The sequence below is a fragment of the Alligator mississippiensis genome, chromosome 1 (genome assembly GCF_030867095.1).
Source record: "Alligator mississippiensis isolate rAllMis1 chromosome 1, rAllMis1, whole genome shotgun sequence".
NCBI lineage: Eukaryota > Metazoa > Chordata > Crocodylia > Alligatoridae > Alligator > Alligator mississippiensis.
The window spans coordinates 296991490-298144922 of NC_081824.1; the positions used below are offsets into that span (position 1 = coordinate 296991490).

General features: G+C 42.4%; 2 protein-coding genes across 2 annotated transcripts; one reads left to right on the forward strand and one right to left on the reverse strand.

Annotated features, from left to right (window-relative positions):
- The first annotated feature begins 750 nt into the window (after nucleotides 1-750).
- Nucleotides 751-87044, forward strand: PCP4 (Purkinje cell protein 4). Its single transcript, XM_006262503.4, has 3 exons — nucleotides 751-860; nucleotides 32237-32288; nucleotides 86687-87044. Exons 1-3 carry the CDS (start codon nucleotides 852-854, stop codon nucleotides 86812-86814), a joined length of 189 nt encoding a protein of 62 aa, XP_006262565.1. The 5' UTR covers nucleotides 751-851; the 3' UTR covers nucleotides 86815-87044.
- A 117578-nt stretch (nucleotides 87045-204622) lies between these two features.
- On the reverse strand, nucleotides 204623-921955 carry DSCAM (DS cell adhesion molecule). The gene is made up of 33 exons (XM_059720751.1): nucleotides 921433-921955; nucleotides 799585-799902; nucleotides 792612-792758; nucleotides 489149-489295; nucleotides 479807-480085; nucleotides 477933-478208; nucleotides 474688-474984; nucleotides 473620-473895; nucleotides 452996-453274; nucleotides 434845-434964; nucleotides 430297-430470; nucleotides 365430-365626; nucleotides 355567-355663; nucleotides 353963-354091; nucleotides 345031-345198; nucleotides 334366-334436; nucleotides 324129-324369; nucleotides 322368-322514; nucleotides 318954-319109; nucleotides 307969-308102; nucleotides 292778-292931; nucleotides 279544-279661; nucleotides 278519-278682; nucleotides 272939-273037; nucleotides 272207-272395; nucleotides 268197-268487; nucleotides 266468-266644; nucleotides 259261-259291; nucleotides 256811-256926; nucleotides 253204-253353; nucleotides 244530-244727; nucleotides 237691-237993; nucleotides 204623-205571 (listed from the first exon to the last, which is right to left on the reverse strand). Exons 1-33 carry the CDS (start codon nucleotides 921473-921475, stop codon nucleotides 205231-205233), a joined length of 6027 nt encoding a protein of 2008 aa, XP_059576734.1. The 5' UTR covers nucleotides 921476-921955; the 3' UTR covers nucleotides 204623-205230.
- Nucleotides 921956-1153433: the final 231478 nt, after the last annotated feature.

The window sequence follows — 1153433 nt, forward strand, 5'->3', positions numbered from 1 at the left end:
TGTCTGCCTTGTGGATTACCTGGGTTTACTCCCTGGATGCATGTGTAACTACTGCCATCAAGGTACTGGATGTCTGGACTCAGTCTGGCCTTTGGATTCTGTCTCAATGGTCTAAGGGGGGATGGAAGGTCTGGACAGGTTACACTCCTGCCTAGGTGCATGTGTCAAAGGTCTGGGTCATCTCTCACACATACATCATAGGTGCCTATGCACGTGCAGGGAGACTGCTTTGATGTGCTGTAATTACTTGATTAATCGAGTCTGCTAGAGTATGGTAATGACTGATCTACAGCAGACTCTAGCATCATATGTATCAGCATCCCTGCACACAAAAATGGCAGCGGGGGGTGCTTTAACTAAAGCTCGTTAGTGTGATGCTCTGGGTGTGTCCCTCCCCACTCCCAAACCATGTGTATAAACACCCCATGATCTAGAGGGATTGACATTTGCCTCCTACTGCTTATTTACTACTTGATGTAGTTATTTACACATGAAATGTCTGAACATTTTCATTTTTACTAATTAAGAAAAACACTTTAAAGTGATCACGCTGTAAATTCTCACTGCATATTGCTGTTCCCACTCTTATCCATGCCCTGGAATTTTGAATATGGTTTGCAGTAGGGAAAAAAGCAACCTGAATTTCATTTTCTACCACTAGGTGACGCTTTTTGTTCTTGGATACATGCTGTGGGGTTTGGCAGGTGAATGAATCTTATTGGTTTACTAGAGGCATGATGCCACCAGGCAACCCTTTTTAAGAGAAAAAGCTAGGAACTGTGGAAAGATCCCTATACTGCCTCCCTATTCTGAGGAAGTAGAAATCTGTGAACTGTCATTTCAAAACAAAAATGAGTGAGGTGAGTGGATAAACCTTTTATCTGGAAAGAGAGAGAGAGAGAGAGATGTAGATACCTGAAGGAGAAGTAACATCGGTGTAAGGAAAAAAATACAGCTTTAAAAAAAATTAGTTACAATGAACTATGAATTATTTACATTTTAGAAAAGCAGCCATTTATAACTGGCTATATTAATGGCTACAAATAGTCAACTAGATTAGCTGATGTTCTCCTTACCTATATAAAACATCCAGTGATAAATATTATATTTACTCTTATTAGTAAATATGCTTTGAAATGTCCATCTAGTTGTTAATTTGTAACTTAATTAAAAATCAGAATGAAATTACACTAACTTTTAGCAATTGGTACCTGCAGATTTCAGAAGCTCTGCAATCAGAAATGTATTTCTAATAGAGATTATCAATAATGGTTGTCTTTTACTTAATTAGTATAGCTTAGTACCTTAGAGATACAGACTGACATTTTAAAGTTTCTTTTTCTGTTTCCTTCTATGTGGTAGAAATGAGCTGACAAGTCAGTCACGTAAAAGTTAGACCAGTGAAGTATGGAACTCGCTTGAAAAAATGCCCTATTGTTTGTAGTTTGCCAGTGATATATACTGTGTAGCTATTGTTCTGGGAAAGATAATATCAATAATCCTTCATGTAACCAGTAAAGGAAAATGCAAATACTACCAAGCATGAAAGGATCTTTGTGTACTGACAAAAGTGAGCTGAACGTTAAATGACTACAATTGCTCTATATGTAGTGAGAAACTTTCAGTGACAAACCAATATTTCTGTTTTAAAAAGTGTAATTGCTCAAGCATCAGACAGCTTCAGTTAGGAGTTTCTCAGATTCTGCAGTTCATCAGCTTTTTTTCATCCCAAATCAATAGAGATAGGTGCAATAATGTCTTATCTGGTGTTTATTTGTGGAGGCTTTTTTCTGTTATAAAGAAGCTACTGCCGTTTTGACAGATGAACACTCCTGTAGTAGCAGTCATGGTAGAAATAATACACCCCTCCCCCCCCCCCCCCATATAAGTTTCTGCCTGTTTGGTACAAGGTACTTTACCATAATGTACATGAACAATTTGTGACAAACATGAGAAGGAGACATAAGGAGTGCTGTCATATATTGGTCTAAAAAGCAAGGGGCTATGCATTTCAGTTCATAGTGTGCAGTTTGTAATGGTCTAGCAAGCAGAGGGAATCCTCATCATGTCTCCTGCTGTGTGTGATGTGCATCAGAGGGCTGAGAGAAGGCATCTGTAACCACACAGTCTTCCCTCTGTTCACTAGATGTGTACATTTGTATAAACTTGGTCTATAATGTAGCTTTTACATAAGAAGTTTCCCCTCTGTCATGGGCCTTAGTTAAAATGCTTTGCCTGGTGTGGCATTTTTGTTCTTCTTTTTAAATATAATGTTTTTAAAGCATTCCTAATTTGAAATGGTGGCAGGTTAATTATTGTTGTGTATATCTGCCTCATGCCAATGTACTTTTGCATTGTATTCTCACGGCAGCAGTTCATACAGTGGTTGTTCACACTGAAATAGTTTACGTAAGTTCCCTTCTTTTCTCTAGCTAGTCAGCTAAAATGCCCCATGAATATCAAAGGTCAGGATGCCTTCGCAACAACTGGGATCCCCTATTATTATGAATAGACTTCCCTGTCCTATGCAAAACAGGATTTCTGGTAAATTCCTATCACAGATGATGCTGGATTTCCTCCCTGGTACAATTCTTAACTTCCTATCAAATGCCTACTTACCAATTCTTAACACTATCCTGAATGCTCCTAAGGACAGAGCTATTATCATTGTCATTTAGGAGATGATGACACTTGGAGAATTCACATCAACTGTAGTAGAAAGCAAAGCCTTTTAGCTGTTCCTTAGTTGATTATTTTTCCTTCAAGACACAGAAAAAAACAAATGCAATACTTCAAGTCCCCTCAGAAGGACTGGGTTAAAAGAATTGAAGAACAATTGGTAGAACGTAATCACTTTACTTGTCTGAACTCAAAGTGTTAAGATTAGGGTCTTGATGGATTTTGTCTGTAATGTAGTAACTGAAAACGTTTCAGATTCGTTTGTTTTTGTAATGGATCATTACTTATCAGGAAATCTGAGGGTAATACATCTGAAAGGCTCAAGTACTTCTATTGAAATATTATCCATAAATAGTTTGGTCTCTGAGTGGACAAGGAAGATAATCCCAAAGCTGTCATTTGTGTTTCAGGTTAATAATTGTAAGAGTCTGAGCAGAGCAGAGAATGCAGACATATAGATCTAAACAGAAATGAGTTCCTTCCAACTCCATTTGTTGCAACTTGTGTTGCTTTGTTTCCATTTTATTGCTTGGTGGAAATAATCAATTTGGTTTCCCCCTTATGGACACTCAGTTACCAATAAACGCCTGAAAAGAGCTGAACAGCATAGACATTCATCAGCTTGATTATGCCATTTTTTTTATTTCTCAACAGTTAACTCATTTATTTTTTGTGGACAGAGAAGTTTTAGAGGAGAAAAAGCCATCATACTTCATTGGGGAATGTTTCCATTTGATAATTTATCTATGTCTCTATGTGGCACAGGGAAAAATGACTCTACTGTTAGTCACACATCTATAGCGTATGACAGAGCAGTTCAGGTGTCTTGCTATGGCTCTAAGACATGCATCTGAGCCATATCCTAGGTATGTGTTGATATCTGCTCCCTGTTGACCTAGCTGTAATTTGGCATTTAGGCTTGGGATTCAAAAGCAGCCAGATGTGATATCAGCTATGTCATTCATTTGTGTGCTGGTGACTCTGCAAACTGGCAAGCCTAACTCATGCTAGCCCAATGAGCCATCTGGGCAGAACTTTGATTAGGATTACAAAGGGATTTAGGCATCTAAATATACAAATAGACACCTAGTGCAATTTCTTTTTTTTTTTAAGCATTCGAGAAGGGCAGTCCACTGATTTTAAATACACTTGAAAATTCCATTGGAAAACTATCTGCATCTTTAAGAATGTTTCCCTTGATAATCTAGCTCCAAAATTCTGTTTCATAAGGGATCAATAGGAGCTTTTTAAATACCTTCAGTGAGCCCTGGGTCAGTCAGTAAAGTTTCAGACTATGCCAATGAGCTCTGTTGATGTTTCCAGCTGTCTGCCATTAAAGAGAGTGGGTCAACGATGGAAAAAGAGCCCTTGTGAATAATTTATTTACAGAAAATAAAAAATACATCAAATAAATTATTGACAACAAAGAGTTCTACCATTGACCTGCCCGACTCAAATTTGACATCAATTTGACTTGCCTCAGGGGAATCGCATCACTTCATCGTAGACATTTAATTATATGATGCTTCATGGGCAATGTCTGGTCATGGAAACATTTTCTTGTGGCATTAGGGTTCATAAGAGACGTTGCATCACATATTTTACAACAGTCACAGATATATTTGTCTTGGGTAGTGTAAATGTGAGCCTGCCTGTCATTAGGAATCAGATCCAGACCGGGCACGTGCCAAAATCTTTTAAACAGTAGATGGAGGAGGGCTCAAGCAGTGCAGGAGTATGGTGGGTACAGGTGGGTGCAGGTGCACGGTACAGCAGGGTGGGTACCATGGGGAGGCATGGGGGTACAGTGCAGAAGGGAGGGGGCTGTCTGTGAAGCCATGTGGCCTGGGGATGCCTGTGACCCCGCAGCAGTGACCTGCTGGTGTACTGCCCCCACTGGGTATTTGGCCCCCTGCTGCTTAGTTCTGGATAGTTCTGACCTACAATGTAACCCTCTCCTTCAACACAGCCAATAGTTTATAGCCATAATCCAGAGAAAATAATTGTATGGGCAAACTGTAGTTATAAAATAGGGAGGGGGTAAAGGAAATTCTGCAGCTGGCATAAGAGGGGAGAGAGACAGGAGACACATAAAGATCTCTTTAATTTTAAGTAACACCCATTTATTAGTGGGGTGGCAAATTGCAGCTCAGAGAGGGAGGGGAAAGGGAGAACAGTATGTTTTAGACCTGTCACTTTGCCCACTCTCTCCTTCAGCTTGGTGACAGAGCAGGATCACCTTCCTCTTAAAGTATCACTTAATAGTTAGGGTGGAAATCAGGGTCTGCCTAAGTTTGTGAACCTGGTAAACATAGTTTTTTTGAAAAAGAAAATCAAATGGGTTTTCTTGCTGCTTATATAACTGCAGGAAATCCAAATGGATTTGTCATCATCACTAACTGTATTACAGTAACTAAATTGTTATTCTTGGGTCAAGCTTCCAATTTACCCATTTCCTTTTGAGAGAATAAATCATAAAGCAAACAGTGGTAGGACTCTGACAAAGAGGGTGAAAAAATATTCCTTCCAGTGAGCAAGTATGATGAGGGTGAGTTGAGGAGTGCAGTGGGAACATGGTCATGGTCACAAAGACCCTATTTCCCAGTCAGATTTCTTTACATTTCTAATACCATATCATGCTTACAGAGCGGGCTCTTTTTTCCTCCCAACAGTTTCCAATTTTTTTGACCAGTCCCTGCTAACACTGATTTTTATCGTAAGATTCTCAATGATTTCAATGAAGACAGGAGCCGACTTCTCTATAATGAGGAAAACTCATTTGCTTATTGATTTCAGTAAAATGTGTTTGGACTCTGTCACCATTTGCTATTTTCTTTCTTGCTTTGCTATTATGGAGATGGCAAGGAAAATGTTGGGTGGAGGGTCAACTTGATTTCTATAACTATACCCTAGGGGTGCCCAACCTCTGGCTTGCAGGCCAGATCTGGTCCATGAAGTTGTGTAATCCAGCCTGCAGGGCTCTCCAAGAGACCAGAAATTTGGCAGTTAATGTTGCCATTGCTTCTCCACTTCCAAATTTCCATGCCCTGTGGGCCAGATGGCATGGCTCTGCAAGCAGGAGTCTGCTTACATGCCTAGGGGTGGACAATGGCTAGGGTGGCAGGGCTGATCCTGTGCATGCAGCTGGGGGCAATGGCAGTGCCCAGTCTTGCATGTGCAGGGTGTTTTGGCCCAACCAAAGATGTGTGTGGGGCTGGAGCCCAGGTGATGGGGCCAACCCCTAGCATAAAGGTCTGGAGCCCAGGCAGTGAGGTCTGCTCCAGAGTGCACCGAGCTGGAGATAGGAAGCAGGGCTCAATCCTATGTGTGTGGCTGGGGATAGGTGACAGGGCTAGAATTTGCATACACTGAGCTGGGGGTGGGTGGTGGGGCCAATACTGCATGTCCAGGTTGGAGATGGGTGACAGGGCCTGATCCTGAGTGTGTGGGGACATGGCTGTGGTGGTGTGCCTAATTCCATGGGTGGCCTTGGCTGTGGCCACCATGTGTATGGAACTGTGGTCCAATTCAGCACATGCCAGACTGGGTCCCAGCCTTGTGTGTGGGATCAGGCCCAAGGAGTGGATATGGCCCATGAACCAATCCTGCACCAGTCATCTGGTCTATGGAGCAAAATGTTGTACACCAGTACTAGATACTATAAAACCCCCCCCCCTGTAATAGCATAATAATCACACTGGGTGCAACATGTAGAGAAAAGAACCAGGTCCACTGAAAGACAGGACCTGTTTGCTTTCCTTACTAAAGAGAACTGAAAGAAAAAAGCAGCCAGTTGCATGGGTGTGTATGTGAGAGAAACTCCATGTCTTTTTCTTTTTACTCTCTTATGGCAGAGCCTTAAAATCATTCTGAGGATTTTGATGCTGTTTCCTTTTGCTGAGTATAATGACCAAGATTTTGTAATAAAGATGCATAAACAACATCCCCTTCTCTCTGGACCAGTATTCTACTCATGCTTCTTCTTTGCTCATTCAGCCACATCAGTTCTCTACAGTTTTGTTTAAAAGAGATGTTGAAAATTACCTAAAATTGAGATTGAGCTTTACTCAATGCTTCCCTAAGCAACACATTTTTTTCTTTTCTTTTTTTTATATTCTCATTTCTCTTATTATTGTGGAATTGAAGAGATGGAAAAAGTCATATTACTTTGCTGAACTCATCTCCCTTACTTAGGTAGGAAAATAAATGGCAGCTTCCCTGGAACATGCTTAGAACTCAGCAGCTGTGGAACAGTTAAAACCTCAAAAGTTATTTTTAATGATAGAATCTTGGATTACGACTCTTCCCTCTGCAAACACAATATTTATAAAGGGTTATTATATCTCCTCATAGGCATGTTGGATCAGATCCCATTTACCCTTCATGTGCCTTAGTTATATTCATATTGCTATGTATCTTCAGCTTTTGGCATTTGTGTGAAGCTTGGGATACTATTTCCCCATAAGGCAATACAATCCCAGACTGTGAGTGGAGAAGAAGAGTTCTCCCCGCTTTCAGCCAAAGACCTTCGTGTTTAGGAACAATGTCTAGGGTCTGTGAGACCTTGGTTCTACTCATCCCTCACCCAGAGAGTATTGGAACCTGCATTTATTTCCCAGCAAAGCACTCTAACCACTGGACCATAGGCTGGATATTGCCTAGACCCCTCTCTAGCTTTCCTACTGAAGCAGCCAAAGGAAGGAGAAATATGAGGTCAAGAAGAATGGTACAAGGTGTAGAGTGTGTGGCTCTGTGAGATGGGTGCTACCCTCTGCATTCTAGCTTGGGCATCAGGTTCTTAGTGGGCCATATACTTTTCCCACGACTGCTTACCCAGTGACTATTAATTGCAAGGTACAGTGGGGAGCTTCATGAAGAGGGGAGCTTCTTTCTCTTGGGCAGTTGCCCAGGTGAAGTGCAGGCCTACTAAGCATACTCAATAGGCTAGCGAGGACAATGTTGAATCCTAAACTATTTGTAAATTCCAAAAACAGCAGTTATATGGCTACATACCCTCTACTTAGATACTTGAAGGGTAATTAGGATTTGGCCTCTTTGGGGAAAGCTATACATATGGACCAGGCCTTCAGAGGGTATGAACTTGCATAGACAGTTGACTCCAAGTAAGGAATCTGCATGCAGCTTGGAGGGAGGAGCACAGGTTGCAGGATCCAAGAGGCTGGCATTCCAGCTATATGTGGCCTGAACACTAGCCAAATTTTGTTTTCTAAGCAGTGCATCCTCTCTTGTTTTTACTTAGCACACAGTACATAAAATATAGTGGCAACCATTGGTCTAGTGAGACCTACAAGAACCAATAAGGAGATTAACAGTAAAACAAATCATCACCTAGAAGAGAAGCAAACCAGTTACAGGGAGGAATGCAAACCATTTGCAGTGCTGGATTTCTTGAGCAAAAGCTTGCATGAGTGTGAAGGAGGTGGAAGCAAGAATAGTGTTTATATAGAGAATAGACCGTGAAGGATAAATCTTTCCTTTTATTTTTACCTCTTTATTATTGTCTTGCTGGGGAAAGGAAGAAAAAAGCCAAGAAATGAGATACCCATGCCAGGAGTGCCCAAACTTTTGGCACAACTGATTAAAAGTGTTTAATGAGCATTGTGACCACAAACAGAATGAGAGTCTTGGGAGATACATTTTTTTTACCTGAAATGAAGAAGATAGAGAAGGAAAAGGTATTTAACGGCACCGAGAACTCTGGCACCAGATACGGGTTTGGAGACATTAAAGATTCCCTCATTAGATACAGAATTGTTTGTGGGATATTTGATTCCAGCTGACAGGACTAACTGTTGAGAGGAATAGATCTAACCCTTGAGAAATATGTCTAGATAGGTAGGTACCTCCACCGTGACTTAGCAGCTCCAGAGAATGTCAATGTACATGCCTTGCAGAAGAAGGCAGCCAGCCATTCTTCTGCCATATTTGTAACGAAACTTTTAGACTAAAAGTCTTGATTAAAAGAACTGACCAGTTCAGTTGCAACTGGATTGTTGAAGCCATCTGCAATATAATCTGTCTGAGACTGGAAAATAGCAATACTACATTGGAGAAATGTGATAAAGAGCTGTTGATGTACAATGCAATCATTTGGAAGCCTGCGCACAAATGCAGGTTGTTGATAAGAAACTCATTAAACAAGACATGCCATTTCTTGGAGTTTATAATAGTTGACACATGGAGTAACACCCACTGCTGGGCAGCTGGCTTGTATAACAGAGGAGACCAGCCTAGCTTCTGTGTGAGAAACAAGGCAGAGCAGCCACTGCTTGGGACAGAAATTACACATGAACTGGTATAAGTGATCAGAAACTGGTCTAAACCTGTAAAAGAACAGAAGCTCAGTGCATATAGATCTGTTTCAAAATGGTGGAATCCAGTTGAAGATAGTCCTGGATGGATGTAGTATCAGATTTAATCAGTTCAGGTTAGACCGGTCTATGAAACATATGTCCAAGATCCCATCCCAACTCATTAGGGGCAGTCCCCTGGCAACCCAGGATGCATTGCAACCCCCTGAAAACTGCACCATCACAGGGCAGCCCACTGGAACATGGCTCATGCTCTGCTGCTCAAGCCCAGTGCCTAGCTGGCCCTGCTCCCAGACTGTCACAGAGCCACCTGCATAGCTCCTCTGCTCAGCTATGACTCATGGCTCCAGGCAGCATGCAGCCCAGAGTAGATGCAGTGGAGCAGGTGGATCCAACATGGATGCTTCCCTCAGCATCTGCACAGCCCCAGCTTGGCCAGTACCCAGCCTGGAGCTGGTGGGGGAGCTGGGGGGAACCAACATGGATGCATCCCTCAGGGTTAAAAATAACTTGAGCTTAGCCAGCATGCAGCCTGGAGCTTGCAGGGCGTGGGGCATGGGGGGAGCCAGCATGGAGCCTTCCCTCAGGGTTGGTGGTCCAGGCCAGGATGCTTGGTAGCTGCAGGGTGCAGTAGATGGCTCCACATGGGACAGCCAGCTGCTGGATCAAGGGCATGAAGGCACGTGCCATGGTGACCTGCTGCTGCATCATATTGTGACCAGGTGCCAAGGCCCTGGGAGGTGTGCAGGGGACACAGAAACATCCATGTTGCCTCCTCCCTGCACCTCCACCCTGCCAGCTCTGGCTGCTGGCTGCTTGAGCTGGGGCTTTTTTTGACCATAAGGAAAGCATCCATGTTGGTTCCCCCTGCCCCCCTCTGCCTGCTCCAGCCAGGAGCCATGGTTGGGTCAAGGGGTTGTGGTCTGCCAGAGCTGAAGCCTCAGTACCCACCCCCCCAGCTTCCAGCTTCCCCTATGCTGCCGCTGACCAGGCTGCCAGGTGTGCCATGGCAATCCACTCTGGGTTTGGCATTAGAAGCGTCCACAGTGACAGCAGGTGATTGGGGGTATGTGCTTCACTGCCAATCAGGGTTGCCCCTGGCTTGGCTGGGTTTGGCCACCCTTGGCAGTGTCCAGCACATTGGGAGGCATGTGGGAACCCCCTCCCCCCACCTTCCTCTCCTCCACTGCCTTCTGGCCTTGGCCAGTGCAGGCTTCTGTTTCCCCCCAACACCAAACCTGTTGTAAATTGGATTGATTCCCCCTTGGGCTTTTTGACAGTCTACACATAGCCTGTGGGTCCTGCCTGCCATTCTATCAGGACATAAGGATGTATTTCAAGTAGAAAGACATCTAAAGGGGAAAATAAAATTAGAACTAGATCCCCATCTGCAACCTGTGAAAATACAGAAAGACAGAATTTCATTAGCCCTGGAGGAGCCACTAAAGAAGCAACTAGGAAGCCTACAAAAAGGCATCATTGCATGCATTGAAATTAGCAGAGTGGATCAGCAACCTAATGGTGGTGAGAAACCTTCAGGTAAGCTGAGGATCTCCACTGATCTAAAAACAATGCAAACGGCTTTGAAAATAAAATCATTACCCATTGACTGTGTTTAAGGGCATGGATCATAACTTATTCATGGTGAAAGCATTTGCTCTCTGTGATACCAGGAATGGGTTCTGGAATAATGAGAGGTAGAGTTAACCAGCCACATCTTCTGGCAAGCAGTGTCAGGCACAGATGTTTATGGGCATTACCCCAACTCCAGAGGTATGCTATTGTAAAACTGAAACAGGCACTAGAGTGACTTCTAGCATCAAGATGGTAGCTGATGACATTTTTATTGTAGGAGGAGCCGTAAATCAATCCAGGACCAAGCTGCAATAATCCCTAAACATGTCAGGAGTGGGTTGTTAGGGAAAATACAGAGAAGTTGAAACTGGGGGGAACCGAGGTCTCTTGCATAAGACATCTGTAGATCTGAGGGACTCCAGCTAAATCCTGAAAAATGTTAAGGAAACATTGAGAACAAAGGATGTGAAGGCAGTCCAGTGATTCATAAGGATGGAGATTGTCCAGATTGGGCTTGTGTCCATTTAGGCTTCAAAGCAGTGGAATTTCCCAAGCAAAAAAATCCTATTGTTTTTTTTTCTGGCAAGATTTCTGGCAAGATCAGACATCAACAGTATATAACATCTTTGCACTTTTGATACGAGGCTCCAGACTCTCCAGCAAAGGCTTGATTAGGAAGGATTGCTGCAGGGAGTAAAACAATTTCTACTTGTTGGCAGAAATGGTTGGCCGAAACTGCCATTATCACCAGCCAAGAGGTCAAATGCACTGCACGTGTCCAAGATATGATGTTGTTTAAAGGGGACCCAGAAGCTACTCCAACCTACTTAGAAGTGGACATCATGAAACAAGTATTACATCTTCCTCAAGTCTGGGCATAGATGCAAACTTGAGAGGAACCAGGGAGTTTATTACTAACCAAGCATGAGTACCCAGCTGGGAGTAGATATTGAAAAGAGCAAGACAGGCAAATAATATGAACATAAGATGTGCCATACTGGGTGATACTAATGGTATATATAGCCCAGTATCCTGTTCCTGACAGCAGCAGGAGTGGATGTTTTAGAGGGAAAGCAGTGTATAGGGTATATCTAGAGTGATCTATCCCTGATACCCACCATCATTGGTTTAGAGATGCCAGAGGATACATCTCTGTTTAATAGTTAGTAATAAATCTATCATCCATTAAGCTGCCTAATCCTTTTCAGAGCCTGGCTATACTATCTCCCTCCACAACGTCCTATAGCAATGAGTCCCACAAATTAGTTTTGTTCTATGTAAAAACAAAAGCACTTTCTCTCATTAGTTTTAAACCTGTCTCCTGTTAATTTCCCCTAGTTCTAGCATTCTGGGACTTGGTGAATAATAGTTCCCTATTCACTTTGTTCACACCCTTCATGATTTTATAGACCTGTATCACCTTTTTTTTATATACCCCTCTCACCTGCCTTCCTTCCAAACTGAAGAGTCCTACACTTTTTAGTTTCTCCTGGTATAGCATCTGCTGCATACCCCGATCTTTCTGCAGCTTCTCTACATCAGCTTGGGATATGGTGATGACTGACTACAGAAATATATTCCCTAGCTTCCTGAAATATTGACTGGCCCCCAGGAAAAGGTCAGAATAAACCTGTTCATTTTTAATAATAGGAATTCCATGGTCCCAGTAGTTTACTACTCCAAAACCTGGTATGTGGATTATCTTCAGGACACTTAGAAAAATGAAGTCTTTTGCCATTTATGATCTACTTGACATACTATGCTTAGACATAGCAGCAGAGTTCAACCAATGAGCTGGCAAATGGAAATCTGAGCATAAAGTGTCTTGCCCTGGGAATCTATGAAGAATGGGAGGTGAAGCCAACAAAGAAACTGATGGCAAAAGTCAAAACAGGCAGGAAGGCATCCCTGCCTAGTAGTGCTGCTCATCATAATACACTATCCAGTGCAAGGACTGGGGGCAGAGAATGAAGGAAGTCTCTTGCCCTTTGTTCATCTAAATGTCATCTTTCTAGTCTGAAAAATGACATTTTTGCCACTTACACAAAGTTTGCAATTCTACTTGCCTTATAGTGTGGATGTATAAGCATACACATGCAAACTAAGTATCCACAACTAGCTACTCAGTGGTCAGACCGCTATTATGGCTATGTATGCGTGTACCCATTCTGGACATTCCTGCGCCTATGCATCTTGGAAATATAAATGGCTAGAAACTGATGATCAGCTGGTGTTAGATTTCAGAGGAGGATAGCTCTCCTATGTTTTAACCCCAATAACTGAATGGCTAGGGAAGCTAGAAACATGGGCTCTAGGTACCCCCTTACCTGGAAAATCAGAGAGCTGCAGGTTCAAATTCAATCTGGACAGGGGCACTGACAGACTGAGGATCCTGCTACTTGGGTAAGTGCTCTAACCAAGTAATTATTAGGGCTAAGACTTGGGAAGGTTGTTAACCTCCTTTTCCCCACCTGTTGCAATTTTGAGGACTTGCCTTCAGTTATGGGCATGTGTACCTGCCAGTGTGTAGCCTATTGCATATGCTCAGTCTACACATTCATATTGATGCAGCCCAAGTGCAGGAGAAATAGAATCGCACGCTGTGTGTCAATGGCGAAAACACCACTTCTGCAACTAGAAGACTTCCACTTAGATGCACAAAGAGAAGCAGAAATCTGCCCCAAGACTCTGCTTCCCACAAGGGCCTGTTAACTGCATCTCAATGGTGGAATACTGGGCAGGACACAGAAGTAAAGAGGATGCCCAATTCAATAGGCAGTCCATTACTGGAGCCAGAGACCTGAAGCCACTGTGTGCTGGTGAGTAGTTCTGTGTCCAACCATCAAATAACCACACAAGCAATGGCAAAAGCCAATAGTTCAAGCAGAAATGGGACATTATATGGGGTAGTCACAGACCCAGGAGAATGAAATTAAAGGTGGAATGAAACTAAAGAGTACTGTAAAATAGTGGCAGATAGCTAGCTCAGCTCACCTCAACCAGTATGGCCATGGCTTGTACGAAGAGGACTAAGAAAGAGTCTGATTCATTTGCTCACCTGATACAGGAGAGTTGAAAGAAAAGGGATATATAAGGAACAAGAATCATAAATAGATTGCCAAGCAATAGAGTGAAGGCAGCAAAAGGGTGGCAGCCCCTTAAATAAGAAATGGGAGACTGGTTCAAAGACCAATGCAGTTAAATAACAGTGGGCACATCTACATGTGTGCTTTAATGCACAGTAGCTGGTTTTACTGCACAGTAAAGCATCATGTAAAAAAACCATGAGATTACACTAATGTGCAGTAAAATAGGTTACTGTGGATGAAGTGTCACTTAAAAACCATGCGCATTTATTACTGCACATTAAGGCAGCCTAATGTGCATTTGTTTAGTACCTTGCACTGGAGGTACTACATTTAATTCCTATTAGGCAAAGCACCTTAATACACATGTAGATGCACCCAGAAGTCTAATAGATTGCAATGGACTGGCAATTAAGTCCCTGTCTCTAGAATGGGTTGGGATCTTATAATTTCTGATACCTGCAAGTAAGCAGAGAGGTGCACAGAAGACACAATAGCAATTGTTAAAAGGAAAGATATAGGAACTTGGATGGATATGCACAGATCGCAAGAGGGAGGATGTTGAAGGAGGTGCCAGGGCATTGTTCTTTTTCTATATAGCTAGAATGTGAGCTGAAGTTGCAGCATCTCTGAAATTGTTCTCTTAATGAGCTAGTTTAATTAAAAAACAAAAATAAAAAAAGAGTCCTTTCAGGTTATACACAGCATGTGGTACATGAAGCAATTTAGTTCTTTTAATTTTTTCTCAGAAGTCGTTTCCACTAATCATAGCAATTAGAGGTAGGGAAAGATTAAATCGGTCATATAATCTACAGCCCTCCTGGTGCAGAATTGCTCTCAACAGTTTAGTTCTACAACATTGTCTGGTTCCATTTTAGATGCCCAGGATCTTGAGGCTAGTTAACATTCAAGGGCTGGAGATGTTTGGGTGTAAAATGACACCATTCTAATTTGATAGCATATGACCCCCACTTTGCATAGGATGCAAATGTTCAGGCAGAAGGAGAAGTAAGCTTCAATGCATAACAGAATGGATTACTGAATGTCTGCAATAAAGTTGATGGGAAATATAAGACAATTGTTTTTTTTCCAGAAAGTGCTGAGCCCCGGGTGTTTCATCTGAAAATCCAGTGCATAGATCCAAAGCAAGGTTTCAATGGAACCCTGTTTAGATTTGGGGAAGATCTGCCTCCAGGCCAGGGACACACGAAACTGCAGGGTATCTTGTGTCATGGCAGACGCAACTTAGTGGGTTTGTCCTAGGCCAGAAGACTCTGGAAGCTTCCTGCAGTAAGGCTGACTTTCTTTTCAGTTTCACTGCTAGTATTCACCATGAGATGGACTGGACCGTTCATTACATGGCAGGGCAGCTGCAGGGTTCAGGTGGCTTCTAGTTTATAAGAAAACCTGCTTTCTGGCCAGCAAGAGATCCAGATTAGGTTTGATTTGTCCTCATCATTGTGTCATGAGAAAGGGCCAGTTCAATGAAAATGCTTGTCATTACTTCCTTGCGGTCACAGTGGCTTAATACCCTATTTTTTTTCCCATTGCAATCAGGCCATTTCCAATATCTTGTCTTCAGTTTAGGCTCTACCGAGACAAGCCAGAAAACAGGGCGCTGTTCCAAATTGCAAGTAACTTCAGACACTCCAGTTCTCCCAAGTTTAACCAGGTTCATTTTAGCATATTTGAGCAATAGGGATCAGATCCTTTGCCTGGTTATGTCCAACTTGAAGCCAGTTTTTTAGCTAGTTGAGGTTTTCTGTTGCATGAATATGCCAGGGATAACAAATGAGTAGTAGGAGCTTTGTGCCATCACTCAATGTTGCCCCCAGTATAAAGAGCATTGCTACAGGGAAAAGAACCTGGCACTAGGGTGCTAACATTACAGCAAGTCCTACTGGCTAGAATAGCTCATGGAAATCACAACAGCTGGCCTACAGACTGTTCTGAGTTGTCACCAGAATGTCAGCTGGGATTAAAAGGGTTGCAGCAAGTTTGTACCTCCCCTATGGAGCTGCCTTCAATATTGCACGACTTGCGTTGTAAAAGCAGAAAGCTACGTTGTATGACAACCTGAACTCTTTTAAATTAGTATTTGTTAAAAATGTTCCTGGTCAGTTCTTAGTTGTTAATACAACACAGTAAAAACCACTGAGATGTGCAATAATGTCTTTCTTTGTTTCTGTCCCTCTTGAAATATGTAGGGAGTCCAAGCAAAAAGTGAAGACAAATTTGTTCAAGTCCTACAGCTGAAAAACATTTTCACTCTCCAGGCTTGGGAAGGAGATAAGTTTGTCTTAATAATGATTGGATCAATATGAGCAGATATGAAGCAATTTGTTGGTGCAAAGTTCTGCCATTAATAACTGTTCTTTCTCTTGAAGACAGACTTAAACTAAATTACAGCTGGCTTTATTTCCAAGAAAATTTAATTCTTCTGGATTGCGTGTGGGTTTGGCGAATGAAATATGAAGCAAATATTTGTTACAAAATTGCCATCAGCAATCAGTGGCATGATGAAAGAAAGAATGATGAAAAGCCTTATACTGGTATTTAGATTAGAATACTATTTGTATCTGGGGGTCCCAATGGTTGGGTCTTATCAGAACCCTGAACGCTACCTGAATCCAAATGCACATCTCTGTGTGTAATTCTTTAGTAACCACAGGGCTTTCATTCAGTCCCCATTGGACATTACAGTAAATACTGTTAAAATGCAAATATTAGTCACTCCAGCTACTTACAATAGCTCTTTTATCTACTTACTAGAACTGATTAAGAATTTTATATTTAAATGATTTTATGTGTGAAAATACAGTTTTTGAAAAATCAGTTTTCCATGGGATATATATATATATATATATATATTTTTTTTTTTTAATTTTTCTTAAAGAAGGTTGAGGTGGCTGGTTTGGTATGAATCAAAGATATTTCAGTTTGTTGGACTGACACATGGATGTTTTGTCAGGAGAAGCCTTATATTTAAGGCCAATGATACGTAAGAAATTGTAGAAAACGAAAAATACCATCTGGTTTAAGAGGCCTGGTCATTTTTTCATTTATGTCAAGAAACTTTAATCTGTTTCCTCACTGTTTAAATATTTCTCTAGGGTCACCTTGATGCTCCCTCTTTTCCAATTTTCAGATGAATTAAAATATAGGCTGTATCATTACTGTCCAAATGAGGATTGAGGTAATATTTTGGCAAGCGGGGTGAGAAGGGTTGTTCTTGGGTTAACTTTACCCTCTTTGTACTTTACTGAAAAAACCCTAAACTGCTTAAAGACATTTAATGTCAAGGGTATGAGGCTACAGTTTTTACTAGTGCAAATAATTCTTTGGTTTGCCTGAGTAAGAGCGACACCCATGGGTGTTTGTTTTCCCATGCTTCTGGACTTTGATGGTCTCCACATGGGGCTAGGAAGGAATTTTCCCCCTTCCTATTGCTATGGGTATCAGGGTTTTATTTCCATCTTTCCCAGAAGCATTGGATGTTGGTCCCTTCTGTTCCCATGGAGCTGGACATTTTGATTGGACTGTGTTGATGCTCCTGCTTGGACTTGAAAAACCCAGAAGCTCCTCCACTCAGGGTCAGACCAACTGCTGGATTTAAGATCCAAAAGGAATTTTACATCACAGTAAAGCTGTCACAGACTTGGAGGGGGGATTGCCTTTGAAGCAGGAGGTACTGTCCTTTTCTTGTGATCTCTTTGGTGTATTTTAACAAACTATTTCTGTCCTTGAAGTGGAAGGACATTGACAGTGGTGCCCTCATCCTCCTGCTTTACCTTTGGTAATATAGGGAGTTTTTTATATTTTGGGCATTGTTCTAGCTAGTTGCCTGACAGGTTTATTCACAAAAGTTTTTAAGAATAGGTTGGACAAACACTTGATTAGAACGGTTCAGACAGGGGCAGGGTTAGATCCAGTGTGGGTGTGTTGATGTGGTTATACCCTCTTGGGCTGAGCTCACCAGCCGGGCAGTGCAGGCTCTGGCCTGAGTTCAGAGGTGTAATGACCTGGGAGGCACTGAGGGCAGCTGCTACATGCACACTGGCAGTAGTGACTTCCAGTTGCTACTGCACTTCTGATGTGATCACATGGCTTTGCTGGCAGCCATTTTTGGTTTTTTTCTGTTCTTTCCCACTTTCAGCTGACCATGCATGCTTCCTTGGTCACCCATATGCCACTGCCCAAGCCCCTGCTTTCACACAGCTCTGGAGCCCAGTAGTGTGAATGCTGCTGCTACTGCTTGTGTGACCCCTTTTCTCCTGCTGCTGCATTCAGTGGGGATGGGGGTAGCGGGAGGGACAAACGGTGGTGGTGCTCACTCCCTATACTCCAGCCAGAGTCTGGGGTGATCAGCTGGTAAGCTAAGAGCTTGCAACACAGACCGAACTCCGCAGACAGGCTGGTGAGCTCACTGCACATATGCTGCTTAGCTGAAGAAGGTGTGACTGCATCCTCCTTGCCGCCATCCTAAATCCACCCATGGATAAAAATAATTCTGCCATGAGTAGGGGGTTGTACTAGATGACTCCACTGGGTCCCTTCCCAACTTTTCTATGATTCTAAATAAATCCTGCAGGAGCAAACTGAAGATTATTTTTTAAGGACTGCACAGTAATTAACTGGATTTAGAGAATACAGTATATTCTTGCAGCTGCTTTCAGAATAACTTCAAAGATTCCATTATCCCTCCTGCAGGAAAAAAATCTGTGATTATAATGTCTTTGGAGAAATATCTGCTTAATAATGTTTTAATTCAAAATATGCTAATAAAACAAATATTAAGGAGACTGCAGTTTGTGCTAATTATGTTGATTATGTTTGGTGTTGGTGTAAATATTCTCTTTTGACAACATTATAGTGAATTCGAATAGAAAATCAGTGGTTTCTCATTGTGCTGGTAAATAAATTCCAGAGTTCCAATGGTAAAAGTGGAAAATAATGGAAACTTTTTCTCTCACTGCAATTAGAAGACTTAAAAACCATGACTATTGTATTTCTTTTACCCTAACTAAGCCTGTTGTATACTTTAAATATTACCATTTGTGGAATTCTATTGCATATCCTTGTAAATGGAAACCATTCTTAACTGCAGTCTTTCCATCTGAGATCTCTATCACTGGCTATTACTTATTATTCCATTACAGAAATAGATTAAGAATGACATATTGTACTGGCTAATTATTTTAAAGCTATCTCTGAAAATTAATCAGAAAAAAGCTTTAAACAGGCTTTAATACAGATATCTGTGGGAGTTTTGTCTGCTTATGGGCTGAAGTATTCATCCCCTAGATATCTTCCCTCTGAGGCTTATTTGGGATGATTCTCTCCTAAGATGCACCTTGCATCTAGCTACATTATGAGGTGGGCACGCTGGAGGGGAGGGACAGAATCCAGCTAGATCTAGACAGGTTACAGAGGTGGGCGGATGAGAATAGGGTGGAATTCAACACAGACAAATGCAAGGTGCTGCATGTAGGGAGAAAGAACCAGCAACACACCTATAGGCTGGGGAACACCCTTCTTGTCAACACGGTGGCAGAAAGGGATCTTGGAGTCACTGTTGACTCCAGGATGAACATGAGCCACCAGTGTGAGGACGCAGTCAGTAAGACTAACTGCAGCTTGTTGTGCATCTACAGATGCATCACAAGCAGGTCCAAGGAGGTGATCCTCCCCCTCTATGCAGCACTGGTCAGGTCGCAGTTGGAGTACTGTGTCCAGTTCTGTGGCACCACACTTCAAGAGGGACGTGGCTAGCATTGAGAGGGCCCAGAAGAGGGCCACTTGCATGATCGGGGGGCAGCAGGGCAGGCCCTACGAAGAGAGGTCAAAGGGCCTGAAACTTTTCAGCCTCCACAAGAGAAGGCTGAGAGGGGATCTGGGGGCAATCTACAAACTGGCCAAGGGGGACCAGCTGGAGTTGGGGGAGGCTCTGTTCCCCCCGGAACCACCCGGGGTTACTAGGAATAACGGCCACAAATTGTTAGAGAGAAGATTCAGGCTGAACATGGGAGTAGTGGGAGGCAGTAGATTGAGAGTGAGGGGCACTGAGTCAGGACTGGCCACTGATGTTTACAAAAGGGTCCTGGTGCAAAAAAGGTTGAGAACCGCTGTTTCAGGGAATGTTTCTTTAAGTGGAGAATGTTGGCGCTTCCCTACTTACAGACACATGTCCCAGGGGTTCCTGGGGCTATGTCTGTATAAGCAGGGAAACCCCAACTTTCCCAGGTTACAGAGACATGCACTTATATTGCCCAGATGCACAGGACTGGGCCTCTGACCCCCTGTGCAGGGCAGCTACAGAGCATGGGTAGCTCCAGGTTGCCCTTAATCTCATGTCATAAAGCAAACAGACATCCATCACTATACCGTGGCAAAATTGATACCATCTTTGTCAAAGACACACATTTGGGGCATCTGTGGCAGGATTAGGGGCATGGATGTCTGTTTGCTTGGCCTTTTTGCTGCCATAAATATTTTTATGGCTGCACAATGACAACAAATGGCGACATTTCTTTCCACCCTAAGAGTGGCTCTGGGTATGTGCATGTGGACATTTGCACTATACCTCATTTTCAGGAGCTGGTGTGACATTTAAAATAAAGTTTGCCTCAGGTCAGTTCATCTCAGTCCCTCTACCATGTTTTTCTTTATAGAAAAAGCTATCGGAGGCTCTTAATCAACGTGACTAGCCTAACAAAAAAAAAATGATGAATAAGCATCGTATTACTTGCCCCATGTATATTATTACATTAACAGCCAGAATGCCCAAACAACTTTTAAAAAATTGATTCTGGTCCCAAGTCTGGCTACATTATACTGCTCTGATGGCAGTAGAGACTTTGGGCGCCTATACACGAGTGCCAAGGCTTCTCTGACACACTGGAATTCCAATGCGTCAGAGCAGACTCAATCAAGTCTGCTGGAGTGTGGCAATTGCCATGCTCCAGCATCCTCCTGTATCTCATGTATCAGCATCTCCACGCTTAAAAATGGTGCTCCACTGAAGCTCCACTTGAGCTTCAGTTCAAGTGTCCCTGCTGCCATTTTTAAGCATGGGGATGCTGATACCCGAGACATGGTGGCATTTTAATAAGAGCACCCTGGAACACATGTAAGAATTCCCTTAGAAAATTGGGTTCACTGGCTACCTGGAAAGGGAGGTGTCAAAAAGTCATCACAGAACTGACAGTAGATATCATGGCCAGTAAAAAAGGAAAACTTGGGGCTGTGAGCAGCCCAACATAAGTTGTCTTTGTGTTGCTCCTGGTGGGGGGGGGTGTGCAAATGCAGGCATTGGCCCCCAGGCACTGGAGACCCATGGTACGCCACTGCCAAATACCATTCAGACACAGTGCAGAGTCTCTGCAAACTCAGCTTATCTGCTTACTCAAGTGGGTTGCTTTGCAGTCAAGCTTTTATTGATAGTAGCTTTTAAGTACTGTGAAGTGCCGAAGTGCTATATCATAAGAAATTCGAAACAGGATAACTTGACTCACCTGTTATTCCCACCTAGTGTGGCTAGATGTTCTGAATCTAAAGCAGTCACTTCACAAGACTGCTCATGAATGACAATATTTGTTTCATTAATATTCTGCATGACTTCCCTAGCTTGGAAAAAAAAGCAAGAGAACATAGAAAGGAAGAAAGAATAAAGAAATGAGAAGAAAAGTTTTCTTGACTAGGTTAGAGATTCTCTAAAGTATCTCTCACCTCAAACTCATCACACACAGGGTCTACAGAAGTATTAATAAAGCCACATATACAGGCGAGTGTGTCTGGTGCTCAGAAATTTGATTTTGTTTTTGCCATCTGGATGTATTGCAGCCAGGTTTTGGGAGGAGGACACCTATAATTTTATAACAGCAGGTTCTAGGGAAGGAATGACAGATAGACATGTTTGTGTTGTCACTTACGAGTCAGTATTTTGTCTATCATTACTACCTCATTTTCTTTGCTTTATGGTCCAAAAGGCAGGTTCTTCTGGTTTCCTCCCTCCTTCACTTCTACTTTCTGTCTCCACTCCTGGGGGTAGGGCAGTGCAACAGAAGGGTGCTAGGGTGTCCAAGCTGTGCATACACCGGGGGGGGGGGGGGAGGGCGGGAAGATGGTGGGGGCATAGTGTCCGAGTTGTAAGAGGTATGAATGATTATGACATATGACAGGAGGTGGGTTGCCTGCACTGCAGGTGTGTGGCTGGGAAGGCAGGGGAAGGAAAGTGCTGTGTGTATGGCAGAGGGAGGCTGGTTTATCCACATGGCCAGTGTGTGGGTGGCATAGCTTGGAGCAGAGGGGGAAACTAGGCTGACTGTGCTGTATGCATGGTGGGGGATGCAGGGGGGGACATGGGCCCAATGTGTGGCGGGGGAGAGCTGGGCAGGGGGGAGCAGCCCACGCCTTGTGAGGTCCTGGGGACTGTGACTGGCACTGTGTGTGGTCTCTGGCTACATGGAAGTTGGACAGCCCTGTTCTACATTATTTATACTATGCACACAGCAGAAACAGTCATGACAAACTGCACTTTATCACGCACTTTTCAGTCTCCACAAATCTAATTCAGAACCTCTGAGTACCTTTAAAAAAGCCACCAATACTGACAACATTAGTTTGCAAGATAAATATTTCCTTGCTTATTCAAATACAAAAATCCCTTAAAAAAATTAACCTGGTCTGAGGTGAAAGATAGGAAATTTCAGGTTTGGGCTCTGATATTCCTGCTCATTCAGAATTAGAAATTGGAAATTTCATATTTCCCTTGATTGGAAGCTCTGGAAGGCCCCTAAATACTCATTATTAAACCTGTGTTTTGGGGTGCCGGGGGGGGACGGTTGTACATGAAAGTTCTTTTTATATGTTTTAAAAAAGTTATTAAAATACTCTAGTCTGATAGTTTCTTTCCCTCCAACATCTGTGTAACTGGATTAATGGTAACATAAGGCAACTGAGTTTATGGGCAGAGGGCTATGAAAAAATATATAAGACAAAAGGCATTTGTGGAATAGGATTTCTGAAAAATATATGGTGTAGTATGTTGATATTCATTCAGGATAGTCTGTATAACTCATGTCTTTGATGTCTATGGCCTCTGGCAGATGTACTAGTAAAGGTACACTGGGATCTGACAGAGGATCCCACAAGGGCACTTTCTGCCATGCCACGTGTGTTTGGCAGGACGCATGATTGTGGGTTTGTAAATCAAATCCCATCACGTGTTATTGTGGGATTCCCCAGCACTGGTAAGTAACAAGATCCTGTAACTAACCCAGCTTTAGAGGCACACCATGCGCTCCTCTGGCTGGGAGCTCCCAGCTGTTCTGTGCTCCTGGCTGTGGGGGGGTGCAATACATGCTCCTGGGGTTGGGAGCTCCATCAGCTGGTCTGGGCTTCCAGCAGCAGGAGCGCACCCCATAGCTGGGAGTCCAGTCTTGGCCACATGCTCAATTAATGGCATGATAGAAATCAGCCGGTTATTACAAATCTTTTGTGTAATCATTTTGTGGCTTATTCCTTGTTTTATCACACCATTAATTTAATTAACTTGTGGCTGGGTAAAAACTTAAGACATGATTAGCTGGTTGATCATGTCTTGGGTGTAACCTGTTCCAGTAGCCAATGAATAATGCCACTTCAAGCTTCTGAAACAAAAACTTTTACACATCACACCAGTATATAATCTCTGTACATGTTATATGTATGCTATGTATTTGCTGTTAGTGAAGCTTGTGATCAAGTAGTGAAATAGGGCCTATGCAAAACTTGTGCAGTGAACAAGCTTTGTGCTATCCTTGCGTAAGCGTGAATTCTACCCAAAACGCTTAGTCACTCTAGTAGCAGAGAACACTCTAGTAACATGCATTTCTTTGATGTGCCAATGAAAAAGAATATTTTTTGTTTAGCATGATGAAATAAACTTACTGAAAACAACTATTTTCATTCCCCCTACCCATCACTCTTCCATGTCCTAGTTGATGAAGGGCAGTTCTTTTAATGCAAATATGCAATTATTGAAATAGCGTTACATGCTGTGATAAACCTTGTCACTTCCGCACTTAAATTCATTGGCTGAGGGATGCTTCTATTATTCCAGGAATGCACTGATCTGAGAACTATCAGGCTGCTCTTCTCCATGATCATGGATGTTGATGTTACCAAGAATAGACTCACATATGGGATTTCTTTTCTCACCTCTCTCTTTCTGCAGCTACCTGTTCACGTCCTCTATGCAGCAAAAATGTTAGTAATGAGCTTTTCATTTTGCATAAACTCTTGCCATATCCCAGGCTACATGGTGGGAAACAACCCTGGCAAATAAAAGGAATCTATCTTGGACATAGATACAAAGCTGGTTGAAAATAATGAGAAAACTCATGTCCAATTACACTTCCTCATAATAACCTTTTAAAAAATGTTGCAAGGTTGACATCTGAATTCTTTCATTTTTACAAATGTTGACAAGCTCTATAGTTAGTAAAATATAAATTAAATCATACTTTTTGACATTTTCAGCAGTTTCATAAAAATACATTTTTAACAAAAATGACCAAAAATGCAACATTTTGATTTTTTTTACATGCTTGAACAATCAGTGGCTATAGTCATATACTGTAGTTACTATATCACACTGCTCTTTTACTGACCATTCCACGGTTAACCCAGTCTCTTAGCCTTTACTTTTGCATTTCTTTTGTTCCATCCTTTTCCTATTATCCGTGATTTCCTTCTTTCTTCTTTTCTGGATAGCTGAATCACCTGTTATTTGGAGAGACTGGATGTCTGCTTAGCATTTAAGAACTGAATAAAAAAAAAAGAAGCAAACCCCCAGAGAGACGCATAGAATCTACATTTCAAACCTGTTAGCAGCTCCACTTCTTTAGTTGAGCACTTAAATGCTCTAGGTCCAGTGTTTCATATTTAAACACAAACATGCTATTGCTGGAAGCCAGTTTTAAAAATGGGACCCTGTTTGTGATCAAATGTAAAATCTACTGTTCCTGTAGTTCTTGAGCTTTAGTAAATGCAGGCAGAATCTAGTATTAATATTTTACAAAATGCTAAAAAATGATTAAAAAAACTAAGATTGATTTTAAATTGAAACTTCCCCATCAGCCAGATTTGAGTGAAAGTGGCTTTGTATGGCTCATTAATAAGCCCTAGAAAAGAAAGCTTTTTAATTAATACCTGAACACAGTTGCTAACAATAGCAGTACTAATCTGCAGTATTTTAGGAAAGGTCATTTAAAAAAAGGTAGGAATAGAATTTAAGATTAGAGGCAAAATTTAAACCTTCAGGCTTCTAGGGATGAAGAATAAGTGGAAAGGTTAATGTAATACTTTGATATAATTTTTACAGTCTGAGGAAACCCTCCTGGCTGAAACTTAACCTATGCATTTTTAACCATAATTTTTACATCTCAGGGAATAAATTAGCATAGTTTTCAATGCTATTTAAAACTAGATATTATAAATTGCACTGAGAATTTAGGAAAAAAGTAAACCTGTTTCTTTCTTATTGTGTTTGTGGCATATGCGGTACCCCTTTTCCTTCCTCTCCAGATAAATTTTGAGTGACTGATTTTGGATATATTTTTTATGATATGCCTTTGGTGTTCTGCAGAGCCACTAAGTTAAAAATTAATATGGCTCCAAGCACTTATAAACTGTTTCTTCCTACACAACATAGCAACAAAACTGTTTATCCTGTTTCACTGTATAATCATTATGTTTTTGCACTTGTGTTCATTTCAGCTCTGATATTTCTTCTCTGATGCTTAGTGGAAAGCTTATTTTATGCTTCAATCTTCTGAAGATAATTGTGTTTGCCTGAGAAAATCCTGGGGAATTTCAGAATATACCAACCAGTAAAACTGGTTAAAACTTGCATGTCAAAGAAGCATTGGTTTTCTCTTGTCTTTTAAAAGTTGAGGGCTCGTCTAAATTTGAAAAAAAATATTTTCGGATTCTGTTATTCTGTTGATTTAATTGAGTCTGTTGGGGACACGGAGGATTTATGCTGCTGCTCTCCTAGTACTATATTGGATTAATTTTTGACAATGCCTGCAATTATTTCTTTCAGCTTTGTGGCTTTTCATTCTAAAAATGTCATTACATAGCTGTCCTTTGTGTTGGACATCATGGTGGCATCATTAAAGGACAAGTGTGAGAACACAACATCTCCAGAGATGATAATGCCAATGTGGTGCAAATGTTTTAAAAACTGTATCCAATGAGGGAATTAAGTTAAATGGGCGCGTCTACATGTGCCATTAACGTGCAGCAATAAACTGTTCTTATTGCTCTTCAGTTTATTGCTCCCGGCAAATACCAAGTGTGTGATTTACACGTGTGCCCAGACCTCAGCATATTGAGCTGGGTCACAGGAACCCCAGCTGGCAGGAGGCCTGGGGGCTCAGTCTGCCAGCCCAGCCCCTGATTGGTTTCAATGTGCTAAATAGAGGCTGGATGGGGCATGAGGGTGCTTCAGTGTGGGGTTAGCTGGCAGGCAGTCCCCGCACTGAAGCACTCATGTGCTCTAGCCATCCTGGTCAGCATCTACATGTGTGCTGCTGCACACGAAAAAATTCCACAGCAGGGTAGGACTTATATTTACATATATTACCCTGCTGCAGAATTTATTAGTTTCATGAGCCCTAATAGGGGTACATGTGTAGACACCAAGACATTTACTGTACAGTTAATTAGTCAAATGCACAGTAGGGGTATGTGATTTATTTCGGATTCAGATTCAGCCTGAATCAGGGACAGTGATTAGATTAGTTGATTCAGATCACTGTCCCTAATTCGATTTGGCTGAATCCGAATCTGAAGATTCGATGCTGATTCGGAGAATCAGCGATTTGGACGTAGACACAGCTTTAAAAGTTTTTCTACATACCTTGAGGTAGTAGGCATGGCTGGTGATTGCTGCAATGCTGGGGAGCATGGAGCATCCCACACGAGTGTGGGGGGGCCCTCCATGTGCTCAGCGGCAAACCAGGAAGTGGACCAAAAGTTCTTCTGGTATACTTCTGGGTCTGCAGGGAGCATGCTGGGGGCCTCCCAGACCCAGGGGGCACCACTCACTGAGCCAGGGGCAGGGGTGTGTGTGTGTGAGAGGTGGGGGGGGGGGGTCCTATGCACTCCCCGGCAGACCCAGAAGTGGAACAGAAGGGCTTCTGGTCCACTTATGGATATGCTGCCGAGCACACTGGGGAGCCCTCTGAACTTCTGTGGGACACTCCATGCACCCCAGCATCACAGCAGTCATGAGTCCCTGCTACCTAGAGGTATGTAGAGAAAACATATAAAGCTGTGTCTATGTCTGAATCTCTGAATGTTTCCGAATCTCTCCAAATCGATTTGGAGGGTTCCGATTCGATTCAGAGAGATTAAAGGGTCCTCTAATTCTATTCAGATTCAGAGATTTGGCCACTGAATCGGGCCAAACCTCTGGTGAATGAAATCAGGGACTGAAGCTTTGCACAGCCCAACTGTACAGCAAGCATCTCATATAGACATGCCCAGTGTTTTGCAGGAGGATCAATTGCACTGCATACTGATTTTTTTTTTTACCTCATATTTTCAATACTCATGTTATGGAGAGATTTCCCTCCCCCCCCCCCGCCCCTTTCCTGTTGAATCTACTACCATCACGTCAAAGACAATATACATTTTTTAGGACAAAATCAGGAATGGCAGTATAAGGTATAGACCCTCACATGGGTGGATCCTGAGGGGGTGCATGAGTGCACCTGTACCACACTTTGATTCCTGATCCACCCAAAGTTTCAAACCAACTGCATGGCAGTGGCAGAAGCATTTCTAGTCAGACAGTGCTGAGGAAGTCAGTTGACTTAATGGCTTGTTTTCATCTACCTGATGCCTTCTAAACTATACTATAGGTGTTAATGACCCTCTCTTCTTTTTAATGGCTATAATGGTCCACCAACCAAGCTATCCTTTGTTCTGCAGTTCTGCTGTCTGTTATCTGCTCCTGGTAACAAAGCTCCTATTTCACAGCCCCTCAGACTTTTTAATGTATCCAAAGAAGTTATATTTGTTTTTACTTTAATCTTAAATGGAATAATGCAGCTCTAGGTCCCTGGTATATTAGTAAAGCTTCTAGTTTATTTTTAACTGGAAAAAAAAATATCTTCTTAGTTTAATGACTTCTTAGTTTATATGTCATGATGCATCTTACCATCTGAACCCCCAATTTCAAAATTCTACATCTATCCATGTACCTTCAGGAAAAAAGGCAGAACAACCCCACCCCCCTGCCTTTTTTTTTTAAATAAAAGAAGCAATAGCTTTGCCATTTTTGATTGACAAGCAATTTTATGATTGTTCAAGAGATTCCAGTATGTTTCCACTGAACTGATCTAATTTCAAAAGAGTATTTAATTACAAATAATGCATTAACAGTAGCATTGTTGTCAAATATGCATTCTAGGAGACAGTAATAATCAATTGCATATTGCAGTATTACCTGAGATTGCTTGCAGGCTAAGTTAATATTGTAAGTTAATATTTTTGGCTAGGAAGTGGCTGCTGAATGGATTTCTGAATCTTAAGTGAATTTACACATTAAGAGAACTTCTTATCTCTAAGGATCCCCTCCTGCTTCAAAGTTATTGACCAATTCTTTTATCTTATGCCTGGGCACAGAGGTGCTAGTGAGAAAGAGAAAATATGGAGATGTTCAGTGGAGCTGTGTTCCTCAGGGGCTGTCCTTATTTTATTGAACAGAGTATTTTGAGACCCCTGAGGTTTGAGGCAGAGCCAACAAATCTGAGACTATGCATGCCCATCAGTGTTTTTCCTACCTGGAACTAGAGCCTAGGGACTTGCCAGAGCCAGAAGGCTGAAGTTACAGTTAAATAGGTAGAACCGGTTTCAAATTGGGAAGATTTTTCTCTCAAATCCTACAGTGAAAGTCATATTCTACATAATTAAGCTTTTCATTGAGGTCATAACTGTCCCTTTAAACACCCAGTAGAATCTAACTATGGGCTGGTATCCAGGCTAGGTAGAGACATTCAAGAAGCCCAAGGTGGAACTGATCTAAGGCGGTTTTCTGTAAGTGGTTTAGTTTATTTTGGTAGTGAACAGAACACACATTCATACTTTGATGGCGGGGGGGGTGGCAGAGAGGGGTGCAAATCTTAGACTGCATTACACCATTTTTAAACCAGTCTGTGTGCACTGAACCGTTCTTTTACAAGTATAGACCAGTTTTGTGTGCTGAACTTCTGTTCTGTTATGGGTATAGACCAGTTTCTGATCACTTATACTGGTAAAAGTGTAATGTCTGTATCTGGCCCCAGAACCTAAGGAGCAACCAGCACGGGGATGTGATTAAGAAACAGCAATTTTTAGGGGCTGGTTTTCAGCTGAAATTCAATTTGTCATCCTAGCTGGTCACAAACCAGTCATGCCACCAATTAGGTTTGCAGTGATTGTGGGAAAACAGAAATATTCTTAGTGAATATCAGTTTCATTCTTAGTGAAAGTCAGTGGCTTTACTGACTTTAAGACTATTGCTTAAATTGACTGGCTGAATGGAACCGAATTTGATACTTTATTTGTTTGTTTACTATGAATTTAGTCCTTGTGTTTTTTAGACAGCAGAATCTAGAGAGTGAATTATTTTTCATTCATAGTAATATGTGGTAAAAATAATAATAATGCATGCTGTGAAATTCACCATACTAGACACATCAACTTTTAATGGGCCAGAATGGAAATTCTGAAGACATGCCCACATTGCTAGAGAAAACCTCTGTGAAAGCACCCTAGGCCTAATTATTACTGAATTATGTGCAGAACATGCCTAGAAATGTCACCTAATCACCTCTAGAATCTCACTGAGCATGCTGTGGCTCTGTGCCAAAAAGCAATGACATGACATACTTTCAGTATGTGGTGTATATAGAGTGTGAATGAGTGAGGATAGTGGTCTTTCATGGTGGCTTTCCCTACCACAGACTGAGGAGATGGAGACATGTCCCAAGTTTCCATCCCTAGGCATGAGAGTGTATTTTAATTTTCATACTGGGTGCATCTACATGAGACACTTTACTGCGGAGACGACTAATTAGCTTTGTAGTAAAGCATTGCCATCTACACATGCTCTCCTACAAGGCCAGAGTAAACTAATTAACTCTGCCGTAAGCTAGTACAGCCTGACACAAGGACTATCCTACGGTGGAGTTATTTACTCCACCACAATGCACATACAGACAGTGATTGGGGCTGGCTGGGGCACAAGGGTGCTACAGTATTGGATTGCCTGACAGCTAGCTGCACAGTGTAGCACCCTTATGCCCTGGCCAGCCCCTCTGCAGTACGTTGAGCTGAGGTGGAGCAGCTCCAGGCTGGCAGGCTGACCCCCTGAACCCTCTGCTAGCTGGGGCTGTGCTGCTCTGGCTCAATGTGCTGCGTTACTAGGCGCACATGCAAATGCTGTTCCTAGGAGCAATATACTCCAGTATGAACTGCATTGAATTTTATTGCATCGTGCATTAATATCACATGTAAACGCATTCACTGATGTCCAATCTGCATTAAAAAACTCCAAAAAACCAACCCAAACCAAAATCCAGTAATATAATCACATTGATACAATTACACCTGGATGAATTTCTGTTATGAACCAGTCTTTGAGTCTGTCACCAAGTAAGCCAGCTAGTAGCAGTTGTAATATCAACCTCTAAATATGAACACAGGACATCTGGGAAATGGATTTAAAATAGTAACTGTTTTTACACAAAGTCACTGGATTACCATCTGATGCTAATGACTTCTTGTCACTGATTCTTTTGACTGAATTTAACCAAAGAACAGGTATAAAATGTGCCATTTCCATAGGTGCAGAGGTGGGAAGCCAGTTGAGTCTGAAGTCAGGAAGAAGGCAGGGTAGGGTAGCAGCTTAGGCACTGACTGGTTTGGAGAGGTATGAGGTTTCATAAGCAACAGTCTACTTCATCAGATGTAAGAATGGGCTGGCAGAAAGAAAAGATGTATATAGAAAGAAAAAGTATGAGGGAAGAGGAGACTTCTGAAAAGGGTGCTGGGGCATGGGGAGGGATTAATTAGATCAGTTAAGATGAACAGAGCAGTTGATGCCTAAAAGGATCCCAAAGTAAAGTAGGTAGTTGCCTAAGAAATCTCATGCCTCCCTGAACCAGTTAGTCTAAGATCCCTGCCTTATCTTCTGGTGCCATAGGTGGTAGTATCAGGAGGGTAAGGTGGGCCTTCCCTGACCATGGAATCAGAGCTCAAAGGTACCTTAAGGGCACATCTACATGTGATGCTACATTGCCTTAGCAACACACTATGGCAATGTAGCATCCACGGATGTCTACACGTGACCAGCAGCTACTTCACTGTAGTGGCATGCTCCCCCAATATAATGTGCCACTATGGCAAGTAGCTGCTAAAAATAACCATGTGCTGCATGTATGGTGCATTACAGGTGGTTACTGCATCGTGCTTTAGTACTGCCAAAAAGAAGTACTAAAGCACAGTGCAGTAACAACGTCAATGTAGGGTAATGTGTAGATGTGCCCTAAGAGTTCATCTTGTCTGAACTGAGGCAAGATCAAGTACACCTAGATCAACCCTGAGATATGTTTATCTTACCTGATTCTCCCCTGACTTGCACCTTGTTTGGTGACTTGTTGTTTTGTACAGATGCCCCTTAGGACTCCTGTTCTGAGTCAGGCCGGGGACCAAATACCTAAGCAGCAACTCTTCAGAAAAGGACCTGGGGGCTACCAGGGACAATAAGAAGAATTTGAGCCAACAGTGTGCCCTTGTTGCCAAGAAGGCTAAAGGCATACTGGGCTGCATTGGTAGGAGTGTTTCCAGCAGATCAAAGGAAGTGATTATTCCTCTCTATTCCACACTGGTGAGGCCAGAAATGGAGTACTGTGTTCAGTTTTGGGACCCGCACTACAGAAAGGATGTGGAGAAATTGGAGAGAGTCCAGAAGAGGGCAATGAAAATGATGAGGGGTGGGGCTGGGGCACATGACTCCTGAGGAGAGGCCAAGGGAACTGGGCTTATTTAGTTTAGAGAAGAGGAGACTGAGGGGGCTTTAATAGCAGCTTTCAACTACCTGAAGGGGGTTCCAAAGAGGACGGAGCTACCCGTTCCTAGTGGTGGCAGATGACAGAACAAGGGACAATGGTTTTAAGTTGCAACAAGGGAAGTTTAGGTTAGATATTAGAAAAAAATTCTCACTAGGAGGGTAGTAAAGCACTGGGACAGGTAACCCAGACAGGTGGTGGAAGCTCCATAGCTAGACAAAGCCTTGGCTGGAATGATGATCCTGCTTTGAGCAGGGGGTTGGACTAAATGAGTTCCTGAGGTCTCTTCCAGCCCTCATTTTTGATGATTCTATGATTTTTGAGTATGTCAACTCCACCTTGTGCTGGATGAACAGCTACATGAGGGAGGGGAGAGACTCAGGCTCTGGCAAATGGAGTTCCAGTGGGAGAATGCAAACCTTTAGAATTCACAGGACAATACCTTCTTCTTCCCTTCCAGAGGCAAGGTGCTGGAGCAACAAATGAAAAAGACAAGACATCTGGTGAGAATGGTAAGATTAGATTTTTATTTCATTTTGGAAAATAGCACACCAAGTTGTTTCCCTGTATCAAAATACTTTTACAGGTTTTTTTGTGCCACTTGTGTGTGAATGGACCTGGATGGAAATGGGATTTTTTTCCGACCAAGTTTTGCTTTTACATCAACTTTCCTTCTCCCTTCCACCTCTAGACTGAGTGTCTTAGGCAAAGATTTTTCAATTGTTAGACAAAGAGTTATCAATGAAGCAGCAACTTTTTCTGTGCAGAAAAAGAAAACATTTAAAAAAACTAAAAAACTGTTTAGTCACAATCCAATTATCCAGCAAAAAGTGGTTTCAATGGAACATTTTTTTACAAGACCTGGCTATAACAGAGCTGACAATTGAGGCCACTGCCAGCTTGCAGTTATTCATGAACAAGGAAAGGGCTAAATGCAGAGGAATAAATGGTCTGCTTCCAGTTGCTTGCCCATTTCTAATTGAAAGAGACTGTTCTGTATGGTCTTATTGAAAGCAGAAAGAATGAAAAAAAAAATCATGAGCAAGTCTGTTATAGGAGTTCAACCCAGTTATTTTCATAGTTGAGAGGTATGGAGAATTCATAAAAGGGTTGTCTATCGGTCTCAGATTTTGGGTATTATTTTGAACAAAATCTCTGCCCACGAGGTAAGATTCAACTATTTTTCTGTTTTATCTTCTAATTCAGGATAGGTGACTCTTCCCTCACTGCTGTTTTACTTAACGTTATAGTGAAATGAAATCAGTCCCTGCTATGTGCAATAGGCTAAAAAAACCCACAAATTAAGAAAGTAACCCATTACATTTTGCTAGTTTTAACATCTTGATTCATTAAGCATGGAATTGCACTGACAGCAAAGTCATTTATTTCCTCAAATTAAAGGAAGATAGAGAAAATATTTTGGTTATTGTTAGAGTGATTGGAAAAAGTTTTCTTTTGATTGTTTCACTGCACTCTGAGTTAATTTTCTTTGTGCTTCAGCTTGAAAAAAAATTCCTATTGTCAGAGTGAAGACAGACTCTTAGACCCAAATCCTGCATCCTTCTTGGTGCAAATTTCCCTCAGGTCACAAGGGCAATTTTATCTAAAAACTGAAGTTTATTCCAAAGAAAATAAGTTCTCTAGTCAAATGAGACATATGGTTTTATGTGTGATACTGCCAATACATTATGTACAATATAGGCAAATTGGATGTCGGTTTCATATTTTATTATAATATAACAGTGAAGAGAAGTGGCATATATCTAAAAGAAAATGCAAGAGCTTCAGGAGAGGTGAAAGGAAAATATCTATTGTGCCTTCCTGGACCGATATACCTGCAGTAAGGTCAGGCTCACTCCTATCCTCCATGTGGAATTCTGTTCTAAATAAAATGAGGCAGAGGAGATCTGTATATATGTGTGTGTGTATACATATACATATACATACACACACATTATATATATATATATATATATATATATATATATATATATATGTATACACCCACTAGCCAATTGCCCATCATGAATGACGGAGTGTTTCAGGGAGTGTTTCCATGCCCCTCCCCCCCCCCTTTCCTGCTTACCCTTCAGGGCTGGCCATGTAAACAGTCCTGCTGCTGCCACCGCCTCCTTCTCCAGCCTCTGGCACAGTGGCTTCAGCTGCTGCCTCCTGCTGCAGAGTAGCGGGGCTTCACTCTGCCTGAGGAGGTGGTGGCAGCTCCCTTCCTCCCCCCTGCTCACCTGCCTCCGCCTCCTCCCATGGAGCAGTGGGGCTTCCCTCCACCTGAAGTGGCACTGGTGGCTCCCTCCCCCCCGCCCACTCACCTGCCCGCCTGCCTCTGCCTCTTCCCACAGAGCAGCGGGGCTTCCCTTCACCTGAGATAGTAGCTATAGCTCCTTCCCTCCCCCCACCCTCCCTCCTCCACCTGTGCCTCCTCCCACAGAGCATCAGGGCTTCCCTCCACCCGAGGAGACAGTGGCTGCTCCCTCCCCCCTGCCTGCCCTCCCACCTCTGCCTCCGCCTTCTCCTGTGGAGCAACAGGGCTTCCCTCCACCTGAGGAGGTGGTGACTCCCTCCCTCCAGCCCCCCTCCTCTGCTTCCACCCATGGAGCAGTGGGGCTTCCACCTCCCTGCCTGAGGTGGCAGAGTCCCCTGCAGCCAATCACCGCCGGCCCTCTCACATGCACAGTTGCCCAAAAGCATTATGAACAGACAGACATGCAGACAGACACACAAACAGACATGGGTGACTGGTGCCTCCTGAGTCTGGAGGGGCACCAGATCGTTGATTGGGTGGGGGTCCCCCCAGTGGCAGATCACCGAGTATGAAACTGCTGGCGGTGAAACTGGAAGTGCACTTCTGCCGGCACTTCTGGTTTTGCGGTTGGCGCTTCCAGGGGGTGCATGACTAATCTCCGGGGGTGCATGTGCACCTGCATGCACCCCCTATGTGTTGCCAATGCAGACAGGTAGACTAAGCCCTTTATTTTATACACACACACACGCACATATAGGTATATATGCGTATATACACACACACACACACATTACAATATATATTAAGGAAATCAGGGCCCACGTGTCTATATTTTGCCTTCATAGTTGTACACTGTGATTACTTACACAAAATAAAATTATTCCTTTGGCTAATGTAAGTATTTCTATATACAGATGCTGTAAATTCTTCTTACCATGCCTTTGTCTGGAAGTCTGGAAAATGTCAGCATTTAAATATGTTTCTATAGCTGCTGCTCCCACCATCTATGTCTGTTGATGCTCTCTTCCCTGTCAAGATGACACTTTCCATTTTAAAAGAAGAAAACACTATCCTTTGGTGAAGACTGCCCAGCTGAGAGGCATCCTATGAAAAGAAATCATAGAGTAGCATTTAATAGCTTCATTGCCCTCCTTCCTCTGTTGGAGGAAACTAGAACTGAGTGAACAGGAGGTATAAATATATTCAAGGGTTTTCATCAGTAATAAATGGAACGTTAATTTGTTGCATTCCAATTTCTGCTCCTGGACATTGCTCTGAGTTAAGTTATGTCGAGGCCGTGCTTGTGGGAAATGTATTTGGATTCCACAGCTGGGATGACTCTGTGCTAAGGTACTGTAGGCATACAGAGGATGTTCCATTTACATCCTTTGTTTATTATCAGTTGCTTTGTAGCAAGCGCTTTGGCCGCTTACACAGATTTTAGACTCTTTTTCTCCCAGGAAGACATATAACTCTGAGCCTCATGCTGCATTAAACTGATACTGCTTTGTAGCAGTTATCTTATTTGTTGGCTCTTGCTGAAGAGCAGCAGTAAAGGTTTGGCTTCAGAAAAGCCACTAGGTCAGAAGTTGGCAATGTTTTCTGGTGGTGGGTTGGAACAACCAGCTTAGGTTGAAGACAAGTGGACGGTATGACCTGGTCACCACTGCCACTACTGCTTCTCCCTGTCACCACTTCTCTCTGCTCTTACACTGACCCTTACACTAAATCACCACTTAGCAGTCACCGTGGGTGTCAGCGTTCCAGGTTTGGCAAGGGGTGGTGTGGAGCAACGTTACCTGCCAAAGTTTTTCAGGAATTATTTTCCAGGGCAGAGCAAGAGTTGATCATGGCTGTGGTATACATGATGCATGTGAGCAAGGAGCCTGAGAATCCTTCCCTGTTGCTTCCCTATTGCTACCTGGGGCACTCTACATGCTTTCTGCAAGGCAATGTCCCTGTTGATCTCTTTGACATGACAGTTTGGCATATGATATACAGAACCTTTTCCTATGTTTTTATACAGCAACTACCACTGTGGGTTCCTGATCAAGACTCAATACTCTGTCCTACTAAAGAAAAAATACTGAATATTAATACAGCCCATCCAACTCTATCTCACTCTCTTTCAAAACAACAGAAACTCTCTTCAACCTGTGACAGCAGGATCAGGCCCTGAATGCCATTGATCACTTCTGGCATTGAAAATTAGCTGTGGTATGGCTCAGTGTTTCATACCGAGTTAAACCAATTATTTCTTAGGCTATTTCACTGTGACAGCAACATGGTGCCACAGTCTTCATTGGTGGCCTGTACTAAAGGCCACTGAAGTCAATTGAAGAACTTCCATTGACTTAGTGGGCTTCAGATAAGGTGCAGCAGCCTTCTTGGACAGTATGTAAAGTATTCCTGCTAAAAAAAACCCAGGGAACATCAATCACAGCAGAGAATAGGTTAGAATGAAATTATTAATAGTAAAATGTTACAATAAATTACTGCCCCTGGTAGGCAAAAAAAAGCCTAAAGACTTATAGAGAGGCACCACAAAAAATAATTTTTATTGGTATTTTATATTTACTAATAATTTTAATGTAGGTGCCTACAGTTATGCTCCTAAATCCATATGCAAGCCTCTAAGTAAATATGGCTTGGTTTATGTAAGTTCTGAGTAGCTGCAGCTCCCACAGACAGGGAGTTAAGAAGGCCAGCATCTCTAGAAAGTATGTCATAATTACCTAACTGCTTTCATGTGGTTTAAACTACTGTCAAGCTAGTACACACACATGTGGGAGACAACGGCTAAGAAAGAAGCATTTCCAGAGTTGGCAGGGGGAAACTACTGATTCTGATTCTTCAAAATCTGTTAGAGGAGCCCTAATGGCATCCTTACTGTAACCTAAAGCTGCTCCCACTAGCAGGAAGTCCAGAGGGAAGATAGAAGTGTTACTACTGTCTTGCTTCCAAGGCTAGGTACAGACATTCAGAAAGCCCAAGGTGAAACTGATTTTAGTTATGCAGTTTTAGGTAAGTGGTGTACTTTAGATCAGTAGCAAACAAAAGATACATTCACTCTTTGGTGGGGTAGAGGCAAATCTTAGATCAGGTTCTGCCATTTTTAAACCAGTCTATATTTGCTGAACTTCTCTTCTATTATGGGAACAGACTCATTTTCAATCATTTATATTGATAAAAGTGTAATGTCTGTACCTGGCTCAATAGTATGAATTCCACATGGGCCAAATACCAGTCAGATCAGGCAAGAAAGCATAATGCATACTCTGCTTTACCAGTTTTGAAACATCTAAGTTTCTGACTATCCTGAAGACATGTAGCAACAAAGAAATACTGCTTTTCTCTATCCCTTCTATGTGCATACTCCTCTTGTTCTCACAAATCCTGTGATGTCAGAAAGCATTTTCCATACTCAGTACTTGTCATTGCTCATTTCACTTCATATTGTCCTGAACTTTTCTTGTATAATTTAAAAGCTGTTATTATGTAGCTTTATAACTTGGCACATTCTGCAAGGGAATAATTGCATCACAACCAACGATTTCTGTCTTCAAATTTATAGACAACCTCCTGCTATTAAAAACATTTCCTCTTTTGAACAAAAAAGATACAATTACTATTTTATGTAGTTTTGAGCTACTTTCTCTATGTGCCAGATTTACCCTCAAAGATTTCATATCTCTACAATTACAAAATACATTTTCACATGATGATTGCTACAGCTTTCTGGGAGATGAATCAAAAGGAAAATAGATCTGTTGGCTCATTTGGCTTCGTAGAACACAATTCTCAGCTGATCAGTTAGGCGTCTCAAGAAGATGCTTTTCTTGTCTTCCACTTTCTACTTCCTTTTTAAGTACTCATTCATTCAGCCTCTGAGATCTGCTTCAGGGAATCCAAAGGCACGATGGAGAACTTTATTCTAGGTTCCCATACTCTCTAAGGGTCATAATACATCATGGTCACAAGCTGTGAGTTGTATAGGACCTTCTAGGATCATAGGAACATATGGCTGGAAGGGACCTCATGAAGTCATCTAGTCCAGCTCCCTGGTCAAGGCAGGACCATCTCTGACCAAACCATCCCTGCTAAGTGCCCATCTAACACGCTTTTGAAAATTTCCAGAGATGGAGATTGCTCAACCCCTCACAATAGCTGTCCAATGTTTGATTGTTGTCATAGTCAGAAAGTTCTTCATAATCTTCATAATTTATCAATTTCCTTTACTGCAGTGTGAGGCCATTGCATCTAGTTCTGTACCCTACAGCCAAAGAGAAGATACAAGAACTATCTACTTTATAATCTCCCTTCGGGCATTTGAAGACTGTCATCAAATCCTCCTCAGTCTTCTCTTCTCCAGATTAAAGCCTTCTACTGTATCTATTTTAGTCTTTGGCTATACTGTTTCCATAACTGTAATAAAGCAGTCTGACATCACTGAAATCTGGGTGTTTGTAATCTTTATAGAACCTGTAAAGAAGTCATCAAGTTTTATACCTGAACCAAACATGACTATTGATAAGACTAGAAATATCTATCACAATTCTACAGCTAGCTACCATAATGGATGGAGCACATGGCTAGGTGGACGCAGTCCATTTCATAAGAGCTTGAGCCACACAGAGCCTTAGGGAGACCTTGAGCAATGCAGCAGAGCTTGAGATACAGAGGGCCCCTATGGCACTGTTGTTACTGCACTGTCATTTAGTACTTCCTTTTGGAGGCGCTAAATGATGGCACAGTAGCAGCCCATATTGTGCCATGCTGGTGGCCCACAGTTACTTTTAGCTGCTACGTTGCTACGAAGATGTAGTGTCATGTGTAGACTACTCATAAAATATTTTGTGCTCAAATGGTCTAGCCTTTGCTTTCCTGCCCTTTTGTTACAAGGGTGGTTAAATATTGAGCTGAAACTTTGCAAGACTTTGTTTTTTTTAGTGCTTCCTTCAAATGCTGCTTATGTGGCAAAAGGTGCATGAGGTCTGACAAGCAGTTGCTGAATCACGGTAAAAATCCCTCCAGACTGTTTATCTCTCTGGTCTGTCACTCCATGACACCAATTATGAGTTCAGTAAGGTGACGCTGTATGGAACAAATTAATGCCATCTTTTCTGGGAATTAGGTAGAATGACAAAGGGAAGTGACTCTGTAGTTATGCTTTTCCTCTATGCCACATCTTCTCCATTGTATTTTGCCAGGGTTCTCTGATACAGATTTCTCAGAAGTGGTGCTTAATAGGATGTGATCTCCCAGTCCGCAATGTACACCTTTCTCCTTCTTTTTACTTCAAATTCACATGTCCTAAGGACCCAACTCTCAACCATCTTACACCCTTCACAACCTAACTGATTTCAGTTGGGATGCAAGAACCATAATTCAGCATAGAATTGGGCTCCATGTCCCAACTTCATTTTTTAAAAGTGTAAAAAATACACCAGTAAACAATGTCCTTAGGCTGGTCACTAAGTAAATACAACCCCATGACTAAATCAGTATGGAAAAGGTCTCTCAGTCTTTAGTACATTTATCTGTATGTAATGTTTGTCACTCTGAATGGTCATACACAAGAGGACTAGTGGGAAAAAAGGCCTAAAAGTCCAAGTGGATCCTGCACCATCTTTGACAGGTCAACATACATAGGGTATTTCAATTGTAAAATGAAAGTCCTATAGATATAATAGTTTTCAGTCTCTTCTTCCTTGGAGGTGTTGGCTACAAATGTCCAACTCGGGATCCTGGTTTATTAGGCGGATTGAAGCAGTGTAATTAAGTTAAATCATAAACCTTGGGGCTGGTCCGCACACATACACACACACACATGCACACACACACAGTAGCAAGCTACAAGAGTCAGGTATATACCTATCCCACAGGTGCTGGAGTCTGCCATCAAGGCTTCTTTCAGCATGGTGTTATCTTCCAGAAAGGGGTCGCTGGCTGGTCCTTCTGGCTGGACAGGTCAGGTGCTGGTCAAGTTGGAGATCAAGAGGGCGCCACTGAGGGTCACTTTTCATTGCTTTTTTATCTGTCCTTGGCAGACTTTGGTGACTCCCCAGTTTTCAGGTTTGCCCAATCCAGGGGTCGTTGACCCTCGTGGGACTTCCCCCCCTCAGTGGCTACTGGATGGTATCTGTCAGCCCCAGGGGTCGTCCGCATGTACGTGCAGGTTTGGGAGTCCATTGATGAAATTTGAATAGGGCTCTGGGAGCAGTTGATCTGGAGATATTCAGCCCAAAAGTTGGTCCCCAGTGTTGATGAACTCAGGCCAGGTCTTCTAGCCCTTGATCAGTGATGTTTAGAGATGTCCCAGTTGCTACATTGTCTCCTATTGATTTCTTCCATTGGTTGATCTGCGGTTTCCGTAGGTGTTAATGGCTGTCTGCTACTGTGTTACGCATTCAATCACTGATTCACTCGCTCTTTCAGGGGCCCGCCTGATACAGGGAAGCGGCAGTTTGACTCCTGCCCTTGTTAACATTGTCACTAAACACATTTATAGTTGAAAGATGAAAGGTGAGGAGTATAAAATATAAGCTACAAAAGTAATGCCATGGCACACAAATAGATAAAAATACCATAATACAAGGGGAGATATAACATGCACACATACAAATTTTAAAACACAATTCCTTATCTTAAAGTGAAAGAAAGAAGAAGGAAGAAAAGGTAGAAGAGGAAAAACATATCCAAGGAGGGGAGAGCTACTGCAGGCAAGAGGAAAAGGGGGCTTTCTGCTACAGAGGTGAAGTTATATATGAACTATATATCCCTTCCTAGGAGAGTTTCTACTTTCCAGGCACAGGGCTAACTACAGTTCTGGCTAGAGGACCACTGCAGGTTGGTCCAACAGTCAAGGATCTTCTATACAAATTTCAAGCCACATCTTGCTATATATGCATGAAAAACAATCCACACCTTTTGTACTAACATTACATACCCATGTATAAAGTGACCATCTGATTTTTCTGGAGATGAGAGATTCTAAAACTGCAAAATATACAATTAAAACATTTACAATCACATTAGGGAGAGAAGATGCTGTTCTTGTTTCTTTCTTCTCTTTCATGGCTAGCTTTACACTGCTTTTTATGTTACATTGCACCTGAATATTTCATCAAATAATAAAGGAACTTTCAATTCCAAATGTTTTCTTAACCAGCACCTTATTAAGAGTTGCATCAATTAGAACAATGCATCAGTGATGGTTTGGTCACTGTTTTCTCTGCATACCTTCAAAGAAGTTTTCAGTTCATATATCATTTATAATACACTGCTATGATTTCATCAGTTAACTACATTGTCTAGTACAAAGAATATAGGAGTATACATCAAGTGTGTGCGCATGTTGTTTTACCCAATGCGTCTTTTTATGATATATATATATATTTCCTGAGTCAGGTTAAAATAAAAAAAGTCCTGTCTTATCCGGTTCAACATTACCAGAAAAGGAATCTAAACTCAGAAATCCCTAAGGAAAAACAAAACAAAACAAAAACAATAACAACAACAACAACAGCAACGATAATAATAATGCATTTAAGAAAGCGTTTAAGAAGCTGAAATCAATCTTAAATGGTTTTAGAATATGAACCTAATTTAAACTATAAGTCTAGCATTCTTTCTTTAAAGCCCCCACAAGTATCCTGTGGATAAAGATAGCTAACTGAAATCTTTGAGGCAGAAGAAACCCTCATGCCAGACTCTTCTGCTTCATAGCTATCTGTCAAGGTACTTATATGGTCCTTACCACCCCCGTAACTGAGTGCCTTCCAAGTATTTAAAAGTAGAGATAACAATAACATTCTCTGTCTCTATCCATCTCTTTCTTTCCAGCTTGCAGCAGAAAAAAAAATTACTGCTTTATAGGATTTTTGTTTCTTTACTTCCTTATGCTTACATGTATGAACCATAATGCCTGCATACAACTGGATTTACATAAATGCATACCTGTATGTATATGAGAAATACCCTAAATGCTTAAGAACTTTAGAAGTGCTCTACTGGATGAAACCATAGCTCACACCACAGTCAAGTATCTTGTCTTCAACAGTGGTAAGCAGTATATGCTTTAGAGTAAGAATTGTAGAAGCCAGGTGAGTGTAGGGCAATGCATTTCCTGCCATACCTAGTCAGTCACTATGGAAAGGTGATGTCACTGACTGTTAAGCTCAGTAGCCCTTGATAGACCTACTCACCTTAACTTTGCCTAACCCCTGTTCGAACCCTGTTGTGCTTGGTATCCACAACATCCTGTGACAATGAGTTCCATGGGTTAATTACAGATCATTAAAAAAATATTTCCTTTTGCTTGCTTTAAACCTACTTCCTGATGATTTCATCAGATGTTCCCTAGTTCTTGTATTGTGAGACAGTGGGCATGTTTACATGAGACACTTTACTGTGCAGTAGCCTAATCTACTGCACAATAAAGTGTCACCATCTATACACGTGTGGCATTTATGGCACAGTAAATTAGTCTACTATGCAGTTAGCTAATACCTGTAAATACAGATTCTAGATTAACTGCACAGTAGTTATTGTGAAGCAATGCTTATGTAGATGCTGAATGGGAGCAAATTTGCTCCCAGTCAGCTGCACCAATAAAGGGCCACAGGGGATGGGGGAGTTCTCTGTCCCTGGTCCTGGCACTGATCAGCTCCTGGAGCTGGGAGTTGATCAGTGCTAGGACAGGGTCACTCTCTGCCCCGCCCCTCCCCCCTGCCCTGTCTCAGCGCTATGTGGCTTCTGGCTCCACAAAGGAGCCAGGAGCCAAGTAGCACTGGGATTGGGAAGATCTATGCTTCCCCACTCAGCCAGGGGCTATCCAGGAGCTGTCCCACTTCTGTGGCAGCTGCCAGCACCCTGGCTAGGTGGGGATTCCAGGAGTGGGACAGGTGCCAGCCAGACCCCCACTGGGTGGGGAATCCCCAAATAGCCAGGGGCTCACTGTTAGCTGCCCCAGAAGTGGGACAACTCCTGGCCAGCCCCCAGATGGGTGGGGAAGCCTTGCTGGGCATGGGGCTCCCTGGCAGCTGTGCATCCCATTTTGCACAGGACCAGGAGACCTCCCAATGTGCCTGGGGCCAAGAGACAGCTGCCACTGCAGCTGGCAAAGCTCTTCTGGCCCCAGACACATCATGATTGGCCCCTGTGGCCCCTGCCAGCCTCTGAGCTAGCACCTTGAGGGAGGCTGGAGATCCCCTCGCTACTGCAGGGGGGCAGTGCAAGGCAGGAGCAGCTGTATACTGGGTTGCTCCCACTAGGAGCAGATTTGCTCCCAGCAGGATGCACATGTAGATGCACTCCTGGGGAAGGCTTACTGCACAGTATTTTGCTGCACAGTCAGCCTATATTGCATTAATAGCACATGTAGATGCACCCAGTAAATTCCAGTTCTATATTCACTTTTTCCCTACCATTAATGATTATATAAATCTCCATCATAGTCCTGCTCAATTGGCTCTTTACCAGGCTAAAGAGCTCAGCCTATTTAATCCCTCCTCATATGGAAGATATCCCATACTTCTCATCTTCATTGTTTCCCCCTCTCTACTTTTCCTAGTTCTGTTGTATCCTTGTCAAGATGGGATAACCAGAACCCCAGTGTTCTGGGTGCACCATTAGTTTAGATAATGGCATAATTATGTTTTCTGTTTTGTTTTCAATTGCTTTCTTAAAATTTTCTAACATTTTATTTGCTTTCTTGACCACTGTTACACATTGAGCCAATGTTTTTAGAGAATTCTTCACAATGGCTCCAAGATCACTTCCCTGACAATTAATGGATAATTCAGAGACCATCATGGAATGTGTTTTATATGTGTACATGTGTAGAGTTATTTTTTCCATGTGCATTAGTTTACACTTATCAATGTTAAAATTTATTTGCTACTTTGTTAGCCACTTGGTTCTGTGTGATCTTTCTGTAATTTCACCAACTGCTTTCAAATTGACTATCCAGAATAATGGTTTTCCTTTGGTCCTCTGGCTGTGAGGCTGAGTTGAGTGATAGTTTGCATATTTTTTTCTGACAATTCTGCAAGTTTACATTTGAGTTTCTTCAGAACCTTTGTGTGAGTGATAGCTGCTCCTAGTGACTTTGTTTCAACTTACCAGTTTGGTCTAAATCCTTACATACTTTCACCTGAATTTGAGCTAATTCTTCATATTTACCCATCAAGATAAGTGCTTCCAAGCTGGCCATGTGCAAAAGTTTAGCTGCGTTCCTAAAAATGTTGGTTATAACAAGCTTATCTTGTGTGAAACACTGCTTGCTCTTTTGCATCGGACTTGCAGCACAGAAGTGGCAGGCAGTTATCAGAAAGAAGGTAGGAGATCTTTATTGCTTATTGTAATTTATGATTTCATTAAGGCTACTGTGCATAATGACAGAGACCAGGGCCCCTTGGAGATAGATGGTATATGCATCAGAGACATAAGAGCATGTCTGTACTGACATCATGGTACACCTGGGAGCACTGCCCTGAAGCAAGCCTCCCACTCACTCTTGTTTTATGTTTTCCACTTCTCCTAAATGAAGCAGTTAGCTGCCTTACAGCAGCCCTGAGTACATGCCCAGAGCATTCTTGAACTCCCTGTCTCAAAACTCCTTACTGGTATGGACTCAGGGCCTCTCTGCCACATTTCTAGGTTTTGACTCCTAAGCACATCATAGAGGCAGTGTCTTAGGGACCCTAAGAAAGCCCTTGCCCTGAAGCAGTAGCTTAACTAAGGGTGGGTAAGAGGGGCACCTGTGCCAAGAGCAGATTTACAGGGGGGCACCAGACAGGTCACTCCCCAAGGAGTCCAAACCATGGGGGTTGCTAAAACTGCTGTTTGAGGTGTCTGCACAGCAGCCCTGAGCCCTTGTTGATTTGGCTGCTGCAGCCACAATGCAGCAATCCTGTGCCAAACAGCAGCAACCCTGAGGGGTCTCCAGGTGAGGTAAAACTTGCTTGGATCTTCCCTTGGTTCCATATAACCTTTCCTCTTCCCTCTCCCCAACCCTTGCTGAAGGTGCTGAAACAGTTGGTTATCCCTCTGCCCTGGAGAATATACACTCTAAATGGAAAAAAAATATAAAACAGATGGAAATAGAAGCAGAGGCAGTGTCTTGACCAGCTTCTCATTGCAAGTTCCCAGAGCCAAACATAGAATGTGTGTCACTTGACTCCCAGGCCAGTGCTCTCTCACTCTTCCCTAGACCCAGAGGCATAGCCAGGCAACCCATACCCTGGTCAAACGTGTGATACTTGGGGCAGTGCCAGCTGCTGCAGTGTCAATTGCAGCATTGTGATCAGCTGCTGCTGTAGTCATAAGTATTTTTGTGTCCTCCCTCCCCCCCACCCTACAAAGGTGGTGTCTGGGTCTACTGCCTCAGTTGTCCCACCCCTTAGTTATGCTACTGCCTGGACCACACTAGTTTTAGGATTAGCTTCCTCATACACCCTTGTATTCTGGACGTTAGAGAACACAGTGCCTTTGATTACATCCTTCTGGGTTTGGACTGTACTTTTTGCCTCCTAATTTTTCCTTTTAGTTTATGGTCCCTGCTTTTTAATTCAGTGACAGTTTTCCTTAGTTTGGACTTTTTGACTATGTCAAAATCAATTTGAGCTCTCATTTGGAGAGGCACTTTGTATGTTAGTTATTAATAGAAATAAATTAATAAAGGCTTTCCACATGTCATCAGTTTTTGCCTCTTGCATTGCTCAGAAACATGTTTAAATTCCTGTCAAATGTTAACAAGTAAGGGTGGTACTAAGTTAAACCCTGGACAAGCACCATATGTTTTTTGGGGGGTTTTTTGCAATCAGCTTTTAATTATCAGTGTGCTGTTTCACTTCATACATCAGGAAAAACCTGAAACTGCTTCTTCCAATCCAAACATACTGGGTACATCTACATGTGTGCTTTACTGTGGAGTTGACTAATTAGCTGCACAATAAAGCATCACTGTCTAGGATGAAGTGGGAGCACTCTTTGCTCCTGTTAAAACAGTTCCACTTTGCAGAAAAAACAAAAAGATTCACTGAGGCAGCAAGACAAAAGGAAGCACAAACATTGATTGCAATGGCTAGAGAAATCCTGAAATATTCATTGGCTAAAATGCATAAACAGGCTTGGGAACAGGGACTGGAGGGTATGTCTCCTCTTCTTTGGGCAAATGCTTGAATTGAGTAGCTGTTGCCATGTTCTCTTTTGTTTTTCTTTCTGATCCAATGAATCTTGGTTTCTTTTATTCTAATTGAAACATCTTCCACTGGAGATGAGGTAAGTAGCCTTGCCCTCCTACACTCTCTTCCCTTCTCTTCTGAGAGGAAGGAGGGGTGGATTTGAATCCCTTCAGGCAGAGCAGGCAATTGAACTTGGGACTTCTACTTTGTTGATGAGTGCTTTAACCACAGACTATTGTATAACACAGTGATGTCAAACTGGCAGCCTGAAGGCTGCATCCAGCCCACAAGGTGCTAGCATACAGGCGTGGGGCTCCTACCCAACTGCTGCTGCCCTTATTGCTCCAGCTGCTGCAGAATTGGTGATGGCAGTGGCTGAGGCCTTGGTATAATAGCAAGGAAGGCTCCTTCTCCAGTAATCTTTTAAAAGAAAATATCAGTCACCACTCCATGTTGCATGACACCTGATCCTGAAGAGGTGTGTGCTGCATGTTGTTTGGAAATGCCTAATGAATCTAGGCCCTTGGCAGACTGAGGTGGGAAAGTGCAAAGTGTTGAGACCTGTTTGGGCTTAGGCATGTGGTCGCTGTTGAGCTTCTGAGCATTGCCAAGAGTGAGGCACTTCTGGACACAAGCAGGAATAGTGTGTTAGGTGCCTGAGGAACTTTGAAGTCCAAATGTATGGCACATACAGAGTTCAGGCATGTTCAGGAGTTGGGGGGCAGCTGAGCAGGGGTTTTCAGGCTCTCTGTTTTGGATTTTGGCATCTTAATCCTACCTATATCCCAAACTGGGTACTGGATTCCTTCTTTGGATCTGGCCTATTGTATCTTTCTACCCACCAGATATCAGGATCTATTTTAATTGCTTTTCCACTTAGCATGGGTGACTGGGGAGGCACAGTTTGTGGGCGGCAGCATCAGTGGTGGAGTGGCAAGCGGCGACAGCCAGTAGAAGCTGGCAGTGGTGTCAGCGGGGGGGGTGGCGAGCAACAAATTCCTGCAGAAGCCAGCGGCAGCCAATCTCGGGTGGGGGCATGTGCTCCCCTATGCCCCCTCCCCCCCATCATCACCTATGCCACTTAGTGAACATCTACTCACCTGCATCTTTTTCTTCTCTTTCTGTCTCTAATTCATCAAGTCAGCACCTGTAGTTCCAGATGTATCTCAGAATCCTTTCAAATGTTTCCATGTTACTTTAGCGTGGGCACTGACTTAATCAGCACAAAAGATACTACATACCATCTGAGTCCCAAAGCCAACAGCTGCCCTCAGCTAAGCTGGAAATGGCAGCTTTCCAGCTGTTGACACTAGACCAGATGGTGGCTTGGCTTGTATAGTTGCAGTCTTGTATCCTATCTCTTACTGCAGATAGCAGTGTGGGAAAGAGACAGCTTTGCCTAAGGCTTCTACATTTCTTGCCCCAGTGAAAGTAGATAATGCGTAAGGAGACATTGTATAAGGAGATAGCTTCCAAAAGTTGGCAGATGCACAGATTTAGGGCCTCATGCTATAAGCCAAACAAATGTTAATTGGCTTAGTGTTGTTCAACTTCATGGAACAATCGCACCTAAGGCTAAAAAATCTTCTCTGACTGTCCCTGACTTGTACAGCTGTGACCTGTTCCACCTTGGTGTCTCTGCTATGACTCAGGAGGGGCCACTGTATCTGGGAATGCTGGAAGACTTCAACTTGGGTGGAATAGCTGTGGGGAGTGTACACACCTTAATGGAACAGAAACAAAATTAAGTGGACTACAGATAATCCTACTTTGGAGTCACATAACATTAAGATGAATAATGAGTGCTTTAAGCTACCTAAAAAATATTAACTTGCAGCCAATCTAGGGGTAAATAGCTCCAGAAGACACCTAAAATTACTGTTTAACAAGGCCCCTGGGGTATATCTACAGATAACAATGCAATACAGTATAGACCTAGCCTTAGACATTCTTTGGAAATGTGGCCTGGGCAAGGTAAGCCCTATATATTTCTGTTGCTGAAGGAAAGTTATTAAGGGAAGGTAGCTGGAAGATGGCATTGTTGTGGCTGTCTCACTTGGATATTTTCCTTTCTTGCTGGAAATAATGTGTGTGTCATCTTACAAAACTGCCTACCCAAAATTCTGTCTCTGACAGAAGTACATGGATAAAGCTGTGTGTGGGGGAGAAGTATTCACAGTAGAAATTTGTTCCCATACAATTCTTACTCTGCCAATACTTTTTCTGCATTTTCATAAGCTGTAGTGCCTCTGAAGCTGTGAAACATAAGGGTAATAGATATCTTGTGGCACCCTTAGATGGTGCAGTGCCAGAAAGTTAAATGCCTTGGCCCTGGAAAGTGATCCAAATCAGCAAGGTTATCGAGAGTTAGGCAGATCCTAGGAGTGACCCAGAGCATTTGGTACTGAGTAGAAAGGCTTATAGAGCTAACTTATAGGAAAAACTAGGTACAGCACTATATCTGGATTTCTGGTCCTCCTTAGGTAACCTGCATCTGAATCAAGGATGACTCTGTCATCTTTGTATCCAAAGAACTGAGAAAGGAGGTGCCTACCTGACCTGAACACTAGGACAGTGTGAAGCTTTGGTCCCTGATTCAATTCGGTGGAGATTTGGCCTGATTTGGTGGCCAAATCTCCAAATCCAAATCAAATCAGAAGACCCTTTATTCTCTGCCAATTGAATTGGAACCCTCCAAATTGATTCAGAGAGATTTGGGAAGATTCAGACATAGACACAGCTTTAAATGTTTTTTTCTACAAACCCCTAGGTAGCAGGTAGCTCATGAATGCTGCAATGCTGGGGTGCATGGAGCATCCCAAAGGAGCATGGGGGGCTCCTCAACGTGCTCAGCAGCAGACCCGGAAGTGGACCAGAAGCACTTTCGGTCTACTTCTGGGTCCACCGGAGAGCATGCTGGGGGGCTCCCCTGCACCCCCCCTAGCTCAGCAACACCCTCCTGGGTGTGCGGGGGGGTGGGAGGCACCCTGGGTCCCCCTGTGGCTGATTGCTGAGCTGGGGAGGGTGCAGGGCCCCCCCCCCAGCATGCTCCCCAGTGGACCCAGAAGTGGACTGGAAATACTTCTAGTCTACTTCTGGGTTTGCTGCCAAGCACATGGAAGGGCCCCCTGCACTCCTGTGGGATGCTCCATCTGTCCCAGAATCACAGCATTCACGAGCTGCCTGGTACCTTAAGGTATGTAGAAAAAACCTTTAAAGCTGTGTCTATGTCCTAATCGCTGTTTGAATCTTCAGATTCGGATTTGGCTGAATTGAATGAGGGACAGCAATCTGAATCAACCAGTGGAATCACTGTCTCTGATTTGGGCCAAATCCAAATCCGAATCAAATAGACCCCACTTCGCACATCACTACTGGATACCTAACATGGTGACAGCAGTGAAGAATTCAATGCAAAGTGCAGCCTAGTGCTCCAGGGATGCTCTTGAACACTGTCCATGGTGCTGGCACCACTGACCTTTTGTACAATAGCCAAGGGTTAAAGCACTCATCAGCAAGTGAGAGATGTGACTTCTAGGTCCTGTACCACCTGAGTGAACTCACACTTATATTCCCCACTTCCTACAATTTTATTCTGGATTGCTTCTGTATACATGCACACAAGACTAAGTAAATATGCCTAAGCAATCTTGTGGCCAATGGAACATGGTTGACTTGGATCACCTTTTGTAAGCTGGGCACCTAACTTCTACCTAAGTTACATTTAGTCATCTAATCATGATATGATTATCAACCTTAACTATTCTCTGGGGCTATTATTGTTGTTTTTAAACAAAGGGATATACATGAGTTGACTATCTTTAACAGTCATCCGGCACATGCTTATGCTACATATGATGACTAGTTCTATTGTAAATAGTGAGACTATTCATATAGGAAAGGCTGAAGTGGCAGAACAAGTAACGTGTCTTACCACAGCTCCAGAGACATGAATTTGAATCTTGTTCTGGACTAATCTGCTCCCAGTCAAACCAGCTGAGAATGTTTCCCTGGTCATTTGGGGTGCAGAATGTAAGATGGTTGAATATGATGCTAGCCACATTGCCCCCTAGTATGCCATTGGCCATAGAAATTGACATGTCTGAACTATATTAGCCCAAAGGGAGCTCAATTTTTGGTGGACTTTGGACTCACGTGAAAAATAATTTATGGATGTAAATGTTTTCACATTTGAGTTTGTCCTGGTGATAAGATAAAGTTCTGAGATAGAGTTCTGAGGCTCTTTACTTTCATAAGGTGCTCACTATGAAAACTACAATTTTATTTTGTCTTCAAAATTTTTGTCTTATTAAATTAAATCTCTAAGAAATGGGGTGGGAGTAGGAAGGGCTGTGGAAAGTCCGACTTTTGAAGAAGAATTTTTCAAGGAAAAGAAATAAAGTTGGATACACATTGATTCCAGGAAGACGTTCCAGGGTGGTGAGAACACAAGAACTTATGCAAGGAAAAAGGCAGAGGGCGTTCCAAATTTGAGGAAAATTGTGTAAAGATATTAATTACTTAATACTCATAAATATTTTCTCTGTATCTGTACCCAGAATTCTATCAGCATTATATCCTTCATACTAATCTGGCCCCAGATATTGCCAGTTAACTCTGAATAGGGAAGGTATTAATTCTTGGCTTGTTATTATTGACTCCACTGGTAACTCAAAGGAGCCATTTTGGAAGGGCTTTATTAAAAGGACAGTAATTATGGGCCAAGACAAACAAGTAGCTATTACTGTGTTTCAAATAAATGGAAATGTTAGTTAGCATCCCCAAAACCCAGGTGCTTTTATATATGATTTTGGAATATGCTACATATCTATTCAAATCAGACTAAAAGTAAACATACAGGTTCAAGAATTTCTAATCTAAATTAAAACTCTCATATTAATATCTAATTACTGCTAGTGACTATAGATGGCACCTAATGTATTTGTATTCCAAATAATTTCAGCTTTCACATATGTCCACTTTTCCTTTGTTATTTTTTGAGAATTTATTGGAACAGTTACATCTCTGTCTCTCAGTCCTATTCACAAAATCTAGGTTACAGAGTCTTTCACCTGTACATCTTTACCTTCATTGTGCATTAATGGTGTCTTAACTTTCCAAGTATCATGCTCTTTGCCTTATGTAGTTTCAGGCTTAGGCCAACATTGCTTATTTATTTCAGTAGGTCTTGCCCTCAGTGAATGGTAATGTGTTGTACCATGAAGCTACAATTCACTGTCTCTATTTAAACTACATTAATTTATTATCATTTCATCTTGCTAGCCATCCAAACAAAATTCATTTTCATAATCGTTAGAGTACCTTGATATTTTGGTGTCAATTTGCTTTTCTTCATGCTGCACCACAGTTTAAGCATCTACATTTAGTTTAGTTATTCCAACCAGTTACATGCCATCTATCACCACAGAGTCTGGATGAACTGTGCATCGCTTTAGACTAGAACAAAAACAGTGAAGCTGGCACTCCTTCACCCAGCTCCATGACACAATTTCAGTCAGGAGATATAGTTGCTAGACCAAATGATAGGGGAAATGGAATCAATATTTATCAAAAATCCTTCCCAAAGAAATATGTCTTGTGATGCTTTGTGGCAGTCTATATTTCACTTGGCACAGCTGAAGACTAGGGGGGAAATGGAGGGACAGCTGTAGACATAAGACACCTTTCTATCTCCAGAAGATGGACTAATTTCCATTTATACTCCCAGTATAAATAAGATGAACAGAATGCTAACCTAACTTACCCCACCCGCTAATGGTCACAAGAGTCCTCTCCAGCAACTATGAACTGCTAGGTACAGACAGAGGCCCACACCAGTTGGAGGAGTGGTAACTTCTATATGGTAACTGCAATGCACATTAATTCCTTGGGGCAGGGCAAATTGCATGTGGATGGAGAAGAGAGATTTAGGGCTATCTCAGCTGGTATACAGTGTAAGATCAGGGCTTGTGCTTTCAGTTTTCTTCTACTTCATTCTCAGAACCATAAGCTGAAGCATTCCATATAGCTTAGCTTAAGCATTATCCAATATGTGAATACATAGATGTGTGTGACATGGGGAGATAGTCTCTGAAGTAACTGACTTCCAGGCCAGTTTGGGCTTTGAGGTAGTTAGCATCCTGTTTATCAGCCAGAAGACAAATCATTAACAGATACTGCAGGGCACAATGTTATATCCTGTCATCCAGCTCTTTGCTCACAAAGCAGACAGTTGTATTTTTCACTTGCCTGGAAATCCTGGGTGACCTTTGCAGTGAATCTATTAGTAGCAGCAGCATGAATGGCTCTAGCAAGGTCTGCCTTGAAGAGAAAAATTCAGTTTCCTGCCAAGCAGATGATAGAAAAAGGAGTTTCTGGCTTCAATTATTAGTAAATCTAGTGACACAAATTAATCAAACAAAAAGTTTGTTTTATAGACCATCTTAACAACAGCCAATGAATGTTGTCATCCAAAGAAACAGACCCGGGTTTTGCCAGTCTCTCCTGCAGCTTCATCCTGTTGATCAACACCACCTTCATCTTATCTTAGTTGATCTTTAACCCAGTGGCATTCATCCAGGTTCTTTTCACTGCCAAATACCGGAGAATGAAAAAGGTCTGTCAGAATCTGATGAAAAAAGAGATCCAGAGCTAGTGCCACTGACAATCAGTAATGACTTGTGTTCTCCCTGAGTGGTTCCACATATATACTGGGCACGAGAGATGACAAGACTGAGTCTGTGGGATCTTAGAGATCAGAATATTTATGGAAGCGCCACAACCATAAGCCTGTTTGGAGAGGTTTCCAAAGGTAAAGAGAATAATGGCTCTAAGGTTTATTCCTTCCATCCCTTGCATAGATCTATAGCACTTCATGGCACAGGGCACTGAATGCCATGTTCAGATGAAGCAGAATGACAATGGTCTTCTAACTATTCTCTATTGCTGTGAGAGGGTTATTGACTACCAGGATTAGTGCTGCTTTTGTACCATATACAAGACTTCAGTTGGAGTGGCTTATGCCTAGGGAGAATTGAAAGAGATCAGATGGAGATCACTGGAGTTAGATTAGTTTTCAGTTGCCCTGCCTGGCAATAGAGCATAGGTAATAATAATTGGTATGGTCAATCATGTCAAGAGATGACTCCTTCCACCATTAGCGTGAATTTCTACTCTTGTCCTCTTAGTTTCTGACTTTAATGAACCTAAAACAAAAATCAGTCAAAAACCACCACTGTTGTGCAAGCAAAACCCATACAAAATTGCTAAGATTTTCATGGTTTTATCAGCAAGCCATAGAGAGATCTGAATTGTCCAAAACTTGACCTGAAAACACTTTTAAACTATGAAAAACCTAGCTCAAGTTTCATATTTTAAATTGTTCTAGGAAGATTATTTTGAATACTTAAAAGAGGTGGAATTCCATATTCTTCTCCATGACTTTACACTTTGTAGTGAAGGCCAATGTAGTGTGCGGAGACTGAGATTTGGGGGCAGTTATGTTGGTGTGAATTGCAAAATTCAAGCCTGCATACTACAGCTCTTTCTATGCAGCTCTGTTTTAGAGATTTTTTGGCAGAGCAACACATAACTGAGAATACAGCCATGTGCTTCTGTTCTTTCATGTCATGTATTAATGTCTGAATATAATTGCTGAATAATTGCCTAGTACAGTGCAGCTGTTGCCAAATCCTTTCTTGGTGACAGGATTACCTGTAGTTGTTATAAGTGATGCTTCCTGGATATGATAAAATGATTTCTCAATTGATCAATTCTGCCAAAAACCAAACCAAACCAAAAAAACCCACGGATTTTAATTCAGTCATTCCAGGGGATTTTCTTTTAGGTGGCTTACCTTGGCACAAAGACCAATTTTTGTCCTGTAAGAAAATATAATTTCCCCCTTTTTTTTTCCAAGTCAAAAGACACCGTTCTTTTGTCTACATCTTATATAAGCAATAGGAAATGATAGGTTAACCCCCACAACTTGTAGAAATTGCTTAGGCTCTGCTAACTTCAGAAGCACCATGTGGTTTTACACTGGTGGAGGATCTGGCTGCTTTTAATGCTGGAGCCAGTTATTTGTTGTTGTTTTTTTTCTGTGTACAGAGAGAGTGTCTAGCCCCAAAGCCTAGCAGTAGACCCTGGGGGGTTGCACTGGTGTGGGTTTACCTTCTTTTGATTCCTGCTGCAGGAGCAGGGAGGAGAAACTGGCTTCTCAGGGAGTGGGAAATGGCATGGCTCCCCAGGCTCTCTCCAGCTCCGGCTAGGTCTGTTGCAGTATGGTGGCAGCAGCAGCGGAGGGTCAGGGCAGAGGCATAACCCACCTTGGGCAGAGTGGGGTGTTACCTGCTGCCCCTGCAGTGGTGCAGGTTCTGGCTGCTGGGGCTGGGGGACGGGCTTCCCCTGCAGTGGTTGTAGCAGCCCCTGGAGTGCAGGTTCCCAGGGGAGCTGCCAGTCTGGTGCCTGGGGCTCCTGCACCACTCATCCCCAACCCAGCTTCAGAAGCCAGAGCCAACGCCTGCACCAAAGCAGCAGGAGCTGGAGTGCAGGTAACCCAAGTTGTGGCAGGTAACTGAACTTGCAAAGTTCAGGAGCTCAGGGAAGCTAGAATTAGCCCATGTCCATAACCAACCTCATGTTTTCTGCAAGATGATTTTCCTGCTTTCCTAAACACCATTTTAAAAAGAATTAAAAGTCTGTTTCAATGTTTGTTTGTAATCATTTTACCTGCTGGGCTGAACAACATTGGAGCAATTTTCATGTAGATTCATGCAAAGTTGCTGTTCATGTGGGCTGAGATCCCCAATGGATCCTTTTGGAGTTAAATGCTTAATTGCTGTCTGTTTGAACAATCCTGAATCATCCTGCTATGCCTGAATGATAAAGCTATTTTTTGATTCAGAACCTGAATAACATTTTGCTAAGAATTGAAAAGTAATCTAAGAAAAAAATCCTTCCAAAGAAGGATTTCCAAAAAAAAACATTGCAACAGTGAGATCCTAGAACATAGGTACTGACATAAAGGACCAGAGCTGAGGTCTACCTCCTTCAATATTTTGTTTCTAATAGCAGCCACTGCCAGATGCTACAGAGGAAGCTGGAGGAGACCTGCAGTAGTAAGTTGTGAGCTAAACAGCCCTCCCTACAGGTCTCATCCTAATTCATTTAAACCTCAAAGCATGAGGTTTTAAGTCCTTTCCAAAATCTTTGTTTTCCCTAGTTATATATAATTGTGATATTCTTGACAGTGATAAATGCCCAGTCCTCTGAATCAGTAAATGTTTTGGCTTTGTGACATGTTGGGGCAATGATTTCTGGAATAGAATTAGACACTGTATGAAAAAGTATTTTGTATTTCCAGTTCAGAATTTACCCCTTTTTAATGTTACTGTAGGTATGTCTACTGCTTCAGGAAGGGAGGGTGGTCCCAGGCATATCCTAATCCTATGGCTGTACTGGTGACAAATAGTATAACAGCAGCTACAGGGGGTAGTAAGCAGAGGGTGCCTCTGGAGCAGTCCCACTGCCACATTTTTGGCTTCTGCACATGCGAGTGAGTAAACAGGATGGGCTCCAGAGTAAGAGCTCTCAGCAGCATGAGAGAGGCAATGTAGACGTTCCCTGAATGTTTTCTTGTCCTTATGTTAGGCAGAAGGCAGGGCATGGTAGAGACTAGCTGGTGCAGAGATGTATAAGCTTCTGTAGGCAACATCCAACTTCACCAGAAGCCATGAATGAATTGCGGAAAGCAGGGGTTCTACAATAGAAAGGACAAGGGAAGGGGGACAGGATATTGCTAAGAGAGGCCACATGGCTTGAATAAGTCAATAAAGATAAACAAAGCAATGGATGAATAGGGTTTTTAAAACCTTATCCAGGTAATGGGATAAAAATCCAGAGTCTCTATTGAGACCATGATTAACACAATCCACTCTGTGGATGACTTCTTATTATCATTTAAGTCAGTTTTTAAAGTGTCTTATTTATCCCTATTGACATATTCAATCCATCTTTGCCTCTCTTAGCAGTGCCCGCTCCCCATGGGCAGATCCAGGGTTGCAGTGCTGGGAGTGTGACACATGTGCAGTGAAAAGAGCTCATTGTGCATGTGTCACACTACTGAAGGTGGTGTGCCCACAGCCCCTCGTTGTGATTCTAAATGCCAGTGACCTCTGCGTGTTCACCAGCATGTCAACATAGCTCCTGCTAGGAGCTCTGCATGCGCTGTGATCTCTATGAGCTCACCTGCTGGGCAGTAGGAGGTCTGCCTGGACCTGCTGCTTTCAAGCATCTCTGGATCGAACAGGTTGAGTGCTGCTGTTTGCTCTTCCTCTCTGGCCTGTTCCCCACCTGTAAATTCAGCAGCAGGGGAGAGGAGAGACAAGCAGCAGCAGGTAGTGCATAGTCCCTAGGCTCTGGATCTGCATGGAAGAAGGGGTTGAACTTTGCTACCAGCTGCTCATCCCCTCTTTTTGCCCTGTTGGTGAATTCAGATTGGGGGACTAGGGGGATAAGGAGGGGAAGAGTGCACAGGAGCAGCAGCAGTATCTCCCTGGACTCCAGAGCTTGTGCAAGCAAGGGTTCTAGGTAGACTTTACATCAATCACCCAGTGTGTTTACAGCTTGTGACATATGTGGAGCTCCCAGCAAGTGGTCTGCTGAGATGCTGTTTTGCTCGGAAAGTTCACTGCATATGTGGCGCACAGGCAAAATTTGGGGGAGGGAAAGGGGAGCAGCTGTACTACTGCATCCCCTCTGGATCTGCCCCTAACCTTTGTATTTAAGTTTCCTTCTATTTAGAGCCCCTGCCTTCTGCAAATCCATTCATAGCATCTGATGGAGTAGATTGTCACCTAAAAGCTTATATCTCTTAAGTGGTTGGTCTCTAAGGTACTACCCTGCCTTCTGCCTGACTTCAAACTAACATGGCCTAACTACCTTTCTCTGTTCTTGTGTCATAAAGAGCACAAAAGCTCCTACTCTGCCTTCTGTATACAGTTCTTATTTTTATGCTCTTACCATGGCCCCTCAACTCCATGTCTTCTCCAGGGTAAAAAACCCAAGTCTTCTATCATTTATCATTTGAGAGGTTTTTTCCATGCTGTCACATAATTTTGCCACCCATCTTCAAGTCTGCAATATACTTTTTGAGATGAAGTGACCAGAACTACATGTTCTATTCCTAGGGAGGCCCCCTGATTGATTTATATAATAGCATTTGAATATGTCATTGTATTCATCACTTCATTCCTTATGCATCCCTACGACTTTGCTCTTTTATGTACTGCTGCTTTTATATGGAGCACAGGTTTTCACTGACATGTCTGTAATGAAGCCCAGGTCTCTTTTCTGAGTCCATAGAGTTAATTCAGATTTCTGAAACTAGTTGAAATATTTCCCCCTAATTAGACCAGTGTGAGTTTTGACTGAACAAAAGCTATGAGTTTTGGAGCCACCATTTTTAATACTATTTGGGGATCAGGTGGCTTTTCACAATATTCTTCTGTTCCTTTTTCTCAACTTGGCATGAAGGAACAAGGGAGGAAAGTTTGCATGCCTGAGAAAAGTAAAGAATACTGAGTTTGTTCAATCTATTTTCAGCTCTAAGACATGAGATTTACTAAAGTTCTTGGAATGAGATGGTCTTTAAATAGCACACCAGTAGCTTACACTGTGCTGTACTATGCTCTGTGTACCTGCTAGTCCTCCAAGGTGTCAGTCAGAGATTTCAATCCTAACTTAAATCCTTATTACACTAGCCCAGCTTGTGTTGTTCTTTGTGGAGGGGAGACATGAAGTTTCCAGTTCTTCATCTTCATGCTAGCCTTGTAAGCTCTTGAGCATTGTAATCCTTAGAAATAAGGAAGAAAAATGAGTCTGTAAGGATTAGAGAAGTAGGTACTGGAATAATGATGTGTGGTTTGCCAGCTGAGTGTGGTAACTAAGATACATAGCTGATCAGGATTTCTGACAATGTCTGTAAATTCAAGCAGAACTCAGAAAATGTCTGTCAAAGCTAAAACTCACACAGGGGACAATATTTTCAGAGACGTGTTAAATAAAGAGCAGTGTTAAGCAGTGGATGGGTTCTCCAAAAGACAATGCTTAGGAGAAATATTTGGTAATTTTCCATCTTTTATTTAAATGTCTTAAAACACACGTTGCTGCTGGCCTGAGCTGAAGTTAGAAGCTTCGAGAAAACATTGGTTACTGTTAGCCCCAAACCTAGAATGCTCACATTCTTTTTTTAACCCTCTTCAGAGATGGTTTTTATAGCTTTTATCTCTATTTCATTGGTTTTGAGCTCTCTCTTTCACTTTTTCTTAAGCAGTTAATTTCTTTTTTATTCCAGATCAGTGGTTCTAACCCTTTTTTTAGCCTTTGGGCACCTGTCCATAGTTTTCGGAATTTAGTATTATCTCTGGCTGAGAACCACTCAGCTAGAATCTAGCCTGGTGTCAGGCGAGGGCAGTAAGGGCAGGACCTCACTCCACTGTGCCTTTCTTCTTCCACATTATGCCCCCTCTCCACCATTGATCTGTACCTGAGGGGACACACCACTGTGGCTACTCTTCTGGTAACATGCACACACGTGCACCTGCCGCCCCTCCTGCCAGCCCCAGAAGCATGGAAGTAGCAAGGGAATGAGCTGGGCTGAAAACTGTGGTCCCATGGCCCCAAACTTACCTCCCCATGCGTGTGTGGCAGAGCACATTGGTGTGAGCATGGAGGCTGCTGGGGGTAGGGAAGAGCTGCAGGTGCTGCTTGTCTGTGACACATTGGGGTGCCCACCACCAGGCAGAATGAGGAATGATTACTTATGTCCTAGCACAGGTACCCAATACTGAGGCAACCTTGGAAAGATCCCTCAATCCCCCAGGGTGCCAGGACACCGCAGCTGAGAATTGCTGTTAGAGGTGATGCTGGCAGCACAGACCATGAAGCCTGCCTGACACTAACTAGGATGACATTTTAATTCTGCCCAACCTGAATCATCTGGGCTGAAATTCCAGTGGATTCCCTGTCTCAGGCTGGAATTTTCTGGGTGGTTTTAGCCAAAGTGGTCCAGCTATTTCTGAAACCAAAGAAATGTAGTAAAAATGTAGTGTTTAGCAATAGCAAAACAAATTCTCTTTGAACTACTCCTGTGCCCCTTTGCTTTGGAATGGAAACTTGAGAGTTGACAAATGGGATAAGGTCTTAGTGATTTTACACGTTAAAATGTTCCCCAAATTGACAACACTACAAGCCTTTGAACAATCTCAATTTGCATGTGCTCGGTAGAAATCTAGGTTGGAATTCTCTTTCACTGTGTGTCATCTATAGTAAGTCTTCCAACAGCATTTTACTTTGTTTTGTGTAATGGCCTGAATTGTGTTTATGTGTTGTAGCAGGGCCCCTTCAATCCCTATTACAGGGAAGAAGGGACAGGGCCTTTTAAGGAGAACCCAGACAGGCTGAAGGCCAGACCCCTGAGAGCAGTCAACTCTGTCAGCTGTCTGCTCCCGCTCTCCAGCTACCTGCACAGTGAGCAAAATCATTTTGTGGCAGGAAAGATAGGCAGGGACAACAGAGGAGAAAGGCTGGCTAAGACAGAGGGAACACAGGCAGCAGTGCACCTGCAACAAGGGGGAGGTATGAGCTGCTACATGTACCTAAATGAGCAGAGAGATGTAGTTAGCTGTGTTAGGCGAAAGTCAAATAGAAGGTAGGGTAGATTTGCACCTTACAGACCAACCAAAGTAGATACAAGCATATATCACAAACTTTTGTGGGCTGAAGCTAACTTCAGAAGCTGTGAAAGGACATGCACAAAGCAATGTATAAGAAGGAGAGAAAAAATTGAATACAAAAGGCAGAAAGGAGTGGGAAAAAGGGGAGGAAGGAGATGGCAGTGCTGAGAGCGGCAAAAAGCAAGCATTAAACTCACAGGAACAGAGAAGTCACAAAAGGTAATCCAGATAATAGTCAACTACTCTTTTGCCTGATGTGATGCTGTGACCCTAATGTGAGTTCTCAGAAATCATTCAGTACTGTCTCAAAAGTGTCTAAATCCATTTACATTTATTGTGAATCAGCTTTATCATGGACACTTAGAAATGTATCATATACCCCTGAAACTGTAGACAAACAAAACTCATAACTAGTGACTGACAATAAACTGAAACCAAAATTATCTTGGTTAACATTTGCCCGGAACCCTAGACAAAAGCCTAGAATAGGAAGGATCTGAGACCTAGGATGCAGGCCCACCTTCCCCAAGGTGGTTTTGAATTATCACATCCCATGACAGCATGCTAATGACACAGGCCAGGCAAGACTGAGAACATACTTTTGTTGAAACTAGGGGATCTCTGGGAAGGCATCAAGGGGCCAGAGAATAAGAAAGAAGGAGCCTTATTTTAGATAAAGAAGCTGGATACTATTCTGGTAGAACTGGGGAATGAGCCTCAAGTAAATGAGAGAAGTTCATAAACAGCATTGGGGGTCACTTCATGTGGTGCTCCACATCTTGAAACTACTTCCTCATGGGGCTGGAACAGCGGCCCACACTGTAGCATTGGAAAGCCTTCTATTGGCAGGCTTCGTTACTTCTTCATGAAGGGGAAAAAAAGCTTGGTGAATTGGTAGTAGCAAACTCAAAAGCATCTTACTTTTGTTTCAGAAAAAGAAAGCTCACATACAGTATCCTCCAGCCCTCTGTTGTTGGCTTATACCCTATTTTGTGGATGATCACTGAGATTATGCTTCTCCTGTGATACCTTCACTGTACATCCAGACCATGTGCAAGTGGGGGAGTAGGCATACTAAAGACTGATCAATTTTATTTTCAGATAAATCCTGTACAGGAGTAGCATCTAGATTCCCTCCCTAGCAGGAGATGACCTTCCTCCCTGGGCCACAGAGCTAGCCTCCCTCTTGGTTGCTTTCCTTTTGGCCTCATAACTCTTTTTCTCTTAATTGCCAAGTGGACCAGTTTCATGGGTAAGGTGGTAGAAAATGTGCATAGCCATATCTATCTGCCCCACAGCTTGTTAGGGCACTCTGATGGGGCATATGAAGTGTAGTGATAGAAGTTATAATATTAGAAATGTACCCTAGCAAGAGACTGAGGGAGCTGGGAATTGGGAGACAGTCCTTCAGTCATGGAGCAGTGAGTTAGTTAGAGAGAGACAAAGAGCCTGCAGTGGTTGCTTACTGCCCCACAATAAAATTCCTTGTTTAGTTTCTCTCATTTGCATATGCCTGTATTTATTGAATGCAATGATCATTACAGGAAGGATGAGATGAAAAACCTGAGGTGGGGGTGGGGAGGGAAACGAGGGAGAGGCAGGTCTCTAATCCTGATCTCCCCTGCACCATGAAAATGCTCTAACTACTAGATTATTTATAGAGGAGAAACAAGAGCAGCTTGCATCCATATAAATGTTTAGCTGTATGGAAAGCCAAGGGCAGAAACCCTGTTAAGATACATGTACCTTATGTGGTCAGGAGGAAGTAAAATTCCAAGCATCTGGAGACTTGTTAGCAAAGGTAAAATTCCTAATTTGAATGAATGGCAATCCATATACCTCCTGGGTAACAGGATCTCTCTCTAGAGGCCTGTAAATGCTGTTCACTGAAATGAGTGGGAAAGCTGTGTGGTTCTGCAAGGTGACATAATATTTCTGGATGTACATGCTATGCACTAGCTCCTAATTGAAAATATGAGAATCATTAAGCTATACAAGCAAGGTAGCATGCCTTCATGATCTCAGTCCTGAAAGCCAGGACTTTACCAGCGGCTGCACATAAGAAAGGGTAAGTGAAACAGAATTTAGCCCTTAGCTATTAGCAGCTAACAATGCTGAAGGCTCTGCATCACTGAGCAGAAACAAGCTTCTCACAATTGCTAGTGTTAAGCAGACTACACCAGCACCATCCCCACAGAGCTACTAAGCATGGTTCAGATGCTTGAAGTTGTAATTGCAGCTCCCAGCTGCTCTAGCCGGTTACTGAGCCAGAAGCTGACACTAGGAGCAGGGAGACTGTTTCTGCTATATTCTGATTGGGTCACCAGTTGGCACCCAGACACTGTGAAAGAGGTATGTATTATGTGTGAATCCTGAGTGAGACCAGGGGAAGGGAAAGGGATAGGCTGGGGCAAGGAGTTTGGTATGTCTGGGATTAAAAAGCATCTAGGAAGAGAGAAATTACTGTATTTACTTGAATGCAAGCTAATTTTTTTAATGTATTCAGCATGGGGAGAGGACACCATTCATCCTACATTTCCTTACAAGGAAATCTTGCTAAATGCATTCTAAATCCTGTCACAAGCAGCATGTTCTCAGTAATGGAAGCCAACTATAAAGTTGACTACATGCAGCCAACACTGTTCATGACTAAAACACATGGCCCATATTGGACACATACTGATGAGAACCTACCACAGCTATAGATTAGTGCAACCCATGGGACTAAGACATAGAATAGTGCCCATTGAGTGCAATTCCCTTCACTGCTGCCTCTTTTTCAAGTAATGGTGAGCCACTACACTGAATACATTTTTACTTCCTCTGCACTCCCACAGCTGAGCTGTACCTTCCTCTCCCATTGCCAATGATTCCTGTTTCATCACCAGCCTTAACTATCTGGCAAAACAGCAGCAAACAGAGCCCCAAACAGTTCACTCAGAATCCCTCTGTTGCCCCCTCCCTCAGCCTGTTACATACAATTAGTGTGGGTCCACCCTCCATGAAGGGAAGCAGGACCAGGTTGCCTTGCCCCTCATCTGCAGATAAATTTTTGGAGCATCCCAGGACTCATGACAAGAACACCCAGTTCTACTTGGATCCTTTTTGGGGGTATCTGGAATATACACACATACTGAATAGTGCTGAACAGTATGGTCACCAGGGCTTGAAATCCTGTTGACTTTGGTGGGGCCCAGCCCAATTACATATAAGGCAAATTATGAGTCTTTTGGTTTTGGATTTATATCATGCAGAGTTTGTACTATATATAAGTAGATGCCAAAATACTGCCTAAAAGCGTGTTTATAGAAAAACTTGCAGAAGTTTCAAAACAAGTAACACACATTAATCCTGGATGAACTAAATCTATGCAAATTATGCAAATTACTACAGCTTTGTTTAGTTTCAAGGTCAGCATTTTCAAATTTGCTCCTCACTTTCATGTGCTCAGGGAAATCAGGGTCTGATAGTAAAGGAAGTGGCAGAAGAGGCTGCAGGGGAAGAAGTTGGGGGAGGAAGAGACCAAGGGGGCTACCAGACCCTCCACATTTATTTTCCCTGCTGTAGCTGTGGGAGGGGGACAAATTCAAGGCAAACATCTGATAACTAGATTCTATACTTGCATAATTATAACAAATATATACATTGTCCATATATACAATCTAAATATCGGGGGAGGGTCATCTTATAATTGGGGTCATCTTCTAGTTGCATAAATACAGTATGACTGGCAGCTGTGAAAGGTTGGGGCTTGGACAGGAAAGTGTAGCAGGGTGGGGAGAGTCATACTTTTTGTGCAAAGAGATTCCAACTAGAAATACAGAATAGAAAACTGAACTGTAAGATGATGAGGAGAATGGGGGCCACTAGGAGTCCATTGTTGTGGCCCACCTGTGGAATGCTGTGATTGGATGAGCAGCTGGAGGAAGGGGGGGGGGGTGGGAAAGTAGATGAACTAAGGGACTGGAACCCAGCAGCGTGGTTGATAAAAGGAGGAGTGGAAACAAGGAATTCATAAGTTGAGGAAGAAAACACCAGTAGGACTAGCTTGGCAAAGAGACTTGGACAAAACGCCATAGAGGAGGTTGGATATAGGTCTTGGATGGGGATCTCCCAAGTGGGGGCTTGTTAAGGAGACAGAGAGGAGGAGACTTGGAGTCTGGGGTAGAGAAGACTGGGCTTTGGATATAGAGCTCACAGGGGGAGACTAGAAATAGGACAAGGAGGTGGAATTCAGAAGAAACAAAATGAGGATAGTGTCATTTTGTAAAAGATAGAGCAGAAGAGTTCAAATTTAAGGAGTACAAGTAGAAGGGTGTACACCTATGAGGACCCCTGTCTACCACAGCCTGGGATGGAACCCAGAATTCATGAATCTTACTATTCTTTTGCTCTCAGCAAGAATCAGTAAAGCCTACTGGCAAAGTGTGTGACTTCCTTCTCTTGTGCTGATCCAAACAGAGCATACCAAGGGGATACTACTATCCGTTTCTTTGTTAGCTCAAGTAGCAGAGGCCTGTTGTGTATCTAACGGTTTTAAACTGGTGGATGAATCATGTGATTGACAACACAATACTATGTGATAAAATTTCTATACTTTGCATTTGCTTTTTAAAAAAAAAAATATAAAAAAACCCTAGGAAATTACACACACTATGTTAAATGAAGATGGCAAAGTCAAGCAGATTAAAGTTGGGAATTATCAGTGTAACCTTTATTTAGTTGTCTTGTGCATTTGTATTATGAGACAGAATAATTTAACACTTCCTAACATTTGAGTGCTTGACTTTTCAACTTTTACATTCTTTTCATCTATTTTTGTGAAATAAACATATATATTAGCTGGGGGGAGGGGAACCTGTATTCCCTGGACTCCATTAGATGTTCATATCAATTAACTTGACTGACAGTGGGTTTAATAACTTCTAATTGCAAAAACAAGTATTTTGTTAAATCAATGTCAACACTTTCCTGATAAAACATTTTTAGTTGACAGTTTTAAGAGGAACCAAATTAAAACTCAGTAAAAAGAAAACTGGATAGACTCACAATCCTGCTTTTCTTCTCATTATCTTCATATTACAGTACTGAAGCCTCTTACATATTTTTCATTGCAAGCATAGTTTACCAGAAAAATAGACCAATTCCTTTCCTTTTGAAACATAGGGGGTGCATCTACACATGTGCTTTACTGTGGAGTTGGCTAATTAGCTCCACAGTAAAGTGTCACCATCTACATGTGTGCCCGTATTAAGGTGCAGTAAATTAATTAACTCTGATGTGGCGTTATACTGTTCAGGACAAGTACTATCCTATGCAAGAGTCATTTATTGTACAGAAATGCACAGAAACACGTGTGGATGGTGACCCGAACTGCAGCAGTTTGAGCGAGGGTGGAGCAGCCCCAGGCTGGCAGCAGGATCGGGGGGAGGAGAGGGTCAGCCACATAGCTCCACAGTTTCAGCACTCTCATAACCCTAGCCAGCCCCTCTGATGCCTGATGCTGTCACCTAGAGCCCGGCTGACCTCCTGAGCCTGCTGTGAGCCTGACGTTGCTCTGTGCCAGCTCACATTGCTGCGGTCACTGTGAAGATGCAGTGTCTGGGAGCAACTGACTCCAGCATGAACTGTGCCAGAGTTTACTGAGCCTCATTAACAGCTCATGTAGATGTACCCAGGAAAATTTTGTGAATGCACAAGAATGTAAAACAAAGAATAGATTTTTCTAAGAAACATTTTCTTAGTTGAATCTTGGTAAGCTTTACATTTGCTAACTCTTCACATCTCATAGTGTTCCTTTCCCCAAAGGTTGATTTTTAAAATTTTTTTTTTGAGTTCCAAGCTAAATTCCATTTTTGGGGATGGAATGAAAAACACACTTTTCTTTTGTACAAAAATAAAAGCTGTAACTTGTTGAACACCCACCACCAAGCATGCTCTGTAGGCATCTGCTAAGAAGTCAGCAGAACTGAATGGCATTGTTCTGCCAGTGTAACATCACTGCACATTCTTCTTGTTGGGTACTATACCAGGTAGAGGGGTTTGCAGGTGGGACAATACATGGACATGCTCCCTAAAGCAAATTAATCTTTTTCCATGTGACAAATGGTCATAATCAGAATCTTGATACTATTTATTTGCACATACATACTGCAAGGGTGAGCCAGTGTCTCAAAGGCAAATTCTGCATTGGGTCAGCATGATACCACCCTATTACATGAGGAGATCAGAAAATCATTTTACCTCTAAAATACTATCATCCTCTCAGTTATTATATCCTCATTGGTCATTATATGAACTGTGCAAAGGCAGACCAACTTTTCTCTTTACCACACACCTGAACCAATATAATTTTATGTACTTTAGCTAAGTACTTTTTAAGACATAAAAATTTATTCTGTTGAAAAAACTCTTACAATTAGCACTGAATTCCATAGAAGAAAATGCTGTTCTGTGCTTGGTTCTCAGAAAAGGTGGAATTCTGTTTTTCATTAGATGGAAAAGAGAAATGTTTGAAGTGTTGTCTGGTGCCTTTGGTGCCTGACCTTGCTCATTAATCTCTGCTACTTAGAAAAGGCTTGGAAAATTGTATTACCCTATACCATCAGCCCTCACTCAATAAATACAGAAACAAAAGGCAGGAAAGAGAAATCCCACAGAGCTCTGGTATTGACTTGTTAGAATTCCAGGCTTCTGCCCAACAATGTAGCAACTCTCTGTAAGTAATGAACCAGCAGCTGAGAAGGACACCTTGCCCTTTTTTTCCCCATGTCCTAATTTTTTTAGAGGCTCTATTAATTGTCGTTGTTTTTCCCTAGTGCTAAACAAGATATTTTCCTGTGTGCCAATAGGTGTTCTCAGCTACTTCAATGGGATGAAATTTACCTTTTGCCTTAATGTATTCTTTGTTGTATCCCACAACATGCTAGTTGAAAGAGAAATTGTGGCTCACAATGGAAAAAAAATATGTTTTCATCCTCTTCAGAACCCCCCCAACATATTTTGTGTGAAAGAATGACACTTTTCACATATTCTGTCTTATGTCCCCTAATAATATTTTTTCTTGACTTCAATTTTTAATGTAAAAAAGATTTGTGTGACATCTGTAAAAATTTACCAGTGATTAACAACAAATTGAAAAGTTTCTTACATTTTAAAGCTAATATTTCCATGGATTCATATGAAACCTGCAATTGTCATATAATGAACAGCTGCCAATAGTCACTGAAAAAATAATGGGCAGTCATGCACAGCACAGGAGAATCGATGACCTCCAGTAGGGAGATGGAAAGTATTCAGTACTTAGGCACTAATGCTGGGGATACTTGCTCAATATGGGGACTCAAGAAAAGACTATGGAGAATTTCCCAATGATTCTGTGTACATAGATTCAGGACCACGGTGAGAAGCACCATTTGCTGCACCTTTAAAAAGATACGTGTCAGTAGAGCTGTGTGAAGCTTCGGTCCCTGATTTGATTTGGTGGAGATTCGGTCTGATTCAGTGGCCAAATCTCTGAATCCAAATCGAATCAGAGGACCCCTTAATCTCTCCAAATCGAATTGGAACCATCCGAATTGATTTGGGAGATTCGGAAAGATTCAGCAATTCAGACATAGACACAACTTTAAAAGTTTTTTCTACATACCTCTAGGTAGCAGCCAGCTCATGAGTGCTGTGATGCTGGGGTGCATGGAGTGTCCCATGGAGGCGTGGTGGGGAGGGAGGGGTCCCCAGCGCGCTTGGCAGTAGACCTGGAAGTGGAGCAGAAGCACTTCTGGTCCTCTCCTGGGTCTGCCCAGGAGCACGCAGACCCCCCCCCCCCCGCATCCCCCCAGCTTGGCAGCTGGTGCTTCCTGGGTCTAAGGGGGCACCTGGGCTTCCCCCATGGCTGCTCTCTGAGCCGGGGGGGGGGGGGACATGGGGGTGGGGGCCCAGTGCACTCGCTGGCAGACCTGGAAGTGGACCAGAAGTACTTCCTGTCCACTTCTGGGTTCTCCACTGACCACATGGAAGCCCCCCCAGCACTCCTATGGGATCCTCCATACACCCCAGTATCATAGTGTTCACAACCCATGCTGGTACCTCGAGGTATGTAGAAAATACTTTTAAAGCTGTGTCTATGTCTGAATTACTGATTCTGTGAATCAGCATCAAATCTTCAGATTCGGATTCAGCTGAATTGAATCAGTGACAATGATCTGAATCAACGAATTGAATCACTGTCCCTGATTTGGGCTGAATCCAAATCAAATAGGACCCGCTTCGCACACCCATATTTGTTAGTGTTCCAGTATCCAGCACACCTACTTTGAGCTTGTGGAATGTGCTGTGGTTACATCAGAGAGATGAAGGTTTGTTTCCATGTTCTTATCATACCAAGAACAGCAGTCAAGTGATGGCTGCTTTCTCCATCCTTCAGCATATGAGAATGGGAGAAGTATGTTTATAGTAGCTATTACATTCAATTGTACCTCCTACAACAATGTTACTTTGTTACTTGTTCATAGTATTTCATATTACTCATTTTGGGGTTAACTTTAATTCTTTGCTGTAGAAATTTGAGAAATATTGCTGAGCTGTGCTAAGAAATTTGAAATGGATCTTTTTGCATCAATACTGAACCTGTGTCCTACACACACATGCACATGTGCATGCAAGTGCAGATACTAAATATTTATAGATAAATAGAAAAGAATTGCTCAGCTACAAAAAAAAATGCATTAGACCTATGCAACCAACCCCCAAGGGAATGGAAAATGGAACCTAAAAAAAGCCACCCACAGAATCGACACCATTATTGAAAACCTCTCTAGAGTTTCATCTTGACTCTCTATAGAAGCTGAGTTGTTCTTTCACACCTATAAATTGTTTTGAATAATTGCATTGATGGGTCAGTGTTCCTTTTTATATTCTTTTCTGGTACACATTGGGATGTTATGCTTTAATGTTGTTAGTATAACATAATATTTCATATTAATTTATATGAATAAGCATTTACTTTCATAATAATTAATTTATTTATTTAAATAAAAGGAATTTTAAATTCAATGGCACATATGATTGCCCACATGAATTTCCATAGCGTTATTCAGTGATCACTGAGAGCCACGAAGTAATTTGGATGGCTGCCTCATTCACTGTCTGACTTTAATTGATCAGCATTGGGCAGCATGAAGTTCTGTTTAACCACAACTGGTTCCAAATGGTTCTTGTGACAGCCTCTTAAAGGTAGAGTTTCCCACACCTGGAATGCACTCACAATACCCTCCAGCTGTCACTTCCATTTCCTCTTCTTCCAGTACTATGCTGGGACAGGACGTCTTTGCTCTACCTTCTTAATTTAGTGTCAATGCTATTATGTGTACTTCTCCTAAAATAGGTTATGTGCTCTTCAGTTAAAAACTAAGTAATAACATCCCTGTAGAAAAAGCAAAAATATGAGATGGTCTTGAAGTATTCAATGCATTTATAGTTATACTAAAACTGGGACAAGATATAAGGCATGATGAATCTGTTCAAATAATGAGTAAAACAAATAATGGGTAAGAAAATAATTATATAGGACTCTCTCAAGGCAGACAACAACTCTTTTGCTCTAGGTTAGGAGAATCTTTAGAATGACAGTTTTCAAAGGAGTTAAAGGAGCAAGCAGCCTGTATCCTAATGAAATAAATGCTATTCTTGGAGACATAAATAACCTTCTTGAAATGCTTCATTATAAAGAAGGATCCCTTCTTCACTCCAAAGTAGAAATAAATCAATTGATATGTAGCATTCTGGGACCTCTGCCAGATAGTGACTAAATCAATTTAGTGCTGATCCAGCACGATTTGTGCATAATGGAATTTGGGCTCCAATGACACTGATGTTTAGTAACAATTAGCATCACGTTGGTGGTAATGCAACAGAATACATATTCCAAGGGTTCTCTTGGTGGGATATGGTTGGCTTTTTTGCCAATTGATCTGTAGAAAACATCTCTGAACATTAGACCTCTAGGCAGGTGCGGTGCCATAATGATTATGACATCACCATCAGCTTTGCAGTGTCTGATCTTAAACTTGTAGAACCAGGGTTTTTTTTTAACTGTTAGGCATGTAAGTGGATTTATGCATTTAAATGCAATTCTATTCTACCCTACTCCCATGAAAAACTGCTACTATAATAAGTAGGTGGATCCATCTCCTCCTTACTGCTTTTTTGTGACTGTCTTAAGGGTCAGATGATGGTGTGGTTCAAAAGTAGATGCATTAATAGCTTTTCAGGGACTTGAACATTTAGGAATTTTAAGTCCACTTAGATGTCCAATATGTGGAATAGGATCTGGTGCACAGGCTAGGGACAGAAATTACATATAAACCAATATAAGTGATAGGGAACTGGTTTGAATCTATAACACAAAAGAAGTTCAGTGTACATAGACCACTTTCAAAATGGCCAAAACTGTTATAAAATAAACCTGGATGGATGTAGTATCAGACTTAACTGGTTTAGGGTAAATCAGTTTATTGAACTTCTGTCCCAGATCTCCTTTACATTCGAGTTAACTCACAGTCCCTCAGTATCTCAGGATACTTTGTACCTCTCCTGCAAAGCCCCTCTTGTATGGTGGGTGGGATAGCCTTGGCCCAAGCTGGTTGCTCCAGTTGAGCAGGGAGGTGTCTCTAGTGCCCCCCGGCTTCTGGCCTGGGTCACTGCTGCCATGTGGCTGCATTTCCATTCTGGAATCTGAAGTGAATATCTGTTCACTTGCTTATCAGTTCAATCTATGCAGTTTAGACTAACCTGCAAAGATTGAATTGATTTAGCCTGAGGTTTTTTGACTATCTGTACTTAGCCCCCAAATTTATATTTAGATCAGCAAAATCAAGCTGTGCTAATCTGAAAAGATTCAGATTAGTTTTCTTATGCTGTTATTATTATTTAAGCAAGTAAATAAATGGACTGTAAACTTATTTAGGGTCTGTTTCTTAATATCACACTGGATCATCATAGAAAATGTAGAAGTTCTGAAATAACTCCCTGCCACAGCTGCAAATGACATGGCACTGTCCATTGATGACCAGATGCTAATTATTTAATTGCATCAGAATCAACACATATTGATAGGTTTTACTAATAGGAAAAATATAATTTCACTGTGAGTGTTACTTGTGTTTGTGTCTGATAGTCATGTAGGTTATGTGGAAAAGTCAAATTAACTTTTCATTAGCTGTCAACAGAATGATTCTTATACACAATGATGCCCTGAAAGTTTCCTTGTTTTTAGTTTTAAAGATGGAATGGCATAGGATTCTGCTCTTGTGTGTGTACAGAACTACACTCTGACTTCATTTTTGAGCTTTTCTGACTGCCTCCCCTCATTTTTGTGGGTGAAAAGCTTTCTGCTTTAGTGTGTATCATCTTTATTGCATCTTATTTTTATGTTTTACATACATCCCCTTTTCTGCTGTTCCACTATGGTACCTCATGCTTTTCTCTGAAGATTAATTAAATACATTACCCTTCTGAATGCTGAAGCAAAAAAGTGGCATTCATGGAAAATGTGAGAGTTACGGAACACAAAGGAAGCTGTATCACACCTCCAAATGAGCACACTTCTTTAGATTTATTTATGCAAAAATGTTAAGTGCTATTGGTCATGTTATAATTTAAAATTTGTGGCAAGTCATTTTAATTAATGTATTAGTGCTTCACAATCTTCTGAAGAATACTATATTCTCATTTTGAGGAAGGGCTAAGGTTTTACTTTTAATCCTTGTTCTGAAGACACTTACTGTACTTTATTAAGACTGGGGGCATCTACATGTGCATTTCACAGTAGATTTGACTCATTACCTTTGCAGTAAAGCATCTACACATGCAGTGCTATTAGGCTGCAGTAAACTAATTAACTCCCCTGTAGGATAGTACTGTCCTGGAGACGTACTAACCTATGGCAAAATCATTTAGAGCACTGCAATGCATGTGTACATGGTGACAGGGGCTGGCTGGGGTACAAGGGTGCTACAGTGAGGGGCTGCCTGCTAGCTAGTGTGCTCCAGTAAAGCTCTCTATAGCCCCTCTATAGCCCCTAAACCCTCTATAGCCCCTCTACAGCACCTTCATGCCTCAGTCGGCCCCTTTGAGCTGGAGCGGAGCAGCTCCAGGCTGGCAGGCTGAACCCCCAGGCCTCCTGCCAGCCAGGGCTGTGCCATCCCAGGTCAATGTGTTGTGGTCCTGGGCACATGTATAAATGCTGTGCCCAGGAGTAATAAACTCTTGCATGTACAGGGCCAGAGTTTGTCACATTGCACTAACTGCATGTGTAGATGTACCCACTGTGAAATCTTCGGGGCAAATACTTGCTCTGTGCTTGCACAGCACCTAGCACACTGGGGCCTGGTCCATGACCAGAACTTCTAGGCACTAACTTAATAGAATGGATATTCAACATATTAATGGACCAGTTGACTAAGAATGAAAGACAAGGTCACTTCACACATTACTGAAATACTTGGACTTCTGAAGTAGTTGTGTAATGATGAATAACAACACTTGTACAGCAGTGAAGGAAGTAGCAAGAACTGAAGAAGTTTGAAACTGTAGAGGAAATTTAAGAAGGGTCCATAAAAATTCTTAGAACTTGATCAGGACTTTGAAATTTAAAGGCCACATTCCTGGTAAAAGTGTCATGGCACCTTGAATGAATTACATATGGTCAGAAAGACCATGTTATGGCTTATCCTGAGCAAGGCCCAGTACAGGGGTAGGCAAGGTTTTTCGGTCAGAGTGCCGAAAACCCACACAATGACTATCTTGGAAGGTGCCGGAGTGCTGGCATGCCAGAAAAACAAAATGAGGGCAGGGGGTACATGGCAGGATGCCCTGCATTTGCCCCTTGCCCCCCCATCCAAAGCTCCTGCCCCCAGCCCTGCTGCCCTGTGCCCCCCAGCTCGGGCTCTGTGGCTGGCAGCAGCTATCCAGAGCCGGGGCCGCCTGCAGCCAGGAGGCTGCAAACAGCTGCGCCGGGCTCCAGAGCCCCAAAATCAGCTCTGTACTGGTGCGTGCACCTGCACATTGGAGTGGGTGGTTGGGGAGAAGCCTGAGGCAGTGCAACCCCTGTCTCTCCCCCGCTCTCAGCACAGAGGTGAAGGCAGAGCTTGGTGCAGCTGTTTGTAGCCACCCTGGGCTCTGGGCAGCTGCAGCAAGCAGTGGGCAGGCTGCAAACAGCTGTGGTAGGCTCCACAGGTCCATGCTGGCAGCAGCTGCATGGGCACCTTGGGGTGGGCTGCACTGCCCTACTATCTGCCCTGAGGTGCATGCACAGTCTCCACCAGCATGGAGCTGATGCCAGAGCTGTGGAGCCCAGTGCAGCTGTTTGCAGCCTGCCTGCTGCTTGCTGCAGCTGCCCAGAGCCCAGGGTGGCTACAAACAGCTGTGCCAGGCTCCGGAGCTCTACCATCACCCCTGTGCTGGGACAGACCGGGGTTGTGCTGCCTCAGGCCCCTCCCCCACTGCCTGCTCTGAACTGTGGGTGCACATGTCAGTACAGAGCTGATGCCAGGGGTCCAGAGCCCGGCACAGCTGTTTGGGGCCTCCCAGCTGCAGCCAGCCCCAGCTCTGGGTAGCTGCTGCCAGCCACAGAGCCCAGGCTGCTCCCAGCAGGCAGCTGGGTCACTGCAAGCCCTGCTGGGACCAACCTGGGCTCCAGCAGCTACCCAGAGCCGGGGCTAGCGTGGTGTGCCGAGCAAAATGGCCTCATGTGCCATACTCGGCATGCGTGCTGGGGGTTGCTGACCTCTGGCCTAGTACCTGATGGGTGAGGAATTGGTAGGAAGAATGAGTTCTATTCAAGTACTGATGCGTTGTTAGCTAGTAAAATATGATAAGATTAAAAGTTTCAGTTGGCCATTAAGATGTATATGTTTTATGGTGTCATCGTATCATGAAGTCTAATCCCTATATATTTATTTATTTATTTATTTAATTTATTAAATATTGATTATCTATTTATTTGTAATCCCTATGTGTTTGAATTATGCATGTAACTTTACTCTGCCAATCCTTTGAAAATCCTATTAAAACAGTCATACATATACATTATGTATATGTATGGTGACCACCTGAAACCTGAGATCCTGCTCCTGCCTTTGTTTCAAGGTAATTTGCATCTACACAGATCCTCACAGGAGGTGAGAGGCTTCATACCAGCTATGAACTAACTGCTTACAGGAGTTTTCCATCTATTGACTCTGTGAAATCCTATGAAAGATGAACTTTCATTTCTACCCAGGAGAATTTTTACAATCTTTTCTCCAATGCCTGATGAAGGGTGTTTGTGCCTGAAAGCTTGCAATTAAAGAATTTTTTTTTTTTTTGCAAAAATCTTGTTGGTCAAATAAAGATATCATCTCTACTATGAGTCCTGATTGCCTTTTCCGCTACACCCTGGATACCTGATACATATACATTAAACTCACATTTTAAGCCATTTAAAAGTGTATAATTGTAGCAACATTTCTTAGGTTAAAAAAAAAATAACCAGCATTAACATTTAAAAACTCCAATATTTGTCCCTATATTATTGATGAAAATCAATATGTCTTTAGCTGGTTATGTATTAGTTTAAGATACAGTATTGTAAACTGAATTCTATGGCTGTTCTTTTCTGTCTCATTATGTTTTACCCTGGTATACATAATTTTCTACCACTTCATTTATCTTATGTCAGAAATAATATTGCTGCTCTTTCACAACATTACAACTGCAAAAAAGATTAATCAGACATTTTGAAAGCTTCAAGCTAAAATAACATTTTTAAACTCATAAAAGAACAACCATCTTTTTCTACATCAAAATTAATTTTTCACAGTAAGATAAGAACATCACCTTCCAAAAATAGAGGTCCAGCTGAGGGGCAAAAAAGAATCTGACCGACTAATGAAGTAATCTATTTTAAATCCAATAATAACTTACAGTTTAATAGAAAGATGCTGATTTTGTCCTTCTTGTTTCTAGTGATAGTGTGGGGTTGGTGGGTGCTGTTCAGATAAAAATAGTTGTACATTTAATCAGCTCACTAATCACAGTCTTTATTTTCCTGCACACTGAGAATTCGCAATTATATTAGAATTACAGGTTCTTGGATTTGATCTTCAAGTTTAGGACATGATTCTTTATATATCTTGCACCATGCAAGCATGTACTTCTTTTAGAGTTCATCAGAAGCACTACAAAAGGGAAAAAACGCAACCCTTTCACAAAACCCAGTCACAGATAGAACTGGTTTTCCTTGAAGTTTGAAAATCCCTAAACATATGAGGGGTGAGGATTTTTCTCAGTTGTATTGTTTCATTTGGCTAGCTGTGTAACTGAGAGGGACATAGACAAGCTTTGGGGTATCACTGTACCCTTCCCCAGAGCTCTGAGAACAAAGCAGACACAACAGAGGTAAATAGGGGCTAGAACAAAGGCTTGTCAAAACTCCATATGTAAATAAAAACAGGATGTAAGAGATGTTATCAGGTTGCTAGGAGAAACACTGTAACCTCAGGGTAATTTGATACAGGGAAGAGCAAGACCATTCAAGAGGGTAATTATCACCTGTGGAAAGAAGAGAGAGAGCAGGGATCAGGTAGGTTATAATGGGCCATGAATGGATCATGATTATAATGGGTCATTGTCTGGTTCTTTTTATCCAGTAAGTTAATTAATTTTTGTTCTCACGCCCATCTTCTGGAGGTGTTTTGTAAGTTTCTATTGAGCAGGACTGTGAGGTCAGAAAGGGAGTGGTTTTTTTTGTCTCTGCAAGGTATTCTTCTACCTGTGGGCTGGGGTGGAGTGGGTGCTAACCCACACACTTGACAGCTCAGAGGTTGAGAGTTTGAGGCCACAGCAGAAATGTTCATGGCACAGCCCTGTCAGGTTTCAGTTAATCTGTGAATTCTGCTAAATACCTTGTCCCTGGGACATGAAAAAAGGAAAGAATCCTTCTACCTGTGTTCTAGTATCTGCTCTCTACAACATCACCCCAATGTCTGTTCTTCACTACAACACTACCTAAATATTTAAGTTATTAATATTATAAGATGAGGAAACCAAAACCAATGTACTAATCTACACACAAAACTAATCACCTCAAGTTCAAGGGTTATAAAGGGTTACACCAATGTATACATTCCCCTCTCTCATTTTACATTTTTAGTAGATAGAAAACCTATGCCATAATTTTAGGTAGGAATTTCCTTCCTTTAAAATGATAATTAAGCTTTTAGTGTTGATGCATGGAATTTTAGAGTCTAATTGTGATATGCCATTAAAAACAGGTACATGTATGTGAGAAGTAAGCTATATTCATCTCTTACATAATCTGGATACTAATCTGTTAAAATTGCTCTCCCTGTGCTCAGGGGCCCTGAAATAAAATTGTTCCTTCATGTAAGATTGATGATGTTGTGGTACAAAGGTAATAATCCCACAAAAAAATTGTTCCTTGTCATCAGCCTGACAAGCAAGAGGTATTAACCACTAGCCAGTATCATAGAGGCCTTTCCTTTGACATGCTAAAGCTACTAAACTAGAGACCTCATAGCACTCTGGCCCTTGATGTAAATCTACCATAAAAAAGTATTGAACCAGGGACTGCACAAAAACTAATGCCTTGAAATGAGCCTTACAAGCTAAAAGTGCTCTGCTAGTGACCAGTCTTTGACATCCTGTCAGCAAGCTATTGAGTTTGTATGAACACAGAAGCCTATACTTTGATATCCATGAAGCTAAGAGATTATTCATTAACATTACAGAAAGCAGCAAGTGAATATTACTGAACTAGTGGACTCAGGCTTTGTTTTGGTATCTTCTTATCAGCAAATGATATATGCTGGCCAGGAGATAAACCAAAGGGCAAAATGTGGGAATGTACACCCACAATGTGGGAATGCTGCACACCTACATCCTCTGCTAAAGCTAAAAACAAAGGGCACCTGTACGCATTCTTGACTTTGTCTAGATAAATATATTGTTTGGGTTTTTTATCTCTTGCAATGTACCACGATACTTCCCGTTACTATTTTGCATGTTACGGGTTTAACACTCAAAATCCGTTAATTTGCTGTTACAAGTTAAAGATGTTAGAAGGAACCTCATAACAATTTTACCCTCCCAACCTTTTACTACTAAATTACAGCAGGGGGCAGTTTTGGAATGGAAACTGTCATGCTTGGTACCTTTAATTCATAACATAAATCAAGCGATAAACAGTAAACTTGGTGGGTGGCATGGGCCTGGCTTTGGTCAATCTGGGGGGCCAGGGGTGGGATGGTCAATTTGGGGGGCCAGGGATGGATGAGGTGTGACTGGTTTTGGTTTTGGTTGCTGCACAAAATATGCCCCCCTGCATATACACTCCCACATCCAGCCCTCAAGGTGAGGGGAGCTGGGACCCCATGCTACCTGTGACATGCTCCCAGTGTCCCAATTTTCTGCCGATCAGTGCTGCATTTTTGCATGCTCACCCCAAAAAATATACTGGCTTGATCAATTTGGGTCAGTTCTTCCCATTTCCTTTCCTAGACTTGAGAGAGCTCAACTTCCTCAGCTTCCCTCTTATTTTCCCATGGCTGATGATATAAAGATTTATCCGGTCAGAGATTCTGTGGTGAGAATGGCACAAAGATCTGGGTTAGCCTGGGAAGATTATATGACTTACCCTGCCAGAATTACCCTGCCAGTTCCCTCTGCCCTCCTATTTGTAGAGCCCTCCTATTTGTAGAAGGGCAGAGGGGGATGGAGGGAGGGGGACACTTGTTAGGAGTAGGACTTGATCCTTAGATATTTCCAGTGTCCACACACCTGCACACCCATGTATGTCAGTGTGGGGAGGGGGTGCTATGAAGTTTTCTCAGATAATATTATCTCCCATTACATCAGATGATAAAACATCAATGCATCATGTGGACATCAGCAACCATAACACCAGAAAAACATGAGCTCCCCACTTCTGTTTTTATCTGCTTTAGCTATGGGTTGTGCTGGCAGAGGGCACAGGTTGGCTTAATAGGTTGGGTCAGGGTGGCATAAGTCTGTTCTGTTTGCATAGTATTGTAAGCACTGGGGGACTTGGGAAAGTGTTAACCATACCTGAGGCAAAAGGCCCCTGTGAAATTCCTATGAGGTATAATGACTGCCCCCTGAGCGTCTTTTGGTTCATTTCCTAAGTGCTACAATTTGGTCCTTGAAAAGCAGTGTGCTCTGACCCAACCTATTAAGTTCCTTTAAAGATTGACAGTAGATGAAGGAAACAGACATTCTGCCTAAATATAGATAGCCAAAAAGCCCAAGGACGAATTGATTAAATTTTTGCAGGTTAATTTAAGCTGCATAGATTGAACAAATAAGCAAGTGAGCATACTATCACTTTTGATTCCAGAAATGCAGCTGCACTCTTGACTGGCTCAGGCCAGGAGCCAGGGGATGCTAGAGCATGCCTTCATAGATTTCATAAACATTAGGGCTGGAAGGGACCTCGGAAGATCATCGAGTCCAGCCCCCTGCCCAAAGGGCAGGAAGTCAGCTGGGGTCATAGGATCCCAGCAAGATAAGCATCCAGTTTCATCTTGAAGGTGTTCAATGAAGGCGCTTGAACCACCTCCAGTGGCAGGCTGTTCCAGACCTTGGGGGCTCGGACAGTAAAGAAATTCTTCCTTATGTCCAGCCTGAAACCATCTTGTAGTAGTTTGTGACCATTCGACCTCGTCATCCCTTGGGGCGCTCTGGAGAACAAATGTTCCTCCAGATACTGGTGGTCACCCCTGATAAACTTGTAGGTGGCCATCAGATCACCCCTGAGCCTGCGCTTTTCCAGGCTAAAGAGCCCCAGGGCTCTCAGCCTGTCATCGTAGGGTCTGCTTCCCTGACCTCTGATCATGCGCGTGGCTCTTCTCTGGACTCTCTCAAGCTTCTCCACATCCTTTTTGAATTGTGGAGCCCAAAACTGGATGCAGTACTCCAGCTGCGGCCTCACTAAGGCCGAGTACAAGGGGAGAATGACGTCCCGGGATTTGCTTGAGAAGCATCTCTGGATGCAAGCCAGCGTTTTGGTCGCTTTACTAGGTCGCTTCCTGCTCGGCTGGAGCAGACAGCTTGAGCCAAGGCTAGCCCACCCATCCTGCCAGTGGGGGTTGTGAGGGAGATGCAAAGCATCCTGGGATGCTGGGAAACTGTGAGTTAACTTGAATCTGAAGGGGATCTGGGACAGAAGTTCAGTAAACTGATTTAACTTAAATCAGTTAAGTCTGATATTGCTTCCATCTAGGTTTATCTTAAACTGGTTTCAGCCATTTTGAAAGTGGTTTATGTGAACTGAACTTCTGGGGTGCATCCAGACAAGTGCATGTGTGCTTCTTGTAGCATCTCAAACCAGTTGCCACAAGAGACACCCTGAAAATGAAAAAATGTTCCCCGTGCTGCATATTTGCAGTGCAGGATCAAAATTTGGTACATGGATGGTTGGGGGGAGTGGGTCTGCCTGTAGGGCCCACAGCCCCTCCCTGCAGGGTCCCAGCTCCACCTCCACAGGGTTGAAACTCACCCCTGCAGCAGTAGCAGCTGTGGGGCACTCAGGCCCTGCTGCTGTCAGCACCCCCGTGGTGCAGTACGGTGCAGCACTGATCTGCTCAGAGCCGGCGCCACTTGTGACGTTCCTAGTGGGACCAGCCCAGCTCGCTGTGGCGCCACATGGGGCCATGCCACTTCAGGGAGCACTGGGACTGATCACACTGTCACCCAGGGGCCAGTGCCACTCTCAGGAACCATGTGTCATGACAGGCCGGGTGTTGCCTCCATGGCTAGCTCCCCTGGCTGCAGATCCGGGAGGAGCTGGCCAGAGTTATTTTGCCCCAAGTGGCACAACTTGCCCCACACCAAAGTGCTTGTCTGGGCATGTGCGCTAAGGCAAAAATCCCCGACTCAAATTTGTGCCACTCCTCTTTGAGCTGCTGCAAGTGCATGTGCCTGTATGTGTGGATGCATCCCTGTTGTGTTACAGATTTGAACTGGTATCACTTATACTAGTTTATGTGTAAATTCTGTCCCTAGCCTCTGAGAATGAGTGATTTGGAACTGCAGTTTTATCCTGCCAAGATTATTCCTCCACTATTTACTCCACTGAGAAAACTTTCTGGAAAGACTATTTCCCATACCACCTTGCTCTAATGCCTCACAGGACTATTTTGCATTACTGGCTCCTGCAGAAAAGCTAATATTTTCATTTTGCAGTGCTGTCATAATTCATTTTACTTTGGACTTGAAAAGTAAATCAAGAAAATAGCTGAAGGCATGATTGTGAGTAATTACACTTGTACCACATTTCTGAGGAGTTTGCTGTGAGCTTTTGGCATATAAGATTTGATTGTTTGCCTTGTTACAGGAAGAGCTACACAAGGTTTCATTATCCACCTTGTTACAGGAAGAGCTTCACAAACTTCCATTATCCAGCTAGTATTTGGTATTGATTATGAAGCACAAGAGCAGATTATGAAGTTAACATTCTTAGGTTTCTTCTGCAAATGGAATAAATAGATCATTTATGACTCCAACTATGTGAATTGAGCTTTAGGGCTGTTATAATTGGGGAAACCACAGCTATTAATTATGTGAACATTTCACATCAGATGTCAGCTGTGATGTCTATGGAAACAGACTAAATAAAATACCTATTACACAATGTAGATTTTAAAAAATTCTCAGTCCTCCAAGGTTTCCTATGATGATAGACCTCTTTTACGAACAGTGTAGCCTGCATCTGGGCATAAAGCTGACCTTTGAGGTCCTTTCCAATTCTTTGGTTCTATGGCCAATGATGCTTCATGAAGCTGTTTTTCTTTCATGTAACTTTAAGCAGGAGCAAACTTCTCTATGTAAAGATATATTTGCAAGGTCAGAGCTCAGATTTTTCACTTCTGAGTTTATGTATGCCCAATAATCTGCAAACATAAACATGTATATTTTTACAAAACAAGTCAGGCAGTTAGACTTCTCTGCGCAACCAGACTCAAGATCTTAGGGAGAGCCAGGAAGATTATTCTTATATATTGTTCATGACCAGGTTGAGAGCTCCTCCACTAATCTTTTCTTCCTGTTATTGATCATTAGAATCCTGCAAGGGAACAGTGACTTCTTGTGGCAAGCATGACTTCTATTCTCTGTCCCTGGATATAAGGGAGCTGGGAGTGGCTATCAAGATAGAAGGAAGTAGGATCTGACAGAAAACAGTTTTTCAGGTATACCTCAGAAATAGATAGGAATAGGGAGACATTTTAGGCTTTTGTTCAGATACCAGTACATTGAAAGGAGAAACATGTAGACAGTAGAAGGAATGTACAGATCAGAAAATGCTGGGAAACCTTCCTGGATGCTTGTGGTACAAGAGGGGGATTTGTGGGTACTTTCCATAAAAGACAGGGCAGATGAAAGAAGTCCTAATATGAGTGATCAAGTGGCTGAATCAGGTTAAAAAATAGAATAAATGGGGCCAAAACTCCAGCTGGTGTAAATCAGGATAATGTCGCTGATTTTATAGAAATTGTGCTGAGTTATATAAGCTAAGCATTGTCTGGCTCAGAGAGCCTAGAGAAAGATGATCACAATCATGAGACATAATAATCCTATATATTCTTCACGAAAGAACTCAGAAGGATTTCTGCAAATTATTATAACACCAAGTCTTTGCCACAGTGGGGAAGGATTCATTTGTACTGAGATTTCATACAGTGTGAAAATTGCTGTCTATGTTCATCCTTCCCTGACAGTTTAACCTTTTCTATTAAAATTAATAGGAGAAAGGAATAAGTGGATGTCTTTTTCTTGGTGCAAAGCCTACATGCTTGAGCTACAGGTATTTGCTTATAATGTTAAGTCTGCAGATTGAGTACAGAGAGAAACCAAGCACTGGGCAAAAGCTTGGCATAGTGCAATAGCAGTGGAAAACATTCAATGGATTGCCAATAGGAGTCTAATCAGCTTCAGAGGAGATAAAAGGTTTTTGCTTAAAATTTCCAGTCTAAGCACCTAGATGAAATAAGCACATTCATTGCTACTCTATGCTCTTCTCACCAGAAGAATTTTGTTGTACCAGTGTCTGTTTATCACTGGAGAGTTTCCATGGTTGCTAATTCAGTAAAAGATTTTCTTTCCATAGTTTTTATTGGTATCCATAGACAAGCTACTAATAGTTGTCAGAATACTGAAATGTTTCTCTGGGGAAATCTCAAAAGAACAATCTTCTTTTAAAATTTTTGGTTAAAAATATTTTCACTTGACTGTGGGGTAGTTTCAGAAGAAAATGAAACAAAATTCCAGGCACACAATTTAGCACAAGGAAAGGCAGGGTGTAAACTAACCGTGTGTTGCCTACTCTGCAGTAACTGCCCATATGCATGTTATTAACCTGCGGTAAATGTGAGAAAGCTTGCCTTTCTTTCAGCAAGGGATGAATTCTCTCACACAAGTAGTTGCTACGGAGGAGTTGACTTGTTGTTATTTTAAATCCTAACTTACTTCAAAGTGGGAGCATCTACACATGCAAATGCTCTGGGGTGGGTTAACTAACTCTAGAGTAATAAACTCTAAAGTAAACCCACCCCAGGCAGGAGTTTACACCTGCAGGGAAGTGGCAGCAGATTTGCTACTCATGGCAGCGGTTTGCTCCTGCCCCCACCAGCCTTGCATTGGCCCCCTGCAGCAGCAGGGAGAGCTTTAGGCTCCCCCTGGGTGCTAGCCCAGGGGCTGGTGGGGAGCATGGGGCCAGGAGACAGCTATCTCTTGGTACAGGCTGGGGTATTGCTTCTTGATCCCAGGAGCTGCCTGCTGCCATGGTGGGCTCTGCCACCAGAACCTGGGTGAGGAAAATGTCCCCCTGCCCCAGCATCAGGGAGCTCCTAACTCATGCTAAGCAGTACCTTACTTGTTCCCTTGAGATCAATAATATTATTTCTGGATTTAGTGACAGAGGATGCTTAGAGACATTTGGAGAGGATAGGAGGAGGTTAGCTCATGTTAAAAATGGCCACCCGATCTAACTTAGTTCACCCAGGTGTAGACCTTAAATTTCATAGTTTCATAGTTGACAGGGTTGGAAGGGACCTGAGCAGATCATCAAGTCTGACCCTCTGCACGGGCAGAAAAGAGTACTGGGGTCAAATGACCCCGGCTAGGTGATTATTTAGCCTCCTTTTGAAGACCCCCAGGGTAAAAGCGAGCACCACTTCCCTTGGAAGTTGGTTCCAGCTCTTAGCCGCCCTGACTGTGAAGTAGTGCCTCCTGATGTCTATCCTGCATCTACTCTCTGTCAGCTTATGGCCATTATTCCTTGTTACTCCCAGTAGTGCTCGGGGGAATAGGGACTCCCCCAATGCCTGCTGGTCTTCCTTGGCCAGTTTATAGATGGCCACCAGATCCCCTCTCAGCCTTCTCTTGTGGAGGCTGAACAGGTTCAGGTCCCATAGCCTCTCCTCGTAGGGCCTGCCCTGCTGCCCCCTGATCATGCGAGTGGCCCTTCTCTGGACCCTCTCGATGTTGTCCACATCCCTCCTGAAGTGCGGTGCCCAGAACTGGATGCAGTACCCCAACTGGGGCCTGACCAATGTCATATAGAGGGGGAGGATCACCTCCTTGGACCTGCTCATGATGCATTTGTGGATGCATGACAAAGTGCGGTTAGCCTTCCTGACTGCATCCCCACACTGGTGGCCCATGTTCACCTTGGAGACTATAATGACTCCAAGATCCTTTTCTACCTCTGTCCTGATGAGAAGGGAGTTCCCCAGCCTGTAGATATGCTGCTGGTTCTATCTCCCTAGGTGAGGTACCCTGCACTTGTCAGTATTTATCCCTTGTTAAGTCCATCTAAGTGCAAACTGTACAGAAGTTACAGGAAGGTTATATCAGTCTGAAAATGGGTGACCTGATCTAACTTAACCCTACCTCCAAGGTAGTCTAACTTAGATCAGGTTGGCCATTTTTAGACTGATCTAACTTCTGTATGGTTCCCACACAGCCCCAGAACTGGGAAAACACAGATATTGGCCCCAGCCCCAGGGTTGTACTTTACCTACCTCCTCCCTGCCACCAAGCTATTTTAGTCTCTCGTTCACTCTTCATCCCTTGTCCCACCCGTGAGTGAACAACCCCCTTTCTGGACCAGCCAGCCTTCCCCCGCCCCCCTCAGCCCACCAACCCTCCCATCTTGCAAGCTGCTCCCAGTGCCAGTTTTATCAGCATTCACTGATGCTGGGATCTGAGGAAGTAAGTTTTGGTTTGGGGAGGGGTGGGAGAGATGGGGGTATAGTTTCACTGGGGGGTTGTTTGTAGGAGGGTGAGGAGGTCAGGGGGCTAAAAATAGCTCCTAGTCCTAGGGGGTGGAGGAGAGAGGTCTTCATCTCCTGAAGCCTCCTTGCAGACCCTAAAAGCCCCCCTGCTAAATGCTCCTGCATCCCACCAACACCTTTGTGGACCCCACGTGCACCCCCCAATTCCCAAACCACCTCCATGGACCCTGCCTACACCCCAACCCCCCCATGGATCCTGCTTGCCCCCCCAATCCCTCATGTGGACCCCATCTGTCCTTCCAGTCCCCCCACAGATCCCTGATCCCTCTGGAGTCTGCTTGGCCCCCATTCCCCCAACCCCAGTGTTAGCCCCACCATTCTGACTTACCTTAGATCAAGAGGCTATTTTTAACTTGATCTAACTTCCCCAAATGTCTGTACACAGCCTAATGAGTGCAGGGATGACTGAGCAGGGCTCCCAGAGTCTACACTAGGCTGGACATTTTAGTAAACAGTGGCACGTTTACATGAGATGCTTACTGCACAGTAGCCTAATAACACCGTGCAGTAGCATGCCAGTCAAAAACTGTGCTAATATGCTATTGTGCAGTGTTATTAGGCTACTGCACAGTAAACATCACAAAAAATGTGTACTGGAGCTACTGGACAGGAACTGTAGGTACTGTAAGTTTAGTTGGTATTTCTTTAAGCAAGTACTAAACTAAACGTGCAGTAACTACTGTGGATTTAATGAATGTGTAGATGCACTCAGTGGAGAAGAAATGCAGAATTGTCAATCCAAACCACTTAAAAATCTTGAATTAAGCTCCAAGAATCATTAAATTTTAAGCTTACATTTGGTGTTCTCTATATTTGGATTTTAACTTTTGTGCCTTTAGGGTTTGCATGTTCTAGATTGTGTGTGCAATTGTGAAGGCTAGAGACTCTCTTGTGTTTTTTAAATGAAAACTAGTATATTTCTGTGTCTCCAGGGCCTAGGGCTTAAAGCAAAGTTCATCAAATATTACAATACTCATAATAAAATCATGGGAGCTGGCAAAACTATAGGCAGTCCTTGTTCTGCTTTAGAAGGGAGAAAGGAGGTAAGGGCTGAGGGAGGGAGCATCAGGGGTAGTATAATGCAGGTTACAGTCTGAGATGAGGCAAGGCAAACTGTTCAGAATAAATGGAGTCCTGAACCTGGCTTCAGCCATGCTGCATGAATGCATAAGTGGTTTGCTTATACAGAGGCCACTGCAGGACCGGTCAGGCTGCTTATACACGTGCTCATTGGTGTTCTAATTAAATTAATCTATTAATCGAGTCTGTCCCATGTTCTAATTAGAACACTGCAGCATCACCACAGTATCATGTGTATTAAGTTCCCATGTATTTTAAAGTGGTCACAGGGTGCTTGAACTAAACCTTGTCGAATGAGGTTCAGATAAAACATCCCACAGCCATTTTTAAATGTGCAGGGGCTTAATACATGTGATGGTGAGGCATTTTAATTAAAGCGGCTGCCTGGGAACCACTAATTAACACCCCCCCCCCACACACACACACACCTCTGAGCATTTGTATAGGCAGTCTAAGTTTGGTCATAACAATATCAAGGATAACATTGTTTATTATAGGGGGGCTATGATTAAACTTGTGGGATTACTCACTTATCTGTTTTCACTTCATTGAGACAGAAACAGTCCAAAGAGCTGGGTTTTCAGTTTGCAGAAGAGTTTTTCCAGGACTGCAAGATGAATGTGGAAATGGATCATAGAATATTTGGGAAATATTTGAGGAGGTTGGAATCAATCAGAGTGAGGGCCAAGGTGGATTATTATTTCTGCCTGAATGGGGCACTCATGAGCAGGAGTGTAACCATAGTTGAGCGGGGAGGAAGTGACTGGAGCCCCAGTCCCAGGTGCCAGTTTAGGGAAGTGAAAAATAGCGGTTGCGGCTCCCCCAGTTGCCATGTTGGCAGCCCAGCTGTGGCTGCTCCCCATGTGCCACCATCTCTCACAGCACAGAACTGCCCAGTTAAGCCTCTAGCTCATGAACCACCTTCTGTCATTGATATTTCAGGCCTCTAGTTGGTGCTCTTTTGGGGTCTCCCAGTCCTTACAAAGGAGAAACCTGTCATCCAGCCATGATATCAGAGACCTGCTTTATATACAAAGCACAATACTGATCTCATTCTTCTTTGCTCAGTTGCTTTATATGGCAGGAGAGCTTGTCACTGATTTTGCCTTGGGAAGGATTTGGTCAGCCATGTGAGCTGAACTGGTGGCATTCAGGTTTTTGAATAACCTTTCATGAACTGAACTGGATATGTGAGAGACAGGGGAGAGAGATTTTTCATCTTATACTACAGCTGGTTATCATGTTCTCAAATTAATTTTTTTTTATTTTTTTGGACAGATGGACAGAAGAAAGTTCAAGAGGATTTTGACATAGACATGGATGCACCAGAGACAGAGAGAGCTGCAGTGGCAATACAGTCTCAGTTCAGAAAATTTCAGAAGAAAAAAGCTGGGTCCCAGTCCTAGTAGCTACCTCATAGTTTAAAGTAATAGTTCTGAAGTGATCTACCATGAAATTAAGAATTAAAATTAAGATGCATGTACAGGAATTCTAAATATTTAAAATCCCATTGGCAGGTATAAAAATAACCAGCTTGTGTGTGGCTTCATTCCTGTGCTTATCTCCCATTCCACTTCTTCTGTAACTCACCATTTTACTTGATGTTGTAATAAAAAGTTAGGATGAAGTAATTAAAGTGTCTGCCTTCATCTGTCTTTTTATATTAAACCAGCAAGCACAGCATTACAAGTGAATCCAGCCCAGATGCTTGTGTTCCTCTTCGCTTAAAGCCTGGAGACATCACAGCGCCTTATGTTAAAAGATTTTTGCGGAGGGATGAGAGAACAAGCCTCTGCCCTGCTTCCCTCATTTGGAGAATTCCAGCTGCCATCCAAATGTGACAACAAAATTATTTTCCTGTAATGAGCCGAGAGTGAAAAGTTGCAGGGAAAAGCAGGCATTGGAGAAAAGAAAGTTTATTTTTGTATCTCAATTAAGACAGTAATGTTGTTTAGGTAAGGACATTGTCAGGTGAGAGTGGGTCCCAGAGAGGAAAACACAGTCTCATATGGATAACAGGTCAGAGTTACACTGCTAGCACTAGAGGTCAACATTTTTAGAAATAGCACCCCCCTCCCCTCTAAAATGCCTCCTCCCAAATCCATCTAATTTCCTTACAAAGATTCATTTGTTAGAAGGAAATGCCCTTTCTCAACTTCTTTTTTTCTTTTCTGATTACAACTATTCAATATTGACCCAATACATTTCCCCTGGCTCTCTCCCCACCCCAACCTTTCAGGGGAGGGCCTTAACCACCACATTGGGTACAGCTATTTTGTAGAGGGGTTAAAGCCGTGCACTAAGAATTCAAGGTTTATTGATCGGAAAGAGTGTGCCAGCTGGTCTAGTAGTTAGGATACACAACTGACCAGGTGTGGGGAAGTACTAGTTTTTGGTCCCTGCCTCCAGGACCGTTTCTGTATTTTATCTAATACCCATTTAATATAATATGTGGCTGTAAGCAACGGTGTAAAATAGTGCCATTGTTGTCACCATCACCATGTTTTTTAAAGGAAAAAAATGGTCCTAGATGCATTTTGTACAGCCCCTAATCCTGGAGGTGATTATTAGGCATGTTCTGATCCTGCATACTAAATGAAAACCAATGGCGGGGGGAGAGCTGCCTCTCATAGCTGAGCAATAAAAACACTCACCCAGGAAGCTGAAGACCTGGGTTTTAATTCCCCTCCTTTGCCTGGAAACAGATCGAGCTTGCATTTCTCAGGCTTAGCTAGTACAGTACTCAAACCACTACACCATAGGTAAGGCATTATATAGACACTTCCTTTTAAAGGTGAGCTACTGACCAGTGCGTTTACTACCACATGAAGAAAGGAGATACAGGGCAGTGGGTTAGGTTCAAATAAACTCCAGGCTAGAACCCAAATCCTACTCTCATCCAGGGAAACAGCTGTTGCCATGAGTGTTGATCATATAAACCATGTCTTCTGTGGCTTCCTTTCTTCCTCTTGGTTCATATTTACTTCTCTTCAATGTTCATGAGGCCAATCTCCAAAAAAGCACTGAAAAGAGATCAGTATTATGCCTGACCTGTGGTGTGGCAGTTAGAACTATGTAAAGAAATCAGACAGATGCAGATTCATATCCTCTTTGGAGGGAACCTAAGCCCTGGGTTTCCTGGCCTTAAATGTTCAGCTATTTATGGGCTTTTGGCTTCCCATATATTTCATGTCTTAGATGCCGTTATATGGCTAGAATGAATACCTGGCTGTGCATAAATTCTGCCAGAGTGGAGCCTACTGCATGCTCAGTGGGTGCATCTGCACAAGACATTAATTGAGTAGCCAACTAATTAGCTCCACAGTAAACATCTTTGTGTCTACATGAGTGCCCCTATTAGGGTGCAGAAAACTAATAAATACTGTAGCAGGGTAATACTCATAAATATAAGTAATACCCTGCTGTGGAGTTTTTTCATGCTGGCTAGCCCCACACTGAAGCACCCTCATGTCCCCGGCACAGGCAGCCCCTCTGCAACACATTGAGCTCAAATTGGAGCAGCCCTAGGCTGGCAGGCTGATCCCCTGGGCCTCCTGCCAGCTTCGGCTGCTCCAACCCAGCTCAATGTGTTGTAGTCTAGGTGCATGTGTAAATGACACACCTGGGAGCAATAAACTGCATAACAATAAGGCCTGGTTATTGCTGTGCATTAATGGCACATGTAGGTGCACCCCACGTGTGCATACTTACATTCCCACATGCCTGGGGAATAGTTACCTGCAGGTAAGTGGCTTTTTGGGCACTTATATGGCTAAAAAGCTGTCATTTAGACCAGTGGTTCTCAACCTTTTTCGTACCATAACCCATTTGTAAACATCGAGGGCCAGTCCTGACCCAGTGCCCCTCATTCCTGATCCACTGCCCCGTGCCCCCAGCCCTCCAGTGTGTGGGGCAAGGGTTGTGTGTGTGTGTGTGTGTGTGTGTGTGTGGTGAGGAGGGTATAGGGGCCCCCAAGCAGCCCCTTGCAGGCTGGAACTCTGCCAGCCTGCAAGGGAAAAGCCAGTTTTCCACATTTTTCTCTTTTAAAGGAGAATCCATTTTTAGAGTTTGTTCACGACCCTTTCATATATTCTTGCAACCTGCTTTTGGGTTGTGACCCACAGGTAGAGAAATGCTGATTTAGGCTATGGACATATGTATATTTGGAACCATTTTGAAAAGGGCGAGATTCTTGCTCCAAACCACATAGCAGCTGCTACCTCTGAAGTTTTGTGTGGAGGAGTTGGGAATGATACAATGTAATAGAACCACTACAACTTTAAGGCTGTTTCATCCAAGGTTAAACTCCCAGCAGTTTTGCTACATTTGTTTTCTTCCAGGCTGGTCCATAAGTGGCAGCTACAACCTAGCAGCTGCATCTACTGCATGCTCCGAAGAACAGTTCCCCTTTTAAAATGTTGTCCTTCTGAAATGGCTCCAGATGAACTTGTGTCCATACATTCAGATATGCAAAAGAAAATAGAATTCCACCCAAGGTGGAGAATCTAGAGAGCACAGATACAGAAAGAGTACATCATCTAACAGCAGCATCAGAGTCATAATTCTAAAATCATAATTAGGGCTGTCAAACGATTAAAAAATTTGATCGTGATTAGTTGTGGAATTTAAAAAAATTGTCACAATTAATCACACTTTTAATCGCACAGCTAAAAATTCAAAATTATGCGCAGAAAAACTCAAAATTATGCAAAATTATGCAAGTATTTTGTATGGCTGGGAGGTGGGTGAAGGGGGAATTTGTGAAGGTGTGAGGGGCTGTGTGTGTGTGTGGGGGGTGTCCTCACATGCACTAGCAGGATGTGGGGTACTGTGAGTCAGAAGTGAGGGGAAGCAGCAGGGCTAGGGGGGCTGTGGCTTGGGAGTGAGGGGAAGACACACAGACACATAGACACAGACAGTGCCCAGCAGGTAAATCTGTGGAGGGAAAGGGATGCAGGGAGCAGATCGAGGACCCCATGGTGAGAGACAAAATGGGGCAAGGGTGGAGGCAGGGGCTGGGGTGAATGGGGCCCATCCCAGGTTATGGGATCGAGCTGTGGGCAAATTGTCCAGGGGCACGGGGGGCATAGCTCCCTGACACTATGTGCACCCTCCAGGGAGGCATGGGGGGCCGTATGCCCCTGAGATTTGTGTGCAGGGTAGAGGCAGGCTGCCTGCTGCACGTTGGGCCTCTACACCCTTCTGCCTTTGCCCTGGGAGCCATGCAATGCCATGTTGTGCTCCCTGACACCAGGCAGGCAGGGGACACACATCATGGCCAGTGTGCAACTCCTGGGGCAAAGGCAGAGCTCCAGCCCACAGCAAGCAGCCTGCCTCCACCCCATGCACGAATCTAGGGGGCACATGCATCCCATGGCTCCGTTGGGGGTGCACACAGTGGCATGGAGCCAACATCCCTGTGCCTCTGGATGAGCCACCAGTGGCTCCATCCCATGACTCACCTTGGCCTCAGGGTCCCATTCACCCAAGCCCTATGCCACCCTACTCCCTCCCACACTGTAGGGGCCTTGATCTGCCTCCCCTGCCCCTTCCCTTCCCCAGTTGCCTCCTGGGTGCTGTTCTACATGCCACCAGGCTGCATTCCTGGTCATGCAAATGCTGCAGCTGCTTGTTTGTGTCTGTGACTGTGTGCATGCCTCCCTCCCTCCCCCCCCCCCCCCGCCTTCCTGGTGCAGCAGCCTGGAGCCTGAGACCAGGCTGCCCTGCAGTCCTCTTCACTGCCACTGCTGCCCTGCTGAGCAGCCTGGAGGTTGCAGTAAAAAATTAATGCAAGAACCATCTAACATGTTAATTGCACACATAAGGGTGATTAATTGACAGCCCTAATCATAATGTGTTAAGATAATGCTGCTCCCTTTTTTTATTTAGGTGAGTGAGTTTACTTTGTTCACTGTCCTGTTATCAAACATAGCATAAACTTAATACAAGTTATTTAATTGAATAAAAGCTATGGGAAAGCAATAGCTTTATGCTTGATAAGAAATTTAACTTCTCAGAGTTAGATTTTCTTACACAGTAGAGGGTGTGCCTACATATGCTATTAATGTGCTCTAGGCTTACTGCACAGTATTTTACTCCTTCCTGGGAGCATGACTACACATGCACCCTGTTGGAAAGAACTCTGCTCCCAACAGGAGCTACCTGCTACAAGGGTGCTAGCCCTGGGGATGGCAGGGGGCACTGAGCCAATTCTGATATGCACAGGGCCAGGAAGGGGGTCCTGATGTGTGTGGGGCCAGGAGATAGCTGCCGCTGCAACTAGGAGAACTCTCCTGCCCTGTGCACAACCAGACACATTGCTACCAGTGAGCCCAGTGTCCAGGGGGCATTCCCCACCTAGCAGGGGGCTGACCAGGAGCTGTCCTACTTGTGAGACAGCTGCCAGTGAGATCCAGCTGGGCAGGGAATCTCAGCCCAGCTGGGGGCTCGCTGACAGCTGCCCCACTGGCAGGACAGCTCCGGGCCAGCCCCCAGCTGAGTGGGGAAACAGAGAGCTCCCCAGTCCTGGCACTGCTCAGCTTCTGGCCTCTGGGGGATCCAGGAGATGAGCAGTGCAAGGATCAGACCCCCTGCTGGTGTGACTGCCTGGGAGATAATTTGCTCCCAGTCAGCATCTACACTAGTGCAGTAACTTCTGCACAGTTAATCTAATTTAACCTATTTTACTATGCAGTAGCTGCTGTGCACTGTTACATGGTGATGTTTTACTATGCAGTAGATCAGCCTACTGTACAGTAAAGCATCTTGTGTAGATGTGCCCCATAATTATTGTACACAAGAAACACGTCTATTGGTAAATGAGCTACCGCCTTTTCAGAAGCAGGACTTTTCTTCATTTGGGAGTTCTGAGTGTATCCTATAAAAAAAATCTGCATATACTGGGGTGGGCAAAATACGGTCTGCAAGGCTGGATACAGCCTGCCAGGCCATTCTATCTGGCCTGCGGGGACCCTAAAAAATTTAGTAAATTAATATTTATTTTCTCCTAGCTGCCTGTCAAATATGACAGGAGCCAGGGGCAGTAGGACCCAGGGGGAGCTGGCAGCAGGAGGCAGAAGCCCAGCCCTGCCCACCTCCAGCCATTTCCATGCTTCCTGCCCCAGCCCTGCTCCAGCGCCACGTGGTTCCTGGCTGCATCACTGGAGTGGGAGCACAGGGCCATGCCAGTACATATGTGTGTGTGCACATGTGCGCACTTGTGTGTGTGTATGTGTGTGCAGGCAGAGGGAGAGCAAGAGAGAGAGTGTGCAGGAAGGAGCAGTGTATGTGTGTGTGTATGTGTGTGTGTGTGTGTGTGTGTGCAGGTGCGTGTGCAGGTGTGTGTATGTGTGTGCTCATTGGGTGAGTCCCACTTGCACACCCCAGCATACACATGCACCCACACCCCTGGTCTCACTGCCGTACACGCAAACCCCCACACTCACACCCCCTCACACACACCAACCACCCTCCCCCTACACACAGTCCCCCACAAATCCCATACCCACCCACACCCCACGTATCCCCACACACACCCACATGCTCCATCACCCCACATACCCACACACCCACAGCCCCCCACAAACTTATACCCACCCACTCACAATATACAGGAGTAAAACTTCATTTTAAGCTATTGTGCAATCACCTCTATGTGTACTGTGAAAACACATGTAAATCAGGACAAAAATATTTTTTGAAATCAAAGGAATGAATGTTGTAGGCATTCGCTTTTTAAGATATAATTTGGTATTTCTCTGGTTCTGAGGCGGCAAAACCCCTTGCTGAAAGGAGTACTTCTGGGGGCAAGTGGAGGGACTTTTGGTGGCACAGGTCAGGAGTTAGGGGGTGGGACTTCCAGTCACAAGATGACAACCAGGGGGCTGGGCACCTGTCAAGGGATGGAGCTACCCATGCAGCCCTCAACAGCTTGCCAAAACTTGGTAAGCAACCCTTTGCCTGAAATAATTGCCCACCCATGACATATACAGTGGAACATAATCTGGGAAAAATGAACAGGAAAATAATTTAGATTAAGTGCTGCTGCCTTTGCTACAAATATACTCTTCACAGTGGATTGCTTTTATACTACAGATTCACCACAGCAAAGCAGGCAACTTTTTTCACATATATTTTGTTTTTTATTGGTTCTTTGCTCATGTTCAAGGCAGTAGTTTTAAACAATTGTAGATAGGCTACTCTAAAGGCATGGTTAGTATTCACCCATTCTTGAAACTACAGTTACATGTTTCATGCATGTCTCATTCTAATTTCCAAATACTAAATTGGCTCCATAATTCATCTGATTTGGGAGTTTCCAGCTGGGAGTTTCCACTATGCTATTTATGTTTATATTGCTTCTCTTTAGGGTGCCAAAAGGAAATCCAAAAGGTTCCCCACAAGACATGATCTTGGAGGAGAGAAAGATATTAAGCTCCTAAACATACTACCTATTGAGCAAGCTAATCTCAGAATACCCTATTGGTTAGGATGGTTAGTGAAGTGGGAAACCTTGGTTCAGATCCTTGGCCTGAAATCACTAAGGGATAATATTAAAACTTGGATTACCTATCTGTCAGGTGAGTGTCTTACCCCGTCAGGAATTCTAAAGCTGGACTTCCCTAATTTGTATAGCTGAGACTTGTCCACTTTTCATTAAATACTCAGCTGGGCACTGACAGAGAGCAAGAAAATGATTCTCCATACTGATGGTTAGGACACTCATTTGGTAGGTGGAACACCTTGAGTTTCAGTTCTAGTTTAAGTGAATGTTTAATTAGTTATCTAAATGAACCATTATCAATAAGAGTTACGGAGAAACCTGCCCAGACTACCCTAGTACTCTCCCAGGAGATGGAAGATGTAGTCTCAAATTCCCTGAGGAGGTGGAATGGGTCTCTGAGAAACCCTGATGTTTTATTGCCCAAGTGCTCTAGCCACTGAACTGCTGGAAAAGAAAAGGACCTCCTTATCTAACAGTTTTATGAATCTTACTCATCATTTCCTTTGCTTTTTTTTTGCAAGGGCTCAAAAACAAAACATTTCCTTTCAGATCAAATGGAATGCAATTTCATTTCAACGAGAAAAACAGATAAAACAACAGAGTTTCAATCCAAAGCAGGTTTTATTTTCATTTTCAGTTTAGAAACCAACCAAAAACCCAATTATTCAAACAACCCTGCCTATGCACCATAAATCAATGAAAAATAACATTGATGGTTGTTCAAATGGGTATGGACCCCTGCTGTGTGTTGAGGTATAACCATCAATTTAATGGATAAAACCTCCAGCCAGTAAAGGAGCATAAAATGATTGAGATATTGATAACCTCAAAATATAGTTATAATATAATAACATTGTTTTTGCTGTTTCTTTGGAACAGGAGTGCAGAATAATCAGCAGTTCATTTCAAAGTTGCATATTCCTGGTAAGGATTTAGGCTTAGCCTAGAGTAATATAAGCATAAGTTACTTTTCTATAGACTATAGAGCCAGGGAGTTGTACAGCCTTTCAGGTCCAACTATCTCAATAAAGGATCCCTGTCCTTTTTACAATCCTGCTTTTTCTCTTATGGGAAAGATGTTGTAAATCCTCTAGATTTTCAAAGTATTCTTGGTTTTGTCTGCTCTGCAGACTGCAGTACAGGGTAGAGATACCCTTGGTAGCTTTAAATGAACTGTCTTGGGGGTACTCCAAGCTGTAGCAGGTTGGAGCTCAGCACAGACTAATGTACCATTTTTCTTTCTAGACCATACAGAGCTCTGTGCTGTCAGACCTAACTGGGTTAAAGTACCTGAGCTAGCTGTCTGCAATGCAGACCTACCCTCAGTGGTGTTACTTTACTTCCTAGATGGTTTGTTTTCTTGCAGTGCTCCAGCCAGAGGGACATTCTGTTTGATCCTGATAGGAAAGTCAAGCTATCCCTTTGAGAGGTTTTGCTTGTAAATGGCATCTTTATTCAGTTATCAAGCTATTATCCATTGAAGCAACCTGCAACCTGCATGTGCTGTGAACTTGCGAAATAGATCATTCAGACTCCAGTTAAACTATATCACTATGATATATGCAGTTGTCCTGTTGCTGCTGATTCCATTCCAGGATCTAGGGGCACACTAATGATTGTACAGTTGTGGATGCTGTCCTATGGAGAACATGGGGGATTTCTGTATTTTCTGAAAAGTATATACCACTTAGTTTACTACTCATTGTACTGTACTGGGACTGAAAGGGTTAATTTATTCTCTGGGATCCTGAAAAACGAGTTGAGTGTTTATCATATATGCAAGCTTGGGTTTTTATGGATGGAGTAGCAAGACCTTTGAACAGAGTTACCTTGGAGATACAAATGGAAAACAAATGACTTTAAATAACTAGCAGCCAAGGATGCATTATATTGTATTTTCTTGCATATGACATGCCCCCAAGTGAGACACGCACCTTGCTTTGGGAAGGCAGAATGAAGAAAAAAGATTTTTCCAGACTACATCCTGACCACAGGAGATTCTGACTACATGGCTGAATCCCGACCCTAACTGTTAGGCAAAGGCTACAGTTTTAATCCTCCCACAGTGGCTGCTAATTTGGCAATGAATATGAAAGGGCTCAAACTAACTGTGATGCTGCAGAGTATATTCCAACCTTCCTTTTCTGCAAGCAGAGCCTGGGCAACCATTATGCTTTTGTTCTGGTGCAGAAATTAACTTCCATGCATGCTTAAGACACACTCCAATTTTGGAATGCTGATTTTTAACAAATGGGTAGCTACAGAAAGAGAGACAATATGGTATATGAAAACAGGGAAGCTAGAGTTTGAAAGAAAAATCTAAGACGTTAGCACTTGGTGATAAGAAGTGGCTGCTTAGTAGAGTTAGGGAGAAGGAAACCTATCCTACCCTTGAGCAGAGGGGTAAATAATGTTGCCAGAGAGATGTGTAAGCTTTGCTTTTCATTTTAAACTAAGGGCTGTAAAATACTGCACTCCAGTTGACTAATAAATACTGGCTTGTTTTATTGCTGCAAATAAGCTGCTGACTGCATGGCTCCCCAGAGGAGAAGTTTCTAATAAGGTTCCAAGTTAATTTAGGCCTGCTGAAGAAGCCATGACCAGAAATAGAAGTGCTAAAGTCAAAGATCAAATCTCAGAGAGGTGGAGATCCAGGCTCCCTTTCCCTTGCAAAACAGATGGGGCTTAGGGCCTTGCAGTGAAGGAGTAGGCTCCCAGAGAGACTGTGCAAAGGTGTAACAAGGCAGCTGGGTGCCCAGGTCAGCAGGCCGCATGGGGGCAGTGGCAGCTTCCGGTTGCCATGTTGCAAATAGGGTTGCTCAACTGCAGGAGCAGCTGTTATTTTTTTCTGTCTTTCCCCTCCAACCCAGCACTCAGGACTGCTGCCCTCATTGCCCCGCCCTAATTATACTACTGAGACGTTGTAAAGGTCAGAGGTCTCTAGAAGGAAGGCAAGAAGTAAGAAATATGCCTTACTACATTTGCAGGTCTCAGGCAAAGAATGAAGATCACCATAAGTTTTGCTAGACTCTACAGATTGCACCGTAGGGATTGAAGAATCCCAGTCTGATAGTCACTTTGCTGGGGAAGATGTGACCCTTACTGCATCATTTGAGTTCAGAGTTGCTACGTTATGAGACTGAGTAATTGAAAAGATAGCTTCAAGTGAATATACAGAGTATATAGGTTGTAACAATTTCTCTGTTAGATTCTTTTCAGAACATCAGGTCTGTTTACTGAAATGTATGTCAGCCGCCACAATATAATCTACTACAGAGAGCAGTTCATCAATCTGCAGCCCGTCTGAAATTGATCCAAACTATATGAGCTGAATACATCAGTGCAAATATGTCAGTAACGAGATTTACAGGAGTTTGAAATAGGTAACGGGGGTGGAAAGAAATAATTTAGATAAAAGAAAAGATGAGGGTTTCAGAAACTAACAGCAAAATGGCTGCCCATATTGTATGTCTGTAACAAAGTGGGAAACTGCACAGCAACATTGATGATGGCATTGTTGAACACACCAATTGTTTATGAGTGTGCAGAGAAATGATGCAGAGTAAATGATTATTACAACACAACACAGTTTTGTTTCAAATTTGCCATTCATTCTTGAAACCCCCTCATAGATTTAGTCTGTGAGATGTGTGGGGAAAGAACCATTTGAATGGGAGTTCTAGTCTGTTAAAACCATTGTTCTCATTTTTTACTAGGTTTACAATTTTTCCTCCCTTAGCCTCCAAAAATAGCCAGCTACTACCCACCCTTGATCATGCCACTATGCTTAGGACTGATCAGGGGATTGGAAAAGGTGATTGAGATGATTCTTTGGGATGCACCCACACTAGTTGATTGGTTGGTACAAAAAGTCTGCGTGCTGTATTCATTAAGAGGAAATACTCAGATCTCCTCAGTCTTCAGTTCTTGAAGTTAGTTCCCATTGCCTGTGCTGGGATCTGTGCTTACAGTTATTGTTATTTAATAAAAGATTTTTATTTTAGGTCATAGTGGTCAAATGAGCAAGAGTTCAAGAGACTGTCACTGCAAGAGGGTTTTAACACATCCTGGGGAATTTTAACTCTTCATAAACATTAGGGGACTGATCCATATTATACAGGCATCTTTAGGAAGACACCTATTAACACCAATGGGCTTTGAGTCAGGCCCTAACTCATAACCAGCTTAACACTCTTGTAAGATATGTATTGAAGATAAGAACTTTCATTTCACATGTATAGATTGGTAAAATAAGACAGAAATGTTCAATGATGACAACCATGGTGGGAGTCATTGGTAGAGCTCATACCAAATGGTTCTCTCTACTGTTAGCAGCAGATTGCTATGAGGGAGTGCTTAGAGTTTAGTGAATCTGTTATTGCTAGCCTACTTGCTTCTGCTTATCACAACTATGATCTCACTTGGGTTCCCTCAACTTCTGAGAAATCTTTATTCACAGCTAGTACAGGATCCGCTGTTGATTCTTTGGCCACTATAGGCTCAACTATTAAATATTTGGGATTCTGTATTTGAAGTTTCACTCCTGTTTTAACCTACATTGACATGATTGCGAATCCATTGGAGATAGCAAGATGGAGAATTAATGTGTGTGTGTGGTTGTGTGTTTGGTGTACACTAGAACTCATACCTGTGTATGTATAAAAATTCAAATGTTGGCATACCCAGCTTAATATTTTAGCCATAGTGATTGTTTTTCTTGGCCTTATAGCTTCAAGACTACCTTTATAATGAAAAGGCCTAGAAACTCCCTTAAAAACAGAAAGTAGCATCTAACCATTGCACAAAGATCAGAGCTATGCGGGTTACTGAGTCCATCTCCTATCTTGGGACCAAACTGTTTCCATTAATTTCAAATTGGCCCTGACAGGATCCTAACTGACCTCTCAGTATCTTTAATGATCTCTGAAACCTTCTTTGGAAGCTTGTTCCATTGCTGAACTTCTAAAGCGCTAACTTATATTTGTATTTAACCAAAATCTTCCTGATGACATTTCTGCTCATTTGCTCTGGACCAAATATGCCCAGTTCCCTGAACTTCCCTCCTAGGTCTCATTTTCCAAAACTTGTAGCATTTTTTGTTGCTCTTTGCTGAACTCTGCCAGTTTGTCAATGAGCCTGAAATTAAATGCAGCCATCCAGCTGAAACATAGCCACTGCCAAAGACAGCAGAATAATTACCTTGGCTATTTTATATATGACAATTCCCTTGCTACAAATCTACATGGTTTCTGGCATGTTTTTGTGACAGCATCATTTTGTTGGCATATATTCATTGTATCATCTCCAGTAAGTCCTCAGTCCTTTCTGTGCTCCCTTGGTCTAGTCAATGTGTCCCTGTGTTTTATACCAGTCTGTTATTTTTTAAAAAAGAATGTGTTGCCTTTAAAGTGTCTCTCCTAACTTTGTAGCTCATCTATCTCTTTATAATGTTGTGACAGCTCAGAAACCCAGATATACATACTTACTGCAGCTCTTTGAAATTCTTTCTCCATTTGCAAGTCAATCAGAACAATTTTTGTGTTTCTCTTAGCACTCCATTATTTTACTCAGGTACAGAACCACCAAGGAACTTTCAATTAACTTTTCTGAAGCTCAGAAAAAATTAAATTGCTTTTTGTTTTATTCAAAAGAGGAGGTTTGTCTTTAACTGTAATGACTAATTATTTAATGGAAAAAGTCTGAATATCCATATCTAAAAATAGCCCTTAAAATAAGCCTGGGGACTGCTACTCTCTCTCTTCCGTGTAGTATGATTTAATGCTGTTTTACAAGGCCAGACTGATATCATTACTCACACCAAAGACTAGTTTGCACCATAAATAGTTTTACTGAAGTCAGTAGAACTAGTATGTGGCAGAAAGCAACATTCAGTATCAGTGAGGATATCCTAAGCTGGCCCCAGTAAAGTATGCCAAGTGGGTAAATTTACTTTATACAGGGCGAATCTACATGTGCATCGATGCACCTTAGATACTGTGCATTTAGTTTAGTACTTGCTTAATAAAGTACTAACTAAATGCACAGTACCTAGAGTTATTGCGCAGTAGTGTCAGCGTACTGTTATTTAGTGATGCTTACTGTGCATTAGTCTAATAACACTGTGCAGTAGGCTATCGCCATGGTTTTTGCCATGAGACGCTGCTGCAGTGTTATTAGGCTATTGCACAGTGTGTGTCTTGTGTAGATGTGCCCACATTTAGTTTCCAGTCTAACTTAGTTCTCTGTATTTGTCTTAATGTACTAAAGCATGTAATAATAATAGTATTGATATTAGTGAAAATTAAATAGAGAAATAATAACTTGACAACCAAGAACAAAAGAGATGACAATTTAGATTGTAGAAACAATTCTAGGAAGTAAGACAGAGGAATATAAAGTCTATATCCCAAAAGGGATGACTGCCATGACTCCCACCGTGGTCCTATCGCTTAACCTTTCTGTCTCATCTGTCCCCATCTGTAAATGTGAGATAAAAATTCTTAACTTTTATAAATATCTCACAAGAGTGCTAAACTGGTAATGAATTGGGACCCAGTGCAAAGCCCTTTGGAGTCAATACATATCTTTCCAAAGGCTTCTGTGTAATATGGACCTCCAATGTTTCTGAAGGGTTAGAATTCAACAGAATAAATTAAAACCCTCTTGAGAGTGAACTATGACATGCCCTGGTGATCAAAATCATAGGCTATGTCTACACAGCATACTTATCAGGCCTTTTCTCAAACAGGCTGCAGTTCTCTGGGGTAGGGAAGAAAGGGCCTTCGCCTAAACAGAAATCTGCATAGATATCTCTGTGTGGGTGTATGGGTGGGCTGATGAGCTTGGGTGGGCAAATTAGCCCAGTCACACAATAATTCTAATTAGCCCACCTGATGTATGTGCAGAGACGGCTGCATTGCTTCAGATTTAGGAAGCAGCCTGCCTAAAGCAGTGAAACATGTTTGAGGGTACTGGAGTCAAGCCCAATAAGTTTATTACATAGACATCTCCATGAGTCTGTTGAAATCAAGATTGTTTTCTTTCAGTGCAGTATATTTTTTTATCGGACAAGCAGTTGTAGTTTATCTTTATTTTCTCTGGGACACATTTTGGACCAGCCATACATAATTGTACAGGAGCATAAGGTGGAGCAGAATACACACATACCACTGTGTCCCTTGGTGCTGTCTTTCCCTTTCTGCTGCAGATGAGAGTAAGCAGGGTGTTAAGTTCCCAGCACTATCTTTCCTATTCAGGATGGCAAGGAGTGATCAAAGAGCAAAGCCAAGCAACACATCTGAGCTGATACAGATCACCAATTATTATTTCCACTTCTTCAGAACTAGGTGTGAGAAGGGAAGGAATCATGCTTTATAAGCTTATTAGAGAAACCTGAATTTAAATCCAAATCTGGATTTTTCCAAGTTTTGTACATACATTTGTATTTAGAGTCAGGATTTTAGGTTAGCCTGATGTAGTGATAGGAACCGTTGAGGTCCAGGTTCAACCTATTCTACAGTGTAGACAGTTTGTACTGGACATTAGGTTTATAGTAAGGTCAAATCCTCCTTCTCCATCTGCATGGTGAATTCTGTCATTAGTGTTTTGCTTTTCTTATATGTATTTGGAACTCCCACTGAAAGAGAGCAGAATATCAGAGTTCAAATCTTATTGGAAGAATTGGAAAGGAAAGAAATGTCTTGAGTATTTTAAATTCATATATGGTTCAGCTTTTGCTTTCAAATGGACAAGAGACCTATCCTAGATTTATGGTAAGGTCCTGGGTGATGTTGGCACCAGATGAAAATACCCCGATGAAATAACACAAATAATGGATTGAAGCCACCACTCCACCATAAAACTCAGTGCCCAAACAAAACCTTCTTTTCTCATAAGCTTAGTGAGTACAAAGCTCAAGGAAATGGGTAAGTCTTGAAGCATGACCTGTCAATCAATAACCTTAGGATTTTTGGGACTGAAGAGGAATAAGCAAGCTCTTGAGCTCTGTGATTCTGAGCCTTGTGTGTCAGCAGGAAGTTAATATACAAAAAATTAGAACTCTTGGTTCCAAAACGATACCTTTTATTAGACCAACTGGGAAATCACAAGAAAACTGTCCTTTTCTGTAGGCTTTTGGGATCAAAGTCCCTTTGTGAGGCTCTGGGAAAAGTATAAATGGTACAAGATGGTACAAGATCTGGAACATAGCAAGCAGAGCTTGTAAGTAATAAACCCATCTATAAATAAGTGAATAAATAAATAAATAATCCATCTGTACTTGTCCATTTTCATGGGCCAATTTGAACAAATAACCTAAGAGTGACAGTTTCCATATCGTACAACAACTTGCCTGAGCCAATTCAGTTTGCCACGGGCACCTGCCAGTGTAATGCACGTATGTTAAAATTAATGATGAGCAACTCTTTATCCCTGATACCCAATTCAGTTTTCTTTATTTTATCTTTGTGTGCTGGAGGCGTAGCTAATTCAAATGTCATTATTCCTGTCAGCCAGTCTGTGATTATGGAGCTGTCTCATCTTATATAACAAAATGGCATATTTAATATGAATAGCTTTTCTTTCCTATCTTTTGCAGTTTAATGACCTACTATAGATAATCTACAGCATTTTAAATTTGCTAGATAAGATGTACCCTGCTGATGTCTGTCATCTTGCTTCTGAAGGGCTCTTATCAATAAGAAGTCACTGACTTAGCCAGACTAGATTCATAGATTCATAGATGTTAGGGTCGGAAGGGACCTCAATAGAACATCGAGTCCGACCCCCTGCATAGGCAGGAAAGAGTGCTGGGTCTAGATGACCCCAGCTAGATACTCATCTAACCTCCTCTTGAAGACCCCCAGGGTAGGGGAGAGCACCACCTCCCTTGGGAGCCCGTTCCAGACCCTGGCCACTCGAACTGTGAAGAAGTTCTTCCTAATGTCCAATCTAAATCTGCTCTCTGCTAGCTTGTGGCCATTGTTTCTTGTAACCCCCGGGGGCGCCTTGGTGAATAAATACTCACCAATTCCCTTCTGTGCCCCCGTGATGAACTTATAGACAGCCACAAGGTCGCCTCTCAACCTTCTCTTGCAGAGGCTGAAAAGGTCCAGTTTCTCTAGTCTCTCCTCATAGGGCTTGGTCTGCAGGCCCTTGACCATACAAGTTGCCCTTCTCTGGACCCTCTCCAGGTTATCCGCATCCTTTTTGAAGTGTGGCGCCCAGAATTGCACGCTGTACTCCAACTGCGGTCTGACCAGCACCCTATAGAGGGGAAGTATCACCTCCTTGGACCTATTCGTCATGCATCTGCTGATGCACGATAAAGTGCCATTGGCTTTTCTGATGGCTTCGTCACACTGCCGACTCATGTTCATCTTGGAGTCCACTAGGACTCCAAGATCCCTTTCCACCTCTGTGCCACCCAGCAGGTCATTCCCTAGGCTGTAGGTGTGCTGGACATTTTTCCTCCCTAGGTGCAGCACTTTGCATTTCTCCTTGTTGAACTGCATCCTGTTGTTTTCTGTCCACTTGTGCAACCTATCCAGGTCTGCCTGCAGCTGTTCCCTGCCCTCTGGTGTGTCCACTTCTCCCCATAGCTTTGTGTCATCTGCAAACTTGGACAGAGTACATTTGACTCCCTCGTCCAAGTCGCTGATGAAGACATTAAAGAGTATCGGTCCAAGGACCGAGCCCTGCAGGACCCCACTGCCCACACCCTTCCAGGTTGAGACCGACCCATCCACCACAACTCTTTGGGTGCGACCCTCTAGCCAATTCGCCACCCACCGGACTGTGCAGTCATCCACGTCACAGCCTCTTAACTTGTTCACCAGTATGGGGTGGGATACCGTATCGAAGGCCTTCCTGAAGTCTAAGTATACGACATCCACCCCTCCTCCTGTGTCCAGGCGTTTCGTAACCTGGTCATAGAAAGAGACTAGGTTGGTCAGGCACGATCTGCCCGCCACAAACCCATGCTGGTTTCCCCTCAGCATAATTTGCCCTGCCGGGCTCTCACAAATGTGAGCCTTGATAATTTTTTCAAAGACTTTACCAAGGATGGAGGTGAGACTGACTGGCCTATAGTTGCCCGGGTCCTCCTTCCTCCCCTTTTTGAAAATGGGGACCACGTTAGCCCTTTTCCAGTCCTCTGGGACTTGGCCCTTGCGCCACGAGCGTTCAAATATTCCCGCCAGTGGCTCTGCAATGAAAATGATGTTGATGTTGATGTTGAATGATGGTGTTCAGAAATATCACTTTGGAGTCATGAAAAACCAGAACTCCTTCACTTCAACAGAACTACTACTATAGATGTACCAGTAGGACTTTGTTTTAATAATGAACATTAGCATATATAGGAGTAACTGCTATAAGTTATCATACTTCATTTTGGGCTACAGTGCAGACATAGTGGACTAGGTTTTCAGGTAGTAGAACAATCAATGTAGCTGACCTAAAACAATGGAGTTATGCTGAATTATATTAAGCAAAGATCTGGATCAATAGCTTGTCCACATTTGCCTGCTTCCCCATCCCATTTCTTTTCCTTTTCTGTCTTGGCATGCTAGAGCCACACAACTAAGACCACCCTTTACTTCTTTGACTCTTTTCCTAATGACTCAAGAACATAGGAAAGTGAGGCTGGAAGGGATTTCACAAGGTCATCTATTCCAGTCCCTTGCTCAAGGAAGGAACATCCCTGACAAATCATTACACCCATATGGCCATTCAACCTTCAGATGAAAATTTCCAGTGATGGAGATTCTACATCTCTTGGGCACCTGTTTCAATGCTTGACCACACTTGTAGTCAGCAAGTTCCGCCTAATCTCCAACCTAAAGTCCTTTACTGCAGCTTGAGTCATTGCTCCTAGTCCTAACCCCTATGGCCAAAGAGAAAAACTCATTTTCATTCTCTCTATAATCAACCTTCAGGTAATTAAGGACTGTTATCAAATTCCCCCCATAGTCTTCTCTGCTCCAGACTAAATTACCCTATTTTTTTTTTTTCAGTCTGTCCTCATAGGTCTTGCCTCCCAGGCCTCTAATAATTTTTGCTGATCTCTGCTAGACTCTTTCCAATATCCCTTCTGAAGTGTGGGACCCAAAACAGGACACACTACTCCGGGTGACTGGACACACCAAACTTGGTGTGTGAAACCCAGGCTCTTACAAATCAATTAACCCCTGCTGCCCATCTTGAACCCTTATAATGCATATATCCATACCTATAAGCCAATTTCCAAAAAACAGTCCTTTAAATACCATTTTCAAGCCAATACCTCCCAGCTAAATAGGGTTTGGAATGACATGGGTCACCCTTAAAGAAATATTGGTTTTCTCTTATATGATGTCACAGTACTTAGAGAGTTACTTATATATTGATTGCTTAGTTTTGTAAAATGAAACTACATAGCATTGTCTCCAGGGAGTACCTGGGCAACACAGCAAGTGCTAACATACTGTGCCATATTTAAGTTATGCAAAGCAATTGGTAGGTGTTTAAGGATCACAGCTGTATTATGTAAATTTCATATAAAATAGAATTAAAAAACTTCAATATTTGATCATTCATCTCCAAGGTTGGCCTACCCAACAAATGCTGGAGAAAGCTCTAACATCATTTGTACTAAGGTAAAAAAAATAATTTAGTTTTATCATATACAGGGAAATGAAAGTAATTACTTATATGGAAACAGAATTGTATTCTAGTCTAATTTTTCTCTCATCAATATTGCCTTAGTCACTGAAGCTCAATGTTTACGGTAAATAACTTAACACAGTCAATCACTTTACTTAGTAAATGAAAACAAACGGAGTAGCTACCAGATAAACAAGTAGTTATTTTCCGCTCAGCATTATCTCATGTCTGCATGAAGTTTAGAACTGATTTATTGAAAGAGCAGACTCTTGGGCAGAATTCTGTTTCACTTTACACATCCAAATGGCAGTTTTCCAGCTGTGTGACAATTTTGGGACTTATGCATAGTTTGTGTTTCTGCCACCTGTGCAGTGAGGATGTATAAGCATGCATGTGTATACTGAACATGCACAATAGACTACACACTGGTTGGGCAGGTACGTGACTACACGCACACATATACTGGGTATATAGAAATCATAAAATTTTACCTGGCAAAAGCCAGTGCTTAGAGGATGGGAGCAGGAGGAGGACCACCCTCCTAGGTTTTAGTCCTAAGAACTGAGCAGTTAGGGCACTTGGTGAAGAAGCAGGAAACCCCGATTCTAGATTCCCTTCAACCAGAGAGGTTTTGAACCTGCAAATTTCAGACTTCCCAGTACAGTGCTCTCTACCTGACAGACAGCAGGTTAGACATTATCTGGTGTTCTCTTTAGCAGTCTTTTTGGAGATGAGCCACTGCATTTTGCATTTCATGTTTATTGGATGAAATAAGGGAGCAATGGGGAAGTTTCTGCCCCATTGGGAGTGCAGGTCAAAAACTACAAAATCCACAGCCTGCTTCTTTACAGGGCAGCATTCATCTCTCTGAGCCACACACCTTCTAGGTCCCTTGCTTTTTCTTGACCTCTTGTACAAAGGATGACCTAAACTGTGTATTAGTGGTTAGAGCAGCATTTTGGAAAATCAATTTCAAATTTTGTCTGAACGAAGGGAACATAGAATAAGAGTCTCTAGCTTCTGGCCAAATGCCCCAACCACTCATCTATTGGGACTAAAGTGTGAGAAGGCCTTTTTCCTTTTCTGGAGTCTCACACCTAGTAGTCATAGGTTTTCATTGGGTGCATTTTTATGACATGCATGTAGCTGTGCACCTGCCTGGCTAGTGCATAGCCTACTGCTAGGTTGGCCACATGTCCTATTTACCCTGGGACCATCAAGTTTTTAAACACCAGGCACTTCATTGGTTAAATCAATGCTTTGTCCCATTTTCAGCAGGAAATACAGGATGTGTGTTTAAAATAGCACTGTTGTGGTGCTGTGCGTCCTCTGACATGCTCAGCTGAGACTGGAGCTTGGAGACAGCTGAGTATGCTGAACATCACAGGGGGATGGGGGAGCAGAGTGTCCTGTTTTGACACTCAACCCTGCTGCATATTTAGCAGCTATGTGGATGTTTATATGTCCTCATGGATAATAAGCATCACAAGCTATGAGTAAGTGCCAAAAATGCCAATTACACAGCCAGAAAAAGGCCATTTGGACGTGTAAAGTGAGACTCAATTCTGCTTATTGTCCAGGACAGTGGAACTGTAATAGAATAGAAAACTACTACTTAAGACCTTCATAGCATAGCAAAAGATTTATACTTAACCTATTCATCTTTACACATTTTCAGTATTGCTTGGCTGATGCGTATGAGGAAAAGGAATGCATTATACATTCAAGCTCTATAGATGCACATACAGAGGGGTAAATGGTCCTTTTATAGTCAAAGACAGATGTTTTTCCATTAACCTGCTTTTTTCTTTAGCATTAGAGGAAAGTATTGCTTAGTTATATATATGTAAGGAACCAGTACCTGTAATCTGAATTGAAATGTAATGCTATGGTATTTTGCTGTGCATTGTGATTACAGTTCTGCACACCCTTCCAAAAATACAATTAATTTATGAGTTATTGACAATAGCATCTATGGTTCTTGTTTGCCAAGGTTTCAGGGTTAGCAACAACAACACAGAATGATGGAAAAGTGAAATCTAAAAAATATCAAAAAACTGGGTAGAAGAAAAAATCACTTGGAGAGGTTTCCTTACCTGGAAGGCTGGGTTGAACTTTCCTTTGATAAACAAGCAATAGATGATACACATCACCATTTTTTTGTTGGCAATGTAGTTCTTCAGTTCCAATGTTCAGTCAGTGTTCAGTCCCTATTAGGGTGGCCATCATAGAGGATATTCCAGCTTTCTGCTACTCTGCCCTCTATTGATACAAAACCCAACACCTTTATGTCCTCTATTTTTCTTTTCAAGAGAAAAATAGAGGACATTAAGGCATCTGGTTTTGTATCAATAGAGGTCAGAGGACAACCAGACTGTCCTCTGTGATGGCCACCCTAGTCCCTATACATACAAACTAATGGCACTGCCAAGGGCACATATATACCCACCCCCAGTATTCCCACATATTTATGACAGACCTGGAAGTTCATTTCCTCTGTAGCTGCCCTCTCATCACCTAGGTATACATTGGGTACATTGATGACATCTTTGTAATTATGGACACATGGGAAGGAATCTCTAAAGAAACTTCAAAAAGGCTTTAACAATTTCCACTGTTCCATCAAACTAACTGAAATACTCCACACAGCAGATTAATTTCCTAGACACTGCTGTGAAGATTTTCAGTGGGCACATTGCCACTATGTTATATCAGAAACCTACTGACTGCCATAGCTACCTTCATACCGCCAACTTTCATTTTAAGTACACCACTAGATCCATCATCTACAGCCAAGCTCTACATTACAACTGGATCTGCTCTGACCTCTCTGACTGGGATGAACCCCTTAAAGACCTAGAGCAGGGATTTTTATAATTACAATACAATCCCAAAACTGTAGCTGCTCAGATCAACAAAGCCAGACTCAGACCTCTTTCTGACCTGCTACAATACCAACCCTGGGAGAAGGACAACACCATCCCCTCTGGTTGTTACCTATAGCCCCTGGCTTAAACACTTAAGACATGGTTAATGATCTGTAGCCTTTCCTGTCTCAACAAAGCCTTTGGGGACAAAAGTGTCCTGGCTTACAGATAACTCCCTCTCCCCCGCCGCCCCGCTCAAATGGTGTCTATTAAACAACAGACTAACACACTCCCATCCTCACCAAGGCACTAGGCCTTGCAGTGGACCCAAATACCTGCTGTCCTCACATCAATACAGAGCACACCAACACTGGACCTAATAACAAGAAATACAAACAAATTCACCTGCAAATCTAGTCATACACCATCACCTACTTACGTTGCCTTCTGCTGTCTAATTGGACAGGCAGAAGAATGAATAAATACTGATCTGACATCAGCTACATAAAGACACAAAAGCTTGTGGCAGAACACTTCAACCTACATGGACAAGCCATTGCTGACCTCAGGATTGTTGTTCTCAGTTAGAAAAATTTGAAAAACAGTTTAAACTAGAAACTATGGAGCAAAAAATCCTCCACCAACTGGACTATGTTAAGTATAGTTTAAACAGGTATTATGGATTCTTATCTCATTACTTGGTTTTCTGGCCTGCTTTGTTCCTGTGGGCTTACTGCTCAGTTTGTTTTTCTTTGCTTGCACTGCCTTCCTCTTCCCTCTCTCTCTCTCTCTCTCTCTTTCTCCGTCCCTCTCTTCTCTTTTGCATTCTGGCTCTGTGAATGCAGGGAAAGTAGTGAACATGATGATATTCCTTGACTTCAGTAAGGCTTTTAATTTGGTCTCCCACAACATTCCTGCAAGCAAGCTAAGGAAGCATGGGTAGGATGAATGGACTGTAAGGAGGGCAGAAAGCTGACTGGACTGTTGAACTAAATGGGTAGTGATCAATGGCTTGAGGTCTGGTTGGTAGCCTGTATCAAGTGGAGTGCCTCAGGGGTTGGTCCTGAGGCCAGTTTTGTTCAACATCTTGATTAATGATGTATAAGATGGGATGGAGTCCACCCTAAACAAGTTCGTGGATAACACCCAACTGGGGGGTGTAGTAGAGATGTGGAGGGCAGAGCTAGAATTCAGTGACCTAGACAAATTGGAGTATTGGGCCAAAAGAAATCTCATGAGGTTCAATAATGAGTGTAAAGTCTTGTAGTTAGCACAGAAGAATTCCATGCACTGCTTCAGACTTGGGAACCAACTGGCTAAGCAGCAGCTCTTCAGAAAAGGACCTGGGTGTTACAGTAGACAATGAGCTGGATGTCAGCAATGTTCTCTTGTTGCCAAGAAGGCTAACAGCGTACTGGGTTGCATTAGTAGAAGCACTGCCAGCAGATCAAGAGAAGTAATTACTCCCCTCTATTCTGCACTGGTGGGGCAACATCTGGAGTACTGTATCTAGTTTTGGACTCCCCACTGTAGAAAGGATGTGGACAAGTTTGAGAGTCTAGCAAATGGCAACAAAAATGGTTTTGGGGCTGGGGCACATGACTTACGAGGAAAGACTGAAGGAACTGATCTTATTTAGTCTGCAGAAGAGAAGATGGGGGGGGGGGGGGTGGAATTTCATAGTATCCTTCAACTACCTGAAGGGGATTCCAGAGGGGATGGAGCTAGACTGTTCTCAGTGGTGATAGATGACAGAACAAGGAGCAATAGTCTCAAGTTGCAGCAAGGTAGGTTTTAGGTTGGCTATTAGGAAAAACTTTATGACTAGGAGGGTGGTGAAATACTGCACAATACTGCACCTAGAAAGGCGGTGGAATTTCTTTCCTTGGAGTTTTTTAAGGCCTAGCTAGACAAAGCCCTGGCTAGAATGATCTAGTTGGGGATGGCCCTGCTTTGAGTAGGGGGTTGGACTAGATGATCTCCTGAGGCCCCTTCCAACTCCAATGTTCTATGATTCTGTGATTGTAATTTCTCCTTCCTTATACTCTGCTTTCTGCACATCCTTTAACAGCATCTGATGAAGTGAACTTGGGTTCCTGGGGCCAGACATTGGGAGGTAGGGGGCAGGGGGGCAGACATCCATAGTGGGAGGCAGCTGCCCTGGAGGTGGGACAGTTACCCCTGCCCCTGGAGCTCAGGTCTGACCCTTGTGCCCCCTGCCAGCCTGGGGCTAGCACCTGGGGGAGCCTAGAGATCCCTCTGGCTGCCATGTGGGAGCAGAGCAGGGCAGGAATAGCCCTGCTCTGCTCTCATCAGGAGCAAATTTGCTCCCAACAGGCACACATGTATGTGTATACTTAGGGAAAGCTTACTGCACAGTATTTTACTGTGCAGTAAGCTTTCTACACATTAATTGCACATGTAGATGCACCCAGTGTTCAGTCACAACACTGCTTCCAATGAACATGCTGCATGTGTGTTCCTTGTGTGAGGGAAAACAGAACATTAAAGAATAACATTGGGTGCAGGACAGTCATTTATCCATTTTGTATACCGATGGATATTATTTGCATTGAATGCTGTTTCACTATTTCACTCCACAAATAGTCCAACTGGATGGAATAAGAAGCATAATAATAATTGGGAACAAATGTAAGGGTATGGCAATTGCCCACGGATAAGCATAGCTCTCAGACCCTGGTTTCTAGTGCAAATAGTTGCACTTATAAATTCTAAACCCATTTTTCCTTGTAGCTCTTCCATTAATCTCATAATTTTGCTGTATGCATAAATGTTCTTGCCAGTAAATCTGGCTGGTAAGATACTCATAAAAATGCTCAGGTAGCTGGTGCACTGAGACCCAATGCTGTCAAATTTTGTTTCACTGGGTATGTCTTCACTGTCACTGTTCCTCTCTGAGAAGCACATGCCACAAAGTATACCTTAAGTGTCTCTCTCAGGCTGTCTGTCTCATGCATGCTTATTGGGGGGTGCTCAGGACCATGTAAGGCAGCTAAATTACCTCCTTTCTGGGAATTCATGCCTTTGAGTAGACTAAATGAGTAGCACAGTGGTACTCCCAAGCATAGCATGGGGTGGTTATAGAGAAGCCCACTTTTTTCCTGTGCTCCATGTCTGTTTGCATCCATTTATTGTCTTATACTTAGACTGTAAGCTCTCCACAGGCCAAGGTGCCCTTATGTTATGCCTTTGTACAACAGTGAGCACAGTGGGTCCTGTTCCCTGACTAGGGCTTTGTTGTTGCTGGCATAATACTAATACAACATGTGATTTGAGCCAACAAGGGGCTGAGAAATAGTGGGTTACAGGCCATCTAGGAATTCACTGTTTTATTCAAATAAATATTCATGTAAACTATTCCATGAAGAATTCACCCAACTGTCCTAAGACTGCATATCCCTGCAGATCAGTGGCACAATGGAGAATGCTGGCAAGTCATTTCAGCTGTCCTCATTTAAAAAAAAAAAAATTAAATCACATTATAGGCTCATGACCTGAAAAACTTAATGTGAACTTTTAAAGTTTCAGGAGTGCAAAAACACATAGCCAAGGAACACATTTTAATGGTGGAGTTAAAACCCTCATAATAATAAGTATCTCAGAGAGACCCTTATGATGGCACTAATGGGTACAACCAAGATCATTAGGAACTTCATTTTTTAAGTTCTCTCCCCTCCCTTTCTGTTCCCTGTCTCTCTCTTTTTGCTGTCACCTGCTGCTAGAACATTATCAGAGAAAAGGTTGTTTTATTGATTTGCTACTAATAAAGTTTGATTTAGAGTTTTTTATTGCTGGTGTAAACATTTTTATTTTTAGAGGGTAGGAGAACTCTATTGAATATGAGCTTTAAAGGTTTCTCTTGTTTGCATGCTTTATGCTACATTTTCCTCCATTAATCCATTATCATGTGCTGCTGTCAGTGGTGATATTCTTTAGATGAGATAAGAAGTCAAGGTTAGTTCCTCTTGCTTGCTACTTCTCTGACATGCTGACCTGATGATTTTCACCCAATAGCTGTTATCCACTGGCTTTAGGGATACTTTTGTGCTAACGACTCCACTGGTTTAAGCATTATTATACAGGTTACCATCCATATTCGTACTGAGCTTCTGCAAGAGTATTCATTGTTTATGGATTTGTTCTTCTTTACTGTGGAAGTCTAGTTAAAAAGAAGCCTAGTCATACTCTGGCAATGCTGGACAGCAACTAAATCAGTGTTTGTCATGACTTGAAATGTCACGGTTATAATTTACTTTGTTCATGGTGGACACAATTCTAAGGCCCTTAAGGGACTAGCCACAGAAGTTGTACTTAGCTTCATTTGAACTTATGTTCATAAATATTATGGACAATTTTTAAAAAATCCCTCCCAGGACAACTGTCCTTTCCCCCATTTCTTATTGCAACAATTTCAGAATGAATTATATTTCTGACAAATAGGACGATTCATCAGCAGCTTTCTTCAAATTTCAGCTGAGTATTATTAAGAATCTTTTATGTGTAACATGTCACATTACATGTATTTTACACCCGCTTCCACCAAGTTATGCTGTTGTAGTTTTAGTTATGTCACTGTTATCATCTCCCTCAAAACTAAACATCAACAATATTCTATCTCAGTTTTGGTCATCATTAGGTCATGTATCTTTACAATAGAGAAAAACCAGTTATCTAATAAAGGACATTCAGCAAGAAAATCACCTAGATTTGGTCTCCCTTTAGAAAGAGGCTCATCAAAATAAAGTTCTATCCATTCAGGGGTGGATTTGATTCATTCATAACTAGAGCAGTGACCAGCAGTGAGTTTTGGGAGGACCTGTTTTGGGAGCCGGTTGTCAGGCATCCTTATGACATGTCCTGTCCAATGGAGCTGGTGCCATAAAAACATGGTTTCAGTGGTGGTGTTCAGTGGTCTTTTCTCCATCAGTGACCATGCTGAATCTTTTACAGGAAAATGTGACCCATCAACACACATATTCAAACTAATCAAAATAATAGAAAAGTTGGGATGGAATGGACCTCCAGATGTCATTTAGTCCAACCTTCTTCTTGAGGCAGATTCACCCGTGTCCAAACTATTCCATATACATCCTTAGCTAATATATTCCTAAATATACACAATCAACCCTTTTGCACAGTTATAAGACATATTGCCCCCCAAAACACCAAAAGCACCCTAACCTGCCATGGATAAAGTAGGCGAACAACAGCTGTCATTTTCCTGCTACTGCAAGGGCTATTGAAATGCACTAAAGAGATCCAAAGAATAGGGTCATACCCCCTGCTACAGAAGAAGGCAAAAATCCCCACAGTCCATACTAGTATGACCATGGAGTAAAATTCCTTCCTTATCTCATATATTTGTTACTATAAAAGGTAATTCCTTTCTAAATACAGCCGAATGAACACAATATGCCCAGTAGCAAATGGGTCCATATTATTTTTCCCATCTTAAAGAGACATCAGAAGTTATTTCTTATTTAGGTAAAACTTCTGAAAGAATATTATTTACCTCAGTACCTTACTGCACCAAATTATAGCTGCTACTCAGTCTCTGCAGCAAAAAGTTACTATACTATTCAGGCTTTTAAAAATCTGTTTGTAGACCTCAGTAGAGATACTCTCTCTCCAGGAATAATATGCAATACACAGAGAAGACACTATTTTAAATTTTGTTGTCATATTGATGGATGATTGCCTTTGTGCTTCAATAATGGAACAAGTCAGCCAACTGGGATTTTTTCTGGGCACTGGGTTATAACCATGGAACCAGCACATTTCATGAAGTTAGAGTGAAGAGAAAACAAGTACTGTATTCTTAGCTATTTTGATCTATCTTTATTTCCTTCTGAAATATTCATTTGGACTCATAAACTAGGCACACAATTTGTGAATAGATCATTTTTCAGATCTGGTATTTGGCTAGACATACACTGTGAAGAGAAGTCAGATGTTCTACAATAAATTTCCAGTTAGTCTCCATCCAGTTGTCCTGCATACTGATATATACACACTCTCTGTGTGGGCATGAACAAATCTATGTATACTCCACAAATTCTCATCACTGTATACGAGGCAGTATTACAATTTAAAGTAAAAAAAAAAAGTCCCATTGTATTTCTCAGGTAAAACAATCTTAATACTTCCTGCTGGGCAGGTATTAAAGTATTTCAAGCATTCCCATGTAATCCAAGAAGGGATTCCCTTAAAGAACTCCCTAAGAAAATGAACTATTTAAACTTTACAAATGCATCCTAATTCAAGAGAGAAGAATGGGATATTTGTACAGGAAGCAGCCATTTTGTTTGACCTCCCAAGAGAGGATCAGGACACAGCAAAGGAAGATACATTTCACTTTCATTGGAAAGTGAAAAGGAAGAATCACTCCAACCTGCAGAGTTAACCTGCATCCAATGTCATACAAAAATGTTTGGTTGACTATATAGTGCTCAAGCTGGATTGTGTTTCTGACATGTAGGGCAATCCCATTCTATTCAGGTAAGTCTTTCCAATTACAAAACAGAATGTAAGTGTTACTGTTTATGTACACTATGCATGACTGTTGCACTGAAAAAACAACTCTGCATTGCTAACAATGTGCCTATTTCTTATTCAAGTAGATTAATGCATTTATGAGCCATAAAAAGGAAATGGAGAATACTTCCTTTCAACCTTGGAATTAGGGAAGGACACTACCCCGGGATAAGAGACAAGAAAGGTTACTTGCCTTTATATTGGTGTACATAAGTTTGCATATGAACATGCAGAGGTAATGGACTGAAGGTGAATCTCTTCCTTTCTTTCAAGCTTCAAGATACTTAAGGATAAGAAATAAGAAATTAAACAAACCCAGTTCAGTCACCTTGCTCAAGCCTGTGTAGCTGACTGATAATAAGACATTGGCTTCTGTGAACTCAGTGGCTCAAGCGTCTCTAGTTTGCTGGGCTAATTTAAAGTGTATAGATTTATGTTGGAACTGATATGGTCAGTTCCTCTCCTTATGCAACTGTCTCTGTTTTCAGTTCTCACTAGCAGGCAACAAGCAGCAAGGTCTCTTTATCCATTCCCAGAAGAAGCAGTCAGAGATGGAGGTCTTTGCCTTTTTTCTCTCTGTCTCCCTAGCTGAGGAGGAGAACTCAGGAGTTACATTTCTGTAAATTAAAGGCAGATTGAAGATGCCGCCTTGAACAATGGATTTTCTCCCCTCAATTGCTGCTGAAGACACTGGCAGGAAGGCTCCACAACCACACCCAGATAAAGCTCCCTCTTTGGGCTTCCTTGACAAATGAAAACTTATTTCACCCTTCAGTGAAAAGACATGAGAGGAAACCTAGCTCCTTCCCCACCTCCCACCCCAAACTAAGGAAAGCAAACTCTCCCTTGGGTTTCAGAAGGGGGGTAAGGAAGGTAAACTGACCCCATGCAGTTTACATTCCTAAATATTTATGAGACAGTCAGACATTATTCCTTTTTGGAGGGGAGGGGGGATAATTTCTTCCTTTGATAACACCATTTTTTCAATATATATAGACCGAATTAGCAAATTTTAAATTTGCTATAAAAATATATGTGTATTTATATATACACATACAATAATTATATATATGATGATGTATGATATCATATATAATAATCATACACACACACACACACACATATTAGGGTTGTGTGAAATTTCGACATTTGTTTCATTTCAACACTGTTTTGACTCATTTCAAGCTCGAAACAGTGAAATCAAAATGAAATGAAGGACTTTGAAACAGCCTCAAAACAAAACCAGGGCAGTTGAAACATTTTGAAAGTTTCAGAATGTTTCAAGTTTCAAAGCCGCCCAGCTGAGTTCCCCTCTCCAATGCTAGGATCAGGTTGGGGAAGGGAACTGAGCCCCATTGCTCAGTTCCCCTCCCCAGTGCAGCGATCCATCAGGCTGGGGAAGGCAACTCAGCCCAGATGAGCTGAGTTCTCCTCCTTGGTGCTAGGATTGGGCTGCGGAGGGCAACCGAGCCCAGCCCGATCAACCACAGTGCTGGGGAGGGGAACTGAGCGATCGGGCTGGTGAAAGGAACTGAGCCCGATTGCACAGCCCCTACAGCCCTCCCGGGATTGCAGCCCCATATCTACCTGACGGATGAGAGAAGCCAGGTGCTGCTGCCTGGGACTGGTGGCAGCACCCAGCTTCTCTGCCTCATCTGGCAGGCAGGCAGATCAGGGCCCACAACCCCGAGAGGACAGCACAGCCCCCACAGCTGTCCTGGAGTTGCAGGTCCCTGATCTGCCTGCTGAATAAGAGAGGCTGTTTTGAGCTTCCCCATTATAGCCTATGGGCGAAACTTGAAACAGCGGCAAAACAGCATCAATTAAATGAAACAGAACAGTGGTTTTGAATCAAAACGAAATTCGAAACAAAAAGGCTGTTCTGTCGAAACATCGAAAGGCAAGTCAAAATGGAATGGTGCCATTTTGTACAGCCCTAATATATATATATATTAATCATATATCTCATTTATATTTACCCAGGGGTCTTTCAGGTTTGCATTCACTTCAGAATTTAATTTCTATCTGTAGAAAGGTTAAAGGTAATTCCATACTGTTGCCACTGAATGTTGAAGATTTTCCTGAACAGACTTGCTTTCACTATGTAAGAGCATATTTTTTGGTATCATTTGGCATATACTTTGGCTGTTACTGCACCATCATTTAATATGTCCAAAAGCAAATGGTATATGATGGCACAGTAACAACTGTGCTGTAGGGTATATGTGTAGACGTGCCCAATAAGTATATATTGTCAGTTTAGTTCTGAGTTGCTTCATTGTTTCTTTCTCTTTTGCCTCTGGATAAGGTCGCAGCTGTACTCGCTAGGCAAAGTCATGGTTTTTGCTACGATGAGTCATTTCCAAAAGAATTATTTTCATGTAATGCTCAGTAATGTTCAGTAGGAGCTGCTCACCCTTTATGAAAAATCTGAGCACTTAGATATCTACATATGGCTTAAAAAAAATAAGTTTAGTCACCCTCTATTTTTTTTTAAATCTCAAGCATGCTTCACCTATGCATCTGGAGCTATTTAAAAGTGTTTATAAGGGAAAAGAGTTCTTTGCAAAGCAGCGATCACCATTAGTAGGAAAACTTCACCAGAAAATCTAAAAGAGATCTGATATTGTTTCACCTTGTGGGACGTAGGGGTGATACCCTACCTACAGGTAACTTTTCTAGTGTAAGATATTTTAATTTAATATATAGGGCTTGAAGACTTCTAAATTGATGGAGCTGCAGAGTGAACCCCCCACAGCCCCCCTCTCTCTCTCTAGATATATATATCTCTCTATATATAGATATATCCTTATATATATCTATATATATATATAGATATATATATATCGTGAGTGTGTGTGTGTGTGTGTGTGAACAGTTGAACACAGCTAGTTGGAGTTAAGTTCCATAGCCCCCAAAGATGAGGGTTTGTGAACCAGTCAGGGGTTATACCTGCAGCAACAACTGCAGCCCAGGCAGGGGTTACACCCACAACAATAACTGCATAGGCAGCTGGGTTTTAGTTGTTTGCTGCAGCTTTTATTTTCAAAGGCACCACTTCTCCTGTCAACCATACGGGACCTCTGGTGAACTTCAGCTGATTGAAGAATTGGCACACTTTCAAGTAAAGGCTGCAGCAAGCAGCTGAGTGGCTCTTCTTTTATTCAGCAGCTCTCTGCACATTAAACACTTGTGCATCACCCCAATAAGAACTGGTGGATGTATGTATTGAACCTGGGTATGACCGTAAACTGCATCTGACTGGAGGACCTGGTGGCAATGTAGTGGGGCTACTCATGGCAGGGTAGCTCCTATAAAGTACCACTATGTTGCAACTTCCAGAGTAAGGTGAGCAGAGGGCACCTCAAAACCCTAGCCTACCATTGCTTTGTGGGTACTCCTTGGTTGCAGAAAGGCTAAGGACATCACCTGGACAGAAACATGCCCTTGTTGAGGTGTTAGGCAGTCAGCAGAAGTTCTTATCGTTGCTCTCTGACAGAAGCTACAGACATTGAGGCACTGAATGTCTGGACTCTGTATCACCGTTGGATTCTATCTCAGTGGTCTGAAGTGGGGATGGTTGGTCTTGAGCAGCCGCCACTCCTCCATACTCTTGTCTAGACATATGCATTGGAGATCCTGGTGTGATGGCCATAGATCTCTTACGTGTACACCATGATCCAGAAGTTTGACAGTTGCCTACCTATATGTATGTATGTGTATACACACACACACACACACACACACACACACACACACACAGTTACAGCAGCATGGAAAGTAAAAATGGAAGTTTTTGTATAATGTCCAGCAGTGGACAAGTTTGAGGATATGCAATTCCACTGTAAGCTGTAGTGGTGACCCAATAGAACCATCTCTTTACTTATGCAAACTTTGGGCCCTTTTGTAGGTGAACCATGAAAGCTGTGGAACTGCCTTCCCCCCAGGACAGTGGCAGGTGAAGAAGAAGGGAGAAGAAGAGAAGCGGGGACATATCTCTGAACATGGAGGGGAAGAAAGGGAATTCTTACCTGCTTGGGGGTTTAAAAAATCCCCAACTGCTGCTCCCACACCCCCTTTTACAAAATCCTGAATCCACTTCTGTAGACACCTGTCCTCTAGGAACATAACTGAGAGATATTTTTTTCATATGAGCCAGAGAACTGCAGGCAGATGGAAACTTTTAGTGATTTTTCATGCAGTTTTGAACCAGATGGGCAAGATTCTACATCCTATCTACTTATCCTTTCTCTCCATCAAATTATTTTGAGGCATTGGTCAAGCCTCATACTTCAAATGCACTTCTTTGATTTATCTCTCAAGTTTAATCTCTCTTAGACAAGTTCCCTTTAACCAACAAGAATATTATTTCAGTTCATGCACCCAAGTAGCACTTAACCATTTGTGTAACTGCTGTTTTTGGCTCTTATATACCATTACAAGGAGCAATGGCCTCTAGTTGCAGCAAGGGAAGTGTTGGTTAGGTATAGGAAAATTTTTCTCACTTGGAGGGTAGTGAAGCACTAGAACAGCTTACCCATAGAGGCGGTGCAATCTCCATCCTTGGAAGTTTTTAAGATCCAGCTAGACAAAGCGTTGGCTGGGATTGGGGATGGTCCTGCTTCAAGCAGGGGGTTGCACTAGATGACCTCCTGAGGTCCCTTCCTACTCTAATGTTCTGTGATTCTATGATTAGCGATCCTATTTGGATGCACTAATTTCCACACAAGTATTGAACATGCATAATAGGCTGTGCCTGGGTCACACGTACCAAAACTGTAACTGGACAACAACCCATGACAGGAGAAAAATATGAGAGGCCCTTGCATGTTTTAACCCAGTAGTCAACTGGTTAGGGCACTCACTCAGGAAAGCCAAGAAAGGGATATATGTAGGGCCAGGAGACATGGAGCAAGTTAGACTATGAGATGGCTGCTACTCTTGAAAGAAGAGGCCCTGAGTTCTAGTCTGGAACCTTTTTCTTAACAGTGCAAAAACTCTATTGCTCTCTATCTATTTTATGTAGTGAATATTAAATGCAAAGTACAGTAGCTTAGCTTCAAGAGGAGAACTGGAGGGAGTAGTGAATAATATCTAACCTGTGGAATGTGGGTAGTTAGAGCACTGTGTTGGGAAATAGTAGACAAAAATTCACATTGCCTTGAGAGGAGTTGAAACCTCTGCACCTCACTTCTGGGGTGAGTGCCCTATTACACTAAAACATTGGTGGGCCCTTCTCTTTCAGTCTTTTGACGTTGCCTACCAACACTTTGGGGGTTTACACCTGCCCTCGTATACATGGGTAGAGTCATGTACCTGCCCAGGCAAAGTGCAGCCTACTGAGCATACTCAGGAGATGTACAGATGTCTACATTGCACATAGAATTACAAACTGTGCGTAAGTGCCAGTTATGTGGCTGGGCCACATTTGAGCCATTTGAGCACATAAAGTGAAGTTTGATTCTGTCTTTTGTGACCATGATTAAGATTTAGTATACTCCATCAGCTGAGAGCAAAAACTAGTTCTGATGCAAAAGGTCATGCTAGCCCTTGATGTTCTACCACCGTTTCAGCTGCACACACAGCAAACTTTTATCTGAATGAATCTGCAGAATTGAAATTTGTTTATTGCCAAAACTAGCTAAAGGCCATGAAATGCTAATGATAATGTTGGAAGCACATTATTGGCTCTTTAATTTATTTCAGCTAACTTCTGTTGATGGCATTTGGCTAAGCTAAACTGCTAGTTGAACTGAATTGGTTGTATGATTCCACATTAAAACAAAACATGTTGGAAATAGTTCTACATTCTGTGGTATCTAATTAGGAAAACATAATAATAGTCAATGCAAATGTCTCCCAAGGAGCTGCATCTGTGCACCATGCATCAATTGCATATTAGGATTGCAAAATCCATTTTCCAAGACATTAAAGCTATATAACAATAAAAAACGCAGTTAAAGCCTATGTGAAAGAGGAAGGCTTAATTTTTGCTCCTGAAGTCCTTTGTGTATTAATTATTTTCCTCAATCAAATGAAAAAGCAAAAATTACACACTGGTATGGCATGGAAATCTCTGCTCTAGTGTGAAAAAATGGATTGTTATTATCATTTATTTATTGATTTATTAATGTAACATCAAACATTTCTGATGAAATATCTTTCAAATTTAAGGGGAGATGCCACATTTAATGATAAAGTATAATAGGAACAATTGCTATTATTATAATTGAATTTCATAAGTGCTTAGAAGTCCCTATGAGGATTGGTCTCATTGGTTTATGCTCTCTCCAGACACAGGGTATTAAGACAGCCCCTGAGCAAAGGAGCACTTACAGTCCCCAGGCACAGGTCTGCAAGCTGCAACCTAAACCTGACCCATTTACCTATGTAAAACCCCACTCAAGTCCAAGGAGTTCTACAGGAGCACAGTCATCTGCCCTTGCAGAGCAGCTCATTGGATTAGGAGCCTGAAATTTAATGTCTGGAGAAGAAAATATTTTGTGAGCAAAGTTCTCTGTCAGATATACCAGTGCAATCCTGTTTTTTTCATAATGCTCCTCCTTGACTTCTATATATGTAGACAAGTGAGGACAGCATTTCTTTCATTGGATATGTTTTCACATGCAACAGGATTCTCCTTACCATATGACATTTTTTACCATAGAGATAGGTAGAGAGCACTGATGATAGTTTTGCTTCCTCACTGTCAAGGAAGAGGATCCTGTGTTTTATTAGAACAAGGGAAATTCTCTCCTCATTCTCTAAAAATTGTTCATTCTGTGCTTCTTTTGCTTTCACCACCTTTCTGCATTTTACTACCGATGACAATAACTTTTTTTTGAGAGACAAGGAGTTACTTTTCAAGGAGTCATTTTTTACACACAGGGCTACTGGGGACTTTACTAGAAATAAGAATGAACCATCATGGAAAAAGTCTATTAGAGTACCCAGAGGCCAGATCTATTTCACTTATTAGGCATCTAAGTGGACTTAAAGTGCCTAACCATGACTCTTCCACCCTCTTCAAGTCCTGAAAATCCATTAATGCACCTACTTTTGTAAAGGGTCATCATCTTACATTTAACCCTGAGTCACTGAAAAGCTGCAAGGTGTAGGAGGACCCACTCACTTTCTACATTAAGTTCTTTTCAGGGTCTCAATCAAGGTGGAACAGAATCACACTAAGGTACGTAAGTCCACTTACACACCCAGCAGTGGAAATGAATCTGACTCATGGTGTCTGCTATATTCTTAACTCTGTAGTTGCTGATCTGCAATGAGCTTTGTTGGCTCAATCATCTGACTTGCCTTCCACTATATTAGACTGCAGACCTTGTACAAATATTTGGATTAGATAGTAAGAAGATCTTGTGATTATTTTCACTAGAATAATAGGGTTAATGGCCTAGATCACCTTCTATCTCTAAGGAAGGTAAGACTCAGCTGAAGCTATTGCATCAAGGGTCAGAAAAGCAGGCTCATTCTGTCCAGGGAGGTGCATATTAACTCTCGTGTTCTCTCGTGGAAAACTCCTAGTGAATTCAGAGAGAGCACCCAAAGCACACAAGTCCTGAGTTGATACAAACAGCACAGTCTGGAGACAAAGGCATAATCTCTTTGAGAATGGTACAGTAACTGGAGACCTGCAGATAATAAGGGACAAAGAAAACCATGGTCTCTGTCACAAGAAGCAAGTCTAAGAACGTGAAGAAAGCACAGGGACATTTGATTGAGACACTGCAACGCAAGCAAGGACACGTAAGACTGCCCTACCCAACTTGGGAAGCACCCCAGTGCTGTCCACATGACATTTCTGCAGGCAAGGCCTCTGAGTGCCATGAGGCACTGGGCTATGGTTACTTAGCCCCAGAACACCATGGATAAGTAGTTGAAAGACCCACCTGGATTCTTATTCTTATCAGGATTTGTGAGGAGTCTGACAGCAGTGGATAGAGAAGAGCATCTCCAATGGGAGAAGGAGACATCTCTGTGATGAATGGAGAACTACAGCTCCACTTGCTGTAGACTAACATCATTCTTTTTCTCTGTTCACAAGTGCAGCGTTCAGAAGGATCCCAGCCAAGTGACATTTTCTCAGAGGTATCTCTCAATCATATCAGCCTCACATACAGCATCAAAGATGTCTGGTGGCTCATTGCTGACAGCCAACCATAGGTCTACATCGTAGAGCTGTTCAAGAGGCAACTGTTTCTCTGTCACCTTAGAGAATGGAAAATTAAGGCTTTTTTTCTGCAGGGGAAGAAGACAGACTGCCTTCCCACAGGAATAGTTGCAGTACTTGCAGGATTTTTGCTGGGGAAAAAGATGTCCTTTCAAAACATCATTGGAAGAGAGTGACAGCTACCGTCAAAAACATATCGGTACTGATATTTCCAAATATTCAATTGGTTTAATAAAATATATCACATCTACTCAAAGAACCTTGCCTGCCTATGTCCTTAGACCAACACAGCTACAGCCAAAAACCCAGCTATCTGTATTGAGGCACAGACTATTTCAGCCAGGCACAAAAGTCATGAGACCCAGGGCTTCTAAGTTGACCTTCCACTCTCTCCCTGCCTAATCCATCCCACATATCACCCTCCCTAGCTCTGCAGGAAAAGCTGTTGACACCCTCCTGGTTCCTCATGCCTTCTTCAACAAGCACAAAAACAGCCTGCCACAAAGATCCACTGTAGAAGCTAGCACTTGCAGAGCTGCACAGGGATACCATGAAACCCCTTGCTGTACACACGTTAGGTGTGTGGGTGAATGTATAGGGGGCAGCCTTTCTCCTTTGAAATGGCAAGGAATGGATATGCATGTTTAGAGCCATGTTTAACATTCCCACCCCTTTTTATAGACATGCTCAAGATGGGCAGTCTGAGGGGCTCACAAAAAGACACAGCAAGCATAATCTAATCAACAACCTAGCAGGAGTAGAGGCTACAGACTAATTCAGGCATCAGGCTACTACAGGTTGCTAGGCAACCTCTATCCACAGACAAGAGGTTTTGTCTTCCATGTCTTGATGTGTTAGATTCAAGAGGCAGCTATAGCACTCCTTTCCTCTAGGCAGATGCTGTTTTCCCCTGGCTGTGTCACTGCTAGACAGATAACTGAAATCCATATCAGACAGTACAACTGGGTGGGATCCAAAGCTACAGCCCTTTGGCCCAGTGAGGCCATGTCTATGAAGCTAATTCAGGAAATGCTTAAAAAAATGTCCGCTGCACTTTACCAACTGCTGACAATGCAAAAGCTTATATTAAGGTTTATTAAAACTGGTAAACAAACTGCTATGGCCTTTGTTTGAGCCTAATTTGTAAACTCGCAGAGCAGCCTCTTTACAAATGAACTTTCCTACCCAGGAGAACCTTACCAGCTTGTAGTTCTCCTGTGCAATATGAAGTTTTGTTTCTACCTGGGAGAAATTTTACAATCTTTGAATTCTCCTTTTCCTGACAAAGGGTGCTTGGGCTTGAAAGTTTGTAAATAACTTTTTTTTTAAACTATCTAGTTAGCCTAAGAAAAGAGATCACCTCTACCACGACTTTTGTCTGCCTAGTAAAAAATGGCAAAATCCAACCACTTGCATCTCTCTTATGCCTGACACTGAGGAAGGAACAGCCCACAATGGCAATGAGTTTTAGGCCCACAAAAAATACAAATCCCCAACCAATCTTTAAGAAATCATATGGAGGGCCTCTGGTACACCACAACAACAGATGTAATCGTCTGTACCTTTGAGACACACTTCTGGGGTGCTTTCACACGTCTAGGGGGCCCCTCCCCCCTTCCATAGAATAGGCTTACTCATATAGTCAAAGGGTGTCTACACAAGATGCTTAACAGTGAATTAGCATAGTTTATTATGAAGTAAGCACATGCATCTACACATGCACCTGCTTACTTCACACTAAATCTCCCTAATCCTGAGGAAGTTTGCTACCTGCAAATGCAAGTATCAGATTTACTTGGCATTAGTAACAGTGCAGTAGTGCTTGTGTAGATGCCTGACCATGAGCCAAATCTACTCCCTGTATCTGGGAGCTGGCTGCTGCTGGGGCGGGCTCCACCACAGTAGCCCAGGTGGGGACTATGTCTACCTGCCCAGCAGCAGGGATCTCCAAACCCCCTGATCCAAGATCGGGATTGGGGAGCATGGGTTGGGAGATCATTAACTCCCAGCCCCTGCTCTGCCATCATGATTGGGGAATGGATGGCTGGTAGACCCTTATCTCTGAACCTGAGCCTCATGACCACAGAAGTCAGGCTGGGAGATAAGCATCTCCCAGCAGCAGCCCTGCAGTTATGGAGCTCTCTGCTGGTGGGACTGGGGAGCTTGTTCCCCACCCAGCTCCGCGAGCATGGAGCTGGAGGGGGAACACCCACCCCAGCTCCATGCTCACACTGCTGGGTGGGGAACAAACTCCCCAGTCCTTGTGATCACACAATAAACTAGGTTAATCACGACTAAATGCAGGTAGTCAAAATGCAAATGCAGGTATCAAATTTAGTCACAATTAGTTACTGCACATTAACATATATGTAGACACAACCTGGCACTAAGTTTAGTGCTGGGTCTACCCTGCCATTAGGAAACTGGTCTGAGTCCAGCCCCAGGGCTCCTGACTGGGAGCTTCACCTGCCCTGGGGCTGGGCTGCTTCTTTGGCAGCCCCTAGCTTCAGGCTATAAAAAGCCAGGAGCCATTCTGTGCCCTGGGGCACACTTCAGAGACAGCCTGAGAAAGCCTGTTGTCTGACCAGGAACACTGCAGGCCCTGTGTGCCCCTTGGACAGTGGCAGCCGCTGCCAGTCCTGTCTCCTAGCCAGAGCTGCTGCTTGTCCACAGGTGAATGGACAGCCTGATGCACCCCCTGCCTGGCCCTCAGATCTCCCCAGGGCTGCTGTCTGGCTATCTCTGGCAGCAGGGCCAGCACCTGCTTCCTGCTGCTGCTCATCCCCAGAAATGTCTCCTGTGTTTGGAAGTGCTGTGGCACATTGCCTTTGCTGCATGGCTCCTGGTCCTTGGCCATGCCCTTGTCCTGAGTGCTGCTGGCCACTCTCCAGGGCCAGCTACACCGGGACAGCTGCACAGTGTTGACTTAGAGATGGTATTTAAAGGACTGTTTTTTGGGAATTGGTGTATAGGTATAGATATATTAATTATAAGGAGTCAAGATGGGTAGCAGGGGCTACACATGGATTTCTAAAGAGCTTGGGAGACACACACACAGCTTCTCACAGCCCTGGAATTAGGCAGGCTGTCTAGCACAACAAGGCCAATGGATAGACACAGCCTGAGAATGAGGCGGGGGGCATCCCATAATATGAGATCATAGCCTTCAAGGCAGACACTTTGTCTAACACAACAAGGACACACAGCCTGGGAACCAAAGAAGTATGTACCATACTGTCCCATAACACAAGATAAGTGACACCAGCAACAACACCTCAAAGAGCAGGGGCACCTAAATCCCGGTTTTGGGGGAACAGACCAAATTAGGACAAGGCCCAGAAGGCTACGTGGACATGTGATCACAGGGAGACAACCAACCAGAGATAGCTACGGATGAAGAGCAATCATGAGTCATGTAAGGGGGAAGGAGAATACAAAAGCAGAAACTTGAGATTAACAAAGGACCCTTTTGTCCCATCCCTCCCTTTGTCCCATCCCTCCCTGTCCCTCCCTGTTTTGCTCCCTGAGAGGGGTGCCCACCCCATCCCTATCCCTGTCACCCAGGAAGGGTCACTGAGGCCACCATGGACTGAGGGCATACCAGTGGCCTGTCTCATGCACCCCACTGGAAGGGGGCTGTGGGTCTCGGTATTCCACTTCCAGACTGCTAACACTCAAGAGCGAGAGCCTCAGAGTGGAGCCTGCATCCTGACCAGTTGTACTTTGACTCTGATGAGAGCCCTAGGATTGGTGGATATAGAATTGTTTGATTGTTTGTATTGTTGCTTTTTTGTTCTTACTCTGTATCAATAAATTCACCTGTTATCAACTGGCAGGTGTTGTGGTTGATCGGAGGGCTGTGCTTGTGCTTGCCCAGAACAAAGGTATAGGGGCTGGTTCCAAATCCAGTGTCAACACAGGGGCCCAGAAAGCTGGTGTGGGAAGCACCACCACCATGTCATTGTCATTCTCCCCATTTAGGCCTGGCCCCATCTGCGTGTGCATGCCCACTCCCAAATGAAGCCTGGAGGAGGTTAGCGATCTTGTGGTGCTCTGGGGTGATGCAGAGGTGGAGAGGCAGTTCATGCAGAGTGGGAGCTTGAACACCCATATTTATGAGGCCCTGTTGGGTGGCATTCAGGAGCAAGGGCACTCCTAGATGATGTGGCAGTGTTGCATAAATGTCAAGGTCTTCCAGGTGGCTGTGACCACATCCACAGTGGGTGGCTGTGACTGACCATAATCATTGGTCCAGATGTGCTCGCAAGACCATACCCTTCATGTGGGAGCTGACCAGGATTTTGGCGCCCCAGGAACCAGGCCATACTTGTGCAATGATCATCAGCAGGGGCATCCTGCACCAGCCCCTACTTCACTCCATCCTGACCTCAGCCCCCCGAAGGTCTCTCAGAGCATGTTCTCAAGGGAATACACCTCATGTCATATGTTAATTCTCAGTGATGACCTCTTCCAAGAGTGGATAGGTGAGGAACACTTAAATTAATCATTGTCCCACTAAAACAGTTTGGGCTATCAGATAAAGATATATCAAAATTACATTCATATCAAACACTGCAATGCATATACACACAAGAATGTACAGCTGAACACAGCTTAACACTACCTATGTTGTATCAGTAAAACAATGCAAGAAATTATGCAAGACACCCTATAAACCTCTCAGGTTTGTGACAAAGGCTCTCCAGAGAGAAGCTGTTAGAAATCATCATGACTGGTGGAGTTGAAATATGGCTAGTTCTACAGAGACATCAGAGACAGTAATGTGGGTAGTCTGGAAGTACTGCAAATATCAAACCTGGCATACCTACAGCATGCCTGGCACGCACTACACAGGGCCCCAGCTCCAAGAAATCTCAGCTCACAAACAGATTGGATTCTAGATACAGAGGAAGTTGTTTCTCCAATATATGCACAATTGCTCACAATCCCTGGCCTCGGGCCATTGCTACTCAGTCATGCAATGTGTATCACCCTGACCCTTCTTGCATTCAGATGCCTCCACCATTCTCCTACTCATGCTCATGGGAACAGATAGTCCCAATGTCCAAAGAGTGGTCCAAATCCAGAGGAGACGTCACCACAGGAATCTTGGTGTCATGGAACCACTCTGTCCCAGGCTTCAGCTTGTACCTTAGTACTCAACAGTGCAGTCCCAACCAACATCTTTGGTCAGAAGCAGCAAATCTCCATTCCTGAAGACAGGAAGAAAAGTGGGCATGTCTTTTGGAATCAGGAATGGCATCTCTGGCACTATCTGTGGGGAAGGTTGTTCCAGAAGATTCTCTCCTGGGGCCAACCAGAGAGTGATCCCTCAGTGCTGACCCTTTACTATAGAGGGACACAGATAGGGCCAAAGCAGAAGGCTCACCACATGGCTGTCAGAACCCTGCCTCAGTGCCAGCAAGCAGCTCTGTGCAGATGTGGAAGTTTACCCTCTTGGCCACAGGAGGGACCAGCTCATACACTTTACCAGCAGCCCCAACACTAGGCTTTCCTCCTGTGTGTGGGCAGGACTGTGGTGGTCACACACCTTCCTTGCATGGAAGGGCAATTGACAGCAGCCTGAATTCCAGATTGCCACATAAAAGACATCAACTGCTCAGTTGGGTGTTGCATGATCTATAGCCCCCTCCTGAACACATCAGCTTTCTGCTTGTGAAAAACTGAAGGAAACTGCTTCTATAATTGGATGCCTAAAACTTTTGGGGAAAGGGGACTTCCTGATACCCAAGGAAGACATAAAACCCTCTCTGGGGTAAAGGGGTTTCTTCATGATTACCGATCATTGGTTTCCTGTTTCTGTAACAGGGCACTAGCCACGGGCCCTGTTGCAGTCTGGAGAGTCCCACTGGACCTGGTGACATGGAAGAATTTACCAAGGGATGCAAGGCAGATAGAGTGCTGGAGAGCACCATGCTGATGGTGTCTGGGATGAACATGTTGGCCCATCCACCTGGTGCGGGGTGAAGCTGGAACATGGGACTCTGGAAATGTCTCCTATTGGCCAGAAGGAGTCTGGCTGGAAGTTAAAGCAGAGATGGCTGAAAATAGGATTCCCTGAAGAGGGGAAATACAAGAGGGATGCAACTTGTGTGAGCCATGCAGGGGCACAGAAATAACCGTAGGAACTGGACTGAAAGACCAGAGAGAACGTGAAGCAGAGCAGGGTGTTGAAGACCTGCAATCACCCACTATTGAGGAAGCTCTTAAAGCCACAGGGAAAGGAAAGGCCACCTGGATTGTTAAGGTGACAAATTAAAGGAGCTTATGCCCTGGGATAGGGGGACTTGAATGGTAGATATGGACTGGCAACTAATGGACTTTGGGTCCATTAAACTTAAATAAGAAACCAGCTCTCATGGAACATGATGACTTAATGAACTTAATTAAATGTGGCTGGTAAGTTGGTCTGCTGATCACATTGATAGGAAATTCATTAATGGGATTCCGACAGGCTTTTTAGCCAAGCATTTAGGAAGCAGTTGCAATACAAAATGGATTGATAGGATATAAAATGTGATACACAGAAAATTAATATAATTGGAGGATGGGGCATTCCTTAATTGATATAGCTTAGGTCAGAATTGATGGAGGGTGTCAAAAGGAAGTGCAAACTTCAATCAACTGAAGTAAGAATAAACTGGGTGATTATTAAGAAGATAACTGTTTGGGTACTAGACTTCAATCCTCTGTGCATGGGAGAACAAGACCTTGAGGAGGGTCACATGGCAATGCCTGCAGAGGTGTGGTAATGGCAGGGTGCAGTGGAGGTGGAGCCCTGTGAAGAAAATCACAAGCCAGCCTAGTCACAGAAGTAAGCAAACACCTTTCCTCTCCTTATTTCTCCTTCTTCCTTTAACATCAAGGCATGGCAGAACAGCATGTAAGGGAGGCACTTTAAAGTGAAGGAGAATGGCAGCTGATCAGGAACCTTCAGGCCTTCTCTTACAGTTTCCAAATTATATTTTTTACTCAATCTATGTGGTGGACACCTGTGCATCTCTTGAGCTTCATTTTTAGTGCCTCAGTTCTAAACAATCAGTGTGGCCCTTTCCTCATCTTCTAATCCTTCAGAAAAAAACAAAGAAAAGAATTCAACATTATATAATTATGTTGTGCAGGAAAGGCAGGAAAATCCTATTGACTTTTGTGAGATTGGATTTCAGTGTATTACCAGTTAGCAGGAGATATCACAACGCATTTTCAGAGTGCCTATAGCTCACTCCGTGATGGATCTGGTGAGTCTATGAGTGTTGTTGTGATGCTTTGCTACATTGTGGAACGGAGCAGCAGAAGTACCAGGACTGGAGAAGGTAGCCAGAGGTTCCTGGGAAAAAGGGGGAAAAAGGTACTGCTCCCCCTGCCCTCTTGCTCCTGTTGCAACAGCTGGAATCTTTGGGTTTTCACTCCCTTCTCCAACTTTGACTTCCTGCTGTGGTCCTGGGAATGGGGAGAGGGAGAAGGCTGGGAGACACAAGCTGCATACATAGAGGGGGCAGGATACCTAGGAAAGATGCAGGATGCAGGGGGCAGGATGCCTGTGTGTGTGGTGGGAGAGGGAGTTGGGCTGCTCATACTGTGTGTGAAAGGCGGGAGCCAGGCCTCTTGCCCTGCAGGTGAAAACATTGTTGGGAGGGGAAGGGGATGCTGTGCAAGTGGCTGGGGTGGGGGGAGGGAAGCTGGGCTGCCTGTGGTCCTGTGGTGCTAGTGGCACACCAGCTGCCTGCACAGCATGCACGACTAGGAGGGGAGGTGGGAGCCAGGATGCTTGCTCCCCTGCTTGCATGGCCAAAAAGAAAGTTCAGCTGCCTGCGCAGCATGCATGGTTGACAGGGCAGGGGAGGGGTGAGCTGTCATCATGGCATGGCTCACATGGCCAGGGAGGGCAGATCTGGCCTGCCTATGTGGCATACATGGCAGGAAGGCAGGGCATGCTAGGCTGCTCATGCTGCAGGGAAGAGCCTGGGGGATGGGCCCCTAGTCTGTAGCCTGCACTTTGTGTGGCCCCCAGGACTGGGACCCATATGATATGTGGCCCCCAGTTGTCCAGAGGCTGGGCAGCCCTGGGTTAACATTACAATTCTCACAGGGGCCTTATGGAATTACAGTTTATGGAATTAAAGCACTTTGAGATGATCAGATGTAAAGTGCCGTAGTTATGCTGGCAGTATTATTCCTAGTTCTTAAAAATTAATGCAGAAAATGGTTAAGGATACATGCAACTGCTTTTTAATAATAAAACTCAACTTGTTGCCAGTGACTAATGGCAGATAAAAAGAAAATGTTCCATTAAACTCAAGTAAACAAGCAATTCAGTTCAGGTTCATTTGTGGATTTTATTATACACTTGAAAAGTCTGGCAATTTTGAAAAATCAAAGTGTAGACAGAGCAAACAAGCCCTTTTGTTCAGAAGTCTTTCTTTTAGAAAATATATCCTTTTCTCAAAACTATATGTTATGCCAAAGTTCTGTGCTCGGAGATCCTTACAAAACTGTTTTTCAGGAAGACCAGGTTAAAAAAAACTACCCCTCTTCTATTTGGAGAAGAAATGGAGTTTAATAGCCTACAGTCTTATTTGAATATTCATGATAATGTGCATTTTTCCATTTAGAAAACAACTGTGTAGTAAGCAGGTGCATTGATTAACTCCAAATGCAGTTGTTATAGAAAACTAATTTACACTGATTCTTGACGACATAAAGGAAATTACCAAGTCCATTATGGAAATTAAAAGTCCACCATATGGTTTTCTCTACCTGCCTTAGACTTAAAACTAACCCAGTGTATTTTCTACAACCACAGTGCCATCCAAAGACATATCAAATATTAAAAGCTCCAATATAAGCTCATAATGATTTTGATATTCATAAAAACTAAAAATGTCACCCTAGAGCTGTATACCCAACCAAGTGTGATATAATGGAAGTGAGGAAGGAGGGTGAAGATGTGAAGAATTGAAGAAGGTATTGGATATCTCATAGCCAGGTACTAATCCTATTCCTAATCAGATGCAAACTCATAGTTCCACTGATGTAAAATGTTAGTGCTATCTGAGCATTTGAATGCTGGAATTACAGAGGTAAGTTAAACAGAGCTTCTCTTTGTAATACTCATCCAGAAACATTTTCAGAGCTACCCATGCAAAATATCTGAAAGCAGGTTAACTAAGTAGGGCCACAAAATGTTTAACATACATGTGGATGGAAGAAGAGTTTCGCCAGGGGTTCCACGATAACTTTGGCCAGCTCCTTCAGCACTCTTGGATGAAGTTCATCCGGTGCTGCTGGCTTATATACTGTATATCTATTATTTTTTAATTGATCACACACCAATTCTATGGCAATAGTAAGAAGACAGTCATTGTATAGTCCTCTTTGGGGTCTGCCGTGAGCTTCCATTGTTTATAGAAGCCTCTTTCTTCTTTCTTAAGAGGCCTGTGATTTCCCTGCTTAGCCAAGAGGGCTTCTCAGACCTTCTGTTTCCTTTTCTCCCCATGGGAATGGGCTTCCTTTGTGCTTCAAGGATCGTGTCCTTAAGGAACGACCACTATTCATGCACACCTTTTGCCTTTGGCTCCTTACTTCCCTTACTAGTGATCTGAGCTTATTGAAATTTGCATTTTTGAAGTCCAAGACTTTAACCCTGATATCAGATTTATCTGCCTTGTGACAGACAGTGAACATGATGGTTTCATGGTCGTTGTCGCCCAGACTGCTCTCTGTTTAAGTCGGTCAGGACCAAGTCTACTAGAGCGTTGCCTCTGGCTGGCCCATGCACCTCCTGAGTCAGGAAGAGTTCCTCAATGCAGGTTAGGAAGGAATGAGACCAATCCGACCTAGCTGAGTGTTCCTCCCAGGAGATGTCTGGGTAATTGAAGTCGCCCATGACGACCATATCTCATGCATGCATGGCCTCTGTCAGTTCTCAGGTGAACTCTAGATTGAGTTACTTCCCCTGGTTTGGTGTTCTGTAGTATACACCTACAGTTAAGTCTCTCTCACCATGTCCCTCTTGCAGCTTGACCCAGAGGGTTTCAAGCTGTTCTTCTTTGGAGCTGATGTTGGCCTGCTGTTTCACATAGAGAGCAACACCTCCACCTTTCTTCCCTACCCAGTCCCTGCTATGCAGGGTGTAGCCCTCTATGGCTATGTCCAATCATGTGAGGAGTCCCACCAGGTCTCCGTGATACCTCTGGAAAGTAGGAGGGCTAGCTCCTGCTGCTTGTTCCCCATGCTCCTGGCATTAGTGTACAGGCACCTGAGTCCTCCTACTGAGACCATTGGCTCCCTGTCATGCTGAAGGAGAACTGTTCCATCAGCTCCTGCAAGAGTGGTTCTCCTAGTGTCCCTGTATATGGAGCTTTCTTGTACATTGGTCTCCTATCTAGAAGACTGGCCATCCTGCCTGAGAACAGGAACTTACCTCTCCATGTGAGTTAGATGCCATCTCTCCTTGGGAGTCCTCTCTCCCTGAAATGCATGCTATGCTTGAGGAAACTGAAGCCCTCCCAGTGACATCACCATTGAAGTTGTCAGTTGACTTCCTTGACGAATCCTTCTTTCCTGGGACCATGGCCTGCAACTGAGAGCACAGAAGAAAAGACTACCTGAGCTCCCTATCCATAGATGCCAGCCCCTAGAGCATTGTAGTCACTCAAGACCCAGTCCAGATTACTCCTGGCTGTATCATTTGTTCCCACGTGGATGAGGAGCATGGGGTAGTAGTCAGTGGGCCAGATGAGCCCAGGGATCCTCTCCGAAAATCTTGGATGCAAGCCCCAGGGAGGCAGCAGACCTCTCAGGCTAGGGAGTCCAGATAGCAGGTGGGTTGCTCAGTGCCCTGCAGGAGGTAGTCCCCCACCACCACCACCTTGCACCTCCTCTTGGGGTGGGGGGGGAAGCTGTTCACTGCTTACCTTCCTCCTCCTCCAGTATCATCATTGGAGCCTCCTCATGCATGGGGAGGGGAGCATACCTATTGTGCAGTGCTAGGGGAGAGGCAGACTTGACCCTGCATTTCCTGGAGCGTTATGTGATTGTCATCCAGGTAGCTCCAGGTGGGTCTTTGCGGTTAGCCTTGTTGGTGGCCACCATCTCTGTGTCCTTCTCTTCTTCCTTCCTCTGGAGAAGGGCCTGGCAGTAGTTGTTGATGAAGTCTTTGTGGGCCCTGATGGTGCATAGCTGGCGTTCATCCTCCTCAAGTTCCTGCACCCAACCTTCCAGAGACTTCAGTAGGGAGCGCACCCCACAAGTGGGGGTGCCCCCATGCCCAGCTGCAAGCCATGCCAGGCAGTTCCCGCAGTCCCCACAGTCCAGGGCCAGGGGCTCTGTCTGGGTGGAGATTTCAGTGGTGCCGGGCAGTCTACAGGTATGGCGAGGCATCACCACAGCTGAGAGCGATTTCCCACCTCTGCTTGGTCCCAGCAGCTTCTCTTTGGGTTTCTGGCCATGGGGTCCTTGCTCAGACCAGCCCTCTGGGTGCCTTCTGCATGTCCCTCTGTGCAAACTCGTGTGCAAACTGCTGTGCTCAAGTACAGCCGCACCTGTTTGCATGCTCTGTTTGTGCAGCTCCGGTCATGGGGTTCCCTGGAGGCCTCAGCTAAGTAGAGACCCGGGTGAGGCGTTCCCCTCCCAGGCTCTACTGGGCCAGTACATCCCACCCGGTATGGCCCCATATGCTTACATGCATGCACACACTCGCTCTGTCACACAGCACCCTCCAAGCACCTCCTGCACTCACCCACCCTCTCCTGGCCCCAGTACACTTACCTCCTGGCTCTATGCTGCGGGGGTTAATGGGGGTCCAGTCTGGGTCTTTGGCTCCCAGGGGAACAGCAGGCATTAACCCATGCATCTCCTCTGGGAGCAGGCCCAAACTGAAAGTGACTTTCACTTGGGCCTAATTTAAAAAGTGCAGGGACTTCCTGTGGAGTCTTCTGGGATCCCACAAGAGCTCACAACACCGAGCAGGACACCTTGGGGACTACTGCCAGGCTCCTTCCTGTGGGCCTTAGCTAAGTAGGGACCCACGTGGGGGGCATTCCCCTCCTGGGCTCCACTCAGCTGGTGCATCCCGCCTGGCATGGCCCTACATGCTCACATGCATGTACACATGCTCACTCTCTCATACAGAATGATACTGAAGTCATGTGAATCTCTCTGTCTCAATGAATCCCAGTGAAGTCCAAAACAGGTAGATCAACTCAACTCATGGAGAGATGTGAACATCTAGGTTTAGGACAGTATTTCTATAAGAAGTTCTCTAGAACAAAACATAAACAAAATCCCATAGCTTCAAGAATTGGGCGTGAAAGAATTTAAAAATTGAATTTGCTTAGTTATAGTTATGCTTTTAGTTTACCTTTTCCATTTCTCCTTAAATAGCAACAACGAAATGGTTGGTTTGCCATTTTATGGCATCTTAAATTGGGAGCACATGAAGCATGGAAGTCAGAGAGTCTATAGATGGTAAAGGAGGCTTTTCCAGGATCCACATGTTCGATTGCAGGCACGTTGGATAGTTCCAGGAGGAAGGAATGGATCCTAGTCATGTTTGATCATGGCTCTTTCCTTTTTTCTCTCTCATCTATCTGCTTTCACAGTGAGGAAAGTTTGCTCAGAATGAGTGATGCCTTGTCATACAATGTGATGCCATTGGTTTTTCCAGGTACACTTTTATAGCTGGTTTGCCATTTTTGGTCCCTTAAATTAGGTGCACATGTAGCACCTTTTCCATTTGTTCCACAATTAATACATTCATCACAGCACAAAAGTATCAAGTAGGGGGGTCCCTATGTTTAAGTATCTGATGGAATAGGTATGGGCTTAAGCACATGGGGTGCCTGTACACAAGCATGGAGGCTGCTCCAATGCGCTGTAATTACAGTGCATCAGAGCAGACTCTCTTAATTGAGTCCGGTGGAGCATGGCAGTTACCAGGCTCCAGCAGCCTCCCACGTCTCATGTATCAGTGTCCCCATGCTTCAAAATGGTGGCAGGTGCTCTTAAACTGAAGCTTGTAGAATGAGCTTTAGCTCAAGTGTCCCCATTGCCATTTTGAATTGTGGGGATACTGCTACATGAGACATTGTGGCACTTTAATTTTAGTGGCTCCTGGAGCTGCTCTAATTAAGAAGCTGCTTCCCACCCCCTCCCCAGAACACGTGTAAAATGCCTATGCTTACTTGCTTTTTTAGATCTGGGACCTCTGCCCGCAATACAAAGACCCTCCACAGAAATGTAGCTGAAACATAAAGAGTGAAAGGAAATGGAATAATTTTTCCCTTTATTAGGTTGAGAGAGGAAGTGTTGAAAAAATAAGTGAATTTCGTGGGACAGAGCAACTAGTGTAACATTTATAATAATGGTATGAATATTTACTGTAAATTATAACATTTACTGCCTTTGCTCGGTAACATCCCATTAACATCCATCCTGTACATTTGACAACCTCACTTTATTCCCTAATGTAAGAAAATTACTTCTACTGTCAACAATTTCTTTCATCTCTAATAAAATAGTGACTAAAGCTATCAAAATACAACTGAATTAACAACAGTACTATTTGTGATGTATATATGATTCACTTTAAATACTTATTCATGATGTGTTGCCCAAATCCGAACCCACATACATCACAGAACATTTTCCTTTATGTGCATTAAATTGTTTAATATAATATTAAATGGCTTTCTTCTTGTTTTTTAATTTCTTTCAGGAACCTCACCTTATAATTTCCCTTTTTCAGGGATCATGTTGACTTTTGTTAAATTTCCTCCTGCATATATTTCTATTGCTAAACTCATATTTTTGCCCTCTAACTGGAACACCTAGAAAAATCAATAAGATTTGGGAAACCACTTTGAAACTTTTGTATTCAAGTCATCAGATCCCAGTGGTGTTAAATGAACTCCTTTCAATAATACATTGCTGGAGAAGCTGATTTACTTTTATCATGCTATTAAAAAAAAAAAAAATTAAACTCCTGGGCTTCATTTTGCAGAGCTGACTAACAGTTCCCCAGGCTGCTGGGCAGATGCTCTGCAGTATTAAGAAGAACCCCTTCCCTCTAAAACCAGTGGAGGTTCTTTCTCAGCAGTTAGGTACAGAAAAAGAGGCTGAAAAGAAAATTTAAAAATACCTGCCAGAAAAAAACGAGAATGGATTTTTAACTACTGCCCTGATTGTTAGGTTGAGAGACATCTTTCTCTATCTCCACAAGGAATAATAGATTGCAAGGCTTAGCCTTTTCACTAAATGCAGTAGATATATTGCACATTACAGTACCAGGAGATTAAATGGGAATATTACAAATAATTGTCTCATTAGGCACCCTATTGGAATTACGTTTAAGATTTCCTTACCTTGTCAAATGACACAGAGGGACCTAACCCAGATGAGTAAAATCAGGGGAAATTTTCCAGTGACATGCATGGATGCCAGATCAGGCCCATATAGAACAACAGATTGATATGCCATATCAATGCAAAATTTTAAGTTATAAGAATGTACACACTAGCGCTAGATGAAGCTTCAGGTGGTAATTCGATTCAGAGGAGATTCAGTCCAATTCAGTGGCCAAATCTCTGAATCTGAAATGAATCAGGGGACCAATCAAAAGGTCCAAATTGATACAAAGATCCCCAAATCTTTTCCAAAGATTTAGAGACCTTTCATGATTTGGGCAGTCCCTAGTGGCTGCAGCACGGAGCTGCAGCCAGACTCCAAACTGGTAAGTACTAGGGGTGGAGGAGGGGGGTTTGGGGGAGGGGACCATGGGGGGACACCTGCCAGTCCCCATCACCTGCCTGCTCCCTCAGCCCCTCCTGACCCCCACCCACTCCCCCAGCTCCCCCATGGCTGCCCCGCCTGCCCCAGCTCCTGGCCCTTTAAAGAAAAGCTCTGGAGCTCACAGAGTGCTGCTGGGTGGGGGGGGACGATCCCCACTGCTCTCCACTGCCCCATGCTGCATGGGGGCCTCTGGCATGAGCTCCTGTCCCCCCCCCCTCACTCCCCCAGCCCTCCCCATGGGTGCCCCACCTGGGTCAGCTCTGGCCCTTTAAGAAAAAAAACAACAGAGAAAAGCCCCAGGACTCACCACTCCTTCAGCAGCCTTGGGGCTTTGTGGGGCTTGTACAGAGCCCCCAACATGGTGGAGGGCAGTGGCGGGTAGTGGGGATGGCCCACCACCAGCAGGAAAAAAAGGTTTTGTCCATTTTTTTTTCTTAAAGCGCTGGAGCTGCAATGGGTGGGGCAGCCATGGGGGGGGTTGGGGAAGTGGGGGGGGGCCCAGAGCCCCCCCACATGTCATGGGGCAGTGGGGGGCAGTGGGGATCGCCACCTACCCAGCAGCACCCAGTGAATAGGGGCTTTTTTTTTTCCAAAAAGCCGGGAGCTGGGGCAGGTGGGACAGCCATTGCAGGGCTTGGGGGTATGGGCCTGGCTGATTCTGAGATTCTGAGATTTGGCAGCAGCTGAATCTCTGAATCAGATTCAGCTGAATTGATTTGGGGCACTGATTCAAATCACTGAATCAAATCACTGTCTCCTGAATCAGCCGAATCCAAATCTGAAGCAAATACTAGCCGCTTCGCACAGGCTTAGTACACACAGTCCATATACAGTAGTATATTACACATGCATGAGCCTGAATTGAAGGTACCTTGTTTATCCCACATATATTAAACACATAGGGCTAATTTTTAATTTATTTGGTATAAATCAGCATAGCGGCATTGATTTAAAAAGAACTGCTCGGGTTCATATTAGCTGAGGATCTTGCCCATACAAGTGTGTCTATCTAGGTTTTCATTAGGTTCCCCATCACCATGATATCGGAGCACCTGCCACGAGAAGTAAATACACAATTATCTCTCTCCAGAACTTCTGTCCAGTGAAAAGGCATTTTTATTGCTACCATCTGTGTCCTCCCTTCAAATCAGTTGTCAAATTATGGTTTTGAAAGGGGAAGAAAGAAAGAAAGCAAGAAAGAAAGTAACTGAAGTTTCATCTGACATGGAAATTAGAAGATTAATTAATAATTTTTCTCATGGGAGAGCAACGTGTGAAATTTTCAAACGCCATAAAAAACTTCCATGCATCACTTCCATTTTTATATTTATGCTGCTCTTCTATTTCTCAAGCAGGAGCCTATAAATGTATTTACCACTAGACAGATTCAGGGTAGGTTGATTGGGGTCAAATTCAGCTTTCAGCAGCATTTTTTGAGCAGTCCCATGAATCCTCCTGAGGTCTCAGTGGTACAGAAGAAGAGATAAAACAGGGGACTTCAGCGAACAGTTAATTGGATTACACTTTGGCTTCAATTTATAAGCTCCAACAGAAAATAGAGAAATGTAAATGCCATAGAAGTTTGTAACCTTTAAAATATAAGCATGCTGAAAAAGAAGAGTACCCATCCAACATCCCTCATCAGTTTGGTTATACTTCAGTGATTTCATTAAAAGGAAGTGTAGTCCTAAGGCTTCTTGACCTTGAGAGAGAGGTGAGAAAATTAAATGCTCTGTTTGAGCAGTGCTAGGAGCTAGATCCAAAAACTGACTTTAGCACTACAGGGCAGAGCAGTACCACCTGGAATTGAATGGAATACAGATCTCTGAATTGGGTGCCCTATCCAATCCATAGGGAGAGTTAGATGCTTTAGCATGGGATTTATAAAAGCCCATATGCTGAGCTGGAAGCTGCTTAAAGGTAGGATGTAGACCAGGAAGCTGCCTAGAATCATCTAGAGAAAACAATGCTGAGGATGTATACACTTTAAACTTTGTCCCTTTCTGGAACTTACTAAAGGGTGTTGAAAGTGAGAAGTGACTTTGTCCTGATAGGAGTAACAAGACCCGCACCCTCACCTGAAGGTGGGTACATATACCCTTTCTTTCAAAAATGTATCAGGGGTCACACTCTTCTTTCAAAATTTAAGGGAGAGAGGTCTTTTTTATATCATAACTCTGTGTTTAAAGCACTCACCCAGGATCAGGTTTAGTTCCCTTTCCCGTGGCCACGTCTACATGCAATGAATGCAACTGAATAAACTCTGGTGCATATCGTGCTGGAGTTTATTGCTCCCAGGTGCCATGTTTATACATGTGCCTGGGACCATACCACATTGAGCCAGGTTGGAGCAGCCCCAGCTGGCAAGGAGCCTTTGGCGGGGTGTGGGGGGCTCAGCCTGCCAGACTGAGATTGCTCTGACCCCACCACACATGCTGCAGAAGGGCTGGGTGGGGCAAGAGGGTGCTTCAGTGCAGGGGCTACCTGGTAGGCAGCCCCTGCACTGAAGCACCTTCGTACGCCAGCCAGCCCCAATTACCATCTACACATGCATTTCAGCGCGTGTAATTACTCTGCTGTAGGATAGTCCTTTTCCCAGACAATACTATCTTACAGCAGAATTAACTAATTTACTGCATCCTAATATGGGCACACGTGTAGATGCTGAGCTAAATAGGCATTTCCGTAGTACACATCTCAATGTACATGCACGTATTTTTGTTTGTGTATATTTATGTTTGAGCATATTTAAAACCACATCTTCCACTTCCATAGAGTGCTCTGCCCAACAGCCTGTAGACTATTCTAGGTAAGGTGACTCTCCACACTTCCTGTTCAAGATATTACACTATGTAGCAGTGTTCCAAGACTCATTGGAACAGAAAGAGACGGCCTCTTGATTATGTAGCTTACTCCTGAGGACACCCACTTGGGAGAGGGGAATCTGAGGTGACATTGGATACTTCGATAGCTGTTCATTTATTTATTTTCAATTATATGATCCTTGGATCAAGGTCAGAAGCCCATGACTTTTGTGCACAGTTGAATGCCCTAGCTAGTAGACTAGAGTCATCTTGACTTTCATACCTGTTGTTTCTGACCTAATGCCTCTTGAATTGTCTTTTGCACAGTAGAACAGCTTCAACAGTAGGAGTAGAATTTGCTACCTCCCCAAGCAGTGCTCTACTGGGAGGTCAGAGAAGTAGTTTTGAAATCCTATAGAAATAGGAAATTCATCTGTGTTGGAGTGAGTGTTCTACACTGAACTACTACATAAATAGACAACAGTACTGGCATCAGTACCAGCTCATTTTGAAAAGAAATAGCATTGAATTTTGTGTAGAGACTTGTCTGTGTATTCTGAGGAGACCTATAGAACCAAGCCCTTCAGGAGAGGTAGGTAGAGAAACGCCTGCATACAGATCCTGATTGAGCTTAGCTGTGAGATAGGAGCTAGGGCCCTGCTGAGCATTATGAAAATGGAGGGTTGTTTTAGGCCCAGGTAGAACTTTAGGCACCTGAGGAACTGCAGCATTGAAAACTGAATTGCCTACAGAGTTTAGTTTTACAATCATAGGTCTAATTCTGCCAAAATCCAACTTTAGATGCTTATATAATCTTCTGGATGTAGGCCTAAACCCAAAAGAAGTTGAACATCTCTCTTTGGACCCAAGTAATGGGTTCATTCTTGCATCCAGTTTTCATATGAGTATTTTTACTCCATTAAGTTGAATAGTTTTATAATATGATATCTCCTTCACAATCCCACATTGTGCTGAAGGTACACACAGGATGACAGTGATTAGTCTGGGTCAGCCAATCAGGGCTGCCTTGTGCACTGCTGCCATTCTACTTCAGGCAGAATGAGGGAGCATGCAGAGCATTCTCAGATGTGTCCACAGGAGGCCCCTGGCTGCACAATATCAGCACTGCAAGTTCTCTGTTCCTCAAGGGCTTAGCACTCTGATGTCTCTTTGCACATATCAGGGTAAACTTTTAGACCAGGAGAACAAACCTAGAAATATTCTCTCAGATCATTTGACCATGTGTATGTAGCCTAAAATTAATTTTGAAATCCCTAGAGATTTGTAGCCATTGTTTAGGCTTTGCAAAAATGATGTGGAGTTTTCTATGAGATTTGAAACCATGTTTTGAAAACAAGGAATATAAAACCATCTAAAAATGCATTCCAAATCACCCTTAAAAACACATGGCACATAACATATTCTAACATAAAATTCAAATTTGGTAGAAGGCATGACAATACTATGGTAGAAAATTGAAGCTCTACTTGGATAAATTGATGAAATATATGGAAGTCCTTCAATATTTTTATCAGTCAGTGAACTTTTCAAATTTCTCTCAATAGTAACATGACCTTTTTCAACAATAGTTTGGTTATCTTTGAGTTTTTATATAGTGATTCAGTAGGTACTGTTTAACACTCTAGGGCACTTTCTTATGTAATTCAAAACCTTTTTATAAACCCGTACTTAGTTTACTAAATACAATATTTTAAAATACTGACACTTCTTCAGGCAGAATATATTTCCACTTGGACCCAGGACTTTCCTGTTGGTTTAAAGTATCATCTATAAAACCTACTTAAAAGCCATTAAAAATCATTAATGCTGTTCTAAATACAAGCATTATATACTACCTATGCAGCATTTTTACACTCTGCATAATGTATTAAATCTACAAAGGTTGGTTGCAAGTCAAATACTTCTAAATCTAGGAAGTGCCAGTATTATGGGTACCCACACAACTTCAGTTCAACCTGTTTGTGTGTATGCATCATGACACAATTTTTATAACATGACCACACTCTATTTTTCCATAGAAACCCCGCAATATTCTGTGAACAGGAATTTACTAGATAGTTATTTTTATTGTCTTTCACTGAGTGACTCTATGCCTTATTTAACATCTGTTACTCAAACCTGCACTAAATATAACATTATTAAGTTCCTCCTGGGTGTTTTATGTTGATCTCATCATAGGATCCAAATTCTTCACAGACATTCATGAATTGAATTCATCACACTGGGTTTACTTAATCTTGGGAGATTAGGTGGCATTATTATTCTCAGATTACACCCAGAGAACTGAGGATCAGGAGAGTGCTTAAGGCCAAAACTGTTACTCATTTTGACTGCCTAGCTTCAAGCTTTGGGTGTTTCATTTTTCATTCTTCATGGAATGAATCAGGAATCACTTACTGTATCATAATGCATATACCCAAAGGGTCTGAATTAAGATCTCACAGATTAATTCTGAGATTTCCTAATATCTGAGTTCTTGACTCAAACCTATTAATTTTACAAACACCATTAAGTATCCTGGGGCAGTTGTTAAAAATGAAGTCAGAGCAAGTGTACCATTGGACTGCTTCAGGAACATGTACCAAGGTAGATCCAACAGATCCATGAGAACATTAGTTGAAGAGGAAAAACTTCTAGGATTTGTAGGAATGTAATTACAGTGTATCGGAGCTGACTTGATAAATTGAGTCTGCTGGATCATGCTAATTAGTGCTTTCCAGCAGCCTCCACATCTTGTGTATCAGTATCACTGGGGTTCAAAATGGTGGTGGGGACACTTTAATTAAAGCTTGTTTGATGAGCACAGGGGTGGGGGCACTGATACATGAGATGCTGTTGTGCTCTAATTAAAATGGCTCTCTGAGCCACTTTAGTTAAAGTGCCCTCCCTGCCACTGGAGCATGTGTGATAATGGTCATAATGATTGGCTTAGGATAGATAGACATAGCTGAGAATTTTTAGTACTCTAAGCAGCATTTGATAATCTGAGATGCATTCACCTAAAACTTGGACAAAATTGGGTGGCTTATCAGAAAGTTGGAAAAGACACATCCTTGACACTAGGGCAACTGTTTTACTCTGAAGTAGGGAGGCTCTTGAGATCCCTAATGACATGGAAGGAAGATTTTTTTTAACAAGACCAGAGATCAAGCAGGGGAAATTTACGCCTGAATGCTTAAATACTGATAAAGTTATAAGGAAATGAAAAAAATGGAAAGCGCAGGGGCAACCTTAGTTATAGGTGGTATCAACAGTCTCCCCCTATAATACATACATCTATCTGGACTATATACATACACACATGTGCATGCACACAAGCACAGGTGAAGATGACAAACTGAAAAGCAGAAGATAGAGCAAGGTGGCTTCTTAATGCCTAATTGGTTCAAAGGCACAACCTTTTGAAGGCAGCAACCTACTTCAACAAATACCATTTGAGTAGCAACCAATTGCAAAGCAGCGGGCTCATCTACACGTGAGGCAATGTAGCATCGGTGGGCAAAAACTATGATGCGGCACTTATATCACTGTGGCGACACGCTCCCTCAGTATAGTGCATCACTACGGCAATGTAGGTGCTAAAAATAACTGCGCCATGTGGACAGCGCAGTACAGGCTGTTACTGTGCTGCAGCAGCATGTGTAGATGTGCTCACTAAGATGCACTGACCATGTACTTTTGACTGCCTCCGCTGTTCTCTGATTAATGAGAAATATCTTATTCTAATGGATTTGTTACACCTTACACTTTGAGCAGCACAAATGTTGATCAGTGTTAGTGCTATCTCAAGTTTGGAAGAGTCACACTTCAGACCAGCAGGGGCCTGGAAGACTGAAATAAAAGAATCCCACTTCCCTCCCCCATTCTGGGCTTCCACTCTGCTACCAGGGTTCCCCCAGTTCGCCCCCCATCATTGGGGCTCCCCACCCCCATGTTCCTGGGGTTCCCCTTGCCTCCTGCCTCCCCTCTGTCCCCAGAGCATTACTTACTTGTGAGTGCCTGTACTTTTCCAAAGGAACAAGCAGGGAAAGATTAACTTGCCTATCTAGCTGCCACTGCTGCTGGGCTGCTGCTATTCTGGCCCAGAGAGCAGCAGTGGCGGCAGCGGTCAGGCAGGTGAATTAACCCTTGCTTGCCCACTTTCCTGGGACAGACAGCATGTGCCGCCACAAGTAAGAAGGGGAAAGGTACAGGGGGGCAGTGAATGGGGATAAGGGGTACTGGGGGGTAGTGGGTCTGATTTGGGCCAGCAGAGGATGGGGGAAGGTGGGGTCTTCACACTAAGGTGTAGCCTAGAGTGGCTTCACCTCAGCATAACATGAGCTGGGTGGCATGCATCAAAGATAATCCTGCCCTGGGGTTGCATAACTTTAAGCCACATAATGAGTGCTTAAAGCTATCTTCAGGTATTAATATGCAGGCAATCCAGGGATTAAGAGCTCCAGAAGTGGCCCAAATTTACCATGAAATAATAATACTCCAAGTTTCTGAGCAGTTTCCAGTAACTGTCATTCTTTTATAGTGGTTTGCCAGAATTTTTTTTTAAATACTTCTCTTTTAAATTTGGCCTTGTCCCCACAAAAAAAAATCACAGCTATTATTATTAGTCCACTGAAGTCTATTATGAATTTCCCATTGACTTCAATAGAGCAGGATCAAGCCCTGGATAAGAAAGCATGAGAACAGGAATGTATACCTAGTTTTGCCATAGAGTGAACTTTTTGACCTTGAGTAAGGCATTTAACCTCCCAGCCCCACCTACCAGGAGGCCAGATAAATCCATTATTGTTTGTGAGACATTCTGATAACTTGATGATATGTTTTCCATAACAGCCAATAACGAAATCAAAATGAAAAATTTCCTGCATGAGCTCTGCTGTCTTTTGGCCTTGCGGTGCTGGACATGTCAACTTTATCCCACTGGAAGGAGAGATATTGATATTCTCAGAGGGACAAAGCTCTTCCTTCTGGCCTTAGAAAACCCTGAGAATTAGTCTGCAAAAATTCTCTCTTCCTTTACAATAAGTGGTGGCATTATACACTGGGTACATCACAGAGCAAAATTAATGTTTGACAGTGCTGCTGTTAAACACTTAGTTTTAAATTTTGATTAAAGTTATAAAAGGAGCAATAAAAATTATACAGTTAAACATCAGCTTGATTCTGTGATAAAGACATCAACATGAATAACTAATTCTACATACATCATGGAGGGTTTAAAAAAGCAGCTAATTTCAGTACACTGTGGAATTTTATCTTTTGGGACTGTATCTTTTCTTAGCATTCTAGACACTGTACTTATCTGATATAATCTTGCCTTATTTTTCTCACCCCATCTACTGAAATCTTTGGGGTTCCAAAGATTAATTTACCCTCATTACAAGTGGGTTCATTTACGTTCATCACCAATTAATCCAATTGCAGGTGCTGGTTGTTTTAGTTTCCTCTTAATCAGCTCATTTGGATCGTGTTTTCATCCACATTTTTATCACTTTCATTGCTCAGGAAGGAGGCAGCTGAAATTCAGTGAAAGCTCAGTTTCACCAGCTAAATTCACTCAGAATTAAGTTGTCATCAAGATTAAGTTGCTGAAAACTGGGTGCTGGTTTTACTCCCTCATATTGACCTAAGCATTTGCACAGGTCATTAAGCTGACAGATTTTGAGTACCACTGGGAGCTTGTACACTTGATGCCATTCATATGTACATATAACAAAAATGCTACTTGGTATGGCTTAATGGCGTCACACTATACACGTTCAAGAGTTTGGGGGGTTTTAAATGACTTTGCAAAATTGCAAATGAAACTACATCTGGCTGTAGTTTAGTTTGCAACAATGTGTTGCAGCTGTCAGGTCTGAGGTGGGCAGGCTCCTCTGAAAAAAGGATCGGGCCCCTCACTGGTTCTGCCTTTAGCAGACGCCTGCTGGAAGTAGAAGCGGCGAGAGGCCCGATCCTTTTTTTTTTTTCAGTGGAGCCTGGCCACCTCTCCTGCAGCTGGTGGGAAAGCTGCTAGCAGGCTGAATGGCCCCTGAACTGCAGGGGGCCCAGGCCTTCTCTCCATAGCATTGGGGCCCACTGGGGCTGTCTGAATGGGCTGCTAGCAGGCTGGGTGCTGCCCCCGCTCAGAGGCAGTACCCAGCCTGATCCAACTCTTCTCCAACCCCAAGTTGGCTGAGGTAGCACCCAGCCCACTGGCAGCCCACCTGTGCAGCCCCAGAGGGCACCACTATTGTGAAGGGAAGGACTAGGGTCCCCTGCAGCTCAGGGACTACTCAGCCTGCTGACAGCTTGCCCCGCAACTGCGGGCAGGCTCCAAAAAAAGAAAAGAAAAATGGATCAGGCCCCTCATAGGTTCATAGATTCATAGATGTAGGGTTGGAAGGGACCTCAGCAGATCATCAAGTCTGACCCCCTACCCTAGGCAGGAATGAATACTGGGCTCATATGACCCCTGGTAAATTTAAGCTCATATGACCCCAGCTAGGTAATTATCAAGCCTCCTTTTAAAGACCCCTAAGGTAGGAGCCAGCACCACTTCCCTTGGAAGCTGGTTCCAGATCCTGGCCACCCTGACTGAAGTAGTGCCTCCTGATGTCTAGCCTGAGCCTACTCTCGATCAACTTGTGGCCATTATTCCTTGCTACTCCGGGAGTTGCTTGGGGGAACAGGGTCTCACCCATTCTCCTCTGGTCCCCCCTGGTAAGTTTAAAGATGGCCGCTAGATCCCCTCTCAGCCTTCTCTTGTGAAGGATGAACAGGTTCAGGTCCTGTAGTCTCTCCTCGTAGGGTCTGCTCTGCTGCCCCCTGATCATGTGAGTGGCCCTCCTCTGAACCCTCTCGATGCTGTCCACATCCCTCCTGAAGTGTGGCATCCAGAACTGGATGCAGTACTCCAACTGTAGCCTGACCAGTGTCGCATAGAGGGGGAGGATCACCTCCTTGGACCTGCTCATGATGCATCTGTGGATACATGACAAGGTGCAGTTAGCCTTCCTGACCGTGTCCTCGCCTTGGTGGCCCATGTTCAGTTTAGAATCAATAATGACTCCAAGATCTCTTTCTGCCACTGTACTTTCGAGAAGGGAGTTGCACAGCCTATAGGTATGCTGCTGGTTCTTTCTTCCTACGTGCAGTACCCTGCACTTGTCTGTATTGAATCCCATCCTATTCATATTTGTCCACCCCTGTAATCTGTCCAGGTCCAGTTGTATCCTGTCCCTCCCTTCTAGCGTGCCCACCTCGCCCCAGATCTTGGTGTCATCAGTGAATTTGAACAGGGTGCTTTTCATCCCCTCGTCCAAGTCACTAATAAAGAAATTGAACAGTATGGGCCCAAGGACTGAGCCATGGGGGACTCCACTGCTCACATCCCTCCAGGTCAAATATGACCCATTCACCACCACTCTCTGGGTGCAGCCCCCTAGCCAATTTGCGACCCATCTGACTGTGTAGGCATCAATGCCACAGTCACCTAGGTTTTTAATGAGAATTGGGTGGGAGACAGTGTCGAAGGCCTTCCTGAAGTCCAGAAAGACTACATCCACTGCGACACCTGTGTCTAATGATTTTGTGACCTGATTGTAGAAGGCAATCGGGTTGGTCTGACAGGACCTGCCCCTAATGAACCCATGCTGGTTGCCCTTGAGCAACATCCCCCCTGCTGGTCCCTCACAGATGTGCTCCTGGATAATTTTCTCAAAGAGCTTCCCCAGGACTGAAGTAAGACTAATGAGCCTATAGTTGCCTGGGTCCTCCTTCCTCCCTTTTTCTGAAATGGGGACCACAATGGCCTTCTTCCAGTCATCTGGCTTCTGGCCAGAGCACCACGAGTGCTTGTAAAGCCATGCCAGGTGCCCTGCGATGACCCCTGCCAATTCCCTCAGCACCCTGGGGTGGAAAGCATCTGGACCTGTTGATTTGAACACGTCCAGCCCCTCCAGATGTTCCCTAACTTGGTCCTCCCTGACCCTAGGCCGGGTGGAGTCTCTCCCAAGTCCATCCTGAATCTCAGTGGGGGAGATGTCCCGGTCCCTGATCAGATAAATGGAGGCAAAGAATTTGTTAAAAAGGTCTGCTTTTTCATCTGGTGCAACCACCAGCTTGCCAAGCATATCCTGCAGGGGCCCCATGTTGCCTGGTGCCTTCTTTTTATTCCCTATGTATTTAAAAAAGGACTCTTTGTTCCCCTTGATCCTTGTTGCTAGCTCTATTCTGTCTCCACCTTAGCCTTCCTACCAGCCTCCCTACAGACTCGAGCGATGGAGGTATAATCCCCTTTGGTGATAGCCTCTCCCTTCCACTGTATGTACACCTCCTTTTTAGCTTTCAGGAATTCCTGAATGCCTTTGGTGAGCCAAGGGGGCTTTTGAGCACTCTTGCTCCCTTTGACTCGTGTTGGGATTGTCACCCCTTGGGCTCGGAGGATCGTCTCCTTAAGGAACAGCCACTCGTCTTGGACACCTAGTTCCCCTACTCTCTGGGACCACAATGCCTCTCCTACCAATCTCCTCAACTCATTGAAGTCAGCCTTTTTGAAGTCAAGGGCTACTGCCTTGCTGCAGGCCCTTGATACCTTGTGCTGGATGGTAAATTCCAGTAGGCGATGATTGCTATCGCCCAGGTGGTCGAGAACCTGGAGTCCCCTCACCAGGTTGTCGCCTGTGGCCAGGACCAGGTTCAGCAGGGCATTCCCCCTAGTGGGACTATGCACCTCCTGGGTTAGGTGGAGGTCTCATATCTCAGCAAGGAACCTACTTGAGTGGTCAGACCTGGCTGACTGCTCCTCCCAGCAAATGTCCAGGTAGTTTAGATCACCCATGACAACCACATCCCTTGATTTAACTGCCTCCGCGAGCTAACCTGAGAATTCCCGGTCCAGCTCTTCCCCCTGTTTGGGTGGTCTGTAGTAGACCCCCACTGTTAAGTCCCTTTCCCCGCGACCCCCTTGTATGCTGACCAGGAGCACTTCAGTCTGCCCCTCCTCTGACCCCATCCTGTTAGTTGAGGATGTGTATTGCTCTTTGACGTAAAGCGCCACACCCCCACCTTTCCTCCCCGTTCTGTCCTGCCTGTACAGATTATAGCCCCTAATGTTTATCGCCCATTGTGGGTTGAATCCCACCAGGTTTCAGTGAGCCCTACTATGTCTGGGTTTGCGCTAGCTATCCAGAGGGTGAGTTCCTCCTGCTTATTTCCCATACTTTGAGCATTAGTGTAAAGGCATTTAAGACCTCCTATCAGTGCATGCACCCCCCTGCCCCCGATTCCTAGGACTATCCGGACCCTTGTCACTTACCTGGGTACTTCTTGTGCCCATCACCTGTCTTGGCTGGGAGGTGTCCTCATGTCCTCCTGTGGCCCCATCCCCTGGTGAAGCTAGTTTAAAGCACGCCATGTGAGATCAGCCAACCTGGAAGAAAATAAATGTTTGCCTTTAGGGGAGAGGTGAAGCCCATCCCACCCGAGCATGTCCCCTGCACAAAAATGCAGGTCATTGTCCAGGAACCCAAGGCCTGCCTGATAGCATCAACTCCGAAGCTGCTGGTTGACCTCACTGATGCAGGCCCCATGTCACCATCCACATCTACTTACTGGGAAAATAGAGGAGAATAGCACCTGTGCCATCGTGTCCTTGAGCTTGGCCCCCAAGGCCTTGTAGTCCTTCATGATGCAGTCTGGTTTGCTCCTGTCTGCGTCATTCATTCTCACGTGGATTAGAACCATGGGGTACTGGTCTGAGGGTCGAATGAAGGCCAGGATCCACTCTGTGACATCCTGAATCTGAGCCCCAGGCAGGTAACAGACCTCCTGTGGCATGGGGTCGGGTCAGCAGATGGAACCCTCCGTTCCCCTCAGGATGGAATCTCTGATGACAAGGACTCGGCATTTCTTCCTCCTGGTGCTGCCTCTCTGCGCAGTCTGTGTTGTACGTGGAGTGGCCCCATCCCCCCCAGAGACATCCTCTTCATCCTTCCCCTCCAAGGCTGCCAGAGCCTCGTATCTGTTCCCGAGTTGTACCTGGGGAGCCTCCACCACGTTAGTCTGAGCAGCCCTGGTTCTCGTTGGCACCTTCTCCCACTCCTCTGTTGTGTGTCTCTCCTGGGGTGTCTACTTAGGAAAAATGGCCCGGCAGTGAATGGAAATAGGTGTCAATCTCATCCTCTGCAGCCCTGATCCCCCATAGCCTGCTCACCTCAGCCTGGAGCTCCCCTACCTGCTCCTCCAGGGCCTGAAGGGAGCCTCCAGACCCCTCTCCCACCACTGGCCTCTGGGTCCCCACCAGGCCACCCTCACAGACAGGGGAGCAGGGGGCCGCCAACCCCACCATGAGCTCCATCTGGGTGGAGGCCTTAGAGGAGCCCAGCATAAGTGGTGCCACCAGGGCAGGACCCCTAGCAGCTCTGCTCCATGTCCTTACCATGTCCATGAAGTTGTGAGTCCTCCTCTCTCTCTCTCTCTCTCTTGCTGGAGGCTCCTTCCGGGTTACTGCTGCACACCCACCTTGTGCAAATGCCGGTGCACCCTTACAGAGCACACCTATTTGAACGCTCTGTTTGTGCACAGCTCAGGAGCATGGCTCCCTGCCAACTCAGTTAAGAGGGATCTGGAGGGCTCCCCCTCTGGAGCCTCTACAGCTGTGCCGGCTGTCCTGCCTCACTTACCTTTCAAGGATCCACTGCCACTGCCTCTGCCGCCACTGGTGAGTACAGGGGGCACATTTGTGCACACTCTGGACTTAAGCCCTCTGTAACGTGACAGAAAAATTGAAATGGTGAGTTTCAATTAAAAATCCACCATTTCAATTTAGATGGCATAGAATACAACCTTGGGGGTTAACCCCCCCATCATGAGTACAAGTGCCCATAGACCAGGATGAGTTGCTTGTTGTCTTGTCCCACATTTCTCTTCCTGACTTACCTGTATGGCTAGAAAAAAAAAAGAAACCCTCCTCCCCTGACAGTTTAATCACTGAGGGTTAATTTTCTGCCTCTACCTGTAGATTTGGATAGGCTAGATCTTGTGTGTTATTAAAGGATCCATTAAGTCATCTTGCATTTTTGGTAGAAATAGCAAAAGAAAGAAATGATTAGGCTAGGACTGTTTTTTCCTTCTGTATGCCTCAGGTTAACTTTAGGTTGCTGGTTTCCATAGTGAACCCATGGATCTGGGTTTTCTGTTCACCACAGAAAAATACTGATTTTTCTCCTTTAAAGGAGAAAAACACAGGAAACTGCAGGTCTCTCCTTGCAGGCTGGCAGACTTCCAGCCTGCAAGGGGATGTTTTGGGTTGGGGGGAGCGGGACACAGGTGGCAGCACGTGCATGTGTGTGCATGCACACGCAAATGTGGCCAGCAATACAGCCCTAGGCAGTGGTGGAGAGCAGCTTGCCCAGCTGCTTATTGGTAAGTCTAGGCAGGGGGAGCGGGTGCAGGGGGAGACTAGGGGGAAGTTTGAGGCCCCCCAGTGAGGGAAGAGGTGGGGCAGAGTTAGCGGCTGGTACTGGGGCTGGGATGGTGTGTGGGGCCCAGCGCCTTGGGCCAAGGTGGAAATGTGTGGCTGTAGGGCTCAACTGGAGAGTAGGAGGGAGCCATGGGGGCAGTGGGGCCTGGCTCTCTGCTGCTCCATGCATGCCTGGGGAGAGGAATATGGGGGGGCACATACCCCCCCCTAGATTTGTGTGCTGCTTGCTGCAGGGCTTAGGCCTTCCACCTTGCTGTCCTGTCTCTGGGGGTCTTTGCAGCCCAGCAGGTGGGACCTTGCACAGGAGGGTGTAGCAGGGTGGGGAAGTTTGGTGCCACCGTCATCGAGAACCCTATGCCAGCTGCACTGATATTATGAGGTGATCCCTGCCCACCTGGCAGCATGGGTGTGGGGGGGCACAACTCCATGCTGCCAGCCCCCCAGCAGCAGTGGCAGCAGCACTGAGTCTCTCCAACCTCCCATGTCAGGTCCCACCCATGGAGGCCCCCAGGAGGAGGGCAGCAGGGCAGGGAGCCTCAAGCCATAGTGGGCAGCCTGTATCCTCCCCTGCCCCTGTCCCCTGCTCCACTCTGGATGTGCCACCCATGGTTGGGGTAGGCTTTGTGCTCTGCTCAGTTGCAGCAAATTGGTGTTTGGGCACTGCTGGGCTGGGGGGGTCAGGGGGCTATGGGTCCTGACACTAGTCCCATAGCCCTGGCAGGGCAGGGGGGTGCAGGGTACTGTGGGTTGGGAGTGAGGGGCACTGGCAGTGCCAGGGGGGTATGGGTCAGGAGTGCGGAGTGCTGGCAGGGATGGGGGAGGCTTTGGCTTGGGAGTGAGGGGCACCGGTGTGGGCAAGGGCAGGACTCCAGCATATCAGGGCTGCTTAGCACTACAAAACAGCAGGGTGGGGACAGACAGTTGCACCTGGATCTGTGTCCTGGCAAGCAAAGGGGACAGAGGGAGCTTTGATTTTCTATGATAAGACAACCAAAATCCAATGTCAAAATATCTATATATTTAAATTTATTTTATTATAATGATTGAGGTACTCATAGTCTTTCAAACTGCTTGAAATTGTAAATGTATTAATAAAACATTGTGTTCAACTGATACCTATACATAAAGTGGGGTTTAATTTAAATCATGGAAAAACATGTATTTGGGGTTTTTTGATCAGAGAATTTGGGGTTTTTAAACAGAAAAAAACAGGATCCCTGGTGAGCACTAAACCTTGCCTACACCATACAGGAACCCTACTAGGAAATGCTGGTGTGAAGCACAACCTCCATCCCCCCTTGCTACCCCAAGAGGATGAAATGCAGCTGTCTTCCAAATGGCACGAGGTGCATACCAAATAAACTCCCCAAGAGACTGAGTTCACTGACATGCCCAGTGCTGCCCTTACAGGAGCCACATTACATCCCTTTGGCATGAGACCCTTTGATTGTGTAGACCTGCCCTGTGACTGCATCAAATCCTATGATCTGGAAAACAATGTACTGACATGCAAGGGCTACATCAACTATTTTTCAGGCAGAGTGGACTTTTTTTTAGTGTTGTCCCAGGGGTATGTGATGTGTTCCATGGACCCTAAGCTTTGTGACAGATTAAACTTGCTGATTGCTCCACTGGCTAAGCACTCCAGTTATCCATGCAAGCTGTGAATTCATGTAACAACATTTCAAGACATTTTCACATTGTTCTCAACTTGCAGCTGGATAAATGCTATTCAGAAACTCCAGTTGAGCTCTTCTCTTGTTGTCTTCGTATGAGTGGATACCAGATACTTTTTTATCAAGACTGTTTAGAAACAATTCTGGCCAGCAGTTTCATTTTAAAGCAGTCACCGAGAGGCAGATGGGTGTTAACATAGTGGGAATTAGCACTGGTCACAACTTGGCATTTCCATTCCAGAGGAACTATTAACACTTCAGGAAAAGTTTAATTTCTATTATGAGTGAAAATGAAAAATTGCAAAATTTCCCACAGAACAAAAAGAGCAAAATATTCATCTTGGAAAAATCAAAATGTTTCCATTTGACCTTTTCAAAATGAAAGGGGGAAGTGGTCTGCTCTTGGTCTGGGGTAGTCCCTGAGCCACTCCTACCATATTATGCGTAGCTGAAGAAATTCCTCAGAGCCAAGGGAGTCCTATAACATGGAAGGAGAAGACTGGGAAACTTGAGAGTGCTGATTTCAGCTTCAGATAGGGTTCCCAAACTCCTGACCTTGCAGTAGAGGGCACATCTACATGAGACGCGTTAATGCACATTAGCCTAGTTTACTGTGCATTATGTCTACACATGCATACCCTTACTACACAGCATTTGAAGGTATCAAATTTAGTCATGATTAGTTAATGCACAGTAATGCATATGTAGACATGACCCCACACTAACTTTAGTGCCAGGTCTGCCCAGACACTAGAAGGCCAGTGTAAGACCAACCCCAGGGCTCTTGCCTGGCTGCCTCTCCTGCTCCAAGGCTGGTCTGCTGTCTGGCAGCCCCTAGCTGCAAGGTATAAAAATCTACAACCACTTTGTGTGGTGGGTCATACATACCAGGGAGCCTGTTCTGTCTCCAGGAGCCCAGCAGGCCTCGTTTGCCCCCCTGGTCAGACCTCTGCTGGCCTGTTCCCTCTGCAGAGTTGCTGCTTGACCACAGGTGAGTGTTGCAAAGGGATGTGGCTTGCTGAACCCCTTGTCCAGTCCTGATAGCCCCCCAGGGCTGCTGCCTGGCTGTCTCTGGCAGCAGGGCCAGCAATTGCTCCCTGCTGCTGCTCACCCCCTAGTAGTGTCTCTTTGCAGGTGATATGGTGAAGTGCCTCTGCCAAACAGCTCCCAGTTCCTGGCCATGCACATCTGCTGAGCACTCCTGAGTGCTGTCCTGGGCTGGTCACACAGGAACAGCCACTCAGAGAGCTGGCATGGGATGCGAATGTCATCCTCCCCATTGACCCTCAGCCCCACCCATGTCTGCATACCCCTGACGACTGCTCAGACCCCCAACTGGACCTGGGAGGAGGTTGGCAAGCTTGTGGCATTCTGGGGCTGTGCTGACTTGCAGAGGCAGTTTGCCTGAAGTGGGTGTTCGCAAACCCACAGTTATGCGGCCCTGGTGGGCTGCATGTGCAAGTAAGGGCACTTCTGGTTGGCACAGCAACGCCACATTAAGGTCAAGGCCTTGTAGGCACAGTGGATGGCTGTGACCAACTACAATCATCGATCCAGTTGTGCCCATAAGACCATGGCCTTTATGAGGGAGTTGACCTGAATTTTGGTGCCACAGGACCCAGGCCACATTCCTGCAAGTGTCACCAGCAGGGGTGGCCTGGCTGAGTCCTCATCCTGCCCTAACTCCAGCGGTGACATGGCACCAGAGGGGGGCCCTCATGTCTTCACTGCCTCACTCTGCCCTCCTCCCCAGCTGCTGCATCCACTGGCAGCATGGGGAGCCCAGACCAGCAGCTGCCTTGCCCTTAGCTCAGCCCCAGAGCCCACCATGAGGAGCAGCTGGCCATGACACTGCCAGTCACCAGCAACACCAGCCCCTTCCCGGTGAGGGGGACCCTGGCGGGGGGTTGACCCACTGCACACTATGGGCTGAGTACACCAGTGCAGCTGGACACCCATCGCAGACAGGGAAGCCTGTGTTTAGCCACCAGCCTCACCACTCCCAGGTACATGGTAAGTCCCACACTGAAGAAGGAGACCTTCCCAGTCCCCGACCCTGCCTCTGTCCCTGGTCCCAGCCCCTGCCCCTGTCTCCAGCCCTGGCCCTGGCCCCAGCCCTAGCTCCTGCCTCTGCTCCCTGCCACTGGCTCACCACACTCCTCTGGCCCCAGGTTCCCCCCACTACAGCATGCAGGGAGGCAGAACACTGTTCAGAGCTTTATTCAGCAGCCCATGTCCCCGCAGCTGGGTGGGCACAGGCTTCTCACACCCTGACAAAGGCATTGATGCTGGCAGAGATGTTATCCTTGGCAGCGAGGGCCAGGGACATGTAGTGCTGCCACAGGTAGCCCTCCAGGTGGTAGTGGAGGTTGTGGGGCAGGCCCTGCTTGCCCCTTGCACTGTCGTAACTCAGGATCCCAAACCAGGAGTGCAGGTGTGCCCAGGGCACCAGGAGGATCATCATCAGCAGGGTGTAGTGGCTTGGGCACCCCTCAGCCTGCACAAACAACTCATCATGCACCACTCGGGGCACGTGCAGCAGGGACATACGCAGGATGCAGGGAGGGTGGGGGTGCAGCCAGCACCTTGCCCCAATTGCCCAGAAGCCCCGTGCTTCCCATTTATTTTGTAAGAAAATTTAATGTATCTAGTTCTAGGGCACTAACACACATGCAGGGAGCAGATTAATTAATCCAGTTTGCTGGAGCACATAAATTGATGCATTCTGGCAGCCTTGCATGTCATGTATATCAGTGGCGCAGTGCGCCTCTGTGCTGAGAAAATGGTGGTGGCACACTTTGAATTAAAACATGTTTGATGTGCTTTAATTCAGAGCACACTGCCACCATTTTCTCATTGTGGAGGTGCTCTGCCTCTACTGATCCATGCGCTCCCAATATGGTGTTGGGAGCTTTTAGTTAGCATGGCTTACTAATTAAACGTACATGACGCCACATCGGGAAAACATGTAAAAATGCTCCTAAAATGTAAATGCTGGCCATAAGTCTGCATATGCTTGTGGCCCCTTTGGGGGAAAGGAATATAATTCTGTGATATAAGGGGACATGATGTGCAAGAGGGGGATCAGTTGTTATACATTGAGACACTTTTAAAAAAGTTAGCTCCATGGGGACTAATTCATAAACTACAAGGTTTATGAAGCAGTAGAGAGATATTTCCCTCCCTCAAAACCCTTCACTATCTTCCTTGCTTGTATGCCTTGATCCATCTCCCAATAGTCAAAGGATTAGGAACTCAATTCAGTACTCATGGTGATCACAATGAGCAGGAGACATTGTCTACTGGAAAACAAAACATTTGATAAAGGAGTCAGCAGGATCATCTACATGAGATACTTACTGCACATTAACCTAGTAACACTGCACAGTAGCATGTCACAGCAAAAACCGTACAACTAGCCTACTGCACAGTGTTATTTGGCTAATGTGCAGTGTCACAAAATAACCGTGCACCTGTGTAACTACTCAGTAACTCTAGTTACTGAGCATTCAGTTAGTACTTCATTAAGGAATGCGCAGTGTGATGCTCCCAGTCTTAATTTATTAATATCTGCATATACATCTTCACGAGGATAAGCCAAACACTTCAAAAGGATGTGACTGGAATCAACAGCACTTCTTGACGACATAACAGCTTTCTATCTTCCATTCTATTAAATGACGTACAGTGATAGTGACAGATTTTATATTTATCTTGGAAGTTTTTGGTAGAGTTTTCAAAGAACACCCATCTGGTTGTTTTAACTGCAAATAAACAATTCATTCATCCAGTTGGTGATGACTCCATCTGCTATGTAAGATGGACCAGAGACTCCTTGAAATCCCACTGTGCTGATCAATAAATAGATGAATCAAAGTTCCAGCTACTCAGCTTGCTTGTTAAGAGTATGCCCTTCCTCCCAGTTATATTAGAGACCTTGTACTGCCAATAATCAAATTCAAAATGTGCCCTGTGTGTCTCATCCTGCATATGTAAGTAAATGTGCTACTCCAAGCATTAAATCTAATTGAGCTGGACTGATTATATTTCTGCATTCTAACCTGACACTCAAGCTACTTTGTGGACTAGACTTTTGGTGAGAGATACAAGGCCTTAAAAGCCAGCTTCACATTTAGCTGTCTAGAGTTAGGCTATGAACAAACATACCTTTTAAAGTAATTAAAAGGGGAAGGGAGCTGCTGATTGGAAGATGTATTGGCTAGTCCATTAATCTGTGTGATCCAGTTGTGATAAAGGTGCCATTTTTCAGCACAGAGGCACTGATTTACATGACGCTAGAGGTTGCTGTAGTGTGTTAGTTCTGCGCTCCAGCAGACTCAATTAATCAAGTCTGCTCCAACACACTGGATTTACAGCATATCCGAGAAGCCTTGGACAGTCCCATACACCAAGGGCTGTAGGAGCACTTGGTGTACGGGACATGTAGACTGACATTGATATATACTCTTCCCTTCCTCCTCCATAATATACAAAGAATAAACCCATTTTTAAATACCTACTATAACTATGCTTTTCTCTTCTCCAATTCAGGGCTCCAATGATGTTAACATGCATCCCCATTTAGCAAAAATAAAAATTTAAAAACAATTGCTGAGAGTATCTAAAAGATATAAAACTTGATCATGATTTCTTTGAAATCAATGGCACAACTTTTTTATTTCAACATTAGGGAATTAGGCTGGTGTTAAAAATTACTTTGGTAACTTTGGTAACTAAGACAGGAATCCTAGGCCCTTCCAACTCTAACCCAGGCTCAAAAATAATTCTAGGTTGGGGAGCCCTACCTCTGCTAAGTGCAAACAGACTAGAGAGCCCTGCCACCTGCAGCTTAATTCCTAGTCCTGGATGTCCTATCAGCTGCACCCCTAATTGTAGCTCTGTGACTCCTAATAACTGTAACCCTAAAATTAACCTTAACCATGTGAAGCCAGCAAGGAAAATCCTAAATTGAGACTGAGTTGACTTATCACCTCCACCTTTAAGTATATTTTTGGAACTCCTATAGTTGCAACCCTAATACTAAGGCAGGAACCCTCAAAATAATGCTAGCCAAGAGAGCTGTATCAGGCACAACCTTAACTACAGCTGGGGTAGCCTTATCTGCCCAACCCCTAACCTGAGTTTTGCAATTTTAAATAACAGTAATCCTAACCTTAACCCTAGTCCCATAAAACAATCAGCCACAATCCTAAATGTGGATTGAGTTGCCTTACCACATCCACCCCTAAGCCTTTCTGTTGGAGCCTGCAAATTTGTAACCCTAACCTTAAGGTGAGGCCCTCAGTCTTACCAGTCACAACCCTCACTACAGCCAAAGGGGCTCTATAACTCAAACCATAACCCAAACTCATTAAGTTCTAACAGTTGCAACCCTTGCCTAGCTTCTACTCTAATGCAAGCTAAGCAAGCAAGCGAGTCGTGCCAGCCAGAACCCTAACCCTACCCTGCAGCTATATACCAGTTCCATCCCTATATCTCACTCTGCAAGCTCTGGCACCTGCAATACTAAACCTAAGCACAAGCCTTAACAGCCCCAACTTCAAACATGGTATGGAGAGCCCTACCAAGAGCAACACAATTCTTAGCTCAGGGTGCTGTATCCACTTCACCCTTGACCCTAGATCTCTGGTTCCTAATAACTGTAATCCTAACCAAATCTGAACCTTAGCCTCATTAACCAGGTAGCTGCCTGGCACTCCAAATTGAGACTGGCTTACCTTAATATCTATCCCGCAACCCTATTTTTGGAGCCCTTGTTGTTAAACTCTAACATCATAGATTCATAGATGTTAGGGTCGGAAGGGACCTCAATAGATCATTGAGTCCGACCCCCTGCATAGGCAGGAAAGAGTGCTGGGTCTAGATGACCCCAGCTAGATGCATATCCAACCTCCTCTTGAAGACCCCCAGGGTAGGGGAGAGCACCACCTCCCTTGGGAGCCCATTCCAGACCCTGGCCACTCGAACTGTGAAGAAGTTCTTCCTAATGTCCAATCTAAATCTGCTCTCTGCTAGCTTGTGGCCATTATTTCTTGCAACCCCCGGGGGCGCCTTGGTGAATAAAACCTCACCAATTCCCTTCTGTGCCCCCGTGATGAACTTATAGGCAGCCACAAGGTCGCCTCTCAACCTTCTCTTGCGGAGGCTGAAAAGGTCCAGGTTCTCTAGACTCTCCTCGTAGGGCTTGGCCTGCAAGCCCTTAACCATACGAGTGGCCCTTCTCTGGACCCTCTCCAGGTTATCCACATCCCTCTTGAAGTGCGGTGCCCAGAATTGCACGCAGCGGTCTGACCAGCGCCTGATAGAGGGGAAGTATCACCTCTTTGGATCTATTCGTCATGCATCTGCTGATGCACGATAAAGTGCCATTAGCTTTTCTGATGGCTTTGTCACACTGCCGACTCATGTTCATCTTGGAGTCCACTAGAACTCCAAGATCCCTTTCCGCTTCTGTGCCACCCAGTAGGTTATTTCCTAGGCAGTAGGTATGCTGGACATTTTTCCTCCCTAGGTGCAGCACTTTGCATTTCTCCTTGTTGAATTGTATTCTGTTGTTTTCTGCCCATATGTCCAACCTACCCAGGTCTGCTTGCAGCTGTTCCCTGCCCTCCGGAGTGTCCACTTCTCCCCACAGTTTTGTGTCATCCGCAAACTTGGACAGAGTACACTTCACTCCCTCGTCCAAGTCGCTGATGAAGACATTGAAGAGTATCAGTCCAAGGACCAAGCCCTGCGGGACCCCACTGCCCACACCCTTCCAGATCGAAACCGACCCATCCACCATGACTCTCTGGGTGCGACCCTCTAGCCAATTCACCACCCACCGGACTGTATAGTCATCCAAGTCACAGCCTCTTAACTTGTTCACCAGTATGGGGTGGGATACCGTATCAAAGGCCTTCCTGAAGTCTAAGTATACAACATCCACCCCTACTCCTGTGTCCAGGCGTTTTGTAACCTGGTCATAAAAAGAGACTAGATTAGTCAGGCATGATCTACCTGCTACAAACCCATGCTGGTTTCCCCTCAGCACAATTTGTCCTGCTGGGCTCTCGCAAATGTGAGCCTTGATAATTTTTTCAAAGACTTTGCCAAGGATGGAGGTGAGACTGACTGGCCTATAGTTGCCTGGGTCCTCCTTCCTCCCCTTCTTGAAAATAGGGACCACATTGGCCCTTTTCCAGTCCTCCGGGACCTGGCCCATGCGCCATGAGCGTTCAAATATTCCCGCCAGTGGCTGTGCAATGACGTCGGCCGGTGCCTTCAGTACCCTCGGATGGAGCTCATCCAGGCCTGCCAACTTAAAGGCATCCAGTTCCTCCAAGTGACTCTGCACCATCTCAGGGTCTACGCATGGTAGTCTAGTGCCTTGCAAGGCAGACCTCAGGCATCCTCAGCAGCATAACCCCAGCTGGGAGAGCCTTACCAACCAAAACGCTAACTATCAGCAGGGGTGTTCTGTAGCCCACACCCAAACTCTGCAAGCCCTAGCAATGGCAACCTGATCCAAACTTATCCCAAGCCCAGAGAGTCCTGACAGGTATAACTAATCCTAACTTGTATTTCCCTACTAATTGTACCCCATTCTCTAATTCTCCAGGCTCTTGCAGCTACAATCCCTAGCCATAACTCTAACCCTAGGCTGGTAACACTAGCCCTACCAGCCCCATCTGCAAACATAGCAGGAAGAGGCACAGCTCAATTACAAGCTAATCAGTTCCATGTAGACAGGAGTCATGTTTAGTTCTTTCAAGCAGTGGGCAACCGTAGATCCTCTGGATCATGGTGTATGCATTAGGGCTGTACAAAACGGCACTGTTCCATTTCAACTTGTGTTTCGAGGTTTCACCAAAACAGTGTTTCACTTTGAATTTTGTTTTGATTTGAAACTGCTGTTCTGTTTTGTTTCATCAAAACAGTGATGCTGTTTCAACGTTGTTTCGACATAGGCTATAATGGGGAAGATTGAAACAGCCTCTCTCATCCAGCAGGTGGATGGGGGCCCACAAGCCTGGGAGGGCTGCAGGCATTGTGTCAGTCCTCCTGGGGTTGTGGGCCCCCGATCTGCCTGCCAGATGAGTGAGGGAAGCCGGATACTGCAGCCTGGGACTGGGGAGCTGGGGAAGGGACTGAGTCCAATTGCTTAGTTTCCCTCCCCAGCCCTATGATCAGGCTGGGGAAGGCAACTCAGCCTAGCTGAACTGAGTTCTCCTCCATAGTGCTACGATCTGGCTAGGGAAAGGAACTCAGCCCATCTGAGCTGAGTTCCTGTCCCCAGTGCTACAATCAAGTTGGGGAAAGGAATTATGTGATCCGTAGGGCTGGGGAGGGGAACTGAGTGATCTGGCTCAGTTCCCTTCCCCAGCCCAATCACAGCACTGGGGAAGGGAATTGAGCCTGATGAGAATGCAAGGAGTGAAGTTAAAATATATATATTATTTCACTTCACTTCCTGAATTCTCATTGCAGCTTTATTGTAAAGAATCTAGTTTGTCCTGGGTATGACTGTAAACTATATATATAGTGTGTGTGTGTATGTATATATTACACACACACACACACACACACACACACACACACACACACACACACACACACACTCTATACAAAACATTTCAATAAACTTTCTGTGACTTGCATATTACTGTAATTTTTTTTACAAAATGAGACTATTAGGCTGTCATCTTGTATGTACACTCCTATTTTGTAAAAGAACTTTAGTTTGAATAATACTGTATTATTTCTTTAGGAAAGCTTTAGAAAAGGTAGATGCCATGTTTTTTTCATTTTGTTGTTTTTTAATATTAGACACATCTACCATTTTAAGCTGTGCTTTACAAAGTTGCTTAGGACAAAGAGATAGTAATGAAAACACATTCTAAATACATTTTCCTTAGAAAAAATAGTTTGGAAAAAGAATTATTTACTTTTTAATAGGTTTGGCTTAATATTTAGCTCAAATTAATGATTTTATATAATTACTTAGTTCAACTATGTAGTTCCTTGATCTTCAGTTAAACTTTTAAGGTGTTTTCTGTCATGACCCAAAGGGTATGATTTTGTGTGTGCTTTGGCACTGTAGAATTATTTCCCGCCACATGGAGCTTTCTTTGCACGGTGCAATTCTCAGTTGCATAGAGAAAACCCCGGTGCAAAGGAGTTCCCACCACCCATATGTAGATGTGTTTCCCACTATTGGCTGTTTCTAAATTATACCCATGTGGCGGCTAGCGATTGGCTTGCTAGCCGTATAAGAAGCTTGAGCAGTTTCTGCCCAAGTTGGAGGACTTCACATCCATCTCGTGAAGAACTCCAAGCATGCTGTGGAGCCTAACAAACTCCGCGTGTGCCTTAGAGCAGGATACAGGGGCCTGATCAACCTGTAGCCTCTCCCTGTCACCGCATGATCCCTCGACGTACCCTACCCTGCGCGCTCGTGGAGAGTCACCTTTCGGACTCTCATTTTGGTCGTTCTACAGAGCCTAGCAAACTCCGTGAGTGGTATCCAGAGCTCTGTTCATGTTCGTTTAGCGGAGCCTAGCAAACTCCGCTCGTGTGTCTTCGGTGGAGCCTAGCAAACTCCGCTTGTGTTTGTCTGTAACTGCAACTCAAGAAAGTTTTTCCTGCCTGCACCGCGACCACCTACGGTGTAAGTAAAACAATCTTTAATCAACCTCTATGCTTCAGTGCCTAATTCTAGTTCGCCGTGCCAACCTTTTCCCCGGCCCACATGCCCAGGCTGCTGGCCACAGCCCCTCAGCCGCGACATTTTCAATTATTGTTTTTCTTTTGGCAAATTATAAAGATGTAAGTATTTTTTGGCTTTAAGAGCTAGCAGAATGACTGTCAAATTGAGTTCATGTGAAGATGTATTACTTATGGGCATATACAACAAGCCAGATTTGCCTTTATGGCTCTATTTTGAACAATGTGTATTCATTAACAATGCAGGGTTGGAAAAATTTCATTTAACATATTGTTCCATGCTGAGGAGAGACTAAACAAAACATATTCATATTATTCAAATAGCAGATGAGATAGGAAATGAGTCAGCTGAACATTATCAATGTTTCATTTATATTAAGTAGAGGCAAGTGAAGTTTCCTGTGACTGCATACGTGAACTGAAGTAGGTATGGTGTCCATGCTTATGTTTAGAATAGAATAGTCTGCTGAGTGGCAGGATTTTTTTTTTTTTTTTTTAAAGAAGTAGTAAACTCTCATGGAATTGATTCATGCTTTTTTTCTGCTCTTTCCTTCCCCGGCCCCACAAAGCAATCCCTAAGTAATAAGATTAAGTGCACCTATTGTACTTGAAGGTAATTTAAATGAAACATCATCTAGAGAAGCTGAGCTGATTAACATCTGATAATAAATTACCTCTGTTGGCATCTCTCAGAATACTGGGGAAAGACATTCAAGGACCAGGGCACCTTTGCATGTTAATTTGCTTTTTCTGTGAATAGCGTATTTCAAATCTTCACCATTTATTTTATAATGCTATTTGGTTACACATCGTTATTTTCTTACTTTTAAGTTCAATACAAAAAGTCAGTTTGTATTTAAAATATGTTAATTTATATTCAACAATACAATATCTGGGGGCTAATACAGAATAGCTTTTAATGCTCATGTCAGCTCAATGATGACAAAAGTGGACAAACTCATTCAATGGAATACATTCAGTCTTTTCTTTTTAGCCCTATAAAGAGTAAACCATGAATTGAGTATTTCAAAAGCAGAGATAGGTAATATAGTATGTGGAGTGCATTGTTATGTATAGTTATAGATAACACATATATTACTCTCAGTTATTTAGTGTTTAAGAGCTAATAATGTGCTTGACAATATTTCACTCCAAAACCACCTTGGGTGATTGGAATTTAAGAAACAAAGCTACTGAAAAAGCTCAATAATATTACTTTTACATAATATTTATGTATATGTTGGAACTTTTAATATTTTGTAGTAGTATTTGATATTATTGTTAAACAACACATTAGAAAAAAATTGCCTTGATGCACATGTAGACATGTCCTGTGAGAATTAACAGCATAGCTTTATAGTGGATGTTTTTACAGCTTTTAGACTAGTGAGATAACTTTTGAATCTATTGCATTGTTTTTCCTCACTAGTGTAACTAGATTAAGGCAGCTGAGGCAGCAGCCCGAGGTGCTCACTTGATGGGGAAGGGGCAAAAAAATATAAGCTGCTGTCACAGCTGCATGATCATGCCAATGGTATGGTGACAGCAGAAGTTTGCCATTGTCCCCATACACTTTACTGCCCCAGAGTCCATTTACTTAGTTACATTTGTTTTATTTCCTCATATGTTTTAAGAATCTTCCAGGTAGTTGTAGCAAACTGAAACAGAAATTTCCATCACAGAGAATTGTGTGAGATTTTACATTTTTAATTTCCCCATCGAGAATCTCTTTAAATATTTAAATATTACAGAATTCAGTAAATCTCTTCTAATCAAATTATCTTAATCATTTTGGGTTTTACCCAAATGTTGTAAAAATGAACCAAATTGAAATATTCCCCAGAATGATCTTGATTAACAATAGAATGAATATGTTACTATCTTTGAATTTAGCTTGCAGCATGGAGGGATAAAGGAAGTAAAGTTATAACAGGCAGAGGCATAGAAAGACAAGAGGGGTGGGCATAAAAATAAAAGAATCACAGAGAAGGGACCTCTCCTGCAGGTTTGGCTGCAGAACAGATATGGAGCCCTAGAAACAGAGAAGGAACACATTCTGATAGCAAATGAGGCTAGGCCAGGCCAGGCCTTCCCAAGGTTGGGAGGATCGAGATCACTGCTACCAAGAAGAAGCAACAGGTGGTGGTGGTGGTTAGCAACTCCCTTCTGTGGGGTGTAGAGGCATTCACCTGCTGGCCTGACCAGTTGTCTCTGAAGGTCTGCTGCTTGCCCAGAGCTAGGATCCAAGATGCCATGAATGGATTACTGAAACCCATCTGGCTATCTGACTACTACCCCATGCTGCTCATCCATGGGGGCACCATGAGCAGATCAAAAGTGACTAGGGTGAAGAGGACAGGGGCTCAGGTGGTGTTTTCCTCAATCCTTCTGGTCAAGGGGAAGGGCCCAGGCAGAAGCGAATGCATTCTGCAGATCAATGTATGGCTATGCAGATGGTGTCACCAGAAGGGCTTTGGCTTCTTCAGCCATGGGATGTAGTTCCAAGAAGGATTGCTAGGAAGAAACAGGATCCACCTGGTGAAGAGAGGGAGGAGCATCTTCGCAGACAGGCTTGCAAACTTAGTGAGGGGTGGATCCCATAGTGGGGCATCCTTAGTTTCTAAGGCTCCAAATGCTATTATACTACTTTCATATAACAGGAGAGAACACGTTTAGCAACTGCTTTGCTTAACAGCAGCGTGTTTTAACAGTCTATTGTCCCTCCATATTCTCTTTTTCACTCTTTCTGTTTATCAAATCACTCCCCAGGCCCCTCCAAAAAAGGACAAACAATCATGGAATTAACAGAACAGTTTAGATTATGATGTTGTCCATTCTGCTCACTTCTTATCCCTTGTTGGTTTTGTCTATTTAGACTGGGACAGGGATTGTCTATGATACTGGTTGTATCATGCCCAGCATTTTCAGTTAGCATGTCTACATGTGCACCCAACTATGCAGTTGTTACTGCGCCGTCATTTAGTACTTGCTTTAGCAAGTACTAAATGATGGCACAGTAACCACCATTACTGTACTGTCCCAGTGGTGCATGGGTCGTTTCCAACCCTACTGTATAGTAGCAATGAGCTACTGCAAAGTAACTCATTGCTACTGTACAGTAGTGTCATCATCATGGTTCATGCCTGCTGACACTATGGTGCCATAGTTCGTCACTACGGCGATGTAGCATGTGTAGATGCGCCCGGTAGTTACCAAGGCAATGATGTTATACGACTATCCATAATATTTCTAAATTCCTTGAAAGCTGTTTTGTAAAAAAGGGTCACTGACTAAAAAGCTACATCCAAGTCCTATGAAATCTTTGTTAGATTTTCATTGTTACAACCAGAAGCTGAACACTGAAAGTCAGAGATTCACCCTATTGAAGTCCTGTTTTATTAATATAAAGCTCATTCCAAAGTAGCACAGGTTCTTCCCAAGCCTAACAAGAAGGCTGGGTGTTCTTGAGATTCCTTTTCTCAAATTGTTTCTATACAACTCCAGCTCTTTCTCCCAAAGGAGCTACTTTCACATTTCATAGATTCAGGGTAAAGTTTTACAGCTTCATCTCCTTTAATGTGCCAACAGTAATTAACCTACAGTTTTGGCAGCATTCCAACCCTAACTCACAGGGTAGGACAATAGGAAAACCTTGTCATCACCTTTCAGAAATGTTCTAATTTTGTAACTATAAACAGGGACTTTAGGAAGTATATGAAGAATTAGGCTTTTTCTATGCATAGTATAATACTTTGAGAATTTAGAAGGAAGCTGGAAATATGTCATGTTAAAAAATACTGTTTGTCCTAGGTCTTACTTCAACATTTTCTAGCAGCCTATTTGGAGTTTGTAACTTTTAATACTTCCTGCCCTAGAACAATGGCCAGCTTTTTTATTTGAGCCACATGATTACCTGTGTAAAGTTACTTCAGAACACTGTCTATCCTGAAAATCCAATAAAAAGATAATGTGATCACTTTTTAAATTTTTTAATTCATTTTTTCTTTCTTTCTTCTTTTTCCGCAATAAAATAATAGGTTTCCAGAACATTATAAATGTGCTGATAGTATTTGTATCGAAAGCCAATTTAAAAGAATACCAAGCTATTAGCAAACGGGATCTGATTACTGGTATTTATGGCCCCTTGGATGTCATTTATTATAAAGACCAATCACAGATGAAAGATGGTGTCATACAAATTAATCTGCTATACTAGAACACTGCATATCCAGCCAAAAATGCAGTGATGTGCTACCAAAAGGCTAACTAGGGTTAGTCTGTTTCTGACTATCTGTCTGTGTCTGAAATAGTTTTTACCTCTGCCAATGTGTCATTCCCAGGTATTAGAATCCTTGGCTCATGCACAACCTATTTATTTCATATTCAAGCCTCAAATCTACCAGTTCCACAACTGCTGTCCTCCAATGGCTCACTCACTCACTCTCCTTACCTTCACTTGAAGTTAGTATAATGAGCCACACACCTTACTAGACTGCTGTAAAGGACTGAGAGTCCACTTGAAAAAGTTTAATAACATAGTTTTGTCAAAGACTGTGGATTTGTGGTATGAGATATGGCTGCTGCATTTCAATACTTTGTATGTACAGTTAAAGGCTGTATTTGGGGAAAGTGAAGCACATCCTTTTTACTAGCCAAGTACATTGCAACCTGTGACTTCCAACTGGGGTTAAAGAATGGGAAAGCAGATTAAGGGAGTTGCTTTGTGCTGGATTTAATTTGATAACCCAGTTTTGTCAGTTGGCTTATTTTTTTCCTCACTGACTTAAAAAATAATGCATAATCATCAGAGGATGAAATTCAAGCTCACTGAAGTCAGTGACTCCTACAAAGTCAAAATGTCTCCTTCTTAAATTTTGAAGATCATGGGAATATTTTAAAAACAAACATATTGCTGTCTTCTTTCCTTAGGCTATTTATTGTCATTATTGTAGTTGACTCTGAGTTTTTTCTAAATTGTAGAGAAATAAATGAATCTATTTATCTATATCTAACTTCAGAAACAGCCAGAAGCTCATGTATATAGGTCAAGATGAGCATTTTCAAAAATGGCACCTAAAAATCCAAACCCAAGTGTCTGTATTTAGAGGCCACAGTTCATGGTCTTATTTTTTTTTCAAACACTTACAGCTCCCAGTAAAATCAGTGGAAACTTCTTGTATTAAACCCAGGTAATTTATTTAGATCTAAATGGATTCAGGGAACTAAGTTTTATACAAATACTTGCTATTGCAAACCCAATTAATTAAAAAACAAACTATGGGTGCATCTACACGTTACGCTATGTCACCATAGCAACGCGCTACAGACACGTAGCATCTGCGGGCAAGAACCGTGATGCTACAGCTAAGTTGTTGTATTGACACACGACCTCATTATAGTGTGTTGCTACAGCGATGTAGTGCCTAAAAATAACTGTGTGCAGTGTGCATGGCACAGTATGGGCTGTTACTACACCACCTTTTAGTACTTCCAAAAGGAAGTACTAAATGATGGCACAGTAACAACAGCACCATAGCGACACGTGTAGACATGCCCTGTATTAATAATGAAGAAGTCTTTACATTTTTCCCACCTTCTTTTTCTTTTTTCTCTTGCCTTTAAGTTAATTAAATATGGGCATAAATAGTTTAATTTAAATTCTGTTTATGATTATTCATTTCTTGTCTTGGATAGGACCATATGTGCTATGTCTAAGCTGAGGAAAAAACACTTTCTTATTGCCAAATTCTATACTTTAAAGCACATTGTGACAGGAGTGAGACGCCAGGGTCACCGTGCTCTACCCTGCTGCCTCCTTTGCAGTGCCAAGTCTTCTTCTTGCACCCTCTTATTCTCGCCCGCTACGACTTTGATGATATCTGAATTTTTATAGGGAGGTTACCGTCAGTCCTCTTGGTCATGGCTCCTGTCTGTGGGTGTCCCAGGCACCCAAGACTTAAGGGCTACGCGTGGCTCCTACCACCCCAATACCACACCCCAAGCCTCACAGATGTAAAAAGGGACATTGTGCTGTCCCTCTCTTCTCTCTCTCTCTCTCTCTCTTGGACCTCCTCCGTACGCCGCCCCCTCACAGGGCCCTTCGCTGCAATGCTGCCCCCTCACAGGGCCCTTCGCTGCAATGCTGCCCCCTCACAGGGCTCTGCTCTGGAGCTGGGGTCTGTACACCCCAAACTCCATGCCCTTACTGGGGCTGGGGTCCTCACTGTACCGTGAGTTCCCTATGAGGCCTCCTCCATCCCCTTATAGCCTCACCCAAACCACCGGTGTAATCAATAGAAAATACAAACAACAACCTAAAGACAAGCCTCTTGTCTAGAACATAAACATAAGCTGCCTGGCTATAACAATGCTCAGGCCTACCAGGTTCTTTCTCCTACCGTGGTGACCAATGCTGCTCTGGCATTCAGGTTTTTCTTGCTTCTGGCAGGGAGCTCCTTCCTCCTTAGCTGCTGGTCAAGGAATCACCTCTGGACTCCTGCCTGTGCTTTATATAGGGGCCAGGCCCTGCCCCTTCCTTCAGCTGGCTAGGCAGGTGTAACCCATTAGCCCCCTTTGGTTGCCTTGGCAACTGGCACCTGACAAGTCTTCCTGGCTCTTGCAGTAGCAGGCACCTTAGTGTCCTGCTACACACATATTAAAATAGGAATAAAGTAAGCAAGAAATGCACATACAAATCCAGCAAGGTTTATGATGGAAACAAAATTATATTAACCCAACAGAAGCACTACCGTTACTGTCAGAATACATGCTCATTCAATAAGGTTGTCCTTTGCTTTTAGTTTTTTTTTTTCACTCCAGAGCACTGGTATAGTACAATCACCACAGAGTTTTCTAGTTACTTAATGGATAAGAAATTGTACAAATGAAATCTCTTCTAGATTGAACTACACCAGCTGCCACAAAAATTTACCACTTGTAATGTTCTTTTGAGCCATTGTCACAATAACCCAATAGATATTTATCCATCCAGGCAATTTTTCAATATTGCCATCCCCGAGGTGTGATGCCCAGAACCAAAGGGGTTAGTGAGCAACTTATAGCAAAAAAAGATCTGCTTCTTGAAAGTATCTGGTAAAGGCATATAGTTAATATTGGCTAGGGCAAAGCTTGCAAAATTGTTTCCCGCAGACATATCCTGTCTGTCAGAAGCATAACCATAATGTTAAAAGTAATGTTAAAATTAACTGTTTGTACCAATCATAAGACTAACATGGGCCCCAAGAAGCAGAACTAGAAAACAAAATGCAAACTTAGCTGATCTAATAATTTTTGCTTAAAGGTCAGTAAAATTGACAAACCTAACCACAAGGTATAATTAACACATTTCAAAAAATTCCAAGTGGGTTGAACTTAGGTGGGGAAAAATGCCTATCTCAGACCCCAAAGTGATGTGGTGTGATTTGCTTATTGAGTAAACCCAAGTTTAGGCAGTAACCTATTATAATAATTTCTAACACCTTTTAACCCCATAGGGTAACTGCTATAGGGTAAGATTGTGAGTGGTTCTAAAGCCAACAGATTGGTATAGGACATGATATAAAGGAACATGCATGTCAGGAGACCAGTAGGAAGGATGGAACAGAACGGTCATTGTTGTTCCAAGCCCAGACTCCAGACTCCCAGTGTGAGGAAGGACCAGATCCTGACTGAGGGATTTTCCCCGGTGCTCCCTCCAACAGCGTCGATCGGGGACGCCTGACTTTGCTGGATCAACTTGACATGTACCTGGCACTGAGGGACTATCGATAAGTTGCCAACCAAGTTGGAACTCTTTGTCAATTTGTCTGTCTGTTTTTATTATCACTGCCAATTTTTAACTTTTATTGTTATATTGTCTATTAGCTTAACCTTTTTATTAACTGTTATTCATGTAAACCATATTTTGCTACTTAAACATATTTTTGTTGCTATTTTGCTGCTATAAGTAAAATTTATCCTTACTGTTATAAGTGAAACTTGTCTTTGCTTCACTCCCAACTCTGCCTCCTTGATCCCGAACCAAACAGCCCAGTGGCTGATACAGTTGCAGCACCCAGTCAACCTGCAACTAAATTGATACACTCATAGTGCCCAGCTGGCCTTTGACACCGAGGTTCAACAATCATGAATTCATCTTAAAAATATTATGACTGACATTAAAATTATATGAGTTATATTTAGGGACCTACCAAATTCACACCGGAAGTAGAGTGCACAGTAGCTCCTTTAATCTTACATGTTCCCCTGCATGCATCTTGTCCCTTGCCACCGCCACCCCACTGCTGATTAACCCCTTGTTCCACCGCACATTCCTGATCAGCAGGGAAGCAGAAAATGCAGTTTGAAACCTGGTGCCATTTTTGTCTCCTTGCCAGTCATCAGCAAACATCCAGACAGTCCATGGTCCCTCAGCCAATCAGCGGTGGGAGGCAAAATCAGCACCATATTTAAAACTGCTGTTTTTACCTCCCTGCTAATCAGGAGTGAGCTGAAAGTGGAGCTGCTCCACCAATCAGCAGGAGGAGGAGGCATGGGGAAACCTGCAGGATTAAAGGAGCCACAGTACATCCCACTTCCGCCATGAATTCGGTAGGTCCTTAGTTATAATTTTAATACGTTGTTCTGTTGCCTTTCAATGTTTTAGGGAGAAGGTACACGCTTCCAATTTGTGCGTGATTGTCTTATGGTTAATTCAACCTAGTAAGAGGAGTTCACTTACTGTCTACTTCCCTTTTCCTTTCTTTTTTCTGCCTTGTCAGATTAAGACACTCCCTCAGTCCTCTGTCCTCATTTTTAATATCTACCTTCATCTACCATATTTCTCTGCCTCAGTGATTCACAGGGTAGGTAAAGACATTTAGAAATCCTGAAGTGGAATTGATCTAAGTTATGCAGTTTTCAGTAAGCAGCATAGTTTAGATCAGTAACAACTAGAACACACATGTGGGAGAAAGGGCAAATCTTAGACTAGGTTCTGCCATTTTTGAACCAGTTGATATGCGCCAAAGGTCTGTTATGGTTATAAATTTGTTTCCAATCACTTATACTGGGAAAAGTGTAATGTCTGTATCTAGTCCTCATGACTAAGTAATGTTACTGGTGAAAATGTAATGTCTGTAGCAGGCCACAGTGTGCAAAGCATCCTGTTCTCTTCTGCACTATAAGGTTCTCCTGTATCTTTTTGATTTTTTTCTGATCCTTGTGTTCCACTGAACAACATTTCATCTGCCAGTGGCTCCCATATTCCTTTATGCTATCTCAAGTTTCCACAGGTGTTTAATCTGTGTCCTCTGCCTCATTTTATTTCCATGAATCCTCATAGTCCCCTGCTCTGCAACACCATCTGCCTCCTTACTGCTTCAGGGGTATAGGTTGTAGCCGTGTTGGTCTAAGGACATAGGCAGACAAGGTTCTTTGGGTAAATCCAATAACTTTTATTAGACCAACTCAAATAGTTGGAAAAATTCTTGTTTGCAAGCTTTCAGGAACAAATACCCTTCATCAGGCTGAGGAAGTGTCTGCATCTGCTCTTCTTGGATGGAGTAGTAAAGCATCCAGAGGCCAGTACATATGCAAGAAAGTCAGTCAGTTAAAATGTAAATTGAGGTGGTCAGTGGGTGAGACAGGTGGTGGGGGGAAGGGGAAAGAATGTCACTGTAGTCACTGTATGAGGATAGGGAGGGAGGGGAAGAGAATGAGAATAGCTGGTAAACAGTGGAGGGGGTGGGAAACTGGGGCCAGGGGAGTGCAGGCAGGCCAGGCAGGGAGGGGGGACAGGGGCAGGAGCCAGGGCCTCCACCCAGTGCAGGGCTTACCATGTGTCCAGGGCTGGTGAGTCTGGTGGTCCTTCCCATCGGCAATAGTGTCCGGCTGCACCCAGTGTGTTTAGTCTATGGTGCTCAGCATGCAGGTGCCTGGTCAGGGCCTTTTCTCCCTCCAGGAGGAGATGGTGCTGCTGACGGCCAGCAGTGTCACGGCTAACCATTCCTTGTGGTGCTGTCTGGCACTATTCAGCTGTGGAGGCTGCCACTGGTGAGGGCTCCCTGTGCTGATAGTGGATTGAGCATTCAGGGAGCTAGTTGGGGCAGGATGCTGAATGCCCAAGGGTCCCTCCTCCAGTGACATGTCACCTCCTTCATTGACATCTCATCAGAGGGGGCAGGGCAGGGTCTCAGGCAGGCTGCCCCTGCTGGTGTAAACCTCATGGCTGTGGTCTGGATCCCAGGGCATCAAAATTTGATTCTTCTGCCTCATGAAGGGCATGGTCTTGTGGGCACAACTGGACCAACACTTATGGTCAGTCATGGCCACCCACTATGCCTGTGAAGCTATGACCTTGATGTGGAACTGCTGTGCTGAATGGGAGTGCCCACACAGGGCCTGCACTACCCTCAGGCTACATGTAGTGTGTGCCCCAGGGCACAAAATGGCTACAGGCTTTTATAGCCTGCATTTAGAGGCTGCTGTAGATGCAGCTCAGCCCTGGGCTAGGAAAGGATCCCAGCTAGAAGCCCTGGGGCTGGCCTCAGGCTGGGCCCCTAGTGGCAGGGCAGACCCAGCAGTAAATTTGCTGCCAAGTCATGTCTACATATGCGTTACTGCACAGTAACAAATTGGAATTAAACTTGCTACCTCATTTGCAGGTAGCAAATTTAATCATGATTAGCCATTTTTACTTGCAGCAAGGGCATGCACGTGTGAATGGTTCCCATACTGCACATTAAACTAGGCTAGTGCTAAATAATGCATCATGTATAGACACACCCATTATCTAGAAAATTTCAGGATGCCTGTCAAGCTAATGACTATGGTGTGTGTAGGTAGCCAAAAGAAGTTACAGAATATTAGTCATTGTTTCTTTGCCATAGTTTTGGAGTTTGGGATGGGAGTTAAAAAAGGGTGCAACTAAAAAAATGTCAAACAACACTGCTTTCAATTTTGGTATCTGCATTTTATTACAACATATAAATGTATTTGGCAAAATAAACATAAAATTTAAGGTACCTTTTTAAAGGGATTATAACAAATTCAGAATGTAACATTGGATTATGGTTTTAGGGTGCATTAATGAGCTGTCTTTATGGCACATTAAGTTTAGTACCTGTAATAAAAGGTACTAAGCTTAATGAGCTGTAATTGGTGTTACTGTGCAGTAGCACTGGTGCAGGTTTTAGGTGATGCTAATGTGAAGTAGACTAATTCTACTGCACATTAGCGCATTAATATGGCTTTGACCATGATGCACTAATGAACAGCAGAATTAGTTTACTGTGCTTTTAGCATCTCATGTAGACACACCCAGTATACATAAAATTAAGTCTTTATGGAATCAAGGACCAAGAAATCTATGTAATAATTTGAGGCAGTTTATAAATCTCAATGAACTATGAAATATGTCCATGGAAATTATTGCTAGCTTTGTTTTCTGTGGCAACAACATATTGTGTTTATCTGGATGATTGTAAAGAAACCTTTGGTTATGGATGGCCCGTAATAACCAGTTTGTCAGATTTTTATTTGGTGATAGCTATCATTAGACAGTGATTGTTAAAATGTAAACCTTAGAATATTCCCAGGACAATCTGGATCTGAACCATAATCCTGCCATTGTTTAGGGCAGGGGTGGGCAAAATACAGCCTGTGGGCTGTACCTGGCCTGCCAATTGATTTTATCTGGCCTGGATAGAATCAATTGGTGGGCCTGCCAATGGTGATTCTGCCCCCAGCCTTTGCTGGAACAGTGGGGGACGTTGGGCAGAAACAGCCCGTCCTGCTGGCCCACTTGGCACTGTGTGGCAGCCTGGGAGATGGATTCCAACTCTGTGGTGCTGGGTGGACAGGTCTGCTTCTGCCCATCATCCCCCACCATAGCAGCAGAGGCTGGAGCACCACCCACTCACCTGGCACTGCATAGTAGAAGGGAGGGCAAAGGGGGATATAATGAAAGGGGCCCAAGACACCCCACTGATACCCCCATGAACCCCACATGGGCCAAGCAAGAAGCTCATGACAAGCGGGGAAACTTACCTTCAGGCCTTGAAACAGCAGAGCTGCAGCAACACGTGGTTTACCAATGTGATTTAAAAGCTCTCTGGCAATGAAGCTAGGCAGGGCCAGGCTGATGACATCAGCCACCAGTGCCACTGCAGGGTATTTAAAAGGCACTCAGAGTGCCAGCAGATGGGGAGGAAGGACTGCCTCTGAGCTAGTAAGGTCCAGGGTGGATGTAGCCTTGGATTACCAAAGCAGCAAATTGCCAGAACCAGGAAGGCTCAACTATTCCATAGGGGAGCAGGCTCCATCAACAGGGCTGGTATGTTGAGCCCAGGCTTACTCCCTGAGCAGCACTCATAATGAGCTGGGAGAGACCTCAGAAGCCCAAGAGAAGTATCAGGTTCAGAGCAACAACTCCACCAGAGTGGGGGGGGGGGGTTGTTTATTTATTTTTGTGTTGTCCATTGTTGCCTCTTCATTGTCCGTACTGAAGATCATCTAGGGGTGCCAAGAGGACACAGGCTGATGTGGTCCTTTTCCCAAGCTTATGGGAAGGAGTATCCCCACATTCAGGGATCTAAGGATCTATGCTAAAAGGGCCAGATAGAATCTCTGGCAGAGTCAAAAGAACCAGAACCAGTTCTGGAACACTGTATCTGAACAAGACACCTCAACAACGATGTTTGGCGTGTGGCTGGGGTGTAGGGGATGTGAAGCCCCAAGGTCAACTGCTCTGGGAAACCATGAGTACCCTGAGTGGAACCTCTCTATTTTCATCACTGAACCCTCCTTTGAATTCTTTCCACCAAGTCATGGCAGGTGAATCAAGGGGAGTCCTACCATTCCAGATACCTACCAAACCTCTAGACCAACTAACTAGGAGTGTTACAGGGGAAATGAGCTTCCCACCCTGCCCCTCCCCACTCTGCACAGTGGGTGGGGAGGAGGCCAAAAGGTGGGCCATTCCTCCTCCCCCAAAGCCCAGCTCTGTGGAGCTACAAACACCATAAACCCTCCCTCAGCACAGTAGAGCTCTCAGCCCTGATCCTGCCTGTTGGTGTCAGCCAAGCTGGGCAATGCTAGGCAGACTGGGGAGGAGTGAAGATAAAATGCTACAGCCCTGAGCAGGGTCATGCTTCTGCTCCTGCTGCTGCTTTGGCACCATCCTTGGCCCGGCTGCCAGGGGCATGTGTGTGTGTGTGTGAGAGAGTGTTTGTGCATGAATTAGTGTTTGTGTGCACATGTGTGCAGCCCTCAACAGCCCACCAAAACTCATTAAGTTGTTCTCCAGCTCAAATAATTGCCCATCCTTGTTTTAGGGCAATGCATTATTGTTGAGTTTCCAACAGCTTAAAGAAACATACTGATCATTTTTCAGTTTCTCCAGTTGGGAAAAAAGATTCATGATATTGCATTGTTACAAAATATTTTAAAAAATATTCCTTTAAAAAAAAAAAAAGCAGAAGTAACAGTTAAAACCAAGAAAATAAAATGGGATATTCAGAGCCTTAATGAATCTTATTGGAAATGACTGCACCCATTGAATAAATATCCTGGTGAAGTAATGATGCTTTCATAAATTATCTTTTCAATCGTACTTAGAACATATTAAGACACTTATTTAAAATCTAAAGGTTCCATAATCCTAAATTAGATTCCCGCATGACTTCAACATTGTTTATAGAAAACCAGCACAAAACATTAACAAGCGTGAGCCCCAGAAGTAGTGCTTCATTTGTCAGCTCCTATACCAAATTAAAATACTTCAGTGAATCACAGTAGGACATTTTGAGCAGCAAAAATAGGCCTTTTAAACTCTTTGTATTAAAATGAATGCATGGCATTTGTGAATTAATGATAGCATTTACAAGAAATACATAGCTATAAAAGAAGTATGTTCATTTTAAAATGTCCAAGTTACTTGGAATAAAAATGGTTATGACTATCAAATGTTAACCAATACATTTTGCATTTAGTTCTTAGTCCTGAGTAGCTTTCAATTTCTTTCAGAGAATTTAGCTAACTGTGGTTGTTCAGCTGGTTGCTGCACAACTCATTAAAATTTTAAACAACATAACTAAGCAATTCAATGGTTTTACCAGCTGCTCATCACAAATGAGGACTAGGCTTCATAGACCTTTCTGTGGGGAAAGGGGGCACATATACATGTAGTGAGAGAGTACTAAATGGCACACACTAACTGTTACACAATTATTATAATACTGCTTTACTCCATAACATCTGATTTTTAAGTATCTTCCAGCCCTTTCTTAATACACATTTTGGAAGTGCAGTAATAATACCTCTGGTAAATTGGCTTTGTCCCATTCACTTGCTTTAGTTATCTATAAGGTTTAGTAAATTTTGAAAAAACATAAGCAAAACTATAATGAAATCAGAGTCTATAACACTTTTAATCTTGATATCCATTCAGTGGCCCGCTTGGTTATTTCATTACATCTTAATTTGCAACTGTTTATTACACATATTTGTATTGCTTGTGCATCCATTCAGAAAATGAGTCCTGGGAATGGCCTACTTAGGAAACAAGAGTTGGATTGTCTGCCTAACAAAGAGTATTTATTCATCTAGAGATTGAAAAAAAAATGTAACATATTAACTTCTAGCAGTAGATTGGGCAAGCAAAATATGGGAGTTACAAATAAAAGGTATAGAGGCAAAACTTGCATGAAAAGCCAAGTATTGTCATGATTTCAGAAATGATAAAAAAAAGAAGGATGTTATGGGTCTACCATGACTAAACTCTACCTGCTTTTATTTTTCAAATCAACATCTAGTCACATTATGTCTTAGAAATATGAAGCTTCTCTATCTAACTGCTGGAAGAATGAAGAGCTCTCACTTCTCTCCTTTCTTTTTCATCTTTTCTCCCCTCTCCTCCCCACACTTCTTTGCTTTCCCATTTTGGATCCTGTTTCCCTACAAGTAACTCTATTGCTTCTGCTTCTCTTATTTTTCTTAAGTACCTGACTCATTAGCAGTGTGGCATTGACATAATTCTTCACAGTTTCTGCTACCCACAAGATTCTCAAAAGAAATAGTGAAACTGAAATTACAGGAGTAGGGATGTCAAATATGTGGATATGGTACACAAGATTCATAGGTGAGCCAGGAATTCAGAAGCAGGCTGAGTGGAAGAAGGGCCTGCTGATGAAATCTGAGGAATGGACCCCAGTTGGGGCACATGTTAGTGTCAGTGGATGAGCAACAGCTGCATTAACCTCAGGGTCCTCTGCTGTCACATGCCCCACCTTTGTCACCACTTGTCCTGCTGCTACCGCCACATGTCCAGCCTGCGAGGAATCCTGTGGTCCAGATCTGGGCTACAAAGGGCCATGTGAGTTTGACAGGTAAGTTTAAGTTCTTGCCACCAAAGTTTGCAAAAATATGCTATGGAGATGTTAGTTTGCAAACCTGAAGAAGGTACTGCTTCCTTTGGTTAATGTCCTGGTCACATGTCAAAAGATTATGCTTAAAGCCAAAAAGTCTTAAAACCTATTTATTTTTAAAATGGAAGCTTGAATTATGCAGAAACTAATGTTTTATGCCCCGATCTTCAAACCCATGTGGTGTCTAAAGTGCAACTTAGGTGGAATTTATATCTCTAAGTCTGAGTGATCCACAAAAAACTTAATTAATTACTTAGGCATCTGTAAGTCCATAGGCGGTTATGTTTTCACCAGTAACATTACTCAGGCACCTAAAATTTTCCTACTGTGCATACCCAGAGGCACTTCCATCTTGGTTGAGCTGAGCATCTCAAACATATCTCATGCCTAAGTACATTTGGAATTCATAAACTAGGGTCCCTGACAGCTTGTCAGTTAAAGGTTTCATAGGATCTGATGCATGATCCCAATAATCTTGCTTCCTGCCTTGCTACACATACATGGCAGGAGGTGTGACTGTGGGACTTGGGGATCAGATCTCCATTTATCATACTGCTGGTGCAGGAGGACCCTGGGATCATGATCCTGGTCTCCCCCTGCACTGGCAACTAGGAAGCCATTCAGTTGATCCCCATTCCCAGCCTCAGCAGCATATGGGAGTCAAAGGCTCCAATGCGTCTCCGAGGCTGTGGGCACCAATCAGCTGACTGCTGTTCCCCACCTCAGTGGCGCACCAGAGATGTATCACCGAGGCTGGGAGCCCTAAGCCCAACTTATTTCACTCTGGAACATCCAAAGAGTCATGTACTCAAAGGGAGAAGATTTTAATTGCTTTAAAAGATTTCAAGAGAAAATGTTAATTTTAGTTAATGCTTGTAGGTTAAGTACTGTATTAGTTGATGTTACCCCTGATTCTGCAAAAGGAATATAAAATCTAAATAGCAGCATGTTCTGTGAAGGTAGAATCATCACAACCAAGATTTTTGAAAACCATGCTGCTCATGTGGGACAGCCAATGACTTGTCTTTTAATACCAGTTGTTCTAGAGAATCACTGGGGTTAGGTTACTTGGTAGGCTAGTTCTGCAAATTAAAACTTTTAGATTTTGATGTTTATTCCTCTCTTGCAGATTACTGCTCAGATTAGATTTATACAGCCTTTACAATTTTTCATCGGACAAACTGAAAAGCTTTTGCCCTTTGTGTTGACATTTTATGAAAAAATGATGAGTGTGTATGCACTTTCATTTATTTTTATGTATATTTTTCAATGTCCTAAAAATATGATGACAATGTAGCAGAGATGGGATGATGATGATGACTGTCAGTGTGTTGTGAGAACTATAGACTCTTTTAATAGAAACTTAACTTTTATATTTCCATTGTGATATCAGAGATGAGGTAGCACCCTGCCGTGTTGAGTGACTAAAATGCTGCATATCCCAGTGAAGTGCCACTATAACTGCTGGCCTCTGAAAATATGAAGTATTTTGAATGCAAAATTAGTGCAGAAAATTAGTCTGCAAAGATTATCCTGAAATTCTGGCCTCGCTGAAATCATGAACTTCTTTAGATTCAAGATCCCACTTATTTTCAAGCAAATTTCCATTTCTGTAATACTTCAACATTTCTTGAAATATTTATTTTTTGTTTGTCTGACTGTATACTTTAAAATTTGAATCTTTTATTTGCACCATTAAGATACGGAAATATAGAGATAGAAAACTGCTTCCCAAATATAGATGAATTTAACAAAAAATAGAATGATTCATTTCCCACCATCCAGAATAAAAATCTTCAAATTTCTGCACATAACATTTAAAAATATTTCCCACTCATATATTACTGCCTAATATATAAAATAATATTTTTGTGCATCTAGGGTATACCATATGAAATCCTCATGCATGAAGCTTCAAAGCTTCCAGTGAGTAATTTGCTTCATTTTGCTTCTATTTCCTAGTTCTTAGTAATAAAATCTTTTGCCTCCTTGAACATTTTTTTAAAAACCGACTTCTGTGTCCTCCTTACTAATAAAGAAAAAAAATGCTTTTCTAGAAAAATTTTAAAAGTGGCTTCATGAAGAAAAATGAGGTTGGATTAATTTGGATGTGCAAATATATATTTTTAAGGCTGTGGAAATAAGACAGCCTACAACTTTGTTTCATGATGCAGCTAATGCATAACTGAAGAAAAATGTGTGCTTGTTATAATATTTAAAGATAATAATAGGTGTTTACACAGGTATGTATTTTATGAAAGGATTAACGTTTTGTTTTGCAAATATCTTTGTTAACACAATGAGCATGCACTAGTCTGGCTAATGTCATTTAGTTCAGCAAATACCAGTAATTTTAAAGGAAGACAAAGGACTGCTTTATTTTGTGACATGAAATATCGCTTCAGGGAAATGATACTACTCACACCATACTTTCAAAGCAAAGTACAGGAAAACATTTCCATGCTAAAATATATGTATTTCTAGTTTACTTTGGCATCAACCAGTGAGTTTATCTTAAACATAACTTTGATTGCCTTGATATTAGCCGTTCTTTATTTCTTAAGTGTTTATTACCAGTAATTATTCATTATCAATTATATAGTATTGAATTTTAACAGTCATTTATTGATTGTTATTTTTAATGATTAAAACAGGGTCAATGACATGTGCAAGTGCTTGGGACACCTTTTCTAATTCAGGGTGTATCATGAGTAATTAAAGTAACATAATGCTTTTAAAAGTGTTGATCATTTTGTAATTTTTGTTGCAAAGGCATTTTGTCATTTCTCTGGCTGACGACATGGAATTTGTCAACTTTGAGTTATATATTATTACATATGTAGCTACTGAAGAAGAAGAAAACATGCTCTTTGAAAAAGTTCTTGGAATATAGCTTTTACTTCTAAAACTATAAGAACTGTGGCTGAATCATCATGTAAATGTAGTCATTCAGTTTCATGAACTTTTCTACCATGAATTTGACTAAAATAAAGAATTTGTTTTTCATGGTTTTTTTGGTCTTTCTAGAAACACTGCTATTGAACCTAAAAGAAAGGTTTCCCAACTCTTAATAAAGAAGGACAAACTTGACATTTATTTTCCTTTTATAAATTTGTGTGATACATTTCTTAATATCAGACAGCTTCTTCATTTGAACGAAGTTTTATTTAGGTAAGGAATTCACTAGCCTGATCATTTAGCTGAAAACAACTTATCAGGGACAGATTTTCTATATTGCTCAGCTTGTGCTTATGCTCTTAACTTTGAGTAACTAGCTTTTCTTAAGTGCTCAACAGCAGTCTTTGTTCTTAACTAGGAACAAAGCTTTTTTCTACATCTGCTTCCAAAGGTCTGAGTTTGAGTTTTAATTTTGGACCTTTGCTCCCCATTTGGCAAAGATGTTAAAATTCAGGATATGGGTCATTCCATCCAAGACCATACAAATCTCTTCATATTGGGTCAAGGCAGCTCAACTATTTCAGTAAACACTGACTCTAATTCTTCTGCTAATAGTTCACGTTAAATCCTGTTATAGTTTGAATTAAAAAAAATCTTAACTTAGCAACATTGTTGAAGTGATATATACAAGCAGGCAGACTTATTAATATATTTTCCAGAACAATGGACGGGTATGTCAAATCAACTGCATTCTTTATTGGGGGACATATGATACTGGAAACTATCAGCGACCTCAGAGTTGAAGCATAATTAAAAGATCTCAAAGGCAGCTTCTATTTTCTACTTATTGTTAATATTACTATTTTATTTTTAAAAATGTGCTGCATGGTGAATGGGTATGCTTGATGTGTTCTGTTCCACATCCTAGAAAAACTGTTTATACAATTGCAAGAAATGTTTTACAAACATATTTCATCTACTTGTGCTGCTTGTCCACTTTCATTTCTTTAATACAAAGATGAAAACTGTAAGCTAAATGTTTGGGAGACTGAAGTAAACAACCTCTGTTCCAGTAAACACTTACCCCCCCAAAAAGATGCGAAAAAAGAAACAGTTCTACTTCATACCACTGGCTATTTCAAGTTGAGGTACTAATTCAAATTTCAGTTTTCAGAGCCAAATATCTAGCACCTGATTAATTTCTTTTCTGGTATTTATTTAGGGACTGTTGTTATTAATGAATTTTTCATCCTGGGCTACCACATATTATCGCCTTGTCCATCTGTCTAGTAGATGTTGAGATCTGAGAAGGCCAGCTGTAGCAGCTGTATTTCCCCTTGAATTACAACATTAAAAACTTTAATCTCTGAACCTGTGTGGCCTTCTTGTATTTCAAATCAGTTTCAAAGCAATGCTATTAACCCTTTTTGAATGCATGTGGCAAACCACGGGAAGGTTTTTTTGTTTGGTTGGTTGGTTTTTAATATTGCCTACCCATTTTAAAAGAATGTGTTTGTTGGGTACTCTATGCACAATGTAGCAGCATTGGAAGTTGTTGTAAGAAATATGCAATAAGTGTAACAAGGCAGTTCTGTGCCCTGGGCAGAAGTAGTACCAGGAGCAGCAGCAGCAGCAGCTAGGTTACTGGTGGCAGTGGTGAGGAGCTGGCAGCTATGGTGTTTGCTATATTTACGTCTCCCTGCCAACTTGGCACCTGGGGCTGGTGTGCTGCTCACCACTTATAATTATGCTACTGGAAAGAAGCCATGGTTTCTTTGGTAATATTTTTATTAGGTCAACTGAAATTGTTTGTGCCTGAAAACTTGTTTAACATTTTGCCCAACTATTTAGTCAGTCTGTTGTTTCTGTGCAAAATGGCAGTTAATGAACAATGCATGGACCACATTTTTTTACTGAGAAATGTAATGATTCCTTCTCATCATATAAGGGTGTGGGTTTAACAGGCTTTTTTGAAACTCTTCAAATAGCTGCATAAGGGATGTGAGCTTCAAGTCAGTGTCACACATTAAATTGCCTTGCATACACTGAATATTTTTGGTGTACAATGTTTGTTATGGAGATGCTTAACAAGATAGAAAACTTCTGTATTGTAAAAATATATTTATAGAAAGAAGTGACTTGAGATTTTAAATCTTAAATGGACTGATTTCTCTAAAGATGTTATTTTTTAATTTAGTTAAGCACTAAATAATTATTTCTTATAGTTATTTTGTGCCTGTAAGAATGCTGGCCCTTTAATAGGCTTGGTCTAATGTAAAATTGCTGGGAGTGGTGGCTCAGAAGTGAGGGCTTCAAGCAGTAGTATGGTAGGGTGGTCTTCCAGTTATATCAGTCTCTGTATTAATAAAGTCTAACCTGCTCCTGAAAGCTGACTATGACTCTTCTGCTGAACTCATGAATAATATAGGGCATCAGAAGGGGTTTGAGAGAGTGCTTTGGTGTTCTGGAAAAGAACAGACTAAGAGTTTCAATGCAGGTGAACCTCTCCTGAAATGCAGAAGCAGACTGGATCCAGTGATTCAGGCAAGAATTTGAATTTTTCCTGAAAGCCAGTGGAGCTACAGGAAAAAAAGTGAGGAATAGAAGGTAACCATTTTTCTGAATATTGCAGGGACAGAATGAGTAGCTTTATTTATTAGTTTTGCACTGACTGCTAGACAGCAAGCCAGTTTTGAGACTAAGATACAATAACTACATCTCAAGAACATTGGATGCCTACAGCAGATGAGACTTATGAGATGCATCTGCTTGGTGTAGAAATGATAGGGAGGGAGAAACTTTTGATCCGTCTAAAAGATTTAATGATATCTAGTCAAATGTGCAGTTTTGGAGAACTCAGAGTGCTGCATCAGAGACGAGATAATATGGGGAATTGGAGACCAAAGAATTAGAAGAGGACTTCTCAAGGAACCAGACTTAAGTATGGCTAATGCAATTAGAATGGACCAGGCTGCTGCACAGAACACAAGTTTTGGAGGGGAATAAAGATCCACTTACTGTTGATCTGATTGCTAAGAGCAGAAATCAAGCATGTAGCTTTGGTCTACTCTAAGTCTCAACTCCATGCAAAGTGTACAAACAGTTTCTAGAGCATGAAGGACTGCAGATGCAGTGTAGGAAAGCAGATCCAGACTATGTTCTGCCTGTGGACAGAAATACCATGTATGCCTGAAACTGAATCACTTTGCTAGAATCTGCAAGCAAGGCCAGACTGTTCCTGTATAGAAATGAAGTATAGACATATTTCATATTGCAATGGGAACAGGAGTGCACAGGGGATGAAATAACAACACCATCTTCAGAGAAAAGGATTTCTTCAAAAGATTGTCAAGCCACAGCCTCAAACCTGAGGTGCGCTGCTCCTTAGGGTCCCAAAACATGATTGTTGATTTGACAAAGTACGGTAATATGCTTGTCTCAATAGTAGCAAAGTAGCTGGGGCTCTTGTCCATCAATATGTGTGGAGGCTGGGAGCAGTGGCAAAGCAGCCTGGTGCCAGCTAATCAGAAAGGCAAGGCAGTGGCCACCAACTATTAAAACTAATAGGACTTCAAAAAGATCAGCAGAAAGTCAATACAGGGAACATCAGATACAGATTTAGCACCAATGAAAGCATCACAGTGTTGATTCTCAGAAGCTTATATAACAAAATGTTTTATTTTGGGGATTTAATTTTTTTTAAATCTAATTGTTAGAGTTTGTAGTATTTTATCTTCAGACAAGAGGACGACTGTTCCGTATCTGTTTTCTAAGAAGATTAGTGTTTATGAGCTATCATTTTTCCCTTTAGACAAGTAGTGCATCTCTGACTCACAGAAGACAGTCAGCACTGTTGGTGCTTTACCAGAACATTTTCTTTTTTAAGCAAAAATTGCGGCCCAGCCCTCAGTTTTTCCTCTCATTTGTTCTGGCTCAAAACACATCAAAGGCTAAATGCCAAGATGCTCACTGAGATACTGACTCAAGAACTAGTAAATAGATATATGTGGGTTTGCAGTGTAAGGACCTTGAACAATTCCTTCCTAAGTGTCTAGTTAGCCTTTGGTACAGACTAGCAGTGTTCAACTTTTTAGCACCCTGGGCCAGATGAGGCATGGAGGGCCGGTGTGCAGGCTGGATAGGACTCTGCGTGCACCAGGGGTCCTGTGCCACCTCTGCTAGTAGGGATAGAGACCCCTGCATCTGCCTTCCGGGATTGGACCCCAGAGCTCTTTGCTGCCCCCACCCACTAGGATTGGTCCTGGGGGCCCCCACTGATTCCACCTAGACCCAGAGGCCCTTCATTGCCTCTGCCTGTCAGGTTGGGCACCATGTCATCTCTACCAGGTGCTGTGTACTGCGATGAGGCTCTGGGGCCCTGAGCCATCCCTCACCGCATTACTGCGATTGGGCCCGGTGCTGCCCTACATGTTTTACCCAGTGTGCAGGGCCATGTCCCATGGGGTTCCCCATGAATGAATGGGGAGCCCCGTGGGCCAGAAGACAAAATACCAGGGGCTAGATCTGGCTCACAGGCTGAGGCTTAAGCACTCCTGGTACAGTTAATTACTTTCCCTCTTGATATCGCAGATGTATCAGATTGCTCAGAAAGATATTTCTCTAAACAGATAGGTGACGTATACTTCAGTGGCAGGCTGTGGTCACTTAGCTTTACTTTCTGACTATAGACCCAATTAGTAATCTTCTGATTAATTTCAAATTTAGTGATGGAAATCAGTCTATTAGGCCAGCAGAGGCAGGCAAGATTCTCTTCATTTTTGTTGTCAAGGCATCTTTGAGGATTTAGCTACAATGATTTTTTTCCTGTTGTTATTGCAGGGATCCTGGTTTTCTCTGATAAAAAATCCCCAATTTTCTGGTTAAAAAAATAACCTAAAATCCACATTTTTGTGAGCAAAATGAAACACCACTATATATGTATCTATGTATTAGTGGTGTTTCATTTTAGTCAGAGAGAAATGTGGATTTTGGGTTACTTTTTTTAACCCCCAAATTGGGGATTTTTTATCAGAGAGAACCAGGGTCCCTAGCCATTAGTAACTGAATGATTTATTTATTATTCATCATTTCACCTTTCTGTTCAGAGAAACAAGTGTGAGCCAGGTATACCTTGGGGTTGGTAGCGGATAAGGGGTTTAAGCAGAATATTTAGTTATCAATTCCTGAGCCTATAAAGCAGGGTTTTCAAACTCCTCTAGCCCCATCAAGAAGAGTCTCCAACTGGGCCCCACCTCCAGCTGCCCCACACCTAAATTCCTGGGGTCTCCAGGAGCCCCACAACCCAGCTAAAATGGCTCTATGACCCAAATCTGGCTTACAGCCTGAATTTTTGACACCCCTGCTCTACAGGATTTGTTCTGTAAAACTTAAATATTATTTTGTAGACGGTAGCTTTCTACCATTTTTTCCTTCCACCCCACTTGCCCCCTCTCCCCCAGCCCATATTAAGCAAGAAGTGTTAGACAAGTTCTAATCTTTGTATTTCTCTATCCATTAGCTGCCCTCTTCATACTATGGAATATCTTCCATGGAAAGAATAGGCTGGACCACAAACTGAGGCCTAGTCAGTTTTCTTCCTATTTCAGTACAGATCCATTCTGCTGCAAGGATCACTCCAAAGCTTCATTTGCCATCTTTACTGCAGACCTGGACAGTGACAGTTGAAGAATATGTTTTCCTTATCCTAGGATGTTGACTCAATTAGTCAGCATTTATATTGAGTTGTAACATATGGCTGTACTATTGCTTATGTAAGTCAAATGTGCTGACTGACCATTTAATTGTACAGATGGCTTTCATTCTGGTGCGTTTTGTCTTTCTAAAAAGGTTTATAAAAATCTGTCCATGGACACTAGTCTGTATGAGTTGTGGTCATTAAAAAAGTCTAACAGTCTTATACAGTGAACACAGCAACTGCTGCTTCCGGCAGCCTAAGTTATAGTGCAATCAGGACATGTTTACATGTTGCCCTATGGCGACGTAGTGATGCGCTATAGTGACTTATGGCACATTACTGCAGCATAGCGATCACATGATTGGCAGCTACATTGCTGTAGCAGAGCACTCCCCCAGTATAGTTGGATGCTATGGTGATGTAGTGGCAAAATCTAACCATGCACTGCATGTGCGGTGCAGTAACCAGCAATACTACGCCATGCTTTAGCACTTCCAAAAGGAAGTACTAAAGCACGGTGCCATAGCTATGGTACCTTATGGCAACGTGTAGACACACCCTCAGTCTGCATATGTATGTATACACAAAACTATGTGTGTAACAGATTTGTGTCAATCCATTAATTCTGACTGTATTCTGGTAGTCCTTAGTTTTGGATCTAACTTTCTGTCTTGAGTGAAGAAGGAAGGGAGCAAGAGGGAATATGCCATAGCATAATATCATATCTAGGTAGGACTATACTATTGTATTTATTGTCAAGAGCCCTTATACAAAAGGGAAATTCCTATTTCTAAACATTTATAATTATAATTTAATAATATTAGCCTGGGCTGGCTAAAGTATTTATATTTATACCCATGTCAAAGTTAAATACGGAAGTGTGAATAGCTGTGAGAAAGAAAATTTGACAAAAAAGATTTTGATCAGACTGAAAAATTTGTATTGCTGCTACGTGATTTCCACCCTGCTCAAAAAACAAACAGTTGTAGTATTTTAAGCTTACCGTGAACCTAGTCCCTAGTTAGGATTCAATATTGGTTACTGGATTTGTCATCTCTACCCTATTAACTTCCCTGAAATTCCCCAAATGCAGCCCCTACGTTTTAGCATCCTTGTGCCCCAGCCAGCCACCGTCACCGGACACACATTTCAGCACAGTGATTTACTCCTCCATAACATAATACCATCCATGACAGTCCTATCTATGATGGAGTTAATTAATTTACTGTACCTAATACCAGCACATGTGTACATGGTGATTCTTTATTGCAGAGCTAATTAATCTACTCTGTAGTAAAGCGTACGTGTAGATTCACCATTCGATTTTAAATTTAGGTGAAATAAAGATTTGGTCTTGTTTTTTTCTGAGTTACCAGTTCTGAATGGCAGGTTTTTTTATGGATCACACAGAACTTTGGTATTTCTCAGCACCTGAACTGAATTTCCAGAAAATAGCCAGTATTCTGGTTTTTAAAAAACATGGAAGTGCTGTCACTAGGCTAATGTTCATTGCATAGCAGTGTAGAGATATACTCCTTATTGATTGGTGTAAGATGCAGACAATGTATATTGAAAGCTTGTACTTCATAGAGACTCTATAGAGGAAATCAATTTATATCCATATGATATAGCACCTGATATGCTTGTAGGGACATCTAGATGTATCAAAGAGTTTGTCAGTATCAACCCCGTTCTAAAGAGCTTTCCTTTTAAATGCTACAGTGTGGGAAGGCATTGACTTTTGGATCTTTTTTCTTAGACTACACCTGAAATTCTAATTTGAGTATTTGGTGCCTCTGTATCCCAGTGATGATGTACTAGAAACCTGTGGGTAGGCAAAAATTAATATCCCTTTTGCATTTTTGTTTATACAAAGACAATGCGATTTTTAGGACACCATAACAAGGCAATATACAGCTAATAGATATGAGAACACAGCAGATGGGCCTCATGATGCTGGAAAATAATTTGAGGATAAGTGATATCTACAACATTAATAGTGAAAAGAGTCACATCTGAGCTTCACAGATTTGGCCAGAGAAGCAGCAAAGACTCATATTCCAAACTCTCTCCAAACAAAAGTTACCCCAGGGAAAACAGATGCCAATGCAGAGGCAGAAGCTTTAATAATAGCAATAGATTTACCATCTGCCATTATATGGGACAAATAATCAAGGATTAAAGATTTAATACCAGAGATGAATTTTTTTCCTGTCCTGGATTTTGCTCATAAATCTCTCTAAACTCTTTCAGATTTGTTGTGGCAACACATTCCCACTGAGAAAACAGGAGATCAGCGATCTTATCCTGAAATCCAACCTTTTGCAGACAGTCTTTGGCAGTAGACGTGCAATGATCCAAAAATGCTTCATGGCAGGCTTGTTCATTTACATCCCTCTAATTTCCATAGGACTACAGGGACTAAGGGATTGAATGAAATTGTTATGTGGATTGCCGGTAGAAGTGCAATCAGAAAAGACCATTTAGAGAAACCTGTTAACTTTGACAACACCTGGAATGAAGTGAAAAAAAAAGTGTTTACCAAAAAAACCCCAATCTCAAAACCAGAACCCTCTCCCCCACTAAAAACCACAGGACCAGATATGTCTTTCTGCTCTTCAAAAGAAACCGGCTTGGAAAATCTTCAGAGATTTGTGGTTTGCTGGTTAGGAAGCCTACCTGTTGAGATAACCATAGGCAGTATATTTTGAAGACATTCTCCAGGCCTAGAAGAAAGTCTTTCCCCCAGTATCAGAATTCAGCTACCACAATTTCTGTTCCTGGAATTTTATTTTATTTTTTTCAACTTCCAAAAAAAGTGGATCCAGCACTTATCTGAATAGGCCAAATCTACACTGAATAGGTATAGATTTTAAACTACTATATCATACAAAATGCCCGTCTAATGTAATAGAAATTATTACTTAGAACTGTAGAAGAATGTCATATGATGCCCTTGTTCCACATCCCATTTCTTCTCCTACCTTGTTCAGCTGCAATTCTAGTAAGGCTTCCTGGGTGCCTATACACATGCTCTGATGCATTCTAATTACATGCATCGGGGCAGATTTGATTAATTGAGTCTTCTCCGTGTTCTAATTAGAGCACTCTAACATCACCTCAGCATCACATGTATAAGCTCCCCTTGGTTTAAAAATGGCTGCTAGGGTGCTGTAACTAAAGCTTGTTGAATGAAAGCATCCTGCAGGCATTTTAAAACATGCAAGTGCTTAATACATGTGATGCTGTGATGTTTTAATTAGAACTGTTCTCTGGGAACTGCTTTAATTAGCATCTCCCCTCTCCCAGCAGCCCCAAGCACCCCCTGTATAGGCACCCCCCTGTATAGGCACCCCCCTGTGACCAATGTATCTAGCTTATTGTGGCCCTTTGAAAGAATCAGGAAAATACTGTTAAACTCCATCCACACTTGAAGTGTTCAGTTTGTATTTTAACCTTAAAGAAGGTTGAGCTGAGGCCACTCATACTTGTTTACATGTTACTTGGGAAGAGGGAAAAAATAGAGACTAATGCAACCATTAAACAGACCAAAGAGAGTGGCAGCATCCACATGAGCATGGGCATTTAGTTCCCCGGGGACAACCAGGAGTGGGGCATCTTGTGCCACTGCTAGTTGTCCCCAGGGAACACTTGTGCCATGCACCCTCTGGTGTGCAGCACGTTATTCCAGGAAGGCTGGACCCAGCAGCCTTACCTGGAGTCCTGGGAGCCTCCTGGGGCTGCAGCAGTGGTGATCCTGCCACCCAAAGCCCGGCCAGCAGCCGGTGTGTAGCTCCAGCTGGCCAGGTTCCAGTTTTGAATGGCATGCATTGCCCCCACATGTACCACTCTGCTTGTTTTTCTGCAGGTTTTTTTACCCCTAGATATCCAGGGGTCAAAAAAACTCAACCCCTGGACTGGTCTCTTGCAGTGCGGAGAACAGCTGAATGTACAGTACATGGCACTTTGGAAACGTTCGCGGCGCCACATACTGCATAGCTGTGCTTGTCTTGACATGGCCAGTTTTATCATAAAAAACATGATTGAGCTTTCCCCTCACTTGTTTACACTGAAATAAATAAAAAATACCTCAGTTAACTTCAGTGTGAAATTGATACCAATAAGATCAGTCTGTATATATTTATTGTGTCTAACTATTGTGCCTCTATGGAAGAGATTCTTGAACTACATAGTAGTTTCGTAACTCCATCTAATAAAATGAATCTTGTTTAGTGTCACACTATTTGTTCTAAATAATATCATGAAACGAAATCTTGTTTTATGCAGAAAAGTTGTTCTATTACTTTATTATTTTTTTTCTTTTAAATCAATGAAAATTCTTTAAACCTTTTTTTTACATTACTTTGCAGTCAGAATAAATAATATATATTTTTTTAAAGTTAATTTTGGAGTGCGTGCTGAGGTGTATACACGTATGCACATTTTGGGTTTGTATTTCCCTATCATAGAAAAAAATAGTGGAATAAAGGAAATTTTATTTTGTGTAGTTTCTATGAAAAATATATTGTAATTGTGAATGAATTTGATATCTGTACCCCCCCATGTTGGCTAAATTTATCTGTGACTGCTGACTTTACAAATATAAAGTGTTTTGAGGTGTTTTTGCTCAACAGGGATTATTCAAATGCCAAATATGATTACTGTTTTTAAGTCTGAAGTGGAACTGATTTTGATATCCAATATGACTTAAGGCATAAAATGGAGTTACTGTGCAGTTGCACCGAGGAATGGCTTTTTCGTGATGCTGACTGCCCAGTAGCTCATGACTACTATGCAGTAGTGTCATGCCACACTTCCTGCCATGTGACCCTACGCAGTCAGCATCTCATGTAGACTTGGGCAGTGTCAGCGTATGCTGCAGTCTACTTTGATTAACTTATCCTTCAGCTCCTGACCTTGAGTTTTTAAGATAACTTGTTTGATAGGTAACAATGGTGCTTTGTGCCTTGCAATTCTAAAGATCTAATTGATTTAGGTTACTTTTTCATGTACATTTTGTCATGAAAGCATGTAATTCCTCTATATTAATGAAAGCCTAATTACAGAGAGGTGAAGAAATGGATGTATGCTGGAACGTTGCAGGTCCATAATGCTTTTCCTTTAGTAATTCAAGAACAAAAGTATCATTAATCTATGCTTTTGAAACAGCACTAGGTACATCAACCACAATTTCAGTGAACTTTCAGAATCCCATGTGTCTTGGTAACCTTATAAAAAGGCAATATTAAAACACAGACTATCAGTATATCTATGCAGAGTCACTGACAGGTTCCACAGAGCCTGACTTCCAAAGGGAATAGAAGACCATGAAGTGAAGTTGTTAGGAATAAAATTTCAGTTAGTCTCTTTGGCCCAATAGGATCATTATAACTGAAATGCCAAGGCCAATTGAACACATGCCATTTTTTTCTTTACAGTTGCCACATAATTATTTCAGTATGTAAAGGGAGGAGATAACTCTGCCTACAGAAAAATTATCTTTTCCAAATTATAAAGAGGACAAGATCAACATTTCCAGAATGGAGTGCCTAAAGAGGTGAAGGATAGTCTTGTAGTTGGGATCGTAGCTTAAATCTTGAGATACCTGGGTTTAATTCCTTACTTTTCCATGGACACCATGGCTAAGTACAGAAATTACATATAAACTAGTATAAATGATTGGAAACTGGTCTAAACCTGTAACAGAACAGAAGTTCAGAATACATAGACTGATTTAAAAATGGTGGAATCTGGTCTAAGATAGACCTGGATGGATATAATCAGTTTAGGTTAGACAAACCATTGAACTTCTGTCCTATATCCCCTCTTGGCTCAAGCTAGAGCACAGTACTCTGGCATCCCAGGAGCCTTTGTGGCTCCCCACTAACCCCCTCCTCACAGGGCAGGCAGGGTAGTCTCAGCTAGGGGACCGCCCATTCCTAATTGGATGGGACAGTCCCAGAATGTGTACATCAAGTCCTGGGCCCAGGCTGCATGTCTCCAGGACAGCATTTGTCCTGGATTCATAGTCTCCTGTAGGGATGATGAAACAGCAGGTTTCCCCTTGCAGGCTGGCAGTATTCCAATCTGTAAGGGCTGCTTGGGAGAGGGATGCAGGGAGTGCCATGTGTTTGTGTGCATCTGCACACAACTAGGAATACATCCAGGCAGCATGGAGAGCAGTTTCCTGCAGGTAAGACAATGTGGGGTACAGGGTGTGGGGGAGGGCAGATTGAGGCCCCCATGGTGAGAGAGTGGGGCAGTGGATGGAGCTGGGGGCGATGCCCAGCCAGGGCAGTACATGGGGCTGGGCCAGGGCAGGGAGCAGGATGGAGCCTTTGGTGACTCATCCAGAAGGCATGGTGGGGGAGGGGAGTTTTCTGCTGCTGGCATGTGCCCCCCATAGATTTGAGCACAGGGTGAAGGCAAGTATGGACTGCCTACTGCAGAGTCAGGGCTCCCCACCCTGCTGCCTTTCCCTTGGGAGCCCCATGCTGGCCACATATCCCCCCCCCCATTGTAGCAGCAGGGACAGTGGTGACAGCATAGAGTTGTACCCCCCACTGCTGCCAGGCAGGCAGGGGGTGCATGGCCACTACAGGGTTCTGGGGGGAAAGGCAGTAGGGTGGGGAGCTCCAAGCCCACAGCTGGGAGCTGGCAGCCTGCATCTACCCTCTGCTCCTCCCAGCTCTGCTCTGGCCATGCTGCCGGTGGGGGGGAGGGGGGGAGGAGGAAGGTGGGCATGTGTCCCATCTTTCCATTTTGAAAAGGTGGTCACCCTTGTCTTGGCCCATGATCATCTGGTTCAGTCAGGCACTGGACAGGCCCTGCCCCAGGGCTGTTACAGAGCTGACCAGCAAAGTGTCTGCTACTGAGCCCTGTACCTGTCATCCCAAGTGGGCAGTGGGGGAGGGGGTCAGTCTCAGCTGCATAGTTCCCCACTCCCTCGCTGTGCTGGCTTTGGTTTGAGGGACTGTCTGTGGGGCATGGGGGGCAGGGAAGCAGGACAGGGATGGGACAGGGACTACACCCAAGACACCAAGATACTAGTGACCAAGGACCACCCCCTCCTTCAGCCTGTCCTGACCTGGCAGGCAGATCTGCTGGATGCTGGTAAGGGCAGGGCATTGGGGGTGTTTGAGCCCAGTTGCAGCTACATGCATGCCCCTGAGACCTTCCAGGCAGGGTCTAACTCTGGGCAGGTCCTGGATCAGCAGATGCACTAGGACAGGGGCAGGCCTGGCTGGGAAGTGCAGTGCAGTGCAGCAGGCTGCAGCTGTGTGGGACCAGGGCTGTCACTAATGCACACCTCTGGAGGAGGGGGCAGGGGCAGGGTGGAGGCAAAACAGTGGAACCTAGTTGCAGACACCAAGCTGCTCCATGCAGACAGCGCTTTGCTGCTGTCCACCTTGCAGCACTGCCTGGAAAACTGACTGTGCCCTGCCTTGCCCTGCCCCACTACTTGCCCAGCCACCTCCAAGCTTGCCCACTCTGTGGGTTGCCAAAATGCAGCGTGGCAGCTTGTGGGCAGGCAAACCCCTTTTGGGAGCTGCTGCCTTGTGTGGTGCTGGCCCTGGCCCCAGCCTCTGCTCTATGCCCCTGCCCAGTGGGGCTGCCTTGCGCAGCAGGTGTGGAAGGTGTTGACTTGAGCCCCAGCCACAGTGGGTCCATGGGGAACAGTGCACTGAGCCCAAAGCTCCTGCCCCATTGGGACTGTCCCTGAAACTGCTGTGGGACACCTCACTGGGCAAGCAGCAGGGCAGGGTAGGGCAGGGCACAGGAACATGTGTCAATGTAAGCTGTGTAACAAAGAGATGCAAGGCCTGGTAGCTCAAATGAAGCAACATTATGAAAAATGCCTCTTAAGGCAACTAACTTGAAGATGGTGATGTGGACATGTGTGAGCCATCTGGATCAATTAGTTTTTATAGATTCCCTATAATTTACAATGCTAGTAAATGAGAAGTTTATGATAATAATGTTAGTTATTTTGGGTGGATTACCTATGCTTTTCAAAATGTTTGTGTTCATGTAGCTGGTTAGGGCAGGGGCAGATCCGAGTGGGAGGCTGGGAGGTAGGCAGGGGACTGTTTCCCAGCTTCTGCCGTGATCTGCCAATTGGGATGTGAGGCTGCAAGGTAGGTACCCAGGGGAAGGGACGGTTCTTTCACTCCCTGCTGCCTGGGCTGACTAGGAGAAATTTTCTCCCAGTCAGCTGTCTACAAGTACTACCGTGCAATAGCTACTGTGTGGTAAATTTACTACCTGTATCTACAGGTGCTATGCAGTAGACTAGTTTACTGTACAGTAAATGCTGTACATGTATAAACAGTGATGCTTTACTGCACAGTTAATTAGTCTACTGCACAGTAAAGTGTCTCATGTCTATGCACCCGTAGAGTGCCAGGGTAGATGCCTAACTGCGGAAGAGAAAAATGCTGCTATGACATGGATGTCTACTAATTACCCCTCAATTATGCCAACCATAATAAATTTCAGGGCTAAAGGTGGACCATTCAAGCACTACACATTTGCTGAGGCTGTTTTAAAGAAAGTCACACCACTCAACTGGTGGAAGTGACTAGCAAAGCATTTGGAACCAGAGTTTGTTGAAATGCTAAATTAGCTTTTACCAGCAGTAGCCTCGTTTGCAGGTGCACAAAGAATATTTTTTTTCATTTGGAATGGTTCAGTAAAAGCTGATAAATCAATTTTGAGTTGAAAAATCAGGAAAGCTTGTTTTTCTCTTCCAGTCTATGAATAAATGGGTGGAGGGAGGGAGGGAAGGGGAGGATGAGATTTATGAGTTCTAAAATCTTGAAAGAAAGGGGGCAAACATTTTCAAAACAGCCTATATAAAAAAACGACTGTCTCATTTTAAAGAGAATTAAGCACATAGGAACTAAAGCTCAAATGAGTTTCATCTAGAAACTTCTTAGAAAATTTTCTCCAGGTTGACCTGAAATAATTGGTTTAATTCACTAACCACAGTTCATACATCTAATACTATAACTGTTGATATTACCATTTAATACATTAATTAGTTATAAATGTGCTCCTTGTTTCGATAAAAAAGTTTCTGTGTCCAAAACATTAACTTTTTTGTTTAATAAATTTTGAAGTGTTTTTTTTTTGTTTAATTAAATTGAAGTTGCCATCTTAATGCATCTTGATACATATATAAGGAAAAATTTAATAATTTAGTAAATGCAAAATATTTATTGCACCATTTTATAGCATACTACAACATAGGATTTTTAACAATCCAAATATGTTAAGCTATATATTTTATAGCTTAACATATTTTATAGCTTAACTATATATATAGTGTACCTAGTATAGTTTATAGCTTAACTATATATGTATAGTGTACCTAGTATAGTTAGGTATAGTTAACTATATATATAATTATTGTTTTACTGAATATGTAAAATACAGTAAAACTAAAATTTTTACAGTAGATTTGGTACATTTGTTTTTACTGTGGCTATGGTAGAAATGTTTCCTGTTTCCTAGGTACACACACACACACACACACACACACACACACACACACACATACACACATGTATATGTACCTAGGAAACAGGAAACATTTGTACCATAGCCACAGTAAAAACAAATGTACCAAATCTACTGTAAAAACTGTAGTTTTACTGTATTTTACTGTAAAAACTGTAATCACTATGTTTTAATTGCTGTAACAACCAAAGAACATGCACCTTTCTTTAAAAAACAAAAAATATGTACATACAATGAAAAAGCTGATAAAAAAAATGCATTATTTAAATCAGGCTTTTGTCTCGCCTGATTTTAAATCAGCTACTTAAATTAGTTTGGTTTAAATCAATCCAACTTGATTTAAGGGCCTAACTATGCATCCAGATGCATACATTTGTGCTTTAATATATGTTTGTAGAATACAAACATTTTTTACTATAAGAGTTGAACAAAGAATAAATGGGTATTTTTACATGGGAAATGAAAGTTAGACTATATGATGTTTTTCTCCATCTTACTTGTTGTTTCAGAAAAAGTAGTATAGGAACTGTTATTTTTTTCCCCCTAGGCTGGTGGATCATGGGTAATTTTCCTTAACCAGTCAGAACAGGAGTGATTTAGGAGATTTTGGCAAAACTATTCTAAAAAATGTGAGTTAAAGTGAAAAATTTCACAAAATCAAATTATTTTCTCTGAAGTTTTTCCCTTAAATATTTAAAATGAGACAGTAAAAACAGATGATTTATTTACTTCCATTCAAAGCTGTTTTTTTATGTTCTCCTTTCATCTTCTGAGCTTTTCATTTTGCTTTGGTTTTCTCCATTGTTTGAAGTCTCCATTCAGTTTTTAGTTTTTTGTTTTGCAGCAAGTTTTACTATAGTCCATCACATTTTGCCTTACCCAGAGGCATTTAACTTCCCTCTTTAGTGTCATGAATAATGCACTAGAATGTGAATTAAACAAGGTTGTAACGTTTCATTTCAAATTTTCTAAACAAAACCTTGAAAATAACTGAATTTCTTTTCATGTTTTAAATAATCAAAAAAAATCTCATGTTGATGTGTTTTAACACCAAGCAAAAATTTTCCTGTCAGAATCTTCCAAATGGGGGGGGGGGGGGGGGGGGAGGGGGCAGAGAGGAAGAGCAGACAGGGGACTATTATTTTCCTGAGCTAAGTGAAAAAAGTCCACAATTATAAAATAGTTTACAAAAAAAAAAAAAATCTGTTTTTTTGAAAAGCAGGTGTGTTGTGAAAACAGGGAACACAGATGCCACAAGGAAGTTCTTTCTCTTCTTCAACTTAAACATTTTAAACTGATGGATTCAATTCTGGTAATATCCCAGAGGAAGGTAGTACATTTCAAGCTTTACATGTGTTCATTTAAAGGCCAATGCTAGCAGTAAGATAACACGCATGCTATAAGGAGCACATGGAGTTGCAACCACTTAACATCACAGGACTGAATCTGTCCTACTGTGTTCTCAGACATATCCCCAACAATTACGCTTCCACTTACCCATCTGTGTAGACTCAGGACTGCAAGACACTGAGCACATCCAATTCCCTCTGAATAAATAAATAGCAATTAGCAGCTTGCAGGTCTGAGGGTCCAAACAGACATCAACTTTGTACCACCATACAATTTATGCAAACAGATGTCTTAGACCATTGTTGTACTTCAAGGCCTCTTCTACATGTTACAGGTATCGCCCAATTAACTGGTTAATTGTGCAATTACTTTAAGACCAGCTACATGTGCAAAGCAGCCATCATGTGATAAAAAACTCTGACCATCTCTAAAGTTAGACCTTGCAAATGTGTATGAACTTTAGAGCTGGTTGCTACGGAGCTTTATTTTGCACGTGTAGCAAAGTCTCCCCAGTGGCTGGGAGCCCCATCAGCTGACAGCTGCAGGGGTGCACCATGCCAGGCACATGAAACCCCAGAGCCCTGGCAATGATGTCTACCATGATACCCAAGGTTTGGGGGGGGGGTGAAAGCCCCAACCCACATGGAGCTCTCAGTCGTGGCTTTACTGCTAGGACTGAGAGTTCCCACACTTGATGGGCTCTTGGTCCTGGCTGTACCTCTTGCCCAACTGAGACTGAGAGTCCCTGCATCTGAGGGATGGTGGTCCCAGCTGTTCCTCATGCACAGCTGGGATAGGGAGACCCCACAGCTGTTGTTGACAAACCTCACTGTCAGTTGTGGGACTCATTCTCAGCTGCTTGTGAGGTTCATCCAGGACCAGGAGACCTGCCAGTTGCAGGGTCTCTCTGTTCTAGCTGTGTGTGACCCCCAGAATCCCATCAGCAAAGGGAGCTTCCAGCTGTGGGAGCTTGCTTCTTGCTAATGCAGGGGGTATCAAGTATCAGGCTCCCTGTACATTGGCAATAAAGCATGATTGGATCTAATGCATGATCCCACAATTGTGCCTCCTGCCATGCACATGTGGCATAGCAGAAGGCGTGATTGGTTGGATCATGCATTAGATCCAATTGTGCTTTTACCTGCATGTGTAGAGGAGGCCCATGTGTCTAAAAACAGTTGCCTCAACCAAAGCTACTCAGTTTGCAATGCTTTAAATGGAAAGATGTCTGTTTATTTATTGTGCAAATATCAGGCTGTCACCCCTGACTCAGGACACATGTCTACAAGTGGAGGAACCCTGCTGTTGTCCCTCAGGATCAGGCCCCTGAAGTCCTGGGAGCAACAGAGGACAAGGATCCTGGCAAAGTCTGTAGACATCTATGAATGTCTGCATAAGCCACATCCCGGCATGGGTGATCCCATTCCAAAGATGACATCTGTTTATAGCCCGTGACACGAAAAATGCACTTGTGGCTAATCTAATGTTGCAGTCACAAGGCACAGTACTGAAAGCAGCAGTTCTAAAGACTCACTGGGAGTTTACAAGTGCTTGCAGAAGCCTGAGAATACTTGATGAGCCTCCCATAATAGCAATATAATTAAATCAAATGAAATCCACAGCAGAAGTGTAGTATTAAAGCAGGCAAGGATGGAACCTCTAAAACACATTTAGTCCTTTTAAATGTTCTGTATAAGAATGCTGATACAAAGAAATAAAAATAACATCAAATTAAGGAACATTATTTAGACAGCATCAAACCAAAGAAGATGTTGAATGTTTCATTGTGCTGTATCTTAATGTGTGCAGTGGGCCTCTGCATTGCCTACAGAGAGGACTATCTTTTTCGAGAAGCTCTAAGCTCCTACATGGGAAGCCCAGGCAAGAGCAGAGATGAAGAGTGTTTTCTTTTTCTTCTTGGAATTGTCAGTAGGGGTCGGCAGCAACAAGCCACTAAGCTATTGCTACAACCTATATTAACCTACTAATGATTTTAAAATGAATATGCTTTCAAAATTGTTCGTTTGATATTTTCTCTCTAAAAAAAGCAACTCACCTTCATTTCTCATCACAGATATCTTTGGAGGCAGCCACCAATAGAAAACCAAAACCAGAATAAAACATATACCCTCCCCAACTAAAACTTCATGTGACTATGGGCTAGATTTTCATAGGGTGTTAATTCTCATTTTTCTATTGACTTCAGTAGAGCTATTCTGATTTACATCTCACCTCAGCATCTGGCCCTCATATTATCTATTGGTGACTCTGAAGGAAGGTAGGAAGATGATTACAAACTTTAAGTCAATCAGTGTACAAAATACCAGATTATAGACTGAAAGAAGGGAGACATTGAGAAACCTGTTTTATCACTTGTTGCAGCAAGTCAGTAGATAGATTTGTAGCTCAGCCATGCTCAGATTTCTGATACATTAGATGAATCTGCAGGCTTCAGCATGTTCATACTTTGTCTCCTACGTGTGTTCTTTTTTCAAGTTTCCATTATTTTTTCAGCATATTAACCACTGGTTTTAATATATGTTCTCCTGCTTATTTCCACATAGGTCGATCTGCACAGAGCATGTCTTGAAGGTGGCTCGTACCTGCTCAAGTGGGTAAGGGGGAAAATCTGTATGCAGAGAGGGTCTTCTGGGCTCAGCTTCTGGATCACACCTTGTGCCACAATGGTGCATCTACACATGCAATTAATGCACTAGAATTTTCTGCACAATATCTGCTGAAAAATTAATGGAAACTTGAATCTGCACTAACTTCTACATAGAAGAAACTTCTTGTGGTACAACACCCTTCTCAAAGGACAAGAGAGATCTTAGGAACAGTTATAAAAGATAGATGCCCAAGCAATTTAGCATTACTGCAATTTAGAATTACTGGGAGCAGCTCATTTTCACCACTGACAGTGCACCCATCAGAAGCAAATTTCCTCCTGACAAGAGCAGCTCAGTCTAGGGCTGTTCCTGCCCTGCTCTAACTGCAGCAGCCAGTGGGAGCCAGGTGCCAGCCCCAGGCTGGCAGGAGGTGTGGGGGCTGGTCCCAGTCTCCAAAGGCAGGGGTAAGCTGTCCTGGCTGCTGGGAAGCTGCCTGTTAACCATGTGGAGATCAGGACCGTCCCAATCTCCAAGGGTCAGGGAGTGATGTCCTGACTGTCTGGTAGCTGGGACAGCTCTTCCTGCTCTTTGGACATCCGAATGGGTCTTGATCTCTGTTGGGCTAGCAGGCAGCATCTCATTTTGCTGGGATAGCTCTTCCCACCCACTGTGGCCCTCTGTTGCCTAGGCTGACAGTAAGTATCTACAGGTGCGCTTTGGTGTATTAGTTTAATGTGCTGATTTCTAGTACCAGTATCTACAGGTGCAAGAAAGTAGTTCATTAGGCTAATCTGCTGCACAGTAATTGTTGTGCATGTGTAGACAGTGATGTTTTACTGAACAGTGGATTAGTCTAATGTGTGGTAAAGCATCTTGTGTAGATGCACCCAGTGACTAGATTTGTGAAACAAGTGAGAACATTACATACCCTTTTTCAGATATTTTGTATTCTGTTTAACTGAGTTTTCTGGTCCTTTTCTATGTTGGGGATTGAAAAATGAATGCTGAAATGGGGTTGTAAAGCCCCTTTTGAACCCAGGGCAATGTAAATGCAACCACAGGTACTATCAACTATTCATAGGCATTGTGTTGACCATAAAGAAACATTTTCAAACAAGCATATCTTAGTCTTTTCCAGTCTGTTTAAACCAGTGTTCCCTTGTGTTGATTCTATGCTTTTAATGTAATTTGATTATTTTAATGAGTGTGCATGTTTCTCCCTCAGTAATAATAGTAAAGAAGTGTAAGGGTCACAATATGGCAAAGACTCAAGTCCACAAGGTGAACACTCTTGACTGATACAGAAAAACACTTGAAATATATGTTTGAAACATCCTGAATAGTTTTTTTTCTGAAGCCTATGGGACTCTTTAAATATATGAAGTTGGGTGTACATTGAAGAGCATTTTTGGATCAGGACAGTGGTCAGAAACCTGTATGCATATGCATAAGCTTCAGTTTGCTTAGCAAGGGCTTGAGTCTCCTCTGATCAATAGTAATCAATAGTTTTGCCATACATTTCTTTGGCTATGGAGAACTTAAAAGTTTGTTTACTGACTGGTGTGCTGAACACTACAAAATACATTATATACTAATGAGTAGGAAATACTGTTAACTCAAGAACAGTCAGCATTTTTCAAATTCCCACAGAAATGTAAACTTAAGAAGATACATGGTATATTTATAGTATCTGCAGTCACAGGGAGAATGAAAGCTTATATAGTTTTTCCCCTCATGTGTTTTCATGTTTCAATTAATATAAGGCATGTGGAGCAAAAGAGTCATTGTTTAAGTCAGGGATGCTACTGACCTTTTGAACACAAGCTCTCTTTCTATATCTGTATGAATAAACTATTCCTTTTTTTTAATGGGTTTTTTAAAAGCTGCAAATTCTACCAGAATACAAGAATGAAAAGTAATATTTTTTTTCTAGAAGACGTCTTTTCACAGTTTTCTGTGTCAGAAGGAAGCTGTATGAAAATGGACAGATAGCATCCTGACATGAAGTCTAGAATACTGACAAAAGAATTCAGTTCTAGTATGCAAATACAGTACTAATTTCCAATTATATTCTCACTGAAGTCAGTGGAAAGACTCTTGTGGAAATCAGCAAGAGGACATACACCTGATGAATAGAAAATAGAAATACAGAAACATTCTGCGCCCACACTTAGCATAGCATAGCTAGGTATTTTTTACAATAACATCACTACGGTCCTCTTGGTAGCAGTTAAGGCTGGCCAAGGGTTTTAACAGAAACATTTCTCCTTTTAAAAATGGTTTTCATTGAAAATAAATCAGAATAATTTCATTTTTAGCTTAATGTTTCAATATCCAGGAAACTTCAACAATTATTTCTGTGAAAAGATTTGTACTATAAATCTTATTTGATATTTTCTACTGGGGAGATGTTTTTAGGGGTTTTTTTGTTTTAATACTTGTCCTACTAGGTTTATCATGCTAATGACCTAAATGGGGAAATGGTCCAATATTTGATTCATATTTCCTTCTTTCTTTATTAGTCTGTAAATCCTACATTCTTCAGACTATCTGCAACTGTTCCAGGGAGAGTGTTAGGCCACAATATAACAAAGTATCTAAGTACAAGCTTAACCTTAATCGACTTAAACAGCAAATACTTATATACTTTGCTATTAATAGCAACAAAATAATATATATGCTGTAGGTTTCTCCATCTAAAGGAGATGTTGTCCATGACAGAAAAAAGACTAGAACACATAGACATAGAAATATCTAACACCAAAGTTATTGAAATATTGTTGTGTTAACCCCACTGAACATATGGATGTAATAATTTATAGTTTGTACAATATAAATAATATTGTTTTTTGTGTAATAAAAGGTTGCATTAATGTCTGCAAGCTAATTGTTAAACAGAAATGTTTTTATGTTCTAAAGAAAGGCACGTTAGTGGAAAGAACATTACTTCCAACTGCTGTGAAAGTAAGTGTAAGAGATTTTGCAAGCTAGAAAGATGAACTTTGTCTTGTTACAGGAAGAAGCTTGAGTTTTCAGTTTTATGCAAGCAATGTACACAGTGAAGCCATCAGGAGCATTGCCTTTTGAAGGGTTAACAGTATGTCCTTACAGAGTCAGTAAACTAAACCCAAAACATTTTCATGTTACATTTTTGAAAATGTTGGTAAAGGCCTGGATCCAAAGCCTAATGACATCAACAGAAAGACTCCCCTTGACTTCAAATGGCTTTTGACTGAGTGTAAAGTGTACCTATAGGTCCAATACTGGTTTTGTTTAGAACACATTGCTTTTTTGAAACATTATGGTTCTTTACCTTGCTGGCAAAGTTAGATCTAACTGGGTGAACATTAATCATTTTTAAAGGCATGACTGTGCCCTGCTCAGAAAGGTCAAACCGTCAGAGCAAGTGCTTAAAACACCTACTGTCCACAATGAAAAAGAAGCATAGTAGAAGGCGATGGAAGCAGACATCACAAATAAAGGCAGAAGACCCTTTTATTTCTCATAGACAAAATGCAAAGTGTCTCATTAAATTAATCTTAAAAAAAAGAAAAAACAAAAGCAAATTGATCCCCTCACTCCACTGACACCACTCATCCTAAATAACAACGAAAGAAAAAGATCACTCAAGGACCCATTTTCTAATTGAAAAAGAAAATATGTGCAAACATGACAAAAAAGTTTTGTTTTTCCAAATCAAAGTCCTTGTTAAATTCACAAATAGGGTGACTTTTTTGTGATTTTTTCCCCCCTTCTTTTTACTCTTATGTGATGGAACTTCCAGTTAAAATATTTTATTTAGTCCCCATGCACTTTGTAGAAAATCAGTAAAAACACAAATGCTTGTGAAGATCAGAAAACTGGACTCTTTTACCCAAAAATTCAGATGTCCAGTCAGATGAAGCTCACACTCAGACAGAAAAAAAGCAGGAGAGTCTTTGCACTGTCCGTAGTTTGTATTTTTTTTTCCAAATATTTTGGCAATCTTCTTTAATTATAAATATCGGAATTCAATAAAAAAAAGGTAGCTTTGATTGGATTTTTTTCATTGTAAATATTTACAGCCACTGTCCAGCCATGTTCTTTTTGTTATACCAGGGTGTAAGATTTTGCGTAGGGATTATTTCCTTTCAAGTGGCCCCGGGAGTCTAGCAGGGATTCTTGGGAGCTGCTCATTTTAGCTGCCTGTCCCAGCTCAGCCCCTTCTCGCTGAGGTAATGTTGCCACAGCACCTGGCTGCCACGACTGTACTTCTCTTGTAGAGGATGTCTCCATCGGTATGGGATCCAGAACTGTGGGACGCTTCAAGGTTCGGCTTTTCTGAGGTTCCAAGCAGGCTTGCCCCAAACTCAGGTCTCTGCTTGTGCCTGGAATGCCACGGTTTAACAAAAAGTCCATTCTAAGATACGGTGGCAAATGCATGAGATCACCTGCAAAGAAAGAAATGGAAATCCTTAGCTAACTTCCTGCATACCAGTAAGCAGGCTTACTGTCTAACAAAGCTTCAAGCTTCTGAGCACCAACCTTCCCCTGTTCATGATGGTAGATATTTAACACTATACATATTCATCATCCAGTGTACAAATTTTTAAAAGCAACTTGGGGATAAAAACTACAATATGTGAGAGATTTATATAATTCAGTTAATATTACTGTGAACATGCAATTTTTCATTTCCCAACTTCTAAGTGTTTCTGTCATAACCAAAAATGCCATACTGTTGGGGCAAGAGGATTTATCACTGTCCGGATCCTCCCTTCATTTTCCTAGAGAAAAGACTATGAATACAGCAATAGGGGAATAGGTTGTAGCTGCACTGGTCTAAGGACATAGGCAGACAAGGTTCTTTGGGTAAATCTGATATCTTTTATTAGACCAACTCAAATAGTTGGATAAAATCTTCTTTGCAAGCTTTCCAGTATAAATACCCTTTGTCACTGCAGATGCTTCTTCAGCCTAATGAAAGGTATCTACACCTGAAAGCTTGCAAAGAATTTTTCCAACTACTTAAGTTGGTCTAATAAAGATATTAGATTTACCCAAAGAACTTTGTCTGAATACAGCAATAGCACTCTTGTGTTGCCTACTATTGGGGTTGAAAAGCCTTTATTAAACTGGTCTATGTGCACAGCTCATTCATTGTGCACAACTGGGCTAGGTAAGGGTTTTATTGGTCCTTTGCTCCTTTTCATGTACCTGCCCATCTGTTTAGCTTTGCTACACAAATTGGTTGAACTTATTTAAAAGAGAGAGTGCTGTAACTACAGTATTACCAGACATGTTTTCACAAACTGGTCTGCAACTTCAAGGAGATCAATGGAGATAAAAGGCAAATATAAAGGATGCTTCCTTCTGAAAAGGTTTGATGTTTAGGTTAGATACGTGCAGATGGTGATAATGAGAAATACCTCCCTGATCTGGGTTTCTAGTACAGCAAGGTAATGATAACTGGTCTCTTTTGGGCCTCCTTTCCCAATTAGAGCCATGTTACTGAAGTTCCTTAGAAGGGCAAGGCAGCAGTTAGCAATTTAGAGTTTTCCACTGCTGAGTAACAGTACCCATTCACAGCTTTCCTTTCAAAAGATCAATGTTATAGGCAAATCAGAGGTATGTATTTTCACTTATTAAAAAAAACCCTGTAAACTATTTTGATGGTCTCTTACAGTTATATGAAAAGCCACAAATACATCTATAAAATGAATACATGCTGAAAATTTAAAGCAGAAGATTCTTTTATTACTACTAATGCATTCGTGCGAGCTATTTGAAGCAGCATATGTACAGGCTGATCTGTTTCTGACCAGAAACAGCAGAGCTCTGCTTGAGACCGTGTTGCACTAAATGCTTCATACAAAGATATTTTTCCCCTAACCAACTGGAAAAGTTTTCCTATAAAGCAGATCCCTTGCTTTGGCTTATAAATCAAGGGGGAGGCAAGGATTTCTTAGGGTGATTTCTTTTATTGGCCCAAGGCAATGTAATTGTTACCTAATAAAGTAACAACTTCTAATCTAGTCACGATTTAAAGTCACAGACAGAAAAATTGCTGAGAAGTTACACTTGGACAGCATCACTGTTTATTCCCGTGGATCTCCTGTAGGCACTGTCTGGCACCACATGTTTTCTTCTTGTTACATTTCCAACATAGATGTATGGTACACTATATTTAAACCCCGCACAGTAGGATGTGCCCATCTTAGGAATAGGCTGATATGCTGCTACAGTATTTATAAAAAAAAAAAAAATCAGGGGAAAAGAAGACCATATATGTCCATAATCATGCAGTTACCATTTGGAAGTTGAATTGCAAATAGGCAAGTCTCTAATAATTATTACCTTAGTCTTCTATGATAACTTTCATCCCAAAGCATTTTACATATCAAGAGGAATCACTTCAACTAGCTAAAATAAAAAATGCAACCACCCTGGGGATGAAGTGCGCCCACACACCAAAACATTCCTCAGCAGCTTAGAACAGAAGCAAATAACAGTATATGTAAGGGGTGCTCAAACCCTGGCCTATGGGCTAGATCCATCCCTCAGCACCATGTTATCTGGCTTACAGGGCTCCCTATGGGCCATAGTGGTGACCCAGTGTGCTAGTTTGGGTGCACAGGGTGGTACAAAGCCTGATCTGGGCACATGGGGGGTGGTACAGGGTCCCCAGTGCCTGATCTTCACACACAAGACTGTGCAGGGACAACACAGGACCCTGGAACCTCATCATAGTGTGTAGGACTGGGTGGAGGCAGCGCAGGGCTATGAGGCGAAATCGTGATGTGTGGAGTCCAAACTAGCCTGTGGACAAGCCTCAGGCCCTGTATCTGGCTCACAGGGCCAAGAGGTTGAGCATTACTGGTAAAGAACTGAAACACATTGTGGCAGTGTCTACTTACCCATACAGGTCATTAAGGTTAACACTGTTGCCTCTTGTCAGAGGAACCAAGGAACAGTTTGAGATTGTTAGATTCAGGAACTGAAGTTCAGACTGCAGTGTGCCGGTGGCATAATGATGCTGGACACCAGGCTGAAGCAATGAATCCATTTGATTCATAGGGCGAGGAACCACCAACTGCACTGAATCACCAACACCGTGGCCTCTAACAACTGTCTCCTTTACCAGAATAGTAATTATGAGCAGCTTAGCTCCTGCCACCCACAATACAAAAAGGTACAGTGGACATACAACTTCTTCCTGGTCATCTGTTACATATGCCATGCAAATTGGCCATGTTCCTTTTGCCCCATTACTGTTTACACTACTGTATTTACTCAAATGCAAGACAAGGTTTTTCCCCCCAATTAGAATGGGGCAAAAGAAATCTCACTTTAGATCTGAGTACCAGCCTGGAGTAGGTGGCGGCTCAGTTTTAGCTTTGGCCCCAGGCTCAAGACTGAAGCTGTAGATACACAACTGTCTGCCCTGGCCAGAGAGGCTCATTTGGTGGGAAAGGAAGCATGTGGCTGTGAGAGTGTAGGGAGACCATAGGGTGGTGGTATGGGAAACCTGCAACTTTCCCCACTACCCCTTGCCCCCCTGCCTGTGCCTGCTCCCCACCCTATGCTTCCCCATGCCCTGCTCCCATACCTCCAAACATGAGCGATTGGTGCCTCCTGATACTGGGGGGGCACCAGCATCTGATCACCAACTGGGGGAGGGGGGGGGAGAGTCCCCCAGTGGCCAATTGCCGCCACTGGCAGAAGTCCCAGCAGCAAAACCAGAAGTGCCAGCGGCACTTCTCTCAGCACCCCCACAATCTCAGGAAGAGCACTGGCTGTCAAACCCCACTCCCCAGCCAGCAAGGGCCAATCTCAGGGGGGCACATGCCCCCCCTGTGTCCACACTACGCATTGTCTATGCCTGCAGATGCCTTCTCCCCTCCTTACATTCTGCTCCACTCCAGTTCCTTCACCACTGGTCACTGCTCCCTAGCCAGGTTGGGTTGAAGCCAGACTGGGGCCCCAGTGTTGATGTCTGCCTCAGAGGAGTAGAGATGCAGCAAAAGGTAAGAGAGAGTTGGTTCAGGAGTAGGGGGTAGGGGCATAGGCATGGGGGTGCAAGGGCTGGGGGATAGGCAGGGGAGCAAGGGGTAGGGTTTTGGTCCCTCATATCTACCACTGCTTTCTCCATCACAGACACTGGCAGGGGGAAAGGGGAGATTTAAGAGGACCTTCCACTAATTAGATTAAAAATCATAACACTTTTATAATTTTCCATATTTCCAAATAAATACGATATATATTTCCACAATTCAGTCTACTCAACAGAAACCAGTTCTGACTGGACGCAAGACCTTGGATCAACTTTCATATGGTGTATGCACTTCAATCACTTAAAAGGGATTTACAATTTCTTGAGCTCAATGAATTAAATGTGGATTGTGAAAAAAGGAGTTCAACTTCATGGAGCTGAAATCTGAGTTGATAACTCAAGGGTCAGTCAGAAAGTAATACCTTCTATTTTTTTCTTAGTCAAATATAATAGAAAAAAATATTTAACTGGCACAGAAAATCCATACATCATCACTGAACACACAACTATTTTTCAAAAGAATTTCTTTCTTCATCAGTGGCCTTTTTCTACTTGGGAACAAGGGCAAGTATCCCGACATTATCTTTGTTGCCAAATCCCTGTCACACAACCTCCATCACTGCTGTCATCCCCAAAATATCACCCTCATAGTCTGTGCTTCATCCTCTATGTCAGTGGTTTTCAACCTTTTTTCATTTGTGGACCCCTAAAAACTTTGAATGGAGGTATGGACCCCTTTGGAAATTTTGAATGGAGGTGTGGACCTCTTTGAATTGTAAGGGTGGGTATTCACATATATTTGATCAATCATAGTCATCTTTTGTGGACCCTTTAGACATAGTGTGTGGACCCCCAGGGGTCTGTGGACCACAGTTGAAAACCACTGTTCTAAGCTATACAGAGGATGGGGAGGCACGCTCCGTACAAATTCTGAAATTACCTCTGTGATGTATAAGCTGATATGTGTGCAAGCACTGTCATGCAGAACAGAACATGCCTAGGTCATGACAGGCTCATTGCATGCAGTGTTTCAGTTTCATCTGGGTCTTGAAATAGACTTGTGAGTTTACTGTGCACTCCACCCCACCACCCTCCTTAGGCAAGAAGTCAACCAGAAGGACACCTCCATGTCCATGACTTGTGCTAAGGAAATAAAAATTAGGAGGCATTACTTTCTGACTGACCATCATAAAATGTCAGGGTACGTGCTCTTGTTCACTGGCAGAAAAAAGTATATTGTTGAAGAAGGAGACTATGTGCGTGTTCGGTGATTAAGTACACATTTTCATTGCAAGTTTAATATTTTTTCAATAATATTTAGCAGAAAAAAACAGGAAGCATTCCTTTCTGACTGACCTTGTGTATATACTGGAGAGTTTTCCAAACCCTGTGAAAGAGAAAGGGCTTCCCTGAATTGACATTAATAGTCTTTAATCTATACAAACAATATGCACCAAATTGTATAGCTCTCCAATCTGAGTGGGATGCACATTTTTAACAGGAATTTGTAAATACATGAGAAACTGAAAAGCGTAACTTGTTCTTCATAGTGAAATAATATAGAATGTCAGCTTTACCTTTGATTTACACTGAACTCTAATTACTTGAGGCACAGTATGCAATTTCATATTGTAAAAAGTGCTAAGTAATATTTTTAACTGAACGAAGCAGCTTTCTCTAGACTCTCTTGTAAACAAACAGGTGATTAGAATGGTTGAAAAAATAAAAATTTCAAAAATGTAACTTTTTCTCTTGTGCCAGGATGAGAGCTGTATCACAGGATGAAAAAAAGCTTTGATTCCTCAGAACTAATGTTTTTCTGACTGAAAAAAAAAATCTTTGAAATATCACCACAGGGGTCCAATTTGGCATTCCTATATCAAGGATGGGCATATTTTAAAGAAGATTAAAAAGGATGGGAGATCCATAGCTATGAAAGTTACATGGCAAGATACCAGTTCTCATCTTTCTGCCCACAATGGCATAAAAGTTTTTTTAGGTTATTACTATTCTGCCAAGAGATAACTCAGCCAAATAATACATTTTTCAGGCAGAGCATTATTAAGCTTTAGGATGGTTCACTGCCTTTGATGCTCTAATTACCTCTTTTCAATGGTATGTGTACCTTATTAGTAATGAAAGCAAACCTTTCAACTGTGTGAGCATGGCAAATGAGCATGTTTAATAATTCATGTGCTTAGGCTTAATTAGCACAGAGCCACTCAGCAACTAGAGTTTTCTGATACAATTTAAAAATGAGAGATTGACTGGATTGGGACAAACTGAGGCTGTAATATCAGCAACAATCATCCAGGCAAATGTGAAAACAGGAATTTGTAGGAACATTATATTTTCTTTTCAATGGCCAAATTACTATAGCTGAAATAGTTAACATAATACTTTTATCTCACACACATGCATTTATCTCATACAACATATTTTCCTCAGAGGGGAAAGGCTAAGTCTGCATTGCACAAAAGTATGCTTTTACACTTGGGCTATCTACATGCATTCAGTAAGCGGAGGTTAGACTGTGTTAAAAATGGCTACCTGATCTTAGTTCCCTCAGGCTACCTGATCTTAGTTCCCTCCCTTATATTTAGATTTACTCAATTAGGGATCTATGTTTGAACTGTACTGAAGCTCAGGAAGTTTCTATCGGTCTAAAAATGGCTGATCCAATCTAAGTTAAACCTACCACAGAGGTTGTCTAACTTAGATAGGGTCTGGTGAGACTGATCTACCTGAACTTCTATACAGTTCCCACCAGAGTCCTGGGGCTGGAAACGCAGCCAGTGGCCCTAGTTCCGGAGCTGTGCTTTTCCTACCTGCCCCCACAAATGAAGTAAGTTGGTGTGGTGAGAGGGGAATGCGGAATCAGGGGGTAGGTTTGCTAGAGTGGGGTGTTTATCTGGGAGTGGGGGGTGTTAGGAGACTAAAAACAGCCCTTGTCTGGGATGGAGAACTCCCCATCTCTTCCCCCAAGGCCCACCCCACCTGGACCTTGCTAGCTCACCTGATCCCACCAAATCCTCCCAGACCCCACCAGCCCCCCCATGGACTGTGCAAGCCCCACAATTCTTCTAAGCCTCCTGTGGATGCCACTTGGCCCCTGACCCCCCCGACAGACCCTCCTTGCCCTTCCAATCCCATTATCAGGCCCTGCCAGCTCCTCTAATAACCCTGCTGGCTCCACCTATCCTGCAATCCCCCCAACCCCCTATTAATCCCCACAATTTACCTCAGATTGCTTGGTCATTTTTAACTCAACCTAACCTCTCTCTAACCTCCCCAAATGTCTGTCTGTGCCTTAGAGTAAAAATATGCATGGCTTCTGCTGGGATTTTTTACACCAGAGATAGCTACTAGAATTCATCTCCAGGTTAAGATATAGGGCTTTTCCTCAAGCTCCTTTGAGGAAAAATCTGCTTGCATCTTGCCTCTGTTAGAATTTTACATCAAAATAGCTATCTTGATGTGGAACAAAACACAAACATTTTGGAGACAGGAAACAGGCTTAGTCTCTCTCAACCTCCATAAACTTCAAACTCCAAATACATCTTTTTTATCTGCTCCACACAAACCAAGGTTTTATGCTATAATCAATAGAGAATTGTTATGGACTGTAAAATCACTGAGAACTCCCACTTCAGAGTGCTACACATAAAAAAAATTGCTCTGATTTGAGTTGTGATTTATCAGATAATGTACAAAGATCCTGAATATCAAAGTGCCCAGGTGACAGTCCACCTGTAGTGGTGTGAATGATTTTATAGGATAGTAAGATTTTACAGGATGCTAAAGTACACACACACACACACACACAAACAAACAAACAAAAAACTACAAATCCCTTAGCCAGATCACAGAGCTAGGAAGCATTAGGTCAAAAGATGAGCACTTCAGAAAGTTACAAATAGCCCAAAATGGGATGTCAAGAACCAGGGCTGATGCTCTCAGTTTAGCTATATTTGTTACAATTGTTGCTCTTAGTGTTTGAAACCAGTTCTTATTCCCACACTATTCATCTTCTGACACTTAATCCTGCAGTGCATCCACATAGTTGTTAGCAGAGGCATAGCTTGGCAGATCCTCCCCGGGGACAGCTGTGCCATGCCCAAGGCATGGCTGGCTGCTGCAGTGGTGACTGCAGTGGCACGATCAGCCAACACTGCTGTTGCTGTTATATTTGTGCTGCCCTGGTCACTCCCTCCTCTCAGTTATGTTACTGGTTGTTAGTACTGCATTACAATCATTTCTATGGCAACCATCTATGGAGGCCTAAATGTAATATTTTGAATAGACTGAAGATCAAGTACAAGTGCCTGTATCAGAGAAAAAAAGACTCTCTTAAACACAAATCCCTTAGGGTTAGATTCTGTTCCTGTCTCATTCAGCTAAGCAAGTCTGTGCTTCCTGACTTGCCCCACACAAGTTCTCTGGTCTGGGTCTGGTGTGCAGCATATCCCATACACTTGGGATCCTACAAGGGAAGAAGACCTGGCTTTTCCCTTTCCTTGTCTGTCTTGCTTGTAAAGGTAGTTGACTAGCCATGAGGGAGAAGTAAGATGCACCATTTCAATGCTGCAGTTATTCTGTCTCATAAGGAAAGGAAGAAGAGTGAGGGGATAATATCCTCCTGGCAGGAAGCCATTAGATGACATCCCTGACTCTGTGCTGACTTTGAGGATCAATTCAGCCCCTAAAAAATATTTGTTTTTTTTCTTTAAAGCAAAGTATTAACCAAATAGATGCTCATTTTTTTCAAGAGTTCAGCAGTGTGAAATTCCCTCTCAGTGATTTATTTGCACTTGTTTAGAAATTAAATAGCAAAGAACAATATTCAAATAACAACCAGGACCTGACATGAATCAGCAGAGTGAAGGATTTCAGAATCAACAGTCTAACATGGAAAATGGAAAACACTTTGACACAGGCATCCACTGTCAGCATGCTGATCAGTAGTTGAAAGAGCGCTCGCATTTCCCCATGCAAATCAGTGACTGTTCAACAGAGTCCTTGGCACAGTCTCAGTCCAAAGGCACCCTTGGGTTGCAATAGGACACCTGATTGGAATTTTCATGGACAACAGAGTTGTTCCGGTCCCATCACCCACTAACAAACCATGCAGGGTGGCTGAATATTACACGGAACAGTCTTACAGTCTTAATAGACTGTCCAGACCATGTGCTCTGGACAGAATGATACTCAGGGATCATTCTGGTGGATGAATCCCTGAGTCAAGCCTAAAGAAAGACTGGTTTGAACCTGTTTATCCCTTGCCTTTTGCCATTTCTGTCAAACATAGATAAGGTCTCATGCACACATTAGCCTCCCTTTATAGCACTGTTTCCTTTGCCCAGATTGGTGAATGCTTTCTCAGAAGTGAGATGCTTTCTTATTGACCAGCTTGTCATACAACAGAAGAAAGAGGAAGCAGAAGTAGGGCGCCTTTTCTGATTAGCAGTGCATAAGAACGTAAGAAAGAACTGCCATTTACTGGGCCAGATCATAGGTCCATCTTGCCAATATCCTGTGTCACACAGTAACAGAGAGTGGATGATGAAAGGGAAAGTGAACAGGGTATGACCAGAGTGTTTTTCACTGTTTCTCTCTGGCTTGCAGCCTCCAGCATTTAAAGTATAGGAAGTCCTAACTCAACAGTCACTACTGATGCCCCTTTCCTCCACGAATCTGGCCAATCCTTTTTTGAATCTGGCTAAATTGTCAGCTTCCTCAACATCTGGTGGCAATGAATTCAACACTGTATTATGTGCTGTGTAAAAAAGAACTTTCTTTTGTTAATTCTAAACTTACTACTTGCTAGTCTTATAGTGTGATCCCTGGGTCTTGTATTGGGAGAGACAGTAAATAATAAATCCCAATCTACTTTCTCGTCACCATTTAGTATTTTGAAAACCCTTATCATACCCCCACTCAAGCACCTCTTTTCTCAAGTGAATAGGCCTAGCCTTTTTGGGTACCTGTTCTGATAAGCTGTAATTACAGAATGTTGGAGCAGGCTCAATTAATTGACTCTACCGGAGTGTGCTAACTAGCATGCTCCAGCAGCCTCAGCATCTTGTGTATTCAGAACCCCCATACTTCAAAATGATGGCAGGGATGTTTTAACTAAAGCTTGTTGAAAGAACTTTAGTTAAAGTGCCCCTGCCACTATTTTGAAGTGAGGGATGCTAAATACATGACAAGCTGCAGGCACTTTAATTAGAGTGGCTCCCAAGAGCCATACTAATTAAAGCACTCCCAGAGCACATGTAAAGATGCCCATTAGTGCCACCATTGTGAAAGTACTCACTAGTTTTGAGCATGCCTAGTACCTTCAACTGCTGCTTAACAGCTTTGGAATGACCTCAAAGCGCTCACCTTTTGGCACATTTAAATGAACCAAATGCTTAATTTTGAATGAAGTCAACTGGGGTATTGAACTTTTAATGTATTTTGTCATCTGGTAACTGTCAGCTAAATCACTATCGTCAGCTTTTCTCTTCCCTGGGGAACACCATGATAGCATTATAACCCATTCTGTTTCATACTTAGTGTGGCTCATGAAAATGAAGAAAAGGAGATGGATGTTTTAATATTTCAGGAATGAGACTTAACAAGAAAAAAACAAACAAACAAACAAAAAAACCCCCAGGATGAGAAATGGGGACTTATGCCACTCATACTCCCAGAAAAATCTGTAATATTTACTTTCTGGACCAAGAAGCTCCCCTTATGATTGTACTTCATAGGCAGATGAGAAATTGTTGTTTTTCTTTAATGAAATCTCTGCACAAGCTTGCATCATTAGTTATGTCTTAAAAGTACTCAAATGTGCAGACTCCCAAAGTATTTCTTTGAAATAATTTAGCAGTTTCACACAGACCAACAAAAGCACCATTCAGCTACCTGCTTAGTATTCTGTCATTGGTGACAGTCCCTTGGAGTTGAGGATGACGTCCTGTCAGGCTTGATGGGTCCTCACGTGACTGAGAAGCCCAATTCTGGATACACACATTCTTTAGCAATGGGGGCATGTTGTTGCATGGGGGAGTGGGATTCACAGCCCTGTGTTGGTCTCCTTTTCCTGCCTCCGCTAATGTCATTCCGCCTCAGTAACAAGTCGTTTGGCCTCAAAGTGGTGCATGCCTTGGTGAACCAGGTGGCGCCACACCGAACAGTCAGCAGCTTGCTCCTGCCAGCTGTTGGGGTCGATGCTTCCATGCTTGAGGGTGACCTTGAGTGTGTCTTTGTACCGTTTCCTTTGGTTGCCCTTTGAGCATTGGTCAAAAGAGAGCTGGGAAAAGAAAATATGGCAAGGGAGGGGGTTCTCGGACATCTGGATGCAGTGGCTATCCATTGGAGTTGATTTCTCAAAAGCAAGGCTTCAATGATGGTGGATGCAGCTTCATGGAGGACACTCACACTGGTCCAGTGGTCCTCCCATTTGATCCCCAGGATTCAGCACAAGCACTGCTGGTAAAAGCTCTTGAGGGTCTTAACGTGGCATTGGTAGGCGGTCCAGGTTTCATTACAGTAGAGGAGGGTGGTCAGCAAAATAGCTTTGTAAACCAGGACCTTCAACAACTTCCAAAGGCCTCTATTTTCAAAGACACATTGTCACGGCTTCAAGAAGGCGGCATTGGTGCAGTTTGGTGCTGGACTTCTTCATTTATAGTAGCCCATTGAGAGAGGTGGCTGCCAAGATACTCAGGCAACCCGGAAAGTGCTGCACGTACTCCAGAGCCTTCCTGTCTACATAGATAGCACAAGGGATATTCAGCTGGCCTAAGGAAGGTTGGTGGAGAACCTTCATCTTGGCAATGTTCAAGGACAGGTCAAATCTCTTATATGAAGCATTGAAGAGATCTAAGGTTGCTTGTACATCCTGTGCGGAGTGAACCATCATGCAGCAATCACCTGCAAACTGAAGGTTGTGGATGTCCTTGGTGGTGAGTTTCAGTTTTGCCCAGAAGCACCCAAGATTGAAAAGCTTTCCATCCAGTCGACACTGGATACTGACGCTGGACGGCAGATCATCTCAGATGAGGTGTATGATGATGGTCAGGTAGATGGTGAACAGGGTAGGGGCGATCACACAACATTGTTTGATCCCAGTCCAGATGCAGAAGGCATCAGTTTCAGATCTTCCACTCAGGACAGTGGTGGTCATATCATCATAGAGGAGCCTCAGCATGGTGACAAACTTCAGCAGGCAACCAAGGCATTGGGGGATGGTCCACAGAGCTTCACAATTTAAGGAATCGAATGCCTTGGTCAGGTCAATGAAGACGAGAAACAGTTCTTGATTTTCCTCCTGACATTTTTCTTGGATCCACCTGGCAATGAAAACCATATCCACAGTGCCTAGGGATGGTTGGAAATCACACTGGGTTTCTGAAAGTATCTCCTCGGTGATGGGATGAAGGCAGTTCAGGAGGATGTGGACTAGGATTTTACCAGCAATGGACAGGAGGGAAATCCCCCTGTAGTTCCCACAGACAAATTTGTCCCCCTTTTTGTAGATGGTCATGGTGGTTACATTCTTGAGATCCCCAGGGATGTCCTCTTGATCCCAAAAGCGGAGGATAAGCTGGTGGAGTTGTGATGTGAGCTGGAAGCCACCAGCATGCTAGACCTCTTCGGGTATACCATCTGGCCCACAGGCTTTGTTGGTTTTCATCTGCTGGATGGCCCGCATCAGCTCTCTGATGGTTGGTGGACCGCCAAGGGAATCCACCACAGGGTGTTGTGGGATGGCTTGGAGGCTCTCCTCTGATATGGTGGACTCCCGTTTAAGAAGGAGTTTGAAATGCTTCTTCCAATGCAGATGGATGATGTCACCATCCTTGAGGAGCTGGGAGCTGTCCTGTGGTCGGAGTGGGTTTTGTCCAATAGGGCAGGGTCCGTAGGTTGTCTTGGTAGCCTGGAAGAAGTTACTTATGTCATGCTGGTCGGCGTAGTCCTGGATCACATGCGCCTTCTCCATCCACCAGCTGTTCTTCATGTCACGGATGTGTCACCAGACCTCAGCTTCCAGCTGGTGGTACACTGCCATCTTTCACCGAGTTCATGGATGGCTTATTTACTTAGTTTTGCGTGAATGTTTACAGAAGCAATCCAGAACACATACTTCCTGGGAAGTGGGGGATAGAAGTGTAAGTTTACTCAGGTGGTACAGAACCTAGAAGTCACATCTCTCACTTGCTGACTGAGTGCTTTAACCTTTGGCTATTGTACAAAAGGTCAGTGGTGCCAGCATCATGGGCAGTGTTCAAGAGCATCCCTGGAGCACTAGGCTGCACTTTGCATTGAATTCTACACTGCTGTCTGCATGTTAGGTTTCCAGTAGGGGTGTGTGGAATCAGCCCTATTAAATTCAGATTTAGATTCGACCTGAAGCAGGGACAGTGATTTGATTCGTTGATTCGGATCACTGTCCCTGATTCAATTTGTCTGAATCCGAATCTGAAGATTCGATGCTGATTCAGAGAATCAGCAATTTAGACATAGACACAGCTTCAAAATTTTTTTCTACATACCTTGAGGTAGCAGGAGCAGCTCATGATTGCTGTGATGCTGGGCCACATGGAGCATCCCACAGGAGTGTGGGAGGGCCCTCCATGTGCTCAGCGGCAAACCTGTAAGGGTTCTGCCAGGGAGTGCACTGTAGGCCCCCCCTGCACCTCCCCCACTCCACGATCAGCCACGGGGGGACCCTGGGTGCCACCCACACCCCCAGACCCAGGAGGCACCAGTCACCAAGTCAGGGGGCAATGCGAGGGGGGGGGGGCCCAGTGTGCTCCCCGGTGGACCCAGAAGTGGACCGGAAGTGCTTCTGGTCCACTTCCGGGTCTGCTGCTGAGCATGCTGGGGAGCCCCCCACACTCCTGTGGGATGCTCCATATAACCCAGCATCACAGCGTTCATGAGCCACCTGCTATCTAGAGGTATGTAGAAAAAACATTTAAAGCTGTCTCTATGTCCGAATCTCTGAATCTTTCTGAATCTCTCCAAATTAATTCAGAGAGTTCCGAGTTGATTCGGACAGATTAAAGGGCCCTCTGAATTGATTTGGATTCAGAGATTTGGCCACCGAATTGGTCTGAATCTCTGCTGAACTGAATCAGGGACTGAAGCTGGCAGAAGACAGTGACATTCAGCCATCTCTGGGTGGCCTTCTGGGTTTTCCGGTGCCTTGGTGCCAGGTGGATGTTCATCACTGAGTGCACAAGTTGGTGGTCTGTTCAGCAGTCTTTAGATGCCTGCATGGCCCTTGTGACAAGTACATCCCTCAGGTTTCTACCTCAGACAATGAAGTAGTCCAAAAGGTGCCAGTGCTCTGACCTCAGATGTTTCCATGTGGTTTTGAGCTGATCCTTCTGGCAGAAAACAGTGTTTGTCATGATCAGGTTGTGTCGGGTGCATTTGGTCAGAAGCAGGATACTGTTGGTATTGGTCTTCCCCATGCCATTCTTGCTGATAGTTCCGCTCCAGGTTTCATGGTCATATCCAACCTGGGCATTGAAATCACCCAGGAGAATGACCTTGTATCCCTGGGGATGGAGGCAAGGGCATTGTCAAGATCGGAATAGAACCTTTCCTTGACTTCCTCATCAGAATCCAGAGTTGGAGTGTATGCGCTGATGACAGTGGTGCATTGGTTTTAACTGAGGTGCAGGCAAAGGGTCATCAGCCTTTCATTGACATCCAAAGGGAGTTCAGGGAGCATGTCAGTGATCTTGTTCCTGATGGCAAAACTGATTCCATGGATACAGGGGTTGCAGTCTGGTTTCCCTTTCCAGAAGAAGGTGTGCCTTCCACTGAACTCCCTCAGCTGTCCATCCCTGGCAAGCCGGGTTTCACTGAGAGGAGTGATGTCAATGTTGTGCCTCGCTAGCTCCTGAGCCATGATGGCAGTTCATCTTTCTGGGTGATTGCTCTTTGGGTTGTTGATGAGTGTTCCCACATTCCAGATTCCAAAGTTTAGCTTTTTCTTATTTCAACTGCAGGAATGGTGATCCCACTGGGTGCAGTTTCCCAGCCAGGAGAGATAGGACAGCTTATTTTTGGGGCAGCTTTTCTAGCCATCTCCCCACTGGGGTGAGCAGAGGGTATCCTATAAAGGACTTCTCAGTCATGGATGCAGCTGCTGAAGGACACCCCGTCCCGACACAGTTGCCTGATGACCATCACGCATCCACCACCTGTGTGCAGATTCTTGGCAGAGGGCCTCCAGGTATCACACCCCTGCCCCCATCACCCCTTCTCCATCACCACAGGGCTTTTGGACCTGACAGAAGCCTGTGCATGGCATGTTTAGTGTGGGGACTCTGGTGTGTGGTCAGGCCCACAGAGTCTTGGCGGTTGGTGGCCAGGTTTAGTGGCATGGCGAACCATGACAACTGGGGTCGCTTTTCTGATTCCACACACCCCTACTGGACACCGAACATGTGGACAGCAGTGTAGAATTCTGGCTTCTTCTGCCTTCACAGCTGTTGGGGTCACAGCCTTCCTCCACCTGCTCCGCTGTTGAGGACTTCTTGGATCATGCTTTGTCTGGAACCTCCCCCTCAGCCTTGCCGCCATGGGTGGTCCTATCAGGACGGTGAGCTCCAGATGGCATCACTCTCGGGGTCATTGGGACATGCAAGCCTCTCCACCATAGCAAGGTGACGATCCTTGGAAAGGACCTGCTTAGTATTACTGGACAGCTAAATCACTTGGGAGATAAGTAATGCAGGAGCTGGGGGAACAGCTCTTGTAGAGTTTTACTGATTTCAGGAAGAGCATAAATTGATTTGCACTGGTTTGAAAACTTATTGTGAGTGATCAAAAAAATGAAATTTAACATGGAACATTTTTAAAGACTGTGAGTTATGCTATTACTTAAGCCCTCCAATATCTAGAGCAGGTTATTAATCAGTGAGTGTCTTACAGCAAAAGCATTGCCACCATAATTTAACTGAGCCTGTGCATCTGTATTAAACCAATGAAACATCCTTAGAAAACAATGCAGCTACCTAACTGAATGTTAGAAGACAAAAATATTACACCCATCTAGTGCTGAAGCCTGTAATAAAACTGTAAATGTAGAAGTCTAATTTCCTTTTCTTACTATTATAAACAGAATGGTGGTATTAACATACAATGCCATTTTTAAAAAAATGTGCCAGCTGCCATAATACATTGCTGGCTCTTTGAAGGAAATTTTAATTTATCTCAGGCAAAATTGGCAGAGTTTAAGGGTTTCCACTGCAAGTTTGGTGTTGCAGCTATGGAAAAATGTATTAACTCTATTGTTCATAATGGATACATAGGAACATTTGGATCACAGAGAGATGGTGAAGGGGAGCCCAAGTACAAGAGTACCAGAAGTATACATTGGCTTTTTCTAGGTAGATGGTAATGGAAGAGTGAAGGGAGTGAAGCTGTAAAACCTGTAAAATGAGCCTCTGTGTAAATCAATACATTCAGCAAAACTTGGAAAAATGTGAATAAATAATGACAGGAGGATAGAAGAGCAGAGAGCAGGAGCTCTGTTCCCATCTTTGGCTCACTATGCAAGCTGCTTCATGTATTTTTAAGGGCACTTCAAGACAAGTGCTCTCCTACCCACTTGCTGAGAAAGAGAAAACACTGAAAAGTTATCATTCAGGTACCTATAGTTAGTAACATGGGTGTGTAAAATTAGTTTGCTATTACATGCATGAACTGAGTAGAAATTCAGTTATGCATTTCTGCAGAAAAGAACTGAAGCAGTTGACTTGGTACACCTTACAGTTTAAACTGGACATATCTTTGGAGAGAGGGTTCTGTGCAGTGGCAGTACTGAAGCCCACTGGAATCAATGAGAAACTTCTCATCGATTTCAGGAGATCAGGCCTGTGAGATCCAGGGCTAAAAGTGAATTAACAGTTCCTCTACAAGGTACTCAGAGTTATGCTCCAGTTTCATCTGCGTTAATGATTGTCTACCCAGCAAATACTCATAATCAAAACCAAATGTGGATGTGTAACTCCTAAAGTGATGCCCATGGCAGAGTTACTCTAACTGGGTCTTCTTATGTCCACCAGTAGAAATGATTTGAGTGCTTTTGACAAGATGCATTGTGTTACTGGTGTTAATTAGTCAGCTGGGGCCAGAAGTCCTGATTTTATTATTAAAATTAAGGCCATCTAGCTGCTGGCACCAAAGACTGAGCAACATTCAAAAATATATTTAAAGTCAGCATCTAAAAGAGCCTTCATATTGAGAGGGAAAAAAAAAAGAGAGAAAGAAAAAGCATGTGCAAAAACCCAGCAATTATGACAAACATATCATAAAATGCTTATGTGCTCATATAGTGATAACACTTGTAGCTTGTACACTATAACTAAAAGAAAGCATGGTCATATTCTTACAAGTAAGCATAAGTTTATACTTCCAGCTGTCAATGTTTCCTAGGCCTGTTGTAGTTCTAAGATTATAATAAGGTCCCATGACATAATGGAAACAAAGGGAGCCTATGGCCTGAGGCTATTTGTAGCAGTAACACTTGTAATTGACCACAGGACTGTACAATGTGGATAGATCAATTCCTGTTTGTATGGAAAGAGTTGTTTCTCATTATTCTGGCCAGACTTGAAATGGCATAAGAACATTACATACCATGTCAATACACTAACAAAATGAAAAGTTTTATCACCAAAAGCATTACAAGTATGCTTCTTAGGTCAACATCAGCCTAAAATTTTGATTTTGGAAAAGAAAGATTTAAAAAAAATACATAGATTTAATAGAACTGCTAAACAATCCCTATGATTTTGATTCAGAGAAGAAATAAATTTTCTTTTGATTTGAAGATGCTCTTACAGTGTTTGCAACCTAACCATGGGGACAACTGGCTAATGCATGAGAACATGAAAAAGGAAACTAATTTTCCACTTTCAATTTAAAATTCTGCCATAACTACAGAACTGCATCTACTGTCTCCACACTAAGAGAAACTGCATGGTCTATTTTTATTGACTTAACTGGGAGGATGTAGGACTATAGGAGAGCAGGGCTGGAAGGGACCTCACAAAATCAACTAGATCAGCCCCCTGCTCAGGGCAGGATCATTCCTGACTAAACCATCTCAACCACGTGTTTGAATAAACTGCTCTGGAAAACTTCCAAGGATAGAAAGTCCACAGTTTCTCTAGGGAGCCTGTTCCAATGCTTGGCCACCCTCAGAATCAGGAAGTTCCTCCTAATCTGCAACCTAAATTTCCCCTGCTACATCTTGAGGCTATTGCTCTTACTCCTGTCCCCAACAACTCACAGAGAAAAGTCCATCTCTATCCTCTGTCATCGCCCTTCAGGTATTTAAAAATGGTTATCAATCCCCACTCTGTCTTCTTTTCTTCAGACTAAACAATGCTAGCAGCCTTTCCTCATAAATCGTGCCTCCCAGGCTCCTAATCATTTTTATTGCTCTGCACTGGACTCTCCAATCTGTCCACATCCTTCTTGAAGTGTGGGGCCCAAAACTGACACAGTACTTCAGGTGAGGCCTCACCAGTGCTAAGTAGAGTGGAAGAATCACTTTGCTTGATTTGCAAGTGACACTCCTGTTAATACAACCCAGTATGCTGTTGGCTTTTTTTGCAGCAACAACACACTGTTCACTTACGTTCAGCTTATAGTTCACTTTAACCCACAGGCCCTTCTCTGCAGTTTTGCAGTCTAGGCACTCATTCGCCAGTAAGATGTAAGCAATTAAGTTGAATAATGAGAAGAAAATGAGATTTTAAACATTGTTTCCCATTTAACAAATAATAAGTTAAGGAAATGTGTGTGCTTGAACAGTTTGGGCGGGGGTTCATTAAAAAAAGAAACAAAAACACTGTAAACTAAAGCAGCCTGCAACACTTACTAGTAGCTTAATAATTAGGGGCGGGAAGTGGGCAGTAGCTTAAAGAAGCTGCCAGAATGAGAAACCCACCTCTTGGGGTTGCTGCAGCCAGGCTGTGGGAGGCTGTGGGGAGCTTGCCCTAAGCCTATGCTGGGTTGGCTGCTGCAGCCAAGGTATAGTAACCCTGCACCATAGCAGATGTAGCAAGTGTCTTGAAGGTAAGATTCACTGGTTATCCCTCCCTCAGATGAACACAACATCCTCCCTCCCCCCACTGCTTTGCCCAGGGTGCCAAAATAGCCAACTATGTCTCTGCTACTTTTGAAAAATACATTGTAAACTTTCAAATTACAATACAAATATGGCCTCATTTAAGAACAGGAGGAAAACAGTATATAATTATTCTGCTAAGAAACTCTTATTGTACTCTGCGGGGAACTGCTATCGTTCTGTTTTCTCCTAACAAAAGGATGAGTTAAAGCTGTCGTACACCACCTTTATTAAGTCATAAATAATAACTAGAAAACTAATCTCCATCCTTTTTATCCCTGCTGAATGGAGTCAGACTTGCAGACCTCTCACACTCTATAAAATGAAACACTCACATTAAAGCTGCCTAGGACACTTTGGATTGCATCAAAGCAGTTTCAGTGTTTAAGCCCTTAATCTACCCCGGCATTTTAATACAATACCAATTTAGCTACTGATCTGTTCCTTTTTGGTTCAATATTAATACAATAGCAGGTCATAAAACCTTGTAAAATAAGCTTCCCTCTGCAAATTAATTAGGGAAATAACACAAGCCAATAATTTTTTCCTATGTACTCATTCCTTATTAAATGCAGAATTAATGGCTTTCATGTTTGTAGAACCTCCAACTTGTCAAGGCTCATGAAGGAAAAGCCTTTAATATACCACAGAGAGGCAACCTAAAAGAGGATGTGGGACATTTGTTTTCAACACAGATGTGTTCCTCCTCCGACAAGAGGCAAATAACATAGTTTGAATCTTGCTAATGTGCTCCCAGTTTCCTAACAGCATAAAGCAAAATGAATAAATAGCTACCCCAAGCATGGGGGAAGCCATAGAAAATAAGACTGTAGATGTCATTTCTGCAACACTGAGCCAGTGGAATAACTTCAGAATCAGGAGGTGTGTGAGTACACAGAGTGCATGTTAAGAGACTTCCTGGTGAACATCAAACATACAGGCCGATGCACTGCCTTTTTATTTACAACCATTCTGCCTACACCAGTGTTTTCCCACCTGCCTGCTTTATTTGCCTGCTCACGCAGTTTTCTTAATACTGAGCCTACACTTGACTCCTTTGCCACTCAGTGCTGATTAATCAAAACAGTTTGGAAACACTAAAACTTTCAGCACCAAGCATTTGATAAGAAAGAAAGGAAGGAAGGCAGGGCGGGAGGAAGATAAAGAGGGAAAGGAAAGGAAAGGAAAGGAAAGGAAAGGAAAGGAAAGGAAAGGAAAGGAAAGAATTCTCTATTGTATTTTTAACTACATAATGCAAATATACAATGGAGGAAGGAGGTATCCTCCCCATTATCCATATCAGACTTTTCTGTTGGAATGTTTAGGTGGGTCTTGAATATCTTCTCAAAATACAATGGGAATGGGAAATAGGATGAGTACATCCAGACTGAGATCCAAAACAATATTAAACAAGTTTTTCAGAGAGCTGGGTAACCTTTCTCATTAGATATTTTGCCAGCTACTAAATGTTGAAAGTAACTGGAGAGGAAATCCGGACTCCTTCCCAAAATAAAAGGACTGGGCTGCTTCTCTAAAGCCTTATGAAGTAATTTGTGCCCATGCAATTTGGATGAAAAGGCCTGTTATTCTGGCAGCACTTGACTTGTCTCACATTTCATAAATAACCGCACAAGATATAAGGTAATTTTAATGACATCAGGAATGTTCATAAGAGCAAAAATGTTTCTTCTGGATTTCCCAAAGCAGATAGAACCTCAATGTGATTCCATCCATTTTCATGAAAACTGCATATCTATGGCAATGAAGGGTAACCGGTGAGAGAGATGGACCTAAACCACAATTCCAACTTTAATTGGTCCCTAGTCCCTGAGAAAGTGCAGTTCTGGATCTGGAGGCAGACTTTACAGCTTGGACTCAGCTCCATTTTCAGACAATGCAGAAATACATATGTACATACATACATACATAGTGAAGAGAGACAGAGGAGGAAAAGGAGCATTAAGCAGTAATTTTGTCAGGTTAGGGCTCAATTTATTCAGGGTTCAGTTACAACTGCAACTCCATGAAGCAGTGCCAGCAACTTTTTAGCAGAAATCAAGTCTCAAAATAGATTTTTCCTCCACTCTACACTCTGCTCTTCACTAGGTAAAAAGTGAAACCTCAGCTCCAACATTCTTTAACTCATTATATCTCAAATACCCTTTCTGAATTGCAGGGCTAATGTTTGGAAATAAATGCACCTCTCTGAACATATATATGTTCCCAGAGGAACTTATATTGGTTATTCTGCTGAGTAGCTTACTTTTATCCCTAATGTCTGAATATTGAAGAACAGGTTTTGTGACCCAACTGCCCTTTAATTTTCATCTTCTCCTTGGGTTTATAAAGCAGCACTTCACATGCAAAAGGTAATCTTCAGCATTGAGTTTGAAGGCTTTTGTGAGCAAAAATGATTGCCTCTGCATCTCTGGGCTTACCTACAATTACACTTTTTGCTGTTTTGCTCTACAGCAATAGCAAAATCATCAGTACACTCCTGCTGTAGATACAATTAAACTAGTGCAGCCTATTTGGGTTTGACATGTGGAAGGGTGTGTACAGTTGCTTTCCACATCCAATCTATGTTCACATGGCTTACTTTAAGCTGCATGAATGTAGACCTAGAGCAGCATGTGCAGTCATTTGCTACTCCTGGAGGCTGCATGGTGATCCCAGTCAAAATAATTTGGGGTGCAGGGATGGACAAGTGGGTCTGCAAGGGGGGAGGGGTCTTGTTGGCTCCATGGGGGTTGGTAGGGAACTAAAAATAGCACAGTCAGGGTCAGGGGAGTGGGAATAGTGCAGTCCCAGGGCTGGGGTCTGTGGCTGGGTTTTCCCAGGCCCAGGGCTGTGCTGTGAATGCATACAGGCATTTGTGAGATTGGATTAAATTTACTTAGATTGGGTTAACTGGACCTCAGTTTAAGTTAGTGCACCTACTCGGGTCAACTAACTTGGATCAAGCATGCCATTTGGGGGGTTATTTAAGGCCTTTGTGGTTAGAGACAGACATTCAAAAAGCCTGAGCCTGAATTGATTCAGTCTTTGCAGGTTAATCTAACCTGGCTAGACTGAACTGGTTTGAAACTGGACAGACATTCTCCGTGGAATGAGAAAATTCAGGCACATGCCTGCAGTGGTTCAGGCTAGAAGCCTGGGGGTGCTAGAGCAGCCCTCCCTTCCCTTCCACAGCATGGAGCTGAGGGAAGCATGGACTTTCTCATTAGGAAGGTCTGCCTGCACAGTCCCAAGCTCTTCCCTGCTGGCTGCTCAAGGGGAAGGAGTATTGCCAGTCCCCAGCCCCAGGCTAGCACTCTGAGGCAAGGGGGGGGGGTGTAGTGCATGCATCTGTTGATGATACAGAGCTTTTCAATCTCCTTCACTGCTTCATTATACTGTCTGCGGGAAACTGACAGGCAAGCAAGCCACCTGGGGACTGATAGTGATAACAGTCTTTATCACCCGATTAGCAAAACAATGATCTCTCTCCATTACTTCAAACTTCTTAAACAGCTTACTGAGTGACCTGTTGATTAGCTCCAAACAGCTTTAAGCAATTGCTGTCCTGTCTGCCTGTCCCAGTGAAATTGGAGAGAGACACACACAGACACCTCTCGGCATTAGCTAGCATACCACATGCCTAGGGTCTGTGGGCCTGGGGTCTGTGCTGTGGGAGATGGGAGGCAAGGATTTCCTGCTTCAGCAGCAAGGGCGAGGGGGCAGGGGTAGGGCAGTGGGAAGCCAGGCAGACCCTGCTGTGTCTTTAGTCTCTGCTGGAGCCTTACACAGCACTAGCTAGTATACCACATGCTGGCTATGGTCCGTTCTGTAGCAGAGAGGAGGAAAGGGTCCCTGCTTAAGCAGAAAATTGTAAGGGGGCAGGAGGAGGGGGGATACAGGGAAGCCAGAAAACCCTGCTGTGCCTGCAAGTCTCTACTGAAGCTCTGGCCAGGGAGCAGAGGGGAGGGTCCAGCCCTGCTGTGCAGCAGAGAACCCCCTGCCCCTCCCGACCCCCCCAGCCCAGAGAGTATGCTGGGATGCTGGGGGTTTCTGATTTAACTTAAACCAGCAAGGGGTCTGGGACAGACATTGCATATACCAGTTTGACCCAAATCAGTTAAGTCTGGTACTACATTCAACCAGGTTTATCTCAAACCAGCTTTAGCCATTTTCAAACTGGTTTATGTGCACTGACTATCTGTTCTGTTACAGGTTTAAACCAGTTTCTGATCACTTAAACTAGTTTATGTATAATGTCTGTCCCTAGTCTGCATGTCTGTGTGAGTCGGCAGATTGACTTAACCCTGTACATTATGTCCAGGGGTAGATCCAGAGGGGATTCAGTGGCACAGCTGCATCCTTCTTTTGGATTGGACATTGTTAAGGGAACTTCTGGGAATGGTTTTTAAAGTCTCCAAAGCAGGTAAGACCCCCCCTTCCCTTCTCCATTCTCCTACCTGTGGCTCCTACTTTTCCTGGGGTCCTGAGGGCAGGGGGAGCTGCAAAGCCATTCTTTCCTGCTCCATCTAGGCTGCACAGGGGCTGGGCTCAGCTGGGAGCAGCAACAGTGGGAGCAATGATGGGCAGGGAAGGGTGAGTTCCCATGCCTTGTACTTACCCCTAGGGAACTGGGAATTTGCCCTTCACCCATCACCACTTCTGCTGTGTCACTGAACCCAGACCCCACGAAGCCTGGCTGGAGTGGACAGGAGCAGCTTTGAAATTTTCCCTGCCCCCAGGACAGGAGAAAAAGCAGCAGCCACAGGCAGGAGATCAGGGGAAGGGGAGGGACCTGCCCTTGAGCACAGAGAGGAAATGGGGGATTCTTATCTGCTTTGGGGGCTTTAAAAAAAGTCCCTAGATGCTCTGACAGTGCACTGGTGGGTTGTGGGGAAGGAGGCTGGGAGAGGGGATGCAGCTCTATCAGCACCTCTGGCAGGCTATTTGTTCCTCAGCATTGATCAATTATTATGCTTCCCTCTATGTCCCACTAGTTAATGGGACATGTTCAAATGGATCTTGATCCAAGTAAATTTGTTTCCAATTTGAACAGGGAAGTAAGATACAAATTCCATTTTCGAATGTGTCCTCTCTGGATTTGGGTATTGGGTAAACAGTATCCAGTGCTAGAGTGGGAAGGGTGAGACAGTGCTATTTTCATATCATTAGACAGGCTTATATCATGCCAGTTAAATCCAGCGAGACCTTGCCATTAATGAAATGGAGGAGAAAGGTGTTATTACCATAGATTTTGTACTGCTTAGCATCAGGTGAGTGTCCCAGTTATTGCCTGTGCAAAAACCAGCTTCTTACTAGTTACATTAAACAGGATTTAGGTTTTTTGGTTATTCCTTGGTCACTCTTCTTTTTGTGACTTCTACTGATTAGGGACATAGGTGAGTGGAGAGCCTAACAACCCATCATGGCAACGCATATATTTCTACTGAAATATCACCAAACCTTTTCACTTTCCAGTCATTTAGGAAAAAGAGACGAAAAACTCAGTGTTTTAGCTCAGGCCATCAGCAAGATTTAAAATGACAATAATACAAATCTGTTTTTAATAAGCCATGCTAAGGGTATGCTTATTGTCATTAAGAATAATTATTGTGATAACTCAATTGTTTGTTTTTGGAAACAAGCAACATTATTAGAAAACACCATCAGCTTCTACAATTATCCATTTACTGTACATTTAAAAATCTTTGAAAGGGCAGCAGAAGGCAAGAAAGGGGGGCACTTTTTTTCTATTCCCAACTCCACACCTGGTTTTTAAATGAGGATTCTGAGGAACAGCCCTGGAGAATGACAGAATACTTAGGAAGTCTCCACTGCTTCTGCCCAACACGAATGTGCTAATGTGTCATGTTTGTCTCAAGTGCTGAAATTATGGTTCAGTTTCCAGGCCCATTCAATTCTTGACCTTGCTACTGAGATTGCCATTTAGTGGCAAAGTTGGTGATGGGGGCTGTCTTATAGACATCTATCCACTAAAACATAAACTAAGACCACTAGCTCGTTTCACACAGACAACAAAGGTGTCATTGAATGTTGTTTGATTTGGGCAGGTACCTGCCTAATCTTGTTTAAAATGGGTTTAGAAATTTCTATAATTTATTCCCAAAGTGCTTTCATCTGATATATTGAAAATCAAAGAATTATATGAACTAGCTGACTTACAGGAGCACTGAAGTCTGAAGAACAATATCCCGGCACCACTGTTTCTCAAACATTATAGTGCAGGGGTTTTCAACCTTTTTTAAGGGGTGTACCCTTTCTGGTGGGTACCCCTTTCCAGATGGGGGGTGTGTGCTGATGGCTGGCAGTGAATGGGGAAGTGGCAAGCAGCGATGGTGCGGAGTGGTGAACGGCGGGGGGTGAGGAAGCAGCGTGTAGTGGCAGCACAGTGGTGAATGGCGGGGGGCAGGGAGCTCGTGCTCAGTGGCCGCCACCGCCATTCACCACTCTGCACCACTTCCCCACGCTGTCGCGTGTACCCCCTGTGGCTGTCCTAAGTACCCACAGGGGTAAGCATACCCCCAGTTGACAATCCCTGTTATAGTGCATTAACACTACATTAGCAACAAGCACTGGGGTCCTCTCTTTATAAAGGTTGTTTCACATCTGATATTTAAAATGCAGTTGTGCTCTTTAACAGTCCTTTGTTTTTTTAACCTTCATTTTAGCACACAATGCCATCATAGCAGCATGCTGTGCAATCTGCCTATCATCAGTGCAAGATGACCTGAACTTGGGCACCCAGTGAGATTTTACTGCTGAATCAGTGAATGTCACAAAACCTATGTACTGTTCTTGTTTTGGACCTGCAGATGTGCAAGAAGTCAAGGTGTTCCAAGGCAATGATTAATGAGACACTTCTATTAACCCCAGCCTTGATCCTGTCCAGAAGGTGGACCAAAAGCCAGGCTCTTGCATTTTGGAACCTAGTGAAAAGCAGGCATAATTCACCTATTTTATTTTGATCAGTGATCTCCAATGTATAAGTGACATTATTAGAAAAATAAAGGGAAAAATACTGTGTTAAAGTTGATGTAGGTGCCCAAACTGCACATGATCTGAATTCTTCCCAAAGAGCCATATATAGATTTGTAAAGATTAGTTATTGGTGCTGTTTAAAATATGCCTTTGAAACATTAAATGTGAGAATTTAGAACCATGTTAATTCTCTGCTTTATTTCCAGCACCTGTGATTTTTCAATATTACTTAGAAAATGGAACTAATGGAATATTTATTAATGCAAACCTCTAAATATATTATGTTAGAAAATGTACTTATACCAGGGGAAACAGGATAAAAGGATCATAGGAAAGTAGGGCTGTAAGAGACCTCATGAGGTCATCCACTCCACTCCCCTACTAAAGGCAGGATCATCCTTGTTTAAACCCATTCCAGCCAAGTGTCTGTCTAACCTGTTCTTGAAATGATGCACTTTTTTGTGATCCTGTAGAGTAATGCATACTGTAGCTGAATAGGCTTGATCATCTGAGTTCTTTAAGAACTTGGCCTAATATTCAAGGGATCTTTCAGTAATGCTGCACATCTCTAATTTAGCAAATCAAAGTTAATTTTTGGCTAGGTACACAAATGGGTATAAGTGATCAGAAACTGGTCTATACCTGTAACAGAACAGAAGTTCAGTGCAAATCGACTCTTTTTAACCCAGTCTAAGATAGACCTGGATCAATGTGGCATCAGACTTAAGCTATTTTGGTTAGACAGGTCTATTGAACATCTGTGCCAGATCTCCCAACTCAAGTTAGGTCACTGTCTACCAGCATCCCAGGTTGCTTTGCGGATCCCTAGTAATGCCCCCTCACAGGGTGGCACACTGGAATTTAGCCTGCTTTGTGTCCAGCCCTGCCTCCTGCCTCCAGCCAGCTGTCAGCAGCAGCCAGGTGGGGGGCAGGGAGGGAGGGAGATGGCAATCCTGGCATCCATGTCCCTGCACAATAGAGCTGTGAGAGGAGGCAGGACTGCTTCCTCTGTGTCACATAGTCCCTCCTCCCTTCACTGCTTTGTGATGCAACGCCCCCAAGCTGCAGGTCTCAGCCTCAGCCAGTGAAGCCTGTGCATGCTTCCCACCCACCAAAGGGCTAACTTGTATTCTGCTCAGTCCTGAACTAACCTAGGTTGCTTAAAGTGCATAACTTGGATCACATCCACCTCAGGCTTTTTTAATTTCTGTACCTAGCCTTTGTTCCAATGTTATTAACTATTGTTTTATTAGGTATAATTTTTTTCCTTTTTAAATGACTGCCATCTCATTTATGACTGAATGCTATGTCATGACTTTGTACCCTCAATTGCACAGAGTGACTTCATGTAAATCACTCTTGTTCATGTAGACTAAACATCATGAATAAGGCAAAAGAAGAAATCCAAGGCAGAAACCAATTCTCAGTGCCACCTGAAACTAAGCATGGGAATAGGAAAACAAGACATCTGGAACACAGCTGACTGGGAGAGAAAAGAAGGTTGCCTCTCCCATTTCACTCCACAGGTTTATAAGGCTGACAAAGTAGACTGGAAAAAGTAGAGGGCTTCTATTACAAGCTATTAATTACACTGTTAGAGTTGTAGTTAATGTGTAGAGGTTTTGGAAAGGCAGCCCTAATTCACACCTAAAATTCTGTAAAATATCAGTTTTTAAGCCTGCATTGATATTTGATGAGTCATTCAAATTTAACTCAAAATGGGAATGTCAACATTAGATGGCTATTCTGAAGTTTAGCCTACAAAGGTGTAAATCTTATCCTGGCTTCTTTGCTGCAGTTGGCATGGATAAGAACAGGGGAATATCAAATCTGACCTATCCCTTCTTTCTCCCTCTTCCAAATAGGCCTAGGAGCTCCCCATTGCTTACCATTAAACACCTTCAGTGGGGAAGTCTACTGGTTTAAATGCTAGCATGTTTGCTGAGTCAAGTGCTGCAACTACTGGTTTTTGTCCTGAGATGTACTCAAACCTTTTAGAGGTTGAGCAAATTAATACACCTGAGTATAAGGAGCTCAGCACCTCACAGGCCACTCAGAAATTTGAAGGACTGTGTCCTAAAGTTCCAGAGTTCTCTTCATTGCATCAGGCATTGATGACAGCAACAGAATAAGGAATTGGTAGCCAAATATCTGAGTGACATGATTATTTGTCAAAAGTATTCCAAAATTTTTGACACAAATATCTCTTTCCAAATGTCCATATCCGATATTCATGAATATCAGCAAATTTTAGTGGGAAAGCTCTCATGTGGTTTAGCTTCAACATTTTCAGTTTTTCAAAATTTCCAGTAGGATATTCTGTAAATCCCCAAACTCTTTTGGGAAGTATTTTTTGAACAACAGCCATTACTTAGGCACATCCCTACAAGCACAATTCTTGGCAGCAGACAGTTTACAAGCAATTTGACTGAAAGGTAAGGTCAGAAATTAGGAAGGTTGCAACAGAGGTTATAGATGATGACTCTGCAAGAAGGACACAGAGATGGAAAATAAGAAAATAAAAACAACATGGAAACAAACAGGCCGAAGTGCTCTTTGACGTGAAAGAATGACCTTACATAAGAAAACCAGGCTCAGTGAGTATTACCAAGGTCTGGGTGCTCAGATGGTTTCATCTAGGATGCTTAAATTTCTAAAAAATGCTACCAAATGTAAAGCAGTGCCTTTTATGTATTGTAATGGTGTTATTAATAACATTCATGTGATTTCATCAATGTTTTGGTGAAATGAAGACAAGTTTTCCATAGGTTATTTGGATAGTGAGAATATTAAGCTATCTGCTAGTATTCAAGAATCTCCCCACTCAAAATTTTCTGTTTCATCTCAGATGATTAAATTGGAAAGTATCATTCATTTAAAGAATATGTTAAAGATGTATTTATTATCTACCAGCCACATTCACATTACTCCACTACCAGCGCTGTTCCAAGTTATCAGACAAAATTGCCAAGTCACAAGATAAACTGTCTCTCCTCATAGCAAAAGAAAGTTAATATTGAGCAAGAAAACTGACATGAATTCATGCAAGTTTACCTAATGGCCCAAGAGATTATTGCAAGTCTGCAATTCACTGGAGGGGCTGTGCTGTATTTTAAATCTTTGGAGCTTTTAGCTTACATGTGGGGACTGAATTGTAGTATATTTGATATCCTGAGGGAGTATCTACATTACTTAGAGCACATTACAACACTTACAAACATTAACAAAGCATAAATAATATATTTAGAAATATGAAAAGATTAGAGCAAACTATTTGTCTAAGGAAATTGTAGAACCTTTTTGTTCACTGACTGGTTAGGGCAGATTTTAATTTCTACATAGCTGTGGAATTAATTTCCCCTGAGCAAAGCAAGAAAATATTTCCCTATAATTCTTGTTTTCTGAATATGTATATAATCTCTCTACCTACCTACCGACATCTTCTCAGTTTGTATTTCCAGCATGTAGCTGAATCAGAATCTATCATTTATTTTACTGCAGAATTCCCCTATTCATCTGACAATAATCCTTTGGTATGTCATAGTAATTCCCTGGACAATCTATTACAATGTTCTTTTTTTTTTCTTTTCTTTTTTTTTCTTTCTTTTGCTGTTGTTGTTGCTTTTCTTGATTTCTTGCATGTTCATCTTGTATCCTTCTGTCACAAACCCCTTCTTGCTTTCTACAATGCCTGTTCCTAGTTCACAGTGCATATCTGAAGTACTATTTGTTATGTTTCCTTCCTCTCTTCCAGACCCTCCACCCTCTTTCTGTTCTATTAGCGTACTTATTAGTTATGTTACAATGGTTCCCACAAATGCTTTGTACATATATAATCTGCTCCAATACTGATCCACACAGAACTTACTAAACCTAACATTACAAATAATGCATTTGTAATGCATTTAAAACACAATGGATGTATTGGCCCTTGGTAGATGTACAAGTGAATGCATGAAGGGATCTGATGAGGGATCCCACAATTGCACTGCCTGCCATGCCACACTTGCATGGCAGGAGGCAATTGTGGGATCTTCATCAGATCCTATCATGCCTTATTTCCTGTGCAGGGGGAGTCTTGATCATGATCCCCCTTCACTGGCAAGTAGTATGCTCCCACAACTGGGAACCCCATCAGCTAGTGGGGATCCTAACTTCCAGGGCACACCATGTACACCTGTGGCTGAGTCCCATGAGCTGGCAGGATTTCCAGGTGCAGGGGCACACGGTGTGCTTCCACGGTTGGGAGCCTGTAACAGAGAACCAAGGGAGCCTATTACTTTGAGAGAGAGACTGCAGCAGAAAGGGCCCCAGACAGCTGAACAAGGGTTAGCTGTGGGAGGGAAGATGGCAAGGGAGTAACTACAGCCTGGGCTCAGTAAGCTGCCCATCAAGCTGGGAGGGCAAAGTGCCTGACCGGAAGAGGAGGAGCTCAGGGGATATAAGCCTGAGTTCCTGAGGCAGAGGGGCAGTGTAGTGGCCAATGAGTGGAGTAGAGGCTTCTGCAGCAGCATGGTGACCCAGGCAGAGCTTTGCATGCTTATGTAAAGCAGCTGGCTTTCAATATAAGTTTCAGTTTTACCAGAGGATGGAGCAGTGGCTGAATGGGAGGATAGAAGGCCACACAGGGGTGCCAGGAAGGCATCCTGGGGCTCTGAGCCCTATCTGGGCAGGCCAAAGCCAAAAGGGGCAGATCCTGTGCCATAAATGTGACATAGGGGTAGGTTCAAGCTGAGAGGGCCAAGGGTCGAACCTGAGAGAGGAGCCAAGGGCCAGATCCAAATGAGATAGGACAGGCCAAGGGCCAAGAGGATCAAGCACTGAACCCAAAAGATAGGTCAGTGGCCAAGGGGTGATCCTGAGCAAGACAAGCCAGGCACTGAGAGAGCCAAGGGCTAATCTCAGGTGAGACATGCCAAGGACTGAGAGGGCCAAGGGCTCACCCCGGGTGAGACAGGCCAAGAAGGCCCAGGGCCAAACCCAAGTGAGATGGGTCAAGGGCCAAACCTGGGTGACTTGGACCAAGGGCCAGACCAGGCTGAGGCTTGAAAGCTGGGTCAAAGGAAGTGGACATAGGCTGGCAGTCTACATCAAGAATAACCATCAGGCTAAAACCAAGAGGGCTGAGGTCCGTATGAGCTGGTTCATGGATCTAAGGTGACATCTGTGAGGCATTGATGTAGCTATGGGGGCCACAGGAGCCCACAATTAATACCCCTAAGTTGACTTAGTGTCTGAGAGCAAGACTAGTGCTAGCTGGGCTTGAGAAGTAGAGGGTGAGGTAAACTGAGGCTCACTTCAGGGCCCTGGGCAGCCTCCGGAAGAAATACAATATACATCAAGGCGTGCTAGATGAGTCAACCAAGGGAGGGTTTCCTAAGGAGCCGAGGTGAGGCTGGGGTAGCTTGTCCACCAAGGGGTATCATGACTACCCTCAGGGGCCAGGAGCTGCTACAGAGCCCCATCAGCTGATGGGGGTCCCAGCTAGGGGAGCTTGCTACTTGCTGGTACAGGAATAACCCTTGATTAGCTAGTTAATCACATCTTAAGTGTAATGTGCGCCAAAGGCCGTAATATTACAAATAAAATGCATTTAAAATGTAGTTAACACAATGGATATAATTAGGACACAAATATCTTAATGAGTTTTTACTGTGTAAATGCTTCTTAAACAACAACAGTTTTCCCTGTGCTGTGTCATGCATTGCCCAACCTAGACTATAAAATCTTCACAGAAGGTAGAATAGATTATGGCATACTAGGTTGCAGAGCATCATACATACCTATGACTCTAAACAGATAAGGGTGTCACTAAAATAGTGTGTTTTTTTTATTTCTATGAAGATGAACTGAGACTAATAGGCATCAACAGTTTCCACCAAGGGTTTCAGATACTAATAGTGTGAGATGCATTTAAGTTAGTAACCTAGGGGTATAAGGCTCCAGATCCTATTAGAACTACACAGTTCCCTTGATGTTTTTTTTTTTCCTGCTTTTGTTTTTCCCACTTTTCGACAGAATTTTTTACATATGCATGACCAGGAGAGAGTACAACAGATCAGTGACATCACTGAGCGGTATTGTATCTGTCTGCAACCAATTTTAATAAAGGTTTGGGGCAATCCTTTGAAATCAGTGAAAGACTACTATTTTACCTTTTTCCCACCAATATCAGCATACAGGAAAATTAAATTACACTGAACATAACATGAGTTATGATGAAAAAATGATGATTTATTCCATAAAAACTTACTGGAAATGCCACAAACCTCTTTTTCCTTCGTTACATTTTACCTCATTTTGTTAACTGCGCTATGCATTTGGTGAAATTCTCATCCTAAGAAACAAAATGTTAGCCGAGTGCCCTTACCTGGCCGATGTGCCTTTGGAACTGCCATGTTCATCACACGCCCTCCATCCTGAGGTTTAGGGGGTGATGCAGTAAACCTGCAAATCCCCGATTCTGATGGTGTGCTTGAGGTCAGACTGTCTGTGTACTCATTAGTCCCTGCCGTTAACTGTTCTGATGATGTGTCTGATATAAAGCATTCTGTGATGGTGAACTTGGCATGTCTCAGCTGCTCTTCCATCTTAGCATGCTCGTAGGCTCTTGCTAATTCTTCATATGTAGAGGAGGCACTTTCTGTAGAGACCATACTGCTTCTTGCTCTATCTAAACACCCAAAACAAAGAGATACAGAGCAGCACAGTCATTTCCAGAAGCTAAACTGAGGATGTTACAGTGTATTATTCAAGAAAATATTACAAAGATGATTTGCCTGAGTCTACTTCATTATAAATACCTGGTAGTTATTTAGTTTGGACAATGACATAATAATTATGGGTTATTCTAATTAATTTAGCAGCAGTTCTCATTAAGTAGCATCACATAAATCAGTACTGACTGAGTCAGTGATTCAAATACTTGGCTGGGGTGGCTTAGACACAAATGATCCTGTCTTAAGAAGGATGTTAAACTAAATGACTTTCTGAGGTCCCTCACAGCCCAATTTGTATTTGATTCTACAACTAACAGAAAATCTTTATTCCATGGGAAATACGACTACTTTTTCACATTTTAAAAATAAATTACTTTACTTTAAAAAAATGAAGTTAAAGCTTGCAGTGATAAAAATCCCCTGTTTATCCTCAAAACTTATCCAGTGTTGACAGACAGGGACCATTCAGACAGGACTTCAGACATGTTTCAGAAGGAGAGAAACAATAATTCATTTTCTGTAGTCATTCAGCCCTTGGCTTTTTGTTGAAAATATCAGCAAAGGACAAATATTACGGCAATGTTTTGGAGATGGGAATATTTATCAGGAATCAAACTAAGAGCATAAACTCCTTTTGCATAGAGCAAGCAGCTCCAAGAAGGTAATATATTTTGGTCATTACCAGTCTGATATTCTAGTGCATTTTACAGCACTGCTAAAATCAATTATTGCTTTGCCTTTAATTTTAATGGGCAAAGACTTAAAACATTTATATCCTAGAACTGTCTCTTTTCTGTCCTGGAGACATAACTTCCCTTTAAACAAGCACTATTATGCATGAAGTTTTAGTTAGACTTTGGTATATTGTAAAGCATGCCTCAAGTGCAATGCCAAGCACTGAAAAGTGAAGCAGAGAAGAGGTTTCTACTTAATAAAGTGGAAAAGTTTGTAGAATGTATTACATTTTCATTGCAGTATGTACGAACTTCAGAGAATTTTAGAAATTTAGCTTTCTCTGGGTTTTGTATAATTTTAAGATATTACTGATTCTTATTAAAAAGTAATAACCATAATTGCTAGTTCATGAACATGACACTACCATATTAGTTAGAGGCAACTTTGTGGTCACTGAGGCTAAGTACTGACAGTCAAAAAGCCCAAAGCTAAATTGATTGAATCTTTGCAGGTTAATATCTGCTGTGTAGACTGAACCAATAAGCAAGTAAACAGACATTCACTTTTGATTCCAGAAATGCAGACACATGCCTACAGTAGCTCAGGCCAGGAGCCAGGGGGCCCTAGAGCATGCTTCCCTGCTCTGCAGAAGCAGATAGCTTGGGTCCTGGCTAGTCCGCCTACCATACGAGGGGAGCATTTGCAGGAGAGATGCAAAGCATCCTGGGATGATGGAGGACTGTGAATTAACTTGAACATGGAGCGGATCTGGGACAGAAGTTCAATAAACGTATTTAACCTATATCAGTTAAATCTGATACTATGTCCATCCAGGTTTATCTTAAATTGGTTTAGGCTATTTTGAAAGTAGTGTATGCGAACTGAACTTCTGTTGTGTTACAGATTTTGAGCCAGTTTTTGGTCACTTATACCAGTCTGTGTGTAATTTCTGTCCCTAACTGCACAAGCCTTTAACTTTTTTTTATCATGTCCTTAAGAGCTTGGCTGCAATTTTCATTCCACACAATGAGAAACACACCTTCTACTTAAATATGATAGACAGATTTACTTAAATGATATACATATCATATAAATTTCATTTGGTTAGAAATAAAGCTAGTCAAAAAGCAAGATTTCTGGTTCACAGGAAATTTCAGCTTTTTTCTTTTCTTTTTTTTATTCGGTGGGACCAAAGCCAAAATGGTTAAAATTTTCTGGTAAAGTAGAAGATCCTGGGAACATGCAGCTTCTCAGTGAATAGACATTCTTGTCATTTCCATAGACAGTACCAATAGCCACAATGGATTGTCACATCTGTTCTACTTCAAGGATTTACAGTTTCCTGCACCCCAGGGACAGATCTGTCAGGAACCCAGGCAGTGTTTCTTTGGAATTTTGCTCAACATCTAGTGAACATTCATTCAGTAATAGGTGCTTAGAATGAAAAAACAATCAGGCCTGATGAATTGGCCTTTCTGGGTTAAACTTCTTTCATCAGAAATTTTCTGACTAGCTTTAATTAGGACCAGCTTAGATTAAACTTTTGTACAGCTGTGGGGACTTGTTTCACTAAGTTTAAAAACCTACTCTGGGACAATCATTGGAATGCTAAGTTCTGTGCCTCCATGACACAACCTGGCTTACTTTTGGATAGCTGAATCTAAACGTTGAAAGTAAATCAAAACCGGTAACACTTCATATATAATTGCATGTATTGATTCTGAAACATAGCTATGCTATGCTTGGTTACACAACTCAATACTCAACTGTTTAAACATTTAAATATTAGGTTTATCAACCTGTCTCCATGCCTTCCTTAGGAATCAAATAGCCTAGTATACATACTGTTTGGTTACCAAAACCCCTTCTAGAGTGTATCATTCTATGACAAAGCTTCCCATAATACTTTGATTTTAAAACAGATTGTAATTCTCACATAAAATCCAGCATAAAGAGTAGATATTAAGTTGTAAAGTATCTGTGAATGAAGCTTGTAAAATCATCCTTAGAATTTACTAACCAAAGTAGTGAATCTACTTCCCTACATTTTAGCATGATAAACACCCCCCCCCCCCCTTTAATGATGCTTTTTGTGTTCATTAAATAAAATTACTTGGGTGACTGGGATATGTGACAAAATTTTCACAAACTAGAATGCCCTTACCAAGATTTTCTAAGGGAATTCTAAAAGAATTTGCAGAGATGGCCGGATCCAAATGAGCATGGATGTGCAGTATGTGGCACTGCAGACCCATCTACAGTGCAGGCATTCCTACAGTGCAGGGCTTTTTTGACTCCGGGAGATCCCACGGTCAAAAAACCTGTGTCTTAATGAAGTGGGGTGGTGCACATGGCAGCTGTGTGCGCCACTCAAAACCGGTGCCTGACCTGCTGGAGCCATGCCCTGGCTGCCAGCCATGCTCCCTGCTGCAGGACTGCCATGGCTGCAGCTCCCTGAGGCCCCCAGGTAAGGGTGCTGGGGCCACCACAATTGTTGGCTCTAGCCTGCCCTACCCCACCTGGGGTGACCTGCCGCTCACCAGAGCACACGTGACATGGGCATTCCCTGGGGATCACTAGCAGCGGCACAAGATGTGCTGCTGTTAGTTCATAGATTTCATAGACATTAGGGCTGGAAGGGACCTCGGAAGATCATCGAGTCCAGCCCCCTGCCCCAGGGGCAGGAAGTCAGGTAGGGTCTAAGTTAATTGTTCCTGGGGAAACAAATGGCTACATTCGTTTGGATACAGCCAATGAGATCTACCCTTCTTGCTAAGGAACGAAAGCAAATATTACTGGAAATGAAGAGATCTGCTCCAGAAATAGAATGCGTCTTGAATTTGTAGTTGGCTAGCTTTTACAAACTCATTCATTGTTATCTATCTTATAAGTTTCATATATTTTTATTTTGCTGTTCTAATGCTGCATCTTATAATAACAAAAGCAATGTTGACCAGATAGCCCCACTATTAAATGCTAGACAGCATTTATGTGAAATAACAAAGGGTGTGAGTTTTTAAAAGATAAGAGCTCAAACTTGCAAACACTACTGGGCACAATGGGCAGGGGCTGGCAACATATGGCTTAGGGGGTCACATCTGGCCCATGGTGACCCTGGATCCAGCCTGCACAGCCACAGGGCTTTACCTGTGTCCATGCCTATGTTGGGTCTGAGTAGTAAGGAGCTACACAGAGGCCAAGAAGCTGAAAGCTGTGCCAGTGCTACTGCTGTTTCTCTCTGCACCCATTTCCTCCTTCACTTCCACAAGCAGCAGGAAAAGTGCAGCTTCCAGATGGAAGAAAGCTGTGCTGAGGCCAGGTTGGGTAGAGAGACTGGGAGGGAAGGGGGTGTGTGGGTGCAGCATGGCACCACAGCTGAGGAGCAGGGGGCTGGCAGAAGCTACAGCACTGCAGGTACAGCTGTCAGCTGTGTGGTTCCAGCAGGGGCACAGGTAAAGTTTCCCCTCACTGCTGATGCATTTCTGATGCCATCCAGCTCACATTATCATAGAAAATTATCCCTGAAAATGAGGGTAGAAGCAAGCTCAGGAAGTTATCTAGTCCAAACCCTACATTTGGCAGAAGCTGGCTTGTTTTGGCCAGTGGATTGAAAAAGGTTGCCAACCCCTGCGACTAGGCATATTGCTTAGTCTTCTGAGAAGGCCAGTGTAAGTTAACAGGATATACTTGGCATTCAACCACTTCTGAAAATGACACTATTTTCAAGCATGCCTAAATATGGATTTAGGGGGCACATCCCCATGACTGGGAATGTACGTTTCCCTGAGGACAAATAGCAGTGACACATTTGTGCCACAGCTAGTTGCTTCTGGGCACATCCCTACATGTGCACTCTGGTGCATGGCATATTGCCTCAGGTGTGGTAGGAGAGGCTAGGGCCAGCACCTGGGCTGACCCCAGCAGCCTTACCTGTGTGTCCTGGGGGCCTCCTGGGGCTTCAGTGGTGGTGGAGCCTGGCTGGTAGCCAGAGTGTGGCTCTGGCTGACCAGGCTCTGGTTTCAGGCAGCAAACACTGCAGCCATGTGCACCACCTTGCTTTTTTTCTGCTGCAGTTTTTTTAGATACCAGGATTTCCAGGTATCTAATTTTGTCACTGCACTGCAAATATGCAACATCACAAGCTCAGCGAACAGAATCACGAGCTCCATGTGCATTTCACAGTACCTCAACAGGCTTTGAGGCACCACAAACCACATGTTCCTGCTTGTGGGTATGTGGCCAGGGGATCAACTTCAACATTTTTTTCAAAAACCTCACTGCAGAATTTGTAGACTAAGACAAGCAAGCTGCCTGTTTTTTTTATTCAGAGAATAACTAAATTAAAAAAAACCCTCATATAATTTAAGGCAGTAAAATACTATTTGTACATATGGCTTTGGGTTTCTGTGTCTTCTGGAACCTGGCTTCTCTGGCTCCATCTGGATGAGCACAGACGTGCAGTATGTGGCACCACGGACACATCTATGGTGCCACACACTGCACATACAGGCATTCCCTATGCTGCTATCTTGCAACATGGGGGGTGGGGGCGGTTGACGGTGGGAGATCCCGGGGTCAAAACAACCCATACTGAAAAAAGCAGGGTGGTGCACGTGGCAGCAGCATGAGTCACCCAATACTGGAGGCTGGCTGGCTGGAGCCATGTTCTGGCTGCTGGTTAGGCTTTCTGCCATGGCTACAGCCCCAGGAGGTCCCTAGGACCACAGGTAAGGCTTCTGGGGCAAGCAGAGTTGCTGGCCCCAGCCTCTCCTACCTGATATGGGGTAACCTGCCACATACCAGAGAGCATGTGGGACAGACATTCCCCAGGGACAAGTAGCAGTGGCACACCTTGTCCCCAGGAAAACAAACATCCATGCCCACATGGAGGTACCCTCTGTGACTTTCCTTATATCTCCTATGTTATGCCTTGTTGAATTACAGGTAGTTCCTTTTTGGAAACCTGGAGTGAAACAAAGAATTTACCCTCTTGTCAGATACAAAGCAAAATATTTTTTCCCATTTGTAACCTAACTTTGGACCAGCTGCATGCCTTTTTCCTGGATAACTTGCCATAACTAACCTACTTATATATCTGTCACTATTTCAATACAGAGCAGAAGTACACAAAGCTTCTTTTTCTAGTCCCACAGCTTGCTTATTACTTGAGAAATTAACAAAGATAGTATTACGATTGAAGACACAATTTTATATTTACTTTCCCTCTTCTGATCATTTAGAGAGATGAACTTAAACAAATGGTTGTTTCCCACGAAAACAGGGTTTAGCTGATCATTTTCAGTGCTAGATTGCTACATTGAGCCCTTATTGAGGTTTTCTCCTTATCTTTTTCATCTTAGAATCAAATCCCTCTGGACAAATTACACCACCAAAAAATTAAAATTTTATCTCGATGTTGCTCAAAGCTGAAAACCCACTTTTGACTTGGCCATTTTCTTCATTACTAGTACTGCCACTTCTCAGCCAGTATCATTTTATGCAGCAAATTTTTATACATTTTCCTGAGAACTCAGGAAGTACACAGTTTTTGTGACCAGAAAAATGACCTACAGAAGAACCATCAAAAGCCTCTGGAGTCTCAGTTTGGTATGAACAGTTATGTGCAATATTTTTGTTACCACAATTGGCAGGTGCTTGCATACTCAGTAAACACTGCACTTAAACAGCACATTGAAGAAAAAAAACAACCCCTTATTTTAAAAGAAAAAAGTCTGCTAGTCAGAGCACCAAATATAGTAACTCATCTTGGCTATAACTGTCCCGTCTTTGCTTTAGAATGCTACAAAAATTATACCTGTATCCTGTGAGGGACTGACGCTGTAGCTGTCACTTTCTTTGTCCACTGATCCTGCAGCTCTGGGTGTTGGCAGCCTCCAGTCTGTGGTGAGGGTGTGGGCCGATATGGTGGGATGGGGTCTGTTGAGAGTCCATTGACTAGCATATCTGTTGCGAGCTGTGGGGCCAGTTTTTGCACTTCTTCTTGTGGTAGGATCTGTGATTGACAGAATAGAAAATCTTTGCCAATAGATTCTTAGTTGAAAAATCACTAGCTAGCAATATACCTAGCACTCTCCAAACCAGGACATTTTTAGCCCCACAAAAACTACATCTTTATAAGACCGCAAATGAAATAAATACTTAGGAATGACCAAGCAAGGGATTCAGCTAGTCTCCAACTGGTATATAATCCTCTTTCACTTGTTATCACTTCACCTGACTCAGAGAAATCCATCCTCCACCTTAACTTTGTTCCATTCCTCATGCAACATGTATAAGTATATCCAAAGGTTAAGGTGACAATTTGCCAGAAGATTATATAATCTCATTATCTGTTCCAGGGACCTAACATAATAGCAATACAGTATATACTACATGAAGAGTCACTACAAAAACTCCTATATATGTATTACTTCTGATTTGGACCAACATGCTTATTGATCATGAATGTTAAAGGTAAAGTTTATCTTAAAGTGCTCCAAGTTCCAGCACCAATTATGACAATAAAGTCTCTTATAGGGGTAAAAAAAAACTGAAATCACTCCAAATACTCCTTTAAAATAATAAACTCTCCATTACTTATTTAGGGACTACAATATACTGAGGCTTTTCTGCTCAGAGAAGACTCATCCAGCAAAAGGAATACATATTAATTAACCACTAAAACGATTTTAGGCTCTGTTGACAAAATTAATACAGTTGGTGCCAAAGAAGTATTGTATTCCATAATAAGCCATGAAGAAAGGAAAATCTTTATTTGGTAAATGGATAGTTACTAAGTCAGATGTGAAAAATTGTTTGTGAAGTTTCTAAGAAGACACTGTGAACTGTGGAGAGTATTAAAAAACAGAAATAGAAACTTATAAAAAATGGCAGTACTTTGACATTCAGATGGTAAAGCTGTTCTATATATTACATGAAGATAGGATATTTTTACAAGAACAGTTATAAGGATAACACTATACAAGAACAGATAATGGTTCAAAGTATTCTCCATGAATCAGCTTTCCCAGTACGAGATTTACATCCTGCTACGTCTCTCAGTGGTACATAGCTGTTAGGGGTGTGCAAAATGGGCCATATTTGATTTGGATTCAGATATGGCCTGACTCGGGGACAGCGATTCGATTAATTGATTCGGGTCACTGTCTCAGTTTGATTCAGCTGAATCCAAATCTGAAGATTCGAAGCCGATTTGGAGAATCAGCGATTCCGCCATAGACACAGCTTTAAATGTTTTTTCTACATACCTCGAGGTACCAGGCACAGCTCATGAATGCTGTGATGCTGGGGCAGATGGAGCGTCCCACAGGAGTGCAGAGGGTCCCCATGTGCTCAGTGGAGAACCCCAAAGGGGACCCTAAGTACTTCCAGTCCACTTCTGGGTCTGCTGCTGAGTGAGTGGGGGGGTCCCCCAGCACCCCTGCAGCTTGGCGATCAGCCATGGGGGGATCCCAGGTGTGCCCCCAGACCCAGGAGGCACCAGCTGTGGAGCTGGGGAAGGGCCCCCAGTGCGTTCTCTGGCGGACCCAAAAGTGGATCAGAACTGCTTCTGGTCCACTTCTGGGTTCACTGCCAAGCGCACTGGGGACCTTCCCACACTCCTGTGGGATGCTCCATCCACGTCACCATCTCAGCATTCCCAAGCCACCTGGTACCTTGAGGTATGTTGAAAAAATATTTAAAGCTGTGTCTATGCCCGAATCGTTGAATTTTTCCGAATCTCTCTGAATTGATTTGGAGGGTTCCAATCTGATTCGGAGAGATTAAAGGGTCTCCTGATTTGATTCAGATTCGGAGATTCAGCCACTGAATCAGGTTGAATCTCCACTGAATTGAATCAGTGACCGAAGCTTTCCACAGCCCGAATAGCTGTACCACCCCAAGGAGAGGAACCTGGGACACTGCTATACCATTAGTGGATGACTTTTACTTTGGTGACAGACAAAGTCTGCTGGATTGTGCATTGAGAGGTGGAACTTTGTCTCAAATCATTTCCCATTCCTCTGACCACAAGAGCTACTCTCCCTGCAACATGGTGAACTGTAATTTGATGTGGTGTGGATTGATGAATGAGACGGTAGTTGGTTTCTCCTTCTGTGAAGCATTGTAAGGAGGGTAAGCCATAATTCTCTCCTATGAGGTATGGGGTTTGAAGTTGCTGAGTTACACATTCTAATTGAGCAGCAATCCCACTGAAGCCAGTGGAGCTACACTGGTATGTAAATGGAGACTCGGGTCCTTTGTTTTTACCTAATCGATCAGTATACTTAGATAAATGGAATCTGATGGCTGTGTTGGACAGTGGTAATCAGTGAACCATCTTGAAACATCCAAATAGTAAATTGCTGAGTTAAATCTAATAAGTCATTGAGTTTAATCTAGTCAGAAGCAGTGGTACTCATCTTTGTAGCCTCAAGGCACCCTTCCATGATTTTTCTGAATTTGATAGCACCCCTGGTGAAAATCACTGAGCAACATCTAAATTCAGAAAAGATCTGGGTGGGAGCCTCAAGGCTTAAGAAGTTGAGAATCACTGATCCAGCTGGTGGTGGGAGCAGGACCTCACCCTGCTGTATCTTGTTCTTTCTACTGTCTGCCCCTCCCCACCCTTGGTCTGTACCTCAGGGGTGAAGGGCAGCCCCTGCTACTGAGGCTGCTTCATGTCTCACATGTAGGTGACCATTAACCCCCCAGCCCCTCACACTGGCCCTGGGAGCATGGAAGGAGTGGAGGGGACAATCTTGGCTGCAAAGCATGGCTCCATCTGTGAGTCTGCCTGCCTACCTGCTTGCGCTGCTGGGAGCATGGGGGCCAGGGTCAGCATAGGCACTGTCTGGGGGTGGGGAAGGGTGGAGGAAAGTAGCAACAGTGGTGGCAACCCTCAGAGAAGAGGATGCAGGCAGCTCTGTATAGCTGGTAAAGGTACAAGCAGGGTCCGAATTATAGGGGAGCTTGTGGTGGCTGAGCTCTGCCATAAGAGATGAGAGCCCCCCTTGTAAGATTTGAAAATCATAACCTGGGGGGTCACTTAGGTGGACTTGTTAATCAATGAATTGGTTTAACTTAGTGTTAACCCACCCTAAAACTTCTCCTAGAGTCAAAGTGTAATTTGAACCCTGGGTGCAAGGCAGTAAATGGGGGAGGAGAACATCTATCTTCTCACACAAGGACTGGTGATACAGCACCTCTAACAAGATCTCATGGCATCACAGGATGCCATGGGACCCCAGCCTAGAATCTCTAGAATCTTTACTGCCTTAAAGGATTGTAGCATATGCAGAAGTCAAAGTCTTGCCTCCTTTCACCCTGTGCCTAGGCCATCAACCTCGTGTGGAAAAGTCACTGGGGACTGCAATACTCACAACTACCCCCCCCCCCCCACCTTGCTGAGCTGCGGAAGGGCAATGAGCAGTGGGTTTGGCTCCCATAGGTTGGGGTTTGATGATGCAATTGAGGTCTGAATGACTACTGTTAGGGTGATTGAAATGTTTGCTGGCATTGACTTGATACCTGAGAGCTTTTCATTAAAACAGTAATGGATTCTTGAAGAAAACTGTCCATGCTATTGCATAAATTTGTTACACTCCTCAATATAGAAACTGTTTTTGCAAGTAATGCAAGCAGTAGCACCACCACATGGATATGGTTTACAGCAGTACTAACAACAACATAGACTTCCCCCACTTAGCGCCAATTCCCAACTGTGCCTGCTGTGAAGAGCTACCCCTAAGGCGCCCAGCTCAGGAAGTTTTGCTGAGGAAGGGGGATTCCCAAAGGTTATCCTGTTTATGGTGATCCTATGTAGCCTGTTAGAGACATCACTCCACACTGAATGACCCCTCTAGCATGGTCACAGAGCCATGAGTTCCTCTACAGCCTTGGCAGGCCCTTCAGGAACAGGTGAACTTTGGACCACTATACTTCTCTGTAAAGTGTTCAGCTCCTGCTTGCATGAACTTTGTATGGCAACAGTATTTGAATCCATATTTGCAGTGCTTTGTTATCTTTTGAGTCATTAGTCCAGTACAACTTAACATGTCTATCTATGGTCTTACTATCATCAGCCCCACATCTTTCTACCAGAGTCTTTTTTCTGTTTAGTAATGTTCCCAGATCTGGGAAACATTCCACGTTGCAGCTACCCAATTTAGAGAATATGCTCTCAGATAGCCCAAAAAAGAACTAATAAGTAAATAATATATATGACTTGGGTGCCTGTCCTCCTTAAAAGGGCTTAAAGTTTTTCATTGTTTATTGTGCAGTAACTATGTAGTACATTGCTGTAACACAACAGTGTCTAAGCCAGAGAATGCAGCTATCAATGAGCACTATGCAATGCCAGGCCATTTCTGCAAAATTCCACTCCTATCCCCATAATGTCCGAGTACCATCCTGAATATGTCTACAATGCAGAGAAGCAAGGTAAATCAGCCTGCACCAAGATCTATGCTGCCAGCACCTAGCCTGCTCTCAGTATCCAAGCTACTTTATGTAAAATTAGATAGCATAACTCTGCTTTGTAGTCTGCAATGTGGATGAACCTTCAGAGCAGGAGGTTACATGGTGGCAGAAGAGAGAAAACCTTCCCCCTTCTCTAAAGCAATGTAGGTGCCAAGCCAACTCTTAGATCTTATGCTACCCAGGTGCAAGGAATAGAAGAGTTTTGTTCTATACCAGACTCTTGCTCCTAGACAGGAAAGTATCAAACAGAAAATTCCTGCATAGGGGAAATAAAAAAGATTGTAGGTGGTACACTGGTCATTCCTTTGCTAGCTTCCCTTTCCCCTCCTCCAGTCCCCCACAAATAAAAAATTACATTTTGAACAACAACTTTGTGATAACTTAAAATGGCTATTTTGTGGCTTTTGTGGCAATCATGCACCAAAATTATATATGGCACAAGTAGGCAAAATATGGCCCATGGGATGGATCCAGCCTGCCACTTGATTTTATCTGGCTTTCCGGTGGGCAGCGCAGGCAGCAGCTCTGACTCTGGCTTCTGCGGATGCCATGGGGGCTGCTGGATGGAAGCAGCCCCACTCGCCCACCTTCCCCATATCATGCAACAGCCTGGGAGATGAAGGTCAGCCCATCCAAGGCTTGTGGGGCTGGACTCCATCTCCCAGGTGCTGCAGGGGATGATGAGCAGAAGCAGCCATACCTGCCTTCCTAACACCATGCAGTGCCAGCAGAGGCTGGAGCTGGAGCTGCTGTCCATCAGCAGAGGCGGGGGCCTGAGTGTGGCTCACCTAGGGCTTGCTGTGTGGTTCTGGGAAAGCGAGTGGGTGGGGCTGCTTCTGCCTTGTGTCCCCTGTGGCACCTAGAAGATGCAGTGCAGCCCCACAGGCCCTGGGTGAGCTGCACTTGACCTGAGGGGCCAGACTGCATCTCCCAGGCACTGTAGGGGACACTGGGTGGAAGCAGCCCCTCCTGCCTACCTGGCACCATGTGACAGGCCCTAGCAAGCTGTGTTCAGGCCCTGGAAGCTCCAGATGCCATGTGGTGCTGGGCAGGTGGGCAGGGCTGCTTCTGCCCAGCGGTTGTTGGGGCCCAAGTACAGCTCATCCAGCCTCTGCTTGCAGAGAATAAAGTCTGGCCATTGGCTTCTGAGCTGTCCCGTCCTGCCCCATCATCAGGGCTTCTGGGATCCACAGGGTTGGTGTGGGGAGGGTGTGCATGGCTGTGCACCAGGAGCCCAGATGGCAGAGTGGGACAGCTTGGAGGCCCACAACCAGGCTCTACCCCCCACCCCCCCAGTGCAGATGCCACTGCCAGGTGCTGGTTCTGGGCAGGGGGTGCATAGGCAGGCTAGGACTGGGGAGTGTGTGTGTGTGTGTGTGTATTCGTGCATGCATGTGTGCATGTGTGTGTGGCTGTGGCCCCCAACAGCTCACCAAAGCTCGTTAAGTGGCCTTCTAGCCCAAATAACTGCCCACCCCTGATACATGGGGATGCAGTGGCTATGTGATCTTCACAGAGTGTTCACAAAACCCTATGGAATGGGAGATTGGCAGACCCACAATCTCTTTCTGTGGGGAGAATGGTTATTCAAACAATTCTTTTGCAATGCTACTCTTCTTGAGGCCCAGCACAAGCATCTGGAGAGTATTTTTATTTCTTTTGCCATAGCAGAGAATCTGTGAAATTGTGGCCTGAAATTTCCATATCCCTGCCCCCCAAACTCATATAAATGTGTATTAAAAACACAAGACCCTATTCAAAGTCCAGAGACTGGTTTTATACATAGTGTTGAAATCAAATATTCACTGGATAATAAAGTAAACCATAAATCTATTGTAATAGGTTTCCTACCCCACAATCTGAGACATACAGGGGAAATGCCACTGGATTTGAACTAAGGGCAAATGAATTAGTCACATAGGAAGGGGAGAAGGAATAGAAATATAAGTATTCTGGAAGCCCTGGCTGTCTGTGGTCAGCAGGGAAGTAGAAAAGACAAAGATTTTTGGAATGTGGGCCCTTCAGCATATAGAATAGCTGGATTAAAGACAACATAGGGTTCTAGTTTTTCTTCAGATAACTGCTCTTTCAATACAAGAAATTACAGTTTTTGATCTTTACATGGTAGATTCACTACTGTGTGATAGATGGGGAGGGGAAGAAGGGTGCTGCAGTAAGACAGCTAATTTTATGTCTTTAGCTTTATTTCTAGAGACACCTAGAGTAGCCTCAAATATAACTTAAAATAGTTGAGAAATGAAATCCATTTGATTGTACTAATCTAGTCCTCAAAAAATAATCATAACTGAAAATCACTAGTCTGAAGTGCAGCAGTGCCAGTACTAGAACAGTAAGAAGTTTTAAGACTGAAGTGCAAATGAAGTTGGGGGGGGGGGGGGGGAGGGGAGGGAAGGGGGGAGTTTCCAGTTACATCTGCTTAGACTTAGCATGATGAGCTACAGAGCCAGAAGCATTAAATATTCACCAAGCTTCCTGACTTGACTTCTTCTGAAACCTGTAGTAAATCAAGGTGTTTCTATATACCCTGGAAGTTGCCAATATGCTTTTGTGTTGCCAAATTTATGCTATCATTTATGCCAACTAATGAATTTCATATTTCTAATACATTATACTTTAAAGTCAAGGAACCATTTCCATTAATATTGATATAGAACATATTTATAATACAGCAAAAGAACAATGTATTGTAATAATATATTAATTTATTTTACTATTTTAATCTATTAAGATTAATTCAGCATGGATATTTCTGGGAAAATTGATTTAACATAATAACTAAAGCTAGAAATGTAATATTTTCAGAATGCAATAATCAAAAAATTTGCCTCTCATTTCTTAGCATATTAGGACAACCACATTTAACTGTGAAATTCAATAAAGATTGATTACTGAGAAATAAATATATGTTAGTTATTAAAACCCATTAAACTAATTAGACTAATCTACTCAAGTAAAATCTAGTACAAGTTTTTTTTCAGGAATATTTAAGTCTGAATTACTTCATATTACAGATACACTTTACGATACATAGGAAAATTTTACCTATTGAATCATAATGGCCATGTCTACACGAGACGCTGACTGTGCAGTAGCCTGATACTACTGTGCAGCAGCACTGCATGGCAACAACTGTGATGTGACATTACTGCACTGTGGTATCAGATAAAAGACATTTGTCGGCACGACTGAGCAGTAACTTGGGTACTGCATAGTCATTTAAAACATGTATAAACAAGCTTGCCTATGTCCCTGTATAAACAAGTACCAAATTACTGTGCAGTAATGACTGCATAGTTAGCATCTTGTGCAGACATGGCCAATAGGTACTATTTTTACAGCAGATGCAATTGTAGAAGAGACTATATGTTTGCTCATTACTGTCCAAATAAAGGAAATACCATGTAATACAAATACTGCAGTGCAGAAGTTTGCTCATTACTGTCCAAATAAAGGAAATATCACATAATATAAATATTGCAGTGTAGTATTCATTTTCTTATAAGTGGGCATGTCTACATGAGGTTTACTGTGCAGTTCCCTAATTAGCTGTGTAGCAAATGTCTCAGCATCTACACATATGGCACTATCAGGACACACAAAACTAATAAACTCTGCAGCAGGATAGTACTTGTATTTAGTAGTACTTGGGTTTTTTTTTGTGTGCAGCAGTGCACATGTAGAGGCTGACTGGCTGGCTGGGGCATGAGGGTGCTTCAGTTCTGGAGCTACCTGTCAGCTAATCCAACTCTGAAGCACCTTTGTGCCCCAGCCATCCCCTCCACAACACACGGAGCTTAGTCAGAGCAGCTCCAGGCTGGCAGGGCCCAGCTCAATGTGCTGCAGTCCGGATGTATGTGCAGATATGTGCCCAGGAGGTTTGTGGGAGCAATAAACTGGAATAAGCTCAGCAGTTTATTCTTGCCCCTTAATGGCATATGTAGCCCACTGTCTTAATTATAGGTAATATATTCTCTTTTTATACTTACTTGTTCCTGGCCGGGCATCAGAAACATCCACTAAAGGTCCAGTAGCTTGCGAGACAGACTGGTAATGTACAGTATGAGTGACAGTCAATGACTTCTGCTTTGATGTTTCTCCAAAATCTGCATCAGTTAATAGGACTGTTGATCTGTCATCTATAAGCAACAGAAAGTGAACAAAAAGATAAGCAATCTCATTTTGTAGTGATTCTTTACAATTGTTTGTGTGCTAAATTTTATACAAAACTAAGGAAAGGAACATTTTGTAGCAATTCTTTACAATAGCTCATGTGCTAAAGTTTATACAAAACTTCTTTCATATGACATTTTAGGATTACAACCATCATAGATTAATATCTAAATTTGATAACTATTCGACTGCTTCAGTGGTAGCTGCAAGGACTGATTTTAGATCACCATTAAATGATCTAATTGGGCAATCATTCACAATGTGTTGCACCATCTGAAAAACCACACCACAATCACAACGCAGGCTCTCTTTGGTTCTGCATTTATGGAGTAGGTGTCCACATTTTCCATGAAGTATCTGGATGTGATTTAGGGAAGACCAAATCTTTCTTGGTAGGTCATATCTGTACAAAACCAAAGAAAGGAGTGCTGTTTGAGAGTTCTCACTTGTGATCTGACAGGGACATAGGCGAGCTTTTTTTCTTTTTCTTTTTTGCATTCTGTCTAATGTCTGGAACAACCTTTTTTTTTGCCTTAAGTTTATTATCAGCAAACACTATTCCTTCCAACCTCTCACTACACGCTGCATTTATTGAGGAGGTCAGAAAAATTGCAATTGAATGTTTACTTGTTTGGGGTTTTTTTTCTTTTTGCTGTTAGTATAACTTGTAATATCCTGTGATATCTTGTGATGTCACCAGCTTTTCAAGAATGGAGACTGCTAGGTAAGTGTGCTTCCTTTGTAGCTTAGACTTGTCTTTGCATAGCCAGAATAAAAACACTGCAGAATTATGGCCTTGATCTCATCATGCCCTTATGCACCTATTTAACTTCAAGTGGATAAGAACTCTTGCTGAAGGCAGCGACACTGTCCTTATCCTTGTGCTAACAGGTGAGCACATGCCTAAATACTTTCCTGCACTAGAGCCCCCTAAGGGCCAAATTTTACCACTTCAATTCAATTTGCAAAGGACCTTTCCAGCTGCAAAACCCACTGGCACAGGCTTATGTACAGCCTGACATGAGTGGTGAGGGCCCCTAAACAATGTGGCATTTTCAACCTTTTTTAATAAGCTCACCCCCAGTGGCCAGACACAGAGCAGGGAGGAGTGGGGGAGGAAGGGGCTGGCATGCGGCTGGATGCGGAGCAGCGGCAGCATAGGGTGAGCTTCCCCCTCCGTTGAAGTTCCTCCTCCCACCCCTGACGTCCAGCCGGCCAGGCGGTGCCTGTACGGCCCACAGAGGGGCACCATTGCCCTCACCACCCCTGCCTCAGCCCTGCTCCTGTGGGGTGGTGGGTGGTGGCACTCCATCCCCACCTGCCTGTGCATACCCCCTAGGGCCTTCCCAAGTACCCCCGGTTGACTACCCTGACTTAAAGGTATCTTTCCAGGATGGAAGATGTAAGTGGGAGGAAAGGCTAACGTATGAACCTACCACCCTCTAGATTCTGCTGCCCATTGCCTTCCCACAGACCAGGGTCTACTGAGGTGGATTCTACATAGAATTTAACTCCCAACCTATGTCAAGCCATCTGACATGGGGGCATTAGACACTGGCTGCATCTTAGGAGATTATCTTCTTCTTAATGGTGCTCAGAGTGCTGTGATGTCTTCAAAAAAAAATGCAGAATGTGGAATATATTACCCACCTGCTTATACAAGATTTAACTGAAGTCCCTTCCTGCTGCACTATAATCAATGATAAATATTCCACTGACTTTGTGTTTTCAAAACAACTATGTTTGTGTGCTTAGTGCAATCAGCCTTTAGTCTCCAGGCTTACTTTGACATTATTATACTCTTTTTCATCTATTCTTAATGGCAATAAAAAGCCATGGGAAATTCTTCCTATGATTTGCAGTATGGCATTTTGGGACTGCCAGCAATAGTGCTTCTGTGAGTTTACCAGTCAGTGGAAGCTGATCCACTGTTTCTAATTTTTTTTTTTTACTTGACAAGATACCATTACTATGAACAATCCTGCACAATAGCATAACTAGCATTTTTTTAGAAACGGCAACACGTAGAATGAACTTTATGATACCAAATTACTCTGTCCCTGACAAAAGAGGAACTCTGATTTTGGTTGGAAATAGAACCCCTTGACAGTGAACTACACAAAAGCCTGCCAAAGTGCCTGCTTATTCTTACTGCTTTGTGTAATGCAGGCTATTACTGTGACACCGATAACACTGCTGTAGTTAGGAATCTAATAGTATTTCCATTATAAACCCTGCATTACCCAGGAACAATAACTCAAGGGTAAAAATTCTCTCCAAGTTAAAGCCTGAAATAAAGAGTGCAGCTCAAAAACTAAATTTGGAAAAATAAAACAAGAAATAAAACATTTTCTCTCATTTCCATGAGATGGATGTGCTGAGTTTTCATCTTAAAACCAAACTTATAAGTGATGAACACAGAAAGGGTTGAATTTTTGGCCCTGCTATAACAAGCTAACCTAGTGCAGGGGAGGATGGGGAAAAGTCTTGTTTTTCCTTGATGTTGCAGTCAGCAAGGGGCTTCAGGGGTGCTCTGTTATGCCTGATGCAAGAAGTGGCCCTCCTCCAACCACATTCTTGATACCCCCAGTGGGTAGTAGGTGACTGGAGAATTCCTCTATCCAAAAGGAATCCTCTGTTGAATGTTTAGGCTGACTTTATGTTTGATTTGCATTGCTTTTGCTCCAGAAGAATGTGAAAAAGCTTTGGAAAGCTTAATTGTTTTTGTGAGACCCTGTATACAAAAATATTAAACTGTTTTTGTGATATTTCATCCATTTTCAGCTGAATTATTAACATATCTGATTTCATTTGCATCCCAGGCACAGAAGCCCATTGCCTTGACTTGAAACCAGAACTACAGGGATTCTCTGGAAGATTTCATGCCTAATGTCCTGAAATGTAAAGTGTTTCAGATTCGGGATTAGTCTCCAACTTCTACAGATTTTATTAGAACTAGTAAACTTCAGACTATCTTTTAATATCAGCAGGGAGATAGGTTATATAATTAGGGAATTTTAGCAGATAAGTACTTTCAATCTTTAAATACTATTGTTAAGTATCGTTTCTGAATTTCATTTTCCTTTGATGCTTTAAGTATTGCTAATGATCCAGTTGCCTAACTGAAGCCTATTAAACAAGAAGGAAATCAGAACGAAAAAACACTGAACTGCACACTTTCATTTAAATTTCCCACACAATGTTTTCTTTTCATTGACTTTTTACCTCCCTACACTACCTTAAATGTTGGTCTAAGATTTCTAAAAGTTCAAAACAATTCAGATGTAAAAAAAGGCTTCAATTCAATTTTCAGTCATGACAAATTATCTTACAATACAGCTCCCCAGCTCTTTTCTTGAAAAGGATGCAGTGCAACGCCCACCTGGCATACTTGTTATATAAAGCAAAGTAGTGCATTATTACCAATGGTCTCCATGGTGTCCCTCTCCTCAATCAGAAGCTGAGCCCTGGGAATGTCTATGTGCATCCTCAGTGTCTGTTGCTGCTTGTTAAGTGTATCTGATGTCCTGGTATTCTTACTAAGAGCAAAAGAGAAATAAACACATTAAGGGACACACCCCAGTGAAAAAAAATACTTAAATCCTTGTTTATTTTAAATCTCTTTAACTTCATCTAATAATAAAAACTCCACACTCAGCATTCTCATGAACGTTACATTCATTCTTGGTATTTTGAAGCAAATAAAAGTGGTATTAATTTAAATCGCCTGGTAAGGAGATCAGAAGAAGATGGAAGTGGTGGTGAGTGATCAAGTCTGCCATTATTCAGTTGATATCTGTCTAATGTACTTCTGATTTTTTTTTTTTTTCACACAGCTACTGCATTATAAAACTGATGAAAACAGGTTTTGTTTTGGGTTTTTTTTCATCTCTCACAGGCCTGACTAACAAAAGCTTCAGCTGATCAAGCAGGTCGCTGTGAAAATCCTGGAGCAATTTCTTTGATTTAAGTGCCAAACATCACAAAAATGGGTAAGTTAAGAAAAATGAGTTAATCATTAGAGATTAAATTAGTAATAATAGGCTACACAAGGAGAAGTGAAAGGTTTAACTCTATTGACATTGCAGCAGTAAGGAATTATAAACCTTTTTAGTATTCAAGAATTAACTCTGATCAATTGATATGGTACTTTGGAACAGAAATACAAAACAATTATTGTATCAGCCCACACACTATAACAATTTCATTTTAAAGATTGTGTACCAGAAAATTACTCTAGGAAATGAGCCAGTTACTAAAAGTAAATGAAAATGGATAGTAAAACTGAGCAGTGTAATCATTTGCAGTATAGAACTGGCCGTAAAAACTGCACTAAAATCTGAGACCCTGTTCCCCCTTTGACATGGGAATATCCATAGAAGGGGAGGAAATCTCTGTACAGGAATTTAAGGTACTTTAATTAAGGCACACCGATTTCACTCTTTCAGTTGATTTGCCTTCACTTTCCTGAGGGTTCCTGTGCAGACTACTTTAAAACAGTCCTATTGTGTAGTTTTTCCTCAATTCATTTTTCAGAAGAATTCCCCACTATACAGAATGGGCAGAAGGGCTGCCCCAAACCTAACCAAGCCAAAGAGATATGTAAGATGCCATAGCACATCAGCCAGATTCCATTTGCAGTCTCTTTTATATGGCCTTTATCATTTCAGTATCTCAGCACCTCACAATCTTTTATTCATTTATCCTCACAGCAGCCCAGTGAGGCACACCACTGCCATTATCCTGATTTTACAAATGGCAGCCTGAGCCACAGAGGGTATGTCTATACAATGTAAGAAAGTGGCATGCAGAGCGTACCAAGCCAGCTTTGCACACACTATCTCCATAACTGGAAGCAATATGGCCACATAAATGCAATGCTGGGCCTGGGCTAATTAATTAGCTTTTGTTCACAGGCAAGGCTTATTAGCTGAGCTCGCTGCACAATATTGCATTGGGCCATGTAGACATACCCAGAGAGACTAGAGGCCAGATTTTCCAATGACTTTAGGTTGCAGATAGATGCTCCATAGGATTTTCAAAATCCTCGAGCCAAACACATTGATTTTCATTTAGACTATTTAGGCTCTTTGGAAAATTCTACCAAGCATCCACCTCTATCCTCAGGTGCCTAAATACCTTGGAAAAATCTGACCTATCAGGGGGGAAACTGTGTCTCCTACACTCAAAATTAGAAATGTGAGACAGTTCTTTATGCTAATCAATGATGAATAGATATAAGGAAGTTGGCTGGAACCAAAAGAAAATTCAAAACATTTTGCTCGAATCATAGAAAAGATTGTATTTGCTCTCTTGAGATCAAGGATAAATTGTACAAATCCCACAAAAATATTAACTGCTGTGGCTTGCATAATTTCCCCAGGGACTTGACCTAAACTCCAACTCCAAAAGCACAGAAAGCAAAGATTAAAACTCCATTTCCCTCATAAGTCATATAAATAAAAATACAATATCTACAGATATTTACTTCCATGTATTTATTGTGTTTTATGAGGTGATTTCTGAAGACCAATTACTTTGATATGGATGATGAACATACTTGAGTGAACAGGAAAAATGTCCAAATAAATCTAATCATATCCTGGAATTTAATCTGCTAATACAGGGGTTTCATAATGAGGGTCACATATTAATAATACAGTCTCATGGCTCATCCTTTTGTTCCCATTTATAATTGCACTCATCGTATCTGCTGACCTAATTCCTAATAGACATTAAGAAACTGCAATTTTCACTTAGTTGTAAAACATATTGGGAATGGAACATTTCATTCTCAGGTTGTCCCCATTTCTAATATGAGCCCTTAGATCACAAACACTTTTAAATTTGAAAATGCTCAACATTATTCTTACCTCATAAGCATTTCAGCCAAACTTTTTGCATCTAGAAGAAAAGATGCCAAATGTTAGTATCTGACAATTGTTATGCCACAATAAAAAAAAATCTATTTGGTAGGTGGATTATTAAAGAGTAGATGAGTAAGACCAGTCATCTATTAATGATTATTTTCTTTCCTCAAATCAGCACCAAGGACAAAACAATCTCTAGAATGACTTACTTATTTGCTACAACTACATTTGAGTATCATATATCTCTCTGCCACAGACAGCTGTATAATTCTCCAGCAGGAGCAAAAATGCTGATACATATTAAAGACTTTATTGCAAACTTTTTTGGGGGGGGCTTTTAAAGAAAGGTTATATTTTATTCTAAATTTAGATTACTTGGAAAAAAACTCTAAAGAAAATAAGTGGAAGCAGAGAGCCAATAAAAATAAATAAATGAATAACAAAAAAAAAAAAGCCTAGAACACCCCTAATAAACATATTAGCTTTGTCCTTCTAACAATAGTGCTTTCATTTAAAAAAAAAAAAAAAAGAGTTTAAGTTATACGAAACATTCTGGGTACTTATGACCAGGAACAGATAGAGTTGAATGAGCCACTGCCAACCAAACCAAATGAATGAGCACCCCCAAACCAAATCTGATTGTCTGATCATTGGCAAAAGACATGTCCGCTTCTTTGGTCATGGTCAAGTACCAACATTATTATATTAGCTATAATGCTGAACTACTGCTTTCCCTTCAGAAGAATCTTTACACATAAATCAACGCATCATACCTACATGGGATAGTCCTGCAAAACACCTCTATAGGATAACCTCTGCTTTCTCATAGATGAGACTTTCCTTCTATTTCTCAGACAGCACTTCTACACATGCATTTACTCTAGCCTAGATTTATTGTGTAGTCAACTATGGCACAGTGGGTGCATCTACATGTGCCCCCCATGGTGCAGTTGTTACCGCACCATCGTTTAGTACTTGCTTAAGGAATAACTCAACAGTGGTGCCATAACAACACATTATAGTGAGGCAGCTTGTTGTTATGGTGACATAGCCCACCAATGCTACATTGCTGTAGCAACGAGCTACATCGCCATAGCACTTGTGGTGACATAGCATCACATGCAGACATGCCCAGTAAGAGTTTTGGGGAGGTGTCTATACATGCAGGGATTAGGGAACAGATTTTCTCCCAGTTCCCTGCAGCTCTGCAATGGGCCCCTGCCACTACCAGGAGGAGCTTCAGGCTCCCCCTGCGTGGGTGCCCAGGGACTGACAGGGAGCACCAGGAAACAAAATGTATCCTGGCCCAAGGGGGCTGCCTACTGCTGGGCCAGGGACAATACCCCCCTGCCCTGGCAGCAGGAAACTTCTAACCCTGGCTCCCTGATCAGAGGCACAAGGCTTGGAAAGATCTGCAGGGGAGGGGCAGGTTCCAGCCTACTGCCCCAATCTGCTGGTGGGCAGATGGCTCACTGCCAATAGCCCCACCAGTGGATCAGGAGTGGAGGGGCTTGGCATTCCTCATTGACAGGGCAGGGGGGCATAATCCCTTCTAGGGCTCCTGTGGCAGAGCCCACCCCAGCAGCAGGCAGCTTCTGGGGGCAGGGAGAAATCTCCTGCTCGCTGATAGATGGCTGACCAGGAGCAGATTTTTGCTGCTGGTTAGGCATCTACACAAATGCTACAGCACTGTTACTAGTGCTGAGTAAATTTGCTACTTGCATTTGCCAGTAGCAAATTTATTCTGTATTGGGGAGGTTTACGGTGAAGTAAGCATGTGCACAAGTAGATGCACATGCTTACTTTGCAGTAAACTATGCTAATGCAAAGTTAAGCATCTTGTGTAGACATGCCCAGACAGTAACAACCATTTTGCCTCCATCTCTTCCCCATCCTCTTGATCTTTTTGCTTATTTATTCATTCTCCAAGTATTGTCTAAATCTTAGATTGTAAATTCTCTAGGGCAAAGACTAATTTTAGGTTGGTTAGCTGAATGTACAATGCTTAGAATAATGAAGGTCTGATCCCTGCTTGGAGATCTTAATTGTTGTTCCCTTTTTGATATTAATAATTATGAACCACAGTAAACTGACACTGTTGAAGGTTGGTTGACCCACAGTGTTTTCAGTCAGTATAATTATTTTTGTATTTTGTTTTTTTTTAAACAAAACAAGGTTGCTGTATTATATCCTTTCCATCCCTGAAAAAATATTCATTCACAAAATGCTAAGAGTCCGGAGTTCACAAGCAGTCACATTACAACACAGCATTCTGTATGTGCACTGGAAAGAAACATATCTGATCAAACAAATTCCAAGTTTCAAGTCTTTAAGGAGCTGTCCTATCTCCAGTCTGTCACATGGCACCTTGCATTTCCTCCCTTATCTCCTTGTTTGCAAATCTATCAGCAACTTCAGGACACTGCAGAATTTGTCTTTATATTCTCCCTGCCTCTGCTGAAATCCCTTTCATTCCTTAATCTCCTTCTGGGTATACTGCACATATTACAATTTCCTTGTGCATGGTCCTATTAAATGTCTCTTTCCTATCTTCAGAGTTATGTGGGATACAATGGGCAAACTGTTCTCCTGTTTCAGGAATCAGAAAGAACTCACCACCTTAATGCTCCAGACTCAGTGGATTTGTATTAATTTTTAATGAGTATATGGGCACTCTTTACTTTTAAAAAAGTCAATGGACTTCCTATAGACTATTTCTCTGACATCAGCCATCTTCTCTGTCTATGTTGGGTTTTAGAACTCACTCATTACTTGTATTGAAATGCTTGCCCACTTTCACCTCCTCCTCCTGGCTGCTGAACCTATTCCTTTAAATTTAAAAATCTCTTTCCCTGTGCAATGCAAGAGCAGATTGGAAGGGAGGGAGAAAGGGTAACATTTTTTTTTTCAGTTGAGATGTTGGTTGAGTTTCAGATTGAATCACTGCTTCACTGAGTCACTGAATAACACACTCTTATTTTTGCTGTACTATATGCTTGACTTTTGCTGTGAACCATTATATGATGTTTCTATGTAATAACAGCAAGAAATATATATTAGTAATGATCAGACTAAAGGTGTGCACCTGTTCCCCAGTGAAATCAATGACAATTTTGCCATCAACACTCAAGGTCTTGATTGGGGCCTTACAACTTGCACAGAATACAAAGGAAATGAAATTATTAATTCAGTCTGGAAATCTTAATTGTATTTCTTGCTATTAACAATTTATAATGATATATGGGATGATGAAGAGAAAGATGTAAACATTCTCATTTTATATGCAACAATACTGTTATAATAAATAAAAACATTCTTACATCCTGCAAAAAGGGATTAGACCACAATGGATATTTTCTGAAGGGGAGACCACAGATGGCTGATGACATGAGTGAAACCCATGAATTGCTCCCCATCTCTTTTGCAATTTAGCTGTTCCTACCAACTCTAAGAGTTAAATACAGCATGAATCATCTATACCATAGACTTTGACATGCTTACTTGGGTATCCTCTCCCTATGGTTTCAAGAAAACATCTTCCACATATTCCCATATTCTGCATAGATGCATTGTGTACATTGATGAATATGAAAAGATTAAATGTTGGTGTAATCTTGCTCCTATAAATATGTGACTTAGTGCTCAAAAAACATTTACTTGTCTTAAAACAATAGATATAGCATATCCCCATGACTTCAGCCTCAACTATCAGTACAAAACATGCAGCACTGTGTATCAACTAATATCAGTTGACTAAAAACAGCACTAATATTCAGCAGAACGGTTCTGAAAGATGTTTTGTGTTGCACCTGCTTATTGCAGCAACATGATACATGGTGGTTTAGTGTGCCTAATTTGTTCTGTGTACATTTCATAGATACATGTTAATGAGTTAGTGAATGGCATCTAACATACAGAAAAGATGAGTAATGACGCATACTATCTTTACATGTGTCAAAGACAAAAGGAAAAATATCCTAGGCCAATTGAATAAGATAACAATATATTTAAAGCGTTTAGCTGAAGCAGGAAACTGAAGTCACTGGAATGTTAGTTTTATTAACTACTACTGATTCCTGCTTTTTATATAGTGCTTGGAACAGGGGTTGGACTAGATGACCTTCTGAGGTCTCTTCCGACCTTAATTTTCTATGATCAGTAGATCAGAAAGTGGTTTGCAAAGAAGGGCTATATCATTATCTCCATTTTACTGGAGAAACTGGAGCACAGAGATGTTAGAGTGACTTGTCTAAATATAGCAAGCCAGTGGCAGGACCAGGAAATAAACCCAGATCATCTGAGCCCTAGACCAGGGCCATTTTGTCATGCTGCTTCTTTGGAGAAATATCTGCTTCAAAACTGCATGCACATACGGAAAACTCTGATGCTACCATCACTTCCATTCACTGGGATCCTGAGATTCTTAATCCACATGATTTGACACTTGGAAAATCAGCAGCCATGGTACAACTTTCTGTAATAGCCCCTTCTATTTGGGTGAACGAAAACTGAATTTTAAAGCAAAGGAAGTTCTGTTTCAAATACAGTGGAAGCTCGGTTCATAGCTAAAAAGGTGGGCAAAGTGAGTAGGTTCCTTGTTGCTAATATATGCTGAGCTTCTGAATTGTTACATGACCTCACACTATTACTTGACCTCCCTTATGACTCAGGCAGTACAGCTGCTAAAGTAGGTAAAAACCAAGACTGTCTTTGAAAATTAAATTCTGCCCCTAAATGGACCGTTCTTTGATAAATAAGTTAAATTATATGGGAGGTGACATTGGAAGAGGACACTTTTTTAAAGTATCTACATTTTTCAATCAGTAAAATGGTTAAGACGGAAAAGTATGCTGTTTAAGTTGCTTAGTATACCTCGGCAGAAATGAGCTCATTGCTCCACTCTTTGAAGAAACAGATCACAAAGAGGATGTTCTCGTGTATCGAATATGAAGACATCATCCTTATTCCCCCTACTGCTTCAGATACCCAGAAACATATGGCTTATGAAGATATAAACACCATGAATTATGTTCATCAGCCCTATGGGGAAAATTTGAGAAACCCTTATGGGGTGAAAATTATTTCAGATTTAGACAGAATTAAAATAATATCACCAGAGAGCCTGAATCAGTGCTGGCTTTGCTATCAGAATGATTCAAGAAATATTTCTCTTCTGAAGTTGGAAACAAAGCCAGATGACATACTTCTGTTATATGGTGATAATAAGGAAATAGTTTCCATTCCAGCAATAGATCAGAAGGATGCTAAGCAGCAGCTACTCTAGTTAGAACATTTTAAATCTGGAACACTTGAACCCAAGCATTTTAAGAGAGCTGTCTGAGGCGCTCTCTGGAATCTTAATGTTGATTTTCAATGCAACTTGAATACAATGGAGGAGTTCCACAGAGCTGGAAAACTGCTAATGTAGTCCCAGTTAAATAATTTTGGCAATCACACACCTGTCAGACTGAGATTGGTGGTGGGAAAAATAATGAAATGTTTGATAAGGGACTTGATTAAAAAGAATTACTGGAGGAGAATATAATGAATGCCAATCAATATGGATTAAAATCAATCTCGGCCCTCATTTGAATCACCAAGATTTCATTTCGTTTGAAAGATCAGTGGCAATTTTTTTATGTAGTATTTGGAAACAGGCTAACTTGTTGTTGTAGATTATATTCTTATTGTTCAATAAATGCAGGGAATGGCTTTTGTCAAAATTATCGCAAGAAGTCCTGACATGGTATATGACAGGACTGTCCAACTGGCAGTCAGTGAAGGGTCAGCATGTGGCCTGAGGGCCCCTGCAGCTGCCTCTCCCGCTGCTGCACAGTGAGGAAGGGCCTGGGAGGGGGGCACACACTGCTAGAGCTGCCCATGTAATGGACGGGCCGCACACCCTGAGCAGCCTGTGTGGTGGTTAGGGTTAGCATATTTCCAGTTCCAAAAAAGAAGACTACAAGTTGCGCGTGGGGAATGGGGTTGGGGGGAGAGGGTATATGATTGTGAGGGGCAGTGATATGCTGATGCCCTGGTCCTGCCAATTCCATTGTTCCTCACTCCCAAGCCACAGCCCCCTCAGCCCTGCTGCTGCCCCTCACTCCTGACCCGGAGACCCCTGGCTCTGCCAGTGCCCCTCACTCTCAACCCACAGCCCACCCCCATCCCTGCTGGTGCCCCTTATTCCTGGCCCGCAGCCCTATGCCCCCACTCCTGACCCACAGTCCCCCGCCCCTACTGACCAAAATCCCAGGCATTTGATCATATTTTAAAAAAATGCCTGACGGAGATCAGAGGATTAAAAAAGAGCATACATCCAGGAAAACCCGGACATATGGCACTGGTGGTGGGCCTGTGTGATTTGCAGGCCAGGGGCCAAATGTGAATGCCACATGCAGTCCTCCACCACATTAAAATTAGACAGCCCAGATGTACTACTTTCTACTCTTCACAAGCAAACCCTGAGATGAAAAGGCAAGGTGCAACTATAATAAGCATTTGGGGAGGGGTGGGGAACTGATCAGGTCATGGCATTTATTGGATAAAAAACAAGATTGAAATAATTCATAGATATAAAACCTATGTATAGTGGGGGCACATGGGTTAGAAGAGAAAAATGTGCATCACCAACAGGATAAGCAAAACTAGACGAGTAGGGTTAACTAGACAGCTGAAAACCTTTTCCATCTGCAATGAACAATGAAATATATTGTTGTAACTACTCTGTCAAAATACAGCACATTAGGAAAGTAATGTCTATCCCAATAAGAATGTGGGATCAGAACTTTGGGAAAAGACATACGAACACATTAGTGTGTTGTTGTTGCTTGTTATCTCTGATAACTCGTGAGTGAAATGTTGGACTTGTGGTTTGTATTCACCTGAAAGGTGGAATTCCTCCCTTTCCTTAGTGCCCACTGTTCACAAGAACATCTGAGATGTTGTTCAAAGAATGATGATTGTAAATTTACTAAAACTGGTTTAAAAAAATCATGGGGATATATGATTTTTCTATACCTAATAATAGCTCATCTTATAAAGATGAGAAGCTAGTTCTTTTACAGATTTACTTCTTTACAATGTTCAAAAAGAGCTATTTGATAATCTACACAAACTTTCCTAAGTTTGTCTGTTCAGAGTCTCATTTATGTTTTCAAGTTGGGTGATAATGAGAATGAGGAATTAAATGCCTGGTATTCCTTCTTACCCCTGAGTCTTTTCAGTCTCTGTTCCCTCCTTCTCCTTCGTACAATCAGCAGGAGCACAAACAGCAGCAAGACCCCAACCAAGATGCAGGAAATGGTCACCAGCATCTTTAGCCCTTCATTGGTTGCCAGCCCTTCCTCACTTTGGACAACCGATTTAATGAGTGGAGGGATTGTACCTGGAAACAGTGCCATGATATTAGATGCCTATTAACGAAGACAAAAGGTTGAGTTTTCATGGAAAACAATGGCTAGAAACTGTATTCCATGTTTCAGTGCCATTCAAGACATGAAAAGGCATTGGTCATATTCAACATAGATATCTAATTTCACAAATATTTAATCATTACAAGGAAGTTACGGGTTTTATGACAACACATACTTATTTATTCTTTCTAGGATGGGCAATCAGTTTTTGTGTACCAGATTTATACTATTTATCAGGTATTTTTTTAAAATGAATATCATTTGACAATGTACATTTGCTCCTGCATAAAGCAAACAGGACTTTTAAATACAAAAAGTCCTGTATCAGTTGTCTACATGCAGAGAACTGTACTGATCTTGTATTCAAATAGCCAACCTGTTGCTAATTCTGTAAAGACAGCCTTTTTCCATGAAAAAGGACTATAAGAATACAGGGAAACAGGTTTTTAAGAGTGGAATTAGAGAAGTGGTTTTAAAAGTCTAGCCAAAGAAGGGAACCTCACTTTTTCATTTTGAGAAACATTTGCAGTTTGAGCACAGTTGGCTTCCTGATGATATGTAATACTTCAGCCTTTTTTGTTTCCTTTGAGATGTAAGTACTATGCAGCATTTTCAAAGGAAAGCTGTTTAGTCATGCAAGGCTTCTCACTCATTTCCTGATTACTATTAAACTGCTGCATACAACCAGAAATTGGGCTGTAAAATGTAGATTTGTTTGAAACATGAGTAGAAATAGGCAGGTATTGTGAACCATGATGACTGCAAATGTAAGCTATTTAATTTTAACCAGTCACTGAAGCATAAAACTGCCTACCAGCTTGCTAAATGGATAGAAGAGTGGGACTGAAAAAGAATGGTACACTCTTTTTCAAATTTTCCTTTCTATATTGTCTCATATAGATACATTCATCATACAGTATACAATATCAGACAAATATTCTAGAATAATGTAATGTCATATGAATGCCATAACCATAGATCAAAAGTAAAGATCTACACTATTTTTTCAGGACAACTAAATTTTTTTGCATATAATAGGTATAGTGTAGTTAAGGCAAACCCAGGAGTTGCTACTATCCAAGCTACCTTGGAAACCTCAGAACATTCATTTTTTTAGGGTAGCATTTCACAAGTTATTTTTCTCATTTTTCATTGCACATATACATGCACTAAGGCTTTCTCCCCTTTAATGAGTTCCAGGTTTCATATCATACCAGAAACCAGCAAGAATAAAGAATCAAAACCATGCTTTTAAGAGTAAAGCACTATACTGTATTTCTAAAGAACAAATGGAAATGGTTAGCTAAGGAAATGGCAAAGAAAATGATCAGATAAAGATATGGAAAGAACAGGAAACTGATGAAGAGCAAGCTGGGCAGGATGAAAAAAGATTCCAAAAATGTGACTTTTTTCACAGAACTGAAATTGTACAAAAAGTAATGGTAATACTTGGACAGAAAAGAAACAATAGGTATTATACAAAAAACGAAATGTGAACCACACAGATAAAATGGATGCACTTACTGCCGTCATAGTTGAGTGTTGCGAATTTGGCTTGTTTCTCTGCACAGCCAGCACTATTGCATACTCTCATTTGCAGCTCATACCAAGTTGCCTCCTGGAGGTCATACAATATGTAAGACTTGGAAAGCGATGTCCGCTGTGCAGTTGTCCATACTGTAGTTCCAAATGGCCTGTACTCCAGAGTAAAGGAGGTGATTGGACAACCACCATCATTCCAGCCAATAAGGTTCAATCGCACTCTAGTGGTGTTAATACTGGCAAAGAGTTCTTGTTCTTTGGAAAACTGGGGCTCTAAGAAAAAACATACACTTTAAGTGACACACTTAGAATGAATTAAAAACATATAAATTAATAACTTATAGGAGGGTCTTGCCTTTATCCTAAATCCACTGCCCACTAGTCAGCAAATTCTATTCCCTCAGTTTTAAAGTGGTATTTAACCCACATATTATTCTGGACCTATATATTCAGATTTTCAAACCCTCATATGTAAAAAAAACTGTGCATGTGCCGTGGTGTAGATATTGTGTGCTTCAGCAGGAATCAATTTGAAAATTTGGAACAATGTGTTTTGGAGTGGGAACAAGCACACGGGGGGTGGGCAGGGGAAAAAGGAGAAAGCTAAGTAAAATTGTCACCTAGAGACAGGTAAAGTTGAAATTAATATTTCTTCCCATTTGGGTTGTCTTCTCCCTTTCTAATACAATAGATCACAATTCTCCTACATGGAGAATTTGGTCAGCATAAAACTACATTTTTATTTGGTCAACATTTGGTCAGCATTTGGTCAACATTAAACTATTTGGGGGGAAAACGTCAATTTTGACATGATCTTCTGATTTAAGATGGCAGAATAAAAAAACAAACATTGAAAGCATGAAAAATGTATTTAAAAGTCATTTCTATGAAACACTTTGCTTTATTTGAAAATACTGATTTTTTTTGGCATTTTTTAATCAAGCTGTTTTGATCCAGAAGTTTTCTTGTTCCAATTTTTTGTAGATAGTTTGCCTTTTTTTCTCCCATTCAGGGATTAAACACAATGTCAGAATAGTGGTATGTCTCTTAATATAGAAATTCTATTTTCTGAAGAGCTGTTCTTTGAGGCATATGGGTAACTCCCATTCATGACAGTAAGAACAGATAGCACCTCTGTGTTGAAATAAGGACAGCTACAGAGTAAAACTCAAATCACTTTCAAATTTTATTTTACATTTTATCATATGGTGCACAAAGTATTATTCTGCTTTCTAATTGCTTCACAGAAATGGTATATTTTCCGTGGAAAGAGAAGTTCACTCCTTTCAGTCTAATAAAATCAATTTATTTCCATAAAAATATTTTCTTTACAGGGAATACAACTGTATCAGTGTAATAGACATAGTTGCAAAAGACCTTCTCAAATAAAGTGCTGTTTCATTTGGAGCTTTCCTCTGCTGTTTTTAATCCTGACTCTACATTAGATGACATGCTTACTCAATAGGATATACTAAAATGGGTGCTTAGTATACTATACAAATCTAAGCCAAACTCTGGGTTCCTGCTATTTATTGTGAACTATTTCAAGTGTCAGAGTTAATAGCTTTCAGTAGAAATCCTTTTGCAATTTTCCTATGGATAAGAATAATTTATACTTTTAATTGCAGTGTCTTGTTACTAACCTATTTCTTTATACCAGTATTTAAATATAGTTAAGGTCATTCATTTCCGGTGATCTACACCAAAAGTTAGGAGGTTTGCATTTGCTTTGAAATATTTGGGCAGTTATCAGAAACAGATGCACACTTTCTTCTCTAGCAGCACCCTTTGCACCTAAGCACATTTTCACCCTTTTTTTTTGTTGCCATCTCTGACATTCAGGAGGTTACTTCAATCAACTCAATTGTGAACTAAGGCTTCCTTATCTCGGAGAAGCTCAGATAACGTGTACCCCTATTATATAAAGCTTTGGAAGTCAGTACAGGTAAGGGATTAACTGGAGACTAGGAAAGAAGAGTGAGAATTTATCCAAGCCATCTAGCATTTTCATTGGCCATCAGCTCAGAATGCCCTCCTCACAGCTAATCTAAAATAGCTAATTTAAGGGCAGACTGCAATGTATTTCCCACTCTGTAGCTGAAACATGAGACCTCTACAAGTATCCAATAACCAGATTCTAATCAATTTTTAAGACACCTAAACAGGGCTTAGGCAGAATTTAGGCACCTCATTAAACATAAACAATTTGAAACAACCCTACTCAGGAGCCACAAAACCATTTAGATCCAATAGATAGCTCCATTTTAGCTTGAGAAGATCCCCAAGCATGTAGGCTTGGACTAACAAAAAAAAAGTTGTTTTGGACTAATGTGCAAGCTCTGCAGTCAACCAAACTGGTTATCTAAAGTTTGATGACACCACTTCCTGGCCATTCCCAGGGCCATTGCTCCTGAGCACATTCCACTCACCTACTCTCTCTGCATGTGCTAGATTTGGTAAGGAAGCAGTGAAAGTGCCATGAGTGAGGTCCATTGCCACTCTCAAGTGTGGCAGAGACAGAGATCTACAGAGTGGTGACAGGACATATCCTTAGGGTGACTTGCTGGTACATACAGGGCGTAATTACACATGCCCAAATGCAGTTGTTACTTTAGATTTAGCAAGTACTAAATGACTGTGCAGTAACCACCAGTACTACAGAGTCCCAGTGCTGCACAGGTCATTTCTGGTCCTATTGCATAGTAGCAACAAGCTACTGTACAGTAGCAACGAGCTACTGTGCAGTAATGGTGGTGTCACGGTTTGTGCCCGCCAATGCTACATTGCCACAATGGTATGGCAACATAGCTTGTGTAGATTGCTGCCAGCTGACCCACCAGTGGGGCAGCTCCTGCCTAGCCCCTGGCTGAGTGGGGAAGGAAGAACTCCCCAGTCCTGGCACTGCTCATTTTCCCTCTCCCATGGGGAGCCAGGGGCTCTGTAACACTGGGACAGGGTAGAAACACAAAGAGGGATTTGGTCCCCATGTTCGTTACTGCACAGTAGTTTATGCACACGGTTACATGGTAATGCTTTACTGAGCAGTAGATTAGTCTATTGAGCAGTAAAACGTCTCGTGTAGACACACCCTCAGCAGTATAACATGGTGTATGTGGAATGTGCTTGAGAGTGTTAGCTCCAGAAATCCTGAGGGTCTGCATAGACAAGCCCTGACACATTAATCCAATTCAAGCTCTGCTGTGATCCAAATAGACGGTGTGAAGTGCCTAAACCTTATATCAGCTCCCAATTCCTTAGGCAAGAACAGACCATGCTGAGCAACTGCTTGATGGTAAGAGCATGAACGCAGCTTAGTAAAAAATATCACAAATGGTGGTAGTGGTGGTAGTCAGCCTGTACTCTTGGCTTCATGGGAATAGCACTTGCCAAAGTGGTGGGGAACTTCCACTGAGCTGGGTGGGGGCACATGCCTCTCTTATTAAAGCTGGCCCACTATGGAATGAAAAGTACAAGAAATGTGACTTTAGGACCCAGCGAGGATGGCGTTAGTCAAGGTGGTGAAGTTTTTGAATTCTGGCCACAGCTGCCAGGTTTGTTTCTGTTTTTTAACCAATGTCTACCTAACAAAAAAATGCATAAGTAGTTCTGGTAGTAGGGACTAGATGCCAAGATTTCCCTCCCCACCCTGCAACTACATTTATGTGATTGCTTTCTCTCTTCTTCAGCCCACCAAAATGAAGATCTGATCTTTGGGAGCAGGTTAGGTAAATGGTTCATACTAATAACAGCAATGATTGTTAACACTTTCTATGGCAAAATATCTACCCTATTCTGAGAAGCCAGGAATTCAGAAGTAAAATTTGTCAAACTATTTTAGAACATTATAGTTGAAATTTTTTCCCAAAGTATATTAAAATATTCAGAGCAACAAAAATGATAAGCAACTGAGTTTCCCTCTCTAATTACAACTATCACAGGATGGGGAAGTTCACAATCATGACTTGGTTGGGTAAAGGCAGAGATCCACATACCTTTTCCAAGTGTTTTGGCTTCGATGATCTCACTGATGCGCCCTGGTCCCACTCCATTCTGAGCAGTTAGTGTGAATTTGTACCATGTGCCACATTTCAAAGTCTCTAAGCGGTAGGATCTCTCACTGGGGCTAATGGGAAAACTACCCCACTGCTCACTGTTATCCTCTGAGTACTGCAGTATATAGCCTGCCAGAAAAACAGAGGCAGCAATGATAAGCCAATTTAACATCAGAAGTTATGAATCATAATTTTTGCAGAACACGAGTATACGCTATGATGATTTTAATATCTGTAAAGCCTTGAATAGAGACAAATAAAGAATGCCTCTCTGATCAGGTTAGCTTTAATAGCTATTGATCAATACACTTGTGTAACTGTTCCTATAACAAATTCAAATGATACTGGCTCTACATTATAGCTTCAGAGCATAAAGAGGAGAGAGGTCTTTTAAAACATATTTCACCAATCATGATACAGCAAGTGTTGAAGCTAGACTCTCATGTGTATTGTCAGAGAGAGAGAGTTACTGGAGAAATAACAGAGGTCATGCTGGGACACAGTGGTTAAATGACTATGAAAAGAGATTGCATTGTATTGTACAGTGTTTTCACTATTAAGCTAAATCTTTGATATTTTGTTTTTCCTCATTGAAGCTGTTTATTAAATCAATTTTTTTTTTTAAATAAGAAAATTTAAGTAAGCAGTTGTAGTTAACCTGAATTCTTTTACCTCGGATAGAACTGCCACCATTGTCTCCAGGTATCCAGGAAAGAGTGATAGAGGAAGATGTGGTTTTGGACACAGTAAGTCTAGGCTGGTCTGGTGGAACTAGATGTGAAAAAGTTAAAAACAGAAATACATTCAAATGATTATGCATGACTTTAATACTTCTAACAGTCAAATAACTGTTTTGGGTTGCAAAAAATGCAAATGATTTCTGTCAAAGTGTCTGTTTAGTTGACATTCTCAGCTAAGATTGAGCAGACAAGTTCTCATTTTTTATATTTAAATTTCTATACAATTTTATCTTTTGCTTCTGAACCCCACTATTTCTCTGAACTTGTGAGTTTCTTAGCCCCTTCTACAGATGCAAGTAAAGGTGCCAGGGGATCTAATGTGTAATCCACACAATAGCATCTCCTATCAATGCACACATCCATGGCAAAAGGCACAATTGTAGGATCATGCATTAGATCCCATCGCATATTATCACCAGTGTGATCATGATCTCAGGCTCTCCCTGAGATGCCAACTACAGAGCTCGCAGTGGGGGACAGTGTCATTGGCTGTGAAGCTCACAGCGGGGGTAGGAAGGAGAATGTTGCCCCCACTGTGCACCTCCTGCCAGGAACACTGTCACCGCTGTGAGCCTTGTTGACTGCAGGGCTCGCAGCAGGGGCAGTCGGAAGAATGCTTAGTTGGTGGGGACCTCAGTTAATGGGGCTCCCAGCCATAGGGGAGCATTTGGCCACACATTCAATTAATGACGTAACTAAAACAAGCTACAAAGTTATTCCACATTTTTTGTGAAACAACTTTGTAGCATATTGCTTGTTTTATCACACCATTAATTGGTTGAATGTGTAGCTGGGTTAGAATTTAAAGTGTAAAGTTTAGAGGGGGCCTTATAACTGCAGTCAAGGTTCTTTGGGTGAATCTGATATCTTTTATTAGACTGTAGTGTAATTCTAAAAGATGAGGTCTTTTAGGATTTACTTTCTGGTTAATTTTTATGTGTGTTTTAAGAGTGAAGTCTGGCTTTCTTGAAGATAGAAACCAAGGCTGATTGCAAATAAAGGCAAAGGAATGCCTCAAATTATGGTAACTGCACATGCAAACATGGGTATATACTTCATGTGCAGTTTTGGGAAGCACCGTGTGCTTACTGTGTTAAATAGTATAGCTGTCTATGTTAAATAGTATAGGACAAATTTATGTGCAAAGAAGAAATCCAGCTTTTTATTGGTATAAACAGCTTTCACAAAGTCCCAGCTCCTGTATACTTTCCCCTTCTATTCACTAAGCCCATCCACATGAAGAAGATGCCAGGTCTACCGATGAGGGTGGAGAAACCTGGAAATTTTGACTTAATTTGTTCCCCACAAAGTCTAATAGACCCTGCAATTTGGACAGGTCTGTTGGTTGGATTCTCAGAGCACAATGTTAAAGGAGCTACTAGTGGGAAAGCAACTAACTTTCTTGTTACTATGACAAAATATCATGGTTCCATTATATAAAAGGTACCTGCTGAGCTGGTCTTGCTAGGTACTAGCTCAATTTGGCAGAACCTATATGTCTTTGATCTCTACCTTTACCCTTTATTGTGTTCTGCCATTTGAACAGGAAACCTGAACCCAAGGACAGAAAGTGCACTGTGTGTTGTGGACTCTTGGAAGATGCACTTTTTCAAAGATAATGCTGCTTGATGACAAACCAACAGGTCATAACAGCTGAGATTTTAGAAGGCTTTTTAGTTCAGATAATAGCTCCAAATATTTGAATATTTAATAAAATTGTATCTGTACCTTTTAAGTTTTACAAACTAAATCGAACATTTGAAGTTGGGTGAGGTTGTGAGGGGAGAGCTCTCCTGTGATTTCTGGAACTGCCTATTTATATTTAGGTCAGAAAAACAAGGAAGATCTTTGTGATATTTTATCACTTCACTTCCTTTTCTACTCTAGTATGAAACAGGAGAGTCAGAGGGTTCAAGAACAGTATAAATGCATATATTTTACAAAAATGCATTATTTACAAATTCACAACAAACCTTCAGTTCAAGCTGAGGTTCAGCTGAGGGTTTGGATCTGTGTTCTCTCTAGGCAGAAGATTGCCCTTTGTTAGCTTTAGGTCAAGCCGAACAGAAATTTTTTTCTGTTGTTTGCACTTATTTGAGGAAATTGCTGCTATCAACGAGTTTATGGAGGTTGATCTTACTGTACTCAAAGAGTTAAATTATTAAGAGTGATGGGGAAATGTAATAAAGAAAACAGACTCTGTACTCCAGGGGAAGATTAATTACCATATATGCATTGTACTACTGCTCTTTTATTCATATTTATTTGGTAAATACCATGGAATAACTCTGAACATACTAAACTATAAAAAGATTTATTGTAAAACTTTTCATCATAGTCTCACTTTCCCCACATAAGATGATGGTCCAACATATTAAATGCCAATCTTCCTCTATCCCACAGGGAAGCAATATTGATTTGCTTTTAGTTACTGTTGTTCAATACCTGCCAAAATATACAATTATGTGCTAGCATATACAAAAAGTTTTACACTTAATATTATTTTCTCATCCAGTTTCTTGTGGACATGTATCCAACATTACAACAAGAATGGCTATGCCCTCTCTTGGATTTTGGAAGAGTTAATACACTCAGGGTGTGTCTACATGTGCAATTAATGCCCAGAATGCTTACCGCAAAGTGAAATACTGTGCAGTAAGCTTTCTGTGAGAGCAAGTCTACATGTATACCCGTTGGGAGCAAATTTGTTCCCAATAGGAGCTGGTAGGAAATGCCTATCCTGCTGCCATATGGCAGCCAGGGGGAGGTCTAGGCTCCCCTGGAGGCCAGCCTCAGGCTGGCAGAGGATGCTGGGGTCAAGCCTGGGCTCTAGGGGATGAGGTGGGGACAGCTGTTTCCCAGTCTCAAGCCCCGATCAGCTGATCAGGGCAGGGAACTGGGAAAGTATATTCTCCCCCACAGCTCTTTCCCAGCTTCCTGCCCTAATCAACTGGGTGCTCACTGCCAGCTGTCCCACTGGCAGGACAGCTCCTGGCTACTCCTGGATGGGCAGGGGATCCCCACCCAGATGGGGACTTGCTGCTAGCTGCCCCACCAGTGGAACAGTTCTTGGCTGCCCCTTGTGAGTGACTGGTGCCTCTTGAATTTGGGGGGGCACCTGCAGAAGCTGCCAATAGTGACAGCCCTGCCAGGGGGGGCACCAGCCCTTTCGACAGCATGAGTGTCAGCCATTGGGGGAGCACTGGCCCTGTCGGGGGGGCATATGCACCGCCATGCACCCCCTATCAGTTGCCTATGCCACTCCTGGCTAAGTGGGGAACCCCACCCAACCAGGGGTTCATCGCTAGCTGCCCCACTGGCAGGACTGCTCCCGGGCACCCCTGGCTGAGCAAGCAATCCCTGCTCAGCTGAAAGCTTGCTGCCACTTGCCCCACCAGTGGGGAAGCTCCTGCCCAGCCCCTGGCTGAGTGGGGAAGGAAGAGCTCCCCAGTCCTGGCACAGCTCAGCTTCCCTCTCGCAGGAGAGCCAGGGGCCCTGCAGCACTGGGACAGGGTGGATATACAGAAAGGGACCTGGTCCCCATGTTCTTTACTGCACAGTAATTTATGAGCATGGTTACATGGTGATGCTTTACTGCACAGTAGATTAGTCTACTGAGCAGTAAAGAGTCTTGTGTGGACACACTGTCAGTGATGCTTTTTATAGTTTAATAGATAAGGACATATAGACATAACTATATTGCCATAGAGACTGGTTGTTTCTTTCTGTTCTAATTTGTGAATTGTTTCAACTGGCAATTTAAATTGTATATTTGGGGACTAGAGACACAGGGCATGTGTAGATGAAACAGGGTGGGGTTTTTTTTGAAGCCACCACTTCAATTTAGGTCCCTTTAAACCCCCATGTTGTGCACACACACTGCTGACTTACCTGCCTCTCTGCTGGCAGGGAAGGGAGGACAAGCTGCCAGAGGGCAGAGTGGTCCCTGGGCTGTGGGGTGGTGGGGACTGGTGCTTCCCTCCATAGCAGTGGTGGCCCCCCCTAGTGGCACCCACCTGCAGGCACCTATCTTGGGTGGTCCCAGGGGGGCATCGCAGCTGCAGAGGGAAGCACCAGGCCCCCGTGCAGCTCAGGCAGGCAGGCAGGCTCCAGGGTGGGGGAAGGGAAAGATTAGGCTCGCTGTTTTTCTTGGGGGGAGCCTGCCTTCCCAGGCTGCTGCCAGGCTACCTGCAAGGCTTCCTGCAGAGCCCCTGAGCTACACACAGCCCGGTGCTTCACTCTGCAGCTGTAGGGGCAGCAAACTAAAACTCCTTAGAGTTTTAGTTTGTTATACCCAAGTTATTTAAAGCTCATTAAGCCGCCGAATTTCCTACAGTGGCTGTAATTCATGTACAATACGTCACTGACATGAGAAAATAACGACACCATTAAAGTGGAGCAAAAGCATTTAGTCCTCTTTAAAGTATCGTGCACACATGCCCCTTGTGTCATCTACACACGGCCACAGTGTCCTTCAAAAAATGCTCTATGTTCTCAACTCAGTAATTTGCTTCCTTTTTTTGTCAGACAACTTCTTGACAATCAGAGCACATTTTGAAGTTTATCTATTTGCCCAAGACTTACAATGAGGTTCTTGAGGAGGGGAACCCTACAAGTTTGGAATGTGTTTGTGTGTGTGTATGCATGTGTATGTGTACGTACATGTTATATAAACATTACAGTCATATGTATTTTCACACTGTAACTGTTTGTGCACCTATTAGTTCCATGATGGGTGAGTTGTACATATATATATTAATAGAAGATGCATACTTGATTACTGCTACTTAGCATTATTGTATTGAGAGCTTGTTTTCAATGCCTACTATTTCCATCATAGGCTTTTATAAAATTCTCCTTTTGCACTGAAGATCTCTATGATAGATCTCAGTCCAGGGGTGAACTTTAGTTAGTCATTCTTTTGGAATCTTGAGACACCTTCCTTTTTCTTTAAGCCTTTTCTTTTTTTTTTTTACATGGGAAAAGCATGTAGTAGTTTCTTTGTATAGAACTCAGGGACAACTGCAAACAAACAGGCAGTTCCTGGTCTTCAAATTCTTCTGTATATACTTAATTTTAAGTACCTTTTATTTTTATTTTCTTTCATTTTGTATGGTTATATCTGTAAAAAAAGGTATTAGAAATATACCTGCACACAGGCACTACACACACACAATATGTGTATATATAGTTATACATGTATATATGTGTGTGTATATATGTATGTATACACACACATACATACATACATACATACATACATACATACATACACGCACATATAATTTAGGTATTTAATTTAGTATGCTTGCTGGTATATTTTTAATATTTTCACAAATTTAAGCATTCAAAAAATTCAAGAAAATAAAAATTAAAGGTCATACTAGTTATATATATGAGAGAGAGAGAGAGAGAGATCTATATATCTAAAACTATATATATATATCTCCACACACAGACCTAATACCCCCGACAGAACTGTAATCTCATTGATGAAATCCAATAGGCTTACCTTGCACCTGCAAATTCAAGATTATTTCATCAGATCCCCAGTTGTTAGTGGCCACACAGCTGTAATATCCAGAATCCTCTGCTTTCACAGTTCGGATGACAAAGCTGCCATTGCTAAAGATACTTCTTCGCCCATCAATCATCACTAGACTGGGTGTCCCGTTACTACCTCACAGGAAACAAAATGCATACATTAAAGAAGTTACAATCAAAATTAGTCAGGATTGGATTAAACCAAGAGAAAACAAAAGAAAAATCTTGTCCCTTTTTAGGAATAAGAACAGAATAGGAAATACTATTTTGTTGGAGAATGTCAGCAATCAGCATGAGGACAGAAGCTATCTGGTCTACAATCTGAATAACAAAAACTCCCTCTCTCCTTAGCAAAGTGCCACTTCACAAGGACACCCACTCAGGAAAAAATAAAATTCTGGGTTATAAAGTCTGTCTTTATAGAAGAAAAATTGCAATTATGGTGCATGGATTTTTCTCTCATAGTTTCAGTGTATCATTGTTGATTCAATGCTTGGCGTAATTTTTTGTCTGAACATAAGCAGGTCCTTCAACTGCAAGATTAATCAGTCTAGAAAGGCCTATTCAAAAACAATATGAACATGAACCACACTCATGAATGTTTTCATTTGGGAAAATTAGTAGTGCTAGCATCTAAATTATATTTTGCTACACGATGATGTCACAGTGATCACCAACAGTACAGTTAAACTGCCTGAGCCTGAAGTTAAATTAAAATCAGAAGTAGATTTATAGTTTTTAATATTTTCATATCCCTTTCTTTTTACCTTTCCCTCCTTTTCAGAACTTTTCGATGCTGCCTGCCAGCTAGTGTCAGCCACTGGGATATTCAGAACTGTTCTACTGCACTTGTGCCTGGTCTTTGCATAAGGGAGCAAGGATAGAATACTCCCTTTCTCTCTTGACACACTCGTGAAATATCAAGCACAATAATGCCCCACATTTTTAAGCTAAAGTGGCCTTATTCAAGCTGCACATTTAGTTGCTGGTTACCTATCCTTCATCCATTTGACTGTAGGTGATGGGTCCCCAACGGCCTTGCAAGGAAGGATGATATCCTTCATCCACGGGGTTGTTACTGTGCCACTGAATGTCAAGATTCTGGCTGGAGCTGAGCAAATAAAAGAAGAAAATTGAAATGGAGTCCCTTTTCATCTAGTCAATGGGGAAAGAACACAAACACCAAAAAATAAATCTTTAAACCAAGCGCCAACTTGTTCCAATCTGCATTCCTATTAAACAAATTATTTCCAACTCATATGACTGGGTATTTATTTGAACATAAGCAATACTTAATATTTGGAGGAAACGAAATCTGGGTACTATAGAATGGGAAGGGCATTGAAACAGGAAAGAATAAAACTGAGAAGCTGTTAATTACTGAGCCTATTACTTTCCTAGGTTAGGAAAAGTTAATCTTTTTGTGTATTAGTCAAACCTTATTCAAAAGGGATACCCTGGGGCAAATTGTCTCATTAAGTCATGCTTGCAGGCATAGTATCTACAACACGGAAGAATATTATAAAATCTTAGCTAATGAATTAGAGCATATCTGTCCTATGACATCCTTGTTAAATTTTAAGTACCAACAAACAAAACATCTTATGCACCTCACTGGGATAAAAGCTGAAATCAGTCTGAACTTATTGATAGCTTTGATAATCTTTTTATGAATAAAATGCTTTCAATGGTTCAGAAGCATTTCTCTAGGAATCCTTATAATTTTATTTCTTGCTTTTCCTACAAAAGGGGGCAATTACTCAAAAATTATTGCCTATATGAAGTTATGCCTCCTAACAATCCTAAAATCATAGATTTTCTTGACACCTGCTTTATGTTTGGGGGACTGGCTTGGGTAGCAAGTTTTTCTTTCACCATATACAGCAGGTCAGGAAATAGAAGTTATTCTGGCTATTACTGATATTTCCATTCAAAATCAACATTAATGATAAAAAAAGAACTATTACACTAGTTAAAATGTTGCAGTGTGGGCATCATTACAGTCCACAATCTGGCAAGAATTAGCAGTTTAAATTGGTATTGTAGATATTTATGGTACCAGCTACACAGGTAGAACTGCCAAGGGTCATAATCTGACACGTAATTTTTAGTGGCTACATCTACACAAGATGCTTACTGCACGGTAGCTGACTACTACTGCTCCATAGATTGTTACTACTGCGCAGTAGTGTCACTGGGCACAAACCGTGACGTGCCGCTACTGCGCAGTAGTAACAAGCTACTGCACATTAAGCATCACTATGCAACCACGCTGGAATGCTACTATGTAGTAATGCCAGTTACTTGGTTATGCAAGTATTAAATGACTGCACAATAACAACTGTACAGTGGGCAGCTTCTGTAGATGCACCCAATTAGGTCTATATTGGCTCAATGGGAAAATAAAAATCTTGGTTCTGATAATAATATCCACAATTGACAGACAGACAGACATTAACAGTAGAGTCAGTTTGGTTCATCTCATTTTGTGATATATGGACAGTAAATCAAAATTGTTGTAAGCTGGCTATCAAGAATTTACACCAGATATAATGTAGAATGGATATTGTCTAGTGAAAATGCAGAAATTAACTAGGATGCTATGTTAATGACATAGAGAAAAATCTTAAGCTCCTCCAGTCTAGTACCTAACTCATTTGGGGTAAAAAAAATGACTGAATGGTACCTTTGCAGTCCCTTAATACTGGGACCAGTCAGGGACAGTTCAGTCTGTGGTGAAACTTACGGTTTGGACATATGTAACATTTGGACTGGTGTAAATGCAGCTTAACCCTGAGGTGGACAGACATGCAATCTTATTGAACTGGTATAAACTGGTATAAACTGGAACAGTGCAAAAGTGTACCTGCAAAATCAAGCAACCTCTTGAACTGGTTCACTGTGAACTGGGTCATTGCTACATGTGGACACAAAACAATCCATGACTCAGGTTTGGCCAGCTCTGGCTATCCCATGCTGCATTGTTGCTCCTTCTTCCCTCCTCCTCCAGTGCTGCAATTAGTTGCTCTGGTACACAGCCAGAACTCTACGGCCCCCTTTTTTTCTCTTTTTTTGGCATTTTTTTTATCCATAAGCTCTCTTACACAGCTTAATCAATGAAAGCTATCTTTCTAACAACCAATTGTGTCCTCGCTTTCTACTTGACTGCAGCCTCTCAGCATGGCCCCCCTCTCTCCCACTCCCTGAAAAACCCTTCTCTCCACCCCAAGACAGTAAACCACACTGAGGATTTTGGTCAGGCACAGACTAGTGAATTTTCTTATACTTGTGCTTAGGAGAGAAGGGAAAGCAGAAAAGTAAAAATGGCCCTAGTCAGTTCACCCACATGCTATGGCCCTCAAAGTTGTAAGTGGAAGCAGTCCTCCCTCCCTCCCTTCTCCCTCTACCCTTTTCACCCACTGTGAGGCATACTGATCTTGGTGCTCACTCCCTCCCCTAGTGTTGGAGCCACAGCACTTCAATGCATAATAGATCAGTGGTTCTCAACCTTTTGCACCTTACATCCCAGCTACATATGGTCAAAAAATCCTGGTCCTACTGGTCAAGGAGCGGGGTTAGGGTAGGTCACCCCCGGAGGGCAGTTGAGGAGCAGGGAGGGGGTGTCCCCCAGCGGCTGATCAAAACGTGCAAAAGTGAAATGGGAAGTCACCACCATGGCCCGAGTACCACCTAGAGGACCCATGTCCCACTGGTTGAGAAACCCTATAAAAGATAAACTTTCTACCTGAAATGCTGGGGCACTGTACATGTGGACACTTTGGACCTGTGACAAGTGTGAAGACAAGTGTGAACCAATTTTCAATCAGTGACATTTTGGAACTGTTCAATGGTTATATGTATTCATGTCCTTAGAGCACTCCAATGACTATAAGTTGCTAATGGTATCCAAGGGGCCATTCCCACAAATGAATATTACAAGGACATTTTTTTTTAAAGCACTCTGCTCATAGAATAACTCATCTGGTCAAAGATATGGTGAACTTTGCAATTATCTCATCAGAAATTATTCATATGGGGTGCATCCACATGAGATACTTTACTATGCAATAGACTAAGCTAATGCTCAGTAAAATGTCCTTGTCTACACACGCTCAGCAATTACTGCACAGTAGGTTAGCCTAGTAGTATCTAGATTAGTTCAGCAGTATCTAGATTAGTTTAGATATTACTAGATATAGGTATTAGAAATCTGAATTAAACTAATGCACTTTTGACTCTGACCAGGAGCAAATTGCTCCCTCAGCCTAAGTAGCAGGGAGCCACAGAAGGTGGGAAGAACTGTCCTGGCTTCTTGGAAGCTGCCTCCTAGCCACGTGGAGATTGGCACAGTCCCGATGTCCACAATGTTTGGGAGGCAGCTGCCAGATAGCTGGGACAGCTCTCCCCCGCCCATCAGAGATCAGGACCAGCCCCCATGCCCTCTCTCAGCCCAGGGCAGGCACCTGGGGAGTCTGGAGCTACCCCTGGATGCTGCAAAGGGTAGAGCAGGGCAGGAGCAGCCCTAGACTGACTCTCTAAATCAGCCAGGCCCATTCCCTCCAGTCCGGCAATGGCTGCCCCACCCACCCCAGCTCCCAGCTCTTTGGGGAAAAAAAGCCCCACTCACTGGGTGCTGCTGGGCAGAGGGGGGCGAACCCTGCTGCCCCACACTGCCCCCTCAGAGGTGCCTCACCTGGGCCAGCTCTGGCCCTTTAAAAAAAAAAAGAGAAAAGTCCCACACTCACCATTCCTGCTGGCAGGGGGGTGATCCCTGCTGCCCCCCACTACCCCGTGCCATGTGGGAGGTTCTGCACAAGCCCCCAAAGCCCTGAGGCCACTGCAGGAGTGGTGAGTCCCAAGGCTTTTCTCATTTTTTTTTTTCTTAAAGGGCCAGAGCTGGCCCAGGTGGGGCAGCCCTGGGGGGGGGGGGGGCTGGAGGAGTGGGGGAGTTGGGGGTCTCATGGCAGAGCCCCCCATGCAATGTGGGAAGAACTGGGGCTTTTCTTTAAAAGAAAGTCGGGAGCTGGGGTGGGTGGGGCAGCCATGGGGGAGGCTGGGGGAGTGGGCAGGGCATGGGGCCTGGCAAGAGTACCCCCATGGTCCCCTCCCCCCTCCCCCACCCCTAGTACTTACCAGCTCAGAGTCCGGCTGCATCTCCCTGCTGCAGTCACCGGGGACCATCTGAATCATCGAAGCTCTCTGAATTTCTTCTGAAGATTCAGAGAGCTTTGAATTGATTTGGACCTTTAAATTGGTCCCCTGTTTTGATTCAGATTCAGAGATTTGGCCACCAAATTGGGCCGAATCTCCTCCAAATGGACTCACCGCCCAAAACATCACACAGCCCTAGTAATAAGGATATATTTTAAAAGTTGGCTCAGAGAAAAAAACCTCATGTCATTCTAAAGTTTTAGAATGCCTTGCATATGAGTTTTAAAGATAGTAAATTCATATTTAAGACTTTCAATGGAAGCCAACATTCTATTCTTTTCAGCATTTTATGAGGCAGCTCAGACTGTGGGGGAGAGGATTTTTTTCTGACTTAAATTAGAAAAGCTCAATTTGTTTTCTTGAGTTGCAGGAGAGAGATAAATAGATTCCCCAGTTTTAATGGATTCCTTTTGTGCTCCATACCTCTAAGTTGTTTTGTTTCTCAAGATTAAATTTTGTGACTTTAAGAGAGAGTCCCATTATGATAGCTAGGTAGTTAGGCAAATAAATCCTAATGTGCTGGGGTGACAATACAATACAAGGGGCCTATCTAGAGTCTTGAAAAGCTAATAAATTCAAAGTTAGGATGACAATTCTGTCTTTATTACCTCCAACTGAACTTAACATTGAAGCAAAACGTTACTGTAGTAGCTTTGGTCTATAATAGAGAGGGGCTGTATTTCAGTTTTAATATACTGATTTTCCCAAGGAAGTGTCTTAATTAAATTATGACCTTTTTTTGATCCTGAAAAAGATGTTAAAAAACAACATGCTGAATTTGGATACAACTGCACTGTGTATTGAAGTTTTAACCAGGATCTTCTTTAATCATGCATGTCAATCAGAATTTGCATTTAATAAACCATTTTGCACCAATTCAAAAAACATGAAAATGAGAGCCAGTATCAAATAGAACTGTGTTTTAGCCTCTAAAAACAATGTCTAATGTAAAATTATACATAAAATAACAGGCCTTGAAAAGAGAAGGGAAATTACTTCAGTGGGACTACTGGGATTCATAAAGCGAAAATGATTCCACATACTATATGATCAATTTGGACTGTGTTGTATGGATTATTTTGTAGTATTATGGAAGCCTCAACCTCTCAAGAAATTTACTCTGTTTAAAATTTTAATTAAAAACACAAAGGGCATGTCTACACGTGCATTTATGCCAGTTTAAATTTACTGCACAGTAAATTACTGCGCAGTGAATGGGAATATGACAGCCTCTACACTTGCAGGCATTAAAGGGCATTAACAATACGTGTGGACTGACTTGGGACTAAAGTTAGTCCCAAGTCAGTCCACATTCACAGTGTTACTGAGCAGTAAGGTGTTTATACATGCATTACTGTGCAGTAACTGATTGGGGGTAAATTTGTATCAAATTACTATATTTGATGAGCAGCCACCAGGGACTGTCCAAATTATCAAATGCTCTCTGAATCTTTTCCGGTGATTTGGAGAGCTTTTAATTGATTTGGACCTTTAAATTGGTCCCCTGATTCCCTTAGGATTTGGAGATTCAACCACCAAATCGGGCCAAATCTCCTCTGAATTGAATCACCACCCAAAGCTTCACACAGCCTTAATTAGCATGGTTTTTCCCACGACACATTAATGCACAGTAGAACCAATCTACTGTGCATTATCTCACGCAGATGCACCCAGTATGTTCTAACTTCATGACGTAATGTTCCACAGATTTAGGATGGTCTAAGTGTAACATGTAACTTCACCCACAGGCACCTAAATGTGCAGTACCTTGGTGAGAAGTGTTAATTAGGAACTGGAACTACCTTTTTATGGTAAATTTAATGTAAAAAGATAGGTTTTGCAACAGAGTGAAATTTTTAAATGTCTCACATGGCATAAATTCTAAAGTATCCATCTTAAAAATATTTCCATGGCTCCCCTAGCATCTGATGAAGTAAATTGATGCTTATGAAAGCTTATACCATGAATCTCTGATTTAGTTAGTTTACAAGGTGAAAATCTACCCTGCCTACTGCATGACTTCAGACTAACATGGGTAACTACCTCTCAGAAATTATAACAGGTATTTATGAGTTTAGTATGCTTTAATCCTCACAAATTAACTGAGAGAGCTATGCTTGTACTGTTTATTGTTCAGAGTAGTTTATCATTTTCAGAACATTCTACATGTGTACAAACACCCTACTATCTTTATATGAGAGCACATGATGTTATAAATTATCTCATTACTAGCTGGGATAAAACAGCTTTACAATATTCCTTTGTCACCTGCTTCTCTCTGTTCACTTGTTTGGGAAGTTTATGTAGTTTTATATTTAATTTTATTATTTTGAGTCTTATTATATAAGTTCACATCCTGAGACTAAGAGATGGAGAGTCAGAGTTTTAAATCAAAAGCCACAGTGTACTCAACCCCTTTCTCCAGAGGACACAATCAAATCTTAAGATGAAACTGTGCTGGACATTTCTGAATAAGAAGCTTATGGCACCTCACTGTATCTCAGCTTAATCAGAGAATGGCATGTACCAGAATAAAGCAGTAAAATGTACAGACAAGTCACAGAACCCCGTATTCATCGGGGCAGGAGTTTCCTTCATTTATTGCATGTTACAACAAAAATGTGCATTAAAGAAACAGAAATATGGTGTAAGGATGCTATTAAGTCACACACCTGCAACTGCATTTTTGAAGCAGAAATCTATCTATCTATCTATCTATCTATCTATCTATCTATCTATCTATCTATCTATCTATCTATCTATCTATCTATCTATCCCATTAATGTTAGTACAGAGACTAATCAAAACAAAAGAAATAGAACCTTCATATTAAGATACCCTTTCTGTTTGCAGTCACATGGGGTGCCTGTAGATGTAAGGGGGGGCTGCTCTGACATGCTGTAACTACAGCATGTTGGTTGGAGCAGACTCAATTAATCGTGTCTGCTGAAGCATGTTAATTAGCCCACTCCAACCAGCCTCCACGTCTCATGTATCAGTGGCCCTGCACTTCAAAATGGAGCATGTGTAAAAACACTTAGCTTTCCCTGTGGTCTCAGATTACTACGGGTCCAATTCTGTCATCCTTATTCACCTTAGAAATGCTTTTTATCCAGAAGTAGGACCAAGGAGATAAAAGTAATAAGGTCCTACTCCAGCTGGAATTGCTCTGAGAGGGTCATTCCGTCACTTTCAAATTACCAAACTGGAGCTTGCTCTAGCTCTTGTATTCCAGGAGTGGATGATGCAGAGTTAGCTATGTCAGCCTTATGCCACCAGAGAAATCCCTTACATTAGTGAGACAAAGAAAAAAAAGGGTAAGAAAAGCATAAATGTCAGCCCAAAAAGACGAAACAGTGGGAAAGTAACATTGGAAGAAAATAAACCATTTCTGCAATTCACAGGAGTTCTTTGAAATGAATAATGTTAAAGGCAGATTGCAGCATAAAATGCAGTTAATACAAGTTTTCTACAAGAGAGTTACTTTATTGTATATGTTTAAGAGCCAGTTCTACAGAAGAACAGCTGCCCACAGAAAGTTATTACAAATAAATAGTTTCTAGAGGGATGCTCAACCTCCAGCTCACAGGCCAAGTCTGGCCCTGACGTTATGTCATTCAGCCTGTGGGACTCCCCATGGGTCCAGAAATTTGGTGGTGGAAGTGCGGCAGTACTGATCTCTTGCTGCCAAATTTCTAGACCTGCAGGGAGCCCTGGGCCCTGTGTACCATATCAGGTGCCTGATCTTAAAATCATAGAAAATTAGGGTTGGAAAGGACCTCAGGAGGTCATCTAGTCCAACCCCCTGCTCAAAGCAGGACTGTCCCCAACTAGATCATCCCAGCCAAAGATGGAGATTCTACTACCTCTCTGGGTAACCTGTTCCAATGCTTTACTACTCTCCTAGTGAGAAAGTGTTTCCTAATATCTAACATAAACTTCCCTTGCTGCAACTTGAGATCATTACTCCTTGTCCTGTGATCTGTCACCACTGAGAACAGTCTAGCTCCATCTTCTTTCAAACCCCACTAGTTGAAGACTGCCATTTAATCCTCTCTCAGTCTTCTCTTCTGCAGACTAAATAAGCCCAGTTCCCTCAGCCTTTCCTCACAAGTCATGCGCCCCAGCCCCCTCACCATTTTGCTGCTCTCTCCTGGAATCTCTCCAATTTATCCACAACCTTTCTGTAGTTGGGGGGCCCTCATACACAGGGAGAGGGTGGCATAGGCCACCAGGGCCTGATCCTGGCATGCAGAGTTGGTGCCAGGCCCCAGTGCCCAATCCCACTACATGGGGGCACTGGGGCCTGGTAAGGGGCCCCAGTGCTCAATCTTGACATGCAGGGCCAGGTAAGGGGTTGTGGTAGGCCCTGTATGGCCTGCTCCTTGTGTGCAGAGGCCAGCTGAGTGTGGCCCGGTCCAGATGTGTGAGGCTCAGTCTGGCCTGAGGACCAGCCCTACACTACTCATCTGACCCACGGGGCCAAAAGCATGAGTACCACTACTCTAGAGCCTTACTGATATTCTACATTACCTTAATCTTAATGGATCTAGAGGGGAAAATCTAGGTCTGTGCAGGGAAGTGAAATAGACAAAACGACGTTCAGAGAAGGGTTTGGAAAGCCGAGGAATTCTTGGGGAGGGCTTCAAAGCACCCAGCCTCACGAGAATTAGGAGCAGGGCATCACAGAGCACACCCCCCCCCCACCTGCCTACTCCCCCCTGACCCAAATGAACCTGGGACCCCTAATGAGGGTCCCTAGCAGGGAGCTGAAACTGATACAAAGGCCTTCCCCTTTCCCATCCCTGCAGACTGTGGTTTCCTAGCTAAATTTCAGAGCAGCCCCTTACCCTGTATGTGTTAGGAGGGTGAGGAATGGTGCAGTTTGGGATGCCTGGAGGACTGACCAGACATTAGGCATGAAATGCTCTGTGTTCACACATAAAACTGAGCCAGATCACAAAGGACCAGCTCAAAATGGCACTTGATATTCTTGGTGTGCTTTTAAAATATTCCAGGAAGTTAGAACTGGATTTAAGTGTCTCACATACCCACAAGCTCCCAGTAAGACATGCATTGTTTCGAGAAGGCAGAATGAAGAAAATCAAGATTTTTTTTCCAGAGTCATGGCTGAATGCTGATCACATGGTACAAGATCAGAATCCACTTGCTAGTGTCACTTGCCCACCATTTGCTGCTCAGTCAAAAGTTAGACATTTGACCCTGTCACAATCAGTGCCAAACTGGCAGTAGCTTATGGATGAACAGCCAAAAGTTGCTGCCAATTCAGCAGCAGCCTTGGCAGGGTTATATTTCTAGCTTTCAGCTGAGCAGCAAAGGCAGGGCAAATTAACCCAGCAAATGGACTCTGCTCCTGTTCCAGGCAGCCAGAGGGGAGCACAGCTGCTACAAGTCATTCCAGCATCCCCATACCTCCATTCCAGCACAGAAATTAGATTTCCTCACTTAAGATTCATACCCTAATTTTGGAGAACTAAGTTTGGGGAAAAGGTGTATTTGTATGCGAGTAAATCTGGTAACTGATGTACAAGGTGGATGATCATTTTCACCAATGATTCTTTTTAAACAATCTCCAGCCTTGTTCTGTGAGCTATGACACTTGTGCTGTTGTCTAAGCCCACCAGCACAGAATTGCTGTGGGATTTGCTGTCTCAGGGAAGGAGGAAGTTTGTAGTTAGCTTCAGTAGTTCATCCACTTTATTCCCCAAGTCTTGAATGACATCCTCTTTAATAGGCTGCCTACTGGCTGCGAGGTGGTCTTTATCTCCCTGATTCTCTTCTATATGGCTCTGTAAGATAGTAAAGGAAGGCTGTAGGAATTCAGTTGATTCTCCCTTGTGGAAAAAGGCAGAGAACAAAGGGAAGCTGCAACAGGCCATATAAGGACATGGTGACTGAAAGTGGCATGCTCTTGGCTGCAACAGAAACTTGAATTTCAGCTGCAGAATCCTGGAGTTAACAGGGCCCTGGGTGGGATGAATGGGTGGGGCAGATACGCATCTAAACTTGTGGGCTTTAAAATGTATTTAGGACAGTCGTGGGCAAAGTCCAGCATATGGGCCAGATTTGGCCTGTGGCAGACTCCATTTTCCAGCAGCCCCTGCCTGTGTCACTGCAGCTGGTTTCCATGGAGACCCCAGGAAGGGTGGGACCGTGACAGTGCAGGGCTGGGCAGGGAGCTGCTCTGAGGCTGGGATTTTGTGGCGGTGATGGTGTGGTCCAGAGCCGGGGCAGAGCTGTGATCCACTGCTCGCACACTGCACCAGGGCAGAACCACAATTTGCTGCCTGCATGCCCTTGCCCAAGGCATGCAGGCAGCAGATCTCTGCCCTGGCTCCAGACCATGCTGCCACCACGACAAAATCCCAGCTGAACACTGGAGCAGTAACCTGTCCAGCTGTGTACCCTGCCAGTGCTGCTTGGGCTGGTCTCCATGGAAATCCTGGCCCCATGCTGTCATGGCTCCACCCTTCGAGGGTCTCCATTGATATTAGCCACAGTGATGCAGTCAGGGGCTGCTGGGAAATGGAGTCTGGCTGCTGGCCAGATCTACCATTTTGCCCACCCCTGATTTTGTATGTGTAAAGTGGGCACAGACAGAAGTGTAGCTCCTCACTGTAACTCATAGCACTTTGCAAGAAGTGTTCTGAGTTACAGTGATTCCCCAGATGAAACAGAAGTTCACTGTTGGGTCCAGGGAGGGAAGCGGGCATTGGGGAATCCATCTGCTGGCTGCAAGCCCGAAGCTGGTTTCCTTTAGCAATGAGCCCTCCTCCCTCCCAGCCCGCGTGCTGTTTTCAGAATGGGAGGGGGAAAGGGAGCAGAGGGAGATCATTTTAGGAGTTCCCCAGCCGGCTCTGGAGGGTGCAGTGGGTGGATTGGAGGCCTCCTCCTCTGCTAATAACTGCATAGATTTCTGCTGTTCTAGATAAATTCCCCCAAAGCATAACTTCTCAATTTCCTCTTCCTTCATTGGCCACATCGCTACCTTATGGACAGCCTTGTGAATCTGCAGTCAAATCCATCTGCCTGTGAATCACTTCATGTTGATGGGGGGGAAGTGGGTGTGCTCCAATCCATCTGGCCCTCCCTCCAGTGCTGGATGAGGATCCCCTAGAATCTAAAGGGGGGGGGTGCCTCCAATCCATGCACCCCACACTGAAGCATTGGCTGAAAATAACGCAGACCAAACTCTCTGCACTCTCTTTCCCCTTTCCCATTCTGAAAACAGCTCGGAGGATGGGAGACAGCACAGACACATGTTACTGAAGATGCTCTGTTTTGAAACTTCTTTATCTGAACCATTATGCAATTGTAAGATTTTCTTGTATTAATGCAATGAGAGTTCAGATTTTTGTGGAATCAGGCCCTTTTAAAGTATTTTGTAGCCACGGACTCCTGTTAGGTCATGGCTGTAAAGCACTTTCAGGGGCGAGATTGGGGAAAAATTGTCACTTCCGTCTGCACTTAGTCTTCCATCTGTCCACACCCTTCTTTAGTACCTACTCCTTTGTTTCTCCCACCAGCTCTGACTGTGGATCCCAGGGACCAGAGATCCTTCTTAAATCAGGGTGTTTTGTATTAGAATATAAGCATTTCAGAGAAAAAAATGGATCTTAGAATAATAAAATGTGTACACCTACCTTACTAGATATTTGTCCAGCTTTCACATGGAGACTGTGATTTGTATAAACTACCTTTAGACAATGTAAGCCCTGCGGGGGTGGGGGGGCTGTCTGACATAGTCAGCTCTCTTATTTCACAAATCATTTCACCATCTCATCTCTCTCAGTCTCATGGAGATTGTCACTACCATTAAATGTTACTTAGATTATTTGATCTCCAAATCCCCTGAGGCCAAATCATTTTTAACTATTTACAACCATATGAAATATTAATTCCCAGCCTTGCAGACAGAATACAATGTTCTTCAAGCTCACAACTTTGCCCATTGATTTTGTTACCCATTATGTCTGAGCAGCATTCTTATCTGGGGCCATCATCTTCTTCTTAGTTCTTCTTCCCACCTCCTATTAAACTAGATCAATGCATTCATACAAGAACATCTTATAATGCTACTTACAGTAATTTTCCCTCCAGGATCAGTTCATATAAAGTGTGCAGAAAGTTGCTATGTGTTAATAGTCTTATCTTATCACCAAGTAATTCTATCTCCATCAAAAGTATCTAGTAAAGTTTGTGGATTAGTCATTGCTTAATAAAGCTATATAAGTGTCCACAAAACAGGATTTTCTTGACCAGCCCCAGATCAAGACATCATTATTACCTCTGCTGATAACTGCATAGATTTCTACTGTTCTAGATAAATTCACCAAAAGCATAACTTCTCAATTTCCTCTTCCTTCATTGGCCACATCACTACCTTATGGACAGCCTTGTGAATCTGTAGAGTCAAATCCATCTGCCTGTGCATCACTTCATGTTGATTAATGAATGTCATGATTTTTGGTCTTAGCAGTGATTCTTCCAAGCTATTTGCTACCATTTTGAAAATGGCACTAGAAAAATAAATGTACAACAGCAGAGGAATCATGGGAGTTTTGAGGAGCCCCAATCCGAAAATTCCTGCAGTTTTCAGTAGATTTTTACAATGAAAAAGCCTACTTTGATTTTTACAAGAAAAATCATGGAACATAGAAATGAGTAGTTGAACACTTAAACATGGGCTATTGGCCCAGAATGCTGCACCACTCACTTGAACAAGCAGATGTGTGTGGCATCAATAATTAACTGGGAAAAGTTCTGCAACCTGGCAAGCTGAAGTGTATACACTTTAGCTGGATATAAGTTAAATCACTGCACACTCAGTGAACAAACTTGACCAATGTAATGTCCCATGTAGGCACAGGTTAAGGTAAACTTAGTGGTGCAACTTAAAACGAATGAACTATAACACCATCTACCATAGTAATTACTGTTCTGAAAAGACAGTGTGCACAGAATATTTTAAAATATGGAAGTACAGTCTCCATACCTTTAGCTAATGGTTCCACAGTGATAATTTCACTGCTGTTGCCTCTTCCAGCAGCAGTCACAGCCACCACCCAGACACTGTATTGTCGATTCCGACTCAGATTGGGAATTCTGTAGGAAAATGAGTCAGGAGAGGCTTCAAACTCGCTGATTACCTGTGATGGGAGAGACAAATGTTTCCAAACTAAAATAAATAATATCTAGAGAGAAGTTGTTGAGGTCTTTCACCTCTGGGCACCTCGAATGGGTGACAATCATTCCAAATAGACTGCAGATGTAGGGACTGGACAAGACAGAACTACCATATTTTATTAAATACAACACCCCCCCAAATAAAGCATTACCTTGTTTTTGGGAAGGCAGAATGTAAAAAAAAAAAAAAAAGGAGAGAGATTTTTCTAGAATTGTGGACAACTATAAAACATAGAGTAAGCCCTCCTGGAAACATAGGACATGTGGCATCAGAAACTTCCTGGTGTAGTAGACTGATCCCTGAGATGCCACACTTCTTGGACACTCTCTGTTCTCAGGACTTACTCTATGTCAAACAAGGTTAGGCACTAGATCTCTGCAAAGACAGCAGCAGGACTGTTACTACCAAAAGTCTCCCTGAGGATGAAGCTGCACACTTTCCCTGACCAAGGGGAAGGGAACATTTTAAAGACACACACTGAACATCATGGACTTCTGCAGCCCTTGCTCATAATCAAGATCCAGAAGTGAGTAGCTTACTAGAAACCTACCTAGGAATTTAGTTGACTGTAATCTAGCCGTGTGGCAAAAGGCGGACAAGCCATTCAGATTTACTCAAGTTGGATTTCTTTCTATATTGTGCTATTGGTATTCCTTTTATTTCCTATCCCTCTTTGATTAATAAATCTATCTATTTTAGCTCGCCTCGCTGTGTGGGCTTAAGAGGGAAGGGACCTGCTAAGGTGGGCTCGGCTATTTTACTCTCCTCCCACATGGGAGGCTGCTGGTGAATGCTTCATGCTAATAATATAAGTACCCCAAAATCCCAAGGTTTACAGGGCCTGTGTGTATCCCAGGGGGCACAGAGCCCAAGGAATAACCAGACCCTGGGTGGTGGCGGTGGTTACCCCAGTCTTGTGGGTGTGCTCCAGGAAGGGGGTCGCCCAGTCATAGGTGCCCCAGGGGAGATACTCAGAGCTTGGTGGTTGTTTGGGTGCAGTGAGGAGGGTGGCTCAATGCAGGAGTGCCCCCCCACTGGCCTGCCACACGTCAGTTCTTACACAAGTTCCACATTACAAGCCTCATCAAGATACTACCAAAAGGTCACTTGCTGTCTCAGGCACAAATTACATTGCTTAGCCAAAACTAACAGCTGTGAGAGGGTTAACACAAGACTCTGACTTGTCAGTTTTCTGAGCTGAGTCAAGTGGAAGCCATTTTGGCAGCTACATAGCATGAACAGTGTCTCCAGATTTCTTTTCCAGCAAAGAAAATATCTTCCCTACTTAAAACATGCACCCCAATTGGGGAAGAGGACTGATTTTGGGGGGAGAAAATGCTAACTATATGTGAGAAAATATAGTATTTGTTGCAAGCCACTAATATTAATTTAATTTAGCTATGTCTTCTTTTTTTTACAAATTGTCTGTATTTTGTGCTGTAGATTGCCATCAAACTATTCTGCAAAAGTATTCAGTTGTTTTCTGATCTAATATTTGGAACTGACTATTCAAGCTTCGTGACAGGTCACCTCAGATCTAGTCTGTACTACAAAGCTTGTGAGCAGAACTCCATTTCTATTGGCAAAATGTTGAGAACCTCCAAACTGCAGGAACTGCTGCAGCAATTGAACCCTTCTTTCTGCTGCCATAGTTGTAAGGCTTCTGCTATCAACTGGAAGCTGGCTGAACATATGTACAGACAGCCCCATATATTCAGTTGGCTGCTGTGACCCCTTCAGCAGCTGGTGACTTTCCAGAGTGCACAGCCCACTCTTGCTCCACAGCTGCTGAGGGGGTGCTATGTCAGGGGGAGTCCTTGTGCTCTGGCTGCTCTCTCTCTCAAAAATGCCTGGTGTCACAGCCAGGTAAGTACAGACAGAGCCTGAATCAGATGATATTGCACCTTAATGAGATGGGTTGACCTCTTTTTACCTTGCACGCAAGATCTAAAATTAAAAATCTACTAACACTTTCACCCAAAATATTTTTTTTTCAGTTACAAAATTAATTTTAGTTTTCTTCTGAATTTAAATTCTTCTCAGCTACGGACTAGCTCAACTACCTTGTTAGGTGAGTGCCAGAAGAGTCATATAAGTGCAAATAATGTCAGAATAGTATGTCCTACTGAGCCACACTATTGTGCTTCAGCAGTGTTCTGCAGGAATGGTAACAAGGTGCCAATTCATGGCACAAAATTTTAGACAATATTTATGATAACTATCTAATTAAAAAAGTATTGGGGTTTGAGTAGGGCCAGTGGCTTTGAAGTAAACATACGCTGTATAGAGGCTTTAATCTTTTAAAGATTTTTATTGTATGGGAGAGAAGTTTTTGTCTCAGACTTGAATGGTAAATACAACCAAAATAATACAGTAGAACGCTGGACAGGAGACACTGACTCTCTGACATCATTGTGGTTAAAGTCTTGCTTTTTCTGCTTACTTAAGTGGAAGGAAAACACAGTCAAGTATTGAAGTGCATAGTCAACAATTAACAATATTTAGACTACTCAGTTTATTTCTGGCACAGGTTCTGTGAACTTTTATGTAAAACAAACCAATCAAGCAATCAATCAACCAACCCAGGAAAACCAATTACTAAGATGAATAAATACAAAATGATTTTTATATGCAATATCAGGCTTGGGAATGATTATGTAATGCCAATCTATAAATAAAGCGGTTTGAATGCCACAGAAATCAACATTTTATGGCAAGTTTTTTCTGCAAATAAATATATTGATGTAATCCGAAGTTTATTAAAACAGAGAGAAGGCACGCATGAAAAGTCTTTCATATACAAATATCAGCAGGTGTAAAGACCAATCTCATTTAATTGACATTTCAAAGGAGACTTTGACATAGAAGTGTTCATGTAAACAGCCCTTCAGTAGAGAATACTAAATAAATAGGAGCTGTTTTTCAGGTGTCATGGCAACACCTCTGCAGTTTCAATTGATGAAGTGTCTCTGCTGGTGAGTAGGGCAATGCATAGCCCTTCACCCTTGAACTGGCATCTTTTATACTGGGAAAATACATCACATTGCTAAATTTATTAACTAATGTGTTAAACTCTATTTCCATTATTCAGGCAAGGACATTTAAAAATGTTATCTGGTGATGGTTAACCCCAGGATTCTCTGAAAGCCTGATTTTTTTTGACAGAATTATCCCCACCTACATTGATCCAAATTTTTTATATACTATCAGGGTGTTAAAATGTGTTCATTTACACAGTGTTAGGCTGATGTTGTAGCTGTGATGATCCAAGAATTATGCAAGAGGCAAGGATATTTTGGGTGATGTCTTTTATTGGACCAGCTGTATGGTTGGGATAAAGTTAGATGAGCTTTCAAATGCAGGTCTGAGGAGGAAAGCAAGCACAGCGATAGTTATAACAGTGGGTAGAGCTGTGAAACTGGAGTGGGGAGAAATTCCCTGGGGATAGCAGACAATTAGAAGAAAAGAAGAAAAGAAGCTTGATTACTTGATCAAGACCTATGAAAAGGAAGAAGACTCATTACAATCTGTAGATTTCAGCGGTTCCCAAATTCTGACAGATTGCGCACCACCAATTTAAAACCATATAACCTTAAGTACCACCAGCAAATTTTTCAGTTCAACCTTAGTACCACCAGCAAATTTTTGTCATGTAAAGTAACTATAATAAATTTGTTAACATGTACCACTGACAGGTTGTCTGTGTACCACTGGTGGTATGTGGTTGTCTGTGTACCACAGTGGTTATCCTGTTAAAAATGTGCTCCAACTGATGTATGTGTGTATCTGTCTGTTACATTTTTACATTTTTTTTCTGACAGATCATTCTGGTACATACTTTCTGTTTAGTTTCACCCACATAGTTACCATGAGGGCTTTTGGTCCATTGGATCATATATATCACATTTTGGGAAAGACGTGTAGGATCCATTGATTCTGATGGGTTCATTTTGGGGAGTGTTGATTGTACTAACAGTGAAGATGTGCTGACAGGTTAAGTATGTATGGTTAAGGTGAGGCTGTGTCCCATTTGATGTCTATTGAGCAGTGGGGAGTTTACTGATGATGAGTTGGACAAGGATTAGGGTTGCTTGAAAGATAGGAGTGGAGGGGATGGCAATATTTCTTTGTCTGCAGACAAAGATGAAGTTATAATCATCCTTTAGCCATCAAGATTACATCTCTGAGGCCAACATAGTCTTAATTTTCCAACATTTGACAGCTCATCTAACTTTACTGCAACTATGCAGTTGATCCAATACAAGATGTCACCCAAAAAATCCTTGCCTCTTTATTTACACATTATTTTAATTTTCCCAGATGGGAAAAGCAAGAATCAAAAAAGATTTTGTAAAGGAATCAAAATTTGACCTTTCACTCTGCTGTATGTTGTATGTATGGCTTCCTGTGATGAATAGCTTCCTAGCTCCCCTCAAACTATGCTATTCATCCCTGTTGCTCCTGCTGGAAGACTGGCCCACCTGCAAGACCATGGCTGGCCAACCTGCTGCATGCATGCCACAAGTAGTATGGGCAGCCTGTGTATGTGCCATGTGGCATATAAAACAGAGAACAGAAAACAGATCAACAGATTGGACAGGGGAAAGGATTGGAGTGGCACTTGCAAAGGGCACAGGGTGTAATTTCTGGTACAGTTCTCCAAAATGTTGGTCCCCACTGTGCTAGATTGTCTGACTCCAATTTATTCCTTCTATTGAGACCTGCATTTTATTAATGGTTTGTTCTCACTGTTTGCTTTCTAGATTTGAACAGTGCCAGTACAGATTCTAATTTGGACCCTAATTCAGATTTATTCTGACTCCTCATGTCATGATGCAAAGGCAGTTTGCTCTACTTAGCAAGCGTTTGACATGGTCTCAACTGCTGATATAGAGAGGTCAATTTTGCTAGACACTTCTGTTATTGGCTGAGACACTGCACAGGGCTTTGAAACTCATTTGTCTTGACATTTGCACAAGAATATTGGACAAAAGTCTGTAATTTGACAGACTGAAACCTATGTGAGGTCACATATAAAAATTAAGATATTGATTAATCGCACATCAGATTGACTATTATTATTCATGACCTAAAATTTTCTGGCATTTATTTAAAAGGGCAGTCAGAAGGGCTAGATGGTTTCTGGCACTTGAGCTCCTTTATTAATTTATCTATCTAATATATCCTATTTCTAAGGTGTTAACTAATATGGGATACATGCTGATGTATGTTGATGTTAGGCATACCAGGACGTTAAAGTTGCCATTATTTTGTTAAAATGGAATGTCAAAACAGCATTTTGAGGAAATGTTCTTATTTTCCATTATTCCAGCACTTCCTCATTTCATATAGGGATAAAGTAATTCCTTTCTGAAGACACCCCTACTACTGTAGGTCACCTTCATGGACACCTTAGATGACCAGCCCTGCAGTGGCAGTATTCAAAACTAACAAGACAAATTTGCCATATAGCTTTCAAGTCTATTGTTGGATAGAGACGGAAGGTGCTGTAAGGTAGTATGGGAGATAAGGTGAACATGTAGCCTACCACAGGAAGCAGGAAAAGAACATACTGGAAGCCACAGGTGTTGTGTTCTCTTGTCCTTTACAGTCAAAGTGAAAATATTTTTGTGGACACAAAGAGAGATAAGCAAGGCAGACCAGGTGAGTGAGGCAACCCCAGAGCAGAGGGTCTTCACCGCCACCAGGCCACCAGTGGTGGAAATCATAACTCTGGTGTCTCCAATTCTTTTTCAAGACTCCCCATATTTGGCTAGCCCCTTCCATATTGCTTTCCTATTGTTGGCTCTTTCCTTATTGGTATTGAAAATTAACATTTTTGGCAAGTGTGTAACTTCAATTAAGTATTCACTTACATGTCAAGTCAATCCATTAATTGGATCTGGTCTCATTAGCAAATATGCCTACATTCAATAAGTGGAATATGCTATAGCAAAATGTTTGGTTTCCAACTGGTTAACAAACTTCTTGCATTGCAGCATCTAACATTCATTTCCAAACACTTGGGAATGTTCCAGTGACAAAGAATTGATTTTACTTCTAACTTTCTCCTGTCATTTCAGTTAGACTAATATGCCAGAGATTTTCATTACATTGGGGGGTGGGGAGGGGAGGGAGGGAAGGGAGCTTTGTCAGCAAAAAGAAGACTAAATAACTAAAGAAAAGTTGAAATAAGAAACATAAAAGTTGAAATAAAAAAATATTTGAAAGGAATGTCACCTTGTCATGTACACCCTTTGCATATGCCAGTCTGAATAGTTGCTGATTTCCTATGCTGAAATGCCACACACCCTAAAGGGATGTTTTTAACTGACTGAGCTAGCCCTGTTGTTTCTACAGCCCACCTATGATAGATTTATTATCTCCTCCTTCAATTCATTGACTGTGAAATACAGAGAGCAGAATGCTTACAAAAATAAACTGCAGATGTGCACAGCAAAATAGAAGCAGTGGGGCACATTCTCCCTTCTGCTTATTATCCAGGTAGTTCATCTAGATCTCTGTAGCCATGTCTACATGAGATACTGACTGCACAGTAACCAGAGTTACTGGGCAGTAGCTTCATTGCATGGCTTTTTGTTGATGCTGAATGCATGGTAGCCCTTTACTACTGAGCAGTAGCATCATGTCATGCCTCATGGCACACAATGCTATTGTGCAGTAGTAATGAGTGACTGTGCAGTCAGCGTCTCATGTAGATGTGGCCTGTGACTCCACCAAAGGGTCTTCAAGGGGCAATTATCAGGGTGGTCTGAGCTAATTGCAGAAGTAGACCAGCCATCTTACTCAGCTGGAGGAAGCCTAGGGTAACTACAACTGAACAGTATCTCTACAAGCTGTTCAGACAACCATGGATAGGAAGCTTATGAGACAAAGTAAACCTCACCCCTTCCCCTGCCTGCATTACACATTTGCTAGTTCTGTGCTGACAATAGTTGCTGCACTAGAAATCTCTCTGTGGTTCTAATGTACCACATACTGTATTTTCTTGCATCCAAATGCACCTTAGAATGAGAGACATACCTTGTTTTTGAAGGACAGAAGGAAGAATAAAAAAACTTTCCTTTTAGTATGCAACTAAGTAGCAGCAGCAAGGGAGCAGAATTTGCTCACTGTTCTGTGCCCTGTGCATCACATGAAAACCTTACTTTTGCACCTTCTTGATAAGTGACAGAAACTGTTCTTACCATATTTTCTTGCATATGTGCACTCAAATTTCCAGTGCCTGTTTTTTTGGGAAAAAAATGTGCCTGGTATATGCAAAGAAATCCAATATATCACTCTCCTATACCTTTGTATGGGAATGATATGGACCCAGGTTAGCGCACACATGGATTAAGAAAGCTATATTAAGATTTACTGAGAGAAGAATGTAAAGCAACATTCATGTAGGGTTTGTGGCATGTGTCTTGTGCACAAATGGTGTATTCAGAGTTGTTATCTCACACATTGTCCCTCAGCCTGGACATACAAGTACCTATGTAGAGGAAATCACAGAAACGCTAGAAAGTTTGATTTTACTTTGAAGTCTAACTACATTTAAATGTCACTTTCTTAATTGAGAGACTTGCTTCCTGTGCTTATTGAGTCATGGTGACTCAAAATTAAGTTTTTATATCTGCTAGCAATGCAGAGTTAACTGGATCACAAAGCTCTTCGTACATCATCACAAACAGAATTATCTACCAAGTTCCAGAGTAGGATATTCTTTTCACTTGTATACATCTATAACTGTCCCTTACCCAAGGGATTAGCTAGTAATTATTTCCATAGAAGGAGAAATAGATTATGAGTCAGATATTTCTTTGGTGAATAAAGAAATATTTGGTTGCAATCAACCAACAATCTCTTGGATCTTGGATCCCCAGCTCCCCTCAGTTTCTGGATATAGCACACAGAGTGGGCATGCTGTGGTTCACCGCAGCACTTTCAGGAGCTCATCTAGTCCAAACCTCTGCTTGAAGTAGGTCCACCCCCAACTAGATCCTCCCAGTCAAAGTTTTGTCTAGCCAGGTTATGAAAACCTCCAAGGATGGAGCTTCCACCACCTCTCTAGGTAACCTGTTCCAGTGCTTCACTGTCCTCCTAATGAGAAAATTCTTCCTAATATCTAACCTAAATTTCCCTTGCTGCAACTTGAGACCATTGCTCCTTGTTCTGTCATCTGCCACCACTGAGAACAGTCTAACTCCATCCTCTTTTGAACCCCATTCAGGTAGTTGAAGGCTGCTATTAAATCCCCCTTCAGTCTTCCCTTCTCTAACCTAAATGAGTCCAGTTCCCTCAATCTTTCCCCGTAAGTCACCTCCCTCAGCTCCCCCATCATTTGTTACCCTCCTCTCAACTCTCTCCAATTTGTCCACATCCTTTCTGTAGTGGGGGACCTAAAACTGAATACAGGACTCCAGATGTGGCCTCACCAGTGCTGAATAGAGGAAAATAATCACTTCCTTTGACCTACTGGCAACACACCTATCAATGCAGCTCAGTATGCCATTAGCCTTCTTGACAACAAGGGCACACTGCTGGCTCAGATTCAGCTTATTGTCCACTGTAACCCCCAGGTCCTTTTCTGTAGAGCTGCTGCCCAGACAATGAGCCCTCAGCCTGTCCTGGTGCATGGGGTTGTTCCATCCTAAGTGTAGGACTTTGTACTTGTCCTTGTTGAACCTCATAAGATTCCTTTTGGCCTAATCCTCCAATTTGTCTAAGTCACTCTGAATCCTAACCCTACCCTCCAGCATATCTACTACTTCCCCCAGCTTGGTGTCATCTGAAAACTTGCTGAGGGTGCACTCTATGCCATCTTCCAGGTCATTGATTTAGATATCGAACAAAACTGCCCCCAGCACTGACCCATGGGGGACTCCATTTGATACTGGCTGCCAGCTAGACATTGAGCCATTGATTAGTACTCTCTGAGCCCGATACTCTAGCCCATTTTCTATCCACCTTGCAGTCCATTCATCCAGCCCATACTTCCTTAGCTTACCTACGAGAATGTTGTGGGAGACTGCATCAAAAGCCTTGCTAAAATCAAGGTACACCACATCTACTGGTCTCCTTACATCCAAAGAGCCAGTCACCTCATCATCAAAGGCAATCAGGTTGGTTAGGCATGATTTGCCCCTGGTGAATTTGTGCTGACTGTTCCTAATCAACTTCTTCTCCTCCTAGTGCTTAGAAATGGGTTCCTTGAGGATCTGCTTCATGATTTTTCCAGGGACTGAGGTGAGGCTGGTCTGTAGTTTCTGGATCCTCCTTCTTCCCTTTCTTAAATATGGGCACTATATTTACCCTTTTTCAATCATCTGGGACCTCTCCTGATTGCCATGAGTTTTCAAAGATGATGGTCATTGGCTCTGCAATCACATCAGCCAACTCCTTCAGCACTTTTGGGTGCATCTCATTTGGCCCCATGGACTTTTACACATCCAGCTTTTCTGAATAGTCCCTAACCTGTTCTTTCACCACTGAGGGCTACTCACCTTCCTCCCCAAACTGTGTTCCCTGGTGCAGTAGTCTGGGAGCTGACCCTGCCTGTGAAGACTGAGGCAAAGAAGCCATTGAGCACTTCAGCCTTTTCTGCATCCTCTGTCACAAGGCTTCCTCCCCACAGTTTTCCTGATACTCCTCTTGCTACCAAAATACTTGTAGAAAACCTTCTTGTTACCCTTCATGTCCTTTGCTAGCTGCAACTCCAATTGCACTTTGGCCTTCCTGACTTCATCCCTGCATGCCCGAACAATGCTCTTCTATTCATCCCTAGCTGTTTGTCCAAGTTTCCACTTCTTATAAGCTTCCTTTTTGTGATTTAGTTTACTGAAGAGTTCCCTGCTAAGCTAAGCTGGTCTTGTCTTCTGTCGTACTTGCTGGTCTTCCTATACACTGTGGTGGTTTGTTCCTGCACTCTCAGTAAGGCTTCTTTGAAGTACAGCCAGTTTTCCTGGACTCCTCTCCCCCTCAGTCTGGCTTCCCAGGGGATCCTGCCCATGAGTTCCTTAAGTGACTCAAAGTCTGCTTTTCTGAAGTCCAGGGTCCTTACTCTGCTGCTCTCCATCCTTTCTTTCCTCAGGATCCTGAACTCAATCATCTTGTGGTCATTGCTGCCCAACTTGCCACCCACTACTACATTCCCCACCAATTCTTCCCTGTTTGTGAGCAGCAGGTCAAGAAAATCCTGGCCCATAGTTGGCTGCTCCAGCACTTGCACCAGGACCACTCCTTAGCACAGTCTGAAGGTGGTGCAGACATGCCTCAAAAGTTCCACAGAAATAATTACTAGTCAACCTTGAACCTTGGTCAGTTCCTCAAATCAAATAATAACATTACATTAGTTTGTGTCCTTGGCCCCTCCTCCCCAGTGATGTCTTTGAACCTCTGTATCTCTCCCTACTGCTGATACATGCTCTTTTACAAACACATGTCAGTCTATACTGGGCTCTGTACTTCTACTTTGAATCTTTTTAACTCCTGAACTATGTTTACACTAACTCCCTGCTGAGTCTCAACCAGTGCTGAGAAACAAGCTCAAAGAAACTTGTGCCTTCTTCATAGTTGCCAGCCATGAAATAGAGAAAATAACTTAGAGCTCCTCTCACACTTTCTCCCTTATATGTGCACTTATGCCGTCTGTTTAATTGCTATGCTGGGCACATGCAGGCAGGACTTGTTTATTGGTGGTGGTTCTAGGCTTAACACAGGGTTGGCACAGACACAGCTTGAGACCTGGGGGCACAAATTCATAAATCACCTTTTTGATAAACCTGCAGTTTTCAAACAAGACAACAGTCAAAGTTTCTCAGTATAATTAGCAACCACTTCAGAATGCTGAAGGACATGAAGGCAAGGGAGTCTACATTTAAAGACTGCAATCCTTCCCTCATCTGCTGAACTCTTATGACTTGGTCTGATGTTACAAAAAAGTATATCAAATTGCACACTCTGGGAAACCTATAATAGCTGTGCACAGCACAGATCGCTTTTCAAATGGTAGTAGTGACAATGGGAGTTTACATAATCATACTTTTCTGTCTGAAACCTCCCTGATAGTGCATATTATACATACATACATGGATAGTTACACTTAAAAAAACCAACAAAACAAAACAAACAGAACAACACAAAACAAAATACACATTGAGTTGACAAGGACTTGAAAAGTAACTTGGGAGCCATTCAAGTCTATTGTTTAGATATCTACAAACTATAAAGGAAGTTTTAAAATCTGGAAATAGCAAAACCATTGTGATTAACTACATACACACTTTCCAGGTACAAAAGAGACATTTTATTTTCCCTCGCAAGTTGAATTATGTCCTACCCTATTATATCTTGACTACCCTAGGAATGTTTATGCATTATGTAAAGGGAGAAAAAACCCCAACAATATTTTTATTACTAAGATGCGACCTCCTTTAAAAGAAAAAATAAAAAAGAACATATAATGTAAACAAAAAACTTCCTTAATTAGAGGAAAAGGTACCATTAAAATCCTTCAGACATTTGAGGTCATCAGAATAGTTGCTCATCTTCCATTTCAATCTCCTTTCTGTAGTCAGCCAAACTAATTCTGCTTCTAGCTTTCACTTATCAGGGAATCAGTGTGTGGCTGTAAGGTCATCTTATTCTACAACTTAATATGAGTGGAACAAAGACAAGAACCAAGTGATAATGCTCTGGAAAGGACTGTGACTCAGAATGAGAGCAGTCTCCATTTATTAGCCTTTTATAGTGTTATTCTACTTACACTATTCCTCTCACCCACCTCCAGCCAGCAAATAGAGGGAACCAAAGATTTATTTACAATTAAATAACGTAATTCATGAAAGCAGCAAAAAAAACCCTCAAAAAACCAACTTAGTTTAACTATACTGTATATAAGTACACGATATTTCTGAGAGATGGACATACATTTCAGAACATATATTAGGTATCTATTTACATGAGTTCACAAATCTTCAGTCTCTCATTTTTCTTCTCCATTATCTCTGAAGTTTTGTTACTCTTCCCTTCTGTGTTATGAAACCTTGCTTCTCAACCTTCCCCCTTTCCATCCAGAGCACATCACCCAACCTGCTGTTTTCCAGGCTGCCCCTGCCTGCAGTTTTCTAGGTATTTCCTGCCTCTCTGTTCTTATTTAATTGACGTTTGTCTATTCATTTTATATATAAATGGAAATCTATTTCAGGTAGTGCTTGTGCTTACCAGGCAAGTTTTAATGTGTTTTAAGTTTAATCTTTATTTGCAGGAAAGCAAGAAAGCAAGCAAGAAAGTAATGGGGTTAGGTTTCAGCATTAAAAGATGTGGTGTATGGTCCTCTCCAGCCATCTTGGACAGAGGTTAGGAATTCAAATGAGAGTAGCCTTGCTTTTTTTCACTGGTGAACCAAAATCTTTTGTTTCACATGTTCTAGAGAGACAATGCTCCTTGGAGTCAAAGTGCAGAATCTAGTTATACATTTCAGGATCCTTCTTTCCAAGTATATCAGACCTTCTTACCCCTACAAAAGCAATCTGATTGTGTAAGACAGTTGCAGACCTGCATTTCAGAAAACCACAGAAGTCTGAAACTTTGGCACTTGGATACTTGCAATTTAGTAAGATTGGCCATCTCCGCCCAAGATAGAGTACTCAGGATTGAAAGAGAAGGTAGTTTTTGTGTGATTCAAATAAATCAGAACACTGTGGATAAGTTTTACAGAGAATGCTCTTATAATTTTTTTCTTTTAATGTAGGCAAATAGTGAAAAAAGAGTCCTCATTCATGCCTTCTAGATCAGGGCCCAGCAATCTATAGCCCAGAGGCTGGAGCTGGCCCTCAAAGCCTTCAGATCTGGCCCACAGAGCCATGGCTTCCAGAGCATTTGACAGCCAGGACTCTGCCCGTGCGGTGCCATGCTGCATTCGGGCAGTGTGGAGTTCAGTGGCAGGGAACACATTCTATGCTGTGCCACAGTTGGACTCCAGGGGCTTTGGCAGAGGGGGACCTCTGCCCATGCTGCACTGCATCTGCGTGGCAGGGAGAAGTGCCACAAGGGTCCTAGTGCTGGCCAATCTCAGACCAAAGCTAAGTCACTCCTGCCTAGCACTGGAAAATTTTGCCAACCCTGGACTAGGTACCTTAATGTCCCATCCACAGTTTATACTTTGAAACATAGCAACGCAGTATGATAGAGGCCAACACTAGTAAGTTAAGTTACTGCTTCTTACTATTTGACTCAAGCTGATGCTAGCAGTCCCTTATCTTGAGCAGCACTGAACTTAAGCCCCCCAAACAGTTTCAACAATACAAGCTATTAGAGAAGCAATTTGAGCTTTAATATTAGCTTCTATGAAGACATGCAGGATTCATGTGATTTGTAAGCCACAAAAAATAACTTTGCATGAGGAAGGGCACTGTAATCAATGAGAACCTTGAAAACAAAATCCAGTAACTGGATGCAATATATGGTGCTTCATTTCTCTCTGCCACTGGTTTTTGACCTTTTTTCATTTGCAGACCTCTGAAAATTTTTGAATGGAGGTGTGGACTCCCTTGGAAATACTGAATGGAGGTGCGGACCTCTTTGAATTGTGAGTGTGTTATTCACATACTTTAGATTAATCATAGTTATCTGTCATGGGCTCCTTAGACACAGACTGAAAACTACTGCTCTATGCTATGGATCCACATAGAAAAAATGTTTCCAGCAGAGACTCGAAGGAGAAAATATCTGAGCTGTATGCCAAGAGATATATAGAAAGTAGCAGCAGCACCATCTGGTGTTCATTTTAAACTAGGCACAGAAGCCTTTAGAGGTAGGTAGCCCTGTTTGTCATTAGTCAGTCAAAGGGCAGGGTGGCAAGTGGTGGCAGACTTCTGCCTTCTGACAAAAGTACTTAATAATTAATCTTTTCAAAGCATCACTAATTTAACCTAAAATAATGGCAAAATCAGGTGCTGCCAAACCCTTATAACCCACTAATAAATCTACTAGTAGTCAAAGCTGATAATCCAATAGCTAGGTCCTATTTGTAATGCTGCATCCAGGTATTTTGGTGCACAAGGCAGCAAGTATTAAATTTATGGAATTAAGGATAAAGTGTTCAAAAGAAGTATGAGCTAAGTGTCATTTTCAAGAATTACATAGGCACTTAGGGACAGATTTTCAAAGGTGTTTGGGTGCCTAAATACTATATTCCAAAGGGCCTATGCTTTCAATGGGAGTCTGTTTCCCATTGAAAGAATAGTTTATTTAACAAAAGTCAGATTCCTTCCTAGCTGAGGTTACAGAAAAAACACGTGTTTATCACAAATTACTGGGACAGGCAGGAGAAATCTCAGACACAATGCCCTGTTCCACAGGTGTTAGCAGCTAAAGCCAAAGGTGCATTGGCAGTGCAGATATGCTAATTAGCATGGCTAAGCTGCAGAGCCAATTAAGAAAAATGAAGTGTTTCATGAACATGGCTATACTGTTTCTGATTCAGGAGGCAGCATGCAAAACATGTTATGGCATGTTTACCTGAGCCACTGCCTGGCATGATAACTTTGCAGTGTGGACATGCCCAAAGATATAAGATGGGGAAATGCTTCTCACACAAGTATGCTTATTCACAAGTCATTATGCTACTTCCCACATGAATACTCAAGCCAAAAAGTAGGAACATAGATCAAGCTGCATGTCAGATATAGCAAATATGTTCACAAATGAAAGTTTCCATAATGTACCCAGATGCAATTGGGCTGTGTCCGTTGGCAGCCAGCTTTGTAAGAACCAACTTAAACAAACTTCAGACCCTGCTTCTTTAGAAATATTCAACCTGTGGAGTCTGTATGTTGAAGTAAATTGTAAGTGCTGTAAAAAAAAGAGATAAGTGAACAAAGGAAAAAAACAAACAAACAGAGCTACGTAGGAAGACCAGGCAAGAAAAGTGTGAAGCACTGAATATCTGCAAATGTTCTACTGTACCCTTGTATTTGTTTTGTTGAACTTACTGTGGGATACGGATGTGAGCAGAATACCGTGTACTTTCGGATGATGCCATTTAACTTAAGGGGAGGCAGCCAGGACACAAATACAGTGGAGGCTGAAGCTGCAGCTGCTTTAACTCCAGCAGGAGGACCTGGAACTGGAAGAGCAATGGCTATAGTTATTAAAGTGAACCAAAGCCATCCTAACACATCAACCTGTACAGTACAACACAGCTAAAAAGAGAACTACTCAAGAGAAGGAAAAGAAGAGGAGAGACCCTGCAAAGAATAACTATTATCAGTGAAAGTGTTTGTTATAACTAGCATTTCCTATGCCACTCCTGAAACACATTTTAATTATATTTTGAAGGCAACATATACACAGTATTCATATGGATATGCATATATTTAAAGACACAGTATATGAATATTTATTTGCAGTAATTCATTATATGTTCCATCAAAAATGTTATGGGGAAAAAAGCATTAAAGTTGTATTCCTAAAGAATGAAGTCAGGAAACGCTCACATTTCATTTCATACACAACCTTAATTCCCGTCTTTTGTGTATTTGCATGAGCCTATGGGCATATCATTTCTCAAACATTCATACTGTATACTTTTCTCCGTGACCGCAGATATATAGACATACCTTCTTTTCCTATTATGCACAAGCTGGGTATGTAAGGATATCATGTTTTTATGAAAAGTACATAAGAAGCTGTATTTAAGGTATCATGGGTTATTCTTCAAATAAGACTCGATCAATTAATTTTTGACAGAACAACCTTCTGTGGAAAAATGAACTTTTTTCTAAAAGGGAATTATTTTGTGGCCTGGTGTTGGTTTCAGTCACATCTTGAAGGAAACAAAAACAATGAAGACATTTTATTTTGATAATGCGTTGACTTACTTTAAAATTGTAACATATTTATATGTGCTACAGTTAATACTATACAAATGCACTGTATTTTAATATTATATTGATGTCAAATGTGCAACATTTTAATGCTACTAATACTAAACATTTTCATGGTCCCAGAGGGAAATATTTTAGTAGTGTTGTTTCATGGGAAATTCTAGTATTTCAGCTTTTTGCTTCAGGTTGAGACAATGACAATAAAAATCAAGATGTTCACACTTCACATGGAGTGGAAATTCCAGATCCTAGTCCACAGATCCTGTTTAGTACCACAGAAAACAGGGTTCATGTGCCAGCAAATACATGGCAGGTGAGGATCTTGTTTTGCAAGAAGATGAACTTTAACCCAGATCTAATGTTCCTTGAAATTAATGGGCACCAAGGTGGTGGGGTGGGAGTCTACTTGTAGAAGCTAGCAGGACTGCAGACTAAATCTGCAGCTAACTTAGCTTCATAGTTAAGTAGAAATATCTCCCCTTTTGAAATGCATATCAGGAAAACTTTAGTTTCCATTTCAATAAGCTGTGTTGTTTACTGCTGTTCCACTGCATCTAATGTTTCCCTTAAAATGTCAGAAGGCTGATGGATGAGTACTAAGTGCAAGTTTGTCTTAGATGCATCCTTTCAAAACACTGTGTATCACTCAGCATTTTCTATTTATAGAGTATTGAGAATGAAGATCCAAATGAGGATTTCATGGTTATGTTCCCAAACTCAACCCCTTGCTGTGGATGGACTAAATCATTTAGTGGGTTCCATCCAATCCAGAGTAAATAGTGATGCTTGACAGCATTCAGCTCATTATTAATATCTAGCTCATTAGAACTGCTATTTGTTACTGCTGCTGAAGAGTGAAACCTGGCTCTCCTGGGTAATTACTTAGCCCAATGGGAGATTCTTTTATGGCCAGTAACATTTCCTGGAAATCACTGCAACCAAATATAGGAGCTTAAAGTAATTTATTGGCAAATTATGATTTAATCCATGGGGAAAGGTTCTGATGGAGTGGCTTATGGTTGTCAAATGTTGAAGGATTAATTCAGAATTGATTAGAGTTCTTTAGCCAGCAGACACACATGAAAACCTTTCCTTTTCATTGGTCTGTTTTGTTTTCTTCTCTAACATGTAGATACTGAGTAACTCTAATTGCAAATAATTTTAATTGTATGTATTTACTCAGAAAACCATAGGAGGTCTTGGAGAGTCATGTAAAGAAAAGTTTGTTTTCACTAAGCGGTGGGATTCAATTAAAGAGAAAAAAAAAGCATATGGCTTTTTGCATTCAGAAAACCTTCATGAGGTGGTAAAAGTCTCCTGTGTTGGCATTCTATAATGGACCGTAGAGTGAAATTATACAATAATTAATTGGGAGGCTGATTATCAAATATTATTTAATATATTTTTAAATAGTACCCTGCTTGTGGGGGTGTCAAGTGCTGTTCACCTTATGTCTGAGAAACTTGTTCACAATCCTATAGTGTTAATGTATTACATGTATTCCTATTGCCATACATTATTATGAACCTAGTAGCATCTGGTTATTATAGAACACTAATTTCAAGAGGGCTGGACTGTGTTTTACCAAATTTCAAATTTATCTTTTTTTTTCCCTTTAGCATAGTTGTTATTGCCTGAGTTTTCTGTCATTCTTACCAGTTCTTTGAGTCCTATAATTTCTAATAAAGAAAAGTTAGATATGAAATACACTATGGACTAGTTTTATTGACTCTAGGGGGTGAGGCTAAAGAAGTTGGGAGAAAATGAAGACTGAACAAAAAAACACCAAACATCCTTTATAGCTGTCCCTGGAGTCTTATGGGAAATACTGGATTTTCAAAGACCAGGCCAAAAACGGACCCCAAGCTCATTCTCTGGTCAACAGGTGCTGACAAAGTGTGGAAACAGATGTCTCCTGATGTTTCATTAAGACAGCACAAACGCTGAGCAACAGACATCAATACTCTTTGCTGTACTACAGTGAAATGAAAACCAGTGGCTTAACAAAAAGTAGTAACAGACTTTGCCACTTGATTGTGGCAGACATCTAGTACCTCTGGGCACTCTCCTCACTCAGCCCCAAGTTTGACTGGGCAGGGGTACTTTTCTGCACCTGGCCAGACCCAGGGCATGGTCTGGCTGGGCAGGGAAGTCAGGAAGATCACATCGCCCCTTGTCCTGCACCAGCAAGGACAGGATAAGGGGCAACATGTGTTTCACCCAGTGCAGAGGATCAACTGTCCTGCAGTATAGCTGATCCCTTCATTAGGTGATGTCTATTTCTAGCCAAAAGAATATAATCCCTCCACCCACTTACGAAGTGTGTCCCTTTAAAATTTGAGGAGGCACTTTGTGTTACTGTTTATAAATTCCTGCAGCTAGGAAGAAAATGGGGATTGCTAAAAGGATGATTTTGTGGGAGAACAAGAACAGGGGACAACAGTTCATGGTAGTCAACAACGATTTTCTTAGAGGTTTCATGGACTTTCTCGCTTCATATAAGTGATGGATGAGTGTCTATTTCTCTTCACAGTACCAGGCACCAGAGAGGCAAAAAGCACTTGGCATGTTGCATTTGGAAACACTATCATCTCTGTCAGAGGGCAAGGCTGTGCTTTGTATCCAAGGCCCTAGCCCTGCACAGCACAGGGCTATCCCACTGACTATTACGGATATTGGGGAAAAAAGCACTTTTACTCATGCACATTTTCCTTCTACAATTCAGATCTACATTAGCTGTAATTAGCATCAAAATGGATACTTTTCACTTGAAATTCACAGTAAAATGGTGTTGCTGTTTTACCTTTTACAAATACATGTGTTTATATCTCATTCTGCATTGGATTCATACTGTGTATTGTTTGGATAGGAAGCAAAAGTACCTGAGAACTCTGACTACATTGAAGCATGGCACAGGCAAATTGTATCTTGAAAAGAGCTTGAAGAATGTCTCTTCAATACAGTGCAGAGGATCTGAGCCTAATTCTTGCCAGTGATAGCATGACCTCCATAGCTAGACCCACCAATTAACACAATCTGCTCCAAACAATCTACATTTAACATGACGTTCATTGGGATGATTTCTGAAGTTATTTTTCTTTAATATTTGCATTAGGGCAAACTCTAACTTGGGTGACATAGCTGTCTATTTACTCTTTTCAGATCAATTAGCATGATATTATATGACATCTAGCTTTGAAGGGAAATGCAATCATCATGCCTATATGAACAACAGGTTTTTAAAAAAGAGTGAAATAAAGAGAGAGACAGAGAGAGAAAGAAGAACTGAAAATGATAAGGGAAAGCACACCTCCTTCTAGGTTATGCAAGTCCCAAAAGCTCCCTGTACCAGCTATAGATTCAGATGGTGGTCAGGTATGAGAGGCGAAAGAAGATACATAAGGCCAGAATGGGCTTTATGTGCCTGCCTCTATACAGCAAGTATCCTATGTGAAAGGACTCCTGAGTAAGTTGGCTGGTGTGAATTGGTGTCATTCCATCAAACTGAATGGAGTTATGCATCCCCATCCCTTTCATCCACCCCAGATATGGATCTGGCAGAGCAACTCTGTCTAATAAGACACACAGATTAATTGTTTCAATTAAAATTTTATAATGTATCATTTCCAGAAAAGAAAAATTGAAGAAATAATTCAGCCCCCATGCTACTAGTAGATTGTGAAAATGTTTAAACCCACAGAGCGAGAGAATTAGAAAATCCATTTAAAGTTTTAATAATGAGTAAAATAAATCCTCAGGTGAAGAACAAATGTGGCTAATGAGTAAGCTCCATGTAAAGTAAAAAGTGTAGGGAAAAATACAATTAATTTTTAAATCAGGAAGTTTCTAATCCACTTTTCATTTTGCCAGAAGGATCTCTGATAGGAATACTTCACGTTTTTGAAGGCTCTCAGGGAGAAATTAGACAAAACCATAAACGGTGTCATCTTAAAAGAAAGGCTCACTTCATTTTATTAGTTGGAATCTCTTTCACTTTTAAGCTTAACAGCAGCTATGTCTGACCTCTGGTGTCTAAAAACCAAAATGACCATTACAAGATGCCTAAATATAAACTTATTTTGTCCAGGCCCTTCCTTTATCATTTGGCATTAATAATTTATTTTACTATTTGAGGTGAAAAGATTTTGTCAATTTTAGGTGGTGTAAAGACATTTGATAATCCTGGACATGTATCTTCAAGCTGCACCTTTGATATGTCAGTGACAAATGGCTATGATCTGCCTTTCACAGAAACAGGGGGGACACAATGTGTCATTGATTTTATAAGGAAGACTTCCTACTGAAGGAAAAGAAAAAAATAAAGGAGTGCAGTGAAACTGGCACAAGATATGAAACAGTGATATTATATAAGTAGATATCTCTGATGAGATGTTCTGATACTGAAATAAACAATAAAATCATTGAGCAGACTTTCACAATGCCCAGAAAGTTTGGGTTCACTACCTCAGGACCAGAGAGTGTTTGACTGTTGCATGGCTTCACAGAAAAGAGGGTTAGGGTTAAAAGAGCCCTCCATTTGCACCCCTGTATAGCAGTCAACCATCAAAGAGTCTGTGCTTTCCGAGTTCAGGAACAGGTTTCTTTGTGCACCTTAGGAGTTAGCAATGAGCTACTGAAAAAGTAGGATTGGAAACAGCCCGTGTGCCACAGAGTCTGCACAGTAACTATGTAGTAGATGCACCCACTATGTAGTAAATTAATCTGCCGAGCAGTAAAGCATCTTGTGTAGATGCATCCAGTATGGTTTATCCTCACCTCAAAAGAAATGGTGGTTCCTTTAAGTCATTTTACAGGAAGGGCAGGCAATTATTTCAGGCAGAGGGCTGCTCAGTGAGTTTTGTCAAGCCATAGAGGGCTGCATGGCAGGCAGTCAGGGGCAGATAAATATGAATTTTCTAAATTTTTCAGGGGCCTCACGGGCCAGATAGAATGGCCTGGTGGGATGCATTCAGCCCATAGGCTGCATTTTGCCCACCCCTGTTTTACAGGATGATTTGTTTGCACTGTCAGGATTTCAAATCAGAGATCGTGTGGCATTTCAAAATATTTTGAGCTTGGAATTTTATCGTCATATCTCTAGCTTAAAGAAAAGTTTAAAAAAATTAAAGAAGTAATATATAATAACATGGTCTCAAATGATATTTCATCTATGTAACTATTTGTAAATATTTCACTCTGGTGCTTCCACACTAAATTCAGTTGCCATGAGTCATACCTCTGCTCTTCTATTGTGAGACTGGCCAGCTAAGTTGAGCAGGGATGCATAAGGTAGTATGCCTCACTCTCCATGAAGTTGGGGTGCAGTCCATTTGTATTCAGGGGTGGTCTGAGAAGAATTTGAGCTCCCTGGGATGGAATCTTCCTTGAAGTATGATGGAATAATGTTGCCTACTCATGGCAACTGAACCCTCAGTGTGGAAGCACAAGTGTGAAATATTTACAAATACGGTTACATAGATGCAAAAATCATGTGAGAACATGTTACTGTACAATGTCTTCATTTTTTAGACTTTTCTTTAAGCTAGAGATATGATGATAAAATTCCAAGCTCAAAATATTTTGGAATATCACATGATCTCTGATTTTAAATCCTGACAGTGGAAACAAATTGTGCTGTGAAAGGACTTAAAGGGACCACCATTTCTTTTGAGGTGTGGATAAACCATACTGGATGCATCTACACAAGAAGCTTTACTGCTCAGTACACGAATCTACTACACAGTGCGTGCACCTACTACATAGTCACTGTACAGTCCCAGTGGTGCACAGGTTGTTTCTATCCCTACTGTGCAGTAGCAACAAGTTTGTTGTTTTTGTACCCACTGATGCTACATTGCCGCAGCGACAAGCTACATTGCCATAGCTCACTGCTAAGGTGACATAGCATCTCACGTAGACACACCCAGTAAAGTGTCACCATCTACATGTGCATGGCATTTACTATGCAGTGAAATAGTCTAATGTGCGGTTAGCTAGTACCTGCAAATACAGGTATTAGATTAACTGCACAAAAGTTACTGCACAGTAGCAATAGTGTAGACGCTGACCGGGAAGAAATTTGCTCCCAGTCAGCTATACTTGCAGTTGGCCACAGGGAATGGAGGAGTTCTCTGTCCCCAGTAATGGCACTGCTCCCAGAAGCCAGGAGCTGATCAGCGCCATGATGGGGTTACTTTCTGCCCCAACTTGTGCCAATGCTACATGGCTCCCAGCTCCCCACAAGACCTGGGAGCCATGCAGCACCAGGAATGGGGAAATCTCTGCTTCCCTGCTGAGCTGGTGGTTCACTAGCAGCTGTCCCGTGGACTGGCTGGGACCTGTCCTGCTCCTGTGGCAACTGCCAGTGGCAGGGACTCCCCAACTAGCAGGGGACTAGCTGGGACTTGTCCTGTGCCAGCATATCTCTAACTAAGTGGGGATTCCCTGGTCAGCAAGGGGCTTGCTGGGACCTGTCCCTCTCCTGTGGCAGCTGCCAATAAGCCTCCAGCTTGGCAGTGATTTCCCACCCAGCAGGAGGCTGGCCAGGACCCGTCCTGCTCCTGGGGCAGCTGGAGGCTCATTGACAGCTGCCCTGGGAGTGGGACAGCTTCCAGTAAGCCCCTGCCAGGCAGGGAAGCGCCACTGGGCATGGGGCTCACTGGCATCTGTGTCCCCCAATATGTAAAGGGCTGGGAGAGCTCTGCTGGGTGCAGCAGCAGTTGTCTCCCAGCCATCTGCACATCAGGACCCCTCCTGATGTGCATGGGGCCAGGAGACAGCTGCTGCTGCAGCCAGCAGAGCTCTCGTGGCCCCATGCACATCAGAACTGGTCCTTGTACTCATTGCCAGGTTAACATCCCTGGGGAGCCTGGAGCTGCCTCCCGGCTGTTGCAGGAAGGCAGAACAGGGCAGGAGCAGCCCTGTATTGGGCTTCTCCCATTGGGAACAGATTTGCTCCCAATAGGGTGCACATGTAGATGCACACCCAGGGAAGGTTTACTGTACAGTATTTTACCGTGCAGTAAGCCTATATCATATTAATAGTACATGTATACATGCCCACAGAGTAGGAAGCAGAATCCTGAAGCAGTTTTAGAGTGTAATTGCTGCTGACTGGATAAAGTTCACACACAGCTGCTTCTACTGAGTGCTGGAGGCAGAACTACATTTAGGAATTATGAGGAATCTGATTTTGCTGTTAACCTTTCTTTGTTCAAAGTAATAAAAGGAAATATGTAAATGGTGAAAATAAAAACAACCTAGGAATGAATAGCCTACCTAGGGTTCAGTGAATAATAACAAGAAATATTAATTAGGGGCTTTATTCTCCTAAACACCACTCCACCACTATAAAACATTCAAGTAGATGCAAGTTTAAGAACTATCTGAAAAAGTTCATTTGAAAACTTGCATTAAATTAATCTCGTACATTCATGCATTGATTTTCACTATGAGTTGGGATTTTAACTTCCCTAAAGCACTTTTGCAAGTCTCAATACAGACATTTTAAATCTTTTTCCCAAAACTGGGAAATTTATTTGAAAAAAAATACTGTAAATTCCCTGAAGACATTTTAAAAGAAATACTATTAGCCTGGTTTAGGCTGCATCTACACGCTCACTGGTGTGCATAGTTACTGTGCGTTAAGTTTAGTACTTGGATAACCAAGTACTAAATCAATGCACAGTAGCTTGTGCTATTGTGCAGTACTGCTGGCGCATGAGTTTTTTCAGATGCTAACTGCGCAACAGCCTAATACTACCGTGCAGTAGCATATTAGCATGGGTTTTGCCCAGCACGCTATTGCTCAGTGGTATTAGGATACTGAACAGTTAGTGTCTCATGTAGATACACCCTTATACTTGATTTTATGTCAAGTTATTGTAAAAATATTTTTGGGGTTAAATTTCCGAAGACATAGAAAGGTGCTTCATGAGATTTTCAAAAGCATGGGAACAGGTTTGTCTCCTAACTCTCGTTGGTTTTGGAGTTTAGAGACATAGTGTATTACAGCAGCCTAGAGTGATCTCTATAGTAAAAGAGTTTCTATATAACCTTTTCTCATATGCTTATTTATTTTCTTACATTATGTATTGGACATAAACGTATCCAAGTTTGCTTGTTTGCTTTCTTACCTGAGTTAAGAAAGGGGAGAACTCTTTTCTTTTTCTTTTCAGGTTTGTAATGTTCTTGTGTGTGACTGATTTTTTTTAGTTTGAGGAAAATCCCGCCGGCCACATAGTACATTATGAAAGTGTTAACAAAACATACTTTTCCCCATTTTAAACTTTTTAAAAAGAATTAGGAAAATGTCTGAAGAACAATTAACCCCCCCCCCCCCAAAAGTCAATCTGGCTAAACAGGTTTTTGTTACATTTGTGAAAAAAAATCACTCCTTACGTGCTTAAAGTTCACCACAGGCGTAAACAATTTCCTGCATTGCCATGTTAATTCTTAACTTGTCAACAAAGGAAAGAATACACAAAAAGGCCTAGTTTTTATGTTGCACTAAATGGATGCATCCAGACATGCAAGGGTATGTGCTTGCAATGGCAAACATTGCCATAGTGCAGGCCCCTGTACATGTGCTTTGTTGAGGGACAAATTGTCCTGCAATGGGAAAACTGTAGGGCTGTGCAAAGCTTCAGGTGCTGATTTGATTCAGAGGAGATTCGGCTGAATCTCCAAATCCAAACCAAATCAGGGGACCAATAAAAAGGTCCGAATTGATTCAGAAAAGATTCAGAGAGCTTTGATGATTTGGGCAGTCCCCATCCGCTGCAGCAGGGAGCTGGACCCAGACTCGGAGCTGGTAAGTAGGAGCAGGAGAGGGGAGGCAACCATGAGGGGGAACCCCACCAAGCCCCATCCTCTGCCTGCTCCCCTAGATCCCCTGAGTGCCCCTGACCCCCACGCGCTCTCCCAGACCCCACCATGGCTGCCCCGCCCAGCCTCAACTCCAGGTCCTTTAAAAAAAAGCCCCCACTCACTGGGTGCTGCTGGACAGGGGGGACAAGCCCTGCTGCCCCCCACTGGCCCATGCTGCATGGGGGGCTCTGCCACGAGCTCCCTGCCCTGCCCACTCCCTCAGCCCCACTCCCCATGGCTGCCCCGCCCACCCCAAGTCCAGCCCTTTAAGAAAAAAAAACCCCAAAATACCCCAGGGCTCACCGATTTGGGGGGCTCATGCAGAGCCCCCACATGGTGCAGGGCATTGGGAGGCAGTGGGGATCACCCCCACTGGGAAGGAAGCGGTCACCCTGGGGGGGATGGGGGCTTATTTTTTCTTAAACGGCCAGAGCTGGGGTGGGCGGGTCAGCCATGGGGGTGTGGGGCTGGGACAGTGGCGGGGAGGAGAGCTCGTGCAGAGCCCCGCATAAAGCATGGTGCAGTGGAGGGCAGCAGGGATCAACCCCCACCCAGCAGCACCCGGTGAGTCGAGGCTTTTTTTTTCGAAGTGCAGGAGCTGGGGTGGGCAGGGCAGCCATTGCTGGGGCTGGGAGAGTGAGCAGGGGATGGGCCTGGGTGATTTCAGTGATTCGAATCACTGATTCAAATCAAATCGCTGTCCCCCCAAATTGGCCAAACCCAAATCCGAAGCAAATACTAGCCACTTCACACAGGCCTAGAAAACTGCCCTTGCTCAGCTCCCCCTAACTCTTCACACAGGGAGAGCTGGAGCATGGGTTGGGCAGCATAGAGGCCTGGTCAGCAGCCAGAGTGTTGCTCTGGACAGCCCAGCCTCCATGTGTCCCACCACATGCTTATTGAGTATGCACTGTGCCATTTTTTGCTATTTTTTTGTGATCAGGAAATTGGTGGGGGGGGGAGGCTTTTTGTCCTCATGCTGCAAATTTGCAGTGTGGGGTACATTTTAATGTTTGCCATGTGCAGTTTGTGGTGCCTCAAAGAGGTCTGTGGCACGACAAACGGCAAGCCCTGGCAAGTCTAGACGCAGCCAATATGTGCAAATCCTAATCTGTGTACGCATGTTGGAGGTGGCAAACATACTGCTTTAAAAAACTAAGGACAAAGTACTACACAGTAATGCATAGTGTCAAGCTGGCTATAGAGAAGTGCTTAGCTCTTACCATCCTCCTTAGTGCGGGTGAAAATTTGCTCACTCCTGACTCCATCTCCAGCTCGTGTGAATGCCAGCACTTGAATGCTGTAGTTAGTATATTTTTCCAAGCCATCAAGCTCTAGCGAGGGCTGAGTAGTAGTGACATTCTTAATCTCTCCCAGCTCTAAGGAACAGAAAAAATGAACCATTGGATTATTGGTAATATCTTTCTTCTTTTCATCATTTATGTTTGTGGAATATGAGAATAGGAATTAGGTAACATGTCAGATACAGGAATAGGCAACCATAAAGAAAAAGAACTCTTCATGATTATTTAACAGACAATTTCAGTACTATAAAGTATCTGAAAAGTATCTGAAGACTAAAGGAAAAAAGTTTTCATTCCATATACTTCAAAAATAGACCTATTTTTCAGTTTTTTAAAAACACAATGTTAACAGAAAGGGTCTAAAATCTTTGTCAAAATGCTGATTGTAAGTATAATTTATTCAGAGCTAGCTTTTTGTTAAACAAAATATTTCTATAATAGTATTGCTGTCTTTTATTGAAAATGCAAGCGTTTCCTTGAAAAATAAACATTGGATAAAATCAAACATCTTCTCAATTCTTTTTTCATTTTTGAAGAATTACCATTTTTCATAAAGAAAAACAAACAACAATCTTTTGGTTTAAAAAATTATGGCCAACCCCACTCTGAAATATATTTTATTCATTAGCACTAATTACCAATAGATTTAGATGGGATAAAACCAAATTTGTTTTCAAAAACATACGATGTACATTATGATGTAAAGCATGTTGCAGAAAACTGGGGAAAAAAAATCACATGCAGAAATGGTAAAAGACCACATTTGGCTAAAAGAATCCGAAAATTAATAAAAAATACCCAAAACAGAACTAAATAAAATAAGGATATCCAAGCTTAAATATTATTTTCCAATAGCTGCATTTTGCAAGATACAGTAGAACGTACTGCAATGTAGACATCAGCAAGGCACTGAAAATGAATAAACATAGCTTGATCATTGAAGTCAATGCAATGATTTCCTTGATGAATCAAAACTACTATTTAGTATTTCACATTGCTTATTTTTAACACAGCACAATTTTTGACTGTGCTAATTTTGTTGACTTTATTTTTAATGTACAAAGGCATGAGCAATTTACCTTAAATTATTTCTGACACAGGTATTATCAGCAGTAATAAGGGATGTCATGGTTATGTTCTGACTTCAGTCACACCTGTGTAACCTCATAGCCGCACAAGTATGACTAATAGATGGCAGAATTTGTCAAGGCAATTTAAGCTAATAATTCACTATTTTTGATAGATAAAAAAACAAGAATAAAATCCAGCTCCTTCTCATAGCTTTTCCAGAGTAAAATGCATAAAGTAAATAATAGTCCAAACTTATTAAAAAAGGAACAAATATGAAGGTAAAATCAGGTGATACATTTCAGAACATAGTAAAGAACACTTCCTTAGTCTGTTGCCTAGCAATTCATTTATCTTGGGTTTCCTGCTAACTTTTCTAATCTCTTGAGTACTTCAAACCAATGCTTGAAAAAGCATTGCTCCAAGAATGTGTTCTCATCCCAAATATAGTAACAAAAGCATATTGTCAGCAAATAAACCACTCCCCCAAACAAACAAAAATGCCCAAAGGAACATATCTATGGACTGAAAGGATGCTATTCTTATAGTGTAACTATTCAGATGTTTAATGTGCAATTTATTACAGACCACATTGAGATGAAATTATATGGTTATTGAAATTATGAATTACTGCTGAATTGAATACAATTTATTTGCAAAAAGAAACCATATATATAAATATATATATAGTTACATTGTGCTAGCAGCCCCAGCCTCCAGCTCTCCCTGGCTGAAGAGTTGGGAGGAGCTGGGCAAGGGCAGTTTTCCTGTTGCTGGACAATATGTATATAGATATAGATAGATGTGTGTGTGTGTGTGTGTGTGTGTGCGCACGCGCGCACACGCATGTGCGCATGCGTCTTATGTAAAATATGTGCACACATACACACATATGTAATGGGCTTGTTTTTACAAATAAACACATTGCATCAAATATGGCAATTATGTATGTAATCTCAACGGGGTTTGTAATAAATTGCACATTAAAATATGTGATTAGTATGGCCGTGTGAAGCTTTGGTCCCTGATTCGATTCAGCAGAGATTCAGCCTGAATCTCTCTGAATTAAATCGGAACCCTCCAAATTGATTTGGAGAGATTCGGAAAGATTTGATGATTTGGACATAGACACAGCTTTAAATGTTTTTTCTACGTAGCTCAATATAGCAAGCAACTAGTGAATGCTGTGATGCTGGGGTGCAGGGAACATCCCACAGGAGCACTGGGGGCTTCCTAGCATGCTCAGCAGCAGACCTGGAAGTGGACCAGAGGTACTTCCGGTCCACTTCCGGGTCTGCTGGGGAGTGCGCACATCTGCTCCCCCCAGCTCGGTGACTGGTGCGTCCTGGGTCTGGGGGTGCACCCTGGGTCCTCCTGCAGCTAGCTGATTACTGAGCCGGGGGGGAGGAGGGGAGGAGCGGGTCCTGTGTGCTTCCCGGCAGACCTGGAAGTGGATCAGAAGTACTTCTGGTCCACTTCTGGGTTCCTCACTGAGCACACAGGGGGGCTCCCCATGCTCCTGTAAGGTGCTTCATCCACCCCACCATTGCAGCATTTACGAGCCATGCCTGGTACCTCGAGGTATGTAGAAAAAAACATTTAAATCTGTGTCTATGGCCAAATCGCTGATTCTCTGAATCAGAATCAAATCTTCAGATTTGAATTCAGCCGAATATAATGAGGGATGGTGATCTGAATCAATTAATTGAACTACTGTCCCTGATTCAGGCCGAATCTGAATCAAATACAGCTTGTTTTGCACACTCCTAGTGATTAGCATGAGTAGTTACACTGTAACATATACATATATATACATATATAATAAATTTAGAGGTAATTTTGCTGAACAGAAGAAAACGAAATGTCAGATAGGTTCTCTCTTATACCTCAATGCAGGGTTTAAAAAAACCCTCTGATATTTAAACATGGGCTGTGTTTAATTTGGTTTTTCTTGGATGTGTAAGCTGTTAACAGGTGTTTTGATATTTTTGTTCAGTATTGAAAACCAGCAAAATAAGCTATAAATGGAAGGTGGTAGCCTTATCTGTGAGCAGTAAGAATTAGACTCCAGTTGGAACAATCTCTTGAACATGTTCATAATTTGTTGTATAACAGCTGTATGATGCTCACTGTAAAATGATGATGAAAGTAAATGTAAAGTGTTGTTATACACTGTTCACACAAGAGAACTAAATTACCATGAACTGTATGTTATCCTGACAATGTTCTTAGTCCACATCTGATAGCTTGATTAATGCATCTTACCTCCATCCATGAGATTAGCCCAGTAGATAACCCTGAATCCCTGTAGAATCCCGTTCAGGGCTTCTTTGGCAAGTGTAGACCAGGAAATAGAGATGGTTTCTGGTGATGTAGCAGTGGCTTGGACATTCCCTGGAGGGCAACTGGGCACTGGAATTAGATATTCACCATTTTTAACTCTGGATTATTTCTAAGACCAAGTAAATCCATGCTCTACAGGCCAATGTAAAACTGAATGTTTAAAATGCATTTGTCCCCCCTATCTTGGTAGAGTCCCCTTCTGATATGCTTTCAGTTTTTATTACTAGATTCAAATCCTTTATTTGAACAATAGCTTATACTTCATTACAAACAGAGATGCTTTTTAAATTAATTAGAACTTGTTGCTTTTTGCAAGCATAATTGGCTTCCTGGAATATGACCTTTCATCCATGTCTTCCTTCCTACTAAGAGAAAAATAGCTACAGCTGATTGAAAGGTGCATGAAAATATTACAAAAACGTATACATTTTTTAGGTTTTTTTCCCACTAACATTTTCCAGTTTATTGAAATATTTCAATTTATCAGCTGGCTGAGGGGAAAAGCAAAGAAATCTCCTGAAATATATATTTTTAATGCTACCATAGAAATTTACAACATTTGAAAAATTTCAATCAAAACTAATACATTTTTAGTCAGCCATTTCAGCATGAAATAAAACATCTGTAAAATTACTCTCTCTTTTTGCCTGTATAATTATCTTATTATCAGTTCACTTAATTACCTAAAAACACCCAGATGTTAAAAAAAGGTTGCCAACAAAAGCTCCCAAACATACTGGGATCTGAAGAAATTAGTTAAATTTCATGTAATATTAACAAATATGCGTGCTTAGTGATAACCGGCAGGTCTCTGTCCAGTATTAACCATATTTTCACTAAATGAAAAACACTAATGTTCAATGAAGAATACTTCTCAAACACTCTAACAAACAAGAATTTAACAACTGTACTATTCTATTTAACATGCAGAGTTGTTCCCAAATGGTATTGATTTTAGTGTAGCTATGCCAATTTAGAGTAGCTAAAAACCTGGGTCATCCATGGTATTTTTCTTCCTTTGACATATTTTTATACTGTTTTGGCGTATCAATCCTGTCTATAGTATGTGGAATAATTCTCTTTTTTCACTAGAGGGCTCTCTATCATTGCCTGAGAATTGCTCTTTTGTGTGGTTTGGAAAATAGTTCTGAATTACCTCTCTGAGTAGGCAGCTTGAAATAGACAGTAAGCACCAACATTTTTTTTCTTATTAATTTGGACATGCTTGGAAAATCTAATGCCTCCTTTTCAGCTGGCAAGCTAAGATATTGTACACAAGAACAGATCTGGGTTTTCACATTTAGTTGTAACAAGTACTATGATATTGTAATGGGAGCACAAAGTCAACAAATGAGTCCATATCAAAGCAATGGACTTTCTAAGGAAAGTCTCAACCAAGCTCCTTGCAACAGAAGATTAGCATAGTTGTCTGCATTAAAGTGAACTAAATGCCCTAGGTGGCAATTTGAAATTTGTACAGTTCTACTTGCTGACTGCTTCTAACCTATCATCTCTGAGGCAGACATTCTATTATCCTCTTTTTGATGACCAGTAATCAGGTAGCAGATACAATTTGATAAATAAATCCATAACTGGTAAGAAAAGGCCTGATAAAGAAATAATAATAATGAAAAAAAAAAAGTATTCCACAGCATATGTGATAGTTGTCTGCCTAGAACCTACCATCCTCTAGGGTAGTGGTGATGATTTCCTGAGAAGAAGGTCCTATTCCAGCCCGGTTACAAGCCTGTACCACCATGCCATACTGGGTGAATTTTTTCAGGTTATTCAAGGTATAAACTTCACTGTCCCCAGTGGTATCAATACTGATGATGTTGAATTGGAAATTGCCCCCTGCACTGTATTCCCGGTAACCTATCTGGTATCCGCGAATAATCCCATTTTGCAAATGCTTCTTTGGAGCCTAAACAGGATATGAAAGATGACATGGTAAGTATACATGTGCAAACTCAAGCAGATTTCTCCCCTTAACTATTTTGAAATGCATAAAAAGCCAAAATGTTATTCAAATGAACAAAATCATACTTTTAGGTATTAAATTGAAGATAGTTCCTATATATAAAGTAACAATTCTTTACTATGCTAAACAAATTCCAGGTCAGGTTGTTTAATACCCAATGTAAGTATAATTACTGAGTTGAGGAAATGTTATTATATAATTATTAAAATATATATACAACAGTGAAATATTTTAGACATAATCTACATTTAATTTTTCTATTCCTCTATAAACTGGATGAATCAAGTAGAGGCAATCATCTGTTGGGGCAGTAAGGGTAGGTCTGCACAGCAGGTTTACCATGTATTACTATGTGTTCTTGCCTAAACACCCTACTATCCACATAAAATCCTCAGCCTTGAAGGCAAGATCACACGCTTGGCTTGGTAAATTGGGTAAATCACATACTGCTCTTTGAAATGTGCTCCTACCAGTCCACTTGGCACTGGAGAAACAGCACTTTGAAGGTAGAGTAAATCACAGTGTAGGGATTTATATGCTGAAAAGTTCCTGAAACAAGTGTACATTCAAAGATATGAACAGTAAAAGATTTCTGACCACTACTCTGCACTATAGTTCTCAGGCACTATACAAGATCCCCGTACTCTTATTGGCAGAGATCATTCCATTTCAGTAGTCTATAATATAAAATATAGTATAAAAATAAAATGAGCATTATTATTTGGTAAGACAAGCCATTATTGTCAACATACCTTTTTCTCTTAAAATACTTGCTGACAGAATTTTATTTTGTAAACATGTTCTCATCCACTGCTCTATGCACATGAATGATTGTTTTCAATGAATATAAATGCTACTGAGAATCCATGCACATGAACTAAATTAACTCTCTCAGATCTCATCAGACTCTTCAGTCAAACTTTTGTACCATACTCTCAATTATTCATCCATTTCATAGACCCATTGAAAAAATTGTAATGTAGACAGAAATTTGGGCCTTTTAAGCTGACAAAGAAAACAAGGTCTACCACCACCAACCACCTCATCTGATTTATTACAGGCACAACATAGCAAGACAGGATCTTCCAGGAAACTAGAGGATAGACCATTTAAGGTTTAAACCAATTTAAACCAGGTTTGAATCAATTCCTAAGATAGTGTTGGATACAAATGAGAAGCTGTTGATGTTAAGCATTAGCTTAATGTAGAGCACACTGAAGTAATTCAATCCTAAAGTGATAAGGGTATGGATCTCTCTGCCAATTTTCACATCTAAACATGGTGAAGGTTGCTACCTTTCTGATAAGAGTTAATGATAAAAAACATTAATGGCCACCACCACTGCCTGAATATTCAGAAATGTATAAGTGCCAACAGGAGAGGTTGTGAATTAGAGTGCCAAGACAAACAAACTTTCCCTTTCGGGCAAGCAAATCAGCATTAACAATTCTTCAGTTGCTTCATTTAACTAACCATAAGCTTCAGGTTTATGTGTCTTTCTCATCCAAGCAAGATAAAGGATAACGCTGATCAACCACAGCAGCTGGCTCTGATGAAATGGAGACACAAAGCCAGTTTTCCTATAGAGACACTACACTCTAAGCTGTCCATCTCTTCAAATAGTTTCATCAACATATAGACTAGAAAGCATGTTGGAGTAATTCCTTACAGCACCCCAAAACAGAGGTTCTCAGGAGAGATGACCAGTTATCCAACACTGCTCTGCTTGTGTCAAAGAACAAAAGAACAGATTGACTTCCTCCACAGAATTCAGCCACATCAGAAACAATTTGCCATAGATTACTTGCCAGCAAAACCAATGCAATCTTCATACCATACTTAAGCCTATAACTGGATCGATGTAAGTGGACGCACTTACATGAGATGCTGACTGCGCAGTAGCCTAATACTACCATGCCAGAGCATTGTGTAGCAAAAACCATGCCAAGACACTATTGCACAGTAGTATTAGGTTACTGCGCGGTAGCATCACTTAAAAGGCATACATTGGCGCTACTGAGCAATAAGTCCAGTTACTGAACATGTATTTAGTATTTGCTTATACAAGTACTAAATAAATACGCAGTAACCACTGTGCAATAGCTTCTTCTGTAGAAGCGCCCAAAGACAAGTTTCATTTTCAGATACTTTGTTTTTCTTGGCTCCCCTCACTCCAACTATTCTCCAAAAAAGGAGACAAAACTTCAGCAAGGACTTTTTTTCCACACCAATTTTATATTTTAGTTTCTTCAAAAACAACAGCTGTTATAAGAAAGTTGTGTCGTCCTCTTTCATTGGTTTAGTGTGGGCCTTCATAATTAGAACTAGTTATGGCAAGTATACCTTCCAAAATTGCTAGGCCTTCATAAACAAAATAGTATTGACTTCAGTGGAAGATAAACATGGAAAGGGACAGTATAATCAGGGCTGAAGTCCATGCAAGGTCCATGCAAAGTCCATGCAGGTAAAGCCAGAATAATATTTTTGGGCATTTTTTTTTCCTTCTTTGCTGAATAATGCTACAGTACAGTAATTGAGGACATTAAGAAAACTGTACTAGTTGATAGTGTGGCATCGTATTTTCTATTGATGAAACTAAAAGCATCTGGACTACTTAAATGGAATGAAAACATTTGTACCTTTGGAAAAGAAAATAACTCTGATAAATTTAAATAGCTAACAGTTTAATGGTACATTGGTTTCTTGGTTGAAATACTCTACTTTAAAAGATCTATGACCCTTTCAGGAAATAGGAAACCCTTCTGAATTATGGGTTTAGTAAACAACAAACAACCCCCCCCCCCCCAAAAAAAAAGCCCAACAACTTCATAGATTTCTTTCACTAAGATATTGTTTTCTTATAGTTGAGGATGATTGAAAATTTTCCATGGAAACATTTTTTTTTCAAAGCTCATTTGAATTTTCAGCTCAACAAACTCTTGGGTGAAAATAATTTGCTTTTCATTGATAACTTTGATTTTTCACTGAAAACAAAAAGGGGTTGGACCAAACCCACCTATTTCAATTTGATAGGCCATCATCATCCCTTAAAGAAGTAGTAGTTTAACTAACTAATGTCCCCATTTTCCTTTGGGGCTGGACCTATGGCAGTAGACTTCACCAGTAGCATAACTAGGAGCATAGGGCATCTGCCTTGTGTGCCGATTCACAAGGGGTGCCAAAATGGCAGGTCCCAGGGAGCCTTCTTCATGGCAGCAGCGGGTCTCAGGTTGGGTGCCTGTGCCACAGCAGCAGTAGCTGAGGTCTTTGATTCTAAGGGGTTAGATAAGACCCTGTGGTGCTCAGTACCCTGTGCTCCAACATCTCTGACTAGGGGGCAAAAATTGTTAGTTATATCTGTGGAATTAACCTCCCACAATGCCCCCTGGCAGTGAATCTCCCATGATGTATTTACTGCCTTTTTTCACCAAGCAGGGCAACGATGATGTAGGATAGGAGGCATAATTTAACCATGTATCCTGACCTACAGATGACAACAGGACAACAGAGCCCTCAAACTACCCCTCCCACATCACATGGAAACAGCCTTTATATAGTGTCTGCAGATGCTGTCATTAGAACAGTGCCCTTTACAATACAACTGCAAGTTACCTTTCCTTCTTAACTGAGAAAGCTAAGGTCACCAGTTTAGTTAAGATACTAATATCACCATTCTGTGTGCATCAGGTTATATGCCTGTTTAGCAAAGAAATCAAGATAAATTACCCATCTGGTTCAGTTGAAAATTTCTATAAGTACTGATTTTTTTTACTGATTTGCATGTATTTTTCTTATCTCTACAGACCAACTGGAAAATAGTGGACTGCTGAAAGACTCGAGCGTTAAGACATCTTCTAAATGAATTCTATTTTAGAGACCATTCTAAGAGGTTTTGATAGGGTCTCTGAACATAATTAATTGTCAAGAACATATGTCACGCACTGAAATCACAACTAATATGCATAAAAACACATACACTATATAAACAAGTTCATTTATTTTTTGTGAACTGTATACATTGCATACTGACACGTTAAAATACTGCATATACATAAACTATATGCTGTAAGGCATGCATTGAATGCTGAGAAAAATGCACATACACTTTGTATATATTATGTACAGTAACAGACTACATATACTGAAACATATATGTACATAATATTGTAAAACAGACAGAACAATAACACAATGTTAACACATAATATGCATCAAAACGAACACACTAAACACTGAAATACACATCACTGGTAGGGCAATGAAGGAGTCAGAATTTCAATTTCATGGGAAATTCAACCAGTTTAAAATTTGTTTTCATTCTGAACTAAAATAAAATATCAAATATTTTCCAAAGATTAACTGTTTTTTTTAAAGTTAGTTCCAGGATCAATTAAAATGTGTTGTTCTGGTAGCACTGAAACACTGATTTTTACAAAATGATGTATAAAGATATAACATGAAACACAATAATTTTAAAGTAATTTCAGAATGAAAAGTAATTTCAAAATGAAATGTTCTGTTCGAATTGCTGAAACATTCCTTGATTAATTACTTAAATGTTTTTGTTTGGTTTTGTTTTGTTTTCCTAAATAAGGTTTAACTGAAATAGTCAACTCTTGTGGATAGTTTCACTTTCAATGAAACAGATGTTTTTGATGGAAAAAGTCTCATTGGGAAAAACCCTGACCTGCTCTTATTAGAGTGCTATAAAGGCAAATTTTCCCGTCCAACATTTTAGCAGCCTAAATTAGCTATGTTCCTGCTTATTCAAATTCTGCATTCATAAGGAATGAACATGACTCATTTTTTGTAAACTGTGAAATTGGGAAAGTTAAAAAAATAGAATAATTTTTAAGACTAAATTTAATGTATTGATTGACATTGCAAAAAATTACCATGATCTTTTAAGAACACTGGGAGCATCTACATGAGATATTAACTGCTCAGTAACCTAATAATACTGCACAGTAATGTGTCACAGCACAAACAGTGCTAATACAGTACTGCACAGTTTTATTAGGCTACTGTGCAGTAATGTCACTAAAAAGGTGCATGCCAGCGCTACTGGTTACTGCATATTAATTTACTTAATTACACAAATACTAAACTTAATGCACAGTAACTATGATGCATTAAAGAACATGTAATGTGCCCACAGACTCCTATTTAACGCCTGCTTAATTTTCTCTGCATTCTTGTGGAATATTATCATGTACATTATTTTAATATTATTAAATATGTTAATATTCTATCCGATAACCAAAGTTCTATTCAGATGAAAAGAAACAGGATTAAACTGAACAAAAGTAACCTTTTCCAGAGTAAATTTTGCAGGAGTAACTTTACACCAAAGAATGGCCTTTCTTCTGCAGTTAATGGCACATGCCATGTGTCCATTCTAGTTTTTCTGTAGACAAAATTGAGAATATTCTAGGGTAAAGGTATCCTGTGTACATATCCTATGGTATTTGTTTATGGTATTTGTCCTGTGCTGTTGAAATTTATTATATTTTGTTATGTACAATTTTATCACTTGAAAAGTGTTGTGGTCCCACAGAACAGATAAAATTTGGCCATGATCTGAATGCTGAACACAAATAGGAGACCATGGCACCATAACTCTAGCTCCATTCATGTGAATGTTTTACTCACCTGACAGTACCCACAGATTAAGCAGGTAGGTGTCTAAATGGGTACAGGTGGAGGCACAGATAAACTGTGCTTGTTTAAAATTGAAAAATCCAACATTGACCTAGAACATTTGAGGTATTTCTTGAAAATGTTGGCAGGAAGCTTTCATTTAAGCTGCAAATATTTGAACATGCCTGAGGCCACATACTAAAATGGAAGATTTTTTTTAAAAGGCAAACGGCATTTAGATGCCTACATTTTACCAATAGCCAATGATGCCAACTTTAATTTTGATGTTTAAAAATCCTCACAAGTCAGCTTTAAGAAGAGGGAAAGACAATGGGACCTTTCACATCTGCCTAAGTGTCTCCAAAAAAATCCCTTCTCAAAAAATCCCTTCCATACATGTAGGACTGTGACAATTCCAGGTGGCAACATTGAAAGAGACATATAGTTCCTGGACACCATATTTTTAAAGTAATATCACATTAAGCATTTCTTTGCAGGGTCTCTAATCTAGAGTCAGTATATGGTACACATTATTTCAGTGGGTGATCCGCATGCCTAACAGAACTTCATGTACTCCATTTCGTTTGTTCAACGAGTATACTGTTAAGTTCATTTAGCCTGCTATGTGGTGCCATTCTTGTTAGACACGAACCTTTGTTGGTTGTAGAAACCACATCAAGAACAAGTGACATGGCTGTAACTATGAAATAAAGTTGATGCAAATGTTATCAGTGTGTGTCTGACTCCTAATGAAGAAATATTTAAAATGTGCTAGACTGGGTCATTTTGAGATATCAGTTGGACTAGATTTTTTTTTTTTTTTTTTACCTGTGGGGTCAAGGCAGGCACCACACACTTCCTTATAAAATGCAAGGATTGTATTTATGATGCATTAAATAGGATGCAGCTTGCTACATTGTATAATGTTATCGCTTCACAATCTGCTTTAAGATGTATATCTTTTGGATCTGTATAGTAAATGTGCTGCTTCACAGGTAAGGCTTCCACTGCGCAAGAATGGAGGGTAGACCAGCAGCCAAGTACATTCATCCCCAAAGACACTGACCACTAAGGGAATGATAGTGTGGTGCAAGAAACCACAATTACTTGTACTTTGTTTTAATGAGTCTCCACTGTATTTGCAGGATCGGGAAACGTTGATTTAGGGCTGATGAGAACAACCCTTTCTGTGGATGTACTTGTAGTGATAGAGATTTCAATATATCATTTTTAATACATGAATGAACTACTTTACAGTCCCTATCATTTGCGATCTGCCTGCATTAGTTGGCCATTTGAGTAGCCAAGGTCCATCATTAAGGAACGGACAGACTATTTAAATATAGGATAATCTTTTCTCATCATGGATTATCTGACGTGAGAATATGCTACCATGATAAACGGCCAGCATTCTACAATTATTTCATGGCTCTCCACGAGTTCTGACTTATGTGGCACAATATGTATCATGACTAAATGACATTAATGACATAGAAGTTAATAAGCGCTGACCTTATTTTAACACTTTATGCTACACACTTCAGAATCTAAAATACGAGATATTATGAACACAGCATATATAAATTATTGTTCTTCTGAAGACTAGGTTACAGATAAAATATCCTTACTCTGCCCACTGAGATATACAACTTATATAGAATACAAGCCTGTTTTAAAATTTGATTTAGAAATCTGCTGTGTGCATTTTTAACTACTGGATGTAAAATACTGCACAGTTATCAAGACACTGAATGAAAAGTAGACAAAACAGTTACAAACAATGGTCTATGGGGCTAGGGACAGAAATTACACATAAACTGGTTTAAGTGATCAGAAACAGGTTTAAACCTGTAACAGAACAGAAGTGCAGTGCACTTAAACTAGTTTCAAAATGTCTGAAACTAGTTTAAGATAAACCTGGATGGACGTAGCATCAGACTTATCTGATTTAGGTCAAACCAGGTTATGGAACTTCTGTCCCAGATCCCTTCCTGGTTAAAGTTTACTCACAGTCCCCCAGCATCCCAGGATGCTTTGCAGCCCTGGGCTGTGTTGTCTGCTCCAGCAGAGCAGGTTCTGTCCTGCCCCTCTGCTCCCTAGAAGAATTACTGTCACTCTCTGGCTAGCTGAGGAAGGGGTGAGGAGAAAAAACACACCCCTCTGGTCTGGCACTGGACCCCCAGCCGGGTGCAACTTGGTGTGGGGCAGTGGCTAGAAGGGGCTTGGCTCCACCCTTAGGAGCCAGGAGTGGGGCTGGAGTACCCTGCCCTTACCCCCTCCTCAGCCTCCAGGCTGGCAGGGGATGGGGATGGGGGAGTGAAGCCCTGGTGAAGCCCAGGTGGTCTGGAGGCTGAGGAAGGGTCGTGGCTGGTGAAATCACTCTGGGGTCCTGGCTTCCAGCTCCAGGCGTGGAGCCAAGCCTTGGTGTGGGCTACCCTCCCCCCCAGCAGGCCTAGAAGATAAGGAGGGGACATGGCTGGGGGACTCCAGCCCCGTTCCTGGCTTCAGGCAGGTGGAGTAAAGCCCCTGGTTTGGGCTTCCTCCCCACCCCTGCCCCCATGCCAGGCTCCTCCTGGCTTTGTTTCTAGTGCCAGGCCAGAGGGGTGCATTTTTTCCCCCACCCCTTCCTCAGCTGGCCCAGAGGCTAATGATGGGGGTGTGGCTAGGAGAATCGCCCAGCTCTGGGCTCTCTGCAGTGGCTGGCATGCTTTATTGCCCCTGGCTACTGGTATGGGCCAATGAAGGGGTCTGGCTGCCTTTCCTGCTTGAAAAGTGAACTTGAGTTCACTTGCTTATCTGTTCAATCTACACAGTTTAGAGACACCTGCAAAGATTGAATCAGTTCAGTCTCTGTCTGTACTTAGTCTGGAAGTTAAAATGGAGCTCTTTGGGGATTACAGGATGCCACTGGGGGCCAACTTTTTTTGAAAGGCATGGCATAAATTAGCCCCAGACTCTCCCCAAGTACACTCCATTCCCTTTCCTCTGCCCAATCTACTGGTCCTTCTGTTTTCTGTCTGGTGATCCCTGCTTGATCTGCTGCTCTGCTTTCTCCACTCTGCCCCATGTGTGCCTGTCTCCTCCGTGACTGGTCATGTGCCACACACAGAGGATACCTGTGCCACTTGTGGCATGCATACCTCAGATGGGCTGCCCCTGAAGGAGACCCAGAGCTGAATATGAGCCAACAGTATGCTCTTGTTATAAAAAAGGCCAACAGCATACTGGATTATATTAACAGGAGTGTCACTTGCAAATCAAAGGAAGTGATTATTCTTCTCTGTTTAATACTGGTGAGGCCTCACCTAGAGTACTGTGCCCAGTTTTGGGCCCTTCACTTCAAGAAGGATATGGACAGATTGGAAAGAGTCCAGGCCAGGGCAACAAAAATGATTAAAGGGCCTGGGAAGCAGGATTTATGAGGAAAAGCTGAAAGAACTAGGGTTATGTAGTCTGGAGAAAAAAAGACTGAGGGGGGATTTGAGAACAGTCTTCAAATACCTGAAGGGTAATTATAGACAGGATGGAGATGGGCTTTTCTCTGTGACCATAAGAGATAGGACTTGGAACAATGGCCATGAGATGCAGCAGAGGAAATTTAAATTGGAGATTAGGAAGAACTTTCTGACTGTTATAGTGGTCAACAATTGGAACAGGTTCCCTAGAGAAATTGTGGAATCTCTATTCAAAATCAGATTAGACAGACACTTGGCTGGAATGGTTTAGTCAGACATGATCATGCCATGAGCACTGGACTGACCTAGATGACCTTGTGAGGTCCCTTTGAGTCCCACTTTACTGTGAGCCTGTGATTTAGATTAAACTATGTTTGTCTGATTCATCCAGCCTCACAGACATATATCCCTCTACAACTAAACTAGCTGTCCAAGCCTCCATACTTCAGATATCCCCGCAGTAAGGGCTGATACCAACGTCCATTGCAGTGGAAAGACTCCAGTTGGTTTTAATTGTTTTTAGGGATCATGGCCTCTGCAATCGTAGCACACCCCTGTGAACACTAATTTTATCAGCAACAAGGCCTAGCCTCCAAATTCAGACACAAACAGAAAATGTTACTCTGATCAATGGAAGTACATTCCTATTACAAGATTTCCCAATGCAATGAAATAATACCATAACTTTTGGCAAGTATTTTAAGATCTATTGGCAAAACAATCTGTAAATTCTGTTTGAATTAAAATACTTTAGAGCCATAGTTATGAATATTCACCTCAATGACATCTCTCTGAACATACATAACTATTGTTAGAGTCTACATTCTCTGTTGTATTTATTTACCTTCCAGGTGACCCTAATGCTTTGTGAAGATATGGGCTCAAGCTGAACATCCTGCGGTGGGCCGTCAGGAGCTGATATGAGAGAGAAGGAAAGAGACATCAAAATGCAGATTCTCACAATGTAGCAGAAACCAACACAACATAAAGTACCTCACAATCGTACCACCCTGGCATATAGTAAGGGCTTGGGGCTGATAAGGAACCATTTAACTGCATGTAAAGTACTGAATCTACTAAACTGAAGCCTGAGACTGACTCTTCATTATCTATTCAGGTGACATTTCTCAATGACAATAAAAGATAACAAACATCATGATACTTAAGCCTACAAACAAGACACGAGTAAGCAACAAGTGCATTTTCTTGACTTGAGATGTTTTCCTTCTACTTGTGAGAACTCCGTCAATTTGTTATAGCTGCCTTAAGGATCTGTGTACTTAAAAGACAACAGAACTTATTCCAAATTGGGAAGCATAGTAGTTTTTCAATCACCATTTTATCATTTCAACATGCAGTTCCTATCTCTATCTCTTTTGCTAAATAAAGACTTGGCATGTTCAATGCAATATAATCATTTTACAAAGTAAAAGTCTGCACAGATAGGCTTCCCTATGTCTACATATATCAATCTGGAAACCATACAAAAAGTAACTGGCGGATGAAGTGAGCATTGTACAGCTCCTGCTAGAACACTTACAAGGAGTCTCTCTTAGTATTTACATATTGCCATAGATCTTCATGGTGCTTTAAAAGTAAGTGAAAGACAACTTTACATTCTCAAAGAACTTATGTCTCAGCTAAAAGATAATGAAATGCAACAATTACTGAGCTGAAGCAGTTGGTGCTGTAGCAGGGAGCTGCAAAAGAAAGCCAACCAAAATAGGTTTAGAAGAATTTGAAGGAAGAACTGAACATTTCTTTGAGCCCTAAAAGAGGGTTTCTCAGGTGTACCATATGGTGGGGCTATCCAGTTTCTCAGTGGCTGGGGACTGCAGGTCCTCTAGCCACATGCTGCATAAGCCACATGCCTCACCACATCCCCCCAGTTGTGGGTACCACCAATGTGCTGCACCATCACTTCTCTCCTATGCAAGGTCCCCCTGAATCTCTCAATCCTAGGTTTCCTCAGTGCTGTGGGCTGTGCTGCATTGCCCCACAGCTCTGCCCCATCCCTACATCCCTAGGGGCAGGGGTAGGCAGAAGAAGCTGAAGGAAGGGGAAACCCTAATGTAACAGCAAGAAAGCAATGGTTGAGCCACAGATCAACTGCTCAGGGGCCATATGCAACCCACAGACTGCCAGCTGAATAACCCTGGTGTGTGACGTGAATACAAGGAATCAAATCACCAATTTAACAGTGTGACAGAGGAAACAAAGAAGCAGAAGAGGTGAGATTAGGTTGAGAGGGGAAGAGCAGCAGGAAATGACAACTGCAATGAAAGGAGTCTGGAACTTTTGGCTTGCTTTGGGTGAAATTCACCCCTGCTCAGAGACCCAACATGAAGCCCATGCTTCTTGCAAGTCCCACAACTGTCCTATTTTGTCAGTTTTCAATAAATAGAGAATAATATTATTGTTGGCCCGCTGAACAGGGGTTATTTTCAGCACTGAAGAACTACTATTTATAGATCTTAGGGATCCTTAGCTCCAGTTTCCTCTGTAGTGACAAACAAGAATGCAAACAGGGTGAATCCAGGGACAAGAATGAGGGCCTCTGCTAGAGCATTAAGTCAGCCCTAGATGCTGATCAGCAGCTTACAAGCACTAATATTACTGCTTCAGAGATATCATTTTGTAGTAAATTTGTGCAAAACATTATCCCTTAAAATGAACTGATTAATTTTGGTTGCTTCATAAAAACAATTCTTTTAGAGTCACAGTTTACTTCTTCATGCCATATGCAGAAATGCATTCTCTCTCTGTCTCACTTGGAGGCAATTACTGTGGCATGTTTAGATGGGCTTAACCTTTCTTCTTCTCTCTGCAGAATTCACACTCACAACAGGAAGCTTGTTCAAGTAGACAGAAATTAGAAAGAAATTCTGTAAAACATTTCAGCAACATTAGGGTTTTTTTTGCCTTATTTTCCTTAGGACTCTGGGTGGCTTTGCTGTGCTTGAAAAAACACATTTTAAACTTGATTCTGAGTTCACACTGCTTGGGTGCTAATATATTTATTGAAAACCCTCCTGATTTGTATCCGCAAGGAAGAAGCGATGTGACCCTTTTCTAAGGGACTATGGAGTAGACATTTTCAGTTGAATGGGTGTGACAAAACGTGTGCTTATGTTGTGGGCCAGTAGAGATTTGGGGTCAGGCATTAGAGAATGTTGTTAGGGCTAGTTGAAAGAGGCTATGACACACAACAGACCATGGATTTGCAGCAGAAAATATTGTGGGTTTTGAGGGGGAAGGTAGCACAACAGTGACTGAGCAGTGGAAGCGTTGTGTTTGATTATGTTTGTAAAGAATGATGAAGCCATAAAACTGTGGTACAGGGGAATAACCTGTGACAGAGAGTACGGTAAGATGTGTGCGTTTGTGTTTGTATGTACATGCATGTGTGCATGTGCCTGTGTGTTTGTGTATGTAGGCAGTGGGTTTGGCTAGGACAGTGATTCTCAGCGAGGGTGCCAGGGCACCCTGAGGTACTGCAAAATCTTTTGAAGGGTGCCATGATGTGTGAGGTATAGGTGTAAGCAGGTGGAAGATAAGCAGATGTAAGGAGATAAGTGCTAGCTCATCTAGTGGTCTGTCCCTGCCAGACCACTGCCCCAGTACCTCCACTGCCCAGCCTCTCTGCAAAGAGGTAAACATTGTGATAAATAAATTAGTTTTTGAAATGGGTTGCTGCCCAGTTTACAGAAGTTGTAGAGAGATGCCTCAAGTCAAATGAGGGGTGTCTCAAGTATAAAAAAAGTTGTGAACCACTAGGCTAGGAGGATGGTGACAGTGGAGTTGGCAGGGAGAAAGAAAGAGTAAGAGTGTGTAGAAAGGACCTGGGGAATGCTGTAATAGAACATGGTAGAATGAAACTGTTGGTGCCATTTTCAAGAGTGTACATTCACCACAACTTACTTAATTATTAGGAATTGATGACCGTGTTATTCATGGATACCAGATTACAAATTCATACTGTTGTCTTCAGAGGTGCTAATTTGGGATCCACAGACAGTTTTGGCAAAATCACCATCCAAAAAATGCAATGCTATGCTAACCTCTTATGTGCAGACAATGCACCCTTAAGCTTTGGATAAATATTTAAATCATGGAGCTGACTGTCCTACAATTTATTTTTGCTGTAAGTAAAAATAATAAAACAAGTATCTTTAGGGCCTTCCATATTAGGATCCTAAGTGATTTACTGATATAAGTAATTTATGCATCATAATATTCTTGTGATCTCATTGTCAGGGATCCTGGTTTTCTCTGCTAAAAACCCCCCAAAATTCTCTGATTAAAAATTCCCCAAATCAATGTTTTTCCACAGTTAAAATGAAATATCACTATAGGTATCAGTTGAACAGAATATTTTATTGATGTATATACAATTTTAAAGCAATTTGGAAGCCTACCAGTGCCTCAATTGTTATAATAAAATTAATTCTAAATCCCTATATATTTTGGCATTTGATTTTGGTTTTTTAACATGGAAAATCAGAGCTCCCTCCTTTGACTCACCAGCATTTGAGTCCAACTGCGGCTGCCCCGCCCCTGCCCCTGCCCTCCCCGCTTTGTGGTACTCAGAAGTCCTGATATGCCAGAGCCCTGCCCCTGCCCATGCCATTGTCTGTCACTCCTAAGCCACAGCCCCCTCAGCCCTGCAGTTGCCCCAACCTGCAGCCCCTGCCTGCTCCCCATTCACAGCAGCAGCTCCCCCCCTGCACCAGGACACAGGTCCAGCTGCAGCTCTCCCCCCTGTTGCTTTGTGGCTTTGACCAGTGCCAGCCCCGGCTATTCTGCTCCCTGCACCTGTTGATAGCAATAAGGGGCATTTGCACATGCCATGAGATTTCCCATTTACGCCACTGCAACTGCTTTTTTGTTTCCACAAGTGAGATTTCCCACTGCTTTAGAAGTCTTTTCGGTTTGTTAAACTAAAGCTATTCACATGTTTTTTATTTAGCGCCACTGCTGCTTACTGTGCCCTATCTATGGATTTGTGGCATTCAAACAGTAAGCGACTCAAAGACTTGTAATTACTTTCTTTTGCCATCAGGTGGTGCTGTGCTATTTCTGTAGTTCAGGCCTTTGTCCAGTAGGTGCCGCTGTGATTTTATTTTATGGTTTGTTTTTTTTCTGCCCCTCCCTCCTTCCTTCCCTCCCTTTCTCCCCCTGCTCCGCAGATGACCACAGGCAGGCATCCAGGGCAGGCATGGCAGGAGGAACCCAGTACTCTGACTTGATATACTACCTCCTGGTAGTTTAGCCCCTACCTCCACCACCTGTAGTGTATGTGCTCCCCCGCACCATGTCTTTGTAACCCCGCTGCCCGTGTACTACCCCTCACCCATGATCCCCACCCACTGCGCCCACCATAGTGTTCATAATTGCCGAGCACAGTGGTGGCACCACCAGAATGGTAAGTTTGCAACTTTGTTTGGAGTGTGGTATCCCCAGACTTCAATATTTCAAACCTTCCTATTTCTTATAATTGACACTTGCATTCCAGAACCATGACAAATAGTCCGGGTGGATGCTGCCTGCCAGACCCACCCCCCAGGATATGCAGCATCCCTGGTGATATATAGGTAATATCAGAAGTGTCCCACTGACCTTGTGCAGGGGGGGGAGAAGTAGGGGGTTGGGTGGCAAGAGGGTGTTTTTTGGACTGTGGTTCAAAACCCCCTCCTCTTCTTCTCCACCCCCTCTACCGCAGGAAACTTTTGCAGTTGGAAATTGCAGAGGACCAATAAGGAAAATGCATGAATAAGGAAGAAGCAAGTTATTTAGTGTACTGTGTCATGTCCTATAGAAAATAGTGTATAGATTTATAGACAGTTGTGGTGGAGCACTTTTGGGGGTGCTCACCACTTGAAGGTTTTCACAGGCTCTGAGGGGAGCAGCAGGGGGAACCTCCCCCAGGAACTATTCTAAGGGGGGAAGGTGTGTGGCAGAGCACCTCTGGTGTCTGCCACTTTAAGAGCCTGAAGAGGCAACAAACAGGCGCAGCTCTGCTCTGATGAGCCATTTTAAGATTCAGGCCAGCAGAGCTGGAGGCATTACTTTGCTGCCTGGCACCGAGGAAGCAACATCTCCCAGTGGAGCTGCTGCTCCGGTAACACCAGGAGGTAAGGGCACGAGCTGAATGGGGATGGTTAGGAGGCTCTTGGTCTGGGCATGACCTAAAACTGCACCATGTCAGGGATGGATGGTCTGGAGGGGCTGTTCATGGCGGAACAGCACCCTCAGAAATGTCAGACCAGTTACCACTCTGGTGGAAGGTGAGTAGGGGCACCTAAACCCCAGCCCCCACCTTTGGGTGGGTCACTTAACATTGGGGCCAGGCACGGCTGTGGCCACCTGAGCCTGTGTGGGGTGCAAGACCCTGGAGAGTGGTGAGTGGGGCCAGGCACCATGTGGGTTGCAAGACCCCAAGGAGTGAGAGTGCTGGGCCAGAGTGGCACCTGAGCCTGAGGGGTGTGTGTTTGACCCTAGGCCCCAGTGTAGGGGTGTAGTATGTGCCTCAGTGGATGTGTAGAGCAGGGTACAATGGGGCACCTAACAGCCTGCACCAGAGCGGGAGTTGGGAGGCCTGGAAAGCCTAGGAAAGGGGATGGAGCCTAGTGAAGAGACAAGGTGCCCAGAGGCTAGGAGCCCCGACTGTGGGGGGAGGGGCAAGGAGCCCAGTGTGAGTGAGGGGCACAGAGCAAAATGAGAGAGGCCAGAGTTAGGGGCCAGGATATGGTTACAACATGTGAATGTCAAGAGGGGTGAATAGTGAAGCCCTGCGAACAGGGGGCCTGAGATGAGGCCCTGTGAGGAAAGGGCACAAAATGGGCCCTGGTGAGCAGGGGGCTTTGAGGGTAGGCCCTGCTAACATGGGTGCTGGGTTAGGTCCAGTTAAGCCTTCAGGCGCCTGAGGCCACAGGTATGCTGGAGACCAACTGGGTAGGGCAGCTGAGGAAGTGCTGCAAGTAAACAACAGGGCAAGTGAGGAGCCTATAATTCAGAGCAGCTGGGTGAGCGACCCAGTGAGGGACTACAGGCAGAGTCACTCCAGTGTTCTGGTAACTGCCCAGTGCTCGCTTGAATGAGGGTCACAGGAGAGGCCCAAGAGGCCGTGCACTTGCTGGCCGGGGAGTGCAGGGAAACAAGCCCCAGGACCCTCTGGGTGAGGGAAGAGTGAGTGTGGCCCCAGGAAAAGGAGGGGCGGTATGAGAATGGCCCCACAAAGGGGCAGTATGAGAGAGACTGTGTGAGAGGCAGTGGAGTGAGAGGCCTCAGTGAGAGGGAGGCGGTATGAATGTGGCCCATAATAGGGCGGAAAATGAAAGGCCTAACACTGGGATGAGTTGAGCCCAGCCTTAGGCCAGAGCAGAGCTCAGCTGTTAGGAACATCTGCAAGACTTAGGATGCAGTATAGGGGTGGTTGGAGCTGCATACATAGGCCCAGGAGAACAGTGCATACGAAGGGCAGCCTCCCACCTAATTAAGATCTTAATTTTTGAACAACAAGGTGTGGCAGGTGAGAAGGGCGGAAGGCATGCCCAGAGGCAGGTGGGAGACTAGCACCGTGGCTAGTCAGGGAGTGCCCACTTTGTCACAATAGTGTATAGTGGATAGATAAACAGATAGATATTGTATAGAATTATAGGAAATAGTGTATAGTTGGTGTATAAATAGTGTATAATAATATCATAATATAATAGTGTTTTAAACAATACTATATAGGTGCTACCAAGGAAAATCCTGACCTTCTTCCCTTTCTTCCCCCTCCAATTTTTCTATTTTCCTTTTTTTTTTTTTTTTTAATTTTTGGTTAAGTTTTAAGTTTAAGGTTTGTTTTTTTTAAGGTTTTTTTTTAAGTTTTGTTGAAAATCCCGGCTTTTTTTTCCCACTATTTTTCTGTTCTCCTTTTTTTAAAAGATTTTTTTTTAAGTTTTGTATTAAGTTTTGTTTGGTAGGTTCATGTTTTGGAGAGTACCAAATAAGTTTATCTTTGGCTAAACCGCACCCAGAAACCTGGGACAATTATATTAAACAGGGGTGTCCTGAATGAACTAACTTCTCCCTTGCAAGCAATGCCCCAGGCTCTTCAAATTAAGTCTGTCTCTACTGATCTGCCAGCTCAGGAGCCTTGAGTCAGATGATCAGGTCTCGGAGGGCTGCCACTACCACCATTTGTTTTGCCCCTAACTCACATAGCCCAAGCTGCCCACCCACACACCCCTGCCTGCCCCCTACCAGCCTTGCCAACTCTCCCCACAAGCCTGCACCCCAGTCCTGGCAGTGTCATCCACACTCCTATGCCCTGCCCCTGCCCACCCTGCTGGCTCCCCCCACATGTCCCCAAGTCAAAAAGAGGACCCACATACCCCAGACTCCCTAGAAGACTTTAAAAATAAATAGCAGCAACAACGCTTTTCCCTTCCAGACAAACACTGATGGAACTGAGCTCTTCTAGTCTAGTTTTCAAAGAAGGAGCCAGTAGCCCTAAAATCAGCTCCAGATTATTGAAAGCAGAAAGCACCTTGCTTGACTTTCCTTTTGCTTCAGCACCCATTTCGGTTTATTTCTAATAAATAATGCTGACAGCCTGGGGTCACATTGGTGCATGATATGTAATCTGCACCTTTGCCAATGGTGGAGTTTGGGTTTTTAAATTTTTAATGTTGTTTTTCTCAAGCCTTCATTTTTTCCCATTTCCTTAGGTTTCTCCCTCATATGAAGTATCCTGTGCTATTTTCACCATCCTGAAATAGAAGCAATGAACTAACTATGAACAATTACAAACAAATACACTTCCACATATTGTGTGACAGATCACACTAAAACCTGGTGACAAATATTGTATGCCTCACCTCGACCTGGCCTTCCCATCTTTGACTGTTCTCTGAATATATCAGTGACTTTTGACTGCACTTTCACATAACTGACCTTTCACTTTTACTGGACAGCTCTTTAATGGAAGTAATGAAAGGGCCAATTATCCTGAAATTAGGTCACAAACCACTGAATAAAACATGACTTCTAGGTTGCACCTTGCTAATGGGGAAGTTAGTTTCTAATATAAGGTCAGTCACTGATGCTATGCTAACATCTTCATTTTCAGGCAAAAGAAAGGCAAAAGTAAGAAACCCAAAAGATATGTGTGTATCTGTGCAGCCACAGAGAGGTGAGGGGAATTGTTTGTGTAAGACAGAAACCCATCCAGTTTTTTTTTTCTTTGAGGGGCTTTTATTTTAGAGGGGCTGGTGAAGTAAACTGGGGAGGGAAGATTCTGCAAGCTGTGGTGATGGATACCCATTTCTCTATATATTTCAAAGTTCATTTTACAAAGAGAAAAGAAATCTGTATTCAAAATCCATCTTAAAACTGAACAGACTATTCATCCTTTCCTGATCTGTAGCAAAGAAACTTGGCATCTACCCAAATAGTGAAGATTCATGTAATGCAGAGTTCTCTTAATTCTCTTTCTTCCTTTTACTGACAATGTTTGTGGGCAGATTATTTATGCTGAACAAAAGCATAGAGGGGGGCAAGAGTGGGAATGAATGCAGCTCATGTTGTCTCTGGTTTTCTGTGGTTTATGTTGCAAGTCCTTGTATTCTCATTCTTACTCTGAGGTCCTTCAGAATGGACGGCCTGATTTCACAGCAAGGGCTAAATTTTCACGGGAGTGATTTAGCCTGTTATTAAAATTAATAGGAATTACACAACTCTATGCCTGTGCACCGCGCTGAAAAATGTGCCACCAAGTGTTTAAGGTCCAAACCATCAAGGAACTTTAGAATGATGTGGGACCCTATTTATCATGCTCCAGCCCCCAATTATGTCCATTATGTTTTCTTCTCAAAATGCACATTGCCAAGCAAAAAAGAATTAACACAAGAACCTAGTTAATTTGTTAACCTGGGGAATTAACAGGTTAAAACTCCAATCATGCCAGCGTACTTTTCAGACCAGAACTGGCAGATCCATTCATGGCCAAGGCTTTTCAAGGGAACCCAAGAAATACAGATGACTGATCCCCACTGAATTTTAGTAGGAGAGGGAAGGGAGAGGTTGTGAAGTGTCCCTCCGCTCCTTTGAAAACTTGATTGTTATTTATTTAATAAATAGCTGTGATTGTTATTCATTTAGTTACCATATGTATCTTGGGGGAGGATTCTGTTGGCACTCAGCATTCTTAAACTAGTGAATTGCTGCCTTCAGTGCCACTAGCCTCGCTCTCCCCTGGGCCCTGCTTTTTGGAGGTGGTAGAGTACTGCCATGATGACAGGGATGGAGGGGTGGGGGGGGGCAAGGCCAGCAGTGCTGACCTCGTCCCCCCACTCCATCCCCTCTGTCCCCTCCATCCCCCCTGTTATTGCAGTGCTCCGCACTCTGATTGGTTGTTTCACTAACCAATCAGAGTGCTCCGAGATCATTACAAACAGAAACAGACGGACTAAGGTCTTTATTGTATAAGAATTCAGGAACAAAATGATACTGTGTTGACTTCATAAATGGAGAGCCACCAGACTAAAGGAAAATAATAACATTTTTTTCAGTTCATTTTAAGTTTAAGAAACCATTGCCAATGGTAACAAGAGGCTTCAAAAGGGTTATCCCAGGCATTAGGGGAAAGGGTTGGTAGTCTTCTTGCTGGCGCATTTGCTAGAAGTATGCTGATAAAAACTCGGCAATTAAGAGTTTCTTTTGACTACATAAATCCTGCAGTAGCTAATGATACTTGGAGTTGAAGATCACAGGAATATTAAATTTAAGGAAACAATCTATATAAAGATAGCAGACTAACTTTAATTGAAATTGAGACGTTACACAGAGGGAAGAAGAGCCAAACAAAGACATTATTCACATAGGTCAGCATTTTCAAAATTGGGCACTGTTATCTGTGTTTAGACATTTAAGTAAATTGTCCTGACATTCTGAAAAGCTGAGCCATCGTTACAAATGAGATATGTATTTGGATGATTAAAAACTGATTGAAATTCAGGGTTTTAGGTAGCCAAGGTTGAAAATTCAGGGCATAGCATCTTCTCTGCCATTGAACAGAGCTTTAATTTCAGCCCTGTAAGTAGAGTTTCAGAAGTCATGATTCTTCCCTGAAATACTTTAGCATCTCTTATGATGTGGTTTCAGTAATACATCAGGCAAAGGAATAAAGAACTTGAAGGTGTCTTCTGGGCCATTGAGTTCAGTCCCTTGCATTCTCAGGCAATCATTAACCCAAGAAGTCCCCCAATTATTACTTCAAAACCTCATCCACATAAGACACAGTATCCAAAATACCAAGAAGACCATATCAGATGCCATGGGTGAAAGCAGAGGAGATGAGGGTGCTGCTAACAACAGGGAAGTAGTTAGTTAATATATACTCAGAAGTTCCTCAGAAAAGGACAGTGCTGCACACTAGTGAGGCAGCTCAAACAAAGATTCAGAACAACAAAACAAACTTGAATTAGAATAAGATTTAGATAATAGGAAAACCAGAAAATACCTGCTTCATCTGTTGTGATAGTGAGCTCATTGCTGGCCTCACTCTTGCCAATGCGATTTTTGGCATACATGCGAATGTTGTAGGTGGAGGAAGGGTGGAGGTCAATGATAGTGGCTTGATTCAGCTGAGGAGAAACATCTTTGGTTCTCTGAACAGAATCCCAGGAGTCTAGTAACAGAGGAGGGAATAAACAAAAACAAATTCTCTTTCATTTTATCAATTCAAATCATTTACTAAGTTAATATTGTAAGTGAGGACATAATATTTTCAGCATCAACTTGGAGACAATATTGCTACAATTGGAAAAGTCATATTTCTTCATGAGATTTCTTCTGGCTGATCATAACGTGGCATCGATAACCTTTCAAAACATTTTTTCTCACCTTGAGAATTGTGAGCAGGTCCACAGGGATTGTCACTATCGTGTCTTTTCATAATTAAATGAGAGCTGAAGGGGACTGCAATTTGGGGTCATGTTTGGAAAAACATATGTGACTTTGTGGCCTAAAGAAATTCCTTTCAGTCTTCTTCTGAAAGAAGTTTGGTTATTGCAACAAAAAGCTTTGAAAGGAAGTTGATAAATATGGGTGGTTTTTATTATTTTTTTTAGAAATACAAAGATTAGCCAAAAGATGACAAATATTGTTAGATTTAAGATGGCTAATGGCTTGATTCTGCAAGTGAATGGGGTGAGGTCAATGGGGCTATGTTTAATAAAGCATGAGCTTAACTCTTTAGGTTAATTAAGATCGGCATGGACATCACTTTCCAGGACTTAGTGTCCATTGAGACATGTTTTTAGGTTACTGGTGAAGTCAAATTGAACACTGGGCAGCCGTAGATCATAAGTTTTGTGTATGCATTTGCCAGAGAAGGACAATATTTTGATCAAATCAATACCTAAAGAAATGAGGGGTTACTCATATTTGGCATAAATTAGTCAATACATTTCCTTGACATGCAGTATTAAAGCAGACAGAATTTGGCTATACATATTAACCACTGTTCTTCAGCATAACACCAAATCAGTTCAAATAAAATAATGGAATTGATCTGACTAAATCATCTTGACATCTCCTGCGTGTTGTCATCTGTCATTTCTCTCTTTCTGTATCCTATATTCATCCCTTAACCTCTGTAACACCCTCTAGGGATTTAGTCTGGGGGCTCTACAGTAGGGTTGTACAGTAAGGGTCACTGTAGACAGCATCATGAAAAAAATAATCAGAAAGAAAATAGTAAATTAAAAACAGGAAAGTATATTAAGAGTGAACACAATGCGTGGACACTGAGTCCCTTTATGTGGAGACTGTTAGACATGTACGCTGTTTTCATACAAAAAATTGATGTTTAGAACTTTTCTGGTGGATGAAAAATGTTATTATTTTGTCTATTTGCACTCAATATCCCCCCTTCAGACATTCAGGTGTCTGCCAATCCCTGACTGGATGCTAATGAACTGCACCTAAATTCAATGACCTTTTGTAAAGACATTTTCAACTGTTGCCTTGGCAGCAATCCCCCTAGAAGATCTTAGGGGTTTATTTGCACATTTGTGTAATAAAATTTGGGGGCTTTTAAAATTTTATTTTATGGAAATGTTTTAATGTGCCCTTGGTCATATACTGACAATATCCCTATATGTCTTAGCAGAAAGTTTACATCTGAATTAATGAACGCCGTCTTCATGCATGAAGTAGGGTTGGAGTATTGTTAGGGAACACTGTGCCCTAGAGCTCTTCTAACACCTCTTCCAACTATAGAATTGGATCAGTAAAAGATATTAGCAAAAACATGAAAAAACAGAACAGAACAAAACAAAACAAAAAAACTCCTTGCTTCTCACTCCCCAAACACACCTTGGGGATCACCATTAAAAAAAACAAGCCAATGACTTCTTTAGTCCAATAGCCTATGTCTGAAACTTGTCCATGTCAAATGCTTCACAGAAAAGAATGAAGACACAGGAATGTACCAAAATGGAAACAGCTCACCACTAGGCAAATATCAGAATGTTTAATTCAAAAAAGCATCCAGACTCCTTAGTAGGTACACAGCTAGGAGAGCTTACTACTCTGCCACCTTGCTGGCAAAGCCTGGCACTGGCAGCTGGGAGCAATTTTCAAGGTGAGAAGGAATCATCCACTAAACTATACGATGGTAAAGTTACACATTATGCTTAGACTATACTAAATTCATGGGTGACTGGTGCCGCCTTAGTCAGGGGGGGCACGTGCTCCCCCTGCAACCAGTCTCACTATTGGGGAGGGGGGGGGCCACAGCCGATCTCACTGCCCAGAGGGAGTTCCCCCACAGTCAATTGCTGTGGTCGGTCACTGCGTGCGCTTCCAGGAATGGCTGTAGCCACTTTTGGGAACAGCTACACCGATTGGCTGGCGCTTGCAGGGGGGGCACCTGTGCTCCCCCCTCCCCCCACTGCCCATTGCCTAAGCAGCGAGTGCAGCTGATCAGAGGGTGCACCAGTGCTCTCAGGGGGTGCATGCACCCCCTATGCATTGCCACTAACTAAATCTGTGTAATGTTCAGTGCTGTTAAAGTTAGAACATGTTGTGAGCAGCCGCATGTTAAGGGCCAATACTGTTTCTTGCCTGCACAGCTCTGACTTGCCACTAGATGGTTGGCCAGCAGGGGTGTGACTAGGAGCCAGAACACCTGGGCTCTATCCTTCCTCAGGGGAGGGGAAGGGAGGGGGGGAGTTGGAGAGATCAATCCTGGGATGCTGGAGAACTGCAAATTGTTTGTTTTATTTCCATGGAGCAGACTGAAGTTCCCCACACATGAGCTAGGTATCACAGCCCAGAGTTCACCCTTGCCTGATGTGGTATAACTTGGGGACTCTCGGGGCACTTAACCAAGTTAATGAGCTTTAATTCATGGATGCTCACCTTCTAAGTGCCCTGTGAATGGTCCAAGTATAACATGTAACCTCACCCTTAGTTTGTTTGAGCTTAGACAAAGGTTCAAGGAGCTGTAACTACAATATTTATTAGTTTTGGCGGGGGTGGTTTTCTGTGATAGTGCTTAGATGTCTGACTAAAACCCGTGTCCCAATGTTAAGCATTGCACATGCATACAATAAGATAGCCTCTGCTCCAGTGAATAAGGTCAACATTTCTGCAAGGAAAAGATGTAAGTTGGGCTGGTGAATGGCTTAAATTTTCTTGGAGAGGGATGATAGATTCATTTGGTTAAACATATTACATATATCACACATTGCTTAAGGTTTTTTGTTATTTTGGTTTGCTTTTTAAATATTTTCTTGACTTGTGGGGTTTCTATTTTGGTTGGTCAGCTCCTCAACTGAGAGAAAACAGTCTGAAAAATCCCTAGGGTTCTTAGAAGATTAAATTTACCATGGATAAGAAAAAGATGGGAAACCAGAATCTTTTAGACTTTTAAACAGATTCTTCCCAGATTGACAGAGTGTAGCTAAAGTGTAGTTAATTAAGTATAGTTATTTTTGGAGTATTTTTAATATATATTTCTGGAGATATAGAGAAGAGTGAAACTAAGCCACATATGAAGGAAAAATGTTCAGTCTCTCTCCATTGCTCTTGCTAGTTACAAAATAACAATTATTGATTTAAATTCTGCTGGCAAACTGTAAAAATAAAATGGTTGTTCCTTTGTAGGTGGTAAAGTAATCATCTGATAGGCTACTGAAGTTGGCTCAAAGATCTTTTGTTTTTCTGCTATCATCAAAAAGTGATTTAAAAAAAAGTCTGGTAGTTCTCAGTGAGCATGTCTACACGAGATTCTTTGAGCAGAGTAGACTATAATTCTACCATGCATTAGTGCGTCAGGAAAACCCATGTTAATGCACTAATGTACAACAGAATTAATTTGCTGTGCATTAGCAGCACCAAAAAAGCTTGTGCCATTGCTAATGCACAGCAGTGTTGACTATGACACATTAAGGTAGTACCTGTAAGAAAGGTATTAAACTTAATGTGCCATAATTACAGCACATTAATGAACATGTAGACATGCCCAGTGCTATATAAAATGTACATTAACCAAGTGTTTATGACTATCAAGTGACTACAAATACTGAATACATTTTGAATCGTATTTCATTCCTGGTTTGGGATAAAAGATTGAATAGTGCTTCTGGCTACTATATTGCAATCTCTACTTTTTGTGTGTGATGACATCTAGTGACACAATTTAAAACTGCGTCTAGTTGTGACAGACTGCTAAAGCCTGCACGGTCCCCTTGAAGTTGTTTTTTGTGTTGCTGGCAAAAGGCTTAACTCTGTAAATCCATATGCAGAGTAGTTGTGCTTAAGTGCAATTGTGAGCTGAGTAGGACGAAGGTTAAACATTAGGCATAGTCCTTACTGGGCATGTCTACACGCCATAAGTACAGTGCATTAAGTTTAGTACCTAAAATAACAGATACTAACTGAATGAGCAGTAACTGGCATTACTGCACAGTATCACTGGCATTACTGTGCAGTAGCATTGGCACATGCCTTTTTAGTAACTCTAATACACAGTAGACTAATTCTACTGCTTATTAGTGCAATAGCATGGCTTTTGCAGTGACACGTTAATGCTCAATAGAATTAATCTACTGCGCATTTAGCGCCTCATGTAGACATGCGCACAAAGTGGAAAAATGCTGTGCAACTTGCTCCCTTCCTTTGAAGAATTCAGCATCAAAATTGGTTGCATGTGGGAGAAAATGGTAACAGGTCTGGGATCAACCATGATGAGGTACCTACTTACATGTTCCACTCTTTGCTTTCTCTGCATAACTAACCTGGAGGAATTGGGTATCCACAGAGCAGTTATTTCAAGGCAGGGTCTGATTAAAGTTGATAGTAGAGAGAGACACTAGAACCCCAAGCCTGAAGCCCTAGCACCTGGTGCCATGTGATGTAATTAGAATCTCAAATTGCATTTAAAATAGTTTCCAGTCTTCTTAGATATGAAGTAAAGCCTAAAAATAAAACCAAGTATCACAAAAATATCTGCCTGAGTCTGCAGAGAGCCTGAAATAATAGCTGTGAGGAAGATTAACTACACCATTAATCTTGAATGGCTGTTAACTTTTAAAAAAGTCCTGTTCTGAAAGGCCCTGAAGACTCTGTGGGAGCCTATACACATGCAGACAGGCTGCTCTGACATGCTGTAACTACAGGCATTGGAGCAAACTCGATTAATTGAGCCTGCTGGAGCATGGTAATTACTATGCTCCAGTAGACTCCAGCTTCATATGTATCAGCATCCCCTTGCTGAAAATTGGTGGTGGGGGCTCTTTAACTACAGTTCAATGAGCTTTAGTTAAAATGCCCCTTCCACTATTTTTCAGGATGGGGATGCTGATACATGAGATGCTCCAGGTGCTGTAATTAGAGCAGTTTTCAGAGCTACTCTAATTAAAGTGCCCCCACTCCATCCTCAACACACATACTTCTGGAGCACATGTATAAATGCCCTGTGAATTGTAGAAGTGGCATTCTTTCAGTCCAGGCAGTAACATCCTGGGTGCTGAGATGAATACCCCGAGGTGCGCTACCACTCTTGGTAGAAGGAAGTGAACCCCATAATGCTCCTCCTGTCCCACTGACACTTTAATTGGAACTAAGGGCCACAGTACATCTCTCTGGTGCTATGATGAACTCCATGTCATGGTGTTCCTTGAGCTGTACATTGCTTTTAGCTGGCTGGCTCTGTATTGCTTTATGCTTCCCACTCTTGCTCCTCATGTTTTACCTTATATCACTTGGCACCTGCATGGTCCAGGATCCGAAAATTATGGTGTGAATAACAAGGGTTAAAAGCAGTACACTGAGCTATGATCAGGCAATGCTTTTTAAAAAGGATTACAGAACACTGCAGTGTTCTCTAGCTACAGAATGCTTCTTGACCACCCCTCAGTGTGACCCTCGTGCTCACCTTCTTTTGCTATCATTCATTTATAGGCCTTTGATGAGTTACGTTCTCAAGGAACTCGGAAAAACGTAATGTTCCTACTTTCTGTGACTTCCCATGTTTGGACAGGTATGCACAATTTTTTTAAACAGTGTGAAGTAGAAATGCTTCTTACTTGGATAATACATGGATATTTGCCTGGGAACAGTGGATTGGTTTGAGAATTGGGTGATGTGGTCAGGATATTTGTCAAAAGTTTGTATTTTTTTTATTTTTTTTTAACAGGAGGTATTTCTAGGCTGATGCACATTTTAAGGCTTGCAAACAAGACACTCAAGTAAAATAAAGTCCAAAAAATATATATATGTTCATACTAGGAGTAAACAGTATGGTTATAAACCATGGTTGTGAGAACGGAGTCCTAAGGAATTCAATTCCATTACACCTATTAGGCATGTAAGTAGACTCATGCAATTAAGTACAACCCTACTGCATCTTGTTCAAGTCCCAAAAAACATACCTAATACAAAAGGTTGATGGGTCCTTCTCAGTGCTTTTTTGGTGATTCAGTCTTTAGGTTTAAAATAATGGCATGTTAACAAAAGTAAATGCATTATTGAATTTTCAGGGATTTGAAGAGGGTAGAATACAATCGTATTTAGGCACCTAAGTCCACTTAGAAGCCCAAGAGCTGGAATAGTTTTGGGCCCAAGGATTTCCCATGCATTCTTCTTTGAGGCAAAAGTCCCAGAAAAAGAAAATCAATTACCTCTTAAATATTCTTGTCATCACCCTACCAACTAGATCGTACATCCAGCAGTAATCTGCAGTGTTATTTTTTAAGTATCTCATTTTCTTTGACCACCACCATACAGATTATTTTTTATTTTTGCACTTACTAGGGAATTTCAAAAGTTTGTGATCTGTTGTGTGAATGCTTCGTCTAAATGACCTTTTGATTTTTTGAACATATTAAAACTTAAATAATGACCGCTCTTCACTCCCATTTTCCATTCTAGCTCTCTCTAGCCATTTTGTATAAACTAACCTTATGAGCTCTTTAATATTTTTTCTGCTTTTCCATATTTTTTATGATAGTTTTGGTTCTGACCCAAAACTGGGCACAATAAATCAACAAAATTAACTTCAGATTGAGAACCACAGCTCTGGGGTTGATTCTGAAGACTAAATCACACATTGTGAAATGAAATTCTTCAGGTTTTTGCAGAATTGAGCTCAAATTGCTTACTTATATAGAGATCAAAAAAGTAGTAACATCTCATATACCAGCTTTACCATCCAGTGTTTTTCTTTCTTAACTCCAACTTTATCATTATAACATATCCTGATGGGTTTTTTTCAATTGGGGATGGTTCTTCTATGCTATCTTGCTAGTGGTTTATCATGGGATATTGTTGAAATCCAAATACACTATGTTGATCATTTCACTTTGCTTGCACTCTGTAATGTAATGTAAAAAGATTCTATCAGATTTACCAGAGAAATTCTAATTCCACCCCCTTTACATTGCTCCTTCAGTCTAACTGAAGAAAGCAGCTGGATCTCCCTAACCAGGGACGGTTACTAACTTTGTCAGCAAAATATTTGCAGTGACAACCATATATATATATATATTTTTTTTTTTTTCCCAAATAATATAAATGTTTGGATTGTGTCCCCAGATGCTCTTCAAGGAAACAGTGCCACAATCTGCAATACAAGGCCTAGCTTAAAATAAAGCAAAACAAAAAAAGATGCAACATTTTTCTTAATGTAATTCAAATCTAGCAATAAGGTAAATATGCCATATCTATAACATCCTCTCTAGTCTTTTCTTAGGCCATGAGCCAATGGAATATACATGCATGAGTGTGTTTCTGGACTCTTCTGAAATTTGAGCATGTTCTTAAAGATAAATTTGTATTTTGATACTTTTCTGAGTGTTTTTCTGAATTAGGAGTAATGTTTGCTTTCTTCTAGTTCACCAAGTCCTCACTGTTCTTCACTACCACTTAAAGGTTTGCTCCATAATCTTTTTTTTTCCCTAGCATTTTTGTTCCTATGTCTTTTATCTGAAAGCTGCTAATGTGTTTAACGTTATTAACAGCAAAATACACAGCAACAACACATCATGTGTAAGAAAGCATATATGAAATTGCCATTATAACCTTATTCATAGCTCTTTCTGCCAACTGTTCAAATACAGCTGAAACTCCAGCCAATATGCACATTTTATCCTAAAGAGCAAATGAATTTCAGCCCCACAGGCCACAGCTATGATATTTAAGTTTATACATTTAACAGTTTAAAATGTCACTGTAGTTCCCCTTAAGAACATGAATTAACATACCTGCAGTGATTGTGACAACTGGGTCAGCTCCGCTTATGAGCTGTATGGTGATAAGGCTGAATGCTAAACCTAGCAGAAATAGATCTGTTCACCAGGTACCAAAGATACCTGTTGCTAACCTGTTCCTTGCAACATTTCAAGTAGGGCATTGCAAACTCTTCATTGTGGCTCAGCAAGCTACTGCACAGTTTTCTTTATCTATCCTAGTATCTTCCCAAGACTGCAGTTTGGTTGCTAGGCCTATTGTCCAGGTGAAGCATCACACAATCACATGTACAATTGAAGAGAATTCCTAAAGTTCAGTACCCCAAATAAAAGGTCAGTTTTTAGAGTAACTGTCCCACAGGAACAATGGGGAAAAAAAAACTGGAGAAGGAAAAGGTAGTAATGACCTTATGCCAGTTACCTGTGGGCAGCTTAAAAAGAAAAGAAAAGAAAAGAAAAGAAAAGAAAAGAAAAGAAAAGAAAAGACAGTAATCCCAAAAGAAACAAAATGTCCCTAGAAAACAAAACCAACAAAATGACAGAAGAAGAACCACTGCAGAAGAAAAAGTAAACTTTGAAGAAAGCTTTTTCAGGCTCTTTTGGTTCGTGATTTAACATGTATGATACAAGCAAAAGGATGAAAGACTAAAAGAGTTAAGAAAAAACAGTCATTTGTAAATTAATTATATTTCTTACCAGACTTGTTCTTGCACTCAATATCATAGCCTGTGATTGGGCTGTTCCCATCAAATCCCATGGTCCATCTGAGGGCAATGCTGCGTGCTCTCACTTCTCGGATTTCTATTTCAGGAGGGTCTGGGGGCTCTGGGTGAACAGATGGAGTTGGCTTTAGTCCAAGGAAGGCCTGTACTGTGTATGAATCACAGTCACGAGTATGGTTCTAACATGGTTTGTCAGCAGCAAGGTCTCGTGCCATTTCTTTCACTCACACATTAATATTTAGACTCATTTACCCACCCCTTGATGAACATTCCATGGAGGAAGGAAAGGTCACTTTTCAGAAGTGACTGGATTTTTCTTGATTTACAAACTTATGTTAGACCCGCATAGATCAAACATGCTGCAATGCTGCTTACATAGCACTCCTCTTTAGAGTATTCATATTCATGCCAGGGGCGTTTTTTCCAAAGACTGTCACACTGTATTGGTACTTCTACATCTTGTCTCTATGTGATGGTATATACATAAAGACAGGAGTTTTAGAGCTATATGTGGGATGGGGGTAGGGCATAAAAGTCCAATCCTCTGCATATACATTTTTAAAAGGAAGGTTAAAAACCCAGAACCTGAGTATTATTTATACTGACTCCTTTACATAACCAAATGATTTAATACCAATAACTTAAATATTTGTAATGTACTATATGTAATATAATTTATGTTCACGTCAAAGTCCTTTTATGATGCCAGAACAAAATAAAGCAGCCATAGCATAAGAGAAACCAGCTCCTGATTGCACTTGGATTTTTTGACAGGACTGGTTCAGACATGCCATGAAACCTGTAGTTACATGAAACCACAGGTTGGGAGAGAGATTTTTTGCAAGTACTAGAAATTTGTTATGTGCCAGCTTCAAGGCATACAAGCAAATAAGAAAGTGTTGTTCGCAAAACAAGTAGTGGCCAGTGGCTGTATTTTGCCACTGCTCTGCAGCTGAAATACCATTACCACAGTCACTGTAGAACCTGCTGCTGTCTGCCTAACTGAACCCCTCCTCTGCCAGCCCATGGGAGGAGGGAACCCCAGCCCGAGGCAATAAAGACTACTAGAGTTTGGATTGCACAAATATATTACAATTTATTTTGACTGATTAAACCTGAAATATGTTGTTTTGAAATAGACAGTAGATTTTACATTTCTCCAGGAAAAAAAATCAAAGCAAATCATTTTTGTTGTATTTCACTCTTACTTCAAACCAATTTCTTTCTTTAAAGAAAAATAATAATAGAACACCCTCCTGGATATTGTCCCTACAGAACATGTACTGTATGGATTTTTAAATCTGATAATTAGATTGTCAGCTACTGCATATAAACACACTCCCCTTACTCAACAAAACATGTCTATAAAGACTCTAAAGCTTATGCTTCATTTTGATTTTCATCTCTGGTGTTGGAAAATATGAGATTAAGCTTCTTAGGCAGCTTCTAATTTCTCTGACAATTAGGGATATGCTTAATTAGGGACTAGAACTTCCCCCCAAACAGATTTCTGAGCATGGCATACACTTACTGTACTACAATAGCTGTGTTTTTTTCCTTATGTTGTCCTCTTCCTACCTTGCACAGTGAGCTGAATTATTCCACGGTCCTCTCCATAGGAATTGATAGCATGGCAGGAAAAGAAGCCAGAATCTTCACGCACAGTTGGTAAAATCTATAGTTGGTTGGAAAAGAAGCAATTGATTCAATATTATGCACAAAAAATAAACAAATGGAAGCTTGTTTCAGGTACAGCATGGGAAAATTACACCAAACATCTTTCTTTGCAGCAACAGATTTCCATACATGTAATGCACAAGCATTATACTGTATTCTGTGTAGCCATGTAATGCCATTAAATTCCAAATATTGGTACCTAGCAGAGGAGGAACAAGTAAGTGTTGTGCCCTGGGCTAGTGGTTCCCAAACCTCACAGGCACTTTTGCCCCTCACCGCCCCCACCCCCCGCAGCTGCCATCATTCCCACCGAGTGCCACCAACTGACATCACTGGTGGCAATGGACAAAGGGGAATTTGGAAATGAGAGAAGTAGTTGCAGTAAAAGAGTACAAGAGGGTCTCCACATCCCACTGCTGCTGCTGTCATCACAGTACAGACTCCAAAGGGGACCTCCACTTTGGTTGCCCCTCTAAGTCAGAGCCCGGGGGCTGGTGGTCCACTCAGCCTCCCCAGTTACACTACTGACCTCCACCATGACAAGAGCTGAATTCCAGTGAAAGATAGGAGTCACTTGTTGCTACTACTTGATTCTCCTTTTAGCTTGGTTCAGTTCTAAGTAGTTCTCTCTCTAATTTCTTACTCATCCAAGGCTTAATACTGATACTCCAACATCTGACAAAATCTTCCTTTAGAGAAATGAAAAAAACTTTTTCCTAGCATGTTGCTCCTAGCAAAAGAGGATGAGGTCAGGTTGTCTGCTCCTTACAATTTGGAGGTAATCCTAATGGAAACGAATTCATGAAGAGTTGGTAGGAGAGTGCTGACAGAGAACAGGTCTTTTTCAGCTTGAGAAACAGGCCAGCAACCCTACACAAATAGACAAGCCTGACAAAAGCACCTAGGATTTATGTTGCCTGACACTTCCCAGTGTAAGGTCCTGTTTTCAGTTACATATCACTTGAACAAACTTGAACTGTTACACTGAAATTTTCCATACAAGGGGTGTCTTGATTATTTTAGAAAATGTCAGCCTGAGTTGTTCAGGTGTTTTCAAGAACCTGTTATCCATGTTAAAAAAAATTGGGTGACCTCTTTTTCAAACAGCTTTTATCCCTTCCTGCTTTGGAAAAGGGACTAATTTGGCAGGGGATAGGATTTTTACACTCCTGTTTAAAATCCATCTACATTTAGCTAAGTTCTGAGCTTCTGAAAAATCAGTTTACATGCTCAATAGAACCTTCCCTGATTTCTGCTTTGAAAATCTCTGAAGGGTCCATCCTATATAAGCATAATCAAGCCTTTTACAGCTTCTAATGCTGACTGGGTTGCATCTCTTACATGTCTACATAAAAATTGAACATGTCCCTCCAACCAAAGTCTGTGGGGAAGAAACTGGACTCTTCCTGTAATGGCTGCTCCTAGGTGGTCTAAGTGGGGACATTCAGCATGGTTACTATATATGTCCTTTCCCTGTGTGCTCATGGAATAACGTGCTGACACCCAAGCAGGAAACGATTTCAGAGGGAAATCATGCCCCATAAACCTACTAGAGTTCTTTGAAGGTGTCAATGAGCAGGTGGACCAGGGTGACCCAGTTGACGTAGTATACTTGGACAAAGCCTTTGACATGGCCCCCCATCAAAGGCTCTTAACTAAATTATGTAGTCATGGGATTGATTACAAGGAATGTACACTTGTGGATTAGAAATGAAATTGGCTTAAAGATAGAAAGCAAGTAGTGAGAATAAATGGTAAGTTTTCAGAGTAGAAAGAAGTAAACAGTGGTGCCCCAGTGATCTATGCTGGGGCCAGTGTTATTTAACGTATTCATAAATGATCTGGAAAAGCGGGTGAGTAGCGAGGTGGCCAAATTTGTGACAACACAAAATCATTCAAATGGTAAAGACCAAGGCAGACTGTGATGAACTACAGATGGATCTGGCATGATTAAGCAAATGGGCAACTAAATGGCAGATGAAATTCAATGTAGATAAGTGTAAAGTGATGGACAAAAATTACCCAAATTATACCTACACTAGGATGGGCTCTATATCAGCTGTTACCAGGAAAGAGATGGGAGTCATTGTGGGCAGTTCACCGAAGCATCAATTAATTAAAGTGTGGAACTCCTTGCCACCAGATGTTGTGGAAGCTGACAGCTTAACCAGATTCAAAAATGGATTGGACCAATTCTTGGAGGAAAAGGGCATCACTACCTATTGAGCATGGCCTCTGATTCAGAACATCCTAGACCTTAAGTGCTGGAGGCAAGTGAGAGTGGAACAGTCAAAAAACAAAAACAAACAAACAAAAATCCCAAACCCTGGTCCTACCCAATACATTCTCTCTTTCAGCATTCCCTCTTAGCCACTGTGTAACACAGGATACTGAGCAAGATGGACCTATGGCCTGGCCCAGTAAATGGCAGTTCTTACGTTCTTATGTAATACCATACTGACACCCAAGCAGCATGAAGGAAAAATCTGTCTGATTCTAATTTAAATCAGGGGAAGGGAAAGCAACAGATGGGGACAAAAACCCTGGCAAGACTTGGAAAGGAAAGAGAGACTAGGGATTAGGGACAGGAGGCTAGAATTTGGACAGTGAATGTAAAGGGTTGATGTTGTGACTCTCTAAGCAAGGAGACTGGCATGGGAATTAGTAGCATGTGGAGTAGAGATTGGCGTTGGCTAAATGGCACTGGGAAAATGAGTCAGAGTTGAGAAGATTTAAGATCAGGAAGGACAGATCATGGTAGTAGGGATCCGTCTTGAGGAAATGGACAGAAGAGTCAGTGACCAGAAGAGTTCATTCCTCTGAAAAGCTCAAGTGGAACCCAAGATCCCCACGTCTCACCAGTCTTCTGTTATCTGCAAATCTCTATGAATCCAACTGACAAAAGTGTATACTTCAGCCACCTCTAGTGCTGGTCCACATAGATAACAACAGCCTGCTACTACTATCAGTAATCTCATTAACTCAAGTGATGGATGGCACAGTGGATATAAAAATTCTAGCCCTTATGATGAACCATGTACTTATCACTATGATGCCACATGAGGGAATTTCTGTTTCTTCTTTTTAAAACAATATAAATTATACATGCTGAGATAAAAGAATATTAAGAGTGCAAAGTCAAGAACTCCAAAATTAGGAAATGTTGTAATTAAGGTTGCCTGTAGCAGCTTAATTTGGCCCTTGTGCATATGCATTATGATACAGACTTTATTAACATAATCACATACCATTTTTCATAGGACCCCTGCCTCATACAGTGCACAACCTATCCAGGGCTTACTTAATGAGCAACTATACAATATTTTGTTTTCTCCACAGTGTTCAGTGCATGGCTCCATGCCTTAATTATACCACACTATTCAGACCTTGCTCTGAAGACAGAATTATTAATTTCCTCATGGGCTTTTTTGTTGTAATCATGACTGCATCATTTGAGCACTTCACAAACATTAGCAAAATTATTTCTATAACACTCATGGCAGATGAAATATTGTCTCCATTTTACAGATGGGGAACTAAAGCACAGAGAGGGCAACATTAAAAGCATCTAATAATTTTGAGTGCCCAATATGAAACTTTTTTTTTTTTTTTTTTTTGAGGACACTTGTTCAGGCACTTGAAAGTCTTCCAGAGCTCTGCAGGGAGTCAAGTCTGCAACTAAGGTGGAGAAAGAGAACCAGCTCAAAGAACAGTTCCACAGCCTCAAGAAGTCTGAGGAGAAAACAAACAGAGAGAGGCATTCAGAATAGTAAAGATGAGCATTGTACATGCCACACCATCAAGAGCAAGGATGGCTTGGTGCTCTCAGAAAAGAAGATCATTCTTTAGAAGTGGTTGTGTACTGGAAGGGCCTTTACCTGGATAACAGACAAGGAGGTGCTCAAACACCTTGAAAATATAGCCACATTTGAACAGGACTGTGACAATGATAACTTTTGTTAAGAACAGGTTGAAAGACTGGCCAAGAATTGGAAGGAAGACAAGAGGAGATGGCATTCCTGCAGAACAGGACAGAGCAGGACACAATGATCTGACCAGGACCTTGCATGTACTCTGCAATTACATCTGGAAAGAAGAATAGGTCCCCATAAAGTGTGAAAACTGGATTCTGATAATGACATGACACCCACGAAAGGTAACCCATAGAACTGCATGCGTTATCCAGGCAATCTTGTAGACCACCCAAAGAATGATCTGCAGCAGCAGGGTGACCTCACATCTTGCAGCAAGTTCATGAACTACCTTGAGAGATGGATGGAGTAATGATGGCCAAAGGCCTCAGGATAAAGCTGCATGGCAAGAAGTTCAATAACCTGAAGTCTTCTAGCAATGCCAACTACTGGACATGAAGAAAAAATGCTTGCAGAGCTAAGTCAATATTCTCCCCAGCTATGGATAATGTTGTATGCATCAGTATGAACAGTAGGGTCAGGGAGGATACAACTAATGCAAGAGGCTCTGGATGACCTGAATCCTTTATGGAGAGACAAGGAAACTTCTGTAGATACAAGAATCAGGCTGCTCAAGATGTGTGCACTCTCAATCTCAATCTTCCTATGTCAGTGTGGTAGAGAAATGGACCTTCAAGAAAATTGTCTCATAAAGGATCAGGCCTTTGAAATGAAATATTATAGACATTTGTTTGCAGTCAAGTAGCAAGGCTATACGAAAAAAAAAGAGATGATCCAAAAAAGATCAGAGTGAGAGAGATGGCCTTTGATAAAGCAATGAAGGAAGCTCCAGCTATTTGGACGCATGTGCTACATGAAGGATGACCACTTGCTGTAGACTAGAATTTGGCTGGTGGTGGGCAGCAGCCTAAGAGGCCAACTATACTGGAAGTGGCTGGCTTCATAGCAGAATGGTGTGGCAGGGATCTAAGAACACTGAATACCAAACCACAAGATGAAGCACAATGGAGAGTCATAGAACAATGTGTGACTGTCCCCTATTGATGATGGGAAAGAGAAATGAACTTGAGACTTCTAATGCTGTATTTTTCAGAGTACATAGCATTAGATAACTCTTCAAATGTTCAAAACACAGTTCTTATTGAACTAAAAGACGGCAGTGAATTCTCAGCCTTTCTGCAAATCATGTCCTAGGGGCTCAAGTTAAAATCCCAGGAAATGAAGAACACATAGTTAGTGACCACCTGAAATATGTTTAGTTTTAATAATTTGCCCAGCATCACAGAGGAAATTGTTGGAAATTTGTCAGGAACAGAATCCAGTTCTCCAGGGCAGCTTCAAGCACCTGAACCATGAATCTACCATTTTTCTTCCTGCACTTTAGCAACAAATGAGACAGGTTTCCTATGAACACTCTCTGTAATTACACAACTCTGATTCATCCCCAGAACAGTTTCCCCTGGTGCACTGAATGAAGCAGCATGCCTGTTGGAGGAAAAATCACATTAGCATATAATTAAAGTCAGGCCACCTGATGGTGTATATACACAAAGGGGCTGCATTAAAGTTGCACAGACCACACTAAAGTGGTATTTCCTAACTTTTGCCTGCTTGACGTTGCAATCTCAATAATGTATTTTGCCTGAGGAACATGCCACCTCCGCCTGACCCCCAGACACAGGTGGATACAGAATATAACTCCGTCTTTGATTAGTGAGCAAGTTGCGTTAACATTAGGGGTGTGCGAAACAGGCCATGTTCAATTCAGATTTGGATTCGGCCCAAATTGGGGATAGCGATTTAATTAGTTGATTTGGATCACTGTCCCTGATTCAATTTGGCCAAATCCAAATCTGAAGATTCGATGTTGATTCACAGAATCAGCAATTTGGCCATAGACACAGCTTTAAATGTTTTTTCTACCTACCTTGAGGTACCAGGCATGACTTGTGAATGCTGCAATGGTGGGGCAGATGGAGTATCCCACAAGAGTGGGGGGGGGGGTGAGGGGGTGGTCCCCTGGCGTGCCTGGCAACAAACCCAGAAGAGGCCTGGAAGGACTTCTGGTCCACTTCTAGGTCCACCAGGAAGCACACAGGGGCCCCCCCTCGCATTGCCCTGGCTTGGTAATCAGCCACAGGGGGACCCTGGGTGCCTCCCCAGACCCAGGAGGCACCAGTCACCGAGCTGGGGTGGCGCCGGGGGGGGGGGGGGGAAGGCACCCTGGCATGCTCTCCAGTGGACCCGGAAGTGGACCAGAAGTGCTTCTGGTCCACATCTGGGTCTGCTGCCAAGCACGCTGGGGAGCCCCCTGCTCTCCCGTGGGACGCTCCACCTGCCCCAGCATCGCAGCATTCATGAGCTGCGTAGTACCTTGAGGTACATAGAAAAAACATTTAAAGCTGTGTCTATGTCCAATTCACTGAATTTTTCCAAATCTCTCCAAATCGATTTGGAGGGTTCTGATTTGATTCAGCAAGATTAAAGGGTTTCCCGATTCAGTTTTGCAGATTCGGCCACTGAATCAGGCTGAATCTCTGCTGAATCAAATCAGGGACTGAAGCTTCGCACAGCCCTACTTAACATTTGTACCCAGATGGAATCTCATGAAAATCAATAATATGTCTGTTGTGGGTACAGGGAATCTCAATAAGTATTACTGATAACATTCATAGATGCATACATACTATGAACCTTATCCTCCACCAGTGTAGTCAGTGACAAAACTTATGTTGACTGCAGCAAGAAGAAAACTGTGAAGGAAGAACTGCATTTTACTACTTGAGTATCATTTGGCATCAGCAGAGAGCTAGAATGTTGTTTCTTTGGATTTGATATAAAATCTAGTTATGGTTATTTTTCATGGTTGAAATGCAGGAATTCAATATTTTAGTCTTTAATCCATGAGGTTTTTTAGTAACAGAGTTAGTAAAAGCACCAGTAAAAATAAGAGTGAGTGGGCCACCCACCTGTTTCTATCATGAGCTTCAGATATAACTAACAGTTTGACTCACCTAACTTGGTCTTTTTAAAAAATCCTTCCCTCCTACTATTTCAAATATTTTCTTTCTGGAAATTTCCTCTTTTCCTCCTCTTTCAAATGTTTTCATTTCCTTCACTTCTCATCCTTCTCATCCAGCTCCATAAAGCAACCCAACCATTCTCCATACAGGAGAACTGGAGAGAAGCAAAGTGCTGGTTAACTTTGATGTTCTGAAGAGGAGAGGAGAAAAAGGAAACTGCCTTGCTAGTCCTGTTGCTCTGTAGAAGCAAGTTCTGATGGGGAAAAAAACAAGGCTCCCTGAAAAACAGGAGCCCAGACAGACTCTCGGTGAGAAATCACACAGGAAATAATACTTCAAAGTAAGAGGATTCTAGCAAGATGATCCAGTTCCTATTTCATTCCTCACATCCATCTGAACCTTTAAATACACAGTATTTTGGCTTAAATGTGAAGCAGCCTCAAGTGTACCTTGTGCTTAGGGGTGGATCCAGAGGGGTTGCAGTAGCATAGATGCACCTCTCCTTCCAGTTGAGGCTGGGAACATTTTTTAAGTCCCAGGACAAAAGTAAGAATCGTTTCCTCCCTTCCCCTTTGTGCTCAGTGGCACATCCCTCCCCCTCCTCTTTCCTCCCTCCACTACCTTGCCCACTTCTGCCAGTGTCTATGGTTGTCTCAGAGTAGGGGTGAGAGGAGAGCTCTAGAGCTGCTCCTGCCCACCTGAGTTGGACTCTACACAGAGCCACTCAGCAGCAGGCAGGTCCCTGCTCTGTGCTCAGTCCCCCTGGCTATTCCCTGCCAATCCAGAAGCAAATATGGGGGAAGGGAACATGTCCACTGCTGCTGCTGTCTCTAGCAAAACCTGGTTCCACTTACAGCCCAGCTGGAGGAGGACAGAAGTGGCTCTGGAGCCTCCCCTTACCCCTGCCCATGCCCCTGGGTCAGCTGGGGATGACACCACTGGCAAGTGGGGGAAGGGGGCAAGAGAAGGGGAGGGGAGGGAACATGTTGCTGAGCAGAGTGGAAGGGAGGGAAAAGAGAAGACTTTTACTAGGTTGGGTGACTTAAATTCTGCAGTGCAGTCTGCCCATGCTGGTGTGTGTGGTAACGGAAGTGGGGTGTACAGTCACCTCTGAAGCACAGGTTGCTGCTCCTGTACCCCACCTTCATGAAGTCCTGGATCTGCCCATGCCTGTGCTGATGGCCTTCGAAGCAAATCAAAGTTTAAAAGCTAACAAGAAACACATTGCACAACCATTTGGACTTCGTGAAACAACTGAAAAGTGTTCTACCTAGAATGGTTTTATTACAGACTGCAGGCCAAATCTTGATCTGCAAAGTGCAAAAGGTATAAAAATCCCTTCCCTTGCTTAGAATATCTATGGTGAACATGGCATTTTTTGGGTTCAGGCCAAGAATTGGAAGAAGGAAGATTAGGAAGAGTAAAGGCTGGGGCATGTAGTCATCTAAGGGGTTGCTTCACTTGTGTTGCACAGGCTGTTTCACTGTCACTAATGGTCAGGCTGCATTTGCTTCACAGAATTGTAACACCACTTAGACCAGGGGTTGGCAACCTATGACCTGCAGAGCCTTTGGATCCAGCACTCACAAAGCACTGAATGCCATGGGTGCTTCTATGGCATTCAGCGACAAGGGCCTGTCCCTGCACTGCTGCCTGGGTCTTCGGTGGAGTGGAAGCTCTGCCCTTGTTGCACTGAATTCAGGTGGCACAAGGTCCAATGGAAGGGGGATTTCATTATGCCATACTGCAGCAGAGGGGCAGGGAAAAGTGGCAGCAGCAATTGGATCCTAATGACTACCTACCTATGACCCAAGCTGGGTCATTTTGGCCCCCTCTTCCCTCCCACCACTAGAAAATCCTGCCAGCCCCTGACTTAGATGGAACACAGCAGCACCCAGACCAGATCAGCCTCTTTAGGGTTATTTATGCCTGGCATAGAATCTGATAAGACAGAAAAATTAGTAGCTACACTATTATGAGAAAGCTGTATTTCATAAAAAGCCACAGCAAAGCTGTGAAATATTACTTGTTACCAGTTGGCTAGGCAATTTTTGTTACAGTATGTAGTAGCTGCTTAATATTAATGGGTGCTGTGCGAATCCCGTTTGCATACCTTAGCCATCTTTTCCATTTACTTCCCTTTGCTTATAATATTTTAATGAACACTTAATTTGATTATCATTCTGATTTTTAAAAATGACTCAGGAAACACGATGGGAGGAGCAGTGGGGGGTCAACCTTTTTGGCAGATGTGCCACAAATCAGCTCTGCACACTCCCCAAGTGCCACTCCAATCTCCTTCACCTGCTTGAGCTGCTGCTCTGCTTTCTGCCTCCTGCCCTGTTTCTTCACTGTGGTGCTTTTCCTCTACCTGTTCTGCCTCGAGCCACAAATAGAGGTTGCTCATGTCACTTGTGGCACCCATACCTCAAGTTGGCCACCCTGGAAGGATGGCGAAAAGACACAGGACATGCATATGGTTTAGTTCCTTCTTACACTGCTCTCGTATGTCAGAAATGGAGCAGAAATCTGCATCAGGCTATGGAAACTGCATTATCTTTATATATGTGGTATATATATCATATGTGAAATATATATGGTTAGCCTATACACACACACACACATATAACACCTATATAACTTAAGTAAAGTTACTCCTGACTCATGCTGGAGTGAGAGAAGCATCAGGCCTATAGTTAGTACTTATGGATAGGCAGGATTTGTGTGCAGATGTGAACATTGGTCTCAGCCACAGAAAACAAAACAAAACAAACAACACTCTAACATGCTGGTCAATTTGGTTGAGTACCTGCAGAGTAGAGATCACTTCATCGCCCACCTCCTTGGTAGAAACAAGATAGCGGGACATTTCAGGGTTAATAATTCGATCCTCTTTTTCCCAGCGGACTATGATGGGTTTCTCTCCATGTGCCGTGCAGCTCATCTCTTTTTTCTGACCCTGTGTTGCTAAGGTGGTGTTTGGATAGGAGGTTATCATTGCAGGAACTAAAAAGCAAAGACAACAAAGACACTTCATTAATGAGGCAGCTGCTCTGAGTGAGGTCTGGCCTTGAAGTCTTAAACCCACGCAAGACCTAAATAGTTCGACTAGCTAGCATAAACAGATGGGCATTGATTAATTTTTTTACATAATAGAAGAAACAATATTTCAATGCAAGATAGGCCCAAGTCAACATCCGCATGATTCCTCCCGCACACTTTGGTTATAGGAACCTGGACACTTAAATGCAGTTAAAACATTGATACACAGAGAGGTGCTAGAAGCCACAGGCAGTCAAAGAGATGTGACCTGAAAAGATACAGAAGATCATATAAGAAGTTATATTTTATTCCTCATTTACACATTAAAAGACAATGTCAAAAAGTCAGCAAAAATCTGCATCTGACTAATGGAAATTGCATTTACCTTTATATTAATTTGTAAATACATACTGTATAACTGCTAAGATTATAGGAGCCTCAGTGATGTCAGGCCCCATTAGGGTAAGGGTTGTACTAACACAAGAAACCAGACTCTGAATAGACAAGTTTACAATCTACAAATGAATAGAATATATCATTAGCATATGGACTGTACATCTATTATAATTAATACTGAAGCTTTGGACCTATTCTGATTCATTCCTAATACATTCCTTAGCTGTAAGTATTTTCACAAGAGTTTGAACATCATTTTCAGCCTACTGGTTAACTGCTTGCTATGTTGGCTCTATAGAGAGGACAAGAAGTTTAAAAATCTAGAAATCCTTACTTTTCTGGAGCTGCTGGGAAACTGGATTTCAGTTCTGCAAATATTTGTATATGTTCGGTTCTCTTTTTTATGCCAAATTGGGATGAAATGCCAACTATTCAAAAATGGATGCAGAAATGAAATGATTTCTCAGCATTTTCAGATCAGCTCTGAGCTATAAAGACCACTGAGCTATAAAGACAATATTTAAGTGTAAAGTTTCTTTTCAAAGCTTATGCTATACCACAGGTGTTATAATCTTCTGCGCTTATAAATCTTTAACTTATCTTCCCCTCACAGCTCAGGATTGTGAAATACAAAACCCAACTTCATCTCAAAGCAGCACTCAATAAAAAAGGATCTCTTGCCACACCCTGAAAATGCTAGTATCCCTCAAGATTGGAGGATGCCACAAAATTAATCACAACTGCAGGACCCACAAACACTGTACACTGGATTCATTTGTGATCTCAGCCCCACATAGATGCTAGACTCCATTAGTGCCATAGTATATTTCCATGATCAGGAAGGTATTTAGGATACAGTTTCACTGCAGAGCTAATAAAAGTCTAGACACCCAGGCAAGTCAACCACTTATTAGTTACCAAATTGGCACAGCTACACTGAGTCACACCTATGTAGCTACACCTGGGGCAAGATGCTACAGTTTCTGAAGGCACAAACCAGAGTTCTTAGCACTTTGTTAGCTGGATTGACCCTAGCAATAGATTCAAGGTGTATCATGAAAAAATGTCTCTCTCTTTCCTTAGCCCGTGCATGGAAATGTTGTTGCCAGCAATTCTCTGTTCTGGACGGAGGTGGAGGAGGCAGCATTCAAAGGACTTGAGAACCTTTTTGCTTCTCTGGTGCACATTTAGCCTGTGGTTGGATGGAAGAAGAGTAACGACGTGGATCTGCTCATGCAGAATTGTACTCTAGGAGCTCTTAACCAAGTCAACACATTCAGTTGTGGTGATTCCTGTTCTAGACACTTGTCAGTTCTGCCTTTTCCAGCTAGCACTAAGCCACAAGCTCAGCTCAAGTATATGAGACATTCCCAATTTTGGCTGCATCCTTATTGCAACAAGAGGCAAAAGACAGAGAATATGAGACACTGCAGAGGGCATTTCAGCAGTTGCTTGTAATATCTGAAGAGGCAGGTGTTGTAGAGATCATGAAGGCTGAATGCCAACATAGCAGAATGAAGACAGCTGATGCAGTACGCTGCAAATAATCTGGTTTTCCACCACTGTGTGTCCCTGCCCCCAGCAGACCCATGCTTGTAGTGTTGTAGAACAACTAACACAGAGATACCAACTCAGGAAAACCAGAGTTGCCTAGCACTGTCTTCAGATCTACATAATGAAGCCCATCTTTGTGGAACTGTATGAGGAGTTTGCCCAACTCTTTGGCACTAGAACATACATGCCAAAAAGCAGATTGTTCCTGCCCACTGGTAGTTGACTTCCCCAGACTGCTAAAGGTTGTTAGCTAACTGTTTGGTAGACATAATTAAAACACCCAAAATAATGGTGCTTTTAAGAGAACAGACTTTCCAAATTGAGTTTATCAATGGTACTAGTGCCTAGAATTTGCCTCCCACAAGGAACATGATGAACAACCTCAGAGGATACTGCTTGATCGTTATTAAGGCTTTAGCTGATCACAAAAACAGGTTCATGCATATCAATATGGGGTACCAGGCTGCTAAGGAAACACTGCTGTTTGGACAAGAAAGGGCCTTCTTATCTCCAAATAAAATGTTCATCAATGGGGTTTCTATCCCATTGTTATTGCCCAAGTTTGATGTTCTTTTTCAGTAATCAGTTCAAATATAACTTGGGGGAAATAACACTATTTTCATTTGTCTCTTACTTTAGATTCCATCACAAAATGGGAGTAGAACTATGGCCAGAGAAATGGCGTGGCTTCTGCCCTCTAAAACTAAAGCTACCCCATAGCACACAGCATCCTCCATAACCAAAACTTCACTGATTCTAACTAGAGCTGGGAACATTTTGTTTTGGCAACTAGTCTGCTCACCAAAAATCTGGTTCTAGTCATTCTGAAATGATTCACAAATTCAAGTTAAATTCACTGTATATTTTCAATTGAAAAACACTTTTTTTCCCCTTGGCTATACAGGAGTAGATAGAGATTGGGACATCTCCACTTTAGACCAATGGTGAGGGCACTCACCCCAGGTAGGGAGATTGTGATTCTTCTGCTACCCAAGAAAATGCCCAACCCATCAGGCTATAGTGCTCTCTGGGCTGATTTATTCTCAATCACTCTTGGTGATGGTATTTCACTTTGTATGAAATGAAAATAGTTCCTAAGCCTGGAGGTTCAAGCAAGCACCTGGGAAGTGAGAAACCTTGGTTCTAGTCTCTGCTGGAGTGAAGCTTTAATTTTTAAATGCAAAGTGGAGTAACATCAACAGAAAAGAATGCCCCTTCTTGCCCAGAATAATTGATAGCCTGGTTGTTAGGCCATGCTCAGAGAAATGGACTCTAAGGCAATGGAAGGAATTAAACTAATATCTTCCACATCCTGGCTGAATGCCCTCATGCCTTGCCTAGTAGATAAAGAGAAGGAGGAGGTGAATCCTCTTCTAGCATTTTTTTACAATCCCTTTAATTCCTTTTGCATGAAAAAAAGTTTAATTCCATGAATCTTCATAGAATGATTTTATTTTCTTTACTTCAGCAAGGAAAAAAAATACAAGAAAAGGAAATAATTTCAATTTGAACTAAACTACTAATCTGAGATTTTTTTCTATTTGGCAACTGAGCCTCGAGGTATTTTTTCCACCCCTTCCTAACTAAGGAACTTCCTACTTATGCTATATTTTCCCCAGCCATTTATCTGCTCTGTAATTGCATGGATGGCAGTGGTTATTTACCCAGTTCTGGCTTTGACTCCAATACCACCACTTCTTAAATCCATTCCTTAGGCCCACACCTAAATTGTTATTTGGCACATGGTCCCAAAGTCTCCACTAGCCCATCTGGCCTTTTTATTTCTTTGTCTGCTCCTGTTCTACAAAAGTCCATCATTTATGACAATGGGTTTTATACTTAATACATGGTGGAGCACCCAGTCAAAATCTTCATAAAAAGGAAGGTGGACTGAAAGTGGTACATGTCCTAAAAGTTTAAATTTCTCTCCTGACACTTAACAGGGCTTCACAAGTCACATTTCTTCCCATCTCTTAGAAATATCCTTGTGCACATGCTAATCTTGGATGTATCTCCTAAAATCATGTCGGTTTTTGCTGCATTCACGCCAGAACCCTGGCAGAATTCCTTGGCCAGCTGGCAATATGCTACTTTGAGGAACTCTCACATAGCCTCTTTTCAAGCTCCCTGGCTGAAAATGGAGCAGGCCATGTGAAATGGGGAGTGACCAAATATATAGGAAATAGGAGGTGACTTCCAGTCCTCACAAGGCAGGCAAGAAGTGAATAGGTAGATGAGCTTGATGATACATCCTCAAGGGATTGTAGGATGTTACTCAAGAACTATCAAAACCCAAATGCTGTTATCCAGGTTTCAAATTCACCTAAAGAGTTAGGTTACACCTTGCTTAACAGTGGCACCTCAAGCAATCTTGGGTTCAAAGCACATGCAATCAAAACTTATGCGTTTTATGTGTGCATAGCAGTGGAAAATAGACTAAAAACCAGGCAACAGTTTGAGTTACCTCTCCAATAAAAGCCTATTTTTGGGCACTGCAATTTAAGAAGGTTGTAGCAAAACTGGAGAGAGGTCAGAGGAATGGGGATAGATCCCAAGAACTGGGCTGAAGCTTCCTAAATTCAACCATACTTATTTTTGTCCAGACAGAACGAGGGAGGTAGGAGACTTTTACGTGCACTAGGTGCTGACAGAATTTACATTTGTCATGGGAACAGCCCCCTAAAAGTGCCCTACAGCCATGCCCTGACAGAAATGCATGGCTGCAGAGTGCTTTAAAAATGCCTGATTACTCAACAAATTAACCCTCATCTAATGAGGGATCAGATGAAGGCTCTCCAAAGTGAATCATCTTAGGGAACTTCTGTCAATCCCTCATGTGATTGGGGCTGGGCTCATGCAGTCCAGGCCTATCCCCAGTTCAGTCTGAAGGAAGGGAGGGGGAGGGAGCTACAGACTCAGACTTGCCCAGCTTGAGCTGAAAGAGGGGGCAGGTGGATTGGAGCCCCCTGCCTCACAGCTTCCCCACCCATTACCCTCCCCTTCCATCTCAGGCTGGGTAAACCCCAATGTGCAGTTCCTTCCCCTCCCTTCTCTGCCCTCCCTTCCTGCAGACAGCACCAGAGCTTGGTGGTGGGAGGAGGGCAGGGGCAGGCGAGGGGAGAGAGGCTGCAGGCAGGATCCTCAGCTGGATAGGCTTCAAAGTGGAACTCGATCCCCCTTCCTCCCCCCGACCCAACAGCAAATGTCTGTTGGGTTTGGGGAAGGGGGCTGCTCTAACTCATGGCACTTTCTGTGAAGCACCATGAGTTAGAGCAGGGACCTGCACATCTGTCAGTGCCCACTGTGTAGACAGAAGGTACAATCTTAAAGGTGTCTTCTCTGTCCAAATGTTTCCTGATTAGGCTAAATATGAAGTATGGAAAATGTTGCAACTGTGTTACTTGCCAGTATTTGGACTGACAAAGGATGAACAGATCTGAGCATCTGCAATTAAAGGAAGTGAAATATTAACTCTTTTGGAGTCCCTGGACTGAGACTAAAAATGTCACATCCTTATCCCACTCCACCTCTAGGCAGGAAATGAAAAAATGTAATTATATGGTGGAGTGAAGAGTAACATAGTCTATTACAGTAACAGCATGTTCATATGACGAATACAGAAAAAACTACGAGAAACAAAAATAACATCACAAAAAACTAATTTAGGTTTCCACTATCAACCACTTCAGACAATTAAATTCATATACTTTTTCTAAGGTACTTTTCCATACAGGTACTTGCTGAAAGGCTTGTGCGCAATCCCGAATGGGCAAGCCTGAATGGCTAACTGCAAGTCAGCCTGTCAGTTAAGACATGGTCCTTGTCCTGGAAAAGTTGAAAAGCCCTATATGCTGAAAAGAACTGTCAAACTCTGAATTGAGCCTAGCCATTTACTTCAGTGAGTACAGAGTAGGAGTAGGGGAAGAACTGTCATATTCTGGTGCTACCTTCCATGGTACCATTCTCCCCACTTCTTTGTGGGGTGGGCCTGACTTTTTCCTCTTCATTCCGTTCATATTTTTATGGGTCTCAATTTCAAAAAGCAGATAGTGTTGTCCAACCTGGTTTAGGATTTTTCCAACCCTTTCACATGGACATGTAACATCTGTTACTAGTGGACAGCAGAAGCAATTTTACTTAAATGAATTACTATAATGGCTGTTTTGAAATGCTAATATTTGGTGGCACAACCTTTTCTTATGTAAGAGCTACTGATGCTTAAATATGACAATATGTCAGGATGCAGCCCTTTTCGTTGGAAGGGTTTCTGAACCATAACAAATGGATTTGATAATTAATAGGGATGTGGAACCTTTGGTTAGAACTGGATCTAATTGCAGAAAGATCCTTAGAAAGGTTTTGATGTTTTTATGAAGCATTACAGTGCTTAATACCATGCCTTATAAAAAACTGTTGTTATATTGAATACTGATAAAGTTTTTCAAGTTCCAAGTTGAGAAGTATCCAAACCTGGGGTTCATTCTTTTCTGGTAGTGATGTTGTAGCCATGATGGTCCACAAATTGTGCAAGAGACAGGGAGTTTTGGGGGTGATATGTTTATTGCAACTTCTTTTTTTTAATTCTTAAAAGTGGCCATCAAACAGTTATTTGGTTGCTATTCGACCCCGCTTTCATGGTTAAAAAAAGCGAGTGAAAGCATGTAACATAAATTATTTAAACAAATGTCCTTGATAAGAATAGTAGTAAATTAATGTGAGAAGAAGACGTTTTACTCTTCATATGCAGCTTTATCTCTACTTGCTCTACTTTCCAAAGAGTCTTTGTTTGGCACTGGTTCACCTACTGCCAAAGCACCTTGGTCCTGGAGCTTTGGTTCATAGCACCTTTGGCTCATAGCTAATTATTTCCTTTCCTTCCAGAGCTTATTTTTTACTCTTTACAATCACTGCAGCCAAGAAGCTCTCCAGGACTAAAGCATTTCCAGTCAGCATCTTTCCATCAATGGAGTGGGAGTGGGTGCTACATATTTAATATTCCTAGGCAAAACAAAACTGCTGATAGGATGAAATCACTTGGATGTACTCTACACAAGGGTTGAACAAACCTTATTTGATCAATTTCAAACCTTCTTAAAACAATTTTGATCTGGGTCAACCCCTGGGACAATCAGGACCAAGTCAACCAAGATATCTGTTTACAGCCCCAGAGTGCCCACTTGCCAGAACCAAGAGACCAGATCTGTCATCTGTCTTATTCCTCTGTAACTTTCCATATTTTTAATGGAAGCAACAGACCAGAGTAGAGCCAAATGAATATAGAAAATATGGCCCACTGGTATTCTTTCAAATTTGAAAATGAATTCCATTGTGCTGCTTGCCAGACCCTTTCATGTGCACTTACTGTGAACACTTTGACACACCCTTCTAGCACAGGTACTTGTAGAAGGCAAATCTTAACTGTTTTAATATTTGTTGACTTAATTTCATTGTTTACATTTTATTGCAAATTTTGGATTTCACATGGAATTCATCATGTGACTAATCTAACTGATTAAAGAAACTATGTGAGTAGACTTATATAGATACTTAATGGGATATGAGTTTCAAAATTAAAATATTAAATGTTCTGTCATTAATTATCCCTGAGATACTAACAGAGGAGAAATAATTTCAAACAAATAAACTTAAAAAATTTAGGTAAAGATCAAGAAGTACAGTTTGATGAACTGTAGCAAAACCCCCAGTTTTTCATTTTTAAATTTATTTTAAAATGCATTTCCTCCCCTTCCCCAACCATTTCTGACTTTTTCTCTCCCTCTCTATTCCCTATAGATAAGTATTAGTAAGCTAAGATGTAGGATAAGCTTTAACATTTTATTTTAGGTAGTATATTTTATTTTTCTCTTCCCTCCTTGCAAATAAGTGCCCTACTATTTTGATATAGATACCCACTGTTTTATAAGTGATAATTATGTTTGTATTGATTTGTTTTTACTGCTTTTATATTGTGTGATTACTGTTTTAGGCCTATATATGTAAGTTAGCATAAGTCATGTCAAGTTTCCATCTTGTAATGTCAAGCCGCCATCTTATCCCCATGCCCTGCTGTGTAATCTAGGACTCACACCTACCCCTTCTACGTAACTTGGTTCCTGAATGAATGGGGATGAATGAGGGTGCTTGAGAGACAATGGCAGTAGGTCTAAAAATAGCTCCCTCTGAATGACCAAACCATCAACACCAATACCTGGGCCAATGACCCAGCCCTTGGAACGACCCTCAGCATTCAAGACACAAAAGCTGAGGCAACCCACCATTGTGCCAAGCTGTACATGCTCAGTAAGAACACCTGGAGCCCTCTGGAACAGGACTGACCTTGCCTGGACAAGCCCTCCCCATCAAAGGTAGTCTGCCCCATAAAAAGGGGTAGTGAAGACTGACTCATTGGGACACCCTCTCCACTTGGACCAGCACCATGCCACACCACCTATCCACCCAGAGGCTCTGCTGGCGCCCCCCCTCTCGACAGCACCTGCTGGACAAGGACACCTTTCCAGCTTGGATAGGTAGCTATCACCCCCCACTCACTCTTCAACCAAGGACTTGGACTCTGCTTCTCTTCCCTACCTGGACTCCAACCCTTCCATTGAGTCTGTTTCTCCTGCTGCCATTGTGTGTGTGTGTGTGTGTGTGTGTGAACCAATAACTTCATGGGGCTGTGTAGTGTGTTGTTTGTTTAATAAAACTGTTATTTGGACCCCTAAGTTGGGTTTTGCTTTACTGTGGTTTGGCCCTGCTCCAATCTCTGCTCCTCGCCCCTCTAACTTCTGTCTCATTTCTGCCTCTCCTTCTTCTGGCTCTCTGCCACCTCCAACACCTGTCCTGAGCTCCTCTCTGCCTCCAAACCCCTTGTTTCTTTGCCACTGTCTTATCCCCACTGCCTTTTCCCCTGAGCAACCAGGTTTCTGCCTCAGTTTCTTTCCTGGCTGTCTCCTCCTTGTCACCACTTATCTGCCTCCCCCCCCAATATTTCAGCTGTCTGCCTCAGTTTTCAGCCCCAAGCTCCCAGATTTCTGTCCCTCTCTCTTTCCTGGCCGTCTCCTCCTTGACACCAGGCTTTTTATTTTTTCCTTCCCTTGCACCAGTGACCTTGAGTAACCCTGGGGCCACTTGATCTTAAGTAAACCCAAGCCTCAGTTCCTCAGCCAGCTTCCCTCTAACACACCAGTTCTAATCCTGGTTCTGGCAACTTTTACTCCCTACACTTTAACTTTCTCTCTCTCACCTTAACCTTCCCCCAGGTACCCTAAGCACGCACACACACACTGTACCATCCAAGTTAGGAACATACCTGTGTGTATGTGTAGGTGGGTTGTATGTGTGTGAACTGGTGAGTGTGTGTGTGTATATATATATGTCATTGTGTGCATAATATATGAATTAGTGATTTGTGTATGTGTACTGAGTGTGTGAGTATGGACAATTGATTTTTGTCTAACTTTTGGGGTGTATAGTATATGTGCTTGAATTGGTAGTGTGTGTGCGTGTGTGTGTGTGTACACCTAATTGATTTGTATGTTTGTATATGTGCAATTGTGTCACATCCTCCTGTCTAACAGCGCAATATTGAGATCCTGAGAGTTGGCCTGACACCACAGGTCAACAGAACTAATGATTTAGTATGTATAATTCACCCAGAGCATGTCACCAAAAAGCAGGAGACTATACAATGTGTCTGAGATTAATTCAGAGTGAGTCTATACCTTCATTAATGTGCAGTAGTTACAGCACATTAGGTTTAGTACTTGCATAACCAAATACTAAGTCCATGCACAGTAACTAGTGCTACTGCACAGTAGCACTAGTGCATGGCATTTTACTGACGGTAACTGCGCAGTAGCTTAATACTACTGCACAGTAAAGTATTAGCATGGGTTTTGCCTGGCACACTACTGCGCAGTGTTATTAGGCTACTGCACGGTTAGCATCTCGTGTAGATGCACCCAGTGTGTATTTACCCGTCTTAGAATGAAAGATTCCTTAAGACAATCAGCTTTGTCTTTACACGCAGATTAATGGTTGTTACACTGACAGATTTCTTGTTACTAGTTTAAAACTGCAACAAGTTCTCTCTATTAGCTTGGCATTTGTCTAAACAAAACAGTGTTGGAAAACATTATCATATTGTAACACAAAGAATAGCAGGGACCTCACCTTCATGTTCTTGTTGCACAAATATTCCAAAAGTAGTATATAAATAATAAGCAATGACAGTAATCATAAATATGGCCCTTCTCGGTGTCCAAAACATGAAAAGCCACTTTGCGGGCTGCATGGCAAAACTCCTGGCCTATCCTAGATTTTATGATACATAATAAACTGTAGCATCAGGGGCATCCATACAGGATAACTTTAATCCTCATTAAAAATTACTTCTTTTCAGGCTGGAATTAGTAAACATTCAGCTCATTTTAAAATATCATCTCTGTTGGCCTATTACACTTATATAATGAAGTTACTTTGATTTTAAGTATTACTCAAACATATGTTTCTAAGCTAGAACAGGCCTTATTTTATGCTAAGTCTTAACAAGAATGACAATGTCTTGAGCACTTGGCGGCTTTGCCAGAGCCTTATGATGTGATTGAATGTGTCAGGGTAAAGGCTGTGAACATTTAGGGTTCATATCTTATTCACTCAGAAGCAGTTTCAGGTCACATTATAGGAAAAGGAGTTGATTTATTTTGCATGGCAACTATGAATTTTAACCAAAAGAGATATTAATAAAATAAAAAAAGGGTTTTGCTCCCTGAATTCACTAAGGCAAGTCTTTTCCATACCCTGGGGTTTTGATTGCACTTGTTTTATGTTTGTACAGTGCAAACTGCTGCCTTAGAATAATACATCAGAGACTAAAAACTGCATATATTTCTTATTCTCTCCCTTGTCTCTGACACAGTTTTGAAATGAATGACTTGATTCTGCATTGCCATATGTGTATAATTCCCATTTTGCCTAAGTGAACTTCCTAAGAACTAACAGAAAGAAAAATGAAAATGGTGAGTTGACAGTTCTGTTCTCTGCAGTGAGTTATAGTAAAAGCCTGTGGAAATGTTGTGAGAAATTGTGGTAGGCCACATGAGACATGGTGAGCTTATGTCATCAGAACTAGGCTAATAGTCAACAAGAAAAATGAGGAATTATTGATTATAAGTAGTTTATTTTTATATTAGCATGAATCATGAGGATTTGGACACAGGCTGACTTCTTTCATGGAAAATAGATGGGCATAATTATTATTACTACTCCAAGGGAGGGATATTAGCAATATTTACCCCACTAAGAGTAAATTTCATGGACACTTTTCTGCTTTAAATCAGTAAACATTTTTGAACAAGTAGTATGAAAACGTCAACTCCAAGACTGATCAGAATGTTTCGACAGTTAACAATAGCAGGTTATAATTTTTTAGATATTTTTCTCCTATGCTTTGGTAGTAAGTCAAAATCAGTGGAATCATTAAAACACCATCAGGTTTTAATATTAAATAAAAAATGTTGTTGTTATTTTAATTTTAAAAAAATTCTACTTTGCATTTATGTGACTTACACTCATACATTACAAATCAGTAAAAAATCATCAGAAGCTAACATTGGGAAGAGTCACAATTTATTCTTTTACAAATTATCCTACCTGCAATCTCCTATTTGTGTCCTTTGATAAAACCAAGAATGGTTTAAAATAAAACAAGGCAGGAGTAGAAAGTCTTTGCAAAATGAGGGCTTTAAGCAGGAGAGAATTTATGACCCTGTAGTTCTTATGGGTTTTTAGATTTTTGAGATTTGTGAAGTGACATGTGTAAATGTCTCTCCCAGGGGAAGAGAAGCAAGCACTAATTGAGGTATTGACGGGTTTAAATGAAGCAGAAACACACTAAGAATCTCCAGCTACAACAAAAATGAGTGCTCCTGAGCAATGCATGCTGGGACATTAATGGTTTTCATTCATTGCTCGTTCATGCAAGTAAGTATACTTTTAAGCACTGTGACATGGGTCTATAACAGCACAGTTCTGAGCTAAAAAGCCATGAAATACGATCTGCTGGATGTATTAAACATAGAGCCCTGGTAGAACTAGTCTTGTCTAACGTTTTGAGAATGAAATGTAGTTATATTGTGTAGACAGACATATAGAGACAGATGGCATTGGATCTGATGATAGGCATAGGATAAGAAATAGAATATATTAGAAGCCATAAGATAAATCTACCCATATAATTTGTGTGTGGGTTGTATGTGTGTTTATACACATGCATATACAATCATTACTAATGTCTTCTGTAGATAGCTACAAGAGTATGTCTGCCTATATTTACCTACCTACCTATCTACATATACATATATATACACATATGAAAAAGTATATGTGTAGGATATATATATAACATATATATATGTGTTTTATATATATATAAAAGTAGGTAAATATAGGCAGACATATTCTTGTAGCTATCTACAGAAGACATTAGTAATGTTTATATTGTAGCAAACCCCCGTTTCTTTTTTTTAATTTCGAAATGCATTCCCTCCCTTCCCCAACTATTTCTGACTTTTTCTCTCCCTCTCTATTCCTTATAGATAAGTATAAGTAAGTTAAGACATAGGATAAGCTTTACCATTTTTCTAGCAAGTTTTTTTTTCTCTCTCCTTCTTTGATCCACTCTTTTATATTGTATAATTATTATGTTTATACTGTTTTGCTGATTTTTACTGTTTTTTTCTATTGATACTATATGATTTAGGCCTACATGTCTAAGTTAGCATAAGTAATATCAAGTTATGTCAAGTTTCCATTTTGAATGTCAAGCCTCCATCTTGTGTCCTCTGCCTGGGTGTAACTTATGCCTCATGTCTAAGCAGTCTCATGTAAATTGGTTCCTGAATGAATGGGGATGAATGAGGGTGCTTGAGATACAATGGTAGCAGGCCTCTATTGAATAATCAACTCAACGACTTGATGATCAGTTCAACAACTGGACCCCTGCCTTCCACTGACTAACCCAGGAACCATGGACCCAACATTTGAAAGACCAAGACCCTACAGAAATCAGCCAACCCACTACTGCAACACAGACACCTGGAACTGCACGTCCTTCACCTGGAGTGCACATGCTCAGTACACCAGGGCTGACCCTGGCCTGGGCATGCCCCTGTCACTAGCATCATAGAAGGTCTGCCCCTATAAAAAGCAGTAGTGAAGCAGACACAGTGGGACTCCCTCTCCATCTGGACCAGCACTATGCCATGCCACCTATCCATCCAGAGACCCTGCCGGCGACCCCCTCTGGACAACACCTTGCTGGAGAAGACCCCGACTAGCCATCAAGGATCAACTCACAGCCCAGGATAGGTAGCTATCACTCACCTTCCTTCCCCAAGCAACGGATATGGACTCTGTCCCTACACACCTTGACTTCAATCCCTCCACCAAGCCTTTTTCTCTCCTGCTACCATTGTGTGGGTTTTTATGTGTGTGTGTGTGTGTGTGTGTGTGTGTGTGTGTGTGTGTGTGTGTGTGTAGGAACCAATAACTTTGTGAGGCTGTGTAGTGTGTTGTCTGTTTAATAAACCTGTTATTTTGAAACCCCGAGTTGGGTTTTTGTCTTATTGACCTCCTGACTCCCCTCCTTGATTTCCCAGCTATCTCCCAGCGTTTTGCCTCTCTGTTTCCTGGCTGTTTCCTCTTTGCCACCGGTCTTTTTCCCTGGCATCCACCCCGGCAGCAGGTGACCCCGAGTAACCCCAGGGCACATTAACCCAAAGTAACCCCAAGCCCCAGTGCCCACGAGTAACCTTGGGGCCACTTGGCCTTAAGTAACCCAAGCACCAAGTTACCTCAAATGCCCCCTAGGTTTAACACACAGCCATGAAAGTGCGTGTTTGTGTATGTATATTGGGTGTGTGGGTATTAACAACTGATTTTGTCTAATTTTTAGTGTGTATAGTGTGTATGTGCTTGAATTGGTGATAGGCGTGCATGTGCTTAGACTGGTAATCTCGGATGTGTATGTGCCCGAGTTGGCACTGTGTGTGTGTGTGTGTGTGTGTGTATGTGCCTAATGTGTGTATGCTTCTAATTGATGTGTGTGTCTGTGTGTGTGTGTGTGTGTGTGTGTGTACACAATTGTGTCACACCCTCCCATCTAACAGCACAATTTTGAGATCCTGAGAGTTGGCCTGGCCCCACAGGACAACAATATATATATATATATATTAATAAAAGTAGGTTATATATTAGAGCTTAATCTCTCTGAATCGAATCAGAACCCTCCAAATCAATTCAGAGAGATTTGGAAAGATTTGATGATTCGGACATAGACACAGCTTTAAATGTTTTCTCAAGGTACCAGGTGACTTGTGAATGCTGAGATGGGGTGGATGGAGTGTCTCAAAGGAGCAGAGGGGTGGGGGTGGTCTTCAGTGCACTTGGCAGCAGACCCAGAAGCACTCCTGGTCCACTTCCGGGTCCATCAGGGGGCATGCTGGGGGGCCTCCCATGCCCTCCCGGCTCGGCACCCGGTGTCTTCTGAGTCTGGGGTGGCACCCAGGGTCCTCTCACAGCCGATTGCCGAGCCTGCAGGTCTCGGGAAGGGGGTCTTGCGCGCTCAGTGGCGGACCCAGAAGTGGACTGGAAATACTTCTGGTCCACTTCTGAGTTTGCTACTGAGCATACAGGGTCAGGGCCCCTGCACTCCTGTGGATGCTCCATCCACCCCACCATTGCAGTGTTCATGAACTGTGCGTGGTACCTTGAGGTATGGAGAAAAAAATTTAAAGCTGTGTCTCTGGCTGAGTTGCTGATTTTGCAAATCAGCATCAAATCTTCAGATATGGATTTGGCTGAATCAAATTGGGGACAGTGATCCGAATCAACTAATTGAATCACTGTCCCCAATTTGGGCTGAATCCAAATTGAATACAGCCCGTTTCACACACGCCTAATATACATTAATATAAATAGTTGTACTGCACCTACATATAATAAACGATCCTAATTTATAAAGGTAAAATGAATGACAAAAACAAGGAGTTTCAGTATATAAATAAATCCAACTTTCTCAGGCGAGGGCAGGACAGCTGAATAACCCTAGAATTGAAGGCAAATCTAACAATAGTTTTGAAGACATTGCAAGCCAGACATTTTTGCACTCAGCATGAATTCAGCATGCATCTTAGTGCATGCTAACCCTGTTTTTCTAGTCAAAACTTTAACAAGGCTTTTAGTGCCAAAAGCCATCTGAGAAGTCAGGAATCCTCACCATATTTGAACCAACTCAGTAGCTGAGTGTTAGCTACTATACATTTTCCTGTCTCAGTTCCATATTCTTCTATGGCAGATTGCCATATCTTCAGTTCCTGCAGAAGAAACCAGACCTCTGATTTGCAATACAATACATGAAAGGAGAAAGTTCTTGAAGAACAGGAAACCATAGTTTCATAGTTTCTAGGGTTGGAAGGGACCTGAACAGATCATCAAGACTGACCCCTTGTCTGGGGCTGGAACGAGTGCTGGGATCATAATACCCCAGCCAGAAATCTATCCAACCTCCTCTTGAAGACGTCCAAGGTAGGGGAGAGCACTACCTTCATTGGGGGCCCATTCCAGAGCCTGGCAGCCTTAACTGTAAAGTAATGCCTCCTGCTATCAAACCTGAACCTGCTCGCAATCAATTTGTGGCCATTATTCTTTGTTATCCCAGGTGGTGTCCAGGGGAACAGAGCCTCACTTATTTTCTGCTGGTCTCCCCTGGTGAGTTTATAGATGGCCACCAGATCCTCTCTCAGTCTTCTCTTGTGGAGGCTGAGTAAATTCAGACTCTTTAGTCTATCTTCATAGAGCCTGGCCTGCTGCCCCCTGACCATGTGAGTGGCCCTCCTCTGGACCCTCTCAAGGTTAGCCACATCCCTCTTGAAGTGCGGCACCCAGAACTGGACACTGTATTCCAACTGCAGCCTGACCAGCGCCACATAGAGGGGAAGGATCACCTCCCTGGACCTGCTTGTGATGCATCTGTAGATGCACGACAAGGTGCGGTTAGCCTTACTGACCGCTTCCTTGCATTGGCGGCTCATGTCCATCCTGGAGTCAACAATGACTCCAAGACCCCTTTCAGTGCCACTGTGTTGTTGAGAGGGGTATTCCCCAGACTATAGGTGTGTTGCAGGTTCCTTCTCCCTAGACGCAGCACCTTGCACTTGTCTGCGTTGAATTCCATCCTATTGTCATCTGCCCACCTCTGTAACCTGTCTAGATCTAGTTGGATTCTGTCCCTCCCCACCAGGGTGCCCACGTCTCCCCACATCTTTGTGTCATCAGTGAATTTGGACAGCGTGCTTTCCACGCTCACCTCCAAGTTGCTGATAAAGACATTGAATAGCAGGGGCCTGAGGACCAAGCACTGGGGAACTCCATTGCCCACATCCCTCCAGGTCAAAAACAACCCATCCACCACCACTCTCTGGGTGTGACCATTGAGCCAATTTGCCACCCATCTGAGTGTGTTTGCATCAATGCTGCAGTCGCCTAGTTTTTTTTATGAGAATGGGGTGAGAAAGAGTGTCAAAGGCCTTCTTGAAGTTCAGGTAGATGATAAACCAGTTCATGAAGATAAAAAATAGGCTGTCTGCTGTCAAAGCAGGTTGGTAGCTAACTGTGGGACCGTCTACATGTGATGTTGCATCCCCATAGCAATGCGCTATGGCAGTGTAGCATATGTACGTGTCTACTTCGTCTTAGCAGCTACTTCATCATAGCAGTGCACTCCCCTTGTACAGCACACTGTTACAGCAAAGTAGCTTCTAAAAGTAACTGTGCACCACGTATACGGTGCAGTACAGGCAGTTACTCCACCATGCTTTAGTACTTCAAAAAGGTACTAAAGAACACGCAGTTACAACATTGCCATAGGGCAACATGTAGACATGCAGGAGAGTGTATTTACTGTGTACCCAATAGCATTTTGTGCAGAAAATCATATGGAAGATGAACATATATAGTTCTAAAAAGTGGGGGAAAGATTTACTAATTATTATGAAAAATCATTAAATTTAAATGATTGTTGTCTCTGAAATGAAGTGAAGTTAGTTAAAGATGATATTAAAAGTGCTGTCAATTGTAGCCTTTGGAAGATATATACATGATCCAGTAAGGGGGATGCAACAAAGTGGAAACTCACAAAAAATAGTGTCTTACTGATTTTGCTTAACTCTGAGGTGGGGACTGTAGGGGCTTACTTACCCCTTTATGAAAGAGCATAAGTTTTCTGATTTGAATTTTATTCTACCATGTCTGCATACACAATTGTTAGATTCAAGGTTTCATGCTGACTGGGTGCATCTACATGAACTGCTACTATGCAATGGTTACTGAACATGTATTTAGCACTTGTATAATCAAGTACTAAATATATGTGCAGTAACCGGAGTTACTGTGCAGTAGCGCTGGCAAATGTCTTTTAAGTAATGCTACTCAGCCATAGCCTAATAATATATTCATAGATTCATAGATGTTAGGGTCAGAAGGGACCTCAATAGATCATCGAGTCCGACCCCCTGCATAAGCAGGAAAGAGTGCTGGGTCTAGATGACCCCAGCTAGATACTCATCTAACCTCCTCTTGAAGACCCCCAGGGTAGGGGAGAGCACCGCCTCCCTTGGGAGCCCGTTCCAGACCTTGGCCACTCGAACTGTGAAGAAGTTCTTCCTAATGTCCAATCTAAATCTACTCTCTGCTAGCTTGTGGCCATTGTTTCTTGTAACCCCCGGGGGCGCCTTGGTGAATAAATACTCACCAATTCCCTTCTGTGCCCCCATGATGAACTTAAAGGCAGCCACAAGTTCGCCTCTCAACCTTCTCTTGCAGAGGCTGAAAAGGTCCAGTTTCTCTAGTCTCTCCTCATAGGGCTTGGTCTGCAGGCCCTTGACCATACGAGTTGCCCTTCTCTGGACCCTCTCCAGGTTATCCACATCCTTCTTGAAGTGTGGTGCCCAGAATTGCACGCAGTACTCCAACTGCGGTCTGACCAGCACCCTATAGAGGGGAAGTATCACCTCCTTGGACCTATTCGTCATGCATCTGCTGATGCACGATAAAGTGCCATTGGCTTTTCTGATGGCTTCGTCACACTGCCGGCTCATGTTCATCTTGGAGTCCACTAGGACTCTAAGATCCCTTTCCACCTCTGTGCCACCCAGCAGGTCATTCCCTAGGCTGTAGGTGTGCTGGACATTTTTCCTCCCTAGGTGCAGCACTTTGCATTTCTCCTTGTTGAACTGCATCCTGTTGTTTTCTGCCCACTTGTCCAACCTATCCAGGTCTGCCTGCAGCTGTTCCCTGCCCTCCGGCATGTCCACTTCTCCCCATAGCTTTGTGTCATCTGCAAACTTGGACAGAGTACATTTGACTCCCACGTCCAAGTCACTGATGAAGACATTAAAGAGTATCGGTCCAAGGACCGAGCTCTGCGGGACCCCACTGCCCACACCCTTCCAGGTCGAGACCGACCCATCCACCACGACTCTTTGGGTGCGACCCTCTAGCCAATTCGCCACCCACCGGACTGTGTAGTCATCCACGTCACAGCCTCTTAACTTGTTCACCAGTATGGGGTGGGATACCATATCAAAGGCCCTCCTGAAGTCTAAGTATACGACATCCACCCCTCCTCCTGTGTCCAGGCGTTTCGTAACCTGGTCATAGAAAGAGACTAGATTGGTCAGGCACAATCTGCCCGCCACAAACCCGTGCTGGTTTCCCCTCAGCATAATTTGCCCTGCCGGGCTCTCACAAATGTGAGCCTTGATAATTTTTTCAAAGACTTTACCAAGGATGGAGGTGAGACTGACTGGCCTATAGTTGCCCGGGTCCTCCTTCCTCCCCTTTTGTGTCACTGTCAATGCTGTGACACATTACTGCACAGTATTATTTGGCTATTGCTCAGTTAGCATCTCATGTAGATGCATCCACTGATTTCCATCTGAGTAGTAGTGTAACTAAGGATGAGTGGCTAGGCCCTGAGCCCCAAATGCTTAGTAAAGGTGGGTGGGTGCCACAATGGAACCAAGGGGGCTTGAGGCTCTAGCCATGCAAAGTGAGGGTAGGAGTCCCCTTGTCACTCCTTCCCCTTCCCCCTGGGAGATGCTGCTGTTATGAGGGAGATGGCATAGCCAGAAGCCAGGGGTTAACTCTCTCCCTTGGCCCTGCAGCCACCACTAAATTAAGTTTTAAATTGTTGCTTAGCATATAAATTAGCAGCAGCTGCAAGGTCAGGGCAGATGGTTAGCCCACTGGCTGCTGTTCCTGCCAACACTTCCCCTTGCTGCTGTTGCAACTATTCCCTGCTAGCCCAAGGGGCAAATGCTATCAGGTACACCTCTGGGTCTAGGATACCTAAAAGATAACTTACAGCTGAAGGAAGACTATAATGGCTGACAACTCTGATTCCCCAGCAATATATAACTGTCTACCTAAATAGCAGAGCTGCCCTGTATAGCTGAGACAGTGCTCTCAGAAACAGGTCTAAGCATGTGGAATTGTCTCCCACAGGATCTCAGATCTGCCTCAGACTTGGATACTTTTCATTCCACACTTTTAGGCCCTGCTTTTGTCAATATGAACTCACACCAGAGCATTTTTATTAAATAAAATGGATTTTAAAAGAGACAGAGAAAAGAAAAGACTTCTCACATAGTTTTCCCCCTTAGGAAAAGAAGGGGAAAGAATAACTACATAGGACACACATTAGTCCTGTCCCTTAATGCTTTTTCTAGAAGGTGTCAGGTGTAGTCATGGGCGTAGAATTAGAATTGGAACAGAGTAACAGCAGTGCAGCAAGAGGTCTTTGGATGCCACGGTGATGACTGCAGTATGAAAACATACTGCAGAAATGTAGCTGTTAGAAATACACATTTTGCTGTTAGCTATGCAGAGCTTGACATTACTATATTATATCATTGGTTGTAGCACAGACATTTTTTTGCCACAGTCACAGCCCAAAGCAGCTCTAAAGCCAGTGAAGTGGGAACTTCCAGTGACACCAAGCTAACACAATAGTTTCTATGCCATGTGCTTTCTCAGGGTATGAACAGTAGCATGGCACAGACTTGCCTCCAAAATATTGGTCCCTGGTAGTTGTCTCAGACCCTTGGGCTGCATCCATACAAGTGTGGACATTTGTTTCCACAGGGACAATTAGCAGTGGCACACCTTGTGCTCCTGCTACTTGCCCCAGGGAATGCCCATGCCATGCACGCTCTGGCACATGGCAGGTAATTCCGGGTGAGGTGTGGAGGCTGGAGCCAGCAACTGTTGGCCCCAGCAGCCTTATCTGGGGTCCTGGGGGCCTCCAGGATTTGCAACCACAGCACTCCTGCAGCAGGAACTGGCCTGCAGTTGGAGTGTGGCTTTGGCCATCCAGGCTTTGTTTTTGCTTGGCATGCACTGCTGACATATGCACAGCACCACTTTTTTTTTGGCATGCGTTTTTTGATCCCGGGATCTCCCAGGGTCAAGAAAGCCTCCCGTGTTGTGAAGTAGAAGCGCAGGGAACACCTGCATGTGCGGTGCATGGCACTGCACACAGGTCTGCAGTGCCACATACTGCACATCAACGCTGCTCTGGACACAGCCTTTGAGTTCAGTGGAACTGTGCAACTTTAGTAACTCTGGCTCACTGTGAAACTCTAACTTCTTCAGCCAGCTGAAGATCAAGGGATCACAAAAATGTCCCTTCCAGCCCCCAACAACTATGAAACTATGATTCGGAGCCAGCTTTGCACTGTTTTCTCCTTGGCTGAAGTGTGAAGTCAAAAGGATAATTTTTGTTGTTGAAAAACACATTATTTTTCATGGAATCAAAAAATGTGGATGTATGATTTCGAATGCCTTAAGAAAAAACACAGGGAACCCCCATCACCTCCTTCGCTTGACCTTCACTATGCTCTAAGGTGTTTTTGTTTTTAGTATGCACTAAAAGAAAAATGTTTCTGTTTCTCTAGAGATCACATTTATCCCTTGGCTAAGAAAAGGCATCACAAATATGAGTGCTTCAAGCTAGAGTAAATTATAGCCATCCATCTCATGAACAAAATGCATTGCACAGGGCTGCTAGCGCCATTTCATCAAAGGTAACTGGTACATTGCATAAAACCTATGAAGACTTTAATTTGTTCGAATCATTTTCCCCTTAAGACTGAACTTGAAAGAACAGATCTTCCTATTCCCCTCTCCCATACAAAATCAAGAACTAATGAGGGAATCATGCCAATAAACATGGTCTAATGCTGCTCTGAGAAACAGGCATTGAATATAGTAAATGGAGCCCCCCAATTATCAGATGAAGTTAAGTGAAGATTATTTATTAGTGTGATTTCTATCTACACTGTCAAAATTTGTTATCACAATCTTTGACAAAATGCATGCACAAAACCTACACTGGTCTAGTTACACCACAAAATGTATTTAATTAATTTTCTACAGAGTTTAATTTCTGAAGAGCAGGAAGTTTTCATGTGCAAGAGCCACCCCTCTCTTGTCATCTTCATATACCATTTTTTAGTACTGGAAGTCCATTTTATGCAATATGTGCAGTTATTTGCTATATAGTCCCTTTGCTTGTTATATCTGTATAAGAACAATATTATTCAATAATCCTATCTAAAAAATAATACATTATACACAGACCATAGTGTAATTTCTTTTAAATCTCCAATCTGCCCCTTAAACTACTCCACTAAGTGTTTACATGGTATTCTATAAATAACAATACATTGTTCCACAAAATTTAAATATTTTTAAAATGTGGAAGAAATGAAGAAAGGAATAAAACTATACAACATGACAACATGCTTGGGAAAGGTGTAATAAGAGATATTCCATGTCAATCAAAGCTCCTTAACATGCAATGAAAAATTGTTTACACTTAAGATTCTTTCATTCTTACCTACAGCTGGGTGGAACACCAAACAATGTGTTGAAAAATTGGTGAAAATTTGAATTTGTATGAGAAACACAACAATATTCTGATAAAAAAAATAAATTTAAATGGATATGGTTTCTGGATGTTCTAACGTGGGACAACGTAGTATATTCATTGTGCTTTCTTTTTATTTTATATGGGAATGAAAGAAGGAGTTAAAATAGTATTTTCCAAATAAAATTTAATAAGCAAACAGTTACAATGAATAAGTGACAAACCTCTCACTGTCTTCAGTAAGGGCAAGATTTAATCCATTTTTTAACTTCCATTTTCCCCTCTTCTGGTGGATTTATAGTGTAATGAATTGCCACAGAGAGAGATGCTTCTAGATTTCTCACTAGAAGCAGATAAATTGCCAAACAAGACCTGAAATTATATTTAAATGAAAATTTTCTCCCTTTCAATAGGCACTTGAAACAGCTTTTTCATTGGCTGTTTATTACTAAAGATACAGCATTCCATTAAAAAGATTTGGAGACCTGTTCTTAAGGAGATCTCACTTCCCCAATTTCTGCAACTTGACAGACATTGTAGCTGTCCTTTGAAATTCAGCAAGTAGAAAGCCTTGATACTTTTGGGGCCACAGAAGTGCTGTTTTTGTGCTACGAAATTCCATTAAGACTTAGCAGTTATAAATGGTAGAAAAATAAACTTTTCACATCTGTCGCTTATACAGTCAGTAAAAATATATATATATATATATTGGCATCAAGCCAATATAACAACTGCATATACATATTCTAGAAAGGTAAGCTTTCTAGAACTTTGTAGGGGGGCTGTTAGGAAGGGTAAGGCGAAGATAGAACTGGGACTAGCAACCCGGATCAAGGATGATAAGAAATCCTTTTTTAACTACATAGGGGGTAAAAAGAAGGTTCTGGGTAACGTGGGGGCCTCTGCAGGACACCCTAGGAAGTCTGGTGGTCGCACCAGATGTCAAAGCTAACTTATTTAACAACTTTTTGCCTCCATCTTTCTGAGCAGGGACCAGGTCATCCCCCCCATCATGATCCCTGATGGTCCCAGGGGAGGCACAGCCAGGCCCAGGGTCAGAGTGGACCTAGTCAGGGACCTCCTGGTGGGACTGGACGTGTCCAAATCAGCAGGTCCTGACGATCTCCACCCCAGAGTGCTGAGAGAATTAGCAGAGGTCATTGAGGGTTCCCTGGCACAGCTTTACGAGCACTCCTGGTGTTCTGGCAAGGTGCCAGAGGACTGGAAGAGGGCCAATGTGGTCCTTATTTTCAAAAAAGGGAGGACCCAGGAAACTACAGGTCTGTTAGTCTAATCTCAGTCTTGGGGAAACTTTTCAAGAAAATTATCCAGGAGCACATCTGTGAGGGACCAGCAGGGGAGTATATGCTTAGGGGCAACCAACATGGGTTCATCAGAGGTAGGTCCTGTCAGACCAACCTGGTGGCCTTCTATGATCAGATCACTAAATCCTTGGACGCACGTGTCATGGTGGACATAGTGTTTCTGGACTTTAGAAAAGCCTTCGACACTGTCTCTCAACCCATTCTCATTAAAAAATTGGGCGACTGTGGTGTCAATCCCTACACGGTCAGATGGGTCGCCAATTGGATGGAGGGCCATACCCAGAGAGTGGTTGGTGATGGACGAGTCTTTTTTGACCTGGAAGGATGTGGGCAGTGGGGTTCCACAGGGCTCGGTCCTCGGGCCTGCACTATTCAACATCTTCATCAGCGACTTGGATGAGGGGCTGAAAAGCACCTTGTTCAAATTCACAGACGACACTAAGATGTGGGGGGAGGTGGGCACACTAGAGGGGAGGGACAAGCTGCAATCAGATCTGGACAGGTTACAGAGGTGGGCAGATGAGAATAGGATGGGTTTCAACACTGACAAGTGCAAGGTGCTGCACCTGGGGAGGAAGAACCAGCAGCATACATACAGGCTGGGGAACTCCCCTCTCACCAGTACAGAGGCAGAAAAGGACCTTGGAGTCATTATTGACTCAAAGATGAACATGGGTCGCCAATGTGGGGACGCAGTCCACAGATGCATCACGAGCAGGTCCAGGGAGGTGATCTTCTCCCTCTATGCGACCCTGGTCAGGCCCCAGTTGGAGTAGTGCATCCAGTTCTGGGCATTGCACTTCAGGAGGGATGTGGACAACATCGAGAGGGTCCAGAGGAGGGCCACTCGCATGATCAGGGGGCAGCAGGGCAGGTCCTATGAGGATAGGCTACGGGATCTGAACCTGTTCAGCCTCCACAAGAGAAGGCTGAGAGGGGATCTGGTGGCCATCTATAAACTGGCCAAGGGAGACCAGCAGGCAATGGGAGAGACCCTGTTCCCCCGAACACTACCAGGAGTAACAAGGAACAATGGCCATAAGCTGACAGAGAGCAGATTCAGGCTGGATATCAGGAGGCACTACTTCACAGTCAGGACGGCTAGGACCTGGAACCAACTTCCAAGGGAAGTGGTCTTTGCTCCTACCCTGGGGGTCTTTAAAAGGAGGCTAGATAGACACCTTGCTGGAGTCGTCTGACCCCAGCATTCTTTCCTGCCTATGGCAGGGGGTCAGACTTGATGATCTGCTCAGGTCCTTTCCGACCCTACTAACTATGAAACTATGAAACCCCTGCTGCTGCCGCCATAGCAGCAACAACAGCAAGAGACCCTGTACTGGGATAGGAACATATAGTCTAGTAACAGCTGGACTAGCTGTTATGTGGGAAGGGAAAAGAAGGTCAGGCTGGACTCCACCAGGGAAACCAAATCATGAGCCAACAAACTGGCTAATCTCCATTGGCCAATCCCATCCTATGGGGACATTACGTGTGGAAAGAGTTTGTCTGAGGAAGGGGAGAAAGACCAAATCTTGGTTCTTCTTCAAAACCTACAAACTCAGAACTTAACCAGGATAGCACCTTTCTCCTGGTACCACTTCATTTAGTTCTTCCTTTTAATTTAAGTGGTATAAGCCTGTCCAAAAGGCTCAACTTTTTCAGCCTACTGATGGTGGGTGACAGAAGTGGAGGGAGAGGGAATTAAAGTATAGGTAAGACTAAGCTTTGTATTATTTTTTTTCCTCCTTTTTAAAAGTCTAGGAAATTACATACCAGGAACATTCATTAGAAGAAAAAATAATTGATAGTAAATTCAGGTTCTCAAAAGTCAAGATATGTCAGAATTACAAAGTCTAAAGCAATCTTAATTTTTACACACACAGGTATTTTCATGTATGTGCATTATGATACAGTCTTTAATTACATGATGATATGCCATTTCTAGCTCAAAGTCCTGCCTCATTCAGGGCATAGGGCTGACACTGCTCTGGGAATGCATAAAATAGAAAGAATGAGGAACTTTGTAGAGCTCCTATCTTATCTGTCTGACAGTCCTGTAGGTATACAGCAAATGAAACTGGGAAATGGAAGAAAGAGGAAGGTCTTGTTACTAAGGCAGGGGAATACTCAACAGGATAACTTAATTACATCCCATTGTCTGCTACACAATTCCTGTGTTATGGACCTGGATGCACACATGCATTTACACATTTAAATGTGTTGTTTACATTGGTTTTACATACTGATGTGAATTATGTCATGGTCCAGAGCAGAGAGATTACCAGCTATTTTACAGAAGCCATTTGCATTAGGCTGGGGTGGGGCCATGTAAAAGCTTGCCTATTTACTGCCTGATGCCAAGAGTGTAATACACAGCCTCAAACCTTCCCTTATACTATGTCCCATACCTCACACATGGCATCACTATATGACTCCTGCTCCACAATGGACCTCCTTCTATGCCTGCCTGGTGTTTGTACCCCAACTGGATCCCTCCTTTTCAGGCAGTCTACTCTACCCTCATTCTGGGCTGCCAAGCTCCCTAATCCCTTCTTGCTCTTGGCAGTGGCCCCCTCCAGGACCTTTGGCCACACAGGCCCTGGCCTCGTTTCTTGGGAACTTCAGGCCCCTTACTCTGGGTATCTCTCACAGTGGGCACTCTGGCCCTTTGACCATTCTGGTCCTGTCCCCAGCACTGAATGGTCAAGGGTTTCTCTGGTCATTTACTGAGCCACTCACCCACTCTCTCTCATATGGGTCCGCCTTCTCAGACCCCTCTGAACTCAGCTCACTCAATCTCTAAGGCCAGCATATATGCAGTCCTTCAGGCCCACCCATGAGAACCCTAATCTACACTGCCCATGTGTAGTCCTTCAGCCCTGCGTGTGTGGGCCGTACTCTACACAGCCTTCTCACTTGCCCTCATTGGGCCTACTACTCCACCCCTTCAGTGGGGCTCTCAGCCTTACACTCCTTGGGCGTAAGCCTGATAACAATGCCTGGACCCCTCACCTATCCCCTCTATGGGGTAATCCACTGGGTCATGGGGGCTAAGGCTATACAGCACCCCATGCTCACCTTTCACTAGGGAGGCACTAATGTGACATTTCTTGGGGACTGCCCTGCCACAGGCAGCCCCACCACATCATCTAGCCCTAGCAGAGTATAATTTTAGGTCACTCCTGAAGACCAGGAACCTCCTCCATCCCCATAGTTCCTACCCTTGGCATCCAGGTGTTCTGGAAGAAGCAGCAGCTCCAGCTGGGTGATGTTATCCCTCTGACTTCCTGCAGCAACTGCCAGCTCAGCTGTGAGGGCCTGGGTATATATTGAGGCTGCTCAGCCCCATCCTCCAATCCAGCAGCCTTCCCACAGTCAAGTGACTGCCTCATTAGGCCACATCACACCTGCCAGCTTCTCCACCGCCTGCTCAAACCTCTTAAAGTGGCAGGTACCATAGGTATCCTATCACAGATATTTTCACTGTAGATTTATTTTTTTCAGGTTTTTACCTCAGATTTAAGGCACTTACACTGATGTAGGTGTTTACTTCATCTTTTGACTCCTTGCTTACACCACTGTAAGGGCTGTTTCTACTGGTATAAACATGTTGTGTGTCCAAGCTCTATACTTGGTTGATTGGTTATTTAACCAGGGATGTTCAATCTCTGCCCCATGGGCAAATTCAGCCCACAGAACTATCATTCAGCCTACGTTGCTCCTCAAGAGACCAGAAATTTGGCAGTGGGGGAATGTTGGCAACATTAATTGCCACTCTCCTGTTGCCAAATTTCCAGATCTGTAGGGACCTCACAGGCTGATTAACATAGCCCCGAATGCAAGTGTGCAAATGCATGGTCAGATCTCATGGGTGGGAAGTGTGTGGCTGAATCAGGCACAAGGCTGTTTGGGGCAGCAGGTGGCATGTGGTTGGATCCAATAGGTGGGCATCATGTAGCCAAAATGGGGCAGCCCACAGCCAAATTGAGGCAGCACAGAGCCAGATTGGGTTGGTGGATGGTATAGGGCTGGATCAGGGCTGTGGGCAGCATGTGACTTGATCAGGGCAGTGAATGGCCATATCTGGGTTGTGTGGAATCCAGTCTGCATACTGACCCCATGCCACTCATCTGGCCTGCAAGATCCAAAGGTTGGATGCCCTGATTTAAACTAATATTTGTGACCAATAATCACCAGCTGTAGGTTAATCAATTTCTAGGTGTCTGACTTTATAGCGTGTCTGGCAGAAATGTTGAGCACCCACAATTGCAATTAAAAGTCATTAAAGTATACAGGCGACCCTCACCATTCACGGAGGATATGTTCTCGTATCCCCCGCGAATGGCGAAATCTGTGAATAAGGCACTGCATTCATGAACACCGTCTGTGTTCATGAATGCAGTGCCCCCAGCAGCTGGGGAGGGGGCATGGCTCTAGTGGCAGTGGTGACAGTGGAAGCACGGTGGCAGCAGTGGTGGTGGCGGGAGCATGGCTGTGGCAGGAGGGCAGCAGCAGTGGTGGAAGCCCAGTGGCAGTGGTGGGAGTGCAGCAGCAGCAAACACAGAGCTCCTGAGGAGCTCCTGTAAGTGCATAAAGTGTATTTAAAATGCGGGTTCGGCATTCACAGATATTTGAAACCGCAAATGCCGAATCCATGGATAGCAAGAGTTTCTTGTATTGAAATTCCTTGAACTGCAAAGAGTATTCACTGGACCAAAGCCAAGCTGCATGTGCTTGCTATTTCTTAGGAATAGTTCTGTAACTGGAAGAAATACAATTTATTCAACCTTATGTTTGTTCTTGAGGGTAGACTTGAAAACTTCCTGAAGTTGCTTAGGGACAGAAACGTACCAATATTTATACTGTATATTTGATTCCATTCATTTATATGAGAGTGACACCAGCCAAGAGACAGAGAGTCTCCAACTAGATCTGCAGTGAATAGCTCATTAGAAAGTTGAACTCTAGTGAACCATAAAAAAAATGTAGTCTCATCCACAGCAGGGAAGAAAGGAAAAGCCTGCTCAGTACTGTGTCAGTTAAATACATTTTTAATACTCCTTCTAACAAATAATAAGTCTTTGATTTGCTTTCCAAAAGCTAGCAAAGTTGCTGGCAGCTCAAGTAACTCATGCAGCTCCTGTTAGCTCTGCCAGCATCTTGGTTTCAGTTTCTCACAAATCTCATCTCTCTCACAAGTCTCGTAGCTCTCTACTCAGAGCTCATGATCCATGGCTTGGATTTTGCCAGTAGTAGGCAACCGTCGATCCTCTGGATCATGGTATACACATAACAGGTTTAGTCAGATGCCTAATGAATCTGTTTGTGGCTGACAAGCCCAATTCAAGAGTGACACAGCTTCTCACAAGTTTCACAGATCCATATGTTGTCTAAGCCAGAGTTAATATTTGCAGCTCACTGCTTTCTTCTTGCTCACTTTGCTTCCATCCTTTGGATCAAAGCTGCTTCTTGTTGAGCTGTACCCAGTGCCATATGTTTCCTCCAGAATGGATAGGATTCTGTTCACTCCTCTCAGCTTTCTATGTTGATACTGAATGACTTCATATCATTTTTTGAACACAGTGGTACCACCATATAGGGCAATCCTATTTTCTAGAGTTATCTTGAATCTCACTATTCAAAATATTCTTTGGGATATGATCTTTTCCCATTCTCTTCACACTGCTGATCCATCACAACCTTTTCTTCTTGACAGTGGTTTCTAAGTATGTCAGTCCTGTGTGCTCCACCTCTGTGTTTGGTATTCTGTCTTCCCACTTTACTTTTGGGATCTTATGCAAATGTTTTGTTTGCCAGAACGAAAGCCTATACTATCATACACAGTATTTTTCCAAGTCTTTCCTTCTGAATGAGCAGGTTCCCGTTGTGTTCTCTAATTAGATAGCAATAGCATCCTTTGCAGAGAATGGGACTTTGAGGTAAGGAGGTGAAAAAAGGGTCACTGGAAAGTCACTGAATGTATCAAGCAGGCCTAGCATGCTGTAAATCTGAATAATTAGTTCTGCAGAAAACATCAAAAGATTTGGTATTTCAACTCAGATAAAGCAACAAGAAATGTTAGTAGTTACCTCAAATTATCCAAATTTCTCAAAATTAGGCTGAAAGACGTATGAAAATAGGGAGCCAGTCAAGAATTTCAATATTTCCTACTTCTAGTATAGAGAGAAATCTTACAGGACCATTCCTTACAATTGTTTTGGACATTTGAGTCCACCTGTAATGAAGAAAAATATCTTAAATGTTATCTATTTTATTTTTAAACTCTGAAAGGGATCTGTTAGCCAAGTATCTACTTCAGTCGGACTTCTTTCCTCATACGTATTTGCCATATAAAATAGTATTAATTTTATGAAAATATTGAAATCTAATCTCAGCAACAGTAGATGGGAAGGAAGAAATCAAATGTTTTCTTCCATCTCCTTTATTATACTAGCATCTAGAAACTGAATAAAGTTACTAGAAGAGATGATGATGATGACGATAAAGATGATGAGTAGTTGTTGTAATAATAAAAACACTTAAAGAAACTGTTGTGTGGATAAAGTACATCTTTAGAAGATAGAATTAAATCTAAATCTTAGGTCACTGACATGTTTACTTTTGGGCATGATGGGATCTGATCTGTAATCCCACCAATCACATTTTCTGCCATTCTACATGTGCATGGCAGGATGCATGATTTTGGGATCAGGGATTAGATCCCAATTTCACCTTGCTTGTCAGTGCATGCGGAGTGTGAGATCAGGTGCCCACAATCAACTGGCATCTGGGACTGAACTGGTGTCTGGAAACAGCTCCAATCCAATCCCTGGCCCCAGTTGACAACCAGCTGATTGTCAAAAACCACATTTAAAAAATGTGGCATATGTGATTTTATACGTGCTAGATTGGAGGAAAGGTAGCAAAAGGGCACAGCAGCCCCCTTGGCTCTGCAGGGAATTTGTGGACCTCCTGTATCTAAAAAGAAAGACCTATAAAGGATGGAAGACTGGAACCCCCTCAAAGGAGGGGTATTCTGCACTGGTCTGGACCTGTAGGGAGCAAAACAAGAAAGCCAAGGCTGTGACTGAACTCTGACTGGCTACACATAACAAAGACAATAACAAGTCCTTTTTTACATATGTGGGGAGCCAAAGGAAAAGCAAAGGTAACACTGGAGCCCTGCTAAACCAAATGGGACAACTGACAACAGATGCCCAGGAAAAAGTCAGCCTGCTTATTGAGTATTTTGCATTGATTTTTCACCCTGCTCAATATGGTACGGGACAGCCAGGGTGAGGGAGAATTGTTACCATACATCAGTATTGTGGAAATAAGTTTAACCAGGTCTCTTACTTGACTAAGAGGAGAGACAAAGAGAAAGAAAGAGAAGAGAAAAAGATGCTGATGCTATGTGTTTTAAAATGTTCTAAGATAAGGAAAAATCTTCATGCCTTTTTTTTGTCTGTGTGTAGATGTTAACCTCTTCCTTTCCAGGAACCAAAAACTGATAGCTATTCCCAAAACACAATGTGTTTGCTGAAAAAGTAAACTGCTTACGTGTGACAAACAAACGATCAACTTCTTCCTGTTTCTTCAAGGTTGCTCTGTCTGAACCATGCATCTTTTCTTGCTGTCTAAAGTATAAATACGCTTGTAAACTTATAGAGTTCAGAGTTCCTTTGAGAACCCTCCTTGTGATCACTTGTATAGCTCTAAATAAACCAAGATGGCTCTGTCAATTCTGATACAACCACAATGCGAAGTTTGATTTATTCCACAATATAGACCATGCAAAGGAACACCCTGAGAGACTGGACACCTTCAAGTCAGCTGGCCCAGACAGTTTATGCCCCAGGGTACTGTAGCATGAGGCTACAGGCTGGCTAGACCAAATACCTGGCAGCAGTGGGGCTGGTGGTGGCGGCACAGAGCTGTGGCCCCATATTGTAAGCACTTATGCATCACCTATGCACAGGCCTACACGAGTGGAAATCACTCCATTTCAGCATATGGTTACTGCTCGAAAAGTCAAGAATAACTATACAGCAATATAAATTAACCAGTGAATAGGTGTTTGCAACTTTAGTTTATTTCATTGTAAAATGCAGTTTTTCTCACTGCAAACAGGTTACAACCCAAAGGCAAGGTACTGAAATATGATACCGTGTAGGGAGAACTGCCTGTCTGTTTGCTCTGGTGTAACTTACAGCCATGTAAAAATTAATGTAAGTTATGCTGATGTAACTCTCTCATGTTTTCACATACTAGGGGTTCTCTGTCTGCTACTATTACAAGTAGCCATTTGCTAAAAGCAAATAGGCTATTACCTGCTCCCATATCACTTACCAATAATAATCTATAATAGTGCCTTCTAGAATAGCTCTTTGGCTGCTCTGGATTCTAGAGTAATTTACATGAGAGCAATTTTTCATCTGTTTAGCTTTAGTTAAATGATAAGTTGTGAAGTTTAGTTCGCTAACATTTGGGAGGTCCTTGGATAAATTTGCAAAGCAGTTTATTACTCTCCAGAATCTGTTTTTTTATGTCCAGTGTTTTGGTTTGGGTTTGAGCTAAAAGTTAGCAGCATATTTTCGATTCCATTTCTGGACCCAAGCTTCTGTTAAATTCAAGTCTTTAGACCTATGTATTTCTCCTAGGGCCATTTCCAGTAGCAAAACAACTGGTATATAATATCAAGTGCCTATGATATTTGCCAAAATGTAGGGCTGGGATGGTGGGAAAGAGAGAGAGAAAGAGAGAGAAAGAGAGAGAGAGAGAGAGAGAAAGTATTGGCACAGGATAAAAAACCAAGCATTGTTTCTGTGAAATATAATATGTCCAGGTACTCTAAAAGTAAATTAAGGAGAACAAAACAAATAAATGAAATAAACCATAGACTTCCAGTTTAGAAAGAAAATTTTAAAGTCTGGTAAAAAATGACAAAACATTTAGGAAGCATTAAACTGTCTAGGCAATCTCAACAAGGTGGTCATACATTTTTTCAGTTGGCACAACTGAAGTGCAATCTGTCACATAGTTAGTAGCATATTTATGAAAGGCTGTCCCCTGGAACAATGCATACTGCATAGTTTTAAGAATAATTATTCTTCTTTAGTAAAATGATACTGGACTGTCATGCACAATTAACCCTTTCTTCCCTAGGGTGTTACTAAGACATAGTTTGTATTTCCAACTGTCAGACAGTGATATGGTCTCCTTAGTTTAATTTATTTTTGCACTCAGCCATTTCTTCCTAGGGAATGCTATACTTAACACTTTTATGGCCTTTATATTTTGTGTCCACTAAATAAAAGACCTTAGCAATTAATTATTATTATAATATATCCTTTACAAATAAACAAATGGTTCCAATGTGAGTTTTCCTGTATGTGAATGGCCAGCATTTATACTGGATAATCTGGCTTACTCATTCAGTCTTCATGTATGTACGCATTTAATTTTGATAACCCAGATCATTAGGGCCATGGTCCCACACATCATTTAAGCTTATGAGCTTACCCATGGGTTCAGAAGGAAACCCATCTCCCTTGCACACTCTTGAAAGCTTTCCCACCTCAGGGCCTAAAGATAAAATTCATTGCAGAAGACCTAGGTTGATTCTTTACACTGTCTACAACAGGGATAGCCAAGCTTTTGGAGTGGAAGTCTGAATGAAACTGGCTCAGTTCTGTGGAAGGCCAATGCTTGTGGTGCTGCCATCACTGCTTCTTCCCACTGCCCAGGTGCAGCAATGGGAAAGCTCTCCCAAGCTGGAGCAAAGCTATCCCTAGATGTGGTGCAGCATGACACAGGCAAAGTCCCCACTTTGGCTCTGCAGACCAGATTCTATGGTTCCATGGGCCAAATCCAACATGTGTGCCTGTGATGATTATGTGGTTTTATTGTTTGCTTGGAGGTTATATGTTGAAAGGGATTCTTTGGATGGGTTTTGTTTTGGCAGGGAAAGTATTAAAGGCTGGATTGCAGAGAGGTTGGGTGTGGCCTGGATAATTATACTCTACCCTCTGGATGGAGCTGGAAGGATCCCTTTCTGGCTCTTTCCAGAAGCTGGGGGTGAGGTGAGGGGAGAGGGATATGAGCCAGGGAGCTTGAGTATGCATATACTTATGTATGCCTGTGTGAGTGCCTACCAGTCTGCTTCCTGCTGGAGTCCATGGAAGCTGGCTCATATGAAGCTTCAGGACCTTGTTATACCTTACAGTGGGAGCTGTGTAAATGTTGATGGGTGTCAGTGATAGCTTGAGTTGGGAGCAGTCACATGCCCAGGCTGATGGCTACCAAATAGTATTTAGAGGTTTACTTTTGGAATTGGCTTGTAGGTAAAGTAGATATGTATTAAAACAATGGTCCAGGGCAACAACAAGGGTTAATTGATTTCTAAAAGCCTGTTTGTGACAGTTTCTTCAAGTCACAGGCAAGCAGCAAGCAGACACACAGGCTGGGAAATTGAAGACATGTCCCACACTGTTCCATGACATGAAATAAGGGGTTCTGCGGGATTGGTGCTGGGTCACAGTGCCCAGGTGCAGAGCCCTAGGGATTTCTGGTTTTGGTAAATGGACAGAACATGGATAGTATAACAACCACAGGGAGACCAATCAATGATGCCAAAGATGAAGAGTCATCGCAGAGGAAAAAGATACAGAAGCAGGGATTACAGAGCAGCAAAGAGTCCCTGAGTGGGGAACCTGAGGCTAACATGGACATACGGCATACCACCAGTCCATCTCACCCACCCCACTGGGGTAAGGACCGGCCTCAGCTTCCAACCTCCAGGCTGCTGACATCTAACTTTGAAGTGGGAACCTGAGCGTGAAGCTCACATACTGGCCAGATGTACCAGTGAGGTGCACATGTAGCTGTGCCCAGTGTAACATAAACTGAGCAACACAGATCAGAGATCATCCTGCCTTGGAGTGGCATAACTTTGAGACACATAATAAGTGCTTAAAACTGATTTCAGGTGTTAATGCGCAGACAATTCAGGTGTTAAGAGCTCCAGGAAGTACCCCAAATTACCATGTAACAAGACCCTCAGAGAGTGGAGATGGAGGGAGTCTGTCACATGGAGGCTGCAGCAGAGAAGCCTGGAGCAGTGGGGCAGAGGCAACCTGCTGAGGGCAACAGAGAAATCAAATCCTCCTGAGATAAAGAAGAGTTTACTTTAGAGACGGTAAAGATTTCTTCCTGCTACTGGAACCAGCTGTGAACTGTAGAGTAAGCCCTAGCAAAGAGTGAGAATAAAAGGTGCAAAGAGATAGTGGTTTCACACAGATATTACAGCTAGCAGTTTTGGGGGCAAGATTGGGTTAAAAATGGCCCCCAATCTAAGGTAAGTCAGGTAACGTGAGGCTTGGGAGGAATAGGGAGGCTAGTGAAGGGGATTGAGGGGATCAGGGGATTAGGGGGATAGCAGCTGTTTGAAAATAGGAAAATGCTTTTAATACACAGTGATAGCAGATAAGAGTAATGCAGGCAAAGCAAACAAAATACACCCCCCCATTCTACTTATCTACCAGTTCCTAAGGCTTCACAAGGAGAATGGTATACCTGGCCAGTACAGAAATGCTGCCCTGTGGTTCTTGCTTGAATGTCAGCAGTCCTGGAGGTCAAGGGCCAAGGCCCACACCTCCCCAGTAGGGTGGATGAGAGGGGCTGGTGTTGTGCCCTCTGTCCATGGTGGCATTGGGATCCTCCTTTTGTATTCTTTCTCCTCTGATGATTCTTCATTTCCAGGTACTGTTGATTGGTATCCCTGTGGTTGTCATACTGTCCACATTCTATTCTGTGAGCAAATCCTTTTGTTTCTCAAACTTATCACATGCATACATCATAATTTGGTCAATTACCAGTTTTAGTTTGGGCATGGCCAGCCTCTAATTTCGTCCATCCACCAAAACCAGAAATCTCAGGGGCTTTGCAGCTCATTGCTGTGACCCAATACCAATGCTTCAGAGTCCTTTATCTTCCTTATGGGCTTTCAGGGAACAGTGTGGTACATCTTGCAATTTACCCAGCCTGTTGGGTAATTTACCAATTTACCCAGCCAGTGCTGAGAATGTGAAACTTTGCCATAGACTTGTTAAAACCAGTTAACCCTGGTCATTCCCCTGGACCATTGTGTAATACATTATTTACTCTGCCTACAAGCAATTCCTAAAAGCAAATCTATAAATATCATTTTCTAGCCATCAGTGGGGTCCAGGAGGATTTGGTGGGATGGAAAGGGCTCTCCAATCCTGCCAAACTCCTCTGGATATTACACCTCCATGTCCTCTTCCCAGATGCTGCCACACTACTCCTGATCCCACAAACCACTCTCAGAGCTGATTTTACTGGCATTCACCAGTCCAGAGACCTTGAAGTAAGGCAGGGTAGGTAGAGAGGCAGGCAGACCAGGGCTGCCTCGTGGCTTCATGGTGGCAGGGGATTGATGTGATGGGGGGGAGGGGGGCTGGCAGCTATACACGGGGCATTGGCAGTATTGGGAGGGCCCTCTCTCCCCACACCTCATATGACCACCATTTTAGACTGTTAGGACTATTAAGGTTAAATTCTGCCTCCACAGAAGTCAGTAGGATATTTTCCTTTATGGGGCCTGGATTTCACCCTTAGCTTTTAATAGGATTATACTGGAAATGTTTTTATAAACTTACTGTAGCTGAGTATGGACAGACATAACAATTGCATTGATATCAGATTATACTGACTCCTATGCCTACATAATTCTGTGGCAATACAAGTGTAGCAAAACTTTGGCAACTTTAACCATATTTTTCATGCACTAGCAGAGTTACAGCAATTTTGCTACAGGAGCAGGTAGATATAACAGTTACATTATAACTGCTGATGCTTACTACTGAGCAACAATTCTCCCCATTTGAAGGGGCTTAAAGGTATATTTGTCCAAACTCTCAGGCATCAACTATGTGTTAAACCTGTATTAAAATATTATAATTTTTTTAACAATCCACTTCTGTACATATTTAATTTTGAAAGAAGTATCAAACACTATCTATCGCCATGCACATCCATGATCCATGGTTAATATATTGTGATTGGAAAAAAGTGTGTGTTTTAAAACCATTCTTTGATGCATGATTTTTTGCACTTAAAATGTTTAAGGTATCAGCCGTTTGCTCCCCTTAACATTAGGCACCCATTAAGATCACTAAAATTCAGTCATAATGGTATTGTTTCTATCTCACAGTAATTTCACAGTCATTTCAAGGCACATGTGGTTTCTTTTGACAGACTGTGCTATCATGTACCACTGTTTTCATGGGAAACAACTACAAAATGAGGTCTTTAGGACATACATTATCTTCTGATAAGGATGTCGTTAATGAGTGTATACTATTATTAAAGACTCCGTGAGTAATCCATTTTATCTAAAAAGGGCAGGGAAACCTATTATTTTTTTCTCATATCCTAAAAGCTACCCACTCACAAACTGTTATAGCTATAGTGGCTGATGTATTAATTGAGGGACATTAACCATGAAGCATTTATTCTCAATTATATTACAGATCTTGGATTAGGTACACTATACTAATGATTGTTCTCATAGGGACCAGCATGCTCAGCCCCGACTCTATGCACCCCATGCTGGCTCTGGGCTTGACCATCTGGTATGAGCAGAGGTGGTGGGGGAGAAACAGCTGCTCAGCACAGGGGGGAAAGCCCCTCCCTGCTCTGCTGTTGGTGCTTCCAGGTACAGCTGCCCAGAGCCAGCAATGGGCAGCTGCAGTAGACACTGGCAGTGAAAGAGGAGGGAGAGGCTGTTTTTGCCCACAAAGATCAACCATTTCTCCCCTGCCAAATGCTGCTAGGCCCGGATGGGTGAGCTTGCAGCCAGAGCGGGGCGCATAAGGCAAAAGCGGCCCTTTCCCTCCCACTGTCTGCATCTAGTACAGCTGCCCGGTACCGGATCTAGGCAGCTGCACCTGGAAGCACTGGCAATGGGGCAGGGAGTGGAGGCTGTTGTGCTGCTCCCTGGTCCAGCTGGGGCACTGGGAGTTGCTATAATGGAGCGACAGCTGTCAGGGGTGGCCCCAACCCCATGCCCCAGCTGGCCTCATTCATCCCTGGCTAGGGCAACTGCTTGGTGGGGCCGGGCCAGGCCACGCCAGGCTGCAGGGGCAGGGCCACCCTCAGCGGGTGCATCTCAGTGATGGGGAGGTGAGCTGATTCCCATGTCAGTAAACACAGCCCCACATGTGTGGCTGGTGGCTGGCTGGGCAGCGCTTATCCAGGCCCACTTGGAAGCACCACAGGGTATGAAGAGTGGAGGAAGAGTTCCCCTCTGGGGCCAGGCAGCCTTGCATAGAGCTCCCCCCTCCCAGCCCTGCAAAGGTGGAGGGGGCATGAGGAAGGAGTAGTCTCCTTCCAGCACTCCAGTCCCCCTTCCCTACCTTGGGGGGAGGGGGGGAAGGAGGAGGGGGAAGAGTCCTCCCCAACACAGAACAGAGCCCCCCTCCCTGCTCCTCAGGACAACCATCTCGACATGGTGCTGTTAAGGTCAAGGGGGCAAAGAGAAGGGTTAATTCTTCCCTCCATCCCTTTTGGGCCTTTCTGCCCTGCAGCTGGAGTCATGGGGGAAGAGAGGAAGGAGGGAAGAATAATCCCCTCCCTGTCCACTTTGCCTTGACAGGGCTATGCTGCCCATTGCCTGCCATGTTCCATCCCTGCTCTGGCTAGAGAGAAGAGGGGAGGGACCAGCCCACCTCTGGAGCAGAGCAGAGCTCCACCCAGAGAGCTGGGGGTGTTTGGTTTATCTTAAACAAGGAAAGGGTCTGGGACAGACATTGCATAAACTGGTTTGAGCCAAATCAGTTAAGTCTGATACCACATTCAACCAGGTTTATTTCAACTAGTTTCAGCCATTTCCAAACTGGTTTATGTGCACTGAATGTCTGTTCTGTTACAGGTTTAAACCAGGTTCTGATCATTTAAATCAGTTTATGTGTCATGTCTGTCCCTAGCCACACTGGTTTTGGCCATTTTGAAACTGGCTTATGTGCACTGATCTTATGTTTTGTTACAGGTTTAAATCAGTTTCTGATCACTTAAACCTGCTTATGTGTAACTTCTGTTCCTAGCCATAGAGATCAACAATAGAAGTACAAACCTAATAGTGTTACAAACCTTCTGTCACCTCCCTATACCAATAGTCACCAGAATGCAATTACATTTCATCAGCATATTTAACTAACCTAAGGAAGCTGAATCCATTTAGACAGCAAATGGTTATAGGTAGTACAATATTCTCTCCCTATAGAAGACATAAGACAGAAAAATACCCTTCACATACCCTTTCCTGTAACATACACACAAAGAAAAATCTCGTAATGACAGCTTTGGACAGATAAGCTTTGTATACCCCGTAACAATGTCTATCTATTACTCCCTAATAAGACATACATCTTTGATTATGAAATTATTTGATTTAAATGTTGTAGAAGAAAGATATCTGTCAACATATCTTGATCATACTTTTGCTAAATGTTTTGATATTCTGATCAAGACTCGTAGTAGAGATGATATCTTTTATTAGATCAAGAAGCTTTTTGCAAAAAAAAAAAAAAAAAATTCTTTAATTGCAAGCTTTCAGGCACAAACACCTTTAATCAAGGCATTGGAGAAAAGATTGTAGAAGTTCTCCTGGCTAGAAATGAAAGTTCATATTTCATAGGATTTCACAGAGGAGTCAATAGATAGAAAACTCCTGAGGGCAGTCAGTTCATACCTGGTATGAAGCTATGATACAGTAAAGATACAATCTCTAGTACGAGTCCTGATTATTTTGTCCTCTAGACCAATACAGCTACAACCTGGATACTTGATATTCTGATACCAGTTATACTACAAAATTATACAATTATACAACGCTATGGTATCATTTTCATTGCAAATTTCTATGTTGCAAAAAGATGTTTATATCTTTTTGAAAAAAATATCCTTGGAACGCCTTCATGTTTGTTTTCAGCACAAAGCCCACTATCCATTTTTCTCTCAGAAATTTTAGTGAAATCACATATCCTTTTCTGCGTTATTTGAATTTTTATAATGTTTTTGCTGAGCATTTTCATGTGGATATTTGCACTCTAATACAGCTACTCAAAAATAATTTGAAGTAAGTAAAAATTCAAACCTATCATGGATTTAGTTTTCAATCAAACCTGCCTATGATGTGTTTGAAGAGATTAGAATTACAGTAGTCCACATTAAAACATTTGAATTCAATCTACTACAAGGTATTTCATATAAACCACTACAGATTAGATCATGTCAAATCTGGCAAGCAGAAGAACATCTTTATCATCTATATATTGACATGGAGGCATAGAAAGAAGAGAGATGCTGGCTTCTTGTCACCTCACTCATCACTTCATTCTAGGATTCAATGGAAGCTTGCCCATTGGTATAGAGAGAGGTGGGCTATGAATTATACTGGCAGTGGAACTTGAGGAAGAACAGAAGGAAGCTGAAGACCAGCGAAAACTCCTAACAGTATAGTTCCTTGTTTACTCCATAGATTTTGAAGCAGAACTCTGATCTGGAGTGAATGCTGAATGAAGCATGATTTATTCCATCTAGGTCCTTCCACAGTAGAATGGAATCAGGACAAGCTTGGTTTTCATAAGACCTATGTGTGCTTTGAGGGCCTAATGCTTTCTTTTGGAATACCTGGAGTTCTAAGATAAATTCTTTAGTGCTTAATCCTTACTTAATCAGTGCCCACTGTAGCTCTCCAGTCTGAGAAGACAATTGCCTGGGTAATCTCATTATATTTTTATCCCCATAAAGAAGTAATTTCCTTATATTTCTGGTTCTTCGTCATATATATTTTTGTATGGGTAGGTAGTATATAATCTTCAAACTGTTAGCATTGCACCAAGAGACAGGATACCTGGTATGCATATAATAGTCCTACTCTCACTAGAGTTCTGAACATCAGAGGAAACATGATTCTGTTTATTTCAATTTTTGAACAATTTATTTACTTTGGTTTATGGTGCTATACCTTTTTAAACAAAATTAAATAACTAGGGGAGTAATAATAAATTCTGCTGATACAAAACTATAGGTGAATATTTACTAGTAAATCTAGTAAATCTAGTAAATTTACTAGTAAATTTACATTGGACATTAGGAAGAACTTCTTCACAGTTAGAGTGGCCAAGGTCTGGAACGGGCTCCCAAGGGAGGTGGTGCTCTCCCCTACCCTGGGGGTCTTCAAGAGGAGGTTAGATAAGCATCTAGCTGGGATCATCTAGACCCAGCACTCTTTCCTGCCTATGCAGGGGGTCGGATTCAATGATCTATTGAGGTCCCTTCCAACCCTAACATCTATGAATCTATGAATCTATGAAAATCCACGAAAATTAGAACACTGAAAATGGGGTTCCCAAACAATGATATATCTAACACCTTAAAGCAATATGAAAACTGTGTGAAAGGGGCCAAGTTATTGCTGCAATAATCATAAAGGGCATGTCTACATGAGATACTAACTGTGCAATAGCCAAATAACACTGCACAGTAGCATGTCAGGCAAAAATCATGCTAATATGCTACAGCGCAGTACGCATCACTAAAAACCCATGCGCTGGCACTATTGTGCAGTAGCGGGAGTTACTGCACATTGACTTAGTACTTGGTTATTCAAGTACTAAACTTAATGTGCAGTAACTACGGCGCATTAATGAACATGTAGACACGCCCTGTTTCCTAACTGTTGCACATTTATGTTTAACCACAATATTGCACTTCTTTTTTTCTTGCACTGTTTGCATCTAAAAAAAATTCTGATTGTGATAAAATTAAACAATGTATTATCCTTAGCACAAACTAAGGCTGATTCAGGGCAGCAGGTGTTAAACTTGAGTGTTTGCTTATCAATGATTGCTAACCTCAACCTGAATCAGGCCCCAAACATTCAAATGCCCAAAGCAAATTCATTTAACTTTTTCATTAAAAATATTTTAAGTGTTACCAATGCAACACCACTCAGACAGCTTCTCAAAAAGATAAACAAAATCTGAAAGTTCAAGGAAAAATGCTGCTGTATCAAAAATTATGAAACAACACTTTATTATAATCTGATACAAATGGTTTGTAAGTGGAGAAATCCTGTAAATACCGGAAAGACAAAAAAAAGTTGCAGAGTTATTGGAAATTCAAAATCCTCATCTGGCTGAACACTTTAAATATGGATGCTGATAAAATATTGTCCTCCAGATAAGAGGTACTATACCTTGCTATTTAATTGTGCACGAAGTTTAGCTGGAAAACATATTTCGTAGCAATTCCACAAAAAAGAATGTCATGTCACAAGACATTTTTAGATTGCTAGACTTCTACATTCACTGAATATGCATACATATATGTGTGTTTATAAATTCATACATGTCTATAGAAATATACCCACATGCACCTGCATAGATACAGGCACAGACAGAGAGAGAGAGAAAGAACAAGAGATTAAAAATTAAATATGCCCTGCCCCGGGTACTTTCAGTAACCATGGTATCCTCTTAGCTATAGTAAAATAGATGGTAGTATACTGAATTTTTAATGTAATTTTGCATGTTGATTTTTGTTTAATGCCTCCATGTGAGATTTTTTTTTAAGTATGTATTTTTAATTGTATTTTTTTAATATAACCTCTGATGTATGTGGTATTTCATAAGAATTCTATGAAATACCACATACATCAGATTTACAGTGAAATAGTCAATTTTTGCTAGGAAAATAGCCCACTGTACACATGAAGTGTGCCAAAATTAAATTCCACTAAAAACATTTCATGATTTGCGAGAGACCTCTGAAAACCCAACACTTATAACATTGCAGAAACACACAATGTGAAGCCTAAATTGATAGAAATGCAGTAACTTAACCATGTTGTAAATATTAGAATGACAGACACAGCTACTGACTAATTCTACTGTTTAGATATATTTAAAGGGTGCTCAGAGAAAACATGCAACTTCCATGGACATTCTAGAATGTAGATTTGGAATGAAGAGAAGTACAGGTTTCATGCGACTTGAACCAAACTTCACATGATTTAATATATTTAATAGAGCAGGTGTTGACAAACATAGGAGACAGGGTGTCATGTTCTGCTTGTAGTTACACTGGGGAAATTATTTGTCTGTAACTGTCTCATTGAAGATCCTACATTGCTTGGTTTTCCCCAGCCCCATACACATGCTCTCATGGTTTGGATGATACATTTTGGAGCAATTATTAATAGCTTATTTTTCACTTGTCCCCTCTGGCACATGTTCTTAAGCCTATCACCACGAACTTGCTGTTTCTGGGTGCTTGGCTACAAGGGCAAGAATGCTGATATAAGGTAGGGTTTGAATTTAAATGACCATAGTTTTACAGGTAGAACTGAGTGATCATATGGACACTTATATTCTGGTACCAGTTTAAGCCTATGTCACTTATGAAGTAATTCAAACTAAGATGACAAAAAGAACTCATTCTAAAATAAGTACCTGCATGAAGGAGTAACAGCAGTTTAGCTGTATTAGAACAGCTGTAAAACTGGGGGCAAGCATGGGGGCCTGGGAACCTAACCCACCCCCATCCCCATGCAATTGCTCTGTGCACAAAGCTGGGGGGAGGGAGGGGGGCAGAGGAGACAATCTCCTGGACCCTACCACCTCCTGACCCCAAACTGTAGAATCTAACCCCACAGGGACCTGATACTACCCTCAACTGCACATGGACATGGCTTGTGTTCAGTTAGGGGTAAGAGAGGGGGGGAACTGGATGTGGGGCCAGGAACACCTCAGAATTAAGGGAGAATTGGATGGAGGATGGGCCATGCCCATGCAGGATTGGGAAGACAGTTGGGGATTGACGGGGCTACAGCCAAGTCCAGGCAGGAGGGAGGGATCAGAGATGTCTGAGACAGCATGGGTGGATCTTATCTGCATTGGGACAGGGGACATGGGGGCTTGCGGATGGCAGGGACAGGGTCTGGGTTGTGGGAGCAGCAATTAAGGAAGCACTGGGACACCAGGGTTAGGGGCAGGCTGGGGTCTGGCTGGGGGGGGCAGGGGCTAAGGAGGCTCAGGAATGGCAGGTGTAGGTCAGGGTCTAGTACTGGTGGGTGGATTTCCTTTGCTGGTGCCCCTAGCCCCTGGAGAGAGTCTGGGCTTCCCACACCCTGAGCTGTCCAGGGAGGGATTGTCTGTCAAGTAGAGCACAGCCCAAGCCACAGACTGTCTTACTGGAGGGGAAGAGAAAGAAGCACAGCTTGCTAGGATGCTGGAGGGCATCCCCACATGCCCAGGTAACTAGGGTTGTTTGCATGTATTCGCTCATGTGCCTGCACCCCAACTGATTGGTGCAGCAACCTCATCTGATGCGATGAAGATTTCCACCATGTCGGCCATTTTTTAAAGTTGAAGTGCTGTCAACACTTGCATGCAAATCATTTCAACCAGTTTGTACACACTTTAAAAGAGCTAAGAGCAGAAAGCAAGAATCCAGTACATCTGGAACCTTTATAGTATGTGCAATCCTATTAGGAAATGCTTTTATCATATTAAATCATTTGTATGTGGAATTTATCAAATTGACAAACCGTAAACCTCTGATATCAAATCAGCGCATGGCTTAAGAGCCCCTAGAAGGGCAAAGCTATTACTGGTATTTTCTAGAAAAAATTTCCTTTGTGGGATTCATGTGTTTATAAAGACACACAACAATTACATTATTCTTTTTACTCTCTTCCCTAATGAATTATTCGGGCTGCATGGAAAATTGTCAGCCAAGAAGAAACATTTTGAAAAGAAAACAAAAATCCTCTGTAACTTTCCAAAGAGGGGTCTATAAGAACAGGGACACATACTGTTAGAGAGAGCAAAAGTCCTGATGACCAACTACATATGGCTTTGGTGGCATTCTTCAGCATTTAAATCATGCACATTTGAAATAAGAAATGAGAACTTTATTAAACAATTACTTAATTCTTAAAGATGGAAAACAGGTTTAAAAACAGTAGGCAGACTTTTAATGATAACATAAAGCATTTTATAAAAAATCTCCTCTTCCTTATATTTTCAAGGGAAGGTACTGTTTTCAAAACTGATAGTGCCATTTTTTCCCCAGCTAAAAATACTGGTGTATGTCTTTAAGTATTGGAAGTGAGCCAACCTTTATCATGGAGAGATGCCAAGATGTTATACTGCATTACAGCATGTAATAGTGTGGCATGCCTAATGACAGAAAGCCTTCTTTTCCTGAGCACTTGAAGTAATACATACTTATTTTAAAAGCCAGTTTCAAGAAATGAACAAATAGAAGTGAAATCATCAAACTGCTGCACTGTTGTGCATATGTGTGTGTGTGTAATTAGCAGAATCAATGATAAGCAGTAATTAAAAGACAGAGAAAAAAATATCCATCTGGCAGATTTTCTTTGTACAGTTGTAAAGCCATGTGACGAGTTTCATTATCACCTTGCTACTGTGAAAATGCTATCAGAAACTCCAAAGCTTTCTTTTCCATTATGTATTTAAAGACTGAGATCAGCTCACTTTCAGAGTGTTTCATTTATTTGAATTCCCTTTTTTTTTTAATATATTTTATTTTGTAGTCTCTTTGTTATGTAACTATACAGCAAGAGGCCCCCTTTAGTTTATACGTTAATTATCTGAAAAGAATGCTCTTTTTATTCCTGTTGACAATATGACTTATGTATGCAATTTACCTATGACAGACTTTCAGAATAGGAGAATGCAATTAAAAAGTATTGGCCAAATGCTGCTGCCATTCAAGGAGTTTTTCTATTCGTCTCAAGACAAGCAGTTAAACCAATGATAGGGGTTTTTTTTCTCTTTCTCAAAAAAATAGTTCATTTGCTGAACATCGTTTCAGGCATTATGGTGCTGAATATCCTTCTAGAATTGGTTATGCAGTCTATAGTATTATCATAATTAGGATTTATTGTATACCAATATTTTGTTAAAAGAAATTATGCCTAAAATATCCTGCTAAACATTCTTATCAGTCTCTCAAGTCAATGAGAATTGTTGGGTGTACTCAGCACTTCTGAAAATCAGGCCTCTTTATTTAAGCATAAAAATATAGTCTCCAGAACCTAAAAATAGGGTTCTGATTTTTTTTTAAGATTATGCCTTTGAAGATTAAAGGTAATACTCATATATCTGATATATATTTGATAGATATGAACCATGTATAGTAAAAGGCCAGCTTCCCAGTTATGCCTTAAAATCTTCTCATACAATCTCTGTTCTAAACCCTCTAGCTGTATAGGATTCCTAAGCAGATGTTGTCAAAATGTTTATAAAATTTGATTTGAGCGCTGTTTACATTCCTGTCTCTTCGTGCAGGGTAGAGAAAAATTTAGGTATTATTCAAACAGTCTCTAACAGTACATAGAAAAAGTATTATCTCATCACTCAGTCTTAACCAGGCTTCTGTTTATCTAAATAGTACAGGATATGGCTTTCATTTGCATCTTGAAGAATCATTTGTTCGTCTATGCAGAAATAGATGGGACTCTATCCTTGCATGGAAGTTAAAAATGACAGTATGGGAAGCAAAAGAGACTTCATAAAGTAGTCTGTACAGCTAGGACAACTCTCTTTTACAGGTTACACTAAAATAGTCAACAGATGAGGGAAAACATAAAGGAGATAGATGTCAGCATACATCAATTATTTTTTAGTCTGTTGGAGAAAAATAAAACTAATCTAGTGAATTCCATTTTCTTAAGCAATTAGGAAAACAGTGAGAGTTGATTCTTTCAATAGGTGAATATAATTCTTGGTATGATAGGCCTTTTTGATTCATTACTTGCCCTCTATTCATTTAACAAGATTTATTTGTAATTAAGATGCACATCTAAGTCATTCACGGTGGACTGACTGTGTACTATAAAGATATTCACATCAGAGTATTTACAGTCTTTACAATGGCTGTGTTTGTAAATGGGCACTGCCAAAGACTCTCCTTACTTGCAAATGAACAGTCTGTCTTACCTACGGGTATCACCTATTGAAAATATATATGAAGGAAGGGCAGTTGCTAATGGACATGCACACACTGATGCTGAAGTGGAATCTCTAAGTATACAATTTAGGCCAAAGAAAAAAAAGTTTCCAACAGAGAAAACCTGTCTAGGCTGCTGAAAACAACTGTACTAACCATTTTCAGGTCCTTCCTTGTGAATTACTGCATGTGATGAACACACAGCAAGAGGCAATCTGGGAAACAAAATACCTGAACTTTAATTGTCTAGGGATCTTTGACCTATTTGTACAGTTCTTCCTACTGCCCTGTTTTTTTTTCTCCTTATGTTAATACATTTCTAAACAGTGTACTTAACCTTTGCTTTTACTGTGACAATTATAGGAGACGTACATGGTATTTATATTGAGTGTCATCATAAGATTTTTCTTAGAGAGATAAGATCACATCTGCCACATAACTCTTAAAAACAGTTTGAAACTGAAAATAAAGGACTGCAAACATGAAGTTCTTTTTATATCTGGGGACAAAATTGCTTTCTCTAAAAAATGTTTAGAAGTAACAATGATGGGAGCAGTTGGATGAAAACCTCTTTGGATAACAATGATTTTTGATATGCTATTTAGAATGAAATATGCCCTTCAGATCTAAAGCATAAAACATTTGCATATAAACAACCCTTTTAACATTTTCTTTTGTTACATGAATTTTATGCAACAAAATGTATGCAATTGATGCTATGTATATATCATGCAGTACACAGGTCTGGTTTATAGCCTCTGCATAGGCTCTCAAGACTTTTTGTTGTTTCTGTTCAAATTCAGTCTCTCTCTTAATGACATTTTTCCAGTTAATAAAAAGCCTAGCAAATGGAAGAAAGACTTTCTAGTCAAGGTGCTAATTTCTAAAACACTACATTTTTCCTGGTACTTAATAGCTTTGGGTGGATGTGGAATACAATTTAAGCCTTTTTAATGACACAGGATGCAGGTTAATTTTTACAATTATTAGAGTAGGAATCCTGGTAGAGCCTATGGTAGGCAAAAAAGCAAATACATTTTTTAATGTAGTTTTATAAATGTCTTACATTTTGAACCATAAATCTTGCATTGAAAACATCAGTGTTTAGTTTCCCCAGGAGTATAAGACAACTGTAGGACTCAATAATCCTCCTGGATGCCAAGATTTAAAATTTTTGCTGAACACAACAAGACTGTGCTAAACAGAACATTTTGTCTGAGAAGAAAAGGGGAAGGCATTTCAAGAATAGAAAAATAGATTTATTAACCATCATCATGCAGAACATGCATGAGTGGAAAAGGTTACCTAGAAATAAGATTACAAAGGAGGAAGAGGAAGGATATCCAAGCCTGTAACTTGTATAATACCAGTAGATAGAAGCTGAAAGAAGGGAGAACTTCAAACCAGAATGGATTCTGACAGACTATATAGAGAAAGGAAAGTTTCATAGTTGTTAGGGCCGAAAGGGACCTCAATAGATCAGCGAATCCAACCGCCTGCCCTGGGCAGGAAAGAACGCTGGGGTCATATGACCCCAGCCAAGTGCTTGGCCAGCCTTCTGTTAAAGACCCTCAAGGCAGGGGAGAGCACCACCTCCCTTGGAAGCCCGGGCCAGATTCTACAAACCCTTACCATAAAGGAGTTTTTCCTGGTGTCCAACCTAAATCTGCTCTCTGTCAGTTTGTGGCTGTTGCTCCTGGTTATTCCAAGAGGTGCCCTGGTAAATAGGGAATCTCCTATTTCCTGCTGCCCCCATCTCCTCCCCCACTCCCCCAATGAATTTGTAGAGTGAATTAAGGAAAAATAGAATAAAAAACTGATGGCTTGCTGAGAAAAGGATGAAAGCAATATCAAAAGTTTCAGAAAGATCAGAGAAGATGAGATTGGATAAAAGACCCAATCCCTCAATTCACTGAGTATTGTTGGAACTCATAGGGACTCAGTAAAGTCAACACATTAGGACTGAGGCATGAGTTGGAAAGAGGTCACTTAGGCAATGGTAAGAATTCTTTCCATAAAATGTAGTTGGCAGAAGCCAGGTTGGTAGAATTTAAGCGTGAGAAAGAGGAAAGGATGTCAAAACATCTGTTGTTGATTGCCTAAGATTCAAGGAGCTTTAAGTAGCGTAGATGAGACCTAACCATATTATAATTGATACACCTGCATTTTCAACTTTGTTCACAATAAGAAAAATCTCAACTCCTACTTCTCAGTTGAGATTTGCAGAATAATGCAATAAACATATACTGAAGTTATTAAGATGGGGAGTGGCCTGTCTCATTGTGTCGAAGGATGTACATTGGTGGGCTATGAAGAGAAGGAGAAAGGGATGGTAGGACAGCAATGAAAAGAGACATGGGCAGCATCCACATTCTGATGTTCTTTGACCTCAGAATTCTTTTAAGCTAGCACAGTGTTATAACGTTATCAATAGGAAACACCCTAACTATAATAGTCAAGAAAATGAAATAAGCTAATAAGGAGGAATGTTCTGTTGATAAGACTAAGGAATGAACAATCCACATTTTAAAGTGGAACACAGTCACATGCACTGTATATGGCTGGTACACTGATTTGTGTCTCACTTTATTTTATGGTATCCTCTTTACAAAGTATAGCATTTAACACTGCTTTAAGTATATTTATGGTCTGTTAACAAATCTACCCAAAACTCTTGATGAAATGATTAATACAAAAAAATTGTGATTATGTATCATGCATTCATTTATTCTCATCAAACTTTATAATAGCTTGTGAGAAACATCACACACACACCCACATCACACATGCATATATGATCAATGTAAAAAATCTATTTGCAATTACATGTATATTTTTATATACTGTTAATGATATGGTTGATTTGGTAAAAGCATTCTAGAGAGTTGGCTATTACATAAAGTCAATATGCAGGAAAGTAGGGGTGTGTGAAGCAGGCAGTATTCGATTTGGCTTCAGTTTTGGCCCGATTCAGGGGACAGTGATTCAGTTTGGATCACTGTCCCGATTTGATGTGGCTGAATCTGAAGATTCGATTCTGATTAGGAAAATTAGCGATTTGGCCATAGACACAGCTTTATATGTTTTTTCTACATACCTCAAGGTACCAGGTGTGGCTCGTGAATGCTGAGATGGTGGGGCAGATGGAGCACCCCACAGGAGTGCAGGGAAGACCCAGAAGTGGACAGGAAGTACTTCCAGTTCACTTCCGGGTCCATCACCAAGCACATGGGAAACCCCCCGTGCTCCTGTGAGACTCTCCACCTGCCCTACCATCTCAGCATTCATGAACCACGCCTGGTACCTCGAGGTGCGTAGAAAAAACATATAAAGTGTCTATGGCCGAATCATGGAATCTCTCTGAATCTCTCTGAATCAATTTGGAAGATTCCAATTTGATTCAGAGAGATTAATTGGTCTCCTAATTTGATTCAGATTTGGAGATTCAGCTGACTGAAGCTTTGCACAGACCTACAGGAGAGAATGAAACTGTATATTTGTGTACACAAAAACTCCCAGACTGTATATATCCATACTGCCACCAAAAAGCAAGTCTCACCCACTTATTCCCACTCTGCATGCATCACATTATGCTTATTGTTAAAATAAGCATAATGTTAAATATTATATTATTTTAATGTTATATAAAATAAGCATAATGTTAAATATTATATTATTAAAATATGATGTAGTCACTGTTAGAACAGTGCCGGGTATGTGATACACTGCCATGCCTGCGACTGAAATTCTGGGAGCATTTCTGGGCATGCACCAAAAAGCAGCTACATAACATTTATGGCAAACAGAGCTGGAGTGACTGGGTGGGGACTGTTTCATGGTAGCACCTATGGCTGCGCAAATCTTTGGTAGCCGATTCAATTTGGAGCAGATTTGGCCCGATTCGGTGGCCGAATCTCCAAATCTGAATTGAATCAGGAGACCTATTAAAAGCTCTGAATCGAATTGGAAGCCTCCAAATTGATTTGTAGAGATTTGGTGCAGATTCAGAGATTTGGCCATAGACTAAACAGGCAGCAGTCCTCGAGTACGCTGGACACAGCTGTATCCAGTCTGTTGTGGTGGGTGGAGGGGGGAGGGGAGGGGAGGGGCATGAAGGGAGGCAGATTAATGCCCCCACAGTGAGGGAGGGATTGGGGCTGGGGCTGGGACAAGCTGCCCAGCCAGGGCGGGGGGACACAGAACTCAGGGAGGGGGGCTCCTGCCACTGTGTGCCACCATGCACCACCAGTGCGGGAGGGCATGGGAGCAGGCATGTGTCTCCAGATCTGCAGAGGGTGGGCTGGACTGGGTTGCACTCTGGAAGGCTAGCCCCAGCTGCCTGCCACCAGGCTGTACTCCATAGGGCAGGTGGAGCCAGGGCTGCACTCTGAGTGGCTAGCCCCAGTCACAGCCAAGAGCACAGCCCTGGCTCTGCCTGCCCTACAAAGTGCAATGGAGCGGGGGCTATCAGGGGCTGTAGCCACCCTAAAATTGCCCATAGCCCCTGCCACTGGCCCCTCCCTTATCTGGGTGCACACGCCCACTGCCATGCTCTGCCACTGCTCACCCAGCTGGGGTGTGGCAAGGCCTTGCCATGGCTTGTCCGAGAGGTGCGAGGAGGCTGGAGTGGCTTCCGTCGCTGTGCGCTGCTTGACTGAGGCATCACAGTGGCACTGTCCCATGCCTCCCCACCCCAGCTGGGCAAGTGGTGAGAAGGCATAGCCCCTGTCCCAGTGCCCTCCTTCCATAGCAACTCCATATTTAAGGGTGCACTAAGCTTTTGACTTTGAAAAGACTTTAAAACTTCGCTGTTGTTCCCATGTTTTGCTGTTTTCATGAAACAGAAGAAACCACTGAAAGTGCCTGAATGTTTGACTGTGTTCTCTGAAAAGAGTTTCTGGAATAAAATATAAATGCTTGAGTCACTTTTTAATGCATTTGTGCATATTATTTTCTATTTATCCCTTCCATTTGCCACAACAGGTTTCTTAAGTCAAAGTAGCCAACAGTGCTCCTAAGATCTATCTGTTATTCCATCATCTAATTTCTTTAAATTACTGTACAGATTCAACAGAGAACCATGGTGAATCAAAGAGGGAAAGCTGGAAAATGTTCTAAGCCTATCTACAATAAAGAGTGGAGCAGGCAACTGAGTGGGGATGCTAGGCTGGGGAAGCAGGAAGACACAGCAGATCATGGGGAAGGCTGTGTCTTCTTCCTTGGCCATGTGACAATACTCCTAAGAGATTCATAAAATGTCATTTCTCTCCAAAGTCCCAGTAGAGACTGACATCAAATCTCTAGAGTTAAGAGTCTGACAACATTGTCAATGTTCAAATTAGGGTTGTCAGTTAATTGGAGTTAACTTAGGTGATTAATGCAAAAACAAATTAATGTAGTAATATTTATAACCTGACCTGGACAGGTTGGACAAATAGACATGGACAGATTGGACAAACGGGCAGAAAACAATAGAATGTGATTTAACAAGGAGAAATGCAAGGTGCTTCACCTGGGGAGGAAAAATGTCCAGGACACGTACTGCTTAGGAAATTACCTGCTCAGCAGCACAGAAGCAGAAAGGGATCTCGGAGTTCTGGTGGATTCCAAGATGAACATGAGTCATCAGTGTGACGAAGTCATCAGCAAAGCTAATGGCATTTTATCATGCATCAGCAGCATGACAAACAGAACCAAGGAGGTGATAATTCCCCTCTATCGGGCGCTGGTTAGACCACAGTTGGAATACTGCATCCAGTTTTGGGTGCCACACTTCAAGAGGGATGTGGATAACCTGGAGAGGGTCCAGAGAAGGGCCACTTGTATGGTTAAGGGCTTGCAGGACAAGCCCTATGAGGAGAAACTAGGGCATGTGGACCTCTTCAGCCTCCACAAGAGAAGGTTGAGAAGCGACCTTGTGGCTGCCTATAAATTCATCATGGGGGCACAGAAGAGAATTGGTGAGGCTCTACTCACCAAGGCGTCCCTGGGGGTTACAAGAAATAATGACCACAAGCTAGCAGAGAGCAGACTTAGACTGGACATTAGGAAGAACTTCTTCACAGTTAGAGTGTCCAAGGTCTGGAACGGGCTCGCAAGGGAGGCGGTGCTCTCCCCTACTCTGGGGGTCTTCAAGAGGAGGTTAGATAGGCATCTGGCTGGGGTCACCTGAACTCAGCACACTTTCCTGCCTATGCAGGGGGTCGGACTCAATGATCTATTGAGGTCCCTTCTGACCCTAACATCTATGAATCTATGACTCTATTTTTAATCACAGTAATTGTGCACATTGGTTTGACCAGCAGAGTGGACCAGCTCCAGACCAGCCAGAACCCACACACACAGCCTGTACCCTGGCCCACCCTGCGCCTGCTCCAGACTTGACCTGCACCCACAGCTCTTCTTTGCTGCCATCACTGCCACCGCTGGTCTGCCCAAGAGGGCAGTGGTGGTAGGGAAGAGAAGCCGCAGGGCAGCCTGCATGCGAGCTCCAGGCAGCTGCAGAAGGGCCCAGCAGCAGTGAGTGGGAGGGGCCACTTTTCCTCCATGCTAAGCAGTACCTTCTGCCTGGCTTCTGCCACTGCTCAGTGTGGGCAAATAAGTCTGGAGCAGGTGTGGGGTGAGCTGGGGTCGGGGCTGGGGCTGTGCACTGTTGGTGGTAGTGGGCAGGAGCTGCAGGATGCACAGGCTCCAGGATGTTGGGTGGGGGATGCTGTCTATTATTTAACTGCACAATTAAAATTCCAACTAATTGCAGCAGTTTTTTAATCTCACAGTTAATTGTGATTACTTTTTTAATTGTTTGTTAGCCCTAGTTCAAATCATGAAGATATAGTAGCTGACTCCACTATTAAATCTTATTGTCCTTGCAAAACTACAAAGCTGATCTAAAGCCTAGCCCACTGGTTGTGGAAAGAGGGATTCATATACTCAGTTCTAGATCAGGATATGTTGGGGAAGAGTCCCACGTAGCCTTCATCATCCCACCAGCTACTGGTGCTATTGTCAATTCCACTCCTGTTGAAAGAGAGTACATGGTTTCCTCAGCTGACTCTGTCCTTGTACTTTTATTTTTTCCCCAAGCTCATATGATGGAGAATGAAATGAGCTAGAGGGGGAACCCCTGAATGAGGCTTCCTTAACAAGGGATACATTTTGCACAATACATCTGCACATTATTGAAGACATTTAGGCATAACTACCTGAACTTTGGTTGCAGCTTGGTACTTGGCTATTTGCTGATATGAAGCTACAGGTATTTACACTCTCTGTCTGCAAATTCAAAAATTAAGATGAGAGTGAGGTTGAACAGATGGAAAAAACACCGAGGGCCTAATTGTAGTCTTGGACAATTTTACAAATAGTAAAGCTGTTAAGTACATGGGTTTCCTTTCCTTTCCCCTTTCCTCTTTCCCCTCACCTTTCCTTCCCTTTTTAACATTTTAACATTATATTGATATAGGAAGTAAAAGTATGATCTAGGTCATTGAGGGGTCAAGGTATATGAAGTGTAGAGCACTCCTGATATTTATAATAGTGTCACAAAAATAAAACAAAAGAAAAAAAACAAATAATAGTAAAATTCTGTCAAACTAGCTAGTATATATTTTCCTGAAACTCACTGAGACTCACATTGGTCCCGAAATACAAATTCAGGCTTCACGTAAATCTGAATAATTTTGGTTTAAACTCTCTTTCAAGAAAACAACTCCCAAAAACTGTCAATGAGGACAATTTCCAATACACTTCTTCTAAAATGGAAGCCTTTCAAGATTAAAATACACCTCTTAACCAGCTTACTTTATATTCCATTATATTTGAGTGCCATAGATACTGCAGTGCTGTGACAGATGAATTAGACTTGAATATCCAGAGGAGAAAAGGGAAAAAGAAAGTAGAAAAAGAGAGAGACTGCTTTTCAACCAGCCACAGATAATACATATTGGATTAATTTCCTACCCTTTCCCCCCACACCCACCGCAGGAATTGAACTGATGTGACAATTGATCTGGGGTTGCGGTCCTTGAAGTAGCTCTATTGTACCTTCTTTGTTACATATTAATTTTTAATTACATTCCTATCATCACAAATAACTAAATTTTGTTCATGAAGGTAAAGATGAATTGGGACATTAATCTAGTACCCATCACCGTAGTACCACGATATCACTGGGAGGGGTGGGGGGTGACTGTTTTCTTTGGTAGCATCCATGATGTCTATACACGTAGGGGACACAAGGCCCAACCTGATGACCAGTGCCATAGTCTCTTCCCTTAAAGAGGGGTAAGAAGTCCATCATCAAGACACTTATAGTTCCTATTAACATGAACATATATTAAAGAAATCCACACTGGGAGGTGTCCTTTTAAAATGTATTTAACCTATAAAAAGTGTGTGTGTGTGTGTGTGTATATAGGTATATCAAAATGCAAATATATTGATTATATTTATAAATGATAGATTATATTTTTCTAATTTTATATACAATTATATTATTGTATACACACACACAGGAAAATTGCCCATTAAGAATGATGTGTGTGGGGTGGGGGGGAGGCAGCGACAGAGTGCCATCACCCACCACCCCATGCTGCTGTGACTTCCCAGGAGTGGGAGGTGGGAAAGCTTGCCCTGCTGTCCCCTCTGCCCCCCTCCACCAGCACCCCATGCCACCACCACCTCCAGTGCCGCTGGACTTGCTCCCACTTTCAACCCTACTCCTCGGAGGTGGTGGAGCACCGCCATGACAGTGGGGATGGAAGGGACAGAGTGGGGAGATGAGGCCAGCAATGCTGGCCTTGCCCCCTCTGCTCTGTCCCCATAGTCATGGTGGTGCTCTGCTGCCTCTGAAGAGCAGGGCCCTGCTCCCCCCACTCTATTCCCTCCATCCCTGCCATCATGGCAATGCTCCACACTCTGAATGGTTGTTTCAGTAACCAAACAGAGTGCTCCAGGAGCATTACGGACAGATAGACAGATGGACTAAGCTCTTTATTTTCTATCTATCTATCTATCTATCTATCTATCTATCTATCTATCTATCTATCTATCTATCTATCTATCTATCTATCTATCTATCTATCTATCTATCTATCTAAAGAGAAAGAAAGAGAGATTGTATAAGCCCTTTATTTTTTATACACACACACACGCCCACACACACAAAAAGAGAGAGAGAGTATTGGCTATGCTGTATATACAACCATTGACTCTTAGAAAATTAGGGCTTGAAGGGATCTCAGGAGGTCATCTAGTCCAACCCCCTGCTCAAAGCAGGACCATCCCCAAATATATCATCCCGGCCAAGGGTTTGTCTAGCCAGGTCTTAAAAACCTCTAAGGATGGAGAGTCCATAACCTTTCTGGGTAACCTAGTCCAGTGCTTTACTACCATCCTAGCAAAACATTTTTCCTAATATCCAACTTAAACTTCCCTTGCTGCAACATGAGACCAGTGCTCCTTGTTCTCTTGTCTGCCACCATTGAAAATAGTCTAGCTGCATCCTCTGTGGAACCACCCTTCAAGTAGTTTAAGGCTACTATTAATTAAATCCCCCCTCAGTCTTCTCTTCTCTAGACTAAAGCCCAGTTCCCTCAGCCTGTCCTCATAAGTCATGTCCCCAGCCCTCTAATCATTTTCATTGCTCTCTCCTGGACTCTCTTCAACTTGTCCACATCCTTTCTGTAGTGGGGTTCCCAAAACTGGACACACTACTCCAGACATGGCCTCACTAGTGCTGAATAGAGGGGAATAATCACTTTGTTTGATCTGCTGGCAACACTCCTACCAATGCAGCCCAGAATGCTATTAGCCTTCTTGGCAACAAGAGCACACTGCTGGCTCATATTCAGCTTATTGTCCCCTATAATCCCCAGGTCCCTTTCTGCAGAGCTGCTGCTTAGCCAGTCAGTATCCAGCCTGTATACCTCCCACTATTAACTAGCCAGTTTCTTACCAGCATGGGCGACTGGTGCCGCCTTAGTCAGGGGGGTCACGTCTACTGGGCGGGTCCCCCACAGCTGATCTCACTGCCCGGGAGTGGCTGCAGTGATTGGCCGGTGCTTGCAGGCAGGGGCACCAGCACTCCTGTCTGCCCCCCTGCCCATCACCGAAGTGGCAAGCATGGCCGGTCAGGAGTGCACTGATGCTCTCAGGTGGTGCACATGCACCCCTGTGCACCCCCTATGCATCACCACTGCTTACAGGCTTCCCTCGTATAAAAAAGTTGATGTAAAGGGATTTGAAGGAAAAGTAGCTTTTTCTATATTGATTAGTTCTGCAAGAAAGTGTTAATATTATCTGTCCCTTATGATACCTTTGACACCATACCACATCTGAAAATAGAACTGTATCCCAATGGACTGTTCCCCATGCGTGTGTGTACACACGTATATAAATATAAAACATATATTCACTTATATTTATATTTATGTGTGTGTGCGCACATCTGGTCTGAAGGAACAGTTCATTGGGGCTACAGTTCTATTTTTCAGATGTGGTCTGCTGTAATATAATCTACATGTTCTTCATGTTTAATTCTGTTATACACTCACCACAAGACTGAGACAGGTGGCCATGTACAGGAAAAGGTAGTAATGAGTATAAGGCCATTCATCCAGGTGAAATGGTATTATAGATCTATATGTATTTATCTATATATGAGTTTAGGTGAAAGATTTCATACTTCATTTTCCTGCTAGAGGCACAGCTGTGCAGCTGGTCTCTTGGGGAGGAGGGGGGGAAGGGAGCAGCTATATTTGATTTTTGAAGCACATACTTAGAACTGGGTTTCTTTCTTTTCTTTAAAAAAAGAGCAAAAATCCAATTTCTTCTTTCAAAAAAATCATGGTAATACAATGATTTACATACAAAAACACTTATCTATTTGTACTGTGGTGCAATTGGCAATTATCTTACAAGATATAGCATTCATTTCAGCCAATTGCCACAGGCTTGGCATTAGTGAGAAGAGTAAAAAGCATTTGAATCTACAAAAAAAAAAGTGTGTAGGGGGGAGGGGGGAGATGAGGGAGGGAAGTATTCGAGCTTTCTACCAGCTACCTTGAACATACTTCACATTTAATTTCACCCTCTTGCCACAGGCACTGTGTTGTTATGACGGCTGATCTGCCATTGAATAGCTGTAAAGGAAAATCAACAAAGGATCGCTTCAGCGACTTTCAGTGCAATTTACTGGAGCTTGTATCTCGCGGCTGCTGCCGCCTGTCGGGGTAATGACACATGATAGGTGATTAAAGTGCAAGTCCTTAAATCAAAGCTGTGCCGATGGTCTGAAGAGGCAGCAAACAGCACTTAGACCTTGTTCATTTCTCATAGTGGGAGGACCTCATTAGGACAAAAAGGGGCCTGTTACACTAACAAGAGCGAGTACTTGTGTCTAGGGAACCTTTTTATGTTTTCAAGATTTACCATAGCTTTTCTATAGCTTCTTTCAGACTGTGCGGGGGGGGGGGGGGGGAGGTGAGGAGAGTACAGCTAGTACTACAATGCATCACCACTTACTTGGTCATTAGAAATGAGGCTTACTGTAGATTGTTCACATCTCCGTATTTTCACAAACTGGCAAGGAGACATGTGCCAAAAGGCTGTAGAAAATGTTAGGACAGCTTATCAGCTCACAAGAAAGGGCATGTTCTGAAACATGCTACCTTCAGCTCACCAGTATTTTTTGTGCCTTAATTACTCCTTTGTTCTGATGAGATATTTAACTGATCAAATAACAGATTCTTACTCTCCCAACAGCTATAAACACAGTCTCTCTACCTCAGGTGGTTGCAATTGGTAAAAAAAAATGAAGCTTTTGTTCAAGATGCCAGGATGTAAGAGAAAATAATAAAAACAGAGTGCACAATCAGACTGTTATTTTGCCATGGAAAACACTATTTACAGACCATGGAACTGTGAAAAATGGAACAAGGCCAGATTAAGAAAGATCAGAATAACTGGGCTTTGGTGAATTTGACACAGTGTGATTGTTGTTCTTCCTACAATGTTTTTTTTTAATTTTTTTTTTAAGGTGCTACGGATGGTGATGTTTATCTTTCTTTACAACACAGCATGGGTAATCTGGTCCTGCAAGTGCAAACCAGACATACCACCCTTATCAGGACCTTGTAGAAGGTACAAATCTAGGAGGAGAAATTGGAAATTAAAGGCAAAGCTAATATCTGTGTGAATTATGTGATTTTTTTTTTCTGTGAATGGGGATGATCTGCAATTGACCCTAAGTCATATTTGTATTTCTAATGGGTGCTTATGCGGGCTGTGCAAAACTTCGGGTGCTGATTCAATTCAGAGGCTGATTTGGTTGCCTGAATCTCCATATCCAGATTGAATCAGAGGACCAATAAAAAGGTATGAATTGATTCAAAGATCTCCATATCAATTCAGAAAAGATTTAGAGAACTTCAATGATTCAGGCAGTCCCCACCTTCTGCATCAGGGAGCTGGAGCCAGACTTGGAGCTGGTAAGTAGGGGTCGGGGGAGGGGGGTCTGGAGGAGGTGGGAGGTGACCATGGGCAGGTACCGGTGAGTCTGGGGTTTTTGTTGATTTTTTTCCTTAAAGGGCCAGAGGCAGGGTGGGTGGGGCAGCCATGGAGGGTCTGGGGGAGTGGGGGGGTTGGTGGGCTCATGACAGAGCCCCCCATGCAGCATGGGGCTTCCTGTACATTTTCATAAAAAAATACTATAATTTCTTTCTAGGGTTATGGTGCTCTGGCCTTCCACAGTGGATATAACAGCTTCACGGAACTCAGAATTCCCTTTGCATGTCATTATTATCTCTGTTTTTTGTATTTCAGTGGAACTTAGTACAAGACTGGGACCTCATTGTGCCAGGAGCTGTACAAATATTTGGCAAAAGAAAGCTGCCTGTCTGAAGAAGTTTATAATCTAAATCAACAAGAGAGACAATGGGTGGCAGGTGGAAAAGAGGCACAGAGAAGTACGTTGATTTGCAAAAGGCCACAAATCTGGTCAGAAGCAGATAGGATTCCACCAGGCTTGTTGCCCACTGTCCCATTCATTGGGGCCTGGTCCCTTGAACACATGCTGCCTCTGTTCCTCTGCTTCAAACTCTTTTCACAGATATTTTTAATGTGGTTTGTCTAAAACTATTTAAGATGTGTAATTTAGTATTATAAGTATTAACTGTGATCAAAATGTTCCTACAGGAATCATGCGTGGGTCTGACTGAAGGGTATAGCTTTAAGTTTATACATTAATCATGTATAAGGCAAGCTGTTAAGAAGAGTATTTGAGAGGAAAGTGAATTAAGTGATTTCATTTTATTGGCAGACAGAATCTTTTGGAAGTTCTTTAGTGACCAGATTAAATTCCCTCTTTTCCATGAACTGACATAAATAAATGATGCATTTAGAAAGGAGAAAGCAAATATGACCGCATTTAATTAATGTTTTAAATACAAATATATCTCCCATTATTTCCTGTCTTTTATGCTGTTTTATCATGTGTCATACAGTCTCTAATTTGAAAATAAAAATGTGAAGTTTTCTGGAGGAGAGGCAGGCATTTAGTAAGTGACATATATTTTAAATAGACAACTTTTGTCTTATGATTCCTGGACAGCTTCTGTTCCCCAATATGAAAGGCATATTATCCTATGAAGAAGTTCTTTAGATTCTCTCTCATTCCTTTCACCACAAGAGATGGCCTTCCTAAAGAGACCAAGTAGCATGTTTAAAGGATTTTTCTTTCTAACCCTCATCACCCAGAAATAACTGCCTATGGCATATTTCATCATTTTCTGCCGTTGAGTAAAGGGGGGGCAGTTAGGTTGACCTTGTGGAGCTGAGTAAACACATTATGCAAGATCAATTAATGGCTAACATGGTGAATTTCACTAGGGAAGCTTGAGGCTTTCATCTAGTAGTAAGGATATCCCCGAGGACTAGAGCATAGAAACTAGCTTGTGAGGGAATGGGAAAGGGAACCAGTGCTGCATCTCTTTTGGAAAGACTGAAGGTTATTGCCTGCCAATCAAAATAATCTTACCTTAACTGGGGATCTGGCTATATCAGAGGCCTGCCACTGTATCATTCTGCTAATGTCACCCCAGAAACCAGATTGCCCTTAACATATGTTTGATTAAAGTTAAGGCTGAGCCTCCTTCAAGCACACACCCACACATTAACAGTGTTTGCACTAACTGCTTTACAAATCCCATGCTGGGAACAGTATGTGTGTGAGTGCATGTGTGAGACTGCACGCACATGCATATTTGCTATCTTGGAGCCAGAGGGGTTTTCATTAGATTCAAACAGTAACTGACTCTCCAGGGAGGCTCCTGCTCTTATTTGATAAGGGATGCTCTTTTATCACACATGAAACTGCATGCAGTGATCAGACAAGCACTATGCATAGCTGCCAAAAAGAGAGAGGCTGTTTTTTTTGTAGAGTATTACAGAAATGCACTGCTAATATAGTCAAAATCTGGTCCAGAAATGGTCAGTTGCAAAAGCCCAGGAAATTTATTCAATCTTAATTTTAGTAATTGTCAATGTATTTGTTTTGCAAATTTTGGATACCACATAGCTTCAGTCATCTCTGCAATGATGCCGTCCTCTTTTTTGCAAATACCAAGATCTTTCTTTGGCCAAAAGGGTAAACTAGACTATGGAAGACATTTGAGGAAGTAGTACATGCAGGTTTAATAAAGTTCATGTTAATCTTTTTAATCCAGTTATAATCAGCCGTCCCCAATATTCTAAACATTTTAGTTATTAGATCTGTATCATAGGATATGGAAGTGACCTGGATTTTCTCTTCCTTTTAGAGCAAAATAACCTTTTTATTTTCAAGGAAAACCTCTTGTGAAGACAACTGACATCCATAACCTCCAAAGCATTCAATCACTCTGTAGAATCCAACAAGCATGAAAGTGCATGTTCTTCTTGGTGACCTCCATCAGTGCAACTTTGGTAAGTCACCCAGGAAAGTTTGGAGGACACTGTGTTGTTGTGTCACTATTAGCTTTTCCTCTTTATGATAAAGGAATGTAATAATTTTGTCTGTTTTGGCAATATCTTATCATCTATATATTCTCATCTATGTTCTTATCAGTAACTTATTGAAGTACTTATTGAAGTAAGTACTTATTGAAGTAAGTTACTTCAATAACACATATGTAAAAAAGTGGGATAGCCTTTAGTCTTGGGCCTATAGCATAAAGAAAAGATATTGAAACACTGTATGTATCCCAGATGAGATAAGAAGTGTTTTGTAAAATTTCTGATGAAGTAGGAATAAAATAATTTACCAATGTAAATAAATATGATGACTGTAGTTTATAGTACATTGAGAACTGGTCTAGGAATTTTTCATCCTTGATCACTTCCAGTCCTCTCTGGTGCCTGTACACATATAGGATGCCTACTCTGACGCATCCCAATTCAAATGCATCACAGTAGACTCGATTAATCAAGTTCCTTAATTTCAAAATGGAGGTGGGGGCATTTTAACTACAACTCGTTAAATGAGCTTTAGTTAAAGCATCCCCACCACCATTTTGAAGCACGGGATACTGAATACATGAGATGCTGTTGTTGCGTCTCAGCTGTGTGTTCTTGGGAATCCTGGCACAGGATGCAGTCTGTCTGACTCACAAAGATTTCCACTCCCCCCTCCCCTCCTCTACATAAACGAAACTGATTAAGATGCAGTGAGAGATGCACCTAAAACTCTCCAGATAAGGGTGACAAGAGTGAAACAACTGCCCTAGGTCTCATTTGCATCTGAGATGGAACCAGATGACCATTCATTTACATGAGAGATGGAGAACAGAAAGCCTGCAGCCGAGACTGCAGTGAATTCTGGGACCAGAGAAGCACGGGAGCACTGCATGATGGGGAATCTGTGCTCCAAATGCTAATCAACCCATGTTCACACACACCCAGCTCAGCATTTATCAGACCAGTTCTAATCTGGATTTACAAAGGACTTTTCCCTCCCCAGACACGCACATACCTCTAAGTTTAATAGGCATCTCAGGCCGTACATTCCCTGGTCCCACTATGGCAGGCCTATTTAAACTTGATTGACTAAAACTCAGTTGCCAGGCTAGGGAATGCTGAGGCAAAGAGACAGAGTTAGAGGGGGTATGGGCAACATTTGAACAATGGTAAAGGGGTTCATCACAGCGTCCAGGCCGTTGGAGCCCTTACCACAGGTGTTGCCATACTTTTCCTGAGACGACTGGTGGAAGTCCTCTCCACAAATGGTTATGAGTACCTCAATAATTGTCTTAAGTCTGTTAAAAGACTATAGTAAGATCTGGAAAAGTCATGCTAAGCTGAGGCTTGTTGACAACAAATGAAAATCCAAAATCCTGATGCTACAAGCTATCTATTGTTTCTGAAGGAACCATGAGATATCCCATCAGTATATCTGCTATCCATAGGAATTTCAAGCTGGCTCCCAAGTGTCTGGGTACTCCCTAACCTTATGTGTTTCCTGATGATCAATCAATTTCTTGAGATGTTCCAAACCAGATAACCCTTTGTCAAGAGAAAAGACAATGATTTACACTATTGAGAATGCTTCAAAGCAGCTGAACTGAGGGTATAAAAATCTGTAAAAAAGCAGCAGTGTGTGCACTTCAAGAAGGAAAAAAACTTGTGTGCAGACACCATCCCCTGTTGTTCTTGGGACACTGGAAGAACAGATCGTCCCCCTTCAAGGATTGTGCTATGGCCTGTGCCTGTCAGCTTTGAGACTCGAGTACCTTGGACTGGTGAGATCCCAGCGCTCTCTCTCTCTTTTCACTCTAGGCATACATTTCTGAACCTGAACTGTCTTAGTTAAGCTTGAGCTAAGTTTCCCCAAATACTTAGTTAAACCAGGGTAGTGTTGTAATTGTTTGTGTTTGTTTTTTTTCTTTTGCATGTCTGTTACTACTAATACCATTATATATTTCATATGCTTAGCAATAAATAACTTTTATAGTCAAACTGGTAGTAACTGGGTATATTTTTTCTTCTCTGCTTCTCTTTCCTCCCGTGCTCTGCAGCAACACTTCTTTTACCTAAACTAAAAATCCCTGTGAAGCCCAAAAATACTGTGGGGTCTGCTCATCAAGAGGCCAAAGATTGGGACGTGCTGAGTTTGAAACACATAAGGGGATCAGCTTGTACAGGCTGATTGACCCATTTTGGCTCAGACGTGCCCTTATGAACTGAATGCTGGCCCATGAGGGTGTCAGCTGGACACCCAGCCAGATTCAGAGGGATTCTGTTTACCCGTGTGCTTGTGTCTGACTGCAGTTTTTGTTGCTCTGATGAACTGATTCTTGGCATATGAGGGTGTCAGCCTGTCCATGCTGATCAACCCAGCCGGTCAGGCGTGTCATGTTAATTTGTGTGTATGACTGATTTGGTGACTGGAGGAACCCAGCCCCATTGATACCGAGTCCTGCAAGATAGCTCCATTGGGGGTGAGGGCTTGCAGAAGGGAGATATACAGCTCCGTATAGAAACACAAGCAGCACAGTGACAGAATTACCAAGACCCTAGAAACGTATCCCTAATAAATGAGCACACCCCAAAGAAATGGGCAAATCTGGTAACACTGTGGGCATTTTAATTAGAGCAGTTCCTGAGAGCTGCTTTAATTAAAATGTCTCTGCCCCCCCTCTCCCCCACCCTGAAGCAAGTGTATAGACGCCCCTGTTTTTAGCAGACACTCTTGGTCTTTCCCTCTCATTACCCATTATCTTGCCTTTATCAAAGATTTTTTTCACCATACCTATTCTGTTAAACTGTATCACTGACTGTTTAAATAAATGTGTTTAGAGCAGTGTGAATTGAGTGGCACTCCATTTCAGAAACAAGTTTATTTAGTGCTTACCTGCTTGAAGAAGGGCAGAAAGAAGAAGCAGCAGCTGGCAGGAAGAAGCAGCAGTAGTTGGCAGTGCTTCAGTGAGTGGGGATGGGAGGATTTGGTGGAAGGAAAGAGCCCACACTTATCGTCTCACTGGAGCCTGAACTTATCTCCCTTATGGTCTCTCTTCTGGGAGCATGTTTCACAGCCTGCTGTAGCACCCTGGTCAAGAATCACTTATATCAAGTGCCATCTTTCTGTCTCTTCTTGTCTTTTTTCCTCTCCTAACTAAATTTTATCTAGTTATATTGATACTCCTGTTAATAGAATATGTGACTGTTTTTCAGTATGAAATAAATATTTTCATGAGGAATAAAGAGGCGATAGACAAGCCTTTAAAACTCAAAAGTAGTACTTGGATCACAAAAAGTGGTTTAGTTCTTACTTTTAACAGTGAGGTACATTGACTTGCTGACGTCTGCTCCCACATCATTGCTGACCTTACAGAGGTAGTATCCACTGTCTTCCTCCAGCACATGTTTAATCAACAAGGAGCCATTTGTGAGAAGCTGGATTCGCCCATTCAAGGCAATTGGCTGGAACTGGGGTACACCAGCACCTATAGCAGAACCCAACAGATTAGCCAGGAGGGAAGAAGTAGGAAAGAAGAATTTTTAACATAGCAGACATGATAGCTGCCAAACTGAATTTAATACAAATGAACAGCTGATTTCTGGCATCACAATCAACAGCAGAATACACTAAAAGCCCTTTGCCAAAAGGAAAGCTATTTAATGTAAAGAAAAGAATCACTGTCTTATAATAAACTGTAATATTAACTCACCACAACTTAAGAAATGGAGGCCGAATGACAAGAGCAGCCTGAGGTGGGGGTGGGAATGAAAGAACAAGAGAGATTTGCAGATAGCTCATGGGTAAAAGGCACATTTGTTGTATATTTAGTGGCTGATAAATTATTCAAAATTACATCTGAACAGCCACAGAAGTATGCATCCCTGATGCATATACCAGATGAATTCCTTATGATCATGAGGATGTCTATTGTAGTAAACGTGGAATGCTGGAGGGACCTTGTTCATTAAACTCAGGGTAGTATGTGGAAAAACACAAGAGTGAATGTTTACTTGCACAGCTAAAAGTCTGATCACACACCACCCCTGTGGTCAGCATCCAGATTGCTGCAAAAATCATGTCTAAGTATAGGCTCCAATTTTCCATAAAAATCTATAGTTGGTGCCCAGCTCACTCAGAACAGGTTCCAGCCCCTTTCCTTTCAACACTGAGAAGAAATGAGCCATGTGTCTCTGGTGTAACTGTACTGAAGTCTAAGAAGCATAACAAAGATGAATTTGGCCCATTGACTTCAGTTATCAGGGAATGCTGAAGTGGAATTGCTACTGATAAGTAGTCAACTAAAGAATACACTCACATCCCCATGATTAGATTTATAGTAATATACATGTGCATACCTAGAAAAATTAACCTGGAGACATACCTGGCTACTATGTGCAGACATACTATAATCTGTTTCCTGAAATTTTTCTTTTATACTACAGGTGATAACATGGGCGACTGGTGCCACCTTAGTCGGGGGGGGGGGGAGGACGGAGGGGGCATGTGCCTACGTATCACCACTGGGTGATATTGACACCCTTCTCTTCTGAAGTCTTGGTTTCCTATTATAACAAATTTATTTTCTTCTATTAATTGTCTTCTACCTCTAGGAATCTCTCTTTTCTCCAGTTCACAGCCCTACATACTGTTTTTAATAATCACTGTCCTTGCATTGTCAGACCTATTGAAGAATACCTTGCATTTGAAAACTTGTCTAACTTGTTTCTATCCATGCAATTGGTCCAAAAAAAGTTATCACCTACAAAAATCCTTGCCTCTCATTAAAATCATACATATTTATTATTTGCTAATGGGCATTCCTTTCAAACAGTACATATTTTCACAAGGCTAACAGGAAACCCATCAAAACTTATGTTCCTCAAACTCTATTTTGACTCCAATGCATGTGTCTACACAAAATGTTTATTGTGGAGCTGATTAATTAGCTCCATAGTAAATGTCTCAGCATCTATGTGTACATCCTTATTAGGTTGCAGGAAACTAAAACTCTGAAGCAGGGTAGGACTTGCCAATACAAATCCTACCCTGGTGCGGAGTTTTTTTGTGCTCAGCAGTTCACGTATAGATGCTGAACCTATGGCTGGTACACAAGTGTGCTTAGGTACAGGGGCTGCCTGCCAGCTAGCCCATGCCTGGGCCAGGGCTCATTGCTCACTCCAGCTCCACACAGGCGTGGAGCTGGAGCTGCCTGCAGCAGAGCCAGGACTGCGTGTTGGCCTTGCTAGCCCTGGACACTGGTAGCCAGAGGGGGGGCCAACCTTGTCAGGGGAGCACCCGCTGCCATCGCCTCTGGGCGAGCCCCCACCCACCACACTTGCTGTGGCTTGTGCACATACAGGAGAATGGTCAGATGCAGCCGCCTATCCCTGGGCTCTCTCAGGGAGAGGCAGCTGCATGCCAGTGGGCTGCCACTACAGGTGGAGCCAGAGCTGCTCCAGGAGGTCCAGGAATGTGGCCCAGGTCATGCAGAAGGCCTCCAGCCACTTATCATCCTAGGTGTGCTGGATGATGTGCTGCCACCAGTCCTGGATGGCTCATTGGGCCCAGAGGTGGTGAGGCTGGAGGCCCAGGAGGGTGACAGTAGCCCTGGCATTGGCATCCTGGAGCCCAGTTTTCAGCATCCCTGCCAGGGTCCAACCAGGCAGATGTTGTGGAGGCAAAAGGTGTTTGGTGGTGGCCCTGGGATGGTGCATGGCAGGTGGGCAGGTGGTCACTGTGCGTTGAGGAGCCAGGACAGCTCAGGGCCAATGTGGCACCAGCAGGAGTGTGGGGCCCTGGTCATCACTTAGGGGCATGGGATGGAGCAGCCAGGGGCAGGGGCTGGAGCAGCCATGGTTGGGGAGGCACAGGCAATGAGGAGAGGGCTGCTGCATGCTGAACCTACTCTTGGGGTACACTGCTCCTGGGCAGGGAAGTAGCTGACCAGAGAGCAGTGAGCAATGCTGGCTTTTGAAGAGGGCTGCTAGCTCCTGGCAGGTGCAGCTGGAGCACTCTCTAGTGGTGGCAGGGACCCACTGCAGGGCCCTAGAAAGTGGGAGCAGATTAGCAGCAAATCTGCTTCTGACTCCCTGCACATGTAGACACATGCCCAGCACCATTTACTTGCAAGTAATTTTCTCACAAGTAAACTCGTGCCACAACAAATGCATATGTAGATGTGCCAATGATTACTAATCATGCCTTATTGTGCACAATGTGCTCTGTGTTATAGCTAAATGTCCATTAGCAGCTATGATGATACCACCCTGCTATTACTTGGATTTACTTACTGATTTAGGTCATAAGTTCCCAAAGGTGACAAGACTGTGCATGACAGCCATTTTCCCTTTTACTTAATGAGTAATATTAAAAGTCCAATATCAATCAGGATGCTAACTGGCTTTAGGGATGGTAGATACCCTGTAAACTGAATGGGGCATTTACAAATGAGATATCACTTGTATGTTTTGTTCCTAGTCAACTCTGCCACTGGGCTTTTTTTGGATCTTGGTAAAATCCTAACTATGACAGGAAAATTACATATTGTAGCTTGTTAAAACAAGATAAATTATATAGCTTAAAGATCTGTGCTTTTTAATTAATATGCTGAATGAAATAACACTATTGAAATAACAAAATAAAGAGGCAGCAAAGAAATACTGTCCGTGTGATCTAGGCTGGAACAAAAAAACCCCTCCAAAATTGAGAAAGGAAATCACAAAAATTGTTAAAAATTCTGACATTTTGACCACCTCCAATATCAACTCTGACTTTGTTCAAACCAACAAATCCACTGTATCCAAGATTGAGGAAGAGCTGAAAATGGAGATTCTTGAATTAATTTCATGTAAATGTGAGAGAAGCTCCTTAAAATTAAACCTCTTTCTTTTCCATTTCTAATATGGACTACTTGACCTGGCCTGACTAAGCCTTCTCCATCATAACACAAAAAGAACATAAACAGCACTGTTTCTTTTTGTCCCTACAACATATAAAGTAGCAATGAAATTATTTCTTGAACTCTTTAGATTAATTCCACATTTTCCATCCTCTGTTGGTAAAACAAAACACATTACTAAACTATAAAAAAGACACGTAGTACCCCAAAAAGCACCAAATTTTATTTAGAATTCTATTATTTATTTGTTTGCTTGCATGAACTTGGTGCAATAATGTATTATTTTTTACAAATATGTAAAGGGTTAACTTAGATAGATAGTATGTAAGGTTTGAAAAGCTTGTTTCCTTGAATGTTGCCAGCTTCAACACAAGGTAAGCATGATAGATAATTGCCTAGAAGACACAATCTAGCAGGCAGCACATTTTAATTAAAAAGCTGTCAATTTCATGTGGTTACCTAGGGTCAAGTGGGGCCAGTTTTAATGTTCCGTTACATGAAAAGAAAATGTTAAAGCATTATGTAAAGTGCATACTGAATTACTGGTTATGCTAATGCTGCCTGATCTTTCTTCTTTGCTGAAAAGATATGATTGGCTATGCTATCATAGAGTTTAAAGAAAAAATCAACCAGGAGCAACCAATGAACATTGCCCTGAAGGTCACAGTAATCAAAGCAATATTTCTCTTTCCCCACCTAGAAATTTTATTTAGCATTACTATCAAGACCCTACAATTCATCTAGAGAGTCTTCCTGAAATACCAATGAAAAGGTATATGTACATAGAGAAAGATAAAACATACCAATTTATAATAATATCCTGTTCATCCATATATCGGGAGCTAGGCTGCGATACCTTGACTCAAGTTCAGCAGTACTTCGTAAATTGTCCTACTGAATTAAATGCAGTAAGGTACTAGCAATTAAAGGAAGGTTCAGAATCTGGGAGAGTTGTTATACCTTTTGAGTACTTCCAGACAATAGTAGGAACAGGATAACCTTCTGCAGAACAATTGAGGATTACAGCTTTTCCATAAATCCCGTCTTGGTCACTTGGTTGAACCACAAATCGAGGGGGAACTGCAGTGGGGAAAAAGAAAACGAATCACTGAGAAATTGTATAGTTGAACATTATTGGACAACTCTAGAACTCTTATTTGTAAGAAAAGTTAGAAATGGGCAAAAAAAACAACAACATAGAAAGCAAGAATAAACAGATTTCAAGTGAACTCCCATAGAGGTCTGTCCTGGGCCCAGTGGTGTTCAACATGTTTAATAATAATTTGGGTGGTGGCAAAGAAGCTTCTTGAGCAAATTTTCAGGTGACATAAAACTAGGAAGAACTGTGAAAACACTGGGGGATGAAAGCACAATTCAGAAGGATCTCAACAAATTGGAAAGTTGGGCTACAGCTAACAGGATGAAGTTCAATGTGGACAAATGCAAGGTGCTACACCTTAGGAGGAATAATCAAAAACACAAATAAAGAATGGGTGACACCTGGATGGCAGCACTATGGTAGTCTTTGGAATGTAGATCACAGACTCAGTGTGAATCTGCAGTGTGATTAAGACACACAAAAGGCAATGAGTTTTTGAGATACATCGATGGAAACATTAGGCGCAGGACAAGGGAGGTGATAGTGCCTCTCTATTTGGCACTGATTAGACCTCGTCTGGAGTAGTGTATGCAGTTTTGGCCTCCACATTTTAAAAAGGACATGAAGAAGTTAGAGAGGGTCCAGAGGCAGGCAACAAAGATGATAAAAACCTTGGAAAGCAAGTCATATGAGAAGAGGCTGAAGGAGTGAAGTTTGCAGAAAAGGCATGTAAGACGGAACATGATAGCAGTCTTCAAATACTTGAAGGGCTGACATAAAAAAGAGGGAAAGCACCTTTTCTCTCTTGCTGCAGAGAAGAGGATGCACACCAATGGCTTAAAGTTGCAGCAAAGTAAGTTTAGATTGGATATCTGGAAATATTTACTGTTAGAACAGTGAGGCAGTGAAACAAACTGCCTAAGGAAGTTGTGGACTCCCTATTGCTAGAGGTACTCAAGAAGAGGTTGGACACCCACTGGTTGGGGATGATCTACATGTAGTTATACCTATGTTCTACTATAGGTATTTCCCATGCTTCTGGGTTTTGTTGGTTGCCCTGCCCCATCTTTCTGCTACATGGATCAGGGTGTTCTAAGCTTTCCCAGTGGTATTCAGTGTTGGCTACAGCCCAGGCTGGGGTGTGCCAACGCTCATACTGGGAGCAAAGTTTTAGGACTTGTCCCTCTATTTACCATATTTGGTGGAAGGAATTTTACCCCATGGTCAGATTGGTATGGACTGTGGTGGTTTTTTGCCTTCCTCTGTAGACAGGGGAGGGGAGCATGGACATCTACCTGGGTTCTCTTGAGCATACATTGACAACATTTGATAGAAGGACATTGGCTGCCATGGTTCCCCTGCTTTACCTGTGGCAGGTTAGGGTGTTAAGGTCTGCATTGTGTCAGGGTTCATGGTAGTCTTATGTAGAGTGTAAATTATGGGTTATATAGGATGGTTTGGACAGGGATCCCGCTTCAGGCAGGGGTTTCAACTAGATGACCCATGGAGGTCCCTTCCAGCCCTACTTCTCTATGATTCTGTGATTCTAATGGTTTCTCATTATGTAATCAAATAAGCTTTTTCCACTCAATAGTTTTTCTTTGTTTGGCCCCCCATTAGCCTGATGCTCTTGAGTTTGGCCACCTCACTAACTAGGCTCCTAAATTTACTATTAAAGTTGGCCCTTCTGAAGTCTAATGGTTTGAATAAGATGGTTTTAAATGAAAGTAACATAATTAATGTATATTTGTTGTTGTTATTTCTTTTGTTTTTCTCATATTTTCCCTAAAATCTGCCAGCGTACACAATTATTTTAGGACAAAAATGCAAAAAATTTACTGGTTTTTAAATATCCATTCAAACTCTTTCTTCTACAGCAATTTGCCATTCTACATTTTTATGTAATCTGTCATAAAGCTGTATTCTAGATATGTTTTCATTCCAATCCAGCATAAATACTGGCCTGACACGGGAGGCCAGCTGACACAGCTGTTTGAGCTCTCATGGTGCTCTGGACAGGTACCTGAGGACTGGAAAAAGGCCAACGTGGTGCCCATTTTTAAGAAGGAGAGAAGGGAGGAGCTGGGTAACTTTAGGCCACTCTTCAGTCTTACCTCTATCCCTGGGAAAATACTAGAAAAAATCATCAAAGAGCATATTTGTGGAAGCCCAGCAGGGGAAACAATGCTGAAAGAAAACCAGCATGGGTTCGTCACAGGTAGATCCTGCCTGACAAACCTTATAGCCTTTTATGACCAGGTCACACACTGCCTTGACACAGGAACAGAGGCCGATGTCATCTACATGGATTTTAAGAAGGCCTTCAACACAATTTCGCATCCTATTATCATAACGAAGCTAAAGGGCTGTGGAGTGGACGCCTACACAGTCAGGTGGGTGGCTAACTGCCTTAGGGACCGCGCCCAGAGAGTGGTGGTTGACGGGTCATTCTCAGCCTGGAAAGAGGTGGGCAGTGGGGTCCTGTAGGGTTTGGTCCTTGGGCCGCTGTTATTTAATATCTTCATCAGAGATTTGGATGAGGGTGTGGTGAGCACCTTCTCCAAATTCGCAGATTATACCAAATTATGGAGCAAAGTGAATACACCAGTGGGCAGGGAGCAGTTACAGGCTGACCTGGACAGTTCAGATCAATGGGTGGAATGCAATATATGCAGTTCAACAAAGATAAACGTAAGGTGCTCCACCTGGGAAAGAGGAATCTCCAGCATACCTACAGGTTGGGTGACGTCCTCCTTAGCAGCTCAGGATGAGAGAGATCTTGGAGTCATAGTTGACTCCAAGATGAACATGAGCTGGCAGTGTAATGAGGTCATCAACAAAGCCAATTTCACCTTGTCGTGTATTAGCAGATGCACAACCAACAGATCGAGGGAGGCAATGCTCCCCCTCTATGCGGCATTGGTCAGGCTGCAGTTGGAGTATTGTGTCCAGTTTTGGGTGTCGCACTTCAAGAGGGACATGGTGGATCTAGAGAGGGTTCAGAGGAGGGCCACTCGCATGATTAGTGGCTTCCGTGAAAGTCCCTACAAAAAGAGGTTGAGAGATCTGGATCTCTTCAGCCTATCCAAAAGATCGCTGAGGGATGACCTTGTACCCACCTATAAATTTATAAGGGGAGGACACCAGGGAATTGGGGATGCGCTGTTTACCAGAGCACCCCAGGGAATAACTAGGAATAATGGGTGCAAACTAGTGGAGAGTAGATTTAGGTTAGACATTAGGAAGAATTATTTTACAATAAGGATGGCCAGAGTCTGGAATGGGCTTCCAAGAGAGGTGGTCCTATCACCTAACTTGGAGGTCTTCAAGAGGAAGCTTGACAATCACCTAGCTGGGGCCATCTGACCTTGGTCCTCTTTCGTGCCAGGGGCAGGGTGTTGGACACGATGATCCATTGGGTCCCTTCCAACTCTAGAATCTATGAATCTATCAATTATTTGTATGGTGCTTGTTGCTCAAATTTTGGAGTTTCTGGCTAATCAACTTTATGTTGGGATTTTATTAGATGCTTTGCAATATTTATCAGAGTGGTTGCTTTTTGAGAAAATGCCTAAAATGTATCAATAATCATGTATAATGGAGAACCCAAATATTTATAATGATAGTCAGAGCTGACCATTATGGGGACCACCATCAGATGGTAATGTAGGAATGTGAATTGACAACCAGGAATGGCTTTCAGAGCGTAAAATACAAAGTGAACCATAGGTTCTACACAAAGAGTGAGAAATTAAAGCATATACAGATTGATCTAAAAGTTCACTAAAAACAATGGGAGCTTTCCCAGTAACTTTAATGGGCTTTGGTCCAGGCCTGCAGTGACCAAAACCTGACAAAAAGGGAAGTTTATACATTATTAATGTAATACACACACACTTAGGGTTGTGTATGGTAAAGTGTGTTCTGGGTTTATGTTGCTGTATATCTTGTTTGTGCTGTATATTTTGCCTCCTCTAGGACAGAAAGAACCACCTACCACCCCCCTCATTGCATTCAAGCCATTGTCTTAAGATCCCCCCCCCAAGGGACCTGTGGAACCAGTTTAGTAACTCTGGCCACTTCACCAGCAGTGCTGACCACCTTTGAAATGATTGGTCTGCATTAGCAGTGTTCAAATAATGCCTACTTCTGGTTGGGACCAAGTGATGATATCAGAAAAGTTCTTTAAGGGTCAGGTCCCCTGGGCTGGGTCTCTTTTCTGCTCCTGGGGCTGCTGAAAGCTGAACTGTGAACCAGAAAGCCTGTTCCCCATGGGGGAGGACTTCCCCCACCTTCAGTGGAGAAGCAAACTAAAGCAATGACAAGGGTAAGCCTCAATTAATCCCTCAAAGCCACCACATGGAAGTGCAGTTCAGTGTTACTGCTTCGCAGTGAGCAAAAAGGGGCCCTTTGCAACACAGAAGGACCTCCTTTGAAGCTCCCTGTGGTGCAGTGGACACATGAAGAAGTTCATGGGACTCTCCAGTGTGGGCCCCCATCTCCATCCCATTGCTCAAGGGCAGGTATAGACGAACAGGCGCCCAGAACTATCCTTTGGGGAGTTCCAAGTCCCAAGTCCCAGACTGCCTGGGTAAAGTCTCCCCAAGAGGGTGCCACCTATAGACTCTGCTTTGCAGTTTATAGTGTTTTGAAATTATAGTTAGTGTTTACTTTTGTTTTTTCTTTATTTTTTGTAATAAATTTGGAATTTGTGTTTATACTGCTTTTGAGGGCAGGGTTGTTAGTTTTACTGGACACCCTAGTGATTCCTTTAGTGTTTCCCAGGTAGACTGGGTGGGGGCTTGAGCCAAGGTAAAATGTATTTAGTACCCCAAAATTGAACTCAGCCCTTGTTGTTACTGACAGGTGCTCAGCAGAAGAGTTACATTTTGGGGGCTCATCTGGGATCCATTCAATTTTTGCTTTTATGTCTGTAACTTTGGGGTGCTCCCCATACCAAAATTTTTGGGGGGTTGCCTGTTGTACCCCAAGATAGAGGATATGTTTTGTATTCCTCACAAGCAGCATATAGTGGTAGATAAGAATTGGTTTGAATTATGTAAATGATAAATGGTGTTGTTATTAATTTGCCCAGGTGTCAAATTCTGGGCTGGGGAGAGAATGTAACACACACACACTCAGGGTTGTGTGCAAAATATACAGAACAAACAAGATACACAGCAACATAAACCCAGAACACACTTTACCACACACAATCCCAAGTGTGTATGTGTTTACATTAGTTTCTTCAATCTTTAAAAATCTTCTAAATGGTGTCTGCTATACTGCCCCAGAGAAAATGATGTTAAATGACTGAGGCTGTGATAACTGTTTTTATTAACCTTTACTGAACAGCAGTATAAGGATGTGGCAGGGAAGCCAAGGTGGTTGCCACACACAGGGGAAGTGGCAATGGCAGCTTCTAGTTGCTGCTGCAACCACAATCAAGATTGCAATTGTATGGCTGTAGTAAAAATGTTTTTTTCCATTCCCCACCCCTGTCGTCCCTCCCTAATTGCACTACTGTGACTGAGATTATATACATCAGAAAAACACCACAATGGAAATGCAGTAGAAAAAGAAGAATCACTAATGTTCAACCAATAACCTAAGATGCTCTAGTTGCTCTTGCAGACTGATCAACTGCAAGATGAGTTAGCACTGGTAGGAGCAATCTTACAGACAGCAGGCAATTATTTTAATAATAACTTTCTGAACTGAAATCCCAAAGGTTAATCTGGCACACTGAACAAATTATAATATTGTGATACTGTTTATTAAGTGAATATGTACAAAGATAATGTTCAGATTTCAAGAAATGTCTGTAAGTTATAAACATGGCAACAAATAACTAAAGGCACTAACAACAACAATATCTGTCTTTCCACTGGAAGAGAACAGCTTCAGCTTTATTACTTCTGCAATGGAAAGGGTTACGATATTTATTGTTGATAATTATTCCAGCTTTCCAAAGGATTGCCAGGCTGCCAAACATAAATCAAGTGGCGTGTTAATTCACATGAAAGCTATTCACTAAAACTGCAGCCCCAGCAACACTCATCTTGGACATGGTTGCAGTCATTAATAGAAAACATTTACATCAGCATATGCATGTTATTTGTTATGAGTCCAAGCCCATTAGCTCACCAAACAGAGGCAGGGTTTCTAAGTAAAGATTTTCCAAACACTGCTAAATATATATAGAATTAGTAACAGAAACAAACTTGATTGCATATGGCACACAATGTAGTGAAATCAGTGTGTTTCACTTTGAAAACTGTTAAGGAAAGCAAATCATCTTAAAAAAATTAGTAAAAAGCTACTCACCAGTAAAGCTAGATAGAAAATAGATAGTATATAGTCTGACTGTTTTAGGAAACAATCCTGTAGTGTGCTCTGCTGAAAAGACCTACAGTTCTAAAGTTATAACTCAAAGCTCACTCATGGCCATGTTTATAACAGAGAAGAGGAGATGTCATTTTAACACTAATGATACACTTGAATTTAATCTGGAACTGAATGTAAATGTGTTCAATTTGACAAGCTTGATGGATGTGGGAACAGAGACAATAGAAAATGGGTTGATCCAAGAGTATAACTATTCAGAAATTATAGACCTAGTAGTGTTGGCAAAATGGTTGGCAACAAAGATGCTTCCCATATAGACACAGATTACTGTATCATCTAACTACAGTCAACATAAGACTAAATGAACACAATAGATGACTGACTAAAAGTGAGTCTAAGGTAAAATGTAACTAGATACCAGATTTTTTTTGTCCTTCAATATGTGGACGCAAGTGTGTTATACAATTTTACAAAGATCACTTGCAATAAAATAGTTCTCTAATTTCTCAGACTAGTTTCTGTTGGGTAAAATTTAGGATATATTATATATTATGCTCTGGCTGACAATGGGTATTTTGCATGAACTGATGATTCTCATGACACAGCATGCTGCCATGTTATCAATTGCTAAACAAGGGTATAAAAAGCTCTAGAAGAGTTAGAAAACATTCCCAATTACTTTAAAAGTTACTCAAAATATTACTATACTAGCCAGTTTTCATTTGTAAAACTCAAGAAAGTTTACAAAAATGGATTTCTATGCTTGTCACAATTTCACAGGAAGGAGTAAAGTCCAACATTCATCAGGCAACCACAATTCCCACTGAGTTCAACACACCTGAATATTAGGTCAGCTGTGAAAACTCAACACTGCTAACTCCAATTTGTGTGCCCTACCTAACACACCTGGCTGTCTTCTCTTTTCAGATGGGTCAGGTGGCTTAGTGCCATAAGAATAATATCTGAAACATCTAGATTCCTTGAAATCACCTGTTCTAGCACAGGGATTTTCCATCTTCCTAGAAAGAAATTCAATTTCTTGCATTGAATTCTTATGTACTAAAGATCCCATAGTATTTTTGGTACATGTAGAATTTGTGGCTTTTCTCAGGTATCCTTGGCCAAAACTTTCCCTTCCCTTCTGTAAACTGACTGACTCACTTTTGCCCACAACAGATGCAATGCAGGGGTGCTGCATATGCACATAATTTTCTATATCAGTTCATCAGTAAAAGTTCTATCAGTTCCTGTATCCTTCCCTAGAGGCTGGACATCCACAAGTCAGTATGCGGGCCCGGATGGAATGCACCCAAGAGTGCTAAAAGAGTTGACTGATATCATAGCATGGCCAATGGCAAGGATATTTAAGAACTTGTGACTCATGGGAGAGGTTCCTGAAAATTGGAAGAGGGCCAACATGCTGCCTATCTTCAAAAAGGGAATGAAGGAAGACCCAGGGAACTACAGGCCAATCAGTTTGACCTCAATCCCTGAAAAGATCTTGGAAAAAATTGTTAAAGAGTCCATCAACAACAGGCTAACAGAAGGCATTATTCTGAGAGATAGCCAACATGGCTTCATTACAGGTAGGTCATGCCTGACTAACCTCATTTCCTTCTATGACCAGGCTGGTGTCATTTACTTGGATATCAAAAAAGCCTTTGACTTGGTCTCCCATGATGTTCTTATGGTAAAATTGTGGAGCTGTGGCCTTGGCAACCTTACAGTGCCCAAAGAGTGATTGTCAATGGAATTGAGTCAACATGGTGCATGGTGACCAGTGGCATCCCCCAGGTTTCAGTTCTCGGACCAGTACTCTTTAATACATTCACATATTATCTGGATTTGGGTGTCAGAAGTGGGCTGGCTAAGTTTGCAGAAGACACCACATTATGAGGGAGTGTGGTCACTCTAGAGGATAGGCTGGGGATTCAGGCCAACCTGAACAGGCTTGCAAGGTGGGCACATCAAAACCTGATGACATACAACATAGAGAAATGCAAAGTGCTCCACCTTGGGAGAAAGAACCCACATCATACCTATAGGTTGGGCAGTGCTACACTCACTAGCACCATGACCGAAAGAGACTTGGTGGGGTCACGATTGACCACAAAGTGAATATAAGCCATGAATGCAATGCTGCAGCTGGCAAAGCAAATAAAATCCTGTTTTGCATCTACCAATGCATCTCAAGCAAGACCCAAGATGTTATCCTCCCACTTTACTCAGGCTTGGTGAGGCCACAGCTGGAGTACTGCATCCAATTTTGGGTTCCACACTTTAAAAAGGATGTGGAGAAGCTTGAGAGAGTCCAGAGGAGAGCCATGCACATGATCAGAGGTAAAGAGAGCAGGCTTTAGAAGGAGAGGCATAGGACTCTTCAGCCTGGAGAAGCGTAGGCTCAGGGGAGACTTGGTGGCAGCCTATAAATACATAAACAGTGTGCATAAGAATCTAGGAGAATATCTGTTCACCAGGGCACCCCAAGGGAAGGCAAGGTCAAAGGGTCACAAACTGCTGGAAGACTGTTTTAGACCGGACATGAGAAAAATCTTCTTTACCATCTGAGTCTCCAGAGTCTGGAATAGACTCCCCCCAGAAGTGGTGCAAGCACCTACGTTCAAGAAGTGTTTGGATGATTATCTTGCTGGGGTCATCTGACACCAGCTGACTTCCTGCCCTTTGGGCAGGGAGCTGGACCTGATGATCTCACGAGACCCCCTTCCAGCCCTAGTATCTATGAAATCTATGGGCATGATATTTAAAATGATGTTGAGGGGACAGGGGGAAGGGAGGGAAGAATAAACTGTATCTAATTAAGTGTGTATTCAATGTTGCATACAAGGTGAAAAAATTGGAACCCCGTCACAAGAGTCTCAAGGCATCATATGTGATTAATCACTGTCAGAAAAGGAACAGTAATTTTATAAAGTGGTTTTGGATTCTTCATCATCAACTATGCAGGTATAAGTCACTCTCATTTTCCATTTATTACTATTATTATAGAATTTAGAGCCAGGTGGAAAGCTGAGGATGCTGGATTCTACTGTTTAGCTATTGAACTATTACATTTTAAGCAGTGATATAAAAGCTTCCAGACACTATTTCACAAATACTGTAAGCTTTAATTCTTATCGGGCAGGACTGTGTCTACATAGGAAAATGGAAACTTCACTCTGTAAAAATTAACTGCATACAGTGCCAGTTGGTGACAGTTCTGCTGGTGGTTTTGAAGGTTTAGACTTCTGACTGGAGTTACTAAATTGCCACTGAAAATTCAAAATGATGCTACAGGTAAGACAAAATGACTCAGATGTTTACAGTTATTCAACAGATTTTTGTGTGTGATTTTTTTCTGTTCTTTTCTAGACAAGCCAGAAGACTCTTTTCCTCCTAGGTATGAAATGGGAAGTAATCAGCAGATAACTAGAGAGGAAATGCCTTTTCAACAACAATGGTTTATTTTGCAATTATATTTTCAAAGTAATGGTTTTTTCAACATTACTAACTTATTTCTGAAAGATTAAAACAATTTTAAAAACCCTATTCCTTTTTGATCCAGACTTCTGCATATAATTTCATACTGTAAAGTTGCTTCCATGTTCTATTTTCTTCAAGGCATACACTTGGACCTTGTTGAGAAGCTCTGGTTGGTAACTACACCAAGGTCAGTAGGCTGAGGGGCTAAAGTAGAGTCAAAGAAGCAATTTGCCTAGTGCTTTTCTCTGTAATGATGGGAATTCACCTCTTCAGCCCAACCATCACTTCACAAATGCATTAAAAAACAGAGGTGTAGGTTAAAAAACAGAATGAGACCAAGATGGAATGATTCCCTTCTGAATATTACCCCTGGACCAGAAACTCTGTATCATGAGTTTGTCAATGTGAACATTTTAAATTGCTTGATCAGTGAGTTCCTTTAAGGCTAGCTCATTTAATACAACCCATACATCTGTGATAAGGAATGAGTTGTTGAATTGTTTAGTTCAACAGCAGTAAGCTGACAGGCTCAAATTATTTAATGGTTGAATTCAGAAGAGCCTAAAAGGATATTTTCCTTCAATGTTATGACTGCCAGTTACAGGCTCTAAAAAAAGAGAAAACAAAAGATGATAGAAATCAAAACAGATAGGGAAAGATAAGCTATAGCGCTACAATGACATTTTAAGCCTGGCAAATGCCTTTATTTCCTCTGCTTGCTAGAAACAGTCCAGTAAATCAGAGATAGGTCAGGTAGTGGTCTAACACCACATTGTTCACTAATGTCATCTTTGCTGACAACAATTAACTTTATTCTCGAGGATTAAAAATAAATTTTTACATGCCATCATTTTTTTTAGAAGCCCAGGTATACCTTTTGACCAAACATACTCATCACATGCTTGGTAACATGTTGCAAATATGCAGGAGTTCAGACTAGATGCTCATGATAGTCCCTGGGCACTTCTAACCCAGGGATAATTCTCTTAAACTGTTTCTGACCCAACTATGGTTTAATAGACCCTTAACACAGAGAATGATTCTGAAGGCTCATAACATGAGCTTCTCTGCAAAGCCACTAGAATGAGTAAAAAAGAAAACCTAGGAGACTGTCCCAGAACCCAATTTTCATTTTTAGATGGAGCATTTGTACTTTACATTTAGGTCATACTGTCAAAATTATGGCAGAAATTTAATCAGCCAAAGCAACCATTGATGTTTTAATGAATGAGATCATTAAATGCTGTACTTTACCAGAGATGAACAGTTATTAAATTTGGTCATTGGACCTATGGGGTCAATTTAGCTGGTTTAGTGAAATCATTTGCTATGCAGTTGTAGAAAAGAGATGTGCTTCTGCAAAATAAGACAATGTATAGTGGTTCATGTTGATCAAGTCTAATGAGAGCATTAAATATGAAGTGAGATTTTCAAGAACTGCTTTCAAAGCTGGAGTATAAATACCAACAAGGAAAATAAATGATGTATGCAGCACTGGCAATGACCATTTGTCTTTTTTCCCCCTTATATTTCAATCACAGAGTGCATTTACTGCATATTTTTCCCCTCCAAAACATCAGGGAACAGACATGCATGCTCTTCCTTTATGGACTATTCAAGGCTCTGGACTCCTCATTGGGTGCCTAACTATCTGATAATCGAAGATATACTTGGCAAGCACAAAATGAAAACACACTTATGCTAAATGCATTAAGGGGGGGGGGGGGGTTATTAGGTATTTAAAGACCTTATCTTCATTGAAACTCATGACATGTTCACTCAAAGGAATTTTAAAATCATGATTTATGCATCCAAGACTTACTCTGAAACCTCTGTTCTAGTAATATTTGAGAACCTGAGAATTCATAATACATTTATGAACTTTTTGTCCACAAGTTAAAACACTTCTCAGTACTCTTTATTTCACAATTATTTTATTATGCGTTGTATAGGACTTCATCATGATAATCTTTATATGGATTTTTAAATAGCTTACAAAAGAGAGAAAATCCTTAATTCAATTCTATAGAAAGGATATAATCTATGGAAGAAGCTGCTGAAATAATTCAGACTGGCCTGGGGGTATGATTAGGTTGTGGCAGGCACCTTGGGGAAGTCCTTTAGGTTACAAGACTGACTGATGCCTGCACTGGCCAAGGCCAGAAGCCAGGAGGTGCTCCTGCACACCTCCCAGCATGCTGGGCATTGCTGAGGGTGGCCAAACCCACCTGAGCCCAGGCCATCCCTGAATGGTTGCAGACCATGTGCCCCCAACCCCGTAGTGTCATCAGCCACAGACCCTCCACACTGAGCCTTAGGCTTCCAGAGTTGGTCCTGGTATGCCTGGCAACTTTGCTGGTGACTGCATGGGAGAAGCTGCAGCTGCTGGAGGGGAGGGGAAAGGAGCTGTAGCTGCCAGGCCACATAGCCCTGGCTGGGCCAGCAGGCAGCCCAGAGATGGCAGAAGGGAGCTAAAAGAGTCCTCAAGGGAAGTGACTGTATTGGCTCCCCAGCCCCCCTTCCCCCGCTCTGGACTGCTGGGAGCTGAGGCTGGGCAGAGGAGCTATGTGGATGGCTCTGTGACAGCCCAGGACTGGGGCCAGCTAGACACTGGGCTGGAGCAGCAGAGTGTGAGCATTGTTCCAGTGAGCTGCCCTGCAGGGGGTGGGGGTTCATGTGGTGTTGGAGGGCTCAAAGCATTTTGGGATTCTGAGGAGCTGAGGTAACATGAGATGGGATGGGATCTGGGACACAAGTTCGATAGACCAATTTAACCTAAATCAGTTAAGGTTGATACACTGATGCTAGGGTTGCAGTTAAGACTATATCCATCCAGGTTTATCTTAAACTAGGTTTGGCCATTTTGAAAGTGGTATATGTGCACTGAACTTCTGTTGTGTTACAGGTTAGAACTGGTTTCTGATCACTTACACCAGTTTACGTGTAATGTCTGTCTTTCTTAGTGCCTATACTGGGGAAATCGTTCCCAGGCTGGAATGTTGTTTTCTTTTGTTTTGGTTTTGTTTTAAAGTCCTCTTTATGCCATTTTTGTTCTTTATTACAGCATTAAAGGGTTGCAACAATAGTGAACACCTTACCTAAGATACAGAAAAAATGAAGAGACGTACTTCTCTGCCCCATCATTTTCAAGGTTTGCAAAATGAAGGAGTCTAAAGATGACTTGCATAAAATACCCTGATAACTCGATACCCCGCAAAATTCAAATGCAAAAAAACTTCATGTTTAAACATTACAAATGATATAATCTGAAATAAAATTATGAGAATTATCTTCAATTGTAAACTGACAGATTTTTAGGGGATGGTGTAGCCCCTCCAAAAGTTCATACATGCACTAATGCCTAAATTTTAGCAGGCAATAAGCAGCTCCTAGTCTGCTTTCAGTCAGGACAGAAAAAAATAAAACTTCCTGACTGCTTACAAACATAGGGGAAAAAACCCAGTGCTTTACTTTAAACTCCCACTCCAAGCTCAACACATGCTCAGAAGAAGCAGTGTGCTAGCTGCACCCCAATTTCCCAACGTCTATATAGATTGGGTGCTTTAGTGGGTCTTTTTTGGCACTTTTATTTAATAGCTGATTGAATTAGCTATTAGATAAAAGTGTCAGAAAGTCCCACTGAAGCACTGGATCTATACAGATGCTGTGGAGGTGGATTGAAGTAATGCGCTGCTGCTTCCAGTAAAATGTGTTTGTTTTTTTTCCCACATCTGTCAGCAGCCCTTGAGATTAAGTATCGGCAGAAAACTCCTTTTCAATTTAACTTTAAAAAGTATTGCATTTAAAAGCTATTTGTAAATTTATCCATGTACTGTTAAATAGTAGAGACTCCCATATATTTTCAAAATAATATCTTTGCTATAAAAAAAAATAATTCATGGGTTAAAATGAACAATAAGTGTAAAAAGACTAGGGGAAAACATGTATAATAATAATAGGCTTCTTCTGTCTGTCTGCAGCACTCTGACTGGTTGTCTTGGTGGCCAAACACAATGCTTACTGACACAACCAATCAGGGTGCTCCGGACAGACAGATGCAGGCTCCACCAAAGGAACAAAAAAAGCAGTGAGGGGCCCGAGTGGGTCGGAGCTGCCAGCAGACCCTGAGCTGCAGGAGACCCCAGTGCTTCCCTTTGTGGTGGCAGTGCCCCCCAGGACCACTCAGGCAGGGTGGCAAAGGGTGGGTGCTACCTGGGGGGGTGCGGCCACCATGGAGGGAAGCACCGGGGTCCCCCAAACCTCAAGGTCCACTGGCAGCTTGCTCCCCAGCCATGGGAGACACAGGCAGGCTTTGGGGGGAAAAAAAAAAAGATCAGGCCCCTCGCTGCTTTTTTTTTTTCCCTCAGCGGAGCCTGCCCACGCAAGCTGCCACCAGGTTATGCAGCCTCTGAGCTGCGGGGGAGCCTGGTGCTTCCCTCTGTGGTAGCTGTGCCCCCCAGGGCTACCAGGCAGGGTGCTAGCTGTATGGTGCAACCCCAGCTCGCAGGCAGCACCCACCATGTCCAGTGGCGTATGGGGTGCTGGAACCCCAGGCGTGCTCGGGGAAGCTTGGCCTTGGTGGACTTCCAGCATGCTGTGCACTGTCCTTCCTGCCTTCCCACCACCTGGGACCACCTGGCAATTGGCTGGCTGCCCTGGGAAGGTAGCAGGAGGGCAGCCTGGATGGTACCTTTCAAGAGTGAGAAGTTTTGATTCTGTTACAGTATTTGGTCAAAGGATAACTAAAAACCTTGTATTTAAATAAATACTTTTGCAATAAAAATGTAATCACAAATGTTTTGTAGGTTTCAGCTAGTTTAATCCTAGTCCCCTTTGATTTCTGACAACAGCACACAACTGCTGTCCACTCTTGTATCCAGAATCATGCTCTTTGCATAAAAGAGATCTCTAAGAATCCATCTCCTGCCGTTTGGAACACATGGCTCAGAAGCTGTTGCATAATACAGATTAGAAAATAGAAGTATGAAAGTACCATTTGTTTCCCTTTATTTATAGGAAAACTGCATATCTTTTTCCTTTAAAAATATTTTCGTTACATGACACACACAAGATGAAGAATGAAATGACAAGGGACTGGGAGGCTCAGAGAACAGATTGTTGGAAATGTAGTCTTTTACTTCAGGGTGTTTAGGTCAAATTGAATCCAGAGTAGTAGTGAGCAGATGTAACCCTGTGATATCTGATTACCTGGCCTCATGTGAAATGAGGTAATAAAAGGATAGGGAGAGGGTCAGTCCAGCCCTTAGTAGAAAATTTAGTCTAATATTAAAAAAAAAAATCATCCTAACAATAAGATGTATTATCTTAGAGGTGGAGTAGGGACCCAAGGGGAACTTAAGTGATTTATCATTCAAACTGAGAGAGGCAGAATAGATTGAGTTGGCTGAAGTAACAGCAGGAACTAAAAGGAAATGAGCAAGTGAACCGAGTGCTATTCGCTTGTGCATGAATGGAAGCACAAGAGAAAAGGTGGTATCAGAAACAGAGGCAGAGGGGAGAGAACAGGCCTGCTGGGATTTTACTGGTCTGGATATGTTATAATGGAGCATGGCTGAGGGGACAGGGAGAAAAGACCAGCTTTCATAGGCCCAATAGATTAGATGCCACCAGAACTCACTGTGACTGACTGCAAGAAAGTCATGCCCATCAGAAGGTGCTGAAGGGATTGGGGAAGCTTGCAAAGAGGGACCATTCTTTGAAAAAGAAGAGGGCTGGGGAATCTGACGTTAGCAACTAAAACCATGATTTGGGGATGACGGGATTGGAAAACAACAAAGTAGAACAGGAAAGGGCTGTTAAATGTGCAAAGATGAATAAAACAGATAATTCAAGAATTATTGGATAACTTGGAGAAATGTAACATAAAACTATAAGGTTCGGAGAAGTAAAAAATGGAAAAAGGGAAGGCAAAGGCAAGTAAGAAAATGCTGTTTATTTTATACAGTAGACAATAAACCTCAAAGCCCACACCTATATATATTACAAACACAATGTAGTCTTTCCATTGCAAAATGGAAATAAGAAAGCTATATAGCCTGCTGTTACTCTAACCAGAGAGCATCCAGTTAGCACATGCTTGAATCCCAAATGAGTTACAGGTATGCTCTTTAAGGCTGAGTGCAAATATTTGGAGAGGTTAAGAGGACATTAGACCATGTTGAAAATGGCTACCTGATCTAAGGTAAGTCAAGATGGGGGGCGCTAGTGGGGAGGGGCTGAGAGGATTGTGGGGGCAAGCAGGCTCAGGGTAGATCAGGGGTTCATCAGGGGAACAGGGGACAAGTGGGATCTGTAGGGGGTTACTGGGGTCCAGGAGGGTCTGACAAGGATCAGGGGAACTCGTGGGATCTGCAGGGGCTATTCTTAGTCCCCTGACCCCACCCCCAGTGAATCTACATCCCTATCCCTCCCACCCTTCCCTCCACCAATACTTACTTCCTTGGCTCTAGCAGTGGCAAACATTAATAAATTTGCTGGTGCCAGGAGCAGCTTGCAAGATGGGGAATTGAGGAGGCTGACTGGTCTGTGGGGAGGGGGAAGAGGGGCAAGGGCCTAAAAAATAGATCAGTGCTAGGGGTCAGGTAGGGAAAGTGAATCTCCAGGGCTTGGGTGAGCAGCTGGGCTTTCCCAGCCTTGGTACGATGCAGGTAACTGTACAGAAGTTCCATGCACCAGCCTAACCTAGATTGAGTATGTCTGATATTATATTGATCCAGGTCTATCTTAGACTGAGTTCTGCCATTTTAGACCAGTCTGTATGTGTGGAACTTCTGTACGGTTATGGGTTTAGATTGATTCCCAATCACTGAAAATGGGGCAATAAGTTCACACCTGGGTGAACTAAATTAGATCAACTGGCCATTTTAACTTGATCTAACTTCCTTCTAAAATTCCTGAATGTCTTGCATATTTAATCCCTGTCCCTCTATTAACGTGATCATCTTCTTGAATAGTAAACTATTCAGGACAAACATATTGGAATTATATAGGACCAAAATTGTAACAATACTATAAACAGACAATGTCCCTGAGACTGTAGCATCAGGAACAATCCTACACAGACCCTTAGGTAATAGCCTGAATATGAATTAACAGGAGGAATTGCTCAAAATTCTTTAGTTACAATTTTTTTTTAAGAAAAGCCTTTTTGTCAAATAGAAATATTTTACAGGTTTTTCATTAAAAACCCCTCTAAAGCCTAAATAGTACAAACATGAAAAAAAATGTTCTTTCAAGCAAAATTTTTCAGTTAAACCAAACTTGTGAGTAGAGGAGTGCAAGATCCATTTGTGGACTTAAAATGGAGCTTGATTAATTTATGTACAGAATTACATGATAGGGTTGCCTTTAACAGAAGAAGCCTGAACTCAATTACCTGAATTTCCTTTCCTGTTTAATTTCCTTGATAAATTTTTTTAAAAAATGGCTTTTGAGAGCTGAAATAGGGGAGGAAGAATACCCATTAGTTGTTTTTTTTTTCCCTAAAGAAAGCGGAAAAATCTTTATAGAAAATATTTTAAAAAATGAAAGAGTTTGTTTTCATTACATTTTTCACAGGGAAAAAATGTTTTCCAGTGCATATCAACTGAAAGGTCTTTCTTCTCTCTCTTTTGTTTTTAAGAGTCTGTATTCTTAATCCATTTCAAGGCTTAAGTTATGAGTATGAGAGTTAAGTGTATATGAGAAGTCATAAGCCGTAATATCTGAATAAAACAAAAGTATTTAGAAAAACCAATGGAAAGAAGATTAAATCTCTCCCCTGCAAAAGACAGTAACAAGAAATCTTGATATACTCTTACTTATTGTCATATTTTGTTATGTAGAAGAGGGAGAATCAGACTAGATTAATCCAATATTGGTTCAAATGCTTTGATCCCAAAGGATGTGAGTCAGTGTTACAAAATATTTTCCACAAATTAAAACCAGTAGCTCCCATTTGTTCCCTAATGCATTCCTTGGATGTTGATTAGGTTCAAGGCTCACTACATTCAGAAAGAAAGAGTCATATTTGTTTCAGTGCCCTCTTGTTCTCTGTTTTCTTTGATGAGAAGAGGGATTACCATATTTTCCACTAGTTTATAGCTCCCATCAAACAGATGTCATTTGGAAATACTGATGAATTCTGTTTAATTGGTGCCTTCCAGACTAATTACATCTGCTTACCTCTCACAATTAATTGGCTTTGGTGCTCCACAGCTGCTGCGTCATTTCTTGCTATACAGGTGTAATTCCCATTATGCAGCAGTGAAAGATTAGAAATCCTTAAGGAGCTGGTGAAGTCAATGTTGTCAATGGTAACTCCAAGACTGTCTGGGATTGGCCTGCCATCCTTCTGCCAGGTTATTGTGATTGGCAAATCCCCTGAGACTACAACACATGGAATGAAGACTCGCTGCCCAATGGAGAATCTTGGAGACTCAAAAGGCTGGATGAAAGGTGGAACTGAAAAGAAAAAAGAAAAAGCATTATTGCAAATATACAGCAGAATTAGGGAAAACTATCATGAACCAGACCTTGGGTATATAATACGCTGTGTATGTAATAGAAGTTGTAGCTATCTAGGACCTTTCAGATAAAGATCTTTATATTCTTCACCGACATGAATTAAACTTCACAGCATTTTTCTGCAATAGGTCCTATTTTCTCTGGCTAACAGTTTAATAAACAGAAGCTACAATCTGTTTAAACATCTAAATTTTGAAGATGCTCAGCACCCACAGTCCCAGTGAAAATCAAAAGAAGCACCTCAAAAAAAATCAGATCCTACGTCCTCATTCGGCATGTTGTTACCTATAGAAATCTTCCTTGACAGTCTAGGAAGTGGTTATCACATTGAAGAAACAGGTTGTAGTGACTTGCTGAAGATCTCACAATAAAGTTGATATAAATCTAGTGTTCTGACCACTCTGACTGTCTTTGTGTTACACAGTTCAGCATAGTTTAATTCTTTATCATTATTATCAGGGTTTCTTTCTTGTGGTTCTTAGTCTTTCCTTAAAAAAATATGTTTGCTTGGGTGTTTTTAAATTATTAAGAAATCTATAATGCACAGGTTTCTTCTTGATATTTATATGTTAACACATGAAAACCTTTACAGGGATATTCTTGCAAAGGATTCTGAACATTTTTAGTTTCTTGTACACTAATTTTCAAATAGTTCTGCCAGGAATGCAACTAGCCCCACTATGTTCAATGGGTCTAATCCAAAGCATAAGGCCCTTAAATACATATTTGCAAAATCAGCACTTTGGGGTAAAAATGGACATCTATACGGAAGGCCAGCATCAATTTCAGCTCCCTGAAGGCCTGCGTAATATTTTTTTCATTTAAATGTCTGTGCAAAAACAAAAAACAAAACAAAACAAAAAGCCTTAAAAAAACCCATGATTGGAACAACCTTCCAGCCTCAAATTCATCCTTTCTTTGGTAAAAATAAAATTCCATTTAAAAGAAAGTTTTCATCAGGTACCTATATTAAAAAAATGGTTAGGTAAATAAAACCAAGGAAGCTGCTGTAACCTGCTTTTACCCAAGACTGCCTAGGAAACTCACACACAAGAATTGGGAGACTGAGATTCAAGTTCCTTCTTCCTCCTGAGGAAATTTGAATCAGCATCTCTCAGGAGAGGGCCCAGATTACTGAAGTATTTTCCGGAGTCAGTTGCTCTCAGTCTCTCCTGTTGATGCTGTTAACACTTTCATTAAAATATACATTCACAGAGCCGGAGAAAGAAAGACACTCAGGAACTGATATAGGTTGGGTTCTAGTTAATATTTAAGTATTTTAGGCAGAATGGAACAGCATCAAGACATATTGAGTGAGGCCCACTGGAAACTACCATACAGTTGTACATATATTTGATATGGGAGAGATGAGATACAGTAGACTTATTTAACATGTTTCTTTCCTCCTCCTTTCCACCAGAAATTTAGACATTTATGTGTTGGTAGGAATCAGAAACAGTCTTATGGATCATGAAGTCTTTAGAAGAGGCAAGAATGTGGCTTCACTGACATCCCCAGAAGCATTCATTATCCAATGTGCAGGAAGAATAGCAAATATGGTAGGTACTCAGCTTGGTTTAACAGAGGACTCTTCGGTGATCTTAAAAACAGGAAAGGTAGCTCACAAGAAGTGGAAGCTTGGACAGATGACTAGGGAAGAATATAATAGTATTGCTTGGGTATGCAGGATGAAATCAGAAAAGCCAAAGCACAATTCGTGGTGGATGGGTCGGTCTCGACCTGGAAGGGTGTGGGCAGTGGGGTCCCGCAGGGCTCGGTCCTTGGACCGATACTCTTTAATGTCTTCATCAGTGACTTGGACGAGGGAGTCAAATGTACTCTGTCCAAGTTTGCAGATGACACAAAGCTATGGGGAGAAGTGGACACGCCGGAGGGCAAGGAACAGCTGCAGGCAGACCTGGATAGGTTGGACAAGTGGGCAGAAAACAACAGGATGCAGTTCAACAAGGAGAAATGCAAAGTGCTGCACCTAGGGAGGAAAAATGTCCAGCACACCTACAGCCTAGGGAATGACCTGCTGGGTGGCACAGAGGTGGAAAGGGATCTTGGAGTCCTAGTAGACTCCAAGATGAACATGAGCTGGCAGTGTGACGAAGCCATCAGAAAAGCCAATGGCACTTTATCGTGCATCAGCAGATGCATGACGAATAGGTCCAAGGAGGTGATACTTCCCCTCTATAGGGCGCTGGTCAGACCGCAGTTGGAGTACTGCGTGCAATTCTGGGCGCCACACTTCAAGAAGGATGCGGATAACCTGGAGAGGGTCCAGAGAAGGGCAACTCGTATGGTCAAGGGCCTGCAGACCAAGCCCTACGAAGAGAGATTAGAGAAACTGGACATTTTCAGCCTCTGCAAGAGAAGGTTGAGAGGCAACCTTGTGGCTGCCTTTAAGTTCATCATGGGGGCACAGAAGGGAATTGGTGAGTATTTATTCACCAAGGCGCCCCCGGGGGTTACAAGAAACAATGGCCACAAGCTAGCAGAGAGCAGATTTAGATTGGACATTAGGAAGAACTTCTTCACAGTTCGAGTGGCCAAGTTCTGGAACGGGCTCCCAAGGGAGGTGGTGCTCTCCCCTACCCTGGGGGTCTTCAAGAGGAGGTTAGATGAGTATCTAGCTGGGGTCATCTAGACCCAGCACTCTTTCCTGCTTATGCAGGGGGTCGGACTCGATGATCTATTGAGGTCCCTTCCGACCCTAACATCTATGAATCTATGAATTGTAGTTGCAGCTAACAAGAGATGTGAAAGGTAACAAGAAGGGTTTCTAAAAGTTGTCTCTGCCGGGCTGAACCGACTCGAGGTGATTCAGAAATTACTCGTTCGTCAGGGCTGGCTGGTGAATAGAGAGGCTGACAAGGCTTAATGGTTGCAAAAAACTTTACTTACGTCGTGGGTGGCTGCGACGGAAACGGTTCGGTCGTCTGGACAACAATGTGAGTTGCTCCAGCTGGCGAGGCCAATGCCAGTAAACTCGTCCGTAATTCAAGCCGGCGGGAAAAGGGTATGTCTGGGACTGCGTTCGGCGATGGGAAGAAGGATCGATAGGTGATCAGTCTATCGATCAGCTAGCCGCAAGTTGGATCTCTAAGAGGCACTCTGCAGCGTGCTCAAAGCTCTTCGACTTGGGCGGAAGTTGCGCTAGTTTTTAAACGGCCAGCAAGCCAATTACCGGCCGCCACGTGTGAATAATTTAGCACTAGCCAATTGCGGGGCACGAATTTGCATCTGAATGGCAGGAACTCTTTGCACCGTGCATTTCTGTGCTGCAAAGAGAATGCATCCTGCAAAGACAGCTGCAAAGTGGCGGGAACTCTCTCCTGCACGCGGGTTCTTTATGCAGCAAAAACCCTCGCTGTGCAAGAGGCTCTCGTGTGTCAAGAAAATTCCATAGTGCCGAGGCACCAAACTCATTGGGTTATGACAAAAGTATGTTAGCAAAAAAAAAAGGAAGGTCAGGGAAACTGTGGGTCCCTTACTAAATGGGGGAGGCAATTTAGTGACAGATGACGACTAAAAGGCTGAAGTACTCAATATTTTTTTTTACCTTGGTCTTCACAGGCAAAGTCAGTTCCCAGACTACTGCACCAGTAACACAGTTTTTGGAGAAGGTGAGCAGCCCTCAGTAGTGTAAGAACAGGTTAGAAACTATATAGAAAAGATGGATGTGTGCAAGTCCATGGCGCCAGATGCAGTGCATTTGAGGGTGCTGAGGGAACTGGCTGATGTCAATGCAGAGCCACTGGTCATTATCTTTGAAAACTCATAGTGATTGAGGAAGTCCCAGACAATTGGAAAAGGGCAAATATAGTCCCCCTCTTTAAAAAAGGGAAGAAGGAGGATCCAGGGAACTACAGATGAGTCAGCCTCACCTCAATCCCCAGAAAAATCATGGAGCAGGTTCACAAGGAATCCTTTTCTAAGCACTTGGGGGAGACAAAAGTGATCAGGAACAGTCAACATGGATTCACCGAGGGCAAGTCATGTCTGACCAACCTGAATGCCTTCTCTGATAAGATGACTGGTTCTGTGGATATGGGGAAAGCAGTGGATGTGATATACCTTGACTTTAGCAAGGCTTTTCTTATGGTCTCCCACAGAATTCTGGCAAGCAAACTGAGGAATTATGGGTTGGATGAATGGAAGGTAGATAGAAAGCTGGTGGATCATCAGCCTCAATGGGTAGTGGGTAGTGATCAATGGTTTGAGGTCTAGTTAGCAGCTGGTATCAAGTGGAGTGCCCTGGGGGTCAGTCCTGGGGCCAGTTTTATTTAATATCTCCATTAAAAATCTGGAATATGGGATGGATTGCACCCTAAGACTGTTTACAGATGACACAAAACTACAGGGTGTAGTAGATACACTGGACAGATTCAGAGTGACCTAGATAAATTAAAGGATTGGGCCAAAAGAAATCTCATGAGACTTAACAAGGACAAATGCAAAGTCCTTCACATAGGATGGAAGAATCCCATGCACTGCTACAGGTTTGGGACCAACTAGCTGAGCACCAGGTCTTCAGAAAAGGACTTTGGGGTTACAGTGAACAATAAGCTGAATGGGAGTCAACAGTGTGCCCTTGTTGCCAAGAAGGCTAACTCCATCCTGGGTTACATTAGTAACAGCGTTGCCAGCAGATCACAGGAAGTAAGTATTCCCCTCTATTCAGCACTGGTGAGGCCACATCTGGAGTACTGTGTTCAGTTTTGCCCTCCCGCGAAAGGATGTGGACAAATTGGAGAGAGTCCAGCAGAGGGTAACAAAAATGGCTAGGGGACTGGGGCACATGACTTCTGAGAACAGGCTGAGGGAACTGGGTTTATTTAGTCTAGGGAAGAGAAAACTAAGAAGGGAGTCAATAGCTGCTTTCAACTACCTGAAGAGGAGTTCAGCTGGACTGTTCTCAGTAGTGACAGATGACAGAACAAGGAGCAATGGTTTCAAGTTGCAGCAAGGGAAGTTTATGTTGGATATTAGGAAAAAACTCACTAGAAGAGTGGCTACCTAGAGAGGTGGTGTAAGCTCCATCCTTGGACGTTTTTAAGGCCTGGCTCAACAAAACCCTGGCTGGGATGATCTAGTTGGGGATGGTCCTGCTTTGAGCTGGGGGGTTGGACTAGGTAACCTCCTGAGGTCCCTTCCAACCCTCATTTTCTATAACTCTGTGATTCTTGCTCCATTTCCTTTATGGATCCTAGGGACAGATATCTTGGAGGAGTAGGTAATGTGTGTTCCTTTGCTCTGTTCCTTCTTATTCGTATATGGCTTAGGTACTCCTGCTTCAACTGTAGTAAAAACCTGAATTCAAGGTAGTGATGTTAATCCCTTTAAAATGGCCAAGGCAGAGTTGGATGGCATGTATGTGTGTGTCTGAATATAAATATATGAGAAACAATTAAGATGTTAAAGAGCCAGATTCTCTCCTGGTGTTACTCCCCTGACCTCCAGGATCATTATAATGCTGTGTCACTCAATGGGGAGGAGTTGTGACAATGCACAGTTGTCATATATTGATGCAATATCAAGGCTCAAATATCTCAATGCAGGATGTCAGAATGTGATTCATTTGTGGCTCTCTGGGGCTTCTTTCAGAGTGAAGGGACTAATCCAGCTGCTAAAGCAGCAACTGTCATATTTTTCCTCACATTCTGTAAAGCATCTTCTCCTCTAGCACCACTCAACTTAATTGGACCTGTTTGGTTCAGTTTTGCAAATTGTGAATATCAGCCATACAGTAAAAACAGTGATTTGTGCATTTCTTTGAATTTATGGGATCTGAAATTAAATCTGGTTTTTCACTTCAGAGTGCAAAAGTCACAAAACAGGAAGGAGCATTCAGCCACTTGTAATGTCCTTAATGCAACTGAGACATTTGCAGGAGATATATTTTTAACTGCTTTTTTATGGCAACAGAACAAGGCTCTCACATTTATTAACATACAGTTTGCAACGTAAATGGGCATGAGACGTTTCTAGAATCAGACATTCAAAAAGTTTTGACATAACCTTTCTTCTAAATGAATGTAGATATCTGCTAAATAGGACATGGAGCCCACACACTTAATGTGTTGGCTAACACAATTCACTTCAAGCTTTTTTCCTAGTCTGAGGCAGCTTTACTGAAAAAAGTATGCCAAATTTCAGAGCAGGAAGGCCAATTGGTTCCGCTTTTTCTATTGGAAAGGCAAACAAGATTTAACCAAGGACTGACAGAGAATAAACACTACTTTAAATAAGGTGGCATACCATATTTTCTCATGCATAACTCCCTGGAATATAATACACACTTGTTTTTGAAAGGCAGAAGGAAGGGAAAGCAGTGGCAGGGAGTCAGGCCAGGGGGAAGGGCAGGCAGCATGGGAACTAAGTGGCTTGACCTCTTCACCTTGGCCCCTGTCCTTTGCCTCCTGCCTCTTCTCCCCCTCCTCCATGGTTCCTGTGCCCCCTTTCACCTTCACTCCCTACTTACTCCCCTTTTGCCTGTTCCCACTATGGTCCCTGCATCCTCCCTGCACTTTGCCTTACCTTGTGCTGACACCACTGGTGCCTGCCCCCTCTCCCCACACTGCCCCTTACCCTCAGCTCTGGCTCCAGTTCTGGTTCTGGCTCGGACTGCACAGTGGCCCAGGGCAGGGGGCTGGAGCCACCATGTGCTCCATGTGTTGGACCAGAGCTGTAATTTCAGGGGGATGGGGTGGAGAAAGAGGAAGGCAGTGCAGGACAGATACGATGCAGGGCAGAGGCAGTGGGGGCAGCAGCTATGGCTGCAGTTGCTGCTGCAGCTGCAGTTCCAGCTCTGACTGAATCTGAGCCTGGTTTGGCACCAGTGCTGGAGCAGCGACCTACCCTTTGCCTTGTACTCCATCTAAGATGAGGGGCTTTTTCAGATCTGGGACTTGAGTCCAGTTCATCATTCTTGTTACTTCCATTTTACACTTGTATGACTTTAGGTATACTGGTGTATAAATAAAGTAAAATAGTCCATAAATCACATAAACATTTACATAACTTCAGATTATGGTGTATACTTTTAAAATGTATTATTAAAATGTAAAGATATAGTGAAGAGTTCTCTGATAATAGCTTAGACTTGATCAAACAGGTCTTCAGATCCTGTAGATTTTTTTTTCTAATATGCTCAAAGCAGGCTCTTTCCCTTACCCTCAGTGGAGAATAAGAAAGCACCTACTAGGAAAAATAAAAGGGAAAATGAGGAAAAAGGAAAATTTAGCTCTGTACAAAATAGTATAATGTTTTGGGGGTGCTCCATCCAGAAATGCTTCTTGGCTTAAATGAGATGCAAGGGTTTTTTTGGTGATACTGCTAGACTATATATTACTGCACTCTCAGATGAAGAGGAAGATTATGTGCTAGCTTCATTAGTGCTAATACAGGAAGGTTTCATTAAGTCTTCTTGTCTTAACAAGACCTTAACAAGGTCTCCTCTGCCCCTGGCAGATTACAATAAGGCAAGGCTGAAAGGGCCTCCATTATTGCCTTTCATTAGAAGAGTGGCGTCTCTAGTTCTTGGTCAAAATTTCATTGAATGTGTTAGTAGTGACCACTGAGGAAACTGACTGTAAGAACACATTCTCCACCTAACCTATTTAGCAATCTTCTCTGTGAACACTGGTCTCTTTCTGGCCACATTTCCCCACATGGCATCCACAGTGAAGCTCAGACCATCCTTGTGTTGTGTGACTGTAAAGTGTTCCCTGGTGGACTTCTCTGAAGCTGAAACCCTGTGCCAAATATGGAAAATGCTTGCAGAGCTGCATGTAAACATGGTTTCTGACATCCTCTCTCTCTCAAGGTATAAAGGAAAGTGGTGAATTTCTCTCAGACCAGCCTAGATCCACTGACTGATGCAATCAACTTATTTGACCCCTTTAAGGTCCAAACGATCCCTGTCTAGACTAAGCTCACCTGGCTTTTATGCACCGAGCATGCAAGGACTGCAAATGTCCCTGGCTTTTGCCACAGCCTAGTCATTGTAAGTTCCCTTAGCCATGCATTGTTTCTTCTAGACGTGCAGTCCAACACGGCCCCTGGAGCACTGGCCTTTTATTTGTCTAATCCTTACTGCAATATACTCTTTGCAAGAAGGTTTCTCATTGATTAAAGTATTTATTCCAAATTGGAAACAAATAAGCATATTAGATATCTACTAACATTACATCATTTGATGACATGTGTTGCATATTGCATCAAAGTGTATTATTCAATTATTTGCCAAAATGAACCCTACATTACAAATGCTGCAAAGTCAAACAGTCAGAAGTTAAGAGATGCAAAAAGGCTCATCTAGACTCACACAGGCTACAGTATTTCACCCAGTAATTTAATCACTGAATTTATGCCCTTGTGTGGAAACAAAGCATGTATTTTTGTATTTGTATGCTTCCCTTTCCAACCAAGACTCAGTGTGGATTACAATACAAGAAGAGAATAATTTACAAAACAGGAAATGATAAGAGAACAAAACAATTTACACAGGAACTAGAATATTAGCATAAACAAGAGACCCCCTAAACAGTATCTCAGCCTAGCCTTTGTTTGTTAAAGGATTGCCCAAAAAGGGAGGTCTCTCAGTGCTTTTGGAACAGGTCCAGTCTTGAGCTCTGGTGGACCTCCAGAGGAAGTGAATTCCAGAGCTGAGGAGTGAGAACGATCTCCCATGTGTTTTCACCAACTGGACTCTGTAGAGGAATCATCAGGTGAAGGAAGTAAATTGTTCCACTGGGTAATTATCCTCACAGTTGCTTTAACTATAGCTTCCAACCTCAGTTGGTCTAACTATAGCTTCCAATCATTGTGTCTTATCATGCTTTGTACAGGAGTTGTAATTTTGTAAAGTTGTAAATTATTTGAATTTACCCCCCAAATTGCATCTTTCCACAGCTAAACTGGAAGATTTTCAGATTAACTAACATACTTGAGCTGAATCCCCAGATTTTAGTATGAGTTAGCTAGTGATAGGATAGCTTTAAAGAGGGACCACTGGCTCAATCCAAAAGGAGCATGGAGGGAAAGGCAAGAGTATGAGCCTTGCTTCAGAGTCATGATGAAGGATTTTTTCAGTTGATCCAGCTGTAAATACATATCTGGCCATTTGTGAGTCAAAGATGGCATGCCGTGATTCTAGCCACATCATTGGCTTGTGTGCCATCAGCTAGATAAATAGTAGGGGTGTGCAAAACGGGTTGTATTCAATCTGGATATGGCCCGAATAGGGGACAGTGATTCAATTTGCTGATTCAGATCACTGTCCTGATTCAATTCAACTGAATCTGAAGATTCGATGCTGATTCAGAGAATCAGCAATTCAGCCATAGACACAGCTTTAATTGTTTTTTCTACATACCTTGAGGTACCAGGAACAGCTTGTGAATGCTGCAATGGTGGGGTAGATGGAGCATCCCACAGGAGTGCAGGGGGGCCCCCACATGCTCGGCAGCAAACCTGGAAGTAGACTGGACATACTTCCGGTCCACTTCTGGGTCCACTGCTGAGTGTACGGGAGGCACTCATCTCAGCATTCATGAGCCACCTGGTACCTTGAGGTATGTAGCTCACCCCATGGTGGACTCAGAAGTGGACTGGAAGTGCTTCTGGGTCTGCTGCCAAGTGCACTGAGGAACATGCCCCTCCCCCCTCCCTCCCTACCTCCCTCCCCCCATGCTCCTGTGGGATGCTCTATCTGCCCCACCATCTCAGCGTTCACAAGCTACCTGGTACCTTGAGGCATGTAGAAAAAACATTTAAAGGTGTGTCTCTCCAAAATATCAAATCTTTCTGAATCTCTTGAATCAATTTGGAGGGTTCCAATTCGATTCAGAAAGATTAAAGGGTCTCCTGATTCAGTTAGGCGATTCAGCCCTCCAATTGGGCTGAACCTCCACCAAATCAAATCAGTGACTGAAGCTTTGCACAGCCTTAATAAAGAGATATGCTTTAATCACACTAGCCCAACAGGTCACTATGCTTGAGTGGACTGTTGACCTTTTCATTGGCTATAGAATTTACTTATCAGACTAGTTTGATGGTCAGAATGTCCTGTTACCATGGTTCTTGGACTATACACATGGAATTCATTTGCACTAGCTCTTCCATTATTATAAAGCTGGTTTTATATCACGTGTGTACGAGTGCATACATATGTAGACAATATGCATGCATTACTGACTTTAGTGGGATAACTTAAGCTAAAGTTTTATGTAATAAAATGCTTACAATGTTTAAAAATCATTTCCTCCATGATACAAAATATTTTAATAATTGCCTTCAAATAATAAAGAGGGGGAAAGGCCAAAGGAAATTCCAATACAAACCTCTGAAGTATCATGGAGTTAAGAGTGTTGGACTTCCATGATGAACACAAGCAATGTAAATATAGGAATTCCTAATATAAGATTCTTTTTTCAAATATTAAAAATAATTTCAAGTTGTGTATGTGTGTGTATGTGCATGTATACACACACACACACACACACATATGTGATGATCCCAGTACGAGGGTAAAGGGGGACAGGAGCCAAAAAGCGTCCTTGGCTAAACAAGGAAATCCAGGGGAGCCTAAAGGCAAGAAAGAAGGCATATAGGTGGTGAAGCAGGGGGAGGCTACCAAGGAGGAGTATACCTACTTGACCTGCACTTGCAGGGAGGCAGTTAGAAAGGCCAAACCAACTACAGAGCTGAGGCTGGCAACACAAATTAAAGACAACAAAAAGTATATTTTTAGGTATGCAGGGAGTAAAAGGAAGGCTCAGGGCAGCATAGGACCCCTACTGAACAAGAAGGAGCAATTAGTAACAGACGGGGGGGGGACAAGGCTGAGCTATTCAATTAGTTTTTTGCCTCAGTGTTCCTGAACAGGGCTCAAGATAAGTCTCCTAGGGGGTTTTTAGGTGGGCATCAAAGGGACACCAGCCTACCAACTGTCAAGACTGACTTGGTGCAGAGTCATTTGAATGGACTGGATGTGTTTAAGTCAGCAGGCCTGGATGAGCGTCATCCAAGAGTACTGAAGGAATCAGCTGGTGTCATGGCAGAACCGCTGGCATGGCTGTTTGAGCATTCATGGCACTTGGGTCAGGTCCTGGAGGACTGGAAAAGGGCTAATGTGGTCCCTATTTTCAAGAAGGGAAGGAAGGAGGATCCCAGTAATCATAGGCCAGTCAGTCTCACCTCCATCCTTGGAAAGGTCTTTGAAAAAATTATGAAGGATCATAAATGTGGGAGTCCAACGGGAAAAATTATGCAGCGGGGCAACCAGCATGGATTTGTAGCAGGTAGATCATGCCTGACCAATCTGGTTTCATTTTATGATAGGGTCACAAAATGCTTAGACACAGGAGTAGAGGTGGATGTCATTTTCTTGGATTTTAGCAACACCTTTGATACAGTATCTAATCAGACCGCAGTTGGAGTACTGCGTCCAGTTTTGGGTGCCATACTTCAAGAACATACTTCAAGTAGATAGACTCAAGAGGGTCCAGATGAGGGCCACTCATATGGTTAGGGGCTTACAGGACAAGCCCTATGAGGAGAGACTGAGGGACCTGGACCTCTTCAACCTCAAGAGAAGGCTGAGAGGTCATCTTGTGGCCACCTACAAGTTCATTAGGGGGACACAGCAAGGGATCGGAGATGCTCTGTTCATTAGGGTGCCCCTTGGGGTAACAAGGAACAATGGTCACAGACTGACAGAGCAGATTTAGGCTAGTTTCAGGAAAAACTTCTTCATGGTAAGGGTGCCCAAAATTTGAAATCGGCTTCCAAGGGAGGTGGCGCTCTCCCCTACCTTGGGGATCTTTTAGAGAAGGCTGGATAGGCATCTGGCTGGGGTCATCTGACCCCAGCACTCTTTCCTGCCTAGGCAGGGGTTCGGACTCAATGATCTGTTGAGGTCCCTTCCAACCCTAGCATCTATGAATCTATATATTTATATACATATATATATATACTAGCAAATTGCCTGTCAAGAATGATGGGGAGGTCAGGAGGGGCCAGAGCCCCACATCCAGCTCCATGCCCCACCTCTCGCTGCTCCAGGTCCGGCCCCACTCCACCCCCCTCCACCATTCTAGGTTTGGCCCCACTCCAACTCCATCCCCTACTACTCCAGGCCCAGCCCCACCCCACCCTCCTTCCCCACTGGTCTGGGTCCGCCTGGCTCACATCTGCCTCCCTCCCTGCCTGCCCACTCCCTCCTCTTCCCTGCTGCTGTTCTGGGGGGCGTCAGGGCCAGGTGGCAGGGGGGCACCACCACTGTGATCCCACCCTTCAGCCTCAGGCAGGGAGGCATGGGGAAGCTCTGCTGTTCCGGCAGCCGGGTCATGTTTGCAGCTGCCACAAACTTCCCCCGCATCGGCTCAAACTTGAGCCCATGCAGCCCAGGCTGCACAGCCAATCACCACCTGCCCTCTCAGCAGCACATACGTAGTTACCCAAAAGTGTTATAGGCAGGCAGACAAACAGACTAAGCCTTTTATTATATTAGATACATACACATACACATATCTGTGTGTGTGTGTTTGTGTGTGTATTTGTATAGCTAGATATCTAACATACACATACACAATTAAAAGATGCTGCCAAAAAGCTATTTCCTATAAACATAGTAGAAATAGACTAGAGGCAAGGTTGCCTGTTAATATAAAGATGATTAAAAAAAAAAATATATATATATGTATGTATAAACCCACATCAAAACAGTATTACAAATATTTGATTTGGACTTTTCATGAGCAATGGGCATGCCTCCAACAACTTCAGTCTAAGATCAACCAAAATTTATAAGCTAAGCTTGGGCTGTATCTGCTTCTTTCTAAGATGTAAGGAAGTGCATTGGGTACCTGAAAGCTTATCACTTCTCCCAGCTATAAAGTTGTCCCAATAAAAAAATATTACTGCACAAATTTTAAGACTTATTGCCTGGATCTGCATGAGATGTTAACTGCACAGTAGTTGATACTACTGCGTAGTAGCGTTGTGTGGCCAAAAGCATGATGCGATACTACTGAGCAGTAGTATTAGGCTACTGTGCAGCAGCATTACAAAAAAAAGACATTCATCGGCACTGCTGTGCAGTAACCTGGGTTACTATACAGTCATTTAGTACTTGTTTATGCAAGTACTAAATGACTGCACAGTAACAACTGCATAGTCAGCATCTCATGTAGATGCAGACAGTTTTAACCTGGGAAGACAGTCCAAAACAGAGAAGTTCCAAAGTAGAGAGGTATTTTATTTTATTTTATTTTTGTTTCTGGATTCTATATGATTACCTGAATTAAGTTTTATAAACCCTATGTCCCTTCATTTTTCTCTCTCCTACCCACCTTGTCTTTTAGCAGTGCTTCCTCTTTTTCCTCCCTTTTCCCTACCCTTTGCATTCTAATCACTGCGTCCTTTTTAGAAGCTCTGCTTCTTGAGGTCCCTTCATAGAATCTGATGAAGCAAGCCACTGCTTACAAAGGCTTATGCATCTCTGATTTAGTTAGTCTATAAGGTGAAAGTCTACCCTGCCTTCAACAAAATAAGTTAACAGCATAGAGCCATCCAATCAAATATTGTTAGACAGGCCTACAGGCATTATCTGTCATACATCAAGTTGCTGACATCTTAATACAAAGTTTTTTCCAGACTACAAAGTCAAAAGATCCTTTCACGCAAATATATATATATATAAGCTATTCAGGCCTCAATGCTTTTTCTTAACTCATTTACTCTAGAGTAGAATACAAAGTTATTTTTCCCTAAGCCTCAGCAACACCAGTCTCACTAGTGAAGTACAGAGCAAAGTCTTCCTTATGAACATGCATGAAACCAAACTCCCATTTACTGTAAACCATACTAATGATTGAACCAAGCATGAAAGAACTAGCAAATTGTTTGATGCCAGTGTGAAGAGAGTTCCACTGAACCCTTGAAAGATTCAAGTTTTTTCCTTTCATGCCTGTATAGTATTCAGTTTCCAAAGCAGCCTACCATACTCTGATCTGCAATGCAAATCAGTAGCAGACAGCCTGTTAGTTATTGAAGAAAATGAGACTCCTCCCAGGAAAGTCAAAGAAGAGTTATTCAGATAGCTAGAACAAAGTACCTAGGCAGTAGAGTGTTTAGCTTCAGAGAAGAAACATCTTGTTACAATTCTTTTATCAGGTTTACAGATGGTGAAGTTACGTAATTTCAGCATTAGGTAATGAGAAGTCCTCCTAATCAGAGAAATGAATTCCTTGTATAAAATCATGGATATTTCTTTTGAACTCTGGACATGTTTAATGATGCTGCATCCTCTGCTCTTGGAGTTTTGTCAGTAACAGAAATGCAAATATCAATCTTCTCTTTACCAGAGAAGTGTATTTTAGGAGACTGAAAAAAGAAATCACTAAGTACTGATGACTTTTACTATAGCTTTGAAAACTCTTATTATAAAGTTTGTTTTAAAAATGGGATAATGATATTGATCCAGTTCTTTTTATAAAGTGCTGCTAAATGTGTTGTATAAGATTGTTATTATTTTTTAAAATCTTATCATTTTAAGTAATAATACATTTTTCTAAACATTTTAAGGATTATTTGTCAACAATACGTAAGGAACTTATAGATGGGCTTGCTCATCACCACATTATGGATGACCGGTGCATTTCATTATAAGTTTCTGTTTTCATTTGCTTTTAATTTTACAAAACTAACCTGACTGAAAGTTTCTAGGCCAGGTGGAAAATTTTCGCCATAGCAGTTTAGCTATTCCTGACAATATATCTAAAGAAAGTAAGGTTTTCTTGTGTTCTGAAAGGAAAGATCATTATTAGTATTTGAGAAACTCCAGGACACATTTGGCAGGCAGTAGGGCCTTAGTATCAAGGATAATCCTTTTGTTGTCCCCTATCATCTTCTTCTTTCGTATGTCTGACTTGGAGCAACAATTATAAGTCCAGTTGAAAGTTATAACCAGTCTAATGCTCTTGAGGAGAGAAAATGCATCTCTGCAACATTGTTGTCAAATTTGGATGGAGGGCAGAGTGTTGTTATGAGGTCCATAGTTTGATCAGGGTTGCCACAGTGAAAAAATATCCCGGTAAAAAATCTGCTCAGACTACTCAAATTATTATTGTGCTCTGGAAGGAAAAAAATCCAAACAAAAAAAAACCCAACTCCCCCCAAAGACTCCATTCTGTATGGGCATGTCTTCCAAGACTACTTGCAGGAGGCTGAACAGGACTGTCCCTGCAACTGTGTATCTGGGCTACTGTAGTGAATTGTCAGGAAACTCACTGAAAGTGAGAGAAGGGACCTCGTCTCTCTACTGCAGAGATAGGAAACCTTTTCCAGATGCAGAATGGAATGACCCACCCCAAGTCAGAGGTAGGACCCAGCTGCTGCCACCACTTCTCCCCCAAGCAGCAACAGGGGGAGCACCCACAACCATCACTAGTCTCCATGGCAGCTTAGAGAAGGTACAGCTAAAGTCAGTTCCTGCCCGCCCCACTCCCCAAATGCTGCTAAAGCCCCTCATCTATCAGTCAGATCCAATGGTTCTGCAGGCTGGATCCAGCCCACAGGCTGTAGGTTTCCAACCCCTGCTCTGACTGTGATTAATGCTCCCTGAGTTGGATGCTCCCAGATTTTAATTTAGAGTGTACAAGAGCTGACCTTAGGAATGGGAGGCTATGTTGGGACAAGAAGGCATGCAGAAGGGGGGAGTTAGAAATTGAGCCTAGAAGCTGACTGAAGGAAAGAAATCAAGGAACAACACTGGGACCAGGAACCAGTTGGGAAGAGCAAAGAAAGTTGCAGGGGTTTGGACAGATCTGATGGGAAGGCAGAGTAAATGAAAACCGTAACTTTCTGGGCAGAGAGACTTGGAAGCCAATAGAGGGGCAGTGACTGGAGAAAAAACCTCAGGGAAGCTGACTGGTACTGGAAGCCAGTGCAGACAGATAACATGGAGAGGGACAAGGAGGAGTATAACTGAAGGTTGGGGGAAAGAAAATACTAGGATTGGCTGAGCTAGAAGACTGGGATTTGTGATGACAAACTTCAGAATTGGAAAATGGGGGTGGCTGAATGAGGGCATGGAGGCGACTGAGATGAGAAAACAGGGGTGAAAGAAGAGCCTGGACTGGATCAGAGACTAGTTAGAGAAGACAGACCAGAAGGGGTCAGTGTCCGACAGAATGAGTAGCAAAGCCCATGTCCATGACAGGGCACCCCCTCCAGAATATTCAGTGGAACCCAAGATAGTTAATGTTCATCATCAAATATTTATGAAGCCCTCTGTTAATGCATGTTGACTCATGCCCCTCTAAGACAGGGCCAAATACAGGATGACACCTACTATTGCTTTCCTATCTGTTTCTCTGTTATCTCAAGTGGCAGTGGTCTGTGTGAGAGACCTAATGGCTCCAACCCTACTAATCAAATGTGTGTGTGCCAAAGTAATGCTAGTTTTGGAGATGAACCAAGATTATGTATTGTACAACGCTGCTGTCTGCATGCATGCTTCATTTGTTATGGAACTTTCAAAGGGGCTGAGCATGTGGGAGAGGATTGCAGGAAAAGATAGGGTGGTTCCCTGATTAATGTAGTCTTATTCTGCCCCTGCCAGAACTGTATATAAGCCACTTAAACCAAACTTGTCACTGATGTCATTTACGGTGCTTCTAAGCTTCAGCCCCAGCATGCCTGGCTTGAAAATTCCTCCGTGGATGCCCCAGTCATCCAGTCCTGCAAAGTGTATCTCTAGTTTTGGAGTATGTGTGGGAGTGGGTAGACAGAGCATACTTGAGACATGCCACCACAGTGGTGTAGACATGGCTGTGTGTGTTCCTTTTTTCTGGGTACCTGACTGTAGATTCTAGGATTTGGCTTGCAGAAAAATTGAATAAACAACAAATGTGAAACCTGACAACACGTTCCATGGTTATTGAAACAACCTCTTAAGAAAACTATTACAATCCATGGCTGCTACTCAAAATCTATAACAAAATGTAACACCAAATGCTGTCATGAATAGCATGTGGGTACAACTAACAACTACTATACTCCAGAATGAACTCTTCCAGAAAAATGATAAAGGACAGAAAAATCCTCTCACCAGTGAGAGAACACTTAGGAGAACAAACAATCCATCTCTGAATCTCACCGTCCTCACTCTCAAGGAAAACCTGCACAATACCTTCAAAAGATGATCCTCGGAATAATAACATCACTTTATTGGACACTAAAAACCTTAGATTTAAAGGGAGACATGGCTTTATGACTCATCACTCTGACAACCTCTCTGTGCTTCAAAGCTAACAACTCCCTTCCATTCTGAATGCTCTTTTATGTAATTAGGTTTGTCTATTTTAATTGTTTTTACTTGGTGTGTAGCTATTTCTCATAACTTTGCTCCACAGTTCACTGCCCTCTTCCCATTTTAAGGAAGCATCTTTATTCATTTACAAAATTGGATTAAACAAAATTAAGTATTCTTCATGGTGTTTAGCTTAGACACTGTTGGTTTATTTTCCAGATTAGAGAAAGGGCATTTTGTAAATCAAAGTTTGAGTAATATCTCTCCCAAGCACACAGTTAGTCCAGTAAAAGAAAATAGTAAGCAAATCTTGCTTCAGGTGTACTCGCTGGACCATCACAGCTCTAATACCACTACAGTTCTACTACATAGGAAGCCCATGACGAAATTAACATTCTTTCTTCAGAGCAAGATATGAAATATGCAGTAAATAAGGCCTGAGGCCACATATTGAGCAATGACGATTAAACAAAATACTGAATAACCACTTATTTATTGAAGACCTTCCACTCTGAACCACACTGGAATGGCTGGCTACCAGGAACATGCAAAGTCAGTAGCAGAACAGAGAAAAGTACGTCATGCGATACTTTATCCTCTGCTTTAGTTTTAAAACTATCCTTCTTCTTTCCCGTGTAAATAAATAGGTACCAACTCAATGACTATGTGATTAACTGAACTGATAATAAGGGATCTATATTAGGCCTGTGTAAAGCGGCAAGTATTCGCTTTGGATTTGGATTCAGCCCATTTGGAGGGACAAAAATTCAATTTGGAGATTCGAATCACTGTCCTGATTCAATTTGACCAAATCGAATCCAAAGATTCAGCACTGCTTCAGAGATTTGGCCATAAACCAAGCAGCCAGCAGTCCTCACCATGCTGGACACAGCTGCCTCCAGCTGGTAAGTCTGTTGTGGTGGGTGGAAGAAAGAGGCATGGTGGCACAGGATGAGGGTGTAGCAGTGCTGGAAGCGGGGGCTATGCCCTGCTGCCACTTGCTCCCCTCTATCCAGAGCAAACTGTGCCTGCATTGCACCCCCTTCCTGCCCTGGCTAGGCAGCAGGGCATAGCCCACTGCTTGCCCAGCCAGGGCAATGGAGCATGGGATGCAGGCACTGCCTCTGCCTGCCCAGCCAGGGTGTGGGGTGTGGGATGCGGGCGCAGCAGCATTGGGAGCAGAGACTATGCCCTGCTGCTGATTACCCCCTCATGCCTAAAGTGAGCCGTGCCTGCCTGGTGGCCCCACCCCCCCGCTCTGGCTGGGCAAGTTGCAGCAGGGCATAGCTCCCGCTCCCAGCCCTGTTGCACCCGCATCCTGTGACCCCCTCATCCTGCTCCCTGTGTCCCGCACCCCCTTGCCCCAGCTGGGCAGCAGGTTGCAGCCCCAGCCCCAGTTCCTCCCTCGGTGTGGGAGCATTGATCAGCCCTCCAGCACACCCCTTCCCTCCCCACTCCGCCCACCGTAACAGACTTACCAGCTGGAGGCAGCTGTGTCCAGCGTGGCTAGGACTGCTGCCTGTTTAGTCTATGGCTGAATTTCTGAAGCTGCTCCAAATCTTTTCTGAATCAATTTGGAGACTTCTGATTCTATTTGGATTCTTAGATTTGGCCACTGAATTGGGCCGAATCTCCTCCAAATCGAACCAGCTACCGAGGCTTCGCACAGCCCTAATTTATACATTGATAAAAGATAACACCATTCTGTTATATTTTAGGATACCTGATCTCCTATATTCCATGTGGTCCACATTATGTATTTTCCAGTGTCAAATAAAGTATCTACCTAGTGGGCCTGTGGGTGGAGGGAGGGGGGGAGTAGCACTGGCAGGTCTGGGGTGGGGTTGCCAGGTTCATGGAATGAGGGCTGGCAGTGAAGGGGCTAAAAATATCCTAGTCATGGTTGGGGTGGGTGAGAATATCACAGCCCTGGGGCTGGGGTGAGAGCCTGGGCTTTTCCAGCATCAGAGCTGCGCTGTGAATACATGCAGCCATTCAGGAGGTTAGGATAAGCCTTCCCTAGATTGGGTTAACCCTTTCTCATAGCCTGAGGAGCAGTGGCTAAGTTGTCTTGCTATGTTTCTGTGAGAGGTGAGTTCAAGCCTTGTTCCAAAAGCTGCCCCTACTTGATGTAACTATATCTGAGCATCAGGTCATTCAGGCAGAGGAGTCAAAATTGATTTGACATGACGCAAGGCACATTACTTCCTTTCGTACAACTGGATAGCAAACCTGGCATACTTTAACCATGCTAGGCTCATGACAGACCTCTGTTCTTCTCCTATATCATTGTAGGGGAACATCTGTATGTATATTAATCATCCTTTTGGAAATTTGAAATCACATATCGTCTATCTGATGTTTGTTTTAATGTTATCTCCTTAAAAGCACCAACATCTCCCTGAAAAGACTAATTAAAAAAAAGTGTAGAGAGTTTAGCTCCTGTATCTATTTACTGTTTAATGAAGAATAGCAGAAAGAAAATAAAAGTCATATTTTTAAAAACTCATCGCATTTGCCTAAATATAGAAAGTAGCTTACTTGAAATCCTGGAAATTAAGTCAGGCTGAAGACGGACAATGACCAATCAATGTTAGGCAAACATACCCAACAGCCACTGAATCTCCTTAGCAAAAACAGAGGATGACATTTCCACGCACCTGAATCTTTACAAGCACCAAAAGCATCCTCCTATATAGCTTGTTCCTTCTGGGTTAACTCATGGTGAGCAAACATAACCTGTGGGAACTCCCAATGGAGTCAATGCAATCTCAAGAGAAAGCATGGTACAATATGCTATGCATATATGATAATTAGGCATGCAGTCATTAAAAAAGCATTTGTTTTAATTGTCCTATGATTCATTTTCTAATTGCTAGTGCAGATATGTGCATGCGGACTCATGTACTGATAAAAACCTACTAGTTTAGGATTTAATTCACACTATTCACATTACCTTTTACAGTCACATGTACACTCTGGCTGGTGGACAGCTGAGGTTGAACCAAAACATTGCATGTATATTCCCCTTCATCCACTTCCTTCTGCACATTGGATAGTTTCAGCGTTCCATTATTTTCAAATGCTACTTGACGGTGGTTAAAAGGAAGCAATTTAGAATTCTTGTACCATTTGATGGAGTAATATGGGTAGCCAATCACACGACAATGAATGTAGGTATCCCGTCCCGCTATTGCTGTGATGTTTTTCATTGGTCGAATGCTTGCTGGCCCTATAAAGGTACAAAGACACTCTTGAAAATAATTTAAGGGCACATTTGCTAGGGCAAATATTCATTTTTTCTGAATATACAAATGTTAACAACATTTACAGATGTAGCCTGTATAACATTTCTTCTTAACGCTTGATAGCTTTACTTTTAAGACCCAGTTAAGAAGGCTGCTTAGTCTTTACTACAGGAGTTTTTCTCACCTTACACCATACATGACTAGGACAGTGGTATGTTTGTAGTATTTAATAATTGTCTGATAAAATCTTTACTACATTACTAATTAAAGGCTGAGGAATGATTAAATAATTTCAAATACTAAAATTTATGCTAAACTGGAATCCTGTTACACATGAGAACACCAACAAAGTTAGCATTTCTTTTGACACAGATAAATTATAGTATCATGAGGATGGATACTATGCCATGTAGAATTACAAATGCAAGCTAAAGTACCATAAATATGAAATAATGATGATGAATGTTGGACAAGTAAATGAGCAGAGGAAGATGAGGAACACATGCATAGCAAAAACTAAAACAGGAAAACATATATCTAAATTGCTAAGTATAAGAAGATAGAGTGTACAGAAACAAGGCGAAAGAGAGCTTCCAACTTCTAACCATACCATAAAGTTTCTAGATGGGTTTGGGGTAGGGAGGAAGATGGAGAGAAAAAAGAAACCAGTAAGTAAGTTTTGGCATTCCAAGACTCAGCTCAATGCATGCAACAAACTTCTTCTCCACTACAATGAGTTATGTGTGTTTTTTTTGAGGAGCTGATTTGACAAGCACCTCTTACGTTTATTCGAGCCTGGTACAGGACGACTCCAGCAGAGTTGTTGGCAGTACAGCGATAAACTCCGCCATCTCGGACCTGAGTGTTAGAGATATTCAGGTAGCTGACCACATTTCCCTCAGAGGTGATAATCTGGCTGATACGATGACTGCCATCTTTGATTATGGGATCTTCGTCTAGAGTCCAGGTGATTGTAGGTAGAGGGGTCCCCTTCACATTGCACATAAGGGAGACAGGTTCTCCTGGGCTCACCACCTTCTCGCTGAAGGCAGAAATGATTTTAGGTGTTCCATCTGTAGAGGAAAAGGAAAGCAAGAGAATAATAGGCAGGCACAACAAAGCTTCTGTCTACCTTTGATGAGCACATAAAACAAGAGATTTGGAAGGAATAAAAATGCTCAGGCTTCAGGACATGAGACAAACTCTAATTAATGAGGATAAGGAAGAAACTTTCCTTGTGGACAGGTTCTCTCACAAATGCTTACTGCTGAGTTCATACTGTGCCTTCTGAATCATATGATAATGGTCTCTGCTGCAGAGGGGAAGGATGGACCACTGTCTTCTACAGTAGTAAGTCCTATGCCCCTGGGAAAAGGCAATCCAGCCATTTTCAACTGATAGCCAAGGGATGCGTCTACACGTGCCATTAAGTTGACACAATAGACTCTCATGCTGTTTGCACAAGAGTTTATTACAGCACCTTAATGGCATGTGTAGATGCTGCGGTCCAGGGTACACATGTGGACATTGTGTCCAGGGCTGCAGCATGTTGAGCTGAAATGAAGTAGCCCGGAGGGGGGGAAGGAAGAGGGGAGGGGACTGGACTCTGCAAGGCAGTGTCGGGTAGTTCAGGGGGTTATTTTAATCCCGTGGCTAAGTAGCAGGCAGGGGTCTGGCCCCCTGCTGCTTGGACAGATTGGGTGCAATGTATGCTTGGGTCAGCATTTCCATGTGTGTTTAGGTGTGGTTATTTTTGCTGCTGTAAGAAAACAGTATCCCTGTCAGTACTATCTTAAACCAGCAAAAATTAGTTTGCTGTGGTCTAATAGCGTTGCATGTGTAGACTGTGACGCTTTCCACCATGGCAAATTAGTCTACTGCACAGTTAAGTGCATGTGTAGATGCAACCAAGGAGGTATAGTCTAAGCCTAAACTTATTGGAGTTTTACTTCTTTTAGTGCACTTCAATTCCTTTGAAAGTTAGGGATGAATGAAGCTGGCAAGAGCTCGGCATAACACTCATATGCTAATTTCACACCATTCCGTTGATTCAGTTCAATTCTGACCTGCAATATCTCATTTATAACAGTATTAAAATCATCTTTCCCTGAATAAGGATTGCTAATAATACTAAAGATAACAATATTCATAGTAGCTTTCTGTTGCAGACAAATATGCACCCTGGCTTGTGGCACAGCACATACATTCTCCTGTGTTCTGTGTCACAATTTAACAAAGTCTCCAGCATACAAGTGAAAAAACAGATGGAAGGAGACACAGATTTTGAGATTTAAAGTATGGGGTAGAATTAAATTATTCCCTATCTAGACAGTAAAAAAGGGGTACAATTTTAAGAAAACTAGCACCCTATTATTATTTAGAAGCTTCCTTTACAGATCAGGCAATACAATGCACTCTCTGTTATTCCCTTCTTCAGTTATATTGTAAAAGCTGCATCTAGAATGGATTTGAATATAACTGGGAGCAAAAGTGCAAGACCTCTGTTTCAAGTTCAGCTCATAACACATAGGAAGCAGTCTAGGCAGAGGTTTGGTAAACATTGCACATGGCAATGTCTGGTTTTATAGCAAAACATGGCTCGCCAATTAACTTTAATATTAGGAAAATATTAGCATCAGCAAAGAATGTAAAGGGATGGTTTATCCTAAGACAGAGAACGGGCGATGCCACTAGAAAGCTCCTCTCTTCCCAACCTCTGGGAGGTACCCCGTGGTAATAATTAATTCCAATTCCAAACAAGATACAAGGTGGAAGTGGTGACAATCAATAACTCTCATGTTCTGAGACCACGCCCAGCACATCTCGTGGAGGTTTGGACCTCTACAATTCCACTGGAATAACATTCTGACGTTGCGATGTCAGTGTAAGACTGCACAGAAAACTGAATGAGGTCTCTTGTTGTGTGCTGTGCTTTAGTCTCTATCCCCACCACATGTGCTGAATCACAGCAGGAGAAAAAAAAGTGATAGGGTTCTCTTCTCCCCTGCACAGAGACCTAACAGCAGGAGTATTATCATTTCTGGAACACTGAAACACCTAAATATTTCAGCAGGGACATTAGGTTTGATTTCTTACATATTTTTTTCTCTCTCTGTTCCTGTCCTGCTGGATGTGTGACAGTGTATTTAATTTTTTTCTCCGATCCACAACTCTCTCTCCTCCTCTCCTTTTCTGTGCATTAGCACTGTCATCTCTCAGAAGACAAAAAAGTTATAGTCTTTTTATCCTGAATGGAAACTGACACACGACAAATAAATTAGCGAGTGTGCTCAGTATGCACCTCTGCCCTTTTTTTTTTTATTCAATTGACAGGCTTTTTTGGAGATGAAAGCAGACATTATTTTCCCAGAGAGACCTGAGTGTCTTTGAAATCCTTCCTGCTGTCGCTTTTTGATAACCTGCACTCTCTCAACATCATTATAGATTATCAATATGCTCTTTAGGCTTTCTTAGTCACAGGAGATGGTTGCCGAGGTAACTAGGTCCAGACAGGTAATCTCTTCTTTTTCTATAAAGACTAAAAATAGTGGTCATGGCATGACTGCACTACAGCCTTATTAGTGAACCAGTTCTGTACAAATTGATTACTTTCCTCACTTGATTATTATGTGGAACACTGTCAGTTACTTAGTATGATCTCCAGGCCTTCAACTGATTTCACATCCAACCTGAAAAATAATGCCTGGAAGGAAATGTTTGTAGCTGAATGGGGATCTCTCTTCTCTCTTGTCTTCTCTCTTTCCTTAGTTAATGTTGAATACCAGCAGAAAAATCATATCTGGTATGTGGAGCTGTAGAGGAGGGATATTTTTCAAATCAATTTTTTTGACATTTGGGTCTTCATTTCTCCTCATTTGTTGTTGTGCACCATGGAGAGGAACAAAGCCTATGGCTAGCCTCCCCTGCTCCCTCATGCATAGGGTCCTCTCTCACTCTTTATAACACACGTTGTAACATTTTGCAGTAACTGGTATTAAAACCGAAGCAGGTAGTGACTAACCTTCCAGCACAACCTGAACGTAGTCTTGAGCAGACATCTTGTCCTTCCGTACAAAGCACTGGTATGCTCCCCCATCACTTTTGGCCATGCCATCCATAATGAGGTTCTCTCGGTTGATACCAGTGATCCGCACGTTGTTTCCAGGGTTGATGATTTCACCATTCCGATACCAAGAGAGTTCTTGGTCTTCTGTCCCAGTTACACTGCAGGACAAGGACACTTGACTACCAACACTGCTTTTAACTTTCCGTGGGCTGATTGTGGCTTTTAGTGGTTCTGGAGATTTAAGTCAAAGGAAGGGGGGAAATATAAAACATTATTTTGCATTACAGGAAAAAAACAAAACAAAACAAAACACAACCACATCACTAACTGTTCATTGAGAAAAAAGCTAAATCCTAAATAAAGACCAAGCAAATAAGTGGCCATGATTATTTTAAGAGGAGTTCTCAAGATCCCATGCTGCTGCATTAGTTCTGCACAGACTCCTAAACATTAATAAAATCATGCTGATGTCAGTGGGGCTCTGCTTGGATGCTAGGGTTTCCTTGTGTGGGGCTCATCCCAGGTAAGTACACAAAGCTATAAAATAGCCTAAATTAGCTTTATTCTTAGAGTTATCATTACTAGGACTTATTTTAACTGAAGTTTTATATTTATTTAAAAGAAAAGTCATGGTATCAAAGAGATATAATAAAACTAGATGCAAAGAAACCATTATAATTACAGAATTTGGTTCTGCATCTCAATTTCTCTTCACTTTGGTTACGTCAAATATAAAGACAAGGGTCCACCATGAAGCCTACTTCCAGATGAGGTTTTGGACTTTTGTTCAATACCAGGCCTACTGACAAAAATTAAGGCAAAATATAACATATTCCTTTTTGGCATTTGTGCTCATGTGTATTGAAGTACGCATGCTGATATATGGTCCATTTATTTTGCTTTATGACCAGTACTGATATCATTTTCAATATTATATACAATGCACATATATATACACACATAAATAGGTAAGTAGGCAATTCCTTTGCTAACTGATCCATTCTACAGAATACTGCATAACATGATAAACAGAAACAACTCTTTAGCATTTCTTTGTTGCGTGTTATTGCATACTTCTAGCCTATTATGATTGCATATTATATAAAGTAGATCTGGTTCTTGCTTTGATTATGTTTAACAAGTGTAACCCTCTTTACATAGCTTTTGAATAACTGATTGATTTTTTTGATTTTCTTTTAATATATTTGTTTGTGATATTTGGCTGAATGAGATTTAGAGCATGGATTGTTTACTTATTTTTCCTTCTAAAAATTTGTTATTCGTGATTTCTCACCAAGTCGGGAGAAAAAAAATTAACAACAGGAGAAAAAGGATCTTTCAAATACTGCTTTTCTAATACAATCTGTGAAACACTGAGGAATCTCACAGATTTTCATGAATACTCAGTGATTATCTGAATGCTCAATATTATTGAATAGCATGAAATATGCTGACAATAACTTGGCATTTTTATCCATGAGAATATTTGCAATTTCTTCTAAGTACACAAGTCAAACACCCCCCATTCCAAATCAAAACACATGATAAATCACACAATCATGTACTGAATTGTATTTATTTTGCACTTCTGATCTTTCACTTGTACTCTGCCCAACAATCCATCTCCAGTGGGGCTACTTCTGACATGTTATAATTTTAAGCAGTCCAAAGGAGCAGCTCAAATGTTATTTTAGCATTAAAAAAAATTAAGTGACAGAAACAGAAGCTCATAAAAATGTTTTCTTCATATCTTTCCATATGCAAATCTATGCGCAATCAAAGATTTGAAATGACATGTTTGACATTCAGTGGCAATATTCTGGACTTACGTTTTACGTAGAGGCGCCCTATCATTTCAGCAGTACCATAATTGTTCCACACTTCACAAACATATTTGCCTGAATCTGAAGGACGTGTGTCTTCAATCACTAGTCCTGTGACTGTCTGCTGAAACCTGCTGTCTGGCTCCCAAGGAACATTGTCCTTCAGCCACCGATACTTTGGTGCTGGGTGCCCCGATGCTTTGCAAGGCAGCTCCACTCGCTGCCCTGCCATGGCTTTACGATGGTCAAACCCATCCAGAATAGATGGAGAGGAGTTTGCTGGGTCTGAAAAGCAAAGAGATGCTTTAAATATACTGAATTTAGGGGGGGGGGAGGGGTTGTTTTTTCAAGCAGTATGCCAATATTTATCTTTCTTCTCTTAGTTGCTGTCCCAGCAGTTTATGTACTGTACAAGTTGCAACTGTGTACCAGCCATCCAGACTGTGGTATCTCAGCAGTGATGGCTGAGATCCAGCAGCATGTCCTAACTAAACATTGCATAATTACTTGGAAGCCCTCCCACTGTATTTTTTCCAGGTGGCAACCGTTTCTCTGATCATTCTTCACGTTTCACATGTGACAAAAAAAAATAGCCAAGAACGTGTTACCTTAAAAATTATAACCACTATCCCTATACCACTCACCCAGAATTAAACCAACCTATTTCTCCTGCTTCTAAGTTGAAAGGTTTTGAAGTAGAAGAGTGAATTCTTCCTACGTCAAAATAAAATGGTCAAGGATACAAAATTCCATATTTATAGTTAAACTGACAGGGTGTGTCTACACATGCTATTAAAAGTTCATTGCTCCCAGGTGCAGTGTTTGCACATACATCCAGGATTTCACCATGTTGAGCCAGGGCAGAGCAGCCCCAGTTGGCAAGGGACCTGGGGGGTCAGCCTGCCAGCCTGAGGCTGCTCAGACCCAACTCAACTGGCTGGGGCACGAGGGTGGTACAGTGCAGGTCTAGTTGGCAGGCAGCCCCACACTGTAGCACCCTTGTGTCCCAGCCAGCCCCAGTCAGCATCTACATATGTGTTGTGGTGGAGTAAATAATTCTTCCTTGGGATAGTACTTGTGTTGGGGACTACTAGTCTACAGTGAAGTTAATTAGTTTATTCCAGCCTAATAGAAGTGCATGTATACACAGTGACTCTTAACTGAGGAACTAATTAATCATTGCAGTAAATGTGTCCACCGACAACTGTTTCCTACTCCTGTAGAGGAAGCGGAGATGGCAAATGCAATCTATAACATAATGCTCCAGCGAACTACTCCTTGTTGAATTTCTCAGGTAGCTTGTTTCCTGTGCAAATAAGCCTTGATTGTTATGCAAGTTGGGCTACCTCTATCCCAGCAAATTTTGGCAACTTCTCTTATTTGTGTTTGTTTCAATAGCTCAACAAACATCATAACTTGCCTGCTATATCTTGAATCTTGGATAGCAAACTTTTTTGGGAAGAGCCTATCATTATATTTATGCCCATACAGCACATAGCACAATGAAGCCCAACCTGGTTGAAGCCTCTTGTACTACTGAACACCCCCCCCCAAAACATTAAATATTAATTTTAAAAATACTTCAGTATTAATTTCAGTACAGCTATTGGTCTTATCCCATAACCTACTTTGCTAAAGCATCTTGATCATGGCAGCCTCCAAGTGTTACACTTCCCCCACTCTTGCATCTATTATGGAGATCTCTTTTCAGGGCATGTCCATACTATAATACAAAGTGCAACAACAGCTTGGGTAGACTTTTCTAAGCTAATTTTAAACTATCTAGCAGAGGTACTAATAACACAATATCTCTAGTAAGATGGGGCTCACCCTGAGCTGCAAAATCCACAAAAACACCAGGACAGTTACTTAGGTTATTAACTCACACTGAGCTCCACACTACTCGGGCTATACTGCTATCAATACCTAAGCTCCTCCCCTGCCATAGCCCGGGACACCCAACTGTGGCATGGAACAGGGGGAGTTCTGCTTCCTCTGAAACCCTGGGCACTGGACTGTGGCACAGTGCAGACAAAGTCCCTGCAGCTGAATGCTGCCAAAACCAAAGCTCTTTAGCCTAGATCCAAACACTCCACAGGCTAGATCCAGCCCACAGGCTGTAGGCTGACACCCCTAGGTTTAAACTAAAGCAAACCAGCTGCTCTCACTTTTGACTGATGAGCAGACTTTTTTGTAATGTATCTGCAGTGTCCTATATCAAAGTGTAATACCAGTTATAAAAGTAATAAAAAAACCAAAACAAAAAAACACACAATTAAATTGCAAACAAATGGTCCACAGAATTTCTCTACTGTCTAGATGCCAGCAGAAAGTTGAACCACTGAAGGCTGCAGTACAGTATGTTTTCCCAGAATGTAAGATCTTTCCCATTACAAAACATATAGACCAAAAAGCAAACCAAGCATAGAGAGAAACAACCAAACAACCAATGCATTAATAGCCACTGGCTCCTTACTTGGCAACAAAAGCAATAGCATTTGGTAGTAAGCTCTAATGTTTGCTTGTGGCTCTAAAAAATGACACTCTTGCCAGAAACATCTTGGATAAGCTAAAATCAACAAAGTGGTTAACCAGCTTCTCCCTCCTAGGTTTGGACTAAGAAAAGAGACTATAGCCAGAATGTGAAGACAATATATAGAGTTTTCTGTATATATGCAGCTTTATGCAGTTTGTCTTTAAATGAAGTAAATCATAAAAATGCAAATATGCAAAGGATGCTAGTAATGGTCCTTAAGCTCTGCAGGCACTTCAGCACACCTTAATCAGCATACTCACTGTTTAAAGATTTTCATGTGCACCATGGTCTTGTCTACAAGTGAATGAAATCACAATACTTTCTTCATTTCACAGGGCCGCAAACTAGACTCGCTACAGGAGCTGCACATGATGACACAGTATGTACCAGGCAGACTTAGGAGGACAGCAGGCTGTCCTATAATAGGAGGAATTTTATGGCCACTTGATCAAACCACTAAGCAGGTGAGCCGCAATATTGCTGCTGTCAGCTGGATTATATTGCTCATTGAAGATTTCCCTTCCTCCCCCCTGAGATCCATCAGAACAAGTAAGGTAGGTGATAAAGTGGTATTATAACTAGAATGCAACATGCACTGCATGCTACTGAATAAGTGAAAACTAGGAAAGTAGTATGAGAAGATTCTATTCATTCTATTCATATTAAGCTATTTTATTCAGTAAAAAGGGATTCAAATCAGTTTTACAAACTAGAATTGATGCTTAAAAATACATTCTGGCAGTGGTTTTCGAGGCTGTGTCTATCAAGCTTTACAGCAAAGTCTGGAACTAATGTTGTGACAATAAGCCCTGCCCACTCATGCATCCCAGACTAGCAATAAGGCTCTGGGTCTCATGGCACAAAAATCTCCTGGCACAGCTCCTGGCACAGCTCTGGGTATCCTGGCACAAAAATCTTCTAAGGTGATTCTGAGACAAGTGCCAAAGCAAGCCTCACCCACTTTGCACCTGCTGCATGCTGCACCCAGGACACTTCCAGGAGCAAATCCAAGACTTGGATCTTGAGAACATTCCTAGGCATGCATCAAAACTAATTCTGTGACATTTTTACTTAAACTGCAGTGTTAATGGGAGTGGCTGTTTCTTTCTAGTGTTCCTGGGATTACAGTGGAGATGATATATACTGGCACACATTTTGACAGTAGCAACAGGGCCTATGCTGAGACCATGTAAGCCATCTATACTGTCTAACTGACAGACTTGGAGTGCAAGAAAGTGGATAACACTTATTTCCTCAAAAGCAGTGTTTGGAGAAGGTACAGACATGGCCTGGGGGACACTAAACCTGATGTAGGTTGGAAGTCCAAATCTATTCAGTATATTTTTTTTTTAAGTTTTAAATCTCTCCCTACAGGCCAAGTTTAAAGTGGCAAAACAAGTCAAGTCAGTCCCAAAGCTGCTGCAACCATTGGGGTACATTCGATGGTGTACATCACTAGTGATTCTTTGGGCAAAGAAACCTGGTGGCGCCCATGTCCTCTCCAGATATGGATGGCCATTGGCTCACAGGAAGCTTATCTGCTCTTCGACAGGCCTTGTTTTTAGTCCTGCTGGGTGACTACACACCCTACTTACCCAGGCTAGCCCAGGTTGGGGTGCCAGTTTAGTCAATGACAATCCAACCACGGAACTGACTGTACTGGTGTACATAGTACCAGATAGCAGATCAAGAAAGGCCTGGCATGACAGGGGAAGTGGCAAAACATTTAATAGGCAATCCCACTGTTTCCTGATACTTTTGTGCAGTCATTTGAGAGCTATCAGGAGCTGAAGGTCTTGGAATATTTGTTTTTATTTTCAAAGGTTTTACTGGAACAATGAGATGCAGTTTGCACCCCCTTCACTCTACACCCATAACCTACCAGTTGGACTTTAAAACCAGATGAGGATTTCCTCTGGTACTAGATCATATCAGAGGGCATTAAGAAACAGTAAGGAAAGAAAAAGGTCATTAAATATCATAGTCCAACATCCTTATAGTTTGATTCACAGACCAAATATGCCTCATGGCATAGGATCTAGTTAAAAAAATTACATAATACTAGAGATCCCCTATACATGAAAGTGGCTCTTTTCTTGCAACCTGTTCTAATTTTTTATGTAGTACAAAGCACCACTTCAGGATGTTCATGGCACAGATTTCAGTATCAATTCCTACAGAGCTGTTAACTATATTTCAGTTAAAGAAAAGAAAGAGGAAAAGAAGCCATTGCATTCATTTGTAAACACCTGCAGTACAATAAACAGCAATGCATTAATTGCAATTCTGATATCTTAGAGGACCATTTGAAATAAACTCTAAAATACTGTGCTCAGGCAAGGCAAGGGTCTGTGAATAAGGACAATGAAGAAACAAGAAAAGATACTTTATTTGAAACTGTTCTGCTTTTTGTGGGGAATGGAGACAGAAATCTGTTATGATCTGAAGGCTACTTTTTAATACCATGTTAACTCAAAGATTTTGGGTTAAAGATACTGGAACATTAAATTCTGTACCTGAACTTGAAAAATATAATCCTGAAGAGTCCATCACCGCAGACTTTAGAAGAACATTCTATCAATTGTTCATGATTTTGGCTATGGTACTATTATGAAAGACCACTTGATGGCAAAGAGTAACTCTCACTGTGCATCAAATCTAGAATTGTGTTCATGTTACAGACATTTTCAGCTTTCAAACCTACCTAGGAGCAAATAAAGATTTTATCTATTGCAATGTGTCCAAGGATAAGTATTTTATGAAATACTATGGAAAAAAGTATAGTTGGTTTCCATCCCAAAACATTCCCCACAGAAAAAGAATACTTTTAGAAGACTAGCAAAAACACGTGTCTAGGATAAGAAGACCTTCCACATCTGCATTCACTGGCTTCCTGATCTTAGCTCTTAGAGTCCCCAACTTATTTGAGGAATAAGGGCCAAAAACTGCTGTTGGCTACACTTGCGCAATAAGAGTTATCTTGGCAACATTGCAGGACAATACACGAGGGAAGAATTCAGCTGAGAAACTGAAGTCACGCATTCAAAACCTGGACATGTTCAGGGTGTACTTCAGGACATATATACCTTCCCAGACTGACTAGGTCTGAGGAACTAAGGAGAAAAGACAATTCCACACGGGCATGAATTTTGGAAAAGGCAGAACGGCATTACCCATTGTTTCAGTAGGCAGATAGCTGGGTAGAAACCTTCCTATTAGGGCTGTGCAAAATGGCTATCTTTCCGTTCCATTTCAGATTTAGCTGTTTCAAAGGGACAGTGATTTGTTTTGGCATTTCAGATCATTGTTCCCCTTTGATTTGACTGAATCTGTTTCTGAGTTTCAACGTTGTTTTGGCACTGATTTGGATCGGCGGGGAGAGGCAGGTACAGCTGGGTGGCTACAGGTTCTCCCACAGCTCCTCTGGCTGTGCTTGCCTCTCCCCGGGTGGGGGGAGCTGTGGAAGAAGCCTCCATGGCTGCCCTGCCCAGCCCCAGCCCCAGCCCCAGCCCCAGCCCCAGTCTAGTCCTGGCACTTAAAAAAAAATAAAATAAAAAGAAGCCCTGCACTCACCAGCTGTAGCAGCAGCAAACAGGGCAGCCATCCTCCAATTTGTCTAAGTCACTCTGAACCCTAGCCCTACCCTCCAGCATATCTACTACTCCCCCAAGCTTGGTGTCATTTGAAAACTTGTTGAGGGTGTACTCTCTGCCATCTTCCAGGTCATTGATGAAGACATTGAACAAAACTGGCCTCAGGACCAACCTGGGGCACTCCACTTGATACCAGCTACCAACTAGACATCAAGCCATTGATTACTACTCTCTGAGCCCAATGTTCAAGCCAGTTTTCTATCTATCTTACAGTCCATTCATCCAGGCCATACTTCCTTAGATTGCCTGTGAGAACATTGTGGGAGACCGTGTCAAAAGCCTGGATTCTCCTTTTCCCTTTCTTAAATATGGGCACTGTTTGCCCTTTTCCAATCATCTGGGACCTCTCTTGATCACCTTGAGTTTTCAAAGATGATGGCCAGTGGCTCTTCAATCACATCAGCCAACTCCCTCAGCATCCTCAGGTGCATCCCATCCTGCCCCATGGACTTGTACACATCCAGCTTTTCTAAATAGTCCTTAACCTGTTCTTTCACCACTGAGGGCTGCTCACCTCTTCCCCAAACTGGGCTGCCCAGTGCAGTAGTCTGGGAGCTGACCTTGCCTGTGAAGACTGAGACAAAAAAGGCATGGAGCACTTCAATCTTTTCTGTATCCTCTGTCACACGGCTACCTTCCCCATTCAGCAAGGGACCCACACTTTCCCTGATACTCCTCTTGCTACCAAAATACTTGTAGAAACCCTTCTTGTTACCCTTCACATCTCCTGCTAGCTGCAACTCCAATTGGGCTTTGGCTTTCCTGACTTCATCCTTGTATGCCTGAACATTGTTCTTATATTCTTCCCTAGTTATTTGTCTAAGTTTCCATTTCTTATAAGCTTCTTTATTGTGATTTAGTTTACTGAAGAGTTCCCTGCTAAGCCAAGATGGTCTTCTGCCATACTTGCTAGTCTTCCTGCACATCAGGATGGTTTGTTTCTGCACTCTCCTTATGACTTCTTTGAAGTACAGCCAGCTTTACTGGACCCCTGTGCCCCTCAGTCTGGCTTCCCAGGGGATCCTGCCCATGAGTTCTATGGGAAAGTTGAAGTCTGCTTTTCTGAAGTCCAGGGTCCTTACTCTGCTGCTCTCCATCCTTCCTTTCCTCAGGATCTTGAACTCAATCATCTTGTGGTCACTGCAGCCCAAGTTGCCATCCACTACTACATTCCTCACCAATTCATCCCTGTTTTTGAGCAGCTGGTCAAAAAGAGCATGGCTCTAGTTGGCTGCTCCAGCACTTGCACCAAGATGTTGTCCACAACACTCTCCAAAAACTTCTTGTTTTGCCCTCCCAGCAGATGTCAGGGTGACTGAAGTCTCCCATGAGAACCAGGGCCTGTGATCAGGCAACTTCCACTACCTGTTTGAAAAAAGCCTCATCCATAGGGTTGCTAACCCTCCTGGATTGGCTGGGAGTCTAGCAAAATTGGCATTGATCTCCCACTGACTATTGAAAGCAACCTGGGAGACTGATATTGTCAATGGGTTGAACATTATGTCATGTTGGAAAAAAAATCTCCCGGAACACCTTCAGTCAGTTGGCAACACTACTCATCCATCACTTCCTCCTGGTGTGGTGGTCTACAGCAGACCCCTACCATGTTATAAGACAGAGCTGGAAGGGTAGCAATTTCCTGCTTCTTTTAAGACCAAACCTTGACCTCATTGGGCAGGATTTATATTTTCTTTTCTGCCTGGGAACACACTGGGTGTTTTAGATCATGGAACACCCACAATTTTATTAAGAGTGTAGGGGGTGGCCAGTCTTACTCTCTAGTATAACATCATAAAATCCCAGACTTAGGGTGCCTATGCATGTGACAACTTTTGCCATTTAAAGCACTCTAAAACTGTCACTTAATACATGTGGATGACTTTAGAATGCTTTAAAAATTACAGAGGTTGCCTTATTTAAACCTCATTTTATGTGTTTTAAATGTATGGCAAACTGTGGTAGTGCATCTCAGCCTACCTAGTTCAATTTTACTGCATATTTATTTAACTGGGGCTTTTCAAAGTGATAATTACTTATTGCTTCCACCAGGTGTAGCTAGCTCTGGAACCCAGTATCAGCCTCAGGCTGCGTTGTTCAGTGTCCAGTGCCCCCTGCCTCATACTCTATAGAACTACAGCAAGGCATGAAACTTGCAGCAAGCCATGGAATTTCTATTACGTTTTAAGGCACTGTCCCTTCAGCACTTTAAGTAAAGTCAAAAAGTTACAGCACCTTCAGAAATGCCTGTCCTGTATGTGTATAGGCACCCTTAGTTTCCAGCTCCCAGTCAGAGCACAGGTGGATAGAGTCTTATCTGACACATGTAGGCTCATGGCATTGTGGCAGTGGCAGTGGCTGCTGCTGCTGCTCTCAGTGGGCTCAGGCTGCTGTGGCTGTGAGACTGGCTCCCTGAATATGAGCTATAGCAGCACTTGTGGTATAGACACCTTGGAAGCCACCATTCTGGCAGTCCCTCTAACTTGACACCAGGGGCTGATGCCACCTCACCCACCCCTAGTTATGCTAGTGCTTCCAGGTCCCTTCACTATGAAGGGAGCAGACTGTCAACCTGAAGAGTTAAAATGTCATTAAACACACAGAACTCAGGATATTGGCTTAAAATGGTTGGGCTACAAATGAAAAATAAGAACATACTGTCTGGCCATCTGGCTTCTGATTTTGAAGCCTGTCAAGGGAGGTCCCTTGCTGTAGTCTGATTTTGACCATTGATCCATTCATTCTGAATATCCCTCCAACACTGTGAGTGACACTAACACCCTCCTTGGCTTTAGTCAAGATACTTGTGCTGTCCATCCTATTTTCACTATTCGCCTTTGTGAAAATGGAAATAGTATTGGACACTTAATGTTGGCGAGCACTAGGTATCTGCTGAATGAACCCTAAAGCCTAATCTCTTTCCAACAAAGCACATAAATGTAAAATGCATATCGAAGGGGGAAATAGAAAAAAACCCTTAAAATTATACCAAACTTTGCTGCTCAGCAGAAGTACTGTAAGTTCTTACCCACTGACATTTATATTTGGTTTGCAAGAGAAATGTCTATAAGTGCTGAGAGAGGCAAATTCCTACCTTGTCAGCTCAGCATGCTAGAGAGAAGAATATATAGGATTTATTATACTCAATATATAAGGGTGCACCTGATACAAAAAGTCTCGCGCTGTTGCTCTGTCGTGTTTCTCCAGTGTATCTGTGCCGTGTGATACATCGGTAATTATACAATCCATCTTCATTCTGTACATCTAAAATATACAAGGCTCCCGTGGATGTGATGCGAAATCTAGATCCTGAAAGACACAAGAATTTACAGTGCTTAAAATGACTGCAGGTGGTGGCATCATCATCATCACCCTTGTTGTTGTTGTTGTGGGTTTTTTTGTTGTTTTTTCCACTGAAGTGAAAACATAGAAACTTTCATACATTCCAGCTCCCAATGTTAGATTTTTCTGTATCTAATTTTACTATTTTGTGACTGCCTGTCTAATAATAATTCAGGTAGATACCCCATAAAGCTGTAAGGACCAAAACGAAAAGCAGGGCTTGTGAATATTGAAGGAAGATGAACATGAATTAATTATCATCTCTATTACTATTATTAATAACAAAGACATTTTTCAAATAAAATAGGTAAGGAAAAGGGCTATAATGGAAAGTGAACCAGTGATATTAAGGGTGCATCTACATGTTGCCTTATGGTAACATAGCGATGCATTACATTGCTGTATGGCATGTTATGGTGATGTAGCAATCACATATGCCTACACATGATTGGCAGCTACATTGCCATAGCAGCATGCTCTACCCAGGGAGCATGCCACTGTGGCAACACGTGGCAAAATCTACCCGTGCGCCACACACCTGGCACAGTAACCACCCATACTGTGCCATGCTTTAGTATTTTCAAAAGAAAGTACTAAAACACAGTGCCATAGCAACGTCAGCATGTGGTAACATGTAGATGCCCCCTAAGAGTATTATTTTGTGGGGAATTATGTACACTAAACATTTAACTTTTAAAGTCCTCCCTCAAGATATATAATTATGCCTAATAAAGTGACATTCATCGACCAGAAGCACTAGAAACAGAAAGTTCCAAATAAGATTGGTAAAAAAAGAAAGATGAAAGAAGAGCGGAAGTTGCAAAACCAGACAGTTTTACACTAAATCCTGAAAATGTGTAGAAAGGAAAGACATATTTGGCAATGAAATTCTAGACACGAGGGCCTACAATATACTTCTCCATGTCTAGAGCTTATCTGCATGTGACCTCTGGGAAGAAAACATAGATACCAGATCTAACCGCTGACTACTTAGAATGATGTAGAAGGTGGGAGACTCCTGAATGAGAGCCCTAGATTAAGGGCTCAGTAAAATAAGGCACATGTTCAAATTGAAGAAAACAACAGTTGATTTTATAAAACAGCAACCTTCTTAAAATTCTAGAAACATCAACATCTAATTTCAGGAAAAAAAACAAACCAAGAAAAGGGATTGCTCCTTTTAAAGTGATGAGTTTAAATGGTTGTAACACAACTTGGCTTCCACAACAACTTGAAATGATAAAAATGTGTTGGGGAGTATCTCATCCAGACAATTTGTACAATACTGTCATATGCACACAAGCTCAGGTTTATAATATGGTATATGTACACGTGTGCTTATCTTTCACATCTTTAATCCATTCTTCTTTCATTGTAAACATGAAAGGCCTTCCGTGTACTTAGCAATGAAATAAATGGTTTTTTATTATTATTTTATTTATTATTTGGCATTGTGCTGCCAGAACCAGACAGGCAGCTGGCCAAATGTTTGTAATTGATGAGTTCCGTCTTTAGCATTCCTGTTGCTATTACTGACATACTGATCATGTTGGTCTTTAAAAAAAACAAGCTGAAAGAGCACTGTTGATCAAAAATTGAGGAGGTTGGTCTTCAGGTTCAGATACTAGATAAGGATTCTGAAATCAGGGTTTAATTCCTAACCTTACCACAGCTGGCTGACCTTAGAAAAAACACTTGATTTGTGCCCCACTTTTCCAGTAATAATCCTCATTCTCGCCTACCTCTTCTGTGTCTTGACTATTTGGATTGTAAACTCTTTGGGACAGAAAAGACCTTTTATTTTAAATATGTACAGCAGCTAGTACATTGATCTCATAATCTCATTTGGAATACACATTTAAATAATTGTTACTTCATAGAAAATTGATTTTTCCCTCAAACTTTTTGAGTATTAGAATAAATTGATATCAATAGGCATGGGATTATACACACATACATGCATGCACACAAACTGTAACCTTTTCTAGCATTTGCTACCTCATATTGAAGTTAGAATACAGTACAAGATTTTGAACTCATAAGAGAACATATACACTTCCCTCAGCTCAAACTGCAGATCGTTCTCTACCTATATTTTTTGAAAACCATGACATTAAATAAAAATAAGGGGTAGTATGTTGTAACATTATATTGTTCTGCAGATACTTAATAACTCATACAATGCATATATTTTTAAATTTATTTTGAAAAGTATATCCTCTTCCTGAATTATGGAAGGAACTAAACAGGAATGACAGCAGGGGGTGGGGATTTCTAGGAACTCAGTTAAAATCACAGCAAGGAACTGATCTTAGGAGCAAAGCACAGTAAGTTAAAGCTCATTCAACCTCATTCAACCTCCCTCTTTCTTTCAATAGTTGTTAAATAATAAAATATCTCTCAACTATAATACCATCTAAGCCTGATCCATGTCCTTTGAAGTCAACACAGCATTTCCCAGCTATTTCAGTGGAAATGAAGATAGGCTACCAGTTCATAGTTACTATTTTCTTTCATATTTATAGAAGCGGGGGATTTTTTGTTTGTTTTTTAATGATAGCTTTTTTGTTGAGCACTATATAAATATAATACATGGGGTATTGGGCTCCTGATCCTTCTGTCAGAGGTTCCCAATTTTTTCTTGAGTTCCCCTTTCCAGATTTACCAGTGGCCCTTGTACCCCTACCAGCATACATTTGACATTTTAACCCCTTAAATGCCAATTATTATAATGAAAATTAAATCCACCATTACACAATTTCTCCTGCTTACTCCCACAGAAAGATCTTACATGTGGTATATGTACCACAGTTTGGGAACTCCTGCTGATCTCAAGGCCCATCATGGATAACTTTGCTGTAGATGGGACAGAGTGAAGCTGAATATAAACATTACACTTAGACTGGTGTAAATGATCAGAAATCCATCTAAACCTGTAACTGTACAGGAGTTCAATGTGCACAGACTGGTCTAAAAATGGTGCAAGCAGTCTAAGATAGCCTTAGTTCAAGATACACTCTGATCAGATCAATCTAGATTAGACTGGTGCATCTAACTTTTGTACCAATTCCCTATCAATTCAAATTAGATCACTGTCCTCCAGCATCTTAGCTTTCTTGGTGGCATCCACTACCCCTCCCTTGCAGGGAGGTGTGCTAGCACTTGGGCTGCTCCAGCCTTCTCCAGCTGAATGCATAGTGGGCCCCAACCCTGAGCTTTCCCAGAGCTGATCCAGAGGAGCCTCGGGCAGGAGATCCATTGCTCGGTGCCAGGCCTCAGGCACTAGAAGCCCTCTAGCCCTATTCATCTTGGGAAGGCTGCTGGCCCTCAAGGGTGAGGAAGTCATGGTCAACCTAGGTGTTGTGGTGGACGTAGTCTTTCTGGACTTTAAGAAGGCCTTCAACACTGTCTCTCATCCCATTCTCGTTAAAAAATTAGGAGATTGTGGTGTCGATGCCTACACAGTCAGATGGGTCGCCAATTGGCTGGAGGGCCACACAAAGACAGTGGTGGTCGATGGGTCATTTTCGACCTGGAGGGTAGTGAGCAGTGGGGTCCCCCAGGGCTCGGTCCTCAGGCCTGCACTGTTCAACATCTTCATCAGCGACTTAGACAAGGGGGTGAAAAGCACCTTGTTCAAATTCACAGACGACACTAAGATGTGGGGAGAAGTGGGCACGCTAGAAGGGAGGGACAGGCTGCAATTGGATCTAGACAGGTCACAGGGGTGGACGGATGAGAATAAGATGGGATTCAACACTGACAAGTGCAGGGTACTGCACCCAGGGAGGAAGAACCAGCAGCATACCTACAGGCTGGGGAACTCCCTTCTCATCAGCACAGAGGCAGAAAAGGATCTTGGAGTCATTATAGACTCCAAGATGAACATGGGCCGCCAACATGGGGATGCAGTCAGGAAGGCTAACCGCACCTTGTCATGCATCCACAGATGCATCACGAGCAGGTCCAAGGAGGTGATCCTCCCCCTCTATGTGACACTGGTCAGGCTGCAGTTGGAGTACTGCATCCAGTTCTGGGCATCGCACTTCAGGAGGGGTGTGGACAGCATCAAGAGGGTCCAGAGGAGGGCCACCTGCATGACCAGGGGGCAGCAGGGCAGGCCTGATGAGAAGAGGCTCCAAGACCTGAACCTGTTCAGCCTCCACAAGAAAAGACTGAGAGGGGATCTGGTGGCCATCTATAAACTGGCCAAGGGAGACCAGCAAGCAATGGGAGAGTCCCTGTTCCCCCAAACAGTATTGGGAGTAATAAGGAATAACAGCCATAAGTTGATGGAGAGTAGATTCAGGCTACATATCAGGAGGCACTACTTCACAGTCAGCGCAGCTAGGATCTGGAACCAACTTCCAAGGAAAGTGGTGCTCACTCCTACCCTAGGGGTCTTTAAAAGGAAGCTAGATAGACACCTAGCCAGGGTTGTTTGACCTCAGCATTCTTTCCTGCCCATGGCAGGGGATTGGACTTAATGATCTGCTCAGGTCCCTTCTCACCCTACCAACTACTATGAAACTATGAAGTAATCAGCCAGGGCTTTGCAGATCTGGACTGCCTGCCACTGTGCAGGGTCAGTACCCACAACATCAATGGGGGGCACTTCCTCTCCCCCATCCCTGTGTCGTGTATGCACAACCTGCCATGTCTTGTCCACTTGATGTGCCTCCTCTGCCCAGGATTCATGGAAGAACTCTCTCCTGGTCTCACAGATGTTGTGGAAGATACATGCAGCAATGATGAGCTGCAGCAGGTTCTCTCTGTCCACCTTGAGGCACATGTTGAAAGCCCACTAGCATGCCTTGAAGTGACCAAATGCACTCCACTATCATGCAGCACCTACTCAGGCAATAGTTGAAGTGGTCCTTCTGGTGGTCCAGCCGCTTAGTTTCAGGCTTCATGATCAAGGGCAGAAGGGGGTAAGCTGGGTCCCTAATCATGAAGGGAGGAATGAGTAAGGTGCTGATAAAATTGGGGATCCAAGGAGTGTACTGGCCATTCTCCATCATCTCAGGGAGTGGAGAGATGTGCAATATGTGGGCATTGTGGGTGCTGCCCACCAAGCTAGTAAAGATGTGGGTGGCTCTAGTGGTTGATGATTCCCTTTAGAACAATGGAGAAGTAGCCTTTGTGGTTGATGAATGTCTGGGCTACCTTGAGTGGGCAGAGGATGGGATGTGGGTGCTATCCACAGTCCTCATACAGTTGGGGAAGTCCATGAAGTGGAAGCCAGTGATCACCTCTTGCCACTTGACAAGGTGAATGAAGTGGTTGGCCAAGACATTCTGGATGACCAGGCACACCTCCCAGACAGCCTCTCCAGCCATGGAATTGCCCACACCAAACTGGCTGGTGACATAGCAGAGACTGCTAAGGTGGCCAGGTTCATCATGGTGATGGTCACTCACTTCTCCAGAGTTAAGGGTGGTTATATGCTGACATCCTGGCATGCGATGTAGGGGATTAGTGGGTGACAATGTCCATGAAGGTGCCCTGGAGCATAGGAAGGGTCTGGACCCGCTGTTCCTTGTCCCAGGCACCCAGGACAATTCACTTACACCAGTTGCTGCTTGTGGCATGGAACCAGAATCAGTGCTCAATTGTCAGAAGGTAGTGCCAGAGCACCTCAGCATCCATGACATCCTAAGTGGCCACATCCTCATCCACCACATGAAAGTCAGTAGCACAGTCCAGGATGCTTGGTGGGTGAAGGTTGTGGTAGGTGGTCCAGCACAGAATGTCTAGAACCTGGCTCAGGGGCATGAAGCCACATCCCATGGTGACCAGCTGTCCCATCATGCCCAGGTGGACGTGTGTGATGCTCTGCAGCCTGCAGTGAGAATTGTGCAGGGTGACAAGCAGGGCATCATGCAGCTCCAGGGTCTCTGTGCTTGGGTGCAGGTGGCAGGATGCTGTGGCAGAGTGTGAGAAGACTGGGACACGGAGGCATGTGCAATTCATGACGGAGGGCAATCTCTCTGGGGCTTTTCTGGAAGCCTTGGGTGGGGTGTGGGGGAAGGGTCTGAGGTGATGTGGCAGGGGTTGGGGGCATGCTTGCTCATGCTCAGCAGCCAATCAGAGGTGGCCCAGGTGCTTGCCTGAAGGGCACGCTGGGATGCATGCAGGAGTGCCCCCAGTTTGCAGGCCTTGGCCAGAGCTGGCAACGTGCATGGCTTGCCCCACGTGCCCCCCTGCAAAAGGACCAAGACGTATACGTACTACTGATCTAACCTAGATCACTTACAGAAAATTGTGTAAAACTTGGCTCTTTGAACACTTAGACGTGGCCAGAATGGAGGGTCAGAAAGAAGGAATGCTCTATGGTGTATCTGTGCTGACATTCTGGGAGTATCCTATAACTTGAACTATACCTTTCTTATCTTTCTATGCTATTTTACCTTAAACAAGGATGATATATCTATTTCATATTCCCTTGATGTTTTTAATTACTTGAATACGCAGGGTTTGCATTTCTACACACATTATTTTGAAACAAGCATGCTACTAAGCATAGCATCTCCTAACTCATGTACATTATTCCTATAACTAATGGAAACACACATACAATGCCTATTACTAAGGTAAGGGACATATGTGCATGACTCTCAGACATCATAATGCACTTTTACACTTCTACTTGCTATAGGTAAAGCCTCCTCTCCCCAGTTATAGTTAACAGATTTCATCAGATGCACCTACAGGCCCATACTAGCCAAATATGGCCTTATACTAAATTCAAAGTCTTCTAGAAAAATAGTGAAACATCAAAGAGACTTATACATTTATTATCCTGTTGTCTTTAGATACACAGCTAAATGCTGGAAAATGGTTATTTTTATTAATCTCTTAAAAGTAATTATTTCAGAATAAGGCATTATACATGTTTAAACAATACCCAATTGATTTTGATCATCTTGCTATAGCATTTTAGTAAAGGAGTTTATAAATAAAACCTTTACATACTAAATTATCCAGATATTTTGCCTAGCCCTCTTTAAAGACAACTGCAAATAAAGAGCTATTGCCACAAGTCAGATGTTATCACACAGTATACATTTCTCACCAAGAAGCCTTGCATATAATTGCAGGATTAAAGCATTTCTTTTCCTCTCCTTTTCTAAATATATTTTACTTACTTACATAATGGTTTAATAACCAAGTCCTCTTCCTCTATGAAAATGCTAAACATAAAAGATGACAAAAAATAAAAGGGAAATGTATGTAATTTCTGTCACCTCCTAAACGGAGAGCATTTTCATTAAAACCGACAGGCTGTCAACTGCGACAAAGCCTAATGCTGAGCATTCTGTGTACTGTACTTCAAAAAGTGTTTAGAAATGTACTGGGATGGGGAGCGACATGCATTTATTATCCCATTGATCTAAGGGAATGTTCTGTTCTCCAGGCACATTTAATTTAATCGCTCCTACTTTGCTGTAACAAAATCTAATTCTTTTCTGAATCACCTTCTTAATATGCTAAATAAGATTTTTATTTTATTTAAGATGCATTCTTTCAGAGAAGGTGAAGCTTTTTTGCTTGGCTATGAGCAGGTGTCAAGGGGAGAAATCACCTTCATATCAGTTAAGAGGAATGCTATCAAAATATGTTCTGTAATTTATAGTTATTAATATCTTTGCTATTGTTTATATTAATCTCTTGAAAATGTGATTGTAATTTTAGAGCTTGATTATCAGAAGTGATGAATCCTCACATCTACTATTCACTTTAGATGCACTCTTTGGTGAAAAAAAATCACACCTAGAATTTGCATATGATGCCTTTCATTCTAGGAATTCAAACACTGAGCACTTTACATAACACAGTAGTGAAGTTGGCAAGTATTATTAATATTATGCTATATTACAACTATTTTATAATTGAATTGAGACACTTTGATGAACCAGGAACTTACCAAATGTCAGAAAATAAGCCAGTAGAAAGATGATACTAGAACCCAAGATTGCTGATCTAAAAGCTGTCCACATTGCAGAACTTTGTCTCAATATGTAAATAAATAATTAACAGACTTCAGGACCAGAAAGAATCATTTATGATCACTTATTCTGACCTCCTGTGTTTCAGCTAGTACTTCCTGTGGCAAGCTTGTGTCTTAAGTTTGAGCTACACCAAAGAGTTTAAAAAACATTTATTTTGATTAAATTATTTAACTGACAGAGAAGCCACTAGACCCAGAAGTAAGATGTCCCAATGGTTAAATATTCTCACTGTTCAAAGTGTGTGCTTTATTTCTGGTCTGAATTAATTCTGCATCAGCTTCTAGCTGTTGGTCTTATTATGCCTTTCTTTGTTAGATTAAAGAGTTTCTTGGTTATCAGACACCTCCACATGTAGGTACTTACAGAATGAGAGGAAGTTGCCTCTTAACCTAATTTTCTCTTGATAAGTTAAATAGATTGACCATCTTAAGCCTTTTACTGAAAAGTGGATTTTTCATACCTTGAAATATACTTGTAATTCTCTCCTGAAATCTTTCTAAACTTATCAACATCCTTTTTAAGTTTCCATCCCAGAATGATCCATATTATTGCAACAATGCTTCATGCAGATATAGTATATCCTCCCCCATTCCTATTCAATATTCTCTTACTTATGAATCAGATACCAAAAGCTACTGACGATTCCATGGTGACAGTGAAATGGTTAATCGCAAGAGTCCTCTTAGTCACAGAAACTTTCCATTCATTATTAACCATAACCTCTACTGTCCTTTGCAGAGTTTAGACTTTTCAGAATATGTCCATCTCATCCTTTAAACATGGCCTACTGTATTTTCTCCCATACCACATGCCTCAGAATAAAACACACAAAATGAAGGGGAAAAAAAGAATTATTCCATAATCGTGACTGAATTCTGACTACAGGGGATCCTGACCACAGGGCTGAATCATGAACAGCATTGCTCAGGCAAAACTAAAGAGTTAACCTGCTCATAGGGCTAGCTGCTCAGCCAAAAGCTACAATCAATTCCATGGAGGCTGCTAAAGGGTTAATACTGTAACTCTGATCTTGAAGGGGGCAATTTCATTCCTTTCCCTCCCTAAGGGCATTTTCACATGTTCTAATTAAAAGCGCACACGTGTTGTGTATCAGCATTGCCTCGTGTCCCACGCTAAAAAAATGGTGGTGGGCCACTATGAGCTAAAGCTCATCAGATGTGTTTTATTTCAAAGCTCCCCACCGCCATTTTTTCAGCATGGAGATATGCGGCAATGTTGATATAAATGATGCAGGAGGCTTCTGGGGCACATCGATTTCCGTGCTCCAGCAGACTTGATTAATCAAGTTAATGTTGTACAGCATCTCCATGCTTTCATCCCTCCACTCCAGCGTAGAAAATCAGCTACTCCTCTTAAGACATGCACCTCAATTTTGGAGGACTGATTCTGGGTGGAAAGGACACATGTAGTATCTGAGTGAATATGGTATATTCATTGTACCTAAACACAAACTGGCTGGATTAAAAAACAGGGTCAAATAAAACCATCTTACCAGGCAATCTGGGTCACTCTGGATATGTCTATACATGCAATTAATGCTCCTGAATTTTCTGTGCATTAAACTGTGCCCCAACACACATCTGAATGTGTGCCCATTGGGAGCAAATTTGCTACTGATGGGAGCAGTTTAGTCCCGGGCTGCTCCTACCCTGTCCTGCCCCTCCCCCCCTGCAGTTGCCAGGGAGAGTTCCAGGCTCTCCCAGGTGCCAACCCTGGGCTGGCAGGGGGCATGGGGGCTGGTCCTGGTCTCGGGGCGGGGGGTGGGGGGTGGAGCTGTCCCAGCTCTCTAGACCTGTCTCTATCTCCATGGGGCAGGGAGGCAGCTGCCAGGCAGCTAAAACAGCTCTCCCTGCCCCATGGAGATAGGGATGGGTCCCAATTTCTACATGGCTGGGAGTCTGTGTCCCACTGAGCCCAGACAGCTCTCCCTACCCCCTGTGCTCCCCTGCTGCCTAGGCTGAATGGGATCACTTTGCTCAAAGCTGGCATCTACACATATGCTTCAGTGCATTAGTTTAATGCACTGATTTCTAGTGCCTGTATCTAGTTACTAGAAAATGGTACATTAGATTCATCTATTGCACAGTAATTGTTGCACACATGTAGATGGTGCTTTACTGTGCATTAGATTAGTCTAATGTGCAGTAAAAAGTATTGTGTAGATGCACTGTCTGTATAACTAATTGACCCTGATCATTATTTACCACTCAACCAGATTTTGTGAGATACGAAAACTTTATGAACAGCAGTCTTGATTACTAGGGCACTGTCTTGGGAAAGGGAAATATGATTTCCTGCTCCAAGGATGAATTCTTTTTTTTTGCTTTAGAAAGCCATAAAATCTCCTTCACTGGACTTCAGAAAGAGGCTGGATAAAGCATCCATTTACTTGGAATGTTTTAAGATTAGCAAATCCTGCATCTCTCTGTGAGAGGTTGGAATAGATGACTCTGGAAATCCATTTCAACCCCTATGTATCTAAGAAATTAATGTGCATCCATTATCTGTGATATTAAATTCATATAGAACACAGTACTGTAGCATTTCTTTTGTAAAAACATATAAAAAGTACTAAGACCTTGAAAAATAAATAGACATAAGGTAGTTAAAATCTGGGGTCAAGCAATCTTAAAATTGTATTGCTTTAAGCCTTTTGGATGGCATCTGGAAAGAACACCCTCCATTTTACTAACTGCTGACTACTGCCCTAAATAACCCAATGACTTCATTAAAGTTTAGCTGCATTGGCAAATCTTGTATTAATTTCTGTAAGTGAAGAGAGGTCACATTAACAATTATGAAATTGCTCTTATGTAAGGTTTTTAATGCCTTCCATTAGACTGTATAATATCAAAGATTAAAATAAAATTTTACAGGTCTTAGTAATAAAGTTAAAATAGCTCTGTTTAGGTTTCCTATATGAAATTGTTCTCATGTATAATTCATAAGAGGGTATCTAAATGCTTTCTTGTGGAATTAGTTTAAAATATTCTTATATGAAAATGAGCATGTTTTAAAACTGTATCATTAATTATTCTTTTATCCTGCTTTCAGGGGTTTTTTTCCTGGCAGCAAATCTGTTTAATTTGAAATAGAATTGATGTTATTCTCAAGCAGGTTTAAAAATCATGTTTGGTATTCACTTTGCAGGAAACATATCTCATGGTGTTATGTTAGGCTATTGCAGTCTAAATTGGGTTGATAGAAATTAAAAGAACAGATGGTTGTTGTAATCAGCTGCCAAATGGTAATATAGCACAACTACCCTTTTATCAGCTGTACCTGTCATCTCCCAATGTCAAAGCCGCTTTAGCTAGTAAGATCTAAAATGCTTTCCTGGACCTGTATACACAAAAAAAGAGGGAGTGCTTCCCTCTGAACCAAACCAGATACAACCTATAACTCAGTTTTATAGCTTGTCAAAGCAAAACAATCTGCTATTCCAGGCAGGGAAATGTGCTAGAAGAAGTCATGATTAAAACGGTGCTTCGAAGCCACAGTCCTGGAAACACCAGCGTATATGAAGCAGAGGTTAGATTGGAGGAAAACCATGGTAGTACTTTTTTGACCTCCTTTACAAAAGATGTGCCCTCCTTGAGAGTCAAAACAGGATGTTGCTCATAATATTTTTTACAGATGTTCAAAAGATGATCGTGCATATTTATGAGCAATACTAGGTGCCTTTCAGAGGGGCTGAGCAAATCCACTGGTCCTACTCAGTGCCTCAAGCATAGTTCCTTCTTGACTGGGAGGAATATCATATTGGCAAACAAACATGTTTCTAAAAGAGATAATATAAGGTTTGAACTTACATGTCTGCTACTTCGCAGTAACAACTTGTGTGCATGCTTTTACCCTATGTCAATGCAAGATAGCTTATCCCTTTATGAAAACTGGATAAGAAAGTACACATGGATATTTACTATACGTGTCCATACTTTTCCATTTTGGCTTACCTCGCAATAAGTTACTGATTCCCAAAGGGGTGTTGTCTTTCAACTGCTACTGCAATGAGTGGTCACTCAGTAAAGTCTACAGATCTGCCCTCCCTTCTGCTTCTGGCATAAGGAATGAAGCAAGTAAAGCTGACACTTAAATCATGAGTGATACGTGACTAAGTTAATGCCTCACCATGGCAGATAAGGCAGTTCAAACCTCTGATCCACTGGTCCAGGCTCTCTGATGACTCAACAGTGTGTCTGTTTATATCTGCTTTGGTCTATATATTTGAAGCTCTTTTTAGAACTGTAACAGCTAGAGTTACCTTTTCTTCCTTCCCCCTACCTTGTTTAGACCTTTCCCCCAACAGGAAAGATGAACCATTATAAAACAAAAGACTGGCTTTAGATAGGTACTCTTACAGCATAGAGATGCATTAACAGTTTTCAGTCCTGATACAAAATTTGGATGCTTAACTTTATGTACATAAGTAATCTCGTGGGCAAATGTTTGCAGATTTGTGGCCTAAGTTAGTTTCACCTGTAGCCTAGACAGACCTTAAATTCTTGTTTTCTTCACGAGTTGAGTAATTCAATTTACACTCAAAGACAGAAGTTTCTGGTCTTTTAATAATACCAGTTCCCACCCCACTCTTCCTTCACAAAGCAAAGCAAAGCAAAGCAAAGCAAAACATCTTACCAAAACTCTCTTTCAAGGAGCTGGTGGTTTGATGCATTGAATTTTGTAGCAGTTTATCCATAAAACACACTTAAGGGGTGCGTGTACACGAGACACTTAATGTGCAGCAGACTGATTGACTGTGCATTGCAACATCATGGCAAAAACCATGCTATTAGGCTAATGTGCAGTAGCATTAGTCTACTGCACATTAACCATCACAAAAAAGCATGCCATCATGATAGTGGGCAGCAGGGCAGAGTATGGCAAGACATGGCTCCAGAGCCCAGGTAGTGGGCACTGCTGCAGTTCACCCTTCCCCAACAACCAGCTTAATTCAGAAATAGAGGCAAAAATGGGACAAGTGGAAGTGGCACTCAACCTCTGGGCTCTACAGCTGTGTAAAAGCGGGTCTGAGCACTGCCACTGCTCATCCCTTCTTCATCCCCGCTGCTGAGTTTGGGGCAGGGGATGAGGAAGGATGCAGGAGGGAGAACGGTGGAACTCATCACCTGGACTCTGGAGCCTTGTCAAAGCAGGGGCTCTGGCCAGACCTTGTGACAACTAGCTGGTGAGCTCAGAGCTCACTGGCACTTAGGCTTGTGGCAAGGGGGAGGATGTGGCCACAAACCTGTTGGCAGTGTGGCTCATGTGCACTGAAGTCACTTCACTGTGCATGCACTACACTCCGTTTGCTGTGTTTTGGATCTGCCCACAGAAAGTTACATAATGGCACTTGTACTCTGGTGGTGAGCAATATCCCTAAGTGCAAGCATCACTACTGCTCTTCAAAAACATTGCAAAAGGATGAAGTAAAAGGCTACTGATATCCATAAGAGGGAGCCGTTGGTAGTGTGACAAGGCCTTTTTGGTGGAGAAGTTTAACATGTGACTATATGTTAGTACAACATTATTCTACTGACCTTTTTTTTTCCAACAGCAGCACACTGATGACTCACATTCAGTTTAGTGTTTATGGCATTTATCCACCCATTCTGACTAGCATGTGGTTAATTTATTTGCATTATGCGCAGCAGAGTGATCATTTTAGAAATATTAATTTTAATACTTACATTCTACAAAAATGGGCATTCAGAAAACTGAAAGTTAGACAGGGAATTAGATAGAAAATCTGATGGACACATCTTTATTTTGTTTTTCCTTCTTCCACTCATGTTTTAAATGTTGCATGTTAATGTCATCTGTCAGTCCTAACTTCATTATTATTGCACATATTATATTTCATGTGTTGAAAGGGAGGAATAAGTTTGTTTTTCTTAAACAGGTTGGTAATTCAAGAAAGAAGGAAAATGGTCAATATTGAATTGTAATTGTCCATGCTGTGTAAATTTACAGTTACTAAGATGCTATTTTTTTCTGATCAAACAGCACAGCAATAATACTACAAAATCTATAAATGAATGGTTAGCCTCAGTTCTCGAGGATTTATTTGAATGCATTTGGTTTGGATGGCTGGGATTCTCTAGTTTTTAGCTGTCATCCTCTGGCATATTAAGTGAAACTGTCATAATCTTAACAGTGCAGCTTTAGATGGTAGAAAACTTCAGAGACATTACTCTCTGAGCAGCTTTCCCTATTTCAACTACCAGAGCAGACAGTTTAAGTTTCAAATCACAAGCTAGTTTTAAAATCTGTGATTAAACAGGGTTTGACTTTGCCCATGATGTATGGAGCTGCCTTGAGGATTAAAATTGGTTCCCTCAAATTTTGCTGGTGAATCCTTAATAAATAGATGGCCTAAGGGTGATAAGTGACACTCTACAGATAAATTCTCCTTATGATATCAGGAAACTTAATTAATCTATTTTTCATTCAGCATGGAAATTAAAGCATAACTAAGATATCTGCCATTATACAAAGGGAGGGTTTGCATTTCTTCTGAACTCTAGAATAATTTGGCTTATGTGACCATCATGAAGTATCAGTTTTATAGCCCAATGGCTTCTAAGTAACTTTCTACGCAGAGATTTTTTCCCCCAGTATAAACAATATGATCAGAATAAATCATAGAACAGAATATATGGCATTACTAGTGCCACTAGCAGCAGCATTATTTTAACTAACTGCATGTGATCATTAGTATGCTACATAACTTAGAGCTGCTGCAGTTTAGCAACTTCATGCTTAAATACATTGACTTCTTATTGCATTAGATCACCTCACAGATAACTTTGAAGGTAATGAAGCATCTAAAATGGAATAAAGAGCCTGATTGGTGGGAGAGAGGGAGGAGGGGATTAAAAGAAAGAAAAAAAAACCCTACTGTATTTACTTGGATATAAGGCAACCCTGAATATAAGACAACCACCTAATAGTTTGATTCTATATATGGAAAATGTATGGATTAGTTATAATTTTCCAGGTACAGAATCTAATTATTGGAGGGTTGCCTTGAATTCCACCCCCTCCTGCCTGCATTGCTACAGCAGGGAAAGCATTGGTCCCCTTGCCCTCTTCCCTCCCACCTCCTCCTAGGGTGACCACCTTTTCAAAATGGAAAGATAGGACACCTGCCCGCTTCTCCTTCCTTCCCCCTGCTCCACCCTGCCTCCACCAGGGGCACGGTTAGAGTAGAGCTGAGCGGAGTGAGGCTGGATGCAGGCTATCTCCTGCAGGTTTGGGGTTCCCTGCCCTGCTGCCTTTCCCCAGGGAGCCCTGTGCCAGCCATGTGCCCCCACCCTACCTAGCAGCAGCAGGGGGCACAATTCTGTGCCAGTGGTGCCCCCATTGCTGCCAGGTGGGAAGGGGGCACCTTGCCATGGTGGCACAGGCAGCACAGGGCTCCAGGGGGCAGGACAGCAGGGCAGAGAGCCCTGAGACTTTACTGGGTAGCCCACATTTGCCCCCAATCTGCACACAAATCTGGGGGGTCACATGCCCCCAATGCCCCTCCAGGGGTGCACACAATGGTGGAAAGCTATACCCCCGACCCTGGTTCCCTACTTCAGGCCCCATGCACTGTCCTGGCTGGGCAGCACCCCCGGCCACAACCCCATCCCCTGCTCCATGCCCTCCCTCACCATGGGGGCTTTGATCTGCTCCCCATGCCCCCTCCCCCACATAAACTTACCTGTAGGTAGCTGCTCTCCATGCTTCCTGGCTGTACACATGTGCATGGCATCCCCTGCATCCTGCTCCTGGCAGTCCCAAGCAGGCTGTAAGCGGAAACCAGCCATTTCCCATGGTGAATAGAAAACCCTGATCCCTGCAGAACACCATGAATCTGGGACAAATGCTATCTCAGATTCATGCAGCTCAAGACCAGGACTTGATATTCCCATTCTGGGACTGTTTCACTCAGTCAAGGATGCATGGTCACCCTATCTCTTCTCCCTGCAGTCTTCCTGCTCTCCTGCAACCTGCACCTTCCACCCCCAGCTCCTCACTGCCTCTGCCCCTCCCTCCGCTCTCTCTAGTTTTTGCCTGTTTCCCGCTGCTCCCCTGAATCTCTGCCTCTTCCCCTTCTACTCCCCGCTTACTGTCAGACACCGCTTGGTCTGCTCCATCCTGGAACACGGCAGGAGTGTCTACATGAGATGCTACATCACTGAAGCAATGAGCTATGGCAATGTAGCTCATTGCTACAGCAACATAGTGTTGGCAGCCACAAACCCTGATACTGATGCTAGGTCACCACAGCAATGAGCTACATCACCGTAGTGTCTAAAAATAACCATGCACAGGCTTGACTGCACCATATTGATGGGTACTGCACAATCATTTAGTACTTGCTTTAGCAAGTCCTAAATGACTATGCGGTACCAAATGCACAGTCAAGGGCACGTGCAGACATGCCCAGCATGTAAAAGCTCAGTCCTTGCCTGCCTATGTAGCAGTATCAGTGCTGCTGATTGGTCAGGCAGAGGAAGGAGCTTCCACATGCTCCTTGCCTGGGAGAGAATCCATCCTGAACTGGAGCCAAGCTGTGTCTGACAGTAAGAGGGAGAGAGGGGATGGGTGAGGGAGGGACAGAAACATCAGAAGGGAAACAGAGGCAGGGGGGTAGTAGGCTGCTCTGAGTCTGACTCTGGCCCCTGGCCTCAGGGCCAGAGTCAGAGCCACAGCAGTCACCTGCTTCCCCTTTTACTTTGTTTGCAAATATCAGATGTCAGGCATTTCCCCCCATGCTGATGGGGGGTGGGGGGTGGAACTTGTCTTATAGTCGAGTAAATACAGTATTGATTCAGCATCCATTCCTCCTGGGCCCCATGAAAAATCTATTATAAGTTTAGCATGTTTGAATATTCTGTACACAATAATTGGCAGGCAAAGTATCATTTGTCACATTCTGGTTTAGTATTTTCAGCAAATGGTTGACCTTATGTTTGTGAAATCTGAGAATACCAAACAATTTGTTCTGCTTTTGGGGTAGTGACTTGAGAAGGGGCTATTTTCCTCCTTTCATCCATTTGGTAGGTAAACATAAGCTGTCCATTAGATAAACACTACCTCAACTATTCACTGTGCCAGGAAGCAGCTCAGCCAGAAAGAGACACATCATTAAGACCAAATTAAAGTAATGGTTTCTGGACACTGTGGCCAGATGCTGTGGTCCAGCTGTGCAGCGCGCTCAATGCCCTGCCCATGGAAAAGGGGAAAAGTAGCTATAAACCAGCTTTTAAGTTCCCTGAACAGAGAGACAATGTAAACTTGGTGAAGTTAAGGTTAGTCTGCACATCTACACATGCATTTACTCTAGCCCAAATTTAATTTGGTGTAAGATACCCTGGAGTAAGGGTTTTAGGGCAGGTGTCTACAAATGTGCCATTAGGGAGAAGATTTGGACCCAGTTCCCTTCAGCCCTGTAATGTGCCCCTGCTGCCACTGGAGGAAGCTCCAGGCTCCCTCTGGATGCTAGCCCAGAGCCTGGCAGGGAGCACAGGGCCAGGAAACAGCTGTATCCTGGCCCAGAGGGGCTGCCTGCTGCTGGGGTGGGGACAATGTCCTTTTGCCCCAGCAGCAAGGAGCTCCTGGCCCTGACTCCCTGATCAAGGGCACAGGACTTAGAAAGAGCTGCAGGGGAGAAGCAGATCCCAGCCCTTTGCCCCAATCTGCCAGTAAGGCAGCTATGAAAATGACTATCAAAGTCTAAAACATGGGCTTAGTAAATCAGGAGGTCCTTAAACATGGCCACCAACAAAATGGCACAGCAGTGGTGAAAAAAACCTTAAACAGTAAAAGGTGAAATATGTCCCTTTACTCCACGGGCATTCAGTGATTGTGTATATGAATGGCAGGAGAAAGAAGCTAGCTGCCCCACTGGCAGATTGGGACAGGGGGCTGGGACCTTCTCCACCTCTGCAGCTCTTTCCAAGCCCTGTGCCTCAATCACTCAAATCCTGCCTGGAACCTGCCTCTGACCAGGCCAGTTTCTGACTAGCCCCAAGCTGCATGTTCAGCCCAGAGGAAGTCTGCATGTTCAGCCCAGAGCTGACTGGAGGCTGCCCAGAACAGGACAATCACCAGCTACCTCCAGGATGCACGTGCTTCCCCATGCATCCTGGGACTAGCTGGGAACTGTCCTGGTCAGGGGCAGGTCCCAGCCAGCTCCAGGCTGGGCAAGCAACTGTCCCCATGCAGGGATCTCCCAGCCTATGAATGAGGTGTGCCCCTGGTGGCTGGGGGGGGTACAGTGGTGCTGGGAGCAGGGGGAGCGTGGTGGTGGTAAGAAGGGAGCTCCTGCAGATGCCGCCAGCACTGTCGGCAGCAGAGGTGTGGCGGGGGTGAGCGCTGACCAAAGGTCGGCGACCAACCACAGATGCCACCAGCAGCATTGACAATGGCCAGCGGTGATTGCTGACCCCCCCCAAAGATGCTGCTAGCGGTGTCAGCAACGAAGCAGGGGGTGGCAAGAGGCGGCTGCCTGCAGAGGCTGCCAACAATGTCAGCAGTTCCTTTTCATAAAGGGTGCATCGCCACTCTTAGGGGGTGCATGTGTACCTGCATGTACCCCTTACGTGTCACCAGTGTCCCAGCCCCTGCTCCTGAATTGCAATTGTGATCACAAAGTGTGGGGCTGTGGAGCTTGTTCCCAGCCCTCATTCTGTGATTGCAGAAGGAGGGCTGGGAACAAGCATCCATCCTGTTCTCAGCCCCAGCTCCAGGATTGCAGAGTGGGGGCTGGAAACAAGGTCCCAGTCCTCACTCTGTGATCACAATTGGGGAGTAGGGGCTGGAAGTTTCCTGCTGTCAGGGTATGAGGATATTGTCTCCATCCAGGCATGCAGGGCAGAAGCTGAGGAACTCGTTCCCTGCCCAGCTCCATGGGCACAGAGCTCGGGGGTGGGAACAGAGTGAGACACTTATTCCTCATCCAGCTCCATGAGTACAGAGCTAAGCAAGGAACAAGTTCCTCAGCCTGTTCCCCACCCCGGCTCCATGCTCATGGAGCTGGGTGGGGAACAGGCTTTCCTGCCTACACCAGCAGGCAGCTCCCAGCCCCAGCTCTGGGACTGTGGGACTGGCACTGGGAGATTCTTATCTCCCAGCCTGATCTCCATAATTGTGGGGCTCAGGCTGCGAGATAAGGGTCTCCCAGCCCACTGCTCCCCAGTTGCAATGGCAGAGTGAGGGCTGGGAGATAAGGAGCTACCAGCCTCCACTCCCCAATCAAAATCTCGGAGCAGGTGGCTTATAGCTCCCTGTTGCTAGGGCAGAGGGACATAGTCCCTACCCAGGCTCTTGTGGCAGAGCCTGCCCCAGCAGCAAGCAGCTCCCAGGGGTAGGGAGCAATCTCCCACCCCCTAGTGGACAGTTGACTGGAAGCAGATTTTTCTTTCAGTCATGTATGTACACAAATGCTATGGTGCCGTTAGTAATCTCATATGAATTTACTACTTGCATTTGCATGTAGCAAATTTACTCAGGATTAGGGAGATTTACTGTAAAGTAAGTATGTGCACATGTAGACACACATGCTTACTTTGCTGAAAACTATGCTAATGCGAAGTTAAGCATCCCATATAGATAAGCCCAGTGTGTTATAAAGTTTGGGTACTCCTCAAAATAGTATTTGATATGTTAATGACATGCTATCTTTTGTGTACAATCAGGCAGTTACATTTGTCAAGCTATATATGCCATTTTAGTGCAATAAAAAGCAACGGTCCACATATTCACACCATGCATCGCATGACAAAATTGGTGGATCCACTACAGCAATTATGAATCTGGAGCAAAAAAGTTGCAATTTCAAAAAGCAAATTTTTTTTTGCATAAAACTTTTCAACACCAAATTTAATGCATGTACAGGTGTTTTGAGGCTCCAGTACCCCACAGAGGTCTGATTTCCCTGACTCCTTCCAAGGGGCAAGGAGAGTGGGAGAGCAGTTGGTTCCCTGATAGCCCACACCGACTGTCAGGGAACCTTGCAGGAACTGTGCTACAGCCACCATGACTGGTAGAGCACTGGGTCTTGCCGGTGCTCTGGCAGCTATGGTGGTGCCATAAGGATTTCCATAACTGCTGCCAAAGCCCCAGTGGTGAGTCTGCACTGCCTGATTATTCATTACCACTGTCTGCTTGCCAGGTGGCAATAGGGGATGGTGCTGCAGCTAATGCCTCTGTGGGTGGTTTGAGGATAGTCCCATCAAGGGACATGGACAGCTAAGGAGCAGCCCCCTATCATACCTTGGCTGGAGAAAGCGCCTTTGATGCTTTCCAACCAACAGCCCACGGCACTCTATTTTGGAAAGCTACAAAGTGCTCAGGCACTTTGGAGCAGTACAGAAATGATGTCTGCCAGCAGCTTCAGTTGTATATATTCTCTCCCACCATTAACTAGACAAGAGAAATCGATCTCATGCACATTATCTCTGAATGCAGGCAAAATGTATTTGTCTTGCCATTCATATACACAATCACTGAATGTCTGTGGAGTAAAGGGACGTATTTCACACATTTTATTGTTTAAGGTTTTCTCACCACTGCTGTGCCATTGTGTTGGTGGCCATGTTTAAGGACTTCCTGATTTACTGAGCCCATCTTTTAGACTTTGATAGTAATTTTTCTTGGCTTTGAAAGATCTGCAATCCTCATCTGGTACCCACATTAATAAGTACATATTGGAACTAATATCAGCCAATGTGGTAGTGAAATGCCTGAAAATATTAGAGTTATAAAAGCTTTCACATGTTTAACTATGATTATGGGGGGGGGGGAGGGGGAGTGAACCTGACATTACAGCATATTAACTGAAAACTAAAATTTGTGTGCGTTTGTAAGGGAATTTAAGTGTTCATACACACACCTTTTGGAACATTTAGCTGGAAAACTTAAAAATTATTACACCATAGCTATGATCAACACTAAAATTACTAAATAGGAGTCATATTGGTACTTGGGTTTTTGTATAATTTTATCATTCTGTTTGCTTTTTTTCTTGTACTTTGTTAGGGTGGATTGCTGGTTTTTCAAGCTGATGTTTTAAACTCATGAAATATATCTTCTAATAATTGTTTTTAATGGTAATTAAAACATTCCCCAAATATTTCAAAGCAGATGAAATTTACCCCCAAGCTGGAAATCAAAGCAAGGGTCATGGGTCACTGAAATCCAATTTAAATTCCATATTACAGGCAGAAGATTTGAGTGCTGCCTTGTCCTGGCTCATTTCAGAAGTGTGAAAATCACCTAATAATATAACTTCCTTCTGGATTGGCACGATATGGAAAGAAAAGTGTTACTAGCAAAATCTTTTTAATAATGCAGTATTCATTTGGTAAAAATAAATTGGTAATAAATTTGTTTTAATTTATTTACATAGAGACACCACTTAAAAGCTCATCACTCAAGAACCATCTGCATGCCTCAGAAATACTTAAGAAGCATACCTTCAGACTCCTCTGAGAGACAGTATTATTCCCACTTTTATAAATTGGTGGAAAAACAAATTGTTTTTCCCAGTGTTATTCAGTAGTCTGTGGCAGAGTTGGTAACCTAAGCCAGATCTCCTCATTTCCAGTCCTATCCCTGAAGTGCAAGAGAATCTTCCTCACTTTCAGTATTCGTCAGCTGTACCTGTGGGCTTGCCAGTCTGTTTGCTCTTTTGTTTGGGTGAACAATAAGGCTGCTCTTTGAAAATGTAAAGCACTGCATAAGTGCTAAATATTATTACTATTTCAATTTCTGAGGCATATGTAAATACACTGCACTTCCATTTGGATGCAAAACTGCCCTATTTGCATGTTGAGCTGAAAACAAATTATTTAAAAAAATATATAATCCTTTGACAGGCTCCTTACTTCATTTCAGTCTTTTGTTGAACAGCCCTCCATTACACAGTTTTAGATACTTTTATAGTACTTGGAGGTACAAATTGAATTCATTTTACATCAGAAAAAACATTTCAACTTGTTTTACTTAGCTCTATATTTCTCTTTTATGGTTAGGTGTAGTCATTTTAAGAAGCACAAATGGTCCTAAAGCTATTACTTACGCGATTTTTAGTAGTATGAATCCTGGAAGAACCCAGTGGTATTTTTTGTCTTTAGCAAATTTCTGTATGTTGAACTCTCCAAGTTTGGATTTGGCTAACCAAATGTCACAAGCCCTTCCCCCTTTATTTAAATCTTGGAGAAACTCATACTTAAAAGGTAAAAAGTATCGAAGCAAAGAGAAGCCCATGTTGTTCAAACTATGAAGTTTCTTGGAGAAAAGGCATTCTCTTTTTCTTCAACTCCAAAGGCAGCCTTGCCTGGTGCCAGCCATATGTCTTCTGCTTTAGTCACCTAGAGACGTTTGGGAACTTGTTAATAGTTTTACTCAGTCTTTTCTGTAGGAAATAGCTATGCAGTGAGACAACACAGGTGACCTGAATACGGGGATACTCACTTCCTACTTCTGAAAGTTCCTTCTTTTGAGTTACTCCAAGTTTGGATGATCTGACTTATGCCTGTGCCATTGCTAGTGGTTTTGACAGTGGCGGTTTTCTTGTTTTTAAGCATTATTTGTGACAATATTTGCATGTGGATATATACAAGATGAATATTGCTTATATGCATGCTAGATATGAGACATGGCATGCTAATAGCATTATGGTTAGGATAGTAACAAATATGGATGAATTTCACCTTTGTGCAGAGGATCAATAAGATGTCTGTGTATGACTTACATCTCATTTAAGTCCTCAAAATAGAATGTACAAAGAACTGAGATGATGCGTTGCCCTTTTACTGGCCTTCTGTACAGTCATGACATTCACACTATAAGAACAATCACTTCCCTTTGGAGAGTACAAAAAAATATTAAACATATATGGACACACACGCTCTTTTAGGCAAACTTTTCAGACAAAGTGTATGTGGGGGAGCTAAAAAGCCAGTGAATTTGGGGAGAAAAAAAATCTAGGCTGCAATATTTAGGATTGGCATTTTATAACAAATTAAGAAACAGCACTTTCTCATAGATTATAAAGTAAAGCATGAATAGCCCTGTTTTTCTTAAATCAAGCTTTCAACTAAAACTGTTTTAGCCCCTTTTTCTTGTTATTAGGCTTTTATTTGCAAATTCTTTTGTACAAGCCAATAGCTTAGGTTGTGAACAGCCTTAAATGAATGCCATAAATGGAAAACGAATATAGTATAATCTGACAGCTGGCTGGCACTTAGTCTATGCAAATTCTGCAAAAGTTTAGTCTCTTGAACAACTGCCACAGTAGAATATATTTGGGTTATGATTATTCCTTTAATAGTTCACAGTGTCTTTACCTCCTAGAAAGGAGCTGCATTTTCAAGCTAAATTCTCTGCATCAATTCTATCATTGTACACCATATTTACATTCCACACCATATGCCTCTGTACATCATATCACCTCTAATTTATGCACAATTAATGTATAGATTTACATACAAAGATACATAACACCCTTGTTATTAGGCTTTCATTGACCTGTGTTCTTTCTGTAATGTAGGGAAATTACTGTACAAAATGAAGTACACTAAAAAGAGCAGAGAAAAGTAAAGTGAGAGAGAGAGAGAGAGAGAGAGAGAGGAAATTTGATTCAGAAGTCAATATATTGTACTCCATTTTTTTTTTCTTTCTGACAGGAGTAGTGGCCCCCAAGTCTACTAAGGAACAGTTCAATAATAACGATTTAAGGCCGCTCTTCAATAAAAACTCAGCAGCTGACAGTTTTTCAATTCAAACTGACAAGTGCACAAAGAAAGGTTTGAATAATTAATTGCAAGTGGTTGGATGGGATCTGATCGTGTGACCAACCTGTTACATGCGCTGCCTTTGACCTAATCTTTCAAACATGGATTTTAATAGGAAAAAAAAAAGTTGCAGCTTCTTTAACTAGCTATTTGTTAACATGTAGCACCATTTGCCTAGGTATACCCTTGAGGCAATTATGTCCAGAGGAAAGACTTTCTTTCAGTGGTGGAATGAGGACTTCAGGCAATGAAATGGAACTGCATTGGTTTTTGTAGACATTTTAAAAAAATCCATCCTGTTTGATTGTAGGCATGTAAAAATAGGACAAGAGCAAGAAGAGTCAATAATATTATGTAAGGCTACAGCCACTACTACTGCTAGTGTTACTACTTCAAAACCTGCTGACTAGAAAACTAACCTCATTTAATTCCTGAAGTATTTCTTGGTTAACCTCGAGACTTTTTTTTTAATGGAAGCAGTGGGTGCACAAAAACTACTGGCACAGTAACCAGAGGGTTCACCCATTCTAAATTTGGCCAAACAAATTCAAAGCTCCGTGAACTTAACTAGAATATATCACAGTTGTGAACTATTATACACCTGCCACATTCCACCCCTGAACTTGCTTCTTTTTCAGTGGCAGAGTTAAATAAATCTTTATTCTGGGGTCCTTGAGGGTTTTGCTTGAGTGAAGACTGAATATTTCAGGATTGGTTCAATAGTTTGTCCTTCTGGACTTCAGCAGCTGTTTAAGACGTTTGGAATGTGACTTAAGCCTAATAATAGCATTGAAAGAGTAATGTTCTCAAAAAGGAATTAGAATATAGCTGAAGTAAAATATGCATCAATCATGCTATTAAGAAGTCCTATTGCAAAATTTTAATTTGGTCTTTCCTAAACATAAAATGAAATGTTATGGAGAGGCATTCATCAATAATAAACTTCTGCTTTTATATGGTGCCTATACTAGGCTATTATACATATATACAACTACTTTCTGAAATAATTTGCAAAACTTATAAAAGCAAACTTTTCTTGAAGTGTAAACTACCTTAAATATTCATAAACTAATAAGATTATTTATGTAAGAAAGCATCCCATATATGCATGCCTGCACATAAATGTCTCCATGCATGTGATAAATAATATAAGGTCCCAGTTTGGGATAAATTATTTATGGCATGTATAATACATGAATTGAGAGTTAACTGCAGGCAAAATTATTCACACACAGAAAGCTGGAAGAGGGCGTTCAGCAGGGAAGGAGTCCAATATTGAAGAAAGGGGGCAAACAAATAAGCATCGACTCATTCATTCTGAAACAGTATCATCCAAATTAAGAATTCATAACTAACATCTGTCCATGCTTCATATCTGGGAAACACTAATATGAAATGAACTGTTAAAGATGAGGAAGACAAAAGGAAATCCCAAATTACAATATGAATGTTGAAAAATTGGGAAAGGTTCAGAAAAAAAATCTAATTCTGGAAGGCCTCCTTTTCACTGCAAGCCTTAAGAAGCATAGTCCAAGACAAGCTTAAGAATGTATTTGATCATGACTTATACGCACCCTTATGGGCAGATCTAGGATCATGGGCACAGCCTTATGGGCAGGATCACACCGTTATGGGCAGATCACACTCCAGCTGTGTGGCACATGAGTTATGACTTTTCTGAGCTCACTGGTATATCAGAGTAGCTTCTGCCAGCAGGTCCTATGAGCTCACTGATCTCACTAGCTGACCAGTGCTCAGGAAGTTCACTGCATATGGACCACATGGAAAGAAAGAGGTGTGACTGCACTGCTGAAAATATCTGCCCCTTCAAACCCCCATAAGGAGATGGTTGATGGTAGAGAGCTCTTTAGTCTTGCAAATAAAGGTATGACATGGTCCAAAGTCTAGAAAGTGAAATAAGTGAATTCAGAGTGGAAATAAACTATTAGTTTGGTGAATTATTGAATAAAATTGCAGGTCTTTGTTATGCAGGGAGTCAGATTGGCTATCATAAAAACTGTTTTGAAAAAACCCTTGACATCATCTTCTAAAAAAAAAAAAGGAATTCCTACCTATATCTGCTTCCAATGCCCTTTACTATACAAAGGTCAGCTATTCTTACTTGAATATGATGTCTTCAGTCCCGTCAGTACTGAACAATAATTTACAACAATGGAAAAAAGCCATAATGATTAAGTTAGACACCGGATGATAAAATGATGTTTGTTGCAGAAATTCATAGAAAATAGAATCTCTCTCGGAGGTTGTCCAATTTCACCAAACTTCCATTTGAGCCTTTCTTGGTTTCCAGTCCGCTTACCAGTCCAGATCTACAGCAGCAAGTTTGATGGACTGCTGGAGAGCCCAGACATCCTGGGTCCCTGGCTCTGGGATAGCCAGCTACACAGATTATGCCAGCGTCACATTCCCTTTTGCCAAGAATTTTTAACATTATGATTTATCTTCCTGATTGGAGTGAATCCAAATGTTAAAATATTGAAATCCTGTGCAAATCAAGTTCCTCTTCTTTGTACCTCCCTAAACACAATAGTCCCTCCTAGCTTAAAAATCTATGACCAAAGGCTTTCCAGAAAAATTGTGAAAACCATCATTTTATCAACAGATGTCTAATTAACCATTATGGTTTTTTTCATTATTATTCATTATTGTTCCATACTGACTAGGCTGAACACATCATATTGAAATAAGAATTTCTGGTCTATGTATAGTAAAGGAAATCTGAAGTGAATGTACACCTCGAAAGAAGCAAAATCCATCAAGGGGCCTTGAAGTTCAGAAATGAATGGCATAAAGCTTGAAAAGTTTGTAGTGACATTTTATTAACTACAATAGTAAAAAAAAAAAAAAGTTCAAACAAAATCAGATCTGACTTAAACATGTAGGGAAAATTTGAATCAAACTAAACCAAACCTTTCCTGAGATTTTTTTTTTTTTTTTTTTTTTGTGGTGGAAGGGAATGTATGCTAGTTACTGGAGTGTTTCTCTATTATAGGCTTTCTGCCATTTTTATATTCTGTGCAATGCTTGGTTTCACTCAGGATTAGATCTTGATTGATTCAGTGAAGTTTCCCACCAATACCTTTACTATTTCATAACAGATCTTATTTTGCTTCATCTGGAATTTCAGCAAAACAGCTCTCTTTGCATCAAATTACAAAAGCAAGGGTTTCCACCCTATTTTGAATGCATGGCTTATTTTTTAACAAAGACATTTCTTTTGTCAGAAATCAACCTGAGTGTCTTCAATGGCTGATCCATTTTCACCGAAATGTAGTTCTTAATTTATCTAAAAATGTGTACACAATAGTATAAAATAGGAGGAAAAGACCATGTGTTTAATTTCAGTTTTTTAAAAAAAAGAAAATCTCTGTATTTTGTTATAAGTGGGAAAGCACTTAAATACTGTAGTTTAGTTTTTCACTTCACATGCTGTTAGGACTGACTTTATTCTGGTTTTGCTGTTCTTATTAACAAATCTGAGGAGGAAGAACTAGAATTTTCAGAAAACAATATTTACAGTCCATTTTTCCCACCCCTCTGGAGTTTGGTAGAGGGTTGAAGGCAAAATCTGAACATTTGTGTTTACCTATACTGAAACTTTTCTACTCTGCTTATTAAGACTGTTAGCTCAGTAATACTTTTGCAACATGGTAATTAATCCACTGCCATTCTCTAATATTCATAATATGCAGTGGAACCTTCCCTTCTTATTAGGAAAGTTGCATGTAACACTAGATAAGCTCAGCTCACACTGGCAGACATTAGTTCAATAACAGTGATAGGATGGATGAAACTTTAGGAGAGGATAGGTTTGCCCTGCTGCCCTGTTCAAGGTATAAATCAAAGGCTATCATGATTATGTACTGCATTAACTGATCTGCCTACACCCTAAGTATACCTCCCTCCCTTTAATGCTGGGAATAACATTAGGCTGGCCCAGGGTCAGATCTAAGGCGGGAGGTGTGGGGAAGCACACTCGCTGATTCCTTTTCATCTTGAAGTTTCAAACCAACTTTGCACGCATTGCTGTGCTGCTGTCAGCATCAGGCATCTTGGCTGTCTGGAGACTCAGAGCAGCCCAGTCATAGGCTTGGCAAGGCGGAGTATAGCATGGTGGTTAGGAGAAGAATATGTGCTCTGTTCTACAGTTGGTCTGGCTGGTCTATCTTAGCAAAGCAGATGTTCTGGGCAAAAACCCCGCTGCTATGGATGAACTTCTGGCTTTGCAGATGGGGGTGAATATCAAGGTCAGTGTTTCCCGCCCCCTCAGGTCTACAGTTGGTCTGGCTGGTCTATCTTAGCAAAGCAGATGTTCTGGGCAAAAACCCCGCTGCTATGGATGAACTTCTGGCTTTGCAGATGGGGGTGAATATCAAGGTCAGTGTTTGAAATCTGTACTAAGAAATACATGTGCAAATTCTCCATTTGTTTTTTGAACCCCATGTTAAAAGCTTTACCTTTTCAATATGCAGTACTCTCTTTTTCTATGTATATTAGTAAATGCAAAGAATTATGTTAATTTAATAGTTGGCAATCAGTGAAGCACTCAGAAGTCAGAAAATTATAGTATATTTTATTTCTTCAGAAGTAGTATGTGATCACCATATAACTGAAAACTGTATTTTAAGGTGAATGCACAAGACGATGGAGAAGTAGATATGTTCATTATACTGCTCTCACACAATTTTCAGGTACTCATAACTTTGACAAATTGAAATAATTTTTCAAAGCAAACGGAAGCACCAGGGTTCACTGAGAGCCTCTATTTTCATACCAATTTACAACTCGCAGACCTTAGTGATTTTTGCTGTAGAGCTATTAAAAAAATAACCACTGGAGTATTTCAGTTGACAAAATTTCCTTTTCTCTACTCTATTCATGCAAAGCTATTTTTTCTCCAAATCTTTGAAAGCCTGGGGGGTTCAGTGAAATATTTTGCCATATAACTGTCACTTCATATTGCCAGAATCGGGGACTGACGGTAACAATATTCTTTTACAGATGCTGGACAACACAAGTAGCATTGTTCCAATACATACTTGCTGAGGATCTGGCCCTACAAGAGGGTCTCCACAACATGGAAAACAAGATTAATGCACAGAAATGATAGTATTTATACTCTATTGCCCATCCAGTTTGAAGAACAAGGAATTTAAGTAAAGCAGGGGTAAATGCAAATTACCTGTCAGTGGGTGAGTCACATGGAAGTCTTAGGAGGCATCTCACAAAAGAATATAATAGGAACAGACCGAAAAAAGGAAATTTCATGACCCTTATTACTCTAACAGCAAAGGGTCGGTGTTTTGTCTTGTAATATTTTGTCTTAAACTGGTATATTTTTATTATCAAAAAGTAATGAGTATTGTGATCCACTGACTATTATACATGAGTTTGAAAAACTGAATAATATTTTACACATACATTAATATAATATAAATGTATAGTATATAAACTATAAGTGTGCTCTCTCTACTCCCTCACTCTTATTAAAACAACACGTATCACACACACATATTATATAAATGTAGATTTTACATATATATGTAATATGTATAATACATGTGTAAAATATGGATATATCTATCTAAACCGTTTATACATAATACAGCTCTGTTTTGCAAAGTCATTGTGTGTGTGCATATTTGTGTGTGTTTATATATAAATATAACTATATATATATATAATCTGTACTTATGTGGTGGTACATGTTGTTTTATGAAGCATGAGGGAGTTCAGAGAGCACATATTATCTATTGTTGACTCTGTAGCTTAATAGGGAATGAAAACAATGGAGGGATAGTTGGTATTCATGTTGGAGTAGGGCAGCAAGAAGGTTCCCAAAGGCAGATTTTCAGCTGGTGTGAATGGTCAAAGTTCTATTGTCCTTGATGGAGCGATCACAATTTCAATTACTTGAAAATCTGTCTCAGAATAATGGGGAGTACTTTGGTGAGAACTTGGGCAAGACTGGTGAGAAGACACAAACTCTAAAGGCTTGTGCACCTTAACAAAAATTATAGTATTTTTGGTCTTTCTGGGAAAGTCACAGACTGAGTTTCCATCATACTTCCAGATACTCTAAAGCAGGGGTGGGCAAAATATTACCTACAGGCTGGATTAGGCCCACCAACTGATTGGATCTGGCCTACAGGTGGGCATCTTCCAATTCATTTTATCCAGCCTGCAGCTCCACAAGGAGCCCAACTCCACTCAAAAGTACCCTGGCCCCTGTCAGCATGCACAACTTCCCAGTGCAGCTGTAGCTGCTCAGGTACTACTTGGTTCCCCCTGCCTCCAGCAGCTCCTCCTCCACCTGCTGCTGCCTCTGCTTCGTGGCTCTGGGCAGCCTGTAATGCAGGGAAGCCATGGGGACACATGCTGGGCAGTAGATGCCCAGGCAGGTGGGGAGGAAGCTGCAACCAGGCAGTTCCTGTCTCAGTGCACGGGGCTCCAGCTCCCAGCTGTCTTCCATGCACTTAACTACCCATAGGTAGCTGCTCATTGTGTCAGGCAGGCACAGTGCGTGGAAGGTAGCTGGGAAATGGAAGTGGAGCCCTATGTGCTGAGACAGGAGCTGCCTCGATATAGCTTTCCCCCCCACCTGACAAGTTACCTGCTGCATGGCATGTCTCCCTATGGCTTCCCTGTGTTACCTGCTGCCTGGAACAGCATGGCAGGGGCAAGAGGAGGAGGAGCTGCTAAGGAGGAGGGGGAAGGGAGAGCAGAGCAGTGCTTGGACAGCTGTGGCAGCAGCCCTGCCAGAAATCTGTGTCCTGGCCAGGCCTCGGGCAGTGCTGTCTGGTAGGTGCAGGGCAGATGCAGGTGGGAGTGTGGCACAGGCTACCCTGGGTGGGAGTGGGCTGGGCTCAGCCCCCTGCAGAACACCATAGGGGCACAGGCCACACTTGCACTACACCACCCGGGAAAGTTCTGCTTCATGTGTCTTCTGCCTCTCCTACCCCTCCATCCTCGGTCAGCTCCCAGGACCTAGTGTGTAGGAATCCCCTCCCACACACACACACACACACATCAACCCCTCCCAGACACACCAACCCCCATTCCCGCACGTACCCACACAGCCATCTCCACACGCCTCCTGACCCCCACACACACCCTCCCCCATACAACAGAATCATAGAAAGTGGGGGTTGGAAGGGACCTCAGGAGGGCATCTAGCCCAACCCCCTGCTCAAAGCAAAACCAGCCCCAACTATATCATCCCAGCCAAGGCTTTGTTTAGCCGGGTCTTGAAAACCTCCAAAGATGGAGCTTCCACCACCTCTCTGGGTAACCTGTTCCAGTGTTTTGCTACCCTCCTAGTGAGAAACTGCTTCCTAATATATAACCTAAACTGCCTTTCCTGCAACTCGAGACCTGTAGGCTCCTTGTTCAGCCATCTGCCACCACTGAGAACAGTCTAGCTCCATCCTCTTTCGAACTCCCCTTCAGGTAGTTGAGTTCTGTTATCAAATCCCCCCTCAGTCTCCTCTTCTCTAGACTAAATAAGCCCAGTTCCCTCAGTCTTTCCTCAGGAGTCGTGTGCCCCAGCCCCCTCACCATTTTTTTTGCTTTCTGCTGGACTCTCTCCAATTTGTCCACATCCTTTCTGTCATGGGGAGCCCAAAACTGAACACAGTACTGCAGAAGTGGCCTCGTCATTGTTGAAGAGAGGAGAATAATCACTTCCTTTGACCTATTGGCAACACCTACCAGTGCAGCCCAGCATGCCATTTGCCTTCTTGGCAACAAGGGCATACTGCTGGCTTATATTCAGCTTATTGTCCACTGTAACCCCCACGTCCTTTTCTGCACAGCTACTGGTACATTGGAGTCTCCTGTCCTAAGTGCAGGACTTTGCACATGTCCTTGCTGAACCTCATGAGATTTCTTTTGGCCTGAGCCTGCAATTTGGCTAGGTCACTCTACATCCTAGCCCCACCCTCCAGCATATCTGCTACTCCCCTCAATTTGATGTCATCTGCAAACTTGCTAAGGGTGCACTCTTCCAGGTCATTGATGAAGACATTGAACAAAACTGGCCCCAGGACTGACCCTTGGGGCATTCCACTTGATGCTGGCTACCAAACAGACATTGAGCCATTGATCAGTACTCTCTGAGCCCGATGCTCCGGCCAGTTTTCTATCCATCTTACACTCCATTCATCCAGCCCATACTTCCTTAGATTTCCTGGGAGAATGTTGTGGGGAGGACCGTATCAAAAGCCTTGTTAAAACCAAGGTACACCACATCCACCAGTCTCCCTGCATCCACAGAGCCAGTTATCTCATCATAGAAGACAATCAGGTTGGTCAGGCAAGACTTTCCCCTAATGAATCCATGCCAACTGTTCCTAATCAGTCACCTTTTTCTTTTATATAAGAGTAAGACATTATTTTGAACTATTATGCACTTGCCTCTGTATGTACTACTAAAAAACCCTAAAAATCCCCCATAAATCAGGACAAAAATATTTTTCCAATAAAACTAAAATATATTACGGTAGATGTTTGATATTCAGTTTATGATTTTTTTAAATCTAATTTGTTAAAGTGATATTTTCTAAAAGATTTTATGTGTACAGCCCTTGCAAGCTCACCACAACTCATTAATAGGGCTGTGCAAAGCTTTGATCCCTGATTAGATTCAGCAGAGATTTGGCCCAATTTGGTGGCCAAATCTCTGAATCCAAATCGAATCAGGAGACCCTTTAATCTCTCCAAATCAAATCAGAACCCTAAACTTTAAATGTTTTTTTCTACATACTTCTAGGTACCAGGTGGCTTATGAATGCTGCGATACTGGGACACATGGAGCATCCCACAGGAGTGCAGGGGGCGCTCCAGCACACTCGGCAGCAGACCTGAAAGTGGACCAGAAGCACTTTCGGTCCTCTTCCAGGTCCACTGGGGAGCGTGCAGCGCTCCCCACCCCCCACACCCCTGGCTCAGCAATTGCTGCCTCCTGGGTCTAGAGGGGCACCCGGGGTCCCCCTGATGATCACCGAGCCAGAGGGGGGAGCCCTGGTGCGCTTGGCGGTGGGCCTGGAAGTGGACTGGAACTACTTCCGGGCCACTTCTAGGTTCGCCACCAAGCATATGGGGGGCCCCCTATGCTTTTGTGGGACACTTCATCTGCCCCACCATCACAGAGTTCACAAGCTACAGCTGGTACCTCAAGGTATGTAGAAAAATTTAAAGCTGTGCCTATGGCTGAATCACTGATTTTCCAAATCAGCATCGAATCTTCATTTTTGGATTTGGCTGAATTGAATCAGGGACAGTTATCCGAATCAGCTAATTGCATCACTATCCCCAACTTGGGCCAAATCTAAATCCGAATAGAATATGGCCCATTCTGCACACCCCTTTTCATTAAGTGCCCACCCCTGCTCTAAAGACATTTATTCACAAAATAATGTAAAATGTGGCTTTTTGAGACCTAGCAAAAATGGGAGGGGGCTGGAGTACACCTCCATCCTGAGCTCTCACTGTCATGCACTTGCTCTATGATGTCTAAGGTTAAAAAAAAAGAGAGAGAAGCATCATTCTACTCTATCGCTCTGTCCAGAAAAGGAAAAAGTATTGAAGAAGACCTGTTGTCCTCATCCCTGTGGGCTGCTGCTTCCTTGATATCTTCCTTAATGTTTGTGCATTGTTATTATTTGCTTTTCCATTTCTCTTAGGAAAGACACTCACGGACCATGACACTATGTTGGTAAGTGTGAGGGCTTTGCATGTTATAAAGGATACTAGAAACATAAATCCATAATGAGAGGCATGCAGCAGAAAGGATCATTAAGGGTTTGATTAGTCTATGTTGGATTTATTCCATAAACCTGACATTCTGTTACTCTGGAAATGGTGACTTCCTTAACTAAGTAGGCAGTCTTGTGCTTCCCTTTATTTTATTTTTTTTATATGCACTGGTGCCTCACTGAAAAAAAAAGAATATTGGCATCTACAAAGCGATTGACTGTGCACTCTGATCATTTGCCAAGCATTATTAAAAGCTCCCTGAAATCACTCCAGTGCATTGCCCTTTACAAGCCATCAGCCATCAATTCAGACCGTCAAACGTGATTACCAGCACTCTTTCTGAAGCCACTTCCAAGCCATTAGTCTGATCGAAAAGCTGTGTCTCTTTTCCCCAAGTGTATGTAAATCTACCAAACCACTACTTGCAAGTTTCCCAGAGACTCGTTAGACTCCAGAGTAGCATTTACAGTGTTAAATCTCTGAGACATTACACAAGATGTCTTGTTACAGGCATATTTGTCTGAGAGAATATTTTAAACTGAAACACACCTCTATCCCTTTCTCTCAAACAATAATATTTAAAATATATTCATATCAATATGATGTATAAAAATAATGTTAGTTTATAAAATTTTAATTGTTTAGGAACCAAACTGAGGAACCTAATACTCTTTCTCTCGTCTCTACCATATTATAAAGGATACACAAAATCAAGTAACTTCTTTAAAAACATCCAAAAAGGATTGTATGAAACACAGCTGTAAAACACGTTAAATTTATCACTCTGCCCATCCACTTAATTTCAGGAGAAATGACCTGGAGTTTTGAAATGACCTGGAGTTTTGAAATGACCTGTTCCTGGATTTTTCTTCAGAAGCTAGAAGTTGAAGGTGAAAATGTTGATTCCCCTATCCCACTCTGCCCCCACCATTGCCCACCTTCCTCTTCTGGATCCCACTGACAGTTTCCAGGTAAATTCCGAGCTGAGTTGGTTAGGGACAATCATGTGGTTTAAAGTTTCATGCACTAATTTCAGTTTTTAATGATCAGACTCTCTCCACATTCATAGGAATCTAATCAGGACCCTTTTTGACCTTTTGTCTCTTGAGTAACATAAGGCCTTCTCTTTGAGCTAGGCATTAATATACCACGTCTGTGCTCCTCAATTACCCCAGCATTTCCCAATGAAAGTGATGGTTACACTGCTCTGGAAATCCAAGAAGTACAAGATGATAGGAAAGATCATTGAGTGTGTCACTCTTCAAGGCTACCATTTTATTTAATCAACAAATCACCCATGTTTTAGGTGAAGAAGCATTGTATTTTTTCTTCTCTTCGTCACTCTGTTCTATTTCTTATTTGTTCATCCTATTATAGGCAGTGCGTTAAAAAGATTTATTCTGCTGTACTTGCTGTCCCAGGCTAAAATGTTTAAGATGGGGGTTCAAATGTTACACAACTCATGTCTAGTCATTATAACACCCTGCCCCATTTAGAGAAATCCATAATTAGCACTGAAGGCTCCAAGAAGCTTACAATAAAAAACAAAAAATATAGAAACACAAAAGTTGAAGAAGGTATAACAAACTAAACTCACCCCCAAAATCTCCCACATTCAAGAGCCTGCCTCAGTTCCTCCCACTCCTGTTCTCCTGCCAAAGAAAGCACTCCCCACCCCCACCCAATATAATCTTGTTGTCCAGCCCACAATCAATACTTTCATAAAATAAAACAACAAACTTCTGGACCTGCCATATTCTCTCTCATTCCTACCTACTCTGCATCATACCCTACTCCCTTGCATCACACCCAGGGGAATCCCCCAGATACTCCATGAGTCCCCCAAGCCTATAGCTTCCTCTCTCAAAGGTGGGATCATGGCTGTTGTAGCCCACTCACCCATTTCACACCCGAGGAAATGGCTCCCCTGAAACCCACCCTCCCACCCCCCAATGCTATCAGGGCTCATGGATTTAAGTGTCTATCTTCAGGTCTTCACATTCATAAATGTTGACTCTAGCATCTCCACTACAAGCTTATGACTCATTCACAAGTAAAAATAAAACACTAAGGCCACTGCCCTGGTTTATTCCCTGCTTGAGTATACATACACAAAACTGACTGGATTACAGAATATTTGATGGATCTTCTCCTACGAATTTAGTCCAAAATCCTATTATAATCTCCCTGTCATATAGCTGGTAAAGTGACCTATCTTTAATCTTTTTAGAATGACAACAAAGTCTTGTATTCAGTTAATAGTTTTATAAATGAAACAGAAATCCAGGGTCCAATGGGATTAAAAAAAAAAATCACATTTAATAAAGAAATTAGAATGAATCTGCACAAATTGGAGAAGACCTGTAGCAACAGCACCAGCATAAATTACAAATGCAAGAAAAAGAGACACACACATGCACACACACAAGTAACTAAAAGATGCAATATTTTGTGCAAATAATTCATAATTTATTTAACATTTTTCATTATTTTCCTTCTATTCAGAAAAGATTGTTCAAACATTTGAAATGATTTGAGCTATCTTTGAATTGATTTTTCACTGATATTATTCTTTAAAAAAAGATAAATATTTCTAAATTATTTTCCTAGATTTGGAATTCAAATGTAGAAATAAGTTCAAACTTGATGTCTTTCTCTAGATTTAGGGGATTTTCAAGGCTGGATTGGTATCATATAGTTAATATCTTCCATTACATATTTAATAACCCAGATATCTTAATAGCCAAAATATATAATGTTAGATACAGTTGTTAAACAAGAAAAACTTGTTTGTTGCTGCACTCTGTGTTTTCAGTTTAAGGCTCTTCTTTTATGTTTCCTTTGTATATTAAGTGAGGATTTGCCATATTGAATGTGATACAGCAAGCCCTTGTACCTATATGCTAAGGACTCACCCCAAGGGGAACAAATAACTCACCTCCTGCTTTCCCTTGCTGCAGTCTAGCGATCCTATAAGAGACAGTATAGTCTTCTCCTACCTTGATCCAAAGTGGAGTTAAAGAGCAGAGACTCCTGGCTAGTGCGTTACCACTGCCCTCCTTCAAAAGCAGTGCATAACAATTGCTGAATTAACAAAGAACAATCCAGTTTTTTGGCTGAAGTGAACTTGGCTTTAGGATCTGGCTTGACCAATATCCTCTTTCAATTATCTCTGTCTAGCTTTAATAAGAATGATGGCTCTATTTTATCCAATCAAACTCTTCCCTGCATACAGTGACACCACTGGCAAATACAACAGCTGAAGAGCACAGAGTAGTGCTGAACCTTGACCACACAGGCCATGTCTATATATGCACTTAACTGAGAAGTAGACTAATTAGCTGAGGAGTAAAACATCACCATCTACATATGAAATGCTATTAGGCTGCAGTCAGCTAATTAATGCTGTTGTAAAATAGTAAAGTCGGGGACAGCACTATCATATGGTGGGGTAATTAACCGTGATTAAATGCATGTGTAGACACCGACTGCAGGCATAAATTGCACCCTGTCAGCTCAGCCAGCAGGTGGCCAGACTCCTGCTTGCCACCTAGCTGCTCAGCTCCACACTTTCTGCATCCTCATGCCTCAGCTAGCCCTCTGCTACCCCATGTCACCACCTGGAACCCAGGACTGACCCCACCCTTGACCCTGGCCCTGTTAAACTGTTCCACCCCAGCTCAAATTGCTTCTGTTCCAGGAGCACATCTAGATGCTTCACCCAGAAGTAGTTTAAACTGCTCCAGTGTTTATTGCTTCAAATTAATTGCATGGGTAGATACACCCATAGAATAGTAAAAGGTTTTTAGCTGTGCTAGGAATATTAGAATCAGGGCTGAATGAAGATTAACCTGCACTGTTATTCTTACCAATGCCCTTTGGACATAATTCCTGGTTTCAAGGACTATGTGGAGCAAGCTATTCATGTTTCCATGACAATAAGGGATTCTGCTTACCAGCATCATTAAGATAGCTATAGAGCACCATTATGGGTGACTGAGGACTTTTACTAAAGGTTTAATAAATTATTTATGTGGTGACACCATTCTCAAAAGTAAAATGCCTTTCACTGTATTTCTAGGATAAAATAGCAAAAGTAGAAATTATGGGAGTGAGGGGGAGGGAAGAGGGGAAGTCTTGTTAAGTGAAGCACCAGCCCAGGGAGCCATTTTGCCCTTCTCAGCTTTTCTCCACCAGGAGCAGCAGTCACTAGTGCAAAGACACCTTGCTGCTGTTGCAGGAACAAGCAGGGCAAGGAGACCATGCTCTGACAGCAACAACCAGGAATGCTTTTGAGTCCCTGGAGCAGGGAGTCCCATGTGCACAGTGTGAGTCCCGTGTACATGGTGTAAAGGTAGACTGCACCGCTACATCACTGTTGCAGCATGCTATACTAGGGCAGCATGTCACTATCGTGATGTAGGTGGTATAGACTTGTGTGATTGCTAAATCGCCATAGTGCACCTTATATTACTGTGTCGTTACGTCATTGAAGGGCAATGTGTAGACGCACGCTTTCTTACGTAAACCTGCATTTTTGATCTGCATGGAGCATTTCTATTTTGAATAAATGAACTGGACTACAGATTTTGCAACAAATACATTTTCAATGATGCCTTTCTCTCAGGGATGATACTCATAAAAAAGAGCATCCAGCAAACACCTATTAAAATCTATGTGCTCTGGTAAAAGGAAGAGAAAGAGAAAAAAACCCACCACAAATTGATCTGGATGTTTCTGTTCCTTCATAATTTTGTTCACAACATAAAAAATGTGTTATAGACTTTATATCTGAGGCATTGTTACAATGGTTAGTATGCACAAAATTTACCTTTTCCATAATGAGTACCCAACTCCACATATTTCTGTGCCTTCCACAGATAATCAGGTAGGTACATGAATTCCAGATGATATCTTTTTAAAGCCTGACTTAGAGCAGTATAGTATGTCTCCAGATTCATGTCTATAACCTCAAAAATATTTCCACATAGTTCCAAACAGTGTGTTCACAGTCAGACTAAAACTTACTGATACAGTAAAACAATAATTTAAAAAAATGCTAGAAATTTACCATTACCTTGACATTTCAAGTTTTTACTACTCTACTTACTGAGATTTTCCCTGATCTAATCCCTGATCTAGATTTTCCCTGGTAATCTAAATCTTGCTGCACTTCAATTCAATTCAAATCTTAATTTCCTTTTTGCAAATTTTAATGTACCTAGTTCTCTCAACCATTCCTTCCACAGCTTGCTCCCAAATCCTTTATCATCTTTTTTTGCTTGCCTCTGGATCCTCTCCAGTTTCTCCACTTCCTTCTTAAAATGTCTGAACTGAGTGAACTGAGGCTTAATCAGTGCCAAGTAATGGTACAATCCCATCCCATGGTTTATATACAATAATCCTGTTAATATAATCTAAAATTGTATTTCTTTCTTTTTTGTTTTGTGATTGTATCAGACTGGTGATTTATGTTGAGTCTGTGATCTACCCTGAGTCCCAGATCCTTCTTGGTGGTACTGCTTCAAAGGCTCTCAATATTTTTAGATTTAAGGCACCCCTCAGAAAATACCAGCTGTTAGTTTTTGCTCATTTTTTGACTACAGAAAAATAATACAGAACTTTTACTATTTCAAGGAACTCAAAAAGACCACAACATAGCATAGTTTTGGGTTATTTAAAAAAATATGGATTCTTATTATAGATTTAATAGATTTAATAGATATTAGGGCTGGAAGGGACCTCGCAAGATCATTAGCTCCAGCCCAAAGGGCAGGAAGTCACCAGGGATCAGATGACCCCAGCAAAGTGAGCATCTAAAACATTTCTTGAATGTATCCAAAGTAGGTGCTTACACTACTTCTAGAGGGAGTCTATTCCAGACTCTGGAGACCCTGACAGTACAGAATTTTTTTCTTATGCCTAGTCTAAAAAGGTCTTCCAGCAGTTTGTGACCATTAGACCTTGCCTTCCCTTGGGGTGCCCTGGTGAACAGATGGTCTCTCAGGTCCTGATGCACACCCCTTATATATTTATAGGCTGCCACCGAGTACCCCCTGAGCCTTGTCTTCTTCAGGCTGAAGAGTCCCATGTCTCTCAGCCTTTCCTCATATGGCCTGCTCTCTTGACCTCTGATCATGCGTGTGGCTCTCCTCTGGACTCTATCAAGCTTCTCCATGTCCTTTCCAAAGTGTGGAGCCCATTATTGGATGCAGTACTAGTACTGCAGCTGCAGCCTCACCAAGGCCGAGTCAAGCGGGAGGATGACATCTTGGGTCTTGCTTCAGATGCATCGGTAGATGCAAGCCAGAGTTTTAATTGCCTTGCTGGCTGCAGCATTGCATTGGTGGCTCATGTTCATCTTGTGATCAATCATGACCCCCAAAGTCTCTTTCAGTCGTGGTGCTCATGAGTGTAGCACTGCCGAGCTGGTAAGTATGATGTGGGTTCTATCTCCCAAGGTGGAGCACCTTGCATTTCTCTGTTTTAAACATCAGGTTTTGATCCACCCACCTTGCGAACCTGTCCAGGTTGTCCTCAATTCCCAGCCTATCCTCTAGTATGACTGCAGCTCCCCATAATTTGGTGTCATCTGAGAACTTAGCCAGTCTGCTTCTGACATCTGAATCCAAATAATTTATGAATATATTAAAGAGTACTGGTCTGAGTACTGAACCCTGGGGGACGCCACTGGTCACCATGCACCATGTTGACTCAGTTCCACTGCCTATCACTCTCTGGGTCTGACCACGGAGTCACTTCTCCAGCCATCAGACCATAAGTTTGCTGAGGCCGCAGTTCCTCAATTTTATCATGAGGACATCATGGGAGACCAAGTCAAAACCTTTTTTGAAATCCAAGTAAATGACATCAACCTCTTTTCCCTTGTCCAGGTGATGTGTCACTTGGTCATAGAAGGAAATGATGTTGGTAAGGCAAGACCTACCCACAATGAAGCCATACTGGCTATTTCTCAGAATGTTGTCTTCCATTAGTCTATTGTTGATGGATTCCTTGTTATTTTTTTCCAAGATCATTCCAGGGATTGAGGTCAAACTGATTGGCCTGTAGTTCCCTGGATCTTCCTTCCTTCCTTTCTTGAAAATAGGCACCACATTGGCCCTCTTCCAATCTTCTGGAAGCTCTCTTGAGCATCACAAATTCTCAAGTATCCTCACAATTGGCTGTGCTATGATGTCAGCCAACTCTTTTAGCACTCCTGGGTGCATTGCAACGCAACACAATGTGATATGTAAAGAGCAATTATTGACTCTCCTGCCCAGAAAGGATGGTGCAACTCAAAACTACATCTCCCTGACGGAGCAGTATGAGAATTGGTTCCTGGGGCTCACAGGAGCAAGGAGGTAGTCTACACCCTAATACACTACTTACCAATGCACCTTCCTGCTGCACAGCTAGTCAACAGGCCTAGACCTTCCTTTCTCTTTTATGGGGTTCCTCTGTATAGTAAAGATGGAGCAACCCTCATTCTTCTTAGGGCAGAAACTGCAATTACTACCAGGATATAGAATGAGACAATAGCTCCTTGTGCCCTCTCCTTCACTGCACTTATTACACAATTTACTCTTTAACTGTGCAATGAACTGAGACCAGCTATATATGTGAAGTACTTATCATTACATAAAAAGTCCCAACCAGTTATAAAGTTAGACCTTGAAAATGTGTAATAACCTTAAAGCTAGTTGGTATTCAGCTTTAATATGCACGCATAGCAGGGTCTGCCCCTGTGGCTGGGAGCCCCATCATCTGACCAGACTCCCAGCAGCAGGAATGCACCAGACGCAGCCAGGGCTGGCAGTCCCACAGCTGAGGGGAGTCCTCAGCTGACGAGCACTGCTATGACCAGGGGTGCATGGGTCACCCCTCCCCTGTGGCTCAGAGACCACACCAGCTGTGATCTCCCAGCTGCAGGGGCACACCATGTACCCCCAGGATTGAGAGATCCTGGGGGTGCTGCTGCAATCTCCCTGGGGGATCTATATGTGGCATGGCAGGATTGTGTGGATCACAGATTAGATCCCATAGTATCTTTACCTGCATGTATAGGGGGGCCCTAAGTAACTCATCCAAAATCACAGGTGACAGGCAAGGGAACAGGCAAGGGAACAGCTCCTTTATTAAAAGCCACTGAGTTTATCTTGTGAATTCTATTTGCATGCCTTACAGTGATAACATTTTATGGCATCCCACAGCACCCCTGAAAGGAGCTTAAAGCTCCCCAGTGTACCATGGCACCCTGCTTGAGAATTACTACATGATTGCGTAATCATTATATACATAAGTACATTTTGGTTTTCTTACTTAGTTGTGGCATCTTACATTTGGTGAATATCACTGTGTCACATAGGCACTGAGTACTTGGGGACCTGAGGGCCCTGGCCCTCATCTGGAAAAGGGTAGGATGATGACCCATCCCTAATTGAGTGGGGCAGTCCCAAAATGGGAACATCAAGTCCTATTCCTAGGTTGCATGACTCCAGGACATCATTTGTCCTGGATTCCCAATTTCATGCAAGGAACCTGGTTTTCCATTCATTGTGGAAACATGTGGGAAATGACGGGTTTCCCTTCATAAGCTGGCAGAGTTCCAGCCTGTAAGAGGCTGAAGGGAGCAGGACACAAGGGGTGCCATGTGTATGTGTGCAGCTCCACCAGCTGCCTGCAGGTAAGTTTATGGTGGGGCATATTGAGACCTCCATGGTAAGGGAGGGAGTGGGGCAGGTGCTGGACCTGGGGGCACTGCCCAACCAGGCTGGAGCATGGGGCCTGGGGCTGCAGTGGGGAGTGGGACAGACACCGGAGGCTCATCCATGGGTGTGGGGGGGAGGCATTTCCCTGCTGCTGTGTGTGCTTCTGGGGTGGGGAGCATCGGGGGGGCACATGTCCCCCCCAATTTTTGCATGGGGTGGGGGCAAATGTGGGCTGCCTGCTGAAACCTCAAGGCTCCCCAGCTTGCTGCCCTTCCCCCAGGAGCCCCATGTCAGCTGCACCACCATGGTTAGGTGCCTCCTGCCCACCCAGCAGCAGCGGGGGGCACAATTTTCTGCCATTACCCCCACTGCTGCCATACAGTGTGGTCAATGTGGAGTTCCCAGGGGGAGGGCAGCAAGGTGGGGAGCCCTGAGCCCACAGAAAGCAGGTTGCATGTGCTCCTGCTCTCCCAAGGGCTCTGCTTGGCTTTGTTCTGGCCATGCCACCAGGGGGAGGGGAAGGAAGGCATGTGTTCCACCGTTCCATTTTGAAAGGTGAAACACATAGAAGACCTAGAAGAGGGCTGTCACATATCCATCATCTTAGCCTCCCCACACCCCCACCCCCCGGGAAAAATAAAAGTCGGTGGCTATGTTGTGTCATCTAGTGCCCAAGTCTCCAATTTATTAATATCCTTTTGAATTCTACTCATATTTTCCAAAGCATTTGCAATCCCCTGTCTCTTGTGTTTCATTTGCAGACTTGATCAGGAAACTCACTATTCCTGCATCCAAAGTTGTTAATAAACATGTTATACAACCCCAGACCCAGAACAGACACCTATGAACCTTACTTGGAATTTCCTGCCATTCTGACACTAGTCCATACCAATGGAAATAATAACTTAACAGTGCCACAGCCTTAATAAGAGATCACATGCAAGTAAAAAAATGCATCCTCGGTATTTATCAACTGTAATAAATTTCTCCTGGTTTTAAAACCAGATACTAGTGTTATTAACTTACAATACTTCTAACATTTAAGCTTTTTTTGACATTTTGTTATGTTTACAGATATTTGCTCCTACAAATGTAAAGGACTCAGAATGCTGCAAAATGCATCATTCACTTATATAGAAAGGTACTGTACAAAGCATCTTAGGGTTCTGTAAATGGGAGTGGGACGCAGTGGCATGAGCACAGCTGTGGGCAGTTAAAAGTGTTAAGCTCCCAGTTCAGGGGGGGCAGCAGAGACCAATGAGTCACTGACCCAGAGAAAGTTAAAAGATCCCAGGGAGTGGAACTAGGGAAGGACATGGCAATGCTAGCAGAGAGCACTGAGATGAGCTGCAGTGTTCTCTCTCTGGGTTCAAGGAAGGACCATGACTGTGAGTTAATCCTTTGTTGGGGGATATAATTTGAGTTAAGCATTTGTTTTATTACAGACTGTGATTTTCCTTATGGGGGCAAGTTTGCTCCATAAAAATAAAGTACTGAGAGATAATCACTACAGTGCTAACAAGCATTCAAACAACCCAATTCAGGTTAGGTGGTTTACTTTGAGTTGGGTTTTAGCATTTGCCCAGGCAGCTGAAGAAAGTCAGTTTGGGGGAGAAGAGGCTGGTGGGATCAGAAAGGATGGCGGGTCCATGGAGGGAAGTTTGCAGAAGGTTTGCAGCTCCACATGGGGGCTGGTGGGTCTGTGGCTATCTAAAGTTAGTTCATCTCTGAGGTATCTTAACTTTGGATTGGGTGCACTGCTTTGGATAACTTAAGCCCTATGAATGCTTGCATCCTGGGCCATTTTGTAGTGTTTCTGTGTGCATGTACAGCATGCTTTTTAGTACAATAAATACGTTTTTGAAACTGGGTGTCACTCTATTCACAGAAGTTATGGAGGGGTGCCTCAAGTCCAATGATGGTGCCTTGAGTTCAAAAAGGCTGCGAACCATTGGTACATGCACCCTATGGCTGCCCATATGTGTGCTCGGGGGTGAGGGGAGGGGCATTTTAATCAGAGTAGTTGCCAGAGAGCTGCTCTAATTAAAAAATCCTCACCGTCACATGTAGTAAGTTCCCACACTTTTAAAAATGGTTGTGGGATGCTTTATCTTAACCTCATTTGATAACCTCATTAGATAAAACACCCCCATGGCTATTTTTATATGTGCAGGGGCTTATACGGTGGTGAGGCCATGCTGGAGCATTCTAGTTAGAACGTGAACCAGCACGTGTATAGGCAGCAAATAGTTTTAGTTGGTTCTCATACAGACTTACTCTGTGACCAGGCTCTTTCCATGCATATTCTATCAAATATATTCAGGTAAATTTTTAAGTCCTTATTGCTCAGGCATAACTCCTATTTTTTTTTTCCCAAAGTGAGTTTTGCCTGAGTAAGGACTTCAGGATTCATACATTGATAATTAAGCTGCTCTCTCTCCCGTGGTTATCTCTCTCCTTTAGTATCCTAAAGGGGTTTCTTTAACAGGCTGTTTCAATATGTCAGGTTGTCTATCTTTCTTCCTAATCTAGGTCTATTTTTATATACGAGTGTTTTTAAAGGATACCAATCAGTAGAACAAGTAGTGTAAGGATATGCATTGCCTAATAGGTAGATATGTTCTTGCATGCAGTACTGAATGTTATGTTGTAATGTCATCCATAATTTCATCTGACATAACTAGTGTTCTTAGGTTGATATGTTTCTGATTAATGAGGCATTTGTTCTGTATCAGGTAGCAATTTCAGAATAGCCTATTTCCAATGAGTTATGAATATGACTTAATTATTACCATTTGACCTACTCGTGTGTTGAGATGATTTGTGGCTATATTTTTCCCAGAGGAATGACCAAACATCATTGCCTTGAAATGTCACTGTTAAGTCCCAGTAATTAAATGTGTGTGGGGGGGGGGAGTGCATGGTTGGCATGGCATGCACTATTCTAAGCTAACTGTGTGTATGCCAAAGTATAGCCTTAAAAATGCAAGTAAATCAGCTATTTCAAAATCTCACAAATTTTTATTCCAGTAAAGAATACAGATGCCTCTGTTCCCCGGACATTTGAGGTACCTGAAGTCTTTTTTTCCTCTCTCTCTCTCTCCATCTCTCTTCCCCACTCTTTTAAAAAAGTTGGGGCTAATTCAGGGTTTATTTTAGACAATGGGGCTGTGTCTAGATAAGCATGGCTGTGTGGTATGTGGTGCCACTGTTCTCTGTGCTGCAAGGGAGTAGCACAGGGAGTGGGGAGAGTTGACCCCTGGAAATCCAGGGGTCAGTAAAACCTGCATGAAAAAAAGCAAAGCAGTGCATGTGGGGACAGCATACACCACTCATAACCAGAGCGTGGCCAGTCAGACCCACAGTCCAGTTGCTGGCCAGGTTCCAAGCGGCAAGATCACCACTGCTGCAGCCCCAGGATGCCCCCAGTACTGCAGGTAGAGCTCCTGGGGCTAGCCCAGTGTTGTCACCAGGCTCCCCTACCCCACCTGGGGTTACTGCCGTGCACCAGAGGGCGCATGGTACAAGCATTCCCTGTGGACAACTAGTGGTGATACAAGGTGCATGGCTGCTACTTGTCCCCGGGGGACCAAATGTCCATGCTCATGTGGATGTGGTCTTTTCATTGGCTCCAATGGGCTATGGATATGGTCTTCAGTGAATCTGATGACATCCTATTCAAACTGCTCTGAAATAAAATAACCTAAAATAAAATCTAATTCCTACAGCATGCTAAGGATACACTGAACTACTTTTTTCTTAATAATAAAAAGATTAACAGCAACAAATTTAACTGAATAGTTTAAAAAGAAATGAGCACAAATGTCTCAGCATTGACAAAGCTCCAAACCAATACAGGACAAAAGAACTGACATCTGGAGAATAGATAAGCTGTTAGAGAAAATTAGTAGAATTCTAAGTCTACTGACCTTGAAAATAGCCTATTTTTAGTTAATCATTTATTGGCTATCACTGGAGAATTCAGCAAATCTTGCTTAGACATCCATACAGGACACTTAAGAGAACATAAAATATCCTATCAACCAAAAAACAAAGTTTAAAACACATGTGATTTATAGTAGAGGATATATAATTTTCCTAATATTAATTTGTAGGGCTCACTAGTTGAGAGGAGATGAAAAGGGATTGAAAATGGAAATCTGGATTAGTCTTCTGTTTCCATCTTTGTATGGAGAAGGAACTGCATATTGATCTGTACAGGGAACAAGAGCAGAGCTCAGAAAATAACATGCCAGCTGAATGTGTTTGCAGTTTTTTTTTTAAGTATATTTGGCATTCAAGAAGCTCAGTTACACTGACAGAGCTATTAATAGTTTGAAAAGCAACTGAAAAACTAAAAATATATTAAAAAAGACAGTCTGGTACTTAAACACAAAAGATGTTAGAATCTTTACAGTAAAATAGTACTCATTATGTTCTCCAGCATAAAATGTTTATAATTTTATAGTCAGCTATCAGTTTTAATACTGATACAGCATATTCAGGATCACAAATCTCAGTTCTGCCTAAATATATTGGATCAGGGAAGGGTATTTTGTATCTTTTTTCAAATGATTTGTCTCTCAATAAAGAAGCCAACATTTGACTGAAATCCAAATGCTCCTCATGCATGCCATATTACTGTGAGAGCAGTCAAAGAATAGAACTGGGTGAATCCAGTTGTTCAGGTTCTGAGAAACTCCAGTGCATCTTTTTTTCCATTTGTCTTGCATGGGAACCGCACCCTAAGTTTTCCTTTGTTTTTCTGAGAGACATTTCAGCTAAAACCTCTGAGTTTTGTGTGAATCCCAAAAAATAGCTTGGGAGACTAATTTGAATGTTCCTATAGCCCCTCTTAAACTAAAACACTTTAAATTACTGGGAGGGGAAAGGGGTTGACTTGCATCCCAAAATTTACCATACAGCAACTTTTAAGCCTTCTGATTATCATAAAGACATACATCCCATGCTAAGTCAGTATTTATAATATTATAAAATAGTATTTGTAATACAGATTTTCCAAAGTTTTTTACTTGGGAAGCCATTTTTTTTCAATCCTGGTTTGCATCTAACTGTTAATATGAATGCTTTCTGTTAAACTTTTAATTGTTTAAAATTTATATGTAAGGCATTCACAATAATTATTTGTTCTTGCTAATATTTCTTTGGAGTTAAAGGAGACTGGCAAAGCTGTTGGTAATCAACACCTTGGAAAAATCAAGCCAATAGTTGAAAAATCAAGCCAACCCTGAACATTGGCCCAATCCTATGCTCTGGATCTGGCTGCAGATTGAACCTGCACATGGGGTTACACTCCGGGAACAACTAATGCTGCCACTGCACTTCTATCACTAAATTTTCAACCCCCCATAGGCTCCTGCTGTATAGTCCTGGACTGCAGCACCCTCATAGCTTAGCCAGCCCCTCTACAGCATGCTGAGCTGCGGGGGAGCAGCCCCAGGCTGGCAGACTGATCCCCCCCCCCGTCCCTCTGCTCCAACCCCACTCAATGTGTTGTAGTCCCAAGTTCATGTGTAGATGTGGCATCTGGGCACAATAAACTCTGGAGCAATACACTCTGGAGTTTATTCCTTCACATTAATATATACATGTAGATGCACCCCGTGAGACCTACATGATACCTTCACAAAACAGTCCTAGGAACAAAAAAATCATAGCTTTCCTCAACACCAGAATCTATGGACTTAACATACACATTTGTTTTATGGCTCATTATAAGCTCTGCTAACATCATTTTGCTTCACAGGGGCTAGGGACAGACATTACACACCACCGTTTTAAATGATTAGAAACTGGTTTAAACTTGTAACAGAACAGATGTTCAGTGCACATAAAACAGTGTGAAAATGGCTGAACCCAGTTTGAGATAAACCTGGTTGAATGTAGTATCAGACTTAACTGATTTGGGTCAAACTGGTTTTTGCAATGTCTGTCCCAGACCCCTTGCTGGTTTAAGTTAAATCAGAGTCCCCCAGCATGCTTTCTGGTCTGGGTGGGGCTCTTTGTTCCACAGCAGAGCTGGCCCCTCCCCTCTGCTTCCTGGCTGCAATCTCCAGCAGAGATTGCAGGCTGCTTTCCCCTCCCCTCTGCCTTGCTGAGAGGTGTCTGTGTATTAGGTAGAAGACCACATGCTGGCTACAGTCTGTGCTGTGGCAGATGGGGATAAAAGCAGAATCAACAGGTAGCTGGTAATGTCCCTCTGTTTTTTTTTAATGGGGTGATAAACACTGTTATCTATTTCCCTACTGGCCTAATCGGAGCATCTTGCCAGGGCCTAGTCATGCCCCCTCTGAACTTAGCTCTGTGAAAGGGAAGGGATGGCTGCTCTAGCACCCTCCAGCTTCTAGCCTGAGCTACTGCAGGCATGCACCTGCATGTCTGGGATGTATTTACAGTATAAAATGACTTAGCCTAGCCAGGTTAGACTAACCTGCAAACATTAAATCAATTCAGGCTCAGGCTTTTTGAATTTCTGTCTCTAGCCAGGTTGTAATGGCCTTCTTCCCTTTTGAACTGTTTTATTCTTTTACATAATTCAATTTTCTATTTCAGCTGTTCTTTACTTGGTATGTTATTATTGAAATGTCTATTTGTTCCATAGGTTTGCTGCCTACTTCCCTTCCTAAGTGACCACTTCTCTTCCAACTGTAAAGTTGGTGCAATAAAAGATACTACAAAACATGTTAATCTGGCTTCTCTTTAAAAAACAGCAGCATGATTTGCTTGGTTCTACAACCCTTTATAAACAAATATATTTGTAAGAATCACTTGCTTATTTCCCAGTATTCATATTACACCTGTGTGCAATCAGGGCCTCTCCTAATTTCCATATACAGAGGCCATATCCTTTTCTACCTATTCAGTGCCTATGTGGTACTTAGACAGCTTTTAGGCATCAAAATCTAAAGGGCTGTGTCTACGCAAGTGGCATATTGCATAGTTGTTACTGCACAGTTATTTAGTACTTGCATAACCAGCATTACTGCACAGTACCATCACCACACTTTTTTTTTTTCTTCAGACACTACACTGGTTTGTTACTACTGCACATTAGCAGTGTGTCATAGTGCCCACCAACACTACTGTGCAGTAGCATCTTGTGTAGACGCGCCTAAGGTTACTCTATTCTACTTTTCTCAAATCCCTGAAAAATCTTTAACATGTCTGTTTAATTAATGCACCTCCATGTTGGACTTCAGCACCTGAGCTGCCAGGAGGAAGAGGACCCATGTATAAATTTTTCCCTTCAACTGGTCCATCCACCTTCAAAAAGAAAGTAAGAAGAATTTGTCCATCCTGTATAATTCATCCTGAGAAGCTGAAGATGTGGGTTCAAACTCCCTGAGGCAGAGTAGAAACTAAAACCTAGGTCTCACACTTCATAGGCAAATACCCTATATATTAGGCCAGGTCTAGTGTGTCCTGACTGAACAGGCTTCTTCCTTAAATGCTTTCATTTTGTGTGAAGTAGTTTTGAAACTGAATTATTTATGAAATGTATCAAGAGTAGTGTTTCCATTTGTGCTTGTTTAAAATACAGCAAGGTTTACATAATGTTACCATATTTTCCATGACTGTGTAGACTAAACCACTAGGATTTTTGTTTTGTTTTTTTTTCCTTTAAAGTGAGTGTGCACAAGTTTATATGCATTTGATAATTTACTGCACAAGCTACTGAGAATCAGAAGGTTGTATGTATGTACTGTAAAACCACCAGTGGGTTATCAGATACAAATAGTTTTAATAGCTTTCTGCACCACCCATGAATTAAGTAGAAAGTCACTGCTTTTGAATGGGGAGCCCACCCAGTAACAGAAAATACCCACCATCAAAAGTAGTAAAACTAGAAAAGTGATGAGCCTTAACATGAGATGAGGCTATGAGTAAGGAGTGCTGTCATCTAATAAGGTCTGTTCTCAGTAATTACAGCGACACAATTTGATCAGCAAGGACTAAGTATCTTCATCTGAAAGGGATCGGATGAAATTAGTGCTGATGTAATAAGTACCATTTGTCACTATTAGTGAGAGAGGTGTTGACAGGCCCCTGCTGTTGCCATGGTAACAGTACAGTTCTACTTCTCTTTGTGTGGGTTTAAACTATAACAAGTCATAAGTCTTGAAGGTACAGAAGATATTGCCAAGGTAACTCAATAATACTCTTTTCTAACTCTGGGTCATTTAGGGACATTTATACCATCAGAGCTACAATGAGGATCTCTGAAACGTGCCAACGTTTGTGGCTTTAAAGACCTGACAGTGATCTCTGCAGTAACTTTTGATTGAGACAATGTGGTGTCACTGCTTAAAAAGGGCAAATCTCCAAAGCAGCATGTTGCTCACACTTACATTCTGGAAACCTGTAAAGCAGAATGTGGTCTGACTATATGTGCACATTAGCCTCACCCACATTATTAGCATTATAATGTCCACAACAGGGAATCTTTAATATTTATGACATACCATAATTTTTAGCATTTATAAACCTGCATGGAAGGAGTTCCAAAAAGTACCAAAGGAGTCCAGCCCCCAACTTTCAATGGATGTTGAAGAGCTGAGCACTTAACTCCCTTTATGGGCTTTTGAAATCCCAGTCATAGACCTTACAAAACGAAGTCTTCATCCAATATACTTCAGTTAAGTAATCACTTAGACATGTGTTTCAGTCCCATACTGAGTTATATAAAGGACTCTGGCTATCTCTCCATCCATCTTGTTCTCATTACATAACCCACATAAAATCTTAGGGCATGTTTACAGACAATTATACCAGTGAAGTCAATATTGTACAACCCCACTAGTGTGGAGAGACAATACTAATATGTGTATCTATTCCCATACAAAAGAAAGACAAGCAGTTGTCTAGCATGATAGTTATGCCCCAACTCTAAGTTTTACTAGTATGAACAAAGCAGTTTAAAATATATATATCATACTTTTAAACACAATATTTAATTGGTACAAAAAGCCATATGTACACCAGAGCTTACTCCCTAAATTATAGTCCACTTGGGATTGGTACTAGTTACCCTTTCAAAAAGAGAAATTCACCTCTCCCATGAAAGTGTCATAAGTTATTGATAGAAATGAAATACTGGATGTTGGGAAGGTGAAAGCTTCCATCAAAACTGGGATGGTTACCTGCAGCTGCTACACAGACCCCTGCAAACTGCTTCTCCAGTTTGCAAATTAGGGTATGAACAGAGGTTGCATTCATCCTGGGAGAAAACCTTTTGTCTTGGGATAATACAGATGTATACATCCATTATCCCACTTCAGATTAATGTGGAGTACGCTGGATTTAACACACTGTTTTTTCCTGGGATATCCTGCTGTATGTCTGTACAATTATTGTGATTCATTCCAGGGACAGAGAATCTGCTCGATTCATTCCAGGGACAGAGCACTTGAAGGCACAGCGCATCTGCCTGGCTTCTCCCTGGTAAGCAGGGATTATTAACCCCTCCCCTCTGCCTTAAGCAGACACCTCAACATTAGCTAGCATACCACATGCTGGCTATGGTCCATACTGTGGGAGACAACAGGCAGACAAGCTTTTTGGAGCTAATCAACAGGTAGCTTAATGTCCTTCCTTGAAAGAGCTGCCTAAGAAGAGCTCCTTTAATTAATGGAGAGAGGCTTTGTTTTCTTAATGGGTTGAAAAACACTGAGTTATGGGTGGGTTATCCTGCCAGGGCATGGCCGTGACCTCTCCGCTCAGCCCTGTGGAAGTGAAGGGAAAGGGAGGGATGCTCTAGCACCCTCCCCTTCCTGGCTTCTAGCCTGAGCTACTGCAGGCAGGTGCCTGCATGTCTGGAATGTAAAGGGAATGTCTATCTACCTCCAAATAAGTTCAAGCTTTGTAGGTTAGACTAACCTGCAAAGATTGAATCAATTCATACTCAGGCTTTTTGAATGTCTGTCCCTAGCCCTGCTGACAAAGGAGAAGCAATACAACTCAGAAGGGTGCTGTGTGTAAATAAGGGTATTGTTACACATTACCTTTCCCACATGTTAAGAGCATAATTAAGACAGGAGTGTTTGCCGGAAAAAACAAGCTAAGTGCATTTGAGTATCTCAGAGAGAACCCTCTTTGGGTCAGAATTACTTGTAGCTCATATTATAGTAATGTTAAATTGTTCCATAGGGCCAATTCAGAATCCCAGGATGCACCACTCCCAATGTCCTATCCAACCTCTCTCCAGGTTGATGATCTATCTTCCAGAGCCATACTGCCTTGGAGTGACAGCCAGGGAGAGCTGGCAGCTAGGGAGGTCCAAAGAAAGTAAGTATTCTCCCCTTTCCCTCTGTACTCAGAGGCGCACACTCTCCTCTCCCTCTCCTCTCATTCTGAGCTCCCTACATCTCCCTACCAGGTCTCTTCTCTAGCTCCTGTCCTGCTTCAGGGAGTGCGTAGGGCCTGGCCTCAGCCCAGAATGTGGCAGTAGGGGCAGGTGAGAAGATTGTTCCTCCCTACCTGTTCCCAGGCTGGTGGGAAAGAGTTTGCAAGGTATAGAGGAGAAGATAGGGGATGAGAGGGAGGGAACAGCTAGAGAGCTGGCAAGCTTGGGGAGCTTAACAGATCCTGGCCTCACCTTTGCTTACCAGCCATCTATCAACAAGTATGAGCATTGCAGGTCAGAGAGGGGATTAACCCTGAACAGGTGCAACTGCTCAGACAATATTTTAAGTTTAAGGCAGGCTATCTTAAGCACATCCCAATCCTAACATGTAACAACAACCTGACTGTGATGCACATCTGATCTGAGCCAAATCCAGGGACAATCAATCCTGGGTCAAATGAGACATCCTTACAACCTTAGAGCACTGGTTAGAACCCAATTGTGCCACTCAGTTATATGTGAAGCAAATTCTGCAGAAATAAGGGTCTTGTTGACCTTTCTCTTTTCACCTGGCTGACTGACACAGACAGAACTCCTCCACCTTTGGGTTAGTCCAGAAGCAAGGCCATGCAATTGCTCTGTTGCCAGCTTCTGTCATATGCATAAAATGTAGGTGTATGGAGGGTTTTGCCTTGGCCTACATAATCTGGATTAGCACCTGTGCTTTTGAAGAGACCTGCTTCATTTCTTGACAATCAGAGAAGAAAAGTTTGTTTTAAAATGGAAGTATAGTTCTCATTAACTTTAAGTGTCCAATCACAGATGACTAGATCATTCTGGTTAGATTCCATGTTACTATACTATACACCAGTGACATCCCATGATGGATTTGTCCTTAGACTGTTCTTAGTTGGGCAAAACATTGTGTGAAATATCAAATCAAAATTTCTTCCCTTGATCCAGTACTCACTATCAATTTGCTTAGCCAAAGCAGGATCCAAATTATCATCAGTGGGTGGAAGCCTTTTAGAAGTTAAATTACCTGCGGCAGTTACAAACTACTGAGTAACCTGTTTACAGCTTCTTGAAATTATTATAATATAATTTGGCAATCTGCCACATTTTACTTCATTAAAAACTTAATGTACCATAATAAAACAGCAATAACAAAACTGTCAAGGGCTGCTCATTATTATTTACTTAGATCTTGTCTATTTATTAACACTAAAGAACAATAGCTAAACAGCAAGGCAACTTGGAGATAAGTAGAAAGCATATATATATAAAGCTCCTTCCCATCCACCACCACATCTCACATTGACAACCTGTTTGTAGTAGATACAGAAAATATGCATGGAAAATAGCAATGTAGACCCAATAACTGGCTATTGAGTGATTTAACTATTTGGTAGAACATAAGGTATTAAGATGGGGCAAACCATCTTGCTATAATTGAATAACAAAGATAATACCTTATATTTACATAGCACTGAATAACTCTAAGGAATTCCATTGTACTTTACAAACTGTGTAATGCCAAACAACTGTTTCATCTATCTGAACTATAGCCACATCTGAAATGAAACACTGCAGCAGACAGCACATGCAGAAACCTGGGAATTCAGGGATAAAGACTATTTACCAAAAAAAAGCCTTACCAGAATACTGATTAACATCTCCAGCTGGGGTCCCATTGATAGGAAGTACTCAAATCTCAGTTCTATATTATATCTGAATGTTGGTAGCTCTGAGAAAACAGTGTCATCTAAAAGGATGGTGGAGATCTGGTTTAGCTCTAAGGCTAAATACAGACAGTTAAGAAACCTGAGACTGAATCAATTCAATCATCGCAGGTTAGCAAGTGAACAGACATTCACTTTTGATTCTGGAAATGCAGCCACATGCCTACAGTGGCCCAGGCCAGAAGCCTAGGGGTATTAAAGCATGCCTGCCTGCTCTGCTGGAGCAGACAGCTTGGGTCAAGGCTAGCCCACTCTGCGGGGGGGGGGGGGGGGCAGGGGCAGCTTGTGTGGGAGGTAAGGGACTATGAGTTAACTTGAATGTGGAGGGAGTCCGGGACAGAAGTTCAATAAACTGGTTTAACCTAAATCATACAATGTCTGATCTATCCAGGTTTATTTTAAACCAGACTCAGCCATTTTGAAAGCAGTTCATGTGTACTGAACTTCTGGTGTGTTACAGATTGAACCAACTTCCTATCACTTATACCAGTTTATGTGTAATTTCTGTCCCTAGCCTAAGAGGTAAAAGTTTCATCTATAGAAAAAAAAAAATAGCACTTCCTACAACAGACTTATTTTCCCTCAAAGTTCTGGTACAGACAAGGAACAAGCCTACTCAGCTTGTAAATTTTGAAACAGAACCATGTAAAGTGGTGTAAATAAAGACCGCTTCCAATAGCAGTTTGATTTTGGCATAACAGTATCATGTGTTTTTGCCATACCAGTATCAACCTAAAGAACAGAGGTGGACAACTATGTGAATGAAGGCCCAGAACCATGTAAGAATCAGAGTTGTGCAGTGAACAACTAGTGGATGGAACACCCTAATTTTCCCTGCAGTGCTGATAATTGCACATTTAGTTTAGCCTGTTTATAAAGCCATTTTTCTTATTTGGTTTTGCTGAGTAGCTTATCAAGCTGGGTTTTTTATTTTTTCTATTGGAGGCCTCCATTTTACAATGCAATTTCTTTTTCTTTTTTGTACACCACTAAATTATTGAAACAACAGTGGCAGAGTGGTTTATTGGCAAAACATTCATTGACAACTTCACAAACAGGGCAAATAAAACAATGTGCAATGCATTAACTTTCTAAGTAGTGAAGGATAAATTAACACCATGCTCCACTGCTCCTAGGCTGCTAAAAGACAAGGTGCAGCTGATATTGTAAAGGTAATTCACAGTTTTAGTCTTAGAGCTTTCAAGTGGGAGAAGAACTGTGGAAAGGGTTCTATTTATATACAGTATCTTTCTGAGTTTAGATCGTTATGTCAAATAAGACAGCAATCCACATACACACATGCTGCTTGGACCACAGGTCAACAGCAGCAGAGTAATGCTGTCAGAAATGACACCTTCTTAATTTAAAAAGAAACCCTCCTATTGCAATTTTCTTCAGTGCTAGATTCAGAACTTATTTATTTTCTTTACTTGGCTTGGGGAGGGGACAGACACATTGGTAGAGGAGATAAAGCATCTTTCTATGGCTCAAAAGTAATGCATTTAAGCTCTGTTCTAGACATGCCCAAACCTGTCCCAAAATGATCTAGCTGTCAGTGGGAGCATCTACATGTGCATCCCACTGCTGTGCAGTTTGTACTGTGCAGTCATTTAGTACTTGCTAAAGTGCATGGGTCATTTCCAACCCTACTGTGCAGCAGCAATGAGCTACTGAACAGTAGCTTTGTAGCTCGTCACTATGGCAACGTAGATGTAGATGTAGTGGGAACCTAGTTATTTGGGTTGGTGAGTTAAAAGCAGCAAAAGCCACTCCCAGTTGCGACCAGTATAGGTGTGTTTAATCTCAGCTTCAAGTAGGATTTAACTGTCCTGGTATAAATGTATACCAGGCATATAGCTCACATTCACCAAAACAAATATTAATTTGATATCCCAAGTCAACTCCAAATTTATTTTCCAATACAAAATCTTTGCAACCATTGTTCAAGAGCCCTCATACTAACTTGAAAATATTTTCCCCTGATGGGTCAATAGCCAGGTCTGCATGTGCAGCCTTCAGATGTAGGGGACAGATTTTTACCACCTCACCTGAATGAGTACCTGGAAGCTTGAGATGGGAGGACTGGAGCTAAGAGGACAGGTTGCTATCCAATGTGAGATGCAGCCCAGACAGAATGATCGAACATATGCTATACCACTGAGTTATGCAACTGTCTGCAAATTATTAGTGAAATATTGGCTATTAGAAATCCAGCAGTTTTCCTCTGGTTTAGGGAGTAGTGTATTTTAATATTTAAATAAAATCAAAGCTAAATGGAATAAAACCTCTGCATGGGCTGAATTTAGGATCTCTAGATTTATGAGCTCAGGTCTTAACCATTTGAGCTATATAAAGAGAGAATAGCCTGAAGCAACAATAAACTCATTATCTGTTATATGGATGTAAAGGCCATAATTAAGAGTTAAGTTAGGAGTTAGGAGTTAATTTTATTCAATGGATCTTGGATCAGGTCTCACATGGTCTCAACACTAGTGAGAGACAAAGGTCACCGATTAGCATGGCCTAAACAAGCATGTGATTTGATTACTTCCATCTAAAAACCAGCATGACAGTCACTGAGACTTGGTCCTTATCAGGGACTATAATTTGATTTCCACATTGTTCTGTGCACCAGGGCTCCACATCATCCAGGCCCAGCCTCACACTGTAGGATGATGCCGTGTGCAGTCCTCCATGCCTGGTTTAGTGCACAGGGCAACATCCCACAGGGCTCCCCATGCACCTGTTAGGGAGCCCCACCTGACACAGTGCTGGGGGCCAGATCTGGCAAAGGAGCTTGGAGCTGAGCATCCTGGTATGAAGGAATATTGGTAAATGGAAGTAAAGCAAACTAATCAGGGTAGTGCTGTGCTACTGTATCCAAAACAGCCCTGGCATTTCTACTTTACACTGCATGGTGCCGTGTAGACATACCTTCAGTGTTGTGAAAAGGTTGGATTTGAAGAATAGAAGGGGTTGGATAGACTCTAGACTTGTAGTTCAGTGCACTTTCATTAGAGGTTATTCTGAGTCTGAACAACATTGTGCTGAGTGTGTGGGAATGCAGTACAGGCCTGCCAAATGCCCTGGTGCCAGGAGAGATGAATGATACTTGTCAGATCTACTTAATTTATATTCTTTTTATTTGTCACAGCAATAAAGCTGCAAACAGAATAACTCCATGTCTGATGGGTTGCTGATAACTGGGCTTTCAGTACATAGCTACAAAAAGTCATTTAAAAATTTGTTTCATTATTTTAAATTGGCTTTCTTTAGTAACTGATTTACAAGAGTTGTCTGTTATAAATGCACCCCTCTGAGGCAGTATAAGAGAGATTACACCAGTCCATCTTTCATGCTGACACAGCTAGGAGAGATGTGCTATCTTTACAGTCTGGAGTTTCTAAAAAGGATACAACTTTCTATAAACTAAATATTATGAAAATGCTTTAATAATATTTTTATCTTTTGCAAATAGACAGTTTTATCAGCAGCTAGTGCCTTAAAGTGAAAGACACACTATGGTAGCTGCTCACAGCAGAGCAGAGAGTATAAAAGCAAGTAGGAAGCCCATTTGGAAAAAGGGACTTGCACATATTATATACAGGCATTGTAAAATAGAATAGCTTGGAGTGTGTCCCCCTGAACAAATATGTTTTTTCACTGGAAAATGTCAAGTTGTTTAAATTATGTTTTTCATGAGAAAAGGTTGAGCTTGGTAATTTTGTCTTTCATAAATAATGTGGAGAAAATAGTTGGCAATCGTCATATAGTGTCCAGTCCCACGCTATCTTTGGATAACCATGCATATGATCCCTTTTTATAAACTGATGATGCCTCACTTTAAAGCTCATGAAGGATTTGTGCCCCCTAAGTTTCTTTTGAAGGGCTCATTCAGCAGATCACTCTTTTGATATTTAGAAACCCTTCAAATGCCAAGCCTTAAATGATGTATGGTCAATTTATGTCTGTTATTCTTGTGCCAACACTGTTCATTCATTAAATACCATAGTTACCTGAATACAAGATGACTTTGAATTTAAGATGACACCCCCTCCAAAATCAGATTCTACACATTACAAATTTATAAACTTGCAAAATAATTCCATAATTGTATTTTCACTTGCAACTCATTTCTAAACCATTTATGCTGGAAAAAAGGTTTAAATACATCTTGACCCTAAATTAAAGATATAATCATGGTTTAATTTTACTTGCCAGCTGCCTAATATCTCCCTGATTTGTAGTGGCACCTAGTGGCACAATTTTTATGTTTAACATTCTTGTTCCTTTAACAGCTGAGCAAAAAAAGGGAGATTCATCTAGGAATGGAATAAATTCTGGTGCTTCAAGGGTTAAGGGTTTGAAGTTAAGCCTGGGTTTAGAGGTCTAGCTGTGTCACTAGGCAACAAGTGAAGCAGCCAGCACTCTTCACTCTCCTTGCTTCTTAATGAAGTCTGGATCTTGATTGGCTTAGAAACAAAAACAAACAGGTAGGTGCAGCACTTGTGCAGGTGCATCAGGCAGAGAATCATTTAGGGTTTAAAAACAGAGAGCTTCTGTATTGCAGGGATCACTGCACATACACTAAACCTTCACTGAGATTCAGTAGCTACACACAGGGGAATGCAATATTGTAGGTGTAAGACAAAGAGCAGAAAAAAGTTTCCATGATTAAAGCAGAACTTGCTTATAAAACAAATTAATTGCATAACAACCTACCTTGGGCAATTAAGGAATGTTAATCACATTATAGAGATCTCTCAAAGTCTTATTAAAAATAATTTAAGTAAATCTTGTTTTACAAATATTTGTATTGGACAGATGAAGTCATGTGGTATAACTCTGTACCTCAACTAAATGGGAATAATGTTCAAAATCAAATCTATATACAGAGTTCAGATTTGATACAAATTTAAATGTAATAGTATTCCTTTCATTCTATCAGTTTATCCCCCTATAAGGAATCAGAACTCATGTTAGAGGTGATATCTTTTATTATGCCAACTAGATTGGGGGGAGGGGAGGGAAGTCTTTAATTGTGCCCAAAAGCTTGCAATTAAAGACTTTTTTTTTTGCAAAAATCTAGCTGGTCTAACAAAAGGTATCACCTCTGCCATGAGTTCTGATTCCTTTTGCCTTTAGACCAATATGGCTACAACTTGGATACCTGACACATGGAAGATATCAAATTTTAGCTGATTTTTTAAAATGAAATCTTCATAATTTTATAAGGGTTGACCACCTGAAACCTGAGACCCTGCTCCTGCCTTTGTTCAAGGTGATTTGCATCATCACAGAGCCTCATCAGTGATCACAGAGCTCAGAGACCCCCTCACCGCATGAGAAATGTCTGCCCAGAAAAGCATTCTATCTTTTTACTCTGTGAAATACGAAACATCATATCCAGAAGGAGATATGACTACATCCTCCTTACAACCAAACAAGTTCAAGGTAAACAGACTATTCCAACATTTCTCTGAGCTTAATCTGCACAAAATCAACTGTTTCAAACAGTAGATTTTACCACACCCTCACTCTCCTATGAAATATGAACTTTCATTTCTACCCAGGAGAACTTTTACAACCTTTTTTCTAATGCCTGAAGAAGGGTACTTGTGCACAAAAGCTTGCAATTAAAGATTTTTTTTTTTTTTGTAAAAATCAATTTGGTTTAATAAAAGATATCACCTCTACCACGAGTTCTGATTCCTTTTGTCTCTAGACCAAAATGGCTACAACCTGGATACCCATCACCCCATAATGCAGTTCTGGTTCTAGATACACTATTTACAATTACTATTAAAGATAAAGAAATATTAAAGAGTATATGGGGAGTTTAGTGGTGGGTGTCTAAGTTCTGCAGCATACTTTGTATTATATTTAAATCATAAAGGAACTTCCATCACATTTTGCTGACTTCTATAGGAATCTTGAAGAATCAGAAAGTATTGCAATGCTAATGACTGAAAAAAAGAAAATGAAACATTATCAGTGAGACGTGTTATTCTAGCACATTGCAAGATCTAATTTTGTTTCTTTTATCTTTACTTATATGGCGCACACAAGTTTATACTCTGCTCTAATTCTATATTGCAAATCTAAACTCTATTATTATAATAAAATTTAATAATTACAAGCCACACATAGAATTGCACAATTTTTTGCTAACCTTAAGATACCTGTTTTATCTGAGGACACAATAATTAGTTTTTGGATGTACAGCCTTAATGTCTCAGGAAGAACAGCAACATTGGCGTACTGCATTAAACGGCAACATCACATAATAGTGTAAAAGTACAGAAAAGCCCCTGTCCTCACTTCTTGGAAATTAATCATATCTTTCTTAGAAATACACATCCTTTTGAGTACACTGGAGCTAATTTGATGCTTTATATCAGTAACATTAAGCAAATCAGAGAGAACTAAGTTCACTGCCCTCTCCTGATATGAGATATATTACATGTCTCTGCTTATCTTGTGTTTGTCATATGGACAGTTAGTTGATAGGACCTCTCCTTTAACACAGAATATGAGTTATTTGCATTTAGGTACTGATCCTGCAAGGTGCTTTGTGAATCTTTTAGGGCTGAAGTAGCCTCAGCTCCATGTATCTTCAGTGGGAATAAAAGATGGACACTCTCGGCTGAGAAATGCCATCCCTTCCTAAGAAATTTCTCCACAGTCAGAAACAACTATTCAACAACAATATGCTCAGAATATCCGAGGATGTGGACTACACTACAGGATACTGAAAAAGGCAACCCTCCCCCACACAACCCCCCTCCTCACCCCAAACCACTAAACAGCCAACACAACCCCTCCCCACTCCCACCAGAAGCCAAATAATACATTTTCTGGAGAAGAAATTTAGTTATGGCTCCTACATGTGACTAGAAGCAGCTCCTGAAATACAAGATTACCAGACATCTCCCCCAAGCCATATATAAGCAAGTCACATAGGCTGCTTACAGACGTGAAAAAAACAGTGCTTTACTTTCAGTTTGGCATGCCCTTGCACCAAGCAAAGTGCATACTCAGAAGAAACGTGTTAGTTTGCCCTGTATAGATTGGGTGCTTCAGTGGGGTTTTGGGGGACTTTAATAGCTGATTCAATCAGCTATTAGATAAAAGCCCCCCCAAAGCCCTGCTGAAGCGCTGAATGTATGCAGATGCTACAGAGCTGGGTCAAACTCTTCTGGTAAAGGGCTGTTGGGTTTTTTTTCACATCTGTCAATGCCCATAGTGATTAGAACATGAACAATTAAATCCTAAATAAATTAGTCATTGCAAACTCTTCACAGCCTGAGTGGCCCTGGAGAAAAAGGTAAAAGGGATATGTCAGCTCACCAGGTCTCGAATTACTGAAACATTTAAAATAACAAATCTTCAGTAACATCTGGACAAAAGCAAAAATAAATGCTTCCATTTTGTGAGTGAGGTGCTATGTACTAATAGCAGACTATATCACTATTACGACACAGAAACAGAACACTATATATTTCATTCCTGTAGGAAGATTCTGGATGGGCTTATTCCTACTGATGGTATACTATAACATTCTAGCCTGGTGAAGATAAAGTTCCTGCATTACAGAGAATGATATTAACTTCCTGGAATATGCACTAGTATGGAAATGCACTAGTGCTATCAAGGAACCTAGGCATTTTACTAGCATCATCAGCAAGAGTTATAGCTTGTTTAAACACGGTTCACTTTCAATCAGGCACTGATCTCACATATACACTGAGTAACGAGACTAGAAGAATCCAAATAATTTATCTCTAAAGAATATAGAACCAACTATCACCACCATATAAATTAGACCATGGCCCAAACATCTCTCCATTTTCCTTACAGAGTTTAGTTATATACTGGGAGTGTCTACACAAGATGTTTACTTCAGAGTTGCCTAATTAGTTATTCAGTAAACATTCCAGTGTCTTCATATGCAGCCCTGCTAGGCCGCAGGAAACTACTAAACTCCACAGCATGTTAGTTCTTCTAATGCAAGTAATATCCTGCTGCAGAGTTTTTTTGTGCGCAGCAATGCATGTGTAGGTGCTGACCTGGCTGGCTAGGGCTTGTGGGTGCTTCAGTATGGGAGCTGCCTGCCAGCTAGCCCCAAAAGGGAGCATCCTCCTACTCATCAGCCCCTCCACAGCACGTTGAGCTGGGTCAGAGCAGTCCTGGACTGGCAGGCTGACCCCCCAGAGCCCCTGCCAGCTGGGCTGTTACAACCTATTTTTACAATTACAATAGCATTAGGGGCTATAGGCTCTACAGGCGGGATAGAGAAGGAAGGAAGGGAGGGGGTATGGCGCTCTATGTCAAAGAGCAATACACATCCTCTGCCAACAAAATGGGGTCAGAGGAGGGGCAAGCTGAAGTGCTCTGGGTCAAGATACAAGGGGGTCGTGGGGAGAGGGATTTAAAGGTGGGGGTCTACTACAGACCCCCCAACCAAGGGGAGGAGCTGGACCGGGAATTTTTGGACCAGCTTGCAAAGGCACTTAAGGCAAGGGATGTAGTTGTCATGGGTGATCTAAATTACCCAGACATCTGCTGGGAGGAGCAGTCAGCCAGGTTCGACCATTCCAGGAGGTTCTTGGCTGAGATACAGGACCTCCACTTAACCCAGGAGATGCACAGTCCCACCAGAGGAAATGCCCTGTTGGTCCTGGTCCTGGCCACAGGCGATGATCTGGTAAGGGGGCTCCAGGTCCTTGACCACCTGGGTGATAGCGATCATTGCTTGCTGGAATTCATCACCCAGCACAGGGTGACAAGGGCCTGCAGCAAGGCAGTAGCCCTAGACTTCAAGAGGGCCAACTTCAATGAGTTGAGATTAGTGGGAGAGGCGCTGGGGTTCTCAAGGGTAGGGGAACTCAGTGCCCAAGATGAGTGGTCGTTCCTTAAGGAGACAATACTCAGGGCCCAAGGGATGACGATCCCAACAAGAAGCAAGGGGGGCAAGAGTGCCCAAAAGCCCACCTGGCTCACCAAGGATGCCCGGGAATGCCTGGTTGCTAAAAAGGCGGCATACACCCGGTGGAAGGTGGGGGAGCTATCTCCAAAGAAGAGTATACCTCCACTGCTCGGGTCTGTAGGGGGGCTGTTAGGAAAGCTAAGGTGGACATAGAGCTAGGACTAGCATCCAAGATCAAAGATAATAAAAAGTCCTTTTTCAAATATATAGGGAGGATGAAGAAGGCACCAGGAAATGTGGGGCCCCTGCAAGATACGCTGGGCAATCTGGTGGTTGCGCCAGAGGAGAAAGCAGACCTCTTTAACAAATTATTCACCTCCATTTTCTTGTGCAGGGACCGGGACTCCCACACCGTCATTCAAAACGGACTTGAGGGAAACGTCTCCAGACCTAAGGTTGAAGAGGACTGGGTTAGAGTGCTTCTGGAGGGGCTGGACGTGTTCAAATCAGCAGGTCCAGATGCTCTCCACCTCAGGGTGTTGAGGGAGCTAGCAGAGGTTATTGCAGGGCCCTTGGCATGGCTTTACGAGCGCTCATGGTGCTCGGGCCAGGTGCCAGATGATTGGAAGATAGCCAATGTGGTCCCCATCTTTAAAAAAGGGAGGAGGGAGGACCCGGGCAACTATAGGCCCGTCAGTCTTACCTCAGTCCTGGGGAAACTCTTTGAGAAAATCATCAAGGAGCCCATCTGTGATGGGCCAGCATTGGGGATGATGCTCAAGGGCAACCAGCATGGTTTCATTAGGGGCAGGTCATGTCAGACCAACCTGATTGCCTTTTATGATCAGGTCACAAAAGCAGTGGATGCAGAGTCACTGTGGATATAGTCATTCTGGACTTCAGCAAGGCCTTTGACACTGTCTTCCACCCCATCCTCATTAAAAAACTAGGTGACTGTGGCATTGATGCCTACACGGTCAGATGGATTGCAAATTGGCTGAAGGGTCGTACTTAGAGGGTGGTGGTGGATGGGTCATATTCGACCTGGGGGGGATGTGGGTCGTGGAGTCCCCCAGGGCTCGGTCCTTGGGCCCGCACTGTTCAATTTATCAGTAATTTGGATGATGGGGTGAAAAGCAACCTGTTCAAATTTGCTGATGATACCAAAATTTGGGGTGAGGTGGACATGCTGGTAGGGAGGGAAAGGCTGCAGAAAGACCTGGATAGGTTGCAAGGGTGGGCTAACAAAAACAGGATGCATTTCAATACAGACAAGTGCAGGGTGCTGCACTTGGGTAGTAGTAACCAGCAGCACACTTATAAGATGGGAAACTCCCTTCTTGAGAGCACGGAGGCAGAAAGGGATCTTGGAGTCATCATTGACTCCAAGATGAACATGGGCCGACAATGCAAGGTCACGGTCGGCAGGACTAACTGGACCTTATCGTGCATCCACAGGTGCATCTCAAGTAGGGCCAAGGAGGTGATCCTCCCCCTCTATGCGACACTGGTCAGGCCACAGCTGGAGTACTGCGTCCAGTTCTCGGCACCCCACTTCAAGCGGGATGTGGACAACATGGAGAGGGTCCAGAGGAGGGCCACCCGCATGATCCGGGGACAGCAGGGCAGACCCTACAATGAGAGGCTGAGGGACCTGAATCTGTTCAGCCTTCACAAGAGAAGGCTGAGGGGGGACCTGGTGACTGTCTATAAACTCACTAGGGAGGACCAGATGGGTTTGGGGGAGACCTTGTTTCCCCTAGCACCCCCCGGGATAACAAGAAATAACGGCCACAAGTTGTTGGAGAGTAGGTTTAGATTAGACCTCCATAGGAACTACTTCACAGTCAGGGCGGCTAGGATCTGGAACCAACTTCCAAGGGAAGTGATGCTGGCTCCTACCCTGGGGGTCTTTAAGAAGAGGCTTGATGCCTACCTGGCTGGGGTCATTTGAGCCCAGTTTTCCTCCTGCCCAGGCAGGGGGTCGGACTTGAAGATCTACAAGGTCCCTTCCGACCCTACTTCTATGATTCTATGAACCTGGCTCAATGTGCTGTGGTCTTGGACGCACATGTAAACACAGCACTCACGAGCAACAAACTCTGGGACAATATGCACTGGAGTTTATTGCTGCACATTAATATGTACATGTAGATGCACCCACTGGGTAGAAGCAAAGGAGGAATAGGATGGTACCTGCTAGTATGTTTGCAGCATATATCAGATGAAAACAAAATTAAATTAGTCTTAGGAAAGACAGAAACAATAAAAAACAAAAACAAAAAAACTTTCTCAAACATTAGTGCCTACACAGCAGCTACTGTAAAGCATTGGGGACCTATGTTGTTTGGCAGGCATACCACAAATTAAGTCCCATGACTTTCTTGTGTGAATCCCCTTCCCCTGCCTAATCTGCTGTGCTGCTTTCTGCTTCCTGCGCTACCTGCTACTGTCTCCCACAATCTTCCCTATGCCACACACACAGGCCGCCGGCACTACTTGCAGCATGCATGCTACAGGTTGGCCACCCTTGCTGCAAAGGACAGTTTTAGCTGCATGATTCATAAACAACCCATGGGCACTCTTACCTGTAACAGCAGTGCTGACAATATAGCAGGTGCAGTACCATGCTTCCAGGTGAAACAGATATTGATCACAGAAAACATGCCAGAGGCCGTTCTGTCTTCCTCCCCAGCTCAATTAGGAAACAACTGGCTGTTCTTCTCAGTATGTTGCTTTTATGTTGCCTTCTCACAGTTGAGTGATTTCTTTCCCTCTTTCTCTTTCAAGCTCTAACTATGGTGTTGAATGCTAATGAGGTAATACTTAGTGTAACCCCAGGTAAGTGCGTATGTAATTACTATTGGTATTAAAAACACATAAAGCGCAACTTTGTCAGTCTGATTAGCTAACACAGCCATTGGAGTTTTGGTGGTACCTGGATCACCAAAAAAATACTCTCTAAAAATGACACAAAAGTAATGTAATCAGTGTGAAAAAGAAGAAAAAAAAAATTTTTCTAGTAGAACAAAGACTCAGCAAAGATTTTTCCTTCAAAATGCACTATTTTCCCATGCTTGCTTCCCAGAGGTCTACAGTAATTAAAGATAAATAGCAACTTTAAATGTATTTTGTTTTACATGCAACGTTGAAAGCATTAATTTTCTTTCATTGAGAGGGAACAATGTGTCTCTTTCCAGAGGGAAAAAAATTGTTCTATGATTATAATGACATCATGCTGCCTCTCATGGAATGTCACAAGTCTAAAAGCTTCAGAAAGAGGCAAGAATACACACAATGCAAACACAGCAGTTAAATCATTTAAGCAAAGTCTTCTGTATACGTTGTGCATACCCAGGACTGTGGCTTAAGTGAATATCTTTTTCTCATTCTCTGAACTTTAAACACTATTCCCTCCCTCCAAGATTCTTATAATTATTGCTGGTAGGAATGTTTGAAATTTCTAGTTTTATTTTAGGTGTCTCATTATGAAATGGGGCAGAACAAAAGCCCTGGGATTTAAACATCCATGGAAATTAAGGGAGATCAATATTATATCCACTATTTGCTGCACAGCCATATATCTATAACTGATGTAAAGATCTGAGTAAGGGAAGAGAAATGGGAGTATTTGGTTCTCTAGAGCAGAAGCGACATTTTATCCAATAAGAATAGGTTTCTTCCATGTCACCCATGAAATTTGACAATTAAGCCAACACTAGATGAATAGCATCCCAGTAAACTATAACTGGAATAATTGGGTGTGCCTACACATTGCTGTACAGTGATATTGCTACAGCGCCATGCTTTAGTATTTCCAGAAAGAAGTACTAAAGTACAGCACAGTATGGGCAGTTACTGCATCATGTGTGCAGCACACAGTTAGATTTCGCTGCTGGGGAGCACACCGTTACAGTGACGTAGCTGGCCATCACATGTAGACCTGCATGATTGATCACTATGTTGCCGTAGTGTTCCATAAGGCAACATAGCGATGTGCTACATTGCTGTAGGGCAACATGTAGACATGCCCATAGATGCTCTAGAATACTCTTCCCTGTAGAGATGTGAAATATAATAATGATTAATATTAAAAAGGTTACTTGGTCTGTAAGGTCTTTGGGACAAGGAATACCTTTTCTGGTAAGCATTTGTGCAGTACTTAGCATGATAAAACCTCTGTGGTTTGCAAGAAAAATAAACAATAGCAACCAGTAATATATGAAGGATATAACAGAGGAATAGTAATTTCCATTCAAAGGAAACACAATGTGGAAAAAAGGAAATCAAAGTACTCTAAAATGGTAGAAAGATAAAAGTAAAGGTATAAACCAAGAGGAAAAGGGCAGAATGTAAGGGGCAAAAGGGAATGAAAAAAAAAATCTAGAAACATTCTACTCAACCGCCTTCTCATACACTCCCAAAATAGTGTTTTGCCAAGTACATGAACTTCTAAAAGTCATTGCCAAGTATATAACATGCCACTTCACAAAGACTGAACTAGTTCTTCTCGTGTAGCCTTTTCTCATAAAGAAAATGTTGGATATCATTACTCAAGAGCACATTAGAGATGAAATAAGGATAATCTTGTAGTGGTGTAGTCCTACATAAATAAGCTGACACAGTGCTGGTGAGATTATATATAACAATTTTCTATGCTCTGTTGTATCAGGCAAACAACCATTTTCATACATCCTAAAAAGTATGTGGGGAAAAAAGCAAAAGGGTTAGAGGATAAAGATATGTGCCAAAGAATAATTGAGAAAATAGGATCAACATTTGTTACACAGAAGTCAGTGGTGAATTTTGGTCTTTTCACTTCTAACTCATCTTAAAAACAAGTAATGAAAAACTGGAGAAAGAAAAAAGCAAACCTAACACAAACTTTGAAAACAAAAACCTTAGATTTGGGAAAAAACTTCAATCTGGGTATGTCTACACAAGACATTTACTGTGCAGTTTACTAATTAACTGTGCAGTAAACTTGCACCTCTATTAGGCCAGGGTAGATTAATTACCTCTGCAGCAGGATAGTACTTGTAAATACATGTATATGCTATGCTGTGTACACGTATATGCTATGCTGGCTGGCCTGGGCACAAAGGTGCTTCAGTGTGGGGGGGCTGTCTGCTGGCTAGCCCTGTACTAAAGCACCCTCATGCCCCAGCCAGTTGAGCCAGGAGGAGCACCCTGGGCTGGCAGGCTGACCCTGGGTCTGTGCCCACCGGGGCTGCTCTCACCTGGTGCTATGTGCTGCATTCCCTTGCAGACACATGCCTGCAGCAATAAACTCTGGAGCCAATTATTAACCAACCATATCAGCCGATGACAAACTGATAACCAATACTTAGTAATAACACAAGGCATTTTAAACTACTGACATAAATAAACCTTTTGTTTGTTTGTTTTGCATTTATAACATGCACAGCCAGGGGTGCCTATACATAAGCAGCAAGGGTGCGCCGATGCACTGGAATTCTAGATTAATCAAGTCTGTTGCAGCATGGCATTTGCCATGCTCCAGCAGCCTCCTGCATCTAATGTATCAGAGTCCTCATGCTTAAAATTAGCAGTGGGGACAATAGAACTAAAGCTGCTTGAATGAGATTTAGTTCAAGCATCCCTGCCACCATTTTTAGACACCGTGGCACTTTAATTATAGCAGCTGTTGGAGCTGCTGTAATTAAAGCACCACCCCCCACCTCCGGAGCACATGTAAAAGTGGCCTCTGCCAGTTGCAGCAGGTGGGGCTGGCCTAGAAGTGCCTGTGACTGGCTTTGCAGAGCCCTTCAGCCCTTGCTCTTCTGTACAATGCCCTTGAATCCCAGCCTAAGGGCAGCTGCCTGAGCCTGCCCAGTAGGGTTGGAGGAAAGGTGTGAGCCTTCCTGGCTGCGCAGGGCTATGTGGTCTCTAGGCCAGGTTCCCCACTCTCCTCCCTCTCCCCAGGTCAGGGCCATGGGACCATTCCAGGCCTGGTGAAACTAGGCCATTCCTCCACCACAGTCAGGCCCCAGGTCTTGGGAGTTGGACTCCAAGGGGGGGAATGGCCTCTTCCCCTTCTGGTACTGCCACTGCCAGGGGCAAGGTAAGCCCCCATGCCCACTGAGGGAGGCTGAATGGACCTAGCCTCAGCCCCAGAAAGGGCAGGACCTGGCTGGACTAAGAGGCCAGGGGAGGACCCTGCTGCACACAGCAGGGGAGGAGGGGGGAGTGGCTGCCCTGGCCCCTGCCAGGCTCTGACCCCAGCCTCTGAAGCACAAATCTGTGGGCACTGCAGGTTGAGTCGTGCTAGGCTGGGCCAGGCTGGGCCAGTCCAGGCAGCTCTGTCCATCCCTCCCCACCCCAGTCACATCTCTGAGGCACTTGCTGCCTTTTACAGCACCCATCATGTGCACAGTCCATGCCACACCAGCATCTGGGACAGTGCTCCAGCTGCTCCACTCCACTCCAGCCTAACCTAGCCCAGCCCAGCCCAGCCTACCAGTAAGGGTATGGGGGTGGGGATGGAGAAAGGCTCAGGCCTCTGTATCTGGCTCAGGCCCTCTGCACTCAAGCTTACCCCAGCTCATAAGAGGGAACCCTGGCATCTGGGGGCAGCATCCCCATGGGTGACAGAGAACCCAGGTGCCTGGGGCCCCAGCCACGAGTCATAATTATCATTAAATGTTATTGATTACAGCAGCCAAAAAAAGCCGATAGCTGATAATGTCATTTCCCTTTATTGGTCCAGATCTGATACCCAACCAATATTTTGGTATACCTCTAATAAATATGTTAATGTATTGTGTCATATGCAACTCAGCAAATTTTTATCCTTTTGTTACTATGGCCACAGTCATATAGGGTGTGTACATTTATTTGCTGATCTAGGTTCATGTGGCTTACTTTAAGCCATGTAAATAAAGACCAGGAGTGGTGCATGCATCCATTCACTACTCCCAGGAGCTGTGTGGGGAAACTGGTGTAAATAACTCAGTGTTGGTGGAACTGGGCAAGGGGATAGCAGGTCTGCAGTGGGGAAGAGGGTGATGGCAGGATCAGGGAGGCTGCCAGGTTTGAGAGAGAAAGTTGTCTCAGTTAGGGTCAGGGGGTGGGAATAGTGCATTCCCAGGGCTGGCGTAAGTGGTTGGGCTTTCCCAGCCCCAGGGCTGTGCTGTGAACACATACAGGTGTTCATGAGATTAGGTTAACCCTTTCTTAGCTTGAATTAACCCAAACTTGATCTAAATGAGTACACTTCTTCAGGTGAAATAACTTAGTTTGGGCATCCCATTTTTGGGCTGATTTAAGCCCTCTGAATGCCTGCATAAGTGGGCATTTAGATCAAACTAACCTTGGTTAGGTTGGTCTACATGTAACACCTGTAGATACCCATAAATAATAGATGGCAAGGCAGAGTTGCACCTTATAGGGTCCTGCAGACATTACATTTATAGAACAATTAACATGTTACTTGCACAATAAACATACAACATAACACAGGTTAACCCAATTGATTCCACCATAAAATGGCAAACAAGCAACAAAAGTTTTCCATACAAAATTGTAATGTCTTTGTGACTGGTTTGTATGGCACCATAAATTGAACGTATAACATGTCCCAGTCCCAGGGCTGTTCCATCTGGATGCTGACAGTTACTTGAGTGTCAACATGGGCAATCTCTGGTCTGGAACCTAGTGTGGGGCTCTGTGGCTCTCTAACACCAAGCAGGCTTGTGGCTTTGCAACTGAAAGAATCCAGTGCCTTAGGAGTAGCAGAGGCTTTTTAAAGTATCAAGTCACAAGGGGCTCTGATGCAGGTAGGACAGAAAATTGTTACTTGCTTATGATTTATTATGTGCTCCCTGCAAGTCCTTTAATAGCACGTGATAGAGTAAGCTTATGAAAGCTAATGCATCTCAAAACTAGTTAGTTTATGGTTGCTGGCAGACATTAAGACAATCAAGCAACTGGGGGCAAGGAATTTTTGCTTATCCCCAAAATCACTGACCTGCCATACCATATGGGCAAGGCAAGTTGCGTGATTTTGGGGATTGGGCATAAAGTTCCACAATCCCAACTGCAAAACTGCCAGCTGCTATGGCTTCCCTGAGCTGATCCCATTGATCAGCTGAGCATTGGGATCAGACAGTGGGGAAAGCCCCAAGTCTGGAAGTCCACCCTGTGGTTGACAAATGAGATCAGGCAGGGGGCTGCCTTGGGTCTCAGTTTTTACATATTATGTTCTAATATGAAACTGGCACAGATGCAACGACCATATCTATACTGATACCAATATATATATATATATATATATATATCAATACAGATATGCTTGTTACATCTGTGCCAGTTGCATATTAGAATGTAATATATAAAAACTAAGACCCAGGGCATCCCCCTGCCTGATCTCATGGATATATATTATATATAGTGGAACAGACCTACATTAGTGGAGACGCTAGTCCTATATAACAATCACCATTAGAAAATGACCATTACTATTAGAATATTATATTTGAAATGGAAATATTTTTGTTGTTGTTGCCTTCTATTTTATGTGTGCACAAAGGTACATAATATGAAGAAATAAGTGCCTAAAATAAGTTTAGGAGGAAGGGAAAGTAGGATTGGTGTGTTTTTTCTCCTACTCCATTGCTTTAACTTTTGGTGCTTTTAGAAAATATGAGAAATAAAGGATTTTTCCCCATATTTTGTGATAAAAAGTTGGTTTGACTGTAGATTTTAGGTGAATGATAAAAAGTGGTGCTATTATCTGGAAAACCCTTGTCTCTCTGTGTACACATAACTACAGGGAGCATCTATACATGCAATTAGTGTGGCTGAATAAACTCCAGCTCAGTTCACATCAGAGTTTATTGTTCCTGGGTGCTGTGTTTACATATGCACCCAGGAGCACAGCACACTGAGGAGGGGGCAGAGCAGCTATGGGTGGCAGGGGACCCCAGAGGTCAACCTGCTAGCCCAGGGTTGCTCCTCCTCGGCCCAATGTGCTGCACAAGGGCTGGCAGGAGCACAAGGGTAGTTCAGTGCACAGCTAGGTGGCAGGCAGTCCCTGCATAGAAGTACCCCCATGCCCCAGCCAGCCCTGTCAGCATCTACATGTGTGTTGTAGTGAAGTAAATAACTCTGCAGTAGGATAGTACTTGCGTCTGGCAGTACTATCCTACAGTGGAGTTAATTCATTTACTCCATCCTAATAGCACCACACATGTATATGGTAATGTTTTACGGCAGAGCTAATTGGTCAACTCTGCAGTAAATGTCTCATGTAGATATGCCTGCAAACTGCTAACTGGAGTTGGAATTAGACATTTGCATTTAGTACTCATTTATTAAATGTAAGGAGATGACACTGCATAAAGAATTTGACTGACATTCTAAACTAGCCCTGACATTTCAAGTTTGTTCTTGTCGCCTAACATTAATGCATCATGACTGCTTCCGTGGTTTATTTGAATTTTATAGTGGGTTTCTTTAAAAAAAAAAGAGGCAAGTCTTGCAGTATGACCTTTCTGTTTTCAGAGTCCACTGAATCACCAAGGAATGAATATACCCTACCTTTCCTCTTTAGGATGCAAACACTTTTGAGAACGTGAAGAGGGAACATTAGAAAAGCACTACTCTGTCCTGTCATGTTGTCTTAGTGTGGCATGAAATTCTGTGACATGTGACATTAAAAAAAGGTCACACTGACAACCAGACTAGTGCACTGCCAGCATATTTTTCACTACCACTAGCAAATGAATGGTGAATTACTTCATGTCTGCAACATACAAGATCATGATAATTTCCTTTTTTTGAATACTAATCAGCTTTGCAACACGCTTTGCCATCCCCTTCTGTCATTTTCACCTCTTTTCCTCATATATTTTCCCATTATGATCTTTGCTTTGTTTTTCTTTTAATGTCTGAATGCTACCCTACATTATTTTCTACTATATAGTCAGAAAGGGCAGCAAATTAGCATCTTTAGCACAGTACTGAAAATAAAGGTTAAGGCAATGAGGAAGGAAGACTATGAAAGACATGTACTGTAACCCCAAGTCTTCCACTTACAGAGTTCTCTGCATTTTTGTAGATAAACTGGCACCCTCCAGCCTCACTTGGCTAAGAAAGCCTCTGGTGGCATACCAATCAACTACCCTCATAATGAAGTTTAAAAATTTAAAGGAATGCCATCCTTAAAAAGTGAAGGGACAGTTACCATGTTAGATTTCAGATTCCTAATCAGGAAGAGGGGTGGAAGGGAAGAGAAGAACTGCTGCAGCTTTGCTGGAGAACTAATGAAAAGAGACTTTATTTGGTCCTTTTATTTTTTTTAGTTGCTTAGTGATGTGACACTTGAAAAAAAAAATCTGGTTCATGTTTCTACTCTGATTGCCTTGTGCTTATTATCATGGCACCTGGCAGGGTCACTGTACTAAGTGGTCTGTCAGCTTTTTCGATGTAAACCATTGTTCTCATGGGCTTATTACTTGTCTGTTTTATTGTACTTCACATAATGGTTGTGGGTTGTTGGATTCTTTTCCCCTTTGAAATCTGTTTTCAATGTGCCAAGCTTATTTTAAAGAGAAAGGAACAAATTAGAGGGTTTTTTTCTTGTGTGTGTGTTTTTTCCCCCTCCTTTAGATAAAAAGGACAGCATTTTGAAAAATGAGATGTTACAGTCTCAATAACCTAAAATGTGGAGTGCGCTACACTAGTGTTCAATAAAAAGTGGAAAACTCACATTTTCCATCTCCTGTTTTCCTTTACTTTTCTATCCTCTTTCTTTCTTTTTCATATGTAAAGGATTATTCTGTTTGCATTGTGGTAGCAATGCAGTTATTGATATTATGGAGCCCCCACATGAACCAGGGCCTCATGTGCCGTAAAGCCATTTTATCATAGGCACTACATAAGCAGGACTCAAAAGAGAATACAAAGAGATTACAACCAATGAGAAAGATGACAGGGCTGGCAGTTGATGGTGGTGATTGTTCCTGCCACACCCATGCAAAGGCCAGGGATAGACTGCCCAAAACAAAAGAGTTCAGTCTACTGAAATGGTAGAATAGCTACATTTCTCTTGTGGAATGAGAGTTAGCAATGTAAGTGTTCAAAGTAAACAAGACTGTGCTCACATGGAGAATGTACAAGCATTCAAATCAACCAGTCGAATTTGAGAAGCATCATGCAACCAGTTGGCACATCATCCATTTGAAAGCCATACAAACATGCAGCATAAAAGGTGGAAGCAATGCAGACAGCCTGAGCTGGTGATGGCCTGTGACCAAGGGACCCCTCTGCACTCATCTCAGTCTACTTGGTGTGCTCCCCAGGCAGCTGGGTGCACAGGAAAGCCCTGACAGGCTGACCACCATATGGGCTGTGGCACCTGAAAAAGCCCCCCACACATTATACACTCCCTCTTGCCCTGCCCAGAGGGCAGGTGAGGGGGCTTGGGGTGAATCCCCTTCTTGGTGAACTGCAATTGCATCCATTTCTGCCCCTGCATCCCACCATAGTCTTGCACCCCTCTAGTAGAGGCTAAGGGACCCAGGGGGACAACACTGCTTCATCCTTAGCATCCTGATCTTGTACCTACAGAGGCTCAGAGACATTTTCCTACAGCTATTCCAGCCTCAGCTTCCCCAGCACAGGGGATCTTCACTGCCATTACTTAGGGTAAGATGGCTAAGGTAGGCAGGGAGCACCACCCATCTGAACACCAGCCCTGGGTGGGGGATGCACCCTGACATGGGGGAATACAGTGCAGGAAAGAAACATGCCTCAGTTTACCATTTTTAGGGTAGCAAAATAGAATTTTCTTTAATAAACCAGTTGAACATTATATTTTACATGGGATGTGCCTCCATTTCCCTTTTCCAGATAGCACAATAGACCTTCCCTTAATAAAACCAGTTGAGCATTACATCTTTACATGAGAGGTATCTCAGTTTGCCTTTTCCAGGGTATCAAACTAGAACTCCTATAGTAAAGCCTGTGGAACAGTGAACTTTTCATGTGCTTTAAGCGGCCCTGCAGCTGAAATAATTGCCCGCCCCTGTTTTATCCCCTGTGCACAGAGACTGAACCTGGCTGAGAGCAGCCTCTGCTGGGTGCCAACCAGGCTCTGCCTGCCCATGCTGTGTGGGCACAGAATGCCTCCCCACAGCCACCACCAGCTGCCTCGGGCCACCACACACAGCCCAGACCTCAGCAGCAGCCACAGTGCCAGGGCACGTGACTGTCAGCAATGGTGGGAAGGCACCATGTGGCCACACAGCATGGACTGGTAGAGCCTAGGGGGCACTGCACAAGGGCTGCTCCCAAACAGGTCCAGCCTCTCCACATGGGGGATGGAGCCCAACCATGGGCCTCCATGCTCTCCCACCTCACCCTGTTCCACCATCCCAGTTTAATCTGGGCTGATACCTGAGCCCTGGCCTGGCCCCCTCCCCCTGTCCACCCTGGCCAATCCCCACCACAGGCAGGAGGAGCCATGTGCAGCCCAGCCCACCCTCCACCTCCAGCCTGCTCAAGAGGAACAACCATAAAGCAAAGTTTCAATGTGAATTTTCTCCAAAACTACTATTATATATACAAAATGTATGTCAGGATAATGTGTCAGAAATAGGTTATTTTCTATAAAAACATATATGTATTTTATATATTTTATAAAATATATTTTATTGACATCTGGCTTTCAGTTCTTAGAGTTAATTTGTTCATATCCAATGATGGTTCTCTCCATCACCACAGCTATGGGTAATCTTCAGAGTTCTGAGGAAAAGAGACTGCGGATGTTTTAGAATGCTGCACAATGGCTTTAAAGGCATTTTAGCAATTTGGACAATTTGCAAATACACACAAAGTAAAGATCCAAAACCCACTGAAGTCAATAGACATCTTTACATTGGCTTTCATAGCCTTCAAATGAGGCCCTAGAAAAGGTAAAAAATATACCATTTTCTTACTAGAACAATGAAGTAAAAAAAAGGTTATTTTTTCAGATAACGGTGGCTTAAATGATTGTTCAACTGAACAAGTTAGTGAACAGTGGATTTTTTTAATGAATTTTAAAATGGTTTTCTTTTCACCAGAATACATAGTAACCATAAAAACCCAACATACTTTCAAACAACAAATACAAAAGCACAAATCAGGACTGGTTTGAAAGTGCCTTGAAGAACATTTGTTTTCTGTATTTAGATTTCAATGATAAAAATGTGTACTGTCTATCATAACTGAGAAAAGAACCACCCCACATGTTATCCAGTTCTGTTTTCACTTCATGAATATTACTTTCTACTAGTATATAAAAAAAAAAGAAAAAATCTTCTGCCCTAAAATAATGTTAAGAATATTCCAATATTCCTTAATCCAACAATCCAAAAACACAGCTACTCTTCTCTCTTATAGTTTTCCTGCCATGCCTACATATGGCAGACCTTCAAAAACTATGTATGATGTGGGCAACATTACCACAATATGTTAAGAGCTCTAAAGGTTATTGCATGCTGTACGCCCTCTCACTTGGCTAATTAGGTACTCTACTCCCATTGAAATTACTAGAAAGGTTCCCATTGATTTCAATGCTAGTTGAATTGGGACCAAGTGAGTCATGACTCCTACAAAAATAATAAGTGATAATAGGCAGTAGTAGGCCTGCGCTGCAGGGTGAAATAACAGGGCATGGCCCCTCACAGCACAATGTGGCACTGGATGCACCCTGACTCAGTGTCCCTGCTGGGTCTCCCAATAATTCTTTCTGAACCTTCGACTAGGGTCAGCTGCTACATAATGAATCTGTTTACTCTTGTAGCCTTGAGGTGCTCTGTTTTTCCTTCCCTGGGCCTCTCCCTATACTGCCTGCCCTCCTACTCAAGGAGACCCTCACCTCATGTTACTCGTGTCCCTGGAGTTCCTCTTTGCTCATTTTCTCCTACTTGTTTTTCCAGGTCTCTTTTTCTCCTTCAGTCTTTGCCTCTGTCTGGGCAAGGTACCAGTGGCTCCTTTCCAGGAATAACTGTCCTTGACAGTGTCTCTTGCCTATAGGATACACCCCATGCATGCCGCGGGCCCCTGGAGGCTGGGGGGCAGGGGCATAGCGAGCTTTTGCAGGCAGCAGCAACACTGTCAGCCCGGGGGGGGGGGGAGGGGGGCATGGCAACCACCGGCAGCTGTCGATGCTGCCAGTGGTGGCCTGCAGTAATCACGGACTGCCTGCAGACATTGCTGGCAGTGTCAGTGGTGGTTGGGGGTGGGGAGGGGAGGGGAGCAGCGATCACCTGCAGGCACTGCTAGCAGTACCTTTTCGCTGAGGGTGCACTGCCACTGGTACACCCTGTCCACTTCCATCTCAGAGTAGCTCTTCCACTCTTGTATTTTTCTGTCACCCAATGTTTTGTCATGTGGCTGTACTCCTTTCCATCATCCAAAGAAGTGGGAAGAACTTGTACACGTGCAGATGAGTCCCTCAGCCTTAAAAGATAAGCCCACCCTGTTACTGCCTTATTTTCAGTTATAACATGACCCTCTTGTAGTGACACAATGGTATAAAATTACCTTAATGGAAATAAGAAAAACATCCTATGTATTTAAAGCGTATATAACAACAGTAATGTTGCGGGGACAACCTTATCTTCGGACTTCCCCAACTTGAGAATGTAAAGCTGGTCAAAATTATTTTGAGAAAATGATTTTCTTCAGAAAGTGATGATTCATTGAAACATATTTTTCATGGAAATATATCAGTTTTGATAAACTGTTTGTCAGGAAGGTTTTGCAGGTTAAGGATGGAATGACTGGGCAAAAACAAAGAAAGATCCCATGAGAGCCAAAGCATGGCTCCTGGGAAAAGTAGAACAGTTCAAGCCTCTATTCTCCCTGTTTTAGTGCCCTAATAGCCTATAAAGTTTGTTTCTTTTCTCTGTTGTTTGAGATATTCAACTTTGTGAAAATATTTTAAATATGCATTGGGTCTGCTTTGTCTGACTTAGAGCAGACTTGAAACTTAGGCTCCCTACTCCCAAGTGAGTGCTTCTGCAACCAACCTATTTGGTATTCCTGGGTTTACAGGGATGAGGGTCCCTCTCTTTTTTATCTCTTCCCCATTCCTCTTCCCTCCCCCAATCAAAACCTTCAAAACAACTTGGTATCTTGGTTGGGTCCCGATGCAGAAGGAAAATGAATTTCAAAACCACACTATTTTTCATAAAAACCACTTGCAGAGCTGGCCAAGAAATAAATTCAGTTTGCTTTGTGTTTGTACAGCCATGATTTTCATTTGAATTGATGTGAATTTTGCAGGTTCTAATTGTAAAAAACAACATTATATAAACAGTTATGTTTTTATATTTTGTTTTCAGTATCAAGAAATTCTGTTATCCTTCCAAGATCCCTCATGCATAGTTATGATATTTATTTCATGTCTTAATGTCTACCTTACAGGTTCAGCTGAGTTGATCTGCACATCTGGTGATTCAAAAATGTGTTCAAAACTTTATATACAACTTTAGGATTCAACATAGCAACTTTTACACAAACACAAGACAGATTGCCTTTCCTGATGTACCATACCAATTTTTCCTGACTGGGTTTGTTCACTTAATTTATCAATTCATCATTCATAAATTTTCTTAATTTAATCCTGAGACCAGGGCTACTGAGACTCTTACATTGCAAACCCTGGATTGGTCTAAGGTGAGATGTTTTTCTTTTATGTTTACTCTTAACAACAACACTAATCTTTTATTCATTGACAATAGGATCAAAATCTTTTCGAATCACATGACAACCCAACTGGGTAAGACAGCTCTGTCTTCAGCATTATCTTTGCTTTTGTCTTTCCATCCTTCACTACACTGCCAATTCCTGGAGAAAGTCCAGAAGTCTTCTTATGCTAATAAAGCTATCTTTATTGGCAACTTTCATTTAGTAAAATAGTGGACTAGAAAATAAGTAATTTTAAGCTTCAGTACAATAAAGCATTCAAGTATGTCAATTGTTCCTGCTCCTATTCTTGAAATCTTGCCTTCTCCCAGCTTCCATGACTAGCCTCTTCTGCTTTTCTTCCTCTTTAGTATGTCCTTTGGAGGATCCTCTTTATCCCCATTTTTTTCAGGGCCCAGGCATGGCTGTCTCTTTGGTCTCTTTCTTTTCTCTTATCTGTACATAATCTCATCTACAAACAAAAATTGAAGTATCACTTCTATCTGAATGGCTCACTAGTCTACTTCTGTATGCCACACACTGTCCTCTTCTACCCAAACCATGATGTTGGCTGGTCTTCTCAACAGCTTTTTATGCACATCTACCCCTAATAAACCAAAACAAAGCTTTTAATCCCTACACACACACGGGGCAAGATGGGCCCTGAAGGCTGCCCTGATGCCCTTTGTGGGCCACCCTAACCTGCCCCCACTCCAAACCCCTTTTTCTGTCTCCCTTACCATGCCTCGATGGTCCTTTTACATTGATTGGGAGGCTGCGCTTGAGTCCTGGAGTGATTGCCTTGGTGCCTAGTGGACTCACTTAGTCTTTGACCTCTGGACCCCCCCTGTCTGCTAACAGAACTTTGCCTGTTTTCTCTGAGAAGCTTCCATGCCCAGCCAAAACTACCCTGGCCCTTAAGTCATGACTCAAACTTCGGCAGCCACAATTTGTAACCTTAGTGCAGGGCCAGGCAATTATTTGGGGCCTGCAGGCCACATAGGCAGTTCTAGGGAGCTGCCCCTGGGTGGTCAGCACCCTACCCCCAATAGCTTGGAGCCCATGCACCCTGCAGCTCCTTCCCACTGGAGGGGGAGGAGCTCTGCCAAGGTGAAGTCCACAGCAGGCATGGGGCAGGCCATGGTTGGGACTGTGCATGCAGGTTCTGGCTGGTCCAGAAATGATCCACTTCACTGGGCTGAGTCTAGAGTGGGCATGGGGTGGACCACGGGTGGGGCTGTGTGCATGGGTCCCCACCAGTACCATGGGGTTGGGACCAGTGGTGGTGGCAGCTGGAAGGAGCTGCCACCACCTGAGCTGCCTAGAAAGTCAGTCCAACTGCAGAACTGCCACACTGCACGCCCAGGGGGTGACAGGACGTGCCATGTACCACATGGCTCCTGGGCCTGGCAGGACTGAGGTACCTACCTCAGGCTGGACAAAGTCCCTCTGCAAGCCAGATTTGGCATGCGGGCCGTGTTTTTCCTACCTCTGCCTTAGCGGCTCTACCCAGTCCTTGAGGGCTCTAATTATGGCTTCAGTCCTCCTCTATAGCCATGCTCATATCTCACAGGTTTCATTAGGTTGTTCTTCACTCCCCTGTACAGACTTCAGCTCGCTTGGCCTTGATCTGCAGGTTACTCTGGCTGTAGGCCTCTTACTTGTAGGCCCACTTGCTCTGCCCAAGTTTCTTGGCCCCTACTACTTTCTTTCTCAGGGTTCAGATGCTAACTTCTCGGTTGCTCCTTGTCCCAGTCTCCTCCTTTTCCTCTCTCTCACTCTCTGTCTATAATGTCCTTCCCCTGGCAGGTCCAAACCTAAAGTGCCCCTGTGTGGTCTCCTAACCATCTCTATAGCCACAATCTGGTCCTCCTGTATTAACTATCTCTATCCCTGCAAAACAAAATATACTACCCATCTGGGCATTCACAAAACAAAAAATAAGCCAAACTCAGTCATCAGAATCCTGAGCAAACTTAAAACAAAAATGAGGCTTCTCTACCTGCATGCTATTGCTCCCCTTACCACCACTCCAGACTCCACAATGGTATGCTTGGGAGGTCTACATCCTTCCCCAGCCAGGGCTAGAATGACCATGCTGGTCTGGGGCCATGTCTTTTATACTGGTAAGTCCCTCCCCATTTGGCCAGTCTGGTCTATTATGCAGCATAAGCCCACTGTTCTTTCATTGGTTCATTCATCCCTGCTTGGCTTTGGGGCACCTTTTGCAGGGCTGTTGGAGACTGATGAAACCCTGGCTCCCCTTCCTGTATTGTTTTTGTGTGTGTTCTGGTCCCTTTGAGCCACAAAAAACTCTACTCTTCTTAAAGGGTCTCCACAGGTTTTGCTCATCCCCTAGCCTTCTCCAGGTGACAGGGTAAGGCACACATTTGTCTTTATGCTCTTTGATTGATTGCCATGGAAAACACCAGCATCCTGCCTGTCACTTAGGCCCATAACCTGTATGTTACCTTTGATTTGGACCCCTCTATAGGTGTTTACAATCAAACTTTTGGATTTTCTAGTATACAATATGTCTACAATAAAGCTTTTCCTATCTATCTAACATCTCTGATTCCACCATGTCTTGATTTCTGAAAGTTCCTTTTCTTTGGCTTTCACAAAGTCACCCTTACTTATATCCAATCAGAATTTTTCTGCAGAGATCACTTTTCTCACCAGCTGCTTTGACCATATTACCACTCCTTACATTCCTCTGCTTTCTTCATTTTCTCTATTACCTCAAACAAAAGATACTCGTTAACACTATCAAGGCCTTACATGGCTTATTTCCACCCTGCTTATCATACCTCATTCAGTACTAGAAGTTCAAATCTTTCTTCAAACTGCCCCTTGATGCCAACATCCAGGGCCAGTTTTTAAGATTTTCAGACAATTTCATGTTTTTCCCTATGCTTCTAGTCCCTCCTTAACATTCTATTTTCCTTTGATGCCTACTAAGGACCTGATAATATTTGGGCTGCTGATACACTGAGACCACTGACTACAAACCTGAATGATATTTACAAATTATTTCCTTGTATTCCCCTGTAGGTCTATCTAAATCTGCTGTCTCTCTCCTTTCTTAGATTGCAACCTTTTTGGGACATGAACTATATTTTTGTCTGTATTTACACAGTATTTGGTACACTGGATACTTGGTCCTTGACTAGGTTTCCTAGGCATTATGGTAGTGTAAATAAATAATAAAATAGTGCACAATTTTAAGTGAGTATTCCCATAAGTCAAAATTCTACAAAAAGTCAAAAAAGTCATCTGCACAGCTGCAGAAAATTATTAGACTTTCTTTGACCTAAACCAGGTCCTAAATGAGACAACATCTACTTAACTTCTCAATTTTTAAAGGGTTTATTTGATTTGATTTTTGAGATCTCAATACTCTAAGAATCACCTGTTACATTTATCTCAAAATAGAATTACCATTCTTGGATGGAAGTCTGGATGTTAGGCCAGAATGCCTAAAAGGTTTTAGCTCAAAAGTTTCTTTCATAGATTAGATCTTAATAAAATAGAATACAGTGCCTAACTGGTCAAGAATACAAGCCATTTATTTGCTAAATCAGAATGTTATTGGCAACTCAGCTACCTGAATCATAATCACCTCACTGCTATGGATACTAAGATTCTGTATAAGGAATAACAGTGAAATATGCATTTTAAATTCCCTTTGGAAATTATGGAGTTGTCAACAAGTATTTTTAATGATAAGAATTGATTTACTACAATATACTAAATGCTCTGTCTTGGGAGATTGGTGTGTTATCAAAGAGCTGATGAATAAAGGGGTTGAATAGTTCGAACAACATTAGTTGCAGTGAAATTTGATATTACAGCAGTGGTTTGTTACTTTCTCTCTGGGCATGAATTTAAATCTGTCATAATATGCGATATTTGAAAGGTTATTGAGCAAGCAAATGTGTGTGTGCAGGTGTATCTATACATATACACACATACGTACATACATACATACATATACATGTGTGTGTGTATATACATACTCACACACACACATATACATACACATACACATATATAATTATCATTATATATATATAATAAGAGGTATTATATATATTTAAAAGCACATGTTCTTCATTTCAGAATGACCTAATGGGACCTATCACAACTATGCTGACTTAATATATGCAAGATAATATGAGAAGTACATAAATTAGTACTTTAATTTGCATATACACATATATTTTTTTCATTACAAAAAAACTGTCATATGAATGCATTGTGTGCGGCACACAAGTAGAAAGATAATCCCCCTAGTGGATTTTTTCTAGAATAAGGTAAAACAGGGTTCCTAAATTTTCACCGGGTAAAACTGTTACCAACAATTAATCTAATAGTTTCTGAACTGATAATTTATTCCTCCCTTTCAAATAGGAAGCAACAATAAAATATTAGTATATTGTGTTAACTGATGTTTTATTTTCCCCATGAAGTTTAAGAGGAGGAATAAAGCACCAGTTATACCAGGTCAGATTAAATAATAACTCTGTCTGCTTTTCATTCTGCAATTTGAATCCACAAAGCCAAGCACACACTGCAAAATCAATATTTTGGGTGACAAGAAGGTTGCATAGCAATATTGAGATAGTGGCTTAGAGTGTTCTAAAAACATTTTCAATATTAAGTATCTGAATAATCATAATAATTTCTTCAAATGTGAAACTGAGCAAGAGAGAATATGTTTAGACTATCAATTGAGCTAACAAGTTTAATGATTTTGCTGCTCTTCTGGTGTTCAGGACGTAAGATCAAATGAGGAGTATTCATCAAAATACCTTAACAAATGGGTACATTTTGGAAAAAATTAGACTAAATGGCAATACAACTCCCCAAGGAAGAACCTTGCTGAATCCCCAGAATCTGTTACTCTTCATGATTATATTCAGTCCAATACACCTGTGTACTTTTTTTTCCATCCTGAGACTCTCACTAGCACAATTCATAATTGCTAACATCACTGCCTAAAGGCTTTTAGGTGTAAATCAGTGAGCAATGAAGTGAGGCGGAAAAGTAGCTTCCCTCTGACAGATGTGCGCTTTAAAATGAGGTGATAATAGGTAAAATGGTATTAAGGAGACTAATGACATACAATAACAAGACTGTCTAATTGTGAAGATTTAATTAAGGCACAGCTGATGTAATTATTAAAAATATATCTGGCTTTCTGAGTAAGATCAAGCTGTTGTTTCAATGAAATAACAGTAGGCATTTTTTTAGAAAGATCAGATTCTAGTAATTTATATAAATATTTTTATCTATTCAGTTACTGTAAATTGGGAATATTTCAATAGGATTGACAAAAACCAGCTATCTAGGTTCTTAGAATCATAGGACAGCAATGACTCATCATATATTGCAACACATTATTACAATGCATAGTATTTTAATAATATACCTTATGTTTCTTATACTATTCCTCTAAAGCAACCACTACTTGCCACTGTCAAAGACATGGTTGATGTGATGGAGCTTTCATCTAACCCATTATGGCAATTTTTCAAATACTATGAATCTCAAGGATGAGTATATGAATGAAAAGATTTTAGGAATAAAGTTTGATATCTTGTAAGCAATATAAACTTGTTCTCCTTCTGCTCCTTCCCACTAAGTTATGTTCTAGAAAGCCAAAAACAGTTTTTGGCAACATCCTATCTACATTTCTTCTAGACATACCAATTAGCTGAGTTGTACAGAAAAGTTCTCAGCAGGGCACACACTAAAAATATTGCATAAAAACATTTCCCTATGGTTTGAAACGAGTGTCAGATTTCAAAACAGGAAGTTGATGGCACATTTTCCAGGTATGGAAAAGCACAGAAAAATGTAATGGCTTAATAGCCAAACCGAAAGTCAGGTTACAAGCAAAGCCAAGGTTCTGAATTCAAAGATTTGGAGTCTAGGTAAGCCTCTTCCCAGTATACTTTCCATTTCTTCACTGCTCTGAAACTCCCCTCACAAAAGTGTTGAAGACATCTTCCTTTCAAGTCCATAAATTCTTACCTTGATTCCCATTTCCACTCTATTGGTGGATTTTTAACAACAAAAGGAGCCATTGCAATCACCTAGGTTAACCTCCTGCCTAACACCAACAAACAACTTCTCCTCAGGACTCAGACAAAATATTGGTATTACTGGTTTCTGTTTCCCACCCCAGCTCCTGAGGTTGTGGGATTGCATCAAAACCTCATTTTTCTTTAAAAAGAAAAGTGCCGTGACCTAACAATTGCAAAAAAAAAGCTTGAAACTTTATATGAAGCATGACCAATGCAGTAAAGTCTGAATGAGTCTGTAACGACCATGGAAAAATATGTCTGAGAGATGGTAACTACCTAATCAATCTCAGCGTGGAACTACCTACCACTCAAAAGGAGAGAAGTGCCAATATTATCCCAGGAAGATACTGGAGGTATGGCAAGAAGAGACTGGTCACTCCCTACTTCTGTGGTAACAGAGCTCATGTGTAGGGAGCCCGTGCCATGGTAGCAACAGCCCACATGAAGGAAGGCTACATAGTGGCAGTTGTAGCCAGGGACAGATAAGACTCTCCAGAGCTCAGCACTGCCCTCTACCATCCCTGTCCTCTTCCCACAAACACCCTGTGGTCAGCATGCAAAAATCATTTATTACACCCCTGGCTCTGAGGGTAAAGTTAAGTAATGATTGTGAAGCTGTGAGATAACTGTGGTAATGGGAAATAATATAGGGCACCTATACACATGCTGGACCTCTGCTCCGACATGTGCTAATTAGTAGGCTTGTGTGAAGCTTTGGTCCCTGATTCAGTTCAGTGGAGATTTGGCCAAATCTCTAAATCCGAATTGAATCAGAGGACCCTTTAATCTCTCCAAATTGAATCTGAACCTTCTGAATCGATTCAGAGAGATTTGGAAAGATTTGGCGATTCAGACATACACACAGCTTTTAAATGTTTTTTCTACATACCTCTAGGTAGCAGGCAGCTCGTGAGTGCTGTGACGCTGGGGTGAATGAAGTGTCCCACAGAAGCATGGAGGGCTCCCCAGCATGCTTCTGTTATACTTCCGGGTCTGCTGGGGAGCATGCTTGGGGCCCCCCCCATGTCCACCAGGCTTTGCAAGTGATGCCTCCTGGGTCGGGGGGGGGAGGGGCGGTCTGTCCTGGGGTCGGTCTGTGGCTCATCACTGAGCCGGTGAGGCACAGGGGGGTGGGGGGAAAGGATTCCAGCATGCTCCACGGTGGACCCGGAAGTGGACCAGAAGTACTTCCAGTCCAATTCCGTGTTCACTACCAAGCACATGGAGGGCCCCCCGACACTCCTGTGGGACACTCCATCCGCCCCAGCAGCGCAGCGTTCACAAGCCATGCTGGTACCTTGAGGTATGTAGAAAAAACTTTTAAAGCTGTGTCTATGCCTGAATCACTGATTCTCTGTATCAGCATCAAATCTTCAGATTTGGATTCAGTGAAATTGAATCAGGGACAGCGATCCAAAACAACAAATCGAATCACTGTCCCCGATTCATGCTGAATCCAAATCCGAATCAAATAGGACCCACTTTGCACACCCCTACTAATTAGCACACATTGAAACAAAGTCAATAAATCAAGTTTGTTCGACCATGCTAATTAGCACATTCCAGCAGCCTCCATGCCATGTGTATTCAGTGTCCCTATCCTTCAAAATGGTGGCTGGGGCACTAACTAAAACTTGTCAAACAAACATTATATCAGTAGAGTGGCTCTAAGAGTGGTTCTAATTAAAGAATTGCCTCCCCCCTCACCTCAGAGCACATGTAATGATGCTTATAGGTTTCTATAAGAGACCAGCTGAAATTATTGTAAATGCTACTACTTGTGGTGTAACATAGATTCTATATTGTTTTATAAGATTATAGTATAAAGATTAGAAGGAAAAACTTCTCCTCACTTCTCCTCTTGTCCTTGAACAGGGGCAAAACAATAATGAATAAGAGATAGTAGTAAGGAGTTAAATGTCTGTATGTCTACATGCTTATTCAAAGTTTATCTGAAATGTTTTGCATGAGATTTCCAAACTCCTCTCTTTCCAGTCACAGCTATAATTACTGGGAGAACAGCATCTCTCCTGTTATATCAGTACTTGCAATCCCAGCTGAAAAACAGAAATAAACAATATGTAACTGAAAATTTCTGGACATTAAAGGCAGCTTAGTTTAAGTTTGGTCCTGGGAATAGGATACATTTTTACCTGAACTGTAACTTGTGCCCAAGTTGAAACAGGACAACACTCATTCCACATACGGAATGAAACCAGCTTTAAATTATTTTTTTCTTAGTTTAGTATTCTGAAGATGAACCAGGGACCTCTAAAGGTTGAAGTCTCCATGGCTACAAACATTAAAAAAACTGTTTTCTATAAGCAGCATAGGTTAGATAAGTAGCGAACAGAACAGATATTCACCCTTTGATGGGTGAGTGGGGAGAGCATGCAGGTTGCCTCCAGTGGCCAAAGCCAGCAGGTTGGGGTTTTCCTGCACACCTTCCAGCATACCCTGCAGGCTCCTCAGGCTGCTGGAGGCTGCCGAGCACAGCCAAGCAGCTGGGCCAGCTCTGATTGGCTGCTGGGCATGGGTGATCATGTTGTCTGTCAGCCACAGTATCTGTCATCCACAGGCAGACAGTGGGAGTAGTGAAGGGAGGCATCTGTTTTCCCATGCATAAGCCCCAGTACCTGGGCACCCACATCCCTGAGCCATGCCCCTGTTCCCCATCACAAAGCACCTCACAATGTATACACAGACCTGACACAACCCAGCTGAACCCCTGTACTCAGACGCAGCCCCGTGAAGCCCTGGGGCTGCTGGGCATGGGCAAGCATGCCTCCTCCCACTGCCTGCCTGTGGCTGACAGAAGCCTGTGGCTGATAGATGACACTCAGCAGGAGGAGGTGTGCTTGCCCATGCCTGGCAACCTGGTAGGGCTCCATGGGACTGCAGCTGAGAATGCGGGTTCTCCTGGGCTCAGTGTCAGGCCTCTGTGTATATCATGGGGTGCTTCACGACAGGGTGGGGGGCATGGCTTGGGGACATGGGTGCTCAGGTGCCAGGGTTCATGCATGGGAAAACATGCCTTCTTTCCCTACTCCTGTGGCCTGCCTATGGCTGACTGCTGGCCAGATGCAGGAGGTAGGGCTGCAGAAAGGGCCTGTACTGGAAAGGGTCTGTGCTGGCTCAGTTCTGTGACAGGTTGGTGGTGGGGCCTGCAGGGTGCTCGACCAATGCAGCTGAGCACAGGGCAAATCCTAGCATGCCTCCCTGTAAAGAGAAGCTAGCAGGGGGGCACAAAGGCACCTGGGATGCCAGTGGACACTGACCTAACTTGAAACAATAGGGGATCTGGTACTGAAGTTCGATGCACCAGTCTAACCTAAATCAATTAAGTTTGAGTGCCCATTGATCCAAGTATATCACAGAACAGTTTCTGCTATTTTTAGACCAGTCTACATCTGCCAAACTTCTGTTATAGGTTTAGACAGGTTTCTAATCACTAAGACCAGTAGAAGTCTATACCTGGCCCATATCTTATAACTCCCAAATTAAGTAATCCAGTGATTCTACCCAAGCAAACTAACTGCCTATATCTTTTATTTCTTCTCACTTCTCTTTCAAATTTATTCTAGGACTGTATTATGTGAAGACATCTTGTTTTCTTCACTAGCATCATTAATGTTAGTTCCACGAACAGAATGATTTAGATGCCACTACTGAGCCTTAGGAGGAAAAATATTGCACAAAACAGTTTTTGTAGGTCTCAAAACAGCAGTAGAGTCCTTTATTTTATTATATATTTAATTGTTTATCAGCAGTTGAATAAGCAGCTTGACACATTGTAGGGAGGGGGGAATCCCCAAATGATTTTTCCTTTTCCACTGGATCAAACATTGTTTTGCACAAATACACATTCTGTCAAATAGAGCTCAGATTATATCCTCCTCACCCCCTTCATCCACTACAGTACCTGTAATTTCAAATTTATTCTAGCACTCTATTATGCTAAGACATCTTGGTTTCTCCACCAGCATCATTAATGATAGCTTCATGAATAGTATGATTTAAATCCTGCTATTGAGCCTGGGGAAAATAATATATTGCACAAAACAGGTTTTGTAGGTCTCAAAGCAGCAGTACAGTCCTTTATTTTATTACATATTCAATTGTTTTGTTTACCAGCAGTTGAATTACAGAAAGCAAAACTAGAAGTCTTTACATTTTTCAATTTTGGCAATGCTGGACATTTGCAATCCTCATTATATTTTACTTACTAAACAGAAGTATAATAAATTTTGTAACTGATGTTACCATAAGTCCTCCTTGTTCCTTCAAATCCCCACTCAAACTCATTCTTTCACCTGGCCTTCTACTGCTGACCTCCTTTCTTACCCAGCTATCCTTATTTCTAAAACAGGTTTTTACCACGTAACAATGTTTTAATCTTTATATGTCCCTCCTGTGATTTTTATATATACATTTCTTTCCTGGGATTATTTCTTTGTCTGTTAAATTCATGAAACACACTTATCAGGTGTAAACTGTAAAGTCTTAATGCCAGAAACATTTTTTTTTTAATTTCTGTAAAACTCTACACAAACTTCTGGCACTCTCTTCAGTACTAATACTGCTATTACAACTTCTAATAACAGGCAGGGTGGCACCTTATGGACTAACCTGTTCACTTAGTTTCTAAGGTGCTAACCTGCCTTCTTTCTGCCTAACCTGACACAGCTAACTACCTCTTTCAACTTCTAACAACATATAATTGGGTTCAGAATAAGTAAGCAGCTAGGTAGTACTGCCAATGACAAAGTTAAGAAAGGATTTAAAGTTGCTCCAGCAGCCTCCAGTGTCACGTGTATCAGAGTCCCCGTGCTGAAAAAGGGTGGCGGAGAGCTTTAAACTAAAGTGGGGATGCTGATACATGTGATGTTCCAGGCAGTTTTAATTAGCATGGCTCTCAGAGCTGCTCTAATTATAGTGTGTACTTCCCACCCCCGCATGCCTCCCACAGCATGTATATAAACACCCAAAGCCTTGAAGATCACAGAAGATCTACTGTGTTTTGGGGAGCAAAGTTCCTACTTTTTCTATAAGGCTTGGACAGGAGATAAGTAAATCATGTCATCTCTAAATAAAAAGGAAAAAGAAAAGTCTGCAAATGGAAACTTAGGAATTTCCATCTCAGGCAGAGTAATAACTTATGTAAGGGATAAGTCTCTCAGAATGTGTATACCCTTTCAGTACAAAATTACAACAAAATATGAAGTTTCCACAAAAAAAGAGTCAAGTCTTTCAGTTTCAAATCAGATTCTGTCACTTAATCTAACAGCATCAAATCTAGTCCAATTATTTTTTAAGGGAAAAAAGGAGTAATTTCAGCAGAAAATAACTAATTCCTGAAGCTATCAAAGAAAGGAGAGCTGATATGCAAAACAGGGGCATGATGGACCAGTTTGGTATGATTGATTCCAATTTACAATTGGGTAGCTTCTAAATGCAAACCTGCACCTTCCTGATAGATATGTTGTCCTTCAAAGCAAAGCCATCAAACAGAAAAAGGATGGGGGAAAAAGAAAGAAAATTGGTAATGGAAAAGAAAATGAAAGTGAAAGATGTAAAATAAATCAATGAGGAAACAGACAGCTCTGTAGTTTTCTTGTAACATGCCATCCATGAAGATAGTTGCTTTGTCTTCCCAAAAGACAATTTACACATAATATAACATATGTTGCTTGTTATCTGTAACACTGAATTTGATTAAAGAAATTTTCACTCCAGAGAACATGTGTACCAGAGCATATTCCTGCTGCCATTAGCTTCTGGACAGCAGGACTACACACCACCAGTCAAAACCTAGCCCCACCAAAGTCAGTGGCAAAACTCCAATTGACTTCATTCAAAGTCTCTAGTTAGAAATATTCAGCTATATTACCAGCAGGACCCAATGCTACAACTGGATACACAAAGAAGTAACTTTATTAATTTTGTAATAATCTTTAGATTGCAGCAAGAGGCAATCATGGAGGATCATGCACAGTGTCATGCAGTATATGCAAAAGCTAAAAAATTAATACATAGGAATTCTTTTTCTTGACCAAGTTGTTGTAGGTGGCAGACAGTACTGTAGCTGCAAGTCAACATACTCCTGTGTACCACATGCTTTGGAGTGAGAGCTCCACTGCATGATATATGACCTGAAAGAATCCTCCACTTCACTAGACATCCCCCACAGGGGCCTTGTGGAAATAACATGATTATTGTGTGCATAAAATGCAATGGAGGAGAGAAATTCTTGCATACACTCACAGCTCTCAATTACATCTTCAGGGCTCAGAGTCATTTGGGATCTTTGCCACGTAGCCAACCAATGGCAAAAAATTCAACCTTAATTTCCTGTGAAATTGATGGATTTCCCAAATCCTGGCAAAAGCTATATACTGCTTAATTGGACTGTGTTAGATTCAACTCATTAAACTGTCTACAGTGCTTTGGCCTTTTTTTTTCACACAGCACAAACAGTTTGGGGCTTTTTTCTTCCCCTCTATCCTTATAGTGCAACATCATGAATATTCATTAGTCATTACTAAATAAAAAAAGATATTCCTTCCCCAGTTTGTTAGCTGAAGAATTTCAGGTTAAGTTTAACCATGTGGGCACCTATGTTTACATTTGAGTATGTTTTCAGGTTATGTCTTTTAAAGGTCTGAAGTGGAGATGTCAAATACACGTATTCCTGGTATTTAATTACTCATCTTTTAAATGAGCTGCTTATGAAGGAAAATAGCTCATGCACCCACACACACTGTGTCTGCCTCTAACATATCATCATTTTTAAAAGATGCCTTGATTATCAAATTACATTTTACTATATAAATTCTGCTTAACAGTAAAAGAAGAGAAAGGGATTTATTTCTAAGAAAAAAAAAAGATCTTAGAAATCAAGTAGAACAATATCCAATTTAAAATGTCAAACACTGGAGCTGTTTCTTTAAAATGAAACACTGGAGCTGTTTTAGATGAAGAAAAGTCCTCGTCTAAAAGTGGACTCATAACAAGACTGCACCCTAGGTAATATTGGGTAATTTGTTCATTTATATAATACATTTTACTTACTACCATAGTCATGTAAAACAGAAGTGTGTATGGAAGCAGGTTATGGAGGTGGAGTAACTATATATCTACCCAACATCCCTAGTGTTCCTGGGTACTTTCTTCCCAACACACTCCTGCTTACACATGCCAAACCCTAAAATGAGACAGAGTAACCACTCTGAGGGCACTCCCTCCTCCTCCCCTCCACCACTTTCAGTAAGTGTGTTTGAGAGCAGTCTTCCCTGAGAAGGCCAGAGACACAAGATTATTTTGGTACAGCACGGCTCCCACTGAAATCAGTGAAAAGAAATTTCTCATACTGACTTCAACTGAAGTTCGATCAGGTCCATAATGTACAACCATAGAAGCTAATCCCCCATTCTCTCATTAATTATAACAGACCAACAGGAGAATGTTTAAGTCAGAAATAAGTAAAAAGCAACCAAAAAGCTTTTGGATTTAAGGATGGAACACTATGCAACATTATTATTACAGATCTTCAGTAGGCCTGTGAGAAGCGGCTAGTATTTGCTTTGGATTTGGCCGATTCGGAGGACAGTGATTTGATTCGGTGATTTGAAGCACTCTCCTGAATCAGTTCGGCTGAATCTAATTTGGAGATTTGGCCGCTGCCAAATTGGCCAAATCTCTGAATCAGATAGGCCCCATCCCCCGCCTGTTCTCCCAGCCTTGTCAATGGCTACCCTACCCAGCCCCAGCTCCTGGCTCTTTAAAAAAAAAAAAAAAAAATAGACCCCACTCCTGCCAAGCAGGGGGTGATCCCCGCTGCCCCCTACTCCCCTGCACTGCATGGGGGGCTCTGCTATAAGCCCCCAGAAACCCTGACAGTCACTGCATCAGCTGGTGGGTGTGAGGATTTTTTTAAACTTTTTTTTAAAGAACCAATGCTGGGGCCGGGTGGGGCAGCCATGGCAGGGCTGGGAGAGTAGGCAGAGGTTGGGGGGCTCGTGGCAGAGCTCCCCGCACAGTGTTGGGCAGTGGTGGGCAGCAGGAATCACCCCCCTTTGCCTGGCAGCAGCCGGTGATTCAGGGCATTTTTTTAAAGAGTCAGGAGCTGGGGCCAAGAGGGGCAGCCATGGTGGGAGGGCTGGGAGAGTGGGTGGGAGTTGGGGGGTGCTCATGGGGGCTGAGGGAACAGGCAGGGGATCGAGCCTGGTGGGGGTTCCCCCATGGTCCCCTCCACTCTCCTCCAGCCTCCCCGCCCCCATCTCCTACTTACCAGCATGGAGTCTGGGTCCAGTTCCCTGCGGCAGAGAGCAGGGACTGCTTGAATCTTTGAAGCTCTCTGAATCTTTTCTGAATTGTTTTGGACATCTTTAAATTGATTTAGACCTTTTTATTGGTCTCCTGATTCGATTCGGATTCAGAGATTTGGCCGCCGAATCAGGCCAAACTGAATCAGCACCTGAAGCTTTGCACAGACCTAATCTTCAGTAGCTGTGAATACTGTGAAGCACAACTGTCATTTTATTCTGTGCTTCTACTGGCACACTGGGTTCTGGTTCATTATTATAGCACCTAGGTGATATTAAAACAACAGGAGTATCAGCAGCATCAGGAGCATCAGCATTTCCTTAATCATTTCCCATAAAAATGCTTAAGGTAATAGTGGAAAGTTGGGAGCGTGTTAATTTCTGTATTTTTTTAATCTTCAGGTTAAATTGTTCGGGTGTATGCACACACATGCAGGCAGGCACAGAACGGAATGTATTTTATTTTAATAAAGCACTATTGAGTCTCAAACACTGAGATTCAAGGACTGTTCATTTTGTAAGCTGATTATTTACCTTTTGTATTAGCATTCCATTTAAGGTTTGCAGTTGTAAGACCGATACATAACTATTGTAATTTCTTACAAATGTAAACTGTTCTCTCCATGATATAAAAGAATCTTGGCTTCCAACAACCACTTGGAAGTAATTTTCACTCATAATTTGTCACTATTCGTCACCACTGATTCAAGCATTCACATACTGAGGCATAAACTGTGGACTTAATCTTTCAGAAATGCTGTCACTGACATTATAAGTGCAAGTTGGATAAGGGCTTTCACTAGTGAATGTAGCCATGTTTTAAACAGAAATTGACCCAGTCAAATCATAGAGAGTATGACCTGGTTAAATCATAGAAGGCAAAACTTTCCATTCTTATTTCTAAATCCTGCTAGAAGAAACAAAAGTGGCTGAGGATACAAAACAAGTTCAGAGAATACACGTTTCTTGAGTAATTTTATGCCCAATCTCCAGTGCTGAAGTGATAAGACATAAGACCCACAAGACAAGCCATCTCAAGCATATTTAAGCTTGTTTATACTTTTTGCTTTTTTAAAAAAAATAAAAAGATATAAAATATGGTTAGTGAGCACTTGCATTAACAAAAAGTAATTAAAGCCTGTAGGACATTTTTAATTGAGGTAATTGCTCTGTTTGACCTGCCGTGAACTGTGATTCTGTTCTTGTTTTGCTAATTTTTCTCTACCACATATTTCACTACATTTATGATCTGTTTGGTCCAGCCAACATGTCAAAACTCATGCAGTGGTATTTTATAAATATTGCAGCCTGCAGCTTTATTCAATTCATGTAATGTGTTTCTACACATGGACTTCTGGTAATTGTGCGTCAATCCTTGTCTCCTCATACACTTTCTGATGCTTTACCTATGGAGGTGCAATCAATTCTATTTTATGTAGGTTGGTGTATTCAGACCCATGATTCTCAACCTTTTTGGACTCAAGGCACCCCTCCACATTTTTCTGTGAATTGAGGAACAACCAATTAAAAAATGAATTTATATATCACTGTCTTACCTCCTTACATGGAGACTGGGCAGCAATGGTGGATAATCATCTAGGCAGAGACCAGCCTGAACCTATCTTACTTGCTTACTTCCCCAAACCTCACACCTGGGGGGTGCAAAAAATCATTCATGGGCAGGGTACAGGTTTAGGCAGCTTATTTTATGTCTCCTAAACCTAAACCAGGACTGGTGCATGCAGGCATACACCACTGTCAGGAGTGCTGTAGGCAGGCTGAAGCAAGTAACTTGGGATCAAGGGAGGGGCTAACAGGATCAAGGTTGGACTTGTGGGTCCAGGAGGAGGAGGGGGAGGAGGGGTTGCCTTGTCCGGGAGAGATATTCAAGGGGCTAAAAATAGCCTGATCAGGGTTGGGGGCAGAGAAGGAACAGCATGGACCTGGGGCTGGGGCAAGTGTCTGGGCTTTCCTAGCCCTGGGACTGCACTATGAATGCATACAGGCATTCACTAGACTGAGTTAACTCATTTTAGATAGGCTAACCCATGCTGATCTAAAGTTATTTCACCTCCAAACTTTAGATTGTGTGAACCATTTTTAGGGTGATTTAAACCTTGTGAATGCTTACATCCCTGGAGATTTAGATCAATCTACTTGGTTGGGTTGGTATAAAGGTAATGTTTGTACGTGCCCTAAGTGAGCACACTACAGTTGCTATTGCTTTCTACAATCATGCCAATATCTGGCAAATATCCTGCTGTGATTTTAGGCTGCTGCAATATCAAGTGCTTTCCTCCTGACCTTTTCAATTTAAAGTTTTACTTCTGAACACCACCTCTTAAGAGGTTTCTGTGTAACATATATGCTATTGATTAATTTTAGTACCACATCATGACAGTGTTCTCATGGCTGATAGGACCACAGAAACATAGGGCTAGAAAGGAACTTAGAAGTCATTTAATTTAACTGTCTGCTCAAGGCAGGATCACCCTTGTTTAAACCACCACAAAACAATTTTAATCTAACCTGCCCAATGTTAGAGGTTCCACAACTTCTTTAGGTTATCTTTTGTGGTGCTTAACTATCTCATAGTTAAAGTTCTTCATAATATTCAATCTAAATCCCACTCATTGTAATTTGAATGCATTACTTATTGTCCTGTCCCCTGAGATAGAGAATAATTGATCATCATCCTATTCAAAGCAACTCTTTTTATATGTAAAGACTGTTATCAAATACCCCCTCTCAGTTTTGTCTTTTCTAGAATAATTAATCCCTGTCCTCCCAACCTTTCCTCACATGATGTTTTCTACAGTCTCATTTTTGTTTCTCTCTTCTTAACTTTCTCTGAACTGTCTACATCTTTCTTAGAATTTGATGTAATAGGACTTTTTTTTGTTTAGAGTGGCTTAACTCCGGAATATCGTCTAAATCACTTTGCTCTTTTGGTATTTTTAAAGTGGTAAATGTTATGATATAAATAGGGGCTGGGATATTTAAATAAATAGAAGCTGGAGTATTTTGCCTGTTTCTTAAATGAAAGCAATGAGTTTATGGAAACATTTTTTTCTATGATAGAATTTTTCACGGAAAAACTGTTATTGAATGTTATCACAGAATTTTTTTTGTTGTCACTGACATCTTTACTTCTTAATGAAGGGTCAGTTCAGCTAGATGTTTCTCTTTTTACATTCTCCATCATGTAATGGGGGAAATGCCCCTCTTTCATGCTTTGTTTTTATCTTACTTTCCATTAGAATAAGTACAGAAAGTTATATGAAAGAAGAAAAAATTAAAATTCAAAATGAAAGTTCCATTTAATTTTTTTTCTACTAAAGCAAAAAGTAAAATTTAGAACACAGTGGACATGTCTATACATGCAAATACTCCAGGGTGGGTTTACTCACCCTGGGCAGGCATCTACACATGTGGGAAACCCAGAGCAATGTCCCCCTGCTCCTGCCCCAGCAGCAGAGAGCTGCCAGTCCCCGTTCCATGATCATGGAGCTGGGTCTGGAAACAATCATCTCCCAGCAATTGTGGAGCTGGGGCTGGGAGATAAGAATCTCCCAGGTTCTTGGGAGATGTGAAAATTTTTGGATAAGTCTTTTACATGTCTACACGAGATGCTGTACTTGAGATTAGAGCAAATTACTGAGCAGTAAGCATCACCATCTACACGTACAGAGACTGACTGCACAGTAATTTGCTCTAATCATGGGTAAATTCGCTATCTGTAAATACAAGTTGAAAATTTACTCCAGAGTAATTTGTGTGCAGTATGACATGTGTAGATGGCTGACCACAAGCAAATGTGTTCCCAGTCAGCTGGGCAGCAGGTGCTGAGAGGTTGCTAACAGTTCCTGGTTGGCCGTCTACACGTGCTGTGCTGCACAGTAATTACTCCTGAGTAAATTTTCTACTTGTATTTACACATAGAAAAGTTACTCATGATTAGAGCAAATTACTATGCAGGTGTAGAGTGTAGGCAGTGATGCTTACTGCACAATTATTTGATCTAATCTCAAGTAAAGTGTCTCATATAGATGAGCCCAGCAAACGATTTAACCAAAAATTTTCACATACTTCCCTTCCAAAACTAATTTTCCACCAGCTGTAAACTTAATATTATAGGGGACAATATCTCTCTATCCAAAGTCATTATAATTTGGAGTGTCCAAAGAGAAAAGATTAGATCTATTTTTTGCAATAATTATATGCATTTCTAAAATGGAGAATATTCTATGTATACTAAAAGGGTCCTCTTGAACCAGTGTATTAGTGGTCCCCAATCATCCCTCACACAAGTAACACTATAGAGCAAGGAACATCATGAAGGTAACATCATGCTTTTCTGTCTCTGTCAAGCAAAATGTCAACATAAGTTCTTACAGCTCCAAGCAAAATCAGATGATCTTACAGGCAACATATTGGTCATGTAGTAGGGTGGCAATGTGTTGTAGTCATGATGGTTCATGTATAAAATGTGTGAAAGTTAAGCATTTTTTTTTAATTGGATTGTTAGGAGAGAAGTTTGACACATGGGCACAAAGCAGCCATTTTCACATCTCTCCCAACTTATACAGTTGCCCCAGTAAGAGATATCACAAAAATATATCATCCTTCCCTCTCATATATTTGTAATATGTAGTATCTGAGGGACCAACTGAGAAGCAGGGTGTCATTTTAGTACACACTTTAGAAGCATATAGTATGAGACAGTAGTTTCACAAGGTGTTTACAATGTAAATAGATGAGACAAAGAGAAGATGAGGAAGGAAGCAAAGAACAGAATGGTGAAGTGACTTGCCAAAGTTACATGGTATGGTAGCTGGGCCTGTAAAAAAAACCCTTGTATCCTTACATCTCAGTCCAAAGCTCTATCCACTGTACAAGTGACTTAATTTTTGCATGTAGGAATAGACTGCAAGAGTTGTTTCAAAATTAACAGTTTCATTGCTGGCATTTTTGCACCTTAGTACAGCTGCTATTCATAGGGTACATGCAGTTGTTACATTTAGAATGACATAACTAGGGTTAGGCCAATCTAAGTGTTGATCTGTATGTATATTTGGGGAAGTTAGATTGGGCAAGAATGGCTGGCCCTATCTAATTTTGTTCACCTGAGGATGTGCACAAAGCGAGATTGGGCATGGGTTAGTCTGATTTACTGAACATCTGCACAGATTCGGAGCACAGCCTGGGGCTAGGAAAGCTCAGCCACTTCCCCAACCCCAAGACTTTTCCTATCTCCCAACCCTGACTGGGCTATTTTTAGCCCTCCGCCCCCCTCACTTCCAGGTGGACAACCATCCCCTCTCATGGACCCACCAACCCCACCATCCTGTGGATATGCTAGCCCCCTTGACCCTACAACACCCCCCAGGCCTGTCAAACCCCCCTGTGTACCCATTAGCCCTCTCCAATCATGCCTGCCCCTCCTCCCACCCCAACTTACTTAGATTGTTTCTGGCATGGGTCCTGGCACCAGTGAATATCTGCATAAGTGGGACCCAATCAATCTGTGATCACATGGCTTAAAGTAAGCTTTGTAATCAGAGATCAGGTCCTGGGGACATCTGCATGTACCCATTGCTACTGTGAAGAAAGGTGCAAACAAGTATAAAGGGAAAGAATAAAGGGGAAATAGTGAAAAGAATAGTGAAAAAAAAAAGTTAAAGCTGCAAAACATTTCAATATACTGCCACAGAGCTGACAGCACCTATAACTTTAAAGAGTCTATAATTATAAGCATATGTTATATGATTTATTGTTCTTTTGTTATAATCAAAGTAGAGATTCAGAGTTCTGAACAAACCAGTTTTAGATGGATTATTACTCCTGGCATAATACTAATGGAAAAACAGGTGTAAATAACTGTGTTAATACATTACAGTATAACACTGAGACAGATCACAGAGGAAAGGAAAAACCATGTTTTCCTAAAGTGATGAAAAAATGACTGAAAATACTGCCTTTGACTTATTCCACTGTTTAACTAATGAAGAGGACTGCTCCTGACAAATCTATGGAAATACTGTCAATTTTACTAGTTTTACATCTTACCATAGTATGAAAAGCATGTTAAGTATTAGTAGATTAGGCAGAGTGAAATTTAAACTGATACCTAAACAAATATGGTAAACATAAAATTTCAACCAGAAAATAACTATTATGTGAACAGCTTGAAACTGCAATGCAGGTCAAAAAGGCATGGGGTGGAAGAGACAGCATTTTACTCAGGGAATCAGAACATAAAGCTGACTCAAGCCTGCCAATTTAAGGAAAAGAATTCAACCTCCTAATGGAGAGATTGGCCAATGAATGCAGTTCAGTTCTAATAAGTGATGTACAAGGCATGGGATACCAAAATCAATAGTAGCTTGGCTAATTTTCTAGAAAAGCTTAGATGGACACAGGAGCTCATTTGAGTTCTAATCTTCAAAGTTTCTTTTCTGAGTTCTATGCCATGAAATACAACCCTATTTAAAATACTGGGGTACAGTAAACACATTGGAGATGGGGCTTATGTTCATGAGTATTAGAGTCTCTTTAGAAGAAGTCTAAAATCCAGGCTTGGTGTATTAGCGGAGATGATTTTCAGACAAAATTATAACTCAGAAGAACCAACCATGTAAAAAAAATAACTGTAATCATAGTAAAATTCCTTGTCCAGGGGCTCTAGTCAACCCGAGTAATTTTCTAGCTGACATCTTCTGTCCCAGAAGAAAAGCAACCTTTAAAGAAGAAACTCAAGCACCTGAGATGTAAGAATATTTTGAAACAATAGCAGATAATGACTAGACACAATTTCAGTAAAAGGAAATTTTACTGAATTTTACAGTATCGTATGAGATCTGGGAATGCTGCTAATGTAGAGAAGATAATAAAAACGTAATAAAGAGAGTGTGTGGGAACAGTAGCAGGAACCAGGCCTGATAATTAACAAGTCAGTGCTGCTTAGCAGCCAGATGTGCTTTCTGCCAAATGTAGTCTCTGTTTTGACACATACACTTTTGCTATAATCTAGGCAACAGAACATTTTAGATTTGAGGGTTTGCCCCACCACCCTTTACCTTAGAGCCAACTGAGTTCATGCAATGACTGACATTATGAAACCAACTCATAAGCCTTCTGTAACTGGTTATTAGAGTTTGTAACTGATGCATGTGAAATGTTACTTGAGGAAGAAAAGTTGTCTCACACTTTGTAGCTTCCATAAATTGAAGCTCGTTGCATACATGAGGGCTCTTTGCTTTCCTCTGTTCTCTCTCACACATTTGCTGGTTGCATCTGCATGTGCAATTAGCACATACCAATAAACTCTGATGCAGTTTTCACTGGAGTCAGCTGCATCTGGGTATAGCATCTTTATATGCACCCAGGACTGCAGCTGTTTGAGTCAAGGTGCAGTAGCCCTGAGCTGGCTGGTGGCCCAGAGGGTCAGCCCTGGGCTCTGGGTGGTGGCACTGAGTGGCTGGATGGGACAAGATGGACACTCCAGTGCAGGGCTAGCTGGCAGGCACCCTCCACATTTTAGCACTCTCATGCCCTAGCCAACCCAGGTCACCATCTACACGTGCATTTAATAGAATCATAGGAAATTAGGGTTGGAAGGGACCTCAGGAGATCATCGAGTCCAATCCCCTGCTCAAAGGAGGACCATCCCCAACTAGATCTAGCTGGATCTTAAAAACCTCCAAGAATGGAGATTTCACAACCTCTCTGGGTAATCTGTTCCAGTGCTTTACTACCCTCCTAGTGAGAAAGTTTTTTTTTCTATCTAACCTCAACTTCCCTTGCTGCAACTTGCTCCATTGCTCCTTGTTCTGTCATCTGCCACCACTGAGAACAATCTAGCTCTATTCTTCTTGGAAGCCCCCTTTAGGGAAGTGAAGGTTGCTAATCCCCTCTCAAGTCTTCTCTTCTTCAGACTAAATAAGCTCAGCTCCCTCAGCCTTTCCTCAGCAGTCATGTGTCCCGCCCCCTAACCATTTTCATTTCCCTCTCTGTTGGACTCTCCAATTTGTCCACATCCCTTCTCTAACGGCGAGGGCAAAAATGGACACAGTACTCCAGATGTGTCCTTGTCAGTTTCAGCACACTAAATGACTCCACCGTAGAATAGTGTGTGTCCCAGACAGTGCCATCCTACATCAGAGTTAATTAATTTACTCTACCCTAATAGGGACACACATGTAGATGGTGTCACTTTAATGCAAAGCTAATTACTGAACTGCAGTGAAGCACACATGTAGATGGACCAACTGGGTACCATTCTTCCATTTACCCTTATTTTAGAGATACTCTGCAAATGTTCAGCATCCTCCCTCATGACAAAGGCTCTGTAAGCCTCACCTATTTTGAAATGAGAAGATGCTGATACATGAGACGCTCCGGGCGCTTTAATTATAGCAGGTCTCAGAGAAGCTCTAAGTAAAGCCTACACAGACACACACTCCTGAAGAACATGTATAAATGCCCTTTGACAGTACTATATCATTAATGTAATATTTTTTCATGATAATGATATATGCTAACTATAATCTATACACACACACACACATACGCATACATATGTTTATATATAGAGAGAGAGAGAGAGAGCTCTCTCTCTCTCTCTCTATCTATCTATATATAAGCAAGCAAGTTCATATATATGTGTGTGTGTGTATAGATAGATAGATAGATAGATAGATAGATAGATAGATAGATAGATAGATAGATAGATAGATAGATAGATAGATAGATAGATGAGCTTGGATTTGGATTTGTAATTTCCTCTAATATTTTAGATACTAGATAGTATTTTGGATATGGGATACTCCACATATGTTTTTCAGAGCGAGACATAATATATAATAACCAAATCAACTATTTCAGGTGTTTTATTCAGTCCCTTTGCTAAAGCAACTTAATAGCTTGTTTCCAGTGCTCATTGCTGCTGTGCACGGTCCTGATGGTTTCAGCAACTTTTCCACAACAATCAACAAATTCTTTCCTGATCAGTGTCCTGGATGATTGGTTCCTTTCCTGGGCTAATTATTTTACATATTGCTATACTGAACTCTGTTTGCCATCTGGTCCCATTACCTAAATGATCCAAATTCTCTTCAGTGTACTTATACTGTTTTATATTAATTACTGTGACTCAAATTTTCATGTCATTCCTAAGGCACAATAACTTATTTTTCGTATGTATTCTCCATTCCATACTTCATCTGCATATCTATAAAGTCCAAAACCTAACCCTGAAGTCATTTCTGACCCCGCAACAACTTCTGACCCCGTACAATTAGGGCCTTGTTACACTTCACACTGTGAGACACACAAATGTTGATCAGTATTAATGCTAGCTGAAGTTTGGAGCAGTTTCACTTCTCAGGCCAAGACCCAAATGTAAGAATCCCCCTCTTACCTAACTTTAGGCTCCCCCTGCCTCCTGGGGCTTCCCTGGGTCCCCTGTACCCCGGGCCTCCACCCTGCCACTTACTTGTGGCTGCCCATGCTGTCTGTCCCAGGGCAGCAGACAGGGGAACATTAACCTGCCTGCCCAGTCCCCATGACTATCGCTGCCAGGCTGCTGTTCCTCTCCAAACTAAGCTCACTCAGAGAGTAGCAGTGGTAGTGGCAGCAGCCAGGCAGGCAAGTTAAGCCTTCCCTGCTTGCTCCCTTGGGACAGACAGCATGGGCAGCCACAAGTAAGTGGGGTGGGGAGGAGCCTGGGGGCAGGGGAGGGAGCCGCAAAGATCAGGGGGCTGGGGAGGGTGAGGGTGGTAGTGGGCCTAATCTAGGACAGTGGGGAAGTGAGGAAGGATGGGGTTGCCTAGGGGCTGCATACAGACATTAAGAGAGGTTAGGTAGAGGTTAGATTGCATTAAAAATAGCTACCCAATATAAGGTAAGTTGGGATGGGGGGACTAGCGAGCTGGGTTGAGGGGGTTAGTGGGGCAAATAGGCTCTGAGTGGATTGGAGGCAAGTGAGATCTTCAGGGGGATTGGGAAAGCAAGCAGAGTCTGCAGGGGGAGTCAGGGGGGAAGGCAGGATCTGCAGGGGGGTTACTGGGGTTCAGGAAGGTTTGGCAGAATAAGGGGGCTTGTGGGGTCCACAGAAAGCTTGGAGGGATTGGGTGCTTTCTCCCCCATCTCCTGGAAATACGAAATTTTTATTGTCCCCAATACTCCCACCCTCAGACAACCCCCCCACTCCCCACCAGTGAACCTAACTCATATCTCTCCTGCCCCTTCTCTGACTGAGACTTACTTCCTCAGCTCCTGACATTAGCAAACACTGATAAAACTGGTATCAAAAGTGGCTTGTAGGATAATGAGTCTGGTGGGCTGGGATGGGGGGTGTCTGTCTGGGGTTGCGTGGAGAGGCCAGGGGGCTAAAAATAACCCAGTGCCAGGGAGGAGGTATGAAAAGTGAAGCTCTGGGGCTGAGGCCAGCAGCTGGACTTTCTCTGCACTGGGAGCCATACAGAAATTCAGTTAGGTCAGTCTCACTGGACCCGAGCTAAGTTAAACTACCTTAGAGGTACACTTAACTTAGCTCAGGTTGCCCGTTTTTAGACTGATCTAACTGTCCTGAACTTCTCTCCTGTTTGTACACAGATCCACCTAACCAGTGTAAGGTCTGCACCTGGGTGAGTTAGGCTAGATCAGGTGGCCATTTTTAACATACTCTAACCTTCTCCTAACCTCATTGAATGTCTGTCTGCAGCCAGAATAGCTACAATTTAGTGTAACACAAAACAGGGATAATCTTGCCCTAGAGTGGCATAACTTTGAACCACGTAACAAGTGCTTCAAACTAGTTTACGGTGTTAATGTGCAGACAATCCTGGGTTTAAGAGCCCCAGGAATCTCTCAAAATTACTGTGTAACAAGGCCGTTACTTCTCTGCAAAGCACAAAAACCTTGCTAGTACCAGAATCTACCAAATACCAAACCTACTTGCAAATGTATATATGGCTTCTCAAAGACTTGTTCAACCCATTATGGGCTATTTAACATCTCAGAATTATGACTAACAGATTATATATCTGTAGATGCACTAACCTATATCTTTTCCTTATAATTTTTGCAATATATAAGATAAAAATAAACAACAGGACAATGGTGTTTCATATCTTATGTGGATGTGGCAATATTAATGTTACCATGATATAGGGCATCTTATGTATTTATTACAAGCATGAAAAAAATTGTGATTACTGAAGACTGATTTATTCTGGTTTGCAAAGCATTTTGAATAATCTTTGTTAATAACATGACTGTACTATTTCTGAGTGCCATAATCTACATTTATAAACGTCAGTGTCTTGCAATATTACCACAAAAGGCAATAATATTTTTGGAGAGAGGTGGAGGTGAGGGGGAGTGGTAGGTGAGTTATGAGGGAAGGTAAGAAATCCCTTTCCTACTATGGGTTTCAAATAAATGGGAGAAAAGAAGTCAGAAAGGAAAGAAATTTGCACTTAGAGAGTTAAAAGGCTGAGGGGTTTTTTTTTAGGACTAGGGATTTGGAGTTTGCTCTAATTGCCTGCTTACTCCTTCATTATGGTTGAAGGGTTCTGGTAATTCACCATTATTAAATATTCAAGGTCTGATCTGGAGAAAACATTCTTTGGGGATTGCTCTCATCACTCCAGAGCCAGTTGAGAATCCAGCTTTGTGCCTGTTCATGTGTACAAATAAAGCCCTGCTTTTCCCTTTTTATTGACTGCCTCCATTAAAAAGACTTCAAGCATAACAGTAATGTGAGATTATCTAACAAATTAATGCTCGTGAATCTTTCATGGAACTTTTCTCTTTTTCGAAAGGCTGGTTGTTTACACTTTGGAAGCAGAATGTAAAAATGCTACTCCCTGTGAGCAGAGCCACCGTACACACAAACTTCCCTATCCTCTCCATTGCAGGGCAGCCACCCCAACACGCATTTAACTTATCTATGAAATACCTGTTGCAGGAAAACCAGTCCCCTTTTTCTGTCTCTGTTCTCAGATGAGACTAAGTATAATATATATGACCATATGCTGCATATTACCCATATGCGGCACGAACATCTAAAAACAAATTGTGAACAGCGTGGAGGAATTATTGAACTACCAAAGAGGCTTGACAGAGATCTAAAGATTTTAGAAATGAGAGAGACACGGATAGACAAATTGTTTTACATATACCTGTATTTCAGCCATGGGGCCTAATCTCCTTCACATGGCTAAACACATGTTGGATCTCAATCTACAGCTTTGCTTCCTCTCAGAATACCTCATTTCAAGGAACAGCAACAAACTGTGTGTGGAACTGAGAAAAAGTTTAGGGCAGCCTCTCACAGTATGGGTTGGCACTTTTGTTAAAACTTCCCAGGAAATAAAATTATCCTAAGTCCAAGCAGCATAGCATGATAGTCATGACAGGAAACCCTTTAGTTGGCAAAATATGTCACAGGTCTCATTTCAGCATAGGTAGAAGAAGCTCCTAGTATACATCTCCAACTAGAGAAGGCTAGTAAACTGCATTAGAATTTAGGCTACAAAACATCATTTAAAAATTATGTTAATATATGCCAATGCCATTTCCACACATTCAGCACCAACTTTCCATTTTTCATCAGCTTTGTAAATCAAACTTGCTTTGTTTCAGAGTTATCCAGGGAATATATTATTACATTACTTTCAACTACAATGTTCCAAATACATTATGATATGGTTCTACTTGGAAAACTGATTATATAAAAATGGCACCTCTTAGCTGAAAAGATATGAGCCTTGTGCTTCATCAGTCATATCTACATATCTTTCAGTAGGAAAATACAATGTATACTTTTTTTGTTCTTACTAATCTTGTAGAATGTTTTGCCAAAACATTGGCAAAATAGAGTTGGGTTCTATTCAGGTTGGTACATCATAAATTGTTTAGTAACTATAGGGCCAAATTCTGCTTCAATTTGAACTCATGCAGCTCTACTGGGAAGAGAACTCCTAACGGGAAATTCACCAAACTTGAATGTATATATACTTTCCCAGACTAGGCCTATATAAGCAAAAGGGCCATCTTTCCTATCAGAAAATGGCACTACAGCTTGATCTTTTCTGAAAAGCCACCCTAAAACTATTCCTAAATTCAACCTAAATTTGCCAAAGAATTTTGGCAGGAGAAAAAAAGTTATGGCTAGATTTTCACAAAACCACTAGGAAGAAATATTGCCTCCATTTATGAAACAGGCCAGTGGTTAGAGCAGTCACTTGTGGTTGTGGCAAACAGGCTCAGTCTGCCTGACAGGATTCAATTTATGTATCTTCCACCTCCCCAGTGACTACCCTAACCTGGAGTATGAACTGTTCTGGGAGGGCTCGTAATCTTTCTCATTGACAGAACTACTCTTTCTTGATAATCAGATTAAATTGTCAGTGGAATTCAGTGTGGCTTCCCTGTATCAGAAGCTGTCACATCACACAGGTGCTGCACGGCTCATCAGAGTGCTGTGCGCTGTCTGGGAACTGGGGCGGCTCCACCTGTCAGCTGGAGCACAGCACCACTCAGCCCCAGAAGCCCCAGCTCCCAGAGAGCTCTCAGTACCCTGCCAAGCCATGCTGCACACGCACCATGGGGCAGTTGACACGTGGGTGCCAAGTGGGGGGTCAATCCCTGTTGCCCCCCCACTGCCCTATGCTGTTCAGGGGGGCTCAGAGGCCCTGATCCCTGCTGCTGCAGCCAGTGAGTGTGGGGCTTTTTTTCCCCTTTTTTTTAAGTGCTGGGAGGCTGGGGCCAGGTTAGGGGGTGGGGGCTTCTCCCACAGCTCTCCCCACCCAGGAAGAGGGAGGCACAGTTGGAGGAGTTTTGGGAGAACCTGCAGCCGCCCAGCCATGCCTGCCTCTCCCCGGCCAATCCAAATCTCTCCAAATCTTTTCCAAATTGATTTGGAGGCTTTGGATTTGATTCAGATCTTTTAACGGGTCTCCCAATTTGATTCAGATTTGGAGATTCCGCCGCTGAATCAGGCCAAATCTCCTCTGAATAGAATCAGTGACCGAAGCTTCACACAGCCCTAAGAGAAAACTGGCTGTATCATTGGGCTCACAGGGTAGTAGTCAATGACTTGATGTCCAGTTGGTAGCTGGTATTTAGTGAAGTGCCTCAGGGGTCAGTCCTGGGGCTGGTTTTGTTCAGTATCTTCATCAAAGACCTTAAAGATAGCATTGAATGTACCCTCAGCAAGTCTGCAGATGACACCATGCTGCAGGCAATAGTAGATATGCTGGAGGGTAGGGTTAGGATTTAGAGAGACCACCACCAATTGGAGGATTGGACTAAAAGAAATCTCATGAGGTTCAAAAAGGAGAAGTGCAAAGTCCCACATTTAGGATAGAACAATCCTATGCACCAGTACAGGCTGGGGGCTGACTGGCTAGGCTGCAGCTCTGCAGAAAAGGACCTGGGGGTTACAGTGGAAAATAAGTTGAATAAGTTGTTGCCAAGAAGAGCAATGGCATACTGGGCTGCATTGGTAGGAGTGTTGCCAACAGGTCAAGGGAACTGATTATTCCCCTCTATTTAGCACTGGGGAGGACACATCTGGAGTACTGTGTCCAATTTTGGGCCACTACAGAAAGGACGGGGACAAATTGAAGAGAGTCCAGTGGAAGGCAACAAAAATGGTGAGGGGGCTGGGGCACATGACTTCTGAGGAAAGGCTAAGGGAACTAGGATTATTTAGTTAGAAGAATAGAAGACTGAGAGGAGATTTAATAGCATCCTTTAGCTACCTGAAGGGTGGTTCCAAAGAGTATGGAGCTAAACTGTTCTTACTGGTGACAGATGACAAAGCAAGGAGCACTGGTCTTAAGTTGCAGCAAGGGAAGTTTTTGTTGCTTATTAGGAAAACCTTTTTCATTAGGAGAGTGGTGACGTACCGGAATGGCTTACCTAGAGAGGTGATGGAATCTCCATCCTTGGAGGTATTTAAGGCCCAGCTCAACAAATCCCTGGCTGGAATGATCTAGTTAGGGATGGTTCTGCTTTGAGAAGGGGGCTGGACTAGATGACCTCCTGAGGTCCCTTCTAACCCTAATTTTCTATGCCTCTATGAGAGATACTTAAATTATCTTTGAGGTACAGAGAAGGGAAGAGAGCATTCAGCAGGAGAGATTGAGAGCCATCCCACAGTCCCTGTTGTGGACTCATCCACACCCAGAACAACCTCTAATCTTATAGACAGAACACCCTCCTGGGAAGTAGGAAACAATGGCTTTAATTGCTTGAGGCAAAAGAAGAAACTGTACCCATTTCCCAAATCTTGGGTGAGGGCTCTAATAACTTTTTAACATTTAGCAAGACCTCAGATAAGAACCACTGTTGTACTGCTTCAGTTTACCCGAGTAGTTCTCAGCCATTCTCAGTTCTTAGTGAAAGTGCCCTGCAAACCTCATGTGGAGTGCAGAGTCTAACCTGAAAGGTCTGCCACAGGAGCAAGGCAAACAAGGTTCTTTGGGTAAATTTGATATCTTTTATTTATATTATTTTAGTTGGTCTAATAAAAATATCAGATTTACCCAAAGAACGTAGTATTGCTGTGATTATAATTGCTTTAATTGCTTAGTTTGTTATTGACTATAATTGCTTTGACTGTTTATTTTGTTATTTCTTTTTTTTATATAAGGGAAAGATTTAACCATTAAGATAAAGTTAATCTTGTTATGATTTACATTTTACTATAATCTGATCAGTCATTATTAGTGCTTGAAATTAACTATCTATTTTACATTTCTTACTGCTTAGCATAAATGTATTTGACCTATTGGTCTCATGATTTTAGACATATTTGACTCATGACTTTAGAACTTAAATTTAATATAAGGAGAACGCTTGCATAAAGGTTTGTGGTATGTCTGGTGTATGTGGATATGGCTGATTTATGTGGAGAGAGGTAACAAAAAGTGAATGATGAACATATGTGACAGTGACACAGGAAGACAGGCCTCTTGCAGCAGGTGAAAATAGCCTTCTGTGGTTTAACAGTTAAGCGCTGCAGTGGACATCGAGTCAGCAGTGAAGGATTACCAAACACTAAATCATGCTTCATCCTGATGGCTGAAGACTGCAAGCGATGGCCCCCCCTGAAAATTGCAGAGCACAGAGCCAGAAGATCATGACCTACCAATTCCAGCCTGCCAACAGGACAGGGAGAATGGCCTTTGCGTCTGACTCAGCGGAATCCATAGGCTTGTATGGACAGCAATCATTATAAAGAATGAACACAAAGACAAGGCTTTGGGTCTCTTCCACCTGCAAGAAGGAGTTTCGGGCACATCCAATAAGACCTGACTCCAGCTCTCTTGGTCAGCCTGGCCAGCCACCAGATTGACCTTGAGCAAATTTAAAACTTGTTAACACCTTAACCTTTGCATGACTGTCTAACTTCTGTGTGTCTGCTTGTTTCTTTTGGATGAATGAATGAATGAACATGCATGAGAATGAGTGAAGCAAATAACCTTATTGTTCTTTATTCTTTTCATGTTGCATGTTTTATGTTTTATGTTCCAGTAAATGCGGCATTGTGCCTTATCCCCTGATAAGATTCTGGCTTGTTTTTAATTCACATTGTATGCCCTGTGCACGCAACAAGAACCTTGTCTGCCTATGGCCTTAGACCAACATGGCTACAACCAGCACCCCTGCAGCAGAAGCACGCACTCCTGCCTGCATTAGGTTTATCTAATAAATCTCTAGGTGGATTTCCAGGTAGAACGGCAGTATGATGTATTTGGCACTTTGCATTTAAAAATATTTTAATACATATATAATCTAATGCAGGCAGAAGTGCCCACTCCTGGCACAGCTTCTTCTGGGTCAGGCTCCACATAAGGTATGTGGGCCAGTTTCACCCTGTTGTTGTGATAGCAGCAATAGCCTTGGTACCACAGCATTCTTGAAAGGGTCTTGTGGCATCCCAGGGTGCTGCAACATGCTAGTTGAAAATGCCTGCATTAACCATTGACCAATTATTAGATAATAATGACAGGCATCATCTTCTACAAGACTTTTGATCAATTCATCTCAAACTTAATTATCTGTGCTTTTCTATTAAATACTTCACACTAAAGTAAATTTAGATTGGATCTCTGAAAAAAAAAAAACACCAAACTTCTTCACTGTAAGAACAGTGAGGCAGTGGAATAGACTGCCTAGGGAAGCTGTGGAATCTCCATCACTGGAGGTGTTGGACAGCCACTGCTTGGGGATGATCTAGGCGTAGCTATGCCTACTTTCTACCATGGACATTATTCTGGGCTTTGCTGGTTGCGCTTGCACCCTTTCCCTTTTTTCCTGCTATATGTGTCAGGGAGTTTTGAAGCCTCCCCAGAGGCACTGGGTGTTGGCTACAGCTAGGGCTGGGGACTTCAACTGGGGTGTGCTGACTGTCCTGCTAGGAGCAAAGCCAGAGGTTCCTGGATGGAGGATCTTGCCCCTTTGCTCAGGATCAGACGGATTGCCATATTCGGGGTAAGGAAGGAATTTTACCCCAGAGTCAAACTGGTATGGACTGTGGGGTTTTTTGCCTTCCTCTGTAGCTGGGGGTATGACTCTCTACTCAGGACCTCACGAGGGTATATTGACAACATTTTATAGAAGGACATTGGCTGCCATGGTTCTCCTACTTTACTTGTAGCAGGTAGGGTATTAGGTCTATGTTTTGTCAGAGTTGAGGGTAGTCTTACGTAGTGGTTAGATTATGATTGTACGGGATGGTTTGGATAGTGATGATCCTACGTCAGGAAGGGGGTTGAACTAGACTTCTGGAGGTCCCCTTCAGCCCTACTTCTCTATGACTCTAAGACAAGTGTTTTGGTTTTGTGTTGGTGAGAAAAGAAATAAAACTTTGTAAATTCGGTTTGATATAAATCTTTTTTGTTGTTCAGCATCTGAACTATAACATCAATTATTTGTACAGCACTAATTGCAGCACACTTCATAGGACAGATGATACTATGTTTTTTCAGTTATTTCTAATTCAGCATTATTTATCACTGTACATCATGTTTCTATATATTTGCATATTTTCATTTAATGGTTTAGAAAATGTAAATTAAAAGTTAATTGCATTAAAATATGAAGAGGAATATAATTATTAGCTTACCATTAAAAGTGTCATGTCAACATATTTCAACGGTTCAATTAAACTGTGACGTTATCTATGGCCATGTGAAATTCTATGGCTTGTGTTATGGCAAGAGGGTAGAGAAGAGCATCACTACTGTCCCTTCTGGCCTTAAAATATATTAAAATATATATGTACATTCAAATGCATCCTATTATGTGGATTTTTCCCCAAAGAGTATTTCAGTGAACCAAAATAGTGAAGTGTAGCAAGGAATTTTTTTTGACCCAAGTTGTGACAATTCTCAATTTTTGTTCAAATATTTTGCACTGTCACACTTCTGATTGGCACAGTAGAGTCACAAATATCTGACTTCTGAAATACTCTTTTCCTAATAAAGGCTTAAACAGCTTTTGCTTTTTTGCTGGAGTGCCTGACCAGACAAGGAATATATCTTTAAACACAAACTCGAGTCATTTCTGTCATCAGCCATCCTTCCTTACCAAAGGAGGCCTATTAACATAAATTTCTGACAAGAGAAGAACGTGTCTTCTGTCACTGTCATGAAATAACTAGACTAAGCAAGTAAGCAGATGCTCATTTTCTCACAGAGCTGTCATGTGTTTAAAGTCCTACCCACATCAGGTTTTGTTACCTACAGCATGTCAAATTGCTACAAGAACTAAGAAATGCCAAAAAAAGGTAATGAAAAAAAATAAAAAAGAGAGGAGATTTCAAGAGCAAGTACTGTGATGTTAAAACCTTTAATATTCTGTTCTTTTAGTACAGAAATTTAAGGGGTCATATCTAGCCTACAGATTAAAGCCCTGAGAAGGGAGACCTGTTTTTATTAATCATCATCTTCTTTAAAACTTACAGGTCTAATTGTCTGAAGCAAATCCAAGCTTGAAACATACTTGATTCAAATCAAAATAATTCTAGTAGCGAAGCTGTCCCACTGACTTTTGCCCTGAGAGCACAAACTAAAGCACATGCCTACTTGAAGTATGCAAATAGTTCTGTTAAAATCAACAGATTTACACATTCATAGATGTGTCATAGATTCATAGACATTAGGGGCTGAAAGTGACCAGGCCCTCTGCACATGGGCAGGAAAGACTGCTGGGGTCAGATGACCCTAGCAAGGTGTGTGTCAAGATTTTTTTTTAAAGATCTTCAGGGTAGGTGACTGTACCACCTCTGGGGGGAGTCTGTCCTAGATTCTAGGCACTCAAATTGAACATGTCCGAGTTCTTGCTCTGCCTGATGCAGACCCAGGGCTGGAATCTGGGTTTCCTTACATTCCCATATGAATGCTTTCATCATTAGGATACCAGCCATTCTGGGTGGGTCTCTCTCAATCACTCTCCCATTGAAGCTGTTCTACTTTACATGAAAAAGTTAAATATTCACTGAGCCTGGCACCTGAACTTGTCTTCTGTATTCCAGGTCAGCATAGGTAACACGTAGGGTAAGCAATGGGGGGGGGGGGGGGGGGGGGGCAAATGCACCCCTTGAGATTGTCCACCACCAACACTGTTGCCAGCGTCTGCAGGTGGTTGCCACTCACCACCCCCACCCCTCACCACTGACACTGCCGTGGCCACCTGTGGTCAGTCCCCGCTTGGCATGCCCTCACCACGGATGTCACCATGGCTGCCTGCAGGTGGTCCCTGCTCACCACCACCATGCTCCCACTGCCACTGCCCCCACCTGCGGGCAGTCGCTGTGCCCCCACAGCCTCAGGAGACACAAGTAGTTCATGCAGGTCAGTGCCTTCCTCATCAACCCATGGACTCTGCTGGGGTCTTATGCTTCTTTTTTTTTTTTAAATTAAAAAACAAAAACAAACCCAAACCCATTTGTGAAGTTTCTTTTTCATCCTTACACTGAAACAGGTGGTTTGGAATTTTGTAAAGTTCCCTAAGACAGTGAATTTTATACTTAACAGTGCTGAACATGTCAGACAGCAGGTCTACCTTCACTAAACCTTCTCATATACTGTGCTAGCATCTATAGATTTGATAGGGTGTTTGCAATAGTAGGGATTTAGAAATTTTCTTTTCTGTAGTCAAGACCTTTAGGTCTCTACAAATCCCATGGTTTCTTTTTCTCATGCCTTCAAGGATGTACCTATTTATACAGTGCTTGCCAGTGTGAATTTTACCAGTTAACCCTTAACTATGAAATTATTTCTGTGCTCATTTTGAAAAGATCTCATTTGGCTGAAAAAAATCACAATAGGCTTTAGTGATCAAAACGGTTGGTTTTCTTGCCTATAGACATCTAACCTGACATTTTTCAAGCCATGCAGCAGATTAATTTACTAGACACTACAGCGAAGGTTTGCAGTAGCCACATCACCACCACATTTTGTCAGAAATCTATTGACACCACCTCTACCTTTCGGCCACCAGTTTTCATTCTAAGTACACCACTAGATTCATTATCTACAGCCAAGTTCTATTTACAGTCAGATCTGATCTTATCCCACCGAACACAAAGTATACCTTAAGGATCTGGAGCAGCGATTCCAACAATTACAGTACAATCCCAAAGCTGTAGACTCTCAAGAATCAACAAAACCAGATTGCAACTCTACCAACGTGATCTACCCCATCACATGCTTACAATGCTCCTCTGTTTTATATATCAGAGAGACAGAATGATCTCTACACATAAGAATGAATGAACACTGACCAGATACCAGCTGCAGAAATACACAAAAACCTGTGGTAGAGCACTTCAACCTCCATGGACAGCTCATCACTGACCTCAGGATCGCTGATGTCAGGCAGAACATTTTTTAAAAACAGTTTGAATGGGAAATTGTGGAACAAGAAATCAGTATCTTATAACCTGGATTAGCTTTTGCAACTCCTTTGTTCTTCATGATAGTCACCAAAATTAGCTGAGACACCGCATACAGATGAGTCTTTCCCATTCACGTTTTCCCATTTAAATAACTTTAGTCTTGTTTGCTTGTCTCTCCTAGCACTGCACCCCTCTCTCATCTCTCTCTTCCCCCCCCCCACTTGTTTTTTGTATTCTAATTTTTTTTTCCTTATACTCTGCTTTCTGCATAACCTTTCACAGCATCTGATGAAGTGAACTTGGGTTCACAAAAGTTTGTACTCCTTTTATATATCTTATTGAGTTAGTCTATATCTATCCTGCCTTCCTTTTTAAAGTCATTCAGGGCAGGTGGGTACCCAAGCCTCTTACACTTCAATGAACCTGGCTATTTCAGTCCCTATGGGGAATCTGTGAAAATTTCAGCCTTCAGTTAATATTCTTGTACCGCAGTGTAGAGAGGTCACCAGTTTTACAAGAGTAATTTGCAAATTCAATCTATTATTATTGTTATTGTTCTTGCTATCATCATCATCATCATTACTGTTATTATTATAGTGCTGTGTACATTCCATAAATACATTATATTGAGAAATATAATAGCTCGCTCCAAAGATTGTTAGTAATTGGCCACGTCTACACGAGACGCTGACTGTGCAGTCATTAAGTACTTGTTTATACTTGTGTAAACAAGTATTAAGTGACTGCACAGTAACTGGAGTTACTGTGCAGTAGCATCAATGAACAGCTTTTCCATAACACTGATTACTGCACAGTAGCATCCCGTCATGCTTTCTGCTACACGATGCTACTGTGCAGTAGTCTATGACTATTGCAGTCAGCATCTCATGCAGATGCAGCCATTTAGTAGCAAGTTCGTTGTCCCTAATAGCCTCCAGATAAACTGACCTGTTCTAAGGTGATGATTTCCCATCATTGTGAAATACATCACAATTCCCCGCTAGACACACCTACTTTTTTTACTAGACCTCTCACCAGCTGTACCATAGAATTCAGCAAACATTTTCCATTTCACATCTGTTTGCAATAACCACAGTGTGTATTGGTAAGAGGCAAGGCAGTTGCTAAAGTGTAAATGGTGGTCAGAGAGAACTCTCCCACTTAAAGTACTCCAATTATAATGATTCTTCTGGGATTTAAACTCATAACATCGGGTCATTTGAGACCAGTTCAGTGATAGTAATAAACCATGCTCCCAATTAAAAATCCCACTACTATTCCTGTTTGCAGTCTCTCTGTGTCTGGTGGTAAGGGCTTGCCAGACCTACATTTTACTGAGAACTCTATTAATCAACATATCCTTCAATTAACAAGCATGCAGAAACGATAAACATTTGGCCTTGTATTTTTCCATTCGTGTTTGTGCCAACTAAAGTCTCATAAATAAGAAACCAATACCCAGTCCTCCAAAATAAATGGAAACAACATTCTGTTGACCTGTTCTTCTAGGAAGCATCTTTACAACCTACTGGAGAAACATTTATTACAATGTACCACATTCATGTTTCATTAATACATAACCAGTGTGTAGCACTGCGCTGTTAATCTTAAAGACTAATGACTACTGTCAGAGCTTTGTAACAGACTTATCTTTACCCCCAACATTCAGGCATTGGGACAATAATAGCATATACTGCATCTGGTTCTGAGACAAGTAATAAAGAATGAATATTCTAACTAATTAAAAATACTCAATTCTGGGGGCTGATCTAATTTTCATGGACCCAGTACTGTAGGTTTTCCTAATGAGCCACAGAAAAGTACCAGACAGTAAACTTAACCTAGAAATTTTTAACCTAAGGGAAAACAAATTAATGATACTATAATGTTTGGGGGCTTTTGGCAGTTTCTTTAACTTCCTGCTTTCACTTAGAGACTCAATAACTCAAATTTCAAGGGATAATAAAGTCAAGAAAAAAAAGAAAAAATCTACTTTAATTAAAGTTTAAACTTGTTGCTCTACAGAAAATTAGCTAAATAACTACTCTGTCTAACCTTGAAAGTGCCTACACTTGTTAAAAGCCTTCCATTTTGACCTGAAAATTCCCTTAGTGTTTGCAGTACTGTTTTGTGCACATGCTCAGAACCATCCCAAGCTTACAACTATGTATCTAGTTCCTGTCTAAATTAAAGTGGAACCCCCCAAATTAGGTGGAAGAGCACCTAAAACATTCAGATAGCCCTACCTAGCAGGCATACTCAGTGTGCACCTAACACACTGAGAAAAGTAGGCCCCTGTTTTCTTTTAAAGACATCAAAGAGAATGGGTTGTCTACATCTTCCACAATATCCTTGCTCAGGATCTAGAACTTAGAATGTCTCCTGAGGGTAGATGTCTACAAGTATTCTTCAAACAAACAGAGAGATTTCTTCCTTTAAAACCTGCCTGCCAAAAGAATATGTGGTGATGCCCATCTTTTATGTAACTGCTTAGTGGAGGGAGCAATTGTTCTGGAAATGGGAATGCTGGGTTCAGTTTCTTCTCTACCCGTAGGAAATTATTTTGGGTTTTGGATTTTGAGTAAGTGGAGGCAGGCTAAATCATTATCATTCAACAGTGCCAATTAATTCAACTGCAGTGCTGCAGAGAGGCAGAAAGATACTGCTTCCACATACGGAAGCAGCTTGAGCAGAACAGTGTAAATTGCTTCATGGCACCACTGCCTGGCCTGCTAACTTTGCAAGCAACACATTGCTACTCCTCAGACAATCTTATGAGGTTCAATAAGGAGAAGTGCAAAGTCCTGCACTGAGGACAGAACAACCCTATGCACTAGTACAGGCTGGGGACCCAATGGCAGAAAGGATGTAGACAAATTGGAGAGAGTCCAGTGGAGGGCAATGAAAATGGTTAGGGGCCTGGGGTACGTGACTTCTGAGGAGAGGCTGAGGGAAGAGAAGACTGAGAGAGGACTTAATAGCAGCCTTCAGCTACATGAAGGCTGATTCCAAAGAATATGGTGCTAGACTGTTCTCAGTGGTGGCAGATGACAGAACAAGGAGCAACAGTCTCCAGTTGCAGCAAGGCAAGTTAAAGATAAATATTAGAAAAAACTCTCTCACAAGGAGGGTAGTAAAGCACTGAAACAGGAGGTTGTGGAATTTCTGTCCTTGGAGGTTTTTAATACCTGGCTAGATAAAGCCTTGGACGCAATTATATATTTGAGGATGGGAATATAGATGGGGATATAGTCGGGGATGGTCCTGCTTTGTGCAGGTGGTTGGACTAGATGACCTCCAGAGGTCCCTTCCAAGTCTAATTTTCTATGATTCTACAATTCTATGAATTACAGTGCCTAAATGTAGGTGCCTGCATCTTTTAATTAATCTATCCCTTAGTGGCCAAAAGCTAGTAGAAATCTAATGGCTATTTGGTGGATTACACCTAACAGTGGCCTCACATACACAAGATGCTACTGCTCATTTATTTAGTACTTGTACAAATACATGCACAGTACCCCGAGTTACTGCACAGTAGCACCAGTGAATGCCTTTTTTGTGATGCTGCTGCTCAGTAGTCTAATACTACTGCCAGAGATATGGGATTTCCAAAACAGAAAATTTTCTGGAAAAATTTCCAGTGATTTATTCTTCTGTAGGAAGTTCTCTGTTTCTAAAAATTCATTGTTTCATAAAATTAATTAGTAACAATGAATGGCTACTAATACAATATTAGGCAAGCTTGGCAGTTTCAAAGTTGTAATTAAGGCTTTTCAGGTGATTATCCCTAGGAAGTATCTGAGAGAGTACCTATATGTTTTATAGATTTGTAAACAGAGGGTAGGTAATAATCACATAATAATCCAAACCAAAAACCAATTTATGAATTCACCTGATTAGCTGTGCAGGTCAAATCAAAACCAACACTAAAGTTCTTATTTCATCTAAGACTGCAAGTGAAAGCAAAACTAAAACTGTGATTAATTTTTGTTTCACTTTCAGTTCAGCAAACAAACAGAGCACTGTTTCATTTCTCTTCTTGAGTCGGGGAAGTTGGAAGTGTTTGCATAAGATATTAGTTTTTTAAGTGCTTTTGGTTTGAAGTAGTCATAATAATGCCTAATCAGAAAAAAAAACCTAGTGTATGGCATCGTTAAAGTGAAGTTCAAGCCACTGAATGAAGAAAATTGGTAGATGTAAATATTGTGGGCAGGAGTACGCTAACAATGCAACAAGAATGAACAAACATTTAATAACGCGTAGAAACTGTCCTGAAAGAGTACAAGCCATATACAGAAAGCTAATACAATGAAGTGGTGGAACATCATCTGAGGAAAGTCTACTTCTTTCCACATAAGCTTTGAATGTTTGAATATAACATTTAAACCACATTAAGTGTGCTGTATTTAATTTTTTTCCTAATCAAATATTTCAGTTCAAATACTTGTGGCTATTGGGATATAAAATTACCATGGGAGTACTTTTTATTTTTGTTTACTAAATATACATCAAATAAACATGTTAATCAGATCATGCTCTATTTAGGGCATTGGAAAATTTTCCAATTCAAAATTTTTTGGAAAACCCACATCTCTGAATACTGAGCAGTAGCTTCACATCACAGTTTTTGCCACACAATGCTACTGTGCAGTACTATCAGGCTACCGTACATTCAGTGTCTTGTGTAGACATGCCCAGTTTGTTGGTTTAAAGTTCAGTACACATAGGCTTAGAAGGGACCTCACAAAGTCCATTCACCTGCTCAAGGCAGGATCATCTCTGATTAAACCATCCCAGCCAAGTGTCTCTTTAATGTGATTTTGAAAGTTTCCAAGCATGGGGGATCCATAACTTCTCCAGGTAATCCACAACTTCACTACATTACAAAAGCAAAAGCATGGAGACTACAGTTAATCATGAACTTATATGATTTATTGATCTTGGCCTATACTTGGCAGATTTTTTTTTAAATGCTTACCTTTCCCTAATAAAATGGTATAGGGAAAGAATCTGCTTAACATTTCTTTCACAAAAGTATACAATTAAATTCAAATACAATAATAAAACTATACTCAATGCGTTAACCAGAAGCAAAGCTTTAAATCAATTTTAAAAGGTTTTATTCTGCAAAACCAATATATTCTTGTAATTTCTTTTTCAACACATAGACTTTTCTCATAAGATTGAATGTTGCAGTCCAAAGCACTATATTTATCTTCCATATGGCCTTCTTTCTACATTTAACTTGTGTTTTGAATTGTTTTGGTGAGAACATGATGTCAAAAACAATCAGGCTGTTGGAATTTTAATAGACCAGAACTGAGAAATGTGGCACTCTCAAAACTGACTAATATTCAGAACAAGTTCTGCAACAGCTCAGTTTAGTTCTAACAATAACTTTCGTTTCACTTTGGAAGAATATGCCAATATCACACTCAAACATTCAAGTGAATTCACTGGGGGATGTAGAATATCTTCTTGGGTTTCTATGGACGCTTAAACTACCTTTTTTAAATTTCTTATGTCCAGATAGATATATCACAGCACATTAGGGCCACTGTTCTTGTAGCAGCAGAAGGGAAGTTGTATAAGTAGGAATAGCAGGAAATTTCTGAAGAAGGAATTTGATTAATATACAAGGTCCTAAATATTTTCGAAATATTTTATTTTATAAACAGAAATGACTAAAAAATATTGAGCATGTTTAGGCCAATCCAAATTACATCTGGGTTTCTCTTTCTGTCTTGAGCCTTCTGCAGCTTTGCTTTTTTAACTATCCAGGCATAACATCACATTTTCATATATTTATTTCTAAATGTACCCCATCATTTGACTCTTATTTCTAATCCATGCATTCCTGTAAACTATTTTAAATTATTTGAAATAGGTTTTGGATAATATTCTTGTGGGGCTATCCTTAAAAAAAAAAACAGGGAAAGAATACATGTTCTAAAGAGTTGCAATGTGAGGATCACAGAAATTCAGAGAGACATTCACACTCAAAGACAAAGAGATTTGCAGCTTAAGACAGGGAGTGTAAAGATACAGCCTTTAAGTCAGGCCGTACTGAAGGAAAAACTGGGTCAGTCACTCACTCCCGATTTCTAGCTTTTCCCCCTGGGGATCTTTCTCATCTGACCACAAGGAACAGGACCAAATCCCACCCAGATATCCACCAGATTTCTAGGGAAGCACAATGCAGACTGACATGTTCCTTTACTTGACCCATTCATTCTCAGGCTAATCAGTCTCTACTTCCCTTTCTCTGGAAGACCCACCATGATGGTGGCATGGTACCAAGTGCAGAGAGGTTTATGAAGAAAGAGAATAGGTCATATTATGTGCAGCCACTGCTGTCTTTCCTCCTGTGCTTTTTAGTACCCTTTCTGTTAGTTTTCTTTTTCATTTGTTACCCTTACAGCAAGCATGGGACACTTTTGGCCTTTAATCATGACTGTACTCCGAATATTTGATGATGGCCCGCAGGCAACTATATAAACTGAGAGGCTTCAAAAAAAAGATTTCATACATTTAAGATATTGCTCATCAATTAAATTTGCTGGTGTGGGGTGGGACGGTAGAAATGCGATTTTAAAATGGCTATGGGATAAGTGTAAGGTTTTCCAACACCCCTTTAATCTAAAACACTATGATTTCACAACAAAGTAACGCTGAATGCCAAGGGAAAGGAATAGGAAGCCATGCCCATATTGAATAGCATTCATATTATTGACTTCAGAGGATACAAGCAAAATATTTCTTTGCATGCTTTCTTGGCTGCATCTAAGGACTGTTTTGAACTCCTCAGACAATTATTAAATAAGAAAATGACTAATTCCCAGCAGCGCACATGGGGCTTATGTTGTTGTGGAAATGACTTGTCTCCTTTCCATTGTGTTCAAAACCCTGCTGTTGCAGTCAGCAGCCTGGCTCTTAGCCATATTTTTTTTCTATGGGAGCACAAAGGCAAGGAAAGGCAATGTCTGTTTCTGCCCTTAGTTACAAGCTCATCGCAGCCACCTTTGTCTCCCTCCAGCGGCTTTGCATTCTCCACGCTGAATACAAGAATCTGCTTTGTGCTTGTAAACATATATCTTCCACCCTGCTTTATCAGTTCTAATTTATTGAGCTACCTACCCTCAACTTTGGGCTGCCAGTCACCCTGAGTTATTTCTTGGGTTCCTTCCCAGGCAACTTCATGTGTTCTTTGCAGCGTTCCAGACATGGAAAAATATTCCCATCAAAATTTCATGAAGCTACTACCTTAATCCCTTTTTAAATCCCTGCTTAAAAGTAACCTTTGTGGTGAGGTGAGGCTTTGCTTCTATGCTACACTGTTTGTTCTATCGCTACCTCCTCTTCCCAAGCCACATGTGATATACTCTCTTACACTAAGGGCACTTTTCCACATGCTCCAGGGGCGTGGGGGGGCACATTTTAATGAGAGTGGCTCCCAGAGCTGATCTAATTAAAGTGCCACAGAGTCTCATGTATCCGCATTCCTGCACTGAAAAACAGTGATGGGGATGCTTGCACTAAGCTTCGTTCGACACGCTTTAGTTCAAGCACCCCCATCACCATTTTGAAGTGCCGGGACGCTGATACACAAAATCCAGGAGGCCGCTGGAGCAAAGTAATTACTATACTCCAGAGGACTCGATTAATCAAGTCTGCTCCAATGTGCTGTAATTACAATGCATCAGAGTGGCTTCTGTGCTTGTGTACAGGCACCCTCAGATTTTGAATTTTGTTGAGGTTATCTTATTTTTAAACTTGTCTGGACAAGGCAAAGCATAATCAGGTTCTGATCCTTGAATGAGACTCCTAGGGCACGTCCTGATGAGCGTGCACATGTAGGGGCGATCATTTCTCATGTTTGTTTCCTGCTCGTTTACCACATACTGGTGCTACTGCTATTTCTCTCCAGGCATGACCCTGCACGCGCACTCTGGCATATAGCAAAGTCATTCGGGTGAGGTAGGGGAGGCTGGGGCCAGCACCTGTTGTCCCAGCAGCCTTACCTGGAGTTGTGGGGGCCTCCTGGGGCATCAGCAGTGCCAAGCTGGCTGCTCGGAGCCTGGTCAGCAGCCTTTCTGACCAGGCTCCCTCTCTGGCAGCATATGCTGCTGTTGCACGTGCCATGCTGCTTTTTTCAGCAGCATTTTTTTTTTACATCGGGATCTCCTGGTGTCAAAAAAACCCAAAACCTGCTGCGCCACAAATTAGCAGTGTGGCAAATGGATGCACGTGTGCTGCATACGGTTTCTGGCGCCTCAAACTACTTTGAGGTGCCACAAACTTCACATGCATCCTTGTTGGGACTTGCCCTCAGATATTGCCATAAGAACAGCAATTGCTGCTTCTGCTGAATTTAACAATTTTTCCAACCTTATATAAGTATTTGTCTCCCCTTTTCAGAAACAAAACTCACTGGCTGTGACTGGGCAGGCTGAAGTGTTTCTAAAGTTCTTCTTTCCTACGTGGAAAAATGGAGTAGACCTAAATAGGAAAGTCCAATAGTTAGGGTGCTATCCTGGGACCTTACTTTGCTATAGATTTTCCATGTAACTTTTCTGTTTGTGCCTCAGTTCTTCACCTGTAAATTGGGAATGGTAGCTCTTTTCAACTTCTTAAGAATGATAGGAGGATAAATGCATTAAAGATTGTGAGGTGCTCCAAATGCTATGCTATTGCTGGCCATATATATGATCGATATGTACACTGATATATCCCAAATTACATTTACTTAAGGCATATATTTTCAACACTTCCTTAAAAAGGATGTTTTTACAAAATGTGACCTGGGAAGCAGAACATCATTCAATTGTTAATGAAAATCAGGTCAAGTGGTGATTCCTGCTATTCTTCTGCTTTTATTCCTGTCACTGATAACAATACAGGACTAAAATGCGATCTGCTTCATCCAACTTTCTCCTGTATTTAGACATATCATAAAAACCAACCAGACTGCACAGATGCACATTTTAATGACCTAATAGTGTGATAGTGTGAGCAAGATAGAAAATACCTGACAGTTCTTTCAAATAGCACAAGTGTTTTTCATTATAGGCCATAGAAATAATGCATGTTGCCATCTACATATATTGTTTTCATGTGCTGTATTTTTACATTTGATAAAAGCTAATCATCCTTGTCTAATATGAATGACACTCCAAACTATCTATTTTGATTGCCCACTAGGTGTCAGACGAGAAGACCTACTGAATGTTTAAAGCACGTCTCATGCATCTCATGTTCACATAAAGGCATAAAAATACGTTCTCTGCAAAATAATATATTAATGAGGAACTCAGGAAAATAGCCATTTTTGATTGAAGTTATCCTGTTAAAACAGGCTAATATTCATGTGCCTGGACTATAAGTTTCAGACAGCAATACTCCCAAAGAAATATATTAACTGGAAAGTTTTCCAGTACATGAGACTCCCTCGAGAATCTGCAATTAGGTTTAGATGATATTTAAGCATACTACACCTCTGTTTACTATTTGAAAATATCAAGATGGATTTCTCTCTCAAGGCTGTGTTACAGAAATTTGTTTAAAATAGAACAATTAACTCAATAAGAGATAAAATTGAAGTTATAATATTATTACTTAAAGAAAAATTAGGAAGTATTCAATAACAGGCCAAATACAGTTTTAAGTGTTGTAATCTATTGTGTCATAATAGCAACAAGCTCCAATTGGTTTGTTTTTGTTTAATTTTAATTATTCTTACAGAATGTTATACTGCTTTTAAGTGGAGATAAATAAATAATAATTTTTACTATTTTAGCACACTTTTTAATTCTGTGGATGTAACAAGTTGGGGATACAAATATTTGATTTTTGACTTCCAACTATCTGACTGCACCCATGACAAAGTAGTCAGCTGCCTAAAAATTGTGGCAATAATCATATACCCAAAATTGTATTTGCAAACTCCAAGTTGAGGTGGTAAGAATCACTGGGCTGATAACAGTTCTGCCTGAAATCTATTTTCTCCACAACAGTGGCAGATTTCCACAATATTTCTACACCATCCACAGTTCATTTTACCTCTTGCAACATTATCTAGGAAGCACCACCTCAATAAACAAATTTAAGCTCCATGCCCATTCAGTACCTGGCGTGACTGCCAGGGGCAATGATAGGAGCTCATTGTGATGTAGAAACTTGGAGTAAACGGAAACCACAAAATCATTAGACTGCAATGACTGTTGCTAACTGTGGCCACATTCAAACCAGTGAGAAAAATAAAAGTATAATATGTTGGGCAGTTATTTAATCTTTCACCAATAACTTTCTTTTCATAGCAGCAAAATGTTTACTTTCTCAAACATTTCTCGATTGAAAGTAATTTAATTGCTTTGAAGTGTCTTATTATTTCTGTCTCACCAGAAAATAATGTGGTGTCAGTTCTCTCCAGCTAAAACTAATTTCCATGACACTGTAATAACTTTCCCAAATCTGCTTGTAAACCAAGTACCTACCTAGTTGCTCTGGATGGCCCATGAGCACAGTTTCCAAAAGGTACAACCTGGAGCATCTATTCCACTTCTAACTTAAGTTAAATAGACATAATTGCAGGTATAAAAATGCAAATGCACTTGGTAAAAAAAAGGGTGTCAAAAGAAAGCTGCATCCTCCCACCTCATATTGAAAAAAATGTAAAGTACTCACATGATAGATACTTCATTAGCCGAGAACAGGTAGCATCGCCACAAATGTCAATATCATGGGTTAATATCAAATTATAAGCTGGGCTTCAATGTTAAAAGAATTATGGAATAAATCATTTTATGGCTCCTCAAAAAAATTACTAAAAAAAGACCAAGGCTGACTAAGAAAACTGATTTACTTCTTTTACAATTAATTTAAAATAATGGCTTAGTTTTATCTTTGTTACTTTAAAAAATGCTAATTAATTCTAATTCAGAATATATGTAATTATAATAGTTCTGCTGGAAAACAAATTATCTGGTGCCTTTGGGGTGAGGTAGATGGAACCTATTTTATATTCCTTTCAACAGCATAAATATTTTACCTTTTAGGCCATGAAAACAACATGGAAACCATAAATATTTTTCCCCTCTCACAGGTTTATAGCAACTGTTTCCTTCCTTTTAGCATGAAGATACTAAGCGAGTTGACAGTCTGCTTGCCAGTCAGTTTAATCCTCGTCTCTCTGTGGGCTTGTGGGAAACTGTGGCATGCCAAGTTATTTTTGGCCAAGTGCTACAGTATAAAGAGCCTTCAGGAACCTTCATTTAGTCAGTGGACTAACTGGCAGCTGCTGTACCTACAGAATGTGAATTGATGTTGCCATGGAAATAGAATAGCTTTTTTGTTATTCTGTCATAGAATATCTGGATTTATTCTTGCATAGGGGTCACTCTAGGAAGGATCTGCAAGGGCTAAAGGAAAGACAAACAAGTAAGTGTTTCACATTCACATTTGCTTCCTGAGGGAATCTAAAAACTACTTGCACTGACCAATGGAAAAAAAAATATGTTTGTAAGTATAACCCAAGAATATGGCCTAGTCTATTTGGGCCATATTTAGGTAGGAGGAAAATATGGCCCCCTCCCCTTACCCCCTCCCCCCAGTTCTCTAGTTTTTTATCTATCATTGACCAGTACTGGTTTTTTTTTCTTAGCTTTATCTGTACGATCACAACTCATAAAGCTGCTTTATTTAAGGGAGGACTCAAATATACAGTCTTCATGCAAGCTCAATTCAGGACTCCCCCTTAAAAGAAAAACAAAGCAAACAAACAAAAAATCCCGTCATGTCAAATGATCTTTAATTGCATGTAGGGTTTGTGAGTTTGCAATGAGGGCAGATTTCCAATGATTAGCGTATCACTAATCATTTAAAGCTAGAATTCCCTGGAAGAGAACTGAAAGACGTTAAATTGATATGCCTTGAAATTATAGTCAGTTCCAAGAGAGATCTCTCCACCTTTATCCTATTTCCATATTTAAAAAATAGTCAGGGAAACATTTCTGTATAGCAATAAACCCATCATCATTCTATCAGAAAGTATGTTAACCTTGACTCTTACAATCAATTAAGTATGTAGTCACTAAAAGTGTCACAAATCATACTCTCTGTGGAAGGATTTCAGAAACAGAAAGAACAGTTGACCATTAATTATATTTATTTTCCGTCTGAGACTAAGAATTCAACTAACAGCAAAGGAGTTTTAAATATCAGAATTTAGCTAGTCCTCTTAGACAGGAAAGTTACATTGGAATAACTATATTTACAGAATTCTACTATTTACGTGAATCCCTGTTTTTGCGTATCCCAGAAAGACAGACCAGTTGGGAAGTTTAGAAAATGTTTCATCATCACTGGCAATCTCTTGCAGTCGAGGACGATAGTCTTCCATGATTGCTTTATTTGTGGGTCTTAAGATGGCTGACAAGGCTGATCTGGGATTGACAGACTCTGTTGCAATGGGGGCATGTGTTTCCATGCAGGACAAGGGACTCTGGATTCTTGATTCAGTCCATGACACGCTGTTTCTGGCATTCCCACTTTTCCATCTCTTGTTGTCGTCATAAGGTTTCCAAGTACTTAGATCCTTGCAGTAGACGCTTCCTCCATTCAGGGCAGTCCTACTCAACAGTCTCCCATGAGTTGATGTCAATGTTACATTTTTTCAAGTTTGCCTTGAGGATGTACTTGAAGTGCTTTCTATGCGTCTGCTTGAATGCACACCTTGACTGAGCTGGGAGAATAAACCTTGCTTGAGGAGTCTGGAGCCAGACATCCAGATGACATGGCTGGCCCAGTGAAGCTGATGTCACACAATTATCACCTTAGTGCTTATGGTGTTTACTTGTGAGAGGCCCCCATACTATTTTGTATTCATTGTTTCAACAAGGTCACTTTTTCTCCAGATCAATGTAAATGTTTTCACAGCGTATCTAGCAAGGAGGTCCACATACAAGAGTTGAACTCTTCCTTGTTTCTTTAGGCAGATTCAGGGTTGACTTCATTTCATGATAACTCTTAATTTCAGTGGAATTCTGCTAGAATGAACCTGAATCTCCTTGATTAATAGAATTTGAACATGAAGGATTAGTGAATAAAAGTAGGAAGAAAAATCTCTAAAAATACAATAGCTTCTAAATTATCAACTTGAATTTAACGTTTTCCAGCAGCGTATTTTAAAAATAGTACTATATTTATGTAGTGCTACTGCATTTTTATATATAGATATAGTGGCACTAAATATTTATTTGTTGATATGCAATGCAGAATTTTCACTACTACCACATATCAATACAGTTTGTGTCAACCCATCAGTTTGCCTGAATTAAAGCTTAGAGACTGGGCTTTTTTTGATGTGGTGGTTTGTTTGGTTTGGATTTTTTTTTTGGGGGGGGGGGGGGGGGGGAGAAGAGGTATTTTTACCTTAGAAGTGTCTAGTTTATGCTTCATCTGTTTTGTTGGAAGATCTCTGAATCATACTTTGAGTTTCTACAAAGACAAGTTCTCTCTAGAATAGTCACTATTCGTTTAATATTAGAAAAATAAAACAAATCAAAGCCAAAAGTTGACTAAAATCCCTTTACTCTACCATTTTTTTTTACTTCTTTCTATTTTTATTCTTTCATGTCATCATTTCACTTGTTCTCCAGTAACTATTAACAGTTCTAGGTCAAATAAGACTTGAATATCTAATGTGAAAAAGAAGCAGGAGAACATCTTTGGATTAAAGAGACAACCTTTCAGGTGTTCCTCATACATCACATAGGAACAAAAAAAGGACTTACTACTTCCTTATTTTCCCTGTTCAAGGAACCTTTAAAAATAATTTCAAGTATACATCTACATATAAAAGCAGCTCTGAACAAACCTACCGAGCCACTGGTAACTGAAAGGGAGAAAAGGAACAAAGATCTCTGCTTGCCCATCAACATACTAATTTACTATGTTTTACACACCATTTTCTTTGGAGTATCCCTCTACCCTAGGATAAGTTACAAAGAACCAATTCAAGTTCTTTCTTCTGATAAACCCCAAAGAAAGATCAAAATAGCAAATAAACTATTGGCTCTTTCACCTCGTAGAAGAACAAACTTCATTGGGCTATGCAAACAAAGTGGCCAATTTACCAGGTTTCATTGTTTCTTGGTCTGGAGCCTCAGGCTGGAAGGTTTTTTTGGAAAAGGCAAGGTAGGTTTGCATGTCAGGGGAGCATCTATTCACCATGCTCCCATCCCCTTCCCCCTCCAGGAGGACAAGAAATAATGGGCACAAACTGATTAAAAATCACTTCAGGCTAGGCATAAGGAAAAGCTTATTTCAAGTCAAGTACTGAGGGTTTGGAACAGGCTCCCCACAGAGGTGGTACAGTCATCCAACCTAGTGATCTTCAAAAAGTATCTTGATGCCCATCTTGCTAAGGTCATCTGATCCCAGCAGTCTTTGCTGCCCAACTGCAGAGGGACTGGACCCAATGACCTGTAAGGTCCCTTCCAGCCCCTAACAACTATGAAACTATGAAATATATATACAGGGTGTTTATAAAGTCCTTGTGCAGCTTTAAACTTTAAGAACTTTGGATGTACACATGAGAGAAGCAAACTGTAAATGGCAATTGAAAGCATAAATAAGTTTTAACACAATACAGCCCAAATTTCTGAACTTCAACATAACTGCCATCTTTCGTGATACATCGTTCAATCCAATTTTTCAACTCATACAGAACATTTTCCAGTTGCAGCTGAGTGATTTCATGAATTGCATTTGTGATCCTTACCCTATGCATAGTTTACAGTTTGCTTCTATCATGTGTATACCCAAAGTTATTAAAGTTTAAAGGTGTACAAGGATATTATAAACACCCTGTACAGCAAAAGCTTTCCTGAGCTGGAGCTCACTTCACCAGATGATGTGAGAATGGGGCAGAGTAGAAAGAAAGGATTCATTTTTGTCTCAAGAGTCCTTCCTCAAATTTCCACTGGTGCTTCTTTATGTTCCTGGTCTAATAAATGTCTAATTAAGCCTTCCTGTCTACATTACCAGGAGCTATTCTAATCACTAGCATAAACTCTTTATATATTTTTGTTGTTTCCTTACTAATCCCACAAGCACTTTCCAAAAGCACTAAAAAGCAACATTGCCCTCAATAAGACCAAAAAAAATACCACATTTTCAGTGTTTGAAGATATGACCTCCCTTCCTAAAAAAGAAGGGATTTACACATTTTCCAAATCTCAGCATAATCTTATAACTGCTAAAGCTGAAGAACTATTTCTTTTTCTTGATTTTCTTCTTTCAAAAACAATATTCCCCGGGGATGGAATAAGGGCTGTAATATTTCAAAGATATACATTTCCTTTTGAGGAGGTGTACCTGAAAAGGGTGTGTATAATTTGAAGCTAGCTATAGCCTTCAAGATGGAAAGATTAATGCTACTTTAAAAGTCCGGATCAAAAGCCTACTGAAGTCAATGGAAAGACACTCGTTGTTCTTAATGACAAAAGTTCCTCTGTTTTGGATGTTTGCATAGTTTGTAGTCCAAGAAGGCACACAGATGGTGAAAGTTATAAAAAGAATGGTTTTCACTTGCTGTAAATAAGACAAAATATGGCACTCTCCTTTTTCTTTATCAGCTCTACAGAAACTTTATAAATGGAACATTAAAACAGAAGATTCAGTTGTGAAGATCTTGCCGTTGATGTAGAGATCCTTCAGTCAGTAGGCAGTAAACATGATAAGTTGCTAAATAATTGATTATTGCAAGTACTTAATACTGAGTGCTTTTTATGCACAAGCACTACGCATTATTTTATAGATGTCCATATGTCAGCAAGGCTCAGCTTGAAATGCTCACTTAGAATGAGTGGTTTATCACCAGTTTCTTGGAAAGTGAAATATTTTGTAGTTTCATTTCAGTATTTGTGAGGGGAGTTTTTAAGAAAATCCCTGAGATACAGGTGCTTGGCTAGTGTATAGGCTATTCCCACAGAAGGGCACGGCATCATAGGCAACATACCTCTGTTAGCTGTTTTCCTGGAATTCTTCCCTTCAGAAGCAGTTACTCTACCAATAAAGAACTTACTTATTTTGTGGTAGCCTCTAGGGAGCCACACTCATGGCCAAGGATACCTCTATACTAGACACTGTACCATCACAGAACAAAAGAGAGCATTACAAAACCCCTGCATCTCCTGGGATCAGGGCCTCCACTGTGCAACTCAGACCCTTTCAGTCCCTGTGGAAAAGGTGCTGCTGCATGCTCCAAACCATCAAGATGTAGAGCAAAGAATTAATGCTGACCTGGTCCTGGTAAAAAAACTCAAAAGTGTTTCATAGTATTCCAAAGGAAATTTGGAGCAGGAAAATGATTCAGTTTTTACAGCCACTTCTTAATTCACCTGCTAACTTCTTCCACACACAATTCACACTCCTTACATGACGGCACTCATATAGCTTTTGTAATACTGGGGTACAAGTGTGAATAATGCTTTGAGGCCAGCTGTTACTCTGGGTTATCCTGAAAACTTGAATATACATGAAGTTGTAAAAAAGAAGTTTGAGATGTTGTATAAACACATGTTCTGGCTCTTCACATAACTTTCTGTCACAGGTTGCCCCCTGTGAATCTATTCTTTGATTAAATGTTTTAGAGATATTTAAATTCTTTAAAGTCCGCAGAAAGATGGTACATCTCCAACAGCATAAATACAGGGCAAATAGTCCCTGATCTTCTTTTGTAGAAGAAGGGAGCCAGATCCAGGAGATCCAGGCCTGTGGAGACAGCTGGATTCATAGCAGCATTTGCTGACATATGCTACTGAAAAATTTAATAAATAATGCATTAATCAAAATTGTTGAGTTACCTCAATGTTTTGGGTGTTCAAGCTGTGACATCTTTAAATAGATCACATTTGCAGAAAGTGTTTTATTCTTTCTAAGGCCCCTTTACACTTTATATCTATTGTGCAATTACCTGTCTAATTGCAGAATTAATTTAGACTGGCTACATGTGCAAATTACTAGGGCCCCTTAAAACGTTCCAATCACCTATAAAATTATTGCTCAAAATAGGTAATAATTTTGTAGCTGGTTTCTACCCAGCCTTAATTTTCACATGTAGCCAGTGCCCCTGTGGGTGGTAGACTGCAGCTGCTGCGATCTCCCAAGCACATGCCTGCCCAGCAGCTGCCAGGGCTGATAGTCCTACAGCTGACAGGACTCTCAGCTCTGGCTACACCACACATTAGGGACATGTGGGGCACGGCTAGGGTGACCACCCATCCCTAGTTGGGCAGAAAATTTAAAAAAGAAGTCCTGGTCCCAGGCTGAATGACTCTTGGACAGCATCTGTCCCAAATTCCCAGTATAGTGCAGGGAATCCACGTTTTCCATTCACCACGGAAAACTGCAGAAATGTATGTTTTTCCTTGTAGATTGGAAGAGTTCCAGCCTGCAAGGGGCTGCTTGGGGCTGGGAGGGCAGGACACAGGGGGTACCACATGCATGTGTGTGTATGTGCACACATACACATGGCCAGCAACACAGCCCCAGGCAGCAGTAGAGAGATGTTCCCACAGTTGCCTAAAGGTAAGGCGGGGAGGGCGAACAGATTGAGACCCCATAGTGAGGCAAGAAATGGGGCAAGGATGGCGGATAGGGCTGAGGCTGCTGCCCAGCTGGAGTGGTGCATGCAGTCCAGAGCAGGAATGTGTGGCCACAGGGCCTAGCCAGGGAGCAGGACGGACCCATGGGTGGCTCATCCAGGTGGAAGGGTGGGGCTACAGATCCCTGCCACTGCATGTACTTCTGGGGAGGAGGGCATGGGGGAGGGGGGTACATGTCCACCCATATTTGTGCATGGGGCAGGGGAAGGATGTGGGCTTAGGGATCCCTGCCTTGCTGCCCTCCCCCAGGAGCCCTGCACTGGTCACGCCATGGTGAGGTGCCCCCTGCTCGCCCAGAAGCAGCATGGAGTTGTGCCCCTTGCTGCTGCTGAGTGGGTAGGAGGTACCTCGCCATGGTGGCATGGGTTTCCCGGGAGAAGAAAACGGCAGGAAGCCCGAAGCCTGCACTGGGCAGCCCACATATGGCCACCCCTCGGGCATGTGTCCTGCCTTCCCGTTTGGAAAAGGTGGTCACCCTAGGCACAGCCAGGCCTGAAAGTCCTGTCAGATGTGGGACTTGCAGCTCCAGGAACTTGCTATTTGCTGGTGCAGGGGGAGCTCAGGATGATGATCCCAGACTCCCCTTTACTGACAATAAGGCATGATAGGATCTGATACTGGATCCAACAATCATACCTCCTGCCATGCACGTGTGACATAGCACGAGGCGCAATTATGTGGATTGCACATTAGCTCCCATCATGCCTTTACCTGCACATGTAGAGTGGCCCTAAATTCTGAAATGCCAGTCTTTTTTTTTTTTTTTCATTTGAGATCACTAAACATGTTTGAAAAGGGATTCATAAGGCCTGCAAAGCAAAAGGAAAGGCTTCATATTTCTCTTTACATTCATATGCAAATTTAGTACAAATATTGACTCCTATGTGTGACTTCAGTAGGCATTTCAGATCTTGGATCAAGTGTCTTGAGTTAAATTTGAAAATAAGTAGATTTGTTTTGTGAATTATCATTCCTAATACAAAGCTGATCACAGAAAAAAGTATTTTAAGGTCAAAAAAAAAAGAAAAGGTGCATACTGACAATGAAAATATGAGTTACTGTATATGTTAACAACATTTGACTGTAAGGGAGGAGTGTCTTTTAGAAATAATAGTTATTTTACATCAGTGTGTCCAATTTTAATCAAAGATAGCATCTGAAAAAAGTTTAGAAAGAAGTTTAACTCACTGAAATCAGACACAAATGAGTCACAGTGATTAGAATGAACACATGAAGGAATTTTGAGCAGATGCTTTCATCTTAAGAAGTCATGACCTATCTATAATACATTATAGTAAAAAAATAGGGTTTTTTATTTATGCAATTGTTCTCGTTTTTCTTTCATGCAGTATTTGCTTAATACAAGTGATACAAATTGCCTCTGACTAAATTAAAAGTTGCATTTTTCAATATCCACAGTGAAAAAGTTTAAATTTTTGTTAACTTGGGATATTTAAAGTGGAAATCAAAGCTAAATTAAATGCAGGAAGAAATCCATTTACTGACCTAGTGTAAAATTATTCAAAACACCTAGGCTCAAAAACACTGTGTAAATTAATTCTCAAAGTTTATGTTATACATTTTCTGATATGAATGAATCATTTAAATTTTTTTCTCCCTTCATTTTCTTTCTCTGGCTCTCCTTCACTTGACATCCTTATTTAATATGGCTGGGTAGGCCAAAATGATAGTTACTTTGACAACCAAAGAAAATTAGAGCAGTGTGACACCAATGACAAGGACAGAATCATGAACAAAGTGAATAAATGGAACATCATAAGATTTAATCCGTCTCTCTCACTGTCTTTTCTATCACTTATTTCTGCACCATAATACATAAAAAGCAGTCTCTTGCATGTCCTCTGTATAAGGCTTAAAATAGTAAATAACCCTGAGAAGATTGTATGACTGTGCATTTGCAATGCTGCTTTTGTTTCCATGTGTTTCATATGTGTCATAAGCAACAGGCAAATAAATACAGATCAGCAACTTCAATGTAAAATAAAATGAAAGCAGTAACCTGAATAAAAATTCTTACAGAGCATTTCTCCCCACCCACACCCCCAGATTTGAAAGTTTATTTAGAAAACAACAGGATAATTTATGAAAAATCTTAATTTTTATTTTCCCAGAACAGGGATGGATGAAATTGGAAGGAGGCACCATCAAGTTGGGCATGCTTACCTTCTAAAACTCCAGCTCCCTATGACTGCTCTTATGATTTTTCTAGCAATATACATTGAGACACCCGAGACAAAGCTCAGCATAGATAGCACCAGTGAGAAAGCTCAGCAGGGTTTGGGCGTGTTTATTGAAAATGGAATGCTCAAATTTTCTCTGAGCAGCAAGCATCTAGGAAGCTCTGTGCACCATAACATATACTGTAAATGGTGATTTTAATGCATTATAATTCAGCCAATTCTGAACATATTTTTTCTAGGCAATCAGAAAGCACATCTCTGATTCAGGAGGTTTCCACCTGACAACTTTCAAGCCTTGCTGAAAACCAGGAAGGCCTTACATATTCAAAATTTCTTTGGAGTTTTTTATGATGATAAATATTAGTTTTACCTTGCAATGTATTAAACTGCTCCTAGAAACTAATTTGATGCTAGCTCAGAAAATGAAGTGCAGGTATTATACATGCCCTAGGCACATCTACATGTTCATTAATGACCAGTCCCTAATACACATTAAATTTAGTACTTGCAAAAAGAAGTACTAAATAAATGTGCAGTAGCCATCCCTACTGTGCATAACCAAAATTGCACATTTTTCATGACAGTTAATGACCAGTAGACTAATACTACTGCGTATTAGCATAATGGCACAATTTTTGCCATGACACATTAGTGCACAGTCAATTACTGTGCATTAAGCATCTTGTATAGACACGCCCCTGTGTTGCAAAATAATAAGTGTGTACTAGCTGAGGCTTCTGAAAGATCATCGAATGTAGTGCCTCATAGAACAACAAAAACAAAAGATAGTTTAGAAGACATGTCCTAGGACTTATTACTACTCGTATCTTTCTCCTTTGTTTTCTCTAGTCTTCAGTAGAATCTGGTGTTTTGAACATAAGGACTTTGAATCATACTGAGGTTTGTATTCAAAAGGATCTACATAAATGTAAGCGAAGGTGATAAAAGTGTTCTCCAGACTTTTCAAATTTGCAGGCTGTGCTAATTACATACATTGATTTGCTATTAGATCCAAATCTTTATACTGTATATATTTTTAGTGCCTACTGTAAAAAGTAAAAAATCATTAAAATAACTGGTGCTGATATAATATTAGTACAACAAAGTAGACATTTAAGACCCTAGGGATGAAATCCTGGCTCCATTGAACTTAACTGAAATATGCCCATTAGTGTAATTCTTGAGAATAATGAATATTCAATTATATCTCATATTTGGCATTGTATATTGTCAAATAATCTAAGGCTCTCACCTGCATGCTGCCCAGCAGAAGTCTTGAATCCTAGATAATGTCAAGGGTTCACCATCTCTTAATGACAGATTTTATCAAAACACTTTTTTTACTTGGTTAAGAAGACAGGAACACAGGATTGGAAGAGGTCTCCTGGACTATGAAGTCCAATTCCCTGCACTTACAGTCCTATTTTATTCAGTCACATTTGTATTTCATCTTTTATGCATGTATACACACAGCAGTGTTCAAGTCTTCCATTATTTCTTGTTGTACTTTCACAGAAAATGCCTTTTATTCCTGGATAACCTCTTTTTTTTTATTCAATTATTGCCTTTTTGAGACATGTAATATTTTTACCTCTATATTTCCTTTCTTTAAATCAGTGATAGGGATCAAATATAATGTAAAGCCTATCATTTAATTGCCTCTTGTGTCCAGCCCACTTCAAAAATTGTTCATAATTCTTATTCTTCACCAAGTTGGTATTTATGATTTATCAATATTTTTTAGATCTCAATGCTTATTCACATTTTTCAGCTGATTGGGTAGAGAAACTTTGTAAATGTCAATCAATTCATTCTTGCCCACAGAGGAAACTGGTTCTGACAAGGAAGCCATGAAAATGTGACAAGAAAATTCCTTGTCCCTCTAAAGAAATAACAAAAAGCTCAGCAGACTAATGGTTTCAAAGGCACTTTGGCATTAAAGTGATGTCTCCACCAACTAGCATTTATTCTTTATGTGGTGAGCTTGCCAACAGCAGCCTGGCTGCCCCCTCAGAAAAGGCTTCAACCAATTGGTGGGGCATTTCCATCAATCAGATGATGGCTAGGGAGTTGCTTGCCCCGCCCCTACCTGGGGTGAAGGGAAGAGTCTGGACCTGGTTGAGGACTACACCACCCTCTTCCTACTGGTTCATCTGCAATAGGGGGCCACAGCCTCCAGAGGAAATAAAAGAACAGCGTGCCCAGCACACAGGTGGCTGCATCGAGGGATGGAGAAGAGAGCAGGCGAAGAAGAGCTGGTCCACTTCTGGGTCTGCCGGGGAGCACACAAGGGGCCCTCCTGCAAACCTCTGGCTCAGCAATTGACCACGGGGGAACCCAAGTGCCCCCCCCCATACCCAGGAGGCACCAGTCGCCAAGTCAGGGGGGTATGGAGGGCCCCACTGCATGCTCTCCAGTGGACCTGGAAATGGACCAGAAGTGCTTCTGGTCCACTTTCCAGTCTGCTGCCGAGGGGGCTAGGGGGTCCCCCATGCTCCTGTGGGACACTCCATGCACCCCAGCATCACAGCATTCACGAGTCACCTGCTATCTAGAGGTATGTAGAAAAAATATTTAAAGCTGTGTCTACGTCCGAATCACTGAACCTTTCCAAATCGATTTGGAGGGTTCCAATTCAATTTGGAGAGATTAAAGGGTCCTCTTAGTTGATTCAGATTCAGAGATTCAGCTACTGGATTGAGCCGAAACCCCGCCAAATTGAATTAGGGACCGAAGCTTCGCACACCCCTAGTGTACATTTTAGATAGATAGATAGATAGATAGATAGATAGATAGATAGATAGATAGATAGATAGATAGATATCTTCTGTATATACATTTATATTTATATTATTCCTTTAATGATTCATTGTATTAATAAATGTATACACAGGTAAGCCCACCCAGTGTCCCGGCTTGGCTCATTATAGGAGAAGGAGGGAAACTGCATGCAGCCAGCAGTTTCACCCCACAGCTCACATGCCCTGCTAATTTCTTCTTCAATCGGAGAGGGGAGTACTTACCCAAGTACTACCCGGGCTACATTTATTAGTAATCCAAATATTGAAATTCTATTTTTAATAAAGTGGAGTTTCCAGTAACAAGGGAGAAAAGACTCGAATAGAGAAAACATTTTTTTTTTTATTGTATCTACAAAAAACAACTGAAAATCCTGTCAACCTGTGTTAGGGTGTTGTAACATGCCAACTTAAATGTGTGTTAAAGGTCTTTAAAAAAGGAGTGCCCACCCATTAGGCCAGGAAAATGTATGCTAAGGGTCTTCTGAGCAGCTTAGAAATAATCCTCTTCCATCAATAATTATTTCTAACTGGTTTTGCACAGCTCATGTTGCAGTCACGTGTGACTGCTTGTGACAGAGGGCCACCTCAGGGCCAAGTCACCTTGGCCCACCTACCTGTCTAGGGCAGTCTGCCCTTTCTCATAGATGGCATCCAATTCCACTATTACTCCCCCAGCCTCTGACCAACCTGGCCTCAGGTGTCCTCAGACATGCCTGGGCCTCCTGTCCCCTCACTAGGGCCTTAATTCACACCCCCTCACTAGGGCCTCAACTCCGGCTACTCTGGTCAGCCCATGTGCAATCCTTCAGGCCCCATAAGGCCCTACTCTACACGGCCGCTGGTCACTGCTCCAACCCCTCACTGGGGCTATGAGGCCTTACACCCCATGGGCCTCAGGTGTCCACAGACATGCCTGGACCCCGCTCTTGGCCTATGGCCCACTCAGGCCTCAGGTGTCTGTAGACATACCTGGACCCTTCTCCAGGCTCCACACAATGGGCCTGGGTCCTGCCTCAGGCCCCACTCAGTGGGTCTGGGCCCTTGTGCTTTTCTCTCAGGGTGCACTCCCCTAGCCTTTCCCCTCCATGAGTCACCTGCAAGGCAGCAGGAGCTGAGGTTTTCTGGTGCCCCATACTCACCCTTCACTGGGGAGGCACAGGTGTGGCATTTCCTGGAAGCTGCCCTGCCACAAGCAGCCCCACCACATTATCCAGCTCCAGGAGGATGTAGCTTCAGGTCATGCTCCAGGACCGGGAATCTTCTCCATCCCCATAGTTCCTGCCTTTGACCTCCAGGTATTCTGGGAGCACCAGCTCCAGCCAGGCAATGTTCTCCCTTTGGCTCCCTGCAGCAACTGCTGGCTCTATTGCTCAGGGTCTGCTGCTTACTCTCTTGCAGCTAGGCCCTCCTTCAATCAAGTGGCCTCCTGCTGGCTGTGTGACTCCTGATTGGCACTGCATCCACCTGCAGGCTTCTCTGCTGCCTGCTCCAGCCCTTAAAGTAGCAGGCATCAAATGTACCCTGCCACACTGCTCCACAGGCCCAAAACCACTGGAGTCCTGAAGCGCATCTCTGGAAGGACAGAAAGTTGGGGTTCATCTCTAAATCTCCCGGGTGCATCTAGAAGTGAGATTACAGAGGGTGCACCTCTGAAAGCAGGCAAAGCTTTTCCCTGCTTCTAGAAATGTACCCTGGTGATTGCTGGGGGCATGTCTCTGGAACAGGAAACACAGTATCTATTGTCCCACAAAATCAATGGGCAGGACAACAGGCAATGTGTTTCACCAAGAAAACAGATCAGCTGTGCCAGGACACCTGCCAGCACAGCCAATCCACTGCATTGGGTGATGCCTATTACTCGCCTTCGGTGTTCAAATACCTACCCATGATTCAGAAGATAAACCCAGAAACACTACTTCAAATAGGGACCCACTATACCAAAAGCATGCTGAGCTATTATGGTGTTTCTGTATTCATTGCAAGAGATGAATTGCTCTATTATTTTTCCATAGTTAAAAAATGAGTGAAAACTAAGGACTAGCATTTTCAGGGGAATGCCTTGAATATAATGAGGTTTAGAGTCATTGTTCTACACAAACTGTACTTATATAGTTTAATAATTAAAGCGTGCTGCTTAGAGGAATTACCTTAAAAACATTTAAAAAAGACAGAATATAACACTGACAAGTAACATACTAAAAAGTCAACAATTTAACAGAATACATGATGTAGAATTTCATTAAAGGAACCCTCTTACTCTTCCACTGTCAATGCAACACAGCTATTATTCATGTTTTCTTTTTAAAATCACATTATATGTTCATATCTATACATTTTGATTATGAATTTGTTCAAACCAACAGTTTCTTCGGACACTAATAAAAATAAATATTTGACTGCCTGATTACTTTAAGGAGCAAGGAGTTTCTTTAAATAGAAACACGAGTGCAAAAAAACCCAAAAAACCTTGCAGTCACTCTAACACGTCAAATAAAATTAAATGCAACTTTGTCTGTTGCTAGAGAAGATAAAAGCTGTATTTAAAAGCCTTGCCAAAAATGTCCTTTTCAGTACTAATTAGCATCAATGGTCAAAGCTGCCAGAGCAGAAGAAGAGCAAGAGAGGAGGGAGAAAAAGAGAAATAAGCACTATCTGACACTAACAGGAATTTTTTTTAATGTTGTCTCACGGTACACAGAACCTTCAAGATGTTTTTTCCTGTTAATATAACATCTTGCATTTATAAGTTACTGTGAGCAGGTGCCTGCTCTAAAAGAAAAGTTTGATTATTAGGGATGTGCAAAATTTCACCGGGTGTTTCGTTTTGAAGCTGTTTCGATGCATTTTGAGCTTGAAACAGCAAAATTGAAACTAAACAAAAGGCTTCAAAACAGCTTTGAAACAAAACAAGGGCACTCAAAATGTTTCAAAAGTTTTGAAATGTTTTGAGTTTTGAAGCCGGGCTTGCTCACAGCTAAACAGAAACTAAAGAGCGGGAGGGCTCTAAGGAGAGGACTGCTCTCATATTGACATTAAGCTCCCTGTTCAATTGCCCAGCTTTCAGATCACTTCCCCCAGCTCTTCCCAGGGGGAGTGCAGGCCCCTGGATGATGCAGGATGACAGCAGACTGCCATTGCCAGCTGGTGATGGTGGCAGCTCTGGGCTATTCCCCCGGTCAGCAGCAGCAGCCTGCTGAAACCCCATGCACAGATCCAGGGCCCTGCACCCCCCGGGAGGGCTGTGGGTCTATGGAAGACTCCTCCCTGAGAGCGCAGGCCCCTGGATCTGCATTCAAAATGACAGCAGGGTGCCACTTCCGGCTGGGAGCGGTGCTCAGTACAGCCCATGCCGAGTGCCAGGAAGACTGGTGCTGCCACTGGTAGCTTGCTGTTATCCTACACACAGATCTGGGGGCCTGCACCCCTGGGAGAACTGCAGGGCTGTGCCGGACTCTTCCTGGGAGGCACAGCCCCTGGATCTACACGGGGGGTGACAACAGGCTGCCACTGCTGGCTGGGACCAGTGCTGGGCCCAGCCCATGCCAAGTTCCGGGAAGACTGGTGCTGCCACTGGCCCCAGCCAGCAGTGGCAGCCTGCTGTCATCCCATGCACAGATCCAGGGCCCCATGGCCCCCAGGGAGGGCTGTGGGGCTATTCCAGACTCTTCCAGGGGGCGTATCTTCCTGGATCTGCACATGGGATGACAGTATGCTGCTGCTGCTGGTTGCAGCCAGCACCAGCACCCGAGTCTGCCCGGTACAGCCCATGCCAAGCACTGGGAAGAACCTAGTGCCGGTGCTGGCCCCAGCTGGCAGTGGCAGCATGCTGTCACGTCACACACAGATCTGGGGGCTCATGCCCCATGGGGAGAGTCTAGCACAGCCCTGCAGCCCTCCTGGGGAGCACAGACCCCCAGATCTGCATGCAGGATGACAACAGGCTGCCACTGCTGGCAAGTGATATGAGTTTTGCTTTTGAACAGTTTGAGGTGCTATTTCCCAGAAACCCCTGCACCTATTGCCTTGAAACTTGGCAGGCCTCATGCCCGCAGGCTACGGAAGTCAATAAAGTTATGCTGGTATAAAAGCCATGTGAAAGGAAAAGTATGGCATTAGTGTTTGTGTATATCATAATTAAAACTAGTTCTGAATGGAGGTCAATATGGTTCCGATCGTAAAAATCTGATTAGCCTTCAAGTCTTATATTTCTGTCATAATTTATTTAAAGGAGTTTAATAGGTGGCTTCATCATGGGCACTGTCCACAGAGCTGGTTACACACTGATGCATTAATAATGCACATACCCCAGCCCTACCCTGTCATTACATTTCATCCCTGCCTGAAAAGGGGACCCTCGCTCATTAATTTTGGACTGCCTTAATAACCAGTATGCATTTACTTTGTGCTAGATGCTCTAGCTCAGTAATTTTCAAATATAGCACTTTTAAAAAAAGTTATAACTTCCCCCTGTATTTTCTGTTGTCGATGATTAAAAAGTAACACTTTATAACAAAAGCAAAACCCACCTAGCAAAACAAGAGATAGTTTAGAGCTGTTCTATAATATCTTTCCCTTTCTTTTTTTCCCCAAGCACCTTCAGGAAATTTACTACATACACCCCAGGCCACAAATACCCGTTTATGAAACACTGTTATACTGCAATTCGTTTCTCCAAGAGTAAGAATTTAGTTTGTCCTTCTTCTCCATTCAGTCTTTGGCCAAGCAGCTGAGACTCTTGCCACAAATGCTAGATGTGGTGCTGATTTGGATTACGGATATCTTGTCAGTAAGGACTAAGCAAGTTAAAAGCTCATTTTATGTAGGCCACTGAAATTGAATAGATAAAAGGGGCTTTCCATCACTATCATTTGTATACTGCCACCAATGTACCAACTGTAAAAGTCTCCATATATTTTTATTAGTGTGCAGAGCCACCCATTTCCTTGGCGTTTTCATTGTTTTGTAGTGTTTATTCCTGTTCTGAGACAGGAATAGCCTGAGGTGACTCTTTAGGAAAGGAACATCAAAATTTATGGTGTAGAAAAGTTGGTACCCTACAATGTGTATATGTCTAGAGAGTACTAACATCACTTCGTAAGATGCATTTTGCAATCTGGCAATCCAGAGGTTTAGTGAAATATTGCTACTACTCTGAACCTTCATAGTCACATCTCTAGGGAAATCAACAATACCTCTTCTGTGAAAATTAAGTCATATGAGTGAAGTTACACGTTACACTTAGACCATACTAAAGGCACTTAAAACATGAGTGTCTTTACACGTGATCCAGGGCTCTAATTAAAGCAACCACAGCATCTGGTGTATTCAGCATCCCTGCTTCAAAATGGCAGTGGGGATGCTTTAAGTAAAGCTTGTTCAATGAGCTTTATTTAAAGCACCCCCACTGCCATTCTGAAGCACGGGATGCTGAATACATGAGACTCAGAAGCTGCTGCAGTGTGTTAATTAGCACACTCCAGCAGACTCGATTAATTGTAATTACGTTGCGTCAGAGCAGCATCCCCACACATCTACAGGTACCCTGAGTGTCCCCACATTAAAGCTGGATAAATCATGATAAATATCTTCTGAGAGTCTCAAAGTTACACTACTTTAGGTGAGGCTTAACTCTGGGCCATGATACCTAGCTTGAGTTAGGTTAACTTCAGCCTCCTCCAGAGATAAAATGAGCAATTTGCAGTTGTCCAGCATCCCAGGATGCTCCACTCCCAACCCCCTCCTCCCTCCCACACACACCCAGAGCAGGGGTAGAGCCCAGGTGTCCTGGGTCCTAACCAGGCCTCCACTCACCAGCTTTCTAGTGGCAAGTCAGTTTTGAGCAGGCAGGAAGCAGTGCCTTAACAGCACATGCTATAAACAGTCTCATAACTTTAAAACAGCTTAATATTCCACAGATTTAGTATGGTCTAAGTGTAACATGTAACTTCACACATATTCTTAAAATTCTTGCATTTTACCAGACTCATAAAATGAAAAAAAAAAAATCTGAAATTGGAATATACTCTTTAATTTTACACATATACAATGGAAATGATAGCATTTTGCTACCTTACTGGGTTGTTTTGATAATACTAATAAATATTCTGGAGGAACACAGTTACAGTGTTGAAAAGTGCCACATAAGTATATAGACAAGATACGTATACAATATGAATGATTTTTCCCATATTAATACTTGATACTGAAATCAAGATAAAACCAAGGGCTTTTTTTGTTGAAACACAGTGAGCGCATTGACACGTCATCGTATAGCAATATTGCTATGGTACCATGTTTTAGTAACAAGCAGTTACTGCACCGTGGACAGAGTGCATGGTTCGAATTCACTGCTACATCGCCATAACGGTGCACTATAATCGAGAAACATGCCACTATGGTGACAGCTGGGAATCACATGTAGACCCGTGTGATCACTATGTTGCTGTAGTGCATCGTACAGCAATGTAGCACATCGCTATGTCACTGTAGGGTGGCACACAGACACTCCCAGTATGAACTTCATCATAATCATTTGTCAAATGCAGTGTCTAAGTTTTACAGTATCCTTAGTTATTAATTCCCCTTACTTTACGCAATGTTTACAAGTGGCATAAAAGATCATTCATATTTGTTACACTATTAACTGGTCTTTAAGTATTTTTCTGTTCAGTTGTGTTTTGGATGCACACACAAAAATATAAAATTATATAATAATTACCAAGACTACAAATTCCAATCCAATAAATTACATGGACTCCAATCCTGTTTACACTGCATAACCAGTTTAAATTTCTTTGTAATAAAGAAAATGACCACAATACCAATATTCTGAAGGTTCACTACACAAGTGAGTCCACTCTGAAGGGGGTGGGGGCATGGGGGATCTTCATTCTCCCTGTAAGAGTGGTTTACTTCAAATACAAAATGCTCACTAGCAAGGGGTGATGCAGCACAACGATAAGGAACAGGGAAGCAACATGAGATTTTTCTTTCCAGCATGTTTCTTATGCCCTCAAAAATTTCTCTTGACAGCACCTCATGTGCTGAAGAGGAATTCTTCAATGTGCAATCAGCAAGGGGGTCTCTGTAGATGCAGGTTGGCATATGGTCTCTCAGATTTCTCAGTGACAAGTGGCATGTTAACAGAGCAACAGAGTCGCAGGGAAAAAGACGTTTTGCTAATCACTCCCTGTTGCCCACACCCTCAGGCAGAATCATATTGCTTTATGCAGATGAGCTCATAACAGTTTCTTCAATTTAGCTTTTATATAAAAAAGTGCCAGCTCCTGACGCTATGTCAACAGGCACCCGAGGGCCTACCACTTTACATTGCAAGTGTATTACTATTTAAAGATGAGCTTTTAGCTTAACATCAGTGCTTGCCTTCAGAGTTTAATTACCGCCTTCCCCATGGGGCCCAATGAGCCGTCTACTCCTCCCGAGGGAGCTCTGCTTGGTGGTGATCTTTAACTAAGTAAGTAAATGCCAAATAAGCATTTCTTAAAGATGCAGTATCTTGTTTTCTGCCTGACTTTGAAGACTGCAGAAACCAGGCTGCAATTTGCTTCTAGCTGGCAGCAAGCCATGTTGAATTTAGAAATCACAGTTATAAATCTCATCTTTAATACAAATGGGTAAAAGGATTTTTTCTTTGGGGGGGGGAGGGGACGCAGAGTCTTACATTTTTTCCTTTGTTCTTGCTTATGCTCAGTTATCATATACCATTACCTATAAGATATAATAACTCATTGAACAATAACCCTTTGTTCTCAGTTTTATTGCTTATAGGCACATCACAAAATTTTCAGCAACTTTAATCAGGCATTAAGTACTGAAATGCTTCATCCATGGTGTCTTTTCGTTTCCGACCCTCCGCTGCCTATATCTGTATAATACAGGGAAATCTTATGAAATGTATTTCTTCCTTTAAGTAAATATCTGAAACTGGAACCCAAAATAAGTGTGGGTGTAGATCTTTAGTTCAATAACACTTGAGTTAACGGGGGAAGACAAAGGTGTTAGCAAACTAAATGGACAATAACAAATGTACCTGGAAGGTTGCTTTGTGTCCAACAGCCTGTCCAAAATCCTTCCCAATTATGTGGTTAGTCTAATAAAAAGCAACAATTGCCCCCTTCATGTTTAAAAGGGGGATAATCAAATTTGAGTGGTTTTTGGGGGTGATAGAAAGTAGCTGCCAACAAAATGGCATAGCTCATTTATCTAACCTTAACAACTACTTGGCCAAGTGCATGGGAGCATGTAGCACAGGAAGCCAATAAAATATGAATAATGGCTGAACATTTGTCCCACCTAGTTGCCCTTCAGAAAACAAAGAACAGAGAGGAAATACAATACTGGAAAACAGCTGGCATTTAGAAAGTGACCAGACTGAACCTTCCATTCAGCAGCTAATAATCCCAAAAAATGTATACAGCTATAAGATAAAAGTTTCAGTAAGAGACAATCCAATAACAGTTTCAACTTCCTGCTTTGCTGAAAGGGAAATAATTGACTTCTGGTGTCCAGACTTTCCAGACTGCATAGAAAACAAACACAACCACGTTCAATGGCCACCAGCTTTTTTTTTTTCATTACCATTCTTTTCAGCCCGCATTACAGATGATATTGCAAATGTCTCCCAGGATTTTTGACTGGTTTAAAAATTCAGATTGAACAAGCATTCTTAAAGCAGAGAGACTATCCAAATTTAATCAGAAACTTTTCAGAGTTTAAACATCTGATCAAATGAAATTTGGGGAGGAAAAAGGGTAACTTTTTATTACACAAACAGTAGGCTCTTCCATCTGAACAATACCAAAAGAAAAAATAGAGTTTACAGATCCCCAAACTAAACAAAGTTAATTTCAATTTACAGGGGGGTGGGCAGGAGAAGATTATTGTTTTGATTATGCATTAAATTTACAAAGATATCCAAACTTTTCCACAAAACAGGAAATTCACTATAAACTCACTTCCCTCAGGGCCAAAGTTTTCAAATTTATAGGCTCTGCATGAATTGCATTAGGTTATTATGGTGGCAGACCATCACCAAAATTTTCCTACTATGTTAATTTTTTTTTATGTGTTTCTCTTATTTGGATTCATAACAGAAACTGCAGAGAATCAAAAAAAAAAAATTCTCAAACCTACATTTGATGAAATTCACAGTTGAACATGAACTCGTCTCTCCTGGTGGGTAGCATTCTTGTTATATTGCCTCACTACGATAGCTGAGAACTTTTTTAATGTACCCAAAGTTTTCTTTAAAAAAGGAATAGTGTTCTTTTCTCATCTCCTCCTCAAGATGCCAGTGAGGTTCCTTAATTATTATGGAAGTCAAACAAGCAATGTTTCCATTGTTTTTCCTGTGGGTTTGAAGTTGGTAGTCATTCTGATGTGTTTGAGGGGCACTGCTAAATTATACTCTGCACATAATTGGAAAGAGCATCTTTTAGAAAATGGATGAGTATACAGGAACATGGTTTAGGTGTAGTTCTATTTAGCCCATTGAGATTATTCTTTGCTGGCTCAAAGAAGGAACTGAAAGTAAGCATGCTCTACTACTTGTACAAAGCACAGAGAAGTGCAATCCCTCCAACATCTTTTGAGTGGTGAGGTATAAGAAATAAAGAAAATATTCCAGATACATCATTCAACAGAATTAAATATGATCCCCCTACTCCATGATGTGCAATTTCTGCATATACAGTCAAAAAAGTACTTCAGTGTTTCTTGCCTCTCTGTATTTCAAGTTCACATTTATCTGTATTGACAATTTAAAATCTCACTTCAAAGTTTCTCTCAGCAGGTTTTCATAGTAGGAATTATCTGCTTCAAAATCTATTCAAATTAGCTTCCCTTTTTTGTACCTGAAACTAATTTTATTTTAATAACTATACCAAATTTTAACTTATCTAAGTTCTATTGCATTATTGTCTCTGTCTTCAATGATGTTTGCAAGACCTCCTGATTTAGTATGATCTGTGAGTTCTATTAATGTGCAGTTAATCCCTTCTTCTAGATAATTAATGAAGGAGTTAAATTATACAGGACCTAACACTGGTCTCTGAAGCAGTCTATCAAAAAAAGACTACTTTTTGCTAAGCTATAATTCAGGAACAATTAGATGGTAAAAAGTAAAACTGGGCAACAGAATAAAAATAAAAGGAGGAAAACTGAAACTGTATATAAGAGAAAGGACTTCCTCTCACTGCGTATATTAGATTGTGGACTAATCTTCCCAGTGAAACTGGTATAAATCTAATATTAAAGTGTGAATATCTTTAACTGGAACATGTCCTTTAGAAATAAAATGTGCATGTTAAACATCTGTTTTTATGCGCCTATTTATTGGTAAAACGTAGGGCAAGGCAGCATGTAAGAAACTGACTGGTTCTGAGATGCATGAGCATTTGTAGGCAACAACCTGCTTCATCATATGCTAAGAATACCAATCCCAACCAATGGAAATTTCCTCTGAACCAGTTAGGTTTTTACATGCCATGTTTCTTTACTTTCTACCTGACTTCAGACTAACATGGCTAGGCACCTCTATGCATACTGGTTGTTTCTCAGTGTCAGTGATGAACTCTCCTTTGGTATTTGAATCCAACTTCTGTGCGGAATGTTTTCTTCACACACAGGACAACAAATATCAGATTGCCCAAACGGCTTCTCTCTCCTAAGTTTCCTTTGATCTCTTTTCTGCAGCTGCCTGGATGGAGATGTTTCAAATGTAAGCAGACCATCAGAAATCAGCGTTCACCATTTCTTTCTAGCATTATTTATTTATTTATTACAAGCAGCATGCTCTAACGAGTCAATAAAATTCTGCATTTTCTTAGGTTAGACTTTAAAAAATCCTTATGCTTTACCAGCTTCATTTCACCACAGACTGCACTTTTGAGTATTACATATATGTTACATATCTGTGTATATATAGTTGTACAATATATACATGACATCCCCCTAGGATACTGAAATGAGTGATAGTAAACATTCACCTACCCACAAGTCCTTATTCACACAAGTATTTTCCTCTAATTGGTCTGATCATGGCTAGACTGCATTGCTTCCTACCTATTCTAGCTCTCCCCTCATTGTACTGACCAGATACAAGGACAAAGGACGGAGGAATGCTAAAAAAAATCTGCAGATGTAATGTCAACATCCAGCTTTCAGAGACAAAAGTGAGGACAGATAATAGTATAATGATGAGGACGGGTAAGCCAAGTTTCTCCAAGTTCTGTCTATGTGTTTTGGAGAGTGCTGCTTCTAGCCCGAATGAATGATGCTAAACCGGAACCCAGTCAGCCAGGGAAGAACAGTGGAATAAAGAGAGGCTGCCAGACTAAACAGCTGCTACTACAAAGCAGTAGTGAGAATCAGGAAGAACTCTCCTCCATGCACATCTCAAGCCTGGCTGCTTTCAGGAGCCAGTAGATGTAATGATGTAGGAACTTCAGAATGGGAAGCAGTGAACAGGGGAAAAATGGAAGGGAATGGAGATACAAACAAAGAGCCATGTGGACTAAGCCAGTCACTTATACATGTATAGAGTTGTTCATTAAAGAAATGTAATCCTGCTTATATTTCACTATGGTTCTGTTCTCTAATGGTAGCTTTGTGTATTTCTGAACACCCTCATTAGCATGCAGGTTTGAAGGGCTACTCGTGCCTGCTTTCACTGTTTGTTTTCATAGTTTCAAAGATGTTAGGGGCTAGAAGGGAGCTCACAAGATCATCAGGTCCAGCCCTCCTGTCATGAACGCCACATGCCCCCAGAGTCTGGGGAGGGCATGGTGAGCTCCCGCAGGCAGCGGTGGCACTGTTGACGGTGGGAGCGTGGCAGCGGCAACAGGCAGCCACAGCGCTGTCAGTTGGGGGTGAGGGGAAGAACTGACCAGAAGTTGGCAACCACCCACGGACGGCGCCAGCAGTGGCTTTCCCCAGCCAGCTGAGCGTCCAGATGTTTTTTGAAGATTTCCAGAGTAAGTGCTCGTACCACCCCTGGGGGGAGCAACCTGGACATTTGAACTGTAAAGAAGTTTTTCCTTGTGTCCAATCTAAAGTGACCCTCTAGCAATTTACGACTGTTATGGTCATATGTGGGCATGGGTTATGCTGTTTGAGGTTACAGTGGATAGCAGCAAAGAGCAGATGGATCAGCTTTTAGGTCCACCAGTCCTCCCTTCCAAATAGTAAAGTTGTAGACAAATAAATGTTGTCAAGGCCATGTCATGCAATGATCACTAAGTGCATGTCCAGATGAGTGTACAGTTTGCAGCTTTGAAGCTCAAATTTTGAGCTTTAAACTCAAAGTCGGGTGCCACACTACAAATTTGCAAAATTTAACCAGGAGATTCCAGTGTCAAAAAAAGCCACAGAAAACAAAGTGTCATGGCATATGTAGCATGGCACATGCATCAATAGCGTGCACCACCAGAAATGGAGCCTGACCAGCCAGAGCCATGTTCTGGCTGCTGGGCAGGCTCCAGGTGCGCGGATCAATGCCACTGCTACCCCAGGAGGCCTCTGGGATCCCAGGTAAGGCTTCTGGGGTCAGCACAGGTGCTGGCCCCAGCCTCTCCTACACCATCCAGGACAATTTTCCCCAAACCAAACCTCACATGCAGGGGCATGAGCAGCAGCAAAAAGTAGTGGCACACATTTGTGTTACTGCTATTTTTGCTGTGGCAAATGCATGCCCCTGCATGTGGGGACACACCCTAAAAAGTCAGTTCTCACTATAAGCTGTGCAGAAGTTTGCAGTGGGGTGGACATCCATTTTAGTCAAAATTTGGGTGTGGGAAGAACAGAGAAGCAGAAGAGAGTGGGAGTTGATTCTTCAAAATACAAGTTCTTCTGAGTACAAGACTAAAATAGTGGATCTTGGTGATTTACTATATTAGAGAGAGCTGAAAAAAATCCCTGAGCTTACTACTAATACAGGATGCAGGGTCTAAAAGAGCAGGGGTTACAACCTGAAGAGAACAGGTGGAGGAACAGTGAAGACCCCTTGGTTTCATGAAGGAGTGGCAGAGATGCCTGAAGGTGGCAGCTGGAACAGTGCTCCCTAGCATTGGACCCTAGCAGTGTTCCCCAGCAACAGAGTGGCAAGAGATCTAGTGCAGGCCTACCTACCCAGCATTGGCTACTTTGGTTGGTGTCAAGGGTAGCGTCCCCAAAGCAGAGCGGTAATCCCTGTTAGTGACAAGCACCATGGCCTCTAGGAGGGCCTCACTACCTAGCATTTGGCATTTTGGCTGGTGTAGCTGGTAAAGGCCCTGGATGGCAGCTCTGGGTGAGACTTCCTTCCTGACTGACTGAGCTGAGTGGTAACTCCCCAAAAGTTGGTTTGCCAGTGACTGTTACTGTGAGCTGGACTGAGCTGAAATATGAACTGTTTTGAGCTATGGTTAAGAGTTAATAGCACTTAAACACGAGCTGGAAGAGTGTTAATTTGATCTCAAATATTAATTAACCTCTTCCTTAAACATATGGATTCATCTCTTTAAGTCATCAACAGATGAATACCACTGGAGAATTAAAAAGAAAAAAACCCAAACAAACCATTTTTCTCAGTAGCTCCTCATACATTACTGACCCAGATCTTCACCTGGTATAAATCAGCATTGCTGCACTGGAGGCCACAGAACTATGTCAATTTACACCACTTGAAAGTATGATTCCTCAAGTCTAGGCTAGACAAATTACAAGCATCTTCCACTTAACCCAGAAATATAATACATCTCTGACAAGAAGGGAAATCCATTATCTCTTTTCCCATCTCTAATTTCTATACTTCAAATGACAAGCACATATGTCTAAGCCAAAATGAATTTTTCAAGTAAGATTTTATCAAGACTTTTTTTTCAAATGTTTTACAAGAAAACATTTATATTTTCTATCTCTGCTTCTGTTGTGAAAGTCCTGATCTTGCAACAAGCTCCATCTGGTGCAGACATCACTGTAGAATCAGGAACTGATTTTTTACCACCACCATAAAAAGTGGCCAAGGTTATCTGAAAATTGGTTTTAGAAATCCACATAGATGGTAGCTTGTGTATTTTTTAAAGAGCTTGTGATTTATTTTCTCTTAGTTTGTTCATCCATTTTACTAAGAATGAAAATTAGCCATACTAAATATTATTGTTATGGTGACACTTTTTGTGGAGACCATACAGCTTTTCCAGTATCTTTTCCAGTATAAATGCAATTCTTCATGAGTTCTCAAAAACATGTGACTTCATTTTCTGAATGGGACAGCATCCGTCACCTTATATTGAATTGACTTTACTACAAGGACAGCTATAGGGACAATTTGTGGAGCAAGACATGACCCAAGATTAATAAAAAGTGCTGGAGAGTGATTGCATGGTGTAATTCCTTGAATAGCTGCACCAACACAATGCACTGACTGCACAGTGGTTACTGTGCAGTCATTTAGTACATGTATACAACCCATGGTACCATGCAGTAGCACCGACGAACAGCTTTTCTGTGACACTGACTGTGCAGTAGCCCAAAAGTACCGTGTAGTAACATCATATCATGGTTTCTGCCACACAACACTACTGTGCAGTAGTCTCGGGCTACTGAGTAGTCAGCATCTCGTGTGGATGCAACCAATGTTCTGGAATCCGCTGCATGTGAACTCACGGCAAATGATAGATTTACTAGTCATGACTTCCTAGCTTTATGTTCATTAATGTATTACAATGCCTTCAGCTTTTCAGAAGTATCCGCTTCTGTTTTTGCTTTTAACAGGAGAAAGTCAGAATTTTAGAAAGAGAGTTCTGATGCCTGAGCCATTGCAGGGTTTTGAGTGAATTCATTTTCTTTATGTGCTTAATTCAGGGAGGTTCTTTTGCTACTGAAAATGGCTATGTCATAACAGTGCTATCACCTTCCTAATCCCTGTTTTCCTTCGCACTAGTAGACCCCTTTAGAACGGCTGTACTATCCAGTAGGATACATCACATTTGATTAAAAGTTGCAGAGCTGTATGCTATTACAGAGTCTTCTTACAAGATGCGCTGCCTCGCTAAATATTTTAATGGGTATTATTTTACATACATATGGATAGATGACATATTTCAGTGATTACAGAAAAACAGCATTACAGATCAGATAAAAGCAGATTTCTTATGTTTTAGACTTGGATTACTATTAAAATCCAACCCGGAAATTAAAACAGGCTTAAGTATCTTTGTTTATCAGCATTACAGCTCCAAACCATCTGCACTTAATTGTTAGACAACAAATTGTCTCAAAATCAGAGAGGATTAAAGGACAAAGCCTCTTATGAACCATTTATATTAGAGACATTTAAAGAACACTAAGATAATATTGCTTCTTGTTAGATGTGTTATCTCAGTCAAGTCCCTCTGTGTTAGTGACAATAAGTTTATCAAAGTTTTAAACCCTAGCAACCAAGCCCCCATTAGTTTTCCCCCTATAGTTCACATCAGGAAAAGGGACCAACTGCTTACATCAAGTCTTCTATTGACTCCAATCCTAAAGGAATTGGGGCAAAGGAATCAAAGTCACATTAGGGCATGTGTGCAGAGCATATGTCTTTGTAAAACAAAGTCTGCGAGCCACAGGATGAATCACATTTTGTGACTCAAAATGAGGAACAGATATGCTACTGCAGCTTAACGGAAGAGCAGAAACAGAAGCTGCAATCTTCAGACAAATAAACTGGGTGCAGGTCCTTTCAACAGAAAGATTGGCCCTGATTTGCAGTAGCTGAGCACCTGCCTGAGAGTATACACTGAATACTAAAGAAATAGAGTTTCAAATGGTTGATTTGTTCAACTATGTTCATGTCCTTTTCTAATTTTATTTGTCACTCATCATTTCTTTCCTTCACTGCAACAGAAATAATATTATATAATTTAAATATAATGAATAAAGAACATCTTTGGTTGAATTAAGCAGTTCACCAGCAAGCCATCTGCTGAGAACCGTTCATCCAAATTACACAGCATGCTTTTACAAAGCACTGTCTATCCACAGAGTTTACAAACGGTTAACAAACGCTCATGAATTGGAAAAGAGGTTCTTTCAGAAACAGGAATCTTTGCTTAATTTCCTGGATTCTAAACCTCATCCTTTTCCCTTCCCATTCTTTGCTGAAGTTTTGCCACTACATCTTGGTTTAGTATTCCTTTCCTGGAGATCTTTTTACCTTATTCTCCCACCATTGCTTTTTTTTTTTTTTTTTTACTTTGATGTCCTATTGACTTCATAAAAGATACAGTCACCCAGCTTGATGGGAGGTATAGGGGAAGATCACAGAACTATTCTTCCTCTAAAGTTAATGCCTGAAAAACCTCATTTTGTTCCCTTACCTTCATTAGAGCAAATGAAAATGAAGTATCAAGAACTGAAACAAAAATGTAAAAGGAAATAGCTCCTGACATTCACTGCAGAGTAAATAAAATTAATTTGCCATGGAAATAATTGATCATATTATTTAAAAAATAGTTAATTAAATAATCCACTACCTAGAATAAGCATATACAATTTGAATACACTAGTACACATTGCTCCTAGCTACTTAAGTATTATGTGTCATATCATAATAGTATGATAACTTTATGCTATTGGCTGGATTCTAAACAATAATTAAGTTCTTTCTAATCTCATGTTTGTACGTACTTTGGGTCTTTTGACCGAGAAAAAACATGAAGCACGTATATTAAATTACACCGTCTGTTTTTTAAAAAGAAGAGTGATTATTATTTCTTACTTCAGGGTTTGTATGGTTGATAAACATTTCTCAATAGTTTTTTTCAGCAAGTAACTTTTCTTGCAAAGAATTGCTAATGACATTAAAATGTGTATTATTTGCTAAGCAGGTGCCTTTTAAATATATTTTTAAATATATTAAAAATTAAAGATAAGGTTTTAAGTGAACAAAAGATTTCAATAGCCAATGAAATAATATTTCATATATTTTAATTGACTAAAACTATACAAAAGCCAAAAAAATAGGCCATTTTTAAACACTTCAAAGTAAATTTTCTAAATATCCATGTATCATTCACTGGGGAAAAAAGGCCTTGATTCAGCCAGGCACTTAAATACTTGCTTTACTCCTTTGCTGAATGAGAGCCCATTCCTGATTTGATCACATTTTCAAAAGTGAAGATTGTATCTTGTACCATTGTCTTGGCCTTTATGTGAATGTCTTGAAGTCCCCAAAGTTGCTAGCTAGTTTAGGGTGGGTGCCCATCTGAGTACTGATTACAAAAAAATGTGAGATCTAAACCTAAATATAGGTTTTGGACAAAGATACTTGCTAGCGTGACTATAAAATGTTTACTGATACTGGTCTAGGCTATTAGAGACCATTGAAGATTCAGTTGAATCTTTAATTCTAAAGCATAAAAATACTGACAAATGTAAAATACTTTTTGAAATATTGAGGCTTGTCAAATGGAATTTGTATGTTCTGTTTAGGGATAGTTTGACTTGCACCGCCTCATTGATTGAGCTACCAGATTGAACTACATCTTCCGTGATGGCTGCTGGTGCACCCTCTTACTGTCCCATTGAAGTGCAATTTAGGAGTCACAAATTCTCCTGCATCAAAAGAGATATTAGGAAATCTGACTCGCATAGAAGGTTATGGGAGCAAAAAACATTTATACTGTAACTCCCATGACAGCATGGAACACTCCTTGACTTTTAATGAGATTTTGAGTATTTTACCTTATTGCAGTAAAATGTTGCAGTTGGTGTCAGGAGTGTAATAAGGGCTGGGCAACTGGGGTACTAGGCCTGGGCACCCCTGCCACTGCTGCTGCTGTACAATTATATATAAAGTCCAAAAACGATTACAGTCTAAGCTGATGAAAAACACTATTTAAATATAAAGCTGATATAAAACAGTAGCTTACATCTAAAGCTTGAGACATACAAATGCTTTATTTATGTATATATCTGAAAACATGGCTTAACACAAGGACAGTTCTTCAGTATCATCGGACAGGTTTTGCCCATTACAACCATACGTAATCAAACAACCATTTGTTTTCAACTGCAGCAAATATTTATATATTTATTTATATAACAGCAGCATATTTACTCAAATCCAAGATGAGATTTCCCCTCCCCCTCCACTCAACATGGAGAAAAAGAAAACTCATCTTGGGTTTGAGTATGGCCAGCGGAGGCAGCTGCTGCAGCTCCAACTCTGACCCTGACCCTCATCCACAGGACACTGCAGAGTGCAGGAGAAGGGAGCATGGGGGAAATCATGCGGTACATGGTCAGATTTAAGACAACCCTCCGATAATTAGAAATTATCATGGAAATTTTAACAAATTTATAATTTTCCAGGTCTATAATCTAATTATTGGGGAGTTGTCTTAAACTTGAAGTCTTCTTGGATTTGGGTAAATATGGGAAATAAATGCGTCGGTCTGCCTCTCCATCTGTCTGTAGCATATAGACTATACGGAGACATATTGCTAAGTGTTCCTACAAGTGTAACATCTAGAGGTTCTAACTACTTTTTCATAATACTACTGCAACTTGAAACCATCTATCAAATGATTACTATTAATTCCTAACCTGAACCTAGCTCTTTCCAGCATTACCTGGAATTTTCTCACAAGCTCTGACTTAATTTTCATATCAACTTTGCCAGAAAAAGGGAATTTTTTTTTATTTATGCAAGTGTTCATTATCTCTTTACTGGACTAAAACACAATACAATCTACTGAGGCATGAAACTATCAGCTTGGAAGAAACTGCAGCTTGTACAAAATGCACCTGCCCTCTGCTCACTAAACTGGCTCCCTATTGGATATCATGTCAAGTTAAAGAGCTCAGTCTTTATCTTGAAGGTGGTTAATGATCTTCAGCTGGGATACTACAAGATTGCCAAAAAGTTTGAGGACTGCAGTTGACAACTCTGACCCTCCAACACTATGGAACTGTCTGTCTCAAGTGGAAAGCTTCTTTCTGTAGGAGACAACTTCTACAGCTGATCCAAAACTGTGGAACAAATTCCTCAAATACCCAAGAAGCTGCTGATAGTGAGTCTCTACTATTTAGTATGGAGCTCTATGTGAGTTATGTAACCAATCTCACTAGGGGACAAAAAGGGCTGTTTCCTTGTGGCTATTCAAGTTCCAATGAAGTAGAATTCTGGTCAGCTCTGCAACTGCAGATTCTCTTTGTTTCAAAAACTATTCACAGTTGTTGCTGTTACTTGACCAGTTGAGTGAAGTAGTGTCCTTAGCAGGTTGCTTTCCTCTAGCACAACAACAGATGCAGTAAATTCAGGTCAACCCTTTCAGCAGCCTGCAGAATTCTGTCACACTTCCCCACTCCTTCCCTGATCAATATGTGGATACACTTCATCTAGGAAAGTTTTAGTAGAATTTTGTCAGCAACTAAAAAGATACGTCACACTCAAAGTTGGCATTAACTGCTCAAAATTCCTCATCCTGTCATTTAATTTTTTTTTTTCAATTCCTTTCATTCAGTCCATTTCCCTCTACTGCAGTCCATTTCCCTCTACTGTTTTCCCTCCCCCTTAATCTAGTTTTTATTTTATTTATGGAATACTTCTTTTTATTTCCTTCCTCTTTTTTATCTGTGTTGCTGCTACTCTATTTTCTAGATTCCTTCAAATCTTCTTTCTTATGCATGATTTCCTCCATTACAACTCTCGCTCAAATTAACTCAAAACCAGCTGGGTATTTCCTCCTAGAAATGCTGGGACAGTCACCTGTTATTTCTTGATTCTTTTTTCCTGATGAAGGGAGTTTGTTCTTTGCTGCTCTCCTTCCCACAGGAATGGCAGAAAGGGACCAATCTATAAAGGTTTTCAATTTTCCTGAAAAGACCAGGGAGGGATAGCCTACTTAAGGTCCTTCAATAGTGCCAAAGAGTGGTACTGGTGAGAAGTAGAATAAGCCAACAGACACTTAGCTCACCTTGTGTGGTTTGACACTGAACGAAGTGACATGAGATGAGGGAGGGACACAGAGCTGGCCAGCAGGTCTAAACAAAGGAACTAACTCAGCTGCCCAAAATAGAAGATAAGTCAACTATTTCATTATCATTATCTGCCACTGTCATTTAAGATAAATCCAGGGCTGTGTCCTTCTATTCTGTTTCAGACATAGTTCTGACAATATTTTTTGGAGTTTTAAAAGAAGCACCGGGCTAGCCATGCTTTTCTAGATCTCACTCTTGGGTTTTTTGGTTTCAGAACTTGCTCTCTTGCACAGAACATGTGAAAAGATGACTCGTGACATCTGTGCATGCTCTGAAACTTGCTACCAATTCAACAAGCATTCTAAACTCTGATGTTTCCAGTGAGGCTAGACTGTCGTTAACAAGCATGGAAGATATGCAGAGGAGAGTTTTATAAAGAACTGTGGCTCTATTTGGATGTAATACATTTTCAAACAAAGACAATGAGAATTCTCATAGGTCTGACTCAAGTGGATCAGAATTCTGTAAAGCAATGGCTTTATTAAATAAAGAGTCCTACTTGGGCATGTTTTAAATGACATTCTTAAAAATATTTTGTTTTCCTGCTTAGATCAGTGCAGCTTTATGGCATTTGGTCTGAGATTATGTAGAATACTGATTTAGCTTTGATCATAACTATATCAGAAAAGTATAGTTTCTCTGCTGCAATAAACCAGCTTTATTAGGTAGTTGTCGGGTAATCAGTCTTCAGTATGATTATTATTTACTATCATCTGACTTCATTCACCATTTACTAATGGTTGATAGACAAAATTGCCAAAACAGTTTTATCTCTGATTCCCCCTTGAAAATAATAAAAACCCAGAAGAATTACATTTTCTCTATATATTTTTTTCCTCTTTTAAAAACTTATCAAGACTTCAGACTACAGTAAAATGGGATTTAAGTTAGTTCTTTCACTCTACCTTGGCTTAAGCCCTCCTATCAACTCTCATCTTCTAATTCTGATGGCTGTCCTTGTTTATTTCATAATGCACAATGTGACTGCCTGTTGGAAATGATTGTAATACCTCATTGCTCTTGGCTTCAAATAAAGGAATGTCCTTCATCAGGGACAACAGGATGTGGGGGAAGAATTTATGAGCCAATGGCTAGATCTGACTAGTGGGCAGAAATCATTTTTATTATGTACATAAAATGGTGTTTGGATTAAAGGACAACTACATTTCTCAAGATGACAACCAATCTAATACCTTACAAAGGAGACTTAAATACTCTCAATTTAGGGTTTAGTTTAATAGTTATATGTAGAGTTTGTTGAACTTGTGTAAGAATGTTAACAAAAAATTGGTGAGAACAGCCCTCCACCCCTTTAAAAAAAAAAAAGAGAAGCAAACTAGACACAAAATCTGCTCATGAGCTAAATAAGAAAAGATTTTTACTTTTATAGCCAGGTAAAACTGAAAATCACTATAAGAGGTCTGAGTCAGGAATGTTCTTCTCATACATCTACAGTTGGGCAGCCAAATTTTTGGTCAAGGTGGCCTCAGGGATTTGTTTATTACAGGTTAAAAAGAAAGAACAATTTTGATCAAACAATCATAGAATCATAGGAAGTGGGGGTTGGAAGGGATCTCAGGAGGTCATCTAGTCCAACCCCATGCTCACAGCAGGGCTATCCTCAACTAGATCATCCCAGCCAAGGCTTTGTCTAGCCAGGTCTTAACAACCTCCAATGAGGGAGAGTCTACAACCTTGGTGGGTAACCTGTTCCAGTGTTTTACTATGCTCCTGGTGAGAAAATTCTTCCTAATACCTAACCTAAACTTCCCTTGCTGCAACTTGAGACCATTGCTCCTTGTTCTGCCATCTGCCATCACTGAAAACATGAGCATCACTTACTCCACCACCAACGTTCAGCATATGACAATATTACCCAACAGTTTAGGAAAGAAAGTGGATTATTAACCCACATTTCTGGCCCATCTCATCACTTTTATAAGATGCTGTTATAGATATTTCTCTATCAATGGCTTAACCAATTATGTTGATTCTTATCTTTGTATCAATTTACAGGAAATTAAATTGCCAATTTATGAATATAATTGTCAATAAGATAAACCACTAGTGTTGATTCTGTGACATGACTTTCCACTGCAGATATGATAAACTTTATCTTGCTATGGAATATTAAGAGATAACTACCATCAACCAAAGCTCAGGAGGTTTGTCACCTTTCTCCTCAGGTGATTCTTATTCAGGTAATACTTACTATAGGACTACCTTGATAGGGATTCCTAACATAAGAACAAAAATAGCTTCTAAACAACTGCAAATTAAGAGGTACGAATACTAGGTCTAAGTACAGACAGTCAAGAAGCCTGGAGTTTGTTTAGGGGTAAACTCAAGTTACAACAATTAGAGTGAAGATAAGAATGCAATAAAGTGCTTCAGTAATGAGAATCAACTGAGCTGGCTGCAACTAATACGAATATTTACCAACAAACTCAATTTTTACTTTCTTCAGTGTGGTCTCATATTCAACATCCAAAAGGACCACACCAAAGAAACAAGACTGCCATACACATATTGGCTATAAGAACACACTTGTAGAAAATATTGGGGAGAAAATACTTATAGACTCCGACTCTATGCGGCGCCCAACAACTAGGGAGATGATGCTCATGGATCCTGTTACTCATTAGCCAGAGCCAGCAGGGAGCAAATGCTACATGCACACATTGCTTGCAACAGCTTTATTTAGAATGGAGACAGCTTCGGGCAAAGGTCCCAAAAAAACAGCAAACCAGGGACCTGCACTGAACAACGTTTTTTTTCACATTTTATACACCTTGGTTCAAGCTCATTAACATTTATTCCACCCCTCACTCCTCCTTTTTTCCATCCGTATCTCCCCCTATCTCAAGCTCCTCCTCTATTTACTGTTTGCTTCATTAACATGGAATTGCCTATGCATTTTATTCATTTACATGTCTTTTTGCTATGAGCGCATGTCCAAGACCTTGACTTTACTACTTTGGTCAATGGGCGTACTTTGATCAAAACCTGGAAGCTTCTGGAGGCTTCTTCACCAATCACCATTCACCTTTTTGCATATGTTTATCTCAGATTCTGTTACTAATTATGTGTTGTTTTTCTGTCCCATGTTGTACCATCTTCCACATTCCTAAAGATTCACCTCATTCACAGCACACAAACTTACACAGATTCACTTGCTGCTTTTTCTCAGAAAATGGTTGACACAGTTAAGATGGTAACTTAGCATAAGCAAATGGCTGGCTTAGCAAAAGCACTTATAAGCAAAATCTTATATATAAGCTATATATATCTTACAACAATATTATTTGGTTAAAACTACTTACCTAAGCATCTCACAATGTTACTTTTAATCTATCATTTTGCCTTGTGGTCAGCAGCTCTGCTAGGCCACAGGTTACAGCCTTGTATTCAGTTGAAAATCCAGTGCTGCCCAAGATTGAAATATAGTGCTGCCCAAGATTGAAACAAATACAGGTACTGAAAACAAGATTTTTAAAGAGGAATTAAGACATCTAAAGTGGTAGAAAAGGACTTTTGGTAATAACATTAAGCACATAGGCATCAACATACCTGCAAAAACCTGACCCACAATGTCTGTGTTTCTGAGAAGTCATCTGAAAGTCTTATCTATTATAATATTATTCCAGTTCTCCCACTAACAGCTTCTGGGGATGGGTTAGGTTAGGCAGAAAGGTAATGCTACACCCAATAGGTATCTCATGACATCTCTAAATTTATGGGATTCACTGTCCTCTCACTGAAGCTGTTTTAAGTGAAAGGAGCTCTGTTGGAATCAATGGAGTTAGCTTGTGTCATGACCCAAAGGTCTGATTTTTTGTGTGTGCTTCGGCACTTGAATTATCCCCGTAAGTTTACAGCTTCATTGCACGGAGGAGTTCTGCTGCACAGAGAACCCGCGTGCAAAGGAGTGTTCCCACCACTTTGCAGCGGTCTTTGCAGGGTGCATTTCCTTTGCAACACAGAAATGCACGGTGCAAAGGAGTTCCCGCTCGTCGTATGCAAATTCATGTCCCGCTATTGGCTAGTGCTAAATTATTCCCACGTGGCGGCTAGCGATTGGCCTGCTAGCCGTATAAGAGGCTTGAGCAGTTTCCGCCCAAGCCGAAGAGAACTCCACATCCATCTCGTGGAGACTCTGGGTGTACACGGCAGGGTAATAGAAACCCTGTGTGTTGCTCAGAGGAGTTTGGCGGCCTGATTCACCGCCCACCTCTTCCCGTCTTCGAACGGAGCCTACTATAAAACGTATCGACAAGTTTTATGCGCGCTTGTCCTGGACATCCGGAGTTCTGTCTGCGTGGAGCCTAGCAAACTCCACGTGATTGCTCGTGTTTTGTCTGCGTGGAGCCTAGCAAACTCCACGTGTGTTCGTGTTTTCTGTTGTAACCGCAACTCAAGCAAGTTCTCAGCCTGCACCGCGACCATCTCGGTGTAAGTAAACAATCTTAAAATCAACCGTTACGTGTCTGTGCCTAATTCTAGCTCGGCGCCCGCCCTCTCCGACCTGGCCTGCCCGGGCTGCCGGCCACAGCCCGCGTGCAGAGCGACGAAAAGGGCCCGGGGCCTGACCCGGCCCGCACAGTTTGGTGTAAAAAACTAGGAGAACAACCAGGCCCTATGTTTGATTTCTCATGCTGTCACCTCTTCACCTCAGGTTTCTCCAGGACTAGGCTCTCATTGGAGTGAATTAGATTGTACTTTGTGCTGACATTTACCAAACGTTATATCACAGATGATTTTTGAGTGCATCTTTGTAGTTTTTTTTTTTTCACTTTTATCAGATATAGCATATTTGTACAGATATGCAGATGCAGATATCTTGGCTGATATCTTGGCAACATGCAGATATCTTAGCTGCTGTTGTTTGGCTATAGAGGGAAGAAAAACCAGATTGTGGTATTGTTCTCCTTCTTAGTTTGCTTGCAGTAGATCAATATTAGTCACTCTTGGTTAACTGCTAGTATATAATCAGCAACTCTTTTCACTGGATTCAGTTCCTGGTACCTCCTCCTTCCTTTCCTGCTGTTTCCCCTCATGCCCTGTTCTCCTGAGATTCCAAAATTAGTTTACCTACAACTCTCATACTTTGGTGCTATTATTTCTACCTACCTAAACAAACCTAGTACATCATCTCTTTCATCTATCTCCCAATCAACACTCTCAAAGTTTCTGCTCTCAGTCACTTAATCTTACAGTAGATTGCTATGCTGACTTCTTTTTTAAATCAATGTTACATTACCATAATGCAAAACAGGAACTCTCAAGTGTAAAATTAATTTTAAAGAAGCCCTGAAGGGGGAAAGGGGTGTTAAATATACATATTATATGCACATACGCACATATCCAAAACATAACTGGACACATTCCATGGTTCCCTTGAGAGAAGATATATTACTAGGTCTAATTCTGTTATATCATATTTTTTTCCTCATAGACATTTTGCTTTGGATGTAGAAAATAGTGAGACCATACATAGGATTGGATTTCTATTCCATGCTGATTCTTAGCAGGCAGCATAAAGAAAATGGATGAAATCTGACCAGGAAACAGAAGCTACAAAGGAATACCTCAGAGGCACAAAGTTTTGATTATAGTTATACTGATTTTGCCATTCCATACAGCAGGTAATTCAGTGACATACTGGAAGAAATCAGCAATTTAAAGTTCACCTAAGCAATACTAGAGAGTGCATTTTATGGCAAATTCTATTTTGAGCACCACATAACTTTAAAGTATAATGTTAAATCAATTGTAGAAAAGGCCCATTAAATCATTGTGACCACTCTTATGTTATAAAGGATTGCAAGTCTTTATTTGTGATTCTTCAGCTAGTTTGCAATGGATATTTCAATATTTAAATTAAAGCCAAATCAATATGATTTTTTTTCAAATACCTTTAATAAGGTTTCTTTAACAAATGTTCCTAATCTGCTGTTTCATTCCTGTCTTCCACTTGTGTTATAATTCCAGCCAAAAATTGTCACACTTATGCAAAACAATTTGTTCCTTATATGTATTTCTGTTTGTTGCTCATGGTTTTGATTTCCTATATGGCTGGGATTTTCAAATAATTTATGCACCTAATTAAAAAAAACCCCAACCTAGACACAGAACAAAATCATGCATACAACTAATACACAAAATAAATTGTTTTTCTTGTTTTGAAGAGTCATACCATATTTACTTTTTTCAATACTCTAGTACAGTGGGGGCAACATTTTTGGCAGGAGTGCCACAAGTTATCCCCACATCCTCCCCCAGTGCCATTCTGATCCCTTCCCCCTACCTGATCTGCAGCTCTGCTTTCTGCTTCCTTCCCTGTACTCCCTACTCAATTTGCTGCTTTGCTTTCTTTTTCCTGACCCATCTGGTACTGTGCTTCCTGTGTCCCCCACCGCCAATTAGCCTCATGCCACATACAGGAGCTGCCCATGCTACAGGTTGGCCATATCTGTTCTACTACATGACCACTCTCCACTTTAAAAAAAAATGCCAGAGACACATTAACTGGAACTATTAATTAAAAATAGTCAGTGTTTTCCAAATGTGGAACATACCATACACTTATGACAAACTGAATTATTGCACTTCTAGCCAAGAAAAATTAAAGTTGCCACCATTTAAAAAAACACAAAAGCCCTTACATGTTAAAATATGCATATGTGTATAGTTAATTCTTGTGCGTAATAACAGCCACCCTATCTTTATTAAATTCTTTCTTTAGAATTAAATTTGCTCAATGTACTGGTTGATACTATTCCAAAACTGAAAGAACACTGTCAGCTATTCATTTGTTAATGTTATTGTTAAAAAATTTAAGCTAATAATGAACAAGAATTCCATGAAGCAAGGAGCTGTATTGGGTCAGGCTGCCCCAGATGTTTGTACTACTGTACTATATATTGCCCAATCCACCTCTCCTGGAATAGTCTCCTGTCCTTCTGTTGCATTTTGATCTAATTTACCATTGGAAGCCTCCTGAGAAGAAAAGCTCCACTGTCTTTGTATTTGCTTATACACCGTGATGTACAAGTATGGCACTATACACATCCTCATAATGCTACATCACAACATGTGTTCTCCCTCCTACTTACTTGACAAGTGTGCTGTAGTTTTAATTACTTTTGACTTCATAATGTGCTAGTAAATGTTGTACATAATGTGAAAGCAATGAAGTCTTAATAATAAGACCCTTAGAAGCATTCCACTATCTAATCAATGCTGAAAAGTGAAGAAGAGAATAATAATTTTTGTGTCAATTTAAATGCACACACTAATGAAACTTTAGTTTGGTCTTTTACATCTTTTGTATCAAACATCTAAATATACTATTGTATTTCCTATACTGCCTAAGTATACCCTTTTCCATATTCTTGCAGATACATTAAAAAACACTTCAGTAGCACAATCATATCTAAATTGACATTACTTTAATTCCTCATCCAGTTATTAATGGTATTTATCTGTCCTCTGATATTTTGTGCAAACTCTAATTCCCTTTGACTCTTTTTGGTAATATCTGCTCTTTTCCTTTTCACCCTGTTGAGTCATATTGGGCGCATCCTGATGATCGTTCAAGTGTGGTTTGCAGTGCCTCAAAGCAGTGCTTATGCACCCGTGCACCCAGGAGATCCCAGTGTCAAAAAAGCTGTTATTGAAAAAAGCTGCACAGCACACATGACAGCAACAAGTGCCACCAGAAAGGGAGCCTAGCCAGCCAGAGCCAGGCTCCTAGCAGTTGTCTTGGCATGGCTAGTGCCCCAGAAGGCCCCCCCAGGTAAGGATGCTGAGGCAAGCACAGGTGCTGGCTCCAGACTTCCCTACTCCACTTGGAGCACTGTGCCATGAACCAGAGTGCATGTTTAGGGGTGTGCATGGGAACAAATAGCATAGGCAAAAATATGTGCCTCTCCTATTTGTCCCATGGGAAACATGCACCCCTGAATGTGGTCATTTGTCAGGATGCACTTATTAAACCTGTCTGTTCTGCTTTGGGTCACACCCCAATGTTTTTTATTTCCAGCATATTTTCCTCTATGATTATTCAGCAATCCTTCATGAAGTCATAATATCACTGCTTATTTGCATTTCTCGTCTGCTGTAGTATCACTGACTTGTTTATAAAGAAGGAAGAGTAGAGATGCACCTTATAGGCTGGGGTGGGCAAAGTCTGACCCATGGGCCAAATTTGGCCTGCAGTGGACTCCATGTCCCAGCAGCCCCTGTGATGGCTGTTCCTCCTGGCTGCCACTGCCAGCCCCAGCCCCACTGCCTGGACCCCGGCCCATCTGCCCCGTACCTACTGACCTCTGTGGGCAGGATATGCAACTGGGTGGCTGGGATGGGGCTGCAGCCAGAGCTAGATGAGCAGGTGGGGCCAGGGAGACCCCAAGATCTTGGGGCAGTTGTTTAGAACCTATCTATGGTCTTATATTAGGAATCTCTTTCAAGGTAGGTAAACATTACCTGAATAGGAATCACCTAAGGAGAAAGGTGACAAACCTCCTGAGCTTTGGTTGATGGTAGTTATCTCTTAATATTCCATAGCAAGATAAAGTTTATCATATCTGCAGTGGAAAGCCATATCACAGAATCAACACCAGTGGTTTATTTTATTGATAATTTCATGTATTCATAAAATGACAATTTCATTTCCTGTAGCATCATACAAAGATAAGAATCAACATAATTGGTTAAGCCATTGATAGAGAAATATCTATAACAGCATCTTATAAAAGTGATGAGATGGGCCAGAAATGTGGGTTAATAATCCACTTTCTTTCCTAAACTGTTAGGTAATATTGTCATATGTTGAATGTCAGTGGTAGAGTAAGTGATGCCCATGTTTTCAGTGGTGGCAGAAGACAGAACAAGGAGCAATGGTCTCAAGTTGCAACAAGGGAAGTTTAGGTTAGGTATTAGGAAGAATTTTCTCACCAGGAGGGTAGTATAATTTATTATGTAAAATAATTTAAGAGCCTTCAAGATGAAATGTATAAGATCACCATAGGGGTCCCCCATATTCCAGATTTTAGTATTTCTGAAATCGTCAGCTAATTAAAAAGTAGTCATTGTGGCTGTCTATAGACGTGCTGGTTCTCATTCTAATTAGAATGTGTCGAAGTAGACTCGATTAATCGAGTCTGCTTCTCAGACTAATTAGAAAGCTCCAACATCACCTCACTGTTAGGTATATTAAGCCTTCTGCAATTTCCAAGGGCTGCAAGGTACTTTCACTAAAGCTTATTGAATGAGCTTTAGTGAAAATGCTCCTGTGGCCATTTTAAAAATGCAGTCAGCTTAATACACATGACAGCGAGCCATTTTAATTAGAGTCGCTGTCAGGGAACCTCTCTAATTAAAATGGCCCCTCGTTACCCTCAAGCATGTATATAGGCACCCTATTTGAATGGACCTGCATACATAAAATTGCAGAGATCCTTACATATGCACAGCTCAATAAGTAACTGTGGAAAAAAGAAGACAATTCTAGCAGGTTGAATCTCACCAGAATTGTATGGATAGTGTGAAAAGGCAAGGTAGTAATTCTGAATTTAATCCTCACTGCTCCTCCCACACATCCGCTACCCATGATTATTTATTGTAGCTTTTACTCAAAGAGCAGTAGCAACAATGTTTGGATTTCTGAGTTTGGAGCTTCCATTTTTAAAGAAAAATACAGGGCCAGAAGAGATCCCTGAATGTAGCATCATCAGGATTGAAGCTCACTAATCATGGTGTTTTCCATCCAAGAATAGCACTGTTATCAGCCACACGCAGGCTTTGACCCCCAAAGGCTGCCTATTGTGTAGCAGGGCAGCAGCTTTTGGGGCTGTCAGCAAGGACAACCTGATCAGCCTTTGCAAATTGAAGCCATGTGAGAAAACCAGGTTTAATACTGCTGGTTGGATTAGAATGAAAACAGAAGAAGAAAAAAACCCCAAACATATGTCATCTTGATCATATTGGCAGGGCTCTACACCTGCAATGAATCTCATCTAAGCAGAAAAGAACCATCCATTTCAGTAAATAGCACTGAATACGTTTAGCTGATTAAGAAATCTGCAGCTTTAGATTTCATGAATTATATTTGTGGATAAATGAAAGGCCAGAAAAACAGAAAGTAGAATCAGTTGAATAGAGCAGATGTACCATAATTAATATACATCTTGACTTGAAACATAAGGTAAAAAATGAAATACAATAGGAAGGGAAAAAATGGAACATTAGTGGCATTTTTCTTTAAGTAAAAAACAAACAACAACAACAAACCCAGAAGAAAACAATATCTAGGGATATTTCACTGGGTACATCTTCTAGTAACGCACAGGAGTGACTTGCAAATGTGGTGGTTATGAACAATGACATTTTGCTAATAGAAATGACTTGTATACCTGAAAATTTCTTGCATATTATAGATAGACCTAGTAAAAAGATGGATGAATGTAGATAATGTTAGTCAAAGCATTCTGCACTACAACATTAAGGTGAAAAGCTGTAAACTTTGTTCTGAACTGCACCCATGTTATATGTGCAATGAGAGGTCTGTTCTTACTTCGCCTGCAGAACCCATTAAATGGCAATTATACACACATAAAGAAAACAATATAGAAAAGGGCATAAAACAACAGGGACAATTTAACTGCCACATAACAAAAAGTTTATAGGCAAACTTTATTTTTCTTTAATAATACAAATTACACTACATTCAAGGAATTAGCATTTAAATCTCAACTGGTTTAAAAAACATTTTTTTCCCAACTAAAAATGTATTTAAGTAACTCTTGACCATTATGTGTTTATTATTAAAAATACTTTTAGAGTTCATATATTAAATTAAAACATTTTATTTCTGATGGTGCTGCAATACCACACAAAATGAGTGCAACTGCACAAAAATACTGAGATAGAGTACATAATATACTTGCCTGAATGGGTCTCTTTTGTGGCATTCTTGAACATCTTTTTCTAAAACCAACAATATTCAGAATTTCTAGTTCATCCCTGGGCCCACAAACTAAATTTAAACCAATGATTTCATAATTAAATCCAACTCCTTTCTAAGTAGAACACTGCATCTTCTCTACTGCCCACCCTTGTTTTTTATCAATATAGGCATTTCATAGTGGGTTTTTTTTTCCCATTTGTTTGGTTTGTTTGTTTGTTTGTTTTGGGGGGGTGGCTACTAATGCATGTGTTCCAGGAAGGAACAAAACAAACAAAATGGATGTATATTTAGAATTTCTTATGGTATATGGCCAAAGTAAGGAATAGACCAAGGTTTGAAAAATTCATAACACTTCACTCTACAGAAAAGAATTATGTGAAGTTTACTAGAACTGTATCTTCCTTGTTGAGGGTAGCCCTGCCTCTTGGTGAAGGTTAAGAAACAGAAAGCTCACATTTTCTAGAATATTTGGGCTTGGGGCCTCTCCCAAAGTGAAATTGGCAGGGGTTTCAATTCCTCAAAACTCAGCTCTCAGCTGGCACTGAGTCTTTTGCTTCCACAGTTGGGCACAGACAGAAGTACAGCCCCCTACTGTAACCGAGAACCCTTTGCAGGAAGTGTTGTGAGTGACAACAATCCCCCAAACAAAACAGAAGTTCACTGGTGGTTCCAGGTAGTAGGGCAATCTAGCTGTTGGCCACAGGTCTGCAGCCATTTTCCCCTAGCTATGGCCCCTTCTCCCCGCCAGCTCCCTGCCAGCCCCAGCTGTTTTCAAAATGGGAAGGGAGCAGATGGAGCTCATTAGGGGTTCCCCAGCCAGCGCTGGAGGGATGAGTGGGTGAATTGGAGTCCCCTCTCCCACACCTCAGGCTCTAATACATCCACCCCACCCTCCAGCAGGGGCTGAAAAAACTCCAGACCAAATTCCCTACTTTTCTCTTTCTTGTTTTCCATTCCAAAAACAGCAACAGGCTGGCAGGCTGCACAGACAGAAATTAGAGAAGACACTATGTTTTGAAATGTTTCTTCAGTTTTTCACCTGATCAGCCATTTTTGAAGCAATACACTTGTGTTTGGTCACATCTATAGACCTCTTTCGGTGGCCAGATCACGCAAAAATTGTCACTTCAGTCTCTGCCCAATGGCTCTACAAACTCCTGCTGTTTTTTTTCTCCCTCGCAACGTGGTTCCACTGAAATCCTATTGCTTTGGTTACTTCCACTGATGGATGCTCATGAAATATCTCACTTCCCCTGTCTGGGGAAGTGATCAGGTTTGGGGGGGGGGGGGGTTCTTTTTTTTAAAGAAAGATGATCTGGCCTCAGGCTGTATAATTAACTTATAGATGAGTTTATGACTAATGCCTGTGGATGGAAAGCTGTATGCCTTCCCTTGTTAAGCATGACCCTTCCGCCAGTCCCCATGTGCAAATCCCTACAGAACTCTGGAAAGAGCAAATGTCAACCAACATTTGTAGGGAAAAGAAAGTGCGTGTAAAGCACCACCCCTCACAATGCTAATCCTAGGAACATCATCCCTATATGGTAATGATATAATGAACTGGTCAAGTAAATACTATTCAGCTATTACAAATAGAGTTGTGTGTCTATAAAAACACAAAATGATCTGACATAGAATTGCATTTAATGCAGTTGTTACAGTGATTTTATATTTTTTTAAAAATCTTTGTAATCTGTGACATAAGTATCAGTTCTCTACCATATTCTCCTGGTCTAGGAACAGAAAGTATCACACTTAGGCGTAACAAAATTATTGTGATAAAATAAATATCTCTTTTCTTAATTTAAAACATGGCTTTCCAAAGACTCTGATTTGGCATGCAAATATAAGTGTATATGTGCCCAGTAACTATATGCTAATTTCTTATGGACACAGTTTGCAGTTATTGTTCAGGTCAAATTCAGTGGTATTCATTTGGAGATTCATTTCAGATTCATTTCCACAATAGAGCTCTTGAACTGTTCAAATGAAACAGGGCTCAGGTTTCACCTAATCCAGGTCATATTTATGGTTTTGAATCATAATCTTACTTTCCAAATCTCGTTTAAAGATTTTCAATTCAGAAAAAACAACATGTAATAAGTATATCCTTGACATTATAAAATCAACTATTAAGAGCCACAATAGATTTTTATTTAAGAAAAAATACAAACTGCAGCCCTGAAAGTTATGAAATTTACTAATGTATAGTGAAATAGCATACTTTTATGTAGAAACTGTACTTTGTATTTACCATTCCAGTATCAATATATTAAATAAATAAATATACATATATTTGTTTTGCTTCTTACGGATGAATCCTTGGCTTGTTCTGTGATGTTAGTGTATCATAGTAAATTCTTTCTCTAACAATCACCCACATGATTCCTTTAGGAAGTGGTCATTCAGTGGGCTTCAAATTAAAAATGACAATCATTTTTTGCAGGTTACCTCTGACAGCCATTAGAATTGACTATAACCATTTAAGCTATGATTCACACTAATTTAATACAAATAAATACACAATCAAGCTATATAAATATCTGTTAAGTGATCAAATTAGTGTTTGATTATATAAATGTAGGGATTTTACAAGCTAGAACAAGCAAATTTTTGTCATCAGACAAAACATTAATTTAAATAATGACAAAGACATGAGCACAAAAGTAAGCTGGAGAATTCAAAGTGAAGGATAGCATGATTATATTCAGCTCCTATTAAAGAAAAAACACACTCATACACTAAATACTGAAACAGAAAAGTTTTACTAGGGGATACTGAGCAATCATGGAGGTAGTTCTTATAAAAATGAACTTCTTCATAAAATGGGATATAACAACTCCTAAAGTTCCAATAGGTAAGTAAGGGACCTTGTACTCAATCACTCAGTAATGGCTTCTCTGATGACATTTACACTGATCTAAAACCCAATTGAGTAGTCGGGCCCCAAGATATTTTAAATAAAATAAAATAAACCTAGTGTCCCTCAAAGAACAATCAATCCTACTTCACAAAAGGTATTCAATAGGGACACATGCTATCCTCCATTTGATTTTGTATAGCTACTGCAATACCGGTATCACTCATTAGTATGATGTCTAGAAAGTTATTTGGCCTAGAAATGAGCCCAACCATCCAGGACTGAACTTCACATCATCCTACTGCCTATATCTAATGGTGTGGACAAACAAAATATATGGATTCAAAAATGGGAGGGAGGAATTCACCATGCATGTTTGTTCTATATTGCTGCTCCTATCCCAGAATACGGGGAGACTAAATTGTGGTAACTTGCCCTGTTTTACTCAGAGGTACTGGTTTAGCTTTCATTTACTACAGAAAAGGAAAGGACACACAAAACAGTTACTTTAGCCCCTGACTAAGGTGGCACCAGTCACCTATGCTTCCCACTCAATGTCCCTGTTTTTGAAGTACTTGGCTCTTTATTTTTAATCATGGGAAGAAATTTCAATAAGGAAGAGTTGCTGTATTCAGACAGTTTTCACCAAACCCTGACCTGATAGGAGAGAAGGATTACAATACAAAAGGTTTGGAAGTGCATAGGGATCTGTAAGTCTAAGTCTCTATGGCTATACTGAGGTGTTCTGCTGCCCTTTCTCAGACATGTTATGCTGGCTAAAACTCAAAAAGAGATGCAACTACACTGGCAAACCATTAGGGCTTCTGCTGCTAAAATCTGTTTGAAGCAAAAAAAAGCGGATTAAGTTATACCTTCAAGGGAACTGGTTTGCTGGGATAACTTGCATCTCCAACAGTGGGGTTTTCCTCAAAAGATATATTGTACAATATACTGGTATAGATGTTCCAACAAACCCTTTTAAGGGTAGACAACCCTTTAGGCTTTATACAGACATTACATCTAGAAATTTTGGGGGTTAGATTGGGTTAAAAATGCCCCCACCCCCAATCTAACTCAGTAAATAGATAGGTGCCAGAAGCTTGATCTAAGGTAAATCAGGGGAGGGGGAAGGGCAGGTGGAATGGGTGCCTAATGCAGTACTTAGAGAGATTGGGGGGCTAGCAGGGTCTGTGAGAGGGTGGGGGGAGTGGACGGGCTATTGGGGTCCACAGGGGGCTTGGGAGGATTGGGGAGCTTGCAGAGTCCACAGGAGGGGTTGGGGGGAGATCAGAGGCCCACAGGGAGCAGGTGTTGGTGGATGGGGAGGTTGGAGGGCAGTGGTGGGATTGAAGAGTCTTTCTGATCCCACCAACCCCCACCATAATCCCCCAGTCCTCCCCTTGATGCTGCTAAACCACCCCCAAACTGCCCCTGTGGACAATTTTACCAGAGTTCACTGGTCCCAGGAGCCCAGCTGAATGAACTTGGGGTAAGGGGAGGGGTAGGTACATGGAGGGAGCTGTAGGCTTTGTTGGGGGATTTGACAGGATTGACAGGGGCTGGCAGCTCCATGGGAGAGGGGGTTGGTGGGATTGGGAGAGCTCTCTCCTCCCTAACCAGGGCCTATTTTCAGCCCTCTGACCCCCACCCTCAGGCAAACCACCCCCAGGCAAACCAGCATACTAACTCACCCCATCCAGCCTGCCCCTCCCCCCCGCCCTGACATTTCCATCAGCTCCTGGCACCAGCAAATGCCAGTAATGGCCAGGGGGGCTAAAAATAGCCTGTTGCCAGGGGAGAGGGGAAGGGCTAGAGCCAGTGGCTGCACTTCCCCAGCCCTGGAGCTGTGCTCCACACATGTACAGAAGTTCAATTAGATTGGTCTACTTGTACATGATTTAACTTAATGCACCTCCAAGACATAGTTAAATTAGGTTGGGTTGGCTATTTTTTGACTGATTTACCCTTCTGGGAATTTCTGTACAGTTTGCACTTAGATCAACCTAACTAGAAATCTGAGGGTAAGGTCCACACATGGGCGAAATAAGCTAGATCAGATAACCATTTTTAATGTGATCTAACTGCCCTGAATGTTTGTGGCTAGAGGCAGACATTATACATAAACTGGTTTAAGTGATCAGAAACTGGTTTAAACCTGTAACAGAACAGACATTCAGTGCACATACACTAGTTTGAAAATGACTGAAACCGGTTTGAGATAAATCTGGTTGAATGTAGTATCAGACTTAACTGATTTGGGTCAAACTTGTTTATGCAATGTCTGTCCCAGACCCCTTAATGGTTTAAGTTAAATCAGATTCCCCCAGCATCCCAGCATGCTCTCTGGGCTGGGCAGAGCTCTCTGCTCCACAGCAGGGCTAGCCCCTCCCCTCTGCTCCCTGTCTGGAGCTCCAGGAGAGACTTGCAGGCACAGCAGAGTCTGCTAGCTTCCCTATGTCCCCCTCCCTCTCACTCACCGCTTAAGCAGAGATCCCTTGCTCCTCTCTCCCACAGCACAGACCATAGCCAGCATGTGGTATGCTAGCTAATTCTGCTTAGGGCTTTTTGGAGCTAATCAACAGCTCAGTTGGTAATGTCCCTGCATTCCTTCCTTTACAAAAAGCTGTATAAGAAGAGCTTGAACTAATGAGTGATGGGATGCTAAATGCTGATAACAGAGCTGATAAATGCTCTGTTATCAAGGGGGGGGGGAGGGAGGACCCCTAAGCACAGTGTCCTGCTGGGGCCTGGTAACACCCCGCTCAGCTGAGCCCCGTGGAAGAGAAGGGAAGGCTGCTCTAGTGCCCTCTGGCTTCTATCCTGAGCCACTGCAGGCACGTGCCTGCATTTTTTCAGTCCAAAGGAAATGTCTATGCAGTTACAAAATGATTTAGCATAGTCATGTTAGACTAACCTGCAAAGATTGAATCAATTCAGGCTCAGGCTTTTGAATGTCTGTCCCTAGTTTATATGTATCCTTAACGTGCTTCCTTTCTTCCCAGCAGATGGACCAGTAACACTGCCAGCCTGTAATCTTTATAGGATGGGAGAAGAGGGGAACAAGCAGAAAACAAACTGTGTTCACCTTAACTAACATTTCATCACTTTCATAAGACATCTGAAATGAACACATAATCGGATTTAGCTAGGATCACTCAAACTTTCAGTGTTTGAGTGGGCTTGAATTTAATCCAAGCTAAATCACCTAGCCTTAATAAAAGCCTTATGTAACAGGCTGTTTTGAAAAGGAAGAATATATGCAGCTCTCATGCACAGTTGGATCTCTGATGACATACTAGTCTTTTTGTCTCTGTGTCTGGTACATTTGGAAAGGGTTTATTTTTTTCCTTGATGTACCTGTAATTGTTACGCTTTCTATCCCAGCAGGAGAGGATTTGAGATAGGTTAAGTCTGTAGTGTCTATTATCTTCTGTAGCTCTCTTTACAAAGTTAAGTTGCCAAAGTATTTTATGTTGTGTGTGCTCACTATTTACTCTAAACTAAAAAGCACGCAGACAGACAGAAAGGGTCCAGACGTGGCTTTTGCTCATTATGCCCAATGAGAAGCACCTACTAAGAGGAGCCTACACCTGGAACCAACAACATGTAAATTTCTTCCTTCTAATGCTTACATAATGCATGTCCAAGGATGGTAGGTCAAAAGCAAAGGCAGAAATTTCTTATAAAAATATTAACTCCCAGATAAACATTGTCCTTTAAATTTTAAGCTTCCCATGGGAATGCCTGTAAAATCCCTATTGTCTGACCCAGACTATCAGGCTAAAAACAGACATTGGATTTCTGTCCAGGACAAAGCCTTTTATACTGGGATCCTATAGATGGACAAGGCCATTAAGTACCTGTGAAGTATGTGAATTAACAATTTGGCCAAGTAGTTAACTGCCCATGCTGTTTTGTTCCTGTTTTGATGCCAATCACAACCTGAGACAGTCAGCCCCAGTATAAACCTAAAATCTGTCTTTAGCCATAGATTCATACGTCTTTCTTGCTTTCCTTGTAACTCCTGTTTACCAGAGTTTGGGTCTTCAGATTCCTAGTGAATACAGAGAAAGCAGAAAAATCTTTCTGACAGGAAGGTGTGGTTTAAACATGCCTTCATTTGCAGTCTTTGCAGGGGTGGGGAGGGTCCATTAACTGTTTCAATAAATTTGACTGTCTCCAAACCGGACTACAGTGCATATTCATACTTCCATAAACACCAAAGGGACAGCTGGGAAAAATGAGCTGGAATCAAGTATATGAAATATGAAGAAGGAAGCCAATAAGAATAATTAGGGCAGATTATTCAGCCAATCATGAGAGAAAAATAGGAATAATCCATTTCAGCTCCTTAGACTTAGAAAGCAAATCTGCCCAGTACTTGGTCTGTCAACTTCATAAAATATACTGTGTCCCTATATACCCCCATCCATAGAAAAAGACTTTTCAAGAAACTTCTTGGCTTATATGTAATAGGAAATTATAAACTTCAATTGATTTTACTAATTTGTTGAAAACTTATGGGCATATATTAAAAATATTGACTTGGTCTATTAATTAATAGTCTCCTAGGTTAGAATTTAGGAAAAAATAATTTGCTCATTTCTAATGTATTCAGGGAGTCAAAGGGCTCAAATCACAGAATAGGAATAATTTATTTTTTAATCAACAAACAGAGCCCAAACAATTAAAAATTACAGCATTGCTGTTTTGTATCCTAAGTAAAATGACTTCTAGTTGATCCAGACAGAAATTAACCAACACGGACATGGAGATGGTTTGTACGTGGGAGGCCACAACTTTATTAAATTAACAAACCAGGAATATTTTCCAGATGGATCTAGGTCAGGTGGGAGACAAGGAGTTTTAGAGCTCCCACCCTAGGACTTACATGTTGCAACATACTAAAAACACCATTATGGTACTAAAATTATGAGTAGAGACCTACCTAAATCACAGTGGAAGTGTGCTGTGCTGTCCAGCACCTCCTTTAATCATGTTCTTTTTGCAACATACTTCTCTCCCCCCACTCCCCCCCCCCCCACCCCGGTCACCACTGATTTGTGGAGGGGCCCCAGTGGCCCCATCATTTGTTGCTGATCTTCTGGGAGCCAAAAAACACAGTTTTAAATATACCACGTTTTTTCTTCCCACCATTGAATGGCCAAGAAGTCCTAGCAACCCTGCCATTTGCTGCTGATCAGCCAGGAGGCAAAAACCACAGCTAATTTAAACCCACAGTTGGTCAATGGGAGGGACAGATTTCTGGAAGTGACTTTCCTTACATTCCATAGATGAAACTCCTTTCCATTCTTCCATAGATTCTGCCTAATCTTTATTGTCATCAGGCACGTGGTGCCTATTTTTCATAGAAGGAAAGTGGCAATATAAAATATTATCATATGTGCATTTAGAAAACAACATAACTTCAGTAGGGCTAGTATCTTGGGACAGTCAGTAGGATCTTAGTCATATTAGGCCATCATGTTTCTTTGCCTATAACCTCTCAGCAAATCTTTACTGGCAGTGTCAACAGAGAGGTGCAAAAGAGTATAATTACCTTCTGATCATTACAGTTCTCTTCAAATCAGGGCTGAAATGTATTCTGGTTGTATTAAGGTGAAGGAGAGGGAAGATTTAATCCTCTGCTTCATGCTCTGCACTTGTGCTGAGAGTAACAAGCAGCTTTTGTCTCCTGTGCTCCATCAACTCAGTAATGCATGGATTTAACCAAAAAAATCATTCCCAATAATAAGAAAATCTGTACATATATAAAACGTATATTACCTCACATTTCATTCACTGTTAGGCTATGACTTATGGTAGGTACTGATCTGCAAAATTCACACTGAAGAAGCAAATAAAATTTGCTAATGCTCTGAGCCCTAGAGAGACTGTGTCTGCTCCAGAAGGGTATTAAATGTTTAGTACAACCAAAATCAGAATCTGTTGAGGATTTCAAATGTATAATGTATACATCTATAACAGAACTATTTAATAGCTAGTATTGCAATGGGAAACAATAAATGTTATGTGGGTGTATTTTACTGTGTTTAATGCTCCTGGGTCAAGTACGATTAATGGTAACCACTCTTTGAGATAAAAACAAAACTTATTTATGTCTGAAACTCTTTTGATATCATTCAGAGATTTAGTGAACATTTTACTGTTCTGATATGTAGCTTATATGCCTCCCTTCTTCCCTGTCCCCCACACACTAGCAGGTTTTTTTTAGTTCTATTTACCTATGGAAGAGGAAAAGGCCTGTGCATGATTTCTTTTATTATGGAGAAACTGCTGCATATCAGCTTCCACACAGTTCTTGTCAGAATGGGACCTTAATCTAATGACAAGGAAGCCAAGATAATTGGAGAACTCGTTCCTCTTAAGCCTTTGTCCGCCTTCACAGCCACTGAGATTCTAATGTCTTCTTCCATCTAGTCCACCACTGAGGGCTTGTAGACCAATGGCTGGAGGCTGGGTAGGCTTATTATACTGGCAACCTGTACTCCCCATGTCACAGCATTATCAAAGGACATATGTGGTTTTTCAGGAGGGAAAGCATTACCATCTACTATCCCTACCACATCATGGTGGTGCTGCTGCTCCTTGGTCTGCAACTGCTTATTCATCACAGTTACCCCTGCTTACTTCATAGCTTACCTTCCCTGAAGCCCATTCCTCTATTCACCACCTGTGGACACACTGGGTAGCAGTACAGCTCTGCCACTGTATGTAACACATCAGGGATACCATGATTGTGACAGCCTTCAAGAAAGGATACAAGTCCAACTGTGGACATTATGGAGAGATCACCTTGCTGTCAATCACAGAAAATATCATTGCAAAACCCTCCTGAACCATCTCCTTCTACTTGAAGAGCTCCTTCTGAAATTTCAGTGTGGGTTTAGGGCATCAAGAGACACAACTGACATATTCACAGCTCATCAGGTGCAAGAAAAATGCTGGCAACAACATAAACCTCTCTACATGTCCTTCTTTAACCTCATGAAAGCCTTCAGCTGTCAACCAAGAAGCTCTGTGAAGGATCCTTCTGAAGTATGGATGCCAACTGAAATTTGTCACCATTCTTTGCCTGCTACATGATGGTATGCAATTGGTGATTCTCAGTAATGGATCTATCACAGATCCCTTTGAGTTAAAAATGGGCATTAAACAAGGCTGAGTCATCAGTCCAGCACTCTTCTCAATATTCCTTACTGCAATGCTTCATCTGACCACCAAATAAGCTTCCAATAGGACTGGAGCTAAATCACTGAATGGATGGAAAGGTGTTTAATCTCAACCGAGTCTGAGCCAAAACTAAGACTGCCTCAACCTCAATCATCAAGCTCCAGTACACAGATGATGCTGTAATCTATGCTCACACAGAAGCAGACCTTCAGGCAATCAATGATGTCTTTACTAAGGCATATGAGAAAATGGAATTGATGCTTAACATTCAAAAGATTAAGGTCCTCCAACAAGCTCTTAATGAGCAGTCCCTAGCTCTGGTAATTCAGATTCAAGGTGAGATTCTGGAGAACTGTATTTCCTGTACCTTGGAAGCGATCTCTTGCAGAAAGCTGACATCAATGGAGAAATCCAACATCACCTCAGATATGCAAGCTCAGCCTTCAGATGACTGAGAAAATGGGTATTTGAAGATCACAATATCAGATCCAAAAACAAGCTCATGGTTTATCACGCAATTATGATTCCCACCTTACTGTACAGAGCTGAGATGTGGACAACATACAGGAGGCACCTTAAGTTTTTGAAGATGTACCATCAATGCTGCTTGTGGAAGATCCTTCAAAATCTAATGAAAATATAGATGCACAAACATTAGTGTCCTCTCGCAAGCAAACACCATGAGCACTGAGGCAATGATCATCTGATATCAATTTTGCTGGGCCAGCCACATGATCTGGATGTCTGACTCCAGACTCCCAACTAGTTTTATTCTCCCAGCTCAGTCAAGGTGTATATGCAAGAGGAGGGCAAAGCAAGCACTTCAAGGAAATCCTCAAAACCAACTTGAAAAAAATGCAACCTACAAGACAACTCATGGGAGACTAACACCCAGGGCTGCCCCAAATGGAAGAAAGGTCTGCTGCAAGGATTTCAGTACTTTGAAACCTTATGACAACAACAGAAGACAGAAAAGCAGGAGCAGCAGAAACAGTGAGTTACAGACTGAATCAAGAATTCAGAGCCACCCACCCCACATGAAAACAAGTGTACAAGTTGCAGCAGAGTCTGTCAATCCCAGTTTGGCCTTGTCAGCCACCTTCAGACTCACAGATAAGACAAGAACAGAAGAAAATCATCCTCAACTGTGAGGGACTGTTCACAAGGAAGAGATCTGTAAGCTCTTTATAAAAATCTAGCTATTCAAAATACAACCCCAAAGTATCATTTTAGTATGTCTCTTTAATATAAGGTGGCCATATGAGACAATGTGAAATCTTGGACATAGCCCTCACCCCCACTGCTGCAGAGCCAATGACCTGTTAATGGCCCATTGTTCTTTACTTCACAAGTGAAGTAACAATCACTTATGAAGTAACAGTTAGTGTTAATGGTCATTCCACTAATCAAGCGAACCTATTTTAGGGCAATTTTGCTGTCTGTTAGGGCTTCCTGTTTCACAGCTCCTGCCATTTCATACCCTATGCCCAGAGCCTGGCTCCTGGGATGCTCATTTTAATTTTCACTGGCCAGCTGGGACTGGCCTCTGAAATCTGGGACTGTCCCAACCAAAGCAAGGTGTATCGTCACCCTACCTTTATATTAATACATTATAGAAATCTTCAAATCACTGCATATTTTAAAACCTTTCATTTATCTCTGAATCAATATGTGAAGGGGTCTAATACTGAACCTTCTATATATTTGCCTTAAATTATTTTGCAGTCATCTAGGCCAAGTATCTTAGCATTCAGATTCTTTGCAAATCACCTTCAGTATGCAATACTACTACTGTATTCAGAAAAAAATCCATAAGAAATAAAGGCATATTTTTGTAGAAAGGAGGACATTTTACAAAAAAGCCATGGAAATACTTTTCTACATCTATTTCTCTGAGAAAGGCTGAATCTTAATGTAGTTAGAACCCAAGAAAAAATCAAGTGGGAAGTGAATTTTCCTATCCCTCTTGATTAGAATAGTACAAGTGTTATACACTATGGCACTCCAGTTCTTTACACCTCTCTGGCAATTTTATAAGAGTAAATATTATTCACATCAGAACAGCACTATGACAACAAGTCTTTTTTACTACTGAAATAATCAATGAAGAAACAGCAATCTGTCCTGCAGCCTCCTGCACTCTCTAACATCTACAATAAGATTTCTACATGTTGGCGGTCAATACAGTTCAATTAATGTTTAATTCATGTTTTCTTCCTGAAGCAAGATGAAAAGGCAGAACATTTATCAATAGCAGAGCTACAGCAAAAACAAACACATTTTGTTCCAATGTTACCATCTTTTTTAAGATGCAAGATGCCATAGCTGAGAGAGGCCCATATGTCATCTGCTTTTTATTTTCCAGACCTGGATTAAATTGGGCAGATGATCAAATAAAAAAAAATGGTTTTAAGATACATGAAGAGAGGATTTTTCAGCTACTGTAGCGGCCAATCTGAACAGCATGTGGCCATTTTTATTCTTTTTTTCAGTGAAAACACCTTGAAAACGGTTAAGCATCACATTTAACTATACTTCAAGCATTTTCTCCTTGTCAGAGTTCTTCTAGTCTGTCCAGTCTACTTCTAATTATTGAAAGGTTGCTGGTGATCAAATTGAATGTCTATAATTCTGAGGAATGTAGATGAAGAATTCTCAGCTGAAGAGCTGTGATGCCTCTCTGTACAACAAGCATCAGTCTCACTGAAGATACAGGGTGTTTTATCTCCATGACAGGCTCAGCCTCATCCACCCCAGGATCTATGAATATGAGTTCAAACTTAATTCATATTAAGGTGGACCCCATGGGGGTCCACCTTATCACCCAGCAGGCTTTAGGAAATGTTTTTTTGTTTCCTTTTTTTTAGTTGCTGGTTCTTTATAGGAAGGTGCATCAATGCAAAGTGCTGTCCTGAATTAACGTTTTAAGCCCCTTCCTGAATCCAAATCAGTCACCAAAAAAGGATGGTATGGAGATAGCTATTCAGACTAAAGCTACCCTTTATATAATAAGCATTGTGCTATACCAGTTTAGTGAATGTGAGGGATAGTTCTGCCCAGTAACTATAAAGTTCCCCTTTATTCACAGTGGAATGATGGAGGGAGATGTGATGACTTAAGCAGTAGAGGGTGGAAGTAGTTGTTTAAACTAAATGCAGGATTACAGACAAGATGAGAACAAAAAAGCATCATATTTGCATGCTTCTTAATGTGCCACATCAGGAATGATACATAGGCCATGACTATAAGTGAAGACTACCAGAACTCTACAGTGCATAACAAGAGAGAAATGCCATTGACAAAGTTTGTAAAAAGCATTGCAGATATCATATGTTTTCTCTCATGTCTGTATATCTTGTTCCACTTCTTTGTCAGTTTGGATGTAGGCTCTAGGGTGCTAAAAGCAATTTACAAAAAAAACTAGATTAGTGATTTTGATTGATGAGTATCTGATAAACTGGGCAGGACAGGAGAGTGATGGAAGCGTTTTCTATTGCCCCCTTGGAACATATATGTTGCTCTCCCTTTAAAATTTGTAATATTTAGTAAATATAATCATATAATTCCTTTTCAGTAAAATGGATTAAGAAAAATCAGGAATCGTCATTCTGTAAACAAATTAATATCATACTTCTTGTATACAGGTCACATATGCAAAAATATAGCAAACATCATATGCCGAGGTACCATCCTTAAATACAGCACATCACTATAGAATCAGGCAATGGGCTTTATTATGACCAATATCTTAAGATTCTTCAATTTCAATATTCAGCACTGTCAAAACATCTTCAAGGTCAAAATATGGATTCAAATTAGTGTTGTAACCAAGATATGTAAACATTGCACCTAGCAGGCCACTCTTTTTGCAGCTAGACTTCCTGGTTTTGCAGAACACTGATGCAGAATATTACACATTAAATATGAAAATGCATAAGATGATGACAAAGGTGTGTGGAGATAGACAGCTAGGCAGCTAGATTGATATACTTAGTAATAGCATACTTATATGTACAATATATTTATGTTAAATTATAGTATCTGGTGTTGTTTGTTTTTATACAGGAATTTATGCACTTAACTGCATCCCCAAATCACAGGTTTACTGAATACCACAAATGTTTATTTTGAAAATGCATGTAATCATTGCATAGTTTTTAAAGAGAGAAGCAAGGAAATCTAAGCAGGTCTGGAGGAGAACACCCACGAGTGCATGGAAGAGAGTCTGGAGTAACTATATCATTGGAGTTTTCTGCTAAAATAATAGTGAAAAAGTTACATTCAGCGTGACTAACTACATCTACGAGGGCCACACATAAATGAATGCAACTAAACGCTATTGACTTCAGCAAGATTATTCATCCAGCATCAAGGCCAAATAAGGAAGCAGTATTTAAAGGTACACATAGTGTGACTTCAATTCAAGAAAAACGCTTTACATGAAATGCATAGGAAACAAAAGCTAAATGATAAAGATGCTGTGCAGGCACTGGTGCCACTGTACACTTCTTTGCACATTCTAGACTGTAAGGAGAATATGTCAGATTTCATAGACATTAGGGCTGGAAGGGACCTTAAAGTTCAACAAGTCCAGCCCCTGCCCCAGGGGCAGGAAGTCAGCTAAGGTCAAAGGATCCCAGCAAGATAAGCATCCAAATATTTCTTGAATGAGTCCAGAGTAGGTGCCTGCACCACTTCTGGAGAAAGTTTATTCCAGGCCTTGGAGACTTGTACAGTAAAGAAGTTTTTCCTTATGTCCAGTCTAAAATGGTCTTGGAGGAGTTTATGACCATTGGTCCTTGTTATCCCTCGGGGCGCTGTGGTAAACAGACATTCTCCCAGATCCTGATGTACACCCCTTATGTACTTATAGGCAGCTACCAGGTCACCCCTGAACCTGCGTTTTTCCAAGCTGAAGAGTCCCATGGCTCTCAGCCTCCCTTCATAAGGCCTATTCTCTTGTCCTCTGATCATGCGCATGGCTCTCCTCTGGACTCTCTTGAGCTTCTCAACATTCTTCTTGAATTGTGGAGCCCAGAATTGGATGCAGTACTCCAGCTGTGGCCTCACCAAGGCCAAGTACAGTGGGAGGATGACATCCTGAGATTTACTTGAGAAGCATCTATGGATGCTAGCCAGAGTTTTGTTTGCTTTGCTGTGTGTTCATGGGATACTGTGCACAGGTTCAATATCACTGCCCCTTAATACTAATAATGTGTTCACTTACAGCATAGATTCACTAATTTCTTTACTCACAGCACCACTTAATTTGTTCACTTACAGTGTAGATATCACTATACCGCTTCCAAATCAAGAAGTTCATGCGGAGCTTGAAGACATCACTGCCTGGCCTGTAAGTTTGCCATGTACACATGCTGTTAGTAGGAGTGTGGAAAATGGGCTCTATTCAATTCAGATTTGGCCCAAATCAGGGACAGTGATTTGATTAATTGATTTGGATCACCATCCCCGATTCAATTCGGCTGAATCCAGATTTGAAGATTCAATGCTGATTCAGAGAATCAGTGATTTAGACATAGACACAGCTTTAAATGTTTTTCTACATACCTCAAGTTACCGAGCATGGGTCGTGAACCTGCTGGGGGAGATGGAGCATCCCACAGGAGTGCTGGGGGCCGACCCATATGCTCAGTGCCCAACCCAGAAGTGGACCATAAGTACTTCTGCTTCACTTCCGAGTCCGCCAGGGGGCATGTGGGGGGCCCCTCCGCACCCCACCCCCAGCTCAGCAATCAGCTTCAGGGGGACCCCAGGTGTCCCCCAGACCCAGGAGGCACCATTCACCGAGCTGGGAGAGTGCCAGGGGGGTCTCTAGCATGCTCCCCAACCAACCCAGAAGTGAACAGGAAGTGCTTTTGGTCCACTTCTGGGTCTGCTGCCAAGCATGCTGGGGAGCCCCCCGCGCTCCTGTGGGATGCTGCATGCTCCCTACCATTGCAGCATTCATGAGCCCCCTGGTACCTTGAGGTATGTAGAAAAACACATTTAAAGCTGTGTCTATGTCCAAATCTCCGAATCTTTCTGAATCTCTCGATTCTGGAGGGTTCTGATTCAATTCAAAGAGATTAAAGGGTTTCCTGATTCGATTCATATTCAGAGATTCAGCCACAGAATCGGGTCAAATCTCCACTGAATCAAATCAGTAACCAAAGTTTCGCATAGCCCTAGCTGTTAGGTAAGTAGCACATGTGTGTAATAGGAAATCCTGCTCACAGAAATTCCACCTAATCAAAATTTTGTCAGAAAGCGTGAGTGACATATCTGAACCAGAAAGGAAAGAACATGAAAGAATTCAAGTAACAATATGAGAAATGAACTGCTACCTAAACACATATAAAACTGGAAAAACAGCAATAAGTTAAAAGATCCTTCTTTATATCTGGTGACAGATTTCAATTGCTTTGCACTCATCTGATTATGTTGGGTATATGTGAAAATAAAAGCTGCAAAAATGTCTGTTGCTTTATAAGCACAGTTCAGATAAGGATAAGGGAAAATTTGTGCTTCTTTTTCAAAAGGCAATGGCCTGGGGTGGAATTGTTATTCAGCTGCCAAGAGCTGTCTCCCTTATGTATAGGCATCAGTGTTTTCTTTGAGATATTGTCTGATATCTTAATTGTAGGCTACATTTTGCATATGCCTGTGGATGAAAATCATGTCTCACTTCTCTTTGTTGGGTGGAACATTGCCATAAATCTCGGTCTGAGTCCCAGTAGAACTCCAAGACAGCCAGTGCACCAACCACTAGTGTTTGGTTCCTAAATATGGAAAACCTCCAGAAGCCAAAAGAGTCAAACCCTGCAGTTCCATGGAAAATGTGCTAATCCAGTCTTGTTTGGGTAAGGGCTTTTAGTCACTGTGAACTAGAACACAAAGTAAAAAGAACAGAGAGGCAAGCCTTTTTTTTTCATGTAATAAGCAAGAAAAGATTTTATCATGGTAAAATTGTGTTTTTTTTTCCTGAGGAAAAACAAACAAACATTATTTGGACAAATACTGAACTCTCATTTTCTAAATATACCTTTTAATCACATATCTTTCACTGTTTTCGTTCTGTGTTCTTAAGGAAAACATTCATAAAGATAATACAATATGTAATTTAGACTAATACATTGTCACATTTTTACAGATATCAACAGAGTCTTTTTTTGAAGGAGCAGGAAGCAGACGAGCACAACTGTTCAAAAAAATGTAGTTGTATATAATGTAGACATATTTTACATACTGGTGTCCAAACCTATGCCCATATGATTTGAGAACCACATACTTTAAACTGTACATCAGCTGGAAATGTTGCTGTTGCTACTTTCTACTATATGCTTTATGATAGCAGTGAGACACCAGCCAATACAGTGGACCCCATTCTGTCAGTTAATGGAAAGCTACTTCATGGGCCTCTGTGGATCCCTTTTTCAGAATGGTCAGCTGCTGCCTAACAAAAAGTAAGGAGTCACATGTAAGGGTGGTGTCACACAGTCACATGTTTACTTGCAATAGTCACAAATCACTGGAATGTAGCAACCTATTAAGGCCAGTACATATTAGGAGATAACACTCACCTGAAAGGGGACAGCTTTGCAATGCCAGGAGGGCACTAAACACATGCTAAACTCCTTGAACATGCATCAGCTCAAATTTAGCTGAACTTAGCAAGTGTTAAGTTGAACATGTAATGCCACCCTAAGTGGGTGAATGCATGCTAAAAGTACTTAAAATGAGAATATTCCCACATTAAAGCAGAAAAACACATGCCAGTGCTCAGTAAGCATGGCAAAGCTATGCCATTTTGGGCGAGGAGTATCTCCAGCTGCTTAGACAGCTCATGTTGTGCTAATGTCATTCTACTCCAGGGAGATAAAACAAACAAATTTACAGTCCTCCAGCACCCCAGGATGCACCATTTTCACCCCCTTGCTCCTGCTCTGTTGATGATTTATCCACCTTTCAAAACTGTACTGCTCAAGAGGTGGGACTGCCTAGAGCAGGTGGGGCCCCACCACTGTTAGGGCTGCCTCAGTGGGACCCCTGCACAGTACAGCTGCCCTAAACACAGCAGGCAAATGGCTACAGGGCCACCCTTTGGCTCCATACTCTTGCTGCCCTAACCATACCCCACCTCGGCAGCTGTGGCTTCATGCTGGTAGAGGAAGATGGAGCATGGAGCTGCTGGGAGAGAGATAAGCAGGTTTCATGCTCCCGCCATCCCAACTCCTCTTCTGGTGGGTGTAGCTCTGTGCTTGTAGGGAATGCCAGAGCAAGGAGCCACCAGGAGGGGGTTGCGCTGGTGGTAAAACAGAGCTTACTTTTCCCCTCCCAGCAGGTACATGCTCTGGCTTCCCCTACCACCATGAAACAACAGCTGTCAGGAGTGGGGTTGGCATGGTAGGAACATGGAGCTGTGGGCCAGTTGTGTCACATGCTGCAAGGTGTCCCTGTTGCTGTCTGCCTGCTTGGCGCTCCTGTGCTGAGAAAGGAATTCACCCATGGCCGGGGCAGCAACCCCAAGCAAGCAAAGAGAGACCCAGCTGCACAGGAGCTGCAACAGGTTTTATGACTGTTCTCCTGTAGTGAACAATAGTGAGAGAAAGAGTTTCTTAGTAGCCCTCTTCCCCTTCAGTTCTCCCCCGGCACAGTCATCCCACCCCCGGTCACCCTCCACCTTAGAAACACAGGTATTTTGACTCCCACCTCCCCGGCTGTAACCTCGACACACCTCCCAGAGCAGGGACAGAACAGGGGTATCCTGGCTCCCAGCCACACCTCTGTTTGCCACCCCCCTACTGGCAAGACAGAGCCATGCAGGCCAGAGATGGTATTATATATAAATGAGTGACTGCTCAGAGCATGTTTAAACTTTAATACAGCGTAAGATTCAGCAGAGTCAGTGTGTGCAAATCATAACGTCCAACAACACCCTAAATCAGTAGGACTACTAGTTGGATTAAATTCTCACTAAGTCAGACTCTGATGAAAGGTCAATGACACTGCAGTTAAGTAATTCTCCCTGTATGTTTCTTGACATACCAAAATTATTTTTAAAATTACGATTCTTTTAATGAAATAAAGTCACCATTTTTTTTAATTTTGCTTTCTATAGCAAGATTATGAGACTATAAGGGAACATTGAACATTAAAAGGGATTACTGAATGATAAAATATTGCCAATATAAAAAAATGCATTTTTTGCCCTGTAACCATTAAAAGATGAGGAGATCCAGGGGGTTGTGGGGTTTGTGTTTGATGATTTAAACCTTTTATTCACACTGAGTTCTAACTTATCAGAAGGCTGTTTAGGCACCCGCTAAGTAAAATGCCTCATTCCTCCAGAAGGAATGGATTTCAGCATTTAGCTCACCAATTCAGCTAATGTTTAATTCATTCCCTTGTCTTCTAGCTAGATTAAAAAAAAGAACATTTATCAACAGAAAGGAGGCAGCAAAATCCAACATCACACTCCTTTCCTAATTTACAAGAGGATCCAGTTCCAACTTCTTGATAAAAGATGTCTTAGAAGGTAGGCCTAAGTAGAGATTGCAAACCATAAAGAAACTACTGGGATGCAAACATCACTGATAATAAATCCTTTAGGCAAAGTAAAATTTATGATCTAGTTAAAATGGAATATCCTGGCACCTAATCTCATCATAGTGCTAATGGGATATATTTGTTCCAACAAACTGCATTCTCCCATAAAATACATTATTTTGCTATTTTCCTGCTTCTCAGCTTGCTTCTTGTTTTACTGTAGGCAGGGACTAATAGCAGAGCATATTACAAATTACTCTTTTTTCCACATTGCTTTGCAGAGTTCATACATCAGTACCGCTTTTTAAAAACACAGGTATTTGGAAACACTGCACAGATCAAATATGCAGACATGCATTCTACAAGGACCTACAGAGAAAGAGAAAAACAATAAACACTTAAAAAAAACCCCATTTATATAGATTTTGAGCCATAGCGTAGATGTGATCAATCATTGTCAGTGTGTCACAGAACAAGTCATGTAATGCAGTATGTGTATGAGAGGTAGGCATTATCAGAAAAATTACTGGTCCCAACTTTCCTAATGGAAGAGCAATTCCCACCAAACTGGAGCATATAATAACATAATTTGATTTTAAGACCCTTGATTTCTATCATAAGAAGACAGTTTTGATGTCGGTATAAAATGGTGTCCATTTCCCATAAGGGCATTTTTCTTAAAGGTCTACTTCTTCCCCAAACATACTGATTTTTTTATAGGTATTGCTATCTGATTTAATTCAGCTCTACGTGGAACAATATTTCATATCTGTACAAGAGCACAAGAAGATATTTTGAGCATACCAGAAGAAACACTAACAAATGCAAACTGCTGTAGGCTCATCTATCTAGCAGGATGACACCTAGAAAACTGCAGAACTGCTCTGATTTCTACAAAATAGTGACATTGCATCATATAATATATTACCTGATGGTACAGGCTAGGAAATATATAATGAAAGGACATAGTATGTGTGCATATTGAGGGGAAACTACTGACCTGTATTTTTATACCAACCATGGGGAAAATGGATTTCATTTTTAGTATAGTGTCTTTACTGATACTGCAATACTAAAACCGGAGGGAGAAAAAAAATCACCTCTAAGGGGAAGGAAAACCCTTAGGGGTTTATTTACTCATTGTTCATTAAGTATATCAATTTACAAGTAAATCTTATTAAAAAGGGGATGGATTTATTTCTGAAATGTTCCAGGACTCAAAGAAGAAAATAAAGCCGCAACCAAGGTCTATACCTACAAAAATTCAGATAGACATTTTTCCTCATCTTTTCTCCGCAGTCCCCAAGTGAGGAAGTAGGCTGTCACCTTTGAAACCGTATGCCTCTCCAAACCAACTAAGCTCCAAGGTGCCATTCTGCTCTGCCTTCTGTCCAAAGTAGTTACAGTTTGCACCTTCTCCACCATTAATATAAAAATAATCTCTCCTTCTGAATCCTCTGATATTTAATGTGTGTTACTGAACTAAAAAAATCCCATACATTTCTTCAGGTTCATTCAGCATTACCAGAAAGGAAGATAATTAGTGGATTTTTTTTATTATTTTAGCACCAGAAAATTCTTCTCCCTTTACACATGCACACTTTCCAAAAAAAACAAAAACAAACCAAGCATAAAATCATAATTTACCAGGTTTTGAATCCATTAAAACAGAATTTGTCCCTGAATTCTTCTTCTCCAGTGGGATAGCATATAGTTATACAAGTTCCATTATTTAATATTTTGCTATCCTGTAAAAGTAATCCTAAAAATGAGACCTGAATATAAACTGATATGGTGTAATTTCATATTGATGACCGTAGCAGCATGAAAAATAACTCTGAAGTATTACAGTTAACACAAGTAAATACAAGTGACATAGTAGTTTATAAGTCTTCAGGTTTTTGTGTTAACCCCCTGCTCAAATGAAGAGTTTTATGAACATGAAGATGATGTTAAAATATCAACACTCTTAACTGTTTCAGTCCTGATCCTTTTTATTAGAAATAGGCGGATAACACACTTATTTTATAAGCCCAAAGCAACTCCCATGTCCTCTCAGTTGTCAAAATCCAAACTGCTCAATCTTCAAATTCCTCTAACAGCTTAATATGTGGTAACTGTGCATTGTCAATGAAAAACTCTACAGAATATTGAAAACTAAGAGTGAAATTAGTAACTTAAGGCCTCTGTAGTGGCCATATCATTTATTTTCATATTTGATTCAATTACATTTTCCATTTTTAAACTGAAAATAAGATGATGGTGACTTTCCTATATTTGCAGCACAGAACCACAGCAACCTTGCTGCTGAATTTTGGTCCAACTTGGTTCTGCCCTGCTGCCGCTTACCCAGCCAGCACTGGGGAGTGCATGATGCAGGTGCAGCTCACTCCAAATGCAAGGGGGAAAGCAGCAGCAGAGCAGAGTCCCTGCTCCCAGCACTGCAGTGCCTGCATCCTGAACTCCTTCCCCACTGACCCCGTGCCGGCTGGCAAGCAGTGGCAGGGCAGAGTCCCCACTTCCAACACTGATGTGGGTGCTATGCCCTGCTGCTGCTTGCTCCCTTCTGCCCAGAGACAGCCACACCTGCATTAAGCCCCACCCCCATGCCAGCTGGGCAAATGGCAGCAGGGCAGACCCCCGGCTCCCAGTGCTGCCACACCTGCATCAGCACTGGGCATGCTGACTCTGCACAGTCATCACTTGTCAGATGAGCAGGGGAGCGGGAAGTGTTGCCACTTGCCAGCCGGCATGGAAATGTGGGTTCTGCTGCCACTTGCCAGCCAGCGCAAGGGGGTGCAGGATGCGGGTGCAGCAGTGCTGAGAGTGGGGGCTATGCCCTGTTGCAGCTTGGCCCCTTCCACCCAGAGTGAGCCATGCTTGCATCCCCCGCCACCTCCCCAGCTGGGCAAGTGGCAGCAGAGCAGAGACCCCTCTCTGAGGGCTGTGGCACCCACAACCTGCCCTGGCTGGGCTGCTTGTCCCAGCCCCAGTCCCAATCCCTCACTCTCCCACACTCCTTCCCTCCCCCAACCCCAACAGACATACCAGCTGGAGGCAGCTGTCAGCTACCTGTTTAGTCCATGGGTAAATCGCCAAATCATTTTCCGAATTGATTTGGATGGCTCAAATTGGTTTGGAGCTTTTAATTGGTCTTCCGATTCAATTCAGATTCAGAGATTTGGTCCCCAAATCAGGCCAAATTTCCTCTGAATCAAATCGGCTACTGAAGCTTCGCACAGCCCTAATAGATATAGATATCAATATAGATATAGATAGTAGTGTTTTGTTTTAATTGTGGAAGGACATAGATTTCAGAGATTTTGCAGTTTTTAAATAGGGAACACCAGGATTCCTGCTAGTAAGGCAATTGGCAGGACCCAGGTGAGAAGCCTGTTCAGGCACCTGGGACCCAGCTGGAGATAGCTGACCTCATGGCCACTTGAGGCCAGGAGGACATGCTTTGACAGTTCAAAGCAGGCCACCACACTGGGAACATCTGGGCGATAGCTGCCCAGATGGCAGGGCAGCAGCACACATGGCAGAAGTGCTGCACAAAGGCCAACTCTGCTGGCACAGCCCATTGGCAGCTAGCATAGAGGTACAGATGCCACTGCTGCAGCCATGCAGTCCCAATCCAGGTCTGACAGGCACACAGCCTTGGGGCCACATACTGTTTCAGGTGGCAACAGGTCATAGCCAGGCAGCAGCCCCCACTGCCAGACTGCTGCATTGGGTAAAGGGTGCAGGGAATGCTCAGTTAGGGCTGCTTCAGCAGTCCAGCTGGCATAAGGGGTAGTGTCCCCGGGTACCAATTGGCTGGGCCCCAGAAACTCCTGAGAGCAAGTAACCCTGAGCTACTTGCCTGGGCAGGTTTTCATACTGTTAGGCTGGCCCCAGGCTCTAGCTCCCCCTGGATCCAGATCCAGGAGGAACTTGGTAGGGTTATTTTGCTCCAAGTGGCACAGCTTGCCCCACACCAAAGTGCATGTCCAGGCCCATGTGCTGAGGCAAAAATCCTGGGCTCAAATTTGTGCCGCTCCTTTTTGAGCCGTTGCAAGCACACATGCCTGTATGTGTGGACGCACCCATAAAGATCATCTCCAGAGGGAGGTTTTTAACTATTTATTTTTGTTATTCAGAATAAGAAATTCAAGTGAAAGAAAAAAGCTGATGGAAGAGAAAAAGATAAGTCATTTACATAAGCCCTCCCAAAAGCAAGATAAGCTTTTAAAATGACAATTAACATGGTGTATATTTTCTAACTCAGTTCTATTTTATCGTATTTTTTTTTACCCTTAAGCATACTGTTGAATGATCGTTCACTTTGTCCCACTCTCCTTCCTTCTCCTCTCCCCTGGACAAGGGAGAGGAGACTGATGTCATACATCTTGACTTTAAAAAAGCCTTCAATGTGGTATCGCATGATCACCTCTTGGCAAAACTGGTCAACTGCGGCCTCGGGTCCACCACGATCCGGTGGCTGGGGAATTGGCTCCATGGTCAGACCCACAGTGTGGTGGTTGATGGAAGTCAATCGTCATGGTGTCCTGCGACCAGTGGGGTCCCTCAAGGCTCTGTTCTTGGGCCTATATTATTCAACATCTTAATTAATGATGTGGACATTAGAGTCAGAAGTGGACTGGCCAACTTAGCTGACGACACCAAACTCTGAGGTAAAGCATCCACACCTGAGGACAGGAGGGCAACCTAGGCTGACACTGACAGGCTCAGGAAATGGGAGGACAAGAACCTGATGGTGTTTAACACTGAAAAATGGAAGGTTCTCCACCTTGGGAGAAAAAACCTGCAGCATCCTTATAAGCTCAGCAGTGCTATGCTGGCTAGCACTATGGATGAAAGGGACTTGGGGGTCATGATTGACCACAAGATGAACATGAGCCATCAATGTGATGCTGCTGCTAGTAAAGTGAGCAAAACACTGGCTTGCATCCATAGATGCTTGAGAATCCCAGGATTTCATTCTCCTGTTGTACTCGGCCTTAGTGAGGCCGCAGCTGGAGTACTACATCCAGTTTTGGGTTCCACAAGTCAAAAAGGATGTGGAGAAACTTGAGAGTCCAGAGAAGAGCCACACGCATGATCAGAGGTCAGGAAAACAGACCTTATGACGACAGGCTGAGAGCCATGGGGCTCTTTAGCCTGGAAAAGCGCAGGCTCAGGGGTGATCTGGTGGCCACCTATCAGTTTATAAGGGGTGCTCACCAGGATCTGAGGGAACGTCTGTTCACCAGAGCACCCCAAGGGATGACGAGGTCAAAAAGTTATAAACTCCTCCAAGACCATTTCAGGCTGGACATAAGGAAGAACTTCTTTACTGTCCAAGCCCCCAATGTCTGGAATAGCCTGCAACAAAAGGTGGTTCAAGCGCCTACATTGAACACCTTCAAGAGAAATTTGAATGTTTATCTTGCTGGGATCCTATGACCCCAGCTGACTTCCTGCCCCTGGGGCAGGGGGCTGGACTCAATGATCTTCCGAGGTCCCTTCTTCCCCTAATGTCTATGAAATCTATTAAATCTTTCTTTCCAATGACTAGCACAAGCAGTATTAATCTAAAGGTTTCCTCTTCACCTTTTATTAAATTACCAATCCACAAAGAATCAGAGTTAGGACCTTGCAAAATTTTTGCTTGCTGAAACACAGTCCTAGATTTGCTTTATATTGCAATGCACTAAGTAGTGAGGTACTTGCCTTGCTGAGGTAACAAGTTAAAGATTGAGGTAACATTAAAGCCTAATAATCTAATGTAATAAAGCATCTCTTTGACATTTTTGCAAATAAATTTCAAACTGTATCAAATTAAACTTTTTAAAAACTTCATGGATAAGCAAATGATTGAAGAGAATTCTGGTTCCACAATTTCTCTTAGAATTGAACTAATAAGCTGGGAGCTGACAAACAGGAGATTAGTGGAAACTATACCATGTTTATTCAAATTATTTTCCCCTGAAGTCACCTGTGCTCTTGCCCTCATTGGGCACATCCACATGAGCATGCACATGCATCTTATAGTGACTCAGAGCCCTTTGAGATGATGCAAGAGGCATGTGCAGGAACAAAAAAATGTTCCCTGTACTGCAAGTTTGCAGCACGGGGGCAAAATTAGACCCCTGGATATCCAGGGGTCAAAAAAAAAACCCATTCTGCAGAACAGCGGGCAAGACATGGTCTCAGACCATGTCTAGAGGCAACCTAGGAGTCAGTCCTCCAGGACTGACACTCTGGTTTCTGGCCAGAGTGTCTCTGTGGTGCTCCTGCTACCCCCAGCACTGTCAAGGGTAAGTTAGGGATTGGGGGGGGAAGGGTTATGGTTGTGGGTGGGCATGGGTGGATGTGAGGAGTGGCAGGGAGATGTCAGGAGTGGAGGGGGTTGTCAAGGGCTATGGGGAGTGGTGGGGGGATGTCAGGGAGTGTTGGGAGTGGAGGGGGATGTCAGGGGGTGTCAGAAATGGAGGGGGTTATCAGGGGCTATGGGGAGTGGAGGGGGATGTTCGGTGGGGGTGGGGAATGGAGGGGAGAATGTCCCATTAAACTACCCATTGGGTGGGTAAGGAGAAGGGCTCAAGCAAGGACTGTCACATGCCTGCCCCCCACCCAGCCCTGCAGCACCAGTAGCAGCAGGCAGCATGGCTGTGGCTCTGCTGCAGGCACAGTGGGCAGTGATAGGGTAGTGTGTGACCCGGGCTCCATACATGCTGAATGGACCTGGCCCGGCCCACTAATGCATGGCCTTGGATGGGCCAGTCCTGTTCCATTCAGTTTCTATGGAGCCTGGGTCACAGAGCCGCATCACTGTCCACTGTGCCTGCAGCAGAGCCACAGCCCCACTTGCCTGCTGCTGCCAGCACCACAGCTGCCAGGTGGGGGAGCAAGCATGTGGCAGCCCCTGAACCATCCCTATGGGTGTGTGGAGTCTGGGACATAGCAGCCTGTGTGGGGTCAGGGGTGGCGAGCTGGGAGCGGGGGTGGCGAGTGGCCAGAGTGCAGAGGCAATGGTGCACAACAGCCGCGGTGGAGTTGGCAGTGCATGGCAGCTGCAGCAGAGCTGGTGGCACGTGGTAGGACCGAACCAAGCCCAGCCCAGCGTGGCTTGCTAGTCCAGCTTTGCACCAGAGCAGGATGCATGACTCTGGGAAGCACAGCTCCTGTGCAAACACACACAAGCTGCGTGACCTGGGCCAGATCAGGTCCGTGGAACACGTTTTCCATGAGGCTCAGGACCCTATCCAGGCTGGGCAGCACAGCTAGTGTGTATTTGCATAGGATCCATGCCTCCCGGAGTCTGATGCAAAGCTGGTGCAAAGCTGGACTAGCAAGCCATACCGGGCCAGGTCCCACTGTGCATCGCCTCCCCACAGGCACTGTGGGGCAAACAGTGCTGCTGCCAGAGGCAGGACCCAGCGCGGCGTGCAGGGACAGTGCACTGAGCCAAGCCAGGTCTTGCTGGCACTGGGGCACTCGTGCTGCCAGGCTGGGCTGGTTCCATGGTGGCAGGACCCGGCTTGGCTCAGCACACTGCCCCTGCATGCTGCACTGGTCCTGCTGCCATGGAACTGGCCCAGCCTGGTGGTGCAAGCAGCCCGTGCTGGCAGGACCCAGCTCGGTGCGACATGCAGTCCCTGCAAGTGGCACCAGCCCCTGATGAGTGGCACAGGCAGCACTGGCTCTGAGACGCTCAGGGCCACTCCATGCCAATGGGGGGGGGGGGGGAGGGGGCTGGCAGCAGCAAGCTCTGAGTGCACCCCTCCCACTGCTGCTGCAGGGGGTAAATTGTGGGCCTTGCACGGGTGGGCCTGTGGCCCTGCAGGGTGGCTGGGACCCTGTGGGGAGGGGGCTGTGGCTCTGCAGGATGGCTGGGACCCTGTGCAGAGGGGGGATGGCCCTCCAGGGTAGAGCTGGGGCCTTGCAGAGGAGGCAGTCCATGTGCTGTATGGGGGGGCTGCACCCTGTGAGGCCAGGGGACCCACCCCTCCTGAGCAGCCCCCCCACAACCCCCATACCTACCCACACACCAATCCACCTTCCCCCATACCTGTTCCCACCCCCTTCCTGCAAACCCCACATCACACACCCATCATGTGAGAAGAAAACCAAAAGCACACATTCACACATATATATATTTAGAATTTATTTTATCATGATAATAGAGACACTGGTAGGGTTTCAAGTTGCTTTAACATTGTAAACATATCAATAAAGCATTTCCCAACTAATCAATCTCTCTCTCTCTCTCACACTTGTACACACACACACACACACACACACACACACGTAGAGTGGTCTTTTGTTCTAATTGTGGAAAAACATGGATTTTGGAGTATTTTAAAAAATGGATTTGGGATGCTGCTGCAGTAGTCCAGCTGGCACAAGTGGTAGTGTCCCCAGATACCAATTGGCTGGGCCCCAGAAGCTCCTGAGAGTGAGTAGCCCTGAGCTGCTTGCTATGGCAAGTTTTTATATTGTTGGGGCCAGCACAGGGAAGCTTTTTGTACTGCTGGGGACAGCACAGGTACTGGCCCTGGGCTCTAGCCCCCCCGGCTGCAGATCTGGGAGGAGCCTTGCAGGGTTATTGCCCCAAGTGACACAATTTGTCCCACACCAAAGTGCATGTCTGGGCACATGCACTGAGGCAAAAAACCTCGGCTCAAATTTGCACTTACTTGAGCTGCTGCAAGCACACATGCCTGCATGTGTAGATGCGCCCATTCTATGCATTTTTACAAGGACTTCCATTATGAAACTATTTTGTTCCTAAAATATTCATTCAAATATTTCCCCTCAGGGGGACAGAACCACAGAAACATGTTAGCTGAGGAAATGATTACAAAAAATTTAAACCGCTCAATAATTAATCTAAAATAAAAATAAAATATAAAATCCATTGAGACATAAATAACCATCAGTTATTAATTCTAAACATTAAAATGGCCAACCATGGTGTGATGAGCAGCACAACACAGGTGTTGTTCTACCTTGGTCATTTGTCACACATTTTGATAGCTCACATCACACATTGGCAAGTATGACAGTTGAGCAGTATGGGGTCTCCTCTCAATTATGGACCTGCAGGAAAGCACAGGATATAGCTTGGCTAGTTGTTAATTAATTGATGAAATGCAGTTGCTGTTTCTTCCCACCTTTACTCTGGCTGACCTTCACTCTCTTTCCCCTTTTCTAGAATAAAATTAGCTCCCCTGATAGGTGACACTGTTTGCCTCCTCCAGGCTCTTGCCATCAACTTGATATACTACTTTCTTCCATGATAAGACCAGCTTTCAGGTGACAAACAATGGTACAAAGGACAACTGAATGTTATTTCCTTCAGAAAATTTAGAACATAATGACATTTCTTCATTAGAGTGCTATGAAACTACATTAATAACAACAAAATAATGTATGCCTCCTCCCAGTCATGGAAGTCTTGTTTGTAGTCCTTTCTAGGAGTGCTCATTTACACAGGCACTTCCCTCTGCTGGAAATGCTGTATAGGCCTATGGCTCACACATGTAGAAAGGTGATATTCATAGGGATCCCAGCGCTTTTAGAAAACAGTATCAAATACAACTGGGAGACAGGAGAAGGAAGGTGAAATTAATGTTAGTTAATGGCTGGTCTGTTCTACTGTTTCTGACAGGCCTTGAACAGCTTGCCATGTTGTAGTGGCTTAATGTGGTAACAGGGTGTATGTGGATTTCTACTGCAGCTAAGAGACCGTATTCCAGTCAGGTTGTGAACTGCAGTTGCGGTAGCTGCAGTGAGTAGAAGAGACAGAAAGAGGGGAGGGCGAATGTGGGAGGATTTAGTGTAATCCTTCGAGGGATGCTTCAGAGGCTGGATTTCAGAATTTTACAGTGGGGATTTTGGATTGGTGACTAGTTGTGAGTCAACGTTTGTCACTAGCAGGGCTCTGTAATGGGGAAAATCTACAATGGTATGACAACCTGTCACCACCAGCAAAGAAAGATGGCACTGCTGAGTTAATGAGCAGAGGAGCGGGTAAACAAAAAGAAACCAAAAATAAAGAACGCAGGGAAGAACAGAAAGTGGTGAGCAACAAATTACACAGAAACCTGACCCTCTCCCCACAACAAATCCCAGGCATTTTCTTCCAGAACTGATTAATCATTCCTTTACATGCAAAGTAAAATATGTCTTCATGCAGACCTGTTTTTTTCAACTCAGTTCTACAGTGTCCCTATGCTCTAGGAAAGCAGCTCTTTTATAACTGCATACAATATGGACAGGTAGACAACGATGTTAAATATATATGATTATGACCAATAGCAGTACTGAATGCTGTCATCTAAAGAAACTCTGAGAACTCCCTTTGACTTCAAAAGAAGAGGAGGATGCTGGACCCCTCCCAAAATTTGATCACCACTATGTATCACATTCCCATTATTTGCAACAGCACAGTCAAAAGAATTCTTGGCAGGATATCAATAGGCTGTTATTGTTTTGTTTAACTCACAGTATTGCAAAAACTACGACAAATTATGACATGGCAGATGCAGAGAACAGACTATTTCACATGTACTTGGCACTGCAAAGCTTCAAATGAGAGAAAAGAATGTTCTTTGAATGAATACCAATATTTATCGTTTGGCCCTCTGAAGGCCACTAAACATCTCCTTAAAACTGTCTGCTGATCTCTTTCTCTCTCTTTTATTTCACTCATACCTGCTTTTAAGGGAACAAACACCTTTCTGCTTTCTTGGGTTGTCAACTCCTCAGAGTAGGGGTACCAGAAGGTACATGCTCTTGGCCATTACGGTAATAAAAATAGGACTTAAATCCCAGCCACTGGATCCATGCCAACGCTGCTGCTGCCTGACCTCCTGGCTATTCATATTAGAAGTAGAGCAAATCCCAAACAGCACTGATCTCTTGTGTTCCTTGTCCACTTTTGGTGAAAGAGGTGTTCTGTAGTCTAGCTGATGATGATGTAATAAACACACAAATGAGCCCACCCATTCTCCTTGTACTGCTGGTTCCTTTTAAAATTGTGAATAGGCCTTGGTTAAAGAAATGCCTATATAATGATTATGAGGACCTACCCTTTGGAACCCCACATATAGCTTAGATTTACTTACAGCATAGAAAACTATAAACAGAATTTTTGTCTCTTTCACTTACTCAACCTAAAAAGTATTTTGAGTAAAACTACTGATCAAGTACGAAAGTAAATATACTATGTTGTCAGCCCCAATTTTACTTTAAAATGGTAACTATAACATTGCAAATAAAGCGATTCATTAACAGTTGTATTAGACCTGATGTTGTCACTGTTAACTCTCAACAACTCTATTCTCTACTCAAGAGGAGTATTAAAGAATCAAGCTCAGTATCTTCAAATCTCTGGAACTGAAAGGGAAGGGTATAGAAGAAACCTTAGGTTCTTAAGAGAGGTGTAGTAGGGGTTGTTTTCTGTGAGCACAGAGGCATACATAGGAAGAATGGAAGATGATTCTCTTTTCTTGCCAGTACTGAAGTTCTATGCAAATTACCTACCCACTCCTCCTTCTGACATATTTGGTTTGCAAGGGCAAACACTGCTGGTAATAACTCCTAACAACTTACGTTCTTGGAATGATCTCTTATTTTTTTTCAAGAAGAAAACCTAGACCTAGTCATGACACACATTGGCTTAGTGGTCACAATGTGTAATAGAAGATAATATGGCACCACCTCAAAACAGGTGCTATGGCAATGAGTTATTACCATAGGAAACAACAGTACCTGGTTGTGGGAACTTGTGGTTAAACAGAATCATAAATCTGTATTATCTCTCAGTAACAGTTTTGCAGTATATGTGCCACCACAGCCTCTTGTTGGTTGCGAAAGACAATTTTTAAAAATTACACTTGGACAAGTCTGTCGTCTTTGGTCTATATAATGACTGAAATGTTGTGGAGATCTAACGTGTGTATCATCTAAAGAAACAATAAGGTACTATGTACTGACTGTTAAATACCTTTGTCACATTGCTCCACCACTTAATTGCTTTGACATAAGAATACATTGTATAGCAAGTTTATATAAATAAGTTGCAGAGAGAGAGCTAGATTGACATATTGGCAAAATATATGAATATATAGCAATTCTCTGTCATCCAGGTTAAAGTCTTTGTGTAAGAAGCCAGGATATGTCAGAAAGTAATTCCATGAGTTAAACAGTTATGCTTCAACTACTCAATTTGGGTATGTACAGCACCCTATCTGAGGACCCAATCTATGAACACACAGCTTACTTTAAGGGGCATGATCATAGCACAGGCCCCACTTGTGCTAGGAGCCATGCCAGGAATGCAATCTAAATCAGTTGGGGTCAGGGGAGAAGCAGGTAGGATTTGCGGGGGGCAGGGGTGGGGGGTGGGGGGGTAGCAGGTCCATGCAGAGTTGTCTGTCCAGGGTAGGGAGGTCAAAGGGATAAAAATAGCCTGGTCACAGTTGGCAGGGGGATAGGGAAAGTGCAGCCACAGGGCTGGGATGAATGTCTGGGTTTTTTCAGCTTTGGGGTTGTGCTCCTAATGTGTACAAACATTTGGTTAGATTGGGCATGGGTTAGCTCAGTCTACATAGCATACCCCTTTACGTGAGCTAAGTTAGATTGGGCCAGCTATTTTTTGCTCAATCTAAACTCCCTGAACATGTGCAAAATTTGGCACTTAGACCAAACTAACCCTAGTTAGGTCAACTTAAGTGCAACATCCGCACAGACCCTCTGTCTCATACAGCGAGTCAATTGTCATCACTGCAATATTTGTCACCTTCCCCAAAGATTTTCAAGATTAGACTGAGGACAAACAGTTCCGTGACATTCCCAAAATAGAAATGTCCAAACTCCAGTTGATTATACGATCCCTGTTTTATAGCCTCAGGGGGTACACCTTTACTGCTAGTTAGTCCTGCTTGCAGACCCCCTATCTAGTCCAAACCCATGGACTATCCACATTAGTATACTAGTCTATTCCTGAAAGCTCTCCTGAATATCAAAATCCTGAAGCTGGGCCTGCCCTCCTATCTTATCTTGTGCTCCCTACAGCATATTCAGAACTCTCACACACTGAAAACTAAAACACAAGGAGCCTGCCAGGACCCAGCTTCCAGGCCTTCTCCTCCCTATACCCTATCTCTGCTGCTTGCAAACAGAGCCAAGCACAACAGAGAAAGCTAGTGGGAAGGCCTATGCCTAACATGACTCAAAAGAAGCCCTTCTAGGAATGGGCCTACCCACCCCTTCTGTGCTTGGTACGCAGCTGCAGCAAGGTAATAAACAGGATGGAGCAGCCTTGTTAAGGATGGATCCTGAATAGCACTGTATCCCAAATGTCCAGAAGGATTCCAGAGCACAGTGTGTGTGGGGAAAGAGGGGGGCAGGAGGAAAAGAAAATGTTTTTATTTGTTTATAAGTACAACTATGCACAGATTACAATTTATGGTTCCATAAAAAACAGACGTATCTGTTCTTCTCTGGTTTGTTCCGTCCCAATCATCACCTTAACATTATATTTATTCCTTATGCTGCTTCTTCTCATTTAGAATTTTCCTGTGCCCCTTAGTGAACACAGCCATCCCTCTGTTATATTTCTTTAACTGTTCTCCCTTTTTTATAGAGGTTTGCATGCTTTGTTTATTGTGTTTAAGCATTCATATACATAGGGGTTTTTTTAGTTTGCTTTTGTTTTGTTTTTGTTATCAGTATCTGGATCTGGACAGTGTAATTATACAGTTCCCTGGAATAAATTTATTCCTATATCATTTCTGATAAACTATACCGGCGTATCCAATATTTAATGTACAGTAATTCAAGATTCCTAGATATACACTTTCCTCTTCCACTACATTTTCCTCTTATATGATACTTTCAAGAAACCCTTTGAACCTGAATGAGAAGAATGTTCTTACATACCACTTAACTTTGCCTATTATGAGATATTCAGTTTAGCCTAAAGTCAATTTGCATGTTGATAATTCTCTCCCACTTTCAGTCACTATATCTAAAATTATCACACTTCTCTAATAATTCCAACGTACATCAACGATGATTTCTTTTGATTGGTTTAGTCACTTACAAAGGATTCAATGCATTTCCCCCCACACTGTTTTATGTGAACATATTTTGACACTAAATTCAGTTACTTTTTTTTCTAATTATTGAAGAATTCAAATAGAGAATGATTTATGTTTTCAGAATAATTGCATTGGGCAAAAGAGATGACAGCTTATTCCACAATATTTTTGAGTCTCTGCAGTTATGTCACTGGGAAATACAAAAATTAACTTCTTCTTCTTATTATTATTATCGTTATTATTGTTATCAGCAACTAACCACAGGGAAATAAATACTGTTGGTGTGTAATTTTACATAAAAACCCGAATTATTAAAATTATTATTTAATCAAGCTAAGCAGTTAAAGGCCTCTCAGTTCAGAATTTATCACAGAAAAAAATATAACAACTACATGGTAATGAAAAAGGGGAAAAAAAGTAATAAATAAGATACTAAACAAGGTCAGGGAACCCACATGGTCTCCCTGAATGGGTATCAATAAGGCTACAGTTTCTGCAGTCAAAAAGGGATGCAGTGTGAAAAAAAAAACATAGCAATATTTATAAATGCTTCATCTTAGCATGCCATATCTCACTCTACGCCTGGGGCCAAACAAGCCATTAACGTTATTTCCTATTGGCAAGAGAACAGGGAATTTATATGCATAAGGCCTCATACGTGCCCCTTTACTAAAGGCTCATTTTGATCACTATGGCATTAAATAGGTTAATTTACAAATACATTCTCTCTCTCTCAAAATGTATTTTATATATTTACTTGTTGCTATTTACAAAATTCTTTTATGGCATTTTTTATGCTAGTAGTTTAAAAATTTTCCCTAGCCTTCAATTTATTCATTACCACTCATTCATCAATATGTATTGAATGTGTTTTTCTATGCAGTTAGGTGAAACTGCATGCTACGATCTTGAATATTACTATAATGGATATCTTTTAAAAATATCTGTCAATCTGATATAAGTGTTTTCATATGTTGCAATTCAATGAATTTGTACTTAATGTAAATTTTGTATTTTTACAAACCAGTGGAAATTCACAATGTTCACAGCAAATGAAAAAAAAACTAGAAAGCTGTAAGGGACAAGAAGAGTTGCAGTGGAAACTGCCTTTTGTTTTCACTCAATATTGAAGGTGATAACATAAAGTGCCTATTCTCCTCCTTTTTCAAATTTGAAATTATTTTACCAGAACCATTGAGGCTGACAATTGTGTTTACCCCAAATCTGCTTCCACTGACTGCAGAACAGATGATGACAGCTGGCTAAGATGTGACACACTTTCCAATTTTTTCTCCCTATCAGTCCTATCATTAAAGCTGAACCTGCAAATAGAGGCTATTTTCCAGGTTAACAATGCTCATACATTAATCAGACTCATTGCCATGCTCTCACTGATAGACTTCGTTTCTTCCATTTCAGCGTCACTAGGTTTCTTTACAAGTGCCTTTTTTCTTGGAAAATGTTAACTGTACCAAAACTGTTTTGGGGTGTGTTTTGTTTTTTTATGAATCCAGTAATATTTCAGCTTGGTAAACAGGCACAGGCTGGAATGTAACAAAGAATTCCCAAATATATTCCTTTTTGTTGGTTCCACCTGGGATGAGAAAATATTCAAAAAAAAAAAACCAAAAAACACCCCTTTTTTTTATTTCTCCTCATTAGAATAACTATGAGATATTGATTTTAAGCGATTTGTTCCATATCCAGTAAAACACCCCTCCATGAAAAAAGGATATAAAAGCAACCTAAAAAAACCCAACCTCTTCCATAAGCTGTTATGCTTATTAATATAGCTATTTTGCTAACTGTATAAACCTAATATGAATGATGCACTTGTCTAAAAATTCTGAGTTGTTTTTCTATAATAGTTTAAATAAGATAGTTTGATTTTTCCTAACTATTCAAATGGCCGAACTGTGATTTTAGAAAAGGTTATGTCCATCACTATAACTTATTCATCAGCAATTTATGTTATGGGCTAATTATCAGCCTTTATTTACCTTTTAATCAGTTGCTTGGTTTTGTTATTTACATAAATGGGACATTCTGGGTTTTTTGGTTTTTTTTTTTGCTTCAGTGTTGATTTCTACAACAGATATTCCAGATGGAGGAATGCACAAACAAGAAAAAAAAACTACTTAAGTGTATTTCCAAGGTAGCAGTTCATGAGACAGATATTAGCATTGCTTTGAAACAAAAGAACATGGTAAATTGGCTGTAGGTGATACAATAAGTCAGTAAGTTGTTCTCCTGACACCCATTTACACATTGACATGCTTTGTTAAAACTCATATCTCCAATTGTTTTATCTGACAAGGAATCATCCCATATGGAAATAAAGCAAGAATGGTACTTTGATACACTATTTTATTGTCAAAGTTGCAGAAATGGTTGAACACCAACATGAAAACAAAGGGATTGTGTATTTTGTAGCATCAGACTGATATACTATAAGTGCAGTACTTTGAACAAGGGGAAAATCCAGTCTCTTTCAGCTAGCGCAAACAGTTGAATATAACAGTCTCTTGCAGGATGCGATTCTGTGCTTTACACACTATTTTATATACATGAAATAGGGAAGGCTTTAGCTCCCTGAAGTCAAGTTACACTTACCAAAGGGGGATATAAATTTCTGCAACCGTGGAATATTGCTACTTCCCTTGAAGCACCAGCTACCCAGATAGTGTATAGGCCCTATGACAATAGAGAGGATGCATAAAGAATCAATGTATGGGGGGTTAGAAATTGGCTAGGAATTGTGGAATGAATTCAGGACAAGTCTCACCCTGCCCTGGCCCCAAGTATTGAAGATAGGCCTTTAACACCTAATTAAAGTGGCCCCAGAATCAGGGGCATTAATAATAAGATGGGGGGAAAAACCCTTAAAATACAAAAGCAAGAAATGGCGCATCCCTGAAGGCCTCTAAACAGCTGTAACCTTGGAAACCCAGCACTGCCGGTAGAATCAGTCGGTAGGGCACAAGCTATTAGAAACCATGAAGAAAACGGCTGTTATTCTGTCAATGAAACCACGTTCACCCTGTCCTGCTGTGCATCTGGATTTGGTTCTCACCACACAATAAGGGGGTAATTTTTAAATGAACTTTTCCATAACCTCTGCTTTGTAATTTAGATAATAAATGACAACACAGGGCCTCTGGGGAACACATGTAAAATGTGGGGTTTGAACAAATAACAGCAGGTATTTATTTGTTTTCAGTTCAAACACAGGATGGTATAACTGGATTTTATCTCTCCATCAGGTTGAAGGCTGAAATACTGCACATACAGATGATCCTGAAAAGGCATGTGTCCACCATGGGAACAGTAAGAGTAGCAACATGAGCATCAGAAAAGTGTGGCAGATGGAGCCTGATCCATAGCATATTAAAATTAGCAAGAATCTTTCTACTGACTTCAGTGGGCTTTAGCTCAAGCAGATTAGAAGGGGCTCCAAGGGACCAGGAACGAGTGGTGGGGAATTGCTCCACCATTACCAGGATAAGGGTAAAGATTAAGACAGTCGAAAGGCCAGGGATCCTTTATAACCATCTGGTCTGATCACATCCCCATCACAGGGCAGAGAATGTCACCCCAGGGAGCCCAATAACCTGTGCTTAAACCAGAAAATGTCTTTTAAAAAGATGCCCAGTCTTGGTTTTAAGCAGACTTCAGCGACAGAGAATATACCACAATCCTGGCCAATGTGTTCCAGTGGTTAATTTCCAAACTGCTAAAATTGAAACTGCAAATAAGATGAAACAATTTTGACAAGCTTCCAGATTGTTTTATGCTTTTTGCTAAATTAAAGAGTTCTGAAGATCTTTTCGCTCAGTGCTCATACTTATATGCAGTGAACAAATACTCCTTCAGCTAGGTATTGTTTTTGATAAGTTAAATAGGGTAGACTCTAAATCTTTCACTGAAAAAGAGATTTCCCAGAAATCAGATCATTCTGGCAGCTCTTTTTTGAACACTGAACACTTTCCAATAATTCACATTTTTGCAGACTCCAGAATGGGACACCTATATTCTAAGATAATATAATTATCACTTAATACTGTGGTGGTATCACCAAAAGATGACAGTAGCCCTTTTAGTCACAGCTTTGCAATGGGAATTCATGAGTGATTCTAGAGCCTGTTGGATCACAAAATACATTAAAAAGTGCTGCTGCTTTCCAGCAACACAGGGAATGTGTACTGAGTTACAGTACATGTGGTTTGTTAGAAGGAATTTCATAGTTAGACAGTCACTGCATATTAGGGGTGGATTTCTGTTATCCTGCATGCACCTAAAGGGCAGTTTTCCAGCTGCATAAGTGGCCTGTTTGGTACTTGGGCATAGTTTGCAATTCTATTACCCTCAATTACTGGGGCAGTATACACGTAAGCATATGTGCTTATACCAAGTGTGTGCAATAAGCTATGGACTGTCAGGGCTATGTGGCTAGGTGCATATAATCAACGAACACACACAAGTAATGAAATTGTACCCAGATAAAAATCCATGACCAGCACTTACTAGAGGCCAACACAAGAAGATCCTCCTAAGTTTTAGTCCATGTAGCTAAGTGATTAGGACACTTCCCCAGGAAGTGAGAGACCTAGGTTCTAGTTACCCCTTTAACCTCCATGCGGAGGGAGTTTGAACCTGCATCTCTGACTTCTTAGCACAGTCTGTTGAACAGCATAACACCAGTTCAGCATTACCCAGGATCCTCTCAGTATTCATTTTAAAACTGGCTTCTTGGACCAGGAAAAAGAGAACAAGGCAAAGGGTGCCCAGCTCAGTAAAATGCTGCTTTGGAAGAGTGAAGGCTATACGGTTTAGCCTGGATCCTTGCTCCTAGCATGGCAAACACTTCCTCACTTTCCTCCATGCAGGGGCAGATCCAGAGGGGATGCACTGATGCAACAGCACTTCTCTTTCTAAACACATGGCAGCAGCAGCAGCAGCCATGGACCTTTTTAAGTTCCAAAGAAAGGAAGAGTTCCCCCTTTGTCCTAGTCTTTCCTTATCTCCTCCTCTCTTATTTCCCACTCCCTGTCTTGCTGCTGCCAGTGTCCCCATTATCCTGGGGACAAGGAGAACTCCTGTTCTGCTCCACCAGGGCTGTGCAGGGGTAGGACTCAGTAGTGGTGGTGGTGGGTACGCAGGTTTCCCCCTGCCTGTCTGCTCCCCCAGGCTATTCCTCGCCAGCCCAGGAGCAGGTTCAGGTAGGGATAACTCGCACACCTACCGCTGCTGCCATTGCCATTGTCCCAACCTGAGCCCGGCTGCTGTACAGCCCACTTGTAGGGGGACAGGATATACCTTCACTCCCAAGACAGCAGGGACACCAGCAGTAGCAGGGGGGCCATGAAGATAATGGAAGTGGAGGAGGTAGTGGAGGGGAGGGAACATACCTCATCTCATCTCTAATACCAAGGGGAAATGCACAGAGATTTCTTTCTAGCTGAAATGGCAAGGAAAACATGGTAATAGAGAGTTAGAAACTTAGCATGTTGGAAGGAAATATAGTAAAACAGGGGTCGGCAACTTTTACAAAGGGTGGGTTGAAGTGACGCAGCTCAGCCCTAAGGGATACAGCCATTTGCAACCCACTTCCAACCCAGACACTTCCCTTGATGTCACTCTGCCATCACATGCCACTGAATGTCCCTTGGGCCAGCATTTCCCAAACCTGGTGGACACTCTTAGTGTCTTCCCCCCATCAGCCCTCCCCCCCACCCCTGTGCAGTTGCTGCCACCACTAACCCCTGTCATTGAGTGCTGCCAATCACTATCTGTAGCAACAATGGGCAACAAGGGACGCGGCAATGAGAAAAGCAGCAGCTGTACTAGGGGAGCAGTCCCCATGGGCCCTCCATTCTGGCACCCTGCTTATGGCATACCATCAATCCCCTCTGCTGCAGAATGACACTGATCTCCCCATGCTGATCACTACTGCGGGCTGGATCATCTCTCTTCATTAGCCAGATGTGGCTTGTGTTGCCGATCCTCGTACTAGAATATGAAGTTCGGTTGCTCTGATGTATTTTGATTGTAATGGCCCACTACACAGATATGTATTTATAACACTAAACACCTCCAGATTTAAATAAAAAGATGTATCTATATAGGTGTAAAGTGTTGGTTTCGAAGGCTGAGAAACTTTTTTTTTTTTAAACACAAGTTCAAACATGTCTTCAGAGTCTTAATATAAACTTGAGAGAGAAATTATCTCATGGACCATTCATCATTGTGTAGAATACCTCCTCTCACATTCATGACACCCCTCTGGCAACTAAAGCAATTGTGCATGTGGGAAAGTAATATTAGGAAAGACATTAATGTATTTTTTGCTGTGTTTAATGAGATGTAGCAGCTGGAAGCAGAGCTAGTACCATGTGACCAGGGCTCTCCACAGACCACTAGCAAGTGTTCAATGGACCTCATGGTCTCTAAACCAAAATCTGAGAATTAGTGCTTGATGCCAGATCTTACAGCTTTAGTATCAAAAAGGTAAAAACTTGCTTTTATAGACCCGCTCCACAACAGCCACCCCAAAGAGCAAGGTCCGTCAGGTAACTCAGACAAGATACAGTTTTGAAAACAAAACAATCCCTTGCAATTATCCCTTCCCAAAACAAGCCCTTCCTCATAAATTCTAGTAGCATATAATAAATGTGGGGTGAAATGTTTAGTTCTTATAACAATATATTATTTTACACACGGTAATTATACTGATATCCAGATACCAATATAATGATGATAATGGGCATGTTTGATTACCCCTTCCACATATCCAGGACTAGATACAACAGCTAAAATACACTACAGATACACTACTGCTAATCAGCAGTTAGCTCTACATTATCAATGGCCATTAAAGTTAAAATAGCATGCATGAGGAACTAAAACGTTCAAATTCTAAGGAACAATAAGGTATCAATCAAAATAATGACTGGATAATAAATATTAATACGATGAAAAGTAAATTGCTACCAAGTTTTTTTTTATAGTGTTTGTTTAATAGTGTTTTCAAAACATACATACCATACCTTCATATTTCCTTCTCATTTATTCACACATATGGCAGTCCCTGAAACGCTTGTAGTCTGCAAATAAAATTCACAACATTTTGCATCTTTTATCAAACCAATCACGGTACCAAATAAGTACAACTGAATCAAACCAGACTAGACATGTTCTACAGTTTCGCCGACACAAAATATAGTAGGTATCATTTTATTTTCTGAAATCTGAAACATTTTAGTCCTTTTAGGAACAAGGAGGGATACAGAGAGCTCTTTATGACATTACCATAAATACACAGATCCTACAAATAGTGCAGTAGAGGCTAGCTTCATCCCTTTAGTGAATAATCCTTATAAAAAGAAAAGAATTAAGGAAAATGACTGAAGGCCCTATAACTTGAAGATGTTCGTCCCCAAAGAATACACAGCTGTGATGATGTTATGGAGTTTTATCAAACTGGTTTCTCTTTGTTGTTGCTGTGTCAACACAAAACTAAAATAAAATAGCCTTCCTCAAAAAAAATGTCATTGCCATTTTGCCTTTCAGACTCAAACCCAGTTGGATCATTCAGAACTCTGAAATTTTAAATCAGAAGCTGTATCACTTGTGGCATCTTAACAATCTTCAAGCAGTTAGCACTAGGCAAAATCTTCTGTACTAAACTCTTCTTTTGAGAAAAAATACAGATTTGGTGAAACTCATTTTGTGATTGTCTTGATTTTACTAAACGTTTCATCCTTTTAATTCCAATATGTAAATAAAATAAATGGGCTATTTTGACTTTTCAAAATAAAACAGTGAAAGAACAATGACATTTTCTATATCCTTTTAGTTTTAGTTTAAAAAAATCAAAAATAAAATATAGAGCTTGAAATAAAAACTGCAATCAACCTATTTTTTTCCAGTTCTCAAAAACTGAATAAAATTAAATTTTAGAGTCTTCATTTTAAAAAGTTAGATAAACTGAAGTGCTAGAGTTGCCAGTTAACTGAAATACATTTTTTAAATCCAATTCTTAAAAAAAAAATCTTCCACCTTACACACAACTCAAGACAAATACATTCAATCTGCATTCTAGATTGCATTGCCTCTAGGAGGATGCATCTACACAAGCAAGTAAGGTGACTCAATAAACTCTGGAGTCAGTCACTCCTGGGGGCAGAGTCTGCATGTGCACCCAAGAGAGCAGTAGTCTGAGCTAGGGTGAAGCAGCCCTGAGCTGGCAGCAGGTTCAGGGTGTCAGTCAGTCCCTGGCTCCAGGTGGTAGCATCAGGCAGTGTCAAGGCTGGCTAGGGCACAAGAGTGCCATGCGGCAGGCAGGCTCTGCACTTTAGCATTCTCATGCCCCAGCCAGTCCCAGTCACTGTCTATACATGTGTTTTGTTGCACTAATTACTCCACCATAAGATAGTGCTGTCCCTGACCATACTGTTTTACAACAGAGTTAATTTACCATGCCCTAATATCAGCACGTGTAGACAGTGACGCTTCACTTCACAGCTAATTAGTCACCCCTGCAGTAAAGCACACATGTAAATGCATCCAGAGAGGCAGAAAAGAGATAACTGAAATAAACTTGTTTCCTTAAGCAATTGCCTGTACCTATCTTAGGTACTCATATGCCTCCACAATTTTGTACTAAGTTCTTCATGATCATTAAAGTGTTTATCCTCAGAATATATTAGGGAAGTGCTTTTATCTCCATTTGACAGATGGGGAAGTGAGGCATAAGTAGGCTAGGGTCACAGAGGAAATCTATATGATAAAAAAGATGGAATTGCCTAAAATTTTCCATTTCTTAAATAATATGGTTGCTGAATGGCTTTACTAGATGTGGAAAAATCATTTTCACCATAGCTATGAAGGAGCAATTGCAAACACTTTGAATTTCAAAGAGAAACCACAGGGAATGGACTGTAATGGTTTCTATGAAATACCTTTATTATAGTCTTTCATACTCATACAGTATTCTTTATATGCAAGAAATGTAGACATTTATACTAAAAACATAGGCAAAAATTCCTTCTGCTTAATTTACCTTTAATTTTCTGTTTCATACCTGGTAATTTCAACGGTGCCTATCATCAGCATCACATTTTTCTTATTTGCATTATACATTACTTTTTGTGCACATTTAAAATCCATGTCAAGGTAACATCTTCTGCCTTTAACACATCTGCATTTCTTGGACAAGGCCAGAGTCAAAACAAACACTTTTAATGAGTACATGATCACTTGAAAAGCACGTTAAATACATAGCCACAGACATGCTTATGGGGGGACAATGAAATAATAATAGATATTGTTTCTAGAATCAACATCATGTTGATGTGAAATCTAAATTGGCAACTCAGCTTAGTGGGAGGAGAAGAAGTGACAAGCGCTGCGAAGAGTATTGTTATCTGAGGAATAAAAGGCAAATTACAATTGTGTGTCTCACAAATCTGTTCAAAATGCAAGTTTTCCATTGGAGGGGATTCATCTAAAAAACTTTCTGTTGGCATTTCAGATTTGAAACTTTTTTTAAAATTTATTTTTTTGAAAAACATAACCCCCCTAAGATTCCAAATAAAACTTAACTGAAACAATCAATAACCATTTGGTTTTGCATCAAACTGTAGTGCAACTGTGAAATCTAACAGGAACCCCCTCCCCATCCCCCCTCAATCTAGGTCATGTCTTTTCAAAACTGTAATTGAGAAGGCTTCAACCAATTGATCTGAGTTTGCAAAAGTGACCTAAAACTATGCAAGTCCATGTTGTCTGATCATAGATATTTTGCACAGCTCTAATAATGTTTGTGTGTGTGTTTTTCTTGTGTGCTGTGCATGTGTGTAAATTTCTAATATATTAAAAATCAAAGATGCCTCAAATGTCTCTTTCCAATACAGCTAGTCTATTGCAAATAAACTATAAATGTATAATGATAACAACAATTGTCTGAATAATAAACCAAAGTATCAGAAAAATAAACTTATTTAAAGCGAGTGACATTTTCTCATCTCAGTTTTATGATTCCTTGATCACTGCACCGTGTCCCAGAAAGCCATTTTCCTTTGCTTTACCCTACACCCTGCTTTGTGGCAGCTTGCAGTGAAAATCTCCTTTATTTAAAAAAAAAAAAACACAGTTAAGATTTTTTTCTATCAAAGGTTGAACAACAGAGATCTCTATAGAAAGGCCTCAGTCTGTTTCGTGTGCAATCTCCTGAGTAGTGTGAATTTATTAACCACTTTGAAGTAGTAAAAATGTGATGTGTGTGTGCGCGCACACAGATGATCCAAACAGTATAAAAAAACAGCCAGGAAATCAATAAAGCAGCTTTTTAACAAATGCATTTTGAACCGATCAAAAGAATAGCCTAACGGCTACATACAGCTGATCTAACACTCATTGCATTATCATTTCAAGGAAACATCTTTTGCAACTGAAAGGTGAAGTCTATCCATAATGAGCTCCTTCTGAGTCAGCAACAAGACTCTTTTTATAATGCTGAGACAAAATAAATATGTGGCAAACACCAGGGAGGAATTATTCTCTGCAAACAAATGGTTTTCTGTACAGAAAGGCTCTTGCTTTGAAATGGAATGCTGCTTAAAAGCAATGAAATGTAGGAAGAAGAAGGCCTTTAATGTGGGACCTTTTCATTAAAGAGTGAAAATGTAGCTCAGAGGTGGTTGTCTTGAGGGACGGGTAAAAAGGGAAAAATGTACTCTGCCTAATACTAGTAAATTCAAATATATGCTGAATGTGACAGAGTATTTGAATTGGTGCTACAGAAGCTGTCTCTGATATTTGCCACAGATCTCACAGTTAGATGAATGTTCTCCTCACAAGCAGTAGTAAAACAAAATGCACTTTGCAAAAGAATGAATAAAGGGAAGACCTCAAGAAAAGGTCTCATTTGGATTCTAAGCACCAGTGAAATGGCATGAGCCACATCCTTTGCTAGCATGCCTTGGCATACATCCAATGATCCACAGACCTACACATATTTACATCATTTAAACTTCTACAAGAAAGCAATAATGTGCATGTTGTAGAATAACAGACAGAATCAGCCAGAACCAGGCAAGTGGTTCAGGTTGTGTAACTAAGAGGGGTAACCAGGGCACCAGCCCTAGGTGCCAACTTAGGGGAGGTAAGGTGCAAAAACAGCAGCCATCACTACTGATGCTCTCTCGGCTGCCAGCAGTCCAGCTATGACTACTGCCACTTGTGCTGATGTCCTCCAGGGTGCAGAACTGCCCAGTTATGTCTCTGACTGCTTCATTTTCATAACAGAAATTCACTTGGCAAGCCTAGCAGTCAGTACAGAAGCCGAGATAGTTACAGACAGGATGCTGTGTGTGTTTCATTTTCATGTCATGCTTATCACTTTTTTAATTTTAAAAAATAAACATTCCTACAAAGTGATACCCTGCGGATTTTTTTGAAGAGGAGTGTTTTAGAAGTGAAAGATAAAGCTTTGAGCTAGCACACTGCTCTAGAACAGTGATTCCCACCCAGGGTGATGCAGCACCCAGGGGTGCCTTTTCAAAGGGTTCTTTAGGTGTTCAAGTTAGCCCTGTTGGTTGTACAAACAAGATAAACCCAGAGTTTACAAATAGGACTATATAGTGTTAAACCATTCTGACTTGCTGTTATCTTTCTGAGTTTTTGCAACAAAAGAATAAGTTTCTAAGGCAGACTTTGACTTCAGAAGATAATCTTTTTTTTCCTTCCAGACCACCTACTCTTCTCTTTCATGTAACAGCCCTTTCCCATCTCATTCTTCAACTGCCTTTAAGGATTTTAAAGGAGGCTGAAGGGAGAAAGAGACAACCTGATGTGGAAATGGAAGAGAGGTAGATGGAGGAGAACAGTGACAGGTTTATATCACGATTGCTCCTATCATACCACCATTGCACTCTGCTCTCCTATCCTTTTAATAGAGATTTGGGGAATGGTAGTTACTTTTAACCAGCCAGGTATCAGTAATAGAACAGCTTGGGAATCAATCCTGCTCTCAGAAGAAAATAAACGTTCGGGGCACAGGTTGCTCCTGCAATTTGCTGTGGCTCACAAGGAACAAAATTAAGGTGGGACATCCACCTGCAATCAACTTTTCACAAGTCAAAGTGCAAGCATTCATTGGACAACTACCAGCAACACATTCCTATGCTATTATCAGGGGAAAAATGAAGTTTAATTTTAAATTTTAAAAGGCATTACCTCACTAGCAATAAGCCATGTCATGGCCCAAAATAATATAGCTACCAGTACTATTCTCTAGTAGTGGAAAGCATTTCTTTATTAAAGTTGTTCTTTCCACTTCCCAGACAGACAAGAAATAGTCCTTGCCCTGAGGAATTCACAATCTAACAGCCTTTGGACGTAGGTATCACAAAACACTCGGGGCACAGGGACAACCAGTTAGGAAATGGGGTATGACCCCTTTTTTAATACTTTGTTCGTGCCTGTTCACAGTGACTGTGATTAATGCATTCTCATCCCAACATTTCCATCCTAATCTATTTTGTCTACAGTTACACATGTGCTCCCAAGGCATTCATTTAACTACTGCTATTACTGAATACCTTGTCATAGCTTATTGATATGATAGCACTTCATTTGGTTTGTGCATCTAGCTTGCATGAATTCTAGAAGCAAAAGTATGTTTAATTTTACTTCACCTGTTTTTTATTTTTTGTTCTCACATTGTTCCCCATGGGCTCTGGAGAAAATAGTACCCTCTAATATTTTCCAGTCAGCTTGTTTGTAGCACCTCATATTTAGCACGTTAATATCCAATTGGGCTTTCATGTCCTAACCCTCTCCATGTCATCTGAGCGTCTATTATTATGAATTTAAACTGTCACTTTAAGTAACATTTTGTGTATGCAGAGTAGCTAAATTTCAGCTATTAAATAACTTTTTTTTTTAATTACCAAGATGCCTGACACATTTTTGTGCTTGTGGGAAGGAAAATTAAAATATTTGGAGCTTTTATTTTGAGCTATAAATAATAAAAATACTTTCTAGAGTTACCTGAGTGTTAGAGTCAAAACTGAAATGTATTTTAGTATCTTCAATGGAAAATATCATCCCAAGTCCACAAATATACACTTGTTAAGTGGCTTGGGTTTTCTATTTTTTGTTATTGATTTTTTATTTTTCTTGATATTTTAGTACATCAACATACATATACATCAAATACTCCAGAGTCACCACCTGCTTCTGGAATACTAGACAACTGACACATAAATCTGCAGACGTCTAAAGGTAAGACAAGTTAATGATACACACCAACTTATCTCCAAATTATAATGTAAGGCAGAGAAAAATCTGAATAGAGTAGTGGTGCTGCTAAAGACAAAAAAAAAAAAGACCATTACCAAGAATACTGTGCTCCCAGTCTTATTATACCTGTATCAGATTGATTTTTGCAAGATAGGCTTTTTGCAATAGATGCTTTCAATTAATAATTGAACAATGAATCCTGCCTCTTCCCTTGTAGCCCTGTTTCTAAGGCCTAAACTTCCTAAGCATATATGCCACTGACAAACACGACTGAACATAAAGCAAACACAATTAAAAGTTTCCAGGTATTATTGCTGTTAAGTATATTTGCTCTTTTCTCATTGATCATCTGAACTCCATGTGACCATCTACTAACGCTCAGCTCCAACACAGCTCAACAGATGACAGACTTGTTGACATAGCAGAAAATATTCCTTCTCATCTAAATGAAGAGACACCAACACCACACATGTAAAATTGTTTCTATAAAATGTCTTCTGTAACAACAATACATATTTCTTAGGCAACACAGTGCCCCATTTTGTCCTGCACTTTTTCTGGTAGCATCTTCTTATTTCTCTTTACTGCTGCTTAATGTGCTGTTTTGATATTTATTACAGCTTGTATGCTTTATACATCTCCTCTCTCTTCAGTTTGTGAACTGTTACTCTACATGCGGCTAGCTTTGGAAATTGAGTGCAGAAACCTTACAACTGCCCCTTAGATGCTACAACAAATCCCCAAGATTAATTAAGATTACATCAGTTGGATCGGATGGAGGAGGAAGGAATTGTATGCCACCAGTTTGCCCATGGAGCAAAGTCCAACCGCAAACAAAGCCTTGCCCATTTGAGATGTCATACCAGCTTTCTTTTCAAAGCAGGTTATGTAGATGCTCATGCACATTCTGTTGGGTTTCAGTGGACTACTTCAGTTGGGTGACTTGGCAATAGGATTCAGACACAATCATGGGCCCTGTAAAGTTCTCCAGGCAGAATAGTGTACTAAAATTCTGAAACTCAGCTCAGAAACAGAAGTGTTCTCTGTTACCACCTTTCCCAAGTTAATGCTTTTCCTTTATTTAAAAATAAAATACAAACACTTTGAGATAGGTATCAGGAAATGGTATTTGAAAACTCTCTTTCCTTCAGTTATATTCTCTGTTTGTTATAATAATTTTATTATAATAATCTTCATAAACCTCTGTATGAGAAACTAGGCCTTAAATCCTCCAAGTGGTTATCACTTGGCAGTTAAACAAAATAAATAATTAATAGATGTAGTTCTCAACAATAAGCAAAAGCCTGGAGATTTAGAAATCTGGATTATAACTAGTGGATTAAAACCAGATAAAGACTTACTATAGTGGAATCTACTTTGTTAAAAATTAAGTATACGAAAAAGAAAAATTTCCTACCGATTACACTAAGCAGCCTTATACTATGCAAAGGATTGAGGTTTACATTATAATATGTTTTCTTTCTATAAACCTTTAAATTAGTTAAATACTTAAAGATAAGAAATGTCCCCAATTTCAAGAAATCAGAATGAAAACATTTATCCAGACTTGAAATAAAAAAACAACTTGAAGGAAATGCACAGGCAATTTTAGAAAAAATAGTCATCCTAAACTTCAGAACTCATTTAATAAAGGTCTTGGAGCCAAAAGATTTAAAGAACAGTACCAAGATCAAAGCTCCCTAGCTTTGTTTTCATATAGCACAGTAGCAAGTGCTATTTAAAGGGGCCTCTTATGCGCTACCAAGACATTATGTTGTCACAGTAGTTGTATCCTGCTTGTATGTGAAAGCAAACATTTGTTTTCACAAACATCTAGATTTTTCCAGCATTAACTTATTGGGGTATGAGAGTTACAGAATGTAAACACGTAATTCACAGAGATTTCTAAATGTGTAGGTAAATTCTACCTCATATGCATATTGGTGCTAGAGGTTCAAAAATACTGATGCACATGGTCTGCAGGCACAGATACTTGCTTTTTGCACACTGGCTTTTTGCATCCTAAGCTTCAAAACACATCTGAACCTTAGCTCCAGTTCTTGCTGACCGTAAAGTCTACTTAGCATGTAAGGCTCAAATAATAGCAAGCTACTCTCTCAAACATTCAGCAGCTTAATCAACTCATTTGCAAAGAAACAATGGAAATATGCAATCTGAAGTGTCAGATAAAGTCTAAGTTGCACAGATAACACATACCAAGACATTGAGCCAGTGTTTCTACAGCATCCCCCCAAAATCTTCATAAACTTTGGGTTTTTATTTATGTTTATGTATTATGGATGTTTTCAACAACTGCTCCATCAGTTGGAGGGAATTTGAATAAAGTGTTTTATTTCTAGGAAAACCCCACATGAGTGAAGGGTGGGGGAGGGGGGGGGAGAAAAGCACATCAGTGCTCTCACAATCAAAAATAACCAATGAAGTTGGTGAAGATGACAGCAATATGGATGAGGACAGCATCCTCTGTTTATGAAAGAATGACAGTTGTAGTTCATATAGAAAATTGTTGCCATTCTCTTGCTAGTCAGTTGGAGCGGTGAATATGGCGGATTGCCCAAGGTGCATGAACTAGATGAGACTACTTCTCAGTGATTCATGCCACTGATTGAGCTGGTGTGACAGCCAGTAAGAATTATATTTGAATGTCTGCAAGAACTTTTACTTCTGGCATCCATGCAGATCCATTATTTGTTTCACCCCAGCTGCAGTGATCTACCTGAATTTATCTAATTCAGTTACATACTGATGGGGTAAAAGTAAAAAAAAAAAGAAAAGAAAAAAAATCCAAAATTAGCCATGTGTTCTAAACATTTCTCAAAAACAGAAATTAAACTAAACCAATAACATCTCCAGAGGTAAGTGAGAGGGGCATCCACCCTGGACACAAAGTTAGGAGGAGTGCCAGAATCAATACCCATCCCTGCAGAGACTGTGCCCTAGAGGTATACTCATCCCAGGAACTCCAAAACAGTCCCCAGATACTGTTGCTGCTGCTTTAAGAGAAACAGCAAGGTGGACAGAATATGGGACAACAGCTGAAACTCAACCAGGGATCATATTGGATTTCCTGGCATGGGTAAGACTGTTCCCCCTGCCTTGCTCCCCCTCTCTGAACGCCAGCACACCCCTCTGCTCTTGGAACTGCACACCCTTGCCCTATTCTTAGACCCCACTACATCCCTCTTTTGAACCACAATCCTGCCCTCCCCGTCTCCTGGTCCCAGGCACCAACTCAGCTTGTTCTATCACTGAACTAAGAACACATTTTTCTTTCCTTTTGGCTATTTATTTATTAGTCTGTTGGGTAGGACCACTAACTGCAGACCAACTGGAGGACATGGTGGCAACATGGTGGGGCTGCTTGTGGCAGGGTACTTCCTATAAAATACCACAGTGTGGTATCTAGAGTAAGGCAAATATAGGGCATCTCAAAGCCATAGTCCTCACTGCCTGGAGGGTACTCCTTGGTTTGAAAAAAGCTAAGGGACATCACCCTGCCAGAAATATGCCCTCACTGAGGCATTAGGCAATCAGCTGCAGTTCTTATCTGTTGCTCTCTGCCAGAAGCTACAACCATTGAGGCACTGAATGTCTAGACTTGGTCTGGTCTTTGGATTCCGTCTCAATGGTCTAAAGGGGGTATGGTAGGTTTTGGGCAGCCTTCACTCCTCCATATTGTTCCCTAGATTTACACATCAAAGGTCTTGGTGTGATGGTCACAGGACTCTGCACAAGTGGATTTATCAGGCACCTGATTAGCCCTCTTATGCATACACCATGATCCAGACAGGGGTGGCCAACCTGAAGCTCCAGAGCCACATGCAGCTCTTCTGAAGTTAATATGCATCTCCTTGAATATTTGCACAAGCACACAGTGACCAGCTTCCCAATGGTCACATGACTGGCCACCGTATGCTTGTCCAAATATTCAGGGACATGCATATTAACTTCTTAAGAGTCGCACGTGGCTCCGGAGCCGCAGGTTGGTCACCCACAATCCAGAAGATTGACAGTTGTTTACTATTAGTTGGTTAATGTTTGACAGGTCCAGCCGTGCAACATCTGAGCACTATTTAACAGAAGAAAACTTTCAAAAGAACTTTTTCTCTATATAGGATATATTCTACCCTGCACTACTAGATGCAGTAGATTGGTAAGTGAAAGGAAAGGCTCTTGGCATGGAGGAGGTCCTGGGGATGATAATTACCCCCTACTTACCTCAGGCAGGGAAAGGAGCACAACCACAGCCCAGAGCACCTTGCTGTGCTTTTGCAGTGTGTGTTTCATCCAGACAGGTGGCCAGGAAGTCTGGAGCAGTACTTCTGGCCCTGGAGAGGAGCAGCTGGGGAGAGACCACAGCATCCAGGCAGAAGAGATGCTGGAGGACTCGCCTGCCTGCAGTAGCCTGGAGCCAACTGCAGCAAAGGGGCACAAGCATGAGTGGTCAGAGGGCCATCAACTGGTGCAAGAACTGGTGATGGAATGCTGCAGGTGGTGGACCTAGAGAAGGCTGAGGCCCCAAATTGAAGTAGGTACCTGAGGAGATGGGTGTGTGCCATGGGAATCCAAGCTCTCAGGGAACAGGGCTGTAGAGCTCACCAGCTAGAATTTCTTTGCTTTAATTGATTGTGTTCATTTAGGATTGCTCAAAAAAAGAATTGATAGGGAGAGGGGATGAACTCCAAAAAAATGCATGTTCTTTAATTGATTGTATTCATTTTGGGACTGCTAAAAAAAGGAACTGATAGGGAGGGGGGATTAACTCCAAAGACATGCATGCACTTTAAATTATTTTGTTTGTTTTGGGACTACTAAGAAATTGAATTGATGAGGATCAACCCTGAAGGTAGGAAGGAACTCCAGTGGATGTACCTTCTGAGAGGGTTGAGGAAGTACTGAATTGATTTAAGTTTATTTATGCCAGCAAATTGCCAGTCAGTTCACAATAGGGGATGAACTGTAGTTGAAAATCAGACCAAAAATCAGGGTAGCCCTGCTGAGTGGCATCAGTGGAGTCCAAAAGCAGGGGCCTAAGCAAGATCTCAGCAGCCTAGGGAAGAGTGCCTCATGTCACAAGGGCTTATGCCCAAGAGAAGAAGCCAGGATAACATCTAAGATGTGGTAAGAGTAGGGTGTGAGGGGAGATGAAGAACCACAAAGTAACTCCCCCAACAGGCCTGGACCTATCCACTAGCAGAACCAGCTCCCAACTTGAAGAAAGATCAAAGGTGTGGCAGGAAAGAAACACAACACCGGAGAGTGGCTGGAATAATGTTGATTTCTCCCCACTCCCAATCCTGAGGTTGTTCACTAGTAGGATGTCAGGCCGGAGAGGGCCTATGCCATACAGCACCTACCCTCAACATTGTGTAAAAAGCATCAACATGATGGCATATTGCAATATCTGTTAATTTTTTTCATCCGTTATTTGGCCTAGGTGCCTGCTGGGTTTACATTTCCTTGGCCATATTGTTGCTCCTTAGTCTCATGTAGTTTGCACTGGCTACTTATCTGGCACATCATGTGCTCAAGAGTATTCTACATTGCTTCTTTAGATTAACTGTTCCTTATTATTCTATCTGCCTGTTAATCATCATACTGGATGTTCCATCTTCAGCTCATTAAACAATGAACAGAATTCATCCTAACAGTGATCCTTGTGGCATTCCATTAGTCACTCCCTCCATCCCAAACTTCTCCTATGCAAATTATCCTCTTTAATAATTAAATCTATTCTTTATATTCTCACACATTGTTCACTAACTTTACAGATTGGTTCACGTAAATTATTTTCATAGCTGGTCACATAATATCATCTTGTTATTTCTAATAAGTATTTCCAAGATCTTCCCTAGTTCTCTTTGTAGAGTTGTAGGGTTGTACAGGCTACTAACAGCTTGGGAAGAAGCAAATGTAGCTCTCATCCTGCATATAGATGCATCTTCCAAGCATATATGACATAATTTAGACTAACTCTCACACTGTAGACAATCTCTAGAGCAGCTTTTGCATCAATATTTTAAAAAAGCGACAGCCAACCTCAGGGTACAATTAATGCAACACAGTAATCTTTTGTAAGTACTAGACGTAAGCAAAAATGCCACTGTAGTAGCAGCTGAAGTCAAAGAAATGCTAGTGCAGCGAGAAGAAACAAAAGCTTTTCTGCATATGATATTAGAATACAAAAACAATCTGTTGTTTCTGCAGGAACTTCCAAGAAAAAGAGGTTGCTACTGCCCATGGCTCACTTCTATACAAGAAGTGAAGTAACTGATTTCAGACTTAAAACAGGGGGGGCCACCTACAACATGCATGCCAAAGTGGCATGGGAAGCCTCTGTATGTGGCCTCCAGCAGATCAGGGAGGGAATAGACAGCACAGCAGCAGGTAGGGCGAGAAGCAGAAAGCAGAGCAGGAGATCTAGCAGTTAGGGCTCTGCGAAGCTTCGGTCCCTGGTTTGATTTGGTGGAGATTCGGCCCAATTTGGTGGCCAAATCTCCAAATCCAAATTGAATCAGAGGACCCTTTAATCTCTCCAAATCAAATCAGAACCCTCTGATTTCAGAATCAGATATTCAGAAAGATTTGGAGATTTGGACATACAGACAGCTTTAAATGTTTTTTCTACATACCTCTAGGTAGCAGGGGTTCGTGAGTGTTGCAATGCTGGGGTAAATGGACTGTCCCATAGAAGCGCAGGGGGCTGCCCAGCACTTCTGGTCCACTTCTGGATCTGCCGGGGAGCATACAAAAGGGCCCCCCAGCACTCCCAGCCCCCCTCCCCCCTCCCCCGCTTAGTGACTGGTGCCTCCTGGGCCTGGGGGGGCACCTGCAGTCCCCCTGCAGCTGATCACTGAGCCAGGGAGGCATGGGGGGGGAGGGGCAAGCATGCTCTCCAGCAGACCCATAAGTGGACCAGAAGTACTTCCAGTCCACTTCTAGGTTCACCGCCAAGCACATGGAGGACCCCCTGCACTTCTGTGGGATGCTCCATCCACCCCAGCATCACAGTGATCATGAGCCATGCCTGCTACCTCAAGGTATGTAGAAAAAACTTTTAAAGCTGTGTCTGTGTCTGAATCACTGATTCTCCAAATCAGCATTGAATCTTCAGATTCAGATTCAGCCAAATCAAATCAGGGACAGTGATCTGAATCAATTAACTGAATCACTATCCCTGATTCGGGCCAAATGTGAATCCAAATCAAATAGGGCCTGCTTCGCACACCCATACTGGCAGTGAGCTCAGGGTTGGAAGCAGAAAGTAGTGCAATACAGCTAATAAGTAGAACGGGCTTAGCCCTACAAAAAGATGTGCCTGGCACATTCTTATGCTGGCAATGTCATGATTTCACTGACCGGCTGCTGGAGTAAAGATCCATTCCAACAGGCCTGATTGTAGGACTGGGGCCTAATAGTGCAAAAAAGCTTTCCAAGAGTTTTAAAGATAATTGCTTGATCAGCTACAAGTGACCTAATAGCCCTAAAAGGATTTCCATTGTTCACAACATTAGATAATATTTTCAGAGTCAGAATTGAGCTGTACTATCTTTCAAGCTATTGGGTTGGCATTACTGATTCCTCCTCAGAATGGTGTCAAGATCTCCTTTTCTTAAAGCGCCACCAGAACTGGAAGAGATGTATTACATCTTTCTTTCTCTATGGCCCCCTCTACACATCACAGTTATTGCTCCATTAACTGGTTAACTGCGCAATTACCTCAGACTAGCTGCATATGCAAAATAGCTACCACGTTAAAAAGCTCCAACCAACTATAAAGTTAGGCCTTGAAAATGTGTAGTAATGTTATAGCTAGTTGCTATTGACCTTTACTTTGCATATCTAGCAGGCATCAGATGACAGGGCTCCCAGCTGCAGGCGTGCACCTTGCTCAGCATGAAACCCCCAATCCCTTGGGATTGTAGTTTCCATTTTCCCCAAGGCTCAGAGGTACATGAAATGCCTAACCCACACAGGGCTCTTGGCCCCAGTTGCACCTCACATGCAGCTGGGACCAACCACTCCACAACTGATGGGCTTTACGATCCTGGCTGTGTGTGAGGTGCGGCTGGGACTAAGAGCCTTGTCAATTGTGGGATCTCTCATCTCCAGCTGTGTGTGACCCCCATGGCTGGAAGACTCCTCAGCAAAGAAATGGGTGTCTGCTTCTTGCCAGTGCAGGAGTAGACCAGGATCAGACTCCCCCTGCACCAGCAATAAGGCACAACTGGATCTAATGTACGTGAACTATGGCAGGAGGCATAATTTTGTGGATTGCTCATTAGATCCAACTGTGCCTTTACCTGCATGTGAAGAGCGGGGCCTAAGACATATCTTCTGAAAAAGAGTGAGCCAAGAGAGGTGTCAGCCCTAGACCCCTGCATAGGAACAGTACAGTCAGATATTGTCAGCAATGATTCTGTCAAAGCTGATAGTTTCAGTGCCAATGGCACTTCAGATTGGTCAGTACTCCAAAAATCTTTCTGCTAAAGCATCTCTCAAAGATTGGTGCTGAAGCCAAAATAGACAGTTCTGCCCTTCTGGCAATACTGAATCCTATTCTGCCAATGGCCCACTGTGGAGCCTGCTCTGAATGCTGGAGTTCAGGTTTTGGTGCTATCTATTTAAGGCTTCCCCTGTGTGGTAAAAGTACAGGCTCAACTGTTAATCCCATCTCCATCAGGGAATAAACACTCAGCAGACCAAGCACTATACTGACAAGTGAGTTTCTTCATGGCATGCAAAGCACTCCACAGCACACATCGACTTACCACTTAAAAGTAAAAATGGTTAGAAACTAATCTAGTGTGCACACAGGACATTCAGAAACATCTTACTACTCTTTGCACTGGAGGAGTAGAAGCTGAGACTGTTCAGATTGCTCTTGCACATATGCAAGCTGACATGCTGATATTTATGGGGGAATGCCCAATGAGGGCAATTTGTTCAGAGTTCTTTCAGTGCAGGGTACCTGCGAATATACAACCCAGAAACCGACTTGCACAGAACTCCTTGTAAAAGAAAATATTTCTCATTTGTACTCTTCTCCCCACCCTGACCCATTCTTCAAGCTTTATTTCTAACCTTGATTTTAAGTCTTACATGTATAAATATTAGAGAGAACTAAACAAAACTTTCCCCAACAAACAGGGCAAGTGCTCTGAAAATATGTTTTGTGAACTTTGTCAACTATAGGAGTTGTTTAGGTTGAGATACTAACAGTTAGAAGCTTGTACTTTCAGTTAGTTAGTCAATGAACACTCATCCCACATGCAAGCCCTCAAAAACAAAAATTTACATAATGCCTTTCTGAGAGAAAAACTAAAATGTTAAAAGGAAGGGTTCCTTTTGTATCCATTGTACCTGTGTGGGGAAACAATTTGATAAACACAAAACCCTCTCAGACTTTCAGCAGAGGTGGTGGACTATAGAACAAGACTGAATATATAGAGGGAATCTCTGCTACATAGCCAAGTCCAAGCAATGCTGTTTTCATCTATCTTTATGCAAAAATTATGCACACCGCAGTGGACCTGGAAGTGGACCAGAAGTGTTTCTCGTCCACTTCCAAGTCCACTGCCAAGCACGGTGGACCCCCTTCCCCTCCCGTGCTCCCATGGGACGCTCCCTCCACCCTAGCATCTCAGCATTCCTGAGCCACCTAGTACCTTGAGGTATGCAGAAAAAAACATTTAAAGCTGTGTCTATGTCCAAATCATTGAATCTTTCAGAATCTCTCCGAATCAATTCAGAGGGTTCCGATTCGATTCGGAGAGATTAAAGGGTCTCCTCATTCAATTCAGATTCAGAGATTCAGCCGCGCAATTGGGTCGAAACTCCGCTGAATCAAATCAGTGACTGAAGCTTCGCACAGCCCTAGCAAACATTGTATCAAGTGATTTAAAACTGTTATCACTTCAGGCTAGAAAATATATGAAGAAACGCATAATGACTCGCATATGGAATTTAAACATTACTTATGGAATATACAAATAATAGTGCTGATCTTTTACCAGTGTTTGATTTGTGTAGAAAATGATTTAGGTTTTTACAAGAAACACAGCTTCACTATTCATTTCATTCTCGCCCAATAACTTATTATATGAGAAGTTTGATCAATGTATAGTTGATTTGTTCTAATATATTCCCTGAATATTAGGCCCTTTAGTGTAAAATGCTGCACAAACATTTCTGTTTTGTTTTGGGTTAGCAAACCTAATCAAATGCGTGTAAAACTCCCCATATTTTCACTTGCATGTCATTTTGTTTAGCATTTTCAGATACTTTGGTGTAAAAATGGCATAAATATAAAGCTTTTGTCTGGTAAATAAAAATATTTGGTAGTTATTTCAATAAGCACAGAAAAAAAACATAATTTTCCTGGATCAATAGCATTCTTGGAACAAATGGTAGCTTCAAGGGAGATAAATTAATATGAATGAATGGGAAATAAATTAAGATGAATAAATAATATGGCTTCTCTGCAATATTTTTCTTTCATAAAATATTTTTAAATGTTTATATTGTTATCCTTAAAAACTACTGAGGCTGTCCATGGAAGAAGGCTATTATGTGAGAAAGGCACCAATGGTTATGAAGAAAAACTGAATGATGAGGAATGCCGTTATTTTTTTCAGAGAAAAACGCTGAAATTTAGCATAAGCCAAGCATTCTGGAAACATAACCATTAAACATCCATTTACAAAGAAGGTTGCATCATTTCAATGAGATCTGGTACAGAAATAAGATTTTAGAAGTTTAGAATAATACTTTAAAACACTGTCACGGCGGGGTCCTCGCGGAGGGCCGTGATCTCCTTGAGGCCCTCTCACCGCGCTACTCCGGCCCGAGGGCACCCTCCATTCTTGCCTGCCACGTCTTGATCGAATATGTAATAGGGAGGCTGCCTTGTGTTTCCTCGGGCCTGTCAGCTCCTGGACCCCTCGTGGGTCTCCCCGTACAATGGGCGCTACCCCAGCGCCCTAGCCTTATGGGCTATGCGTGGCTCCTACCAGCCCCTAATACCACGCCCCAAGCCTCGCAGATGTAATGGACGTTGTCCGGTCTGTCTCTCTAATGTGGCCCACCCTGGGCTCCCTCTCTCATGCCCAGCCTCTTGCTGGGACTCCCGTCTAGCCCACTCTGGGCCTCCCCTGCCGGTGTGGTTCCGCTTCGGGACTCTCTAGCGGGCCTCCGGTCCTATGGGCCAACCGCACGGATACCCTCCCTGACTCTGGCTCCCCGTGCTGCTACTCCCCGTCTTCTCAGGGGCAACCGCAGCGCCCTGCCTTGGTCTGAGGGGGATTGCCGCACTAGCCTGCGGCCAGGCTCGCTATGCCCGTGCGCCCACACTGGGCTACTCAATAAAACACAATGGCGTTCCCCCTTTCTGGGGCTCACCGCGCCCACACTGGGCTACTCTATAACGTACAAGGGCGTTCCCCCTCTCTGGGGGCTCGCTGCGCCCACACTGGGCTACTCAATAAAACACAATGGCGTTCCCCCTCTCTGGGGCTCGCCGCGTCCACACTGGGCTCCTCAGTAATACCGCCCCTTTCCTGGGGCCGGGGGGCTATGTTCCCCCACACGCAATCCGGGGTCTTGGTCCCCGTCCGCAACCTACAGGTTGCGGCCGCGACCCACTGGCCGCGCTCCTCGCCGCCAGCTGCTCGCGCAGTGGCGTGCGAGCTGCGCCTTCGGGGTCTATGCTCCCCCACACGCAATCCGGGGTCTAGGTCCCTGTCTGCAACCTACGGGTTGCGCCCGCGACCTACTGGCCGCGCTCCTCACTGCCAGTTGCTCACGCACTGGCGTGCGAGTAATTGAGGCCTCCTCCAACCCCTACAGCCTCACCCAAGCCTTCGGGTGTAAGAATACAAACACAAAGCAAAACCACAAGCCCCTAGGCTGTAACACAAATGCAAGCCGCCTGGCCATAACTCCTCATCATAGCTCAAGCCTCCAGGGCTATCATGAGCTGTACTCGCGACTTAGGCTCCTTCCCATATCTCGGCCGAGGGAGCTCCTGCCTCTCCGGCTGCTGGCAGAGAACTGCCAGCCTGGCTTCGGCCCTGGGCTTTATAAGGGCCAGGCCCTGCCCCCTACAGGCAGCTGGCTCTGCTTAGTTGCTCCAGCAACCCACAGCTGTGCTCACTTGGTTCTGCCAGGGCTCTCTCCCTGGCAGTTTCTCCTCTCTTAGGAGCAGGCACTAAGGTGCCCTGCGACAAACACTTTAATTTGAAATATCTACATTGTTTCTAGATATCTATCTAGATATATCTACTTTATCATCTATCAACCTTATTTTTTCAAATGAAATTTCTCCCAGCTCTACTTTTAGCAAACTGCTTTCTATGTTCCACTTATTGTTGATATGTTACCAAAATGCTACCACTACTGCTGGTAGTAGAGATCATTTAGGTCATTTTTTGCACATGTAATCTTCACTGCAGCACTAGTTTACAACAGAAATATGTATCTTGGACAAGCAAGGAAACAAAGTGCAAAGAGATTTAATACACCATGTCAGTACACAATTCTGTAACAATGCAGACATGGATGGAATCAGTTCTGAGTACCAGCAGTAACACTCAGCTGCCTTCAAATACAGTTGCAAAGGCCAGCAGAAAACGGTTGACTTGGAAAGCAAAGGAATAAGAAAGAAGTGTGGCAGGGAAAGGAGAGACTTGTATGTGCAGGTAGGTTGATCTATCTGTGAAATATTTCAGTTTGATAGATAATATCATAAAACCTTCAATGAAAAGACTAATGAGGCTGAAAAATTGTTAGCCACTGCCAAAAATATTTTCTCAGAAAGACTACTGTATCTGCATGTATAATGTATCCTTTACATTTTGCCTTTATGTTATATGAAGGGAGAAACAAGATTTAAGAGAATAACAACTTATTTCATCCAGTTAGAACCAACTTTTTTGGCAGGTGTACTACAATTTAAGTTTGCACCCTCCCGAGTACCACTCCAATCCCCTTCTGCTGCTTTCTGCTCCCTGCCATGTGCTCCCTACTTGCTCTGCCATGTGCCACACAAAGAGGTGCCCCTGCCACTTTTGGCATGCATACACAAGCTGATCACCCCCTGATTTAAATTAAGCAAAAAGAGAGACTATTTTCTTTGTGTTTTAAAAGAAAAATATTAGCACATTTAATCATCAACCTATGCATCTGTTTGTACTTGAATTGTATTAATTCTATTGGAAAAGAACGTAAGCTCTTTGGGGAAAGTACAGTGGGATATTTTTTTTCTAATCTCACAACACTTTGTTTATGTACAGAGCTCAATAAATAATGATTTTTGAAAAATGTGAGAATGAATTTCATTATTACTGATATCAGTTTGGCATGTAAGACTGCAGGTTTAGGATTCTTACATAACAGCACTGCATTAAGGGCTTATGTCACTCTTAACACTGTGCCCTGAGGGCACAAGCAATAAAATAAGGATGCAGAACTAAGAATGCCAGCAGTTCAGAACAGAATAGGTAGGAGAGACAATCAGGTTTCCCTCTTCCCTGCCATTCCCTCACAATGAATGTAGCGGAAGAATCCAGAAGCTCATGGTAGTTACTTGACTTTTCTGGAGACTCACCAATTTAATCTTCTATTCTGCAAAGTTTATGCTGCTTTAGCAGAAGACAGGGTGGATAGTTTCTGATAAAGTGAGCTCTTGGCCATGAAAGCTTATGCATCTTTGATTCAGTGAGACAATAAGGTGCACTTCTACCTTGCTTTCAGCCTGACTTCAGACTAACGTGGCTAACTACCTCTCATTACTTTAGCAGTGATACAAGTGACTGGACAAAGAGATGTCATATTAACCAATGCAAATGTCATAGGGACGGCAGCCTTCATAGCTCCAACACACAATGACTCCCATTTTTTACATCAACCAAAACACACACTTAGAATGAGAGATCTAGAGGCTGCTTTATAAGTCAGTAGTCTGGATTCTTACCAATAACAAAGATCAAAGACAAAAAATAGAACTGCTAATTGTTCAGGTTCATTTGCAAAAATGGAGGCCTTCAATTCCACATCCCTCATTTGCGTCCCAAAACACATGCTTATTTCAGATATACTTGGCTCATTCTTCTCCACTAATGGAAGCTCCCTAGCATTCGATGAAGATGTCTTTATTGTTCTTTTTCTTCTTTCTTTTTTAATTGTTTTATTGTTTTTATTGTTATTATTTTTTTCTGAGTTGTGCATTTTGGGGTTTTGCACATCCATATAAGGCACCAGTAAATATGTAATACATTTTATTTTAACATGTTCCTCAGGTGATAAAATTCAACACGCACCTTACATTTATAAAATAGATTTCAAAACATTACTATTATAGATATATAATTATGCTCTTGCTCCAAACATCATTAAAGGCCATATTTAACTCCTCCATATTTAAATTCTAGCACTGAACCAAACACCTCCTTATCTTTATTTTTATGTTATGTGGGCCCTTCATTTTTTTCTATGGCAATATGTACACAGAAACTGCTGCAATACTGAAAAGCTTGAACTTTTTTACTACAAGTTGTGGAAAAGCACCACAACATTTCACACAAGATTAGACATACATTTCCAGAGAGCAAGAATTGATTTCATGGGTTTGATAGATGTCAAGGAGAGTTACAAAGAGCAATCCTCTTCCTCCCCTGTTTCAAAATTTAAATTTTGGCTATCTCTTGAAAATGAGGATATGTTAGTTAAAGTGACTTTTCAAGATTTTATTCTAACACTGAATTAAACATGACACTGACTGTATCATGGAGCAGGTAGGTCCTCAAGGAATCCATTTCTAAGCACTTAGAGGAGAAGAAAGTGATCAGGAACAGTCAAGATGGATTCACTAAGGGCAAGCCATGCCTGACCAACCTGACAGCCTTCTATGATGAAATGACTGGCTCTGTGGATGCAGGGAAAGCAGTGGATGTGATATACCTTGATTTAGCAAGGTTTTTGATACAGTCTCCTACAGTATTCCTACAAGCAAGCTAGGTTGAATGAATGGACTGTAAGGTGGATATAAAGCTGGCTGGACCATTGAGCTCAACAAGTAGTAATCAGTGGCTTGAGGTCTAATTGGCAGCCAGTATCAAGTGGAGTGCCCCAGGGGTCGGTCTTGGGGCGAATTTGGTTCAATATCTTCATTAACGATCTGGAAGATGGGATGGAGTGCACCCTCAGCAAGTTCATGGATCACACTAAGCTGAGGGGGAACAGCAGATATGCTGAAAGATAGGGCTAGGATGAGTGACCTAGGCAAATTGGAGAATTAGGTCAAAAGAAATCTCACGAGGTTTGACAAGGACAAGTCAAAGTCCTGCACTTATAGAACAGAAGAATTCCATGCACCGCTACAGGCTTGGGACCAACTGGCTAAGCAGCAGCTCTGCAGAGAAGGACCAGGGGGGTACGGTGGGCAATAAATAAGATATGAATCAACAATGTGTCTTTGTTGCCAAGAAAGCTAACAGCATACTGGGCTGTATTAGTAAGAGTCTTGCCAGTAGATCAAGGGATGTAATTATTCCCCTCTATTCTGCACCGGTAAGGCCACATCTGAAGTACTATGTCCAATGTTGGACCCCCCACTACAGAAAGGATGTGGATAAATTGGAGAGAGTCCAGTGGAGGGCAATGAAAATGGTTAGGGGGCTGAGGCACATAGCTTATGAGGAGAGGCTGAGGGAACAGGGTGTATTCACTTTGGAAAAAAGACTAAGGGGCAATTTGATAGCAGCCTTTAACTACCTGAAGGGGGTTCCAAAGAAGATGGAGATAGATTGTTCTCAGTGGTAGCAGCTGACAGAACAAGGACCAATGGTCTCAAGTTGCAGCAAGGGAAGTTTAGGTTAGATATTAGGAAAAACTCTCTCACTAGGAGGGTGGTAAAGCACTGGAATGGGTTACTGAGAGGCATGGTGGAAGCTCCATCCTTGGAGGTTTTTAAGGCCCAGTTCAACAAAGCCCTGGCTGGAATGATCTAGTTTGGGATCATTTGAGCAGGGGGTTGGACTAAATGACCTCCTGAGGTCCCTTTCAACCCTAATTTTGTATGATTCTGACATGATACACAGCAATCACCATGTCAGCTGGTTAAGGGACTGTACAAAGAAGAAATATTAAAATCAGCCAAAATCTGTACCTTTTCAACCACAATTCTCCTCTACACATGATGAAATAACACCAATTGAAGCAAATTCATACTTAACTATTAACCAATGAATACATGATGTATTATGAGAAATTAATTTATTGTGCATATTATTAGAAATCAGGAACCAACTGATTATACAAGCTTAAAGAAAACTACATTTAAAAACATATCCCCAATTAAGAAAAGTATACAAGAATGCGATTAAAAATGCGTACTGCTTAGGTATGTCTTCCTGAATTAGAACCCATGTTTGAGAGGGCTGTGTCACATCAGACAAGTCACAGAATCATAGAGTCATAGAAAATTAGGGTTGGAAGGGACCTCAGGAGGTCATCTAGTCCAATCCCCTGCTCAAAGCAGGACCATCCTGAACTAGATCATCCCAACCAAAGCTTTGTCTAGCCAGTATGTTATTTGACCACAAGTGCTCTATGAATTTGCCTACACTACAGTGGTGCCATATCTTAGCTGGGACATTCCCAGACATGGTCTTCTTATCCATTCCTACTGTATGCTTTAAAACTCAGAAATACACTGGTAAAGGTGTGCTAGGGTCTTCTTCAGCAGGCACTCTCAAGCGCACTGAAAACTGAGGTCTCGAGAGTGGTGGCAGATGGATGTCCCAGAGCAGGCTTACCAGTATTTTCAGGTTTCAGGTGTGCAGGTGGGAATGTGTGGGGTGGTCTATATTTACACTGCCCTGGCTGGAAAACACTGCTGCTGCTGTGATATAGACATGGTCTTATATGGAATGCACAAAGGTTCTATCGTATATTTCAATAGTTCAATAGTTCTTTTTACAAAAGCTAAATGACTTTGAAAGTTGCAGTGAATGGTAGTTATTGGATGGTAAGAGTGATTTTTAAAGTTTCTGTCTACTATGTGTTACATGGGTCTATTTTGTGTTTGAGGTTATTTCCTTCTCAGGTTTTTTTTTCTCCGCAGTTTCATTACCTGATGTTATTCTGAACTTAACTCCATATGTCATTTTCCTGCTACATCCTCTTATTTTTATACAGGTAATTTTGAATGTTATTGTCCCCCTGCCATCTCCAGTTGCGCATCAGCACAAATTTCATAGCCTTATTGCACACACTTTCTTCCATGTCTTTGATGTATGGGGACAGACTCATTGAGGGAATAACAGGGAGAAAGCTCTTATATCTTCCAGTTACAAAACAAGCAAGTGATATATTTATAACCAAATTCAAAAAGTAAATAAAAAAGACATTTATATTGACAGTTTCTAGGGAAGGGTGAAACTGTTTGATTAGATCATTCTCACACCAGAAACTAATTAAGGTTGTAGAAAATGTGGTTGCTTTTCCCTTTCTCAGATGAGGACAGCAGATGCCTAGTGCTCTCTCACTAGCAAGGTAACAAAGCTCTAGATCGGATATATCTTGGGGCTGCTGAACCTGCCACTGACAATTCCTGATAACAATACAACTACATGGAACTTGCTGTATGAAAACAATTATTCACACTGAAAGAGGAGAAATGCCAAATTTCACAAAGCAAAACATAGGCACTAGAATCCCAATTGCTGGGCAAAAAATGAGGGCTCAAAAGTATTTTTTGTAAAATGCTGCTAGAATGAGGTAGGGGCCACACAAGAAAAGCAAGGTGCAGATTGTGAAGGCATGAACCAATTAAGCGTATAATTTAGTTCTGTCTAAGGATGGAAAGAAAACCTAGAAGCCTCTTCCAAATATACTCACCCTTCCATCTTATTTTAGAATTATGAAATGGATCCATACTTCTGCTCTTAAATTTTGTCACTTTCAAAAATACCAAAATTTTCTCTTAAAGACAAATTACCCAGCAATGAATGGTTTCACAGATGGCTCTCTTCTTTTGAGAACTAGTAAATAACTCATCCAGTGAGGTGACATGTTCTAAGAACCTGAACAGAAATACACAACTCTTCGGATGACTCATTTTGGTAGACACACCAAGGACTTACTATTAGCTTTAACTAAAGAGAAAAAATATCAATGGTTTCAAACTCTGCAGGAGGCATTGCCAGAAACAGAAAAGCTCAGGCTGAAGTACATTTTGTCTACCATTATTTTAAGTTAGCAATAAAAGAAAATTAATAAAAATAATAAATTTGGGCAATATCCAGGTTGTGAATGTCCCTCTTCTTAACACTTGATAAATTAATTGCATTAACTTGGAGTCTTGAAGTTGCCTTACATGTGTGCTTTACTGTACAGTAATTAACTGTGCAGTAAAGCATCACTGCCTACATATTCAAAGCATATAGGCTGATGTAGACTAATTTACTGCACCATCAGATAGTCCCATCAGACACAAGTATTATCCAATGGTGGAGTAAATTACTGTGCTTAAATGCACATGTAGACGATGGCATCTGGGTTAGTTTAATCCAGTTCAAATTGCATTGGATTTTATTCAGTCACATTCATTGTACATCCAGATGACCTCAGTGACTATAACATATTAATTCTAAGATGCAGTTTTCTGGGAACTGCCTTCTCATACAGAAGGTTCAGTTACTTATGCTATGAACAGACATTTATTTTCACCTGGGAGAGTTGCCACTCTCTCACTAGAAACTATAAGTATACACGATTTTTCTCCCAGAGCAAAAATGGCCACTCAGGAAACAACCAAGGTTAAATTGCTCCCAGGAGAGCTTCTCCTAGGAGAATGAATGCCTGTATACATTTCCTTCTGAGATTAACTATAGCACAATCCTCCAGTATCCCAGGGTGCCTTGCCTACAATACTCCCATTCCTCACACTGAGAGATTGTAGGTGCAGCTACACAAGATGCTAGCAGTGCAACAGCCAAATAATACTACACAATAGCACATTACAGTACAAACAGTGCTAATACTGTACTGCACAGTATTAGTGGGCTACTGCACAGCAGCATCACTTAAAAGGCATTTGCCAGTGCTACTTCACAGTAATTGGTTACTGCACTATTTATTTAGTATTTGATTATGCAAATGCTAAATTAAACACACAGTAACCACTGGCAGACAAGGTTCTTTGGGTAATTCTGATATCTTTTATTAGATGAACTAAAATAGTTGAAAAAATTCTTCTTTTCAAGCTTTCAGGTACAAACATCCTTCTTCAGGCAGAAGGAGAGTCCCTGAAGTTGACTCTCCCTCTGCCTGAAGAACGGTGTTTGTACTCAAATGGTGTTTGTTCCAACTGAGCAGGGAGTAGAGCAGGCCCCCTTCACAATCCCCACATTGTGCTGTAGGGACACATAGGTTGACCCTGAGCAGTCTGGATCAGCCATTTGGGACTGCCCTATGTACTAAAGCATCTGTCTCTCAGCAAACTGAGGGAGTCTGCAGAGCACATTAAGATGTGTGCACAGGGGGGCCCGAGCTGTGCAACATTAGCACTGTAAGATCTCTGATCTTCCTGGTCTTAGTATTCAACTGTCTATTCTATGAGTATTTTTTTCTGGCAAGAGAACAAAACTAAGAAAATTGTTCCAATTCATTTGAACATGTATATGCAACCTTAGTAACACAGATAAGGCTTTCAAGTGTTTTCAGGACATAGCAGGTTTCCACTGAGGACAACACATAAGATACTTTTGAAGAACATGGTTCCTCATTTAGGTACCTAGTAGGAGCTGAAAATCCAATCTGTATTGTATAGTACTTAGAAAAGGGTTTCAGCTGCCCACTAGGATTATTATTTTTTGAAATGCAATTCTTGAATACCAGTGCTTGAGAAAAATGCATCATAAAAAAAAATTTTTGGATCCACTGATAAAAAAGTATTGAGAGATGTGAGTTGCACCTTTCCCTGAGCACTTCTGTTATGCTCATTCCCACAGTCTCACCTGTTTCAAGAAGAAGGTATTCTAGGAGCACACTCAACCTTCTGAAATTAGTTTGTAATACAACCAGTTGTGCCATTCATTGAGCTGAAATGGAGATGGCCTTTCAACTATAACCACTTCTTTCCCCATATATTTTTTCCTATCGCCATAATTCTCTGTTATGTCTCTGCAGACTACACTATTACTGCTACCAGTGGTGTTGCTACTATAATACTTCTTTTATCTATTTTCTAGCTGTTATCTGCCTAATAATTATAATGTAAATGTGCTTTCATAGCTACTGGGCAATTCTTGTTTTTTCTCTCTTTATAATAAATTACTCTTATTACATTACAAACAAGAGCCTGAGGCTACAGATTTGATACCCACAGGCAATTAAAAACTTTCAACCTCATGTCTGATGACTAGGGAATTAAGCCAATGTCCTCACATATGTTACAGTCATAATAAAAATTATAGCTACTTGTATCATAAAGGGTGTTATCTATCCTACAAATTTATTTTTCTAAACATTTTATGAGGATGTAAAGCAACGTTTTATGGCTTTTATTACCATTTTCAATGTGTATGGTTTGTAACACCATCTTACAAGCCTGAAATTAACATTTTTTTTCCCCCTCAGCACCCCATCTAGCCCAATTTGTAACGGACCTGAAATCATCATTACAATTGCTTTCAATGTTTGCTTCCTTATAAGTGATACCATTATACAACTCATACCTGGTCAGTCTGAGACAATTAGACCCATTTAATCCAATATGTTATTATAAAACAATTTAGTTAAGCCACTACAAAAGGCTTTACAATTTAAGTCAGACTCATTTTGGTTTCATTGATTACCAATCACTTTAAGTTAAGCCAATAGAAGAGTGTTCTCAGTCCTCTGCACAATCTCAACTAAATTGGTTAAAAATCATTTTCAGATAAACAAGTGCAACTTTCATGAGTAGGCAAGATCTAGGTGCAATTTTTTGCTAGGTAACTGCAACTGCAAAGCCAGCATCAGAGAAATACACTTAGGTCTTTAAAATATGATGGTTTTAAAAATCCACTAACAAATTATGGATTATTTGAAAGCAGATGTTTTCTGGTGGTAACTACTTTATGAATGGCCGCATTGAATTTTAGTCATTTGGCAGCAATCTTAACTGTGGTGAATGTAGCATGGGTGAACAGAAGTATATTTGCATCTGTTGCATTTGGAAAGTAAACAGATCATTTAAAAGCATTGACCTTTTTTTGTTAGTTTCTTGGGAGCACATACAGGTAGTGCCATGCCATATTTTTTAAAGGTACAGTAAATTATTAAAGTGCAACAGATATTCACTGAAAATCTACAAAAACAATCAGTATGCAACAAGAGTATAAGCACTTGAATTGATGAGTTTATTAAGAAGCATCTGTAGGGGAGGTGCATTTGAAAATCTGTAGTTTTTTCCACTACTGTCGCAGCCTTTCATGCCATTAACACACACACACACACACACAAATACATATGGGTAGTCATGGGCGATTGGTGCCTCCTGAGTCTGGGGGGGGTACCCACAGAAGCCAGCAGCAGCGTCGGCAGCAGGGATGGGGCTGGTGTGCACCCGCAGAAGCCACTGGCAGCGTCGTCGGTGGGGGACGGCCTTTTCAGAGGGGGCACATCCTCCCCTGTACCCTCCATGCCAGTCACCTATGTCTGTAGTATATTATAAAACAAAAAGCAAAGGACCCAAAACACTAGAAGGTTCACTTTTGCTGACTTAGAGGACCAAGACTCTCTTGTGTACTCTGCATTCATTGCATCTCAGACCCATAGATGAACTGGGATTTACACATCACAAAAACAAATCCACACTTCCATAAATCTCTCCTCCTTTATCTAAGCTTAATATTAACACTGGACAAAAAAAGACACCTTATGAAACAAACAGCCTCTGACATGAGCCCTACAAAAGCTGATTTATGCAAGTAAAGCTTATTCCACAAGAGAAATCTCACTAAATTTAGTGGGGCTGAACATATGTATAGTGCTTACAGGACCCTGTGTTTAGTTTTGGCGTTTAGAGAGGGAGAGAATCTTCCATTCAAGGAACAATGTAAATAGTTATAACTGACAAAAAAACCCATAAATATTGATAACATTTAAAGAAATATTATTTTTCCTGAAAGCAACTGTGCTTGAAACACAATATCTGGAATAATGGAAATATAAACCAGCTTCATGTAAGAAAGGTGAGCTTGCACTGCTGCCCTTTCTAAATAGAGTGTTTGTACACAGTTTAAATGGCAGCCATTCTTCTGCAAGAAAATATCCTTAAAAAATGAACAAAATGCATCTGCTAGAGAAGGAGAGAAAATCAAAATGCATACAGTTAGAGGGAAAAGAGAGTATTTTCCCCTAATATTTTCTTAATAGATTATTCCAAACATGTTAAGCTACTTTCAAGAAATCTAGGTGACTCTAGAAAGATTATGCAAATAATTATTTCATTTCTTCTTCTTTTTGGTGAAGTATCTTCACCATTTTTAAAGCTGTGAAGTCCCAGCATCCCCTATCTCTACCACACAGCTGGCAACTGTATCTAAAGGATTATGCATAATACACATGTGAGACCATGAAGCAAATACATTTATTCAGAGCAGAAAAGAAGCAGGAATGCTGCAGTCCTCTAGGCATAGAGCTGAGATCCTTAAATACATTTTCATGATTCCTGCCCCGCTATCCTCATGAAAAAGGTTAAGTATCACAAAAATAGTAAAGAAATCAAAGACCCTTCTGCTACTCTTGAGGCTGGGGGTTGTTTTCTAAAGGCATGTTAATCTAAAAGATCTCTTCTCCCTTCTCTCCACAAATGCAGTTCTCATTAATATTAATGGTAGTTGCACAAGCATATTTCTCAGTGTGTCATTTCAAAGAGAAACTATCTTCTCAGCCTCAGTTCTAGGTATACAAAGGTTCAGGATTTACTATAAAGACAAAGACTGATTAAAGGAATGGCAATAACTGGACTTCCCATACATTTTAGAATGTACCTGGTTCATCAGCAGAGGTACTAACTAGAGAAAAGCAGATGTTTTGTTTTATGCACTCGCAGACCATACTGTCAATTCTGACATAAGAATAAGAAAACAAAATGAATGAGAGGGTTAAGTGGTACCTACGGGTTGAGAGAGAATGGACCCCTTTATGCTGGGCATTGTACAATCAGGATGATTAACAGCCCTGAGAGCTTGCAACTTAAAATGTATTTTTTTCCATTTGAAATGTAATCAATTTGGAGGCATGAAGTCTTGTTGTGAGGGACACCTGCTAAATGGAAAAAAATTGCAATGGGAGAAAGGGATGTTGAAAGAAAGGGTGGGGGAATTGGAGTAGGATACAGAAAAGAGAGGGAAATAGGGTGAGCAAGTAGATGAGGAGGAGGCAAATACTCTGAGACAGTAGCATAAAATCTGATGAAGGCACTAGAATGATGCCCTTCCTTAGACTTTGCTATGGCAGGAATGGTCCCATGGCATCCTGGCCATAGGGGCCAGGTGCAGGGATGCAGCATCAGCAGCCAGGGTCTGAGTCCCTGGGACAGGTAAGACTGACCCCCTACAACACCTTATGGTACTCTGGAATGCCCCCCCCCCCACCCATCCCTCCCAACACCATCCTACAACATAAGGGAGTTTTCCCCAGGGCATGAAATCTGTTAGTTACACCCCTGCTCCAAAGGGAGCAAGATGGAGTGGAGTTTGCATAAACAGCCAATTGGTGCAACAGACAGACTGTCCAAACTCAAAACTTTAGATAAAACCTCCAAGGAAAAATATGAAATATTGCACTTGTGAAATGCCCTATTGATTAGTTTGTTGGTCAGAAATTATATGTTGGCTTTTTGGTGGCTTATATTAAATGAAATGGTGTTCCTTGCTCAGTGCCTATTGGATCACCGTTCATGCATTAAGCCAAAAGAAATACTAAAGAAATCCCACATGGCATAACAAATGGACCTGCCATAGCAAAGAAGGAAAGTAGAGTGCATGAAATGACACCCCTCATTCCTTTAGTTCATTCCCTAGTTAATGATTTCTTAAGGGTTAGAGTGGAAAGGGTGAGTATGCCATGGTGTACCTCATGTACTATATTTTTCAATAGTCAAAAAATGAGCGAAAGCTAAAGAGCTGGCATTTTCCAAAGAGTGTCTTGAATCCAAAGAGGTTAAGATTCACTGTCCTAATCTAACAAATAACTACAATTTGCCATTGTTTCCTTGCTGCAGCTTCTGCTATGAAACTTCTGGTCATTTTTATATATGCTGGGTTGCCATGTAAAACTGAATTTAAAATCTAAGTCAAAAAGTAGTAATGCCACTTAGAAATTTAGAGCCAAGAAATTCAGCTGGTGTGATATCTGTGCCAATTCATATCAGCTTAGAATCTGGTCTCAAGAGCCCGTTAAGCCAAAACTCAATAGATGCTATTACCAGAGGGGTTAATGCAGACAACTCTACAATGTAAATTTGCAGCTTTTTGCTTTCCCTGATTTCAAGCACAGCAAGCAGGGACTATAATTAGAGAATGGGTAGTCGGCACTGTTCACCAGTTGTGCGTAAGCTTTAAACTAATAACTCAGCAATTAGAAGAAAAATGAGCAGTAATTACACACATTTTACTCACTGCTAGACAGATGGAACATTTTCTGCTCATTATTGGCAAACTGTCACTACGTTTATTTCATTTTTAGTGTTTACTGTTTGTTGTAGTTTGATTAGGAATAATTACAGGCTAGGAAAAATATGAAAGAACCAAATAGTCTTTTTATGTTTTTTTAAATGGAATACAGCCACTTCCACCCCCATCATCTTCAAGATGAACACAGCCTCTTTGCACATTATTATTAAAATAAGACAGCACCTTACAGAGCTTGGCAGCAGAGCAGGTTGTTGTGCTAGCCTTCTACTTCTGAAGGGCTGACTCAGATGTCTCTCCATATTGCAAAGCTATTGCATAAACGGTATACATTTATTGCAATTAGTAGTTTGGGGTCAAAAGAGGCCCTAGAACTGGAACAGAATCAGAGCAGTACTGCAGGCCACGTCTGAACTGAGAAGGAAAGCAATGCTTCTGTTACATTAGTTAACTATGTAAATCAAAAATGCAGGCAGTGGCTCTCAGTGTGGACCTCTAACATTTGAAGCTGTTTCAAAAGGAGAATATTTCAAAATGGCAGCAGCTGTTTTATTCTATTTGTCAGGAGTGGGCAAGCTTGCTACAATGCTAATATAGCAAAACCACTACAGCTTTAACACTGCTTAATCCAGGTTATACATCACTTAGAATAGTATTAGCTGTGATGACAAAGCCTGAAGAAAAACCAAACCCACAAGACCTAACCTTTTCAGCCCACAGGCCAGAGGAGTGATGCTACATGAGCCAGATGTGGTCCATAGGCCTGATCTGGCATGTGGTGATGGGCCCAATCCAGTCCCATGGAAATGTGGCTGCATGGGAGAATCCCAGCCAAGGCCTGATGCAGCTATGTGGGAATGGCTCAAATAGGGCCCAATCCAGCTGCATGCATTTACATCCTGCACACCTAAATCAGGCCATGGGCAGGCTGTTCCTACACAGCTACATCAGGCCCCAATCCCCTACAGTTGCATAAAGGACAGGCTAGACTGTTTCCGCACCCAGCTGAGGCTGATCCAGCCACATGGGGCTTGAAATTTGGCAGCAGAGAAGCAGTGGCAGCATTAATTGTCACTGCTCCCTCACTGTCACATTTCCACACCCATGAAGAGACTCATGGGCCAGATTACATGGCTCCATGGGTCAGATTTGAGTCAGCCCTCTCCTAAAATATGAGGTTAAAATAAGTAATAATAGTAAAAAACAAAACAAAAAAAAAACCCAAAACCCCACTATTTATTTGTTTTCTAGTCCTTGAGCCTTCAAACTGATATGTTTTCAAGTATATCTCTGTAACTAAGAAGGCTAGCTCATTTTCTATTAAAAAAAAACCTGAAAGCTTATATTCTTAGGACTCCCACAGCAGTAGCTTTCAGGGGAAAAAAATCAAACATGACAAAGTTCATGCTAAGACGATGAATTACCATTACCACATTGCATAATAGGAATTTCTGAGACTTCCACCAGTGGTTTTCATGGAACAATTCTGAAACTTCTTGCAGCCTGCAGTATCTGTAATTAATATTTCTAGAGGCGGCACATGGAACATAACTGCTGCTGGGAAAATCATATGCAGAAGCCCCTATGGTTTCATTTTAGGTTACGCTTGAAGTCTTTTAGAGGGCCGGTGAGTAAAGGGAACATGGCAAACTATTCATAGAGTGAGCCACACATTCCAAGTGTCACTGGCACAAGGGAAGAATGCCTTGGAAGGGACATTCTGTGCTGCCAAGCACTGATGAGCATGTACGCCTTTCACTAGAGCAATTAGTCCGGATTCCAGCCCAGGGTTCTCTCAAGACAGCATGAGACAGCACAATAATAATGGGGAAGCAGTGCAAATCATGACAAATGAAGGGGAAAGTGAAGCTGTTCTAAAGACAGAAGACTGTGAGGATTGCAAGACTGTGACCTTCTGTATCTGGGGTGCTTGTGCATTGTGCTGAGCCCTGTTATTTAATATTTTTGGAAATTAAATTTCTACAGAACAAAATCAAGGGCCCAGTAACAGGTTTATACTGGGACAAAACTGGAGCAGAGAACTGGGACCTAACATGTTTCGAATAGACATTGTAATGGAGCTGAAAGACTGGAGTAAAACAAGGTTGGGCTCTGTAATAAACAAGAACTGGAGCTTGCAACATTGCTGTCCAGCTGCGAACTCAAGAGCTGTCTTCTCCCAAGCACAAATACATATCACATTGGTCAATTTAATGTATTTTAAACCCATAGCTATGATTCATTCATAATCTTGTCAGATGATATTTCAGCTCAGCTGATCACTAAAAACAAAGAAGAAAAAGGAAAAGGAAAATATATATATCCTACCTACTTTACTGATGTTAGTTACACTGTAATCTGATGAAAACATTTGTCTTGAAGTCCCAATGAGTTCAGGCAGGCTAAATACAGGCATTCAAAAAGTCTGAGCATGAACTAATTCAATCACTGTAGGTTAGTCTAACCTGTGTAGATTGAACTGATTTGCAAATGAATAGACATTCACTTTTGATTCCGGAAATGCAGGCACATGCCTGCAGTGGTTCAGGCTAGAAGCTGGAGGGGCACTAGAACAAGCCCTTGCTGCAGGGAGGCTATGCTGAGCATAGGGTGTGGCCAGGCCCCACCAGGCTGAGTATGATAGGGGAGCGGTTTACACCCCAACCCTGGCCTGCAGGGACCCCAGCCGGGCTGCGCCTGGAGGGGGAGGGGGGAAGCAGCCCCTGCCAGGCAATTCCCACTTCTGCCCTCACCCCTCAAGTGACAAGGGGCATGGCCAGCCCCAGCAGCAGCGTGAAACGAAAGCAGATGGGTGAAGGGGTTGAATTCCCCTCTCTATCCCCTGTCCCACTAGCTTGGACCCGTGCCAGGGTCTGCCTGGCCAGGCCGCAGCAGCCCATGTCAGGGCCCGCCCCCCCACCTCACTGCTGCAGTGGTCGGGGTGGGGACATGACCAGGTACTGGCCCAGCATGGCCCCCTAAGGCAAATGGGGTCCCCCTTCCCCTCTGGAGACCACAGCCACAGTCTGCCAGCTCTGGTTGCACATCCACTGCTCACAACTGGCCAGGCAGACCTGGGCTGGAGTTCCCCAGGAAGAGAGGGGAAGAAGATGGGAATAAACCTCCTCCCTCCCCCTTCACTTCAGGGAGCTATGCCTGCTGATGCCTGGCCATGCCTCTTCCCCTGCCGCTGGACCAGCAATGGGGGAGCAACATAGCTGGGGCAGCAGCCTCTGTGATGGTATCCCAGGAAGTGCAAACTTCTTCCTTGTGGGGGGGGGGGGACTGCTGCCACAGATTGCATGGGGCAAACAGCAGCGGTGGCACTAGGGAGGGCCTGTGGGGGCTATGGCCACCCCAAAATTTGGCTTAGCCTCATAGCCACCCCTCCAAGACCTGCTACCGCTCACCCCACATAGGCTGTGGTAGCTTTTCCCAGCCCACTCCCACCTGCAGCACAGCCCCCCTGCACTGGGAAGAGGCTTGTGCTCCCTGGGACACCATCACAGGGGCTGCTGCCCTGTCAGGGTCTCTCCCACCTTGCTGGTCCAGCAGCAGGGGCAAGGGCATGGCCAGACAATGGCTGGCATGGCCCCCTGAGACGTAGTGGGCAAGGAGGAGATTTATTCCCCCCACTCTCCCCTCTCACCCTGGGGAACCTCAGCCAGGGTCTGCCTGGCTGGATGTGAGTGGCGCAGGCAGTGGCCAGAGCTGGCAGACCCTGGCTGCAGTCGCCCAGGGGGAGAGGGGTGGGAGAAGGGAACACCCCCCCCCCAATCCCTGCCCTCTTCACCTCAGGGGGCCATGCTGATCAGTCTCTGGTCATGGCCCCACCCCTGCCACTGCAGCAGCAAGGGAAGGGGGACCCTGACACAGGCTGCTGTGCCCTGGCCAGGCAGACCCCAGCTCAGGTCCATGCTGATGGGACAGGACAGGGAGCGGGATTTAAACTCCTTCCTTCCCCTGTTCACATAAGGCTACTGCTGGGGCTGGTCACACTCCCTGCCGTTCCAGCAGTGTGGTGGTGGGAGGAAATGCCTGACAGACACTAGCTGGGATCCCAGGGGGAGAGGGTAGAATAAACCCCCTTCCTGCCCCCTTTGCCTCAGGGGTCTATGCCTGGCCAGTGCCACTATGCCTGGCCCCACCCCTGCCACTGCAGCATTAAGTGCTGGAGAGGGACCCTGACACAGGATGCTCCACCCCAGCCAGGTACACCCCGGCTCAAGTTCATGCCAGTGGGATAGGGGACAGACCGGGGAATTAAATCACCCATCTCTGTTCACTTCATGCTGTTGCTGGGGCTGGCCATGCCCCCTGCTGATCGATCAGCAAGAGGAGTGAAATGCCTGCCAGGGGCTGCTGCACCCCTGCCTGGCAGACCCCAGCTGGGGTCTGTGCTGGTGGGACAGGGGAAAGAGGGGGGAATAAATCTCTTCCTTGCCTCCTTTGCCTTGTGGGGGCCAGCATCTGGCCACACCCCTGCATCTGCTCCGGCTACGGAGCAGAGGGTCAGGACCAGCCCTGCTTTGCTGGACAGACAGAACAGCACAGCACAGCAGAACATGCTGAGATGCTGGGGGGCTCTGATTTAATTTAAATCAGGACAGGGGTCTGAGACAGAAGTTCCATAAACCAGTTTGACCTTGATCAGTTCAGTCTGATATTACATTCAAGTAGGTTTATCTCAAACCAGTTTTGGCCATTTTGAAACTGGTTTATGTACACTGACCTTCTGTTCTGTTACAGGTTTAAGTCAGTTTCTGATCAATTAAACTGGTTTATGTGCAACTTCTGCCCCTAGCCCAAAAGATAAAGGGATCCCTGTTCACACTGTAAAGTTGTGCTCTTACTTATACATGGCACAAGCTTCATTACACCTGGCACAACAACATCGACATTTGTTATGCCACTCGCAGCATTTCTAGCCAATGATTAGAACATGTAGAATTGGGAAAACTATATAAACATTTCTAAGTTAATTCTTTGTGAGCAACTTAGACTCCCAATAGTTGACAGTCTTCTTGTGTTTTACTTTTTTTTCCTGTGTCTGCAGCCTACCTGGCTACAAATGCATGTAAAAAAGAAGAATGGGAAAAGCTCTAATTAATCTTGCATCCTCTGAAATTTGCCTCAAAAGTTTTCTTTCCTTCTTCATTAAAATTTAGTGCCATGATTCCTAGCTTGAATCTAGATTTAAAACAAGCACTTGTTTGAAGTTTTCTCTCAAGAAAAAGTTAATAAAAAATAACATTATTTTAATAAGACCCCAGTATGGGCTAATGTCTTGCAGGCAAATAGAAAATAAGATCCCAAAGGCTTCTGTTTTCTCTATTCATTTAAATTATAACAGCCATCTAGTTTTACTCTGCTTTGGCAACAATACATGATTGAAAGTCAGGCTCAAGTCATCAGCATTCAATTCATCACTGCCTTCAGTGAAGCCTGTATTATTAATTACATGCTATACAAGGTTTTAATAGTATCCCAGAATGGGTCTTTTAACAATTTATAAAACACTCGGATTAAGACTACTTTAATTTTAGAGCCAAGTAAGGGTTAGCCTGCGATTCAAACCACAAAGTTTGACGGTGTAAGGTCACTGTTGGTAGGGGGAGATGGACATTTACACAGTGCAGAAAGAAACAATGGAAAAAATGTCTTAGATGAATTCTTTATGGGATGGGCTATCTTCTTTATAAGAGAGCTGGACAAGCTAACAGGGTCTTTTGCCTGAGTTGTAGAAATTGAATCCCTCAGTCTGCAGGGAATGGCACTGAATGATTCCCACAGGTTTGCTAGAAGTTAGGTCCTGCTAATCATCACACTATATTTTATAAATAGTTGTCCATCTATGTTCTCGGTCTAAATGGTAGCTTGAGCATGAGGAAGGAGCCAGGCTGGCACCTGTTTTTACTCTACCTACACAATTATTGAAAATATATACTGACAAAAAGTCTATAGAATCCCACACTTTCACCCAAAAATCCCACACCGGATGGGGTCTTGGCTAAGAAAATGGAGGGGAGCTGTTGATGCGCAAGGCATCCAATTTCTGATCCCTGAAAAAGTCTTCATTAGTTTACAGCCTTATTAAAATCTAAATGATCCTTGTTTGGGGATATCAGTATTCAAAGATGGAAATGTCATGCCTCTACTATCAAAATCATATCTATAAAATGACAGAAGTTTAAGTGTTTAAAGGCACTGTAGGGGTTACAATTGCTTCAGAGGGCTATCAATATCCTGAGCATTGTTTCTGGTGTCTTTGAAAACTTTACATGCTTCCCCCCATTTAAGAATGATTCTTGCCTCCCTGGATATGCTCAAAGAATTGTTCTGAAAAAAGTGGAGCTTTAGAACGTATGAATTGTTTACAAAAATTCAGTTCTTCCACCTACATTCCTGTTATTTCAAGCTATTATTTCTTCCTCCCAACATCCCTATTATTTCAAGCAGCAAGCTTTCAAGCTTTGCTTCAGTCTCATTATTATATTTACACTGCGGAATGTTGAGAAAGACATTTCAAGACCAAAGTCAAGCTTTCAAGCCCACTGGGCTTTGTTGAAAGAAGAAATTCAAAATGGTGACCACAGGAGTCAGCAGAACCTTCACATCATTACGTACCACTGCTGTTTCCCTTTTGGAAGCACCACACTTTTCAGTAGGTGATTATTTATATTTAATGCGATTGAATATAATCAGAGACAAAGAAAACAAAAGCTAGGAACTGAACAGTTTAGACACATGTGTATATATTAATGTTCTACATTAGAAAAAAATCTGTCACTCCAATAGGCTTGTATACATACCGCCATTGACAAGGGAACATCATACATGTGGATCTCAAGGACCATGGCAAAGTAAAGAGGTCTTGGTATAAATGAGAAACAGGTGGACTATGTTTTTTATGTGGATAAACCCCCTTCTGGGAAGTAAAATAATTGTCAATCCAGTTCCTACATATGAATTTCGACAATGTACTTTAGCTTCCAAAAATAGGAGTCTGACATTTTAATATTCACTGAAAAGTTTTACACAACCATACACACACAGAAAAATATTTATAGCACAGTTACAGTAACATGGTAAACATAACCATTACAAAGCTAAAGAAAATATGCTTGACCATGTCAGACTAGAAGTGAAAAAGACATTAACTTCAAAAGACAGCACAGAACAATTTTGTCTCCTGTTTCTGTATGTTTCTTTCTAGAAACCCTAGAAGGAGTTTTATTAGCTTGTTTGCAAACAAGTTGAGAAATATCAAGTTTGGTCCTCCCTGTTTTGGTATAAGTACCCAAGAAGGACCCAAGGATGTGGTTTGGGGGCTTTCTCAACTCTTAATTGAAAGACAAGGTGCTAAACTTTTAGCAAAAGAACTCCCACTTGCCCCCTACTTCTTATTCAGGCATTTAAATTACTTGATTGCTTTAAAGACAAAACAAAAGCACCACCTACCCCCAAAAGTTTTAAGAAGTACAGATGGCAATCAATGATGCCTATGGCTAGGGATAGTAAATACACATAAACCAGTATAAGTGATCGGAAACTGGTTCAAATCTGTAACACAACAAACATTTAGTACACATAAACAGCTTTCAAAATGGCTGAAACAGGTCTAAGATAAACCTGGATAAATGTAGTATTGATTTAGGATAAATGTAAATTGATTTAGGACAAATCAGTTTATTGAACTTCTGTCCCAGATCCCCTCCACATTCAAGTGAATTCACAATTCCTCAGCATCCCAGGATGCTTTGCACCTCCCCTGGAAAAAACCCTCACAGGATGGGTGGGCTAGTCTTGGCCCAAGTTGTCTGCACCGGCTGAGCAGGGAGGTGTGCTCTAGTGGCCCCCAGCTTCTGGCATGGATCACTGAAGTCATGTGGCTGCATTTCCAGAATCAAAAGTGAATGTCTGTTCACTTGCTTATCAATTCGATCTATGCAACTTAGACTAACCTGCAAAGATTCTGGGTGGAGTGCTGGGAGCTGTGCATCCTGGGATGTTGGAGGACTGCAAATTGCTCATTTTATCTCCAAGGAACAGACAGAAAGTACCCCGACATGAGCCAGGTAGCACGATCCAGAGTTAACACGTACCTGAAGTGGTGTGACTTTGAGGTACTCAGAGAGCACTTAAGACTAGTTAATGAGCTTTAATGTGTGAATGCTCACATTTCAAGTGCCCTTAGTATTGTCTCAGTGTAATGTGCAACTGCATCTTCTGCCTCATATTAGAGGCCCTAACATTCATTAGTCAAACTCCTGGCTAATGCTTAAACTGTGATTTGCTGGCTGAAATAACTACAATCCTTCCACACCTTCCTTTGCTATTGGGTAATACTGTTCCTGCATTATAAGTGAGGGAGCCATGGAAGAAAAATAGCCTGCACATGAAGACAGAGATGTACTGAACTACTCATTTTTGCTCTGCAAGCACAATGTACTATTTACAACCAGTATAAACTCCATTATTTGGACATCTCATAACAGGTTCACCACAATGGAACCTGCAAGCTCAAATATTTCAACATTTGGTGCCAGTGCAATTTGTAAAGGGTTTTACCAGGTTTGGCTACAGCACAGAGTATATGCAGCTATGCAGTCATTCGTGCAGTGATTAAAATCCAGGAAGCTCAATGCTCTTTATGAATGACAATAAGTATCAATATCACCCTTTACAGATAAGGAAACTGAGTTGCAGAGATGTTAAAGCTGGATCCCAGATCCTGCCCCAGGTGCATGAATTGTTACATTCCTGGAGGCTCCAAACTCAATTTTCTGCAGGCACATGGCCCCACCAGCATGGAGCTGCATGCCACATTAGACACTTAGTAACCTTCCTAAAATCAGTGGCAATGCTCATAGCAACAACTATCTTGATCCCACTGAATTACATGGGTATTTGCTTTTTATTTCAATGGGACCAAGTTTTTGGCATTGCCTATAATTTTCATCCACCTCCAAACAAATGTTGCATATGTCTTAGGGAGCCTAAATATGATCTTTTCCCTCACACTGCCCCTTCATTGGGCTTTATTAACAAAAAGATCATTCCAAAATTACCCACTGAACACACCTCAGTTTATGCATTCTGCCAAAATTCAATACTTCCCAAGGTTCCTTCCTTCAGGTCTAGTCTATACTAGACGTTAATTCCTCTCCTTAAGGGAGATTTCTACCTCCCTTACATCCAGGGTGCAAGCTAGCTCGCCATATGTTCTCTATTAAACTGCAACTCCCTATTGATCTCCAGCACCTATTAACATAGTAGGCTTAAGAAAAATCCTTCCCACCAGCATGTTACATAGCCTTTTTAGAAAACATGTAATTGAGCTAAGACCAGGGAAAAACTGCACACCCCCCAAAACCCAATACTATACAAAAATACCTCCTTTAAAGCTGGAAGAAAGCAAGTAAGTGAGAGCTAATCCAGATATCTTTACAACAGGTCATATAAAGTTACTGATATTACTAACTGCACTCTGTCACATACTGTACTATAGTTCTGTTAGGTTCCTAGATTTACTTCTGACACATTCATTAGCTATATTTCTCAGCTGGTTAGCAGCACTGAAATATGCCACACTACAAACAAAAAAAAAAAAGACCAAAGTTAAGATATTTTGAAAAATAAACATACTTTATTATAAACCAATTCAGTGACACAAAGCATTCAATTTCCAATTATCAGAAAAGAAAAGGAAATAATTAAGCATGGTTCAAAATTCTGAACCTAAGGGGTTTTTTGTTCTGCCTCTTAATATCTGTTATTGGTTAGACAGCATCATTCAAAGACTCAAAAGATTCAGCATGCCCTGTAGAAAGCAAACAGAAACACAGAAAGGCTAAAGTTTAAAGGTAAGGTTGGAGGCATTAGGCACCTAAAGTTACAAAGAAATGCCTAATTAACTTATACAAGTGCTTAAGCAGGTTAAAGATATAGAAGATATAACCTCTACCCAAAGGGTGTTGTCTGTCTATGCCCTTAGACCAACACAGCTACAACCAACAACCCTTAAGTAGGTTAGTCATTTACCTCCCCTTGATTTAACTGACTCCCTCAAAGTCAGAGTAGGAGTTCATGGCACAGCTGGGTCTTAAGATTTTGTGCTTAAAGAAACAGACTGCAGCTCAAAAGATCTGCTCTCTCTCTTTTTTAGTTTGTCCACAAACTAAAATTTATACTGTTAGAGCTATACATTTCATTTACTATTAAAGATCACCTTATTTTTGGTGTTCTTCGATAAGATACAAGAGTGTGCTGCTTTTGTATTGTAGCACAAAAACAAGTTGAGACAAGATCTTGCCATCAGAATTAAAAAATTGTGGAAGATCCAGTACCTGCTCCAAGCATAGCTGAAGGAGGATACTGGTGATTCACTTGCTTTCTCTAAAATCTGAATTATGAGCTTTGCCACCTCCAAAGAAGCCATTTGTTCTTATTATGGGAGTGTTTGCATTCAGGATTCTTACCTAATTTGTGCTTGTTTTCTCTCCCCAGCATGAAAAACAAATTATCTTATCTAATATAGGCTGGTGGAATTGCAGGCAGACCATCACATGAAAGAGTCTGAAGCAAAAAATTGGAGCCTTGCTTTCTCAAATTAAGATTTAGGTCTAGGTCTTATTTTCCCTCCAAGCAGTTGTAAATCTTTCCTGCCAAAATATATATGGTTTACCCCAAGCATACAATCATATTCAACACAAGGAGATGCATAGCTCTCTCACTAGCACCAGGAAGCATTGTTAAACTGCAGAGCACAAGGTTATTATACCCTGGGAGGCACAGATATCTCCTATTCTCTTCAGGGTACAGCTTTACATCTCTCTAGGCACACCTATACATGTGCTTTCATGTTCATTAGCCTATTTTAATGCGCATTAAAGTGTCATGTAAAAAACCATGCTTTTCACTTAATGCACATTAAAATAGATGCACATTAAGCATCCCTTAAAAAACATGTGCTTTAGTGAACGTGCATTAAGCCAGACTAATGCACATTTTCCTAGTACCTCACTATGGAGGGCACTTTTACACGTGCTCTGAGAGACGCTCTAATTGAAGTGCTGCAGTGACTTCTGCACAGCATCCATGCTTCAAAATGCTGGTGGGGGTGCTTGAACTAAAGCTTGTTCAACAAGCTCTAGCTCAAATGCCCCCACTGCTATTTTGAAGTGCCAGGATGCTTATAAACAAGATGTGGGAGGCTGCTGGACCACAGTAATTACCATGCTCCGGCAGACTCGATTAATTGGGTCTATCTGATGTGCTATAATTACAGTGCATCGGAGCAGGCTCTGTCCTCGTATGCAGGCACCCAGAGGTACTAGATTACTAAGCATTAATTAGAGCATATAGATGTGCATGTAGATATACCCTCTATCATGTACAGAGACATCTTGATCCAGCAGCCCCAGAATGAAATCATCCACCTGAATCAGTGCATCTAATTTGTTAACAGCACTACCTTCTACCCATACTGCTGCACATAGACCGCTTGGGTACTGGGGAATGCAAAAATCACTTGGACTAGGACAGCATTCAAGATGGCTGTCTAGCTCAGTGGAAAAAAACACTCATCTTCTACTATCAATGCTAGTTATTCATTTTATTTAATAGTCACTGGATAAAATGCACAGAAGGGAGAGCAGAATGGGGGATGCACATGAGATGTAACATGAGGAAAAGGTTCTTCATTTCCAATGTGATGGGAATATCATTAAGTTATTCTTAATAGAGTGATTTAAATACCTTGGTTTTCAGCTGATAACTTTGTCCCCCTCAGATTCATGACTTACTGAGTCTCATTTTGATTTTTGATACCCAAGGTCAATTTGATAAAAAAAGCCTTGATGACATGCAGAATTGGAGCCTCTGTATACTTCTGATCTACTTCAAATAAATCATCCTTCAAATATACTTTTTGTAGACAAATTTGAGTGAGACTGACAGGGTTAATCAAGGGAAAAAAAATGTAACCATCAGATAAATGCACTATGCTGACTGAACCAATCTCAGAAATAAGCATATTACAGATTTATGGGTGAACTCATGCCAGTAATTGTCAGTTATAGTGAGTTTGGTTGACATCCAAGAAATACCAAGAACAAATCAAAGATTCCTTAAAGCAGGTTGTTAAAATTAACATCCCACCAGTCAAAACAATTTAATATACCATTATCCTGTGTAGGAGGATAAAGGAAAACAAAACACACAATTAGTATACTCTTCTTAGATGGTGTTTTCCAGCTCCCTCTGATATCAACGGCAAAATGTTCAATTCTTTGGACAGAGCACAACTGACTTCACAGTTACAGTTACTATTAAAAATTCAGCATCTGCCAGTAGTCACCAGATGTGGGTACAGACACTATCTGTATCTCCTATCACTATCTTCTGACCACGCAGACACTACCTGTATTTCTTACAGAGAAAGCACAGTGCTCCTACAATCACTTGAAATTAAATGCTGTTGAATTCTAAACCTTTCAATAGCAAACAATGTATTTTTAAAAGTATTGCATTTCTTTTGGCAACTGTTTTTATCCAGCCCATTATGCATTATTCTTCAGAACTGATACAGTGTTTCCCTAGGTGTCTTATCAAGTATGCTATAAGCAATTAGATGCAGTTATTCCTTTGGTGGTAACCTGTCAAAGAAGTACTTTTAGTGACTCCTCATTTAAACTAATCAAATTAAATGCTGTCTTCCTCCAAGTAGGGGGCGTGAACCCACCATAGCTATTTCTGTTTCATAATACATTGTCTTTGATCTCCTTGCATTACTCTCAAAAATTTAAATAAGTCTTGTGCATAAGGCAAAAGTGAACCTTTGGTCAAATTAACTGCTGGTGTTATTCCCTTGGCCTCAACAGAGTTAAGACAGCAAAAAATATGGACAGTTTTCTTTACTTTGGACAAGCACATTTACTTACAGTCTTTGTAATTAGATAGTCATTTTTATTTGATTGGCAAAGTGATAATAAAAAGGCTTGGCATAGTGTGCATAAACTATCATTCCCAGCAAAGAAAAGGAGACATTTTGTTTGGAAATGCTACAACATACTTAGATTTCCAAGTAATAATTATACATTCCTAACACTGAGCAGTGTAAACCATTTTTTAATTTACTTCAGAGATTTGTTAGTGTTGTAACCAGAACACAAGAGTTATTCAATATCAAACCCCACGGCAATGTGTTGAAAGCTGGCAGAGGAGGAAGAATTAATATTCTTTGCAATTAATTGAAAGTAAAACTGCATTTTGTGGCATGGTCTGAATTATTCCAAGATAATAAATGGTAAAATCAAAGCCTTGGACCCAAGCATATAATTGTACATAAATTAGGAAAAATTCAGAAAATAAGATGGTTTAAAAAAACGTTTTTTTTCCTGCAGGAAGGAATTTAAACTCATTTTTACCAAGCCCAAAGCGTTATTTTTAGAACAGGCAGGTTGTCTCCAAGCTATATCAACCCTGTTCATCCAACCTTCCATTTTGATGGATGTATTTAGGTCTATGTGAATCAACTTTGCCCCCTTCATCCAAGGAAGAAGGAAAATGACATTGTTTAGGTACCTGAGGTGACAACTCTCTGTCACAAACACATATCAAATCTTACAATAGGATTCAATGCAGGCTGTTTCACATTTGCATGCTGAATTCAGTATATCTTGTGAAACCATGAAAATGTTGAGATCCTATACTATCCTATTTGAGCTTTAGGCCAAGCAAGAACAATAAAGCCCTTTCAAACTATTCCATCAAAGTTCCTAAACCCCACAATGATAGCAATCACTCTCAAACTGGTGCTGCTTACATGGTGTTTAAAAAGTAACACCTCTACCTATGAAAATATCTTTATTATTTTGCAGATTCATAAGCTCTAAAATCTTACAGCAGCAACTGTAAGATTCTTGGTTTTTATTCCAAACTGTATCCACAACTCCTGTCTCTCTAAATCAGTAAGATCAAACTCAGGCCAGTAAATCCTATCCCAAAGTTGTCAGTCATCTGCAATCTGAACTCACGTTAATACATTTAACTAGGAACAGTTTATTTGCAATTCCTTCCATATTGAAGAAAGAACTCTAATTTGGGATGTTGTTATAGTATAAAGGAGAGAAGCCACGTTATTACACCTATACTGGGAAAATGGCAGTCTTAATTTTCATATTTGTAGCTATTTTCAGTTTAATTTGTTTTGATTTTGGTTTACATTGTTACAAATCTGCACTTGTCATTTATCTCACAATGATATACCATCAGTCCCTCAGTTCCTCTGGGAATCTTAATGCCACCAGACTTGCATTTATTTTCACAAAGATTTCAGGCACTTCTTGGTGTACACTGAGCAAAAACCCATTGTCACTTATTCCATTAGTGGGAGCTGTCAAACAAGCTATGGGTGCATTATTTTTTAATACCTCTGCAACCTGACAAGATTGAGTCAAATTGCATTATTATGTACTTCACTGTGAAAAGATGGCCTGTAGAATCTTACCATTTCCCCCTGTTTTTGGAGAACAGGCTAGTTTATTTTTGCACTATTACTATGATCATCCGCCTGTGCCTTTCTTCCAGCATCACTGCCTCAGGACAGCTAATTGTGATGTTAAACACAGTCTTTCTGCCTGTCTGTCTTGAGGGTAAGGAAAGTCGTGGATGAAGTGTTGGATTGCAATTAAGCTTGACATATGCACAAAGCACGACCTTCTCTAGGCTCTTAGATATTATGATTGATCACGTCAAGGAGGGAGAGGATAGTTATAAAAGCAACCCCTAAGTGTTGTGGGATCCCTTTGACATACACTAGCTCATAACTCAGCAAAGGAAATTTACTCTGAAAATTATGCTTAACAGAACAGTTTTATTAGAGTCTGAAAATGACCTTGGGAAATGGGTTCAGAGGTCCTACTTTACTGGCTGCTAAACCATGGTGCTCTGAAATTATTCTTTGAAATGGATTGTTATTTGTACGCCTCCAACACTGGCTCCAATTGCTCCTGGAATCCTGATCTGAACTGAACTCCACATGGAGTGAAATGAGCTAGGTAGTTTCAGCTCTGACTCCAATAAACACCAATTCACATCACAAAAATAACTATTTTAATCCAGTGTGACAGCTTAGATGGTTTCTCATCTGTAGCACCTCCTTTTGAGCTGACATGGATAATATATCAAAATCAGCCCTTGAGAAGGTGTTCACTTTAGGCCAAGAATGAGGCTATTACATAAAAACTAATTTGAACAGTATTTGTCCCTTGCCATACTTAGCTGATGCAGAGATACATATTTACACAGAATATAATCCTATTTTTTAAAAGAATAAGGAGGGTTCAAAATATCTTTATTGTTTATTTACACTGTACTGCTCTTACATTAAGAGCATCCTATAGTTAATTGTTTAATATTTAAAATAAGAATTACCATACTGCATCACACCAGTGGTGCCTATGAATAGCATTCTATATCTAAAAATGGAAACTAGGTGTATCATAATAGCACTCTGAATCTTCATTGTGCTAGATGCAGCATAGCCAGACAGTAGGCCTGTGCGAAGTGGTTAGTATTCACTTCGGATTCAGATTCAGCTGATTCAGGGAACAGTGTTTCGATTCAGTGATTCAAATCACTGTCCCAAATCGATTCAGCCAAATCTGATTCAGAGATTTAGGTGCTGCTGAATCTCTGAATCAGCCAGGCCCATCGCCGCCATTCCGGCAATGGCTGCCCTGCCCGCCCCAGTTCCCGGCACTTTTTTTAAAAAAGCCCCGACTCGGCAGGTGTTGCCGGGCAAGGGGGGCAATCTCTGCTGCCCCACACTGCCCCATGCTGCATGGGGGGCTCTGTACGAGCCCCCTGACCCCCCCCTTGTTCCCCCAGACCCCCACGGGTGCCCCACCTGGGCCAACTCCAGCCCATTAAGAAAGAAAAAAAAAACACAAAAAAAACCCCAGACACTCCACTCCTGCTGGCGGGGGGCAATCCCCACTACCCCATGCCACATGGGGGGCTCTGCATGAGCCCCCCAAAGCCCTGAGGCCACCGCAGGAGTGGAGAGTCCTGGGGTTTTTCTCAGTTTTTTTTTTTCTTAAAGAGCCAGAGCTGGCCCAGGTGGGGCACCTGTGGGGGGGCCAGGGGAGTGAGGCAGGGGTAGGGGGACACATGACACAGCCCCCCATGCAGCATGGGGCAGTGGGGGGAAGCAGGGATCACCCGGCAGCACACAATGAGCACCGGGGGTTTTTCTTAAAGTACCGAGCTGCAACGTGTGGGGGCAGCCATGGGGGTTGGGGGAGTGGGGGGAGGTTGGGGGGGCTGGCAGGGGTCCCCCCATGGTCCCCTCCCCCCTTCCCCACCCCTAGTACTTACCAGCTCTGAGTCAGCTGCAGCTCCCTGCTGCAGGCACTGGGGACTGCCCAAATCATCAAAGCTCTCTGAATCTTTTCTAAAGATTCGGAGAGTTTTGAAGTGATTCAGACCTTTAAATTGGTCCCCTGATTCAGTTCGGATTTGGAGATTTGGCCACTGAATTGGGCTGAATCTTCTCTGAATCAAATCACCACCCAAAGCTTCGCACATCCCTACCAGACAGTGAAACACAGTTTATACCCCAAAAAGCTTAAGAACCTTAAGCTTATGAGAAATAACTGAGGGATATAATGTGGAGATGGGAAGGTGAGGGAGCCAATGGAAATAGGAGCTTGTTTATTTTTAATTTTCAAAATTATATTTAAAAGACCAGAAGACCCATCACCTTCATCCTCTAGAATGACCTCCAGCCCCTGACCGACCTGGTTTTATATTTGTGAATCCAAGAAATTCAAAGTAGCACTCTTAGTTACAGCAATACATTAAGATTCAAAGTCTGCTGAAATAACTCCAAAGTCAATTTCTGAGATGTGTTCAAAAATACAGAACCCTACACAAGTCTTTTAGATTGTGGTTATTTTTATCAACAAAACTTGCAATTTCAAAAAAATATATATCATATTTGTTTGACCAGACCTATTATTCAAAAGATCATGGTTAATTAAGACCAATTACATTGACATATGGTCATTTCTTATTTACTGCACTGCATCCGTATCAGCCTTTCCATGATTTTAAGCAAAATCAATGTTTAGCTAGTGCACTATAAAGTACCATGAAATAAATGGTCTCTGCTATTTTTTTAATTGGGAATAAGTGCAATTCATTAATATGAAACCCCACTCATAACAGGTTCCCATGAATGCTTTGCTGAAAACTGAAGCTGCCTGGAATAGGAAAAATTAGAAATTCATCAAGTGACAAGCAAGGCAGGCAATACTGCATAATTAATTCTTTATTAGTTGTGACAGTATTTTATGAATTATGACTTTGAAAAAGGAACAATTTTTGTGATAAGTGGGAAAGGATCTTTTACCTTAATCTTTTTTTCTTACTTAATATTTTTTCATTGATGGACAAATTCTGAAGTAAATGGGACTATTTATAAAATATAAATGGCCTTAAATTATTGTGTAATTAAATATACATAGTGTATATCATGGCAATGCTATTAACTTTACCCATCATCTCATATTTGCTCTTCCTTTCCAGCTTGCCATCTACTACTTTGAGTTCTCCCTTTTTTGTCATAGTCATACTTGCATTGTAAGCTCTTTGGTTCTGAGACTTTGTTTTATTTGTCAGTGTGAACTCTTTTGCCCTTTTTGTTACAGTTCAATTCACCCAAATAAAAAGGATCAACACAGCTTTATGACCAATTAAAGTTGCACTAAATCCCTCAATATTGGGACTTAATGGGATTTAAGTCAAGTGGGACTCCATCTTGATACAAAGAAGAAAAATCTTTTTGTCATTTGGTCAATTTAAAATATAAAGCCAAAATTTTATTCCTATTATATGCACCATTTTGGGTCAACTTTATGTGAGGCTAAATCAAAGCTCTATGTATAACAATTTTTTAGATGTTCAAGATATAAAAACAGCTCCCAATTTAGACTGATGCATTAGAAGAGTATAATTGCACAGATGAGAATACATGAGGGCAAAAAAAAATGCACAGGACAAAAGTCATTCTGTACTTTAATACGAAGAAGGATATAGCAAGTAGGGCTGTGTGAAGCTTTGGGTGGTGATTTGATTCAGAGGAGATTCGGCCCGATTCAGCGGCTGAATCCCCAAATCTGAATCGAATCGGGGGCCAATTAAAAGGTCTGAATTGATTCAAAACTCTCCAAATCTCCGGAAAAGATTCAGAGAGCTTTGATGATTTGGGCAGTCCTCGGTGCCTGCAGCAGGGAGCTGCAGCTGAATTCGGAGCTGGTAAGTACTAGGGGTAGGGGAGGGGACCATGAGGGGGACCCTGCCTGCTCCCTCAATCCCCCCAACCTCTGCCCACTCCCCCAGCCCCCCCCCACAGGTGCCCTACCTGCCCCAGCTCCCAGCATTTAAAAAAAAGCCGCGGTGCTCAGCGGGTGCTGCCGGGCAGGGGGTGATCCCCACTGTCCCCCACTATCCCACGCTGCATGGGGGGCTCTGCCCCCCCGCACCCACTCTCCCAGCCCCCCAAAGGCTGCCTTGCCCTATGTGGCTCCGGCCCTTTAAGAAAAAACAAAACAAAACAAGAAAAGCTCTTGGACTCACTGCTCCTGCAGCAGCCTTGGGACTTCAGGAGGCTTGTGCAGATCCCCCGCCCCCCCCCCCCATGTGGTGCGGGGCAGCAGCGATCACCCCCCACCAGCAGGAGTGGTGAGCGCAGGGTTTTTTTCTTTTTTCTTAAAGGGCCAGAGCCATGGCAGGTGGGGCAGTCCTGGGGAGGCTGGGGGAATTGTGGGGGGGTAGGGATCTGGGGCTTCATGAAGAGCCCCCCATGCAGCTTTGGGCAGTGGGGGGTAGCAGGGATCACTGACCCCACCCAGCAGCACCCGCTGAGTCATGGCTTCTTTTTTAACAAGTGATGGGAGCTGGGAGGCAGGGCAGTCATTGCCAGGCAGGATATGGGCCTGGCTGATCTGGAGATTCAGAGATTCAGCAGCACCCATATATCTGAATTGGAATCGGCCAAATCAATTCAGGACACTGATTCGAAACATTGAATTGAATCACTGTCCCCCAAATTGGCCAAATCCGAAGCAAATACTAGCCAGTTTGCACAAACTTAATAGCGAGTCTTCATAGAGTTTTCCAGTCAGCAGGAAGTACCACATCAGCATGATTTTGGTTCCTTCTATGCTTTTGCTGAAGCCACTAAGCAAATAATTTAATATAGAAAACACATAGTCAATTTTACACTTTCAGTTTTCCTCAGTTTCCCCATATTAAAAGAATCTGCATTACTGTAGCACAGAGCCTAGAAGCCAACTGAGACTGGGGCTCATGATCCTTACCGTGATACACACGTATAACCAGAGACCATGCCTACTGTGAAAATCTTATCATCTGGATACATAAGAAAAAAAGCAAAAAGAAAAACAGAGAGAGAAGGTGACTTATCCACAGTCCCAGAGTAAACCAGCAACAGACTGGCAATATAACCAAGGCCCCTGAATTCCATCTATCTACTGAACCATAATAGCTGCCAAAATTGGTACTATTAAATTTCAGGCTTGTCTTAAATCTGTAAAGAAACTGACCTTCCAATTTGTATCAAACCCTTTGGGCAAACACCTTTCAAAGTCAATCTGCCAAGGCTCTAAAAAAAAATTAACAAATATGTAGTTTGCATTTCTTACAACTCAACGTTGTGTTGCAACTGAGCAAAAGTGACACTCTAATAGGTCACAATGCAATGAGATGGAATCTTATTGCTAAACCTAACCATAGGGCATCATGGGAATTCTACATAAATCTTCATATTTATGAAGCGTCATTATAGCAAAATTGCCAATCTGTAAAGTACAGCTACATTCAAGTACTGATTTCAAGACTAAAACATGAACAAAGAGAAGATGGTTCCCATGAGATACTTTTGCAGTATGTGCAAAGAGGCACAAATGTAAGGGAATTATAAAACAGAGAGAGAGAGAGAGAGAGAGAGAGAGAGAGAGAGAGAGAGACAGAGAGATCAACAGACTACATTTGCCCTAAATAACTAGAACAGCAGGCATGGAAAGGAAATTGTACATGTTTGAGGAGCAAGACATTTTTTAATCATAATATAATTTCCATACCATAGGAAGCACATAACATTTCAATGGCATATAAGCTGGCTATATCTTGGTCAGAGACAAGGAAGCATTTTACAAATAGCTAAAACAAACCCACCAAAGGCCTCAGTACTCTCAGAACTTGCCTTTTACTCCTAGGAATGATGGCAGTGGTTCTACATAATGCATTATGACATATCATTAGCTCCTTCTGGTGCTTCAGACTCTGATAACTATGAGATATACAGGAAATAAGATATGTACGCCCAAAATCTGATTTTCTTTAAAGGACTGCAAAACAGTAAGGCAGATAGTATATCAAAGAATCCTGTCAGTGTGGCCTGGAAGCAGCATATCAGGTTTATGCACTGCCTCTTGTATCCTATAGAATGGCAGGACATCAGAGATGAGACCAGATTGCTATTCTTATCTGTCACTATGGCTCCCCAAAACACAATCGCATGAGCAGCAACATATAGATTATAGCAGAATCGGGAGGAAAGAGACTGCAAAAATAGTATAAAGTAATTTGTGCCTCCCTTCTCCATTTTAGCTAAGCTAATATGGAGGGATATTAACCCTGATGGCATGGAAGGTTCTTCCCCAAAAACTTATAAATTCAGCCTATGAAAGATAAAACAGGCAAAGTTAGGAAAGAATTACTTTGTGGGGTAGCTGTTTGAAATACTGTGGATGATTATATTGTCTGAAACACTTCAATCTCTCCTTTAAATGAATGCTGAAACAAAACACCAGCTTGAAACTATGGATACTATGCTTCTAGTGGTATGGTTCAGGTAAGGCATGTTTACCATAAATTAGTCCCATACTATAAACTAGCGGCACCTTTCATAGGAGTAGTTGCATTTTCTTTGGTTCCCTAGCCAAACTCCAACTTGCTGAATAATTAAACTCTCTCTTTAAGTACAATATTAAAGATAAGTATTCACTCTCTCACCTAAATAGCTGTGTATTGCTGCTGTGTGCAGTTAAAGAGTTGCAACATTTCAATTTAGAAGTAACTGCAGTTTGGTGATGGACGAATTGATCCTTTCAGTGTTAATCTGTCAGATTTTGAAAGTTAACAGATAAATGTACGTACCAGAATTACCCCACTCATTTCTCTATCATCCCCCTTTTAGATATAAATACCAAACATTTTTTAAGTCATTAGTAAAACATTTACCAAAAATAATTTTGTGCACAATCACATCTTGGGAATAATAAAGTACGAAGACAATGCAAAAGCAATCCCGAAAACACAAGAATGGCAATCTTATTTTGCTTACACTTGTACTTTAGGAAAATTTCCACAAATGTCTCTGAAAATGTAAAATTCAATCCACTAGAAACCTTAAAAAAGAGGGAATGTTAATGTGCCTAAATATTATTTCTTTCTTTAATCTGTCCAATTTAAGCCACAAAAGTGCACTTTCAACGCAATGGTTTCTGAGTCTGTACTTCGCTTCTCATTTTGTAACTATCTTTATTAAAACAAACTGACCATATATCTATATTTTATGACCAGCACTTTACAGTGGGAAAGGTTACCCGGATACCCTATCTAAATGTCATCTATAAAAGCCATCTATACTATTAGCCTTTGTATATCTATTTTGCAATTTATTCAGTTAATAGTGGTGACCCCTTATAGTGCGCCCACTCCACAACACTGAACAGTTCTGAACATTTGCTGTTTGTCACAGAGGCAAGAACATCTAAGATAAGAAGTGAAGGATCTGCTAATTACTCACAACTAGTGTAGTGCTACGAGATCTTTACACATGAAGAAAATATTAGATTTTATGCAGGTAGAAATAATGGTACTAATACATTTTCTGATTTGAAACAATTAAGATATCTAGTCTTTGCATAGGTTGTGCATCTGTTTAGCTTTTAAATATAGGTTTAACATCTGTCTCTCTTCTGGCTTCTTCCTCTACCACAATACAAGCATGCTTTTGTCACTTCCTTTTTAAAACACCCTGGAACCCACCTGCCTCTCCAGCTACTGCCCTCTCTGTACTGCCTTCTTTTTATTTATTTTCTCGTTAAACATGTTGGTTTCGGTCATTATCTGGAATTTGTTTCCCCACCCCGAGTTTCACCTTAGAAGTCTCAAGCGTAGTTTGTGTTGCTAGTGATCCATTAAGACTTGTCCCACCAGTGCACCTAATGACCTCACCCACAGTAAAACTTAAAGCCAGTATTGCATCTTTACCCTTCTTGACAGGATGTCTGCCTTCGACACAACTGACTGTGATCTTCCTTTTTGAAATTTTATCACACCTTGGCTTCTAGGACACTTCCCCCTCTTGGTTTTTGTCTACTTCTTAATCACTCTTCCTTATATTCACACTGACTTACTAAAGGATTTCACAGCCTCTGTCCTTGGTTCCCAATTCTTCCCTCCCTCTGTCTCTGGATAATCTCTTCTAAAACATCTTGTGGCTATCTGACCATCCACTCAAGTTGAACATGGCTAAACACAACTCAGTCTTCCCACCTTAAGACTTTCTCACCATCTCCTTTCTCAATCAACTGCAGATAATCCCACATCCCTGTCACTCAGGTCTATAATGTCAGTGTCATCTTTGACAGCTTTCCCTACATCTGAATTCTTCTTGCATATTATTGCCAAAATACAATTGTTCCTATCTAACCACACAGTAAACTCTTTGGCAGACTTGCATGAATTCATATCATAATTGCTGGAATATCTGCAATTTTCTTTGGCCTTGACAAATGCAACCTTATCTAGTCCATAGCTCTCCAGAATACTGCTGCAAAGATAATTTTCCTAATCTTTCACTTTGACTCTTCATTCCTCTTCATGCACCCATCCCATGGCTTCCTCTTCTTTAGCACATTAACCATAAATTATTTAGTTATTTAATTAGATTTATATGCTTCCCCTCCCACCAAAGGCTCAGGACAGAACAGAAGAGAGGGAAACAACTTATTAAACAAGAAAGAAGAGAACAAATCTAAACAAAACAGGAGAAACAAAACAACTTATAAAAGCCAGCCCCCTCATCCCTAACAATATCATAGCTTTGCCTTGCCTATCCAAATAAGGAGGTCTTACAATGCTCCTGGAAGATGTCCAGGCTCAGCTTCTGGCAGGCTCAAGGAGAAGGGAGATCCAGAGATAATGAGCAACTGATGAGAATGACTTCCCCATGTTTTCACAAAACAAGCTTGGTGCACTAATGGTATTTGCAGAATGTTGCTCTCAGTTACTTGTTTTCATTATACAGGCTTTTGATAACCTATCTCCACCCTTTCCATTTTTTCATTCAGTATCAAGAGTTTGCTTCTCACCCATGATTGGCTCATGATACCAGCCTCTATCACTTCACCCCTTGTTAAATTTTGAACTAAGCATCTTATTTTCTCTACTTTTCAGAGGAGCACTTTCAGAACATCTGCAAAGCTGTTTCATTTTCTCCTTAAAGCTATCTTTTTTTTTTTCAAAGCCTACAAAAATACTTGACAACATTTAGCCTGCTGGTGGGTTAGAATAGACTGCACTCTGTCCTGATGGGCTTGTCTATACTGCATTCTGTAGTATAGTGCAGATATACCCAAGTTAGTTGTAAACTAGGCAGAACAGGTACCAATAGATTCTACCCATGCAAACATGAAACTCAGTCAGTGCTGATTTGTCTGCCAAGAAGCAGTATGAATTCACCTGGGCAGAGCTCCATGCTGACATGAATAGACTGTTTGTGATACTACTACCCAAACTAGCTCAGGCATCTTTAAATAGCACTGTAATCTGCAGTACATGCTGCCTCTATGTAACCATCCATTGTCTCTTGTCTTATTAATTGTAAGCACCTTGGACAGGGACAGTATTAGTTTTCTGATAGTACAGTATACAATACAGCCTGGGCCCTTGTCTTGGATCATAAAGCAGAACAATAATATGAAACATACAACAATAATCGATGTGATCTATAGAGTTCAATAATTGGTGAGGATTCCAATAGGCCTTGGCTAAGACCTCACTAAGATTTCAAAATTAGAGAGGTTTCCTTGCGTGTCAAGTAGCCCAAGATAATTTTTAGTTTAAGTTCAATATTTTGTAAATCATTTGTGGAGATATTGCCCAAAATATACTTTGGTGAAGGCAAATGAAATCATGCTTTCTAGAAGAAAATTCTAAATAACCAAAGCAATCCTTTGATGTCCCCAGGAAGTCATGAACTTGGATAAAAATAACTATTTTAGCAGATGAAAAGGACTAGGGCCAATTTTGTGAGGTTATCTATCACTCAATGTGAAGCAAAAATGGATCTGCAGAGCCTTTAAATACATGTCCTTTGCACCTACCTATACAGAGGTTAACAGAAAAGTTTCCTGATATAGTTTCAGTGGCTGTTTGTAAAACACTTTAAAATCCTTAGGGACAAAAGGCACTACAGAAAAGATACTACTTTACTAGTAGAGCTTCATTTCTCTCCTTTTCATTTTACTCCTTATATCTTCTTTTTTTCCTTTTCCCTTCCTATTCCATTTGCTTTTCTTCTAAAGCCCTTGTCTCATATTTTTAGTCCTCATTCATGGCAAAGCTAATGAAAAAAAACCTATTCTCCTGTAAAGGACAGAAGACTTAAACAAAGATCGAACAATCAAGTGCAGTATGAACTTTAGTTCAGATGGCATTTATCCTAGATGAGATGATAATAGCAATCTTGTCCCATGCAATCAGAAAGTGCATGATATTTTTTTTAAATACTTTTGAATCTGATTTAAAAAATACTAATGAGTTGCCTCAACTGACTCATCAATTTTGTTCATTTTTAACCCTTCCTGCCTGTGAGGTTTTAACTTTGGGCACATCTAAACATTCATTACTGTGCTGTAGTTACAGTGCATTAAACTTAATACTTATATAACCAAGAACTAAATCTATGTGCAGTATCACCAGCCCATAGCTTTTTAGTGATGCTAACTGCGCATTAGCCTAATACTACTGTGCAGTAGTGTATTAGCACAGTTTTTGCCATAACATGCTACCATGCAGTAGTATTAGGCTACTCTGCAGTTAATGTCTCATGTAGATGCACTCTCTGTGTCCTTTTCTGATGACACAGAGTTTATTCTCTGTGGGCATGTCTACAGAAGACACTTAATGCACGGTAGCCCAATAACCAAACCAGGAAACCGGGTTTTCTGTTCACCGCAAAAAATCTTGGTAAAACACAGATTTTCTCATTTTAAGGGAAAAAACCCAGATTTTCTCCTTTAAAGGAGAAAAACCCAAATTTTATCCTTTAAAGGAGAAAAATGCGGGAAACTGTGGGTTACATTTTGCAGGCTGGCAGAGTTCCAGCCTGCAAGGAGCTGAAGGGAGGGAAAAAGGCAGTCAGGCAGGAGGCACTGTTTGCATGTGTGCATGTACCACCAGCCACCAGGCTGCCTGGAGAACAGCTCCCCACAGGTAAGTCTGGCAGCAGGAAGGGAAGCAGCAGGGGGAATTGAGGCCCCCATGCTGAGGGAAGGAGGGAGGGAGGGAGGGAGTTGGGCAAGGCTGGGGCTGGGACTGGTGCCTGGGTGAGGCAGTGCAGGGGGCTTGGGAAGTTTGTCCAGGGAGTAGGGGGGCAGCTCCCCACCACTGTGCACACTCCCAGGTGAGGGTGTGGGAGGCACATGCCCCCCAGACTTGTGCACAGGGATGGGGTGGATGCAGGCTACCCACTGTGGGCTCAAGATTCCCGCCCTGCTGCCTTTCCCCCTGGGGCCTCCACAGCCAAGCAGGCTGGCATGGCAGGGCAGACCAGGGTGGGGAAGATTGGTGCCACCATCATAAGCCCCATACCACTGTGATGATTCACCCCCTGCCTGTCCAGCAGCAGCAGGGGTGGCAGTGCAGATTTTTGTCCCTCACTGCTGCTGGGCAGGCAGAGAACACCTCGTCATGGTGGCACAGGGCTCCCAGTGGCAACAACAAGCTTCCCTGCATGGTCCCGCTCTGCCCTGCTGTCCCAGGTCCTGCCTGCCAGGCCACAGAGACCCCATGAGGAAGGCATCAGGGTGGGAAGCCTGCAGTGGGCAGCCTACACCTGGACCTCAATGGGCTTCACTCTGGCCATGTTTCCCATGGCGGATGGGAGCTAGGCTCCATGCTTCACTTTGCCATAGCAGCCGCTGCCTTCTATGGGTGGCAGTCAGGTCTTGGGCACTGCTGGGGGGGGGGGGGTGGGGGGGCAGGAGAATGCAGATTCAGGTCCCTGACCCCATAGCCCTGGCAGCTGGGGGCCCCCTTTGGCTTGCCTGGGGAGGCAGGGGCTGTGGCTGGGGAATGAGGGGCAATGACATGGGCAGGACACCAGCATATCAGGGCTGCTCAGTGCCACAAAGCGGGGGGAAGGGACAGATGCAGCTGGACCTGGATTGAGGTGAGCAAAGGGGGCAGGGTGAGCTCTGATTTTCCATGATAAAAAAACCCCAAATCAAATGCCAACACTTACAGGTATTTAGAACATATTTTTTATAGCGATTGGGGCACTGGTAGGCTTCCAAATTGCTTTAAGATTGTTAATGTATCAATAAAACATTGTGTCAGAGAATTTGCAATTTTTAGACAGAGAAAACCAGGATCTCTGCTAATAACACTGCACAACAGTGTGCCGGGCAAAAACTGTGCTAATATGCTATTGCACAATAACTGTTGTTGCTGCACATTTAGTTAGTACTTGATTAAGCAAGAACTAAACTAAATGCACAGTAACATTGGGCATTAATAAATATGTAGACATGCCCAGTGAGACTAAATCCCCTGTTTTAACAGCACCACTCTTAATTGCAGGGCTGGAACCTCAACAGTCTACAAAAAAGCGATGTCTCACACCTATAGTTATCACCATCTGCATGGGCACATTGGTCACAGACATTTATAAGAACTGACTTGCTGCCCTCTTCTACTACTGAGCTAATAATCTGTAGTAAAGTATGGACAATGCTACAATTTAATTTATTTTGTGAGAAAAGACTTCCCTCTAAATCAACATATTATTATTATTATGTGACTACAGAGTATGTATACTGCTGCTCTCAGTTGAGTAGTAATGGAATTGCTCTAATGCATTGTTTGGACCTATACCTCAAACAACTAATAGCTACTGAAGATGTTCTTTAGGTTGGAAGATGAGGATTCCAAGTCTTACCCCCATTACTTGTGTGAAACTCTGGGTGTGCACTACATGGAGCTTTCTTATAATTAGAGATGGGTGTGAAACAACATATCACTTTATTTTATTTATATTTGTTTGGCCTATTTTACTTAAAATATATATGAATTCTGATATTTTTATATTTATCTTACTATGATTATTTTACGTTTTTAGGAAGGTGATTAGAAATTAGCATTTTTTAAACGTTTGACCAATAAAAAAAATAAATGCAAGGTACAGAAATAAAGTGCTTTATCTTTGATATCACAAATTTTTACAAAGATTTTGGAATTTTTTTCATTTTCTCATATCTGACCCATTGCTTTTTCCTAAGTGGCCCTAGTTATTACATTTGTATGTTTCTAAGTAGCAAATGGAATATTGTTGGTAACAAGTCAATTAATTTAATCCACTGTATTACCTGCGGTTAAATTTTACTTGCAATTATATGACCTTTCTAATGGCACATGACATTTTCTATCTTCACTAGCTAGAATGATTTTAACATCTCTCCTGCAAGAATGTATTAAATTAGTTTTAATTCAGCAACAACGTGGCACAGTTAAAGTGACAGGCAACAAGTCAGAAAATGTGAAAGCTGAGGTTTCCACACCAGCATTAACTTGGAAGTGCAGCCTATTAAAACATAATATTCCATATATTAAACAACATAAAATATTCAGTTACTGTACCTGTACTGTACTTTACTAAAACAAATGCTATGACTTTGTAGGGCAGCTGAACAAATACTGATTTACAACCTTATATGTCCTTCTTGACCTTTATGATTTTACTTCTCTAACATTATGTATTGGAAAAAAAGAAAGCATCCCCAAAAATCTTGTTAATCTGCTGAAGCATCTGACAAAACATGTTGCTTGCTATAAAAATCCATGACTCTCTGAAGCAGTTAGTCTCTAAGGGCATGGACACATTTAAAACTTAGAATGATTTATATGTGGTTTAAAATTGAAGCAGGCAGAGGTGTATACTCAAGTGCAGGCAGCCTTTTCGGGAGGCACTCTAACTCAAGGCACTTTACACAAAGCACCATGAGTTAGAGCACCACTGAACCCAACAGGCTTTTGTGTGTTGGGTGGGGGGGTTCTGAGCCTGCCTGCACCAGCCCTGGCCAGCAAGTGCGGGCACTCCATCAGCCTCCCATGAGGCTGCCAGACTGCCCCATTACCCCGGCCCCAACCTTCCCCCCCACCAACTGGCAGCTGTTGCCAACTTGCCTGGGGGGAGTGGAGAGGGATGGGTCTTGGAAGGAGCCAGGCTGGGCCCACAAGGTGGTGGGGGGGGTCTCTCTTTCCACACCCTGTGCAAGTGTCTTAACTGTGGCAGAGGCTGCCATGCCTGGCCTGGCTCCACTACCCCTGCTGATGTCTTGGGGGAAGACAGGCCAGGATGGGCCCATGAGGCAGGGAGGCTCCATCTCTCCCCCGTCCCACACCCCATCTCTGGCTGCAGCAGCCTTTGCCACTGCCAAGACACTCACATGGGGGCAGAAGGGGAAAGGAGCATAGTAGGGGTAGCTGGGAGGCAGGTGTACCTGGGGGGCTCCCTTTCCCCCACCCTGCTGTTCAGAGAGGAAGCTCTGTCTCCTTTTTGTGACAACCCCAGGGGTTGGGTGGGGTGGGGTGGGGTGGGGCTGGTGCTCATCAATGCAAACACCAGCCCAGCTCCACAAAGCTACTTGGGATGCTGTCAGAATCATATAAAATTCAGGCACTCTGCCTTACAGCATCCCTGAAATCTAAGGGGCTCTGCCTTAGAGCACCCTTGTCTGATACTTCATCAGATAATGGTTAGATTTTTGTGTGATTAGCCATTTTAAACATTTGTTACCTCTGCAGCCATAAACATTTGTTACATTATGGCTATAGAGGGCCTTCAGGGGGGATCATCATGCAAAAAACAACTTCTGTCAGTGCCCAGTCATACAAGTCTGTTAAACAGGTTTAAATTTGCTTGGAATGGTTCAAAAGTGTACCTGGAAAATCAAGTACTGTTTGAATGAGCTCAGTGTTATGTATGGACACCCCACATCCTGTGACAAGGGTTTGGTCAGTCCTGCAGGCATCCCACCTTGCCGCAGCACTGCTGCAACAAGCTACTCTGGTATATACCCAGAACTCTACTGCCCACCTTTTTTTACCTTTTATTGGCACTTGTACCCATTAATTCCCTTGCACTACTTGTTCAATAAACACCATCTTTCTAACAAGCAGTTGTGTCCTCCCTGATTGATTGCAGCCCCTCATCGTACCTCTTCCCCCAAACCCTGAGAACAAAAAAGCATGGTTTCAAGCACTTCCTCTCCTGTAAGTCAGGGAGCACGCTTGCAGACTTCAGTCATTTGCAAGCTATTGGATTTTATTGAAGACATATTTAGGAAACAAGGGAAAGCAGAAAGGTGACAATTTCCCCAGCTACAGGTCACCCACACCCTGCATTCTTCCCCCTTCCCCCCACCCACAAAGCATGGGTGCAAGCACTTCTCCCCGACTCACCGGCTGCAAGGCATGCTGGGCTGGGGGCAAACTCCTACCCCCTGGTGTCAGAGCTACAGCACTTGACATAATTATGGACTAGTTCTGAATTGGTTCTCATTTTGAAACAGTTCATTTGTTATGTTTATCTGCACCCTAAAGTGCCACCTTGCCCTACCTTCTCCCTGGCTTCAGACTAACATGGCTAACTACCTCTGAGATGAAGCAAATTATCAGGCTTCCTTTGGGATCTCATAAAACCTTATCACTATAGTCAGAAGGTGCTGAATTGAAACAAAAGTGTTTTGGTTTTGCCCCTGACTTATTGCAATTTTTGATTATGCACAAAAAGGAGATTGTAATGAAAACTGTTTTGTAACCATAACAAATATAGCCAAGCACTTGATATAATTCATGTGGAAGGAGGAAAAATAATTATATCAGTGCTATAAAAATAAGAATACATAGAGTCTACTTAAAGAGCTAGCTACCTAATATAGGCAAAACAGATTAGACACATACTACATACTTCTGCATCAGGTTTGGAAAGGACTATTGCTGCTGTTATTTCCAGGTGTCACAGAAGTGTATTTTTGAGAAACAATATTCTATGTCAAGAATACCAAGCTCACTAAGTGTTGTTACAAAACTTAAGGTTAGGCTATTCTCTAACACAGGACATACAATAAATTCACATCGAGTTTGTAGCTCACTTACAAGGACATGAAAATAAATATTTTCCTTGACATGAAACTGGAAGCTTCAAAGGAAAGTGCTGATAGTGAACAAAGCAAGAATCTGCAAGCTTTCCCCATATGGCAGACTACATCTTAAGAAGCTAAATATTAACATCTTCTGGACACCTCTCTCATTTATGGTTTAAATAGAACCTTTCTTCACAGTTATAAATGGACACCACCCTATAGTAACTATGTGCTTACATGGCAAAATATTAGTAACAAAATGTATTTCACCTCTTTTAAAGTGTGCTTTAAAAGACAGAAATAAGGAAGGTGGCCAGTAGCATATAACAAACCCACTAGCTCCTCTTAGTTTGAGAGAAAGATCTCCATAAATTACAGTTTGGGAACCAATACCATAAGTGATAGAAACAGTACAGGTATACTGATATGTATATGTTTTCTACCATAGTCATCTAGTCCATAGTATTGTAAACAAATTTTTGAATACTGTTTCTTGTTGGTGCATTATTACCTAGAATTAATTGGTCAATACTGTTCTTGTTTTCATTGGAATAAAAAAGAATTTAAGTAGGGAATAAGACAGAGGGCAGAAAGGTTCTGAGATGACAGAATTTAAATCACGTGTATGAGAAGGAGAGATCTAACATTTATTGTTTCACTTTTTACTGGACCAAATGGAGACTGTATTTTAGGACTGCAGTATCTACCTGACATGATCTCTTATTAGGGATTTGTTTGCAAGTGGTTATCAGAAAGGTCTTAAGAAAAGGTAGGAGATGGACAATTTTTAGTGTACAGTTTATTAGCTGAAAAAAAATTCAAATCTGCATGTGATGAATAGTGGGTGCATCTACATATGAGCTTTAATGTGCAGTAGACTATTTTACTGTGTGTTAAAGCATCACAAAAACCATGACATTCTGCTGATGTGCAGTAAAATAGTCTACTGAGTATTAAGCGTCACTAAAAAGCATGCAAATGTGCTGTTGCACATTAGCACAGCCTAATGTGCATTTATTTAGTACCTCACATTGGAGATACTAAATATCATGTGCATTAGAAAAGACGCATTAATGCACGTGTAGAGGCACTGAGTATGATATGAAAAATATATTTCAGGGAAGATTTATATTGTCATTGCAGGGTTGAACATGAGCATAACACTGATTTAGGATACAAAAGATCTAGAGTCGCTTTGCCAGAGAGATAAGTAATTGGTAAAAATAATTAAATATTAATTGGAGCAGGAATAGGAAACCCAGGTCACTCTTTGTGACCCAAAGAATTTTTAATTATTCAATATAAAGTGAGAAAGTTTTAGCAGAAGGAACTGAGATAGGTCTACGGAAAATAACCCAAAACCAACTGGCAGGGGAACTCTAAGAAATGATGAGGGACCCCATGGTTCAAATCCAGGTTCTCAAGGTATGAACATATGAATCAATTACATCAATTTAAAAGGTATCCACATGAGTTTAGGAGGTGGGCAGGGACTTGCAACAGATCTGCTTAACACATGTTAACTCTGTCTACTTTATCCTAAACTGAGTGGATGCTAACTAGGGGCCAATTCTCAAAGAATGAAATGTATTCTTTCAACTACTAAATGTATTGTGGTTTAGTTTTCATTTACTGAAGTACAGAATACTGCATACAGTTTTAACAGACTAGCTGACATGCACTTACAAATCATTCATCTCCCTCTCTTAATTTGGTATAATTGTTTTATGGAGCTGAGTTTTGGTGTCATGTATCCTTGTGAGTGTCCTAACTCCTGGACTAGATGGTATTCTGAGATGGTTTCCCTCAGTCTCTCTTTTGTGAATTATTTTCTTCTGTGTAAAAGGTGTAAATACTGAGGGGGAGAAAGAGAGAGAGAGAGAGAGAGAGACTCTATATGCTACTGGTTAGGATCTTTGCAAAGAAGTAGACTATCCAGATTCCAGTTCTGACACCAACGAATAGTTCTGTATGTGTTGTATACACACAGAATAAAAAAAACTTCAACAAGAGGGTTTGAGAGCACTTCATGCCAAAGAACTCTCTACCTGATATCTTTGGCATTTTGCTGGGAAATAAGAGATATTGGTTTAAATCCTCCCAGACAGAGGAGAGAATTCAACCTGCTTCTTTCATACCTTTTGTACAAGCGCCTAAACCACTAAGCTAAAGGATGGACAACGTGACTACTGCTTGGTTTGGTGAACAGCACCAAAGTCTATTCCTCAATTTGCACTGTTCAGTTTCTGCTTCAAATGCTCTGATGGCAACAAAATGCTTGTTTCTTTGACAAGTGAAACATTTTGTCTGTAACAAAATAAAACATTCATTTTAAATAGAAAAAAAAATAGTTTGGATATATTTTTAACATTTTTATTTTGCCATTTTTCAGTTTGGCTACTGAGCCAAAAAACTATTCACACTTTCCTAGTAACAATATCTATCACTTACCAATCACTTTAGTGATGTGACAGTTTTATATACTGGTAAAGGTAATTTATACTGAAACTCCATGCTATTAAAAACAATTCTAAAAGAACAAACCTATTCCCTATAGTTTCTTCTAGATGAACAAAAATGAAAATGCTAGCTATAGCAGTTCAGAAATTCTCTCTACATAACTTTTCCTCCAAACCCCAAAATCTTTTCTTTTAGACTGAAAAACCTTGTTGCTGATCTCTTTAGCTTAGGAGGAAAATGTGTATCCATGCATTTAAAGTTGCTTTTCAAACTGGTATTTGAGCAGCATTTTTGCTAAAACAAATTAATACATTTTGGCTTACAGTCTCATTAAGTTGGATATGTGGGTATGTGCATGAGAGTCTTCAGAAGAGAAGTGAAGATTATTCAAAGCTTTTCAAACCTGAGGGGAACTATGCATTAGTACTTGCTTAAAGCATCTACACATGCGCTTTAATGCACAGTAGCCTATTTTACTGCACATTAAAGCATCACATAAAAAATGTGCAATTATGCTAATACGCAGTAAAATAGACGACAGTGCATTATGCGTCACTTTAAAATGTGCTTTTGGTACTGCGAGGGACAGGCCAAGTGGCTAGGCAGCAAGTGACTTGCTGGGCGGTAGGCAGGGCCAGAGCCAGGGGCTGGGTAGCAGGTGGCATGAAGGTGATTGCCAGGGCCAGGATGGTGTCCTCCCTACATGAGCCACCTCAGCAGCTTGCTTCTCCTGAACCTCCAGCATCCTCTTGAGGAGAGCAATGTGCCTCTCCTTGAGGACAAGGAGCCTGTTCTAGAAGGCATGGTCTTTCTGGTCACTCTCTCAATCATACACGGCAGCCTGTGGGACTGCTGGAGTCAGCATGTGCCCACAGAACAGGGGCAGGATGCCCAGGGGCTAGGGGGCAGCCAGCAGAGGCCTGTGGGTCAGGTTGGGGCTCTGCAGTGCTGCTGAAACCAGCACATGCCCACCACACCAGTACACAGTGGCCAGGGGCAGGCATGAGCTAGCCCAGGCCCCAGGAGTCAAGCCATGAGTCCAAAGGCCAGCCAAGGACTACTAAAAAAAAATCATTTCTGCCCTGTGGCTGGAGGGACTCCCAGCCATGTTGCTCTGCTCCTGGTAGGAGGCTGACCCCCTGCACATCTGGGAACAAATTTGCTCCTGGTCAGCATTTCCATGTGCACTACTATGCATTAGCTAATGTGCAGTAAATCTACTACTTGTAAATAGAGGTAGTACATTTACTGCACATTAGCCTATTTTACTGTACAGTAGCTCTGTGCATAGTTACATAGTGACTAACCTACTGGGCAGTAAAGCATGTCATGTAGACATGCCCACTGACCACAACGCAGTCATTTGCTCACTGCAGGTACTTCTCTTTGGTTCTAACAGAATAATATATCTTTCCTGGAAATAGATTTCTATAGGGGAAAATTTCTTCTTGCTTTAAAAAGCTTTTAAATATATGTCCAGGAGAGACATTTCTGACAGAGCCTCTGTTGGACACACAAAGAAGATACCCTGGATGTTAAAAGAAAGGGCACAAATCATTTCCACAAGCTCAGTACAGCAACTTAATTGATTTTCTGTCTACTATAGGTCACATGCCCAATGAACATAGGGGAAAAAATGTTGTTTCAACACTATCTGTACTTGCTGCTTCCAGAAATTAGAATATTTTTGAAAAAGAAAGATAAAGAATGTCAGGTGGTACCAGTGGAATGGAAGGGATCATAGGATTCCACCCTTTCATTGAAGTGATTAAATGCCACATTGGGCCCATCTACACAAGACACTACATCGCCATGTAGTGTTGGTGGGCACAAACCATGATGCCACAGCTACATCACCATAGCAATGCATTCCCTTGCTATAGTGCATTGCTACGGTGACACAGCAGCTAAAAATAACTACACCACCAGCATGGTGCAGTATGGGCTGTTACTGCACCATCATTTAATATTTCAAAAGGAAGTACTAAATCAGGGGTGTCCAACCTTTTTGAACGTGGGGCCGGATCATGAACTTTTTATCACCCAGTGGGACAGTAAGCCATATTCAAGGACCTCACAGGAAGCGATATCACATCACCCCCCCCCCCCAAAAAAAAAGTACAGTATTTACTTTTGTTTCCCGTCACAGCACCTCGGGCCTCAGAAAACAGCTTGGAGGGCCACATGACAGCCTGCGGGCCATATGTTGGACAAGCCTGTACTAAATGATGGTGCAGTAACAACAGCACTGTAGGAGCAGTACATATAAAATGTGTAGATGTGCCCAACGTGCCCACTGAGAGGGTACCTTTATTTGCAAAACCAATCAACCAATTGTTACTGTTTTCTTCCCCTTTCTAAATATCTACAATGTTAAATATAGGCCTTCCCTCTTCTTAAAATACTTTTTCCAGGTTTCTGACATATATGTGAAGTTTTACACCTTAGCTGAGAGAGTAGAAGGTATTCATAGGAAAGTAGGGTTGGAAGGGACCTCACAAGATCATGTGGTCCAGCCCTCTGCTGAAATAAGAATCATCCCTGACTAAAGCATCCTAGCCAAGTATTTAACATGGTCTTAAAACCTTCCAAGAATAGAGATTCCACAGTTTTTCTAGGTAGCCTGGTCTAATGCTTGACCATCCTCATAGGGTGGAGGAGGAAGGAGGTTCCTCCTAATCTTCAACCTAAATTTATTGTGCTGCAGCTTGAGGCCACTGCTCCTAGACCTGTTCCCGATAGCAACAGAGAAAAGCCCATCTCCGTACTTTCCATAATCTCCCTTCAGGTATTTGTTGCCAAATCCTCCCTCAGTCTTATCTTTTCTAGATTAAATAACCCTAGTTCTTTCAGCCTTTCCTCATAAGTCTTGCTTCACTTTAAGTCACTTTACACTGAAATCCTTCCAGACTGTCTACATCCTTTTTGGAGTTTCAGGCCCAAGATTAAATACAATACTCCGGGTGAGGCTTCATCAGTGGTAAATAGAATTGAATTAAAAGAATCACTTCCCTTGATTTGCAAGCAACACTTCTGGTTCCGCAGAGAATCCACCAGCAGGTACCACTCACACCACAAGCCTTCCCCACCTAGCTCCCCAACCTGGCTGTCCTTGGCAAGGACAGGCAGGCCAGCCTCTGCAAAGCCAAACCAGAATCTGGGTGGAAGCCTTGGTGGTCAGTGGCTGTCCCTAAACAGAGCCCATATAGGAGCCCACACAGGTGCAGGCAAAAGAAGAATTCACAGTGTCTGGGCCTTTAGCAATGTGATATTTTCTAGCCAACCTGCTGATTCTCCTTGCTAGCTCCTTCTGTTTCTGCTGCTACTTCCTGAAAAAGTCCCTCTTCTTCCTTCACCTGCTTCCACTCAGCAGGCTTGCAGTGAAGGAAGGGTAAGAAAGAAAGTGAACAGGCAAACTCCCCACTTGGAACTCCTGCTCAAACATCCCTGTTTGCTTGCCTATTCACTAGTCATGTGTTGCTGGCTCTTCTCTATCACCAGGTTTTGGCTGCCCTAGTCTTTCTATTTAGGCAAGCCTTGCCTCCTTGTTCACACTGCAGTCAGCTATCAGATGCAATCATTCCTGGGCTCAGCAGCTAAGAGTTCTTGTCTGCTCACTCCTCCAAAGAACCCTTCAAAATTAGTTGATTCTTTAAACATAAAAACCTCCTCCTTCCTCTCCCACCCAAATATTCATTAGGCATCAGTTTAAAAAAAAGTGTTAATGGAAACAAGAGTTTTAGGGATACTTCTTCTCATTTGCTTAGATCACAGTCCTCTGTACTGCAATAATTTATGAGTTCTCCAGTCACCATAGAGCATTCCAGAAAAGATATATCCTAAATTTCTAAAGCAGAAATCAAAGGAAGTCTTCTTGTGTTTTTTCATATGCTGATAAACCAGCAAAAATGATACAAAAAAACCCACTTTCCTTCCTTTGGAGGTCACCTTAAATGAGGTGCCAAAATACTGTAATAGCAACTGCATGAAATAAATTAGGAATAATGGAAGAAATGTCAAACCCAAAACCATAGGTCTGTTTTAAGGATTTTTTTTTTCATACAGGGAGGAAAAAAATGTCAGTTATAAACACTGACAACTATTTTGCTGTCTAGAGAGTCTGTTTTTAAAATAGAAGCAACTAATATAACCTGAAATATGTGTCACAATATAGCACTGTTATCTGAATTTATTTAAAAAAAAAAAAACCCTGGAGAAAACTCATCTTAAAAATTAAGGAAGAAAGGAAAGAAAGAAAGAAAAGGGGTCTAAATTCTTTGAATGGATAGTATGGTAGTAATTATTAAGCTAGGGTACCCTGTATATCACTAATGCAGGAACATGATATAAAGTGTATTAGAGGTATTTTAACTCCAGGATGAGATGTCTGTATTCTCAATAGGATCAGCAACATATATGCACATATTTTAAAATTTATAGTTCAGTAAGTAGACTCATTGTTCCATCAATAGAGAAGACAACCCCTTAAAAATTGGGGTCATATTTTGCTCCTCTTGCAATATCCTTCAACATATATCTTCAGCTAGAGTAGAACCACACCACTTTCTGTATATAAGTAGGAATACCACAGTAGATGTTTCTTCAAGGAGCTTTTATACATCATTAAACTGAAAACAATAACATTAAAGAAAAATACTTGTGAACGTTAAAAAAAATTCTAAATTTTAATAGCACCTTTTGGGAAATTTAATACATTGCAAATGTTGGCATATTTAGTCTACTAAGCTGTGTACACAAACAGTGCACAGTAGGTGTAATTAAAAATGACTCAGAGGGCTGGAGTTTGACATCAGGAGGAAAAAGCAACTACTGTGCAGTTTCAGAAAATAATCTACAACCATCCGGCCCCCAAAAATGAGAGAAAGAGACAGAGAGAGAGATGTCAAACTCAAGTATCTCTTGCTCTAGGCTATAGACTGATGGATGGTATCACCAGATGTCCTTTACTTATCATTAGGCTAGATATATTGTTCTCTAGCCTCCGTATAGAAGCATTTGCCAAGTTTTTATTTGTAAAAAAAAAAAAGGTTAACTCAAAGAGCTGTGTGTGTTATAAGTGAAAACAGTATACATTTAAATATAATTTACTTGCACACACACGTATATTATAGCTAGAGTCTTGTATATATTATCATGGCAGGCACATATTATTAACCTTATTCATTTTTTAAACAATTATTTGTTAAGCATGGCATTCTGACCACAAGCAATGCTAGCCCTAAACCAGAAAGCAATAACCTCCATAGAAAGGACAGTGTGAAGTCCATGCATCTCACCAAGCACATTTTCCAGTTACAATATATTATTAAGCCACATCTTTTCTTATTGAGCTTGTCTGGGATTGGAAGAGGGAGAGTTCAAGGAAACCTTTCCTCATTTTTTCCCCACTATTGTTCATACTGCCCTATGGGCAGAATGACAGAAATGGAAATTCATACAAATTTAATGGGGTTTCAAAACTGGAATGATGTCAGTCAGATCTAGCCTCCTCACTCCTCAAGCACACACAGTCTCTTAAAGCAATCCCATCAATAACAAATACTCACTAGGCTCTACTAGGCTCTAAGAATTCAATTGTGAAACTATTACAAACCACCGGCAATATCTTTTTTTTTTTCCTTCCTCTCCCACTCAGTGGCCATATCTACATGACACACCAACTGCACAATAGTCCGTGACTACTGTGCAGTAGCGTTGCATGGAAGGAAGCGTGATGTGATGCTATTATGCAGTAATCACAAGCTACTGTACCAGTTAGTGCCACAAAAAAGCCATTCCTTGGTGCGATTGCACACTAACTCCAGTTACTCTGCAGTCATTTAGTACTTAGGCAAGTACTATATGACTGTGCAGTAACAACTGCACAGTCAGTGTTTCATATAGACGTGGCCAGTCAATACTTGTATATGTATGTATAAGTACACAATGACCGAACAACTTTGGGCCAATAATTTTCATCCAGTTTATTTTGTTTGGGTGCAGGAGGAAACCTAGATATACATGATTAAAAAGAAACATAATATCTCAGATTGCATTAAACAAGTACTCACCAGGATTTCCACAGATTTAGGTCCCAATTTAGAGGGACAGGTCAACATGAAGCTAAATCTGAATGCATGAAGAGCCTCATTCTCATACTTAAATTAGGCACATGCTTAATTACCTTGTTGAATTTGAGACTTACAGGGCCATAATAAACTGCTGAACTATTTGGACTGTCATTGACTTCAGCAGACTTTAGATTAGGCCCTTCCTCCATAATACCCCCCCCCCCCCCCCCATTTTGCATGTAGGTAGTAAGTGTATAACATCATATTTTGTAGGGGTGGGTATTATTTCCTTTATTTCAATTTCTGGAGCTCAAGAAAGTGGCATGTCACAAGATAGGCTGGCCTTAAACACCATTTGAACTTAGTCTCAATTGTGATGAACTAGCTGCCATCCCACCTCTGTGTGATAGATTCAAGTTTCTGCAAGGAGCTTGGAGTCAGAAAGGACTGACAGATATTCTTCATACTAGCCAATGGGGAAAAGGCCATGTTGGATCTTACTAAAGTGAGAAAGGTGAGCAAAACATTCTTAAAAGGGAATTAAGACGTTCCAATAAAATAAGGTATCCCAAGCATGAAAAAGTGCAGGCCAAAAAAATGCAGGGTTTTGCTCCACTCTCCTGGCCATTAGATTAGTTGACACTGGGAGACAACCCAAGATTCGAACCCATGAAACACTGATAACTCTCAGTCATCCAAGTGCTTCCAGAATGCATAAACAGCAACAAACTGGTTTCAGTTACAATCACAGTATTGTTATGATCAATGCTGGACAAACATACAAATCAACATGCCTCCTACCCTGAAGTGCCTTTAGTTTTTCTTGAAACTACCCTGATATTTCTAAAAAACAATATAGATATGCCCTCCTTCCCCATGAAATTAAGGAAATAAAAACATGATTTTTTCTGAATTTGGCATTGATCTAGCAAAGAGCTCCGTTAACTTCAATGAGATATCACAGTCCATAGCATGAGCAGGTGTTGACCCATGCAGTGTTTGCAGTAGAACTTATGATTTACTGTGCTCTGTTTTTAGTTTTTACGTTTCTCTCCTCCCCACGGTAAAATTTTTACTGAGGGCAGACAGAAAGTCAGATTTTCTTTGTAGTTATATGTCAAAGTTTTAACACTGAAAAAAAATGTGTTCATTATCTGTGAATGAACTACTGTTACAATATGCATCTTTTAAGAAAAGCAAAACTCTTCTCAGCAGTGTTGAATTTACTTTAATAGAGGTGACTCATCTTTTTCATTCAAGATGCACAAAAATAAAAAATTGGTGAGAAAGAGCAAATATACATTTTTCTTATACAATTTATGAGATAGGTTATCCAAACTTCTGCAAGAAAAAAGGTGTTCTTTTCCATTAAATAGGACATTTACAATAGCTTGAGTTCATTTGTAAGATGAAAATAATGGTGCATTGTATAACAGCTGCAACATCTTCTGAATTTTTATAAGTTCATTTTTTAAAACTATATTTTTTCAGAACAAGCCATATTTTGTGACACATATAATAAAGGAACAGACAACAGTACAATCAATTGTAATAGTCTGATAGTAAGAAAATCCATTAAACAGCAACTCACTTTTAAGCAACAGTCTTTGAGTATAGAAACCACTGGCTGGTTTGTACCAGCATACTGAATGGATTTTTTTTCATAATACATAAGCATAATAAGCATTTAGTGTGTACTTCTGTTCCCTCAGATCCTTAGTCAGTACTGCTAGCAGGTATTATATCTGACTGTCTAATCATGTTTCTGTCTAGTCATAGCATCTGAGAAGTTAGAGATGAAAATCAATTAAGTCAACTAAACTATTAGATTAGAAATCCTATGTAGAAAAAGATATAATATTTGCTAACTGCCATAAACAAACTGTCTTGCATTCTACATGCTTGCTTAAACACTTTACAAAGCAAAGGCTTACAATAGGCAATAGTTGTGCAGTAACTATGTAGGAAACATAACTACCATTTATGTGTTCACATATATACAAATTTGGTAGCAAAACCTGTTATAGTGCAAGTAAGATAAATTGTCTGGTGCTTGATATAGGTCTTTTTTTTTTTTTTTTTTTTTTTTTTTTTTTTTTTTTAAGCTATAGTGCATACCTTTTCTGAAGTTCTTTCTCCTTTTCTGAATAAGAAAGAAGACTTTTCCTAAGAAAAGCAACAATTTTCTCCTGATAAGTCATGTAATAAACTCAAGACAAAAATATGCATAGAATAAAATCCAAAATTTCATATATAAATTGGCTTGGAAATTTTATTCACCATAGTTTTCAGGTCTGACTGTTTTCCACTGAAAAAGATAAGGTAGATTTTAGAACTTCACTTCAGAGAGGTTAGTTCTGTCTATAATTCCATGACTTTCTGAAGAACAGGTTTTGGCTAGTCCATAGGGACCTGTTTTGACATAAATTATTCCAGTATTCCCCTATGTCTTATGAAAGTAGCACATAACTTTTTCTTAGATAAGAAGGTTGCCTCTGAATGAACTAAGCTCAAAGTGACTTTCTACTAGCTATGTTTCCCCTTTAGAATGGGAAGGGTCAAGACATATATCTGCAATACTTTAAATTGTTGCATATTACTAAATTGTTCCTTCTGCGGTGATAACTTCTAACATGGGTATATTAAACTGTTAAAAGTATAAAAATATAATCAGAATATCAATTCCAGTTTTAAAATTAAAACAGTTGATAAACTTCTTGATAAATTACATTTCCGAAGGTTTGTAATCTAATTTTAATATGAATGAGACAGAATTTAGGCTTGGAGAGTGACATCTTCTACAGCATGGAAAATTCGGTAAGCCACACCATGAAAAAAAAAAAAAAAAAATCAAGACATGGACCTTGACTCTTTCCCCTTCTGACCAAAAGGAAAAAGATCAACCAGATTGTCTAGGAGTACCTATTTGGAATTATGGCTAAATATATCTTTGGTAGGCTAATAAACGTGACCTTGAATGATTACTGATCACTAACATTCTCTGAAGTCTCCCCTCCAATACGATCAGGAGACAAGAGGGAGTACTCTGTGATTATTCTCAGTATAACTTTTGTACATCTCTCCTTGTGGTGTTACCATTATTGGACTAGCCTATGAAGTCAGGCAGAAGGTAGGGAAGATAGCTAAAATATCATTTGACAAAGTAGGTTGTTGCCTACAAAAGCTCATGCCTCTCTGAACCTGTTAATCTCAAAGGGCAAATCTAGCCCTACCTTCTGCCATATTAGACCAGAATGTACTTCCTTATTTTATCTTGAAATAGTATTTCTCTCTTCTAGATGTTACTAGAAGCTACATGGGCTTCCTATAGCAGGCCTATGTTCCTCTAGTATGCTTTAAAATTATGTTTAAAATGTTTAAAACAGCCACCTGCAATGGCAACATGAAGGGGGTGCACATGCACCCGAGAGTGCTGGTGCACCCCCTAACCAGCCACACTCCCCACTTAGGCGACGGGCGCTGGGCAGGGAGTGGGAGTGCCACAGCCATTTCTGGAAGCACTTTGGCCACTCCCAGAAGCGTTGCAACCCTTCCGGAAGCCAGTGAGTGAGATCGGCTATGGGGAGAACCGCCCCCAGTCGGTGAGATTGGTTGCTGACCAGTCGCCGGGGGGGGGAGGCGGGCATGTGCCCCCCCCTAAGCAAGGTGACACCAGTCATCCATGACCACCTACATATGTCTCTGACATACTCTTGTATCCTAAGATGGGCTTTATACTACAGCTTTCAGCCAAATGAAACTATTAGAAATTCATTGCAGGGAGAAACAGCACAGCCCCTCAAGTGACTGGACTTTCCCAGGGCTGTGAGGTGAACAAATGTGTGTGGGCATTTGCTGGATTGGGTTAATGCCTTCACAGATAGGGTTAATATTTTCTCAATCTAAATTAGTTCATCCTCTGAAATGAACAAACTTAAACTGGATGCATGATTTTTGGCCAATTTAAAACCTATGAATGCCTGCAAAAGTGGACATTTAGATCAATCTAAATTTTGTTAGGTCTATCTAAATGTAATGCTGGTACATACCCTTACATACACATTTAAAGTCAAAGAAAAAGATGTTAAAATAAAAATAGTTCTACTTAATCCTTACTTTGCAGGACTGTTTTGGTGGATTTTCCTCCATAAAAGAGTCTCCAATAAGGCCAAATAAAGAGTATTCATTTGACATTTCTTAGCTTTTGACATAATGGGTCCTGAAATACTCGACTGGTCACTAAAAGGAAGATGGCAACCTTTGTGTATACCTGCATGGACATAAATTCTGTATGCATGTGTGTGTGCATGTGTACATATACATACCGTGGGTGCATCTACGTGTGCAGTTAGCACATAGTAATAAACTCAGTGCAGTTCATGTAGGAGTTTATTACTCCCAAGCACTGTGTTTACATGTGCACCTGGGTCTGCAGCACATTGAACCAGGGTGGAGCAGCTCCAGTTGGCAAAGGATCTGGAGGGGAGAAGGGTGGGCAGCCTGCCAACCTGGAGCTTCTCCACCCTAGCTCAGTGTACTGCGGAGGAGCTTGGTGGGGCATGAGGGTACTACAGCATGGGGCTAGCTAGCTGGCCACTGCACTGTAGCACCCTCATGCTCCCACCAGCCCCAGTCACCATCTACACATGTGTTTTGGCACACACAACTATTCTGCTGTATGATAGTACTTGTCCTGGATAGTATTATCCTACAGTAGAGTTAATTAATCTACTGCTCCCTAATACGAGCACGTGTAGATGGAGTTAATTACTCAGCTCTGCAGTAAACATGTACATGTGCTCACAGATCATTGACAATCGTTATATTGAAAGCATTATAAACAACATACAAAGATCTAAAATATATGCACACATGAAAGAGACTATGTGTTTGTTGCCTAAACTATGAAATGTGCTCTAATGTAGGTCCATGTACAGAAGTTAGATCTAGAGTAAGCTTTGAGACAGACTTTATTTATGACCTTGGATAAATCACGTAATCATTCAGTCTCCCAGTTTCTGTATCTGTAAAATGGAGATAAATACTTACTGAATTACTTCCTATGAGTATTGGAAGATTAATTTTAAAATGTGTGTAAAACCCTATGTGACAGATAAATATCATTAACAGTAACTGCCGTATAGCAATATTCTATCTCCTCTAATTCCTATACATAATTATCTGGTTTTCCCCTAGTTTGCAAAGAATCTTTAAGGCAGGAATAAAGCCTGAACATGCTGATTTGCTTCACAGTGACATTTTAATATCCTTTGAGCTGCTGAAAGATGCCTACAATTTATCAAAACAACATTTTTGCAAATTCAACATTTTATACACTCAAGGATTAATCCATACTGAACCCCAGGGTTTTCTAGGTTTTAAAATTACTTTATATCCAGTTTATTAATTACAGCAACTGGAATGAAAAAGTTTTGATTATTAACATGAGTTTTCCAGATTATTCCATAGCATCTCACATCTCCTAGACTTCCCTCCCATAGCCGTACCCTTTAAGTCCCTGTTTTTCCATCGTTGCATTATTAACCCTTTGGAATCCTGGTTCTGACAGAGTTTAATCTTTAACCTACCAAGTAATTTTAAAACTATGAGTATGCCAGTTCCAGATTTCCACAACCAGTGATAGCCTTTACCCCTGAGGGAAAGGAATTTAATGTTCTCCTGTGCACTACAGCATAGGCATTGAACTGATGTCTCATCACAAGTTTCAGTTGCAAATAGGAAGCTAAGACAGGTCTACTATGGACTGCTCTTCTGAGAAAGACCCAGTCTGTTCTTCCTATTTCACAACTGAAAGGAGCTATTTTTACAATTCAAATGAGGAGGAATAAGCACTGGGACAATGTCCATGAAGGCTACAAGTCTGGGGATGAATAAACTTCTGAGTCAATTATCTTGAATCCTGACTTCTGGGATGCTTGGATGTATCTGTATCTTGGAAATGGAAGAAGAGCAGAGCAGGCTGGGAATTGCTATCTCTTCAGCCATGAGCGACTGGTGCCTCCTGAGTCAGGGGGAGGGGAGGGGCACCTGCAGAACCCGGCGGCAGTGGCAGCGGTGGTGGGGATGGACCTGGTGAGCACCCGCAGAAGCTGCCACCAGCGTCCACAGTGGGGACAGGTTGGCGAACACCTACAGAAGCCACCAGCGGCATCGGCAATGGGGGATGGCCTTGTCAGGGGGGGCATATGCCCCCCCTACCAGTTGCCTATGTCTTCAGCTACAGAGAGAAGTCAGAGCTGAGGGGGTCCCCAGTAGTGCTTGGACAGCAAAAGCTGCAGTAATCTGATGGAGTACTACAGTAGTCCCACTCTTTTCTGCTGCATTGGTTCACAAACCCTCATCTTCACAGAGGGGCAAAGAATCCTAAGTGTACAAATTACCCAAGTTACATATAGGGCAGATTATGAGAAACTTTAATTTGGCTATGCAAGGTTACCAGCCACCTTTTGAAGTTGTAGAAGAAGCCTCCTATGAGAGCTGTCTTTGTACTCCCTACACTCTGGAGCACTCAGGCAATCTTCAAACCTCATTTGAGAACTGGACATTGAAAAAGAAAGGGCAGTGCCTTCCCCCACATCATCCCTCAGACCAGCACTGAAATGCTATAGAGTGGAGAGAAACTTGTCCAATTATAAATGAATAGAGAAGTTTGTTCCTTCCTGCCCACTACACTTGCTATGGGAATTCAGAGGACAGTGCCCCAAACAAACACAATCTCTATCACCATCTTCCTAGGACAGTAGTTTCACATTGCTCCCATTCCCACTTTTCTTCTCCCACCCCACCTCCCCCCACCTCAGGCTGTGGCACAAATGCCATGATATAGACCATAAATTATAATCACTCTCAAACAGTCCTCCATATAAGCAAAATTTAAAAGGTCTTATGTTTACGTGAGTAGCAAATAACAACATTCAAGGATATAATGTTATTGTTGCAAAAGGGATCCTGGGTAGAACGCTTGGAAAAGTACATGACAGAGATAATTGATGCCTGCTTTATAACCCACAGTGCTGGTTATTGGTTTACAGTAATCAATAGCTAGGGATTCACAAGAGTGTCTGGAGCCATTTCTTGTGCTTAATGACATTAAACACCTTTTCCTCTAGATGCTAATGATAATTTCCAGTGCCTACCCAATTACACCACTATGAATAGCAAAATAATGTCATCAACTGTCTTTTTGAATGATGAAAGTCATCCTGAAGAAAGAAAGATTAAGTCAACATATTTCATCTGAACTTATGAAATTCCTCAGGGTGGCAACCAGTTAATTTTTCAATCAACTTTACCAGAGTCTAACACCAGTTTAAGAGCTCAGGTCTATACCATATAAGTGGCTCAAATCAGTGGGCCAGAAATAGAGCTGGTTAGAACATTTTTTAACAAGAATATTTCATCAAAGCTGCAATGTTTTGAGGAGATGTATTAGTTTTAAGTATTTATTTTGAATGGATTTTGGGAGTGCAGGGCTTTCTGGTCACTTCTGATTAGAAAGACTTCTACAGTTTTCAGTCTGGTGGCTAGTGCTCTGAATAAGGCGGGGGGAGCCTTTAATCTGATTCTTCATCATGCTTGGCTGGTGCTCAAACCACCAGACTAGGTTATCTAGTATGAGTCTCTCATGACAAGTGAGATGTCCCCAAAACAATCTTCCCAAGCTGACAAGCTTGGGATTTGAGCTGTTTTGTCCATTCTATTTTGCATAATTTTATTTGTTAAAGAAATATCCCAGGTTCTTTTGTAAAAGTAGTGTTCGTACTAATGTAAGTAATGTAGGGACACAAGAAGATACTGGTCAGAGCTTTAGCAATTAAAAAAAAAACACATTAAAATGTTCCCCAGACCAGACTTGCCTGAACAGTGGTTTGATACTGTAGAACAGCAAAGCAAAGTCTAAATCTAGTCAGGAAGCTGCACAGTCATGATCCTATATTTTAGTGTTTGCAAACAGATGTTGGATTTATCCCAGGATAAACCATTTTACCCCAGGACAAAGCACAAGCATACAGATGTCCATGTCTGTTGTCCTGCAATATATCCTAAAAAAGCTTCTTGGATAAGAGGTAATAACAGTTTATCCCAGAATATTGAAAAGTTAATCTGTACAATTATCCTGGGATTCATCACTGAATCAATGGCAGAAAAGCAGCACTGCATTTAGTTACTCACTAAATCCTGATTAAAAGGGGGATGTGTTTATATGCCACAATATTTTTGTTCTCGGACAAATAGAGCCACAACTTATCCAGGTACAAATGCAACATCTGTTTCTAGCCAGTGTTCTTCATTAATATACTATGCTTCAGCCAGAACACACTTGAACCATGGCATATGGGATCTTTCTATTCCTTCAGCTTAGCTGAAGATGAAAAATGTCAGTGTTTTTAACTAAATGGATTCCCATTAGGAATGCAGCAATAGCATTTTTTTAAGAAGAACAGACGAATGATGAAGTTATACTGCTACATACAAGTCATCTATACTCTAATGATTTTACTAAGGAGGAAGTAAAATATTCTGCACTGATATTCTGGAGGAGTTTATAAACATCCACGATATGTAATTTAACTGAACAAAAATATTCAACATTCTTTTCCCAAACAAGTTCAAGGAAAAATGTGGGAAAGTTAACAGTGCAAGAGGAACCCCCAGTAAAATCACTTAACTTCCATTAATAATTCAGATCAGGCATTACCTGGAGACAAAAAACACTGGAACTGTACAGAGAAAGAAAGAAAGTTGTGGGTAAAACAGAACGCTTTTTTGACCTGAAAACAGAAGGTTACATATCTTTGTCTTATGTTTAAATTTAGGAAAATGTTGAACGTAAAAACTGGACTATTTCATTTTTTAAAATATTGAAATATTTCAATGCTTTCAAAACAGTATCAGGTTTTTCTTGGTGGGCAGAGGGTTCAAAACAGTATAAGGGATTCATTAATGGCTTTGGCCAACCTCAATATGCATTTTTCTGACAAATAACCAAAAAAATTGATCAAATACTATTTGCCCAGCTCTAATTAGGATGAAATTTCTACTTCAGCTATAGAGCATGCCACTATAAAGCATGAGTCACAAGTTATAGATAATCATTACAGAAGAAGAAGAGAAGAGAGCCTTCCAATTCTAAATGCAATTCACTTTAATTGATTACACATACATAGTGTTTAGTTTTAGTTGACATATTCAGAGCATTTATTTTTATTATTACAATACTCGCTCCTACTTCTTTAAAACCATTTATTATCATATACAGTATGTACAAGTGAGGCAGCAATAGGCAAAGGTTTTTTTTATCTGCTTTATACCAGCTGGGTTTAGTAACAACAATTTCCCATACCATCTCACTCAGTGAGTTTGACCTTCTGAGCCTTTCATACAGGAGACTCCAATTCAAGTCAATAGGAGTTCTGTCAATAGGAATCCAAGTCACTGAGAGCACGTAAGATTTACTAACAAATACTACATAAAGAAGCTGCACTCTCACCAAAATCTTACTGTGGCAATTGTTTCCTTAATTATAATTTTTTCATATCATTGTTAAAGATGTTTGGGAAATGAATGGAAAAAGTTCCCATATCTTATAGGCCAACCTTTGTTATTCCATATTTATAAAGAAACATATGGAAATGAAGCATAAAAGCAGAAGACTATACATCAGAACAACCAAGTTCTAGTCACAACTTTCCTACAGAGTTTTTCTAACAAGTTGGAGAATTCACTGAGGCTTTCTACACATGTGCTCGGGGCTGGAGAGGGTGCATTTTAATTAGAATAGTTCTTGGATAGCCACTCTAATTAAAACACTGCAGCACCATGTGTTTTAAGCCCCTGCACATTTAAATAAGGCCATGGGATGCTTTAACTAAAGCTCATCTGATAAGCTTTAGTTAAAGTGTCCTAGCAGCCATTTTTAAACCCATGGGGGCTTATACACACGATGCCACGGTAATGCTAGAACATTCTAATTAGAACATGGAGAAGATTCAATTAATCATGTACACTTGTAAAGGCACCCTAAGTTGCTGCCTCTTTTTCTGCCTCATTTCCAGGATAAGCAAGTGCAAGACAGAAGAAGATGGTGAGGCCTGCTTGAAAAATAGTATGGATATACTCTGAGGTCTCCATTTCTCCATAAGTAAAATTAAAGTAATACTCAGTGACATCATTAGTATGGGGCAGTTTCTCTGGGCACCAACCTGGGGGGATCTGAGGGGGCGGGGGGGAATGGCCATTGCTGCAGCATCATATTTGTAATTGTGGTGACAACCAGAAGTCATGGCTACCCCTGTGTGCATGGCAGCAGCTGTGGGCACCCAACCATATTGTGATGCCTCTGATATTAACTGCCTCATGGATCCTCAATGCATGTCACCAAGGAGGTTTTCAAAATCCAATGGACCATTATTTACACTCATTTTCAAAGTCCTCAAAGGACTTACTTTTTCTAAATTCTTCTTACTTTTAAAATCTGGCTCAAAATGCTTAATGAGCAAAATGTTTAATGAGCAAAGAACTGGGAAGTATTACTATTAAGAGTGTTGTTTCAGTAACTTAGAATGGATATAAAGAAAAGGGGCATGCAAAAACTAGCAGATTTTTTTAAATGAGCACAGCATCTCAAAGATCACCTTAATATCTAAGGAAGATCTTTCCCCGTTTCAGCTTTAAAATGCTGGCCTTTTGTTGTACAAATGGTGATAAAATGGTTGCTTTCCATAACTTTCAGCTTTTGTTCTAAAATTCTAGTGTTATTTTTTGGCAAAATCATTTTGCTGTTGTTTCCTTTTACTGTCAAGAATAACAATAAGGCTTAATTTTAGAGGAAGAAATGTTTCATAAAACTCAAACAAAAAAATGTTGGGGGAGCGAAAAGAAAATGAAGGCCAAAAACCCTTTTATTTCACTGGATTCTCTTATTCAATATGTCCATACTTAAATACTACAAGGTGCAAGTACATTGGCTTTTGTTTCATCATCTGGAACGACCTTTTGGAAAAATCACAGTCCTGTCCTGTCCCCTTCCTGATGCAAGTGAGCGCAAGCACACATGCACACATGCATGCACAGGCAGGCACACATACCCTCTATTCCCTCTCCCCCATCCCTGAAGCACAATCTGAAAGAAATTGCTGTAACTGCTGTAAATCAACATAATTTCCTCTATAGGAATATGTAATCCTTCAGTTGACTTGCCCTGACCTTCCACAAGTAACAGGGTAATTGTTCCCAGGGATTTTATGAATATCGGTGTCTATTTGAAAAGAAAGCCAATGAATAAAAGAGGAAAATGAATTTGAATTCACAGTGAAAGTGAACATTGAGTACTGGGCCATACCCCAAATGGAACACAGCCAGACTCGATCCCTAGGAAGAGAGCCAAAGAAGACATCTTTCTGGCTGACAAATATCTACATCTGCAAAATATAGTGTGTGCAATGGGAAGTTGTGAAGTGTTCCTCAAAGCAGGTTGACTGTACAATTTAGGGCTTTGGGGCATTAATCGTATCAGCTGTCCGTATTACCAGGCAGTAATAAAGCTGTAGTTTTTACTAGAGGAAAAATGATCCTCCTAAAGCTACTGCAGTGCAATGAAGGATAAATCCTTCATAAAAGAATGTTGTGAAATTAAGCTTAGAATTTAAAGCACAAATGCTTCACTCTAAATTCAGAATTAGTTTTGGTTACCTTATGAATTTCTGTAATGTCAAATAATTCCTTCCTTCCTCCTTTTTAGCTCTCCATGATTGCTTCTGACTACTGTTCAGGTTTGGGATCCAAGGTTCAAAACTCACACTTTTAATAATGACACTTATTCATTGTGGCTTCCTGTGACACAACTAGGTAGAGAGGTATCAGATGAGGACGCTGGACTGGCATTCCACAAGTGCAGATGTCTGGTCTTTTTTCTCCTGAGGGGTTAAAGCTCATACCCCACTACACTGCTGCAGGAGTGCTCAATTAGATATGAAGACAGACCTGAGACATCAGCAGTGCAGGCATGAATTTTTAACTCTTCTGTGCATTGAAGCATCAGTTGTTTTCAGTCCAATTCACTGCACAGCATGTGCAATCTTAGTTCTATGCTGAAGTAAAACTCTTGTATTAATTCATATTGAATGTGAATAAAACTCAGAGAGAGAATACAGCAGCACAGGGAAAAGTAACAGAAATAAACCTGTGATCTGAATTTTATTAGTTGCTTTAAGATGAATGTTGAAAGTTTGATGAAAGTATAGACACAAGATCATTAAAATGAGGGGAAAACATAAGGACAGGAAAGGAATGATTGAACTGGGATAGAAACAAAATAGTTGCCACAGACATATACCTACATACTTCATTTCATGCACCCATAATTCTCTCTGGCAGCTGCATGATTAATTCAAGGAGTTATTGATTTTTTCCCTTGCTCAATCCTGCTGACCTGCTTTTGTTGACAGGTCTGTGTGGATCACTCTACTCAGCCAATTGAAAGTATGGAATCACATTGGTCTCCATGCCCTGAAGAAAATATTTTTACTCATTCAACATTAACAGTATTTGAATGAATTTGAAAAATAAACACCCCTTCAAAATAAACATATGAATTAAAGAACAACATTCTGTTGCAAGGGGAAGACACCGGAAGCATAATCGGTCCCTTCAGTTATGAAGAATTCCTTCCCTTCCTTCATAGAAAAAACACCAGCTTCAAGTTCTCTAGACAATCCTTAGCAAAAGCAAAGAAAACTTGAGTCCATCATTATGGAATACTAAAAATATTTAACTGTTAGTGTGTCTCCATGGGATGATCAATTATTTCTGCACAATAAAATAGTGCTTTCCCCACAAAGTTAGGGTGAAGTAGTCCAACTTATCGTAGTTCAGCTCACTGACGTTAAAATATCCTGGATTCCTAATTAAGCAATGACTAAATTTCATCCAAAACTTAAGTACAGCCATGCAAAAAGCCCAAGCCTGAATTGATTCAATTTTTGTAGGTAACCTGCATAGATTGAAGTGGCAATCAAGTGAACAGACATTCACTTTTGATTCTGGAAATGCAGCCACATACCTGCAGTGGCTCAGGCCAGAAGCTAGAGGGCACTAGAGTGAGACCTCCATTCCCTTCTGCAATGGTAGGGCTGGAGGGAAGCTGAGCTGATGGAGGGGATATGGCTAGGTCCTGGCAGGCTGAGTATGATTGGGGAGGGGTTTAAACCCCCACCCTGGCCTGCAGTGATCCTAGCCGAGGTGTGCCTGGAGTGGGAGGGGAGAAGCAGCCCTTGCCTGGCTTTTGGTTGGCGGGGGGGAAGGAGCATGGCCAGACCCTGGCACCTGGCCAGACACTGGCTTAGCATGGCCCTCTAAGGCAAAGGCAGCAAGGATGGAGTTTATTCCCCCCTCTATCCCCTCTCCCCCCCAGGGGAATGCAGCCAGGGTCTGCCAGCCCCAGCCACCACCTCTGCCACTCACCCCTGGCCAGGCAGACCTGGGTGGGGTCCCCCAGGAGGAGAGGGGAGGGTGGGGGGAATAAACCCCCTCCCTGATCCCTTCGCCTCAGGGGCCATGCCGGCCAGCATCTGGCCATGCCCCTGCCCCTGCAGCAGCCCCTGTCATGGTGTCCTGGGGAACGCAAGCCTCTTCCTGGTGGGGGGACTCCACTGTGGGCAGGAGCAGGGTGGGCAGAGCTGCCACAGCCTGCACAGGATGAGTGGCAGCTGCAGTGGCAGCTCTAGGGGAGGTTCAGGGGGCTATGGCCACCCCAAACTTTGCCTTAGCCCCTATAGCCACCCCTCCAAGCCCTACCACTGCCACTTGCCTTATGCAGGTTGCAGCAGCTTTGCCTGCCTTGTTCCCACCCACAGCACAGCCCACACACCAGGAAGGGGCTATCACTCCCTGGGACCCTGTCAGGGTCCCTCTCCCCTCATTGTTCCATCTTGAAAGCAGAGGGGTGAGGCCAGTCCTGTTCTCTGGAGCAGACAGCACAGCACAGCCCAGTCCAGTGCTGAACAGCATGCTGGGAGACTCTCATTTAACTTAAACCGGGAAGGGGTCTGGGATAGAAGTTCCATAAACAGATTTGACCTCATTCAGTTAAGCCTGATACTACATTCAACCAGGTTTATCTCGAACTGGTTTCAGCCATTTTGAAACTGGTTTATGTGAATTGAACTTCTGTTCTGTTACAGGTTTAAATTAGTTTCTGGTCACTTAAACTAGTTTATGTAAAACTTTTGTTCCTAGCCAAACTGAACAGAAAAAACATGTCATTACAATCAAGACAATGACAGAATCAGCATCTGACCAACCAAAAACTTCTTCCTCTATTTTTATTAATCATAGATCCATTAAAGACAGAAATAAATAAATAAGACAATATTTTGATGTGACACTGCTTTTAAGAAACCTAAATGAAGCAGCAAAATAAAAAAGATGCTTTTATGTCTTAGCTTGAATTAAATCAGGAAGCACCCGTTATCAAAAAGAGACCAGAGTATTTCTAAACAGAGCTTTTTGGTTCAAATTTAACTTTCCAGAGGGGAAGATGACTCAGGGTAATCACTGCATTTTGGGTGTCCATCCAAACCGCTAAAACTGTTATGGTTTACCCAGCAGTACTATTCCCAATAGAGTAGTTGTTTTACTTCAGATCAATTCGATTGCTTAAGTCTTCGCTTGAATATACTACTGCAGGCTGAATCCAGATGTCAACTATTAAAAATTGACTTCATGTCAAAATAAGAATACAGGTCAAACATCACTGCATGTGAAAATGTCTACATTTTACTATTATGAAATCCACAGATACATAGATAAAGGCTTTATGGCATAATAGGATAAGAGTAGTAAGGCATATGCCTATTAAAATGAATGAGCTGATTCATCAGTTTCACTTCCTCAGAGCATAGCTGTCATTGCTCACAAGACATTTTCATCCAGTTGGACTCAAAATTTTGATAGAATAATCTAGAAAACCCAGGGTACCCAGACAATATTCAGTGTCTACTCACTGGTATCTGGGACAATAACAACTAAAAGCATGGTTTAACAAGGAAGAAGTGATGGCAATATCACTGTTTTTAATACAACTGGTAACTTAGAGCTGGATCCCACCAACAGATTCACTCAGGGCCACCTGTGTACTCAAGTCCATTCCCAGCTTTAAGAAGCATGGAAGAATTGTGCATTTGGACAATAGCTCAAAATCTTCCCTAAAATATTTCATTCAAATTGTCTATATCATGCAAGTAAAGTTATACAGATCAAGCTGTAAATAAACAAGAATGGTACAAAAGTTTCATGTCAATTTAGAAAAGAGTTCAGAGAGCTACCATGAACGATAGTCATTAGTCCAGTCTTATTTCATAACTTTTTAAACCACTAATAATGGTAAGATAAATAGCATCTTAAATTAGCACCTGAACAGTATTTATATGAAGGTGTTATGAACACCAGCAAGTAGGCAGAAAATTAGTATAATGGGAACTAAAGTAGTTACAACAAATAATCAAACAAGAAAATGAGAGTCAATTTGAAAAAAATAAAAGTAAGTTCAGGTACCTCCTCTGGGGTAGAATATTACAGCACAGATATTCCCTGTAAGAGACAGCAACAGTGCTGAAAATAACCTATTCATGACAATGGATATCAAAATGCATATTGGGTGACAAAATAACATGATGGCAAAATAGAACAAAAAAAGATCTTGTAGCGCTATGCTTGGTCCAACTGATCCTATGCAGAGCTCCACTGAAATCAATCTGGCTCCATAACAGGGAAATCCAGAGGGAGTGCAGCGATTCATGTGAGCTCTTAGGATAAAGTCTGGCCAGAACCCCTGCTTTTGCGGTTCTGGAGTCCAGGAGGTGAGTGCTGCCACTACTGTCACTCACTCCCCTCCTTTCACCTGCTGCTGAATTAATTGGCGAGGCAGAGGGAGGGGAAGGGCAAACAGCCACATTCACCCCTTGGACTCTGGAGCCATGCAAAGGCATGGGCTCTGGTTAGACCTGCCCCTACCAGTTGGTGAGCTCACAGTCCACTGTGCATCTGCTGCAAGTCCTTAACCCAGGTTCAGTTCATTCACACACTGCAGGACTGCCATAGGCTGAGTATTCAGATCATCGTTTAATACTAACGTGCCTTTGTATGGCTTAAATGTGTTGCCATAACTGCCAAATCTAAGTGTAGATGAAGACTGCAGTGCTCTATTTTAGATAACACCGGGTGTCTCTATACAAGACCTTAATGCACAGTAGACTAATTCCACTGTGCATTAGCACGTCACAGCAAAAACTGTGCTAATACACTAATGCACAGTAGAATTAGTCTACTGTGCATTAAGCATCACCAAAAGACCGCGCACCATTGCTACTGCACATTATGTAGTATGCAACGGCTACTGCACATTTATGTAGTACCCCATATTAAGCTGCAGTAGTAATGGTGCATTAATGCTTGTGTACATGTACCCATCATCTGGTAACTCCTGGGAAATATGAATTGATTAATGTCAACGCTTGCAATTAATAGAACTATTCATGGCAAGAGATCTAAAAGCTCTTAAGCCTTTTAAAGTAAAAATTTGAAAAATGGTGTATAAATAAATAATACAGTTCATTACATTAAATTCAGGTCAGTATAGATCAATGTAGATATACTCAAGCCTTTGTCCATTCACTGTGTCTAATCTATTACCCATGGAAAGCACTGTGGCTTACTGACTCATCAGCTGTCATCTTCATGTCAAGCAAAGCTATTCAGGGACTTGTTTACCATTCATATTACTCACCTTTCATTCAAAGCTGATATTCTTTCACTGCTTATTTTAAACCCCATCATGCACAGTAATTACTGTCCCTATTCTTTTTCTAATTTTTAATTGACCATACCTTATATATAGTTCAGCCAGACCCTTTCCAGGGTTATAAGTAGATAGGAAAAATGAGGGGAATTGAGGTGAAGTGACTACAGACCTCTAAATCGCCCTTTTTTCTGGATAAGCTATACAGACCCCTTAAAATCTCAAAAACCCATCAGTTCTCAACATCTAGGTAGGTGCTACTCGCAATAGAAAAAATGGGTAAGAACAAAATATATATTAGAGTTATATATTCACATATATTTCATATGTTGCAATATTAAAATGTTGCAACATAACATGTACAAGATTAATGGGTGATTTCTCTCCTTACACTTTCCATTTTTCTTCCATTTGTCTTGGCTTACCTGTTCCCCTGTCTTTTCACAATTGTTTTTCCTGTTTCTTCCATTTTCCTTATCTGCTTTTTCCCCATCACATGAAGTAAACAATATTACAATTAAATTTGTGATCCCCAGACAACCTAAGATCTGGGGGAATGAAGGGTGGGGGGAGAAAGAAAAAAAAAGACTGTTTGTGGCTATACCTCTAAAGTAGATCTTTGTAATTTTTTTGATCAACAGGAAAATTGTCAAAAAACAGCTCAAATCATTTCTGAATATGATTTTGGAGGCCAAGAAAAAACATTGGAAGAGTCCAAATGTTTTTGTTTTTACACTTTCAAAACAGAACATTTTGAATTTTCAAAATGGCACTTTAATTTCAAAACTGGACTGTGTGGTGGCTGGAGCCACACACTAAAGCTGGGGACCTCGGGGGAACCTCTGAGCACCCCAGGACATGGCCTGGGGATCCTGGGAGTCACAGCAGACTTCCTGGAAAAAAAGCCAGAGCCAGCACAGGAGCGGTACATGCCAACGCTGCACATTGTTTATTGCTGCACAATAACTGCATGTGTAGATGCACCAGTATTCTCCCACCACTCTTCCTCATTTACTTATATACCTCAGTCTTGTCCTTTCTTTGTCTCTTCCAGTGTTCTACACTCACTGCTTTTAATAACCTCTTGGGCACTCCTTTCATCCCTTCAGTCTCCATTCTTGTACTCTTCCACTAGGTTCAGGAAATGATTAATGGCTTAAGGAATATATGCTGCTCTCTACTCTCCACCAGGGAGGAACAAATCTGTGACAATTTTTCTTTGCCATCTTCTTCAGTCTGACTTTGCTATTTTAGGCCTAAACTGCTCACAGCAACAAGTCAGAATTGTGAGCAGCCCCAAGTACCAGTATCCTCCTGGAGGCTGAACACAGGTAGCAGAAAATGTGGCACAACACAAGCACTGCATAGTTTTAAAAAGCTACTGTAAATGGTTTTTTTCCCCAACTGTCACTGCACAGTTGTGCATCTCTGAATCCTTTAGACCCTGTGGGGCCTAAATTGTTTACAGTGGTTCCAAGGTCAATACTGAACTGAGCCAGCTTCCAAGAGTTGGGGTGTATCGAGGGAGTTTCATTAAGGAAAGCAGTAAGTAGGGAAAAAAAAAATCCTCAGACACATGAGTAGCTGGTGCAAAGCTAGCTATTGGTCACTAAACAAGATTTAAGAGAGGATCACTCCATCTTTCATGTTTAGCATTGTCTAAAGAGCATTTTACAAAAGCTGGTTGTTGACGTGAGTATTGAAAGAAAAGTGGCAAGCAAACACATCAGCTATTATGACTCCTTGGATATGAAGTTCATAAATAGTTCAAAGTCTTGGCTTGCAGGACACAATTCACTAGAAAGCATACCTGGATCTTAAATATGATGCTATGATACCTTCAAAGATTACGATTTCAAGGATTTAAGCCCTTTCATGCTGCTCCAGAACACCCACAGCTCTTTGGTTTGACACTTTTTAAACAATATTATGATGATGTTCAAATGTACTATGAGAAAGATGTAATCATTCAAGGCCTTTTTTTCACTAGAAAACATGAATGGGCAAATATTTAAGCAATATATAGTATATTTGAAGTTGGCTGGCAATTCCAGGAATTTACTGCTGTCTCTTCCTAAATCCCTAAGGATTTATACAACAGAACTGGTTGAATTTTTGTCCCCTGAAGGACCATTTCCTTAAAAATGGCTATCAAAAGCAAAAATTTCTATGGAAATTTTAGCTTTTTTTCCCCCAGTCAAAACATAGAAATTAAAATGATCTCTCCTTTTTTACTGCCATCCCTTTCTCCTTCCCTTCTCCCCTCCTCTCCACCCCCAAAAATCTTCTCTCTTTTTCCATATTGTCACCAGGAGAGTGGTGGCACAGAGGAGAGAAATAAAAATAATCAGTGCTATTTATCATTTGTAAAATTGAATCTTCTTCAATTTTTACATTGAACTTTTTTTTATTGTTGTAATTATAAAATGTTTGTAAACAAAAGAGAAATGCAGATTGGGGAAAACTTTTGTTAAGAATGTGTCATTTTTTCCCCACACCTTTTTTTTCTTTCATATGACCTAGGCTCTTATATGGTACCTGTCAGTGGAATCCGAGACGCTAACTTGCAAAACAACAGAAAGATATATAGGGACAGTCATTCTCTGAAGAATGTGAATATAGGTAAGAGGTCTCTACATGAAACCCCTAGATAATAAACATTCAGGGTGGTTGGAACTAGGGAGGGAGAAAGAAGACACATTCAGAGACTTCTGCTTATCCATACTATTTGATAGTTACAAGGACACAGAAGTATTTTATAGTCAGTTGCTCTTCTTGTATGCTAGGGAATCCCAACTGCCCTGGAAATTATCTGAAACTACTACTGGGGATAACTCCAAATCGCTCTCTATGCTGTCATCCTTGCAAAACTACAACTCTGTCATGTAACTGGAACCAAAAAATAAAGAGACATCTCCTACAAATTATAACATATTGTTATCACCATGGAGAGCCTTCTGCTCTCAAACAATTTCAGTGGTAGCTCTGAATGTACAAACAAAATAGAAGCAAGCCATAAAGTGAGAGATGGTGCAATATGGTGCATCAGTATAAAAACAAACAAGGGCCTTAGGTAAAACACAATGAGTGTATCTACATATGCAGTTAATGCAACATAATAAACTCTGGCACCATTTGAGCTGGAGAAAATTGTTCCCAGGCTCCGTATCTACATATGCACCAGAATAGCAGCAATTTGAGCAGGGACAGAACAGGCCCCCCCGGCTAGCTGGACTAACTGGGTGCAATTTGTGTCCATGGTCAGCATCTACGTATGCATTTCAGCACAGTAAATTAGTCCTCTGTAAGATAGTACTATCCCCAACAGCGCTATCTTATTTCATAGACATAGACATTAGGGCTGGAAGGGACCTCAGAAGATCATCGAGTCCAGCCCCCTGCCCAAAGGGCAGGAAGTCAGCTGGGGTCATAGGATCCCAGCAAGATAAGCATCCAGTTTCATCTTGAAGGTGTTCAATGAAGGCGCTTGAACAACCTCCGGTGGCAGGCTGTTCCAGACCTTGGGGGCTCGGACAGTAAAGAAATTCTTCCTTATGTCCAGCCTGAAACCATCTTGTAGTAGTTTGTGACCATTCGACCTCGTCATCCCTTGGGGCGCTTTGGTGAACAAACGTTCCCCCAGATACTGGTGGTCACCCCTGATAAACTTGTAGGTGGCCATCAGATCACCCCTGAACCTGCGCTTTTCCAGGCTAAAGAGCCCCAGGGCAGAGTTAATTAATTTACTGCACCCTATACTGTCGCACATGTAGACGGTGATGCTTTATTGTGGAGCTCATTGGTCTACTTCGCAGTAGAGCCCATGTGTAGATGTAACCAGTACAAGTGTTCTCCCTGAAAACCAGATTTTGGTATGTATAATAAACAGAAACACATTAAAAAAGTGGGAAGGGGGTGGGGGGGAAAAGGGAGAAAAGCATTCAAAGAACTGTATTTACATGAAATGACACCAAGAAATAATGACACCAAGCATACTGCGTAATAACCGAGTGTCTGAAAGAAGGAGTTGTGGCTCATCTGCAAATCCCTTTACCCTAAAATTCAGAATGCACACCAAAATATTGAAGCATCTGAAATATTTACTCTGGATTATATCTGAAACTATTTTATACAAATATAATTCAAAGCAAAAAACCCTTCTCTGAAATCAAAATGTGGAGCACCCAATTGGAAAGCTGGATTTTTAAGGGGTCTCACATTTCTGCCCAGAAGCCTAAGCCTGCAGTCTTACATATGTTTATTTAAACAAGAACCACACATCTTATGGAAGATTTCCTTTGCAGCTCTCTTCTTTTGTAGTATATAACACCTAGTTTTTTTCCCTACTACAATACCCTACTGTATTCCAAAGATGCTTTGTCCAGTACAAATTATGATCATCTTCAATTGATACACTTCTAACAGTATCCCTGAAGTGGTTTTTGCTCATCTTAGTTTTCCCTTTTGATGACATTGATGAATCACAAACAATCAACCATATTTTTATCTCATACTAGTACTAATATTCTAATAGTAAAATCTAAAACAAAAAAATATACCATGACACATTTCTTTTCACCATGTCACTGAAGTTGTTCAGACAGAGGTAGAAAAGTTGTGCTAGTATTTGATATCTAAGTAAGAATATGTTTTTCCTCAAGATATTGATCATTAGTGGAAAACAACTCAATAGTCCTGTTATATCTTAGCATCCTATTCATCAGCAGTGGAAAAAATGAGACTGTGAGGTTAATCACTCTTCACCATTTGAGTTCGTGGCCATATTATTGTTGAATTGATCATGAGCAGAACTCAAGGCTTATATAGCACATGCAGGGGAGATTTGGGTTATTTTTTAGATCTCACTATTAAGTTGCTGTTAAAATATTGAGAGTAGAAACAGCAAAAATCTACAATCATTCTGATTAGACTGCATTAATGTTTCCTCACCCCATTTTAACATGCATTGAAGAATTTATCAGAACAATAGCAAGTAAATAAAGATGCGTTATGGAATCCATTCTCTACTTTTATCTCAGGAATCAGATCTTACAGAGTATTTTATATTACACGGTGAGATAGGCTAAGTACAAATGTTAAATGAGCATCTGTTCTATTGGACACTTTTCACATGCTTTGGGACTGCTTAAAGTTTTATTGACTATTTTATCAGGCCGAATCTGAATCTGGGACCGATTTGGATCACTGTCCTGATTTGATTCAGCTGAATCTAAATCTGAAGATTCGAAGCTGATTCAGAGAATCAGTGATTCAGACACAGACACAGCTTATATGTTTTTTCTACATACCTCAAGGTATGAGGCATGGTTCATGAACTCTGCGATGGTGGGGGAGATGGAGCTCTCCCCTCCCCCCCTCTCCCTGGCTTGTGCTCGGCTGCAAACCTGGAAGTGGACCAGAAGTACTTCCGGTCCACTCCAGGTCCACCATTGAGCATGGAGGACGCCCCCCCGTGCCCCTCTTGGCTTGGTGATCAGCCATAGGGGGACCCCAGGTGCCGCCCCAGACCCAGGAGACACCAGTCACCAAGCCAGGGGGGTCCCCTGCACACTCCCTGGCGGACCCAGACCGGAAGTGTGGTCCACTTCTGGGTCCACTGCCGAGCATGTTGGAGATTCCCTTGCACTCCCATGGGATGCTCTATCCTCCCCAGCATCACAGCATTCATGAGCCGCCTGCTACCTTAAGGAATGTAGAAAAAACATTTAAAGCTGTGTCTGTCTGAATTGCTGAATCTTTCTGAATCTCTCCGAATCAATTTGGAGGGTTCTGATTTGATTCGGAAATGGAGATTTGACCACCGAATCAGGCCAAATCTGCCGAATCAGCAACTGAAACTTCGTACAGCCCTACTATCCAGCCAAGATATCTCTACAATGCCTGCAGAAAAATAAACTATATTTCAGATTCCAGAATTTGGTGAGGGCAATTAAGTGATTCAAAAATAGTCTGTATACACATTAAAGAAAAAATCAGGTTCTAAGAGGAAAAAATGATGCTGGTAGAGAAATTTTTCATGCTAATCTGAAGTGAAAATTAGGACTAAATGAACTTAAAGTAATATTACAATAGTTAATGGCAAACTTAGTGGATAACAGGAATTAAGCAATGTTATTTAATAGCCTATTTTAAGAGTAATAGGAATGAAATAGAAACCGATGTAACTACATTGTTGGCAATTTTTAATTATATTTCTTCATTATTTTTAAAGGTTCTATTAATAACAAGATATTTGTAAAGATGGAGGATCAAATCTAGCTCTCGATACTCAAGCACCAAACCACATCATTATGTCAGATGCTATATGTCAGATACTAGCATATGTTTTGAGAACCTCAAAGCCCAGATCGTACTAGTGGATATGCAGGCAAGTCATTATATACATGTATTCTCACTGATATCCATGAAGCCCTGCGGATAAACATGCCCACCCACAACAATGGATTTACTGTACTTAAAAACTATACCAACCCAGCTGGATAGGGTGATCAATTACTAAAGATACATCAATTCAGAACCAGTTGAGTCTATTATTATCATGTCTGAATAGAACTATAAGGAGGAAATTGTTTAAATGACAGGTATTACAAACAGGTAGTAAAGCTGAGCATACAAGTTATATAGAAACAAAGAACTCCAAATCTTGTGTATATATATCATTTGCATGCACAATAGCTGCTGCATTCTGGATAAAATAGAATACAGTCATAATACAGGGATGTACACTTTCAAAAGATGGTCTATGTATAGTGTTCATTATTCTATGGAATTCTTCTATTAGCCAGAAAATGTATTTTAGGGTGAAATCTTAACTCCACTGAAATCAATGACTAGACTCCTACCTACCATTTCAATGGAGCCAGGATTTCATTCTGAGTTCCAGCATCCATTTTGTGAGGTCTTATCGGGTTAATACATGTTTTTAAATGGAAATCTTTGTTGGGTGTATAAGTAATCGTAGTACGCTTTGGATATTTTGCAGAAGCCTTACTCTGAAATCCTCTATTTGAATAAATTTTCCAGACTCTTCCAGTTGCAAAGTACGTTGTCACTATACATAGTAGGGCAGATAGTTCCTTTAATAAAATACAGTTTAACTTCAATGTATTCATGAGTACATTTGGCATGCAATGTAAATTACAATGCGTCTAAGCTTCTAGCTATACCTGAAATAAAAGGTGTCAGGTATTAAAGTATAGGAGTCAGTTGTATGCATCCTTTAACAAAACTACAATTAATTTAACTTGGTCTTTCTTTTTATCCTTAAAAATGTCACCACTAAAAATGGAAACAATCAACAAACAGATTATGACATTCCAAAAACAAAAATTCTCTGGCTCACAGGACTCTCTACATAAAATAAAATCAAGCCTATGCCACAATTCCAGGAAACTCTGATTTCATGTCTGGTGTATAACAAAGTACACGTTAATTTCCCTAGAAGCATGCTAGAAAAAAAACCAGAGCTGTCTGAAAGCTTCATGTCACACCTAATCATGTAGATGCATCAGTGCTAGCATGCAGTACGTTAAAGGAAGAAATACCATTCAGTTACAATCAACTTTAAAGGAAACATCAAGCGTTATAAAAGACACAGAAACCACATCCAACAGAAAAAGAAAGCCATTAAAGCTTACCTGAGACAAGTGAGACTGTGTCTTTCTCCCATGAGACAACAGTGATGTATGCCTCCACAGAGGAGGGGATAATGCACTTGAAGACCGCTACATTGCCTCTCATGGCTTTCTGGTCCTCCACACGGACAGTATAGGGTTCCCGTAAAACTAAAATGGAAGAAACAGTTTTGTTGAGTTTGTGAGAAGGCAAAGAAAAGACAAGGAAAAAGAAGTTTAACTGGTATAGCAGATGGGTATCGGTTCAAGGAGAGAATGCAGGTAAGGCCCTTTTTTACCCATATAAAGGAAATCTGAAGGAGATGAGCTGATGCCCACCAGCCCTTTCACTTCCACTTCCATGCACTTACAGAAAACATAGTAGAAACTACCAGTCCATTATGGTAGGGTCATACCCTGCTACTGTCCTTACAAAATATCCTTTATCCTGGGTGACTTTTTTAGGATTTAACCATCCTAAGAGTAAGGAAAGGAGAATCAATTTTGTAGAGCCAACCTGAACAGTCTCCATAAAAAAGAAACACTTCAAAAACCACTTGTTTCTCTAATATTGTTGTAGAAGTATCTAGCTCTCTCATCATTCTATATGTCTAGAATCTTATATGGCACATCATTCACAAGCTGAGTGTTCTCTTAACCAGAGGGTACACAATACCCTGGACATGACTAAGCTTCCATGACAGTGCTTCTGCAGAATTAAACTACTGAGTTTATTCTGGTAAAAGAAGTAATGAGGATAACAGAAGAATCAGAAGGGTGGGAGAGGACATCACAAGATATTTAGGATGGAAGAGAGAGAAGAGTTGAAGGATCCTTGTAATATTCACTGATTTTTGAAAGCCCCACATGCTGGAGGGGGGGTGTTTATATAAACTTCAGTTTTTGTTTAAAAACAAGAAGTCTCTACCCCTCATAATTACAAAGAAGCCCCTTAAATGGAATGCAGCTATACTCATTAATGCTATCTGAGGGTCTGATCCACATATTTTAATCAACCTTATGTGTAAAAGTCAAAAATAATTCAACTTGGCCATCTGCCTGAATCTTCCACTCTGTCAGGGTAGATTCTCAGGGTAATAGCTGAACAGGCTAAGTCTGCTGGTAGGAACATTCCAGGTTGAATGCCGGGGTATCCATGGCCTACCCGTCCAGTCAGTCCAACTTTATGGTAGGCTATTCAGTTAATGATACATCAAACTCTAATAACCCCTCCAAGTGGCTGAGATTCTGAAAGTGGAGAGCTGCATTCACTTTTGCCTGCTCTAGGGAAAGATCAGAGAGTCATCCCAACTCTCACTTTGCTTACAGCCAGGTTTTCTTCCCGCTACCCATGTGCTATGGGGTAAAGCTGATAGATCTTGGATCCAGTCCCTTCCTCCGGATCCTGCATATCTTGTATAATTACCAAATACAAATTGTATGCTAATCAATCGTTGTATTCACTTTCTTCCCCTGACCATGCCAAAACCATGTTCTAGTTTTTACAGGGTACAACATGTTATGCCATTACTTGAGAGGACATGGTAACCATTGCCAGGAGGGTAGGGGTGATAGGATGGGGCACATACTTCCCCGACCAGAATTATGGGATTCAGCATGTTGCTGGGAATAAAGTTTATTGACAGAGGTTGCGTGATAACTGGCATAATGGTAGATCTAATGCTCTTGATATTGGTTTGGGAAAAGGAAAAAAGACCATGAGACTTATAGTCTTGGCTTTATATCTAGGCCTAGGTGAGCTGGACAGTTGGTCTCTATGGACAACTGTTTTAATATTATGGTCTACCAGTTGGGACAAAGGATGACTGATGGTTAGGCCAATCAGCAACAGCTACTTTTCACAGAGATTACAGTCATTCATAGATTCATAGATGCTAGGGTCGGAAGGGACCTCAATAGATCATCGAGTTCGACCCCCTGCATAGGCAGGAAAGAGTGCTGGGTTCAGATGACCCCAGCTACGTGCCTATCTAACCTCCTCTTGAAGACCCCCAGGGTAGGGGAGAGCACCATCTCCCTTGGGAGCCCGTTCCAGACCTTGGCCACTCGAACTGTGAAGAAGTTCTTCCTAATGTCTAGTCTAAATCTGCTGTCTGCTAGCTTGTGGTCATTATTTCTTATAACCCCCAGGGGCCCCTTGGTGAATAAAACCTCACCAATTCCCTTCTGTTCCCCCATGATGAACTTATAGGCAGCCACAAGGTCGCCTCTCAACCTTCTCTTGTGGAGGCTGAAGAGGTCCAGGTGCCCCAGTCTCTCCTCATAGGGCTTGGCCTGCAAGCCCTTAACCATACGAGTGGCCCTTCTCTGGACCCTCTCCAGGTTATCCACATCCCTCTTGAAGTGCGGTGCCCAAAATTGCATGCAGTACTCCAACTGCGGTCTGACCAGCGCCCGATAGAGGGGAAGTATCACCTCCTTGGATCTGTTCGTCATGCATCTGCCGATGCACGATAAAGTGCCATTAGCTTTTTTGATGGCTTCGTCACACTGCCGACTCATGTTCATCTTGGAGTCCGCTAGGACTCCAAGATCCCTTTCCACTTCCGTGCCTCCAAGCAGGTCATTTCCTAGGCAGTAGGTATGCTGGACATTTTTCCTCCCTAGGTGCAGCACTTTGCATTTCTCCTTGTTGAACTGCATTCTGTTGTTTTCCGCCCATATGTCCAACCTGTCCAGATCTGCTTGTAGTTGTTACTCTCTGTTGGACTTTCTTCAACTTGTCCACTTCCTTTTTGGAACTGGACACAGTACTTCAGATGTGGCCTCACCAGTGCAGAATAGAGCAAAATAATCACTTCCATGATCTGCTGGCAATGCTCCTACTAATGCAGTCCAGTATGCTGTTAGCCTTCTTGGCAACAAGGGCACACTGCTGACTCATATCCAGCTTGTTGTCCAATATAACCCTCAGGTCCTTTTCTGCAGAGCTGCTGCTTAGCCACTCAGTTCTCAGGCTGTAGAGGTACATGGGATTTTTCTGTCCTAGATGCAAGACTTTGCACTTGCCCTTGTTGAACCTCATGAGATTTATTTTGGCTCAATCCTCCAATTTGTCTAGGTCACTCTGAATCATAGCCCGACCCTCCAGTGCATCTACTACACTCCCTCACCCCCACCCCCAACTTGATGTCCCCTGCAGATTTGCTGTGGGTGCAATCTGACCCCTGGGTCACTCCACTATATACTGGCTGCTAGCTACACATTGAGTTATTGATTACTATCCATTGAACCCAACACTCCAGCCAGATTTCTATCCACCTTACAATCTATTCATTTAACACATACTTTCTCAGCTTGCTTGCAGGAATGCTGTGGGAGATGGTATCAAAAGCCTTGCTGGTGTCAAGATATATTATGTCCACTGCTTTCCCCTCATCCACAGAGACAGCCATCTCATCATAGAGGACAATCAGGTTGGTCAGGCATGACATAGCCCTGGTGAATCCATGTTGGCTGTTCCTAATCACCTTCTTCTCCTCCAAGTGCTTAGAAATGGATTATTTGAGGACCTGCTCCATGATTTTTTCCAGAACTGAAGTGAGACTGACTGGTCTGTAGTTCCCTGGATCCTCCTTCCCTTTCTTAAATATGGGCACTGTATTTGCCCTTTTCAAATCATCTGCGACTTCCCCTGATAGTCACGAGTTTTCAAAGAAAATGGCCAGCGGCTCTGCAATCACATCAGCCAACTCTCACTGCACCCTTGGATGCATTGCATTTGGCCCCATGGATTTGTACACATCCAGCTTTTCTAAAAAGTCCCTAAACTGTTCTTTCACCACTGAGGGCTGCTCATCTCCCCAAACTGCGCTGCCTGGTGCAGTAGTCTGGGAGCTGACCTTGCCTGTGAAAACTGGGGTAAAAAGGCATTGAGTACTTCAGCCTTTTCCTCATCATCTGTCACTAGGTTGCCTCCCCGATTCATTAAAGGACCCACACTTATCCTGACCTTCCTCTTCTTGCTAACATACTTTTAGAAACCCTTCTTGTTACCCTTCATGTCCCTTTCTAGCTGTAACTCCAATTATGCTTTGGCCTTCCTGATTTTATCCCTGACTTCCTGAGCAATGTTCTTATACTCTTCCCAAGTTGGTTGTCCAAGCTTCCACTTCTTGTAATCTTCCTTTTTATGTTTAAGCTCACTGGAGAGACCTCTGCTAAACCCAGCTGGTCACTTGCCACATTTGCTATTCTTCCTGCACATCAGGAAGTTTTGTTCCTGTGCCCTCAGTAAGGTTTCTTTATAATACAACCAGCTCTCCTGGACTCCTTTCTCCCTCAGACTGGCCTCTTAGGGGAGCTGCCCATAGTTCCCTGAGGGAGTTAAAGTCTGCTTTTCTGAAGTCCAGGGTCCTTCCTCTGCTGCTCTCTTTTCTTTCTTTTGTCAGGATCCCGAATTCAATTATCTTAGGGGCATACTTGCCCAACTTGCCATCCCCTTCTACATCCCCCACCAGTTCTTCCCTGCTTGTGAGCAGTAGGTCAAGAAGAGCACGGCCCCTAGTTGGTCTTTCTAACACTTGTACCAGGCAGTTGTCTCCAGTGTTCTCCACAAACTTCCTGGATTGCCTGTGCCCTGCTATATTGCCCTCCCAGCAGATATCATGGTGATTCAAGCCCCCCATGAGAACCAGGGCCTGCAATCTAGAAACTTCTGCTAGTTGTCTAAAGAAACCCCCATCTACCTCATCCTTCTAGTCTGGTGATCTATAACAGACACTCAACACAATATCACCCTTGTTGCTCTCCCCTCTAATCTTAACCTAGAAACTTTCAACAGGCCTATTTCCATTTTCATACAGGAGCTCTGAGCAATGGCACAGGGTTTTGTTTTTTTTTGATACAGCGCAACTGCTCCTCCTCTTGTACCTTGCCTATCCTTCCCAAACAGTTTGTACCCATCCATGACAGTCATGCGAGCTATTCCACCAAATGTGTTATTCCAATCATGTCATAGCTCCTTGACTGTGCAAGGACTTCCAATTCTTCTTGCTTTTTTCCAAGGCTCTGTGCATTTATGTATGGACTCTTGAGGTGACTAGCCAATTGCCCTACTTTTTCAGGAAAAATAAGGCCTCCCTTGCTGCCCCACATGTTTCTGCTTCCTTCAGGTCCCGCACTTACCTCAAGACTTTGCTCTCCAATCATGGGGCCAAAGCTGAGAGATTCTCATCTCCCAGCCCACGCCCTACAACTGAGGAGCTCAGGCTGTGAGATAAGAATCTTGTAGCCCTGGCCCCACAATTGCAGATCAGGGACTAAGAGCTGCCAGGGAAAGGTGACACTGTCCCCACCTGGGCTCTGGTGGGGGGAGCCCACCCTGGCAGCAGGAAGCAGGGAGCAATTTCCCACCCCCTGCAGCCCAGCTGACAGGGAACAAATGTGCTCCCAGTCAGGTGTCTATACATGCACTACTGTGCAGTAAGTAATCAAGAGTTAATTTGCTACTTGCATTTGCAGGTAGCAAATTTACTCACAATTAGAGCCAATTGCTGTGCAGTAAGCATCTGCATTTGTAGATGGTGATGCTTACTGTGCTGTAATTATCTCTAATCCCAAGTAAAGCATCTCGCATAGATGTGCCCAGTAAAAGCACAACTTAGTAGTGAACACGATTAATTGGCATAATGTTCATCAATCAGGCTCTTTCTTATTTGCAAATAGAAAGCCTTAAGAAAAGCAACAGCTCTAGAATATGATATATGTGCATAGTTTGCAATTTATCTAGAATTACTACTGCAAATACACCAGAAATCAGATCCTCAGCAAGGGTAAATTATTACAGCTCAATTGATTCCAATGAAGCTTTAATAATGTTGTATTCACCAAGAATCTGCTCTGCCCTCTCCATGCTTTATTCATATTACTGGCTCATCAAACTTGACTAGATGTAGTTTTTAAGCTGTGTGTTGGCTGGGCTAGTAAAATAGTACTAACTAAAGACTCCATTCTGATCTCATTTAAACCATTTCTCCTCTTGCTGAGTGAGCCTCTTATTATTCAGTCTACATGGACAATAGTTGCCAAACTTCTATGCTCATGACACAAAAGACCCTCTGAATATTTTCACTTAAAACTAAAAGTATTCCCTGTACTGATAATATTGATTACTTATATTATGTGTGTATCTCTGTCCCGTCTCAAAACCAGGTCACAAATAGAGAGAAAATAGGGGAGAAATGTTTTACTTTTCTGATTTGCCAAACCTTGTCCAAGGACTGTCCCCATTTCTCTGCCAGCTCTTCAATGATAGGTTCTGATAAATGGTTCAGATATTGTCATCTTTTAATTTCAATGGTCCTAATTAGATTTGTGAAATACTCTCTCTTAAAAAAGGCATTTTGGTTGCTCTTAGTAAAACCAATAGGGCTGTCCTTCCAGACCATCTTCTTTATTCTGATTCACAATGCGTATGTCTAGACGTGGTATAAATTTGACTGAATAAACTCTGGTATACTATGCGCCAGAGTTTATTGCTCCTGGGTGCCATGTTTACACATGCACCTGGGACTGCAGCATGTTGAGCTGGGTCAGAGCAGCCTTGTCAGACAAGGGGCCTAGGCGGTCAACCTGCCAACCCAGGGCTGCTCTGACTCAGTGCAACATGCTGTGGAGGGGCTGGCTGGAGCACATGGGTACTTCATTGTGTGGCTAGTTGATAGGCAGCCCCCCCCCATTGATGCCCCCTCCAGCCAGTCCCATCAATGTCTACACATGCATTATGGCAAAGTAAATAACACCACTACAGGACAGTACTTGTGTTGACAAATACTATCCTACAGCAGCGTTTATTAATTTACTGCGGCCTAATAGGGCTGCATGTCTAAATGCTGACACTTTATTGTGGAGCTAATTAGGCAGCTCTGCAGTAAACATCTCATGTTTATGCACCCAGTAGCTATAACTTTAAGCCTGAAACACACTGTCTACCCCTCGTTCCAACTGAATTGATGTAGTGAAGATGCATACTTACCGGCCTTAATATGAACATCCTGACTTCTGATTTTCCCTGAAGGATTTTCAGCTGTGCAATAGTAAGTGTTATCATGGATTAAGTTATTAAAGCTCGAAGGAGGGAAGGGGAAAATTTGGAGAGTGCCATTGGGGTGGACGTGGCGGATCCCTGGGACATCATAGATCTCCTCGCCCGTTGCTAGGTACCATCTGAGTGTCACAGGAGGGATCCCTGCTGCAGGACAGGGCACCAGAGTTCCTGTGGTGCTAGCAAACACTACCTCTTGCAAAGATGCATTGACAAAATATAGGCTGGCGTGTAGATCTTCACTGAAAACTGCAAGACACAAAGATAAAAATGTATTTAGTAACTAGGAAAATTGACCTGCACATAAAACAGTTTTATAGGCCACAAATTAGTTTTCATGGTATAATAACAATGCTCAGGATTTTGAGTTCCTGGAAGTAATTTCCAATAAAAACATGTGTGTAGTACTATCTAATTTGAATTATTCCAGTAACTAATGAAGATAACTGGAGCAACTGGATCATAATGGAGGATAGATTAAGATTCTGCTCTGTTTTAGTGGTGGAAAAATGCAACCGAGTCAATTAATTAAGAAGCTGCAGATCTCAAAAGCATAACGGAAAGCAGTTATTTTTTAGTGAGATTACCATTAGTGTCTGGAAAGAAGAAAAATTTGATCACCTTTGCCTTTGCTGATTCAGCATTCTTGCCAAAGCAGGCTAAATACAAGCAGTAATCTACTTTAGTGAAATTCCCACTAACTAGAATTGCCTCAGAAGCAAAGGCTGTTGTTAGCATTTATAACAGAATTTGACTTTTACAATCCTTTTTGGAATTTAGATATAGCAAAGCAATTTGTAATGCAGTGAGTAGAACTGAGCAAATAATGGGGGGAAAACTTCCATATCGTTACTTCAGAAAATAAGAAATTCTGAGAGTAAATTATTTGGCTAGTTCTAATAAAAATACATGGACTTTTAGTTACAAAAATGACTTTAAGACAAACATGGATAGTCGATGATGGTATTCATAAAGAACGTAAATATTAGCCAGAACTGTCATATTTAGAGGTTCTACCTAGACAAGCAAAAGCAACTTCAAACATTTCATCCAGTGTATGAGACCCCTCACAAAGCAGTATCTCCTACTCCTCTCTGCTTGAGAACAAAGCAATGGAAACCATTACTTTTAGACTTCCAGAATTTGAAGTTTTTAATACTGTAACCATACTTGTGTTTTATACGTATTGTATTTAAACCTCCCCCTAAAATTCTGCTAGCTTCATCTTACAAAAATAGATGAGGTTATTTTAATACTGCATTTGCACTTCCCTCTTCCTTGAATTCTGTGATTTCTAAAGTGAAGTTATCTGACAAATTCTAAAATGGTAGTTATTGTATATTATGTTAAAGTAACCAGCTGCAATAAGGAGTTGACTACTGCTCTCAATTTGCAAAAGCACATATTATTGTCCCATGGATAGATAATACCCAGCAACCTCAAAGCTAAGTCACATGGGGTGCAGTTTATCCAAGCTCTCTGATTCTATGTTAGCTTGCAGCATCAGATGGAGTGTTTCTTTTCCTGACAATGTGGAGGGCAAGGTAAGGAGGGAATACATTTTTGTATATCCCTTGAAACCCCTCTGTTTTCTTTCTAAATACCATCAGATTTTTACTGGGCAAAATGATATTTCATGGTGGATACCCACACAGGCAGATGGGGATGCCTACTGGCACCTCCAGAAGACTGTAGAAGGAAAGATCAACTAGCTCCATGAAGTAATTGGAAAACACATCTTTTAGGTGGAAAACAGTCCACCTAAAAGACATCAGAAGTAAATGAATAAAGATTTCTGGGAAAGGGTATGTGACAGGGGAAAACTCAGGGCTGAGTCTCAAGTTGGCTCCCCCACCTGTCTATGGAGCAGTCCACCCAGTCTCTTCTGCCACGACTTTGTTGCTCCCTTTACTGGTGGTATAATGCAGGAGTCTGCCCATTACAGGCCCCAATGCCAGGGGGCGCTATCCACAGCTCTGAACCTCCTCTACACTGCAGCCCATGCCTCGCAGATGGCATCCAGGATCTTATAGCACACCCAGCCTAAAGTCAGACTTATGGGGCTCATGTATTGTCCTTCAGGCCTACTCAAGTTCAACCCTACTCAACACACTCCCTGGGGCTGCCCTTCAGACTGTCGCACAACCCTACTCAACCATGAGTTATGTCCAGTCCTTCAGGCAGTAAAAATGTACCCTACTCTGGGCAGGCCCCACAACTGCCCTCTCCCTTTAGGGCCACATAATTCCCCCTCTCTGGGGTCTCACAAATATCCCCTCCCTAGGACCTCCAAGGTCTCATTCCCCTGTGCAGGCTCAGGTGGCCACCAACATGCCTGGCCTCTCTCCACTACTGGGGTTTTACAGCCCCTAGGGATCAGGTGGCCATAGCCGTGCCTGGCCCTTGTACCCATGGTATGGTGGGACCTAGGGGTTATTGAGGCACCCTGACCCGCATTTCACCAGGTAGATGAGTGCTCCTAGTATTTAAGTGGGGCTGCCATGCCACGAGCAGTCCCACCAGGCCTCCCTATCCTGGCAGAGTGCAGTTTTAGGTCATGACCAGGCCCAGAAGCCTCCAAGCCATCCCCCTAGCTCCTGCCCTTACCTCCAGGATTTTATGAGCGTCATCTCAGTCAGGTGATGTTGCTCCCTTGGCTGAAAGCAACACACTGCTGACTCTGCCTGGCTGACCTTAGTTTTAAAATGGCCACCTTAATCAGGCACCTGCTGGTTGCCTGCTCCAGCCCTTAAAGTGGCAAGCACCCAAAGGTGTACTGCCACAGGGTATTAAGGAGGCAGAGGAGAAGACAAAAAGGATCTTTGAAATTTGGGAATCTAGAGCTTCAAAGGAAAGTGACAGGGTATGGCCAATAGCTAAGGACCTACCTAAATCACTATGAGACTAAACAATTTCTGCAGGTTGGTCATGGCATAAACAGCAAATTCCATGGATATTTCCTGGCTGTGCTCCACTGGCCCTTCCCCTCAGAGCTGACCGGCAGAGAGGCCCTAGTGGGGGAGGAGGGGCAAGGGGATGGCTGCAATCTTGCCTGCTGTCCTTCATGCCACCCCACCAGCCAGCACCTTCCTCCCCTGCACAGACTGTGAGGCTGCAGGAGCAGCAAGAAGCACCGACTCCAACTGGGCAGCCAGCATTTTATTTTTAAGGGGTTTTTTTAAGTTGATTTTGTGAACAATCCCAGATTTCATGATTTTCCTAGTCATAACTAATCCCTGCAAATGGAGGTGGCAAGCACTGCTTCAGAGCAACCACAGGTCCTGTAAGTTTCAAGCAGGTCCTATTAGAGTGGTTTGGCCCCAGTAAAAATCTGATGCTTTTTGGAAAGCAAGCAGATATGACTTGAATACAAACAAGAAAGAAGGGAGGTTAGTAAGACAGTGCAGTTTTACATGGTCGCATTTCTAATTATAGCTACACTTTAGCAGAAAGAACAAAACCGATTGTGGCAGAATAGAGAATAAATAATCTTGAATTCAGCATTGTTCATTTAACTATACAAGCCATACTCTATAATTACAACTGAAATGTTAACGCAGAGTGTTTTAATTTTCAACCACAAGGAGAGGAGACATTTGTATAAAAGTGAATACAATATATGTTTGCCAGATTTTAATATGCTTTGTGGCAAGTTCAGGTATAATCAGTAGACTTTCTAATTTAGGATGAGGAGAGGCATACCAAATTTTCCATGCTGTAAAATAAAGATTATCAGACATTAGGTTTGATATCTTACACGGAACTTAACTTTTCCATATACAATTTAAATTACAAGGCAACACAGCTGAACTGGATGCATATGAGATGCACAAAATATCACTTCTCACAGCTATACTGTATCCTTTGTAGCAGTCTTTACTAGCTCTAAGTTTCTATCCACCTGCCTATACAATAATGCTTCCATTTAAAGTAGCACCTGGTACCCATGCATCTTAACAGCAGACACAAACACATATCCAAAAAATCCCTGGAAAATAATTGCAGTACTATAATATAAACACAGAAAATGATCCAGATGCATTTTGTTGCGGAGAACAAATGTACAAGTTGCTTAGATACATACTTCAGAAAAGATTGGGACTTCGTGCATTATCTTTCATTAAAGAGCTATCAGCCCAGTGTCTCATAGAAAAAACAAATTTTCTGAATAATGGAATAAATTATATATCAAAATCTAATGGGAATTAAGAGAAAACAAGGAGGGAAATATGATGTCACGGCGGGGTCCTCGCGGAGGGCCGTGATCTCCTTGAGGTCCCTCGCTCCGTGTACAGGCCGGCCCAAGGCACCCTCTAATTCTCGCCCGCCACGTCTTTGCTAGTAAATATAATGATAGGAGGCTGCCTTGTGTTTTCCCTGGGCACGGCTACTCGGGACCTCTGTCCCCGCGGTTCTTCCGGACCCCCTGGGGGTCTCCCGATATGGTGGGTGTTCCCCGGACACCCTAGCCTTGTGAACTATGCGTGGCTCCTACCAACCCCTAATACCACGCCCCAAGCCTCGCAAATGTAATAGACGTTGTTGGGTCTGTCTCTCTCGTGCCCAGCCTCCCGCTGGGCCTCCCCTGATGGTACGGTCCTGCTCAGGGACTCCCTAGCGGGCCTCCGGTCCTATGGGCCAACCGCACAGGCACCCTCTCTGACCCTGGCTCACCGCGCTGCTACTCCCCGTCTTCTCGGGGCAACCGCAGCGCCCTGCCTCAGTCTGAGGGGTGTTACTGCACTAGCCTGCGGCCGGGCTCGCTATGCCCGTCTCGGGCTCCTTGATATGGCCCCTCTAGGGCTCCTCAGTAATGGCGCTCCCCCCTCTTTGGGGCTCACCGTGCCCACACTGGGCTACTCAATAACATACAATGGCGCTCCCCCTCTTTGGGGTTCGCCGTGCCCACACTGGGCTACTCAATAATATTGCCCCTTTCCTGGGGCCGGGGTCTATGTTCCCCCCCACGCAATCCGGGGTCCAGGTCCCCGTCCGCAAACTACGGGTTGCGCCCGCGACCCACTGGCCGTGCTCCTTGCCGCCAGCTGCTCACGCCCTGGCGTGCGAGCTGTGCCTTTCCTGGCGCTAAGCAGATAATGCGCCCTCTTGGCGCTAGGGCACCCCACACTCTCTGGGGTCCCTATAGTTGAGGCCTCCTCCAACCCCTACAGCCTCACCCAAGCCTCCGGGTGTAATATACAGAGCCAAACGTAAACTAGAGCCTCCTGGCTATAACACAAACATAAAGCCCCCCTGGCTAAACCTTTAGTGCCCAATCCTCTCAGGGCTATCATGAGCTGTACTCGCTCGTCAGGCTCCTCCCCATATGCCGGCTGAGGGAGCTCCTGCCTCTCCGGCTGCTGGCAGAGAACTGCCAGCCTGGCCTCGGCCCTGAGCTTTATAAGGGCCAGGCCCTGCCTCCTACAGGCAGCTGGTTCCCCTTGGTTGCTCCGGCAACCCGCAGCTGAGCTCATTACCTGAGCAAGCTTCAGCTGGGCTCGTTATGTCAGGCCAGGGCATGCTCACTTGCTCCCTGGCAGTTTCTCCACTCTAGGAGCAGGGGCACCGAGGTGCCCTGCGACACATGATATGTTAATATATCTTAGAAGTAAAATATTAAAATGAGAAATATAATGCTTTAGTCAAGAGGAAGAGCAGGGAGACCATGCCAGATGCTGCTGGGGTGAGGAAAAGAGAGAAACTAATGAAAATAGTCAGGTTAGGAGTATCAACAATAAAGAGATGACTGTTGGAGTATAAACTAAGGCAGTGGGGGCTAAACTTGTTGGCAGATATGCCACAATTAGCACAATATCCTCTTCAAGAGAGCCACTCTAATTAAAACACCCCTCCCACTCCAGAGCACATGTGCAGGACCAGATGATCACAATGGTTCAATCCATTTTGGTAATCTCCAATTCAAAGTGTCTTTCTAGAGAAAACAGGTGGCAGAGTCTACACCTTAAATTCTGAAGGAGTCCATATTGAACCTTAACCTTTCCCCTAAACCCAAAACTGCTTACAACGTTAGACTCAATCCTCTCATTGTTAAATGCAAACAATCCTCTCATTGTTAAATGCAGCAGTTACCCCATCAACTTGCATCTTAAGTCTCACTCTGTTCAACAAACTCCAATGTGCAATCTCTTGTCCCTGTTCCTATGAGTACTGTCTTTAAAAGTCTCATGACAATGCCCAGAGAGTAACCTTCTTGCTTGGTCTGTACTGCTGATGTCTCTTGCTCCAAAGTTCATTCTGTATTACCCAGAATTAATGGGGTAAGCAATAATGGGAAGGAGGGGGCATTCAGTTTTTATAGAAAGAATAGCAGTGACAGTGCTAGATATAAGATTTATGATACAGGATCAGATCAGTGTCTGGTCCATTCAGCAGGCTTCTATCTCCCAGAGTAGCAAGTACCAGGTGCTTCAATGAAAGATGAAAGCTGCAGTAGGCAGCTGTCAGACATCTGCCCCAGGAAAAATTCCTCCCTAACCCTTTAATTGTTTTATGCCTTAAAGCATGGAGATTCATTTTTCCTATAACATTACCTTTTTAAATCCTTAGTATGATGTTTCTTAAAGTTCACATTATCTATAGTGTATCCAATGCTTAACCTGGAGAATTCACTGCTAAAAAATGTCACTGATGCCATCTATGAGTGGCATATTCCTGCCTTTCATGAAATATGGTTAAGAGGATTTCTTTGTCCTTTGTTTTTTGTATAACTGGCTATTTTCAAATTCCTTCATAATCATTCTAGTTTCTTCTATAATGGACATGGGTGACTGGTGCCTCCTGAGACTGGGGGAGCAGTTTGTGGGAGGCAGCATTGGCACTGGGGTGGCAAGCGGCGACTGCCCACAGAAGCTGGTTGCAGGGGCAGGGGGAAGGGCGGCGGCAAGCAGCTATTGCCTGCAGAAGCCAGCAGCAGAAGCCGCGGGGTGGTGAATGGTGATTGCCCACAGAAGCCAGCATCGGTGGTGGGGTGGGGAGGGTGGCGAGTGGCAACCTCCCGCAGAAGCCGGTGGCAGCCAATCTCAGGGGGAGCCCATACCCACCCCCAATTACCCCCCTACCAGTCGCCTATAATAATGAACTAACTGTAGGCCTAACTTCCTTTCATTGTAAAATCATGATGAAGGAACTGAGAAATCCAGGGTCAATATGGAAGTCACAGGGAAGATGTAATATGGCCTTGTTATATCTTATACCGTGAGCCACACAAATATTTATCAGTGTTAGTGCTAGCTCAAGCTTGAAGCAGTTACACCTCTCCAGCCAGCAGGGACCTTGAGGACTAAAAGGTAAGAATCACCCCCCCTCTGGCCTCTGGGGCTCTCCTGGTTCCCCCCACCTGGCCCTTGGGGCTCTCCCCTGCCCTGCCACTGCTGCTGCTCTGCTCCAGGCTAAGCCCACCTAGAGAGCAGTGGTCGCTAAGCAGATAAACCCTTTTCTGCCTGCTCCCCCAGGACAGACAGCATGGGCAGCCAGAAGACAGGAAGTGAGTAGGGATCAGAGATGCTGGCGAAGGTTGGGGGGGGGGGAGAGAGGTTGTGGGCCCAATCCAAACTAGCAGAGAGAAGGGGCAGGTGGGGTGGTTACACTAAGATTAGAGCCTAGAGTGGCTCCTTAGTGTAACATAAGCTGAATAACACGAGCGGAAATAATGCTGCCCCAGAGTGGAGTAACTTTGAGCTGCCTAATGAGTGCTTAAAACTAGTTTCAGGTGTTAATGTGCAGACAATGCAGGTGTTAAGAGCTCCAGGAGCTTCCCAAAATTACCATGTAACATGGCCTACTGTATCCATTCTCAGAACCAGAAAGTTATGCTAGAATTAGTTTTAAAGTCTTAAAAAAGAAAGGGGAGCCAATAACAGATTGAAAAATGAACCTGCAAAAATTTGCACAAATATTCAGACTTACACAGACCATTATTTGAACTGCAGTTTATAAGACTTGACCATTATAGATTTAGGCAGGGAAGCTCAGCCCTTTGTCAGCTAAGAGTCAAGCACAATAATTTTCACCTAGTTTAAAAAGCGGTACAATTGTAATACAGAAGGATACTACTATAATCAAGAATAAATTCAAATGATCAAAAATAGATAAAAGGATAGTTCTGTTAATGACTGTCAAATATATAAATTCTCTCTCATACACAAAAATTGGACTATTTAAATTTATGCCAAATTTCTAAAGCTAATGAAATTCAATACTAGTTGTATTTAAAAATTAATACTAAGTAATTATCACTAACTGTGTAATTTATCAAAATTGAAATTAAATTGCCTTCATCTTGTACATTAAGGGCCAAATCCTATCAAGCTTGCTTATGTCAAAGAAGAATTCGGCCCTAAATTCATAAAATTTTTAAAACCTAGAGAATATCTCTCTCCATTAGCTCTTTGATGAATCCAGTCTGGCATCAAATATTTATTTAGACATACTAAGAAATGTCAATCAAAGGCAAGTAGAGGGGTAAAGAGGGCACCAAGATTCTTATTTTAGATGAAATAAAAATCAAAGTAGAGGAGATAAATGAGATAATTAAGCACATCACTGAAGCAGATGTGCAGCCACATACTTTGAAGCAATGCTCCAATGGAACATCAGGTTCATGGCATAGTACTGGATATGATGATTTCCCTTCACATATGGCAAATGCTGTATCAGGCAGCAATCAAGTATTTTATTTTATTTAGATTTGTTACATTATGATGGATGTCTGTCATAAACTTTAAGCACCTTCTCAGTTAAAGAGAAGTTACATAGATAAAAGAAAGAGCCAGCAGAAAACCAGAAAAATGTAACAAAGGAATAAACAAGAATTACAGTGCAGAAAAAAGAGAATGCTCTGCCCTCACAGAACAGCAGCCTTTGTATAGAATTTCTTCCTCAAAACACTCACTGCTGAGTTTTCCTGTCTACTCTGAACACAGAACCTGATTACAACTGCTTTGTTCCAAGGTAGGGAGCACATCCCAGAAGAAAGGAATATTTTGCCATAGATCCCTTTGATGACTGACAACAATTAAGAAGGGATGGTTTGAGCATCTTCACAAACCAAATCTGGCATTTATGACAAAAGTGAGAGATGCTCTCTCAAGTGTTTATAGGCCTAAAGCCACTAGGATTTTCTAAATCAGTAGTTCTCAACCTTTTTGGACTCAAGGCACCTCATATTGCACTAGAGGCCCTCTCCATAACTTTTTGTGGCACACAATTTCAAAGACTAATTTATAGTTACAGTGCTTACCTCCTTGTGGCAGGGCCTAGTGGCAGGTATAACAGATTTTCCAGGCAAAGACAAGCCTGATTTGTGGTCATCTGCTTAGATTATCTGCTTATCTCCTAACACCTCACTTTTCTCCTCACACCTCCCAGCACCCTTCAAGAGAACAGGTGGCACCCCAGGGTACCCTAACACCCTGCTTGAGAATCACTGTTCTGAGATCCTAACCAGCACCTTAAAAGACTCACAACCCCATCAGCCCCTAGTACAGATTGTATAGCACTGACTCTTTTAATAATGTCATGCAGTAAGTTTAGGCAGCTTCTGGATCTCTTAACTCCTGAACTGTCTGCACATCAACACCTTTTAGGTGGCTTAAAGCACTAATTATTCATCTTACAGTTACACCACTCCAGGGCAGGATTATCTCCTAGCCACTTAATTTTGTTCCTGTTCCATTAACATGTGACCACTTCCTACAGTTATTCCACCCAAGCTGAAGTCCTCCAGTATCCCAGAATGCAGTGACCCCTCCTGATTCAAGGCGAGTTGTTGCACTGGGGCACAGCAGGGCCAGGCATGGCACCTTGGCCCCCTCCCCAGGATGTCAGGCAGAGAGAGCACCACAGCCCCAGAGAGCACCTGGCCGTTGGCGAGGCATAGCGGGTGCATGCTTTGTGCTGAGAGCAGCGTTGCCAGGGCCTAAGCCTGAGAGCCCTGCTCTTAGTGCAGATCCACTGTATCAGTTGCAGTGAGACTAGAGAGCCTCAGGGAAGCACAGATGGCAAAGGCTGGTGCTAACAGGACTTAGAACTGGCAAACTAATTTTGCAGCGGCCGGCAGCATCACCACAGCCATATCCCACCGCTGCAATGCTGCACCCACCACCCCTACCACGTGCTCTGCCGCCACCACGCATACACCACCAGTATGTGCCATCCCCCACAATGGCCCTACAGGAGGAAGGGGCGGGGGTCAGGTGGGCATGCCCCATATCGCCCAGCCCCCACAAATAATATTTTCTCCTGGTGCTCATTGAGGGAATCTGCTTCCCTGGGAAGCTCTGGTCTCACTGCAGCTGACAAGGTGATGGATCCACTTTTCAGTGGGACCAGCAAGTGGATCCTGCTCCTAGTCCTGCCCCTGCTCACCACGCCTCTAGTGACAAGTTACAGCTGTGCAAGTAAAAAACAGTCAGAGCAGGTTTTTCTCCTTACAGGGGGTGTCTGCACATTCATTAATGTTCAGTAGTTACTTCACATTCAATTTAGTACTTAATTAAGTGCTAAGTAAATGTTTAGTCATTTGTGCTACTGCGCAGTAGTGCCGGCGCATGTTTTTTTTTGTGATGCTTACTGCGCAGTAGCCTAATAACACTGTGCAGTAGTGTATTAGTATGGTTTATGACTGATATACTACTGTACAGTGTTATTAGGCTACTGTGCAGTAAGTGTCTCATGTAGACACACCTACAGTGTGACTACTCCATTAAGCTAACAACACCAAGCCAATTAACATTTGTTTGGCTTACAGAGTAAGGTCTGACAAGGCTATAGCTTTTCACTTATTAAGGGACTGTCCCATTCTGAACTACTTTACTTTCTGACATGGGTTCATGTGCTATAGATAAAAGTCCCAATATTGGGGGCTGATTTATACTCTTTGAAATTGATATTAAAAGCATCACTTTCTCTCCCAAATCCTCCATCACCTCCACAAAAAAACACTTAAGGTTTAGAAATATTTAAGATACACAAACATTCAGATAAAATTTAAGGAGGGGCAAAAGGAATAGTTGAATCACAAAGAGGGTAAGCTTTGACTGAGAAAGGCTTTTTTTCCTTAAAATGTAGACAAAATGAAAGAGGTTACTGGCAATCAGATGATCCTGTGGTCTGAAAAGAAAATTTATAAAGGGAGATTCCCAAGAGACTGGCCTGATTATAGATTTGAACTTGACACTTCGGTAATGAAAATTCAAGAAAGACTGTTTTGGAAAATATCCTGAGGCACATTCAGTCTCAAAACTTGGATGGTGAGAAGAAAACATTTAAGTGGAAATTTCGAAAATGTGTACATACATATCAGGAAATTTATTTCTCCTTGGATGCCTCTGCCTAGTTCTCATTAGTGTTAATAGACATCATATGCATGTCTGGAGGAGAAACAAGAACTCATAATGAACAGTAATCATCATGCATTTGCTTTTCAGGTGCCAGCCATTCATTACACCAAAAAACTTTATGCCCCAAATGTATTAATATGATTAAGAAACAGAGGACAAAACAAACCTTAAGGTCACCAAATTTATTGGCATCAGCAAAAACAGGCTTTAAGCATTTGAACACTTGAGAAAGGTAAAAATTGATTAGCAAATGTAATGCAAAGGACTAATATCTTGTCAGAGGGATGAATAAAATTCAGATGCAGAGCAATCAAGAAGATGAAATATTTATAAAGAGCTATGGATAAAAACACAAGTAAAATAAAAAAGAAAGTGAACATTGAATACTAAATAATGAGCCTGGAAGAATTACTAAGATCATGTCCCAGTTGATTATCCCATCCAAACCCAACCCATATAGAGCACAGGGTTATTTTTGTATATGAAATCTTAAATCACACACAATTGGACATTAAAAATAGGTTTAAATTCCATTGCAGCACCTTTCAATCAGCTCTGAAAGTTAATAGTTATATGGATACAGATATAGAAGTAGTTCTCTGAAATATAAGAGAATAATAGGGGCAGAGTACAACCATTGAAAGTTTGCAATCAGGTATAGAATTCAATGGATTAATAAACTATATAATTTAAAAAAAATTCTGTAATCCAAAGAGACGTTTGAGAAACAATGAGCTTGTTTTCAGCTCATTGAAAGGATTCGAGATGTCATTGCAGTGAGATTAGTATAAGAGGTTAGATAAACAAGGCCTCCTCTATACCTACCTCAAAATCTCACTGAACTTCAGTGAATACAAGAAATTGAGAAAACTATGCCAGCATTTGTCAAGTACTCCTCAAGCAGGGCTATTCAATGTGATTTGTCAAGATAATCTCAGACAGGGGAAAGAGATTCAAGGGACATGATGGTATAATCTAGCAACCATTACATTTCCCTCTTGTGGCTTGCCTCAGTGTATAACGAAGGTGGAACTGGATTAGTAGAAGTTGAGTATTTTTGAGAGGAATGAGAAAATAAATCAATTAATTAGTAATTAGAGGCAAATGCTGACCTCAGAGTAACATATATATTTCTTATTAAAATTAATAGGAATTGGATGTTAAATGTTGGCCTTCTGTATGTGGGGGTGGGACAAGAAACAGATCAAACTGTCACAACCCAAAGTTGTGGTTTTTGTTTGTGTGCGCTTCGGCACCGCTAAATTATTTTCCCGCCGATTGTAGCTTTCTTTGCACGATAGAGTTCTCTGCTGCAGGAGAGAACTCTGGTGCAACGGGGGATTTCCTGCCAAATTACAGCTTCTTTGCAGGGTGCATTTCTTTGCTGCATACTAGTGATGCATGTTGCAAAGGAGTTCCCGCCATTTGTATTTGGATTCGCGCCACATTATTGGCCAGTTCCAAATGTAGGCACACGTGGCGGCTAGCTATTGGCTTGCTAGCCGTACAAAAGGCTTGGGTAGCTTCTGTCCAAGTTGGAGGGAGGGAGAGAGAGAACTCTGTGTGAAGATCTCCAAGCACTGCAGACCCTCGCGGACCCAATGCGCCTCCCCTAAGCAGGCAATAGAGGCTTAATAACCGAATCTACGGAGCTTTCGCTTCTAGCCTCTCCCCGTTGCTGATCGCAATCCCAGACGTATCCCTTTCCTATAAACCTAATCTTCGAACCCACGGAGCCTAAACAACTCCGGGGAACCAAGAAACCAAACCGGACCCGTGGAGCCTAAACAACTCCGTGGGAGCAATCAAATTTGTCGTGGTCCTCTAGCGAGGATCTAAGCGGGAGCTGTGCCTGGAAACCTGTCCAGCCTACACCACTACCATCTTCGGGTGTAAGTAAACAATCTTTTCAATCAACCACTACGCGTTTGGTGACTAATTCTAGCTCACCACCGGTTCTCTCCGACCCCGTGTGCCTGGGCTGCTAGCCACAGCCCGCGTGCGCAAAAGACGGGCCACGGATCGCCCCTCCCGACTCGCACGTGGCGGCGGGATCGGGGCCTGGCCCGCACACAAACAAGCATCAATGCTGGGGTAGAGGTAAGACCGAGATTCAGGTGTGGTCTGGAAAGTAGGAAGAAGAGCAAATCAGCCCAGAATGAAAGAAACTTAGGAAAGGGAGCCCAATTCTCTCTCTGAAAGGCGCTAAAAGCATGAAAAAATAAAGGATAGACTGAAACACAATGATGAGACTGGGAAGTCAACACAAAATAATTCTAATAAGGAAACCAAATGGAAAGGATGTAAATTTCACAAAGTATCCTGGAACTGAACATATAATAACAATAAAAAGTCAATGAGACTATTAGTCAATTTATACATCAATATAAATTAATATGAAAGCACTAATAAAAACAATAACCTATAGAGCAACAATTTCAAGTCAAGTCAGCAGCGAAGCAAGAGATGAATAGACAATATTTTCTTACTACAAGACAGATCAATCTTCTTAATTAATGCTTCTTCTAAATCAACTGTTCTACTTATGGCCCTGTAGCCACATACAACCCACAAGGAGTTAATGTGTAGCTCCTGGGTTCCTAGCTGGCTGCTGATACCCTTATCACTTGTCTGCTGCTGCAGCCACAATGTCTAGGTTCTTGTTTCATCCCTCCCTCCCTCAGGCCAGGGGAGCCCACAGTGTAGTGCTGTGAGGGATCTGAGGTGGGGACTGCCTGCACATAAGGTACCAGGGGAGGTGGGATACGTACACACATGGTATACATGTGTTGGGGTGGGATACTGTCCACGTGTACTGTGCAACAGGGAGGGGGTTGACCCAGGTGCTCATGGTTTGCACTAGTGCCAGCCCCAGAGTGTGCAGATCCCACTGCTAAGGCCTGTATGGTGTACAATCCCTGCCTACTTCAAAGTTGTCCAACCCAGTTGAAATGTATCAAATAAGACAGTGGTTTTCAGACTTCCTAGTCATGCAAACTTTTTCACATTACTTCTTCTGCCCCAGAATCTCCACCCTAATATTGATGTGGAGCCAGATGACCAAGGCCAGCAATGGCAGCATACCACTTCCTGGCCCACTTGGCCATTACCCTCAATCCATTTGCAGAACCTCTGATGACCTATTGGTTTTATGTGACACAGTTTGAAAATCACTGAAGTAAGACAAAATAAAAGTTTGCTTTGAAATCAAAAAAACCCAACAACTTTTGGACTTTGGTCTACTAAAATCTGGATCTAATAAGTTTATGGAAACTTTTCAATGAATCCTCTCCTCCAGCAGAAACATACCTTGTGAAAAAGTCTATGAATATATTCCCAACTTTCTATAATAAAGCAAGATTCACTGATATTTCCTCTAGTGGCTTTTAGTGAGTTCCTGAATATCTAGAAAGAGCTGACCCAAAATGTTTCAACAAGCATTTACTATCAAAAAATACCAATTTGTCAAAATCAAATGTTTTGGTTGACTGAGATTAATTTTTTTGTTGACATTCGGCTTGTGAAATTTAAGAGATTTCAGCTGTTCATCCCTTTGGGAATTTTATTTTTGTTTTATATAATTTTTTCACAGGAAAGGAAAACTTTTTCCTGCTGAGTTCAATTCTCCAGGAACCCATTGTATCACATTATAAGGGCCTTTGACAAACTTAAATAGTATGAGTCATAGAACTTGAAAAATTTAAGATAAAAGGGATTCAGCTGAATGTCAGATTTATCTCTTTGCTACTTTAGTATTATTTTCTACAGTATTTCCCCAGAGATTTGTCCAGTTTATTTTCAAGAGTGAATTTATTTGCCCCACAATTTCCCGAAAAGAACAGTAAAGCCTTGTTTATTATACTATAGAAAGGGTGCTGTTTATGTACTTCCTGTATCTTCCCATCATGCCTTGTTAGAAGTTTGCATTACAAACATGGATGCTGGTTTGGGCTATACATTACAGTTTGCTGTGATTCAAGTTCTCATCTCAGAGAGAAAATGGCAGAAACCATGAGGAGCCCTCGTTACTGTGAGGAAGACTGAAATTCCAGCCCATCCTGTTCCTGGCACTCTAGACATAGGTCATGTACAGATTTTCTATTTTTACAGGGAGAATCACTTCTCCCCCAGTAGAAACCACAAGTGTACAGACATTTCAGCTTTTTCTTCCAGAACAAAATGGCTGTTCCAGGAGAAAAATAACCCAAGTCCAGCCACATAGAAGTTGCTCCCAGGGAAGTTTCTTACAGAAGAATGAGCACCTGCACACTTTCCCATGGATTAACTCCTGCCAGAAACCAGAAGTACAGCCATGAGAATAGGCCCTTGTGCCTTCAAGAGCCCAGGGTCACCCTTGTCTGGAGAAGGTGTTGGGGACAGCTGCTCCTGTTCCTACTGTAGACCAGGAGGGGATGGGAGAAGCACCTACCACTTGCTCCTTACTGGATCCTCATATACTGGAGTTCTTGGTGTGAGAAGGAGGAAGGAGGCTTTATTGTGCTACTCAGCTGCTAGGCACCAGGAGCCTAGCACAGGGATCAGAGCCACCCCTGACCTGTTTCTCATTCTGGAGTCACCAGAGTGAGAAACAGAAAGAAGGCTTTGCTACTCTGCTCCATCTGCTTGCCTGCCTGCCACCAGGAACTGAGTGGAGGAAGCAGCATGGAGAACTGGAGTAATCCACACTTTCCTCAGAACAGAAACACCTTGGTCTCAGAAAGGTCTCCGAAAGGAGCAGGGGGGAGAAGGCAGTTAGAAACTAAACATCTGGATTGCTCTCTGTTATATTCATTTCCAGCGGTGGAAATTTTATGAAAGCCACATTAAAGCTGGAGAATACTTTTTTGACAAATTATAAAATCCTCCGCTCCCATCTCCAAATTGAGATGTGAATGGGTTAAAATGATTTGTGCCTTTTAGTCACTTTCTGGGTACGTGCAGATGCCCTCTGTACCCGATCTATGATCATGTGCCTTACTTTAGCCACATGATTGTAGAACAGAACGAGCTTGTATACACGTTCTTCAGTGCTGGGAGCTGTGCTAGGAACCTGAACTAAGTAACTCTCAGAAATTGCATATGCTAGGCCACAGTCATTTCAATGGACAAAACTGGAATGGTGTAGTACTAGCCATGGAGTGACTTCATAAGCCTCAAAGGTCAGGTATAGACATTAAACTAGTAAAAGTGTAAGTAACTGGAAACCAATCTATACCCACAACAGAACAGAAGTTCAGCACACAAACTGGTTTAAAAATGGCAGAACCCAGTCTAAGATTTGCCCCTACCACCAAAGGACAAATGTGTGTTCTACTTGCTATTAATCTAAATTACACTGCTTACAGAAAACCACATAACTTAGATCGATTCTGCCCCAGGATTTTTGAATGTCTGTACCTAGCCAAAGAGTTCGTGTACTTAGCTCTATTGTACCCTGATAAGTACCTCTCCCAAACTTGATACATTATTTATCAAAGGCAAATGATGGAAGAGTGGTAGGAGTTAATCATGTCAAAGACCAATGAGATAAATTAGAGGGGAAGGTTTCCAGTGAGAAACCAGATGGTTCAACATTAAGACTGGAATTGCCCATTCTCAGTTTATTACGTATGGGTATACATTGTTAAGAGAGGTACCAAATTTATATTAAATTAAACTCTACTAAAATTAAGTGCTTATTGTCTTAAAGTTGTAGCACAGAGCTGGCACATTAGTAAACTGCACCTGTCTACATTTATTGTACAAAAAAATCCTGGTTTTTCTCTGGCATCACTGTAGCAACCAAACACTTTAAACATGTATCACAAAGCCCTGTTTTACAATGCGATAAAACTACTATTCAACATGCAAAGTATTTCTTGGATGTAATATTCTATGCAATTCAAGCAGTCCCGTACATAAGGACAATACTGTATAAAATATATACAGATAGTTTGATTTTTAAATGTATAGTTTTCATGTATGTGATTATGTAATTGGAAGCACTAAAAAAAACTAAGCAATTTCTTCCCACAGATTACATTCTGTAATTGTAGAACTACTTCCTATTTGTATCTTCTGTCATGGTGGCCAGGCTATCAGTTTTTTAGGACTAACTAGCATAAAATTACAGTGTGTCCAAAGGAAACAAAAGACTGTGCATTTCCAAATTGCTACTCTGATTCCATGTGCCTATACTTAACTTTTTATTCCAAGAGGGTATTCATCTGAAGTAGTTTCAGAATCGAAATCTCTAATGAGGATAATTAAGTATGCAATTGTTTTTTGCCTGGAAAAAGACAACTACAATAGAAAGCGTACATTTTTACATTTCCATTCTCACAGGACAGCATTTTCCATTAAATCAAAGCAACCTTCCTCAATTAAAATAAAAGGTCCTCAGGTCAAACCAAAGAAAGAAGCTTAACCCACAAATGAGTTGCATCTCTGAAAGTGTAAGTGGAGGGGGGGGATTTTTTTTTTTCTTAGCAGTGTGCACTATAAAGGCATACGCATGAGCTCATAGATACATACTGACAAAAAGCATGGATGACTGACAGAGGGCATGGCGGCCCAATAATGAACTGAATTAGAGGGTAGAAATATATTTAGAATGCGGTATTTTAAAGTTTAGGTGTCTTAGAAACTAGCATTGAATGTCCTGAGCTGAGTGAAGCCAGCTTCTATTGTTTTGTTTTGCAATATTCCTTTTTAAAAATAAGTAAATAAAAATTAAAGAATGTTCATGTAATCCTGAACTTCTCTGTTTAAATGAGCCACTTCATCCTCTTGCAATGAAAGTTCATGTAAGGCCTAACTGTTAGTTTAAGATGGGAAGGGAGACATGAGTGTATATGTAGGATGTGATGGTGCACACAAGCAGCCAGCCAAAGAAGAGAGAATAATTCAAGAGCATGTTGCATTGTGTCATACTGTTCTGGGGAGTATTCTTCTGGTATGGCTAGAGCATCCACAAGGCCCCAGCTGTGGGTGGCACTGACCCTGAGCTGGCATCCTGGCTGCCAACTGTGGCCTCTCCCCAGCATGCAGCTGTAGGGCCTGCAGAGGCCTGAGAAAGAAGCTGTTTATGAGAGTTTGCAACATCTCTGAGATAAGATGCTCTGCACCAGGGGCCATGCACTGCCTGATCTCAGATGGAGGCCAGACATGCACGGGTGACCATGGACCTTGGTAAGTTAGCTGGACAGGCCCGGGCCCAGACAGCTGTTGCCTGAGGCCTCCATCCCTGCTCTCTCCCTTGGGGCAGATGGGCCACTGGGTGCTGGCTGCAGGCAGCCTGCCTTCCCTACCCCATCACCATGGTGGGACAGGCCTGGATCCTGGCAGCATCTGCTGCCACAGCTGCAGACCTTGCTGCCCACCTTTGTCCTCCTGAAGGCCAGCCACTCTCCTGTACTACTGCTAAGCCCACAGCACCTGGGCTTGGGGGCGCGAAACTCCCAGACAACTGGGACTAAAGCTGGCCATGCCCCTGCCTTCCCACTGGCAAGGTGCCGAAAGGATAGCCCATCCCCCCAGGTGGTGGTACACCCAGCAGCGTGCCCTGCACATGTCGCAGGCACTGTGCAAGAAGCTATTTGCACTAAGGGGTGCCAACCCAGTATGCCCAGCTGCTGCTAATCACCATGGTGCTCCAGGTGCACCTGCACAACTGGCATGGGATCCTGAGCTTCAATGGTGCAGGGGGCAAGCCTGGGCTGCCGCACAACCTCTGATGCCATCTGAAGGGCTACCTGTGGCTGGGCCACATGCCCCTGTCCCCAGCAGTTGAAGAGGACTTCACTGCTGGCATCAACAGATTCCTTGGCATGTGAGAGGCCAACTAGCCCAACTAGCTGCGAGGGCATGGGCTGCTCAATAAAGTTCTGCACTGTCTCCCACCTCCCTGTGTGCTGTGGGGGAGGAACCTAGGGGCCAGGGGAGTGCAGGAGGGGTAGGCTGGACAGGGAGGGGGAGCAGAGCCTGAGCCCAGACCAACGGCAGGGGCTGGGGCAGGGAGGACTCTCTCCCCAGTGCAGGCCTTACCTTGTGGGTGGGGTTTGCATGGATGGCAGCTCTGCTTGGTCCTGGCCCGTGGCAATGCTGTGTGGCTCCAGTGGGGTGCAGCATGCAGGTGCCCAGGTAGGGCTCCCTGCTGGGGAGGAACTGGCCATTCCTCATGACTGGGATTGGGGCTGTGCAACTGCTGGGGCAGGCACTGGCCTGGGCTCCCCAAGCTGCTGGTGGAGATTGCAAGTGGAGAGCTCAGCAGGATGGGCTCCTGGAGGCCCAAGGGGCCCTCCCCTGGCAACACATCACCACGGGTGCCAAGCCGCTGTACACATCATGGCTGTGGCCTGGGTTCTGGGATGCAAGGATCTCTAACAGTTGCCACATAAAGGGCATGGACTTGTGGGCACTCCCCAACTGATGACTGTGGTCAGTGATGGTGACCTGCTATGCCCTCAAGACCTTGACCTTTACACAGCACTGCCATGATGACCAGTTGTGCGTGCACTCCTGTATCCAACCTGACAGCTCTTCATACACCTGGGCAATGGAGCACCCACCCCGCATGAACTGGCACTGCACCTCTGCCTCACCCCACAGCACCACGAGGTCACCAGTCTTCTCCATTGACCAGCTGGGGTCCCAGATGGCAGGCACTGGTGTGGGCGATAACAAAGTTATTGGGGCTTCCACCCCAGCACTCCAGACCTCCATACAGCTGTTCCTGTGCTGCTAGGCTTAGCCAGCTGCCTGCAGTGCCCAGCACAGAGGCAGTGTGGGACTGGCAGCTGCACAGCAATGCAATATCCCACAGCACCTGCAGGTTACAGGCAGGCTGCTGGAGGTGGGCTGCAAGCAGCTGGAGCTGGGCCCAGTGGCCAGGATCTAATTGCAGCTGGGCCTGTGTGTTTGCAGGCTTGGTAGAAGCCTACATCACCCTGAAAGTATGGGTGACATGGGCCTGGCAGCCATGTGGCATTGTGGTACCAGGAAGTAGCACTGGGGTGCAGACAGGCTGGTGCAGCTGGCCTGCAGCCTTGCCCAGAGGAACACGGGTGCCTGGTGCAGCCTCAGTCTGCCTGCGTGTGCCCCAGGGTTCAAAATGCCTGCAGGCTTTTAAGGGCCTGAGGCTGGGCTGCCATAGAGGTAGCCCAGCCCTGGGACAAGAGCAGCTCCCAGCCCTAGAGCCCAGCTCAGGCTGGGTCTCTAGTGACAAGGTTGACAGGGAGCAAATCTGTTTCTGGTTGGTGTGTGTTACTATACAGTAACTGCTCACAAGTAAATTTGCTACTTGCATATCCAGGTAGCAGATTTACTTGCGAGTAGCATCATTTATTGTGAAGTAAGTGTGTGCATATGTAGACGCACATGCTTTCTGCATAACTGCACAGTAAACTATGCTACTGCACAGTAAAGTGTCTTGTATAAACGTGCCCACTGTGACTGCAACATACACAGCAGTCTGCCACCACCTCTGAGCAGGTTTAGGACCTTTACAGCCACATTTGAGAACAGGCACTTTATTAGGTGTATGTACACACTTAGAATGGGATTACATACATGCAATAGGTATTTTTATCTCCCTGTTGCAATAGATTTACGAGCATAATAAATGAACACAGGGTCTACAGGCCACAATAAGTTTAAACAAGTTTTTCTTTTGAACAGGAGAACCAAATGGCCCATGTTTAAATTATCCCAACTACACATAAAACCTCTGAAATATCCAAGGACCAAAAAGATATAGGTAGAGCAGCATCACTTATTCGTCTCAGGATTACCTTTGTAACTTTTGTTCCCCATGCCTCCACTCCCATACTTTATCATCTTTCATCTGTTATCTCTCAACGTAGTTTCTATACAATTCAGCATATTCAATATCTTTGTTCCTGTGTTCTGCATCAAGCTAAAATACAGAATGAGCAAGGCCAAAATTGTGGTTGCAATATATGCAATGAATAAATTGGGCAAGGTATGAGTTTCTAAGACATGATTAACAACAACAGCAAATATTGCCAGAACCATAGTGTTATTCCTAATACCAATCTTTACTAAGTGCAGCAGCCATGTCAGGTAATATTCCAAACCTCAAATCACAGTGAGTCTCTTTCAATGGCCCCATTAGTCCCCTGCCCTCATCCCACCAAGGGCAAATTGAAATGTTAGTGACAATATACAGTTTTACACTATTTGATACATGGTACAAACTCTTTCTTTAGCAATTTGGGCTCCCTGAAGGATTAGAACATCTTTGTGTTTATATTAATTCTGCCTGGATCATACTGCAGATCACCATCTCACCAAGGGATTGCCATCTGTCCGCTCCCCACCTGTGGCAACCTCCCATTCTCAGTTAACAGAATAACTTGGGGCACCCTCTGTCTGGGGGAATGGCAAAGGCTAGAGACAGAATCTAAGCCATTGCAGCTCCAGCTCCTCTGAATGACTCTGGAGGGGAATCCAGATTTGCTTAACACAGTCCTTGCCTAGATTAGAAACCCAATTATTAACTGTCATTTCCCACTGGATTTCTGTGTGGTATACATGGTATTTTCAAATCATTATAGAACATGCTGTGTATCTGAAATATTTTGTAGCATGAATGTTAAATTACAACTGTACTAAACTTTCCCCCTGGGGACCAGATCTGAGTTTGGTTTCATTAGTTTTGACAGTTTACCCAATCAGATTAGACAATGCTGGATTGGCTGAGTCACAGAAATGTCCCAACTATAGTATGAAAGTATCACTTCCCTATCCAGTGCATCATAACTGATAGAACAAAAGGCATCACATAGTATTGTCTATGGCTATGCAATAGTCAAGTACCTAAGAGAACATAACTCCTGCTGAAAGTAGTACATAATCCAGAGGTTGAAGGGAGAGGAATACATCCAGTCAAGTTTGGCCAACCAGAACCAGTTCAAATAAAATCAGATTTGCATGGGCTGAAGCAGAAATCCTCCATCTTGTAAAGGGTTCAGAGTCTATATGTAATGCTTTATTTATGTTCCAGAAGCAGAGAAGTTTTCTAAAAGGATCTGGCATTAGTAAGCATCACAATAAAACTAGCAATTATGTAGGCACTGAGTAGTTCAAATAGTACAACATAGCTAAGGATAACAAAGAAAAGATGTCTCATTAGCACTTAGTTACTATTGCCTTTTTAAAAATTCTACTTTTGAGATGCCACAAAGTACTAATTTTTGCAGAGTTCTCTCTTGGCGAAGGTAAACCATAATGGATGGTCCCTTGGCTATTTCTACATAATACTAGAGAGGCCATAGAGAATTCTGGAACCTAAAAGAGTGGATGATCTTCACTCTACTTGTCATTTTGGCTCTTAGAATATAACAATTAAACTTCCATTTCTTACCAAAAAACCCCACAAAACTCCTACCCTCCTAACGCCATGTATTTTTAGCCAATGGAGGTACATAGCTCTATTTAAAACATGGATTATAAAAGTTAAAGGAAAGCACCTCTGTATATCAGTATTTTTTTTAGTTTTCGTTTTAAAAAAAAAAAAAAGGATAATTTTAAACAAATCTTCACTATTCCAGCTTCTATAGTAGAATACTCTACAAATTTTCACCAGGGGCTGGGAGAGGCAGCATTGCTTTGAATGGCTTGTTTTACTGTCATTTTCAGGGAATAATAAGAGGAGGTTTATGTAAACAGTCTAGGGGAAGGGGTTAAAATATTAGAGCACAGGTTGTATTTTGTAATAATAATTCTCTGTAAAGAATAGCTATACAGTTTTTGCTAGATGAAAAAAAAACCCAATAATGTGAAAAACCACAAAGACTATAGGTCTTTATCCTCACTGTGCATAATATTGGACTATCTAGTTTGCACACAAAGTTTAACCACCTTAACCAGAAGGCTTTCCAGAAAGGTAAGGAATGATATTCATAACGAAATCTTGAGTATTTTTAAAATAACAAGGAAGAACTCCACTTCACGGATCTTATCCTGCATTTTTACTGCAGTAAGGATATAAAGTACAGAATGAAAAGGTCTCAGTTCTTGTAGCGTGATGTGTGCAGTTCCCATAAAAAATGAATTCTACCTACACAGGTGGGCCCAAGTAAACTGATAAATTCCTTTAAACTTCTAAACAGTTACATCACTAAATAAACTAGGATTTGGTGAACAGACACTAAGGGCAGGATCCTACTGCATACGAAGGGTACTTACCCAATCGTGTAAGTGCTGTTTTTGGCACTTGGAATAGGATTGCATACTGTGTGCATGTACAGTGGATGTGCAGGCATCCACACAACTACTAAGCATGCACGGGATGCTGTGCTCTGACCAGGCAGGTACGCATACCGGGGCAAGCATCAGTCCTGAAATTGTAGCTAGGCAAAAATCCATGAATAGCAGGCACTGAAAAGAACTCTGGAGGGAGACTCTTCCACACTTTAATTTAACCCAATAATCTAGTGCACCAATAGGTTACTCAACCAGCAATCATGAAACCCAGGTTCTAGACCTTCCTTCCCTCCTCACCCCAAAAAAAGGAGTCTGAACCTACATCCCATCAACTTTCCACCACAATACACTAAACACTAAGCCATGAGTTTGACATTATGCAGCCCTGCTCTTAAAGCTTCCTTCCTGAATGCCAAGAGAAGAAATCAGAAGAAAGAGAACAACTTTGAAGACGTGTGGTTCAGTCAGTGTGGCTCAGTTCTGCCAGGGTGGGGAGCCCAAGGTTCTGGAGAAGCATTGCTCCCATGGGGCAGAAACTTCCATCCATTTCACTCAATGACTATTAAATGCAAGGCGCAGTGGCTCAGCTTCAAGTGAAACATGATCACACATTATGCCACCTACAAAAAAAATGTCAGTTCTGTGCTAGATAAGTTCTATTTGGGCTTGTAAAGTGAAACAGGATCCTGTTTTAAACGGTAGCAAGTGTATAGCATTTAGTGAGGGATCTTTTTTTTTACTACCTGTAAGGGTCTTTTATAAGCAGCAGCCCCTTGAGGAGCTTAACCTACTAGAAGAAGAGACAGAAGAATACTCAAAAGAATATTCAGATTGCATCCAAAACGTTCAGCTGTTAAGATATTTGGTAACAGTTAACGTGTACATTTTCCAAACATTTTGTAGTCTTTTAATCAGGTGGCTACCATTAATGTTATATGGCTTAAAACATGCACACACACAAAAAGACTTTAAAATATACCTGTAGTTCTTTCCTTCCTTAGCCTTTTATAAGGATTGTAACTCCAGTGGCTCACCACTTTTCATGTGCTGTTATGGTCTTACATGTGAATATAAGCATGTCTTTATTGTTCTCACTCCAAAGAACCTACAACACAATTATTGTCTATTGCAAAGTGCCCATCATTTACCTCACAGCCTCATGGACTCCATTCAAATTGATCTGAACAAGATAATCTTAATTAATGAAAAGTTGAATCTGCAGTTTATCAACCACATTAAATAATAATTAAGGCTCAATAAAATGAACCTATTTGGCAAAATATTTTTTTTTTTTCACTCTTGCTTCTAATCAGCGCTAATTAAGTACCTGCACCATATAATTGACAGCAATGTAGATTTTGAAGCCTGGTTTAAAGTATAAATAATAATGAGGTAAGAGAGATCTTTTGAGCAAAATCAAAGTATGAAGTAGTCATTATGTGTAATCATTAATGACATTTTTTTTGCTGGAACATGAGCTGGCATGAGTGTGTCTAACTACTCTTATTATTTTACCCTTTACTTTATGTTTATCCCAACTATCTAATGAAATGCCAGCTGCTGCTTATCCTTTGGCAAGTCAGACTGGTGAAAATAAGGCATCTAGGGTAATTGGAGTGTCAGAGGACAAAAGACATGAAGAGGTTGTGATGAAGAATTATAATGCTTATATCCTTTAAAATTATCATACCTTTAATCAAGGCTAAAATAGGGGGAGCCGTACAATGAAACTTCATTTACACTCACACAAACTTACATTGTAACATAAAATACACATGTGTATGCAACTCTGCAGTCACACACACACACTTCAGGACAAGACAGGGAGGAAGAATATAGAAAGTATATATCATTAGGTATATATACATGCAAACATTATCATGCTGCGTCCATAAAAATAAATGGGAAGAATAGGAAAAAGTATGGGCGAGAATAGGGAAAAGGTATAGCCTTCAAAATTCCTTTACATTTTTGTGACCTTTATTTAGGTCCAGTTCTAAGTCAAGACTCAATCTTGCCAGCACTACAGTGTTTAACAGGCACAACTTATTTATTTATTAGGGCCTAGTTACACATTATATTGTGAGTTGCTCAAATGTTGATCGGTGTTAGTGCTAGCTTGAGTTTGGAGCAGTCGCCAGTGGGGACGTGGAAGACTGAAGGGCAAGAATCCCCCCATTTCGAGTTTCCCCCTTTGCCTCCCAGGGCTTCTCTCCACTTCTACTTACTTGTGACTGCCTGTGCTGTCTGTCCTTGGGGAGTAGGAAGGGAAGGGATTACCTGCCTGTCCACCCCTGCCACCACCACTGTTGGACTGCTGCTCTTCTCTAGGCTGAGGCCAACCTAGAGAGCAGTAGCGATGGTGGCCAAGCAGACAGGTTAACCCTTTCCTGCCTGCTTCCCCTTGGCTGACAGCACAAGCAGTCACAAGTAAGCAGGGATGTGGGTAGGTGGATAAGCAGGGATTTGGATACTGGAGAGAGCAGAGAGGGGCAGTGGACCCAATCTGGGTCACTGGGGGAGAGTGGGTGGATTGGGTGTTTACACTAAGGTGAAGCCTCGAGTGTCTACATCTTAGCATAATATGAGCTGGATGAGATGGATCAGAGAGAAATCCTGCCCTGGAGTGGCACATATTTGAGCTGCCTAACAAGTACTTAAAACTAGTTTCAGGAGTTAATGTGCAGACAGTCCAAGCGTTAAGAGCTCCAGGAGCCACCCAAAATTACCACATAAGAAGGCCCTTAGATTTGTATGCTGCCCTTCCTAATGAAGACTTCAGGCATTTTACAGTAAGATACAGAAGAAACCTATAAAAGCAACTGGAAAAGAATACTCCTTAGTATCCCAGCCTAGCCCCTCACTAAACACAAGGCAGGCCCTACTGCATTTTTGGACAATTGGCAAGCCTCAAGGGGGAGGAAGTTGCAAAACTAAAGAGCAACTGTCAAGTATTACCTCCCATGTGTTTTCAGTAAGCAAATTTGGCACCCAAACAGTGCACTCCTACCCGTATGAGGTTGTTCCCAGATGATCTTCAGGATCGAGATGGACCATAAGGGAGAAGGCAGATCCTGAGATATGTAGGACTCCCATCCATGAGTAAATTCATCATTTACAAATGGGATTATTACTAGTAGGAAGAGATATGCCTGACAGGAACTGCAGAATCATAACCTAAAATTGTTATTAAAGATACTTTGACACAATGTACGTACCTGTTTAACACCTGTCTGCATTTTTACTTTAACAAGCCATCTTCTTTTTGTAACACAAACCAGAAACAGCAAGAACAATCAAATTAAAACAAAGTTCTTCTTGATCTTCTCTATTATTCCTGTCAAGATATCTCCAGAAATCAATAAGCAATAGTCACATAAATATACCATGTCGTACTTAGGGCTTGTTGCCAAAATCTTGAGACTATTGAAATCAATAGAAAAACTCCCGTTAACTTCAGTTGAGGCCACACTTTACCTACATTTCCATACTTCTCTTGGTTTATGATATACTTGCTATAAAAAACTTGGAAGTGGTGTGTGTTGCTACAAATTATCTAATTAAATTTCTGCTTTCTTAGGCATTAGACCAGTGCCCTTCTGACAGCGCAAAATCAGGAAATTTTTATACTTATGCAAATGAGAGTGGGATTTATTCTAAAAGTATAAAGTACAAGAGACATAAAAGATGTCCCAAATGTGTAAAAAAGTTGACAAAAACAATGTGTTTGAACAGAAAGCAGGACGAACCTAAAGCGCCCTCGCTTTATGAAGAGGCATTAAAATGACTTTTTTCCAAGAGATTTTGCTAAAATAGGATTTCATAGACATTAGGGCTGGAAAGGACCTCGGAAGATCATCAAGTCCAGCCCCCCGCCCAAAGGGCAGGAAGTCAGCTGGGGTCATAGGATCCCAGCAAGATAAGCATCCAGTTTCATCTTGAAGGTGTTCAATGAAGGCGCTTGAACAACCTCCGGTGGCAGGCTGTTCCAGACCTTGGGGGCTCGGACAGTAAAGAAATTCTTCCTTATGTCCAGCCTGAAACGGTCTTGTAGTAGTTTGTGACCATTCGACCTCGTCATCCCTTGGGGCGCTCTGGTGAACAAATGTTCCCCCAGATACTGGTGGTCACCCCTGATAAACTTGTAGGTGGCCATCAGATCACCCCTGAGCCTGCGCTTTTCCAGGCTAAAGAGCCCCAGGGCTCTCAGCCTGTCATCGTAGGGTCTGCTTCCCTGACCTCTGATCATGCGCGTGGCTCTTCTCTGGACTCTCTCAAGCTTCTCCACATCCTTTTTGAATTGTGGAGCCCAAAACTGGACGCAGTACTCCAGCTGCGGCCTCACTAAGGCCGAGTACAGGGGGAGAATGACGTCCCGGGATTTGCTTGAGAAGCATCTATGGATGCAAGCCAGCGTTTTGGTCGCTTTACTAGCCACAGCATCGCATTGCAGGCTCATGTTCATCTTGTGGTCAATGATGACCCCCAAGTCTCTTTCTTGCATAGTGCTAGCCAACATAGCACTGCCGAGCCTATAAGGATGCTGCAGGTTTTTCTTCCCAAGGTGGAGAACCTTGCATTTATCGGCGTTGAACACCATCAGATTCTCGTCCGCCCACTTGCTGAGCCTGTCCAGGTCAGCCTGGATCACCCGCCTGTCTTCTGGTGTGGATGCTTTGCCCCAAAGTTTGGTGTCATCTGCGAACTTGGCCAGTCCACTTCTGACTCCAGTGTCCACATCATTAATGAAGATGTTGAACAGTATGGGTCCAAGGACAGAGCCCTGGGGGACCCCACTGGTCACAGGACACCACGATGAGTGACTTCCATCAATTACTACCCTCTGGGTCCGACCCCGGAGCTAGTTTTCCAGCCAGTTGATCATGGAGGACCCAAGGCGACAATTGGCCAGTTTCTCCAAGAGACGATCATGGGACACCAGATCGAAGGCTTTTTTGAAGTCAAGATATATGACATCAATCTCATCTCCCTTGTCCAGGTGATAGGTCACCTGGTCGTAGAAGGAAATGAGATTGGTCAAGCAAGACCTACCCGCAACAAACCCATGCTGGCTATCCCTTAAGATGTTGGCGTCGGCCAGTCCATTAAGGATGGCCTCTTTAATAAACTTTTCTAAGATCTTCCCCGGGATAGAAGTCAGGCTGATGGGCCTATAGTTAGCCGGATCCACTTTCCTCCCTTTCTTGAAGATAGGCACCACATTGGCCTTCTTCCAGTCTTCGGGCACTACACCAGAGCACCAAGAGTTTTCAAAGATCCGTGCTAGAGGCTGGGCTATGATGCTCGCCAGCTCCTTGAGTACCCTGGGGTGAAGATTGTCAGGGCTGGCTGACTTGAAGGTATCCAGCTTCTCAAGATGTTCCTTCACGAAGTCAGCATTAATGGAGGGCAGGGGATCACCCTCACCCGGTGATATGGGTAGAGCTGGTTGAAAAAAAATGATAACTGGTAGAGTACTGTTAATATTTGGCTGCTTAATTTTGGTTGCTGAAAATTTAAATATTAAAAATTGCTCCATCATAAGAATTACCATGGCAGATCAGACTGAATTGCCCGTGTACAGCTCAGTAGGCAAATGTGGGATAATCATTCTGCAATGAAGGCTTCATCCTAATCTCCCAATATGCAGAGATTAGCATTTAAATCTAAAGTATGACATTTTATCCCCCTTCCAAAATGAGTTAGCATTAACTCTAAAACCTCTGCTTCTTCTTGCCATCACTGTAAAATTCCAATCCCTCTTTGAATCTTGCTAAATTCTCATCCTCAACAAAATGCGTGACAAGAATCTAAAGACAAACAAGTCTTCCCAGTTTAATCTGAATAAAAAGAGATTAAAAAGTAAAAACATCTCTCAAATATATTTCCAGGTTTGCATGCCCAATATTGTAGCATATATTAACCAGTTTCAAGTTCATTTTGCATTTGACCCATAACTTTTTAGCACACAGAGATCAACTGAGAAAGCTGTGCCCTGCTGATCTTATTAGCTCTTTCAGCTGCTTTTGATATAATTGACTACAAGGTGATGATAAGGTGTTTACATGACTATGTGGATACTTGCAAAACTGCTCTAAATTGGTTCTGCTCTTCCCTAGCACAGAAACCCCAGCTGGTGGTGCTGGGGTAGTGCTTCTCATCCCTGTAGGACCTTTCCTGTACAGCCCCCCAGGGATCCATCCTGTCCCTCCTCCTACTCCATATGTATATGAGGCCACTGGACATGATTACACAGAGATATGTAGTGAGGTACCACTACATAAGGTATGCTGAGGATACCCAGGTTGGCCTTTCTTTCTTATCTGACCCGGCTCCACAGTCTCAGTCCTTTCCCAAAGCCTGCCTGCAGTTTTCAGACTGAATGCAGGTAAACCAATTGAAACTGAACCCTGACAAGACTGAGTTGATATTGGTATGCAAACGGCTTGCTTTGGGCAGGTGGGGAGAGGGATTGAGAGATCCCTCTGAGTGATCTTTGATGGGGTTCAGCTTCCCCTTGTCACTTGGACCTGCAGCCTTGGGGTACTTCTTGCTCTATATGGGGCTGCTCTTGAAGACTGTCCAGAAGCTGCAGCAGGCACAGAACTCAATGGGATGCCTTCCAACAGGCATGGGTCACCAGGAGCACATAGCTCCAGTGTCTGCACTGGAGCCCCATCACTTTCTGGGCAAAATTCAAGGTTCTGGTTTTGACCTGTAAGGGCCTAAACAGTCTGTGCCCTATGTATCTAAAGGATCTCCTTTATACCCCATCATTATATGCAAGGTCATCCACACTATATGTAAGGTCATCCAAGAGCTATCTCCTGCAAGCTATAGGAATTCATTTTCAGCAGCTGCTCCTCAGCTCTGAAAAGCTCCTCCCTCTTGAGGCCAGCTAAAGCCTAAATGTGAACAACTTTTGGAAGTGCTAAAAGACCATCCTATTTGGCAACAAAGACAGGGTGGGATATTTGGGTGGGGAGGAGAAGGGGGAACGGTCTGTGTTGATCATCTAATTGCCTTTAAAATTGTCTTGTTCATTTTCCTGTTTTATAAATTATTCTGTTGTCTTACTGTAAACCACCCTGAGTCTTTGTTGGGAAGTGTAGCATATACATTAATACAGAAACTGAATATATAAATTAACAAAATAAATCATTTTTATAGGTCAAATCTCAGTGCTTAAAATAAGATGCTGCAAAGGGAGATGTGTTTTCCAACCCCTCAGTTCCAAGGTTAGGTCAGAAAAGAAAAAAAAATATGTTAACTATTAGACTAAATGGTTCAAAGTATTATATATTAGATTAAGGTGGGATTTTGCTTGTATTTCGGTATAATGTTATATAATAACATTATAACCTCATAATGTTAGGTTTTATTTTGTAACATGTTTACAGAATTTTTTTAAATCCAATTATTTTTTTAATCAAGGGACATGATAGCTTGAAAAAGAATCAGAGTATCTTCTTTCCTTTATTTAGGAATACTGTTACCTCCTCACCCACCAAAGAAATCTCAGAACCTAGAAACAGGACTGTGAGAGAAAATTTGGAAGTTTATAGAAAATAAGCTTTTGGCTCTTTATGAAAATAATATTGAGTGGTTGTTTTTTTTAATTACCCACTTAAACAAACAGGGAGATAATTTGATAAAGAAACATTGTTTCATAATATAAAAATCAGTCACTTAGATGTACTGTATTTTATAGCTGTAATGAATATTCACTTCTGGTATTTTGACATTTCAAGGAATGTGGCTTTTTCAACTAGGATTTATTCTAATATTTTAAATTCCATATTATTTATCTTTGAAAACCTTGCAAATGATTTCTTTCTTCCAGACCCGGACACTAGGAATCTTTATGCCATTCCTACTAACTAATAAAACAAACATGATTGATCTAGTGGGAAGAAGGCAAGCAGACCAGTATATAGATTACTATATTTTGCCAAGCTGAATATTTTAACTGAACAGTGTTTTTAGCATAGTACTGAGATCTCAAAAAAACCCCAAACAAACCCACCAACAAAAAACACAGAAGGCATAGTGTTAATCTAAACAGGCGTACATGGCCCACTTTGTAATTCCTAGCAACCTCTCCTCAGTCCATACCACAGGGTCTATTCTCCAGCTGACGTGTGTTAATGTTGATGGGAACTGAAGAACAGACCTCTAAGACAGCAAACTAAAAACTAAAAATGATCAAAAAGAAAATAGCCTTGCCTTCCTTGTAAAATCTGTGCAGATAAGCAAACATCTCTCTGAGGAATATTTTACCTTGGGTTGGGGGTAGGGGGCATGTGAGAGAGAGAAAGATTTTGTGAATTGTGATAGTGATCTTTCAAATACATTTCAGAGGAGATGGTGTCAGTGGTTAAAACTCTATTTCATCATGAGTGTAAGCCATAAGCCACATGCATGAAAGAAACAGGGAATAGACATAAAATTGTTTGAGGGTTAAATCAGGATTTCAATAAATGGCAGATTTATCTGCTGGACCAATTATCTGCAATCTACATATCTACCAATGTTCTGTAAATCCTTCTGTAAGTTCAATAGAGACTTTCTGCAGAATAGATAAATGTTGGCCCTCATTAGAATGACATAAGTACTTCAATGAACAAAAATGATGTTCCAGTTCAAATTAAGTAGGGTTTTGTGGGGGTGGAAGAATCCAGGAACCTCGATTTGAAGCCCCTGAGGTGGTTTGATTCAGCTTATATTAGTGAAAAACTGATATCATCAGAAAATCACCTCTCCACAGAGAAGAGTTTAGAGCAGTCGTGTCTGGCTCCTTTGTGGACTTCATTTTATTTGACTAGACAAAGGAATTTCTAGAGGTCAAAGATACACAAACGCACCCTTTATCTTTCTTTGTTAGTCACTATAAAGGTCCTTTATAAAATGCAGTCTCATGGCAACCATAAAGTAGAAAAGATTGCCTTAGAAACAAAGCTGTTCTGATGTCTGTTTTAAGACAATAATATACCGGGGAATTAAAAAAAAACAAACCAATAACCCTTCTATATGGAGAATGGGAGTTGCCTCCAGGTATGTCTATACTAACATGCAAGCATATAGAAGAGAGCTTTAAACCAGCTAGTTCAGGCACTACGAGCAGCATACCTGTGGACTAAACACACAAGCACTTACACTTGTTGTCAGGAAGACTTTTTAGCCCATACCATGCTCTTAGCCGCCACAACTAAACTGCTACCCCGGTTGACTAATTTAAAGCAAATTTGGTTTGTCCACACAACACTGCAAATAAAACAGTTACTACAGCAAAGACATATACTACATTATATAGATCAGCCATCTGATGGCAATTTATTTGAGATTTGTCTTGGGGAGCCAGTGGTAGAACGAGGTCCTTATTATCTTTCAGTGCCAAACAAGAAAAACGCAGTGCATATGCATATGATGTAAGGGTAGTGTAATTCAAAAACAATTTACAAAATTAATTTGACTACCAAGCCCATTGTCTTTACTAAGCACACTTATCTAAGGCAGCATTTAAACTTTATTTGCTCTAAAACGCTATGCCAAGGACATTTTAACATACCCTCTTTAGATCTTTGTGAGAAAAATTATAATGTAAACGCTGTCAAAGATAACAGCACAGAGATTTAATACAGGAAAAGGAAGTCTCCAGCAGTGTACAGGGAGAGGAAAAAATAGACAGCACAGGGCTAGAGCAAGGCTGGGCACAAATTATTGTCATGAAAGTTTAACTTGTAACATGATGACCACATCCTCACTAGTTATATTACAGGGGTGTTGGAGGAAGATTCTTTGAAAACATTCTCGAGTTCAATTGACAAACAAATGTAGATGCATACATACGCACAAACAGGGCACTTCATTCTACACCCCCAGCAGTCTCCTTCACTGCACCAAAGCAAATTTATTCCTCTCCAACTCATAGAAAAATGTTATGGACTGTGATAATCTAACACAAGTGTTTAACAAGCCATCACACACACACACACACACACACACACACACACACCCTTATCAACAGGGATCAAAATCAGGAATTCTGTGCAAAAACAAACTCCCTCCAGAGCCAACACTGCAGGACAACTCTCAATCTGCAAGCAGCAAGCTGTTAATAGTTTTTGCCATGACTCACCAGAGGGGCATGACTCACACATGCTAAGACAATGTCTTACACCTGCAGGCAGCAGTGGAACATTTTAAAGAATTTTGAAGGGAAAACTTCTCAAATACACCAAGTATCAGGAGCCTGATTGTTGCCTACTCCCCATTAGCCAGAGAGCTATTTGCAAAATTCTGGTGAAATGTAGGTTACTTTTTCCGTTACCATCTTCCATGCTTTTATTATGCAATCAGGAGTAATCTTCAGTGTGAATAAGTATTAAGCATGGCCATCAAATTCCTTTCTCTGAACTTGAGAAACCTAGGATGTGTTTCAGGTAAGTATACTTAATTCACCATATTATTGAAGAAAAAGTTCACAGCTCCTTCCTGCATTTCTTTAATGCCTTCTCTATAACTCTCCCCGACACACTCTAACCAGTATCCACGCTACTCCTCTTTCTGTCAATTCTCTTTCAGTAACTCTTGGCACTTCTAATTGGAAATTCTGTCTTAGACAGTGGTTAAGATAAACCACCACCCAAAAAAGGTGTGCAGCTCCTATAATGGACAGCCATGCAATAGAATACCTTTAGAAAGTGCTTTCCTTTATCCAGACAATCATAAGACTGTAACCTGAAGAATGAGGTCTGATACCCATTTAACATGGATAAGGAAGATATTATTAATTACACTCGCCTCATGAAAACAAAGACAGATTTCCCAATTTTTCCTACCATTGTTCACTCTGACAGAATTTTTCCAACCAGATCTCAATTATAAGAAAATATTTTTAAAAAACCCTCTTTTGATTTTGTATGCTATTAAACTCTGTCCATTACATGTTGAACCTGTGACCTGAGCAAGCTTTGCATTGTCCATAACAGTACTACCTTTCCACTTCTCTCAGTGTCCTATTGTTTTTAAATAATAAAAATGACACCCCATTTATCTTCTCCAACCTTGTCTTAAGTTTAAGTCACATGACCTTGTCATCTTCTTTCTAAACAAAATAGCTGTAATTTTACTACTTTTTGTCCTCCTTCAATGCCTGCAATCACCTTCATTATCCCTCAGGACCTCTATTGCTACTTTTTAAAGATGGGGGTGAGCAAAATTCAATCATCTGGTGAAACCCTGGCCCCACAGAGGCTAGCTGGAATTTCACACTAATGCCATTTTATGATTTCAGTATTATTTTTTATCCCTTTCTTAATGGGATTTAACATTGTATTTGCCCTTTGGCAGTCAACCTATACTTAACAGATGTTTTCAGCAGCTGTCCATGAGGGTGCCTAGTTTTTTCTTGAAGGGTCAAAATTATTTTATTCCTTTCTCATTTTCTCCTTTCAGCCTACCCCTCTTCTTTTCTGAAGCCGATGTGAACTCTTTCTCCCCCACACATTAAACTGATCTTTCTTCTCATTCCTCTACTGTCATTTTTGCCCCTTATATTATCTCCCTGCCCTGCATTCCCTCACTTCTGCTTGTATTCTAGACTCTACTACCAACCTTGTTCTCTTGACTATGCTTTGGACTTTTACTTGCCTGTACATGGATGTAATGCTCAAATTCATTCTTACTGGCATGGGACGTGGGGTTTGAACAATGTGCTCAGCCTATGCCAAGAGGCATAGTCCTCTCACCCATTCTATCTTACCACCAACAGTGCCAGTGTTAGACTAGGTACAGGTATTCAAAAAGCCAAATGCAGAATTGATCTAGGTTACATGGTCATTGCTGGTCTGCTTTTTCCACAGCTGTTTTGATTTCTTTTGCTATTCTATTTCTGTACAAAAATAGTTAATTTGGTAGATTCACCATGCTACTAGCCTCCCTTTGTTCAAACCCCTCTTGGAAACTCAATTATTTTGTGAAAAATATAAAGAAATATTGCTATAAAAGTTCCTTATGAAAATATAAGCACCTACACTTTATTCTATAATGCACCATAAAAGGATCCCAGTTTGCCAAGTGCTTCCATTTTCCTAATGTTAATGCTTTTTCAGGTTTGGCCATCCAAAAAACAAAGCACCCCAAAATCACTTAATACACTTACAAACACGGAAAAGCCTGGCAGCTTTGATGCGCTGTGGCAGCCTTGTATGTCACATGCATCAGCAGTGCAACGTGCCTCCATACTGAGAAAAAGGTGGCGGTGCACTTTGAACTAAAACACGTTCAATATGCTTTAGTTCGAAGCACACCACAGCCATTTTCTCAGTGCAAAGGCACATTATGTAGCTGATACATGTGTTCCCAATGTGGTGCCGGGCACTTTTAATTAGGACAGCTCTCTAATTAAAAGTGTCCAGAGCCCCAACAGGAACACACTTAAAAATGACCTTAATTAGTAATACTCTTACTTGCACTCATCAGCTGAAGCATTTAAATATGCATTTATGCTCAGCAACCACAAAGTCCTATATGGGTGTAGCGGACATCATTCTTTGCTCCTTCCTCCCTCCCAGACTTATTGTTATCACCACTTTGTACAACATACCTAAAACTAGCTAGTTAATTCTTTGAAGGCAGGGCTCCCTTCTCTGTATTACGACTATAAAGCACCTAGAACAAACTTGGAGATTGTAAAATATTAACAAACAATCATGAAGGGGTGGGATCCCCTGAGGAGGCAGATGAAAATGTTCATGTCAGTGTGGTGGAACCTTCCTGGGGTTCCACCAAGACTTGGCAGCCCTCCATGTTGTGCAGGGCTACAGAGGTTCCCATGGGAGGAGAACATCTGGAAGAGGTCCCTTCTTCTGGTTCCCTTCTTATACCTCTCCATGACTAGCCTGAGTGCTCCTGGCAATGCACTGGCTGGTTGCCAGCCTCCCAGGACACAAGAATTTTTAGATGCTTTGCACTGCTGTAATTCCTTCCAAATGGACTTTCTCTACTGCATCATTTGGCTTATGTCAACTTCCCAAGCACAGAAAACCACTCACTGTCACTATAGCTCCACATAGCAATTATTCCCATTTTAAAGATGTGAGAACTAAGGCAGAAAGATTAAATCTCCTGATCAAGGCCAAAGAGCTATTCTAGATCCAGAACTAGAAAGTACACAGCAGTAATTTGTTCTTCTGCCATCCTTAGCCCACCAATTACACTGTCACTAACTCTGGTGCTTTCCCACTACATTTTGTTCTCAAAACTCAGGGCAGGCTTCAGGGGAGAAACACAACGTGAGATTTTTCACATAACCTGTCTTTTGTTCTTTTGTTAATGGTGGTTTTCAGTGTAAAAGAAAGGAGCAGTCTGCCCTGAAGCATTTGTTTGCTGTTTGTGTAAGAACAAGCTTCTTCTAAAAAAAAGTTATAATCTACTACAGAAGCTAATTACACTACTATTCTCTATTTGCAAGGGAAACATTCCCATTTACTATTGCTGAGTAGCAAGTTCACTTTTTTTGATCCGGCAGTAGTTGCAAGATATTGTGGCATCAGGCACTTCTAAAGCAAGGAGACCCACGTTGTCAAAAATACAAAAAAAAAAAGAACAGAATTAAAGTTCCCACCCAACAGTGCTTCTGAGTTACCGCTACTTAAAGCGGCCCCACTCTCACAAAGCACAGTTTTTGTCATTTTCCATTCTTTCATGGTCCCCAGAACCATAGCCACTTACGGTCCATATGGGGGGGGGGGGAGGGGGAATTTATTTACGCACATGAACTGACATTACATTGTCATCACTGCTTTGTGAGCTAGCACCTATTGTTTTGTTACAAGAGTGTTCTGTAAATAAGAGATGTCTGCCTCTATGTAAGTAGTAGGAATTTTATGTGGTAGGATTTTTATGTATTACTAATATGATTCTTTTGATTTATATGGTGATATCTTTCATTGAACAACTGCCTGGGATGGTTTAGTCAAGGATGATCCTGCCTCAAGCAGGGGGCTGGACTAGATGACCTTGTGAGTTCCCTTCCAGCCCTAATGGTAGATGGTAGAGAAGCCTTTGGACACAAAATGCCCTTCCTTGCATGACCTTGTGCGTTTCAAAGCTGATATATCATCTCTCCCAACTATATAGAGGGTCCAGCAAAATATATTACCAAATACATTCTGTTTCTCCCAAACTCTCCAGACCATGATGGCTACAACACTTTTGCAACATGTACTCTCTATGGAAATGGTTTGGGTGCAGACAGGTGTAAAAATCAAAAGGTTTTAAAAGCCCAGCTGGACACATGCATGCGTCCTCTGAAACATTCCAAAGGTGGCTGAAGTACTCTAAAATAGGGCCTCTTCAAATAAGGTGCTATTTTGGAATATGTCATTTTGGGGGGCATGGGGCATGGTGGGCAGGCTTCCAGCTGTCAGGCCCCACTGGACCCTCCACCCCTGCTAGGACACCCACTTCATCTGGAGCGAGGCTCAACCCCCCCGCCACACACACACACACCACCACCACCTCCTGCAGAACACAGCCAGACCTTCCAGCCCCAAACCTCTCTACCTCTGCTTGGCTGAAAGAATGAGAGATTTGGAGCTAGAGAATTGAGATCCCAGCAGTGGGGAGCCCTCTACCCCCACTTACTTCTCTACTGTCCTTCTCCCCTCTACTTGTCTTCTCTATGAGGGGACAGAAGAAGTAGGGGTGAGGAGGGACAGGAAAGTAAAGCTATAGCTCCCCTCTCCTCAGTGCCTCAAATAAGTAAGCAATATCTGGAAGGACCACAGACCACACAAAAATTGCCATTCTTTGCTATTAAAAACTAATACAGCTAATAGTTATTTTAAAAGATATTTCATTACATTGAAAAATATGCATGTAATTTAACCCCATATATTTGCAAGAAATATATGGTCCATATATGTGTATAATAAAGAGAGGCATGAAAAAAGAGCTCTCAAGATGTTTATAGGGCTTAGACTTAAATGTGCAGTTGTTGGCTCCCCCTCCCCCCACACACACACACATGCTATACCCTTTGCCCCTGTGCTTTTTATCTTAGCATATGGGACCTCCAAGGGCTTATTTACAATGACTTGGAATAGCATAATGAGGAGCAAATGCCTTGAAACCAAATGAAAAATAAATAAATAAATCAGGTTACTCACTATGCTTTTTCTAACTTTAAAAGCAATTAGACAAAGAAACAATCTGTCCAGGGAAGTAGCTGAGGTACCATCATTAGAAGTGTTAAGAGCATGATCAATACAATACCTGAGGGACTAGCAGAAAGAAACATATCTTGCTGCATGCTCAGGGCTGAGTAGATAAGCCAGGAGAACATCTCTCTAAGACTGTGAGGCAATATTTCAGTCTATTTGTAGCATAACATGGTTTTACATGAACAAATCCCAGTGATTTCTGGTTTTAAAGAAAGACAGCTTCCGCTTTTTTTGTTTTGTTTTTGTTTTTTTAAAACTCTTGCTGGTCCATTTTCCAGTGAATTCTCTTCTAGTAATGTCTTTTCATGTGATGTAGTTCAAATGACTACACTTAAATAATAAAGTTTTTGAAGTGACCTTGTAAAAGTCTTTCCTTAGAAACGCATAGATAGAAATGAACTTTAAAGGTCAGCGTTGTAGGAAAAAACTGGTCTCGAGTCTTGTGCATTCCCAGATGGAGGTAAGGATTTATGTGCAAATGAGTAAGGTTTATTCTACAAGGGAAACAGATTAATTTTTGTTTAGTTTAAGGAAATATAACACAAAAATCAACACTATTTTCTCTAAATGAATTGTTTGTCCTTTTGGATTTCACAAACAAACTTTTCTAGATAAATAATCCATCAGAGTCAGCTTTAAAACCAAATTCTTCTCTTGCATATATGTGCAGACCTGCCACTGACATCAGTGAGAATACTATATGTATAGCATGAGATTGAATTTCAGCCATAACAGGTGAGATTCATCATTCAAAACACACACCTGTGGTGGCATCTGTGTCTTTATGCTGCAGTTTTAAAAGTTTTGATCATATGGGGTGGGAAAAATTTACAGATTAAGCGCACCCAGAAGTCAAAGCTCCGCCTTCAGCCAGCCCTCTACAGTATAAAACAAAGATCTGAAAAATCATCCCTGTAATAGGGGCAGTTTGTGAACAGGCTACTGGTGACCTAACACAGCACCTGAACTGTTTGTAGGCTGGAAGACCACTCTGCCCTTGTTGTGTTTTCGTCATTGAGTGCCATATCCATCCCCCTCTAAAATGTCATTGGCCAATTGAGGAGAAAAGTAATTAGTTTCACTCTACTTCCTGCTAATTATGGAGTGTATAATCTGCCAAATGATGTACATGCTCTTGTTGGCTGTGGCTTACCGCCTCCCTTTGCTTTCACAGACATACTCACTCACAGGCAGGCAGCGAATGGCTTACCAGTGACAGCTGGCAAACCAGCCTCTGGGAATAAAACATTTTAGCACTTCATAAATTTCTAACAAGGTTTCAAATTGCTTCAGTTTCCCTCCTCTCAGCTCCGTCAGTCTACCAAAAGGGGGGAAAATGCTAATTAAATCTATGGCAGAAATGTATGACTGGTACGATAGTTCATTATTTTTAATAAGTAGCAATTAGACCACTACTCCATGGAAAGTTGGAGACCTTTCCCATTCCAATGGGTGATGTGGAAAGCCAAACTAAATTTTTCAGTCTCATTTTTTTTAAACCCACTAAAGAGTAAAATACTCTCTAAAAAGCAGAATAACATGCATAAGAGTTATAGAAGGTGATGCACTGTGTACTAAACACTTGAAAGGGATACACAAATGGGAGCATTGATATTAGAAGATTTAATATTTCCATTTATGGCATTCAGTTTCAACACTCCTCCAAAAGGCTGCCATTAGAATAAAATGCTGTATAATTATCAATCTGAAAATGTATTGTATTACTATGCATCTGACATCTTGTCAATAGGAATACAGCTAGCATAAAGAAATAGAACACAAATGACAATTGATCATATTTATAGCACATACTTTCACAGGTGAAGGAAACAGCTTTTAAAATGTGAAAAGAAAGGGGGAGATTTAAAGGACCATACTGTAGAAAATCAGGTTCAGTTAATTCGATAATAAGGGCAGGTGTGGATAGGGACTTTCCATGAGAGTGGAAGGCAGAAGAGACAGTTGGGTAGATATAAAAGTGCTTTACAAGAAACAGACACTGAGGTAGATCATACAAGAGAGCAATGGTAAAAGACCAAAATTTCCTCGCTGTCTATCTTTTCTAGCAACCTGGCCAAATTCAGCACTGGATATATGTTTTTATGGTTTTCTTTTTAATCTGCTGTTATCAGAGGTCACTACTAACAGCGTTTGTGGAGTTGACTCAATTGTAAATTTTTATATAATCTGTAGCTATAGAATTGGAATAGCACCGATTTCCTGATTTACACTCGGAGTGAGGAAAGAAGAAATTCTAAGACAGAGAGTAAATCTGAATTTTAGTCACACAGCTACAAAGGACCCCACAGCTAAGCATGACTGGGAATTGCAAACAACACACATCAGAGCAGATGCCTTTATTGCAAAAGTAAGTGCATGTTATTATGACCATCAGCGGCAGTGCCCTCTTCTCAGTAGTGACAAAATGCAGGTGTTTCTTCCTGGGAGATAGTCATCATTAAGTATGTCTGTTTGTGTAGGGAAGATTAACGTAGGAAAAACGTATTGTCAAATATTAAGTCACCATAATTAACTCAACAGTGAATAACAGAGGCCAACTAAGCATGGCTATCATAGGAGACATCTGAAAAACAGTTTTCAACAAAAACATGTCACAACTGTTTTGTTTTTTTAATAAATAGGTTTTTAAAACTACAAATATCTGAGTCTACTGTAGAAATGTCTGCTTCTGCCCACTGGCAGTTCCCAATACTGTAGAAATGTCTGCTTCTGCCCACTGGCAGTTCCCAACAAAAGTGACCTACTTATGTCTGGCTACCCCAATTTTTAATTAACCACAATAACTTAGGGCAGTGATGCTGACTGTATGGCATGTGATGCCTGCTATGGTGGCACATGCCTCAAGTAGAGTTGGAATCTCAGAGAAGACAGGCTGAGCTTCAATGCCTGAATCAATGTCACATCTCTTCCCTACTCAAATGTCCTTCAGTGGAAGCTATCACACCACCCCTCAACAGGAGGTGGGGTATGCTTCCACTACAGGTCTGAGTGCAATGTTTTGGATGAATACTACAACCATCAAAAAACAGAACGATAGGGCAAGGCAGGCTGAAACTATTCAAGAATTTAAGTCAGTTTAATTTAAAAACTATGGCTGGAGAAAGATCAGGGAAAATTAAAATTCTTTGTTTCTTAAATACTGAAAATGTTTCATTTTGACATGTTAAAAAATGAAACTGACTACTCTAATGGTGATAAGTAATTGAGTAGTTATAAGTACAGATTTCCCTCATTTTATCCTGTATATCAGGGGTTGTCAACCAGGAGTATTCATACCCCTAGGAGTACTTTGAAAGGTCCCAGGGGGGATGCAGGGGCAGGCAGGGACAGAGCACTGCCACCCCTCATCACTGCCTCACAGGAGCAGGGCCAGGGTAGGGCAAGAACAGGGCCGCACAGACGATGCGCTGCCTCCTCTCTGCTTCTTGCCATGCCCTCACTCCGCATCTGGCCACTCACCACCCTCCTCCCCAGAAGTACACTTACTAAAAAGGGGGCCATCCGGGGTACACTTATTTTAAAAGGTTGAAAACCCCTGCTATATATATATATATATATATATGTTCCTGGAAAATGGTGCATAACTCAAATTCGCATAAAGGGAACCCACTTTACAATGTAACAAATAGGGATATGTTCCAAGACCTCGATTGTACTGACCCCCAGACCCATTTCTTCCATTTTTATAAGACAATTTTGGTGCTCACCAACAGCAGACAGTACACACAAGCACAGGGCACTATCATAATGGGGATGGCAACTACAGAAGCACGTCACAGACAGTGAGTGAGGGCAGATCCACACAAGAGACTATATTTTGGTGCATGTCATTCCCACAGTTCACTGCACAAAGCAGCTGACTGCGGGCTTCCACCACACCGAGCACATAAGAGTGAATTTACCTCGCATATAACAAATTTTTGGTATAAAAAGGGTTCATTGCATAAGAGCGATTTGCACATACAGAACCCGCATGAAGCAAGGGAAACCTGTAGCTGAGTCATGAGCAGGGGTTATTTAAAAGGGAAAAGAGTTGGGGAGAGAAATGAATGACAGAAACATAAGAAGAAAGGACGACAACTAAAAAAGAGAGATGAGGAACATGGTGGGGGGGAAAGGAAATAATTGGAAGTGAAGGTAGAGCCCACAGAAAGCACATTATGTTGGGACCAGAAATCTATCATCTATTGATTCAACAGACTATTCAAAATATCAGAGACTTATGCTGATTGCTAAACTAACCCGTAAGTCTGATTTCCCTGATCTACTGTAAATTCTTATAGAAAATCAATTCATGAATCCACAAATTTAGAACCACTACTCAGAATGACTTCTCAACTTTTCAGGTAAAAAAATATGGCACGATATACCTCATCTCACTTTTGTTCTTAACTTTGTATCTTATAATTCATGTCTATTGTTCAAACAATAAATATGGCCATGTCATTGTTCTGTCAGGGCATCATCATAGCTGCTTCCTCTTAAATTCTCACAGACCCAGAGTTTCATGAAAAGCAGCTGCTGCAAACTGTTTCAGCCCTAGCACCGAAAGTTAAAGTCAGCAAAATTGAAAGTGGAAAACAAGGTGCTTTAAAAATAAAAAATAAATATTGAGAATTATTAACCATAAAAACAGCTCAACAAGAGAGTTACTTAATTATCTGCTTTTAAATCAAAATTCACTGTTCATATAAAGTTTAACAATCTAGCTACCCATTAGTTGAACCACTCCCAAGCCATTGCTGTACATAGTGCAGAGTTTTAAAAAATTAAAATTTCCAGTGTTACATAATGTAAGGTATGACTAAGGCAGGTCAGAAAACTGATTTTTATGTCTGGGGAAAAAAGTCCAAATCAAGGGGATTTCCCTCCCTCCCCCCCCCAAAAAAAAATAAAATTCTGAAAACAAATTATTTCTGGTTAATTTTCTATAAAAATGAAGTTCCTTTAAAAAGTCATCACACATGAAATATATTTTTTTCAGTCTGAAAATGTAAATAGGATTTCAACATATTTATCTTTTTTTAAAATCTTGAAACTAATTTACATCAAAATCAATGCAATTTTGCTTAAGGGATTTCGTTTAGTCAAAACGGCATTTCTAACAGAGAACTGCTTTGATAAAGATTGATTTAACCAGCTCTGGGTATAATTAGGGAAGCTAAGTAGTAGAAATGGACAAAGCACTAAAAAACATAATAAAAGGGCTATGGTCTCAGAGAGGTAATGTATTCTCCCAGTATACAGCCTGCAGAAAAGCTCTTAACATTAATATATATCCAGAGATAGCCCTTCAAAGAAAGATTCAGAAAAACTGACAATTACAGGGTGCATCTACACATTCATTAATGCACCATAGTTACTGCACATGCACATAGTAAATCAATGCATAGTAGTGCTAGTGCATGGATTTTTAATGATGTTAATTCGCAGCAGCCTAATCCTACTGTGCAGTAGCATATTAACATGGTTTTTGCCCAGGACACTACTGCACAGTGTTATTAGGCTACTGAGCAGTTAGTATCTTGTATAGATGCGCCCACAGATAAGTATTTTTTTCAAGGAAGAAGTTTGAAAGTCACTTGGCAATCATTTAAAATATTGATATAGTCATATAGATTTTACCAGGACAGAATACTTTCAGCTGAAGAAAAATTCAGGAGCTAGATGATAAAAGTTGGCTAGAGCACTTATATGGGTATAGGGAACTTAGTTCAAATTCTCCTCTTCCTGAGGTATTTAAATCTATGACTCCCACTTCCCAGGAAAGCACCTTATCCACCAGACTACAATGCAGTTTTGATGTAGAGAAATATCTCATCCACGCCTGTTGATACTGTTTCCCTGTGCATAAAACATGTTATTTTCTCACATGAAACACCCCCCAAATATAATACACACCAAGTTTCTGAAAGTCAGAATGAAGAGAATTTTTTTCCAGAGTTAAGGCTGCAGAGAGCAGAGACAGATTTTAATCTTCAGCTAACTTACCCTCCCTTTCCTGAATAACTAAAGCTGAAACCCTAGCTTCTGCTGAAGACTTGTTTCCTTAGGCAGATCTATGATTTAGAAAAAACCTAAAGAGAATCCAGGGCTATGAAATAGGAGACAGACCAAGAACAGCTAGTAGGCAGCAAAACTGACATAATAAAGGTTAGCTTGATTAGTGGAACATCAAGATCATTACAAAGGAAAAATGATTGTTAACACCTGTGGAGAATAATGAGCCATTAAGTCAATCAACTCCCTCAGTCACCTAAATAGTAATACCAACATTGCTACACTGTAGAGCAAGAATCAAAGGAGGGTGCTTCTATCCCAGGCAGAAAATCAGCTTCTCCACTTAATACATGCATTCCAATTTTGGGAGGCTGGTTTTGGGGGGAAAGATTTGTGCTATATGTGGGAAAACATGTTATTTAAAAAACAGGCACTCTTCCCTGACCATCAAATGAGCTTTTCACATCCTAGCTGAATGCTCTACTCCCTGGGAAGGAGGGAGGGAGTGTGAAAGAGAAAAGGAAGGGAGAGGTGGGAAAGGGAAGGGAAGTTAGGGAGAGAGAAAGAAAAGGAGGTATTGTTTCCTGTTCCCCCTAATTTTTCCTATTGCTTGGAATATTGAAACATGATGTTTGGGTCAAATGGGACATTTTCTGAAATTAATATTTTGGTGGTTGTGTTTCATTAAAGCCAAAATATTTCAATTTTGGTTCAAACCAAAAAAAAATTTCTAATTTTTTGTTTCAGCTCCTGAGCCAAAAATATCATGTATGTGCACAGCCATGCAGAAACAGAAAAAGTCTTTATAATCTCTTGTAGAAGAATAATTATTTACTACCCAAACATTAACTAAAGAACTACTTTTGAAAATGTTACAGCTAAGACTGGCCTCTTCTGCATGCCATAAATATAAATATGCTGACCAGTGGAGTTTTGTTTTGGACAATTTACCTCATTTGTTTTAGAAGATGCAGAGGTTTTCTCCACTTACAATTATAAACTTCCTTAGATTCATAATCATAAGGAGAAAGACATTTGCAGTTAACTCAAGTCAGAAATTCAGAGATAACTCACCTCTACCTAAACTCTCCTATCACTGGGCAAGGTTACAATAAAACATTTCTGGGTAAATCCAAAGCTTTTGTTTATCCTAGAAAACATGCTGCATTTAATCCTTTGATTTATTATATCTAGCAGCACACAAGGAAACTTAAGTAACCTGTATTACATAATTAGAGTGATACTGTGCTATGTAACAAGAACAGAAGACACCTGTGAAACACATTCTTTAAAGGAATATTCTTGTAAATCCAAACAAGTCAAATAGCAAAAAACATGGGTATAGATATTGTCTGATGTACACAAGTTTACAAAAACATAAGACTTAGTGGGCATGTCTACACAAGATACTACTGTGCAGTCATTACAGCACATTTTTCATAGATTTCATAGACAGAAGGGCTGGAAGGGACTTCGCAAGATCATTGGGTCCATCTCCCTGCCCACAGAGCATGAAGTCAGCTGGGGTCAGATCACCACAGCAAGATAAGCATCCAAACGTTAATACAAGTACTAAATAAATGTTGCTAAATAGGTGTGCAGTAACCAGTTACTGCACAGTAGCACTAGCGAACATCTTTAGGTGATGCTACTGCGCAGTAGGCTAATAATACTGCGAAGTAGCATATTAGCACTGCCCATGCTGTGATGTGCTACTGAGTAGTATTTTTCAGCTACTGGGCAGTCAGCATCTCATGTAGACATGCCTACTGAGTCATTGTGTCATCTGTTGACTGACATAACTAGTACAAGGAGTAAAAATCCTCCTGAGTACTGCCTTAGTATATACTAGGCAAACTTTGATTTTGAGAGATGTGCCCATCTCTTTGTTACAAAATTATGGAAAACTGTGTGGCAGGGCACCTTTGGTGCCTGCCACTTCAAGGGCCTGAATAAACAACAGAGCAGCCTGCAGGTGGCTGCACTACCAATGAGGAGTCACATGGCCAGCCGGAGGCTGCCTGATTGGGAAGCAGGATGAGCTGCTAGATATAAGAGCAGGCTTGGAGCAGTAGGGCCAGCAGTTTGCTGCAAGCAGTTCGAGCTGCTGCTCAGATAAAAACTTGGAGGTACAGGGAAGAAACTATGGAAATGATGGAGGTTCCTGGTCCTGGGGAATGACTGAAAACTACACCCTGATAGGGAAGGATGGTGTGGTGGGGCTGCTTATGGTGGGGTGGTCCCCAGGAAATGCCACACCAGTTGCCTCCCTAATGAAAAGCAAGTATGGGGCATCTTATAGCCCCAGCCCCCACAACCTGGTGGATAACTCCAGAACAGAGACAAATTAAAGGTCCAGGCTTGTCTAGGAACACCTGAGTCCCATGAAATGTAAGACCCACCATCCCAGTGAAGGGGGACCAAGTAGTCGCCCCAGCAAGGGGCAGAGCACTGGCCCCAGTGAAGGGGCATAGAGTGGGTAACAGGTCACACAGAGTAAGGTTCTCAGGGGTGGCCTGAAGGGCTGTGTAGGGGTGTGCCGAGTAGGGCCTGTGTGGCCTGAAGAACCATAGGCCATCCCCAATGGTTTTAGAGAGTAAGCCCCAGTGAGGGGGAAGGAGTGGAGGCTCCAGGGTGGGGGCAAGGCTTGATGAATTGAGGCATCATTGAAAGGGTGTCTAGTGCCCATCTGAGGATACCTGAGGCCAAGCAGAGTCAAAGTATGAAGGCAGCTCAGCAAAGGAGCCGGGGAGTGGCAGTAGATTTTGGATGTCATGTGCAAGTCATGGGCATTAAATGGGCAGCCTCCCACATTTTAACATTTGGGAGTAGGCTGGGGCCCCTACAGGATAGGCTTGGGGCCCCTACAGGATAGACTTGGCAATCTAGTGATTGCGGCAAATGAAAAAGCTGACCTCTTTAACAAATTCTTTGCCTCCATGTTCCTGAACAGGGACCAGGACATCTCCCCCACTAGAATTGAGGATGGAGCCAGGGGAGGCACCACCATACCTAGGATTAGGGACGACCTAGTTAGGGAAATTTTGGAGGGGCTGGACATGTTTAAATCAGTAGGTCCAGATGCTCTTCCCCCGAGGGTGCTGAGGGAATTGGCAGGGGTCATAGCAGGGCCCCTGGCATGGCTCTGTGAGCACTCATGGGGCACTGGCCAGGTACCAGAGGATTGGAAAAGGGCCAGTGTGGTCCCCATTTAAAAGAAGGGGAGAAAGGAGGACCCCGGCAATTATAGGCCACTAAGTCTCACCTCAGTTCTTGGGAAGACCTTTGAGAAAATTATCAAGGAGCACATCTGCAAAGGCCCAGCAGGGGAGGTAATGCTCAGGGGCAACCAACATGGGTTCACTGAGCACAGGTCCTGCCTGACTAACCTGATTTCTTTTTATGATCAGGTCACAAAATCCCTTGATGAGGGTGTCGGGGTGGATGTGGTCTTCCTGGATTTTAAGAAGGCCTTTGACACGGTTTCCCACCACATTCTCTCAAAAAAACTTGGTGACTGTGGCACTGATACTTACACAGTCAGATGAGTGGCAAATTGGCTACTCATTGACAGTCACACCCAAAGACTGGTGGACAAGTTGTTTTCGGCCTGGAGGGATGTGGGCAGTGGAGCCCCCAGGGCTCAGTCCTGGGGCCTGTACTGTTCAAAATCTTTACCAGTGATCTGGATGGGGGTGTGGAATGCATGCTGTCCAAATTTGCTGATGACACCAAGTTGTGGGATGAGGTGGGCACACTGGAGGGGAGGGACAGAATCCAGCTGGATCTAGACAAATTACAGAGGTGGTCGGATGAGAATGGGATTGAATTCAATGCTGACAAGTGCAAGGTGCTGCATTTAAGGAGAAGGAACCAGCAACACACCTATAGGCTGGGGAACACCCTTCTTGTCAACATGGTGGCAAAAAGGGATCTGGGAGTTATTGTTGACTCCAGGATGAACATGAGCCACCAATGCAAGAAAGCAGTCAGTAAGGCTAACAGCACCTTGTTGTACATCTACAGATGCATCACAAGCAGGTCCAATGAGGTGATCCTTCCCATCTATGTGGCATTGGTCAGGCCACAGCTGGAGTACTGTTTCCAGTTCTGGGCATCGCACTTCAAGAGGGATGTGGCTAGCATTGAGAGGGTCCAGAGGAGGGCCACTCTCATGGTCAAGGGGCAGCAGGTCAGGCCCTATCAAGAGGCTAAAGAGCCTGAACCTATTCAGCCTCCACAAGAGAAGGCTGAGAGGGGATCTGGTGGCCATTTACAAATTCACCAGGGGGGACCAGTGGGAATTGGGGGAGTCTCTGTTCCCCTGGGCACCACCTGGGGTTACTAGGAATAACAGCCACAAATTGTTAGCCACAAGATTCAGGCTGGACATCAAGAAACATTACTTTACAGTTAGGGCTGCCAGGTTCTGAAATGGGCTCCCAAGTGAGGTGGTACTCTCTCCTACCTTGGGGGTCTTCAAGAGGAGGCTGGACAGATATTTGGCTGGGGTAATATGACCCTGGCACCCATTCCTGCCTGGGGCAGGGGATTGGATCTGATGATCTGTTTAGGTCCCTTCCGACCCTAAGTACTATGATACTATGAACATCTAGTTTAATACAGCAAGTCATGGCAGGTGAGACTGGGCAGACTGCCCATGACAGGTAGGCAGGCTGACTTTAAACCAGCCTTGTAACAGCCCCCGGTTACAAACAGCAACAATATTCCAGCCCAGGAAAGATGCTGTAACAGAACAATAATGAAAGTAGCCACACCATGATGCTCTGACACTGCAGCACACATGGGGCATGTGTTCCCATGAGCAGGAGCATGCATTCCCCCTGGGGCAACTAGCACTGGCACATATTTGTGCTACTGCTAGTTGTCCCTGGGGAATGCCACTGCACGCATGCTCTGGCTTGTTGCAAGTTGCTTCAGGTGGAGTAGGGAAATCTAGGGCCAGTACCTGGTCTCACCCTAGAAGCCTTACCTGGGCTCCAGGGCGCCTCCCAGGGCTTCAGCAGTGGCGATAAGGCAGCAGGGAGCATCGCTTTGGCTAGCCAGGCATAAGTTTCAGGCAGCAGACCCCCGCCTTGCTTTTTTCTGAGGCAGTCTTTTTTTGACAATACAATGGGATCTCCTGGTATCAAAAAAACCCTGTCATGCTGGTAATTAGCAGCACAGCAAACACATGCATGTTCAGCACATGTGATTTGCAGTGCTGCAGACAGGTTTGTGTTGCTGCAAACTGCACATGAGTGCTCATCTGCATGCACCTGTTTTGCTTAACATTTCACCACAATCTAAGGCATCTGCCAGACCAGGACATATTTGAATAAAATGTACACACATTAAAATGTAGCTCTTTGCATTTAAAACTTCCTCCATTACAATTTTAAATATAATTTGTATTCCAAACAATGGGACAAATTAGGGGGAAGAAAAACTATGGCGGACAGATTAAAATTCGGATGCGAGTGCGAACAAAACAGCAGCATGCATTTGCAGGTATCAATTAGAAAAAAAAAGTTATTCCATTTATATAGCAACAGACCAAATATTTGAAAAGAAATCATTTACCAACTACTCACATTTGCCAACTGCTCACATGCTCTGTTACATAATAATGTCTTAATAGTCATAACTCACCCTGTCCCCAAGATGTTCTTGTCTTGGGTGCATTAGTTGTCTCCTGTTTTACCCTACCTCAGATTCTGTTTCATTACATACTGCTATAGTCCAGTGGCTGTGCATTGCCTTTAATATTTTTTTAACTCTGAGCTTTACCCAGTCTGAATTCTCCAGATTCTGAATCAATTTTGTTTCAAAAGATTATTTTTAGCAAACCAGTGTGAATCCCAATCAAAAACATAAATGTACTGCACCACCAGCTTGAAAAGATTTTGCCAATATAACAGTGGTTTTTTTTCAGTGAAAAATTTGAACAACAGGATCTATATAAAGTCAAGGAACATCTGTTAATACAGATCTTGAAGAACTGTGTCAAGCTATGCTACAAAATGGATGGGTCCTAACCTTTTATTATTATTTAGTAAAAGGAAAGGCAATTCCTCATGCTTTATAATGGAATCACCACTAAGGTCCTAGAATATGCATGTCATATGAACAGATACAGAAGCATAAATTAGTTGGTACTTATTTCTATCATATAGGACACCATCTTCACTCTCTGTCATGACACAAGCCAAGCTCTGGTTGATTATGACTAAAAACATTTCAACTTAGATTGTGTATGTGACCTCTATAAATGTATATTACTGGTACCTAGGGCTCCCACTAAGCCATCAAAAATTAATCATGCTTTTAGGATATTCTAAGACCAGAGACAAATACTTATAACAACTACTAGAGGATGTTCATCTAAAAAAGCCTGCATTCTGAATCATTTATTCCACCTGAATTCCTACCATGGGGAGAAACTCAAAACTGGAATACTAAATACTCAGCTAAAAGGAAAAATGTGAAACCTTAACAATAATATTTGTTTTATTGGTGCATTAGACTCCACAGGATGAAATGTAGCAAACCACACTTACGAACATGATTGTGTTATAGATAGACTAAGAGAAATGAAATTATAAAGTAGAAAAGTAGCACATGATGCTCATTTGCAAACCTATATGCAGTTATATCCATAGATGTACTCAACAAGAATCTACACAATGTGTAAAATGAGAACATACACTGTAGGTTTTTTACTGGACATCAAAAAATGCTCAGTGCCTTTTAAAATATAAAAGAACCTATACTTTCGGTGAAACGGTAAAAAAAAATCTATCTTTTCTGATAGAAAAAAATACTAATGATACTTTAAGAAAACATCATTGGTGTTAAACTAAACCTGGCATTTAGCTTAGGTTCAATCTGCTACTTTCTCAGATCTGAGAAAGGGAATTTTTTACCCAAAAGCTTGTTTAACATCTATATAATTGGTCCAATAAAATATTTAAGCAACAAATCTTGCTTCTTTTTTTATTGTCTAGACCATCTTGGCAACACCATTACTACAATAATGTTTTGGATTATACTCTTTGCATTGATGGACACACACGTTCAGCATATATTTTGAGTAGGCTATTAAACTGATTTATACTGAAATTAGAAGGTAAAGAAAATCTTGAAAATAGAAAATAACAGTCTGTCTATATCCTGCCAAATAGGTTTTAAAAGAGGAATAACAGGAATATGGCAGGAAGGGGCAGAGGGTGCTAGGGACTAAAGGGTCTTACCTGACCCTAGCCACTGATGCTGCAGTGCCCCCTCTAAATCAGAATGGGGATGCTGTCTCACCCACTCACTGTTAGTTATGCTACTGAGTTATAAGATATCTATTTAAGAATGCTGCGTCCATATTTCTTCAAGAAACCTGAGCGTGTGAACGAGTAACGTTAACAAATTCCTCCAGTTTATAGTGATAGCCAAGAATATTTAGCTACATATGCTGAATGTCTACATAAAGGAAGGAAGATAGCTGACATGCCTGGTGACTTTTTAGAGTAAAATTCACCAAACAACTCAATACACACCGATGCACTTTTTATGATTACGCTGCACGCAAGATAGTGTAAGCTGGACCCATGCTCTGCTCCACTTCCTAAGCTTACATATTCATTCCCAAAATTATAAAGGTGAGCCCCACATCCAAATGCTATTTTAGTGTTTTTAAGAGTTGTAAATACCATTTATGGACTTTTTTGTAAAACTACAGCAGCATAATGGTAAGTGAAAGAGAGCATTTTCTCTGTAGTTTACAACTGGCATTTAAAGGAAGGCAGACAAAAGTCTAATGTCCTATACAAATTACAGTATAGGATGGATAAAACTACAGAAATAAACACTGTATCAAAATGCTTCCATACAAGTATTTGTTCAACTTTATCCAGCTTAAGAAAACCATATTAAATATCAAAGAGTCATTTTGGGCCTAAACCTTAAAAAAAAAAAAAAAACCACAACAACAAACAAAAAAACCCCCATACTCTGTTACTTGGTTTCACTTCCATTGGGATGCTATAAGGGTGTTTTGTCTCAAATAAAACAATAGGGAAAGTTGGTTGGATGTAATGAATCTTGAGGGGATATGCCTTTTATGTTGAAGAGACATATGCCAGGAAGGAAGAAGAGTTAATTAAGGACAATGTTGGCATCTGAAAAAATGGGTATACACATCCATATACATCTTTTGACAGTACTGTGACATGGAGAGTACAGGTCACCATTACAGTAAGCCTACCCAGCCCCAAGCCATGGGTCTACAAGTCCTCAACAGTGGAGCAGGTAGAAAAGGATGTTAGAATATCAATGGCTGTGAAGGTGGATGAAGGCTGCAGCAGAATGAGTTCTCCAATTGCCTTGGCCTTTTTGCCATTGGATTAAGGTCCCATTCTGTCAAGAACTATGTGGAAGCTGATATGCAGCAGCCTCCGCCACCTCTTATGTTCCCCCCAGTTCCTTCTTGGTGCCGGCTTTTATTCCTGCCAGGCAGCACTCTTCTCTGTTGTCACCTGCCCGTGCCAGCTCCAACTGCAGATAAGTGCAGCTGATGAACCTTGCGGGTGCTTCCTCCCGGCATGGCTCGTTTTGTGCTTGGCATCCTAAAACAGGTAAGTGGTTGTTTTTCCCGGGATTTTTCCTCTGGGGTTGGGTTGCCATTGTCCCAGGTTCCCCCATGGGCAGGGCTCCTTGCTCCCCCATGCTTGTACCCCTGAGACACAAATGAACTGCAATGACAGTAAAACAGCTGCTACCTTGGATGAATGTTTGGTGTAAAATTCCAGACTGGTGGCTTTTGTTTCATTATCCACTATGAGTCTGTGATACCTACCCTATAGAGTCAAAGTCTCAAAACTTCAAATGACAAGATATACCTTGGAGTTAACTCTTATCAAAGCTTTGTAAAACAAAAACATTAAGTAATCAAGTAACAGTTTAGGAAAAGCTTAGACACCAATAGCTTTTATCTCTTACCCTTTTCTACTACACCTTTAACTTCTATTTAGTTCAAATAATTTTTCCCCCAACTCCCCCTTCCCTCCCAGTATGGCTTGAAAATTATGCTTCTCCAGATCTACACAAAAAATGCATTTTGTGTAAAGAAAAAAAAATACAGCACACTTCCTTCAGATGCTTCATCAAAAATGCAACAGATTAAATGGGACCCAGTGGGCAGGATCCCTTGGGAGGCAACTCTGAGGGAAAAAGGAGTCCAGGACAGCTGGCTGTACTTTTAAGAGATTATCTTAAGGGCACAGGAGCAAGCTATCCTGATGTAACAGAAGAATAGTAAGTGCAACAGGAGACCAGCCTGGCTAGATAATGATCTCTTCAGTGAGTTGAAAGTCAAAAAGGAATCCTACAAAGAGTGGAAACTTGGTCACAGTACTAGGGAAGAGTATAAGAGAATTGCACAGGCATGCAGGGAGAAAATTAGGAGGGCCAAAGCACAATTTTAAGTACAGCTGGCAAGGGATATAAAAGGCAATACAAAGGTATGTCAAAAGTAAGAGGAAGACCAAAGATTCTATAGGTTTGCAATGGAATGCAGAAGACAGCCTAGTCACAGATGATGCAGAGAAGGCTGATGTATTTAATGCCTTTTTTACTTCAGTTTTTACAAACTGGGACAGCTACCAGATTATTAGTGCAGATGGCAGCAGAAATAGGGAAGGAGATAAACAGAGATTTCTTAGAAAAGTGGGATGCATTCAAGTAATCAGGGCTGGATGGGATGAACTTGAGGGTACTGAAGGAATTGGCTGAGGTAATTTCCAGTCATTGGCTATCCTTTTTGAGAACTTGTGCAGGCTAAGTGAGGTCCCACTTGACTGGAAAAGGGCAAATATATGGCCCCATCTTTAAGAAGGGGAAGAAGGAGAATCCAGGGAACAACAGACCAGCCAGCGTCACCCTCAGTGCCTGGAAAAATCATGGAGCAGGTCCTCAGGGAGTCCATTTCTAAGCACTTGGAGGAGAACAAGGTGAACATTCAGCATGGATTTACCAAGAGCAAGTCATGCCTACCCAATCTGATTTCCTTCTGTGCCAAAAGTGAGAGGCTCTCTGGATGAGGGAAGGGCAGTGGATGTGGTATACTGACTTTAGTAAGGTTTTTGACTCTGTCTCCCATGACATTCTTATTAACAAGCCAAGGAAATACAGATTAAGAAAAGTTCTTTAAGGTGGATATATAATTGTTTAGATCACTATACTCAGCAAGTAGTCCATAATGGTTCAATGTCTTGTTAGGAAAAGGTAACAAGTAGGGTTTCCCCAGGGGTCTGTTCTGGGTCTGGTATTGATCAACATCTTCATTAATGATTTAGGTAATGGGGTTGAGTATATGCTTGTCAATTTGTAGATGATGCCAAATTGTGTTGCAGACAGGGGGCTGGGATCCAGAATTACCTGAATAAACTAGAGAAATGGTCTGCAATCAATTAGATGAGATGTAACAAGGAAGAGTGCAAAGTCCTGCAGTTGGGACAGAATAACTGCATGCACAAATACAGACTGGAAAATTATTGGCTAGGTTGCAGTACTGCAGAAAAAGGCCTGGGGGTTACAGTGGACCATAAGCTGAATATAAGCCAATAGTGTGCTCTTGTGGCAAAAAAAACCCCAACACAACAGCATCCTGATTTGTATTAACTAGAGCATCAATTGCAAATCAAGGAAAGTGATTCGTCCACTTTACTCAGCACTAGTGAGGCCTCACCTGGAGTACTGTCTCCAGGTCTAGGCTCAATGCTTCAAGGACACAGGCAGTTTGTAGAGAGTTCAGCAGGGAGCCACAAAAATGGGGGCCTTGGAGACGAGACTTATGAGGCAATGTTGAATGAGTTAGGGTTATTTAACCTGGAGAAGAGAAGTTGAGGGCAGATTTTATAATGGTCTTCAAATAACTGAAGGACACTTATAGAGAGGATGTAGATGGGCTTTTCTCTGGCTGTGTAGGGCAGGACTAGGAGCAAAGGCCTCAAACTAAAGCAAGGGAAATTTCGGCTGGAGATTAGAAGGAACTTTCTGACTATGAGGGTGGTCAGACATTGCAACAGGCTACCAGGAGAAGTTGTGGAATCTCCATCCTTGGAAATTTCAAAACCAGGTTAGACAGACACTTGACTGGGATTTAGTAACTACAGTAAAAGCTCTGTTATCCGGCATCTCCTGGGAATGGGAGATGCTGGATAACAAAATATGCTGCTTAATTGACTGGCCCGAACAGGCGTCTTTGCCTGTTCAGGCCGCTGCTTCTCCTGCTTCTCTCACCGCCCCTCCCTCAGCATCGCTGCCCCTCTTGTAGGCCCTGCGGGCCCCGCAGGACAGGGAGGCAGGCCCTGCACAGCCTGTTATGCACCTGGGCTGTGCGGTCTCAGCAGCACAGGCTGCTTTGCCCCGGGCTGTGGGGGCTCAGAGAAACTGGAAGTGCCACGGTGGGCACTTATGGTTTCATTTTACCTTACAAGCCAGCATGCCAATTAGTAGAGCATGCCAGCTTGTAAGGTGCCAGATAATATGGCTTTTATTGCACCTATTCCCAAAGAATTTGGACTAGAAGAGATGGAAAAGTATTTATCAAATCATTAAACACAGATATGGAAACCAGCCCCATCAGGTACCAAGATTCTCATGGCACAAAGACAGCACAGGACTAAATTCAAATGGAAATAAGCTCATTTAAAATCTTTGCAGGAAGTTAAGTTTTCTGTTTCAAAGGGTGTGGCTAGGTGCAATAAACCAGTCACTAGTTACAGTGCAGTACAGTTTCTCTAGGATTGTGCAGCACTGAATCACTAATGAATATTCTTATATTTTCTCAATATCTACAGTAACCATCACATGGCAGGGAACTGATTTTATCCTTCTCTAGTTGTGTTATCAGAAGATACGCACCCAAAGGTCCTTACAGTTCAGGATACCAGGCTCAAACACTTCCTGAGTGCAAAGTATTATACTTCAAAATCATTGTTATTATGTTAAAAAAACTACAAAATGAAAATAATATGTCTAAGAACAGGCCAGAGTCCTCCTAAAGCTTTCCTTTAAACTAAACTCACACAGGGAACATCTAAACATGTATTTACACTGGCTCAAATTTATTGCACAGTAAGCAGGAATAGCCAGGTGTCTACATATGTAGACAACCTGGGACTAAATTTTGTCCCAGGTCAGAGCAGCCTTCCATGTGCCCCTGTGGCCACCAAGGGCAGCTCCAGCCTCCGGACAAATGGTTGCCAGGCCTTGGCAGCCATGCTGAGGCCAGAGGCAGCTGTTGGCATTTGACGGCCATCTTAAAAGCACACCCCTGCCTTCTGACCCCTGCTCAGCCCTTCCCCTGCCTGGAATGCTCTTCTCCAGGGGCCCTGCATTGCCTGGCCTCAGATTGGAGGTCAGCCACATGAGGGTGCCCAGAGAGAGAGAGAAGCTGTCCAGGCAGCCCTGGGCCTAGGTGAGTGCTGCCAGAACCCCCTGTCCTTGCTTTCTCCCCAGGGGCAGGCTGCTTGCCTTCCCTCCCCACTTCCCAAGGCAGGCCAGGCTAGGCTGCTGGCAGCACCTGCTGCTGTGAATCCAGCCCCCATTGACCACCCTTCCCTCTGCCCTTCCAGGCCACCACTTGCTGTGCTGCTGCCCAGCCCTCAGCCCCTGGGATCAGACTACATGGGGCTCCCAGACAACTGGGGTGAGGGACTGGCTATACCCCCACCTTCCCCATGGGGAGCCTCTCCAGGGAGGCATCCCAGGGACAACCCCCTGCCACGCTGCCACTGTGCCCTAAGACTGCCCCTGTTGCATGTGCCACAGGCAGTGTGCAATGAGCTGTTTATGCAGGTGGAGGGCTGCCCAAGCCACTACGCCCTGCTGATGATGATCCTGCTTGTGTCCCAGGCACACCTGCACTCCTGGTTCAGGACCCCAAGCTACAATGGCACAGAGGGCAAGCCAGGTTGGCCCCACAACCTCTTCCACTGCCTGGAAGGCTACCTGACACAGCACTACACATCACTTCCCCTGGCTGCCAAGGAGGAGATCACCATCAAGATTGATGCCTTCCTTGGCAAATAAGAAGCCCATGCACACCCAGCCACAGGGACATGGGCTGTTCAATAAAGGTCTGATCTGTGCCCTGCCTCTCTGCATGATGTGGGGGGAACCTGGCCCCAGGGGAATGCAGGTGGGTTGGACAAGGAGGGGGGCCAGTGCTGGGACTGGGGGCAGGGCAGAGGCATGGACAGAGGTGTAGACTGCAGCCAGGAGGGTCCATACCCCAGAATGGGATTTACCATGGGTCCAGGGTTGGCAAGACTGGAAGCTTGGTGTGGAGCTCCCCATCATGGATGGTGTCCAGCTCTGTCCAGTCTCCATGGTTTGTGGTGGGCTGTTGCCAGCCAGGGCCCCCTCCAGGGAGGAGCTGGTGCTGCTGGCAGTGACAAAGCTGGCTGCTCTTCATGGGTGGCATCGGTGGGGCCAAGGCAGCTGCTGGCCAGGGCTTCCCAGGCTTCCAGTGGATGCAGCAGCCAGGGAGAAGTGTAAGGTGGGGTGCTGAAGGCCTGAGCTCCCCTCCTCCACTGACATGTCACCAGAGACATCAGGGTGGGGTGTGAGTTTAGGTGTGGGCTCCCAAGTTGCCAAAATGTAAGTCAGCTACTGCATGAAGGGCATGGTCCTGGAAGCCCCACTAGAAAGATAATTTTGGCCAATCACGGCCACCCGCTGGGCCCACAGGTACTTGACCTTCATGTGGCACTGCTGCACCAACGAGGAGTGGCCCTGTGCATGCATCCCAGGAGCTAGGGCCTCATAGAATGTGGGTGTTTGACTACCTCAGGATGTACCCCCTGCCCCACAGAACCACAAGGGTGCACACCTCTTTTCAGGTTCAATTTGCACCCCTGGGGTTCCAGACAGGTGGGCACATGTGGACAGGGCCAAGACTGGACGGGGGGAGGAAGAGGACATCATGCCCTGTGCCAGCTGACTGGACCTGTGATGCTGCCTCTGTGATGCTGTCCCTGGAGGGCTGGGAGTAGCATCCCTAACAGGGGCATGGCCAGTGAGTCACAGCCACATAGCTGATGCATTTCACCACTGTCCTGCAAAGAGACAGAAGTTGCGGGTGAGCAGCACTGGGGAGCAGGTGCTGGTCCTGGTGGGGCCAACCAGGGCTGGGCAAAGGACACAGCCAGCTGAAGCCCTTGGCAGCACTGAACTGTGGCCAGAGAGCAGCTCGGGAGGGGGGCATCCCAGGCATGCCCTGTGCGCTGTCCAGGGGGACACACAGGTCTTGCTGGGGTGCTGTGGCCACAAGCAGCTCCTGCCGGCAACCTGGAGTCTGTGCCCCAAGGCACAAAATGGCTGCAAGCTTTTATACCCTGCAGCTAGGGGCTGCCAGAGGGAATCCCACAGCAGCAGGAGAGGTTGCCAGCCAGGAGCCTGGTGCTGAGCTCTGGCTGGCCCCCTAGGGGCTGGGCAGACCCAGCAGGGAGGCCTCTGGGTTACTGCGCAGTAAGGCGTTTACACGTGTTACTGCACCGTAACTAATCAGGTGTAAATCTAATACCTGCATGATGCAAGTATCTAATTTACACTCAAGTCAGCATAAGTCACAGGTTACTGCACAGTAAATATGCACATGTAGATGTGCTCACAGAGTTTTACTTTCTCTGACCTGATGCCATAGGGACTTATTTTTTCAGAATCACATAGGAAAATACAAGCCAGGACAGCTGTATTGAAATTATGTTTCTTCACAACTGCAGCAAAAGGTAGCCTACAGAATTTACAATTTACATGTTTAAACATTCATTCATTAATATGTTAAAGCAAATGAATTAAAAAGTAAAACCTAAAAAATTTCCAAGGAGGGCATCTGATTCCCAAACAGTACTATTGGTGAAATCCTAGTCCTGGGGCGGACACTAATTTTGGGCGGAGGGCCACTTACCTAGTTTTGGCAGGCTGTCAAGGGCCACATGGGTAGCCCCGCCCTGTGACGGGTGCCCCACCCCTTGACAGGTGCCCTGCCCCCGGTCACCATCTTGGGACCAATGTCCCAATGTCTTGGGACCAACATCCCAGGGCCAGCACCAGTGGGGTCCAAAGCAGGGCACTGGCTGGCAAGGGTCTGTGGAGCTGGGCTGAGCTGCACCAGCAGGGAGGGGGGAGCTGGCCCGGCTCCATACAGCCCCCGCTGGCCAAGACCCCGCGCTCCTGCCACGCTGCTCTGGGCCCCGCCGGCACTGGCCCCAGGACACTGGTGCGAGCCCTGTGCTCCCACTGGCTCCCTACCCGTTCACACCCAGTGCCCCCAGCCCCACGGTACAAGCTGGGGGCAGCGCTCAGACCCAACCCCCTGCTCACCGGCAGGAAAGAAGCTGGTGCTGAGCATGGGGAAAAGTGGCCCCTCACCTGCCCCATGGCCAGCACTCCCTGCTGCAGGTGCTCACAGCCCGTGCAGGTCTGTCTGGAGCAGGCACAGGAAGCCCCAGGCAGGCTGCGAGTGGCTGCAGTGCGGGGCACTCGCCATGGGGCGGGGGAGGAACCGCTTTTCCCCGTGCTCAGCACCAGCTTGTAGCCTGCCCCACTGCCAGCCTGGCTGGCAGTGGGGCCAGGTTGCAAGCTGGTGCTGAGCATGGGGGGGGGAGAAAGCAGCCCCTCCCTGCCCCATGCCTGGAGCCCCACGCTGCAGCCACTCGCAGCCCGCCTGGGGCTGCCTGCTCCGGACACCCCCACATGGGCTGCGAGTGCCTGCAGCAGGGAGTGCTGGGCATGGGGTGGGCAAGGGACTGCTTTCCTCTGCACAGGAAAGGAGCCCAGGGAAAAGCTGAGCATGGGGGGAAGGGAAGTGGCCCCTCCCCCACCCCATGCCTGGTGCCCCACGCTACAGGCGCTCGCAGCCCACATGGGGCTGTCCAGAGCAGGCATAGGCAGCCCCACATGGGCTGCGAGCAGCTGCAGTGTGGGGCACTGGGCATGGGGCAAGGAGGGGCCATGCCCAGTGCCCCATGCAGGGAGGGGCCATTCCCCCCTGCCCCATGCTCCTTCCTTGCCTGGGCCTCCCCCCCTCTGCTTACCTGAGCTTCCCGCATCACCGGGCAGTCACATGCTCCCATCCCCAAAACCCCAGCTGGGGCTTCCAGCTGAGGGGTGGGGCCGGGTGGGCCCCGCTGTTGTGGGAGCCCGCCGAACTTCCTCTGGGTCCTACTGCCCTTGGTTCCTGTCATTTTTGACAGGAACCAAGGGCAGAGAAATATTAATTTTCTACGTTTTTTTAGGGGCCCCGCGGGCCAGATAGAATGGCCTCACGTGCCATATTTTGCCCACCCCTGTCCTAGCCCCATTCAAGACAATATCAAAACTCCTATCAACTTCAGGAGAGCAACAATATCATCATAAGTTTGTGTGTGTGTTGCATAGACAGATACTTCATGGTTTCCATGGCCTCTCCAATGTATGTACACATACATGCACATGCATGCATGCATGCATGCGCTCACACGCACATGCACACATACACATACACAGTTCTTTTATATATATTATGTGGTATAATATATATATATATATGTATATATATATTATATAGTCCCTTCCTGTCTTCTAGCATTTTTTATGTATGCCTACCACCAGGTTATCACCTATTCAACAAAACCGATGGGTGGGTCCCCACATGCATGGGTGTGCATTTGTAGAGGCACAAATACTAGCAGCACAAATATGTGCTGCTACTTTGTACCCCATTGCATGCCCCTGCATGTGCTTCAGCACACAGCAAATTGAGCTAGATAGGAGTAAGGGAGGCTGCGGCCAGCACCTGATATCTGATGTCCTGGTGCAGCAGGGACACAGATCCAGCAGCACAGAGTCTGACTGACAGTCAGAGCGTTGCTCTGGATGGCCTGCCCTCCATTTGTTTGTGCACATGGTGCTGACGTTCTTCCCACCGCTTTTTTGTCTGGAGTTTTTTTTTTTTGCTACTGGGATTTCCCAGTGGCAAATTTTACCACTGCTCTGCAAATTTGCAGGGCAGCACAGATTTTCACATTCCCCATGTGCAGTTTGTAGCACCACAAACCACACTTTCCTGCATGTGGGGACCCGCCCTACGAGTTCAATTATACTGACTATATCAGCTAATCCTCTTATTTTATACTTGGGAACTTTATATGCTCTTTGCAAAATTGCAGTTCTCTGCTTCTTAATGTGCAGATCATTACAGTATTCCTTCTCACCACAGGGAATCATGAACACATCTTCTAGTCCTTGAACAATACTTCTGGCTATTTTTTTGTCTGAAGCACCTTGCCAAAAAGTTCCTCTTTTTAAAATTCCTCATATACTTCTTTAACCTTCTTATATGCAGCTGATCCTTTCTAATTACCTCCCTGCTTCTGCTCATCCTAGTGTCTATGTCACTTCACACAACAGTATTTTTGTTCGCACAGAATCTTCTTTCTCTACAGCCTTTGGCATATGGAAATTATTGAGTCTCTCTAGCTGATTAGATTGCCCTCTATTTTCAAGCCATGTTAAAACATTTCCTTTCCTTCCCACACCGTTTTTTTCTGTTGGCAATGTATAAATGGAAAGCATTTTACACAGATATGGTAGAGTTGAGGTGATGCTATAGCTGTGATGCTCCAGGAAATATGTCAGAGGTCAGAATTCTTGTGGATGACGTGGGTAAGGTGTGAAGAAAGGTACTGTAATACCCAAAAATGTGCTTATGTCTATCCCACCCATGCAGCTGGTCCAGTAAAAGCCATCACACACAGGAATTCTTGCCTGTACACAGAGATGACATCTGTGCAACAAGTTCCAGAGAATCATGTGATAAATAATCATGTACCTTTGACTATTTTGCCCATTCTGTGCTCATCAAGCCATCTCTCTGGGACTGCAACGTAGAAAGTATCTGAAGGTCACTTGAAAGTGATATGGCATGAAACAAAAAGTTCTGCTATCACTCACCTGGAATGGCATCAAACTCACTAGCAGGTGAATTAATCAGTATAAATTTGGCATTATCCCAAATAAAGATTAATAGAACTTCCATAATGTATCACACTATATCAGACAAGGTTTTTTGGGTAAATCTGATATCTTTTATTAGACCAACTCAAATAGTTGGAAAAAATTCTTAGCAAGTTCTCAGGCACAAACACCCTTTATCATCAAGCATTCTCTAGTTGTAAAGATAAGAATATAGATGAGAGTGTATTTTAATATATATTATGACAATAGGCATCATGAAATAGGCTGGTAAAGTGCAGAAATTAAAAAAAAAACTAAGGAGATTCAATCCCACAAGCAAGGGATATACATCTGTTTCTCCCTTCCCCACAATCTGAACAGCTCCACTGAATCCAGCATGACTAGAGCTGATATAAATACTTCCACAAGGTCACAATTAATGAAAAAGCTCTCATCAGCAGTGCCAAGGAGCTAGTTTGGGCCAGAGGAGAGGAATGAATCATTTCTTGTTGCTCTTGAAAAAATGAGTTATTATAATTAATGGAAAAACTGTATCTATTTCATGCATATAACATGAATTCTAAGGGAACCAAGACTTTTTTTTTTTGACAAATTGTGCCTTATACATAACATGCTTATTAATTCATAAATTAAAAATAAGCTGAGTTTCCCCAGTCAAAGGAAACTTTACTGCTTGTCATCTTTCTTTCTTGGTATTTACTTTAATTTTATTTTTAATATCATCCTAGTTGTAATAGCAACCTTTGAAAAGAAATCATAAAGGATTTTGCATCTATCTTGAGCCCCAGCGCCTCTTGAGTTGAGATTTCTAATTGAAATGATTTTTCATGAGTTAAACTATAAAGGAAAAATAAGTGATACATTTTAATTATTTATTCAGCTTATTTATAATTAATTAGGTTTTTCTCTGTGCACAGCTAGGCTATGTTGGAGTATTTGATTTTTAAAACCTTTACTATCATCAGGCAACAATGGATGACTGCTTTTCTCATGTCACTTTTGTTTTAGTTTTGCTCTGGAGACTCAGACAACTCTGGCTCACATCCCTGTTGACTTTAAGGTATTAATCATTTCATATTCTGCATTCATGATGGTATTTTTAAGGGACCTGCAGGAGAGAATGTACCTAATGCCCAATGAATTCTGGTAGGATTTAGGCAACCAATTTCCTTGGGGTTGTTCTGCATTACAATTAAGGTCTTTACTGGCTACCCTAAACATTAAAAAACATGTGTTAGCTCCCTACCACCATCCAATTCCTGAGTTTGGTTTGAAAAATTATATGAACTGAAAAAAAAAAATTGAGTATTTCTATTTTACTACTTGCTTCTGAGTGATTAGGATTTTTGTTTTCAAGGTTTTTTCTCCCTTTTCCAGTATGGTCAAACATTTACATTTTCTTTCTTTCTTTAGTCCTGGCCACCAGGCTGGCCATGTGCTCCGTCCGCACCACAGCCTGGCTCCTGCGGGCTGTTAGGGCCACTCTCCCGACAGAGGTGGCAGCTGCCCTGGAAGACTACCTCCAGGCCCACTGGGCCCTCCCCACTGTGGACACCACAGGCAATACCTTCCTGCCACTGCTGGTCATTCTGGCAGTGGCCAGTGAGCTGGCCAACCAGCCCAACATGCTGCTGGGGCTCCATGCTCCCTGGAAGCAACATGGGCTGCCCCTTCAGCATACTGGCCCAGAGGGGACTCTACACATGGGTGGTGCGCACCCGGCATGTCCAGAGGCTGGCCAGCCACCCCAACACCGTGTGGCAGTGGTACCTGGCATTGCCAGGGACCCCAGCATGGTGCACACTGTACAAGGTGCCCACTGCCAAGAAGACCAGTGACCTCCAGTACAGATTAGTGCACAGCATCCTGGCCACTGGCACCTTTGTGCACTACCTGGACCCGGTGGCCTCGGCAGCCTGCCTTTTCTGCCAGGGGGTGGTGGAAGAGAACATTTTTCATGCCTTCCTTGACTGCCCCTGGCTGTGTCTGCTCTTTACCACCCTCAGGTTGGTGCTTCGGGCACTGGGCTGGGACTTTTCAGAGCATACATACATCTGGTCTTTCCTGTACCGGACGGTCAAGCGGGGTGCAGTCAGCCTGGCCAAATTCCTGGTGGGCCAAGCCAAGATGGCCACCCTGAAGAGCTGCCGAAACCAGCTCACTGGGACCAGGATGGACAACGCCCTGCAACTTTTCAGCCTGCTGGTACAGGCCCGCCTCTCACTTGCATTCGAGCATGTGGCCCTCTGGCAGGTGGTGCCCACCTTTGAAGAATGCTGGCTGTGGAGGGGGCCCCGTGCCAAGTCAAGACATGCTCCTTGTGCTGTGATGCCACCACCTGCTCAGGGTGCAGGGTTGGGTCCAGCAAATTGAGACCTCGGGCTTTGCCCGTGTGGGCCGACCCCTGACATCCTGAGGCCCCCCTGGGCATCCCCACTGTAGAACCGTATATATCTATTTGTCCCTTGTTTTGTTTTGTTTTTTGTCTAGAGTGCACAGGCACGCCTTGCAGGCCATGAGCGCAGGCTTTGTCTTTGAGGCCCAGACCTTTGGGCCAACCTGTATGGTCTTTACTTCCCCCCATTTGTCACCCTCCCCAGAATAAACATTTCTAAAAGTCAAAGTCTTTCTTTCTTTCTAGAAAGCTGTATTCTCACAGTCATATAACTCAAGAAAGCAAGGGCTTTAAGAAGAAAAACAAATGTTGTGAGACTTTCAGTAAAATTCCAAGAGCTTTTGCAAAAGTAAAGAAAAAAAGTGGTAAACCAGAAGGGAAATAAAAGGTGCTGGATGTTTTGTAGAACTGGGAAAGATTACGGTGTTTTTTCATTTTTCTGGAAGACTTTATTAGAACACTCCAGGAGAATAAAGCAAAGGGGAAGATGCTAACCACCAGGGGAATGAAGGGAAGGGTAAGATGCTAAGCAAATGTTTTCCATCCTTCAGCCCCTCATGAGATATCTAGTAGCAATGCAACTAAACTTTGCATGCAAATAACAAAACTCCAGGAGTTATGATCTCAAGAAACCTACCAAATATTGTGAAACTCCAGTGAAGATCTTAAAAGATGACAAAATTGCTTTCTTCCTTTCAAAGATGTGACTCAAAATGTACTAGCACTAAACCAATACTGGTTACACTTTACAATTGTATTACAATTAATTAGGTTTTATCATTGAAGACTGCTGTAAATTTAGTCTCCAAGTTATAATATGTAAAATGTATATCAAAACTTACACTGTTCATCTCCAAGATCATTCTCCTCAGTGATATCAATGCCAGAGTTGGACGTGACCTGGAACTCAGAACTGGCACCACTGGGAAGGAAAAAGTACAGCAAGCTAACTCCAGTGGCATCCTTCTCCTGAGCAAATGCACAGAGCATGATCTTGCCATCACAAACACCATCTTCAGACACACTGACAAATATGAGACCACCAGGAGACACCCTCACTCTGAGCACTGGCACCTCCTCAACTATGTTATTGCTGGAGCCTGTGATTGAGTGGATGTCCGTATCACATGAGCAACACAAGGAACCAGTGACTGCTAGACAGATCACTGTCTTGTCAGATCCATAATGAACATCCAGCTTACTCTAAAACATTGAAAAATCAGTAAGGATCTCCAACAGCATCTCTATGAAAAGTTCTCTCCCCTATTCAAAAATGCAAGCAAAATTGAGGAACTCTGGAAGGGGTTTAAAACTGTCATATGGCCTGCATCAAATCCAATGTCTATACCACCCACTGACACCAAGACTGGTTTGATGAGAGCAATGCCAAGATCCAACTCCTCCTCAACTAGAAGACAAGGGCTCATTCTGCTCGGCAGATGACACCTCATTTCAGCAGGAGGAGACATATCAGCTCCTCAAAGGTGAAGCTCAAAGGAGGATCCAAGAAATCAAAAATCAGTGGTAGTAAGATAAAACTAAAGATATCTCACTCTAGGTGGACAAATATGACTTTTTCCAGGAAATGAAAGCCCTCTACAGACCCATTTTTCATGGTCCTACTTTCCTGTGATCACAGGATGGCTTGACACTCTTCAAAGACATTTGATCTGTCTAAGCTAGATAGAAAGAGCAATTTGAGGCACTCAAGAACCATGAGTCAACTCTGACAGAACATAGAATCGTAGAAAATTAGGGTTGGCAGGGACCCCAGAAGGTCATCTAACCCATCATTTCCTAAGCTTTTCTATCCCACAGCACACTTACGTGGCTTTTTCCATCCCACAGCACACCGGACAAATGCAGAGTGAGGGAGCGGGGTGTGGCAAGCAGGCAGACGTGGGGGAAGAGGGTGACAAGCGGCTGAACACAGAGTGGAGAGGGGGGAGGGATATCGATGTAGGGCCAGCCAGGGCACAGTGGTGGCACAGGATAGTGGTGGCAGCATTGGTTGTAACCATACCCCACCCAAGATTCTGCAGCACACCTGGACATGTCCAACGGCACAACAGTGTGCCATGGCACACCAGTTTTTGAAACACTGATCTAGCCCAACCCCCTGCTCAAAGCAGGACCATCCCCAACTAGATCATCCCAGCTAAGGCTTTGTCTACCCAGGTCTTAAAAACCTCTAAGGATGGAGATTCCACAACCTCCCTAGAGGTGCATTTATATGTGCACTTTACTATGGAGCTGACTGATTAGTTCTGTAGTTAAACACCACTGTCTACATGTATGCCCGTATTAGGATGCAGTAAATTAATTAATGCTGCGGTAGGATGGTACTTTCCAGGACAAGTATTATTCTACAGTGGAATAGTTACAATGCATGTGTGGACAGTGACCAGGGCTGGCTGTGGTACAAAGGTGCTATAGTGCAGGGGCTGCCTGCTGGCTAGCCCCACACTGTAGCACCTTTGTGCCCTAGCCAGCCACTCTGCAGCATATTGTGCTTAGGTAGAGCAGCCCTGGGCTAGCAAGCCATCACCTTCCTAGATCTGCTGGCAATACTTCTACTAAGGAAGCACAGTATGCTGTTAGCCTTCTGCACAACAAGGGCATCTTGTTGGCTAATATTCAACTGATTGTCTACTGTAACCCCCAGGTCTGCAGAGCTGCTACTTAGCCAGTAGGTCTCTAGCCCGTACTGGTGCATGGGATTGTTCCACACTACCTTCTAGTATATCTACTACTCTCCCCAATTCCCCAAATTTGGTGTTATCTGCAAACTTCCTGAGAGTACACTCCAGCCCATATTCCAGGTTGTTGATCAAGATATTGAACAAAACTGGCCCTAGGACTGACCTCTGGAGCACTCCACTTGAAACCTGTTGCCAACTAGACTTCAAGCCATTAAATAACCTTTAAGAACAATGACGCAGCCAGTTTTCTATCCACTTACAATGCATTCATCCAGCCCATACTTCCTTAGCTTGCTTGCATGGGTGTCTGGTGTCTCTTGAGTCAGGGGGAACATGTGCCCCCCCCCAACACCAGTCAGCAACTGGGGGGGGGTCCCCCGGTGGCTGATCCCGCTGGCCAGGGCAGTGGGTCCCTCGGCAACCAATCCCACTGGCCATAAAAGCAGCTGTGCCACTTCAGGAACTCCCATGGCTGCTTCTGGAAGTGGCGCAGCTGCTTTTGCTGGTGGCCCCACTCCCCGGCCAGCACTCACAGGGGCAGCATTGGTGCTTCCGCCTGCTCCCCTGCCCACCAGCTAAACAGGGAGCATGGCCTTATGGGGGGTGCCTGATGGGGAGTACACCGGTGCTCTCAGGGGGTGCACATGCACCCCCTACATGTTGCCCCTGCTTGCTTATGAGAATGTTGTTGGAGACTTCATGAAAAACCTTGCTAAAGTTGAAGTGTATCACATCCACTGCTCCCCCTACATCCACAGAGCCAGTCATCTAGTCATAAAAAGCAATTGTGTCGATCAGCCACAATTTGCACTTGGTGAATCCATGCTAACTATTCCTAACCATCTTCTTCTCCTCCAAATGCTTAGAAATGGATTCCTTGAGGATCTTCTTCATGATTTTTCCAGGAACTGAGGTGAGGCTGACCAGTCTGTAGTTCCCTGGATTTTCCTCCTCCCTTTCCTAAAGATGGGGACTATATTTGTCCTTTTCCAATCATCTGGTACCTTTTCCAACCACCATGATTTTTCAAAAGATAATGGCCAGCAGCTCTTAAATCACACCAGTAAACTCCCTCACTACCCTTAGATGCATTGCGTCCAGCCCCATAGAATTGCATGTGTATAGCTTTTCTAATTAGCCCCTAACCTGTTCTTTCACCACATTTGGCCATTTATCTCATCCCCAAACTGTGCTGCCAGGTGTAGCACCATTGAGATACCCACCACTGAGTCCATCCCCCAACACCCTGAAAGAGTGTCCCTTGCTAACCCTCCTATCCTAGAAAAAGTCTGCATGCCATCAAGGAAACCAAGAACAACTAGGCTACTGACTGGATGGCATACCTTCTGAAATCTAGAAGTCCAGTGGTAAAGAACTGGTACTGAGACTCCACGAACTTATTCTACACATTTGGAACAATGAAGAGATCCCAGGGAACCAACATCATGGCTATCTTTAAGAAGGAAATAAGCAGGGAAATCCTCTCCTGCATCCTCCTGAACTGTCTTCTACCTCTTGCTGAGGAAGTCCTACCAGAATCACAGTATGGTTTCAGACCATCCCTTGGGGCAATTAACATTATCTCTATTGCCCACCATATCCAAGAACAGGATCAGAAACAACATCAGGATCCGTGCATGGCCTTCGTTGGCCTTACTAAGGGTTTTGATTCTATCAGTTGCAAAACCTTATGGAAAGTACTGTCCAATTTGAATGTCCTGAAAAGTATGTCATGGTCCTGAGGCTTCTCCATGACCAGATGAGTGAAACCATTCTTTGTAAAAAATGAGAGAGAGAACCATTTCATTTCCCCAGTTCTGTTTTCCATTTTTTTACAGTCATCGTGGTTCTCATTAAAGACCACCTTCCTTCTGGAATTGACATTGAATACTGAATGAATGAAGAGCTCTTCAATCTGGGATATTTTCATTCAAAGACCAAAGTACTCAAAACAACCATCCTTGATCTTCACTACACCAATGAGACTGCCATCCTTTTGCACACTGAGGAAAACCTCCAGACTATGCCAGATCTCTTCAGAGAAACCTGTCTCTTCTGTCAATGTTAATAAGACTCAAGCATTCTACCAGTTTGTTCCAGGCCATGAATGTGATGCCATACTCCAAATTACCATACAGGGAAAGACTTTGGAGGTAGTCAAGCACTTCCTCTACCATGGTAGACACCTCTCTCAAAGACCGAACATTGATGAGGAGATCCAGCAGAGGATCTGGGGCCCAAGTGTCTCCTTTGGGAAATTGCTTCAGTGTGCCTTTATTCATCACAGTATCCAGAAAGACACCAAGATCCAGGTGTATTCACCACCAGTCATCATCACCACTCTCCTCAATGGATGTGAAACGTGGGTGAGCTACAACTGTCATCTCAAGAGCCTGGTGAGACATTACCAACAATGCGTCCAGAAAATCCTTCACATCAAAGATCACCAAACAAATGCCAGAATCCTTGCTGAGGCCACTGTTACCAGCACGGAGTTAGTAAGCCTCAAATACCATCTTCACTGTATTGTGTGCAGATACCTAACTCCTGAATCCCAAAACAAGTACTCTTACCCCCAGCTTAGTAATGACCTGAGATCTTACAGTGGCCAGTGGAAATGCTGCAAGGATACATTGAAGGGATACCTCAAGAAAATGGATGCCAATATCAAGAGCTGGGAGGAGCTGGCTGCCAACCAACTCCAATGATGCTGCAACCTCCACCAAGTAGCAACTCATTTTGAGGTAAAGCATCTTCCCCTTGAAGCAGAGAAGAGAGAGTGGAGGAAGGAAAAGGAGAGAAATCCCAGCCTACCACCTACTCTACCCTTTAGAAAAAAATTCAGCTTCTTTGGCTGGATCTTTGGCTCAAAGATTGGACTTTTAAATCACATCAAGATCCATCATTAAGCTGTGGCAGAAATTATCCTTGAATTCAGGGATTGCTGCTGCTGCCACCAGCTCTGGATTCCCTGATATAATACTGTGTACCTGATTTGCTAGGAACTGCAGAGGCTTGAATCATCAGTTTGAAGTTTTGCAAAATAATGCGTGTGTTAAATTTGCAGTACTTAATTACAAGATAGTTCAAACTGCACAATTCACTTCTTCAGTTTTTCTTCCCTCATTCCCCTGAAAAGTGTCTCATTCAAAGAAAGAAAATTATTTTTCAACAAAATGAATCCTATGTACTCTATAGTAAGAAAAGAACCAAACCCTCCCCTCTACCACTAAAAAGCACATGACTGACACAGGCAATGAAAGTAAAGAAAGCTGTATATATGCCTCATTATTTAATTAGAAGGGTTCCTCTTCCTTAACCAATCTCTCCTTTGCAGAGTATGAACACAGTGCTTATTCCAAATTAGTTTTCCATCCTATAGTGTTTGAAAAAAATAAGATTATGGATTCTCAAAGTTATACCTAATACACACACACACACAAGATACGGTGGCAGTAATGGGGAATGAATGCATCACTCCCTGATGTAAGTGGGCAAAGGGTGGGTCAAGAGGCATAAAGGAAGTGGAGCCTGGCTCCCTGTTCCACTTCACCCCCAACATTTGTTGGCCAAAGTATCATGCTGAGACACACCAAGAGAATAGTTCAACTCCAGAAAACATGTAAATATCTTAGTACCAGGTCAACTGAGGGTACACAAGAGAAAGTCCAACTCAGTGCATTCTTTGCTCTGCTCCTTATTCAGGACAAAACACCCCTATATGAAAGCAAGGTATTTCCACCAATATAAATCAGCATGCATTAAATTTAAGATTATGGTATTTTGGCCACAGAGAGGACTATAACATTCTACTTTGGATTAATAATTATCTGTTAAAAAATCTGGCAGTCAGAGGCCATGTCTGTACTGAAACTTATCATGCTTGGCAGCAGTACCTTCTATCATGTGAGGCTGATCCATGCCTGCATCTCCTCCCACCTCCAACCCCCAAATGAAAGCAGTGTTAGCAAAGTGAACACAGCACCAAGGACAATGTAATGGCACTGACACTCATCAGTGCTATAAAGAGGTAGTTAGCTGGGTTAAGCTGATGTCAGGAAGAAAGCAGTCTCTAAGATGCCACCTTGCACTAAGGCTTAAATTTTGTAGGTAACAAATTTTGCCTGTCAACAAACAAATTGCTAAGGTACCACCCTATCCTGCCTCTCATCAGTGCTACATAGCCCACTCTCAGGACTGTACAGATGTAGCTACATGAAGTAGCCTAACTTGGGGTGGATGAGCAGGACACCAGCCCTAGGCACACACTTAGAGGGGGCACCACAATGGCAGGTCCCTGGGGATTCTGTGGTGCTGCAGCAGTAGCAGCCCCACATCACAGCTATCACAGCAGCAGCTGGGTGCAAGGGCTTCACATCACTGCTATACCAGCTGCAGCAACAGCTGGGACTGGGCAAACTACTCCACACCATCAGCAGCTGAGAACCGAGTCCTCATGGCATGTAATGCTGACCCCCTCTTTTCTCCACCACAGAGTTAAGTCCCAGTCTTGGCCTCTCACCCCCAGCAGAATTTTGCCTGGGGCTTAGAACCTCTCCCTCCTGGCAGGGTTTTGCCCAGGGTGCAACACTTGACACCTTTGTTACACTGCTTCTGGTCAAAGGTGACAAGCGTTAGCACATGGAAAAGCACCATGTTTGAGGGTGCTATGGTAAAATGGTATTGAAGCAGAACTGGCGGAGCTAGCATGTAAACAGCAAACAGCTGTACAGTGGTGCTACTTGAACTATAATCAAAGTGTACTTATAGACATGTTCTGGGAGGCGAGGGGGAGTACTTTAATTAGCAAGCCATGCTAATTAAAAGCACCCGAGTGTCATATGTATCAGCATCCCTGTGCTGAAAAAATAGCAGTGGGCCACTTTGAACTAAAGTACATTCAACGAGCTTTCATTCAGAGCTCCCCGCTGCCATTTTTCAGCATGGGGACACTGATACATGTGACACTCAAGACTGTTGGAACGTGTTAATTTCTGCTCGATTAATCGAGTCTGCTCTGATGCGCTAGATTTACAGTGCATTGGAGCAGCCTCCCTGCATGTGTGTAAGTGCCCAGAAATTCCTGTTGGGTGAAGTTAAAAGCACCATCTCATTTAAGTATTTGTGTACATTTGGGTAAGACTTGGGTAAGAGCAGATGTAAGATTTATCACACTAGACTTAACTGCAGAGAAGACCAGCCCCTGACATTAATTAACTGACTTATAGGACTGTATGTATCATAAGCCTACACACTTCCTGTATTTAGATCCACTATAAATTTAAATTCACATTTCACAAGATTAAAAGATTCTCTGAAAATCACTAAAATACTAATTGCTGAGCTGGTAACAACTACTAGAAATTTCATTATGTACCTCTAATATCTATTGCAGCTTTAGCTTTCATTGCCAATCTTATTCTGTGCCCCAAGTATATCATCACTGTATACTACTTGATAGGTCTGTGCGAAATGGCTAGTATTCGCTTTGGCTTTGGATTCGGCCAATTTGGGGGACAGTATTTTGATTCGGTGATTCAAATCACTGTCTGGAATCAATTTGGCCAAATCTAATTCAGAGATTTGGCTGCTGCCAAATCAGCCAAATCTCCAAATCAAACGGGCCCCATCCCCTACCTCCTCTCCCAGCCCAGTCAATGGCTGCCCTGCCTGACTCCAGCGCCCTGGCACTGTTTTTTTAAGCCCTGCACTCAGCGGCTGCTCTTAGGCAGGAGGGTGATCCCCACTGCCCCGCACTGCATGGGGGGGCTCTGCCACAAGCCTGCAGAAGCCCTGATGACTGCTGCAGGAGCTAGTGAGTGTGGGTTTCTTTGGTTTTTTTTTTCTTTTTAAAGAGCTGGGACGCTGAGGCCAGGCGGGGCAGCCATTGATGGAGCTGGGAGAGCAGGCAGGGGATGAGGCCTCGTCAGGGTCCCCCCCATTGTCCCCTCCCCCCTCCTCCAACCTCTACCCCCAACTTACTGGCATGGAGTCTGGGTCCAGCCCCCTGCGGTGGCAAGCGGAGACTGCCTGAGTCTCTGAAGCTCTCTGAGTCTTTTCCAAATTGATTCCAGAGAGCTTTGAATCAATTCGGACCTTTTTATTGGTCTCCCGATTTTATTCATATTCCTCTGCTGAATCAGGCCAAATCTCCTCCAAATTGAATCAGCACCCAGAGCTTCACACATCTCTACTGCTTGATAAACTGCCATTTACAAATACAGAGCACGGTATCATAGAATCATAGAGACATAGGACTAGAAGTGACCTTGATAGGTCATCTAGTCCAACCTCCTGCCTGAGGTGGGGTCATTCCTATCCAAACCATTTGATAAAAAACATTGTTTAACTTCTCAACAAAATGATGCAGTAAACCCTGACACAAAACATAACACCCTAACCTGCCACCAGTAAAAGGGAGGGGGGAAGAGGGCAGGCATGGGAGCCAACATCCTGCTATTGTAAAGGTTGTTAATGTACACGCAATTAATCTCAGGAAGAAGGCTACACCCCCCTGCTTTAGTGTAAGGCAGCCCCCCCCCCCCCCATAGTCCATACCAATCTGACCAGGGGGTAAAATTCCTCCCTAACCCCCTGAGTCTGACTCTGAGAGGCGGGAGCAAGACAAGACCTTCTAGCTAGGAACCTCTGAGATGAAGTCCCAGAAGGAGCCTTGGCACACCGCAGTCCCAATTCTCAGCCTTGTTGCAGCCAACACTCAATGTCTCTGAAGAAGGCTTAGAAAAGCCTGATACATATAGCAGGGATGGTATGGGGGGTGGAATTCCCTCCCAGCCCCATGTAGGAGGTTTATGTGAAAACATTCAACTTCCCACACAACAGAGATTTTCAAGTCACATAAGTCTGATTGCTAAAGCTACTAGAATCCAGCAAAGCCATGCTAACTACTGAAGAAAACACAGCAAAGTGTTTGCTCAAGGTACCATTCACCAATGTCATAAAAATAGGAAAATTCAATGTTTTACCTCCAAAAACAATGAACCAGTCATTGTATATCTAAAATTCAATCTTTTTTTTCAGTAAAGCAGTAAATGATCTAAAATGTATTGTTACTAGGAAGAAGTTGTTTAACCCTGCAACTGAGCCCTAGCTCTCAGCATACCGAAGTTCAACATTCAAAGTAGTAGCTAAAAGATATGGAACTATCTTCTTTGTTACATGTACAGTTTGCTATGTAAGCTCATAGACTCACAGATGAGAACATGAGTTATCTGTGGAACAAAAATAAATTTGAATCCACTGTGAGTGACATACTTCATATTTCTGGTGTGCATCACAGAAAACTCAGTTCTTCTTAAAGACAGATTTGGTTTTCCCCATCTAAAGTGGTTACATTATACTATACCTCTAATGTGAAAGTTATATGTGTATTTCCTTCCCTTAAGGGGTTCTGTTTCACCTTTTGATGTAATCTTGTTTGATGTTTCATTTGCCATATTAGAAATAATTTCAAAGCCAACAATCTTCCATTGAATCTCCTACCTAAAATAAAAGATTATTATGGCTGACATGATATTTAGGTCAGGAAATAGTTTTGCAGACAGTAGTGTAAATAAGGTTTGAAATGAACTACCCAATGGGATTCCTGTGCCCTCAGGTATTACAGTGTTTTAATTTGGTTGGTTACACAAAATCATGCCTTTCCTAAATTAATTTTGTTCTTTTCTTTTAGAATCACAAAATTCCTTGTTTTATGGCCCAAAGGCTTTTTTTTTTTGTTTGTTTGAGTTTTATTTTGTTTTGTTTTCTCTTTTGTTAAAAAGCTGTGGTTTGGGCACCTTGCCTGGTAAAGTTGTTCAGTATGGGAGAGATTTCTCAAAGCATCTTTGTCTAGTTTCCAGATGGCTCAACCATTATGCACACAATCCAAGACTTGGAACCACACATTGCTATGATGGCCTTTCAGAACTAGCCACATTTAAGCATTTTTGTTTAGTACAGAAAAAACAACAATTTTGTTGTTGTTGTTGACTTTTAAGGTCTGCCCCCATATCATTATCCCACTCTTCCTCACAATAAATAATTCCATGGAAATGAAAAGGGTTTCTTGTAAAAGTCATAATCATACCTTTAACATCTGTGGACCAGATTACAATTGGTTCTAGGACAGTGGACACATGAGCTTCACTTCTCCACTGAATGTATAACCTGGGGTCCTACTTACAATAGCTGTAGCTGTGTACAAACAAGAAAGCCATGCACTAGAAAGCATGAGGAATGAGCAGGCCATGCTTGGAAAGTTAGGCATTTGAAAGCATGATAAATTTAGCACTTATTCATCCTGAGTCTAATTTGCCACTCTTGAATTTATAATATGTGGCTACATGTGCTAAATGTGCTAAAAATGAGGATAGATTGCCTTGCTACATGTTAACCCATGAGTGCTGAATCTCCTGGCCTGCAGACCAGATTTGACCTGTGAAGCCCTGTCATCTGGTCAGTGGGGCTCCCCAAGGGTCTGGAAATTTGGCAGAGGGGGAGGGTAGTATTGGCCTGATAACATGGCTCTGTGTGCCAGATTGCACCAATGCATGGCTGGATCCAGGTGCACATGCAGGGTTGGGCATGAACACAGCTGGATCACAGCACATGGAGTTGGGCTGGAGTGCAGATTCCAGCCCTCAGACTGAATCCACATCACTCATTTGGCCCATGGTGCCAGAAGGTGGGACAACACTGTATTAACCCATTTAAGTACTGAATATAAGAAATGCCTTAGTCCACATATCATCCCCTTAATTTCAGGGAGACCAGTCATGGTAAAAAGTGCAATCCACTAGGAGAAACATTATCATAATATAACCCAGAATAAAACAGAGGGGGACAAATTTATACTATATTAGTACTCTTCTATATAATGACAATATGCTCTACTGTCATCAAAAGCACTACTCAGTTTCAGTAAACTCTTCAAAAAGGCACCTAATAGGATGATTCCAAACAAGCCAGCCATACCAGCAGCCAATCAAAAGATACCACTGCCTCATTTCACTCTCCACTGATATTTTGGAGATTAGTAATATACTGCTTCTCAATGAAGTCATTTGTAGAGGCTTATTAAAACAAACAATGCATGGAAAATAATGTATTGTAGGTAGATTGGACCCTACTGCAGCCTGACCTATCCTAATATAGCCATATAGATTTCTGTTATAGTTGATTTTCTTGTGAATGTTAAGAAGATTGGTCCTATTATCTGTTCAATCAATCAGAACATTGATGTAAATCATACCAGAAAGAAGAGTGTTACTTGCATAACAGAAAATAATAATTTTCAGATATGTAACTTAATCTTTAAAAGACATAATGCTGAAATTCTGGCACTAAATTAACACTGTGTGTGTACTTCATCCTGAAAGACTTAAGGCAAAACTATTATTCAAATCAACTGGGAAATTTTCCTTGAGTCAGGAAAAAAAATCAATGTTTTTTGCATCAGGCTCCCTGAAGAAGTGCCTCTATTTTTTCATATAGTATCTAATTCCATGCTCCTTAAGCACAGTTTTATTTTCCAACATCACTAAATATAGAAAAAGCAAGCGACTTTCTGAAATTAAGTCCAACAATCAGATCTACAGTACCAACATGCAATGCAAGAGTCTAAGCAGCTCAGTCATCTGGTAGGGTGCCTTCTAAAAGAGCTCAAAGGCCAATAAGTAGCCAAATGGCAATGAATTTTGATTACTGAAAACTGGAAATGAGCAGCTGTATGTCCTATTATGTATTCCAGCAAATCATCACTATTCCCTCCGCTGTCATTTTGACAGGATACTATGTCTACAAATAATGTAATGTATATTTAATGGATTGAACCACTTAGATGTATAAACTGGACCTATTTTTTTCATTGATGTGTGTGTTTAACTCATTAACATTAAAAAGAGCTCCAGACACCTAATCACAATGATTTACAAATGTGCGTATAAACATGAATCCAAATTACTTGCATCGTATCAAACTACAGTTTCAGTTCTGCTCACCTCCCTCCTGCAACGCAGCATACTATATTCCAGACATTTAGGTAGCTAGCAAGTCCTTTTCCCTGGTATCAATGACAAATCTAGGCATAATTTGGCCTCCTAAAAATCCACTAATACAAGCTACTTTCAAAAGGAATACAAGATACCATTTTGCTATATGGATATAAATATTTCTGTCAATATTATTTTTTCATGTTTAAAAAGGTGCTGGTGTATTACTATTTCTTGGAATTAAGTATTTTGTGTGAGGAAATTCTGATGAGCTGAAAATAAGTCATCAGAAGAAAAAGTTGCACATATGCAATGATGCACTGAATTTTATCAGTGGTAACAATAGCTTCCATTTTCTATTTAGCTAACAGTCAAGTTATGTTTTTCATTGCAGAAGGGCTGACACAGTGGACAGCTGGTGCTGAATTTCTTGTATCTCTCACAACAGCATCTGCCTGCATGCTTTTACTGGCTCATCACTGACTAACCTGGTAACCCAGATCAGTCAGCTAACTAGCAGGCGTCAGAATGACCAATTTTGTGATTTCTCCTTCCTAGGCCTACTAAGCACCACTTGAAGATGTGATCTGTAAAGGTTATCAGTAAAGGGGGTGCAAGTTAGACCACTTAGACTCATGAACAAATCAAAAAAATGTAGGAAAGATATATAGAAGGAAGCAGAGTTAAGGATCTCATATAGGGGCCCTCATACTAGCAGCCCATGCACGTGTGTCTGTCAGGTGTACAAAAAAGCATTGTTGGCCAGTGGGAGCCCAACCTTTTTGGCAGGCATGTGACAAATTAGCCCTGCGCCCTCCCCAGGTGCCACTCTGATCCTTTTCCCTTACCTGATCTTCTGCTCTGATTTCTGCTCCCTGCCCTGTATGCCACTGTAGTGCCTGTTCCCCCTCAAATCTGCTGTGAGCCACACACACATAGGCTGCCTGTGCCACTTGCACCACTCATGCTGCATGTTGATCACTCCTTCTCCCACCTGTGATATGTCTAGATGATTGTAGTCAGCGACAGAATTAATAGGGCTTCCACAGATCATTTTTGTCCATCTAAATGTAAATACACAATTAACGGTCAAAACCTAAAAAAGCTGTTCCTTATTTCGTTTATTAGTACCCAGTTACTCAATCCATTTCCCCTGCCTTCAGATTTTTTGGGGAAAATAAATTCCTTTCTAGCAAACAAAGAGGACGGTAAATGCATTTTAGAGTAAAAGGTAAATCTTTTGGAAATGTATGTTCCACAGAACATAAGGAGCTGTGAAAGGGAATCACCATAATTACAATGAGAACAGTTGACAAATAGGCACATTCTGCAAATAACATAAAATTGCACAACCCAATGTGGACAATGCAAAATACATGAAGATTTCCAAGTGAATAAACAACAAATGAAGCATTAGCCTGATTTGTGAGAAGCCATTCCAGCAAGAGATTGATAGAAACAACTCCAGTCCCAAATCACTAGAGCTTCCTTCCCCAGCTAGTTCAAGTCACATGCAAGAATTTCATGCAGAAAAAGATACTGTCTTTTTTCCCCCTTTGAGATACTCCAAAACTCACAATGATTTATGTATCTTGCCAAACCAGATTTGATCAGGTATGTCTGGCATAGCCACATTTTACTGAAAGCAAAATTTACAGCCTCTTTAATTAAACTTTCCACAACACATATAGTTTGTTTATTGCAGGCTGCATCACACATAGGTTATGTCACAAGCTAATTGATACAAATTTGGAGAAGAAGGAAACAAAGGCTGTTACTGAATGGTGTTAGCCCAGAGAATGAGATCCAAATTTTGAAGAGGGCATATTAACTGACTGCAAAGTATGAGCTCTGGATTTGAGAGATTACCAGATTAAAATCAGCCATGAGTCCCTTTACTGTCAAGTCTAATAGAATCTCAATAACTGTAGAGTCAGGCATCAGCAACTGCAAACACTGAGCGTCACAGCCTACTGCTCATTTCTTAATTACATAGAAACCAACGTAACGCTTTGCTCCATGTACTATTTTCAAATAACTTTCAACTGACATTCTTCAAACTGGGGAAAAGAATCATGCACATGAGCTAAGACTAGAGGTAGTCAGAAAATAAGTCCCTCAACACACACCTCAATCCTGAAAAATTTGGACTTTTCATAAATACACACACATTACAAATGTTGCCCCCAAATTGCCAAAGGATCTAAATATTCAATTTTCAGATGACCTTTTTTTTAACCCATTTCTTTTTGAATAAGTAGACCTTTTGTAGTAAAATGTTGGTTGGGTCAAAAACCCATTTTGCCTGTCAAAAATTGACAGAAAAAAGAGTACCAGACCTATTCAAACCTCTGTACAACATAGGCCAAATTTGAAAATAAACCCATATAAGTAATAAGGTGAAACACACGCACACAATCCAAGAAAGATGTTAACTGGTAAAAATTATAACACAATTTTGTACAACATGCTTTCAAATCCAGTTTCTGGAATGAGAAATATTAGTCTGTATGCCAAGTGAAGGAAGTTATAAGCGACCAAAAACGTTCTAGTCTTCCATTTTAGAGCAGCATTTCCCAAAGGGCAGGACACACCCAGTTCTAATGGTGGCACATGCAAATCATGGTCACTTATTGTCACTGACTACCAGTAGCCAGGGGAAATAGCAGCAGAAGCCTGTTCCCCATACTGCTTATTACCCCTGAGCTGATTCCCCTCAATGGCTGGAAGTGGAAGTGGGGAGTGGGAAGAAAGAGTGGGCCCTGCTATAGTGGGTTCTAAATCCACAAAGTTTGGAAACTGCTGTCTTCAAGCATTGCCTACAACTCTCCCCAGTGCCAGTTTGAACAGCATGCACAAATAACAGCTTTTATCATAACTTTGCATGTTAATATTCAGTCTGGATACTAGAAACTGGATGCTTTTTCTACTAAATATTACAGCTGTGCTTTATAACAGTACAAGCCATTCAATAAAAGGGACAAATTGTGCCTCATTATGCATTTCATCCTTCTTTTTCATTTTTACTGTTTTAATAAAAAGAGAAGACAATTTTTGACGGCTCTTTCCCCATACAGTATGTTTTATAGAACGACAATAGCTTGACACTACAAAGCATTTTTTAAAAGCAAACAAAAATGAAAAGTCATTAAAGAACATAGTTTACTACAAGCAGCTGTTTGCAATTCCCCATGGAAGTCAATGGAAAGAAATCCTATGATTTCAGGAGGACTGAGATCAAGCTCTAACAAGGTAAGGATGCTGAACATGCTAAAACTTAAATAAACGATATCGCACTACATCTTAGCTGTTCTTGCTTGTGTGGATCTCTGCACTTTAAAAACTGTCTGTGCAGCAGAAGCGCAGCTGAACTGGGAGCAGTTGTTCCTATATGTACATAAAGGTTTATCATAAGATCAGCACTTCCTTTCCCATCCTGGTAGCCCCCAGCACAAAAACAGACTTCATGGAGCCCAGGAGTCATACTGGATGTTTTCACAAACTTTGATTTACATCACATCTTTCAGATTCCTCCCCTTCCAAGTGTAACATACCTAAATGAAAACAAGAAAGTATAGCTTTTAACAACAGAAAAAGGAAATCTTTTTACTTCCTTGGTTAAGGATGTTAAGGTAAAGCATTTTCCAGAAAGTCCCAGTCTCTATATATTTTGTTGCATATGTATTCATAGAGTTCTAGCTTAAATGTATAAAAACCAATCACTGTCATTCCACAGAGGAAAAATGCTGCAATATTTATGTCCCATTCTGTCATTAAAAATGGCAAAAGGAGTATTTAGACTTTCATTTTTAACACATTTTCAAAACATTCTCTTCTCTTTCTGCTTCCTGATCTCCTCCAGATGCCACACTACCTCCTAGTTTCCTCCTAGAAATACAGGGGGGTAGCAGAGGAAAAACCCTTGATGGTGACGACAAGGAGACAAAGATGTGGAGGAGTGGTCTGGTGACTACAGCTAAGTAGGACAAAATAGAAATGGAAGTGTAAAGGAAGCATTTGGACGGGCAACCAAGAGCTGCAGCGTGGCATGCTGACACGTTACGATCCAAGGCATAAATACACCTAGGCAGTACTGTACTCCCCACGTCTTCTTCCCTCCCCTGCACACTGCACCTTCCTTCCAGCACCAGGTTAGGGCAGAGAGGTAACAGTGGTGCGTAATGGATAGAAGGTCTTTTTGCCGCCTATATATGTGTCAAGAAGCCAAACCCCCCTCTCCCCACAACATTCAGAAACAAAAAGCGGGTGACATCCTCCCCCTGCAGCAGCCGATCTCTGGTTGCTCCTCTGCCACACACCACCACTGTGTATCTGTTCCCCTCACTGTCAGAAGGAGGATGGTGCATGGTATGCAGGGAAGTGAGGTACCCCTACTCCATACCAGCTATCTGTCCCCACTTAGAAAGTGTTTTGGGTTCATACCCTGCTTGCCCGCCCATCTTTATGCTACCGTTGAAATCTCAACAGTAGGGACGGAAGTATTCTGAAGATCTCTGAAGGGGAACGGGGCTGCCTCCACCTCCAAGATGTAGGCAAATGAAAGATATTAAGTTAGTCAGAAAATTAAGTAGGGGCATTCATTTTAAATAGGTCCCTGACTTTAGGATGAGCCAGTGTATGTCCAGGTACTTGACATGAAGGCCATTCTCTGTGGCCTGGTGGTTGACAGCAGGGATTACCTCTTCCCTCCCCCCCAGTCATCTTTCCTATTCTGGATCTCTTGTGCAGGAAGAGTAGGGGTCACTGGAGAAACAAGACAGGGATATATCTTACCTCACAGCTATTGTGGAGTAATATCATTAGCCTCTCCTTTATCATTGGCCTATCTTTGTATATAACTAGAAAGTTAAAAAGGTAAGTAGATAAATACCCAGGAAAAAGCGTGACTACAAGGAGACAAAGATGTGGAGGAGTGGTCTCCACCCTATATAGAGAAGTGAATAATCAAGCATAAAGGATACATGAAAAGAATACAAAAAAAAAAATCAATATTGACTTCAATTAAAAAAAAAACAAAAAAAAACACATTTCAAATCTCACAACAGGATACCCACAATTTTATGGGACAATTTAAACTCCACCTTTTATTTCTATTCCATATTGCAGCATATGAGTCACAAGTGAACATCTCTAGTTGCAACCTCAGCCCTTTATCTGAAATGAACACAAATCTTTATAACTCAAGTTGGTTCATAAAGAGGATACCATGCCCTTTGCAACATAGTATCCCCCACTACCTGCCCAATTAAAACAGAAGCAGCCCATCTGTCGCCAGGACCCCTCGGCACGAGAGGTATGCTGCCTCCCTGGAGCAAAGATTCGGGATGTGACGGAGGTAATTCAGGCCAGGATCAAGCCCACCGATTATTACCCCATGGTCCTAGTCCATGTGGGTACTAATGATGCGGCCAGGAGAACCCCCGATCACTTGATGGCGGACTACTGTGCTCTGGGCGGCGTGCTGAAGGAGTTCGGTGCCCAGGTGGTTTTCTCTTCCATCCTACCAGTGACCGGACGAGGAAGACGGCAGGAGAACTGCATCCGAGAGACCAACTGGCGGCTTCGGCAGTGGTGTCTCGAGGCAGGCTTCGGTTTCCTGGACCATGACCCGCACATCACGACGAGGGACATGCTCAGCTGGGATGGGCTTCACCTGTCCCCCAAAGGTAAGCGTGTGTTTTCTTCTAGGTTGGCGGATCTCCTCCGGCGGGCTTTAAACTAGGCTCGTCGGGGGGAGGGGAGTACGAGGGCAGGGGAAGCTGTGGACCACCAAACCATGTGGCACCCACAAGGACAGCCCAGCCTGAAGAAGGAGAACATTGGGAAACTGAAAGCCATGGGGAGGCCAGCACAACAGAACAGGTAAGGAACAAGAAGGTAAGAAACAATGGGCCCCATGGGACTGGGAGCGGGGGGGCAACAAAGGCACCAGTCGCAGGGCTCAAGTGCCTATATACTAATGCTAGGAGCATGGGGAACAAGCAGGATGAACTAGCGCTCCTGCTTGCACTAAACACCTATGACTTAGTGGGGCTAACAGAGACCTGGTGGGATTCATCCCATGACTGGGCGGTACATATTGAGGGCTATAGATTGTACAGAAAGGACAGGTCGGGGAAGAAAGGGGGGGGGGTTGCACTTTATGTCAGTGAGCAATATACATCAACCCTCATCAAGACAGAATCCGAGGCTGAGGAAGTAGAAGGATTGTGGGTTAGGCTACATGGGGGGCAAGGAGAAAGGGATTTGGTGGTAGGGGTCTGTTACAGACCCCCACACCAAGGGGAAGAAATAGATGCGGGGCTCCTGAGGCAACTCTCGGAGACCATAAAAGCTAAAGAGGCGGTAGTCATGGGGGACCTAAACTACCCGGACATCTGCTGGGAGACGCAGACAGCAAGGTCCCATCGCTCACGCAGGTTTCTAACTTGTGTACAGGACCTCCACCTGACACAGGAGGTGTATGGTCCCACTAGGGGGAATGCCATACTGGATCTGGTATTGGCAACGGGAGATGACATGATAGGGGACCTCCAAATCGGTAGCTATCTGGGAGACAGTGATCACCTTATGATAGAATTCAACATAAGACGGCGAGTGGGTAAGGTAACTAGTAGGGTGAAAGTGCTAGACTTTAGGAAAGCTGATCTCATTGCACTCAGGCGATTAGTCAAGGAAGCACTGCAGAGTAGGAGTTTTGATGGGATGGGTGCCCAAGAAGGGTGGCTGTGCCTAAAGGAAACGATCCTTTGGGCACAAAGCAAGACGATCCCCGAGCGAGGCAAAAGAGGGAAAGGGGCCAGGAGGCTTCCATGGCTGACCAGAGAAATCCAGGGCAGCCTAAGGGCCAAAAGGGGAGCACATAAAAAGTGGAAACAGGGTGAGATCACTAAAGATGAATATACCTCCTCTGCTCGTGCTTGTAGGGAGGCAGTTAGGCGGGCCAAAGCTACCATGGAGCTGAGGATGGCAACCCAAGTAAAGGACAACAAGAAATTGTTTTTTAAATATATTGGGAGTAAAAGGAAGGCCCAGGGAGGAATAGGACCCCTGCTAAATGGGCAGCAGCAATTGGTGACAGATAGACGGGACAAGGCTGAACTCCTCAACGAGTTCTTTGCCTCAGTGTTCCTAAGCGAGGGGCGCGACAAATCCCTCACTGGGGTTGTAGAGAGGCAGCAGCAAGGCGCCAGACTTCCATGCGTAGACCCTGAGGTGGTGCAGAGTCATTTGGAAGAACTGGATGCCTTTAAGTCGGCAGGCCCGGATGGGCTCCATCCGAGGGTGCTGAAGGCACTGGCCGACGTCATTGCAGAGCCACTGGCGGGAATATTCGAATGCTCGTGGCGCACGGGCCAAGTCCCGGAGGACTGGAAAAGGGCTAACGTGGTCCCCATTTTCAAAAAGGGGAGGAAGGAGGACCCGGGCAACTATAGGCCGGTCAGTCTCACCTCCATCCTTGGTAAAGTATTTGAAAAAATTATCAAGGCTCACATTTGTGAGAGCCCGGCAGGGCAAATTATGCTGAGGGGAAACCAGCATGGGTTTGTGGCGGGCAGATCGTGCCTGACCAACCTAGTCTCTTTTTATGACCAGGTTACGAAACGCCTGGACACAGGAGGAGGGGTGGATGTCGTATACCTGGACTTCAGGAAGGCCTTCGATACGGTATCCCACCCCATACTGGTGAACAAATTAAGAGGCTGTGATGTGGATGACTGCACAGTTCGGTGGGTGGCGAATTGGCTAGAGGGTCGCACCCAAAGAGTCGTGGTAGATGGGTCGGTCTCGACCTGGAAGGGTGTGGGTAGTGGGGTCCCGCAGGGTTCGGTCCTTGGACCGATACTCTTTAATGTCTTCATCAGCGACTTGGACGTGGGAGTGAAATGTACTCTGTCCAAGTTTGCAGATGACACAAAGCTATGGGGAGAAGTGGACACGCCGGAGGGCAGGGAACAGCTGCAGGCAGACCTGGATAGGCTGGACAAGTGGGCAGAAAACAACAGGATGCAGTTCAACAAGGAGAAATGCAAAGTGCTGCACCTAGGGAGGAAAAATGTCCAGCACACCTACAGCCTAGGGAATGACCTGCTGGGTGGCACGGAGGTGGAAAGGGATCTTGGAGTCCTAGTGGACTCCAAGTTGAACATGAGCCGGCAGTGTGACGAAGCCATCAGAAAAGCCAATGGCACTTTATCGTGCATCAGCAGATGCATGACAAATAGGTCCAGGGAGGTGATACTTCCCCTCTATCGGGCGCTGGTCAGACCGCAGTTGGAGTACTGCGTGCAATTCTGGGCGCCGCACTTCAAGAAGGATGCGGATAACCTGGAGAGGGTACAGCGAAGGGCAACTCGTATGGTCAAGGGCCTGCAGACCAAGCCCTACGAGGAGAGACTAGTGAAACTGGACCTTTTCAGCCTCCGCAAGAGAAGGTTGAGAGGCGACCTAGTGGCTGCCTATAAGTTCATCACGGGGGCACAGAAGGGAATTGGTGAGGATTTATTCACCAAGGCGCCCCCGGGGGTTACAAGAAACAATGGCCACAAGCTAGCAGAGAGCAGATTTAGACTGGACATTAGGAAGAACTTCTTCACAGTTCGAGTGGCCAAGGTCTGGAACGGGCTCCCAAGGGAGGTGGTGCTCTCCCCTACCCTGGGGGTCTTCAAGAGGAGGTTAGACGAGTATCTAGCTGGGGTCATTTAGACCCAACACTCTTTCCTGCTTATGCAGGGGGTCGGACTTGATGATCTATTGAGGTCCCTTCCGACCCTAACATCTATGAATCTATGAATCTATAAATTGAGCCTTTAAAGCAGGTTGTGTCTTGGGAGGAGTGAGTGGGTGGAAGAAAAAAGGAAGCAACTTCTACATTTAAACAGACAAAACTAGAAGTGATTTCAATCTGCTGATATGCAAGGGGGAGGGGTAGAGGGGAAAGCAGTTACAATTGGCTTTCCTGAGATGACTATCAGGAAATAAATGAAGTTACCACTCAGTGACCCACAGAGAAAGCACATCTTCTTTAATACTCATACTGACACTGAAATTGCATTTCCCCCAACACTCAAATATGAGAAACAGTATTATACTAGCCTTCTGGGGAACTATAGGGTTTTTTTTTAATTCACTCCCTTCTCCTCTTTAAATAGCTGTTCATAAAGACAGACCTTCCTTTCAGCTCCTCAGATTGTATAACAAGGAGCCCATGCCAGTTAATATTAAAAATAGGCTCTCGTTTTTTTAAAAAATTAACAATTTTCACTCCTTCCCATCCACCACCCCAAAATCCCATCTGACATAATGGCCAGGTACATATGTTACACTTAGACTGGTCTAAGTGATCAGAAACCGATCTAAACCCGTAACCATACAGAAGTTCATTTAATATAAACCAGCCTAAAAATGGCAGAATCAGGTCCAAGGTAGACCTGATTTGATGTGCACTCAAATCTGATAGATTTAGGTTAAACCAATGCATTGAACTTCTGTACCAGACAGAATCATAAAATCATAGAAAATAAGGGCTAGAAAGGACCTCAGGAGATTGTCTAGTCCAACCCCCTGCTCAGAGCAGGACCATAGGACCATCCCCAGTGATTCAAATTAGATCACTGTCCTCCAGCATCCCAGCCTCCTTTGCAACCCCTCCTTTGCAGGAAGGCATGCTAGCACTCAGCCTGCACTGCCTGCTCCATCTGAGTGCCCAGTGGGTCCTGCCCCTGACATCTCCCAGAGCCAAGCCAGCACAGCCCCTTTCCCCAGAACCACCTTCTACCTCCAGCCATCTATCATCCACAGGCAGGCACAAGGGGGAAGGGAGTCAGGTGTACTACCTCCACTGGCTGCTGCTCAGGGCAGTGTCCCTGACTCTGGCCTCTGAGATATGGCATACAGGAGCCAGGGTTGTGGTCCAAGTAGCTGTACCCGAGCACAGGTGCTTGGGGGTCCCTGACTGGGTATACAGAAGCCAAGGTAAGGGTCTGCGGGGCTGTGCCTGTGTGCAGTGCTTCTCCTGGGCTTACTGTCAGGTCTATGTGTACATCATGGGGTGCTTCATGATGGGGTGCACAGGCATGACCCAGGGACTCAGGTCCTATGGCTTCAGCAGGGGCCATACCCAGCTGCAACGAGAGTGAGAGCTGTATGGACCCATACCCACACGCTTCCACCACTCCTTTGATCCATCCACCCTTTGATCCTTCCATCCAACCTTTTTGCAGTCAGACCCTCACCCACCCACCCAAAGTTGCTGAGACCTCACAGGCACCACTATAGACTATGGATGACCCTATCTCATCCTCCTCCACTACCCAACCCCAGTCACATAACTTATCACCCGGGGATCTTATCACCATCTGGGGCAAGGAAAAGTCCCAGCACCAGCTCAAGAAAGAGCACTGAAAAAGGGATGTCTTCAAGTGCATTGACCAGCAACTGCTGGCACATGGCCACAAAAGAGATTGGTAACAGTGCTGCATCAAGACTAAATGGATGAAAATGTAGTATAGACATGTGCATGAGGCCAACAAAAAGTCCAAGGCCCAGAAACAGACCATGCCCTTCCACAAAGAGCTGTCCCACTACCTTGCCAAGGACAGGGCCATTGAGGCCTCATACACCTATGGCTTCACTGGGGGATGGGAGGAGTCATCAGGAAGGACCCCACTGGAAGAGGAGGTGCAGGAAGTACTCAGAATGATGGGACAACTGAGTGCCTAAGAGCAGGTCCCCAGGGGCCACAAGACAGCTACTGAAGTCAGTCCATGAGGAATCCACCCCATTAGTGCTGGTCCCCACATCATCACAGGTTGTGGGAAGCAAGGTGCTCCTGCAGCTGGACCCAAGCAGAAAGGGCCCAGGCAGGGCCCACTCCAGTGGGTAGTTGTGGGCGAGGAGAGCAGGACCAGGGTGCCTGGGTCCTGATGCCAGGACCATCAGGGACACCACGCCCGCTCCCAGAGCTGATCAGCTCCTCCCCAATCCTGGTAGCCACCCCATGTATGCAGGCCCCATGAGATTTCAGGCCAGTCCTGAAAGGGTGCAGGAGCACTTAGAACTAGGGAGAGACCACAGCCCACTAGTTTGCTGGGCCAGGCTACATCTGGATGTGATGAGTGGCCCCACACAGACTGTCCAGCTGCTGTCTTGCGGGTACAAGGCCATGTACCATGGTGATCAGCTGCCAGCTCATGTCCAGGTGGGTGTACATTATGTCCCACAACCTCCGATGAGAGTTGTGCATGGCAACAAGCAGGGCACGCTACAGCTCCTGCATCTCCGTGCTTGGGCATGGATGGCAGGATACCACTGTAGGGTGCAGGCAGGCTGGGACATGGAGGCACATGCAACTCATGACAGAGGAGGCTTGCTCTAGGGCTCTTCTGGAAGCCTAGGGATGATAAGGGAAAGGGTCTGCAGTGATGTGGCAGGGAGTTGGTGGTATGCTTGCCCATGCTTGGCACCCAATTAGGTGTGATCTGGGCACTTGGCTATGCTCAGCAGTCTCTGGCAGCCTGGGGAGCTCATGGGACATGATAGAGGTATACAGAAGCACCCCCAACCTGCTGGCCTCAGCAAGTGCAGGCAGCCTGCACTTTCCCCCCGCTCCCCAGGGTGAATGTGTGTACTGTTCACTACCAATCTAACCTAGGCTACTTACAGAAAACTGTATAAGTTAGAACAATTCCTCCTTGGGTTTTTTGAACTTAGCCACAATGGCTTTTCTATCACATGCCTATCAGTCTATACAAAATCCTTGCATACAAACTGGTTCCTCCCTTGAAACAAATCCCGATTTAACAACAACACTTTGTTGTATAGATACAGTTAAGACCCAATATCTGTAAAAGGCCCTGCCAAGTCCTGTATGGAATGTATTTTAAAAATATCTGCAGATCAGGATAGGAAAGGAAACATACCATATATAACAGCATGTATAATGGGGCTAAATCCACAGAAGCAGCTAGTAAATTTGCTACTGACTTCAGTGGAAACAAGATTCTGGGTTAAAAAACAATCCAAGTTGAATAATTCTCAGTCTTAAAAGTTTGCAATTTGTACAGCCTATTGAGAGGACACTAGTGATAAAAAGCTGACTTTGCCTTGATGATTACCTAGGAGCTAATTATTAGTGCACATCTAAGTACCTTTTAAAATGTGTGCATATTCTTTGGTTTCCAAGAAAGGCTGAAATTCAATTCCTTAGAAACCAGATATGACATCATAAAAGTGTTATACAGAATCTCTCACTGTATGTCCACTTATATTAGTCTCATCATCCATAACAAGTGTTTAAAAAGCAGAAAAGCAACCATGATGCATAATGCATTGTGTCATGATGCATAATAACTAGGACCCCTCCCCCAACTCCTGAGGTTCAAAATCTCTCCAAGTAAGCATTTTATTTTAGAAGCTTTGACAAAAATGCCATTTAGGGATTTTCAAATTTACAGCTCTGCAATTTGTCATCATTTATATTAGAAAGAAGAAGGTAAAAAAGATAATGATAATACAATGCAATTCTCCACTACATGAATCTCCTGTTGACTAAAACTGCCTCTTTCTGGCAGTCAGAAAAGTTATTAATCTGCCAATTACAGACTGAGCTGCTGTATTTTTTTCCCTTGAATTCTTTAAGCAGCACAATATTGGGCATTCCAGGCTTGAATATTAGTAAAGGTTATTTGCCTCTGGAATATTGATTAGCACAACCCCTGTGGGAATTATTTCACTTTTCCAAAGCAAATTAAAGATCTGAAAAGTAATTCTCAACTTAACTTCAAATGTAGTTATTTAAACATGGATGATTAACACAATTACTGCCTGATGCAGTGAGTACTGCTTTCCAGACTCAGCTGGTGGGATTCTCAGTTAACCCTGAAATCAGATTACCTAAAAGGAAGTTCCTGATCCACGGAGAAAAAATAAAAATGATACGCAGGAGCTTATCTCTTACTTAAAATAAAACACACACATAAAGGATACCACTCTCCTTCCAAGCAGCAGTATGTTAAAGAACTGTAGGTGACAGAACAAGGAGCAAGGGTCTCAAGTTGCAGCAAGGGAGGTTTAGGTTGGATATTAAGAAAAACTCTCACTAGGAGGGTGGTGAAGCACTGGAACAGGTTACCTAGACAGGTGGTGGAATCTCCATCTTTGGAAGTTTTTAAGACCCAGATAGACAAAGCCCTGGCTGGAATGATCTAGTTGGGAATGGTCCTGCTTTGAGCAGGGGATTGGACTAGATGAACTCCTGAGGTCCCTTCCAACCCTCATTTTCTATGATTCTATGGTGATTCTGTGATTCCAAGACATTCTTCTGTTTCTATTTCTTTCTAAGAAAAAGGATTTTTTTTTAATGTGTTTTTCTGAAATGATTTAATAAATAGAGTGAGACTGCTGTTATAACCATGATGGTCCAGATATTATACAAGAGGCAAGAATGTCTGAGGGTAATGATATCTTTTATTGAACCAACTACGTAGTTGGGATAGATTTAGACAAGTTTTGGAATGCAAAATATTCTTTGTCAGGTCAGTTTGTTAATAGAGTAACAAGCATTATGCTTTATTTTCTATTAGTTATTTCTTTAGCTCGCATCACTATGTACTGTGAACACCTGACAATCTTTCATTCGTTTATCTCCATTTTTGCAGATGAGGATCTAAGTGCATAAAAGCTAAGTGACTTCTCTGTTGTCAGACAAGAAATTTGTGGTCGAGCAGGGAGCTGAAATCAGCATCCTGAAGTCCTAAGCAAAAGCCCTAATGAGTGGGCCATAGTTCCTCTATTTGATTATGCAACCATCAAATAAAATGCGCCAATAAAAAAAGCAGTATCTCTTACAAAAGCAACTTCAATTAGTACTCAATTCTAATATTTCTTTTCCTTACAAGAAAGTAATATATACCTTCACTGAAATAAGGAGTACATACTTATCATACCATACAACTTCAAATGCAATTTTTTCAATCACAAAAATATTTCAGATTTAAAATTTTATCAGTTTTAATCTTTCACCAGATAATGTACATGATAATGAGCTTTAGATCAACAGAACTAAAATGTTGCTACAAGCACTACATATAGCTTGTCAATCAATACACCCAAGAGCATGCTGATAATTTGACTAATGTTCATTACAGTTCTTCAGTCATGTGCAAATAATACTATATGCTATACACACCTGATTTTGTCAAATTTGTACTCCATATTTTTTCAGAAAGCAATTGCCAAGAGGCTCAGATATTTCCCTGCTTCTTTATAAATGTTCTTAAAAATGTGAACCTTGACAACGCAGTCCCTAAATTTCAGACAGAAATTATGGGCACATATTATGAACTCTCAGACATAGCTCAAAATGTGAATGGTACTCAACCAAAGGGGAATTAATGTGGGGCGTAAATCATATTTCATGTTCAGCTGGTTTCTTCGGTACTTCGGTGAGCCTAATCCAACAACAGATTTGGATATTTGTTGACCAGAGCAACGGGGGGATCTTGGCCTTTTTTGTTACACTTATCGGACAATGTAAAATGACCAATTGATAGTTGTTTTTTTTTAAATAAGGAGGGCTCAAAAGAGATTAATGCAGTGGCACAACTAAGGTGGGGAAACTAAAGTAACCATCCTTGGCCAGCTAGAAGGGCGAAAAAGAACAGCTGCTGCTGGGCACTGCATGTTACATCAGTTGCCACTGCCTTTGTGCCTAGCCATGACACTACAGGGCTAATGCACTGTCTTGTTTCTCAACCTGTCGTGTCTCCAAGTTGGCTGGGTTTCCATGGCATTACTGTTGTTTTAAGTGTCATTATCACCACAGTTTAGTCTCAACTAAAGGCTTCTAACCTTTGCTGGCCCATAGGCAACCATACTCAGCAAGTAACGTGCTGCAGGCAACATCACACTTTGCTGTCCTTGTCACCTTCAGTTTAAATTTCCTGTGGTTGTGAGTAATGGTTAGAGGGTCTCAACAGCAATGTGCTGCCCATGAGTCATGGGTTGGAGACAACTGCCTTCAAGAAAAGTAAGTTTTACTTAGAATTCTTCAGTTTAAAAAAAAGTCAGATTTAGAGAAGTCAACTACAGCATCCTGCTGCATTTCACAGGGAGAAAGTAAAAACACATATAGGTATTTCTTTGGGAAAAGATATGCTGGCCTTCAGTCGGTAAGACTGGCATCCCAAAAGAAATCTTGCATTTTTGCCACTCCTTTGAGTTTGTTATTTGCAATTATGGGTGCTTTATTCTGGAACCAATGCTAGAAAGTCTAGTAGATGTGTATATGGATCTATTATGGAGTCTTTATTTAGGGAACTCTACAAAGTATCGGACAATTTCTAGCAGAGTGAAATAAGTGGGTATGGACCGACATGTGCCTATGGAAATTAAAGTGGAGTAGGGAAAAGATTACGTAGAGCAGTGGGGGCCACCCTTTTTTGGCACGTGCCACAAATTAGCCCTGCACCCACCCCAAATGCTATTCCAGTCTCTTTTGCCTGCCCAGTCCACTGCTCTATCTTTCATTTCCTGTCTGATCTGCTGCTGTGCTGCCTGTCCCTTCCTCAAACTGCAGTGTGCTACACATACAGGCTGCCCATGCCAGTTGTGGCATGGCATTCATGCCGCAAGCTCAACACCTGTGGTCTAGAAGATAAATGTGAAGAGCAGACTTTTTAAACAGTCCTGGTCAACGTGTAGCTAGTGTTTTCTCTTTTCTGAATCGCTGGATGGAGAGACTTGGAGGGGGTGCATGGGAAGGCACAAAGTTAAAGGCAGTTGTTTTGGCTTGGTAATAGCAGGGAAAATTGGTTAAGGTCGTAAGACATAGAAAAATAAAAGGACAGGAGCATGGATGACTGGTGCCTCCTGAGTCACGGTGGGGCACTTGCCGCCCCCCCCCCCCCCAGTGGATAGTCAGCGACTGGGAGAGGGGGGCAGCTTATCCCACAAACTGGGGGGGGGGATCCCCAGTGACTGATCCTGCCCACCAACAAGTGGCAGCAGCGCACTGCTGACACTTCTGGGTGCATTGCTGGCACTTCCAGCCGTGGGGGGACCACTTCTCCTGGCACCCCCACTCACCAGCCCGCGCTATCAGGAGGCCACTAGCACTCCCGCCTGCCCCCCCCCACCCAGAAATAATAACAGGGGGTGTACCAGCACTCTCAGGGGGAGCACCTGCACCCCCATGTGTCATCACTGGATGGGAGAAGGCTTTTGATACAGCTAAAAGACACATCTTCACTCTTTCTACTATCTGTCAATTTTGTCCCTCAAGACTGTCTGCTGTTCATTGACAGAACTATCTTCCCGTGTACGTATACAACATTATCACCTGATCAGGTTCTACAACAATACAAATCATGAATCATTTAACTGTTCTCCTGTTGTTTATTGGATCCTACCATGATCAGAAGTTGCCCCTGTAAGCGAATTTGTAGAAATACCTTTATGTGTTTGGAAATATATAGCAGCCTATGTTTTTGCAGTGCTACAAAATTATTTTCTTTGATATATCAGTGAATAAGTTTATTTGGTAGAGTTTCTAGAAAAATAAAATTGGTCCCAGATGTAAAATTTCCATTTCATAAAATTAAATCACTCCAATTCTCTTTTCTGTGGCAATTTCATTGATCTGATCTATCTCTTTCTTTGCCAGAGAGCTTTTCTGAATATTCTATCTAGCCTTTTACTTTTACACTCCACATACTAGTAGGGGCAAAACCTGCAAGATATATTTTGATTAAATTAGATTTTCCAAGATGAAATAAAGGCAAATTTCCAGCTGTTGAAATTGAAGCTTTTTTTTTTTTTTTTAGTAGAAGTGGAATAAAATTGATTATGGTAAAATTAGTTTATGGATCTTCAAGGATGGGTTTCCTCTGATTATTTAGATTTATGATGTCGTACTGATGGAGGTTATGAGATGGTAGTATGTTATTAAAAGGTGTACAGTGGTTTATGGGTGGGGAGTTAATTTCACTTAACTAGTAAAAAAGATGTGCAATGAGGACTGTTTAATATTCATCCTCATTGATCTTATTTTCATCCAATGTAGTTTCATTTGTTTTCCTATAGAGATGGAACTCATCTATTTACATACTAAAAACAAAAAAATGCTGTTCATGCCTACACAGGATATTCAGGCTTCTATCTTAGACCCAGTCTCTCACTCCCCTTACATATGGCTTTGGCCCTTTTCAGTTTGTAAATCATTATATCGGATACCTAGGAGACACATGAAGGCTCCATACAAATTCCCTGCCACTTTTCATTGATTAGAAGGATTGAAGGTAGGAGCATGGAAGACCCTTTCTTGTAAGGATAAATGTCCATAACTGTGCCCAAAAATCTTAATTTAAAACCACATCCACATCATGAAGTAATTGTGAGCTCGATTCTCTCTCCTATATAATAAGTTAATTTACAGAACAAAAAAGCTTGGAGTAAAAAAGACTCCCTGAAGTTAGCCTTAGAGGCTCCCTTCCATCTCCAGATGCATCTTTGAGGAGGACAGGAACTGGAGCCTGCCTGCAGCTGAGGGGTGAGCTACCAGTGGGCTGAGTGGCCCGTGAGGGACCCCAGTCCTCTCCTCCATGGCAGCAGCACCCCCAAGGCTACCCAGATGTGCTGCTAGAGGGCCAGATGCTCCCCCAGCTTGGAGGCAGCACCCGGCCTGATCCAACTGTTCCCCAAGCTGCCCCGGGGAGCAGCACCCAGCGGGCTTCCAGTGTGCAGGCTCAGGGAACGGTTGGATTGAGCTGGGTGTTGCCTCTAGCTGGGGCAGTGCCCGACCTACTAGCAGCTTGCCTGGGCAGTTCCAGGTGGCATTGCTGCCACAGTGAAAAGGACTGGGGTCCCTCGCAATGCAGGGGCCTCTCGGCCTGCCAGCAGCTCACCCCACTGGCCACACAAGAGGCAGGCAGGCTCTGCCAAAAAAAGTTCTGTAAAGGATTGAGCCCCTCACCACTTCTGCCTTCAGCAGTCACCTGCTGAAAGCAGAAGTGACAAGGGGCCTGATCCATTTTTTCTGAGGAGTCTGCCTGCCTCTCCCACAGCCAGGGGTGAATTGACAGTTGCAATGCATTGTTGCTAACTAAACTACATCTGGAAATGACATTTTCATCACATGTACATAGTGACAACCGTCACATACACAAGTACCCAAAGATGTCAGACAGCAAGCTTGTAAGCCAGACCTGGTTCTTTCGGTGTAACCATGGATAATATCCACACTGCACCCCTGTCATGTCCAGTGAGGGATGCTACTAAGCAAATTCCACCCACTTTCTCCCATTCACATGTACCAGATCTGGATATGCAGTCATGAAGCCGCTTGTGGGCATTCCTCCTAGCTACTCTCAAGCACACTGGAAATAGATGTCTCAGTAGAGATTGTGGGGTGCAGTGACCCTGTGGAGTGATTTCACAACCATATTTGCAGAGCAGGTGTGTGGGGTGTTCTGGAGAACCAAAGTCAGATTCTGGAGAATCTCAGCTTTCATTTTTTTTAAAATTAGTTTAGCTTCTAGCCCTCATGCATCCAAAACAAATTTTCAAAATGTGACCCAAGCATAACAGATCTTCCTGAATTTACAAACAGCTTGAAACAATGCCCAAGAGATGTGTAAACTCCCTTGTCCCCATTAATCTTGCTGGAGTATTGATTCTAAAACCAATGATAACACACACATTAAAATGTCAACATTAACTAATTCATTGGTCATCTCTACAAATGGAATGGGGATGGGATGTGAGTGAAAATCATGTAGGAAAGAAAATGGCAGTTCTTTCCCAGAAGGAAGCATAGACAAAAGAAAGGAGGACTCTCATGAAGAGAAGAGGGAGGAGATGAAAGAGGGAAGAGGAGGAAGAACCAGCAGAGAGAGCACTGTTATTTTCAAAATACAAATAGCATAATGAAGCACTGACCAAACTAAAGTAAATAACTGAAAGACCACATTCTCACTTTCAGCTTTATGTGGACTCCACCAATTTCCCTTAGAACTGCACAGATAGGCTTCCTAACCTAGTGAGAAGGGCTTTAAACTAGGTTCTCCACGGGGTGGGGAAGTGGGTGATCTAGAGGAAGAGCAAGCAGGAGAGGGACAGAGGGAAGGTGTTCTCATGCTTCCTGAGAAATCAGGGCAATCAGCTAGTTACCTCAGGTGTCTGTACATAAATACATGGAGCCTGGGAAACAAGCAGGAAGAATTGGAAGTCCTTGCACTGTCAACGAACTATGATGCGATTGGAATAACAGAGACTTGGTGGGATAGCTCGCAAGACTGGAGCACTGATATGGATGGGTACAACTGTTCAGAAAGGACAGGCAGGGGAGAAAAGGAGGAGTTGCACTTTATCTAAAAGAGCCATTCAATTGCTCAGAGCTCCAGTATGAGGCTGGAGATAGGCCTGTTGAGAGTCTCTGGGTTAGGGTCAGAGGGGACAGCAACAAGGGTGATGTCATGGTGCAGATCTGCTATAGACCACCAGACCAGGAGGAAGTTGTGGATGAGGCTTTCTTCAGACAGCTAGCAGAAGTTTTCCGATCACAAGCCCTAGTTTTCATGGGGGACTTCAGTCACCCTGACATCTGCTAGGATGGCATGCGCAGGCAATCCAGGAAGTTTTTAGATAGTACTGGGGACAACTTCCTGATGCAAGTACTGGAGCGGACAACTAGGGGCCATGCTCTTCTTGACCTGCTGCTCACAAACAAGGATGAACTGGTGAAGAATGTAGTAGTGGATAGCAACATGGGCAGCAGTGACCACAAGATGACTGAGTTCAGGATCCTGAGGAAAGGAAGAATGGAGAGCAGCAGAGTAAGGATCCTGGACTTCAGAAAAGCAGACTTTGATTCCATCAGGGAACTCATGGGCAGGCTCCCCTGGAAAGTCAGTCTGAAGGGGAGAGGAGTCGAGGAGAGCTGGCTGTACTTTGAAGAAGCCTTAGTGAGAGTGCAGGAACAAACCATCCTGATGCATAGGAAGACAAGCAAGTATGGCAGAAAACCAGCTTGGCTTAGCATGGAGCTCTTCAGTAAACTAAATCACAAAAAGGAAGCCTATAAGAAGTAGAAACTTGGGCACATAACTAGGGAAGAATATAACAACATTGCATGGGCATACAAGGAAGAAGTCAGGAAGGCCAAAGCACAACTGAAGTTGCAGCTAGCAAGGGATGTGAAGGATAACAAGAAGGGTTTCTACAAGTATGTTGGTAGCAAAAGGAGGATCAGGGAAAGTGTGGGTCCCTTACTGAATGGGGAAGGCAATTTTGTGACAGAGGGTACAGAAAAATCTAACGTATTCAATGCCTTTATTGCTTCTGTCTTCACAGGCAAGGTCAGCTCCCAGACTTCTGCACCAGGCAGCACAGTTTGAGGAGGAGGTGAGCAGCCCTCAGTGGTGAAAGAACAGGTGAGGGACTACTTAGAAAAGCTGGATGTGAACAAGTCCATAGGGCCAGATGGTATGTACCGGAGGGTGCTGAGAGAGTTGGCTGATGTGATTGCAGAACCACTGGCCATCATCTTTGACAAGTGATGGCAATCGGGAGAGGTCCTGGATGATAAGAAAAGGCCAAACTAGTGCTCATATTTAAGAAAGGAGAAAAAAGAGGATCCAGGGAACTACAAACCAGTCAGCCTCACCACAGTCCCTGGAAAAATCATGGAGCACATCCTCAAGGAATCCATTTCTAAGCACTTGGAGAAGAAAAAGGTGATTAGAAACAGCCAGCATGCATGACCAACCTGATTGCCTTCTATGATGAGGTAACTGGCTCAGTGGATTTGGGGAGACTGGTCGATGTGGTGTACCTTGATTTTAGCAAAGCTTTTGATACGGTCTCCTACAACATTCTCCCAGGCAAGCAAAGGAAGTATGGGCTGGATGAATGGACTGTAAGGTGGACAGAAAACTGGCTGGTGCATTGGGCTCAGAGAGTATTAATCAATAGCTTCATGTCCAGTTGGCAGCCAGTAGCAAGTGGAGCACCCCAAAGTCCATCCTGAGGCCAGTCTTGTTCAATGTCTTCATCAACAACCTAGAAGACAGCATAGAGTGCACCCTCAGCAAGTCTGTAGATAATATCAAGCTGGAGGAAGTAGTAGATATGCTGGAGGGTAGGTCTAGGATTCAGAGTGACTTAGACAAATTGGAGGATTGGTCCAAAATATATTTCATGAGTTTCAACAAGAACATGTGCAAAGTCCTGCACTTAGGATGGAAGAATCCCATGCACCAGTACAGGCTGGGGGCTGACTGGCTGGGCAGCAGCTCTGCAGAAAAGGACCTTGAGGTTACAGTGGATAATAAGCTGAATATGAGCCAGCAGTGTGCCATTGTTGCCAAGCAAGCTACTGTAGCATACTGGGCTACATTAGCAGTAGCATTGCCAACAGGTCACGGGAAGTGATTATTCCCCTCTATTCAGCACTGATGAGGCCACATCTGGAGTACTGTGTCCAGTTTTGGGCCCCCCACTACAGAAAGGATTTGGAGATATTGGAGAGCGTCCAGTGGAGGGCAACAAAAGTGGTGAGGGGACTGGGGGACATGATTTATGAAGAAAGACTGAGGGAACTGGGCTTACTTAGTCTACAGAAAAGGAGACTGGGAGGGGACCTAATAGCATCCTGCTACTACCTGAATGGGGGTTTGAAAGACGATAAAGCTAGACTGTTCTCAGTGGTGGCAGATGACAGAACAAGGAGCAATGGTCTCAAGTTGCAGCAAGAGAAATTTAGGTCGGATATTAGGAACAACTCTCTCACTAGGACGGTGCCGAAGAACTAGAACGAGTTACCCAGAGAGGTGGTAGAATCTCCATCCTTGGAGGTTTTCAAGACCCGGCTAGACAAACATTGGCTGGGATGATCTAGTTGGGGGTGGTTCTCTTTGAGCTTGAGGTCCTGTCCGACCCTAACTTCCTATGATTCAACCCACTGAAGGTGGGTTGCTAATTCTAAATACAGATGGCAGCCCCGGAACATAACTGGCAATGGAATTCTTCTCCCCGCCCAAGAAGGAGCATTATGCTTCAAAACAGAAGGATGATTCAGTGGATGGGGTGCTTAACTTAAGAGACTCCAGGTTCATTTTCTTGTTGTACCACAGCCTTCCTGAGTCAGGAGACCAGTGTGTCTACATCCCCCAATTCTAAAATAAAGATTACACTTCTTCTGCCTCACAGGGATGTGGTGACTGCCAGGTGCCCAGATCGGTCATAGGATCATATAAATTCACCAAGTATTGCTCTTTCCAATTCATTAATGACTTACATTGATAAATATATATATAACAGAGAGACACAAACCTGTATGACCACACAATGCTCCAGAAAGCAAAAATTACAGAGCTAGCTTTAAATATAGGAGTATCCCAAAGTATAACCAAAGGGATTACCTGTTAGTAACATTTGATAGGAATCACTAAAGCAAGTGAATATGGGATTTTGAGGGTTGTGCCGCCACCTAATACTTTACATCACTCTACAAGTATACCAGGTGCCTTCCTTACTTTGCACAGAGCAAGGATCTTAGAAGTATTTATTCTGAACAGCCCTAGTTTCAAGCTATGTTCAAATGAGGCAGTCACAAATATGTTACCCTAATACCCAACTGTAAATAGGAGCCCTGTATGAGACAATTGTACCAAATATGAATTTTGCATCAATCTTTTAAGTTTTGACAAAGGAAATGCTTCAAAAAACAAAGAGATAGAAGATAAATGCATTGTACTAAAGTAGATGAGAGAAGCTGGAATATTCTCCCGAGAAGAAAAATTAGGAATGCCATACAAAGCATCAAGGGAACTGCGAGATTTGCCACAGTTGTGTCCTTTCAGAATGTCACTGAGGTGGCAAAGAAAATGAAATCATTTGGTATGCAAGTAAAATGGATGAGGAAGTTCATTGTATTTATATTCATTATTTAGAAAGATACACTGCAATAACACTACACCATAGCTGAGGTGGCAGATCTTTTACAGATTCTGAATCATTTTAGCTTTTTGGTCCCCCTTTTAATTTCAGTGATTCTGCTTTCTTCCCCTCCTACAGTTCTAGCTAAACCAACTGATTTTAAGATGGGACTTGGTATGTTTATGAAAAGGATTATATGGCATGGTTGCCTATTGGGCTTGACTCAATGTTCCAGAAGAACCTCAACCCAAAAGCCCCCAGAAAGCAGGCAGATGTTGCTTTAACCCAGAGATGGTGTTTGTAAAGATGGCTTGTACGCTTGTGCATAATGAATATGGTGAGGCTATTCTTTCTCCTTAGGCTTAGGTCTATTCCTCCATTATATACATGAGTTCTTCAGTACAACACAGTGGGTGCATCTACACGTGCCATTAATGTGATAAACTTTGGCACAGTTCACACCAAAGAAAACTGCTCTCAGGCACAGCATATACACATGGCCCCAGGACCATAAATTAATTTGCATTAAACTTAACAGAATTATTTCTCTAGGAAAATAGCATTGGATCCAAAGTAACAGAAACAGTGTTTTTAAATCTGGGATGTGTTGTCATCCACATAAATTTGGGAAGAGGAGTCACTTGTTCAGATAGTCAGAAGCTGTCAGAATTGCCCAGAGACTAATGGCTGTCTTGGCATTAATGTATGAGAAAGGTGTGAAGGAAGAAAGGGTGTAAGAGGGCTGATCCTGTGAGCACAGTGTCAATAGTTTAGGAATGATGGGCCCGACCCAAGGGGGTTCATGCTTTCGTTGCTGGATCGTCCTAGTTCAGGCTGAAGGCAGCAAGGAAGACATCTGCCTCAGAATCAGCAATATAACCCACTTTCCATAGGTATAGTGTGTGTGAATGCAAGATTACTCACGATAGTAAGCTGGCTATTCAAATGAGTGGAGTTACTCACTTGCAGAAAGTTTTAGAGGCTCTGGCACTAGGTTCCTGGCTCTATCATAATGATGTTAGAAAACTGTCACATACTAAACACAAAGTTTTTGTGGTGCATTAGTGCCCTGTGTAATTGTTCAGGCATGGGCATCCTTATAGTCATATATAAAGTCTATTTCTCTTATATAGGTGTATAAAATGCCATGGGTCCTGACAATCTAATGGGGCTAATGAAAAAGCTACACTCTGAAATGAATTGGACATGAGTGGAACTTAACAGGAAGATAAAACTGGGTGGATAACAGGAATTAAGACAGCTGCCATTAATGTGAAACCTGAACACTGCACAATTACCCATACATTTATCCTCATAAGCATGACTCTATAGTTGGGATGTATGGTTATCCCCATTACAGAGATTGGGAACCAAGGTGCAGTGACAAAAGGCTTCTTTGCAAAGGGAAACAGCATAGACTATCTGGGTCCAAATCCTACATTCCCTCTGAGACACCTAAATATGATCCTATACCATCCTGCTCAAATTCCTGGAAACTTATTAATACAAAAAGTGGGTGAGTTCATCTCCACCTCTCAGCAAGAGGAGGCTTCAGCCTCAGCAAGAGGAGGCTGAGGGGGCACCTGGTGGCTGCCTACAAGCTCATCAGGGGAGATCGACAGCAAATAGGTAGAGCCCTTTTCTCCCCAGCACCACCTGGGGTGATAAGGAACAATGGTCATAAGCTGATGGAGAATAGGTTTAGGTTGGAGATCAGCAGGCAATATTTTACAGTTAGGGTGGCCAAAATCTAGAACCAACTTCCCAGGGAAATGGTCCTCGCCCCTACCTTGGGCAAATTCAAGAGGAGGTTGGATGATCACCTTTCTGGGGTCTTGTGAACCCAGCATTCATTCCTGACTGTGGCAGGGGTCAGGCTAGATGATCTGTTCAGGTCCCTCCTGACCCTAGCTACTATGAAACTTTGTGATACAGCCTAAAGACCAAGAAGAAGGCATGCTACAAAAGTTGACATATTAACATTTTGAGCAGTATGCAGTAGGATTACATAGAGGTGCCTTAAAGATGAAATAAGATTTGGGTCCTAGTCTGCAGTAACTCAATAAGGATTCCCAGTGTGCACATTTTCTACACCAAGGACACATCTAGACAAGTGGGAATGTGCATTCCCCCTGGGACTCCTACAGCAGGAATCCTGGCTGGCAGCCAAAGCATGGCTCCAAGTCAATCAGACTCCCATTTTAGGCAGTGCACACTGCCGTCACATGCAGTACCTTGCTTTTCTGGGGGGGATGGGTTTTTTTTACCCCAGGATCTCCCAGTGTCAAAAAAAAAAATCCCTGCGCTGCAAAATAGGAGTGTGGGGAATGCCTGCATGTGTGGTATGTGGCATTGCAGATGGGTCTGCAGAGCCACATACTGCACATCCACGCTCATCTGGCCAACCCCAAGTGGGCTTTTACACTGTTGAACTTAAGCTATTTTGGAAATGGATTAAGCTAAAAAACATATATGGACATTCGTAGTCCCAAATAAGAGCAGCCACATGGAGTCTTAATAGTGAAATGGCTACTGCACTTAAATTTCATACCCTAGCTTATTTCTCAAAAAACTTCCCCAGTTACACAAACATTTAATAAGTGGTTTGCTGAAGGTCTGGCAAGTTTGAGAGCTTGCCTGTATGGGTACAGGCATGGAAGTTAATTGAAAGTAAGCTTTTAAAGGTTTTTTTAATTAGCTAAACAGCATTAAATAACTGTATATGTGCCTATTCAGAGTTGAAGTGGCCTTAATTTGCTTCAGTCCTTCACTTTCACAGGGAATTCTCTACACAAAGTTTTGATGCTTCAAACATATGAGGATAGGGAAAAAAACTGAACACCCAGTGTGCTCAAAGGGTGAGCACATTATACTGCTAGAAAGGTGCCTATATAGCTATAGCTTATTTCTGTAAAAAAAAAAAAAAAAGGGAAATATACTCCAGAGATATATGACACTTTTAGACAAAAATAACCTATATCTAACTATGGAGGCATTGTACTATTTTAACTACTTTTGTAGAAAATCACAATTCTAGCCAAAATGTGAAATTAGTGCACAAACTATGTACAGACAAGACCTTACTATGTGTTTCTGGTTTTGCACCTAGCAATAGGTGCCTCCCAGCCCCATCACAGCAGGGGACTAAACGCTAATGAAACAGATAATTTAAAATAAGAATAAAGCCTCTAAACTGAATTTTTTGTGCATTTCTAAAAACAGACAAGTACAGTGAGTATATTTATTTTAATCCTAATATAATTAATAAGTATATTTAAATGTATGGAGTTTCTGTTTGCTTGATTTGTTTTTTATTTTAGGGTTTTATTTTGTACATCTCTGCTAATGTTATCGACTGCCCATGGATTTTCTCATGTTAGCAGTATGATAAAAGCTAAATCAAATATCTGTTATATGGTTCTGTACTGTAAACGACAGATCATAAAGGTGCTATTGATCAGGAAGACCTTAATTAAAATTTGTATTCTTTAGTCTCTCTCTGTTTTGACATATACTTGTTAATAAAATGTATCATTTACCTTACAGGCAGAATTGTTTTATGGACAACCTGAAGGAGTTAAATCAGATTTTATATAAGCTCTAAAATTCTTTAGCAGCTTCCAAGGCAAACCATGGTGGACAAAAAAAGGACCTAAGGTCCCCACTGCCTTGCTCTACCTTTCTGCACCTGGTGTACAATAGCGGAAGATCCCCCTAGACAAAACTTGGCATCTTTTTGTCCAATCTGTCCCACATTTCTCCTGGGAGGAAGTTCAGTGGGGTTCTCACAGTAAAAGTGGATTTGGCAACGTAGAATGGAAACAAATGTCGGACTTTAATTACAGGCTAGAGCAAAAAGTAACCATCCCCTTATCTGCAAACCTATCAAAATGCATGCATCCTATGACAGTTCAGCAACAGCTACTAGAAGCCATCACTGCTGCCTACCAATTATTCCACTCCCCAAAAGTTAGTCAATTGAAGTGTTTTAAAATAAATTTTATAATTGTGTGCTAAAACTAACTTTAAATGCTGATTATATCATCTTTATTTTTTTATTCATTAAGGGTTAAACACAGAAAAACACATGCACAATATGCTTGAAACCCATCAGCCAAGGAAAAGCAAACAAGAAATACAGCTACATGTTAATCTTTTAACTGTACTGGGTTTATGGATTCAGAGTGTTCCGTGTTCTCCTCTCTCTAGACATTATCTCTGGCAGTTAACATGCAAAAACAAACCTTGATCAAACAAAAGGAAGTGGGAAGAAACAAAAAGACCCTAACACAATACGAGAACAAATTGTTCTTCAAGAAAAAATCATATGAACTGAAACACTGCTTTGGAATGGGAAATATTATTATCAGGAATTGCAAATTCAGAAAAGGAAGGAGTAAAAAGGGGATTTAGCAATATCCCAACATTTATTTTTCCTGGTGACTAATGAAAAGGAGAAAATAAATAAATACAGAATTAAAAGAATAAATTTCAGCTTGTGGGAGCCACATTTCAGGTGCTGTTCGAGAAGGCTGGAAACAAAAAGGTTTCTCCACCCTTGTCCAATGTCAAAAAGAATCTATGGTGTTTCTAAAATAGAAAGCATTAGCCACAGGAAAAGGCAAAAGCCTTGTATCAAGCTGCAAACAGGAGCGCTTAAGCACAAGGCATTCAGGCGATGGAAAATGCATTCAGAGCATTTAGCACGGAGGATTAATCGAATTATAATTTAATCATCTGATCAAACACTAATTAGCATAATCACTTGAGGGGAAAAAGCTGCTAGAGGAACAGGCAAAGGAACACCTTGGGCACCCAGCACATTAATGACACAAGATCATGCACAGATGGATTTTTTTTTAATAAAAAGGAAATTTGAGGCTTGCATGCTGAAGAAGCAACTTAAAGGTCTAATCTAGCTTGCACACTATTTCTTAACAGAGAGATATTGTCAGAATTGGATTTGCGCTAGCTACACTTTCTTAATTTGAAGAAAAATAGTATTCACGTAAACAATTATGCACCGGGTTATCAAATGGAGATTTAACTGTGCACATACATTTTATCCCACAGTGCCTCTCATACTCATCCCTGACCACTTTCCCCAGGAGTGCACCACCCAAACTAGCTAACTATAGATCGCCTAGCTGACCTTCAGGGATACAGCAAAGTATTAGTGCCTTGTTACAAACTGTGCGTTTGTAGTAATTGGTCAAAAGCTGATCCTCACTGGCTCAAGGTAAGGGATAAGTGGAGGGGGGAGAGGTACTCTGTAATGTAATAGCTATATTTGATTGTAAAACTACTTCAATTTTAAAAAGTAGAAACAGCAGAGCATTTCCTGAAGCAGAAATCATAAACACACCCATGATGTTTACTCAGCTAATCAAATAACACTCATTTGTATGGAACGTAAGGCTGGGAAAACAAATCCAGACAGACTGGAACTGGGAAAAATATTTTAAAACGTATTTAAAACATATTTTTTTATTGTTCTTTGTTCTTTTTCTGATTAAATATTATATTTATTTTTAGGGCACCTAAAAAGACTTGCTTAGTCTTTTCTAAGAGAAAGTTCTAACAGTTCAGCAAGACTAAAATGTACTAGTGTGAAAGTTTATTATATTTTAATGGTTAAGACCTGCTGGGTAAAATAAATTCCTCGCAGTACAATACAAAGAAAAAGAAGTTAGTGCTACCAATATTTAAAGGTTTCAGACCATAAGGGATAAACTATGAGCTAATTTAAACTGACTTTATCCCTACAAAGGATCTCTACTGATAATCTCTCAGGCTTCTCAGAATAAACTGTACATTAATTAAAACAAACAAACAAAAAAGACAATCAAATATAGTACAGACAAATTTGCCCCAATATTTTTTTTTTTAAATTGGGGAGTGGATTTTAAAATCTATAGCTCAACACATGCAATTTGTGATCACACACAGGAAATCAAGAACATCAAAAACATCCCAAGAACTAAAAGCCATTTCAACAGTATACAGTATATTCAGCTTTAGAAAAATCAAAAGCTGAATCTTTGCATTTCCAAATGAAGTTTCCTCTGTACAGGACACTGGTACAGCTCAACTGACTGGTTCTGCCCCTGTACCTACAGCTGAGAAACAATTCTGTTGCAAACATACCTGGCTTTAAGGGAAGGTGGGGTGGGGGGGGACAAGAGAGAGGAGGAGGGAAAGAGAGTGTGTTCATGGAACAAAATAGAAGAATCCCACTTAATAATTGCAAGATTTCCCAAATTAAAAGTCTAGAAGATTTTAAAATGTCTTGTTTTGGAGTTCAGCTCTTCAGTTAAAACTGACACTTGCTTTTATTAAACGTTAGTTTGAAACAAACTCTGACTCGGAAGACTTTATGCCATGTCATGGCAATCATAAAATATGGTTGGTGATAAGGGGTAATAAGAGGGGAAAAGGAAAGAAAATGGGGAAGGAACAGCTGGCAACGCTGTTTGAGACAACTGCCAAGGTCAGAGATAATGTGGGACATAAACAACAAAAATTTCATCTGCTACTGGCTTGTCGATGCATAGCTATCCATAGCCAGGTGACAGCATCCCCTGCTGGCATAAGCAAGGCAGCTCTATGCTCTGCATTCTGCCTTTTATCCAGGAAGAACTGCTCATATGGTGCCAGGTTGTTTTATATGATAATCAAGTTATTAATCATTTCCCAGTGCTTATGTATTAATTATATGTGATCTTACCATAGTATTTAAAATATAATATAATATAGTATGTTTTACTTTATTTCCTACACTATATATATAAGAATACAATGTTAAGGGCATGTATAATTAATCCATAAGTACTGGAATGATCAACTTAATTATTGTATAATTATTTGCATTTTAAGCAACACTATATTGGCGGCAAGGTCAACTGCTTAAAAGTTAGGAAGTGCCAGATTTAACACTGTTCATGAAAGCTGAATTCTGTGTCTGTGACATGCTATGTGATGACTAAGCGGGGGGTTTGCAGCAAGGTAAATAACTGCATTTGCCTGGCAGCACGTAAAGGCTCTGCTCTTGGAGGATGGATAGGCTGCACACACCATATTCTGAGTGTAGAAGATTTCTGGGGAAGAAATCTCTGCTCTCCTTGGGTGTGTCTACATGTTCATGGATGCACACTAATTATGGCACATTAAGTTCAGTACCTGTACTAACTTAATGTGATACTGCAGAGTAGTGCTGGTGCATGCTGTTTTGTGATGCTAGTCAGTAGACTAATTCTACTGAGCATTAGTGCATTAGCATGGTTTTTGCCTGCCACGCTAATGTTCAGTAGAAAGAATTTACTGCACGTTTAGCACCTCGTGTAGACGTTCCCCCTGAGTTACGGATCTCCTATCCAAAAGGATGTCACCGGAATGTGGTCTGAATGTGTTCTAGGACTTTGGTTTGGAGACTTTTGGGTGGAATCTCTGTCCAGTTCTCTTTTCTTCTCCTGTCCAATCCATGCCTCCAGGTGGCCCCAGGCATTAGTTCAGCATGTGTTATGTTGAAATGGTTACTTTTGCAAGCTTATATATCTCAGTAAGAGTTGAACTGAGTTTCATGGAACAAACAAAGGATACTTTCTTTACTCAATGGCTTTGTCCCTTCTCAGTTTCAAAGGCCTGCAGAAAGCAATGGGGCTGCCTTAGGATCTTCTCACAGAAATGTTACAGCATTGCTATTTTCATTAAGGGTGGATATTAGGTAACACAAACATAGGGATTGCTCCTAGTTCCTGCTGTCATTATTCATTGAGTGAACCAGTTTATGACATTCTTCTCTTCTATAACAATGCATATTGAGAAAACGTACACCTTCTAGAAGCACGTTTCGCTGATGGACTACTTTCAATTACAAAGATCACTGACCTTTTACATGGCTACAACATGGAATTCAGATTTAAATTAGCGATCAGGAGCCATAACATAGCCACAACCACTGGTCTCACACATGATTTAGGAAGAAGGCATTCCAAAGTACATCCCATCCCTGATGAAGTAATCACATGCCAAACTCAGAAAATACCTTAACTGTGCATTCAGCCTTCTTCAAAAGTTCTGCTGCTCATTCAAAAAGATAAAAAGATTTTAAAAAAATATAAGAACTGCCATTTACTGGATCAGACCATAGCATCTATCTTGCCCAGTATCCTGTGTTACAGTGGCAGAGAGGGGATGCTAAAAGGAAGAGTGAACTGTGTATGACCAGGGTGTTTCCCACTGTTCCTCTCTCACTTGCAGCCTCCAGCATTTAAGGTCTAGGAAGGCCTGATTCATAGGCTGGAGCTCCCATGTTCAAGAGCTAGTGATGCCCCTTTCCTCCAAGTATTTGTCCAATCCCTTTTTGAATCTGGCTAAACTGTCACTTTCCACAACATCTGGTGGCAATGCATCCCACATTTTAATTACACAATGTGTGAAAGAGAAATTTATTTGGTACGGTAGAGTTAAAAAGGGAGAGGAGGAGAAAGATATTAACATTCTCTCAATAGTCACTTCAAGTTGTTATGTATTTAAGAGAAAATCCAAACCAGTTTTATTATTAGTTCCATAATATTGGCAGAAGCAAGAAAAAATAAAAATATAATGATGTAATCTATAGCATAGAAGAACTTTGCTAATAGATTTTAAAAAACCTACAGTCTCATCTAGTGAATAAGCTTTTATTTTAAAATGAATAACTCATGCTTTCCTTCTTAGTCATGAAATGCTAAATAGAGTAAAGAAGAGTCTACCAAGAGCCCTTTTTAATGGATACAACACTATCACATGTATATGGGTACTTTATGAACACGTAGGAAGGCAAAGGTTTCTGCCCCAAAAAGCTGAGGTATTTCAGCCTGATCCTCCAAGTTCTTAAATCAGGAAAATGTACTCATTTCCACAACTAGTGCAAAATAAGATCACCTATTATTCCCAAATATTGGGCCACTTTAATCAGTGCCTGTGCTCCTGTGGTCTGGCCCAGTAAATGGCATTTCTTATATCCTTATAACAGTTCCAGTCTCATCTAGAAGAGTATGAAGCAGCCTTATAATCATAGGGTTGGAAGGGACCTCAAGGGTCATCTGGTCCAACCCCTGTATGAATGCAGGAATGTCACTCATAAATCATCCCTGTCCACCACATATCTTGACTCCTCTTGAAAGCCTCCAGTGAAAGCAATTCCACAACTTCCCTGGACAATCTATTCTACTGCCTCATTTTTCCAACACTAAGGAAGTCTTTCCTGAAATCTAATCTAAACCCACTCTGCTTCAGTTTAAAGCCAGTCATGGCATGACTTCTCTGACCAAACAAACCAGCCTTCACAAAGCTACCAAGGCTAACAAATCACACAGAATTTGTGCCTTAAACTAGGGGTCTATTAGGAGGAAAAAAAAAAGATCCCAACAACAGTAAATGTAAGTTCTTATGCTAAACTATAAAAATCCCTAAACCCATCACCACCAGCAAATTCACTTCTTGCCCTTATCTAGAAACACTTCCCTAGGGCACTTTGTTCACAGCCTTGCCTTCCCTCCCAATACCAAATGGAAATAGCAGCACAGCTCTCAGAGCCACCTGCCATCAGTCATTCAGCTCTGAAATTTAGCCTCTGATCTTCTCACCCTTCCTCCTACTTCAATTATAATAGCCTCCCCCCCCCCCCCCGCCATTCCACCTCTGTCACAAGTGCTGCCATTCCCCCTTCATGTCATCCTTTTCCTTCTGTGGAAGCCCTTTACACTGCCCAGCAAGCTTCTTTGGACTTTGGCTGCCCTTTTTGCCTTTCTGCCTTCTCTAACCCAGTTTCCTTCTTTGGCTAGGTATGGATATTCAAAAAGCCCAAGACAGAATTGATCTAAGTTATGCAGTTTTCTGCAAGTGGCATAGTTTAGATTGGTAGCGAACAGAATACATATTTGTCCATGGTGGGGGAGGCAACTCTTAAGCCAGATTCCAACATTTTTAAACCAGTTGGTGTGTGACGAACGTCTGTTCTGTTATATAGACCGGTTTTGTGAGCCAAGTTTCTGTTTCTGGTCACTTATGCCAGTAAAAGTGTAATGTTTGTAACCTGACCTTTGTTTCTCCTCTCTTCCTCCATACTACAACAGTGCTTTCCTGACTTCTATGCCATTTCGAATATTTCCCCAAAGCTGTTCAAACCCCTTTCTGTAAAGGAGAAAGCAAGCAAACAAGAAAGAAGGAAGTCTACAATATCATCCCCAAGTCACTTAGCTAATAGGTTATATTCCCTTTAGCTCCCCATTCTTTCCCTTATTTTGAGTAGAAAGATTGCTTATATAAGCAGGATGGGGCTATGATCTCAGTAGAAGCTTCTGAGTGTATGTGCAGAGTGCAAGTGATAAAGGAAGAAACTGATGTCACTCGGTGCACGCAGCATAACAAAGTATTGCAAGCACACAGATAGAGTGGGAGGAGGGAGGCAGAGACTAAGTACAGACATTCAAAAAGCCCCTGGCACAAGCACTCTAACTATTGCACTTTAAGTAAAGTGCTGTAAGCCTGCCTGCACTAGCCACTGGAGGTACTCCCACATGTCTCCCAGGAGCCTGCCAGAGTGGCACCTTTCCTCAGCCCCCTGCTTCCCCCCACCAGATGGCGACTGCCACATCAGATTGGGGGGGGGGGGGGGTAGGAACCCTAGACCCTTTCTCCACATCCCCCCTGGCCAAGCAGTAGCAGGCTACAGGACTGGGACTGCTGCAGGAAGAGAAACCCTGAACCCCTTCTCTTGTGGCCCTCCTCCTCCAGCTGGGCAGCCCTCCCAGCCAACAGCGAGAGTAGATGAGGAAAGGGAGAGTGAACAGGGTACAACCAGTGTTTTTTCCACTGTTCCTATCTTACTTGCAGCCTCCAATATTTAAGGTCTAGGAAGTTCTAATTCAGAGGCTGTTCTGTGCCCTTAACTCCCATGCTCAATAACTAGTGATGCCAGTTTCCTCCAAGCATTTGTCCAATCCCTTTTTGAATCTGGCTAAACTGTCAGCTCCCACAACATCTGGCAGCAATGAGTTCCACATTTTAATTACACATGACTTCACAGTATCCTCCCTCTCCAGTCTTTGCTCTTCCTCCTGTGCTCCCAATCTCTCTGTGCTAAGCAAGCCATGTCAGCTCATGAGAAAAAAAGCCAGAGAAAAAAAGACTACAGGAAACATGGATCCATGGGGAGAAGGAGAGGGTGAGGCCATGGTGGAGTGGCCTCACAGTGCCTCCAGGACAGTTCCCTGAGGTATATGTAGCCAGCTGGCAGGTACTGATCGTTACGGCTGTGTGAAACTTTGGTAGCCCATTCGATACGGTGGAAATTTGACCTGATTCAGCAGCTGAATCTCTGAATCCAAATCAAATCAGGTGACCCATTAAAAGGTCTGAATTGAATCGGAAGCCTCCAAAATCGATTTGGAAATTCGGAAGGCTTGCAACAAACAGAAACTGAGGAGAGAGAGGGGGATGAGGTGATCTTCCATATATGGAAAAGGCTGAGAGGGGCAGAAAGACTGCTCTGATATTGACATCTGTAGCTGGCCAATAACTGTGATCTTTCTCTGAGTTCCCTTCCAATCACAGTGCTCTGGGGGAGGGACATAGAAACAACATATAAAGCTGTGTCTGAACAGGTTGAGGTGCAGTCTCCCAGAAACCCCTGCACCTATCTCTTTGAAACTTGGCAAGCTTCCTGCCCTGAGAGGAGGCTACCATCCCTGCTGTTTTCATCTGAATCTGCAAACAAATGACAAAGTTATAAGTATTTTAGTGACTCCAAATTATAGTCTATGGCCAAACTTTCAAATCGGCGCCAAATAACCAAATCCAAACTGGCCAAATCGAATTGGGACAGTGATTCGAATCACCAAATCAAATCACTGTCCCTCCAAATCAGCTGAATCTGAATCAAAATTGTATACTTGCTGTTTTGCATAGGCCTACTGGGCAGCATTTTGCATCCCATGCAGCAACCTTCCTTGGGCCAAGGGGTGGGGTGGAGGCAGCAAGTAGGGAAACAAACCAACAGACAGTCATATACCTTATACTTAGAGATTTCCACTGACAGTATTTCCCTCCTTCTCATAGTTCTCATCCTTAGTCTGCTTCTGACTCTCATTTAGATGGGATTTAAGAATATTCTCCTGACTTAGGGTCAAATTCAGTAGCCCAACCCTTACTGCTGCTTTACTGAAGTCCATCCTCAAGGCAGGATTTAGAGTGAGAAACAATGGCCTAGAAATTTTAAATAATTTAATATTTTTATTCACGGCAGCTCTTGTGGCAAAATTTCTGTTTTTCTTGCAGGAAAAAAATAACCTCTCATAAATCATGGCTGATTCTGTTTTCAGCTGTGGAAGATAACATTTAGGAAGAAATCAGAGGGAGAGGACCAGTAATCTCTCATGGCCAAGAAAATCAGGAACAGCAGCTCAGAAAGATCTAGAGCTCACACATCCATTTTTATACTTTGCTTTTCCATTGTCTAAAAGGCACATAATTTACTGTCATTTAAGTGACTGTTAATCCGTATGCTATGCAACTTGAATATTGCAGTGGATATTGTAACAATGTGCAGGATCCTTACAGGTTTCATGTTTCACTTTTATGGCTAACCTGTCAGTTCAGTCTTCAAGACTCAGATGCCTGTGTCCCAAAGACATCTGTTTGGTATTACAGCATGGTGCCCATAAACTGCAAGTAGCCTCAAGTTGGTTAAAATGATGGTTATGATGAAGAAAATTATGAGGAGAGAGCTGAAGCTGTAAAAAGTACAGTAAGGATGCTAAACCCTTTCATCCAAGGCAACCTATATCAAGTTCATTAAGAGTGCGACAACTATAAAATGAAGCAATAGAATGTGCCCCTTGGACACAGGAAAGACAGAAGTCCTTGTTGTGCAGACTTATCAGAAGTCAGTCATTTGCCAAATGCACTAGAAGGAAGATGACTGTTGTAGACAGGACACTTCTGTCTACTTCACCCTTTATAATCACCATACATGCAAGAACGATACACATACACCAAATTATTTAAAGCTCCAATGCAACAGTTTAATTCCAGTAAAATTCTAATGGAAAGATAACAGTGTGATAGTCACCGAGTTAAAAAAAAATACAGGTATAAATGAATGAAAAGAACAACTTTTAATCAGAGCAGTGTGCTACCTCCATAGATCCTGTCTGGCTCTAACTGGATAACCATTAATTTATTAAGGGACCATCTCCCAATTATAAACGTTCTCTAAATTTGGAACAGTCGATAAATTGTAACTTTTATCATTACAAACAGCACTATGCTTTCTAGTCATTTCAAAATGGTTATCTAATAATTCCTAAGAGCTTTATTTATTTTTTACCCTTGGCTAAAATATTTTGTAAAAATCTGCAGTAGTACCGTTTTTCAATATTTGCCAATGCAGTACAAATGGAAATAGCATAATGTAAGACATAAACATCCAGTATGAGATTAATATGTAAATGAGACATCTGTACCTAAATTCAGTTGCTGGAGCCTTTTCTACATACAGTAGTCTCTAAGTAAATATATGTGCCTATAGTTTTCTTCCTGCTGATAATATAGATGTTAGAGTGACAATAGTGTGCTTGGTCTTATTTTAGGTGCCACAGTGCACGTTCAGATGCCTTGAATCATATCTTATTAACATAGACACTCAGCAGCTGCCCTCCCATTTCTTTGCATCTGACTTTGTATCCATCACTAACACATATACGAGTCCAGCTGTAGTCCCATACTCTACAGTGCTCTAGGGTTGCTGAGATCATGTGTGATCTGCCCTTCTCGAACGTTCAGCAGATAGCCTAATCAGTAATTCAGTGCCGTTTGCTGTGCTGCTCTCTCTCCCTGAATTACTAGGAAGCTCCAGGGAGGCTGGTGTTTAGTATGGAGGTGACTCTTTCTCAAAGCCTCTGCATTTAAAAATGGCTTTCTATAAATAGGACTGCTGGCTCACTCTTAAATCTTACTCCCTGCCTTCTGAGTAAAAATAACTTAAATAGGGATGCTGGCAAGACTCGTTAATCTCTGTCATTCTGTCTATCCATTCACTGTCTATCCATTCACTGACTCAATGTCTGTCTCCTTAATATCTATTCTCCCACATCACTATGATATTTATACAGGCAGGTTTGTTTCTGATTATGATTAATCCAAGGCCTTAAAAAGAGGAAAATATTTATTGAGTAATGAAAAATGAATTGAATGGAACTGCTGAAGGTCAGAGTGAAAAAAAAAATCAATGGTAAAAACCACAAGGTAACAAGTACCTGTGGAATATGCGGTTTGCTCTTAAAGAGAATTCTCTTCACTACTGTGGAATATCATGCTGTGAAAGCCTCTTAGAAAGTAGCTTACATTTCATTTGTTGAAAATAGCAAGTTTTAAATGTGGTTCACAGAACTGACCTCATGGGTTCAAAGATTAATGAAATGATATGGCTCTGTAAACAAAGTTAAAAAGAGGGGATTTCTTTTGGGGAATAAAAAGAATGGTAATGTAATCAAGGAAATTGTGTTTTCAACAGGTCAGAGGAAAAATAGAGCACCAATTTTTAAAAGATTTTATCACATCTTGAAATATCCCAAACTAAACTACATTATGAAACAAGTAGTTTAATTGCCCTAACTCACTTATTCAACTTGCTTATGGCAAATAATCAGGATCTTGTAGCCTACAGTTAACTGCCAAACTTGTATTGCTTAAGAGGGTCTCACTGCTTTAAAAAATGAACAACAAAATTATGATGATGGCAGTGGCAGTGTCTACACAAGACACTTCACAGTAGCTCATTACTGCTGCACAGTAATATTGCATGGCACAAAGCATGATGCAACGCTACTGCACAGTAGTGACAAGCTACTGCGCAGTCAGCATCACCTAAAATCCATTTGGTAATGCTACTGAGCAATAACTTCAGTTAATGTGCAGTCATTCAGTACTTATTTATACAGTACTAAATGGCTGCACAATACAGACTGTGTAGTTACCTTCTCATGTAGACATGGGCAGTGACTGTTTAAGGAATAAAATTAATATTCTGCAACTTGAAGAGAGAAAATAAGTTATTATATCTTTTTTCATACAGAAGAAAAAGCAATTTAAGGATTTTTCATTTAATTATACCATAGAAAATACTATATAAAATCAGAACTATTTTTTTCCTCTTAGACATGTATCTTATCTTTAAGAATAGTCAGATCCTGAAGCTTCAGAGGAAAATATAAGATCCCCAATAACAGGCTCAACAACCTGTCTTTAGGAAAAGTTTTTTTGTAACCCATGGTAAATAGTTTCTGGCTAATAAAGTGGATTTACTTATAAATAAAGTTCATCTTAGCTAGTGCTATTGTGAAGGGTGCATGCTATTTTCTAAAATAGAATATGTATATCTCCATCATTGTAGGTTTTGACCATTTATAATATTTAGGCATACATTTCTGATGATCAAGTTCTGTACTCCTGGCCCTGCTATAGACTCATCCTGAACAAAACCAAGGAAAACAAATCGGGTCAATTCCCTTTTTTCCTTCTCTAGCTTTAAAATAAAGCTCCTGTTAGTACCGTATCATAGTATGGTACTCAGAGAACCTTAGATAAAGATTTTAATAAATAAGCCCTAAAGTTAGGTACCCAGTTAAAATAAAAAACTACATTTTTTATAGTTTGGGAAGTTGGCCAGTACTTTCAGAAAGGACATCGTTCAGTACTGTGTTCAATTAAAGCACATACAGTTTTTTTTTAAATCACAATCTACACATTAGCTTCCCATCTCACCGGTCCCTACAAATCCTGAGATTTTAAAATTCCCTTTCATACTGATGTAGAACAACAAGACCTTTCAACATTTTTCACAAATAGGAAAGAGAGCTCTTCCCACCTCCACAAAATAGGGTTGTGGTTAGGGCATTGAATGTCAATTTGGAGACCAAAGTTCAAGTTCAAACCAGGCAGATTAGGAACTTGAAACATGGAAGACTCAGATTTAACTGCCTCAGAAAACTTCAAAAATAAAATTTGCCAAGAAAACCGACTTTTCTTGAAAATATTGAAATTTTGATGAGGAAAAAAATTACTGAAAAAATATGACCCACCTAGTTCTTTTAGACCAAAAAGACCTAATACTGTACCCCCTGAAATAGCTGGATTCTTACCACTTACGTCAATGAACATAACATTAGTCTTCAGGTTCTGCTAACAGTTTACTGTTCTTTGTGGAAACCAAGCTCAGTTCAAACTTGTATACAAATAAACCCTATTGACTTCTTGACATAAATCATTCTTACTCAGTGGTTAGGGGCAGAAATAAAACTGAATAGTGAGTTCTGCAGATTAAAAGCTCAGTGACCAGACACCAAAGGCACAAGGCAATCTGCATACATAAATCCTTCCTTCAGTCACTATCTATTCCCACTACTCTTCTGAAATGTTGCCAAATTTGTGTGGTTTGCTGCCCACTAGTGTTCTGTGACTCTGACTCACATGCAAGCAGGATGTTAGACTATATCAATTTGTATTTGGTGAAGCCAGTCACAAATTTCCAACATGTAGTAATTGGTATATTCTGTAATTATATTGAAAGTATAAAAGAAAGGGGGGTTATTTTAAAATGGAAACATAGGTGGTCAGCATACCAGGTTACAATTAACTAGGAAGCACTTTGTCTGGCTTCCTAGTTAATGCAAATTTCCTCCTGTTCATTCATCGATCAACTCATCATTAATTACTGCAAAGAAGAAATTATCAACATTGATAGTAACAGGTCAAAATGGACCATCAAAATTGACCTCTTCACAAGTATGTTCAGTAACCACATATCAGCACTTACAGTTGCTTAATGTCCTAAAGCAAAGATTTTGTTGCTCAAATCCTATCTTAATAGCATACAGTATGTATTCAAAACCCTTTGGGAGGGGATGGGTTGAAGGTCCAATTTATTTTAGCGAAGGTATGAGAAAAAATCTTGTTTTTTTTTACAAAATGGACTTTCCACTGCTCTGTAGTAATGCTGGCCACTTATTCTTGTGAAAATTATCTCTACCTTCATTCTGCCTTGCTACAGTTCAGCTACTTTCTCTGCTTCCTCCCCATCCCTTCCCAAATGTATGGTCTGGCTCGTCTTCTATTTACAGTCTTCTGATATACAAGTAAAAACTACACTAATCTATAAAAGGTGGCATATACACCCTAGGTATGAATGCAAAATTAAAATAATTTTAACGGGAATTTATTTTGATTGTCAGATGAACTGTAGTGGGTACATCCTGGTGTTCCAGTGTTGATCTGCTCAAGTCAATGGACCACAAGCACATAAGAGATGTATTGGAAGAGAAGTCTGTAAATGGGTTCAGCCTATCTATGTTACATATTAGACATATTCTAGTATGTAATACATAGATATGCAGACTACCAGATTCTATTAAATATTGTAACAATACCAATATTCAAATGCACAGAGAAGCAGTATTTCTAGCAATTCATGTCAAATAAGCTAATACATAACAACAAAAATGCAGGAATTCTGAAACGGCTATTCTTCTCTTTTTCTTTTATTTTTCCATGTAGTAATCAATAGTAATATGTCTATACACTTTCTGACATACCTGAAATAGATTTTCTTCATTCACATGATTCCTTTTACTATTTCTTGCTTCTAAAGCAGTTACCCAAAAGAAAAATCCCCAAAGTGTGTTGCTCAGAGTTGTAACTACAGGACTTGCAGTAACAACACTGGGAGTCACACAAGCAAATTCACTTCTTTAAAAGCGTACCCCTATCCTCATACCATGTACTTTGTTTCTGGTTAACATTCTTATCTATATTTAAAGAATTCAATACTTTAAGAATTGAAAGCCTTTTTAAAAAAAAGAGGGTTTGAGGGAGGGAATAACGAGGCAGGAACAAACCATTTGTCTCAGGAGTCCTCTTATTGCAGCATGGCAATATTTTATTTCATCAAAAAGTTATTTATTTTACAGGTATTAAGCCTATACAACAACATGGCCATTTATTGTGATGAGACAGATTTGTGTTGAGAGATTGCAGAGAGAGGTGAGGCCCAATCCTGCAGTCTTTATTCAAGTGGCTTCCACTGTCTCCAATAGTTTTGACTGATAGGAAAACTGCAGGATTGACTCCCATGGGATGTGTGTGTGCGTGTGTGTGGATTGACTTCCATGGGAATAGGAATGGGGGGGAGGGGGGAAGTGTGTGTGTGCGCGCATGATTTTAAGTAGAAAGAAAAGGAAAACCATGAACAATTTAATATGCCAGACAAGACGTGTTTAATTTTAACTTTTTAATATATCTAAACATAATTAGATACTCCTCTAGCCCCATCACATGTGTATGATTTAAATAGACACAGTCTAGTTCCCAAGGGAGTTCTGAAAGGCAGAAGGTAACAGCAATGACAGAAGTCAAGCTTCAATGGCTATTCTTTATATACACACAGTCATAAAGGGAGTGCTACATATTGCACAAGAAAACACATTTGGGGGCAAATAAATATTTGGGAAATATTTGTTTATATACACTGTATTTCAAAAAGAAACGTATCTGATTCCATTAAAGTTTTAATATTTTCATGTTATCATCAATATCTCACCAAAATCATATAGCAGTATCATATACCATGAGAATAATGTATACTAAAGCAATATATCTAGAAGCACTAAACAACAGCTATTGGAATTTGTGTGTGTTGTTTTGTTTTATACACAACAAGATACCATCATCAGGGAATAATATATATGTTTTTAAAAATACATTCTTTACTATCTTTTATTTAATGCGGTCATCAAAATATCCAGTTTTTAAGTTTTATGAAGATTTACTGAGGAATCCTTAGAGATTTCTAAAATTACAGGCTGAAAAAACTGTGGTTTATATATAAACACTGTGTATATCTTAGTTATTTAGATTTGGGTATGTACACACACAATGTACGTATGAAGGTAAAATCTGAAAAGGTGCAAGTATTTCTAGATTTTATAGTGTTAAACCGGAAAGATTCTCAGAATACATAATTATATTTGATTTTTTCCAAATGTACTGCTATTGAAACTGTGAAATTGCTCCTGACTACATAGTTACCAAGAATAAATAAAAGAAACTGGTTTCCAACCTCATAATTTCAATCTCATAAGGAAAACAAGGTGCTACTATTTTTCTTTAGAATCACAGATTTCTCCCTCCCTACCCACCCCCCACCTGCCTTTCAGTAGTCTGTCTTAAAGATACACAGTCTACATTGTCAGTATAGCAGAGGTAAAATGTATTCATCTCTTCTTTTGAAGGCATACGGTTTCTGGACAAAATCTTATTCATATTTTCTGTGCAAATCCACATTTAAATGAATAGTGCTGATAAAAGAATATACTTTTACAGAGAATCCTCCTATGTAATTAAAAGCAAATCTCTCCCCCAAGGTATCTACCTACAGAGGATACAGAAAAGGTAAAGAGGTCTGCCAAAATAAATAAATAAATAATTCCTTAATGCCAGAACTTGTTGCAAATGTCTTCATGCTGAGAGGATTTCTAAATTTAAAAAAAAAGTTTGGATTTTCTTTGTCTTTTTGCATTATGCAATATATCATACACCGAAACATTTAAGATCACCTTAGACATAGCTTTGTTACTCCTTTTAGGGTTCTTTCCTGAGTACATTAATTCTATGATATACTTTTCTATTCATATTTGACTTGTTTTGTCTGTCCATGTATTTTCCTATCCTGCATAAATCTAAGCAGACGTGAAGGTACCATCATCCAGTATTCATTCCTTACCCTCAGCATAGAGCTTCAATTATTTGTATCTTCCAGGAAAATCTCACACTTTTGCCTGTGCTTTTCTCTCATTCTTCCCCAATAGCAACATTTTTCTATTCTGTCTGCTTTGCCTATTTTGAAAATTGTGTTCTTAAATCTTTCCATTTTAAATGTAAGCATATAATGCATTTAAGGCAGAACTATGTTCTCAATTGAAAATAGGATGGCAATATAATAGAAATAACTGGATTCATGGTACACAGATGAAAAGCAAAAAACAAATTCAGACTCCTATATTTATGAGCATGTTACATAAATGCGTAATTCAGCACACACCTTAACACACAATACATGGTTATTACCTATATATAAGCCCAAATGTTCAAAATATAAAACGTTATCCTCTGTTTAGGAAAACTATCCAAAAACCAATGCAAATGCCTATCTGTTGCAGAACATATAATATTAAAAGGGAAAAAAAGGATTAACTTTGCTTATTTAGCCCATTCTTATTTCTCCTACGTAACTTTAAAAATTGACTGAGTCTTGAACCTTTTTCAGATGATGTAATGCTTATCAGTGCATATTTTTACATAAATGAGTGTGATGAACACATAGCAGGTAACCTTTCAAGGAAATGATGAAGGAAATAATTATTTGTTTTTCCAACAGTAAGTAAAAATTTCATTATTCTGGTTAAATCAAGTCACAATTTAAGCTGAAAAATAGAAAAAGCAAGAAAGAAACAGAATCCAAAAGCCCTTTGAATTCACTCAATAGCCTCAAAAAGATTTATACAGGTTGACAAAACTGTGTACTTTTCTCAGCTATGAGAGACAAATCGACTCCCTCTCTATTTCATCAAGCACAATTTTATACTGAATGAGGCAGATATATACTAACGTAGTTAGGTTATGGGCTGTCACTTTGCTAGGTAAGCTAGTTTAAATGATTACAGAGCAATTCTTCCTTCTCCCCACAGCTGCTAACAACCAGCACAATGCTTTAAACACAAAAGATAAAAATTCAGGCAATTCCCCACAACACCCTTCCCAATTAGCAGAAATTAAATGAATCACAAACTACATGATTATATTGCTCACCATTCAAGATGCTCTGGAACAAGATGATAGCCAATATCCACATGCCCCTGCTCCTTTCTATCCTCCTAGCTCTGTGCTTGGCTTTCCACTCTTTCCCTTGCTTTCTGTTTCCCTATTTGTCAACAGCAAGCTAAGAGAGGAGATCAGTCCAGCTTATTTTGCTGGTAGCTGTGTGGCTGCTTGGAGAATGCGTGCGTGTGCGTGTGTGTCTGATTGTCCTTAAAGCAAGTGATCAGTCTCTCCTTTTGCTTCTGTTCTCCACTGACACTTGCTTACTGGCTTTCTGTTTCAGAAAGATGCAGCTAGAGGAAAAAAGGGAGGCGGGTGCTTGAAGCCCAGGTGTGTCCTTAGCTCAGGGAGACACCAGCAGGTTTGCAGAGGCAGGTCCACAGGTGAAAAAAATCCTCCAATGCAAGCCCAAGATCATCCCTAGTAATATCCAGCCCCGATGGGCAGAAACCAGGCTCCTAATACACCACCCTTCAACCACCACAGCCAGGCAGCAGGCAGGCACATCTCTCCTCTCCTACAGCTGTAATCACATTGATCCCTCTGCTAACCTTCTCTGCCTCTGAGCAGAACACAGGAAAGTATTAACCCTATCACAAGCTTCTGTCAATTGTAGCGCTCTGCAGTCTGAAAGCAGCAGAAAGTATCCATAGTGGAAAAAAACCAAGGCCAACAGAAGAACTGAAATATTATACATTTCAGTAGTTGGCTGAATTACATCCATTTGGTATCAGCCGTTTTTTATGTGACTGAGGTGTTGACAAGTAGTCAGGGGTGGCACTTCTGAAAGGTCATAACCCAGCAAGAGAAATATATGAAATAATTTACTGAGATTCTTCCCAAAACAGCAAACTATATTTCCAGCACTCAAAAAGCTTCAGATACACTTGAGGCTTTGGAGTATTTTTGTACTGTGAGAACTGATTTTTCCTTCCTTTACCAAAACAACAAATTGCAGCCTCGGTAACTAGAAACAATCTGTGCTTCACCCTGTCTTTTGTGATGTGAAGGCCCATCAAAAAAAATTAGAAATACGAGATGAAAAGAGCCAAAATTAATACTGTAATGTACACAGTAGCATTTAGACCAATTCCAGTTCTGAATTAAATAGCTGCAAACAAACATAGGGTATTGGCCTGTGGAATCTCACGCTGTTCTTAAAGGAACTCTCCTGAGATATAAGCTTAAATAGAGGATCTGCACATCGCTTTATTTTTAAAATATGCTTCATAGACTTAAGGATGACCAACACCCAACCCTTTCCCTACTGTAGTGAACCCCAAAAAGGAACCCGCCCAAAACAAGGCAAAGGAATGACTATAGCCAGAAAATACAACAGTATTGCAGATAAGAAAGAACCACAGTCCAGAAAGTTCTCTGATGCATACAGAATGAAGGAAAAAACATCAGAAAAGCATATAAGGTTTGCATAGTATAATCCTTACAGCAATGAAAAAAAATCTATATGTAATACAGCACATTCCATCAAGGGCAAATGCTGCAACATGTTCTGACTATAGTTGTGGACAAGAAAGGCTGGAAGCTCAGAGCTTCTCTGCTTAAAGTAGCATAAGTGAGCCTACTAGTGGACAGGGACTAAGTACATTGCAGCCATATAAAAGATACATGCATGGACATGGGAAGACATGCACATATTGGGCGCTCTACCCAAGACACCTTAATGTGCGGTGTACCGTTCTACTGCACATTAGCCTGTCACAGTAAAAACCAAGCTAACGTGCTGTAGACTTAATCTACTGCTCATTGTCACAAAAAAACGTTCGCCTTTGCTACTGCACATTAGCACAGCTACTACGCCTTTATCTAGTACCTCATATTAGAGGTACTAAACTTAAGGCACAGTAGCAAAGGCACATTAATATGTTGATGCTCACAGTTGGATATACCATACTGCTGTATATAAAACTAAAATAACGAGTAAATAGATGTAAGAATTGCTTTCTTTAGCTTTGGCATTAGACTGGCATTATCATCACATTTTGCTGCAAAGAATGTAGTGGATTAAAGGTTTAGAAAATATTGCTTTTGTTTTTAACTCTTACCCAAACTATTCAACCACTTATCAGCAAAACATTTAAATTAGAAGTGTGACAAAATTAGAGATTTTAAATCATATGTTTTGTAGAAAAGAAATCAAGACAGCTACCATAGTTGCTCTGTTGTCCTACATCAGTACTTCTGTCAGAAAGAAAAGCAAAATGGAGTCTTAGGCTCCATCACAGCAGCTGCCATTCATGCAACATCTTTAAGTGAAATTCATCCTTACAGAAAGCCAGCACAAGGTCTTTCCAACTCATAAATCCATTCCAGGACTCAAAAAAGTGCTTGCCCTTGTGTTGGCCTTCCTCAAAGAATGAATATCATCTTTATGTTCTAAAGAGCCACATAAAAGCTAAAGCTTCAGTTAGTGTAAACTAATATACCTGCATTGATTTAAAAAAAAAAATGATGGTAATATACACAAGCTCTGGATCTGCCCCTTAAGTATCTAAGCCTATGCATTCAAGATGATATTCTATACTGTAAAATGTACAGGTAGAAACTGTCCTGTTGGAGAATCACTAAGATCCTGAAGAATTTGGACCAATTGATTCCAACTGAATATCTTGCATAACATTTTCTGACAGTTCTGCCTACACATACTCCAAATATGTTGTATCCTGAGCCACCAACACATCATAAACTGAAAAGATTGCTAACAAGCCCAACAGAAAAAATACAAATCCCACTTTCAGTTTTCTGAATATCAAAATACAGTGAGGTTTAAATGGTGAGGTGTATAAACTATTTTTGCATCCTTTATGAGCTGTACTCCTGTGAACAGCACAGGATCATTATAAGGAACTTGATTTTCATAGTACATCTAAAAATGACTACAGCAGTTAAACAAAGCGGATGCAAGTCAGTTTCAAAATGAATGCAAAGAAAATTGAGTAGGTTGCTATGATCCAACTGGCTGAACATTTCATGTTCTAATAATAGGAAGTCTAAGACCAGATCGGTTTCAGAGAGATGATATATCAGATCCTGAAGTAAAATTCCATTGCCTTCAAGAACAAAGATATGATGACCTATCCGCAGCAAGTCAGCATTGAGTTGGGCCTCAAGGACTTCTGCCAAAACCTTTCACAAAGATGGATTGAATTGTAACTAGCAGAGGTAATCAGACATAATCAGATTTAGGGTAGTATCTTGAGCCTAAGGCTTTAGGGAGCTCAACCAAATCTCTTCCACTGGAGAACTCAACAATTCAAATGGAGCACCTCACTGAAATTCAGTATAGTACATATTGATAAATTTAGATACTAAATGAAAGAGAGAACATTTTGGGCATTGTTGGAAGGAGAGGAAAGAAGCAGAGAGGAGAAGACTGAAAGGAAGTTCTTAAAGGTTGGAAGAGTTGAGAAGCTAGCACGGGGAGAGTCAGAGGCTACGTGAGCAACTAGACAAATCTCCAAAGATCCTATATAAATCATTTCCCCCGTGAAAAATATATTTGCTTGCTCAAGGCATTTGACAGGTTTCCAAAGCAGTTACTTGTAATATAAAATAATGGTTATCAGTTTCTAGGGGCACATACACACATTTATGGGACCTGATCTATGATCACACAGATTACTTTAACATATGTTTGCTCATGTTCACTGGTGTCAGGAGCCATGTTGGAAATGTGATCTAAAAAAGTGGGCATGGGGAAGAAGCAGGCTTAGGAGGGGGATTCATTGGGGGGGGGAGGGTCAGAAGGTTAAGAATAGCCCAGTTGGAGGTGGGGGGGTGGGTAAAAGTACAGCCCTGGAACTGGGGTAAACATCTGCACTTTCCCAGCCCCCAGGTTATGCTCCCAACATGTACACACATTTGGTTAGATTGAACTAAACTGTGCCCAATCTATATAGTGGACCTCCTTATTCTAACTAAGTTATATCAGGCAGGCCTTTTTTGCCCAATCTAAATTCCCTGAATGTACGTATAGTTCAGCACTTAGACAGACAAAAGAGGGATTTGGTCAGTCTAAGTGTGCCATCTATGCATACCTTAGGTTGATACAGTAACCACTATAGACTGCAATCTAGAAAGAGCTATATTTAAGGTAAAATTTACCTGATATTAGTCACATAAAATATCACGCTGCTTTTCAGTGTCACTGAGTCATCTTAATCCTTTTAACTAAAAAAAAGTTATGTATACTAGTGGTTTGTGAAGCTAAAATATATGGAGAGATCAAATGAAAGATTTATTAATGAATTTGCCTAAATAAATACCAATTCAAAGTTTCACCCAAATCCAAACTGATTTTATTTGAATATTAAAAATAAAATTTAAAAAAAAAACTTGTTAATCCCTCTCTTATTTTCATATTGTCATCAGCTTTGAAGTTTTGACCATAGCTGGAAGAGGATGTGTCCAAAGACTATTAGAATTGGGAGGAGGGAGAGGGGAGGAGCTTTTCTTGCAGTAATTTCAGACAGCCAGGAACAAAAGGAACCAAAAATTTTGTGAGAAAACCTGTTCTCACAAGATTTCATGCCTGATTTCAGACCAAAGAGAGTCAGATAAATTTTGAATGCTTGTCAGAACCAATCTCTAAACCTTTTGATATTCACTGACTACTGGTTTAATGCTTATTTTTATAAACTTATGATCAGCCATTTTGATCACAATAAGTCAGTTTAACCAGCATGGACTGAACATTTTCAGTGGCATACCGCAGAAGCTAAATCAAATTCTAGTTCCATAAATATAGCAATTAATTCAGTAGTGAAAGTCCTTGAGTTTCAAAGTTAAAATCATTAAACAAATTGGACAGATAAAACCTAACGCTCATATAGATGTAACTGTTGGTAAGAATGTTTGGTTTTCCGATGCCGTATTTTTCCCCAAAATGAAGAGATAAGTAAAATTACCTTTCCAGATTACTTTGCAAACTATTAATTATTCCAATCAGACAAAATACAAGAATGATGTCTGGATTAAACTCTGTTCTCTCTTGTAACTTGTCCATGAGACATGTACACTTAGTATTTCAGTTACTCTATGGGTAAGTCTACACAAGATGCTCTAGTGCGCAGTAGAGTAGTTTACTGCACAGCAAGCACACGCATTTACACACGTGCATGGTTACTGTATAGTAAACTATGCTAATTGTGCGTAAATTTGCTACCTGCATGAATAATTACTGTGCAGTAACATCCGTGTAGACACCAACCAGGAGCAAACTTGCTCCTGGTCAGTCCCACCACCAGAGGGGCAGCCTTAGGCTAGCCACAGGGCTATGGGTGGGAGCCTCTCCTGCCCCAGGGCTATGGCAGCCCCAGCCTCAGGCCTTTAAAAGCCTGCAGACATTTTCTGTCCTGGGGTACACGCAGGCAGCCTAAGGCCACTCCAGGTCCCTGTGCCCTGCTGGGCAGGCTACAGGCTAGCCATACCAGCCTGCCTGCACCCCATCACTGCTGCCTGGTACCAGTGTACACATGGTTTCTGCCAGGCCTGCTAGCACCTGGACCCAGCTGCAGCCAGCTCCTGGCCACCAGGGCCAGCTGCCTGCAGCCCACCCTAGCAACCTGTCCAGAGCCTTCAGGTGCAGTGGGGCATTGCCATGCCACACAGCTGCCAGTTTCATGCAATGCCCCTGTACTGGGTGCTGCAGGCAGCTGCTCAGGCCCAGCAGCACAGGGACAGCTGCATGGAAGTCTAGAGAACTGGTGGGGGGTTGCGATGACCTTAACAATGACACCAGTGCCTGCCACCCTAGACCCCAACTGGTCTCAGGAGGAGACTGGTAACCTCATGGCACTGTGGGGCAAGGCAGAGGTGCAGTGGCAGTTTGCACAGGGTGGGCGCTCCAACACCTACATGTATGAGGGGCTGTCAGGCCAGAAGCAGGAGTGTGGGTGCAACCAGTAGGCATGGCAGTGTTGCATAAAGGTCAAAGCCTTGTGGGCACAGTGGGTTTCCATCACCAAAAGCTCGGGAGTGCACACAATCATCAGTTGGAGAGTGCCCACAAATCCATGCCCTTTATGTGGCAACTGACAGACAGCCTTGTGCCCAGGATCTATGCCACAGCCATGCTGTGTACAGCAGCATGGACAGCCTTCCCAAACCCCAGCCCCAGCCTGGCACCCACAGTGATGTGGCACCAGGGGAGGGCCCTTCGGGCCTCCAGCAGCTCATCCCACTGAGATCCCTGGCCACAGCCTCCTCCAGCAGCTCGGGAAGCCCAGGCTAGTGCCTGCCGCAACAGTTCCACAACCTCAGCCCCAGCCACAAGGTACAGCCAGCCATGTCATGGCCAACCACCACCAGCACCAGCTCCTCTGTAGGGGTGGGCCCCTCTACACCATGCTCCATCATCCAAGGACACCACCCAGAGCTGCACACCCTTGCCACTAGCCATGACTGTCCTGAGCCACCAGCCACAGTCACATGGTAAGCCCTGCACTGGGGAGGAGGGCCTTCCTTGTCCCAATCCTTTCCCTGCCTTGTCCCTTTCCTCTGCCCCCTCTCCACACCTGGCCTGGCCACACTCCCCTGGCCCTGGGTTCCCCCCCTGCCCCAGCATGCAGGGATGGAGGAGACACTGAGCAGCCTGTGCCTCTACAGTTAAGCAGGTGTGGGCCCATCACATGCCAAGGAATGCATCAATGCTGGTACGATGTCCTCAGCAGTTCCTCATCCCAGTTGTCCAGGAGCCCAATGTCCCCTTATCCTGGGCACCATGAACTGAGCAGCAGCACAGGACAGTGGCTGGCCTGCAGCAGGGGAAGAGGGGACAGCAAGGTCTGGAACTATGGCAGCCGGTGCTGCCAGAAGCTTGGGCTGTCCTGGCCTGGGAATGGCACGGGGGAGGCAGACAGCCTCTGGCCAGCACTTAGTGGCCTGCCTGCCCCTGGGGAGTGAGTGGGGATGGGGGCTCAGCCCACCTGGGCCCAGCCCTGCCTGCCTGACTTACCATGGGGACCCTTGCATGCCCAGGGCACTGGTCATCACTGCCAGGGGCAGGGGCTTGAGCAGCCATGGTGCAGGGAGGTAGAGGTGGTGAGGAGACAGCTGCACATGCGGCCCCTATAGGTCGCATGCTGCTTCTGGCCAGGGAGCAGAGAGCAGGGCTGCCTTTTAAAGAGGGCTGCCGGCTGCTGGTAGTTGCAGTCGGAGCCTCGAGTTCCCCCGGGTGGCAGCACGGGCCCATAGCAGGGCCCCAGGAAGTGGGATCAGCTTGCTGCCATTAACAGAAAATCTGCTTCCCTGCATGTGTAGACATACACACTGGAGTGTTTATTCACAAGTAAACTGATCCCACATCAAATGCATGTATAGATACACCCTATGTCTATGAATTGGCATAATTGCCTCTGAACTAGTACAATGGATCAGCACACCAGCTTTTATATTCCACTACTATTGCTGAAAGCACAAAATGGTCACCCTGTAAGTTTCTCTTTTCTTCTCAAATTTATTTTTCTCAAGTTCTATGGATACCTGAACTAAATACAAAAGTTGATGTACAATTAAAATGTAGAAGAATCTTAAACCTGTGAAAATGGTTTTAAAATTATACAGGTGATTCAAATGTTCTTAGGATCTTAACGAGATTTTCTATATAATTATACACACACCCAACTCTATCCAAAGCAACCTATACAAATCTATTGTCTAGGTTCTTAGCAAAACAACACAGTAAACTCCAATGCAACACAAAACGTGACACTCTCACCTGCCACAGGTAAAGCAGGAAGACCACAGCAGGCAATGCCTTGCTTCTGTAAAAGGTTGTTAAAATATGCTGAGGAGATCCCAGGTAGGGGGCTACACCTCCCCCCAGGCCCTACTACAGAGAAAGACAAATACCCCCAACAGTCCATATCAATTTGATATGGGGTAAAATTCCTTCGTGATCCCAGATATGTTGATTAGTCTGACCCTGATCCAAGAGGCAAGACCCTTTAGTCAGGAACCTCCAGATTTAAGTCCCAGAAGGAGCACTGGCACACTCCAGTTAAAATCCTCCAGTATAGCGACAGCCAGCCCCCAGGGCTTCAGATGGAGGCTAAAAAAGACCCAGACATGTAGCAGCAGGAGGGGAAAAAATTCCTTCCTGGTCCCATGCAGCAACCAGCAAAGCAGAGAAGTATAGAAAATACCCAAAGTAGAACATAGGCATAGCTACACCCGGATCATCCCTGACCAGTGGCTGTTCAACCTCGTCTTGAACACCTCCAGTGATGGAGGTTCGAAACCTTACCCTAACCAATCTATTTCACTGCCTCACTATTTTAACAGCAAAGAAGATTTTCCTGGTATCCAGTCTAAGCCTACAATCTAAACCTACTGCAACTTTGAACCATTAGTCTGTGTCCTCTTCTGCAGCAAGAGACAAAAGTTGTTTCCTCTCTTCATTATGGCAGCCCTTTGGGCATTAGAAGACAGCTATCATGTCCCTTCTTAAGCACTATTTCTGCAAGCTGAACATGTCTGTTGCCTTCCAAGCACCTTATCATTTTTGTCACCTGCCTCTGGACCCTCTCTAACTTCTCCACATCCTTTTTAAAATGTGGAACACAAAATTGTACACAGTAGTCTAGATCAGTGGTGCTCAATCTTTTGGCCCCATGGGCAAAATAATGATGCAGGGTCAGTCCACAGGCTAGATCAGGTTACCCCAAGTTGCCTCCACCCTCACTTGTCTCTGTGCACACAATCTGGTGGGCACAGCTCCTCCTAGGTCCAGAAATCTGACAGCAGGAAACTGGCAATTAGCTGCCACTCCCTTCCCTGCTGCCCAATTTTTAGGCCCACAAGGATCCTCACGGGCTGAATAATATGGCTCAGCAGCTGGATCTGGCCCATAGGCCAGGATTTGAGCACCCCTGCTCTAGATGCAGTCTAACCAGTGCTCTGTAGAGGTACTATCAGCTCCCATGCCTTGAACCTAAGGCTTCTATTACTGCAGCCCAAAACCACATTCATCTTCTATGTAACTACAGCTGCAGATTCATACTGAGTCTGTGATCTACCAAGACTCCGAGATCCTTCTCCACAGTGCAGTCATAATATCAACCATTCTGCATTTGTATTTCTGATTATTCTTTCTGAGGTGTAGTACCTTGCATTTGTCAGCACTGAACTTCATCCTGCTTGCTGTAGCTCAGCTTTTCTGTCTGTCACGATCCTTCTGAATTGCACTCTCATCTGCCAGCATGTCTGCAATCCTTCCCAGTTTTGTGTCATCTGCATACTTGCTCAAGAAGCTTTCTATGCCAGCATTCAAATCATTACTGAACATGTTGAACACCACTGGGCCCAGGACAGACCTTTGTGGTCCTTCACATGAAACCTCCAGCCATTCTGACATGGATCCATTCATAATTACCCTTTCCTTATGGCTATTGAGTTGTCTGTTGGCCTTCCAGTAGTTTTGTCTGTCCCATAATTCTCTATTAAATGGGGAAAATGATTTTCTGAACAAGATAGAAGCACTCTGCTTTGATTCCTGCTCCACAGTGCAGCAGCTATGGCATTACTATTCAGGCTACTAGAAGGAGTCAGTTGACTTAATGACTCATTATTAATACCTGTGAAGTAAAGAGTAATCAACTCTCCTTTTCAATGGTTGTGATGTTTCACTAATCAAGGTAACGATCCCTAGGGCAATTTTGCTGTCTGCTAGTTGTTCCTGGTTTCTTTCTTCCTATTTTACAGGCCCAGATTCTCTGTAGCTCTTTTCAAAAACATAGTCCACCTATGGAAACAAGTCTCCAGTAGCAGCTAGAGTTCCAACTTTATTTATGTAGGAAAGGGAGGGCAAGGCAGCTGAAGATTAGCTTCTCTCCCTGCTCCATGTAGCTATACCTCTAGAAAGATCTTTTTTCCCCCCATCATTCTGCCTTTCAAAAAACAAGGTGTATCTTATCTTACAGGACATGTGGTATATGAGAAAATATGATATAATGCTACTGTAAAGGCACATGTAGAACAACCATAAAAAACATGGTCATCTTAGGGGCATACTGGTGGAATTGTTAAGAGAGTTTGCTGCAGCTGTAGAGGCATATACAGGCAACCCCTGCTTAAAGCGGTTTCGCTTACCACGATTTCGGTATAGCGCTCATTTAAAATATGTGCCTGGTTTCACTTAGGGCTTAAAGTGTTTTGTTATAATGCTCAGCATGGGGCTGGGGAGAATGAGCAGTGGCAGCAAGTTCAGAAGTGAGTGACAGCCAGTGGGGGCGCAGGGCAGGGCAGCGGGAGAGCGAGATTTGCTCTTGCACGTGGTACTGGAGCCAGCGGTGAGAAGCAGCGGTGGTGAGAAAGTAGGGTGGGGCAGCATGACCACAGAGCCCGGGCTGGTGCCCAGAGCCAGGGCTGGCAGGGCCCAGGGTGGGGCCTGGCAGGAGCCCGCAGCTGGCAGGCAGGTGCGGAGGAGTGGTGGCAGCAGCAAGAAGGGGCAAGTAGGCAGGGGGTATGAGCATGGGGCCCGGACTGGAGGGGCAGTGGGAACGTGGGGCCTGCGGTGGCAGGACACATGCATGTTGTCCCCCACTCTAGACTGCAGTGGGGCCAGGCCTGTGGAGCCCCCCTGCCCCCGGGCTGCAGCCCCCCTACCCCCAAGCTGCAGCCCATGCCCCATTCCAGTCACACACACCTGCAGGGCATGAAAACTGTCCTGAGTCTGCAGCAATCCGGCAGTGGCAGATAGTTCCAGTGTCAGGTGCCCTGAAGGGTACACCCACATGGGTGCTGACGGGTGGAGTCTTGCTATGTGGGGTCTGGGCCGACAAGTTGTGCGGAACCAATTAAATTTATGTACATTAAATCCTGGGGAACTGGGTTTCACTTAATGCTGTTTTGCTTAGCGCTCTGTTAAGAGCACTAAGCAGGGATTGCTTGTATTCAGGTCTAATTCTAGACTTGTGCCAAAGACATCAGCTCTAAAGGGGTACCTAGTCATTCAGGCTGGAATGGTGTAAAAAGTGGCTGGACATGATGGTACTGATCACTGAAAACTGACAGGTATTAACCACATTGGCCTGATGTGTCATTTGGCTGAGGGAAACCTTCAACTTTATTAGGTCTTAACATTACAGCAGTATAAAAATAATGAATAACCTGGGTCATTATTAATAATATGTGATTGTAACAGATTGTGTATCTAATGATCAAAGCATTTCATTGGGATTTGGGAAGATTCTGGTTTCTAGTTCTTACAGAGTATATGTAATGTGGTATATATAAAAATGGAGCAGGACCTTGTGAAGAAATTCTGAGAAATACTGTCGCTTCCAAGATGCTTTCTTGTAAAATGATTGACACAGAGCTCTTCAGGCCTTCTTTTAATAACAGGTACAGTACAATCTTATATCATAGGGGAGTGTTTATTCCTGGTCCTGAGCCAAAATCCACTCTTATTTATCTTTCTCAAGCTTCATCCACATAAACAGAATTGCATCCACATAAACAAGAGAGAACTAAACCTACATAGAAGCCAATTTTGTTTTGGTCAGAACCAGCATGCACAAGAAACCCAGCAGAGGTCTTTAGGCCTAGGGGATGCAGAATATTCTCAATAATCTTGGGCTTCTCGGATGACTTCTACTCATGTAGAAGTCCCACTGAAAAAAACAGAAATACCAGTTGATAATCAACCAACACACAAGACTGTGCCACTTCTCAACTTGAATATGAATTTGGTTGGGGAGGGGGGCAGGGGCAGAGCAGCTGTGGAAAATAATGGAACAAGGAAATAGACTTACCAGATGTGGCATGTTAAGCTAGAAAAAAGGCAGCAGGCAAAAGTTGCATTTGCACATGTGAAGCAATGCCACCCCTTTTATACGATTTTCCTCCCACCCCACCCCTGCTGCCACTGAGTTATTTGTGTGGATCTTCCAAAGACATCTGACCAAAGAATTTCTCACATCATAAGTATTGATTGGTTTTTGAGACGGGGGGGTGCAAACTGGCCAAGAAGAAACTATGAAGAATACCATATTTTACTGCATGCAATGTGCCTTGGAATAAGATATACACCTTGTTTTGAAAAGGCAAAATAAAGAAAAAAAAATCTTTCCTTTGTAGTAAGTACCTGAGTAGCAGCAGCTAGGGGTTGAGCTTGCTCATTGTTCTCCTCCCTGTGGATAACACACAGGGTTCTTTAGATTTTGTCCAGTAAACAGCAGAAATTAGTCCTACCATATTTTCTCATATATAATATAGTTTCTAGCAGCTGGTTTTTGGGGAAAGGTATATGTTATACATGAGAAAATATAGTATTTTCTTTGTCAACTTGATTTCCTAGAGATGCAACAAGAACAGAAGTAATCTACCATATTTCTTTGGACAGTCTGATTTCTTTGTAAATACCAAGAGGAAAGAATGAGGTATAGAAAAAAAACAAAGCAAGTTTACATCAGCTGCTATTCTTTCTGGAAAAAGATGACAATCATTTGATTTAGAAAGAAGTGTGAATGATACATTGGTGGTTTAATCTTTTCTTAATATCGTAAGGACTATTTTGTGACAACAGGAAGTTGACTTCTCAAGAGCTATCATCTTCCTACTAATCATTTTCACTTTAAGCTTTTTCTCTTTGTTTTTGACATGACAGCTATTTGTGATGCCACAAACATTTTATAGCACCGACTCATGACATCAGAAGATATGCTTTTCATGTAAGAAACAGGCAGATCAAGTGAACTCAGTAAAAAAAAAAAAAATAGCTTCCACAAAAACATCCTCAGCAATCCATGAGAAGGCGAATGCAGAAAATGCACACACAAACCTGGGGTTACATGACTTAGAGGAACATGCCAGCACTGTATCCCAACTCCCACCTCTGCCACCAAAATATCCTGTCAACGGCGACTTACTATCAGGCACACCTCTTTGTCTTTTGGCATGATATTGCAGCTTTTAAACTCCTCTAACATCTTTTTGCCAACTGCTACTCCATTCCTTGCATTGGTGTTGCTTCTTTATGACTCAGTTCCCTGCCTCCAGCAGCTACCCTGGAGGCTAAATGAGTGCCGAAGATCCTATTAATTCTTTCTCTGTCAGTATAGGTTTCATAAAATCCATGAAAACCCCTATAATACTGTGTTCTTTTATGGCACTTGGCAGACACGTTTAGACCCTACAGGTGCACTTTCTGCATAAATTATCATTATTCTCATTTACAAATAAAGGGAACCAAAGCCTAAAGAGATCCACTTCTACATTTACAGGAGCATCCATAACCTTTGTGTAACAAATGCAAGATCCTGCCCCCTTCATCTCCACCCACCCCAGTTTGATTAGAAATACCAGGACCCCTTTCCATTTAGAAACATGAGAAAGACATGTTGGCCATTTTCCTGCATTTTCTATAATGTTATTACTTATTAACTGTATTACCATATAACCTAGGAACACCAATCCAGGAACAGGACTCCACTGTACTAAGCACTGTACATAAAACAAAGAGACAGTCCCTACTCAGAGACCTTAGAGTCTAAGATAACAGATGCAGACAGACAAGGGATCACAAACTAAAAATGAGCCAATATTACTCAGTGTGATAGGCAGCAGTCAGGCAGTAAGGTACCAAACCATTGTGGTAGGGGTTTCTAAGCAAGCGACAATGAAGGATCTTAAGGGGCGCTTAGAGAAAGCTAATGAGGTCACTCAGTTCATCTTTATGGGGATCTCTGCCTAGCTGTAAAAGACAGTATAAGAAAGGTAAGAGAAGTCATTAACTCCAGCAGGATTTTCCCTTGGAGGCTGCCAGTGTACAGCAGCTCATCAACTTTGTTCTAAGGTGACCAGCGTTCTTGACACACACATTGTTAATTTTGTGATTTTTTTTTCAAATCTAGCCTCCCATCTGCTATCCTTCTAGCAATTCCTATTTTTTATCCATTTTATTTATTATTGGCTTTATTAAAAAGCCAGTATTTCCCAACAGTTGCTGTAGGTGTTTCTTTTTGTGAGGATAAGTACAATCAGTTAATGATTTACTTTCAGTGGTGGCCATCTTAAGTATTATAAATACAGTTTTACAGGAGAGGCAACAGTTCATTTTAGTTTTCTTGAAAAATGTTGCGGTCTAGCCTATTGGGAACAGGTCACAACTTTTCCTGCTGGTCTTGACGAGCTGGTGGAAAGGACTAGATTCTTTGACGCCAGCTGTAGAATAGCACACCATGCCTTGTTCTTGTTTTATGAGGGGTAAGAAGTGCCTGATTTACACACTATGTATAGTAGGACCTTAGTTTTTCATATCACAGTAGTTTATAACCCACTTAGTTCACAGTAGACTGCTGGATTAAAGATGAGCCACTCAGGGTGCCTATACACATGCAGCAAGGCTGCTCTGATGCACTGTAACTACAGCACATCACAGCAGACTTGACTAATCAGGTAATTATCACACTCCAGCAGACTCCAGTACCATGGGTATTAGCATCCCTGCACTGACAAATGCTGGTGAAAGTGCTTTTAACTAAAGCTTGTTCAACAAGCTTTAGTTAAAGCACCCCCACTGCCATTTTTCAGCACAAAGATGCTGATACATGCGATGTTCCAGGCACTTTAATTAGAGCTGCTCTAATTAAAGCACTCCCACTCCCCACATTCCCAGAGCACTTGTATAAATGCTTTCAGCTACTTACTACAGATTTTAGTTCAAAGGGTGCAACTTCTCTGATCAGTGGAGTTTATCAGTGGTTCCATGCCACCAAGAGAAGCAGCATCCCTTAAAATAAAAGCCATAGCAAAAAGCAGGAACACCTGAAGGTCCATAAAGATGTTTACTACAGTTACATATAACCCCGGGCTGACTTTCAAACCCTTACCTTGTGAGGGGTGGGAGGAACAAGGGAAATAATTTAACCTGCTAAGGGATCTGAGTTCTTCTGTAGTGTCTCTTACCTTATATGCCACTGTCATGTCCCATATTGTGGTTGTTCTTATTTTTTTTTCCCACCTTTTCCTTGTATTGTATTGTATCCCTTTCATTGCCTATTTCCAGACCCTTCTATTTCTAGTTTGTTTGTTTGGGTGGGGAGAGAGGGGGGTTGGAGCTGGTATGACCAAAACTGAATAGTTTTCAAGATTGTTTTAATCAAGAATCAATTCAGGATGAATTCTTCAATTCAGAAGCAGCAAGAACAGGATCATGTGATTTCTGGTACTTGCCATTTTAGCCATTCAATACCATCATAATTTTTGTATTTTTCATATCACTACTGTAGTTTGAAACAGAAAGGTAGAGCTGCAAGGGACACCAGGAGATCATCTAGTTCAGCTTCCTGCCCAAGACATGATCATACTCATCTGAACCATCATACACAAAAGTGTTGATCTACCCTGTTCTTAAAACTAGATAAACAACCCTGTTGTACAAGTACCAGGGCCATTGCCCAAAGGACCAACACCCTAACCTGTCACAAGTAAAGAAGGGGGATGAAGTCACTATCAATGTCCTACTGCTGCAAGAACATGAAGTGGTCATTATATTACACTTAAGAAATCCAAGCAAGAGGACCATGTCCCTGTTACAGAGGAAGGCAACCGCACTTCTCTCAATGCCATTCTGACTGTGGGGTCAAATTCTTTCATGATCCCAAATATGTCCTTTTTGCTTAGGATCAGACCAATTGACAAGATCCTCTAACTAGAAACGAGGAGACAAAGAAAAATTATGCATCATTGATAACAACACAACAGTTTTGTGCACGCCGGGTCTGACCCCGGGTCCCTTTCATCGCTCTGCACGCGGGCTGTGGCCAGCAGCCCAGGCAGGCCGGGTCGGAGAGGGCGGGCGCCGAGCTAGAATTAGGCACAGACACGTAACGGTTGATTTTAAGATTATTTTACTTACACTGAGATGGTCGTGATGTAGGCTGAGAATTTGCTTGAGTTGCGGTTACAACAGAAAACACGAACACACGTGGAGGTTGCAAGGCTCCACGCAGACAGAACACAAACAATCACATGGATCTTGCTAGGCTCCATGCAGACAAACTCCGGATGTCCAGGACAAGCGCGCATAAAACCCGTCGTTACGTCTTATAGTAGGCTCCGTTCGAAGACGGGAAGAGGTAGGCAGTGGATCAGGCCGCCAAACTCCTCTGAGCAACACACAGGGTTTCTATTACCCTGCCGCACACACCCAGAGTCCCCACGAGATGGATGCGGAGTCCTCTTCGGCTTGGGCGGAAACTGCTCAAGCCTCTTATACAGCTAGCAGGCCAATCGCTAGCCACCACGTGTGAATAATTTAGCACTAGCCAATTGCGGGGCACAAATTTGCATACGACGAGCAGGAAACCTTTGCACCGTGCATTTCTGCGTTGCAAAGAAAATGCACCCTGCAAAGATCGCTGCAAAGTGGCGGGAACACTCCTTTGCACGCAGGTTCTCTGCGCAGCAGAACTCCTCCGTGCAACGAAGCTGTATACCCACGGGGATAATTCTTAGTGCCGAAGCACACACAAAAAAAATCAGACCTTTGGGTCATGACAAGTTTCAGTAACAAGATTTGATTTTATAGATACAGAATTCTGATTTCATTTCAGACATTATCTGAAGGATAACTTATAGTGTAGGGGAAGAAGATCCTGCCTAATAGGTACATGCATAGCAATTTATTATTATGCTATGCATATGCTTATTACTTTACATATTACAACATTGGTGCCTGGACACACGGGTTATTTTTATTTTATCACACAAAAGAATTCTGCTATGATAGTCCATGTTCAGAGACTACTGTGGAGGTATTCACAAACTTATCATAGTCTTTGTACTCAAGGTTAATATTAAAACAGGTCAAAAACTTTCCAGAGAAACCGTTTTCACTGCTGGAAAATGCTGACTCGGCAAAACATTTTTTTGTAGGAAGTATTAGTAGTATTAAAACATTTTTATGCATAATTACCAAAATACTTCATTTCAAATGTATCCTATAAAATACCATATGTTCTTGCATACAAACACTCCCCAAAATATAATATATGTACCTTCTTTTTGAAAGGCAAAACGAAAGGGGAGAAAAATTTTTCCAGAAACATAGCTACATAAAACAGATACAGAGCCTAATCTTCAGCTGACTCGTCCTCCCTTTCCTACTTAACTATAGCTGAAACTCTAACTGCTGCTGAAGACTTGTCTGAAAACAGCTAAATAGAATCTTAATCTATGAAACAGAAACTCAGCTTCCCTACTTAATAAGCACACCCGAATTTTGGGTGTCTTATTTTAGGAGGAAAGCTATGTGTTTGTTGTATGTAAGAAATTATGGTATTGTGACTTTGTATAAAAATTAAAAGTCCAGACAAAGCACTTCGATGTGGTTGCTTTGATATATCCAAAACAGATTTTGAATATTGTTTATTGGAAATGTCAAACCCGCCCCCATACTGGATGAAAAGAATTTTCTAAATTTGTGGAAAACTCTCACAAAATACAAATTATACATTTCTACCATTCCAGCTAGCATACTAAGGTTACAATCCTGCAAGCTCAGGAATACAGGTAGACTCTTGCCCACACAAAAAATTCTGCGCTCTATATTTGAGTTTGCAGCACTGAGGCCTAAACTAGAATCTAAAAGTCATTAACAAGAAGCTAATCCTTAAAGCTAGAATTCAAATTAAAAAGTAAAAGTTTAGCCACCCACCTCATACCATAGAGGATAATTATCAAAACCCACAATATAATCAACTATCACGTCTGTTCAGAAAATAATCAGCAACTGTTTCAACTCATGATTGATGAACATTGACAAAAGCTTGTGGGAAAATGGCAAAGCATTTGCATGGACTATGTCCAAGTGAAGTGCAATCAGTTCTTCATTTTAAAGTATCAAATTCACCTATACAATAAATCTTAAACTAGAAAAAAATCCACATTGATAATCCATGGATAAGAGCCAATATTAAATATTATTAATGATAATAAACTTGGATAATTTATTAATTGAACATTTCCTCCAAATTTCAGAACTGACTACATTTTGTGATTAACTTATATACTGATAAAGGCAGAAGGATAAAATACAAAAGGATAAAAAAAAAAATACTGTCTCAAATGTCAGTTTCTTAGAAGTCACATTTGAAATATTTTCCCTACCTTAAAATAAGTTACATATAACCATAAAAGTCAAAACTTTAAACCTAACAAATCCAAATCAAAATGCACATAATTTACTTTAGAATCACTCCACATATTATTAAATGATAGACAGTTAGCTGCATCTGCTGTTTCAGATAATTTTGTACTTCTACAAATTAAAGCAAAACATATTACACCCTAATTCAAACAACAGCCTCTAATTTTAATTGTAGCAAATATTCTGTTAAGTTATAGGCTGTCACTTTGCTAGGTAAGATAGTTTAAATGATTACAGAGCAATTCTTCCTTCTCCCCACAGCTGCTAACAACCAGCACGATGCTTTAAACACAAAAGATAAAAATTCAGGCAATTCCCCACAACACCCTTCCCAATTAGCAGAAATTAAATGAATCACAAACTACATGATTATATTGCTCACCATTCAAGATGCTCTGGAACAAGATGATAGCCAATATCCACATGCCCCTGCTCCTTTCTATCCTCCTAGCTCTGTGCTTAGCTTTCCACTCTTACCCTTGCTTTCTGTTTCCCTATTTGTCAACGGCAAGCTAAGAGAGGAGATCAGTCCAGCTTATTTTGCTGGTAGCTGTGTGGCTGCTTGGAGAATGCGTGCATGTGTGTGTGTCTGATTGTCCTTAAAGCAAGTGATCAGTCTCTCCTTTTGCTTCTGTTCTCCACTAACACTTGCTTACTGGCTTTCTGTTTCAGAAAGATGCAGCTAGAGGAAAAAAGGGAGGCGGGTGCTTGAAGCCCAGGTGTGTCCTTAGCTCAGGGAGACACCAGCAGGTTTGCAGAGGCAGGTCCACAGGTGAAAAAATCCTCCAATGCAAGCCCAAGATCATCCCTAGTAATATCCAGCCCCGATGGGCAGAAACCAGGCTCCTAATACACCACCCTTCAACCACCACAGCCAGGCAGCAGGCAGGCACATCTCTCCTCTCCTACAGCTGTAATCACATTGATCCCTCTGCTAACCTTCTCTGCCTCTGAGCAAAACACAGGAAAGTATTAACCCTATCACAAGCCTTTGTCAGTTATAGCTCTCTGTTGTCTTAAGACAGTAGACAGTGGTGACAAAAAAAACCCAAATATCATAGTAGATTTTAGTATATATATTTTTTGCTACGTTTTGGTCTTGATGGTATGAACTGAACAAGTACTGATAGATTTAATTTACTGTTGTTAGCTGGGCAATAATGGATAGCACTCTAGAGTGACTGTCAGGGAAATATAGTGAACCAAGTTATATGGAGTGTATTGTCCAACAATATTGTTTAAGATAACCCAACTAATGTGCAATTTTATTTCTTTAGCTAAACTGTCTCATGCTGCAGGGTTTGTGGTTTTGTTTCAGTTGTAATTTGAAGTTTGAAATGGTTATTGAATGAAATAGAAGGAGTAAAGAGGAAAATACTTTATGGTTCTCCAAACAACCGTTGTTTACACCAGAACAGCTGAAAATATCAGTGTTGTATAGGCTACAATCTGGGCTATAAAGTCAGACCCTACAAACAGTTATAAGCAGATTTACCTTTATAAACAAGTACACCTTCTGCCCTAATAAGTTGAGAGATGGGCAGAGGCATGGGGAAGGGAAATGATTTTTGTACAAGTTAGTAATCATGAGAATGAAGTGTCTAAGCATTCATGGCACTTACAGAAGCCATTAGACTGAGCAGAGAACCATGTGAGTTAGTAAGAAATCCGATTTGGGGGCAGGGGTGTAAGACTAAAGGAGTGGCCAAGCCACAACAACCTGCTGCAAGTAGCATAGACAGCTTTTGTGTGTGGTATGTAGCAGATCAGGGAGGGTGCAGGGAACACAAAGAAAAGAAGTGTATCAGGTAAGGGAACGGGATGGAGTGGCACCTGGGTAAGGTGGGCAGGCTTACCTTGTGCACACCTGCCATTAAGATTGGTCCCCACTGGGTTAAAGCATTACTCTTCACAGGGAGCCTAATTATGAGCCAGAGGGAGGCATTTCCTTGTGAACCCTCTCCCTGAGTTAGGACTTATTTGGCTTAGGGGCCTTCCTTGCAAGAGACAGAGGAGGAGGTGGTGCTACTGCTACCCTACGTTTGCACAGCCCAGTTTTTAAACCGCTTGGTGGAATGCGAAACATTCAGTTTCAAACCTTTACCTCAAATCTTTTCAGAGTCAGAACGGAGCTGGAACCCCAGCCTCCCATCTCTCATATGAATGCTTCAACCAGTAAGGACACAGGGACATGCTGGGGTAGATCTTTTCCAAATTGTACTATTGCAACCGTTCTGCACTGCATAAACTGCTACATCAGTGCAGTGACCAGAACCCACATCTCTCATATGAATGTCCTCACAGTGATATTATAGAGCCGTTTTCATTCTCCCACTGGTGCAATGTACTTTGAAATCTATGTACATTTATGTAAAGTTAGTGTATGTTAAGAAGTGCTTTTATACAAAATGGAACAACTTCAACAGGAGAGATTTACCTCCAAATCCTGTACAACCTAGTGGTTAGAGCACACGTCTCGAGGATGGGAGAGCTGAGAACTGAGTTCGTCTCTAAGTCAAGCAAAGAGGGGGATTTGAACCTGAGGCTCCCACATCCCTAATGAGAACCCCAGCCATGGGACTAATGAATATAAGGGGATAGGTATTAGGGCTATCCGAAGCTTTGGGTGCTGGTTCAATTTGGAGGAGATTTGGCCCGATTTGGTGGCCGAATCTCTGAATCCGAATCGAATCAGGGGACCAGTTAAAAGGTTTGAATCGATTTGAAGCTCTCCAAATTGATTTGGAAAAGATTTGCAGAGCTTTGGTGCTTCGGGCAGTCCCCGCTGGCTGCAGCTGGGAGCTGGACCCGGACTCCCTGCCAGTAAGTAGGTGTGGGGGAGAGGGGGCTGGAGAAAGGAGGAGGGGACCATGGGGGGGGACCCCTGCCAGGCCCCATCCCTTGCCTGCTCCCCCAGCCCCTCCAAGTGCCCTGCTCTCCCAGCCCTCTCCATGGCTGCCCTGCCCACCCCAGTTGTTTAAAAAAAGTCCCTACTAACCAGGTCCAGCCGGGCAGGGGGTGCAATCCCTGCTGCCTCATGCTATGTGGGGGGCTCTTCACGAGCCTCCCAACCCCCCCTGCTCTCCCAGCCCCCATGGCTGCCCTGTCCACTCCAGCTCCCAGCCTTTTAAAAAAACAAAACAACCCAAAGCCCCAAACTCGCTGCTGCAGCAGCCTCGGAGCTTCTGGGGGCTCATGGCAGAGCCCCCCGCACAGCGCAGGGCAGTGGGGGGAAGTGGGGATCTCCCGCCCCCTGGCAGCAGCCAGTGAATGCAGGCTTTTTTTTTTTTTCCAGAGCCAGGAGCTGGGGCAGGCGGGGCAGCCATTGAGAGTGGGCAGGGAATGGGCCTGTGTGATTCAGAGATTCAGTTGAATCGATTCAGGACAGTGATTCAAATCACTGAATTGAATCACTGTCCCCCAAATCAGCCAAATCCGAAGCGAATACTAGCCACTTTGCCTAGCCACAGGCCTAATAGGTATGCCTCCTCCCATCTTCCATGTGGTCAGTCTTGCTCTGAGAACTACTGGATTGAGCCCCACCAGGGAACTATGGAGGGACAACCTGGTTTGTGAATCCTACTGGAACTTAACTGTGAGCAAGGCACTGATAAGCTAAGTATATTTAGGCAGTTTTATGTGTGCTCACAGACAGCAACAGGTGCCTCAGCTCAGCAAGGGTTTTGAAGGTTTCGGTGGCACCTAAATGCTGAACTTAAGTACTTAAGTCATTTTGTGGACTTCACTTTAGCTGACTTGCATAACATCATCCCAATGGCTTGGGAAACAGCAGGAATTTGGACCCAGGTGTCTCAAGTCCTAAAGTACTACCTAGCCACCAAACCATACTTACTCCTGGTGAAAGTGTTGTGATATCCTTTTATGACGGCTGCTGCTTGAAAGTTTTCTTCCAGATAACTCTAAAGTAATTTTTATCTTCTGCTTTTTGCAGGGACTCTGTTCACTGTCCAAACCTTCTGTCAACCTGAGAGTGCTTTCTACACAGCAAGGAAAGGAATGCACCAGATGGAGCTACTCCCCACTGTTCTCCCATGCTGTATGGGCCAAATGCAGTCAATTCAGGGCAATAGTATAGCTATGGGTGGGCAAGAAGGCCTAAATTAGGAGGGTCTCCAGAATTGCCCCCCACCCTCAAAGAGTCCATATTTCAGTAGGGAGAGCAGCCCCACAGATTACCCATACTAAAAACTCCAAAATAGTCCCTATCTGATGCTGGTGTTTTAAGAGCAACAGCTGGGACAAGTGGAGCACATGGTGCCAGTGGCAGTGGTGGCAGCAACAACAGCACAGGTAAAGACAGTTTAGGAGTTCATGACATGGGTTAGGCTGCCCCAACCCCACTCCCATTCTCAGATTTGATGCCACCCCCCTCCCCACCCCACCTGCTCTCAGAACTGTGCCCAACCTCCCCTGCCTGTCTGCAGGGTTTGCTCAGGGCATCAACTCTGCTTCAGGGGTTGGATACAACCTATGAGCCATAAATTGAGCACCAGTGGTCTAAGCAACTGAAAGTATTAGTAATTATATATCTTTATCAATCTGAATGTTTGTTGTTATAGTGATAGGTCCAGGATGCAACTGTAATAGGGAGCCAGAGGATCCTGTTATTTTAAGGGGAAAGTACAGCAGGGTAGCCTTCCTGTGTTAGGGTTGCCAACTTTGACTGAAGCTACTCTGGGAGATGTTTTTCCCCCAACATGATATAATATAACATCCTATTAAAATCTCCTGGATTGCTTTCAATAGTACTAGGAGATAGATGCCAATTCCGGTAGACTCCCAGCCAATCCAGTAGAGTCGACAACCCTATCCTGTGTAGGCAGGCAACTGAGCAAAAGTCAGCTGTGCTGCAACAAGCTTACTATGTGGGGCAGATTCCCAGGCAGCCTGAGAGTAAAAGATACAAGCAGAGAGGGACAGGCTGACATTAGGCACAAGGGGAAACCCCTGTGCTTGACTATGAAGTCACCTGACTAGAAGGGGCAGTACTCCAGGGCAAATCAGCCCAGCACCTGAAGCAAGGCAGGCAGTCTGGCCATACATGCTGCAGGGAGCAGAGCTCTGGGGAGGGAAGGGCTGAAAGAGAGAGCCTGGCAAGCATCCAAGTCACTCATGAAACTGGGAGGTGAGAGCTCAAAGGAAAGTAGAGCTTGCAGGATGGCATAAACCCTGATTGGGGGAGACACTTTGTTTGGGAGCAGTTGCCTGTATTTGCCCTGTGTTAAAGCTGATACCAGAGGACCAGATGTGGCTGAAAGGGTTGTATAGGAGACCACAGGAGGCACATGAGAGGCACCCATTTAGAGGCTAGGGTTAGCAGCCCTGCAGAGCCAGGGACTCAGGGGGTTGAGCCCAGTTAAAGGGGCCAGGGACCAGTAAAGTATGAGCAGCCCTGCCTTGGACAAGGAATGCCAGGGACTGAGTTAACCTGGTAACAGCCTTGCCTGGTCCAGGGGCACCAGGGAGTGGGGCTGGGTCAGACAACAAGAAGCCTAGTTTGGTTCAAGGATGCCAGGGGACTGGAATGAACCTCAAAATAGGAGCCAGAGGCCCAGACACCAAGATACAGAGAGGGCTGAGGCAAAGAAAGCTGGGCAAGAACAAGTGGACCAGGGCTGGAGGCCTGCAGTCAGTGTAAGAGTAGGCTAAAACCAAAAAGGAAGAGGCCCCTACAGGAAGGTCTAGAACATTGTCAGAATAACATCCCTGGGCAGGACAGAAGCCCTGAATACAGCCCATATGGCAGCTGGTGCCCCAAGGCACTGATAAGTCCAAGAGGGCCACAGTTTAGTGCCCTAGGGAACAAGACTGAGATTGGCTGGTTGGGGACTTGGGGCTCACTGTGAGACCCTGGGACAGACTCCCTACACTCCATAAGAAACATCAAGGCGTGGCACATGAGATTAAAAAGGGAGGCTACTCCAGAGTGGGGCCACATCACCACCAGGGAGAATTGTGGCTACCTCTGGAGGGGCTGGGCACTGCCACAGTAACATTACCAAAGATCTTACCTTTACAGTATCACAATTTTCAGTCCTTGTACATGGAGGTGATAATGGGGATGTTCCCTCTGTAAATATGCAAAAACACATCAGTGTTCTGCTTGAGGAACACACAATATTTTTCACAAATCATACCTGCAATCTTGTTGCTTGGGACAACTAATGTTGAAAATAGCAAATTGTATATGGAAAAAAATGCCAGAGCCTGTGAAGATGAAGGTAGGTTGTATGCCCTTAACTCTTCCGCACTACATCCATGTACTACAGTGCAGTTTAGTTGTGTATTTGTACATACTGCTTGCTCCCAAGGGATATTGCCATAATTATTTGTCACTGTTTCACATTAAAAGAAGAGGACCATCAAAAATTTCCCCAATCCATAGGCCAGACATAGGTTCTGTACAGCAGAGGTGCAAAGTTCCAGCTTCCCCTAAATAAGAATGTCCTTAGCAGCCCTACTCGCAGTCAAGGCTGGCATGTTCCCATCTTCTCCCAGCATATTGGGTTTGGCTAACCACTCCTCAATCTGTGGTCAGCCAGGTCAGAAACTGAACTGTCATGCCACAACTATAGCTCCAAATTGTGTTAATGTTTAGCCCTAGAGACAAGCATCCAACCAAAAGGTTTGTATCCTTGTTCCTGAGCACAAGTAATAAAACACAGTCTTGCCAACCACTGCTAATTAATCATACATGGGGAGCAGGTGTAATTATAGGAGAACCTCTGAGTTCTGGAGCCAAATAACACATGCCTGGTGTACCCCCTTTAACAAGGATGCTGACATAATTTCTGCCAGTTTCATAGTTGGTAGGGTCGGAAGGGACCTGAGCGGATCATCAAGTCCGACCCCCTGCCATGGCAGGAAAAGGTACTGGGGTCAAATGACCCCAGCAAGGTGTTCATCTAACCTCCTCTTAAAGACCCCCAGGGTAGGAGCCAGCACCACTTCGATTGGAAGTTGATTCCAGATCCTAGCCACCCTGACAGCGAAGTAGCGCCTCCTGATGTCTAGTCTAAATCTATCCTCTGCCAGCTTGTGACCGTTATTTCTTGTCACTCCTGGTAGTGCTCAGGGGAACAGGAACTCCCCCAATGCTGCTGGTCCCCTCTGACTAGTTTGTAACAGGCCACTAGATCCCCCCTCAGCCTTCTCTTGTGGAGGCTGAACAGATTCAGGTCCTTAGCCTCTCCTCGTAGGGCCTGCCCTGCTGGCCCCTGATCATGAGAGTGGCCCTCCTCTGGACCTGCTCCGAATTGTATCACATCCCTCCTGAAGTGCGACGCCCAGAACTGGACGCAGTACTCCAACTGCGTCCTGACCAGTGCCGCATAGAGGGGGAGGATCACCTCCTTGGACCTGCTTGAGATACATCTGTGGATACATGACAAGGTGTGGTTGGCCTTCCTGACCGCATCCCCACACTGTCGGCCCATGTTCATTTTGGCATCAATAATGACTCCAAGATCCTTTTCTGCCTCTGCACTGACAAGAAGGGAGTTCCCCAGCCTGTAGGTCTGCTGCTGGTTCTTCCCCCCCTGGTGCAGCACCTTGCACTTGTCAGTGTTGAAACCCATCCTGTTCTCATCTGCCCACCCCTGTAACCTGTCTAGGTCCGATTGCAGCCTATTCCTCCCTTCTAGCGTGCCCATTTCCCCCCACATCTTAGTGTCGTCTGTGAATTTGAACAGGGTGCTTTTAACACTCCCGTCCAAGTCACTGATGAAGATGTTGAACAGCGCAGGTCCGAGGACCGAGCCCTGCAGAACCCCACTGGTCGAAAATGACCCATCCACCACCACTCTCTGGGTGCTGCCCTCCAGCCAGTTAGCAACCCATTTGACTGTGTAGGTGTCGACGCCACAGTCCCCTAGTTTTTTAATGAGAATGGGGTGAAAGAGAGTGTCAAAGGCCTTACTAAAGTCCAGAAAGACTACGTCCACCGCAACACCTGCATCTAAGGATTTTGTGACCTGGTCATAGAAGGCCACCAGGTTGGTCTGACAGGACCTGCCTCTAATGAACCCATGTTCGTTGCCCTGAAGCATCACCTCCCCTGCTGGCCCCTCGTGGACATATGCCAGGATAATTCTCTCAAAAAGCTTACCCAGGATCGAGGTAAGACTAACTGGTTCTTCCAGTTGTTTTCTTCAAACTGAGCACCACCAAAACTGACCTTCATCCAAAGCCCAGTGTCATTCTGGCTCTGACCAAATCACTCATCTCCAGTATCCGAATCTGATGAGATGAAGCATAAAGCTGGACACAGCCTGTCTCCAGCTGTTTCACATATGCATTGAACAATACAGGGGAGAGAATTTGGGGCCTGCACATTTTATACAGCAGAGTCTTAAGGCAATGGACGATTGTTCAGTATTATTCTCTGGCCTCCCTTCTGATGAGAAGAGAAGCCACTTCAAAGCAGCTCCTTTGTTAGTACTTATCAGAAATCTCACAACCAGTTGTATCAAAGGTAGTCAATAGATCAATAAAGAATTGGAACAAAAAGATGATCCTCAAATTAGCATAAATAGCTGCATGTCAGCCACTGGTCTGGATCCAGTGAAGACACTGAGCACAGATTCTGTGGTGAAACCAGGATGACTGGGGTCCCTGAACAGACTAAGAACTTCCCATACTGCAGGAGCTGTTTCTCTTCAAGATTTAAGATCACTTTTCTAAAAAGAGACAAATTCAGAATTGATCGCTATTGATTGCTTATTCATATAAAAAGGTGGCTCATTAAACAGATTATTGTTAAAGGAAAACAAATTATTGTTAAAGGAAAACAGAACCCTCCTACTATGAAATACTGACAGGTCTTAACTAAGTGTTATTTCCATATTGGTCTTCTGCAACCAGAAAGACTAGGCAGTCTGGATGCAAAGGAAGTTTACTGATTTTTCTTTAGTTTCTCATTAAATTATTCGATATAGGGAAGCACAATCAGTGGTAGCAATGAATTCCTCTTTGGAGACTATAACTTTTTGTCTTCCAGATTCAGGTGCATAATACAATAAAACTATGGCTTACACAATAATAGTTAACAGATAAACCTCAGTGGTGCAATGGACTCATGAATGATGTAGTGTATTCCTTTATCAGCATTGCCTCCTCACACTGATGTCATTCAGGGACCAAGATGTACAAGTGACTGTGAATTGCTTTGGTCTAGATCATAGAAAGTGTTTTCTTATGGAAAAAAATTACTCCTGGACTGCTATGTTTGGTATACATTAAAATACAGAGTTCACCGACTCATGCAGGCACACAGCAGGTGCCTCTTCCTCTGTCCTGCCAGCAGAATCCCACAAGTGATGGAAGTATAGGCAAGCAGATGCAAGTCCTGGCAATACAAGTCTGGTAGTTCTTTAAAATCTTAATAGGTTGGAAGGCAGGAGTATTGGCATTGACACTAATGCTAGTCAGAAAAATTCAAAATTACCAAAAAAGATAAGAGAAAATGTCATAGCTATTGTTCATGACACTTCTTTTCCCATTTTCCATCCAGTTCTGTAGCTAAGCATGTCTGAAATCCTTCTTTATACCTTTTAGCTACAGCTTTACGTATCAAATGTAGTGTGCTTATATGACTCCAAAGCCTTTATTTTAAAGTCCTTCCAATGAGTTTTTACTTTCCTTTTACTAATAGACTTTTTGATACTGATAAATCCAGAACCACCTTCCATGGTCAAAACAGCTCAGGCAGGAACCAGGCAAAATAAATACCAAATATTCTTTTTTACCTATAAATACGAAAATCGTTTTAATCATATTATCTGTTGCCTATTGTGATAGGAGTCAAAACGGGAGATCAGTTTTACTATCATATTCAAATAACCGTATCACCTAGGATTCCAGTTTAAATTATGCCAGATAATAGTCTATTTTATTACTTTTGTTTCAATATAACTCATCTTTTTGTAGTTTTCATCATCATAAATTTGGATGGAAAGTGAAATTTGGCAGGAAAGTCTTTCATGTCGGTGACTCAATAAAGCACCAAAAGACCCTGCAAGCAGAAAAAATTTTAATGGTTTGGTCAGATTATAGTTTTTGTACAAATGTATATTTGACTTTAACAAAAAAATCAGTAAAATTGCATCAAAATCACTAACTTGCATGGGCATAGGAACAAACCGACCAATCAAATCTAGAAAAATGGGGAAAATGTTTAGAAACAAAAAAAGTTTAAAATGCACCTGAATGTATTTTTAAAGGTAACAACAGCCTCAAAATAAAATTATTAATTTCACCTAGAAATGGAAGTGGTTGTTGTTGTTATAGTATTTTTTTTATTTTGGTGAGAAAACAAAGGGAAAAAATGTGGATCTCTCTGAATTGATTTTTACTACTACTACTATTATTGTTATTATTATTGGCATTATTATTATTTGGCTCAGGGAACTAACTTACCCAATTATTTGCGCAGTTCTAGTTCTAACTATAGTTTTACTATAAACCATAACTATTACTATAACAAGTGTCAGTTGAAGTAAGTGTGTCACTGACTGGATAAAGCTATATATTGGAACTCAGAAAACCTGGGTTCGATCTTCTATCACTGGCCTACTGAGTGACCTTGGGAAAATAATTTTGCTTCTCACACCTCTGTTCATTCCTTTTTTAGCTTTTCATACAAGTAAAGTTTGATTTATCTGAAGGAAAGATGAAATTTCATCGTTTCCATGGAAAAAGAATATTCTGAGGATTCCTCCCAAGGTTCTAGGATGAGGAGTGTAATCAGGATCTTCATTTTTCCAGCCCAGTGAGACTTCCAACTTCGCCAGGGCAGAACATTGAGCTTTCTTGAGATCCAGCCAAAGACTATGGAATTAACTCCCCCAGGAACTACAGATCATCAGAAACACCACCACTCTTCACTCCAACCTCAGGATTCATTGCTTTGACTTAACAAGCTCTAATATGAAAGCGAAGTAGCATGGTTGTGTACAGTTGTTTTGGTGTGCACATCATAATACTCTATTGGTTACACTTCTCCCTTTAGGGAAAGGATAAGGGAATAAACAACGTGTGAGAAATGTTAGTCATGTCACTTAACGAAGTTGCAGAGGGCATTCACATAATATAATAATGAGCTCAGTGCGACAGCCTACATAGAACCGAATGGTTTTGAAGAAATCAGCAGAGTTAAGGGCCTTTACAAGTTCTTCTCCTTCTGATCATCCTTTTTTCCATTTGTTATGAAAATACGTACACTAACTTCAGCAGCTTCACATTCTCTTAATGACAGAAATGACCATGAAAATCAGTGTCTTCAAGAAAAAGTATCAAACCCACTGCTTCATGTGGTATGTCAACACAGCACTGAACGATGTTTGTGTGTGTCAATGTGAAAACAGTGGTGTAACTAGGGTGGGGTGACTGATGCAACTGCCCCAAACACCAACTTGGATTGAGCCAGCAGTGCAGTGTCAGCCAGAAATCTCTGCTGCCCCTGTACCCCAGGGGCCTGGTTGCATCACTACCTTACTGTTTGAAAACATGCCCCACTCAGTCACTCCAGCTCTGTAAATCCTGCACATTAAAAAATGTTAAGGAACCACTTTTGTAAGCATGTCTAACACTGAGAAGCTAAGAGTGATGCTGGATATGCACTGGGAGCATACCAAAAAGTAGCTATATGACACATGGCATGTAGAGTGTGGGAGGAACTAGTCAGGGCATCTGTTCGTGGTAGCTCTCACACATACCACCCCACCCAGCATCAATGTGTCCACAGAGGCTTTTTACTGTTCTGGAGTATACAAGACAGCACCAGCTCATGCTCAAATTAGAACCACTAAACTGGGGCCCAAAAGAAATGCCTGATAGGCAAGGAAAAGTGATTATTAACCCACATGGAATTACTGATTTCCCAGTGCTGCCACTTCAGTGCATGCTCCTTGCTCTAGGTAGAAAATAAGACCTTAAAAATGCATTGGTTAATAAATCAATGTCAGATTTTAATATTAATAATCCCTTTGAAACCAGTTCCTACCAAATATCACAGTTAGTGGTTGCTTTGCTAGAGTGTTAATGGGTCATTAACTAAAACCAGCCATTAGCTGCTGCTGTAACAGCTTCCATAAGGATTTATTAAGGTAACCTCATGTATTATTAAAGAGAAACTTCATGGATTTAATTTTTTAAAAGTTTATTTCCCTCAGGCTTCCACTGCTATTGCTTCAAAGGTGGAAATGTTTGCATATCAGATGATAGGATAGTCCACTTCCCTCCTTTTTTAAAAATTAATTACTTTATTTCTAAAGTATCCTTCTTCCCATGTCCTCCCTTCCCTTCTCAAGCACAAGAGGACACTGTATACCATTTAAAAACCAAGTGTAATAAATTCATTACCTTTTTAAAAAAATATCTTTTTAACATTCAAATTTAATGAAGCAGACTAAAGGTCTGGCAAAAGAAAAAAGGGAAGGAAGATTAAATGGTTTCATCCAGGCTTGTTATCAAAGCCAGTAGGAGGAAATACTTTTTCACACATTTCATTACAGTGTAGAACTCATTGCTACTGAACCAAGAATTTAACAAGATCCAATACTAGATTGAACCTGTTTACAGATGTCAAGAATATATCCACATTCATGATGTAGAAGAAAACATTTGGAAGAAATAGTTGATCTGGGCTTATTTTGTGAAAATAATTCACTTTATAATGTGTTTCATTGAAAGGTGTAATCATTGGGATCCCTACAGCTCGGACAGTATGTGAGCACAGACTATCAACATCTAGACATACTGAACATTCAGTCTTCTTCAAAAAAATATATTTTAAAAATTATATTGTCACAAAATTGGCAGATCTTATTCACAGTCATCTAATGTGAACCTAAACAAATCAAACCATCAAGCCACTGTAATTTATATCACTGCAAAAATAAAACTGTGATTTACAGTCTGTTAAAGATTAGTAACTTGGTACTAAATGGTTCAAATTACATCCTGTATTGTAATCTGTAGATGAGCTAAAATTATTTATGAATGCCATATTTTTTCAAAATGGCCTTGTTTTATTTCATCTCTACAAGGCAATGCTACAGAGATTCATCTAAGAATGATAATGTCTTAATTTATAACTCTTGGGGAAAAACACAAAAACACAAGCCTTGTGAATGATATTTGAGGATAAAACTTCATGATTTCCTGTTTTTGAGAAATCATCTGTGAAATGTCCTTGTATATTAAGAAAACTTTCAACACTATCCCTTAAGCACCCAGTCTCACTAAGGTTCCCACAACTGAACACAAAATCATGAAAAAAAAATCTTTCCATGTTTGTGCCTTATTAATCATAACATTTATAGATAGAGCTGCATTGTTTTTTTTAGCAGCAATTGCTCCACAAATTGTTATCTCTGTAATTGGTTGCTCTCCCTATTTACTATACCTTTGTAAAGTAGGAATTCATCTTCTGTTGGGAAGCCAAGAGTGCTGTGTCATGATATGTATATGCAAGTACTTTTAAACTACTGTCTTCTGGGTTATAGAATCATTATCCACCAGATCCATCCAAATAATATAAACAACAACGACTAACATTTCCTTGTAGTGGCATTTTGTAGCATGGCAAGATGCATAGCATTTTTCTTACTATCAAAGGTTAGAGGCAGCCCTGAACCAAGACTCTGAATGCAAGAAGAAACTCAAAAAATTCAGGTTCAAATCTCAATTTGGTCACTCAGGGCCCCTCTTTATGTGCAGATAAAGGCACAACAGGATCTAATGTGCTATCCACAGAATTGTGCTTCCTGTCATGTCACACATGCATGGCAGAAGATGTGATTGTAGGATTGTGAGTCAGATCCCATCAAGCCTTATTGCTGGTGCAGAGGGAGCCCAATCCTGGACTCCCCCTGCATCAGCAAGAAGTAAGTTCCCATAGCTGGGAGCCCCTTCAGCAGATGGGGCTCCCAGCCATGGGAGCACCCCATGCACCCCCATGGCTAGGAGACCAGTTGCTGCAACTCCCAGCCATGTGGGTGCACCACACAGCTGGGAGCCCTGTCAGCTAAGTGGACTCCCAGCTGTGAGGACATGTTCTCCCACAGCTGGGAGCCAGTTTCAGCTAGCTCATGAGTGCATATGGGCCTCCCAGCTGGAAGCTCCAATCAGCTGACAAATCTCCTGTTGGCACTGCATTTATAACCCAGATACCCTGTTCCAGGCAGACCCAAACCCTCAGACCAACCACAACCTCTCCATTTGATAAGAGATTAATTTTATTCATATACAGTGATAGCAGATAAGAATAATGCAAACAATTCTATAGCTACCTGTGGCAGCGCACCGCACTTTAAAAGCCTGAGCAGGCTATGAGGCAGCCTGCAATTGACTGCAGAGCCAATCAGGTAGTCACATGACAGCCAGCAGGCCACCTGATTGGAGCTGGGCTGCAGTGTATCAGTATAAGAGCAGGCCCTAAGGAGCAGAGCTAACAGTAGTTGTTGTTGGGATGCTGCCAGAATAACATCTGCTGTTCCCAGGAACATCCTGGAGGTTCAGGGTAGAAATTATGGGGATGGAGGAGGTTCCTAGGGACCCAGTGGGGTCTCAAGCCCTGGGGGAAGGCTTTGGGACTAGGGAAGAGAGAGGCCCACCTGACTAAAGGGGCTTAGAGTTGTAGGCCTACACAGGGCCCCTGACTGGAACTGTCAGGGGTGAGGTCAGGGGCTCAGGGGAGTCCAGCTGAGGAATGGGCTTCATGTAAGATCTCTGGGGCTCTAGGCCAGCCTGGCTTGGGACAACTGTATAGTACAGTGATGACTGTATGGGGCCCACGGTGGACCCCTTTGGAGTATGGAGGTCAGTGGCTACCAGGCTGGCTTCCTGTCCCCTTGACTGGTCAATGCAAGGGGGCCAGGGCTGAAAGGCCAAAGAGCAATGGACCCTATGGCCTGGAGGCAGGGCCAGAGCCTAGAAGAGGCTGAAGTTCCTCTGTGGGGGTGGGGGGGCAGAGGGGACATTAAAGCTGAAAGGAGGTAGGGGTCAGCCAGCATGCAGGCTGCAATGATGGAGGCTGAGGCCCAGTCTCCTGGGGGGAGGCATCCTATAAGGGGCTCTGAGAAAGATGGGCCAGTGACAGAGAACAATCTGAGATGGAGGCTGCAACAGTGCTAGAGTGAGTAGCCCAGGGATAAGATCCAGGAGCCTATAGGGGTGAAGAAAGACTAGGGTAGGTAGTCCTGGGGAAAGACCTAAAACTAGACCCTGCTGGGGAGGGTTGTGTGATGGGACTACCGGTGGCAGGGCAGTCCTCAGGAAATGGCACATCAGTGCCTCCCTAGTGAATGGTTTGTCTGGGGTGCCAGAAAGCTTCAGCCCCTGCTGCCTTGTGGGTGACTGTGTGGAGAGAAGAGGCTAAGGAAGCACACCCTGACAGAAAAGCAACAGGCTTGGGCAACAACATGGAGGCCAGGAGGGCCTGAGACTCAGAGCCTGAGAATGAGGCTTGGGCATCAGCGCAGGGGACAGGAGGGCCTAAGGCCCAGCACCTGAACAACTGAGGCCTAGTGAAAGACCTGAAGGAGAGGGAGGTCTAGGTATGTCTGAAGACATCTAGGTATGTCTGAGGCCTAAGTGGGCCATAGGCCAAGAGTGAGGTCTAGGCAGGTCGGCAGACACCTGAGGCTTAAGGGACATGACGCCCCGCAATCACAGTGAGGGGGTGGGGTAGTAACCACAGAGAGGGGATAGTGAGAAGGGCTAGGAGCCTAATGAGTTGAGGCCCCAGCGAGGGGGAAAGTGGCTAAGGTAAATCTCCGGATGCCTGAGAGCAAGTGTGGCTCAGCAACGGGGCTGGGGGAGTTGGAGTACTTTGGAGGCCATCTGCAAGTCATGAGACACAGTGTAAGGGGCAGTCAGAGCCATGTATAATGCCCTAGGCATCAGGGCATTAAATGAGCGACCTCCCATATTTTCCATCTGGTATTATTACATCAAAGCATGGCAGGTGAATTGGGGCAGACTGCCCTAGACAGATGGGTGGGCCAGTACTGTGGCAAAGGGCCATCCCCCAGACATAATGGGCCTTGAAGGAAACCTTTATCACAAACAGACTTTTAGAAATCAGTTGACCCTTGTCGTTGCCATTGACCACTGTTCTAATACATATCTACTTTACCTACAAGCCAATTCCCAAAAGCAAAACTCTAAATATCATTTTCTAGCCCTCACCTCCCACTTCAGGGAGCACAGGTTTTATGTGAAAATTTAAAAGCTGGATAGAAACTAGATAGAAAAGTTATTTAACATTTTTCAGTAGTAACTTTATACTTTAGACCTTTTTAAGGTGCCATAATTAATTGCGTAATTAGCCCTGTAATTGCATAATACATGTAACATGTAGAAGGGGCCTCAATACCGTCTCCAATAAAGATAGAATTTAGTAGCTACTTTAAAATGCTCATTAGAAAAGAAATTCTGACTGACACGTAACTTTTCACTCCACCCAAATCTGCTGGCCAACACTGTGGAACACCTCAGTGCCACTCACTAGCAGCAATCTTGCCTACCTGGGAAGCTTTCCTGGGCATTGGGACACAAGGCTGAGCCTCCCAATAACTTTCCCCTCCCTTTGTAGTTCCCTGCTGATCAAAAATAAGTTCCTTTTTTTTTGCCTTTATGGCTGTTCAATATGGGGCTCCACCTTATTAGCAATATTTAGTTACCAAGTCATCCACCCATGACCTTTGCTCTACCAGTGATTTCAGACTTGACCAATCACCTATTATCTTCACATTGTGTACATCCTCACTTTCTTTTCATTACAAGTAAATAAAAACTCTGAAGACTATGCGACTAAATACAGTATGTATATTGAAATGTGCTGCTTTACATTCTTATGAAAGACACTGAGTGAATGATTTAAAAGGTGAACGTACACAACATAACTTACAACAAAAGTGCACTTCAAACAAATTAGGGCTGAATCCAATGTCCATTTAAAACAATGGGAGGTGCTGACTCTGGTGGATGCTGAAATAAGTCCTTGTGGAAATCTCCTTGCTGTCAGGAGATGACATTGACTATGTGCATGTGTTAGGGAAGCAAAATGTGGCCCAGTATTAAGCATTAAAGAATATGGGACTGGTTCTTTGCTGTACAATCCCCTCCAAAGCCCCTTCTACAATCTTAGATGCCACTACGCAGCGGTTGTAGGACTCAGCCATATTAAGCATTTTAAATGGGGAAAAAGGGGAAAGGGGCTAAGAGGCTTCCTTGGCTGGCCAAAGAAATCCAGAGCAGCCTACGGGCTAAAAGGGGGGCATATAAAAAGTGGAAACGGGGAGAGATTACTAAAGAGGAGTATACCTCCTCTGCTCGCGCTTGTAGGGAGGCAGTTAGACAGGCCAAAGCTACCATGGAGCTGAGGATGGCATCCCAAGTTAAGGATAACAAAAAATTGTTTTTTAGATATATAGGGAGTAAAAGGAAGGCCCAGGGTGGAATAGGACCTCTACTAAATGGGCAGAAGCAATTGGTGATGGACAGGGGGGACAAGGCTGAACTCCTCAATGAGTTTTTTGCCTCAGTGTTCCTAAACGAGGGGCAAGACAAGTCTCTCACTGGGATTGTAGAGAGGCAGCAGCAGGGCACCAGACTACCAAGCGTAGACCCTGAGATGGTGCAGAGGCACTTGGAGGAACTGGATGCATTTAAGTTGGCAGGCCCAGATGAGCTCCATCCGAGGGTACTGAAGACACTGGCTGACGTCATTGCACAGCCACTGGCGGGAATATTTGAACACTCATGGTGCATGGGCCAGGTCCTGGAGGACTGGAAAAGGGCCAATGTGGTCCCCATTTTCAAGAAGAGGAGGAAGGAGGACTCAGGCAACTATAGGCCAGTCAGTCTCACCTCCATCCTTGGCAAAGTCTTTGAAAAAATTATCAAGGCTCACATTTGCAAGAGCCTAGCAGGAAAAATTATGCTGAGGGGAAACCAGCCCGGGTTCGTAGCAGGTAAATCATGCCTGACTAATCTAGTCTCTTTTTATGACCAGGTTACAAAACACCTGGATGCAGGAGTAGGGGTTGATGTCGTATACTTAGACTTCAGGAAGGCCTTCAACATGGTATCCCACACCATACTGGTGAACAAGTTAAGAGGCTGTGACTTGGATGACTACATGGTCCAGTGGGTGGCGAATTGGCTGGAGGGTCGTACCCAGAGAGTCGTAATGGATGGGTCGGTATCGACCTGGAAGGGTGTGGGCAGTGGGGTCCCGCAGGGCTCGGTCCTTGGACTGATACTCTTCAATGGCTTCATCAGCGACTTGGACAAGGGAGTGAAGTGTACTCTGTCCAAGTTTGTGGATGACACAAAACTGTGGGGAGAAGTGGACACACCGGAGGGCAGGGAACAACTACAAGCAGACCTGGACAGGTTGGACATATGAGCAGAAAACAACAGAATACAATTCAACAAGAAGAAATGCAAAGTGCTGCACCTACGGAGGAAAAACGTCCAGCATACCTACTGCCTAGGGAATGACCTGCTGGGTGGCATGGATACGGAAAGGGATCCTGGAGCCCTAGTGGACACCAAGATGAACATGAGTCATCAGTGTGATGAAGCCATCAGAAAACCTAATGGCACTTTATCGTGCATCAGCAGATGCATGATGAATAGAACCAAGGAGGCGATACTTCCCCTCTATCGGGCGCTGGTCAGACCGCAGTTGGAGTACTGCGTGCAATTCTGGGCGCCGCAATTCAAGAGGGATGTGGAGAACCTGGAGAGGGTCCAGAGAAGGGCCACTCATATGGTTAAGGGCTTGCAGGCCAAGCCCTATGAGGAGAGACTAGGGCACTTGCACCTCTTCAGCCTCCACAAGAGAAAGTTGAGAGGTGACCTTGTGGCTGCCTATAAGTTCATCATGGGGGCACAGAAGGGAATTGGTGAGGTTTTATTCACCAAGGCGCCCCTGGGGGTTACAAGAAATAATGGCCATAAGATAGCAGAGAGCAGATTTAGACTGGACATTAGGAGGAACGTCTTCACAGTTAGAGTGGCCAAAGTCTGGAATGGGCTCCCAAGGGAGATGGTGCTCTCCCCTACCCTGGGGGTCTTCAAGAGGAGGTTAGATAGGCATCTAGCTGGGGTCATCTAAACCCAGCACTCTTTCCTGCCCATGCAGGGGGTCGGACTCAATGATCTATTGAGGTCCCTTCCGACCCTAGCATCTATGAATCTATGAAATTGTAGAGAAGCAAACAACAGCAGGAAGTATAAAAGCAGGGGAAAATCAGCTACTATTTACTAACCATCTCTCAAAAGCATATACAATAAAGGAAGAGCAAGCCAGCAATGAGAATATTAAGACACATTATTGCATGTAAACCATAACAAAAGTACAGTAGAAAAATTTACCATCTAGGTATATGGGCAGATCTAGGATTTTGAAAAATGGGGTATTGATAGTATGGTGCATCACCACACAACACAACACATTTTTCTCTAGTGAGAGGAAAAACTACTAATATGCTTAGGATTCAGCACTATGTTATTCTATTTAAGATCAAAACAAAAATATAACTTTACTGGAATGTGCATTAATTTGCTAGATTATATTTGAAATTTAAACTACAACAAACCAGGCAAACATAGTCAAAAGATATTGTTTCATTGGTTCTGTAGTTATTACTGTTAAATGTACATCTCTTATTCAGATTCATAAAACAAAGTATGACCTTCTTGAGCTTCTTGACTATGCCTCCAGTACTTCAGTGTCAGTCATTTTATTAACTCATTTTCATATTAACTCATTAACCTGAATTAATATTACTACACCTGAGTTAACATTTTAGCTAGTTAGTCTACACAGTTGTGAAATAGAAGACAGACATTATCAGGAATGGCTAACAAACAGGAAAACTGCAGAAGAAAGGATTAGTTTGGATAATGGTTTAACCAAGACCATTAAAAAGAAAAGGGGGTTGTTAACACCTGTGGAGTGAAAAGAGATGCATAGGAATCCGGCAGTTGATAGTGAGCCTTGAATTCAATTGAATGCCTCAGTGCTGCCCGAATAGAAATGTCATTGCCCAGCTCAGGCAGTTGAGTGAAATTTGGGTGAAGCAGCAAACAAAAGGTGAAGCAGGGGCAAGTGCAACTGCACCACTGTGCTCCCCTAGATTCACCCATGTCTCAGTATGCAATACTGAGAAATAAAAGAACTCATCAAAACACTTAATGAAATTCAATCCAAAATTTTAAGGGACAAAATATAGTGGGAATGTGAGCATGGGTATTAGTCCTATACTTATTATTTATTATAAGTAATAACATTATTATGTTATCACCAAGAGGTCCCCACCAAAATGCCAGACCACTTTATGTAATACTAGTAAACAATAATTCCTGCAATATAAATGGAGAACACAGAGAAAAGACATTATTATTTTTACTAGAGAAACATATTGCTATGACTAGAGCTAGTCCAGCTTTTTTGTCTGAAATATTTCAGAAGAAAAATGGCACTTTTCTCAAAATGAAACTTTTTATACAAAATGTTCGGTCTTGACATCTGAAGGAATTTCTGGTTCTAGGGTTTTGAGTACCTTCACAAAACTTCAATGTTTTCATAGAAAAAATTATAATTGTCTCAATTTGTTATGGGCTCAAAATTAATTTCTTGACTGCGCCTAATTATCACCTAATTGCTGCATGGATCAGAAACTGAAGCATGCAGAGAGCAAATGACTTTCTCAAGGTCATGCAGAAAGTCTGTAGCATAGCCAAGAATTGCACTGAAACTGTCATAATGCTATTCCAATAGCTAAAAGAAAAGTTCACTACATTCTTCCTACCTGCAAAGTCCCTGTCATATATTAGCATACTATATAAAATGCTTATTCAGTGACAGTGGAACCAACAGAGTGGATAACATAAGCTTAAGCCAGCAGCCTGGTTTTGAAAAGCATCCCCAGCCTGTCATGGAAAGCAAGAAAAGGAAAAGATCAGCGAGATCACCTTGAAAGATTTTTAACAGTAAACTCCTTGCTGCCTGCCAGTAGAAAATATATGCCGTTATATCCACTATCATGAACAGTCACTCAGAGAAAAAACAAAAAATCTCCTATCACTATAACCCATCTATAGAGGTACCTGTGTGTACATGATCATATTAAGCTTTTTTATTCGTTTCTGGTTGTTAAAGTAATATGATAAGTTCCTCTGGTTTCAGACATGGAAATGAAAGGCAACCTAACTTTCCTTAACGTGCTGTGCAGTTTAGTGCCAAAGGCAACAGCTTTTTAATCCAAAGCAAAAGTTATAAAGTGAAATACATTTACTAGGATAAAAGATGGACCCTTCTCACCTGCCCGTGTATAACTGTGAGAGCTAAATTAAAAACATACTTTGTCAGCTGGAAGCTCATTTGTGTGAAGAACTGTTAGTAGTTTTTGACAGTGTACAGGCAGAGCAGGGTTATAGAACTGAGCATCTCTCCCTTCCTCTTGGTTGATCAGTAGTGCATAGGTTGGGGGGAGAAGGGCGCAATATTCCCCAAAGGCCACGGCAGCTTTTATGAAGGCGAGTCACAGTATTCAAAGGCTGGAATACAAGGGAGTGCCTAGTCTGACTTTCCATCTGTAGCACAGAGAGGAACAAAACTAGCTGTGGAAAAGGAAACATATGACTGTGTCTCAGGAGCATGCAGTACAACGAGGAAGAGCCAATTTTCTGATGCGCCAACGTACTCATCCCCTGTAAGTTTATTAAACTGAAAGAAGTAAAATAAGGTTTGACTATTTCTGATTGCTTCCAGCATTACCTGAAACAAACAGTTATATAGCTTCAGTGTAAGTGAATTAAAATCATGCTAACAGCCAATGTTCAATATAGCTTAATCCTACACCACTGAAGTTAATGGGATTTTTACCGCTGACCTCAATGGAAGCAGATTTACAAGCTTAAGTGATAGTGCTTTGGGCCTTATTTTTGACAAATATCTCTAAAGAACATAATAAGGGTTTAGCCATAACCATAGTCCTTAATTCACAGTCGACTTGATCTCACTGATTACGGAATACTTTCAGTCTCCTCTCACAGGTGATGCAGCACCTGTATCCAGCTGTTATTGAGACACTCCAGAGATCAGAAGCTCACTACACTGAGTGCCAGCAGTGGATGACATGGTGGTTTTCTCCTAGCTGATTTCTACTTTTTACAAATTAGTTAGAGAAACAGGTAGCACATCACCTGTCATGGTAGTAGACTATTGAGAATAAATTATTCTGGAAAAATAAGTCTGGTTGCTGCTACCACTGGTGGCCCCGGATGGTGGGCCTGGAAAATGAAACGCTGTGTAAAACAAGAAGCAATAGCTGTTAACCCAGAGGATGATGCAATCCCTACCCTGTGTATTTCCATGTTTGCAGCATCTACCACAGTAGAGAGGCTCTTGTGCTGCTTCTTACAGGGTGCAAACAGAAATGACGTTTGTGGTGGGATCAGTCCCTTGAAATCACACTTAAGCCATGCCCAAGCAGAAGAGCAGAGCTGCAGATCCCTCCAATCGTGAGATAAATTAACCCTCGTTGTATGAGGATTCAAATGAAGCCACTCCTCAGTAGAGCAACTTGATTAATTTCTGTCTGCTCCGGCAGCAACTGCAGCCAAGCTTGAGCTGCTGTCTCTGGATGGGAGGGGGATTAAGCAGGAGAGGGAGGTCCCTTCTGCAGTTTTCTCAGCCCTGCTGGAATGGAGGGGGGCTGGTGGACTGAAGCCCTTCACCTTGGGAGGGGGAGGTGAGAGGGGGAGAGGGCTTCAATCTACCCCCTCCCCCTCACTCCAGCAGGGATGAGAAAAATCTCAGAATGATTTCCCTCCCCTACCTTCTCCCTCCTCCCATCCAGAAACAGCTGAAATGGAGGGGGTGGAGGGGAAGCCAAGAGACACAGCCTCTCTCCCTGGATTGACTCCAAATTGAAGCTGATCCTCCACCCTCCTGATCCATCATCTAATGTCTGTTGGATTGGGAGGATCAGTCTAAATAATAGTGATCAGGAGTTGCACTTCTGTCCATTCCTACAGACACCTGGGGTATTGTAGGGAGGCTAATAATTCTCTCTCTCTCTCCTTATCTCGTCCTTCTTTTGTTGCTCACTTTTCCCAATTTCTTTTTCTGTTGTTGTTTCTAAGGAAAGCTATAAAATCAGAACAAATATTGGCTGCTCATTTGCCATGCAGTATTTTTAGACTAAAATTCAGGGAAGCTTAATTCTGTTTTTTCTATATTTGAATTAATTAATCTCCCTGTATATGTTGCTCAAGCTGTTAATTTAAATTGTGCATTGCTTATTATTTGCAAGTCATTATCAACCCAGTAAAGTAAGGAGGAAAAACCTGTTAGCTGTTGCACATGTTTAGGGATTGTGTAGGGCTACTGAGATTTCATTGAAAGTTACTTTAAAGGAGTTTCTTAATTCCTTTAATTTTGGAGGGTTTATGTTAGAAGTTTGGGGCCTTGAGCCAAAACCACTAGACTATAATTTTTTTTTTCCTTGGGACTACACCATAGCTCATGTAACTGAATCTTTTAGTTCTTTTTATACTTCACTGTTTCATTTAAAATATAAATTAAGTAGAAATTAATATCTCTGTCTGCTGTGATGTGGTCAAAAGATGGAATGGAGGGAAAGACTGAGATCATATAAATAATGACTGATTGAAGTAGCTCTATTTCCATTAAGTGAAATTTATAAATTCACCTTTTGTTTTTGTTTTGTTTTTTTTGGTGAAGTGCTAAAAGCAATCAACTTGCAAGAAGCAAAATCTAAGATGGAGTCCAAAGCTGTTTATAGACATTATGTTTTTCTAGGTTTAATCCAGACTACACCCGTCACTACATACACATGAACATCTGTAGTCTGAATTAAAATTGGCACCAGGCTGAATTAACTAATCCTCATTGAAAGAGGATTAAAGTTAATGCAAACTAGGGCAGTCCAAACTAGGCAATTTAAACTGTATTAACTAATATGTATATACGGCAGGTATCTAAGGCTTGCTGTTGCTCATGCCCACCACCAGGTGTAGCAAGTGATTACAATTTTGTGGCTCTGGTTGTGAGTTGTGGGCAGGGGGGGATTTGCAAGAAGTGTTATTAATATCAAAATAAAAGAATGTTGTAATTTTTATATACAATATTGCTTATGGTGTTTTCTTTTCATGGGTGAGTGAGCTGGTAGGGATAGGCCCTTCTGGTGAGGAGGACAAGAGGAGGGTTTCCCAGAGTGAAACCAACCCTCCAGCCCAGTCCAGTTGTTCCCCCTGCCCCCATGCTGACAAGCAGATGTGGTATTTCTGGATCCCAGACTGCTTGCTGGCCCGCTGGGATCCAGGACATGGGCGCTTACATAAGTGTCCAACAACTGCTGCCATCTCTACTGCAGAAGTGCAGAAACGAACAAAAACCTCTTGATGGTCAACGATCACCTATTAACCCTTCATTTGAATTGAAACTTAATTTGAATTGTGATGTGAATCAATTACCATGGTTTAGAAAATGGTGAACATGTCTACAAGATATTACACAGATCTCTGAAACTGGAAGTAATTTATACCAATTCTGGTCCTGTTTTATAGCTGCCACAGGAGCTACAGATGGCTAATTAACTCTGCTAAAACACAGCTATGCTGCCGCCTGCTGGAAAAACTCTAATTAGTACAGCCATGTTCACATAGCACTCAGAGGCAAAACTTACCATACAAGATACATCTCTCCTCAAAAAAATACAACTTGGGGAAAGTGGGGTGTACATTACAAGCAAAGAAATACAGTAACAGCAGTTTCTACAATTTAAGCTTCTGCCAGGCAAAAGTAACTCTGCGTGCAATCCACAGGAAACAGAACAATGAACAGGCTCTGCTCCCTAGCTACTGCTGCTCAGTTACTTACTACAATGAAAGATTGTTTTTCTTCATTCTGCCTTGAAAACAAGGTGCATATCATATTTTAAGGTGTGTTTATGCAATAGAATACAGTATAAGCTGGCTTGGTTGCTACACTATTTGACTATGCCTATTCTGCTTTTAGGCTGGGAGGAAGGCCTATAACTCATAGAATCAGAGGGTTAGAAGGAATCTCAAGAGTCATCTAGACCAGTCCCATATAGAGAAACAGGACATTCTAGTCCCAGACCCTCCCTGAGTGATTCCTGGAGCACCAAGCTATGTCCTCTCATAGATGCAGCAGGACCACACATGGCACTGATACCATTTTTCAAATTCAGAACAGAAGTCCCATTTCAGAGATTAATTCAAGGCACCAGGACATAGTCTTGTATTTGGAATTGTCCTAGAAAATGCAATTTGTTACTGTAAATTCAAATAGGAATAGCTTGTAGTGTTTTAGGCAGCGAGACTACTTATTCTGTTGGACCATTGTTAAATGTTACTTCAGAAAGGATTAAAATGGCAACACTAATTTTAATGTAATTTATCTGTCATTATATATATAGTAGCCAATTGACTGTAAAGAATGATGGAGGGCTGGGGGCTGGGATGGAGTGCCACCACATAATGCCCCATGCTGCCACTGTTCTGCCTCTTTCAGGGAGTGAGGTGGGGGGCTCCCAACCCCCTGTCCAGTCCTTGGTGCCACTTGCAGGGAGCAGTGTGGGAGAGCTGAGGCCAGAGCTGCTGGCCCCGACTCCCCCACCCTCTGTCCAGTCCTTGGTGCGGCTTTGGAATCATGGCAGTGCTCCCCCATGCTTGGAGCACTCTGATTGGCTGTTTCCATCAACCAATCAGATTGCAAATAAAGTGTTATGGACAGACAGACACACTTAGGCTTTTATAATATTAGAATATATGTGTGTGTACGTGTGTGTGTGTATTCCAGATGTCTGTAAATAGACTCCCTTTGAAAGTGAACTCATTTGCTATGGTATTTTTATCTTACAAAGCCTCTTCTTTACTTGTAGTTAAAGATATTAAGTGTTTCCACCTCCTTTGTAAAATAGATGAAGTGCTACATAAGAGCTAGGCACTATTAGTATCATTATTTCTACTTTTATGGGTTTTGTTCACATAAAAGGGGGAAAGATAGATTAGGAGTGCATTATGTAGATCACTAAAAGAGGAATACTGTATTATCTTGAAGCCAGCACATGTCATCCAGAAATGACTTCCCCTCCCTCATTCTGTACCTTCAACCCACTAAGTAATTGGTCACCTTCTGAAAAGGTCAGTATGAATTTTAGGGATATACTGTTCTCAAGCATACATACCTTCTCCCGCAGTGCTCAAAACAGTTTAGCATAAGTATACAATTAGTGATGGGGAGGAAAGGCTAAACTGTGGCTGGCAGCTGCAACTGTTAGTTTACTGCGTGCACCATTAATTAGTTTCCAGAAAATTCAAGTCAGTATTTGTGACTTGAATATTTATTGGCAATGGCTGAGTAAGAAACCATCTTCCCACAACCTCTGCATTGCATACACACACTACAACATCCCTGTTGGCATTGTCTTGTCACATTTTTTATTATATGGCATGACAAAGGTAAGAGAGAACAAACTAAAAGCATACTGCAGCAAACAGCTAAAGGGGAACAAAAAGCACCTTTCCATTTTTAAAAGGTTCAGCATCTTTCATTTTAAAACTCTCAAAATGAACTAGCAACAGCAGTGATGTGTTATGAGCTATGTCCTTCCTGCCCCCTTATCCCCATGCTTCTGACATTATTTGTGTACCTATCCACACCTCAATCTTGAGATGTTCATGGGATTTTCCATTGTGGAACCTGGATTTACCCCACTGGTCAACAACAGTTGAGTCCAATCTTAGTTTGATTTTGAAAGAGTTGTCAACCAAAGGAGGGTTTGTGCTGTACCTATAAAATTAGTCTAAAAGTTGACTAAGGCCAACATCATTTGTGCAAATACTATAAATCATCCATAGCAGATGCTTTGGGGCCTTGAAACACACAGATAAAAGTCTGTTCCAAACAAACAAAGATTCTGAGTTTATGAGACAACCACCATTTTGACCACTTAAGCTGAGAGCTGCAACAGATTCACATCTTCTTTGAGCTGGGCATAAAGTGAGAAATAACGCACGCTGACAAGCAGGCTACATACTTCCTTTAGAAAAGGGAAGCTTGCCCTCAGTGACTGAATTCTGATGTACTCTCACATATATGTTATGGATACTGTATTTTAATTATGCACTGTTAGTTAACTGGTGCAATGTCCCTGTAAAAGAGGCATAAGAAAATGGCTTTCAGGGCTCGTCTATACTGCAGATTAAATTACCTTGAGTGTTAATGCAGCTATACTGCTTCCAGGACCTAAGACAACTTGTTTAGACCTAGCTTGGATATCATACACCAGGGGTTTTCAAACTTTTTAAGGAGTTTACCCATTTTGGGTATGCTTCTAGCAGTGGGGGCAGGAGGTGGCAGGAGGGGAGGGTAGCAGCGGCCGGACATGAAGCAGGGGGTCTTGCACACGGCAGCAGCAACATGGGGTGATGGATGGCAGCAGCGAGCTCCTCCCCCCCCCATGTCTGGCCAGCCAGGCAGCACCTGTGTGGCCCGCAGAGGGGAGCCCTGCTCCTGGGAGGTGTCGATGTGGGGTGGTAGGTGGTGGCACCCCATCCCTGCCTGCCCACGTGTACCCCCTAGCCTTTTTCCAAGTACCCCCAGAGTTACACATACCCCCGGTTGACAACCCCTGTCATAGAATATAAAAGTTAGAAAGGACCTTTAGGATGTAGTCCACCTCCTGCACAAATATAGAATTTCTAAACCAGACATGTTTATCCAGCTTCTTCTTGAAACTTTCCAATGAAAATTTCCATAGCTCCCCTAGCCATTGGAAACTACACAGAGGTGATTTGTGCCATGAGGCACAGAGATGCCTTTACACGGTGGTGCTGTGTGCTGCACTGCTGGAAGCAAGGGATGCTTAAAAAATCTGTTAATAATCTTGTTTCAGCTCCCCTAGCCTTTGTGGGTTGTCATTTCTATAAGCAGGCTAAGCAAAGATAATTGAGCCATCTTCTTGGTCAGTTCACAGAGGACTGAATCAGGGGAATCCAGAGCTGAGGAAGTTAGCCCCTAGAACTTGAGCTCAAGAACCAGCTCCCTGGTCTGCTCTCTCAAAAACAGCACAAGCTCATGGAGCAAGCTTTTCACAAAATCAAATCCAAGTTAACTGACCTAGGGATCTCTTTTAGAGACTTTTCCCCCCATATTGTTTAAGGGATAGTGGATCCTCACAGAAAATATTTTAATTGTTTTGGGGTTTTTTTACCTTGAAAGATTTGCATAGGCTAAGCATGGGAATCTTTAATTTTCTGAAACAATGCAAAGCCACCAAGTTGGGCGTTTCATCCCAAAATTAAATTTCAATCTGTAATAGTCAAAGTTTCATAAATCAACTAAGCACTAAAAAAACACAGTTCCAAGAGAACCTGGAGTAACATATGGTTCCATATGAAAATCCTGAAGCACTTATTATTGTCCATGGTTTAGACTTCAGCAAACAAGTGAAACAGCTGGTTTGATAATGTTCCACTTTGAGTTTGAGGGTTTGTTTGATCCTGAAACTGTTTGTGAAATTCTTGAATAGAGATTGCTGTGCTTACATGGATAATAAAAAGAACCACTATTGTTTCTATTGTAAATCAACTCCCTTAAAACCGGAAAACAAACCATTTGAGCTAGCCTTCTATTTTGTTGAATATGTTTACAAAATGCAAATTATTTTATCTATAAGCATGACATATAAATATATATTTAATATTTTATAACACTTATTTCAAATCAGGAATGAGGGCTTTTGTGACCAACACACTAAAATAACAAAACATTATATGTGTGGTACATATTTGTGAGTAAATATGTATTATATAACATTATATTACATATATAAATGTATGAAATGTTTAGGGGGGGTGTCATTTCAGATTTTTTTTATTTGATATTTGATGCCATATTTTTATTCATGGTATATAATTATGCTCCACGGTCTCCAAAATTGAGTTTTATAATGCAAGTGCTACCAAACCCTAAACTCCAGCTATGCTCTGTGAAGCTAATCACTCATTCTAGCTTTGTAGTGTTCTAGCTCTATCTAGCTATGACAGTATAGCTCTTGTCTACCTCTAAGTGGGATGTTGCTGTTGTTTACCTCACCCAAAATGACTGGGTCCATAAGACTCAGCACACACATCATAAGTTGCATCTGTTGTCCATGCATTCATGCAGTTGTCTCTTAGTGGAGTTCAGAAAATACCATCTGGTTGGATTTACCAAACCTGCCAGTGTTACTTGAAACTTAGCACATAAAATGTGAGAGAGTAAATTCCATCAGAAATTGTCAGTGGACCTAAATATGGTCCCACCACTGCTCTTAGTGCAGCAGTTCAGAGTGAAAATCTTGCTCCCGATCCTAGAATTTCTCATATGAACCTATTGGAACTACTAAATAAATGTTATGTCTCCCCCAAAACCTGATAGAGTCTCTCTATAAATTTGCTCTCCTAAACAAGTAAGGAGGTCCCACACACATTTATTCCTGAGTGCGTACAAGTCATTAGAAATTATTCTGCCTTTATATGTCCTAATATTTGAGAGCAGGCTGACTGCAAGAAAGGTCCTAAGCCCTAGTGACAGAAAATTGATGACCAGCTTTATTTATGGATCTACTTCTACCCTAAAATGAATGGGTCTGGTCTGGGGGTGGGAGGACATTAGAGGAGTTGAGAGTCTTGTGCTCTCACCCAACCAGGGGTGTTATTAGATGTAATTTGTTTAGCACTAAGCAAAATGTTCCAATTCTGTTACAGATCCTTCAATGACCGACCTTCCTCACAAGAGTTAAAATGCAGAAATTGTCTTGCTTTTACCACAATTAAGGATGAGAACAGCACTTTACAGAACAGATAAGCAAAGTCCCTATCCTAAAAACCTTCAGGCTCTGTAAAGCTGAATATGAACAGCCAAAATGATCAGTATTGTTCTTTAGGTTATAGATAGGGTTGGGAACCTGAGCCTCCAGTACCCTAAAGAAATACGGTTATGTCTACATCCTCTTTCAAAAGGTTGTTTTTGTCACTGAAGTCTTGATCTCCACTAGCTAGAGAGAAATACAGCCTAGAATGAAGGCCTTTCCTGACATTAGCATAGACAGGATTTCAGGAATATGCATTTCACAGATGCATCAGCAGTCTGCTGGTTCACTTGGCTATATGATGCAGCCTGATGCACTACAGGATAGTCAAGATTTTTATTATCCAATGGCACCACCATGGCAACCAAGCAGCAGCCCATTCTGAGGTTGAGTGTCTTGCCCTCGAAGCAAATAAGAGACAGAAGAGAAAGGGAAAGGAGAGGAATCCCAGCCTACAGCCTACTTTCCCTCACGGAAAGACCTGCAACTTCTGTGGACAAAACTGTGGCTCAGGGATTGGGCTACTTCAGTCACCTGTGTCATGACCCAAAGGGTATGATTGTGTGTGTGCTTCGGCACTGCAAAATTATTTCCCGCCACGAGAAGCTTTCTTTGCACAGTGCAATTCTCAGTTGCATAGAGAAAACCCCGGTGCAAAGGAGTTCCCGCCATTCATATGTAAATTTGTGTCCCACTATTGGCTGTTTCTAAATTATTCCCACGTGGCGGCTAGCGATTGGCTTGCTAGCCGTATAACAGGCTTGAGCGGTTTCCGCCCAAGTTGGAGGAGGAGAACTTCACATCCATCTCGTGAAGAACTCTAAGCGCTGTGGAGCCTAACAAACCCAGCGTGTGCCTTAAGAAGGATATAGGGGCTTGATCAACCTCTAGCCTCTCCCCGTTGCCGCCTAATCCCTCGACGTACCCTTCCCTGCACGCTCAGTCCACGGAGCCTAGCAAACTTCGTGTGTGTGTGTATCCAGAGCTCTTTCCGGGTTTAAGAGGCTCGAGTTTTCTACGGGTCTTGTTCGTGCAGGTTTTCTTTTCATTTGTAACTGCAACTTAAGTGAAGTTTCTCCTGCCTGCACCGCGACCATCTACGGTGTAAGTAAAATAATCTTTAATCAACCGCCACGCGTCCATGTTTAATTCTAGTCCGCCGTGCCGAATTCCCCGACCCACGTGCCAGGGCTGCTGGCCACAGCCTGCCGCACGCCCCCGAAAGCCTCGGACCGCTCCCAGCCCGCACAACCTGAAAACCCATTAATATGCTGTGGTAGAGATAGATCATCCTCAAATAGAGGGACCGCAATGACAGGAATCCTAGTTTTCTCTGTGTGAAAATCCCAAATTCTCTGATTAAAGAACCCAAAATTATCCTCTTCTTTTTTTTTGCAATTAAAATGAAATGCTAATATATCAGTTGAACACAATGTTTTATTGATATATTTACAATTTCTAAGCAATTTGAAAGCCTACCAGTACCTCAATCATTATAAAATTAATTTTAAATACCTAAATATTTTGGCATTTGATTTTTATTTATCATAGAAAATCAGAGCTCCCCCTGCCCCCTTTGTTCACCAGGATGCGGGTCCAGCTCAGGCTGTCCCTCCTACTACTTTGTGGCACTGAGGAGCCCTGATATGCCAGTGCCCTGCCCATGCTCACTCCCAAGCCACAGCCTGCCCACTCAGTCTCAAGCCTGCCAGTGCCCCTCATTCCCTATCCAAAGCCCTCTAGCCCTGCCAGTGCCCCTCACTCCTGACCCACAGACCCCTGTTCCTGCCAGTGCTCCTCACTCCTGACCTGCAGCACCCTGGCCCTGCTGGTGCCCCTCACTCCCAATCCACAGCCCCCTACCTCCCCAGCTGTCCTGGTGCCCCTCACTCCCAATCCACAGCTCCCATCCCTGCTGCGCCCCTGCTGGTCTCCCTAACTCCCAAAGCACTGCTCACCACCTCCCCAGCCCTGCTAGTGTCCCTCACTCCTGACCCACTGCCCCCACAGCTGTGCCTGGAGAGGCCCCAGCTGCCAGGCTACAGGACCCTGCTTCTTGCTTCACAGGCACCAGCTGCAGCCAGCCAGCAGTGCTCGAGCCCCAGTGGCCATGTGCGCAGGATGGTCCCTCCCCTCTCTCTCCCCCCACAGGAGTGCAGCCAGAACAGAGCCGAGTGGAGACTGTGGGAAATGGGGGTGAATACAGGATGTCTGCTGCAGGGCTTAGGGAACCCTGCCCTGTTGCTCTCCCCCTGGAAGCCTCCATGGTCTTACAGGTGGGACCTGGCATGGGAGGGTGGAGCAGAGTGGGGAGGCTCAGCACTTTTGCCACCACTACCAGCAGCCCTGTGCCAACCACACTGCCATGGGAAGGCACCCCCTGCTCACCTGGCAGCAGTGGATTGCACACCTCTGCATCACTGCCACCCCTGCTGCTGCTATGGTGTCTTGCCATGGCAGCATGGCTGGCACAAGGGTTCTGATGACAGTGGCAATGGCAGCACTGAGCCTCCCCACCCCACTCTGCCATTCCATACTGGGTCCTGCCTGCCTGGCCATGGATGCCCCTCAGAGGAGGTCAGCAGAATGGGGAGCTCTGAGCCCACAGCAGGCAGCCAGCATCCTTCCCCATCCTGTGCATAAATCTGGGGGGGGGGGACATGCCCCCCATGCCATCTCCCCAGGAGTGCACACAGTAATGGGGAGACAGCCCCTTTGCCACCCCCCAGGTGAGCCACCTGAGGTCCATCCCACTCCCTGGCTGGGCCCTGTGGCCATGCATTCCCAGCTGGGCAATGCCCCACAGCCCCAGCCTCCCCTTCCCTACTCCCTCCCTCACCATGGCCACCTCAATCTGCACCCCCTGCCCCACCCACATCACCTATACCCTCTCCATGCCCCCTACAGATTTACCTGCAAGTAGCTGGGGGAGCTGCCCTCCACCACTGCCTGGCTGTATTGCTGGCCGCTTTCATGTGTGCACGCACATGTACATGGCGCCCCCTGCATCCTGCCCCCCACCCCAGCCCCAAGCAGCCCCTTGCAGACTGGAACTTTGCCAGCCTGCAAGAGGAAATCTGTTGTTTCCCATGAGTTTCTCTGTTAAAGAAGAAAATCCATGTTTTTCCACGTTTTTCTGCAGCAAATGCAAAACCTGGATCCCTGCCGATGAGTCAAGATCATTTAATAGTAGTATAGCTCCTCTAACAAGTTTAATGATTGTAATGATTATAAATCTTCATCTTCAAAGAAATTTACAAACATTATCTAATTAATTCCCACAACATGAGACAAGCATTTCACTATGTACTGGAATCTGTTTTACAGATTTTCTCATTTGTTGATCAAATGACTGAGAACATCTCCCATCCATAACAGCCTGGTTGCCTCTGGGGTAATGTGCTTTCACAAGACTCAATCAGAGGATATACCCTAAGATATTAAGCAATTACAGGGAGGTAATGTATTGTTATAGCTTTTCTTCATATCATTCACAGGAGCAATATAAAAAGAAATAAGAAAAGAGCAAAATAAATAAGAAATACAAAGGTCTTTATAATTACCAATTTACTAAAATTATCTTGTGAGTACTGTTCATTTGATTGAAAAGAGACAGATGCAAGAGAAACAGATAAAGATGCATGCCTGGAGTTACTCCAGAAAAGTTAATGCAATTACATCAGGCATCAATATAGCCAAATAACACTTTCAGATATACAGTGACCCTGCTTACCTTACTTTCTTAAGGACCAATTGCTACACCCATAATTTGGAGCATTGCATTTGGTTTGAGCCTTATTTTTATGACACATTTTCCCTCCACTATCCTTCCTACACAAAACTGAGAGAAGCTTGCTGTGTTTCTGCCTTGCTGTCTGATTGCATTATTTAAAATGACCTTATTTTCATTCTCATTATGCATGATAGATGGATCAACAGCCTCCCTGACCATAAGCCAAATTCTGCTCACAGTTACACAGGCACTACATCTGTTGAGTTAAATGGGATTTACATCCATGTAAATGAGGAGAATACAGCTCCATGTTCACCAGTCAGTTTCATAAAAAGGTAGAAGGACCTCTTCCTTAAGCCAAAATGTATAACAGATTGCAAGTATGGCCAAAGTATGGACTTTGGTTCACATCAGGTCATCCATGATTTTTTTTTTTTTGTCCTTCAGTTGATATAATTACAAATCAAATTACTCCCTATCCTGTCTCTTGAAAGGGCCCATTAGAGACACCAGCCTCCCACACAAGCCAGATTCTCTGTGTGAATCATTATTTCACATACAGATTTAGTAAACTTTGACTTGATTAATTTTCACAGGATCAAAAAGAAAAACATTATGAAAAAAATCATATCACAGTGCTGAAAAGCCCCAAATGTTTTATAACATCAATTATCAAGTTTATTGCTTAAGAACCTTAGCATTTTCACAAAGTAGATTTATGTTCCAATCTACTGATCTAGTCTTCACTGAACACAAGACATCTGAAACCTTGATTCAGGTTTATCTATAGAACATCTCTTGATTAATTTCCAGTTTATTTTTAGACTTTCCTCCCTATTTCCTCCTCATTGTAGCTTAAATGAATTTCATAAGCATTTGAAGATAATGACCTGTATCCTTCCCTTGATCAGCTGAGTCTTAGGTCAGATAAGGCATTGGATGATGCATGTAAGTGTTATTTATGACATTCTTTAGTGTTATTTTATGGCCTTTGGTATTTTATTGTTGTATTTGACAGTGTGATTATATATAATTGATGGTTTCCTTGGAATTGCATGGAAAGATCTTGTGAAGTGATACACATAACCCCAGGCATGTTTATTATTAATATACATATGGGTACATCTTATCAGCCAGCTTTGCTAAGTCACTGTTACAAAGAAGAATTTGTTCTCAGTGGATTTAAATGGTTAAAAACATGCTATGATTGATTTATTATGGAAATAAATTTTCCAATAAAACAGATCCCATGCTTGACAATGCAGATTAATTTCTTTAGCTAGTATTTTCTTCTGTAGCATGATGAAACAAGGCATAAGATATCCATCTTTCTATATATATAGCTTCATGCTTATAGCACTCAGAAATACTATGACCCCAGGGCTCAAGAGCTGCTGCAAAACTAGCATTTCCTAAAACCTTTACTGCACAGTACAGCAGGTTCTCTCATCCAATATGATTCAGAACTAGTTTTGAAATGGGGATATCCAAGGGAAAGGGCTTCTTTTCAGATTATCTGCCTTCCAAACCCAGTCCCACCCTTGTGCATCCTGGAACATTTGTGTTATTAGCAGAAACTCAACCTGAATTTTTCTTAGTCATCACATTCAACTTCTTATCTTAAAAGGAGGTATTCATCTTATTTTATACACAAAAAAATACTCCCTGCATAACTTCTGTCTGCAAATTCTCTTACCTGTAGTCCCTACTGCAGAAGTGCATGCCTCAAGAATTTAGCCTGGGTTGTCTCTTTTTTTTTCCAAAGCAAACAATTCAGCCATGAGCAGAAGAGGGGAAAGAAAAAATGAATCAACCTCTGACTTCATCATGCAGATCAACCCTTAATTATATTATCTGCTTGATGACAATTTCAGATCTTGACCCTGAGACAATTCCACTGAGAGTTAAAATGTATTTTCCTCTAATACACAAAATAAAATAGTTAGTAGTTTGTATTCAATATGCATGAAATACATACATGCTTTAAAATGGCATGGTTGCTAAGATTTGGACTGGCAAGTGACATTTTGTTTTCAAAACTATTAAGTTAGCAAATGTCATCCTTTTTAATATATTTCGATTTTTTCTTTTTTTTTTGTGGACTCTCTGAAAAATGCATCCATAGCTGTTGGGGAGGATGTGAAAAACTATTTTATTCATCAGATTGCTTTTATGGTCTCATAAGAAATGTTCTTTTGAAGCCTTGAAATCAGCTAATGCTCATTCAGCACTTGAATCTATGAAGTTGTATGTCATTGCTACAGAAAATCTGATTCATTTGCGTTACTGAACAACTTTTCAATTCTTAGACAATTCTAGTGCCTCTTTAACATATTTCAGATAGAGGCAGTCTATTAACAGTATATTACATTACCACACCAGGAGCCAAGTTTCAGTCTGAAACTGTTCTTCATAACAGGAACAAGAAGGGCTGAGAGTACTGTGGGCATCACATATTTAAGCTTACAGAAGAGAAAATGGACTGGATACTGACCTGTCTTGCAGTTCAATTAATCTTGAATAACTATATTCAAGCCACTGGAGTTATATTATCATGTAAAACCAGCATAAGCAAAATCAGGATCCTGCCCCATGGGCATTGTCCAATCATCAGCCTAGAAAGAAAGTGAAGCCCAGTGTGGGTCACTGGAGGGCAGGACTCAAAGGAGAGATCATTAAAACTAAGATATTCTTGAAGGATCGTATGGCATTAAACACCAGAGACAATGATATTATACACAGCAGTGATTATCAGATCTTTATGCCACTGTATTATCCTTCTAGGAACTATTTCTTCTTGAGAGTCCTTTAAATTTGAGGTGTTTCCATGATTCTATGAATAAGGTCATAATTGCTCGGTTCCAGGTTCTTAAGTGTAATAGCAATGCATGTTTTATTATTATAAATTATTAGTCACAGAGCTACTATAGTATACTAATAAAAAATCTGATTTGGTAGGATGCATTGTTTATACCTTTTCTCTTCCAACCTGAATTAGCTTGCATTAAAATATATAACAGCTGTAACATTTTAAAAGATAAGGAATGCAACTAAACCTGTTAGCTAAGCTCTGGCACAGTACCTGGCCAATAGCCAGGGGACCTCAGTAAAACCTTCCACAGTTGGTGGTATAACTGTCTCCTTGCCTCAGGGAACCTTAGCATTAAAGTTATTAAATAAAGCAGTCAGCTTGGCAGTTGGCTATGAGAAGCAATTTATACCATTGTAAATGGATTAGCAAAATGTAATTTCTTTTAACGTTTCAGTTTCAATTATTTCAAATGGATGTGCAGTTATAAATGTTAAGGAATTGTTTAAATACTTCTTGTAATGTAAAAAGTAAATATATTTTATAGCTTCTGTTTCTCAGGTGTATTTCCCATGTTTGTTGCTCACTGTTTGCATTACTGCTTTTGTGCATTGCTGTAAAAGTTACCCATTTGGAGACTAGGAAAAAAAATATTTGTGTTCTTGACAAAACAGGGTATTATACTAATCAGGAAAGTATAGATTTGAAATGTCTTGAGGACCAGAGAAAAGCCTGTGGCTGTTTTTATCCTACATTCTCAGCTGGTATATTTTGACATGAAGAGCCTGAAGCTGTGCATGAGATACCAAGAGAGAGAGACTATACGTCAGTACATGTGTGAGGGAGGGGGCAAAAACTGTTGTCTTTTGGAAGTGTGCTTCTGTGGATTTCCTTTAAGAAGGGTTGATTAACATACATAGCTACCAGCTCAGAAACTATCTGTCTGGAAGTGGCTTCAATGATATATCACCTGATCCTGTTTCTGTTCTTTTTTTTTCTTTTCTTTTTTAAGATGCTGCAATTAAGTAATAAGATATAACAAGGAATATGACTACTGCCATGGGATAATCACATCCTTGGGGTGCAATAGCAAATGAGATGATTGCTTCCAGCCCCTAAGGGGGTGATTACCTCATGATGGCTGTATCCACTGGAGAGACCACGTTGATATTATGAATTGCTTTGCTTTTATATACAAATATATTATCTAACTGAATGACTATGTTCACTGCAAACTGCCATTTTGCATCATGTTGCTTAGAAGCAGGAGGTTAAACTAGTTATAACCGGCCACTACTAAATACTTGCATGTTACAGATTAGGGCTAGGAAAATTCCACCAGAAATCCTAGCTGGTGTACAAACTTCCCACTTATTCAAAAAAAGAGTGTTGAGAAGAGCTACACTCATGAACATTGAGTTTCTGGAGAATTTAAAAGAGGAATTGGAAAAGCACAAAACTAGGGCAGCAAGAAATAATAGAAAAAACTAGCTCAGTTGAAAGCAGTTGTGGGGAAGCCCGAGGGCTGTGATGGCAGTCATCATTGATTCAAGGGAATGGATGTGTCAAGGACAGGGAATGTCATGTGGAAATGGCAAAGAGACAACACAAGGGTACCATTCTTCTAACAGCAGAACAAATAGACCCAATGCACTACTGTAACTATCTATATGCTGCTCGATAATATGAGGAAAAAATGTCAAAAGTACTGCATTTACAATATACCTCAGTCTTCTTTCTCTTTACTGCTTACTGATACCTAATTAAAAATATTTCTCTACCAGAATGAACTTAAAATCATCTTCATAAGCTAGGTTAGCAATACGTGAATGCTTTATGTGGAACCAAATGTGTCAGTGCATAGCAGGAATATATTTGGATAATTATACACCAAAAGAAAAGCTATAGAAAAGTAAGTGCAACCTAATTTTCCCCAGGCTGCCATGTCCAAATCTCTGCATGCACCCCTGGTGCATTCATGAACTCCTGTGCTTGCAAGTGTTATCATTTTCATAGCAACACCTCACATATCCACCAGGTTTTGTCCATTCAGGATATTGTACTCTCGTGATAGAACTATTTTTTTGGGTGTCATGATGTAGTACACCAAAAACTGCATTGCTCTTGTACATGTGCATTTACATACACAGGCATACATAGGTGTGTATGCATGGGCACATACATACATATGCACTAGGAGTGTGCAGAGTGAGCCCTATTCGATTCAGATTCAGCCTGAATCAGGGAAAGTGATTCAATTCATTCATTTGGATCATTGTCCCTCATTTGATTTGGCCAAATCTAAATCTGAAGGTTTGATGCTGATTTAGAGAATCAGCAATTTGGACATAGACAAAACTTTAATAGTTTTTTCTACATACCTTGAAGTAGCAGGCACAGCTGCAATGCTGGGGCTCATGGAGCATCCCACAGGAGTGCAGGGGGGGCCCGCTACATGCTTAGAGGCAAACTCAGAAGTGGAACAGAAGTACTTCCAGTCCACTTCCAGGTCTGCTGGAGAGCACGCTGGGGTGGGGGCCCACATCTCCCCAGCTCAGCAATCAACCACGGGGGAACCCCAGGTGCCCCCCCATCTCAGGAGGCACCAGCACCAAGCTGGGGGGGCATAGGGAGGCCCCCCGCATGTTCCCCACCAGGCCCGGAAGTGCTTTTGGTCCATTTTCAGGTCTGCTGCCAAGCGTGCTGGGGAACCCCCCGTGCTTCTGTGGGACACTCCACGTGCCCCAGCATCGCAGCACTCATGAGCTGCCTGCTACCTAGAGGTATGTATGTGAGCAGGGCTCCTGAATCAATCACAAAATGAAATGTTAAGTTCTGTTCCCCCATCCCAATGTCTGTCTTTCCTGCCACGACTTGATGGGAGTTAATAAGGTGATACCAAACAGGGGGGAGGCTTACTGATTTTAATGAGGACTACAACACATTGAGTCCCACTCAACTGCAGCTGCTCATGGCTGCTGTAGGCTCAGGTTCCTGTAAGGGAGAACAGAAATCAGTTCATCTAACCCGAGTCCTATTGTGTGAGATCTGAACCACTGTGCACTGCAACTCCGTGCCCCGCATCCGCCCGAGCAATCAAATGACAGCTTTCTGCCAGTTCCCTGCCACGTACAGCTGTTGGCTATTTTCATTCTTTTCATTCTTGCCTCTCCTCTCCCGGACCTGGGTTAAGTTGTCAAGTGGGAGGCAATTACTCAGGCATTGCATCTGCAACCTGCCCCTTTCCTACAACATCAAAGAAAAAGTCTCTTACTTTGCTGTCCGGCACTGACCTCAATCCACTGCAACACTTGCTCACTCTTGGCGTTCCTGTGGCACCACTGTTCACTGTCCGGGGAAGGGACTTCTCCTTTCTCTGCCTTCCAGCCTGCACCTCTGTGCAGGGAAACTGTTCGTTGCTCTGGCTTGTTACTCACCTCAGCTCCGGTTCCCCTTCCAGGGGAAGTCTTCACTCAGACCATTGCTTCTTTATACAATATCTCTACCAAGCAATTAACACCTTCCCTGTGGTTCACCACCATGAAGGGAAGTCCTGAATTGGCAACTAACAAGTCTGTAGCTCGGCTCCTGCACCGAACCATGGGTTCTAAATGAACAGTTAGCTTCTCTCAGGCAGCTCCCTAACAGGGTCATTGCCTCCCTGTTACAATGTAGAAAAAACATTTAAAGCTGTCTCTAAGGAGGAAAAGCAAGGGCAACATTGGACCCCTGATAAACCAGATGGGACAAATGACAACCAACACCCAGGAAAAAGCCAACCTATTAAATGGGTACTTTGCGTCGGTCTTTCATCAGTCCCACAGGATGCCCCTGCTGATTATGGGACAGGGAGGCCTGGGTGAGGGAGATCCCCTGCCCTCCATCAATGCTGACCTCATGAAGGAACACCTTGAGAGGCTGAACACCTTCAAGTCAGCTGGCCCTGACAATCTACACCCCAGGGTACTCAAGGAGCTGGCTAGCAACATAGCCTAGCCCCTGTAATGGATCTTTGAGAACTCCTGGCACTCTGGTGAAGTGCCTGAAGATTGGAAGAAGGCCAATGTGGTGCCTGTCTTCAAAAAGGGAGGATAGTGGATCTGGCAAACTACAGGCCCATCAGCCTGACCTCTATCCCGGGAAGGTCTTAGAAAAGATTATTAAAGAGACCGTTCTTAACAGACTGGCCAATAGCAACATCCTGAGGGATAGCCAGCACGGGCTTGTTGTGAGTAGGTCTTGCTTGACCAATCTTATTTCCTTTTAAGACCAGGTGACCTATCACCTGGACAAGGGAGAAGAGATGGATGTCATATATCTTGACTTCAAAAAAGCCTTTGATCTTGTATCCTATGATTACCTCAACTGCAGCCTCAGGTCCACCATGACCCACTGGCTGGAGAATTGGCTCCATGGTCAGAGCCAGAGGGTGGTGGTTGATGAAAGTCAATAGTCATGGTGCCCTGTGACCAGTGGGGCTCCCCAAGGCTCTGTCCTTGGACCTATATTGTTCAACATCTTCATTAATGATGTGGACGTTGGAGTCAGAAGCAGACTGGCCAAGTTCACCAATGATACCAAACTCTGGGGTAAAGCATCCACACCTGAGGACAGGAGGGAGATCCAGGCTGACCTTGACAGGCTCAGGAAATGGGCAGATGAGAACCTGATGGTGTTTAACACCAAAAAAATGCAAGGTTCTCCACCTTGGGAGGAAAAACCTGCAGCATCCTTAAAGGCTCGGCAGTGCTGTGCTAGTTAGCACTACAGATGAAAGGGACTTGGGTGTCATGATTGACCACAGGATGAATAAAAGCCTTCAATGTGATGCTGTGGCTAGTAAAGCGTGTCACAACCCAAAGTTGTGATTTTTTGTTTGTGTGTGCGCTTCGGCACCGCTAAATTATTTCCCACTATTTGTCGCTTCCTTTGCACGGTAGAGTTCTCTGCTGCAAGAGAGAACTCTGGTGCAACGGGGGATTTCCCGCCAAATTACAGCTTCTTTGCAGGGTGCATTTCTTTTGCATCATAGCAATACACGCTGCAAAGGAGTTCCCGCCATTTGTATTCGGATCTGCACCACATTATTGGCCCATTCCTAATATAGGCACACGTGGCAGCTAGCGATTGGCTTGATAGCCATACAAAAGGCTTGGGTAGTTTCTGCCCAAGCTGGAGGAGGGAGGACGAGAGAGATTCCGTGTGAAGATCTCCAAGCGCTGCGGACCCTCGCGGACCCAACGCACCTCCCCTAAGCAGGCAATAGAGGCAATAGAACCAAACCTACGGAGCTTTCGCTTCTAGCCTCTCCCCGTCGCCGATCGCAATCCCAGACGTATCCCTTTCCTGTAACTTCGGATTCGCGGAGCCTAAGTAACTCAGGGGAAACTTTTCGAACCCAAACGAACCGGACCCGCGGAGCCTGAACAACTCCGTGGGAGCAATCGAATTTGTCGTGTTCCTCTAGCAAGGATCTAAGCGGGAGCTGTGCCTGGAAACCTGTCCAGCCTACATCAATACCATCTTTGGGTGTAAGTAAACAATCTTTTCAATCAACCATTACCCCTCTGTAACTAATTCTAACTCGTGCGTGCCGAACCGCTCCGCAGTTCTCTCCAGCCCCGCATGCCCGGGCTGCCGGCCACAGCCTGCGTGCGACGAAGACGGGCCCGGCTCACCCCCGGCTCGCACATGGCGACGGGAATGAGATCAGAATCGCCGCTGCACATGGCGACAAAGGTGGGATCGGGGCTCAGCCCGCACAAAGCGAACAAAACGCTGGTTTGCATCCATAGATGCTTCTCAAGCAAATCCCTAGACGTCATTTTCCCGTTGTACTTGGCCTTAGTGAGGCTGCAGCTGGAGTACTGCTTCCAGTTTTGGGACCCGCAATTCAAAAAGGATGTGGAGAAGCTTGAAAGAGTCAAGAGAAGAGCCACATGCATGATCAGAGGTCAGGAAAACAGACCTTACAATGACAGGCTAAGTGCTATGGGGCTCTTTAGCCTGGAAAAGCGCAGGCTCAGGGGTGATCTGATGACCACCTATAAGTTTATCAGGCATGTTCACCAGTATCTGGGAGAACAAATGTTAACCAGAGCGCCCCAAGGGATGACAAGGTCAAACATCTATAAACTCCTGCAAGACTGTTTCAGGCTGGACATAAGGAAGAATTTATTCACTGTCTGAGCCCCCAAGGTCTGGAACAGCCTGCCATCAGAGGTGGTTCCAACACCTACATTGAAAGCCTTCAAGAGAAATTTGGATGCTTATCTTGCTGGGATCCTATGAAACCCAGATGACTTCCTGCCACTCGGGCAGGGGGCTGGACTCAATGATCTTCCAAGGTCCTTCCAGCCCTAATGTCTATGTAATCTATGTCTGAATCTTTCCAAATCTCTCCAAATCAATTTGGTTCCAATTCGATTCAGAGCGATTAAAGGGTCTTCTGATTCAATTCAGATTTGGAGATTCAGCCACCGAATCAGGCCGAATCTCCTCCAAATCGAATCAGAGACCGAAGCTTCGCACAGCCCTAATATGCACAGACCTGAAGGTTAGGTTCAGGGTCTACTGAAGGTCAAATCTATAAAGTATTTGTTAACTGAACCATAACCTCTATTGCTAAAGGGCAGAGCTGTGTGAATAAAAGTAAAGCTGAGCTTTGAGGAGAAATTCTGTATTTCAAATTTCAATTTTGTTCCAATCTGGAATGAAAACTAAAAAGCCTGAAAAACTTAATGTAAAGGAATGTAAACTCAGTCCTGGTGGGCAGTTCCAAAGCCACAGGCTATGGAAGCACTGGGAGCTTTGGCTCATGAGAAGGCAAAAATCCTGGGATCTAAGAAACAGAATTCCCAGAGTTTCCTCATTCCCAGCTCTTTACCCAGTGGTTTGCAGGGAACCCAGGATCTTGGAAGCCCTGGGATCCCTTATATTTTGCTAGGTGGGCTAATGAATACCTGAGTGGTGGAAATGGCTGGAACCCAAGCAGATTTCAAATCCTCTGAGAATTTCCTTTTAACTTCACTGAAATTGCACCATCTCTATGACACATTTTGATTTCAAGTAATCAATATTCTTAAAGGGAAAACCATTTCACTGGAGAATTTCCAACCAGTCCTACTAACGAACTTATTTTTTAGCCTCTAACCCTATACAACGACCTTGGCATGCTGTGCCAATGCTATTAGACAGAAAAAATACTAATAAAGCTGTAGTTTTGTGGTGCACAAGTTTTATTTTGGAGCTTGGTGGGAGGGAGGGAAGGAAAGCAGGAAAGCAGGAAGGGAGGGAAGGCAGGCATCAAAGTGGGAAGGCAAGCAGGAAGGAAGGCAGGCAGATGGGAAGGCAGGCAGGAAGAAAGGAAAAAATTTTGGGCTGGGGGATTTTTGTTATAGCAGATTTCTTGGATTGTAGAGCCTTAGGGAATATCTTCTATAAAATCTAGACCTAAAAACTACCACACACAGCACTTACCACATTTTGCTCCAAGTGATCAATGCACTTCTTACAACTTTTTTTGTTTACCAAATACAGAAGAGCAAGGACAATTAAAAAAAATTAGTTTTGATCCACGTCAAAATCTGAGACAATCAGGACTGCCTCAAACAAGACATCTGTTTACAGCCAAGGAGATTATCCAAGTCATAAAAGGCAATTAGGCACCATTTTCTCATAGAAAGTAAATAGCAGGTGGATGCCAAATCCACCTTCTGCTATTGCCTTCTGTGGCTTTTAAAGCCCCTTCCACTATACACATGTATACACATATGCCATGACACTTTAGGGGGTGACTAGTGTTCCATACTGTCACTTATTAACCTATTCATTCCTGATGCTTGTTCTCTCCATGGGTTTAATTGTATGGAATAGCTGAAGAATGAACTTTATGTAGAAGTGAGGGATCAGTCTGTACAAGGATATGCAGTGAAGGACGGATGTCCCTTTATATGGCAAAAATGTGGTCATTTTTATGTGTGTTTTGTTCATCTTTTACCTAAATGTATACCTTGGGTAGAAAAACTTGTCTGTGAATTTAACAAAAACCACATTGTGTATGCACACAGACACACACACAAGTTTGCCCCCACCCCCTTTATAATATGGTCATTATATACACTTTGTTCATATATTTTATATATATTTAAATAACTAATTATTTAAGCCAGGATCTACCAGAAAACTGCTGAACAATGGTTTTCTAAACCAAAGATGGAAGGCAATGGATGGATCTTTTATAAAAAATACAAATATAGTACTTGTTTTATAAATTTCTCTCTAGCATTGATCATTTATATAGAACATTTCTCAGAAAGACCATAGGAAAGTAGAGCTGGAAGGGTTGTCTAATCCAGCTCCCTGCTCAAGGCAGGGTCTTCCCTGACTGAACTATTCCAGTCAATCATCTGTCTAACCTAATCTTGATGGAGGGATGGAGATTCCATAAGTTTTCTATGTAGCCTGTTCCAATGCCTGACCACCTGCATAGGCAGAAAGTTCTTCCTAATCTCCAACCTACATTTCCTCTGCTGCAGTTTGAAACCACTGGCCATTTTTACATGTGCTCCAGGGGTGAGGGGGCAGTGCTTTAACTAGAGTGCCACTCTAGTTTCCTGTATTAAAGTGCTGCTGTGTCTCATGTATCAGTATCCCCGTGCTTAAAGATGGTGATGGGGGCACATGAACTAAAGCTTGTTCAAGCACCCCACCACCATTTTCTTTAAACATGGGCACACTGATACACAAGATACAGGAGGCTGATGGAGTGTAGTAATAGCTATGCTCCAGCAGACTCGATTAATCGAGTCTGCTCCAACACTGTGTAATTACAGCACATTGGAGCAGCCTCCATGCTCATGTACAGATATCCATTGCATCTAGTACTGTTCACTATAGGCAGAGAAATAAGTTTACTTTCATCCTCTCTGTAATAACCCTTCAGTTACTTGAAGACAGTTATCAAACCCACCTCATTCTTTTCTTCTGCAGACTAAAGAGTCCTAGTTCTTTCAGCTTTCTTCATAAGTCATTTTTCGTAGGCCTTTAAACATTTTTATCCCACTTCACTGGACTCTTTCCAATCTGTCCACATCTTTCTTGAAGTGTGGGGCTCAAAACTAGACAAGTACTCCAGGTACAGTACAACCTAATCAAAATAGAGTGAAATAGCTGAACAGAGTAGAAGAATCATTTGCCTTGATTTGCAAGAGACACTCCTGTTAATACAACCCAATAATCTGTTGGCTTTTTTTTTCCAACAAGAGCTGTAGGCTTATATTCAGCTTACAGTCCACTAAAGCCTCCAGGTCCTTCTCTACAGTACTGCAGCCTAGCTAACCAATTCCCAGTCTGTGTTTATGCATACAATTATTCAATTTCAACCTTAGAATTTTGCACTTCTCTTGTTATTTTTTATTTGATAGATTTCAACCATGTCTCCAGTTTATCTAGGTCATTCCAAATCCTAGCCCTACCCTGAGCATCTGCAACTTCACCAAATTTCATGTCATCTGTAAATTTGCTAAGCATGCTTTCGATACCATCATCCAAGACATTTAACTTCTTTTCAAAAGAAGTGAATGTAGATTAATTTTTGTAGCAGGCACTTGATAGTAGCTGATTTGTTTTGTTCGGTTTGGATAAAATTCACTCTACTTCCACACAAAACCATAGTAATTGGCGGTATGGAAGAATCTCCAGAGCTAGAAGGATGTGACTGATTCTACAAATAAAATAAAGGATGTGAAGCAGCAGCAAGCCTGCTCTTCTTATTTTCATACCTGCTAGTCTGTCCTAAGTGGATAGCAGCTAGATCTATAAATATGGCTCTAGTAGCATCATACTGATCAATATTCAATGACCTTATGCTACTTTGTGGGGTTACATAGCATCCTTTTCTTACAAAGGCCTACCATGGGCCTAAAGGAAACACAGGTCACAGGAAAATAGGACCAGAAAGGACTCCAGAGCAGTCTTTCTAAAACTCCACAAGTAACCTCCTCCCAGCCTAATACTTCCCCTTCAACACACATCATTTTTGTTTCCCTTTTATCTGGCTTCTTTCCTACCTTACAATTATTGTACTACTCATATTTTCCAGGGTATGTAATCATTTCCTAAATGGCACCATACCACATGCTTTACTGAAGACTAGATAGATTAGATCTACTACATCATCTTTCTCTAGAAAATCTGTTATCAAGGAAAGATATCTGATTAGTTTGGCTTGATCTAGATTTGGTGAACTCATGTTACACTTAAATCCATTTATTTTGTACTTCCATGTCTTTAATTATCATTTCCTTCAAATCTGTTCTAAAAACTTGCATATTATTGAAGTCAGACTAATAGGCTAAAATTGCCTATATCAGTGGTTTTCAACTTTTTTTCATTTGCAGACCCATAAAATTTTGAATGGGGTGCAGGCCCCTTTGGAAATTTCAAATGGAGATGCAGACACTTTTGAATTATAAGTGTGTTCACATACTTCTGATTGATCACAGTCATCTTTCACAGACCTCTTAGACATAATCTGTAGACCCCCAGGGGTCCATGGATCACAGGTTGAAAACTGCTGGCCCAGATCACTTTTTCTCCTTTCTTAAATATTGGTACAATCTTTGCTATTTTCCAGTCATATGGTACCAACCCCAACTTGATAGATTTATAAAAAAAGCCTTGCTACCATACTTGCAGTTACATATGCCTGTTCTTTCAGACTTCTGGGATAGAGATTATGCAGTCCACAGCACTCTCATTCTGATTCACTGTCCTGCCTTTGCCCTAATGTTCAATATCATCATTATTACTAAAAAATTAGGCAAAAGAGTCATTTAGTTTTTGGGCCATATATAGTTTGTCTTTAATCTCCACCTCATCCTCACTGAATAGCAACCCCCTTCTTTTTGTTTATAATTTCGTTTACACATTTACCTTTTGCTATTTGTTTTAGTTTCCTTTGCAAGATCCACCTCACCATGACCTTTGGTCCTTATCAGTTTAATCCCAAGAAACACTTTTCTTTGCTGATTAGTTCCTCCAGTCCTTATTCCTAAAGACCTTGTGAGGTGTCATTAGTCTAGTGAAAATTTCTTCCCTACAAGTACATTCTCCTTGTTTGGGATAAATTCCAGATAGTTTTTGCCATTTTTACTGACAGAAATTCCAAGCATCCTCCACATTCAAGTCCTTGAGCTCATCAGTCCAGTTGACTTTATTAGCTAATTCCCTTAGGATGCACCTACACGAGATGCTAAATGCGCAGTAGACTAATTCTACTGTGCATTAGTGTGTCACAGCAAAAGCCATGCTAATGCACTAATATGCAGTAGAATTAGTCTTTTGCGCATTAGCATCACTAAAAGACCATGCGCTGGTGCTACTGCGCAGTAGTGCTGGTTACTGCGCATTTAGTACCAGTTATTACAGGTACTAACTTAATGTGCTGTAACAATGGTGCATAATGCACATGTAGACATGCCTTCAATGTCTTAAAGTTTGTCCTTTTCATAGTTTCATAGTTGGTAAGCTTGGAAGGGACCTGAGCAGATCATCAAGTCCGACCCCCTGCCAGGGCAGGAAAGAGTACTGGGGTCAAACGACCCTAGCAAGGTGTTTGTCTAACCTCCTCTTAAAGACCCCCAGGGTAGGAGCCAGCACCACTTCGCTTGGAAGTTGGTTCCAGGTCCTAGCCACCCTGACTGTGAAGTAGCACCTCCTGAGGTCTAGTCTGAATCTACCCTCTGCCAGCTTGTGACCGTTATTTCTAGTCACTCCTGGTAGTGCTCGGGGGAACAGGGACTCCCCCAATGCCTGCTGGTCCCCTCTGACTAGTTTGCAACAGACCACTAGATCCCCCCTCAGCCTTCTCTTGTGGAGGCTGAACAGGTTCAGGTCCCTTAGCCTCTACTCGTAGGGCCTGCCTTCTGGCCCCTGATCATGCGGGTGGCCCTCCTCTGGACCCTCGCCATGCTGTCCACATCCCTCCTGAAGTGCAGCGCCCAGAACTGGAAGTAGTACTCCAACTGCGGCCTAACCAGTGCCGCATAGAGGGGCAGGATCACCTCCTTGGACCTGCTTGAGATGTATCTGTGGATGCATGACAAGGTGTGGTTGGCCTTCCTGACCGTGTCCCCACACTGTCGGCACGTGCTCATTTTGGCATCAATAATGACTCCAAGATCCTTTTCTGCCTCCGCACTGACAAGAAGGGAGTTCCCCATCCTGTAGGTATGCTGCTGGTTCTTCCTCCCCAGGTGCAGCTCCTTGCACTTGTCAGTGTTGAAACCCATCCTGTTCTCATCTGCCCACCCCTGTAACCTGTCTAGGTCTGATTGCAGTCTATTCCTCCCTTCTAGTATGCCCACTTCCCCCCACATCTTAGTATGCAAATTTGAACAGGGTGCTTTTTACCCCCTCGTCCAAGTCACTGATGAAGATGTTGAACAGCGCGGGTCCGAGGACCAAGCCCTGGGGGACCCCACTGCCCACATCCTTCCAGGTCGAAAATGACCCGTCCACCACCAATTTGAAATGAAGAACTTTGGTTACAGACCTATCTTGTTTATCCTTTCATTTAACTTAACCAAAATCAGTTCATGATCCATTAATCCAAAGTTAAACCTATGAGTAGGGATTTTTTTCTTAATAATATCCTCAGTACTATCCAAACCAAGTCTAAAACAGTATCTTATCTTCGTTGTTTACTCTTTGGTGAAGAAATCCAGTCATACGTGTCTCTCTAAAACAGAGATCCCTATTAAATACTCGTACTCAAATCTGACATGAGAAACCAGTAGACAGAAAGCCAGTGAAGAGACAGATGCAAGTAGGAGAGTTTGTGTGAAATTATCCCTGGTGAGGAAGGAGCAATCTTGCTTCTTGCGAGAAGTGAGTTAATTTCTTTCTGTGCTGCTTGGGGTTTTGTTTGCTTGCAGTTTGTAGTTTGCTGGGTAACTGATTTAGCTGTTTTTGTAGTTTGTGAAGTCCATCTGCAAGTTGCATGATGGGTAGGACAGTGGTGCTGTAGCTGAGAAGATGGGAAGGACTTCCTGCCTTTGATCAGAGCTGATGGTTGGTTAACTCCCAAGTCTAAATGAGGAGCCAACTAGGCAACAGTTTTAAAAGGCAGAGGAAGAAAAGCCTAGTGGAGGAGAAACACAGCTGAGGAACAGGCTTGCTGTTATACTCTGGAAGCTCTCCGTGCTGGGGTGTATTTGACTTTTAATTTTAATTTCTATTTGAGGGCCAAAATCTCTCTTTATATAGTCACAATATATATCACTGAAGACATAAATTAAGCTACAGAGTTTAAAGTTTACCTCTAGGTCAGTTTGATTTCCTTTCAATGAAAGTGTATATTGTACTTTCCTTTTTTCCTTTTTGTGTGCTATTTCAATGTATTTCCACATCTCATCTTTTTTCCTATTCTACAATGTGGCTTTCAAGCTATATCAGATGAATTCCTTGCTCTCCAGCTGCCTGTTCCCAAGAGATGTTCAGCACTCTTATTTTTCTCCGACTACACTGAGAGTTGAAGACACTCAGCATCAGGCCCCTGATTCCCAGCGGGTTCCATTAACTTCTCATCTTAACTGTAGCTTTCTGCTTCTGAAAGTATTCATTTATTTTGCTAAAATTCAGCAGGTGGAAGACTCCGTGGGGTTGGCATGTCTGGAGGCTGTTTGTCTTTTCTATCCTGCTGCTGACAAATTTTGATACAGTTTCAGCATTTGCTCTCACCGAAATTTCTCTCTGATAAAACCTCATTTTACATAATACTGCTGTTAGATCTAAATGCACCATCTAATCCACAGGAGATCCCTGTGTGCACCATTACTGCTGGTGGAATGGGGGATAATTGCTTTTGCTTATTCTAATTTGGAATTTCCTAACCAGGTTTTAACTTTGCTGTTATTAAAATGTGTTTTTATGTTGTATTTTGGGCTGCAATTAGATTCTTGGCTGAGGATATTTATTAAGTTGAAACACAGATGCTAGACATCATTTCCAAATTACTGTATTTACAAGTACACAAGATGACCCTGAACATAAGATGACCCCCTCCTCAATAATTAGGTTCTATATATGGAAAATTTATATATTTGTTATAATTTTCCACATGTAAGAGAAATGACAAATCAGAGTTGCCTTACATTCATCCCCTTCCCACTGCTACAGCAGGGAAAATAGTAGCTGGAGGGGTCAGACGGGCCCTCTGTCCTTTGCCCATCCCAATTTCTTCCCCCTCCAGCATTCCTGCCCCCCTTCCCTCACTTACTGTCAGATTCTGCTCTGGCTCTGTTCCCTCTCAAAGCACAACGTGGAAGTGAGCTGCATGAGAAAGAGGAGACATCTACACATGCAGTTTATTGTGGAGTTGACTAATTAACTCCACAGTAAAGTATCACAGTCTACACATGTGCTGGTATTAGGCCACAGTAAACTAATTAACTCTGTCATAGGAGTACTGTTGGAGACAGTACTATCTTACAGTGGAGCATTTACCTGCATTATATGTATATGTAGACAGTGACCAGGCAGGAGCCAGACTTCTGCTTGCCATCTAGCCACACAGCTCCACTGGGTCAGCATCCTTGTGCCCTAGACAATACCTCCACCACCCAACACCACCATCTAGAACCCAGGGCTGACTCCCTGTGCCCTTTTCCACCCCAGATGCTACACCCTGGCTTAAACTGCTGCTGTCCCAGACGTGTGTAAAGATGTTGCAGCCAGAAGTTTTTTCTGGCTGAAACAGCCCCAGAGCTTATTGCATCCAATTAATTTCACATGTAGATTCACCCAGTGAGAAGGGAATAGGGACAGAAAAGAGGACAAAAACTGCAGAGAAGAGACTGCTATGGGTCTGACTCTGGGCCAAGCCTGACTGCTACAAATTTCAGCACAGGTATTCTATAAGTGCACTTCTGAGCACTCCTTGTGTACCTACTTATATATATGTACCAGGTCAAATTAGCCAGATCAGTTTTGAATCATTCAAAAGCCATAGATGGCGCTACCACCAATGAGTATCCTCCACCCCAGACTTTTCAGCCTAGGGCTTCAGATACTTCCAAATCATTTGGCAGGCATCCCACGTTCAACCCCAGAGGCTTGGGGTTTAGATGCCCCTGAGTTTTACTTGCCCTCAGCTGTATGGATGTAGGAGCAAGCTAGGGAGGAGTCTACCATTTGCATAAAGTCAGCATGTAGCCAAGATCCTCCCACTAGATTCTGGCCAATGGGAAGCTAACTATGGGGCTCTCATAGGACATCCTGTCCGCATGCAGACAAGGGTGCACCCTCTACTACACAGTGCCATTTTAATTGCATTTTGGCTTGGGTATCAGACCAGTGCAATGACTATGCTTGATCTTATCCCACAAGAGACCAACCTACTTATACATAGTATAAACTGTGCATGATATTAGTCCAGAGCCAAAAGGCTCATGACTTATCATATATTTCACTAGTCTAAACCCCAGCAGAGTCAACAGCATTTCCAGCCATGGTGACCCTACAGCCCTGCATTGCTCAGTATGTGTGTGTAATCCAGATACTCCCCATAAAGGATCCACATGCTAATTCACCTCCTATTCATGACCAAGTGTTCTTGTCACAAGTCCTGGGACCCTCCGTAAATGTATATGCAGATGAGGTGCACAGCTGCCTGGTCTGTCTCCACCTCAGAGAGTGCAGAACCACGCTAATCATATTTGACAGACTGAAAGACTGAGTGACAAAGCCTGTCAGTGACATAGAAGTTTGGTGATGTTAACCAGACATTTAAGGCTTGTGATGAACCAGGAATCAATGGAAAAAGGAAAAAAAAGCACTGCTCAGCTGTGGGAGTTTAGTGAAAGTCAAAGTGTACTTGATGTAGTGGTTCACCATGACTTGAAAGAGTTGGCACTGGAGGCAAATGAGCACTATATCTTATTTTGATGGGCTGCACTAACCTATCCGTGACTAAGATCAAATGTAGTATTTTTGACACCAAGGGGAAGGTGTCAGGGCTGTCTCTGGCCCTCCCGGTGCTAACGTCATATTGCAGTACCTTAAGGCCTGATGCCAGTTCCCTGCAGAGGGAACACCTGCCCATTTTTTCTAAGCCCCCTGGCGCCCCCACCAAAAAAAAAGGTTTCCTGTCAGTGTTTACTCAATATGGTCAATTTGTTTTGTAGGCGTGCTTAGCAGGGGTTGCATTCAATCAGCTTCATAGCTGGTTTCCACAACTGAGCACATGCTGCTTCTAGTAGCAGTTTAATGATAGCCAGTGTATTTAATGGGGGGGGGAGGGGTTGCTACTATGCAAATATAAAATGAGGGACTTTTTACCCATGCTGATTTGGAGGGAAAACTCCGTCTTATATTTGAGTAAATACAGTATTATGTGAATTTTGTGGTTGGAGAAAGGTGACAGGTAGGACAACCCTGAAGACAGAAGGCTTATTAAGCTATAAAAGACAAACCTCAGGAAACATGACTGAAGAATCTCAGTCCCAACTTGAAATAATAATATCTAGAAGTGGTATCCCGTTTCCATATCCCTTCAATGCCCATTCCTGCAAGCTACTGAGCTCCCTGAAGAATCAAGATTGTATTCTCCATACTGAGACTGCCAACATACGTTCTAATTAATGATTGCTATTTTTGTGACCTAGAAATCTTTGCACTGGAAATTAGGAAAATTGCCAAATAATCATTGTATGGTAACAACTTTCAGTCACTTCTGAACCTGGATTAAATTTGCTTTAGTGACAGCCTCTCCCTCTCTCCTTCCATTACTACTGCACCTCTGAGAAATCCAGTAAACTAATCTGATGAAAACCTTGAAAAATGTAATCTAACTTTAATTAAAAATGAAGTTTGTTTTGCAGTAGAATTTCTGTGTTAACTAGGGCTTTTGGCAACCTCTTTTTCATACAGTGTTAGCTTTCAAAGTTGTATTACCAAAGCTTCTTAATTATTAAATCGTTTGCTACAACTATTTTCTTCTGACAAGTATACCATAACAGCTATACTTTAATCATGATATGCCATAAGGACATCTTTACCTCAGCTACCCCCAAGTTTCCCAAATTCTAGAGATTTTAACACAGAACTCCAATTAGAAGTTATCATCATGCTACTAAGCATAAGGGTTTTCTGATCTTTTCCTCTTGCAACATCAAAGGCCTGATCATTTTTAGACTACTGGCATTCATTTTGGCAACAATCTTGACATCTGAATGTATTATGCCAGTTTGGCAGCAGCTTGGTGCCTCACTGAGGCAGAGAGTGATTGAGGAAAGAAAGAAATGAACCTGGCTGCCAAAAAGCTATTTATGATAACTAAGTCAAAAACTAGAGGTCACGGGCAGTGACTGAGGAGGGTGATGAACCCATAAGCAGGGTGAGACTGATTTGTTTTCCACAAAGTGGCAGCCTATATTTCAGCCAACAATGCCAAAGGAAGTAAGAAGTGTTAATTAGTTCAAGAGGGATTTAGACAAATTTTGCAGAAAGACAGGAGCAGGCAGTTGTTAGCTAGGTTTTTAAGGTTATATGCTGATTCCATTAAGTGATTTAACATCGAAACAAATATGCACTCATGAGATGAAAAGAAGCCAACCTAAAATAAGGTTAATAGGGTCCGGTCCCAGAAGATGTCTTTTATCCCTGTAAGGTTGTTCTGTAGCCTTCAAATGTTCTTTTGTTTCTATGTAAATATGCTGCTTACAAAATACAATCCTTTCAAGTTAGTTCTAAGCACTGCTGTATGCGCTCACTTTACAATAAGCTTGTTTTTGTTGCCCAGTGATGTATTCCTTTTAGTAGACTTTGGTGAATGCTGACAAAAATGTTTCCGTGACTATTCGTTTACATATTCAAACAGATTGGTTTCATCTGTCTTCAGGCCTATTTTGTATTCACTCTCTGTGAACACATGTGATTGAGATTTACTAGCACAAATGTGCACAGGAAGCAAACTGCAGATTCCTTTTCAATAAGCATTCTCACCAGAAATCTGATTGTAAGAGCAGCATCAATCCAAATAATGGAACAGAAACACTACATGAATTGTGACCAATTGCAACAACGACTGAACTTGCAGAAGCCAAGAAGGCATCACCAATCTTCATCTCCATAATATTCAACAATTATGTGAAACTGTTGAAGAAGGTGATGAGATGACAGGGCTGATTTGCAGACAACAATCAGCCAATGTAAACAAAACCATCTCCCATCTTTTTCAATGTGTACACAAACTTAGTACCCAAAAGATGAACAACTGACTAAAATTGAAATCAGGCAAGGTTGAGATGATGCAGACAAGATGACACACGCATTTGAAAAAACTTACCTCTTCTATAAAACCATTATTATCAAGGACATGTTCCTATAGATTGTTTCTTGTCTCACTGTTGCTATTGAAATTATCATCTCCAGCCCATGGGTCTGATGACAAGCCAGAAAATTTCATAGGCAAAATGGCTCAACATCTGTAGCTTGCCAAGGTCATGCCAAGACATGAGTACTGCGAGTCCAGTAGAACAATACATCTAAATGGCTGGCAAGTTGCACTGAACAGTTTGCAGCACCTTGTAGTACCTAAAAAATCATTTTGACAATAGAACATACAATTAAAATAGTCTTTCAATGGGCAGAGAGGAAGTAGTTGCATTGAAAATAGCCAGATTGATAGTATCTACACTTCTTTTTAACAGAGTGAAACCTAGGGGTGCTTGTAAATGTAATTCCATTAACATGTACACGTGATGAAAATGTCACTTTGTGTGGCTTCATGGTGTCACAGTGTACACATGTAAGACTTTGGGGGGTTTTAAATGAATTTGCATAATTGAAACTCTGCAAATTGCAATGATGCAGCTGTCAGCTCACTCCCGGCTGCAGGAGAGGTGGGAAGGTTCTGCAGAAAAAAAAGGATCAGGCCCCTTGCCATGATGTGACAGAAAAATGTGAACTGCTTACTCCTCGGGGTTTTATTCTATGCCCAACCATTTCAATTTAGGGGACAGAGAATGGAACCTTGGGAATTAAACCCCCGTCACATGTATAAGCACCCAAGAGTACCAGGATATTGCCCATAAAACACAGTCCCTTTCAGATGAACTCTAGATGTTACAACCTGAGCTTATCATATTTTTTCCTGTATCCTGACTTACATGTCCTTACTACCATGTTAATCTCTGCTACTTTCAAGGAGAGAAATAAACCATTGTCAGCGAGAATGGGTAAAGCCTTAACGACACTGGAATTGCTTCAAAGGCAAGGAAGAAAGGACTTTTTTTTTCTTCCACCACATTTTCTTTGCTTAAATTTCTGCTTTAATACTTTGGTTTGTTATATTATGGAAATAATATACTGATAATATTGGGTAATGAGAGATAAAGTGCCAAAGGCCACAAGATTAACCCCAAAACAGGTACCTTACAGCAACCTTTTATACATCTCTAAAAATTGATTAAACCTTTTCTATCCCAAGATGAGTAAGTCCATGAAAAGTAGCTTGGAAAAGTCTATGACAAGTAGCTTGGAGCACAAAGGGAGAGGTCAAATATAATGCTAATCAATTAGGAGGGGGCCATAAACATCATTGTTGCTGAAAATAAGCAGAAATTCAAATTTATTGGGGAGAAAGCTTTTCTCTGTCTCAGATAAATCAGACAATCTAGGGGCAGCCCTATAATTTAAAATAGAGTAAGCTAAACAAAAGTTTTTCTTTGAGAATTCCTGGGTTTTAAGACTTGGAAAGTACATATACATTTCTGGGTATTCTAGAACCAAAACCATGACAGTCAAATAAAAATGTGAAAAAAAATACAAACTATGAATGGACGAATTCTAGGAAAACGTCTGACATATGTAAAAATATATTTTTTCTAAAGCTTGGATGCCACATACTGGATGGGTAGGAAACATGTAATGACACCTGACCTGTCTGCTTCTGAAACCAAGAATGAGTTTCTCCCTAAGGTTTATGATGTCCCCCAGGGCTTGGTCCTCGGGCCCGTACCGTTCAATTTTTTTATTAGCAACTTGGATGAGGGGATGAAAAGCACCCTGTTCAAATTTGCTGACGACACCAAGATCTGGGGTGAGGTTGGCACGCTAGAAGGGAGGGACAGGATACAACTGGACCTGGACAGGTTACAGGAGTGGGTGAATATGAATAGGATGGGATTCAGTACTAACAACTGCAGGGTACTGCACTGGGTCAGGAAGAACCAGCAGCATACCTACAGGCTGGGGAACTCCCTTCTCGAAAGCACAGTGACAGAAAGAGATCTTGGAGTCATTATCAATTCTAAAATGAACATGGGCTGCCAATGTGAGGATGTGGTCAGGAAGGCTAACCACACCTTGTCATGTATCCACAGATGCATCACGAGCAGGTCCAAGGAGGTGATCCTCCCCCTCTGTGCGACACTGGTCAGGCCGCAGTTGGAGTACTGCGTCCAGTTCTGGGTGCCACACTGAGGGTCCAGAGGAGGGCCACTCGCATGATCAGGGGGCAGCAGGGCAGGCCCTACGAGGAGAAGCTATGGGACCAGAACCTGTTCAGTCTTCACAAGAGAAGGCTGAGAGGGGATCTAGAGGCCATCTATAAACTCACCAGGGGGGACCAGAGAGGAATGGGTGAGACCCTGTTCCCCCAAGCACCTCTCAGAGTAACAAGGAATACCGGCCACAAGTTGATTGAGAGTAGGTTCAGGCTAGACATCAGGAGGCACTACTTCACAGTCAGGGTGGCCACGATCTGGAACCAGATTCCAAGGGAAGTGGTGCTGGCTTCTATCTTAGGGGTCTTTAAAAGGAGGATTAATAACTACCTAGCTGGGGTCATATGAGCTTAAATTTACCAGGGGTCATATGAGCCCAATATTCATTTCTGCCCAGGCAGGGGGTCAGACTTGATGATCTGCTCAGGTCCCTTCCAACCCTACATCTATGAATCTATGAACCTATGTCCAATAAGAAAGTGACAATGTTAAAAAATAGATCCTCTCTGAATGGAACAGTGACATAGGAAAAGGGATATCCGTACCAAGATAGAACCAACAACAACAGGAAAAGAACTAGGGACAGCTAAGTGAGTTTGGTTCAAACTACTTAAAAAGTGTAGAGATACAAGGAAACCAATATTTATTACCAAAAGATCCATAAGAAATTTCTGTGCTTCAAAAATAGTCAAAATTTGTTCTTGGAGAGTGAAAATATTGCTTTTCTAGAGTGCTGAATAAATTCATATTTAGATCTTTGTTCCATAAATCCAGGTTTTTGCAGGGTATAGTCTTAGGAGATGCACATACTCAGTAAAACAACTTCCATAATACAAGTAACAGATCCTAATTTCATATGGTATCAGGGACTGGGAACCAAGAAAAAAGATACGGCACTGAAGTAACCTTAAGATTTCTCTCTTGGGATTTATTGCCAGTATAGGCATAGAGAATCCTGTAACTGCAAAGTAGCATTGTTTATATTTTGTACATAAAGGCAGATTGAACCATGCATGACTTTGCTAGCTAGAGTTTGTTTGGTGCTTGAAAGAACTAACATTGTGCTCATAATGTTCTTGTTCTGTATGTCTGGAAACCTCAAAACTGTATTTATTGTGTCATCATACCTTTATGAGAGTTCATTATTCAATTTTACTTTTGTTTTATTATCCATCTAAAAATCAATCCCTTATTTAAGTTGCACTAAGAATTTACTGGTGCTGTCCATATCACTAGCCTGATAGTGACTGTGATAGTGACAGTGACTCCAGTTAGCCCACTTTTTGTGGGCTGTGTTAGTGGGTACATCTACCTGCAAAATACAGTGCCAAGCAGAAACCTGAGCTTGCTTGGGAATCAAAACAAGTATACGCATGCTTTCAAAGCATTCTGCCTAGACTGAGAATCAGGATATATTAGCCCAGATGTACTTCCATGCAAACATGTCTGTACTTACTTTGGTACCCAAGTTAGCTCATTCCGAGCAAGCTCAGGTATACTGACACAACGTACATGTGCATTGTGCTATTCTGAGATACCCTGTGCCTGTGTGAAAAGGTACCTCATGTTCTGCCTTTTATAACAAATACTTTAATTTTTTATTCATCCTGGTGTATAGGGATCCCAGAATCAAGCTGCCAGAACTTAATGCTAGGGTCCCCATGCACTAGGACAGGTAAAAACTGTACATGCTGCTCAGCTGGGGTTTTGACAGTCAGCTAAGGCTAACCAGACTGGGGCCAGTTCCAGATTTCTGTTTGGTCCCAGGCCTCACCTGAATCAGCTGATTATGAGCAACTGGATTTCAACTTGCGATGTTGGAGGAGCCTGGGATCATGATCCCCTGGCTCTGCCAAGTAATCTTAAGGTCAGTGCCATATCTTTTTTTCTCTGTTCCCAGTCCCTGATACCATATGAAATTAGGAACTGATCCTTAGTCCCAAAATCATGGACAGACATGACAGTGGCACTGACAGACATGATAGTTTGTCATGTGATCGGGCACTGAAAGCACTCTACAGCCAGGCACTGACAGAAGTGCATGGCTGCAGAGTGCTTTAAAAATTCCCAATAGGATGACAATCTGAACTCTCATTAAAGGAGGGTTCAGATGAAGATGCTCCAAAGTGGAGTGCCTTCATTAACTTTTCTCAGTGCGGCTGGGAGCAGGGCTTGGCTGAGGCGCTGTCTTTGGAATGGGGGGGAGGGAGTGGAGGGAGCTCATTTTGGGAGTTGCCCAGCTGGTGCTGATAATCGTATCAGCACCAGAACACTTATCCTGTGTATGTAAATGGATAGAGCCACAAAAGGCATCTAGATATCTAAAAATGCCAATGGGAGTTAAGAACCCAACTTGCCTACAAGCCCTTACCAATTCCATCAGGCACCTAAACATGAAGGTTTGTAAAGCTGGCTTCAGCTTAATCCTTGAGATATGGCTAAGTAAGGTGGGCTTTTAATTTGATATTGTAGAATACCATACATGATTATGATGTTACTTTTAAATCCTTAATATATTATATTATTCATTTATTTACCTTTTACTTGTATGTGGTAATACTCATTTGCATACTACTCTTTATTGGTTGTTAGTTTTATTGCATAATCTTTATTGGTTGTTAGTTTTATTAGGCTTTATTTATTTAATTAATTTATTTAGAAATTTTGTTATTATTTTTAAAACTTTTTAATGAAACAATAGGTTCCTCCACTAATTTTGTTTCCCTTATGATCTCAGTTATGGTGGGACATCACCATGACAGGTTACTCCCAGTGGCTTGAACCCTAGCCATAATTTTAATGGAACTCAGCTCAGAGCAAAGCATTGATCTATTGTGCTTTCAACAAGTAAGTCCACCAAGTAATCACACTACAGAAACATTATCAAAAACTGGCAATGGCTTGGATGACTGTAGCACAGAAAAGAAAATTGCTTGTGAGCACAATTGTTGTTTGGACCTCTAAGAACTCACTGTCCATATGTGCACCTTTAGGTTGAATGTCTGTTTGACAAGTAGTGGACACTCTCCCTCAAAGAAAGGTACTTATATCATGTCCATCAGCTCTTCCAGCTGCTTTTCTCACCTCATGAGTCTTATGAATTCCCAGATGTCCATAGACACTTGGAGTCAGCTAGCTGCTGAGATATTGCCAAGAATGTCGATAGATGGCAGGATGCTGGCCTCTGTAACATTACTGGCTCAATTACTAACATAAAGATACCCAGTTTCTGTGCATCACACACTCCAAGTAACTCTAGTAGTGATAAAACCAACTTCTGTCTGTCCTCTTTCCTATTGGACTCAGACCTAGATATTGCAAGACACCTATTCATGATTTTCAAATAGATTACTTATCTCTAGTTAATTAGGATAAACTATTTCTAGACAAAAGCACTCCCTGAATGAGCAGAACTCATGCAAAGTGGAGCAGCCCATCTACTTAGCAACAGAAGCTGCCATGAGCACAACATTTGCATGCTCATTCTCTGCAATAGCATCCTCCAGAATACAAATTTCTGATCTGTATAGTACTACATGGACTGGACTTAATGTCCTAAAATGTGTCTTTTCCCTCCACAACCATCTTGTCCCTTCTGAAAGCTTTTAGGTCTTAGTTTTTCTGAGGGAACACAAAATCTTTCTGTACCCACTCTTCCCTTGTGCAGTCTTCTCTTCTGTTTCCAGTATCAACCTTGTTAAGGAGTGCTTCTTTTTAACAATGCTCTGTAATACCTACTTGCCCTCTTAACCAGGGTTTTACCATTCTCCAGTCCTCTGTAGACTGCAGCCTCCAATCATGCATTCATTTCAGTGAATAACTCATTAACAAGCCAACAGTTTTTGGCCATTTACTCCTTTCTAGGGTGAGCTTATTCAGTTGTCAGTGGTCCCTAATTTCCTTTCTATTCAGGTACAACTACCAATGGGCCAGAATGTATTCCCTTAACACAAGAAGGGTGGCACAATCTATTATGTCAGTGTACAAAGAAATAGGTCATAAATAATGCAATTACATACATTGCCCATAAAAATCAAGTGGCATTTCATAAGCAGGGATCCTGGTTTTCTCTGATAAAAAAATCCCCAATTTTTTAGTCAAAAAAGTAACCCAAAATCCACATTTTTCCATGATTAAAATGAAACAACTCTAATGCATAGATGTATATATATTGGTGTTTAACTTTGATCATGGAAAAATGTGGTTTTGGGGTTACTTTTTTAACTTGAATATTGGAGATTTTTTTGTATCAGAGAAAACCAGGATCCCTCTTGATAAGTTCATATAAACAAATTCCAAACCTATCGTTCTGTGCTTCTCAGGAACCATAACACTCTTAACCAATAGGGGTAGGCCTTACAGGAACAGAAAAAAAACATTTTCACAGGAAGTGGACCTAACAGTTGAAACTCACTACATGAAGAACTAGCTATCAAAGAACACAGGCTTTACTGCACTCAGAACTGATACAAGACTCATCTTGCTGGCATAGTTTTTCCCTCAGTGAATATCACACTTTCTCTACTTATGCCATTTTGCCTATTGGCAAGGAATGAAGGGAACGAGAATTCACAACTTTTATTTCTAATTTTAAATACTAATGTAACTTTCAGATATTATAAGGATTGAGGCCTTACTTGAGAGAAGCATAATTAGGCCAAGCAGTTTAAATGTCTAGCCATAGAGTAAATGGGGTTAATGAAAAGGGTTGACAACAAATGGGTTAGAACAATGATCCTCAACCTTTTCATTCAGAGGGCCAGATGGGCACCAGCCTCTGCTGGGCCAGATTCAGCTGGTGGATTCAATCTGGCATCCAAGGCAGGTGCAACAGGGCCCAGCTGGCCATGTGAAGGGAGGTGGGGAAAGGGCAGCCCAGTCCTGATCCGACCATGAGGGAGAAAGGGGCATGATTGGCCCAAATCCAGCCCCATTGGGGAGGGAGGGTGCATGACCCATCCCCAATCCAACCCTAAGTTGCAGGGGGTGAGGGGTGACCAAATCCCAAGGGAGGAAGGGAGCTTTGCTTGGTTCCTACATGGCCTAGTCCCATGGGGAAGGGGACATGACCTGGCCCTGAACCAACTGTTCAGAGGGGTGAGGGAGCACGGCCTGGTCCCACAGGAGGAAGGGGATATGGCCCAGCCCCAACTTAGTCAGGTGGGAGGGAAGGGGGCATGTCCCAGCCCTGAGGAGGAAAGGGAACACAGACTGGCTCCCACTTGGCCAGGTGGTGGGAGAGGGTGTAGTCTGGACCCATAGGAGTGGGAGGGAAAGGAGGCATGGGTTAACCACAGTCTGGCCATGTGTGGGGAGGGTCGTGGCTGAGCTGACCAATCACAAGGGGGTTGACAGCAGAGATGGGTGGCAGTATTAGCTACCACATCTCCCCCACTCTGCTGCCCAATTTCCCAACCCATGGGGAATCCCACAGGCCAGATTCCAAGGCTCCACATGCTGTATTTGGCCTACAGGCCAGAGGTTGAGCATCTCTGGTTGAGAATAACAAATGACTTGCAGCAAATGATAACTTCATAGTGGTCATTGTATTGGTAGAAAGAGGAAGAAAGTCCAGGTATTGTTTTTGTTACAGGGTATTCACTTTGCTTTAATATATCATATTTATATCTGGTGCTTCACAGAAGCATGATACTATATTACTCCGCTGATTAGTTTTAACAGCTACTTGGAGCTATGGAATATGTGAATGTCTAGCATGGCAGGGCAGTAAATCACAATATTCTATAGCACAATAAGCATATTGTAGCTGACAATGTTTCCTTTTCAAAGTGTTTCTCTTCACAAGAATGCTGTTGTACAAGAAAATATAATGGGAGTTGCATGTTTATCGTCATTCAGCGACTTTTAGATCAAACCTGCTCAGTTTGCACATAAGATATTTGTTCCAACTGACACCTGCAAATTTTGAATGCCAAGTTCTTGTTCCTGGTAAGTGCCACATCCCCAGTAAATCTGACAACAGAAGTCTGTTGTGAGAGTACTTAAGGTGAAAAAGTCATATATCCTTATGTACTCCTTGAAGTAAAGTTTCTGCAAGCAGAATTTTATTCTGAGGATGATGTGCAAGTCAGAATAGAGTCTTTATTGTCTGTCATCTGTATTGACTTTGTAGTGCTAACAGAACTGGAAAGAAGTAAATAAATAAATGCATACATAGATAATTAGTAAAGTCAGCAAATACAGTTGAAGGAATACACAGGAGGGCAAATTCAGAGACAAAGAAAAAAACTATTGTGAATTACAAGTTAGTAGGAAGGAAAATTCAGAAAGAAAAAAAATGCATTGTGGATTACAAGTTAGTAAATGAATAACTGAGTTCTCCAAAAGAATAGAAATGAGGAATTGAAACAAAAGAGAAAAAACTGATCAAAAGCTTTGCCTTATATTCTAACAGAATCTGGGGATTTAAAAATAAAAAAACCCTAAAACTACAATTTCAATGGTCAAAATAACTAAGAGAATTGGATTTTTCCCCCATATGTAGCCTGAAAATAAATAGCAGAAACCTTACAGGAAAGTCTATTCTCCTGGAATTTCCTTCCCAATATGCTCTTAGTGGCTCTTAATGATCTAAACCTTTAGGGGTGCTCCAGCCCCCCCGCACTGCCCGTAGCTCACCGTTAGCAGCAGCAGCAATCAGGGTGCTTGGAGCTGGGCAGGAGGCATCTGGGCCCTGCAGGGGTGCATGTGGGTCCTGTTGCAGGGCTGTGGCCCCTGTTGGGGGCAGTCCATGAGCTGTGCAGGGGTGCTTCCCCCTGTGGGGTGCAGGGGACCCACCCACCCCGAGCAGCCCCCCCATACCCACAGTCCCCCTACAATCCACCCACAAACCACAACCCCCCCAAAACCCTTCACCCACATACCTGGCCCTGTGGGACAGGAGTGAGGGGAATGGGGCAGGGGGTAGGTTGTGAGTTGAGAGTAAGGGGTAAAGGCAGGTGCAGGGCACTAGCATAACTGTGATGCTTAGCACTGCACATCCTGGTGAGTGAAGGGGGTAGGGACAGCTCTGATTTTTCTATGACAAAAAAGCTAAAAGTAACTGTCAAACTGTTTATTTAGAATTTTTTTTATGATGATGATAGAGGCACTGATAGGCTTCCAAATTGCTTTAAAATTGTAAATATATTAATAAAACATTGCCCAACTTCTCTAGATAGATAGATAGATAGATAGATAGATAGATAGATAGATAGATAGATAGATAGTGGCCTTTTGTTTTAATTGTGGAAGAACATGGATTTGGGGGTATTTTAAAGAATGAGTTTAGGATTTTTTATCAGAGATTTTGCAGTTTTTAAATAGGAAACACCAGGATTCCTGCTAGTGAGGCAAGTGGCAAGACCCAGGCAGAGGAACCTGCTCAGAGCTGGCACCCAAGACCCAGGTAGAGGTGGCTCACCTCCTGGCAACTTGGGGCCAGGAGGACATGCTTTGACAGTTCAAAGCAGGCCACCACACTGAGAACATCTTCCGGGTGATAGCTGCCCAGATGGCAGGGCAGTCGTATACATGGCAGTAGTGCTGCACAAAGGCCAACTCTGCAGCCACAGCCCACTGGCAGCTAGCCCAGAGGTTCGGATGCCACTACTGGCCATGCAGTCCCTATTTGCATCTGACAGGCATGCAGCCTTGGGGCCACATACTGTCACAGGTGGCAGCAGCTCACAGCCAGGCAACAGCCTCCACTGCCAGACTGCTGCAGTGGGTAAAGGGTAAAGAGAACTCTCAGGGCTGCTTCAGCAGTCCATCTGGCACAAGGGGTAGTGTCCCCAGATACCAATTGGCTGAACCCCAGAAGCTCCTATCTATTTGTATCTTCCATATTAACATGGGCCTTAAGGTTCACACAGCTAATTAATAGCCCCTTTGTGAGGCTAAAGGGTGAAAAATACAACTAATTTCTTCAGACAACAAAAGCAAAAACAGAATAGGAGCAATGTGGGGGTCAAAGGGTCAAAACATGAAAATGAGTGTGCCTGAAGGGGACACCAAGCAGAGCCCCCCCTCCAGGCCACACCTGCCAGTCCTCAAAGGCATCCAAGGATGCCACCCACTGATGCTCTGCACAGAAATGTGCACAGAGAAGTGAGAGGAAAGGGGCCCCACAGTCTCCAGGCACCTTCCCAGCCAGAGCCTTCGTCCTGGTCAAGTACAGGGCCCACTTGGCCAAGGCCAGGAGGAGATTGACCAGGAGGTCTCGGGACTTGGTGGGACTACAGATTCAATGATTAAAAACAAAAAGGTGGGGGGTAAAATTCAACCAGAACCTCAGGAGGAGGCTCTGGAGGTGGAAGTGAAGGGGCTGCAGCCTGGCACACTTGAGAGTCATGTGCACCAGGGTCTCCTTCTGCCCACAGATGTGGCAGGAGACTAGGATGTCTGTGAAACTCACCACATACACACCCGTGGCAATGGCTCCATGGAGGAGCCACCAGCTGAGGTCCCCGGTAGTTCCTGAGATGAGGGTGGAGTACAGACTCAGCCACTGGGGTGCCCCAGCCATGCCCTTACCAAGCGAGACCCGTCACCTGGTGTTTGGGTGGGATGCAAGGGTGGCATGGTAGATTGTGCGGCACATGAGCATATAAAGGTGGCAGCAATGGATGGTGGAAAAGCAGACCGGTGTCCTCCAGCTGGCTTAGGTGGTGGAACAGGGAGCACCATGAGGCCAGGCAAGGCGTTAGCCCCATGGCAAGCTCTGGTGGGCTGGAGGACATGGTAAAGCAAGTAGCCCTGAGCTACTTGTCAAGCCAGCTTTTATACTTCTGAGGCCAGCACAGGTGCTGGTCCCAGCCTCTAGCTCCATCTGGCTGCAGATTCAGGAGGAGCTGGGCAGTTATTTTGCCCCAAATGGCACAATTAACTCATCACAGGAAAGCAGAGACATAATGCAGATGATAATGCTGATTCTTTTACAAATGTAATTTCTTTTATTTAAAGGATGCTGGGAATCAATTTATTTATTACTTTCTGGAACTCCTGACCATGCCTTATTTCAAAGTACCTCCCACATATTGTCTATCCATGGGGAAAGGCTGCTCTTTCAGCAAGAATTCTGGGCAAAGGGGACTTTGATCACTTAGACCACACAGCATCCACCAAGATGTTTCTGAAGCCAGTCCACCTTTAAAATCACTTTCCTAGCAACCTGTACAAAAGTAGAGATGGTATATGCTGTGGGTAGCATAGCGTACAGAGCATGCATTTGTCCTGCCACATAGAAAATCCAGGTGAATTGATCCCTTTAAATGTTAATGTGTTGTGCAGATTCCAATGTGCATGCAAGCCCTCTAAGACCTCATCTGCTTTATAGTCGGATGACCATATTATAAGACTGAGCCCATTTTTCACATGGGTAATGTCAATGGGAATCCATATGAGGAAAAAAAAGTAAACATTTCCCTTTGGTCACAGTTCTAATTCTTTTCTGGTTTGGATATTCTCTGCATTTGAAAAATTCACTTTCTGTTTTCTCGTTTTTGGTTGCGTTTCATAACTGCTGTTAGGACTCTTTCTTTATACACTCCAGTAGGAGTGAAAGGCATGTTGTTATTTCAGGATTATTTTTAAGTTACTGGTTGCTATATTTTTTTAGTCCAGAACTGTGTAGAAACACATGCTGTATATTATGATAATATGCTATACCAGGTTACATGAGTCACATTTTGTTTAAGCAACCACTTCATTCTACCATCTGGTGCATAATAGACTTTTTGAAAAATGTGTGCCTGAGCTTTGATAATGGGATGCATACTAGCATTGAGACTGCACTCTTCCAAGGTGTGCCTCACACTCGTTCAAGTTAAGGCTTCTATGCATAGTTTTAGCAATATCCAAGAGCCTTTAGGTGGCTGAAATTGTAATTCCCTCCCACACTGAGGCAGCTTTACACTGTCAGATCAGTATAAGGTATACTTGCAAATAGATTGAATCAAAGGTGTAACTATGACATACTCAAGCTACTTTTAAATTAGCAGGTAGATGCTGTAAGCAAAGTCTCTCGTCTTTCCAAAGTCTCTCGTCTTTTCCTTACTTGTTTGTTTCATTTGAACTGCCGATCCTGAAACTCTAGTCCTTGATACATTACTGTACATCTCCAGCCTCATCCTGTTCTTCAGCATGTTTTAAAACTAACGTTTACTCTCATACATCACCAATTAAATAGCTGCCTCGTGTATTATGTAATGTATGCAGGGTTCTGGGAAACCCCTGAATCTTTAATTAGGATTAAGTCTTCACCTTGGGCACTAACAGACATGACAGTTTGTTGTGCAATCAGCCACAGAAAGCACTCTACAGCCATGCACTAACAGAAATACACAGCTGCAAAGTGCTTGAAAAATGCCCGATGGGGCAACAGTCTGAACCCTCAATGATCTGAACCCCAGTTTATGAGGGTTCAGATGAAGGCAGTCCAAAATGGAGTGCCTTCATTAACTTCTGTCAGCATTGCTGGGAGCAGGGCTTGGCTGACATCCCCACACTGTCTTCAGACTGGCAGAGGGAGGAAGGGAGGAGAGTAAGTTCAGTCTGGGGGTTCCCCAGCCAACGCTGGAGGTTGGGGCAGGTGGATTGGATCCCCCTTATGGTGGGGGCTCCATTCCCCCCCCACACACAAACACACACTCCAGCATAGCTGGGGAAACTCCAGACTGAATTCACTCCCCTGCCTTCCCTGCACCCCATCCTCAGAGAGCACAGGACCTTGAAGAGGAGTGTGGGGCTATGCAGCAGACACTGAAGACTGGCAGCCTCTCTCCCCTGATCAGCTCCAAAGGGGAACTGGATCACACACCGTTCTGATCCACCCATGAACTTCTGTTGGATTGGGAGGGTTGGTCAAATTCATAACACTTTCTGTGAAGCATCACGAATTAAACTGTAAAGCTGCACATCTGTCAGCACCCCTTGTTGTTCTATGGCATGGTTTCAGGAATAAAGGTTAAGGCACACTGAATCTTTCAGCCAAGGATATCAATTCTTTATTGGAAAAACAAACCCAAGAACTAGACAGCATTCAACTTAGATAGCATGTGTACAGATGTATGTCTAAGAATAAGAACAAAGAACATACTCAAATCACCAGGGAAGGAAAGGTGTAAGCAACCTATGGACCACAGCATCCAGTTTCTCCCAACTTTCCAGTGGGGCACTTAACTTTTATAGCATGGTTCCTGACTAATTTGATATTTACCTAGTGATTGGTTTATATTGTTTCTAAGGGGTCTTTTGCTTCATATGGAAAATTATGTGAACAGTGTCTGTAAAAATCTTTTCTAAAATTTGTGACATGCTGGAGTCATCTCTCATGTGTCATGTCTAGTGTCATGTCTAGGAAAAAAAACTTTTAATAAGTAGAAACAGCTTGTTATAGCTGGTTTTGTCACTGGTGATTAAAAAAAAAAGTTTGGGACTCAAGTTTAGTTACTGAGTTCTGTAATAAAGCAGTTCATCTACACTTTCAAGTGAAGCACAATGTGCACAATAGCTCTGCACTTAACAAATGAAAATGGCTTTGCTTAAACCAAATAAATTCACTCATGCTAAGGCTGAGGCAAGCCTCAGGCCTTATTCTAGGACTTTATACCAGGCACTATACAATTCCAGTGTAATCTAGGTTTCAGAGAAGTTGCCATACCACATGACCACAATGGTCTATCAACTCAATTTTGCCACCAGTGTCAGTTAGTACTAGATAATAAAATACTTTGCACCTCCACAGAATATTCATGAAATTTTGGATTATTTAACAGAGGTGGGTATTTGTAGTCCATTTTATAGAGATGCTTCAGGGAAAGCTGTGAAATACCCATAATGGACAATTATGCAATAACATATCAGTTGGGAAAGTTCATCCATGTTCCTAGTTAATTAGTGCTTGACTTCTGTCCTGAAGCACAAAGGATGATATCCCATAAAATTTAATGTAGGTAATGTAACTGAGGGTATTCTTAATTTAATATATTCTGTTAAATCTCTTTATGGAGTCATGTTTAGCTCTTTGTTTGTATAGCAAAATGTTTTTTAAGTTACTTTGTACTGATTACTACAGAAAAAAATTCCTTATCCTTTATAAAATGTTTAACCTATTTATTTACTTATAAATCCTGTATCTACTTTATTTGTATATAAGAGATGGAGTAGTTGAACTGTCTTATTCTAAAGGCATTGTCTAGCTTATTGTATTTCCTCTTATTCATTTTTTATAACTAATTACTCCAAATTTGTTTAATCTCTCCCTACAAGAAAAACTTTGAATACTTCTAAACTCATGGAAAAGGTAATATCTTTTATTAGAGCAACTGCATATTTGCAAACAAATTATTTTATTTTTTTAAATACTTTTTTTAATACTTCTAATCATTTTTTTCCACCACACCTGGACCTCTTCCATTTCTGCTGTTTTCTTTTTCTTTAGAAATGTTAACAAAATCGAGCACCATAATCGAGCATTATAATATTTTCACTGTTATCCTCTATTCCATCCTTAATACCATCTAAACACCTTGTTCGCTTTCTGTCAACAGCAGGGCATTGAACTATTCAGAATAATACTTTGGTGTTTCCCCTAAGTAGTTATAGTTAAATTAAAATCCATCAATATGTGCATAATTCAAATGGTTCTTTCTAATGTGTGTTACATTGCACTTGTTGAAAGAAACATGTTGAACTCTTCATGTGTGTTGACTATGTATGTATATACAAAGGGGGTGAGGTGGTACAGCTCCCCTCCCCCTGCCTTTGACTGTGCCACAAGTGAGCTCTTGACATGGGGTCTGGCGAGAGCCCCTGCTTTTGTATAGCTCTGGAGCCAAGGATGGGAATGGCGAGAAAGGGGACGCAGCAGCATTGTCCAACCCTTGAACTCTAGAGCCACACAAAAACATGGGCTCTGTCCAGACCCCACCCTGATCAGCTGATGACTTCTCTGCTAATGCAGAGCTCATAGCTCACTACACACGCATGGCAGAGCCCAAGAAGGAAGCAGATGGAACTGTACCCCTTTGCCTTATTTCTGGATCCACTACCATGTATATATTGACACAACTATATCCGTAGGCATGTCATAATGTTGCACTGTGATGCCAAAAGACAAACAGCTTAAACATAATAAGAATTCCCACATCCTGGTGATTCCTCCAAACTGAAAATAAAATAGGACAAATTCAGCAGAGAATTGGCCCACATTATTACTCAGAGGCTCAAATGAATTGCTATCTGCTCAACAGGTAGAAAAGCATTAAAATGAAAGGAAAAAAGTGTAGCAAAACTGATGTTACATTGTTGTTCAGCAACATTGGCCAAATAAGTCAATATTTAGGCCTCGCCCTGAAGATGAAAAAGTTAAATTTTTCCAGTTTATTGAAGACATTGTTTTTTAAAGCTCCACTGGCATCCCTGCCATTTTTAACTGGATTTCAGAGTGAAGTTATTCTGGTTGTATCTTTACAAAACAGCTACCATAGGAATAGTGATGTGGTAGCCATGATGGTCCAAGAAATAAGCACGAAGCAAGGATTTTTGTGGGTGATATCCTTTATTGGATCAAATGCGTGGTTGGGAAGAGATGCTTCTACCCCAAGATAAATGTTCTACCTCGCAATATTTTTTTCTGTCTACCATTAAACAATAGTCTTCAAGCAGCAACAGAATTCTCACTACAATCAGAGATAGTCATAATTTAAGTGGACTTGTACCTGGAATAACTTAAGGCCTAGCAAGAGATAATTTGTTCACAGTGGGTGCATCTACACATTCATTAATGTGCAGTGCCTACTGTGCATTACATTTAGTATACCTTATTTTACATTATTATACATTATTAAATTAGTATACCTTATTTTACATTATTATACATTATTAAATTTAATTAAATTATTATACATTATTAAACTAGTATACCTTATTTAGTATACATTATTACATTTAGTATACATTATTTTGTATAATCAAGTACTAAATAAATGTGCAGTAAGCTGCCATATTGCTCATTAGTGTGATCGCATGCTTTTTGTGTGATGTTTAATGCACAGTAAACTAATACTACTATGCATTAGTGTATTAGCACTGTTTTTGCCATGCGCACTAATGAGCAGTAGAATTAATCTGCTGCACATTAAGCATCTCATGTAGTTTAAATTATAATATTCCACACGTGCCCAGTGTTAAGTTACAATGTTCCATACTGCATTATGTCATCTGACAGTACAAGTTGACATAAATGTATAGGGTAGGTTGTTTCTTCGTAAAACCTGGCTATAAGAAGTATATAATAAACTCTAGGGCCCACTGTCATTTTGCAAGTAATTTCTTGATCTGATTTTTCTCTGTAATTAATGAGTAGGCATCACAGAATTTACTGAGACTCTCACCTAGACTACTGTACACATGAACATTTTCAGAGGTTTCCCACCGTATCAGAATAAACTATAATTCTTCAGTTTCCTGTGGTTAATTCCACACAAGTACCACCCAGGCCTTTAGTTACCAAGAAATGAAAAATAATTTATATCCAGAACAACAGGGAAAAGTCTATAAAAGTCACTTGAAAATAGATTTGTATGGCAATTCACTTTAGAAAATAGCCTCCAGAAATCCAGCAAAGACTTAATTTATATATGTTAGAAAATCACTTGCGGAACTTTAGATGGAAATACACAATAAAAGTACAAAGTATTATTTGAGCTTAAATTTGTTCCTGGTATAACTCCATGGGAATCTGACCCATTCTGTTTAGTTTTAGTACAAGTACACTGCTTGATAAATCAAGGATACTCTAAATTTAAACTTCCTGTTCAACTACAACCATTGAAAATTATAGTGGCATGATATCTTATATGAGTAATTGCTGTCACTTAAGATGAAGAGTTACTGAAATGTTAAAACCATTGCTCAGTAGAAACCAAAATGAATTATTTTTTCCCTCTTTTATGGGGAGACTTTCTTTTAAAAGTATATTAGGTGTGCATTCTGGACACTGTGTGGTTTCATGCATCCTTTTTAAGACTTCACCTTTGCTGATTTAAGACTCTGACCTTGTCAAAATTCATTTTCAGTGAATTTTGCTTCAGAGCCTCTGAAGTGCTTACTCTCCTGCTGAGATGAATCCTCATTTTACTTGTGAAACTTGCTCTGAATTTATTCCATGGATATTAAGTCTCTCCTCTAAGACCTACCTTCTTTTTAGCAACAAAACCAGGCCTGCCCAAGATAATTGATGCAAAAGGAATTGGTTTGATGATGTTAAAACAGCTTAACCAAACCCACTGAGACAAAACTGATGTCGGTGTTTTAGGAAGAGGGATTCTAACTGTGGCTCCAGAATATTATCATTGACTCATATATTTACATTTTTAAACTCATGCCTACTGTCACTCTTCCATCAGATGCTTAATGGGTCTGAATCATGAGATTTCCACATAAAGGATTTATTTATTTTTATTTTTGTGACTAGAAGATATCATTCTCATCCCATGGAAAGCACAAAATTCCAATATGAATTGGGAGTCAGGATGAAAATTTTGAAACAATATAATCACAGAATCATAGAATAGTAGGGTTGGAAGGGACTTCAAGAGATCCTCTAGGGCGCAGTTAGAAAAGCAGCTCCGCTTTGCAACTCATAGCACTTTGCAGGAAGCACTGTGAGTTACAAAGATGCCCCAGACCAAACAGAAATGTGCTGTTGGGTCTAGGAGTTCAGGAATCCAGCTGCTTGCTGCAAGCATCCAGCTTGGTCTCCATAGCAATGCTATTCCTCCCTCCCAGCCTAGTGAATGAGAAGGGGGAAGAGAGTGGAGGGAGCTCATTCTTAGGGTTCCCCTGACAGCACAGGAGGGTGGGGTGGGTGAATTGGAGTTCCCCCCCCTCCCCCCGTCCAATCTACCTTTTCCACCCTCCAGCAGTGGCGGGAAAAACCTTAGACCAAACTCCCTCCACTTTCTTTCTCCCCTCCCATTCTGAAAGCAGCAACAGGTGGGAAGCTCAGAAGATACAAGTTACAAAATGCACTCTGTTTTGAAGTATGTTCATCTGAACCCTCATTTTATGAAATGAGGGTTCAGATTCTTTTGTAATCAGGCCCTTTTAAAGAGGTCTGCAGCTGTGCACTTCTGTTTGGTCATACTTTATGTGGCCAGCTCTGGCAAAAATATCCTGTCTCTGCCCCCTGTCCAACCCTCTACTCAAGGCAGGATCATCTCTAACCAACCATCCCAGCCAAGTGTCTGTCTAACCTCCTCTTTAAAAAGTTCAAGGATGGAGATTCCATAACCTTGCTGTCAAACCTGTTGCAATGCTTACCTACCATCACAGTGAGAAAGTTCTTCCTAACATACAACCTAAATTTCCCCTACTGTTATTTAAAAAAACTGTTCCTAGTCCTGTCCCCTACATGCTATGGAGAATATTCTGCTTCCATATAACCATCCTTCAGGTAGTTTGAAACTGTTATCAAAATCCCCTTTGTCTTTTATATACTCCCTTCAGTAAGGAGTCCCCTGTGGTTCAGTGGTAGAATCCTTGTCTACAACACAGGAGATTTGTGTTTAATTCCCAGACACCTATACTACTACAGCCACAGAGGCACCAAACATCTGGACTCAGTCTGTTTTTTGGATTTTGTCTCAGTGGCCTAAAGGGAGGATGGAAAGTCTGGGCAGCCTCCACTCCTCCAAAAATTCCTGCCCAGGCATATGCATAGACCATGATCCAGGAGGATCAACAGTTGCCACTCCCTTCAGTCCACAACAGAAATGTCAATATTGTCAACTGCATGGCTAGTTGAAGAATTTGACCCAATTGTTTTAATTGGAAAACATAGTATCATCTAGTAAAAACTTTACATGGGAATATTTTGATAGCACTTCATAAGGAAAATGTTAAAACTAGCTATTTCAACTTTTTGGTATAGCTATTTTTTAGATTTATATACTGTTAAGTTATTAAATATTATATATTAGAATATCAAATCAGGAAAATTAAACTAATCATTGTTTCAGACCTGTATTTTTCTTAGCTAAATTTGTACTTATTATTTGTTCATAAATTAATTATCACTCATCAGGAAATTAGCTCCCTCTGGAATCATCACCATTTTGGCTCTTTGTTTCTCTGCCTCTATCTTTTCTCATTTCTTTTCTCTGCATTCTCCCCACTTGATAACTCTCAGTTTTCCTCCCACACCTAAAATTACTTCCAGCTCCTCCCCCATTCCATCTACTAAAATGTTAAAATATTCAATGAAATAGAAAATGTTGCCATTTAAAGTGACATTCTGCTTTCATGTCAACATCTCAAAAACAGTAATGACAGTCAGGAAAGAATACATCTTAGTTTCACTGTTTTAGGTTCTCTTCAGACAAAAATGCCACACCACAGGCTAAACTTTTTTTCACAATTTGGATAGTTTCTCACAACTGTAACAGTTAGAAATATATGCTAACCTATGTTCTTAAAGATGCTGAGCAGCCCAGCAACAAATTCATGCAAGCAACCTACTTGACACTCTAAAACAACATATCTTCTGCATAATATAACATGCCAGGCACTAGGTTGATTCCATCTCCTCCCTCCCCCATAAAATAATGGGATATTGTCATTCTATGTTTACCTGAGACCTTGTTTTGACAAACTACATATATAGCATATACACATAATAATAGCAATACTAATCCTACAATTATCCCAAATAAGGTTAACAATATATGTTACTTAGAAAAAGTGCAAAGAAGCATGATATAAAATAAGGCATGATATAAAATTATGCAAAAATAAGTGATGTTAAACACTCTGCAAACTGCAAAAGGAATAGACATTGGATGCTCTATCACTGGTTCTGAAAACTTCACTCAAACTTTTAGAATTAGGTAAACCTTACAGATGTCCTAAAGAAATCATTGAGTCCAAGTTGATTACATAAAGAACAAAAATCGCATAAATCCTGCATCACAAAAAATACTGGATACAAGAGGCTTTGCTTTCAGATTAGAATAAATCATGATTAAGGCAAAAACATGATTCCAGGAGAACTCTGCATAGGTAAAAAATATCTATCACGTGAAACAACTCCTAGGCATTAAACTGACTTAGAACTCCATTAGCATAAGGAAGAAATGACAGTTAGTTAAAAACCTAGTAAATACTGTGCTCTTCACCCACCAGCTTTGTGCAGTAAAGTGCATAGCAAGTACATACCTTTCAATGAAATTTACTAAGATAATATCAAACATTTCTTGGGCTTATATTATCTTTTCTGCAGCCCTCCCTTTCCCTGAAAGTGAACTAATTAGTATTACCCTGCAGCTCTTAGAATGCTAATTAGCACACCCACAGTGCTATGTGAACATGGCTACACTGCTTCTATTTTGGAAGGTAGTATGTATAGATCAGTGCTGCAGGTTTGAGTGTGCCATTGCCTGGCCTGATAAGCTGGTGGTGCAAACATGCCCAGTAGGCCTGTGCAAGTTGGCAAGGATCCAATCTGGCTTTGGATCCGGCCACTTTGGATGGCAGTGATTCAATCCAGAGCTCCGGACCGGGTTTCTGCTTCGATCCGGCTGAAGCAGCTCCGAAGCTTCGGAGCCGCCTCAGAGATCCAGCCACAGAGTATAATGGAGAATCAATGAAATATCTATAAATTTGTTGTTTTTTGTCTAATTTGGATGAAACTTGCAGGGATGGTAGCCTCTGCTGAGAGCATGAAGTCTGCCAAGCTTCAAGAAGATCGGTGTAGGGTTTGGAGGGAACTGCACCTCAAGCTGCGTACAAGCAAAACTCGTGCCATGGGTGACACTGTGTATGTTAAGGTGCAGCAGGCTGAAAGCTGCAGGGATAGTAGCCCCTACTGCAGCCATGATGCCTGCCAGCTGTCAAGGAGATTGGTGCAGGGGTTTGGGGTTCTGGGGCCCTGCACCCCTAGCTGCTGACAGGCAAAACTCATGACATGGTTGCTTGTGGGACTGACTGTCTCTGTCTTTGGGCAGTTGATTGTCTGTATTGATTATTTTCTTTCCTTAGTCTGGTTGTATAGGTGCTAATTGATGGTAATTAACTGGCTACATTAGCTAGGTCCTGTGTATTGAGCTGGTCCCTGAGTGAATCATGATTGATTGGTAAGTGGTAACAGTAGCTTAGCAGCCAGGCCTGCGGTAGTGTCTCCCACACCCCAAGACAGAGACAGTCAGTCCCACAAGCACCCATGTCTGTTTTGCCTGTCAGCAGCTAGGGGTGCAGAGCCCCAGAACTCAGAACCCCTGCACCCGTCTCCTCAACAGCTGACAGGCTCCATGGCTCCAGCAGGGGCCACCATCGCTGCAGCTTTCATTCTGCTGTGCCTTAACCCACAGCACGAGGGTTGTCCGCAGCTTGAGGTGCAGTTCCCCCCAAACTGCTGCACCGATCTTCTTGAAACTTGGCAGGCTTTGTGGCCTTAGTAAGAATTACCAACTCTGCAGTTTTGACTTCCCTGTGTTGTAACACATACACATGACAGGAGTTTTGCTTTCAAGAATTTGGGGTACAGTTCCCCCCAAACCTCTGCACTGATCTTCTTGAAAGTTGGCAGGCTATGTGGCCTCAGCAGAGGCTACCATCTCTGCAGTTGTCACCCTCCCCTCCACTTTGTAACATTTAGCCATGACATGAGTTTTGCTTTCAAAAATTTGACGTGCCGTTCCCCCAAAACTCCTGAAACGATCTTCTTGAAATTTGGCAAGTGTCATGCTCTCTGCAGAGGCTACCATCCCTGAACATTTCATCCAAATTGGACAAAAAAAAAACAAAGTTATAGATATTTTATTGTTTCCCCATTATACCCTATAGCCGGATCTCCGAGGAGGCTCCAAGGTGACTCTGAAGAACTTTGGAAGCTCCACACGGCTTTGGGAAGCTTTACGAGGCCAGCACTTCAATCCAGACATGCTGCTTTAGACACTGAAGCTTCCAAAGCTTCTCTGGATCTGAAGCTCTATCCGAAGCCTTGCACAGCCCTAGACAGCTCCAAGTTGGGCAGGGATTTCCCCAAGCAGCCTGGGACTGGCCAGGAACTGTCCTCTTTCTGGGGCAGCTCCAAGCCACCTCAGGGCTGTGCAGGGATTTCCCCAAGCAGTCCAGGGTTGCCTGGGAACTGTTCCTCTTCTGGGGCAGCTCCCAGCCATTTCTGGGCTGGGAAAGGACCTCCCCAAGCAGCCTGGAGCTGGCCAGGAACTATCCCCATTCTGAGCCAGCTCCCTGCCAGTTCTGGGCTGGGTGAAAACAGTTCCCAGCCAACCCTGGGCTGCTCAGGAAAATCCCTGCCTGGCCCGAGCTGGCTGGGAGCTGCCCCAGAATGGATAGTTCCTAGTCAGTCCCAGGCTGCATGGAGAAACAGGGACCTCCTGAGTCCTGGTGCTGCTTGGGTAGCTGAGTATCACAGGGACAGGGCAGGGCAGGGCAGGGCAAAGAACTACCCCATCTGGGTGCTGCTCAGTTTCCACCTTCTGGGTGGAGCCAGGAGCTCAGTAACATCAGGACCAGAGGAGTTCCCCATCCCCCATGACCCCCTAGTGTTGGGGCTGACCAGAAGCAAATTTGCTCCTGGTCAGCACCTACACATGCACTACTGCACGGTTGCAAAGTTAATTTACTACCTGTATTTACAGGTAGTAGCTAACTATGCAGTAGACTAATTTACTGCATAGTAAATGGTGTGAACATGTAGATGTTGACCCTTTATTGAGCAGTAGATTAGTCTACTACACAGGAAAATGTCTCATGTAGACACACCCAGAGACATTAAGTGACTTCCTGATGGTCACGCAGAAAATCTGTGGCAGAGCCACGAACAGAATGCACCGTTCCTATTTCCCTGTTCTTCATCTTAGCCAAATGGCCAGCATTCCTGAAAACAGCTATCTAACACACTATGAATATACATCATGGAATCAGGACTGCAGCAGGCAGTGCTAAATGTCATTTTATAGTCAGAGATGGGGGGGAGGGGCACTGCAGCTCTTGTTTTGCGTTCACCCCCATGCTCCTACAGAAAGTGAAATAAGTTATTCAGATGCTGTTTTTTCCATAACCTCAAGAGTCCCTTTGGTAAGGACAAACGATTGATTTTTTGTTGTCAGACACAGTCAATCAGTTGTAGCCATATATATGCAGTAAAAATAATTTCCCCAGGATTTATATCATGTTTTCTCCAGGGATTTTTCTTTATGGAAGCTGTGAATTTTGAACAATTTTTTTGTAACCTTTGCTATTAAGGGATATTGCATTCCTGATATACACAGGGCACAACATTTTGCTTCTGCAGAATTTCCTGAAGTTATCATTATAGAGTGAAGGATAAAGTATTTTCTCTCGGCATTTCTCTCACCCAACACACCAGAAGGTCTTCTTTCTGAGATGATTTCCAGCTAATGTTTCTAAAAATATTAAGAAATATTCCAAACTGTAATTGTACATCTGTTGTACTACATTCTGGTTTAAATATCATACTAATTTTCATTTCAAATCTTTGAAAAGGTACTGTTTTGGAAAAGCTTGACTTTCCCCTTCCAGGTGACAGCACTATGCAACATATCAATGATATATCTTAAGACACAGACAGAACTATACTTAAACAAAAGGATGTGGTTCTCAAGAGGCTTAATGGACCAAGATGCATGAGTATTAGTCTTTTGCCTATGGTAAACTGGAAGCAGCCTTACCTAGGCCATACATAGCATCCTCTATAATACTCTGTATGATAAATGAAGAGAGTCCTAAATGCCATGTCTGTAGAATGTCATGAAAGATTCAGGCACAATTTAGTAAAGAATGGTATAAATCCTATAAGGAAGTTACCAGTTTGTATAATTCTAGAGCAGAAATGCTATCGTCTTTTAAAGTTTACAAGTTGGTTTAAAAATACTATACATTTTCTTGAGTAATTTCTATGCAACTTCTCAGTTGCATCCCTGTTACAATCTGTGGAACTCTTCTTTAAGAAAAAGATAGTATACAGTATCCAAATCATGGTGCATGCACACAAAGGGATCAAATTAAAACTGGGGGCATAACATGAAGCCCTATGTTGCAACTAGTTACATTACATAGAGGCAGGTTCCTCAACCATATTGATTTACTTGGAGGTCATTACTGTCCAAGAGACTGTATGTGTACCACAAGTGTGGCTGGAAATTTTCCTTAGCTGAAAGCTAGGTTTCATCAAAATAAGTCATTTCAGACTAAAAAGATATCATGAGAGCAACTCATGGTCTGCTTTTCACCACAATTAGACTTGTATCTCCCCATCTTGACACACTATTTAAAAAACTCTGGAAGTTCACACAGCAGTTGAAGATAAAATACTGTTGTAGTCACCTTTCAGATTTATTCTCCCTAGAACAGTGTTTCTCAACCCATGTGTGGTGACCCAAAAGTGGGTTGCAAGAAGATTTCTGAGGGTCACAAGCCACAGGCTGAGAAACACTGATCCTGGGAAAGTGGTGAAATGTTGCTTAGGGGATGGAAGGGCTGTGACCAGGCTGCCTGGAGTGGTGTGGCAGCCCTCGCCCAGGACAGAGGCTGCCACAGGCCTCCCCTCCTCCTCCCTCTAGCCTGTGCTATGGCTGGACTTGCTCCACTGTTGCCCAGATAAGCCAGAGCTGCCGCAGCCACTGCACCCCAGCTTGAGCAGGAGGGGGGCAGCTGGGGACCCCTCCGGCAGGGCTAGGGGTTGGGAGTGAGGGGCACCAGCAGGGCCTGGGGAGAGGCTGGGGACTGTGGATCATGCACCAGCAGGGCCACACGGGTGTGGGTTGTGACAGGCCATGAACCTTTGCAAATGGGTCCTGGTAGGAAAAAGCTTGAGAACTACTGCTGTAGATCACAGTGTCATGAACCTCATGCCAGGACCACCATCCATCACAACCATCTGAGGTGCCAAATCACTCCCTTTTCCCCATAGGAATGCCTCTGAGACAGGACTGTGGGGGGCTTTCTCTGAGGATCACCCCATTGGGTTTCCCCCTGGCATTCCATAGAGGAGCAGCTCTATGGCCCCACTCCAGAAAGTAGTGGTTCTTTTAGGATCTACAGAGACCTCTGCAAAGACCTTCAAGGCACAGTGCCTGATCTACAGGGATCCTGGTTTTCTCCGATAAAAAAATCCCCAATTTTTGGGTTTAAAAAAAACCCAAAATCTACATTTTTCCATGATCAAAATGAAACACCACAATATATATATATCTATGCATTAGAGGTGTTTCATTTTAATCATGGGAAAATGCGGACCAGCAAGGCAGCAGCCCTCGACTTCAGGAGGCGGACTTTAACAAGGTGAGCAAACTAGTAGGGGATGCACTGAGGTTCCAGAGCAGGAGGGAGTTGAGTGTCCAGGAAGAGTGGTCATTCCTTAAGGAGACGATCCTCCAAGCTCAAAGGGAAGTAATCCCTACATGAGTCAAAGAGAGCAAGAGGGCGCAAAGGCCCCCATGGCTCACCAAAAGCATCTGGGAATGTCTCCAAACAAAAAAGGAGGCGTACACCCATTGGAAGGGAGGGGCCATCACAAGAGAGGACTATACCTCAGTAGCTTGGGAATGTAGGGGGGCAGTCAGGAAGGCCAAGGCGGAAATGGAGCTGGGACTAGCAACCCAGATCAAGGACAACAAGAAGTCCTTTTTCAAATACATAGGGGGGCAAAAGAAGGTGCCAGGTAATGTGGGGCCTCTGCAGGACACGCTACGAAATCTGGTCATCTCACCTGATGGTAAAACTGACATATTCAACAATTTCTTTGCCTCCATATTTCTGAGGAGGGACCGGAATATCTCCCCCACTGGCATCCCTGAGGGCCCTGTGGGTGGCACAGCCAGGCCTAGGGTTAATGAGGACATTTGTCAGGGAACTTCTGGAGGGACTAGATATATTTAAATCCACAGGTCCTGATGATCTCCACCCCAGAGTGCTGAAGGAACTAGCAGGGATCATTGCGGGACCTCTGGCGCAGCTCTATGAGCACTCATGGTGTTTGGGCGATGTGCCGGAGGACTGGAAAAGGGCCAATGTGGTCCCCTTCTTCAAAAAAGGGAGGAAGGAGGACCCAGGAAACTATAGGCCCATGAGTCTTTTCGAAAGAATTATCCTGGCACATGTCCAGGAAGGGCCAACAAGGGAGGTTATGCCCAGGGGCAACCAGTATGGGTTCATTAGGGGCAGGTCTTGTCAAATCAACCTGGTGGCCCTTCTATAACCAGGTCACCAAGTCCTTGGATGCAGGTGTCGCAGTGGATATAGTCTTTCTGGACATCAGGAAAGCCTTTGACACGGTCTCTCACCCCACTCTCAGTAAGAAACTAGGAGACAGTGGTGTTGATGCCTACACGGTCAGATGGCTCACTAACTGGCTGGAGGGCCACACCCAGAGGGTGGTGGTGAACAGGTCTTATTCGACCTGGAGGGATGTGGGCAGTGGGGTTCCCCAGGGCTCAGTCCTCAGGCCCACACTATTCAACATCTTCATCAGTGACTTGGGAGAGGGGGTAGAAAGCACCCTGTTCAAATTCACAGATGACACTAAGATGTGGGGTGAAGTGGGTACACTAGTAGGAAGGAACAGGCTGCAAGCAGATCTAAACAGGTTACAGGGGTGGGCTGATGAAAACAGGATGGGGTTCAGCACTGACAAGTGCAGGGTAATGCACCTGGGGAGGAAGAACCAGTGGCACACCTACAGGCTGGGGAACTCCCTTCTCGCCACTGTCTAGACAGAAAAGGATCTTGGAATCATCATTGATGCCACAATGAACATGGGCCAACAAAGTGGGGACGCGGTCAGGAAGGCCAACCATACCTTGTCATGCATCCACAGATGCATCTCAAGCAGGTCCAAGGAGGTGATCCTCCCCCTCTATGCAGTGCTGGTCAGGCTGCAGCTGGAGTACGGCATCCAGTTCTGGGCGTTGCACTTCAGGAGGGATGTGGCCAATATGGAGAGGGTCCAAAAGGAGGGCCACCCACATGATCGGGGGTCAGCAGGGCAGGCCCTATGAGGAGAGGCTGAGGGACCTGAACCTGTTCAGCCTCCAAAAGAGAAGGCTAAGAAGGGGACCAGCAGGCATTGGGAGAGTCCCTGTTCCCCCGAGCACTCTCGGGAGTTACAAGAAACAATGGACACAAGCTAGCAGAGGGTAGTTTCAGGCAAGACATTAGGAGGCGTTATTTCACTGTCAGGGTGGCTAGGACCAGGAACCAACTTCCAAAAGAAGTGGTGCTGGCTCCTACCCTGGGGGTCTTTAAAAAAAGGCTGGACGAACATCTGGCCAGGGTCATTTGACCCCAGTACTTTTTCCTGCCATGGCAGGGGGTCGGACTAGATGATCTCTTCAGGTCCCTTCTGACCCTATGAAACTATAAACTATGGATTTTAGGTTACTTATTTAACTAAAAAACTGGGGACTTCTTTTTAATCAAAGAAAACTAGGATCCCTGCTGATCTATTTGCTATTCCCTTACCCCTAAAGGACAGCCTTCTGGGACCCATACTACTAGGGCTTCCCCTGGATATGGTTACCCATGAATAACTCAGCCCAAAATAGCTACATAAAAAAAGGAAGTTGTGTCCTCTCAAAGAATCTCTAATGACTCATTACATTAGGATATGGAGGAAGACACTTTGATGGGTCTTCTGAAAGACACAGCTGAGCATATTCTGTCTACCCAAATTCTCTGAACTTCTCCCAAGCCATAACTTTACACAGGAGGTTGCTCTGGACTCATCTCCAGCAGTTGCTCTTAGATCCATTGGAGATTGAAGGCTCAGGAGCAGTCTGGCGATCAGTCTGGAGGAGATTCATAGATGCACTTACAGTTTTGGAGCACATCAGTGGACTTGCAACTGATGTGTTCAGTCCTACCCTGAGACCCATTGGTGATGGCCCACCCCATTAAATTCTGCCTAATCCCAGACCAGGCTATACCTCCGTCCAAGACCTGCTTCTTTCCCTGTGATAATCCCAACAGCATGGAAAGCTTGAAGTAGCAGGAAATGGGCAATGATGCAGCAGAGCTGCTTCGGTCCCAGTTCAGTCAATACAGGAGAAGCAAGTTCATTATGTGCAGTGTTCCCTATGTAGACCAGCAAAGAGACCCCAAAATTATTTACCTACCTGGTAAAAGCAGTATACCCTACTCAAGCGACTTGCACGTTCATCCAGCAGACTGAGACCATCAATAGAGAAAGTACAGTACATTATGAAACAGGTTTATTCCTAGGGAAGTAAAGCACATTCCCAAACCATATTGCTAACAATAAACCTCTGAAATAATATAGTACATCTCCCTCTCCAGAGAACAGCATCATCTTACATTTTTAGAGCCATGCAAGAAAAAATTGCACAGAGGAATGGTGTCAAATTTCTCCTTTTTGATGCTTAAAGGACTGGACCAAAAAAATTAGTTTCTCTGTCTCCAGAAATGGTTTCAGCAATGTTGCTATCAGTGGAATACATTTACTGTCAGTAAGAAAAGAGCTGATTGCTACTTCTTACATAGAACTGAGCATGCAAAAGAACTAATGCATCCTATGAGAACTTTTCTTTTATACATTTGACATCCACTATAGGACAGAAGGACTATTTTAAATTATTTTTAAACTGAAGTTTGGCCTAAATTTCTGCCCCCTTACTTTCAACTGTAGAGAACCCTACACTTAATGAATTCATGAGGCGTGCTTTATGCAGTGGAGAGAAGAAGCCAGATCATGGAATTTCATGCAGGGACAAGAGTAACCCCCAGGTTTCACAGATTCAGTAAATGTGTAGGTTCTTTAAATAAAAGGAAAAGGAAGGGAAGAAAAAAAAAAGCACATGGCCTAGTATGGGACCAAGCAACCTTTTCCACAGAAGTTCTCGGGTAAGTCTCATTTCTTATCTACACAGATCACCTCTAAGGGTGAGAGGTTAACTCTCCAATCCCAATCTACCACCCACCTGAGTACACAACTTTGTGTTAGAGAGTGAAAAAAATGATCAGTTTTGACTGATATAATTGACTGGGATACCTCTGCAATATATACTGGATGCAGACTATAATTAGCCCAGGTAGTTTAACTTCTATACAAAATTAGGAAATTACACTTTAAAAATCTATGCAGAGATGACCCAAGCAGGGTGTGGGGCCCAGGGCAAATCAGTCTGCACAGAGCCCTGCCCCCAGACAAGGAAGCCAGCAGTGGATTCAGCAGCGCGTAAGGGGGTGGCAAGCAGCCAGATACACTGAATTCAGTGGTGGATTCAGTGGCAGGGTGGAGGGGTAGTGAGTGGCCAGATGTGAAGCTGGCAGCAGTACAGAGTCACCGTACCACTCCACCTGGCTCTACAGTGCCCCCCAAAGCGTGGGGCCTGGAGCACTCTCCCCCATTCACTCCCACCCTATGGACAGCCCTGACTATGTAATGAGAACAATATCTTCCTTGTAAACTGAATAAGGCAGGAACCCTGTGAGAAAAAAACTACATCATACATCAGGGGTAGATAATGTTTTTGGCCAGAGTGCCAAAATAACTGTAATGTCTACCTTGTAAGGTGCCTGAGTGCTGGCATGCCAGAAAACCAAAACCAGGGCAGGGGGTCATGGCAAGATGCACTGCATATTAATATAGTCAATAATCATAAATGTTTCCTTTTTTTTTTTTTTTTTTTTTTTTTTTTTTTTTACAGTAAATACCAGGTTTTCTAAAAATTGTAAACCTGTGGCAATAAATAAAACTTCATATACTAACTTTGTTCTTGTGGGGGTTTTTTGTTAAACATGTTGTGATGAAAGGGGGGGGGGGAAAGAAAGTGAGAAAGAAGAGAAAAAGAGGAGAGAGAGAAAAAGATAAAGGAAAGGAGAAAAGAGAAAATGAGAGAAGGGAGAGAAAAGAGAAAGAGGTAAAGAAAAAAAAGAAAAGAGGAAGGAAAAAAGAAGAAAAAGAAGAGAAAGAGAAAAAGAGAAAAAAGAAGAAACTGAAAAAGGAGAAAGAAAAACAAGGAGAGAAAAAAGGAGAAATGAGAGAAGGAGACAGAAAGAAAATAGAAAAAGAGGGAAAGAAAAGTGGAAAGGAAGAGAAAAAGAGGAGACAAAAAAGAGGTGAGATAAAAAAAGACAGGAGAGAAGAGAGAAAAAGAAAAAAAAGAGAAGTAAGAGGAGAGAGAAAAGAAGAAAAAGAAAAGAAAAAAGAAAGAGAGAAAAAAAGAAAGAGAGAGCAAGGGTATATCCCTCACCATCAATGTCTCCCACTGCTACCAGCTGTGGCTTGGGCCCACCGGTCCAGGGCAGGGGCAGGTTGAGGTTGGCAGCAACAACCCAGCAGCCACCAGGGCTGGGTCTCTCAGGCCTCCCCCATGGTCCCGTAGCAGAGGAAGCCCAGGCCCAGGGGTAGGAGGGAGGGCCCGGCCAGGGCTCAGGCAGACAGATGTGCTGTCCCACCCAGGCAGGGGCAGCACTGGGGCACCGAACACAAGGGCCTGGTGCTCGGGGCAGGGTCCATGCAGCACAAGGAGAAGGTGGCACAGGAGGAGGTGCTGTAGGAAGGCCAGGCAGGAAGCAGGGCTGTCCCAGGGCTCTGCGGGCTCAGGCCATGGCTGGTGGGAGGGTGGGGGCACCCGGTGGCACCCGAGGTGGGGCCCAGCCCAGCCCATGCAACTCTGCAGGGATGGGGTGTAGCCGGCTTGCCCATGAGGGGACGCCACCTGGCTGGGGCAGGATGCCAGGCTCAGGGTCTCCCAGCTCCAGGTTTGGCCTCCCTGCACATTGGGCACAGCGCTAGCAGGGCAGAGCAGCCTCCAATGTGGGGGCCCAGCTGCGGGAGCCCCCTGGGCCCTGGGAACAGCTGCAAGATGGCCAGGAGCCTGCAGCACAGCAACCCTGCACCATGCCTGCCTGTGCCCTGGAGGGGAGCTGTGGGTGGGCAAGGCCGGGGCCTGGGCAGGCTGGGGCAGCCACGGTGGCTGTTCCTGGGGCCCAGGGAGCTCTCACAACCGGGGCCCCGCAGCAGGGATGGTTCTACCCCGCTCACACTATGCCTGACATTCAGAGAGGCCAAGCCCAGATCCAGGAGCCCCCCAAGCCTGGTATCCTTCCCTGGCTAGGCAGTGTCCCTTCACAGGCAGGGTGGTTGTGCCCCATCCCTGTGAAGCCACACAGCCTGGGCCAGGCTGGGTGCCACTGGGTGCCCCTGCCTGCCCACCCGCCAGCTGCAGCTCAAGCCTGTGGAGCCCCAGGGCAGTTCTGCTTCCTGCCCAGCACCCATCTTCCCAAGGGGCAAGCTGGGCTGGCCTGCCCGCAACACCTCCCCCCACACCTGTGTCTCCCCATGCTGCCCAGACCCTGCTCTGAGTCCCCTGCCCCAGCCCTTGGTGCCCTTGCCCAGGTGGGATGGGGCATCCATCTGCCTGAGCCCTAGCCAGGCCCAGGGCTCACTCACCCGCTGGGAGCCCCCAGTACAGGAGGCCTGTGCCTCACCAGGGACTGGGCCAGGCTGGGCTGGAGGGCACTGCCCAGAGACAGGGGGTGGGGCAGCAGCAGAACACAGACATTGTCCTTGCCTGTGTTGTCCTGACTGCCCCGGTGCCTGCCATGACACTGGGACTGTGGCTGCTCCGGAGAGCCCAGAGCAGGAACTTAAAAAATTAAAAACAATTTCCTCTCACACTTCCTGGTGTGCCAGGGAAAATGTCTCTATGTGCCACTGATTGGCACATTGGCTATCCCTGGATTACATCATCATACATAAACACATATGGGCTCTGAGTTAAAGTATTTCTGCTCTCTCATAAGGTTTGAGAACTTGATTTGCATTGGGTTTTTTTTATTTTGGGGGGATTTTTTGGAGGAGTGAGAGGTGTCATTCTATATACTAGCTACTCAAAAGCCATTAGAAAATAATCGGTCTGAGAGGCAGCTTTGTTTCTTAGCTTCCCTCTCGTTTGTGACAATTATATTTCAATCAGTGGTTAGCCTCCTCTCTAAAGGGCCTTCTCCTGCCCCATTTCCTGGATTTGCCAATGGATATTAGGATTCTCTGTGGAATGCGTTTCATGCTCACTCAGCAAATCCTTTCATTTTTTCTCAGGGAATCTGCTGCTAGGTACTCCATCACTCTGACATTTTTCAGCCAGGATAATGATGGAGCAAACAAGCAGAGTAGCTGACTCAGGAGGAAGGTGCAAGATTGCAAAGTGGCTGAGCACAGAAACAACGGTTGGTTTGTTTTAAAAAAAAGAGTAACATCTCGTGAATTATAGGCGACCAGCTTTTCCAAGATTACAAATTACATCAAGACTGACCAGATGATAGAGACAATCTAAAGAAAGCTCATAATGGTCACTGAAAAGACAGCAGCAAATAATTAATGTAAAGCTTGTACAGAGAAGAGGATTAGGAAAACTAAAAAACAGTGGATCAAACTGTGGACGTGAGGAAGCAAAAGTGGCCTCTTCAAAGTTGGGATAGTGAAAAGAGGAAGGATTGTGAAGTACTGGGGAAGGGCTTCTCTAGGGCGAGTTACATATTCATCTATAGGTGACAGGGTTTTTTTCCTGAGATAGTAAAAAGTTAAGCACATGTAGTAAAAATTTGAGAAGATGGAAAATGGGTAGATGCATGCATTTATCACCAATAGACTTCAGACATTTTATGCAGGGGTCACTGTTATTTTCTCCTGGTTATTAAAATGTGTAACATTTTTCATAGCTTGAATATAAAGCTTCTAATCCTGCCTTATCAAGGGAAATAAAGTCATATTACCATCTTTAGTACAAAAACTGTACTTCAAGTTTCTTCTGAGTATCTTATTCCCCCGCCACATCTATCCCACAGGAACTAGCTTCACAAAAAAACCCAGTTGTTTCACTTGGATAAATTGATGCTTTTTTATTAAATACTGTGGGTATATCTTCTTCCAAGCAGCAAGAAAGATCTGATTTCTTTTGTCCAACTGCAACCAGTAAATTAATAGGTTATTAGGCGTAATGCATTTTATCATTTGTCTTTGAGCTGTTCAACTTTTTATTCTCCTTAATTTCTAACCGTTTCTTAGAGATATGTTATTATTTCTCACTGTCTCATGAAACCTAAGATAACTATGTATAGTAGCCAAATTCTCCTTTCAGTTATACCTATGCAACTTCAGTACAAAGGAACCATAATTATAGTGTCATTGCTAACATGGCTTTCAAAGGCAAAATTTCCAAAAGCACCTATGTAATTTAAGAAGATAAAATGCATTCTGTATAAATAATTAAAGATTCAACACACCTGAGAAAGAGGGAGACTGACTGTTTCTGTAGCAAGTGGTTAAGGTACTCACCTGGGACATGGAACAGTAAGTCAATACTCACCCCAGTTTGTATTTCTAAAATGGCTCAAAACTAAATTGTGAATCTGAGCATCCTGAACTAATGAGAAGTTTGGTCTCTGTAGCCAGATCTAAATTTAAGCTTAGACCTCTACTGACCCAACCACCTTAATGTCCATTTAATTGAATTTAGTTTAGTGAAGCAGCTTTGCCTTGCTTGTGTGTTTAATTTCAGGTAATTAGGAGTGCTTAAAATATACGATTTATCTGGTAGCCTGGAGGGATTCTGATTCCCCAGGTGCACACCAAGGATATAAGCCGTTTTGGACTGTATAGAAGACAGCACTTCCATCTGATTTTGTCTTTGAATCTTTGACTTGGAACATTGTCATGGGCTGCAATACTGGCCCCTGACAGATGTTACACTTAAAATATGAGTAAATGGTTAATCATACCTTAAGTAGTCAACTAGCCATATGTTCATTCAATTAATGGTGTGATAAAATGAGCTATAAACCACAAAGTTATTGCATATAATCTTATGTAATAACTTTGTGACTGGTTCCTATTATGTCTTTAATCAAATGTGTGGCCAGTGCTCCTAGCCTCTGAAGCACACTGGAGTCCAGCTGGAAGCACCCATCAGCTGATCGAGGCTCCCAGCCAGGAAGCGCATGGTGCATTCCCACAGTTGGGAGCTCTGATCAGCGGATGGACTTTCCCAATGTGGGGGAACATGCAGGAGCCAAAGCCTCCCCTGTGCTCTCCTGGCTGGGAGCCCCAGTCACCTGATTGGCACTCCCAGCTGTGGGAGTGCAGGGAGCCACAAGCTTGCTACTTGCTAGTGCAGGGGGAACCTGGGATCATGATCCTCACTCCCCCCTGCACGGAATATGACGACATGCAGGTGTGACATGGCGGGAAGTGCAACTATTGGGATCACATATTAGATCCCATCACATTTTAATTTAATATCCGTCAGGAGCCATTGGTTTATTTCATTCACTGAAGTAGAAGGTCAAAAAGGTATCTACCCAGAACTACATCACAGAGTTACTATATTAAGAGCACGGGCCCTTGCAACAGTTGCTCATGCCAGGCATAAATAAGAGGTCCTAATACCGAGTTTAACTGACACTAATGGCAAACTTCCCATTGCCCTGTCTGTGCAAGCAGACCTTTTATTCCCAGTCCTACTCCCACAGATGTGACTGCCAAAATTCCCACTGGGCGCATCTACATGTGTATATTTACTGCTCAGTAACTGAAATTACTGAGTAGTATGAGCGCACATCTACACATGCACACCCCAGCTCCCAGACAGCCTGTGGCACCCTGCCGAGCCACACTGCACCTATGCAATGCGACAGCTGCTGCACAGGTGACAAGTGGGGGGGGGCAATCCCCACTGCCCCATGCTGTACAGGGGGGCTCTGACATGAGCCCTCAGAGGCCCTGATCACCTCTGTTACAGCTGGTGAGTGCAGGGTTTTGGGGGTTTTTTTAAGTGCTGGGAGGCTGGGGCTAGGCGGGGGATGGATCGGGCAGGGCAGCCATGGGGGCTTTTCCCGCAGCTCCTCCATTTGTGTCTACCTCTGCCCCAATGGGGGAAGCCGTGGGAGAAGCCCCCATGGCTGCCCTGTCCATCCCCATCCCCCGCCCAGCCCCAGCCTCCCGGCACTTTAAAAGGATGACTGCAGGACTGTGCCAGATTATTCCCGAGGGACACCTCTGAAACATTTCTGAAATGCTTTGGATGGTTTCATTTCATTTCAGAGATGTTTCAGAGCCTTTCATTCTGTTTCTGATTCAGTGTTTCAGGTGCCAAAATGGGCCAAAACGCCTCCAAAATGAACCGGCTGCTGAAGTTTCACTAGCCCTAATTATTAAATACATTTTTATGTTTGGCATAATCTACCAGTTAGAATTTACGTGTTTACATTAAGGATGGACAGGCAGATAGACAGATTTAAAAATAGATAGATAAATAGATATGCCCAATCTAAGATATCTTTAAATGACTGATATTCAGAAAGGGATGGATACTGCCCCTTTAAAAAAAATTCAAGCATGCAAATATCAATAGTCAGTTTTGAAAGATCCATATTATGGATTTCTCCATGTCTCTCTTTTTCTAAGTGTATTCATATAATCTATCACATGTAGGAAACAACCCACAAAAAGTGAAGCATGCTTCAGAGCTTTATATTTAAGTGAACTCTATTTTCTCCTGGGAATCAATGCTATCACAGCTAGCCCAACACCTAATTGAGGTTCAGCACATTTACAGGGCTCCATGAAAACTGCAATAATCACAGTAATATGAGGTCTCTTCAAAAATCAAAATCTATTTTTAACAAGTATATTTGTTCCTTAAGGATAGGATAAAATAATCTTTAAGAAGTGCAGACGCTTTAGTCCCAATCCTACTCTCATAGATGTGAAAGGCAAAATTACTCTGAAAAATTATTTGAAATTTCAAATCATTATGAACCAAATTTGGGATCCACTGTGTGGGTCAAGCAGGTGGGTTGTAAGTGAGGAAGCCCAAAGATGACAGAGTCACGATAACTCATACTGTCCCCTGTGTATTGTGGGGGAGCAAGACATGCAGCTATAGTCTGGGTTTTAATTAGCCATCCCCCTGACCTCCCAGACCAGCAGATATCTGACTTTTATTCTGGCTTGGTAACATTGCCTTCTAGTCCTCTCCAGTGTGTGTTTCCTTAGGAAACTCAAGAACTCCCTGGAGAAGGGCTTTTCTCTGTGTTGTAGGGGACAGGACTAGGAGCAATAGCCTCAAACTTCAATAGAGGTAATGTATTTGGTTGTTAGGAAGATCTTTCTAACTATGAGGGTGGTCAAGCATTGGAACAGATGACCTAGAGAAGTTATGGAATCTCCATCCCTGCAAATTTGTAAGAGCTGGTTAGACAGACACTTGACTAAGCTGAGTTAGTGAGGATGATCCTGCCTTGAACAAGAGGCTGGACTAGATGATCTCCTGAGATTCCTTCCATCCCTAAGTGCCTATGATCCTATGCTTCTGGGATCAAAATAAAGATTATGGGTTATTTGAAAGGGTCATATAGCAGTTAGCAGTTACTTAGGTTAAATGTTGAACTGAGATTTACACTAGTGTAACAGAGCAAAATCTGGCCCATCAAGATCTCTTTGCATCTATCTAGATCAGAGTACAGGTCCTTGTTTGTTTATTTCTTCTGAAACAGCCGATGATAATTGGCAACTAAAACAGTTTAGAGAACTGCAATCACTGTCTTGCTTCAGCTGTTTATGATGCCATCACCTTTCTGGTTCCCTGCATCATTGTGGAACTAAGGGTCTGGACAAATATACCAATTTAAAAAGGGTAGAGGGAGAGACTTCCTATGCTGCAGCCTGCATCAGTTGAATGAGAATAACTGTTTCATCCATCCACTCCTATTTCAGTAAAAGTGAATTAAATTCCTGTAATTTTAAACATGAGTGATTTTAAAACTGCACTACAGAAATAATGTTGAAAAACTGGAGAGAGTCCAGTGGAGGACAGTGAAATTGGTTAGGGGGTAGGGACACATGACTTTTGAGAACAGGCTGAAGGAACTAGGCCTATTTCGTCTACAGAAGAAAAGACTGAGGGGGGATTTAATAGCAGCCTTCAGCTACTTGAAAGGTGGTTCCAGACAGGATGCAGCTAGACTGTTCTCTGTGGTGGCAGATGACAGAAGCAATTGTCTCAAGTTGCAGCAAGGGGAGTTTAGGTTACATATTAGGAACATTTTTCTCACTAGGAGCATAGTAAAATACTGGAACAAGTTACCCAGTGAGGTTGTAGACTCTCCATTTTTGGAGGTTTTTAAGACCCAGCTAGACAAAGCCTTGGCTGGGATGATCTAATTGAGGATGGTCCTGCTTTAAGCAGGGGGGTTGACTAAATGACCTTCTGAGGTCCCTTCCAAGCCTAATTTTCTATTATTCTATGTTCACTGTTGCGGTATTTAAGCTCCGCTTGTATTGTTATAGGTTGGACAGATGATAGTTACACTAGTCAGGAACAAATATAATTATTTCATCTATCCATGCTCTAAATTAGGATTTATGGGATTTTTTTATTTTAAAGAATAGCAACTGAATTAGGATCTTCTAATTTATGTATGCAAAACTTCATTTGGGGGAAACTGCTCAGAGTTGCTTAATTCTTCATGCATAAGAACCACGACATGGCTGTTTGAGCATTTGTGGCACTCAGGTCAGGTCCCAGAGAACTGGAAAAGGGCCAATGTGGTCCCTATTTTCAAGACAGGGAGGAAGGAGGATCTGAGCAATTATAGGCCAGTCAGTCTTACCTTCATCCTTGGAAAGGTCTTTGAAAAGATTATGAAGGATCATATTTGTGGGAGTCCAGCAGGAAAAATAATGCAGCAGGGAAACCAGCATGGATTTGTAGCAGGTAGATCATGGCTGACCAATCTGGTTTCATTTTATGACAGGGTGACAAAATGCTTAGATGCAGGAGTAGAGGTGGATGTCATTTTCTTGGACTTCAGCAAGGCCTTCTATACGGTATCTCATCCTATTCTCATAAATAAAGAAGCTGTGACATAGATGTTTACACAGTCCAATGGGTGGCAAATTGGCTTTAGCAGGCACACCCAGAGAATGGTAGTAGATGGGTCGGTATCGACCTGGAAGGATGTGGGTAGTGGGGTCCCGCAGGGTTCGGTCCTTGGACCTATACTCTTCAATATCTTCATCGGTGACTTGGAAGTAGGTGTGAAGTGTATTCTGTTCAAGTTTGCAGATGATACTAAATTATGGGGTGAAGTGCACACTCCGGAGGGTAGGGAACAATTGCGGGCAGACTTGGACAGGTTGGAAAGGTGGGCAATACACAATAGTATGCAGTACAACAAGGACAAGTGCAGAGTGCTGCACCTATGGTGCAAAAATATCCAGCACATCTACTGGCTGAGAAGTGACCCTCTCAGCAGCACAGAAGCGGAAAGGGATCTTGGAGTCATAGTGGACTCCAAGATGAACATGAGTCATCAGTGTGATGAAATCATCAGCAAAGCTAACCGCACTTTATCATGCATCAGCAGATGCATGATGAATAGATCCAAGGAGATGATACTTCCTCTCTATGCGGCATTGGTCAGACCACAGTTGGAGTACTGCATCCAGTTTTGGGCACCATACTTCAAGAAGGATGTTGATAGACTCAAGAGGGTCCAGAGGAGGGCCGCTCATACGGTTAGGAGCTTACAGGACAAGCCCTATGAGGAGAGACTGAGGGACCTGGACCTCTTCAGCCTCCGCAACAGAAGGCTGAGTGGTGATCTTGTGGCCACCTACAAATTCATTAGCGGGACGCAGCAAGGGATCGGAGATGCTCTGTTCACCAGGGTGCCTCTTGGGGTAACAAGGAACAATGGTCACAAACTGACAGAGAGCAGATTTAGGCTAGATATCAGGAAAAACTTCTTCATGGTAAGGGTGGCCAAAATTTGGAACGGGCTTCCAAGGGAGGTGGTGCTCTCCCCTACGTTGGGGGTCTTTTAGAGAAGGCTGGATAGGCATCTGGCTGGGGTCATCTGACCCCGCCAGCACTCTTTCTTGCCTAAGCAGGGGTTCGGACTTGATGATCTGTTGAGGTCCCTTCCAACCCTAGCATCTATGAATCTATGAAAGACATTTATTTATGGGGTAAAATCATGAATTTGATAAGACTTGTTATTGACTTCAGTAAAGTTAGAATTTAATTCACTGTAACTTCTGAAGAGATATGCAGGCCATCTAACTTGTGTTTTCCTTTATTCTTCTGCATTAATCAAACACTATTTCTGCACTACAGAATGTACCAAGAAGTGCTAAAACAAATTCTTGTGGTTGCATATTAGTACTGGTACCAGCATAAAATTTTCTCTAGTCTGTGATAAAAGAACCTGTAGGTCTTCTGTATTCTGACTGGCTGTTAATAAATCACGTAAGGAATATGTATTAAGAAATACAGCAAGTCAAAAAAGAAGGTGAAAAAGATCCCTTTTATGAACCAAGGAACTGATGCAGAACTGTACTTGAGATGTGCTCAGATCCTATTCATTTTAATATAGCATACATGCATGATTAAAATTAACCGTAGGCTACTCTGTTTCCTGAATAAGGATGCTTTCCTAGACCACAGCCCAAAACATTTTCAAAATGTCCTTGGCAGCTATAACTTTGTAATTAGTAACAATTGGCTATAGGTGTTTTTTATGGTTAAATGTCAAAGCAAACTCCATTTCAGGTTTCATGAAAGCCTTTTTTTCTGCTTTGAGCTATTATGGAAGAAGGAAATAAATTTGGATGTGAAAAATGAAGTCTGAAATGTTGCTGGGTGAGATTCTGGAAGTGCTAGAGATAAAAGGAACACTAAAATCTATGGTTTCTTGTAAAATATGAAGTTTTAAATCAAACCAGAGCCACTCATTTAGGGACAAAAGCGTCAAGAATCCTAATCGGAGTAGAACAGATAAAAATTAATGAAGAGGGGGTAAAAATGAATAAAGGGTAAAAACGTGATGTATTTGTATAGTATTCTCCATCCACAGATGACAAAATGGGGAACATGGAGGAGCCACTCCAGAGCACAAATGTACACACCAGTCCTCCAGCATATTCTCAAAAGAGGAGGTATAAATCGACAGCACAGATACTCTGAGGCAGGGCCTGGATCCTAACTGCTACTAATAAAAACACAATTTCCTCTAAAGAATGGTATGGAAGCCCCCTCCCCCCTCAAATGAGTCAACAGACTATGAAGCAGAATCTAAGCCAGTGCGACCTGCAGATGATTTTAAATTACTTTTATCAGACAATGGACCGAAAGAGGCACTCCAGCCACTGAGTTGGCCTGAGGACAACCTCTAACAGACAAAATTAAGAATTGCTGTGTTGTAGCTATACAAACCACTAACTCAGAGTATCTACAACTCTTCCTCTTCATCCCACTCTACTGAGCAGTACCTTTAGGTGAACCACCGATCTCTGTATTTGTTGGTACTCATCAGAAGCTAGCACCTATAATAATAAAGTCCAGTGGCTAGATTGCTTTCAGTGCTTGCCTTCAAGTTCTAGTGTATCTGGTGTGCTCCCAACTATTAAGAGAGATGGAGTTCTTCACTATCTCAGAGATTCCACTGGGTGAAGATTTTCATAGAAGCACAGTTCATATGTTTATTTGAATTTTTGTAAACAAAATCTGGGCACATGCTCGGGTTTTGTGTAGGCTCATGAGCGAGCTAGGCACTTATTCTAGTCTTCCTTTTATCAGGAATCGTGATGTTCCTCTGTTACATGACCCTGTGAACAGATCTGGTAACTTTGAAGGCTACTTCAGGTTAATACCTGCTGACTCATTAGGGTAGCGGTGGCTCTAAAGACTCCACATCAACTTTCACTGAATATATAAAAGGGAAGTGGGTGGAACTGTCTTAAGTGGGACTAAAAGCTTCCAGATCAGTGGTGCTCCAAATACAGCCTACAGAGGGAGGGAGCAGGGAAGAGAGAATAAATCCAAAGGGGCAGTCAGGAACCTAGCAGGAAGACTAAAGTTTCTGGTGGTTAGGCATAGGGTGAAGACCCTACAAATAGCCATGAAAATGTAAACATTGGATTTCTATAGGGTTTTTCATTTTCCTTTATGTTATCCTTTATTATGTTAATAAAACCAACATCCAGGAATGAGGACTTTCACTCTTTGAAAATAGCTTTGAATGAATGGCTTGGTTTGACTTGGATGAGGAGTCCTCTAAATCCCCATGCCAGATTCATGTAATCATTTGAGCTGGGCATTATCCCATGAACTTTTCAGAGTTCCAGTTGCTAGGGAAACCTTTGTGTTTGGCTGGTGGTGTTATTACTACAGCTACAATTCTGTTAACTAGTTCTAAACAATGCCCTCTGGCCTATGCGTTACGAAAGTTATGGACAGTACTTTTGGGTGCCCAAACTAAAGACTGAAGTCAATACTGTACAATGAACATCAATGATAGCTTTCTTTATACTTTTACATGCTGAGTTTCAGTTAGAAAATATAACAATAGGCCAAATTCTTTTGTGGTGTAGGATAAGGATAACTCAGAATAAGGATAAGGATCAACTCAGGTATTTTCTGCTGTTTTCAAAACACTTGGAAATATTAGCATGCAGCATAATGAGATCAAGTTCTCTCTCCACCAATACGTTAAGGATCATAAGCCAGTTATACTAGTGCAGGCTTCCTGACAGCAGGATGGGTGCATGAATAGAATAAAGTTCTTCAGATTCAAGAATGGGCAGGAAAGGGGATATGCAGGTATGGGTGCTGGTGCCCCCACCCCCAAGGCAGTGGTACACAGTGCTGCTTCCTCCTCATTTACCCCTACTGTGCAACAGAAGGAGAGGCTGCTGCAAGAGCCTGTAGGCCACATGTGATCTGCCAGTTGGACAGCCCTGCTCTAAATTACACAGAGGAGCAAAATATCTTAATATCTTTCCACTTTTATATTTCCATGATGGTCATGTTCAAGACAGAAAGCAAAAGGACACTGTTGTTCCTGAACAGCGCATGCCCTTGGCGGCTGGGGGGACACGGCAGTAGCTGAAGCACAGCGTTGGTGGCAGGAGCAGTGGGAGCACGGCAGTGGTGAATGGGGAGCTCTCGCAGCCACCACCAGTGCTGTCGGTGGCAGCAGGGGGTGGCAAGCCCTGACCAAGGGTCAGCGACCACCCACCACCGCCATTGGTAGCAGGGGCAGCAGCCAACGGGAACCACGGACTGCCTGCAGACACTGCCAGTGGTGTCGGCGGTGGGGTAGTGAGTAGCGCCTGCCCTCAAGCATCACCAACAGTGTCAGCAGTGCCTTTTTGCAGGGGGTGCACTCCACACTCATGGGGTGCATGTGCACCCGGGTGCACCCCTTACACATCACCCCTGCTGGTGTTACACAAAAATACAGGAATTATAATCAACTCTTTCCCAAATGTTCACAGACTGGTGCATAGGTGAGCCACTTAGGTGGAGTTCATTACCATGATTCCTAGGGAATGCAATTATGGCCCCACTTAGAAGTGGTGACCATGTAAGGGGAGGTGCACTCAAGCCACCTACACAGGTTATAGTGGTGGGTAGATGTTACTCAGCCAGATGTTGAACACACTTTGCTTCCTAAGACTGTTATGTTAAGCTGTTCTAGAATGAAATGTTTTGGTCCTTAAGCTAGAAAAGGAGTTTGATTTCAGACAGAGAACACAGTTACAATAAAAGAAAACGTCAGTTCCTTCTTAACTACCTGCTACAACCAGTGCTGGAGGAATAACATGAAGCAAAAGGAAAAGAAACTGATAATACAATTCAGAATTTTCAAAAATTCTGAGTGCTCTAACAGAAGAGATATGCTGGGCGTGTCTACACATGTATTTACACCAGCTTAAATTTACTGCGTAGTAAGAAGGAATAGGCCAGTATCTACACGTACAGGTGTTAAAGTGCATTAACGCTTTGTATGGACTGACTTGGGACTAAAGTTAGTCCTAAGTCAGTCCACACACACAGTTTTACTGCGCAGTAAGGCATCTACATGTGTGTTACTGCTCAGTAACTAATCGGATGTAAATTTGATACCTGCACGATGCAGGTATCAAATTTATGCTCAAGCTAACATAAGTCACCATATTTACTGTGCGATATAGGTATGCACGTGTAGACGTGAACCCATACTGCACAATAATTCTGGTTACTGTGCAGTAAGCGTGCACATGTAGACATGCCACTGTGTAATTTAACTGTATGACAGTTAAAATTATAAAGTGGTTCACTGAGTTCTGGATTCCATAAGACCCAACTTTCTCTTGCTTTGTGTCAGGCATCTGAGTTTTCCCCAGCTCATACAGTTAGATTTGTCTGATGAAGCTCATTACCTAAGAAAGCAAAGCAGAGTATACCAAGTTGTTTAACCTAATTCCTCACATGACATCAAAAATTTGTATGATGCTGTTTTGTCACCCCATATGTTCCCTAATTCTACCTCTCACTCACCAGTAAAAGACTCTATTACTACCATACAAAATAAAATTAAAAAATTACAAGTCAGTGACTTTGAAGCTAACACAGAGGTAGATTCTAAGGTTACCCATACACCTAACAAACAGATCTTTATTTGTAAGTGTAGGGAAGGTGTTCATAAGCACAGACAAGGCCGTGATTTCAATGTGCTGCTGAGTTGCTGAGAGGTGTTCACTTACCAAATCACATTAATGGTCATGAAATTGGAGCACTTAATGCCTTATACATCACTTTGAAAATGCACTTCTGTAGGGAGGCAAGAAAAAAAAAGACTTAGCCAGAGGAACAGCTTGAATTTAACTTTGTGAGCATCTCCTAAAGCTTCCTAACTTTAATATGAATTTAGGCACCTTTCCTATCATCTACAGCTCATAGCAATTGAAAATAGATCACACATGGAATTTCATTGTCCTTAAAACAGGGAAAATCCTCATCTTGCTACATCAGTAGAAAACAGAGAAGGTTACTTGAGGAATGAGCTGATATAATGTTTACCCAAAGGGGTTAGCAGGCTTCAGCCTGAAGAAAATTTTGCAGTTTTTCTTTATGCATTTTTAATCAAGTCTAAGCTACTTACAAATATGTGCAATTACTTTCTGCACTTCGCTTTGTAATAAGATTTAATGACTATTCCATAATCCTCTTGGTGAGCAGTGATAATCAAACATTATGATTTGAATTTTATGTTTAAAATAGTGGTTTTATATGAAATGGGAAGTTTTGGGAGTTTTGGGGAGGAGGTTGTTTTTGTTGTTTTTAAAATAATCTTCCATCTTTTATTCAAAGTTGAGAATTTTTCAACTTCTTTATTCACAATCATAAAATAAAAGCTAGGATCTTTTTTTATATTTCTTTTCTAATGGCTGCCAAAATAGACCATTCTTATTTTATTGAGATTTTTTTTTATGAAAATGTTTTATCTCTGAGAAATATATGGTCCTATTTTCAGTGTGTGTGGATATCTGTAAAGCTGAATAGTTATAAAATTATGTATATGTTCTATATAGAGAGATCCCAGATGTGAAACCATCACTTTGGTGCATCTAGGAAAACGTCGGCTTTCTTTGGTAGATTTGGGGTATTTTCACTTTACAGCAAATTTAGTGCTTGTGAAAGATGCAGGCCTATTTGGTGACTGGAATTAATGGTCAGAATCCAGCATAGGACATGGAGAAGCCAACAACTGAATCCAGGAAATAAGGAATAAACAAACAGGGATGTAGGCTAAAACAATGGAAACCAGGAAACACTGACTTAGAGAATCACAGGCAACTCCCACTGTTCCATTAATAGTCCAAGAAGTTAGTGAATGTTTCCCAGAACAGTTGTACCTGGCTATATGCACATAAAGCAAAAAATATGGTATCCCAGGAGGGTTTCAACCCACTGCCCTCTGAATTATGCACCCAGCACACTTGTCCTGCATCATTCTCTTAAGTAAATTCAGCACGGACAGAAGTACAAACTCTTTTATACACACCTCACTGTCCTGGTAGGACAAATTTCCAAGGCTGTCTGCACTGCCAAAAACGTCTGTGTAGGGGTGCGTGTAGATGAAACAGGGGCCCTAAATTGAAATGGTAGGTTTTTAAAAACACCGCTTCAATTTAGGGCTGATTAAACCCCCGTGTCATGCACACACCCCACTGACTTACCTGCCTCTCCACTGGCAGGGAGCAGAGGGCGAGCTGCTGGTGGGCAGAGTGGTCCATGGGCTGCAGGGCAGGGCTGATCCTTCCCTCCGCAGTAGGGGTGCCCACACCTTTGCAGCACCCACCCACAGGCACCCGACTCAGGCAGTCCTGGAGGGCACCACAGCTGCAGAGGGAAGTACTGGACGCTCGTGCAGCTCAGGCAGGAAGGCAGGCTCCAGGGACGAAAAAAAAAAGACAAAAAGACCAGGCTCTCTGCTTTTATTGGGCAGAGCCTGCCTTCTCGGGCTGCTGCCAGGCTGGCTGCAGGGCTTTCTGCAGAACCGCAGAGTTGCACAGAGCCTGGTGCTTCACTCCATGGCGAAGTCTGTGAAAGTCAGGGGCAGCAAACTAAAACTCCTCAGAGGAGGAGTCATTTAAGGTGCATTACACCACCAAATTTCCTACAGCAGCTGGAATTAATGCACAGTACACTGCTGAGGCATGCAAACACCGACACCATTAAAGCAGTACAAAAGCATTTAGCCCACTTTAAAATACTGTGCACACACACCTCTTGTTTCATCTGCACACAGCCTAGAAGAGGAGTTTGCAGCAAAGTATCAGCTCTCTCACTAAAATCCTAGTAGAGATAAGGCACAGGCAGTTTTCACCGTTATGTAGAAAGGCCAGGCACACACTTCATCTTACCTTGTTACATCAAAGTAAAAACAACCAGAGACCCTTGTCCTCACTACGATTTTGCAGTGAGACAGCTAATTCACATTAGTTACCTCACTGTAAAAACATACCTTTTTTGGCAGGGAAGAGATAGCCTAAGGCTGAGAAGGTTTTATGTACTACAACTTCAGAGGTATGAAGAGAATGTTCTTCATATGCAACATTAATATTGTATGTTTACAAAAATCTGATAAACTACCATTGCTGCATCAGATCTGACCCTGCAGATTTAATCACACTAACATGGGGGGAATGTCTAGGGCTGGCTACTCTATTAAGCCAGCTAGCCACTCTGTTGAATATTAGAATGCTATATAAAGACATTGATTAATTACTGATAAGTGATACCATCATGTACCACTCAGCTTCAGCCAGGACAGGAGTAGTTTGGAATACCACTCAGGACAGAGGGAACAGTGCAAGTCCCTCATAGGACATACTATAAACAGTGACACTTTAAAAGAAAGTTTAGGCTTAAAGCTGATATTTTATTATTTGAACAACTAGTAAAGGCAATACAGTTGGACTTCCTACAATCTATATATAGGTTATTTGGAGCAGAGGAAGTGCACCATTTGGTTAAGCACAGACACACACTGGGGGAAGTGTTTGTTTGCTTGTTTTTTTAAAACAGCAAAAGAAAGTCAGTTTCTCAACTTAAATCACAACGTTGGCAGAGATCTGCATAGTACTGGTAACTCTAACTTTGCTTTCTACATGGTTTCCATGGTCAAATGTTTAACAGTGCTGGTAATAGGAGTTATTACCATTCCAGTTCTAAGATGACCCATCATAAGATACAGCACTTCATATTAGGGGTAACTTAACAAGTTTGGTAAAAATATGTAAGAATCGACCTGAACTTTTTGCCAAACCTAAAACAGAATGCATCTTAACTCAATTGGACATACAAAAAACTAGAACTCTTGGTTCCAAAATGATACCTTTTATGGAACCAAGAGTTCTGTTTTTTTGTATGTCTTTTTGTCTCAGACCAACATGGCTACCAAGTACACCTCTTAACTCAACTCTAATTTTAGACAGAAAAAACAGTTAAATATCCATTATCCTTCTATCCAGCTCCCAATAACCTTCCTATCTTCAAAGAAGCTTACAAGTTAGGGTTGGAAGGGACCTCAGGAGGTCATCTAGTCCAGCCCCCTCCCCCCCACGCTCAAAGCAGGCTATCTCCAACTAGATCATTTCAGCCAGCGCTTTGTCAAGCCGGGCCTTAAAAACTTCCAAGGATGGACATTCCACCACCTTCACAGACTTCCAACTTAATGATATTGAAAATCTGTAAAATTAGTGTCTATCTTTAAATGTTCTGAGCTTTAGAGGGTGTCTATACATCCTAAGGATATGAATAGGAATATGACAGATTTATTTATACCAGCTCAGTCCTGGTCAGCATAAAACATGCCATAAGTAAGACTGGGTGTGTCTACACATGCATTACTGTGTTTTTCCTAATGCACATTAAATGTAGTACTTCTAATGTGAGGTGCTAAATAAATGTACATTAACTGCCCTAATGTGCAGTAGTGAAATCGCACACTATTTTAGTGATGCTTAATGTTCAGTAGCCAATTTTTCTTCACATTAGCATATTTGCACAGTTTTTTACATAATGCTTTAATGCACAGTAAAATAGACTACTGCATGTTAAAGTGCACATGTAAATGTTCCTACTGGTTATTCCTTATGGGAATACCACCAGCATTGTTATTTACCTCTTGGCCCCAACAGAGTGTAACATCCCGGCAGAGGCAGAAAACAAATATGCAATGTAGGGAAAAGAAAATGCCTGGATTAAGAAGAAGATGGAGTAATATGACAGAATTTGTAAAAATTCAGAGTGGGAAGAAAGGAAAGGAAAACTGGAAAAGATCAGAAAACATTTAAAAGAAGTACATGACTCCTTGGGCACTTACCCAAATAGAATTCACTGTCTGAAAGTTTTTTCATCAATACAAAATCAAATTGTAGGAAAGATGGTCTCGTGCCTAAGGTACTGCATCTAGATTTGTGTTCTACTCGCTTCCCTACCACTCATAGTACGTGACCTTCACTTCACTCTTTACCAAGATGATAATAATGGTCCATTTTCCCTCCCAATTGTCTGTTTAGATGGCCAGACCTGCGCAGGGACCATCTTTTATGGCATCTTTGTACAGCGTCCTCCACAGAGGAATCCTAATCTTGTGAGGCTGCTACGTGTTATATAAATAACAGCAGTAATAATTACTCTTTTCCAGTAGATGTAGGAGCCTGTATTATTTTAAACTCTGATGAAAGAGCTTAAGTTAATATATATCTATATCATCAGACCTCTTATTAATAGTCCTTAAAACTCTGTTAAACATTATCTCCTTTGTATGAAGAGGTGTTGCTTGTAGCTGTGTTGTTCTAAGGATATAGGCAGACCCAAGGAGCCTTGTATGAAGCACACTTGTGACACCTTTACTTTTTTGGCATTATCTTTACTCCATATAGAGGTGTACCATGGGCAATGCCAATAGTGGTGCTACACAGGGCTTCAGGTCACTAGGAGCAGAACCACACTAGTTCCTGAATCAGAAGGTGTGTAGTCATGCTTGCAACAGGCCAATTAGTTCTGCTTCTCAGCAAAGCACACTGACCTGCATTAGCACCTCACTAACCCAGCTACCTTGCATTCATTTTAAGGAACCTGCAAGCCCTGCTAAGGAGCTGAGAAGGTGTGGAGGGGGAGACGCATACCTTCTGGATAGGGACACAAAATCACAAAAGTCTCATAGTACGACTGTAGCATCATAAATAATCCCTTGGAAGCCAATTCTTTCATTCTGGGAGAAGATACCCTTGATTAAGTATACAAGAATTTGGCCTCTTGTCAGCAGCTCCAACACCACAAAAATATAGTATTCTAATGTAAATTATTTAAACCATTTATTGCTGATCCAAGACCCCCGTCCACTTCAATCCAATACCTTGTGATGGCATTTGACTTCATTTTTGCAGGGGAGCTGGGCTGTTTAGAAAGCTACTTCATGTGCAATTTCAACAAAAGAGCAAGGACAGCAGAGTTATTTATTTATTTTACCTACCAAATCCAATACATCTTTCTTTAAAACTATAAGTAAATGCAAGCCCAGGAGAAAATTAAAAACTCAAAAAAATACTACAAAATTAAACAGAGTTTCATTGCCTAGCCCCGTGATGTGATTTTATGTCCCTTCACTGACCATTATGGAGGGACAAATTATACCTGCCTTCAAGTGGTTGTGAGAAGCAGTATTTCGAAAAGAGGAGAGGAGGGAGAATGGAAAAAAAAGAGTAATCCTTTTTAAAGAAAAATATATTGTAGTATTGGTTCACAGGTGGGAGGACAAAGGTGCACAAGAATTTTCAGTTGTTGATTCTTTTCCATTTATTGAATTTCTGAAATAAGAGCACAACAGATCTCTGAAAAAATCTTCTAGAGTTGTGATGCTCAAAGTACAGCTCATGCTCCAGATCCAGCCCCCAAAGCCGAGTCATCCAATTCAAGGACCTCCTGGCAGGTCCTGAAATTTGGCAGCAGGGAAGCAGTGGCAGTGGTAATAGCTGCAGCTCTGGGAGTCCCAGAACAATTAACAGTGCCACCATTCCCCAGCCACCAAATTTTTGGACCTGCAGGTAGTCCCACAGGCTCTGCATGCTGGCTCGGGTCAGTGCAGGGGGCTGGTCTGTGATTGGACCCAGTGCACATCCAGGGCCTGGTGTGCCAGGGTGGACCTAGAGCAGCACTTTGCTTGATGTGCCCAGGGATAGATTCAGGCCCTGGACTGGCTGCACCTCACTCATCCAACCCACACACCAGAAAGGTTGAGCACTACTCTTCTAAACAGACATGGCATCTTATACTGAGGTTCTATGTAAAAAAAGTGGCCAGCTTATTTCAGTTATCTGCTTGAGCTTTCAGTATTCAATGTAAGAGTGCCTTTTTATGCAGGTTACTTAATAAAGTCTGAAAGCTGATAATCAACAGTGCAAAGTGGAAGAAGCAGAGCTGCTAAAGGAGAAAAATATTTTATAACTTCATAAACCAATATTTGTTCATCACAGAATAATAATCACTAGAACTATTTGAAACTTCTCTGAATTTTAATATTTTGGTCATTTTGAAATCCTAAATTTTGAAAATAAAAAAAGAAAACATCTTTACATTTTTAAGGATTTCCCATTTTTCAACTTAAGCTTATTTTTAATATCTGAAATGATTTTTTACATTGTTTTACTTTAATATTAGTATATAATTAATTTAATTGAAAATTAATATATATATATATACACACACACACACACACACACACACACACACACTCTTCCCTTTGAAAACAATTTTAAAAAATCATTTCAGATATTAAAAATGAGCTTAAGTTGAAAAATGGGGGGAGGGGGAATCCTTAAAAATATAAAGATGTTTTCTTTTTTTATGTTCAAAATTTTGGATTTCAAAATGACCAAAATATTAACATTCAGAGAAGTTTCAAATAGTTCTCATGTTTAGTACTCTGTGATGGACAACTATTGGTTTATAAATTTAAACCATTAGAGATGCCTGAAGTTGAAAGAAATGCTAAGAGTGAATATACTTAAGATATGAAAACAACTTTTTCAAAGAAAACTATGAACATTATCATCAATTAAGCAGCAAGAAAGATATCATCAAGAGTTAATTAGCAAGAACTTGTGCTCATCTATAAAAACTGCAGAAAATTGGTTTCTTTGGATTCTTCAAGATCAAATATGCCATTCATTTAGAACAGCATAATATTGATAAGTGATAATAAAGCAAAGGAGGCAGCAACAGCATCAAAATGCAACCAGGATAGTAAGTAAGGCTCTTCAATGTAATTCCACAAACTTCACCATACTCAAAAACAGCTGATTGAAAAGAAAAGAAAAGAAAAGAAAAGAAAAGAAAAGAAAAGAAAAGAAAAGAAAAAAGGAAGATTACTGCCCCAGTTTCCTCATGACACTCAACAGAATTTTCAGGAAGATTTTTCTTTATTTGCATCTAAATACCACTGTCATATACCTGAGGAAGGTTTTGATCAAAAGACAGTATGTATTTGACATAACAAAGGAATTCATCAACCTTTTTTTTTTCCTTAGTATATTCAGACTGGTTTGATTGCAACTTCATTATTAAGTAGTTATTGAAACTGTAAAGGGCAGATACCAAAGAGTGAGAGGCATACCATGTTAAGAAACCTAATAGTTTTATATTTTGCTTAAAGAATGGCAAGCATTTGATTTTAAACAACATGTGTTTTTTACATTTGATGAATAAATTTCTCTAGGACGCAATTCATAAAATACATGTTCCGAGGTTTGTTTAATAATACTTTTGTGGATGTTTTCATTGTGTGTTTTTTCATGCCTCCAGAGGAAAGAAATAGTAAGTTTTCTTGGGCTGAGGAAAACAATGACAAGCCAGAGTAGCAGGGATAATATTCCCTAAAATACCTACTAGATGTAGTGGTTCGATGGTGTCCCCTGATCCAAGTGAATTAAAACTTATTCTGGACCAGATTCTGCTGTTCTCACTGGCTAGGGACAGAAGTTAAACCAGTTTAAGTGATCAGAAACCAGTTGAACCCTGTAACAAAACTGAAATTCAGTATACTTAAACTACTTTCAAAATAACCAAACCCAGTTTAAGATAAACCTGGTTGGATGTAGCATTAGATTTAACTGATTTAGGTCAAACCAGTTTATGGAACTTCTGTCTGAGATCCCCTCCCAGTTCAAGTTAACGCATAGTCCCCCAGCATCCCATGATGCTTTGCAACCTTCAGCTGTGCTGTCTTCTCCAGTGAGCAGGGTCTGCCCTGCTCCTCTGCTCCCTAGCTGGAGCACTATCAGGTGGCTGAGGAAGGGGTGAAGGGGGAAAAACAAATTGCCCCACTGGCCTAGCACCAGACTCCCAGCCATGTGCTGCCAGCCTGGGGAAGGGAGGGGGACTCTGCAGCTGGGGACTGACTCTGCCCCCAGAGCCAAGAGCTGTGAGCCATGCCCCCTTCTCAGTCTCTGGGTTATCTGGGAAGTGGGGAGAACCCAGCACTGGGGCTTGGCCCCACCCCCAGAGCCAGGAGTCAGAAGCCACAGTCCCTTCTCAGCCTTGGGGCTGGCTTAGGCTGAGAAAGGGGGAAGTAGGGAGGAGAAGCCTGCATGAGGGCTTGGCTCACCAGGAGCCATGCCCCTTTCTCAGTCTCCCAGCTGGCTGGGAGGAGGGAGAAGTGTGTATTGGGGCTTGGCTCCACCCCCCAGAGCTGGGAGCCATCCCCCAATCAGCTGTCCCACAGGCTAAGAAAGAAATGTGGCAGGGGACTTCAGCTCTGCTCCCAACTCTCTCCCCACCTCACAGCCAGTCCCAAGACTGAAAAGGAGGTGCAACTCCCAGCTCCAGGGGCAGAGCCACACCCCAGCTAGCCTAAGGCTAAGAAGGGGGCATGGTTCCCAGCTCCCGACTCTGAGGGAGCAGAACCAAGCCCCCCCCTTCTGCCCATCTCCCTGCAGCCTACCCAGAGGTTGAGAAGGAGGCATGACTAAAGGAGTCCAGCCCTGCTCCCAGCCCTGGGAGGGGACAGAGCCAAGCCCTGCTGTGGGGTTTCCCCCATCCAATCTGGAGGATGAGTGGGCATGACTTCTGGCTTCCAACTCTGGGGCCCAAAATCAGGCCCCTGCTATGGGGTTCCCTTCCCCCTTTCCTGTCGGCCAGCCCCAGGCTGAGGAGGGGGCATGGTTCTTAGCTCCCTGCTCTGGGGGCAGAGCCAAGCCCAGATGCAGACTTTCCTCCCCCCACTGCCTAAGCAGGTTGGGCAGCTGAGGATGGGACACATCTAACAGATTCCAGCCCTGCTCCAAGCTGGGGGAGGAGGCAAAATAAAGACCCCAGTTTCAGCTTCCCTTCTGCCCCTCTCAGGCTGTTCCTAGGTGGGGAAATGGTGCCAGGCAAGATGGGTGGTTTCCCCTACCCAACCCCTTGCTCAGCTGATGGGGAGGCTGAGGAGGGGGCATGACTTGGAGAATCAGAGGGCTCCAGCTCTCTGTAGTGGCCAGCAGGCTGAGAAGTGTGCTCTAGCACCTCCTGGCTATTAGTATGGACAACTGAATGGGTCTGGCTGCCTCTCCTATTTGAAAAGTGAATGTCAGTTCACTTGCTTATCAGCTCAATCTATGAAGTTTAAAAACACCTGCAAAGACTGAACTGATTCAGCCTTGGGCTTTTTGATTGTCTGTACTTAGCCACTATAGCAAAATTCCCTTTGGGGTTATTCCTGAATAAAAAACTACAAGATCCTGACATAAATCACTACCTGGACAAGGAAGACTGTAAATTAACTCCAGCTATTGCCCTATAAATTTATCTTTTTCACCTATTTGTTTTCTTTCCTACTATGGAATGAATACATTGGGGTTTTTCTCCAGAGTGATCCAGGTTAGAACAGGATTTTTTTCACCCTCCAGGAAACCTTGAAACTAGCAAAACATTTGTGATGTTTATTTGTGTGCTCTTTACTCTTTTCATACTTAGCAGTTGATCCCAGCAGCATTTTGTGATACTTTTTGCTCTAGTGTTGGATTTACAAGCAATTATAAACTGTTGACATTATCTGGAATGCATCATACAACAGCATGAAATCAGCCTTTAGTTTCTGTTACGTTAAGTTGTGACATTGTTTTGTAACATTTTCAGTTTTTCTCTATTTAGATTTGGAATAATATATATTGAAGGAAAACATAGGTACTCTGTTTACTGTAGACTATTTTCTAGACAAAAAAATAAAAGTCCTATAGGCTCACAGGCTGGGTACAGACATTGCACATAAACCAGTATAAGTGATTAGAAATTGGTTTAAATCTGTAACAGAACAAAAATTCAGCCCACATAGACTGGTTTCAAAATAGCAGAACCTGGTCTCAGGTTGACCTGGATGGATGTAGTATTAGACTTAATCAGTTAAGGACGTGGGCAGTGGGGTCCCGCAGGGCTCGGTCCTTGGACCGATACTTTTCAATGTCTTCATCAGTGACTTGGACGAGGGAGTGAAGTGTACTCTGTCCAAGTTTGCGAATGATACAAAACTGTGGGGGGAAGTGGACACACCGGAGGGAAGGGAACAACAACAGGCAGACCTGGACAGGTTGGACAAATGGGCAGAAAACAACAGAATGCAATTTAACAAGGAGAAATGCAAAGTGCTGCACCTAGGGAAGAAAAATGTCCAGCACACCTACAGCCTAGGAAATGACCTGCTTGGCAGCACGGAAGTGAAAAGGGATCTCGGAGTCCTGGTGGACTCCAAGATGAATATGAGTTGTCAGTGTGATGAAGTCATCAGAAAACCTAACTGCACTTTATCGTGCATCAGCAGATGCATGACAAACAGAGCCAAGGAGGTGATACTTCCCCTCTATCGGGCGCTGGTCAGACCGCAGTTGGAGTACTGCGTGCAGTTTTGGGTGCCACACTTCAAGAGGGATGTGGATAACCTGGAGAGGGTCCAGAGAAGGGCCACTCGTATGGTTAAGGGCTTGCAGGCCAAGCCCTATGAGGAGTGACTGGGGCGCCTGGAGCTCTTCAGCCTCCGCAAGAGAAGGTTGAGAGGCGACCTTGTGGCTGCCTATAAATTCATCATGGGGGCACAGAAGGGAATTGGTGAGGCTCTACTCACCAAGGTGCCCCTGGGGGTTACAAGAAATAATGGCCACAAGCTAGCAGAGAGCAGATTTAGACTGGACATTAGGAGGAACTTCTTCACAGTTAGAGTGGCCAAAATCTGGAATGGACTCCCAAGGGAGGTGGTGTTCTCCCCTACCCTGGAGGTCTTCAAGAGGAAGTTAGATGGGCATCTGGCTGGGGTCATCTAAACCCAGCACTCTTTCCTGCCTATGCAGGGGGTCGGACTTGATAGGATGCAATTTAATAAAGATAAATGAAAGGTACTCCACCTGGAAAGGAGGAACCCCCAGCACACCTATAGGTTAGGGAGTGTCCTTCTCAGCAGCTCGGAGGCAGAGAGGGATCTTGGAGTCATAATTGACTCCAAGATGAACATAAGCCGGCAGTGTAACGAGGCCATCAACAAGGCCAATCGCACCTTGTCATGCATTAGCAGGTGCATGACTAATAGAACAAAGGAGGTGATGCTACCCCTCTATGCAGCAGTGGTCAGGCTGCAGTTGGAGTACTGTGTCCAGTTTTGGGTGCCGCACTTCAAGAGGGATGTGGGGAATCTCGAGAGGGTCCAGAGGAGGGCCACTTGCATGATTAGTGGCCTTCGTGATAGACCGTACAAGGGGAGGTTGAGAGAGCTGAATCTCTTCAGCCTTCACAAGAGACGGCTGAGGGGAGATCTTGTGGCCGCCTATAAATTTATTAGGGGAGGCCAACGGGGAATAGGGGAAGCGCTGTTTACTAAGGCTCCCCAGGGAATGACTAGGAATAATGGGTGTAAACTAGCTGAGAGGGGATTTAGGTTAGATATTAGGAAGAAATTTTTCACAGTAAGGGTGGCCAGGATCTGGAATGGGCTTCCAAGAGAGGTGGTGCTATCACCTAGCTTGGAGGTCTTCAAGAGGAGGCTAGATAGTCACCTGGCTGGGGTCATCTGACCTCAGTCCTCTTTCCTGCCAGGGGCAGAGGGTCAGACACGATGATCCATTGTGGTTCCTTCCGACTCTACAATCTATGAATCTATTGAGGTCCCTTCCAACCCTAACATCTATGAATCTATGAGTTTTAATTAGAACAATCTATCCAATTTCTGTCCCTGATTCCGTAGTGAAACACCTTAGTTTGCTCTCCTCCAGCCTCCCAGGCACCCTTTGCAAGCTGATTTGCAAGCCTTGGCCAGTGCCCATCTGGTCCGAGAAAAGCAAGCCAGCCCTGCTCCTGGGATGTCACTGACGGAGGTCAGAAAAGTCTCTGTCTCCTGCCCGAATAACTGGTCAGATTGGGGGAGTAGGGCAGTGAGGGGAATGGAGCCCCTCTGCTACATGGAGGGGGTGGGTGGGTGGGTGTGTGTGTGTCCCTGCAGCTTACTGGCTTGGGGCCAGGAGTGCTGGCTTGGGTGTATGCAGTGGAGGGATCCACCCCCTCCCCCTCCAGTTCCCAGGAGGACCCAGCTTGGTCAGCACAGGCCAAACAAATACAAGAGGGTTGATTCTGGATGAAGGACCCCAAGAAAAGGAGTAGGATTTGTTGGCAGATCAGTTCATGGAGTCAGACACTCATGGAGTCAGACACTGTGGGAGGGCTTACATGCAGGATCCCAGATGTCAGCATGATGAGAGAACCCTGAAGAACTGCCAAAGGATGAAGGCTTGGGAATATGGAACTGCAAGAGGATTGTTAACTCAAGAATCCCAGGATACAAGCATAAAGGACCTGGAGTAGTACTGCCTCCTGACTTCTCTTACACTGTGAAATGTAGGTTCATAGGATTTACTATAGTTGGGTTAGTAGTACTATAGTACCCAAATAATATACTACACAACATGATGTGATGCTATTTGAATTGTATACATAAAAAAGCCTTCTTCAAAGGCCAAAATTTATTTTTCTCCCTAAGGGGAAAACAATTGCAGCTTCAAATCTGTAGATGCTTTCATTTCTTTTCCCAACAACCCTTAGGGGATATCTACTTGAAGAGAACAACCTGCAGCTCCTTTGGTGTATGTGCACCCAAGCTGTCTTCTCATCTGAGCTTTTCTAATAAAGATCAATGAATAAAAAAAAAAAATCTTCTAATAAAGAAAATTCCCACATCACCTTGTTGGGCTTTGACTGTAAACTTCCATGCAAGGAAATACCCTGCAAAGTACTTTGATAGATGAAAGAGGTGACTGATTTCAAGGTCAAAAGATCCTCCACAGCCTAAAAGCCCATTCAGCTTTCATGGTTGAGCACTTTCAGAAGTCAATGACACATAAGAAAGGGTTGGGGATACCACCTTATCCAGCAATTTCTTATCCCCCCCCCCCCCCAATCTGATCAATTTACAATCTTTAACATGACTCTAAACTTGGGCTTGAATTCGCTCGCTAGAGTCATAGCAAGATGCCTTACCAGTCTACTACCCATTAGTCCCCCATCAAAAAAACTGAACTAGTAGCACATCCCTATATCAAGAGTATGTAATGTGGATAAATACTTCCTATTGATCTGATCAGTTTTTTTCCAGGACCCCTTAAGAAGGATATTTGAGCTGAAGTCAAATGCACAATATCTGAGTAGCATCAAAGAGAGAATTTTGGTATATGACTTTGTTGGCTTTGATCTAGTTCAAGGGAAGGAGAGAAGGTTCAGAAGAATGGTGGATCTTGTCTCATCTGAATCATGCTTCAATAAAGCCCCTCAAAGAAAGCCTCCACAGGGACAGCAATGCAATACTAACAACCAGAAGCTTAATTGACATGAGACAGGCTGAAGAACTGTTTTTGTCAATTTATGCTGCTTGTGTTAAAACAACACTTGGTACAGTGAATGAATTTTACAACTACCATTGCCCCTATTTACATTTACAGCATTTGCCTTTTACCTGTTGCTGGGTACAGCAAGACAGAAAACGCACACTGAAACACTAGAGAAATAGGTGTCATTCTTAAATAAAAACAGGCACAAGGCAGGGTACAGAGGAACCTTACAGACTGAACTAAACTGTCGTGACTTACAGACAGCCCCCCAGCCTCAAGCAGAGACTCTCAGGTGAGAGGCTACCTAACTCCTATTCTCACAGAGTCACCAGGCCTTGCAATGAACCCACATGTCAGCAGTGACCACCCCCCACCATCAGCACAGACCACAGCATCACTGAACCAAACAACACTGATTGTAACATCCAAAGTTCATTCAGCTGCACCTCAACCAATGTCATATATGCTGTCATCTACTTACAATGCCCCTCTGCTATCTGCATTGGACAGATGAGACTACCCTTATGTGAAACAATGAGGGGACACTGATCTGACATCAATTCCAGAAAAGCACAAAAGCTTGTGGCAGAACACTTTCACCTTCTTGGACGCTCTCCCCCTCAGACATCAGAAAAGATTTTCTTATAAAGCAAAACTCTAAAGGCTGACTTGAACAAAACTGCAGAACCAAAAATCATCCATAAACTGGATTTTATTAAGGGTATCTAAACAGAGACTACAGATTTTTATCTCATTAGCTTGTGTTATCCCTATGTCTCAAATGGTTTTATTACTCATTTGCTTCTCAATACCACCAGCTTTTGGCCCTGTCGCCTCCCAGCCCCTCATCTCCCTCCCCGTCTTTGTATTCAAATCACTCTCTCTATTTGATAGCCTACTCTGTGCATGTCCTTTCATAAATTCTGATGAAGTGAGCTCTGGCTCACAAAAGCTTATGCAACTCAGATTTAGTTAGTCTACAAGTGCGTTTGTACACGTGATACCATTAACATGTACATGTGATGAAAATATCACTTTGTGTGGCTTAATGGCACCACACTCTACACATCCAAGAGTTTGGGGTGTTTTAAATGACTTTGCATCATTGCAAACTAAACTACATCCAGACGTAGTTTAGTTTGCAAGAACGCGTTGCAGCTGTCAGCTTGCCCCCTGGCCATGAGAGAAAGGATTGGGCCCCTTCATGCTTCTGCCTTCAGCACTAACCTGATCCTTTTTTTATTTCCAGGCAGAGCCTGCCTGCCTCTTCTGTAGCCAGGGGGCTAGTTGCCAGTGGGTCAAGTGGTCCCTGAGCTGCGGGAGGCCCCCTTCCTTTTCTCCAAGGTAGCGGCACCCCCCAGGGCTGCCTGGGCAGGTTGCTAGTAGGCCAGGTGCTGCCCCAGTTTAGAGGCAGCACCCAGCCTAATCCAACTCTTTCCCAATCCCAAAATGGCTAGGGCAGCACCAGGCCCACTGACAGCCTGCCCAGGCAGCCTCAGGGTGTCCTGCCACTGTGAAGGGAAGAACCAAGCAGACCCAAAAGCTTGGGGTCTGCTTGACCAACCAGCAGCTCAACCCCTGACCACAGGCAGGCTCCAACAAAAAAAAAAAAAAAGTACCAGGCCCCTTGCTGTAATGTGATGGAAAATTGAAATGGTGGGTTTCAATTTAAAACCCACCATTTCAATTTAGGGGCCATAAAATTTAACCTTGGGATTTAAACTCCCGTCAAGTGTACAAGCGCCCCAAGTTGCATTTCTACCCTGCTTTCTGCCTGAGTTCAAACTAACATAGCTATCTACCTCTTGCTAAATAAAGACAGTTATAGCCAAATCCGGACTGATTTTCCAAGCCTGAGGGGATCTGAATCTACATTTCCTACTTCCTAAGAACATGCAGTTGATGACACAGGCTGGATCATCCACCTAAATTCTAGAACAGGAGCAGGCAATTATTTTGGTTATTGGGCTGCTTACTGTGTTTTGACAAGCCACAAGGGCCACATGACAGGCAGCCCAGGCAGATAAATATTAATTTCCTAAATTTTTTAGGGGCCCTGCAGGCCAGCCTGGTGGACTGCATCTAGCCCCTGGGCATTTTGCCCACCCCTGCTCTAGAGACTGTCAAGCAGTGAGACATACATCTGTGCTTAGTGGTTGCAAGCTCTTTGGATCAGTTTTTGGAATTGCTTACACCTGCTTATTTTCAAAATAGAGCACCTGGTCCATTTGACTCTGTTTTCCATTGCCTGTGGGGTACATGCTAACCCAGCCAAACAAGAACTGGCCTCTAGAATGCATATTCTAAATCCTGAAAACATGCATGTAATCATCATAGGCATCAGGATAAAAAAAATTGGGGAGACTGAGCACATGCATGAGCATGCACACACATACACCATGGGAAAGCCGGGGGGGGGGGGGGAGGGAGAATGGGGCTGGGGCTGGACCAGGCAGGGATTGGGAAGGAGCGGAGCAGAGCTGAGATCGGGGCCAGGGCCACGGCCTGCTGCACCTGTGTTGCCACCCCTTCCCCTGCACCCAAGGTTGTTCCCTGGCACCAATGGGCCACACAAACTGCCGCCTCCCATCCCCCCAAACTGACCCTGGTCCCGCACTGCTCGGGAGGGGGAGGGGGCAGAGCTGAGGACTGGAGCAGGACCAGCCTCGGCTGTATCACCAGGACAGAGCCCCCAGGACCCCTGCACCCACCCCGAGTCATCCCTGGGAAGAGCCCAGTGGCTCCTCCAAAGTCACGGTGTGAGGGAGCTAAGGTGGGGAACTTCCCAGCCCCAGCTCCCCACAGTGTGCACAGCAGTGGGAGCCACCCGCCCATGCCCCTGGACAAGCCACCAGGCTCCAACTGCCCCACAACCTGGCCTGGCCGGGGCCCAATTCACTGTGAATTGGGCTCCAGCTGGGCCGGGTCATGGGACAATCATAGCCCCATAGCTTGTCCAGAGTCAGCGCAGCGTTGGTGAGCCAAGTGGGGGGCACGTGCTCCCCTGATCTTTGCATGGGGCAGGGGCAGGCTACAGCTGCAAACTGGGCTCATCCTCTGCATCTCGCTACCACCACTGCTTTGAAAGTGGCGCAGCGCCATGTGCTTCCCACCTGGGTGAGCCAGGCAGTGAGGCACATGGCACCACGCTGCTTTCAAAGCAGCAGCAGCAGCAAGACACAGAAGCAGGAAGCAGGCAGAGCCCAGCTCACAACCGCATCCCACCCTTGCCCTGTGCAAAGATCAGGGAGGCACATGCCTCCCCATTGGCTCCCTGGTGCCATGACTCTGGAGAAGCCTCCAGGTTTCAATTGTCCCATGACCCAGCTGGGCCCAGTCATGGGACAATCCCCACAGTACAGAAGGGAGCGGGGCAGGGGTGAATGATTCACCCTATCCCTATCCCACTCTCTCCTGCACTGCAGGAGTCTCAATCTGCCCCCCCCCCTCAAAACCCAGGCAGTGATAAAGAAAAATTGAAGGAAACTTACCTGCCTGTGGCTGGGCCAGCTGCAATTGCACTGGGTATCTGAGTGCGTGCTCCCTTCCCACCCTGCTGCAGCAGCCTGTGGCCAGGCTGCCCTACAGCCCTACTTGCTACCCTCCATTTGTGAGGGCTGAGCCCAGTTACTGCCCCCCCCCACCTTCCACCGCCTATGGTAATCATCCAGTTGAATTCAGAGAACTATGCAAATCTATGATGTTTTCTTACACATTCTGAAGCATTCATGAAGACATGTTTCTTATTGGATTTCTAAACTGTTTTTGTTATAATTTATTTATTTGGTTTTAAAGGAAAAACTACATGGTCCACTGATTTTAGATAAAGGCTAGAGAATTACAAGGAAAAAAGAAAGAAGGGGAACAAAAACTGAAACTACTTCAGCATCAGAACTTCCTTACGGTAGCATAATTTTCTGATGGGCCCAGTAAATAAGAGTAATGCATGGTTTAAGATAGCCTAATGATACCACCAGTCTCTCTTTCAAATAGCTTTGTTTTGTGTCCTATTAATGATAGACAGACAGACAGATATATGTATTTTTTATATAATAATATAATACATTCCAGGTGCTGAAGGGCAACTTAACACCATACGCTAGCCCCTTGTCTGACAGAGCTCTAAAACAAAAGAGTTTACAAAAGCTAACATTAACAAGTATACTGTATAGAAACAAAATGAGAGACATGACTGGTTATTACTTGAAATATGTAGGCAGCAAGTTGTTTTTCAGTAGGAAATGATCAAAAGCACATGACAATTTCAGCTTACAGGTATTCTGTCTAATGCCAGCCTTCTTTTTTTGCATGAAGCATCTTCGTTCCCTGGAAATAGTTCTGGCTGACAAAGATTAGAGAGAGAAAGGATTTAAGGCTCAGAATGAGTGTGCATACAAGAAGATTGAATTCTATCCCATTCCTTTTCTGATTGCCCCTCCAAAAAAAAAAATCAAATCCCAGGCCTCGATCTTGGCAACAGCTGCTTGATTTTCTAGTGCTCTCTTCGGCACTTTGTTTCAAGTAATATTACTGCTTCTCTGTAATGCATAAGGACTGTACACTTGTTTGCCTCCTTCCAGGTTCTGCTGTTGATTCATAGGATAGCTTATCATGCTGACAGGAAGATGATCTCAATTCCCTCAAAATAAACATCCAGCAAATTAATTCTCTCTCTTCCCTACCCACTCCTTTATCATGCTGAAAAACTTATGAAAGATCACAAATCTACACCATCTTAGAGTGATTTGCCTGACCATCCCTCAAAGTAACAGAGGAAGTTTCTATGACCATGACTTATCAGATTTTGGGCTCATCCAGATGAGTGTGCACATATGATCTGCTGCACCACACCCAACTGCAGCAATGCAAACTGTAAATGCTACACATGCACGGGTTCACTGCACTGCTAATTTGCAGCAGGGCAGAGTTTTTTTGGCACCTGGAGACCCTGGTGTCAAAAAAAAAAAAAAAAAATGCAGCAGAAAAAAGCAAGGTGGCACACATGGCAGCAGCATGAGCCACCCAGAACCAGAGCCTGGCTGGCCAGAGCCATGCTCCAGCTGCTGGTCAAGCTCTGCTCACCGAGATCACTGCTGCTGGAGCCCTGGGAGGCCCCCAAAACCTCAGGTAAGGCTACTGGGGCCAGCCTAGGTCCTGGCCCCAGCCTCCCCTACCCCACCTGGGGCAACTTGCTGCACTCCAGAGTGCAGGTATAGGGGGCATTCCCTATGGACAAGTGGCAGTGTCATAACTACACGCCACTGCTATTTGTCCCTGGGGAAATGCACATGCACACTCATCTGGACATGCTCGTTAGGACTATCTTGCTCAAAAACAGCAGCTCCAAACATCCTATATGAACTTCTGAAACATGTATCCCTCAGTCCTTTCCATAGGCCCCACGCCCCTCCTGCAAGTTGTCATTTTAATTCAAGATGTGCATATTCCCTGTATTAATGGACAAAAGTCTGTATTTTTCAGCTGTGCCTCCAAAACAAAAATTCCTTCCAATAAGCCATTGCATCTCATATGTGAACACTTCAATTGGCTAGAATTTTACCCTCACTCCTACACACAAACAAAGTTAATGCTCATGACCAGGTCCTTTGTAGAGCCACATGCCTTGCAGCAAGCTATACCAAATGTCTGTGAAAGGAGCCCCTGCTTTCTTAACTACTCCAAAGCAGCGATCTATAAAATAGGGGGAAAAAAAGTGAAGTGAATCCTTCAGTGGAGGGTGGGATATATTTGTTTGTTTGTTTTGATAGACTTGAACATGAAAAGGAATACAGGTAGAGCAGTATCCTTTGTATTATTGGTTCACATAGAATTAAATTTTACTATGCTTCTGTTTTCAATATTCTTCACACTGAATATTTTTGTCTGAATTTGTCAGCAGAGGAAGGTTTGAGCAGGTGAGTAGAGCACATTTGAGGCTTTTGGCACTTGGAAAGTTATGGAAAATTATTTAGGATTAAGGCACAAACTATATTAGCTGCATGTTTCTGCTAAATTGATTAGCAATGAAATTAGCTACGTTAGCGTTTCTCGGCTTTAGGTTTCAAATTGCCCAAAGAGATTAATTAGGCAATTCATACATTGCAGAGTTATTGCTACAGGCTGATTGAAGACTAAGACTCCAAGAAACATCAGTGCACCAGCCAAAATTTTCTCTGCGGCCTAGAAATGCTAAGCATGAATCCGTATGACCCTATCCCACAACCTAGGGAGAGGGGTAAAAACGCATTTGTTTTTCATCCTGCGGATTGCCAGATTCTTCAAGCAGCATGCATATTACATTTGATTATTGTGAGGATACTGATAACACTACAACTGTTTTTCCTCTCTCTACACAACAGTGACTTCTTCCCAAAGATTGTGCGCTCTTTAAAAGACCTTATGGATCATGCAGTATGTCTTCTCCTCTGTCTCCCAGAAAACAACTAATTGTCCAGCATGTGTGCCCAGGTGTATATCTGGTTATGGATGTGAAGCATACATTTTAAAAAATGCAATCTCTTTCTAACTATCATGCTAGGCACATATTTTAAATGCCAGGGTTCGAATCCCCAAAGCCATTTGTATCAAGGCTACAACTACTGGCTAACAGCAATAAATATTTTTATTTCTAAGCATTGTTAAAAAACAACTCATAAAGCCAGCAACCTGGCATTAGAAAGGGTATGCTCACTGAGCTTTGCAAATGACCGACATGATCTGACATCGATCAATATGAGTTTATCTTATCAAGTGCAAATGTAAAGACACAAGGCCCAATGTAGGTACATAGAACATAGGTAAGAAAGAGTTCATGCCTTGCCTTCCAGAAACTCTGAAGTCTGTTAATGGCAAACAGCGAACTCTTGGGAGCTTCAGTTTTCCCTTGGGAATAAATAAATAAATATGTATTTATTTATTTTGGAACGTTATTACTTTTCACTAGATATTGGCCAACCCTCTGCCTAAGGGTAAAAAACTGAAGCTCTGAAGAGTTCGCTGTTTGCCATTAGCGGACTCTTCAAGGTTTCTGGAAAGCAAGGCATGAACTCCTTCTTACCCATGTTCTATACCTATATTTTGACATGTAAAAGGCATGATTAGAGCCAGTTTACCTTACTGAATAAGGATCATGCTGCATCCAACTCAAAGCAGGGTAGGCAAAGCCTGCTCACTAATATCCTGCAGCCACTACATGCAGCTCAATGTAATGTGTAAGACTACTATGCAGCAGCAACACTTATTTTTTAAAACATACTCCCTGCCCCTTGCCCTTGGGAAATGCTTGGATTCACCCTCTGACTAATAAGATACCATCGGTACTAGCAGGAGTTATGCAACATTCCATGTATAAAGTTACTGAGGTATCACGTTTCTGACCTGCAACATAACTACTTCTCTTGAATACAGATTACTTGCCCTTTTAGATTGTGTAATATTTTTTGAAGTGGCTGATGAAGTGGCTAATTATGTGCTCTATAATAAACTGAGACCAACAATCTAATTTCAAAATTAAGTAATAAAATATGCTTCGTTTATATAGTGGCCAGTACCATAGTCCTTGAAGACACATCAAGGTCGCCAAAGGTGAAAAAGGAGCTCTAGACACACTAAACCACTACATAAAACAAATCCCTCCACCCAAGATGGTTCAATTTATTTTATAAATGTATTTAAATTTATTTAACAGAATGCAGGATTGCCATAATGTAGGCATAACACTGCTACCACAGTAATTTAATTATATACTCCCCATATACGGGCATGCTGAAACCAACCAATCAATCAATATTACAAACTTTTCCTCAGCTTTCAGATCACACCACTAATCATATTCTTGTCCCATGAACTGTTCAAGGCAAATTTTCAACCTCCTCACCCCCCCACCCCCACCTCCAAATTCCTGGTGGGGACCAAAAGCTCAACAGATTTCCAAAGCAAGAATTTCCAAGTCACTCCCCAGGTGAGATACTATGTGAAGCAGCATATAACAGCATTTCATTCAGGTACCGAGGTAAATAAAAAAAATTCAGGAAAAAAATTTAATGCAAAGTAGCTTTGTGTTACAGGTTAGTGCAACACAAAGCTTTGCTTTAGCTTGAAACTCAGGCCAACTGCTTTGAAGGCAGGGTATTAAAATGCATTTTACAATAGAATTGAAACCTTAAACAAATAAAGCTGCATCACCTTTGGCTGTGTTGAAGGTCAGCTGGCTTACACACCTATGCCCCATCATGTGTTTCTGAGCATTTGACTATATGTCTTTATTGTTCATTGGCTACTGTAACTCATTTTCATCAACTCTAAACTGCATTTCTTCCACTTTTAAGTCCCACATTTAATCACAGAAAATGACGGTTGGAAGGAACCTCAGGAGGTCATCTAGTCCAACCCCTGCTCAAAGCAGGACCATCCCCAACTAGATCATCCCAGCCAAGGCTTTGGCTAGCTGGGTCTTAAAAACACATAAGCATACGTTATCCGTGCCCCCAACAAATAACCCTAAGAAAGTTAAACTCATACTTAGACAACCTTACCTCTGCTGTCAAGTGAACCCTATAAAATGAGAAGTAATGCACCTGTCTTGTGGAGGGAAAAAAATACTCAAGCTAGAATAATGCAAGATGTTTGGAGAGGGCCTAAGGAAAAGAACATTCCAGGAAAACATTACATTAACAATGACATTGCACCTGTGCCATTATGAGTTCTAGTACAGTGACAGATTGTTATCCCTATCCCTAGCTTGGGGTGGTGAGGTTTTAAGACAATGTAATGCATATGAAAGTTTGTGCACTGACATCTGCAAAAACAGGGCTGTCCAGAGCCTAGTCATGGTTCCCCAAACTGCCCATGTGTCCTGCCCATGTGTGTCAACACTGACCTATACATCAAGTTATAAGTTTTGCTTGGAAACCACACTACTCCAGTCTTGATTTATGAATAAACAGCACCAACATATCTATTCTTCAGTATCATTAATAAACACAGTTTGGATAATTTTCAACTAGGAATTGGGTGGAAGCTACTAACAACTGCCGCAAATGACAAAACAGACAATAGCTGTGACTTTAAATTGCTTCATTTATTGTCCTCTGCACAGTGTAGAGAAGAGGGAATTTTATAAATTTCTATTATTTTATATTCACTTTAATTTTAAAGCTTTAAATTCTGCACTGCATTTCATTTCTAGTCAAATTGTATTCCATAAAACTGAATCTAGTTTCCAATGCTATGTGTATTACTTGCTATTTTCTGTTCTGTTTGCCATTTCATTCCAATCTTTATTTTTAATGCATTTTTATAGGCCTATGCCTAAGAGAGCCATCTCTGCCAACTGAGCTCACTTGGTAGCATAGCAAAAATGCCTTGCAAAGGCCTGTGATTCAGAATGACCTTGGAACTACCCTTTCCCCTGTTCCCCCCAGGCTGGTATAAATCACCAAGTATTAGTTGCAAGTACCACTGAATTTCCTTGCCTTTCTTAGTTTATCTGAGGGTCTCCTGACCTTCATTTTTTATATTTAATTTCTTTTGCAACTGAAATAGTATCTACTGGAAGACGGCTATAAAATGAAAGGGTAGTGAAAGACTTTCTCCCAAATAATGACTGCAAAATAGAGAATACAAGCATTTCAGCACTGAACCTTCCAATCAGTAGAAATCCTCACTTAATCGGTATAATCATCACGTAGTTGCAGTTTCTATCACATTGTGTAGAACAGGCTGCTAAAGGTTGCAAAGAGTGACAAGTTTCTTGAAAACACCTTGCTGCTGACTCCTTGCCTCATGACTGGAATGCTGATGATATGAAGTGTCAAGTGTCATTTCATCAGGCCCCTCAATGCAGGTATCCTTCCAGCTCCTGGGGCAGATGCTTTCCCAAATTAAGAACAGACCATCCGTGTCATCATTTCCTCATCATTTTCAGACTCCACAGTTCAGTTAAGCAATATGTTTTAATTCATATTATTCCTTTCTAGTTCTGTGTCTGCCTCTCTCCCGACTTCTTCATCTGATGGCAGCAGCACTGAATGCTAATGAGTCCAAACTTGCTCCAGTCACAAGTGTTCAGTTCTTTTAGCATCTGAGTGCTAGGCACCTGCACATTCTCACCTTGTGCAGGGGCTGGAATACAACTTCAGTTGAGTTAGACCTTGCAGCTGTTTTACCATTATGTCAGGGGCTGCAGCTCCAGTTTATCTTTAGCATAAATATTTTTTCTAGCCTTATGAAGTAAAACCTATGAAATGTTACAAATATAGTTTTCAGCTGAAGATTTTCATAGAAGTCACAGAGAAGTAGGGCTGGAAGGGACCTCCAGAGGTCATCTAGTCCAACCCCCTGCCTGAGGCAGGAACATCCCTATCCAAACTTTCTGGATACAACACAATTCTGAATTTTGTATCTCAGGCGCATTTCCTATAACACTTTCCTCTTACAGACCACCAGGCTCTCAAAAAGGCAAGTATGAGCAAAAAGAACACAAACTTCAAATTAGGGTGACCATATGGGACAATGTGAAATCCAGTGCACTTCTTTGGCTCTCCAAGCCCCCTCCTCTGCTGCAGGCAGAGGCAGGAGTGGGGCACCATTGGTATGATTATTCAGACAACTGAGCCAAGGACTTGCTCATGGCGCATTGTTTTTTCATTCACAAGTGTTAGGAATCCCCTTTCTAATGGTCAATCAACTAATCAAGCAAAACTATTAGGGCTTTGCTGTCTGCTAGGGCTTCTTCTTTCACAGTTTGTGCCCAGGATGCTCGTTTTCATTTTCATGAGTCGGCTGGGACTAGCCTCCGACACTCGGGACTGTCCCAGCCAATCCAAGACGTACGGTCACTCTACTTAGAATGCATCTTTGCTGAAGCCACATAACTTAGGGACTGTGTTAGGAATAGAACTCGTGCCTCTCACAAGTCCCTCTCTAACTTTAAGTATTAGATAGCATTGCTTAGACAGATTAAATAGAGATAAGAGTTATTTTTATTTATTATCATGTAGTTTCAAAATATGGCTACATACACAAAACTAAAAGGGATAGGCCAAATTTAGATCTCTCTTCAACAGAGTACTTGAAAACTTAAGCATGCGCCATTGATTTCAATGGGACAATTTATGTGCTTAAAATTTAACTACATACTCATGTACTCTCTCAGTAGGGATGGGATTACTCACATGCTTAAAGTATATGTTGAGGAGTTTTGTTGAACTGGGGTGTAAGTCAAAATTTTAAAGAGTCTAAAGAGATATAATCATCCTCGTGTCCTGACAGAGGAAAATAAAACACCAGATTTATTTTGAATTTTTTATGGCTTGTCTACACAGGGACTCTCAGGAAAGTTCGTATGAACACTCATATTAAATCCTTCCATGGATACACATACAAAATGAAACTTCCCTTTATTTGCTTTAGCTTAATTAACTTTGGAATTGTCCACACCAAGCGATAAATGCTGCTTAACTAGTCTCCTTTAAATTCAAATGTCAATTTTCTTGAATAAACCAGTATAGACATTCCCGTGCAGATTCACATTATGTACAAAATGTAATGCTACCCTCTCCCCTTAAATAAGATAAAAAGCCTGCCAAAACTGAAGCAGTCTATTTGAGGACAATAAGAGACATGTAGCAAACAAACTGAAAGATGCTGTGAAAAATTATAAATTAAAGCAGGCACAGGCTAATCCAGGTTTTTGAGAACAGAGGGGTGGGAGCAGGAACCAATGTTGCAGGAATGGATGCATTCGCCTGCTCCCAGCCTCCACTCTCCATAAAAATAAATGAGAGAGGCATGGAAAACTGACTATCCAGGCTCCTTTGTTTGAAATGTTTGCCATGGATATCAGGTGAATTCCTAACCTCGTTCCTAACAGGTTTGCTGTTAACTTCAGTGGGACAAATTTTTCACCCACTGAGCTGCTGATCATTTTGAAATAGCAGTAAAATGGCTTGGGACAAATAATACATATTAGTTGAACCCACACTTTGCTGCAGAAGATTAATTTGATTTTTTAATTTTTTATAACCTTTTGTCATAATCATCATCATCTTAACTTTATGGTTTATACATCATTGCCTGTTCCAACTTCAAAAGCTTTCAGACCATCATTTCCATCTGCTTTCTTCTCTTGTAGACTGTAATTGAAATTTTTGACATGGGTGAGATACCAACCCCCACACTACCCCCAACCTGGAAGACCAGACCAGAGCCCCTTTAGCTGATGTTATCATAGATCCCTGGAGACCTTCATGGCACTTTAACAACATAGCAAACATTATTAGATGCACTGTAACTGGCATCTAGACAATGTTGAATCTTGAGCGAAGCATTTACTGAATGGCCCTTCATCGTTATATCACTATGAATTGCACATACACTGACAGATGTAGCCTCCAGAATGAGAGATTTAATTTATATAGATAGATTTTTAACATTAGGGAAGGTAGAGATGTGCTTTGTGGACAAAGTCAGAGTTTGGCAACATGTAATCTACTGCCAGTGGCTTACATATGCATGACTAGCTTTCCCCAATTGTATTTCTTTTTTCTTTAGCTAGCCTGAAATCCTTCTTCAAATTTACAAGGGGTATTCCAGAATCATTTAAACTCCTACGTATAAAAAGGGAACATTGCTTCAAAAAAGCGGTACATCTATACTGTCTCTGTGGTGAACCTGAGATGAGACCACTCCAGACAAAAAAGTTTGCCCTGGGAGTCCCTTTCTGCATGTTCCCCGCCAGTTTGCAGAGAAAATGTTGTATGGTTTACCATCAGATCTACTATCACATGCAGGAGTACAGGGACCAAGATCCTGAGAGCATCTCTGGATATGTGCCAAAAAGTGATTACACAACAGTTTTTGACAAATGGCACATGCGACTCAGGAATGAGTAGGTAGGGTTTGTCTCTCAGAAATTATCTCAGGATCACCGTGGAGACAGTACACATGAACCTTGGGTTCTCTCAGTGTAACAATGGCCCCAGCTCAACAGAGGACTTAAGCACTTGCTTAATGTTAAGTGCAGGCTAATACCACAGTTTCTAGGTATTATGCTAAGAAGCAAAGAGCAGTTGAAACTGTAGATTTCTCTGCTTCCAAGGGGTTTTTGCCTGAACAAGTCCCTGTTCTTTTTCAGTTTTCTCTTTCCAATCTAGTACTAAATCTGGTAATTAGAAATGCAAGTACTCCAGCTTGCATACATGATTCCCTAAAATTAATTAATTGTATGGCAGTCTCAAAGGCAGGGATACATTCCTTGCAAGATGGCTCCCTATTAGAAAGGAACACAGTAACTTGGGCCGCACCCAGAGAATGGTGGTGGACGGGTCATTTTCGACCTGGAGGGATATGGGCAGTGGGGTTCCCCAGGGCTCAGTCCTCGGGCCCGTACTGGTCAACATCTTTATCAGACACTTGGAAGGGGGGGGTGAAAAGCACCTTGTTCAAATTCACGGATGACACTAAGATGTGGGGAGAAGTGGGCATGCTAGAAGGGAGGGACAGGCTACAACTAGATCTGGACAGGTTCCAGGGGTGGGCAGATGAGAACAGGATGGGTTTCAACACTGACAAGTACAAGGTACTGCACCTAGGGAGAAAGAAGCAGCAGTATACCTACAGGCTGGGGAACTCCCTTCTCATCAGCACAGAGGCAGAAAGGGATCTTGGAGTCAATATTGATTTCAAAATGAACATGGGCCGCCTATGTGAAAACGCAGTCAGTAAGGCTAACCGCACCTTGTCATGCATCCACAGATGCATCACAAGCAGCTCCAAGGAGGTGATCCTCCCCCTCTATGTGACATTGGTCAGGCCGCAGTTGGAGTACTGCGTCCAGTTCTGGCCACTGCACTTCAGGTGGGATGTGGACAACATGGAGAGGGTCCAGAGGAGGGCCACCCGCATGATCAGGGGGCAGGCCCTACGAGGAGAGGCTATGGGACCTGAACGTGTTCATCCTCCACAAGAGAAGGCTGAGAGGGGATCGGTAGCCGTCTATAAACTTACCGGGGGGGGGGGAGGGAGGACCAGTGGGGAATGGGAGAGGCCCTGTTTCCCTGAGCACTACCCGAAGTAACAAGGAATAACGGCCACAAGTTGATCGAGAGTAGGTTCAGGCTAGACATCAGGAGGCACTACTTCACAGTCAGGGCAGCTAGAATCTTGAACCAACTTCCAAGGGAAGTGGTGCTCGCTCCTACCTTGGGGGTCTTCAAAAGAAGGCTAGATAATCACCTAGCTGAGGTCATTTGAAAAGAGAAGGTCACAGACTATAGATAATCCCTTCTTTCATGCAACACAAACACCAAAGTCTTATTTCTATGGAGCAACTTTGATTCTAGTCACAAAAGGGTATTGGCCACCCTGCAGACTTCATGCTAAAAAAGCAAGCATGGATATTGGCAGTAGTCCAGTCATGGAAACATTGAGTTTGACATGGGCAAATTTACACTGTTGTAAAGCAAATTCTCTTGCTAGCAGCAGTTCATTTGGGGTGGTGGGGAGGAAGCCACATTCCCAATCTAACAAGTAAATGATTTCTTCGAAGACTGTCCACCACTCAGTCATAAAAAAACTTGGATGACTATTTTAAACAGCTTCACACAGTAACTCCCGCTATAACAATAGGCTTGAAAAAAATATTCATTAAAAATAACTTAATCATTTAAAATGAAAGTAGTTAACATAGGAGAAAAGCCAGATAAGTATCGAAACAATTTTGTACATCATGTCATGCCTTACATAATATAAGCCAGTCCAGGTGAGCGATATCATATTTCACATGAAAGTGATGACAACAACAATCAGAGTTCCACCACAGTCTATACAGGGGGTGAAAGCAAATGCCACATGGGCCAGTTTCTATGCTTCTTCTCCACAGCAAGCAGAAGGAATTAAAAACGAATGGAGCTAGAGCTTGTGGGATAGATCTGAATCAAGAAAGGGGGAAGTCATCATATGAGGGCGAGAGAATAAGAAATAAAGTAAGGCCCAGTTTAGCAACTAGTTTCATGTAGGCAGGACCCATCATGGGCAGAGCACATTACTGCAGTCAGCAGAAGTCTTCAGGATCCTATTCATGGAGAGCAGTTCACAGAACCAGGACCAAAGATGGTGAGGAAACTGTCCTTCGGTGGTGCAAAAACAGTGAGGAGGTAGGTCTTGTAAAGAGATGCAGAGATGGTAGAGTTCCACAAAACATAAAGGCAAGGGCACGATAGTTAAAATGAATGGATGTAGATAGTGACAAGAAATTGCTAGGAAGAGCAAAAAAAAGTATGACGTGGCTTAAAATCCCTCAAAAGAGGAAAAGAGGATAATGCTAGCTGTTCTACTTCTCTGCAGACAGTATATAGACTATTTTATATAGACCAGGTGCATCTGCATGTGCAATTAGTCACGACTAAATTTACTGCACATTAAGCTAATGTACAGTAAGTGATTTTTGGCAGGTGTCTACATGTGCAAAGACTTGGCACTAAATCTAGCGCAGTCGCTCCAGCCCTGCCATGTGTCCCTTTGGCCACCAGGAGGAGCTCCAGCCTCCAGCCCCATGGATGCCAGCACTTGGCAACCATGTTGTAGCTAGACCTAGCCTCCAGCACTTGGCAGCCATCTTGGAAACACAGTCCTGCCCTCTGATTCTTGGCTGGACTCTTCCCTGCCCAGAAGCTGTGTACCCAGCACAGAGGCAGCGTGCAAAGCAGCCCCCTCCTTGCCCACTCTGCCTCCCTGCACCATGTCTGCTCCAGCCTCTGCCCCTGCCCGCAATACCTAGCATCCCACTGCTTCAGCTCTGCCCCTGGCAGTGACAACCAGTGCCCTTTGCTCCTGTTGGCCATGGTTCTGGCCCCTGCAGCTCCTTCCCACCCCAACCTAGGCCCCAGGAAAGCCATGTACCCACCAGTGGGACCAGGGCACTGGCTGTGGGAGGTCCTAGCCATCCCCCTCCTACTTCACTCCCCACTCTGATCCACCTGCCCTGCCACCCACACACCACCTACCCCCGCCCACCCCCAGAACCGCTCTTAGGCCAGGCATACGGATGAAACAAAAAAAACCTTTATTTTCCTAACAGCACCCACTCCCATCCCTCCCCCCTCAACAAACAGAGCCCCCTCTCCCCTCACCCACCAACAATAAGTTTGGGCCCAGCTCTGGTGAGAAACACATGGGTGCAAAGCTGTCATGAGCTAGGGCCCTGGAGGACCCTCTAGTGGACCCCTGACTTGACCCCCAGCACAGACCTGGGAGGTAAGTGGGGCCTCACAGTGGGTGAGCACTAGATAGAGCAACTGAGTGGAGCCAAGGAGGGTCAAACCTTCCCATGACTCCTACTTAGCCCAGCCCCTTAGGAAGCTGTGCTACCAGAGCCAAACAAAAAGGCGCATTCTGGGCCTGGCACGTGAGTTTGTGCATGGGGTTTGCACAGGAAAGTGAGTGGGAGGGGCTATCTGAGGGCACTCTCACCTCTATGTGCCCCTGGTGGTGATGCGCAGCACACTCCAGGCATCTCGCACCCCCAGGCAGCTGAAGCCCCACACGCCATAGGATAGTCCTCCAACACCAGAGCCCAGGTAAAGGGGATGAGGGACCAACCCTCCACCATCCAGGGTAAGTTTCAGGGACCCAAGGAAACCCTGGCAGCTTGGGAGCCTGGAACACCAGGGGATCCCAATGCAGACAGCTATTTCAGCCTATCTGCTAAGCCACAGCAACAGCAGCTGTGGGGACTATGTGGGGGTAATCCCACACACCCACCTGGTCGACTACCTAAACAACCACCTAGGAGGCTGTGTGACTCAGGTCTGCCCCTAGGCTTCCAGGTCTGGATGGACCACCCACCCTTGGTACCACAGAGGTCTTTACCCAAAAAGAGACTATGATCCCAGCTTCCATACAGACAGAGCCCTTGGCTCCAGGCTGCAAGGCCTGGCACATCTGCTGGAGACTGGGAGCTGGGGCACTGGCACACCCACTTGTCAGATGTGCTCACTGATGGAGACTCTGGAGGGCCAGGTGAGGGGGATCCAGGAGAAGGTGAACAGGCTGCGTGTTATCAGGGAACACAAGGCAAAGACCAACACATACTGCCAGGCCCTGCACCTGACAAAGGACACCATGGAAACCAGGCAGAAGACCGGCTTGAGCAAGATGGCCCAGCCGACAGCGGGTGGAAGTTTGTCACTTCAGGCCCAAAGCCATGAGGCATATCAGATGCTCTATCAATAGCCCTGCACAATAGCTATGCAGCCCTCAGAATATCAATGGATGGGGTATCCATGTCCTCTGCACTGCAAACAGGACGGAAACAGCCAGCCCCACCAAGGGACACCTGATGGTGGGAGTCTACTACAGACCTCCCTCCTAAGAAGAAGAGAGGGAGGTCTCAGGCATTCTCCAGGGAATTGACTGAGGCAGCCAGAACTAAAGATCTGATTGACATGGGCGACTTCAACTACCCTCATATCTGTTGTGAGGACCATTCGGCCAGCTCCAGCAAGTCAGCCAATTTCTTGGCAGCAATCAATGACCTGTTCCTGTCACAGGTTGTCAAAGGACTGACTAGGGGTAAAGCCACTTTGGACTTAGTGCTTACCAAAGGGGAGGATATGGTAGGGGACCTGAAAATTGGAGGTACTCTGAGTGAAAGCGATCATGATCTGATTAGGTTCACCATCCATTGGAAGGCTAGGATCCCAATTAGTAGAACAGAATCCCTAAAGTTCAGAAGGGTAGACTTTGAGAAGCTCAGGTGGCTAGTTAGAAAGGCCCTCCGTGACCAGTGACTGGATGATTTGGGAGTTCAGGAGCAGTGGTGCCTCTTCAAAGGAGCAATTCTCACTGCCCAAAAAGAAGCCATTCCCACACAATCAAAGAGTGGGAAAGGAGCCAAGGGACCCGCTTGGCTCAACAGGGACATTACAGAACTTTTGAAAAAGAAAAAAGACTCATATAATCTATGGGGAAAAGGTTCAGCAGCCAGAGAAGCATTCACTTATATAACCAGGGTCTTCAAGTATGAGATATGGAAAGCCAAAGCAGGCATGAAGATCAAGCTGGCATCCAAAATAAAGGACAACAAAAAGTCTTTCTACGGGTACATGAGGAGCAAGGAAAAAAAGAAAAAATCAAGCTCCACTGTGGGACCTTTATTGAATACAGTGGGACAGCCCACAGTTGATGCCCATGAAAAGGCAGAGTTCCTAAATCAATACTTCACATTGGTATTCTAGAAGGCTAATAGGAGCTGTGCACCAGGGGTATAAAAAGTGGGCCCTATTAGATTCAGATTTGGATTTGGCCTGAATCAGGAACAGTGATTCAATTTGTTGGTTCAGATCACTGTCTCCAATTCAATTTGGCTGAATCTGAAAATTTGATGCTGATTCAGAGAATCAGTGAATTGGACATAGACACAGCTTTAAAAAAAATTTCTGCATACCTTGAGGTACCAGCACAGCTCATGATCACTGCAATGCTTGGGTGCATGGAGCATCCCACAGGAGTGCAGGGGGCCCTCCATGTGCTCGGTGGTGAACATAAAAGTGGATTGGAAGTACTTCCAGTCCACTTCTGGGTCCCCCAGGGAGTGGGCTAGGAGGCTCCCTGGCTCAGCAATTGACCACAGGGGGACCCCAGGTACCCTCCCTTCAGACCCAGGAGGCACCAATCGCTGAGCGGGGGGGGGCACAGGGGCCCCCCAGCATGCTCCCCAGCAGACCTGGAATTGGACCATAAGTGCTTCTGGCCCACTTCTGGGTTTGTTGCCAAGCATTCCGGGGAGCCCCCCTCACTTCTGTGGGATGCTCCATGCACCCCAGCATTGCAGCATTGCAGCCCCCTGGTACCTAGAGGTATGTAGAAAAAACATTTAAAGCTGTGTCTATGTCCGAATCACCGAATCTCTCTGAATCAATTCGAAGGGTTCCGAGTCAATTCCAAGACATTAAAGGGTCCTCTGACTTGATTCAGATTTGGAGATTCAGCCACCAAATTGAGCCAAATCTCTGCTGAATTGAATCAGGGACCAAAGCTTTGCACAGCCTTACTGTGCACCTGTCCAGAGGCCCAGAGAATATGGGGAACCCTATAGACAACATGAAAGCAGTCCCAAACAGGTGAGGGTCCTCTTAGAACAATTGGATGTTTTCAAGTCTGCTGGGCCAGATGATCTACATCCAAGAGTCCTGAAAGAATTGGCTGAACTCATAGCAGGGGCCTTGGCAAAGATATTCAAAAAGTCATGGAATCGGAAGAGGTTCCAGACAACTGGAAGAGGGCCAACATGGTGCCCATCTTTAAGAAAGGGAGGAGGAATAACCCTGCAAACTACAGACCAGTCAGTTTGACTTTGGTCCTTTGAAAAACTTTTGAAAAAATTGTTAAATAGTAGTTTCATAGTTTCGTAGTCATTAGGGCTGGAAGGGACCTCGGAAGATCATCGAGTCCAGCCCCCTGCCCAAAGGGCAGGAAGTCAGCTGGGGTCATAGGATCCCAGTAAGATAAGCATCCAGTTTCATCTTGAAGGTGTTCAATGAAGGCGCTTGAACCACCTCTGGTGGCAGGCTGTTCCAGACCTTGGGGGCTCGGACAGTAAAGAAATTCTTCCTTATGTCCAGCCTGAAATGATCTTGAAGTAGTTTGTGACCATTCGACCTCGTCATCCCTTGGGGCGCTCTGGTGAACAAACATTCCCCCAGATAGTGGTGGTCACCCCTGATAAACTTGTAGGTGGCCATCAGATCACCCCTGAGCCTGCGCTTTTCCAGGCTAAAGAGCCCCAGGGCTCTCAGCCTGTCATCGTAGGGTCTGCTTCCCTGACCTCTGATCATGCGCGTGGCTCTTCTCTGGACTCTCTCAAGCTTCTCCACATCCTTTTTGAATTGTGGAGCCCAAAACTGGATGCAGTACTCCAGCTGCGGCCTCACTGAGGCCAAGTACAGGGGGAGAATGACGTCCCGGGATTTGCTTGAGAAGCATCTATGGATGCAAGCCAGCGTTTTGGTCGCTTTACTAGCCGCCGCATCGCATTGCAGGCTCATGTTCATCTTGTGGTCAGTGATGACCCCCAAGTCTCTTTCTTGCATAGTGAGAAAGTTCAAAGTTCAAAGTTTAAAGAGGCCATCAATCACAAGCTTGTGTAACTGACAGGGTATTAAGAAACAACCGGCACAGCTTTGTGGAGGGTAGATCATGCCTGATAAACCTGGTGTCCTTTTATGGCCATGTAACTAACTAGCTGGACAAGGGTCATGAGGTAGACATCATTTACTTAGATTACAGTAAGCCCTTTGATTCTGTCTCCCATGAAATTCTCTCAGTCAAACTGGAAGGTACTGGCCTGGACCAGCCTACAGTGAGGTAGGTGGATAACTGGCTTAGAGGCCAATCCTAGAGAGTTGTAATTGATGGGATGGCCTCATCCTGGAAGACTGTGTCCAGTGGTGTCCCACAGGGATCAGTGGTTGGACCTGTGTTTTTTAACATATTTATTAATAACTTGGATGAGGGGGTAGAATGCTCTATGATTAAGTTTGCAAATGATACCAAGCTGTGGGGAAATGTGGTCACACCAAAGGATAGGGTAAAGATCCAGGATGACTTTGACAGACTGGTTCTATGGGCTGATCAGAATCAGATGAGGTTCAACAGGGAAAAGTGCCAAGTCCTTCATCTGGGTAGAAAGAACCTTCACCACAACTATAAGATAGGCACTAGCCTACTGGTGGCATGGCAGCTGAATGGGACCTGGGGGTCACAAGTGACTAGATGAATACAAGCCAACAGTGCGATGAAGCCACCAGCAGGGCAAATAGAACTCTGGCATGCATCGACCGATGTGCTGCCAACAATCCAAGGAGGTGCTTCTCCCTTTCTACTCAGCATTGGTGAGGTCACAACTGGAGTACTGTGCCCAGTTTTGCGTGCTGCACTTCAAGAAGGATGCGGATAAGTTCAAGAGGGTACAGAGAAGGGCCACCCACATGATTAGGGGACTGGAGGATAAGCCCTATAAGGAGAGACTCTGGGATCTGGGCTTGTTCAGGCTGGGTAAAAGGAAGCTGCGAGGTGACTTGATAGCCACCTACAACTATGTCAGGGAGGAACACCAGGATCTGGAGGAGCAACTGTTCAGAAAGGCACCCCTTGGGAGGATGAGGACCAATGGTCACAAACTAAGAGAGGGAAGATTTAGGCTGGACATAAGGAAGAACTTCTTCTCCATAAGGGTAACTAGAACCTGGAAAACACTCCTGGCAGAGTTGGTATAGTCGTCATTCTTGGAGGTGCTCAAGAGGAAGCTGGATAAGCACCTTGTTGAGCTAGTTTGAGCTTTTTAACCTCCTGCCTATGGCAAGGGACCGGACTTGATGGTCTTACAGATCCCTTCTGGTCCATTGACTCTATGACTAATAAAAACAAGCTTACAATATCAAAACTATTTACAAGGTCTCTGTTTTCCTGTCCCAGAGTAGAGGACCATGAAGGGGGCCTAGGGGGCAGAGCCCAGGGGCAGGTTCCCAGAACCCCAGCCTTGAACTGTAGCCCCATGGGCCTGGGGGCTGCAGTGACCCCAGCGGGGGTGGCCTCATGCTGTGGCCACCTGGGACAGCACTCCCCAGGGGCAGGCAGCTTCCCCTCCAGCTGCCCCAGTGTAGTCCCAGGATCATTGTGAGGCATATCCAGGTTCTCAGGTGCACAGTATGGGGAAGAGTGGTGGGGCCAGGCCCAGGCAGGTGGCAGCAAGTCCAGGGCAGTGGCCAGGCCAGGGGGTCTGGTGGGCAGGAGGTGCTGGAGGACATCCTGCCAGGCCCAGGGGGGGGCCTACTGCAGGGCAGTGGGTGGGACTTATTAAGCAGGGCCAAGGGCCAGGCCCAGAGGCAGGGGCCAGGACCAGGGAAAGGGGCAGGGACTGGGAGGGCCCCACCCAGTGCAGGACTTATCACATATCCAGGGCTGGTGAGGCTGGCACCTTGCCTTGGCCTCCCCGTCAGCAAGGGCATCCAGTTGTGCCCAGTGTCTGTGGCCCATGGTGGGCTGGAACCTGGCCAGGGCCTTCCTCCAGGAGGAGCTGGAACTGCTGTTGGCTGGCAGTGACATTGCTGGCTGCTCCTCATGGCAGGGCTGTGCTAAAAGTAAGGCAGCTGTTGGCCAGGGCTCCCCGAGCTGCTAGTGGATGCAGCAGCTGGGGAAGAGGGTGGGGCAAGGTACTGAAGGCCCAAAGTTCCTCCTCTGGTATCGTGTCACCAGAGAGGTCAGGGGAGAGCAGGGGCTTAGGCAGGCTGCCTGTGCTGGTGACACTTGCAGGGGTGTGGCCTGGGTCCTGGGGCACCAAAATACAGGTCAACTCCTGCATAAAGGCCCTGGTCTTGAGGGTGCAACCAGACTGATAATTGTAGTTAGTCATAGCCATCCACTGGGCCCACCAGGCCTTGACCTTAATGCAGCATTGCTGGACCAACCAGGAGTGCCCTTGTTCCTGCATGCCATCCAACAGGGCCTCATAAATGTAGGCGTTTGAGCACCCACCCTGGGTGAACTGCCTCAGCATGCTGGCACTGCCCCAAAGCACCACAAGGTCACCAACTTCTAACCGGGTCCAGTTCGGGGCCCAGGCAGTTGTCACAGGCACGCACATGTGGGCAGGGCAAGGCCTTGATGAGGAGGATGGTAAGGACATTATGTGCTGCATCAGCTCTCTGGGCCCAGCACGGGGCACGGCCAAGGACTGGGAGCCGCGCAACAAAGAAGCCGTGCACCACAGTGTATGCAAAGACAGGAGGCTCTGTTGGCAGGGTCAGCAGCATCAGGGAGCAGGTACTGGCCCTGCTGCCAGAGACAGCCAGCCAGCAGCCCTGGAGGGATATCAGGGCTGGGCAAGGGGTACAACAGGCTACAGCCCTTTGCAACACTCAACAAGCAGCAGCTCTGGAGAGGGGAAGGGCCAAGCAGAGCCAGCCTGTATCTGGCCAGTGGGACACATAAGACCTGCAGTGGTCCTGTGTGGTGTGCCCCAAGGCATATAGTGGCTGCAGGCTTCTACAAGAGCAGCCCAGCCCTAGCCTAGGAGAGGTCCCAACCAGGAACCTTGGGGCTAGGCTCAGGCTGGTCCCCTAGTGGCAAGGCCGACCCAACACTAAAGTTAGTGCCAGGTCATGGTACACCTACATTACTGCACATTAACTAATCACGACTAAATTTGATACCTGCATTTGCAGGTATCAAATTTAGTGGCAATTAACCATTTTTTACTGAGCAGTAAAGGCACGCACACATAGATATGCACACATACTGCACAGTAAATTGGGCTAAGGCACATCAATGCATCTCATGTAGAAATGTCCACAGTTTAAAAACAAAATGAGAATTGGGAACATCATAGGAAGAAGTAACGATATTGAAGGCAGGAGACAGATACTCAAGGCATGAATGAAGAGGTAGAAAGGAGGGGCCTTCAATTAGATGGTGTAGGGGAAAGAAAATGGCAGGCTTTCTTGTATAGGACTGTAATAATCAAAACATACAAGCCCTTAACTAGGGCAGTTGCATGCCTGCATTGTCCAGCTTATTTTAATGGTTTATGTTTGTGTCACGGCGGGGTCCTCGCGGAGGGCCGTGATCTCCTTGAGGCCCTCTCACCGCGCTACTCCGGCCCGAGGGCACCCTCCATTCTCACCCGCCACGTCTTGATGGAATATATGTAATAGGGAGGCTGCCTTGTGTTTCCTCGGGCCTGTCAGCTCCTGGACCCCTCGTGGGTCTCCCCATATAATGGGCGCTGCCCAAGCGCCCTAGCCTTATGGGCTATGCATGGCTCCTACCTCCCCTGATACCACGCCCCAAGCCTCGCAGATGTAATTGACGTTGTTCGGTCTTTACGCCCGCTTCCCGGGCCTCCTCTCTAATGTCGCCCAGTCTGGGCTCCCTCTCTCATGCCCAGCCTCTTGCTGGGACTCTCGTCTGGCCCACTCTGGGCCTCCCCTGCCGGTGTGGTTCCGCCTCGGGACTCTCTAGCAGGCCTCCAGTCCTATGGGCCAACCGCACGGATACCCTCCCTGACTCTGGGTCCCCGCGCTGCTACTCCCTGTCTTCTCAGGGGCAACCGCAGCGCCCTGCCTTGGTCTGAGGGGGATTGCCGCACTAGCCTGAGGCCGGGCTTGCTATGCCTGTGCGCCCACACTGAGCTACTCAACAAAGCACAATGGCGTTCCCCCTTTCTGGGGCTCGCCGCACCCACACTGGGCTACTCAATAACGTACAAGGGCGTTCCCCTTCTCTGGGGGCTTGCCACGCCCACACTGGGCTACTCAATAAAACACAGTGGCATTCCCCCTCTCTGGGGCTCGCCGCACCCACACTGGGCTACTCAGTATGGCCCCGCTCTCTAGGGCTGCTCAGTATGGCACTCCCCCCCTTCTCTGGGGCTCGCCGTGCCCACACTGGGTTACTCAGTAACACCGCCCCTTTCCTGGGGCCGGGGGCTATGTTCCCCCACGCGCAATCCGGGGTCTCGGTCCCCGTCCGCAACCTACGGGTTGTGCCCGCGACCCACTGGCCGCGCTCCTCGCCACAAGCTGCTCGGGCAGTGGCGTGCAAGCTGCGCCTTCGGGGTCTATGTTCCCCCACACGCAATCCGGGGTCTAGGTCCCCGTCTGCAACCTACGGGTTGCGCCCGTGACCCACTGGCCGCGCTCCTCGCTGCCAGTTGCTCATGCGCTGGCGTGCGAGTAATTGAGGCCTCCTCCAACCCCTACAGCCTCACCCAAGCCTCCGGGTGTAATAACACAAACACAAAGCAAAACCACAAGCCCCTAGGCTGTAACACAAATGCAAGCCACATGGCCATAACCCATCATCCTAGCTCAAGCCTCCAGGGCTATCATGAGCTGTACTTGCAACTTAGGCTCCTTCCCATATCTCGGCCGAGGGAGCTCCTGCCTCTCCAGCTACTGGCAGAGAACTGCCAGCCTGGCCTCAGCCCTGAGCTTTATAAGGGCCAGGCCCTGCCCCCTACAGGCAGCTGGCTCTGCTTGGTTGCTCCGGCAACCCGCAGCTGCGCTCATTACCTGAGCAAGCCTCAGCTGGGCTCGTTATGTCAGGCCAGGGCGCGCTCACTCGCTCCCTGGCAGTTTCTCCTCTATAGGAGCAGGGGCACCGAAGTGCCCTGCGACAGTTTGCATTTTATGTCACTTGCTTGTTTCAAAGTCTTTTTTACAATTGTTCTGTTTAACCACAAATAGGGAGACAGTCATAAGGGGTCATGCAAAACAACCTCATCCTCAGAACAACCTGTGTCATTTTTATTGATATTCAATATTTAGATTTTAATGAAGACAACAGAGAGGGGGAAAGGAATATGGACAGAATCAAGGCAGAAGGGGAGAAGAAATTGATCTAGAATAACAGATTGACAAAACAAAGACAGGGACCAAGCGAGGTGAACAGCCAGGGATGTACCTACAGAGAGCTAGGTAGATATCATCTAGAGGGGTAGCCTGCTTGGGAGAAGCCTATACATGATGAGCAAATAGAGAAAGATAAGCATGGACTGGGCAAAAAATGAACACAGAATAATGAAGAAAAACAATTTAAGGAAAAAAAACCTCATTTAAAAAATCCTTTGTATATTTTCTTGAGTAGAAATGTATAAAAGGTTTGCTCTCAGGTCTAGAATACTTTGTGTTTTCAGTGACATTGTTAGCTGGAGGTTTGCTGAAGTATATACATTGCTCCTCTCCCACCTGCTGTTCATTTCATAAATTGCAGTCCACAGGCAATCAGTCAACACTGTCATTTATTGGGTGGAACAGTTAGGGCATTTATTTTTTGAAACTGAAATTATTTGATGAAATTGAGCCCTCATGTATACCTGTATATCCCCACAACTAGGCTAGATAGGAGTACCAGACAACAGATGAACGCATTCCAGCCCCCAAAATGTAATTTATGCAAAATAAAATCTATCACATGCTCTTTTGACTTATCAAGATTCTCCTTTGATACGTCTCATTTGATTACTTCTCAGATATATATGTATATTCATCCCCGAAGTTAGCACACAAAGGGACCAAAGCTGCTATCCATTTATGTGGAGCACAATTTAAGTAACCTATTATCAACATATATTAATAATCCCACAGTAAGGAAGAGAAGGTGGGCATTGAGTCTCCAATGAAGAACGTGTCATAGACTACATCACATCAGAGATATTAGAGACAGACCTGGTAGTGATGCTAATAAAGTTGACTGACATTTGGCATTATAAATTACTACATTTACACAGTACTTAGAACTTTGCCAATCTTTCATGAAAAAATTTTCATTTTCTTCCTTGAACTGCCTTCTGCCCCCCTCCCATTTCTTTTTAAGTCTCAGCAAAAATAGGTCAGCTTTTCCTGAAAATAAGGTTAGGGGAAAATATAATTTTGTCAATGTCACAGCATTTTCCCTCTAATTTTTGGAAGAACTTGAGCACCTTGTTGCTTTGGAACATCAAAGCAGATCCAGAGGAGGTGCAGCAGTGCAGATGCACTACCCTTTTGGACCATGCTGAGAAAGCAGCAACCAGGGACTTTAAGTCCCCAAAGTGGGTAAAATCCCTCTATTTGGCACCCCCTCCTCTAGCTTCTGTGCTCAGTGGCACCTCCCTTCCTATTCTTCCTCTCCCCCTCCAGCTACTGCAGGGAGACTGAGGCAGAGAGAGCTCCAGAGCCAGAGCTACACTGCGCAGGGAGCCAAGCTCAGTGAGCAGCATCAGTAGCAGCAGATGGGTTCCACCTCCCTGACAAGTGCTTCCAGGTGCTCCCTGCCAGACCAGGAGCCTGGAGAGGAACTGCTGCCCTCCACCCCACTGTCTCCCCTTCCTGAGCCAAGAGGAAGTAGAGGGGGAGAGGGAGGGAATGGAAGAGGTATGGAGGTACCAGTGAGCAGGAAGGAAAGGACGCACTGCAGAGTAAGAGTTTTGAAGGGATGGGAGCCCAAGAAGGGTGGCTGTGCCTTAAGGAAGCAATCCTTCGGGCACAAAGCAAGACGATCCCCAAGCGAGGCAAAAGAGGGAAAGGGGCCAGGAGGCTTCCATGGATGACCAGAGAAATCCAGGGCAGCCTAAGGGCCAAAAGGGGAGCACATAAAAAGTGGAAACAAGGTGAGATCACTAAAGATGAATATACCTCCTCTGCTCATGCTTGTAGGGAGGCAGTTAGACGGGCCAAAGCTACCATGGAGCTGAGGATGGCAACCCAAGTAAAAAACAACAAGAAATTGTTTTTTAGATATATAGGGAGTAAAAGGAAGGCCCAGGGAGGAATAGGACCCCTGCTAAATGAGCAGAAACAATTGGTGACAGACAGGGGGGACAAGGCTGAACTCCTCAACGAGTTCTTTGCCTCAGTGTTCCTAAGCGAGGGGCATGACAAGTCTCTCATTGGGGTTGTAGAGAGGCAGCAGCAAGGCGCCAGACTGCCATGCATAGATCTTGAGATGGTGCAGAGTCACTTGGAAGAACTGGATGCCTTTAAGTCGGCAGGCCCGGATGAGCTCCATCCGAGGGTGCTGAAGGCACTGGCCGACATCATTGCAGAGCCACTGACAGGAATATTCAAACGTTCGTGGCACACAGGCCAAGTCCTTCAGGACTGGAAAAGGGCTAACGTGGTCCCCATTTTCAAAAAGGGGAGGAAGGAGGACACGGGCAACTATAGGCCAGTCAGTCTCACTTCCATCCTTGGTAAAGTCTTTGAAAAAATGATCAAGGCTCACATTTGTGAGAGCCCAGCAGGACAAATTATGCTGAGGGGAAACCAGCACGGGTTTGTGGCGGGCAGATCGTGCCTGACCAATCTAGTCTCCTTCTATGACCAGGTTACGAAACGCCTGGACACAGGAGGAGGGGTGGATGTCATATACTTAGACTTCAGGAAGGCCTTCGATACGGTATCCCACCCCATACTGTTGAACAAGTTAAGAGGCTGTGACGTGGATGACTACACAGTCCGGTGGGTGGTGAATTGGCTAGAGGGCCGCACCCAGAGAGTCATGGTGGATGGGTCGGTCTCGACCTGGAAGGGTGTGGGCAGTGGGGTCCCGCAGGGCTCGGTCCTTGGACCGATACTCTTCAATGTCTTCATCAGTGACTTGGACGAGGGAGTCAAATGTACTCTGTCCAAGTTTGCAGATGACACAAAGCTATGAGGAGATGTGGACACGCCGGAGGGCAGGGAACAGCTGCAGGCAGACCTGGATAGGTTGGACAAGTGGGCAGAAAACAACAGGATGCAGTTCAACAAGGAGAAATGCAAAGTGCTGCACCTAGGGAGGAAAAATGTCCAGCACACCTACAGCCTAGGGAATGACCTGCTGGGTGGCACAGAGGTGGAAAGGGATCTTGGAGTCCTAGTGGACTCCAAGATGAACATGAGTTGGCAGTGTGACGAAGCCATCAAAAAAGCCAATGGCACTTTATCGTGCATCAGCAGATGCATGACGAATAGGTCCAAGGAGGTGATACTTCCCCTCTATCGGGCACTGGTCAGACCGCAGTTGGAGTACTGCGTGCAATTCTGGGCGCCACACTTCAAGAAGGATGCGGATAACCTGGAGAGGGTCCAGAGAAGGGCAACTCGTATGGTCAAGGGCCTGCAGACCAAGCCCTACGAGGAGAGACTAGAGAAACTGGACCTTTTCAGCCTCTGCAAGAGAAGGTTGAGAGGTGACCTTGTGGCTGCCTTTAAGTTCATCACGGGGGCACAGAAGGGAATTGGTGAGTATTTATTCACCAAGGCGCCCCCGGGGGTTACAAGAAACAATGGCCACAAGCTAGCAGAGAGCAGATTTAGATTGGACATTAGGAAGAACTTCTCCACAGTTCGAGTGGCCAAGGTCTGGAACGGGTTCCCAAGGGAGGTGGTGCTCTCCCCTACCCTGGGGGTCTTCAAGAGGAGGTTAGATGAGCATCTAGCTGGGGTCATCTAGATCCAGCACTCTTTCCTGCTTATGCAGGGGGTCGGACTTGATGATCTATTGAGGTCCCTTCCAACCCTAACATCTATGAATCTATGAATCTATGAAAAGAAAGGGAGCCAAAAGGAAAGGGAGATTCTTATCTGATTTGGAGACTTAGCTGCTGCTTCTGTTGCATGGTCTGCCCATGGGAGAGGGTGTGGGGGAGCTGGGAGCAGGGATCCAGCCCCCTTGCAGTGTTGGTTGCTGTTTCTATGTCCCCTTTTACAAAATCTTGGTTCCACCCTTTTGGAGCATGGGCTTGACATTTGGCACAGACTTTATCCTGCTATCAGCAGGGCCAGCCCACCCTATCCTGTGGAGCCTGCAGCCACAGGGGGTCCCACAGCCAAGAGGCCCACTGTGACTATGAACACTCTGCCACTCCACATTGCCGCCGCTGCTGCCGGCTTCACTTCCACCCACTCAATACCCCCTGCCTGCTCCCAACACCATGCTGGCTTCAGCTGCTTGCCCCTCCCTCCCCAAACGCTGCCACTGGCTTCTTCACATCAGGGGGCCCCAAAACTATATCTTGCAGGGGGGCCCAAAAAATTGTGGGCTAGCCCTGACTATCAGAGAAGTACCTTTTGCTGTCCTATGAAAACAAACACAAATTCCAAAATATCTGAAGACTATCATTTGCATGTGCTCAATAGAACTTTTGTGCCTTGCTCCTAAACTCTCTGAATGTCACCTGCACTAAGCATTTTCCCTGGCCTCATAAACCTTCTCTATACTATCAAGACACTAAACCACATCAGAACAGCCTTTCTGACACAGGAGAAAGTTTATTTAATCAGGTGGCCAGAAAATAAGAGTTTTCATTTTTTCATTAACTAAAATTTACACTTTTGTGAACTTCAAGACGTTTTGGTTGACTGAGGCCTCATACCTCCAATATAATTTGCAGGTTGCCCATTTCACTTTTTGCAGAGCTAGAAACAGAACACCATGCATAATATGGCAGACACCAGTCTCATCCACTTTGCAAAATTGCCTTTCTGAACAAATGCACTATGCCTATGTACTTGGTTGTGATGTCTATATCCATTAAACCACATTCCCCTGAAAGCCAGAAACAGAACCTGTGTATTCTGATTCACAATATTTGTCTGCTCTCAGGAAAATGTATAAAGTGCCTCCTACACCTTTCCCCACCCCATCAAAGTTTGTGTTGTATCCCTTTCTAATAGGCAGCCTAGAGAAGAAAAGAGCATATTACTACTTTCAAATATTCCTCCAGTGAAAGAAGTCTCTGCTGTGGATCTTACAGAGTTGAAAATCTATTGACTCATGTGAAGGGTAAATAAAATTCCATGTGATTGAGTTTCTATTTTCCAGTTTTGTTAAAAATGCTAGGAATTATAATACATACGAAATAATGCAAAATGGCTGAATGAAAGTATTATAACGCAGGCTTTTATCACATAATAATTCAATCTTTGTTCTCCAAAACCCAAACTCAATGAGTGTACAGGACAAGAGGAGGAAAGATGTTTTATCATCTGGTCTGGGACCCAGGACAAGAGGTTTCTACTCCTGACACAGCTTATATCTTCCTATACAATATTAAGCAACACTATCCTAATGCATACAAAAAAGGGTTACATTTCTAGAATTTCTTAAGTGCCTGACTTTGTAGCCTTAGTATCCTTTCAATGTAGGCTTCTCATGTGTGTGGAAATGTGTCGGGGGGGGGGGGGGGCATTGTTTTTATGGCTAATATTTATGCTTTGGTTTCTCCACCTTCTTAAGCACTCTTACTGACAGAGGGATCAGTGGATTAACCTCTAATGTGGACAGTGGGTAACAAACCATGAATAAACAACCTGTGTGCATCTGGGTTAGTATAAAGTAGCCTATCAAAAGCTACCCAAGGCTAAACAGTAGGGCTGTGTGAATCTCCAAATCCAAAGCAAATCAGAATACCCTTTAATCTCTCCGAATTGAATTGGAACCCTCCAAATTGATTCAAAGAGATTTGGAAAGATTCGGAGATTCAGACACAGACACAGCTTTAAATGTTTTTTCTACGTACCTCAAGGTACCAGGTGGCTTGTGAATGCTGAGATGCTGGGGCAGATGGAGCATCCCACAGGAGCATGGGGAGGGATGCGGAGGGACTCCCCAGCACGCTCAGCAGCTGACCTGGAAGTGGACCAGAAGCACTTCTAGTCCACTTCCGGGTCCGCCAGGGAGCATGCGAGGGGGCCCCCCCCGCGTCCCACCAGCTTGGCAACTGGTGCCTCCTGGGTCTGGGGGGGGAGGGGGCACCTGGGTCCCCCCTATGGCCGACTGCCGAGCCGAGGTGGCATGGGGGGAGCCCCTGTGTGCTCCCCAGTGGACCCAGAAGAGGTCCTGAAGTACTTCCGGTCCACTTCTGGGTTCACCACAAAGCATGCGGGAGGCCACCCCCATGCTCCTGTGGGATGCTCCATCCACCCTAGCATCGCAGTGTTCATGAGCCATGCCTCATACCTCGAGGCTGTGCGGGCCGGGCCCCGATCCCACCTTCGTTGCCATGTACGGCGGTGATTCTGATCCTATTCTCACCGCCATGTGCGAGCCAAGATTGAACTGGGGCAAACCGGACCCGTCTTCGTTGCACACGGGCTGTGGCCAGCAGCCCAGGCACACGGGGCTGGAGAGAACCGCGGGGTGGTTTAGCGCACGCAAGTTAGAATTAGTTACGGAGGCGTAATGGTTGATTGAAAAGATTGTTTACTTACACCCAAAGATGGTATTGGTGTAGGCTGGACAGGTTTCCAGGCACAGCTCCCGCTTGGATCCTCACTAGAGGAACACGACAAATCAATTGCTCCCACGAAGTTTGCTAGGCTCCGCAGGTCCAGTTCGGTTGGGTTCGAAAAGTTTCCCAGGAGTAACTTAGGCTCCGCGAATCCGAAGTTACAGGAAAGGGATACGTCTAGGATTGCACTTGGCGACAGGGAGAGGCGAGAAGCGAAAGCTCCGTAGGCTCGGTTCTATTGCTTCTATTGCCTGTTTAGGGGAGGCGTGTCGGGTCCGTGAGGGTCTGCAGCGCTTGGAGATCTTCACACAGAATCTCTCTCATCCTCCCTCCTCTGGCTTGGGCGGCAACTACCCAAGCCTTTTGTATGGCTAGCAAGCCAATCGCTAGCCGCCACGTGTGCCTACATTAGGAATGGCCCAATAATGTGGCGTGAATCCTAATACAAATGGCGGGAACTTCTTTACAGCGTGTATCACTACGATGCAAAAAAGATGCACCCTGCAAAGAAGCTGTAATCTGGCGGGAAATCCCCCGTTGCACCAGAGTTCTCTCTAGCAGCAGAAAACTCTACCATGCAAAGAAAGCGACAAATTGGCGGGAAATAATTTAGCAGTGCCGAAGCACACACACACACAAACAAACAAACAAACAAAAAAAATCACACCTTTGGGTTGTGACAGAGGCATGAAGAAAAAACATTTAAAGCGGTGTTTATGTCTGAATCACTGCTTCTCCAAATCAGTATCAAATCTTCAGATTCAGATTTGGCTGAATCAAATCGGGGACAGTGATCCGAATCAACGAATCAAATCACTGTCCTTGATTTAGACAGACAAATCTGAATCCAAATTGAATAGGGACCGTTTTGCACACCCCTATTATACAGCTATGGATGAAACATCAAGACAGAGTCAATGAAGCACCAACATTAACTTCCAATGACCAAAATCCAAAAGTCTGGAACAATGGAATCAGGTGTGGGGAAATCTCCCTCTTCCCTTCCCTTCCCCTGCCCCTCTCCCTGCTTAAGTAGTTCTGGTGACCAGTACATTTTAAGGAAAGAGAAAATAAGAAGCAGAATGGATTCCAGAACATTAAAGCCAAGCATTTCTCTGGTTGCTATGAGTCTGTCTTAAAATTGGTTTGGTCTTACTAACCTAAAGACTGTACAAGATGTATTCAAGTCAAGTAATGAATTCTAGCTTTTTTTGTAAAGACTGAGGATAGTGATACAATTACTTCTGGTAGCATAATTTCACTCCCCATGTCGTTCCCCACAAGGGTTTGAGCTAATTTAGATTCACTGGTGGGATAACAGAGACAATAGGGAAAGTGTAACTTAAAGACCCCTAAGCCTAAATAAGCCAGGGAGTCTCCTTTATTAAGTTAGGCTGAGGGTTGATATCCAGAGGTATTCAAAGAGACTGTATAAAGAATGGGCCCTTGAGCACAAAACCTGGTACCTTCCTGACAATAAGCAATACTCTTCTTATTATAGAACTGTTCATTGCAAATTGCTTTGAAAATCCTTCAACACATACAGGCCTCACATAGCACCTCTCTGAGAAAAGAGTATATTTTGCTGACTGCTTAACTTGTCTGATTTCAAACACTGTCTGCTAATATACGTTTAGAGCTGGCCAGAAATAATTTGTCAAAAAGCTGTTTTAGTGAAAAATCTATTTTCATCAGAAATCAAAACATTTTGAAAAGTATCAATTTCCATGAAACTTTTTAAAAAAATACAACAAAGCATCCTAGCAATGTCAAAATATTTTATTTTGACATTTGTACAAAGAAAGATTTTGATGTTATTTTAAATCAACATGAAACATTTTTAATTAATTTCACAAGAACTTTTAGTTTTATTTCAGAAAGAAAAAAAAATCAGAATTGTGGCATTTCCAATTAAATGGAAAAAAAATGTTCTCACCTAACTCTATACTTTTTTTTGCACCTGTATTGACATTCCCTCTTTTACAGAGGAAAAGATTTATCTTATTTCCCCAGCTGAGAGGTTTCCGCATTAAAACTAGACAGATTTTTTTCACTATGGGAATTTACAGGAAAACATTCCAGCATATTTAGTGTAGGCACTGGCAATGTCCATCATGCTATGCAGGAATGAAATTGCTTTAACTTTCTTAAAATTACTGTTTACTGATTCTGTGAAGAACTCATATAGAAGCATAGAGGAAAGTTGTTAGAGCTAGGGTAATCCACACACCAGACCGTGCCCCATGCATTTTATGAATTAGGGCAAGATGCCTCTTATTCTTATCTCCTCAATTGACTGAAAGGGCCTCTTTACGCTCCTACAACTCACTGTAGCAAGTGATAAAAAACAGCCTCCTGAGTGCCCATTCCCCCCTCCCACATTGGTGGGTGAACAGGAATGAGTTAGCAATAGAGACTAGATTCTAGTCACAGACAATACTGCTGCTATTGAGCCAGTGCAAAAGAAGAACATAATCTTCTAGAAGGGTTAAGAGAAGTTTTAAGGGCCTCAGAGATGCCTGCTGTTCCTTATTCTGAAACAAGTCTTCAAACACAATCTAGCTACTTAGGCTAGGAACAGACATTACGCATAACCCGGTTTCACTGATCAGAAACTGGTTTAAACCTGTAACAGAACAGATGTTCAGTGCACATAAATCGGTTTGAAAATGGCTGAAACTGGTTTGAGATAAACCTGGTTGAATGTAGTATCAGACTGAACTGATTTGGATCAAACTGGTTTATGCAATGTCTGTTCCCTTGCTGGTTTAATTTAAATCAGACTCCCCCAGCATCCCAGCATGCTCTCTGGGCTGCGGGGGGAGAGGCTCTCTACTCCACAGCAGGGCTGCAGCTCTGGCAGAGACTTGCAGAAACAGCAGCATGTGCCTGGCTTCCTCCTGCTTCCCCCACTACCTCTGCCTTACACAGACACCTCAGCATTAGCTAGATACCACATGCTGGCTACGGTCCATGCTGTGGCACACAGCAGTGTCAGCTTGGGGCTTTTTGGAGCTAATCAACAGCTCAGCTGGGAATGTCCCTCTGTTCCTTCTTTGTTTAAGAAGAGCTTGAACTAATGAGAGAGGCTGTTTGTTTTCTGATGGGGTGATAAATGCTGATAACAGAGCTGATAAATGCTCAAGGGGGGGAAACCCCTCCCTAATCCTGTGGGGGCCTGGCTATACCCCCTTTGGCTCAGTGCCAGTCAAGGAAAGGGAGGACTGCTCTAGCGCTCCCCAGCTTCTAGCCTGAGCCACTGCAGGCATGTGTCTGCATGTCTGGGATGTCTGTACAGCTACAAAGTGATTTAGCCTAGCCAGGTTAGACTAACCTGCAAAGATTGAATCTATTCAGGCTCAGGTTTTTTTAATGTCTGTCCCTAGCCTTAGTAGCAATAAAGGCAGAGCCATGCATAACCCATTTGTCCTCATAATCACAATATTCCAAAAAATGTGTTCTAAGAAAGATCCTTAGGTAGGCAGGGCTCAACTAGTGTTGGAATCAGATATATTACAAATCTACACTTGCTGATAGAGTGACTCTGGAGACATAAAACAGGATAGTTCTGCATATCCAGTTCAGATATCATCAGCACTCCGTGTGAAGTAAACCTGTCCCATCTGCTTTCAGGGTCACCAGTGACTTTGAGACTTGTCACACATTCATTTGCAACAGGTGCAAATCATTGGAATGTTCTGATATATTCAAATTAGTATGTGTTAGGAGATAACCCTTGCCTGAAAAGCAACAAATTTTTCAACAGCATGAGGGTACTAATTATGCTGAGTTGCTCGAACATACATCTGCTTGCATTTTAACTGCACTTAGTAAGTGTTAAATTGAACATGTGACACTACCCTCACATGCATACTGAATCTGAATAAGCAGAATCTATACCTAAACTTAAATATAAAACATTGGACTAGAAGGGGCTGCCTGAGTTAAGTCAGTCCCTATAACCATGTAATAAATGTCTGGTTCAGAAGAGCACACAAGAACATCAGCTCTTGAACTCTCTTCCCCCATCCCTCTCCCAATCACACACCTGATAATAAGCAAAAGGCCTTTAGTGCGGAAGAACACAAGCTCTAAAAACTACCAAGTGCCACAGAAAGAGCAGGAGAGACCCAGGATGTCAAAAATGCCATGAGCCCCTGAAAGGAATTTGTTAGGTGAAATATTCCCAGGTGTTTCTAGGAAGCAAACGTTGCTCCATGCTACAGGGTGTTACATTATTAATGTATAAATTTTACTCTACTATTTTCTATGAAATTCAGAGGAGAGAAGAGAATTAAGAGGAGAGCAGAAATCTTGGGGAGGTGCCACTGAAAACAAGTGGTAACAAAAACTATCATGCAATTTTCCTCTTGCTTTACTGGCAAGAAAGGACATCTTTAATTTCAAACAGCAATCTAACAATACTCCACACTAAATTTTGTTCTATGTAAAAGCTAGTTATACATTTATTTCTACCATTATGGACTTTGACACTAAGAGCCCAATTAACAAAAATTAAGACCAATGGGAAATTACACGCAGCACTGTTTATTTCAAGGAGACCTTATAGTCACATCTCACCGAAAGAAAAGTATGTGCCTTGCTTACAGAACTGCAATCCAATGACTTTTAGGACTTACACAGACCCATGCTGCAGATGGCCCTCTAGAAATGACTGATGGACCCATACTCTTTGTTTAAAATCACTGAAACAAACAACATGTCCCCCTTGAAGAGAGGCACTAATACAAATTAAGATGAATAGGCACAGATACAGTGCCATTCTGCTTCTAGCTCTGAATAGGTCAGGAATCAGTTTAGTGAGCTCCAGGAACTACTCTAATGGAGCACAATTGATGTAGGTAAAAGGTATATGAGAGTTTTGTCATGTTTATATTGATCAAAACCTTGCTAGTGAGCCTTGTTTGGGATTTTTCTATCATAACAAACTATTTATGTGCATAAAGTAACAAGATAAAACTAAAAATAGTCACCATATCCAAAAACTCTTCCAAATACTTCCTAAAAGCAATAATTCAGTCTGTTTCAACACTTTGAAACTGGTGATGGCCCACTTTTTTTTTTTTTTTTTTTTTTAAACAAGATATACAGAAGGAATGGGAGAGAAAGGCAACAATGTACAAATAGGGATTTCGTCTTTTGGTCTGCATTAGTTTGAAGGCTGGGCCTGCATAGCTAAATCCTTATTCTACTGACATTACAGAGAGCTTTGACACTTTTCAGAGGCATAAAGATTTGACCCCAATGGCAGCTCTTTTGCATGAGTCATTCAAACACTCCAAATTTTCTTCAGATAAATAGTGAGGAAGAAAGAGGGGTGAGCAGAAATAAGTGAGCAATAGAACAGCCACTGTAGAGATCCCAGTTAACAATGAATACAAGCAGGACAGGAAAATGAATCTGCAGAGCTGAAAGAAAGTAGGAATAAAAGCAAATTATTGTCGCAGTGAGACACAGAGGCTTAGAGTACTGCTAGAGTTCATCACCATCATTGTCTCCAGATTACAATGTAAGAGAGAACTGGAGGAGACAGCACCACACTTCAAAAGTGTTAGGATGGCTTAGAAGCAGGTTAAAAAAAATAAGACTAAGGGGAAGATATAAAAGCCACCATTTTACATACCTTTCAAGTGTGTAATGCTATGTTAGCAGAGACAGGAAATGAGGCATTCTTAACCTGCACAAATTCTTAATGTGCAGGCTACATATTAAGTGGCTACAGTGCTAAGGAACATGCTGTTTCTAAACAGAATTTCTTTTGGTCTCACCCTCAGTTGTGAGCAAATGGCATAGAAAAAGATGTGAAAGGAGAGGAAGAAGCCACAAAACAGAGTCTGTGAATATGGAAAAAAGTATGTTAAAAACAGATTGTGTGGAGTTTAAATAGTAGAAACCTGAAAAGGGCCATATAGATATATAGAGACCCCTGTATTGTATTTGCAAGGAGCTATACACAATTGCAGAACCTAAAAAAAGTACATTCATAAACGTATTTGGCTGACCAAATACTAAAGGATTGATGCAGGCTTTAACAATAACTTTTGGTGTCCACAAGCAGTTATGCAAGAGCATACACAAAACAATGGCCACTTTTGTATGTGGCAAATAAAAATCCCACAGAGAGGATTATTCAGCATTTAGTGTCACCTCTGTGGAGAAATAAATCGTTCACAGAATGACAGAGTAACAAGTTCACCCCAGAGAAAAGAAACTAATTTCAAACCTTCCTGTTTGTCATCACATGGCTCATCCAGGAGAACTTGATATTGGGCCCAATAGTTTTTGCCAGTTCCCTCTGTAAAATCTGGTAACCAGGTCCAATTAAAAAATTAGGTCAGGATGGTTGATAGTAGCATTTAGTGGTCTCAGACAGAATTTGAAGACATCACCCTGGCTGCAGTGATAGCCAAGGACAAAGTAGGTTAAAAAATGCAAAGTATTTTCTGTGAAAACCTTCCTTTTTGGTATTTTTTTACCTTTTTTCTATTAAAGTTGGTTGAAAACTTGTCCAAAATGAAATGAAAATACTGGGGTTATGTCCACCCAATTTTTCCTCTTTTCCAACCACAAAATGTTGCATCTGTCAAAACCTGAAAATAAAATTTGGGTTGGGAGGTTTGCTGAAAAACTTACCAAAATTTGCATTCGTTTTAGATGAACAGCCATTTCATTTTAAAATATATGTATTTTTAGTATAATACTGTATATGTGTACCAGCCAGCAAAATATGGCCTGAATTTGGGTAGGGGTTTCTGGGCTCTACTCTAATACAAATATCAAATTATAAGACTGAGCTGGTGGTAAATCTTGAGCTTCAGTGGGCTAAGTGCCAATAATCTCCAGCCCAGATAGATGAAGATCAAGCAAGAAGCAGACATTGCAGTATCATCAGGCTGTGATGTATTAAACATGGTAACAAGGGCATTCTTTGCTAGGAAATTGTACTTACTCTACATGAGGAGGGTCTGAAATAGAAAAGGGAATGTTGCAAGTGATGTACTACCTCTGTAATTATATGTCTGACCAAAATCAGCATTCCTTCCACCGATACCAGCCTTCGGACAGATTGCAGAAGAGTGACCCGTCAGCACGCTGAAGCAAATACACGTGAGAACACCAGCAGAGTCTCCCTATGCCTGAAGAAGGGTGCCTGTGCCCAAAAGCCTACACAGAACAATTTTTCCAACTATTCAGTTGGTCTAATAAAAGATATCACATTTACCCAAAAAACTTTGTCTGCCTCAAGTTCTATTAGGAAGCTATTGACTATTGTTCAGTATTTGTATTACAGTAGACCTCAAAAGCCCCAACCCCCATTCAGGCCATATTTTGTAGGCCAGTGCACATATAAAAGAATGTGCTATAAATAAAGTTATTTGAAAGCTTAGCAGCTGCATTTGTATATTGTACTTCCTAAGCAACAGTGCACCAAAAATTATTCCCTGTCCTTACCAGCGTGTTAGGTAGTTCACACCATATGCAAAAATGGAAAGAAGTAGGAATGAAAGGGAACATGCAAAACTTGTTTTTGACAGTTTCATAATGCATTCTGGGAAAAAGCAATTGTCAATAGTTTTGCTCTTAAATAAAAATACCTTTGCTTATGTAAGAAATTCACACATGCCAAGGCCTAAACCAGTCCCCAGGAGGAGTGTCGTGGCAGGGCCTACCTCAGACTGGGGCGACCCCAGTGTGGGGAAGGTGGGAGAGCAACAGAAGCTCCGCTCCTCCCAGGGTCCAGGAGGAGTGGAGCAGTGAGGAAATGCACTCTGTGTTCCAGAGACTGGGAAGAATGGAACAGCTTCTGCTTCCCCACCATCATGAGTTTGGGGTCACCCCAGTCTGGGAACTGGGAAATGTGGGAATCAGCAGTCTTTCCTGCCCAAGTGCCGGGGGGCTCGACCCAATGATCTGTAAGGTCCCTTCCAGCCCCTAACAACTATGAAGCTATAAGAGGGAATAGCTGCTGGCTGGAACAGCTGTGCCTTCCCCCTCTCGCTCAGCTTTCTAGCACTGCAAATTTCACATCTCCATGGCCTTAGTAAGCAACAACTCCTGAAAATTAAAAAAGGTGCACTTTGGAGAACCTTGTACAAAACCAGGGCTAACTACCTCTCTCTGCTCTTTAATACTGCATCACTTGCTCTTTGCCACTGGTATGCTTCCCTTCCCGCAAGTTCATAGAAAAAGGGATAATCCCTCTTCTTTGGTTCTAAACTAGCTGCCCGGTAGGTACCAAAAGTCAGCTCTTCTGTACCAGCAATAGAGATGTACAGCCATGGCCTGATAGCTTAGCAGTAACTCTATTCACCACACCACAGAATGTATAATTCTCTTATTTTGGTGGTAGGAGCAGCTGTAGGGGAAAAAAATCCCATCTTAAATTAAACATTTTCAGATAGTTTACTGACTGCAGAAAGCAGGAATATCATTACAGAACATTCACAGCAGATTTTTAGCATTGTTATGCACTATAATGCTCACTACTGAGAAAAAAATAAATCAAAGTTAATCATACAATGAATTCATTCCCTGCAGCATTTTAACAGAAAGCAAAGGTTTAATTTGATATGTTTAAAAGTCCTTTTCAAGGGGTGCATGCACATAGGGAGAGGTGGATGGGAATTAATGATCTTAACAACCATTTTATTAGAAAAAAGTAATTTGGAATTATATATATTTTAGTGCCTCAACAAGAGTAGAACTCAAGTATTTGGAAATTCTTAGAGTTGGTGAAACTCTTGTCCCTCAAGCCTACATACATAATGGATAATTTACCACTGGTTTTCTCTTTTGATGAAATCCAGACCCCTTTGTAGTCCATGACAAAATTCTCATGGACTTCATTGGAGCCAGGATTTCATTTAGTCTTTATTACTGGAAACATGTAAATTGACTTGGATTATGTTTCTTCAACAAGATAAGTGGGTTTCTGCTTCCCATTTGACAATGATTTTTATCCATCATCTCTTGTGCACTCCTGAAACGAGAACTCTGTGAGTAATGCATTATGCAGAGTAAAATAATGATGTACAGTAAGTGCTGTTGGTTTATGTGTTAATTGTAATGCTGAAGTGTATATTAACCACATCATATATGGAAATTACCCTATAGCTGTAAGCTGTTTTTCTTTTTGGAAAAAAGAATGTGGACTATACAGGGGAAAGCAGTGCATATGGTTAGGGATAGAAATTACACATAAAACAGTAAAAGTGACTGGAAGTCAATCTGTAACACAAACTGCACATAACTTGCTCTCAAAATGGCCAAAACCACTTTAACATAAAACCGGATGGTTGTAGTATCAGACTTAACTGATTTATGTCAAATCAGTTTAGTGAACTTCTGTCCCAGATCCCCTCCAGGTTCAAGTTAACTCCCAGTCCCCCAGCATCCCACAGTGCTTTGCATCACTCCCCACAAACTCCCTCCCCCCCCTTGCCAGATGGGTGGGCTAGGCTTGACCCAAGCTGTCTGCTCCAGCCAAGCAGGGAAGTGTGCTCTAGCACCCTTTGGCTTCTGGCTTGGACCAGTGCAGACATGTGGGCTGCATTTCCAGAATCAAAGGGCACCTATACACATGATGGACCTCTACTCTGATGCATGCTAATTAGCACATGTCAGAACAGACTCAATTAATCAAGTCTGCTGTGAGTCTGCTGGAGTGTGCTAATTAGCATGCTCCAGCAACCTCCATGTCACATGTATTCAATGTCCCCATATTTCAAAATGGAAGTGGGGGTGCTCATTGAATGAACTTTACTTAAAGCACCCCACCACCATTTTGAAGCATGAGATGCTGAATACACATGATGCTGTGGGTGCTTTAATTAAAGCAGCTCTTAGAGCTACTCTAATTAAATTCCCCCCACCCCCCACCCTGGAGCACATGTATAGACACCCAAAGTGAATGTCTGTTCACTTGCTTATCAATTCAATCTATGCAGCTTAAACTAACCTGCAGAGACTGAATAGATTGAGCCTCAGGCTTTTTGACTGTCTGTACTTAGCCTTTGGGGTTGGTTCATCAGAACAGAAATCCACCCATTGGAATTGCTTTCAAACCCATTGAATCTGACCCTGCCTCCCTTTCATGAGTAAAAATATAGTGTACAGCAATGGGTGATGTACCTGTGTAACTGGCTACACAAATGGGCAGGAATAAACTGCAAGTGGAAGGTGTACAGGGGTAAAACAATTGCTTAACTACTTTTACTGCCTTGGTGCCTTATGCCATGATAGTCCTATGAAGTCACCCCCCAAAGCCCTGCTACAGTAGTATAGGGATGTGACCAGTTGTCCAGGACAGAGTGGAAGCAATGACACATAACTCATGATTGCAAATGCACAGCTGGCAGCAACAGCTGCTTTTTTCTCTGCCTCCCTCTGCACACTCCTCACCACCCACCCAAGTCAACACCCAGGGCAGATGTCCCTATGGCCCCACCCTGGTTATGCCACTGCCTAGCCCTCCTCCTTTAAAACAGCCCACTTCTCACTTCTCTCCAAGACCTTCAATTATAGAAATTTTTAAAACATGCTGTTATGAGATCCAGAGGAGGAGCTAATTTATCTGTAATGACCACTTCCTAGGGGGCTTCCAATCCAGTTCATCTTTCTGTGTCTACAGCCTCTATCAAAGCCTCCTCTTGGCAGGGATTATAGTAGGTATATCCTGAGCAATGCTGAACATATGTTTAATACTTAAAAGACACATAATAGGAAGGTGAGTAGAATTTGGCATGTAAGTGCAATTAGAAAGGGACTCTATTTGAATTTCCACTAAAAACAAAAAAGCAAAGCAATTGACAGCCTAAATATTCCCCAACACCTCTTATAAATGCAAATCAAATTGAAATCAATGGGAACTGTTTGTGCATATCTGACAAACTGTCCCCAACATATGTCGAAACTCCATAATATGAACAATTCATATTGAAAGTAGTTAACCAAAGTGTCAAGAACTATGAAAAATTGCAGAGCATGTTTTCACCATTAACTACAGCAGATAATTTTCTTCTTTGTTATATACTTGGCCAATATAACAATTCTCTTCCCCTGGCTGGGTCTCTGAAAAGCAATAACCAGTTGAGGAACTGAAAAGTATGGCAGAAACATTTTAAAGCATCAGAACATGGTTACAAAAAATGTTCTCTTCAGATTAGAAAATTATGGTATGTTCCCCTTACGGTGATAAGACAAGTTAATTACATATATACTTTGCAAAAACCTACATGGTAATGTCACACTAACTCTACTAGAAACCACAGTAATTAAACAGTTGAACTGAAATATTCCTAAATACAAAAACAAAATTCCAAAGATACATGTAGGAGATAAACCTAGACTTCCATTATCTCTTCCTAATAATTCAATCAGCGACTACCCATCTACCTTCTAGACATGTATCTTAGCAAGTAGGGTCTCATATTTAAATATATGAAAAAAGTGTTACTGAAATCAATGGAAATGCTTCCATGCCTAAATACTTTGCAAGTTTAGAGGCTGGACACTCAAAAGTCTGCAGGATCCAAACTTAGGATTGTTGACCCCTCTACTATAAAACAGTTCACAAGCCTCATTTCTAGATAACAGTCAAGGAAAATACAGTAGACTTGGCTAAAGAAGAGGGTGCAGAAAAATAGTTAGCTTAGCCTTAAATTATACCCAATACCTTGTGCTCTTACTGGGGCAGAGACCAAGAGAATCAGGTTCTTGGTCCCTACTTTCATATATACCATTGTAACTTTTGTTAATACCTTTAGAATAAACTCCAGCTTATACCTCTCATTTACATTAAAATCAAACATCACATTTTTAAATTCACAACTGATGTCTCGTTGCAGAGTCATTTGGTAGCTCAAGCTGAATTTTGATAAACCTCTGTGAGAAGTGTGGGTTATTAGGGTAGATGATGGGGATAGGAATAATTCAGAAAGGTGAGGCCCTCAGTATTCTAGGCATACCAAGCAAGGAGTTAACAGTTTGACTTCTCATATGCTCAGACACAAGCTGGAGAAAAACAGAACTCCCTCAGACACTTGAAAATGTATGTGCCCTCCCCGCCCCCCCACAAGGATTTAATTGTGTGAATCATATAACAAGTCATTTTTAAACCTTAAAAAGTCAGAATATACTATGCATTATAGTCTTTCTTTGGTCTCTTAAGCCTTTGAAATATTTTGTGAATCAATTTTTAAATTTGCTTTGTTTTTAATATTGCAAAGATGAATGCATCTTCCCTCTTGTGGACTGAATGCTTAAAAAGTATTCTAGACAAATAACAAGTGACATATAAATGCCATGGACTGGCAACTGCTTTATAACTTTGACTTCCTATATAGGTCTAGGTCCTACATACTATTCAGCTTCCATCTCGTCCTCTTATAGCTTAATAGTGTACTGGTAATAGAACATTAGAAAATTCTTGCAACAGCATAAGCATCAAGTATATACAGCTTTTTGTGAATGTGGATGCAATTCTTACCATTATGTGCAATTAGAGCTCTTTGAAAATGTGTTGTCTGACTTTCTGTTGCTTAGTAACCAGTGCACCTATTTCTTCTTCCAAGAGGTCACAGAAATGTTAGAAAACCTATTTTGTTGGTGGGGGAAATGGCCCCATCAGGAAATCTGCTAAAAAGAACTTAATTTCCTACGTTTACTGCATAGGAAAAAATAGAATTGTTGCTTATATAGTAACCCAATGCTGTCAGTTTGAGAATTGTGCTAACTCTGTAACTTGCTTCCTGATACCAAACCAGGCTGCCACAACCAAAGATGATACAGTTTGCTACTGTTCACAGATGTGGAGACAAGTAACCAGTATGAATATGGTCTGAATACCATTAAGGTCTGTGGAAAGTCTCTTTTAAAAATGCATCTGGGAACAGGAGATATTTTAGAAGCTTTTCAAATGTTGATTAGAGGTATGTAAAGAATTATATTTAAATTGACCTAACTGGGGTTAGATTGATTTAAATGCCCATCTGTTGAGACACTGGGGGGAGGGGGGGTTAAAATTGGGCCAAAAAGGTGGGCCCATTCTGTTAGTTCACCTGAGCCCAGCAACTCACCCCAGCCCTAGGGCTGTGGTCTTCCTGGGCCTACCACCCCTCCCACCATTCCCTCCCGCCCTTCCCCTGACCAGGCTATTTTTTAGGTTAATAAAGGTTCCAGTCCTAGAACCTTTGTTTTACCTTGTCTAAATAAAGCTTTTATTTATCACAGATCGTATAAAGATTTATGTCAATTTGTTGTTTCCTATCAGTGGTTACCAAATTAAAGCAGTCTTGTTTCAAGTTTCTTGTTAACTAAGAGCTCAGCTCGCGAAAGCCCATATTACAAAAAAGATGCTCTATAATTTTCAATTCCAGATAAGGATCTGTGAGAGACTCCTGTACTTTGTTTAGAAGCCGCTATTATTTTGACACCATTTTCGACAAGTCCATTAGACTGCAGGTATCTTGGGCTGGAGGTAATGTGTGTAAGCCCATATTCCTTTGCAAAGTGCTTATACTCATCCTCATCAAATAGTGGTCCATTGTCAGATGTGACCCCAACAGGTATGCCACATTTAGCAAAGATAGATTTTGTGTGCTATTATATGCTTTGCAGTAGTGTTCTCAAATTCTGCCATTTCTGGATAGTGAGAGTTATAGTCTACAACAAATAAATATAGGGGTTTTTTCTAGCATGAGTGAGCAGATCCATGCCTACTTTGCACCATGAAGCCAACTCTTCCTTGGTCACTACCACTGGCTGTTTTATTTGCCTACCTCTATTTTTGACATGTTGAACGCACTTTAATATACTTCTCTATTTCAGTTTTCATTTGTGTCAGGTACAGAGTTTCCTACCCTTCTCTTGCATTTCTCTGTACCCAAGTGTTCTTCATGTATCCTCTGTAACATCCTGTTGTTATACTTTGAGAAAAAGTATCATTTCTAAACAAAAGCCTATTAATTACTGATAATTCTACATCGTGTTCCTCAAGTGTACATCCCCATATAAAAATATCACTTATATACATGTTGACACTTTCAATGCCATCAAATACTTGTTGCATATGTTTATGAAACAGTTCTGGTGCTGAATACAGGCATCCCGCATCTTACATGCATTTAACTTGCGTGAATTCAACTATAAGTGGGAGGGGAGGGGGGGCGGGGCTTGAGTCTGCACACAGTGCTGCCACTTACCTGGAGGCCCAGTCACCACCACGCTGCCAGCGGTGACTGCCTCTGCCTCCAAAACCTCCCGCTGCTGCCATGGAGCCGTGCCCGGAGCTGTGTGGCCGGCCGCTGGGCATGGTGGTGGCCGGGCAGCACACAGCCATCCCCACCACCACCCCGCACTGCACCACTACCGCCGGCCGCACAGCTCTAAACACAGCTTCATGGTGGCGGCGGGAGGTTTTGGAGGCAGAGACAGTCACTGCTGGCACGGTAATATGCGATTTCACTATACGCGATTTTCACCTTTATGTGCTGCCTTTAGAACGTAACCCCCGCGTAAGATGTGGGATGCCTATACTACCCAAAAGGCAATCTGTAAAGCAGAATCTTCCATATGGAGTGCTGAAGGGGCACAAGTGTCTGGTTTGTTGGGTTTTTTTTAATGGAATCTGCCTAAATCCAGCTGATGGGTGCTAATGTGGAGAAATATGTTTCTTGTGCCACCTATCTAAAGATTTCTTCCCTAGTGAGAATTGAAAAATGTTTCCTTCTTACATATTTATTAAGTTCTTTTGGGTCTAGACAAAGCTGAAGGGATCCCTCCCTCTTCCCTCTCCCCTACTAAAGAATAAACTCACCCTATCAGCTCCTCTAATTTTTCAATAATATCTTGAGCAACCAGTTTCTCTAGTTCAGTTTCCAGGCTTTGTCTTAGAACTAAAGGAATTTTTCTGGGAGCAGGTATTGTAAGAGACTAGGGTTCGGACAGCTCAATCATTCATCTAGCTTCCCAAGCCCCTCAAATACATCTTGAAACCTACCTTCAATTTTACTGTGCCCTTCTATGGCATATGGGTGTAGGTTGTAGCCGTGTTGGTCTAAAGACATAGGCAGACAAGGTTCTTTGGGTAAATCTGATATATACCTTCTATGGTATATATTCTCTGAATAAGACCTAGTGTCTGGCAGGCCTTTAGCCCCAAGATAGATCCTGGCACAACGACAAACTGAATTTTTCATTACTGCTTTTTACCTTTATTTCCAGTTCACGTATGCCAACAGGAGGCATCGACTCCCCACTAAGTAGGGATCTACCTGAAATGTGCCAGAAGTGCACTGTATAACAGCCTATCATCAGTGAGTGGCAGGGCCACCAGGGCCCCTTGGCCAAGCAGTGGTGGACGGCAAAAACCAAAGCATATTTAAAACAATGTTTTTTGCCAATCAGGAGCAAGTGGTGAGGCCATCAGGGTCCCTTGGCATTTTCAGCACAATTTAGGTAGAGCCCTAACTATAAGCTCTGAGCCTTATCTGCTTGCTGTCAAAACTCGCTTTTTTTTTTTTTCAAGCCCTTTCCAATATAGTCTAGTATAAAACCGGCTCATGCACCAGTGCACAGTTTAAAAGTCATAGGAGTTCCAGTTGTTTCCAGCAGGATATTCCAGTCTTCTGATGAAACCGTATCTTGTTCTATTCCTACATACAGCTCCTCTTCATTGCTGCTTCCAATGTTGCAATTCACCTCACTGTGTAATCCTGTCATACTCTGTTCCTTTCTATGCCTGCAGTGCTCTCCTCTGTACCCCAGCAAAATGGTTCAGTCTTTTGCACATGTTGCACTGTTGTCCAAAAGCAGGGCACTCCCGTGGTCTTTGTTTGTTACCACAGCTTGTACAGCACTTTACGCTGCTTTTCCTAAGCTTTCCTTGATTGCATTTTTCAGGCCTCCCCTTGCAATTTCTGTTTTGTCCCTGTTCTTTTCTGGGAGGGTTTATTATTCTGTCAACAATTTCAGCACCTGGCTTTCCTTCCAAAGATTTCATTCTAGCTTGGGTGATCTCTGTTGCTTTGTACATGCTGATTCCTTTTTTTTCCCCTTGAGTTCAGGACTCTCCAACAATCTTTTCCCGAGTAATAGGGATCAGAGATCCAGCTATTTGATCTGCAACCCTGGAGTCCAGCTTATCCAAAACTGCTGGCTTGATGTGGCAGTCTGAGATCCTTTTCAAATTCCCCAACAGGTTTTCTCTTTTTGTGACCTCATGTGGAATCGCTATTTTTAAAAAGGGTTTTTTGGGTTTTTTGTTTGTTTGTTTGTTTTGTTTTGTTTTTTGAGTTCAATACACCCTCAACTTTTTGAGCACTGTCTCAGAAACAGCCTGTCTGGCTTGGCTCAGTTGCAGACTGTTATTCAACCAGCACCTCAGCACCCTCTATACTCAGAAAATATCTATCTTTTGGTCACTTGGCTTCTCAGCAGTTCTGCTCACCATCATATACAGGTTGAATTATTGCTCAGACATCTTCCAGATCTCTGTGTTGAGTGAGCTTTGAAAAGGGAAAAAAAATGGGGCAGCTATGGGCTCCAGCACTTGAAACTCTCCAGCCATACAGCATTGGGGGCACCTGTTTTCAAACACTCCTGGTACCATTCCACGCTGTGGGTTCACTTTACTGAGGCACGATCAACTTACCCAAAGAAGTTTCTCTATTTCTGTGATAGCACACAGACAACAGGCTGGATAGGCATCTGGCTGGGGTCATCTGACCCCAGCACTCTTTCCTGCCGAGGCAAGGGGTCGGACTCGATGATCTGTTGAGGTCCCTTCTGACCCTAGCATCTATGAATCTATAAAACCATCACTCTCCCTCTATCAGTCCAGTTCAGCTCTGCCTAACTTAAAGGCATACAATCCTTACAAGTCCTACGTTATTCATCAGAGAATTATTTTGTTTTGGGGTGTTTTCTGAGGATTAGGCCATGTTTTTCATAGATTTCAAAGACATTATGGCTGGAAAGGACCCCGTAAGATCGAGTCCGGCCCCCTGCCCGAGGGGCAGGAAGTCAGCTGGGGTCATAGGATCCCAGCAAGATAAGCATCCAAATTTCTCTTGAAGGCGTTCAATGTAGGTGCTTGAGCCACCTCCGATGGCAGGCTGTTCCAGACCTTGGGGGCTCAGACAGTGAAGAAATTCTTCCTTATGTCCAGCCTGAAATGGTCTTGTAGGAGTTAATAGCCATTCAACCTTGTCATCCCTTGGGGCGCTCTGGTGAACAATCGTTCCCCCAGATCCTGGTGAACACACCTGATAAACTTATAGGTGGCCGTCAGATCACACCTGAGCCTGTGCTTTTCCAGGCTAAAGAGCCCCATAGCTCTCAGCCTGTTGTCATAAGGTCTGTTTTCCTGACCTCTGATCATGCGTGTGGCTGTTCTCTGGACACTCTCAAGCTTCTCCACATCCTTTTTGAATTGTGCAGCCCAAAACTGGACGCAGTACTCCAGCTGTGGCCTCACCAAGGCAGAGTACAAGGGGAGAATGACGTCTTGCGATTTGCTTGAGAAGCATCTATGGATGCAAGCCAGCCAGCGTTTTGCTCGGTTTACTAGCTTCAGCACCACATTGAAGGCTCATGATCATCTTGTGGTCAATGATGACCCCCAAGTCCTTTTCATCCGTAGTACTAGCCAGCGTAGCACTGCTGAGCCTATAAGGATCCTGCAGGTTTTTCCTCCCAAGGTGGAGAACCTTGCATTTTTCGGTGTTAAACACCATCAGGTTCTCATCTGCCCATTTCCTGAGCCTGTCAAAGTCAGCCTGGATCTCCCTCCTGTCCTCAGGTCTGGATGCTTTACCCTAGAGTTTAGCATCATTGGCGAACTTAGCCAGTTCACTTCTGACTCCAGTGTCCACATCATTAGTGAAGATGTTGAACAATACAGGTCCAAGGACAGAGCCTTGGGGGACCCCACTGGTCACAGGGCACCATGACAACTGACTTCCATCAACCACCACCCTCTGGGTCTGACCACAGAGCCAATTTCCCAGCCAGCAGATCGTGGTGGACCCAAGGCCGCAGTTGGCCAGTTTTGCCAAGAGATGATCATGGGATACCAGATCGAAGGCTTTTTTGAAGTTAAGATAGATGACATCAATCTCCTCTCCCTTGTCCAGGTAATAGGTCACCTGATCATAGAAGGAAATGAGATTCGTCAAGCAAGACCTACGCACAACAAACCCATGCTGGGTATCCCTCAGGATATTGTCGTCAGCTAGTCTGTTAAGGATGGCCTCTTTGATAATCTTTTCCAATACCTCGGCCAGGGTAAAGGTCAGGCTGATGGGCCTGTAGTTTGCTGGATCCACTTTCCTCCCTTTCTTGAAGATAGGCACCACACTGACCTTCTTCTAATCTTCGGGCACTTCACCAGAGCACCAGGAGTTCACAAAGATTTGTGCCAGGGGCTGGGCTATGATACTAGCCAGCTCCTTGAGTACCCTGGGGTGTAGATTGTCAGGGCCGGCTGACTTGAAGGTATCCAGACTCTCAAGGTGTTCCTTCACGAGGTCAGCATTGATGAAGGGCATGGAATCTCCCTCATCCAGGCCTCCCTGTCCCGTAATAGGCATGGGTGTCCCATGGGACTGATGAAAGACTGACGCAAAGTACCCATTTAATAGGTTGGCTTTTTCCTAGGCGTCAGTTATCAGTTGTCCCATTTGGTTTAGCAGGGGTCTAATGTTGCCCTTGCTTTTCCTCTGGCTGCCCACATATCTGAAAAAGGACTTTTTATTGCCCTTGATATGTGTAGCTAGCTGGAGTTCTGTCACAGCCTTGCCTTTCCTGGCTCACTCCCTGCAGGAGCAGACCAATACAGAATATTCCTCCTTGGAGGTGGATCCCATCCACCATCCTTCGTAGGCCTTTCTTTTTAACCGCAGGAGGTCCACTAGTTCCCTGGAGAGCCAAGGGGGCCGCTGTGCCCTTTTGCTGCCTTTCCTATGAGACAGAATAGCCTGAGCTTGTGCATCGAGGATTGCTTCCTTGAGGAGCAACCACTCTTCCTAAACTCCCCTCCCTTTAGGGTTGTAGTCCCTTAGGGCCTCACTGACAAGCCTCCTGAGTTTGTCAAAGTCAGCTTTCCTAAAGTCAAGGACTTCTGTATTGCTGACTGACTTGCTAGCTTTACAGCAGATGGTGAAGGTGATCAGCTTGTGGTCACTGTCGCCCAGCTTTCCATCAATCATAGGTCATTGATTAGGTCGTCCCCGGTTGCCAGTACCAGGTCGAGCAGCGCTGTACCTCTAGTTGGCCCATAGACTTCTTGAGTCAGATAGAGGTCATCCGCACCTGAGAAGAAGTTTTGCGACTGCTTGGATTTAGCCAAGCGCTCTTCCCACGAGATGTAAGAGTGTGTTTTCTACTAGGTTGGTGGATCTCCTCCGGTGGGCTTTAAACTAGGCTCGTCGGGGGGAGGGGAGTACAAGGGCAGCGGAAGCTGTGGACCACCAAACCATGTGGCACCCACAAGGACAGCCCAGCCTGAAGAAGGAGAACATTGGAAACCTGAAAGCCATGGGGAGACCAGCACTACAGAACAGGTAAGAAACAAGAAGGTAAGAAACAATGGGCCCCTTGGGACTCGGAGTGGGGGGGCAGCAAAGGCACCAGTCTCAGGGCTCAAGTGCCTATATACTAATGCTAGGAGCATGGGGAACAAGCAGGATGAACTAGCGCTCTTGCTTGCACTAAACACCTATGACTTAGTGGGGCTAACAGAGACCTGGTGGGATTCATCCCATGACTGGGCGGTACATATTGAGGGCTATAGATTGTACAGAAAGGACAGGTCGGGGAAGAAAGAGGGAGGGGGGGGTTGCACTTTATGTCAGTGAGCAATATATATCAACCCTCATCAAGACAGAATCCAAGGATGAGGAAGTAGAAGGATTGTGGGTTAGGCTACATGGGGGGCAAGGAGAAAGGGATTTGGTGGTAGGGGTCTGCTACAGACCCCCACACCAAGGGGAAGAAATAGATGCGGGGCTCCTGAGGCAACCCTTGGAGACCATAAAAGCTAAAGAGGCGGTAGTCATGGGGGACCTAAACTACCCGGACATCTGCTGGGAGACGCAGACAGCAAGGTCCCATCGCTCACGCAGGTTTCTAACCTGTGTACAGGGCCTCCACCTGACACAGGAGGTGCATGGTCCCACTAGGGGGAATGCCATACTGGATCTGGTATTGGCAACAGGGGATGACATGATAGGGGACCTCCAGATCGGTAGCCATTTGGGAGACAGTGATCACCTAATAATAGAATTCAACATAAGACGTCAAGTGGGTAAGGTAACTAGTAGGGTGAAAGTGCTAGACTTTAGGAAAGCTGATCTCAATGAACTCAGGCGGTTAGTCAAGGACGCACAGCAGAGTAGGAGTTTTGAAGGGATGGGAGCCCAAGAAGGGTGGCTGTGCCTTAAGGAAACGATCCTTCGGGCACAAAGCAAGACGATCCCCGAGCGAGGCAAAAGAGGGAAAGGGGCCAGGAGGCTTCCATGGATGACCAGAGAAATCCAGGGCAGCCTAAGGGCCAAAAGGGGAGCACATAAAAAGTGGAAACAAGGTGAGATCACTAAAGATGAATATACCTCCTCTGCTCGTGCTTGTAGGGAGGCAGTTAGACGGGCCAAAGCTACCATGGAGCTGAGGATGGCAACCCAAGTAAAAAACAACAAGAAATTGTTTTTTAGATATATTGGGAGTAAAAGGAAGGCCCAGGGAGGAATAGGACCCCTGCTAAATGGGCAGAAACAATTGATGACAGACAGAGGGGACAAGGCTGAACTCCTCAACGAGTTCTTTGCCTCAGTGTTCCTAAGTGAGGGGCACAACAAGTCTCTCACTGGGGTTGTAGAGAGGCAGCAGCAAGGCACCAGACTTCCATACGTAGATCCTGAGGTGGTGCAGAGTCACTTGGAAGAACTGGATACCTTTAAGTCGGCAGGCCCGGATGAGCTCCATCCGAGGGTGCTGAAGGCACTGGCCTACATCATTGCAGAGCCACTGGCGGGAATATTCGAACGCTCGTGGCGCACGGGCCAAGTCCCAGAGGACTGGAAAAGGGCTAACGTGGTCCCCATTTTCAAAAAGGGGAGGAAGGAGGACCTGGGCAACTATAGGCCAGTCAGTCTCACCTCCATCCTTGGCAAAGCCTTTGAAAAACTGATCAAGGCTCACATTTGTGAGAGCCCGGCAGGGCAAATTATGCTGGGGGGAAACCAGCATGGGTTTGCGGCAGGCAGATCATGCCTGACCAATCTAGTCTCTTTCTATGACCAGGTTATGAAACGCCTGGACACAGGAGGAGGGGTGGATGTCGTATACTTAGACTTCATGAAGGCCTTCGATACAGTATCCCACCCCATACTGGTGAACAAGTTAAGAGGCTGTGATGTGGATGACTACACAGTCCGGTGGGTGGCGAATTGGCTAGAGGGTCGCACCCAGAGAGTCGGGGTAGATGGGTCGGTCTCAACCTGGAAGGGTGTGGGCAGTGGGGTCCCGCAGGGCTCGGTCCTTGGACCGATACTCTTTAATGTTTTCATCAGTGACTTGGACGAGGGAGTCAAATGTACTCTGTCCAAGTTTGCAGATGACACAAAGCTATGGGGAGAGGTGGACACGCTGGAGGGCAGGGAATAGCTGCAGGCAGACCTGGATAGGTTGGACAAGTGGGCAGAAAACAACAGGATGCAGTTCAACAAGGAGAAATGCAAAGTGCTGCACCGAGGGAGGAAAAATGTCCAGCACACCTACAGCCTAGGGAATGACCTGCAGGGTGGCACAGAGGTGGAAAGGGATCTTGGAGTCCTAGTGGACTCCAAGATGAACATGAGCGGGCAGTGTGACGAAGCCATCAGAAAAGCCAATGGCACTTTATCGTGCATCAGCAGATGCACGACGAATAGATCCAAGGAGGTGATACTTCCCCTCTATCGGGCGCTGGTCAGACCGCAGTTGGAGTACTGCGTGCAATTCTGGGCGCCACACTTCAAGAAGGATGCGGATAACCTGGAGAGGGTCCAGAGAAGGGCAACTCGTATGGTCAAGGGCCTGCGGACCAAGCCCTACGAGGAGAGACTAGAGAAACTGGACCTTTTCAGCCTCCGCAAGAGAAGGTTGAGAGGCGACCTTGTGGCTGCCTTTAAGTTCATCATGGGGGCACAGAAGGGAATTGGTGAGTATTTATTCACCAAGGCGCCCCCAGGGGTTACAAGAAACAATGGCCACAAGCTAGCAGAGAGCAGATTTAGATTGGACATTAGGAAGAACTTCTTCACAGTTCGAGTGGCCAAGGTCTGGAACGGGCTCCCAAGGGAGGTGGTGCTCTCCCCTACCCTGGGGGTCTTCAAGAGGAGGTTAGATGAGTATCTAGCTGGGGTCATCTAGACCCAGCACTCTTTCCTGCTTATGCAGGGGGTCGGACTCGATGATCTATTGAGGTCCCTTCCGACCCTAACATCTATGAATCTATGATTGTCTGGGTAGTTGAAGTCTCCCATGATAACCATGGTCCTGGAGCATGCAGCCTCAAGCAATTCCCTGGTGAACTCCTGGTCAAGCCCTTGACTTTGGGTGGGAGGTCTGTAGTAGATTCCCACCATTGTGTCCCCTGAGCTGTATTCCCCATGGATTTTAACCCAGAGGGTCTCCAGTCGTCCACCCTGGTTGCCAATATCAGCTTGCAGGGACGTGTAGCTCTCCTTGACATAGAGAGCTACACCCCTACCCCTTTTGTCTACTCGATCTCTCCTGTACAGGGGATAGCCATCTATACCCATGGTCCAGTCATAGGTGGAGTCCCACCAGGTCTCTGTTATCCCTACAACGTCGTAATTATTTCATAGTTGGTAGGGTCAGAAGGGACCTTGACAGATCATCAAGTCTGACCCCCTGCCATGGCAGGAAAGAGCACTGGGGTCAAACAACCTCAGCAAGGTGTTCATCTAACCTCCTCTTAAAGACCCCTAGGGTAGGAGCCAGCACCACTTCTCTTGGAAGCTGGTAAAGCAGGAGGACAATTTGTGTTAAGCAGGAGGACAAGTTCCTCCTGCTTATTCCCCAAGCTCCTGGCATTCATGTACAGGCAGGCAAGTGTCCCCTTGAGGGCCCTTGCCTTGCCCACAGATTGATCCAGGGCTGAGGCAGGGTTGGGCTCCCTTAAGTGCCTAGGCCTGCTGGCATTGCAAGGGTTGCTCAGTGGGCCATCAGTGGCAGTAGTTCCCCGCATCCCCCCGCAGTCTTACTTTAAAGCCCAGTCGAGCAGGTCAGCCTGTCTGGTTGTCAGTCAAAATATTCTCTAGCCCCGAACTAAATCCAGAGTTTGCTTTTGATGCAATTTTTGTGCACCTGGGCTAAGTACAGAAATTCAAAAAGCCCAAGGCTGAATCTATCCAATCATTGCAGGTTAGTCTAAACCGCATAGATTGAACCAAGCAGCAACCGAACAGACATTCACTTTTTATTCTGGAAATGTAGCCACATGCCTGCAGTGGCTCAGGTTAGAAGCTGAGAGAGTGCTAAAGCATGCCTTCCCTTCGGCAGTGGCCAGAGGGCTGGAGGGAAGCTGGAAGAAAAGCCCTGCAAGCTTTTCCCCACTCCCTGCTGGAGCTGAGGGGCGGGGCCATGGCCAACCCAGCCCAGGCCAGAATGCTGAGGTGGAGAGAGATTTAAATCCCCTCCCTTGCCCGCATGGTGCCTCAGCCGGGGTCTGCTTGGCAAGGGTGCAGTAGCCCCTGCCTGGCTTTGCTCCACTTGCTGCTCCAGCAGCCAACACTGAGGCAGAGGGAAGGGAGGGGGTTTAAACCCCCTTCCCTGCCTGCACAGGACAGCAGCTGCTGCCCAGCTTTTCCCCCACGTACCTCTGGAGCAGAGGGTGTGGGGGCATGGCCACTCACTGGCCCCAAGCCAGCATGCTGAGGCTGAGGTGAGTCAGACCCTACTCCTCCTCTCCAGAGGCAAGCAGAGAAAAGTCTGGCAGGGACTGCTGCACCCATGCCAAGCAGACCCCAGCTGGGGCAGAAAGAGGGGGCTTAAACTCCCCTCCCTCCCCCTGCCTCAGCATGTGAGCCCAGGCCTACATCTGGCCATGCCCCACCCTTTCCGCTCAAGTATCAAGTGCAGAAAAGCCTGGTAGAGGCCTCCTCTGCCTCATTCTGTTGTCCTCGTCCCAGGGTCTGGCCACCCTAACCCTTCTCTGCTCCAGCCATGAATGGGGAAAAGCCTGGCAGGGCTGTTCCACCCCTACCAGGCAGATCCGGCTGCAGTCTGGAGCCAGGTTTCCCATCCCCACCCCCTTCTCAGCCAGCCAGATCAATGATAGTGTTCCAGCTCAGGAGCAGAGGGGCGGGGCTGACCCTGATCTCTAGAGCAGACAGCACAGCACAGCCCAGAGCTGCAAAGTGTCCTGGGATGCTGGGGGACTGTGATTTAACTTGAACCAGGAAGGGGTCTGGGACAGAAGTTCCATAAACTGGTTTGACCTAAAATCAGTTAAATCTACTACTACATTCATGCAGGTTTATCTTAAAAACTTGTTTTGGCCATTTTGGAAGTGGTTTATATGCACTCAACTTCTGTTCTGGTACAGGTTTGAACTAGTTACTGATCCCTGTAGGCTAGAGACAGAAATGACACAAACCAGGATAAATTATCAAAAACCAGCTCAAATCTGTAACACAATAAAAGTTCTGTGCACATAAACTGCTTTCAAATGTCTGAAATAGGTTTCAGATAAACCTGAATGGATGTAGTGATTTAGTTAGTGGATGTAGTGATGGATTTAACTGATTTAGGTTAAATCGGTTTGGTGAACTTCTGTCCCAGTTCCCTTTCAGATTCAAGTTACCTCCCAGTCTCCCAGCATCCCAGGATGCTTTGCACCTCCCCTACAACCCCCCTCTTCCCCATTTGCAGAATGGGTGGGCTAGCCTTGGCCCAAGCTGTCTGCTCCAGCCAAGCAGGGAAGCTTAATCTAGCACCCCCCGGCTTCTGGCTGGGCCACTGCAGGCATGTGACTGTATTTCCGGAATCAAAAACAAGTGTCTGTTCATTTGCTTATCAATTCAATCTGTGCAGTTTAGACTAATGGGTGAAGATTAAATCAATTCAGCCTCACATTGAAGCCATCTTTACTTTTAACTGTCTGTACTTAGCCATATTGAAAAGGTGATATTCTTCACTGTGGAGAAGGCAAGTACAAGGTTGATACACCAGTGAAGGCCTAGTTAAGCCCTAAGATAAGGTTACATGAGACTTCAGGGGTGTACAGATCTCATGCTCACCCTCTTCAAAAGAAAGGCATTTCAAGGTACATTCAATTACAGAACGTTCCAAAAATACCTTTTTTTTTGTTGCATTTATTAGACAAGACTTCCTAGATGCATAATAATCCTTTGTAGCTACATATAAAATTCTCAGGTAGTGGTTGAGTGATAGTGCAGCTGCGATGGTCCAGAAATTTTAAGTGAGGCAACAACTTCTTAGTTTGTCCAAGAAAAGATGCCCCTGCATAACTGTGATTGAGTTAGACAAGTGGGTAGTGAGTGTAACAACCCAAACTCACCTCCAGTTACCTCATGGTTGTTCTACAGATACTCAAACTGAGAAGACAAGGTTTAGATACACGAGTCACAACAATGTATCATATTTTATCTGTACCCAAAGACTTCTAAATTACAGATGATTAATTATCAGTTACAAGATGATTAATTCAGTCTTCTAGATTACAGGTTGATTAATTCAGGATGCATCTATACGAGATACTACTGCATAGCTTGTTGCTACCATACAGTAGCCTTTCTGGGCACTAACTGTGACATGACACTTCTTTGTAGTAGTAATGAGCTACTGCACAATAGCTCATTTGCTTTTGTGCAGTAGCATCAGAAAAAAACTGCACGGGAATGGTACTGTGCAGTAATGCTGGTTACTGCGCAATTGTTTAGTACCAAGTCTAAAATATTTAGTACTAAATGGCTGCACAATAACAACTGTGCAGTCTGCCACTCATGTACATGCGACCACTGTGTGGTAAGCATAAAACTCAAAGAAAAACTGCTTTTCACTTTGGGAACAATATGAGGAAATGCAGGGTGCATGGATAATGGGAGGGAATATATGAAAAACTATCATATAGAAAAGTCATCAGTATCATTAGCTGTGAGCCTTTTTCTCATATCATGGAGTCACCACCAGTCACTGATCAGTGAACACCAAGCAACTGATATTCATAAATTTACAATTAAATCTCATTTAGCATGTCAGTGCTTGGGTCAGCAAATATTTCCATGTGCACACAAAACTCAGCACAGAGGTGGCATTTTACTGACTAGCATTTTTAGACAAACATCAAAATATGGCCGTTTACTAAAATGGAATGAAAACTAAAAGTTTCAAGTAGTTTTTTTTATTAAGAGTGTTGCAGCATTTTCAGAACTTTTTTTTCCAGTTAAGTGATTCTTTTAATCTCTTATTTGTACATACAACATAGAAATAAAAATGTTTTACACATAGAAAGAACTTTTTTCTTGTGCAAGAGGCAAGCGTTTCTTTCAGTGATAATTACTGGACCATTACAGCTACAACATCACTAACACTGCCACTTTTCTCCAACAAATGTTGAATACCAAAAATGGAATATTTTGACACACTGTGCTTCCCCACCCACCGTTCTCTTCCAAAGTGTCATTGACAAAATTGACCCAATATCCTTTCCAATGGAACAATATGTTCCAACTTCTGCCTTTCTGGAAGTTCTCCAACCAGTTCTACTGGCACCCTCAGATTTTCACAGGCTCCTTAAGAAATGTCAATATTTAAATCAAGCAAAAAGTTTCTACCTCCTTTACACGCCAAGAAGTTGACAACCAAGTCAAGTGAGTTGGCAGAAAAGGGGTGGATGCATTACCCATAATACAGAATGCAAAGCAGGTAGGGGCCATCTCTCCCTTGTCCCTCCTGGATTTACCTTGGGGACAGCCTGACTGCTTAGCAGATATAAGCAGTGAATGGGAGATGGTTGAGAAAATCCAAATCAAGCTTGTCCAATCAGCTCTTCAGACTTACATTGTGTCCAGAGACAGCAGTGTTGTGCAGACTCCATCCTCTTATCTTTGAAATAAAAGTTGTCCTACAATCTCTGTATCTCAGGTTTCCCCATCCATAGCATGGAAGTAAACACTACCACACAGTGGGCATGTACAGGCATTACATTTAGAACAATCCAACCAGGGTTAGGCAAATCCAAAATGCCCAATCCTACAGGCCTGGGTAGGGCATAAGTTGCCCAAAAATGGTGTGCCCGATCTACATTAGTTTACTTGAGTAGGTTTATTTGCCATCTGGTCCACAAGTAAAGTATTATCATATAACCCATTCCCATATTATTAATCAGTTTGATAACCCTGATCCCTGATCTATGTTATCAGTTACACTTTGTATAATTAATAAACTACTATCTAAAGAAGGTGGGAGAAAAGGAAGGCTTGGATACATTATAATTCAACATCTAAAGCTTTGGAAGATTATCTTATCTGAACCAATCTCCCAGATCTCTCGAGTTTCAGCCATTGCTACCTAGCAGTATACACTACAGTGCTAATAAATGCTGTTCCCCACAGAGGAATGCCATCAGTGAACCGATTTACTTTAACTTGAGCAAAGTTTGTAAAATACAGTATATGTGTTGGGACTAGATGAATGCATTTTTAGAGAGATGCAAATTGTACCTGGCAGAATAAGCAACTGTTTACCACAAAGCATCAATCATTTTCTTGCAAAGTTGTTGGCTTGTCACTAGTTGTCACTGTAATGGTTCTGCAAGAAGTAGCAAACAATCTCTTTAAGTGTTAAGGAAGGAGGAAATGCATATAGTACATTTTGCACTTAAGAAAATGTATCCATCTTCATATGGACAATGTTGAAATGTTCCATTTCCTTGTTGATTTGCCCTGCACAACTTGCAGCAATATATAAATATATAACCCTGACTGTGCATTATAGAAAGGTCTTTGTTGCAGTTTGAAGGTTTGAAGTGGACAAATTTTAGGAAACGTTGGGTAAACTTTTCTGCTAACATAGGGATCCAGAGTCAGCGACTCAGGGACCCTTCAGGACCTCTGCGCTCCTTAGTTTCTTTGCAATTAAGACACCTCGCTTGGGACTCAGGAATCCTGGATTCTATTCTTAATGCTGCCTCAGGCTTCAGTTGGGTATATCCATGCTACTTTCATGGCACCCCTGAGTGCCACCTGGAAGGATACTCCCACCCCACTCACCCTTTTCTGCATAAGCTAAATGCAGAAGCATGGCAGTGAAGCTAACCTGAGGGAATTTTTCACCATCACGCTCAATCTCTCCATCCCCAGCATGCTGGAGAACAGGGGCAATCCTAATATTTTGGAAGCACCCAAACTAAAGTGGATGATACTGGCCTTAGAAGCATCTCTTTACATCTCAGTCACATACATAATCATCATGGTCACATAGACCGACTCCTGGTGCTGCTGACAGAGGGGAATTTGGATCAAGAGTCAGGCCATAGGCCACATGTAATTGTGAAGCCCTGGGTTCACAACACAGAACATGATCAAGAGTTCAGATGACAGAGCAAAAGGAGCCTGGTCTCAAGTTGTAGTAAGGGAAATTTAGGTTGGATATTAGGAAAAACTCACAAGGAGGGTGGTGAACAGGTTACCTAGAGAGGTGGTGGAATCTCAATTCTTGGAGGTTTTTAAGGCCCAGTTCAATAAAGCCTTGGCTGGAAGCATCTGGTTGGGGATGATCCTGCTTTGAGCAGGGGGCTGTATTAGATGACCTCCCGAGGTCCCTTCCAACCCTCAGTTTCTGAACTGATTATTCTAAAGTTCTATGATACTGATAGAAATTTTTCTGAACTCTAAAGAAGTGAAATGGACATATTATTTAGCAACCTTAAAAATATATGGTATTGCAAAAGTCCTGAGATACTTGACACAGCCAAAGTTCTTCTCGAATTCACCTGGAGTTTTGAATGCAAAGGAAAGCTAATTTAAGTCCTAGGGGGAAATTATTGAAAACACAGACAATCCATGGAAGAATAACATGAGAATGGTAATGCTGATAGACCGAGTTTTAATCAGCAAATTTAACGGGCTCATCTACATCGCTGCAGTAGCAGCAGCAGCTCTTACCACCTACCTTATGCAAGCTGTTCCCTTCCTCACATACACATCAGGACACTCCTGGGTTCGAGTCCTGACCAGACTCACCAGCTAACTTCCAGTTCTGGAGCATACATATGGACAAAAATGAGTGGGCATGCTCAAAAATTGCTGAGCTAAGACATGTCATGTCACCACCATGATGCAGACCAGTGGCTCTTACTTTCTTAGACTCAAGAAACTCCTTGTTAGGCTCAAAGAACCAGTCAGAAAATGCCATATCTTAGTTTTCCCTTGCCACAACAGTAGCTTACCATGGTGCTTGCAATGGGCACCATGGCAGCTGGCACTGCCACAAGTGTCACAGTTATCCCAGGCATGGAGTTGCCCTGCTACACCTCTGCTTACTTTTTTTAGTGTTAACTCTTATTGTAGGCTTATTGGAACAAGGAGGCCTATTTAATGGAAAAGGTCTTGCTCAGTGTAAGTACAGCTATTTGAGTGCATTCTTTGGCAATCAGTTCACATTATAAGAAGGGACTGATATTTAGGAGGAGGAAGAAGAGGAGGAGAAAGCTTACCTAAAGCAGAGCAGGGTTTATAATGTTCTTCTTTCACTAAATACAGGGAGATAACTAGGGAGAATTGAAGGGGCCTAGCCAAAGTGCCACAGAAGGCAATAGAAATTTAACCTTGAAATTTAAGTTGCCCTTGATCATAATACCTAGTCCCGTTCAGCATGACCCCCTGCACAAATGCAGAATTTGTCATTCCTAAACCATCCCAATAGGATGCTGAAGTCACTTCAGATAAACTAACTTTCCTCCATGCCAATTCCCAAAACAGTCTTATGCAATAATGAGATAAAGCTCATTTTTGTGTAGAAGGTAAGCCAAAGGCTTACATACTGCTCAGAAATCAGCTGTCCCTTGAACAGCAGTAAATGTTGCTAGTACCCATAGGGATAAGAGAAGGGCTATTTTCCATTTTGCGTTGAATCAGTAAAGACATTTTATTCCACTTAAATTTCGTAAAAAAGAAAAATTAGCTAATATAATAACAAGTACCTTAATATATAGTTTTAAATACCATATCTGTGTAAGCACATAAGCAGGGAAACTGCTGGCAGAAAATTTGTGCAAGTGCACTGAGAAATAGGCACTTCTTCCATGGTGAGTATCCATAGAAGAATACTGCAGAGCTCCAATTTCTGCAGGCCCTGTTTCCTGCTACCAGCAAGGTCTTTTTTCAGTAACATGTATTAGGTAACTATATAGAATATTCTATGTATCCTTCACTTGATTTGGCAACCTAGCTAAACGCAGGGTTTATTTTATAGTCAAAGTAACCAACGACTTGACATTTCTGCATTAATTCTCTCGTGAAGAATCTATCCAAACTACGATGTGAACTGGTGGCCTTTAGTATAGATGTGCTCAGAGTAAGGCTCTGTTCTATATATATACACCTGGATATTCTCTCAGTCTTGGCCTGCTGCACACTTTTTACTGCATTTGTTTTGCTTGTTACCAATTCTAGAAGAACTTTGGTATTTTTTAGTTTATTTTTTTGCAACTTTGTAAACAGGTCTGGTAGTGAAGAGTTGTTGCCAAGCAGAGGTGACAAACTGTGCTCACCAGGGGTGTGCATGACAGGCTTTTAGAGGACTCTGACTTAAATACCTAGGAAGAACTGAACAGTTAACTTTTAGAGGACAGTTACTATTTAAAGTAAGAAGTGACAGTTTTTACTGCTGCCCTGTCCCTGTTCTGCCACCTGGAAGTTCCTCCTGACCGAACCTAGATTGTCTCTTGGGGTGTCACACTTTTTGGACAGACAGTGTATCCAAAAGGACTTACTGTCACATCACAACTTCCCCTTTTTTATAAAAGCCTAATTTGACTAACAAAATTAAGATAAAAGCTATTATAAACTCAAATTAACATGGTCTCAATCACTTTCTTTGGCTGTTCCAGAAATCTTCCAGCTCTACAATTTTGCAGTCCCGCCTTGCCTATGTTCAAGTCTACATGCTCAGTCTCTTGGTCACATTCTGGCACAACTTGTAAATTGGTTTCATTTGAAATATCTGTTCCCATTTTTCTCATATTCCCAGTCTTTTCTGCATTATCACACACTGCTTTGTTCCTCTTCATTTATAGCCCACACCAGAGCCTCGTGTTTTCTGCATCTGTTGGAAAGTCATTTCCAGAATTTCTCTACAAAAATCGCAGTGGTGTAGCTCTGTAACCAAGTAGTACCAAGTATGGATCTTCCCCTTGCTCCATAGCTTTTTTAGCAGGTGCTTTACAACACAAATCCCACATTGCCCCAGTCCATTGCCTTGAATATATCCAGGACTGGCTCTCTCATGAGACACAGTACATTTGCACAAAGTCTAGAAATTCCCTATTCTTGAACTGTGGTCCATTGTCAGTAGTTACTGTTCTTGGAAGTCCATGTTATACAAATATAGATTTAATATAGATTAAATATAGATTTAATACAATTATTATCATTACTTCTGGGGAATTTGTATAATAGTCCATTATAATCAGATGGTCATTTTAACAGGAGCAATTAGCCAGCTGGTAGCAGACTGGGACCAGATTACGGGAGACAGTTCAAGAGTTCAAGGACTGATTTGAGCCTGGTGGTGCCAGGCTAGTCAGGTGACCTGCTACAGTCATGTCTTCCCAAATTAAACAAGTAGGCCAATTCCTACTCTGCCCCATGGAATAGCAAGTTGCTTATGGGGTACCACTGGTTCATTCTGCTGGGCATCTCTATACTTTTGACATGTTCTACTATTTGAGTATTCATCTGTGGACAGAAGATAACATTTCTGGCTTTGCTTTTTTATTTGGCGATTCTTGATGTCCTTCATGCATTCGATCCAAAATGTTCTCTCTCATCACTGCAGGAATGACCAGCTGTGTACCTTTCATGAGTACTCGTAAGATCATATTCTCAATATAAAAATGATCTGTCAGTGGAGGTATCCAAATCACTTGTATAACTGCTTGCAGTGTTTCATCTGTAGCTGCTTCAATCATCAGTTCATCACAAATACCTGGAGATACACTGCGTGATGCTTTAATTGTATTCTCATGCATGGCTAATGTTTATTCCAGATAATCAGACTGTGGACTGTTTGATGGAGAATATGCTCTTGACAGTGTGTCTGTCATCACTAAACCCAAGTTGGAGCTCCAGCATCATATTATAATTCTCCCACTTCAGAAGTAACCACTGTATCTTTGGTGTTACATCTCCAAGTCCTTTTTGACTAATTTCAGTTAGTGGTTTGTAAGCTGTTTCTTCAGTAAATCACTAAAAATACCATGGGGTAGAATTCCTTCCTTACCCCAAATATGTCAATCAGTCTGACCGTGAGAGGAGGGACAAGCCCCTCTAACCAGGAACCTCTGGCTTTGGTCCCAGCAGGAATTTTGGCAGACACTAGTCAGTCCCCAGCTTTGGCTGTAGCCAACACCCAGTGCCTCTGAGGAAGGCTTAAAAAGACCCGGACACGTATCAGAAAAGCAGGGGGTAGGGACAACTATTATAGCCCAGAAACATGAGAAATACCCTTAGTAAGACATAGGCATAGCTACAAGTAGATCATTCCTGATCAGTCAGCTATCCAACCTCTTCTTGAACGCTGTCAATCACCTAAGGGAGAGTCAACAGTTTCCCTAGGCCATCTATTCCACTACTGCACCATTCTAACAGTGGAGAAATTCTTTTGGATATCCAATCTAAACTTATTTTGCTGCAACTTCCAGCCATTAGTCTTCATCCTCTTTCAATTTGTGCATAATTTTTTTCTGCAGCTGTCACAGCCCCTAGATGCATATGAGATTGGCAACCTGTCAGTTCCATGACAGCAATAATAGTGCTCCCAATCCATATTTTTATCTTTTACTGGGTCAAAAAAGCATCAGCCCCCAGGCTATGTCAACATGTGTTTTACATCATTACATTTTCTTTAAGAGTCTGGGATCCAGGACCACTCTGTGCCCTTGTGGGGAAGATACCTGATGCGAGTTGTGTGAGCTGTTTAATGAAGTATAATCTTCCTAATATAATTCAACATTTCTAGCAATTTTTTAAATCCTTTTTTATCTTCAGCTTTTGGCATGTTCAGTATGGCCCAAACCTTTGAGTCATCAGGTAAGTTGCCCTTCGAGGTCAGTTACTTGCCTAAATATGTTATTTCTATTACCAGAAAAATGTATTTATCACTGTTCAGCTTAAAGCTGTTCATAGATTCATAGATGTTAGGGTCGGAAGGGACCTCAACAGATCAGAGTCCAACCCCCTGCCTAAGCAGGAAATGGTGCAACCCCAGCCAGATGCCTATCCAGCCTTCTCTAAAAGACCCCCAGGGTAGGGGAGAGCACCACCTCTCTTGGAAGCCCATTCCAAATTTTGGCCACCCTTACCGTGAAGAAGTCTTTCCTGATATCTAGCCTAAATCTGCTCTCTGTCAGTTTGTGACCCATTAGCTCTTGCAAATTCCAGTACTTTCACCCCTTCTTGATATTCAGTGACACTATTGCTCCCAAAATTACCTTCACATCTGCTGGACCCTCTAGGCATCTGGCTCATTCTGTGGTGAAATCCTTCTGGAGCTGAGTGTATTTCAAAAGAGAGTCTTCGGAAGCAACATGTCCCAAATATTTTGTTTAAAAGGTCAGAGCATGGAGCTTTCATTGTCAAAGGCAATCTGCCAAAAACTATACAATGTATCTAAATTTGGTGAAGAATTTGGCTCCTGCCATCTCTGACAATAGTTCATTTATTGTAGGATTTTATGTTTATAGACTGTGGGTCTATACACAGCCGTAATCTCTCTCCTTTCTTTACAGTTACTAGGAAATAGACCCAGTTACTAAGAAATAGACACAGTTTCTTGGTTCTTCTGTTCTTCCAATGATATAGTTTAATAACCAGTTTTGTAGCTGCCCTGTCTTTTTTTAAAGACATGTAGGGCTTTTCATGCAGCATGTATAAATAGATCTGCACCTTTGGTTAATCATATGTTACTGGGAAACACCCATTCCCTGTGAATATATCTTATTTTGATGCTAATTAATGCCTGAAAGATGGCACTGAACCAAATTTGCAACCTCTGCGGTATACAACCTCTTAAGACCAAGCACCTTGTATGTGTACAAGCCTACAGTTTTAAATATGCCACAGTTTTTGCCTCTCTGCCAGGCAGCAGCAAGTGGCAGGGCCACCCGGGCCCCTCTGCCAGTCAGAAGGGTTTTTAGTTTTATGTCTGAGAAATTCCTTCACTGTTTCCCCTTCCTTTTGTGTTCTCATAGTGAATGTATATCCTTAAGTATAGTAATGGCTGTATCTAGGATTCTGAAAAGGGTACAGATGTTACTTCCATATTTTACTCCATAACCTAGCTTCATGAATATGCTAGGGGGCTATTACGCAATTTATGGTCAAAGCAAATACAAATCTAACTACTGAACAGTGCATTAATTTGCTAGATTTACATATAAACATTTTAAAAAGCATAAAAGTAGGCAAAATAGTTGAAATAGTTTTAATACTTGAATACTTTGGACTTAAAATATAAGTTAAAGAAAAGAGAAGAGACTCTCTTATCCCAGTGATCACATGGAAAAGAAGGAATCTTAATACAATCCTAATACTCCTGGGGTTAGTGATTAATTTCATTGGAATTAAGGCATTCCTTTTAAGTGAGATATTCATATCTTTGTCTATGTTAGTCTTTAACTTATGTTACGCAATTTTTATGTCTGTGAACTTGTAGCTTTGAAATGTGCTAAAGGAAGCCCTGACAATTCAAAACTCATCTCTGAGGCCAACTCCAAGTAGAATACCAATGGGTGACACCAAAGAGACTGGAGCAGTATGAGGCACTTGCAACAAAATCAAAATGTTCAAAAGAGGAAGGTTCTTTCCCCACATATATGTTGTTGAAAGTTCAGTTTAGCAGTTTGAGGCAACATTTTAAACCCTAAAAGAAAACAAAGGCAAAACAACAGTGTTGAGAATTTGAGCAGACAGGGTGATTCACATGGAGCCCCTCTACATGTACAGGTAAAGGCACCGTGGTATTTACTGCCCAGTTTCAACAGTCCTAAAGTTATTATAGTTCAATGTATAATCTCATTCAGATTCATTAAACCATCTAGCCTTCAGCATCTTGACAGTCCCTCCAATATTACACTGTCAGTCATTTCTATGCCACCTGAGTTAATCTTACCACACCTGAATTAAGGTTTTTAGCTAAATCTAAAAACAACCAGCAAGGCTGTGAAATAGAAAAGAGGGATGACTAGCAAACAGCAAAGCTGTAAAATAACGGACAGTTTAAAGAATGGTACTGAAGAACATGAAAAGGAAAGAGTCATTAAAACCTGCAGTGTCACAAGGGATTACCAGGAATCAAGAGATCGTAATGAACAATGAAAATAGTTGACTCATCACTACCTGAATAGAAATGCCACTCCCCCTCCTAGGCTGTTGGTTTTAATCTTTGGATGGAGCAGGAAAAAAAGTGGCAGGGGGGAGGGGCAGGAGTGCTTTAACTGCAACTGATACAAAATCCCCAATCCACTCTTCCCAGCCCAGCCTCTTTCCCCCAGATCCTACCTTGACTGCAAGGTTTTATGCTTTCTCTCTTCCCCTTTGGTATGATAGGCATTATACACTTCCAGGGTATCACAGCCTGCAATTAATAAGAGTGGAGCAATTTTACACCAACTCATCTGCCCCTGTAGCTTTCATATACCATTTTAATTGTTGTTTGAACCTTTTCAAGGCATTTTAGTACCCCTTTTGATTTTCAAGGCCTGGGGTTTGGGAAGGCAGGGTCAGTCCAATGGGCTTTGTAACAGCCATTTCTGAAGTGTTCCGAGGCCTAACAAGCATGGAGTCGATCAGTGTCATCATCTCCCACTTCTTGCTGTATTTCTGTTAATATGACATCACATCCACATAATGCAGACCTAGCTAAGCAATGCTACCACCAAGCCACTTGTTTCTCCCCGCGCCAAATTCCCTTGCTTCATGTCCAAGATAGAAGGTATTTAATGCATCTGAAAAGGAGCAGCATGCATCTGAGGGCAGGAAAGGGAAGAGTCAACACAGAAAAAGAAAGCTATTAGCAACCTTCTAACAGCTAACATTTGGAATTCTATCATCTTTTTCAACTTTTTTCCCCCACATCAAAACACAGCATGGAAGTGTTAAAAATTGAATTAAAAAAAAATTTATTATCAAATTAAGCAAGACTGAATTTCTTGGTTAAAATGTTTCTTAAAGCATCACTTACACTACGCTTCAAAATCCTTGTCTCATAGGAAAGTATAATATTGAGTGCTGAACCCGATACACTATTTTGAAATCTAGTCTCTTTCAAGAAATCTTTCAAAGATCCAAATATATTTTAAGTAACATCAGAAACCTCCTAAACTGAGACAACTGTAATTTTTTTTTTTCCAAGCAACACACACATTTGGGGGGGGGGGGGGGGAGGGGGGTTCTTCGTTATGGTTTTAAAAAGATAGAGCCTATGAAAGCAAAAGTACAACAGATGTTCAAAAAGCAAGATTTCAAAATTTAAAAGCAAGTATAAAATAGTGCATAGGAAACTCAGCAAGAACAAACATATAAAACTGATTCTCTGTATCTTAAAAAAGGTAACTATTTAAAAAAAAAAAAAGGTTACATTGAAGTATTGCTAAATTTTCCTGCTGAATTTAAGATTATTTGCATCAGAATTAGATCTCCCTTTCTTAGGAAAATAATTGGGTGAACCATAGCAAATTTCTTATGGAAAGTTTTGTTTTGGGGAGGGGTTGGCCTATTTCACAAAAATATCTTTTTTTTTTCCCCAAACTTTCCAAACATCTTATTAACTACTGTTTTATATGATGCATGAGTATATTTTAAAAGTTAATATTAATATTTTACCTGTTTCTCATTATGCATTCATTTGTTAAATTTAGTTACCTTTGTGACATTACAACTAATTGCTGCATAAAGGACACTAACTCAGCCTACTTACTTGTGATCCTCCGGAGGCAAAACATACTGCCCAATAAAATCATAAACACATAATAGTTCATTCAATGGAAAAGCCATGTCTTCTTATCATCAGAAGGGAGGTACCACAGCAACTTATCTCCAGCTGCAGCTTATTACAGATACGTGTATATTTCCAGAAAAAAGCAGGAAAGCCATATTATCTTGTTACAACTACTTCTTAAGCCAAGGGTCCATCCCCTTGAAAGTAGCTGTGATCTTTTTTGTTATTTCCCTACTTCAAAATAACCTTTCATCATGAAACCACAATTATTCTGTTTGTGGATTATAAAACATGCCCCCCAAAAAATCAACCGTTGTCTGTACAGTTACAAAGGTGAGCTCTTATTATATTCAAATCATATAGAAGCAGGGCTGGAAGGCACCTACAGAGGTCATCTAGTCTAACCGCCTGCCTGTGGCAGGAGACAGGATCATCCCTATCAAAACCATCCTATACAAAGCCACAATTTAAGTTCTTAGTAAAACTATTCTAAATCGTGACACAAGACATAACCCCCTAACCTCCCACAGGTAAAGCAGGACCACCACAACAGCCAATCTCCTGCTTCTGTAAAAGGTTGTTAATATACTCTCAAGAGATATACTCTCGAGAACCAGCAGCGGGGAAGAGAGGATCCAGGCACATGTGTGTCCCACACACACACACACGTGTGCCCCCTTACTAACTTACTGACCTGAGGTGGAGGCAGAAGCAGCACCAGAGGAATCAGCAGCAGGGGCAGCAACAGCTGATCCCCTGAAGGTAAGTGGGGTGGAGGGACCCAGCCCAGCTGAGCCGGATCCGGAGGGGAAGCCCCCCCCGGGTCCCTTATAGCTGAGCCGGTAGGGAGCTGCGCTCCCGAGCTGCACAGCATGAACAGAGTGCGCAAACAGGTTCGCGCAAATGGTGTTCGTGCTGGCAAGTGGGCAGGCAGGAAGGAGACTCCTGCAAGGGTAGGGAGTAGACACCACACAGAACTAACAAACAGCAGCTTATACAATGGTGTCAACGTGGAGTACTGCTAGGGCCTCTGCCCAGGGGGCCATGCCTACCCGGGGCTGGTCCGAGGCCTTCACCCAGACTTAGCCCATGGGAGGGCTGGTGTCCCCCTGCCTCCTGGCCTGTGGCGGATCCCCAGCAGGGCCGGGGGGGCAGAGATTGGGGGCCCCCACACCTGTCCTGCAGGTGCCCATCTTAGGGCCCTGGAGGCGCAGGTGAGGGAGCTCTGGGAGGAGGTTAGCAGGCTGAGGGGTATCAGGGAGGCGGAGGATGAAATTGGCAGTTATTTCCTTTCCCTGCAGGACCAGGCACCCAAGGAAGAAGCACCCTGGGAGGTGCCCTCCACGGTAGAGTGGCAGACGGTCACATCCAGAACCAGGGCTGCTCGCAGCATACCAGTACCAGTTCCTCCAGTCTGACTGGAGAACAGGTATGAGGCCCTGCGATACTGCAGGAGATAGAAGGAGAGGAAGAAACCTCTGGGCAGGAAGCAATGCCACATTCTCCACGCTCTTAACAGGTCAAGGGAACGAAGCAGACCCAAAGGAGGAGGCATCAAGTGATCATCATAGGCGACTCCATCCTGAGAGGTACGGAAGGACCCATTTGTTGCCAGGACCCCTTAACACGAGAGGTCTACTGCCTGCCCAGAGCAAAGATTCGGGACGTGACGGGAATGATCCAGGCCGTGATTCAGCCCACCGATTACTACCCCATGGTCCTAGTCCATGTGGGTACTAATGATGCGGCCAGGAGAAGCCCCGATCACCTGATGATGGACTACCATGCTCTGGGTGGTGTGCTGAGGGGGAGAGGTGCACAGGTGGTATTCTCTTCTGTCCTAACAGTGAGTGGACATGGCAGACGACACGAGAACTGCATTAGAGAGACCAAATGGCAGCTTTGGCAATGGTGTCTCGAGGCAGGTTTCAGCTTCCTTGACAATGACCTGCACGTCATGACAAGAGACATGCTCAGATGGGATGGGCTTCACCTGTCCCCCAAAGGAAAACGCGTGTTCTCTTCTAGGTTGGTGGATCTCCTCTGGCGGGCTTTAAAACTAGGCTTGTCAGGGGGAGGGGAAGATGAGGGTGGGAGAAGCCGTGGACCACCAAACCATGTGGCACCCACAAGGACAGTCCAGCCTGAAAAAGGAGAACAATCGGGAACCTGCAATCCATGGGGCAGCCAGCAGTACACCACAGGTAAGCAATAAGGGGCCCTTTGGGCATCAGAGCCGGGGGGCAACAAAGGCGCCAGTCACAGAGCATTAGTGTATAGGCACTTGAGCCAGGAGCATGGGGAGCAAGCAGGATGAACTAGCACTCCTGCTTGCAGAAAACACCTATGACTTAGTAGGGCTAACAGAAACCTGGTGGGATTCTTCCCACGACTGGGCAGTACACATAGAGGGTTATAAGCTATACAGAAAGGATGGAGTGGGAAAGAGAGGGGGAGGGGTGGCACTCTATGTCAATGAGCGATATATATCAACCCTTATCAAAACAGAATTGGAGGAGGAGAAAGTAGAAGGATTGTGGGTTAGGTTACATGGAGGTCAAGGAGAAAGGGATTTGGTGGTAGGGGTCTGCTACAGACCCCCACACCAAGGGGAAGAACTAGATTTGGGGCTCCTGAGGCAGCTCTCGGAGACCATAAAAACTAGGGAGGCGGTAGTCATGGGGGACCTAAACTACCCAGACATCTGCTGGGAGACACAGACAGCAAAGTCCCACCATTCACACAGGTTTCTATCCCGTGTACAGGACCTTCATCTGACGCAGGAGGTACATGGTCCCACTAGGGGGAATGCCTTACTGGACCTGGTATTGGCAACGGGGGATGACATGGTAGGAGACCTACAGATTGGTGGTCACCTGGGGGACAGTGATCACCAAATAAAAGAATTCACCATAAGACGTCGAGTGGGTAAGGTAACTGGTAGGGTGAAAGTGCTAGACTTTAGGAAAGCTGATTTCAATGAACTCAGGTGTTTAGCCAAGGACGCACTGCAGAGTAGGAGATTTGAAGAGATGGGAGCCCAAGAAGGGTGGCTGTGCCTTAAGTAAATAATCCTTTGGGCACAGAGGGAGACAATCCCAATGCAGGGAAAAAGGGGCCAAGAGGCTTCCTTGGCTGACCAGAGAAATCCAGGGCAGCCTACGGGCTAAAAGGAGGGCATATAAAAAGTGGAAATGGGGAGAGATTACTAAAGAGGAGTATACCTCCTCTGCTCACGCTTGTAGGGAGGCAGTTAGACGGGCCAAAGCTACCATGGAGCTGAGGATGGCATCCCAAGTTAAGGATAACAAAAAATTGTTTTTTAGATATATAGGGAGTAAAAGGAAGGCCCAGGGTAGAATAGGACCAGTATTGAATGGGCAAAAGCAATCAGTGTTCCTAAACTAGGGGCAAGACAAGTCTCTCACTGGGATTGTAGAGAGGCAGCAGCAGGGCGCCAGACTACCAGGCGTAGACCCCGAGATGGTGCAGAGGTACTTGGAGGAACTGGATGCGTTTAAGTTGGCAGGCCCGGATGAGCTCCATCCGAGGGTACTGAAGACACTGGCTGACGTCATTGCACAGCCACTGGCGGAAATATTTGAACACTCATGGCACACGGGCCAGGTCCCGGAGGACTGGAAAAGGGCCAATGCGGTCCCTGTTTTCAAGAAGGGGAGGAAGGAGGACCCAGGCAACTATAGGCCAGTCAGTCTCACCTCCATCCTTAACAAAGTCTTTCAAAAAATTATAAAGGCTCACATATGCGAGAGCCCGGCAGGAAAAATTATGCTGAGGGGAAACCAGCATGGGTTTGTAGCAGGTAGATCATGCCTGACTAATCTAGTCTCTTTTTATGACCAGGTTACAAAACACCTGGACGCAGGAGTAGGGGTTGACATAGTTTACTTAGACTTCAGGAAGGCCTTCGATGCGGTATCCCACACCCATACTGGTGAACAAGTTAAGAGGCTGTGATTGGGATGACTACACAGTCCGGTGGGTGGCGAATTGGCTAGAGGGTCGTATTCAGAGAGTCACAGTGGATGGGTTGGTATCGACCTGGAAGGACGTGGGCAGTGGGGTCCCGCAGGGCTCGGTCCTTGGACCAATACTCTTCAATATCTTCATCAGCAACTTGGAAGAGGGAGTGAAGTGTACTCTGTCCAAGTTTGCAGATGACACAAAACTGTGGGGAGAAGTGGACACGCCGGAGGGCAGGGAACAACTACAAGCAGACCTGGACATATGGGCAGAAAACAACAGAATGCAATTCAACAAGGAGAAATGCAAAGTGCTGCACCTAAGGAGGAAAAATGTCCAGCATACCTACTACCTAGGAAATGACCTGCTTGGAGGCATGGAAGCAGAAAGGGATCTTGGAGTCCTAGCGGACTCCAAGATGAACGTGAGTCGGCAGTGCGAAGAAGTCATCAGAAAAGCTAATGGCACTTTATCGTGCATCAGCAGATGTATGACAAACAGATCCAAGGAGGTGATACTTCCCTTCTATTGGGCGCTGCTCAGACTGCAGTTGTAGTACTGCATGCAATTCTGGGCGCCGCACTTCAAGAGGGATGTGGATAACCTGGAGAGGGTCCAGAGAAGGGCCACTCGTATGGTTAAGGGCTTGCAGGCCAAGCCCTATGAAGAGAGACTAGGGCACCTGGACCTCTTCAGCCTCCACAAGAGAAGGAGGAGAGGCAACCTTGTGGCTGCCTATAAATTCATCATGGGGGCACAGAAGGGAATAGGTGAGTATTTATTCACCAAGGCGCCCCTGGGGGTTACAAGAAATAATGGCCACAAGCTAGCAGAGAGCAGATTTAGACTGGACATTAGGAAGAACTTCTTCACAGTTCGAGTGGCCAAAATCTGGAATGGGCTCCCAAGGGAGGTGGTGCTCTCCCCTACCCTGGGGGTCTTCAAGAGGAGGTTAGATAGGCATCTAGCTGGGGTCATCTAGACCCAGCACTCTTTCCTGCCATGCAGGGGGGTGGACTCGATGATCTATTGAGGTCCCTTCCAACCCTAACATTTACGAATCTATGAAGATCCCCAGTAAAGTCCCATACTGCCTGCTATAGAGGAAGGCAACTTTCCCCTCCCCCCATGGGACGTCACGCAAAACCTCTTGCCATTCTGACATGGATCCATTAATAATTACCCGTTGCTTGCAGCTATTGAACCAATTGTCTGTCCCCCTTAGAGTAGTTTTGTCCAGCCGACATTTCTCCAGCTTGTGTATGAAAGTCATATGGGACCTTGTCAAATGCCCAAATACATTATATCCACAGCATACCCTTCATCCACCCAAGTAGTTACTCTGACAAAGGAGGAGATAAAGTTTGCCTAATGTGATTTCTTCTTAGTAAGTCCATGCTGGGTGCTTGTGATGAGCCTTTTTTCCTCCAGATTCTTGCAAATGGCCTTCCTTAGGCTTTTTCCATATTTTATTCCATCATATCCTGGTCCTAGAATGTCTTCCCTCGGTCCCTGTCCCATGACCTTCCATTTCCCCTCTCAAATCTTCCCTCAAAACTCAAGTTGTCCCAGGAGCTTCAGACATATACCCAAGTAAAAATAGTTGGGGGGGGAGGGGAGGGGACAATAAAAACCCTTAGAGATTTGAGGAAACTGTACCATATTTATTATTCAAAAGCCTTGTGAATATACAGCTCTTTCCCACCACTCCCTACCTTCATGTTTCCTTCTGCTTCATTCTGCCTTGGCCATACTCAAACCCAGGTCCTAAGCATATGCATGTGTGCAATCACTTCAGCTGAAAACTCAGAAGTTCATAACTCTTCCTTGCAACATGCAACTTCCCTAAGCATGGAGCCCCATTGAGGAAGTGTGACAGGATCCTACTTCGCATAGTAGTGGCCCACTTCTGATGATATTCACTCTTCTCTGCCCAAGTCAAGAGAGCAGATAATACAAGTTATTATAGGGAGAAGGAATGGCAGGGTGCAGTTTTGAAAGTAGGAAAAACAATAGGTTATTTGAGAGCTTTCTGTCCTCTATATGACCTAAACAAATAAACTCCCATATTCAAATATGTGCCTATAGCAACTTTAGAAAGAAATCAATCTCAGTCTTTTCTGCTGGAGAGGATTGGGGAAGGAGCAGAAATACCATGTGCTGCAATAAGATCTCTCCTGTGTGTTATTGGTTAAGTGGAAACATGTGGTGGAAGATTAAGCAGTATTCTTTTAATCTCTGATTGACCAGCTCCCCCTGGTGTAATTACATTTCAGACAAAAATGGCAACAGATGTTCAGTGTCTAAGCAGAGAATTATATACTTAGCCAGTATCTTAGCAATTCAAAATCCTGATTGGGAGGCCATAGTTTAAATTAACATCAGATGACAAAATGAAAGAGTTCTTAGACATGTGCAAGCTACAGAAGAATACAAGCTTCATATATGACCCTTTATGGGAGGAAGGAGAGTCTGTATACCCATTAGAGTGCATTTAATTAAAACAGTCTGTCTGTTCTTGATCTCAATCCATCCTTCTTTCAGATCTGCTTCTCCATCACCATCTCATAAAACTAATGGAAGGATCCATAGATCATGCATTTGGGTTGGATAAAGGCCCTTCTGCACATTTCATTATATATCCAATGGCTGAACTAATTTCCTCAACTTAAAAGTTGACACAAAGACACATCAGCAGTTATTTTCACTTGTTTATGCTCCTCATTAGAAAGCCTTTAGATAAAGCCCATTCATACAAAGTATTTCTTAATTTGTTGGTTTAACAAATCGCACTAACTAGTTGATTGGGATACCACATTGCTAAGGAAGGGAGATGTTTCCTTAGAGGTGGGGCCCAAGGAAAAATCCAGACAACCATAATTTCCAGACAGGCTCAAACCCAGGGGTTTGGTTCCTCCCATTATAGAAATAATACCCACATACAGTCTTTTAGATTTAAACAAACATTCTCAGTATTAAGGGGTGCATAAATTTTAATTTCTTTGTTCTGACATCTGAAAATCACGGTTGTGTGACAACTCTTCTACTCCCAATATATTGTCACAAACAAGAACTGTTAATTGTTTAATAAAACATTTCCCAGTAGAAAACAAGTCCATTTGTTCCACTGAAGATTACAGAAAACAAGGTTTCAAAGTGCAATTATATACATCTTAACTTTTAATAAAACATTACTGATTGAAAGGCAATTAGACTGCTTCTTGCCAGATCTTGAGGGGTTAAAACCCTTTCACAGCATCAAAGAACAGCGGGAGTGACACAATAAAACATGGTATCTTTTATTAGACCAACAAGATTTTTGCAATTTTTTTTTTTCTTGCAAAAATCTTGTTGGTTTAATAAAAGATATCATCTCTACTACAAGTCCCAATTGCCTTTTCCTCTAGGCCAATACAGCTACAACCTCGATACCTGACGATAAAACATGGCACCATGACTCCAAAAAATTAAAGTAGTAGTTACCATGTAGTGTGGCACTGGGTGCACCACCCTACATTTCAGTCATGCTTATGTGTGCACACACAGAGTCATATTAAGGGTAGCCATGTTATACCATTAGGAACTGTGAAAACAATTCAGAGGCAACTGCACCCCATTCTCTCTGTGTTTAGGCAAAGCAATACACAGCATGTACCCTGTATTGAAATGGTATTAGTACCAGTCTCCGCAGCAACACAAACACACCCCCACAAGTCTGAATACTGAAGTGCTTATTTTGCAAAAAGCGTACCAAAAGATTTACTTATCCTGTAGAGCTGTTTAAAGAATGTTGTGAGGATCAAAGGAGCAAGAATTTTTCTGACAAAAGGAATTTGTACTCTAGGATCTATAGCACAGGTAGTGATTAGTGATCACACACAAGAAGCATCTCATTTTCCTCTCAAATAGAGGTTTTAGCATTTAACTAAACATTACACGGTGCTGAACCAGTATTTTTACATGTCTTCACTATGACTTCTTGAACTGCTTACCTTAACCTGGTACTAGCCTGGAGAGGGGCTTTGAGGTTTGAATGCAGCTATTTAGACCTTTGATAAAGCAGATGTTTTCAGTACATATTTAGGCATCTGAGGATGAGAAGGTAATGCAACAACACTATATTTGAGGGATATTTAAGAAGGTCAATCCTGAAAAAAAACACCCAACCAAACAGAAAAAACAACCTCTGTGTTTGCAAACAAAAAAAAGATTTAAAATATCTTTCTGTGAAGCTTAAGCTAACAGCAAAGCACTAATAGAATTGTGTTATTTTTTTTTTTTTTAAAGGTACAGAATTTGAATATCCAGAATGAAATGCCTGGGGTATTTCCACGCAATGGTTCTCCAGTAACTTACTGTGCCACATACCCACCCACCCCTCTGTCTCAGGCATGCTATGTCCAAGTTAATGGTCACTGCCTCTTGAGAGGTAGCTAGCCCACCCACAACACCATTCAAATGCTACTACACTAACAGTGTGGGGGACAGCACATGCAGATCAGCTTTGCATGTAAAAGGGCAGTTCTGCCTGGTAAAAATAAAGTTAGTGATATATGTATTTCCTTATTTTCCATTGCTTCTATAGAAAAATGCTACTGCTTGACTTCTTAAGAGTGTTCCAATTTCTTCAGTTATAAGTCAGTCTCTTCTTCCCCAGTCCTATGGTCCTCCTTTCCAAGTGGCTTAACCTCCACTCCCAAAATTCTGTGCATTGCCAATGGATCTTCTTTTCATCCCTCTGCCCACTCTTTTCCTCTGCCTACTCACTTTTGCCTTATTGTGCTGGTCTTTTCCTATTCTCACTGCATCACATCTATTATCACACTGACCCCTAGGACTGTTTTCAGACAACAGTTATTTATGAGAAACTTTAAGAAAATTGGTGTGTAGGTAAACATCGGAGTCTACACACCTTACTAAAAATTAGAATGCGTGTAAAACTGGCACCCCAAAACACTGCCTATCTTTCTGCCATCTCCATCGCCTCCCTTTCTTGGTGTCAAAATAGGGAAAGGTAAACAGAAAGTTTAAAAAGGGATTTTTTAATTTTAAAAATGAAACAGTTCAGACATTAACTTAATATTAAAAACATCTTGAAGGGAATGAAAACTAAAATAATTTCCCTCAAAAAACTAATAATTAATTAAATCAAATCATTTTAATCAAAAAACAGTTCCAGTGAAAAATGTAAACAATCTCTAATTGCTGCTTACATAGGCATCATTTCTTTTTTCATATTTGCTAAGCCCTCCCATCCACCTTCAAATCAGTCATTAAATATCACTTTTGTGAATCCTTACTTGTTCTGCTCATCACTACTCTCATTGCTCTTTCTTCCCTCAAGCATTACCCTCTTATCTAATGCTCAGCCATCTTAAACTATATGCTCTTTGAAGAGGGAATGGTTTACTCTATACCATACCCCCAGACCTACAGCTGCATGTATGCAGATGGCCAGCTTTGCAGCTATTGAGCCTAAGTGGCTTGGCTGAGGCTTGCCTGCATGCTAACCTACAATTCCAGGGCCTAGCTCAGAACATGCAATATGATTTTTTTCTGTGTTGTATTTCCAGTAACTTTGGGCACATCTACACAAGATGCTTTATTGCACATTAGAATAATCTAATGTGCAGTAGGCCATCACTGTCTACCCGTGTATGTTGATTACATTAGTCTAATGTGCCATTTGCTAGTACAAATACAGATCCTAGAAAAATGGTACATTAAATAATTCAGGGGTTCCCAACCTTTTTGTGCTAAGGACTGGCAAACCATGGACCAGAAGTGAGCATGGACTGGCAAGCCATGGACCAGCAGTAACCAGCATACTACGGGCAGGCAGCCAGCCCTTTTGTATACTCAGTATAAAAAATGTTGGCTGGTGGTCTGCAGTATGTCGGTCACTTCCTATCTGTGGTTTGCCAGTCCATGGTCACTTCCGGTCCAGCAGCCAGCCCTCCTGCAGACTGGCAGCCAACCCTTCACATCCCAGGGGTTGGGAACCCCTGAACTAATTCACTGAAGTTTATGTGTAGACACATTTGCTGGCAATTTGTTCCCAAGCAGCCCAGGCAGCAGGGGGTCGCAATTGCCTGGCTAAGCCCCAATCTCTGTGGGGTGGGAGGAGCTGTCCTAGCTCCAGAGCAGCTCCCTCCCAGCCGCACAGAAGTTGGGGCTGACCCAATCTCTGTGGGGTGGGGGAGAGTTGTCCTGGCTCCAGGGCTGGGAGGGAGCTGCCCTAGAGGTGGGACAGCTCCTCCTGCCCCCTGGATCCAAGGCCTGACCCCTACCAGCATGGGGCTGGCACATGGGGAAGCCTATGGCTCTCCCTGGATGCTTCACAGGGGCAGAGCAGGGTAGGAGCTTACCTGGACTGAACTGCTGCTGTCAGGAGCAAATTTGCTCCCAGTAGTGCACGTTCAACTGCATGTCAGGCTTCTGCCAGAAGCCAGGGAGAAGGGACTGACAGTACATGTATTGTAATGTGAGGTGTAGTTCTCACACCAAGAAATTGTTTCATTCAAACCAACAAAATCAGTAGATTTACACATATGGGTTTGAAAAGAGATATTATTGAAAAGTTATGAGAAAGTGATGGTTTTAGGTTGAAACTTAAGTGATCCAGTAACATAAATGAGGTAAAGAAAAAGTTCTAGACTAGGGGTTGGCAACGTTTTTTGGGCCAATTGCCAAAAAAACCCACAACATTGACATAGAAGATGTTGGCATGCCAGGGGTGGATGGTAGGGAAACTGAGGGGCCCAATCCTTGTTGTGGTAGCACAGCCCTAGCCCTTTTTCCAGCATGCTCCCCAAGGTGCATGTGCAGCCACTGTGAGCAGTGAGCAGGTCTGGGGCTCTGGATCCTGGGAGGATGCAAGCACCTGCACCTACCACCTGTTGCAAGCAGCCCAGTCTCTGCAGCCAGTGGCAGGGGGCTGCCCACAGCCAGCATAGGCTGTGGCATGCTGAGAAAAAAAGGCTTCATGTGCCATGCTCTGGCACATGTGCCAGGGGTTGATGACCCCTGTTCTAGACAGGGGGGTCAGCCTATGGGAGCAGAAGACACCCAATGGCAAGAAGTGAAAATGTCCTGGTTGGATAAAGAACTGTAAATTGCAATGGAAGAGGTTAAAAAAAACAAAATAAAACAAACAAACAAACAAAAAATTATGAGCAGAACATGGAACAAGTATAGGTAGAGATTTTAAAAAATTGGGAGGTTTTCAAAAGGCAAGTGTGGAACTGGTAGTGATAAAACATGGAGTTAATATAGTGCAAATTTCTGAAATAAAACATGCTATTTTCAAGCCACAAGAACTTATCATCATCAGGAAATTCAGTAATTGAGAGAGTGACTTTATAGACAAGAGTAAGGAAACAGAAGCACAGTCAAAGTAAGGAAAAAACATAGCAACAGCAGAAGTTTGAGCAAATTTCCAGTGAAGGAAGATACTGAAGAAAAAATAAGGTTTATAGGTCATGAGTCGTTTATTGTTTGTCCCAGAAGACCATTATGACTCAATGCAAGACCTGCTTGAATACTGTGATTTAAAATATAAGTTAAAGAGAAGAGAATAGACTCTTATCCCAGTGATGACATGGAAAAGAAGGAATCTTAATTTAATCCTAATACTCCTGGGGCTAGTGATTAATTTCATTGGAATTAAGGCATTCCTTTTAAGTGAGATATTCATATCTTTGTCTGTTAGTCTTTAACTTATGTTAAGCAATTTTTGTAGTCTGTGAACTTGTAGTTTTGAAATGTGCTAAAGGAAGCCCTGACAATTCAAAACTCATCTCTGAGACTAACTCCAAGTAGAATACCAATGGGTGACACCAAAGAGACTGGAGCAGTATGAGGCACTTGCAACAAAATCAAAATGTTCAAAAAAGGAAGGTTCTTTCCCCACACATATGTTGTTGAAAGTTCAGTTTAGCAGTTTGAGGCAACATTTTAAACCCTAAAAGAAAACAAAGGCAAAACAACAGTGTTGAGAATTTGAGCAGAAGAGGTGATTCACATGGAGCTCCTCTACATGTACAGGTAAAGGCACCATGGTATTTACTGCCCAGTCCACATCACTGCACCTCCTGCCATGCCACACAAATGTGGGACCCAGCATCAGATCCCATCATGCTTTATTGCCAGTGCAGGGAAGCCCAATCTCAGGTTCCCCCTACACTAGGAAGAAGCAAGTTCCAGCGTGTTTTGAAGTGCCAAAAATACCCCAACCTCCACCCATGCCACAGCTTGGCGTGCCAGAGGCAGGGGAGCTATGAAAGGCCTGATTCTCATAGCTGGCAGCAGCTGCACATGTTCCTCCAGGCAGACAGCTGGAGAGGGGCCAGGGTTGCACATGCACCCACTACTGCTATGGAGCTGGTGCTGCGAGTCCAGAGCCTGGCACAGCTGTTTGCAGCCTGCCTGAAACCTGCTGCAGCTACCCAGAGCCTGGGCTGGCTGTGGCAGACAGCCAGAAAGCTGCAAACCACTGCTCCAGGCTCTGCAGCCCCAGAACCAACTCCATGGTGGCAGCTATACGTGTGCCTCCGGGCACAAAGCCAGGAAGGGGCTTAGGGCAGCATACCCCTGCCCCCCACTCCACTGTCCATCTTAAGGTGCACATGCAGCTGCCACCACCATGAAGCCAGGGTGGGGAACCCAGTGCAGCATTTTTGGAGCTTCCTGGCTGCCTGCCACAGCCAAATCAGGCTCTGGGCAGCTGCAAAAAGCTGCACCCGACTCCACAGCACTCAGCACCAGCTCTCTGGCAGCAGAGGCTGCATGTGTGCCTCTGGATGGACAGCAATGGAGGAGTCAGGGTTGTACTGCTCTCAGGCCCCTTCCTGGCCATATGCTGGAGGTACATGTGCAGGCACCACAGCCACAAAGCTGGTACCAGGATTGTGGAGCCCAGCACAGCTGTTTGTAGCCTCACAGCTGCAGCTGACCCAGGCTGTGGGCAGCTGCTGCCTACCAGAGCTTGGGCTGTTTCCATCCTCCTGGCTGCCTGCGAGCAGCCCAGGCTTTGTGGCTGGTGGCAGCTGCCCAGAGCCCAGACCAGCTGTGTCCTACTGAGAAAAATGGCCTCACATGCTCTTGTGTGTGTGCAGGGGGTTGCCAATCCCTGCTGCAGTGCTAGGAGCCCCCTCAGTTGACATGGCACCCAGCTATAGGGGCAACCCACCCAACCCTGCAGCTGGGAAACCAGCAGCTGTAGTTTCCCAGCCACAGGGATGCACCATGAACAGGGAGCTCCCAGGTTTTGGGGTGCACAGGGGCTTCCCATATTGGGAACTCGAGTCAGCTGATGGAGCTATTATTGGTATGATAGGAAGGACTTAGAAAGTTATGCCACATTTTGTGGAATAACTTCATAGCTTATTCCTCTTTTAATCGTACCTCAAGTGTAACATGTAGATGGGGCCACAGTTTTACACATGCTTGAAGACAGGTTTACTCCATTTTGCTCCCTTTCTTACTGGTTCATTTGATCCACTGTGTTGGCTTCAGCTCAGCTGGGGTTTTGGGGGATTATTTTTTTTTAAACACACAAATTCTATTTAGCAACCTAGAATTTTTTTGGTACATACATTCAATCGTAGCAGCCAAACACAATTTACCACATACATTTGTAGGGCCTGACTGGCATATTCAGATTCAAAAGCATGTTAGCTTTAATCTAAAAACAAAAGTACATTTTTGGATACTATGCAGTAACAGAACTACAGTGGGGCAACCGGGGCAGCAGTCCTGGGTTCTGACTGAGGAGGAGTGGAGAGCAGGAGAAAGCAAAATAATACAACAGTGACCATACCAGCAGCCAAAAATCACCACTGCTCTAAGGTGTCCAGCTGCCTTGTTATGCCTCTAGAACTGTGGTTGCAAGCATAACTGGTAAAATAGGAAGCAAACAAACTAATGTAATATTTTCCTTCTGAATCTGTATATTCAAAAACTTGGATAGATACAAGTTGCAGGAGAGAAGGAAATGCAAAGAGAAAAGGAGCAGACAAAAAGACATGGAAGAAGAGAAAGAAGGCAGCAATAGCAGACATCCCTAAAGAGGATTTCCTGACTGAGTGTTACTGAATGCTACAGTTAGGCACAGATTAAGTAATAGCAGAAAAATATACTTTCTATTAACAGACATGTACCAGCGCTAAGTTTTTTTTAAGATCTGGGAAGACTGCTGCAGGTGGAAAGTCCGCCAAAATACTAGTTCAGTTATTCCAACAATTATTTACCCTCAATGTTAAAAATCTGTGCCTTGCTTCTAGTCTGAATTTTGGCTTCCAAATATTATATCTTATGTCTTTGAGCTAGGTTAGAGGAACCTGCTGTTTGTATTTTATCCCCCATGTTGGAATTTGTAGAACATGGTACAATCACCTCAACCTCCTTTTGAATAAACCAGGTAGATGGGATTTTTTTGCCACTCACAAGAAAGTTTTCCAGGCCACAAAATCATTCATATTGCCCTTTCCTGAACCAATTCCAGTGTGTCAAAATCCTTAATGTATTGGTTGATACTGTAAGTGGTCACAGTATTCCATTAACAGTCACACTAAAGCCATGTACCGGGGTGGCCAACTTGCAGCATATGTGCCATAAGTGGCACAGGTAACCTGTAGGGCTGTGCAAAACTTCAGTCCCCGATTTGATTTGGCAAAGATTCAGCCCGATTAGGTGGCCAAATCTCTAAATCCAAATCGAATCAGAGTACCCTTTAATCTCTTCAAATTGAATCGTAACCCTCCAAATTGATTCAAAGAGATTCAGAAAGATATGGAGATTAGGACATACAGACAGCTTTAAATGTTTTTTCTACATACCTCTAGGTAGCAGGGGCTCATGAGTGTTGTGATGCTGCAGCACATGGAGCATCTTACAGAAACAAGGTGGGCTTCCCCAGTGCACTTAGCAGCAGACCCAGAAGTGGACCAGAAGTACTTCCAGTCCACTTTCAGGTCCACCAGGGAGTGTACTGGGGGCCCCCCCAGCTCAGTGACTGGTGGCTTCTGGGTCTGGGTAGGGGGAGTACCCAGAGTCTCCCTGAGGCTGATCACCAAGCCAGAGTGGGCACGGGGGGCACCCAGCATGCTCCCCGGCAGACCCAGAAGCAGACCAGAACTACTTCCAGTCCAATTCTGGGTTCGCTGCAGAGCACGTGAAGGCCTCCCCCCACCCACCCCCACTCCTGTGACATGTTCCATGCGGCCCAGCATCCCAGCATTCACGAGCCATACCTGCTACCTCAACGTATGTAGAAAAAAAACTTTTAAAGCTATGTCCGAAACGCTGATTCTCCAAATCAGCATCAAATCTTCAGATTTGAATTCAGCCAAATCGAATCAGGGACAGTGATCCGAATCAACTAATTAAATTACTGTCCCCGATTTGGGCCAAGGCCAAATCTGAAATCGGACAGGGCCCGCATTGCACACCCCTATTAGCCTGTATGTATGGTACACAACAGATCAGGGAGGGGATAGGCAGCACAGGAGTAAAGATGGCAAAAAGCAGGGTAAACAGAGCAGAAAGAATAACAAATCAGGACATGGAAGAGGGATTGAAGTGGTACTTGGGAAGGGTGCATGAGTATTCATGGCACTCCTGCCAGAAAAGTTATCCCCATTGCCATACACAAAAGGTAATACAACCTGCTCATACAACTTTGTATATTCAAGGATGATGTTTGCCTGCTCAACAGCAGATTTCATTGAAAGCCCACAAATGACTGATTATCTGCTATGACCACTAAGTCTTTTTCAGTCACTACTTTCCAGGTGTCGTGGAAACACACACAGAGTACTTTTGGGTCAGGTCAGCAGAAGCTTTTATTCAAAAGAAACTACAGCTGTAGGGGGGAGTTCCAAAGTGACATGGATTTCCCAAGCACTTGGAAGGGGTCCCCCCCCCCCCCCAAGAGCAAAATCAGGAGGCTTATATACTTTTTAACAGTCGCTTACAACTCACGTGATCATATAGTGAAATTAGCATGAAAAGCGGCTATAATATTACTTCATTATTTCTTTGCTGTAATCAGGATGGGAACTTATGGGGGAGGCGAGGTTAGTTCACAAACCTCCTTCTTGCACCTGGAAATCTACTTTGTACATACTTTTTGTCTACCTTCAAGGCCGCGGTGAGTGAAGCAGTTGCAGAAGAGTTACAAAGAACAAACACTTGCCCTTATCTGTTCTACTGTACAGAGCCAGCAATTCTACACAAAGCGGTTATGTCATCTTATAACTAAAATAATCAAAGTTTAAGGCATATATTTTTTCTGATTCCACAGCCCCCCCCTTTGAGACTATTTAGTCTCACTTTAGCCTTAAATTTCCATTCTCATGAGCCCCTCTATTTCATCATGCAGCCTTTCATGTTTTCTTTCAATCTGCTCACACTTTTGTAACACCATTATTCTAGACTCTGCTGTGGGTTTTCTTGCCTTGCTAAAGCTTTTCCTGCTGGCTTTCACGCAGCAGAGGATCAGTTGCACTAAGACATAAAACATTATCAGAACTATCAAGACAAACAATATTCCATACAGGATTTTCTTGCCAAGGGCCCCGAAATCTGGGAGCCAGGAGGTTAGCCAAGACCACATTTCTTCTAGACCCCAGTCAGTATTTTCTGAGGCCACTTGATGTAAGACCCCTAACTGATTTCGGATTTTGTGAATGTCAGTTTCGATTCGCATGTTCTGATTGACATAGACACAACAGGTGGAGTTTACTAAGGCACATACTCCTCCCTGGGATACCAATAGGTAATCTAGGGCTATGCGGTGTTGTATAGTTACTTGTGAGATCTGGGAGATCTCTTTTTGCAGAGCCTGAATTGCATCCGCAGTGGCATTTCCCATAGCTTCCATTGTGGTGGAAATGTTAATTATGGCTAGTTCCAATTCTCTTACTCCAAGCCACGGTATGAAGGTTCTCACAAATCGATGGAACCCTGTGTTTCTGGTAGCTAAGGGGTTAACCGCCCTTTTCATGTGATAGTTGAAATTTTTTACTTGTTCCAGATATATTGCACTATGCATTTTGAAACCAGGGATAACACGTCCAAGAGTGCATGCCCCCACCCAATTCCAGGGCAAGATTTTATGAGCCCTGTTTCTGCAGAGCCAGTAAAGGCCTGGGACAGAAAGGGTACTCAAATCTCGACAGTTGTTGTGCCATATCCGGCACTTTCGATTGATATGCATTGTATAGGACGGACCATGTTCAGCTGCTATCCTGCTGGACCGAGATATGTTAGGCAATGAGGGTAGTGTCCTACAGGTGTGGCTTTATTATAAGCTCCGGTGTTGTTGGATCTGTAACAGAAAGGCGCCTCTACTCTTGGGGAGATTATCCAGTTAGCAGGGGCGGCCCTCCATTCTTTAGGAGCGGACCGATGGGCAGCTAACGAGTAGAGTCTAACGAAGCCGCCGTTTATTGTTCCCCATTGCTGGAGGAATATTGGTACTTCGATCATTGGGATTCCTTGGTGTAGGTGTGCTGGGCTGTGAGAGCATATCCAGCAGTCACTTTTATTTCCAGCTTGAGCCACCGTACGGGAGATCTGCAAATACAAATTTTTCTCCCACCCCCCTTAGGTGATACTGAGATACCCAAGTGTGATATATAAGGATATCAATGCCATTTTTAGATACAGGAGGGACAAAGAATCTTAACAACAAACATAACCAGCACCAGTAAGAAAAAGAACACTACCAGCCAAACCCAGGATGGCAGCCAAAGTCTTTCTTCGTCCTCTGGGCTCAAGTTACTTAAAGGACTGATAATGTCGGCTCTTGGTCTTGATCGAGGTGGTGATCTTCCGAATGGGAGCATTCACTTTCTTTGAGGCCGAAGATGATATCTTCGTTCTTCAACTGATGAATCCGGCTGGGCTGAGGTGTTGGGCGCAGGGGAGAGGTTACTAGCACTTGCACCCTGATGCTCCTCACTTGCCTGACTGAGGTCCTGAGGGTCTTTGTCCTTGGCCTCAGGGAAAGACCCCAACCTTGGTTGGAATACAGCTGCTTCGGGGTCCAATGGAGGTGATACCTTCTTGCAGTGCAAGGCGTGAGTCCACGTTTGGTGACCTTGGCAACGAACAGCAGAATTAGTGGTCAGAAGTACCTGGAAAGGTCCTTTCCATCTGGGTTGAAGTGCGTTTTTCCGTTGATAGACCTTTACGTAGATCCAATCCCCTGGTTCGAGGTTGTGACAGGGAACATCCGGTGGTTGAGGTAAGGCTTCTTGGACCTGTGAATGAACAGACCTGGCATACTTCATTAATGCCTTGCAATAATTTAGTACAGTTTCATCAGTTAATTGTAGGTCTGTTTGGTGAGGGGCAACAGGTGGTGTAGCTGGCATCCTCATGGGTCGTGCCATGAGTATTTCATAAGGGGTTAGGCCATGTTTTCTGTTAACAGTGTTTCTAATGTGCATAAGAGCAATGGGCAGTGCATCAGGCCATTTGAGGCCTGTTTCAGCACAAATCTTCGAAATGCGCGTTTTTAAATCAGAGTTTTTACGTTCTACAGCACCACTTGATTGTGGATGATAACTACAGTGTAGGTGTTGCTGTATGTTGAGTGCTTGGCAGATGTTTTTTTACTATCTGTCCTGTGAAATGGGTGCCGCGGTCACTATCTATTGTGAGGGGCAATCCAAATCTAGGGATGAATTCTTCGAGCAATTTCTTTGCTACAGTGATGGAATCAGCATGTACGCATGGGTAGGCTTCCACCCATCCAGAGAACACATCAATAATAACAAGAATGTATTCATAAGAACAGCACTTAGGTAGCTGCACAAAATCAATTTGCAGATTTACAAACGGTCCCCATGGAGGGGGATGGGCTGCGGGTGTCGTTTTTACCCGTTGCCCAATGTTGTGAGCTAAGCAGATGGGACAGGAGCTACAGTACTGTTGTGCCGTGGAAGGAAAATTTGGGGCAAACCAATTTCTTTGTACTGTAGCAATCATTCCTCCTTTGCTCGTATGGGCCACAGAGTGGGTTAAAAGAGCAAGATGTGGCAAAAGCTCTCTAGGCACCACCAGGCAGCCGTCCGGGGAGCACCAGAAAGAGTCGGGGTGCAGTGAACATCCTGCACACAGCCAGTCATTTATTTCCTTTTTTGGGGCCTGATTTTGAAGAAGGGCCAGACTTGAAAGGCTAGCCAAAGGAGACTGGTCTGCTGAAAAACAAACAAAAACAGAGTTAGGAGCCTGTGGGCCAGAAAGGGCCGCATTTCTGGCAGAACCGTCTGCCAGATCATTTCCTCGTGTGACATCATCAAAGGGTTTCTCATGAGCTTTACGTTTAACAATAGCAATAGCAAGAGGCAATTGAACAGCTTCTAAGAGCGCTTTTACATAACAACCATGACTGATTTGGGTTCCTGATGAAGTGAGGAACCCTCTTTGTTTCCAGATTTGTCCAAAATCATGAACAACACCAAAAGCATACTTAGAGTCAGTATAAATGGTTGTGGTTTGATTTTTTGCAAGAATGCAAGCACGTGTTAAAACAATGAGTTCAGCAACTTGAGCAGAACGAGCTTGGGGTAAAGAATAGGCTTCCAAAACAGCATACTGAGTGCATACTGCATATCCCGCAACTAATTTGCCTGCATCATTTCTAAGACAGGAACCATCAACAAACAAAACAAGGTCAGAGTTCAGGATAGGAATGTCCTTGAGGTCAGTTCGAGGGGTTAACAATTGAGTTGTGATAGACAGGCAATCATGAGGCTCACCATCAGAGGCAATAGGCAGAAGTGACGCAGGATTCAGAATTGAACAGCGATTTAAGGTTACATTTGCAGCTGACAGTAGAAGTTTCTCATATTTAGTAAGACGGGAATTGGAAATGTGCTGAGTTTTGCCCTTGAGCAGAAGGGCCAATCACAGCATGTGGAACTGCAACGGTTAAAGTGTGTCCCAAAACTAGAGAATCTGCCTTTTTAACCAACAAGGCAGCAGCTGCAACTGAACGGAGGCAAGGAGGAAGTCCCACAGCTACGGGATCAAGGGCAGAGCTGTAATATGCAATTGGGCGATGCTTTTCACCATGCAGCTGAGTGAGTACTCCTAAAGCAATTCCTTCCCGTTCATGACAAAACAAGGTAAAGGGTTTCTTATAATTAGGAAGTCCAAGAGCAGGAGCAAGAGTGAGGGCTTGCTTAAGGGCCACAAATGCTTGTTCGGCTTCAGGAGTCCAAGGGAGGGGTTCCGGGGTGGTATCATGAGTGAATGCTTGCAAGCGTTTTGCAAAAGCAGCATAACCCAGGATCCGCTGTCTACAATAACCCGTTGCACCTAAGAATCCCCTCATCTGTTTTCTAGTCATAGGTTTGGGAATGTTGAAGATAGCTTCAACTCTACTAGGGGAAAGGTGTTGTTCTCCTGCTGAGATATCATGCCCTAAATAATGTACCTTAGACTTGCCACAAGGCCTCAAAATCTAAATTGCAGCTCTGCCTTTCTGAGCTAAAGCTGTGAGGAGTGTCAAAGTATCTTGCTTACAGGCCTCCAAAGTGGGTGAGGCTAACAATAGATCATCAACGTACTGAACAAGGGTGGACCCCCCTTTGAACATGATAGGATCCAAATCTTTTTTTAGGATCTGGGAAAACAGGGTTGGGGACTCTGTATATCCCTGAGGGAGTCTTGTCCAGGTATATTGAAATCCCTGATAAGTAAATGCAAACAGATACTGGCTATCCTTATGAACGGGGATAGAGAAAAAAGCAGAACAAAGATCCACTACTGTGAAATATATAGCATCTGAAGGGATACAGGAAAGAATAGTGGCAGGGTTAGGGACCACGGGGAAAGCGGGTAAAACAGCGGCATTTACAGCTCGAAGATCTTGCACAAAGCAATACGTATCTTTACCAGGTTTTTTGACAGGTAGGATAGGTGTGTTGCAAGGGGAGCGTATTGGGACAATAATCCCTTGCTCAAGGAGTGAGGAAACGACAGGCTTGATCCCTTCCTCAGCTTCCTTTGAGATGGGGTACTGTGGGACACGAGGAAGTGGCTTGGCAGGGTTCAGGATGATACGCACTGGTTCAGCACTCAGCATGTGCCCCACTTCATTCGCATGGGTGGACCACAGCTGTGGAGGTACTCGTGCCAACAGTTCCTCTTGTAAGTAGGAAGTGTCAGGATCAGAGTACTCCTGGGTTAGCAAAGCCACAAGCTCGGTTTCCCTCTGTTCCGGTACCTCAAGGTAAACACCATCTGGGCTACAATAAATCACGCATCCCAGTTTACACAGCAAATCCTTACCAAGAAGGTTGATAGGTGCACAGGGGCTAAGAAGAAAGGCATGATTTTCAGACAAAGGGCCAATAGAGATGGAGACAGGTTCAGAGACGGGATGTGGGATAGGTTGTCCGCCTATACCGACAGCATTTACAGTTTCAGGAGAATAAGGTAGAAGAGGAAACTCAGCAGCCTTTAGTGTGGAGCGGGACGCTCCGGTGTCGACAAGACAGGAGACAGGTTTACCAGAAATAAGGCATTCAACAAACGGACCAGATTGGTCAGTAGCAAGCAAAGGAGCAATGATGTCACTGTCCCTCAGGCTGTCCTATTCAACACTGGGAAAATTGACAGGAAGTGGAGGTGGGGGCTGGGGTCTGGGTCCTTGGCCGGGGCGGTTGGGGCATTCTGATTTCCAATGTCCTTCTTGCTTGCAATAATGACATTGGTTCCCATAGCCTGGGTTTTGTGGGCTCAAGGATCTATCTCTTCCCCTGAATCTACCTGGGCCTCCCCTTCCCCGTCCTCGTCCCCTTCCTCTACCTGGACCCTGCAACTGAGAAATCTGTAAGGCCATTAACTTAAACTCGGCACTGTCTTTAGACCGTTCCAATTTGTTATGAAAATGGTTAGCCGCAGCAAGGACTTCGGTCAAATCTTTAGTTTCCCAGCCAATAATTACTGTTTGAATTTTCTCAGCAATTTTAGGGTTAAGTCCCTGGACGAATGCTGCCACTATTGCTTGTTTAGCATTTCCGACTGGGTTATCCATTCCTGAGTATCGTTCAAATGCCTGTTTGAGGCGTTCTAAATAGTCACTGGGGTGTTCATTTTTGTTTTGTTTACAGGTATTTATTTTGGTCCAGTCTGCCTTTTTTGGGCAAATTGTGAGAACTGCCTGAACCAAAGCATTTCTCTTGTCAATAAAGTCTTGGCCAATCCCTGGGTTTTGATCTGGCCAAGTACAGGCAGCGTACAGACGTAGCATAGTTTCCTTGGGCAAAATGGATCGCATGAGCTGATTAATGTCAGCCCATGTTGGATTATAACAATTTATAACAGTCTGCAATTCTTCCTGAAATTTTTCTGGGTCTTCCCTGATTTTTGGGAACTTTTGAGTTAAATTGTAGAGATCACCTGGAGTCCAGGGTATATGCACAGTTACTATATTTTGTCCATCGGTGCCAATGCCTGGCATTTGTCTTAGGGAGTAAACTTGTGCAGTTCGGGATCTCAGATTGATGGGAGATCTTTCCATGCCTATTCCCATTCTTCTAAATACACCTGTGGTGGGTTGTGACCCAGGAATAAATTGCCACACTGGTGATGATTGAGTGGCAGATATGGTGGATGAGTCCGGACTATTAAGCTCCGTGGATGGATTTACTGAAGGAGCTTCAGCTAATGGGTCACTAGCCTGGGCTGCAGCCTGATGTTGAACCGGTTGTTGCTGATGTGGGAGTCCCAGGAGAGCAGGGTTCGAACAAAGGTCAAGGATATCCTCTGCTGGCTCCGGTGCTGGGGGCGCCCCGGGCAATGCTAGATACATCGGAGCGGTGGCCAGCGTGTAATTTGGGGGAGCAGCCAATTTCTCCCGAACAGCTTTTAACTGCTGTTTTAATTTTTCTTGAGAGTCTTTTAGGCTCCTAGTTTGAGATTCTGTCCGCCTTTTGGACATTTCATCATACCAATAAAAGAACGCGTCCCACTGGTTTCGTGGTGTTTTGGATCCACGGGACTCTAACGCCCCTCTCAAGTGCACTATTTTATCCTGATCAAATGTTCCTTCCTGTGGAAAATGTTTGACAGGATCATCCCTAGTATACCAGTTCCACTTATCCAGGTACTTGCAAGTCTCAGGAGAATAGTGTGTGTACATAAAGTACTCCGGAGTCCCCTTAGGGGGGACAGGAACTTGTTTAGACTGACTTGTTCCCATTTTCAGTCACACAGGGAGACGTAGGAGAGGCTTATTTAGGATGTCCGGGCCGCTCAGTGCCTTGCCCCGCAGTTTTTCACTGCCCAGACAAAAGGCTTCTGACCCGACACCGGCTCATAAAATGGAAATGGGGAGGGAAACACTAGAGGGATCCTTTCACTCCTGCTTTCGGCAGAAGCTACTGGGACAAGGGGTTTGGAAAAGACAAAAATCACTCAGACGCCCTGTCCACTGGGTCACGAGGTTCCAGTTGGGCCCCCTTGCTTTCAAAACTGCCCTGTCAGGCAGAATTGGGGCAGCTGAACCCAACCGTAGTCTCAGTCCTGGTCAGTGGCTCATATTTCTAAATACACACACACACACACACACACACACACACACATTCATTCAATAAGCCCTGTCCACTGGGTCACGAGGTTCCAGTTGGGCCCCCTTGCTTTCAAAACTGCCCTGTCAGGCAGAATTGGGGCAGCTGAGCCCAACCGTAGTCTCAGTCCTGGTCAGTGGCTCATATTTCTAAATACACACACATGCACATTTATTCAGTCAGCCAGACCTCCTACCCCACACCACCTTAGTTAATTAACTACAAGCCTGATGTGCTGTTGGATGAAGGTGCCTCAAACAGTTTCTCCCTAAAACGTACGTTACCAGACACAAAATGGGATCCTTTACCAGACAGAAAATTTTAGCCGGCAGTAAGGTTCAGACTGACCTGTTTTAACAAGGTTCAGATCCAGTTACCACGGCCAAGTTGGGAGCTTACAGGCAGTCCTCCTCCGAAACCCCAATAGAGATTTTGAATTAGGTCTCTTACCTCTCAAGTTTGGCGCCTCAGGATTCGGGGGGGGGGGCAGCCTGCGGTCCTCCTTCCTCAGCCTGTGTTCTGGATCTGAGTCACGGCACCAGGAATTGTCATGGAAACACACACAGAGTACTTTTGGGTCAGGTCAGCAGAAGCTTTTATTCAAAAGAAACTACAGCTGTAGGGGGGAGTTCCAAAGTGACATGGATTTCCCAAGCACTTGGAAGGGGTCCCCCCCCCCCCCCCCCAAGAGCAAAATCAGGAGGCTTATATACTTTTTAACAGTCGCTTACAACTCACATGATCATATAGTGAAATTAGCATGAAAAGCGGCTATAATATTACTTCATTATTTCTTTGCTGTAATCAGGATGGGAACTTATGGGGGAGGCAAGGTTAGTTCACAAACCTCCTTCTTGCACCTGGAAATCTACTTTGTACATACTTTTTTTCTACCTTCAAGGCCGTGGTGAGCGAAGCAGTTGCAGAAGAGTTACAAAGAACAAACACTTGCCCTTATCTGTTCTACTGTACAGAGCCAGCAATTCTACACAAAGCGGTTATGTCATCTTATAACTAAAATAATCAAAGTTTAAGGCATATATTTTTTCTGATTCCACACAGGATACAGTCCTAAAAGATATTCTCTCTACTACAAGTCCTGATTACCTTCTCCTCTAGACCAATACAGCTACAACCCATTTCACAAGTGTGATCTCCATTCTTTTCACCTATATGTGTGATGTATTCAGATGAAACCACCTTGCAAACTGATTCAGATTGGTCTATGTAGTAGAACTGTTCTATTCTTTTACTAGTCACTTCACCAAATTTGATGTTGTTAGCAAATTTTATAGGGTTCAGTTATGTTTTCTTTCACAGAATTGATAAAAGTATACAATAATAATGAATGGTAAACAGATACCTGAAGGGCTATAATAAGATTCTTGTTGTGCATAGAAAAAAAAAAAACAAACAACAACAGCCAACTGTTTTGCTATCTACCAATTAACTGGTTTTTAGTCCATATAATATAAGCTTCTTAAATTGCAGTCTAATTGAAATCTAAATGTTAACAATTACTTTTCTCAACTAAGAAGTATGTTATATCAGCAAAAATATTCTCCGCAAAACCATATTGATTGGAATAGATTATTCTACTAAGCACTGAATCTATTTAGCACTTAATCTGCAACAGCCAGCCCAAACATCTAAATCAAATGTTTCCCAGGATTGATGGCAAGAAAATGGTACTTAGCAGCTTGCTTTTGGGAACTGGCTTGCAGGTAGACTAGATATGCATTAAAACAATGGTACAGGGAAACAGCAAGGGTTAATTGGCTTTTAAAAGCCTGTTTGTGACAGTTTCCTTTAAGGCCTACTGTATCTGGAACCAGCAGACACTGTGTCTGAGGCCTACAGACAAGCAAGTATACATAGGCTATGAAATTGAAAACACATACCACACTGTTCCATGACATGAGATAAGGGACTCTGCCACATTGGACCAGCTGCAGATCCCTTGGGATTTCCAGTTCTGGTGAACATGTCAAATTAAGACACCAATAAATGCCCAAATTAAGATGTGTGCATGTAATGGATTTGTTGGAACAAAGGAATATAATGACAAAAAACATGGACAGTATGACTACCACAGGGGAAACCAATCAACAGTACCCAGAGATAGTCAGAGGAGAGAAAGAATACAAAGAAGGGATATCAGAGCAGGAAGAGGTCCCTGAAAAGGGAACCCAAGGCCACCATGGACAGAAGGCATACCACCAGCCCATCTCACCCACACTATGGGGGGGTGGGGCGGGCAGGTGGGTGAGGGAGAGGGGCAGTACCTAAATCCTTGGCCTCTAGGCTTCTGATATCCAACATTCAAAAAAGAACCACAGGGTGAAGCTCGCATACTAGCCAAGTATACCTTCCCTCTGTGACGGCCCAAGGACTGGCAAATATAGAATCAAGGGGGTTATTTTGTTTGCCTTACCTGCATTATTCTTATCTAACATCACTGCAGATCAATAAAATGTGCCTATTGTCTAATATTAAAGTTGTGGTCAGCCTAAAAATTTGGGTCTGCCCAGAACAAAGTATCTGGGTCATAAATCCAGTGCCAACAAGGACATCCTGTAATAACACAACACTGAATTTTCCAAGTCCTCTGGAATTTTCCTAGCATTCAAATATTTGTCTGTGCTAGTGGATCTGAAAGTTCTTTTAATACTCTTGGAAGAAAATTTTCAGTCCTGAAGTTTGTAGCCTTCAGCTTTAACAGTTGTTGTTTAACAACTTCCCTAGTTACCAATGGAATTAAGAGTAGCTTAAGCATTTAGACACAAGTGTATCATCCTGCTTCTTTCCAAATACAGAACTGAAATTAATTGGATACTTCTGCCTCTTCTTACTCAATTTTACTATCCCTTGACTATGACATGAGGTGACATGTACAGGGTTAGAAAATAATTCCCCGTTGCACAATTACTTTTGAAAATAATAATAACTCTCCTTAAAGAGCTAGTGGTCAGAAGCTATTTGTTCTAGAAGAACTCCACCATATTTAGGCTGAGGGTTAGACACTCCCCCCTCCCCCCACACACACCCACAAACAAAAACTGCCAAAACACTACAAATCAAATGCCTCCCTGTTCCATTAATTTATTTTTTACACTGTCTACCACAAGTGCCCTTCTTTTTCTGCTCCTAATCTATCCATTAATTTCATCCTTTCCCTTATATCTTAGTTCTATACTGCCTTGAGAGGTATATTTTTGTTTAGTCTCTCCTACTCTTCATCCTTCTGTCTCCTTTCATATCAATGCTGACATTACATGGTTTTGCTCTTTTATATCTTCCTAAAAATCGGTCTCCTCCTTTCCAGGCCTTTTCTCTACTATCCACAGTTCCAGGCTCCCGCTACTCCACCCCAACTCTGTCATTGAAAATCTTTTGATTGTTGCTTGCCCAGTTTTCTTTATTTTCCTATGATTAAAAACATAAGCATTTAGGAACTGGCATATCTGAGACCAAAGGACTATCAACTCCAACATATCCTCTCTGACAGTGGTCTTAACGAGGTACAGAGTAAGGTGTAAGAACCACATCATAGGCAGATGTGGAACAAGATGATGCCCATGTGGGTTGTATCCTGTTTTCTAATAGTTGGAGACCATCTTAAGCCTCGTACCACTCCCCTTTTCTTTACCAAAGCCTTTACAAAGTGTACATACACACACCCCACATCAGCAAGCAGTCAAGGGAGGATAGCAGTGTCGCAATGGGGTAGCTAGGATGTTTAAAATCAACAATTAGATCTTCACGCCCAAAGGAAACAGATAGATCCCAAGACTTCTTAAATGCAACTCTTCAGAAAACTGTCCCCATTACAGCAATACTAAGCCACAAGCCAATAAACTCCAATGCATCTTTGAAAATTATTGCTTTTAGTACACATTGCTTCTTACTGACTACAGTTTATAGGGTTATGACTCACTAAACAGCCTCCTTTGGTTATAAAGATCAATTCCTTATTGCCATGTAAAATTTTAGTGTTTACTACAATACTTAAGAAATGCAACCTTAAAACCTCCTGAATGCTTTACATTCAATGCATATGAAGGTAATAACTATAATGTATAATATAGATACTGTAATGCATGCAATGAATATTGCATATAAGCAGTCCTTGGTAAAAACTTACAAATGCTCCTGAGTACGTTATGATAAATCTATGCCAGCTCTTCTGACAAGTCTGCAAATGGAGAAGACTGTAAATATTGAACATGAATAAAATGTAGGCAGAAAGCATGAAACCAAACATATCCTTCCATAGACAATGGAAAAATTATAGCTTCCTGAAAAAGGGGGTGTGCACATTTTAACTGAGATTATCTTTCCTTCAGTTAGAAGCAGTGTTGGGTATCCCAGCCTTTAACAAACTATTGGACAGAGCTGCGAGTAGGACAAGTTGCACCATAAAAAGAATGCTGGGTCAGCAGCAGCCCTCCTTTTTTAGAAGGCCTCCTACTGTCAGCCTTTCAGCCACTGGGAAGAATTGTGCTTATTTGGTAAGTAGGAAAATCACCCATGGGCCAAACTCTGAAGAATCTAACATTGAGTCTAATGATATTAGGAGTTTTGGCCATGTGTAGACAAAATTAGGGGCATGTGTGCACGACATTTTAAAGCAAGTTAAATGCTTTTGCACTGCTTTAATGGTGTTGGTGTGTGCAGTAATTCCAGCTGCTGTAGCAAATTCAGAGGCATAATGCGCCTTAAATGACTTGGGGTGCAGCAAACTCCAAGGAGTTTTAGTTTGCTGCCTTACAGCTGTGGAGCAAAGCACTGGGCTTGGTGCAGCTCAGGGGCACTGCAGGAAGCCCGTGCAGGTAGCCGAGCAGCAGCCTGGGGAGGCAGGCTCCACCCAAGGTCTTTTTCCCCTGGAGCCGACCTACCTAAGCTGCACGGGGACCTGGTGCTTCCCTCCATGGCTACAGTGCCCCCAGGAGCCACCTGAGCTGAGTGTTGCCTGGGGGGCGTGGGCTCACAGCTGCCGCAGAGGGAAGCACCAGCCCTGCTCCGCCACAGGCCAGGGAATGCTCTGCCCACCAGCAGCTCACCCTCCCCTCCCCACCACTGGAGGGGCAGGCAACTTCAGGTGTGTGCACAACAGAGGTTTACTTTACCCTAAATTGATGCAGTGTTTTTAAAAACCCGCCGCTTCAATTTAGGGCCCCCATTTCATCTATACACACCCTTAATCATGCTTGCAGCGGCAAATGATCATATCAGTACTTCAACTTTCTGTTCATATTAAAACTGTGTGTGCATGTATGTGTTACACTTTCCCTGACCTTCCTCTTGTTGCTAACATACCAGTAGAAATCCTTCTTGTTACCCTTCATGTCCCTTGCTAGCTGCAGCTCCAATTGCCCTTTGCCTTCCTGACTTTATCTTTGCATGCCCAAGCAATATGCTTATACAATGGTTCAGCAACCTTACTGAATGGAGGAGGCAACCTAGTGACAGATGAGGAGGAAAAGGCTGAAGTACTCAATGCCTTTTTTTATCTCAGTCTTCATAGGCAAAGTCAGTTCCCAGACTACTGCACCAGGCAACACAGTTCAGGGAGAAGGCGAGCAGCCCTCAGTGGTGAAAAATCAGGTTAGGGACTATTTAGAAAAGCTGGATGTGTACAAGTCCATGGGGCCAGACAGGATGCATCAGAGAGTGCTGAGGTAGTTGGTTGATATGATTGCAGAGCCATTGGCCATTATCTTTGAAAACTCATGGTGATCAGGAGAGGTCCCAGACTACTGGAAAGGGGAAAATATAGTGCACATCTTCCAGAAAGGGAAAAAGGGAACTACAGACCAGTCAGCCTCACTTCAGTCCCTGGAAAAATTATACAGCAGATCCTCAAAGAATCCATTTCTAAGCACTTGGGGAAGAAGGTGACTAGGAACAGTCAGCATGAATTCACCAGGAGCAAATCATGCCTCATCTGATTGCCTTCTATGATGAGATAATTGGCTCTGTGGATGTGGGGAAAGCAGTGGACATAATATACCCTAACTTTAGGAAGGTTTTTGATACCATCTCCCACAGCATTCTTGCAAGCAAGCTGAGGAAGTGTGGGTTGGATAAACGGGCTGTAAGGTGGATAGAATGCTGCCTGGATTGTTAGGCTCAAATAGGTAGTAATCAATGGCTCAGTATCTAGCTGGCAGCCAGTATCAAGTAGAGTGCCCCAGGGGTCAGTCTAGGGGCCATTTTTGTTCAATATCTTCATTAACAACCTGGAAGATGGGATGGATTATACCCTCAGCAAGTTCTCAGATGACACGAAGCTGGAGGGTGTAGTAGATGCATTGGAGGATAGAGTTGGATTCAGAAAAATCTAGACAGTAGGGCTGTGCAAAGCTTCGGTCCCCAATTCAATTTGGTGGAGATTCAACCCAATTCAGTGGCCAAATCTCTGAATCCAAGTTGAATCAAAGGACCCTTTAATCTCTCTGAATTGAATTGGAACCCTCCAAAGTGATTCGGAGACATTCGGTGATTCAGACATAGACACAGCTTTAAATGTTTTTTTTCCTACAGACCTCTAGGTAGCAGGTGGCTTGTGAATGCTGCGATGCTGGGGCACAGAGAGTCCCACAGGAGTGCAAGGGGGTCCCCAGCATGCTTGGCTTCAGACCTGGAAGCGGACCAGAAGCACTTCCGGTCCACTTCCGGGTCCACTGGAGAGCACACTGGGAGGGCCCCCCCATGTCTCCTCCAGCTCAGTGCCTGGAGCCTCCTGGGTCCCCACACAGCTGATCACTGAGCTAGGGGGTATGGAGGCTCTCCCTGCATGCTCCCTGGCAGCCGCAACTTCCGGGTTCACTGCCAAGCATGTGGAGGGCCCCCCTGCACTCCTGTGGGATGCTCCATCTGCCCCAGCATTGCAGCATTCACAAGCCATGCTGGTACTTCAAGGTACCTAGAAAAAAAACATTTAAAGCTGTGTCTGTTTCCAAATCACTGATTCTCCAAATCAGCATCAAATCTTCAGATCTGGATTCAGCCAAATCAAAATCAGGGACAGTGTGATCTGAATCAACTAATTGAATCACTGTCCCCGATTTGGATTTGGCCCGAATCAAATAGGGCCCACTTTGCACACCCCTACTAGACAGATTAGAGGATTGGGCCAAAAGAAATCTCATGAGATTCAACAAAGACAATTTCGAAGTCCTGCACTTAGGGCAGAACAATTCCACGCACTGCTACAGCTTGGGAACTGACTGGTTAAGCAGCAGCCCTGCAGAAAAGGACTTGGGGGTTTCAGTGAACAGGAAGCTGGATGCGAGTCAACAGTGTGCTCTTGTTGCCAAGAAGGCTGACAGCATACTGGACTGCAGTAGTAGGAGCATTGCCACCTTTTGCTGAAGCCATTCCTGTACACTCACAGGACTGTCCATACGAGGCTTGGTATGCCACTCACCTGCATGCTACTGCCCTTCCCATAGCTATGCTACACTCAGGCCTGGTGAGACATACTTTGCTCTCTCCATAAGGAGTCACTGCACTCTCAATGATTTATGAGATGGCTACACTTGCAAAAGTCTTTAGCATAGACAATTTTACCAGCAGAACAAATTTTTGCTGGCATGCTTATTTCACACAAGTGAGCAGAGCTGATGTGAGCAGTGGTGGGGAGACAGTGCCCCACAGCTCAGACCAGCTGACTTTGTGCTCTTCCCCCCCCCCCCCAGTTTGAACTGGCTTGCTGCGTTCCCAGAAGGAGCAGAGCTGTTGGGAATGTGGTGGGAGGAATTCCAGCTGCCAAGCACTCCAGGCTGTAGTGTTTGCTCTGCTAAACATCCCATGGGGGTGAGGTGCCATGCCTAGTCCTGCTGTGCCCCAGCATTCACCCCCCACCTGCTGGTTACCCACTGCCTGCTGGGGTGCTGGAGGACTTCAAGTCACAGAAAAACTGTGGAGAGTGGCCATAAATTAATGGAACAGGACCAAAATTAGATAAATTAGAGATAATCTTGCCCTGGAGTTGTATAACATTAAACCAAAGAACAAGTACTTTAAGCTATTTAAAATGTGCAGCCAGTCCAAGGGTAAAGAGCTCCAGAAGTCACCTAAAGTTAGTGAATAACAAAGCGTCCATGGGACACAGACACTATGGTAATATGGACCATATAAGTACCTAAAAGCAGATAGAATGTAGCCATTCATACACAAAAAAGAGATCGAGTGTACTAACAATCTGCTTTGATTGCAACAAGTTTTAAAGCCAAAGAATACCTACATGTGCGCAAAGCATTGTGACCAATCAGCATTTTTATTGCCTTTTGAATTTGTGTTGGTTTTGCATTTGTAATTAGTTAAATGCAGTGTTTTCACAATAGGGGTAGTTCACAGGCCTTTAATGCTGAACCTTTCAAAACAAGCATGAGTCACAGCCCACAGGTAAACTCTGCACCCTGGAAGTAAATATCATTAGCATGAAGAATGCAGAAAACTGTTAGCCAGGCTATTCAAATTCCTGAAGCTGACAAAATGCATCACCATGTACTTACTGCACTCAGAACAGTGACAGTTCGTAGATTCATAGATGTTAGGGTCAGAAGGGACCTCAACAGATCAACGAGTCTGACCCTCTGCAAAGGCAGGAAAGTGTGCTGGGCTCAGATGACCCCAGCTAGATGCCTATCTAACCTCCTCTTGAAGACCCCCAGGGTAGGGGAGAGCACCACCTCCCTTGGGAGCCCATTCCAGACTTTGGCCACTAACTGTGAAGTTCTTCCTAATGTCCAGTCTAAATCTGCTCTCTGCTAGCATATGCCCATTATTTCTTGTAACCCCCAGGGGTGCCTTGGTGAGTAGAGCCTCACCAATTCCCTTCTGCACCCCCATGATGAATTTATAGGCAGCCACAAGGTCGCCTCTCAACTTTCTCTTGCAGAAATGAAGAGATCCAGGTGCCCTAGTCTCTCCTCGTAGGGCTTGGCCTGCAAGCCCTTAACCATACGAACGGCCCTTCTCTGG

Bases quoted from the DNA above. Each gene is read 5' to 3' on its own strand.
- PCP4 (XM_006262503.4), top strand. The intron at 32,289-86,686 runs GTAAGATTAGAT...TTTTTTGGACAG, and splicing joins CAAGACATCTGGTGAGAATG to ATGGACAGAAGAAAGTTCAA.
- DSCAM (XM_059720751.1), bottom strand. From the start codon at position 921,475: ATGTGGATATTGGCTATCATCTTGTTCCAGAGCATCTTGAATG. The intron at 266,645-268,196 runs GTAAGTGCATCC...CACTGTTTCCAG, and splicing joins AACACTCAACTATGACGGCA to GTACAATCCCTCCACTCATT. The intron at 259,292-266,467 runs GTAAGAAGGAAT...CTTTTCTTCTAG, and splicing joins GAGACTGAAAAGACTCAGGG to ATGCAAAAAGTTTGGCTGAA.